This window comes from Heterocephalus glaber, unplaced genomic scaffold (genome assembly GCF_053883595.1).
Source record: "Heterocephalus glaber isolate CG9 unplaced genomic scaffold, H.glaber_assembly_v1.0 deba00001556, whole genome shotgun sequence".
Lineage (NCBI taxonomy): Eukaryota > Metazoa > Chordata > Mammalia > Rodentia > Bathyergidae > Heterocephalus > Heterocephalus glaber.
The window spans coordinates 59,293-1,192,503 of record NW_028258347.1 but is presented as its reverse complement, the minus strand read 5'-3'; the positions used below and the strand labels follow the sequence as shown (position 1 = coordinate 1,192,503).

Sequence of the window (1,133,211 nt, the reverse complement as noted above, 5' to 3'; positions counted from 1 at the left end):
ATGCAGGGTGGCAGGCACAGGGAGCACAAAACCCAGGCCAGCGCCCTCATGCTCATCCAGAGCCCTCTGGGGCACCAGGCCAGGCTGGCTTCCCGGCCCCAGGCCTCTGCAGCCTGGCTCAGCCTGAGGGGTGAGGGGCCTCGGTTCCCTCCGCTATTCAGTTATCCTCACATGGAAAGCACAGTATCCGCAGAGGTTGCAGGCAGCCACTGGGGGCCCTGCAATGTATCCCCTGTGGATAAAAGGGGACCCCCGCACTATTTTGGTTGGATCTGGGGTGCCTTGCGAGACTCTTGTCAACTAATAACCAGCTGAACTGCGGGCCTAATAAGAGCCGCATTACAAATGCTTTCACTGTCACATGGCTACGAGTTTGAAACTCCAGAGAGAGGTTTCACTAGAAAAACAAACTGAGGAGGCACCGTCGTATAAAAGATGGATGAAAATATCTCTCTGTCCCCATCAGTCCCACCTGCAATGCTTCCCTCAGAGCTCCAGGTCCTAGTTCCCTCCGCCACCTCCAGCTTGCTCCTGTCCTGGGAAGCGCGGGGCCTCTGTCCCAAGTTTTACATCCCGGCCCTGCTTAGCAGTCTTCAGCTGTGTCCAAGCCTCAAAGGACAGAGATACCGTCCACATTTGGCACCAAAGGGCGCTGCTATCAGCGAGTGGGGAGGAGTAAACAACCATCATTTCTCCTCATCACGTTTGAATTCAAAACAAGGGATTTATAGGTACCAGTTGAGAATGGGCCCATCTGACATTTGCCAGTCAGAGAGAGGGGGAAGCCCGGTAGACTAGGGGTGCCTCAGTGCCCCTGGGTTGGGACCCTCAGAGCCAGGCTTCAGCGCAAGCCTCCTAAGGTCCTGGGAAGAGGAGGGTGGAGATTGGGCTGAAATAAAGTGGGAACGAGGAGCTCAGAGACACCAGGGTCCCACAGCCAGGCAGGGGGAGGGGCAGTGGAAACGTGGTTATGTGGCCTGGAGCAGCCTGGGGCACCTGCGGAGGGAGAGGTCAAGCAGGCAGCAGACGTCAGGCTGGGGTGCCACAGAGCCCCTGGCTGGGCAGCAGATGTGAGGACCTGCACATCTCCAAAAGCCAGCCAAGGACAGCGAGGCACACCATGAGCAGAAAACCAGGAGAGTGGCAGGAAAGTGAGAGGGAGAAGGCTCAGCTGCACCTGCTCAGTTCAGCTGTGTGGCACAAATGACATTAGGGAGGTCAAGCGATAGTGGACTGGTGGGACTGAAGCCTGCATCAGCTTTCCACTACAGTGACTAAAGGCCTGAAAAAGCACCTTGTGGGTGGAAGAGTTCTCTCGGCTCATGGGTTCAGCAGTTTCACTCAGACATCACCTGGCTTCATTGCTCCTGGGCCTAGCATGAAGCCAGGTCGTGGTGGACAGGAAGCAGAGTGCGCAGGGAACAGGTAGGGTCAGGTTGGAAGAGGCTGGTCTTCAGGGTGTGACCTGGAAGGGCGTTCTCCCTTGACTCTCTGCCTTCTCTCGTGACTCGCTGCTTCCTGTCTGCCCTGCCATGGACTGTTTCGCCTCTCCCATTCCACTCTGCCTTGGAGCCAGCCAACTATGGACTGAAACCTCTGCAAACTGTGAGCTAAAATAAACCTCTCCTCCTTTAACTTTGGGTGTTGAGTATTGGGTCTCAGTGACAAGAAAGTGACTAATACATCACTGTTATTCCAGAGCCTGGAAGACAGAGCTGCCAGATGCATGTTCCAGTGAGGCAGATGCATGAGGTTCGGCCAGCACCAGGAGGAGGTGACAGAGGGCAAGAAGGTGACTGAAATGGGCCCCACGGAGGCAGGCTGGGTGCAGGGCTTGGAGGAATGGGAAGGGTGTTGTGAGACCCAGAATCCTGTGGCCCCATGAGGGACCAAGTTAGCAGGCTAGAGGGAGTCTTGTTCTACCTGCTTACCTCAGTTATCTGTAGAGTGCCCTGAAAGGCCAGGTTCTGCAGAGAAGTCTGAGTTTCTACAGAGTTCTGTGCTGAACATGACCCAGCTCACCACCCAGTCCTCTTTCTACCCCAGTTCTGTTCTGCTTTCTGGGGTCCTCATGGGCCCACAGTAGCTGCCCTCAACCACCCTGCTGTCCTAGGGTGATGTGTTCCATGCCCATGGAGCTCACTTCCACTGCAGGCTCCAGAAGTAGCTCAGAGCCTTGGGGGAAGAGGTGCAAGTGTCTAGGTGCCCAGCAGAGAGGTTAGGAGTTAGGATGGGAGCCCCAGATGGCTGTGTCTGTGGCCCTGAATTCCTCAGGCACAGGGAGGACCAGGGCTGGGGAGCAGAGTCAGGGCCCCTCTGCCAGGCACTGTATTGCTCTGAGCGGAACTGTGAGCATTTCCTGACACAGAAGATGGCTGCTGGACCCCTCAGAGTCAGTGTGGTCCCCAGGGTATGCATTTGCACAGCTGCCATGTGTGTGCTAAGCTTCTCCAGGACAAGACCAAGGTCTCAGGGGTCTTTGAACGTCTTCGTCAGGGCTCAGCTCAGTGCCTACCGTCGGCACTCATCGGTCTTTCTTCACGCGTGGATGACGGGAATACAGGACGTGGGTGAGGACATTCATTTCAAAGCTCCACTCTGGATTTGATGCTTGAGCCTGCCCCTTCCCAGCTGGATGGCCCTGTACAGATTGCTGAGCTACTCTGTGCCTCAGTTTCCTAGCTGTGTGTGGGGCTAACTGTGCAAGTGCAAAGGACTTAGAGAAGTGCCTGGCACATGGAGGCCACTCAGTGCTGTCACCATGCTTCTGGGGTAAGGGACAGCAATGCCATCTTTCTCCCTGAAGGAAGATGTCTCTGAAACTTTGACATGTTTCCACACAAGACAGTGTTGGTGCATCTCCTTGGCACACTGCTAAAGACTGAGAAAAAGAGACCTTTCTTTTCCTTCCTTTCTTCTTTCCTTCTGATGTTACTACTGACACTCTTTCTGCAAAGGGAATTCCCTACCCCCACTCCTACGTCATCCGATGCGCAGTACAACATCCTGGGTTCCTTTCCATGGAATCCCTCCCTGGCTGTACCTCACTCCATAGACTGCCAGAAGTTTTGAGCCCTGGTCAGCTGTTGGTGTTTACCAACCAGGAAATGGTAACAGAAAGTGGAGCATCCCAGAGTCAGAGTCCAGTTATCTCCACGGGGCCGAAGTCTTTGTCTGTCAAGCACTGAACTCTGGTTACTGGCACTCTGCTTCTACCAGTTCTCTACTTGGATTGAATTTTCTTCCAAGCCTTGAGGAATAAATGGGATACATTTTAATAAATTAAATGTAAATGTGTGTCTTAGTCACTTGACACCCACAGCTTAAAAGCAGGAGAGGTTTATTTTGGCTCCTGGTTAACTAGCTCCAAGGCAAGGTGGCAGGGCAGAGGGGCGTGGTGGAGGGCTGCTGCTCAAGGCATGGCCGACAGGAAGCAGAGAGAAGGGAGGAGGGAGATGAACCCTCCAGGTCGCGCCCCCAGGCCCCACCTCCGAGCAGCAGTCAGCTGTAGCCCGGTGATGCAGTCTCCTGCCACATACCCAGGCTTTGGAGGGATGCCCCAGACCTCAACCCTGACAATGCGTAACACTGTACTAGATGTGAGGAGTTATCAAATCTGTTCAGAATGTTTACTTTGACTGCATGAATTGGTCACCCTTTTCCATCAAGCTTGGAAGCAACAACAACAGACTCCTTAAGGAGCAGAGGGTTGCAGCAGATATTGGAAAGCTGAGCCCAAAGTCTCCAGAGTGACAAAGTAAGTTACGCCTGAGAAACACACCTATGTGATGGGTCCTCAGGAGATGGTGCCTACGGCTTCAAGGCCCCGATGCTGGGTACCACTGTGGCCTGTTCCTATGGAACTGGAATGAGGCCAGGAGGGCTCTGAGCCACATGCCAGGGTCTTTCTGTGGCCTGGCACCCAGGGCTCTTCCCTGTACTAGGAGAAGAAAGGGGACCTTTTATGGACGGCTGGCAAGAACCCGAGCTCCTGTGTGAGCAGCCTCCTGGAAAGGGGTGCAGAGAGCTGTGCTGCCTCACACATGGCTGTTACCCAAGTCAAAAAGTGGCCCAAATGGGGCTCAGCCGCAGGCACAGCGCTGGACAGCAGTGCAGATCCTCCTGAAGTGCAGCCCAGCTCATACTGCGCAGCTCTCCGCATTCAGGGAGCATCCAGACCCCGAGGCCCGGCCTGCAGAGGACACCAGGGGCTCCCACAGAGCACCCCTGAGCACCCCAACCTGGCTGCCTGAGGAGGCCCGAGGTAGTACCCCATAGCACTCAGGAGGCTGAGGCAGGAGGATCACCATGAGTTTGAGGACAGCCTCGGCTACATAGTGAGACCCTGCCTCAAAAAAACCAAATAAGTAAACAAATAAGTAAAGAATAGCTGCATCGCCCAGGAAATGAATTACACACATAGATTCGCCAAATGTCAGAACAAACAGAGTGGAAATAAGAAAAGGAAATAAAAACAGTAAAATGGGGAGAAGACAAGAGATTTTATTTGGTTTAAGAGCTTAGAAAAGGTGAGAGGAAGGCATGCAGAAAAGTGGAAGGAAAGAACAGAAAGAAATTGATGTTACTGTGGATCACTACACAGGAAACGAAATTCCAGTGTGGACCTAAATCCTGTCCAGCTAATTCCCCTGCCCTGGGAGATCTCTCAGCCGAGCTGTTCCCATGAGAAGCGCGGCCAGCTCCGAGGCCGATGCCGGACAGACTTCACAAGTGCTTCAGGACCTGGAAGCTCTGCCCGCGGCACTTGATCAGACCCGGGTCAGGTCGGGGCTTGGCAGGATGGCGCCGCTGTGTGCCTCGTTTCTCTCTGCTGCCTTTCGGGCAGCACCAGCTCACCGACCGACGTGGGTGAGACCCAGCACGATTGGACACGAAGACAAGGGCCGATCGAGGCACAAGCACAGAGCCACGCTCCTGCAGGAAACTCCTCCGCGGACTCCGGAAACCCAGGAAGGACGTGGTGGACCTCACGGGCCTCACAGCCCTCACCCCCTCGGCGTCACCTGTGTCCCCTGACACTGCCCTGGGTGAGCTCCCAGCACGGAGCAGAGGAACCTCACGTCATTTGTGAAAGGTCACTGTAAAGGCCAGGCAGAGAAGGACTAGAGCTCTGATACCGTGGTCCATAAACGTGGGCTCTTGCTTCTTTTTGTTTGTTTCATTTGTTTTTGAGACAGTGTTCCGCTGTGTGATCCTCCTGCCTCAGCCTCCTGAGTGCTGGGATGACAGGTGCGCACCCCCACACCTGGACTACTTCTCTTTAAGCAAAAGGAAGAGCAGATAGCAACGTCTCCTTGGGCCTGGGGAAGAAGCGTCTCTGATTTCTGACACTACCTTCACCTGTAACCTGTGGCGATTCTGACAGCGTGTCTCTGTCCGTGCCTGCTGTGGTTACGACGCGCTTTAGGTCATTTACTAACAGCCCCACCTGGATGCAGGGATCATTAACTCAGGGGCCAGGGATTTCTGCAGCTCTGAAGGTGGGAAGTCCGGGACCCAGGTGCCGGGGGTCAGTCGGGTAAGGCTGCCTTCCGGCTCCAGGACGGGGCCTTCCTCTCGTGGTGGGAGGTGTGGGAGGGACAGCCAGCTTTCCTCTTCTTTCTTTTTCCTCTTCTTCCTTCCTCCCCCTTTCCTTCCCCTCTTTTTCTTTTTTTAGTGCCAGGGATTAACCCCAGGCCTTCACACTGAGCTATATCCCCAGCTCTTTTATTTTTTATTTTGAGACAGGGTCTTGCTGAATTACCCAGGCTGGACTCGCTTCTTCTATCTCTTTAGGAGGGCTCTAGTTGTCTTCATTAGATTGGACGGAATCCCTCCTGACTTATGCCTTTCCCCAAAGGCTTCCTTCTCAGTACCGTCCCACGGGGGACCAAGCTCCCCCATGGGACAGTGGGGACAGACCCCGAGGCCCCAGCAGAACAGGAATCGGAGCACGGGAATCTGGATTAGTGTGAGAGCCAGCTGTGCTGGGAGAGTGGCCTGGAAAGAGGAGGGGACACAATGTATGTGGCTGGCGCCCTTGGCAGGACACGGCTGCCGCACGGTGCCAGCGGAGAACTGGGATCTTTCTCCAAATGCCAAGCAGGCAGCTCTTTGGGGACACCGGGCAGCTGCTTTCCCCAGCATCAGCCAGGCCGGGGTGCAGGTGGCCGTCTCATGCACATCCCCGGGGGACAGAAAGGGCCGTACCACTCACCCTCCCGCCGCTGCATGTCGTCACCGTGACAGATGCTGGGGCGGGGAAGACACAGTGGGGAGACCGAGGGCGCCAGGAGCCAGCTCCTCTCCTCTCCTCTCCGCCGGGCCTCGCACACCAGCGAGGCTCAGTTTGCTCTTTGCTGCTTTTCAGTCACCAGAGAGGCACCTGCCTGATCCCAGGTGAACGCTGTGCCTGCCTAACGTGAGCAGGGCCTGGGGAAGGGGCCGGCAGATGCCAGGGCTCCCGCCCCAAACGCCAGACAGCCGAGCTCCGGCGACCTGACTCCACCTGACTCAGGATGATCAGCTCAAGGGTGAGGATGGGCTTTTCTGCATTGCGTTCCCCCTCACACAAAGCCCATAGCTGATGGTGCTCAGCCTTGCGTGTCCCAGGCCCCAGGTGACAGCACTCCCACATGGATTACCTCACCCTCTCTCGGCAGTGCCAGCAAGTGGGCACTGTCACCAGCCAGCGTGGGTCCTTGCCTTAGCGCCGATGGGAATCAAAGCACAAATATGCAGGAAGGTGGGTTCCCAGAAAGTAGAGGAAATGAAGGGGCACAGGTGGGACAAAGAGCAAGCGGGCCCCTCACAGGGAGTGAGAGCAGCGGGGAAGGGCTCAGGCGGGCACAGGTGGGTGCAGTGTGGTGTGCGGGTCCATCGGGGCCCCGCAAAGGCAGGAGCTGGCTTTTCAGGGTTGGCCGAGGCAGGACGGGCTGGTGCGTCCTCATCTCAGCCCTGGTGTCCGCTCCGGAGGAGTCCTTGTGGCGGGTGGGGTGACTCTGACCCCCTCCCAGGAAGTGGCTGCTTCTGCCAGGTCCTCCCGGCCCAGGGATCCCAGAGGGGACAGCACCGGAGGCGCTAAGTGATGCTGTGAGAGGGGCTGGTCCACTGTCCCTGAGACTCCCGACAACCAGTTACTCCTGGCCTGGTGTCCTGTCTTGAAGGCTGGGTGGATTTAGGGGCCACAGACTTTTCAGCCACTTTTAGCCAGACTCTCCCTCAACAACTGACGTGCCTCTGCGTGGAGCTGAGAATTCGACGCACCATTTGGAAAACGAAGGTCAGGCTTCGTTCTAATTTCAGTTACCTGTTATCTGTATCTGTAGGCCTGAGCAGGTCATGAGTTTTAGCAAAAACTGCTTTTAAGTCCCTGAGTGCCTCAGAAGAAAACAAAAATTGTGCCCTTAATGAACTACAGCCTGAGAGCCTGGGAGTGAGTTTGTCCTCCGCCCCTGTGCAGGTCTCTGGCTGCGTCATGACTACGTCTGTACTAAGAAGAGCCCCTTTCCATAAGGAGAGCCTTGAGTCTCGGGGGTTACGGACTCATCTGACACAGCCCTGAGCACAAGCGCCAGCGGCTGAACCAGGTCTGCGGGACACCAGAGCACATTTCTGGTGGGGCCCAGTCCCTAGCTGGTCTCCCGGGCTGCTGCCTGCATGGGAAAGGGGTTGTGTGTCGCAGTCGAGGACCCCTCGAGGACAAGCCCCCTGGGGAGTCCTGGTGAACCCTCTGTGAGTCATGCAAGGAAAACAGGTTCCTTCTGAGGACCTTGGGAGGAGCCCCAAGCAGGGTCTGCACTGTGAGGAGCCCTACTCGGAACAGAAAACAGAAGAGCCACTGGGCAGATGGTGAGCAATGCTCTCCGCAATTCAGAACCCGCTCCTCAACAGCCACGTGGCCAATCCAGGCCCACACCATGAACACAAGAATGGTAATTTGAATTTTTCCCATTATCTATGTTGTGTGAGGTACTATCCTGGCAGCACTGGGAAGAAATGAGAGAGTACAAATTGTGTGTGGGCTGCACGGATGTCTGAATGATCTGCAGTGTTGATTCTCCCTCCTGACAGATTATTTTCTAAGGTTGAATTAAAGGATGTGCATTTTAAACTCTCAGCTACCATCAAGAAACTCACTTCATGAATTTCGAAGAACGGCTGCTGTCACGAAGGGCAGAGGGCAGAGCATTCCACCCTTATCAAAGCATCTCAAATAAGAACAGAACTTTAGGGCCGGGGATTTAGCTCAGTGGTTCTGGCACCTGCCTTGCAAGCACAAGGTCCTGAGTTCGATCCCTGGTACCAAAAAAAAAAGAATAGAACTTTAGAGAATTAAAGAAAGAGAGGGAAAGACAGACAGACAGAGAGAGAGAGAGAGAGAGAAAGGAAGCAAGCAGGTGAGCACCTGACTAAGCTCTGTGGCAGCAGGCTCTGCACCTTCCCCTGGCAGATGTTCCAGGTGAGGAGGTGAATTAAAGGTGAGGAGGTGAATTAAAGCTAAATTGTTCAAATGCAGGCAACTACACCTGCACAAAGGCCAGGTAGGCTCTGTCGCAGGAGGGACCGAGAAGCCCTGAAGCAAGATTTTAGGAAAGAAGCTTGCTTACTGCCTTAGCCACTCTCCTGGTCGCTGAGATCCGACACCCACAACTTAAGGAAGCAGAGGTTTACTTTGGCTCAGGTCTCAGCCCACAGTCAGCCAGCTCCAAGGCAGGACGGCAGGGCAGAGAGCCTGGCGAAGGAGGGCTGGACAGAAAGCAGCGAGAGAAGGGAGGAGCCCGAGAAAGATGCCTTCTAGGCCCTGCCCCAGGCCCCGCCTCTTCCAACCAGACCCCGCCTCCCACCAGCCAGTCGGCTGTGAGCCCCCAGAACCCAGTCCCCTTCCTGAGGTCCTCCCTGTTGATTCAGGATATGATGCGTGAAAATATTGTATCTCCCAGCCTGTCAGATGTCCGATACTCTGAGCTCATGTTCTCTAGAAGCCGAAGAATGAATTCTAGGAACAACGGAGGTGAAGAGTGGGAAGATATTTACTGAGAGGAAAGCTCCTGAGAGGCAGGAGGTACCCCAGTGGGTAGCTGGGGACCCCACTCCACAGGGGAGTTTTATAGAGCAAAACCCACGTGGGTACAGCATGGGCCTCAGCCATGAGCACCCAATAAGGTAACAGGTACAGTAATCGGGAAACAAGTCACGTGACAAGTGTGGATGGAGAGAACAAAGATTCTCCTAGGAAGTGGTGGGTCACCCGCTGGGGTGGCCGATGTCTATCTAGACTTCATGAGGCCCGGGGTTTGTCCTCTGAGGGAGTATGCAGGTCTGGACATCTCATCTTCATCTTGAGGCCTGGTCCCCAGCAGATGTGTCTCCGGCCTCAGGTGTGATGTGTTTCACCTTTGCCAACTCTCTCGAGGACTAGCCCTGTCCGACTGCCTGTAAGAGTTCTGTCCAACTCAGTGGTCTGTAATGCTGTGAGCACGGGAGACTTTGCACAAGGCAAGGCCCTGCTGTCACAAGACGAGACTTCTCAGGCAGCCTGGTGCTGGTTACTCAAGGCCCCTGCCCTCCTGTGCAGTCTCTGGACTCCTCGCCTGAGCCCCAGTCCCATAAAGCACCGGAAGTTAGGAAGTCACTGCACACAAAGCTGGGGGGCGAAGTCACAGGCGTCCCTCCTGCAGCGCTCTTCTAGTGGGGCCAAAGCTGTTTGGGAAGGGAAGAGACACTCTCTTGCCCCTCCTGGGCCCGACAGGAAATCCACTGTGCCTGGTGCAGACCACAGTAATGGTTTGAATTAAGAAGAAGGAAAACTAGTTCTCAGAACAAAGAGTAATGTGGCTTTTACCACTTCCTCGAAGAACTGACTTCCCAAAGCCAAGAGAAAAGCAGGGAGAGGAGTTGGACCCTTGGTCACAGCCCAGGCAGGAGGCAAGAGAGGTTTATTCGCAAAGGAAGTGGCAGTGAAGACAGAAAAAACAGGTGTGCTTGGGACTCATCATACAGGTCAGGAAGGCTTGTGCTGGTGGACTCGATGCACACACCTGTGATCCCAGCTCTCAGGAGGCTGAGGCAGGAAGACTGCGAGTTTGAGATGAGGCTGACCTCCATGGTAAGACCCTATGCCAAACAAACAAACAGAAAGATCTGCTGGTATCTGGGGTATCTGAGTTAAGAAAGAGGGAGAAAACAAGAATGACTTTCTGATTTCCACTCGCCTGTCTGGATGGCTGAGGAGTAAATTTAGAGGGACGGAATGAGGGTTCTGCTGTGGGCACTTTGGGAAACACACAGCAGCTGGGTAGAGAAACGGGGATCGGGGTCGGGGCCGGGGCCGTGGTGCAGCAGCACACACCCGCCATCCCACCACTTGGGAGGCTGAGGTAGGAGGGTCATGAGTTTGAGGCCAGCCTGGGCCACACAGACTGACTCTGTCTCAAAATAAAGAATGTCCTGCATGGAGGCCCTGAGGGAGATACTCTGCAAACTGCAGGCAGAGGCAAAGGAACCTGGAAACAAAGCTGTGGTGTCCCAGAAGCCACTGGGACAGCACCTACCAGGCAGGGGTGTGTGCCAGCATGCCCAGTGTGCCCCGGGGCTGCGGAGTGGCCATGAGGTTGGGGAGAGGACCGGACAGCCACAGGGCTGTTTGTTTTTGGAGTCAGGATCTTGCCCTACAGTGCAGGCTGGTCTCCAACTCATAGTGATCCTCCTGCCTCAGCCTCCTGAGTGCTGAGACTACAGGCATGCACTGCCACACCTGGCTAGCCCCAGAATTGTGAAAGCTGATTAAGTTTTAACTGGTTTAGCAAACTGAAATAAATGCAGCCTAAATCAGTAGTGAGGAAACTTCAAACCAGCACAATTTACACCTCAAAATCCTGCAAACTCTCAGGACTGGGAGGGCCCAAAGACAATGAATGTGGAGGTCACACAGGGCCCTGGGAACTGGCATTAAAGTGAAGAGAATGTGTGGAAGAACTCAGAAAGCCACGACACCTGAGAAGCCATGTCCTGCCCTGAAACTTCTCGCTGCCATCCTTGTCGAGTGGAAGACTGGATTTGTTCTCTAGAAAGGGCCCTGGTTCTTTCACTGGGGTGTGCGTCCCCCGTGCTGGGAGCGATCCTCGGCCAGCTCTTTGTCTCCACCGCCGAGCGCAAGCACACAGCCGTGCCAGAGGCGCCTGGAGAGAGCCTTTCATAGGAAAGAGCTGCGTGGAGGAGAGGCTGGCAGGAGGAAGAGGATTTCCCAAAAGCTACATTCAATGTCCTCAAAGAGATGAGAGGTGATATTTCAACTACAAAAGAAGAACAGAATGAAAGTCAAATAGGACCTGCAGAGGCCTTCATACCTCAGGGCAGAAATGAAAACCTCAGTAGGAGGGCTGGAAAAATCAAGCTGAGACAAAGAACAGAAAGGCCTACAGAGATGGAATATAGGAAAGAAAATATAAGCAGGTGAGAGGGTCAGGAAGCCCAACACCAAATAACAAGTCTGAGAAAGAGGTAAGGGAACACAGCAGGAGGAAATCATCAATGCAATAATTCAAGAAAACTTTATAGAGCTAAAGCACCAACATGCATGAAGGTAAAACTCCCTCCAAAGTTTTTCATAACATTTCAGAACACCAGGAACCAAGGGCAGATTGTGCGGAAGTTACGTAGGAGCGTTCACAATCAGAATGTCTGAGGACTTCTCAAGCATGGCCCTGGGGACTACATCACAGCAGGACATGGTCTTCAAGTTTCTAGATTTTTCAAAAATCTCCAGCCCAACCATCAATTAAGTGAAAAGCAAAATAAAGGCAATTTCCTTTGCCGGGTCTCAAACTTTTACCTCACCTGCACATGGCAGGAAATAACTGGAAGATGTTTCCACCAAAACAGGAGAGAAGAGGAAAAGATGAGAGAGCCCCGAAGATGTGTGGAGACACCTCTTAAGAAACGGTGGCAGCCACTCTTGGAGGGCACGCTGGTCCAGGGGAGGAGGCCAGAAGGCGGTGGACATCCCCGAGGGCGAGAGGACAGCGCACGGGTAAATGAGGATGGTTTGGGGTTGAACCGGTGATAAAAGTAGAAAACTGAGCGAATGAGAAAGCTACACCCAAGAAAAATGAAAAGTTGTGCAGGCAGGAGAAAGTAGGCCAGCCTGACTAAGCGACCCGCTGTCTCGGGCCACCGTGGTGCTGGGGTGAAGCCCTGGCCACGTTTCCAGGCCTGTGACACCCAAGACACTGCACCCGAACACGGTGGGAGGGGATCTGTGGCAACAGCCGAAGCCATAAGGCTGCAAGGGAACCTGCTCGCCAGGGGTTCAGGGGCTCCGAGGGGTGGGTGGCTGGGGAGAAAGAGAGGTGGAGAAAGAACTCGCTTAAAGGACAGGAAAGTCCAGCCCAGGCTGGGCCCAGAACAACAGCCCAGTTCAGAGGGAGGAGCCACGTCTGCGGGTAGCAGAGGCTGAGTCTAGTTCACCCAGCCAAGCCCTGAAATAATCACAGAAGTGCCGTACGCGAAGCGTGAACACACTGGCACATTTGCCTTGTTCTCATGAGAAAGCCTCCCTTACCGTGAGTCCCATGCAGCGGGCTTGCTCACACAGCGTCACCACACACAGCACACACACACACACACACACACACACACACACCCCATGTGGGCCACTGTCCACGCAGACCGCCCTTGACTGGCCATCACCTCGGCATGAGACTGCGTCCTGTGTCCCGGGGGCAGTGTGTCTTTTCTCTGAACCCGCTCAGCACCCTACCTGGCCTACTGTATTCTGAACAAATGATAAACGGGGGAGATGTCTAGAGCTAGACTCCTACATTGAAAGAGTTTGTGATCTAATCCAAGAGTTAGTAAACGCAATAAAATCCAACCGCACTGAGAGGATAGAACAAAATAAAGATAGGTAGAAATGAGACCAGGGCAATCATCGTTTTAAAATTGAGCTTTCTGCAGTGAGCCTCAGGGCACAAAGTAACCCAAGGTCACCCTGCCTTTTTCCTTCCTAGAAAAGTCTCCGGAAATCTTCCGAAGGGTCTCAAAGACAGGGTCGGCCAGCGCTTCTGACCTGTAACTCCCCGCCTTCAGGGCTGGCGCTATGCTGGGGAACACACCTGCACCCTAAGGCAGGCGCACGCCAGGCGCCTGGGGAATGCCTGCCTGGGAGTAACGCGCTGCCCTCCTCTCCGGCTGCTTTTCTACCTGACAACCCTCTGGGCCCCTCACTCACATGCTCTGTCCTCCTTCCTGTGAGCCAGCCGCCTACCGCCTACCCCAGGACCGCTCTCTCTGGGGACCTGCCCGGTGCCGAACGAGGGGGACCTCCCAGCAGCCTCCGCTGCAGGGCGGCGTCCAAACTGCACAGCCCTGGGCCAGGGCCTCTCTGCTCCTGTGCCGCCCTCGGACGCCGGGCTCCGCCGTCCCCGCTGGCTGGTGGCAGTGGCCCTTTCACCCTCTGGGCTGGGCCTCCTCCAAGCCGCTGGTCTCTGCCTGAGGAGGAGGAAAGATGCCCACCAGGCAGCGTCTGCCCGGCACCGAGTGGGCCTGGCGTGCTGTGGACCCAGCACAATCATCGCACGGTCGAAAGTGAGCGTTTGCCGCTGGGTGGAGACTTCTCTGAGCCCCTTCCTCCTGGGCCCCGCCTGCTCCCCACAGTTGCTTCTTTCTCTCTCCCTCCTTTCTTTCTCTTCCTCCTCCCTCCAGCTGCCCCTGACAGCTCCATCAGGACAGCGCCCATAGTCATCTGGCCGAGAAGTGACACGAGAGCCATCTTGCTCCCACCGCCAGGGACTCAGCAACGCACAGCCTTAAGCTGCAGGGATGAAACCACACTGACTCCTGGGGCTCGGGCCCTGCTGGCCGCCCCCTGCGAAGACAGGGCATGACGGTGTGTCGAGGGCGCTGTCCCAGGGAAGCAGGGCAGCTGCATGGGTGTCTGCGGGACGTGGCTCCGGCTGAGCTGGGCTCTACAGTCAGATTCACTGGGTGTGACCTGGCGCCAGCTAAAATCAATTACTATTCCTAACTCCCGGCCTGAGGCTGGCAGCCACCTCTGCCACACGCACCACGCTGTGTTAAAAAGCATCGCGTGGTTCGCCTCTTTCTCGTGAACCAGAGGAAGCGGACAAGCACACAGCTGTGCGTCCACACTGGCCGGGAGCGGCCGGGTCTCTGTGTGTGGGAGCCAGCAGTTGGCCCTCACTCCTGAAAGGCCTTCCTGGGAGGCGGCTGCCAGCGCCAGGAGGGCCGGCTATGAGGGAAGCACTGAAACCAGTGAGCATCTCCCCAAATCTGTGACCACCCACCGCTCCCGAGAGAAGGCATCCCAGCGTGTGGGTGATTGGATGAAGGGATCCAGGGCTGCTGTGGGGAAGCAGGACTCGGTGGGATGTGTCTGGGAGTTGAGCCATGGAGGGAGGAATCCCGATCTCAGATCTCAGAACAGACTTCGTCCTTCTCGAAATCCCCTTTCTGTCCTTCTGCCTTCCAGCCTCTCCCTACTGCCCTGGTGGCCAAACCTAAAAAGGAACCAGCTGGCAAAAATGAAATGCAGTCTGATGAATACCCATCCCAAGCGGGGCGTGGTGGCCACTCCTGTAATCCAGCACTAGGGAGGCTGAGGCAGGAGGATCACTGAGTTGAGGCCAGACTGGGGAAAGAAGGAAGGAAGGGAAAGGAATGCTTATCCCAGCATCAGAGACCACAGGACACTGGAGTTGAGGGACAACGGATTTGTAACTGACACAAAGTGTCTTTCAGGATGCGCAGGAGTTGGCTGTTAGGCCTCTTTCAGGATCATGTGACAGCTCTTCAGAGAGCAAATCAGGTAACAGCCAATCTGATTACCCCTGGGGGTTTGTGACCATAACTGAGGCCTCGCATTTGCAAAGTGGAAGTGGCCATTGCAGAGGGTTGGTTGCTTCTTGACTCTTCAAATGGTCTTGTTCCTCCTTCATCTTCATTTTGGTGTTGAACCCATCAATGACTTTATGTATTTCAGATATTGTATTTTTCCTCCTGCATGGTTTTTATTTGGTTCTTTTTTTTTTCGGCACCAGGGATCGAACTCAGGTCCTTGTGCTTGCGGGTCAGGTGGTGGAACCAGGAACCACTGAGCTAAATCTCCAGCCCTGTTTGGTTCTTTTCGTTGTTTGTTTATCTGCTGAAAGTCCCTATCTTTCAGTCCTCACAAGCGTATTTTCCTTTCTGTCTCTAGCACTGTTGTGGCAACTGCTTTAAAGCCCCTCTGCTCCCTCCGATGCCGCAGCACCTCTGGGGCAGCTGCCCTGAGGCCTCTGGAGACGGGCTGCCTCCCAGTGGACAGAGGACTTGGGAAGGCACCCTGGGCCTTGTGAGTGCTGTTCTGTGGAGACTGGATTCTGATGCATTCCTGCAACGAGGGTCGATTTACTCTAACACAAAATTAACTGACTGGATTCTAACTGGCCAGTGCTCTTGGGCTGCAGCTCAAATCGCAGCTCCTTTCTCTCAGCTTCACTGGAAATCTACCTGCACACGCATGATCAAAATGTGCGGCTCTGCTCTGTCCTTCCTCGACTCCCTTCCTCCCCTTCCCGGAAGCATGGCAGCCTTGAATGTCACCTGGCTGTCCAGGCCAGGACTGCAGGGTCTCTGTTGGCATTTTCAGACCCTTGCATGGGACAGGGTGACAACTGACCTTTCCAGAAGCCATTCCCCGGTCCGAGGATGGGTAGTCCAGATGTGCTGGGCGGAGTCCTGTCCAGACTCCCCAGGTCCTAAACAGAACTGAAAGGACATCCAGGAGCAGCAGCAGATCATCATTGTTTTGAAAGAGAAAAGACAAGATCCCCCCAGAGTGGAGAAGAGCTCAGGCCCAGGCCTTGGTGCTGAGGGTTTTCAGCCTTCAGCTTGGGGCGGAACTGAGGGTTCTGTCCAAGGTGTGACTCCTGCCAAAGAGCTGCTTGACTCCGCCCCTCCATTGGGCAGTGGGGATGGAGGCCACCCTGAGCGAGATGCAAACTCCTAAACTGGCTTTTCATATTAAAAGTCCGCGTCCTCCTGTTAGCCCACATGGCTGCCTGAAGACCAGCAGTCAGTGTGGGAAAGGAACTCCCCACACCACTGGTCCCAGCAGAGGCCTCAGGGATCCCTGACGCTGTGAGGCCTGGATGGCAGGACAGTAATGAGGCTGAGGGCAGCACGACTCGTACAGAAAACCTCTATAGAGGCAGAAATTAATCTATGGGAAAACAGATTTGCCATTAATCAGCGATCTGCTCCTGCTAGGACGTCTCGTTCCCTGGTGGCTGGGACCCTGCCCGCGTCAGTGCTGTCCTCGCCACTGCTCCCTGCACCGCCCCTTACTCCTTTAAGAAGCTGTGTGCTCAATAAACAGTGTCGAGCTCCAGGAGACAGTGTCTTAGCCCGGAAAGAGCTCTGACCATCCTGGGCTCCCTCATGCGATAAAGATCTCGCCTTGTCTTCTGTTATCCCGCCATGGCGTCCGGGGAGGGATCTGCAGTCAGTGACAGGGCTGGCCAGGGGTGGGGCCGCATGCTGTGGACTTGCTGTGCAGCAGCAGAGTTCCGGGCTAGCTCTTCCACTGTGTTAGACCTGGGAGTCCTGGTCCTGGGGTGACTCGGGAGGTGGCGCCAAGGCGACCCTCCCTTCCTTCCCAGCCTGTTCCTCAGCCACCTCCCATCTCAGAGAGGTCACTCTGTGGGAGGGTTGGTCCCAGACGAGTTCATTTAGCCATTAACAGAAGCAGGACTGCAAGCAGCCACCTGGCCTCGCTCCCTTCTGGACAGAGATCACCTGAATCCCTCTCACTCAGTATTTGCGGGGCTTTGCCCTTTATTCCCTATTTGTGCTTTAATTCCTCTCCAGATCAAAATCATGGATAAGGAATTTATAAATGTATAAATATAATAGATAAGTAATTTTAAAATAAGTGGATAGGTGGGTGAAAACTCTGCCTCAGGGAGCAAACTACATGTGCTCAGAATGCCTCTCTCCAGGCCAGCAGTTCTATGACTTGGACTCAGACCTGCAGGCGGCTCTGAGTGGAGGGGAAGAGGACATTTCACTTCCAGGTTACAAAGCAGCAACTTCATGGATACAGACAGTGGAGCTGCGCTGAGGTAGGGGCTTCGCGGCCATTCTATGAGGTGCCCGTGGGACTGGCAGCCATTGTGCAGCCACCTCTCACCTCAGAGAGGCCACGTGATGCCCACGGGGCACACCCAGCTTCCCATATCTGGGCCGGAATCAGTAGTTCTGGAGGAAGGGGACCTGAGCTGGCTCTGGGGTGCATGGCTATGTGACAAGACTTCTGTTCAGGGGCTTCTGGAGGATGGTGGGAGGATGAGGGTGCAAAGCCCATCAAATGGATAATTCACCAACGAGTTCACAGCTGAGTGGGATGTTAGGAGGTAGGACCTGTTTGAAGGGAGTAGATCATGGGACTTGTGACCTTGGGGACTAACCTGCTCCCTGCCCCTTCCTCTCTGGCTCTCTCTGCTTCCTGGCCACCATGAGGTGACCAGCTGTCCTCTGCCATGCCCTTCCATCATAATGTTTCTGCCTCTCCACAGACTTAAAAACATGGAGCCGGCAGACCATGGACTGAACCTCTGAAACCATGAGGCAAAACAATCCTTTCCTCTTTAAGCTGATTTTTCTCAGGTATTTCGTCCAGCAACACAAAGCAAACACTCAAACCCACTTTCTCCTGTGTTTGCTGAGCCAGGGAGAAGGGAGCATGGAAGACAGAGAAGGCCAGGAGCTCACTTGCCCTTCCAGTGAGGAATGCTTGCGAACGGGGTGAAGCAGAACTGGCAGAGCTGGGTTGTGAGAGGGAAACAGCCCTCCAACAAGCCATACCTAACACCAAATGCACCCCAAGTTCCCAGTTCCAGCAACCAATGCACTCTCCAGCAGCCCAAGCTGCTTTGAGCTGGGTTCCTACTACTCTTCACCAAGGAAGTCCTGACTAGTGCTGAGTAATATCCAGTCATGCCCAGCACCCTTGGGTGTTGGTTCCAGGAACCACTGTGGACACTAAGCCCTTGCACACGCAAATCCCTGGTGTGCAGTGGCACCCTCCCACATAGTCCACATCTTCTCTAGGTTACTTACAATACTTATGACAAGTCAGGTACGGTGATCCACACCTGTCATCCCAGCACTAGGGAGGCTGAGGCAGGAGGGTTGCTGTGAGTTCAAGTCCAGCTTGGGCTACATAGTGAGTTCAAGGCCAGCCTGGACTACCTAGGGAGACCTCATCAAAAACATAAACAAACAAACAAGTACTTAATACAATGTAAGTTCCATAAAAGTGGCTGCCTTCATGTACTGTTTAGGGAATGGTGACACGAAGAAAAAAGCCTGTCCATGTTCAGAGCTGATGTAATTTTTCCCCAAATGTTTTCAATTTGAGATTGGCAGACTGTGTAGGAGGTGAGGGGCTGGCTGCCTGAGTCAAGCCCTCCCTCAAGTTGGCGGGCGCAGGCTCTCTGCAGTTCTTCCTCAGCCTGCAGCTGTTCGGCTGCTCCTCCGAGGACTGAATGTCTCCCACCCATTTCCCAGTCCCTACAATCTGAACATCCCGGTGTCTTAACCGCCACTTCTTCCAATCACCTCAATCCAGAAACACCTCACAGAGCAGGCTTTCAGGCACAGACTCGTTTCCTTTTTGTGGAGACAGACACCATCCTGAAGTGGAGACCTGCTTTTTTACTGCCAAATCAGAATGCAATTGGAAGAAAGAGCACAATGACTTCTCACCCCTAGCTCTGTTTAATTCGAGCCCTGGGGTGGCTACTGAGGAGGCCGACATCATCTCACTGTAACTGCGGCCCTAACAGAAGGGTCTGCCCTGCCTCTGAAGCAATGCACCAGCTGTTTCTGCCAGGGCCTGACTGAGAAGGCCCCTGGCTCCCATCACTGTGTAGAAGGAAAGCCTCACACTGGGTTCAAGCTCAGCCTGAGTCAGGCTCAGAAGCACAACTCAGGACGGGGATGGCGGACTGTCCCACTGCCCTGGCCCCTCAGGCCCCCACCCAGCCCCTGAGCCCCGGAGCAGCAGAGGCGGGGTGGAGGAAGGCCCAGCGTGGTGGTCGGTGCCCCGGGGTGACGAGCCAAGCCTGGATGTGTCCTCTCCTGCCCGAGCTCCGGGCCCTCACATCGTCCCATCGTCCCCACCAGGCTCCCCCCAGCTGTCCCCCGGCCCCCTGACCACCATTCAGGGGAGAGCCCTTGCAGGTCGACTTGCTCAGTAGTCTGCTGCGGGGTCCACATCCCGCAGCGTGGGCAGTCCTGTCCCGAGTCCGGGGGTGTCACCGCAGCTCCGCCACCATGCCCACTCCAGGCAGGCCCAGGTGTGGGTCCCTGGGCTCCTCCAACGTGGGGTGGGGGGTGGACCTGCCGAGCACCCTGTGGGTGCTTTGGATAGGGTGGGAATGGGACAGGGAAGGGGCCCCAGGAGACCGCGTCCATCCGTCCTCAGCCCTCTCCCGGCCTCCTCCCGCCTGTCCCCTGCTACTGTGATGCGGCCTCCAGCTGAGGCTTCCAGAGTACGTGGCTGCTTCCTGTCCCTCTGCTGCAGCGTGGGACCACAGGATGGGTGCCGGTGCGCCCAGCACCCCACCCGGGACCTGCAGGGAGCTGTTTCCTGAGGGGTGACAGCCAGGGACGCTCACCACTGCCCGGCTGCGCGTCCCCAGGGGCAGCAGGGACTCAAGTCGCCAGCCAGGGGCAGACAGGAGCGGCAGAGTGGCTCTTCTGACCCCGGCCACGCCCCTTCGCGGCACCTGTCCAGCGAGGCCTGCGAGGGTGGTGCCCCGGGGACAAGCAGCAGCAGGGCAGTCAGGAGCGGGGCTCGGTTCCTAATGCCGGGGGTCTGGTCTCGTCCCCAACGCTCCGCTCTGTGCCCCTCTGCTCTCCCTCGGAGGGTGCAGTCGCGGGAAGCACAGGGCTCAGACCCCCTGCTTGGGGGCACAGTCTTGCGCCCACGCTGACGCCCGCATGGCTCCTGCGTGTTCCCACGGCCCCACCCTCTGCACCCTCGGAACGCCCAACCCCACCCCAAAGACCAAGCCCAGGAGGCCGCACTCGGATCCCCAGAAAGAAGCCGGACGTGCCGCGCGTTGGTGGGAGAGCCCCCTCCGGTGGGGACGCCTGACCCCAGGGACCTGGGCACCTCCCGTGCTGGCTCCTGGCTCCCTCTTTCAGTGTGAGCTGATGCCACCTCCCTTGCCAAGAGGGAAGGCGATGGACGCTGTGTGTGTGGAAACCTAACCTGAGCCTGGCATGGCTATGCACGCCTGTGATCCCAGCACGCGGGAGGCCGAGGCAGGAGGGTTGCCGTGAGTTCAACAGCCTGGCTACATAGAGAGTTCAAGGCCAGCCTGAACTACACAGCAAGACCCTGCCTCCAAAAACCAAACAAAAAATAAAATAAAGTAATTAAATTACAACTAAAAACACCGAATTACAACTCAGGGTGCTGTTCCCAGCCTGACCTTGGGTTGGGGGCAGAGGGCCACACTGCTGCCCGGGGAGGGTGGTGAGCTGCGGACCGACTGTGTTGGGGCCCCTGCCCCTGCCCCTGCCCCTGGCCCTGGCCCTGGGTGACAGGGACTCGCTATGCCCAGCCAGCCATGACCGCCTCTGCTTGTGCCTCTGGGAGCCTGGCCGGGGCTGGGCCTGAGGAGCGGAAGCTGCAGAGGGCACTCAGCCCCCGCCTGAGCATGCAAACGACAGCTTTTACATTTCAAACTGTGTGTAAGAAGAACGCGTTCCTCCTTTGTGTGTGCTACTTTAAGTTTTCTTTTCATTTGTGCAGGCTGGAAGGCCAGGGAGCAGGCGCGGGGTGTGACCTGTCGCCATGGTTCTTGTCCCGTGCTGGGTCACACGCCGGACACGGGAGCTGCGGGCGGGGAGCAGCCACCCAGGCCCGGGCAGTGCCGCCAGGAGGGGCTTCAGGCGCACAGGTCAGGAGGCCGGGTGCGTGAGGGGAACAGACCCGGGCACCCTCCCCCCACTGGGCCGAGGGGACGCAAGCGTGTCCGAGCCTCCCCAGAGCCCGGCCATGCCGACGTCCAGCTGCAGGCCTGGACCTGAAACCTGCGGTGTCAGTGAAGCCTCGGGTCTAGAGGTTTGAGCGAAGCAGCCCAAACGGACTAAGACACACTTCCGGCTACAGCCAGCTCCCAGCGAGCCGCGCTCTGCTGCTGATGCCCATAGTGGTCACCCATTCACTGCTGGTGGCGAGTCTGGCCTCATGAATAAAACTGCTCCATGTTCCTGTACAAGTCTTCCTGTGGACCCACGTGTTTCCCTGCGCACACCCAGGACCGGAGCAAGCTGCACTTTTAAGGACAAGCCCTGCTGCAGAGCACGACCGGGAACCAGGAGGAGGCGGGAGCGCCGCCGGGGTGGAAGGGAAAGCAGCTGTCTGAGGTGGGGGAGAGGCTCCCGAGGCGCCAGGCCTGGCTCAGGGACCACGTGCTGGGGCAGGAATAGAGGGCAGTGCTGTTCTCCCGCAATGCGAGCTGGGACAAGGCCCTTCCTTCCAGAGCCACCAGAGTGAACCAGCGATGTGGGACCCTCACTCTCGGGCAGTGTCCTTGAAGAGACCTTACAGTGCAGTCAGATCAAATGGGGCCGAGCAGGGCAAAGCCTGCTGGGGAAATGAGCGGGACCTGTCGCTCACAAGGTCCCAGGGCAAGGAGAGGAGCTGACCACAGGGCTTCCTCGAGGCTGAGGGGCCAGCATGGGAAGCGTGAGTCTGCACAGTAGCCCCAGATGCAGCGTTTCTCAGGCATGGTATGTGCTTTTATTTTTGCTTTTCCCTCTTTTCCTTTCCTCAGCCCAAGTCTGCTCTGCAGAGCTGGTTTTTCCCACACCCATTTACCTTGCACTTTTCAAATAAATGTTTGACACCATTTTGGGCTTGGTTTGCTGGATTCTTTGTTCAAGACAAGAACCTGGACTACTTTTGATTGGTGAGCCATTTCTAAAGAAACCACCCTGCAACAAAGGCGACACTTGTCCTCTCTCAGTGAGGGGCGGGTGTGAGGTGCCAGGCATAGGGCAGACACATGGTGGGACTGCTGGGGACCCACACACCCACAGCTCGGCCAAGCTGGGCGTGTGGGGAGGCCCCCTGTCACCCCGCCACTCCAGGGCTGGGGCAGGAGTTCAAACTTAGCCTGTGTAATTCAGTGAGACCCTGACTCAAACAAAATAAATGAACAGGGCTAGGGATGCCACTCAGTGCAAAGGATCTGGGTTCCACCTGCAGTGCCACAAAACAACAAAAAGAACTCCTCAGCTAGGCCTGGTGGTGCACTCCTGTCATCCCAGCACTCGGGAGGCTGAGGCAGGAGGACTGCCGAGAGTTCGAGGCCAGCCTGGGCTACATAGTGAGTTTAAGGCCAGCCAGAATTACAGAGCAAGACCCTGTCTCAAAAAACAAAAAATCTTTCGGAAGCCAGAGGCAATAGAGAAAGAGGCGCGTTTCAGCACTGAGTAAGCACAGCCCCGCTGCAGAGTGCATCCGGGAATCGGCTGAGGCGTCACAGGGACGGGCCGGCACACGTCTTATGTCATCAAGCAGGTTCCGCTGTCCTTGATGCCTCCAAGATGGGCAGTGACAGGAGGACTGGACAGCCCGCTTCACTGTCGCCACGAGGAGTGGTGATTCGGAGCCCCACGTGGAGGCCTTGCCCTCCCCAGCCTGGGCCAGGGCGCTGTCCCCTGAATGTTTGTTGTTTGGCAGAGACGCTGGCTCCCTGGGCTGCCAGGGGGCACAGCCACGTCCCCAGTCTTCCAGAGGAGTTACTCGTTTCAGACAGAAACTGCCACTTCCAGCGCTCCAAAGTAAACAAATGCTCAAAGGAAAAAGACAGGAAAGGGATGTCTTATTTTCAACAGGAAGAATAAGCCTCATCCAAATTCCTGTTACAGTCCACACCAATTTTTACTTTCACCACGCAGGGGATAGAACCCCGGGCCTCAGGGCAGCAAGCACATGCCCTTCACTGGCCAGACCTGAGTCACACCAACTGCAGAGCACTGTGCCACCTTGGGCCCCAGCCCAGCCCTCAATGTGGAGCCTCAGGCTTGGTCCTTTGTTTTGCTTTGTTGAGACAGGATCTTGCCAAGAAGCCCAGCCTGGCCTTGAACTCACAGCTACCCTGGCTCGGCCTCCCAAGTGCTGCGACCTCACATGTGCACCACGCCCAGCTGTCTGGCGTTCCTTCGCTGGCTCATCCTCTCTCTGGGACTCAGTTTCAGGGGGAGGCAGCTGCTCTTCCCTGCTTCCTCCCAGCCACCCCCAGGGCTCTGGTTTCTGTCGGGGTCACCTCCATGCTTCAGAAGGCCCAGCAACATCCAGGACCAACCCACTGAGGGCAGGCAGGACGCAAGGCTGCCACCATGTGCCACACTGAGCTGTCAGAAAGCGGCCACCTGAGAGGGGCCCATGCAATTCCGCAGCTGCTTCCTCTCCCGATTTCCGAGTTTTCAGCGGCTGTGGCAGCCTCCGGCCTAGCTAACCAAAGTGGCCTCTTTCGGATTGGATCGGTGGCCCTAATTAGGCCCCACTGAGCTCCCAGAGGGCTGCACAGAGCTGGGGAGTGTAAGGTGACCTCTCCCTGCCATCCTTGGTCATCTGGCTTGGTGCAGAGGGACAGGACGTGGCCAGTGGCTGCAGCTCGGTTGGCTCAAGTGTCAGCTCCCTTCCCGTCACCCGATGGGAGCAGGTGAGTCCGAGCCGGGCCATGTGGTGCTGGCAGAGAGGGAGGAGGGAGACAGTGACCCTGCCATCACTGGAGACAGGGCTGAGTCACGGGCTGAGTCTGGGGAGGTCCCTGCTGGGGACCCTGCTCCATCCCAAACACCCAAGCGTGGCTGACCCTGCACGTTCCTCATGACCTGGTCAGCCCGAGGGAGTCCATGAGCAACCCACCTCCTCTGCAAGGGGACACAGGCTCTCAGAGGCGGGGACTTAGCCCAGCGAGGAGCTGGCAGGCTGGCATCCTGCCTCTGGGCCGGACCCCAGTCCACAGCAGTGGGCAGGACGAGCTCCCAAAACACAGACCTCGCTCTCGGCACTGTCCCCACCGGGGGCGAAGCCCCTCGCCTGAGATGACCCTGCCACCCCACATTCAATGACAGGATTCAGAAGCACCCTGACACTCCCTTCTGCCCTCTTCCATCAGATCAGGAGCAATGCTCTTTCCTTGCCCCTCAGGACCCGAAGCAAGAGCCCCTGCAAAGGCCAGCTGGCTCCTCAACACCAGCTATGGCTCGGAGGAAGTGATTTCCCAAAAGGTGGGCAGTAGGGGCCCAGGGTCCCGAGAAGCCCTGTAGAACAGAGCGGCGGCTGCTGCTGCCTCTGGCTTTGGGGTGTCACTGTCACCAGGTTAGCACTTGAAGCGGGTGTGGCTCATGCCTGCAGTCCAAGCACGCAGAAGGCTGAGGCAGGAGCATCACCTGGGCTGCACAGTGAGTTCAAGGCCAGGCTGAATTACATTACAAGACCCCGTCTCACAAAATTAAAAAAAAAGTTATGTCCAATGCTTTCAAATCTACAATGAAACACTTGCTCTGCATTCCTTCTGTGGATGACTGGAGCCCCCTACTGTCAGGGAAGCCCCAACTACAGCGAGTCGCTGACTTAGGAACATTGGAGTTGCGAACTTTCAGGTGCAAGTGGACCTCACGTTATGAACCCAACAGGGTGTCCAGCTAAACGGTGAAACCTACGGAACACTGGCGCGGTGCAGGGCTCCGTTTCTTTTCTGGTTTCATCTCTGCGTACGTCCAAGAGCAGACAAGAATGAGGGTAGGAGACAAGAGGGGAGAGAAAGGGCAGCACACGGTGACATTCTGAAGAGAGAGTCCTGACAAATGTCACTGTGCCCAACTCTGCGCGGGAGGAGGAGGGTCCGGGGCGGCCAGGACGGCGGCTGGTGGTGGGGTGGCGGGCCGGGGTTCGGCTGCAGGGCGCTGCACAGGGCAGGCTGCCTGCAGGAACCTGGACAGCTGGGACCGTGGAAAACGTCGCCTCCCACCCGAGGCACCTGATCTCACAGGCCTGGCTCGAGGCCCCACGCCTCTCCAGCTCCGTGTCCCTAGGCCTCTTCAATGTGGCTGTTCCCAGGAGAAACTCGAGGCAGCCAGCATGGCCCAGGCGACACCTCAGGTGGCTACGGAGGCAGAGCAAGGGTGGCAGCTCCGCTCCCTCAGGAGCCGTCACCTGGCTGGGCAGCTGGAAGCAGACAGACCTCCCAGAGGACAGCGACACAGACAGGCTGAGAAAGCACAGCCCTGCAGGGACGTGCTGCCTGTTACCACAGGACCTTGGGACTCAAGAAGGCCAGAGCAAGCCAGGAATGTGTCAAACACCATCTAAAACACCAGGCCATTTTCTCCACAGGAGACAGTAAGGCAGAGCAGCTGCAAAAGAACTGAGTAATAAAGTTCATAAATGACTGAATTCAGCCTGGCTCCATGGGCTTTTTGTTGTTTTGGGGGGTTTTTTTTTTGGTATTCTGAGTCAGGGTCTCACTACATAGCCCAGGCTGGCCTTGAGTGTGTGGTGATCCTCCTGCCTCAGCCTCCCAAGTGCTGGGATGACAGGACTGTGCCCCATGCCTGGTTTCACAGCCACTGTAGGAAGCATTAGTACATTTGCAGAACCCTCTACAGGACAGAGAAGGTGCCCTTGTGCAGCGCCTGTGAGGCCCTGGCACAGCACAACAGCCTGACGCATTCCCCAGCTCTGCCGCTGCCTGTTGCCCACCTCTCGGAGCCAGTCCCCACTCGGGCCCTGCAGCTGGCGTCATGAGTGCCCGCTAGCCTTGCTGCAGCTGTTCCTGCTCACCATGCCTAGCTCTTAGTGGGTGCAGGGCCTCGGCATGGCCGGGGTCTCCAACCTCCCTCAGAGTCCAGATGCCAAAGGCGTCATCCTGGCCTGTGGTGCTCCCAGCGGGGAACTATAGGGCGAGACCTGGTGGGAAGGTCAATGGCCGGGCCCAGGCCCTCCCCTCACTCTCTGCCCCCCACCTCCCTCCATGACAGCTGCTTCAACACTGGCCCCAAATCAACAAACCCAAGTAAGGACTGAACCCTCTGAAACCGTGAGCAAAACAAACCTCTCCTCCCTGTTACCCGATCCTCTCGGTGTTGTATCAGTGACGGAGCTAACAGAAAACCGGGACCACAAGAGGGGACACTGTGACCTGCCTGAGGTGCAGTTCAGAGGAACTGGCTCATGGGAGGGGGTGGGCAGAGAAGCTCAGAAGCTGTCCACGTGGCTGGGCAGCTCCAGGAGGGGCTGAAGGACAGGAGGCCCAGGCACCCAGGAAAGGTTGTGTGCGTGCCCGTCCCGCTCTGGTGAGGACATGTCCAAGTCTTGTCCTTCCCCCAGATGCTGTAGGAGGCCGAGTTTAGGGAACACAGCCTGGGTTATCCGGCAGAGAAAGTCCAGGGCAGTGTGGCATTCGGACCACGGCACAGTGCTGCTGGCTGCTTTCAGCCAGATGTGAGAATCCAGAGCACAACAGTGAACAGAGGGAGCTGAATAGCACATCGTTCGGCCAGAACAGGCGTGTGGTTAAAGGTGCAGCCAGGAGAACGCGGTGACCAAGGCTGACCGGCGCTGAAGGGAAGCCATGGCCGGCCAGGGACAGCGAGCCTCGGGCACCTCAGGGTCACCCTCCCGCCACAGGATGGGGGTGGGAAACTCTGGGCTCCCTCAAAGCCTCAGCCCGAGCAACCTGAGGGGCTCCCTGCTGCACCAGGGGGCACAGGGCTCCCCAACTGCCCCTCCAGGCTTCAGTGCAGACACGGGGTCTCCATTCTGTGGTTACACGCCCGGGAGTGGAACGGCTCGTCATGGGATTCGAGCAGCTTTTTCCCAGAGAATCTGCCTTCTACACATGGGCAGGGTTTTTTTGGTACCGGGGATCGACCTTGGGGTCTTGTGCTTGTGAGGCTGCCGGAACCACTCAGCTAAATCCCCGGCTAGGAGAGCTAATTTCGAGTCACCAAGACAAGGAGGCAGGAATAAAAAAACAACCTAGTATTAAAAAGGGTGAGCCCCGCAACAAAGAAAGCTAACGTGCGGAGCCCCCTCGTCAGGCCCCCAGTGTGCCAGTGTGACTCCCAGCCCAGGGTTCCACGGGGCGGGGCAAGAGTCCCCGCCAGTCTCTCGGGGAGCGAGGGCAGGGCTGGGAGTGACCAGTGGGGTGCCCAGCACACAGGAGGGTGGCACTGCCCATCAGACACCGCGGGGCCTCCCCGGCACTGAGGCACAATGAGGGCCTCGCCTGCCCTGGCTCCACACGCGTGGGCAGCCACCTGGCAGTGAGCGGAAGCCACGCTGGCTCCGGCAGAGGTCGCCATGGGCACGCAGGGCGATGGCTCGCTGCCCAGGGCCCACTGGCCGAACCCGCCGGTGCGCAGGCGGCACCCCAGCCACACGGACCCATTCACACAAAGACATGAAACTCCACCTGTAATCCCAGCACTCAGGAGGCTGAGGCAGGAGAGCCTGTCTCAAACCACAGAGAAAAACAAAGGTTTAAAATTCTGTCCCTAGACCACACCAGCCACGGTCCAGTCTTCACTAAGACTGGATGAGGTCACAAAGTGAAGTCACCTAGCGCTTTCTGAGCACTTTATTCACATGTGTTTGCAGCAACACCGTGCAAACCAGAACTCCAGCAGGGGCGCTCCTCTGCGCTGACCCTGCCCTGCATTTCAGACCAATCCACCGCTTTCCTGTGGTGCCACGGCGCCCCCTTGTGGAAAGACGTGGGACTGTGCAGCCACAGGTCTCAGACCGCTTGGAGCGACGCCTAAACCCGCTGCGGCGGACACCTAAACACACACACACGCACGCACGCACGCACTCTCACTCCAACCACGGCAGCCTGTGCTGAGAGTGGCACTATCCGTCACAGGCCTGTCCCGCGAGTCAGGACGCGGCAGTCTCCAGCTGAGAGCTGCTGCGGGGACTGGGTTCTGCGCGCCCTGCCGGCCCTCTGGTCACACAAGCACCGCGCTCCCAGGTCTGAGGCCACGCCGCCGTGCTGTCCTCCTCCGGCTCCCCCGTCCCTGCTCCTAGGCTTCCTCCTACACAGCGCTCTGCGAAGGTCGTGGTGTGGCTGCTGGCTCACACTCAGGCAGGGACACTTCGCAGCGAGCGGCTGCCCATTAGGAGAGGACCCTGACACCTGGCTGGGAGCGGGCACCTGCACTGGGCGGCCTCTGCTTCCGGGTCAAGCCGCCACCAACCCGAGAGAGAATCGCATCAGAACAGCCCGGAAGACACTTCCAGCAGAGGCGGCTCTGCGGCTAGGCCAGGCCTTGGGCAGCCCCTCGCTTCTCCGGGGTCTGCCGGTCATCAGCACTACGCGCGCGGCCCTGCAGGGTGGGAGCAAGGGCGCATTTCTATTAAATCCCCAAGGAGACCGTGGACACGACAGAGTTCAGCACTGAGCCCCGCCAGGCCCACTCGGTCGGCTGCCTGCTTCTGCTCGGCCGCGGCCTCTTCTTGCGTGGTCCTGGCCATTCCTGCTTATCCTCTCCCACTGTATCCTCTGCGGCGCTCACAACCCTGGGAGGCCACTTAATGCGATGATGCCGTGGTTTGACTTTGACCCTTTCCCTTCCAGAAGTCCTGGGCTTCAGATCAAGAAATATTCAGAAGATTGAGCCACTGCAGGACAAAACGGCTCCCCGCTTAAAAAGGTAGGTGACATGCAGACATCAACTGAATCATCTAACGCTCTCTGCCAGGAAAATAAAGGCCTCAAAAGTTTGCATGATTGGAATAGGCGAACTCAATTTAGAGACAAGTACTCAATTAGTGAAGCTCTCCCTGCTTTCTCTAGAACAGACGACAGATGTGAGACCTACAACCGGCCTTCAGGACATTACCCGAGGTGACAGTGGTTTCCCTGAGGCAGACGAGTGTCCACGGGAAGCTTTCTCTAATGCTTGCACACCTGGCTTTTAACCTACTGCACGTTCCGATTGCTTAAAATGAAAAGGCAGCCAAGAAAGGAGGAGAAACCCTCCTGTCTCGCTGGGTTTCATACACTTTATTTCCTGAGGCCAGGACGAGATCCCTGGACTTCGAGGAGAAAGTCCAAGGCCAGGCAGGTATGTGCAGGGCTGCAGTAAGGGTGGCCGCTCTGCTACACGGCAGCTGTGACAGAGCCATCACCAGGCCACTAGGGTCTGCTGCAACCCCTGGACATGGCCTCGCCCGTCATGGAGGACTGTGCTGGGTCCCGATAATATGCCCTACAGCCTCACTGTCCTCCTCCGCCCTGGATGAAGGTCAAGGGTCACATCTGGCTCCCACAGCACCTGACAGACCTCGGGTGGGGAACAGGAAGACCCACATGGTCAGGATTTAGGTTCCGATTCCGACTCTGACTCAGTCTGTGGCTTTTTACAAAGAAATCACTTAGCTTCTTGACCCTGACACACACCAAATGGGGACAACTGGTCCCCTCCCGTCCAGGATGCCCTGGGGAGGCTGAGGCAGCAGATGGAAGTGGTCGCTGAAAATTTAGGACCTTAAATTACTGGAGTTCTGTCCTAGGAGAACCAGGGAGCTCTTGGAAAGGCAAGTGAGCGGGACACTGCTATCCAGGGACATTGGCCCCCATGAACTATAAAAACCATCCCACGTGGACAGAACCCCGGGCACATCTGGATGGCTCCAGTCACAGCGTCCACCACTTGCCTACCCATACCATTTTTTCTGACCTGCAGCCCCACACCAGCGTGGACCTGCAGCTCCCAGTGGAAAAGACCTCACGCGCCTGTCGGTCCACAGGTCAGCCCGACACCAGGTGCCACACCACATGCACCCTCCCTGTCCCACAAAGGCAGGCCGAGGACACAGACTTCACACCATGCTGGGACTGCAGAGCCTGCCAGCCAGGTCCAGCCCGTCCATGGCTGCAGACAGCACCTGGAAACCATCCCTGCCTGCTCTCGCAAGGAGGATGCTAGGCTCTGGCAATGACCTTACACGGCCCCCCTCCATGCAGGCCCACCAGTCGCTAACCTCAAGCACAGCCCAGGACAGAGATGGCCCCATCTCACAGATGTGAAGACTCAAACACCAACTGCAGAGGACCGCAAAGCCGAACCTCTTCAGCCTCCTCGTCCCCAGGAAATGGAGAACAAGCCCACATTCCAACGTGTCTAGGATTTAGGATTCTGGCAGCAGCCTCCAGGGGCAGACCCTACTGTCCCTACAAACTCCGCGTGCATGATCTCATGGAACAGAACACGGGAGGCTGTGGACTGAGGCAGGCCTGTGCCTGGCTGGGTAAACCCCGGGCACACAAGAGACCACCATTAGGCGGGGGGCAGAGGAGGAGGATGTAGCCACATGGGCGCACAGTTACTCTGTGCAAAACAGTGCAGAGGGGTGGGCGGGCAGTGTGTGGCCCGAGCCTGTTTCCAGAGAAAGCAGGCTGGGTGTGAGACACTACAGAGCCATGGAAGAGGGCCGGGAGAACAATGCTCCCCAGAGGAACCGGGGCGGTGGTGCAGCCAGTGTTCTGCTTTGTAGACCTGTGTCTGTTTGACAACCACTTATGAACAACAGCAAATTCCAAACTAAAAAGGATTTGGAGACTGATTTTCTGAAAGGAAGGGAAGAGTTCAGAGACACCTGGAGAGGAAGTGTCAACCCCTCTTTCTGCTTGGCCAGTGTGCACACTGAGGGATGCCCTGCTGCAGAGCGTGCTCTGCACACCGTGACTGTGACACACAACCGAGCTGCTCCCTCAGAGCCTTCAGAGGCCACGGCCAGGCAATGGCTCTGTTCCCAGACCACGTCACAATGACAGAGATGCCGAAATGAAGGCTTTTGTAATTACAGTTCTTCAGCAGCACATGCATAAAATAGAAACTTGGACAAAACACATGACTAAGCTGTGTGGTTGTGCTGTACTTTATTCAAAGTGGGCCCTCAGGCCTCATCCCTGGAGAGAACCAAAGCCTGGCGTCCAAATATGAACACCCGTCAGTACTGAAAAATAATCTTCCACTCTGTGCTCCGACCCGAATTTGGCACAAATACATCACACGCAAGTCAGATGCGGACAGCCGGGCGGGGGTGATGGAATCCAGAGGCAGCGCGAACGCTGGCTGTGACGCGTTCCTTCTGCTGCCCGCGGGCTGTCACCTCTGAGTCACACACACAGCACAGCTATACACAGCTAGTTTATTCTCTCCTGCGGGTGCGGACAGTGCTCAGACCGCATGAAGCAGCATTCAGAAGCACAGCCGGAAGAGCGGCACATCTCTACATCACAGGTCAGGAACTACTGAGCTACGACCACGCGTACAGTGAGCGGATGGTGTGAACCTGTGTCGCCCGTCCGCAGGGCTGAGCGCCACAATGACAGTGTAGCGAGTGCAGACCACAGGACCAAGGGACAAGAGCTGCTCTCCAAATAAACTACTCTGTTCATAAATAAACTCTGATTTTTTTTTAGTTCACATTTACAGACCTGATCGATAAAAAGAAACAATATATATATTCCCTTAAAAAGAAAATGAAGAGACATGGAGCACAGTGCAGAACTCACCCAGGGAGCGGGGGTGCAAGCAAAGGAGAGTTAAAGTACACCGTATACAGCACAGCACACACTGACACACAACAGAACGGTCCAGGAGCAGCGTGCTCTACTTGAACTCCAGCAGGTTGCAGTCGATCTTGTAGTACACGTAGGGGTAGTATTCCTGCTGGCTCAGGTTGAGACCGGGAATGTCCATCGGAGCCTGCAAGCATAAGCACAGGGATGTGCCATGGAACTGGGGAGAGCGCTGCCCTTGTCTTCTCTGGGAATCCGCCAGGGCAGACACTCGGGCCCTGCTGCTGAGGTGGGCACCAGGCCCTCCCTCCTGCAAGGAGGAAAAGACTGCCTTTCCTGGGCACAGAGCACCAGAGCCTCTCTCGAGCTGCGTCCAAAGCCTGTGTCCACGTGACCAGGCCCCACTGTCCCTGGATGCAGACTACAAAACCTTCCTTTCTAAATCTCAGGCTTACAGTGCAGTGGACCCCTGACTTACAAACTCAATCTGTTCCCAAGGGCCGGTTATAACTCAAGTTGGTCAGTGAAGGCACAGGCTCCTACATAGCCTTCAAAGTCTCTCTCCTGTACAAAGGCAGACCTGGGTCCTTAGAAACTGGCCCAGGATTTCTCAGTTAGGCCCACACAAGAAAGGATGTTGGAATGTTCCAGAACTCTTTATGGGTTAGATCTGTATCTGACACCATCTGGGAGCACAAGTGGCTGGCACTTAGATGGTAACTCAAGACTTTGGTAGTAAGTTAAAACTAAAGTGCCAGTCATAACCCAAGTTGTTCGTACGTCAGGCCAGTTGTAATTTGAGAGTCCACTGTTTTGGGCTTATACAAGGCTTACCAAACATACAAAAATAAGCCAGTACATTTTTTTTTAAAGATAGCTCTTATATACACATGTTGTCATAATCCACATGTATCAAACAGCTAGACTCATTTTATCTGCATTTCCTTCAGTTTCTTCTATCAAGAAAAAACAATTTTTTACAATTCTAATTAATGCACATGTGAGATTCTAGTGTCAGAAAGGAAAAAAATCAGCAAGAGGTGGAAATATGAAAAAAGCCCATTTTAGAAAAATGACTGTTCCTTTTAAAATGTGGCGTCTGACTGCTGCTTCTCCTGAACAAAGCAGCTGCTCAGTCCCCTCTGCCGCTTCCAGGTTCCGCAGCACTGCCTGGTGTCTCCGCCACTGCGGCTGCGGCTGCGCTCGCGGTGGACAGCGGGCAGGGCTCGAGACTCCAGGAAGCTGGCCGCCACGGGAAGCGCCCGCTGTGGAGGGCTCCAGCGCGGAGAAGGGGCCGGGGCTGCACGCGTGTCCGCCTTGTGCCCACCTCCCAGCCTCCCGCCACTTCCTCATCCGGCCCCACCTCCACGCGCCTGCGCACTCACATCGATGATGGCGGCCGCGCTGCTGTCCAGGTGCTTGTACAGCTCATGCAGCACCTCCCGCAGCTTCTTCATGGTTTTCTTGTTGGGCTGCAGCAGCATTGCCTGGAAGTTCACGGGAAGGCCGTACCTGTGCAGCGGACAGACAACGCGATGTCAGCGCGGGCGCAGGGACAACGGTGCAGAGGCGACTCACCGGCATGACCAAGCCCACAGCCGTCCACCAGGAACCTCTCTATAAAATAACTTGTCCCCACCCAGCGTATAAGGTACTGAGCACGCTCCGGAAGTAAGGACGCGTGTAAGGCCAGTGGATTCTTTTGTAATAAACCACTTGAGGCTACATCTACTTTGAAAAATTTAAGAAATGTCAGTCAACATTTCTTAACAGATCAGTCACTTCTTAGAACTATTTTCTAACAGGACAAAGGGACAGAGGCTGCAAGGTGAGACCTTCAGCATCTCAGGATACTACAGTATCTCCACTGAGTGCCAGAGATGTCAGTCAGTGCCAACTACACGCCAGACATCGATGGCCCTTCCTTCCTACCAAACTCGAACCACTTGAGCTCAAGGCTGGGCTGTGCCATTTCTGCTTGGTGACGGTGCACACCCAACTCTGACTCCCTGGAGATCTTCACAGGACAGAGGAGCTCCTGGCACCCAGGGAGGCCACAGCGATGTGCTCCCCATGCAGTGTGGTGACACTGGGCGCACAGACCACTGTGCTGCCAGCCACACGTGCAGTGAACACCGTGACTGTCCCGGGCTTGGTATTCACTACCTCGTCCATTACTACTCTAGAGCAGACGCCTTCTAATTTCAGCTTTCAACAAAGTCCCTGTAACAGCCCACACGTGACACAGGCGGCTGCCACATGCAGCTCATGTTTCCTCCGAGTCTCTAGACAGAGTCCTATGCACCAGCCAGGTGCCGAGGGCATGGCCCCAAATCTCCAACTCCCTAAATTAACCTTGCTCAAAGCCATCCAGGACAGCAGCACCAATTTCTGCCCCCAATGCAGAGAATGGGGCAAAGGCACCCTGAGCAGCTGTGATGCCGTGGCCTCTACCTCCTGCAGCCCTCTGCTTCCTCCACACCAGCCCCTCCTGCAGGAGTCTGCCACAGGACAGAGGCCCAGGGAGCACTTCAGCATCAGCAGACACTTCTCGCCTCACCTGAGAACAGACTCCACAAAAACTCTTAACGCTTTCACGTGAATCCACGCAATAAATGCTTCACTGAAATTCACTTTCAGCCACCGCACAAGTGGTCCCTTTAAAAAGGAAAAAAAAGGATTACCATGAATCTGGTCTTGGAAGTGGCAAAAAGGTCAAATCTTTTCAGAGCAACTAGCTATGGTGACCTATGGGAGAATTAATGCACGAAAGTCCCTTTTTGAACTTTCACGTATTGTTAGCATTACATTGGATGTCAGATTATCTTATCGCAGGGCCTTAGATGAGATGAACGGTTACCGACCATTCAGCAAGCCTGTGACACTAGAGTGAATTAAACCAACTCACTAACAGAGAAAAAGATACATTTTTACAAAAGTAATTTAAACTGGTGCAAGTGGTTTAAGCAGGTGTCCTGGTTTGAAAACCAAAATATAAAAATCTGAATGTACTATAAAATAAAGCATTTACTATGCGAATATGAAAATAACTTCTCAGAAACAAAGATAAACAGCTGTGAAAGTAAATTGTTCTTGAAGGGCGCACAGGGAATGGGGAAAAAATAAGAACCAAGATACATCAGGTTCAGGTACAAGCACCCAATGATAAACGTAAACGTATTGTATACCTAAAAGGTACCAGTAAATATATATTAAAAACAAAAAGAAAGTAAGTCGTTCAACATCCTTAGTCTTAGTTCTCTCGTCTGCAAGACTGGGAGATGGGGATCTCTGAAACCTCTTCATGGCCTACACCTGCAGCAATTCTGTTATGTATTCTGGCTGGCTGGCTATCGGCAGTACTGGAGACTGAACCCAGGGCCTCCACAGTGAGCATCTCGATATCCCCAGCTTTTTCCATTTCTTATTTTGAGACAGGGCCTAAGTTGCCAAGTTGCCCAGGCTGGGCTCCAACTTCTGACCCTCCTGCCTCAGCCTCCCAGAGTGTGCCACCACACCTGCTTTAGAATATTTAGTATGATTAAATACTTTTAAAAAAAAAGACTTTAAATAATCTCTCCTCTCACACTTCAAAGAAATGTACTGTCAACCTGGCTAACATTTGGAGAACACTATGAGGCTCACGGTGATGTACCAACTAATTAATTTAAACAAAAAGGATAATACAACAAAGGGAAAATATTTGGTCAAAATATCTCTTCTTTGAACAGGTTCTGTATCCTCCCTAGTAAGGTGGTTACAGCCCTGGTTAGGGACATTCTTCCCCTGGAGACATGGACACGGTCTGGGAAATACCTGGGTAGTCTCATCGGAGCTGCCTGTTCCACTCCTCTAAGTTCCCGTCACACAGCGCCATCTCCTCGGCACCCTCACTGGAGGAGGCAGGCACCCCATCCCCCATCCCTGCAGGGCCTCCACTCTGCACCAAGGTAAAAGTGAATCACTTTGCTGAAAGCCTGAGGCAGGAGGAGCTGGCCTCGAGAAAGGAGCGCCCTCGAGAAAGGAGCGTTCTTACTGCGAGGAGAACCTCTCACCCGCAGATAGCCTTCACAGCAACACTGAGCAGACACCTGCATTCCAACTCTACTCAGCAGATGCCTGCATTCCAACTTGGCAGAGCACTTCCCCTGGGGGCTAGGTAACTACTCAGAGAGCTAAGCCTGTCTAGAGGAAACGCACTCGGGCTGCGCGACACAAAAGTAACACCGGACAACTTCTGTGTCTGTCAGGGGAAGCAGTGTCCCCATCTGGGCTCAGCGCAGCAGCAGCAGGACCGGGACACGTACGAACTGCTTCTTCTTGTCGGTAGAGAGCCGATTCATTTCCTCCTTGTCCGCCTTCATCTCCTCCTCGTTATACTGAAAGTCTCGAACGATGAATCTGAATTGGGGGGAGAAAACAGATCGATCCACACCACCGACACCTCTCCAACACAATGAAGAGAGCAGCAGCAAAAGGAACTCACTTGTTCTCCCTGGCATTGTGTCGGAAGTCATCAACCGCCTTCCTGAACAGGGTGACATTGCAGAGGTAGCTGTCTTGGTCCTCTGAGAGAACGCTAGGGCACAAAGAATCTCATTTCAACCGCTCTGCCCTCAGCGCCGTCTTCCTACCAAGGTGGGATTTGGGAGGGAGGAACCGCAGGGCACCACAGGCCTTCCCAAGCCACCAACGCCTCTGCTCCAACAGAGGCGCCTCAGGGTTACGTCCGGGGAGGCTTTGGTGCCCATGCCTCCGCTCCCTGCATCGCCCCACTCCTTATGAGCCAACACAGTCGGCCACCAACCGGGACTGAGCACCCTCAGACGCACGCAGACTTCTTGGGCACCAGGCTGCACCCACTTTCCTGGGTCGTCCATACCCTCTCCTGCCCGTCGACCAACCTCGCAGCCCACCCCGGGCCAGGTGACTGCTGCTCATGCCCAGGCTCCCTCCTGACCCAGGACACGTCGGAGCGGCCACTCTGTGACTTCCCCAGGAAGCCCCTCCCAGACACAGGGACGTCAGAACGCAACCAGACTGGGCTGTGGCAGCGTGGGGAAGCCACTCCTTGGAAGGACAAGCTGCAGGGCTCCTCAAATAGGGACTCTGCTGCTTCCCAGAGACCCACCGGGCGGCTCCTTGGGGACAGCACCCTGGCAGGGACCATGCAGCCGCCTGGCAGCAGGGACCCAGGGCCCTTTTCTTTTCCGCCTTCCGCATTCTGAGGGTTTCTAAGGTTTGTGGCTTTTTAGCAAACCCCTTTACCGAGGTATAATCATCAGACAAAACCACACGGGCTGGGTGGACACAGCAAAGTCTGAAGTCGAAACCAGCGCCATCATGTCCTACACCTGCAGCTCCAGGTACCCCTGGCTCCCTGTGATTTTGTTAACTTTTAGTTCTCATTTACAATGAGGCACTCCCGATAAAGTAAGTTTCCTAAAACTGAAGGAATGCCTATGGGCTTTAAAGATACTTCAGGGGTTTTTTGGGGGGTGGGGGGGTGGGACAGGGTCTCACATGTAGCCCAGGCTGGCTTCAGACTCATGGCAATTCTCCTGCCTCTGTCTCCCGAGTGCTGGGAGGACAGGCGCATGCAACCACACCAGATCTTTGTTAAACTTTATTTTTTAAAAAGCAATTCGCTGGGTGTGCTAGCACCTGCCTGTCATCCCAGCACTTAGGAGGCTGAGGCAGGAGGATTGCTCTGAGTTTGAGGCCAGCCTGGGCTACACAGTGAGTTAAAGGCCAGTCTGAACTGCACAGTGAGAACACCTCAAAAAAAAAAAAATAATAATTAAAAAAACAATAAATAAATAAATAATTAAAAAATAAAAAACGTCTCACCTTTCTCGGCAGCCTAAGAACTGTCAGTGAGCCAAATGCACCTGGAGACAGCATGGCCCTGACAGGAATGGCTGTCCAAAGTGGCCCCGCAGCGCCCGGCCCCGTGAAGTGCCCATCGCGGTGACACTGAGGCCAAAACCTCCGTTATGCCTTGCCAGGCTGCTGCCCACAGTTCTTGATCCTTGTACACAAAGCCCGAGGAAAGAAAGCTGGCTGACCCTCTGGTCACCAAGAGGGCCTCCGAGACACGCGAGCTTCACAGCCAGGGCCCTGTGTGGCCGCAGTCCCCTCAAACTGACACGTCGCCTGCTACTCTGAAGCCGTTTCAAAGCACTTGATGCTTAGTGTGGCCAGCAAAGTCATACAGTGAGCTCAAAAGCCTGATGGCCAAAGAAGCCAAGTGAGCCAGGCATGGTGGCGCACACCTGCGATCCCAGTACTGGGTAGGCTGAAGCAGGAGAGGGGGACCGCAAGTTTGAGGCCAGCGTGGCAATTTAGTGAGATCCTATCTCAAAGATGAAAAAGGAGGCCTAGAGGTAGAGCCCAGGGCCATCATGGGTGAGGCCCTGGGTTCGATCCCTAGCACTCCCCCAAAAGCCAAGACAAAATGCAAATCTTCTTTTATGATTAGATCCTGCTAGTCACCTTATCAAAAGTAAATAAGCCGGGTGTGGGACACACACCTGTGATCTCAGACTCGGAGGGTGAAGCAGGAGGCTTGCCATGAGTTCAAGGCCAGCCTCTAACTAAACAGGCAGACCCTGTCTCAAAAACAGCAAAGAGCAAGTCCATGAAGGGCACCTGGCTTGCCTTCTCTGTCCCCAGAGAAAGTACTGCAGAGCTCAGGATTATAGCCACGCCCAGCAACCGCAGCCCGGGAGCCACTTGGCGCGCACCGAGCTGCAGCCACGAGACACCACCCCTGCCCATCGGAACGGATCCACACGGGGCCTGTACTCGCTGCCAGCACTCCGAATGAGAGGTGTGTGAGGCCCGCCCGGTGTGTGCTGGGGGGGGGGGGACACTCCTGGAGGAACAGGTGTGTGGGGCAGATAGGCAGCCAGCAGGGCAGTGCAGAGGAGAGGAAATCCAGGCCAGTGCAGAGATGACAAGGTCAAAAGCAGTTCTGTGAGAGTGCAGATGGCGGCAGGGAAGGCCTGGGAGAGACAAGGGACAGGTGTGGTGGCCTAAGGTCCAGCCCTCAGGAGGCAGAGGCAGGAGGTGAGACCGGTCCAGGCGACAAGGGACACAATGTCAGAAAACAAACAAAGAACCCAAACCAGGGGGCTCAGAGGTTCAGACTCCAGGAGTAAGTCCTTCAGAGAGGCCGAGAGTGTGGAAGAGAGCAGCCTGCAGACACCAGCAAAGGTGCCGACCTCAAGATCCGCAGGAAGGTAAGGATTTCAATCCCAGGCACAGCCAGCAGTGACGGAAGTGACATAGGCAGCCGGAAGCTCCGCCTCTCCCGGAGGAAAGGGGCACCAGGCTCCTCCCAGACAGACCCATGCCAGCAGGAAGTGGGCACCCAGCTGCCTCTTGGTCTCTGAGGGGTCCCCCACTCCACCCCATCCCAGCCTAGCCACCTGCCCTGCCCTGAGACTCCGAGATTCGGAGGAGCCTGCACACTTCCGTGCCTCAGGCTCCTGAGCAAGGCGAGCTGCTACTTCCCACCACGAGGACCCACCCCACGCCAAGAAGATGCTCCACGCCGGCCGGTCCCCAGCCCACAGCCAGGCTTTCTTCTACTTTAAAAAAAAAAAAAAAAAAAATTATATGTTTGAGAACTAATCAGACTTTGTAAAAGCCAATGTAGGAAAGAGGAAAGTGGTAATTCTGCAGGTATGATGGAGGTGCCTCTCTCGGAACAGCATCCCTAAGCAGCTGCCATCTCTGCCTCAGGCTGCAGCCGGACGTGTGGGTATGCACAGCCCTGGCCCTCACCACAGGCGGGCACCAGGGCCTATCTTTTAGGACTAATAGAGAACAACGGCCTGCAAATATCTAGACTCTGTGCATTCTAAAAATGAAATTATCAGCCGGGAGTGGTGGTGCATGCCTGTGACTCTAGCACTCTGGGAGGCTGAGGCAAGAGGACAGTGAGTTCAAGCCCAGCCTGGGCCGCTCAGCAATTCAGCAAGACCCCATCTCAAAATAAAAAGTAAAAATGGCTGGTGATGCAGTTTGGTTCAAAGACCCAGATTCAATTCCTAGTACTAGGAAAAAAGAAAAGAAAAGAAATGTATTTCTTTTAGACTCGAGGATAGTATTTTTCAACCTGTTTTTCTACCTCCAAATTCCAATTCTTGTGTGGGCTGATCCCAGGCCTCACTGTGCACAGCACGCGGAGAGGATCAAGTGAAGTGTCGCCGTCTAGAATTCATCAACCTGGCTGGCATGAAGCGCTCCAACATCAGGCACACAGCACATCCGCGAAGACCTTAGTTAATAGTTACTATGCTGACCCAAACACTTCCATAGCCAGCTGCTGATCGGAGGAAATCAGGCCAAGCCCAGCCCACCTTCCTGTGCTCCTGGGGCAGCAGGCAGAATAGCCATCTGCTTGGAGGAGCAGGCCCAGGACTGCAGGAGAGGAGCGTGCCCTGCCAGGTCACTGGGCGACAAGCATTTGTGATGACTCTTCGCACCAGGTATTTCCCCCTTCACACTGCTGAGTGACCTGCACAGGGCCCAAACCCCCGGAGTAACGCACTTACAGCCCTCCTTCCTTACGGAGCAAGTAGGGGCTGCCCTGACCAGCCCAAGGCCTATATCTGTGTGCCCACCCGGAAGGTCGCGGTGCCTGCGTCCTCACCCTTCCTCCTCTGCCTCCTGCATGTAAAGTCAACCCCACAGCCCTTGTCCCCCGGTGAGAGTGCAGGGCGCCCCTCCATCAGGACCTCATGAGGAGCACAGGTCTGTGGTTCCGTTCTCTAAAGAGCAGCACCCACAACACGACACCGTTACATTCCTTGGACTATCAAGCCTGCAACCTGCCAGCCTCGGAACACAGCCAAGGGAACGGCCTTGCTCATTTTACAGAGGAAGGAAATGAGGCCAGCGGAGAGGCTGACCCCAGGACACACAGCAAGGTCCCATTACACACTGAGCCACTGGCCCGTGACACCATGACATGAGGAGAGCAAGTGCACCACGCGCCCGACCTTACTAACACTGCCACTCCTCCACCTGTCTTTCACGATGTTGTCTCCTTGGGAACTGTGGGTGCAGATACACAGTATCCAGGACTTTCTCCAAGCACAGCTAGTGTGGTGGTGGCGGAGGGCAGGGGAACTGTCCCGGAGCAGAGGTAAGAGCGTGTGGGACAGGGAGTTCCGGTCCTCGAATGCTGTGGACACCACATAAGCTCTGCCTTCCCCATCTGAGAGACAGCGACTTCCCAAACTGCTTCACAGGCAGTTGTACCTATTAAACTCCACACTGTACGAAGCCTGGAAATCCGTAAAAAGGGTTCTTAAGGAATGGCTTGACCTGGCAATATCAGTGGAGGTCAAGGCAGTGCTCACATTAGTGGCCACCTGGGACACTTCTTCATAAGGTAAACTGAGGAATCAGGCATGTGGTGGGCAGCCTAGGGCACAGAAGGTCCCACCCCGGAGATGAGGGTTCCAGTCCTGGCCCTGCCAAAAGCAGCGCATGAGACGCTGGCCTTGGCTTCCCGTCTGCAAACTTAGTGGGTCACACAGTCTGAGCCAAGTCCCTTCCAGGTCCAAAATCGTGATTCCTCACGTTAGCAGAGCTCACTGCTCAGGTCAAAACGATGCTTCTGGAATTATAAATTACCACAAAGTAGAGACAACCCCCAGACTGCTAAGAGGGATCTAGGAAGCAGACGGTTCCGCAAAGACCACCACTTACTTGCTCGACCTGGGCACCACCATCTCGGCCAGTGTCTCATACTGCTTGATCCAGTCGTTGTGGTTCAACCTGTAGGAAAGGTAGGGTGAGCACCAAGCAGAAGGCCGGGCCCGCTTCCTGCCAAACCCAGGAAGAGAAAAACCAGGGGCAAACAGGAAGTGTGCCTCAGCTAACCAAACATTCAGGCTTCCCACTGAGAACTTTCCAATACTCTGTGGCAGCCCAGCCAGCCCCCAGTCCAGGGGCTGCCCAAGAGGCACTGTCAAGTAGTGCCTGGAGAGGAAGCAGAGCCAGGGGCCACTCCCCGAGGTTTCCCAGCTCGCTGACGCCTCATGTGAATTTAAAAAATAGCCCATAGCAAAATCACTGTCATTTCTGACTGTGGCCAGTATGAAGGGCTGAGTAAAACTATTTACAGAAAGCACAGAGGGGCCTGGGGATTCAGCTCAGGGGCACTGCGCCTGCCTTGCAAGGACAAGGTCCTGAGTTCGATCCCCGATACTGGAAAAAAAAAAAAGCAAGCACAGAGGACAGGAAGCAGGGGTCACTGTGTCCCCAGAGGCCCTTGTGCAACAGCCCTCTCTGGAGGCCCCTGCCCCAGATGTGGGGAGAGGCAGCTGTGTGTGAGATGCAAAATAAAGAACACAGAATTGGCAGGCCAGCATGGAGTAACGTAGTGCGTCCAGCCCATAGTGCGTCCAGCCCCGTGTTTCAGCTACAAAGTACGGAAAACTATGAGAGGTCCTGGTTTTAAACATCAATTTTATTTTATTTTATTTTTTATTTTTTTGGTACCGGGGATCGAATTTGGGTCCTTGCGCTTGCGCAGCAGGTGGCGAAACCACTGAGCCAAATCCCGGGCCTAAACATCAATTTTAAATCATGTCTGAATGAGACAAAAAGAGGCAAAGGTGATTTTCCTACATAGTTTAAGAGCACAGATACATAGAGCATTATAAAGTATTCCAAAACAGCAGAAAAATTATGTGACTACAACACAAAACCCTTAGTTTACACCCTTCTACATGTCCAAAGAAAAATCTAAAAGCTTACATAATATTGTAGCACTGGGCCGGGGATTTAGCTCAGTGGTTCTGCCGCCTGCCTCGCAAGTGCAAGGTCCCGAGTTTGATCCCCAGTACAAAAAAAATATTGTAGCACTGTGAACCCCACAGAGGTGCTTTCCCTCTCTTTGTTTCTAGTACTCAGGCCCCTAAGCAGATCAAAATGCGAAACTTCGAAGTAAAAGAGGCTTCATGCAATCAAGCTCTGAAGACACCCTAAGTCTCCCCACACAGCCCAACAGCCAGACTTCAGTGTAAGATGTGGCCTGAGCTCTGATCTACCCGAGTGCTCAAAAGCTTCGTTTTACCAAAACTGACCAGATACTAACAGAGAAGGCCTGAGCAGAAGACCTCAGGGGTCTGCAGCCCAAGGGCAGCGCACCACACCCAAAGCAGCAGCCTACGTGTGGGAAATGACGTTCTTCTGGAACCCAGCTCCACCCACTCATCTCCATACTGTCTGTGGCTGCTGTGGCTCCAGCCGCAAAGCGGACACTCAACGCAGCAGTGGCAGAGATCACGCAGCCAGCAAAGCCAAAAATACCTCCATGTCCAGTGCACAGATGCGTATTATCGGGCCCTTCACAGAAAATAATTTGCTCACCCTAATCTAATCCATTCTGTGCTTCTATGGGGCTTTAATTCAGCCCAACTAGTCATAAAGATTTTTCAGAAAAACAAATCAAAAGGTTTTCTTCTTAGTTTGAAAAATCTAAAATCTAATTTTTAAAAATCCCACTAATCTAGCACTTTTTGTTAAGGAGTCAATTCTATCAACCTGAAGTTATAACTGTGTCTCCATCAGCGGCTCAAGAACTAAATTCTACTGCTGTACGTGCCGCAGGAGGAAGTGCTTGGTGGCAAGTCGTGTTCCTTTTACGTATTTTTTCCTGAAAACTCCAAACCACAGTACCAGATACTAACAAGGCGACACATACTTGGGAACGACCACCAGCAAGGTGACAAGATACTCCGAGTCAAGAACGAAGTCCTCCTTCTTCACGATTTCTGCCAGACTTCGAGTTAGCAAACTTCCTCTGCGGAGTAAGGAAAAAGGCCGTGAGAATGACGGGGTGAGTCACACGGCGGCGCAGGCGGGCTGGCGGGCGCCCTCACGGGCACTACGAACACATCTCGAGGGGTCCGAGCTGCTTAACATTTCTGCTGTGCAAGAAGCCAACAGTTAGCACCCGTGCTCCCTCTGACTGAGGAAGCGTTCTCCTCCGCCTGCTGCAATCATCCAGCTCGGCTCTGCTTTCCCCGACACCCGTGACTGAGAAGGGCCACTCGTAGACACAACCGTCGGCTGCCATAATCACGACGTTACGTCATCTAAGCATAACCTTCGCTTCTTCCACGTCTCCCTGGCACTGGCTGACACCAGCAATTGTGGTCCTTTCACCCACTCATCAACTCTTCCCCCAGTCTTTGGCCTCCAGGAATGAGGTTCCCAGGATGGACGCGTCCTGACCTGCTCTGGCACTGACAGCCCCACGCAACCCTTGATCTGGGCCACGGTCGGACCTCAAGGGTCACGAGCCAGGGGCCAGGCATGTGCCACACGACGAGGGCCAGCACAGCAGCGACGCCTGCGTGACCAACACCTAACCTCCCTTCCGGAACAGGTTCTGAGCGCCAGGGGACTGCTCTGCAGTGGCACTAGGACTTGGCCTAAAACAACCTCAGGGCCAGAGCGCGGTTAGTGAAATTTCAAGTGGATAAAGGGGTAAACCATGGCTAGGTTCACAAGTATTATTTAGGAAATAGTAAGTCAGCCTTGCCTGTTTCTGTCTGAATTCTAGGAACTTGTATTAATGAACTTCCTCCAGCAAATTAAAAACAGTTCCAGTTACTACAGACGGGCAAGGCTGGGAGCGTGAAGCCCATGGCACTCACTCAGAGCAAGCTCCCCGCTCCCCGCTCCCCGCTGAGCATCCCGGTCACTCCTCTGCTTACGCGTTCTTCCGCTCCAGGTTCTGAAGATTCCCCTTCAGGTTGTTGTATGCGGATGCACGGGATTTCAGGTCATTATCGATCTGTGTTACTCCCTTCAAAACAGAAAACAGTTAAAAACAGGCCAGATTTTCCAAAGCTGGCCCCCACTAAAATAAAGTAGCTGAACTTTAACATCTACAAAAAATACCACTAGTTCCTGATGTAAGAATATCCTATTGTCCAAAAGTACATTAAAGGGTCATTTTAAAAATAACCACCCTTGGGCCGAGGATTTAGCTCAGTGGTTCCACCACCTGCCTTGCAAGCGCAAGGTCCCCAGTTCAATCCCCGGTACCAAAAAAAATAAATAAATAACCACCTTCTTTTTTTTATTTTGCGGCACCAAGGATAGAACTCAGGTCCTTGTGCTTTCGAGGCAGGCTCAGCACCACTGAGCTAAATCCCCGGCCCTACCACCTTCATTTTTAATAGGATAATTTCCATATGAATATTTTCTACTAATATTTTACTCTACATGCATTAAAACTGTTATTACTAAATTATAGTATTTGGGGGGTGGCTATAGGGAACAGGGCCTCAACTATGTAATCCAGGTCAGCTTTGAACTTGCGATCCTCCTGTCTCAGCCTCTCCAGTGCTGGCATTACAAGCCTGCCATATTATTGCTATTTTACTTTAAAATTCACATAAACGGGTTGTAGGCCACTGGGTTTGAAGATGCTTAATTAAAAGGCTTCAATTCACAAAAGTAGAAGTTTAATTTCCAAAAAGAACTAAATTATAGAGTTTTCACTGTCATAAATTCCACTATTATACATAACATTTTCTCAAAGAAATTAAAATTGTAAATGAATGTATAAGTGTTACAAAGAGAACTAAAACTATTAACTGCTTAGGGAGAAAAGCACAGGGTTGGTTTAATTAATGTCCTAAGACCTGGCTTGGACTCTGCTCTCCCCTCACCCGGGGTAAGGGGCCAATCACTCACCTGAGCCTGTCTGCTCACCCACAACTCTACCAGGGTGCAGAGAACTGGATCCTTGTCAGGGACCCAAAGAAAACAAGTTCGGCTGCAGAAAGAGCACTTTACAGTGTCCAGCTACTCAGTCTTTAAATTACATGATGAAGGTAGGTGTGGTGGTGCACACTTTTAATCCTAGCTCTCAGGAGACTGAGGCAGGAGGATCCCTGCCTGGGCTATATAGTGAGACCCTATCTCAAAAAAAGAAGAAGAAAACATTCTACAATGACTTCAGTTAAAATCTTTAATAGTCTACACATTTCCATTTAACTAAAGTCATAGAACCACGGACGTCTGTCCAACAACTTAAACCACCCTCCCTCGGCCAGGCCAGCAGACATCCTGACATACAGGAAGTCCCTGTCTGTCTCATTACAATTTCTGTTAAGACTTTTCCACTTTCTCTCAAGTTTGAAGACTTTTCGTTCTTGTGGTATGGGGACTGAACCCCTTCCCACTGAGCTACACCCCCAGACCCTATGCCTTTCCTATTTTGAGGCAGGGTGTTTTTAAGCCGTTAAATTGTCCAGGCTAGGCCTGCAGCAGGATCGCAAGGTCTCTACCATCTGAACACCTTGCAACATCTAAAGGCGGGGTAGGGAGGGCACCTCCTGCATTTCACAGCCGGGTCATGAAACCAAAAGGGCCACTATAGATCAGCAGGTCCCACCTGTCCCGATGCTTCTCTTACTTTGGCAATTATTTCGGAAATGTTCTTCAGAGACTGCTTGATGGGGTACTTGGCCATGTCCCACTGGAACCTCGTTATGTAAGTGACCAAATCGACTGCAAAAGGGAACAAATTCAGCACGAAGGAGAAGCAGCAGGGTTTTACATCTTTTTTGCACAGCAATACTTTTTAATGCCAAAATCGACATCAGGAAAGACGCCACTTCTCAAGGGTCCTGACTAGGTAACATGGGGTAGTAAGAGCCCTCAGTGCACTCTCTAGCTGCTCTGGTACATAACGATGCCCCTTCTAATATGATACGCGGGTGCACGGAATATGTATACATTCACCACACGCTTCTATGGAAGAGAAAAGACAAGACTACTTCTAAGTCTCTGTAATAAACTTAATTTGATATTAAATTTACTTTTTTTCTTCAATAATGTCCCCAAACAAAGTAAAAAGGAACTTGTCTATTAACACCCAGTAGCAACTGTTTCTATACTTTAGCAATCTTCAAATGTGGACCCTTTCTTCTGGCGCCTGCCTTGCAGGTGGAAGGTCCCAAGTTCCATCCCCAGCACCAAAAAACAAAACAAAACAATGCGGACCCTTTCACTTTCAAATGGAGAAGGGAAAAAAATGTAAAGCCGAAGGGACACTGGAGTGTGAAGTCCCCGGAAGCTTAATAATCAAAGCAACTTGACCCCTCAAGCCCAACAGGACCAAGGCCAGAAACCCAAATGTCAAGTGCACCAAAGCTAAACAATGGAGTACTTCGTATCCAAGTACCTTTCTTTCAGTTTCTCCTTACAAAATACCAAGGAGTCAATGGCACAGATACTTCCACAAGCAACTTTAGACACACTGCCCCTCCACATTATCACCTCCATTTCATCAACTGGAGTTGATAAAATACCTACATCAGTAAAGGTGACATAAATTAGCATGTCGACCTTCTACTCTGTCCTAAAACACAAAGTAACAGAAACAGTAAGCAATTAGATCAGGATCACTACTATAACAAAAAGCAAGAATAAATTACTATATTTTTAACCAATTAAATATTTATTGAACATCTGTTCAAGGAGAAGAAATGAGATTAGAAGGGCACCAGATTTTAATAAACGGATCTTACCATTGCAGGCAATACTATATAGAATGAATGAAAAGGGTTACTTTCTATTTTAATGACATATCACTTAAGAGGGATCTAACTTAAAATGAAGCAAACTCATTAAAAAACAGGTCAAAGTAAAAATGACAACCCTGAGGTCAAAGTTACCTTTAGGAAGCCATTACCACAGAGCAAACTGTAAATATCAGCCTCTAGGTAGAGATGTCAGTCAACTATTTTATGGGGACAAGAAAAGCAATACTCAGATTTGAGGGGAAAAGGCATTACTCTGGAATAAAATTAATGATTGCAATTCTAGGGCTTCAGCAGTTGCATGCCATAAATGCAAAATGCTAAAGAAGACAGCAGCTACCAACCAAAATGATGCTGATATTCATAATGGAGAAAGTGACTTGTAAATATGAGATTTCAGAGTGAGCTAACACAAAGCTGTGAGACATATCATCAGCTATAGTATTTAAGAGTATCTTTCATGAGACTGTTGCTAGAGATAGGGTGTAACTGGCAATGTCACCAAATTCAGTAATAACAACTGTATTTTTTTTTTCTGGTACCAGGGATCGAACTCGGGGCCTTGCACTTACAAGGCAGGTGCCAGAAACACTGAGCTAAATCCCCAGCCCTAACAACTGTATTTTAATGGCTTTCTGCTGTACTTAACACCCTCATCTGGGCCAGGGATTTAGCTCAGTGGTTCCACCGCCTGCCTTGCAAGCGCAAGGACCCAAGTTCGATCCCCTATACCTAAAAAAACAAAAAAACCACCTTCATCCACAGATTTACAGTGGACCCTCGAGTTATGACTGGCCTGACATACAAACAACTTGGGTTACGACTAGAATTTTAGTTTTAACTTATGATAAAAGTCTTGAGTTACAACCCAAATGCCAGCTGTTTGTGCTTCCAGATGGTCTCAGATACAGACTTAACCCTCAAAGAGTTCTGGAAGGAACATGACAGCATCCTTCCCCATGTCAGGTTAACTGAGAAATCCTGGGCCATTGTCTCTCTAAGGACACTGAGATCTGCCTGACACAGGAGAGAGACTTTGAGGGCTGTGTGGAGGAGCCCGAGCCTTCGCTGACCAACCTGAGTTACACCCAGCCCTCAAGAGCGAACTGAGTTCCTAAGTCAAGGTCACAATTCCTAGCTAGGTCACTCGCTCCCTATGTGTTCACAGTGGTCAGTCAGGAGCCCCGGGCTTACCTCCATTGGCCAGCAGATTCTCCTGCACTTTATCTCTACTGTCCTCCAAAACGTCAGCCATGTACTGGGCCACCTTCTTAACCACCCTGTGGGGTGAGAAACAAAGCCAGCATCACCATTTCCAGGAAAAAGGACTTGCATTCCAGGCTCTCCAGCAGACACAGCATACAAAGACAGGAACTCCACTCCACACTCCAATTACACGCATCTAGGAGAAACAGCACTCACCTTCTGCCTAACACTGCAAGGATAACTGGAGGCTTAATGCGAATACAATCAACCTCTGTTAGCCACAGCAAAAACATGGGAGCAGCGAGGGAGACCTCGTGAACAGCTAGTGTGGCACATGGGAAGCCCGAGGGCCGAGGAGGGCTCTGCCAATGACTGCAAGCCAGACCCGCCCGCCCGCCCGTCACTCAGGCCGGAAGGGCGGGCCAGCAAGTGTCTCATGCACTCTGTGGGACTTCAGGGGCCACTGCTGTTCACAGAAGACACCAGTGACAAACTGCACAGACTCTTGGATCAGACCTTTCATTCTCTGCCTTCAGTGAGACACTGAGGTGCGAGCAAAGGAGGTAATGGGCCAAAGCCACAGGACCAGCTGAGGTGGGGCCTTGGCTCCGGAGTCCACTCCTTCTCCACCCAACTCCGCCTCTCCTCCGGGTTCCACTCAGAATCATACCCCACAAAATCACCGCCTTCACTCTGCTTGCAATCTAACTGAGGAAAGGGGAAGACACCCAAGGGCACTCGCCTAGCCGGCTGAGGAAAGAGCCACAGAGGCTACAAACAGCAGCATGAAGGGAAGGGGATTCCAGACGTTCAGGTCCAGATGAGGGACAGGACACGGGACAGGACACACACACTGAGGGCTGTGTGCTCAGGGCAGGAGGGGCAACAGAAGACTTGGAAGTGTAAACATCAACCGGTAAGGGCCAGAAAAGATGACCAAGGGCCGGAATGACAATCTTACACGGGCTGACCTCAAACCTGGAAAAGCAGAGCCATTTTAGAAACAACGATGCAAGCACTAGGTCTTCACCATGCTTAATCAGGGGTCTGGACACTTGGGGCACCTCCATGATATCTCCCTGTGTGCCTCTCAGAATAGCTAGGTCAGGCGTGGTGGCATACAGCTGTAATCCCAGCACTCAGGAGGCTGAGGCAGGAGGATCATGAGTTCCTGGCCAGCACAGGCTACATAGTGAGTCACAAAAAATTAAAAAAAACAAAAACAAAACAAAGATTATCCAGACCAATGACCAATGTACACAGTTATCTCAAAATAATCCATTCTAATGATCAGACTTTTGAGAAAGTATAAACTATGACTCCATACACCATCATGTTCAGGGTTGAACAGCTGGAACAGCTAAGTCAGGACACTATCATGTGTCCTTCCACCAAGGCCAAACCCTACAGACTATTAAGCTTCCAGATCCTTAGGGTTGACTGCGGAAGATGGGCTCGGGCCACAACCGCACAGGGGCCCAAGCGCACCAACACTGTCTGAAGACTTCCAGGCTCCTGGTCTACAGATGCATACTCTCAGCCATGCTGGGACAGCCAACAGACGGCCAGGGCCTGCACCAAGGCCCTCGGGGAGAGGAGCAAAGGCCCACGCATCATACCAGCCACCGCATCCTCAGGGGCCTTCTCCTCGGTGTCTCAGGGAGTCAGGACCCGAAGCTGTAAGGACTGAGCAGAGGGACCCAAGGAAGACGGCCCTCTTGGGTAGGAGACATAGGTCTCCTCAGCATGCTTCTTAAAACACTTGCAGGCCCAGCATGCACACGGTCTGGGCTCAACCCCCAGCACCAAAAACAAGAAGGGAAAGGAAAACAAACCCTACAGTCAAGAAACCAAAACACTACCCTATCAGCTCAACCTTTGAGTATATCCATCAGTAATTACTCACAATTATTTGCTCTATGTGAATACATGAATTATAACCCTAAACATAACTTTTTCTTTCGTCTTTTCCATTCTAACGGCAAAGTGCCTGGCCTCATGTGAAGCATTTACTCTTGACTAATCTCTGGTAAAACTGTCTCCTACAGGGCCTCTTGCCGCCAGTATTAGAGACCATCACCACAACACTAGGTCTGTTTACTTCCTTGCTACGCATAGTTATGTTTAAAAATGTCTCGAGCTGAGTGTGGTGGTGTGTGCCTATAATCCCAGCACCCTGGGAGGCTGAGGCAGGAGGAGTGCAAGTTTGGACATAGCCTGGGCAACTTGGTAAGACCTTATCTCAAAAAATTAAAAGAAAAAAAGCAGCAGCTGGGCATGGTGGCTCATGTCTGTAACTCCAGCACTTGGAAGGCTGAGGCAGGAGGATTGTCACAAGTCCGAGGCCAGTACAGGCTACATAGTGAGTTCAAGGCCAGCCTAAACTACATAGTAGGACCCTGTCTCAAAAAACCAAAAAAAAAAAGGAAAAATAAGACAGGTGATGTAACTCAGTGCAAAGGCTCTGAATTCAATCTCAGTACAGAAAAAAAAAAAATCATTTCTCTTTGCAACCCTCAGCCTCTATGGAATATAAAAACACATATCAATGAACAACTCAGAGTACAGAAAGCTGTGCTTTATAGAACATGACAGAAGCAACTGCCAGGCATGGTGGCACACACCTCAAGAGGCTGAGGCAGGAGGATCACTGTGAGTTCAAGGCCAACCTGGGCTACACAGCAAATTCAAGACCAGCTTCAACTACATGGAGAGACCCTGTCTCAAACAAACAAAAAAGTGATGACTCCACAGAATTCAAGAAAACTTCTGCAAGTCAAAGCTGTTAAGGGACTGATAATTAGAATATGTAGAGAATGCTTACAACCCAATAATGAAAGACAAACAAACCAATTAAACTGGGCAACGGATCCAGAGACATTTCCCCACGGAAGAATGCACACACCTGTGGCCGTATGAAAAACAACTGTACACTTTAAACACATGAGCTGCACAGCGCGTAAATCCTATCTCAGTAAAGGTATTAAAAAGAGTATTTTTCACACTTCAAATGTGCATTTTATTGTGTGTAAATTGTACCTTCATAAAATAGATTTACAAAGGGCTGGGGATTTAGCTCAGTGGTTTCACCGCCTGCTGCACAAGCGCAAGGACCCGAGTTCGATCCCCAGAATCAAAAAAAAAACAACAAAAAAACAAAAAATAGATTTACAAAGAAAAAAGCCACTATCTCCTAAAGCACTCCATCGGCAGAGGGTCCATGGTGCTGGCCTGCACCTCAGGCAGCCCGGGCACAGGTAAGCACCTTACCCTTCCACAAACGCGTCCAGCTTAGCCAGCTCATCCGACAAGCCAACCAACACGTCCAGCGTGCCAACCTGTAAGAGAAAGGCGCCCGCGTCACTCGTGCTCATCCCTCATTCACGGCAGTACGATCTGACCGAAGGGCCCACTCTTAAACCCTCCACGCTTTATTCCGCCATGCGCCAGTGCAGTCGAAGCTGTTTACCAGACACTGCAAACCCTATTCTGCATGCACGCTAACCCTCTAACTCACAGATATGGGCGCCACACAGCACGCAAGGACTTGTTGCGGCAGGCCTGGGCTTGGGTCAGCCCAGCGCGCACTTAGAACATGGGCTGGAGCAGGGTCCACAGGTGGGCACCAGAAGTCTGCAGCTGAATGTGTACAGAATGCGTGCGACACTGTGCAAAAACAGCTGTATACTGAAGGAAACACCCTGTCCACAGGAGTCCTAACTCCAAATCATACTGATGACTTTTAGTGTTTCTTTAGTGAGTGCCATAGCTGGCTGGCAAAATACAAACATCACTGACTTCCACTAATGACAGAGTTCGGCCAGTGTATCACTGGTGGCCTGCCTCCCGGTGAGGCTGCCTGATTACGGGTCTTCCTCGCATATTTAGCAGAGGAACTGGACTAAATAACCGGGTCAGATCTGGTAAGCATGGCTGGTGGGTGCTGTGGTTAACACTGACAGTGTCGGCAGAACATGAACAACAGAAAAACAAACTCACTGATATTTTAAAAACTGCATTCTTAACATTTTTCCTTTATGAAAGCTGTATTCTGTAGATATGTATTTTCATAGGATTTCTCACTGCAATTTCAGGAACTGAAGTCCCAAAAGAAAGGATGCTATTCTGCTGGGTAGTTTACCCAGAACATCTCTGAGACAGGGCACAGTTTAAATCCTGCCGAGGTCAGAAGGGAGGGCACTTCTGAGGGAAGCACGACGTCACGCTTCTACCAAGAGGGTCCCTGGCCCTCTGCAGTGAACCCCATGCTTCTGCAGGTGCAGCTCACCTTTAAGTCAGGGATGTTGAACTTGGACGTGGCAGCAAGGTTGTTGTTCTTGGTGGTGGCAGTGTGCAGCTTCTCCCATGTCTGTTGACAGGTCTTCTCCCCGGGAGCCGAGATGAGCCAGAACTCAGTCATGCTCGTCACCGAGTGCTGCTGCTTCGGAAATCAGGACAGGAGCTGTGAGACAGGATGCTTACTGTCACTTGTTTAAAAACTGCTCCAGTGCTAGGGTGAGGGACCAGTGTCCAGCCTTGCTATGACCTGGACCTCAACTGTCCCCCAAAGGGCCTTGCATCAGGGCTCTGGTCCCTTCTATAGCATCCCTGGGAGACAGAGGGCCTAGATGGAGGAAGTGAGGCCACTGCGGGCATCCAGGCAGAGGACAGCAGGAGTCTGGACACTTCCCTCGCCCCTTGTTCCTTTTCTGAGCTTCAGTCTTACTGCGCTGCCTAGGCTGGCCTCAAACTCCTGGGTTCCAGTGCTCCTTCCACCGCAGCCTGCCCACCCATGTGAACAGGAAGAGGTCAGATTTGTGACACTACAAAGAGGAGCTAGTGAAAAATGATCTAATTTCTTTTAACTATAAAGTATCCTGATTAGGAACTACTCAGTAAGCGTGACTACCCCAACTTCTGGCGCCATGGTCTGTATTCGGGTGTCTCCCCAAAAACCTGTGCTCAGAGTGGGGGCTCACAGCTGACTCTCTCCGATGAGGAGGCGGGGCCTGGTAGAAAGAGGTGTGGCATGGATGGGCAGGGCCTGGGCGCATCTCCCTCCCCAGCTCCTCCCTTTGTTCATGCTCCCAACTGCCAGGATGTGAACAGCTGTCTTCCAGCAGACCCTTCCACCATAGCGGCCTGCCTTGGAGCCAGTGGGCTACAGAGGAATGGTCTCAGACACCTGAGGCAAAATACCCCTCTTCTCCTTTGTACCGTGGGCTTAGGTATTTTGTCCCACCAAAGAGAAAGTCACTAAGACAACCAGCCACCAACAGTTCCCTTCAACCAAATGAGTCACAAATTTACAGGTTCACCTTAATACGTACAACCAAAATGGGGAAATTTTAAAGTGCGTAACTTTCCCATGTGAAAAGTTAAATCAATGCATTTGAACAGCAGTCACCAAGTCCACTGGCCGCAGTGCCCTAGCAAGTTCCCCTGGGAGTCACACTGCCGGCTCATTCCAGTCCGCACTCAGCCCAGGGCCACCGCCTCAAGTTCCTAAATACTCTCGGCTGGCTGGTGTGGAACATTTACAATTTGGCAGGAGACTGTGCTTAACAAAAGCGACGGGGTCGGGGGGGCCAAGGCCCTGCCCGCCACTCAGGCTCACACGCTGACCAGTCTTCTGCCGCTGGTTTTCTTCATTCAACTTCTTTTTACAATTATTCGTTTTCACTACTGTATGGAATTCCATATATAAATAAACCAAATTTAATACACATTTGCTTTCGGGGAGCACTGTGAAAACTGCTTGCTTCTTTGCTGCTCCCCGGCCACACCCAGCCTTCCTCCCAGCTCCATGCGCTTCAGCAGCCAGGCAGGAGCAGCAGCCTCTGAAGGACAGGCCTCCAGGGGAGGGGCTCGAGCCGCTCGGGCAGACGGGGGAGGGCGGACCCACACGGTGACTGCACGCCTGGCACCAACAGGCACAGCTGGCACCAGCACGACACCGCCCGGGCCTTGGAGGCGCAGTTTCTGCTTCGTGCTGCTGCTCCCCAAGTGCTGGTAAGGAGCTCAGCCCGGCCTCCCGGAAGGGAGAGGCCGCGGCTGAGGACGGACACCAGCTCTACCTGTGACGCTGAGAGCCACCGGGAGCCAGCAGAGGCCCGCCTGGCCACGCACGGAGGGGCGAGGAGAGAAGCTGCTCCTGAGTGGAGTTCCCACGCCACGCGGCACCGCCACAGTCACCGCCAGTGCCTGGGCTCGGCATCCTCGGCAGGACGCGGAGCCCCGGAGCAGGGCCCGCACCCACTTCCACGGCCGAGCATGCCTGGCGGGGTGTGCTGCATGCAGCCATGCACTGGGAGAAGACCGAGCAGGCAGCACCACATGCCTTGCTGTGCACTTATTTGTTATTTTTTGTTTCAGTCCTCAGTGTTTGTTGTAGGGGGTGAACCCAGGGCCTTACACACGCTAGGCAAATGCACTGGCACTGACCTGCAGCCCTAGAGTATTTCTGTAAGAAAAGCATCCAGGGGCCAGTAATTTAGCTCAGTGGTTCTGGCGCCTGCCTCGAAAGCACAAGGACCCGAGTTCAATCCCCAGTACAAAAAAAAAAGAAACGCATCCAGGGCAGACATGGCAAAACATAAATACTACCTGTTAATTCCGAGTAGTGCTGTGTGGATGTCTGCTAAGCTATGGTATTGGAATTTTTTTGCTTATCTGAAACATTTCAAAATTAAGTATTTCTAAAACTTACAAGAGTATACTTAATTTATGAGTTCAAATATAATACTGGTTAGTAAATTAAGAAAAAAAGGAAACTTTCAGCCAGTACAGTTAGAGCACAGAATAATCTAACTAACCCTCCCCATGGGCCAACATCGCCAGTACTTCTAGTTGGACAAAGCTGCATGGGCAGGTGCCGGGACTGCACCTGCCCACAGCCAGACCCTACCCTGGGACGCTGCCTCCTGTGGAAAGGGCTGGAGGAAGCCTGGGCCCAGCACCTGCTTCCCGCCCTTGCGCTCGCCCCACACACCTGAGCTGCGCAACAGGTGCCACTGCAGGGCTTTCCGGCTGCTCTGCCCTTGGCTGTGCCCAAGCTAACATCCTGCACTCCTGCGCTTCCTGAACCCAGCTATCTTAGCCCAAGTGCCCATCCCAGGTGACCCTGACCTTTGAAACCCCCGGTTCTGCGTCTTGAACTCTATGTGATAATCCTCATCCTCTACGGGAGCAGTGTGGAGGAAACTGAGGTTCTGCTGTACGATTTCACTCAGGGGTTCTGTAAGTCACCTGCACTGGCACGTTTGCACCCCCTCTCCCCTGAATGGCGGGCCGTGTGCCCCCTTGCTGCACTCCTTCCTGACAACAGTCCTCCTCTGTCTGCGCTGCAGCCCCTCCACAGACTGAGCTGGGACAGCAGATGTCACTGTCCCACCATCAGAGTTCTGGCTTCCAAAAGATTTCCAGAACCGGGAGGAGGACCCACTTCCCATCAACGAACAGCATCTGCCCCGTGGGCTCCAATGCGCCTCTCTCACATCCCAGGAAACGACGTCTGCTAAGTTCTGAACTAAGCACGAGTACCGTGTGCCTAGGAATCACAGCGTTTCCGTACTCCAGCCTTTAACTAGAGCATTCTCTTGCTGGGAGATGGGGGGGAAGGAAACGCTGCCTTTATGTTTCACAGACAACGTCACAATTCTCGCAATGACCCCGGGACACTCCAGCATCAGTCACCTACCAAAGGCCACACAGCTGGCACGCGGGATTTGACTCCACTGTGCCACACTAGGAGAGAAGGCTCTGGCCACACTGGCTGAAGCTCTGCAGAGAGATCCACATATTACCTTGAGCCAGGCATGGTGATTCACACCTGTGATCCCAGCACTCAGGAGGAGAGGCTGAGGCAGGAGAGATGCCATGAGTCCAAGGCCAGTCTGGGCTACATAGCAAGACTTTGTCTCAAAAATCCCCAAAACAAAACACACAAACCACATATGTGCGACTCCCAAGGATACCCTAGAGGTCTCATGAATTCTACTAATGAAAAGGAAGGCATCAGACTCTTTGATCTTCCTTTTTTTTGGTTTTTTGAAACAGGGTCCTGCTATTTAGCTCAGGCTGGCCTAGAACTCATGGCAATCTTCCTGCCTCAGCCTCCTGAGTGCTGGAATTACAGGCGTACACCACCACACCTGGCTTCTTTCCCTTTCCTCCCAGGATCATCATGGCAGCCAAGTGCTCTACCACTGAGCTATACTGCCAGCTTTCATTTTGTTTCGTTTTTAAGCTATGTCCACGAAGAACCTCTCACACGAGTAACTTAAAAATCATTTTTCTCAGCCGAGGATTTATCTCAGTGGTTCCACCGCCTGCCTCGCAAGCACAAGGACCCGAGTTCAATCCCTGGTACCAAAAAAAAATTATTTTTCTCTCTGCAATTTAAGAATTTAAGCCTAGTTCCAAACAAAATCTACCTCTGCAGATGACTCTCAGAAAATGAATTCACGTTGCTGAACACATCTCCTTTTCTCTGACTGCAAGGAAACAAAGAATCCAAACTGTGGCCATCGTTACCAGCTCACAGACCGCCATGGCCCACTCTTCCCTCACTCAGTTTACTCCGAGGTCTCATCGGGCACAAGTCCAGGCTGACCTGCACTAACCTGGAGATGATCCCAGGGAAACACGACTGAGCTGCCCCCTTCCCACCTGTGTGTTCAAGGGAGGGAGAGGTTCTCTCCCCTGATGGCTCTCCCGCCCTCGAAGCCACTGCTGGCTAGATGCTGGACACTCTCCCAGTCCAGGCTCTCCAAATCCCAGCTAACGGTACCTCTGTCCCACCCACAGCCGAAAGTGCATTCATTCCCTCCCCAAAGTTCTCAACAGTCCCAGCACTTTTCAGAAGTCCAAGTCAAGCTCCATCTGAGACTCAAGGTAATTCTTAGCTGTGAAGCTCTGTAAAAATAAAAAACAAGTTCTCAGGCCAGGGATTTAGCTCCGCAGTACCGCACCTGCCTCAAAAGTGCAAGGTCCTGAGTTCAATCCCCAGGACAAAAAAAAAGCTCTCATGGTCCCAAGGTACAATAGCACAGAGACAGAAAAACATTTCCACCCCAAAAGCACAGGGACAGAAAAGGATTGGATGGAAGCAAGGCTGAAATCCAGCAGGGTAAACAGTCCTGCAGCCCACGTCCAGTGTGCAGCACCCAGCGTGGTGGTGAGGTATGAGCTCCTCGGGCGTGGGTGGCTCCGCTGGTCACAGCCCTGTCCCCTCTCTGGGCTGGGCTGCTCACAGCCTGCAGCTCTCCTCAGTGGCCTTCTACACCCTGGCATCGCAGTCATCCTGGGGCCTGCACTGCACTGCTCCAGCCTACACTGCCCTCTCTGGGGCTTGCCTGGCCTCCCAGACCTTCCTCCCCCTCACCCCACCACTCATATTCTGCGTGCCAGTGAAACCAGCACCAGCCTCGCCTGTGGTTCCAATTTTCAGTATTAGCAACCACATTCCTGGAACCAACTACTTGACACCCACAATTTAAAGATGAAAATGGTTTATGTGGCTCTTGGATTCACAGAGTTCAGCCCATGGTCAGACAGCTCCAAGGCAGAAACTCTGTCAGAGAAGGACGTGGTAAAGCAAAGCTGCTGACTTCATGACAGCCAGGAAGCAGAGCACGGAGCAATGTCCACTGTGCCAGGTCACACCCGGAAGCTTCACTGGTCCCTAGGTGTCCTTACTCCGGTCAAGCTGACACACCATGATTAACGGTCACACTGTGCCCACTCACAGGACTGCGAAATGTCCAGATCGAGCCAGCACTAGCTGGACACTTCCTATGGATGAACTCATTAAGCAGCTAGCAATTACGAAGAAACCAAAGCACACACGTATAGTGTCCCACATCAGATAAAAGCCTGTTTTCTGCTGAGGAGAACAGTACACACTCTCACAGCACACTCCTCCCAGTCTTCCCTATGGGACATGTTTTCCTAACGTCTACCTTCCAAACCTGGGAGGTGTGGGAACCATGATAGTGTCTGCTCACCACTGCATCCTCTCAGTACCCAGCATGGCAGAATCTCAAAAACGATTTACTGAATATTTTTGAGTGAATAAACAGTTGTGACGATTAAAGGAGATGACCCAGTAAAAGTACTTGGCTTATACTGTGAGTAGTTGACTCCCCTCACTTTCCAATTTTAATCAACTTTATTAAAACATAATCTCTGTGCTAAAATATGCACATAGAATCTGAGTGAGTTTCTGGCACATGCCCACGTGCACCGAGACTAGGGCATTTCCATCGTCACAAACCCTCCTGTCGTGTCCAGTCCCACCAGTCCCTGCCCCACCGCTGGCCCAGTGCTCACCCACTGTCACCACAGGTTAGTTTCGCCTGACCTAGAACTTCACACACCGCATACTTTCTTTTGTTCATCGAGTCCCTGACATGTGTCCACGTCGTATGTATCAGTTCATTCTGTTCCACTGCTTGGTGTGCCATGCATGAATATACCACAGTTTACCTCTTCACCTATGGATGGACATTTAGATTATTACTGCTTTGGGGCCATTAGTAACAAAAGTATTATGAACGTTCTTCTACAAAGCCTTTTGTGACGATGTACTTTCACTTCTCTTGGATAAGCATCAATGTTGTCATCAGGGATTTGGGAAGGGAATACGTTTAATACAGAACACATAATTTTTTTAAAAAAATTTTTTTAATTAAAAAATTTAAAAAAGAGAACATATAATTTATAGGATTATTTTATGATATTTACCCAAAAGGTCAAATATGGAGGAGTGTAAGAGATGAGCCACACACTAGAGGCCTAAAGAATCCAGCCAAAAGCCTAGGTCCCACAGCAAGGTCCTGCACAAGTCCAGCTGAAGGCCTAGAGCCCAAGGCAACGTCCTCCACGAGTCCAGCCAGGGTCCTGGAGCCCACGGCAACGTCCGTATTGAGGATCTGCACTCGGAAAACCCAAAGGCCAGAGGTGGAAGCCAGAAAACCTGTGCCAGTGGGGCAAAGGATCTGTACCACCGGGTTAAGGGATCTACATTGGAACCAGGAAGTGATGCCCTCAGTGAAAGATCAGAGCTCCCCTGATGAAAACAGCAGCCATTCCCAGTGACAGCGAGGCCCCAAGCCCCTCCTCGACAAGAAAAGCCATCCGCAGCAAGCTTCTCCTAGAAAATCATCAGGCCAAGATCTTCCCATCCAGTTCTCCTTTTATGGCCACTGGTAACAATCCTCAGGTGGATCCTCCACGCCCAAAACACACTGACTCAGTTCAGCTGGGTGTTCCGAGTTGACCACCAGTCAATCCACCACAATCAAGAAGCAGAATTTCTAAGCAGAGTGATTAGAATGTATTTAAGTTGGTAAGAAGCTGCCAAACTGTTTTCCAGAGTAAATGTAACACTTTCCACCTCCATTAGCACAGGATGCAGGCTCCAGCTGCTCCACAGGCTCTGACCAACACTCAGTGCTCCCCGTCTCTTTAGCCATTCCAATGGGTGCCAGGGTATCAACACTTCCCAAAGGCTTTCCCCGTGACTAATGAGTCCAAGACCTTTTCATATGATCAGCCATTTCTGTATCCTTTTCCCTCCTTTGGTGCAGTTTTTCTTCAGATCTTCTGCCCAATTCTTAAAAAACTGAGCTGTCCTATTACCGAATTGTACAATTTTTTGGTCTATTGATAAGATCTGTGATATACACACAGACCATGTTAGCTCTGTACCACTATAACAAAGACCCAAGACCACCAATTTATAAAGAGAAAAGTTTTATTTTCACTCACAGTCTTGGGGGTTCCAGTCTGTGGCACATGCCCATGTGGCCTGTGAGGGCCTCACATCACAGTGGAAGCATGTAGCGGGACAAAATCCACTCACCTCCTGGCCAGGAAGCCCAAGAGAAAGCGACTGGAGCCCCCTTCTCTCCCAGGACACAGCCAGTGACCTGGGGCACTCCCACTAGGCCACAGCCCTAGGGTCCACCACACTGGGGACTGCGCCATCTCCTGTGAACCCCCAGAGGACACGGAAGATGCAGACACCAGTGGACCACGTACACATGCTCCTCGTGTTTCCTCACTGTGGCTTGCCTTCTCTTCTTGTTTTTTAAGCAGTGGCAAAGTTTATTTTAAAAAGTAAAAGTGAAGAGGGAGGGAGAAGCTGGCTCTGCAGAGCAAGCTTGGGCCAAGGAAAATCTAGATGAAAGCACATGCTGGAGGCCATGAGGAAAGCCTGACAGCTTGCCTTTTCTTAACGGCTCTTTGAAATAGAGATTTTTGATTCTATTCATGTCGATTTATCAATCTTTTCAAAGTAACAGATGCTTTCTGTAGCAATGTAAACTCTGCCTAGGTCAAGGTCACAAGTATTTACCCTGACTTAGAATCTGCCGAACTTCTTGGGTTTAGTTCTCATCAAACTTGGAAAAAATTGTTCAGCCACTATGTTCTTAAGAGTATTTTTTTCCATTCCCCCTCTCCCTTGAAACAAAAATTGATTCTTGCTAAAGCAGTAGGCACTGTGCCCAAGGGCACCTACCTTCCATTCGTTGTTTTTTGTGTTTTGTTTTCCCCCTGTGCACTCACCTGGAGAGCCTCTTGCTCTGGCTTTTATTTTGCCGACCTTTCTTCCGGGTATCAAACCTGCCAGTTGCCTCTTCTAATGAATACTCAGGTGTACTTTTCTGCCTTATAAATTCTATTTTTTAAAACCTTCCATTTCCTCCTCATTCTATTCACATTAAATCACTGAGCATATAATTTACAATGCCACACTGTCGATCACTGGATTTTGTCGCATTCCTTTAAGACTGTACTTCAGGCAGGCAGCTGAGTTACCTGAGGATGAGCTTGATCCACTCAGGGCTTGTTTTTAAACTCAGAATGGGTCCCAAGGCTTTACTTTACGAACTTAGCTTTATTACTAAGCTCTGAACTGTGGGGGAGTCTATTGGCTGTCCCAGCTCCAGTTTAACATGGTCATGACAGGCCCATAATTTATACAGAATGTAGTTCTCTACTAACTTGCTCTTGCTGGCCCCAGGGCTTTGTAGAGAGCCCTAGACAGCATTCTGGTGCTGATGTGTCTATCAGCCTTGATCCCTCTCCACCAATCCTTCCCACAAATCCCCTCCAGTCCACAGGATCAACCCTCCCTCGCTTCCCCTTCCCAAGCGGTGGTGCTGGTGTCTACAAGGAGAAAGCGGGGAAATCCTAGAGCTCATTCGCATGTTTCCTTTCTTTCTGTTCCTGTCCCGCCTGCCGGCCTCTGTCTGGAAGCAGTTTCTCCACATGGCTGCCCAGGCCTGTGGCTGTCAGTGGTGGGAAACTAGTCTGGTAAGTCACCCCACTGCAGCCAGAAACCAAAGCTCAGCTAGCTTTGCCATACATATTTATTCATGAGTTGTGGATTTTGCTATCTAATCACTGTTTATTTCTGTGCAGGGATTTGGCCACAAGCGCCCAGCCTTTTGGTCCTGTGTTTTACCAGGTAACAGAAAACAATTAATGACAATGAACACCAAAAATCTAGCAAGTCTAGGCTGGAAGACTGAAGTATACTGTTTGGTGAAAACAGCAAAGCCATGAACATGTATTCCTTTGGTAATAAGGTGATAAATGTTCTACTCATTATTATTATTTTTTTTTTTTTTTGGTACCAGGGGACAAACTCAGGACCTTGTGCTTGCGAGACAGGCAGCAGAACCACTGAGCTAAATCCCCGGCCTTCTGCTCATTTTTTTAAAAACATAGAAACAGATGCAGCCTGAATAAACGTCTCCCACATTCGTGTATGTGCCATTAACTTGCAAGCATATGGCAAGGTATGTTGACTGGTAAGATACAAATTTAATTAAAAGCATTGATGAAGCTATCACAACTTGCTGTCATTAGTAACTAAAATACAGTTTTAAATATACTATGTCATCACTAGGTAAAATAACTATATATATGAAAACCCAAGAAAATTCTGTGGATTATAAAAAAAGATGGATGATTTCTAAAGGACAATTTGGCAATATCACATATAGCAAAAGCCATAAAAATGTGCATATCCTTTGATCTAGCTGTACCAACTTTAAGAAAGGAAATAAGGATACAAGTATAAACATTAATAAAAAAGTTATGAGAATAACCTCTTGGAAATGGATTATGATCACTTTCATTCTTTGTATTCTTGTGTCCTAATTTTTTTTTTTTTTTTTTTTTTTGGTACCGGGGATCGAACTCGGATCCTTCCGCTTGCAAGGCAGGCGGCAGAACCACGGAGCTAAATCCCCAGCCCTCTTGTGTCCTAATTTTTAAATAGTGAAGTACTACATGTAAATACTAAAAAGCTGCACCCTTATTACCAGTCTCCTCATACTGGAAAACACTGAAAAGTTTAACTTTCCGTCAGTGTGGTAACAAGGAACACCAGAGATGATACAGAAGAGGGGCAGAGCTGGTCAACAGCAGCTGCACCCAAAGCTCAAGACCAAGGTGGGGCCCCAGTCTTTCCACCTCACCGAGAACTGGAGAAAACCCGACGCCAACTCGGGAAGCAGGCGGACCAGCCAGAGTGCCACCTGTGACAGGAGACTTGAACTGTATCTCCAGTCCCTCACATCATCTGCGGAAGTTTCTTCATCTGTAGAATAAGGCGCTTAGATTGCACTATGCACCCACGTGCCCTGAATATAGATGGTGTGAGTCCCAGACTTTCTTTTCTCCATTTTCTCATAAAGTCCTTCAGGGGAATCAGATGCTTTGGCCAGGTTTCAGAAGCTCTAAACACAGGCATCTCCGTGATTAAGCAGTGAGGTCAGTGGTACAGGAAAGGGAATACTCTCTAATAAACGAGGGCTGAACACTGCATCATCACCGAGAACCACACAGTACTTGGGAGTTCTGGAATACATGATTTCTGAGACTTCCGGGAAGATAGCAGAGTGGTGAGCAGCAGAGAAAGAGCCTCTCTGAGAGTCGGTGTTCTGACACGGGAATATAGCAGCTCGAAGAGAAGGGGGAAGTGGGTCCCCGGGACCCAGGAAGGATCTGAAGTGAGAACTGAAGTCCACGGGGAGAGTGAAGAGAGAGACCTCACCGAAGAGGAGGGAGGTAGCAAGCAGTGCTCTCTCCCAGAGCCCGGTCTCATGGCGAGGGAATGGCGGCTCCAACCTGCAGACGCAGTGACGACTGGCGACCCCAGAGGCCTCCACGGAGAGAGGCACCAGTGGAATGGAGCGGTGGATGCAGCGGACTGCAGCGGCTGGGGCAAGAGAGGGTGACTGGCTGGTAACCATCTTGGAGAGAGGCCAACTGAGCTCAGAACTCAGAGCAGCTACGGGCAACTCCATCCAGTGGCTCCCAGTGTCTCGGTGCGGGTGCCGAGTTCAAGTCAGCAGGAGGTTAGGGAGCAGAGTTCAAGTCACCTGGGAGCCAAGTTCAAGCCAGCAGGAGCCACATGAACTACTGCAAGCTCACAACACCTGGTCCCAGCCTCATGGCCAGAAACCAGCCTGAAGTTCAGTGGAACTAAAGCTGCAGGCCAGCTGGGATTATCCACTCCCTGCCACAGAGCTACAGCTGGGTTGCTGGGTTACCGCAGTCAGCTCAGGACTCTGTCTACCCACCATGTCTACCAGTGACAGCAGAGACAAGCCTTGAATTGGGCTTGTTTTTCCTTTCTCTTTTCTGGTTCTTGTTCTTCCTTTGTTTTGTTTTTTCTTGACTGTTTGAACAGTTTCTATTTTTATTGATGTTGTTCTGTTCTGTTCTTGTTTTTTGTTTCTTCCTTTCTCTTTCCTGCCTGTCTTCTTCACCAGTTTCCCAAAGTTTGTATCATCTTCCTTGGTCCCCCAGCCTTGCTTCTAATCTCTTCCTCTTCTTGCATCTCTCTAGCTTTCCCCCAAACCCTTCTTAAACCTTCTCCCTTAAGGGTAAATTTGCCATATTAAGGGCTTATATATTGCATTCAACTTTCTGGTTCATTTTAGATTTTGTATTATAGCCACAAATTCAGTTCAAACAGTTAAAGGTGGCAAATTAATAGTTGGCACATGGGCCAGGGATTTAGCTCAGTGGTTCCAGCACTTGCCTCACAAGCACAAGGTCCCGAGTTCAATCCTCAGCACCAAAAAAAAAATAGTTAACAGTTTGTCATTTTTTAGGCTGTATTTGATGCTATTGTTATTGCTGACTGTACTATACTTTAGCCAAGGTGACATAATTGTACTAATCAGTTGTTCTTCCTGGTAGGCCAAGACTGAGTGTGCCTAAGGGTCTTTAAAAAAGCAAAAAAACTACAGGCCAGTGCCAAAGAACTGGTGGCTCAGCCAAGTAGGCAGAAACTTCTCATCCCCAATAAACTGAAGAGGCAGGATCTTGAAACAGACTGAAAACTCAAAAGCCAGCTACACCTGGAAGACACCTCTGAGAAGTAGTCATTTCCTAAAGGTTTAGAACACTGGCATTAAAGCTACTGGCCATGAGCAATTTACAAGCATCAACCCAGGAATTAAACTTAAAAAAAATAGAAAAATGAGAAGACACCTAAACAAGATGCAATGACCCAGACTTCCAGCTCACCAAAGGCAAACTCAGGGGGCAATGAGGTGGAACAATCTAAAAACCACCCACCTGGACTCTCTGAAGTGGTAACAGCAGAAGTAACAAAGCAAATGAATGAGGCTCTAGAAAAAAAAAAATCAAAGCAGAAATAATTTCTCAGATAACTACAGAGATGGTGACCAGAATAAAAGACATGGTTAGTGACTCTGGAGAAGATAGATTAAAAAAAAAAAGTAGACCTCAGGAAAATGATGGAAACCATGAATGCCCAGCATAGGAAAGAAATAGAAACCATGAAACAGATTCAGATATGTAAGAGATTAAAAACTCCACTGAGGGCCGGAGATTTGGCTCAGTGGTGCCGCCACCTACCTCACAAGTGCAAAGTCCAGAGCTCAATCCCCAGTATCAAAACAAAAAACAACCAACTCCACTGAAAGTATACAGCAGCCGGGGATTAGCTCAGTGGTGTCACCACCCGCCTCAAAAGCACAAGGTCCCGAGTTCAATCCAGAAGACAGAAATGTGGTTAGCAATCATGAAAAGAAAGATTCCTTAAAAACAGCAAAGGACCACGAGAAATCAATCCAGCAGCTGGTAGATGATGCGAAGAAGAATAACAAAAGATTGATCCAAGTCAATGAAAAAGCAGAAGATAGTGCAAATGACATTAAAAAAAAACCTGTTCACAGAAATAATGGCATAAAATTTCACAAAAAAGAGAAAAAGAATTTGACATAGAGATAAGTGAGGCATATAGAACTCAATTTAGCCATGATCAAAAAATAATCCTCCCCTGGGCCGGGGATTTAGCTCAGTGGTTTCACCGCCTGCTGCGCAAGCGCAAGGAGCCGAGTTCGATCCCCGGTACCAAAAAATAATAATAATAATAATAATCCTCCCTAAAGTACATGACTTCTGCTCCACAGAATCTGAAAGCCATACACACAAACACACACACATACACACACACCCCTACATTTTACATGCTTTAATGGCAACTAAATTTTTTTTTAAAAGTTGGTACCAATACATGCAATCAACTACAGAGCCTAAAGAACTGTGGGTGAACTCTTGCTTTGTTCAAGAACCTATTTATGAAAGACTCAAAATGCCCCAAGTGCCAGCACCAGGTGGCTCTGTGACCAGCGTTTCCTCTCTCATGATGGCTGAGTAACACAAAAATCAAGGCCCTAGGCCAGCTTCTTTCTTGGAAATAAAACCCAAACCCGCCAGTCCAGCTGTCAACGCTTCAGGTCCCTGCTGGGGCGTGGTCTGCCTCCCCTGTTGCCCTTCCAAGCTCCCCACACCCACCTTGCCTGCAGGCCTGCCCTTCGTGTTTTCCCACTCTGCCCCTCCCAGGTCATTTCCACAGAGCAACTGCCCTGCCTGTTTCAACAACACAAGCTTCCCTTAACAAAACCATTTTCCCAGCATCTATCCACTCACACACCAGAGCCATTACCATGTGCCTGGCCTTCCTCTCAGCCGGGTTAAACTAAACCCATGCTAACTGCACGGAGGCAGCAGTCTACCCCGCCTGACTGCTTTTGGTGTAGGGCCGGACCCCTCATCTCACAAGATGTTCTGGTCGCTCGAACTCCAGGGCTGTGGGAGGTTCTGAGAAGCAGGACAGAGCAGCTCTGGGAGCTCTTGTGCCTGGGATGACAATGGTGGGGTGGCAGATCTGTACAGGCCACATCCCTGGCCTGGGGCTGCAAGGGTCCTGCGTATCCAGAAATGCACCTCACGAGGGCCTGAACCCTTAATGTTATTGTGTGATTTTTAGCAGCATTTTTCATGATTCTTTTGTCCAGTACTCAACGGAAGTCCCCAGGACTGCGCTGCGTACAAGAGAACATGCAGGGAGTGCACAGTGGAGCGCCATTCCACCTCCTGCGCCAGCCACACAGTCACACAGCCAGTACAATCCAACCCAAACCCCGCACAGACGCTGCCTGCGCTTGTGCGGCCTGGCAGGTGGACAGCAGCAATGACCACTAACAGTATCCCAAGCTCCCCACCGGTGCGCCTGCGGAGACAGGTGTTCATGTTACTAAGCACATGCCTAGATTCTCTTACTTCCTAAACTTGGGCTTCTGTCATTTTGTAAAATAATTTAGTAAGTTAAAGTCATTTTTTAGCAGCTGTGTTACAGGAGAAACAAAACATACCTAGGTTTTCTGCCTGCTTTTCACTCTGTGCCGCCAGGCAGGCCAATAGGCAGGCACCCCCAGTGTGTGGGTAAGGGGCTCACAGATGCCAAAGTAGAGAGGAGCCTCAGCAGAATGGAGCGGGCCTCAGGGAAACAGTCTCAGGTTCAAATGCTGCTGCTTTCTTGTCTGACTATAGTAAGCATGCTGTCAGATTTCTTTTTTAAGTAGTAACTATTCTTTTTTCAAAATGGAAGAAGAAAAGTGGCAAGAAAGGAGAAAAGATAGATAAACCTGGGTCCAAAGCCCAGGACTATGGACTGTATCTCTCACTTCTGGGAATCTGAAGGCTGTGAACCATATAGGAACAATAACGCAGCAATCTAAAGGAGGGGTGGTGCTGCCCATGGACAGGGGACCCACTAGCTTTGCTCCCGAGGGTAGTGTCCTGACCCTGACCGCACAGGCGGCCACAGACAAGGACAGCGCCCCGCTCCAACACCTGGCTCCTTTAAATGCCTTCAAGAAACCAATACTGTTTCTGACACAGTCAGCCTTCATGGTACATTAAACTCCACACTACCATCAGCATAGATGGTGAGATCCATGCAGAACAACTTCCATCTTGGTCCCTGGGCCTCAAAGCCACAGGTTCCGCCTGAGGGTTCAAGCAACCACACCCTGAATATTCGTATCTGGGGGAAAGCTGCTAACTAACTAACCCTAGGCAGCCCAGGGAGGCAATGGGCACCCAACTCTGGAACCTCAGGCAGCAGGAAGAGGCCCTGGAACCAAGCCCTTCAGACACCACGTCTCCTGAGCCCGCTTATCTCAACACGCATGAAGAACAGGCGTAGCTCAGGTAGCACTTTTTTTTTAAGCGAAACATTTATTGGTACATTTTAGATATACATAATAACAACACTCGTCATAGGGAATGTGTGCCAGTGCATGATATAGCTTGCTGCTGCTTTTTCCCCCAATGAGATACCACATGGCCTTCCAAATATTAACTTCAACTTTCAGCAGAATTTATATCAGAACATTTACCACAAACCATTCATTTTAAAATTTCCCACATCCTACCCTAAAAATCATTAATACTATACAGATAACTTTCCTTTTCCAATGTACAGTTTATCCTTCAAAATGGCAGCATCTTCATGAGACTGTGGGAGGGGCTTGCTCACAGGGACTGTTTTACATATTTCCAGTCGCTAACAGGGGGACTGTACCTTTCAAGAAGTATTTCCATGATTCATACAGAAGTAAAGTTTAAAACTGTCAGGACATATATCTTCATTAAATAAATCTTAAAGTCTGCATGTTTTGTTTGCAACTGAAATTACTATTTTCAAATGTTCTGTATCCCACTAAGACTATCTGAATTTCATGCTGTAAGTATACTTATATATAAAAGAAAATCTCATCTCTAACAGATGAATCTTATAAACTACCACCTTTTCATTCCGTGGCTGACAAGAGAACGCTGTGAGGGGAAAGCCTTACTTCCACACAGATGCCCATCACAGGGCCTAGAAACGTGGGGGCGGAGGAGGAGGAGGCGGTGCACAAGCACCGGGCTGGAGTTTCTGGGCATTTCCAGCAAGGCTGGAGGATCCGGCAGACGCCCAATGGGGGCGCTGTAGGCCATGACCGGAAGTCATCATCGGAGACTTCTCTGCACCCAGACTCCGCAGTGCCCCAGAGAGCAAATCACTCCTCCCGTGCCTGCGTGGGAATCCCCTGAATGACACTCATGGCTCTTGAAACATTACTTCCCTTGTCTTTCGGATTAGTCATTTAGAATATGACTGATCTGATACCTCATTCCACTGAAGAGGGGGAACCTCTGCTACAATGTGTTCTAGCCTGAACTCATCACATCAGAGACTTTAACTCACTTCCCCAGTTCCGTAAGCCTGAGACTGAAGGGCAAGTGACTGCTGAACCTGTGCTACGTGCGGTGTGCAGTGACAGGCACTCCAGTGAATGAATGCATTATGAAGGACAGCTAAGGAAATGGCCCACTGAAGGCTCACAGCTCAGGCCTACATTTTATTAGAATGAAAGGGAACCTGTTTGAGCTATTCATGCAGTTTCTGCTACAGAGAAGTTCCACAAACATTATAGTTTCTGTAATTTTGTACTGAAAGAGGTGCAACAAAACATCAAATACTCAATCCGTTAAAATATTACTCTTAACCTCTGTAGCAACATTCAATCTCTTTCCAAAAAAACCCAAAAAAGATGGCACCGCCTGCATGTTTTTGCAACCAAATTGTAGCCCTCTTCCCCAGGAGAACTTGGAAATAGAAGGGAGGCTCTAGAGTCAGCAAGGTGGGCAGAGGACAAACACAGAGCATCCTGTCCAAAATGCCACCACCACCCAGGCAGAAACACGCAACTATACGCTGGTCCACGAAGAAAACCTTTCATGGTAAAGTTAATGCACCTGCTAGTCTAATTTACAAATAACTTCCTACTCATTGACAGTCTGCTTAAAATACCCAAGAAAAGGTTATCTCCATCTCTTTCTATAAAACATCACTTCTGCATTCACATGGCATTTTATTGTCAAACACACACACACACACACACACACACACACACAAACACACCGCTGTTTCAGATACATAGCCAATCCTCCATGTTTTATTCCCAGCTGCAACAAGAGCACTTCCCCTCCAATACCCACCTGACTCATTCTGTATAACGCATCTGCACAATGGCGTAATGTTAGAAGTAGACTCCCCACTGGAAAAGAATGTTGCTCATTATCAAAAATATAGTTCGAAATTTCTAGTTCCAGGGATCATTTGTGTCAACAAAAAACTTTAGATTATCCTGGTTCAGTGCCTGAGCTCTTTCCAAGGACACCATGCTAACAGTTTCTATGTCTTTTTTGATTTGTTTGGTTGGTTTTGGTTTTTAAATTTTAGACAGGGTCTCACTACGTAGTCTAGGCTGGCCTTGAACTCAATGCGTAGCCCAGGCTGGCCTCGAACTCACTGCGTAGCCCAGGCTGGCCTCAAACTTGCAGTGATCCTCCTGCCTCAGCCTCCCTAGTGCTGGGATTAGAGGTGTGTGCCACCACTACACCTGGCTCTACATCTTAAAAACACTGTGAAATAGAAGTACAACATGAATTAGTTTATGACCAAAATGACATATAATTTCACATCCAAAAGGTGAAAACGATGCATCCTGCAGACAGATCAGAATGTGTGTAAGAACAAAACTCTAACCAGGAGTACTCAGTCAAAACCCTTGTTACTCCTAAACAAAGTCAAGCTCCAAAGGAAGCCTGTCTGCTTTGGACTGCTGGCCTGCAAGGAGACCCCTCCTGCAAACCGGTATCCTGGCATCTGAAAATCAAAGCTTTTCTCTTTGGCCAATGGAATTGTCGTAAGTTGAAATAATCACAGAATCAGAGTTCTGAGGCCCAGAAGATTCTTTTTGGGTTTAAAAACTAATATAAATAAGGCTCCTAAGATTTATACATCAAAAAATTTAAAAGTCAGTATTTCCCACTCAGTTTTAAAAGCAGAATTGCACTAATCCCCTCGCTCTCTGCGTTTAGTTAGTGCCCCATTACTGTTTCTTCTGTCCAGCCTCTGAAGGCCCAACAGGAGAAAGACCCCACAGTCTCACACAATCCTGGGCTCAGTCTTCAGCACAATTCTCGACTCACGGACAGCCAGAGAACTGTGACAACACCGTGAGTGCTGTCAGCTACCCTGTCGCTCGTACTGTCCCCAGCTAGACCTAAGTGGAGGTGTTTTACCCAAGCTCACAGAAAAGTGGTTTCTAAAGTGCAGGCCACTATCATCAAACTCCCTGAAGCTATCCTACTACTAGACAAACTCACCAAAAGTGCCAAGTCAAAGAAAAACACTTCCTTCTCTCCAGTTGTGACTGTGGTAGAAGATGGTGGAAATACTGCCAGAATCAGGCAAACCACTCTGCCCGGCTTCCCGCTCCAAGAGTCTTGATAGGTTCCTATCTATACTCACACGAGCATTTTCAACTACCCTCAGAAACCTGTGAGCATGAAATAAACATGAAAGGTAACTGAGTCCTCCCTGGGACTGGCTACATGTCAATAAAAGCTATTCTGAAATAGATGGTAGTAAAAGGCATCTGTGAAAGGCCAAAACAGCTTTGCAAAGAATCTCCTACCAAGTCCAAAATGCGCCCAGCTGCTCTATGTATGTACTTCAGGACTGCTTAGGAAGGAGCTGTAACTAAGCTCAGGGAGGCAGCAAATAACACCTCATCATTCTCTCCCTTCCCCAACTCCTTAACCCCTCTCAAAGTGAGTACAGTTAAACATTCTCCTTAAGTCCTTGGTGGAGTGAGAAGGATGCCTTCGAATCCTTCAGTGGATTATAACAATGGCCCCAAGTTCACTTCTGCCACCTCCATATTCCCCACAAAACCATCTTCTCAGGGCCACAGTGTGATTCACTCCACTGCCTATAATCTTCACAAGCTTCTCTCTGCCTTTAGAATAAAGGCCAGCTCTCCCCACGCGCCTTTCGAATCGCTGCTCCACACATCCTCTTTCCAGCCACCCCAGCCCTTGCCTAACTTTCAAGTTTTATACCTCCCCATACCCCAGGCCCTTGACACACACTGCTTCCTCAGCCTGGAGTGTTATTTTGCCTCCTACCTTCACATTCCCTCATTATATCTTCAGCAACACCTTCGAATCTTCCTTAAAACTCATATTCCTGGTAAACTCTCACACCACTCTGTTATTACTTCAAAGCACATTTCTTTTTTTTTTTGGACCAGGGATGGAACTCGGGACCTTGCGCTTTCAAGGAAAGCACTGGAACCACTGAGCTAAATCCCTGGCCCAAAAGCACATTTCACATCTGCATGATTATTAAAATCTATCTCCTCCATCTGACTCTCAGCTCTCTGACAACAGAGATCCTAGCTTTTCCACAGGAAATAAGTAAATGAATATCATTCAAAAGTTCCCATTACTTGATGCCAACTTTATTTCCTATTTTTCCCCAATGCCACCCACCACAAACCTGCCCTTGTTTTCCTTCAGAAACACTTTCCCCTCATCTTCAGGCCTTCAAATCCTGTGGTACTTCCTGCCTACAAAATCCTCCTTTCTCTCAACAGCTTCAAATACCACGATGCCAAGACAAGTTGTCTTTCCTCCAGGGTATTCTCCCACAGCGCCAGTTCAAGTCTCTACTCCACAGTTTTACAGCATTTTGCGTTCTTTCTGATAATTATATACAGCCTGGCGGTACTTTATCGCGTACCATTGTGCTTTTTCTTCCCAGCATCAGTGTGAACTCCCCAGGCTGGACTACTTACAGCCACCCACCCCCGGACAGTGCTAAGTACTGAGCGCTCACTGAGACACTGGATTTTCCCCTAACACACCAGATTTTTCCTCTGCAAAGTGTACTAGCTTCCCTGTTGCTCCTCTGACTCTCAGGTAATTTAACTGGCCTTAAGAGGAAGTTCCCTTTCGGGAGCTATGGCCCGCCCTCCCCCATTCTAATAAACCCAACTGCGTTCCCTGGATCCCTCTTCTTCCCTACCTGGAAGGACCTGATGTCCTGTGGAGCCCCCGCCCGCAGCGAGGGGCTCGCAGCCCTTTAAACCGCCGTCTCCGCTTACACCAAGCTCATCCCAGGGAAGGGTCCTGCGCTGGCTGGGACCTCACACAGCCGACCCGGTCCTCGGCTGGGCCGCTGTCACCTCCCACCCCTCCATCAGGCGGCGCGCGTTCACTGCGGCCCCCACCCACGAAGGAGGCCGGGGCCGCTGCGCTGCTCCTTCCTGCCTCGGCCACCAGCCAGCAGTAGGGACCTTCTGTCCTTTGTCCTGGAGATGGCCCGGCCCAAGGTCGCGGTGCAGCGGCCCAGAGCAGACAGCGCACCCGCAGCCCAGCGCCGGGCCCGGCCCGCGCCCGCCAGTCCTCCCGCGACTCCCAGCGCACGCCCGCCTCCCGCCACGGCCACCGCTCACGGACCCAGCAGGCGCCAGACAAGGAACACAGACGGCCTGACAGACGTTAACGGCTCAGCGCTCCATCGCTCCCGGCCAGGCTCCTGCCTCACGGATACCTGGACCCCGGGGCCCACGGAGGGAGTCACGTGTCGGCCGGAGCAGTCAGCTGACCGCGGCGCCACTGCGCAGGCGCAACGCCGCCGGGTCTCCAAGGGGTGGGGCGGGGCGGTAGAGGAGCCGGGCGGGGGGGGCGGGGAGATGGGCGGGGAGAGAACGGCCGAGGCGGGGGGGGGTCCTAGTGGGCGGGGCGGGAGAGTGGGGCGGGCCGGGGGCGTTTCCGGGGTGGGCGGGGCCTGGGCAGGCCGAGGCCGGCGCTTCCGGTGGCGTGGCTTGCATCTTCGCCTAGGTCTCTGGCGGCTTCTGCTTCCGTCGTAGACTTTATCAGGTTTCGGGTTCCTCCAGATTGGGGTTTATTTGCAACCCCTGCACGGGCTTGACCGCTCTGGTTTCCCTTGATGTCCTTAATTCCTCGCAGGCCAGCTCCACGTAGCCCCATGATTGCCCAAGGATACCGCCTGCGCACCTGGCGCTCGGTGCTCGGGTTTTAGCTCAAGGCGAGGTCTGCGCTGGCCCAGAGTGCGGGGCGTGGCACCCTCGGTGTGCGCACCAGGAAACCTGGGAACTGGCTGGCAGGCTGCCTTGGGGCCGTGCATATTTCCATATTTCGTTAGATTGGGAAGGTGGGTGGTATCGCTCTAACCGAGAGCACAGATTCAGAATCAGTGGTGGAGTTGAGATTTCTTAACTGAATACTCGGAGGTCTACAGCGGAGCACGGTGCCGAACAGAAGGCACGAAGACCCGGACACCCTGGGGCTCCAGCTTTCCGGGTGTGCGCAGTACAGGTGGATTAGTTTCCTCGCCTGCGGGATGGGGCTGTGGTACACCTGACACAGGCATCCCGCGCGTCGATGAAGCGTGCGAGGGCACAGGGCCGACACACAGAACACACCCAGGAAATGGTCGGTGCCGCTGGACCCAGGCTTTCTGAGCCATTCCCCGCTGCAGCAACAATGTACCCGGAATTCCATAGAGCCTCGGTACTACGTTGTACAGAGAGTACAAACCAACCAAGCTACCCATTTGGGATAAATTCCAGATAATTCCCATAACCAGTTCTATAACACAGCTCTGGACACGTGTCAGAAATTCCAGAGACTTTATCTGGCTTCTCAAAATGAGCCTGAAGGCATTTTTTGTAAATTGTATGTTGCAAAGAAAGCTTTCTGTGCGGAAGGAAATGTTAACTATGTCCCTGTGCCGCCCATATGGTATCCACTAATGAGCGCTTCAAATATGTCTCGTGTGACTTGGGAACTGAATTTTAAACTATTTCATTTTAATTAAAATTTAACCCCTGTAATCCCAGCTGTCAGGAGGCTGAGGAAGGAGGATCACCATGAGTTTGAAGCAACCTAGTGAGTTCAAGGCTAGCCTGGAATACATAGCAAGACTCTGTCAATAAATAAATAGACAAATTATTTTCTTAAAGAGACTTACCCACCTGGTGGGGTCTGGTGGGTCATCCAAAGTATCTTGTCACAGAATTGATGAAATTGGCTTCTGCTTTGGAAGAAAAAATGACTTTTTCTACTCTTGATTACATGTTTGCTTTGTCTTCTGCAGAACTAGGTCCTTTTTTTTTCTTTTTTTTTTTTGGTACCGGGAATTGAACTCGGGTCCTTGCGCTTGTGGGGCAGGCGGTGAAACCACTGAGCTAAATCCCTGGCCCCTGAACTAGGTCCTTTTGATGTTTAGTAATTTTTTACTGTTTTGAAGGATCTTGATCTTGTGATCTTGGTGTTGCTAGTATTGAGTGATTTCTGTTCTGGATTGATTCTGTGCATTGCTGGCTGGAGTATCTTTCTATCTCGTGGATGTCTTCACCAGAAATTTTCTTCAGTTTCCTCCTCAGCAAAATCATCATCTTTTTCTTCATCATCTTCATCTGTGGCAAAGTTTACTTTTCTATTGAAAATGCTACCATTTCCAAGGACAGATCGATTCCCAAATATGCTCGAGTTTCCCATCCTCCTCTTTGTCTTCTGACGCTGTTTCTACCTGAAAAACTGAGTGTAGTGCACTCGCATGCATGGACCCTCAGCGGCCATGCAGAAGGCCAAGCCAGGAATGCTACAGAACATTTCACAGTGCACAAGACAGTCCCTAAATAGATTTATCGAAAGTGGCAGTAGTCCTGAGACCGAGGACTCTGGTACGAGACCCATGAGAGTCTCAGATTCCTGTATTCTTTCTGTGTGATACTGGGCATGGAACCCAGGGGCACTCTATCCCTGAGCTGTATCTCTGTCCCTTTGTTTATATTGAGACAGGGTCTCACCAAATTGCCCAGGTTGGTCTTGAATTTGCAACCCCCCTGCCTCAGCCCTCCGAACAGTTGGAATTACAGACATGCGCCATCATGGCCAGCTAGATTCCCCAGTTTTTTATCACCAAAATAGTATATAATACCCTCAGGTTTTTAATCTGTAAAATTGAGACAATAATATCTTTGTCTATTGTTATGAGAATACAGTAGTTTCCAGGATGGAAAGAATTAAGTTTGTGAACCACGGTACCGCTGTAAAATGGAGTCATGTAAGAGGTGACAGTTGCTTGGCCACTTTGGAATGTCACCAGGCTCGTTCACAAGCTAAGGGACTGACCCCTGTACGCCAGCCTGATAGTGAATTCCTGGCTTGTCACAATCACAACTTTCTATGTATTGTGGCCCATCCTGGAGAAGAATGCAAACAAATGTTTTAATCAGTATATGTAAATTACTTAAAGAAAAATACTTTTTATTAACAAGTACTAACTGTACATACTAATATGGTTCAGTATGTCACACCCTGATTTTAGAGATGAAAAGAAAAAAAAGCACCAAGGCTGAGGGAGTTTGAGTAACTTTCCAAAGGTGAAGCTGTGGTAACCACATAAAGGTGGAAAGAAATCTGGAAATGTGTAAACTAATTTACTTAGGTTAAACTATTCCTATACAATAAAGGGACATTATGATATGAGTTACAAATATTTTGAATTTGAGAATTGAATTTTTTAAGCTGAAACTTTAGGGGAAATGGCCACCTTATAGAATAACAGCTTTTTAGTGTGTGTGTGTGTGTGTGTGTGTGTGTGTGTGTGTGTGTGTGTCTGAGATAGGGTCACACTATGTGGTCCAGGCTGCCCTGGAACTCTGTGAGTCTCCTACCTCAGGTTCCTGCGTGCTGGGCATGCGCCACCATGCTGAGCTCAGAATGACGGCTTTGTAAAACATGTGTTTCACTTATTCCTGTTACTACAGCCAATATTTATTAATTGTCCAATAATCGGAAAGTACAGACAAACCAAGAGAAAATAAGCTCTGCCCTCATTCCCCACCCAGGCAGAACCCCCTGGGTGTGTCCTCAGGAGCCTCTGTCCTCAAACACCCTGTGCACCTGCGTTGGGCTTGTGCAGTTAGGAGAGGCAGGGTTGCAGCCACCGAACCCCTGTGCTGGGGCCAGAGCCCAGGCCTCTCAGGGCAGCTGGGCCTGAGCTCTGCAACAGCCACACCCTGGCCCCAGGTGAGAACTGGAACCCCGCTGCCTGGCTACAGGTCCACGCGCTTTTCTCTTCCACATGCTCCTTTTACACTCTGGATTCTCCTATCTCTTCCAGCCCACACAGCACCTTTCTCTTGTGGCTCTTTTCCCTGCCTTACAGAGTACCATGGTTCAGGGCGAGTATTCAGCAGGTAGTAACTGCGTGGATTCCACAACCACGAGAAAGGCTGAGTTTCAGCCGCTTCACAAGAGAGTGGGAGGAGAGGAGGCAGCCGCCCAGCCGTGCCTCTCTCCTGTCCCTTGTATTCTTGGCCCATGAACTGTAGGAATGGTCATCTTTGTTCTTATCTCCACAGAAATGTTGTGAAATCATCTTAGCACCAGCAAATGTTCATAGAAATAGGAAAATGACTTTCTTTAGAAGCAGTTCTGTTACCAGGGTTCTGGGATGCTGTGGGCTCTTCCTAGAGATTCTTTTCAGGCTCCTGTTGTCCTGAAGAAAGAATTGCTCGAGAGAAGCACAAAAAAGTTAGTGAGCTTTTACATTTATTAAAGGTAGGAAAGAAACATGCTCTGCAGAGTGGTGTGAGCCAGTTTAAAGTAGGAAAAGAAGTGCACTCTTCGAGGTGAGAGCGACCACTGTGAAAGAGAGGGCACAGTGCAGAGAGCCCAGTGGGGGGCATCTTTTGGGTCCCCCACCCCTCAGCCTGAGGTCAGATCTAAGCTGACCTATCAGAAACCTGCTTGACCTTGTGCCAGAAGAATTGAACATAGCACTCTGATTAGTCCTGGGGCAGGGCTGGGGAACTCTTTCTGCCTGTGTACTGGATCTCTGTGATTGACAGGCTCTGCCCCTGTGCCCAAAAGCCTAATCACCTGCCTCAGTGCTGCCCTTCTACCTTCATTTCAGGGTTTACATCCTTTAATATTGTTTCCTTATTTGCTCAATCCAGCTTTAAATGACACAGCAGATGGTGAACAATGAGTGTTCTATTCTAAGAAATGGTTGCCTATGGACTACTAGATCTACTCAATTTTCTTCTCACACTAATAGTGTAAAAGTAATAGTACAGGAAGTTAGTATTCAGTAGTTAATCAATTTAGAAAACAATGATGTATTTACTAATTAGAAACAACATTTCTTAGTCCCTACTTGTTGTTTGTTTGTTTCTTGAGACAGGGTCTCACCATGTGTCCCAGGCTGGCCTCAAACTTGCAGGATCCTCCTGCCTCAGCCACCCCAGTGCTGGGATTACAGGTGCGTGCCACCATGCCTGGTGGACACACTGTTTAATTGCTAAGATAATTCACCTCCATCCTCCTCAGGCCCAGCAGGGAAAAGTCACACAACCATATGTGGATATGGTTCTTTGGTAAGAACTATGAAACAGTCCCTGGCAGACCCCAGCCACCCTGTTCCAGAGTCAGAAGGGAAACCGCTGTTCTTTCCTGCGCTGATGCCGCTTGGGGCCTGTCCTGCATGGTCTCAGCACCATTCATTGCCTTCATGACGGTGTGGAGAGGTGGTGGCTGGGTCTCCAGTAGGCCTGGAGACAAACTCCTCAACCGTGTACACTCCTTTGTCCTTCTCACCCACTCAACTCCTAGAGTCCCTTCCTCCAGCTGTGGGCTGGACTGGGCTCTTCGCAGCCCTCCCACCTCCGTCTACTGACAGCCTGCTTTCCAAGCCCCAAGTCAAAGCCTGAAGTCTTCCTCTCACCACTTCGGGAAGCTGTTGATGGAAGCCACAATGACTGGAAATAACAGCCGCCCAGTCAGGTCCTTCCCAGGAAATGTGGAGGGCAAGGCCTACCCATCAGTGACTGTACCGCCAATGAGCAGTGGGCGTCCAGGGCCGCGCGTGTGGAAAATGCCCAACGCAAACCGGCAAGGCAGTCATGTTGAACATCACACTGAAGTTTTGCTAGCAGTCAAAGTACGTGTCCTGACCACCAGGAGAATGAGCTCAAGGCGGTGATTTGGAAAGCCACAGAGCCACCCAGTCTGCCCAGTGCCCCAGCGTGACTTCCTGAGCCTTGGAAAATGAAAATGTCTCCTTTCCAATCCCCCGCTGTCTGGCAATTGCTTGTCCTTTCCACTTCCCTCCACTTCTCTTTTGGGTTCTGGGGTAGCAGGAGGACTCGGACAGCACTAAGAGAAAGAGCCTCTCTCCACATTGGACCCAAGAGAAAGCCCTTTCCTGGTGGGCGTGGCTTTACACCAATCCTCGTTTCCTATAAACCATGAAGCAAGTTTCCCCCATGAAGCAAGTTTCCCCCGCCGGCTTTGTTCCTGGCGTCCCCACCTGATCAGATACATTGGAGGAGAGGGTTATTACACAGGAATGTCGGCCATGTGGCTTTCTGCTAAATCGGCCTCACATTCCAGTGCTGGGAAATTTACAATTTAAATCTCTCTTTGAACTACCTTGGATCTATTCCTCACATTTTCTTAAAAAGAAAAAAAAGCCTGCATTGGATCCACCGCAGTTGGAATGTGTGACGTGCGTGGTAAGTGTAGTTAAAAGGCCCTCTCGCTTCATCAGTGCTGACAGGGACTGGAGTTGGAACTCAGACTGGCTTGAGTCATTAGGTTCCTGCAGGCCAAGGAGCCCCAACCCCGGGGCTCTGAAAACCCAGGCACTGTGCACACAGGAAGAGGAATTAAAATGGGGGGGGGGGGGGCTGCGTTGTAACCAGCAAGGGTTGCAGTAGTCATGGGAACTCAGGACAAGTCTGCCTGTCGGGAGAGCCCAGTCGCTCTCTGGAACACTACAGTGTTTTCTCCAAGTGAGTGCTTATTAAAAATACAGATTCCAGGGGCCAAGGATTTAGCTCAGTGGTTCCGCCGCCTACTGCGCAAGCACAAGGACCCAAGTTTGATCCCCGGTACCAAAAAAAAAAAAAATACAGATTCCATGGGCAAGGTGTCCCATGCCTGCAGTCTGAACTCCCAGGAGGCTGAGGTGGGAGGATCGCTTCGAGTTGCAGGCCAGCCTGGCTACACAGTTGTTGGGGACGAGGCTGGGAACTCTGATCTCACAGTCTCCAGGTCGATGCTGTCCTGCCTTGGGAACAGAACTATGTGGAAGGCCCCATGCCCCCGGGCTGTGGGCGGAAGGCCAATACTGGCACTCCTGAGGCAAGACAGCATCTGTTGCCTGGCATGGTGTGGCATGCCTGTAATCCCAGCACTCGGGAGGCTGAGGCAGGAGGATTGCCATGAGTTCGAGTCCGGCCTAGGCTACATAGTGAGTTCAGAGCCAGCCTGAACTACAAAGTGAGACCCTGTCTCAAAAAGAAGAAAGAAAAAGCATCTGCTGAGGACAGTTGTCAATACACAGGCATTTGGGTGTAGAGAAAATCTGGCTCCTCATTTATCTAATCCTTAGCCACCGTTCTCCATAGTTGCTGTCCGTGCTACCCCTCACCCTGGGCTTCTCACTGGCTAATAAAAGTGAGCCAACCGTGGAGTTTTTCCAGTCTGTCGGCTAGAGGCAGGTCTCCTCCTGGTCCCCCCTTTATATCTTGAAAATTGTCTCCCCTCTCTTTCTTTTTATTCCTCATTGTTTCCCCAGCAAAGTAGCTGATGGTCTGTCAGCCCTTGGAACACAGTGAGATGCTGTCTCAAAAGACCGGAAAAAAAAAAATCCCACAAAAAACACAACGCAGGCTCACACACTCCACCCAGGACTGGGAAATCTCCACCCTGCTTACTTGTGTGAAGAAGAGGTGCTTTGCTGGGTAGGTGGTTGTGGTTTGGTGGCAGGTGCACACCAGGAGTAGCCCCCATGCCCTGAGGGCTCGGTGAGGGCTTGGGCTGGGCTTGGTGGCCTTCCTGGGACAGATGGCCCAGGACACATCCTTGGTGTCTATCGGGGTGTCTGTTAGCAGCCCTGTTGGAAGGCAAAGCTTTGGCGCGTTTTTGAAGTTTAGAGATCTGGCTCCCCTGAACATTGTTGTTGCTTGGGGGAGAAGTCTGGAATTTGTGAATCTACGGTGTTGGAGGAAAGGCTTAATTTATAGGAAATAGGTCCAATTGACAGGCTTATTGCATCTTTAAGACTCTTACAAACTTTTTGAGTGAGGTTTCTGGAAGGGAAAAAAGAGCCATTGTCATCTTTGGTAACTGACACTCTCCCAAAGCTGCAGTTTTCTTAAAAGCACAATTTTAAAGTTGCGATTTTCCTTATCTTCTTCCTACCTTAAAATTATTTTTTTTTTTGAGATAGTGTCTCACTATGTAGTTCAGGCTGGCCTTGAACTCACTTTGCAGCCCTGGCTGGCTTAGAACGCTCACGGCTCCTCCTGCCTCAGCCTCCTGAGTGCTGGGATGACAGCATTTGTCATCACCGCAGCTCTTCCTTTGGCGCCTGTGCTGTGTCCCCATCCAGGCCTTCCTCCTGCAGGCTGTCCCACCCCGCCTTCCCCTATTCTGCAGTCACCTGCTGTGCCCAGGATGGCAGGCAGCCCAGGCTCCAGGCTCTGCCTGGCCACCCCTCTACCTTGGTTTGTCCTCCTCAGAAAGCTCTGAGTGCTCGCCTGGCCTGGGCCCACAGGATGGGTGCAGAGAAACCCCTTTCCTCCTGCCCAGGCTCAGCACTGCTTGCAGATCCTCTCTGTCACCCTTCACCCGGCCAGGGTCAGGATGGACCTGGTGACTCACTCAGCTGTGGCCTCGCTGTGCATGGCCCGCCCTTCTCTAGCTGAGCTGAGCCCGGGGCCACAGGGCCCTGGAGACCCCGCCTCCTGTCCCGAGGGAAAGACAATTCCCGCAGCGTACACAGGGCTCAGAGTGTCTCCGAGGGCCAGCAGCGCCTGGGAGTCACTTGGGGACGGAGTGAGGCAGGGCAGAAGGAGGCCAGGGAGACGCAGGGCTGAGCAGGGGCAGATTGGGGCTGGTTCCTGGCGGAGGGGGAGGGGAGCCCTGCGCCCCGCACAGGTCAGCAGGTTCGGTGGCTCCAGGGGAGGACGCCCAGCTGGGGTGCGAAGCACACAGCACCTGCACAAAGCACCTTCGGGACCACGACCTGGGAGGCACTGGGACCCCAGCAAGGCTGCGACTGCTCACCACCTTCTGCTCAGTGTGGAGAGAGCAGGGGGACGACCGAGCACTGCCCAGAAGCAGCAGCGGGACCTGGAGGGGTCCTGGGGGCCTGGGCGTCCCCTCGAGCCCTGCGGAGCCTAAGCATCGCAGTGCACAGCACATGGCCGGCCCCCTCCTGTCATGCTGGCACCGGGCTCAGCTGCTGGCAACCTCCAGCCCTGCCCGCTGGCCCTCCCTAGCAGGGGAGCTTCTTGTGTCTGTTTTTCCTTTCCTTCACTTGTTTGGTTGGTTGATGGGCTTCCTGAGACAGGATCTTGCTATGTAGCCCAGGTACCCTGGAGCTGGCAGAGACCCTCCTGCTTCAGCCTCCTCAGAGCTGGTGTGACAGGCATGCAACACCATGCCTGACTCTGTTTCCCTTTTTCAGGGTTTGCTTTTGTCCATGTGACTCAGCTCCTCAGAGGAACCCATGACAGTCACGGCCGACGGTGTAACCATGCGCGCGTTAGTAATGGGCACATGGATGATGCTGTGTTTCTGACGAGGCTGGAAAGAAACCATTCAAGGTCTTCAAGGTGCTCTAAGGCAGGGGAGAGAGGACGGTGCTTTGTGAGGGCTCCCTTCCTGCTACTGGAGAGACTGACCTCCTGCCTGCCCCACCCAGGGTGCCTTGGGTCCAGCCTCTGGCTTTGAGCATCCTGTGAATGCTGTCAATTTTGTCAGCTCGTGTGCGAGGGGTGGGACCTGAGGAAGGTGGCCCTGAGGGGAGGACACAGGTGTAACCCGAGGGTCCGGGGAGTGCCATGCCGCCTGTCAGCAGACAGCTTCGGGGCGGCTCCTCATGGCCACCCTGGGGCAGGGGCGACAAAGGCCCAGTGTTCCTGGCCTGGAGGACGCAGCCCCTCCTGGCTCCTGCCATGCCTGGGCTGGGTCTCGCTCACCTCAGGGCAGTCTGGCTCCTGGCCCCGTGTGCGTCTCTAAGGAAACCCCTAGCGCCAAGCACAAGAGACTCTAACCCACAGCTGGCGGGGCTGTCTGCGGCGGCAAAGCAGTGAGGCCGGGGGTCACCCAGCACCGGGCTGCCCATGAGGACCCCACCACAGGGGCAGGGTGAGTCCAGCACCATCACACAGGTGACCACTTGGTGATTAACCCTCTCCCGGGTGACCTGGGCACATGGGCCCCGGGCAGCAGACGGGCTGGCAGGTGCACTGAGACTTGTTTGGGTTTGGTTTTTGAAGACAGGGTCTCACTGTGTAGCCCAGCTGGCCTCGACCTCACAGCGATCCTCCTGCCTCAGCCTCCCAAGGGCTGGGACTACAGCTGTGCACCATGCCTGGGGAGACTTTGAGGCATCCCCAGTGCTCAGTGCCTTTGAAGCTCCCCAGGAAGAGAGGAGCAACTGAGGTGAGCACAGCCGGGAAACCCCGTGGACACAAAGCCCTCCCGGCCCTGCAATGGAGCAGAGAAGCTTTAGGACTGAAAGTCCGAGGGGCCGAACTTCAAACAGAGGCTAAGGTCAGGGCCCCGGTCAGACAGTCTTGATGCCTCGCCACTGGGAGGGGACATCCCCAAGATGTCCCCAGGGTCCTGAAGCTGTCCACCGTTGACCTGGCCCAGGCTCCGGGCACATGGGAGGAGCAACTCTGGCGACAGACGGGCCACACAGTCTTCCAACAGCACGTGAAGGCGTGGCAGAGCGGGAGGGGATGTGACAGCACCCAGCGTCGTCGCCAGGCCCGGGCTTCTTAGCCTGAGCCAGTGGTATCCTGAGGCTGAGATCGGCTGGACCCCTGCAGACTGCCAGGCTTCCCTGGACAGAAGCCTTACCAGTGCCTTTATCTTATCTGTCGTCTTGTGGGCTCCTCCTTCCTGTCTGTCTTCCATCTGTCTATCTCTTTGTCTGTCTGTCTGTCTGTCTGTCTGTCTCTCCAGCTTTGTGGTGCCAGGGATCCGATCCAGGGCTCACACACGATGTGTGCTGAGCTACAGCCCCGGTCACCACTGGCTCTAATGGCGACTGGCCCTCCCTCTGCCAGAAAGCACAAGTAGCCCCCTCAGGAGGCAGTGGGAGGACCTGTGCCTTTCACGCTAGACCCTCCTGTTCCCCTGTCCCTGTGGCCTCTAATGTGACTCAGTATTGCCAGGCCTCCATACATTAGACCAAACATATTTCCACCACACACAGAAAGAGATGTTTTCTATGACCAATGACTGCTGATCAGATTTTCCGTGATCTAGAACCAGAAATTTGTTCCTTCTGAAAATAAACCACAAAGCATATCCGTATTGGAGGGACCAGAGCAAGCACTCAGCACACCCGCTGCAGTGAAGCTTCCTTCAGGTCCTTGACTCTTGGGTCCTCTTGGCTCAGAACTGTACACGGGTTGGGGACCTCAAGATTAAGTTGACTGTTGCAGGGGGGTCTCCCCCAGAAGCGGGTGGCAGCAGGAATCAAAAGCTGCCCGTGCCCACTACCGAGCAGCTCTTCCTTTTCTCTTCCATTTCCTGCTCTTCCTTTCCTATCTGCGCTTGGGGCGATAATCCCACAGTTCGAATATCACGGTCAGTAGCTTCTGCAGGACACCAAGCTAGAGTCTGGGCTTTGCACACTCAGCCCAAAGCCTTGCATGACTTTCACGACCTTCTCCTCCAGCTTGTGACAGAGTTCAGCAGAACCCACAATGCAGCCATCTGTGAAGTTGTTACAGAGCTAGGCCTCTACCCCCATTTAGGCTTTGTTTTTCTTTTTGGTGGTACTGGGGATTGAACCCAGGTCCTCGTCTATGCTAAGCAAGTGCTCTACCATTGAGCTACATCCCTGGCCCCAGACACATTTATTCTTAATAATTGTTTAAACCTAATCCAACCATAGAATGGCATGCCCAGGTCTGCTGACTACACATATTGCAAGGAGGTTATTGACCAACAGAATTTAAGTAGAGCTACTTGCAGGAATGCCAAACTATTTTGTACTTTAGCAACCTCTTAATGTGTAATAACTCAGCATCAGTCTCTTGGTTAGAAACCACCAATGCTTCTATTCTGACTAATCACCCTATAAATGGGGTACCCAAGACAGAGCCTTCTGTGTACACCCAAGATATATCTGGAAAGATGTGGAGGATTTAACTCAGCCAGATGTTTGGGCCATTCCATTCTTTGATGGATGGAAATGAAAGGCCCATGGGGACTAGGATTTGTTTTTGTTGGTATTGCTGTGGTTTTTTGTTTTGTTTGGGTTTTGATTTGTTTTGGTTTTTGTTTGTTTTGTTTTGTTTTGTTTGAGACAGGATTTTGCTACGTAGCCCAGGCTGGCCTTGAGTTCACGGTGACCCTCCTGCCTCAGCCTCCCAAGTGCTGGGATTACAGGCATGCACCACCCTGCCTGGCAGTGACTAGGGGTTTTCATGGTTCCATTTTCACTTCATAACCAACCAGAAGCTAAACACTGGTTCATCCCTCTAAAGCTTCATCACAGTGAAAATGAAAACAGCAGATAGCAACTTGGCTGGGTTGGCACCATTTGTTGCATTCCTTTTCCTGGGATTTGGGGAGAATACAAATAAACAATGATCAGAAATTTGTCTTTGATATTAGCTAATGTAGCAAGTTCCACAGCTCAAGCTACAGACACTCAACACAAACCTCTGAACTCTCTTATTTGATCAAGTAGTCTTAGGTGACAGTACCGCACTGGACTACCGATGAGCCAGCTGTGGAGAAGTCTGTGCTGTCACTAATACCTCCTGTTGCACCTTGAGAAACACCTCTGGGATTCTAGGACTCAGTTATAAGAGGTTAACAAACAGGTCAGCTGGGGAAAACAGGCCGACCCCTCTCTGGCTCATTTGATCTGGGTGATTTTACCTGGTTTGGCTCACGAGAGCTTTGGTGCACTCTGTCCTCTTGGTATTGCCGTCCTTGCGTTCTCGTCATCATTATCACTGTGGTACTTTGTGTTCTCCGGAGTCTTAACTGCAGCCATCAGTGGTACACCACATGGTCTCACTGTGGTGAGAACGACAGAAAGGGGATGACCAGCAAAAGGACTTGCTCTTCAATAAGCCCATGACTTCGCCATCAGCGAGAGGCTGACCAAAGAGGGGACTCCTTTAAAGCACATCCTAACAGGGAGGTCACTGGGCTGAAACATCACCTGTATTTTATGTTTCCTTAGCGACAGACCGGAGCCCAGTATAAACAGCAAGACAAAACCAGAGATTTAACTATCAGAAACTATCAACCATCTCTGGCTACATTCTTTACATTCAAAGTCAACTGAGTGCATTTTCTTTGTCTTTCCTCTCCCTTCCTGACTCTCTCCATCCTGAGTGCTACACGATTCGATTGTTCTTTGCTCAACATAAGCTATTAAATCTATTTCAGCTAAAGTTTCTCTTCCGAGCAACAGTACTTTAAACATCAGAGAAGGGAAGCTGGCTCACCCAGAAGAGCTAGGACCGGGCTGAGCGAGGGTTGCGTAGCTTCTGATGCAGAGCTGCTGCCCCATCTATGCCTAGGAAAATTGCTCTCCTGAGTCTGGATCAGTCGTCAATGTTTTACCCTTTGTGCTGTCAATGACTTGAGAAATCTGTGAGTTGGTTCACTGTGAAGCGTCCACCAGGCCCCTCCGAGGGATACCCTACTTCTGGCCACATCCTGCCTCGCTCGTGACCCTGCTCTGGCTGCTCCTCTAAGATCCTTAAAATGGCACCACGTCCACATTCCCACAGTTGTAACTCGTTTGATTTGAAATTCACTTCCTGGATTATCACTTTTTGGATTGTTTACCTGGCTTTCAGCTTTGCTGACCAGTTCTCTGTGTCCTCCTTCCCGTAAAGGGCCAGTGGCTTCATTCAGAGGACATCAGATGACACAGCCACATGTGTTGCGGTCTGTGTGTGGACTGAACAGATCACGTGACCACCGGGGTTTGAAAGGGGTGATGTGATTGGTTCCTGACGATGGTGTGCATTCGTTATTTATGTAGTGACTTTTGGACCAAAGAGCTATCATCAGGGTTTTTACTTTATTCATTTGCACATAAGTAATATCTCTGTTGTGGCTGAAGCTGGAACCACACTGTTTGGGACTTGGTGTAACTTAACTAAATCATGGTGGCTGAAATCCACATGTATTGGAACCACACAAGATGGGGACTAACTGTACTTCCAACACGTCCTAGGCCTGGACTAGCTGGTGCCCTGTCGTGTATACAACATGTCTGCAATAGAAATCAATGCCGAGCCCCTTCTGTGACACCAGGCCAAGGTGAGATCCCTGGACAGGGGATTGAAGTCAGCTGCTTGGGCCCTTTCCATCCCAGAAGGAGCAGTGGTTTCACACCACAGGGGCAGATTCTGGATATGAGTTTTCCATTCCTACCTGGAGAGCCTCAGCTGACATGTTAGTAGCACTTACAACGGAGGGTGCAGCCCACCTGCGTGAGACCCTCCACCACATTACGTCAAACGAGGGACCCGCTAGACGTGAAGGGAGGTGCCGCTTTGGGCTGTGACTAGGGCATCTGCTGGTCACCTCACCTGCTGCCCTGCTCAGGAGTGGCTGGCCAGAAGGTGTTGGAGCAGCCTGCTGCAGTGTCAGCTCAGACACAACCTGCAGTGAGGACGCATCCACCCGGCTGCAGCATGTGGATTTGACCCCAAAGCCCATGAAGTGGCCCCGGTCTCCCAGCAGGCAGAATAGTTACATCCAGAAACCACGGAGCAGAAAGAAGAGTGCCCCAGGAAGCATCACACTCACGGACCCACCTTGCAGCACCTTGTGTTCTCTGTCCCCACTTCCCTGGTCTGTGCTTCGTTAGAGTCCTAGACCCCAAAGAGCCTCACTTTGCCAGGGACCCAGCAGGAGTCTGTGCTACTGAAAATGATCGTGGCTTCCTAGGCACCTGTGTGTCCTTGTGGCAATTGACCCACGGGAAGCCAAGGTTATTTTTACATGGCATGGGCAGGGAGGAGCCTGTGGAACCCTGGTGACCCACATGGGCACGTCTTGGTGTTTTCTTGACCAAATATGACCACAAATGGGTAGATGCAGGACCCTGACCTGAGGAGCACAGTGACTGTGTCTCAGGCCCTGCAGTGGCGAGACTTTAGGTCAAGTCACCAGGTGGGACTCCTGGGTGAGAAGGTGTAGCCAAGTGCAGGAGAATCTAGACTAGACAGAGAAGAAGGGAAATGATGGGGGTCAAGACTGCTATAGAGCTGGGGTGTCCCTCCAAAAGTGTATCTGTAAGAAGAGAGCCCCCAAAGAATCCTGGAGAAGCTGCTTTTTAAGTGCTGTTGGAGAATGGAGGTAACAGCCAAGGGGTAGACTGTGGTAGATGTGGAGAAACAGTGCCCAAGGCCTCCTTCTGGGGGCAGATGGATACGGTGCCCAGCTGCAGGGAAAGGGCCAGCAGGCAGCCTCCAGCTGTCGTCCTCAGGGCTGCTGCAGCTGCAGGAATCCACGTCACCTGAGGGCACACCTTTGCTCAGGGTCCTAGCAGCAAAGGGAATAAAAACCCAGACCCTTTCAACTCAATCAGGGCATGGACAGGTGACACTGGGGTGAAGGCTGGGGTAAAGGTTTTGTGGGCACTTATACCACAGTCAGCTTCTGGCCTACTCTGCTTTCCCCATCCTCTTATAGATGTTGATCCCTAATAATATCTTACACTCCAAATTCCACCCCAGTGACTGCATCTTGAGACCCTGTTGGGTAAGATGATGTGTCATGTCATCCTCATATTTCAATTTGTTATCTATCTATCTATCTATCTATCTTCCTATCTATCTTTCTATTTATTTGAGACAGGGTCTTGCTATGTAGTCCAGGCTGGCCTTGAACTCAAGGCAATCCTCCTGCCTCAGCCTCCTGAGTGCTGAGACCGCAGGACTGCACCACCAAGCCTAGCAATTACTATTACTTTTTACCCTCCTCCTAACCACAGATGTCCCTCTTTTCTTACAGGTTGAAATCATCCCAGAGAATGAGCCCTTCCTTCCAGTATGTTTGCAGCTCAAAATGAAGGGAGAAGGAAATATGATGTCAAAATATTTTACATATTGAATTTCAAGAAGTGATTGTCTCAGATGTCTGAGACACTAATGTATTCCTTGCCCTGAGTTCAACTGAAGGGCTCCCAGGAAGCCGAGGAGACTGTTCCGTTACTGACAGTAAAGGTCGGCCCTATTCACAAATCTGGGCTACTTTGAGGATTAGGACAGGGCTGGCAAAGCACCTGGCAGTGCGCCTGCTGCTTGGAGCAGTGCTGAGACCCGGCGGTTGTGTTTTATGGCCACTGTGTCAGCCTTGGGTGCACCTAGGAGGACTTCTGTCCTAAAACCCAGGTGCATGTGGGAATAAATTGCCTTGGTTAAGTTGTAGATTCTGACTCATGAGTCTTGGCTGAGGCCTCACCGTGATGTTTTGGGGCTTGGGGGGTTGCTGGGAATCAACCCGGGCCTTGGACACACAAAGCAGGCATTCTACCACAGAGCTTCATTCCAGCCTTGAGCCTGTTCTCCTGATTGCCCAGCTTCCATACTGCTAGAGACCTAACTACTACTAATGGGCTCGGAAACCCTGCAACTGAGTCCGAGTCCTCTCCCCAGGGCTGGTAAGAGGCCGGTTATTTACAGTGAGAAAACCCTAATCACACCTAGCCACCGAGAGGGTTCTAAAAACTCCCGTGACGGTTGTGGGCCAGTTTCGCGACATGGCCTCGCTCTTGTTTGAGTCGGTCCCCAGAGAGGTGTCCTCTCCTTCCCACTCGAGCCATCCTTATTCTTCACCATGTTTAACTCTTGGAGAATCTTTTGTGCGTGTGTGTGTGTGTGTGTGTGTCTTGTGTTGCTGGGGATTGAACCCAGAGATGTTGCACTAGGTCCTACACTCTTTATTTTATATATATATAATTTTTTTCTTTTTTTTTTGGTACCAGAGATCGAACTCGGGACCTTGCACTTGCAAGGCAGGCGGCGGAACCACTGAGCTAAATCCCCAGCCCATCCACATATATATATTTTTTTATTTCAAGACAGATTCTCGCTAAATTGCATGGTTGCCCCCAGGCTGGGTTTGAACCTGTGATCCTCCTGCCTCAGCCTCCCAGAGTGCTGGGATATCTGGTTTGTCCCACCATGCCCCGCTAAAGGATGCTTGTTCTCTGGAGACATTGTGTGGGCAGTGACTAGTGACAGCAGCCGTGGGAAGCAGGTGCAGTGCCCAGGGGTCCGAGCCTGAGAGCAGACAGAGCACTGACTAACGAGCTTCCCTGGGACTCGCCTGGCCCGTGTTTGTGCTCAGTGGCTCGGTGTCAGTCGGATCACCAACTGGGAGGACATGGATGAGTTCCGTGCCGTGTATCTCAGAGAGCGCTGTGAGACGCCAGGCATTACTTGGGTTAGGACAAGTGCAAAGTAGACCTGTGTGGAGTTTTTGCGCCTTAGTCTTTCAGATATTTAAATCCAAACAGAGCATGGTGGGGCTCACCTGTAATCCCAGCACTCAGGAGGCTGAGACAGGAGGATCACCACAAGTTCAAGGGCAGCTTGGGCTACATAGTGAGATTCTGTCTCAAAAAACCAAGAGGAGGAGGAGGGGGAGGAAAGAAAGAAAGAAAGAAAGAAAGAGAGAAAGAGAGAGAGAGAGACGACAGAGACCCAAAGGACACCGCATGAATGAGCCGATGAAGAATGACATGAACTGGCTACATGGCTGTGTAGATAAATGCAGTCGGGATTTCTGTGGTTTTAGGCTGTAAGTCCTCCCACCACCATTTAACACACAAATACATAAGCAATCACTGTAGATCTGTCTAACAAGTGCCTCGTGTCTGAAGGTGTAACATAAGCCAGCCGGGCTCTATAGAGCCCGAGTCTTTGCACGCTGTTTCAGCTGAGTGGTATGAGTCGAATCGTGATCTCCAGGGTAACCACTAAGGACAGAACTGACAAAGTACAGAAAAGGAAATGAGGAGAGAATCCAAACAGCACGCTGTAAACTTCCGCACAGAAGGAGGCAGGCTTGAGGTGTGAGGAGTGCCTACCTCCTTCCTGGATACATACACACATCAGGCTGGCCTTGAACACATGACCCTCCTGCCTCAGCCTTCTGATCAGCTGGGGTTACAGGCATGTGCTACTTACGGGATGCCCACTGTTTGAAAGATTTGTGAGTGGCCTTTTTCTATTATTTTTGACAATGTGCAAAAGGCTCCAGATGCCAGTAGACTCCCAGAGAATGGAAGCTGGCCCTGCCCAGTCATACCAGGACAGGACGTGTTAACATTAGTTTTCATGTCCTTTCGGATAACACTGGGTGTTCTGGGTGTAGTCACGCACACCTGTGGTCCCAGCAACTGGGCTGAGTCAGGATGCTCACTTGGTACAGGAGTTTGGGGCCAGCTGGGCAACATAGCAGGACATCATCTTTTAAGGAAAATCAGGTGTTATTAAGCAAAGTGTGCAGAGTACATGCCTAGTGGGCGTGCAGCCTTGGGCTGAGTCACTACCACTACGAAGGAAAAAGAAAATCGGAAAAGTGAGGCTGCTTCTGCCCATGACAGACCCCACCCCACGGGAAGCCATGGCCTGGAGAAGCCCAGGCTTCGGCCTCCCCTCTGGCCAGGGTTCAGGTTGTCACCAGCCCTCAGGAGCTCCTTTCCAGGAAGATGTGCCCCATGGTGCTGACACTGCAGGGCTCCCCGCTTCCCATCATCCTGGGTCGGAATCGTCCCAAGGGAGGAGAAGTCCTGGGATCCACTGTGGTGGGTCCAGCGAGGATCCAGGTGCGACAAGGAGCTGGTGTCAGAGTCGCCACAGCAGAGATCTGGCCCCCACAGAGGGGCAGGGTTGCCTCACCCAGGACGCCCACAGCAGGACCACTGTGCCCACACAGCTGACACCACGGCTCTGTGTGGAAGGCAGTGCCAGAATGGTGTCGAGGGCTGCCACAGTGGGCAGCCAGCTGAGACAGGAAGTGGTTAAGCCAGCTCCTGAGCAGCTTCCGGGCTGCTGACCACTGGTCCCACAGCCCGCCCTCCTCTCGGGCTGCTGGAGAGGAGGCCCCGTGCAGCCCCCAAGAGGTCACGAGTGGGCCGGCGACGCACTTCAGTGTCTGCAGCCCAGCCTCTGAGTGCCAGCAGCTCTGAGTGTAGCCACCCTCCTGCCACTTGGCATCCACAGCCAGCCTCGGGGTCCCTGTCTGTCACCAGAGACGGTGGCTCCCTCGCGGCTCCTTCACTCTCCAGCAACCTGGGGCTGCGCCACCTGCATTGTCACCAGCTCCGGCTGCTGGCTGCTTTCGCCTCCATGGCCCACGGCTCCCTGGCAGCTCTCAGGCACCAGCTCCACGTGCTGCCCTCCAGATGGCAAGCACAGCAGGCGACAACCAGAGGCTCTGCTGGGACCCTGCTGCAGCACAAGGAGGAGGAGCCCCTCCACGCTGGGCCTGCTGGTGTGGGGAGGTCATGCACAGGAAGAGGTGGATGCACATGGCTCACCTCAGTCTTCCTGTCTGGTCACAAGGAGGGGGCTGCAGGGGGCAGAGCCATCAGAGGGCTGCAGAGAAGAATTGCCTGTGAGAGACCCTGGACTAGTGCCTGCTGTGGCCAGCGAAGGTCCCCCGGCCTGGCCTGGGGTGCAGGGTGGAGCTCAGCCAGTTCCCAGAGTGTGGGAACCAGCTGACCATGGACTGAACCCTCTGAAATTGTGAGGCAAAAGAAACCTTTCCTTCTTCGTGTTGATTTAGGAGAGGGAGGGATTACCCGGGAATGCAACTCAGAGCCTCAGGCTTGCGAGGCAGATGTGGAGCCACTGAGCTACATCCCGGGCTTTCATGTTGATTTTATTAGGCATTTAGTCCAGGCACAGCTGACTGATGGTCTCATTGAGAAGGCTTTCTGGGGTTCAGTTCAACCCCTTCTTTCTGTGGTCCACTACACATGGCTGCCTCTCTCTGGGACTTGTGCCTGCTATGGTTTTCAATCTCATTTGTGGGAAATTCAAAACCTCCCTGGCCAGGCATGGTGCCACACCCCTGTAAATCCCAGCACTTGGGAGGCTGAGGCCAGAGGATCACCATGAGTTGGAGGCCAGCCTCAGTAACATAGTGAGTTCAAGGCCAGCTTGAACTACATAGCAGGACTTTGTCTCAAAAAAAAAAAATTTATATATATATATATATATATATAAATAAAAGTTTTTTTTTTAAATCTCCCTCGTTTGTACAAAGTTCATTCTCAAAATTCAGCAGCCTTTTTGTCAACACTGCCTAGTCGTGAGCATTGGTTATAGTGAGAGTCCACAGGATGCTACAAGTTAAGACATTTCTTCTGCATCAATATGTGCTTTCCACAGTCTGAGTTGAAACGAGATGCCCTTCGTCCCCTTGGCTGGAACCCATGTGAACAGTGGTGAGTACACAGGAGTTTCATAGTCACACACCCTGCAGGAACTGGAGACTTGTGGCTGAGAACAGTTCTGGGTACTTCAAGTAACTAGAAGAGTGTCCTCCATTGCTCAGAAGTCCCTAGTCTCTCTGGTGCTTCCTGTTTGGTGCCATTTGTGGTTTCCCCTGAGGCTAGCATCCCTCTTGAGCCTGCCCAGCCCTCACCTGTACGCTCTCCCAGAGCTGCTAGCTGAGGTCAGGGATACTTTGCTTAGCTCACCGGCCCGGGCAGGTAAGCAGAAGGTAAAGACAACTCAGGTGAGCTCCGCTGAGACTCATGGCTCCTCCTATCCATGCCCCCCTCTTTGACTTGCTCAACCAGAAAGACTACGGGAGCCCTGGCTTTTGACCATTGTCCATGGGGCTTCCTTTTTCTTTCTTTCTTTCTTTCGTACTGGAGATTAAATCTAGAGCCTTCACACTAAGCTATATCACCTCCCCCCCTTTTAGTAATTTTTATTTTGAGACAGGATCTCACTAAGTTGCCCCAGCTGGGTTTAAACTTGCAGAGGAGGAAGTTAACTGTTTTGAGGTCTCAAAAAGGCACAAATAAATAATAATATTTTAAAATATCATGCTGGGGAATGCAAATCAAAACTATGGGGTTGGGCTGGGGACTTAGCTCAGTGGTTCCACTGTGTGCCTAGAAAGCGCAAGGTCCTGAGTTCGATCCCCGGTACTAAAAACAAAACAAAACAAAAAAATTATGGGGTTGACCTGGAAGGGTTTATCTCCCTTCTTGGCTTCTCCCTCTTCCTCTGCTTCCTGTCGACAACTATGGACTAAAACAGGAGCCCAGATAAACCTCTCCTCCATTAAGGTGTGGCTGTCAGATACTGCATCCCAGCAATGAGAAAAATGAGTATGACACTAACTATTCAGCCCGAAAAAGGATAAAATATCCCTATCTGTGTCAACACGGACAGAACTGGGGACCATTACATTAAACGAAATCAACCAGGCCTGAGACAAGTACAGCACAATCTCACTCATGCATGGAATCTAAAACCCTTCATCTCCTGGAAGTTGAGTAGGAAGGTGCTTACTGGGGCCTGGTGAGACTGGAGGGGAGCTGGGTGGGGAAGGCCGATCAGGGGAGCTGAGATGCAGTCAGACGGGAGCGAGTTCTCCCATGTGCCACTGTACAGCCTGTTGACTATAATGGCGGTCTACTGTCTAGTTCAAAAATATATGAATGAAGTAAGAAGAGAGGATTCTGAATGTTTCCACCAAAAGAAGAACCCACTATTTACAGGCTAACTTGGCGGCGCGGATGACCCTACAGGTCAATGTGGCTTGCGATCTTTGCTGTGGCATTCATGGGGCTGATAGGGCAGTCACTTCCGGCGTGGAGCAAGTGCTTCCGGGGCAGGAGACGTCTGCGTGCAAAGCACCGCTGGGAGGCGACTGTTTGTGTAGAGAAGCTGATTCCTTCCCCGTCCCCCTGCGAGAGTCTAGGAGACTCACAGAATAGCGTCAGTGTTCGGGACAAGAAGGGGCCTTCCAGGAGTGTGCATTTCACACCCTGCCCTCCAGGAGGGTGCAAAGAGCCTGATGTGTCTCATTGGCCAGTTCACTGAGTGAACATCGCTACTGCGACCCGATTCAGCTTTGAGGTGGTTCGCCAAGGACTTGGGGCTGGCTGTGCGTTGACAGCCAAGGGACCCGGGGAAGGAGCAGCACCCGAGGCATGCAGGGGAGGTCTGGGGATCACTGGCCCTTGTCCCGCCCACTGGGAGACCTGGAAGCCGAAGCTCACCGGTGGCTGGCAGAAGCGTGCTGCAAGGAAGAGATCATCAAAGAAAAATCTGGAAAACATTCAGGAACAATTTGCAAAAGGCACGGAATATGCGGTCCCTTTGGGGCACACGGAGCCCCTGTTGTGTATCCCACTTCTAATTCCTTAACTTGCACCTTCAGAAAAATGACAAAAGGAAGTGATCAGAACGAACTTTAAAACTCTGCTACATAGGAACTTGGAGTGGCCTGCGGAGCCTGTTCAGGCCTCGGTGGGTGTGTGCATCTTAGCACTCAGGGCACTAGGGAGCCCCGGCCACCACCTCAGGGAGCCCCTCTGCTCCTGCTCCCATCTCACTACGGATCCTAGCGCCTCCTCCTGAGGGCCACCCTGCCCCACTGAGGGCGGATCTGTCCCTGCTTGATGATGTCGGGCTGCATGGTGCTCACGCCGGTCCCCAGGGTTGCTCCCTGCCCAGGCCTGTCACCGCAGTGCGAGCGCTCCACGGAGGGCAGCGTTGCCTCAGATGTCCCGCGTCTGCTTCTCTAAGTGATACTCCGGCCACGTGGCGGCGGCCCTGGCTGCTCTGAAGGCGGTGGTCACTAACCTCAGACCTTGGGATAGTGCCTGGCGTCCCTGCTGACTTTAGGGGAAAAGCCCACCCCGTGGAGGCGCAGTTGGTCAGGACCTCGGACAGGGACCCTGGCTCCAAATCGTTATCCGCGCCTTCTCTGGTTTTTCCCTGCTTTCCTTTCCCTCTCTTCCGGGCCAGCCTTGAGCACGAAGCCTGGGAGGCGTCGCCTGGCACCTTTCACTGTTTCAGCACCCGCAGGCAGGGCCCGAGGTGGAGGCGGGGATCTGAGTCTGGCCTCACTCCGCCTAAGCTCTAGCTGTCCCTGGGGTCTCCTGCCAGACCACAACGTGGGGGCCGAGCTTGTGGGCCCCAGCTGGCCCCTCCTGAACATGCGGCTAAGCTCAGCATGGTGACACTCCTATAACCCAGCAGCACTCGGGAGCCAGAGGCTGGAGGGTTGCTAGTTTGAAGCCAGCCTGGGGAATATTGCGAGCCCCTGGCTCAAAACAAAACTAAACTAAACTAACACTGTGACTGCCTCTCTGTCGGTCCTTCTGTGCATCTGGAAGCAAGGGTGGCTGGACCACACTCTGGGATCGAGACTGATGAGCAACTCTATGCGCTAGACACGGGACATTGTCAGCGTCCTGTGCTTCAGCCCCAGCTGCCACTAGCTCTGTGCCACCAAAGGTCCAGCAACAAGATCCAGGGCTTGGAGGGCAACATCATCATCCCAGGTAAGCTGAAGTGAGGAGTTACCGGGATGGGCAGCAAGAATGAGCCCCCTGGGCTGGGGATGTAACTCAGTGGTGCCGCCTGCTGCCTCAACTCCAAGGACCCGAGTTCCATCCCCAGTACTAAAAAAAAAAAAAAAAAAAAAAAAAAAAAAGAGCCCCTGGCTGTACCCTCTTTCCTGGCCTGTTTGCTGGTGCATCAGGGCCCCCTCGTCTGAGTGTGATAAGGGGTCGCAGGCACCACCAGAAATTGATGGCAGAGCTCTAGACATTAAAAAACCTGGCTTTTACCTGGCCCAGTGGCAGGGACCTGTAATCCCAGTACACTGGGAGGCTGAGGCAGGAGGGTCACAAGCTCAAATCAGGCCTGGCCAGCATAGCAAGACTTGTCTCAAAATAAAAAATAAATAAACAAAATAAAGCTCAGAATGTAGATCAGTGTGAAGGCCCTGGGTTCAATCCTTAGTACTGCAAACAATGAAACTAAACCTGGGTTTCCAAAAGAAAAACCAGTGGGGCTGGAGGTGCTGCTCAGTGGTGAGCACAGCATGTAGGAGGCGTGGGCTCCGTCCTCAGCACCGCACACACAGGCCTGAGTCCTGTGGTCAGACCTGCCCATAGGTGACCTTTGTAAGACTGCCACATTTAGAAAAAAATGCAAGCAGGATATGCCTTTAAATGAGAATGCCGGACAAATGATAACTTTTAGAAGTATGTCCCATGCAATTTTTATAATAACACATTATTTGTTATTCATCAAATTTGATTCCGTGTCTTGACTGTGGGCAAGCTCCTGGGCCTTCCTGGGCCCGCACTTCTGTATGTGGGCCATGTCGGGCCCTGCCCGCTGGGCCCTCTTAGTCAGTGTTGAGAGGCTGTTGGTACCATCTGGCGGCACGTGTGCCTTGGCAGTCAGCACAGGTCAGGTTCGATCCCGTCCCCTGTCCCTAATTGTGCTGTAACTGCAGGAAAGTTATTTCACTTTTCTCTGTGCCTCAGTATTATCAGCTACAGAAGGAGATAATGATGGTTCTTACAAAGCCGTGGGACCAATAAATAAGGCGATCCATGGAAATTGCTCAGCTTGATGCCTGGCTGGTAACAACAAGTAGTATCCTATGCCATTAATACTCATAAGGCCCTCCTCCCTCCCCCCATGAGCCATGTATCAGTCACTGTGTCATTGCTGGGACCAAATACCCAACACCCACAGCTTAGAGCAGGAGAGGTTTACTTTGGCTCATGTTACCATCTGTGGTCGGCTGGCTCCAAGGCAGCAAGTCATGGTGGAAGGGCCTGGCAGAGGAGCTGCTCAGGGCATGGAGGACAGGAAGCAGGGAAAGAAGGGAGGAGCCAGGAGGAAGACAAACTCTCCCGAGGTCACCACCCCTGTGACCCCCCCCTCCCAGTAACATTTGGCTATGGATTCTTCAGTGGATTAATCCACTTATGAGTACAGCACTGCCACAATCCAAAACCTCTACCGCTGAGCACATGAGGCTTTGGGGCCGTCTAGATCTAAAGTGTCACAAGCCTTCTCTGTCATGAAGCTTCTCCAGCCCATCCCATAGGCACTGATCCCCTCCCTCTGAATCTCTGCCATCCTTGCTGATTTCCCCAGAAGCTGAGCCACTGGTTATTTTTTCCCCTCGGTGTTGTTTGCCAACTGCCCCATTTCTGGACGTCTTGTCCCTCGGGTCAAACTCAACACCTCAGGCTTCTCCTCCAGCCTCTCTCTTAGGTGTTGGAAACCCTTTCAGGAGCTCTCTGTTGACTAACTTTTACATTCCATTTGTTATTCCACTTTCTGTAGCTGTGACAAAATACCTGAAGAAATCAACCTCAAAGGAAAAAGGTTTTTCTTGGCTCACAGCTTCAGAGTTTCCACCCGTGATAGCTTGGTGCTGTGACCTGTGGGCCTGTGGTGAAGAAGAAGAACATGGCGGGGAATGCAGAGCAACAGAAGTTTCTTATCTCGTGGCAAAGGGGACAAGAGCATGAGGGATAGTGGGACACAGAGTAGACAGGAGAGAGAGAGAGAGAGAGAGAGAGAGAGAGAGGAGCAGTGTCTCCCAAGGCCACATGCTCCCAATGCCCTAACTTCCTGTCACCAGGCCCCACCTCCTACAGTTTCCACCGCCTCCACACAGGTCACAGGCCCAAGACCAAGCCCTAATACATGCCCCTGGGGACATTTGCTGTCCAAGCCCTAACAGCCATTCTGCCCTTGAGGGCCAGGAGGGTCAACCCTGTGTAGCCAAGGAGCACATTCCTCAGATCCATCTTCCTGTGCATGTGGCACCTGGAGGGCCTGTCACCGCCCTGAGCTTGTGCTTAGGTTCTGTGTGGTCTCCTTCTCCCAGGAATCCTTTTCTAGACTCCTGCTGAGGAGACGGGGACTCCGACATTATGGAGTTGTTCAACACAGGGCCGTGGGATCAATCGACAGAAATGCATCGGAAGTGTTCCCTGACTCAACTGTGTGCCTCGATGTGTCCCAGACAGGATCAGAGCAGTGAAATACACCAGGGAGTCTCAAAATTGCCAGACTGTTAGCATTTAAAACAAGAAATACCACGATGGTTGGCCTGGAGACGTAGCTCAGTTGTAGGGCACTCGTCTGCCGACCCAGATGAGGCCATGGGTTCAATGTCTAGTGTGGCAAGAGAAGAAAGAAGGAAGGAAGAGAAAAAGCAACAAAGAGGGAGAGGGAAGGAGGAAGATTTATGCAAAGTACAGAGTAGTTTAAAACTGCCTCCAGGTTGAGGCGTAAATACCATTTTAATATTCTTCTGCTTCTGGACAGTAAACAAAAGCACTCTGCAATGACTTGATGTTCTTCCAGGTGGCTGCGTAAGTGGCTATCGCTGAGCAAACTTGTCAGAGGGCGTTCCTAACAGCACGGTGCCATGTCCTGACAAGGCAGTGGATGGGGAGCTGATTTCCCAGCTCAGTGGTAGTGTGGGAACGGATTCCCAAACTCACCTGGCTGCTAGAGAAGGAAAAGTAGAAATCACAAAACCTGGCATGTTGGGGCCAGAGGGAAGCGGAGAGCCAGGCCAGCTTAGGAGCTCATTATGGGAAGGGCCTTGGTGTTCCAGAGGGCTGGCCGGGGCCGCTGTGCTGAACAGCAAGGCCTCAGAAAATATCTGATTACTGGGATGTTTCTTAAAAAAAATTATTTTTGAAAATAGTGTCCTGCTATGTAGCCCTGGCTGGCCTCAAACTCATGGTGATCCTCCTGCCTCAGCCTCTGGAGTGCTGGGATCACAGGCCACCGCCACCACACCCAACAGAAAAAGCCACATTTGGAAACCAGCACACAGGCACTGAGAGTTGAGACACCCCTCTTTCTCAACTCCACAGAGACAGGAAACGGCTGCATGGTCACCTGGGGCTAGAAGGCAGCTGCTTACTGACACAGGGTTTCATTTTGGATGAGGACAGGGCTCTGAAATCACCCATAAGGATGAGCAACTGCGTGAATGTACCCGGTGCCACCACTGTCCACTCCACATGGTTGACACGTGTGGGGTGCAGATTCCATCTTTTCCTGCCCCAGGGATGGACTAGGGCCACCACCAGCTGCAGCCAGCCCGAGTTATGGCTTAAGGAACACCTGCATTGACGGGTCTTCCACTGCCTTTGAAGCTGTCAGCAGAGTTTCAGTCTCTGTCAGCTTATTTGACCAGGCGTTGAGCTCTCGACGATCTTCCCGCCAGCCTCGGAGGGCTGAGACCTCAGCTGTGCGCCACGTTTGACTTGGCACTGGCTCCTTTTAAGGAGGACTGTCCTCCTCCCAAAATTGGGGATACACTGAGCTAATTTCCTTGAAGTGGCTTTTCACCTTCAGGAAAAGGAAATAGGAAGTGAAACCTTTTTCCATAGAGCCCGTTAATACCATTTTAATGTATTTAAATTTCATGCATACTTATATTTCAAAAGATTAAACAGATCTCAATAATAAATAGATTTAGAGTGATTAATGCTCAGCAGTCTATAGGTATTTCGAGACAAAAGTCTTTCAGAGGACAGAGTATTTCTGATTCACCAAACTTTTTTTTTGGTTCTTGGTTTTTGAAACAAGGTCTCGCTATGTCGTTCGGGCCGGCCTTCAACTCACAGCTATCCTCCTGCTTCAGCCTCCTGAGTGCTGAGATCATAGGCGTGTACCACTACACCCCGCTAATCCATCAAGTTTACCAGTGAGATAGGGCTGGGGATTTAGCTCAGTGGTTCTGCTGTCTGCCTTGAAAGCTCAAGGTCCCAAGTTCAATCCCCGGTACCAAAAAAAAAACAAAACGGCAAACAAACAGTGAGATAGGAGCTGTGAAATGACCTATCCTTGGTCCTCTTCGGAGTGAAGGGAGCAGAAGTTAGGGAGATCCGACGGGTCTCCCTTTTCAGTTATACTGGAAAGGGGCTGCAAATGCCCCAGGCCGGCTGGCTTGTCTATTCTGGAAGAAAACACAGCACAGCCGGGCAGGCGCCAGCTGCTCCCGCTGGAAGCCACACACAGCCGGCCCTGACCAGCAGCCCCAGGCCCTGCGCAGCTCCTCAGAAACTCCAGGGGAGGCCGGGAGAGGACAGGGCTGCTGTGGCCCTGGGGCCAGAGCCTCGCTCACCAGAGCAGACACAAAAGTGCTGAGCGCTGGGGAGACCCAGGGACTCTGTCCTGGAGCGAGCCACATTTGTCCCGTGGCATCTTTTACCCTCTGGCTAAGAAAAAGTAAAAGACTGGCAGGAAGGAACGGGCTAGGATAGAAGTTGGTTCTGAAAGTGCAGTCCATGGGTCGGCAGCCATGGCACTGCCCTGAAACTTATTGAAAATGCAGAATCTATGCAGTTGTGGTGGCCCATGCACCTGTAATCCCAGCTCGGTTGGGAGGCTGAGGCAGGAGGATCGCAAACTCAAATTTGAGCCCCAGCCTGGGCGATTTAGTGACTCAGAAAGACTCTGTCTCAAAATAATAAAAATACGGTGGCACATACCTGTGATTCCAGCAGTCTGGCAGCTGAGGCAGGCGGATTACCGTGAGTTTGAGGCCAGCCTGGGCTACATAATGAGTTCAAAGCCAGCCTGAACTACATAGCAAGACCCTGTCTCAAAACTAAACAAATAAATTAAATAATAATAATAATAATAAATGAAAAAGGGCTGAGGGTGTAGCTCAGTGCACAGGGCTGGGATCCATCCCCAGTACCCCCCTCCCAGAAAGAAGCAGAGTTGCAGGCCCACCCAGCTCTACTCACCTCTGCGTTTCCACAGGGCCCAGGGTGACCACAGCGCCTGAAACCTGGAGCAGAGGCAGTGGGGGTGGGCACTGCTAAGTTGGCTCAAGCTGAGCGCTTGGTGCGCTTTAAAAAGCCCCAGAGTTCCGGCGGATCAGAGCGGAGTGCCGTGGTGTTTCCCAAAGCTCCCAGTGACGCCCAGTGACTCCAGCATGCCCCCAGGTCTGAAGCCAGGGCTCTGGGCCCGGCACCAGCAGAATGGAGCCCAGTGTTCCTGTACCAGGCAAGGACTCAGCGCCAGGCTCTGCACTGAGCTCACGCCAGCCCAAGCAGTTTGTTTGATTTTGTCTTTTGAGACAGGGTCTCGCTGTGTAGTCCAGGCTGGCCTCGAACTTGTGGTAAGCCTCCTGCCTCCGCCTCCTGGCGTGCAGGCCCTGGGGTGAGGGGGCCAGAAGGTGGGGGCAGGGAAGGGTTGCCGTGGTCTTCGGTGGTCACATTCGGACCACATCTTCACAGGGCCGCGGCAAAGGGGAGACACGAGGACGCTGCAGTGAGGGGCGATGCTGGGAGTGCAGGTGGCAGGTGCTCTGCACCCTCCCAGCTCTGCCTAGGAGGAGGAAACAGCCGCCAGCTGTGCAGACAGAACCGCAGTGGAGACTTCCCGCTTCTGTGTAAAATGTGCCGGGGGTAAAACCGCAGTCCTCCCTGCTGCACCGACCAGCTGCTGCAGACGGGAGGGAGCTTCTCTTCGGGAAGGCCTCCTGTTCCTTTGGAGGGGTGCTCTTCCCCTCCTGCCTTGGCCACAGAAAGCCCCTTCCGCACAGGAAAGCATTTTCTCCACAACGACAAATCACCTCTGCATTTGGGTAAAATATCTAAGAACTAGGCTCATTCCCTCTCCTAAAGATTGTAGGTTGCCAGCTGCTGTTTGCCTACCTTTAAGAAAATCAGGCTGGGCATGGTGGTGCACACCTGTAAACCCAGCCCTGGGGAGGCTGAGGCAGAAGGATCCCTTCGGGTTCAAGGCCAGCATGGACTACATGGTGAATTCAAAGCCAGCCTGGACTATATAGCAAGACCTTGTCTCGAAAAATACACAAACCACATCTAGCCAAGTGTGGTGGCATACCCTGTCATCCCAGCTCTCGGGAGGCTGAGGCAGGAGGATTGCCATGAGTTTGAGGCCAGCCTGGGCTACATAGTGAGTTCAAAGCCAGCCTGAACTAATAGCGAGACCTTGTCTCATAAAAAACAAAAAAAGGAAATCAGATCTGTGATCACGCCTGAGTTTTTCCTTTGTCTCAGGGTCCTATCCCTCAGGCCAGGCCAAGGTTCTGGTTGTTAGAGGGTTGTCTCTGGCTTCATGAGATCCCGTGCGTGAGGGCCCAGATGAAGGGCAGTTGTCTCCTGCTACCACAGCCAGGTGCCGGGAGGCGGAATCAGTCACTCAGAGGTGCAGCTGTGGAGGGAGGGGTGTCACCCACTGGGGCAGCCACGGGCTGTGGGGCTTCCACATGGGGAAGAGGAGCACAGGCCGGGAGCCCACAGCTTCGATCAGCCAGACCGTGGCTAGCCGGCGTCTGTCCTGCTGCTGGGCTCACGCCCTGTCCCCAGCACTGATTCTTCACCCCTTCCCTTGACTCTGGGCAAATCACCACCCTTCCAGAATATTCCAGAGTCTGCTCCTGCCATGGGCTCTGGGACAGGCACCCCCATGTGTCCTCCAAGCCTGGAGCACGGGACTCACCCCCTCGCTCACCAAGGGGGCTGTAGACAGCCTGACAGCACCTGGGCCTCACAGAGCCCATGGCCCGGGGTCCAGCCTCATCATGGGAACAGTGGAATCTCAGACACTGGGCACCAGGCAGCCAGAGCCCCAGCTTCCTCATCCCGTTGCCAGGCAACACAGGATGCTCAGTTAACTTTGCATTTTAGACAAACAAAGAAAACGATGTATGTGTGTTGCAAGTACTGTATGGGACGTGCATCATGGTTATATCTAGATGTCCCCAAAGGCTCTGTGCTCAGGGACGGGGCTCCTGGCTGACTTGCTGTTGAGAGGCGGGGCCTGGGAGGGTTTCTCTTCCTTCCCAGCCCCTCCCCTCTCTTTCTGCTTCCTGTCTGCCATGCTGTGAGCAGCTCTCCTCTGTCAGCCCCCTGACTTGGAGCCATTGGACAATGAACTAAAAACATGAGCCAAAATAAACCTATCTTTTAATTTGTTGCTGTTGAGGATTGAGTCCCAGTGACAAGAAATATGACTGAGACAACACATTTGTGTCCAAAAAGTATTCATTGTTGCTAGGTGTGGTAGAGCACACCTGTTAATCCTGACACTCTGGGAGGCTGAGGCAGGAGGATCACCTTGAGTTTGAGGCCAGGCTGGGCTACACAGAGAGACTCTGTCTCAACAAACAAGTAAAAAGGGTTGGAGTTGCAGCTCAACTCAAAAGATCCTGGGTTCAGTTTCCAGTACTGCAAAAACAAAACAAAACATTATTCATTGTTTTTCTGAAATTCAAATCAAACTGAATATCCTATATATAGCAGCACTAAACTCCCGGCAACTAGCCAGGGACTAAACTCCCTGTGCGACTGGGCTCCCACAGGGGTGGCTGACGGCCGGACTGAGCCCACACCTGCCCTCACCTCTGCACCCGTCTCCGAGACGGTGCCCGCTGCAAGCCCGTCTCCACCTCAGCTGCTTCCTGTGCAGCCCACCGAGGCCCACTCTCTGCCTCATGCAAACGCTGCCTGCGTCCCGAGATGAGCGGGGGCCTCACTGCCACCAGGCACCCTGAGAGGTGAAGCGCTCAGTAGCCTGGGTGGCCAGAAAGTGCCTCTGCTTCTGTCCTCCGAGGTGCCGGGGGCTGCATAAAAATTATATGTAATCTTTGTCCCTGGCCCCTGAAACCCCAGTGGAGAGCCAGTTGGTCACAAGAATGGGCGGCCCAGAGCCTCCGCTGCTGTCTAAAGTGGAGTGATTTTTTTTTTCTTTTGTGGTACTGGGGATTGAACCCAGGGGCTCTCTACCACTAAGCTACACCTCAGCCTTTTCATTTTTTATTTTGAGTCAGGATCTTATTAAGTTGACCATCAGGGACTTGAACTTGCAGTCCTCCTGCCTCAGCCTCCCTCAGTGCAGGCATTATGGGTGTGTGCTACCGTGTGGGGCAATCTCGTAGGACTAAGCCCTTTAACCTAATGCTAGGTAGGTAGTGATGACGGGATGGGATGGGATGGGACAGGACGGGCTGAGATAGGACACCCGGTGGAGACTGCGGAGATTTGGAGAACCCCGCACATTTGGCATTACCAGTGTTACATGCATCGGGCAAAGCTTCCCTTGGTGCCTGATGCACATTGCTAGCTGGCCAGTGTGTGGCCTGGGCCTTGCCTTGTCATCTCTACCCAGTCCCCCTCTGCCCTGCTGGGACAGTCCCTGACCTGCACTTCAGCTCCCTCCTCAAGGGCCTGACCTCTCACAGGAGCTCAGATCCCATCAGCGACAGCCCTGCAGCTGTGACTTCCTGAGCCCTGGACATGCAGGGGTGGGGCTTTCCCTGTCTTCGCCGCAGGACTGACTTATCTGTCCCCACCCTGTGACACCCTGCCATAACACCTGAGGGTCGTGATCAGCTCAGGTGTTCCCTGGCATCTCTCTCCTTCCAGAGCTGACTCCTGCAGTTCTCTGTGTTTCTGAGGCCATCTCCTTGATGCTCTGATTGGGTGAAAAACTGGAGACTTAGGTTGCTTCCAGTCACATGGCTCAGCCACTTCCCATCTCCCACCTGCTGCTTGAGGAGACCCACCAGTCATTTGTAGGATCTGCGGACTCCAGCTGGGTGCAGATGCTTTGCAAACAGGGGAAGGAAGCTGAGTATCCACAGTGAAAGCTCAGGCCTAGTGGTGGGTGTCAGCAATAAGCCCGTTCTCCTTGCTTCTGGGGATCTCAACCCTGTTTCTGGTGCCTCTGCCCTGGCTCCCGTGCGTTGCCAGATGACTGACTCTCTGGGGTTCTGGGCAGCTGAAGGGAGGGAGAAGCTCTCACCCCAGGGCCCTTGCCCTGCCTGGTGCCTGGTGAATGCCAGGTGCAGGGACACAAACCTGCAGATCCTTTGCCCCGAGTTCGAGTTCGGGGAACCCAGAGGCTGAACCTGCCCTGCAGGCCTTCCCTGTGGTGCTGACCTGCAAGCCCCCTTGTGCTTCTCAGCACTCCTCGCCTCAGGATGGACTCCTCTGCCACCCTCCTTTCCGCCAGCACCCTCTGTGCTTTAGTGCTGGCTCCTAAACCTGCGTCCTCACCGCCCTGCCCTCCTCTACCCAAGGCTGGCCCAGACCTGTGCCCGCGCTGGGCCATGGCCATAGCAGCCAGGTCCAGAGGGCACCAGAAACCCTGTCTCCAGGAGCCTCTGGGGAAGAGCACTTCATGGAGGCCCCCTGCAGAGCTGGCTGCTGAGGATCAGGCCCAGGGGTGTGGCCGTGCAGGGCCCTGGGGATACCACCTGGGCCACTTCCTCCACTTCTGCTAACCTGTCTTGCTGGGGTTTGCACTGGGAAATGATCTCCAGAGACAGCTTTTCTCCCAGTCAAGAAGAGCCAGTGGCCACGAGCAAGTGCCTGGTGTGCTCAGCAGGCTCTTCACCGAAGCATCCTGCATGCATCTTATCACCGGGCAAGGAAAATTGAAGAGAACTATGCTCAGGGTTTCTTTGGTTCTTTTGAGACAGGGTCTTGCTACGTAGCCCAGGCTGGCCTCAAGCTCCTGGGATGACAGGCATGTGCCACTGTTTCATATCTGTCAGTTGGTTCCTATAAAAGCTGACGTTAATAGCATCTCCCATTTATATAGCACATCACAATCTACAAACTGTCTGATTGTTTCTTTTTAATTTTCACAAGAAATCAAGGTTACAATGCTGAGGACCTGCATTACAGATGAAGAAACCAAGGCGCAGAGAGGTGAGGCGACTGTCAGTGCCCAACAGGAAGTAGCAGGGCCAGGACTAACCCTCAGGAGCCACCACAGCTAAATCCAAACCTCTGAAAGTAGCAGCTGCTTTCCAGAGCTCCGCTCTTCTAAAACCTGAGAAAATTCTAGTGCTTGACCTCCCGGACTTAGGATGACCTTTTTGGCTATAGTTTGTGTCCTACCCAAAGCCAGCCTTATTCCGGGAGCAGAGATTACAGGGGGTGCTCCCAGGCCCCACCCAAACCAGGAAGAGCTCCCTCCCAGGCTGATGGATAACCCAGTTCCACAGGGAAGACAGCTCCAGGGAAACCAGCACAGCGGACTGGGCCTGAGCATCTCAGTCCACGTGTGAGCAGGCAGGGCGTTCCATAAGGAAGGAGGAGGAAGACAGGTGGGGATAGAAACAGAGGATGCCGGGAAAAAGAGCTAGGAACCTGGAAAGAACGATAGTCAGGATGGAACCATGAGCAAGAGGGGAAAAGAAGTAGAATGTGGTACATGAGAAAGGCCCAAGAGGTTAAAAATAAATAAGCATTTAGTGATGCAGAAGGAAGGATAAAGAAATGTGAGGTTGTGGATGACTAATGTGTATCACACCCCAAGACCAGGCCAACAATGAGCCTGGAACCAGCTGGTGCCCCGGGTCCCAACCATCTAATCCTCTCTCATGTGCTCCATGCTCTCAGCATTTCACACATCGGACAGAGGAGGAGCTGATCCAGGGCCATGGAATTGTCCCTGGGGCCACTCAGCTGGTGACGATGTCCTTCAGCCCCGTACTCTCTCTGTCACTCGGTAGAGGGTATCTGGCCTCGACACCCAGTGTTCGTCGCCCAGCGTTCGCAACGCTGCTGTCGAGTGAGGTTCACAACCAGTGAGAGTGATCCTCACATGCGTGTGCGTGGGATCTCTGGACAGGAAGTGGCAGAAATACAACTTAAACCAACTAAAGCCACAAGGAGATTCCAGGCAGTGGGCTGAGGGCACCCAGGTCGAAGGGTCAGCGTGGCAGCGGAGCCCGGGGTCAGGTCCAGGAAGCCTGTGTGCCTTGAGGCTGCCCCGCTCCTCACAGTGATACCTTCTTGAAATTCCTGGAGCAGCCTAATACCCTCCCACACTCCCGCCTCCTTTTGCAGGGTGGTCAAACAGGACCCCACAGCTCACCCAGACTGGAGACCCCAGAAACTCGGCCCTGTGAGTAGACACCGGTGCAGGATGACAACTTTGAGCCACGAGTGAGGACGAGGTGACTCCACCAATCCATCCATTCATGCAGCAAATACTCACTGAGCACCTGCTATGTGCCAAGCACTGCTCAGGCAGCTGGCAGCATCAGTGACCAAGACAAACCAGGTCCACTTCTCATGAAACTCCCATTGTGTTAAACAAGAAATAAAGAAGAAAAGATGAAACGTCATGGCCACTAGGTGCTCTGCAGAGGGTTAGACGGTGGAGTTTGGTAGGGGGCTACTGTGGGTCGTGAATCAGCCAAGGGTTCCCCGAAGAAGGTGCCAGTTACATCGAGTAAATATGAAGCAGGTCCTGAGGTCATGGCGCGAGCACCGCAAGGTACAGGGAGCAGCCAGGGCCGACGTCCTATGCTGGGGACCAGCTGGCATCTATGCAAGGGACGGCCCTGTCCCCAGAGCCGGTGCAGGGCAGGGAGATTCTGCCGATGCTGATGGGCAGGAGCGACGTGCCCAGGGGATTGTGCTGGAGACCAGGGCAGGCTTCACGTGACAGAATTGGGGGCTGCTTTCAAAAACATCACTCGGGCTGCTAGGAGTGTGTGATAGAGGACAGAGCAGTCCATGAGGGGACAGTGGGGACATCCAGGCTGTTTGCCCCAGAGCTCCTGCGGGCCTGCAGCAGGGTGATCCTCCTCAAATGTCAGCAGGCACCAGAGTCCCAGGCCCCATCCCCAAGTCCCTGAGCCTGAAGGGAGTGCCAGGAGTTGGCACTGCTGATAGCCCCTCACCCCGCTGTGAGTGCATTTGGCCCAACTCAATGCAGGAAGCAGACTGGTTCCAGCTGCTTTTAAAGACAGAGTCGAGGACTTCCTGACAGATGGCACTTGCAGGACAAGGGGCTCAGAAACACCTGGCGGATTAGCTGTGCAGCAGCGCAGTCCACATGTGTGGGTGACCGACACGCAGCCCCAGCTTCTGTGGCACTCGGCAGTAGGCTTACAGCCTGGATGGAACAAGAAAGGGAAAGGAAAGCTGGCACATTTGTCCTCCTGTGAGGCGCATCTTTTGCTGCCATCGCCCTGGGACATCAGGCTCCAGTTTTTTGAGCCTCCCACCCAGACCCCCAGACCTGCACTGGGGACCCACGGGGATGTCCAGGCCTTGGATCTTGGCTGCATCCTTCACCCTCTTGTTCTTTGGCTTCTCGAGCTGAGTGGCTACTCAGGCCCTGCAGCGGGAAGACACCACTATGGCTCTCCTACCTGTGTAACAAACCCCTTGCACAACTGTACACTTACTTCCTGTCCATTCTGTTCCTCCAGGAACCCTGACCAACATGGCAATGTGGCCGGAAGTGAGGGGCAGCTGGGGGGGGGAGCAGAGGAGGGGCCCCCGCAGGGAAAGCGGGTGTCAGGGTGACAGGAGCTCCCCAGGCTCCATCCCCACTGGGGCTCTTCCCCAGCTGTGCCGAGAGGTCCATGAGCAGCAGGAGCTTGGTGCTTTCTCTCAGGACTGCAGCAGTGACAAGTGGGGCCCTCAGATCCTGCTGCCTCCAGGCCTGAGGTGGTAGCAGCATTCGAGAGGACTCTGAGGAGGGAAAAACCTCTCGCCATAAGGATGAGCCCCCGCCCAGTTAAATAAGTCCCCAGGTCAGCGAGCCCTTGAGGCTGGACCCACTGCCAGTTTGCAGGATTAACCCACTCCAGCCACACAATAAACAAGGTCTGCTGTCGGTGCCTACTCGGGTGCATCCTCCTGCCTCACAGCTGTGCTCTGAGGAATCATGTGGGCTGTGCCCCTGCATCCCTGGATGTGGTGCCCACTTCTGGTGTCCTGCCCTTCCTTCCTGGCCAGGCCGGATCTCCCCACCCGAACCCTCCCGCAGGGCTCAGCACCAGCCCCCTGCTACTCCTGCTCCTGTCCCCACCCCGCACTCCAGTGCTTTGGGCATCTGCTGCTCTGTGTGAGGTCCACGTCTCCCCTGGCAGATGAAGGTCCTTGGGGGAGCAGCTGTCTCTGACATCTCGGGCAGCCGCTGGTCCAAAGCAGGGCTCAGTGGACGCAGGGTGAAAACCACGTGACTCCAGTGTGCTTTCAGCTTTCAGAGAGCCCCTGGGTTCTAAAGGGGGAGCAGGCTAGGACCTTCCTGTGCTGCAGGATGTCCCTGCGGGGCTTCTGGGCTAGTTGTTGAGATTCCTGGTGGATGATTTCAAGCCCCTTGCATTGTTACGCACACTCTGAGGAAGGAGCTCTGGGCGGCTCTGCTCAGGCCAACAGCGAGCAGGCCCTCATGAATGTCAGGAAACACAGCTCCAACTGCCACCAGCGGCAGCCTGCACACAGCCTGTCATGGCATTGGCATCTCCTGCCCGAGACAAACAATTCCCTCACCGCTGTGGCATTCGGCACCGCTCAGAGCCATGCCAGGCCCGCTCACCAGCACGAGCACCTTCAGACAGCCTCGGCCTGGGGCCTGCAAGAGGTTTGGAGATTTGCTCTCCCAGGGCTGAAAGGAGGGAGCAGGGGACCCACAGGGGCACTAAGAAGCTGCCAGATTTCGGGGGTGTCTTACCACGCCAACCTAGAACAGAGCATCTAGGGACAATGAAATGAAATTTACCTCTTGATGAAAATTAACAAATTGTGACAAACCCAAGGTATTTAATGGATCCAGATTTTAGATGTTCTCCTACTTCCTGTGGCCTCTGAAATGTTGTCCTAGGGGAAGCTAAGTTATTCCCGGGTCCTCCACTACAAGCTGGCAGCAGAGAAAATCATTGAACTGATGCAGCATCATACACTGAGCACCATGAAGTGTTAGGCATTCAGTAATTCACCAAAAAAAGAGAGACTAAAGCTTGATGTGTTTTATTTTTCGCAGTACCAGGGACTGAACCGGCGTCTGGACACCACCGCCTTCCCCATGGGTGACCCCTGGGTGCCACGCTGCCGCCTTGCGGCCCTGGCCCCAGTGGACGGTTGCAGGTGTTAGCTCACCTGTCCGCCTCCAAGGAGCAGCCTCTGGTCCTTACCGCCCGCCTTGATGGCTCTCCACCCTGACCCCTGGTGCCCTTGTCCCCCACTCCCGCACGCCACTCCAGCCAGCAACCGTCCCCTCCTCTGGAATGTGAGCCCTGTTAGGCCCCAGGCTCCCACCAGACTGAAAACCCTGCACTCGAGATGTCCCCTGCGCACAGTGAGGTCCAGAGGAGGCACCACGCCCTTGTCCTGCGCTCACGTTGCCTGCCCGCCCACAGTCCTCTGCCATCCTTCCCTGCCTTGCTCTGCGGCTGTGCCCCTGCTGAACCCCTCGGAAGGTCCCCAGCCGTCTGTACCCAGCATGCCCTTTCCTGCCCCTCCTCCTGCCCAGCCGCCCCAGCACCTTGAGACGGCCTCCCTTGGCGTTATTTCTGCCCTTTGCTTTCTTCTCTGAACCCAGGGCCCCAAGCACAGGAGGCAAGCGCTCCTCCCCCAGCCACATCCCCAGCCTGATCTGCATGTTTCTGTCGGGCTTCAGCCTCTGGCCATCTTCATGTCTCCAGTGCTCAGCAACCTGGGTAAGGAGGACGGACCAGCCTCCCCGGACAGTCGCTCAGGCACCCTGGGGCAGGGCCTCTGTCCAGAAGTCTGTGGACTTGGCAGTCCCTGTCTAAATCACGATGCCATTTAAACACGGTTGGCGCTGTCCCTGACTAAATGCTGATCGCAGCATACTCTTAGCTGGCCAAGTCCTCAGCTCACCCCCTTCCCTTTGTTTTAAAGCCCGAGTACTTGGAGGAGCTGCAGCTGAATCCCGAGGAGCACAGAGGGTCTCCTCACGGTGCGGCGCCCGGGAGTCCGGCCTGCCGCTCTGCTCAGCCGCACAGCTCAGGGACACTGCCCCGGGCGGGAGCCAGGGCAGCCCGGGGTCCACATGGCCAGTCGCCCCGGGGAGACTCCAAGGATCCGAGAAACCGCAGTTCAGTGCCAGCCCAGAGCGCCAGCCAGGGCTGGGCAGGGGGCACCTCAAAGAGTAGTGTCTGAATGGGAATGGCTCGAAAACCACAGAAACACTAAAGCCCTCACATTTTTGCTTGACTTTTTATAAAGAATTGTAATAACACGTACATAGCAAAATTTATCAATTTAACCTCTTTTTTTTTTTTGAGACAGAATCTTGCTATGTAGCCCAGGCCGGCCTTGAATTTGTGGTGATCCTCCTGCCTCAGCCTCCTGAGTTCTGGGTTTACAGGCGTGCGCCACCACGCCTATTTGAGAAGCAGCCAAACTGTTTTCCACAGTAGCTGCATCAATTTCCATTCCCACGGGCAATGTGCGAAGTTTCATCTCTCCACATCTTGGCCGCTTGTTTTCCATTTTTCGGTAGCAACCATCCTACCGGGTTTCACGGTTTGAATTCCATTTCCCTAATGGCTAAGGACGGTGAACATCTCTCATGAGCTTTTTGCCGTCTGTACATCTTCTGTGGAGAACTGACTATTCCAAACTTTTACCCATTTTTCCCCCTCTGGGTTGCTTATTTGTTTTGTTGTTGTTGACCTCTGCTTCCTTGTAGATTCTGGGTATTAATTCTCTTGGATATATGATCTGCAAATCTTTAGGTTATTTTTTGAGACAATGATCATTTTCTCTTTTTAAATTTTTATGTCTATTAGTGCATCGTGCATACACAGCGATCACGTGACATTCCTCGTGGGGAGTTAGTTGGTGCTTGTACACACACAACTTCATGCACCTTCATCCTTTCCGTGTCTTCCCCCTGGTCCCTGCCTGCAAAAGCTCCATCTCCCTGTTTCCCACCAACTACTCGACCTTCTAAACTTCCAGGAAAAAGCTGTGATGTTCTAATGGCAGCCTTCACGCCCACCTTCGGAGCTATGCTCTGTCCTGCCGGCCCCGCGGAGTGGGTAGCCCACCAACAGTGACACTGGCTGGAGTGAGGGCCACAAGGCCCAGTGCAGAAGGGCAAGGATGTGGAGCTGAGTCTTCGGCCTCGCTATTTGAAGAGAATTAAAGCACTAGTACATGTGTGGGTCTTAGAACAATTCTCTTTGGGGTTCTTTGGGGGCAGGGGGGACAGGGTCTCGCTGTGCAGTTCAGGCTGGCCTTGAACTCACTATGTAGCCCAGGTTGGACGCAAACTCGAAGCGATCCTCCTGCCTCAGCCTCTCAAGTGCTGGGACTCTTGAGAGTTAGAACAATTCTCGCCTAACTCTCTTAAAACTGTATGTCAGAGCTGGGCAAGAATCACAGATGTGACGGGCCAGTGGTGCACACCACAAAACAACAAAATGAAACAAAATGTGTAATGTTCCACCACTGGGCACCCAGCCATGGAGGAGCAAGGTGACTATCGGGGAGAGACAGATGGACAGCGTGACCCCAAATCTGCCGCACACAGCCGCTGTGCGGTGAGGCAGGGATAGCCAGCCGCGGCCCCGGGGACGGAAGGCGTACGGTGCTATCTATCCTGCGGCCAGGCCACCGAGGCCAGCCCAGAGGGACGGGAAGCTGAGGTCCACGAGATAAGGGCGGCCAGGGACTGGCTTGGCATCGCCTCACACCTGTCCTCACACCTCCGCCCCTTCTCAGGTTTCAGGCGCCTTTCGGCTCCTTCCTGCCTCCCTGCACTTCCTGGCACCCACTCCTGTCACACTCATGGGCTCCACACAGCTGCACGGCCTGAGGGTTAAAAGTGCAGGCCGAGGCTCACTCCAGAGTTAAGGGCTTTCAGCCCTGACTGGCCAAGCTTGGTGCGTTCCTGCAGAGGACCGTAACACTGACCATGCCCACGGCGGGCTGTGGCGAGTCAGCCCCACAGTGGCCGGTTTACAGAAGCGAGGCTGGCCGAAGCCCATGTGCAGAGGTCAGAGTAACTCACACCCAGATTCTGTTCCCACGACTAAAACCTTCTGACTTCTGATTACAGCCCTATATTTTGTCTACTCTGTTCCTAATTTGAGGATGCTTTGTCTTGTCCTTTACGAGCCTTGTTTACATTAATTTCCATAGAAACTGCACGTAGCTCGGCTTTACCCCAACTGATTGCCGATAAAAGTCAGAGCCTGGGACTGGCCAGGGCCTTTGTCGGTTGCATCGGCGTTGGTCGTCCTGGCCCCTGCCCTCTCTCCTGGTTCTGTCTCTTAGTGTATTTGTTTCTCAGGCCTGCGTCGCATACTGGGCAGGACACTGGAACCTGACTGCAGGGGTCTCTGGTACATCCCCGCCTCCCTCAGAGCCTGGCTGCCCGGTCATCACCCGGGGATGCCCTGCCCATTCCTGGCGCCAGGCCAGGCTCTCGGGCAGGCGGCAGAGCAGTTTGGCCGGGCCCTGGCGGAGCGGGCCAGCTGGGAGTGAGCTATTCTTAGCTGCAGACCGGGTCTGGGCCCCACAGCTGCTGTCCGCATTCCCACCCGATCCTCCTCCAGGCGCCAGTTTTGGGAGCAGGGCAATTACTAACGCACTGAAATCCGGGTGGGGCACAGGTACACTTAAAGTTACAAACCATGCTAACACAGTGTTCTGCTGTGCAGACTGGAAGGCAGCGTGTGCCAGGGCGACCGACAACTGCAGTTTCCTGAGGTTGCCGGGACTGGGGCGGCAGTGGGAGGTTCGGGGAGGGCGCACCTAGGCAGGAGCAGAGGCTGGCGCTGGCCTGGGGAAGAAGCCTCAGGGCTGGAGTGAGGAAGGGGCAGCCCGCTGTCTCCTCCCTGCATCTGAGTGAGTGAGGCCTGGAGACCGAGCCACACGTGTGCGGGAGGTGCTGGGACTTGGTTCTGGCACCTGGAAAGCCAGCCTGTAAGCTGAGCCCTACACTGCCCTTGCAAAGCAAAACCAACCAGCAAAAGTGCCTGGCAGTGCTGCGCTGTACCGGGCAGATCACAGGGATAGTTCCTACAGCGAGAGCGGCATCCCATGACCTTTTCTGGGGCTGGAATGGGGGCCACTGGATTCCAGCGGAAACTAAACGAAGATCTTCAGGCCTGTGGCTCAGAGGAGAAGCCCTTGTCTCAGGTCTGGGCCTCACTCTTGTCCAGCTGCATGAAATCAAGTGAAGGCCACACGGGGTCACTGGCCCACGCTTATCTGCTAGCCCGTGCCGCTGGCTTGACTGAAGGTGAATGCCAAGCCCCAGCCGCTCCGCACCAGGTCCAGGGTTTCTGCCTGAGATCCCTGCAGCAGGTGGTCAGAAACCTGAGTCCTTTCCCTGGGAAGCACCAAGTTCCAGCCTCCTGGCCCTATGGAAGCTCGTGCAGTGTGGCTGAACTGTGTTGCACTGCCTGAAATACAACATTGGAGAAAACTGGAAAACTAAGAAAAACCAGAGTTGTGTGTGTACCCGTGTGCACGGGGTTGAACTCAGGCTCTTGCACGTGGGAAGCACACACAGTGCCACTGAGTCACATCCTTGTCTCCCAGTGGTATTTCTGAGCGGGGCTGGAATCCCTCGCACACACATGTCGATTATCTGCCTTGAAAACTCCGGAGCTCCTCCATCCAACTCAGCCTCCTAGGGAGTCTCCAGATGAGTCTCTGGTGCTGGTCTTCCTGTCTTTCCTCTTGCGTCTCCTTGGAGATGCAACTCCAAACCTGCTAGGTTTCCGAAACACAAGTTTGTGTTCTCTAAGATCGAAGAATGAACTCTAGGAACAACAGGTTAAGAGTAGGAAAAGTTTATTGAGAGAAGGAAAGCTTCTAAGGGAGACAGAAGGAGGACCAGAAAGTGGGTTGCCTGCTGATCCTGCTTCTCAAAGGTGTTTTACGGGACAAAGCCACGAGGTGAGGCAGGTTCAAGGTGGGACAAAACTACAGTCAACCAATAAGATTACAAGTACAGTCGCTTAGGTAACACTGATCCAATGAGAAATCACAAGGTGGGCAAAACTATGATCAACCAATAAGATTATGACAAGTATAGTCCCTTAGGTAATATTGATTAGATGGGGATCCAGTGGGGAAACAAGTCACATAGCAAACATACCAGGAATGAGCAAGGGTTTTCCATGGTAAGGGGTAGGTCGGGGATCTTTCCCAGAAAATCTTGGTCCTCACCCAGGTGATTGATACCTATTTAGAACATCAATCACTGCTGTTCATTCTACATGGGTGTGGCAGTTTCTCTCCTTTTACAGTGCTGGGCTTCAGTGAATGGGTCTTCACTCTCCTCCGTGTTGGCTTCTCCAGGGCCGGGCCTGTTTAACCACCCACAAGATATCTCATTAACTTACCTATTCTACGATGCCCTCATCTTTCCTTCTGCCTGTGCGGACATTTCTGGGGAAAGTAAAGGTTCGCACAGCAGCTGCTGAGCTGGAGGAAGAGTTGAGAGGGCTTGCATCAAACTGGGCCTCGGCTTCCCCTGGATCTGTGAGCGTCCTCCCCGAGGGCCATCCCAGGAGAGCTGTTGTGACCTCAGGAGGCTTCTGGAGCCCCCAGCTGGGGACCCTTAGTCCTCGAGTCTGCAGCCCCGCACCGAGCCCAAGGGGAAGCAGGGCACAGCTGCCAGCCCTCTGCCATCTCTGGAGCCCTGGGGCAACAGCTCTGTTCCTGCTCAGTGGTCCTGGGATGCCGACGTCAAAGACTGGAGTGACTGAAGCAGTGTGGGTAAGCACAGGAGATGAGGCCACCGGCCAACAGCTCCCAGGGACCACGCAACCCACTTCTGATCAAAGAGGACTCCACGAGGTGGAGACCGCCCTCACGGCCTGCTGATCTGCAAGCCTTCCTGGGGCCCTGCGGGAGGGGAGGCTGTAGTGGAAAGAACCCGGGGGCTCCTGTCCCCCAGTCCCAGCTTTGGAATTGGAGCGCTGGGACAGAAGAGGAAACCACACACACACACACATACACACACACACACACACATCTAACTAGGCTCCCCCAAGAAAGCAAAATCTCTTCCTTACACATGGGAGTCTGGACAGCGAAACGGTTTGGGTTCTTTTTTGTTCTGTTTTTCTGTGTGCTTGGGAACCATACAGACAGACAGAGCCAGGCCCATGTTTTTGCCACAGAGATGTTTACAGTACAATTAAACGAGGCCCAGAGGGACTTGGCTAAACTTTTTGCTCCAAAGAACAAATCTGAACTTCAATTCTGGAAGGGTTTTGGGATACCGTGGAGGGGAGCAAAGAACCCCACTAATACCCTTCTCTCTTTTTTTTTTTTGGTACCAGGGATCGAACTTGGGTCCTTCCGCTTGCGAGGCAGGCAGTGGAACCACTGAGCTCAATCCCCGGCCCATTACCCTTCTCTCTTGTGCTCTCCTCTGAGGGTTTTTTACCTTCCCTGCCTCACCTCTCAGGCCAAACAGACTGCGAGTCCTGACCCACAGGAAGCCCAGCGTCTTTTGAGTTTCAGTTGCAGAACTGTCCCGAGGCAGGGGCGGAGCAGGGCCCAGAGGCCGACCCTGGTTAGCACAGACACCGTGCCTATGACACAGCGGGTTGTCCTTCTGTGTGGTCATCCTGCAGCCATGGGACAGTAGGCCAAGGAGGCTCCTCCAATCCCCACGGTCCAGGGCCACAGCCTGCTCTGACCCTGCTGCACCCACCAGACCCAGGGCAAACTCCCAACTGTCCTGTGCCTCAGTTTCCCTCTCTGTAAACTGGAGGTAACAGTGGTCCCCAGAGCTTCTATGAAGGTGGAAATGGGGACACATTGCTCAGGACTGTGCCAGGCATGCTGTGAAGTTTGATTTATTATCGTGACGTCACCACCCAGCAGGGAGGTCACGGAGGCAGGAATAGGCCCTCAGGGTGGCCATGGGGTCCCCTTCCTGCCATGTACATAGCAGTGGGCTGGGGACCACAGACAGACACCACAGCCTGCACGTCCCAGCTGTCCCTAAGCGGCCTTGTGTGAAGCATGGCTGGCTCTGAGAAGCGCCCAGGGAGACCTCATGTGGCTCCAGGGCCCGGTCAGGCCCTGTGCTCGATGCCGCCTCCTCCTGCAGCCTGGCCCAGGCCCTGTCCTCTCCGGAGAAGTCAATGAGCTCTTTCTTCAGCAATGTGACACTGGCCGGGCCCCGTCTCCACTCAGGGGCACTCGGACTCCAGGCACCACCCCGGGCTACTCCAGGCCTGGCTTGTCCCTCACCCTGGCAACCCTTGAGGGAGTGCTGGGGCCATTGCTAAGGTAACCACCCCAGCCCGCCGGGCCGCGCCTCCGGGGCTGGGCACAGTGGGCCCAGGATTGATGCGTCTCTTCTCGGCTGGCTGGAGCCCCTCTGGGACTGCTGTCCTCCAGCTGGTTGTGTGCAGCCTGAACCTGTGGCCTGGGTTATCAGGACACACAGTCTACACCCGGGGTCCAGGGACAGGTGTGAACAGGGCTCCTTTCATTCTGAAAAGTGTCTTTGTGTGGGTGACAGATGATATGGTTGGTTCTTGTTAAAATGCACATTGTGGCCAGGCATGGTGGCACACGACTGTCATCCTAGTACTTGGGAGGCTGAGGCAGGAGGATTGCTGTGAGTTCAAGGCCAGCCTGAGCTACATATCAACAAAAAAAGAGGTCACCATTAAAATAGAGTTTGCCTAAATCACGTGTATATAATTTACAATTCATGTTTAATGACATTTCTTTCCTTCTAAGACATTTAGAAATTAAAGCCATACTTACGGGTGAAAGATTTTGGAGTTGAGAGGGTCTTGGCACTCCTGACCGAACATTCCAAGTTCCCAATTGTGCGGAAAGCACCGACACCAAGTGGGAAACTCAGTTTTGGGGGGGTACCGGGGATGGAACTCTGGACCTTGTGCTTTCAAGCAGGCAGCAGAACCACTGAGCTAAATCCCTGGCCTGGGAAACTCAGTTTTAATAATTTATAACCACCTTTTTTTGTATATGTTTGAACCCAACACCCTGCACATAAAAGACAAGTACTCTACCACCCAGCCATCTCCACCTCTTTTTTGAATCTTTATTTTAAGACAGGGTTTCACTAGGTAGCTCAGGCTAGCCTCGAACTGGTGGGGGTCCTCCTGCCTCAGCCTCCTGAGTGCTGGGATTATAGCTAGTGCCACCACATCCGGCCCAACTTTTATGTAATAGAAGGTCAAGCAGAATTTAAAGAAAAAGATAAATCCAGGAAATGTATGCACAGCCGGTACATTTCACGTACAAAAGCAAATGAGAAGAAGCGTAACCAAGAGACATTAATAAACAAGCATACAAGAATGCTAAGAAGAGGCATCAGGAAGTTACTGGTTTTGATTTTAGCTTCTTCCCTGGGACTGCACATCAAATCACCCAGAGCCTTTAAAGTTCCCAGAGTATGAGACTGAGCTGAGAGGAAGACTGAGGGTTTCATCCTTACTGATGAACCTGCTCAGAAATTTTTTTTTTTTTTTTTTTGGTACCAGGGATTGAACTCAGCACCTTGTAGTTGTGAGGCAGGTGGTGGAACCACTGAGCTGAATCCCTGGCATCTGCTCAGAATTTCCAAAGCATTGCTTCCAGGTGGTGATCAACAGAGACGAATTTCTTCTGAGGAGAGATTTTTTGGATTTGTGTGGTTCTCTGGTGTCTCATTGTGTCATCTGAAACATCAGGGAACTCAGAAAGAACCAGCCAATTGTGTTTGACTTCATGTCATGCCAAGTGGGAAGACTTCTAAAAGATTCAAATTTGTTCTTGACTTAGACTCCTCATGTTTTAAAAAACCTCAGCCAGGCATAGTGGTGCACGCCTGTGATCCCAGCACTCTGGGAAGCTGAGGCAGGAAGACTGCAAGTTTGAGCCCAGCTTGGGCAACTCAGCAAGACCCTGTCCCAAAATTTTAAAATGTAAAAGGGCTAGGGATATAGCTCAGTGCAAAGGCCTTGCATTCAATTCTCGTATCACAAATTAAATTAATTTTTAAAAATAAATTAAATTAAATTTTAAAAACAAATAAACTTTGTAAAACGTTAGGGATGTAGCTCAGTGTGAAGACCCTGGGTTCAATTCCCCAGTCCTGGAGGGGCAGGGTGGGGGGGTCCTCTCTTTCACACACAGCGGTGCCTGATGTGTCCAAGAAAGATGTGGAATCTAAATCTGCCAGTTTTCAGAGAAAACCTAACTTTAAAAGTTGAATTGGGGCCAGGGATTTAGCTCAGTGACATCATGCCTGCCTCACAAGCTCAAGGTCCTGAGTTCAATCCCCAGTACCAGAAAAAAAAGTTGAATTGCATTGGCCAACTATGTGGCGATCTGTTTGATAATGGCTGCACATAAATGAAAGCTTGAGTTCGAGGTGCTGCTAATGCTTTCTGGCCCGAGGGAGGGCTTCTTGTATAAAAGTTCATGTTAAGTGAGGCCGAGATTATATCAGGGGCTCCTCCTTGTGCGGACCGTGTGCCTGGCACCTGGCACTGCCTCAGACACGTGGGTACTGTTTATCGGATGGATGAATCTAAACCCAGAAAGCAGGAGAACCCTGCCCCAGGTCAGCACCAGGGAGAGGCTAGGCCAGATTGCAGCTCATCTCCAAAAGAGTCTGCACCTCTTCTTCCACATCCCCTGAGGCTTACTTAGCGCCCAGTACTTAGTAGGTGCACAATACATGCTTCCTCAGCAGGGCACAGTGACCCACACCTGTCAGCCCAGCACTCTGGAGGCTGAGGCAGGAGGATTGCCTCAAGTTCAAGGCCAGCCTGGGCTACACAGCAAGACCCTCTCTCAAAAACAAATGAATGCTTCCTGGAGGAGTGACTGGCTGAAGGACAGACACCCTGGGGCGTGGGAAGGGTACGGACCACTATTGCCTGAGACTCACTGAGCACTTTGTCCCGCTTTGTGTGCATTATCTCACATACGTGATGTAGCCGTACAGACTTTGGTGTTACTGACACCCTTGCATTCCACTTCACGGGAGTGGTAGATGCTGGCATCGCAGCACCCTGGTTACTCTCTGGCCCCTGGCGAGCTGTGCTTGACAGGAAGCAGGTGGGGTTCTGTGGCTCTGGCTGAATTGAAAAAGAATTGAGAAAGAAGTCACGTGACGGGGCAGCGCTGGAGGAAGGTCATCCCCAGGTCCCTGTGGCTGCAGCTCACGGGCTAACTGGGGGAGCAGCAGCACTGTCCCCAGGGAGAAGTGAGATCTGGAACATGAGCCTTGGAATAAAACTTCCCAGATGATCCTGGAATTTTTCACGAAGCCCAGAACTATTATGTGCAGACTTAGAGCTCTTTATGGAGACCTCGGGTCTCCAGCCTTGGGTCCTAACCCATTGCTGAACACAGAGGAGGAAGTCACTGCTGCCTTCGGTAACCAGAAGTCTTTCACCATGTTTTCCGGAAAGGGATCTTAGGTTTATCCAGTTATCTGTGTATCCACTCTGCAAGTATTTTCATTCTTCCTTACCATTGCCATTGCTATTCTGCCAGGTAAACTGGTGGCTGTGAGTAGACAGAAGCCTGGAGTCTGAGTTCCATTCTCACCAGTACTCAAAGGCGAAGTCCCTTTGCTTGATCAAATGTGGAAGAAAATTCTTAGCCTCTCTTCTTAGAACTTTTCAAAAATCCACACAAGGCCAGGTGTGGTGGCGCAGGAGGATCAACACAAGTTTGAGGCCAGCCTGGGCTACGTAGCGAGCTCAAAGCCAGCCTGAACTACAGAGTGAGACTCTGTCTCAAAAAATCAAATGAAAGAAAGGAGGAAAGGATGGAAGGACAGAAGGAAGGAAGGAAGAGAAAGAAGAAAAAGAAAGAAGGAAGGAAGGAAGGAAAGAAGGAAGGAAGGAAGGAAGAGAGGCAAGGAGCAGAGGGAGGCGGCCCAGCATGGCTCCCAGCATCTTCCATGGCTCCATCCTTCCTGGGGGAGGGAGACCAGGCTTCAGCCTCCTGGGGGGGGTCTGCACACTGGGTCACCTTTGGGGCTGGGGGACGCTTGGAGGAGGTGCTTATCTCTAAGAGGAAGAACCCTAACTTCCAGGTTCCGAGTGGTGCACTCCCACCGGTTCCACTGCACTGTCAAGTTTGGGACAGAGGAGCAGGCCTCCAGGTCCGACCTGGGCAGGGTGCGGGAAGACCCAGTGGACTGGAGGTTAGAAGGCTGCTTCCGGTGGGGCTGGGGCTGGGGCCTTGTCAGGCCTGATGTGTTAGAGACAGAGGCTCACTGTGGTCCTAACCATTGGGCGGGTGGATGAAAACATCCTTGGGGAACATCAGCATGAGAAATGGGAACAGGGGCAGGAAAAATGGGACCAGATTTTGCAGCTATCCAGATAAATGGTGCAGGTTTGGATGAGGAAGAAGAAGAAAAGGAGGATTTCAAAATAAAAGTAAATAGCTGGGCACAGCAATGCATGCTTGCAATGTCAGCTGCTTGGGAGGCTGAGGCAGGAGGATCACAAGTTGGAGCCCAGCCTGGGCAATTTAGCAAGACCCTGTCTCAAAAGCAAACACAGAAAGGTCTTGGTAGCTCAGTGGTAGCCCTGGGTTCGATACCCAGTACCACAAAAACAGACAGAACTTGCTTCATACATGGGAGGGGAAGAGAGAGTTTGAAAATTTCAAAGCTGTGATCCTGGTTGACTGGAGAATTCTATCAAGAACACAGGCAGAGACCCTGAAAGAAGAGGGTCCTCTGGGGGAAGAGAGGATGATTTCGAGGTCAGTTTGGGCTTCGAGCCACTGTACCCTCACAGCCACATGAGGCTTTGGCCCTGGCCGTGCGGAACAATGATCCTGTCTCATAGATGAAGCAATCGTGAGTTTGGGTGGCAGAGGGCGTCATATGGAGGAGTCAGAGAGGCCGCTGGGCTGCGCGCCACTACACTTTCTGTTTTTCCCATTAAGTTTATTGGCACCTTTCAGGTATACAGTACGGTTACGTTTATCACTGGGTGCCTGTACCTGTACATGATGCATCTTGGTTCTTATTTTTCCCCATTCCCTGCCCTCCCTTCACCCCCTCCACCCTTCCCTATTTACAAAGACTTTGTTTCCATCTTTTTTCTTTTCTCATCATTTTTCCTTTCCCTTCTTTCCTTTCCCCTGCCCCTCCCACTTCCCCTACCCCTTTGGAACTTTTCTTCCTATTTCAAATTATCAATTATTCATTTTAATCATTTTAATCATTTTAGTCCTTATTTACACTTTCAGTTTCTCACACTAGACAAACTATTCGGTATTTACACATGTGTGCCCTGTTAATTTCACTTCAGAGTATGGCCTCACTGTGCATCCATTTAGCTATAAATGTCTCTAGTTTGTGGGCTTTAAGGACAGAACACAGGGCATAGCTGGGCGAGCGGCATGCACTGATGAGGGAGGCTGAGGCAGGCTGGCCAAGAGTCTGAGCCAAGCTTGGAATACACAGTGAGACCCTGTCCCAAACAGACAGGGCAAAATGAGTGCTATCAATTTTGGAGCCACAGCACCGTCTGGCCCGATGATGCTCCTAAGAACGGGAGAATTCCCTGAGAGAGCAGGGGAAAAGACCACGGACTTGGAGACGGAGACGGAGACATAGACGGCAGGCAGAGTGTGCAGGAGAGGCAGCAGGACTGACTGGCTGCGTGAACCTGACCTTGGCCTTCTCCGGGCTGCAGGAGTGCGGGGATCTGTGTCCTCACTTAGTCCCCAGCTGGATCCCTGGGGCACTCACGACACAGCCCACCCGGTCTTTTCATACCCTCTCTGGCAGCAGGCAACAGCCACTGCCTCGTCCAGATACTACTCACAGAAATAAGCCAGCAAATCCAGCCCACACTCGGGGAAGGCACTGCAGCAGGGAGTGTGCACCCAGGGGCAGGACACTGGGGCCACTGTTGCCCCATCGACAGCATCTTCTTAACCACCCACCTCTCCATGCATTCACAAGCTCACCAGCACTGGCACTGCAGTACCCCTGAATCCCTGAACTACACAAGGAGGGCAGAAGATAATTTTACCCACAGGGAAATCCACAGAAATTTCCAGCGGACAGCCCAAATGCTGATCAACTGACAAACGGATAAAGATGTTGTGGCTTTTTTATACAATGGAGTACTGCTCTGCCATAAAGAAGGATAAGCTTGAGACATTTCTAGCTAAATGGATGGACCTTGAGACCATACTCCTAAGCAAGATAAATAGGACACACATGTAAATATCGCATTGTTTCTCCGCTGTGAGAAACTGAAAGTGGAAATAAGGACCTAGATGTCTAATAGATATTGTGAAATAGGAAGAAAATGTTCAAATGGGAAGGGAAACTAGGGAAGGGGGAAAGGAAGGAAGGGAAAAAGAAAAATGAGAATAGAAGGAAAAAATGGAAACAAAGCTTTTGTAAATAAGGAGGGGAAGAGGGATCGAAGGGAGGGGAGAGGAATGGAAAAAAAGAAGCAAGACATATCCTGTACAGGTACAAATTCCCTATAATGAATGTGATCATTCGGTATATCTAAAATGTACCAATAAAGGTTTTGCTTCAAAAAATTTTTTTCCAGAGGAAAGTTGTGTGTGTTCTGATTCTTAAAGACAAAATGGGAAAGTTTAAAGTTTATCCAATGACTATACTTCAGATGGTGGAGTTCTTCAGTACTGATGAGACTTCAAGCTGAGTGGAAATATGGCAGGCCTGAAAACATTTTCAGAATTTGTAAAACTTCCAATCTAATTAAAATGTGAAATTTTGGCCAGGGATTTAGCTCAGTGGTTCCTGCTGCCTGCTGCTGAAGCGCGAGGGCCTGAGTTTGATACCCGGTACCAAAAAAATGTGAAATTTTGAGGAACTCATAGGATTTCACCACTTAATTTCAAATATATCTTTAGAAACCCTAATGGTTGAACTTAGCCTAATAGATCTTGACAGCCACTTTAGTAAATAAGCACTCCTAAATTTCATGCTTTCTGAAAATATTACACTGAGCCAGGCATGGTGGTGCACACCTGTAATCCGAGCACCTGCGAGGCTGAGACAGGATGACTTCTGCAAGTTGGAGGCCAGACTGGACTACAGAGAGAGACCCTGCCTCAAAAAAAAGTTTTATATTGAACACATTGTTCAGTTAAAAATTCATGAAATAGTCCAGCAATTACTTTACAAGTACAGCTCAGAATGCACTTGAAAGAAGCATTCTCCTCTACTCAAGGCTACTACAATAAGGTTGCAATTCGAGCTTTTAGTGGATTTTCCCAAGCCTGGGCCCTTGGGCCCCGACCTAGTTCCTTCCTGCCACTTGGTGTTCTGGGTGCTTAGGGTTAAGGGTACGGAGCAAGTTCAATCAGCAGCCCGTGCTGCTCAGCGGGCCTCCCCTGCGGCTGTCGGATCTCCATACTGCGCCGGACTCTGTGGGAGCCCACGGCCCACGCAACAGAGAGAAGCAGGGCACAGCCCGGTCGCCGCAGGGGAAGGGGCTGATCCTGCCTCTGCCTGCCTCCCCAATACGCAGGTTTCAGCCTGTGCCCTCACTGCTGCCAGCAGCCCCGCCGACCGGACACGGGCAGCCCCGGGAGGCCACAGAGAGCCAGCCCCGAGCCCGAAAGCACCTCCCACTCCTGGTGGCTGCTGGCGGCTGGAGATTCATTCAGTTGAGGAACCAAGATACTGTGAAACCCCATTGTTTCTGTGTACAAAGAACAACGACGGAGCTTTCTCCATGTGAACTATTACAGTGTTCCTTGTTTCCTATCCACTCACTTTCTCGGAAGGGCAAACTCTCTTCCGAGTAATTAGGAGCAAAAATACACATGAAGTACCCTGGTCTTCTGTTTCCTCAGCTCTACTACCCAGCAACACCCCAGCCACAAAGCACCCGACTTTCAGTTTGACAGTTCTTTCCCACTTTCACAACTAAAATCTAAAATTTATAAAAAATAATACAATTCTTTCCTCTAAAATCAGACCCAGGCTTTTTTCTTTTTTCTACAATAAACTGTTGATTTCCCTGGGGAGGAAGAAGACTCAGTAAAGTGGCCAAAGAGCAGAAACATCTTAATTTTAGCATAGATCAGCAAAGAGTTATAAATACAACTTCTTTTTTTTTTAATTAAATTATTTTATTGGTACATTTTAGGTACACAACACAATTACATTTCTCACTGGGAATTGTACCTTTACATAATGCATCTTGGTTCTTATTTTTAACACAACTTCTTTATATGTTAATAGCAATCATCCTATTTAAAGTTAAAATAGTGGACGGGGTGGTGCACACCTGTGATCCCAGTACTCAGAAGGCTGAGGCAGGAGGATCCCTGAGAGAGTTCAAGGCCAGCCTGGGACAATTCGAGACCTCGTCGCAAAAAACCAAAGAAAAAAAAGGTGGGGGGCGGGGAGGTAATGCCAAATTCTTTTTAAAGCGTATAATACCGTATATAAGGAGTAGCAATGAATATGGTTCAGATCTCCCTCAGGGCTAAGGAAGAAGGGCGCCCTGTGGCCAAGCTGCCCCCAGCCGCCGAGGAAACCCCGATTTGACCTCTGACTGACACCTGTTTCTGTCCTGGACCCCTCAGCCTGACACCTCTTGTTGGGGGCAGTTATCCAAGGAGGCAGCAGGGCCGAGGCACTGGAAGGCAGGAACGAGAGGGGCCCAGAGCTGCAGGCCCCTGGTGCTATGGCCTCAGACACAGGGCCACCGAGGCCAGTGCCACACCCTGACTCCCACAAGTCCTGCACTGTCTCCAAGCTTTGAAACTCTCTCTGGGGTTGGTTATGTTGCTCTTTCATCAGAGCTGCGTTTATCCCCGAGCACAAGTGTTCAAGGACAAAAGTTCATTCCCGGCCACCCCAAGCAGCTGCAGCATTTCTACCCCTGCAGGGCCCACGGGTGTCACCCAGACAGGCAGGCGTGTGCTGGCATCCTTGCTGGGTGGCCTGCGCAGGCCCGGCCCTCGAGGTGGAGGCGGCCTCTCTGTGACTGCAGGGCCACCCTCCCGTTCCCACCGCAGCCTCGGGAGCACCAGCATGGAGGGCGCAGCTTGGCTGGGAGCTCCCGGGCTCCTTCTCTCTGCGGCCTGAAGATGCAGCGCTGTCCCTCCCTGCGACACCCCTGATGCCCCACAGCTGGCCTCGGGGCCCAGCCTGTTCATCCACTCTCCATCATCCACTCTCAGCCTCAGGTTTGGGCCACTGATGTCCACTTGGGTGTCCACAGCGGCAAAGGCCCCCTTCACCCCACAAGCACAGCCATGAGCTGCGGATCACCGGGAGGGGCGGGCGGCAAGGTCCTGTCATGCCCCCTTGCCCTTGCTGTCCCCAGGCCCTGAGGAAACCCAGTAGGATGGCTTCCCAGACAGGCCAGGCAGCCGCACAGATCCTGCTGGTGACCAAACAAATGTCAGCCACGACTGAGTCGCCTTGGCCATGAGAGCGCCAGGTCCTGTGGCCGAGGAAGCCAGGGTAAGTAAATGGTGGCCCTCAGCAGAACCCAGGAACCAGCCTGGAGAAGTTCTCCCAAAGGAGTAGGGAATATGTTTTCCAGTTTCTTTCAGGAATTCTTTAAAAAAAAAAAAAAAAAAAAAAAGTGGTGTCAAATGCCTGTAATCCCAGCACTCTGGAGGCTGAGGCAGAAGGATTAGTTTGAGCCCAGCCCAAACAATTTAGAGATTTGGCACATCATGATCTCTAAATAGTAAAGGGCTGTGGATGTAGCTCTAGTGCAAAGGCCCTGAGTTCAATCCCCAGTACGGCAAAGAAAAGGACCCCTGAAAGAAACAGGTATTGTACTTCAGGGTTAGGACACCGAGCCACGTAGATAGAACTAGGACTTTTTCTTTCCTCAGTGCTGATGTTGGGTCAAACCCAGAGCCTTGCGCCTGCTAGACAAGGATCTTACCACGGAGCCACACCCTCTGCTCTAACTAAGGGCCTTTACCCTGATAGTGGAAGTGGTTGGATCTTTTTGACTCAGATACAGAAAGGCTATTTTTGTGAAAAACAAGTCATTTATGCTTCTTCTCCCTACACTGATAAAAAATTAGTATTTTATAGTTTTTATTGGATGAATTTTTCTTTGTTACAATTACATAAAGCAAATTTAGATTGAGATAAATGTTTCAATGAGAACTTGCAAAACTTCAGATTAAAAGACAAATTTTAAAAGTCTCAGCCAGGGGTGGCATTGCAAGCCTGTAATCCCAGAATTTGGGAAACTGAGGCAGGAGTTTGGGCCAGCCTGGGCTACAAAGTGAGCTCAAGGCCAGCCTGAACTACACAGTGAGATCCTGTCTCAAAAAAAAAAAGTCTCGGGCCAGGGATTTAGCTCAGTGGTTCTGCTGCCTGTCTCGAAACCGCAAGGTCCCGAGTTCGATCCCCTGTACCAAAAAAAAAAAAGTCTCATGAAATAAAATGTAGCTTCTAATTACCATTATGAACAATCATTTCAGAAGCAGAATTAGCTCCTGTGACAGCACCCAGGCTAGATTATTTATTAAAGAATATCAAGCAAGCCAATAATCAAACTAGACAAGATTAGGCTTTAGAGCTCTGGTTTTCTAAAGCTTTAACCAAAGACTAGGTTCTCTGCCAGGCAGCTGTTTTGAGATAGATAAATACAAACCTATCTTGCCATTTATTGTACTACTCAACAAACAATATACTTGTTATCAGCCAGTGCCTGGTGGCAAAGTGAAAATGAAATGAATTTCGGAGGATCCCTAACATCCAAGGAATACAGGAGCACAGAGGAGAGCAGAGCCATGGGTCCCCTCCATCTGCCATCCCCATCCAGTCAGGCAGGGCGTGTGTGTTCTGCAAAACCGGATTCCCGCTCTGGCCTTGCAGCTGGTTTCTGAATCAGTGCCCTCAAATTAGCAGTGAGCAATTTCTCCTGCAACGTAATGAAAGACGTCACTGGACGCTCACAACTCTTATCACACTGTCATCCCAGGGCCTGAGCAGAGCCAAAGCGCTGACCCATTTCTGATGACAGGCAGCCGCTGGGATGGAAAGGGGACAGCTCGTTTCTCCTCCCCCTGCACACCGGGCTCTGATGGCCCACAGACACCACTCCGAGTTAGGTTACCCTGCGAACAGACAGCCGGGGGCTACACTCTGCGAAACAATCAAACTTGACAACACAATTAAATCAGGATTTCTTAGCTGGGGTTGAAACCAACCCAGGAATTACAAACTAAAGGATTTTTACAACAGATACTCCATAAATAAACAGTATCTGTTGTGCTCCTTACAGCTGTTCAGTTCAGAGAGAACAGTACATAATCTGAACTTTGTACCTGGCACAATAAATTGGAAACATTTTATCCACTTTTACTAGTCCATAAATATTACAGCAACAGATTTGTTTTTTCAGTACTAGAGGTTAAACCCAAGGCCTTCCCACTGACCTATACCCCCAGTTCGTTCTTTCTTTCTTGACTTTTTTTTTTTTTTTTTTGGTACCGGGGATCAAACTCGGGTCCTTGCGCTTGTGCAGCAGGCAGCAAAACCACTGAGCTAAATCCCCGGCCCCTTTTCTTTCTTTCTTCAAGACACACATACCACCCCTTTCTGTGGTCCAGGTTGGCCTCCAATTTGGGGTGATCTTCCTGCCTCAGCCTCCTGCATGCTGGGATTGCAGGTGTGCTCCACCATGACTGGGTTTTTTTTTTAATCTCTTCTGAGACAGCATCTTGCTAAGTCTAGGTTGCCCAGGCTGGGCTTGACCTTTTGATCCTCCTGCCTGTCTCCTAGAACTCTGGGATGACAGGAGTGTGCCAAAGACTGGCTAAGAGCATCAGATCCTTGCTAAGTGAGCCAGCTTTTTAGAAAGTTACCAGGGCACACAAAGATGTGAGATATCCGCATGTTTTGTTTTTCCTTGTTTTTGGTGGTGCTGAGAATCGAACCCAGAACCTTGCATATACTACGCAAGAACTATACCCCACCACTGAGCTACATCCTCAGCCCTCACGGTTTTCAAGTTGTGAATGTTTTAAGTATTGAAACCTATATATTCTGGTCTTCTGCATAATGAGCACTTTGAGAATTTACCTTAGCACTACAAATTCTTCAGCCCTTCACTATTCCCCTGTGCTAGTCTGTTCTAGTTCATGCCGTAGCTCAGCACCACAGATGGGGCCCACAGTGAGCAGGAAGGTGCTGGCCCAGGCTCTGGGGGTGGGGTTCCGAGGACAATCTTGCTGTGTCAGCCCCGGGCAGAAGGGCAAAGACACTGCAGAAAGAGGACGAGCAGGAGCCAGGGAGAGAATCGGGGGGGCAGTCCCCTCAGCATCCCTAAGGCACCCGGCCTCCCCGGCCTCTGCCTGACCATCTCTCCTGGGGCTTCGCCTCCTAACACCGAGGCACTGGGGTTCCAGTTCCCAACACACGTTTTGGGGATCCATTCACAGCGTGGTGCCCGTTAGACTGGGATTTTTACTTCACCGACCACTGGGCTCTTCTCCTTTGCCACACTCGTGTAGATGACTGCGCCTCTGTCAGAGGCTGGCAGCTTTAGCTGCACCTATCACTTGTGAGCTGCTCACCCTTATCAGTCATTTAATTAACTCAGTCTTTTATATTTATTTATTTATTGGCCCAAATGAGGCTTGAATCCATGCACCCGGGTGATCTAAGGCTGAGTGCTATTGTATTATTTTATCTCAGGGCTATTTAATGTTTTCATTGGCGATATCTGGGCATGAGTAACTGACTTGGAAAAACAACCCAAACCCCAAGCCCCAAGCATAATTAAGTATGCTGTTCTCATCAGGTTATCATTCTGGTGGACCTACCCAGGATGCCATCCGTTCCAGTGCAGAACAGTCTTCATGGTTCTAGTGCCCTTGTTAAAAGCTAGTGTTGTTCTTTAAATGTGAATATACACACACCCAGTCAGGGGGCGCATGTTTTTAATAATAAAGTTGCTGACTGGGAGTTGCTTCCCAGTGTGGACGATGTTGGATTAGGCCTTGGGCCAGCACCCTTGCTTGATCAGAGGTCCATTCCCAGCCTCGGCTGCTCCTCTCTGGAACCTCTAACGTCCCCTGCTCCTCCTACTCCACTGAACTGGAGGGAAAGATCACAAATAACTGCTTCTCAGGCCCTTATCATTCTCCACAAATGACTCTAGCTGCTTCTCAAATGTTCTCCCTGCCAAAACTTCAAGTCTTTTCTCTTCCCACCTCCGGATTCTTTTTCCAAAATTACAAGTCACTCATGTGATCGCTACCTCTCCCAATGCCTGTAGGATAAAAACCTCAGCTTCTGTGAGGCTGCAGTTTACCAGCTCGCCCAGGTCAGAGCCCCTGTCCGTCCTGTGTGAGGTGTGACCACCTCTCAGGCCCAGCCATCCAATGGTGGCACACTGCACCACTATGCTTCCTTCTGCTGTTCTGGCTGCTTCCCTTGGTCTCCTCTGCCTTGTCCACCTGCCGTTTCTCTAGGTCCTGTGCTTCCATTCCTTTTTCTGTTCACCTCAGCAATTTCTTCATTGTCATGTCTAGAGAAAGGCTCCCAAACTCACCCCCAAAGAGCTCCTGATTGCCCCATTTCAGGGGACTTCACTGCATTTCATCAACAGCTCAAACTCCTTACGTTCAAAGGAGCCTCATTTTATCCCTGCCTCCGTCCAGTCTGAGTTCTTCTTGTTAAGTGTTGCATCCTCCAATCACCTGACACCTTCTAATTTCCCTTAAGATCTTCCCATGCCTTTTCCTTACCATCCATTCTGAAACCGTGATTTTTTTTTTTTTTTTTTTTTTTTTTTGGTACCAGGGATCAAACTCAGGACCTTGTGCTTTCAAGGCAGGTGCTGGAACCACTGAACTAAATCCCTGGCCCCCTGAGTGATTTTTTAAACTGCTGCTGAGCCTGCTCTTGTCTGCCAAATTTCTTTTCAATCCCACCCACTGATGTCGAAATAATCTTTTAAAAATATATCTTTGTGTTTATCGTGTACCTGCTCAAATGGTTCCAGGATCAAGTCTGGGGTACAGTCTTTGTTTGGTCTCAGTTTTTTGAGGCACAACGCAGTCTATGTGCACAATACAGTCTATGTACACAATGCAGGCTGGCTTCAAACTGGTGATCTCCCTGCCTTAGCTTCCCCAGTGCTGGGATCCCAAGTGTGCGCTACCAGGCTATGTATGTTCCAATCACATCTTGATCTCACCCTAATCTACCTTTTCCTCTCCTTTGCCCCTATGATGAAGCCAGAAAACGCGCTCGGAGCTTCCTTACCCCCCTCGCTTCACTGCCTTCTCACTTGTTTGCCCTGCTGGAACACCTGCCCTCAAACCCACTTGTTTCCCTTTCCTGGAACGTGAGCACTCAATATCACTCCGACCCTCTTCCCAGCAGCCTTCCTCTTACTTAGCTGCCATTAAGTCCTCCTCCTAGTCGGCTCCTTGCAACATTTCATCTGTTCAGCTGTCAATAACTGGGTTGTTAGGCGTGGCTGCATTATTTCCTCTGCTAGATGGTGAGCAACACGCCAAGTGCTGTGCTCCTCTCTGGCTGGTCTTCCTCCGCCAAGGGGTCTAGTGAAGTTGCTGTGCTCTGACTCAGACAGAGCTTTTTAAAAATGAAGAGAAAGGGGCTGGGGATTTAGCGCAATGGTTCCGCCGCTTGCTGTGCAAGCGCGAGGACCCGAGTTCGATCCCCGGTACCAAAAAAAAAAAAAGAAGAAAAAGCCAAGCTATATTAGAGCAAACTACGGAAAACAAGCCAGGACTAGAGCTCGCAGCTCCTGCTTTCTAATACTCTGTTGAAACATACCCTTTCCATTCCCTAAGGTCTCTCTTCTCTCCTTTTTGGATGATGAATCAGTCGCAGCGCCGCTCACGAGGTAAAGAGAGGGTGGGGAAGAATAAAGAGGGAAGAAGGCAGGATCTTAACTCAAGACCTTGGAGGGGTGTGTCACTACGTATTCATCTGTGCTCTTGAGAGAGGGCTGCAAAGCGTCAGCGCGGGAGGAGAGTCTAGGCACTAGTGCTGAGATTTTTTTTTAAAAGATGAGGATAAATGAAAAGCTCGGTGGATCATCTTACATCCACCTGTAAAAAAATGTGTACTGCATACGAAAATCAAAATGACCGCGAACGCGAGGTGTGCGGGATTCCGCTCTGCGCGCCGGCGATCCTGGCTCCAGCACTGGTCCTGCACGGGCGAGGGCGGGTCTCCGCGCCAAACCTGATCAAAATAGACCTGAAAGCCACGTCCTCCAGCAGGAACGTTCCCGAGCCGGGCCGCCGGGCGGAGGGGACCACAGGGGGAGCCCCCGCAGCGCCTCAGGGCCGGGCTGGCCCCCCCACCCCCCCGAGAGCGCGGGAAGCGACGGCGCGGGAGGCAGTGGCTCGAGCGGCAGCACCTGCGCCGGGGTCGCCCCGCCCTCTCGCTCTCCGCACCCGCCTCCTTCCTCTTCCGCCCCGTCTCCCAGGCGACGCCGACCCCGCCCCTTCCCGCCCCGCGCGGAGGCGCTGTGACGTCGCCGGGCCCCGCCCCTTGCCATAAAGACTGGCGTCTCGGCGCCGCCTTCCCACACTGGCTCGTCTGTCGGCCGCCTTCTATTCTTTCTTTCTCTGTCGCCACCGTTCTGCCTCTTCTCCCTCCTCGCGCTGCTGCTCTGCGGTGTGACAAGGCCGAGTCCTCTCCCGCCCGCCCGCGCTCCTCTCCCTCCTGCCTGCGCCACCCCATTTCTCTCCGGCCGCCGCCGCCACTGCCGCTCAGCTGGTGTCGGTGCCCGCTCTCTCACGCCGTCCCCGCAGCCTATGGCCCAGGCCGCCTTGGGTATTTCTGCTCAAGGTAACCACATCCCTCTTTAAAAATTCCGCCGAAAAAGAGAAGACGCTTTACCCGACTCTTTGGGCCGTTATCTCACGTGAGTACCGGGCCGGGGGGCGCGGGCGGCGGGCCCCCGAATATGGCGGACGCGGCGCGGGGGTCGGCGGGCGGCGCGGGTGGGGGCCGGGGGCTCCGGCGGCCCGCAGCCCCCCCCCGCCCCTCCCGTGGTGCACTGCTGCTTCCGGGAGGGGCTTGGGTCCGGCCGGCTCGCGCGGCGCCGCCCCGAGGGTTCCGGAGCCCGGCTATGAATGGAGCGGGGCGGGCGCTCCGACCGCGGCTGACAGCGGCGCGGCGCGGCCCCGCTAGCGAGGGAGCCGGTGTCCAGCGGCGGGCGGGGAGGCCTGCGGGCCCTTCTGGAAGCCTCGGGCCGCCGCCCCGCCCCGCGGCGCTCCGGATTGGGCCGGGTCGCCTTCGCTCACCCGGTCACCTCCGGGCCCGAGGTTACCGCAGCTGCGTGTTCTGTCTGCGGCGGGCCCGGGCCGCGGGAGAAGGGGCGGCCGAAGGGCTGATCGGGCGCCAGCTGGCTGCCGACAGCCCACAGTCAGTCCTCAGCGGGAGCGCTGCCTGGGAGGCCTGCGGGGTAGTGGACCCCGGGCACGGCCCCACGATGTCCCCGCAGGTCGCGCTGCGCTTTGTGATGGCATCTTGGCTGCGTGCGTTAAGTTGCTGTGTCCCGTTGTTTCCGCCATTGAATCCTCACCTCAGGCGAGACGGAGAGACCTTAACCGAGCTCTCCCTTCCTGCGTGCCAGGACCAGCCTGACAGAACATGGCTGGTGGCTGCCTGCCGAAGCCCTAATGATCCCGCAGTTTCTTAGCCGTCTGACAACTTGCAGATAGATACTGGTCCTGAAGACCAGTAAGCCCTGAGGATTTTACTCTGATCGGTGACAGGACGCTTGTGAAGGAGTCAAGTAGTCAGTGTCTTTCTGGGTCTTATCGAATAATATTACAAACAGAAAGCTGAAAGAAAGACTGATGCTTCCACTCACAGTTAACCTATTGCTATATTTGCCGCGTCGTATATCCATCTTAATGTTCCATGTGTTTTACAGTAAGTTGGATACCCCAGAACGCCTCGCTCTTCCAGCTTTAGGGTGCACATATTAAATATGACCTTGTACTGTTCGCAGTGTTGTAATTTTCAGGGAATAAAATTCCAATAAAAATAAAATCCACAATGGTGAGTCGTGCGTGACAAAAGCACAGCTGTAAGCCCAAATTTCCATCACCCTAGAACGTTGCTGTTGCCCCAGAAAGATCTGTTGCCCTTTCAGACTCTTAGTTTCCACCGAGGCAAATATGATTTATGATTTTTTTTCAACCAAAGATTAGTTGTTTCCATTCTATAATTTTCATATAAATGGAATCAATCAGTGTGCATTCTTCTGTGTAAAAAGCTTTTTAGCTTGGCGTGTTTTTGATACTCATATCGCCTTTATCAGCGAATTGTTCCTTCCTTTTTATTGCTAAGTAGTAGTTCATTGTGCGAATACTTTGCCTGGTTTTTTGAAAATAAATTTTATTTTAGAATATTTTGGTTTTTCAGAAAAGTTACAAAGACGTAATAGTTCCCACGTGGGAAATCATCCAGTCCCCCTTACTAACACTTAAGGGTACATTTGTCAAAAGTAAGAAATTGACTTTGGTATTACTAACCTCTAGGTTTTCTTTGATGGTCTCCAATTTCTCTTTGTTGTCCTTTCTTGTACCCAGAATCCAGTCCAAGGTATTACATTGTGTTAGTTGTCTCAGCTTTCAGTTTTCTGCTCTCTGACTGTTTTCCAGCCTTCTCTTGCTTTTTCTGACCTTCACAGCCCAGAGAAGTATTGGCCCCAGGTATTTGGTGGAGTAACCTTTCCAGGCATTGAACTCAGGACCTTGTGCTTGCAAGGCAGGCGTGGTGCCATTGAGCTAAATCCCCGGCCCTAGAGTAACCTTTCAATTTGGGTTTGCCTGATGTTTTATGGCATTATCAGACTGAGGTTTTGGATTTTTAGAAAGAACAACAGTGGTGTTAGAAATAGGTAACGAACAGTGTATGCTCGAAGAAAAAAATGATAATTTTGAGACGCTAAATTTCAAGTATCAAAGTGGTGGGAAGTTTTTGTGCCTGACCAGTAGTCAGCCAGCTCCTAGGATCTCAGTGATTTTTAAGGAACTTGGTTGCAGTGTTGTGTTAGACCCAGCCGATTTACATAAAAAGCCTATCCTATATGAGAATAAATATCTTTTTCCATTCTGCCTTTTATCTGCACTATCACCCCTTGGTTTGATTTTTGAGTCAGAGTCTATGTAGTTCAGGCTGGCCTTGAACTCATTGTTTCTGTAGCTCTGACTGGCTTCCAGGGGATCCTTCTGCCTCAGCCTCTTGAGCATTGGGATTACAGGCATGTACCACCACACCTGGCTGCTTTTGCATTTTTATCTTCCTTCATATTAACTGTACCTGGGATTGAACCCAGGACCTTTGCACTGAGCTACATCTACATCCCCAGCCTTCTTCATGCTTTCTCTTCTCTTAATAAACATTCCATCTGCCTTCATGCAAATAGTCATCTTAGCTATGTTCTCTTTTTTAACATCTATTCAAATACAACTTTCAAATTTTGGGGCCTTTGTTCCCTACTTTTTGTTAAATGAAAATATGTTTCATGTTGCTGTTCTTGGGTTCCCTAAGCAACAAAATAGATAATATAGTAGGGAGAGGCAAAAAATGCTTCACCCAGGATAATTATCCTGTTCCTTAGGGTAACTGAGAATGAACTGTCTCTAGCACAAGTAGGCTTTTTGTTTACTTAAAAAATTAAGTGTGGGAAGAATTGGAATGTTTATGGAATAGTAATAATTTGTAGTCTAGTTACAGTTGTAATCATGATTCCAAATTGGTGTGGGGTCTTTCCTCAACAACTGTGTGTCCCCTGCTGGGTGTGTGGGACATTTTACCTCCTTACCTGTCTCTTGAGGCAACATCAGTTTTAGATGCGCCTGTAATGCTTCTGACCCGTCAAGCTCCTGGCCTTTTGTTTCTAGTTTCATATTTTTGGCTTCCTTCTCAGGATCCCTTTTGGAGCAGATAGAGGTCAGGTGTGTAACCAATATAAACATAGGTGTAGTAGTTTAGCCAAGAGGTGATGAACCCATCCAGCCAGATCAGTGGTGGTGACCAATGAGCGCTGGCAGATTCTAAAACTAGTTAGCATTTGTGTAGTGTGCCAAGCACTTACACATTCACTTGCTTCTAGTGGTGACAGAATGAAGTACATGTAGATGGGCTAAGGACGAGGAGATAAACCAGAAAAGGTTACTTGCCTAATGTTATTTTTCAGTAGTTATTTCACATACATAATGTATGAGATCTTAAAACTTTCTAGTACTGTAGTAGGAATTTACACTTTAAGCAAAGTAGGATTTGAAAGGATGAAAGGATGCTTTGGGTAGTTCCAGATGATAAGATTGTCAACAACATTGTGTATTTGAAGTCTTGCGGATATACTAGGGTTATGGAGGTTGGTTGGGTACCTGGAAATTTTTTAATTTTAGGCTACATACAAATTTGGATTTTAGGAGACAAAGGCAAAAATTAGATAAAGGCCAGAAACTCTTGAGTAGGTAGATGAAACAACACAGTATGATGACCATGTGTCAGGTTCTGAGAACTGTGTAGTACAGTAGCCTAGAAAGGCTGACTAGATTTAAAAAAGTGTTTGGTACTATGTTAAATGCTTTGAAAACATTTTGTCTAATCGTGACTTTAATGGCGCACACTATTAAAACTAAAATATTCCATAGTTTACTTTTTAAGTCAACCTGCTTGAAGCATAAACTAACTGAATTTTTTTCTAACATAGAATTATCCGCTACTTCTATTTCCTTGTTTAGGGCGAACTTTCTGACCAAGTGTACAACTACCCAGAAGGCTTAGGAGAAGTGCTGTATAGGGAGCAGTTCGACTTCAACGCCGAGCCCCCTTGGGAGCCCAGCTGATGATAGGGGGTTCCATCTCCTAACTTGTCCATGTGAGTATTTATTTCTGCGTCTGCAAGGTCTTCAGGAAACAACGCTGAGGTCAGTGAGAGTGCTAGGGTGCTTAGTGCTTTTCAAAACTCAAAAAATTACATTTCCCCTTTTAAGTGCTGTGACCTTGAAGTCTTAAAGTTCTGTCAGATCAGGTTATGGCCACAGCTGAATTAGTTGAATGCATTTTTTACCAATCACTGGATTGCTTACAATTTATCTCAGATACTATTACTATACTTAGTATATTTTGCAGGAGAAGTTTTAGGAAGTAGTACTAGTTCAGGTTTGCTTTTGGGTTTTAGTTTTTTGAGACAAGATCTCCCTGTTAGCTCAGGCTGGCCAAGAACTCACTGTGTAGTCCAGGCTGGCCTAGATGTTGTGGTGATCCCCCTACCTCAGCCTCCCTAGTGCTGGGTCACAGGCATTCGCCAGGACGCCCGGCACTAGTTCAGGTGTTTATGGGTTCTTTTGGTGGTGGGGGGGTGGTACCAGGGATGGAACTTGGGACCTTGCGCCTGCAAGGCAGATGGCAGAACCACTGAGCTACATCCCCAGCCCTAGTTGAGGTTTTAATGTAAGTTGGAGAGTAGTTTTGGAAGATACAGTCTATCACATCGTTCTGCCATTTGGTTTAGTGGGTGCAAATATTTGAACTGAATTGGAAAAGTCATTCTTCCCTTTGGTGTTGGAGGTGGAAGCCAGGGCGTGCACGAGCCAGACACATGGTCCTGTGAGCTGCGCCCTGTGGTGCTGACTGTACCTGTGCTGCCCCTGTCCTGGGAGCTCGGCTGCTTGGTGCTTTGTGTGCGGATGGACTTCAGAACAAGGCCCTGTGTGGAATGAAATTCCCCAATAAGCATTTGTTTAAATGTGAACTACTGGACTGTGTGGTTGTATAGTGTGTATAGACCTTTTGCTTCCTTGACGTGATCTGTACTAGTCTGGGAGAAAAACCTGACCTGAATTAGTGCTGACTGAAACTTTTTACCTGGTCGCATTTCATGTTAGTATCTCCAGACTTGACTTTAGGAATGCTGTGATTACAGGGCGCTGACCTGTTTTCTTGGAGAGTGTTACATAACGTATACGTCTGCACACATGCCACACTACAGCCCTGCAACCTGACAAATCATGAACTCTGCAGAAAACCTTTGTCTCACAGGTTTCCCTAGAATTAACAAAAATGTAAGAGAAAACCCCACCCTTTAGAAATGCAGTGTCTGTGCATGGCAGCTTGCACCAGTGTACGCTGAGATTTTCTGAGGAGGCCCGGCAGTAGCGGGGACCCTTGAAGATCTAAAACAGTGCCCCCTCTGAGGTGACCCTCACAGCCCTGCTGTGCCTGTGAGCTCTGTGGAACTAGTGCGCCCATACCCAGGTAGACCTCCTTCCTGTGTGGCCGGCTGAGCCCCACAAGCGGCCTCAGGGAAGCCCTCAGTCAGACAGCCATCTGAATTGTGAGAGAGTCCATCTGCTTTGCTGATGCTGAGCGCTGGAAGTTGCTTAAATTTTTTTTTTTTAAGCTTTAAAAATGTGTCTGATACAATATGGGAGCATTGTGAAAATACTTTTTTTCTGGGCTCTGAACATGGCCTCAGCATATGCTGTCTGAAACACACCCCCAACTCCTACCAGTGAAGGTATCTTGACAGATACTGCAGCAGCAGTATCTCAGATGAATGCACTGGGCCCCTTATTGTGGGAATGGTTTTGAGGGCCTTTTCAAAAGTTTCCTAGGACTTTATGCTGGAGTAAGGTTTTTCCAGTGGGCCAATTTCATATTTTAGCTATGATGCTAATTTTAATTAATATGTTAACCTAATTGAACATATTTAAAACCTTTCAATTCATACTTTTACTAGTAGATCTGCTATTGCCTTTACGAGTGGATCTCGTTAGGAATTCATTAGATTGTAACCCTTGATTTGAGTCCGCATTCTGAGTGGAGAGGATGGAAAGGTCCTAGAACAGTGATGGTGAGCCTTTTAGAGACAAGTGCCCAATGGCAACCCAAAACCCACTTAGGATTGATCGCAGTGTCAGCACTGCAGTTAAACCTGAGTACTAGCTAGGTGTGGTGGCACATGCCTGTAGGGAACAGGGGAAGGGGACGTTACCAGAACCTCTGCAGTTAGTCCTGGTCTCCTGCGAGCCACGGCAGCACACAGCGAATTACAGGAAAGGTAGAAAAATGAGACTGAGAAGAAGCTGAGCTTTGGGTCTGATCAGTGCTGCTCTGGGCAGCAAAGACAAAAGCCCCCAGCTTACCACACCTTTTATTCAGTACCTCCTAACAAATGACTTGCAGAGAGTTCAATAGTTCACATTGGGATAAACAAGGTGTAACAAAAGGCTTGCAGAGAGTTCAGTACATCTCGGGTAAACAAGATGTTAACAGTCCAAGAACAACTAGGAACTGAGCAGATGTTTGTTCTCCCAGGATGTTTCTTGTCCTGGAGAATCACAGCATCACTGGATCACTGAAGTCTCAGTTGTGACCGGAGGCCAAACTGGAGTTATTATAGGCAAGAGAACTAGGCTAACCAAATGATTTTTCCCTAGAATTATGTAGCATTGCTCCCAACACGTGCCTGTAATCCCAGCACTTGGGGAGGCTGAGGCAGGAGGATCACTGAGTTTGAGGCCAGCCTGGACTACATAGGAAGATGGCTGTCTCAAAAAACCCAGAATATTGGTGTTTTAGCCTAGAAAAAACAGTTCATTAATGTCTTTTGTCTTGAAAGAAAAACAAAGAACCTGTGTGCTATAGGTTTGCCACCACTGACCTAGAGAGTCTCTGCTGAATTAAAAATTGAGGTGGTTGAATTGGCAGGTCTGCTATTGGGTATAAGTGGTTTGCCTAAAACACACTGTCTGAGACTCATCCTTCATGTTGTCACCAGTTAACTTTTAATACCTTTTAAAATCTTCTAGCAAAACTTTATTCCCAGTGCTTTCAAGCAAAAATGTCAACATCAACCTTCCTTTTGGTAACTGTCAAACTGTAGGGTATTTTTGCTAACATTAAGAGAATTGCAAGCAAAGATTCCTGGAGTCTGTAGGCTGCCTGTTAGACATTCTGCGAGATGGAGTAGAGTATTAGAGGTGGAAGACTCTCCAGGCCGGCCCAGCCTTACCCACTCAGCCTTCTCAGTGTTGAAAGTATCGGGCTTCTGGCTGCCGTCTCCTCTGAGCATGTCAGCTCGGTGCCTTAGAAACCCTGTGTCCTGAAGATACTTGGGTTTCACAGATTCTTTCACAGAGTTTATTTCTTATGGGACTAACTTTTAGCTTTTCATAGTAGCTGACGGTGGAGCTTTGCATTTACACAGGGATCACTTGTATATCAAAGTTGTGGGCTCCTTTAAGGATGAAGCATGGGGCCCAGGGATTTAGCTCTGGTTTCACCGCCTGCTGTGCAAGTGCAAGGACCAGAGTTCAATCCCTGGTACCAAAAAAAAAAAAGAAAAAAATGAAGCATGGGGCCAGGGATTTAGCTCAGTGGTTCCAGTGCCTACCTCGAAAGCGCAAGGTGTCCTGAGTATGATCCCCGGTACAGGAAAAAAAAAGCATGAAGCATGAACCCTCCTTTCTAGCACACAAGATTTCGTGGTCAGCTCCTCTGAGGGTTAAGATGGCCAGGATCTGGCTGGGGCTAGTGCCCCGTGGTGGAGTGCATGAGCCTGCACAAGACCCTGGCATATCTCCAGTGTTAGAGTGGGGAGCCCTTGTCCACTGATGGGACTCTCCAAGAGGAAGGCAGACCCCATCAGATCACTGCTTTACTAATACTGGCGCTTTTTGTTTTTTTGAGACTGTGTCATTCAGGGTGTTCTTGAGCTCACTGTGTAGCCCAGGTTGTCCTTGAACTTCTACCTCAGCCTCCTGAATACTGGGATTACAGGTCTACACCACCACACCCAGCTAATACTGGCTTTAGTCAAGTGTTCTCAGTGTAATTAAGGAAATGAGATAGCATTACACATATTACTTCTGTTTCAGTGGTTTCAGATGTGTCTTCATTCTGTCAGGGACAGCCAATGTAGCAAATAGGTTTATTTCATTTTTCCAACAGTCCTTGTCAGTCAGCCGGGCCTCGGTTTACAAGACTGCGTTTACTTCTGAAGAGACAGTTGATTTTCAGAGAAGCTACTCACAGACATAGCTTCCTTCAGAGCCAGGGCATGCTTTCCAGGGATTGAACTCAGGACCTTGTGCTTGCACGGCAGGCGCTGGAACCACTGAGCTAAACCCCTGGCCATGTCACATTATTGCATGTAGTCTATCAAGAAGAATACAGAAACTGAAATTTTTCAAATCTTACCTGAGAATCAGATTAACATTTCCAGAGGAGGTTAGATATGGTGGCACAGGACTATAATCCCAGCACTCCGGAAACCTGAGACAGGAAGATCACAAGGCTGAGCCCAACTGACACAGCTTCCTGCGACCCTGTCTAAAAATGAAAAGGGCTGGGGATGCACCTCAGGGCGAAGGCCCTGGATTCAGGCCCAGTGCTAGTCCCACCCCACCCCCAACCCCCAGTCTCAGAAAGAATAGCAAGACTAAAGTATTGAAGATAGGGGCTGTGGGGATTTAGCTCAGTGGTTCTGCTGCCTGCCTTTCGAGCTCAAGGACCCAAGTTCGAGCCCTGGCACACAAAAAAAAAATTGAAAATAAAGAGTCGTGAGTCCAGAGGTGTCCCCAGCACCACAGAAAGGAGAAAGAAAGTAGAGTCATATGAAGAAAGGTGAAAAGGTAGAGGCTGTGAAGTAAGCACCACAGAATGTTTGTTGTTTGTTTTGGGTACCAGCGATTGAACTCGGGACCTCACGCTTTCGAGGCAGGTGACGGAACCACTGAGCTAAATCCCTGGCCCATCAGAATGTTTTTGTAACTGTAGGGGATAAACTTGAGTTTATCAACAGTCATGGGAGTTCATGTCTGAAAATGGTTCGTTCATTCCAATGTTGAATTTCCAAGCCAGGAATTCTGAGATAATGGGGAAGCCAGTTTTGTATTTTATTTCATGGTCTGACCATCAACATGCAGTTTGAACATACTGGGAAAAGCACTTCTGTGATCATACTGCTGTGGAAAAGCCCGAAGAGTGTAAAGGGGCGGGCATGTGGGGACCCTGAGTGCAGAGATCCTGATGTTCAGGGAAATCGTCCTCCCTGAGCTGAAGGGAACCAAGGTTGGCTTAGCTTGTCCTGCCTTGAACACTGGACTCGTACATGGCTGTAGTTGCCTGTGGTGGCCCATAACAACCACCAAGTAGAACATTTGGAAAACGCATTATTGGGTACATTGGTTTTTGTATTTCTTTTGCGGAGCATACCAGGGATCACTCTCGGGACCTTGCGCTTGCCAGTCAGGCGCCAGAACCACTCAGCTAAATCCCCGTCTGTTTTGGTATTTCTAAGTAGATTTTATTTAGGCTAAAGATACTGATTAAATTTTTTTTCCCTTCCAGTGAGTGGAATAAAAAAGCTGGCTGTTTAAACTTAATAGGAATTGTGTTTATTTACCATGGAATTTATCTTTTTGTATGAGTGGCTTTTTTTTCTAGTCTTCTAGTGCCCAGGTGATACATTATCCCCCTAAAGTTGATATTCTAGCTGGAGTTACATTGCTTAAAATAATTATGTACTCTTAGTCTAAAATGTCTGCTTTCTGGACACAAATTTACATCAGTCCTGGTATAACATCCTTTAGATTATGTCTAGGCTGTGATTTGACTGACTGCTTAAGTATAAGGTCTCATGCAGATAAACCAAAATTAACTTCTTCGGTAAAGTAAAAATAACCTCAACTTTATTTAGTTTCCACCATAGAATGACAGAAATTTGATGGATTGAACCGAATGTAGTTAGCTCCTTGGAAATAAAGCTGTTAGTATTTTTTAAATTAACTGTTTGGGGCCAGGGATTTAGCTCAGTGGTTCTGGTGCCTGCCTTCCAAGTCCAAGGTCCCGAGTTCGATCCCAAGTACCAAAAAAAAAATGGTGGACTAAAATTAACTGTTTGGGGGCCAGGGATTTAGTTCAGTGTTTCTGCCGCCTGCCTTGCAAGAACAAGAACGCGAGTTCAATCCCTGGTACCTGCCCCCCCGACCCAGTTAACTGTTTGGAAGTCCAAAAGTTGCAATTTGGTTTGGGGGACCCTTGAAACTGAATGTGCCACCCAGGAGGGCCATCATCGGGATCACACTCCAGCAGGGAGGTGGGGGCCCACAGGAGAATCCAGGACTTGGGAAGGAAGCCATGCAGCTTTCAGAGGTCGGCGGGCAGTGCTCTGTGCTAACGTGCAGCCAGAACTAGTGTCCTGTCTGGAGGGTTGTTGCATCTTGTTTACATTAGAGAAATCATCTAGGTAGGGCCAGGAAAAGTGCCAAGACAAGCTGTTATGTCAGGGTGGGGTCCCGGAGAATGGGTAACCTGGGGGGCAGAAGGATATGGGATGGATGGATGGATTGAGGAGAAGGAGGCTTTAGCCTGAAGTGGTCTGCTTTGGAGTGTACAGCTTATTTCTACTTTCTAGTTATGGAATTTTCTTGTACTTTTGACAGTTGGCAACTTAATTTTGGCTGTTTTAAGCCAACATTTATTTAAAAGGTGTTTTTGCAGAAACATTTTGAGGAAGTAATTACGCTTATTAAGAGATTTAGAAGTGAATGGAAGATTTGTACACAGAACCCCATGTTTAGACTCTGTGTCAGTGATTTCACCAAACAAGTCACCTGACAGACCTACATTGGCTCTGTTGATAAAGCAAGCGTCATTTTAACTTGAAGTCTCCCAGCTACAGATTGTCCATCCCACTCACTTGTCTTCTGCTTTCACCTACTTGAGAATCGTGTTTACAAGACTGGGTCTGCAGTTCCCTGGCGCTGCTGTGTCGCATGGCACTTGTGGGTTGCCTCTTCAGTCAGTTACGCTGAGCGGATTTTACAGTGGGTAACAAAGATTCTTGGTACTGATGTAATGTTTCTAAGTGTTAAGTGATAGCAAATTCCTGATGAAGCACAATTTCAGGGACAGCTCCAGCACGCTTCACCGTTGAATGATGCAGATTGTGATGTACTTCTGTCTTGGCAGTTTGTTGCATATTCTAAGGACCCAGACGTAGGCTTGGTGGCCCATCGCTTGTTTTTCCTGGTTTATGACTTTCGGCTTTGTGGAATACGGCTGAGATGAAAGGATTCATTGACGATGCAAACTACTCGGTTGGCCTGTTGGATGAAGGAACAAACCTTGGAAATGTTATTGATAACTATGTTAATGAACATACCCTGGTAAGTGTCCTCTTCCCATTGCTAAGGAAGATCAACACTTTGTTGATTTCTAAGATGTTCATCTGATAGAACTGCTTGGTTTCGTTGTTGACTTTTCCAGGCCGATTGAACATGACACTGACTCCCTACCCCATTCCCTTTGAACAGTGTACGGTTTATTTTTAGCCCATGGTTTGCTTTGCTTTGTTTTGTTTTTTGAGATAGGGTCTTGCTATGTAGTTCAGGCTGGCCTTGAACTCACTTTGTAGCCCAGGCTGGCCTCGAGCTCACAGTGATCCTCCTGCCTCAGCCTCCCAAGTGCAGGGATTATAGGTATGTGGCATCACACCTGGCCTTGCCCACATTATAAAAGAATGCTTTATAAAAATCACCATTTCTCATTCATGCCTCTTCGACCTGGCCCTTCCACACACTCTTGCTTGTGTTTGTAGACAAAATGTAAGGCACATGCTGGTGCTCAGACACTGCTGACCGAAGTCACCTTGTACAGTCTTACTGCCACTTGAGGTCACTGCATTTTAGATAATAGAATTATTTTCATTTACTGATACTTACTGGTAGAATTTGTTTCTTTTTCTTTTTCTTTTCTTTTTGTTAGTACCAAGGATCAAACTCGGGTCCTTGTGCTTGCGGGGCAGGTGGTGGAACCACTGAGCTAAATCCCTGGCTCTAGAATTTGTTTTTTTATGGGAGCTAATTTTCTTTATTCCCCAAATTTGTTGAAGAATTATCCTCATGTAACTTTAGCGCTCAGTAAAATAGCATACTCAAAAGAAGTGTGCTCTCTCCTCATGAGTCCACAGAAGCGCTCATCTCCCCGCACCCCAGCAGGCCCCTTCCCTCTCTCATCCTCTACCAGCAGACTTCTTACACAGTGGTGAGAAGGGTGCCTTGAGGGGTTCTCTCAGATGGTGGGGAGAGAGCTCTGGTCACATTGTGGTGGCCTTTCTCAAAGCCGCTGAACTGTACCTCTGACTTCTGTAGGTCGCTCTTCCTGGACAAACTCCCCCTGCTCTCGCCCCTCATCTTAAATCACCTGTGCTTCGTGATGCTGAGGGTGGGTTGGTCTCGTCTGATTGGCTGCAGGGGTGGTGGGGCAGTGCCGCATCAGGCTCCTGCAGTCTGCCCTCCCTCTCAGATGCCTTCCTGTTCTTCCCACCCTCGTTCCCATTCTCCGCCTTTACATGCATGGTAGTGGTGGCTCCTCACCATCTGCCTTTTCCATTTTCTGCTTCCTTCTAGGACTGCTTTATTTTGTTGCATATTCATTAAATCAAAGCTTTCCATTAGTCAAATTTCTTAGTTTTCCATTGCTTGCTAAGGTTTTTCCAGATTCACATTTTGCCTGAAGGTGGGAGTGGTGATGCTAGCCTATAATCTCAGAACTCTAGGAGACTGAGGCAGGAGGGGACTTCAAGTTTAAGCTCAGGGGCTGGGGATTTAGCTCAGTGGTTTCACCGCCTGCTGCACAAGCACAAGGACCCGAGTTCGATCCCCGATACCAAAAACAAAAAAACAAAACAAGTTTAAGCTCAGCCTGGGCAACTTAGTGACTTAGTTGAGATCCTGTCTCAATATGAAAAGAATTAGAAAAACAACCTTTTTTTGTTTTTGTTTTTTTCTTTTTTGCTACCAAGCATCAAACTTGGGACCATGTGCTTGCAAGGTAGGTGGTGAAACCACTGAGCTAAATCCCTGGCCCATAAAAAGAATTAGAAAAGGGCTGGAGATGTAGCTCAGTGCAAAAGCTCCAGGTTCAGTTGTTAGGGATTTTTGGGTTGTTTTTTGGGGTTTCTTTTTTGTTTTGGTTTGTTTTTTGGAGCAAGATCATGCTCTGTAGTCCAGGCCATCCTTGAACTCATGATTCCCCCTTGCCTCAGTTTCCCAAGTGCTGAAGATTACAGGTTTGTGCCACCATGTCCAGTTTAAAAATCAGTTCTATTGTCTTGGAGGGAAAAGTGTCCTTTATGGAGCGTTGGGCTTTCATTTTTGAGATAGGATCTCACTGCATCACCCAGGCTGAGCGCAAGTGATCCCCCTGCCTCATCCTCCCAAGTGTCTGGGACTACAGCCATGCTCTTAAGTATTTTTAAAAATCTGTGGGCTGGAGGTTTAGCTCTGGTTCCGCCACCTGCCTCGCAAGCGCAGGGTTCCTGAGTTCAATCCCCAATACTGAAGAAAAGAAAAAGAAAAAAAGCCTCAGAATATCTTATATGGCAGTATAGCACAGTAGAATAAGAGATTTGTAAAGAAAGAGGAGAGCCTGGAGGGCTGCTTTAATGTTTACTTGGGTGTGACATAGTAACTGTAGCTTTTCAACCCCTCTTGTGTGGAGGGCTCTTCCCTTGGAGTACTTGCGCTCATCCTCCCTCTCCTCCTCTCATGCCAATACAGACAGGGGGGAGCGCGTTCTTTGTGGGCGACCTGGGGAAGATCGTGAAGAAGCACAGCCAGTGGCAGAGCGAGGCCGCTCAGATCCGGCCATTCTACGTGGTGAGGTGCAACCCCTCGCCGGCCGTGCTGGAGACCCTCGCGGCTCTGGGGACGGGGTTTGCTTGCTCTAGCAAGGTGAGTGCTCTGTGCTCACACTTTCGCCCCACTTGCGGGTGGGAGCACCAGTGGGACAGGGCACGGAAGTGGGCTAGATGGAGGTTTTGCACAGTGGTATGAATCCAGCCCACAATGGTCACTTAACTGCTTTTCAGAGATACTAGTGCAGGGGAGTTTGAGTGTGATGACCCTCTTTATTAGTCAAAAGCAGATTTGTTCTTCACTTTTAGACTAGACTTAGTTCTACTTCTGACCATAGCATATGTTTAAACAGTAGTGTAGGGAAGCATAATGAACCATGAACTGATACTGTGTGATACAATCTTAGTCCAAGCAGAAAAGGACTTAAGAGACTTAAGGAGTGCGTAGGCCATGGTAGAGCACCTGTAGAACGCAGAAGGCCTTGGCCTCAATCCCCAGTGCTGCAAAAAGAAAGTGTACACATGAGAGTGTGTGTGTGTGTGTGTGTGTGTGTGGTCAACTGAAAAGCAGTTGAAAGTTTTGCCAGTTAAGTAATGATGTTCAAACAAATGTCTTTTCCTAGAATGAAATGGCTTTAGTGCAAGAATTGGGTGTATCTCCAGAAAATATTATTTACATAAGTCCTTGCAAGCAAGTTTCGCAGATAAAGTATGCAGCAAAAACTGGAGTGAATATCATGACATGTGATAATGAAATTGAATTGAAGAAAATTGCTCGTAATCACTCGAATGCCAAGTAAGTATAAAATTTAAGCAGTTGAACATTATCTTACAACTGAGGGGAAGTGGTTTGTCTTTATCCTGGGAAGAAGGGCTTTTTATAGGAAAGCAGCTTTGTATCATAATTATAACTTGTCTTGTTGAGAGTTTCTGTATTGAGAATGCTAATGGCATGTTACTGACGGCCTGCTTCTGCTCCCCTCCATGTGATCTGGGAAAGGATCTTAACAATCTTTAGCTTGGGGAAGAATATGTGGTGTGATAATCAGGTTAGTGTCATAGCTGTCTTATGAGTTAGGGTCCCAAAAATGTTTAGGCTGAGCGAAAGTAATCCTCCTGCCTCATCCTCCCGAGTAGCTGGGACTACAGCCATGTCCCTAAGTATTTTTAAAAATCTAAATGTTTCTGAGCTTTCCGAATTGTATTAATAAAGTATACCCTGAACTGCCAAAAAGCCAAAAAACTGCTTGTACGTCTGTAAGTTGTTGACTAATGTTAATGTTATCATGACAGCATTAATTACCCTGAAAAATGTTGAGTAAAAGGGGAAATTTTAGGGAGTAACTCTTTAAAAAAGAATTGGGCCTGCTTAACAACATTCAGGAAGCGAGCTCTGCTGTGAGGCATGGGAGTTTCCTGGTGAGGTTGTGAGCTGATTGGTGCCTTCTCCGGAGAGCCCTTCCACCCTGAGGTTCCTTCTGCCTGCTTCTTGGCCTTGCCTCTGGGTGCTAGGCCCTCACAGGACTCTTCAGGAAACACTTGAGAAGCATTAGTGAGGGTTTTGTAGATCAGCCTTGATCACTCTGCCTCAGTTGTCCTGCTTTGGAGGCAATAACAAGATTTGAGACACATACAATAACCAAAGCATCTCAGTTTTTTCCAGTTAGAAACCTCCTAGGATATAGATTAATAGAAGTTCCCAGTGTGTGATGAAGGGTTAGCTAGCTACTTTTAAGATATTTACAGCCCTCATGTTTTTACTGAAAGACGTTGATGACATTGCTATTGAATTTAGTCTTTCTAGGTGGATTTATGGACCAATGGACTTCATTTGAAAGTAATGTCGTCTTTCATTACAGAGCCCAACTTACTTTTGGTGCTACAGCAATCTTAATTTGCTGCATTTTCCAAAATCCTGTCCTTGTGAGCTTCATTCCTTAGGCCCTAATTGCTAGTTTTTTCTCTATACAGGATTGTTTTTCGTTAGGTTCACTTGACTCATCCATCGCTGGATTTGGGAGCACTGGCAACATAGTCAACATACTTCCTACAGCTTCAGGCTTCACATGTGCTGATGATGATGTAAACCAACTCTGCCCCAATCATCTTCCCCCTCTCTTAGGGTCTTACTACATCTTGCAACAGAAGATGGTAGTGGAGGTGAGGGCAGCATGAAGCTGGGCTCCACACTGAAGAACTGTAGGCATCTCTTGGAATGTGCTAAGGAGCTTGATGTCCAAATCATCGGGGTGAAGTGAGTATTCTTTTCCACCTCTTTCTATGCTGATAAGCTTTCTGGTTGTTGATTTAATAAAGACGTCGTTCGCTTGAAATCTGAGATTGAATGTCTTTCAGTAATTATGTATAGGTTTTCCTAGTTTAGAAAAAAGAAATACACTTTTCCCTTCATGCTGCTCCCCATAAAGAGCAGTTTGAATCAGACCTCAGCACCACCAGGGTCTCTGATGCACGGCTGTGAACATGCTAGAATTCAAATGAATTAATACAATGGCATTCAGCCTCTAGGTTCTTCATATTTTGTTTCTCATCTGATTTTTCCTCTAAATCACTCATGGACACTTCAATTAATCACTTTTGTTTTCCCTTGGTATTTTTTATGTGAGACCCAGAGAGGTTTAATCCGCCCCCACCAGCTTGAACCACTGATGTGGTACATACATGACTGTCCTGTCGGCGGTTTGTACAGCTGGTGGTACAAACAGATCTAATCACTGTCATTGGTCTTTTTACTAATAAAATGACTCAAATTTATAAATGGACCAAATCTAGTTCTTACTGAAATTTGAGTAATTACTGCCCAAATATAAATATTAATACTCATACCAATTAAAATTATTACAATAATCAATATACCTATTTCATTAACTTAAAGAAATTTATATTCACAAATAATTTATCAGTAATTGTTTGAATACCGTTTTCATGGTTTCCTTAAGGAACTGTAATAAGACGCTGTCTGGTCTGCTAAACCCCGCCTTTCTTTGCGTCACGGTGAGCAAAGACCCCTGAGAAGCGGTACCAGCCGCCTGGTGGGACGGTCGTGTGTGCCACAGCCGGCTCAGACTGGCAGGAGCGAGTGCGTTCAGTTCAGAGCTGCGCTGCAGCCAGGCATGAATTACGGCCCCATTGTGATTGTGTCAGTGATTTGGTCACAGTCTCAGAACAAACAGCCAGTAACACTGAGCCTCCGGTTTTTTCACAGATGCCTAATTTATTGTGTATCTTTCAGTACCTCTTTGTACACATAGGAGGTAGTCTTCTAAGTGAAAATTTGAGTCTTGCTGTGTTCTGCACAGTAGATAGCATTGCTGGGATGCGTACATTTCTATGAATCTTGACATCTCTGCAACCACTACCAAATCGGGTACAACAGAACTGTATTTCAGTTAAACTTAAATATTCTACTCTGAAGCTTTTAGTATCACTAAGAAGTAGTAAGTATGGCTTAGCTGACTCAGTGTTTTATACTTGTTTCACAAGAGACACCCTTTGATACTTGCTAGAGGACCCTGAGTGTTGGAATGGAAGGTGCCGTGACCCCGTCAGTCAGTGCCTGCTCTGCACGATACATATGTGTGGATCTGTACCTGCAAACACGCCCTGTCCTGACCTGCAGCAGGACTGGTGCCTGATTCGGTGCAGGGTTGGTTTATGGCATTACACTATTCGAAGGTTGCTGTTTCTAAAAAGCTGGCGTTGTAACTTGAGTAACTGGAAGCTGCTCTACTCACACACATTTGGTGAAGTTACCATAATACTTGACATGTCAGTATAGTGAGTACTCATCCAAAGGAGTTACAGGAAGTGCCTGGAAATGTCACTATTGCTTTAAATTTATTTACTCTACTTCTTTCAGATTCCATGTTTCAAGTGCTTGCAAAGAATCTCAAGTATATGTGCATGCTCTCTCTGATGCTCGGTGTGTGTTCGACATGGCTGTAAGTTCCTTAAGTTGTTTTGATATTCTAAGTCAGGATGTGTTTGAGACTATTTATTCCTGTCTGTGTGAATTAACTGTCATTACACCTGAGGACATGTCCTTTGCTTTTAATAATATGGATTCAGAGGCCCATAGAGTCATGATTTTTAAGTAGGTAAGGGAATGAAATAACAGTTTATTCACTACACAAGTACAGACAAGATTGAGAGGGCATTGAATTCATGGATTTCTGTTACATTTTGGAAAAGCATTTAAAATCTTTTCATTTCTAGGGAGAATTTGGCTTTACAATGAGCATGTTAGACATTGGCGGAGGCTTCACAGGAACTGCATTTCAGCTGGAGGAAGTAAGTTTTTTTCGAGGATGGATATATCCCAACACTCTTTCTTCTTTGTTGTTTTCCCCCTGGTAGAGATGATTGAACCTGGGCCTTCATGGTGAGCTTCATCCCCGCCCAGCCCATTTGTGATGTTTCTGTGATGGTCTCACTGAGCAGTGAGTCGACCAAGCTAACCCTGGAAAGTTGAAAATGCCTTCACCCCTGTGACATTAGCACAGATTTTTTTCTTCCATCCTCCCACCCCCTGCCCATCCTGTTCCTCATTCTGTAATAGAAACTGCTTGAAGCTTGGTGTTTTGGTGCTGACAACCAAGTACACTGTGAGCGTTCTACTTTTCTTTTAAGTAAATGCCATGCTGATAGTTATAAAATAAACTTAAAGGGCCAGGGATTCGGCTCAGTGGCACCACGCCTGTCTTGCAACCACAAGGTCCCAAGTTCAATCCCTGATACCAAAAAAACAAAAAAGAAGGTAGAGTAAGCTTAAAGGTCGGCCTCATTATTTGAGGATCACCTGCTAAATAGCTAAGCTTTGTTGTCTGTAACTGGAACTGCCAAATTTCCATAGGAAACATAGTAGCTGTCAGTCACCCTCTTCAGTGCTGTGAATTCTGAAGCTTAGTATTGAAGCCATAACCTGCAATTTAAACTCCACAGGTCAATCATGTTATCGGCCCTCTGTTGGATGTCTACTTTCCTGAAGGCTCTGGGATAAAGATCATTTCAGAACCTGGAAGCTACTATGTGTCTTCTGCATTTACACTTGCGGTTAATATCATTGCAAAGAAAGTTGTTAAAAATGAGAAATTCCCCTCTGGAGGTAAGTTGCAAAGTTTATAGTTTGATTTTATTTGCAGATGATTCCAATTAGTCTGGAGATGAATAGGTGGCCATAGGGTTACAGGTGACTTTCCCAGCCTCCCACAGCTGGGAACTGCTCAGAAAGCCACCTCAGCTCCTGTTCCATAGGCCGCACAAGTCCAGACATTCCTTGGCCCTGGTGTCCAGGTGTGGTTTAGACACAGCAGGGACCCGTTCTCGTCCCCTGTTAAAGCTGTTGTTCCATTCCTCTTGCCTCAGGTGGGACACAGGGAGCGCCGGCACGGTGCTCTTAACGTAAGGGCCACCAGGCAACCCCTCAGTCCACCCTCAAGTCAGGCTGCAAAAGCGGCACAAGATGTCCAGTGCCACTGTCAGGATTCTCCACAAGTGCGACTCATTTCACATGGACGGGTCCCTGCTGATCCCTGGTCCTCACTAGAATGTAGTCTAGGCCCACGTGCTGCAGTTGCTGTTTCTCCTTTGTATTTCTCTCCTCTGACGTTTCTGAAGGGGCGCTTGTCTAAGTGTCCTCAGTGTGAGTTTGGAGAAGTCCACCAAGATGGTAGGACTAGGAGCACAGGACATTGGCCTGGTGTCACGTTGATGGGCCTGAGGTTTTGTTGTGACCGCTTGGTGAAGGTAGTATCAGGTCTGCATTGTGAAGTGGCAGGGGAATTTGAGATTATGTCAAGTAATGGCACTCATCAGCCTTTGACCCATTGGTTTTAGCATTTATTTAGGAATTTCTAGCTGCATTACTCAGACTGTATTAGTTGGCCTTTATTTATGTATTTATTTTTAAGTTGGCCTTTATTTAAATAACTTTTCCTTTGCTCATACATGTTTATTTATGTATACATTACTTATTTGGATTAGCTAAGACCTGTCAATATTTTTTTTTTTTTTTGGTACCGGGGATCAAACTCATCCGTCAGTATTCTTCAGCAGGTTATATCAGTAATGAATAGGGTGCCGCGGCTCATGAACTTAATTCTTTCCACAATTCTGGTCACAATGGAATCACAAGCATAGTAACCAGAAATGCGGAAAGAATGAAGTTTGTGAACCAGGGTATCTACTACCGAATTTGTTGTGCTGTCTCAGCCTTGGTGCTTCCGACATGCCCACTGCAGTATTCTCTGGGTACATCTGTAGTTTCTGGTGCAGCTAGATGCTTCAGGACTGCTTTCTCCTGCCCCTGCCTCTGTCCTCAGTGAGCTGTTTCTGTTTACTGGCTGGCTCACGGTGCACTACACTTCTCACGTGCTTACCAGGTGTCTTGTGTGGAGAGTATGTGTTCAGTTTTTTAGGCCCAAGTTTTATTTTAAGGTATGTTGGTGCATAGCAGTTCTTTTAAAGTTAATTTAAAGAGGGCCGGGGATTTAACTCAGTGGTTTCGCCGCCTTCTGTGCAAGTGCAAGGACCCGAGTTTGATCCCCGGTTCCAAAAAATAAATAAATAAATAAAGTTAATTTAAAGGTTTTGAGAAAGAACATTACATTAGTTTTATAGATAATGGCTCTGTTTGATAATGTCACTTATATATTATATATACAATATATTAGGTATTTTACAATAAATTCACTTTCCTCTTTCCTGTCTTATTTCAGTAGAAAAAACCAGGAGCGATGAACCAGCCTTTGTGTATTATATGAATGATGGTGTGTATGGTTCTTTTGCAAGTAAACTGTCTGAGGACTTGAATACCATTCCAGAGGTTCACAAGGCAAGTTTTATTACAAATAATAGCAGAGCTTATTTTGTTGGTTAAGAAACCTAGCTGTGGGGTAGGGATACATGTAGCTTATATAGCTCAGAGTAGAATCCATTTGTAAGGCATCCCCCTCCAAAAATGGCGGGGGGACATAGCTATTATTTTTCCACCTTGGAGTGCTAGACATTGAACCCAGGGCATTCATACTGAGCCACCACTCTTCGCCCCCATTTTATTTCATTTTATTTTTTTGTAACAAGGTCTCACTAAATTGCCCACGGTGGCATTGAACTTATGATCCTCCTGTATCAGCCTTCCAGACTGGATTACAGGCATCCTTCACCATGCCCAGCCCTTGGCTGTTATTTAACTTGGTTTTTTTGGTACCGGTGATCAAGCTCGGGACCTTGCTCTTGGGCAGGCGGCGGAACCACTGAGCTAAAGCCTCGGCCCCTTGGGTATTATTTTAAAGAAGCACTCTACATTTTGAGAAATACTCTAGGGTGGATACAGTGCCCTGTTCTGAGGAGTCCCATCTGATGCTGAGCACCCTCAGTGTGTTGCCGTGGTTATGGAGTTACTGGTGCCTGGGGGCTGAGGCTGTGCTTCCTCCCACAGGCTCGGGACTCGGTGAGAATGCTGCTTAGGCTCCTGCAGGCAGACTCCATGCCTGTGTGAGTTGGAGTAAAGGGTTAATTTTTTTAAAACCCTTTCGCAGAAATATAAGGAAGATGAGCCTCTGTTTGCAAGCAGCCTTTGGGGTCCATCCTGTGATGAGCTGGATCGGGTTGTGGAGAGTTGCCTGCTGCCCGAGCTGCATGTGGGCGACTGGCTGATCTTTGCCAACATGGGCGCAGCCTCACTGCAGGAAGCGTCTGCATTCAAGGATGCTCCAAGGCCAGCTGTGTATTACATGATGTCATTCAGTGACTGGTAAGGTGGCAGGCTCCCAGCGTGGATGGGAAGCTTTTTAGATGGGCTGATGCCACCCGCGACACACGCATTTGCCCAGCTGTGTGCGGTCACTGCGTGGTTCTGCCCGCTTGCGTTTGTGACGCTGCTGCTTCTCCCTGCAGGTATGAGATGCAGGATGCTGGTGTCACCTCGGACACCATGATGAAGAACTTCTTCTTTGTGCCTTCGTGCCTTCAGCTGAGCCAGGACGACGGCTTTCCCACGGAGGCTTGAGCAGGCCCCCGCGCCCCTTTAGATCTGAGCTTTCAGGCTGCACTGGTCTGGTCTACATTCCAGGGTGGAAACAATCCAAACAATCTCACTCTGTCCATTCTCTCAGAAACAAAAGTCAATAGCTATGGGACCAGACAAAATCAGCTTTCATCTAGAATTCACTGGGGGTGACGGGAAATTTAGATAATGTGTCCAGATTAAACCTAACAGTTTGTCCTACCCTTTAAGCTTTGAATATAAAATATGCAACAAAATGGATGACTTAGTGGAGATGGAAGCCCATGACCTGGGTTCCCCTCAACCGTTTACATACAAGTACACAGTTTTTATACTGAGGCTTCATGTCCAAAAGTCTTGTAAAGTTAGCACCTTCCACCCAGATACGGCAGATGTAAGTGGAAGACTAGCGTGGCTTCCTTAGATACGTTTAGTGTATTCCAAGTGTGTAAATTTGTGCTTTGAACTGTAGTTTAATGTAAAATTGCATCATAGTATTTGTTGTACTTGACCTAATGTAACCCTTGTATGATTGCAATAAAATTTTGTGTAGATTTTACTGTTTTTTCAGGCTAAAACTTGGGGAAAGGGGCTAGCTAGCAAAGGTAGTTTTGAAATAGAGGTGTATATGATGTTTTGAGGGGGTTTTTATATTTAAATTTAGTTTGGCTCAGTACGTTTTTCAGTTATTTAATTAGTAATTTAAAGTGTGTGGTAAATCATTGTGAAGATCAGATTCATTATGGAGAGTCGCTGTGCAGTAAGCATGATGTTTAACAATTTTAACACCAAAAAATGTTATTCCTACATAAACCAATTGTAATAATTACTAGGTGTTTCTGTATAGGTAGAATGCATAGAGTACCTTAGTAAATCTTTGAATCACAAATCTTTTGGCTGCCATGGAAGATTTCTATTGACTACTTTGAATACACTTGGTGGGGAGGGAAATAAAATTGCAGAGAACTGCAGAGCACTAAAACTTTCAGAAGGGCTACATCTGTATCCAGAAGTCTGGTTTCTTTTTCTTTTTTCATGGAACGTTTAAATTAGGAGTGTGGAGGGGAGGTGGGGACAAAGTACACATCTCTAGTTTCTTTGGTACCAGGGATCGAACTCGGGACCTTGTGCCTGCGAGACAGGCAGCAGAACCACTGAGCTAAATCCCTGGCCCATCTCTCATTTCTTAATTGCAATGATTTCAGATTGAGGGGTTTTAAAAAACTTTTTTTGGTACCGGGGATCAAACTCTGGACCTTGTGCTTGCAAGGCAGGTGGCAGAACCACTGAGCTACATCCCCGGCCCTAGGATTTTTTAAAATTGCTGTTGATTGGAACTATTCCTTAAGTTTCTTGCTATTTCCTGTTTGTTCAGCTGGATGATTTTCTTTTCATACTAAAATTTTCTGGTGGTTGGGAAGGAGGTTAATGTCACCCAACACTTGTCACCAGGAATTTGTGTTATAATCCCCGGTCTCAATCCTAATCAGAATAAACACCAGGGGTCACTTTTTTCCCCCAACTTCCTCTATGTTCAGATGTGGAATTTCTGTCTCCAAGAGGAAATGTGACTTCACTTTGGTGCCAATGGACAGAACATTCTACCTGCGTTACATAGGGGAAGTTTGGAATGCACTTACACAGCTGGTTTTATACCTTGACTTCAACGTGGAAGGAAACTGATCATGAATCTGATTTCAATCTCAAACCAGTAGGTGCTTAATATTTTATTTGATGAATGGCCATTTGAATTGCATGGGTTCTATTAAGGGTGTTTAGGGCCCGATCCATTGTCATCTCGTTGCCCTTGGGACTCTGAGTGTACTATAGAGTTTTATGCAGAATTCTAACCAACCATGCAACTTTTTTAAAAACGGTAACGAGGAGTCGCTCTTCCTACTTCACATGTTGTGGTCCAGAAATGCCAAACCCTGTCCAAGACGGCACCCCTTTGAGTCAGGTTCACCCAGGCAGGGTTGACTCCTGATTCTGCTCTGTCCAGGGAGAGCCCGCTCAGGATGCAGAAGCCTTGTGAGGAATAAGGTGACTTAAGAAATGTGCATTGTATTGGAAGACTGTTTGCCATAAAGCTGAAGTTTCGACCTTATGTGCTCCAATTTGGTATGCTAACAAAGTAATGTAAAACCTTTTTTATATAATTGTAATCAGTTCAAAATTTAACTGAAAATATAAAACTCAAATGGCTTCTGTATAGTAAGTTGAACTGTAAAGGTAATTTGTGTGATTCTGAATACACAGATAAAATGTTTTTTATCGCTCATGTTTTACTTTAATGGCTTCTATCATGAAATAAGAGTTGAGATTTTATGGCTTCAGCTAAGCTTTCCTTCAGAATTGTGTTTCTTTTTCTTTTTTTTTTTTTTTTTTTGTTTGGTTGAAAGAACTTGTTGTTTTTCTTTTTTTTTGGTACCAGGGATCGAACTCGGGACCTTGCGCTTACAAGGCAGGCGCCAGAACCACTGAGCTAAATCCCCGGCCCGGAATTGTTTCTTTACAGAGTACAGTGGAAGGAAAAATGGTCCTGGGCTACACAGGGAGCCAGGAAGCTTGACAATGTCCTGTGTGCTGCTCCAGACACTGGTTCACCAGCCTAATCGTCAACCTGGGCTCGGTGAAATGGCTTTGTATAGGTTGTGCCGGGCGCTGAGCACTGATAATCATGCAGTGCAAATTTGGGGTAGAAGGGCCAGGATGCTAACATGTCTTGGCTTTCAGATGTCTCTGGTCCAGGCCTGGTGGCACACTCCTCTAATCAGTTCTCTGGGAGGCTGAGGCAGGAGAATCACAAGTTTTAAGCCCAGTACGGGCAACTTAGTAACTCGAGACCCTGTCTCAAAATTTGAAAAACAAAGGGCTGGGGCTATACTGCTGTGAAAGCCTTGAACTTGTGGGAATGAAAATTAACATCTCTCTTTTAACTGGGTAACTTGTAAGATTTATTTTTCTAGATGTTAACGTTAAAGGTTTATTACTGAGGTGGTAGTCGTATAGGTTGGACGTTTAAAGATGGAGTTTCTGACTGGCCTCCCAGGTTCAGGTCCTGCCTGTGTCCCTACTATGCATCGTCACCCAGCTCTTGAGTGCTCTAAATGGTGGTGACAGTGAATCAGTTGCTCCTGAGGTGGGAGGACAGCAGCTGGAGGGCAGGGGCCGAGTCTGTTCCCAACCGGTGGCTCAGCCTCTGGTGTCCTTGTCTGTAGGACAGAGACCTTGTGGCCTCACCCTAACCCGAGGAGGTTCCTAGCAAATGGCCTGGGCTGCGTGCCTGGTCCTCAGGTGACTCCCTGTATGGGCTGGGCCTTGTAGCTGAGACTTCGAATGAAGGAGTGAGTCAGGCAATGTGTTGCTACCTGTTTCCATGAGTTGGCTCACTGTTGGCTTGCTGCGGTGTCCTCTGAAGCCACAGCCCTCCAGTACCTGAACTGCCTGTCGGGAGCTCAAGTTTCAGGAAAGCCTCCCAGCCATCTGGAAGGCAGAGTGGGTGCCTGGGTGTTAGCAGATGCAGGGAGGGTCCTGCCCTGCTGGCATTTGCTCAGGGCCCGTGCCTTTGAGGGTGGCCGGGCTTCGTTTTTCCCTCCAACTGGACTCATTTCCTTGGAGAAATCACTGAGAACACACACACACCTCGGAAAGCAAAGCCAAAGCCAGCTTGCTGTGTGTCAGGCACCAAAGCGGGCCCTGGGGAAGAATCCCGAGGCAGGGGACTGCATGCCCAGTGTCCTCTTCGAAGTAACTCAAGCCATTGTGCTCCACCCTCCCTGGCCTCCCGAGGGGAGGGGTTGTATTTTTTGACGACTATGGGACAGTCTGATCTCGAGCTTTTTTCTTTTGTTGGGACTGGAATCAAATTTGGATCCGATTGATTTTTTTTTTTCATTTTTGGTTTTTTGAGGCAGGGTCTCGCTATGTCTTTCAGGCCAGCCTTACTGTGTAGCCCAGGCTGGCCTCACTCGCAGTGAACCTCCAGCCTCAGCCTCCTGGGGTGTGCCACTCTGCCTGGCTGGATCAGATTGTTTGGTTTGGATTTCTTTTCCTAACCCATGTGTTGTGAAGTTTAAACAGAAGTTTGAAATTCAAAGAAACTCTGGTAATGTGCAATCTTTCGGGTTAAGTGAAAGCTAATCCTAAACTTGCCAGTCTCAGTTCTGCTCTTGATGCGCCCTGCGGGCTTGACCCACGGTGGTTTGGAGCGGCCGGCAGTGAGACATGAATTACAGCTCCACCGTGCCCGTGCGTGGGTTGCCTTCACACACGGCGTGAGCTACGTGAGTGAGGAATCAGTGCACGCTCTCACCCCGGAAAGACTATGGGTGTGAACACAGATTTGTCCTGTCTCGGAAAGGGGCTGGTTGGGCTAATGTTTTCTTTACCTGTGCTTGCGGGCTGAGCCAGCCCTGGGGGTGGGGCCTTGCTGAGTTGCCCAGGCTGGGCTCAAAGGTGTCATGCTCCTGCCTCAGCCTCCCAAGTGGCAGTGAGTACAGGTGTGCACGATCGCTCCTGGCTTGACCTAAGTTTTCATTTGCTTTAGATGGCAAGCAGTAGAAGCCTGAATAGAACAGGAAGGAAGAAAAGCAGTTACATTGCTAAATGACCTTCCAAGCCCTGATCTTCGGCTGGCCCGGCCCTTGGCAGTCAATGTGTTTGCCGATGAACTGGGGGCCAAGCCCATCTGGAACAGGTGCTGAGGCCATGTGCGTGAGCGCAGACCCGTCAAGCTTGGTACTGGTCATGCTCAGGAATTTTCCTTACCTGGATTTCATAGATTTTTCTTTCATCTGTTTTCTATTCTCTCCTTTTCAAGTTGGGTTTCTGGGAGGTTTTCTCCGCCTCGGTGACTGTCTCTCCCTCCAGTCCGGCCTACCTTGGGGTGTCGTGCATTCGGAGGGGAGACAGGTGTCTGCTCAGCCTAGGGGCGGCTGGGGACGAAGAGTCAAATGGGCCGGTTGGTCGGGGAGCTCGGGTCCTCGTTCAGAGGCCATGGCAGTTTCGGGGTGCTCGATGGGAAGGGAGCCCGCGGGGACAGAGGGCCAGGCTCCCCCACCGTCCCGGAGGCCGACCCCAGAGAACCGCCCGCCGCACGCCCGGGAGGTTCCCGAGTCCTCGACCGGTCCCGGCGCCGGCGCCGTGGCGAGAGCGGGCTGCGGGAAACCAAGGTTGGCCGCAGTGGCGGCCGCTGCCACCAGGTGGCGCCTGCGGACCGCCTGTGTGCTCTGCGCCCGGCGCGGGGACTTGAAGCCCTGGTCCCCACCTCCCCCACCGCCTTTCCTTTCTCTATCACTGCAAAGCGCGGAGACGGGGAGGCCATCGCGTCCAGCTGACATTGGCTTCTCCGGAGGGCAGTGACCTTCGAGGGACGTCCACAACTGCACAGAGCCACTGGGGGAGGTGGTGAGGGCCCTGGGGCTGAGGCCGGGGTGCAGCAGGGGCCCCTACCACTATGCCCAGCTGGCCTCAAACTCGCTATGACCCTCCTGAGGGCCGGGATGCCAGGCTTGAGCCACCACCCAGCTGCCCTGGCTGTTGCTAGGCGCAGCAGGCAGCGGGTTCCCCAGAGGCCACGCCTCCGCTGTGTGCGGCCCGGTCCACAGCAGGTCTGGACGCGCCTGCTGTTTCTGGAGAGCTGCCAGAGGTGCATCTCAGACCCAGGTCACCGAGGCGTCCTCTGCCTCCAGTGCCCGGCTCCTTGGGGACCCCTGTCGGCCCTCTGTTTGCAGGTGCCGTTCTCAGCAGCTGTCACCCGTAGCTCAGTCACCTTCTTTTGGTGGTGGCTGGTTTCTGATTTTGAGACCAGGTCTCTCTCTGGCCCAGGCTGGTCTGCAACTCCTGGGTTCACAGATTCTCCTGTTTCATCCTCCCAGGTTGTTGGAACTCCAGGTGGGCTTTTGTCAGTGTTTCTGTTCCTGGGGAGCAGAGGGCGGCCCCGGGGCCTTGTACACCCAGCCGTCTGGTCCCGCTGTGGGAAGCTGGGTCAGGTGGCACCTCCTTTTCTGCCCCTAAACTTAAGAGTTGTTCTTTTCTGTGCTGGGGAGTGGAACCCAGGGCGTCACACAGTCTGGGCAAGCACTGTGCACCGAGCTGCAACGCAGCCCTTTTTGAAATGTACTTTTGAGTCAGGGGTGTGCTAAACTGCCCAGGGTGGCTTCCAATCTGCCATCTTCTTGCCTCAGCCTCCAGAATAGCTGGGATGCCAGGCGTGTGCCCTGACATCTGGATATTCCCTGAGCTTTGACGTTAGAATCTTCCACGTTTTGGCTTCAGTTTACTACGATTCACGCCCACCACACTCCTGTCCACACGGCGCCTCACCTGCTCCCTGGCCCATCACCCCACCCTGAGGCCGGCCGGCCCCGCTGCCCCGACCGGTGCCCCTTCCCTGGCTTTGCCCTAAGCTCCCTGCTGCGTGGACCGCTCCACAAGGTCTCTGGTCTCATCCCCACGTTAGCCGAGTCCCTCGGCTCCCTCCCGCCTGGCGCCCCACGGTCGAGCCTCCTGCTCCTTCGGACAGCTCTGAGCTGGGGCTGCGGGGCCACACACGGCGGAGGGAGGGCAGGCCCCTTGGGGCAGGGCCGGCCTGGGCACCCGGGTGGGCGGGAGGAGGCGGGCACAGGCCGCCCCGGAAGGCGTGGCGTCGCGGCAAGGCGGGGGGGGGGGGGTGCACCGCCCTGGTCAGGGGAGCTGAGCCCGGAGTGGCCGCAGGCTCTGGCGAGGGCCGGGAGCGTGAAAAGGGCCCGTGCAGCCCGACGCAGAGCGGTCGCGGGCGATGCCACCGCGCCCAGCTTGTGCTTCTTACTGTGCAAAGGATGCGGTCAGCACGGCTTGGCGAGACCCTGTCTCCAAACGCAGCGGCGGTGCCCGGTCCTCCGGGTAAGGGCGCTGCGGCCCGGTTGGCGACTCCGCCCCCCGCTCGGGCCTGCGGTGCTCGGCCTCCCTCCTAAGCACCCCCCCCTCCGCCCCCTCCCTGCCCGCGCGGACTTTGGAGCCGGCGAAGAACACGTGGCCGCTGGTCCCCACCCTCGCCGGCACTCCCCTTCCCTCGTCCCGGACGAACACGCGCACGGGGACCTCCCGGGCCAGGCCGACCGAGGGTCCCCCAAATGTGCAAGTCCCCCGGGTCTGGGGGGGGGGTCTCGTCCTCATTTCCCACGCGAGACGAGACGACGAGACCCCAGGTGCCCGGCCTGCCACCCGCCCCCCGGCCAGCTGCGCCCCGCGTCCGGTCACCAGCGGGGAGTCAGCAGCCTGGTGCCCCCTCCTGGTGGCCTCGGCCTGGGCCCCTGGGGGGCGCCCGGGCCTCCGTGGGGACCCCAGTCCCGGGCGCCTCCTTCTGGGGCCATGCGGGCCTCTGCTTGCCCAGCGGAGGGGTCACCACAGCCTCTGTCCCCACAGCACCCCGAAAGGAGGCCGGGTCCGGACCCCGCCCCATCGGCCTCCTAGCGAGGGCTCCGGGTCCTAGACGCTGGGGCTCCGCTCTCGCCTAGGTGCGGCGGCGCGGGAGCCTCTTCTTCTTCGGGTCCGACCCTCGCCCCGCGCGCGGCCAGAGGCCCCGTGATCCGTCTCCACGCGTGTCCTCGGTGCCGCGGCCTCCCCGGGGATCAGGGCCCGCCCCGAGACACCCTCCTGCACCTGGGGGCCGGTGTTCGTGTCGCGGTAGGGTGGAGGCAGGGCCTACCCCGAAGTCACTGGGCTCTGGAAACCGCACCCACGAGCCTCCCAAGGTCGGGAGGACGAGGCTGGGCTGGGGACCTGGCGCCTGCGGAGGCTGAGCCCTGCCCCGGGGATGCAAGGAAACGCCGCGCCTCCCACCCTGCCCTGCTGCGAGGAGGGGACCCGCCCGGTTCACTGGGGTTCCGTCAATGGGCGGCGGCCTCTCGGGCTGTGGCCTTGGAGAATCGTGGGGAGGCTCGTTAGCCCACGCCTGTCATCCAGCACCCGGAGGCCGAGGCAGCAGGATCGCCCCAGTTGGAGGCCAGCCTGGGCTACATAGTGAGCTCAAGGCCAGCCCGGACTACACAGCGAGACCCTGTCTCAAAAAATAACAACAGAAGAGACGGCGAGGAGGATGGGAGGGACCTTCTGGCCTGGGAAAGCTGGAGCAGGGCCTGTCCCTGGGCCCAAGCGGCAGAGCTGGGAAAGGGGAGGAGAAAAAGAAAACAAGCGGATTCCGGCTGGAGCCGCCGGGTGTGAGCTGAGCAGCCTGGCTGGGCAGGCGCTGCGGTGGGGCGCCCCACCCCCCCACCCCCCCACCCCCCACCCCCCCCACCCCCGTCTGGGAGGCCCCACGGCCGATGCCGCCCAGGCTGTGACGGAAACCGGAGGGCGTTCCCGTCCCCACCCGGCCCTCCAGTGACCCTCGGTGGCCCCGGCCGGCCTCTTTCCGGGACTTGGTTTGCTGTTCTTTCCAAGCCGCAGCCGGGGCGGGGCGGTGTCGGTCTCCCCACAGCTGGGCTCCGGCTGCCCAGGGTGGGTGGCCTGTCCTGGGAAGCCAGCCGTTTGGGTGAAGCCAGGGACCCGCGGAGAGGCAGAGTGGAGGGGCCTTCTCCACCCAGGGACCCTCCCGGGGCGGGAACTTGACCTTGTCTTTGACTTTTGTCTGTCCTGACTACGACTAGACTAGTTCGCAGTGCGTAATGATCCCACGCCTCGGAGCCCGCCGCGCGCTACACTGCGCTACACGCTACACTGCTTCGGCCTCCCTGCCCCTCCCTGCGCTCTCCGCGACTCCCCCGCCGCACCAGCTCGAGCCCCTGATCTGTCTTCCATTTGCTCTTGGGTGTACATGCTTGGGTTTCTCACAAGAGGATTCTGGCTCGCCCTGGCCCGAAGGACCGGGAAGCGGTGGCCTGGGCCCCGCTTGTCTGGCCTCGCCTCCCGCGTGACCCGGCTTCCGACCGCGTGGCCGCCCGCGACCTCTGCGTTTGGGCCCTGTCTGCTCCCCCAGCCTGCGCATACTGATCTCCTGAGGTCCTGCAGTTAAGCCGGCAGGGCGGGGCCAAGGGAATCTAAATGGTGCCCAGCTGGGGGACCCCGCTGACCTGTGAGCCGCACCTCCCTGGCCAACGCTTACGGGCGAGTCTCCCCTCGCAGAAACAAAACGGCTGCCAGGAGGTCGCACAGCGGATTCCCGGGCTGGGTGCAGCTCCATGGTAAAGCAGGTGCTGCACGGGTGTTGAGCCCCAGGCTCCATCCTCATGACCACATGAAAAAAAGAATAAGCCGGGCTTGGTGGCCAAGGTCTGTGACCCCAGCACTCGGGAGGCTGAGGCAGGAGGCTCACTGCAACTTTGAGGACAGCCTGTGCTGTGTAGTGAGTTTAGGGCCAGCCTGACTCAAAAAACCAAAGAATAAAGTTCACTAAGATCCCCCCTGTGCATTTAAAGGGCTCCTTTCTTTTCACTTTTGGGGAGTAGCAGTGTTGAAAAAGAGACTCAAGGCCAGGAGATGAGTTAGCAGGGACTATGAAGAAGCCTCGGGAGTTTTCAGGGTAGGACAGCAGTGTGCCGATGCCTGGCAGGTGGAGGTGGAACCGCGCCTTGAGGGACACTGCCAGGTCTGACTCCCTGAACATCGGGCCACCCTCCTGAACAGTGATCACCGGGAGCTGCCCTCCCTCCGTGGCCTACGAGGTCCTCGTCCTGGCCAGGCACAGAGCAGGGCACCAGGAAGACAGCTTGGGCAGCTGCCTGGGTGAGGTGTGAAGTGACACCTTCACCTGCCCTCTGCTCCTCGGCAAGATGGGACCCTGCCATGCCCAACCTGGGACGGGTTCCCCAGCAACCAGCCTGGCAACACGGAGAGCCCTGCAGTTTACTTGGAGTTCTGTCCCAAGGGCTGAGGCTTCTGGAGACAGGGTCTCTTTATGTAGCCCAGGTTGGCCTTGAACTCACGGTGATCCTCCTGCCTCAGCCTCCCAAGTGTTGGGATGACAGGTGTGCACCACCATGCCCGGCTCAGGAACCTCTGATTACCAACTTGAGTTAAGGTGTCCATGCCCCACTGCTGGGGCCCAGCCACTTGGGGAGCAGCCCACAGCTCACAGGAAGGTCCTTCCTTGAAGACAATGGTTTATTGTCAAGGAAATGACAATTACCAAGGACAGCCAGAGAGGAGCAAGCCCAGAGCGGGAAGGGGTGTGGGTCACCCTGGTGCCGCCCCACATCTCTGGACCCATGGCTGAGGTTTCCATGGAGCTTCATCCCAGACCGGGCATCCACAACACTCATCATCCTCCCCAGCCGTGTCCCCTCCCGATGTCCCCTGGCGCCCGCCAGCCCATCAGGAGCAGCCAGGGCTGTGCTGAGAGCCAGGACATCCCGGGATTAGGGGCGCCGAGGGGATCTGGGGTCAGAGACCAAGAGGAACAGCCAGAGAGATGTGGGCACCACGCTGGCCCCATGCACTGCAGGGTGGCCCGAGCCTGGAAGCAGAGCACAGGCCAAATCTCCGTTTCTTTAACTGACTGTGTAACCCACGCTGGCCTTAAGCTTGCAGTGATCCTCCTGCCTCAGCCTCCTGAGGACTGGGATCACAGCTGATCGCCCCCACTGCGGGACAAATCTGTTTCTTACTGGCTGTCTCACAAGCTCACAGCGCCTCATAGGGCTCCAGTGAGGACCAGAGGACTTGAGCTCCTGGTGGACGCTGAGTAAAGAACCCTTAAGAGGTGTCAGGCATCAGCCTCCCAAAGCTCATTGCTCTGTGGGTCCTTGAGGTCCAGTTCCGTCCAGGGTCAGGAACCCAGCGAGAGCCAAAGACTCCAGGGAGCGCTGAGCTACATGTTGGCCCTTTTTATTTTTATCTTGAGACAACAAAGCCTCACTATGTTGCCCAAGCTGGGCTCAAACTGAAGATCTTCCTGCCTCAGCCTCCAGAGCAGCCAGGATTACACCATTCCTGGCTAAAGACTAGTATTTTAGGAGAAGTAAGAAATTTCACACCAGCACAGCAAGCCGGGGGCTCAGAACCCGAGAGCTGGAGGCCTCCGGATGACAGAGACCCCTGCTGACACTGTCTGAGGCCAGCCTGCCACACACCCCAGGGAGCTCCCCTCGTGCTCAGCAGCACCCCAGAGCCCCAAGGGGAGGTGCAGGGCAGAGAGGGAGCAGGGCCTGTGCCCTTGGATCTCCGGCAGGTCGGCAGCATTCCTCAGCTTCCGGGCGAATCTTCACTCTCTTCCCGTGGCTTCTCCCACTTGTCTTTCTTGTGTCCCGGTTTCCCTTTTACAAGGACGTGGCTGCAGGATCGAGGTCCACCTAGTGACCTAATCTGTGTGTCTGTGTGTGTGTGTGTGTGTGTGTGTGTGTGCACGCGTGCACGTGCACTCGTGTGTGTTTTAAGACAAGGTCTCACTATGTGCCTTAAACTCACTGCTGCCCTCAAACTCATGGTGATCCTCCTGCCTCAGCCTCACGAGTGCTGGGATCACAGGTGTGCGCCACCATGCCCAGCTCATGGCCCTATTTTAACCTGTTTCCCGAAAGCACTGCCAGGGTTCAGGTTGGGGGTCCACGTCTCTCCCTGGGGGACGCAGCTCAGCCCTCGGCCCCTGGCACAGCACACGAGTGTGACAGACAGTGACTGCCTGAATCTCCCCAAGCACCCACCTCCAGCTGCAAGGGAGGCTGGGGTTTGAGCTTCTGACCACCTCGAGCCCTGGGCAGGTCATGTGGGGTCCCACAGATGTGGCAGAGCGGCCACAGCATCTGTAGGTGCGGTCACCGGGCGCCATGGAGACCGACTCCCAGCACTTTCTGGTGTCCTCGCAGGGACCTGGAGTGGGGGGGGCGGGGAACCCCGCTTCACCTGCCCCCCTCCAGTGCCCAGGCCCGCGTGCTTCCCGGCGGCCCAGGATGCTGGCAGGTCTGGCCGGGTGCTGGCCGGGCTATTGGCCGTGCTTTCCCAAGCTCCCATCTCTGGAGTGCTGTCCTTCCAGGGTCCCCACGCTGGCACACCTGCACCCCAGTGCTGTGGGAGACCACAGGGGAGCTGGGGCAGCCGAACAGCAGTGGGGCCCTGGCTCAAGTGCAAGCCAAAGGTAGAAGGCCGAGTTCCTCACACTCTGATAAGCAGGTAGCAGTGGCTTCGTCCTTGCCCAAGCACACGTGGGCCACAAAAGAAAAGCAAGCGAAGAACCAGTGACCCCTGGGGCTGAAGTACGAAGCTGAGTAAACCTCAGGTAAAGAAACATGGGCCGCAATAAGCCGAGCTCCAGTCTTACAACCGAGTTCCTTCTGTAGCAAAACGGAAACCGTTGGTGGGGCCTCATTTCCCGGGCGGCCCTCGGCACAGTGGCGGGACTGGGGTTGCCTGGGAGCTGCTGCTGGGCTCTCCGTGGGCGGCCGGTCCTTCGTGAGGACGCGGGGTCTCAGGCAGCGTGGTCCTGACTCTGGCCGCTGTCTCCCTCGAGGGAACCTGCTGCCTTGCGTGTGTTATTTGCCCAACCCTGCGCCCGAGGGGCAGAGGCGGGCTGTGGGGACTGCAGTGGGCCCCTGGGTTGGCTCCCGACCCGGCCCGGCCCAGCCATAGGCGGCCTCTTTGCTGGCCTCAGCGTCCACTGCAGGAAGCAGGCGTGGCTGGCAGCCAGGGAGCCAGGGCAGGAGGCCAGGCTGGGAAGCGGTGGGGACGTCACCTGCCCGAACGCCCAGCACCCAGCACAGGCCCGCCAGGCCGCGGTGCCCGGGTTCAGCTGGGGCCAGGCTGCTGGGAGGAGCCCTGGGGCGTCGTGTTGGCTCAGCAGACACCTGTGGGGCCTGCTGTGCCCCCCCGCCCCGCCTCCCCCTCCCCCCATGACGGGCTCAAAGAGGAAGCCGCTTCATCCGCTGGGCTCCAGCCTCCCCACCTCTGGTTTGGCCTGGGCGGCGGCCCTCATGGTGCCCTAGTCCTGCAAGGGTACGTGGCAGGCACTGGCTCTGCCCTCAAGGCTCCAGTCTCTCTTGGCAGGGCCCAGCCTCCCTCTGATGCCCACCACCTGCCCCCCTATGGGGTGGAGCTTCTGGTCTGGGTGGAGGGGGAGCCAGAGGGAGGAGCTGGGACTCCTGTCCCACGGGAGGGGCCAGCGCAGTCTTCCGGCTCACTCCCTGGCTGGCTTGCTAGGGGTGTGTGCAACAGTACAGTCCAGATTCAGCTCAGTGGCACTGTGCCTGCCTGGCAAGCACAAGGTCCTGAGTTCGATTCCCAGGTCTGCAAAAAAAAAAAAGTAGAGTCCAGTGGCCAGAGGCATTCAAAAGGAACCTCAAAGCCGGCGCTCTGGGAGGCTGAGGCAGGAAGCCCACAAGTTTGAATCCAGCCTGGGCAGCTTAGTGACATAGCCAGTCAGCTATGGCCCGGGCTGGTGTTTTCTAAGGTTCCCTGGGACTCCCGCAGCTTGGGGACTGTCACAGGGCGGGGTCATCTCTGCGGAGAGGCTGTCCTCTTGGGGCACAGCTGGGGAGAACGGCTCAGGGAGGATGAGAGGGGAGACAGAATGGCTGGTGTCACAGAGTGTGGGCAGTGGGCGTCTCTCAAGGGCCCGTCCTAGGAGTTCACATCCAGCAGGCTTCGTGGACACCAGGCTGTCCCTGTGAAGAACCCTGGAACTCCAACCCCCAGCCCCCATCTGCTGGGAGTGCTGCCTGCCTCTGCCCACAGCTGTGCCTTGGCACAGTGGTCCCCAGCTGCAGGATTTGGGGCAGTACCACGATGCCGTCCTAGACACATCTGTCTGCTTCTCCGGCTTCTCAGACAACACAGGCGTGCAGGAGGCCCAGGTACAAGACAGACATTCAGGACACCCGGGGCTGTCTGCCACTGTGCACGAGTCGAGGTTCCCTTCCCCTTGTCCACTGCCCTGACCCTGGAGCTCCCCACTTGTGCCAGGGTCCAGGCCTCCATTTACTCACTCCTCATCCATCGGGTCTGTGTTCGAAACTGGTAAAAGCCAGGCGTGATGGCACACGCCTGTAATCCTAGCACTCAGGACGCAGAAGCAGGTGGATCCCCATGAGTGTGAGGCCAGTCCGGGCTTCATAGTGAGACCCTGTATCCAAAAAAGAGAAAAGCATCCAAAAAAACAAACCAAAACAAAAACAAAATTGTGGTAAAATACACATGACATAAAAGTCATCATTTAACCATTTTAATATGTGCACTCCAGTGGATTTAGTACATTCAGAGTCACGTGCCCGTCACCACCATCTAGGCCAGAGTCTTATCATCGCCTCCTGTCCCTGGAGTCAGTCCCCAGTCCCCGCTCCGACCGGCAGCTGCTCCCGTGTCTGCTGCAAAGGCGTCTGCTCGCAGGACGATTTATCCGCGTGGACTCAGCGTGGCCTTTGGAGCCTGGCTGAGCTCACTAGCGTCCCCCGGTGGCCGGGCGCGTCGGTGCTGAGGCTGTTTCAGAGCCGGCTGCAGGGAGCCGCCTCCGCGGGGTTGCCTCCCTGATGCCAACTCGGGCCTTCTGGGCCAGCTGGGCCTGACCCTCGGTCCAATGTGGCCGGTGAGTGCCCTCTGCCCGCCCCGCCCGCGCCCTCCTCTCGGGGTGCGAAGTGGTGACACGTGGTCCTCCCCAGCTGGCCGCGATTCTGCCCTTTCCGTCCGTGGGGTGCTGGCTCAGAGTGGCAGGCTGTCAGAGCATGGAGCGTGCACACGAGCAGTGCGTGTGCGCGGCGTGCATGTGTGAGTGTGGGAGCTGACGTGTGCACGTGAACATGCGTGCACGCGCGTCTGCTCCTCGGCACCCACGTCTCCCTGCCCAGGGCCAGGCGGCCGGGCCTGCCCAGCCCAGCTCCCCTGAGCGGGCACAGATGTTGCGGAGGCCGGACTGGCGGGCGGGTGGGTGCCTGGCAGTGCCTGCGCTTCCGGGTGAGCTCCGAGGGACTCGCCAGGAGGTGCCACTGCGGGATTCTGTCCGAGAGCGGGAGTGGGCCAAGGCCTGCGCAGGCGCGCTGACAGGCGGCGCTGACCCCCGTGTGCTGGCCTCCGGTCTCCTGAGTCCTCGTCCTGGTGAGACCAGCCGTTCTCTGGCTGAGGCCCCGGGTGAAAAACCCACAGGCTGCAGTGACCCCTCCCAGGTTCTCCGGGGTCCGCACTCGGCCCAGCTCCTGCCCCGCGCCCTCTGGGGCTCTCGGCCCCAGGCTGCGCTGCAGCAGGAGCGGTTGGGCGTTGAAGCAGAGCGGAAACCCAGGCCCAGCGCCCCGGAGGCAGCAGGACGGGCTCCCACCTCCCACCGGGAGCAATGAGGAGCGCCAGCGGGTTCCTGTGCACGTGTCCCTGCCTGGGGGGCCTCTGCCTGGACGCTCTGAGCAAATGCTCTGAGTTAAGAACCGCAGTCACAGGAAGCCCAGCTGCCCCGGTGTGCAGCAGTCTTACACTGTGATAGAGCCCCAGGCCAGCAGAGGCCGGGCGCCAGCAGCATGAGCTAGAGTTTCTGCCCCTCCCTCCCCCGTGCTTCCTGGGCCCGCGTGCTGCGGGTGCATTTCCCGCAATCTTTACAACCCCAAGAGATGGAACCCTCGAAACTCTTTGCCAGGGAAGCGATAGCACCGTTTTACAGACAGAGAGCCTGGATCTGAGAGAGGCACAGGGTGGAATGCTGACATGTGGCATTAAGTGTGGCCAGGATCACGAGGTGATTCGGTGGAGGAGATAGGATTTGAACCCAGGGAGATGTGGGTCTGTCCCCAGACAAGGACTGGCTCCGGAGGACCCCAGCTACCTTTGTCCATACTGGCAATCATCCTGCCTCAGCCTCCCAGGGTTTGGGGATGACAGGTGTGCGCCCCCCACCCCCGGCTGGGCAGTGTATTGCTGAGTTTCAATCTTTGCTTGTTAAACCATGTGACTTTGGCAGGTTTCTTAGCAACTTTGTAAGGTGGGGAGAGAAGCCCTAATTCCCTCCTCCCAGGCTGTGTGTGTGGTGCTGGAGTCGAACCCGGCCGCCTGCAACGTGCCAGGTGAGCACACAGCACTGAGCAGCACCCATACCCGAGAGAGCTGGGAAGAACCAGGCTGAGTTGCAGTGAGCCGGGCTGAGGGGATGGATGGAGAGCGAACTCGTCCAACATGACTGATGACCACCGGGGGTCTCCCGTGGCTCCGCCTGGAGAAGCCTGATCAAGTCCAGACTTTCCCACTGCCTCTGGGTTAAAACAGCCCTGAGCCCCTGTGTGTCCTGGAACAGGAAGTGACCGAGCAGTTCGAGCGTGCTGGGGACGGTGGGGTCAGCCTGCTCCTTCCTGGGCATTGGGCAGCAGCGTGTGGCTGGCCAGCTCTGTCCCCTGGGAGCCCCAGGGAGGCTGGCTTGGGGTCAGGCGGAGAGGCCAGCCTCAGGAGGGCTGTCCCTGTCCGTCTGTGACCCCACTGTTCACCCGGTCCCTTGGCATCTGCAGTCTCTGTGCCCAGCCTCTGAGTGAGGGGACACTCGGCCACTGGGGAGGGACACAGGGACTCTGGTGCCACGGGACCTGCTGGGGGCTCCCCTGTGCACATCCGGGGCGCCCGGCACACGAGGTGTGGTGGCCTCATCTCTCTCTTTGTGCCTCTCGCCTCCGGGGCCTGGAGAGCTCTCCCGGGCTGGGTCAGAGCTGGAGTGGCAGCCCCAGGAGAAGGGCATGGCTCTGCTATCAGGAGCAGGATGGGGTTACAGAGGGGCTACAGGCAGCGGAGCAGGGTCACCCAGGGCCAGCAGGGTGGGCAGGCCCTGCGAGCCCAGGGCTGGCCTGGCACTCCTGGAACTTCCCAGGGGCCTGGGGGGCAGGGCAGTGACCTCGGGCACCTGGACCAAGGGCTCAGCCGCTTCCCATCCTGCTGGTGAGGCTGCTCTGCTCCGGATGCAGGCCGGGGCAGGGCTGGGGGTTTGCTTCAAGGTCCCCCCAACTTAGCTCTTGACTATGTGGGCAGCCTTCTCTGTTTCTCAGGGGGGTGGGATGCATGAAGACTACCTCTCTGGCCCACAGGCGCCTTCTGCCCTCTGTCCTCGGTCCAGCCATGCACTCGCTCCCTCTGCTGCTGTCTGCACCCGCCGAGACTTCAGGGCAGAGCTTCGCCGCCTAAGAGCCTTGTGCTTGGCTCGGCTCTCGGAGCGCCCGCAGCTGGACCTGTGAGCAGGGGACAGCTGGACCTGTGAGCAGGGGACTGCTGGAAAGGCTTCTTGCGTGCGCTCACCTCCAGGCCCCACTCCAAGCTAGGAAGGGACCTGCTGGCGTTTTCCGGCTGGTGGTACTTGCTTTTTCTTTAATGGATACAATTAATACTTTATTGTCATTTGTAATCAGCAGTTGGATATACAGTTTCCATGTTTCATACTTTTCATTTACAAAAATGACAAGTTTTAAGCAGCTGCTGGCTGGGTATGTTTGGAAAGCACAATTAGACCAATTCATTAATGGCAACCTCAAGATTTTCCTTATTAGCGCCAGAAAATTCACCCCTCTTTTGCCCTTTATACAAAACCCAGAGGTTGGCATGCACTTAACGTCCCATCGACAGCCACTCCCGGCTGTCCCTGCGTCTTATCCAAGAACAGTGGTGACACAGGGCCAAGCTGGACAGGGTAGGGGCGGCAAGGATGGCCACATCGCCCGAACCCAGGGGTGCAGGGAAGTGGGGAGCTGGGACCCGGGCCGCCCATGAACCCCAGGCCGCATCGGGACTGGGAGGAGACAGAGGGCAGGCTGCTCTGTCTTCGTAGTCAGTCGCCGAGCCTGCGGCTCAAGGCCAGCTGCACCACAGGGGCTGTGCTATGAAAGCCCCCAGGTCCACCAGCCCTGGGTGTGGCTGGGTAGCTCTGTAAGAAGCATATGCTCCGAGTCTGAAGCTGCAGGACAAGCACACAGTGGTAGATGTGAAAGGTACGGAGGAAGTCCTTGGCCCCACCTGGCCCTGGCCCTGCAGGCACCCTGGTCCTGGGTTCTCTTCTTGCTCTTTGCAAGGGAACTCGGGCTCCACCACCCAGTGGCCCAGGAGGGTTAGGAGGCCGGACTGGATGCAGGCCCTGCCTGAGGCACTGCAGCGAGAGGGACCATGGGACGTGATGCGTGTCCAGCTCCACGGCATGAAGGCCACAGAAGGTCACCCCAGGCTGCATGGGCTCCCAAGCAGGTCCACCCCATTCCCTCTGCCCAGCGCTTGGCTGGAGGTGGTCATGAGCATCCCTGGGCCTCGGCTTCCCCCTGTAGATGATGGGATTGGCCTCCATCAGCTTGAGGTCATTCACTCTGCCTGGGGAAGATGGGCTGGGTGTGGGTCCTCACAGACTGGGCCTCCAGGGAGGAGAACTGAGTCAGAAGCCAGGCTATTCACCTGCTCCCTCCCCTGCTTCCCAGCACCCTTTCCTCTCTGCTCATGGTGGCTGCAGGGCAGGACTTCACAGCCCAGTGGGTGTGGGGACAGTTCCAGAGCTAAGGCACCCCTGGGTTCTGGAGAAGGTTGAATCAGGAGGGTGTGGCTCAGTCTGGCTCAGGGGGTCCTGGGGATCCCTGGCCATGTCAAGAGAGGCAAGGCTGGGATGGCCCCAGTGGCATGGGGGGCCCTGAGCCCAGGGCAGAGCCTGGGTGTCACCCAATGCCCCTGCCATCCCCTGCCACCCCCTCGAGCTCCAGCACACACACCGCTGTCCTGCACCCTGTTCTGGGCACTTCTGCAGGTCGCTTTCCTCTGGGTGCACTCCGCCCTGCTGCAGCCAAAGCCGCCCATGTCACCGGGCCGAGTCTGTAGGCCAAAACTGGCTTAAAAGTGCAGCTGACGTTCTGTGGCCCAGCGGGCTCCTGCCCGCTCCTCGCCCTGCCAACCGGCTCCTGTCCACAGTTTGTCCTGCAAACACCACGGACTCGGCTTCCACCTGTGGCTCAGGCACCAGCTCATTGCTCAAACTCCGGAAGTTACTTGACCTCGCCAGGCACAGGGCACACACCTGTCATCCCAGCACTCCCGAGGCTGAGGCAGGAAAATTGCTATGAGTTCAAGGAGAGGCCTGGGATGTAGCTCAGTGGTTCCACTGCCTGCCTCGAAAGCACAAGGACCCGAGTTTGATCCCCGGTACCATTAAAAAAAAAAAAGAAAAGGATTTAGATTCAAGGTACAAGATCCCAATGATGAGTGAAACTGTATTTTATACCTAAAATGTACCAATAAACTTAATGGAAAAAAAATAAGTTCGACGAGAGAGAGAGACAGAGAGAGAAACTTGACCTCTTTGAGGTTTCTTCTTAGGGAAATGGAGATAAAATATATATGATTTTAGTGACTGAAAAGATTGGCATTTGAAGCCCAATAAGAAAAATGGACCGTTTGCTGCATGATATTAGGACATTTGAATAAATAAACACATCTCTGCCTCACTCTAAGCATGGAATAAATTGCAGATAGATCAAAGCTCAAATGAGAAAGATTAGGCTGAGTGTGGTGATGCATACCGGTAATTCCAGCACTCGGGAGGCTGAGCCAGGAGGATCACCGTGGAGACCAGCCTGGACTACACAAGTGAGTTCAAGGCCAGCCCAAACTGCACAGCAAGACCCTGTCTAAAAAAAAAAAAAGTGAAACTTTAAAGCGTTAGAAGAGATTGGGAGAGATTGTCTTGAGATTGGGAGAGCCTTTCCAAGCATGAGATCACTCAGAGCCAAGCTCTTATACAGGAATTGATCGACAAATGTGATTATGTGAAAGTTAAAACTTCTAACGAATGAGGAAAGGAGAGTGGAAGACACACAAGCTGATGTGTGTGTGAGAGACAGAGAGAAAGCAGGCCCGGAGGATGTGAGCAGCATCCAGGCCGGGCCAGGTGCACTTCCGGAATAGGTGCGGAGCTCTGACCACTCCACAGGGAAAAGACTCGCAAAAGGGGCGCATGCGCACTGACCACACTCTTGCGGGGCAGTGCAGGTGTGCAGGGGACTATCGTAGGTCACGCCTGCCTCCCCAGGCAGGGCCAGAGGCTGCAACTCCAACCCGCACGCCTCCCCACCCCTGCAGCCAGCTCCCCCGAGCGCACAGCGGCCCTGGCTTCTCCTCTCTGCACCCCACGGGGCGTGAGGCCCCGCGGCCCCGCCGCTTCCTGCTGTCTGTCTGGCTCTTCTGACTCCTGGAGGACACGACCGACCGAGCAGTAGCAGGGCCGGGCTGGGACCCCGGGACCGCCCCCCACCTCGGGTCTCCAGGCAGGTGTCTCCTGAGGCCAGGCCCAGAGAGACACTGGGGGCAGAAGAGCGGTTCCCAGCAGGGGGCGGGGGGGGGGCCTTCCAGGCAGATGACCTAATCGCGGCCTGGCCCCAGCCTGGGGCGCTGGCCACGCCCGTGAGCCGTCCGGCCTGATTCACCAGCGCTGCTGAGTCACGCGGAGTGTGGAGCTGGCCGTGCTGCTCGCGTGCAGGACTGCGGCTGCGCTGCCTGGCCCAAATGTGCCTGGGTCTGGGGTCGCTCAGGCTCCCCGGGACGATCCCTCAGCCCCGCGTGGCCACTTCCGGCCTCTTGGCCGTGCTCTCTGCTGCTGCAGGGGCCGGTGCCGAGAGCTCTCCTCCTTTATGCTCCCCGAACACTGGTGCCCAGCGCCCTGCAGGTGGCGGTCCCTCGGCCCAGTTGCCCCCTGTGCTTTGCAGCTGAGCCCTCGAGGCCCATGGAGCTGCCTGCCGTGTCCACCTTGTCACAGGGGGCCACCAGGCTGCCTGAGGGGAGTCCTGTGAGGAAGCTGGCCCTGCCGCAGCTGTGGTGCCAGCGCTCCCAGCAGCTCAGCCAGTCCGAGGGGAGCCTGGGCCGAGAGTGCCGAGGGCGGAGGAAACAGCTGGCCGCGTCCTTGGGACTGTGCAGCTCCGCTGTGGCTGCAGCTTCTTCCGGTGGCTTCTCCCGGTGTGCAGGCTGCTGGGGACCTGTTGCCCCTGGTTGAGGACTCGGTCACATGGGTCCCACCCGAGGCCTCTTTGTACTCGGCTGTCTGCAATGACTCCGTTTTCTAACGAAGTCCGGGTCACAGGCGCTGAGGGGTCACAAGTCCTGAAGGTCACAGGCACTGGGAGTCATAAATCCTGTGGTCACAGGTCCTGGGGTCAGGATCTCACAAGGTCTTGGTGGGCACCATCAAGCTGTCCCACATGTGCCATCTTTTTTTTTTCGAGACAGGGTCTCCTATGTAGGCCAGGCTGGCCTTGAACTCACTGCAGTCCTCCTGCCTCAGCCTCCTGAGTGCTGGGATTACAGGCGTGTGCCACCTCATCCAACCCCTCTTGTCCTGTTGCTGCAGTCCCCAAACCCCAGCCAGGTGACCTATGCCGGCCCTAGCCCCAGGCTTGTCTGTTTCCTCCTGATTCCTTTCTTCCTTCCTCCCCAGGCTGAGCACTGAACTCAACCCGCAGGACACTCCACGCCAGCGATACCTCCTCCCAGCGCTGCTGGCCACAAACTCCTGGTCACCTGCTTCAGGGGCCTCTGGGAGTTTGCTGCGGTCTGCCTGGCCGGGTGCATGTATAACGTTCACTTACGAGGTGGCAGCCAGCACTTACTGAGCGCCTCTGCACTTCCGGCGTCCTGCTGGCCCTTGACAAACAGCCGTGGGTGGCTCCCGCCAGCTGCTGGGAGTCCTTTCTTCGCTGGTAGCAGCACCACTGTGCAGCCCTGGTGCTGGCTAAGCCTGCCCCACACCTTGTCCTTAACCGGGGTATGGACATCAGCACCCCACAGCCGATGGAGCAACCAGGAGCATCGGCTGGGAGCCCCTTGACGGGAGCTGGGCGCACAGTGGGGCCTGGCAGATTCCGGTCAGGGGGCACCCCATCCTGAAGGCGGGTCCTAGGGTGGTCAGGCTGGGGCAGCACCCAGGCCAGCACAAGCAAGGTGCCGGGCGTTCGAGGACTCAGGACAGGTGGGGAGGCCTGGTCTCCGCTGCAGGCCAAGGCTGCTCCCCGCCCCTCCCAGCGAGCCCGAGGTGCCCTGCTCATCCTGGGCTGGGAACAGTGAGCCAGCAAAATTCCCGACAAGCCTGGGCTGGAGAGAACTGGCGAGGCCTCTGCTGAGTCTCAGTCGGTCGGGCCCGAAGCCTGCGGCAGAAAACGAGCCAGGTGTCGCCTGCGTTGTCAGCTTCACCTGCATGGGGACATCCCTGGTCAGCTCTCCCTGTGGTCTGCAGGATCCAGGCAGCTATGAAAGGGCCGGAAGCAGTGTGAGCCCAGCCGTGCCCAGGGCCCCTCTGCTGGCTTCAAACTCTGCCCCTCCCTGGCTGGGCCGGCTGTGAGCCAGAATGGAGCTCCTGGTTCCCCAGCTCACCCCCCTCCTCCAGGACAGGTGAGTCAGACTTCCGGGACCACAGGGGCCGTGTCCTGCCCAGCACGAGTCAAGAGGCCTCGCCCAGAGCCCCGCTGGTTCCCAGCCGCACCCACTGGCAGGACTGGACTCGCAACTCCAACTCCACGCAGGCTTCGGGCCAAGCCGGGTCAGGGCGAGGTGCTGCCCAGATGGCCAGGTCCTGGCTCAGCCAGGTGCCCTGCCCGTGGCTGCTGGCATCTGAGTGGCAGGGCTGCTCCAAAACAGAGACAGACAGCCTCCAAATCCTCCTGACCTCAAACCGGGTTCTTTCCCCACCGAGGCCCAACGTGCCGATGACGTACGCCTTGCACAACAGCAGGGACACACTTTGCACATCCTGAGGCCAATCGTGATGAGCAGCGTGGCCTGCTGGTCCCCAAACCGGGCCCCGGTTACTGGTCCAGGGGTGGCGAGGAGAAAGCACAGGCTGTGAGGACAACGAGGAGTCCGGGTTGGGTCCCTGGGCAGAGCTGCAGCTTCCCAGGCTGGCGACCAAGTGCAGAGGGACCGCAGACCTGGGGGCTTTCCCTGTGGCGTCCCCAGCTGTAACCCTGAAACAGGGACGGGGCCTCCAAAGCCAGGGGTCGCCATCGGAGCCACCTCCAAGGGCAACACTGGTTTTCTAGTTGGATCCGAGGCCCCTTGCTTTGTCCCCTGGGGGCACAAGGACTCCAACCCCAGGAGCCACTGCCGGCCGGGCAGGTGTCCCCCCCTGAGGGCAGGGCCCAGGCCAGGCGGGCACAGTTGCTCACAGGCAGCTGGAGGGGGCACCAGGGCCGAAGCTGGGCTGGGTGCCCTCCTCCCTCTGCTGCCCAGGTCAGCACTGCCTTCTCTCCTCCTTGCCCACCTGGAAATAGACAGGAACAGCCTTCCCACCTGGCCCATCCTCTCCTTCCAGGCGTGTCCATTGTGTTGGCCGTCAGGGCCAGGTGGCTCAGTGGTGAGTGCTGCCCAGCTGCGGGGACCCCGGCCTTGCCGGCCCCAGCTTCTGCAGCCCTGGCTCTCAGGGACCCCAGTGCAGGCCACCAACAGCCCGGTGGAAGCTGGGCTGAGCCCACTTCCAAGGCCCCTCCCTCGCTCTGCTCACACTGAAGTCACTGTTTCATTTTCTCTTTTCTTTTGCGCCTTAATTTATTTATATCTGGGAATCAGACTTTGCGGAAATGGGAAGGGTGGAGGGGTGTGGAGGGGGGTGGAGGGGGGTGGAGGGGAGTGGGGAAAACAGGATCAAGATTCTGCAGAACACTCCCCATTCTATGCTCTTGTTAAATTCGAGGGCTCTGAATACAGACCCCCATCCTGGGAGGTGATGCCGGACATCATCGTCGGGCGGCTCTGCCAGCAGTCACAGGAAGTGGCCTCTGTCCCACTGACGTCACCCAGCGGGCCCCATGGCCCATGCAAGGCAGGTCCCAGAGCATGCAGGGCCAGTGCAGCTCCTTGCGACACGGGTGTGGCCCCTGGTCTGGGAGGGTCCAGTCCCAGTCCCCCGTGCCACTCGGAGCCCAGGACAGGACCAGGCCACACAGGCTTCTTGTCGAGATGGTGCTGGCATGGTGGCTCCCCAGCCTGTGTCCCGCTCCTCTTTGGTGTCCCGGCTGGGGCACAGCTGGGTGGCCTGCTGCCCCTGTCCTTCCCTCTGTCCGTGTCTCTGCCACACCAGGTTCACAGTCAGCTCCGTGGGCTTCAGGTCCCAGCCGTCGGGGGGGTGGGGGTGGCAGGGCAGGACAGCCGCCAGGACGGTCATCGGGACACAGGCGCCTGCCCGGCAAGCACAGGACACAGGGAGCCCATGCTGGGGGAGGACAGGGGGACAGGGCCGACTCCCCACTGGGTGCAGTGGTGCATGTCAGTAATCCCAGTTATGGTGGGAGGCTGAGGCAGGAGGATCTCAAGTTTGAGGCCAGTCAGGGCAACTTAGTGAAACCCTGTCTCAAAAAAGAAAAAGAGAAAAGGGGGAAAGGAGGGAAGAAAGAAATCACTGATGTTTTCTTCCCGTGTTTAGTTTCTAACATTATTTATTGCGGGTACTGTGAAATGTTGTTTATGTTCACCATTTCTTTACCGTGGGGTAATTATCAAGTCCATTGCTAGGTTGTTCTCTGGTACATTAGTAAGCAGGGACATATGTCTATTCTCAGATCATAATCTAATATTTTGCTGTTCTGAGAGCGATGCTTTCCTCTGTAAACTGACTCTTCCCCATGAACCGCAGGCCTGTATTCCAGGAGTGCCCCCGGGGCCATACCCTGAGTCGAGCGCTGCTCCCCCAGCACATTTCCGGGGGACAAACCCTTCCCACATCCGTCACTGGTCACCCACTGCCGGGACTGCTTCTGCTGCGGTCGTCCTGGCAACATCAGGCTCCAAGGGCTCTGGTCACGGAGAGGAGGGGTTAGGGTTAGGGTTAGGGTTAGGGAGGGGTCGGGGCCACCTCCCAGTGATCAGTCGGCCTCTGCCAGGGGCTGGGGCCCAGCGTCCGCTCTCCTTCCTGCTTGCCTTGTTGTCGCCCGGCCCCAGCACTCCCGGGAGGGAAGGTCAGCTCAGTTACTTCCTGCCAGCCCCACTTCGGAGGACGGGACTGTGGGGACAGCCAGGCCCAGGGCTGTAGCACCGCCCTCCCACCCGCCATGGCGTCTCCTCTCAGCTGCTGAGAAACAGAGGCCCTGCCCCCTCAGGCGTCCAAGGTGCCCACCTGGCCTCTTTGCCTGGCTCCCCTGGGCCACCTGCCAGCCTGTCTGTCCTCCAGCTCCTGCCTGGGGACTTCCTATGCAGCCCAGGCAGGCCTCAAACTCATGACCCTCCTGCCTCAACGTCCTGAGTGCTGGGATCACAGGTGTGCCCCACCTGGTCCTGCCTGGGCCCCTCTTCTGAACCCCCAGCCCCTGCATCCATCAACACCACGATGGACATTTGGCCCATGGGTGGCCCCACTTCTCCCTGTCGCCTCCCCAGCCAGCCAGGTGCTTCAGGGCCTTCCAATGAGGCTTCCTCTGCCTGAGGCCCAAGGCCCTGCCTGGCCACATGGTTCCTCCTCTGCACCAACTTCCGGCCACAGCCCTTGTTTTCCTGGGCTGGCTCCCCGAGGCCTCCCCTCCCCAGAGTCCTAATTTATTCTCCCGTGTCGGCCCAGCTCCCAGCCCCAGCTCCCTCACCACCACTCACAGCCTGTCACCAGCTGCTCCCCCAGCCACAGGGTGAGCTTTTTCTAAATCGAGGCTGGGGTGTGACAGTGCGGTGGCAGATCCCCCCCCCCCCGCTGTCTCCTCTCCCATCCCCCTGACAACCTGACAACCTGCCCAGAGCCCGCCTCCCGCAGCTGCCAAGGAAGACACCAGGGTGGGGCTCAGCATGAAAGCAGCAGCGCTCCGGGCTGTGGGCACCAAGGGCCACCGGCCCCACCTTCCGGAGCCCCCACTGCCTGTGTGAGCCAGGCGACTGCCGTGGGCATCCACAGTGGCTGTCTGGGGACAAACAGAGCAAAGGGAGACAGGAAACGACCGGATCCTTGCACTCCACAGTGCCCTGTGACCCCACGCTGGCTCACAGAGGGGACCCCACCGCCGTGAGAGAGGGTGGCTGGGAAATGTCAGAGCCGCGCCGATGGAGCCTGCGCAGTGGCGAAGGTCACGCAGCTGCTGGGTGGAGAGGCCACTGCTGTGGACACCCCGGGACGGGAGCCTGGGTTTGGCGACAGGCCTTTCAGGGGGGACTGCAGGCCTGGGGGGTGCCCACAAGGGGTGTCAGCCACTGGGGAGCCAACCCCCAAAGTACTGTTTAAAACATGAATATCTTTTGGTAAGGTATGGCGGTCAGGAGAACTGACACAAGAACTGGCAATTCTGGCATCTCTGAGGGCTGCTGTCCCTGCAGCTCCACACAGCGAGCTGTCCCCCAGCAAGTGTGTCCTCCGTGGCCCTTCCTTCCTGCCATCTGTCGGGCCTGGGCTCTGACTCCAACTGCAGAGCAGAAGTTCTCAGTGCTTGGAAGGTCACAAGCGGAATCTAAGGGGCTGAGCCCTTGGGCAGGTCAACCTCAAGACTCTGTCCAGGTTCCACCAAAACCGAGCGACTATTCCTTGGGGGCCGGGCAGGAGCCACAGCTGCAGCTGTGCATATGGGGCCCGTGACTTTGTCACCAGAGGAAACTGCAGACCTTTCCCTGTTATACCAGAGGTTTTAGAACATTCCCGCTTGTCGCCCCAGGAAGCCTCCGGCCCTGCTGGGACTGGCTCTTTGGTACACTGATAGAAGCCCGACCCCAGGCTTCCTGTAGATGCCTGCAGCTTTCGGTTCAGTTGTTTACGATGGAGCTGGTTCCCTGCCGCAGGGGCTTCTGGACTCTTCCACAGAAGCAGACAGGAGCAGCCCCCTTCCCTGGTGACTTCCGGCCCATGTGTCCCTGCAGTCCCAGCAGCCCCGTGGGAGCTGGAGGAGGAAGCCGCCCCCTCTCCCTGCCTGGGTGTCTGGTGCTGAGTCACCAGGCCCTGCCCAGCTGCAGCGCCCACGCGCCCTCTGTGTTTCCTCCCAGCTTTTCCCAGGCGCCTGCAAACCCAAGAGCCCCGTGTCCTGGCTGACACCCACCCCACACAGCCACCCCTGCATTCCCTGCCAAGCAGGAAGTGCGTGGTCTCCGGGCTTCCTCCAGACTCCCGGGAAGCCTGCTCCTATCCCCTCCTCCTCCTGAGGTGCCCTGCTGCAGGGACACCTGGCCTTCCCCAGAGACAGGTGGCCCGGGGGGGGGGTCCCCACTCCCTTCTGCCCTCCTCCCCCACGCTCTTCCTCTGTGGGTGCTGACACCCGTGTCCTCCCTGGTGACCCCTTCTGCCAGCTTCCTCTGGCCCCTGGGGTCTTGACCTCCCCCATGCAGCCTCTCCAGCCCCCAGCCCCCTCCAACCTGGGATCCCTGCCTTGCCCTGCCCTACACTGTGCCCCAAAACACCAGGTCTATGGCCGCAAGGGGTCCAAGGCCCTGACCACGGCCCAAGGGAAGTCTGGGGAGACTGAGGGGCCACCGAGGGGCAGCTGGGAGGGAGGGTCTGCAGACCCCACTCTGGCCTCGCCTGTGCCTGCAGCAGGTGTGTTATCAAGCAGGTGGCCCCCTGCCAGACCCTGCCTGGCACCACAAACACTTACGGAGAAACCAACCGGCCCACATGCAGGAAGTTCAGTTTGAGCCGCAGCATGAATCAGATGATAATTCAGGAGCTGGCGTGGTGGCGCACACCTGTCATCTCAGTACTCTGGAGGCTGAGGTGGGAGGATCATAAGTCCCAGCCCAGCCTAGACAACTTAGCAATGTATCGAGACCTGTCTCAAAATAAAAAATCAAAAGGGCTGGGGATGTAGCTCAGTGCAAAGGCCCTGGGGTCAACCCAGTATAGAAAAAAACATGTTGCCTAAGCCACTGCATTTGTGGTGATGTTAGGGCAGCAACAAGCATCTGACTCAGTGGGAAAATAAAGAGCTCAGGTGAGACATTGGTGCTTGGCACCTGAAGAGAGCTCCGCAGCACACATGTGCACGTGCATGTGTCTGAGTGTGCTGTGTGTATTGTGTCCAGTGCGTGGTGGGAGCCATGAGGCTGGGCCCCAATCGTGGGGCATCACTTTATTCTCCTCTTCTTTTCCTCAGGAACCCTGCAAGCCTCGGTGGGTGACATGATGCGGAGGGCGTCATAGGGGTGGCCTCAGCAGGCGCCCACCCCCCGCGGGGGCCCTGTGACCCGGGAGGCCCTGCGGGCTGGAGCCAGGCTGGCATCTGAGGCAGCGGTGCAGTCTCTGCCTCGGCCCGGCTGGACGCTAAGACCCACTGCTCCTTTTTCGGGTCAGGAACTGCGGGCTGGAGGGGCCTTGGGGTGCAGCTGTGTGGCCCGCCCGGTCCCTCCCGTGGTTCCCGGCCGCTGGTGGCAGGGCGGGAGTCAGGCTGCTCCGTGCCGGCCCTGCCTGCGGGGCACCGGGACACCTGCGCCCCAACCCTGAGCCCATGGCTCTCGGGCTCCGTGTCCCGGGCACCTGCCAGGCTCTCACCGAGGTGACCCAGGACTCCTGCGAGTCGCCGGTTCTGAGCCTAGCGGCTCGGTTCGTGATGGCCCGGGCCCCGCCCAGGCCGCGTGCCCGGCCCCGCCCCTCTCCGCACCGACTGCGCCTGCGCACCCCCACGACCCTCCCCCACCGGGGCGTGGACCTGTGAGTCTGGGTCTTGCGCGGCCTTGCCCCACGATCCCCCGACAAGGGCGTCACTTCCCCGCTAAAGAATCCCACGCTCTGTCCCCGTCCCCGCTGCTGCCTGTCTGCCCCGTGTCACGCTGTCCCCTCCGTGGGGCACCTCGCAGGGACTCCTGGGAAGACCGAAGCATGTGCAGCCCTCTCTTCTGGGGACCCCCAGTGACCTGAGGTGGAGCCTTCAGTACGGCCGCACACACGCACACGCACACACACGCACACACGAGCCCCGGCACCCAGATGCGGCTCTTCCGCCTGCCTGAGGCATCCGGTGCCCACCGCCCTGCAGTCGCCCCTGGTCACCGCGCGTCCCCACGCGAGCCTACCTGGGCCCCGGCTGCTCCCCTACGCTAGCATGTTTATGAGGGACGTACCCCGAGCTCCGGCACCTGGAGATTTTCATTTTCTTTTTTATACTCTGCTGCCATCTTTTCCAAAATTAAGAAAAAAACTGAGCACTTAGTAAAAAAGCTTTCAGTTGTGGTAGGCGTTGTTGTTAGAACACAGAATTAGCAACACAAGCGGTGGCGTGGAGAGGAGAAGGCGTACCGTCGGCGTGTGCGGGGTGGAGAGGAAAACTAGCGAGAGAAGCGAGGCTGTAACTGATGGCTCTGAGCAGATCCACCTGCACTAGCCAAGAACTACCTGAAAGCCAGAGGAGCGAAATCCCTGCAGGGCCTGCAACACACAGGTCCCTCGGACTACACAGGGCCTTCGGGATGCTAAGTAGATCCGTCACCTATTAAACACACACGCAGCCCGGCAGTGTTCGGGGCGTAGTTGGTTGGCTACAATACACAATACACTTTTTGTTTGTTTGTTTTGAGTCAGGTCTCACTATGTAGTCCAGGCTGGCCTCGAACTTGCAGCGATCCTCCTGCCTCAGCCTCCTGGGTGGTGGGACAGTGGGCTTTTGTTACTGCACCCGGCTTAACTGATGGTAGCTTTTCTGCTTCAGAGGTGGCGCAGTGCTTGGTCTGATGTCTTGCTTTGCTCCAAGCGAGCAGAGATGCCCCGTGTCCCAGGGCTGAGGGGGTGAGGAGAGTCACCTAGGTGGCTGGTTACTGGGACAATGGTGCTGTTTCCTGGACCAAAAGCCGCCCTGAGTCCCCGGCGGGGCTGGCCCGGGGTCCTCTCCTCCCACCGTGACTGGTGGGAAGTTGCAGACTGGGGCCAGTCGGTGTCACAGGGTCCCCAAGGCCCCCTCCACAGGCTTGGCTCTTTTCACACAGGACAGGCCCAGGAGACAGGAGGGAAACCGAGGCATGGGAGCGCATCCTGTCGTGTCTGCAGTGCTGGAGAGGACGTCACTGTGAGCAGCTCCAAGCGCCAGAGCCTCCGAGGCTCCGGCAGAGCCAGGTCAGCGCACGTCGTGGTCATGTGACCAGTTGGCCAGTGAGTAGGCCCACTTCACAGACGAAAGCAGAAGCTCAGGGAGCATAAGAATTTACCCAGTGCCCAGTGCGGTACGCACGCCTGTAATATCAGCTCTCAGGAGGCTGAGGCAGGAGGATCACCATGAGTTCAAAGCCAGCCTGGGCTACGTAGCAAGGGAGGTCCTATCTCAAAACACAAAACAGAAAGAGTTGACCGCATGTGTTTCTTGGCCAGGCTGGTGGTGAGGGCTACAGACCGCCGGCCCAGACTTCAGGAACACACCATCCCTCTGGGCTGAGACTGCAGGTCTGTGATCCGGGCATTCGCAGAGACTGAGAGCAGCGTCCCCACTCTGTCCTGGCCATCAGCAGCATCTCAGCCTTCATGTGTACGGTGTCCCCAGAGTCTGCAGAGACGTCCCTGTGTATCCGGACACTGGGCATCAGTCCACATAACCCAGGCCAGCCTCGATCTCCCCGGGATCTTCCTGCCTCAGCCTCCCGAGTGCTACAATCACAGGCACCACTACGCTGGGCTCCTTTTTCACTGGCTTATTTTATATTAAGAAGGACTGTGAGAATCTCTCTAGGCGGATAGTTTCAGTTCTTCTACAGGAGATGCAGGTGACCCCTGACCTGCAGAGCACCCCCGGGGCCAGGCCATCAGGGGGACTCCAGAGGGGCCCAAGGCCGCCGCTGACCAGGGCAGACCCAAGTGGGCGTGGTGAAGTCAGCAGTGTGGATGCTGCCTGGGCTCTGTGTCCCCAGAGGCGCTGAGGGAGCCCTGCAGCCCAGCTCCATGCCAGCTGGACCCTGGGGCTCCACTGGGCCGGATGCCACCTGGGCTGGTGGCCCACTGGCCACCTTCCTGAGCCGGGTGCCTCCCCAGCAGCAGAGCTGCCAGCTGGCTCTCTTCGTTCCTCCCCAGGTGAGCTGCTGGAGCAGCCTGTGAGGCCCCTCGCTGAGGCTGTGCACACTGAGACCAGGTCAGCCTGAAGGTTTTACTGATTTTATTTTTTATTCTGATATTTTTGCAGTGCTGGGGATTGAACCCAGGCCCTCTGGCCTGCCCTGCATCCCCAGCCCTTTCTTTTAAAACAGGGTGCTGCTCAGGCTGGCCTCGAACTTTCAGTCCTCCTGCCTCAGCCTCCCAAGTAGCTGGGATCACAGGTGTGGCCCCCCCGCCCCATCTCCCCCCCGGACATTTTCGGGGGTCACTGGGCTGCTGTGGGAGGCAAGGCTGACTGAGGGCTGAGGGGACCCACCCGGGATCCCCCAGGGAAGCAGCCTGCGGTGCTGGGTGCCACTCGTGGTGGTGCAGCCCCAGGCGTCTGGGGCAGGACTCAACTCCACACCCAGGGGTCTCTGCTCTGGCTCTCACCGAGGTGCCTGCCCCAGGGCATCGTGGGAGGGATGGGGTTAAGCAGGGCACACGCCGTGGCCACAGCTGAGCTGGGGAGGGCAGAGGGGTGGGGGCAGGGCTCGCACAGCTGGGCGCCCGCCTGTGGGGGACCCCAAAGCCCAGGCAGCTGGCCAGGGGGGATCCCAGATTCCCAGGAGATGAGGTCACCCGGCCTCCACCAATCAGGCCTCCCAGCACCAAGAAAGGGTTTTTCCCGGCCAGGAATGCAGAGGTTTCCATGGCCAAGGAGGGAGGAGCCCTGGGCCCCGCCAGAGACCGGCAGCCCAGCCTGGCTGGAGAGACGGATGCTGGGCAGCCAGGAGGGGGAGGCGGGGTGGGGACAGACACGTCCGCATTGTCTGGTGGCCAGGACACCGGACCGGGGAGGCCAGCGGCTCTGCCACCCCAGGCCTGGCCACGTGGGCTTTTCTTTTCTTAGGAAAGGTAAAAAGCAGGCTCTGCTTAAATTCTTTCAACCCCAGATGGACGATTTTCCCAATAAACTAGGACGTGGCAGCCAATAATCGCTGCACTTGGGAGGCTGAGGCGGGAGGATCGCTGTGAGTTTGTGAATATCCTGGGCTACATAGCAAGATTTTGTCTCAAAAAAATAAAATAAAATGAAGAAAAACAAGAACCTAGCTTTTCCTTGGGCTCCCATGGGCCCCAGCTCTGTGGTCCGAGTCCCACCCAGGGGGACAGGGTCCTGCGAGCCCCACCCCCCGGGGCGCCCACAGCAGACACCAAGTCCCGCGCTGCCCAGTGCCTGCCCGGAGGGGAGGCCCTCACTGTGCCACCCTCAGCCCAGGAAGGAAAGGCACGGCTGCCCGCCTTCTCACACCCTGCACTCACTCTTCCTCCCCAACAGGCCCCCACTCTGACAGCCCCTGAGTCCTCTCTCTTTCTTTCTTTTGTTTTGAGACAGAGTCTCAGTATGGAGTCCAGGCTGGCCTTGAGCTCACAGAGATCCTCCTGCTTCAGCCTCCCCAGTGCTAGGATGAAAGGTGTGAGCCACCCTGACTGTCAGCTCTGTCTCTGAGCAGTCTGCACAGAACAGGCCCTTGGACCAATGAGTCGCTGAATCGACCAGATTCAGGGGTCCCCAGCCCGGGCTTCCCTTGAAGGTCCCTGGTACCGGGTGCACTCTCTCCCCACTCTTGGCCAGGGACCCTGCTACTCAGCTCTGGCGCTGATGCCAGGGGCAAGGGGGGCTTGCAGATGCCACCCAGACCTGCAGGGCCAGTGCCGTGGCCCACAGCACCCGCAGACCCATGACTGAGCACTTGATTGAAACTTTTTACTTATTTATCTACTAATGGTGCTGCGATGGAGCCCAGGGCCTTTACACTGAGCTAGGTTCCCAGCCCTTTGTATTTTTTATTTTGAGACAGGGTCTCTTTCACTAAATTTCCCAGCCTGGGGTCCAATTTGGGATCCTCCTGCCTCAGCCTCCCAGAGTGTGGGGATCACAGCTGTGCACCACCACACCTGGCTATGTGAAGGCATTTCTGGCCTGTACTACACGAGGAGGGGCTGTTCTTGTCATTGCTCCCTCCCAGCAGAGCAGAAGTGTTTATCCAGCCCTACTCCAGGAGAGGCCGAGATGGCGTGACACACATGGAGGGTGCATGTAGGTTGCAGGCCAGTGCAATGCCACTGCATGTGAGGGACGCAGATGTCGGTGTCGGAGATGCCCGGGGATGGATTTCCCTCAGAGGCTGAGAAACAGCCAGGTGCAGCACTGGGGAGGCTGAGGCAGGAGGCTTGCTGTGAGTTTGAGGGGTCCATAGTGAGACCCTGGCTCGAAAACAAACAAAAACTATGGAGAAGGAGCCGTCTCCCAGACTCAGCTGCCTCTCTCAGCTCCTCGGACACTGACGGATCACAGGACCCGGAAGTCCTGCAGGGAGGAGCCTACTGCCTCTCGATGATCCCGTGTTTCGAGCTGCCCTCACCTGGGCCCCTCTTCTCACAGAGAGCGCTGGGAGCCCCACTCAGGTCCCGCCACCCCGTCCTGCCCTGTCGTGCCCGATGCTGGTGAACCTGGCTCGGAGTCCCATCGTGGCTGTGCCCTGCCCCTTCCCTGGAGGACACCCTGGACCCTGCAGGCCTTGGACCCTGACGTCACCCTGGGGTCCCCTGGCTGTGCTGATCCCACGGGAAAGCCACCCGGAGCTCCTGCCTAGAGACAGTGCCCCCAGAGGCAGCAGGACCTCAGGAAGCCAGTGTCCCCTCTGCCTGGTGCCCACTCACTCGGGCCCCCATTCCGGGCTCCTGCAGCCTCCTGAGATCATCACGGGGAGCAGGCTGGGGACGAGGGGCTCACGGCCTGCTGTGCCGCCCGCACCCCGGAGACCCTGGGCCCTGGGCCTCCACTGCTCGGCTTGCAGACACGTCTCTGCTCCTCCTCCCAGCACCGGACCAGCCTGGCAAGTCTTGGCCTCCATCCCTGCCCTGAGCCTCCCCGGCCCTGACCTGTGCTTGGTGCCAGACTCCCACTTGCAGGAGAAAATCAGGCCAGGAGGCTCATGATGTCCACAGGCCTTGCTCCCTGCCCATTCTGTGACCGCCACCCCTGCTGCTTTGCTATTAATTTTAGAAGCCAAAATCGAGGGCACATCTGCAGCCCATGCAGCAGGCTGCTGGGTTCAAAACCTGTCTCTGTCACTGACTAGCTGCATGACCTCGGGCAGATTTCTTGATCTCTCAGAGCCTGGGTTTCCTCACCAGTGAGGCAGGATGATAGATGTCACGTGACAGTGCCCCAGCCAACAGAGGCCATGTGACGACCTCGCTAGTGTGGTCACTTCCTGCTTTGGCTGGGGTGGCTTCATGCCTCCCATCACTTCCCCTTCTGCTTGCCCACCTTCCTTCTCACCCCCTGCCCGCCCCAGGAGCTCCATGGGACTCTGCCTGTCTCCAGCTCCCAGGCCTGCCATGCCCTTTGCCCCTCCAGTGTCCTCAGTAGCTCTCACGTGGCTACTTCCGCTTGAGGATGGACCCCTATTGAGGACCAGATTGGGGTCCTCCAATTTATGTGTGGATCCCCTGACCCCCAGTACCACTGAGGAGGCAATCAAGGCCAGCAGAGGTTTCAGGATGGAGCCATCGTGTCAGAAGGCCGAAGTTCTCACGAGAAGAGGAAGGGACACAGAACCCGTCCCTGGGTACAGAGAAAGGGCTGTGGGGGACACAGCCAGAGCCAGCATCTGCAAGCCAGGGAGAAAGCCTCTCGGGAAACCAGCCCTCTGGGCATCTGGATCCCGGACTTCTAGGTTCCAGGACTTCGATAATATAAATCACTATTGTCAAAGCCACCCAGTGTGTGGTCTTCTGTAACAGCAGCCTGCACCTCCTACTAGCATCCCTGAGCGAGTCGGCCTCTGCCGTGTAACAAGCATCCCCAAATGTAGTGTGAGAGTAGAAGCCACGCATGTAGCCACATGTTTCCATGTGCAGCTCAGCCAGGAGAGCTGGTCAGGTGCAAGGTGTGAACCCCAATGCCCGAGACGCCCCTCCCTCCAGTGGGCAGTGGGCTCGCTGTCCTTCGGGAGCCAGTGGAGGGAGGCTGGGAAGGAGAGGCCTCCAGGGGAGGCTGAGCCAGGCCTTCTGGCCTCTGCTCTTGGGGGGTGGCTCTGGCACTGGGACACCTTGGGCCAGGGCTAGGATGCCCACTGCTAAGTGAGCAAGGAGTGCACCGTGTGGGACAGTCTTCCCCTCGGCGTCTCTTCAACTGGCTGCCGAGGGTGGGAGAGTCCCCGAGCCTCTGTCCTCCCCTGCCCTGGGCGGAGCATCCCAACCCTCCAGGCACCAGGTCGCTCCCCTGCGAAGCCAGGGGTGGCCGTGGCTCCTTCCTGTGGCTGTTTGAGAGTTGTGGGCCACGCAGAAGCATCTGGCCCGTGCAGGCCCGGGCAGAACTGCTGATGCCTTAGTGTCCTTCATCCCACCTGGCAGCCGCACTTCTGTCTCCACTGACAGGAGCCTGAGGGCTCCATAACAAGGTGTGCTGGGCTCCACTGCTCCACAGGAGGCTGGGCACAGCTCAGGGCCCTGTCATGGCTGTCTGCATCTGCTGGGTCCCCCAGGCTGTGGCAGGGAGAGTGTGGCTGAGCCGGCAGAGCCCTCGATGCACGCAGCTGTGGAGTAGTGGAGACTTCTGCCAGCAGGGACTGCAGCCCAGGGTGGACACCCCACACAGGTGGGGTCACCCCGCAGGCAGAGGCCCAGGCCATGGGGCCCAGACATGGCAGGAGGTGCTGTGGTGCCAGAGGGCCAGGGCTCCAGTGAGGACGGACGGAGGAAGAGGACCCGGAAGGCCGCAACAAGGGCAGCGGAGAAGGAAGGACGGCTTGGGGTGAGGTGACCCCACATCCAGCTCGCTGGGGAGTTGAGGTTGGTGACAGTGGCCTGGGTGATTATTGAGTTTCCCCTCTCTCCTTAAACAGTGATCCAGTTTGGATGATAAATTACGTATTTACCCCACTTAAGGGTCAAGGAGGAGGAAACAGAGCCAAGAACGGGCAAGACTAGTCAGAACGGAGAATGGGCCTTGGAGCAGGACTGGGCCAAGGGCAGCTAGGAGCCCAGGAGGGAGCGGAAGCCAGCACGGCCTCCTGGGCCCCGGGCCACAGCACGTAGGGGAGCTGCCAGGCACGGTGGGAGGGAGGGATTGCGAAGTCCCAGATTTAAGAGCTGAGGGGAGCTGTCCCCAGGAGATGGGTTTCTGGCCGTGGGTCTGGGGAGACTGTGCCCTGGGACTGTGACTGTTCTCTCCTGGGCCACACCTCACTCCGAAGCTCGCACACCTGTGACGGCCATGTGTCCCTGGCGCCCGCACAGGGCCTGGCCCGGCTCCTCACCCCAAATCCATCCTCTCCAGAGCCTCTGTGGCTCCGTGACCTCCCACAGCTGTGGCTGTGACCTTCCCCTTCCCTGGCAAAGGTTTCACAGTGTGCCACCACCTCTGAGCTGCAAGTCAACCCAGTCAGCTGCTTCCGGAAAGCCCAGGAGGGCTCCCAATCCTGCCAGGCAGGCGTCTGCCGGCTCCTGGGTGCACCCCCTTGGGGTTTCCGGACACTCACAGGCTCTGGCCTGGCCAGATGGGGACCTCCTTCCAGGGCATCCCGGTGGGGCCGAGCTGTGCTGCAGGACGTGTTTCAGGAAGCTCCCCTCCCAGGAAGAGATCATTCTTTTCATTTCCCACTCTGTTGAGTAATGCGAAGTCACAGGAGAACAGGCCTTCATCCATTTACCGAACCCATGTTCCCAAGCGCCTCGAGTTCCGGGCTGGGAGGAGCCCAGGGGCTGAGGGGACCCAATCCAGTCTCCACCTGGGTCCTCCCAGCCGGTGACCTCAGTTAGAAGAACAAACCTCCACCGAGCTCCGGCTGCAGAAGACAAAAGCCACGGCTTCCCTTCCACGGCGTGGAGGCCTGGTGGGGAGCAGCCTGGGGTCCTCGGACCTCCACCTCCCGCCCTGGAAGGTGACGAGCCCAGGAGTTGGGCATCGCAGCGACACCCCGGGATGAAGGGGAGCTGGGGGAGGTGGCAGAGATGGGGCTGACGTCCCGCACCGCCAGGACCCCGAGGGCTTTGGCCCTGGGCCCCAGAGTCACCACTGCCACCCACCACCCCATGTCTCTCGGGCCTCGGAGTCGCCATCGACACTTCCTCTTCCTGGGACGCGCGCCCCAGCCAGCGGGGCGACCTCAGGAGCCACTTATCCCCAAATCTCTTTCCAGACCTGGTCCTGGGTCAGCATGGCCGTGGACACGGCCCTTCTCCCCGCACCCAAGTGTCCGGCGACCCTGGCCGCCCGCTCCAGGCCCCTCCCCGCCCTCCCCCTGGTGCCTGTGTTTCCACCTAGAAGGCCAGTGGGGCTGCAGGGAGTCGCGGTGCAAATCTCACCGGGGCCCAGGCAGGACCAGCAGGGACACGGGAGCCAGATGGGAGGCAGAGGGCAGCAGTGCCGAGTTGGGGCGCTGTCCTCCAATGCCAGCAGGTCAAACCAGAACGTGGAGCCCCAGACACTTCTGAAAAGGCCCTATCACCCGGAAATATTTTAAGATTTGTCTAACACGACTTGATGAGCCAGGAGGATTGTAAGTTCTAGCCCAGCCTGGGCAACTTAGAGAGACCCTGTGCCAAAATTAGGACTATGTCTGTCTAAAAAGGGCCGAGATGTTCCCTGGTGCATCCCCACAGCTCCTCGGCCAGCTGAGTTGAAGGGAAATACAGCCCGACTGCAACAGTCTCAGGCCCCGAAGCATCGAAATGAGCACATCAAGCCCCGTCCACTTCTCCTTGCTGCGGTTGACAGGGCCCTTCCTGCCCCTGCTGCCGCCCGTCTCCCTGTCCCACCCTGGGCCTGCACCCTCTCCCCCTGCCCCTCTGCCGGGGGCGGCCCCTCCATCCTGCACACCTGCTCTGTGTGCCGCCTCCCCGAGCCCAGCCTTCCATTCCCGCCCAGGACACCCCACAGCGCCGTCCCCTGGAAGGGTGACAGGGACGCCTGCGCACCAAGGCCTCAGCTGTGTCCCCTGGGCCAGCAAGCCCAGCCCGACTGTCACCGGCACCCACCTCCCTCGGCCTCTGCCTGCTCCCCTCCTGGCCGCCGGGGACATTTGGGGCCACTTTTCCATGGGTCGTTAACAGTGCTGGTGAAACAAAGGGCCCAACGGGGAACTCTGCTAAGACCCCTCCCGGGACAGCGTGAGAGGGGTCTCCTCTCCTCTCCGGCCCCCGTCCACTGGTTCCCGGAACGTGTCCTGAACCTGAGAGCAGTCCCTGGGATGTGAATGGGGTGTGTGTGTGTGTGTGTGCGTGCACGCGCACGCACATGCGTGTATGTGTTTTGTTTTGAACAGCTTATTAAAACTCTGAATTTGGCTGGGTGTGGTGGTGCGCACCTGTGATCCCAGCACTCTGGGAGGCTGAGACAGGAAGACTGCAAGTTGGAGCCCAGCCTGGGCAACCTGGTGACTTAGCAAGACCCGGTCTCAGAGTTAAAACAGAGCTGGATGTACCTCAGCGCAAAGGCCCTGGGTCTAGATCCCAGTGCTACTAATTCTCCAGACATCCCACCCACGGAGGATCCCCACCTAGAGTCAGCAGTGTGGAGAAAGCTCACCTGTCCCCAGGGGAGACCCCAGGGTGGAGAGCTCCCGAGCTCCCGCGGCCTTGGTCACCCTGGGGCTCTGCCCCACCACGCGGCTTGCTCAGGCCCTGCCCTGTCTGCAGGCCTTGGCCCTGGGCTCCTCCTGCTGCCTCCATCTGCCCAGCCTCCTCCAGGGCCCGAAAGTCTCCAAGGCTGTCAGCTCGGGGCCTCCCCTCCCTGGGGTCTCTGAGTCTCCGGCTGGGCTGGGCTCCGTGCCCAAGGCTCCCGCCAGATGATGACCAGCAGCTGGCAGCAGGCTTCAGGGAGCAGAGCCAGGAGGAACCTTCTGGAAAAGGTACCCGGCCATGTCCCAGAGCTAGTGGCCACACAGCCTGGGCTGAGCCAGGCTCCAGCAGTCCGGAGAGAGGCCAGAGGTGGACTCAGCCCCGGGCGACTCCAGGACAGGAGGGCAGGAAGCGCTGGTCTTTCTCTCTCACCTGCTCTCGTTCTTCTTTTCCTTCTCCCTCCCTCCCTCCCTCCCCCCTTCCTTCCCTTCTTTCCTTCTCTGCCCTGGGCTTGAACTCAGGACCTCACACATGCTAGGCACTTGCTGTACCACAGAGCTCCATCCCCAGCCCTTTCATCTTAAATTTTGAGACAGGGAAGGAATAAAGATAGGAGAGGAAGAAGTTAAACTGTCATTATTTGCTGATGATATGATACTCTACATAGAAGACCCACAAAACTCCACCAGAAGTCTTCTAGACTTAATTGACAGATTCAGTAGAGTACCTGGGTACAAGGTCAACACTCAAAAACCAGTAGCCTTCTTATACAAAAATAGCAGACTCACTGAGAGAGAAATTCCTTTTACAATAGCATTAAAAAAATGAAATATCTAGGAATCAACCTAACAAAAGAAGCAAAAGACCTCTACACTGAAAACTACAGCACTCTAAAAAAGGAGATCAAGGAGGATATAAGAAAATGGAAAGACATCCCTTGTTCCTGGGTAGGAAAAACCAATATAGTGAAAATGGCCATACTTCCAAAACTACTATATAGATTTAATGCAATGCCGATTGAAATTCTAACAATTCTTTTTTTTTTTTTTTTTTTTTTGGTACTGGGGATCAATCTCCAGACCTTGGGCTTGCAAGGCAGGTGGCAGAACCACTGAGATAAATCCCAGCCCTAAATTCCAACAGTATACTTCACAGAACTAGAGAAAAGAATCCAAAAATTCATTTGGAACCAGAAGAGACCTAGAATAGCAAAAGAAATTCCAGGCAACAGAGACAAGGCTGGGGGGGTATCACAGTCCCCAACTTGAAACTATACTACAGAGCTACAGTGATAAAAACAGCATGGTACTGGCAAAGAAACAGACCTGAGGATCAGTCGAATAAACTAGAAGATGCAGAAACAACTTCAGACATACTCAGCCACCTCATCTTTGACAAAGGAGCCAACCATCCTCATTGGAGGAAAGATAGCCTATTTAATAAATGGTGTTGGAAAAACTGGACTTCAACCTGCTAAAGATTAAAACTAGACCCATACCTATCACCATGCACTAAACTAAGATCAAAATGGATTAAAGATCTAAATATCAAGACAGAAACACTAAACTTGCTGGAAGATAAGTTAGGTAGAAGTCTTGAAGACATTGGCATAGGAAAAGACTTTATGAACATAACCTCAGTAGCATGGGAACTAGCATAAAGAATCAACAACTGGGATCTCATCTTATTAAAAAGCTTCTGCACTGCAAGAGAAACCACCAACGGTGCTAAGAGACAACCTTCAATGTGGAAAAAAATTTTTAGCAGCTGTCCTTCAGACAAAGGTCTACTGTCTAGAATACATAGAATTGAAAAAAATCAGACCCCCAAATTCAAAGACCCAATTCAAAAATGGGCATCTGAAATGAACAGACATTTCTCAGACAAAAAAGTAAAAGCAGCAAATAAACATATGAAAGAACGTTCAACATCACTGGTCATTCAAGAGATGCAGATGAAAACAACACTGAGATTCCACCTCACCCTACAAAGAATGGCTGCTATCAAGAAATCATCCAATAACAAATGCTGGTGGGGTGTGGGGAGAAAGGAACCCTTCTCCACTGCTGGTGGGAGTGCAGACTGGTGCAACCACTGTGGAAATCAGTATGGTGATGCCTCAAAGAACTAGGGCTAGAGGTCCCATTTGACCCAGCTATTCCCCTGCTGGGGATCTTCCCAAAAGAATTAAAAGAATTATACCACAGCGATATATGTGTACCCATGTTCATAGCAGCACAGTTTGTAATAGCTAAAGCTTGGAAGCAGCCCAAGTGCCCATCAACTGGAAGCTGGATAAAGATGTGGTTTTTTAAGAAAATGGAGTACTACTCAGCCATAAAGAATGAGAAACTACAGACATTTATAGCTAAATGGATGCACATTGAGGCCATCCTCTTAAGTGAAATAAATAGGACACACGCGTGTAAATACCGAATAGTTTCTCTAGTGTGAGAAACTGAAAGTGTAAATAAGGGTTAAAATGAATAATTGATAATTTGAAATAGGAAAAGGTCCAAAGGTATAGGGTGGTGGGAGGGGAAGAGAAAAGGAAAGAAGGGAAAGGAAAAATTACGAGAAAAGAAAAAAATGCAAACAAAGTCTATGTAAATAGGGAAGGGTGGAGGGGGTGAAGGGTGCACAGGGAATGGGGAAAAAATAAGAACCAAGATGTATCATGTACAGGTACAGGTACCCAATGATAAATGTAAACATATTGTATACCTAAAAGGTACCAATAAAAGAATTAAAAAAAATTTTTTTTGAGACAGGGTCTCCCTGGTTGTTCAGGCTGCCCTTGATCTTCGTCCTGCCTCAGCCTCCTGGGTAGCTGGTATTACAGGTGTGCACTACTGCACTGCTGCATCGCAGATTTTTATGAAACACAGTTGGCTGAGCTCTGCTCAAAACACTAGGACCAGTGAGGCGGGCCGTCAGGGAAGGCCTCAAGGACCTGCGTGTGTGCGTGGCCCACACAGCACCCCGTGGCAGTACTAAGCCTCAGTACCCTGTAGAGTAGCCCTGGACAGGAAGTCCCACCGGCCCTGACCCTTGTTGGCACCTCCTGGGCAGGACTCTGGGATCTGTGGGGCAGCCTGGCTGAGGGACAGGCTCCAGCCCTCCGCCCCAGATGCCAGCCCAGGCACAGGCTGGGGCGCAGGGCACCGGCCGGACAGCTCCTTACCGGGCACTCGAGGTGGTCAGTCCTTCCCTCCCCTCCCAAGCAGGAGCCCAGTGAGTGCTCAGGCTTGGATGGGGCGGGCGGGGGTGCAGAGAGGCCAAGACAAGAGGCCACCCGTGCCTCAGACATGCTCCGTGCAGCCCAGCCCGGTGCCTACAAATGCTGCCACCTGGCTCCTTTCAGCCCTGGGGATGGAGGGAGGAAGAGTTATTTTCTCTTCTACCTCTGGATTCTTTATTTCAGAAAAGAATAGTGGAGGTCGGATGCAGCTCAGGAGTGGGGCCCTTGCCCAACGTACGCAGGCCCCTGGGTTCCTTCACTGGCACCAAAAACACAATTAGCCCAGGTGCGGTGGCACATACCTGTGACCCCAGCACTCGGGAGGCTGAGGCAGGAGGATCGCTGTGAGTTCAACAACAGCCTGAGAGTCATTTATTTTGCACATATACAAATAGGTCATTGTGCACTGCAGTTAGGGCTCTGCTCATACTTTTCAAGGTTCAGCTGAACCCAGGGCAGATCAGAAGTCTAACGTGGTGGCGACTGTTTTGGAAATGGGCACATTCTCATTCCCCGGGATTGCGCCTGGAACCGACATTTGTCCTTGGACAAGAGTGGTCACCAAATTTTGAAATTTGTGATTTGCCTGTTACCATAGTGAAAGTATTTGGTAAGAAGGAGCAAAGTGAGACTGACACATGCGTCCTGCAGGGTATTGGTTACCTGCAGCCTGGCCGGGACGGAAGCAAGCCCGGCCGGTGCTTTGGGCCTCCCAGAGGTCTGCTCCGCTTGGGTTGCAATGAAACGTCTCCAACTCCAAGCATCATTTTGAAATGCATCCAGTCCTTTATCCAAAGTAATCAGATGATGCAGGTGAGGCAGGGCCCGGAGAGTGAGGAGGCAGAAGCGTGAAACCCGCAGGGCCGAATGTGGGGGGTCCAGAGCTGCTGACTGAGGGACAAGTGGTCACTCGCACCCTGGAGCAGGTGCTGGGCATGATCGGCCGAGGCGGCACTGCTGCCTGTGGCACACGCTTCTCCTTGGACGCCGGGCAGGTGGCACGGCCTGTGGTCCCGGCCTGCAGTGTGCAGTGTGACCGGGTCCGCATCAAAGCCCAGTCCCAGAGGGGCCGAGGGCACCCTGTGGAGACCCTGTGCCCTGGATCGTCCTCGCCTGCATGGGCGCAAAGAACGGAGGAAAGAGCAGAGCTCCTGAAGCACAGGAGGCTCCTCTCTCTAGGTTTGGTCTCTCGCAGCACGACGAAGCAGGGGTGAAGAACTCTGCACCCTTGGGGTTTGGCAGGTGTGTCTGCGTCCACAGACGGGTCCCCGGGAGCACGTTAGGGCAGGGCAGGAGTGAGTGTCATTTGACAGCGCGTGCTAAATTACCCTCTTTTATTCTTTCCAAGTAGAATTTTGTTTGTGTGTTTGTCTGCTTTTTGAGACAGGGTCTCACTGTGTAGTTCAGGTTGGCCTTGAGCTCACTATGTACCCCAGACAGGCCTCAAACTTGCAGCGATTTTCCTGCCTCAGCCTCCCAAGTGCTAGGATGACAGGCAGGTGCTATCAAGCCTGGCTTCCAAGTAGAAATTGTTAAAAATATAGAAACTACAATTTTCCAACAAATTCACTAAAAATCTCTCGATTTCCAGTTGTGCCTTTTAAAATATTATCAGATATATTATTTCCTTTTCTTGTTTTCCATTAATTTTTTCTTTTCCTGGTGGTACTGAGGCTTGAACCCTCAGCCTTGCAGGTGCCAGGCAAGGGCTGTACCACTGAGCCACACTCCTGGCTCATTTTCCTTTAATCCTTTTAATTTTTAAAGTCCAACAAACTTTTTTTTTACCGTAAGTTTTAACTTCCTTCTTTATGGTAAGTGATACTGACATTCCGCTAATGAACCAGGACAAACTTCCACATAAATACATTTTCACATTAAAAGGTGGAATAACTAAGAGAAAAAGCACGTGACTAATAATCCAGGTGTTGGGGTCACAGCAAGGAGGCCGGAACTGCACAGCTGCCCCGCAGCAAGAGTGGCTGCGGGGATGTGGATGTTTTTGTGCAGAACTGAGAACCCCAGCACCTTGAGCTCTGGGTGCAGTGAGCCAGCCCCGAAACATGTGCCTTGGTCCCTCTTGATGTCCTCGGCCACCGCCTACTCCCATCCGTGGAAATACAGCAGATAATATCATTACTATTTGCCCAGCAGAGTCCCCTAGGGTGTTACAGTGCGTCGGTGAGGAGAACGCAAAAGGCCTCTGTGACAAGAGCAGGGGACACTTCTTGTCAAATGACTTTTTTTTTTTTGCAGTACTAGGAATCGAACTCAGGACCTTGGACTTTCAAGGGGGGCACAGTGCCACTGAGCTAAATACCCGGCCCTCAAATGACTTTCTTCCTCTCTTTTTTCTTTTTTTTTAGTTGTTGTGAGGGTTTGTTGTTTTGTTTTGTTTTTTTGGTGTTTTTAGTTGTTGTAACTCAGGGAACACTGAATTGCATCCACAGTCCTTTTAATTTTATTTAATTTTTATTTTGAGACAGATCTTGCTAAGTTGCTTAGGTAGGCCTTGAACTTGTGATTCTCCTGCTTCAGCCTCCCAAGTAACTGGCAGGCAGGTCAGGCTACGTAGCTTCACCACTACTGCCCTTCCTGGCTGGAACCAAGCACAGCAGATGATGACCCAAGTGCCTGTCTCAGGCCAGCCTTCGACCACACCAGCCTCAGAGAAGCATAATTAAGCAAGCGACACAGCTCGAATCAGAAAATCTGACTCTCTCCTTTTACGCTGCTCCAACGAAACCCCCTAACTGGGTGGGCGGCGAGTCACAGACCCGTGTTCCTCACAGCTGCGGAGCCTGGAAGTACAGGACAGACTGACCTGCTGCCTGGGGAGCAGGGCTCCAGGGTAGGTTTGGACTCAGCATTTGGCCCAGGGGCAGCAGGGCGTCTCCATCTGAAAACAGGGCTGGCAAGAAATCTCCAGTGATGGGGACATGGGGCCCAGCAAGGGGGACCTGGAACGCACTTCGCCAGAGCTCCATGGCTGAGCGCGGCAGGGTCCACGGCCCATGGGCTGGACACGGAAACCTGAGCACGGGACTCTCTGGCGGATGCTCTCCAGGAGGAGGGAGGGAAGAAGAAAAAGGGAGGTTTCCTAACAGCACCGACTGACCTGGAGAGAGAGAGAGAGAGAGAGAGAGTGTGTGCTAAAACAGAGATGAGCCAGGGACAAGCCCGCTAGACCCCAAAGGCCCTGGATACCATCCCTAATACTGAGAGATGGAGCACGCCCAGCACTGCCTATGAAAAGTTTTGCAGAAGTAAATAACTGAGCCAGATTCCACTCAATTCTCTTGCTGTTTGTGGGAAATAGGGTGTGCAGAGTATGCGAAATGACACCAGGAAGGTGCAGTTGGCCACATCCAGAGTGAGCAGTGCTTGGGAGGGTGAATGACTCAATTTCCCTAAAAACACACCACATGAGGGCGACGGGTGGCAAGGGAAATCATTAAGAAACTCAATGGAGGGCTGGGGATTTAGCTCAGTGGTTTCGCCACCTGCTGTGCAAGTGCAAGGACCCGAGTTTGATCTCCACTACCAAAAAAAAGAAAAACTCGATGGAGGGGCTGGGCATTTAGCTCAGCGGTTCCGGCACCTGCCTTGCAAGTGCAGGGTCCTGAGTTTGATCCCCAGTAGCAAGAAAGAAAGAAAAAGAAAGAAAGAAAGAAAGAAAGAAAGAAAGAAAGAAAGAAAGAAAGAAAGAAAGAAAGAAAGAAAAGAAAGAAAGAAAGAAAGAAAGAAAAAGAAAGAGAGAAAGAAAGAAACTCAATGGGAATTTCAGAAGTGCAACATGCAAAGCTGGCTGGGTTCTGGTCAAAGCACCTGGCCCTCGAGACAAACCAGAAGAGCAAATGCAGGCCGGTGAGCAGGAGGTGCTGAGGAGTTCATGTGAGGGCAGGCGTGATAAGTGTTGTGTTCCTAGGGAAGTACGTGTTGGGCAGAGGTCAGTCCTGACATGTGGGGGCAGGGTGACCAGGAGGAAGTCACTCCAAGCTCTGCAGGACAGGGATGGGGGCTGAATGAAGTAAGGAGAAGGCAAATTGTCAGTGGCAGAGCTGGGGTGAGGACGGGGGTCTCGCTTCCCTTCCCTCTGCAGCTGAGTGTGCTTGGATGGTTTTTGCTGGGTGCAGTGGTGCACACCTGTAATCCCAGCTAGTGGGTAAGCTGGGCCAGGCTTACAAGTTCCAGGCCAGCCTGGGTGACTTAAGGAGACTATCTCAAAAAAGTGGGGTACTGCTAGGGGTGTAGCTCAGTGGTAGAGGCCAACCCCCAGCACCCCCAAAACAAAACAAAACAAGATGAGAAATCCAGAAGTGTTGCACAAACACAATTAATTTAAAAAATCATGGCCAGGGATTTAGCTCAATGGTTTCACTGCCTGCTGCGCAAGCACAAGGACCTGCGTTTGGTCCCTGGTACCAAAAAAAAAAACCCATAAAATTTTAAAAAATTAAAAGAAATTTAAAAATCTCGCTGGGCATGGTATTGTACACCTGTCATCCCAGCACTCAGGAGGCTGAGGCAGGAGGATCACTGAGAGTTCGAGGCCAGACCCAGCCAAATCATGAGTGCAAGGCCAGTCTGGACTACAGAGTGAGACCTTGTCCTGAAAAAAACAAACAAACGAAAACTCTTGAAGTTTGAACTGAAGTGTTTTTTGAGTTCAAATCCAATGGAGAAGATACCTGGTGAGAGTGGGAGAGGGTTTTCTGAGGCACCAGGGGGAGGGAGCCCCAGCCTCCCCCAGCTGCTCCTGCAGTCTGCTACCCGCACGCCCGGATGGCGCCCATGGACTGCGGATGGTGAGGCTGTGGGGCAGACACCTCAGGGTCTGCAGCTTGGTCACTGGTGTGCACAGAGCTGCTCTCCCTCTCCCTCCCAGGCACAGCCAGCCCTGCGGAGTTAGCTGCTCCAAATGAGGTAGTGCCATGACAGAGAATCCCGGGGTGCACCCAGCCCTGGTGGAAGCTGAGTGTTTGGTGGCAGTGTAAGCAGCTGGGGCAGGCAGGCCTGCAAGATGGAGACAGGGCTGAGTGCTCTAATGAGCCTGTCCACATGGTCCAGAAACACTGGGCTCTGTGGCTTGGACACTGTGCTCCCAAACTTCGCAGCCAGCATCGGGTGAGGCAGGGAAACGGTGCTGGTGTCCAGCAGGGCCCAAGTCAAACCCCAGGTCTGCAGTAAGGTGGACGCCAGAGCTGCCCCACCTCCTCCTCTGCACAAAGTGGCTGCCAGGACTCCTTTCCAGCCTTCACAACCAAGCACAGCAGGGCACACCTATTATGCCAGCTACTCTAGAGGCTGAGACAAGAGGATGGAAAGTTCAAGCCCAGCCTGGGAAGCTTAGTGAGACCCTAACTCAAAATAAAATCTGAAAAGTGCTGGGGCTGCAGATCAGCACAGTCCCTGAGCTCCACGCCCTGTGCCGGCAGCATCTGGCCGGCCATGCTCGCCCTCCTCTCTCCTGCCACGTGGGGACCCAGGGAGGACAGCACCACGGGACGCGGCCTGGGGCCCCCTGACCTCAGCCTTCCTAGCCCAGTGGGAAGCCGCTTCCTGGGGTGGGTGAACGAGGTCCAGCCCTTTCCTACACAGTGAGGGCAGAGGAGGGCGGCTCTGTGGTCTCCACCCCGAGGCACCACTGCTGGGTCACTGCTGAGGGTCTCTCCAGGGGCACAGAGGATCCCAGGGGCCCTGGGCATGGATGCTCATGCCCCATCCCTCCTGCCCTGCTCACAGGAGCTGGGGGAGTGGCTGGGCCCAGGATCTCTTCGGCTCCCAGAGGTCTGGGGAGAAGACAGGTGCCTACAAGCTCCCAGCCCCAGCCCAGCATCCCTGGTGCCAGCCCTGGTAGCCAGCCGGTCCTCCCCCGAGGCCGGGCCTCCGCCTGCCATACTAAGCCTCGGGCCTGTGTCTTCGGGGAAGCTCGGAGGTCCCCAGACGCTGTCCCCGCCCTCCTGAGTCCCCAGGCTTAGCATCCAAGGTGACCACAGGCCCTGGGCTGCACTGGGTTCCAGACTCCCACTCCCCAGGACCCATCCGAACACCAGGAGCTTTGGCCACCGTAAATTATGGAAATGAAAACCCACAGGGACAGTGGGTCTGCAGTTGCTACTCGGTGACTCAGACCTACGGGCAGGTGGCTCATCCATGCTACCTGGGCCGTTACAGCCAACACCACAAAGACAGTTAAAAACCTGTTTTCCCTGAAAAAAAAACCCACTTTACAAAACACAGCTGTAATGTAGAGGCCAGAAGAATGCCAGAGCCTTGCTATCTGACTGTCGCCGCGCACCCACCCTGCCCGTGACGTGGCTGCCGGCAGCATGTTTGGCCTCCACACACCGGACAGCTTTGCAGGGCTCGGTCATGCAGCTCGGTGGTGAGGGCGGGTGAGGCCTGTGGCCAGGAAAACGGCAGGAAAGACAGCCCAGTGACAGGCACGATGGACAGGCCTCGGGACTTTGCCCCTCTGTCTGGATTCCCTACGGAGCAGCTCCCACGGCGCCTTCAGATCCCAGAGAGTAAAGGTTTAGACCACATCTTCAGGCACTGCCTCGCCCATGACAGTGTGTCATCTTGGGTGGCACTTAAATTCCTGAACTAGAGTTATTAAAACTCTAAACTGACTCGCTTTATTTTCAGTTTTTAAAAATTGTGATTTAAGCTGGTCATTCACCGGCACTCTGGGAGGCAGAGGCAGGAAGATTGCAAGTTCCAGTCCAGCCTGGGGAACTTCGCTACTTAGCCAGACCCTGTGTCAGAACTGTAAGGGCAAGAGTGGGCTGAGGGTGCAGCTCAGTGCCAAGGCCGAGCTCCATCCCTGTTACCACACACACACACGTGAAGCTTTCTCCTCTGGGTTTCTGAGGCCAGTTTTGAAATCCACTTCCCCAGGGGGCTTTCGGGGCCTCACTCAGCCCAACTCCCTCTTCTGACCGTGGCCCTAGGCACGAGGCCCCACCCCTTCCAGCAGCGGAGGACACCAAGCCCTGAGGGATGGGGCGCTCCCTGCCCTCCAACCCAAAGTCTCCAAATGCCACCAGCAGCTGGAGTTTCTCCTTTGTTTCTTTTCCTTTTTGCCTAAGTGGTGCTGATGGATTTTTACTTCCTGAGACCCAACAAACCTCACCGCCCAGCGATTGCGCCTCAGACCTCTGCTGTTCTCTGAGTATGGGCTCTGCTGGGACCAGGCCTTCCCGCCCAGGCCCTCCTCTGACCCAACTTCCCTGCCCGGGTGGCCTCTCTTCCAGGGCTGGCCTTGGGGTGTTTCCAGCTCCAGCCCTGGACAGCTGGTGTCCCTGCACTGCTCCCTAGCCAGGCCCTGCCCAGGTCGGGCGTCTCCACTGCTTCCCCAGTCCCCAGCCCAGCTGAGCGGGGTCGAGGGTCTGCAGCTCCACATGTGCAGCTCGGTGAGTCTCTGACCCCTGTGCTCCCCGATGCCGAAGGCCGAGCTGGGCTCACTGGGCAGGGTGGCTGGCTGAAGGGCTCCTGAGTCAGTGGCCACCAGGACGGACCTGGGCTCTGAGGGACACAGCCCCCAAGGGCCCTGGTGTCCTGGGAGCCTGGAGCAGGCAGTGCCAAGGATGAGACCTGGCCAGTGCTCTAGCTCTGACCCGTACCCCAGCCCTGGACCTGATGCCATCCAAGTCACATGCGTTACAAAGCTTGCCAGTTTCATCTGGGGGCACGCCTGTCATCCCAGCACCTGGGAGACTGAGGCAGGAGGATCGCCACCAGTTGAAGGCCAGCCTGGGCTATGTAGCAAGACCCCATCTCAAAAGGTGGTTCCTGCCCACCATTTCCTTTTCTGGGTTCCTGGCTTTACCTGCATTTAGGCCAGCGGGGCAGTCCTTTATTCTCCTGCCCTGCCAGCGGGCCCAATGCGCATCTACCGTGGAGGTGGGTCCAGCCCGCCCCTCTCCCTAGGCCGAACGTGGAGGGCCACGAAATCCTTTGAGTGGAAGATGCACACAGCACGGCCCTCTGGTTTGTTTTTTAAAAGCTGACTCTGCGTCCTGTGGAGTTGGCTGACGGGCCAGGGGCTGGGGGAGAAGGGGCGTGTGCCCGAGAGGCTGGCTCAGCAGCCAGCAGTCAGCAGGCCTCCCCGTGTGAGGCGCAGGCCAGGCCTCCCCACGCCAGGCGGGGCACTGTCCCCAGTCACACCTGACCCCCAGTGGTGTCTCAGTCTTCCTACTTTATAAAGGAGGACATTCAGGCTCAAGGCTTGGGGTGATTCCTTCAAATGCCACTGAAATCGGAGCTAGCTTTAAATCCAGGTTTTCCAGCCTGGAACTCATTGTCTACTCTCTGGTGAGAACTGGCAACTTCCGACTGAAGTGTGGAGGGGACCGAGACACTGCGATGGGTAAAGTCGGGGTCACGCAGGCTGCACGGGGAGCCAGGGCATGCTGCGGTCAGGTCTCCCACTGTCGGTCTTCACGAGAGCCCAGAGCTGAGTGTTTCGGCCTCTGCCCACGAAGCGTGGCCAAAGTATGGTGAGTGCTGACGCTGAAAAGAAGCTCTCATGGAGGAGACCCGGTGCCATGCAGCCCTCAGAGCCCCTTGCTCCAAACACACTTTCCCATTGTCCTTGCCCCTTGCTTGCTTGCTTGCTTTTTTATCTTGAGACAGGGTCTCACCACTTAGCCCAGGCTGGCCTGAAACTTGAGGCAATCTTCCTGTCTCAGCCTCCCGAGTGGTGGGATTCCAGGTGTGCCCTGCCTCACCAGCCCTTGCCGCTTTCTGAAGCAGGTCTGGAGTTCTCTTTCCTGAGTGTCTTTTTCAGGCGTGATAGAAAATACAGTGAATGCTCCCGCCAAGGCCGCTCATAAACACACGATGCTGCTCGTCCACCTTATTCATGGGATCTGGCACTGCGAAACTCCTGGCGCTTCCCAAAGTCAAGATGGCCACGGCAGGAAATGACTCAGGGCTTCAAGGCAGCTGCGACAGCACAAGGAAAGACACTCGGGAGAGAGGATCCCAGAACCTCTGCAGAAAGTGCCCAGAGCGACGGGATGAGGGGGCTCGGGGGTGGTGCTTCGTGGGGACGAACAGAATCCATGTTTTTTGTTTTTGGGTTTTTTTGGTACTGGGGATCGAACTCGGGACCTTGCGCTTGCAAGGCAGGCGCCGGAACCACTGAGCTACATCCCCGGCCCCAGGATCCATGTTTTCTTTCATGGCTCCCTACACCAGAAAACCCCTCCAGGGAGGGAGATCACGGCGGGGGTAGGGCAGGGCTGCCGACTGCTTGCTCACATCACCTGGACTCTGCTGTCATGGCCAGGCCCACAGCAAGCCACCCGCAGCCTCTCTCCCTTGCTTCCTTTAATTCCAGAAATCCTGCGTTTCAACTGGGTTAGGAGCCCTTGTGAAAATATGGCCATGTGGGCTGGGGATTTAGCTCAGTGGTTTTGCCACCTGCTGCACAAGCGCAAGGACTAGAGTTCAATCCCTGGTACCAAAAAAAGAAAAATATGGCCATGTACTAGGGTCTAGGTAGCAGAATGGGAACAAAAAGGTCTGGGCAATTTCTAGCAGTGCCTTAAATGGAACAGATAAAAACTTCCTTGACTTTTTCCTTTTCTGGATCACTGGGATGCAGACATGATGGTAGGAGCTGCAGCAGCCAGCTTAAACCCAGAGACAGAAACAATACATTGAAGCTGGGAGTGCTGCCCTACAACTCTGGGCAGCCCATTGCTGGGCCTTACCTGAGAGAAAAATGAACTCCTATCTACTTAAACCACTGCACTCGCAGGTCCCTTTTAAACAAAGTTTCTACTGTACTCTAGACACACTTATGAGTAGCTTTTCTGACAAAAAAAAATTAATTTATTTGAAAAAACACAGGACCAGAGAACATCGCCTACAGCTGTATGATGTTTGAGAGCACTCGTGGATTGGTAGAGAATGTTTAATACTTTGGCAGCACTGACTTGACACCACTGTAGGGGCTCCAGGACGCAGACCTGGAGGGATGTGCATAACCGCCAAGCTGCAGTGAGTCCACCCCACGCTGCAAGGGTCCCGCCACCTTTCGTGACGTGAGCCCCGAGGAAGCCCGCGCTGGGGCCTGAATTCCTCTCCCTGGACCCGGGTGCAGCTGGAGGCGCATGCTCTGGCCCACGAGGTCCCCGGAGCCGTGGCTGTGTCCTGGGACGGCACTGCATCTCGGGGGACACCGCTGTGTCCTAGAGGCACCACCGTGTCTCAGAAGGCACGTGGCAGGCTGCCAGAGCCAGAGAGCTCCCTCGAGGGCCCAGCCCTGTCTGACTGCCTATAATAGTCTACCTAACTTAGCTATCTATAATACTTGAAGGCTGAGGGAGGAGGGTCTCGAGTTCAAGGCCAGCCTGGGCAACTCAGTGAGACTCTCGAAATACAAGGGCTGGGGGTGTAGCTCAGGGCTCAAGCACCCCTGGGTTCAATCCCCAGTACCCCAAACAAAACAGAACAGAATCAGCACGGTGGAGCAAGACAGATTCCAGCGCCTGGCGGTCACCTCCCCGCCAGGTGGCGATGAACACACCCCCGCCTGGCACAAAGCACCTCCAGCGGCTGCCCCAGTGCGGGTGGTGTTCTCCATACCCCAGAAGGCCGGCAGTCTAGCCAGGGCGAAGACAGGAACACAGGACCCCACCCCTCATTGTTCTCACCCCAGGCAGGAAAGGGCGGCTTCCTACATGCTGGGCGAAAAGCGGGAGAATCCCCGTCTTTCCCTATAGGTTTCCCGGTGGCACTTTGGGTCTTGATGAAACTACAGCGCAGGCACACGAGGGCCTCAGAGCCTCCAGGGTGAGCAGCAGTACAGGTACCTAAGGTCGCCCTGTACTGTTGGGCAGGTTGGGGCCTGAACAACCTGCTTGCCCTAGAGGGAAAACCAGGAAAAGGAGCCAGTGACTCTCACTAGTCCTGTTGGGGCACTTGGTTCCCCTCAGAGAATCTGGGGAGTCGCGTTTCCAGAGAGGCTCCTCTGGCTCCGCCTGGGCTCCATGGGGAACAGAGGCTCCAGCGGAACCGTCCTCGTGAGCAGGTGGGACCTGAGAGGGGACGCAAAGCTGGAACGCTGGGGCTGGTGGGGCGCGGGTCTGATGGGGGGCTTTGGGGCTCAGGGGAATTCAGGGCTCTCTTTCCCCTTTCCTTTCCTTTTTTAAAATCTCAGTGAAGCCGGGGATTTAGCTCAGTGGTTCCAGCTCCTGCCTTGCAAGCACAAGGTCCCAAGTTCAATCCCTGGTACCAAAAAGAAAAAAAAAATTAAAATCTCAGTGAAGAAATGTAGGCTAAAAACTTTAGTTTTTAACCATTTCATCACCAATTCATGCAAAGTTCTTCTCTGATCTTACTTTTCGTTTTCTCTCCTACCTCCAAGCCCTAATTATATTTTTGTGCTCAGCACGCCCACTGTAACATACTTAATATATCTGTAGATATTTATACGTGTCTTCCTGCCAAAGGTGTCTCCTGCGCATTCTTTCTTCCAGAAAATGGTAATGTGCCATGCATCCTACTCCACTTCCTGCAGCTTCCCCTTAACACTGGGTGTTTAGTCCATCGAGGTTGACATGACTTTTGTCTGTCTGGTCCTGGGGATGGAATCCAGGGCCGTCACCCTGAGCTCCATCCCCAGCTCTTTTATTTTGAGACAGGGTCTTGCTAAGTTACTAACTTGCCCAGGCTGGGCTCACATTTTTGATCCTCCTGCTTCAGCCTCCCAGAGTGCTGGGATGACAGGCGTGTGCCGTTGTCATGGTTGCTCCTTCTTTCTACTTATATTCTATCGTGCTCATCTGCCTTATTTGATGAATCCCTTTTTCCAGTGAGGAAAACCAACAGCTCCCTGAGCAACCTCACAGTGAATGTGCTTCTGGACTTGTAGCTCCTTTAGATATATGACGTTTGAAATAGGTGAATGTTTACGTTTTTAAAACTGCAGTAAAAGGGCCAGGGATTTAGCTCAGTGGTGCCACGCCCACCTCACAAGTGAAAAGTCCTGAGTTCCATCCCCGGTACTGGAAAAAAAATTGCAGTAAAAGACACATTGCCACGAATCCCCTGAAAGCCCTGTCACCTCACACACTCACCCCATGCTTCCCACCACTTCCTGCAGCAGCTCTGGGGCCCCCATTCCTGAGGGTCTTTACTTGCACTGCCCTGGGTGCCTCGATGTCCTGCACTGATTCAAATCATGTACCTGTCCTGGTCATCCTGACTTTAGGAAGATCCAGAAGTCTCACAGTGTCAGAGCGGGTGACAAGGAGGATGCGGACGTAGTCTCGTGTTTTTACAAGCCGCCTCTCCGCTGGATGGCGCTCAGTGGCAGCAGTTACGTTTTTTAATCACATCTCATAAAGACTCACGAAAGAAGACTGCAGAGACACTGCAGAAAATGTAAGCACAAAGGGAGGAGTGTGTTTGGACGGAGGGAGCGGATTTGGAGAGGGCTCAGGGCAACGCGTCCTTCAGTATGCCTGGACAGTGTTCACAGGCCACAGGCCAGGGCCTTGCACATTCCTGCTCTCGAAAGCGGCAGTCGCTGGGCTGGGTGGTCACTCACCCATGGACTGCACGCTGAGCATTCCTGAGGCCCTGGTGTCATCAGCTTTCCCGGTGCTGGTACAAAATACCCGACACCCAGTACCTGAAAGAGAACCGGCTTCCTTGCTCACCACCCTGCCAGTGTCAAGGGCTAAACTGCTATCACTAACAGACATACATTGGCCCGGAACCACAAAGGCACAGACTGGAAGGTGGAGGAATGTTCCAGAACCTGAAATCATCCTTCTAAAGTTTAGCAGAGCTTACGAATTCCTCAGAATAATGTTTTTAAGTTCATAAAATGAAATTTGTGGCCAGTTATGGTGGCACATGCCTGTAATCTCAGTACTCCGGGAGGCTGAGGCAGGAGATTCACCAGGTTTGAGTGCAGCCTAGGGCATTTAGCAACTTAGCAAGCCCCCATCTCAAAATAAAGAATAAAAAAAGGGCTGGGGATACAGCTCCGGGTTCAATCCCCAGCACCGCCAAAGAAGAGAGGGCATGAGCGCACCAAAGGGCTTCCGGAGGAGATGCCGTGTGTTGGCACCAGCTTGCGGGGAGCGGGGGTGGAGGAGCCCCAGGAGCCTTCTTCTCAGCCTTGGGGTCTCCATCAGGAAGGGCCAGGCTGGCCGAGGGCCATCAAGCTGGGCTTCCATCTGCCCACCCTGACAGCTTTAGTCACTGCTGATCACAGCCACACCCCCCTGCACCAGGCACGCTTGCCAGGACCCTGAAGTCCGAACAGTAACTCAAATTACTTAGCGCTCGAGCACAGTGCTGGCGACGGAACCCAGTTTTCTTTTGGTTTTTCGTACCGGGGCTAGAACCCCAGACCCTGTGCTTATGAGACAGGCGTGGTGCCACTGAGCTCAATCCCCAGCCCAGTCCCTTTTATTTTTTGAGGCAGGATCTTGATAAATTGTTCAGGCTGGGCTCCAACTTGTGACCCTCCTGCTTCAGCCTCCCAGAGATCTGGGATTGCACACATGCACCACCACGCCTGGCTGGAATCTCATACTCCTAACCAGGCTGTAAGAAAGAGCTCTACCTTTGTAATTACTGACATGCAGGGACATGTTCGAGTTTTTTGTGGGTTTTGTTTTTTTTTTAAAGTAGATTGGGCTGGAGGTGTTGCTCAGTGGCAGAGCACTTGTCTGGCTTGCTCAAAGTCCGGGGTTAAGTACCCAGCACCACCAAAAAAAGAGAATTCTATAAAATATCAATTTCTCGGTGGTGCAAAATTTTATAGCGTAAAGAGGGATGTGAGAAGGCAAGGTAGAGTCTGAAAACACATACATAAGAACATTAGTTAAGCCAGGTGTATAATCCCAGTACTTGGGAGGCGGAGCCAGGAGGATTGCCATGAGTTCAAGGCCAGCCTGGGCTACATAGTGGGACCCTATCTCCAAAACCCCCAAATAATATTTTAACAAACAAGGCAATACAGCTGTTTTCATTTTGTAAAAATGACCCATCTTGTTCACTGCCTTTGGCCAGTGCTGGAACACACGAGCGATGCTGGTGGAGTATTTATGGAGTGGATCCATGGACAAAGGCCTGGCCGGCAGCGCGGTGGTAACATGAGACAAGTGCTGGACAACAGAGGTGCCCGACCCGGCCAAGCAAGGGAAGGGCCGGGCTGGAGACAGGATGCGAGCGTGGGGAGAACACTGGGGACTGTCAGCTCACAATTGGGCCAAGACTGTTTTTTGTGGGGGTGGTTGGTAACGGGGATCGCACTGGGGTCCTTCCGCTTGGGAGGCAGGCTGTGGAACCACTGAGCTAAATCCCTGGCCCCACCAATGTTTTTTGTTGAGACAGGATCTGGCTTTCGTGGCCCAGACTGGCCCTGAGCCCTTCATCCTACGGCCTCAGCCTCCAGAGAGCTGGGACTGCAGGTGTGTCAAGATTACCCTGGGGTGGGAGTGTCAGCACGGGACCCCGCTTTAAGAGAGCCCCTGTAGCCTCCCGAGAGCTGGGGGAGCGTTGGGAGGCGTCGCCCGGTGCCTGAGCAGGACTGCGGTGATTGCAGCCTTCGGTGACAGCAGCCGGGGACAGCGATCTGGAGGCAGGCCGCGGGGACTGGACCCCGCCAGGGCCTCGGGGAGGAGGCCTGGGCGCAGCTCCTCGGCCCGTGCCTCCCTCCCATTCCGTCCGGTCTGAGCCACTCCCACGGCAGCGCCTCTTCCCGGCGTGGGCGCCGGGCCAGCGGGCGGCGCGGGGGGCGGGGCGCTTCCTGGACACCCGGTGCCGCGCCAGCTGCTGCAGCCGGGGATCAACAGGATGGCAGCCGGGCGGAGGAAGGAAGGGAGGAAGGAGGCCGGGACTGCAGACGGCGCGGGGCGCGAGGGGCCGAGGGCCGGGCTACCCAACCCCACCCCGCCCACAGCCGTGACCACCGGGGCCAGCTTGGGCCTCGGTGGACGCGCAGTCTGTGTTTTTTAAAACGCCAACTCCTGCCCGCGTCTGCCCTGCGGTCACAGGAGGCGACTCGGCGTTCAGTGCTGCAGCTGGGGCGCGTAGGGGGGAGCGTCCAAGTCGGCCGGCAGGCGGAGTAGGGGTTGCACCGCCGGCCCCCGCCCCTGGCCAGGGTCCCCGACGGCCTCGGGAGTGCTCTGCAATCTAACGCGGCCAAGCGGGCTCCTCTGGGCGGGGACTCGGAGCTCGGCCTCTGTCGCCGGGGTCCCGGAGGGGATAGCGGGGGGGGGGGGGGTTGTCCCTGAGCCTCCAGCCCCGCCTCCCGCCGCGCCCTGCCCTCGGCCCCCACCCGCGGCACCGCCCCCAGCCGGACGGGAGGGCGGGGCGGGGGCGTTCCCAGCCAGGTGGCCGCGGGAGTCCCCGGCCGGCGCTGCACACGCTCCGCTGACAGCGCTTCACGCCGCCGGCAGCCGCTGATCACGCGCGGCGCCGCGCGCCCATTGGCCGGCGCCTCACACACCTTTGCTGCGGATTGGGTGGCCGCAGGCCCCGCCCCCGCCCCCGCCCGTGGCGCGGGGCCGCCAGGGCTACCTGAATGGGGCGGGGGCAGAAGGCGGGCAGCGCGGCGGGAGCGGAGGGCGTCGAGGCTCTGGCTCGCGCGTCTGGTGACGGCCATGCTCAGCTTGGGTGCCGCGCTCCAGCGGGCCGCGGTGAGTGCGGGGCCGGTATGCAGATGGGCGGCCCCGCGGGGCCCCGGCAGCTTGGGGAGGACGTCCCGCCGCCGGCCCCGGAGGTCCCCGCTTGGACCCCGGAGCGCGCCCCGGCTGGGCGGAGGCGCAGGGTGTCTCCGGGGCGTGGGGTCCCTGAGAAGTGGAGAGGGCGCCCCGCCGCGGGCCCTGGGGAGCTCCGGGGAGGCGCGGAGGCCGGAGAAGGGTGCCGGACGGGGTCCCGGGGGCGCGTCCCGCAGCCCTGGGGGACGAGGAGTCTCGGGGAGGGCGCGGGCAGCTGGCCCGGGAGATCCCCGCGTGGACCGCGCGCGCCTGTCGGGGAGGGGGGCAGACGGGGCCGAGGCCGGGAGGGGCACGGCGGCGGGGGCCCGGGAGATGCCCGCGTGGGCTCGGAATGAGTCCGACGACCCTGGAGGGCGGGGATGCCGGACGGACCCGGGGAGATGCCCGCGCGGGCGGGGTGGGCGGGTGGCCTGCGAGGCGGCAGCCGGGGACCCCACGCGGGTGGCAGGTGGCCGGCGAGGGAGCGAGACCCGGTGCGAGACGCGGGGGCGGGCGGGGCCTCGTCTGGTCCCGGCGGGGCGGCGGGGCTTCCGCGGCCCGCCTCCTCCGCGTGGCGCGGCCCCGGGAGCGCCTCGTCCCCGGGTGACCCGGCGGGGCCCGCCAGGGTGAGGCGAGCGGGGCCGCGGTCGGTTCCTAAGGGAACGGGGGCGGGGCAGGAGTGCCGGGCGGCTCCGCCCTCCGCCCCTGCCCCGCCTCCCGGGCGCGGGGGCGGGGGCCCAGGAAGTAGGGGAAAGGTGAAGGCGCGGCGATCCCAGTTCACGTTTCCTGCGCAGCCCGGCCGCCGCGGATCACGCTTTGTTCACATGCCTCGCCCCCGCCCCGCCCCGCCCCGCCCCCCGGCCAATCCGCGTGCGGGCTGCCGGCCGGGTGGCCAATGGCGGGCCGGGGGCGCGCGGACTCGCGCGCGGGGAGTGCTGGCGGTGAGTCACCGCCGCGGGAGGACCCCGCCCCCGGCCGTCTGCCGCCCGCCGTCTGCCTCACTCCGCGCCGGCGGCTCCCGCCCTGCGTGCTGCCCGGGCGGCTTACGTAAAGCTCTGGGTTATGCAATTGCATTGTTGGTGATTGTTCCGGGAGCCAGGCCCTCCAGTCGCAGGGGACGTGCATTTTTAAAACAAGCGTTGAGAATACCTTGGTTTGTAATGTTTCTTGATATTTTTCCACAGTCTCTGCTTTGACCAAGAAAATCTAGGTTTTTTTTTTTTTTTTTAAGTGCACTTCAAAGAATTAAATGCAGAGGAGGATCGGTTATTTTTGCCATCAAGCAGTACTTGAAACAGGTCCTGTTTTGTCGACCACAGATTCTGTCCAGTGCAGGTTTTTCCAAATTCTAAGTCAAATATATTTTGATTATCTGCTTTTTATTGTTGCATTTGCTGATCATGCTTAGTATAGCACACCCTTGTGTTTAGTATAACCAGGGTTAGTGAGGTAGTTCACAGACTTGGAGAGGTTGAAGCATGGCTGAAAGACAGCGTTGGCGTTTTCCCCGCACATTTCACTGGATCTCTCTTTACCGTAGATCGTTGAGTGCTCAGAAACTAACTTCAAGCAGTCTAACTTCGCTTTAAAGAGACCCTGAGGATCCCTGATGACCCACTGGCGTTCATCCCACAGGGGTGACCAGAGGTCGGAACCTGTCAGGGTCCAGATCTCGTCCCCTACACTTATAAGAAAGCCTGGACTCCCCACTCCTTTCTGTTAGGAAATCAGACCTCACGCCGCTCCACTTACATAGCAGTGAGGAAAAGCTTTTTTTTTTTTCTTTGCAGTACTGGGAATTGAACCCAGGGCCTCATGAGTGCTAGCAAGTGCTCTGTTGCTCCAGCCCTGCTTCAGGTTATGTTATGACAGAACCCAGCTAAGTTGTCTAGGCTGGGGCCCAAACCTGTGATCCTCCTGCTTCAGCCTCCTGAGTGTCTGGGGTTGTAAGTGTGTACCATCACACCCAAGAAGAAAGAACTTTTTGGAAACCCTCTTTTTTTTTTTTTTGGTGGTACGGGGGATTGAACTCAGGACCTTGCACTTGCCAGGCAGGCATGGTGACACTGAGCTACATCCCAGCCCAAGCCCTCCTCTCCTGTGCTGGCTATTGGCCACTGTGGGAAGACTCCCCAGGGGCTTCTCATCTCTGCAGCCCAGGGCTTGGACTCCTCAGTGGAAGTGAGGTCTTCTCCACCTTGCAGGGGCTCCAGCACTGCACATACTAAGCGTGAAAGGAAGAAGGAGGAAGAGTTTACTGCTGTCGCCATGAAGTCTGGGTCTCCCCAAGAGTGAAGCTGAACTTTCTAGGTTTCTAGCTTTGGATGATAAGTATGACAAGAAATATTCTAAGCTTCAATCTTTTGTCTTTACAGGAGGAAAGAATGGAAATGATTTCCGAAAAGTCCAAAGAGAGCATGTATTTCTGGAACAAAACCACAGAGAAAAGTGACTATGAGGCTGTGGAAGCACTCATGACCATGAGCTGCAGTTGGAAGTCTGATTTTAAGAAATATCTAGAAAACAGACCTGTCACACCAGCATCGGACACTTCAGAGGAGGAGGGCCTGCTGCCTGGAACGCCCGATTTCCACGCCATCCCCACGTTTGTGAGTACTGTTGTTTCTAAGCTAGCTGTGGACTATGGAATCGCTCATGCTTTGCACCGTGAGCTCCGAGTTTCTCATGCTGTTGCCTGTGTGTCTTTTCTGTCTAGTGTCTGACGCCACCCTACAGCCCCTCTGAATTTGAGCCCCCTCATGTGTCATCTCTGATGGCACCCGAGCCACCTGCTGAACATTTCCGGTCACTGTCAGACACTGCCAAGCCCCACCTCGCTGCACCTTTCAAAGAGGAGGAAAACAGCCGGCCGCCTGCCCCCAGACTCCTCAGGGCCCAGGCAACAAGTGTGATCCGGCACACGGCTGATGCCCAGCCCTGCAGCCACCGTGCCTGCCCTGTGCAGGCTGCCGGCGCCCTCAGCTTCCAGGATGAGGCTTTGCAGAGAAGGCCCCACCTGAGTATCGAGGGCACAAGGAAGAGTGTGCCCTGTGCAGCCGTGTTGCCAAGCAGAGCCAAGCGCGAGTGGAATATGCTGGCAGATGCCAGCGACCAGACAGGCTCCACCGTGCCTGGCTCCACTGTGCCCTCCTCAGATGCAGTGCTCTCCAGGCCCCGGCCCCGCCCTGTATCCCCACAGCACCCGGTGGCGGCCTCTCTGCCCGAGTCTTCCGCAGGGGGTGCGCCGCCGCTGCCTGTCATCTGCCAGATGGTCCCCCTCCCTGCACACAGCCCCGTGGTGACAACCGTTGTCCCTGGTCCCCCGCCCAGCCAGCCACCCACCGTCTGCCCACCCGTGCTGCTCATGGGCACCCAGGTGCCCAAGGGCGCCGTCATGTTTGTGGTGCCTCAGCCCGTGGTGCCGAGCCCAAAGCCGGCGCTGAGCCCACACGGCACCAGACTGTCCCCCATCGCTCCAGCGCCCGGCCTCACACCCTCTGCGGCCAAGGCCACACCGCAGGTGGACTCCTCCAGGGTCCGGAGCCACATCTGCAGCCACCCAGGCTGTGGCAAGACCTACTTTAAAAGCTCCCATCTGAAGGCCCACATGAGAACGCATACAGGTATTGGCCGTTTGCTCTGCATGTGAAGGTAAACATGTAGGCACAGGGTGTGGTTACCAAACAGGGAGGCGCAGGCCGGTTGTCCCAGCCCCTGGGAGGCTGATGCAGGAGGATCACAAGTTCAAGCCCGGCCTGGGCAGCTTTGTGACTTAGCCAGACCAAATTTTAAAAAAGTATAGCTGGGGTCAGAGCTCAGTGTGAAGGCCCTGGGAAGGGCATTGGGTGTGGTCACGTGCATGAAGCAGATGCCTTAGGAAGAGGCGGTTTTGGCTACCAACAGGGCCTGAGACTGACCGGTGCATGTAGGCGCCACGAAGGGTTTCGGTCAGGACTGCTAGCTGAGGTGGGTGGCAGAACACTTCTGGGGTTGGGCTCTGGGCGGGGGTTGGTGGGCACTGCAGCGTGAAAGCTCGCGGAGAACAGGACACGCCTGGGCCCTTGTGCCCCTTGGGTGTAGCCGCGGTGATGTGCAGGGCTGTCTGGCACCCAGTGACAGCCTCACCTCTCTTGCAGGAGAGAAGCCGTTCAGCTGCAGCTGGAAGGGCTGTGAGCGCAGGTTCGCCCGCTCCGACGAGCTGTCCCGTCACCGGCGCACACACACGGGCGAGAAGAAGTTCGCCTGCCCCATGTGCGACCGGCGCTTTATGCGCAGTGACCACCTGACCAAGCACGCCCGGCGCCACCTGTCCGCCAAGAAGCTCCCGAACTGGCAGATGGAGGTGGGCAAGCTGGGCGACGTGGCCCTGCCTCCCGCGCCTACGCCTGCGCAGTGACGCTCGGGACGTGAGGCCAGGACTCACGTTCACGGCTGGTACCGCCGGGCAGCCATGCTCCAGGAGCCAGGACCCGGCCTGGGGTGGTGACAGAAAGGGCTGTGGCCACCTGCAGGTCCAGCGCCGTGTCACTGCTGTCACAGGAGAGGCCGAAGGCTCCGGCTGAGGAATCGGGAATGCGATGTCGCTTCACCGTGTGTCTGCACTGGACACGGGTTCAACCGAGACCCTTGGGTGCTGGGCCCGGAGCAGAGGCTGAGCTGACCCTGCGGTGCAGAGAGGAGCTGGGGTGGAGGGCGTCCTGACTCGGACACCACCTGGCCTTCGCTGTTGTCTCCGTGGTTTCTGGCGTCAGACCCACACAGGATGCCGTTCCCACTGTCGCTGACACCGGGGTGGAAAAGCTACACGGCTGAAGAGCCCAGGGCGGGGATCCCTCACTCATTAATTTAATTGCTTTGAGGTGGAGCTACAGTTCTGCATTATTGTTTTGAAAGTTTAACAGGTGACTGTACTTAGGCATTTTATTATGCTTTCCACTTTAGTTTGCCTGCCGTTTCTTGTGTAGATTTGAACATTGTATCCCTATGTGTTTTCTGTGGACTCACCGAAACATTGATTGCACTTTGTTTAGAAAAAAAAATCTGAAGATAAATATATTTCATGAAGAAGGGACATCAAGAATTCCAGGTGACTCCTTGAAAATGATGGCTTTTGTTATGAGCAGACTGTGTTAGGAGGGTGTGTGTGTTTCCTTAAATTAGAAACTTAGCACTATTCCTAGGCAGACAAAGGGTCTGCTAATTCATAGGCGTTCTCAGAGATGGGGAAGGAAGGGTAGAACATTCTTAGGACATTCGATTTTGTTAGTATTTGTTATGTTTTGTTGTGCAGTGGGTGATATACACAGTGGAGAAAAATTGTTTGAAATACACAGTGAAAAAGTCACTATATCTGCACATGTAAAATTTTGTCTATTTTGGGTGTAGATTTCTGACATCAAAACTTAGACCCTTGGGAGAATTTTCTGTTAATTAAAAAAAATCCATGTGACAATTTGCACAATATTTTGTTGTACTTCTTGTTTACAATAAAGAATTTCCTTTGCTCTAGGTAATGGGCTTGTTGGATTTGTTGTCTTTTTTGTTTTGTTTTGGTTTTGGTTTTTTGTGACAGGGTCTCACTATGTAGATGTAGCCCAGGCTGGCCTCAAATTCCTTCGATCCTCCTGCCTCAGACTCCTGCCTCAGCACCATCAGGGCTGGTGCAAAAGCAGCACATGTTAATGTTTAGTTCTTGTGTACATTGTGATGACTCGAGGTTGAAATAGAGTTCTGGCTCTCGGCAAAGCCTTGTTCAAGGGCATGAGGGTAAGGAGGTGCCACAGCAACTAACAGGGAAGGCAGGGCTGCTCCCAGGAGCGAGCCACTCATGCTACAAGCTGAACCAGCTCGGAAATATCACGCCCGTTATCCCTGTCCCCCGGAGGCTGAGACAGGAGGATTGCCATGAGTTCAAGGGCAGCCTAAACTACATAGCAAGATCCAGTCTTCGAAAATCAAACAAAAATAAATGAGTGAAATCCCCTTATGGTTGTGAGAACATGGGTATGACGCCAGCCCTAACCACTGCTCTGGAGTCCGGCACACAGCGACACCAGGGTCAGCAGACAGGTCCCCAGATGCCCCCAGATGCGTCTGCACACCCGGTGCTGCTGGTCCTGGTGACTGAAACCCTCCCTGTGTGACAGCTGTTGGGAGCCCAGCCTTCCTGACACCCTATCCCCGGGTGGGGGTGGAAGCTGCAAGCGCCTCCTGCTGTGCGTGGCAGGGCCTTCGTGGCAGGGCCTGTGTGGCAGGGGCAGCGGAAGATGCCGCTCTGCTGTGTTCGTCAAGGCCCTGTCGGTGTCACCTGTGCCAGTTGGGTCAGCGGAGGCACCAGGCTCCCCAAGTCCATCTGCGGCACCTGAGGACGGGCCCCTTGGCACAGCACCTTTGACTGTTTCCTGGCTGATGTAAGATGCAGTTGTGGGTATTCAGCTGCCAGTTGGATTTTGAGATAATTGAGACTTAGAGAAAGTTGCAAAAATAAGAGTTCCTACGTGTCTATCCTTCGTTCAGCTTTTCTTTCTTTTTCAGCGTTTTTTGAGACACAGTCTCAGGGTCTCAGGGTCTCAGCCATCCTACTGCCTCGGCCTCCTGCGTTGCTGGGATGACAGGTGTGGGCTGCCACGCCCAGCCATTCAGCTGTTACATTAACAATTTGCACAGCCTTGGACCCCACACGACCAAGAAATGAGCCGCGACTCAACACATCAACTGGAGCAGAGCCCTGAGTGTCACCAGGTCCCTGTTAATGCTGACTGTGCATGGGTTCCGAGTGCTGCATCGTCTTGGGGACAGAGCTTCCTGTCCACTCGGAAGACCCCCGGGTGGGCCTGCCCAGAGTCCCCAGAGACCATCCGGGGCTGTCAGGATCCCTGGTGCCAACCTGTGCCCTGTGAAGCCACCTGCCTCGCTTGCCCGGGGACGCTGCTGGGATTGTCCACTGTGCACTGACTGTTTCTTTGTGAATCTCAGCTATTCGGAGGGAGAGGCTGCGGCTACGCAAACAGCCTGTTTATGCTCAAGACCTCCCTTCTGTGGGTCTGCCTGTGGCAGTTATTTCTGGGACTTGCTAACTCCTTCATTATTCATTCATTGGAATGCTCTAGGAGAGTGTTGCTGCTTCTCCATTTACTTTCATTGTTTTGAGACAAGGTCTCAAGGTCTCAGACTGGCCTTGAACTCACTCTGTAGCCCAGGCTGGCCTCGAACTTGCTGTGAGCCTCCTGCCTCAGCCTCCTGAGTGCTAGGGTTACATGCCAGCGCCACCACACCTGGCTTCCATTTACTTATTACTAAGTTACTTACATTGCTAGGGACTCAGATGTGTATGTCATTCCTTGAGTTATAATGAACACTTGTTTTGGGGACTCAGTTATCCCACTTTGGCCCTTGTTAGCTCAGTTTTCACCATTTCTGATTGACAAAGATGAGAATTGCGTACGGCTCAGCCTTCGCTCTCTCACTGAGCTGAGAGCTATTTGGTATTAGTGACTCCACTGTTTAAAAGCTTTCTGTCCCTGTGCTGCCTGCACCAGTCTAATCTACCCAGCCCCTGTCCCCTAACCTGATGCTGCTGTCCTTCCAGGGCTCCTGGCTGTGGGCTCCAGGCCCCCTGCAGTCTTTTTTATTTTATTTTTTTGGTACTAGGGATCCAACTCAGGGCCTTCCGCTTTCAAGGCAGGTGGTGAAACCACTAAGTGAAATCCCTGGGCCCCCTGCAGTCTTTTGAAGATGAAAACCTGTCATCTTCGCAGTCAGGAGGCTGAGGCAGTAGGATCGCTGCGAGTTCGAGGCCAGCCCGGGCTGCACAGTGAGGTCGAGGGCAGACTGAGACCGTGAGACCTCGTCTCCAAAGAGAAGGCCTGTGTTGCTGACCGGGACTCGGCTGGGAGCAGCCATGTTTCCAGGCCCGGTGGCCAAGGCGGCGGATGGCTGCTGGAAGCACCGCGAGGTCGGTCTCGGAGGCCCCGCCCAGTCCCTGGCTGCCCCTCGGCCCGGTGTGCGAGCCGGGAGCCCTCGGGGGCGCTGACTCGTGCACCGAGAACGCGTCCCTGCCGGCTCACTCCGACCGCCCCGTATGACATCACCACCCTGCTCTGCGCCGACTCTCCTGGGCCGAGCTCCCCTCGCTCACCGCAGCATCTCCCAGATCTCCTGCAGGCGGCGCCCAATACGTAGCCGGGCGTCACTTCTGCCGCACCGAGGCTCTGCAGGGAGCTGTTCCCTGGCACACGGAGACAGAGGCCAGGAGATGCTCACGGGGGCTTTCTTCTTTCCCCATAGTTACCCACGCGTGTAGAAGTACCACTGACACCACCTTCCAACCTTTTTTTTTCCCGTATGGGGGACCGAACCTGAGACCTTCACGTTTAGCTATGTCCCCAGCCATTTTTACTTGGAGACAGGATCTCACCAAGTTGCCCAGGCTGGGCTCAAACTTGCAATCTTCCTGCTTCAGCCTCCTGAGTGCCGGGATTGCAGGTGTGCACCACCATGGTCAGCTTCCACCTTCCAGACTCTGAGACGTGGCTGTGGGGCGGGACTCAGGAGTCGAGTGCCTGTCTGGCCTCTCGGGACCCAGGGGTGTGTCCTCTGGAGGTGTCTTCTGGCGCAGACTCACTGGACTGCATCTCTAGCGAGGCTGGGAGGAAACTAGACGGGGTGGGCATGCATGAGGCTCCCGCTGGCCGTGGGTCTGACTCGGAGCCTGGATGGTGAGAAGTGTGGCCTCAGCATCTGCCCACCTCTCTCTGGAGGATGCTCAGCATCGGGGATTTCCATCGAGGGTCCAGGCAGCCTTGGAGCCGAGCAGAATCTTTGAGGAGATGACCTCGGGTCTCCCTCGGGGAGCCTTTCTCCGGGAGCTGACCCCTCATGGCATTCTATGCCTTTCCTATGTCCAGGCAGTTTGAGGAATGACCACAGTGCTGTGAATAGCACTGCCTCCAACTGCACGGTGGTGTGATGAAGCACAGGGTTGTGCACAGAGTGACCCAAAGACAGTGTGGGCCTCGGGGTTCCCCAGGAAAAGAACCAGTAACCCAAGCAGAACATCTCTGCACATCAGAACACAGCCACATATGTGGCAAGGGACTGAGTCTAAGGCACCAGGATTTAGGGCCTGGCAAGTCCTCAGTAGCAAGCAGAAGCCCATGGTGTATTTCCTGTGCAAACACAGCAGGCCTGAGGCCTAGCCCAAAGCATCAAAGTTTCCATCCCAGTCCAAAGGCAGGGGAGAATGGTGTCCCAGCAGCAGGGTTTCCTGACCCAGGTTCTTCCATGCCAGCCTTTGCTGATGGGCTGTAGAAAACTCGCATTTAGGAAGGCTCTATCTCTGCTCAGTCTAGTGCTGGTATGCTGTGTTATGGTTGAGCTCTAGCATGGCCCCCAAAGCCTCATGTGTCCAGAAGTGGGGTTTTTAGAAGGTGATTGGGTTCTGGGGGCACTGTACTCATCCGTGGGCCAAACCACTGATAAGCACCCAGCTAGATGTGTTGTTAGGAGGTGGGGCCTGGTTAGAGGAGGTGGGGCCTGGTTAGAGGAGGTGGTCCTGGGGGTGTGGCCTGGAAAGTGTGTCTCCCTCCCTGGCTCTTCGCTTCCCTTTCTGCTTCCTCGCTGCCACCATGTGAACAGCTTTCCTCTGCCAGGCCCTTCCACCACGGCTTGGAGCCAGCTAACCATGGACTGAATCCCCCTGAACTGTGAGCCCAATAAAACTTTTCCTCCTTTAAATTGTAGGTGTTGGGCAAGCTGACTAATACACACCGTGAACCAGTTTATTGCTTGGGAAAGATGCATTATTATCCTAAGTCTCAGTGTCCACCATTGAAAATGGCACTAAACACAACACACCTATCAGCTCACAGAGCACCTGGCAGGTTCTAGTAAGGTTATTCACAAAGAGCCTTGGAAAGCACAACACAGTCTGTGAGTGCTGGCACTGTCCCAGCACTGCGTGCAGAACCTGTGGGTGGCAGCGAATCCATCTGAATGCCCACTCAGGTGGCCACCTACTCTGGGAAAGGGAAGCCACCTGGCACTGGATGGTTAGAGAATTTGGATAGCCAGGGCTTCTGTGCTTGTAATTATTGGTGACCCAATGAAGGTAGATTCCACGGCAATGAGGCCAGTGAGTGGAAAGGAAAGCACAGACCGTCCATCGAACTGTGGTGAGCTTGTCACTCACCTGCCTCCAAGGCAGAAGGCCGGCAGTCACCCCGAAGCAGCCGACAACTGCACTGAGTTTGTCAGTCCTCCAAGTCCCCTTCGTGCCCCTCTGAGCACCGGGAGTGGATTCTCAAGTGCAAGCTCAGCCAATCCCTGATAAACCCCCATCTTGGCTAAAAATGGTGAGAAGTTAGCCCAGAGCTTCAAGAATCAAACCCCGGGGACGAGGGTCAGTATCTACACCAAAGCCTCTTCCCCCAAGAAGATGGCCGGGCCACGCCGCATGGGGTCCACCCCAGAATGTGGGTCCACGTGGGCACACACTGCACTCAAAGACATGCAGCATGCTCATCTGTGGCCTGTTCAGCAGAAAGAGTCAAGAGCAGCCACTTTCCCTGCCGGCGGGCACCCTGATCTCCACAGAGCTCCGGGCTGTGCTGTCGCTGAGGGCAGGGCAGGAATCCTTCGAGCCCTGGAGGGACAGCCTGGCCACAGGATGCCGAAACACTCCCAACTGTGAAAAGGAGGCGCCAACACAAAAAAGAAAGATAAAAAATAAAATAAAAAGGAGATGCCCCTACTGTTCTTATTTTCTTGGAAGAATTTAATTTTTAACTCTAAGCTCAGCCACTGGTCAGGGGAAGCAAAGCTTGGCTTTGGAAGGATCACTGTGGACTTCTTTGAAGAAAATGAAAAGTCAAGAAATATCATGAAGTTAACAAGAGACGACCAGGTAGGCTTCTGCAAAATGAGTTTCCTGTTTCTCTGATGACTGGGGCCTGAATATCGACCTCAAAAAGGCACCCTTTAGCTTGCCCGGCCCCCAGGAAAGAGGGAAGCGGGCACTGAGCACTGAGCACTGAGCACTGGGGACAGAGGGAGACAGCACCTCCGGAAAGGGACCTCCCTGGGCCACGGCCCCGTGCTGGCGTCGGCTCCATGCTGAATGTGAGCGATTCAGCTGTGTTGTGGCCCTGTGCACTGTCTGTAAAATAGGGCTTAGAATGCTCATTCCAGGACAGGCTCAGGCTCGGAAACTTAGGGGAAGACGAGGACCTTAAAGAGGATGCAGTCACAGCTCAGATCAGCAATGCAAATGGAAACCAGCCCTGGAGCCAGAGCCAGCAATCCAGTGCCACACCTGGCATAGTGGCCCATGCCTGTCTTCCTCCACTCAGAAGGCTGAAGCAGGAGGATCACCTCGAGTTTGAGACTAGCCTGGGCTACATAGTGAGTTCAAGGCCAGCCTGGACTACATAGCAAGACCTTGCCTCAAAAAAAGAAAAAAAAGAAAGAAAAGAAAGAAAAATGCTCACGATATTGAGATTCCAAGGTGGCAGGGAGTTTTGCTCCCTGGCCCTCATGTCCTTGGCAAGTCCCCTCCTACGCTGACCTGGCTGCATGGCAAGACCAACAGGCAGTTGCAGAGACAGAGCTGGATAATTTCCAGAACTCCTGAAGAACTTCCTCTCAGATCACGTGCTCTGGGGACACTACCTCCGTACTGTGAAGACACTCAGGCTGGCCGTGGGGTGCACGGTGAGGGGCTGCACCCTTTGCCAAGTGCCCCACTGTCCCCAGCATGTGTGAGAGCCTTTTGGAAGCAGACCCAGCCTTGCTCAAGATTTAGGTGACTGCAGCCATGGCTGACATTTGTTTTACACCACTGAGAAGTGAACCCGAGCTTCATGCCTGGGAGACAAGCGAATTGGCACTGAGCTACTTTTTATTGGTGCTGAGCCCTTTTTATTTTAGAGATAGGGTCTTGCCAAACTGCCCAGGCTGGCCTTGAACTTCCGATCCTCCTGCCTCAGCCTCCTAAGTAGCTGGGATTATAGGCATGCTCCACCCACCTCCTAGTTGACACACTGGAGAAAGACGAGAAACACCTCTTTTCTCCGGTGCTGCCAGAGAGGGGTGTGGCTGCCAGGCCGCTGTCGCGCCCATCCACTGGCTTCCCCTCTGTCCTGAGAGGGGCTGGGACTCCTCGACCCAGGGTCCTCCCTTCAGATTACTTCACACCACTCTCCAGGCCGCTCGGACAGTAGGTGGAGCCAGCTTCCTCCCCAGCTCCCTGCAGAAGGCAGGGAGACCGCCCCTAAGGGCAGAGATCAGATCCGGTCTGGACCCATCGCCCTCCTGAAGATGCCCAGATTTTCTTAGAGATGACAGCTGTCAGCCAAGCCGCTGCCACCTCCACTCGGGAGGCTCCACCTGACTCAGTGGCCTTGAATTTCAACCAAGCAGTAGAATTGACTTTGGACCAATCAGTAAACTCGGGTCAGAAGATTTGAGGGTTGACTAATTTGGACCAATCAGCAGGCTCAAATTTGGACTAATCAGTAGGCTTGAAAGTAGGCCAATCAGAGGCCTGAATCAGGACACTCAGCAAGACCAATTTGGACCAATAACAAGCTTCCAGATGCTATATAATCAGCACTCCCCTTGTTTTCCAATGTGCTTGTGTTGTGACGCAGCTGGCATTCATGTAAAGCTTGGCGCCCGTGGTCCTCTAAGTCTCTCGTGATTTATTTCCTGGATAGTGTGGGCTCCAGAGGTCTTGTAAATCTACTTGGGATTCTTATCCTCAGTGTTGCGGGCAGAGAGCTGGCTTTAAAAGAGCCATGAGCGCTGGGGCTGCTAGCGCTGAGCAGCCCCAAGATGGGCCGCTGGTACGGACCAGCGGCTGGCGGAGCGCACCGAAGGCGTCCAGGGATCGCAGCAGAGACCAGCAACTAGCAGTGGCCACGAGTGTGACTGACAGCCTCGGGCTCAAGCGGAGACCCAGGGCCAAGGGCTGCTGTGGGCAAAGCCCAGAGCCCGGGCCGAGCCGCGCTTTGCGGATTTCCTGATTTCCGTCTGAAGCGAGCAAAAGAATCCACCCCTGATCCGAAGCCTCCAGGGCCTGAGCCAAACGCGGCTGGCGAAGCTGCCCCGAAGCCTCCACTGTGGAACGGAGATGCTGGCGGAGGTGATCGTGTGGGGTCACTGTGCAGAGGGGACGACTGTCGCTGACACAGGCAGCCCAGGCTCCCCAAGGAGCAGCCCGTGAGGACCGGGTCTGCCGGGGCAGAGGCGCTCGGGTCCCAGGTTTTGTTGTTAAAGCGGAAGGGGGTCCAGGTGCCGGTTTCAAAAACCATAACCAACACCCGGACAAGGCGGCCACACCCACACCCGTATTCTATCTTCCCCGGCAGAAGGCCGAGACCCAGGTGCAGGCCTGTGGGTCCCCCTCGCAGACCTCGGCCTTCTCGCTGGCTTTGCCTGGTCTCGCCTGCGTCCGCGTCATGTTGGGCCAGGGCTTTCCCAGTGGCCTCGTCCGTCCTCCTCCGTAAAGACCCTGTCTCCACAATCGTCACCTTGGGGGGGGGGGGCAGCGGAATCGTCACGGTGGCCTCTTGTTAGCCATGAGCAGACTTACGCATTTTACTCCCAGACTTAAATTTAGTTCAGCAGAGAACGGGTAAAGCTGTAGTCGCCAGCTGCTCACGGTGCCTTCGGACACAGTTCGCCCATCCGTTCTGTTCTTTCTCAGTGACGCTCTAGGAACAATAAACAGTGATCCTCCTGCCGGAGCCCCCCAGTGCTGGCTTCCAGGGGTGGCCCCCGGAGAAGTCTAAAGGTTGAGTTCAACACTTCGGATGGACAGCTGGTGAAAATTTTTTCCCCACATTGCGGGTTGTCTTTTCACTCTGTTCGTGGTTTCTCTTGCTATGCGGAAGCTTTTTAATAAGAAGAGATCCCACTTGTTGATTGTTTGTGCTAGTTCACAGGCACCTGAGGCTTTCTTCATGAAATCCTTTCCTACACCAATGTCTTCAAGAGTTCTACCTAACCTGTGTTCCAGCAGGTTCGGTGTTTGTCTTAATATTTAAATCTTTGACCCATTTCGGCTTTAGTTCACTGCACGGTGAGAGAGAGAGGTCTAGTTTTAATCTTTGGCAAGCTGACCAGTTTTCCTGCACCCTTTATTAAAGAGGCTCTTTACTCCAGTGAGGCTGTTTGGCTGGGCTTTCCCTTCTCTCGGTACACTGTGGCGTGTGCTCCCCCTGGTGGCCGGGAGGGGTCCTGCCTTCGGGTCTGGCCGAGCCTGGCTTCTCGGAGGCCGCCCAGCTGTTCCTCTGCAGCGGAGGCATTGGTGGAGAATGATACTGGGGTCGGAAGACATTGCGACCCAAGAGGCCATCTGTTACTGCCGCAGAACCTGGACTTACACGACGGATCCTGAAAGATACCTTTGTTTACATTTTCCATTACTGGGGATCGAACCCAGGGCTTTTGCACTGAGCTGCATCCTTGGCCCTTTCTTAAAATGTTTTGTCTTGAAACAGGGTCTCACTAAGTCGCGGAATTGCCCAGGCAGGGCTCATACTTGAGATCCTCCTGCCTCAGCCTCCCAGAGCACTGGGATCGCAGGTGTGTGCACAACTGGAGGACAAACCCTCTGGCCTTGCTGAAGGAAGCAGAGCAAAGCAGGCAGGGAGCCTGGAAGTTTGTATTTAGCCACACTAAGGAGTAGGAAAGAAAGTGCTGGGCCAGTGGTTGCGGCCTCCTGCCTGGTTCGGTAGTGAGGCCGCCGCCGCAGAGGCTGCCGGGAAAAGTGCTGCTCTCGCCCCCAGGAGTGTGTGGAAAGCAGTGTAGGGAGGAGGTTAAAAGCACAAGCTTCAGCCAGGTGTGGTGGCACCTGCCTGTGATCTCAGCAGGCAGTAGGCTGAGGCAGGAGGATCACTGCAAGCTGGAGGCCAGCCTGGACCACATAGCAGAACCTTGTCTCAAAACCAAACCAAAACAGAAGGATGGCTGTGTGGGCCAAAAGGGTCCGGTACTTTACAGAGCGGAGTTTCAGTCCAGGCAGCCGCCCTAGGGAACCCATTTTAACTGCTCCCTAAAGGTGGGCGTGGCTTCCACCGAGACCCAGGACTCTGGCTTCCCTGTGGCTGCCAGCATCACCTGAGGGCCCAAGAAGCTACAGGCCAAGCCCAAGGTGGCAGCCAGTGTCTCCTTGAGGCTGGAGTCTGTCCTGGGCCCGGCGGCGTGAGCAGTCCTTGGTGCTCCTCAGCACCTGGCTCCTCTTCTGCTCGTTTCTGTTCTTTTTGTGAAACAGAGTTTCACTACATAGCCCAGGCTGGCCTTGAACTCAGAGTGATCCTCCTGCTTCAGCCTCCTGAGTGCTGGGATGTCAGGCGTGCACCCCCAACCCTGGCTGCTGTAGATTTGTGGCTGGAACGTTGCTTGTTCCCCAGCGCCTTGTGGGCCGAAGCATGGGGCCAGGGTGGTGCTGCCAGGCGGCCTCAACAGACGACTGACATGGGCCCTTCCTTCCTTCCTCTTTGCCCCCTGCAGGCTGGTGTCCAACCTGGAGCTCCTGGAAGGACAGCTGTAGGCCCAAGGAACATGTCCACAGTCCCAGGCTCCATCCCCAGCACCAGGAAAATTAAAATAAAATAGAAGAGCAGGTGCACCTATAAGCCCAGCACTCGGGAGGCTGAGGCACGAGGATCATCATGAGTTCCCGAGGCCAGCCTGTGCTGCATAACAAGACTGTCTCCGAGATACAAATAAAAATAAAAAATAAAATAATCATTACTATTGGTCCTGCCACGCAGTCCTATTAATACCTTGCTATCAGTAATTCCTTCATTTTGTTTAATTTTTTATTTTTTTGAGGCAGGGGTCTCGCTGTGTAGTTCGGGCTGGCCTGGAACTCCCGAGGCAGAGCCTTTTCCCCCTGTCTTTTCCCGCTGGGCTCTTCATGTGAGGCGTGGGGCTCCGGGAGCTCAGGGACAGGCTGCGCCCTCCTGCTCGGGAGGGTGTTCTGCTGGCAAGCTCTGCACCATGTGTTTATTTTGGTGTTGGTGCCGGGGGTTGAACCCAGGGCCCTGGCACTGAGCTCCATCCCCGGCCCTTTTTGTTTTTCATTGGGAGACAAGGTTTTGTGAAGTTGCTGCGCTGTCCTGGCTGGACTTGGACTTGCAGTCTTCCTGCTTCAGCCTCCCAGAGTGCTGGAATCCCAGGCATGTGTCCCCAGACCCAGTTGAATTTTGTGAACTTCAGCAAAGCTCTGGCCCTGGGGTGTGAGCACGTGTCGAGCAGCACGAGGCCTGGATTCGGTGCCCAGCATGGATATTAATAAGTACCCTCTGGCCACCAGAGAGGCTGGCTGGGTGCTTTGCAGGAGGACTTTGATCAGTTCAGCAAGGGCGTCTGGCTGGGCCTGGAGGTAACTCATGCTCCACGTCACCCTGTCCTGTTGCCTGGCCTGGGATTCTTCCAGTGCCGGAAGCTTAGGACCCAGGCAGGCTGTGGAAAGCCTCCTGGGCCAGGAGCATAGGCTCAGACTTGGCAATCCTCCTGCCTCAGCCTCCTGAGTGCTGGGATGGTAGAAGTGCAGCACCACACCCAGCCCAACCTTATTGGAAAGGAATGTGTAGGGGCGGAGCTAACACGCCTTTGAGACTCTGATCTAGACCCCTACCGCCCAGCCAGGAGGAGGGGCAGAGCCCGGGAGAGGGGCTCAGCCTGGGCCCCGACACTGGGGATGGGAGGGTCACCTCGTGGGGTCTGTGAGTCCCTCCACATAAGATCTTGCGTGTGCACACGTGTGTGCACGTGCACTGTGTTGGGCTGGGAGGGGTGCAGAGGACAAGGCACAGTCGGGGCCCTGACCAGGTTGACCGGGACCCCAAGAAAGCGCTGAGACCCAGTCTCGCTGGCTTCGCGGATGCTGCCGAGGCCCAGGGAGTGAGTGGCTCCACAGCCTGGGCGTGGAGACCTCTGCGTTGTGGGGGGAATGTGTGCAATTCGTGAGCGGGCAAAGTGTGGCTGGATTTCGGGAAGAGGCAGGGAGACCACGCCGGGACAGCCGGGGCCTCCGGACAGAGCCGATGCAGCCCTGTACGGGCATCGGCCCAGGGCGCTCCGTCTCCCTCCTCACCAGCCCAGTGAGTAATGGGTTGGGGTCTTTGAGGGTCGTGGGGCGGTGGCCTGGGAGAAAAGACAGACTTAAGTGGCCGGTTTAGGAGGGTTTGTGGGAGGAGCCGGGACTCTGAGCCACACCCAGAAGTGTGCTGAGAAGCACTGTCCTGTCTCCTCCACCTGCCCCTGCTCCTGTCCGCCACTGCCTGAGTTCCAGGCGCAGAGCCCAGCAGGAGCTGGTGTGGTGCTGCACACCTGGAATCCTAGCTACTGGAGGCGGAGGCAGGAGGATCGAAAGTTCAAGTCCCACCTGGGGAACTTCGTGAGACCGTCTCAAACTAAAAATAAAAAAGGGCTGAAGAAGTAGCTCGGGGCAAAGGCCCCAGCACCACACGGACAAACAAAACTTTGCCCTCACCCAGATTCCAGCAGGATGGAGACGCCAGGGCTGGGAGGTCGGCGACACCGGCTTAGGGTTCCGGTGAGGACGCAGCTGTTGTTCCCCCTTCAGCCACCTGAGGTAAGACAGCCCCTCCAGGTCCCGCCTCCCCCTGGGTGTGCGGACCGTTGGTGCTGTTCTTTGTGTTGCGGGGCTGATGAGTCGCACCCTCGCTGGGCCAGGGGACCCTCAGGGTGACGGGAAAGGCTTGTGAGAAGCCAGAAGTGGTGGTGCACACCTGTGATCAATCCCAGCACTCGGGAGGCTGAGGCAGGAGGATCACCATGAGTTGGAGGCCAGCCTGGGCTACACAGGGAGTTCAAAGCCAGCCTGGACTACATAGTGAGACCTTGTCTCAAAAAACCAATAATAATAATAATAAATAAAATAATCTAAGCAGCATATATGTATGTTCTGTTTGCTTTTTTAGTTTTTTGTGGTACTGGGATTGAATCCAGGGCCTGCCCACTGAGTCATCCCCAGGCTTATTTATTTATTTATTTATATATGTTTTTTCTTTTTCTTTTTTTTCCCCCATGCTTATTTATTTCAAGACAAGTTCTCTCTAAATTGCCCAGGTGGGACTTGAATTTGCAATCCTCCTGCCTCTGCCTCCGACAGTGCTGGGGTTAAAGGTGTGCAGCACCGTGCCTGGCTCCTGTTTGCTTCATTTGTATTTGAACTTACTGTGCTTTATGAGTGGTGTTCATTGTACGTATTAACAGGGTCCCTCTGATATTCCAGCCCACATGCACAGCAGGCTCCATCCAGCTTCCCTTACCCACCCTCGCCCCTCTTTGCTTAATTTGTAACAGTAATTTTTTGTTTTGTTATTTCTGTTTCTGTTTTTGCTGTTTGTTTTGTTTGTTTTGTTTGAGACAGGGTCTCACTACATAGCCCAGGCTGGCCTCGAACTCATGGTGATCCTCCTGCCTCAGCTTCTCGAGTGCTAGGATGACAGGTGTGTACCCCACGCCAGGCTCACAGGTATTTCCTCTGGGCGTGGTGGCACACATGGTGAGTTCAGGGCCAGCCTGGACTACAAAGCAAGACCTTGTCTCAAGAACAAACACCTGCAGGGCCGGGGATTTAGCTCAGTGGTTCAACCACCTGCCCAGCAAGCAGAAGGACCTGAGTTCAATCCCTGGTACCACAAACAAACAACAAACACCTGTGGCATCTTCTCCAGCGCAGGAAGCACCTGCTCATGGTGCTGAGCTCTGGCTCAGATCTCAGCCTGAGCAGACGCTGGTCTGGGTCAGGGTCAGGGCCTGGGCCAGCTCTGGGGCTCTGGTGGGCAGCTGCTCCTTGATGGGGCAGAGGGGACCCAGGAGCCACCCCTAGGTGCCCTCTGCCGTCCCCCCCAGCGTGGGCCCGAAGGCTCAGAGCAGTGTTCAAGGCTGTTGGGCTCAGGGTGGGTCAGAGCAGCGTGTGTCTCTGTGCCTCGGTTTCCCCAGTGCAGGGCGGCCCCTCACCTGGCCTGGGCGTCCGTGCTGGCTGTGAGCTGTGCCTCGCTGTCTGCTTGCTTTTTCTTCCCTTCTCCTTCTCTCCCGACTTCCTGTCCTCTCTGCCCTGTGATGACATTTTACACAGATGCTCTGAGGCCCTGGTGCTCTCCCTACAAAACAACAAACTCCGGAGAACACGATGCTTGCAGCCGGGATGGCCTCGAACACATTCTGCTTGCCGGGCGCAGTGGTGCACACCTGCCATCCTTGCACTCAAGAGGCTGAAACAGGAGGGTCCAAGGCTCCCAACCTGGGCAACTTAGTAACTTAGGGAGACCCTGTCTCAAAATAAAATTAAAAAGCTGGGTGTGGTGGCACACTCCTGTAACCCCTGAAAGTCAGGAGGCTGAGGCAGGAGGCTCACCACAAGTTCAGGGCCAGCCCAGGCTACATAGTAAGATCAAGGGCAGCCTGGACTGCATAGCGAGACTCTCTCAAAAAAAAATAGAGGGGCCGGGGATGTAGCTCGGTGGTGCCGCTGCCTGCCTTGCAAACGCAAAGTCCCGAGTTCAATCCTCGATACCAATATAAATAAATTAATTAATTAATTAATTAATTAATTAATAATAGAAAAGGGCTGAGGCTTTAGCTCAGTTCAAAGCCCTAGAGTCAATCTCCAGGCCTGAAGAGAAGGGAAGGAAGGGGCGTGGCCTCAGGGCGCTGGGCAGTGGCTGGGCCTGGGTCTGCGGTGCCTCGGGTTCCGCCCCGGGCCGGTCCCTCGGGTCCCCTCCCCGGGAAGGCGGTGTCAGGGCTGCGCGTGGGGACACAGTGTGCCGGGGCCCGTGCCGTGTGGGACCCCAGGCCGCACAGGTCAGGAGGCGCAGAGGCCTCTGGCGGCCGGGACAGGGCCGGGTGCTGGGCTGCCGACAGCAAAGCGGTAAACTGAGGCTGCCCGCCAGGAGGCTCCGAGTTTGCAAAGTGTTCTGGGGTCCCAGTGCGGGAGGGCCGGCCTGGGGGGCCGGGGGACCCTGGGGCTCGGGCACAGGAGCCGGGGCTGGGCGGGGCCTGCCATGGGGAGGCGCAGGGAGGGGACGGGTGGGGGCGGGGCCGAGGACCCAGAGGGAACTGGCCCAGGCCGAAGAGGGCGCGCAGACCCCTCTCTGTGGCCAGCCCCCGGCCTGCTGCCCCCCCGGGGTGGCACAGGAGCGGGCTCACCCGGCAGAAGCTCCGCCTGCCGCCTGCCCTCCTGCCCTGCCGGCCGCAGGTGGTATGGACTTGGGGAGCCTTCTGCAGCACGCCCAGATTTGTGGTTTCTTTGTTTTGTTTGCTGAGACAGGGTCTGCTATGTAGTCCAGGCTGGCCTTGAACTCACTAAGTAGCCCAGGCTGGCCTGGGACTCCTGGCGATCCTCCTGCCTCAGCCTCCTGTGCTCTGGGATTACAGGGTGCACCACCACACCTGTCTTCAACCACTGCTCTCTGTTCCTATGACCACCTTCCTATTTCCCAGTGGCCGGGAGACAGGGCTGCTTTCCCTGAGCCCGTACCTGCCACCAACCAGGCCTGCCACCTACCGGGCGACCCGGCCTTCCCCACGGGTGGGCTGATGTGGGCAGCTCCTGCATGGACACAGGCCTGTGGCAGCCTTTCTCCTGACAAGATGGAGAGAACCAGCTGGGCGCTGTGGGACACACCTGTGAGCCCAGCACTCAGGAGGCTGAGGCAGGAGGGTCACTGCAAGTTTGAGGCCAGCCTGGGCGACTCAGCAAGACCCTGTCTCAAAAAAAAATTGGAGAGGGCCTGGGATTTAGCTCAGTGGTTCTGCTGCCTGCCTTGCAAGCGCAAGCACCTGAGTTTGATCCCCGGTACTAAAAAAAAAGAAAAAAAATTGGAGAGAACTAGCAGCAAATGTCACAGGCCAGACAGACAGACAGACAGACAGACGGCCTGCTGGGCCCCGTCCTGCTTGGGGAGGGAGAGCCAGGCACAGTCAGGGGGAGCCACTGTGCTGCCGGGGCAGGTGTCCAGAGAGCCCTTCCGGGAGTGCCCCTCCACTCCCCAGGGTCCTCTTCCTCTCCTGCAGCCCACGCCAAGCGGGAATGTGGGTTTTTACAACCTCTGGCCTGGTCCAGACAGAACAGATTCAGACGCAAGCTTGCCTGGAAGAACGCTTAAGCCGAGCACGGTGGCACACACCTGTGAGCCCCAAACCGTGGGAGGCTGAGGCAGGAGGACCCAAAGTTTGAGCCCAGCCTGGGCAGTTTGGCAGTTTAGTGAGACCTTGTCTCAAAATTAAAAATTAAAAGGGCTGGGGACGCAGCGCAGTGCAAAGGCTCCGGGTTCCATCCACAGTGGTATCGAAAGACAGGGTTGAGTCCCACAGGGACAGAGGAGGAAATAGCAGACGGAGGAGGCAGAGGGTAAGCACATTTATTTAAAGGGTGTAAAGGTAAGGAAACAGTGCTCGCTCTCCAGGAAGGGTCCTCCAGGTTCCCAGGGCTCTGACCAAGGGCTCTAGGGGTGAAGAAGGGATCTCTACCCAGGGGCCGCTCGCATTCGGGGCCCTCTGTGTGGTGTCCCTGCCACGTCCCTGCCTGGCCGGACTCTGGGGACTCGGGGCAGATGTTCGTGTAGGATCCATTCTGGGTGCCGTCCTTACTGCCTAGTAGAATCCAGCTCCTGTCTCACCAGTGCCACCAGAAAAGAGAAAAATAACAGGAATGGTTCCAGCCAGGGCCTGGGAAGGAGCAGGGGAGGCTGGCTGGGCCCAGGCCAGCTCAGTCCAGTCCTCAGTCCTCACCGGGCCCATGTGACCCGTCCTGGCCCAGCCATCCCTCGAGGTCAGGTCAGGGATGCCAAGGAAGCCCCTCCTGGCTCACACAATGTCCCAGTGTCGCTGGTCCTGATGGGCAGGCGGCAGCCTCGGGGGACAGAGGCCCTCTTCCGGCCACAGGGCATTCTGCCAGGGCTGGGCCGGCTCTGCTGCGTGGAAGCCCTGACGCGGCACATGTGGAGGACAGGGGCATCGGGGAAACTGAGTCAGAGCTGGGGCAGGCCCGTGAGCACACTTATGGCTGTGTGTGTGGACCATTCGCTCCGGCCTCTGAACCTCATGCTGAGTGTGGAAGGCCAAGACAGGAGCATCGACACAACACGGCCAGCCTGGGCTGCATAGGGAGACCCTGTCTCAAAAAACCACCAAAAGTGAACCTCCATTCCCGTGTTTGAAGAGCTAGAGTACCCACGGCTCAGTCGGCAGCTGTAAGGATGCAGTGCCATTCACCCAGCAAGCACCTAGCTCAGCACCGTTCTTCTCTATGATGGAAATCCTGAGAAATGCTGCTACCAGTATAAGACCCAGCCAGAAAACAGTCAGCCTTGAAAATGAGAGATTGAAAATGCCAGCCACAATCAGTGTGTCTTTGTCAGCCCCACAAGGAGCAAAGATTTCTCTTCTTCTCTTGGAGCAGAGACGGCCTTCCTGAGCATGAACCAAAGTCCAGAAACCAAGACACAAAAGAGAAGTCAATCCACCATTCAAAGATAAGAATATTTGCATGGGCGTTGGTGTGTGGCACATACCTGCAGTCCCAGCACTCTGGGAGGCTGAGGCAGGAGGATGTCAAGCTTAAAGCCCTGTCTGGGTAACTTTGTGACTCGGTGAGACCCTGCCTCAAAATAAAAAATTGAAAATGGGCCAGGGATGTAGCTCAGGGCAGAGGCCCTGGATTCCATCCCCAGTGCCACAAAACCACCCCTCAGACTAGCGAGAGCCGGCATCGTGGCGGGTGATGGGGCAGCCTGGGTTCCTCAGTGCCCATCGGGTCCCTGGAGTCCTCCACACGCAGGGGGCACCAGGTGACAGCTCTGCCCATGGGCCAGGAGCAGAAGCAGTGGGCAGCCAGGCGGGGTGGGCGTTGTCCTCTTCTCAGGGCTTGGCTGGGAAGTGCAGGATGGAGCGCCTCAGCCAGCCTGACACCCACCGTGGGCTCCTACATGAGCAGGACATGACGGCCATTTGTTAAAGTCACTGGGAATTTAGGGTTTGATTGGTTTTATTGTTGTTTTGCATTGTGTTTTGAGACAGGGTCTCGCTGTGTAGTTCAGGCTGGTCTTGAACTCAGTGTAGCCCAGGCTGGCCTCCAACTCCTAGCAATCCTCCTACCTTAGCTTCCCAAGTGCTGGGATTACAGGCATATGCTACCATGCCAGCCTGGTTTTTTTGTTGTTTTTTAAGACAGACATACTCTTGCTATGTAGTTCAGGTTGGCCTCTAACTCATATATATATATATAATTTTTTTTTTGGTAGCAGGGATCGAACTCAGGACCTCTCCCCTGCCAGGCAGGTGATGTGGTGGTGAGCTAAATCCCAGGCCCAGTGCTAATACCGTGATTCTTTTTGTATTGTATTTTTGATAAATGCAGTTCATTCCACATAGAGTACGTTTCTGTGCAATCACAAGGCTTTTCATCTCGAGGTCACCAGTTACAGCCAAGTTCGACAGCTCAGCAGTTCAGCCAAGTGTTGCGGCTCCCTGAAGGTACCTCCGGAGGTGACCAGGCCAAGAGCGCCACGAGGAGACACAGAGGGAAGCTTTATTACACTGGCGGGCTCAGAGGAGTTCGCACTGCCAAGTCTGAGCCCCGAACAGCCTTACATGGAAATCTCGGGGTGGGGGCAGGCCCGCACACTGGGCAAGCATGCTCACAGGGCAGGGGCGGAGTTAACAATGTTCCGGGAGTGTGGGCCCCGCCATCCCGGGAAGGCCTGCTCCAGGGCCTTTGTGCTGTGGCCAGCCGTGGGCCAGCCTGCTGACCTGCGTGTGACCAGTGCCTGTCACACAGGGCACGGTGTGGCCCAGGGAGGAGGACTCAGATCTGTCACGCTGTGTACCTTCCTCAGGATCCAGCTGCCTAGGGAATGGATGCATTCCTAGGGTTTTGGGTTTTGTCTTTGGGGACAGGAACTATTTACTTACTGGACAGAAGTGCTTCTAGGTTAGCATCCAATGCAGCCACTGCTTCCAGTTCACTTCCTGTTGCAATCGTGAATCATGTGAGCCTGTGGGCCTTCCTGAAAACTGTGCTCTGACCAAAGCCCTCCAAACTCCCCAGTTTTGTGGAGTCCACACTCCATCCAAAGCCGTCCCATCTCCTGGCTTCAGGATGGAACCCACTGTAACTTTGGGCATAAGGTCCTGAGCCACAGGGCTATGTCAGAGGGGCAGACTTTTGCAGGTGACATGCACGTGTGGGAGAGCAGACAGAGGCAGAGAGATACAGGAAAGGGAATTTCAGAGCAGGGAAAGTAAGTTTGTTTTGATTCTGTTTGGGGGGATGCGTTTCCAGGAATTGAACCCAGGGCCTCCCCAGTGCTGAGCCATCCCTGTACTTGACCACTGAGCTGCACCCCTGGCACCCCTGGAAGTTCACCTGTTGTTGTTTTGGTTGGGTTTTGTTCTGTTTTGTTTTAGTTCAGACAGGGTCTGGGTACGTAGTCCAGGCTGGTCTTGGACTCACAGCGATCCTCCTGCCTCAGCCTCCATGGTGTGTGCCACCATGCCTGGCTGTTTTGAGATAATTGAAAAACTTTTACTTAGTCTCCCACTAGTTCTGGGTGCTGACCACTAGGCTACCTAACTCAGATCTCTCAGTCTCCAGGTCGGTGTTACCTTGCCTCGGGAACAGGGAAATGGTGGAAGGCTGCTTGCCCTGGCGGGATTGCTGTGGGCAGAAGGCCTCCCACACTCCTGAGGAGCAGGGCATTGCTGAGGACAGGCATTTGGGTCTAGAGAAGGTCTGCTTCCTCATTAACCTAATCCTTATCCTGCCATTTTCTATAGTTGCTCTTCCATGAACCGTGAGCGAGCCCTCGCCCTGCGCTTCTCACTGCCTAATAAAAGTGGACCAACCTCGGATTTTATTCTGGTCTGTTCACTACAGCCAGGTCTCCTCCCAGTCCCCCCATATCTTGAAAAATTGTCTCTGTCTCTTTCTTTTTTTGTTTGTTTTTGTTTTTTTGTTTTTTTAGTACTGGGGATCAAACTCGGTCTTTCTTTTTATTCCTTGCTGTTTCCCCCAAAGGGTAGCTGAGGGTCTGGTCAGCCCTGGGGATCTGGGGACTCTTACGAAGACTGCAGAAGAGTTGAGGATGGGTGCGACCATTTTGTAAAATAATTCCAACGTGAGTTTTGAAAGAAATGAAGTAAGTGGCAGCCGCTGGGGAAGCCGTCCTCTCCACCCCATACCGGAGCAACTTTATTCAAGATTCACTTACGCAGTTCTCCCTCTGGGACTCGCTCGGTGGACACTGCCTCCAGCCTCAGCCCTGCACATTTCCAGAGTGAAGTGAGCATCATCCTGCATCCCTGGCCACAGCCAGGGGAGCCTCTGCCCTCCAGGCCCCACCCAGCCACTTCCTGCCTCACCCACTGCGCTTGCTGGACTGGTGGTTGCTGGATCCTCCGCCCTGGGACTGCACTCAAGGCCCTGGGAGGCATCCATGCCCAGGGCTCCATCCCGTCCGACCCATGGAGGACGCAGCAGTTGCCTCTTCCCTGGCCATACCCGCCCTGTGCTCACCTCACAGCCCTGCTAGCGACTCAGCCAAGCCTCAGACCAGGCCCAGCCACACCAGCTCTAGCTGGCCCCATGCTGCCTCTGGTGCCGCAGGGCATGCAACAGGTGTACCAGCCGCCCTAGGACGCACGCCTGTCATCCAGCACTCTGGGAGGCTGAGGCAGGAAGATCTTAAGTTTGAGCCCAGCCTGGGCAGCTTAGCAACTTAGCGAGACCCTGACTCAATATTAAACAATTTAAAAAGGGCTGAGGATGTAGCTCAGTGCAAGGGCCTTGGATTCAACCCCCAGTACCACCAAAAATAAAATAAAATAAAAAAGGGCTGGAGATCCTCAGTGGTGCTGCGCCTGCCTTGCAAGCACAAGGTCCTGAGTTTGAGCCCTGGTTCTGAAAAAAATAGAGAAGAGGTTGGGAGAGCTTGAAGACCCCCAGCCCCTTGTCCTGAGCCTGGGCTGCCACCGCCTGGGGGAGGTTCTGAGAACCCTCACGCCTGGGCCGCCCCTCAAGTCTTGGACATTCCAATCTCTGCTGATGGACCCAGGCATTGGTAATTTTTTTCTTTAAAATACTTTTTTTAGCCAGGTGGGGTGGCCCATGCCTGTAATCCCAGGACTCCGGAGGCTGAGGCAGGAGGATTGCTGTGAGTTTGAGGCCAGCCTGGGCTTCATAGTGAGACTCTGTCTCAAAAAAAACCAAACAGGTTTTCACCCGAATCCTAGACAAGTCTCCCCACACCCAGCACCTGTATTTCCACAGCTCACCGGGAGAGTTCCACACACAGCCAAAGCTGACACCACTGCCCTAACCCCGAGGCTGAGATGCCAGGAAGAGGACCCTGGGGGGACTGGGGGCTCCCGGCCCCGAGCGGCCCTGCCCTCCTCTCTGCTGCCCAGCGCTCAGGGTGGCCCTGGAGATCCGTCCCACGGACCTCGAAGATTCGTGGGAAAAGCGGGCTTTTCCCCTTCCCACTCCCAAACTCTGGATTCCACATCGATGCCAAAAGCGGCGTCAGCTGCAGGCCACCGTGGACCAGAGCCGCCAGTCCCGCGTGCCAGGCCTGTCAGGGCCCGGCGGGCAGTGCAGACGCCTGGCCGTGGGTCAGTGTGTGTGCCTCACCCTACTCTCAACTCTTCTTCTGCTTTGTTTTCTTTTGGTTTTTTGAAACAGAGCCTCGCTATGTAGTTCAGGCTGGCTTGAACTCACAGCAACCCTCCTGCCTCAACCTCCTGAGTGCTGGGACAACAGGTGTGTTACCACCCCAGGCCATCTTTGGAACTCAGACCATTGCCCCAGTAAAATCCCAGCCCCACGGCAATAAGGAGGACCAGCCCGTCCAAAGCACTCTGACCCTGCTGGGGGGTCCCCGCCCTTTGGAGTGACAGACTCTGGTGGCCTTCTGGGCCTGGAGGACTCTGGGAAGAGCAGGATGGGTGGAGGTTGGCACACCTCTCCCACCCAGCCCTCATCCCCTCGCTGAGCCCGAGGGTGGTAAGTGAAGGACAGGCCAACACAGGTTGCAAGCGTGTATTCACTGTCCTACTGTCTTGCTGTCCTACTGTCCTACTGTCCTATGTGCCTGGGCCGCACCATGGGAGAGGCTGCTGCCTGCGAAGTGCTGCTAGAATCCGGGTCTACAGGATCATCTTCCTACAGGAGAAGCGGCTGCCGCAGGGGTCACATGGGCTGCAGGGGCCACAGGGGCCGCAGGGCGATGTGCAGGGGACGCAGGGGGACTCGATCTTGACACAGCTGCCCAGCCCGTAGGAACAGGTGACGTCCTTCTCGTCCACGCAGGGCGGCAGGCTGAACTCCTTGCAGATGTTCATGTAGCTGTACTTCTTGGAGCCCAGGCAGTCGTACCTGTTCTCCCGCTCAGCGGACACGCACACCTTGCCGTCCTTCACGCGCACCTTCACCTGGTCGGGCTCGAAGCCGCACACGTTCACAGAGCCCAGGATGTTGCTGCTGCAGCACGAGGAGGCCAGGAGTCTGTTGGTCGTTCTGCGGAGTCTGGGAGGGAAAGCGGGACAGGGCTCAGAGCCAGGTGCAGACACAGCCGGGAGAGTGGAGTGTTTTTCTTTTTGACCCAGGGTCTCGCTGTGTACTGTGGGCTGGCCTCTAGCTCCCTATGTAGCCCAGGCTGGCCTAAAACTCCCAGTGATTTTCCTGCCTCAGCCTCCGAGTGCTGGGACGACTGGTGTGTGCCACCATGCCTGGCTTTAATTTCTCTCTCTCTTTTTTTGTTAAATAGAAAAGTGAACACTACTCATGGTGGTAAACTGAATGTGATAGAATCGTGTAACGGAAGTCGGTGTGGTGGTGCACACCTATCAAGCCACCACTCGGGAGGCTGAGGCAGGAGGATCACTGCGAGTTGGAGGCCAGCCTGGACTACATAGTGAGTTCAAGGCCAGCCTCAACTGCACAGTGAGACTTTGTCTCAAAAAAAGAAAAGAATCATGTGATGGAAGAGGGAGTGTCCTCCCAGGAGTCATTTTGCTGACAGGTCAACTTCTGCTGACAACAGAGGGCTGATCCGATCTAGGTGTGGAGGCACAGGTTCGAACCCAGCTGGGGCAACTGAGACCTCATCTCAAACTAACATACAAAGGGCTAGAGCTGGGGCTCAGCACTCCCTGGGTTGAGTGTCCAGCACAACAATAAATGAATAAATGAAAAAGGGTTTTAAAACGCTGGGTGTGGTGGTGTACACCTATAATCCCAGGAAGCTGAGGCAGGAGGATTGCTGCAAATTCAAGGCCAGTCTGGGCTATGTGGTGACTGTCTCAAACAAAAGGTCTGAACTGGATTGCGGTAGAAACGTGGACACTCCAGTATGCAGGAAATGCTGCAAGGGGGCGCTGCTCAGCACCCTTGAGGAGCAGGAGGAGGAAGATGAAAAACAGCGGCTTGAAGTGCTCCATGCAGAGGCCGCCAGCAGGGAGCCGGAGCCTGCAGTGATGTCCTGGCTCTGCCACTCTGCTTCTCCGTGCCTTGGTTTCCCCCCTGTGAGCCAGGACAGTTAGCTGCTGACCTCCTGGCTACTTTGGGGCTCGGCCCAGGGAATGTGGGGGAAGCGTCAGGCCTGGCTCAGCGCACAGCACAGACATTGGAGTTTTGTCTGTGGGTTTCACTCCGGCCCAGCACCGTGGTCAGTGTGGGGCTCGAATGGCCTGGGACCATGGCCACAGCGCTGTCCTGTATGTTTCTTGCCTGTTGTTACTTAGGCCACACAAGGTCATCTCAGAGAAGCCAGGGGATCCAGGAGATTGGAAAGATGAAGTGGTTCAGCTGCCTGTGCTCCAGGCAGGGGGTCCAGCTGGTGGGAAAACACTGCCTGGTGCCAGTACCGCACATGAAAGAATGAGTCACTCAGTCAGTCGATGATCACGTCCCACCCCACGCTCAACTCCGCAGGGAGAGACTGCGTTTCTGTGTGCAAACAGAAACAGCTTCGTGTATGTTCCTACGAAATTAGTTTTGATTTGTTTTGGTTTGGTTTTTTGAGGCAGAGTCCTGCTATGTAGCCCAGGCTGGCCCTGAACTAGCAGTGATCCTCCCGCCTCAGCCTCCTGAGTGCTGGGATGACAGGCGAGTGCCACCACGCCAGCTGAGTCTGTGTATCTTGTCGCCAGGTTTTCCCCTTTCCCTCTTCCCACCAGGACAGCTCCTTGGCAGGCGGCAGTCACTCGGGGTCCCCTACCCAAGGTCCCCAGGACTCTGGTCCCTCCCTCGGGTGGGTGGTGGTCAGCAGCGTGGGCGTGGCTGTAGGGGACCTGCATCCTGTCCTGCCTGGGGAGGCGCCTGTCACCCTGAGGGTGTCGGCCACAGCTTCTGGGGGTCGGCTCCTGTGGATGGAGGCAGAGCCTCAGCGGCTATGAACCTGGGACTGGCCCTTCCTTCCTGCAGACGCCTGGGCCCTGGGCTCTGCACCATGGGCTCCTGGCCCTGCTGCCTCCCCAGCTGCTGGGCTGGGCTCCTACCGCTGTCCGGTTCGGTCCCCAGCGCTTGGCGTGGCCCCTGTGCAGGGACCCACGGCAACGAAGGCCCGGTGGCCGGATCCTCTCCCCACCCTCCCTTCTCCCCTCTCCAGCTTTCCCTTCTGGATGGACACAGAACAAAGGTGCTTGCTGGGCAGGGAGGGTGCAGGGCACAGGTTCCTGACACCCCCTCCCCACAGGGCCTGTGACAGTGCAGGTGTCCCCAACCCATTGTCGAGTTCCAGGTCTGGGCCGACGCTGAGGCCGAGCTCCTAACATGTCGTGAAGGGCCGACAGCGGGTTCTCTTCATCAATCCACTGAGCCTCTGGCCTAACCTGCCCAACATCGAGGTTCCAAGTGACCAGGGTCCGAGGCCTGGAGCGGTAAGCTAAGGTCTGCTGGCAGGCTGCACTCGAGAGGCTGAGGCAGGAGGATCACAAGTTCAAAGGCAGCCTGGCAATTTAGTGACTAGTGATTGTTTACCCAAAGTAAAGAGTAAAAAAGGGCTGGGATGTGGCTCAGTGTGGAGACCCTGGGCTCAATCCCCAGCACCCAAAAAAGGAAGGAGGGCCGGGGATTTAGCTCAGTGGTTCCAGTGCCTGCTTTGCAAGTGCAAGTTCCCGAGTTTGATCCCTAGTACCAAGAAAAAAAAAAAAGGAAGGAAACTGATGGTGGGAACTGACAACTCTGGCTCAAGCTCCTCCCCGTTCTCTGAGGCCCCGGATAGGAGACAGCAGACTGACCCCCAACAAGGATTCCAGTTGTTCCAGGACAACTCCAGACCAGGGACGGAGGCCTGGGTGACAGCACAGCCTGCCCCCTGGTGGGTCACCGGGCCGAGGAGTTCTCGCCCCAGAAGCCTCTGTTTTCACACAGACTGTGAAAGAGCCGGGCGGGGTGGTGCACACCTATAGTCCCCAGCACTCAGGAGGCTGAGGCAGGAGGATTGTGGTGAGTTCCAGGCCAGCCTGGGCTACACAGTGAGACCCTGTCTCAACAAAACAAACAGACTGTGACAGGCAACAGCAGGACAGAGTGCTGGGTGCTGGTGGGCAGCAGCTTGGAGATGCGGAAGAGGCGCCTCACAGGGAGAAGGCGCAGGAAGAATGGAAGCCCTGTGGGGCTGGGGCCGGTGACGATCTGCCCCATCCAGGAAGATGGAAAGCCGGGGGCCGAGGCACCTCCAAATGCGGGTCCCGTCAGAGACCGAGGATTTAGCATCAGGACATCTCACGCCGCTGTCAGGAGAGACAGAGCGGTGGCCGGGGACAGAGGCGGACGAGCAAGCAGCCAGAGTGGTGCAGCAGGCTAGGGGGGCAGAGGGGCCCAGGTCCACACTGCCTGCACAGGACCACCCCCGACGGGCCAGCACAAACCCCACTTCAGAGAGCGCGTCTGGATCTACAGGCGACTGCTCTGTCCCACGCGAGGAGGGTCCATTCCCCATCTTCGGTGGCTCATGACCTCGGCGACAGTGTTCCAGGGCCCCTTCCAGTGGAGCTCCCTGCCATGCTGTCAAGGGGCTCTGTCCACCATCCATCCCCCACCCATTCATTCATCTACCCACTCACCATCCACCCATCCATTCACCCACCCACCCATCCATCCAACATCATCCATTGTTCCATGCATCTCATCTGGGCCCATCTTTTAAACAATAGTACCACCAGATGTGCAGTTTTTCTGTGCCTGGCTTTTTTTCACGTAAAACATCGATCCCCAGTACAAAAAAAAAAATCAATACCTAAAATGCCTCATCAAAGCTTTTCACACCTATATATTATTCTAATGCATGGATGTACCGCAATTTGTCTAGAAAGGGCACAGTGCTTTCCACTATCTTTTTCATCAAAAGTAATAGGCTAAATGGCCTATGTAGAAAATTAGGAGAGGACAGCTTTTCCTAGAAAAAAGAAAACATCATCAAGACCAAAATTTTAGTCAGGTGTGGTGGTGCATGCCAGTAATCCCAGCTCTCAGGAGGCTGAGGCAGGAGGGTCATGAGTTCAAGGATAGCCTGAGCTGCAGAGTAAGACACTATGTCAGAAAAACAAACAAAAACACAAAAATGTTGATCGTCCAATTCAATGGAGAGCCTTTTAGTTTGTCTGCACAACCTCTCTGGAGTTGGTCCTCTCGGGCTGGGGTGGAAATCCTGCACTACTGTTCATCCTGCAGCCCACCCGGACGCCCAGCCAACGGTGCTGAGGGCACCTCCTGCAGATGCCTCTGGGAATCCAGATCCACTCAGCTCTCTCCCCATAACCAGGAGACACGGAGTTTGCCACTGCCAAACACTTCTTAATGATGCCATTTCTTTCTTTTTTAGTTTTGATTTTTGAGGTTTTGTTTGTTTGTTTGTCTTGTCTTGTTTTGTTTCTCTGAGACAGGGTCTCACTGTGTAGCCCAGGCTGGCCTCGAACTCACAGCGATCCTCCTGCCTCAGCCTCCCAGGTGCTGGGATGACAGGTGTGCTACCAGGCCCAGCTCTTTCCATCTCCCGAAGACTTCCTCTCTCCCCCTCCCTCTCCCGCACCCACTCTGGACAGTGCACCAGCCCCTACCTGGCGATCTCTTTCTTCTCGTCCTCGGTGGCCCGGATGGCCTTGTGCTCCAGGCTGCTTAGGGACGGGCGCAGGCGGTAGAGCTTGTAGTCACACAGGCAGCAGGCGCAGAGGTCGCACAGGCCACAGGCGCGCCTGCGCTTGGAGTAGCACAGGCAGTAGGGGTAGGGGTGCAGGTCGCAGCAGCAGTACGGGTGGACGTACAGGTCGCAGAGGCAGCGTGTGCTGAACTCATCGATGCAGCGCAGCTGCCGCAGCTCCCGGTCCACCTTCTTGATGTCTCTCCTCACGCTGTCCAGGAGACAACTCAGTGCAGCCATGACAGTCGCACCTCGTCGCTGGGTGAGTACCTCGGATAGGGCACCCAGGGGGAAAAATTGCTCTAAGCTCCTCGCAGAGGCTGCTCTTACAGTCCGGCGCGGCCCGCATGGATGGCTGCCTTGAAGGCCATCCCTCTGTGACCTCACGCCCCGTGCTGTCACAGTCTCCCGTTGCCGTGAGAGCTGCCCAGCCTCCCCGGGTCACAAAGTGGCTGTCAGAGCTGGCCCAGGCTGCGAGGCCCCTGATGCCCATGGTCCTGAGCGGCCAGGGCTCCCCAAGTTCCCGGGCTGTGGGTGCTCGGGGACAGTGTGGTGGCAGCAGTGGCAGCAGCAGCTTGGCCCCTTCTCTTCACCCTGTCAGCTCGGGCCTGATCTGTGACAAAGCTGGGCTTCCTCCCTCGAGTGTTTGCCTGGCTCCAGAAGCTTCCTCTGGCCCTCTTTCTCCTTCGCCCTTGACCTCTTTTACGTGTTTTTGGTTTTTTGAGACAGGGTCTCTCTATGCAGTTCAGGCTGGCCTTGAACTCCTGGCAACCCTCCTGCCTCAGCCTCCCAAGTACTGGGATGACAGGCGTGTGGCACTGTGCCCTCAGTGCCCCCGTCATGAAGAACTGGGAGGGAAGTGAGGCCACGTCTGCAGGACGTGTAGGGCAGATGGAGTCTGAGCCCCATTTTTAACCCATGGAAGGTCACTGTTTCTTTTGTCCTGGTGGAAGCTGGAGGGTGACTGACAGCCCCAGCCGGGCGAGGGGAGGCAGTGGGGCTGTGCTGCGGGAGTGGACAGCTCTCTGTGGCTGCAGGGGCAGAGCAGTGGCCCTCGGGATCATCCTCCCCTACCTGCCGCCCTCTGAGGCACTATCCTCCTCACAGTGGGTTCTGTGAATAAATCTGTGTCCCTCAGCATTGACACCCACCTCTCACCTTAAAAGTCCTCTCTGTTCTCTTAAAGAGACCCAAATCTGGGCATGGTGGGGCCCTGTGATCTCAGCACTTGGGAGGCTGAGGCAGGAGGATCTCTGCCAGTTTAAGGCCAGCCTGCACCACAGAACGAGACCCTGTCTCAAAAAACAAAACAAGGGGGCTGGGGATTTAGCTCAGTGGTTCCAGCGCCTGCCTCACAAGCGCAAGGATCTGAGTTCCATCTCTGGTACCAAAAAAACCAAACAAACCAAAAAACTCCCACAAAAAACAAAGACTGGGAGGCTGGCCTTTGGGTCCCCTGGCATGAATCAAACAGCAAAGCCAAACAATGCTCTTCCATGCACATGGCTGTCACCCTCCATGAGCGATTCTGCCCCTCCCAGGGGACTCTGTTTATGAGGACACTGCCACTCCTCCTGGCACCTAGGGATGACTTCCTACTCTTCCATCCCCTTAGGTTCCCCCCTTAGCAAATGTCAGCGAGGCTGAAGCAGGCTGCTCTCCACCTAAGTGCCCTGTCCCGGATCCAAAGCCCATATCTGAGTTACAGCCGCTGCATTATCACAGCAGTGATTACCTGACCGGGGCTCCTTGCTCCCCTCCCCCGTTCTCTAGGGCCACACCCTTCGCAGTGACCATGTTGGTACTGAGACAGAAACTCCGTCTCCGAATCTAGCGCGACACTGAGATCCCACGGCTCCTGGTCAACACACACACTTCCTGGGGCTCTGCTGCACAGGCAGGACCCATGACCCAGGGCTGCAGCTGCACAGCTGCCACCTGTTCCCCTGCTGTGTCTGACAGACCCTGGGATGGAGCCCAGGCCTTGGCTGTATCCTCAGTGGGTGCCTCTTGCGTGGTCCCAAGGGTGGTAGAACTCTGGGCCTGGAAGGGTCCCTCTGGCTTCTCCCACAGGGCACAGCCTCGGGCCACGTCCAGGCAGGAGGCCAGGGTTATGAAGGCACTACTTGCCCTCTGGGAGGCTGAGGCAGGAGGATCGCCATGAGTTCGAGCCCAGCCTGGGAGACTTAGTGATGGTGAGGCCCTGTCTCAAAGCAGAAAATAAAGTAAAAAGGGCCGGGGATGGGACTCAGAGGGAAGGCCTCGGGCTCAGCCCCTAATACTGCAAGACAGAAAAGAGCGATTGGTGGCCAGAAGACGCAACTCCCAGGCCATCTCATGGCTATAACAAGACCTGTGCCGCTGGGGAGACTGGATGGGGTCGGGGGAAGAGCAAGGTGGGGCCTTAGGTCTCAGGGGGGCACCGGAGCGTGTCTGCGTGTCTGTGGGAGTGCGCATGAGTGTCGGCTCTGGTCTCTCTGCCTCTGCTTACAACCACCAGGATTCCATCCGGGGCTCCAGCCTTCCCGGGGGGGGGGGGCACTGCCAACTGCAGCAGACCGGCTGCCACCCTTTTCTTTTATTGTTAACTCTGTGGTACTGCGGATGGAACCCAGGGCCTTCACACTGAGCTACATCCCAGCCCTTTTACTTTTTTTTTTTAATATTTGAGACTGGGTCTTGCTAAGTCTCCAAGTCGCCCAGGCTGGGCTCAAAGTTAAGCTGCTCCTGCCCCAGCCTCTCAGAGTGTGAGATTAGAGGAGTGCACAACGGCCGCCAGGTTAAGGATTCTTGAGAGCACACTGCAGGGCGGGACCCTGCTTGTTTGTAAAAATAAAAGTCTTTTCCCAGCTCACACGCACACTCTTGAAAATACAGCGCTGTGGGGCACACAGGATCCGGCTTCCGGTCCAGAGCCACAGCTTTCCCTAGCGGCCGCCAGGGAGGGGTCCGTGGAGGTTCGGAAGCCGGATGCGCAGGCCCGGCGCCGTCCCCCTGCCCGACCCCTGCCGTGAGCTGCGGCTCCGAGGAACGCGGGCCTCCTGCAGGCCGAGCCCGGGTTCCAGAGCCCCGTCCACCGCGGGGAAGGACGAGGAGCCCATAGCGGGAGCCCAGGGCTGGGTGACTCCGTGACACTGGCTTTATAAACAGCTGGCTCTCAAGGACACCCTTCAGACAGGCTCACTGTCCCTGCAGGCGAGTGACAGCAAGTAACAACCAGGAACAAAAGCAAGTAAGAGCTGGGGTCCTGAGTTCGGCCCCCTGTACCAAAACAAAGCAGAAGTAAATAGGAGCTGGGCTTGGCGGCACCCGCCTGTCGCCTGCACCTCTAGGAGGCCAGAGCCAGGAGATGGTGAGTTCAAGCCCAGTCTGGAAAACTTAGCAAGACTCTGACTCAAACCTCAAAAAGCAATTTTTAAGAGCTGGGAATATGGCTCAATGTGCAGTCCTGGGTTCAATCCAAGCATGCAGGAAAAGAATCAGACTAAATACCCAGAATAAAAGACTGTCGCCCTTTGGGGTGTGTCCTCTAGCACTTTCTCTGTTAAGGGCCAGGTAGGAGAAGGTCCCAGCTGTGTAGGCCAAGAGGTAGAGCAGAGATGATGTGGGCACCTGTGCAACAGCAAGCACACGCTTCCACCAAATTCACACACATGCCAGCTCACAGTTAATCAAACTGCAGAGCAGACACCCCTTCATCCCACGGTCTACCGAGGGGAAGAGTTCTTTCTTCAGAGAGGCAACATTTTGTTTAATGGGTATGGTGGCTGTCCTCCTAGCACTCAGGAGGCTGAAGCAGGAGGATTGCCCTGAGTTCAAGGCCAGCCTGGGCTAATGCAGTGAGTTCCTATCTCAAAAAAGCAAAACAGAACAAAAATATCTATGGCAAATGGTCATCTGCATTGACATTTTATGCTCTCCTTCTTGTGAAATGTCCCTTCAGGCTGACAGGACAGCGCTCATCCTGAGGGCATGAGGCAGGACACACACACACACACGCACACGCACACATGCATGCACACGCACAGGTTCAGCCAGTGCAGGATCAGAGATACCTGAGGGCTGGGGAAGTGGCCAGATCAGGAACCAGAGCCCGGCAAGGCAGGGCTCTGGGGTCGATGTCAGCACTGTGAAGGAAGTTCTTTAATTCTTTCGGAAACCAAATGTGTCCACACCCAACATTCATAGGCTTTTTCTCATCCTTATATTTGGTTGTCGTCTACAGCTGATTTAAAGGAGGGCTGTGTAGGTCACATACAAATACTACACTTTTTTTTTGGTACTGGGGATTGAACTTGGGACCCTTGCACTTGCGAGGCAGATGCCAGAACCACTGAGCTAAATCCCCGGCCCTACAAATACTACACTTTTTTTGTCCCCCATCTCCTCCTGCTCCCTGTAGCTGTAACTCCTTGTTCTGGTACAGATAAAATAGACAACTATGTCCTGTAAACAAGGTTTATGATGCTCTGTTCCCATGTGACTCATAAGACGCTGTCTTCTTGCAAGGCAAAATTACAAACTGTCTGCCCTTGTCCCGTTCCAGTAAAGTCACCTGCTATGTCACTAGAAAGACCACCCCCCAACCAAATGTAGAAAGCTGAGACTTCCCTTTGTTCATCACTCTTCCTTTGGACAGGTAACCAAATGTAGAAAGCTGAGACTTCCCTTTGTTCATCACTCTTCCTTTGGACAGGTGTCCGTTGAGCCAGTGTTCACCTAAAATAAAGTCCTCCTGACGCCCATTCTGTCTTTTGGAATTCTACAATAGCAGTACCTAGGCCTGAACTCCAGGGCTTCATACTGAGCTACATCCCAAGCCCTTTATATTTAAAAAATAAATTTTCTTTTTTGGTACCAGGGATTGAACTCTGGACCTTGCGCTTGAGAGGCAGGTGCCAGAACCACTAAGCTAAAGCCCTGGCCCCTTTTTTGGTTTTTTGAGACAAGCTCTCACTAGGTAGCTCAGGTTGGCCTCGAACTCACAGCCATCACGAGCGCTGTGCCATTGTAATCAAGTGTATCCATCGTTGGATGGCTCTTGTAGGTTCCACCCTGGCTGCTCTCCGTCCTTTGTAATAAACTGGTAACCTGGGTGAGTAGAGTTCCTTTACATCTCTGAGGCACTGTCAGGACTCAGCTAACCGAGGAGGCCTGGAACGGGTCCAGACCCTGCAGAACACAAGCCCAGGGCGGGGGCGGAGCAGGGCAGGGCCTGTGGGACGAACTGAATGTAAAATACAACAACCCTCAGGGGCCCGGGTGTAGACCAAGTAGGCAGAGCACGGAGGGAAGCGTGGAAAGGAAGCGAAGAAAGAAAGCTAGGCAGCAGGAGGGAGGAGGGCGGAAACTGAGCTGGAAAGACCCGGCAGTTATTGTGAAGTGAAGTCACGTTGAAAAACCAAATGGCCCCAAGCTTGTGTTTCTATATTGTATTCATATTTACATCATATTCCACAAATTGATTTTATTTTTAAAAATCTGCTTTACCAAGCTGGGCATAGTGGTGTCCGCCTGTAATGCCAGCACTCTGGGAGGCTGGGGCAGGGGGATCACAAGTTTGACCCCAGCCTGGGCACTTTAGTCACTCAGGCTAGGGGACCGCCCGCCTTGCCGTTTCGTCTACACCGAGGCTCCAAGCTCACTGCCCCGCCACCTCGGCTCTTCGGTTCTCGACCCCCGCAGCTCCGCGCCCCACAGCTCCCGCGCGGCTGGGAGAGCGCCGGGCTGCTCCCGGGCGGGGTCTGGCGGTGGGCGGGGCCCTCGCAGGCTGGCCCCTCCACTCTGGCGCAAGCTCCTGGGCCCCAGTGCTCTGCAAGGCGAGACCCCTGAGCATCCGGCGGACCTGCGGTCATCCCGCCACCGCTGGAGAGAGGACGAGGGCGCCCGCTGGCCCAGCGCGTGTGCCGCAGCAAGTTCCCGAGCGCTCCAGTCTCACTGCACATGGGCTGCGTACCCCGTGCCTCGGTTTCCCCCTCTGCAAAATGGGGACGGCACTGACGGCGACTAGCCCTGGAAAGAACCAAGTCTAGGAGAGTCGGGCTTCTCAGCTCAGGCCTGCTGGGCACAGTAAGCACCGTGACAAGCTAAGCACTCCCCACAGATGGGAGCCTCCCCGAATGTTGGGGTGCAGCCCTGGCCAGGCCGGGGTTTGGTTTTCTCTTCCCACCGAGCTACACCCCCAGCACCTCCACTGCTTTTAATTTTGAAGCAGAGGGCCAGGGATTCAGCTCCCAGTGGTTCTGTTCCCTGCCTTGCAAGCACAAGCTCCCATGTTCAATCCCCGGTCCCCCCCCCCCCCAAAAGACTTTGAAGTATGTTGTGGTGAGGTACTTGGAGACCATGTATCCTGTTCCTAATTTTGAAGCAGATTTTCAATGAGTCACTAAGTAGCCCAGGCTGGGCTCCACCTTGAGATCCCTCTGCCTCAGCCTCCCAGAGTGCTGGCATTACAGGCACGCACCACCATGCCAGGCTGTTTCTGAGCCACCGTGTGGTCCAGGCTGGACCTCTGCCTCAGGCTTGAGTGCAGTCCCGAGCAGCACAACCCGGGTCCTCTGCAGATGGCATGACCCTTTGCTGATGTGCACAGGTATTTGCAGTGCTGGGGTGGGAGCCGGCCTGGCTCAGGCAGAGCCCACACTCCAGGTCTGAGCGACACCCCCGGCTCCGCAGCTCTTGTTTTCTGAGAGAAGCTTCGTGGAGTGAGACTTGAGGGTCTGAGAGCCCGGTCCTTTGTGCCCTGTGGGTTGACAGAATCCCTGACCCGGGCTTGAGAAATGTCATCTGGGGCGACACCTTGATCAGCCTTGCTCTGCATGTTGGAAAGAAACTGGAGGATCTCAAGCCCAGGGCTCCACCCCTTGGGGAAAATTCCCCTGCAGTCTCCGCCGGCCCCAGCTGCTCTTTAGCTGAAGGCTCGGTTCCGCTCCCCAGCGCTCCAGGCCTCGCTGCCCCGGCGTCTGTGGGATGCTGCTCAGCAGGCGGTGAAGCGAGCCTGTTTCCCGCCTCTGCTGGACACGCAGCCCCATCCTAATTTTCTTGTTTTGACTCCTGACCCTTTCTTCCCCGGGGCTCCCTAGCTCCATGCGGAACAAGTGGGAGTTGGTTCTTTGCAGGAAAACAGATCTGCAAGTCTGTCTGTCCTCCTGGGCGTTTTCTGTCCGTGAAGTGGGGACTGGGGCGTTTGCCCTCGTTTCCCTGAATGCTGTGGAGGGCAACCAGGCCTTGGTGGTTTACAGCAACTCCGGCTTGCTCTCTCCTCCTTGCAGGGCCAAAAGTGCAGAACCGCGGTGTCCGCAAGGCTGCTCCCCACAGGCTCTGGAAGAGAAGCTGCCCAGCTGTTAGTCGGAGGAGCCCGGAGTTTGTGTTAACCTCCCTCATAGGCCCTGTGCATGGTCCAAGTGGAGTTAGGCTGGTGTTCTGCATAAATGGAACACATTGTTGTTCCGGTCTTCAAAAAATCAAGCCTTAGAGCTGGGCATGGTGGTGCATGCATTCAGGAGGCTGAGGCAGGAGGATTGCTGTGAGTTCAAGGCCAGCCTGGGCTATACAGTGAGACCCTGTCACAAAAAAAAAAAAACAAGGAAAAAAAAAATCAAGGATTAGAGAAATTACAGCCAGATTTCCCAAACAAGCCAGCTGTGGCTGTGGTTGTGGTACCCCAGCCCAGACTGATTCAATTAGAATAATAACTTCCTTCATTTTTTTCAATTCCAGATCAAAAATAAAGTCAAGAAAGAGCTTAAATTGAGCCGGGGACAATGGCATGCACTTGTAGTCCTCTCACTCTAGAGGGTGAAGCAGGAGGATTGATGGAGGCCAGGAGGTTGAGGCCAGCCTGGGCAACACAGCAAGATCCAATATCAAAAGCAAAAACTGTTGGGAGCAATGCTACATAATTCTAGGGAAAAATCATTTGAGTAGGCCCAGTTCTCTTGCCTACAGCCCAGCTACAGAATAACTCCAGTTTGGCCTCTGATCACAACTGAGACTTCAGTGATCCAGTGATGCTGTGATTCTCCAGGACAAGAAACATCCTGGGAGAACAAACATCTGCTCAGTTCCTCGTTGTTCTTGGACTGTTAACATCTTGTTTACCCGAGAGGTACTGAACTCTCTGCAAGCCTTTTGTTACACTTTGTTTATCCCAATGTGAACTACTGAACTCTCTGCAAGTCATTTGTTAACATTTGTTTCTCCCGATGTACTGAATTCTCTGCAAGTCATTTGTTAGGAGGTACTGAATAAAAGGTGTGGTAAGCTGGGGGCTTTTGTCTTTGCCGCCCAGAGCAGCACTGATCAGACCCAAAGCTCAGCTTCTTCTCAGTGTCATTTTTCTACCTTTCCTGTAATTCACCGTGTGCTGCCGTGGCTCGCAGGAGACCAGGACTCACTGCAGAGGTTCTGGTAACATCCCCTTCCCCTGATCCCTACAAAAAACAAAGCAACAACAAAACTCACTCTACATTGTTGTAATTTTATTATTATTTTTTTGGGGGGGTACTGGGGATTGAACTTGGGTCCTTGCGCTTGCACAGCCGGCGATGAAACCACTGAGCTAAATCCCCAGCCCATAACATTGTTGTAATTCTGAGCAGTGTGGTGGCACACGTCTGTGATCACAGCACTTGGGAGGCTGAGGCAAGAGGATTGGTAAATTCAAGGCTACATTGTGAGGTTTGGTCTTGAAAAACAATAGTTTGTGAACTGTTGTAATTTTGTTCTCTAACCCAGCTCTGGCATCCTTGGCCTGGGCAACATAGCTCCCCTCTTCTGCCTGTGTCCTCATGGGGCTGTCTCCTTGTTCTCTTATAAGGTCACCCTTCACCAGATTTAGGGCCTGGTCCAAACCAGGGTGATCGAACCCCAGATCCACCACCCTTCATTACATCCTTCATTATACCTGTGGAGACCCTCTGCCAAATAAGGTTGCAGCCACAGGTACTATCCCTAAATAAACCCTGTCACCTGAGCTCCTGGCCTCACTAAGTCGAAGGGTGAAGTCATGGACAAAAAGGATTTAGGAGTTTTTATTGGAAGTTAGAAAAAGAAAAGTAGCTCTGGGTGGGTATCCAGGAGGGTTCCCATAAAGTGGGGTCCAGAAACTCTTACGAAGCTGGGCACGGGAACTGATCCGTTACCTCGTGGCCGCAGACCATGGGTGGTGCTGTGGGTTTGAAATGACCAGTTGGAACTCAGGCTCTCTAACCCAGGTACTCCGCATACAGAGTGTAAAGGAAACAGATTTTAAAGAAAAACCAGTTCCTTTGCATTTTTAAGTTCCTGAAAACTCAGGAACATAGCAGGGAAGGGATGGATTCCTTCTATGTTGCCTACAGATGTCCGTTCCTGGTCAGAGTCGAGCCCACTGCCTGTTCTTTTAGTTCCCGTCAATGTGGCTGATCACCCAGCGCTATCTCAGGTGCTGTCAGGGTTCTCTAGAGGGACAGATTTAATGTAAGATAGGATATCTAAGGACAATGGCCACCTGCAGAGTCAGGGGTGGAGGAGTGCAAAGGGCCATCTGTGCGCTGGAGATCCACGGGGTTCACTCCGAGGCCTGGAGCTCACTGTGGAGTTCTGTGCTGCACTGGAAGCCTGGAAAGCAACGGCTAAAGGTGATGGCAAAGACTGGAGCTGGTGCGAAGAAACAGAAGTGAGCATCCTCCTTTCCCTTTTATTCCACCAGGCTCCAACCTATCGGTTGGTGTCACCGCATCAGGGGCCGGGCTTCCTCTTCCCGAGTCCCTCACCAGACACAGCCAGAGCAGCGCTAAGTCTGTCAGAGGGGAATTTCCTCACTGGCCCTTTCCCTGGCGAGCTGCATGCCTGACCCAGTCAGCACACTGCCTGTTACACCTGGCCGACCGCTGAGATGCAGCCGTCGGGGAACAAGTTTTCAGAGACATCAGTAAAGGCACAAAGGGTTTATTAGGCAGAAACTTCGAAAGTTTGGATCCAAAGAAACCGTGCAGGCCCTAGAGAGGCGCTGGGCCCCAGGGCTGGGTGACTGTGGGGCCCAGGTGTCCCAGCTGTCCACAGGTCACCCTCTGGCTGGCAGGTAGGACACAGACGGTGCCTGTCTGAGGCACTGCTGCTTCTGGGGGCAGAGCCCGTGGTGAAGTCATTTACTGGGCCCATTCTCCGGGCCTCTAGGACTCTTAGGCAGTTCTTTGAGTAGTATTTCCTGGAAAGGAAGAAGCCTCAAGTAACTTTTGTCTTGAAGCTGCAGCTTTTCCTAAAGGTACAATTTGTTTGTTTTCAATTTGTTTTCTGAGACAGGATCTATGTAGTTCCAGTGGCCTTGCACTCACTAAGTAGCCCAGGCTGGCCTCGAACTTGCAGCAATCCTCCTGCCTCAGCCTCCTGAGTACTGGGATTATAGGCATGCACTGCCATGCCCTGCAAAAGTACAATTTTAAAATTCCGATTTTCCTCATCTCTTTTCTACCTGGCTTTCTTTTTTGTTTTTGGTACCGGGGATCGAACTTGGTACCTTGTGCTTGCAAGGCAGGCGGCAGAACCACTGACCTAAATCCCCAGCTCTACCTGGCTTTATTTCTGACACCCAGCCTCAGACACTGTTAGACCCCTGCAGCCTGTCCACTGCGTTTGGTAGCTATGAGAATCACAACAGACATGATGGGAAAAGCATTCAGATGCAGTAAGTACATGGACCAACTCCACATGGCAAATGTATTCATTATGGGTCGCAAACATGTACTAGTGAAAATAAAACTTTTTTTAAAATTTAAAATACAACTGACAAGCCAGGTGTGGTGGCACATGCCTATAATCCCCGCACACAGGAGGCTGAGCCAGGAGGATCACAGCAGGTTCGTTGTCAGCCCAGGGTACCTAGTGGGTTCAAGGCCAGCCTGAGCATAGCTAGACCGAGCCTCAAAAACCAAAACCAAAAAACCCAGGTATTTGCTGACCATTAACACCAAAAGATTACTTAGGATCTAGTTCTAGAAAATTCTCACAAGTCAAAATATTTTGGAGTCACAAGTCCCTGATAAAAGGGCCTGGATTTCCTGTCCCTTGCTAACCTGGTCAGGGCAGCACCGGGTGGGATTTGGGGTGGGGGCGGCAGCAGGTGGCTGGTCCAGTTTCTGCGCAGTACACCCACTCCAAGCTGCTGTTTTTAAACAGTCGCTGCTTGTTTTCACAGGGTCACTGCCAAGGTCACCCAGGAGGACTCTGACAGCGCCAGCCCACACATGGCCACAGCCTCTTGGTGGCGCTCCCTGTCACCTGCAGCACTCTTGTGTCTTCGGGGGCCCCGAATCCAAGGGTAGAGCGTTGTCCCCATGCTCTGGGCTCCACCAGCCTCTGGGCTCCTCCAGCCGGGCTGCTCCGGCCCTGCTCAAATCCTCAGCCCTCACCGCCTCGGCGCAAGTGCCCCGGCCCCCAAGGGCCTTCTCGGTGAGACCCTGTCTCAAACACACGCTAAGAGATAAAATGTGACTTCTAATCCTAGGACTCTGAGGTTGGGTCAAGTTTTTTTGAAGGAAACAAAAAGCACTAATCTTCTTTGGGGAAGAGATAGTAGGACACTTGTAAAATACAATTGTTGGATGAAATAGAAATTAATTCAGCCACTTTGGAAATCAGTAGTGTTTAGTGAAGTTGAATATGTTCACATCCTGTATTCCAGCTGTTTTACTTCTGGATACTGTACACAGCCATATAAATGTGAATATAGGTCCAGCAGACACTTGTCCAGAAATGTTCCTAACAGGTTTAATTACAGTCAAAACCAGGAAGCAAGCTGAATGTCCATCAACCACAATAGATTAATAAATTCGGAATATGCATATCGTGGACTAGTATACAGCGAGGAAGACGAAGACGCTACTGGTACGTGCAACATGGTGACTTTCCAAGCATAGCTGTGAGCAGAACCCAGACAAGCTTAGGATGTAGCCCAGTGGCAGAGCACTTCCCTCACACGTACAAGGCCCTGGGGTCAATCCTCAGCACCACACACACACACACACACACACAGTAAAAACATGCCAGACACACATGAATACACTGCATGAGTCCATATAAAGTTCAAAACTGGCTGGGCACGGTGGCGCCTGGGAGGCCGAAGTAGGAGGATCACAAGTTCAAGCCCAGCCTGGGCCACTCAGTGAGACCCTGTCTCCAGTGAAAAATTCTGGGGTGTAACTCAGGGTACAATGCACCTGCAGAAGGACAGTGCCAAGCCAGTGTCCCCGTGGGGGACAGAGCTTCCCGTCCAGGCCACCCAGCCACCTGTGGCTCCTGACCCAGGCTCAGAGTAAGGTGGCTCTCACACCAAACTGTTAAACATCTGTCATCTCAGTGCTCGGGAAGCTGATGCAGGAGGGTTTCTGTGCATTTGGAGTCAGCCTGGGCTCCCTAGTGAGACCCCGGGGACAACTTGGACTACTTAGGGAGTCTCAAAACAGACACGCAAACAAAAAGGAGAAACATCGCAGAGTGCCCGCGGGGGACCTGCCCCGGTTCTTCCCAGAGGCTGGGTCTGGAAGGAAGTCCGAGGACGGAGGACGTGGCGCGAAGGAGGAGCCACTGCCTGGCATGAGGTACTCAGACGGCCCCGGAAGGGCTGAAAGGAGTCTTCAGGGAGACCGCTGGTTTGGGAAAGTCTGTCTTGAAGAGCCGGGCTGGGTGCGAACGGTGGGGCGGGGAGAGGCTGAGCGTCCGACACGATGTCACAGCGCATGCGCCGCCCTCCCGCCATCTTCAGCTCCCGGCGGAGCAGCGTAAAGGGTTTTTGCTTTGTATGGGTCAGTTTCATTTTTGATCATTTTTGTTTTGAGACAGGGTCTCACTGTGTAGTCCAGGCTGGTCTCAAACTCACTATGAAGCCCAGGCTGGTCTCGAACTTGCGAGATGTTCCTGCCTCGGCCTCGGGAGTGGTTTGGTGGTTGGTTTTTTTTTTTTTTGGTACCAGGGATCGAATCCGGGTCCTTGGGCTTGCCAGACAGGTGGCGGAACCACTGAGCTCAATCCCCGCCCTGGTTTGGTCTTTTGAGACAGGGTCTTGTTACATTCCCCAGGCTGGCCTCGAACTTACTTCCTCAGCCTCCCAAATGCTGGGATTACAGGCATGCACCACCACCCCGGCCTTCATTTTTTTTTTTTAAAAGACAGGGTTTCGCTATGTAGCCCAGGCTGGCCTCGAACTCATGGGAATCCTCCTGCCTCAGCCTCCTGAGTGCTGGGACTACAGGTGTGCACCTTCACTCCCGGCTTCATATTTTAATATAAAAAGAATCTCTTACAAATTAGTAGGAAACTCAACCCAACTGAAAACCTGAATAAGCAATTTGCAGAAAAAGAAACACAAACGGCTTTCAAAAATGAAAAATGATTAAACTAGGCAACTGTGAAGGTGGAAAAACAAGCTGTATAGAAAATGCAACGTGAGACCCAACCCGGGTCAGCAACACACGATATTTATGTAATAGTGAACCCCAAATACCTCTGCTTCCCGAGCTACCCAGACCACGAACTGAGGATGTTCTACCACTTGATCTGGGGCTCCCCTGTGTGCAGCACTGGGATGGAACCCAGGGCCTTCACAATAAGCTTTGTCCCCAGGCTTTTTATCTTCTTTGAGGGAGGGTCTAAGTCCCCAGGCTGCTCAGGCCGGGTTCCAAATTGGGACTCTTCTGCCTCAGCCTCCCAGAGTACTGGGATCACAGGCTTGGGTCAGGGTCACTCTGCCTGGCAGGTGGGGACTGCTGGCAGCTGTCTCCTCCAGATGCAGTCGGACCGTGGAGAGCCAGGCCCCAGGTACCCCATCCTGGATGCTCCGGTGGCTCTGTGTTTCCAGCTGTGCGTCCTCCCGAACTCCAGGAACACCTGCCCCTCTCTGCGGAGCTGCTTTTCTTTGTTTCTTTGAGACAGGGTCTCACTGTGTCTAGACTAGCCTCAAACTCACAGTGATCCTCCTGCCTTAGCCTCCTGTGTTGGGATCACAGAGGTGCGCCACCAGGCCCAGCTGAAGAGTCTCTTCAGTACCCCCGGCTGGGCCTAAATGGGGACAAATCCCCCCAGTCTAGCACTGAGACGCCCAGCACGGTGACCCTTTTCAGCCTGACCCCCAGCTCCGTCCCCTGCAGCTCCCGGGAATTCCTGGGCCTCTGTGTTCCAGACCAGTGGAGGCAGAGGCAGGAAGAACGGCTTTGCAGGGGCGTCCCATCTGCAGCCCTGCCTGGTGTCTGCAATCTCTGGAGAGCACGGGGGCCCTCTGCACTCATTGTTCCCCGCAGTCTTCCGTGGGTCCCAACCCCTGTGCTACCTGGGAACCTGTTACACCTCTTATGAAAGGAGATGGTTACACAATCACACCCCGATGTTGTCAGGCGGGGGTGCAGGGGTGCCTGTGATACCCTCATGCATCGTGAAGGGGAGGCTGAAGGGAGCTCACAGCTGATAAATCAAGAAGGAGCAGCTGGGCGTGGTATCATCCCAGCACTCAGGAGGCTGAGGCAGGAGGATCACTGTGAGTTTGAGGCCACCCTGGGCTATACAGCGAGATCCTGTCTCAAAAAACCAAAACAGATGGAGTCTGAAGCCTGAGAAACCTGTATGTTAACAGTAACTAGAATTTTTCATCTCAACAAATACCGAAATTAGTACCAAAAGTGCTGTTTAAAAAAAAGAATCATGCCAGGTGTGGTGGCACATACGTGTAACCCCAGTACTTAGAGCCTGAGGCAGAACTGCTGTGAGTTCAAGGCCAAGCCTGGGCTACATATTGAGACCCTGTCTTAAAAAAACCCTAAGTAAATAAAGAACAAAACACTAAAAGCTGTGTCGTTCAGAATTGGTCAGCAGGAAGCAGATGTGGGAAGATATAGGGCTGGCAGCCCTGTAATATGGTGACAACAGTTGTCACCTGTGTGTTCTGAATTTGTGGTTCTGCAGAAGAAACTAGAAAACAGTGCAGGAGCCTGGGCATGGGGCTGAGAGAGGTTCAGAGACTCAGGGCTGCCCAGAGGGGGAAAATCCAACTTTTGTTAGATTCTGCTCTGGAAAATAGGAAAATGAGCAAGGTTTTGGGCAACAAATCCCCAGGGAGAGAGCCAGGAGTGGTAGCACATGCCTCTAATCCCAGCACTAAGGAGACTGAGGCAGGAGGATTGCTGTGAGTTCAAGGCCAGCCTGGGCTACACAGTGAGTTCAAGGCCAACTAGAACAAATAGCAAGATCCTGTCTCAAAAAAACAAAAAACAAAACAAAACAAAAAGATATGCTGCGCATATACCAACTCCCCACATAGGAAGAGATGGAGGGGGAGAAGAGAGGGAAGAAAAAGGACTTCAGATGTATTACGTGCGTGGACCAACTCCCCATGAGGAATGCAATCATGTACTGCAGACATGGACTCATAAAATATAAACAGTGAAGCCAGGCGTGGTGGTCATTCCAGCACTCAGGAGGCTGAGGCAGGAGGATTGCTGTGAATTTGAGGCTTTGAATTTTTAATGACTACTTCATTAGACAAAAATATACAATTTTACAGATCACTATGAGGTCATTCACTGCAAGCAGCTCCTGGAGAAAAGTGCACCATGTTACAGCTAGTGTTTATTGCCAATCCTGACAAGCAGTGGCGATGCTGTTTCCTCTTTGTGTCGGGTCGCACCTCACAGCCATGCTGAAGGGACCAGGAGACCCAGGAAGGAGGACAGCACGTCTTCACACAGAGAAAGCTGAGAACACCGATGGGGAGGTCACAGGAGATGCAATCAAGAAACTAGGAAAGAAGAGTAAAACAAGGTTTTTCAGGGGCAGGGGAAAATGCCTTTGACATTCTCAGTAGCAACTCAGGAAATAGTTTTCTAGGTTGTAGATGCAGCCTACTCAAAAGTGAGCTCCAAAGAAGTCTGCAGACTTCTAAAAAGTACCACTTATACCAGCTAAGGTCATGAGTTTGCCATGTGCCAGATTCTCCAATCTCCAATGGCCTCTGCGTCTCTCTGAGAAAAATGTATGCACTCTCTTTCCTAGCTCACCTGGAGTGGAGCATTAGTGTGGAGATTTTTGGCAGAGGAAAGACTGCATTTTGACTGTATGTGTTAAACTGGAGTTTGAGGCCAGCCTGGGCTATGTACTGAGATCCTGTTTCAGCTCCCCCATCCCGAAAGAGAAAGAAAAAAGAAATCAAAAGATGAACTAATGGACTAACTACAATTCACCGAAGTCGGGCTGGCGCTGCATAGCTGTCATCCCAGTGCTCTGGGAGACTGACGCAGGGGGATCGCAAGCTCAAGCCAGCGTGGGCAATGTAGTAAGACTTTGTAGCAAAATAAACAAAATTTTCTTAAAGGCCAGGGGTGGAGCTCAGTGTGAAGGCCCTGAGTTCAGTCCCCAGCACCACTAAGATGAGACTTATCAGAACTAAAGGCCCAGAAAGAGCTCTGCTTTATAAATCAAGCAAATAACTAAAAAATGTTAATTCTCTGACTGCATTGTATTTTGGAAGGTTATCGAAGTTGCTGATTAAGGATAAAGAAACAATTTGAATTTCAGAGCCCTTTCCTGATGTTACATCATCTGAAGTGGGATGGGGTGAGGTGATCATTTTGCACTGATAGAAAACAGGGTCAGGAAAATCTAGGAAGAAAATTTAGAATCAATGCAAATCAATTGACTTTATAATTCATGAGTTAATTATTGTTAAAGGTAGAAATATCTGCTATGCAACCCTGGCATCTAGATGGAAAGGAACATGACGCCAAGTAGGGAGGGTTGATTTTTGACAATTTATAAGCACTTAAATCAGAATCTTTTGCTGTAAGTATACAGTTTTTGAGGAATTATTTTAGCCAATATCCCACGACAGGAAATGCAGATTAGACTGGCATTGAAGAGAAACGCCCCTCGGAACTGAAAGTGTAAATAAGGATTAAAATGAATAATTGATAGCGTGAAATAGGAAGAAAAGGTCCAAAGGGGCAGGGGAGGGGGAGGGGTAGGAGAAAGGAAAGAAGGGAAAGGAAAAAATGGAAACAGTCTTTGTAAATAGGGAGGGGTGGCGAGGTGAAGGGAGGGCAGGGGAAGGGGGAAAAATAAGAACTAAGAGAGATTACCTAAAGGTGCAGGATCCCAATGAGGGATGTAACTGTATTTATACCTAAAACGTACCAATAAAAGAATTTAAGAGGGAAAAAAAAAAGCGCCCTGCACCCAGAGTAAGGGAGGCGCCGGCCTAGGCACAGAAACCAACCGGAAGCAGGCAGGCGGGGTCAGAGGGAGCGGAAATTCCAGCGCGCAGCTGTTGGGATTTGGGGACGCGGGTGGAGGCGCTTTTCAAACACTTTATGAATACTGGGATTTTGTTACACTTTTATTAGTACGTATTTGCAGTACATAATGATTACATTCATCACTGTCCCTCTATTAGTGCATGTTGCAGTACAGGTCCCTAACATCTTCATGCTTATTTTGGTACTGGGGATTGAACTCCGGACCTCGCGCTTGCATGGCAGGCGCAGTTCCACCGAGCTAAATCCGGGCCGTCTTCATTCTTTTCCCATCACCTTCCTCACTCTCCTTCCCTCTCCACCTCTTGGTTCCTTTCCCATCTGCAAAACCTAACTCCCTATTTCCTATTATCTTTTATTTTGTTCATGTTTGGGGTTTCTCATGCAAGAGAGCCATGTGATAATAAAGCTCATGTGCCTGAGTTATTTCACTTAACATTATGGTCTCGAGGTGCATTCATTTTCCCACAGATGACTTCCTTATGGCACAGTAGTACTCCACTGTGTGTAAATACGTTTTCTTTATCCATTCATCTGTCAGTGGACACATGGGCTGCTTCCAAGACTGTGATTCTTTTAATCCAGCAAACAATTCACTATGAAGTGCCAGGTAATCTATGTAAAATCACTGTTACACCTCAGGAACTCAGTGAAGTAGGCACAACCATCTTTGTGTATTGACGAGGAAATGGAGGTTTATAGAGGTTAGGAGGCTGTTGAAGGTCACTTCCTTAAGTAGCAAAATATCTCATAAAAAATAAACAAGCCAAGTGATAAACAGGCCACAATGACCTAGCAAGCTATTGTTTAATTATAGCTGTGTGAATAAGGTCATGTTTTCTTTTCTTTTTTTTGAGTCTGGGTCTCTCTTTGTAGTTCTGGCTGTCCTTGAACTCACTACATAGCCCAGGCTGGCCTCAAACTCTCAGTGATCCTCCTGTCTCAGCCTCTGGAGTGCTGGGATTACAGGTGTGTGTCGCCAGGCCCATCTCCTTTTTCAGGTTCGTTTTAACCATACTGTCTCCCCACCCAGAACCCCGTACCAGGGCTCAAACTCAGGACCTTACGCTTGCCAGGCAGGTGCAGTGCCACTAAGCTACCTCCCCAGCCTGAGGTTCATTTTATATCATATTTTTTTTGGGGGGGGTACTGGGAATCAAACCAGGACCTTGTGCTGGCAAGGTGGGTGGTGGAACCACTGAGGTAAATCCCTGGCCCCCGAGGTTCATTTTAAATAAAATACATTTTTTAAAACTCTACAGTAATTGCTTCTACTGAGGCTGTGTTTCATCCTCATTTTCTCTTGATTGCGTTCTGCAGTGGGCACAGATCCCAGGGCCTCACACATGCTAAGCATGTTCTGCCACGTACTCTCTCCAGGCCCAGCCCACGGCTTAGATTCACAGGAGTTGAGGACACAGCCTCTTACAAGTTTTTTTTTTTTTTTTTTTTTTTTGAGACAGGGTCTCGATATAGCCCAGGCTGGGCTCAAACCCACGGTGACCCTTCTGCCTCAGCCTCCCGAGTGCTGGATCACAGGGGTGCCCACCACAGCGGGCTGCACTTACTTGCTTACCTTCCCTCCTTGTGTACCAGAGGAGAATAAAGAGGAGGAAAGGAAGGGAAGATAAGCGTGCGGGCTTTTCCTCTTCTCCCTGACATCGCTTCCCCACACTGTGGACAGCGGACGGGAGGACTCGCATCCTTCGAGGTTGCTTCCGTCGCCCCATGTCTGAAGGCGACACTCCTCACAATGCCTGGTGTCCCTGCTTGGGAGTCACAGCCGTGCTGGGCCAAGGTCCCTGTCACACTGGTACGCTGCAGTTTCTTTTCCAGTCCATGGCTACAGCCCCAACGGTGGCACCTGTGACACCGCCGGTCTATCCTGTGCCCTGTCATTGCCTTTCTGTGAAACCTGCTGCCCATTTCTGGTCACAGGGCGGCAGGTTGGTCCACTGTCACTGCTGTTTCTGAGCTCACTGCAGCAGCATGAGCAGGTGCTGGTAACAAGGCATGGTACCGCCCACAGGACAGACGGAGGAGGCGCTCAAGAACCTCGGCCAACAGATAACACACGGTCTGGAGGGTTCCATTCACACCAGTCAACAGTCACTAAATAAATACCTGAGCCGCTGCAGTGGTGCATGCCTGAGCTCCCAGCAATCAGGAGGCTGAGGCAGCAGGATCTCTAAGTTCAAGGGAGTCCTAAACTACACAGCAAGACCCTGCCTCAAAAAAAAACCAAACAAATCAGGAGGATGAGGAGCAGCAGCAGCAATAGCAGCAGCTGAGAGGAACCAGGGGTCAGGTCGCTCACTGCAGACCTGAAACTAGATCCTTGGGGTGCTTCACCACAGCCTTCCTAACTTTACACAGGGAACAGGTGCCTGGAGGAGGCACCTTTGGGGCAGTCTATGGGAGTGTTTCATTTTCTTTACTACTTAATTTTTATTGCATGCTTGTGGTCCCAGCACCCAGGTGGCTGAGGTGGGAGGGTCGCTGCAAGTTTGAGGCCCGTGTAGACTTCACAGGGAGATCCTATTTCAAAAGACAAAAAAACCAAAACTCAGTGGAACCAAGTTGTGGACTTTCAGAGAACAGGGCCAGTGTGGCCTGGCAACCAGGGCAGCCCCGGCGGGCTCGTCCTGCCTGTACCTGGGCCCTTCCTGTGCCTCCAAGTGGAGGTGTTGCTCCAACAAACCCACCCTCTGCTTCACTCTGTGTCCCTTCAGAGCCACCTTCCGAAGGATGGGGAGGGACGCAGGCTCTGTCTAGCTGACTTCCACCTCAGCGTCACATAGGATTGCTGTTTCCGTAGCAGGGTCAAATACTATTCTGTGGGGTTCAACTTCCTCCTTCTCCCCGCCTCCTTTTTTGAGTCAGGGTCTCAATACTTAGTCCAGTTTGGCCTTGAACTCACTATGTAGGCTGGGCTGGCCTAGAACTCACAGCAACCCCTCTGCCTCAGCCTCCCTAGTGCTGGGATTACAGGTGTATGCCACCATACACTGGCGTGGCCTCAGAATTTTATTTTTGCCTCAATATTTTTATGAGATTGACTTAATTTTATTTGCTGTATTGGGGACTGAACCCAGGGCCTTTGCACTGAGCTATATCTGTACTTTTGTTTCTCTTGAGACACAGTTTCACTGAGTTGCCCAGCCTGGGCTTGAACTGGTGATTCTCCTGTGTCAGCCTCCCAGTGCTGGGATTTCAGGTGTCGCTCACCATGACCGGACTATTTTTTCTTGAATGTGGAATGAACAGTTCTTACCAGGCTACGACTGAGCATCTGCAAGTCACCAAGACCACTCGTTTCCCCATCTTCTTCCAGGGCCACGCACTCATTCTTCCTGACATTTGGCTGGCCTCACCCCTTTCCCCCCTTTCCTTCCTGAGGGGGCTATGCTTCCCACCCATCTCCTAAGCCAGGTGCCCGAAGCAAGGGCCTGCTCATTCAAGTACAAAATTCGGACCAGAGAGATCACCCGGCTTTTGCTGTGTGTTTTGGACACCTAGCTTTTGTTTTGTTTGTGTTGTCCAGGCTGGCCTTGAACTCATAGTGATCTTTCTTGCCTCAGCCTCTCAAGTACTGGGATTACACTTGCACACCCCATGCCTGGATCATTTTTTCTTTTTTTCGGTACCAGGGATTGAACTTGGGACCTTGGGCTTTCGAGGCAGGCGGCAGAACCACTGAGCTACATCCCCGCCCCCCCCCCTTTTTTCTGTTTAAAAATGTCCTAATTTTACTTTTATTCTTGAAACCCTTTTGCTTTCATTGTTGTTCAGATGTACAAAATCTAGTTGTATGTGTCATCTTGAAACTCTTGGGCACCAGGTGTGGTGGCGCATGCCTGTCAATCCCAGCACTCAGGAGGCTGAGGCAAGAGCATCTCTGTGAGTTCAAGGCTAGCCTGGGCTACAAAGCAAGACCCTGCCTTAAAAAAAAAAAAAAGGACCAGGGATTTAGCTCAGTGGTTTCGCCGACTGCTGCACAAGTGCAAGGACCCGAGTTCGATCCCCAGCAACCCCCCCCCCAAAGATCAGTGGAAAAAAAAAAGAAACTCTTGGGGCTCCTCTTTGGCTGTGGGAGTATGATCCACCCCCAAGAGGGGAAGTATGAAGCGTGGAGGGCTTAACACCCAGGGGGACCCCTACTCCTGCAAGGCGAGGCGCAGCAGGAATAAACACCCAGCTCGAGGGCCTCAGCTGGCTGATTGTGGAGCACATCCCACATGGGCTCCGGAGGGCTGGGGGCCAAGTTCCTGGGGCCGAGATGACAGAACACTCACCAGACATCTGCTCTTGGGTTTTCTCCATTCCCTGTATTTCTTTCTTAACTTCCATGTGGTGCTTCCTGCTATCTTCATCTCTCTCTCTCTTCTTTCTGTTGTTTTGAGTCAGGGTCTCACTCTGTAGTCCAGGCTGGCCTTGAATTCACTGTGATCCTCCTGCATCGGCCTCTGGTGATGGGATGACAGGTGTGCACCACCACGCCCAGCTCCCTGCATCGTTTTCTAGACAGACTATTCACAGCCAGAGGCTAGTCTCCAGGTCCGCTTTTGGGAAAAGTAGGCTATGTTTAAGGGGTGGCTGCTTCAGGGATATAGCCCTTCAGGGCTCTACACAAAAGAGGGGTTCACTGGGGCTCCTCGCTGCACTGAGGAGTCTTGGACATTGATTTTTTTTTCTCTTAGCTCTGAGGCTGTGAGAGGAACTGCTCAACCTTGGGCGTCTCAGAGTATCTTTGTGCCCGGTGCCCAGCCCTGGGGACAAAGGGTCTGTCGCACAACACAGGACTTTGCTCCCCAGCTCAGCAGGTCTGTGGGCTCCAGCGGGGACGGCGGCAACATTTCCTTCACTCTCTTGGGACTTTGAGCAAATGCAGAAATGCTTTGTCCAACCTTTCTAGTTATCCTCAAAGGGAGAATTCATCCAAATTACAAAGTCCCCCAGCTTTGTTTTTAACCATATATACTGTGTGTGTACAGTTAAGGCTTCTCCACTGAGCTATATCCCCACCCCTTTTGTTTCAAGAGAAGTTCTTGCTACCACGATTCACCAAGTTACCAAGGCGGGGGTTAAACTTGCAATCATGCCTCAATTTCCTAGAGTGCTGGGCACACAGGTGCGTGCCACCAAGTCTGGCTTATATATGTATTTATGGATATGTACTTAATATAGATACATATACAGAAATTTAAATTTTTTCCTACTGCTGAGGTTCAAATCCAAGGCCTAGGGCATGCTATGCAAGTGCTCTACCACTGAGCTAACACCTTGTATATCTTTTATTTTATTAGGAGACTGGTTCTTGCTGTGTACTCCAGGCTGGTCCTAAACACTTTGGGGTCAAAGTGAGGATGGCAGCAGTGGCCTCTTGCCAAGTGATCCTCCTGCCTCAGCCTCTCAAGTAGCTGGGACTACAGAGGTGTGCCTTTCCCAGGGAAGCACCAACCTGACTTTTCCAGGAATGTCTGCCTGAACCCTGGTTATTTCCATCCATGGCTCTACTTCCCTAAGGGCAGGGCGTGGTCTGCTCAGGAAATCTACAAGGAAACCTTCAGGTACTCTGCTTGCTGAGAATCATGGTGAAAGCTCAGCCTGAGGAACCTCTCACAATCTATTGGTTGGGTTCCCTCCTCCTTTGGCTTGGTAGCACTCCTTGCATTTATCACATTTTTACTACAGTAGCTGGGCTACTCAGGAAAGAATCCGGCAGTGTGTCAGGTGACCTGCGTTTTAGTCTCAGCTGCAGCACCTACCTAAGTAAGCCAGAGAGTCTGCATCTGCACAATGGGAATAACTACTTATCCCATAGTGTGATCTGAGCATTATTATTTTGGGGCTTTTTGGAGACAGAGTCTTGCTACGTAGCCCAGGCTTGTCTCGAACTCACTGTGACCCTCCTGCTTCAGCTTCAGTGTACTCCCACGTCTGGCCTGAGTACTATGACACAGGCGTCAAAGCAGAAGACAGTCAACACTTGACGTTTGAAACTTCCCATTTGCCAAGCTTCCGAGTATATAAACTGCTCTAAATGCTTGGCCTCCGTTATCTTGTTGCTTTATTTTACTTGACATACCGTACTTTAGACCCCACGAAGACCTTGTGCGGATCCATTACTATGCAATATTTAATTAAAAAAATTTTTTTTTGGTACCGGGGATTGAACTCGGGATCTTGCGCTTGTGAGGCAGGCGGCGGAACCACTGAGCTAAATCCCCGGCCCAACTATAGAACATTTAGCAAACAAACAAAAAAGATGTAGCGACCACAAATATTAGGATCACTGACTCTAGCACAAAACACGGTAGCCCTGCAGTCACTTTTTAGTCTGAACGAATCCGGGGCGATGCTGGAGCGCGCGCGGCACGACCTTTTACTAGTGTTCCCTTAGCTGTCTCGTGCGGAACTCGATCTGTCCTGCGTTACCAGTAATTTTTCACGCGCTTTGCGCATAAGAACTTGCTAAGCAGAAATGTGTGGCATCAGCAGAGGAAAGCACTTTTCCTCGTTTAAGAACCTTCAGCCCAGCCCGATTTAAGGACCACCTACCGGGACTGGTGAGAAGCTCAAGTTTACAGTCCTGGCTTTGAAGAGGACTTGGTTTCTGAAGGGGGCATAAAGACCTCTAAGAAGGAATCTATGCACTGGTTCCTCAGCAGATATTAGGCCGGTGACTCCATTTAAGTGATCCTACTCACTGATCAACTCAAGCAGCTCTGCAGAGCAGGAAAACAGCTTTTCGTTTAGCAACCACAAAAACGACACGAGCCGCTCCACTGAGGAAATTAGTGGAAATTTCCGCACTTCGTCCTCGACAGGTCTGTGGCGGGACGCGGGGGGGGGTGGGGGCTGGGGGACCCGGCGATCACAGAAGTCGCCGCGGTCGCTTCAGGTCCCGGTCTCGCCCGCGGGGAGGCCCTTACGTAACGCCCGGGCCTTTCCCGTTCTTCAGCTGAACAGGCTTCGCTCGAAAGGCAGCCGCGGGGAAGGCCGGGAGCACGGAGAGCCCTGCGGGTCCGCCGCGCGACAGGGCAGCCCGGGGACATCCGGGGGCACCCGGAGTGGCCCCACCTCACGCCAGCCAGCGAGGCGACCCCGCGCCTCCCGCCGGCGGGCTGCCTCGCCCCGCCTGCGCGAACACGTGCTCTCCGGAACTCTCGCGCACCGCGCACCGCCCACTGCGGGGCGGACCTCGGGCCCGGAAGCACCAATCGGTGCGCGCCTTACAGCGCCGTGGCGCGCCGGCGTCGGGCCGTCCAATCGCGGGCGCCGCACCGCCCGTTCCTCGGAGCCCCGCCTCCAACCGCGCCCCCGCCCGCCGGGCTCGCCGCCCCTCCCCCGCTCCGGCGCCGCCCGCGAGGCGGAGAAACTGGGGCAGAAGTGAAGATGGCGGCGGCGGCCTCTCGCCCGTGACGCGCGGCCCGCGCCCGCCCCGCCCGCCGCCCGCCCGGACCCGCGCCGGCGCCTGCTCGGCCCGGCGGCCCGGCGCCATGACGTCCATCCACTTTGTCGTGCACCCGCTGCCGGGCACCGAGGACCAGCTCAATGACAGGTAGGCAGCCGCGGTGGGGCCGGGCCGCGGTGGGGCCGGGCCGTGGCGGCGAGGACGAGGCCCGCGGCGGCGAGGCCGGCCAGGCCCGGAGTCTACGTTCGTCAAAGTTGGATCGAGGCGGACAATGCGACGCGGAGGAGGGGCGGAGCGTTCCTCACCGCCGGCCGCGGGTCGGGGGGCGGCCGCGGTGGGCCTCATCCGGGCCTGTGGGGACCCCGCTGCCGGCCGGGCCGGACCCGGGGCGCAGGTCGGGCCCCCACCCCTTCGGCCCGGCGCGGCGCGGCCTTTTTGTTTCCCCATCCTAACGCTCGGTTTCCGAGTTGAGATCTGACAGCTGGGCGCCGCGGCGCGTGGGGCGGGGGCGCAACTCGCGGGGCCCGGGTGCTCGGCGCGCCGTGCGGCCGGGCTGGGCTTGCCGGGACGGAGGAGGAACTGGGTGTTTAATTTTGAGTGTGTGTGTAATTTTTTTTTTGTCTCCCATAAAGCTGTGTTGCTTTGGTTTCCTCCCCTTCCTCTGCCACCCTCCTCTCCTGCTAGGTTAGGAGATTGGATTGCAGGGCCGCGTGCTCCCGGGGCACGGAGATAACGCAGGAAAAGTTCATTCACTCTTGTGAAACAGACGGGGAGCGGGCAAGCGAGGCTTGCGAGGAAGCGGGTCGGAATCCAGGACTCGACCTCCCGAGGGGCCGAGTGTTTCCAGGGCGGAAAGCAGGCGTCCTAAGCCACCCTTGCCCGGTTTCCCCCAGGTCCATTTCCTCTGAGGTGCAAGGGAGTCTGGCCCCAAGTTTAGAAGCGAGGCATAATTTTCGCTAAGTGCCCCGGTGACTTCAGTTGCATGATGCCCTGTTTGCCACGCGCTTCGCGGGGAGAGGTAGAGGCCTGGGTGGTTGGGAGACGGATGTTTCCGTGTGGGAACAGCTTTTAAATCCAGAGCTGGCCGTGTGGTTGCTGGCTCTGGGCTCAGATTTGTGTGATTCTGCTTTAACCACATTGTTAGATACATGTTTACGAAACTTTAGAAAACCTTTTTGAGACTGTTAACCATTTGGATTGTCTCTTAGCACCTTTAAATGATGAAAGTAACATTTAAGTTACTTAGCATTTTGTTTGCGGTCCATAGAGGTCGTTTTAACACTCGAACCTAAGTTTTTGTAAGTTTTAGAGCCAGGCTAGCAGTGAGGAGGACGGTGCTGCTGTCATTCACGGAAGCATGCCTGTAGTGCTTGTCGCATAACTCAGAACTTAGTAGTAGAAATAGAGCGTGTTTTCTATATTAGTCCCCACTTTATGAACCAAGAGCCCTGGCTGGCCCCTAAGTTATGCATGCCAAACCTGGTTTGCAGTCAATTCAGTTTTTAATATTCCTTTTGCTTCAACTGTTTGAGAAATTTAAAAGTAGCTTTTAAAAAATTTTTGTTTTATTTTTATTTTTTGGTGCTGGTAATTGAACTCAGGGACCTTGAACTGAGTTACATCCTCAGGCCTTTTTGAGACTTGAGACTCCCTGACTAGTCAGATCTCCCTGACTTGCTCAGCTTTCAGAGTGCTGTGATTACAGGCAAGCTCCACCACCCCTGGCTACAAGTAGTACGTCTTTAAAAGCCTTTTCCATTCCTAATATTCTTCTAGTGCCAATATACACTATTAGGAATGTTTAGATTCTTCAAGTGTCAGTATACAATATTAACGTTTAGATCACTGTGAATTCTTTTATGAAATAAGGAAAAAGACAAGTAGATTTGAGTTATAATGTGTTGCATTAAGGTGGCAGATAGATGAGAAAAGAGAAATGCTGTAGGTAGAATTTTAGGTGTCTGGTTGTGTCTGGTAACTGGTGTGTTGTGAAGAAGGTGGATTTGAGACAATCAGGGCCCTTTAAATCTTGATGTTGATTTGTGACAGAAGCTGTTGTGTGTTCTATCTTTCAAAAAGAAATGATCCTTTTTACATACCTATTTGTAAAGTACTTGGGCCAAGCTTCTCCTTTCTTTCTTTTCTTTTAGTGGTATTGGAGATTGAACACGGCCTTCTCATTGAACTACATCCCCACTCCATTTTACTTATTTAATTTTTTTTTTTTTTTTTTTTTGCTACTGAGGATCGAACTTGGGACCTTGCACTTGCGAGGCAGGCGCCAGAACCATTGAGCTAAATCCCCAGCCCTAATTTTGAGACAGGGTCTTGCTAAGTTATAGCTTGAGGAAGTTCTGTTTCTAAAAGAGATTGGTTTTAATTAAGTAGAACAAAGGTTCCAGAGTTTTCTTATCTTCAGATAAAAATTTTACCAAATTTTAGTAAGTTTTGGAATTAGAAAAGTGTGCTCTCATCACTTCATTTTAATATGAGAAATGTGACGATGAGAGTCACATGAGTAATAAGTGATTATTTTGGAGGAAAAAGTGTATAAATCAGTAAACTTTGTTCTTTACACTAAAAGCAGTAGGATTAGATAAGCTGCATAGTACTGCACATAGATTGTCCAGTGAAAACTTCAGGAGCTGGGTGCGGTGGCGGACAGCTGTGAGCTCAGCACTCTGGGAGGCTGATGCTGGAGGATTGTAAGATCTAGCTCATCCTGGGCAATTTAGCAACCTAGGGAGACCCAGTCTTGAAAAAAATTTTAAAAGATGGGGAATGCAGCTTAACTTAGAAAAAGGCCCTGGGTTCAGTGCCTGGTACCGAAAAACAAATAAAAAACTTCCGTGTTTGCGTAGCATGTGTGAGAACTTGGGGTTGTGTTAACATTGAAAAAAACCCAAAAAGATGAAGGAAAACAAACCTTTTGGGCCTGAAAGTAATCAATATTTTCTTTTCCAAATAGGTTTTCTTTTGTGCTATTTTGACTTTGTTTCCAGGGACTTTCTTGAGTTAGTGCCAAGTTACTGCTTGTTACTGTCTCAGAAGCAGCAGGAGATCCCGGGACTCAGGTCTGTGTGGAGCTGGACCTGCCACCTGGTGGGTGTGGAGGGCTGGGAGCTCCTCTCTGAAGCTGGTACCTGGAGCCTGTCCATGGTGCCCAGCAAGTTACTGAAGCTCTGCATCAGGCGGTGGTGACCAAGTCCGGGTCCTTTCTGCTTTCCCTGTGACCTGTATTCCAGAATATTCCTGGGGTCTCAGGAATCCCAGCCTTAGAGCAGCCAGCTGCCTTAAGGCTTTTGATTCCTTCACAACTCCTCCAGGGCTCCAGATTTGACTTTTCCATTACTGGTGCTGAGACTGGAACCCAGGGCCTCATGTGTGCTAAGCAAGCATCTGGTGGTGAGGTGCATCCCCAGGCTTTTTGTATTTTATTTTGAGACAGAGGGTGGGCCTTGGACTTGGGATCCTCTTTCATCAGCTTCCTGGGTAGCTGGGATGATAGGTGTATACCATCACACCAGGGCAGACTGGCTCCTTATCAGGAGCCCCTTCTTCAGGTGATATGGGTACAGCTGGCCCCCAGATTAATCCTCAGGATGTAGGTTCTTTGCAGTACAAACCAGTTCTCATTGTTATTCTACTTACTTACTGAGTTTTTTTTTTTTTTTGTACGGGAATCGAACTTGGGTCCTTTCGCTTGCTCAGCAGGCAGCGAAACCACTGAGCTAAATCCTTGGCCCACTTACTGGATTTTTTTGACATGGGTTCACTGTGTAGTTCAGACTGGACTTGAACTTACTATGTAGCCCAGGGTGGCAGTCCTCTTGCCTCAGCCTCCCTGTTCTGGGAGCCATGCTACATCGCCCAGCTCCATTATTTGTTTCAACATGGAAAGTTCCTGTAAGCTTTGCCTTTTGACAGCACAGTGTGATGTGCAATGATAAACCAGCTTGGTTAAGATTATCCTATCTAAGACTTGAAACTTTGTATCTGCAGGTGAGTTCCTCCCCTTAGGCCCCCTACTCAGGTATAGCACCAGTTTAGGGGCAGGAGGAACCTAGTGGTTCCTTTAAGCTGCTTCTTGTGCTGGAAGATTCTTAGCCTCCAGTGATGTCTCCAGGCTGCCCTAAATTTGTCATTCCTAGTGAAGGCAGCTCTGCCCTCTAGGGCCTCTTTAGCAGTATCTGGAGACTTTTGCTTTTGTTTTTTGTTTTTCCTTGCTGAGCTTGACCGCAGGGCTGCCTAGCCTGATGTGTCACCGAGTAGCCTGGGCCCAAGTGATTGGTCAGGCCTGGCCATTGCTGGGTGTGGCCCCTAATGTAGCCTGCTCGAGCCCAGAAGGTGCCAGCTTGCCGAGCCCGAGGAGCTGCAGTGCGAGTCCAAGTCGATGGAAAAGTAAGTGCAAGCGACCACTGGGAGGGACAGTTCAAGAAAAGACTTCTCGGAGGAACAGTTCAAGCAGTGTCAGTCGGTCCATCCATCCATTTGTCCATCAGGCAATCATCTATCTATCTTTTTGTGCTACTGCACAACTTAGCCACTTAGGGACCCTGTCTCAAAAACAAAACAAGTCTGGGGGTGTAGCTCAGGGGACAGGCCCCGGGTTCAACCCTCTGTACTGCAAAAATAAAAAAATAATAAAACAACTCTAGTGGGGTATTTTATATTATTTTCTTGATATTATTAGTGTAGCAGTGGTAAACTGCTTCAAATGAGACATATGGTAGATCTTTAGATAACTATGCATTGTAACATTCCTATTTTTTCAGGATAGAAAATGAAGTATTAACTTCTAATGTGGTTTTTTTTTCTTTTGGTACCAGGGATCGAACTCAGGAACTTGCGCCTGTGAGGCAGGCACAGTGCCACTGAGCTAAATCCTCGGCCCACATTTAATGTATTTCTAAAAAAATTTGTCCACGTTTGTAGTACACAATGATTGCATTCCTTATGGGCAGTTGGTCCATCCATATAACACATCTCAATTCTTTATTCATCCCTTCCTGCTTCCCTCCCTCCATCTCTTAATGTTACCTAACTTGTAAACACACAGTTTATCTTAGTTACATAGCGAAAGTGTGGTATTTGGTTTCTGATGGTATCATTTACCTTTTTTATTTATTTTTTTTGGTAACAGGGATCGAACTTGGGTCTTTGCGCTTGTGAGGCAGGTGGCGGAACCACTGAGCTAAATCCCTGGCCCATTTACCTTTTTAAAAATTTTTGTTATTACTAGTACATGTTTGCAGTACATAAAACATTTTCAGTTGCACGTGGTTGTGCACACCTGTGATCCCAGCACTCTAGGAGGCTGAGGCAGGAGGATCTCAGAGTGACTTTGTGAGACCCTGTCTTGAAATTAAAAAGGCAGAGGATATAGCTAAATGCTAAGGCCCTGGGTTCAATCCCCAGTATTGAAAAGAAAAAATTTTTTCCATTTACTTTTATTTTTCTCCTTATTGAATTACATTTGACAGTACAGTTCACTCACTTTTTGTGTGTAGTTGTTTGTTTGTTTGTTTTTGGTACCAGGGATCGAACTCACTTAAGAGTATGGTCTCAAGGTCCATCTATTTGGCTATAAATGGCTGAAGCTATTCATCTTTATGGCAGAATAGTACTCCATTGTAAAAAAAAAACACCACATCTTTATCCGCTCTTTACTTTAACTTGTTACAATACTTTTTTCTTTTTTTTTTTTTTTTTTTGGTACTGGGGATTGAACTTGGGTCCTTGTGCTTGCTAGGCAGGCGGTGGAACCACTGAGCTAAATCCCTGGCTACAATACTTTTCATAGGGACAAAACCATTTATAATAAAATACTACATTTTTATTGTTGGTAAATTTTCATGCTCATTAAAAATTGTATATGCCTAGAATTCCAGCATTTGGGAGGCTGAGGCAGGAGAATCCCTGGGAGTTCGATTGGCTGGGTTACATAGCAAGATCCTGTCTCAAAAAACAAAAATTGTGTATGTAAAGAGGTTATATTTTAGGATTCCATTATATGTAGTGCTTGTATTCTCCACTGCTAGTTATAAAAATAATAGTGTCCTGTCTGCTAAGCACTGTGATGAATAAATGAATGAATGAATGGCTTTTAATTTTCTGTCCTTTAGTTAAGAGCCCATTTTTGTGGTACAGGAAAAAAGGGGGTGAGGAGACCCACCTTTTCAAGAACTGGCTCTCTTCTGGCCTGAGCCTGTGGTTTCAGAATTCAGGTAACAAGTGTGGTGCAAGCCTGTAATCCCCGAACTCAGGAGGCTGAGATAGGAGGATCGGAGGATCACTGTGAGTTTGAGGCCAGCCTGGAAAACACAGCGAGATCCTGTCTCAAAAAATCAAAACAAAACAAACAATTCAGGTGATAATCATTCCAGGTGGTCAGCTGCACCCAGACACAGGTCTCCCTCACTGGCAGGCTGAGCTTGCCTGGCACTGTGCCACCCCATGTGCGGGTTCTGTGGGAGCCATTGGCTTCAGAGTGGGAAGGGGATGTCCGCAGGTTCTGTAGCCCTCAAGAAAAAGCTGGATTTGAGGTCCTGGCAGCCACCCCTCAGAGGACAGCACAGGTAGAAGGGGTTCTCTCTTCCTGAGGCTGAGAGGTGATCAAGTTCTGGGGAGGGTGCGTGTGTTTTGCTTCTCATTGCTGTCTGGGTGCTGGGGAGGGAGCCCAGGCCTTGCTGGAGCCCAGCCATGTCCCCGGCCCCTCATAGTGTTTTTCTTTTTCTTTTTTTCTGGTACCCGGGCTCAGACTCAGGACCTTGTACTTTCAAGGCAGGTGCGGTGTTACTGAGCTAAATCCCCAGCCCCTTCCTCATAGTATTTTTGAAATGGAAAGTTTTTCTGGCAAGAATATACACATATCTATATTTATTTTTGTTTTTGAGAGAGGGTGTTGCTATGTAGCCAGGCTGGCCTTGAATTTGAAGCAGTCTCTCTGCCTCTGCCTCCAGAGTGCTGGGATCCACAGGCCTGCACCATACTGCCTGGCTCTGGCAAGAGTATTTTAGGAGAGTAGCACATGACCTAACCAAGTTGGAGTAAAATCGCATCCTGCGGTCGTGTTTTCCAGTGAGAGTCTCTTGGTAGAAGGCAGGGCTCCTGCTGGCCCTGAGCCAAGGTTGTCAGGCACAGCGAGAGCCTGTGGTGGTGGGAGCCTCTCCCTAGGGTGGGGTGGGAGCCTCTCCTTAGGGTCAGGTAGGCATTCTCTCTCACACTCTCTCTTTTTCCCTCTCTCTGTCTCTCTCCATCTCTCCCTCTCTCTGTCTCTGTCTCTCTCTCTCTCTCTGTCTCTCTGTATCTCCCTCTCTCTCTCTGTCTCTTACTTGGTCTGCTGGCAGTTCCCCTGCTTCCTGCTTCCCTTTCCCCCAGCACCGCAGGTCCTTAGCCGACTTGTTTTCCTGCCCTGTGTGTGTGTGTGCATGTATGGGAGAAAAACGGAGTTCAAGGAAGTCATTTGCTATAGACTGTGTTTGTTTACTTGTTTTTACTGTGAAGTGGGAAAAGTTCAGGCTAAGTTACACAGATGCCAGCCCCTCTGCTGTGTCCAAGGAGAGCTTTGCAAGATGAGCAGCTCAGTGCTGTGGTCCAGTGGGGGAGGAAGTGCCGCAGACAGGTGCTCGAGTCACCCGTGCCACTCTCTGGGGCACTGGTGCTTTCGCAGCTCATGTGTGGTGCTTCTGAGTGCCACCAGCCCAGCTGCCTGGACCTCAGGGTAACAGTGCTTGCCGCTTCCTCTGGCTCATGGCCACGGTGGGGGCAGAGGGGGAAGGTTATGGGCTCCTGGGGGGGCGGCTGCAGGTGGCTGGGCCTTGCACCTCGCATTGCTTCCCTAATTGTAGTTTGAAACAATTAGAAAATTGCAGAATAGTACAGAAAAGTCCCCTGTGACCATCACCCAGCTTCCCCAGTGACAGCATCTTGATTGTGCCAGCTGCTCTTTGGCATCTGTCAGAGTCCTACAGATTGAAAGGAACATTTCTCATGTGCATTTTTGAGAATTACTTCTCCTGAGGTAACATAGATTAGAGGAAATTTAAGGAAAATGTGGTCTTATTAGAGAGGGCAGTTTAAAATTGGTAACGTGTGCCCTGTCCAGTGATTGTGTAACCAGGCTGGTTTTGATAGGATGGAGAGACTACGAATTGGGGTAAGAAAGCTTGGGAATTTGTTCTGTGTCCAGTACTAACTGGCCACACAACTACATGACTTTGAAATGACCATGTGGCCTTGGATAAATGATAAAATGCATTTGTAAAGAGGATTTGGTTAGATGATTCAGGTTGGTTGGTTTTCTTCCTGGGATTGTGGTAGGAAATTTTTTTTTTTAAGATGAGCTCAGAGGGAGAAAGAACTGTAAATCTTTGGTTATACATGATTTCTCTTACGTTGATCAATGAAGAAAATGAACAGGAGAAGTGGGAAAAGAAATTTTGCTTACTCAGTTCAATAATTATTTTGCCACCTAAACTGTAGACAGTGGCAGAGAGAGTTCACGGGGAGACAGCCGCACGTGGGCTGGCTGACTGGTTGGAGGCACTGCAGGTGGCAGGTGGCGAGCTCTGCGGGGCTCTGAAGACAGCTGCAGGGGTGGGCCGCCGCCCTGTTCTCAGCTCTTGGGAGCCCAGTGAATTTGGTTCTGAGACCTGGGAGGTGCTGTCATTCCGGGTGCCTGTGTGCTGGGGAGAATCTGAGTTAGTGAGAGTGTGGAGCGCTTGCAGATAACAACGTATGTGGACAGTGGGTTTTCACTGTCTGCAGTTCCTGCTGTCCAGGGTGAGAAAGCTGGGGCCACAGGGTGTGGACCCTTGATGCGTGCTGGGAAAGCGGGCGCTGGGCGAAGCAGGATGGGGCAGGGGAGGAGGGCAGTTCGCCTTCCCAAGTGGGCTGGGAGAGGAGTGACATGCACAGACACTGAAATGCAACCACCTGATTGTGCTGTTATCTTAAAATTTAAAGTATCTCGGGCCCGGGATTTAGCTCAGTGGTTCTACCACCTGCCTTGCAAGCACAAGGTCCTGAGTTCAATCCCTGGTACCTCCCCGCCAAAAAACATTTAAAGTACTTAAGTTTGTCTAATGTGCTACAAGTAATGTTTGTTTTTTGGTGTTTGAGAGGAGGTCTCACTGTGTAGCCTAGCTGGCCCCGAACCCTCCCGCCAGATCCTCCTGCCCCAGCCTCCTGAGTGCTGGGGTCATCGGCAGGCGCCACCACACCCAGCCTTTTTTCATTATAATTGATAGTTATATGTATTAATGGATATAGAATTTCGTACCACACTTAGTGTCTCCCAAGACTCTGAGGTGAAATAATAAGAAATACACTTCTGAATTTAGATGTACCTGTTTAATCCTTTAAGTTTGGTAATAAATGTTTCTCTCTCTTAGAAAGATTTAAAAAAAAATATTGACATTCTTTATCAAGTTTTACAATTCTTACAGAGTAGAGTAGTATGGATGTGGAAGATACCGTGTGTCTGGCCAGCCAGGCTCAGAGCAGAGGCCCAGGGTCTGGGTGACCCCTTCTCGAAGGCCCAGTGCCTCCAGTGTAAGGTGGGGTTTGCTGGCTTTGCGGTGCTGCTGCTGTAGGCCTGCTCATGTGTAATGTTGTGAGTCCTACCTGGTAGATGGTGACAGGCTCTTCTTTATTTTTTTCTGTGTTGCGGGGGCACTCGGAACCTTCACACTGAAGTGAGCCACCTGCCCTTTTCACAGCTTGAGACACCTTGTTAAGTTGCTGAGTCACCTTCCAGACAGGGCTGGGCCGACCCATCTGCCTTGGCCTCCCAGAGTGCTGGCCCCACAGGTATGCGCCACCCCTGCAGCCTCAAGGCCTGGGCATTATTTTGTGCTTTTATTTTGAACTACTTGGCTGATGCATTTAGCTTCACATGAGTATATTTAGTTGAATTTTCTTTTAATTGTGCTCTCCATGTGGGTTGGGTGGGGAAGTAGCAGAAACTTACTTGAAGCAGCATGCATTGAAGCAGGGGCACACTGGCAATGCAGTGCAGGTCTCAGGGGAGTGTTTGCCCCGTCCATTTCCTGTGGGGTGAAAAGGCTCTGATCTGCGGGAAGGCTATGTGGGAGCCTCTAATATTGCCAAGCAAGAACTCAGTGAGAAATTTTAACCTCTAGTTTCCAGCATATTTGGTACCATTCTGTGATTTGTTTTATGTAATTCAGGTTGGTCTTGAACTCAGCATGTAGCCCAGGCTGGCCTTGAACTTATGGCGATCCTCCTGTCTCAGCCTCCCAAGAGCTGAGATGACAGGTGCGTGCCACTACACCTGGCCGAACTCTATTTTAATAGAAAAAGAATAAATTCCTAGGAAAGAATTTTTGTTTAGTTAGCAATCCACCAAAAATAAGAATGTGAAAAACATTGAATCCAGAATAGTCATCTGTTTCTCTCCCTATCTCCCACTCTTGTGTCTCTGTCTCTCTCTGTCTCCCCTTGCTTTCGGCGGGCGACAAAGCTCAGTGGTGATTGCTTCCATACATGCATGTGGCCCTGGGTTCCATACCCAGTTCCAGAAAAAGAAGACTAGATATTTTTCTTCTTACAGGAAGTGTAATTCTTTATAGAAGATAAATTGATGGATGATGGCTCTGTGGATTTTTCTTTTTTCTTTTTGGTACTGGGGATCAAATTCAGGACCTTGTGCTTGCAAGGCAGGCGCTGGAACCACTGAGCTAAATCCCCAGCCCAGATTTATTATTTCTAAAAGTTGAACTTGAGTTTTTAACAAATCCCTGTAGGCTCAGGTGCACAGGTGTTATTTCAGACTTGAATTTAGAGAATGTCTGTACCCATCCTTGCTCCACAGGAGTGGTGAATAAGGGAGGCCTTTTGGGTTTTGGTCAAGCATTTATTTCCATTTTACATTTAGAACTCACTCATGGAGAAGGCAGCTTGTTATAAACATTGTGCTAACTTTAAGTACCTTTTTTTGAATGAATTGACCAGAATTTTCATTATAATTTAAATACAAATGAAGACTCCAGAAAGCTTTTTTTTTTTTTGCATGGAGGATAGAAGCCAGGGCTACACACATGCTAGGCAAGTGCTCTACCTTTGAGCTACATCACCAGCCCTCTTTTACTTTATACTGAGGTAGGGTCTTGCTAAATTGCCCAGGCTGGCCTTGAACATGAGATCTTCCTACCTCAGCCTCCCAACTTTGGATTTAAGGTGTGCGCCCCACATCCTGCTCTTAAAACATTTTTAAAAATTGACCTTTTTCTTTTTTGGTACCGGGGATCGAACTCGGGTCCTTGCGCTTGCACAGCAGGCGGCAGAACTACTGAGCTACATCCCTGGCCCCCGTGATGAGCTTTTTGTTCAAAACACTTTGGTTAAAATATGTGGTGTTTGGGCTGGGATTTGGCTCAGTGGTGCTACCGCCTGCCTCTCAAAAGCAAGGTCCTGAGTTGGATCCCCGGTACCCTCCCCCCAAAAAAGTGGTGTTTAATTTTAAAAAATGCATTGGAATGTATTTTTTCCCTTTTTTTTGCAGAACTGGGGATTGGGCCCAGAGCATTCACATTGGGCTACTTCCATGGGCATTTAAAATTTTTTTTACTTTTTTTGTGTTTATTAGTACTTCTTTTCAGTGTGAAGTTGGTGGGTGGATAGAAGGAATCTTAACTCCCTTTTTTAGGCGGGTGGTTTTGAGACAGTCTCACTATGCAGTTCAGGCTGGCCTTGCACTTGTGGTGATCCTCCAGCTTCAGCCTCCTGAGTGCTGGGACTACAGCCACCATGCCTGGCTATTTTAACTCTTTTTACTTCCTTTTCTCCTCCCTTCCCCCTCTCTGCCCTCACTGTATCTCTAGATCTCCTCATTTGCAAAGGATATATCTCCTTATTTTGTATTATCTTTTACTTTGCTCTTTAAATTACTTCTGTTTTGGAATTTTTATAGTCTAATTTTTTAAATTTTGAGACAGGATCTCACTAAGTCACTAAATTGCTCATGCTGGGGAAAACTTGTGATTCTCCTGCCTCAGCCTCCCAGAGTTCTAGGATTATAGGTATGTGGCATTCAGCCCAGCTAATCACCAACATCTTGACTTGAAAGGATGTGGAAGTCAGTTGTGGTATTGCATGCCTGTAATCCCAGGACTCAGGCACTTGGGAGGCTGATTTCAGTGAGTTCTAGGCCAGCCTGGAATAGTGAGACCCAGTCTCAAAAAAGAAAGAAGATGTGGAGGCAAGTGGCCAGGTGGTAACCCTGGTAAACTTGCCGGGATGTTTGGAGATCACTTTCCAGGGAGATGACGAATTCTTGGTGGTGTTTCCTTCTGTGTCCCCTGACCAGGCTGGATGAGGAAGCCAGAGAGGAGTGCTCTCAGTCTGGCTCCCAGTGTGACTGGCGAGCTCTCCTGTCAGGGCCGTGTTGTTACTTGCATACACAGGAGCTGGGCTTTCTTCTCGTTCTCAGTGTTGTGTAGGGATTGGCCTGTGTTTGAATGGAGTAAAGATGCATTGTTCACGTGAGTTTCTGGGTGATAAGATTTATAGATAAGATTTCTGAAACCCTATGGAGGATGCTCCTTACACAGACAGGCCCCCCTCGGCAGCAGAGAGGAAGCGGTTTCAGAGATTCAGCATGACCGGCCTTATTCACAGGACCAGAGGAGCAGACGCCAGAGCCTTTAATCTTCCTCATGGTTACTGCTGGACAGTGACCCACTGCAAGCCTGGTGGGTCAGGCGACAGTCGTCACTGCACTGGGCTCTGCAGTTTACAGTGCTCAGCGGGCGATGCCTGCTCTGCCAGGCTAGGCAGGTGTGGTTGGCTGGTGGCTGCAGTAGCCAGAAGCTCTCTCTGGAGCCTGGACAGCTGGGGTCTCGGGACGGAGGGAGGGAGGGAGGCTTCGCTCCCAGGCCCTGGAGGAGAGCCAGGCCTGGTCCTCAAAGCTGCTCAGACCCAGGGGACAGTAACTAGATCCCGCTTTTAATGGAAGGGGTGGTAAAGAATTTACACTTTTGGGCCGGGGATGTAGCTCAGTGGTTCTGCCGCCTGCCTCACAAGCACAAGGTCCTGAGTTCCATCCCTGGTACCAAAAAAAAAAAGTATTTATACTTTAAAAAAAACTACCATTAAGAAAGGTGTTAAACTAATGGTAGCAAAGTGTCCTGAGGAAGAGGTTGGGGCTCCATGAAGAGATTGTTGCCATGTACCTGAAGTGGAAGCCAGGAAGGCTGGCATTCTGTGGGAGGACAGGTGCTGCTGACACCGTGTCCAAACCAGGTACTGAACTGGACAGGTCCGAATCCCAAGGAAAGTGGTGTGGCCAGGCTCCTCTGCTATGCCAGTGGGTTGTGGCTGGCGCCAGGTGTGTCAGCTAGGAAGCGTAGATGGGGCGCTGGGTCCCAGGATGCAGGCTGGCGCGTGGAGAGCAGCGCATTCGGTTCTGGGAGACTATGTGGCTTTGCAGCCATTTGTCAGCCTTAGGACTGTTTTCTGTTTTCTGTTTTCTGAAATATGTCTGCCTTGGAACAGTCAGTTTTCCTGCTACTGCATGTAGTTACTTAACCACTTGCATGCCTGTTGTGTGTGTATTAGTCTGCTGTGACAAAATATCTGACAGAACAGCTTAAGAGGAGAGGTTTATCTTGGCTCACAGGTTCTGAAACTTCGGTCCCCAGTTTTCCGCCTGTGTATCGGCGCGAGCATCATGGGGCAGGGCCTGGTGGAGGACAGCTGGTCACCTCCTGGCAGAGAGCAGGAGGCCAGGCCCGATGACTGACCAACAGCCCTGGGCTCCGCTCCTAGCAGCTCATCTGCTGTGGACACAAGAATGGGCTTGTCCATCGGCAAGGTCAGCGTGCTTGTGGGCCAGGCCTCTCCCCAGGCCTCACCCCAGAATATTGCTCCTGGGGACCAAGCCCTCAGCGCTCTGCAGGAGTCTGGGGTTACCTGTTGTGGAAACATGGTGGCTGTGACCTTCACACTATCCAGGAGAGCTCCAGAACATTTGGGGTACAGGTGCTATTGTTGCATGTAGTGTGCCGTGCGACTGCTGTGAAGGAGGCATCTGTTAGCGTGTAGAGTGGAGCATTGATAGGGCTGGGGATGGCTCTGCGGGAGAGCAGTGCACTGGAATGTGTGAGGGCCTGGGTTTGGTCCCAGCATCGCACACAGAAAAAGTTTATTAGGAAGGGGCCTTATTCTTCCATAACTTTGTCTAAGGGATACTTATGTAAAAGAGACATTAGACATATGTGCAGTTTTTCCTGGTGTTTTGCAGGGGGTTTTTTGGGTTTTTTTCCGGAGACAAGATTGTAGCCCAGGCTGGCCTCAAATTCACAGAGTTCTTCCTGCCTCAGCCTCTGGGATTCTAGGCGTGCACCACCATTCCTGACTTGCACTTTTCTCTCTCTCTTCACTTCTTTATTTAATGAAATAGTGATGGAACTGCAGGAGCTTCTGCATGAATGTGAAGAGACAGTGTATTTGTTTTGCATACACAGTGCCAGTTAGCCTGATCTCAAAGCTTTCCTGTTGCTATGGGAAGCTGAAGATGCAGCTCTGGGTGGTTTCCAGGGCCCACCTAGGGCTGCCATTCACCGGAGAGGGAGCCACAGAAGTTGTGGGTGGGGATGGTGTTAGAAAGTGTCCGGGAAGCACTAATAGCAGTAGAATCAGTTTTTAGAGTTTCCAAGAAGTCAGGATTAACAGTGGGAAAGTTACTGCACTTATTATGTTGTGTCACAGATACTTTTTCTTAATCATGGTCTGAGATACATTTTTAGGTGATCTTTTTTACATTAGAGACACTGAAGACACCGAAGTGGACTTGGGTGTGATGGCGCACACCTGATCCCAGCCGTTTGAGAGGCTGAGGCAAGAGGCAAGAGGCAAGAGGCAAGAGGCAAGAGGCACAAGGCACAGAAGTTGGAGGTCAGCTTGAGCAACTTAATGAGATCTTGTCTCGGAGTAAAACAGTTAGAAGCCTGGGCTGTAGCTCAGTGGTCAGGAGCTTGCCTAGCAGGTGGGAGCCCCTCGGCTCAGTTCAGAAACACAAAACAAAACCAGAGACAGAAAAGCCAGTGGCCAGTGACTTGCTATGGATCCAGGAGGCTTCTCCGTGTGACCGATTGGTCACTGGTAGGAACTGCAGTTGTTCAAAGCCCGCTCCTGGGACTGTGTGCTATGTGGCCGCCGGCTGGGAGGCCAGGGCTGCTGTCTCCAGAGCAGCCTTGACAGGAAGCACCGAGCGTCCCAGGAGTGCCGCACCCGACTCCTGTCAGTCTCTCCGTCCCTCCTGTGTCGCCAAGGTTTGAGGGAGGAGAGGGCCGTGTGCTGAGGTGCAGTGTGTCCTGGACCTCCATTGGGATGTGCTGACTGTGGGCGTGGTAGGGCCCTATGCCCGTGACAGCAGGCTGCTGCCCCCTCCGTGTACTGAGTTCAGTCCCAGGTCTGGTCCCTGCAGAGCAGAGCATGCTGTGCGCTTGAGAAAACAAAATAGAAGTGCATGAGAGACACCAGTTCAGTGCAATAAACCTGTCATTGCCTGTTTGGATGGAATTGGTGGGAAGTTTGGGGGACTCACAAGGGAAATACGGCCTGTAGGTACTTGCCAGGTACCTGCAGCAGGGGCAGTGATGGTGCCTGGCATGCAGTTTGGTGGGTCTAGCGTTCCATGCTGTTTTTGTGTAATTGTCAACTGAGTTAATTCAGTTTACCTGTGAACCTTAGTGCTGTCTGCCTTTGTTGTGTGTTAGTTAGGAGATGTGTTTCCAGTGCATACTGGTGCCTATTTTTTAACGGTGTGTAGGGTGGCAACTTGGAGGCTCACTTGGCCCTCGCCAGCCAGAGCGGGCCTGCCAGTAAACAGCAGCTTTCTGAGTCTCCAAATTTGTTTTCTTTAAAACCACCTCCCACCCCCACCCCTTTGAGCTTGGCTGCAGTCCTCTTGCCTCAGCCTCCTCCTCCCACCTCAGCTTCCAGAGTCCTGGCATTACAGGTGTGCGCCACCACACCTGGCAGTGCAGAGGTCAGGCTTTTAAATTCTGCTTGCTGTGGTTAAAGAGTTTTTCTGGCTTGGCTACTTTATAGACTCCAGCCAAGCCAATAACTTGAGAAACAAGCGTGTTTAGAGAAGGTCGAGGCCCTTGAAGTTGTTGGTTTCAAGTAGAACTTGCAAGGAAGTTCCCTTGTGCAGGCTCATCAGGGTCTCCCACACACTGGGGAGTGGACCCAAGGGTGCTCTGCCACTGAGCTAAGCCTCAGCCCTTCTTATTCTGTCACTGTTTTGAGACGAGTCTTGATGAGTTGCCGTGGTGGGACTTAAACCTGAGATTCTCCTGCCTCAGCTTCCCTCTGTGCTGGGGTTGTAAGCCTGTGCCATTACGCTCACCTTTTTAGGGTTTTTTTGTTTGTTTGATTGATTTTTAGTACATGAGCAGCTGGAGTGAGCACTAATTGTTTCTTGAGACAGAACCTTACTATGTAGTTTAAGGGACCTTGAACTCTATATAGCCTGGGCAATCCTCTTGCCTCAGCCTCTTGAATGCTGGAATGACAGCCGTGTACCACTGTGCCTGTCCATTTAGGACTTTTGGAGAGACTCTTGTCTCTGAGTGTGAGTCGGTTATTGTTCCTTGCCCGTCTCCCTCACCGTGAGCCGTGTCTTCTCTTGCTCTGTTGTGTTCGCCGTGCCTTCCTGTGTCCTTGCACATTGTCTGTGCTGCATTCAGTGCTTCCTGTCTTCTGGGTGCTCTGCATTCTGTCAGGGCATCAGGGTTCCCGTGGCATCATGGGCCCTAAGAACCCTGTATTGTCCATTTCTGTTCATTCATCTATATGGTTCAGGTTTAGGGCCGTCCTCTGAAGACTCCTGTCCATGGAAGTAACCTGGAAAATGTTTAAAGGTGCATGGCTGTTAACAGCTGAGTGGACCAAAATTAGCCAGGTTCTTGTGTACGACCAGGAAGGACTTGCTAAGCGTACACCTTGCAGCGGGCATTGAGCAGCTACGTCACTGAAGGTCGAGGGATGGTAGCAGGAACAGGGAGAAGGGCGAAGGGGAAGAGGAACTCAGTCACCACAGGCTTCCTGTGTTTGACATCACTGTTCTTGGGGCCTCCCACTGTCTCACTCTCTGATGCCAGCAGATTGTGCCACCTCCCAAGCGCAGGCCCCATGGTCATTAGGGTGGTGCTGGCTCGAGGTTACAGGGAGAAGGGAAGTGGCTCACACAGCTTCCCTGTCTTAGGGTTCTGGAAGCGCGGAGACCATTAGGCTGGTGTGGCGTTTACAGGTGACTCACTCCGCTGCTTTGTTTCTAACTGGACTGCAGCCACATTTTATTTTTATTTTTGTCAGTAGAGTACTGGGGATTGACCCTGGGCCTTCCCACCGACCTGCATCCCCAAACTTTTTCATTTTTAATTTTGAGACTGGGTCTCGCTAAGTTATTTATTATTTTTTGCTGTACCAGGGATCAAACTCAGGACCTTGGGCCTGCAAGGCAGGCGCAGTGCCACTGAGCTAAATCGCCAGCCCTTGGGTCTCACTAAGTTGCCCAGGCTGGACTTAACCTGGCCCCTCTCCTGCTTAAGCCTGTCACTGTGCTGCCACGCACTCTCATGTAGGTGTCTGTGGTATCTTTTTCTCTTGCTTTCCTAGATGGGACCAGAATGACTGCTGAGAAGTTGGTTGGACCAAGTGAGTCTGCACTTTCTCTGAAACTCAGGAGTGCTGATGCTGGGTTTTTTGGTTTGTTTTCCTTTAACTTAGTTGTTTTGGGGACATTTGAAGGACTCTTGGATCTAGTCTTGGTAGTTCAGACAGTTTCGTTCCATTTTGTTTTCTTTTTTTTTGGTACCGGGGATTCAACTCGGGACCTTGTACTTGCAGGGCAAGTGCTGGAACCACTGAGCTAAATCCCCGGCCCTCCATTTTGTTTTCTTTTGGTGCTCAGCCTCAATGAGCCCAGACCTCGTGTAGGAAGTGCACAGGCTGCCACCGAGCTGCGCCCACTCCCCAGCGAGCTTTCTGTCATTCTGTTTCTAGAGCTTATCCCTACACTGGACTTAGTATGCACTTTGTTGGTTGATTTAGATAAGAGGAATTAATTTTTCGGTGGTACAGTATTGTTGTCTAGGTAGTCTAGTTTAGTTGGAAATGTTTTCTCCTCAGAACTTTGAAGACCTTGTAGCACTGTCTCATCCACTGCTTGACGCCCACCTGGCCCCGTGCCCTGGTGCTTGTGGGTCTGCCTTTGACTGTGGTGCTAAGAAACTTCGTAAAAATGCCCGAATGCAGGGTCTTTTTCACTTACTGTCTGTGGGTCCCTTTTTCATAACTGGAAGCTCATGTCATTCACCTCTAGGAAATCTTTTCTCTTTTTCCTTATGGTACTGGGATTGAACCCAGGCTCTTCTCACTGAGCTACATCCCAGCCCTTTTAAAACTTTTTATATAGAGGCAGGATCCTGCCAAATTGCCCAGGCTGAGCTTCCATTCATGATCTTCCTTCCTGAGCTGCCTCTAGTGCTGGGCTCCAGGTAGGTGCTGCAGTGCACAGCCCTAGGACATTTTTCTCAGATACTTCAGTTTTCTTTTTTTGAGGAACTTCTGGTTGTTGGATGTTTGATAGCTCCCTTCTCACTTGGACTTTCTTCCCTGTTTTCCATTACTGACCTTCTGTTTTCTGTCCTGGTTAGCCCAGAGAACGTGGGAATGTGGCTGGTGAGCTCCTGGGGTCAGCAGGCAGCCTTTGGTCTCTCTGCTGTCTCCTCTGGCACCTGCCACCTGCTGTCCCCTTCCCCGGCGCAGGTGCCAGGCTCGTGCCCGCTGACCCTGGCTTCCACTGTGGCCAGAGGATGTGGCCCCTCTTGCAGGTCTCACCCTCTCCTGCTGGGCTCTGGGTCAGCCGTGGCTCCGCACTGCTTTGCGCTGTTCCTGGCTGCTGAAGGCTCAGCTGCGTGTCTGTCCAGCTTCCAGGGTTTCCTTGGCCTCGCTCACTTGACTGTTCCGCCTACTTTCTTCTTCTTTGTCCCTAAAACTTTAACATTAACTTGTGTTTTAGGGTCTGTCTGTGGTGATCGTGCGTGCAGGAGGTGGTGGAGGGAAGGATGCGGTTAACTGCAGATTATGAAAACTTCAAGTATTTTCTCCAGGTACCCAGCCTCCATCCCAGGGTCCAGGCTTCTAATAGGATTTGCGCTGTAGCTGGCGCACTGGCCTTGTTGCTCGCTTGTCTCGGCCTGCTCCGTGTCTGTGTGACTGTTGGGCACGACTGTGTGCTCTCCTAATGCCTGGAAGCCTGCACCGGACTTCCTGGGAACCTGTTTTCCTCTGGGAATGACCACCCGGGGTGTGCACGTCTGAGGACTTTGCACAGGATTTAATTTTGGGAGGCCTGTGTTGGCCTTTAGTCTTAAAAGATTCTTCAAGACTCATTACAGTCAAGGCTTGTGCTGTTGTTGTTATGACCTGTTTTGCAGTGCTTCCCTCACTCCTTTTTTTTTTTGAGACAGGATCTTGTTATGTAGCCCAGGCTGGCCTCGAACTCATGGTGATCCTTCTGCCTCAGCCTCCTGAGTGCTGGTATCACGGCGTGCGCCATCACACTGGGCTTGTTTTTATTCTTTGAAAACAATAATTTATTGCTTTTCCTTCCAGTGTTGTGAATTTACAAAAAAGAGCAAAGTTTGCAGACAGCTTAGTTCGTACTAAGAATGCAAGAGATGAGGACCTGCCCTGTGTGGCCACTGGCTGTGCACTGATGTTTAATAGCAGCTCCCCAGACTTGCATTACTGCCTTTGGGGCGCTCTCCTTGCACTGTTTCTTGACTACTCAGGACATCGGTCAAGTCACTGGAATGGTAGAGGTTTTTTGGTTTTGGGGGGCTCCTTTTTGGCCTTCCTGCTATAAAAATGAAATTTTCAGTTCATTTCTGAAAAATAAATTGGTCAATAAATTCATTTTGTTCTGCTTCTGCTTTACACAAAGCTTCCTATTCAACTTGATGCCTTTCTAGCTGCATTTTTTATTCTGCTATTAGTGCTTGAAGTTGCTGTTGTTGGACTTCTCTCTGCTTTGCTATAGACTTGAGCAAGTTTGAGCACCAGTGGTCTTTATCTTCTCCTTTTCTGCTTCTTTTGCAAGTTGGTCAGCAAGCTCAGTTAGACCACCGACTGTTTACTGACACTGGCCCATTTTGTCCACACAGCCCTGGCGCTCTTCCTTGAGCTCTGTGGTCTGCTGGGTCCAACACCCGCAGCTTCACCCAGGATGTCTTTGGCCTGTAAAGGCAGCGTGCTTCAGCCCAGGCCGCTCCTGCAGACAGCCCCTCTCCCCGGTACGCTGCAGTCAGAAAGAGTCTGCCCGCCTCAGCCGCTGCCACAGCTACCTTGTTATTTATTCTTGCAGTCACACTGTGACCAGTAGGCTGTGGCAGCACAGTCCACTGAGATGATCTTAGAGTGCTCCTCATGGTGTCCTCAGGTGTTGTGGAGAACTTTAACACTTTTGGTTGAAAGCCAATCATTTGGGCTGGGCGTGGTGGCACAGGCCTGTAATCCTGGGTCAACCTGCTGTGTCTGGTTCCGTGGCTCATGACTAGAGGTGATGATTCTGTTTCCGTTCCTTCTGATCCCACTGGACTGTCAGGTGTGTGACTGCTCTGGTCCCTCACCCTGGCCCTGTGCACCGGGAATTCAGGTGCTGCTTGCTGGACTCTGACAGGGACAGAGACACTTCTGTCTCGAGTTCTCCCTCCCCCTTAATTGAGTTTTCCAGGTAACTCCTTTAACTCAGTGGCCTTCTGTGTTCTCAGCTGGAAAACAAACAGACTGTTACCTGAAGAAATCAAAGTTAAACTTAAAAGTTCATATGTGCACTTTCCTGAGATCAAAAAGTGTTAAGATATAATTTTCTGCTGGTATCGTTTCTAGGAATGTTTTCACAGTCCACCATTATTGGGAAATATCTTTAATTTTAAATTATGACCTTTCCTACTCTTCTGACTTAAACATCTTTCTTTTTATAAAGTATTAATAGTAGTAATTGGTTACTTTTTCTAAGTGTTACTTGGCACCGTAAAAAGTTGGTAGAGTGCTGTTGTCTTTACAAATTGAATGTAGTTATACTTGTCTGTTAAGTACTGAGGTCAGGTCTGTGCTTTTAAAAATGTCTTTGACTTTGCAGTTTGGGGATAGTTTCTTTATCTGTAAGCTTAAGCTTGTTGAGTTCCTTTTCAGTTTCCAGCCATACCAGTATTTTGCTTGCCCTGCCAGGCTCTGGTAGAGGAGGCTGAGCTGCTCACTGGAGTTGCCCTTCTCCAGTGGCCAGTTCCTCCTTGGGACGCCTTTGAGGCGTTTGTGTGAGGGTCATTGGCATTCAGATTCAAGGACGCTGGGTGTGTGTGGTGGATTGGATTGTTGCTTTTGTTATCATATAGTGTGTGTTTATCCCCAATGATGCTTTTTTTCTATTCTCCTCATCTTTGACTTTGAAGCAAATCCATTTGAATAAGTATACGTTCTGCTGTCTCATCCCTTTTCTTTGCTCTGTTAGACTTCTGGTTTCCTGTACTCCCTTCCCTCTCCCCTCTTCCCTTTGCCTTTTTTCTAATATTTTGGTTCTCAGGCAGAAGCTGGCCCCTGCTAGCTGGCGAGTGCCCCAGTGCTGAGCTGAGCCCCAGCTCTAGCTCCCATTTGCCCTGGGAGTCCACGTCACGTGAGCCCTGATGTGTAGGGAGCTGCATCCTCACCAATAAAACTGGGCCTAGGGTTGGCACCTGGTCCCCCGCCCTGTGTCCCTGCCGTGGTGGTGCTTGTCTCGTGTGTCCTGTGGCTTTGTCTTGTGGTTTCATTGCTGTCAGCGTGGCCTTTTGAGGCCACACCTGCGTGGTGGAGTCCCTGCATCCTCTGGTCCAGCCGCCCTGCCACCTCCCTGGTTTGCGTAGCTTCCTGAACCACAGGAGGTACTTGTTAACTCAGAACATTTGACACGCTCTTTCCCTTGCCTGTCCCTTGGTGTGGGTTGTGTTCGCTTAACTCTTGGGGACAGCCATGGAACGGCTCTGTTGGCTTAGGGAACGTGGCTGGCGTGGAGAGTGGAGTCCAGTCCGAAGACGAAAGGTTCCAGCGAGCCCCGGCGATGTCTGTCAGCCGCCGAACGGCAGGCATGGTGCGTCCCTGTGTGGTAGCCGGGATGGTGGTGCCTGAGTCACCAGTTCTGTTTCTCCTAACCCAATGATGCCATCCGGGCCAGGCTGAGCTGGTGGCGATCCAGAGCCCTGAGTTGGGGTCAGGTTAGCGTTGCGTACACCCTGGTTACCACCCCACTGTCTCCCCCTTTCCAAAGTCCAGTGAGCCATGAAGAGGAAGTGGCCAGGTGCACCCCAACTGTGCTGGAGGATGGAGAACATGCACATGCCCATTTCTGGCAGGAAGTGATATACAGGAGTTCAAATCACGTGAAAAGCAGCAATTTTCAGGGAGAGATGTCCCTCCCACGCTTTCCCGACCTGAGCTCCCCATCATACCCAGACTATTTAAGGGCACTGAGGTTTCTTTCCTTCTTTTCTTAAGTGTCTTGGAGACAGTGACAGAGGGGATATCAGAAACATCACTGAATTGGGACTGCCTGTTGAGTAGTTATTGTGTGGTGAAGAAGCGGCAGCCTTTGTTGGAGGATCATGGAAGCCTAGCACAGACGCACCTGGGCTGCAGCCTTCGCTGCAGGAGCTGTGTTACCCCTCCCTAGAGTGGCAGGGCCCTTGATTCCTGCTCTTTGGCCCCGGACACTTGCCCATCCCTCGTGGTTTCCCTGCCTAACTCTAAAAGGAGGAGCTCAGTGCACTTTTCAGAGATCGACTTGACTCACCTTTCGCACCTGTCCTGAGGCGAGGATGTCCTTCCTGGCTCTGGTCAGAGGTGGGCTGTTGGGTGGTTTGAGGGTTTGGCTCCTCTGATTGGTCTGGCTTAATGGGGCTGAGGTGTCCAGCCAGGTCTGCTTCTACTGGGGAGGGGAAGTCATCCTGAAATTCACTGTTTCTCCTTAAGTCTCCTCTCTCTTCCCACTTACAGGAGTAAAATGCAGTTGCTGTATTGTTTAGGTTTAAAAAATAATCTGCTGTAGCTGTTAGTATTTTTTAACAATATAACTTTAGGCAGAGTGAGATTGCTTATGCTGTTTACCTTTTTAATCTATTCAGTTGATTAAACAATAAAAACACTGCATAATTATTTTTGTTTAGAGAGGAAAGACAAGAAAGGCAGATTGTCGCGGTCGAACTCTCCCTTCTAAAAGGAGGGGCTTTCCGTTCTCTGGTACTGACTGTATTCTCCAGGTTCTGGGTAGAGAGAATTCTATTTTGGGGAGCTTAGGTCTCAAGCCAGGGGACTGTGGTTCCACAGGCCTTTACTAGAAAGCACTCTGTGTTTGGTTTCAGCTTGGGAGACACAAGATTCAGCAGAGTTAAAGAGTTTCTTTAGGCCTGGGCTGACCAGAGGCTTTTAAGGAGGCTAGTGGGCTGTGCATCTGAGGGGTGTCCTGAGGGACAGTCCTAGCTGGAGGTGGTGTCACCTAATCGGACCGCTGACCTTATGGCTGTTTTGGGTCATCCCTGTGTGTGTTCTGGTGTTGCAGTGTAGGGAGTTCTGAACTTGCAGATCATTGGGATCACTTTGGATGCTTAGAGAAACGTTTTAGGAGTTTGCACTGGTGCTGTGTTGATGTGGTCTAAAGTTCAGGGTCATTGTGCAGGGCAGTCTCCCTGCCTGCTCTCTCCTGGGCTTCTGCTTCCCTTCCTCACAGGTACGGAGCTTATTCCTTCCAGAGGGCTTTCACTCCTGTACCAGAATGTATTTAGCTGGAGCACAGATTATGGGGACCCCCTCTTTGTTTTGGATTTCCAATTTAGTAAGTTTGTGTAGGGCCTGAGAATGCATCTTTTTAAATGTTCCCAGGAATTTTTGATGACTAGCCAGATTTAGGCGCTGTTGCTAAGGTTACAGGGGGCAGACCTGGGGCCCAAACCCTGTGGCTTCTCTTGTGTATCAGTAGGACTGGTCCAGCACTAATTTTTCCTTTCCATGAGAGTTGTGATGCTGATGATTGGCCAAGCCAAGCCAACAGAATTTAACATGTGTATTATTGTCTTAATTACTCTCATTTTGGTTCGGCATCAGATACTAGGATATTACTGTATTTGCCAACAGAAGGCGTCCCATGACCAGACCTGGTGCAGGCTGTGCGCTTAGGTGCGTCCAGCTCTTGAGACTTGAGGCACTGAGGGGAGTGGCTGCACTTGCAGGCTGCCCGCCCCTTCCTGCTGCCCTCCCTTGCTCCCGGCTCCCTTTGGTCCCTCACAGCAGCCCAGATGAAACCACAGAGCAGAAAGAGGCTGGAGAGCCTCCCAGGACTGTGAAGTGCATGCCGAGTGGTTTTCCTGTCTGTCTGGGCTGATGATCAGAGCTGACAGGATTCCTCTTACTGTTGCAGTTCTGCTGGAATTGGTGGGGAGGTGGGGGGTAAAGGGGGGTTATTTTGCAAAATAACATTCCTTTGGTGTGATTTTATATCTTTATTTTTATATTTTTTGTGTGTGTTTTTGAGACCGGGTCTCACTTTACAGTGGAGGCTGGCCTTAAACTCACAGTGATCCTCCTGCCTCAGCCTGCCAGCCATTGGGATGACTGGCATGCACCACCATGCCTGGCTTCAAATGTGAGACTTTATTCCCTCTAAAAGGAGTTTCAGTTGAAACTTGAAGGATTTCTGTTAATCTACAGGAGAAAATTCAGGTTAGAGAGAAACATTCTGCAAACCATGATAGAGAAAAATTGCATTATACCTACAAGTAATCGTTCCCTAACCTGGGCTGCATTATGGTTAGAAGCTCCTGTATAGATAGATATTCCTCACTTAACAACCTACCTGTTCAACAACTGTTTGGAGTTATGACCCCTCTTTTTTTTGTATATCTCTGTACATCTTATTAATAGAGCCTCAGTGTCTTTTTGTTAAGAACATCTTGTTTATGCAGCACTGTAATTTTTGCTGATGGTACTGTACCACAGCACTGTATTTTATGTTGTTATACATCACAGTCCTGTATGGAAGAGTTGTGGAGATAAAGGCAAAGTTATCAGGTCTGCGATTCCCTTGACCATTTCTTTGCTCTGAATGTTGCGATGTGCATATCAGATACCATGCCTCATTTAGCGACTACTTCACCTAACGATGGAGTCGCAGGACCAGAACTGGGTTGTTAAAGGAGGAACGCTTGTACAGGTGTCACAAATAACATTTTTCATAATAAAGTGAAAAGGGGATTAAAATCCAAACCACTGTGCCATTCGGAAGTTAAATACGTCTGAAATCAAATGCTGAACACACACACGCCATTTTCCTTTAAAGTAAAATAGACACAAGAAATTTAGTAGCAAAAGTCAGGCTGGGCATGGGGGTGCACACCTGTAACCCTAACATTCTGGAAGGCTGAGGCGGGACAGTGGCAGGTTCAAGCCCAGCCTGGGATCGGAGCACCTTGGTGAGAACTTTTCTCAAAATAAAAACCAGGGCTCCGGCAAAGGCCTTGCTTCATTCCACACTGCGGGGCGGGGTGGGGGCTGGGGCAAGGGAGGACACAAGACACAGGGCCTTTCTGCATTAATCTTTCTTAATCACCTCCCTTCTGTTTCACCTGATTTCTTTTTTTTAATGCAAAACTATACATAAATATAAGAATGTAACTGGGCTAACAGGCAGGAGGAAAAGACTACTTTAGAGTTCCTAGCCAAAAAAGTAGCACCCAGGCAAACTTTGAAGACTGAGCACTTGGTTGTCTTCCCCCAAGGCCATGTCCGCATCCTGAGAAGTGAACCTTCTTGCTTCACAGTAGCTGCCACGTGCAGCTGGTGCATTCGGATTGTTACAAACCTGGGATGGAAGCAAAACTCCTGTCAGGAGGATGGAAGTCAGCCAGGAGGTCACACAGTGGCCTGGGTGGCTTCCTGTAAATGTCTGAGGTAGAACACCAGCCTGCCAGGGAAGGGCTCAGTTTTCCATCTGAGCTGCCACACCAGACCCTGGAACCACACCTGGGCTGTAGTGCCACCTGCCACCTGGCTCTGGGGCTTCAGATGTGCCAAGCGCTCGCAGGTCTGGTAGTGTTGGCTCATACAGGGCCTGGAGACAGCTCTGTGAGATGCCGTAGAAAGAGCCGGCCCCTGTGGTGGGACTGAGCTCTGTCCAGCCTCGGTGGCTCGCTACCTGCAGCCTCACGTCCACCAGGTTCTGGCTTGGACCGCCTGCCAAGTGAAACAGGGCCCATCTGAATCCCCACTTCTGGCAGAAATCTGAGGACCCAGGGAATGACAGCTAAGCCTGGGAATTCTTAGACATGCAAGTCTGCGAATGTCTTGTGAACTCTTTCTTTTTTTCCTTTCCTTACTAACTTTATTTTATTGTTTTACTGGTACATTTTTTTTGTTTTCTTTTGGTACCAGGGATCAAACTTGGGTCCTTGCGCTTGCGCAGCAGGTGGCGAAACCGCTGAGCTAAATCCCTGGTCCTACTGGTACATTTTAGATAAACATGATCACATTCATCATAGGGAATTTGTACTTGCACATGATATATTTTGCTTCTTTTCCATTCCCCTCTTTCTTTCCCTAACAACCCTTTCTCCCCTTATTTACAAAAGCTTTGTTTCCATTTTTTCTTTTTTCTCTTGTCCCTTCCTTCCTTCCCCTTCCCCCCTCCCTTGTTCCCCTTCTCATTGGGGGATCCATGCTGTTAGCCTCTACTTGAAAATGTGCGGCACCATTTTAGTAACCGACACTAAATTAATGCTGGGGGAAAGAAGTATTCAGCATCCCTACTAAGAGAGCCACACAGTGACCAAAGAAACCTGCTGGTCCTGTACTTCTAAAATGATTGTCACATTATAGGTCTACCAAAACGTGCCAAGTGTGGCTTCTTAGCAGGGCCTGCTGCCGTGGGGCCGAACACTGAGATCCGTGGGTCCCGTCTAGACTCTGAGCGTGCTGAATATTTTCTTCCCATTTCCCAGTAACTCTGTGTTTCTGCGCATGGATTTTTATCTCAGAAAGAGTTTTATACTGAGAGATTTCTTCTCCGTGTCCCTCCTATCTCTAGTCACATCTACCCTCGGCAAGCAGCCCAGATGCCTGCATCCCTCCCTGTCTTGTCCGTTCCTGCACCATTACAGCTTGTGCACAAACTGCCTGTAAATGCATCCATTCCCTGAGCCCGCAGCACAACTGTGCGCCACTCTTCCTGCCTGGCCGGCTTTGAGGAGACGTTCACTCACCCTAACTTCAGGCTGAACCAGGTGTTTCCCGAATCCCTCAGTACCTGGTGCCCGTGCCCACCACGAATTTCTTATACTGTCAGTGTTTGTCTGATGAAGTGTGACTCCTTCACTGCCCAGCAAACTCGATGAAGGCAGGAACCATGTTTTATTGCTTTCTAAACTCCCAGCACCCGACACCCAGGAAATGCCCACTAACTACACCCCCAGGGGATGACGACTGGACAGCAATATGCCTTAGTTCTAGGCCTGTCTTGCCTCAAAATGGTGGAGATGCAGCTTTCTTCTTCCCTTTTGGTAGTCATTTTTCAAAAAATATTTACATGTTCTGCTACGTAACCAGTATTATGAGACTAGGTTTTTAAAATCTCACCAAGCACGGTGTGGTGATGAACGCCTGTGATCCCAGCACTTAGGAGGCTGAGGCAGGAGGATTGCCGAGAGTTTGAGGCTAGCCTGGTGAGTTGATGACCAGCCCTAGCTATAGTAAGGCCCTGTCTCAAAAACAAACAAACAAATAAACAACCCCCTCAACCTCAGTATGTTGAAGTTCTCCTGTGAGTAGTGACACAGGAGGCTGCCAATGGCCTTTCCCTCCATGAAGGCAGGCGCTGTGTGACTCAGGTTAGATGTCTGCTGTCTCTGGTTAGACCATAAGTGAGGAAAGTTAGACAGCTGGTTTAGATGTTGTCAGGCCACGTCTGAAGAAGGAATGAGACGTGGCTGGGCAGTGACTGCATTCACCTGGTGTGTGGAGGCCAAGCATGCACATCGAGGCCGGAATCAAGGTGGGACCGCCCTCCCAAACTAGCTCTGTCCTGATCAGAGGCAGCAAGGGCTGAGAGCACAAACTTCCTTGCTGGATCTCAGTGTTCAAGAGGAGCTAGGAATGGGAGATTCTTGGGGAAATCTTCTGATTTTATTTTATTTTTTGGTACTGTGGATTGAACTTGGGACCTTGCTCTTTCGAGGCAGGCAGCAGAACCACCGAGCTAAATCCCCGGCGAAATCTTCTGATTTTAAATGTTGGCCAGGAGTCTTAAAAACCCTTGAAATATTTTTGAGCCAGGGTCTTCTCATTAAGTCTGTGAGTTGCCTGGGCCGGGCTTGAACTTAACATCCTCCTTCCTCAGCCTCTCTGAGTGCTGGGATTGCTCCGTTTTTGACATTCCCGCTTGGTCCAGAAGCAGTGGTGGATAAAATGCTGGCTTTTTAGGAATGAAAGCAGCGGCAGCAGCCGCAGTGGGGATGATATGGTCTCACTCTTGCCTGAGCTCCACTGAAGGTGTCTCTGGTGACCAGTGAGAAAGAAGAACCTTCTTACATCTTCCTCCGTGCTCGCTGATCCTTTGGCGTCCTCACACTCCAGGGACGAGGATGGCACTCGCTGTCTGAGGGAAAAGCACGCTGGCAACAGCCGTGGTTGCAGGAGCTGCTTTCCTTTCAGGAACCGTTTGGCTTAGCAAGGTGACTGGTACTGTGGATGTCCACACCTGGGGGTGTGACCGGCTTTTTGTTTAATTGTTTAGTAGTACACGTTTGCAATACACGCACTTAGAGTCCTCTCGGGGAGCAGCACCTGTATAATGTAGCTGCTGCTTTTTCTAACCCCCTCCCTCCTCTTGCCCCCTCCTCTAGCTCCCTTCCCTTTTCGCTCTTGTTGATGTTGTTTATCGTAGCTCATGTTTGTGGCGTGTAGTGTCCTTGGTTATTAAGGTTATTAGGCCCACGTACCTGGCGCCTAGTCCCCTACCTGTTTCCCTCCCCCGTTGCATGTGGTTTCCTAGGTGAAGTGTGACCTCTATTCTGAAAGCCACTGAAGGCATTTCTTGCTAGTGATGTGTTTGCTCTTTCAAGCAAAATTTGAGTTTTCTTGGGAAGTTTGAGACATGTGCTGATGACAGAGTCAGACGCTGCAGGCCAGAATTCCTTTAGCAAATGGGGCCTGAAACCCGGAGTCTCTGCCACGTCTCTGCTGACTTGGGTGCCGTCCAGGCTCAGTGATGGCTGCGGGTTTCAGGTCCCTGCTGACCTTGAGAAACTGTGCTTCATAATGATGAAGGTAGAGTCAGAGAAGAAAGCCCCCAGTTATCTGGGAAGGGTCTTAACGTTATTCCTTCCAGCCAGGCATGGTGGTGCATGCCCGTAATCCCAGCTACAGGGGAAGCTGAGGCAGGAGAGGCTCCTGAGTTTAGGATTTTGAGGCCTTTCTGAACATAGTGTGAGGCCTTCTCTCAAAAAATAAAATAAAACTCTCCTTCCCTTTCCAGCACCTTGTCTGTGTGGGGCCAGCTCTTTGGGTACGTTCACATCGTCGTTTTGGTATGGGGAGGGTCCGAGCCGCCTTCTAGCCAGGTTCATGCGCGGACAGAGCAACCTATGTGTTGCTTCAGTGCAAAGCAGAGCTGGTAGCAGAGGGGTCTGGAGAAGTCCCTCTGTCGTATGTTTTGGGAAAATATTTTTCATAGTATAATTTAGGCTAGTGTGTAACAAGCTTATTTTTATATTATTAAAGAATTTCTTTGGAATTTAACTTTAGTGCTAGATAGATGTGACTCACATAAATAAGCTTTTTGGAAGCCCCGAGATTGTGAAGTCCGAAGTGGTTCTGGGGGAGGAAGTTGGCGTGAGCAGCACCCGTCCTGAGAAGGGGGAGTGGAGCTGGTGAGGCAGCCCGGAGCGGAGGCTCAGCCTTGAGGTGGGTGCTTCCGGCCGCCCAGTCTCAGCCTCGATTTCTGCCTGCTCTTGGCTGGCTGGTGTGGTCGTCTTCAAGTTGCACTTGGGCTCCTTAATGTGAAACGTGGACATTTCCTGTGCTTCACTGGGACGGAAAACCAAGGAAAGTGGAATTTCCAGTTGACTTGATGTTCTGATTTTTCCTCATTGTTTTCTAAAATTCTTAGCTTACTAGAATCCTGAAATAGTTTTAAAAGATCAGGCAGTCGTTTGGGTGTCATAATAGAAGAAATTTTTTTGTTGTTTGTTTTGTTTTTTTTGGTACCAGGGATGAACTCAGGACCTTGCGCTTGCGAGTGGAACCACTGAGCTAAATCTTCAGCCCTCCTTTGTTTTTTTGAAACAAGGTCCCACTGTGCAGTTCAGGCTGGCCTTGAACTTGCAGGATCCTCCTGCCTCAGGCTCTCGAGTGCTGGGATTACAGGGTTGTGGTCTTACACCCAGACATAATAGAAGAATTGAACTCTGAAGTCTCTACTTCTGATGCATCTTCCATTGTAAATTGCTTCCTGAGGTTGACAGTGTCTGGTTTGATTTTTTTTTTTCTATTACCTGGGATCGAACTCAGGACCTTGTGCTTTCCAGGCAGGCGCAGCATCACTGAGCTCCGTCCCTGGCTGTCTGGTTTGATTTTGCTGAGTGCTCAAACGCTTCACATTGATTCAAGACTGTTTCCTGGGGGGAGACGCAGAACTGGAGTAGGCAGTGCAGGTTCTCTCTCCGTCCTACAGCCCCAGATAGTTTTCTAGTTGTGGGCAAGACGTTTTTTAGAAATGGGGCAGGCTCATATTTTTCTTGCTTTATAGATAAGGATGTTGAGGTTCTTGTTTGTGCAGGTTCATGTCCTGAGTTCCTTCAAGAAATGCAGTCTATGCCTTTAGTCAGTGAGGCTTTGAGTTTTTTATACCCTTCATTTTAAATTCTTTTTAACAGATCTGTGCTTCCCAAAGTCTGTCTGTCCATCTGTCCGCCCCCTCTCCTCCTTCTTTCTCTCTGACAGGATCCTGTCATGTAGTCCAGGCTGGCTTCGAACTCATAATCCTCTTGCCTCAGCCTCCCGGGTGCTGGGATAAGAGGCATGCGCACCCAGCCAGGGTTCTGCAGGATTCAGTTTCACGATATCCCATGTGTACTGAAGTATGTCTTGGCCTGGGCAGCAGTTTTTAAAAATGAGTTTTCCATCGGGCATTTGGGCGAATACCAGCTTTCCTGCCAGCTTGTGTTAGAGAAAGGTTAGAAGCCCCAGTTTGCTTGTCTGTAAACGGGGTCACTGTGGTTGGGGTCATTGTCACTGATGGGGTAGAGAGGGACGCAGTTGTGGAGCATGCCTGTGACCTTCGGGAACAGAAGTGAAGAATACACAAAACATTCTCACCTTCACAGTTGCTGAGTACCACTGTTGGAAATCACCCGAATAATGGTACCAAGTATCTTGTCAGGAGGATTTTATTTACAAAGGAATTTCTTCATATAGTTTATTAGTTTGTTTGTTTGTTTTTTAAGGTTACGAGAAGTTTCAGAGAAACTGAACAAATATAATTTAAACAGGTAAGAATTTTAAGATATTTTAAATTTAGACATTTTCCTTTTCTTTTGTGGTGCTGGGCCTCATACATGCTATGCCACTGAGGTACATCCTCAGCCCAAGATATTTTATCTTCTTCAAGGAGGGATTTTTCTTTATTAGGAAAAGGAACTCATGTTTAGGTGGTAGCTTAGTGTCATTAAGATTAACATGATGTGATTAGATGAAGAGCACCTTAAGCCATCAGCTCTATCAGTTGGGTTCATTTGAATTATATTTTATGTCTGTGCTGATTTTAAACAGTCTGGCATACCCAGGACCTGTAGTGAGTGTGGATAACGTATTTATTATCTTTCTAGTGCTTTTGAGAGTGAGTCTCAGTGTGGAGCCCAGGCTGGCCTTTTAGCAGTTTTCCTGCCTCAGCCTCTTACGTGCAGGGATTACAGGAGTGGGCCACTGCACCCAGCTACATACTCAGTTTTTAAGAATAGGCTTTCCCTGTTATTTTTTCTTTTGTTAATGGGATCTTTAAAAAACTCTAAAATATATTTACTATCTGAAAAATAATTTTACTTACATACTTTTTTCTTTTTGTTCCCAGTCACCCCCCTTTGAGTGTATTGGAGCAGGCCACTATTAAACAGTGTGTGGTGGGACCAAATCACGCCGCCTTTCTTCTTGAGGTAATGAACTTCCTCTGAGGTGTGCAGTGTAGCTGCGTACCCCAGGAATGCAGCAGCTCCACGGAGTTGCTTGGAAGCCCACTCACTCATTCCCCTTCTCATGTCGCCCTCTGGCCCCGAGAAGGCTGTAGAGGGAGCCTCCCGGCGCCAGGGCTTCCACTCTGGCCGTTGCCCCATGGAGACAGGCAAGGGACTCTCTTTCCGCTGCTCCCTGCCACAGTGTGTGGCAGATGTCCACTTGGGCGCTGTCACCGGTGGGAGGGAGTAAGGTCATTCAGAGTCCTCTTCAGCACTCACATGGAGATTGCAGGGAGTCTGCTTGTCAAGTAGATGCACATTTTAATGCATGGTTTCACTTTGAGAATTTCTTTGCTTTATAGGACGGTAGAGTTTGCAGGATTGGTTTTTCAGTACAGCCAGACAGATTGGAATTGGGTAAACCTGATAATAACGACGGGTAAGGAAGGCATCATGGTGTGTGTGTGTGTGTGTGTGTGTGTGTGTGTGTGTGTGTGTGTGTGTGTGTGTGTGTGTGTGTGTGTGTGTGTGTGTGTGTGTGTGTGTGTGTGAGTGAGTGAGGAGTGAGTGCCTGTTTGCAGTGGGAGGAGTGAGTGAGGAGTGAGTGCCTGTGCCTCCGCCTTGGAGCCGCACCCAGCCTGCTGTTTGTATTGAATACAGGATGCACCAAGCTTTGAGAAGCGGTTGTATTAAACACCCTTTGACACTGATAATCCTCAAATTAAAAAAAAAAAAACATAGCAGGAAATCAGATTCTTAAAACGCAGTGAAACGGTTAGTTTGCAGTTGGGTTTTAATTTTTAAACAAGCAGTGGTTTACAGCTAACACACTAACATTAAAAGTAGCAGAGGAGTTAGTTCTCACTTAACAGAAATAGGTTTCCAGGAGAATATTACATTATTTTGTAGGTCCCAAGTCAGATCTGCTCTTCAACTGAAATGATTTTTATTTTTTATTTTTTGGTCTTTTGTGTGTATGTGTGTGTGTGTGTGCTGTTTTTTTTTGATACTGGGAATCAAACTTGGGACCTTGTGCTTGCGAGGTAGGCATTGGAACCACTGAGCTAAATCCCCAGCCCTATTTTTTAGTTTTTTGAGACAGGGACTCATTATGTAGTTCAGGCTGGCCTTAAACTTGAAATGATCCTCCTGCCTCAGCCTCCTGTGTGCTGGGATTATAGGTGTGTGCTACCATGTCTGGGTTTGATTTTATATATAATTATTTTCTTTTAAATTTCAAGTCAGCTAATTCGATTTGAAAGCAAAATGGGTCTTTAACATTTTGTTCTTTCAGACATATAAAGAATTCTAGATAAGTATGCAGAGAAAACCATATAAGAAATCTATAAACAGTATGCAACTTAGCATTCAGTTACAGTCAAAATGTGCTGGGCACATTGGTGGCACACTGGGGAGCCTGAGGCTGGAGGATCGCTGCAACTTCAAGGCCAACCTGAACTATATATATAGCAAGACACTGTCTCAAAAAAACAGGAAAGTTAGGAAAGAATGGTAGGCTGTTACAAGTTGTTAAGTTTGCATTTCCCTTCTTTTCCCAGGTATAGGGATGGAACCCGGGGCCTGCTCACTGAGCAGCATCCCTAGCCCTTCTCACTTTTTGAGGTAGGGCCTCATGGAGTCTCTGAATTGTCAAGGCTGGACTCAAGTTGTAGTCCTCCTGTCTCAGCTCACAGAGTAGCTCGCTGGGCCGCCATGCCCAGCTGTTAGGCTTGCACTTGGGTGTGAAGCACACATCTAAGAAGTGCCTTCACCTGCAGTCTCTAGGTCTTCAGAGAGACTCTAGTTAGCCTGGTGCTTTTATCACCAGGCCGAGAGGCCTGGATTCCAGCTGTGTTCTTAGGTGGGGACCCTCAGTGATTCTCCTGTCTCTTGTTTTTTCCAAGGTCAAAGTTGAACAGCAACTCCGGGGCGGGGAGGACCTCGAGGCCTGGCAGGACAAGTGACTCCCCGTGGTTTCTCTCAGGGTCTGAGACTCTGGGCCGGCTGGCAGGCAATACCCTGGGGTAAGTTGTGGGGGCTGGGCTTGTCCATTGTGACTGTCACCTCTGGGAGGCTCAGCTTGCTCACAGGGGCAGGGTAAAAAAATCACACACACTGGCCATTCTCCACCCACCTAGGCTCCAGACCCCTAAATAGCTTACTGTGTTTACCGCGTCTCTTGTCCCAGGTGGGTCATTTACAGTTTTAAATGATTCCATCTTTGGACATCTCTTGCATCTTATTCTTGTCTTTAAAAAAAAAAAACAACTTAAGATTTATTTCTTTTCTAGTATCCAAATCTGGTAGTTGTTTCTAGTTTTAAAGTAGACACTCAACTCTTGGACAGTTTTATCTAGAGTTTATATACTGTCAAACTAAAGACACTGCATACAGGGCTGGGGATTTAGCTCAGTGGTTCTGCCGCCTGCCCCGCAAGCCCAAGGTCCTGAGTTAGATCCCCAGTACCGAAAAAAAAAAAAGAAACTGCATACAGATTCCAGGCCAGTGCTTACCCTCATGTGGTACCTGGATTCTTTTTGTACTTTTATTTTCCTCGGTACTGGGGATTGAACTCAGGACCTTCCTTTGTTTTCTGGACTTAAATCCTCTTCTCAGTGAACAAAGTTTGGGTTATTGTGAGTGGTTATGATAGAAGGTGTGACACGATAACTGAAGTAGACCAGTGGCAGTTAGGACTTTTAGTGAAGTACGCGTACAGCAGACACAGTGATGTAGGAGGACTCGAGCTCGGACTGGTGCAGTGTTGGGGCTGATGTGCAGGGAGAGTCAGGAGCGTTCTGAGCCCCTGCCCCAGCCCACTCGTACGCTTCCTCCCGGCTCCCATCATGGCCGTGCATGCTCATTACCTCGGGCCGTGCTGCCTGCTCACTTTTGTTTGGGTTTGCAGCCATCTGTCAAGTGTAAGTACAACTTGTGATTGTTGGTGGTGAAACTGTGATTGGGTCATTTGTAAATAAAGAAATTATATACTTAAACATATCTTGGGTCTTAATATAGTTTTCTTTTTCCTCGATTTGTACAGGTTTTTTTTCCCCCCTTATTTTTGTATTGATTGCAATAAACTTGAAGGAAGTCTGCAGTTTATAACATGGGTTAGAGAACCTGGGAGGTGCTGAGTCCAGTCCCTGCTCCACAGGTGTGCCACTTAGGCTCCTGTCGTAGAGGCTGTCCCTGGCCTCTGTCCCACCTGGCCTGCCGAGCTCTGGCTTTTGGTCTCCAATCGAGAGCTGCTCTGAAGCTCTCAGCACAGTGGTGCCATTTTTATTCCCAGCAGCATGGCTTCCTGAGAGGTGATCATTGATTCTGACTGATCACTTTTAGGAATGTATAGCCATTCTTTCAATGTTTTTTCTTTTGGTGTTTTTGCTAATTGGCAGGTTGTGTGCTACAGGTTTTCTTTTTAAACGTTTCCTTCATATTTTTTAGTTGAAATTAAAACTTACTCATTTTTTTTTTTTGGTGTCAGGGATCGAACTCAGGACCTTGTGCTTTCGAGGCAGGCACACTGCCACTGAGCTAAATCCCCGGCCCTTAAAATGAAAACTTACGTAGCTCGCTTTATTATATTATAAAGAAGAGCTATGTGCTAGTCCTGTCGTTTGTGGTCTCCACTAACCCTGTCGCACTGTTGTTCGCTTGGTCTGACGTCCTGATGTGTAGCTCGTGGGCCAGCAATAGAGAAGGTGTAGGAGCAAGTGCCAGGTGGAGATTGGGGTCCAGTTTGGTTCTGACGGAGACACTGAGTGCAGGGAACCTGCTGTGCTGTGCTGAGCAAACTAGAGATTCGAGGTGACGCTTCTTCCGTCCGAGGCACCCTCAGTCCCTTGTGAGTGCTGCAGAGACGCCACGGTCGCAGCCGGGGTGGCCTCATGGATTCAGAGCAGCAGAGTCCTCGAGCCGGGCTGCGCCTCCAGGGCCTTCCGTGTGTGGTATGTGGTGTGTGTATGGTCTCCCAGCAGCAGAGGTCGACTTGGGCTATGTACTGCATCTGACCAGGTTTCTAGCATTGTTTGCTTGGGGGGACATGGTGTGCATTACTTGGTGGAAGTGACACATCACTGCTTTGTCTCCACTGGCCGTGTCCTTTGTGATCCAGACTGGGGCAGCTGTAAGTAGGAACAGTCAAGAGGCTTGGACACTGTCCAAGCACACTAGGACACAGGGTCACCCTCATCACATCTTGCTAGGGTCTTTGTGGTTCCCCTCTTTTCAGGTTGAAATAATAGATGTAGCTTTTAGGGCTGGGGATTTAGCTCAGTGGCCCCGCGGCTGCCTCATAAGTACAAGGTCCTGAGTTTGATCCTGGTACCACAAAAAACCCCACCAAAAAACAAAAAAAAAAAGACATAGCTTTTGAATGTGTAGTAATTCCAAAAGAGTGGTTCTACTGGACTTAGCTTTTGTAACTTATAGGAAACTGTGATGTACAGATTCTGACATAATGGTGGATTTGAATATGTTTATTGATCCTTAGCAATTTCTGTTGCTTAGTCAGAGTTAAAATTTTATTTAAATTGTGGTTGAAAAGCATAAATAAGATTCACTTGCCTATCCATTTATACAGTTTAGTTATGTCAAGTATATTGATATTGTTGTGAAACGGGCTTTTCTATCTTTTTCATCTTGCAGATGTGAAACTTGTTAAACAGCTCCGCTCTCCCCTCCCCAGTCTTGAGGCAGCCTCCGTTCTTTTCTGTGACTTTTGTGACTGTCTTATAAGTATCTCTTGTCACTTATTTCAGTTAGCATAATGTCCTGACTTCCCCATGCTGTAGCAAGTGGAAGGGTTTCCTTTTTGTTTTGAGGGCTGACTAGTATTCCCTTGTACACTCACAGTGCGACCCTTTCTCTCTCCTCTGGGCCTCAGGGTGCTTCACCACTTGGTCGCTGTGAGTGGTACTGCTCTGGACATGGCTGTGCAGATCCTACTTTGACACTGCTTTCCATTTGTGGTACTGGGCTTGGATCCAGGGCCTATGTGTGCTAGAGAAGTGCTCCAGCCCTGCGCTACTCCCCAGCCTGGAAGTGTGATTGCAGGATCTTGTAGTAGTTCTATTTTTATTTATTTGCTTACTTTTGGCTGTAGAGGGGACTGAATCCAGGGGCTTCGCACTGAGCTACATCCTAACCCCTTTTTATTTTTAATTTTGAGACAGGGTCTTGTTGAGTACCCCACGCTGTGTTTGAACTTGTGGTCTTTCTGCCTCAGCCTTCAAGAGTGCTGGGATTATTAGCATGTACTATTGTGCCTGGTGGAGTTGAAGTTCCTCATATATTCTGGATATTACCCTTTACTAAGTATATGATTTACAAATACTTTTCCCCATTCTCTCAGTTGCTTTTTGCTTGGTTGATTGTGTCCTTTCCTGGAGAAGCATTTTGAAGGTTTGTTAGTCCTGTTGGTCTACGTCTGTTCTTGTGACTGTGCTTTGAAGGTGTTGCGTCCTAGAAGTCACTGCCCAGTTTAGCGTCGTGAAGCTGTCCCCATGTCCCTTCTAGGAGTTTTAGAGTTGTAGGTGTTGTGTTGGAGTCTTTGATTGATTTTGAGTTCTGTATTTCTTATCTATTTTGGAGAGCTGGGGATCGACCCCAGGGCCCTGTGTGTGCAGGAAAGTGTTCTGCCCCTGAGCTGCAGTCCCTTGGAGCGTGTTTTTCCCTGGGTGTGAGGCAGGGATCTGGCTTCAGTCTTTCACATGTGTCTATCCAGAGCTCCCAGCACCCTTGTTGGAAGCCCCATCTTTCCCCATGGTGTGGTCTCTGTACCTTGTCACCGCTTACCTGCTCGAGACTGCTTTGGTCCCTTGTTCTACAGGTCTGTCTGTCATTACGCTGAACCATGCTGCTTTGATTATGGTGGCCTTGGTACATGCTTTGAAATCAAAGGGCAAATCCTCCATTTTGGTTCCTTTTTCAGACTAGTTTAGGCTTTTTTGGGGTCCCCTGAGATTCCATGTGAATTTTGGGGTGAGTTTTTCTATTTTTAAAAAATAGTGCTGTTCAAATTTTGATAGGGATTACATTGACTGTGTACATTGCTTTGGGTAGTACAGACTTCTTAATTAACGGTGTCCCATCTTCCCATCCATGAACTTGTAGGGGATCTTTTCCATCTCCTTAATCTCTTGAATTGGTGCTTCGTACTTTATGGTGTGTGAGTCTTGATTTGGTTAGGTTTAGTCCTAAGTATTGTATTCTTTTCGATACTACTGTAAAGGAAATCACGGTATTAATTTTGTTTCTTAAATGTAAGGTACTTTTAATGAAGCCCCTTTGGCTTTCTTCTGGCCTAACAGTGGTTATTAAATAACATTTCTGAAAATCTGCTGCTTAGCTGAAACAAATACTTTCATGCTGCAGCCCTGAAGACTCACAGTTTTCTCCAAAATAGGGCAGTTTGGGGCTGTAGCTGCAGGTACTTTGCGATCAAGAGCTGATGATGCTGGTTTTGCTGGGGGGCTCTTTCGCCTTCCACTAATGAAACTGTTTGGAAAGGTTTCTGTTTGTTTAGGCAGTTACCAGTTAAGTGAAGAGAAACCATAGAGTTTGATGTATACTGATTGGAGAATCATTGTTTAATATATTCTGAGTTTTTTTTTTTTTTTTGCTTAAATTCTTTTATTGGTACATTTTAGGTATACAATACATTTACATTTATCACTGGGTGCTTGTACCTGTACGTGATGTATCTTGGTTCTTATTTTTTCCCCATTTCCTGTGCTGCCTTCACCCCTTCCATCCTTCTCTATTTACAAAGACTTTGTTTCTATGTTTTCTATTCTGAGCTTTCTAAGGGGGGAATGCTGGGAAAGTTCCATTAAAACTCAGTCTGTTGGGGGGCTGTGGAGGGGAAGCTGTGGGTGGGGCTGTGGGCCTGGGGCATGAGGTCCTCAGCCAGGGCCTGGCTCCTCTTCCGGACATCGGGATCTGGTGTGGTTATCCAGGTGACGTGCTGGGAAGCATCATCCTCATCTGGGGCAATACATGAGGCTGGCTGTTTCTTTTTTTTTTTTTTTTTTTTTTGGTACCGGGGATTGAAGTCAGGACCTTGTGCTTGCAAGGCAGGCACCGGAACCACTGAGCTAAATCCCCAGACCCCTCTGGCTGTGTTTCTTAGGCCCCTTTTAAGTTGTTTTCCCTATACTTCAAAAAAATGAATGAGCATATTTAAATAGTAGGTTCCCCTTGGTCACGGCAGTCAGTAACGTGAACAGTAGCAAAACACGGACCCTCACGCTGTGTTCCATTTCATATGGACTACCTGGAGCCCTAAAGTGAGTTTTACCCCCGTTCCGTGTAACAGGGTACTTGCTCAAAGTTTAGTCTGTGGGATTTTTTCATGCAAAGACGAGATGTGTTCAAATTTAAGGTTGTGGAAACAAATAAGTATTTGTATCTTTAAAAAATCATTTTAAAAGGGGCCGGGGATTTAGCTCAGTGGTTCCAGCGCCTGCCTCACAAGCGCAAGGTCCCAAGTTTGATCCCTGGTACCAAAAAAAAAAAAATCATTTAAAAAGATGTTTGATACTATCTTTTTAAAAAGTGAATTTAGGGCCGGGGATTCAGCTCAGTGGTTTTGCTGCCTGCTGCGCAAGCACAAGGACCCAAGTTCAATCCTCAGTACCAAAAAAAAAGTGCATTTATACTTAAGCATTAAAAAATTGGGACTGCTTTTTTCGTTTTGTTTTTGTTTGTTTGATACCGGGGATGGAACTCAGGACCTTGCACTTTCAAGGCAGGCGGTGGAACCTCTGAGCTAAATCTCTGGCCCTTGGACTGCTTTTTTGTTTGTTTGTTTGGTTTTAGTTTTTTGAGACAGGATCTCACTATGTAGCCCAGGCTGGCCTTGATTCCTGGTGATTCTCCTGCCTCAGCCTCCTGAGTGCTGGGATTACAGTCCCACACCCAGCTGGGAACTTATTTTAAAGCTCAGTTCTATTACCTTTTTCTTTTGTCAAAACATTACTATAAAATAATGCCAAGTAACACTAAATTTATCTTAAAAGAATAAAAATGAGACCCAGAGTAACCTTTTGAGAATGATGTTGAAATGCTGATTGTCTAAACTCTCGGATCACCAGAAGCCGCTGGAGTTCCGGAGTGGGTGGAAGTGGAGGAGGGTCCTCTGGCAGGTCGTCAGCTGGCGCCCGGGACTCAAGACGACAGACTCGCGTCATCCGGACAGGACGTGACCGGGGCTCAGGGCTTCTGGGCAGCCAGCCGCAGCCGGTCATCCCGGCCTCCGTCATTCCGGAGGAGCTGATCTCACAGGTAAGGCTCCGGGGCTGTTTCCGGTGAGGCAGGGCCGAGCTGAGCCTTTGGGCACCAGTGGCTCAGTGTGAATTGCAACATAGGTTTTTTTGTCCTGATTCTACAAAGCTGATTTTTTTCCTGCCCTCCCTCTTTTTCTTCTAGTCCTGGGGATTGAACCCAGGGAATGCTGAGCTATATCCCCACCCCTTTTTAAAATTATAATTGGAAAGAAAAATTTTTTTAAATTGGAGACAGGATCTTGCTAAGTTGGACCTGCAGCCCTCAAAGTTGAGATACTCTTGCCTCAGCTTCCTGTGTAACTGGTTTTACAAATGTGCACTGCTGCACTTGACTAGAAAGCTGTATTTGATAATTTTGTCGAAAGTAGCATAACGCTCATTTATTTATTCATTTATTTATTTGTATTTTAGGCCCAGGTTGTTCTACAAGGCAAATCTAGAAGTGTCATTATTCGAGAGCTTCAGCGAACAAATCTTGACGTAAACCTTGCTGTAAATAATTTACTTAGCCGGGATGACGAAGATGGAGACGACGGGGATGACACAGCCAGCGAGTCATATTTGCCTGGAGGTTAGTGGGTCACTGCGGTTGTTTTCTCCTCTCTGCTTTGCTGATTCGACTGAGGAATAGAATTGTAAACTCCGGCTGTTCCTGTGACTTTTGAAAGGCGGTAGCTATTTCTAACAGTAGAGCTGTTGACTTGATTGTAAAGTACCTTTGAGTGGCAACGGGAAGGGTTTTTGGCTCGGAGGTTTACACTGGTTCTGGGGGCACAGACAGCTGTGTGTGCACAGTTTTATTCTTGACTGACAGGTGACAGTGGAGTTTATTTTTTGAAATATATAACTAAACTGTATTTAATTTTTTTGGGGGGGGGCTACTGGGGATCGAACTCTGGGCCTTGCACTTGCGAGGCAGGCGGTGGCACCACTGAGCTAAATCCCTGGCCCTGTATTTAAATTTTGACTGTTAACTCTGATGTCTTCTATCTTAAGAGTGATCTTTTTTCTTAGAATAATTTAGTAAGAACATACACAATTATTTATCATGTCCCTTCAGATCTATGTTAATAACATTAATTTTATTTCCTAGAGAGTAGTTGCTTTTTACCCTCATGTCACTGTGTTACTGAGTCCCTGAGTTAAATGTAATTTAATTTTTAGAGTTCTTTTAGGGGTCTATGGGTGCCCTCTCTGTAGCTGCTCCATTTGTATTTGTCTGTCTGTGTTTGTAGAGGATCTCATGTCCCTTCTTGATGCTGACATTCATTCTGCCCACCCAAGTGTCATTATTGATGCGGATGCCATGTTCTCTGAGGACATCAGCTATTTTGGTTATCCTTCTTTTCGTCGTTCATCACTTTCCAGGCTAGGCTCTTCTCGAGGTAATTTTGCATTTATTTCTTTTTGATCAGGGGTTGGTTGTATGAAAAGATAGTGGTAGATTCACTGGATTTGAACTTGTAAAATCACAGTAGATGAAATCATTACCTATTAGTCTTTTTGTGTAGCTTGGCCATCGAAACCAGTATTTTTTATGTTGAAGAGCCATAGTGGTATTTCAGAGATGCTCTTGTTGATATACTGTATAACACATATCATGAGTTATGACTGACTAGGTGTATTTTTAACTAGGAATATGGATTCTGAACTAAAAGCAGAATTCTACTTTATAGTGACATGCAGCATTCAGAAAACAAGACCAAAGTTTATTTGATTAAAATAACATAATTATTTTGTTTCTTTTAAATCTTAGTTAGAAGGAAGAGTGAAATATGAGAAACTTATTGCTTAGGATGGAATTGGCCAATATTAAGTATATAGAAATGATTACCTTAAAATGCTTTTAAAAGTTTGAAATCCTTAAAAAATATAGTACATTAGTAGAATATAAAAAAAAAGATTTTGAAAACATTAAACTAGCTTCTCTGTATATGTTTGAATAAACTTTAGGTAGCATTATAATTTAGTATTTTTACTTTCTAGAATTTAAAAACACTTGATTGAAACAATACACAAAACTAAACTGTATTTAGTGATCATTAATAAACTGGAAAAGATGCTATGTTATATTAAGATGTTGCTACAAACATCAGATACTTTAAAACAGACTTTAAAAAGTAACAAATCTATGGATGATCTTTTAATACACTAACATACTATGTAGTAGCTTCAGAATTGTTTAAGTAAATGCATACTTTATTTTCTTAGATGTATCAAGTATTGCATTTTCAAATATTCAGTATCTAACACAAGTAACTCCTTTCTTCTTTTCCTAAGTTTATTATATATATGTCTGACTTTTAGTTTGAACCATCTGAAATAACTGTTACTTGACCACTTTTCACCTACATATATGGCAGTTTTGTATGGTTCAACTATAATGTTGTCTCTAATCCTTTTTGTCCAAATCTTGGAAAGTTTATTTTGATTACCCATAAAAACATAGCCTATGAAGTTACTTTAAACAAGGGCTTGGATTATTAAAACCTTTATAATTAGTTTATGCTAATGAATTTGTAGTTTAATTATGTAATTTTCCCCCTGTCTGGATTAAAAAAAAAACCTGGAGACTTTGTAACAAATACTTTTTTGGTTTGCTTACATGTATCTAAGAACATGTCAAAATCCTAATTATGCACATTTTCTAATTTATAAATGAAAAAGCTTATAGTGAGCATTTCTAGTGAAATAATTTTAAAACTCCATTAAAAATCAAATTCAAATAAAGCAAATCTGCTCTTAAAAATATGTAGTTGAAATAATGGAAAAGTTTGCCTTGCATAGTTTTTAAAAAAATACTAGTGTATAATTTGTATCCATTCACTTGAAAAGGATTAATATTTTGAATGTTGCACATCAGCTCAATTAGATACACATTGACTAAGCTTTTGTGAGTAGATGAACTGCTGTTAGTTGCATCCTGAAGGGTCTTTACTAGAGAGTGGCTTACTTTTATCCCACTGGTGTGACCCAATTGCATACCAGTTCTCCTTCTTCCCTTAGAGAGAGACTCTGAGCTGTTGCGTGAACGTGAGTCCGTTTTACGTTTACGTGAGAGAAGGTGGCTTGATGGAGCCTCGTTTGATAATGAAAGGGGCTCTACCAGCAAAGAAGGAGAGCCCAGCTTGGACAAGAAGAACACACCCGTCCAAAGCCCAGTGTCGCTAGGTGAAGATCTGCAGTGGTGGCCTGATAAGGTATTTGGAAAAAATCTCACACCCTTCCCATTTAAGTGGATTTCTGTCAAGTTTCTTTCCCCCCCCCCGGAAGGTTTTGTTTAATTTATTCAGATTTTTGTACTGCTGCTCAAAAAAGCACAAACAAAATGATATTTCTGTCTCATTTTACAATATAATAAGTAGACTTTCTTCATTTGACATTGTGTGAGTCATGTCGGTAAGCTGTGTCCCGTGTGCCATGCTTCCTCCCACGTGGGAAAGCAGAAGAGAAACAGAATGGGGTTGCCCACAACACTCTTGGTGTTCAGCCCTGGGGGCTTTTCTGTGAGTCATTACTCCCCTTGCTGGGGTAGAGGTGGGCGTGACGAAGTTTGCAGTGTCAGGGACCAAGTTCCTGCAGGGCAAGTTTGTGGCAGCTCAGGGTGCTGAGATCAGTTAGCCATCCCAGAGTGACAAATGACCTCTGGCAGACCCTTTGCCGATACTGCCGAGGGAGACAATGCGGTGGTCAGGTTGGGCTGCCGGCTCTGCCTGAGTCCTAAGGACTGGTACGGCTAGGGCCACCGCTCCAGAGAGTATGTGGAGCTGCTGGGTTGAGTCTGTCTTTACCATTCCCTTGCTGCACGGTGGCATGGAGTTGCTCGCTGCCTATCATGGGTTAAGTAGTTGCTGATTCTAAGGCTTCTGTAGGAAGTGTGCTTTTCCTGATTTTGTTTTGTTTTGTTTTTCACTGTGCTCCTTTTTCTTTCCAGCTAGTTGGGTAGAAAATTTTCTTAAGCAGAAATAGCCCAGAAGATGGGACTCAAGGGTTAATCACCAGCAGATAAGGAGAGTCTGGCATGGACTTCTTTTCTCTCTCAAAATTTGAACTTGAGTTTAGGAAAGTATTATTGAACTTTCCGAATTTCTGTTTCCATAGTTATTGCAAGACTTAGTGCAGTGGATTTATTTTCCTCTGCATTCAGGTCATGTGGAAAACTTGAATGCAAGAGAGAACATGAATTTTAATCAGTCTCTTTGGAAGCAAAAGGTTCTTCTGGTTCCTTTGGCAGCTGCCAAACTTTCCCCAAACTGCATTCTCTTACTTATTTCTATAAAACTGGAAATATCCCAAGTTCTGCTTATGCTTTTACTTCATGTGATGGGGGTGATTGTGTGGGGGTGTGTGTGTGTGTGTGCGCGTGCACGCACGCACACAGTCTCCTCTTTTCCTTGCTGGATCGTGTTGGAACTGTGTCTGTCTCACGTTGGCAGGGTGTAACAGCGGACCCGTGAATCCCTTACTAGTGCCGACTCTTGTTACTAGGTTAGGCTTTTTCTTTTATCGTGTATTAGTTTTGTTAATGACAGTATTTTTGTGTTGTGGGTTTTATGTGTGCTAGGGATTGAATTCAAGTCCTTGAGCGTGCTAGGCAGGTGTTCTGCCATTGTGCCACAATCCCCAGCCCAGTGAAAGTATTTCTGAACAGAACACGTGTAGCAGGCTCTCCCCCAGCCGTGTGCCTTCTGTCATGTTTTAACCACCCATTGTTGGCCTCACCTATGTGTCCAGGTCCAGCTTGTTAGCAGAGACAGCTTCTGTTGCTTTATGAAGTCTCAGCCTAGGATAGAATTGAGTGTTTAGATACTGAATGAATGGAAGACAGGCAGTATGTGAATTAATTGTCTTCTCTTTGCCCATTTATCTGTGAAATGTATAATTTAAAATAACATTGGGGGGAATAAAATACTTATATATTAGCTCAAAATTGCAATCTTGCTGGGCATGGTGGCACACGCCTATAATCCCAGCACTTGGGAGGCTGAGCCAGGAGGATCACTGAGAGTTCAAGGCCAGCCTACGCTACATACAGTATAGAGACTCTGTCTCTCAAAAATGAAAAAAAATTGTGATCTAGACACCATAAATTTCCAGTCTGGGGAAGCAAATTGCTTCGGCTTAATGAAACTATTAAGCACCCTCACAGTCCCCCACACACCCTCTATGTACTGGCCTGTAGATGCTAGTGCACAGTGCTTGACGCTGCAGCCTCAGAATGAGGGTGGGAAGATCTGTGCAGGGAGGAGGCCTGGCCTGCCTTTGGGCAGCTTTAGGTCAGCAGGAAAACTGCTAAGCAGGCCCCGAGAGGGAACACCAAGACCCTGGCAACATGTGGGACCGTCTTGGTTCCTTGCCATCAGCCAGGTGGTGACCACTATAGGGTGCAACTTTGGGGTAAGGGAGGCTGACAGGTAGGAGCAGGGGTGAGGGCCAGGAAACAGGGCACCAGGATGCGGTTGGCACCTCCTGGTGTGACACCACCACGGCCACGTCTGCAGGAGTGCTTGAGGGTCACGATTCCCGGGCAGGATGGGATGAGTGCCCGGGGCCTTGGTTGTTGTTGTGTTGTTTTGAGATAGGGTCTCACTGTGTAGCTCAGGCCGGCCTTGAACTTGTGGGCGATCCTCCTGAGGGCTGGGATGGGCATGTACCACCACAGCCAGCCGAGTTCCATGTTTAAGGTAACACTTGGAAAGCAGAGCCGAGGAAGAGCACTCAGGAATTGTTTTCTGTCCTCCGTGCTGCTCCTGGGGCCTGGATCCTGGATAGGTTAGTTGGCCACCAAAGCAGCCTTGGTGATGACTTCCATATTTCCCCTCGGAGACCTGGAGGCTGGAGCAGGAGACAAATGACACGTGACTGACTTGAATGACCCATCAGTACTTATTCTTAAAATGTGGTTCTCTGTAATCTTGGTTGGGCTCTTAAAACAATCTTGGTACCTTTTGCACTATTTTCATAAAACAGTATAATTCTCCCCCTCAGCATATCAGGTTACTGAAAGATAGTCTTCATTTTGCACGAAGTTGCACAGTGGCAAAGGTCTGGCAGCTTTTCTCTGAGCCTTCGTTCTGGTGGATGGAGAACCTCGGTGTCCTTGTCTGCATGGACATGGCTCCTCAAGGCTGGATTCAGCAGTAGAGCCAGGAGACTGCATTAGTGCATGTTTTCCTGCTGTACCCGGTCTCCTCCTAAATAAGAGGAAGGAGAATCACTTTTGGGGTCAAAATATGCACCCCAGCTTAATTTTAGAAATGGCTTAATGCAACATTTTGAAATGTTAAGTGAGGTTAGTAGCTACACTATCCTTCATTTCAGTAGGGTGTGTGTTAGTTACTTTTTCTCTTGTTGCTGAGACAAAATACCTGACACCCAAAGGCAAAGGAGGGAAGGTTATTTAGCTCACAGTATGCAGAGGTTTCAGTCTATAATCAGCTGGCTCCAAGGCAGGGTGACACATGGCAGAGGGGCAACAGTGCATGGTGGCCGACAGGAGATAACAACACAACAAGGGGAAGACAAGTCTCTTTCGTCCCTTGTATTGTATCCAGGCTATGGGGATTAGGGCGGGGCCAAGCCAAGCAGTGAACTGATCTACTTACTGATCACCAGCCATGAATCCCAGCATCACACACTCCAGATCCAGCCACCTCTGACAGAGCCCCACCTCTGACCACATGAGGCTTTGAGGGGACACTTAGACCCAAACTATAACAGGGTTCAGGGAACATTCTATTTTTAAATTAATTGGCTTAATAATGCTTTCCCAACATCCACTTAGAAGAACAGCTAGTACTTTCACATTGTACTATTTTGTAGGCCAGTTAAATTTCTTTAATGATGGGAATATTCTTTTGTTTAAACCTTTACAGTTTTATCTTTTGAAGAAAATAATTTGAGGTATCCATAAAGGTGGGATCCAAAGTATGATGAATATTTAAATTTTAAAAATATGATTATAGTAAAAGAAATGTTACACATTATTACCTCTCAAAATATTCCCCCTCACTTCAAACACATTTATCCCATTGTTTGTACCACTTTCTTTTTTTTTTTTTGGTACCAGGGTTCGAACTCGGGTCCTTGTGCTTGTGCAGCAGGTGGCAAAATCACTGAGCTAAATCCCTGGCCCTGTGTCACTTTCTGAAGCAGTTCTGGAGTCCTCTTTTGTGAGTGTCTCTAGTTGCACTATTATGGTTGCCTCAGTCCCCTGAGTCAATTTAAAATGTTTACCTTTTGTGGCCATTTTGATTTTGGGGAGAAGCCAGAAGTGGCATGGTGCCAGATATGTTGAATAAGGTGGATGAGGACACAGCGTCATGCTTTTCCAAACCTTCTTTTCTTTTGAATGGTACTTGGCAGTGGCATTACTGGGTTTTTGATCACACTTAGGAAAGAGGATTTATAGAACTGCTTCAGAAAGTGGCAAGAACAATAGGATATGTTCAACATGAAGGTATTTTGAGGGGACAGTGTGTCTTTTGCTACAGTAACTTTAAAAAATTCATGCATTTACTGTATATTTTGATCACCCCTCCTAAAGTTATTCTTTGTGTTAAATTTTATAAAGGCTTCATTGGAAATAATTGTAGGGATACTAAAATTTTTTGAAGACAGAGGCAAAGATCAGTCAGTACTAATTTAGTAGACTTGATTAAATATGTACTTCGAGGGCTAGGTCTTCTGCTAGGTGTTAGGTCAGTGTTTGCAGGAAGAAGAACATGTGTCCCTGTGAAGGCACGGTGATGGGTCGGGCCAGAGGCCCTGGGCGGCAGGGGAGGCTGGCAGAGGGACCAGACTAGCGAGAACTTGGGAGCCAGCAGCCCTGGAATTTCACAGCCCAGCTCTGCCGCTCGCTGTGTGACCCTGGCCAAGTGCTTCATGACAGAAAGCAGAGGGAGGCCCAGGTCTGTGTTCCAGGCCTGGGTGGCCTTGCGCTTGCTGGGCTCTGAGGAATGATGCCTGAAAACATCCGCTTTCTTACTATGCAGCTCCTCCAGCATCCATCCTTCATCTTTCTTCCCCTGGCCTCCTTCTTGTTCTGCCTCTCTTCTCTGTCCCTGTTTCCCCTCCCTTCATCCAGCCATCTAAAGTTGAACTTTTTCTGGCTTATGTAACTGCTCTTTCCACTTTGTAGTCCTGGAAAAAGCTTTGACAATTCCGTTATTTGATGAGGAGAGGCAGTCTTGCAATTAGGTGGCTATCTAACATGACTCCATTCTTACTGTAGTCACATTTGCAGTTTGCCTTAGGTTAGAGATTGTATTCTGTATTGCTGAATATTTTACATGTGAATTGTAACTGTGTGTTTATATCAACCTCTTCCAACAAGAATCTAGACCAAACCATCGTCATTCAAGCATCATCTTGATACCTAAGCCCAACAGACTGGTCAGTATCTGTGATGAGCTTTGATGCAGAAAGTTTCAGTAAAATAGCAACACATGGAAAAGAGTGGGTCAGGCGTGACCCTGGCATGCATGGGCCGTTCCCGTGTGCAAGTCAGTCAGCATGATGCATCATGGGACAGAATGAAAGACAATAGCCATGTGATCCTCACTGCTCGGAGACGAAGGGTTTGACAAAGATCAGCTTGTTTTGCTTGATAAACACTCTTCTGAAGTTTAGATGTCCATCAGCTTAAAGGAGCATTTATGAAAAACCCATAGGGACATCATAATCCACAAGGGACAACCAGAAGCTTTTCCACTAAGATCTGGGGCTCACTTTGGCCACTTGTGCAACAGTAGTACTAGAAGCACTAGCAAGATTGTATAGAGAAAAAGAAGAAATCAAAAGAAGAAGAAAACAAGCTATCTTCCTCTTTTGTAATCCAAAAGGAGAAAGTAAAATTATCTGTATTTGCAGATGACATGATATGGTATGTAGAAAATCTGAAAGAGTCCACAAAAACTTGTTAGAACTAATAATTTAATAAACTTACAGGATACAGAATCATTATATAAAAATGGTAGCATTTATTTATACATGTAATACCCTAGCAGAGCTTGATGATTGTCGTAATAAAGAAACCAGAGTGATCAGCAAGTTGCTGCTGTGAATTAGCAGATCTGCATCTCTCTAGTGTACAGCCATTTAGGGAAGGGTTGCTGTATTCCCATGCATTCCTGAGCGGAATCAGGCCCCTGGCTCTGGCTCCACCTTGAAGCCTGTGGAGCAGCATTGAGCTGGAAGGAGCAGCGCCTTTGTTGGTTGTGCTGCTGCGCCTGGCTTGTGGTCCTGCTCTCTGCCCTCCTGGGTCTCTGGTTGCCTTGCTGGCCCCACGTGTGCAGGAATACCTTGCCTGTAGGTGCATGGGAAGCTGTGGCAAGCTGTTCCTGTCACTCTGGGCCAAGCTGGTGCTTCCTTGGGCCTTGCCCTCCCTGCGAGGCACTGGCGGTCAGCTGGGGAGGGGCCGTGCCCTGCTCCTGCCCTGGAGCTGAGATCCAGCTGTTTGCTGGGGGTTGCGTAGTGCACTTCTGTTTTCTCGCAGAGTGCCGATGGGACTCCTTGGGGAGCGCAGCATTCGCCGGAGGCAGTGTGTCCCTGAGTCACCAGTGCTAAGCTGAAGTTTTGTCTAGCATCGTGTAAAGGTCACGGTGGGAAAGACCAATCGATCCCACCTGGCAGAGTTGGCAGAGGCTTCATAGCGAGCCCCCTGGACTCCATGGAGGTGACCATACAGCAGAGGCATGGAGGGGCTAGAGTCAGGGTGTGTCAGGAGAATGAATGTGCTGAGTCGCCTTGCGTGGCGAGGAGCACAGAGGACAGTGGAGCCAGATGGAGAGGGGCCCTAGACAGCTCACCAAAGGGTCCGGCTTTGCTCCGAAGTAAGGAGAAGGCAACAGAGTCCCTGGAGAAGCGACGTGCAGAGCTTAGTTCGGTTTTGCTCTGTTTGGTCTGTTTCTAAGGAAGTGAACCCTGTTAGCATCGTGGAAGAAAGACTGGTATCGGGAAACTTTGAGTAGCTGGGAGTGTGGCAGGGCTGTTGGAGAAGGGAATTGTGTGGATCTCAGCCGGGCAAGGGCAGTGGCGATAGGAAGGGAAGCATCGGAAGGGAGACCTAGCTAGTGGGTGGGTGAGAGGGAAGGAGGGGTTGGGCGCTCCCTGTCACAGGGTGGGTGGTGGTGTCATGGGTGGAGTTGGCGACTGAAGAAGGTACAGCGCAGCTTGTGGGAGGCGGTGAGTTTGCTTTAGAGAGGGTGCGGTGCTTTCTGAGGCTCTGGCAGCTCCGTGGGAGACAGGAGATTGGCACACTTAACAGCATGGTGCTGTAGAGGACTCAGTCTCCGAGGTTGAGGGCAGAGCAGGATTTGAATAAAGGACCTGAATCTGCAGTAGGGAGGTTGGGTGTTGGGAGGGAGATGGAGAAAATGATCATGAAGAAAGGAGGAAGACAGGGAGAGTGGTGATCGTGACCAGGTCGGGTGGGCGAAGATGGGTTGTGAAGCACCAGAAGTGTGGCTCGCTGGCAGGAAGGGCTGCCATGGGGGATGTCTCCCAGGTACCCGAGGAAGCTGCAGCTTGGATGCCCCAGTGTGTGGGGGCTGGCTTCAAATAAGGGAGGAGGCACTGCTTTCCGAGGTGGGCGGGCAAGGAGCAAGGGAGCGGTGCTGCCCTGGAGTTGGCCTAGGGCGGGGACCATGTTTGAGAGCTGCAGGATATTAAAAGTCTGCCGTGGTTGACCGAGGCTTGCTTGGCACTGGACTTTGTGCTGTGCACTTTTTATATATCAGTTACCTTCTCTTGTGTGTGTTATGCTTCCGCTCCCAGACTGGACCACTGGGTGCAGAGGAATTATGTAACTCACTGAACTTACCCATACGTGTGGCACCCAGGGTTTGGACTCAATTTGGTCTGATCCATTGTCTTTAATTTGAACCAAGGGACTGAGAAGAGAGAGTGAAGTAGAAAGGGTGAGATTTGATGCGACACCCCTCTCCCCCTGCCCAGTGACGTGAAAACAAGGCTGAATAGTATTGGTTAAATGAGCATTAAAATGAGTATTCTGGACAGGTCTGAGGCATAGCCTGTTGTTATTGTATTACAGATCTTGGTAGGCTTTGCAAAGACTTTAGCTGAACACTGTAATCTATCTGACCAAATAAAATTGGTGGAATTGCACGGAAGAGCAGAAAAACACCATTATTTTAGCATACAGCATTCCAAAGGGGAGAGAAACAGTGCACAGAACAAAGGAAAATATACAACCTCAAATCTGTTACTGGCAAGTTTTGCTGTGAGATCTTTAAGGCACTTCATGGCTCTGATCATTGGGCTTAGATTTTAAAATATTATCATTTGTAATAAATACTTTTATTTGGTACTAGGGATAGAACTCAGGACCTTGCTCTTTTGATGCAGGTGTGGTGCTGCTGAGCTAAATCCCCGGCCCAGATACTTACATTTCTTGCCCAAGATTTTATGATTGTATTGTATCCTAACTATCGTATGTATTTTACTATAAAAGTTAGTGAACTTTTACCCTAAGATGTGGACATCTGTTTCAGCAGCTTGGAAGTAAATATAATGTGGGGAAGGAGTCTTCCCTCCTGACTGTGGCTTCCCTGCCTCAACTCCTAGTCTTTCCACCCCTCACCTGTCCGGCACACATGTTGAGCACCCTCCTGGTGAGCCGAGGGAGCTGTTGTGATGGAGATGGTGTCTGTGTGCACATGTGAGAAAGGAGTAGATGCACTACCTTGTGAAGTGCTGGGATCTGCAGGCCAGTGGGGGCAGGCTGGACTGCAAGGGGTGCTTTTGTAGATAGACAGGGTGGAGGGACGGTCCCTTTTGCACAGACTCCTTGGGGGAGGGAATTGGTGAGCTGAGGAAAAGTCACACACGCAGTTAGCCCCACAAGGACAGTGCCATAGGGCGAGGTCCATGGAGGGAGAAGGCCAGTGAGAGCCCCTGGGGAGATACCTTGGGGACGGAGCCTGCGGGGCCTGTGGCTGATGTATCCACAGTTACACTAGCTTCGATGCAGCCATCAGATGGCGGTGTCCAAACTCGTGGTCTGCGTAAGCTCTGTGTTTCTAGCATTGTGTTATTTTTACTTCCAGGACGGAACAAAATTCATCTGCATTGGGGCCCTGTATTCTGAGCTGCTGGCTGTGAGCAGCAAAGGGGAGCTTTACCAGTGGAAGTGGAGTGAATCGGAGCCCTACAGAAACGCCCAGGTATTGTAGTGTATGGAGCTTTGCATTGAACAGCGCTACATATCGCATACAAATAGTAATCATTTTTCTTATGCTTTCAAAGAATCCTTCATTACATCATCCAAGAGCAACATTTTTGGGGTTAACCAATGAAAAGATAGTCCTCCTGTCTGCAAATAGCATAAGAGCAACTGTAGCTACAGAAAATAACAAGGTAGGAATCACTTTGCATTGTAAACATTTCATGCTTAAATTCTTGGTTTTCTTTCTCTTCCTGCCCCTTTTCATCTTTTCATTTCCTATCCTTCTAATTAGGTCCATAAATGCGGTGTCTCCAGCCTTAGAATAATCCAACGTCTCATTTTTATGTTGGCTAGTTTATCACTATACTAATAATCTAGCTTTAAAAGTAGAGTTCTACTGTAAGGGAAAAGGAAAATATTCACAGAATTGAAAGGGGAAAGGAGGAGATAGTAAGAAAAGATAGATTGCAACAGTATGGATGCTATACCTCAAGTGGTCAGTTTGGGTTTAAAGTCCCTAAATTCTGTTGAACATTTTGGAACAAATGTTTAAGATCAGTGCCTTAAAGGTGGCCTTAGACACTGATTTCAATAGCTGCTATGTTGATTAACATGCAAAGAAAGTTTTAATCTTACTCAGAATCTTTTCTGAAATACTTATTTTATAGCATTTAGCTGAAGACATTTTAGAATTCCAGTATGCAACTTAGCCTAGGTTTTATTGTTTGCTTTTGTTTTGAGTACTGGGGATTGAACCCAGGGCAGATCTCCATTGAGCTCTATTCCCAGCCCTCTTGATTGGAAACAGGGTATCACTGCGTTACCCTGCATGGCCTTGAACGTGTGATCTTCGTGCCATAGCCTCCCAAGTAGTTGAAGTTACAGGTGTGTCCCACCAGGCCTGACCCTGGCCCTAATTTGGACTGCAGACCTTTTGGAAAAACTGCTTGTTTTTGTTTAAACCACTAATATTTTATTCTTTAGGTTGCTACGTGGGTGGATGAAACTTTAAGTTCTGTGGCTTCTAAATTAGAGCACACTGCACAGACTTACTCTGAACTCCAAGGAGAGCGAATAATTTCTTTGCATTGCTGCGCCCTTTATACCTGTGCCCAGCTGGAGAACAGTTTGTACTGGTGGTGAGTCTGCAGCAGGAGGGAGGCAAAGGGCAGTGGGGTAATGCTGTGTGTGTGTGTGGGGGGGTTACCTCAGAGCCAGGCCATGCTTACCCAAAACACTTAAAAAGTAAATTTATAAAAGTAATTTTAATACTGAATTTTATGAAAGTATGAAATCACCTGCAACCCAAAGATAGCTACTGCTAACATTTGGAGGTAATTGTAGTCTTTTTTTTTTTTTTTTCTCCCTTACCGGGTATCGAACTCCGGTCCTTGGGCTTGTGCATCAGGTGGCAAAACCACTGAGCTAAATCCCCGGCCCAATTGTTGTCTTTTTTACCTCCCTATAAACAAATAAATATGTATCTTGCTTTACATAATTAGAAATGATAGTATAGCATCGAGGGTGTCTTTTCAAGGGGCAGGGGCAGTATTGGGACTTGAACACAGGGCCTCACATATGCTAGGCAAGTGCTCTTCCATTGAGCTAACGTTTCTAGCCTCTATGGTGCTTTTTTGGGTTTTTATTTAATTGTACAAGCATTTTCTTTCTTATTTAATTACAGCTTTAGTGAAGGTGTCTCAGTTTATTTTTTGTGGTATTTTAAGGAAAATGCAGTAAATTTATATTGGAAAAAATACATAGAGAGGAGTACCCAATGATATGTAATTATCTGGAAGAATAGTATCAATGATACAATTTCTACAAAACCTAATCCTAAAGGTTTAATAAAACCAGATCTAGTTATTTATTAAATGTATAAACAAATTGCAATTAAGAGGTTTTGGACATGTTAATAGTATTCTGAGCAAAAGTATCAGAGAAGGACTACATCAGATGCTTAACTTACAGTATGTATAATTTCAAATTTATTTAATGGTGTTTTTCTTTCTTAATTGGCCAATTTATGGTTTTCTTTTTCAGGGGTGTAGTCCCTTTTAGTCAAAGAAAAAAAATGTTAGAGAAAGCTAGAGCAAAGAATAAAAAGCCCAAATCCAGTGCTGGTATTTCCTCCATGCCGAACATCACCGTTGGTACCCAGGTGAGTGGTAGAGTTACACTGTCCTAGGGCCTTGGTTTCTTTCAGAGCCCCTCCCTCCCTGCAAGAGGCTCCTATTGGCTGCTTCTTGGGTGTGTGACACCTGAGGGCCAGGTCTCAGCACCCTGTGCTTGAGTGTCACATCGCTCCTGATGCTCTCAGTGATGTTTGTACACTGTGTTTCAGTGTTCATAGAGTGCCCTGTAGGCGGCTTCCAGTATTTACCTGATTTTAAAACTCACTTGGTACTTGTAAACCATAAAGCGTGGAGCAACCCCTACTGAAAATGGTTCAGTTCATCCTAGCGGTGGGGCCAGCGTTACTGAGCCAGACAGCCGGCTGTGCAACTGTCGTGCCCCTCCGTGGGGACACTGTCCATGGGTGGAGGAGACTTCCTCACACAGTTTCGTTTCCATACGTGTGGCCTGGAAGGTGATTTTCTCATCCTGGGGGTTCTCAAAAAGTGGCTCCGTCCCCTGCTGTGTCCCTGCCTCTCAGGGAAAGCACGGAGCTGGTCATCTGGTCTGCTAGACTCATGCCGAGTAACTGGCACAGCAGGTGGGTGGACACAGACAGGAAAACCAGAAATTGGCTGGTTTAAATCTGATATCAGGAGATTTACACAAATGGAAATAATGCCACTTTTCTACCTAATATTTTTCAAAATGTAGCTATTTTTCATTAAAATTATTTATGTTACTATGGGGTTTCATTACTGTTGATATTTTTTAAAGTCTCAATTTTAATTACTGGTACATTTAATTTACTGATTACTTAAACTAGACATTTTTCACATAAAAAATTTTGTAAAACTCACTAATATTTAATAGTGAAAAAGGTCCTGAGAGCAGAAGAATTTGAGAACTTAATTTTAATTTTTATAGTCTGATGAAGGTTTATCTTCAGAATAAAAACCTAACATTTACATTCATTATAGAAAGTACTGTAATGAATGTTTAGGAACTTTTATAATCCTTAAAACTCAGACAAGTGGTGGTTTTTTTTTTAAACCACCAAAAGATAATAGTCTCTGTACTCCTTGTGTCTTAAAAAGCGCATAGTTTTAGCAGGGCATGGTGGTGAACCCCTGTAATCCCAGCACTTGGGAGGCTGAGGCAGGGGATTGCCATGAGTTTGAGGCCAGGGTGGGCTACATAGGAAGTTCAAAGCCAGCCTGAACTACACTGAGATGCTGTCTCCAAAAAAACAAACCCAGAAGAGGCTGGGGATGTAGCTCAATGTGAAGGCCCTGAGTTCATTCCTTAGCACACAATCAACCAGTCAGTCAGTATCCATAAATACATCTGTTATAACATGCCAAGGGTCAAAGGGAGGGGAGGGGAATAGGAGAAAAAGAAGCAAGATATATCATGTACAGGTATAAATTCCCTATGATGAATATTATTATGTATATCTAAAATGTGCCAATAAAATAAAAAAAATACAAAGTATAACATGTCAAGTTTCTTTTTTAATAAAATCTTTCTTACTGAGCCTCTTTTAGTCTTTAACCCTTCACCAGTCTGATCTTACACTTTGTGAGTAAAATTTCCTTCTGAGTCATAGCTGAGCAGGACATGCCTTCCCCACAAAGCTAGGAACCGTTTGTTCATTCCACAGCATTTCAGTGGAACACAGCTGTTCTTTGGTAGGACCTCCCCTCAGCCAGTTGTTCCACAATCTTCTAATTAGAGCCACCGAAAACAATTGTCTTCATATATGTCACTGGTCACGTAGAGCATGGGATTAGTTAATGGGCGACTGAACAGCATGTCGTTAAAACCGGGCCATGGTAGACATCCTAAGAGATCTGCAGAGACGCCGCCCATGTCGCAGATGGAGCTGTTGGTGGTATATTTTATGGCCATTGGCTTTCAGAGTGTAACCTGCGGTTAGTCCCTGAGAGGAAGAATTATATAGGTTATTGACTCCTGACACTAATGTCTGCCTAATATTTTTAAATTTAAAAGAAAAATTGTAGTATCCACTGAAACTTCTGGCTATTAGAAAACATCAGTCTTCTAGGCCAAACAAACACCCATAGAGATGAAGTTACAAAGCCTTTGTAACATCATGAATGAAGGAAGAAAGTAATTTCACATTAAAGGAAACAGACAAAAAAGTTTAATCCCCCCACACACATTTTGCTTTTTTAACAAAACCTTTTTAGTTTGTTTTCTGCTATTTCCATTTAGTCTTTTTGGCAGGATAGTTAGTTTCTGCGTGAAGTTTAAAAATCAATGCTAAATACTTAGCAAACATACTGAAATTACTCTCTAGTTGAATTTGCACTTGAGTTTTAGGAACATTTTCTTGATGGAGACCTTTAAGTTGATACATTGCCAGTGTTATTGATTGTGTAAGCTTCTATTAGCAAACCTCATACCTTTAAAATAATTGTTCTACTTTGTTTTCAGATTAGACATCTTGATGGTGATTTCTTTTGTTTGCTAGGTATGCTTAAGAAATAACCCTCTTTATCATGCTGGTGCAGTGGCATTTTCGATCAGTGCTGGCATCCCAAAAGTGGGTGTCTTAATGGAGTCAGTGTGGAATATGAATGACAGCTGTCGATTCCAACTCAGGTCTCCTGAGAGCCTGAAAAGCATGGAAAAGCCTGGGAAAGCTGCTGAAGCCAAGTGAGTGCTGCCCTGTGCTCACTGTGTGTGTGGGGCCAGCACACATGGATACATACAAAGTGGGTGACATGGGTACCTGCAAAAACAGAAAGCAAGAAGTGCTGTGCCTTGCTCTTTATGGCTTGGTTAATATTTGCAGAGTTTAGGGTGGTGGCTGTACTTGTGGTTTTTGTTTTTTGTTTTTTTGTTTTGGTTGTACTGGGTGTTGAACCCAGGACCTTGTACATGCTAGGCAAGTGCTCTACCACTGAGCTATACTACCAGTCCCCATTCCTTTTTCTTTTTCTTTTACTCTTTTTTAAATTTTTCTTTTGACACAAGGTCTCATCTGAGTTGCCCAGGGTGGCCTTGAATTTGAGATCCTCCTGCCTTCTCCCAAGCACCTGGCTTGACAGTGTGTGTCACCACACCAGGCAGCATGTGTTTGCTCATGATGGTGGCCAGGATGGCATTGTAGCGTTCTCATTTCCAGTGTTCTTTTTTTTGGTCATTGTATTATGTTCTTTGCATGTGTGGACTGCAGTATTAATGTGTCCAGCCCTAGTGTCACCCTGACATTATCCTCCTCTCTCCTTTTTAAAAAATTTTTATTTTTGGTACCGGGGATGGAACTCAGGACCTTGCACTTGTGAGGCAGGTGGCGGAACCACTGAGCTGAATCCCCAGCCCCCTCCTCTCTCCTTTTATAACATAATTTCTATCAAACGTGTTGCTGACATCTTTTTTTTTTTGGTACCGGGGGTTGAACTCAGATCCTTGTGTTTGTGTCCGAACCACTGATCTAAATCCCTGGCCCCCTGACATCTTGATCATAGGAAAGGTCTAACAGGTTCATGTGTTGGAAAAAAAAGTTTTAAAATTAATTAATTAATTTTTGTGATACTGGCGATTGAACTTAGGTCCCTGACACTGAGCTACATCCCCAGCCTTCCCCAGCCCCCTTTTCTGTTTTAATTTTAAAATTAAACTATGTTTAATTTTGTTGCATATGTTGCCTAGTCTGGGCTCAAACTTGTGATCTTCCACTCTCAGCCTCACAGAGTGCTGGGATTACAGACAGGCATGGTTTATCATGTAGAGAGAGAGTCTACAGTGGCTTTGTAAACTTTTCGGGGGTTGGAGAGGGATGTGAACAGAAACACCACTAAATTTGATATTGTTCCACACTCTGAGCCTGGTCTATTGTTTGGAGGTACATATGAAGATCTTTTTTTTTTTTTGGTACCAGGGATCAAACTCAGGACCTAGCCCTTTTTATTTTATTTTCTAACATTGTCTGTCAGAATTTCCGAGCCCAGTGTCGACTTTGGAGTTTGCAATTTACCTGCTTCTGTAGTCTCTGGAATTTCAAGTGTGTGACATCACACCTGGCTATTTGAAATGTTTTTGATGTGTGCAAATATAATAAACAAAATAGGCTGGGGATTTAGCTCAGTTCCACCGCCTGCCAAGGTCCCGAGTTCAATCCCCAGTACGCCCCCCAAATAATAATAAACATAATTATAAACAAAATGATTAGCATATGCTATTTAAACCCTATAACCAAACTTTCACAATCTCTTTTGAATTTAGCCTGTTCTACTAGTATACATGTACAGAAGTTAAATGAAATGAAATATTAAATGCATTTTTATGCCAGTTCTTAAAAGGCCTGCCTTTGAGATGCTAGAGATCAGTTGTGGTGGGGTCTCCCATTGTTGCAGGGTTTGTGGAGCAGCCGGCAGCGCCCACCAGGTGCTGTGCAGAGCATTTTCACTGTACTGCTGTGAGAATGAGCCTGGCCTGCTCTTTGGGGAAATTCTGGTGAGGGTGTTAGGCAGGAGAGTTAAGAGGATCACCCAATGTCTACCCAGAGTTGTGAATAGCAAGTAACTTGTGATTAAAAAGTGGTTCCTGCCTTTTAATAATAAGCACTGAAGTTTTAATCTGTAGAATGGTGTATTGCTGCTGAAGCTACGTCAAGCATTAATGAGCTAGTGCATTGAAGAGGAATAACTCATTAACACTCACCAGATGGCTTAAGAATGGATTTTTGCAAACTACCCAGAGTAGAGGTTCTCCTTCAAACTTAGAGGTTCATGATGGAGTGGGCATTTTACTTATTGGCCCTTACCATTTTCAGTTGAATGGCTAATTGTTTCTGTCAGTGTTTAGCAGTGGCATGGCATGGAACCCGCTTGCTTGAGAGGCTCGGGCTGAAGCAGTGTTGATGAATTAAATGCAGCTGTTCGTTTTGGATCGACTATGTTGAGTCATTGTCCCCAGTTGCTCCCCTCTGCATAGGAGTTTTCCTGTCCTCCCTAAGGTGTTGGTTGGAAGTCCACACTATGGGGCCAAAGGCCCTGGGTTCAGTCCTAGGCCCCGTGGAGAAAGTGTCCAGTGTGTGTCTTTTCACTCTGTTCAGCCTTCAGATCATGGTGTTTCATGAAAGTTACTAGTATTTGGTTCCTTTTAAGAATGAATATATTACTTTAAAAGTTTCTGAAAAAAAAAGTTTCTGTTATTTTCCCAGTTATGAGGAGAATCTTAATTCTTACCTTAGGCCTGAGAGCAAACAGGAGCCTGTGAAGACAGAGATGGGCCCCCCTCCGTCACCGGCGTCCACCTGCAGCGACGCATCCTCCATCGCTAGCAGTGCATCTGTGCCATACAGTGAGTTTTGGTGGGGCTTGTGTTTGGGGCCGAGGAGATAACTGTGTTGGGTTTGCTTCTGCCCCGAGTCAGCTCCTACCATTGTTTAAACATATTTTTTCATATAAATTGTGTTTTCACTAGCTTGAAAATTTTATTTTATTTTTTAAATTAATTAATTAATTAATTTATTTATTTATATTGGTACCTGGGATTGAACTCAGGTCCTTCTGCTTGTGAGGCAGGTGGTGGAACCACTGAGCTAAATCCCCAGCCCGAAAATTTTATTTTTATTTTTGAACATCTTCAAATGGAAAGGTAGTGTTGACCATTTGAATTACAGTTTTCAAAGATCTGTAAAATTCACTGCAGTACTAGAAAGAAATGGCTGCCACTAGCTGAAATATATGCTCTCCTCTGTTGAGATGCGTATTATTTTGTAAATTTGTTATGGCGTGGTCACAACATTTTTCTAGGATTTATAAAATTTATACATATTGACTTAATACTGCACCATAGATTTAAATAATTTTTAAGAGCTTCTTAAATGTTAGATCATTAAATGTTATGTGATGGCTTTAAAAATAGCCCAGTGGGCCTTCCTTTTTTTTTTTTTGTACCAGGGATCGAACTCAGGATCTTGGGTCTGAGAGACAGGCGGCTGAACCCCTGAGCTGAATCCCTGGTCTTTAGGCCTTCCTTTTAAAATGTTGATAAGGGAACCCTAATTTTGAAGGTCCAAAATGTACTTTTTGGGCTCTTCACACTTGTTTGTAGTAGTGCCAGTGTAGTTTGGCATTATATTTATAGAACTATTTATAGTTCTTTACTGTGAATTTATTTTGAAGTACAAGTTGGTCATAAAGCCTCTGCTCAAAAAGGAATAACCCTTGAAGCTTTCCTTTAGAGACTTCAACTATGTATCCCTTTAGAAATGATCATTTTTCATGTATTTAGATGCAATCTATAAAGTCTCTTTTACATTTTCTTTTTGATACTTACCATTTTGTTCTTGTCTAAGAACGACGTCGGTCAACCCCTGCCCCGAAGGAAGAGGAAAAGGTGAATGAAGAGCAGTGGTCTCTTCGGGAAGTGGTGTTTGTAGAAGACGTTAAGAATGTTCCCGTCGGCAAGGTTTGTTGGCTGCCTGGGGAGCAGTTCCTGAGGGAGCTGGTGTGCCTGGGTTCCCCCAGGAGCTTCAGTGTGGCCAGTGTCTGGGAGCCCTTCTGGCAGCTCTCTCCTCCTGAGGAGATGTTGCAAGCACTCAGGTGATGGGCTGCTTTTCCCTTTAAGTAATTTTTGGAGTGATTTTAGATTTACAGAAAAGGTGCACAGATACATTTCTTTTTGATGCAGTTCATTCTTTGGAGCTACTAGATAGTGAGAATGGAAATGATTGGTGACATTAAACATTCTTCCTTACAACTGGAAAATCTTCCTGTTCTCCCTGAGTTGCCTTCCACTTCCTCTTATCCTACTGAGAGGGTTTCCTTTTGAAGAAGTCAGGTAAACAAAGGCCACATCTGGAGTTTCACCCCTCTCCTGACACTGGCCGCTGTAGAGTGAGTGTCCTGACTGTTCTCTAGTTGCCCAGAGAGCCTGCCCTTTTGTGAGCCTTCCTAAAGAACCAGACCTGTGCCCTGCCGTTTCCTGTGAGGGTCTTTGTCACTGTAGTTTATAAGCAGTGGTTTCTTTGGAGGCGTTCACTCTGGTTGACAGTACAGGTTTGACTGGCAGGTTTAAGTCCTGTGCCTGTCTTTCCCCATTGCCTCTCCTGTCCCTGGGCTGATCACCAGGTTACCTGCGCATTGTGGTGTCTGTTTACATTTAAACTAAATAACACTGGGCCGGGGATTTAACTCAGTGGTTTCGCCTTGTGCTGCGCAAGCGTAAAGACCTGAGTTCAATCCCTGGTACCAAAAAAAAAAAAAATTAAAAATAAATAAATAAACTAAATAACATTGAAAAGCTCATTAACTCCACCTCAAGTGCTCAGTAGCTGCACAGGACTGCTGGACAGTGCTGAGGGAGAGCATTAACATCTTTAAGAAAGTTCTGTCAGGTAGTGCTGCTTTAAACAGAGAGTCGATGGCGTGGTGGTGCACACCTGTCATCCCAGCACTCGGGTGGCTGAGGCAGGAGGATCACCTCGAGTTTGAGGCCACCCTGGACTGCATAGTGAGACCTGGTCTCAAAAAAACCAAAAAATAAAAAATAAACTAACAGAGAGGAAAGATGAGGTGATTTCATGGATTATGCTTCCTTTTCCTCAGTTAATTGTCAGACATTCACAGGCTGTCATCACTCTCTGTACGGGTCAGTTTTTTGAGCCTTGGGTATAGACATCACCAGCAAAGCTTTATGCGTCTGTTTAAGTTAGTTTTTTTTTGTGGTACCAGAGATCAAACTCAGGACCCTGTGCCTGCCAAGCAGGCATGGCACCACTGAGCTACATCCCCAGTCCTTAAGTTAGTTTTATCAGTTGATGATCATCGAAGAAATATATCCAGAGGAATGCAGTACCTTTCGTACTGAATTAGCTTGGTGAGTATAGGCTGTGAATGAATCTCTGTGACTGTGTTGACACTCAGCATTCCTGCCTGTGCTCCAGGTGCTAAAAGTGGATGGGGCCTATGTCGCGGTTAAGTTCCCAGGAACGTCCAGCTGTCAGAGCAGCTCTGGCCCTGACGCGGACCCGTCTTCGCTCCTGCAGGACTGCAGGCTGTTGAGAATCGACGAGCTGCAGGTAAGCGGACAGGATCAGCCGCAGGTAATGCTGGGCAACTCCGTGGGTGTTTGCAGGGTTTGAGCACAAAATTCTCTTTGTGTTGTACAGGTTGTCAAAACTGGTGGAACCCCGAAAGTTCCAGACTGTTTTCAGAGGACACCTAAAAAGCTTTGTATCCCCGAAAAAACAGAAATATTAGCAGTAAATGTAGATTCTAAAGGTAAAGATTTTCTGAGTCTTTGAGTCAGCACCCTGGTGTCATGTGCTTTGGGATGTAGGAGTGCTGTCAGCTGCCTGTGGCATGTTGGGAGGAGGTGTGTCCACGTTGATTCTCCAGTATGGCCCTGAACGTGTGTAACAGTTTCTCTTTTCATTTGCCTGCTCTGAAAGGTGTACATGCTGTTTTGAAGACTGGAAACTGGGTGCGCTACTGTATCTTTGATCTTGCGACAGGAAAAGCTGAACAGGAAAATAATTTTCCTACCAGCAGCATTGCTTTCCTTGGTCAGGATGAGAGGAACGTGGCCATTTTCACTGCTGGGCAGGTAAGAGGCCCAGTCTCAATTTCAAACGTGGTCCGGGAGTACTGGCAGTTTGCAAAGCTTGGGGCTTTTGTCTGGTTTCCTTGAACTAGTAAAATATTGAAGAATTTAGAGCATTCAGCACATTCCACTGTGGGTTTTTTTTTTTTGGTACCAGGAATTGAACTTGGTACCTCGAGCTTGTGAGGCAGGTGGCGGAACCACTGAGCTAAATGCCTGGCCCCACTGTGGGGTTTTTTTAATTTGACTGTTATCAGTAACATCTAGTTAGAAAATAAATATACCTATTTGTGATTGGGAGCCAAAGTTTCTTCCCTGTCTTCCAGGAATCCCCTATCATTCTCCGAGATGGAAATGGTACCATCTACCCAATGGCCAAGGACTGCATGGGAGGAATAAGGGATCCTGACTGGCTAGATCTCCCACCCATTAGCAGTCTTGGGATGGGTGTGCATTCTTTAGTAAACCTTCCTGCTAATTCAACAATCAAAAAGAAAGCTGCTATTATCATCATGGCTGTAGAGGTAATTTATCTTGGAAATGCCTGGGTGTTTTGATTCAGAAGGCCCTGCTAGAGTCTAGGGAATAACCTTGAGAAGCTCGCCTTCCCACCATGGCCTAGTCTTCAAGCACAACAGAGATGCGGGAGTGGGTGATTGCAGGGTGACTGATCTGAGAGAGGCACAGCCTTGGGGAAACAAAGCAGAGGGTGTAACTCAGGCGGGACTTTCTGGAAGGCTTCTTTGAGGCACACTGCCTGGGTGGGCCTTGGGATGCTTAGGTAAGGCTGCAGGCAGGACGTGTCCCAAGGCTTCAGCTGCAGCCCCTGGGACCCTCCCTGAGATGTTGGCATCGAGTGGCCAGAGGGTGGGGATCACAGTGTCAGACAGTGGCAGCTGAGAAGGCTGGAGAGAAGCACTAGAGGGGTTCTTGTGCTCAACTAAGGGGCCCACAGCTTTCCCTGACTGCTAGGAGGAGAAGGATTTTAAGCTGGTAAGTGATAGATCAAGTTTTTAAGAAAGATTAGTAGTGGAGGGTGGACCTTAAGGGAGGAGTTGGTGGAGAACGGAAGTTTAGAGATCACATAAAAGGCTAATTACAGTAATCCAGGTTAGAAACTAAGTGAACTTGAACTCTTGGAAATGAGGAAGGGCAGATAGTTTGAGACCCTAAGGAAGTGGGAATATAAAGCTTTGTAAATGGAGATCAGTATAAGTGAAGACGGCATTGTGCAGCCTCTGATCTGGGCGTGGTGAGATAGAAATACATGAGGTAAGTGATGTGGATGTGGCAGCAACATCACTAGAAGCTGTTGGTGCTGTTGCCGCTGAGATTGACTTAGAACAGTGGTGGTGAACCTGTGGTATGAGTGCCACAGCCAGCTATTTGTTAGCATTGAAAGTTCTGAAAGGTTCGCCATCACTGACTTAGACTTTGAAAGGACCATTGTGTGTGCCGAGACTACTGCTGGACAGAGTCAGATGAGGGAGATGGGTTCGGAGGCCACCAAAACAGTCCCCGTGCCTCAGCTTAGGCCCAGCGCATGAGTGAAAAGTCACTCGACTCCAGGTGTACTAGATAGATTTATAAGTAAAATTGGGGAAATTTGCTGCTTGCCACATGTAGGGTCACAGCAGGGGGTGGGGAGGTTTTGGAAGAATGAGGCTGCCGTTGACCAAGATGGAGCCTGTAGAGGCGCAGAGAGTTCTGGAGCTGGAGGGTGGCGGAGGTGTTTGGTTTTAGACTTTTGAAACTGAGGACAGCCAATAGCCAGGAAGAGCTATCAAGCAGAAGGATGTGTGAAAGGGGAGACAGAGACAGAGGACCATACTGGAGACACCCAAGCATGGAACTATTATTCAGAGGGACTGTGCTGAGTGAGACCGCTAGGGTCATGGAGAAGAGAAAGGGTCCCAGGACGGGGCCATGAGATTAATCCCAGCATTTAAACACCAGGGTGGTGAAGGGCAGCCAGCATAAGACAGGGACCAGAAGGGAGCAGCCGTGAGGACAGCAGGCACCACCAGGGTGTGGCGGGCACTGCCAGGTACAGGTGCAAGTGAGAGGGGAGCGCTGAGCACCCTACTACCTACTAGGCTGGGGCCCGCCTGGTCAGCATGCAGTGGGGATGAAACAGGAGAAGCGGGAGGCGAGGAGCAGGACTCCATTCCTCTCCAAGCCTGGGTATACCTCAAGCCTTTGTCGTTGCCCTCCTGTGGTTTCTCCTCTCTACACGGCCCTTCACTTAGTCATTTGCTTCTGCAAGCCCTGAGCCGTGTCCCGTTCACTGAAGTTTCCCCCAATTTGTCCGAGCACAGAAACAAACCCTGATGCAGCACATCCTGCGCTGTGACTACGAGGCCTGTCGCCAGTACCTCATGAATCTTGAGCAGGCGGTGGTTTTAGACCAGAACCTGCAGGTGCTGCAGACATTCATCAGCCACCGCTGCGACGGGAACCGGAATATTTTGCATGCTTGCGTGTCCGTTTGCTTTCCAACCAGCAATAAGGAAACTAAAGAAGAAGAGGGTAAGATCAAGAGCTAGAACAACAGGATTAGAGAGGCTCAGGCAATTTAAAAAATATAATGACTGTTAAAGTAAATCACTGTAAAGAATTGTGTGTGTGTGTCTTTACTTTTGTTTTGTAAGATTTTGGAAGTTTTGACTTTTCTGAAGCAAAAGTGCCTGTTCTCTTGTTCAGATGGGTGTGCGTAATGTGAGTCCATAAATGTTCATCAGTATGTTTTTACTGCATTTAATTCTTTCTCTGTGATAATAATATAAGCTGGCAATGCAGTACTCAACAAACTGGACTGATTTTACAGTGACCTATATATATTACCATGGGAATTATTTTATACATTAAGGCAAATTATACTGAGGCAAATTACATTCCAGATTAACTTAGTGAATTGTTAGATGTTTTTGGAAAGATTTTTTTTGCCATGAAGTTTTTAGGTGGCAAGATAAAGAAACTGGAAACCTAAAGTGTAACTGTGAAACCACCATGTTTTTCTCTATTTTGAATTCCGCTGATTATATTATGATAGCTACATTGTAGAATAATTGTTTGCAAGTTTCTGATCTTTATGTCAGTGTCTTGGATTACACTAAAGAACTGTGTAGAAGCAGTGCGTAAGTACGACGGAGGCGCCTCTTTTTCCTTGGTTGTGAAAGCCGGCTTCGGTCTGTTAATGAGCTTGTTTTCTACCTGAGCGGTGGAGAAGGCGAGAGGAAGTAGTAAGTCGTGTGTTACAGGTCATCGTCCAATCTGTGATGTGCTGTTTGTGCTAAAGAAGAAAAAAACTAAGCCATTGGTTATCTGATACGTAGATTAGCACTAATATGTGCATAGCAATTTGTGGTTCATGACCTGTGTGTACTTAATATTAGTGACTTTTAAAGTTTAAATTAATCTCGTTTTTCCTTCATGTTTCAGAAGCAGAACGCTCTGAAAGAAATACATTTGCAGAAAGGCTTTCTGCTGTTGAGGCCATTGCAAATGCAATATCAGTTGTCTCAAGCAATGGCCCAGGTAATCGGGCTGGATCATCAAGTAGTCGAAGGTAATGTGATTTTTACAAGGAAAGTTTAATTGGATGAACAAAAATCCAAGTACAGAAGGCAGTGTATCTCTTTCCTATCTATGCAAGAATCGGTGGGCTTTTCTTTGTTTTGGTTTTGATTCCTCCCAGTAACACCCTGGGAAAAATACTTGATAACTAATTAGATTTTAAGGGTAGAACAGTAGAATCTCTGACAGTATTTGAGATGATTTAAACAAATAGTTTACACTTGATTCTTTGTTTTCTGAAGTTGTCATTGTTACTCCCTATAAGTTATTTTCTTTAGGTGGAGAACAAGTAATACAATGCAGAAATTGAAAGAACCTCAATCTTTAATTTTCAGATTGCCTGTTTAGGTCAGTTTTTCAGATATCTTATCATCTGGGAAGAAATGAAAGGCTGACGTGTATTATGAATGATCTGTGTTTAAGTTTTCAGGTTTTCTGAGTTGTGGGATGGACAAGTCTTTTAACATGTTAAAATTTGCTAGATGTTTGACTAGGTGATGCATATAAAGAATTCAGAATGTAGTTTTCTTTTGTAGGAAAAAACACATTTACTCTAGATAGAGCCAAAATTCTTGGTTACTTACAAGACGTTAATGGAAGCACTGCTCAACATGTGACAACGTTGATAGGTTATAAAGTCTACTTCAAACTGCCTATTTGCTGTTTCATGCTCATTTTTCCCTGGGAAAAAAAATGGTTATTAAATTGGCACCAGCAAGGCTACCAAGTTGATAGCTTCCCAGTTCAAAAACACCTGGAAGTGAAATTTATCAAAAACTATTTGTGAGTGATCAAATTATAATTTGAATCAGTAGAAAGACGTGGTATAGACTACACAAAGTGGAAATTATCACCAGTTTATTTACCTAGGACTACTCTAGACAGACAAAGTGCTTGGTCTAAAATGGAAAGCAACTTAAATTCTTCATGAAGAAATTAGTGTCTGAATTATTTAAGGTATTTCGTTTCCTCAGGGAAATTACAGGTGCAAATCCAGTTGGACTCTGATATGCTTGGTCCAATGCCATTGCTGCCAGCTTTTTTTCATGTAAGGATTATTTTGAAGGCAAAGACTAAAAGGAGCTTCAAGAGTGGGCGATGGGTTGCTCACAGAAATAATTTGCAGAGTAAGCTCCTTTGAGGCATTTGCCGAAGATTTCACTGCAGTGCTCTTAACAGTTCAAGCTCAGGGCTGCCGCTGAGCAGCTGGAAGCGCAGGAAGCTTATGTCCACGCCGGGCAGTAGGAAGTCCACAGACTGCTTCACTGGAGCGAGCCCTCCTCCAGCCTGCCATGGATCGCTAGCGATGCCCTGATGAGTGCAGGCTGGGACCCGGTGTCGCTATTGAATGGAGTACTGTTAAATGCCCGCACACGATGATTTGACTCACGTTGTTATGTGACTCAATAGCTCCTGAGTCCAGGGCAGATTTAGTGCAAGCGTGGTTGGTGCATCTGATTGCAGGTGTTTGTGCTCTAGAGATTGTTAATCTGGAAGACACATGACCTTCGCTTTTTTGTCACAGTGTTATGTTTGAACATGACTGGATTCTAAGGCTTCTGTAGCATGGATATAACGTGCTTACAAAGAGGAAATTACATCATCCTTGACTTCTTCCATATTGTCAGCAAACATGATGACTCCAGGCAAGCCAATACGAAGAAAGTCAAAACTCTGAATCTTAGCAGCCAAGGTGGTATCTTCTCAGTATTGCCCTCAGCCATTGGGGATCCAGGTGAATCTTCATGAATTGTGTACAACATCTTGAAGAATAATTTTCTTTTTTTGTTTTTTGTTTTTTATTTTTTAAGAATATATGAGGAATGGGCATTGTACTTTAAAATGTTCCCAAGACCTAATGAAGAAAAAGAGGTTAAGGACAATTTTTAAAATGACAAGGAATGACCCCCTCATTTAATATTGAATTGACTACATGACAACAACAGAGTTGGGAGTTTGCGAGTTCAAGATGAGACTGTGATCTCAGTTATCTGCTTGTATCTTAAGTTAGAGGCTAGAGACTAGCCCTCCTGTTTTGCTTGGCTTGTGCCGTGTTGCCTTCTTTCCTCTAATTCAAATACCTTTAGATGAGCGTTGAACGGAGAAGTGGGTGCCTCTAGTTGGGCCCTCCTCCCTGCTTCTTAGTTCCAACCGCCCTTGTCTGTTTTACCGCTCTGACCCCAGGGGCATTCTGGCTGTGACCCTGGGGTAGCACTCTTAGTACGCCCAAGACGTGTGTTTATTTTCAGGTCACTGGCAGTGCCTCCCAAGGTCTGCTGATTTTTTTCCCTCTGTGCTCTGAGTGCAACATGCTAGGGTCCCACATGTCTGTGTTGAGCGGCACAGTGCAGACACTCAGTTGGTGTGTGCTGTCGGGGAAGGGGCCTGCCTTTCCCTCTGGGTGACAGCTCTGGTCAGGGAAGTGATCCTGACCGAATCAATCGCTGGATCCTGCTCCCTCCTGTATTAGAAAAAGCTCTTACACTCAAATTTCTAAATTGGGAAAAGGATAACCTTGATACAATAAAAGAATGTACTATATGGATTTTAGTAGTGAATTTATAATAGCTAATATATTGAGACATTAAAATTTATTTTGCAGGATCTTCCAAAAAGTGCTTCTATTCCAAAAAGTACATCATAAATAAGACTTACAAAGTAGATGCATTAGCAAAAAAAAAATCTTTCAAAATACTTACTTTAGGAGTATTATGCTTACATAGTGAGATGCTAAGTCTTTGATACCAAAAACGCCATGTGTTTGGGATTAAGTCTGCATGGAGAATAAGGGCCCTTATGTGTTGTCTTGCCCTTCAAGTTGAGATTTTGACTCTTATCTATTTAGAATAAAATTGTCGCCAAGTGAAGGCATCTGTGCTCTTTCTTAATTGCTGTTAGTCCTACATACGTTACTTTTGTAGCCTTTGTAAGCTTTTATCCAGAGGTAATTACAGCCTTTTTGTATGGATAGTCACCAGTTCCCTAATAAGGTCTGTGTGTGATTATTTCCTTTTCTTTTTAGTGATATGCATACTTGTACAGGATTTTTTTATAGCAGGAGAAAAAAAAAATCCAGCCCATACATTAATCTAACTACATATTTTACAGGCTCTAATTTCATTCCATTAATTTCTTTTGGATGCAAGTTGTACTGTTAAAATTTTTTTGTATTAAAAAATCTAAATTGATCTTTGTTTAAAAAATACTCATTGTGCGGATATTAGTTTAACTGCTCTTGAGATCACAGAAAAGGGATTTAGTAGGCTAACAGTGTTGGTTTTGTGCTAATCAGTAGTTTGCTGATGTCTCTTATTAAACTTAGTTCTTACTGATCATAAACAGGGCACAGAAAAGCTTTGTTTTAATGTTTAGCTGTTCATTTATCTAACTGTTGGGAAAGATTATTCCAGTCTTCTTTCAGTGTATCTTTGGTTCCCTGTGCTTAAGTTTGTCTGGGAGCTGAATGAAGGTTTGGGGTTGGCCTGGGGAGCAGGGCCCCTAGTTTCACTCTGTCCCTCACCGCCTGCTCTGTGGTTTCCAGACCTGGCATTTGTACTGGCTTCCCTGCCGGCGTGCTGCCTGTAGAGCGTACTTAGATCTTCTCAGAGGAGGAGGTCTGTGCACCTTTTTGTTGTGTGTCGACACGAAGTGAGTGCTGATCCTGTCCTTGTTCTTCAGCTTGAGGTTGCGGGAGATGATGAGGCGCTCCTTGAGGGCCGCCGGCTTGGGGAGACACGAGGCTGGCGCTTCGTCCAGTGACCACCAGGACCCAGTCTCACCCCCAATCGCACCCCCTAGCTGGGTTCCTGACCCCCCTGCAATGGATCCTGGTAAGATCTCAGATTCTGTTTTGTACTTAACAAAAAAGCAAGCCTGAGAGAAAAGGAAGTGAATATTTTAGTGGGATATTTAGAAACTGGAAATATTTGAAAGCAGCATGATGAATATTATCTTGGTTATTAAAAACTTGATTTAGGAGGTTTGTATTTTAAAAATTGGAACTGTAAGAACTCTTGTCAGGTGCCACTCTAATAGAAAGTATTTTTTTCTATACTAGTAAGAAGCTAGATAGTCCTCGTTGGTAGTATCAAGGCAAATGCGTAATTTGCCTAGTGGATTCCTTCTCTTACAATTGGGAAAGCGAGTTTCCACTTAAACCTCTGTCCCTATTGAGCTGTGGCTTGCAGAGAAAGCCTTAAGGCCTGTTAGGAGAGCACAGCAGGGACGCATTGCCTATAATGATGTGCATCCTGCTGTTCTGTTTGCTGAAAGATGGTGACATTGATTTTATCCTGGCCCCCGCTGTGGGATCTCTTACCACAGCAGCGACTGGCAGCGGCCAAGGACCGAGCACCTCCACCATTCCAGGTAAGAGTCTGCTCTCTTCTCCTGGGTCGGTGGGAAGAAAAAGGACAGACTTGAGGTGCAGGTTTCCACACATTCACACTTTTATCTCAAGGAAGCTTTTCTTTGCTTGTAAAGCATCTAATTCTCTGTCTTCTGTATATCATGTGTGTCAGTGAAAATATATGGTGCATTAAGAAAGCAATTGAGATTTGTTAAGTATGTAATATGTTAATGGAGTCAGTTTATTTCTAATACTAGAATATGGTTCTACTGGTTTATTTAATGTTATGTTCTATTATGTTGGGACATACTTTCACTCTAGCTTGTTTAGGTATCAAATGAATCTATTTAATTACAGGTCCTTCCACAGAGCCTTCGGTAGTAGAATCCAAGGATCGAAAGGCGAATGCCCATTTTATATTAAAATTGTTATGTGACAGTGTGGTTCTGCAACCCTATCTACGAGAACTCCTTTCTGCAAAGTAAGATTTAATAAACTTTTCATATGAAGCTTAGCTTAGCAGCCCTGTTTAAGTGGATCTTCTTACAAAATATGGATGATTACCTTATGTAAAGACAAAGTATTTTATCACAACCAGCATTGCATTCCCTCTGCTACTAAGCTGTCCTCCTCTCTCAGACATATAGCATTCCCTAAAGGAATACAAACCCACATCTTTTTTGTTTTGAGATGCTGGGTATTGAATAAGACCATTCACACTGAGCTCTGTCCCCAGTCCCCAGGGCTCCCTCTCCCCCATTTGCTTGCTTGTTTGATTGTTTGTTTTGAGACAAGGTCTCACTAAGTTGCCCAGGCCAGCCTTGAACTTGCAATCCTGTCTCAGCCTCCCAGAGTGCAGGGATTACAGGTGTGCGCCACCACAGGAGGTTTAGAAGCTGACCTTTAATGTTAGCTTGGTCAGAGTATATATTCCTGTATCAAAAAGATCACAGAGGGGCCTGGAATTTAGCTCAGTGGTTCTGCTGCCTGCCTTACAAGCGCAAGGACCCGAGTTCAATCCCTGGTACCAAAAAAAAGATCACAGAATAGTCTTTCTGGTACCAAAACACAGCATTGTTTTTATCAAGAACACTAATTTCACAGTCAAAAAGGAAAATGATATTTTTCTCATTTTAGGGATGCTAGAGGGATGACCCCATTTATGTCAGCGGTAAGTGGACGAGCTTATCCTGCTGCAATTACCATCCTGGAGACAGCCCAGAAAATCGCTAAAGGTAATTAATGCATCTCAGGTCCTAGGTGAGGTGGTTATTTTTCAATTTGAATAGAATTATCTTCTATATATTTATAATTATTCTGTATACTTATAATTGTTATAATACTTATATTTATACATGATACAATTGATTGGAAATCATCAAGAAAATTCTTATGTATGTTAAAAATTTGTGTCTGTGCTTTTCTACAGTATGTTATTTTCCATCTTTCCATTAGAAAGCAGCTGGTATGAAGTTCTTGACATTGAAAAAGATACCCCATCGTGCAAATATAAAATCTTTGGATGGGGCCGGGGATTTAGCTCAGTGGTTTTGCTGCCTGCTGCGCAAGCGCAAGGACCCGAGTTCGATCTCCGGTACCAAAAAAAAAAAATCTTTGGAAAAATAAAGATGGATTCCTGATAGAACCTGCCATACATAGTGGATGATTGCAATGAAGATTATAGAAGTAGGGCCAGGGATTTAGCTCAGTGGTTCTGCCACCTCCCTCGAAAGTACAAGGACCCGAGTTCGATCCCTGGTACCAAAAAAAAAAAAAAAAGATTACAGAAGTAACAGGCAAATGAATGTCTTATTGTGGTTACTTCTGATTTGGATTTTTTTTTTTTTTTTCTTAATCCCTAGCATGGAATTCTTGCTTAATAGAAAGCATTCCTGCCAGGTGTGGTGGCCCACGCCTATAATCCCAGCACTCAGGCTGAGGCAGGAGGAGTTCCAGGCCTGCCTGGGCTACATAGAAGTATTCCTGCCATAAAATACTTCAGAAGGATTAGTTATCATTTTTTTGGATTTTTGAGACAGGGTCTCACTATGTAGTCCAGGCTGGCCTCCAACTTGCAGTGATCCTCCTGCCTCAGCCTCCCAAATGCTGGGATCACACGTGTGCACCACCACAACCAGTCCTTGGATTATCTTCTTAAAAGATCACTGATGTGTAATTTGTGAGATGACCTCTAGTTGCTAACTAGAGCTGAGACTTGAGTCTTTACTGTCCACAGTACTAAGGATTCAGACGGCTAAGCTCCTGTCCTGTCATCATAGGTACTTGTAATTAGCTGGGTTTCCTTGCGTGTTGACTGTGTATATGCATTTTCGTATTACTGTACAGTAGTTTCTCATTTATACTGTATATGTTAGGGCTTTTTCATTTGAAGAAATAGTTGATGGCTGTGACTAACTCCTTTCCTGCTAAAAGAACTCCTGTGTTCTTAATCTTTGTAGCTGAAGTGTCCTCGAGTGAAAAAGAGGAAGATGTGTTCATGGGCATGGTTTGCCCGTCAGGTACCAACCCCGACGACTCTCCCCTGTACGTCCTGTGCTGTAATGACACCTGCAGCTTCACCTGGACTGGAGCAGAGCACATTAACCAGGTTAGTGCTTGTCTGGCTCCCTCTGTTGGACCATCATTAGAGTTACAGGTTTTAGGTTTTACATGTTAAGTCTGATAGTTGCTTTTACTATGAGTTATAAAACTCTCCAAAGAATATTAATTTTGATTTAATTCCTAAATAAATGAGTCAAAAGTTGATTACTAAATAAAATATGGCGCATTATGAGAAATGGAAGTCTTCACCAAGTTGTACAATCTGATCTAGAGCTTTTGGTACATATTTTTATAATTATGCCTTTTTGGGGATGATAACATTTTTTTTGTCCTACAGGTAATATTTTAGTTTCACCTATATAGTACTGCAGATTGTATATTCACTGAATCCTTTTATAACTCCTTATTTTCCAGAGTGCATTAGTTTTACTCTGCTGTTGTTGTGATAGAACTATGATAGGAAATACCACAAGTAATTAGTAAGATTAGATATGCACACAACCATTCTTTTAAAAGCACACTCCTGGCAGTTTCAGTGAGAAGGCAGCCGAGGTGGCTGTCTCAGTTAAGATGAAGCTTCTGCTGCTGCTTCTGGTGGCGGTGGTGGCGGCAGTGGTCCGAAGCGAGGCCTTGGCCTGTCTGGGCCGCGTGCCCAGCAAGAGATTGAAGATGCAGTGCCCCATGGGGCCTCTGCTCAAGTTCCAGATTTGTGTTTCCTGAGGTATAGGCGGGTGTTTGAGCAATTAGCTGGTGATACGCAGACATCCAAATTGAAGGAGAGAATTACCTCCTACGACCAATTTATAGACACATCTTTCCTGTCAGTCTTCAGACTAGTGTTAATAGGCGTCGTACTTGTTGTCAAGGGTCCTTTTGCTTTCTTTGGCATGCAAGATCCAAGCATCTGGCAGTGAGGCCAAGAAAATAAGGTCTATGCATGTATGATGGTTTTCTTCTTGAGCAGCGTGATTGAGAACCAGTGTATGTCAGCAGATCCATTTGAGATAACTTTCAGTGATGTACCTGTGTGGTCTAAGCTGGGATCTGGTCATCTTCCATCCAAGCAAAAACTACCAGACAGTGAAATGAAGCATATGGATTCAATCCCACATCATCGATCATAGTCCCGCCTGTCAGCACTGAAAACTTACGTTAAGGAATTTTTGCAAGAGCAGCGTGGCTGATACTATGAAGGCCTGTGCTGAAGACAGCAAGCTGTTAGTGCAGGCCAGATGCTTTTTGGCAGGCTTGTTGTACCTCTTGGAAAACCTCAGCCCAAGAGAGTTTTTCAGTGCTGGCACATGTTGGAATTCTGCACATTTGTGGGGTGCAATAATACTGGATACTCCCCTACCCCCATTCACCTAGTTAATTTTTTAATGTCAGCATTATTACTACTTACAACTTTTTCTCAGTCATATTTGAAAAAGTAGAAATTGAGCTACAGTTCGATTGGCTTTTTTTTTTTCCTCAAGATGTCTGTTAAGTCTGTCGTGGTTTTTAAAATTAAGTTTTGATTTTTTATAGTTTAAAGTTAATCTTTTGGAGAATGCAACTGATGTTCCCAAATACTTTATAAGTTTATCAGACATCTCTAATTTGGCCATGTTCAATTATAGTTTTCAAAATATTGCTGGTTATGAACAATGAATGCATTATGTCAGAGGGTCCAGTATCCAGAGTACTCTACCACTTTGGTATATGTGTGTGATATGAGATAACTACTACAAAACCAGCTGCTTTTTAAATTCTATTGTGTAGTGAAGTGTCTTGCCTTCACCAAACTAGTGAGTTGAATTAACTGGGCCTTTATACTTAACTAAATAAAAAACTAAGCAGATGTAAAAAAAAATAATAAAAGAACACTCCTTTCATTTTAGGATATTTTTGAGTGTCGAACTTGCGGTTTGCTGGAATCACTGTGTTGTTGTACGGAATGTGCAAGGGTTTGTCATAAAGGTCATGATTGCAAGTAAGTGTAGTTCTGATTTTCTTTAATCTTATAAACTGTAGACTTACTGCTGTATAAAATATAACCCATATTGTCATGTCTTAATTGTTGCATAAATCAGAAAGTATGGCTCTTGTTTAAAGTGCATGTGCAATGCTTGTTCTTTGCTAGTTGTAACATAGCCTACCTTAATAAAAGTGGATAATGTGTGGATTATATACAGTGAGTCAGATCTGGTCCATCTTGTGAGAAATGTACCAGCAGACTGTTCTTGTCTGTGTTCTGCAGCCCAAGTCTCAGGCACCCCGGCTCTAGGGTATAACAGAGACAAACTGCTGTAGGAGTTAAGGCTTGGAGAATGTTTGAGCTGTGCTGTACTTACTTTTTAAACTAAACGCAGTAGTCTTCTGTTGTAGCAGTAGAATTACCCCCAGCTAGTTGGGTTAGTTTTCAGAGACCAAAGCCTTAGTACTAACATCTGCAGCATCTCAGTATTATCACCAAGAGCACCAGCTGTACAGATCTGTGGGTGGATGTCACAGGCCATAGCGACCATCTATTGGGCCTTAATATAAGTAACTTTTTATACTTATGTTGATGCTTCACTATAATTTTTGTCAAAATATAGACATACACACACCCTTAGTGGGAATTAAACCAGTGGAGCTGGAACTACATCCCTAGCCCTTTCAATTTTTTTTTTTTTTTTCAAATTTTTGAGACAGTGTCTTGTCAAATTGCCCAGGATGGTCTCAGACTTGGAGATCTGTTGCCACAGCTTCCCAGGTACCTGGGATTACAGGAATGTGATACTGCACCCAACTGCTAAATGAATTTTTCTCATAATTTTGTCTTAGTGAGAGGGTGACAGTGTGCTTATTACTGCTCCTTAAGGGCATTCACGGACTGGGTGCTAGGTGGGCTGCCCTAGATGGCCCTGTGTGCCAGCCTTTGGCGTCCTCGGTAGAGGACACGGAGAGCCTCATCTCAGAGCGGGCAGGCTGGGGCTTCAGGGTGAGTGGGAGTGCCTGCCTGCCCCACTCCCCGATACATCTTCCCAGGGTGCCACCCTCTTGTTAGGTAAACTCAGCATTTGCCTTTGCATTTAAAAGTTCACCAGGGCTCCATATGGTTTCCGTGAATTTTGCCTCCATACTGTCAGTATAGATCCTTATGTATTTAAACAGTTTCTGTAATTGTACTTTTGTGTGAATTTTTTCTAGACTCAAACGGACCTCACCAACAGCCTATTGTGATTGTTGGGAGAAATGCAAATGTAAAACTCTAATTGCGGGACAGAAATCTGCTCGTCTTGATTTACTCTATCGCCTGCTCACTGCTACTAATCTGGTCACTCTTCCAAACAGCAGGCAAGTGGGGGTTTTAGGTGCAGATAAGTAGGGTTGAAAACTGGTGGCACGTGCAGTGGCTCCCCTAACCCTACAGCCCACGCTGTTTTTTAGGGGCGAACACCTGCTGCTGTTTCTAGTGCAGACCGTGGCGCGGCAGACCGTGGAGCACTGCCAGTACCGCCCGCCGCGCATCAGGGAGGACAGAAACCGCAAGACAGCCAGTCCCGAAGGTGAGCAGGGTGACTCCCGCACTTCAGTACAGCGTGTTTCGCTTCGGTCTCACCTCCTTACCTTTCCTCCTCTTCTCCTTCCTGAAGATTCAGACATGCCCGATCATGATTTAGAGCCTCCAAGGTTTGCCCAGCTTGCGCTCGAGCGCGTTCTACAGGACTGGAATGCCTTGAAATCTATGATTATGTTTGGGTCACAGGAGAATAAGGATCCGTATGTATCCTCTGAAACATTTTTAGATTTCTGCATTTCCCACATGGGTGTGGCTTTTCACAGTGCATCCTGTCTGTCTGTTCGTCTGTCTGTGTGTCCGTCTGTCCATCCATCCTTCCCCCTTGCAGCCTAAGCGCCAGTAGCAGGATAGGCCATCTCTTGCCAGAAGAACAGGTGTACCTCAACCAGCAAAGTGGCACGATCCGGCTGGACTGCTTCACCCACTGCCTTATCGTCAAGTGCACAGCGGATATTTTGGTAAGGGCTTTGAATCTGCATTGTGCTTCTTTTTAGCGTCCTGTAGTTTTTTTGTTTGTTTGGCTTTGGTACCAGGGATCGAACTCGGGTCCTTCTGCTTGTGAGGCAGGTGGCGGAACCACTGAGCTAAATCCCTGGCCCAGCGTCTTGTGGTTTTTAAAAGTCAGTCTCAGTAGGATGAGCTGTGCCTGAATAGTACATAAAAGGGAATGAAACTTGGGGTGACTTAAATGCTTCAGTTAACAGCTAAAGCTCCTTTCATTCTTAAAAAAAAAAATCCTAAAATCTGTTAAAATCCAACTATATAAAATGTATGAAATAGTTCAAAATTATGAATAACTTGGTGCAAGCTATTTTTTCTTTAAAGGTATCTCTTTTTCCTTAAATTTGAAGCATAAGACCCATGCTGGTGAGATTGTGGTAAAATGAGTGTTTCCCAGCTGGGGTGGCCCTCGAAGTCCTCCCTCTTGGAAAAGGGCCTGTCTGTGTGGAATCCCATAGAGACAGCATTGGCTTCAGAGCCTGTTAGAAATATTTTACAGTATGAAAAAGATAAAGCCATGTCTCAGGGTGATGTGAAATACTTTATGAATTAGTCATAGTGGACTATTAAATCAAATTGTAGCCCAACCATTTACTGAATGGAGGATAGCAATTTTAAAATGAAGGTTATTGTAAGCAACACTGTAAAGTCAGATTTTCTCTGTCATTAATACCTATGTGTTAAACCTTGGATGGGAAAGAAACCAGAAAGTAATTGTTCATTGAAGAAGATGGGAGTATGAATTTATTAATACAAATATTTGAATCTACTTTTTGTTTTGGGGAATATCCCATAGTGATGGCATACACGCTTCTGATTTGATATATTTGGTGCTGCTTTTCTAAATGTTCACTGATATAAATAGGACTGTGGGACAGAAATAAGAAACCATGCATTTGGGGCCCACTATATGCTAAGCACACTGGTAGGTGTGTTGCATAAATTAGTCATTGTCCTTAAGTTTGTTTTGAGATTTTGTCATGTTAATCCTGGAAACCTGTGAGAGCTTTTTACTTCAAGAGTGTCTAAACATCTTAGGAAGTATCTTAACATTAATAGAATGATTACAATCTTTTAAAGCTTTTAGATACTCTGCTAGGTACCTTAGTGAAAGAACTCCAAAACAAATACACACCTGGACGTCGAGAAGAAGCCATTGCTGTGACCATGAGGTTTCTACGCTCAGTGGCAAGAGTTTTTGTGATTCTTAGTGTGGAAATGGCTTCATCCAAAAAGAAAAAGTAAGGCGTCCTTTTTTATTTTGGCTTTTGTATCATTTCGCACACATTTTTATGATAGCGAACACATTACATCTGTGCAAAGATTCATGAAAGATTCCCATCTTTCCGTTTTTGCCCTAGCAACTTTATTCCACAGCCAATTGGAAAATGCAAGCGTGTGTTCCAAGCGCTGCTGCCTTATGCCGTAGAGGAGTTGTGCAATGTAGCAGAGTCTCTCATCGTTCCGGTCAGAATGGGGATCGCCCGGCCCACGGCACCCTTCACCCTGGCCAGCACCAGCATAGACGCCATGCAGGGGAGCGAAGAGCTGTTCTCAGTGGAGCCACTGCCACCACGCCCGTCACCTGACCAGTCCAGCAGGTAACTCCCTGCCTGGACAGAGGCTGGCTCACTCTTTCTCTGGGAGGAGCACAGTGCTTGGCTCACCAGCCCTTTGCATGAGCACATGGGGAGTGTGCCTCATTGTTTGTGTAACACGTGAGAGAGAATAATTTAAAAGGTGTGAAGACACTTTTAAAATGTTTACATATGTGTATACATCTAAGTTAATAGATGAGTTGCTGTGCTTTGTGTTGGAAAGCCAGTTTTTATTATGTTGATGAAGCAGTTTGGTAAGAAAATTTACTTTAGACTTTTTTCTTCTTTAATTTTTTATTTTTTGTGAGCCAGAGTCTCACTATGTAATCCAGGCTGGCCTTGAACTCACTATATAGCCCAGGCTGGCCTGGAACTTGCAGTGACCCTCCTGCCTCAGGCTCCCAAGTCCGGAATGCCACCACACCCAGCTTTTCCGTCCTTTTAGATACAGTCTGCTAGAAGACCAAATTGAGAAGTCCTGTAACTTTCTCTGTGTTCTAGGTTTGGGCTAGGGGGCTACTTGTTACACAATATAAATAATGATCAGAATGCTGCTTTTTTGTTTATTTTGTGTTGTTTTGGTTATGGTGCTTGTGGGATTTGAGTATGAGGCCTCATGCTCTGTCACTGAGTTATATCCCTAGTGCTTGGGCAAACCTCTTAAATCATCCCAGAATCACTCCTGCTCATCCACATAGTACCAGCACTTTCTACAGCTTTTGCTGGAACACAGAAGTCCTTTTATGTTGAAGCCCTTTTAGCTGAAGAATGTATAGGTGCCCTTGGGCTAAGTGCTGGCACTCTGGGAGGCTGAGACATGCAGATTATGAGTTCAAGCCCACCCAGGACAACTTAGCAAGACTTCTAGAAACAAAAAAAATTTTTTTAAAGGTCTGGGGATGTAGTTCAGTATGAAGGCCCCCGGATCAATCCCCAGCACTTCCGAGGAAAAAAAGAAGAAAGAGAATAGTGTTATCTAGTACTTGGAAATGTCCCTTCCTCCTCTAGGGTTTCTCTTAGCCTCTCCCATCAGTTACAGTACTTACAGTTCCAGTGCTGAACACCGTGTGGAGACCTCTTGTCGCTTTATTTGAGTGGCTCCCTCATGTAACTGCTTTGATCCTCAGAAAACCGAGGTCAGGAGCCGAGGACCCTAATAGTGCGACCTCTTACAGTCTTGTAACTTGAACCTTGTAGCCCTTTTCTTAATTTCTAAATAAAGGTTGGTCCCGGGGCTACTGAGCAGCATTCTTCAGATCTCTGGCCTGCATTTAAAGAGTGTTCTCTTGTTCTCCCCTTCTTTTATGAGGGAGGCATCTGTCTTCTGACTATTTCCAAATCAGGTTTTGAGGGAAGTGAAACCTCTGTGGTCCCCCCTAACCTTGGTTTGGTTATTTTCCTGTTTTAAAATCATACTTTGAACTGATATTTTTTCCCACACACATCAGCAAGTGATTGGTTGCTAAGTTGATGCAAAGTAGAAACGGTGTCTGTTGGGTTTCTTAAAGAAATAGACCCAACGTGTAAAACACACATCTGTTCCTGGATGCATGTTGCCATCAAAGCCTTGAGAAGCTGAGGGTTTCTGATAGAGAAGGAAGTATCTCCCCATAGAATTTTCCAATGGGAGTTTTATTCAAATGTCTGTCAACACAGGTTTGGAATGACTTTCTGAAAGTAATGCGATTTGTAACTTAAGTCTCTGTGATAAAATAATTTCTCTTGAGTTTATATTTTCTGATGGACTGTAGATTAATGTTGGTTTCCAAGAAGTCTCAGGTGGCACCCCAGCCTGTGTCTTGTGTGTAAAAAATGAGCTGGACGCTTCCCTGGCAGTGCACAAGTGTGTGCCTGCCATGGGCAGGCGTGGCAGCCGTGTGCTCAGAGCCCTGCTTCCTTGCAGCTCCAACCAGTCCCAGTCGTCCTACATCATCCGGAATCCACAGCAGCGGCGCATCAGCCAGTCGCAGCCCGTCAGGGGCAGGGACGAAGAGCAGGATGATATCGTTTCTGCGGATGTGGAAGAGGTGGTTTTAATGGCTTTAATTGTGGTAGATGAAAAGGCTTTATTTCGTGCGAAGGGGAGAGTAGTTCCTGGGCTACTATGTGCATTTGCACCCAGCTTCTTTTGTCTCAGTTGTAGTCATATATTAAAAGGATTTTAATAATCCTTGATTAGCTGGATATTAGAAAATTGGACTTGCTTACTTATAAGGGTTATGAGTAAAGCTATTCTCAATGTTGAAAAAAATGGAGTAGTTTCATGCAGCGAATTCATAATGTTGACGTATAGTATATAAAAACAATCCTCTCTCCACTCCCCAGACCAATTTCTTTGTTTTGTTTTGTTTTGTTTTTTGGTACCGGGGATCGAACTCGGGTTCTTCCGCTTACGAGGCAGGCGGTGGAACCACTGAGCTAAATCCCCGACCCCCCAATTTTTATACTACTTTTTTTTTTTTTTGGTACCAAGGATCAAACTCGGGTCCTTGCACTTGCGCAGCAGGTGGTGAAACAACTGAGCTAAATCCCCGGCCCTTATACTGTACTTCTAATTTTAGGATTCTTTATGTGGATAATAATCAGGAACTTTGAGATGTGTTGACAGTTTTGATTTTTGAACTTCCTGCTGTGTGATTTACAGTTCCCTCTGGTTAGGGTCTTTTGTGTTGCAGTTTACCCGTTGTGGAAAGACACTGGTAGAGACGTGGGTTTATTGTGTACTCTGCCTGTCTACAAGTAAGATTCTGGATTCAGGTTGAAGTGGTGGAGGGCGTGGCTGGAGAAGAGGATCATCATGAGGAGCAGGAGGAGCACGGGGAAGAAAATGCCGAGGCAGAGGGACAGCACGACGAGCACGACGAGGACGGTATGCAGGCAGTGCAGTGTGGGAAGAGCAGAGCAGAGCCTCTGGCGCCCAGCTCGCCAGGGTCCCGAATTGTAGGCGTCGCTCAGTCCACGTAGAAAATAGCCTCAAGGGCCGGGGATTTAGCTCAGTGGTTTTGCGACGACTCGAGTTCAATCCCCGGTACCAAAAAAAAGAAAATAGCCTCTTTCCCCTTTCCCTTGGGTTTGAGGAAACTAAAATAATCATAATAATATCATGAAGCATTTGGAAATTAGAGAAGAGGGAAACTAAATCACCCATAATCCCACCCAGATGCTGACAATTTGTATTTTTACTTTCAGTCCTCCCCTGCACATTTTCAAAGATGTAAACGGTATATAAAAATACGTAATTTATAAGTATATATTTTGACACATACTACTATGAAATACAAAGGATGAGCATTTTTAACTTCTCTTTGGAAGCCTCATGAACCAGATGGAGCTGAAGCAGGTAGACCCAGTCCTGGCTTCTCCCGCTGGCCTGAGTGCCCAGACAAGGCTCTGGAGGGGAGCTGGGGGTCACTGACCACTGAGGCTCACTGCGCATGCCCAGTGCAGTCGGCCCCCCTGGCTTAGCAGACCCTGACTCATGCCGAGTGAGTTGGCACTTTATCCTCACGGTTTGAATCTGTTTTCCAGGCAGTGACATGGAGCTTGATTTGTTAGCAGCGGCAGAAACGGAGAGTGACAGTGAAAGCAACCACAGCAACCAAGACAATGCGAGTGGGCGCAGAAGCGTGGTCACGGCGGCCACTGCAGGCTCGGAGGCAGGTGTGTCGCTTCACTGGGCCCCTGTCTGGGTTCAGCACGAATCCACCTGACACTTCGTGGGATGTGCTCGAGGGGGTCAGAGCCTGTGATACCATCTGCTCTTAGGAGCTTGCTCCCAGCTTTTCTGTATACAAAAACAAATTACTTTTAAAGTTCATTTTAGAGTTCTTTTCTAATTATTTTATTGGTAGTTTCCTGGGCTATTACGTACAACTTAGCATTGTGTTTAATATGTTTTCCTGAACAAAGGGGTGCATTGTAATTTCAGTTGTCAGTAGACTCACTGTGTTTTTGGCTTTAAAAATTAAAAATTTTAGGAGCGAGCAGTGTTCCTGCCTTTTTTTCCGAAGATGACTCTCAATCAAATGACTCGAGTGATTCGGACAGCAGCAGCAGCCAGAGTGACGACATAGAGCAGGAGACCTTCATGCTGGACGAGCCGCTGGAAAGGACCACAAGCAGCTCCCACGCCAATGGGGCCGCGCAGGCCCCCCGCTCCATGCAATGGGCTGTGCGCAACACGCAGCACCAGCGTGCAGCCAGCGCGGCTCCATCCAGCACCTCCACACCCGCAGGCAGGTGTCAGCTCACTCCTGGGAGCTCAGACTGCTCATGTGCCTGGAAAACAGTGCTTTCGCAGCAGTTGTTTATTGTTAGGTTCAAGGAAGAAGCGATGTGCGTGTGACCGCAGCAGGCTCTCTGACTGGGTCACCCTTCACTGCCGGGCCATGGTGCACATGGCAGGGTGCTGAGCAGCATTCCCAGCCAGTCCTTGTGTCCCACCCCCCACCAAAAGCATAACCAAAAGCAGCTCACATTTTACTGTCCGACCGGCCCCCTTTTGCCAGCTGGTGGGAGGTGCAAATGCACCCCCACTGAGAACACTTCATTTTCACCTTCCCCAATGCTCCCTTTTGCAAATTAGCATAGTTTAAGGAATCAGAAACTGACAACTTAGATTTCTGTAAGTTATCTATAGTTGCCACAGCAACACGAGTAGCGACTCATGTTAGCTCACTGTGGTTGTCCTTCTCCTTACAGCGAGTTCAGCAGGGTTGATCTATATTGACCCCTCTAACTTGCGCCGCAGCGGGACTATCAGCACAAGTGCTGCTGCAGCGGCAGCTGCTTTGGAAGCCAGCAATGCCAGCAGCTACCTGACATCCGCGAGCAGCTTAGCCAGGGCCTACAGCATTGTCATCCGACAGATCTCAGACCTCATGGGCCTTATCCCCAAGTACAACCATCTGGTGTACTCTCAGATTCCAGCCGCTGTGAAGCTGACCTACCAGGATGCAGTGAACCTGCAGGTATGGAGCCATGGAAAAGTTACACGTTCACTCTGGGTTTGCAATGAATGTGACAATATCAATGTAATGGGACTTGAGTATCGCAAATGTTTAAATGTTGACATGCTACTACTATCTCAACTCTAGCTCTACCTGGATAGTCTTTAACTATTTTAGTTTGGTCTTCATAGAACTATGTAGAAGAAAAGCTTATTCCCACTTGGAACTGGATGGTCAGTATTATGGATTCTACTGAAGCTCAATTACGTTATGGTTCTGCATTAGCATCTGCTGGTGATCCAGGACATCCAAATCACCCTCTTCACGCTTCTCAGAACTCAGCGCGAAGAGAGAGGATGACTGCACGGGAGGAAGCTAGTTTGCGAACCCTTGAAGGCAGACGGTACGAAAGTCTTCCTTGTACTTCCGTGTAGAAACAGAGTCTTTCTGTCTGAAAAAGCCAGAGCTTTTTGATTTTTGTTAGGTTCAACCTCAGCCTGTTGAGGTCGGAAGAAATAAAGGCAGTAAATGCCCTGCATTTCTTTTTAAAAAACAGTTACTCAGCTGAAGCAAAATAAGTTACAGTTATACCTTGGTACTCAGCGGATTGGAAACACTGAGCTACATCTCCAGCCCTTTTTTAAAAATTTGATACAGGGTCTCCTAAGTTGTCCAGGTTGGGCTTGAACTTGCAGTTGTCCTGTCTCAGCCTCCCAGAGTGCTGGGATTACAGGTGTGCATCACCATTCCTAGCTGCATGATGATTTTATGGTTCATCCCTGTTTCTCATGAAGCACTAATTTCATTCTTTTTTATTTCTTAATGTCTCCTGAGTGTACCGCATTTTGTGTATCCGCTCATCCTCTGGACATCCAGGTTGTGTTCGCCATCCTGCTGCTGGGCATGATGTGTGCTGCACATTGGTGTATCACCTTCGGTCTGGACCTGTGGTTTCAGTTCTTTGGGGTGGATTACCTTGTCGTAGAGCTGTGGTGGCACTGGTCTAAGTTTAATATTTTGAGAAGTGCCAGGCTTTTCCCAGATTCAGAACAGTGCTATTGGAGAGCTTCAGTCTCTGCATCTTTGCCAGCACATGTTGCTTGCCTTTGGGGTGTAGCCGTCTACTGTGTGACTCAGTTTCTCCTCGCCGCTTAATTTGCATTTTTTTTTTTTTTCGGTACCTGGGATCGGACTCTGGTCCTTGATGCATGTGAGGCAGGCAGCAGACCCACTGAGCTAAATCCCTGGCCCTAATTTGCATTTCTTTAGTGGCTAATGATATTGGTCATCTTCCGTGCAAATTGGCCATTTGGAGAGATGCCTGTTTAGAGTTTTTCCTGGTTTTTTGTCTGTTTGGTTTGAGACAGGGTCTCCCCATACAGTTCAGGCTGGCCTTGAACTCACTGTGTAGCCCAGGTTGGCCTCGAACTCAGATTCTCCCACCTTAACCTCCCAAGTGCTGGGATTACAGGCATGTGCCATCATGCCTGGCTTTTTTTGATATTATGAATTTTTTAATATTCTGAATGCAAGTCTCTTATAAAATGTATGATTTGCAGAAGTTTTGTCCAAGTCATCTTTCACTTTCTTGATGGTGTCTCTGAAGTACTGTAGTTAATTTGGATAAAGTTGAATTTATTTGTGTTTTTGTTTGTTTGTGCTTTTGGTTCATTTTTAGGGAGTCCTTCTCAAAGTTTGATCCCTAGAATAGCAATATCAACCTTCCCTAGGAGTTTGTTAGAAATTTAAGTTCTAGCCAGGCATGCTGGTACACACTTGTGATCCCAGTGGTCTCAGGACTGAGGCAGAGGGAAATCACTAATTTGAGGCCAGTCTGGGTGATTTAGCAAGATCTGTCTCAAAATAAAATGGGCTTGGGGTGTAGCTCAGTAGTAGAATGTGTGTCTAGCATCGCCAAGGCCATGGGTTCAGTCCCCAAGTATTGTGAGACAGAAAAGAAGGAAGAAAGGGAGAGAGGGAAGAAGGAAGTAAAAAAATGGGGCTAGGGCCAGCTATCTGTTTTAAGCCCTCCAGGTGGGTGATTTTGATGGATCCTGGTTTGAGAATCATTGTCTTAGGGAAAGGGTTCCTTCTGCCATTCCAAAGCTTGCTAGAATTCCTTTCTTGTACAACAGTATAGGACTGTAAATCTTACACAGTGGTTCTATATCTAAAGCAGAGCCATAAGCTTGGTAAGTATTTGTTAGTATTCTCAGCTCATTTTGCCTATTTATGCTAGAGGTAATTTCACATTTGTGCTTTTTTGTAAACTTTTTTCCATTTCTTTTTGCTCCTGTAGACGTGCCACATTGCTAAGTGCCCGGCAGGGAATGATGTCTGCTCGGGGAGATTTCCTAAATTATGCTCTTTCTTTAATGCGGTCTCATAATGATGAGCATTCTGACGTCCTTCCAGTTCTGGATGTCTGCTCACTGAAGCATGTGGCCTATGTTTTCCAAGCCCTTATATACTGGATTAAAGCAATGAACCAGCAGACAACTCTGGACACTCCTCAGCTGGAACGTAAGAGGTACCCACACTTGCCCTGAGTTCGCTTTGAGTAGGATGCGCTTAGTGCGGGCTCTGTTAGGAAACTGTCAGATTGCAGCGGAGGAGCAGTTCAGGGACATCCAGTCAGGCGGTCTGGGTCTGCCTGGCCTTTCTCTGTCGTGACTTCTCCTCCCTTCGTGTGGGAAGCCCAGGAATTCAGTTATGGCTCAGACTTGGCATAGCTCAGCCTAAGCACTTATCTTTCTGTGAGAGTTTAGACGGCCCCGCTGCTTCCAAGATTTTTTTGCTTCTGTTCAGCCCAGTCTGCTATTGTAGTGCATGAGGCTGATCAGTCCACCATTTCCCAGAGACCGAAACCGCACGGAGTGTAAGGAATGGGTTGGCTCCTAAGTGCCCTTCACAGTGTATTTGCTTTAGGTGCCTCACCCTGCCTCTGTCCCCCCTATACATCTGTTTCATTAAAATGACTCCCTTGTCTTTTTAAAGGACTCGAGAACTTTTGGAACTGGGTATTGATAATGAAGATTCAGAACACGAAAATGATGATGACACCAATCAAAGTTAGTGCCCAGAAAATCTGCTAATCTAGCTCAAGAAAAGGCCACCTCAGTAGTTCCCCTTCATGGGTTTTAGTTTCATTATTTTCTGTCTGGATGGGAATTTCTCTTTTCTTCTCTCTGTCCCATTTCTTTCCTTTTTTGTCCATTTCTCTTTGCACATCCTTATGTTGTATGTTTCATAATTAAGGGTGAATTAGAGATGCATGCATACTTTTCAGTCAATATTTCTTTCCTGTTTTATCTTCCTGCTATATCCCTTTTTTGTATTTCTTAATTTTAAATTTACCTTTCCTCTTAACTGAAGTATGTAGGTACTAAATTTAAACAAAGTCTTAGGAAAGCCTTTGTTAATATTGATGCAAAACAGATTTTGTCAAGAAAATGTAAATAACTCCTGAAGGCCGGACGTGGTGGTACAGGCCTGTGATCCCAGCACTTGGGAAGCTGAGGGAGGAGGATCGTAGCAATTTCAGGGCCAGCCAGGGCTACATAGTGAGACTCTGTCTCAAAAATTTTAAAAACGAAACAAACAAAAAACCCGAGAGTAACTCCCAAATATCAAAACTTTTAACAGTTAATGCAAACTAAAGAATTTTTGTGGGGTTAAGGATGTAGCTCAGTGGTAAAACGCTTGTCTAGTGTCTAGCTCAGGGACTTGTTCAGTTCCTAATAATGCAATATAAAAATAAAATTTGTAGGCCGGGGATTTAGCTTAGTGGCTCCACCGCCTGCCTCACAAGCACAAGGACCCGAGTTCAATCCCTGGTACCAATAAATAGATAGATAAGATAGATACATAGATACATACATACGTACATACATAATAAAATAAAATAAAATTTGTTTTTCTCCAAAAGTTTTAGTGCCACAAAATGTGGGTTGAGAAAAAAAAAAATTGGGTTGAGAGAATCTTTTTCTGTTATTTCAGTGGGGAGTTAAAGACTTAAAATGTGTCGAAAGAGTCTATTCTCTTGCTTCTTATTCTCAACTAGTACTTTATTTAGCCTCAAGAGTGGGTCAGGATGGTGCCATGCCTGTACTCCCCATACTCAGGAGGCTGAGGCAGGAGGATAACTGAGTTCTAGGCCAGCCTGGGCTACATAGTGAGGACCTTGCTCCCCAAAATAATAATAATTCACCTAGGAAAAGGCAGCTGACCTGAGTTTTGAGAACTCAGCCCTAGCTCAATGCCATGCTCACAGCACACTGGGTACCAGTGAGGCCTGGCGGTGCTTGGTCCTGCCTCAACGTGGGAACACACGAAGTGCCAGCATCTTGTCTCCCTTGCCACAATAAGTGCCCGTTTCCAAGACTGGGTGTTTCCTCTTGGAGTCAGTAGTGAGTTGGGCCTTACCTTGATTAGGAAACCACTATATTCAGGCTTGAGTCTCTCGATCAGTGGTGGCAAACCTATGGTACGCGGGCTGCAGCTGGCTGTTTGTATCATTGAAAGCTCCAAAAGGTTTGCCATCATTGCTCTAGATAGATAAAGATAGGAGGTATTGTCCAGTGCAGAATGGAACAGTATTAGTTACTGGTAATTTTTTTTTTTTTTTTTTTTTTTTTTTAGTACTGGGGATTGAACTCGGGTCCTTGTACTTGTGCAGCAGGCGACGAAACCACTGAGCTAAATCAGTTTTTGATTGTTGTAAGAGACATAAAATTTACCATTGTGACCATATTAGATTGCTATCTTGATACTCTTTTACCCCTCCCTAATAATTATTAAACAAAATACTTGATCTTTTTGTGTTTAGGTGCTGCTTTGAATGATAAGGACGATGACTCTCTTCCCGCAGAAACTGGACAAAACCACCCATTTTTCCGACGTTCGGACTCCATGACGTTTCTGGGGTGCATCCCCCCAAACCCCTTCGAAGTGCCTCTGGCCGAAGCCATCCCCTTGGCTGATCAGCCCCATCTGTTGCAGGTAAATTAGCCTCGTCCCGAGTGCAGGTTTCCTTCTGACCTCCTCTGCAGTGTTTGGCATAACTAGAGTATGTCTGTTCCAATTCCAGCCAAACGCTCGAAAGGAGGATCTCTTTGGGCGCCCAAGTCAGGGTCTTTATTCCTCATCTGCCAGTACCGGGAAGTGCTTGATGGAGGTCACAATGGACAGAAACTGCCTCGAGGTAAATTCTGCGATATAACACTTGTTAACGAGAGCTTATGCCAGCACCTAGATTTTTAGAAACCCATTAATTCATAGTATTTTATTTCCTCAAATAATAGAAGTGTCAGAAATTCCTGCTTTATGATGGGATGAGTTATACCACTTGTCCAACTTCCTGTCAGATCACTTCATCCATAAAATAGCTTCAGCATATGCTTGGTCCATTTCAGGGTTGATTGTTATACACTATTGAAATTTAAAATTTTTATATATAGATACTTGTTTTATAGATATGAGCATATTTAATTTCAGCTTAAAAGTTTCCTTGACTTGCTGAATTAATGTGTATCAAAAATGTAGTTAATATGCCATTACAAATCTTATTCTGTACTACTAATATGCACCAATTTAAAAAAGTGTAGATCAGTGAGGTACTATAAATAGTGATACTTAACATTTATTAATTCCGTATCCTGGGCACTCACAGTCTCAGTCTTCACAACCATGTTGGGTAGAGAGCGTTATCTTGATTCTGTGGTAAGAAATTGAGATTATAGGGCTGGTGATTTAGCTCATGGTGTCACTGCCTGCCTCAAAAGCTCAAGGTCCTGAGTTTGATACCCGGTACCAAAAAAAAAGAAATTGAGATTATAAATAGCTGGTACTTAGGAATGTCTGTTGGCACACCACTGGTTCAGTGGCGAGAAGATAATAGTTTTCACATGTGGGTCTGATGTGTGGCTAAGTTGCACCCCGTTTCTCCTGAAAGGGAGTACCATGTTAAAAGAAAGCAGGTATAGAAGAGATGTAGCTGAATAAAATGTTTAAATTACCTGAGTGATAAAGGAGAATGCAATACCAGAAGTACTGGAAATGTGTGAAAGTCTTAGGCACACAGGTATTGCAGAGATTCACTTAGCAGTCCTGTGGTTACTGTGGAAATATGCTGGGCTTAGTGGCCAGTCAGAGGGGTCAGATGGACAAGAACAGACGGCGTCTTCACGGGGGAAGCTCCTGAAACGACGACATTATTAACTTCTGTGTGATTTTAGTGATTACTAAACCAACCACAAATTTAACCAATTTTTTTCTTAATGTATAACTTTTAAATATAAAAAAATTCATAGGTTCTTCCAACTAAAATGTCTTATGCTGCCAATCTGAAAAATGTAATGAACATGCAAAATCGGCAAAAAAAAGAAGGAGAAGAACAGCATGTGCTGGCAGAAGCAGCTGAGAGCTCCAAACCAGGGCCTTCTGCTCGTGACCTTGCTGCTCAGCTGAAGAGCAGTTTGCTGGCAGAGATAGGCCTCACCGAAAGCGAGGGGCCCCCGCTCACATCCTTCAGGTACCTGGCGAGGGGCAGGAGTTTCCTGTGCTTGCATGGCTTTATAGTCATTTCAATTCTTGAAAGAATTTTATTTAGAAGTTTTATATTTTGTAAATTTATTTGTATACAAATAATTAAATGTATATAAATTACTTCTATTATTTCCTAGTTAGATACCAAAAATTGAGTATTCCGGATTGGGACATTTGTGACCGTTTTTGTCATTGCTCAGTGTTTTTTCACTTTATTGAAGAAGCTCTAAGACTTTATGTTTTTAGGTTTGATACTGAGTCAAAATACATATACATGTCAACTTGCCAATTATAGACTTGTTACCAGCAGCTCAACAAAGGGGACAGATGTGAATAGAAAGAGTAGAATTTCCAGATTTGTGACTCATACTTACTTGGGCTCCTTTGCCTGGTTCAGAAAAATGCAAGATGGAGGCTTTTGTTTACTTTACACATATTCCTGGTATGTACCCTGCTTGGTTTGGGTAATCATCACAAGATCTGTTGACTGCTTTCTGCAGCTTCCTAACTGTGACCTAGACGCTGGTTACCTGGTATTGCAGGAGTTAGTGAGATAGGTAATGGTGGTTCAGTCTTCCCAGAGGAGTGTGGCTTGAGCCAAGATGGTTGGAATGCACAGAAACAGACTGGAGAAAAGAGTTAGAAAGCAACTGTTAGCTCTAGCTAGCCAATGAGGAAAAGAGGCTCAGGTGGAGTATTGGCTTCCAGGATGGAAAGGAAATCATGTAAAGAAGAGAAACTCAGAATGGGCTTTGTCATTCTGGAGGAACCAGAAAGGAAAATGTGCTTCAGGTCTGAGCAATAGGGAAATAAATGGTACTAATGTAAAGGAAAAAAAATCTTGGCCATGTCTTCTCTCTGTGTTGAGTTTGAGTCAAGCATCACTGATCATGATATATTTAACAAATGGATTCTGATTCATTGTGGAAATTTGTTTCTTTTTGGTACCAGGGATTGAACTCGGGTCCTTGCTCTTACAAGGCAGGTGGCGGAACCACTGAGCTAAGTCTCCGGCCCCTGTTGTGGAAATTTGTACTAGAGGGGGATCTGTCCTCTTAAGTGCAGGTTGACTAAAGACTTTAAGGAGAAGAAGTAAAATGATAAGTTGAAGACAGGAGGCATTTGGGGGATGAAGTATTCATATGTAGAGAACATAAGGACAAAGTAGCTATGGAAATCCTCTCTTATTAGAGAGAGTGTGGTTTGAAATACTTAGGTGTCAGAAGAGTAAAAGAACAACCAAAGTGCTGTCGTTGACCAAAACCAGTGAATTTGGGGAACTGGCTAAATTCTTCCCCCCTTAAATGTCTTCCAGGCCACAGTGTAGCTTCATGGGCATGGTCATCTCCCATGACATGCTGCTGGGACGCTGGCGCCTGTCTTTAGAACTGTTTGGCAGAGTGTTCATGGAAGATGTTGGAGCAGAACCTGGATCAGTATGTATTTTGTGTACTTTGAATTCTATTTTGCCTGATAAGAACATATTTCACAGAATAATTCTGTCATGCATTTTTTTAAAGATCCTAACCGAATTGGGTGGTTTTGAGGTAAAAGAATCAAAATTCCGTAGAGAAATGGAAAAACTGAGAAACCAGCAGTCAAGAGATTTATCACTAGAGGTAAAGGTATTTAGATTTTCTTATATTATACCTATAATATACGATTTATGTAAACTTAAAAACTTGCAGGAATAGGTGCTTAAAATTAAAATTTTCAGGAAGTGATAATCACCAAAATTTAGAATAATAATTTTCTCTGACAGCTCCCTGTTATCCTCTAAAGATGACCAAAGAATTTCAAGTTTTAGGTTTTTTTTTTTTTTTTTGGTACCGGGGATTGAACTTGGGTCCTTGCATTTGCGCAGCAGGCAGCAAAACCACTGAGCTAAATCCCGGCCCAAGTTTTAGGTTTTTTAAACAGCTTGATTATTCTCACATGGATTTAACCAGTTTTGATGTGGAGGTTGTTCTTGGAGATTCTTCTTATCGATCCTCAGAAGGGCCCGGCTTTGGCCTTTTGAGTCCTCTGTAACCGTGTCCCAGTAGTCTTCGTCCTTATTATTCCTTCTGTTCCATGTGCGTTTCCTGTCACAGACCTTTAACCAGCCATTTCCTGAAAAAGCCCCGAGTGCTTTTTGTAGGAAATTAGATTTTTGAGGTTGTGACATAGGTTCTAGGGTTACACATTGCTGCTGGGCAATTACTGTTTCCAGGTCTTTTTAGTGGATAGTCAGGAAGTGTGCCCACCTTAACCTGTCCCCCTCCATTAAAAAAAGGAAAAAAACAATCCCGATTCAGTAGGCCACAAGGTTGTTTTGTTATTTTTCACCTTTTAGATCTTAAATCTATATATAGATTTATATGTAGATCCAAATTGAATATCCAACTTCTCAACAACATTGATAAAATTATTCACTTGCTTTTTATCCCACAGCGTGTACACGGCAGTCTTAAAATTACAGCGTCAACATTGGCACCAACAAGTGGTTATTAAAAGTAGATTAATTTACATTTTTGCTCTTCAGTTAGAGATATTAGCAAATTGGTTTTAGAGTCATTTGAATAATTTCACCTGTGTTTGCCCCCGAACCCGGAATGGAATCCAGCCTTCACGCTCAGCTGCATCCCCAGCCCTTTTTATTTCTTCAGAGAGGGTGTCATTAAGTTCCCTGCTTGGGACATGAGCTTGCTTCCTGCTGCCTCAGGCCCCTAGAGTGCCAGGGTTACAAGTGTGACCACCATTCCTGGCTCGTAGCTTTCTCTCTAGAGATATTCCATCTTTTATAGCTGCTTAGTGTACTGTATTTTATGGTTGTTATCAGTTGTTTTTTGTTCTTTAAAAATTTTTTTTAGCAAATCCCTTATTAGCTAGACATATGGGTTTGTTTCTATTCTTTTGGTATTAGTAGTGTGATAAATAGCCCTGTGTTTCTCTTTTTGCTAATGTGACTTCAAGATAGAGTCATAGACATGAAATTGCATATGTAATTTCCCCAGATCCTGCCAAATACTTCTACATGTGGTTGTATATTTGTGCATTTTCACCATCAGTAGGAGAATGTCTGATCACCATAGCCTGACTAGCAGTTTGTTGTCAAGTTTTTAGATTTTGGCTAGTCTGATGGGTAAAACAGGACACCTTAGTATAGTTTTTATTTACATTCTTGTACTTGAGAAAAGTTAAAGTTTCATATACTTAGGATCAGTTATATAAATATATATATTTGAATATATATGAATTCTTGGTATATTTTAAATTTGATATACTTACTAGTTTTTTCCCTAAGATTTTAGTTATGTGTCTTTAGGTGGTACACACTTATTCATGAATATATGCATCATTGGGATAGAAGGTGCAGATATTTTTCCCAGTTTGTCACATTTTTTTCCCATCCCCTGTTTGTGTTTTCTGCCATTAGGGAATTCATCCATGTTATATAAAAAAGTTTATCTCTGGTCCATTTGGAATTTATTCTGGTATATCCCAGAATAGAATGGTTATTATTTTCCAATAGATCTTTGAGAGAAAATGTTAAAATTGAATTATATTCCCTTGTCCTGATTTAATGCAGGCATTCTTACTTGTTTTAGAATGTTGTGAATTTAGGATGTCTTCATATCTAAGAACCCAAATTTCTACGTAGTTTTTAAAACTACTAAGGAAAAGGTAAAATTCAGTTTTCAGACTTTATTTGCAAAAAATGGTTTCCATCATTGAATTTACTGCTTTCTGGCATGTTTTCATAGGTTGACCGGGACCGAGACCTGCTCATTCAGCAGACCATGAGGCAGCTTAACAACCATTTCGGCAGGAGATGCGCGACAACGCCAATGGCTGTGCACAGAGTGAAAGTCACGTTTAAGGACGAGCCAGGAGAGGGCAGTGGTGTAGCGCGAAGTTTTTATACAGCCATTGCACAAGCATTTTTGTCAAACGAAAAATTGCCAAATCTAGATTGTATCCAAAATGCCAACAAAGGCACCCACACGAGTAAGTACCTCACTGATAACAAGCATCGTTGGAATTATTTTTTTGTTCATCAGGACACAAATCATAGTCATTATGTATCTTTATAGTGGAATAATTTTACTCTATATTTGTATTTTCATATAACTTTGTTCTAGATTAATGACAATCTTGATTAAACTAGTTGACAGGTTTGTTTATTTATTTATTTATTTTTGGTACCAGAGATTGAACTCGGGTCCTTGCACTTGCGCATCAGGTGGCGAAACCACTGAGTTAAATCCCCGGCCCTAGTTGGCAGTTCTAAGAGTTTGCTCTTCTACTGCCACAGTTATTTTGATGGGTGTTGGTGATTGTCCTGGTTTCCCCTTGTGGTGGTCACTTGATCAGGTGACTGTGAGATAGTGATGATATAAAAGTCAGTGAGCAAACTGCAGTCTTTCCTCCACCCCTGTATTAACATGAGATTTGAGTAGAAAATGCCTTTCTCTACATAGGCTATTCAAAGTGTGGTTCACAGGCTGGGTGCTGGTCTCCATTACAATTTGGAGATTGAAACCAGATGTAAACCGAACTGCATCAATAAGCTCACTATAAAAAAAGTAAGCTCACTATGTTAACTTAACAAGATTGTTTTTTAAGCAAAACTTTGTGTATCAGTGTCCTGGAGAGTATAAGCTTATCATCTTGTTGAGAGTCAGCACTTTGTGATTAGGGATCTTAGCTAATTTTCAAGATTACAATCAGCAAAATTTAAAATTGTGAAAATTACCAAACCCTTAGGAGATGGGAACTGCTGAGTTACATCAAGTAGGGACAGAATACTGATTGTTGTGTGTCGTAAGTGGATGGTTATAGATATGGAGGAAGAGAATGTTTTTAGACATTACTAAGAAAATCCTCGGTTTACCTAGGCCACCTCTGTCTCATCTGGATTGTAGCAGCCACCCTGTGGGGACTGCATGAGCTGCAAGAGAGGAGAGGGTGTAAAAGACGGGGGCCGTTGGCTGGCCTTTCATCGGCACTTTTCCCTGTGACTCCCTGTGAATTTGAAATAAAGGGTTCAGCAGATTTTAGGTTTTCCTAGGCACTCATAACATTTCAGAGGTATCTTTTTTGCCCAGTTTGGGTCGGTATTTAAAAATGAAACTGCTACTGTTCTGTTGGCCTGTGTTGCTTAATGCCCAAAACCCAGAAGAGAGACCACAGGTGAGTGATTATAATCATAGAGGAACCTGCAGCATTATTTACGATGAGATTAACATACCCCATTGCTACGTACACAGAGTGATCCAAAAACATGGTAATGTTTAAATACAATTTATTACAATATTACAGTAAAAAATATGTTGCCACTAATCTCCCTCACAATACTCCCCCTGGATGTGAACATGCCTGTGCCATCATTCTTGCCAATGTGCTTACTGTAGTAAGTTTTTTAATTTAAACATTCACTGTACTTTGAGATCACCATCTATATTTCACAGCTTTGATATGTCAAGGGGAAAATGCATGCTGCAAATCCTGAAGTCTGCAGTGAGTTTGTGGGTGTTCTGCACAGCCTGGTGCACAGCTCTCAGCGCAGGGAGGGGCAGCACTAGCGACAGACAGCAAGGAAGAGGCCCTGCCCCCCTGTCCCCCGGCTCCACTCAGGTCTTCGCACTGAGATGTAAGGTAGTTGTGTTTGTATTTATCTAAATAAACTATGTTTCATCTTTTCTTCTAGGTTTAATGCAGAGATTAAGGAACAGAGGAGAGCGAGATCGGGAAAGGGAGAGAGAAAGGGAGATGAGAAGGAGCAGTGGCTTGCGAACAGGTTCTCGGAGAGACCGAGATAGGTATATGATAATTCTCTTACTGAGTACCACTCTTCTGGACAGATTGGACATAGGTTGTAAATGAATGAAAGAATCTTAATTACAGACTGTGTTTTAGAAAATGGAAGTTTTAGCCCAGTATCACAGTGATGCAGGTCTGTGACCCCAGCACTCAGGAGGCTGAGGCGGGAGGATTGTGCAGGTTTGAGGCCAGCCTAAGATACATAGTGAGACCTTGTCTAAAAAAAAGGAAAGAAAATGAAAGTTTTAAGGTTTGGACATTACTAAAAAAAAGTTCTTTTCTAAAAACCGAAAGGCAGTTGAAATTATATTGCCTTTTTATTTATCCACTGAAATTCCTAATTGTTTGACATTTTTATTACATTTATATCATTCTTCCCTTAGTTTATCTTCAAATCTAATTTTTGGCAAACTGTGATATTGAAATCTTTTGATTTTTTTCTCTTTTTGGAATGGGTTGCATTTTACTTTTAATTAAAATTTCCAGGAATTGATTTCTGATACCTTAATGTCCTGTTCCCTCAGAATCAAATTATACTTATAAATGTATAGTTATCCAAGTGACAAATCTGGCAAGTCATTACATACTTCCCAGGCATCATCTGTGTAGGGACCCTGCCACCCTGATCGTTACTGGGGTGACGATGTTTGTTTTACTTTACATTGTTTTGCTGATCTATCTGCCTTGCAGTTGAAGGGGATGAAGTCATAAGAGCTCCTGCTTGCTCCCTCTTCTCCCTCTTGCAGAGACTTTAGAAGGCAGCTTTCCATCGACACCAGACCCTTCAGACCTGCCTCCGAGGGGAACCCTAGTGACGACCCCGACCCTCTGCCAGCACATCGGCAGGCACTTGGAGAGAGGCTGTATCCCCGCGTGCAAGCCATGCAGCCAGTACGTGCAGTGCACTTAGCGACTTCTCAGCTAGCTCTGGCTTTTTTCCCCACTTTTGAATGAAAGTAGCTGTTTAAAAATTTGTCAGCTACTGACCAGCCACATGATTGAGGTCTGTTTTTAACTGTGTAGTAAGCAGCATAGGAAAGAGTGAGTATTGCTAGGTTGGAACACTGTCTTCATTCTGCATAGCACATTCCTTGTATGCAAAGAATCAGTTATGTATGGTATTTATTTTTATCACTATTTGCACAAATTATTGTTACTTTCTGAAGCAGGCGCTGTCTTTAGCAAGCCTTAGGTGGAACACGCTGCCAGAGTTTACTGCTGCTGAGTATTCCAGGAAGGTTTTTATTTTGAATCTTCTGTTCCGTTTCTTTTATATAGTGGAAGACCTATAAACTAGTTGAGTTTTTTCCTTATGCATAATTGTATGTACATATTTTGTAACAAAAAGAATAAAACAGAGAAAGCCAACTGTATTTCTTTCAGTAAATCCTTAGCCTTATAAAAGCATCTTTCTGGGCCAGGGGTGTAGCTCAGCGGCACAGCACCTGCCTGCCAAGCACAAGGCCCCGAGTTCTATTCCCAGTACAACAACAAAAAAAAAAATCTTTCTCTCCTTTTCTTCTACACTAAACAAAAGAGACATTTGTGGTTCTCCCATGAAGGAAAAGAGAATGAGAGTATATGTGTTTACTTGTGGAACTCAGAAACATTGAAAAGACTTGTGTGGCTGTGACAGCCATGCGAGCTGTGTGTGCGTGGACTGCTCATTGCTCATCAGGTCTCGAGAAGCTTCCAGTTCACACAAGACCTTACCAGTTCAGAAGGTTGTGTTTCTCCTGCTCTGGCTTCTCTTTCTCTCTCTACTTCTTTTTTTTGGTACTGGGTATCAAACTCGGGACCTTCCACTTGCGAGGCAGGTGGCAGAACCACTGAGCTAAATCCCCGGCCCTCTACTTCTTGATTGTAGATTTTGACAGTCATTTTCATAGAGAGGGCAGGTAACATCTACTCATCATTTTTAGGCATTTGCAAGTAAAATCACTGGCATGCTGTTGGAATTGTCTCCCGCTCAGCTGCTGCTTCTGCTCGCAAGTGAAGATTCTCTGAGAGCAAGAGTGGACGAGGCCATGGAGCTCATCATTGCACACGGACGGTAACGTGGACACTCAAGAGGCATCTCAGTAGTGTCTACCAGAGTATAGTACTTCAGATGCTTTTAAAGTGGTGCCTTACAGTCCATGAGCGAGACAGCTGAATCTCTTACGTTCCAGGATGGTAGAGTTTTACCAGTCACTTAGGTTGTAAAAGATCTTCTATGTACGTACTAGATATTTAAAAATGGCTTAAAAGGCCCATGTGTGGTGCCGCACAACTGTGATCCCAACATCCTGGAAGGCTGAGGCAAGAGGGTCACAGGTTCAAACCTAGCCTGGGTAACTTAGACCCTGTCTCAAAATAAAAAGCAACTCAACTTGAAGGCCTTGGGTTCAGCCCCAAGTGCAGGGTGCTGTCGGATGATACTTCAACTAAGGGCACATCAGACTCTTCTAGAATTCCCCTAGTGGCGAGAGACCACATTATACTCAAAAAAACCTTAGGATATAGCCCCTAACTTCTTGCGATAAGTGTGCAATTTCTTTTAGGCCTCTAGATTTACCTTAAAAATGTATGCAAGTTTTTGTTTTCTATTCTGTAATATATTTGTTGAATATAGATTTAAATGTATCTTAACAGTTAGATTACTTATCCCTCTTTTCCCAAGGTGACAAGTAAAAGTGACATTCAGAAGCAAGGCCATCCTCACTCTGTGGCTTTATCCTAGTTTTGAAGCTGTGAGGTGTCAGTGATTATAGATAACTTCCGCAGTGGTGGAGGATGAACCCAGGGATTCGCCCAAGCTTTAGCTCTGCCGCTGAGCTACGCCCCCAGCCCTTAGATAAAAATGTCTGTTCTTTCTTTCTAATCGTGATGTTTGATTGAGGAAGTAGCTTGGATACAGTCCGAAAGGGTTGGATAAGCCGGCAGGCTGAGGCCTGGCACTAAACAGCACTTCCAGAGCATTTGAACAGGTCAAGTCAGAGACGCTCAGGAGCAGTTTGTTTTCTGTTACTGCTGCTTTCCTTCCCTGGACTTGTATGAATTGTTTCTCTGTTCATCTGCCTTGTGGCCGGAGCTGTCTGATGTAGCTCACTGATGTAGCTTAACCTATTACAGAAAGTTATACGTGTGCATTTTTAAGATTTTGTAAATATGTGGAGTGATTAAAATATATGGTGATTGTTAAAATTTAAAAAAAATTATTACAGAAAAAGACACATTGACACATCCCTCTCCAAATGCGCCTTACACGTTGAACTGCTTATCCTGTTGTTCTTGCTACTTTCTGAAGCAGTTCTGGAGTCCTCTTTCCTGAGTGTCTTTAGTTGTGCTCCTGTGACTGCCTCAGTATCCTGAAACCACTCAAACTGCTTGCTTTTCGTGGTCATTTTGACTTTGGGTAAGAGCCAGGAGTTGCATGGTGCCAGATGTGGTAGATGAGGACTCACTGTGATATTTTTATGAGCCTGTACTTGGCAGCAGCATTCACCGTATTTTTTTCATGAAACCTCCTAAAGACATAAAGAGGACTTCCAGAACTGCTTCAGAAAGTGGCAGCAGAGATGGGATAAGTGTGTTTGTTTGAAGAGGGGTCAAGGGGATTTTGAAGGGGTTTAAATGCAAGGTGTCTTTTACTGTAACTTTTTAAATTTAGAAATTCACCATATATTTTGATTATACCACCTTCAGTGTTGCAATGTAGTAGTATTTTCAGTTGAATGCAGCTAACATACAAAATTGACTATTCACTTGGCTTTGCATGAACAATGAACTTAGTATTCTAGAATTAGTAAATATGCTACAGAATTTGATTCCTCTTTAAGATTGCTTCCTGAGCATTTTTATGCTCTTGTACAGTACCTGCTCTGAGCCTAATTTCCAGGACCCTGGTGAAGGCTCCATTTATTTTGTCTTAAATCAATAGCTTTTTGCCCATGATCTAGAATCATATATGCAGCATCTAGTGGGTTTTTAGAGTGTGTTATTGACTCCCCTGCTCCTTAGAACTCCACTAAGACTAATTAAGTGCCCTGGATATTTGTTGACCTCAAAATGTTCATGCATTTATAAATTTTTATAAATGTCAGCTAATACATATTCTGATAATAAATTCTAAACATTGCAATTATCAATGTAAATGCCTTTTCATTTATTTTTAGGGAAAATGGAGCAGATAGTATCTTGGATCTTGGATTATTAGACTCCTCAGAAAAGGTACAGGTAAGGAATATTTTGTTCATGTGCTAATAAGTACTTAGATTTTAATTATAAGGAAGTTCAATGAAGGGGGAAGAAAATAGGACTTAGGGAGGAACTGATTTTACAAGTAAAATGGATAATTGCAGTAGAGTGAGAGAAGCAAAGGTAAGATAGGTGGCTGTCAGATACAGAATCAGGTAATAAGATTGGTGTAGTTAGGGCTGCATGTGACCCTGCTCACTGTTCCTGCTTTTTGAGCACACAGTTAAGCTGTAGTTAACTAAACTGGAGATATCATGAACTGAACAGCTGGAGAGAGGTGGTGTAGAACTCTTAAGGACTTTTTCCTCGAGGAAGCAGTTGATGGTAGCAGTACTCCAAACCAAACTGAACTGAACCGAAAAAAGCACCATAGTCTAGCAGTAAAAGAAGCCTTAGGACATCCCGTATTACTTCGTGAAGCGCATCTTATGCTTACTAGGCTATTGGAGAACTTCCAGTGCCCTCCATGGGGGGCAAACCCACTCTCATCTCAGCTGGCTTTTTGGGGGGGGGGGTGCTAGGGATTGAACCCAGAGCCTTGTGCATGCTAGGCAAGTGCTCTGCCACTCAGCTACATCCCTACCTACCCCCAAATCTTACTTCTTTAACTGACTACAACTAAAAGCTCTAGATAAAATATATTTATATATTTATTTGTTTATTTAATTTTTTGGTACTGGGGATCAAACTCAGGATATCTCACTGGCCAGGCAGGTGCTATGCTGCTGAGCTACATCCCCGGCCCAGCTCTAGATAAAATATAAAAAGGGAAGTACTTGAAATTTTTGAAAAGTAAGCAATCGCACACAGATTGGAGAGGGAAGTCAGAACTTGAGAAATGCCTGATGTTGTGCCTTTTCAGGCAGGCAGGTAAAGTGGATCCTTGTTACTCCATCTTACCTGAAGACGGTTAAGGCTTTGGAAATTAAACTGCAGTATAAACATCTTCCCAAGTGGTGCATACCCAGGGTTCACCCAAACAGAGCAGCAAAGACTGTGCACACTCAATTAGCAATGCAAGTCCTGCGCTACTAAGATCTCCCCAGCCCCAGCGAAACAGAAGTTTCCACATCATTTGAATACAAGCCACCTTCACAATTTGATACTTAAATGTCCGAGATGCAACTGTTCAAAGGCCCTAAAATTACTCAGCAGACAAAGAACCAGGAGAGACTGGCCAGTTTTAGGAAAGGGACCAAAAGGTGGTGACAGTGATATGATCCAGTCTCATGCTATATGAGAGAGTAAATTGAAGGACAAAGGTTCTCAGCAGAGAAATAGAAAGTTAAAAAGACAGAACCAAACTGGAATTTTAGAATTGAAAATGCAGCATATGTAAGAAAGTTCACTGGATAGGTCCAAGAGCAGAATAAAGGTGTCAGGAAAGTGTCAGCTTATGGGTAGGTAGAAATTATCTCTTTGGAAGAACAGATAGAAAAGATTTTTTAAAACAAAACAAACAATTTTAGGACTTGTTTCAACACAATATAGAAAACTAATTCATGTCTTTGGAGCACTCAGAGAAAAAGAAAGCAGTTCCTTATAGGAAAAATATTTCAAGAAATAATAGCTGAAAAATAAACTTGATGAAAGGCATAGATTTACATATTCAAGGTCAGTGAGCTCCATGTAAGATAAACTAAAAGAAAATTATGTTCAGATACATTAGATTGGTTCTACCACATTTTTTAAAGCAGCCAAAGAACATTGTCTTACATATAGGAGATAGTATTTTTTAAATTAAAAATAATTTTTATTAGCACACGTTTGCAGTACATGATGGCTACATGGAAATAGTATTTTGAAAGCCAGCAAATTTCTTATCAAGAACTGTGGAGGGGGCCGGGGATTTAGCTCAGTGGTTTCGCCGCCTGCTGCGCAAGTGCAAGGACCTGAGTTCAATCCCCAGTACCAAAAAAAAGAACTGTGGAAGCTAGAAGACTGTGGAACCTCATCAGAATGCTGAAAGAATTGTCAGTCTTGCGTTTTATATCCAGTGAAAATGTTTTTCAGGCATTAAGGTGAAAGAAGCTGACTTGAATTTCATTTAGTGAATGTATTTAACAGATGTTTGTGCACAAGGTTTATGTATCACAATTCTAAAAAGGTGAATTAATTATCCTTAGGCAAGGTGCGGGGGTACACCTGTAATCTCAGCACTTAGGAGGCTGAGCCAGGGAGAGTCACTGCCATGAGTTTTAGGCCAGCCTGTGTTCTACCTCATGAGCTCAGGGCCAGTCTAGACTACTTAACAAAGACCCTGCCTCAAAAGATATGTGTGATGTTGTCCGTGTAAATAGGGATGTTGCTCTGCGTCCCCACTTGGCTCTGAATGATTTCACAGAGAACGTTCATACATTTCATTTCTTTGCCTAAGTAATTGTGGGGCTTCCTCTCTGCTACTCTCTTATTAGGAGAACCGAAAGCGTCACGGCTCTAGTCGAAGCGTAGTAGATATGGACTTAGATGACACAGATGATGGTGATGATAATGCCCCTTTATTTTACCAACCTGGAAAAAGAGGATTTTATACTCCAAGACCTGGAAAAAACACAGAAGCAAGGTTGAATTGTTTCAGAAACATTGGCAGGTAATAACCGTCACCTTAACATGTGGGGTTTGGGAAGGAGGGTGCTAGGGTTGGATCTGGGGCCTTACCATGCAAGGCATGCACTGTACCGCCGAGAGTCACTTACAGCTCCTAGGTTTTGTTTTTCTTTTAATCATTTTAATGAGAAATTTTTTAAAAATATTTGTTTTTAAATGGGGTGTATATTCTGTTTCACACTGGATAGAAATAAGGCTGTAGAGAATTCTCAATATTATATGTATATTTATATATGTGTAGGGTTTATGTATCTACAGTTGTTTTCTAATGTAAATCTTATTTGTTTGTTTTTATGTTTAGGATTCTTGGACTGTGTCTGTTGCAGAATGAACTGTGTCCTATCACATTGAATAGACATGTCATTAAAGTGTTGCTTGGTAGAAAAGTAAGTATTTTTGATGAACCGGACAGATTTTACAGTTTATGTCAGTGCTAGCACACTGTTTATAGTGTTCATTGCAATTAAATTCTGAAGTATCACAGTCATTATAATTTTTAGACACTTAACAGCATAGGTCAGTTCTTCATCTGCAGGGAGGTGCCCTGTGGGATGGGCACCCTGGGCAGGCTGGTCCCAGCAGCCTGGATCCTCTCGCACACCAGCTTTCCCAGCCACTTGGGGCTTGTGTGTTTATAAATGGTAAAGAAACAGTGTTATGCCTGGCAAATCATAGCACTCAATAAACTTTATCCATTATAATTAGTTGCCCCAGGTGGCAGTGGAGAATACAAGTAGTATTGGAAAGAGCATTCCAGCTTCAAAATATAAGTTAAGATTCACGTGGGTGGCACATAAAAGAATGTGCAAAACGTAGCACAGCATGCTTGTTATTTTTCCCTTGGTGGTGGAATTAGCTTAATTTTATTGTTTTGGTAGTCTGACGGGTTGGACATTTCTTTATCATGGGAAAAGGGAGAAAAACCTTTAAAATTAATATATAATGCTAATTATGAAGCTCTTGATTTTAAAAACTTTCTTAAAGAAGTTACTTGATACAAACAGTGAAATATTAGTCTTTTAAGACTGCATATCACACAGCTGATATAAATTGGCACCATTAACCCACCTCACCTTATGGCTGTGTCCCATAAAAGCACCTGTGAGAAGTTGGGTGAGCGGGCAGCTCATTTCCAGGTCCCCTTTCTGTCTCTGTCAGACACAAGCTATGTTTCTCTCAATAAATTTTTCCTACTCTTAAAAATAAATAAATTAGCACTGTTAAAACCATCGTCTGCTAATAATTATCTTTAATCAAACCTGCTGATATGTATGTGACATCTATATCCATCCATCCGTTTTTAAACTCTGGCCCTATTGAATTCTTAGTATTCCAGTTAAAATATTCTTGTGTAAAGAATTAGACTTGGAGCTGTTAACATATTGAGTCTTTTTTAAATTTTCTTTTGGTACCGGGGATCCAACTCAGGTCCTTGCACTTGCGAGGCAGGCGGCGGAACCAATGAGCTGAATCCTTGGCCCTCGGGTCTTTTTTTTTTTAAAGTAGTGCTAGGGATTGAACCCAGGACCTTCACACTGAGCTGTATCCCCAGCCCTTTTTGTATTTTTTATTTTGAGACAAGGTCTTGCTGAGTTGCTAAATTGCCCTGGGTGGACTTTTAACTTGCAGTCTTTCTGGCTCAGCCTCCGAGTGCTAGGATTACAGGCGTGCCACCATGTGAAGCTGATTCTGAGTCTTTTACAGGGTTTAGTGGTGTCACTTTGGTCCGAGTTTAGTTCAGTGATGTGACGTGTGCACGTTAGTGACTTTGTTTCAGTGCCATATTTACCATCTGGATTTAATCTGCATCTTGTGATTATCGTCGGGAGCAGACAGGTTGTGCGTCTGTTTTTGAGCCGGCTGCTGCACAGAAGTGAGCTCAGTGGACAGACGGTGCTGGCTTTTCAAATACATTGTTTTGGGAACTTGAAACACTTACATTGGCTTTACATTTTTTTTCAGGAAATAACTGTCTTTTTTGTTTTGTTTTGTTTTTGTTTTTTTGGTACGGAGGATCGAACTCAGATCCTTGCGCTTGCGCAGCCGGCGGTGAAACCACTGAGCTAAATCCCCGGCTCAGGAAATAACTTTCTATACTTTGAAAATTAAAGGAATTGTCCAAGCCAAAGATTTATTAAACTTTACCAATTTAAAACAGCACATACCTAGTGGGAAATTTTCTATGAATGTACCTCCAAATTAGATAAAATATCACAGATTTTAATTTATTAATGGATTGTGTGAAGTTTTTCGTAATCAAGTCTCACGGCTGTTTTCTCTTCTTAGGTCAATTGGCATGATTTTGCTTTTTTCGACCCTGTAATGTATGAGAGCTTGCGGCAGCTCATCCTTGCTTCCCAGAGTTCAGATGCGGATGCTGTTTTTGCGGCGATGGATCTGGCATTTGCAATTGACCTGTGCAAAGAAGAGGGAGGAGGACAGGTGGGGCAAATGCACAGTCTCTGGATTCTGCAGGAGAAGTGGGTCCCTCTGTTGTGCTTGCTTGTGTAGAAGCAGGACAGAGAGGTGGATGTGCATGCACTCAGAAAGAAGAATGAGCCTTCGAGACGGAGAGGAGGGATTTCTGTACTTAGGCCTAAAATGTTTGTAACTCTTAAGATATTTATCAGATAGAAACATCTTTAGATTTTAAAATTCTGGGAAACAGCTTTGTGTACTGTTAACTTATCATTGCTTTTACAAAATCACCTTTAAATATCACTGCCAACTTTTTCACAGGTTGAGCTCATTCCTAATGGTGTTAATATCCCGGTCACACCCCAGAATGTGTATGAATACGTGCGGAAATATGCAGAGCACAGAATGCTGGTGGTTGCGGAACAGCCGTTGCATGTGAGTGCTTTCTAGAAAGTGGTGTCGTGTGGTAAACTAGCTCACTTATATCCATCTCATCTGCAAAAACCCAGATTTTCAGACCAAAATAAATTATGAACCAGGTAAATTAAACCTTAATTTGAGAGTGTAGACCAAGTACTCGTTTTCTGTTGGTTAGAACTACTTGGAAAAACTATGTAATCATTGGAAAGTGGCTTTGGTGAACAGGTTTGCAAAGGATGCCTGTAGGCTACTGTGGAGGGCCCAGCACCACCACACCACGGTGACCTGCTAGATGCTAAGTATTTCTGCTCCCTGTGTGGGACAGATATGCAGGTCTGGAGTCATACATTCGGAGTTCAGGCCCATGGCCTGCTGCCCTCTAGCTAGCTGTGTGACATCTGCAGACTGTGAAGAGTAAATGATTGCTGCATGTAAGGTACTGTCTGTCACTGGTGGGCTGGGTCACAGGCCTGGATCTGGGCCCCAGCTCTCTGCCCACCCCCAACCAAGAGCATGACAAAACCCCCTAAAAGTGGGAAAATGAATTTACTCACAATTTAGCCAGATTGGGAGGGCAACTAGCTTACTGCCCTTCTGGCACGCAGAAGCACTCCAGTTCATAGCCAAGAAATGGCCGTGTGTAGATAATAAGCTTTGGCCTAGAGGGGTTGGAAGTGTCTGTCCTCCTAGGCGGCAGGACGGGGAGTGTGCTTTACACTCACTTGAGAAAGCTAGAGAACCAGAATATAACCCCCCCCCCACCCAGGAATTGAATGCAGGGCCTCACGCTTGCCAGATAGGCGCTGCACCACTGAGCTGCATCCCCAGCCCCAAAATCCTAGTTTTAAAAAACCCATTTTTACTTCTCCATTGTAGCACTTGAAACAGTTCTTTGCACATGGCAACTTTTCAGTAAGCTTCTAGATTTTGATTCAAGTCTGGGAGGTTCGTTGGTGGTAGACATCCATTTCCTAGGTGGTAGACAGGATAACACTAGGACAGACTGCAGTTCCTCTCAGTGAGCACAGCTGTTTCAGTTTCCTGGCACATAAAGCACTGTGTCCCTTTGAACTGTCGTGTATACCCCATGCCTTTCCACTTTCTGCCATTCTCTTCTGAATCTATTAAGAAATTCAAAAACACAGAACTTAATATTTTTCTCTCTGGTTTAAAGTGGGAATTAACATTCTTAGAGACGCCTGTCAAAATTAGATGTTGAGCTTTAACAATATAAATAAATACTACATAGAAAGTAAAGTACTGGATTGTAATATAAAATAAATTTTTGAAATTCTCTAGGCAATGAGGAAAGGTCTACTAGATGTACTTCCAAAAAATTCATTAGAAGATTTAACAGCAGAAGATTTTAGGCTTTTGGTAAATGGTTGTGGTGAAGTTAACGTGCAAATGCTGATCAGCTTCACATCTTTCAATGATGAATCAGGTAGGAAATTTGTTTACATGTTTAAGGAATAAACTGTACAATTTGGTCAGCATTTTCTGAGTTTCTAGTTCTTAGATCTGCTTCAGGACCTGGAAAGTACAGTGTTACTTGGGCATTTAAAATTTTTTATATTATTTTTAAAGGTATGGTTGAACAAAATATTTTGAAGGCTTAGCATTAGCTGAATTTTTGTAGATTTTAAAGAATGTATGGTTTAGGGCTGGGGATTTAGCTCAGTGGTGCCACACCTGCCTTGCAAATGCAAGGTCCTGAGTTCGATCCCCGGTACCAAAAAAAAAAAAAGATTATATGGTTTAGAAAAATACAAAAGAAAATCATTAGTGAAGAGCCAGGCTTGGTGGTACACACCTGTATCCTAGCACTCAGGAGGCTGAGGCAGGAGGATCACTGCAAGTTCAAGGCCATTCTGGGCTACATAGCAAGACCCCATCTCAGAAGAACAAACAAAAAAAATACTGAGTAAGAAAAAATAATCCATGTGATAATGGTACCAGTTCTCCCTGATTGATGTCCCTTAAACAATAAAGAATTTGTTTGCATGCTGTTTGTTTTGTAGAGGCGCACCAGCATCACTTTAAAAGACAGCAGCACCCAAGTATATGTAGAATCAGGAGAAGTCGGGATAATTCTCCCAGAGCAAGCTTTATCTCCAGTGTTTGATTTGCTCTGCAATTCTTCTTTTAAAGTCCCTGAAAGTAGAAATGGATTTTAGCTGTATCTATGCTGTAAAACATTGGAAGCTCACAAAGTTCTCCATGAAAGGGTTACATTTATAATCCAAAATTATTGTGTACATAAAGATGTCAATATTTTACTTTTGTATTTTGTTTTAAATACAGCCAGAAAATTTAATATGGGTAAATTTTCTTTTTCTCTCTTTGTGCTTGGGGGTAAATACGTAGGTTATTCTATAATAGTTTTGACTAATGTGTAGGTTTCTAATTTTTCTATATTTTGAGACAGGGTCTTGCTGTGTAGTTCAGGCTGGTATTGAACTCACAGCAATCCTCCTGCCTCAGCCTCCCCAGTGCTGGGATTACAGGTGTGGGCCATCATGGGCAAGTTTTCAATATTTAAAGAATTTGTCGGGCCAGGGATTTAGCTCAGTTGTTTCGCTGACTGCTGTGCAAGAGCAAGGACCCGAGTTCGATCCCCGGTACCAAAAAATAAAAAATAAAATAAGAATTTGTCTCATTTTTAAATCAGAAATCTAGGAGGGGAAAGCAAGCCATCTAAAGAAATTGCCTAAGGCTTAATGAGCAGCGCAGGCATCATTGGGAAGGTTTCTAGAAACAGAATCTCTGGTGTCCCCTCCTTACCCTCACATTCAGTGAATGAATGAGATTCTGCATTTTTAAGGATCCCATGTGATTTATAAACTCACAGAGAAGCACTGGTGAAGGCCTGAGAAGAATCTTGTTTTCCAGCTGTGCCTGCTCTAAAGTCCTGTGACTGCCAGCTGTGAGGCCGCTGTTCCTTTAGCAGAGGTCATCTTTAGTCAGGACTGGCCAGTCAGCTGCAGAGGTTTTGCATTATGCAAATGTTCCTAATTTCCTTTATTAGGAATTAGACACCCCTCAAATCTTAAGTAACAGCTTCATTTTGCATAAGACATTCAGCAGTATTCTGAAAACTCAGTACACTTTCTGTTTTTTATTTTTAGGAGAAAATGCAGAAAAGCTCTTGCAGTTCAAGCGCTGGTTTTGGTCAATTGTAGAGAAGATGAGCATGACAGAACGACAAGATCTGGTGAGTTTACGGCTTTGCCAAGTTCGTAAAAGGAAATATAGGGTTTTTTATTGCTAGGAATTGAACCAAAAGTGTTACGCACATCTACTGCTGAACTTTCCTCCCAGTCCTCAATTTTAAACTCCTGCAGGTGATAGCCTAAGACTAGATTTAAGTTTGTGATAGTCACTTTAATTAGGATAGGGAAATTGCAAAAGGTCAGAAATGAAAGACATTTCCTTTACTCTGTAACAGAATCCCTGAAGTACTATTAAACTTTGAAATCTGTATTAGCTGTTAATGCGCTGTCGTTAGCCCTAAAGGATACCAGCTTATGTTAGATATTTTCCCCCAAACCTTGAGGGATGCACTACAAGATCCCCAGTAGGTGCCTGAAACCAGCGATCATGTCCAACCCTGTAACTAATGAATTGTGTCTGCAACTTGTACTGCTTGGAGTCCAGTAACAAAACTAGCATCTGGGGGCCGGGGATTTAGCTAAGTGGTTCCACCCTCTGCCTCGAAAGCGCAAGGACCCGAGTTCAAGCCCTGGTACCAAAAAAAAAAAAGAAATGATCATAGCTCTTTCTTGCTTCACAGTTTCTGGATAGAACTGATCTTACTGAAGATCTTAGCCACCTTAGCATACAGTTTTCTAATTAAGTCAAGAGCTTTTCTGTTTTTGCTTGACACTTTGTGCCAGCTTGAACCACTGGTGGTACATGCGTGACTGTCGCGTCAGGTGGCTTGAACCACTGGTGGTACAAATGGATCTAAGCACTTTCATTGGTCTTTTTAATAATAAAATTAATAAAAAGTATAAATGGACCGAATCTAGTTGCTTGAATTTGAATAATTACTGCCCAAATAGAAATGTTAATACTATTTATACCAATTAGAAATTATTACAATTGATAAATGTATTAATTTCATTAAATTAAAAGAAATTTATATTTGTGAAGTTTATCAGTACTTAACATGTTCATGATGAGGCTGTAATTCTTTTGTCTCACTGCTGGGTGGCTCTGATTTGGATTCCATTGTCTGATGGGAAAGAGCTAACCACCAAGGAGCCCCAGGGGATGGTCTTACATGTATTGCCAGTGGTTTGAGGCCGTGGGACCATGTTAATTCTCTCAGTTTTAATATGGAAATCTCACAAGTACCCGATTGCAGGTGTATAATACGCATTTCTAACTCCTGTACCACAAATTAGCTGTAGTATAGTTTTTTATACCTTTTTCATGATTTCCTTCAGGAACTGTAATAAGACGCCGTCTGGTTTGCTAAACCCCACCTTTTTTTGCGTCACGGTGAGCAAAGACCCCTGAGAAGCGGTACCAGCCGCCTGGTGGGACGGTCGTGTGTGCCACAGCTGGCTCAGGCTGGTGGGAGCGAGTGCGTTCAGTTCAGTTCAGAGCTGCGCTGCAGCCAGGCGTGAATTACGGCCCCGTCAGGAACGTGTAAAAGGAAGCATTTTATGGCTTCTGTTTGGCATGTCTGAATTTCAGGAATTACTGTTCTTAGGCTTTGGGGCCATTACATGAAATAAAGTTACTTAACACAAGCAGTCAGTGGGATGCCCCAGGTGCCTGCGAGGTGACTGGCCAGTGAGCTGTGAGTCGTGTGAGTCTGTTAGACAGAGGGATGGCCCTGGAGAATGGCACCCAGTTGCCGTGTATTAGTTGTTTGTTCCTGGGATTTTCCATCTAACATGTTCGGGCCATGGCTGACCATGGATAGCTACAACGCAGAAAAGGGAGCCCCAGATGGGGAGGTGGCTGGTGTCTAGCACGTAGACTGAGGTGTGGAATAGCTTACGTGCCGTCCTCAGAGATGCACACCCTCCATCTTTGCAACAAGTGGCAAATCCCTGCAAAATTTTGAATACCATCTTGATACCTGCATATTAAGAGATACTAAATCTGTTATTTCAGTCCTACTTGTTACTAGCACAGAGCCCCGGGAACTCAGAGTTAGTGAGACAATGTGAACTTTGACCTCAGCAAGAACGAGTCTGAGCCGTGGAGCCCGTGTCCGCCATGGGTGGGCCCATGACCGACCAGATGAGTGTACTCATTCATCTCCGGGGAGCTTGCCTTGGGCTGGCGTGAGAAACGTGCAGGGCGTTCCGTCCCTGACTCAGTACGGCAGGAGCCTTTCTACTCAACATTCCTCAGGGTCCCTGCAGTGTTCCCCAGACTAACTGGCCTAAGTTCTTAGTACACTAAACCAGAGTGTTGATGAAATGTTTTAAATGATCCAGTTTCTGGTATTCCTTCTGTTATTTAGGAGGGGAATGGTTAACTTGTGCAGGAAAGCCACGTTTACAGATTCCCATTTACCCTAGGGTTTGGAGGCGCTCTTTAGGAGGGCAGGATCCTTGGTTTCAGCATTCCTGAGTCTTCCGGACTCCAGGGGCCTGCCGGGATTTCTCCACGATGGGGGACACGTTGCTCTTTGGTCCTAGCTGCTGCCTGGGTCAGTCAGTCATCCTAGTAACAGGAGTTAGGTTGTCCCTCAGATAGGTTTGATGTAGAAATCGGTCGGCATTTAACTTCCCTGGTTGTATGGCCCACAAGTGCCCACGAGTGTGTACATCCTATCTGTCCCTATTGCCTTCAGGGTGCCCTGAATGGTTTATTTGGATTCTCTCACCTGTCAATCTTTGAATTCAGGGCACCTTTGTTAGAGAAACCCAAATCAGTTTTGTACAGCCTATCATGGCTATTCTGTCTTGTCTATTTTTATCTATTCTCTAGTTTTTGTTTTTGTTTTTGGTACCGGGGATTGAACTCAGGTCCTTGCGCTTGCATAGCAGGTGACAAAACCACTGAGCTAAACCCTCAGCCCAAACAATTCTCTGGGAGAGACATTGCTCTGGAGTCTTTTTTTTTTTTTTGGTACGGGGATCTAACTCGGGTCCTTGCACTTGCAGGGCAGGCGGCGGAACCACTGAGCTAAATCCATGGGCCTAGTTTTTTTTTTTTGTTTTTTTTTTTTCAGTACTGGGGATCGAACTCGGGTCCTTGTGCTTGCAAGGCAGGCGGTTAAACCACTGAGCTAAATCCCCGGCTCCAGTTTTAATTTTTTTAAATTTGTGTACATCCTCAGTTCAGTCACTTAAGTTAAATCTTACTCTAGTTTCTGCCTTATACTGGAAGAAAAAATTGCTGTTCACTGATAGAAAACAAAAAAGAAAATTTTCTTAAATAACAGCCTCAGAATTTCCTATCACCAGCTTTAATTTGTGAGCATCACTCTTTCAATGTCTGATGAGAATTTACTTTTAGGGTTTAAGCAACACCCTTCTACCCTTCTTACCTGTTTTGGTTTCCTTTGTTTTTAGAGACAGGGTCTGTCTCACTGTAGTTCAGGCTGGCCTTGAAGAACTCACTGTGTAACCCAGGCTGGCCTTGAACGCACAGCGATCCTCCTGCCTCAGCCTCCTGAATTCTGGGATCACAGGCGTGCACTACCACACCTGGTGCTCTTTCTGTTTTGGGAGACCATCTTCCCCTGATATGCTGAAGGCGAAGAGCTTAAAGCACACAAGAGCATACATAATAGGGCTTTCCCAAACAGTTCTCCTGAGAATTATTACCGCTGCAAAATTATAGGGTTTCCGGGGTTAGTGGGTCAGAACTACATAGTGTGTGTCCCTCTTGAAGAGCACAGCTCACTAGTAAAGTCTCCCCAGCTTCTTGAAGGCTCAGTCATGCAGTCCTGTACCCCTGCCACACTCATTCTTAGAGCTTCCTTTCACCTGGAAAATAAGTGGCTGGACCAGCTGTTTTCCAGCTCCTCTGTAGCTCTTTGAAGTCTTTGTTGTTTGTTTGTGTTTTGAGACGGGGTCTTGCTTTGTAGCTCAGGCCAGCCTTGAATTCACTGTGCAGCCAGACTGGCCTGGAACTCGAGATGATCCTCCTGCCTCAGCCTCCGGAGTGCTGGGATTATAGGTGTGCACCACTACCCCAGGCTTCTTTGAAGATTTTGTAAGCCTTAATACTTAGAACAGTTTCCCCTCCTCTTCCCTGTTCCCTTCTGAAAAATTGTAGATGAGGTTTCTCATACAAGTGTTTCAGGAAATATTCAAGGAAGGTTTATCTTTGGTTTTTGTATGTAAATGGTTCTAAAAAGTAGGATTTAACATCTATTGAACATTGGGCCCAGCATTTAGCTCAGTGGTTTCACCACCTGCTGCTCAAGTGCAAGGGACCCGAGTTTGATCCCTGGTACCAAAAAAAAAAAAAAAAAAAGTCAAGCCAACATCTATTGAACATCATTTACTCAGTATTGCACAGAGTAGCCCTATAAAAAAATATATTAACATGGTTTATTTTATGAATTTTGACGTGCAGTCGATATTCCCCAAAACTTTAATTTATGAAATTATTTTGTATCAGAATGTAGCATTGATAATACAGTATTCCCCCCAATAGATAAAGGGCACAATAACTGTTTTAGATGACCTGTGTGTGTGCCAAGCCTAGGACTGTCATTTTTTGTTTTAAAAGTGTTTGGCATTTTCCACTGATAGATTCTCTATGGAATTTAGCCACAGAAAAGGACTTAGAAGCCAGCCATCCTGGTGCATGCTTGTAATCCCAGCTATTTAGGAGGCTGAGGTAGGAGGACTGCAATTTCGAGGTCAGCCTGGGCAACTTAGTATATGACCTGTCCTCAAAAAAACCAAAAGGGGGCTGGGAATGTAGCTCAGTGGTAGGGTGCTTTCCCTTAGAGAACATCTGGGTAAGTAGTTTCATGTTAAGAGGAGAAAACCAAGCTCCCAAGACAGTTTTTCACTTACTGTGACACTTGTTAAGCCTGCATACCCCCGCCCCTCAGTCACTTTAAGGTCTGGCTCCTCGTTAGTACAAGAAAATACATTTAAAACCCAGTTCAAAATAATGTGTCTTTGGTTTTCTGATGTAAGAATAGAGCTCTGTATATGTGTTGACTGAATTAACCCATGAAGGCCAAACTTGTAATTCTTATATTCCTGTTTAGGTTTACTTTTGGACATCAAGCCCGTCATTGCCGGCAAGTGAAGAAGGCTTCCAGCCCATGCCATCAATCACAATAAGACCTCCAGATGACCAACATCTTCCTACTGCAAACACTTGCATTTCTCGACTTTACGTCCCACTCTATTCCTCTAAACAGATTCTCAAACAGAAATTGCTACTTGCCATTAAGACCAAGAATTTTGGTTTTGTGTAGAGTATAAAGTGTGTAATGCTGTGTAATATTACTAGCTAATTTTGTAGATTTTTTTCCCATTTGTCTATAAAAATTTACAGAAGTTAAATGCTGTCATACCCCCTGGTGATACCTTAAAGAGATTAAATGCAAACATTCCTTGCTGAGTTCATAGCTTACAGGCCTGAGGAGCACTAGCAACATTTGGTTAAAACTGTTTGCTAGGCACCAACTTCTGGGTCTAACCCCAGCCAAAGAGGACAGCAGAACAACATGATTTACACTGTGATTTATCTTTTTGCTGAGGGGAAAAAATGTAAAATGTTCTGAAAATTCACTGCTGCCTTTGTGGAAAGTGTTTCAGCAGAGGTTCTTGTATAGAGGGTTAGGGAATTTCAAAATAAAAAATTACGTATGTTCTGTGTTTTCATTTTAACTTCTTTATGTGTTTAATTTGTGGTTGGCTGCAGTTGTATATCATGTATATGGGACTTGTCAAAAGTTCTTGGCACTCAGATCTCAGAGCTGAGGTCACTTTTACCTACACAGACCACTTCTGTTGCGTTTATTTCAGCTGCATCGAGCTCTAGGATACTAAGTGATGTCACCCGTGTTCTGCGTGTAACGTGTTCACTTGGGCGAGGGTGCTCCTTTGTGCATACGACGGGGCCGGTACAGTGCTTTCCCCACCTCCTCCTCGCTGTGTCCCTGGGTCAGTGCAGTCAGCAGGTGGCTGCCGTTCTCAGCCCCAACAGACATTTGTACCGAGGGAGCCTTCAGTTATGTAAACAGCCTGGGCACTTTCTGATAACTGTAAAATGTTTTATAAGATCATAATTATTGAAAATACATTTTGGAAAAATTTAAATGTTCATGAGCAGCTTAACTACTTTTGTATCTAACCTTTTTTAAGTATCTTGTTACATTTACTTTTTTAAATAAATTACAGAAGAAATGTCAAGTAACATTGAAGAAACAATAGTTTTTATTTATATAGTACATTTTTAAACTAAGGGCAATACACCGACATGTTACGTGGATAAAAATTTTGACGTAAAGAACTGAAAGTTTACATGCACCTGGACTGTAAGAAACAGAAGAAACTCAGCCCACATTTTACAGTTAGCAGAGAACCCTAAATGGCACCTGGCCAGGCCACCTTTTCTTTTAAAAATGGGGGAAGTGAAGCATGACCATTACTTGGCGTGGAAAGTCCAACTTGTAACTAAACTACCATTACATAGCCTGCACCCAATATCCCTGAACTCTTACGGCTTTCGTAGCTTTGCTCAGTGGCGTAATAAGGAACACTTTTCTTCACTGAGACTTAAACTAGTCACTTTACATGTTAAAAACGAAGAGAAAGATTCTCTAGACTCTCTTGCTTTTTCAGTCCCTATGTAGGACTTCTGGCCTCGGAATTGTTCCCATGTTCAAGGGCACTATGCTTTTATTACATAACTTCCTTTAGGAGACCGAGACCAATCCACATGACATTCTCCGCCCTGTTGACACTAAACATACTTAAAACAGAATGATAGCAGTAAAACTCATTGTATTACTTAAAACTTATACAACAACATGCTGTATTAGATATGTGTAAATTAGTCAAAGTGAGACATTGGTTTTTATGTCTAAATGCTATTTCTGAATAAATGAAATAGTAATTAGATTAAGAGCTGATTAACATCCATGTGTTTGAAAGACAAAATTTATATCACCTTAACCTCTGTATGCACATGATGGGATTGATAAGTATTACACGAGAAACAACTGTTTAGGACATTTGAAACCCTAATTGTGAATTTATTTTTAATAGTTATTGAAAGAATGAAATATTTAATGCAAATGTCTTAAGTCTTCCTAAATCAAGATTTGGGTTAAAATGCTTTTAGTAATATTAAAAGCAGAGTTTTTTTTAAAAGTAAAGCATAAAACGGTTCTAAATGTAAAATAAAGTCATGTAAAATAAAGTTCTCTTTTGGTCTTGTTCAGTGACTAATTATAATAGATTTGGAAAAATTTAGGAAGAGAAGACCAAGAATGAACTTTACTACAATAGGAGTTTTCGAAGTTTGCTGCTTCTACTCTCTCCTCTTTTTTAATCTGCATACTAAGACTACCCAGTATAGGGACCTACTGGGCAGACTTGAGAGTGTTTTTCATAAGATTGATTTCACTTATTAGGACTTCCTTCCAAACAACATTACTCTCATTAAAGATGTGATTATTTTTATGCATTTAAAAATACAAAGCTGAAGCAGGAGGATTGCAAGTTCCAGGCCAGCATGGACAACTTAGTGAGACTATTAAAAAAAAAAAAAAAAAGGTTTAGGGATATTGGTCAACTCAAAGGCCCTGGGTTAGGTCCTCAACAGCACAAAATAAAGGTGATTTCTCCAGCACTGAGGCAGTGTTCTCGTGCTTTGTGGCCTAGCGTGGGGGTCAGTGGCAGAGCATCTGCCTGGCAGGCACAGGTCCTAGTCGGATCCCCAGCGCTTCGGGAAGTGGTGAGATCCATTTGCAAGTTCGTACTGTGGATTCTTAAGCATCACTCTTCTCACTCCCTTTTGGGATTCAGTAAGTTTTGGTGGAAGCCAGAAGTCTCCATTCTCGACAAAACCCCCCTCCCCCGGTGATGCCGAAGCTTGCCCCAGGAAACATCCTTGATGGAAACAGAAACCTGCCCCTGGGAAAGTTCCTTCACCAGACTCAGGGAAAAGCCTCCTGCCCATCACCTGCTGCGGCATTGGGGTCTTCCTCATAGGCTGGTTGAAGTACCTTTAATAGACTGCCTGGGTAGTGACCAGAAATGTCAATATTTACATCAACCTAAGTAGACATGAACGTAGAGATTAATTCTTCACACACCAATTAATGTAGACATTATTTAAAATGGGACTTGTTCGGCAGGTGTGGTGGTGCACACCTGTAATCCTAGAAGGCTGATGCAGAAGGATCACAATTTCGAGGCCAGCCTGGGCTACACAGTTACCCTGGCTCAAGGAGAAAATAAAGTGACTCACAAGGATACGTTGGCAGGGTATGGTGGCCCATACTTGGAAGGCTGAGGCAGGAGTATCACAAGTTCAAAGCCAGCTGGGCAATTTAGCAAGACCCTGTCTCAAAAAGGACTAGGATGCAAAAAAAAAAAAAAAGGACTAGGATGCAGCTTGGTGGTAGAGTGCTTGCTTAGCATGTACAAAGCCCTGGGTTCAGTCCCCAGTAAAACACACGCGCGCACACACACACACACACACACACACACACACACATACGTACCCTGGATTAAATACCTAAGCAAACTATTTTGTTACTGTGCTTACAACTCCAAAAGACTGTTGACTGCAATATGAAGTTTCTCTCTTCACCCAAGGCATTCTGCAGCGTGTGATTCCAAAACACTGGGCTGTGCAGTATTATTTTTTTCATTTTTCTGGTACCAGGGATCAAACTCAGGTCCTTCCACTTCCGAGGCAGGTGGCAGAACCACTGAGCTAAATCCCTGGCCCTCTGGCCTCTTTTATTAATTTTGTTTTGTTTTTTGTTTGTGGTACCAGGGATGGAACTCGGGTCCTTGCACTTGTGAGGCAGGCGTTGGAACCACTGAGCTACATCCCCGGTCCTGTGCAGTATTACTTTGCAGAAGGTTTGGTGATTATCCATAAGTGAGTTCATCACAGAATAGTGAAATATTCTTGTAACAGTCTTGTTGCATTACTCTGAAAAGGCAGCGATTCATATATTGTTGCTAATGATTTCTAAAAAAAATTATTTTGGGGGGCTGGGAATTAAGCTCAGTGGTTCCGCCGCCTGCCTCGCAAGCGCAAGGACCCAAGTTCCATCCCCAGTACCAAAAAACAATTATTTTTGTCCTTCAGTAACATTTCCTAAGGATAATAATTAGAACTGAAGATCCGGGAATTTTCTAAAGCCAACCATGGTACTTACCTTTAAGTCCAAATGTCTTAAAATGAGAAGCACACATAACAGAAGGGGGCAGGGCAGTGGGGATGGAACCCAAGGTCCTCACAATGAGCTACATCCCCAAACATTTTTTTTTTTGAGACAATTTAGGGCCTCCCTAAGTTGCTAGAGGAGTTGCTAAATTGCCCAGGTTGGGCTCAAACTTGAGATTCTCATGTCTCAGCCTCCAAAGTGCTGGGATTCCAGATGTGAGCCACCACCTTCTGCTAAAGATGTAAATAGCTTCATACTCTAAAAGGAGTAACCGTCTTTCATGGATCAAAGAACTCAACTTCCTAAATCTTTTGAAGAATGTGTCTGATTGCTTCTAACTGGGAAACTTTAACCACTTTTACAGTTCACCCTAGCATCACTCAGTTTGAGTACTATTTCAAGTGTTGCTCAGGCATGTGTTATTTCAACCAGTCAACTCATGTTTTCTTGTTTTGTAGCTTTTTTTGGCTTAAATTCTTTTATTGGTACCTTTCAGGTATACAGTACGGTTACATTTATCACTGGGTGCTTGTACCTGTACATGATGCATCTTGGTTCTTATTTTTTCCCCATTCCCTGTGCGCCCTTCACCCCCTCCACCCTTCCCTCTTTACATAGACTTTGTTTCCATTTTTTTTCTTTTCTCATAATTTTTCCTTTCCCTTCTTTCCTTTCCCCTTCCCCTCCCACTTCTCCTACCCCTTTGGACTTTTTCTTCCTATTTCAAATTATCAATTATTCATTTTAATCATTTTAACCCTTATTTACACTTCCATTTTCTCACACTAGAGAAACTATTCTGTATTTACACGTGTGTCCTATTTACTCAATATGCATCCATTTAGCTATAAATGTCTCTAGGTTCTCGTTCTTTATGGCTGAGTAGTACTCCATTTTATAAAAAAATCACATCTTCTTTATCCAGTCTCCAGTTGATGGGCGCTTGAGCTACTTCCAAGCTTTAGCTATTAGGAACTGTGCCACTATCAACTCATGTATTGAATAAATTTGATAAAATTGTTTTTATATTTCCTGTTACCTTATAAAAATTAATGAAAAAATGCAATTTTTGGTCATCCTGTATTTAAATAATTGGACTAGTAAGTGGTTAAATCAATAGTTTACATTGTTGGGCAAGGGATTTAGCTCCGTGATTCCGCCACCTGGCTCATACGCACAAGGTCCCAAGTTCGATCCCTGATACCAAAAAAAAGAGTTTACATTTTTTCTTTGATGGGAGAAGGATCTCTTAAGGAAAAATATCAGGCCAAAGTATTTGTAGTTGAAATACATTGGGATTGGGGGTACTGGGGAATCAAACCCAGGGTGGATGCTCTTACCATTGAGCTATATCCCCAGCCCTTTTTATTTTTTATTTTGAGATAAGGAACTGCTAAATTGCCCAGGTTGGGCTCAAACTTGAGATCCTTGTGCTTCAGCCTCCCAAGTGCTAGGATTACCGACATGTACCACTGTGCCTGGCCAAAATGCTTTTTTGTGGGGAAGATGACTTTTAAATATTTATTAAATTTGAAGACACTGTCACTGGCAAGCTTATGGCATGGGTGTGGTTGAGGTGTTTTGAGTATTACAGATTAGCCTTTGGTATCTTTATAAAATGCTTCGTGCTTCTAGGTAGCCAACAACAATCAAGATTTTTCAGTTGTCTAATGGAATCATGGGTCCTGTGAATCACAGGTCTAATGAATCACAGGTTCACAGCCTATGAAAATGGAGGGCTTATGTAATGATCACCTTTACTTTTCCATTTAGTATCATTAAGGAAGAAATTGAAGCTAGATTTATGTCATGTTTCCTTGCTTAAAAATTCTACCCACAGCCGGGGATTTAGCTCAGTGGTTTTACCACCTGCTGCACAAGTGCAAGGACCTGAGTTCGATCCCTGGTACCAAAAAAAAAAAAAAAAAATTCTACCCACAGAAATGAGATCATAGTCTCCTCTCAACTACCATGGATTGGGCTGGGAGAGGAGGGAGTGGAAATAAAGCACTCATAATAGTTATTTCACAACACAGGCACAAATGTTCTATATAATAATGAAGGGAGCCAGGCATGGTGGCATATGCCTGTTATCTCAGCACTCGAATGGCTGAGGCAGGAGGATCTCCACGAGTTTGAAGCCATCCTGCACTCAAGACTAAACTACATCCTGAGACTCTGTCGGTAAAGAAATACAGAGGAGAGGCTTTGATTCCTAAAGTGTTCAATCATCAGATCCATGCTTCACAACAGACTAGAGGTAGCAAAATCTGGGTTAATGGAGCTAGCAAACATTCAAAAAGAGTGCCTGTAATCCCAGGACTCAGGAGGCTGAAGCAGGAGGATATGCACGAGTTCAAAACAAACCTGGGCTACATAGCAAGACCCTGTCTCAGAAAGGACTGGGGGGAGTGGGTCAGAGAAGGGACGGGAGAGAAGGAAAGGGAGGGAACAGGAGAGGAGAGGAGAGAAGAAAGATGCAAAATACATTCTCATTGTAACATAAAACTTTCGCAGAACTATCTTGAAATACTTAACAAGGGAGACAAAAACTCGCCAACATTATCTTGAGGGACAGCAGTTTAAAGTTCAAGTGATTTGAGGATGTAAAAGAGAAGAACCAGGGTTTAAGGTTTAAACCATTTAAGGGTTTCTGATCAGTCTATTTTGCACTTCTCTTCTGCTCTCTACTGCTGGAAAGTGATGAGAGTGGCTATGGCTACCCTAAAGGCTTTGGAGGCACAGCCTCAGTTCCTGCCACACCTGCTCCCACAGGAAGAGAGGGTCTGTAGCCAGGGAAAGAATAGAACAAGAGGGCCGCGTTAGCTCTCTGGCAAATCCTGACTTGAAGGGGTTAAAACTCTGCTGGAGGGAGCAATTAAAACAGAGCTGATGAGCAGAGCGTGAGGAAGCCAGGTGTCCTAACCAAGTTAGCTGCCCTCCTTCCTCCAGTAAAATTCAAAGGACAGGAAGGGAGAAGGGGCTGTATAACCTGGAAGAAAACTCTTATTTAATGCTTAAAATATATTCAGTATTCAGACCTACACACATCTCATTCTAGAGTCACTATTACTGCACTAGGTACACACACATCTCCTCACTTCATCACTAACTGGACCTTGTATGTTAAACCCCCTCCTAAGCAACCTATAAATCCGAGATAAGTCCCAAAGATCAGAGGTTGGGTGAGAGAAAACCAAACAAAGGCCACAAAAGAATGTGCACATAGGCAGTGGCACCCAGGTTAGGGCCCTGAGGCCTGGAGTCCATGTGTGGCAGCCCAGAGAGCTAGGTACCTGGGAGGGAAGGGTCCCTCAAAACTAATAAAAGAGGGCCGGGGATGTAGCTCAGTGGTTCCAACGCCTGCCTCACAAGTGCAAGGACCCGAGTTCCATCCCCGGTACCAAAAACAAAAAACAAAACAAAATTAATAAAAGAGGCCAGAGGGCCAGGGATTTAGCTCAGTGGTTCTGCCACCTGCCTCGCAAGTGGAAGGACCTGAGTTTGATCCCTGGTACCAAAAAATAAAATATAAAAATAAAAAAGTAAAAGAGGCCAGAGACAAAGGAGCCATGTGAATGCATCTTTCTGGAACCCCTGAGCCTGCTTCAGGGCAAATTTCTGTCTTCTGCTTTTTCCTCCTTACAAATAAAGTGGCCCCCTCCTTTTAAAAATTCTTCATCCCTTTAATTTGTTGCTGTTGCTGAGTTTATGATCATGGTTTGCTGCTCATCCCAGCACAGCACAGTGCACACCCCAGATAAGACAGTAGTCCATATCCTAAATTTCACTCCTGGCTCCAAAGATGTACATCATCTCACAATGAGAAGTGCACTTAGCCCCTCTCCAAGTCTCTAAAGTCTTAACAGTTCCAGCACAGCAAAGTCCAGGTCTACAGTCTCCTCTGAGACTCAAGGCAAACTCAGCCCTGAGCCTCTGTAAAAACAAACAAGCCAGGTGTGGTGGCACACACCCAGCACTTGCGAGGCTGAGACAGGAGGATCACTGCGAATTCAAGGCCAGCCTGAATTACATAGTGTGAGAGTATGCTCACTTGCCTAAACCCAAGGAATGGACTTGGAGGCACAAAGCACAGTGAGTGCTAGGCTCTAATGTTGGTCTTTCGAGATTGGGTGTCTGGTAGACAGGCATACCCAGGCCAGTTACACCAAACATTTTACTCTCTGGTGTGCAGACCTACCCCTGCCACAGAGTATACAATCTTTCTGGACATCACTGAGGTTTTATTATTTCTTTTCTCTCCCTTCTGTACTCATGTCTACACTTTTCAACAAAGACGTTCATAATAGTCTATTTCTCCCCCAGTATCCTGTTTGCTTAGGCATCTTCCAGATGTCTGAGCTTTTTCATGTTGGCAAGCTGTTAGGCAAGTTTAATTGCTGCTAATTTTCTACTCAGCTGCTCTCTTAAAAATGGGCCACTTTAGGTTTCTATTTCTTACCATTGCAGAATTTTAAGAGACTGGAGAGACTAACAGGTAAAATGGGAGGACTTATTTTTAGGTGTGTACCAGCTCAGCAGACTCCTATCCAAAGGCCGAGCCCAGACCAAAGGAAAAGCTCCAGTTTTTCTACGTTTAGTTGGAGAGGGTTGGTGTGAAACTGGAAAGGGGGCAAGCAAAGTTACAGAGGAGAGACAAAGGCAGTTATTCACTCAGTGACAGCTTAGCCTTGAAGGAAAACAGAATCTTGTGAGAGGAGGATGCCGTAGGACTGTGTTTATGGGAATACAGTTGTTAATCTTATTTGTAACAGAGTAGGAGTCAGCAGTTAAGCAGGAGGAGAATGAGGGGGGGTTGCTCAAGGGTAGGAGGGGAAAAAAAGGGTTTTCCTCTAAATTCTGCTTTATTGTAACAGCAAGACTGTCTCCAAAAACCAAAGCCAAAACAAACAAACAAACAAAGAAGGTGTACATATATAACATGAAATGGTGGAACAATTACCATTCCAAAATGGAGAAACAGAAAAATAGCAAAGAGGAACCAGATCAAAACAAGACCAAAACCCAGAAGGACAATCATTAAATCCTACAGGCCCATGTGTGGCATCGGGATTTGGGCATGGGTGGGACATGGGCTCCTCATGGCTTAGGACTCACAGTCTGGCTCCACAGGCCTCTCTTTCATCAAGTGCTCCATGCTCCTCACGCACCAACCTCCTGGGGTCTCCACTGCACCTCCCACCTCACTCTCAAAGCTTCGCGCACCACCCGCTCAAGGGCAGTGACTCTGACACTGCCACACACTGCCTGACCTCTCGTGCCTTCCTTGGAAATCTAACATTCTGCTTGTCTGCAAAACCACAGGGACAAAAGCAAGGGAGGCAACTTGCTCAAACAATAGCAGGTCAGCTTGGAAACAGAGGCAGCAGCCTCTGAGGGCTTGGATGCTTGAACACAGAAAAGGAATCCCGGAGAAACAGTTCCTAGATGGTCCTGTGTGAGCCTGTCCCCCGGGGCATGAATTTACATTTCTAAATCTTTGATGAGTCCTCAATGGGTGGAGTCTTCCCATTTCTTAGATTCCCTAAGGGAATCTCTTCTTCTGTCCCAGTGCAAAGCACTTCTTGATTGGGGCGGGGGGTGTTGGGGTTTGAGACAGGGTCTCGTTATATAGTCCAGGCTGGCCTCAAACTCACAATCCTCCTGCCTGGCTTGGTCCAGTCTCCCAAAGGTCTCAGGGCATGGACAGAATGCACTCAGTTGTTTACTGTGGTGTAAAGAGAATGGCCTCTAGTCCAATTCCTGACACTCATCACCTCATCTGAAACCTCTGAGTGCCACCTTTACTGCCTTCGTTTCCATAGCATCCTGGAGTTCTGAGCAAACTGGATCTGCCCATCAAGCTCTTCCTGCAGCATTCTAAACTTTGTTTACCCTGCTTCTGCAAACTTCTCCAAATTCCTGGAAACCAGGAATCACTGGGTACAGACACAAGAATGACCCTATTTCTTGGGTCAGCTTTCTTCGTTGGCTTTCCACCACACAAAAGCTGCTCATATCATGGCAGTGAGGAGCAGAGAAAGGGGGAGGAGCTTGGGGGGATAAATCCTTCCAGACCCGCCCCCAGGGAGCCTCCTCCTAATAGTAATATGTATTCTCATACCTTCCCAAATCCCTGCCTATGAGTGCGTGAGGCCTTTGGGGACATTCTTGATTTAAACCATAAACCAAAATAAGTCACCACTATCTTAACTAGATTACTCTAACCACTTACTAACTAGTTTCTCTGTTGTTTTGCTCCCTTCAACACATAGAAGTAAAGCACTCCTTCTAAAATGCATCATTAATCGTGACGCTCATCTATTTACAATACGCTAACTTCCCACAGACATGTGAGATGAAGGCTGTCTCTGAAACACAACAGTGAGTGTTTCATGACTGGATTCCTGCTTTACAGCCTTGTCTCTCCTTGCTCTCTCGTCTACTGAAAGAACTGCCATCCTCTGGTAAGTTATACCTGTCACCTTGGCCTTCTGCACATAGGTAGTCTTCCCTCACCTGCCCCCGGTGGCCCCCTTAACTTGGAATAGTTGTCATATTCATACTGCAGAATCCAGCTGAGGCATCTCCCCAAGAAGCTATTCCTACCCTGGGCACTGCAGCACATATCTGGAATCTCAGCATGCCCCAGCTGGGAGGATCAGGAATCTGAGGCTAGCATGGGCTACATGGTGAGACCTCGTCATGGCCACATGGACACACACACACACACACACACACACACACACACACACAGACTCACACACACACACATATACAGTCTTCCTGCCCTGGTGTCAAGCTTCCACCTTGGCAAAATTGGTTTGGATACTGCCCCTTTGAAAATGTCCCCAAAGGAGTGTATTTGCTTGACTTCCCCTCCTAGTCTATAAATTCATGAGAACTTGTCTTACTTAACTTTCTCTCTCCAGTACCCACTATAATGTTAACATTTTTTGAATGAATTCTAGTGACTAACTTCAATTTAGTCTTAACTTTGTCACCTGGAGCTATACACCTCTGAGATGCTGTTTTACCATTGAAAGAAAATGAGCCGGAACAGGAGGACCCGAAGCAGGGCTTTATTGGGGAAGGAGCCGCCAGGCTGCCTCGAACAATGGCGAGAGAGAGAGAGACTAGCGGGTGTGAGGTTTATACAGGGCGATGCTGTGGGGAGAGTATCGTGAGAGTTGAGAATTGGTCTCCTGTGGGGCTAGGACGAGGAGCCAGGTGATCGGAAGGGGAGGATCATGCGGGTAGCAGGGTGGAGCAACAAGCTGGCTTTGGCTTCTCCAGAGGGGGTAGGTTTCACTTTTCCGAAGTGGCTCATTTCCGTAAGCGGGAACCATTTTAGGAACGGGAGCCATTTTAGAATGTAGGAATGTTGGGCCCATTTTGTCTGGTAGAGGACTCTATTAACTATCTCATTCTCTGATCAAAAAACTATCTTTCCAGATCTATCAGAATTAATATAATCATAAGAGAAAGTGTCCTCCTTCCTTTCTTCTGTATTTAACCTAAATGCAACAGCAACTTACTCTAAAATAGTGAAGGGAGAGTGACATTCTTTGTATTGTACGTGAAACTTACAAAAAAGAAAGCTTTCATAGATTGCTGATTCTTCTTCTAGGCCAGCCTGCCAATTTAGTGAGACTGTGTCTCGAAAATAAAAAGGGCTGGGAGTGTGGTAGAGTGCTCCTGAGTTTGATCTCTAGTGACACACACACACACACACACACAAATTATATATTTTTCTGTACCATAGTGTAGACTGTCTTCTTGAGTTGTTAGCATACAAATGTCTAAGAATGGAGGCTGGTCTGGTTACTATGGCTCCATAACAAATTGTCCCATCACTTGGTGGCTTAACACAACCGTTTAGTATGCTTGTGAATTCTGTGGACTAGGAATTTGGAAAGAATGCAGTTAGGATGGACATTTTCCACCCCACGATGTCTGGGGTTTCAACTGGAAGATGCAATGGCTAGGAGTTGGAATCCTCTGATGGCTTGCTCATCCACACACCTGGAGGTTGATACTCCATGTGGGCAGGCTGTATGGGGAAGACGTTGGCTTCCTCAGAGAGAGAGAGAGAGAGAGAGAGAGAGAGAGAGAGAGAGAGAGAGAGAGAGAGAGAGAGAATACCATCCTGTCTGTGGTGGTGCACACCTGTATTCCAGCTCTGGCAGGCTGAGCCAGGAGGATGGCAAGTTTGAAACAGTGAGATCTGTCTAAAAAGGGCTGAGGATGTAGCCGAGTTGTCTGGGTTCAATCCTCACTTCTGAAGAAACTGTATTAAAATGGAACAGATAGATACAAGCCATTCTTCTTGCCTTTCTGTGTCTGACCTAACATCTCATGGCTATTAGGTAAACTTGAGGATGGAAGTTTGAGCCATTAACTGTCTGCAGCTTGACAAATCCTATTTCCCTCACTTGGCCAGTCTCTAAGATACCATCTCAGTCTGATGGTCAGATTTTCCTCACTCTGCCTTAACCTACCTTTATAATGTTCCCACCAATGTTTTCATTAAGTGGATTAACATGATTAACTTTGTTCTTTGTATATAAAAGTTGCTACAATGTCTTTATCTTTGGAACACTTAGGGCAGCTGGAATCTGTGCTATTGGGCTTAGGTCACTCGTATTTGGGTCAAAATAAACTACTTTCTTATTTTTCTTTAAAGCAGTAATTATTTTGTGTCAACATCTTTGTGAACTGGACTTGGAAGCCATGCATTCCGTTCAGTAAAGTAAGTCACTAATGATAGTCTATATTCAAAGGGAGATATATTAGACTCCACCTGTGTGTGTATGTGTGTGTGATGCTGGGAATGGAATCCATGACCTTCAACATGCAAGTGCTCTACCACTGAGCTATATATATCCCCTGCCTTCCTTCTCTCTCTCTCTTCTTCTCTCCCTACATCCTCTCCACCCCCTGAACTATGTTATTGTGAAACATGGTCTCACTGAATTGCCCCGGTGGCTTTAAACTGCCAATCCTTCTGCCTCAGCCACCCTGCAGTTGGTATTAAAAGCACATGTCACTGCATCTAGGTTAAACTCCACCTTTTTTTTTTTGGTACCAGGGATCGAACTCAGGTCCTTGTGCTTGTGCAGCAGGTGGCGAAACCACTGAGCTAAATCCCGGGCCCACCTTTTGATGGGAAGTGTATCAAAGTTCTAGAACATTATATGAGTTTGGAAATGGGCTGTGGCCATTTGTGGAAAATACAGTATGCATAAAGACTATATAAAGGTACAGGATTGTCTTACTCCTAGAGATCTTTCAACTGTGCATTTAATATTTTATATTTGCTTTCCCTATCACTTTAAACATCTTAGGGGAAAGGTATACTGTGGACACTAAAAAGCATTGTAATGTGCTTTGTTTTTTTCTAAAGAATATTCAGGTCTGGGGCCGGGGATTTAGCTCAGTGGTTCCACCGCCTGCTGCGCAAGCGCAAGAACCCGAGTTCGATCCCCGGTACCAAAAAAAAAAAAAAAATTCAGTTCTGTTAAAAAGTGACAGAAACTAAGAGTTATGGTTTGGGTCTTAAATGTCCCGCAAAGGCTCATGTGCTTGGTTGGCGGCTGTGGTACTTTTGGGAGATGCTGGGAACTTCTGGGGGAAGGGTCTGGTGGAAGTTGGGTCACTGAGAGGATGCCCGTGAGGAAGACAAGGAGACCTGGCTCCTTCCTCTCTCTCCACTTCCTGGCCACCATGAGGTGAGAAGCTTTGCCCAGCTACATATTCTCCACTATGATATTCTCCCTCACCACTGGCTCAAAAATAATGGAGCCAATCCCCCACAGACTCAAATCTCTGAAACCCTGAGCCAAAATAAATCTCCCCTCTTTTAAGTTGTTTAATCTTAGGTATTTTGTCACAGCAACAAAAAGCTAACAATAAAGTATGGGAGCAAATAGCATGTGAGACATGAGATTCATAAATGTGTTAAATATAAATAGTAAATGAGGTATTCATTTGTGAGGTATGTTAAAGATAGAATAAATGGAGCATATCTGGGTTGAACAGAGATAATAATGGGCCACATAAGAGTGCCATTTACCCTGGCGTGGTGGCACATGGCTGTAATCCCAGGAAGCAGGAGGCTGAGGCAGGAGAATCACTGCAAGTTCGGGGCCAGTCTGGGGTACATTGTGAGTTCAAGGCCTGTCTGCATTACATGGCGAGACCCTATCTCAATGGAAAAAAAATGTGCCATTTAAAGATAGAAAGGGAGGCTACAGTGGCTTTCCTTTTCTTTTTTTAATTTTTCCTCTCCTTTGGCCCAAGTTCACTCTGAAAAGCCAGTTTCTCCCTTACCCTTCACCCACTGTTTTAAAAAATGTACTTTAATATATATTATTTAATATATTATATATAAATATATTAATATATGTATGGATAGAAGGACCAAGTAAATCTTAAGTATTCATAAGGTAGAAATCATGTCACCTTCAGATTGCCAATTATCCTTAATCAAACGTGCAATTGTGGGATCTATCTGCTCTCCTGTGAGTTGCCCAAGAAACATAGATAAAACCCAGGCTAATGTATGGCTCAGCAGATGCTCAGCAGGCTAATTTATGACAAGCTACAGCTGTAGGCAGGCATACTGCTCCTCTAAAAGAGCAAATATGTGTGGGCAAAATCTCTGGTCTGCTCACACTCAACTCTGGTGTTAGGGCTTGTATCTAGATGTCCTCCCCAAAGCTTTTTGCACTCATGGGTGGGGCTCTTAGGAGGCGGTTGGCTCATGGGTGTGTGACACTGGGATTAAGGGTATGTGGCACTGGCTTAGTCCACTAATTAGTTTAGCATAGTTTCGGGTGTGGCTGAATCAAATTACTGAAGACAGAAGCCCCATCCTGGGTGTGGGTGGCAGCAACCAATAGGCTTGTAGCCTGGATGGAATATAAAGGGAAGGGAATGCTTGTTGATGCTGCTTTCTGTCTTGTACATTATGGGCTGTTTTTCCTCTGCCAGGCTGCACTGCTTTGGAACCAGCTGACTCTGGACTGAAACCTCTATATACTGAGTCAAAAGAAACCTTTCCCCCTTTAACTTGTGGGTGTCAAGTATTTTGTCCCAGCAATGAGAAAAGTAACTAAGACATCTGGTCTCCATATAATACCAGTGATAAATTCTGATTTAGCAAGGACAGGACATCAATAGTAGCATTAAGATTCATACATTTTGATCCCTCTGTTCTATGCTCACACCCTATTGTAAATAGCTTACCCCATCTCTTTCCCTTTGCAATGTTTTCAATTTATTTCAATAGGTTGCTGCTTGTGTGCTCATTCACTGTAGACCTGGTACTTTTGAGAAGTAGCAGCTAGATTCTGGTACTGGCCATGGCAGATGAAAATCCCAAGGAAGGATCACTGAGAACACGGTGATACTAATTTGAAGGTGGCAGGGCAGGATGATTCTGTGGTGCAGTTTAAGAGGCACACACAACTTGGTAGAGTAAGTTTAATTGTGAATGACAGGGTTTGTTAATGAGGCAGATCAGACTGTTGGGCAGTGGATCGGTGAAGTACACATACCTGCACAATTGGCTATAGAGACCGAAAGTACAATTGATGTGGTCCAACAGCAGACATGCAGTATTTACTAAAACCTGTATTCCTACAGACCAAGGAGACATTGCCAATTAGAAAACTGCAATTTGGCTCCCTTACTTCCTGATTACTATGAGTTCTTCATTTTGTCCCTCTCCAATCTTTATCGTAGATAAGGTGACTGGTGTATGTACACAGCATATTACCTTTTTGTTTTCTAACTAAATGAATAGGATGGGGGGAAATATTGGTTCTGTGAAAATATACCTTCCTTCTCAATTATAATACTCATTCAGCTGTTATCTTTATATTCTACTTTGCTGTTTTCACAAAAAGCCATAAAATCCCTGAATACTTTGATAATAGGATTTTTGTTTTTTATCATATTAAAACCAAGAACAATTTTATTTATTTATTTATTTTTTGTATTAAATTCTTTTGTTGGTACATTGTAGGTATACAACACAATTACATTTCTCATTGGAATTGTACCTTTACATAATGCATCTTGGTTCTTATTTTTTCCCCATTCCTAGCCCTCCCTTCACACCCTCCACCCTTCCCTATTTACAAAGACTTTATTTCCATTTTTTCCATTTCTCATCATTTTTCCTTTCCCTTCTTTCCTTTCCCCTGCCCCTCCCACTACCCCTACCCCTTTGGATCTTTTCTTCCTATTTTGCATTATCATTGTAATCAATGGTACATTTTAGGTGTACAGTATGACATTCATCATTGGAAATTTGCACCTTTACATAGTTTCTCTTGGTTCTTATTTTTCACCCTTGCCCAGCCCTCTCTTCAACCCCTCCATTCCTCCCTATTTACAAAGATTTTGTTCCTATTTTTCCATTTTCTCATAATCCCATTCCCCTCTATCCTTTCCCCTAGCCCTCCCACTTCGTTTCCCTTTGCCCCTTTTCTTCCTATTTCACATTACCTATTATACATTTAGTCCTTATTTACATTTTCAGTTTCTCACACCAGAGAAACTATTCGGTATTTACACATGTGTGTCCTATTTATTTCACTTAGGAGTATTGCCTCAATGTGCATCCACTTAGCTATAAATGTCTCTAATTTCTCATTTTTTATGGCTGAGTAGTACTCCATTTTATAAAAAAACCACATTTTCTTTATCCAGTCTCCAGTTGATGGGCATTTGGGCTGTTTCCGAGTTTTAGTATTACAAACTGCGCCTGCTATGAACATGGGTGCACATATACCACTGTGGTATGATTCTTTTAATTCTTTGGGGAAGATCCCCAGCAGTGGAATAGTGGGGTCAAATGGGACTTCCAGTCCTAGTTCTCTGAGGTATCTCCATACTGATTTCCACAGTGCTTGCACCAGTCTACACTCCCACCAGCAGTGGAGCAGGGTTCCTCTTTCCCCACAGCCCCGCCAGCATTGGTTATTGGTTGATTTCATGATAGCAGCCATTCTTTCTGGAGTGAAGTGGAATCTCAGCATTGTTTTCATTTGCATCTCTCAAATGACCAGTGATGTTGAACATTTTTTCATGTATTTATTTGCTATTTCTACTTCTTTGTCTGAGAAATGTCTGTTCATTTCAGATGCCCATTTTTGGATTGGGTCTTTAAATTTGGGAGGTCTGATCTTTTTAAGTTCTTTATAGATTTGAGATAGTAGACCTTTGTCTGAGGAAGAGCAGGTGAAGATTTTTTCCCACATTGTGGGTTGTCTCTTCCCACTGCTGGTGGTTTCTCTTGCTGTGCAGAAGCCTTTTAATAAGAAGAGATCCCATTTGTTGATTGCTTGTGCTAGTTCACGGGCAACTGAGGTTTTGTTCATAAAATCTTTTCCTACACCGATGTCTTCAAGGGTTCTACCTAACCTCTGTTCCAAGTGGTTCAGAGTTTCTATTTTAATATTTAGATCTTTAATCCATTTTGATTTTAGTTTAGTGCATGGTGAGAGATATAGGTCTAGTTTTAATCTTTGGCAAGTTGAAGCCCAGTTTTTCCAGCACCATTTATTAAAGAGGCTATCTTTCCTCCAGTGAGGGTGTTTGGCTCCTTTATGAAAGATGAGATGGCTGAGTGTGTCTGGCGTTGTTTCTGCATCTTCTAATCTGTTCCACTGGTCCTCAGGTCTGTTTCTTTGCCAGTACCATGCTGTTTTAATCACAGTAGCTTTGTAGTATAGTTGCAGGTTGGGGCTTGTGATACCCCCTGCCATGTCTCTGTAACCTAGAATTGCTTTTGCTATTCTGGGTCTCTTCTTGTTCCAAATGAATTTTTGGATTGTTTTCTCGAGGTCTATGAAGTGTGCTGCTGGGATCTCAATTGGAATTGCATTAAATCTATATAGCAGTTCTGGAAATATGGCCATTTTCACTATATTAATCCTTCCTACCCAGGAGCAGGGGATGTCTGTCCATTTTCTGATATCATCTTCAATCTCTCTTTTCAGAGTGCCATAGTTTTCAGAGAAGAGGTCTTTGATTTCTTTCGTTAGGATGATTCCTAGGTATTTCAGTTTTTTGGATGCCGTTGTGAAAGGAATTATTTGCCCTATTTGTCTCTCAGTGAGTCAGTCATTGGTGTAGAGGAAAGCTATTGATTTTTGTGTGTTGACCTTGTAACCAGCTACTTGACTGAATTTGGTTATTAAGTCTAGAAGGCTTTTGGTGGAGTTCTTGGGGTCTTCTCTATAGAGAATCATGTCATCTGCAAATAATGACAATTTGACTTCTTCATTACCTATCTTTATTCCTTTTATTTCTTTCTCTTGTCTAATTGCCATGACTAATGTTTCCAGAACTATATTGAACAAGAGTAGTGATAGTGGACATCCTTGTCTTGTTCCTGATTTTAGTGTGAAGGATTTCAGTTTTTGACCATTTAATATGATATTGGCTGTTGGATTTTCATAGATGGCTTCTATCAGTTTGAGGTAGAGACCATCTGTTCCAATTTTTTGTAGGGTTTTTATCATAAATGCATGTTGGATTTTGTCAAATGCTTTTTCTGCGTCTATGGAGATAATCATATGGTTTTTGTCCTTGGCTCTATTGATATAGTGTATTACATTGATTGATTTTTGTATATTGAACCATCCCTGCATCCCTGGGATGACTCCCACTTGATCAGGGTGTATGATCTTCTTGATGATCTTCTGCATTCTGTTTGCCAGTATCTTATTAAGGATTTTTGCATCTATGTTCATTAGTGAGATTGGCCTATAGTTCTCTTTTTCAGTTGGGTCTTTCTCTGCTTTGGGGATCAAGGTGATACTTGCTTCCAGGAATGAATTTGGGAGTATTGCTTCCCTTTCAATTTCACTGAAGAGCTTAAACAGTGGTGGCAGCAGTTCCTCTCTAAAGGTCTTGTAGAATTCAGCAGTGAAGCCATCAGGGCCCGGGCTTTTCTTACTTGATATGTTTTTAATTACATTTTCAATTTCATTGGTTGATATTGAGTTGTTCAGAGTTTTTAGGTCTTCTTCGTTCAACTTTGGTAATTCATATGTATCTAGGAATCTGTCCATTTCTTCTGTGTTGTCCATCTTATTGGCGTATAGGTTCTGGAAGTAGGTATTGATTGGAAGTAGGTATTGATTTCTGTATTTCTGCTGGGTCTGTTGTAATTTCACCCTTTTCATTCCTAATTGCATGGATTTGGGCCTTTTCTTTCCTTTTTCTGACAAGGTTGGCTAAGGGTTTGTCAATTTTGTTGATTCTTTTGAAGGACCAACTCTTGGCTTCATTGATTTTTTGTATCATTCTCTTAGTCTCCATTGCATTGATTTCTCCTCTGACCTTTATAATTTCCAACCTTGTATGAGCTTTGGGGTTGTCCTGCTCTTCTTTTTCTAGAAGCTTGAGGATCAGCACCAGGTTGTTTAATTGGGCTCGTTCTGTTTTCCTAATATGCTTATTCACTGCTATGAATTTCCCTCATAAGACTGCTTTCATTGTGTCCCATAGATTCCAATATGTTGTATTGTCATTGTCATTTAATTGAAGGAACTGTCTGATTTCTTCTGTAATTTCCTCTGTGATCCATTGGTTATTCAGAAGTGTGTTGTTCAATTTCCACGTGTTTATGAAATTTTTTGAGTTTCTTTTGCTATGGATCTCCAATTTCATCGCACTATGGTCTGATAATATACAGGGGATAACTTCAATTCCTTTCCACTTACTTAAACATGTTCTATGTGTGAGTATGTGGTCTATTTTTGAGAATGACCCATGTGCAGCTGAGAAGAATGTGTATTCTGATTTTGTGGGGTGGAACACTCTGTAAACATCTGTTAAGTTCATTTGTTCAAGAGTTTGATTGAGTTCTGGTATTTCATTACTTATTTTTAGTCTAGTTGATCTATCTATTTGTGACAGTGGGGTGTTGAGGTCCCCCACTACAATTGTATTAGTGCATATATGACTTTTCATGTCTGTTAGTATTTGTTTTATATAGTTGGGTGCACTAGTGTTTGGTGCATAGATATTTATGATTGTCATCTCTTCCTCATGGATTGTTCCCTTTACAAGGATGTAGTGTCCTTCTTCATCTCTCTTAATCAGTGTTGGTTTGAAATCTACTTGATCTGCAAAGAGGATAGCTACTCCTGCTTTTTTTTGGGTTCCTGTTGCATGGAGTATTGTTTTCCACCCTTTAACTTTCAGTCTATGAGTTTCCTTTTGAATGAAGTGTGTTTCTTGTATGCAGCATATTTTTGGATTTTGCTTCTTGACCCATTCTGCCAGTCTATTTCTTTTGATTGGTGAATTGAGACCAGTAACGTTGATGGTTATAACTGAAACATATTGACTTGTCATTGCCATGACTTTTTCTTTTTGTTGGGTTCTCCCCCTTTACATTTAATTTCTTGTCATGCCAGATGGGTTCATTCTGCTTTGCTTCCTGAAGTTGTGATCCTCAATGTCTGTTCCTAGGATATTGTGTAAAATTCTTTGGAGTGCTGGTTTGGTATTCATGAAGTTCCTCAGGTGCTCTTTGTCATGAAAGTATCTTCTTTCTCCATCCATTTTGAAAGATAGTTTTGCAGGGTACATCAATCTGGGTTGGAGGCTGTTTTCTTTTAGGGCTTGGAATATGTCACTACAAGCTCTTGCTGCCTTGATGGTTTGTGTTGAGAGGTCTGCTGTGATTCTGATGGGCTTTCCTTTGTATGTGATTTGTTGCTTTTCTCTGACTGCTTGGAGAACTTTGTTCTTCTATTGTGTTTCTGGAATCTTAACAATTATATGCCTATGTGTAGATTTTTTTTGATCAAGGCTATTTGGAGTCCTATATGCCTCACTTATCTGTATGTCAAGCTCTTTTCCCCCTGCTTGGGAAGTTTTCTGCCATTATTTCTGTGAAGAGATTTTTTATGTCATCTGTACTCTCTCCTGTTTCTTCATTGAGCCCAATCAGTCTTATGTTATTCTTCTTTGCATCATCTAGCAGCTGCTGGATTGATTTCTCATGTTGCCTGATAATTTTGAAGCTTTTTCTTTTTCTGGTCACTAATTGCAATCTTATCTTCTATATCTGAAATTCTGTCCTCACATTGGCTCATTCTGTTGTGTAGACTTTCAATGGAGTTTTTCATGTCCTGGAAATCTATTTGCATCTGTTTTATGGATTCCATTTGTTTCCTATGTTGGGATTTCATCATGTTCCTCAGCTCCTCTCTAGATTTATTAATCATGTCTTGCACTAGGGGCACAATTTCTCCTGTTATCTGAGAGATTATTTCTGATTTCATTTTTTCCAGATCCCCTTTTGTTGCCAATTCAGTGGGTCCAGGTGGTTGAGTATCAGAGTGTTACATCTCATTTCCCTTTGAGGTTGCTGTAGGTGATCTGGAAGTCTGGTTTTGAGACTTCTTTACGTGTTTTCTCATTTCGACTGGGGTGAGGGGGCTGTTAGCGCCTGCATGGATTACCTCCTCTGAGCTGGGTGAGGTATGACAGGGCCCGGGAGCAGCGGTAGGGATGGTGACCCAAAAGCCCTTTCCTATGGGCTGGGAGCAGCGGGAGGGATGGTGGCCAGGAAGCCCCTTCCTCTGGACCAGGAGCAGTGGGATGGCGGCTCAGAAGCCTCTCCCTCTGGGCCGGGAGCGGTGGGAGGGATGGTGGCCTGGAAGCCCCTTCCTCTGGGCCAGGAGCAGCGGGACAGAAGGTGGCCCCAAAGCCCTTTCCTCTGGGCTGGGAGCAGCGGGAGGGATGATGACCAGGAAGCCCCTTCCTCTGGACCAGGAGCAGTGGGACGACGGCTCAGAAGCCCCTACCTCTGGGCTGGGAACAGCGGGACTCAGTACCTTGGTCTGGTGGTCTAGTGACCTCTGCATCTTTGTAGTGTGGAACCAGGTGGCTGCCTGTGTGCAGCGGGGTGATTCGGTGTCTTCGCGTGACTCAGGACCTCGGTAGGGCGTGCACAGACCTTCCTGTGTGCAGCGGGCTGAATCGGCATATTCCGTGTGACTGGGGACCTCAGTAGGGCGTGGGCAGACATGCCTGTCTGCAGCGGGCTGATTCAGCGTGTTCTGTGCAACTCAGGACCTCGGTAGTGCGTGCACAGACCTGCCTGTCTGCAGTGGGCTCCAAGAACAATTTTAGAATTGTTCTGTATGTCGCTGTTGGGTATACGGCAATCTGTCTTTTAGTAAGGATAGATTACTCAAAGTCCTAGGTTTGTTTTTTTTTTTTTTTGTACCGGGGATCGAACTCGGGTCCTTGTGCTTGCAGGGCAGGCGACGGAACCACTGGGCTAAATCCCTGACTCTCAAAGTCCTAGTTTTTAGGGCCGGGGATTTAGCTCAGTGAGGGCGGGGGATTTAGCTCGGTGGTTTTGCCGCCTGCTGCCCAAGCGCAAGGATCTGAGTTCAATCCCTAGTACCAAAAAAACCCAAAAAACAAAAACAACAACAACAAAAATTTCAAAGTCCTAGTTTTTCCTTCAAGTTTTGTTTAAACTTCATGTTTACAATGAAAAAATTACTATTAAACGGTGAGATTTAACATCTCAATTTAATCTGAGACTTTGCTTTATGACTCTGGGATGGCTGACCAGTAGGGAACTTGGAAGCTACCATACATCCATCAAGGTAATTTCCCACCCCAATGAGTGTTTTACAATGCAATATTAAACCACACAACAACCTTATGAGGAAGAAATGATTATTCTTTTTTTTTTTTTGGTACCGGGCATCGAACTTCGGTCCTTGTGCTTGCGCAGCAGGCAGCGCAACCACTGAGCTAAATCCCCGGCCCAGAAATGATTATTCTTATTCTGTAGATGAGTAAACTGAATCCCAGAGACTAACTTGCCCAAGGTAATAACAGCTAATGAGGGAACTAGAATGCATGCCCATGATGATATAGTTTCAAGATCCGTTCTTTTCATAGGTTCATTTTTATATATATGCCTGACACACAATAGACACACTGATTACTTCAAATAAGTGAATTCTTGCTCTTATATGCCATGTCGCTTATGGTAAATTATCTAACTTCTTTGAAACTGTGTCCTCAGAATTTATGTGACTATTATTTAATGTTAACATATGTAAAAGACTTCACTCAGTATTTGGTCCCTCACAGTTGCTTTAAGGGCAACTCTCTTGTTCTGATCTAGGGTAGGTTTGAGGAAGTAACATCTCTGAAGTCGGTTTGAGGAAGTAAAGACTCCTACTTTAGCATATTCCAGCTAGCTCTGCCCAAACAGCTGCGATGTTGTTTGAGTCAGGCAAGGTTCCTGCCACACTTGAGCTTTAGTGCATTTAATCTCTTTCACCCTGTTTTTGGGGGACTGTCATTTTTCCTTGTTGCAGCTGTCTTTAGGCAGTTCCCCGCGTGCACAGTATTAGTAGTTCAGGCCGGCCACTGTCACCGTCAGGGGCCACTGTGTGTCGCCACTCTGCCTCTGCCGCCACTCCCCTTCTGGTCTGGAGAAGCGGGGGGGGGGGGGGGGGTGAGTGCCGGGGATTTGAAAAACGATGGAAGAGTGGGAACAAAGACACTCTGGAGTCTGCTACTTTTTTCGGTCTTTTTGTTTGTTGTTTTTTGTTGTTGTTTTTTTTGTTTAGTACCGGGGATCAAACTCGGGTCCTTGAGCTTTCGAGGAGGGCGCCGGAACCACTGAGCTAAATCCCCGGCCCTCGGTCTCTTTTGTTTTATTTTTAAATTTTGCAGTCTACAGCTTTTTGTCTTCTTCGTGTGTTTTCCTTTATGTTGTTCTCACGGTGAGTTCAGGATCCGCTGCTTTTCAGGCGGGTGACCTCGGTTACTGACCTCGGGCTCCGCTCTTCCTATCCCAGAGGCGTCGCGAAGACCAGGAGGCTGCTGACGGGAGCGTGGGACAGCGCCTCCCGCGAAAAGTCGGCATGTGACGGCCCCGGACCCACGAGTCACGCGTGGGGGGCGCGCCCTCCACACAGCGCGCCGCGGCTTCGCGACCCCCAGTCTCCCGCGAGAGAGCGCGCGGGATCCTCAGGCGGCGCGGCCCAGGGCGAGCGTGGGGGCGTGGCCCCAGCGGGATGGGCGTGGCCCCAAGGCTACCTACCGCCCCTCGGGGGCGGGTGGCAGGCGGGGCCGGCGCGGAGAGGTGGGGCCGGCGCGAGTGGGCGGGGCCCAAAGATGGAGTTGGGCGGGGCCGTCCTTGGGCGGTCCTCCGTGGGCCGGCAGAGGCGGGACCTGCCACGGACCTGTGCCCAGGAGAATCCCTCCGGCCGGCCACGGGGGGGCGGGCCGACTCCAGGAGCGGGCGGGGCAGGCAGGGGTGGGCGGGGTCTGAGGCGGGTCGCGCGGCGGGCGGGTCCGCCGCGAGAGGCGGGGCCTGGCGGGCCGGAGCGTCCCTGCGAGCGGCGTCGCGGAGGCTCGTGGGGCGCGCGGCGTCCGGGCCGGCGGATCTTGGGCTCTCGGCTTCCGTCCTGACCGGGCGGGGCCCGCGGCGCTCGTCTCCCGGCTCCTCGCGCGGCGCGAGTCTGCGAGATGGGCGACCCGGCGCGGCCGGAAGCGGGCCGGCCCGGGCAGGGCGAGGTGAGCGCCGCCTCGCGCGTCCTTCGCCCCCGGGCGCGCCGGCCTCGGTTCACGGTGCGTGGGGACCGCACCTCAGGCCAGCGGGGTCCTCCCGGGGCCCTCGTCGGTGCTCTCCTGCTCCTCACTCGCCTCCTTGCTCCCCAACCCCGGCCCCGAGGCTGAGGCCCGAGACCCTGTCTGGCAGAGAATCTGTGGGCCAGGACGGGTTGAGATGCCCGTGGGATTTGATGTGTTACTTGTTAAGCTCCTCCAGTCATTCATAAGTGTTCCACCAGTGGAAGTTCCTGTAGGTGGTTAGAGAAGGTGTTGATTGAATAATTGCTATAATACTTTGGGTATAGGAACAGCCTTTAAGAGGTTAACCAAAAACATCTCGGGAGTCAATAACATCATTCTTTTAAAAATGTACAGTACTAGGGGGGGGTCATGGTGGTGCACGCCTTGGGAGGCTGAGGCAGGAGGATCACTGAGAGTTCAAGGCCAGCCTGAAGTACATTTTTTGAGACCTTGTCTCAACAAAACAAAACACAGCATTTGAGAATGTGCAAAATGCTTTTATTTGTATTAGCTCCTCTAATCTTTTACCAGCTCTTTGAAATAAGTATGGCAAGTGTTATCTTTCCTTTACAGAATCAAGATTCAGAGTAAAAGATGTGACTGAGACCACAAATACTAGTGTGGTCTTGTAAGTGAAAACAATTTTGTATTATGCAGAACAATCTGAAAATGTACATAGGAAGAACAGATTGGTATATGTGAAGGTAAGGAACTGTCAGTTTAGTCTTAACTGAAAGTTTAGAATAAAAACAGTTGATGCCAGTAATCTGTTCCTGCCAGCATTCTGTATCAGAGTGGTACGGAAGGGACATTTTGTCCACAGACTTAGAGATGTGCACACATGGTATTTAGGGGTTTATTACTTGTCCCCCGAGTAGCAGAAACTGATAAGTTTTGAGTGTTTTCCATGCATCAGACTCTGTTTAAAACACTTAAAAGCTGGTAGGTGCATATTCTTTTTTTTTTTCTTCAGTTTTTTAAGACAGTCTCACTGTTAGTCCAGACTGGCCTTGAACTCACTATGTGGCCTAGGCTGACCTTGAACTCTAAGGGATCCTCCTGCCTCAGCCTCCTGACTGTAGACAGGTATTATTTTATAGCTGCAAGAACTGCAGCCCAGAGAAGTTAAGCAATTTCCTGCAGTCATGGGATGAGCCAAATACCACTGGCTGGCGAGAACTTGGCTCCAAGGCAGGGCCCCTGCCATCCAGACCAGTGGAGGCTCCGACATCCCCTGCTGGAGGGATCAGGAAAAGAGGAACAAAGGAAGAGGAGATGGCCTCATAATGACACTGTCTGCTTTGCTTTTCAGAGATTATCTCCAAATACCACCGAAAATGCAGTGAATTCTAATGAAGAGCCGCTTCTCAGAAAGAGCTCCCGCCGCTTCGTCATCTTCCCTATCCAGTACCCTGATATCTGGAAGATGTACAAGCAGGCACAGGCGTCCTTTTGGACGGCAGAGGAGGTAGGTGACACTTCCTACAGGACAGTGCTCACTTCCTGGATCCACTGAGTGAGGTCGGTTAGAACATAAGGTTTGGAGCCACTGAGACTAAACACAGCCTTCTTCACTCTTGCAGGTTAGACTGCTGTCTAGAGACACGTTTCCTGCTGCAAAGAGGCATCTAATTCTTCCCAGTTTTTACTTTTTATTTTTTCTCTTAAGTACTAGAGATTGAACCTAGCGCATACACCCTGAGGTGCATCCTTGACCTTTTAAAACATTTTTAAAATTTTGTTTTGGTACTTAGGCTGAGGCAGGAGGATTGCTGTGAGTTCGAGGCCAGCCTGGGCTACACATCAAGACCCTGTCTCAGAAAAATTTTGGGTTTTTGTTTTTTTGATAGGGTGTCACTAAATCAGTAAATTGCCCAGAGTGGGCTTGGAACTTGCAGTTCTCCTGCCTCAGCCTCTCAGAAGGCTGAGCTTAGAGGTGTGTGCCACTGTACCTAGCTCTGATTCAGATTTTTCAGATTTAGGGGGGATTGAACCCAGGGCCTTCATGCAGAGCTACAGCCTTAGCTCTTTTTATATATTATTTTGAGACAGTCTAGCGAAGTCACTAAATTTCCCAGGCCAGGCTTGAACTTGCAGTCCTCTGCCTCAGCCTCCCATCTCTCCTGGGATGAGAGGTGTGGGCCACCACAGCTGACTCAAGTTTTCTATTTTTAAGCAGACTTTTGGTTGCTATGGCAGGCTGTTTACTTAAGGTTGGCAGAGTGGACAAAGTTGAGGTTATGTATTGCTGAACAGTGAAAGCAAAGGCTGTGGGGGATCCTCCCTCCTGTCCCTGAAGTGGGTCTAGTCAGTTACTGTCTGATGGAGTGAAAGGGGAATCACACATAGAGGTTGACCCTGGGGGTGTGTGTGGGTGTAGGGCGGAGTTCACAGGGCTCTCATGGTTTGACTGGCAGATTCAGGACTGGCAGATTCAGGGCAGGGACGCAGCTTTGAGGCAGGGCGTCTGCCAAGGTCCACACAGGGGCCAGGCTTGGCCTGGAACCCAGAACCAAACCCAATGTAGCAATGGCAAACCTTTCAGTGATACAGACAGCCTGCTGTGGTCCGCATGCCATGGGTTCGCCACCACTGGCTTAAGGGACAGCAGTGGAACCCTTTCTGTTAGGGTGACATTTCCCTCTTAGGAAATGAGTCGATCAGCAATTTCTGCTACGTGCCCTGTGAGTAGGGACTGCGGGTCGTGCTGCACTCACCCTGGGGTGTCACAGGGCACAGGGATGGTTCCGCTCTGCTTGCTGAGCAGCGTTCAGGATGTGTGCCCACCCTGTTTCGTGTGCGCGTGTGCAGAGACGGATTCTGTGTGAGAACGCCCGTGGGGAACACAGGCTCTCGTCAGGCTGCCTGCACGCAGGTCCTGCTGTGCTGCTCATCACCAGGGGTGAGGTCATGGCCTTGACCTCTCTGTGTCTTCCTTGGTCGGTCAGGCTGAGTACTAGACCTACTGGGTCATTAAGATTATTGGGATTTTTTTGTTTCCTTGTTTTGTTTTTTGTTTTTTGAGTGAAAGTCTTGCTTTGTAGTGCAGACTGGCCTTGAATTCAGAACCCAAGTGATCCTCCTGCCTCAGCCTGGGGAGTGTGGGGATTACAGCCCTGCGTGTCCATACTGGGCTCTGTTGAGATGTTTGGAATGGTAATTGGCACTCAGTAAGCATTAAATAATTGTAAACTGCTGCATTATTTACACAAAGAATGGGGCAGATTTAACCTAGAAACCACATAAGCACCGATCTTACCGATCTTACTGTTGTAGTCTCCTTTGTTGCACTGACATCTTTGCTATGTGGTGGTTGACACAGAATTAAAAATAGCAAACCAGAGTAAACACACCCGCGCTGCCACACCTGAGGTCCCTAACTGTCTGTGGTTTTCAGTGTTGTGTAAGACATGGTTCAGGGACCAGGGCCACACAGGTGGCTGTTTACTGTCGTACTGAAAGGTCCATAGGATACTTGGGTTTCTTGAGACTCATTTGGAAACTCCATTTATTTTTCGCAGTTGTAATAAATGTCCTCTTACCACTAAGAAACACTAATTTTTACGAACTAAAATGTACAGATTGACACATTTTGTAGGAAGATTCAAATATGTATTTTAAAGGGGAATCAAACACTTTTTAGTTTACTTGCTTTTCATTTAGACAAATTATATAAATTACCATTTCATCAACTTTAGTCCTTGTTTTATTTTTTTGTTTTGTGGTGCTGGGCATTGAACCTAAATCCCCAGCCCTTTCTTTATTTTTTTATTTTTTAAAAATTAATTTTAGGGCTGGGGATTTAGCTCAGTGGTTTCGCCACCTGCTGTGCAAGCACAAGGACCTGAGTTCGATCCCCAGTACCAAAAAAAAAAAAATTAATTTTATTGGTACATTTTAGGTATACAATATAATGACATTCATCATTGGAGATTTGTACCTTTACATAATCCATCTTGATTCTTATTTTTCCCCATTCCCCTGCCCTCTCTTCAATCCCTCCATCCCTCCCTATTTACAAAAACTTTTGTTTCCATTTTTTCTTTTTCTCATATTAATTCCATTCCCTTCTTTCCTTTCCCCTACCCCTCCCACCTCCCCTTCCCCTTTGCCCCTTTTCTTCCTATTTCACATTATCTGTTATACCTTTTAGTCCTTATTGACACTTCCAGTTTCTCACACCAGAGAAACTATTTGTTATTTACACATGTGTGTCCTATTTATTTTACTTAATAGTATGGCCTCAATGTGCATCCATTTAACTATAAAGGTCTCTAACACCCTTTCTTTATTTTGAAACAAGGTCTTGCTAAGTTGCCCAGGCTGTCCTCTAGCTTGCTATCCTTCTGCCTCAGCCTCACAAGTAGCCAGGACTCCCTTGTTTAATCAGTGGTTGAACTTAATTTCCAAATAGTAAACCTTTATTCAAAAGACAAAGGCCTGGGGTTTGGGAATTCTTTTTTTAAAGCTACCTGGGCAATTTTGATGATCAGCTAATATGTTAGATTTCCAGTGCTGTGACAGAGTTGAGAATCAGAGAAAATCAACTCAGAGAAGAGGGAGGGGCAGGGTCTCCAAGCCCTCAAGGGGTCAGCTCTAGGCCCCTTGCTTCCTCCGGCCTCCCCTCCTGGATGCTTCACCACCTCTGCATAGGCCTCTTGGGTCTCCAGGGGACATCTGAGATCCAAGCAAATAAGGTAGGTACAGTATCGCCAGCGCTTGGGAGGCAGAGGCAGGAGGATCGCCTCAAGTTCAAGGCCAGCCTGGAATACACAGCAAGATCCTGTCTCAAAAAAAAACAAAAACAAAAAATAATTTTAAAAAAAGATCCTATCGATGGCAGTTGGTTTGGAGTCAATATTTAGACGGCAGAATTGAGCATTTGCTCAAATGAGGTAAAGCTAGGGAGGAAGATTTATGTTTCTGGAGGGGAATATGATAAACGCATAAATAAGATTTATGAGATATTTTGAAGCTGAGTGTTTAAAGAGAGACGTTTACATCTTAAGAACAAGCACTTTAACATTAAAATTTGCTATCAGGAGTGTGATACAGAAGATACCCTCCCAGTAAACGTGAGCTGAGCTCCTGCTGCATTTTAGCCGAGGGATGTTTTGAGATGGAGACAGATGTTCCCTCACTCCTCCGCCCGGCCCCGAGTTCAGCGTCTGGCCTGTGTGAACTGCTCAGCAAACACTCAGATGATCCTGGGCAGAAGAGTTGTGGAGAACGCAGTGGCGAAAAGGGCGGAGCCCCAATCTTCCGGGTGTTAGGTGGAAACCCCGGAGACTTCAGGACGACAGGGCCCAGCCAGAGCCCCAGCCTCGTGCCGAGCTCAGCCCCGCGCCATGGGATCTGGTGGGGCCGGGAGGTCCTGAGGCAGGGACCTTGGAGAAGAGAAGATCCACCTGCTCGTGGGGCGTGGCGAGAAAGCACAGGAAGCAGTGGCCTGCCGGCTGTCCCGGCTCCTGGCTCAAAGCCCTGGATGCCGAGAGCCATGAGGGTACGGTAGTTTGGTACAGCAGCCAGGGCCGACCGCGAGACAGCAAGGTCATCTGACAACACGTTTAAAATTGTAGATTTTGCGACGATGGCGGCGTAGCTACGCTGCATACGAAGCGCAATGATGGTCTCCTCTCTCGGGCCGACCGACCGGGGCTGGGGAGCCTGCTGGGGAGCGAAGCAGAGCCCTGGTAGCTGCCGCCGCCTTCTCTGCAGCGCGAGCCGCTGTACAACTGGCAGGCGACCAAGGACCAAGGCGTCGCTGAAGGAGCGCTTCGCCTTCCTCTTCAACTCGGGCTGCTGAGCGACGTGGGCTTCGTGCTGGGCAAGGGCGGCGGGGCTGTCTTCCACGCCGTGTTTAACGGCGGCAGGGCCACCACGTCGGCCGAGATCGAGCTGCCGGATGTGGAGCTCGCCGCCCTCCTGGCGCTGCTCAGATTTCTGTATTCAGATGAAGTTCAGATTGGCCCAGAAATAGTCATGACCCCTCTGTATACTGCTAAGAAATACACTGCCCCAGCCTTGGAAGCACCTTGTGTGGAATTTCTCACCAAATATCTCAGAGCAGATAATGCCTTTATGTTCCTTACTCAGGCGCGATTATTTGATGAACCTCAGCTTGCGAGTCTCTGTCTAGACACAATTGACAAGAGCGCTGTGGATGCAATCAGCGCAGAAGTACTGACATTGATATGGACACACTGTGCAGTTCTAGAAAGAGGCACACTAAGCATTCGAGAAAGTCGACTTTTTGGAGCTGTTGTATGCTGGGCAGAAGCAGAATGTCAGAGACAACAACTGCCAGTGACTTTTGGAAATAAAGTTTTCGGAAAAGCACTTTTGGTAATCCGCTTCCCACTGATGACAATTGAAGAGTTTGGAGCAGGTCCTGCTCAGTCTGGCATCTTGTCAGACCATGAAATGGTGAAGCTCTTTCTTCGCTTCACTGTCAACCCCAAGCCCCGAGTGGAGCACATTGACCGTCCACGGTGCTGCCTGCTAGGCAAGGAGTGCTGCATCAACAGGTTCCAGCAGGTGGAGAGCCGCTGGGGCTACAGTGGGACCAGCGACCGGATCAGGTTCACAGTTAAGAATCTCCATAGTTGGGTTTGGCTTATATGGATCTATCCATGGTCTCACGGATTATCAAGTGAATATACAGATCATTGAATATGAAAAAACCAAAATGATACCGGGTTTAGTTGTGATGGGACTTCTAACACATTCAGAGTCATGTTTAAGGAGCCTATAGAGATCCTGCCCAACATGTGCTGCACAGTGTGTGCAACCCTCAAAGGTCCAGATTCCCACTGTGGCACAAGAGGGCTGAAGAAAGTTGTGCATGAGACACCTGCTGCCAGCAAGACCGTTTTCTTCTTTAGTTCCCCTGGCAACAATAATGGCACTTCAATAGAAGATGGACAAATCCCAGAAATAATATTTTATACACAATTAGCATTATAATACATCTTGGCTAAATAGTACCTTCCACACAGTCTAGACTCAGACATATAAATAACTGGCCACAGAAAAAAGTTTTTGAGTATCAAGAATATTTATGATTGTAAGATAAGAAACATTTTAGTTTCTTAGAAGAAATAGAAAAATGTTTATTTAAATCTCTGCATGATTTAAAGGCAGGTTTTCCCCTTTTTGTCACCTTAGGGGACTAGAGCTAGGTTTAATTGTGTAAAATAATGCAGCTGTTTCAGCTGCTTCCTGTATCATTTCGTTGTCAGCTAACACATGGTCTTTCAGTAGTTTTGGAATTGAAAGATTCTTCTTACACATAGGCAGTCTGTTTTCTTTATTTTTAACTTTTGAAAGATGAGGTGGGTCAGTATTCTTGCAGAATTGCTATTAAGTCAAATAACTAATTTCAGAAAATTAGGAAAACTGGCTTTATAGTTGAGATTTATTTTTTTATTTTTAAAAAAATTTTTGGTATTGGGGATCGAACTCAGGTCCTTGCGCTTGCACAGCAGGCAGTGAAACCACTGAGCTAAATCCCCGACCCTATATTTGAGATTTAAAAATATCTGCTAGCTAACATTTGGAATAATGCTAAAAATAGGCCTAATAATGCCCAAGAAAATTTTCAATGTATTTACAGAAAAGGATATTTTGTAATAGTATAGTAATGCGTTACATAGTATAGTGTTCAAACTAAATGGATTTTGTATACATTCACAATAATGTGGTATATACAAAGTCTCTAAAGGTTGACATAAGCCTGGATCTTTATCATTCAGCTGTATCACTATACCTGCCTATCTGTATGGGGTGCTGCTGATGAGTCCCAAGACTGAGCTGATGGTGGTGACTGATGATTGTTTAAAGATACTGCTTCAACTTTGTGATCATCCCACACGGCAAGAAATGGAACACGGTTACTAACATTTCTAACAGCTTCTTTGAAATTAATTATAAAGCTATTCAACAGAGTCACTCCTGCCAGAAAGTATGCTTTCTATCACGTAGTTCTATTCAAGAAGTAAAATATTTTTAATATTTGTGACCTCATGAATGTGACCAGCATATCTATGTTAGGAGGAAGTAGGAAATATATACGGTAGAGTGACATTTATACTTTTATAAACAGCAGATTTTTAAAATATAAATAACTTTTCCCTTGAAAGTGACTATCCTAAAAAAACGTGTAATTTAAGCTTAAAGTATATCAGATATTTGTGGAAGATGACAAAAAGATTCAGTATCAAGAGAATTTTTCTAAATAGGAAGTAAAAATTTTTCATCAAAAGTACTATTTCATTATACATTTTTAACAAGGTAGTGAGATGTGTTGATGGCCAAGGTCTCTTGAAATTGAAGAAAAGGGAAAATTTTCTGTCTCGTGTATCATGTCCTTATGGATATAACTCTCATTTTACGGGAATACCTATGGAATGTGTGGTTCTGGTTAACTAAAGATTAACTGGCAAACATTCAGTAGTAACCATTACCAAAATACTTCCACCTTTTAAAATATGGTATGCCAGAGATAAGTTAGAGGGAGATTTTGGCGTTTGAGGCATTTCACATGCCTTCTGTGTTATACTGAACACTTGTAACTGAAAGTAGCCATAGAAGGTACATACAAGAAACAGAACTCTATTGATACCGGGAAATCACCTGGAACTTTTCAGAAATAAATGTATATTATCCTTTAAAAAAAATTGTAGATTTTGCCAAATTCTAGAGCGCGTCTCTGTTAATTCCAAGGATAGTTCTAATGGGAGTAGAAATACTCCTGTCCCCTGGGGAAGTCCTACCTGTAAACTGTGAAACCGATGGCTGCCGCCTGCTATCGCTTCTGAGTAAAGCAAATCAGTAGCGTAGCAGCTGCGGTCAGTTAGCAGGCACTTCATTGTCTAACTCCATAGTGAATACAGTGCCACATAAAGTGCTGCAGTAGCCGGGATGTAGTTCAGTGGCGTCGTGGGTGCGTGCCTGCCTGACAAGTGCAAGGTCCTAAGTTCAATTCCCGGTACTGAAAAAAAAAAATTGCTACAGCAGCAGCTGCTAAAACACAGTGCGTGGTTTACTTACCTTTCTTTGTCTGGACTAGTTTGTGTTCCCTTCCCACTCAGTCCTTTCCTCTGCTCCAGGGGCAGTGGATAACTCAATTATAATATGTGTAAAGTGTGTGCCGGCCAGCTTCTCCATTAGCCAGAAAGTTGGATTCCTTCGTAATGTGTCCTTTTCTTGGAAGTAAATGTTATTGGGTATATTTAAGGTATACAACATGATGTTAATATTCATAAGTAGGCATGGTGGCACATGCCTATAATCCCAGCTACCTGGGAGGCTGAGGCAGGAAGATCACAAGTTCAAGGCCAGCTTGGGCAACTTAGGGATATATCCCGTCTCAAAATACAGAAAAAAATAGATCTGGGGTTGTAGCTCAGTGGTGTAGTGCTTGCCTAGTGTTTCGGCTTGTATCGAGATGCCCCCAAAGCCTCATGCAGTCACAGCTGGGGCTCTTTGGAGGTGGCTGGATCTAGGGTGTGAGATGCTGGGATCAGTGATGCGATGCTGGGATTGATTCACAGTGTGGTGCTAGGATTGCGGCTGGCCCACCCTGGGTGTGAGTGCTACTCGTCCTAAGCTTGGATAAAATATAAAGGAAAGAGAGTCACTGCTTGTCTCTTGTCACCTGCTGCCTTCTGCCTGCCCTGCTACAAACTGTTTCTCCTCTGTGATGCCCCTCAGCCATGCCCCCCTGCCTTGGAGCCAGCTGCTTAAGGACTGAAACCTCTATAAACTGTGAGCTAAATAATCCTTTCCTCCTTTAACTTTGGTTGTTGGGTATTTTGTCTCAGCAACGAAAGAGTAACTAAGACACCTAGCATTTGTTGAGGCCTTGGGTTCAATCCCCAGGATGACAAAAACAAACGAACCTGTGCACACACAGCCATATACCTAGTGGCTGTGTGTTTATATGTGTATAAAATGCGAGTGTGCGCATTATATATGGTGTGGTCATCACTGTAGCATAGACGAATGAGTGCACTTGCCATCTCACGTAGTAACCCACTTCTCTCCTCTGCTTGGAGTACCTGTAATCTTGTTTAGCAAATGCCCCAAATATAATGCACCAATTTTAACATAATTCTTTTGTTTGGCTTTGTCTTTTTTTGCATGTGAGGTTTTGGGTTAGGTTGTTTGTTTTGAGACAGATTCTCACTGTGTAGCTCAGGGTGGCTCCAACTTATGTGTTGTCCAGGCTCGCCTCGAACTCCTGATCCACCTGCCTTGGCCTCAGAGTGTTGAGTGCTGGGATTGCAGGCATGCCTGTGCCACTAGCTGGCTAGTTTGTCTTTTTGTGATGTGAATATTTTTTGTTTTTCACAGTTTACTGCTAATGGGATATTGCTCCTTAACTTTGGGGTATAAGGTAGCTTCCAAACTCCCACTCCCAGTTAACACTTTTGAAAATCTTTTTATTCCAGGTTGACCTATCAAAGGATCTGCCTCACTGGAACAAGCTCAAACCCGATGAGAAGTATTTTATCTCTCACATCTTAGCCTTTTTTGCAGCCAGTGATGGAATTGTAAATGAAAATTTGGTAAGACTTTTGTTATGTTGTACTGGTGTTCCATTCAGCATTTAAATTATGATAATGTCAGTAAGATCATTTGATTGAGCCTGAGAAAAGATGCCTAAATAATAGACTAGGTGAAGCTTTTACTTCTGGAAAATGTTTTTCTGATGAAGCATCAGAAGAAAAGATAGATTTTTGCCATTTGACCAGCAACATATTATAAAATCAACTGTGAGTTGTATCAATTAAACCTACGTGCAGTCCATAGACTTATTTTTTTTGGTACCGGGGATCAAACTCAGGACCTTGTGCTTGGAAGGCAGGTGGCAGCACCACTGAGCTAAATCCCTTGCAGTCCATACACTTGACTTTGTATGTGTGTTTTGAGATAGGGTCTTGCTGTGTAGTCCAGCTGGCTTTGAACTCACTATGTAGCCCAGACTGGCCTTGAACTTGTGGCAATCCTCCTGCCTCAGCTACCTTCCTGAGTGTGGGGATTATAGGTGTGCACCACCATGCCCAGTTTTGAAATTTTTATCCTTAGACAGTAACCCTAATAGAGAATGTGCCCCTTCATAACCATCCTGAGCTCTGAGGAGAACACGGGGTTCTGGCTTCCAATGTAAGACCCTGTATTGAGCTGGGGCGTAGCTCAGTGCAGTGTGCTTGAGGCCCTGGGTTTGGTCTCCAGTGCTGGAAATAGTGGCCAGTCCCTATAATCCAAGCACTGTGGGAAGCCGAGATAGGAGGACCTCAAGTTAGAGCCTAGCCTGGGCAACTTAGGGCTTAGTGAGTTCTGTCACAAAATTAAAAAAATTTTCAGAAGGGCTGGGGATGTAGCTCAGTATGAAAGCCCCGAGTTCATTCCCTGGTACCACTCAGTAAATAAGTGCAGATGTGTTATGGTTGATCAGGAAGCATAGTTTCTGATTAGAATAGAGATGTGAATGTCCATCATGGACTAGAAGAGTCTTTAACAGATCTGCCTACTGTCAGAAAAAGAATTCTGCACAGAAAAACCATTGTTTTTTGGTACCGGGGATCCAACTTGGGACCTTGTGCTTGCGAGACAGGCGGCGGCACTGCAGCTAAATCCCTGGCCTACCAAAACCATTTTTGGCGGATGTCTGAATGTGTTTGGCGCTGTGGGCAGTCTCTGCATTGACAGATAACTCATGTGGGAATGTGCTTCTCAGCTACTGTACTGGGGGGCTGGGTGGAGGAGCAGTGCTGCATGAGAGCCTGCACGGTGGGCCACGAGGTCTGCCTGGCCCGGTTGCCGTGTGACTGGCGATTGGAAGTGCCAGTTCTGATGTGAGATTTGCGGCGCTGAGCCTGGGGACCTGGGAGAGCCCACCCCTTGGAGCTGTTTCCTGTGTTTCCTCAGGTGGAGCGGTTCAGCCAGGAGGTGCAGGTCCCCGAGGCTCGCTGCTTCTACGGCTTCCAGATCCTCATTGAGAATGTTCACTCCGAGATGTACAGCTTGCTCATAGACACTTACATCAGGGACCCTGAGAAGAGGTATTGCGCCAGGATTTCGTCGACAAAACCTTCCCCCATTACTTATGTTACAGGCAGGGTTGATCCCAGAACTAAATGTTAAGGAAAGACAGGGAAGTTTGAGTATAATGTTTCATGGTGCTCTTTAATGTGGGGTAGCCGGGCATGGTGGTCCACACCTCTAATCCCTGCAGCTCAGAAGGCTGAGGGAGGAGGATTGCACACCTGGTGCAATTACTGTCTTTGATTAAGCTATTAAAATTTTGTCCATTTAGAAAAGCAAATGTGCTGGGCATAATGGTGCACACCTGTAATCCCAGCACTTGGGAGGCTGAGGCAGGAGGATCAAAGCAAGTTCGAGGCTGTCCTGGGCTACATAGTGAATTCAGGACAGGCTGAACTGCATAGCGAGACCCTGTCTCAAAAAAAAAAACTAAAAAAAAAAAAAAAAAAAAAAAGCTAATGAATGACTTGTTCATGAATTCTTTTGTTTTTACAGGGAATTTTTATTTAATGCAATTGAAACAATGCCATATGTTAAGAAAAAAGCAGACTGGGCCCTGCGGTGGATAGCAGACAGAAAGTCTACTTTCGGTTTGTAGCTCTAATAAATTCCTCATCAAACTTGCCCCAGGGGACCCGAAACTATTTTCTGTGATATCACTGTTTGGAAAAGGATGCATAGGCCTCTACTTGGTCCTTTAGTAGAATCACTACTTTTGATGATTAATTAGAAACCACTGGTAAAAAAGCTGTTATTTATTCTATTTTTTTTCAAGTGAATGTTTTATTAAATGCAGACTAATATTTTGTATAGTATGTGAGTGTACATAATAAATTACAATGTATATATTTATTAAATATAGGTAGATATAATAACCAGAACATGGTTATTTCAGATGAGAAATCAAACCCATTTTAATGTATCTTTTGGTCACTCCAAATTGATACTGCTTATAAAAAATACATCAGTTTTCCCTGGGGAAAAAAATTAATTCCATAGCAGTGTAGTTAAGGGACATGTTTTTATTTCATAGCTTTATGCAAGCAAAAATTGCTTTGTTACGAAATGAGTTCAATGATACAGGTGCTGCTGTCCACTCAGGCGAAAGAAAACCTCATATTTATACGACTGCACTTTATGATTATATTCTTGCAGTGTAATGGGCTTGGTATCCAGGATGCCTCTGGCTGGCTGCTTTTAAAGCCGTGGCACAGAAAAGCTGCCCCGTACTTGAGCATCGTGGTACTGGCAAGTGCTTAAGTAACTCTGCCCAGCTGTATTTATTCTATTTAGAATTTGAAAAGTTAAGGTGTTGGTGCACAGTGTAACAGAGAAATTAACATCCATCACATAGGCACTGATAAGAGTACTATAACAGTCTGCAGTTTGTACTCGCTTTTAAGAATGTTTATTTTATTTTATTTAATTTTTAAATTTTATTTTATTATTTTTGGTACCAGGGATCGAACTTGGGTCCTTGCACTTGTGCAGCAGGGGGCGAAACCACTGAGCTAAATCCCAGGCCCAAGAATGTTTATTTTAGAATAGCTGGACGCAGTGGCACACACCGGTCATCCCAGCACTTGGGAGGCTGAGGCAAGAGGATTGCTGTGAGTTCATGGCCAGCCTGCACTACTACATAGCAAGACTTTGTCTGAAAAAAAATCAAACAAACAAACAAGAATGTTTATTTTTAGATTGAAAGCCAGTCAGATCTCAACGCTGAGTGTGGAAGGCCGTCTGTCTGAGGTCGGATCTGGAGCAGACAGACCTTTCTGTTCTGCCAGTAGAGGTGGAAAATTCCCTCTCGGAGGGCCCTTGGCCATGATGTCAGCTTGTTTATTTCTTGGTGAGATTAGCTGTTCAGAAGGTGACACCTCTTGTTTTGCAGGGGAGAGGGTGGTGGCCTTCGCGGCCGTGGAAGGAGTGTTCTTCTCGGGGTCCTTTGCGGCCATCTTCTGGCTGAAGAAGAGAGGCCTCATGCCGGGCCTCACCTTCTCCAACGAGCTCATCAGCAGAGACGAGGTAAGGTGTGGGGCTCTCCTGTCGTGTGTGGCTTTGATTTGGGCTCATGTGTGTGTGTGTGTTCGTCATTCTCCTTCCCTGAGAGCGCTTGTGATGACGAAGGTGCCCTTGGTAACTAATGCAGAGGAGCTGCCAATCCCTTCGTCCGTCACTCTGGTCACTGCGCGACACGGTGCAGCTGCCGTCTGAGTGCTCGCCTGTTAGGTGTTTCTTCCCGAAGACTGCTGGTGTCTCCAGCCTGCGTTTCAGAAGCCAGACTCAGCATCTTTCTCCAGTGCTTTCTCCTCCCGTTTTTGTTGTCACAGTGAGGGTTGCTGCTGTCTCTTCAGTCTGCGCTTGGAAGTCTGGGATGCTTTAAGTCGCCTCTGCTCGAGGTGCCCAGTCATCCCCGGGTCTTGCCCCTCAGCCTACAGGGCCCTTTCCACTTTTCCCACCTGTTGGTCACCTCCTCTCAGGAGGCATTTCAGGTGAGGTGAAAGGGCCACTGGTTCTCAGGAGGTGCCCTATGGGGTCCGAGCCTGCCGCCGTCCTGGTCCGTGACATGCGCCCTCCTCCCTGCTAGGCTCTGGCTCCGGCTCCCAAGTGGTGACCTGGTCTTGCTTGTCCTTCTCTCAGTGCGGTGGACTCGCTGATCTCGGCTCCTTCACTTATTTCTCATGGCCTTGTTGAGTTAATCTCACGTCTGTGAGCCTCAGTTTCCTCAGCTCTGAACCCTAACAGGACTTTGTTAGAACGCAGGAAAGTAGGATACATGTATTAAAATGTTAAGTGCCATAAAGGCTAGAAATAATTACCCTTTGCTGTTTGATGTCTTTACATTTTTAATAACTTACTATAAATGTCATGTAGGATTACATAAAATTTAGAGAATAAAAATGCATCTCAACACAGAGATAATCATGTTTACAATTTTATTGTATTTCTAGACATTTTTCTACATTTGAATTCATGTATATATAGTACATGAACATTATATTTTCCCAATTCATAGTTTTGTGAATTTTATGTTCTTCCACTTGACAAAACATTGTGAGCATTTTTCTATGATAGTAAACATTTTTTGAAACAGTTTTATTAGGTAATATTCTAATGAATGAGTGTATCTTTACTGTAATTAGAAATTTGTTATTGACATTTTCATTTGTCTATGTTGTTACAGTAAAATGAATACTTTGTATATAAGCTTTGTCCCAACTTCATATTTTTAAAAAACTCATTCACAAAAAGTAGAATTAGCAGGTTATAAGACCATTCATACTTATTTGTAAACTTTTTAATACAAATTTTATAGGAATTTTCAACCTCACTTAGTGTATGAACTTTTTCTTACTATATGCTCACCAGAATTTGCATTATTTTGCTAGACACTTGACAAATTTGATTGGCATAATTAGCGTCTCATTTGTTTTTATTTGCATTTCTTAGGTTGAACTTTTTTCATAATGAGGTTGGTCATCTGTATTTTTTCTGTAGTTACCTATTCTTGTCTTTTGCCTTTCTTTCTAATGTGATATTAATACTTTCTTTATGTAACTATGAATGTTCTTTCTTTTTTTTTGGTACCGAGGATCAAACTTGGGTCCTTGTGCTTACGCAGCAGGCAGCAAAACCACCGAGCTAAATCCCCGGCCCCTGTTCTTAATATTTTAAAGTAGTCTGTAATCCTTATAGGAAGTCTCTATGGTAGTCTATAATTTACAGGAAGTCTCTATCTTAGCCTATAACTCTTAGGAAGGATTCATGCTTGCCTTGCTTATTGGTATATTCCTGAAGTATAGGGACTAATTAGACTCTTTCAATGAGTATTTATTTCCTGAATTTGTTATGCTTATTTGCTACATTTGTTGCATGAATATAACATAAAATATGAATTTTGTTAGTTATTTTAAATGTTTTCCCAGTTTGTCCTTTGCTTTTTAGTTTTTTTTTTTTTTTTTTTTTCTTTTTTTGGTGTCAGGGATCGAACTTGGGTCATTGCGCTTGTGAAGCAGGTGCCGGAACCAATGAGCTAAATCCCTGGCCCTGCTTTTTGGTTTTGTTAACATATAACATCTTATATTGTATGTAATCTACTTCTGTAGATAAATGATCACACACATTTTCATCTTAGCTTTTTAACATTTAACTCCCTAGTGCAATTGGAAATTGTTTAGGTTAAGTATAGAATGTAATAGATGGTATAAAGTTAGAATTTAACTTGATTTCATTTATTTATTTATTTTGGTTGTTTGAAGACAAGGTCTTGCTATGTAGTTCAGACTGGCCTTGAACTTACTTGAACTCAAGACAGTCCTACCTCAGCCTCCTAAATGCTGGGATTGTACACTTGGCTTTAACTTAATTTTAATTTAAACATTCTTGGAAAGATTTTCCAGTTTTCATTATTAAGTAATCCATTCTTTCTCCACCGACTTGGCTGTCTTCTTTATTATACATTAAGATTTTACTATACTAAAATCCATTTCCTGGTTATTTTTCTTGCCTCACTGATTACCTCTTAGATTTCATGTCATAACAAACTTTTTTGAGGGGGGGGAACTGGGGATTGAACTCAGGACCTTGTGCTTTCGAGGCAGGCAGCAGAACCACTGAGCTAAATCTCCGGCCCCAAACTTTTAATTATTGTAGTTGTATATATTTTGTCATGGGGAACAAACTCAGGATAGTGCAACTGAGCTAAATCCCTGGCCCCAGTTGTATATATTTTAATAATTGGTAGAATAAATCTCAAAACATTCCTTTTTAAAGCATTCTTGTAAGGTCCTGCCCATTTGTTCTTCCAGATTAGTTTTAAAATTAAATACAGTTCTGTGGGGATTTTGGTTGGTGTTGCTTTGAACCTCAATGAATTTCGTTCATTCATGATCCGACAGTCTCTGATGGGTGGCTGCTGTTGGGTAACCTGTGCAGGCTTCCAGAGCTGCCTTGACTCTTGCCTGTGGTCATTTGAAGTGTGCATTCCCCATGAGTCACACTTGCAGAAAAAATATGTACTAGTAAATTTCCTCACAGTACTTGTGTTCGGGGAGGTAGGTTTTTAAATATCATTTCTCCTGGGAATGACAATTTAAGTAGGTGAATGATCCTTAGATGCAACCCTTGATACGTGCATGGGTCTTTGAATTCTTGGGCTTTCTGTTGAGTGAGTTACGGAACGCTAAGCAGCTCCGACCTGTAACCCTGTAGGGTTCCCTTGCTTGGTGCTCTGGCTTGTTTCCTTTGCTGTTTGGAAATGCTGCCTGGCTTCCCTTGGCGTCGGTTTCTAGACGGTAACTTTGTTGGGAGTTCCGTCATCTTCCTCTCTGTGGCCTCTTTTTCTGTTGTTTTGAATTTGTGAAAATGGCCTCATGTTGTTCTTTGATGCCCAGCTTTGCACCCTCTGTTCTGTGTGTTGGAATCCCGGCTCAGTTGACTCTCCTTGGTCTGTTGTCTGGTCACTTAAGATTTTATAATATTTCTGTGTTTACATGATCGTCTTATTAAAGGGGTGTTTCGTATGTTTGCTTTCTTGTCTGGTTGAGTTATATGCAGTGCCATCTCTGTGTTTACCACTTCGGATGGTATTCACCATACTGCATGTGCCATTTTCATTGCACTGAGTTTATTTTTATTTTGATGTGTGTGTGTGTGTGTGTGTGTGTGTGCGCGCGCATGTGCATACATGCCAGTGTGATGCTAGGGGTTGAACCCAAAGCCTGACACATGCTAGGTGAGCATTCAACCCCTGGGCTACATCCCTAGCCCTTTTTTCAAATTTATTTTGAGCCAAGCGTGGTGGCGAATGCCTGTAATTCCAGCACTTTGGTGGCTGAGGCAGAAAGATCACCAGTTTGAGGTCAGCCTGGACTGCATAGTGAGTTCAGAGCCAATCTAGTCTACCTACACGGTGAGACCTTGCTTAAAAATAAAAAGATTTATTTTCAGAAAGGGTCTTACTTTGTTGCCCAGACTGGCCTCGAAATTGCAAGCGCCCTGCCTCAGGCTCCCAAGTAGTTGGGGTTCCACGTACCCCCATGCCTGTCTCGAGCTGTTCTTATTTAATATAAATGTTCTTTTTAAAACCTCTGATTGATCTGTTCTTTAAATACTTACTATTTTTGAATCATTCCTTAATTTTTTTTGACACCTAAAAGTTGATGAAGTTCAATTTGGCTATTATAGTTTGTTTTCCTTCCTAAAATGCTTTTGGTTACAGGTTTTTGTTTGTAAACCAATTATTTTTTATGTTTATTTATTTATTTTTAGCTTAAGTATTATAGTTTTTAAATTAAGCTTATTGGTACATTTTAGGTATATAATCCGATGACATTAATCATTGGAAATTTGTACCTTACATGATATATCTTGGTTCTTATTAAAAGCAATTGCTACAGTTTAGATCTTTTTTTTCTCTTGGTACCAGAAATCGAACTCAGGTTCTTGTGCTTTCAGGGCAGGCGTGGTGCCGCTGAGCTAAATCCCCAACCTTATCACATTTAAAAAAATTTTTAAAATGTTTTTGATACCTGGGATCGAACTCAGGACCTTGCACTTGTGAGGCAGGTGCAGCACCACTGAGCTAAATGCCCTGCCCTCGTTCTTTTTTATTGTTGGTGAGCTATGATTTGCTGGCATTGACCGTTGGTTTTTTTTTTTTGGTACCAGGGGTTGAACTCGGGACCCTGCGCTTTCGAGGCAGGCGTCGGAACCACTGAGCTAAATCCCCAGCCCTGGCATTGACAGTTTTAATTATACGTTGCTGGGCTGGCATTTAATAAGCTTTGAAGGAGAGCCGTCCCTGGCCTTGCGTGCATGTGTCCCTGGCCTCAGCGTCTTTAGAGCTCGGTCTCCCTGCGTGCAGACATTGATGGGGTGCTCCTAACGACGCCTCTGTCCCCTGTGTAGGGACTTCACTGTGATTTTGCCTGCCTGATGTTCCAGTACTTAGTGAACAAGCCTGCAGAGGACCGGGTCCAGGAGATCATCGTGGATGCTGTTAGAATTGAGCAGGTGAGGGGTTGTGTACTTGACACATCTTTCTCTCTCTGATGTCTGTACCATTATTAGGTTACTATGTTTGAGTTTTTATTCAGCTTTTAGTTTTTTAAATTTTGAGGTGAGGGTTCACTGTATTGCCCAGGCTGCCCTCAGACAGGCTCCAGTGACCCACCCACCTCTGCCTTCTAGTCCCTCGGATGCTGCACCTGGCTGTAGCATTTATTTTTATTTTTATATTTTTATTTTTTGGTGTTTTTGGGACAGGATCTCACTGTGTAGTCCAGGCTGGCCTTGAATTCACTACTTACCCTAGTCTGGCCTCGAACTCAAAGTGATCCTCCTGCCTCACCCTCCTGAGAGCTAGGATTACAGACGAGTGTCATCACGTCTGGCTGTGTAGTAGTATTCTATTTGACTTGTGAAATTGTCATTTTGCTAGTCAAAACAAGTATCAGCACATTTGTGTAGTCAGTTTGACAATACTGATACTTGATGTATTGCAATTTTTATATCAGTTCGTAATTTGGCTTATAAGTCAGTCTTTGTTATATATTAAAATTTTCTATGTAAGTAAAATCTGTTTCAGTGTGGTTTTTCTGTCTCTTTTGATTTTTTCTGTCAGATTACGGTAGCTTCTTATCTCCAGATTATTAATGATGTTTCTTGCTCTGTATTCTCTGTATCTGGCAGGCCCTGGGGTGGACCCGGGTGCCGAATGTCTATAGAATGAATGTGGAAATGAGTCAGGGAGGAGTCACTTAATTCAGGGCATGGAAAGAGTTCTCTGATTGGGAAAACCAGATGCTTCATTTAGGGATTTGCTGTTATTCTGAAGAACTTCAAATCTGCTTCACCTTCTAACACTGCATGGTTTGCAGGCATGATTTTCATGTTGGGAGGGGAGGCCATGCATTTTGGTTCCTTTCACCATTTTGAGAACTCAATGCCAAGTGGTTAGTGTGTTGTGTTCTTCTCTGTCACCACGGTCTTTCAGCATAGTTGGAGTTCGGCTTCATCCCGAGCCCTAACCTGTCTCTGTTTTTTGTCACAGTCTTTGTTTATCGAGTCCCTCCCTTCCACAGTCCTGCCACCCATGACCGTTACCTTTAGTGAATCTTTTCTAGGTATCTCAGAGTGGAGCCTGTCCTTTTTTCTACTGAGGAAACATGAATGCATGCCCTCCATGCACTGCCCCCGGAGCTTCAGCAGTTTGGGGCTTGTGTGTACTTTTGCTCGTGGAGAGGGGAGAGGCGCAGGATGTTCCGGCACTGCCAACAGTGGCCTGGCGGAGTCTGCCCCGCACTTGCCTGGGCCAAAGGGTGTTCCTAAACCCAAGCCACTCCCTCCCTGGAGACGTCCATCATTTGCTGTCCCTTACTTCATTCTGTTTCTGTTTGCCCCAGGAGTTTTTGACGGAAGCCCTGCCAGTCGGTCTGATCGGGATGAACTGTGTTTTGATGAAGCAGTATATTGAGTTTGTGGCAGACAGATTGCTGGTGGAACTGGGATTCTCAAAGGTAGGGGGTCTTACATGGGTTGCTGCCAGTTAAAATGGTATAGTTAAAAAAGGTCCCTGAAATAGACTTTACTGAACTCATTTGTAATCTGTGATTCTACTTTTAACATGTCCACGACAGAGACTTGTTTTGTATGAAAAAATTGTTTTTGTAAAATCCTTTGAAACTTAAAACTCATAACAGAAGTAGCAGGCTGGTAAATGTTAGAACTAATAAGCTCAATAAATTAATAATAATTACAGGTATATATTTAATAGGATTTATTTATTTTCAAATCATTGGAGTTCCTATACACATATATCTGCCTTCATTATAAATTCCCTTGTGCTTAATATGTAATTTGGGGGTGAACACTTTTAAACAGGGGTGGTTATTAGAAAGACATTAACTTCTGGGTGTGACGGTGGCCGCCTGTAATCGTAGCACTCAGGAGGCTGAGGCAGGAAGATCACTTCAAGTTCAGTCCAGCCTGGGCTACATATACATAGTGAGACCCTGTTTCAGAAAACAAATAAAAACAAACCAAACAAAATTAAAGGAAGACATTAACTAGGGTTTGACTCTTTCTTTCCTTCCCCTTGCAGGGCTGGCCGTCAGTGCAGGGCCTCAGGCCTCCTCCGCTAGGCTTGTCCCTGAGCTGCATCCCAGCCCTCATTCAGCTCTTTGCACTCATTGTGTTTACTTCTGCTACTTTGTGGGTCAGGCTGCTGTGCCTCAGTTTCCTAAGGAGCTCAAGTGCCCCCAGGACACAGGGCCTGGAGCCGCAGCCGGATGCCTGGGTCCATCGCATGCCACTATTTCTGACTGTTACACTGGGCAGGGGCTCACCTCTGCCTAGTGAGTGGAGATAAAACGATTCTGCAGTGGGGCCCGGGGCTCTGCACACCCGGGTCCCCAGTCATATTGGGGACAAGCAGAAGCCCCCTGAACGGTCCCTGTGGGCTCGGAGCTGCAGTGGTCGCCCCATCGTGGAGTTGGAAATGTAGGAGTTGATCTCGTAGCTTGGAAGCTAAGTGCACGTTGTATTCAGTGAGACCAGTGAACCCCGGACCTGGTGCTGGGGCGCCCTGGCTCTTCCTGGTATGACTGTGGGGAAGAGCGGGGGTGGAGGATTCTGTCACATACACCATATACATTGTTTTAGTTGCAAGATCCTGTTTATTGAAATTAGAGAAATCAGGATTATAATTGTAGTAGTAAAATCTCTGAAGTTTATAAACTATATGTATTAAAAGAATTGTATTTGTTCATAACTTTTACCAGCGTTTCTACAGGAAGATTAACTTGCCTGCTTGAGCCTTAAAGCGAGTTGCTTTTCTGCAGCCTCGCACCCCGCACGCCCGCCTGCTCTTGCTTATAGGGGAGAAACCCCGTAGGTGAATCGGACATGTGTAAAACATGCCTCCTCTCGCAGAAAAAGCTAAATGTGACGTAAACTTCATCTTCCCCAGCTCTTCAGAGTATCTGAATAAGCTTCCCAAAGCAGACATTATGCCAGCCTCAGAGTTTAATGCAGTAAAGTCAGAAATTAAAACAAAAAATTACCAGAGAGCTCCATCTCCTCAGAAAGAGAAAAGTCTTCCAAGATACGATCAGAGGGGCCGAGGTAGAGTGCCATGCTTAGCGCGAGCAAGGTTCTGGGTTCAGCCTCCCCCAAACCAGGAAAGGCGAAGGGTCAGCAGTGAAGCCATCACTTGTCAGGACCTCAGGGCTGCCAGAGGGCTGGAGGAGGGCCTGCAGCTTGGGGCAGGCGCTGTCGTCTGTCTCGTCTTTGTAAGAGTCTTTTTTGGTCTGTGCCTTGTACTCTGAGTAATGTTTTGGCCATTCTTCTAAGATTATGATACACAGTGTATTAGCTTCTGTTTTTCTCTAATTATTTTGTTATGAAACTTTGTTTTTTATAGAAGAGTGCTTTTTAATATTTTCTATATTAACTCTACTTTTACTACATTAAAATAAAAAAGATTAAAAAACTTAAAAAATGTTTCTAAGTAAAAAAAAGCAAGACAAAGAATTCATGAACTGACCTTTGAACCTATGGAGATAGAAAAGGTCTTATTCCTGTGATAGTTTTGGTAAAGAGATTATTTAAATTACAAATGATTATCATTCAGCAGATTCCTAAATAGAAGCCACATCACTCATGACCTTCTCTTTCGTCTAAGATTACGGGATAAGTATTGGAGTACTTCTGTGTGTCAGAAGCAAGCCGTTTAGTTAGTGTGGCCTTGGTGACATTGTCCACATCATAAATGTCACAGACGCAGTCTTTTGAAAAGGTCCCCGCTGTAGAATGAATCCGTTGGTCAGGACTCTTGCTGTGTCTGCAGTGTGTGAGAGCTCGGATCTTCACCCTGAGCCCAGCCTCACTCAGCACTATGGGTGTCATTCAGACAGCATCGTATAGATGCGTTTCGGTAAGATATGAACTGCGTAGCATTTGCCCAGTTCAGATGTACAGTTCAGTGCTTTCCGTGTGCGTAGAATCGTGCGGCCTGTACAGCAGTCTATTTTGCAACATTTTTATCACCCAAAAGAAATCCTGTCCCGAGCAGCTACCAACCACTTCCCTTTCTCCCCTCGCCCTTCCCACCCCTGATTCAGGCAGTCTTTAATTTCTGTCTCTCTAGATTGGCCTATTCTGGGTATTCTAGGTTTTGGTTTTTTGGGTTTTTGAAATAAAGTCTTGCTCTGAAGCCCAGGCTGGCCTTGAACTCTCTCTCGATCATCCTGCCTCAGCTTCCTGAGTAATAGGATCACGGGCATGTGCCACCACACCTGGCTTAAGTGGCATTGTGTAGTACAAGGCTTTTTGTGCCTCTGTTCTTTCCTTATTCTCAGGTTTTCTTGGGTCACTCACCATATAGCATGCATATACTTCCTCCACCCCGCCCCGCCTTTTTTTTTTGTTGGTACCGGGGATCAAACTCAGGACCTTGCGCTTGCGAGGCAGACACAGTGCTACTGAGCTAAATCCCTGGCTCCACCTCTTTCCTTTTAATGGCCAAATAGTGTCCATCGTATGGGTGGACCAAATTTTATTTGCTCGTTCCCCAGTTTATAGACAGTTGGATTTAGGGCCGTGATGAATAATGCTGCTGCACACATTCGTGTACAAGTTTTGTGTGATGTGTTTTCATTTTGCTGGAGTGCATGCTCAGTGTAGGGGTGAACTGGCTGGATTTGACGGTGGCTCCGTGCCTAGTCACCAGACTCCAGGCCGTGGAGTGTGCGGTCCTGTAGTTGGTGGGGTTCCGGTGTTTGCATGCTCTCCCCGACCGACCGACCGTGTGCCTGCTCTGTAGTGCAGCCATGTGCGTGGGAAGTAGTGGTCCCTGCCAGAGGGTGACGATGAGCTTCCCACGTGCTCATTGGCCTCTGTGTCTGCCCCGAAGAAATGTCGCGTCTGTTCAGCTCCTCTGCCCGCCTGCCCGTGTGACACGTTGGGTTGTAGAATACTCTGAGCATTGTGCAGAGCGCTCCCTCGAAGGGCTGGGCCACACCCAGCGCGCCCCTTTCCCAGCTCCGCTGTGCCTGAGTTCCCCAGGTCTCCCTCAAGCCTTCCCAGCTCTGCTGCTTGGGGTGGGTCCCTCTACCTATTGGCCGAGGTGGAGTACTGGCTTGGTATTTGTTCCTCTTCCTGAGTGTAGTGTCCCGCTGTCAAGTCACTGATTTTTCTCTTGTAGACTGAGACACCCACTTAGGGCCTTGGGTGGTGTCGCAGTTTGTCACATACTGATGACACCGGGTAGTAGAGCAGAACCGTGTGTCACGCCCGCAGCCCTTACAGGCACTGCAGCCATGGGCTGTGCGGTTGCTTTCTTGGGCACTGCAGACTCCGTTTCCTGCAGTAATATTTCCGCAGTGTTGAAAGAGAGCAGAGCTGGTGTTGCAGTTTCTGGAGCAGGTTGGTGGCCGACCTCAGCCGCCTGTGTCGGTGTAAGAGCTGCTGGGGTCACCTCAGGTGCCTCCAGGCGACTGCGTGTGACGGGGCAGGCGCTGGGAGACCTGGGCGTGGGCGTGTGCGTGCCGGTGTGTGCGCGTGTGCGCATGTGTGTTTCTTTTTGTCATTTTTGCCCTTCTTAGGAGATATAATTTGACCTCTTCAGAATGTCTTATAACATTTCTTTTCTTTTTCAGGTTTTTCAGGCAGAAAATCCCTTCGATTTCATGGAAAACATTTCTTTAGAAGGGAAAACAAATTTCTTTGAGAAACGAGTATCAGAGTATCAGCGTTTCGCAGTTATGGCAGAAACCACAGATAATGTCTTCACTTTGGATGCAGATTTTTAAACTTTTGCCTTTTGACGACCCTATAAACCTGTCCTTGAGAAACAAGTCTGTTTTTCTCACTTTAAAAAATACTTGAAATGTTTCCTTCAAGGGAATGGAAGTTTGATCAAGAGGAAATCTCTGACCAAATTCTAATCACGACGGATTCACACACATACACTCTAGTTTTCCTATACGAGAGTGTGACCTAAATGCTTTTGTCTTTTTCTTGGCCCTGGAATGTAAGACGGTGGTAATTAAGAGGATGGGGTGAAGGGTCCGAGAGGAGTTTGGGGTTCTGGCCTTTCTCCTTTGTGTGACTCTTGGCAAGTCAGTTAATCTCTGTAAACCACACTGTACTGACCTTTGAGATGAGTTTCACGCTGAGTCCTGAGCTCGTGGAGGGATGTGGGATTTAGATGCAAAAATAAGTGCCCTGTCCATTCCTCCGCCTCTGCTCCTCCTCCTCATTGTTACTGATGGACAGAAAGACCTCCTCTCCTCAAAGTCACTGTGCTTCTGAAGGTTCTAGACCTAGAGTTAATGAGATGGCTTAGTATTTGGGGGAAGAACACAAGGATTTCCTTGGAAAGATCATAATTCTCATCAGTGTGAGAGTAACATCTTGGAATTCTCGGTATGTCATGAAGGAAATTTAGCTCTTGTTGCTTTGGGAAGGATATTTAAGGAGTGGAATCCAAGTGGTTTTCATGGTAGTTAACTAAGCAGCGTGATTCTTCTCCTTCCCAGATTAAATGGTAACTGTTGTCAGATTTAGCCCTGGAACGTTTAGAGCCAGGATGGACTGGCTACCTTAGCACTTCCCAGAGATGGCCTCAGAGCTGTTAGTCCCTCCAGAGGCTTTGTGGGAGAAAAGGGACTTGGCGGCCCAGTGAGTTGGAGCACCCTGCATGGCCTGCCCTCTGGAGGACACAGTCGGTGCCTCGGAGCCGAAACTGCAGGGCGGGAGCTCCTCTCACTGGCACCTTCCATGCATGCCCGACAGACCTTCACAGCATGGACTGGAAAAAGCCGGCCTGGCGCTGTTCACCCGGATAGGAACTGGACTAAGAATAGGAAAGCACGGTGAGATTATGGAGGCTTTTCATGTTTGCGCTGAGCTGAGTAGCTACCTGAGACCGACTCCAGCTGTGTTTGCCTTTTTGCTGTCCCGAGAAAGCATCCTTCAATGGCGCCCTGCACGCAGTGTGGTCAGATGTCTCATCTCCCCTGGCAGACAGAGCTAAGGCTGGGCAGGTGTCGCGGTCGCCCGCCCCGCTTCCCCTCAGGGAGCCCCCTCAGTCAGGGGTTCCTGACTGCGGCAGGCTGTACTTTATACACCTCGGAGACTAAAGTCTAGAGGCTCTCTCTGTATAAGTTTGCCGCCTCTGCAGCTACCTAGTTTACAGAGTGAAGTTCTCAGATGCAAAAGGAGCAGCTCACCTGTGTGCTGTTAGAGAGGACCGGGAACCTGGATATCTTGGCTTGTGGTAGTTCATTGGTTCTGGGCTTCAGGGTTTTCCAGGTGTTGTTTTCATCGACACACAAAGCCTTCTGAGCTCAGCAGAGCAGCTGTGGTTGAAACATCGCAGGTGCAAGGAGTGAGGCTCACAAAAATTAAATGACTTGGCCAAGACCTCAGGTACCATCCCCATGGTCTAAATTTTTTTTTAGTTTGTCACATCTCTTAAATTTAGTTTTTGCCATCCATCTAGATTTGGTTTTGCTTATTTCCTTTGTTAATCCAAGTTATCACAGAATTAATGTATGTGATACTTTCGAGACTCAGAATGGCCTAGGGAAACATTTGAATCATAGTCGGGAAGTATCTTAAAGGTTTTTACCTATCGTCATACAAAAACAGTGCTTTGGGCTGGGGATTTAGCTCAGTGGTTCTGCTGCCTGCCTTGCAAGCACAAGGACCTGAGTTCGATCCCTGGTACCAAACAACAAACAAACAAAAACGTGTTTTAAAACTAATCTGTGATGATAGCAGAGTTAAAGAACGGAAGGTGTGCAGTGGTAATGACAGATGCCTTAAAGCTTATTTATAGTAGCAATAAACAGAACTATTGGAGGAAGAAGTCTTAATACTGAAATACTGGATTTTTAACACACTGGTTTATTTTATTCAGTATTCTGTGCCTCCAGGCTGCACTTTTATTTATTATGTTTGGTACTTTGAGTTTCAGATCTTAAAGAATCAAGAGTTATGAAGTCTCTTTTTAATATATCTTATAGGTAAAGAAAATAATTAAGAGTATGTTTACAGCTTTTCCTCTTTATACCACATGTATGTTTAAGTCATTGCTGTGGTAGTTGAGAATGTAAAGCCTCATAGTTCTATGATAGACAGCATGAAGAACCAGGGCCTGGAAGGGGTTGGGAAGACCGGGTGGACGACCTGGTGTTTGCGGTCCAGTACACACAACAGCTAGCAGTCCTCACTATGGAAGCGGACCCGGCCATGTCTTGCTGTGTGAAAGTTTCCAGTTGTCTCATATTGGAATATCCAGGTTATTCTGTTTCTTTGATTACTTTTTCATTTGTGTATGGAAAAAGTGATCACTAAAAATGTAGCAGTTTGCGTATTTTAAAAATTAACTTTGAGGGCTGGGGATTTAGCTCAGTGGTTTCGCCGCCTGCTGTGCAAGTACAAGGACCCAAGTTCGATCCCCGGTACCAAAAAAAAGAACTTTGAGAATTTTTCCTTTTATGTTCAAGTCTGTTAACGTCACTCTCGTAGAATTGCCACATTTCTCTGAGTGGTTCAAGGGCTAAATGTCATGGGAGGGCTTTCAGTGGTAGAGAAGGCTGTGGACGGCCGCCTGGAGTCGGTCCTGAGGGTGTGAGCAGAGCCCAGGCCTGGCGCCTGACTCTGGGTGAGCTCTCTCACGCGCCTTGTAACTGCTCTGCTGCTTCGTGAGGGAGATCAGTGTCCTGAGGACTCAGAGGAAGGATTTAGTCCTTCAGATCTGGAGCTTACTTCTCCTCGAGTGTATGACAGGGTGGGGGAGCACTTGCCTGTAATCCCAGCTACTCTGAAGGCCGGGGCAGGGGGTTGCCAGTTTGGGGTAAGCCTGGGTGACTCAGAGACTCTGCCTCAAAAAGTGAAAAGGGCTGGAGAAGGAGCTCAGTAGTGAGTGCCCACCTGGCGTGCACAAGGCCCTGGGTTTGATCCCCAGTACAGGGAAAAACAAAACAAATAAAAATGAAAGACTACTGTAGTTCTTTTGTGCAGTTAAATAAAGTCACAATATTCTTAACTTATGTGTTTAATTCTGTTTTATGGAATTATGTTTTGAGTTTTGCAAATGTCTGGTCATTAAGCAAGATTATCTGTCTATTGTGTACATAGAAAGCTTTATTAGATGCGGTATACCTAAATTATTTTTTATTTTGCTGAAATATGTAAGCCAATTCTGCATATACCCAATCCATGTTTTTCCGGGGAAAGTTGTTTTCAGTTGTTACGTGTTGGTTTAGTGTGTTGAAATAAACTGCATCATAGTCACATCACTGTGTGTATTTTGTTTTCAAGTGAGAATCCGTTGTTCTCTCCCTGTCCTCCTCTGCTTCCCTCTCTCCCCCCCTCTCTCTCTCCCCCTCTCCCTCCCTCCCTCCCTCTCTCTCTGCTTCTTGCCCTGTTGTCCAGTCTGCTCTTGACCTTGTGACCTCAGGCATTGTGCCTGCTCAGCTCCCGGTGTCCTGGTCGAGGTGCGTGTCCCCTGTGTGTAGATGGGTACAGGACTCTGCATGCCGTATCCCGCGAGCTGTCCGGACCCAGGCCCTCGCTGGCCTGCGAGGGTGCTCGCGTCTGTCCCACTCCTGTGCCTTTCGCTGTGCATGGAGACCCTGCCAGCCTGCAACCTGTTCCCATGGGAGCCGCCTTAGTGCTGCTGAGGAACTGAGCAGGGCAGACGGGGCTACCGGAGCTCCGTGGTGCGATCTGCAGCCTCCATGGTTGCGTTTGCGAGCCTTCTCCCCTCTGTACCCACTCTGAACACGGAGATCTCCCCGTCTGTGAACTTGGCTCACACAGATGCTTGGAAGACTCAGCAGAGAGCAGGAACACCAGACCCCGGAGAAGCCCAACTCAGGCCCGTGAGAAGTTGGCGGCAGTTTTGGGGTGGTCGCTGCTCTGTGGAGCCGCTGTCACCTGGGACGCAGCAGGTGAGGGGTGATGGGCTGTCGGGCTGGGTCAGGTGGGGCTGAGTACCAGGCGTCAGGTCTTCGGTTGTTAGGAAGAGCGGGGTGTGCGTGGTCTGGAGGTGAGGGTGCGGGTCAGAGGCAGCCCCGGCCCCATTCCCCAGTGGCCTTGGGCGGCCCTGGGGTACGGAAGCAGAAGCCTGTGTGGGAGAGGGTCCCCCAGCAACATCCCGTCTCATCGAGGCAGGAGGATGCAGAGGTCCCCAAGGCTCGGTGTGGAGGCTGAGTGGGGTGTTGGCAAGGTGGTGAGGAGGGGCTGGCACAGATGGCTGACGGGGATGAGGTGCAGGGGCTTAGGAGAGCCACCATCCTGCCCTGGTGCCCCAGAGCCAGCAGACTTGTTCATGGCAGTTCAGCACTCAGTGCCTTGGGTGACCTGCACCAGCTTGCATGCCGAATCTGTGCTCCAGGTCGGTGCCTTTGTTTACCTGGCGGAGAGCAAGGGGCAGGGAGCCCTTCAGCGGTGCACTCAGTTCTCTGAGGCAGAGTCAAGGCGCTGGCTGCATTCCCCACCTTCCCTCACCACCAGCAGTGATGTTCAAGCTCTGTACCTTGAGAGTTTAATTCTCAGGGAAGGAATCCGTATTTGTGTAAACTGTAGAGGTGGCAGGGTGTCTCTGCCACCAGGCCACTGCACCCACTTCATTGCCCACTGCCTTGAGGAGGAACCGTCATGATATTACTGGGTCTGGAAGCAAAGTCCCTGCCCTGGGCCACTCAGCTAGCAGATGTGAGTGGCAGGAACCCAGTTGAGATGCCCTGGTTCTAAATCCCGTCTTTCCATCCCTCTTCTTGCTGATGGTGGGCCTCAGGATTTTGGGGGCCTCTGATCCCCTTTGATGCACACATCCTCTGGGATGTTGCAGCCGTGGGAGCTCCACTGGTCTCCGAGTCCTGCCCCCCAGCATGCTGGGAATGGCCTGAGCATCACTTCCGGGGCGTGGGGAGGGGTGACCTGCAGGGGCCAGGCTGCAAAACAGTGGGTACCAGTACCATTTTCCTGATCACATTGGGGAGCTACATCTTTGAGATTTCTTAAAACAAATTCAACGTCAAGGTGTTCAGTTTGGTGCACACAGAGGAGGCTCAGAATGGCGCACTCTGCTAGTGGCGCCTGCTGGCAGGTTTGGAAAGCTCCAGCAGAGTTAAGGCCTCCAGTCTCCTGTTAGAGAAGGGTGACCGGGAATCAGGCTGATAATGTAGTGGCCACACAGGTGCTGTCCGTGATTTGTGCAAATTCCAGGCTGCAGGGCCACTCCTGCTCCACTCCTGCTCCGCAGGTCTCCATGTGTAGCCAAAGACATCTGGGGACTCCCACTGCCCTCCTGCCCTAGGGGAGACTGGCCAACTGCAGGTGACATCCAGGGACATCAGCCTTTGTGTCTCTGAATGAACAGACTGGGAAAAATCAATCGAAACATTTCCTGTTCATGAGAAATTCACCAGCTGCTCATCTCCAGGAACACAGTATTGTCTCTGCCACAAGGCTGACAGGACCTGTTCCCTTTCTAGATCTCCCTGCCCTGGCCACCGAGTTCCTGTGTACTCCCCCGCCCCACCCTGACCTTATGACCGCCTTGGCACGTGGTGCCTGAAGTTGTGACTGAGCCCCTCTGCGGGCAGGGACTGTGCCCTTCATATTTGAGTAGCGGGTGCTCAGCGTTTACCTGCTGAAGGAGTGGTGACAGTCATGGCCATGATGCTGCTGTCATGCAGAATGAGCATGTGTGACCCACAGGAATCTCCCTGCAGGAGGGTGTTGGTTTTCTTCCTTCCCTCCACAAATACTTATCGAGCATCTCCTAAGTGTAAGGCACTGTGCCATGCTGAAGAAAAAACCATGGGCTTCACATCTGTCCTTGTGGACGGGTGGACGCAAAGTAGACAAAGTCCTTCGAGTTTGCCATGTTTCCAGGCTGCGTTTCAGTCTGGTGGAGTCAGATTTCTGCACCAGCTCTGATGGTTCCAAGCCTCACACTTGTCCCAGGTCCCCTGCCAGATGCTGGCACCTTGCATGGAGCCCAGAAAGAGCCAGCCAGGGAGCTGTGTGGCCCCCTGCCATCCCTGTGCTGGGGAAGCAGAGAGGTGGGAGAGGGACGCACTGTGCACGTCCCCTCCTGCCCTGACAGGCCTGGCCCTGGCCCTGGTCCTTGTCCTGCGGTGTCCTCCTGTGGTCACCTGCTGAAGACAGTGGCCAATCTGGACCGAGGTCTCCTTCCCTGATGTCCTCATGGTGGCGCCCTCGAGTCACTGGTTTCTCAGTTTAGAACCAGCTCTTTTCTTGCAGGAAGAGAGAGGCTTTGAAGGAAGATCCTGCTCCCAGCTGACACAGGAGACTTGCTTGGCCCGGGCCCTCAGGATGGCAAACTGCAGCAGGAGCATCAGGGATTGGTGACAGGGTCGCAGGGAGACCTGCATCTCTGCAAACAGCTCACAGCAGACTTGAGCACTTGACAGAGGCCAGGACTAGTGGCAGGGTCGAGGTGACTTTGGTATTGCTTGTCTGGCAGCTGAGTGGAGAGGGGAGGTGGGAGAGGCACAAAGGCAGTGTCTGGCCACTGACACCTCTGGGCCTTGTCTGTTGTACCAGACAGGTGTGGTGAGGTCTTCGGCCCCAGACACCCAAAGGTCACCACTGCAGACTGAGGCCAGACTGGAGCGGACACTTCCCCCATTCAGGCCCGGGGGGGCACTGCCTCGGAGCCGGGTCACCCACCTGTACCCAGCCAGCTGTGACACACTGTGCCCGGATGTGGTGACTCAGACCTCAGAGCCCAGCCGGGCTCTGCCGCTGCTGGCTGGGACTTTGGCTGGGACCTGCCTTCTTCATGCCTGGAGTTCGCTGTTGGAGCCTGGGTTCAGCCCAGGATCTGTGCGGTTTGGCAGAGGTGACAAGGTGGCCTCATCCAAGGGGTCATAGGGTTGGAGAAGCTTCCCCAGCACTTGGGGCCCCGGCATCGATGTCCTCCTTGCTGTCCTTTCAGAACACACCAGGGCCTTGCTTGCAGGAGGGTCAGGAATGCTGATGTGAGCCAGGACCTTTGTGTGGAAGCACCACGCCAGGCTCCAGCCATCTCCAGGTTGGAGAGCAGAACTGCTTCGCTTCCAGAGGGTCGGTGTGGGCCAAGCCAGGTGCAACTGAGCCCCCTGGGGGCTGCTGTCCTGCTGTGACACAGCTGATGTCCACGTTTCCTATGACCGGAACCAAGCACAGCGCTTCCCTGTCCTGTGGAACAAGCTCAGTGCGCAGCCTGGGGGTTAAGGAGCGCCCGCCCTGCAGAGGGCGGAAGGGACAGCAGAAGCGCCACCTGCCCTCAGCTCAGTTTCCTGTCTGTACGGAGGGCTCGTGCTGACCCCAGATTTAAAGGCGCTGCAGGAGGGCTCGAGTGGCTCCCTGAGGACGATGGGGGCCTGGATTGGGCTGCGTGGACGGGCATGGGCTGCACTGGGTGTGGTTCAATGCAGCTGGTTCTCCTGAGGGTAAACTGAGTCATCTGCAGGAGACCATGGTGTTAAGTGCGATAATTCAGAATCGCACGCTTAAATGTCACATGCTTTCTCTTACACGAGAAACCCAAAGTGTAACTAAATTAAAGAGAGAAGTAGAAGGTAGATAATCAGGGAGAGGAGGGATGGGGACGTAAAGAGCATGAAGATGTGTGGGTGCGTGCACCGCCTCCCCACCCAGAGTGCGTTGTCCACTGTGTGCTGCAAACCTGTGTTCATAAAAGTTCAAATTTAAAAGAAGGGAAAAAGTTGAGGCAGGTCACTTTCTCTAATGCCATTTGATGTTTTGCTGGAAATTCTAGCCAGGGCAATTCAGCAGGAAAAAGAACTGCCAGGAGCCCAGGTTGGAAAGAAAGAGTAAAACCATCCGCGCTCACTGGTGACGTCTTACATCTGGATATGGATTCGCAGCTTGTCCAGAGCCAGGTGAACTCCACTGCTAATCCATCCGAGTGTTTCTTTTTTTCTCCAGGTGTATTTGCTTTCAAATCAGTACAGTGAATTCTGCAAGTGAAATTTATCCATCATTTGGCTGATACAAACCTTTCTCTAAGTTGACTTTCCCATGGCCCTGAATGGCGTAGAACCTGTGCCTTATTCCTGCTGAGGACACTGGAATATTGGCTGAGTACAGCGGGGACCAGGCAGCAGCAACCACCCAACACTGCTCAGAGCTCAGCCTGCCTTGCACCCGGCTTCTGGCCTTTGCCAGGCGGAGATGGGAGCACTGGGGTCCACATGGCCTTGCTGCCCATCACCCCCAAAACACCCTTGGGCTCGGGGCTGCTCTGTGGCCTGTTGAGAGGGTGTGGGAGCGGTGTGCGGAAGTCCCCTTCACGGGGAGGCTTCCTGTATCTGCACCGCCCGGTCAGGCCAAGGAAGTCGAGAGGAATCTGAGTGGATCACGGGGAGCGAGGCACCAGCCCGCTGGGAGCCCCACTCCCCTGGGGAAACTGAGGTGCCCTCATCCAGCCTGAGCTCCCTGCAGTTAGAAGCTCTGGCACCCAAGTCCCCACCTGAGCCAGTGAGAGTGCTGGGCACAGGCGGAGCTCTGCTGGATGTGCCAGGCCTTGGGCCAGCAAGGAAGCCAGCTGCTACCCAAGAGGGTGGGCATCTGGCAGTGTGTTCCAGGGACCCCGCAGGGCATGGCAGTCTTCGGATTGCAGGCTGGCAGTGGGCATGGCTGGCCTGCAGGGAATGCTCCTCAGTCTTCAGGGAACCCCACAAAAGAAAGAGGCAGCTTTGAACATCTGCCTGACCAGAGTGCACATCTAGCTGAGGAGGAGACGGGTTTGGGAGGCCGTTTCCTGCCTCTTCCCAGGTTTCCTTCCCTGTTCTGACCCAGGCAGCTGGGGCAGGTGGAGAACTAGAGAGGACACCAAGTCCTGCTGTGGCAAACAGCCTCCTTGTGAAAATCAGGAATATTGACTGTGAGGTTGCCCAGTGCCCAACTTGCACAACTGTACAGGATGGTCCAAGTCAAAGTCAACTGCGTCACTTTTTGCCATTATAAGAAAATAGATTTGCACTGGAAATGGGGTGGTGTGATTTGGTTAATTGAGTGCTAAATCAAGTTTGAAATTTTGGTTAAATCTTGGGTTGAGTGCTGATATTACTCTGTAATTGATCTGTATTGCAATTCATGGGCCTGCAGAGTATCTATAACCCGAGAAGGAATGGAGCGGGCCATGGTGCTGTACCACCAAGCCTCACCCTGGGCGAGGCCTCATGCTCAAAGGCCAGCAGTGGCAAAACAAAGCTGCACATGGTTACAACTCAGTTTGCGCCAGCTGCACACAGACAGGAGGAGAAAGTGTCCAGTGGGCTGGCTGCATGGACGCCCAGGGCTGAACAACTGTCTGGGTTGTAAGAAAGTGTGGACAGGGTTCCTGTGTGTCCTGTCCCAGACCCCTGAAGTTGAAGAGTTTGGGATTGAGGAGGATTCCAGAGCGGGGAGGAGGGAAAGTCTGTTCGCACCCTGGAAAGAGCCGTGGTCCTCTGGGGGACAGAAGACACAGCTGAGCGGGCACTGGGGCGACTCTGTCACCCCCAAGGCCACCATCTTCAGCATGCGACCTGGTGGTCCTATTGGGGCAGACTTCGGGGAACACCCAGAAGGAGTTTTGTTTTTTTGAGGCAGAGTCTTGCTGTGTGGCCCAGGCTGGCCTCGAACACACCATGAGCCTCCTGCCTCAGCCTCCCGAGTGCTGGGATTACCCAAAAGGAGCTCTTCACTGCATGGTTCCTTTGCTGCAGGCAAGCAACACTGAGAGCCAAGAAAGTGGGGGGCTTGGTTAGGGGACGCCCTCCTGGGGGCGGACGACAAGGTGACGCCAGCGCCCGCAGGGCCTGTCCAGGGCCGATGCTAGGGATCCGAAGACAGACTCTCAGTGGCCCGGTCTTCAGAGACAAGGGAAAGAAACACCCAAGAACCAAACTGTGCATCAGGGCTATGCAATCCGCTTGCAAACAAAGCACCGGCAGACAGCACACATCCCAGTGTGTCCCTGTTGGATCCCAGCCCCTTCCCTCGTTCCTGCAGACCCTTTCAGCCACAAGTGGCTGCTCTCGCTCATCTGCAGACCGCTTTTCCAAGTCCTGTGCCCTGGCGCGGGCCGTGCCCACTGGAGCTGCACATCCATCTGCACCTCAGTGACCGGAGATGGAACCTCCCGGTGACCGTCTGGCCTGCCTGACCTGGGCTCGCCTTTGGCCACATTGGTGTGGATGCCTTGCCCTTGCGTGGCCTCCAAAGTCTGCCCGTGAATGTCGGCTCTTCTGCCTCAGCCTCCGGAGCAGGGCTTGCCACTTTCTGCCCATTAAGGGATGCGGAGAAAATATTTCTGTTCCCCACTTTGACAACGGCATGATTTGCGGCCCAGGGGGAGGCTGCAGTGTCTTGGGGTTCCCTGGCAGGGGTGCGTTGCTTCTCTGAGCCTAAGCATCTCCAGGAGCTGGGTGGAGACGCAGAACCTCAGGCCCCACACCCACTGTCACGCCAACTGGGTCATGGCTGCCGTGCAGTCGCTGGCCTGGCTCCGTCCTGCGCTGGCTCGATGCTCCTTTTCGGGAAACAGCGATACAGGTGCCTCTTTCAGAAGAAACCAGGAGCCAGAATAGGTGTTTCCCTTTAGGAAGGAAATCAGTTTTTATGAGGAAGGAGACCTCAAGCCTCTTATTCCAGTTGTCTTTGTAAATTGCTTTCTTTTCCATTTGCTGCTAAGAAAAGCAAAAGGCCTCCTGTGTGTTCTGGCACTGACAAGCTAATGTTCGCTAATGCATTAGGCGGAAGGGGTCTCCTATCAAAGGCTCTCATGGGGCAAAGTGCTAGCCCTTCGGTGTGAAGTTGCCGGTGAGAACTGCGGTATTTTATTACAAGAGCCTGTTACAACCTCTGCAATCACCGTGCCTGCTCCTCTCAAGAACCAGGAAATGTGCTTCTGATAATTTTAAGCCAGAGAACATGGCTGTGTGGTGCTAATGGTGTTCATAAACTGCATTTGTCAATCAGTCCAGACAAAACTGACCTTCAAGTAAATCTCAGAGGGAGTTTTAAATTCTATTACTGCCAAAACTAAGTTTCTTGCTCTAATACTTTAAAAACAACATTTTGTTTTCTGGGATGTGAAACACTAATTCCCTGTTTCCCTTTGTATTGTGGTTAAAATAAAACCAAAATAGCAGACAGAGCTGTTTATTCTTTAGTTCTACACTCTCAGTACACTGATTCTATCATCATCGGCAGGAAAAGACTTCTTTGAGATGCAGCACTGTTAGGAAGACTGTCCCTTCTGCCACCAGCAGACCCTTTATTTATTATAAATTGCTGCTTCCTTTTATAAACTCTCTCTCCTGGTGGCTCAGAACCAGCATGTGGAGCCAGATTCTGTTCCCTATGGCCAATAGAAGTTACGTTACTACCTCACAGTATTAAAAACAGTTCTGTGGCTAATGCCGTCCTCGAAGGTGGACCTGTGTGGTCCGGCAGGGACTTCCTGGGGAGAGGCAGCAGGACAGGGGAGTGGGCGCTGGGCCAGCGGCGAGGTGCCTGTGTCTTCTGGGAAGCGGCCCCTCTCTCAGTGTCCCCCTGTTTCAGACGTCCATCGTGATTGAGGTGGAATGTTGTTTCTTTCCCATCTTCTTTGGAGATTTACAGAGTAGCAGGAAGCCCAAGGCATTTGGGTCAAATGCTGGCTCGGGACCCCAGCTCTGTCACTTACTATGTGCCTCACAGTTGTTTAGCCTCTGTGCCTCAGTTTCTTCAGTTGTTCAACAGGATCAGGCCCCCGGCCCCCAGGGGTGCTGTGAGGCTGAAGAGAGGATGATGGTAAGCACAGGAGTGTGCAGTGTGGACAGCAGCGCCGTCGTTTCCAGAGGCAGAGCCGCCCCCAGCTGTCCCCCTGCACCTGCGCCTCCCCTTGCTTCTTGGCTCGTGGGTGGTTTAGCAGGTGCAGATGGAGGCCTCTTGTACTTTCTCGCCTTCATGTGCTCCAGCTCCGTCTTTGGAGGGTCTCTGGTGTCAGCCCACACTCCAGGGTGATTTCCGTGTGCCAGGCTGTTCTGCTAACGCAGTGTCAGGACTCCCAGGTCCCTTCCTCGCTCCCGAACTGCAGCCCACATTCCTGTCTCCTCACGGACATCATTCACACCAAACTCCTCATCTTTCCTTTCACTTGTAGTGCCAAGAGCATGTCTTCCTGATTGAGCTCTGTAATCATTTTGGAGGGCAAATGTCGTTTCTTATTTATTTATCAACTCAGTGTGTAGAACAAATTTTATCTGAAGAAGTCTTTATTTCACTCCCGTTCTGAATGATACTTTTTTTTTTTGGTACCGGGGATTGAACTCAGGTCCTTGCGCTTGCGCAGCAGGGGGCAAAACCACTGAGCTAAATCCCCGGCCCTCTGAATGATACTTTTGCTGGGTAGAGGCATCCTGCCGGCCTCTCACCAGCGCCTTGTTCTCGGGGTTCTCCCGTGCTGTAGCGTAAGTCAGAACTTCCTTCCCTTCGGGAACAGGTGTACTCCACTGCGCGGCCCTATTATGTTCTGTCTTCCCAGTCATCGTTGAACACCGGGTCTTTGCGCTTCCCGGCTACTCTGCGCCGTGCTGCTGTGAACGCTCCTGTGTGGGCTCGCGTGTCCGCGTCCATTTCCACCCAGGAGGAGGGACGCTGCCGGGCCACGTGTGACTCCACGCCGAGGGAGCCTGCTGAGGACCTGCCACGCCATCCTCCGCAGGAGCTGCCGCTGCACGACTTTCTTCACCTCTCCACCCACACTTGCTGTTTGTCTTCATTTTGAAACTGTACCCAGAGATGGTTTATATTGGTTTACAGTTTTACTCACAGTTTTAGGGAAATCTGTTTCTCAGCATTCTTGCCAATGTTGGTAATTTGTTTTAAAAATGATAAATTCACAAGTAAGCAAAAGAATAATTTCTAAAATTTGCTTTTCTTTGGACACAGCCTCAGATTTTTGTTTCCTTGCTGTAGTTTGTCTCTCTGAGTGGTGCACTCAGGCGGGTCCTCCTGAGGGTGATGGTAAGAGAGGCTACTGGGTAGTTCCATCAGACTGCTGATGGAGAGAGGCGGGTGATGCCGGGGTCCCCGGGGTGCTGCGTTCCTCAGTGGATTGATCCAGTGATGTTTGTGGCTGAGTGTGCTTTTAGGGAGTGGGGCCCAGCTGGAGGTGGGTCACTGAGGTGAGCCGTCGGTGGATGCATCTCTCACTGATGCTTTTCCCCTGTGTTCTGTTCCTGCCTGCCATGAAGCAAGTGGCTGTGGTGCCCCACGCCTCCCACCGTGTTGTTTCTGCCTTGGAGCCTGCTGACCATGGATGGAATCCTCTGAAACATGAACCAAATTAATTATCTCCTCCTTTAAGTTGCAGGAGTCAGGTATTCTTGTCCCAGCAATGGGAAAGCTGGCCAATGCAGGGAAATACTCTCCTGGGGGTATTAAGGTAAGGGGAACTAATGAAGGAAAAATCTCCAATGTTCTCCTTTTCAAGCAAGAAAATTAATTTTTATTAAATCCAACTCTAAGTGAAATGGCCGTGCAGAGAACCGACCCAGGCTGGCATTTTGATGCCATCACTCAAAGGGCTTAAAGTGCTTTCCATTTATGGAACACATGCCTGTCCCACAGCCCATGCCTGTCAAGAGCCCGAGAAAAACTTGCCCCGTCCCAGGAAGGGACGTCTTCATAGTTTTACGAGTGAATGTTATCCACATGAAGCTGCTTACTTAATGAATATTTTCTATGCTGTTGGATAAATAAACTCTACAGTTAATTTCCTTCCCTACCATGCTTTTCTGAGAAACACCACACCACAGATTTTGCTCCACCACATATGAGCCTGGATATGCAAAGAAAAATAATTTGGTAGCAATTAAGTTCGGAGGGCAGCATTTTTTAATGGATTAAAATTTGTCTTTTCCCTTGAGGGAAACCTACAAAGTAACAAAGTTTTACAAATTTACCCACGGAAGAAATACAAAATGATTTACATGGTAATTTCCCCATGGCATTGTGATTAGGGAGCAGATGCTTTCTCTTTCTGAACGAGGATGAAGAATCGCCTCAGTTCATAAAATCACAAATTTCAGACCCTGCTCAAGGAGAACAGAAATACTTTGATTATGAAGACACTTGTTTTTTGTGGTTGCTGTGGTTGCTACTGAATTTAATGGGAAAAACAATGAGGATTGTAATACCCAGGGTCTCCTCAACTCTTAAATAAAGCATCACATCCCTGTTTGTTAATTAATGGGCTTGATCTCAATGTTTTGAACCCAGAACTCTAGGACACGCAATTACTATGGATGTATTCATGAAGACAGACACTATCTCTCCCAGCCTGTGGAATGTTTCACGACCAAGGTACCTTTGTCCACCTCAGACCCTTACACACACTGACCTGTTAAGATGATAACGAAAGCCAGGCATGATGGCACATGCCTATAATTCAGCACTAGGGAGGCTGAGGCAGGAGGATCACTGTGAGCACAAGGGGCAGCCTGGGATGCATAGTGAAACCCTGTTTGAAAAAAAAAAGATGATGATGAAGATGAAGGAGAAGATTATGCTGTGGCTGAAGAAGACTGAGGACAAATATACTCTATTAAGGACTTACCAAGTGCCAGGAATATTACTTCCTTTAACCTTCATCCCAACCAAGTGAATGAGGGTCTTGTGACCCCATTTCACAGGCAGGAACGTCAAGGCTCTGGAGGGTAGGCTGTTCAAAATCACACGGTGGGCTGGTGAGGGCAGCCTCAGGTGCGCTCAACTCCGTGACTACTGTCTTTGTGAGACTACTTCATGCCGATTCCACAACTGTGGTGTGGGTTTCGCTCTCCTCACAGGTCTGAATCTCACATCTTGATTCTGGCAGTCTCAGACAAGCGCCTCCTATGACAGGATCATCTTTCCAAAAATTCCCCGCCACCCAGACATGTGGGCTGCTGCAGCTGTGGAGTTCCAGCTCTCGAAGAGGAGACCACGTTTCTCCCGGTGTCTTTGTATTATGTGATGCTCCAGGTGGCTTTCTGAGACTCACGTGTTCCTTCACTGGGAAAGATGATGAGCAGCGCGGTTTCACCAGAACTCCACACCCCTGGACGGTGAGAAGCCTGGCCACTTGCGAGTGGTGGCCGCGGTGGTGCAGGGGAACTTGCCGCGCAGGCGTGGGAACTGTTCGTGGTGATTCCCACGGGACACAGGTCTCCGGGGGACCTTCCGGGCTCCACCTGGTCTGAGCTCCTAGGTCTCTTCTCTCTGCCGCCATCTCCATGTCTGTCTCTGTCTCTCTGTCTGTCTCCGTGTCTCCCTCTGTCTCCCTGTGTCTCTGTCTCTCTCTCCCCTTCATGTGAATTACAGAGATAGATGGAAACATGGCTATTTATCTCATGTCCTCCCTTATGTTTCAGATTCTGACATTCTGATTTTCTGATGACTGCACATAGTTACATGTGTATCAAGGGTGTCCACCAGCCCTTCACGCCCGTTTCTCTGCTGCCTGGAACACACTTGGGGTGTCTGACATGGCAAGGAGGAGCTGGAAGAGCAGGTGTGAGACTCCAGTCATTATGAACAGTGTTTCCTTTAAAAAACAAAACAACAAATTTGCGTAAAATAAAAATGAGTCTAATTGCACTCAGTACCACTGAAATTAATTTCTCGTCTTCTTTTTCACTGTGTTCGCTTGTTAGGATGGGTGGAATCTTTAGATTTTAGAGTGGGAGCCCTGGAAACATTCTGAAGCAGTGAGTTGTGTGCAGGAGAATGATTTGGGGGGTGGTGATGCTCTTGGGGTACCTGGGCCCTGGAAGAGCCCGGGAAAGCAGGTTTGTGAGAGAGAAGTTGACGGGCTTTGCTTCACCCTGAACGGAGCCTCCTGCATGGTCCCAGTCCGTCTTCCCGAGCCTGACCGGCCAGCGCTGGCTGAGGGCCCCCTGGGGACGTGCACACTAGAGCAGGGTGCAGCACGGTGGCGGAGGACGTTGTTGCTGAGGTGTCCCTGTGAGTGTTACAGGCCGCTGTGCTCAGCAGTGGGGAACGTGCACATTGGCCCTGAAGAGATTGGGTGGAGTTCCATAGAATCCTTTCCTGCATATCCTGTACACCATTTGAATTGGCTGGATTGTTTTGTTTTTTGAGACAGGGTCTTGCTATGTAACCCAGGCTGGCCTTGAACGTGAGATCTTCCTACCTCACACCCCGGTGTGCTGGGACTGCAGGCTTTGTGCTGCCATTCCTGGCATAGATTGGCTTAAGTGTTATAGTCTGTTTCCTCCCTAGGAACAGGTCTCAGAGGATTCTGGGTCATGAGTAGGTCTAAGTGGGGCCACTCCTACTTCCTTCTGGTCTCCTGACCCGGTGCCCCTCACCATCGAGGACATAGCTAGCATAGTGGTACCTGGTTTAGGATGCACCTGAACCTTTCAGTTTCTCTCTCTAACTTGGCACTTCGTCCCTGTCTTTCAGGGGTCATTCTGCTGCTATCAGGTCATGGCTCTGGAGGAGACAATGTGGCAGGAGTGCTGGATGCCACGGCCATGTTTCTGTGGCTCCCCTTCTTTCTGGGACAGGGGGTCCTGTGTTCTGAGCAGCATCTGGTGTGGGAGGTGGTCTTGGAGCAGCCAGGAGGGTGAGTGTCATTGCAATCAGAGATGGAGCTGATGTCTCCAGGTGGGGTGCACGGCCCCGTGCCCTTGACTCTATCCTGCCAGAGGTGAGTGTTAGCACGGCCTCAGTACAAGCCTGTCACTGTGGAGGCCTCTCCCAGTTGTATGACTGTGAGCTGCTTCTCATCCCCCTTCCGGGAGAATGAACAAGAGTGAGACGCTCGCTGACATGCAGGGGCCACGCCAAGCTGCTCAGGTGGAGATGCCAGGACTGTCGCAGCCGCTGGGATCTGGAGACTGTTTTGTGGCCTTGGCAGCAGTGTATTGTCGTCCTCCCCTTCTGTCTGGAGGAGGCTGTGACAGTGGCCACTCCCCCTCCATTCCTTGGAAGCCTTTCTGGTGGACTCTCATCAGTGGCATTTCCTCAGGAAGCAGGCCCAGTTTTTGGTTAGGGGTTTAAGAAGTTTTAGAGATGTCTCCTTGGCTCTTTCGGCTCCAATAACCTAGCCAGAGGTCCAGAAATCAGTGGCAGCTTTCTGCTCTACCCTTCTCCAAGTATGTCCCGTCCAGTTCTGCACCCGAGGGCCAGGTCCCCGGAGCTCTCTGAACCTGCGGGCCTGTGAGCTGGACCTGGGCCCGGACTGCTTTGTCGCCTGCTCGCCGTGTCCCCTCCCCACTCCTGCAGGGAGGTGTGGGGGCCCTTCGGCTTCCCGAGGACTGACTTTGGCAGGGAAATCCTTGAAAGGCCCGGGCAGTCTCCTTTCTCTGGTGCACAGTGATCCAAGTACATAGAAGAGGTCCTCTGGGAAGAGCCGGACAGTATTCCAGTGCACACCTGTCGCCGCGCTGCTGGGTCACATTCTCTTGGAGCAGTCACCAGTTCAGGAAGGAGCCAGGGACACACAATGAGCTGGTCACCGGGGCTCCCGGGAAAGACACGGTCACTCCCTTCTTGCTGGACACAAAGGAGAGAGGATGCAGCTGCATAGATCGCCGCGGCCAACCATGACCCGGAGGCTGGAGCCAACACCGAGGGTGTGAGGGCAGAGAAACAGAAGCATGTGGAGGAGTCTGAGCCTGGAGACAGCACTGCAGTCCTCCATCCAGTTGCACCTGGAGTCACACTGAACTGAGCCGCTAAGGTCTTAAGCTGTTTGCATGATGCTTCCGGTCCTGACTCAGCTGTGGAGGGAAGCAGCGCTGCTGGTGAGGAGGAGTCCCGGGGCTGTTTCACGTCAGCCCAGGGCAGTGCCTGGGTCACAGGGAGCTTTTCAAACCACTCTTGCCCTTGCTCTCCGAGGACCGCCCCAGAGCCTCTTGGTGGGGGTGTGTGCATAGAGCGCGTGTGGACACAGGTGAGTGGAAAAGGTATTGACCCTCGGATTCAGAAGCAACCCGCCTCAACCCTTGAACTAAGAGTAGAACGGATTTTATCATCCACTGCCCTGCCCCAGGCACAGGCCTCCGTGGATCCTCGGGACCAGCGGGTGCCTGGGGCCCAGCGAAGGACCGCACTGCTGCTTTCAGCTTCCCGTCCCTGGAGGGAGCTGTCTTGTTCTCTCTCCTCCCTTTGCCCCATCCGTCCTCTTGGGACTCTGTTCAGGTTGACCTTTTAGGGCCTGTGAACTCAGTCATAGAATTAAGGAATTCGAGGCATAAATTCACCGTATGGTTCCCTCTGATAAGACCTGAAGACTAGGCTGCAGAAACATGAGTGAAACGCACCGTGACGAGTGGGGGTGACCGGCAGCTCGGTCCGTTCCTGCCCCCTCCCACATGGCCTCTCTCCTTTTCTTTCTCTTCTAAACGAGGCTGTCAAGGCCAATACCCGAGACACTTTCATGACCTACTGCGACAACTCCGTTTGCCGCCCATCGTGGGAGGCCGGCTCGAGCTGAGGGCCCTGTCGCACGTCCTGCAGACCCCCATCGAAGTGATCCAGGCCAATTCACCCGCCTTCGTCAACGGCGAGGAGAAGCACAAGAAGCCGCTCACCCTCGTCTACCCGCACCCTGCCTGCCGCCTCGGGGAGCGCTACAATTCCGTGAAGCCGCCTGAGGCCGACGCAGTGGGCGGAGCAGCACCACGCCTCTTCTAGGCCTTCCCGTGGGCCTCACGGTAGTCATGGCGGCCGCTCCGCCTCCGTCTCCGCATCTCCTCAGTAAGCTCCATTTTCTTCTCCTTTGGTTTTCTGGTTTTCTTTGTTTTTTGCTTTACTTAAAATTTACCCTCCACTGCAGCGTTCCTACCATAACTTCTTTCTTTCCCTCTCCTTCTTCAGGAGCTTCTTTGAAATAACAGGGGACAGGAAACTACAATGGGGGAAATACCTGCTTTTACTGCCCGAGGGACGTCCCTCAGGTGTACAGTCTAACCTCTTCTTGTCTCTATGAGCCTTTGCCTCTATCCCTGATTCAGAATTGGTAACATTTCAAATAACTTTGGGCTACAAATGGAAACGTTTGTTTTAACCCCTTAACTTGAGATAAATACTTGGCGTCTTCAGATTTTCCCATGAATCTATTGGATTACTTAGATGAAAATGGAGTTTATGTGATTGACATGCTTTGTGAATGCCTTTTGTTAGTTTTTGAAAAAAAATGTTATAGACTGTTCTTGGGTTTGCTTTTTGTTTATGAACAAGAGTTCTGTTAGTAATTTGGCTTTGTTTTCTTCATTCAAACTTGTGTGATTGCAAATTAATTTGCACAGGTGTTTGCTAAGCTCAAAATAGCATTTGGTATACTTAAAAGGTAAATGTAAGTGTTAAATATAAAAAGCAAATTTAGATAAACTGAAAAGCTAGATAAAGTTTACTGTAAGATGTCAAAGATCTGAAATTTATTAAAGGTATAGGGTATATGACTTCATTTAGGTAGTTGTTCCATTTCATTGTCTCTACAGCTGATGTGAAGCAAAAGAGACAAACTGATAGATAATTTAACTTACTGAAAGGGGTAAAATTCTGGATCTAGTACATTTTCTATATTCTTAGAGATATTAAATGCTATGACCTTATTTCAAGTTGATCTACCTTGTTATGTCAAATAGTATGAAATCTGAGTGATCTGAACTTAGTGACTTTCTTTAATTACTAGAAAAAATGTTAAGATAATTTTAAGAAATATTAAAGTAGTTGATCTATTTGGCTATATCAACAACTTCTGGGAGGCAAAAATGTGAACAGCCGGGCATGGTGGCACACGCCTGTAATCCCAGCACTTGGGAGACTGAGGTGGAAGGGTTGCCATGAGTTTGAGGTCAGCTTGGACTATAGTGAGTTCAAGGCCAGTCTGAACTGCGTAATGAGACCCTGTCTCAAAAAACCAACCAACCAACCAAACACTAAAACTGTGTGAGCCACAAATTTAGCTGGGCATGGTGGCACATGCCTATAATCACAGCCCTCGGGAGGCTGAGGCAGGAGAATCGCCACAAGTTCATGGCCAGCCTGAACTACATAGAAAGCCCCCCCCCAAATGTGAACAATATAGTTTTGCTGATGTTTGAGATCTGTCAGTATATTAAATAACTCCAAAGAATATTAAAAGTGAAATGATTTGCAGTAATTTTTTCATCTTTAGATCCTGTATTTTGGTGAGGTTAAATTCATTAAAAATTATTTGTATATTCCAAATGTTAAAATATAAAATATATCAGTTAGACGTGGCCGTGGCAAAGCCGCTTCATTCTCCCTGCACAGGGCTGGTCCAGTTTAAGGACGGAGAGAGGCGAGCTCTCGGGTCACGTCCTGTGTCTCAGAAGTGAATGGTACCAGACAGCAAAATTACGTGTGGAGCGTGGTTAGTGGGAATGTGTGGCGAAGCCAGGAGGCCGGCTCTTGAGAAAGGGCTTCCTGCTGCGGCCTGGAAATGCCCGCTGGCTGGAGGCGTGCAGGGACTAGGGCGCTGGGGAAGGAGAAAGGCGATCATTCTCTGGGTTCTGGGAGAGACTTGTGCGCAGGACCAGGCTCTGGGACCCTGGACGCGGCCGTCCCTGAGAGACGCCCCTGGCTTCCTCAGAGAATCACCGCCCGGCGCGGCTTTCCCAGGCTCCTCCAGCTGCCGGAGCTGCTGTGGGCTGTGGTGGGCCGTGGGTGCTGAGCGGGGGGGGGGAAGGGCTCAACAAACAGAGTGGAGACTGCTGAGCACCTAGGAGGGTAAGAAATTCACAGGAGGAGGAAGTTCGTAGCAAGTCGGCTGACTGAGTTAGACTCGGTGATGCTCCGGGCCCAGCCTTGCCTGCCGGGTCTCCTACTGAGCACACATCCTTGCTGGCGGTGCAGGAAGTGCACATTTAATGCAACGCCTATGCCGTCTTACACCTTATGAACTAGCAAAGTAAACAATAATTAAAACCCCGATGTGAATGTGGCTTCAGGAGATAGACTGCCGGTGGTACTGTAAATTGTGTCAGTCTTTCTAGAAAGCAATCTGACAATGGATAACAAGCTCTTTTCCAAACAATTCTTCTTTAGGGATGCTGACCTTAAGAACGACCCCACCCAAAGAGAAGAATTTTGGAAGTCATTGGTCTAAATAGGCCTTCACAGTCACATTACTCATAAGAGAAAGAACCTGGAAATGGCCCAAATGTCCAAAAATAGAGCATGGACGAGCAAATCACATTTCTGTGGTAGACCGTGCCATCATTAAAAAGATAAGAAAAGGGGCTGGGGATTTAGCTCAGCGGTTCCACCGCCTGCCTTGAAGGCTCAAGGACCTGAGTTCGATCCCCAGTACCAAAAAAAAAGAAAAAAAGATGAGATAATTAAGATGTGTTATGTACACATACCAGCTGCACACAAGGAATGTGACCACTGTGTACTGCATGCATGTGCTTATGCTCTTGGTCATGGTGCACCTGGAATGGACATTTGTAATATTTTCTGAAGTCAAGCTTTCATTTCTGTTGCAACACCAAATTATCTTGGTGTTTTTGTGGTGGTAAAATACATATAGCATAAAGATTGTCATTTTAACCAGTTTTAAATGGACTGTTCAGTGGCATGAATGCATTCTCATGGTGTTCATGTATTTTGTTCAGTTTTTAAAAGTCAGCTCTTAAGGCCAGGTGTGGTGACACATGACTGTAATCCCAGCTACTCAGGAGGCTGAGGCAGGAGGATCAGTATGAGTTTGAGGCCAGCTTGGTCTGGACAGTGAGTTCAAGGCCAGCCTGGACTACATAGCAAGATGCTGTCTCAAAACACCAAAAATCAATCAGTCCATCAGTCAATCAGCTCTTATTTCTTTCTTTCTTTTCTGTTCTTCTCTTATTTCTTCTTCATGATTGGAAGCAGAAGGTTTTGGCTTTGCTTTTTTTTTTTTCAGTACCGGGGATCCAACTCGGGTCCTTGTGCTTGCGAAGCAGGCGGCGAAACCACTGAGCTAAATCCCAGCCCTTGGCTTTGCTTTTTAACTATAGCTCCTTTTATTTATTTTTTATTAGTTGCTCTAAAATTACAATATCCATCTTTAATTTATCACAATCTGAGACTTTATAAATTGCCTCACTTTGGGAGAAATGTAGCAAACTTGCAGTGGTATAGTTGCACTTACCTCCTTTTTTTTTTTTTTTTTGCTGTTTTTATCATGTTTGCATTTCTGAGATAAAATTCACCCCTTTCCAGTAGCCAGTGCGGGGCGATCATTACGTTACCAAGGCTGTGCAATGGAAGCCTCTCACCCGGGACCTTTCATCATCCATCCCGCACTCTCTGTCCAGTAACCCATATTCTGTCCCTGTGTTTGCCTGTTGAGAATGCTTCACACTCATGGGGTCACATAATGGCTAGATAAAATGTAAGTCTGACAGTATTGTGTAATAGTTTTTGCTTTAAGTAGTCAAATGTCTCTTGCATGTATTGAGAAGGAAAATGTGTAGTCTTTACGTTCATCTGTTCATCTGTAAGCTAGCATTTCTGGTCCTCCTTGTTCCCTCTGGCAGACGTGAGTTTCCATATGGTAGCATTTCTCTTTATTCTGAGGCACTTCCTTTAAACTCTCTTGTAGTTTTCCTTTCCGTATTTCATATCTGGTGCCGAACAGTGACTAGAGGAGCTTCCCTCATGGACTGATTCTTGTATGCAATGAGTTGAGTCTTTCAGGAAACTTGTCCACTTTATGCATTGTCAAATTTATTGGCATAGAGTTGTTTCTGTCATTCTCTTACACTTTTAATGTCATGGTTTCTGTAGCGATGTGCCCTGTCATCTCTCTCTTATGTTTATGTTTCTAGTTATTTTAGGCTAAATTTGCTTACCTTTTGGTAGCCTATTGAGGGGTTAAGTAGTGTCACTGATTTTAAACCATTCTTAACCAACAGAACACAGTGAAGGCTGCCTCTCTGTGCAGACAACTTCCATTTACTTGCTGACCTAGGGCTTGGATGGGGTCAATAATGAGCCTGTCCCTCCAGTGCCTAGTCGTAGAGATCAGAGTTCTGGCTGTGGAAGCCACTGGAACTGCCTGAGTAGGAGACTGTAAGAAGGGGCTCCACACTCAAGGGTCCCCAAAGGATGAAGAGGGTTCACGGCGCCTCCACAGGCATCTGGTGCTGCCGGGCACACAGAGCCCTCCCTGACCCGGAACTCCTCCTGGGTGTGCCGGTCGTGTCTGTTAGTCAGCATGTTTCCCACGGGAGCTCTGGATGCAGCTGTGATGAGGGACAGGCCAGCTCAGGGAGGGGAGAGCCTTGCACCCCACGCTGGAGCCCAGGCCTTCGTGGGTCCCAGCCTCTGGGCTGCAGTTGCTCTTCTCAGCCCTTCCATAAGAGTCACAGGCCCTAGAAAGTGAACTCGCTCAGTGATCCGACTCAGTAAAAGACCTGGCTCAGCAGGAGTCGTATTTCTTGCCTTCTGTCTTTCTTCATCTCGCTTCCATTCTCTTCACCCTCAACTCCTGGGCTCGCACCTCTGTGAGAAGAAAATCTACCCTTGTATCAGGCTTAACTTTCGAGAGAACCTGGGACAGAGGTGATGCTCGGAGCTCTCTTTCTTTCAGTGCCCATTTCAACGAGCGAGCGACTGCTCTTAGCAGAACAAACAGAAGGGCCGCCCGCCTCCGGTCGTCCACAGTTCCCCATGCTGCGCGTCACACTTGCTCCGGTCCCATGTCCTTCCCCAGCTCCCTAAATCTGCGCGAATGGCAGTTAAAACTGAAAATTCACCGAGGTAGGAAGGAACCAATTCGAAGGAAATTCGATGGAAGATGGCATTTATAGTTTGGTCTAAGATGTCACAGTGACCAGACAGGGGGAGCCTAAATACTTTTTGGGAAATGGTCAGTTTTCCCATTTGCCATGGGACATTCTGTTGTGTTGGAGGGAAAGCTGTCGCCTGCATCCCTGTCGCTTTCCTACCCAGCTTCCTGTTGCTCTCCGGTGCAGCGGATGTTGTAGGGGATTGGTGAAAGGGACAGAGAGCCGCCCACCTTTTCCTCCTTTGATCAGTTCTGACTTTCAGCGGCACACTGCGTGGAAGTTAAAACTTTGCAGAAATGTTGTAAGGCTTTTTCCTCTCTTAAATAACAGGAGCCACGAGTACAATAATTGAAGTACGTGCCTGCTCTGGCCAGTGGAGGACCACCTTTCCTCCTGGTTACCTGCATGTAAGTGGGGCGCAGTTTATTTCATTATTCAGGGGAGTGTTGTTTCAGTAGCGTACGGAGGGTTTCAGAGCAGGGGTCGGGAGGGCAGTGATAGCCCTCATTTCCTCGCCCTTCCTGGCTCCAGTGCAGCTCAGTGCAGCTCACTGTAGTCTCACTGTGGCCGCCTACGGTCCCTGCAGAGCTGCACGTGTGGTCTGGGGACCTAATGACTCCGAGGTGTCACTCTGATTACCCCCCACGGGATGTTAGGGAATACCCAGGAGTGGCTGCCAAGTCAGCTCGAGCAGGAGAGTTGAGGGATTTCCGCCTGTAGTGAGCACCGTGGTAATCACTCTTTGGAGTCTGAGCCCTTATTTTTCTGCAGAGATAATTTTGCCGGATGCAAGGAGGGAGGGACGTGTAACAGGAATAATGTGCGAGATGAGCTGCGTGACCCCCAAGCTAAGTAACATAGACAGGTGAAGCACGGCTTTTCTTAGGCTGCCAAGTAATTTCCTACTCAGGACCCTCTCACCGCCTACAGATATGTGTAAGCCCCCCGTCCGGACAGAGAAACCCACCAGAAGCACAGCTCTGAATGCAGTGACTGAGAAGGGAATTTATGGATCTGCTGAAAATCTAGAGTCACTCTGGCCGCAGGGACACTGGTGATGTCCCAGGATGTCGCTGTGCTGACTTCTGCTTTGCCGATTCATTCTCTCACAGGCTTTCTTCTTGTGAGGTGAGGCAACTGCAAACTCAGAGCTGCTTCCAAGGGCAAATGCCCCTCCCTGGAAAGAAAAAAAGTTCTTATTCTCCTGCTCCAGTAGTTCAAGTGAAAATCCTGGAACTGAATCCAATGGCTAAGATCTCCAAGGGTTACGCTCACCTCTTCAGCGGTGCCACATCTTGGGTTATTTACCCAAAAACTATGGCGAGGAAGGCGCTGGTGGTCCCTGAGAGGCTGACCTACCAAGCAGGTGCTTCAGCCCACAGCAGTCCTTCCAGAAGCGTTCCGGGAGAAGGCGGGGCCGAGAGTGCCTAAGAGAAGCTGGGCCTTCTGCCGCATCATCTGTGTTGCTTTCTCATCAAGCCAGTGGCTGTTTGTCTTAGTAGTTATGTGACTCAGCTAGTTTCTTGGTCTTGCCAAGCCTCAGTTTCTACATCCATGAAATGGGTTCAGCAGTACCTGGCAGGGCTGGGCCCCTCCAATGGAGATGTTAAGAGGGCAGGGACATAGCAGGCAGTCCCGTTGGGCATAGGAGATGTCACCCTCAGAAAGGATTAAGGTTCCTCTCAGGGATCCTGAGTTGGTTCTCATCTCACTCCTGTTGTAGGGTCTTATCCATCACCAGTCCTTGCCAGAGCCACACATGCAAAAGCTGCAAGCTAAATGAACAAACCTCTTTTCTTTATAAAGTACTCAGCCTCCAGTATTGCGTTACAGCAACAGAGAAGGACGAATATGCTCTGCTTTCAACCTCTTTATCCTCTTTGCTATACTGTTAATGATTGGTCTATGTCCACTCTGTAAATTTCTTGTCTGTCATTTAATTTTTTTTTTTTTTGAGACAGAGTCTTGCTATGTAGCCCAGGCTGGCCTTGAACTTATGGTGATCCTCCTGTTTCTGCCTCCGGAGTGCTGGGATCACAGGTGTGCACCCCCATGCCTGGCTTAATTCCTTTTTCTTTTTTCAGTACAGGGCAGCTGGGCTTGAACCCAAGGCCCTGCTCTTGCTAGGCAAGCACTCTGTACGAGCTACACCCCCGCCTCATTAACTCACAACCCAGCATAAGCCAGTTCTGGCCCTCACCATCCAGGAGGCCCTGGGCTGCTGAGCTCCCCTCAGGCCTCATCTCTTCAGTCTCTTGGTGGCATTGGAGGCTCCTGACCACTTCCTCCTTCCTGAACCTCTCTCCTCTCTTTGCATCTGTTGTTCTGTTCTCTCTGAGTCTCAGCTTTGTCTGCAGTGGGGCTGTCTCAGGCCCTTTGGCTTCTTTTCTTTTGGTGAGTGTGTTCCCCAGGTTCTAGCCTGGATTTGCCCATTTGCACTGGATGTGTTTCCATTGGGGTCTCTCCTCCATGAGGAATCCACTGTTAACCTTCTGCCCTCTGCAGAACCTGAAACTCCACCTCATGCTCCTTCTCTAGTGCTCCTGACAGACATGTTTGGTGACTCGAGTGCTCACCATCTGCCAGCTGCTGTGCTAGGCTCCCAGGGTGCACTTCATCAAAGTAAACTTGGCCTCTGTGGTACCTTCCCACAATGCACTGGGGTGGGTCTGGAATCAACAGAAGTGAAAGTGTGTCATGTGGAGGGCGGGTTGTGGGAGACTGTGGCTGCCATCTCTGTCACCTGGTCTCTCAGATCACTCACCCTTGGGAAAGGCGTGTTATGAGCAGCCCGGTGGAGAGTTCATGGGGTCAGAACTGCAGCTTCCAGCCACAGACTCGAAGGCCCTTGCCATGGTTCTCCTCATAGGAGACCCAAAGTCAGAACAGCCACATAAACCACGTTTAGATTACTGGCCCTCAGGAACTGTGTGAGAATCCAATGTTTGGGGTTCATTTGTCATGCAACAAAGGCCAGCTAATGCAGACCTCAAGGGATTTCCAGGCCAGTGAGGAACACAGGTAATTAAACGAGCAATAGAGTCAGGGCTCAGGGAGAGGGCAGAGACCTGGGACAGGGCAGGGCAAGGAAGGTGGGAGGACCATGAAGAGGATGACTTGAGGGATGAATGGCGGGAATTCACGATGTGCCACCACACCTGGCCAATTCAGCTTTTATAAACTTGGGAGTGTAGTGACTTGGGAAGACACAGAGAAGATGGCCATCTGTAGGCCCAGAAGAGGGGTTATGGAAGAAGTCAACCCTGCTGACACCGAACCAAGTCTTGTCCTGATATTTGCTTTGACTGTATCTTTCCTTCCATTTAGCAGGCCTCACAGCTTTTTTTTTTTTGGTACTGGGGATTGAACTCTGGTCCTTGCGCTTTCAAAGCAGGCACTTCAAAGCAGGCACCGGAACCACTGAGCTAAATCCCCAGCCCCAGGCCTCATAGCTTTTTGATATGATTATCGTGTCATAGGATCTAGGAGAGCAAGTTTTTGTTTGTTTTTTGAGACAGGGTCTCTTCATGTAGACTAGGCTGGCCTTGAATTTACAGTGATCCTCCTGCCTCAGGCCCCTGATTGCTGGGATTTCAGGTGTGTGCCACCACACCCAGCTACAGAGAAATGAGTTTTAATGTAAAGTTTCATGTAAGTGTTCACTAAATGTGTAGTTTCCAGTGTACTTGCTTTTGTCTGGCTTATTGTCTTTGGATACAGCAAGAACTCCTAAACAGAGTGTGCCAGAAGCTCCTCCGGCTGTAACCCACTCTTGTTTTATTGGAACCCTGTTGACAAGGTGGTAAGGTGTATAAACCTCAGATGAAACCTATGTCTGGTGGGCCTGTGTCCTGGAGTGGTGGCCCTCAAAAGTGTTTCTTGGTTTTCTACATTTCCTTGGGTGAGAGCAGGCTCAGGGTGGAGCAGAGCATCTCTCCTGAGTCAGAGAAGCCTGGCAGCTCAGGGTAATGCTTTGCCCTGCAGAATTGGATCTCCAGTGGGTCCAAAAAGTGTCATTGATTTTATTTGGTCCAGGTTTTTCTTGTTGCAGAGGTAGAGCTAAAACTGTCCCTCCCTTTACTTGGAACGTTTCTGTGTAATTATAGGTACAGTGAGTTTTCATAGGGAGCAATGGTGAGTGACTGGCGGCATGAAGGGAGAAAAGATTACCCGGAGATGAGACTTAGTTCAGTCACTGAGAGCACCCAGCCAGCAGGGAGACTCTGGGAGAAGAAAGAGCCACTATGCTGAGAGCACTCTGGCTTTTATTCAGAATCTCAGTGTACAAGCTAAAAGCAGGAGAAGAGCTGTTTGGGCCAGGAGCTCTCTCAAGGCTGGCAGTTTTTCTTGAGGAAAGGGGAAGGATATGGCCAAACACAACATGCTTCACTAATCTAAACTTCATGTTGTTTAACCATTCAATTCTCACACAGCCTGTGTGCTTTTGCCCTGTAGTTTAGCCATTCACTCCTCATGGAGGCTGTGTGTTTTTGTCCTGCAGTTTAATCATTCACACCTGGCCAGATTCCCCACATCTCCCCCTTTTTTGTTTTATAAAATCAGGGATGGGGAAAAAGAGAGGTATATAGTGTCAGTGGGGATTGATGCAGGAAGGTCATCGAGGCCTCAGCATGGAGCATCCATTGGAACAGGATTGTAAGAAAAAACAACAAAAAGATAATTCCAATAGTAATAAGAATCCAATGTGAAGGTTGAGGCCAGAAAACCAATTTTTGGGGTTCAGCCAGTAGGCACTATCATTAAGGTAATTTAAGGTGATATTATGAGCTTCTATTTGTAATTTATGAAGTTTTGCTTAAAGTTGGCCCTGGAGATTAGTAGTATCTCTGCCTAGATTTGTAGGAAAGGCACTGCAAAGAAGGTGTTGGACTTTCTCTTAGGACTCTGAATGGTTAAATGGATAGATGTGATGCACATAGAATGGTAATTGGCATCACAACTAAATTGACTGTATGTCTAAAGAGCTTATTGATGCTGTTGAGCCAGCCAACTGTTGTTTTAAGGGCATCAAGTTACTGTAAGATTTTTTAAAATCAATGAATAGGGCTGGGGGTTTAGCTCAGTGGCACAGCACCTGCCTTGTAAGTACAAGGTCCTGAGTTCGATCCCGGTACTGTAAAATCAATGACTGATATTTAGCTGGGGATTTAGCTCAGTGGTTCTGCCCCCTGCCTCACAAGTGCAAGGTCCTGAGTTCAATCCCCAGTACTCCCCCAAAAAATATTTAATTGAGAGATACTAAAAATTATGTATATAGCATTGGGGGTGGGAAGAAATACAATAACTACTATCAGTGGTATTGGGATTATATATAATGGTCAGGAAAAACCATTTGTGGAGTAACACATGCCAACCATTGGAATGGCCAGAGTGGCTCCAGTCCCTCCCACAGTGCCTTAAGGGGCTGGGAGGTGGCAGTTAAGTTTTGTCTGTACATGAGGTGTCATTGGAGGAAAGAGATGATTTTGGATCTCCCATGTAACTGTATTTAAGACAGGAGAGTTTAAGAACATGAGCCCAATAAACCATGTCACTTACTTGAGGTATATATGTCAGCAAACTCAGAAAGATAAAGGGCCTTTTTACCTTTGTAATTTTGGAGTTGCAAATGACTAATGCATCTTTGTAAGAAATAGGTTTTCAGAAGTGGAGGGCATTCTTGTGCTTTGCAGTGTCTGCTCAGCTTGAGTGGTAAGTTGTTTTGTTGTACTGCTGTGAAACTTTCTGAATCACAAATTAGAAAAATTTAAATCTTATTAAATTAGATTATAGTCTTGGTTCATATATAGGTCCATATTCCCCTTTTTCGTTTTACAAATTGGGTTTTGAGGAGCTTATTGGCTTGTTTTATAGGCTTGTCTTGTAGGGTTGTGAGGGGTATTGGTGACATGTTTCACATGTCAGAGTTGGGGGAAAATTTGTAAGGAAATTGGCATTGTCCTCCATTAGAGGGCTAGAGAACACAAAGAAGAGCATTGTATCATTTTTATTATGAAGAAGAGTAGCTTTAATCACTTGTAGAGTCTCCACAACATAGGTCAAATCAGTGACAATATTGAGAGGTTGAATCAGAGAACTGTTTTTTTTTATGAATTATGGTTGTCTTAGAAGTTGAACTCTTGGGGCCTGGGATTTAGCTCAGTGGTGCCGCCACCTGCCTCGCAAGCTCAAGCTCCCGAGTTCAATCCCCGATACCAAAAAAAAAAAAAAAAAAAAAAAGTCAGACGTTGAACTCCTGTAGAATATTAACAGAGAGCAGTTATAAAGTTTTATAGAGAAAACTTGAGATCAAGGACAACATAACACATTATCGTAACAGTCATGATGACATCATTACACTAAATGATATGAAGAAACTTTTACCTAAATTTTAAATCTTCAATAAAGTGTCACCTAAGAAGAGTGCATCTGTCCATAGATGTACTTTATGTGATATTGTTTGGACCATACAGTGTTTGAGCATTTTAAGTATTGTAACATAAATAAATAACACACACGTAAAAATTATTTAAGCATAAACCTTGAAAAAGTATTTGTATTTCTGAAGACCTATACATTTGGGAAACAATATTTAATCTATTTAATACATCATGAAGCCAGCAGTAATGAGTGTCACAAATTGGGTTGGAACTGCCCCAGAGGCAGCTTTGTCTTCTTTTTTGTCATTGATCAGTCTAGGTGTCTCTACTAGTCATGCAGGAAAACCCACGCTTAGTATTAATTTCAGAAATGAGAGTTGTAGCCTATGTCAGTTGGAGAGGAGCACTGAGACCTGGGAAGGAGTGGCTGATGAGAGTTGGGGTCACAGCCCCCTAATCTTTTTTGAGCAACAAGGAGCTTTTAGCAGAAATAATCTGGGCTCCATCAGACCAACAAGCAGACATTCATATTTCTACAAATTGCATCTTCTACAAACTTTTTTTTGACATACTGTACTTTCTGGTTTTGCCATTATCTCCCTATTTATTTATTTATTTATTTATTTATTTGAGACAGGCTCTCACTATGTAGTTCAGGCTGGCCTTGAACTCACTATGTATTCCATGCTGGACTCAAACTCATGGCAATCCTCCTGCCTCAGCCTCTGAGTGCTGGGATTACAGATGTATACCACCATGCCTGGCTCTCTCTTTATCATTTTTAGCAGGGCAAAACTTTTATCATACAAAATCTTCTCATATCAAAAGTATATCTCTTAAAAAAAAGTATATCTCTTAGGGCCAGGGATGTAGCTCAGTGGTGTAGCTCCTGCCTGGCAATCGAGAGCCCTCAGTTCAATTCCTGGTACCAAAAAAAAAAAAAAGTATATCTCTTATACTTATAGACTTCTTTATATATATATATATTTCCTGTCCTACTTCCTATAAACTTTTCATGAGAAACTTGGCTGTGACCACTTAGATTTTAAAGTGTCCTTCTCTGTGTTTTTTTCCTTTGGTTTCAGATTGTTACATTTAAAAATTTGACTGGATGCCAACAGATTTCCAAGTAACCTTGAATCAGTATTCTTATCACCAGAGAAAGCAGAGAGGAGCAAGCTAACCCTATAATTGTAATTTAGGAATTTATAATGCATAAGAAATGTTTTAAGCATATTAATAAACAAAAATATCAACTTAAATTACAAGCCAAAAGTAAATTTACCAATTAGCTAAGATTTGTAACAATGAGCTCTTCTTAGGACTCTGGGTTGGGTCTCACACCAGAGCCTGAACGTTTTATGATTGACTCCCTGTTTTTATTGGGGTGTGGGGAGTTGTGCTTTTCTTTCCACTTTTGCACTTGATCTTAGTCAAAAGGCCAAGAACCGATTCTTTCCACTTTTTGAAATAGGATTCTCCTCTCTGTTAAATTTGGAGCAGCGTAGACTGGCCCAATGATATCTTTTTTTTACATTTAGGACACTTTTGTTTTGGTTTGGTTGATTTATTCTGCTTATTGTCTTTACAGACTTTTGAAGACGTCTGTCCTTGCCACAATTATAACATTATTGAGGCTTTAAAGCAGCAACAAGCACTGTGCCTTATAAATCTCAGTTCCCACATTTTGATAAGCCTTAATTATTTTAGCAATATTTAAATTTTTAAAAGAGGTGTTAGGACTCTGACAATCAGCACTGACATTTTTTTTTTTTTTGGTACCGGGGATAGAGCTCGGGTCCTTGCACTTGCGCAGCAGGCAGTGAAACCACTGAGCTAAATCCCTGGCCCAGCACTGGTGTTTTTATATGCTAGTTGAAGGATGGCTTCTCCAGCAAGAGGCAGTATCTATAGATTAATTTTTTTAAAATTTTGACTTGTGCATGAAGTTATTTGATCACTATAAATGTCTGTTTTATTTATTTATTTTTTGTGAAACAACAGTCTCAGTTATTCTATAGCTTCTGTACAGACGGAGTATCTAGGCAGGGCTGGCCACTTGGAACACGGGATGGGATGAGTTTCCTTCTCTCCTAGGACCCATTACATGCAGGCATAGAATTTCCTTGGTGAGGCCAGACTGTAAAAGAAACGAATTTGTTTGTTTAGACTCAAATTGGACTCAAGAAACAATGACAGTAAGGCCTTGATTTATATTTTTATAAGAGCAGCTCTGATAGGCATGGCAGAATTGAGAAGCCGTGAGTTTTTGTTTTCAATTTATAAAAGTTTGTCCCTGCATTATAGGATTTTTAGTCTCATTTTTCTGTTTCTCTCTTGAATAACAGTGAAAAAACTTTTAGGGGCTGGGGATTTAGCTCAGTGGTTCTGGCGCCTACCTCACAAGCGCAAGGTCCCGAGTTTGATCCCTGGTACAAAAAAATACAAAAAAAAAAACCTTTTAAATTATTCCATATAGACAACAATAGGCTCTGTATTTATAAAACCAAATTTGATATCATTTTGATTATCTGACCATGTGAAAGGAAGCATGTCACTAACTTTTACTGATTTAAACTAGCTCACTGTTGAGCTATATGTAAACCAGAAGGCATTTGGGTTAATATGAGTGTCTGTTTGTCTATAAATCAATTTAACTAGGACTTTTTGGATGATGATATAGATCTAAAAGTTAACACACACACAGAAATGTATATATTAGCCTAAAATCATATTTAATCTTTATATTACCAAACTTTAAATCTTTTGTTTGTAAGTGTCCTTTAAATCTATTAGTTTTTGTTCTGTAATGAGTGTCTTTTTGGCTCATTCTCTTAAGAGCCAGACGTTTACAAGGGTAAAAATAAAAGGAAAAATAAAATTGATATGAGCTCAAAAATCTCTAATGAAGCAGCTGCAGGTACCTTATTAGTTAAAATAGATCAGATTAACCGGCAGATGAACAGACAAGATAACAAACAGAACATGTAAAACAGTTCTATTTAATCAGAGTGCACTCTCAGATGTTTATGCCATGGTTTGGAGCCTTTGTAACAATATTGACAGGAGTTTCTTCTTTTAATCTTTTCCGGTACTGGGGCTCAAACTCAGGACCTTGTGCTTGTGAGGCAGGCATAGTGCCACTGAGCTAAATCCATACCCCAAGTTTCTAATTCTTTGTAGATTTGTCCCAGGTTAGCATATTTTACTGGCTTGACTTCTGTTGCCTTTAGCATTTTTTTCTTGTTTTTCTTTTTTAAAAAACATTTTCACTTTATTTTATTCTATTTATTTTTGTAGTCAGAGTTTTTTTTTTTTTTGGTACTGGGGATCGAACTCGAATCCTTAAACTTGCTCAGCTGGCGGTGAAACCACTGAGCTAAATCCCCGGCCCCTGTGTAGTCAGATGTTTTTAAGAGACATTGTATATGTTGGTTAAATTGTTTCTCTTTTTTAGATAAAATTCTACCAATATTGTAGGCAAAGCAAAAGAAATGGAAGTAAAAGAGCAAAAAAATCAAACAAACTGCCCCTGCTCACTTAGCAATTGAACAGCTGATAACCCTAACCTTTGACCTAGCCATAGGCTTCCCATGGTTTCCCATGGCTGCCCATATTCCCCCAGCAGGATGAGAAGTCGGATGTCCTTGTTCCTTTTCCAGGCGTGGGAAACCCGTCGTCTACGCTGATCTGCAGCAGCATGTTTTCCTCACATGGGGTGGCACTTGTCACAGTGAGCGACTGTGGGTGGTGTGGAGGATGAAAAGATTACTCGGACATAGTTCAGTCACGAGAGGCCTAGCTGGGCTGTTTCTCCACCAAGAGTGCCCAGCCAGCAGGGAGACTCTGGGAGAAGAAAGAGCCACCATGCTGAGAACAATCTGGCTTTTATTCAGAATCTCAGTGTATGAGAAAAAAGCAGAAGAAAAGCAGTTTGGGCCAGGAGCTGTCTCAAGGCTGGCAGTTTTTCTTTTTCTTTTTTTGTATATCCTTTTATTAGTACATTTTAGGTGTACAATATAATGACATTCATGATTAGAGATTTGCACCTTTACATACTCTCTTGGTTCTTATTTTTCCCCCTTCCCCTGCCCTCCCTTCAACCCCTCCATCCTGCCCTATTTACAAAGACTTTGTTTCCATTTTTTCATTTTCTCATATTACTTCCATTCCCTTCTTTCCTTTCCCCTACCCCTCCCACTTCCCCTTCCCTTTTACCCCTTTTCTTCCTATTTCACATTATCTATTATACCTTTTAGTCCTTATTTACACTTTCAGTTTCTCACACCAGAGAAACTATTCGGTATTTATACATGTGTGTCCTATTTATTTCACTTAAAAATATTGCCTCAATGTGCATCCATTTAGCAATAAATGTCTCTAATTTCTCATTTTTTATGGCTGAGTAGTACTCCATTTTATAAAAAAACCACATTTTCTTTATCCAGTCTCCAGTTGATGGGGATTTGGGCTGTTTCTAAGTTTAAGCTATCACAAACAGTGCTGCTACGAACATGGGTGCACGTATACCACTGTGGTATGATTCTTTTAATTCTTTGGGGAAGATCCCTAGCAGTGGAAAAGTGGGGTCAAATGGGACTTCCAGTCCTAGTTCTTTGAGGTATCTCCATACTGATTTCCACAGTGGTTGCACCGGTCTACACTCCCACCAGCAGTGGAGCAGGGTTCCTCTTTCCCCACAGCCCCGCCAGCAATTGTTGTTGGTTGATTTCATGATAGCAGCCATTCTTTCTGGAGTGAGGTGGAATCTCAGCATTGTTTTCATTTGCATCTCTCGAATGACCAGTGATGTTGAACATTTTTTCATATGTTTATTTGTCATTTCTACTTCTTTGTGTGAGAAATGTTTGTTCATTTCAGATGCCCATTTTTGGATTGGGTCTTTAAATTTGGGAGGTCTGATTTTTTTAAGCTCTTTATACATTCTAGATAGTAGACCTTTGTCTAAGAGACAGCTGGTGAAAATTTTTTCCCACATTGTGAGTTGTCTCTTCACACTGCTGGTGGTTTCTCTTGCTGTGCAGGAGCTTTTTAATAAGAAGAGATCCCACTTGTTGATTGTTTGTGCTAGTTCACAGGCAACTGAGGTTTTGTTCATAAAGTCTTTTCCTACCCCACTGTCATCAAGAGTTCGACCTAACCTCTGTTCCAGCCAGTTCAGGGTTTCTGTTTTTATATTTAGATCTTTAATCCATTTCAATTTTAGTTTAGTGCATGGTGAGAGATATAGGTCTAGTTTTAGTCTTTGGCAAGTTGAAACCCAATTTCTCCAGCACCATTTGTTAAAGAGGCTATCTTTCCTCCAGCAAGGGTGTTTGACTCCTTTGTCAAAGATGAGGTGGCTGAGTGTATCTGGAGTTGTTTCTGCATCTTCTAATGTGTTCCACTGGTCCTCAGGTCTGTTTCTTTGCCAGTACCATGCTGTTTTTATCACAGTAGCTTTGTAGTATAGTTTCAAGTTGGAGGTTGCAATATCCCCTGCCATACCTCTGTTACCTAGAATTGGTTTTGCTATTCTGGGTCTCTTCTTGTTCCAAATGAATTTTTGGATTGTTTTCTCAAGGTCCATGAAGTATGCTGCTGGGATTTCAACTGGGATTGCATTGAATCTATGTAGCAATTTTGGAAGTATGGATATTTTCACTATGTTGATCCTTCCTACCCAGGAACAAGGGATGTCTTTCCATTTTCTGATATCCCCTTCAATCTCTTTTTTTCAAAGTGCTATCGTTTTCAGAGAAGAGGTCTTTGATTTCTTTTGTTAGGTTGATTCCTAGGTATTTCAGTTTTTTGGATGCTATTGTGAAAGGAATTGTTTGCCCTATTTCTCGCTCAGTGAGTCTGTTCTTGGTGTAGAGGAAAGCTATTGATTTTTGTGTGTTGACTTTGTATCCAGCTACTTTACTGAATTTGGTTATTAAGTCTAGAAGACTTTTGGTGGAGTTCTTGGGGTCTTTGATATAGAGGATCATGTCATCTGCAAATAATGACAATTTGACTTCTTCATTTCCTATCTTTATTCCTTTTATTTCTTTCCCTTGTCTAATTGCTGTGGCTAATGTTTCCAAAACTATATTGAACAGGCGTGTTGATAGTGGACATCCTTGTCTTGTTCCTGGTATTTTTTTTGGTATCGTTGATCGAACTCGGGTCCTTGTGCTTGCGCAGCAGGTGGCGAAACCACTGAGCTAAATCCCCAGCCCTAAAATTTACATAATTAACTATGTCTCTTGTTATCTATACTGTTTTTTTTTTGGTATCAGGGATCGAACTCGGGACCTTGTGCTTATGAGGCAGGCACTGGAACCACTGAGCTAAATCCGTAGCCCTGTTCCTGATTGTAGAGTGAAGGATTTTGGTTTTTGACCATTTAGTATGATATTGGCTGTTGGTTTTTCATATATGGCTTTTACCAGTTTGAAGTAGAGACCGTCTATTCGAATTTTTTGTAAGGCTTTTGTCATAAATGCATGTTGGATTTTGTCAATTGCTTTTTCTGCGTCTATTGAGATGATCATGTGGTTTTTGTCCTTGGCTCTATTGATATAGTGTATTGCATTGATTGATTTGCATATGTTGAACCATCCCTGCATCCCTGGGATGAATCCCACTTGGTCAGCATGTATGATCTTCTTGATGATCTTCTTCATTCTATTTGCCAGTATCTTAGGAAGGATTTTTGCATCTATGTTCATTAGTGAGATTAGCCTATAGTTCTCTTTTTTGGTTGGGTCTTTCTCTGGTTTGGGGATCAAGGTGATGCTTGCTTCCAGGAATGAATTTGGGAGTATTGCTTCCCTTTCAATTTCATTGAAGAGTTTAAACAGTAGTGGCAGTAGTTCCTCTCTACATGTCTTATAGAATTCAGCAGTGAAGCCATCAGGACCTGGGCTTTTCTTGGTTGGTAAGTTTTTAATTACGTTTTCAATTTCATTGCTTGATATTGGGTTGCTTAGAATTTTTAGGTCTTCTTTGTTCAACTTTGATAATGCATACGTAACTAGGAATCTGTCCATTTCTTCTGTGTTTTCTATCTTATTGGCATGTAGGTTCTCGAAGTAGGTATTGATGATCCTCTGGATTTTTGCTGGGTCTGTTGTCATTTCACCCTTTTCATTCCTAATTGCATGGATTTGGGCCTTTTCTTTCCTTTTTCTGATAAGGTTGGCTAAGGGTTTGTCAATTTTGTTTATTCTTTCAAGAACCAACTCTTGGCTTCATTGATTTTTTGTATTATTTTCTTGGTCTTCATTGGATTGATTTCTGCTCTGATCTCTACGGTTTCCTCCCTTGTATGAGCTTTTGGTTTGTCCTGCTCTTCTCTTTCTAGAAGCTTGAGAGTCCCATAGATTCTGATATGTTGTATTTTCATTGTCATTTATTTGAAGGAACTGTCCGATTTCTTCTTTAATTTCCTCTGTGACCCATTGGTTATTCAGAAGTGTGTTGTTCAATTTCCATGTGTTTATGAAGCTTTTCCACTTTCTTTCGCTATTGATCTCCAATTTCATTGCACTATGGTCTGATAATATGCAGGAGATAACTTCAGTTCCTTTGCACTTACATAAATATGTTCTATGAGCAAGTATGTGGTCCATTTTGGAGAACGACCTGTGTGCAGCTGAAAAGAATGTGTACTCTGATTTTGTGGGGTGAAACACTCTGTAAACATCTGTTAAGTTCATATGTTCAAGAGTTTGATTGAGTTCTAGTATTTTGTTGCTTGTTTTTTGTCTAGTTGATCTATCTATTTGTGACAGTGGGGTGTTGAGGTCCCCCACTACTATTGTATTAGTGCTTATATGTTTTTCATGTCTGTTAGTTTTGTTTTATATAGTTGGGTGCACTAGTGTTTGGTGCATAGATATTTATGATTGTCATCTCTTCCTCTTGGATTGTTCCCTTTACAAGGATATAGTGTCCTTCTTTGTCTCTCTTAATCAGTGTGGGTTTGAAATCCACTTGGTCTGCAAAGAGGATAGCTACTCCTGCTTTTTTTCGGGTTCCCGTCGCATGGAGTATGGCAGTTTTTCTTGAGGAAAGGGGAAGGATATGGCCAGACACAACATGCTGGACTAATCTAAACTTCGTGTTGTTTAGCCATTCGATTCTCACACAGCCTGTGTGCTTTTGCCCTGTAGTTTAGCCATTCACTCCTCACAGAGCCTGTGTGTTTTTGTCCTGCGGTTTAATCGTTCATGCCTGTCCAAGTCCCCCACAGTGAGTTTCTTGTAAAAAGAAGGTAGTGGGTCTTGTTTTTATCCGATCAGGCAATCTGTTTTTTAACTGCATGTGTAACCCACCTGCATTTAATGTAATTATTGACACGATTGGTTTAGTTCTGCCATTCTATCACTTGCTGTTTATTTCTCCATGCTTTCTTTCTAGTTTTCTTTTGGAGATTTTGAAATGTTTTAGTATTCCATTTAAATTTATCTATTGGGTTTTTGACTAAACCTTTAAAAAAACCTATTCTAGGAATTACAATTTTGTAGTCTTCTGTGGTCTAATAAAAACTAATATTTTAACACCTCAAGTAGCTATAGGGACCTTTGTGACTATAGATCCCTGTTCTTCACCCTTTATAGTATCATTTTATGTGTTTTAATCTATGTACACTAAAACCTCTCTCCACACTATGTCATAAGCTTTGCTTTCAACAGTCATGCACATTTTAAAAACTTAGAAGAAAAACTGTCTAGTATTATACGTGTAATCTGATATAGATCAGAAGATCTGAAGTTGAATATTTCCTTCCATTTTTGTCCCCTTCCTACTTGTTAAGCTCTGCGGAAACAGTTCATCCTGTCGTTTTGCAGACCTCTGCTATTTCTGCTTCCTGCTCCCTTTAACATCTAACTGTTACGTCCTCTCTTACAACACAGATGATAGGAGTGTGGGTAGGTATAGCTCTTTTGATGGTGATTTGACCATAGCTATGTCATATAAATGCACACAATCCTCTTGGTCCAGGACTGCTCTGAATTTATTCTGCAGGGAGGTTACGGGCCAGATGCTCAGTCCTCAGGGCATTCGTGTGTTACCATCATAATCCCTCAAGGGATGGTTTCAGGAGGGGAGGCCTTTGGAACTTGACTGGGTCTTGAGCATGGAGGCCTCATGTGTGGGATTAGGCTCTGTGGCTCCAGGAAGACCTCTGACTCTTCTCCGTGTGAACACACAGTGGAAGGAGCTGTCTACAAATCAGGAAACGCACCCTCACTGGACACTGAATCTGCTGGTGCTTTAATCCCAGACTTCCCAGTGTCCATGGGCACAAGAAATGCATTTCTGTCATTCATGAACTAGACTTAGGGTGTTTTGTGATAGCTGCCTGAACAGACTAAGTACATATTGTCATAAATGTGCCCAAAGATGGGTGTACAAAAGTGTCCTGTAGCAGCAGGAGGCTGAAAACTTAAACACCTGCTCATCTGGACTGCTTACATAAATCGTATTCCAATCATGTAATGAAGGCTCCACGGTCATAAAAATGGAAGAATTATAACTCTCTGTTCATGGCGCCATCTCTAGACATACTGTTCAGCATAACAAAGTTGGACTACGGAATGTGCATACAGAGCTCTTTCATCTCTGTGTTAATAGACACGGTGAGTATTTCTGACCTTTGATAAGAAGCTGGTGTCTCTGCATTTGGAAGGGGGCTGCAGAACTGGGAGCACAGTCTAAGGTCTAAGGAAGACTTGCTTTTCAACATATTCCCTGAAATTCTGAAATTTTTTCACCATAAGAAGTATTTTTCACTTTAAAATAATAAACAAGACCCCCTCTGCTGGCCATGGTCAGGTAACAGGTTGGAGTTATCCTCTTGGCTTAGTCAGCTAAGCAACAAGTAAAATGATACAGAACCACAGTTTTTCAGATAGGGGACCACAGGAGTCCCCCCGAGAGGGATCCGAGAGAAGGGTACAAACAAGATCAGCTCCTGGGGCCTGCTTGCCTGCTTAAGTTTCCAGACCAAAGTTCAAGGATGAGGAACTTAAAGAACTTAATGGTTTCTCTGAGTTGAGAATTTAGGGGTGGTGGGTAAAGCTGGCAACAATTGTATTTCTTTTTACTTATGTATCTACTTTGATTCTTTGAGACAGAGTCTCACTATGTAGTTCAGTTTGGCCTTGAATTCACTATGTAGGCCAAGCTGGCCTTAAACGCACAGGGATCCTCCTGCCTCAGCTTCTTGAGTGCTGGGATTACAGGTGTGCACCACCACACCTGCTAAAGGTGATTAGAATTTTCAAGGCAGTACACCCGAGAGGAAAGAGCTCCGTAGAGGGACTGCTGGAGAGACTTGCAGAGTTCCTCCTGAGAATTCAGTTGAGTTTTGCCTAAAGCATTCATGTGAGAAAAATGGGAAAGAACCAGCAGGACAGATAGAGCACCCCAGAACTCAGCAGAGGTCCCACAGACCAGGGAGGGACCCCGCCCCCCATGCAATCCACAGGCCTGGGCCAGAATAGTGGAAGGTGTTAGCTTTTGTAGTGGAAAGAAATTAGGCCTGGAACAAAGGCTGCTCTTGACCTGCCAAACAAAGGTAAAAGGACCAAACTGTCTTCAGGTTATTTACTGCATCCCCAAATAAATCTCTAGACTATTAAGAAATACAAAGATATCTAGTCCCCAAAACAGTAAAATTCACAATGTCTAGCATCCAAGAAAAAGGTTCAGGCACATGCAGAAGCAGGAAATAGAACTCATAATGAGAAGAGAAATTAATGTACATTACTAGACCAGGACACATTGTAGATGTTAGAATTAGTAGACAAGATATGGAGATAATCCTTACAAATACATTCCAGTATGTTCCAGAATGTAGTAGGAAGAATATTCACGCCACAGAGAGACAGGAATAACATAAAGAGACCCAAAATGAAATTTTTAGGGATGAAAACTATACTGGGTTGGATTAGTGATAAACTAGGCACAAAAGAGCAAGATACTGAACTTGAAGGCAGAGCAATAGAAAATATCCAGGCTAAAACAGAAAAATGTGAAAAAGGTGAACAGAACACCACTGAACTTTGGGGAAATTTTAAATAAGTTAATATTTGTGTCTTTTGTGTATGGGAAGAATATTTAAAGAAATAATGGGCAAACTTTTCTATATTTGATGAGTCCCTCAAACTTACAGATCAAAAAAATCAAAGAGCAGCTGGGGATTTAGCTCAGTGGTTCTGCCGCCTGTCTCACAAGCCCAGGGTCCTGAATTCGATTCCTGGTATCCCCCCCCACACACAAAAAAATCAAAGAAACTTCAAGCATGAGAAACATGAAGAAAAATACACGATGGTTTATCTTAAATTGTTCAAAACCAGTGATAAAGAGAAATACTTTAAAATGAGCTGGAGAAATAAAAGGCGAATGGATAGAGGAATGAGATGAGAATGAGAGGACTTTTCACCAGAAATAGCAGAAGCCAGAAGACAGCAGGCCTCTTCAAAGTAGGAAGAGAAAAACTGTCAGCCTAGAACTCACACACAGACACAGATACACACACACACACACACGCATGCATATGTGTGCCCCCCCATAATGTCAGAATAAAGGTGAAAGAAAGATCTTTTCAAATGTAAGAACGGAGCTGACAAATAATAAACAATAGCCAAATGGCAGCTTTAAACCCATGCACAGCTGGAAACACATTAAATGTAAATGATCTTAACATTTAATCAAAAGGTAGAGACTATAAGAAACCAATTTTAAACATGAAGATACAAATATGTTAAAAAACAAAACAAAACAGGGCTGGGGATTTAGCTCAGTGGTTTCGCCGCCTGCTGCACAAGTGCAAGGACCTGAGTTCGATCCCCGGTACCAAAAACAAAACAAAACAAAACAAAACAAAATGAAACAAAGCACATTATGCTAATACAAATCAAAGAAAGCTGGACTGACTACATTAATATCAGACAAAGACTATTACCAAAGATAATGAGGATCATTTCATCATGATAAACTGGTTAATTAGAGGATGTAAATACCTTAAATGCTTATGCACCTAATAACAGAGCTTCAGAATACATATAACAAAAAATGGATAGAATTCTAAGAAAAATCCACAATTATTTCCAACTTTCCTTGAAACCTTCTGCTCTTGATTCCTAGTTCAATTCTGTTGTGCTCAGAAAGCATGCTTTGTATGATTTCAGGTCCTTTAAGGACTTACTGGAGTTTGTTTCATGACCAAGAACACAGCTAGTGTAGTGTGGCAGATACGGCATGTGCCCGACAGGTGTTTGCCTGTAACGTCAGCAAGTCATCAGTGTCATCGCTGGGGGCCACCACATGCTGGAATGATTTCTATCCACTTGCTCATTCTGTTACTGATGGAGATCTATTGAAGTCTCTGGCACTAGAGTCGAGTTAGTGGGTTGAGACTGAGAGACAGTAGTTTAATAAATGACACAGTTCATCCCCCGGGCGCCCAGCATCTAAATCTACACTTCCACACATGTGCAAACTCACACACAACAACACAAATGTCTTCACACTTCCACTTAACAAACAGCGACTAATTTTTATATGACCAGAAAGATTCCTTTCTCCCTCCCTGAAATGAAGACACAATCCGGATATTGTGGCACATGTCTGTAATCACAGCACGCAGGAGGCTGAGGCAGGAGGATTTCCCAGAATGGCCAGATAGCAGCCTCTCAGCTTCCTGTTCAGTGGGCTTCTGTTGTGTTTCCAGGTGAGAGCACTTCTCTCGGTACCCAGTCTCTGAACTCACAGAGCTCAGTGCTGCAGGGATGGGTGGGACCGATCCCTCAGTGGGTTCTTGGAAACACTGTGAGAGTTGGTCCTCCTGTTTCTACCGCTGGACTCCTGGAGCTGTGTGTTCTGCTCACGTAGCTTTGTCCAGCTTGTGAAGGCAAAGCCGACTTCCACCCGCCCTGTCTGCCAGTGTCCCGCGGCATGGCTAGAGTCTGTGCCACTCACGCTGGTTCTGGAATTTGCCACCCTCCAACACATCTGAAAACGTTAACCTATTTAAACAGGAAATTAAAATGACATATAAAGAAAATTAGATAATTTTTGCATAGATTTATCCATTGTGTTAAATATGTAGTTTAATGTAATTACTCTGTGAAATGTCCATGACATCTTACAGCTAGAAGAGTGTATTTATGGGAGCCAGAACCAGGTCAAGTTCTGTCTCTGCCCCCGGCCGGCTCATCAGTCAGCGCAGCGGTTGAACGCAGCAGTGTCTGTACTGCGTGACTGCTTACACTCGAGGCTTACACAAGGATTGTACTGAGCGGCTGCAGTCGTGGAGACGCATGTGGAAACCACCCAGTACAATCTGTGTGCAGGCAGTCATGCGGCTGGAGACGCTGCTGTGTTCAGACGCACATATAAGAAACCTTAGAACTGGAAATGAAGGTGTTCTGGAGGGAAGGCAGCTCCCACAGTAGCAGCGGGGCATGATGAGGGAAGAAAACCCCGAAAATACCATGATCTTGAACCATGAAGTTTGCATCTGTATAAGTATGTTGCACCCTGAGCTTGATTCTGTGCTCTTTGCCAAGAAAGAAAAAATGTTGACCAAATTCTACTATAACTGAACTCCAAATTATTCAGTTTAAATAAGCTCCTAGATGAATGAAATTCATCACTTTACAACTTTATTACCTTGGACTTTGGTAGAGCAGGAATTCAACCTCTAATGTCACATAAGGATTATTCAGGGGCCAAGTTTCTGAGTCTTTGTGGATCTAAAGTTTTGAGGCCCAGTAAAGATGAAATGGATGTTCTTTGATCAGGACATGACAGACAAGGAATTGTGCAGGGTGTCTTTTAAATGGAAATAAAAGTGAGGATCTGTGAAGAAATTCATATTTAAATCACAGGATGAGAAAGACGGTAGCGATTCTCCTTTTGATTTGAAAGAAATTACTAGCAAGATAAAACCTGTCAGAGATAGAATGCAACATAAAAATGTCAGGTCAGGTAAGGATGCTTTGAATTTTAGTAATTACCTTTCTGAATTCAGTTCAGAATATTTTTTAATTACTTCATTTATTTTGATTAATTCTTAAAATGTAGCATGCTGTTCCAGAATCCACATGGCCACTTTCCCACTTATATTTAAATATATTTTCTCTGTTTCCATTTCATTAAACAGGACCATAAAATAGTCTTATCTTTTAACATAATCATCAACATACTGTGCAAATCCCTTTTGTGTGGCTCATGGGGTTTGTAAGGAAGAAAAAGGAAAAATCTAGATTTCAAAGGTATTCTTAAAGAAAACAAATATTTGCTCTGAAAAAATATATATGGTATAGGTGTGAAAATCTTGAGGTACAGGGGGCGGGGAGAAAAGCTTATTTAAAATAAAGGGAAAATAAAGAAATGTCTACTTTTTCATGAAGGTTGAAAACGAAAATCAAAGGAACAAAGACAGCGGTCGTCACGGGGAGAGGGCAGCAGGACGGCGGCCGCATCTTGCGAGCACAGGTGTAAAAGGGGAGGCTCGCTGCCGGATGGGGGCTGGTGTGGGTGTGGGAGGGGAGTCCACGCCACCGCCTCCGGAAGACTCCCTGCAGCTCCACTCTGACACCACCGCCTTAAGAGAGAATCGGTGAAGATGCTGCTGTTCCCAAAGCCGTAGGTGCCGAGTGCACAGCTGAAGCGACGGGCGACAGCTCCGTGTGCACTTTTCTGCTCTCGGCCTCTTGGTCCTTATTGTGCATTTCCTGGGATTCAGAGCGATGGCTGGTGACAGGGTGGGCGGGGAGTGGTATGGGTAAGCGCCTGCGCTTTGGAGACTGTCTAGTGGCAGGCGGCAGCAGCAAGACATGATAAAAAGTGCAGATAACCTGAGTACAGATGGTAGCTTACTGCCTCCAAGGACCAAGCCGGGAGGTGACAGAGTGCCTGGGCCTCGGCGAGTGTGACCAGAAGGGCAGGTGAGGGCTGGCGCGTGGCTGAGGGCTGCGGGGAAGAGGAAAGCACAGCGGACCTGTGATGTGAGCCCCCAAATCGGAGGAGCACACAGAGAGCCCAGGGAGCAGAGAAATCGGCGCTGACGCTGAGATACAGACGCAGGCAGCAGTGGGGGTCACGGGCCTGGGCAGAGGAGTCCCCCATGTCCCAAGCGCTCTGGGAGAGGATCCTCTCCTGGTTCCGTCTTCGTGTCCCCCACAGTAGCAGCACAGGGTTTCGCACAGAGGAGAGATTAAGGAGTCACTGTAAGACGGAACACCTAATCTGCAACCGAACACCTCCCCTTCCTCTGACCGGAGGGCACCCGTCTGCTCTGTAGCTCGGCCTTAGACTGGAAATAGGAGGCGCTCACCCTTGCCCTCTCCCGGGACCGAAGCAACTGTCGAAGGGCCAGCGCTTGGGCCTGGAAGCCACTCTTTCCTTGGGGCTGGCCAGCCTCTCTTTAGGTCCTGGTGGCTTGGATGCTGAATGACAGTCTCAGCCGTGGTGCTAGCTTCCCAAAGGCAGCGTGGAAGCACAGTGGTCAAAACACACAGAGCCAGTGCCCGCAGAGGTGTCTGAAGAGCTGGCTGTAGGGATGGGACAGGGAGGGAGAGAGCCTCATGGTAGCGTTTGTCTATTTCCGTTGTGAGCACCCTCAGCACCTGCAGAATTCCTATTGTGAAATCTGCTCTTGCTACTCCAGCATACACCACGGCCGAGTTTGGTGCCTGGCCCCTCGGCTAGCTGTAGTCAGAGGCTGTGCTGAGGCTAGGTGACCAGAGACTGGCAGCAGGGCTTGCAGCTGGAGGTGACTGCGGAGATGTGGAGTCTCAGTAGGTGGTGCCGTGTCAGTGGCGAGTGGGGGTCTCTCTCTTCCCCGGCTCTGCAGCCAGCAGCGGGCGTGGCCTCCCTCAGCTCCGAAGGCTTCTCCCTTCCCCGTCTTGGGGCCTTGTGAGCCAGGCTGTGGCGGGGCACTACGGGAAGGGCCTACCTTCTTCCAGTGCCTTGCCTTGACCAGACCAGCGTGCCTGTCAGGGACACTTGGGACTCGGGCTCCCTCCCTGTGTTCGTCAACTTCCCTTCGCTGTAACAAAACGCCTGACAAAATCAGCTGAACGGAGGAAATCCTTATAGCCACTCAGGGTCTCAGTTCCTGGACATCACGGCGGAAGTGCAAGGGTGTGGCGGAGAAGGCTGCTCACCTGATGGCACCCAGGAAGCGGAAAGAGCCAGGAAAAGCCGAGACAGATTCACCCTCCACGCGCACGCCCCAGGGACCCGCTTCCCCCACGCAGGTCCATTTCCCTGACCATAGTGTCACAGTGCCGCCATCTGTTCCCGTGTCTTCCCTCCTTGAAACAGCGTCCCCTGAGGGGGGACATCCTTGTCACACTGCGGAAGAGGCTCCCAAGCAATGCCGGACGGAAGCGAGTCACCACCCGTATTGGGAAGCCCGCCTTTCCCTAACCACAGGATGGTGACAGTTAACGAATAAAGTTTTCTCAGTTGCATGATGTTTCCTGTAACATTTTCTTCAAACTTTTGGGACCCTTGCCAGCTTCTTCTGTGAGAGCCTTTCAGGCGAAGCAAGATTATTATCCCTAAATGAATTGTTATAAAAAGTATCTAGTAGATGAACATTATTCTTGGAAATCATTGTTAATGAGAAAATTGAGACCATAACGGAGCAGTCATCGCTGTCGACAGCGAGGGGGCTGTGTTTTTGCGTGCACACTGCGGAGACAGGAGTGGCCGAGGGGCAGGCAGGGTGGCGCGGGTTAGCGAGGACCCTCCCACTCCCGCCCCCTCGGGACTTGGCCCTGGCGCTCTGTCAGCGGGTCCTCGGGGGTGGGCATGGGCACTCATCAAAGGAGGGCGTGTTATTAAACACACGCGCAGGAGGCGAAAAACATGAGAGGTAGGGGTGCAGATGTGAGCACCTCTGGCCCCGATGCAGGGAGAGCCGTTGGGAGGAACTGGACCCCTTCGTAGAGCCTGTCAGTTCCAGGGGTTGACGAGACCTGAGGGGCAAGTTACACAGCCCTGACTGAGACGAGGGAGGTAGATCTGGAGGCTCCTAACCGAGAGGAAGACTTTCTGGGGTGAGCCCAGAAATGGCGGGGGCACAGTGGAGAGGAACGGGGAGCAGGCATGAGCAGTGGGGCTCGGCCCTCAGGACGGCCTTTTGCTGCGGGTGGCGCGGGGTTCTCCGTGAGCCTCCCCTGTGGACTGGTGGTTGGTCAGGGCGTGTGCTCAACTTTTATTTCCGTCTGTTGAGGCCCTAATCTGCACTGGGAAGATTGATTTACTTAGCTGCATGGCATCCATAAGTTATAACATCACCTTGTGCCTCAGAAATGTGTGCAGTCACACATTGTCAACTTATAATAAAGATGAACGAGAAAAGAATCTCTAAGGAACTCCAGGGCAGTTCTTTAGATGGTCTTCCATCAGCAGATACCCCCAGAGCCTCTTGTCTCTCAAGTGGATCGATTATAAGGGGTAAAGACACGAAAATGCGCCCAGTTTTCTACCAGCATGGTTGTGATGCCATCCCTGGGAGAAACTGCTACCAGGAGCAGTCATCCTCTACTTCCTCTGAACCCCAACCTGAGGAAACAACTGATTTACTTTCTGTCTCTAAGAATTTGCCTATTCTGGACATTTCATGTAAATAGAATCATACGTAGCATACACTGGGACGTTTTCTTGCTGTGGTCAAATCGTATTCCATTGTATGGATACTCCAGGTTTTATTTGTCTATTCGTTAGTTGCTGGATATATCAGTTGTTTTCACTTTTTGGCTTTTATGAGCAATGTTGCTGTATTTGTCTTTAAGTTTTTGGTAGATATAGGTCTTCATTTCTCTTTCATATTTCTCTAGGAGTGGAGTATTGGGTCTTAGTGTCACTCTACATTTACACTTTGAAGAACTGCCAAATGGTTTTCCCAAGCAGCTAGCTACACCTTTACAGTCTCACTAGCAGCGTACCAGGGCTCCAAATTCTTTAGGCTGAAGGTTAATCATATCAGAAGGACTCTTGGGTCTCTTGGATTTAAGAATGAGCAACAAAGTGGTACATAAAATTCATATGGAGCCACAAAACCTTCTGAGTAGCCAAGGAAATCATGAGCAGACATAAGAAGCCGGAGATACCGCGCTGCCTAATTTTAAGCCTGCCATAATTAAAAGAGGGTGCTGCTGACATAAAAATAGATTCATCAACCAATGGGCCAGAGTAGAGTGCCCAGGAATGAACCTGTGCATGGAAAGTCCATTGGTTCTCAACAGGAATGCCACAAGAAAAGGGCAGTGTCTTCCATAACTGGTGCTGGGAAACTGGGTATCTATACACACAAGAGTGAAAGTGGACCATTTCCACCCCATATTAAAAGAAATCAATTAAAAGTGGATTAAAGACTCACATGTAAGACATGAAACTTTAAAACTACTAGAGGAACACAGAGGGGGAAAACCACACACCATTGGTCTGGTCAATTATTTTTTTTGGATTTGACTCAAAAAGTGCAAGAAACAAAAGCAAAAGCAGCCAAATGGGATCGCATCAAACTAAAAGGTCTGTGAAAAAAGGAAGCAATTAACAGTGTAAGAGACAAGTTCTAGAATGGGAGGAAATATTTGCAATCGCTATGTCTGATTAGGGGTTAATACCCCAAATATATAAGATACTCAAACTACTCAACAGCAAGAAAATGAAAGCCCTAATTAAAAGTGGAAAAGGAAACTTAATAGAAGACATACAAATGGACAATGGGTATGTGAAGAAATGCTGGACACCACTAATCATTAGGGAAGTGGGAATTAAAACCATCACGGGCGATTACCTCCTGCTTGTCAGAATGGCTGTGATCAAAGGGTGTGGAAACAGAGCTTTTGCTAATGGGGGGGGGCAGGAGGGAGGGAGCAGGGAGGGATGGGAGGGGAAAGGGACCAAAAAGAGAATGAAGATGTGTTCTGTCCATGTTCCAGCTCCTCACGATAGATATAATCATCATGCACTGCAAACATGGGCTAGTAACAGCAGAAAGATGCAGGATAAGAACTGTTGGTGAGGGAGTGGAGAAAAGGGGCCCCTTACCCTGTTGGCAGGGATGTAAATTAGCACAGCTCCTATGGAAACCAGTATGGAGGGGCCTCAAAAACTAAAACTGGAATGGCACAGGAGCCGGCCACATCACCGCCGGGCGCCCACACACAGGGAGTGAAGTCTGTCTGCCGTCCTGTTCTCAAGAGGACGATGAATGGACATGAAGTGCAGTTCGTGAGTACACAGTGGGACGCCAGGCAGCCTTCAGAGGAATGCGATCCTGCACTGGCGGTGGAGTTGGAGAACGTGGCCAGGTGAAGTGAGGCCTGCACAGGAAGACACCGGCACCGCCCAGAGCCATGGAACCCGAGATAGTCAGCCTCGGGGCAGAGAGCGGCACGGGTAAAGGGCTGAGGAGGGCCTTGGGAGATGAAGACGGCCAAGGGCCACAAAGCCTCCTCCATGAGACAGGAGGGATTTCTTTTTCTCCATGCCCTGCCGTGTGCCGCGGTGGACACACTAAGTAATATACTGTGCGTTGAAGAGTTCCTGAGAGAAAACTTCATGTTTGCATCACAAGAATAAGCATGTGAGGCGATGGATGTGCTAATTAGCTATGTTTAATGATTCCACGTTGTCTTCATAAATCAAAATATCTCTTTGTACTTCACCAGTATATACAATTATAATTATCAATTCACAATAAAATTTCAAAAATAAGCAAGACTCATATATGTTGCTACTGAGAATACTGTAATTTTAAAAACAACTGAGGGCTGGGGATTTAGCTCAGTGTTTGTGGCGCCTGCCTCACAAGTGCAAAGTCCCGAGTTCAATCCCCAGTACCAAAAAAATAAAAATAAAAATAAAAACTGAGAAGTTTCATACATATGGTTAGATATACACTTACCATGGGAGAGGCCCATGTTTTTGACCAAGTGAAATGATAACTTCAATTCACCAGAAAGACTGTAGGCAGATGTCTGCAGTAGCATTGTTAGTAATTGTCCCTAGCTGGAATTAACCTGTTTCCTTCTGCTGGTGAGTGGACAAACAAGCCGTGGGACACCCGTGGGATGAATAGGATGCACCATCGACGCATCCATGACAGAAATGCCAGTCGCGCCATAGTGCTGTGAGGGAAGTCGGGGAGGAAGGTGATATTGTGTGGCTCTAGGGCTGTCATTTTGATCTATTGTTGATTTCAGTGCTCATCTGATCACTCTCTCTGCTTCGCCTGTTTATTTTCTCTTATTAAACTCTGAGCCTGGCAGAGCAGGAGCCCAGTGGGCATGTCAGAGCCAGGAGCAGCAGCAGCCAGAGGCGGCCCCTCGGAAATGCTTTGCAGCCAGTGAAGAAACCCTTCCTGTGCTGTCTCCTGGTCCGCTGTCTGTACGTACCCTCAGTGACTTCTTGGATAAGAACTTGCCATTCAGCATCAAAATCCACCAGCAGGGTGTGGGGGAGCTATCGCAGCAAGGGGGACCTGGGAGGCTCTGAGTGTGGCATAAGGCCAGTTGTCTCCATGTGGCCAGCTTCAAAGACCAAGCTGTTCAAGAGCACTAAAGAAGGGAGGGCCCAGCAGGCAGCACAATATTCATGCCCTTCACAGGAGGCCAAGGTTTTTATTATGATACCCCATGTACCAGTAACAAACGGAAATACAGATAAAGTATCCTTCCACACAGTTAAGAACTTCTGTGCTTCAAAAGAAAATGAAGTCAATCCACAGGAAGGGAGGGGGCACTGATAAATCATGCATGTGGTAAGGGAATCATGTGTGAAATAGATAAAGAATGCCTACTCGCGGATAACAAAGAAACAAAACCCCAGCTAATAATGGTTGAAGGACCTGAATAGGCATTTCTCCAAGAAGATGCAGAAGTGGCCAAGCCCACGAAAAGATGATCAGCATCATTAGTCATTAGGAAAATGCTAATCAAATGCTCAGTAACATAAACTGCACACCCTAGAATAGTATGATTTTATTTTATTTCATTTTCTGCAACATTGCTTGGCTTCTATCCCTGGTACAAAAATAAATTGCTTGGCTTCAGTATGTTCTTTTTTTAATTTTAGTTTTTATTAGCCCGTGCTTGCTGTACATAATGGTTCTATTCATCGCGGGGAGTTGGTGCATCGACATCGCACGTCTTCATTCCTGTTACATTCATTCCCCTCCCCTCTCTCTCTCTGGGGTACAGTTTCAAAATGAAGACAAACAGCAAGTGTTGGTGGAGAGGTGAAGAAAGTCGTGCAGCGGCAGCTCCTGCGGAGGACGGCGTGGCAGGTCCTCAGCAGGCTCCCTCGGCGTGGAGTCACACGTGGCCCGGCAGCGTCCCTCCTCCTGGGTGGAAATGGACGCGGACACGGGAGCCCACACAGGAGCGTTCACAGCAGCACGCCGCAGAGTAGCCGGGAAGCGCAAAGACCCGGTGTTCAACGATGACTGGGAAGACAGAACATAATAGGGCCGCGCAGTGGAGTACACCTGTTCCCGAAGGGAAGGAAGTTCTGACTTACGCTACAGCACGGGAGAACCCCGAGAACAAGGCGCTGGTGAGAGGCCAGTCACAAAAGGCCCTGAATCACATGACCTCATTTATATGAAAGGTCCAGAACAGGCATCTGTGCATGTACAGAAAATAGATCTGTGGCTCATAGGGGCCAGGGGTTAGGGGCTAAAAATGAGAGTGATGCAGGGAGGAGATTTCTTTCCAGGGCAATGAAATTCCCTCGGAGCTGGCTTCACAACCGAAATGCACGGTTTAGATGACAGAGGGGAGTCCCCCTTTTCCTAGGGACTCTATCTAGAGACCCCCACAGAGACCTGGACCCTCGGCTGACACTGAGCCCGCCTGTACTATGTTTCCTTCTGTACGCTCTGCCACGTTGCCATGGCACAGAGCCGCCTGCCCCTCCACATTTTCTGCCTAGGTGTCTCCTTTTCTTCACTACTCTTATTCTTTGGGGACTATTATGCAAGATAACTGTACCTGGGACACAAGTACTGTGACACCAGCACAGTTGCCCTGGTAACTGAGAAAGCTAGCAGGTGGCCAACAGGTGGGTAGTGCATACCATGTGGATACACAGGACCAGAGGACCACTGTGGCCCGGACAAGACACAGCAGGAAGGCATGGAATTTTGTCATATGACTCAGAAGGTTTAAAACTTAGGAATCGTTTATTTCTAGAACTTTCTATTGAGTGTTTTCTGACTTTGAGTAAATGACAGTGCAGAAAACAAAACCTCAGCTAAGAGGTTTCTCAGTAAAGCCATTCATTCTTTTAAAGCAAGAACCATTAAGGCAAAATTACAGAGAAGATAAAGTGAGTGGATTTTAAATCAGCTCTCTCCGAGGAATCCTTAACCCAAGCATGGTCACCTTCCTGCTACCCTGACCCCCTCCCCAGACTTTTCATACTACAGATGAGCAAATAACGGCCAGGGGACACTGTGTAACCTACAAACCCTCTTCTCAGCTTAGAGAGCATATGAAATATTTAAAAAAATAGTGACTATTTAAAAATTAGAAGAGTTCACATTAAATGTGGGTTTCTGGCTTCTCTAGAAGAAAGAAAACAAAATCAAAATAGAATTTAAAAACCCAAATTTGATGGTTACAGCAGACCTTCATTTTCCACATGGAAAAATGAGGCTGCTCTCTTTAGGGCCACAGGGCCTGTCTCAGTTTGTTTTCTGGTGCTACAATAGCATACCTGAGACTGAGTCATTTCTAAAGAAAAGGGATTTATCTTGGCTCTCAGCTCCGGAGGCTGGAAATGCTGGGACCTGGCAGCTGCGCTTGGCAAGGGCCGCATGCTGATTCAACTCGTGGCGGGAGAAACAGGCCTGGTGGTGCCCGGGGAAGGGACCCAGGAGGATATGCCTGCTTTGTATCCTGAGCGCTGGGGTCACAGATGTGTGCTACCATCCCCAAAGACACTTGAGCTTGCAGTGTCTGCTTGGACTTTTCCCTGTTCTCAAAGGCCCTGGATCTGGGTTCCGTGCCTCAGGCTCCGGTTGAAGATCAGCTAATCCCATGGTCCGTGGGGGCTCCAATCCCACCGCCCTCCAGGACCTCCTGAGGCCCAGGTAATAATAACCAAGGAAAGCTGTGTGGCCAGCACAATCGACAAGCGAAGCGTGGCTCCCCTGGCCAGTCCCCTGCGTGCCTGCGGCCAGCCCTGGACTAAGAAACTGCTGCTCCAATTCAAGCAGGGCTTCTAGGGTCTGGTCATGGCTTAGCGGCCTGTTAGAAAATTGGTTTTTCAGTCACAGGCAATCAGCAGAATGAGGGAAGGATGATTTGGGTTGGAAGAAACTTTCATTTGATGTTCAAATTATCACGGATGCCTGTGTGGCTGGGTGTAATTGTCATTTGTGCCACCAATCATATCTGGTCACAATCACTCTAATGTGTGGCCAGGTCACGGTGCCACGCAGCGTTTATTTTTAACCAGGAGGTTTTTAACTGGGGAGAGGGGGTGCTCTAGACTTCCCTGGGCTGAAGCATGGCAGGGGCTGAGGAGGAGAAGTGAGAGGTACCTTGCCAGAGGTCAGGGACACGAGACGCGGCCAGCAGGCCTGGGAAGGAGGGACGAGACATCTGCTTCTCCTCGTCTTCGGCTGTATGGACAGTTAGCAGCACTGCGGTGGACAGAGGGGGTACAGGGCCCCCAGTGTCACCCTACACGATTTATAAAGCCACCCCTTGAGGGTTCTCAGAGGCTCTGGGCAGAGCAGCCACAGCGAGACAGAAGTCCCCGCTCTGAGCTCCACTGCGAGGGCAGCGACCTTGGGGACCACCTGGCAGAGCCTGGAAGACATTCCAGGGTGACAGAGGTCACCCCACCAGGGGACTGACAGAGAGGGACGCCTTGGAACACGCCCCTGTGGCCTGGCTGGAAGCCCCGGGATGAGTGAGGTGGACAACGACCTAAAGGGGTGCGCAGTTGGGAGTCAGGGAGTGGGGGGAGGGCAGGCAGGGATGCAGAGATGATGGGGGCAAACCAGGAGGGGCACAGGGGGCCGGGCGGGGCAGATGGGGTGTGGGTGGGCTCGGCGAGGACGGGACAGCTGGGGGCAGGACGGGAGGGGCGTGGCGGGCTGCACCAGGCGCCGGACCTGGGCCGACAGGGGCGCGTTCCGAGGCGTCCCCCACCCTGACCTGGCGCCGCGCCCGCGCCCGCAGCGCATCCTCGCGTCCTGTCCTCGCCCCGGCCCGCGCGTGGTCCCCCGGAAACGGCGGGAGGCCGGGCGGGCGGAGGACGGCGACTCGGACTCGGGAGAGCTCGCGGTGAGTCCGGCGGCGGCCGCGCTGGGGGCGCGGGGCGGGGAGCGTCCTTGGCCTCCGCAGCCCCTAGGGGTGCGGGCCCGCCCGCTGCTTCCCTAGCGGCGCCCGCGAGTCGGGAGCCCGGACGCCGAAGACCTGGACGGGAGCCGCAGAGGGGGCGCGGCGCTGCGGGAGGCCCGGGAGGGGGCGAGCAGGGCCCGGGGCGGGGCGGGGCAGTGGGCGCCCTGGGCCAGGGGTCGGACCGGGCGTTCCCGGGGCACAGGCGCGAGTGTTTCGGGTGCGCGCCGCGCGTCTTCGGCTCGGGCTGCGTGGCCCGGGCGGGAGGCGCAGGACGCGAGCGAGGCTGCAGCCGGGGCTGCGGGCCCGCGGCAACTTCGTGCGCCGGAAGAGGGCGCTGTCCCTGCGCCGCCGATCTGGGTAGAGGCGTGGGACGGGGCAGCCCCGCTCCACGCTGGCCCAGCTCTACCCAGAGGTGGAAGGAGCAGAGGTCCGGGCTGTCCCCGAGCGCCCGTGGGGCGATGCCGGGCGACAGGGCGGGAGCCATGCACAGACCTGGGGGAGCCTCAGAACAAGGCAGGAGAAGCTGGGGTCCAGTGTCCGGGCACCACCGGACCCAGGAAGTGTCCGCGGAGCCGCCGGTCTCACTGTTAGTGCCGAGGACCCTGTCAACACCCGCGGTGGGAGCTCTTGTTTGTGTCAGTGATTGTTGGTTCACGGCCCGGCGCTTCTTCCTGTGCTGTCGCCGGCCTTCGAGCTGGGCTCCTGGCTCCCAGGCCCGGCCTTAGAGTCCCAGTCCGTTATCTACACGGTGGGTGGTGACACCGAGCCAGCTGGAGCTCTGGTCACGGCCCTGCACAGGTCCCCTGTGGACTTCAGGGTGGGTTCCAGACGCCAGGACTCCCCGCCTCAGCCTCCTGGCCAGCTCCCCAGGCTCAGCCTCTGATAGGGCCTGCGTCTCAGCACCCAGAGACCAGTAGAGAACAAACAGCCCTCACATCTAATTCTCTAGATAGGAGCTTGGGCAAGCACTCAGGAGCCAGTCAAGGAGCAAGAAATGTGGCGTTCAAAGCTGGGACTGTCTCAGAGGCTTCTTTTAATTGCCAAGGGCAGGGTAACAGTGGAAAAATGGAGTGGTCTGAACCTTCTGTTTCCCTGCTTCTCGCAGAACCTGGCGGTGGGGTGAAGGGAGGGTGCAGGGAGGCTGGCTCTGCAGGCAGAGGGAGGAAGGCTCGGTACAGTTCCTCTGGGAGGGTGGGTGCCAGCTGCCTGGGACTGGCCTGATGAGATCAGGAACCAAGGCTTCTGCTTGCTTCCTTGGCAATTCAGTGCTCCCTGCTGGGCCCCAGGCCCTGTGTAGGATGATATGGAGGGGCCTGGTTCCCCAAGGCAGCTCCAGAGTCTGTTCTCAAGACTTGAGAGCATGGGCTTTTATAAAGCTCAGAGAGCAGAGAATGCTTTGCACATTTTTAAAGGGTTGCAAACAAAACAAAGAAGAATGTAATAGAGACCGTGTCTGAAACTCTACCTAGTTCTTTATGGAAGAACCTTGCCAGCTGCTAGACTGAAAGCAGACAGATAGATTCATTGCTGATTGATTGCCAGTGGCTGCCTGACAGTGGGCAATCCAGGCTGAATGGGAGGCAGTGCCTTGGTCCATTGGTGATGTCTGGCAGGGTAAGGGATTAGGAGCAGGTGGTATTGATTTTGCAATCACTTTTACAGGAGATGCTTATTTTTATTAGGATTTGTGTCGGTCACCTTTTGTTGCTGTGATCAAATATTTGAGAAAAACAACTTCAAGGAGGGAGGGTCTATTTTGGCTCCTGGTTTCAAAGGTTTAGTCCATCGCATTGGGCACCGTGGTGGGGCAGAAACATCATGGCGGAAGACTGAGGTGGAGCGCAGCCACTCACCTCATGCAGCCGGAAGCAGAGAGGGGTGGACTCAATTCTGTTGTGGCAGGCACTCCCAAACAGAGACTGTTTTATGAAAAAGAGAATGCTATTTTTGTTCTGATAACTTTTCAGTCCACAGGAAGACACTTTCAGGTGTGGCTTGATCCAGGGCTCAAGCATTGTTGGTAGGACGTGATTTTTCCCTCTGCCTTTCTTGATTTGCTCCCCTGGAACTGGCCCTTCTCATTGATGGCTGGGAGAGCTCCAGACCTTACACAGTGTGGACTTTACATCCTTCCAGAAAGAGGGAGCCTCAGCTCCAGCCTTGCTTCGAAGGACTGCTCCGAGTCATCAGCACTGCTCTCGTCCGTGTGTCTTCTCCCGAGCTGCATCTTACTGGCTTGGGCATGGTCGCGTGTCCCACCACCGAGCCGCAGGCTGGAGGCAGGAGCCGGGGGCTTCTCTGGCAGGGAATCGTGACACTGTCACCAAGAGGTGGCCCCCAGCTGCTGGACTGCAAAACACCAGGCGTCCTCTGTGGCCGTGAGCGTCCCCTTCCCAGATGCGTGGGACAGTGGGGGCAGCTTAGCCGCGCTCAGTCACCTGCCCCAGTGCTCCGGCTGGGACAGGAGGCGCGTTCCGAGCGGAGACCCACAGCTTGTGCACTTAGGGGAATTACCTGTGATGATGGGTATCTTTAGTCTCTACTCCTGGAAACAGCCAAGTAGCCCGGAGAACCCTAAATGACTTCCTGGCTAGAGGACTGAGAGAGAAAGGCCCTACCTCCCCCAGCAGGGCTTGTGCTCAGCTCTCCAGGGGTTTTGAGCAGTGTCCACACCCTCAGCCTTGTGTTAGGTTCTCGGGCTGTGGGCTGAAAGGACAGAGGACGAGGTGCAGAGTGAGCAGGAGCCCTCTTCGTGGGCACAGTGTCCTTCCGTGTTGCTCATTGCCCTCTCCCTCAGGCGAGGAATGCATATTTCGTGAATGCATTTAAAGCTGTGGTTAAAGATGCAAAGCATTTACCATTTGAGCCATTTCACGAGTAGAGTTGTGCAGCGCTAAGTGCACCACATTTGTGTGTAGCCATCTTCAGAACTTCTTCCTCTTCACTGCTGGAACCCACACCCATTAACCAACAGTGCCCCGGCCCTGGCCCCAGCCGCTGATGACCATCATTCTGCCCTGTCTCTGCATCCACCTACTCCCTGCACCTCAGAGCAGTGCAGTCTTGTAGGCTTTCTCTTTTTTTGTGACTGGCTTATTTCCCTTAACACAGTGTCCTTAAGGTCCATCCATATTGTAGCATATATCACAATTTCCTTCTTTTTCAAAGCCTAGTAATATTCCATAGTGGGTGGCTGCCACAGTTTGTCTTGTCATTGGTCAGTGGACACTGGGTTGCTTCTGTCTTTTGGCTATTGTGAACAGTTCTACTGGGAACGTGGGTGTACGGGTATGTGCTGATGTCTGTTTGGGCTTTTGGTTCTTTTGGGTTTGTACTCCGAAGTGGAGTTGCTTGTTGCTTGATGCTCTGTTTCACTTTTTGGGCAGTTGCCACGCTGATTTCCACGGCAGCATTTTACACAGCGACCTGCAAGGATTCCAGCCTCTCCACATCCCAGTCAACATTTGTTACGAAGGTGGTTGGATGCAAATTGCGGGGGGCAGTGGTAGGGTGTGAGCTCCATCTGGGCTGCCGGAGCCGCTGTGTGTGGGGCAGGTGGTGGTCATGTGATCCAAGGCGCCCAGAGGTCAGAGAGGGTGAGGACAGGAGGATGAGGTGCAGGGTTAGGGAGTTATTTTCAGTTTTAGAGCGAGAGCCCGGTGGCCCTCACCACATCTGTGCAGCAGACGTGTTATGCTGCTCCCCTCGCGGCGTGTCGCTAGGCTTGGCCGGGACAGTGAGTGTGACAGTGAGGGTCACGCGGGCTTCCTCAGACACAGTCGCTGATGTTGCCAGCGGTGCCCGCAGGGTTCTGGGCCCTGACACCACCAGTTCTGGCAAAGCCCGAGAAGGAGTTGTCTCCAGGGTCTCGGAAGAGGCCAGGAAGAGGGTAGCTGGGGAAGGTAGGATGGGATGAGATTTAGGGGACCCTGATGGGACAGAGTCTGCTCCTCCCAGCAGCATCCCCAAGCTGGCAGGAGTATAGCTACTTGGAGTGAGGCTGAGGATGTTGGAGTCTTCTGGAAAGGAAGCAGAAGCAGTAGGCCCAAGTTTCTGGGCTTTTAGGTTGAGAGACCTCCTGAAGGTCAGAAGCTGATAGGGAGCTGCGAGAGGAGGCGCAAATACCCGGAAGTAGGGTGTTTCCTTCGTGTGTCTGGCTGGATCCAGATGATAGCCCCCCCACCCCGTGTATTTTGATATTTCAGGAGGAGTCCAGTGTGTCAGGCAGGGCTTGGGAATTCTGTTTGCAGATGCTGCTGGCCACTGGTGAGACTTCCCGTGTGTTTGCAGTGTGAGTCCAAGCTGGGGCCTGTGGGTGTGGGGAACACAGGCGAGGGAAAGGGTGGCTCTGTGGGTTCCCTGCTGCGCCGCTGAAGGCGGGTAGCAGGAGAGTCTGATCCAGGGTGTGTGTTACTGCCGGTGGTCACATTGACCACATTCCTCTCAGTGGAAAAGCTGTTCTCATTAAGATCTGTTTCTCTTTAGCGGGTGGCTAAGAGGGTAGAAAGCCGCTGTTTTTATGGCCTTGCAGAGTCTGCTGATCTTTGTCCCTCAGGTCCATCCCAACTCCGGGTCCCTTAGCCTTGTACCTGCTTTGCGGTTTTCCAGCTGCAGGAAATGGTTCTCCTAGCGGACCAGCAGTGTCATCTGAGGGCCTCAGACAGGGAGAGCTCGAGTGCTCTGGGAAGGCCAGAGCATTTCAGGTCGGGCCGGGCCGGGCCGGGCCGGTGCAGTAATCAGGTGTGTGACAGCTTCGTGCCCAGGGTGCTGCCTTCTTTGGCTCCTTCTCACTCCCCAAAGAGCCACCGGGCTGACTTTGCCGCCGGCCGGAGGGGAGGACAGCTGTGAGCCCTGTCCCCCGAGGCCGCCACCCTTCCCACCAGGCTGTGCACCTCGAGGGGCGCCCCTGCCGTGTCCAACACCGGAGCAGTGGCCGCTTCTGTCTTCTGATTCCAGCAGGAGACAGAGGTGGAGGAGCGGCGGGAGCAGAGCCGGGAGGGAGGTGTCTGTCTGTCTGTCTTCCCCCTGCTGGCTGTGTGCTGTGGGCCTCTGCGACTGCTGCCCAGGGCCACAGCTCCTGCCCATTCTGTGTCCCCGTGGCCGAATCCTGTGCCACCTCTGCTGCCTTCCAGCCCTTTGGTCTGAGCTGCTTCTTCACTGGAGCAGCCACCTCCGAGTGTCCCCTGTGGGCTCCCAGTGGCCCAGCAAGTCCAGGCCAGGGTGTGACCACACGGCAGGGCACAAGGGGAAGCCATGGCTGTGACAGGTGGCCCTGCCCCAGCAGCTTCTGAGGGAGGGCAGTCAGGATGTGTCAGTCAGCTGTGCAAGAAGACTGTGTCAGAGCATCCAAGATCACAGTCAGCGTACGAGAGGAAAGGTTTGCCTGGCTCACAGTTGGAGGCCTCAGGCTGTCAGCTGGCTGTGAGGCTTTGGGGCCCACTGAGGCAGGCACCATGCTGGGCGTGGGGGGAGCTGCTTCCCTAGGGTGGGGGAGCAAAGACCGAGATGGGTGAGGACCTCAGGTCTCCTCCAGAGGCACCCCAGAGCATGCTGCAGGTTGGCACCAAGCCCTTCACCCCAGCCCCAAGCAGTGGCACGGGTTCTCCACAGCCGCAGTGCCCGGGCAGGAGCTCCAGGGTCAGACTCTGGGGTTCTGTGAGCCGGGAGCGGGCACAGTTCTGTTTGGCGACCTTCATCGTCAGTGCCTGGGAGTGAAGTGAGTGACTAGTACTCTCTGTCTGCGGTCTGTGCGAGGCCTCTGTCGCCTGGTACTTCTGCCCAGTCCTCGCAGCAGCACTGCTGTGGGATTGCCCCCATCACCCACACACCGTAAGCGTAAATGACCAGCAGGACACCTTGCAGAGCGAGAGGGCTGTACATCCTGATGCTCACACCCAAGCAGGCATGACAGGGCTGTCCCAGGCAGTCCAGGTGAATGGACACAATCCCCTCTGTCAGTGGTACTTAAGGTAACTTTCCAAGGCTTTTTTTTTGGGTACCGGGAATTGAACTCAGGACCTTGTGCTTTTGAGGCAGGCAGCGGCACCACTGAGCTAAATCCCTGGCCCTCCAAGGCTTTTATCTTGAGACAGGATCTTGCTATGCAGTGCAGGCTGGCCTTGAACTCCCTGTGTAGCCCAGGCTGGGCTCCAACTTACTTCAATCCTCTTGCCTCAGCTTCCCGAGTGCTGGGATTACAGGTGTGCACCACCACGTTGGGCCCAAATATGTTTTTAAAACTTGCCATTCTACCATTTTTTGCTGTATTAACTGCCTTTGGCTTATGACACAGAAACACGAGATTTGAAAAATGTAGAAAAAGTATGCATTTGACACTCCTGCTTGGTTGTGGGCCTGAGTTTGATTTGAGGCAATGGGCCTGGCCTCTTATACAGATGGCTGGCTTTGTACCACTTAGGGCCTACTGAAGTGCATTCGGTGTCTGCTGACTGTTAGGAAAAGGGAGAACAGGAAACAGGTCTGAGCTCCACAGGGGAGGTTTTTACAGAACAAACCTGAGAGGGCTGCTCTGGCACCAGAGCCCAGACCAGCTGCTTGGCGCAGGTTGTGCAGTCTTCCGTGGGGTCGCGGGGTGGGAGGAGTTCAGGGAGGGCCTGTGGCTCCCTGCCAGGGCCGAGGCCCGTGGCTTGTGGTCCCCCACCGGGCTGTGTGGGAGGGCAGTGCAGAGGGGCTCCGATCAGGAAGGCAGCGGCCAGATTCCTTCACTAACAAAAGTTTCTTCTGTACCCACCTGTTTTTCCTAATATAGCCTCCTCATGAATGTTTTTCTTTTAGTACTGATCATGGCAAAAATAGATTTATATACCTACATTTCTCCAAATATCTTTGTAGTCTGGTTGCCTGAGTAACATTTCCAAGAGAATTCGTGCTAATCTGCTATTAAAGCAGAGATAAGCTGGGAACTATTTTTAGGCCCTCTGTACCTTTTTCTTCCCTACCAGACTATTTAATTGGCTTATTGTTTTCTGTTTCCATTATCTGAAGGCTATGTATAGTGTCCTTCCTGTACTTCTAGTTTGGGGTCCGGTTAGCTGTTTGAAAATCGAGAGTCACTCCACACCTCCCTCATTCAGAACCCGAATTGTGCACGGGTGGTCTTTTCCTTTGCCAGGTGGGTGACAGTTGTTTTTCTCACAGGTTGTCCAGCCTGAGCTGAGGCAAGGGATGTTTTTGTTATGCGAAGGAAGGAATGTGCAGGCAGTCTGCAGTTCTGCCGTGGAGAGAGCAGGTTCCCTCCGGGGCCAGGTTAGCCTGGTTTCTCCCTGGAGCTTCGGTCTGCAGCGACAAGCATGTCACAGGCTCTTCCAGACGAGAGGCAGGAGCACCCCACCTTTCAGGAGAATTTATATGCGGTATTGCAAACACTTAGCTTTACTAAAGAGATAAATTAGAGGGATGCTGTTCCTTTGCTAAAACACCCCTGCTGTTAGAAACACTGCAGAGAATTCTTTTCAATGGTGAATACCCTTGGATGTATTTTAGCAGTAGACATTAAAATCTCTGGTTTACCCCAGAGATTTTAGAAACGTGATTGTATGGCTATTGTGAATAATTCAAAGTTCAAAGGCAGCCAGAATTAATATTTGGGACTTCCATTATTTTTACATAAAGATTTTTGTAAAATTTATGTGTTTACATGATACATACAGGTCTGCAGGGTTGCATGAAAGATTTGGAATGCTCATCTGGACATTGTGTGCGCTTGGAAGAGCCAGTTCCGTATGGGGGACAGGGCAGGAAAGGCTGCAGGGAGGGGTCTGAGACAGTGAATCAGTTACACGGCAGGTTTGGGAGGAGAGATGGTTGTCAATGGGTACTATTTGCAATTTTTGGTATTAGAGTGCTGTCTTGGCTGGGTCCCTGTGGGTACTGAGCTTTTGGGCTGTTATTCTGGTTTTTAGCGACAGATTGCTAGATCACTGCCTTTGAGTTTGCCTTGCTGTCCTGGAGGAAGGAAGCAACACACACGCCTGTGCACACACGCACATCCCAGTGTCTCTCTAGACACGTGGCCTACATGTTCTCAAGTGTGAACAGCGGATGCTCTCTTGTTGGGAGTGGTGGCTGGGGATGGGAAGCCTTCGATGCTGAGTCCCCACTGCCCCACCCCGTGGATTTTCGACCTGCCGTGCCGTCCCAGAGGACCATCAGGGAGAGCCTGGAGTCTGTCTTGGCCTCTGAACTTGCTTGGGAAGCAACAGGAAGACATTGAGGCATATTCTGGGCACCCTTTCCTCTGTCCTGTTGCCCCCACAGCTAGAACTGTTACCATAAGATAAATCAGCACTGTATAGAAAATTAGAAAGAAGGGAGAAAATCACCCATAATCCAAATATTCAAAGGCAACCAGGAATACTTCATTTTTTATAGTTATGTATTTTAAAATTATTTTCCATGTAATGTGTGCCACAAGCACTTGTCATTTTATTTTATAACCTTTATTGGATAGATAGCATTCCCTTGAATGGATATACTTTGGTTTACTACTCTTTCCATTTTAGATCATTTGGTCAAAATTAAAAAAAAATTTGCATTGTCATATTTTTAAAAGAACGTTTTCTTCTCTTGAGGATATATTTCCTATGGATTATATAGGTTGAAAGTTTGAACATTAAAAATAAATCCTAACACATTTTGCTAATTTGCTTTCCAAGTGGGTTAGAACAATTCATGTTGTATTGATCTCATTTTCTTTTCTCTTGCCTTGACTATCATCACTTTGAAATATTTTTACTAGTTTGGTAACCAAAAATAGTTTCTTTTCATTTGTGTTTCTTTGACTGCTAATGAGGCTGGACATTTCTTTTTTATACTGTTACACTATGACATAGTTGCATTATTTCTTTTCCTAATTTTCAGTTACATGTTCTTTTTCTTTGGTACCGGATATCGAACTCAGGACCTTGCGTGTCTGAGGCAGGCAGCAGAACCACTGAGCTAAATCCCTGGCCGGAGTTACATGTTCATTTTGTGTAGATGTCTTTCACACCACTTAAAATTAAATTACAAAAGTACTGTATGCTTGTGATACCAAGAGGAACAATTCAGGATACAGGTACACAGAGGACAAGCTCTTCTCCCAGAGAGGCAACAGTAGAGACTTGATGTGTTCTCTTTTTCACTGTATTTGTTCATAGAACACGGTTGGCTTTCTGTATCCATGGGTTAGTGTCCATGGACTCAACAAAACTTGGGCCAAAAATCGTCAAAAAATGAAATTGCATTGGTACTGGACATGCACATTTTTCTTGTCGTTCTCTAAATAATGCACCAAAACAATCTACATAGCATGTGCTTTCATTGGATTATGTATTATAAATAATCTAGAGGTGATTTAGAGTATATTGGAGGGTGTGTGTGTGTGCCAATACTACACCATTTTTTACAGGGCATGTGGGTATCTGGATCTGGGAGCTCATAGGGTTCCGGAACCCATGTCTTGTGCATTCTGAGGATGACTATGGTTTTAAAAGATACAAAGGGTTTTATTATTTAATTAATTAATTAATTAATTAAATTCTTTTATTGGTACATTTTAGGTACACAACACAATTACATTTCTCATTGGGAATTGTACCTTTACATAATGCATCTTGGTTTTTATTTTTTCCCCATTCATAGCCCTCCCTTCACCCCCTCCATTCTTCCCTATTTACAAAGACTTTATTTCCATTTTTTCCATTTCTCATCATTTTTCCTTTCCCTTCTTTCCTTTCCCCTGCCCCTCCCACTACCCCTACCCCTTTGGACCTTTTCTTCCTATTTTGCATTATCTATTATTCATTCTAATCATTGGTACATTTTAGGTGTACAATATAATGACATTCATCATTGGAAATTTGCACCTTTACATAGTCTCTCTTGGTTCTTATTTTTCACCCTTGCCCAGCCCTCCCTTCAACCCCTCCATTCCTCCCTATTTACAAAGATTTACAAAGGGTTTTATTACCAAACAGAGCCATATTATTCTGTAGCTTGCTTTGTTTTTTGCCTGAAATATATGTCATGGGCATAAGACCTTGTCTCAGTTACTTCGTCTTGTTGTTAAGGCAAAATATCCAACACCCAAAGTTAGCAGGGAAAAAGTTTGTTTAGCTCACAGTTTGCAGAGGTTTTAGCCTATAATCAGCTGGCTCCACGGCAGGGTGGCACAGCAGACAGGCCTTGAAGAGGAGAAACAGTTTATGGTGAGCAGAAGGTAGCAAAGCAAACAAGGGGCTTTAGGTACTTCTTTCTGCCCCTTTTATACATATCTAGGTTACTTGGTTTAGGGCGGGTGCCAAACCAATCGGTGGACTGGTTTAGTAATCACACACCCTTAATCCCAGCGTCACATACTCTAGATCCAGCCACCTCTGGAAGAGCCCCACCTTTGACTGCACCAAGCTTTGGGGGGGATGTATAGACACAAACCATAACAATCTTTAATAACATACAATAAAATATATATATATATATATATTTTTGGTACCAGGGATTGAACTCGGGACCATGTGCTTACGAGGCAGACAGCAGAACTACTGAGCTAAATCCCCAGCCCTACAATAAAATATTTTTGACAGCTATGCTGCAAATGTTTCCCCAGTGAACATCCTGGTCATGTGACACAGTCTCGCCCCCGTTGAGTGGACAGATGTTTCTTACCCTGAAAGGTCAGCCCATTGGCCCTCCACAGCTGATAAATTCTCAGCTCTGTTGTCTGCTTGTTTTTTTTTAAAAAGTCTTAATTTAAAATACTATTTCATACAACTGTAATTTATTTTGGTGTAGAGTGAGGAAGAAATGAGAATCCAAACTGATTATTTTTCTTCTTTGGCTAATTGTCCCATCAGTTTTTATTGAATGGTGCTTGAAAACCTTTCCATTTCTATAAAGCCAGTGGCATCTTTTCCCTCTGCATGTTTTTTTTTTTTTTGTGCCAGGGATTGAACTCAGGTCCTTGCGCTTGAGCAACAGGTGGCAAAACCACTAAGCTAAATCCTTGGCCCTCCCTGTGCATGCTTATTTCCAGCTATAAACGCGGAGTTCTCTGACAGGAGGGGCTTTTCCTAAGGGAAGGAAGACTGGGTGGTTGCTCGGAATTAGGTGGTTATGCTGAGCATAACCCGGTCTCCTCCTCGGGCCTGGGGTCTTCACCTGTCCTCTGACCCATGGTGCCGTGGACCCAGAGCACAGGGCTCCTTGGCCATGTCCCCTTCGTCTTCAGAGACCGTGGATATCATCTTTCTACAGCAGAGAAAATCTCAGTGACCACTCAGGGTCATCCCTGCTTTCTAAGCTCATGACTATTATTTATATTCTATTCATAATAGCATAATATATTATTTGTGGTATTTTATCTTGTTCTGGTCCTCTAATTTCCTTAGTTAGTAATAAATTCAGTAGAAACTTCAGTCGTGGTTGGCTGCTGTGGTCACCATGTGGAGAATCTTAGGAACTGTACTTAGAAATGAAGGTTTTTCCTCATCATTATTGTTTGCTTGCTTTTTTTTTTGGTACCGGGGATTGAATTTGGGACCTTGTGCTTATGAGGCAGGCGACGGCACCACTGAGCTAAATCCCTGGCCCCCATTATTGTTAATATTATTAAACAACATCTGTAGTATATCTGCTTGGTGCAGGGCACTGTGCTGGGAATTGTGGGAAATACACGGTGAATACAGCACGTTCCTTTCCTCAAAGGTCTGGACCCCTAACTTTTCCTGACTTCAGGCCTTCACTGAGGATGTCTCGCTCCCCTCCACCCCAACAACAGAGCGCTGTTTCCCTGTGAGTGCACTGAATGCTTTCTCCAGCTTCAGGAGCTGCTCCAGGTATCGAGACACCGAGGACTGGCTGCTGCATACTTTATGAGTTAGATGGGGTTGGGGATCTTGGGTGTCCCTGTCTTTTGTTGCTAACTGCACTTCTCAGCCCCGCCTCTCTTCCTTTGGACATTTAGGTTTCTTATTTGGGCAACCAGAATCTAAAATGAAACCTAGAGACTTTGAGAGTCTTTCCCCCCTTGGCTGATGGACGTGTGTTTCTCTGTATCCTAAACGGCACTGGGTAACTGTTTACTTTTGCATTATGTATAGCACTTAGCAACCGCGGTGGAAATGAAAGCTAAGAGCACAGGCCGTCTCAGCCTCCCCCACCCTGTGCTCCGGGCCCTGGGGACCAGCCTGCTGGCCTCCAGTTCCTGCAGGCTGCCTTCTCCTCCAGTCGCCATGCAGGGACGGACTCTTTCTGTGCCTACCCTTGCCATTCAGGATTCCCGATTGCAGGTCAGTGTGAGTGGGTGAGGATGGAGGGCCGGCCTGGACCACCAGTGGCATCTTGGGACTGGTGACAGCCCTGTTGAGTGAGAGGCTCTGAGATGCTCTGTCTTATTTGGAATTGTAACTACATTTCCATAAAGATAGGTAGCCAGCCTCGGCCAGCCTGTCCAGGGTCCTCGGGACAGAGCTAAGTGACCCTCAGGCTCGCTGGGTTAGAACAACACCCCGACCCCGGGTCGGTGTGCACATCCGTGAGGGAGAGTGGATTCCGAATTCTCAGCCTCCAGGCTGGGGAGATGTGTAGAACTTGCTGGGCTTGAGAATCAGGTGTCTGGCCCTGAGGTCGGAACTGGGCTTCCTCCTTCCTGCGAGCACCCTGCCCTGCGCTGCCCAGGGCTGCACCCGATGTGCCCTACCCTTCTGGCTCCAGCCCCCTCTGCAGCTGGAAGAATACTTGAATTCTCTGATTTTAAAAGTAATTATCATACTACAAGATTCACATCCTGCGTTTACCAGAGCAAGAGAGTATGGATTTAATTCCTTGATGGTTATCTTTCAGCATAGAATGTGGAATCACCTAGATCACCCCCCTGTGGAGCCCCTTATTGTTTTTCTTTAAAAAAACTAAACTTCTGCTCTTTTCTGAGGACCACCATATACCTTTCTTTTTTGCAGTGCTGGGATGGAAGCCAGGCCTTGTGCAGGTGAGGTAAATGCTTGACCCTATACCCAGCTTTGCCCCTTAATCTTAACGCATGTTGGGTGACAGATTTGGATAATATTTCTGTGATTTTTTTCTTTACTTTTTTCTTCCTATAGAAATAGAAAAAAAATTTTTTTTTAAAAGGAGGAAAGGTTTATTTGGCTCACAGGTTCATAGAGGTTTCAGCCCATAATTGGCTGGTTCCAAGGCAGCGTGGCACGTGGCAGAGGGGCAGCAGTTCATGGTGGCAGAAGACAGCAAAAGTAACAAGAGCAGAAATAGAAAACTTTTAAATTAGAAGGTTGATTTGCATCATCTTTCTTTAGTAAAATATTAATTATTTTAAAGGCATAGCTCAGCAGTTCAGAACGATTAAATTGTGCTTGCTTGGAAAGGGATGAAATCTGTACATTTGCTTGTGTGGTTTTCACAGAAGGGGACAAAACAGTGACAGAGAAGCCCCCAGCCTCTAGGTGAACTTTTCCAGCCTGGGAAGGGGTGGGGCCCCTAAAACAGGAAGGCACCCTAACACACGGTTGGAGAAACGAGGGACAAGGTCCTGGGTTTGCCTGCCCTGTTGCTTTGTCCCGGAAGACTAGGAGGGCTACGGAAACCGCCAATTCTAGGGCATCTGCATCTTGTGTAGCGTGTCTGTGTGGCACACGGGGCACCTCCTGCCAAGAGCAGTGCTGGGTGCCACCAGTGTGGAAGCTAGGCCTGGAGCAGCTGCCTGGGTGCTGTGTTTGCCCGGACATGGAGTCACGGTCCTGAGGGGTTGTGTGGGACACGAGAGCATCAGGATGCAGAGGGGGGTGATACTGTCCCCTGTGAACACACTGGGACACTTCGCGAGCCACCCACAGCTGAGGTTTCTCTTGCTAAGAGGATTTCTCATGGTAGCTCTACCCCCTGTGTGAAGCGTTTTAGAGTGTCGGGTGAAGTACATTGATAGTTACCTGTTTTGTAAATTGCTGCTGTAGCTCAGGCCCTCTCAGAGGTCAAATGAGTTGAAGTAAAAGGGGTGCATTGCAACCATGACTGCTGTGATCATCGGTTCCTTCATCACTGTGTGCCAGGCACTGCTTGGGGTGTCTGTGCTCAGGAAATATCCTTGCCCCGCATTATGTTATCATCCTCATTTTTAGAAAATGCTCCTCAGGTACATGAGTTTAATTGGAGTCAGGACTCACAGCTGTCCCTGGGGGGCTGTGGTCTCTAACCACTGTTTCACTCTGCTCCAGAAGGGCTCCATGACCTGAGTCAAAATGCAGCTAGGACTAGAAAATTGAGAATGGAGTCAGTTTCTTTCTCCAGGTCACATGGTCTCTGGTCCATTTGCAGCTCTCTTCTTCTCCTATCTTCTTTTCTTCGTCTTACATTTGGGCCTTGGATGGTCAACCAGACGCATTAGGCTGTAGCATGAGACTCCAGTCTCACACAGTGGCTGGCTGGAGCCCAGAGGCAAATGGGTCCCATTGGTCCCTCTCAGGCCACATGCACTGCTGGAGCCTGGCCAGCAAAGTAATTACCTGTCTTTGAGTGGCTGTTCATTCTAGGCCCATTGGATGGCTGTTCATTCTAGGCCATTGGGTGGCCATCCATGCTAGGTCCATTGGGTGACCATTCATGCTAGGTCCATTGGATGGCTGTTCATTCTAGGCCATTGGGTGACTGTTCTAAGTCTGCAGATGCCCCAGCACCGGCAGGGGTTAGTAGATAAGGCAGTTCACATTGGTATGGGAAATGGCTCATGGCAGAAAGTTAACATCTAGGGGCTTCTATCATTTACAACCTCAAGAGAAAAAGGTTATACAGAGTATAGATATAGACTCTTTTGAGATAAAGAAAATAAGAATGTTTATCAAAATATAAAATGAGTTTGTTCCAGAGATGTTAACTTTCTGCCATGAGCCATTTCCCATACCAATGTGAACTGCCTTATCTACTAACCCCTGCTGGTGCTGGGGCATCTGCAGACCTAGAACAGTCACCCAATGGCCTAGAATGAACAGCCATCCAATGGACCTAGCATGAATGGTCACCCAATGAACCTAGCGTGGATGGCCACCCAATGGCTTGGAAAAAAAGTCACCCTGGTCCATATAATTGTGAAGGAAAAGGTGTGGCTGGGTACCCAGCCAGGACTCAAACACCATCAGAAATCCACCTCTCACCATCGCTCCGCTCTGAGTTCCTCTGGATTTGCTTCACCACCAGGCAGGTCCAAACTTCTTGATATCAAGATGCCACTATAAGATCCAGACTTCTCTGTTGGCTGAGCCTCCCCAACAGAGAGCTTTTCTTTCCCCATAGTTCCGGCAAAATCCCAGGCTTATTCTCATTGCCCTGAATTGGTTAAATGCCTCTCTCTCCACCAAACGTGGCAGCCAAGCTAAATGGCAGGCCTGGGTCATTGCCACCTTGGGAGAGGGCCTTCCCCTTACCACGCATGGACTGGGAGTGGGGACATGTAGTTTCCAGTGACAGTTGAGATGTTAATACCAGAAGTAACAGAAACGGATGCTGCCCGGGCAAAAACATTCATGTCACCACTCAACACTTTCAGGTTTATTTCAAGTAACTGGACATTCATCATCAAGATTTTGGGGCTCAGGGAAAGCAGAGTGGGCCATAGTCATTTTATTTGTATGCAACAAATCTAATGACGTGGGAAATCCAAATGCTGAGAAAGACCCAGATGCTCTGTGTTAATTTTCAGTCATAACCCTAACAATGATGCTAGTATGTAAAATGAAATTGTTAGTAAGATTTGCATTGCTTTGAGAAAGCCAGCACAGGGTGGCTTTATCCACAATTTCGATCAAGTAGGAGGATAAGACTTGAAGGGCTCCTGCTGGATGCCCTCCATGTCCGTGAAGTCTAATTGTCCTGGCATTGGAATGACTTTGGGGACTTATACACAGGCTGTGTGCAAAGCCTTAGCAGTGACTGGGATCGAAGTTTAGCAGTGCCCAGTTTGTCCAGGCAATGATTAAAATGCCTGTTCATATATAATGATCTTAATAATGATTTAATACATACTGGGGAATAGTTGATTTTTTTCTCCCTGTGGGGATGGAGCCAGGAAGTACTAAGCTACATTCCCAGTGCTTTTTATTTATTTATTTTTGAGACAAGGTCTTGCTGAGTTGCCCAGGCTGAGCCAGAATTTGTGATCTTCCTGCCTCAGCCTCCCAGAGTGCTGGGATTGTGTGTGGCCACCATGCCCTGTGCATGACTTTGAACCATATCACAAATCTGGAGCTTTAAGTCCTGTGGAGGTAAAACCAACCAGTCTTGCAGATATAGGTTGATGCCCTGCAACCCCAGTATGGAGTAGCGGTCTGTATGTGTGCGTGTGCGTGTGTGTGTGCATGTGCACGTGCAGGTATGCTTTGTGCTAATGGAATCGCTGTATCCCATTGCTTACTCTGCCTGCTGCAGTGATCTCAGATGTCCTTTGGGATAAATTATCAGCTTATAGTGCTGTCAAAGCTCTGTAGATGGTTGCCTTAATTTCTTTCACTTATTTAAACTTTTGGATTTATGGGATTAAGAAAAATCCTCTCAGAGGCCAAAATGTATTTCTCTTGTCTTGGCTTTCCTGATGCCCCTCTTGGTTATGTGCTATTTTGAGGCTGTCGGTAGGCAACACCAGGGTTCACTCTCACGGGTGTAAGCAGAAAGAGCTTTGAAGAACATTGAGAAGCTGTCTTAGTCACTTTCCTCACTGAGGGACACAACACCAGCACATGTAACTTAGAGGAGGAGATATTTATTTTGGCTCACATTTGTAATCCATAATCGGCCAGCTCAAGGAGGGAGGCATTGTGGGAGGGCCTGGGCAGAGAAGAGCTGCTTCGAGCATGGTGGACAGGAAGCAGTGAGAAAAAGGAGGAGCAGGGGATAAGCCCTTCCAGGCTACGTCCCCAGGCCCCACCTCTTCTGACCAGACCCCACCTCCTAACAGCCAATCTGCTGTGAGCCCCCATGATCCAATCACCCTCCATACACATGAGGCTTTGGGGTCATTTTAGATCTAAACCATAGCAAGAGCTCACAGAACTTCCTGGTGCAGCAGAGTCAGGCTGGGAGGCCATGGAGACACAAGCACTCCACACCCGTGCCACTGGTGGCCCCATGGAGACCCAAGGTGGCCCCCACTTACCACAGGCCCTGTGTCAAATCACCAGGTGTTTTCCTCCCAGGGCACCTGATGCTGTCGCCTCTGAAAGCCAGGCATCTCCACCTGTTCCCCCAGTGCTGGCCACAGTGAGCTCCACACATCTCCCCCTCCGCTCTCTCTTTTGAAGAACATTCCTGCGTGGCTGGTCCTGAGGTGTGAGGGAGACAGACTCCTGACCTCCCTTTTGGGGAGGTGTGGGCTCATAAGGTAGGAGATGTCTCACACATGGGGGAGACATTTAAAAAAATGCCGGATCTCTACACATACCCAAGAAAGGGTCCTTGGATTTCCTCTGGATAATCTGTTGTTCTAAATGTTCTAAAATCTGTTAGACTACCATTGTCTGTGTGTTTTGTGTCTCTATAACAGAATACTGGATGCTGGGTACATTATAAAGAGAAGAGATGTATTTAGCTCACAATTTGGAAGGCTGGAAGTCCAAGAACAGGTGGTCCCATGTGTTTGGCTTCTGGTGACAGTGCCTGTGGGTGTATCACAGTGTGGTAGAGAGGCAGAAAGAAAAATGAACTACTTCATTGCTGGCCTTGGTTGCCTCATCAGTATCAGTAAAATCAGTCCCCTCTTCTCTACATGAAGGCCAAGGGCAGGTCTAACAAGCAAAGATCACATATACATGCTCAGAGAGACTGAGCAACCTTCCCAGATCACACAGCCTGGAATGATTATAACCCAAGCCTGTCTCCAAAGCCCTTCCCAACTGCAACACTGCCTTGGGAGCCAGGCATGCACTCTGGTTTCAGGGCTTTCCTCATCAGTAGTGTATGGCACAGGGCTACCTGGGTGTCTATGGGCCCCTAACACTGTCTCCCTGTCCTCTTCAAGGATGAATTGGGTGGCACAGGTTGGCAAGGGGGTGGTATTTATCTTGTGCCCCTCCCATGGCCAAGCCTTTGGCTTTTTCCCAGAGGTGACAGTTTATATGACCAGGGTATGAACGTTGCTAGTTTCAGATGGCAGCTGTAAAGGTATGAACTGGACTCTTACAGTGACACGGTTTGCTCTGTAGTAGAGTTTGTTATTAGATGGCTTCACCTTACAGCCTGAGTGGGAGGACAGCCGAAGCTGGCAGACAGTGAGGGCTGGTTGAGAAGCTGAGGACACCTCCAGCCAGGGGGCCACTGAAGGCATCCCCAGGGGAGGAGCATGTGGAGGGCAGGGAGGGAGCCTGAGTGCTGGGGTGGAGTTGGTTAATGGTTAAAGGTGTGGGTTCTGCAGTCTGCCTGCCTGGGTGTGAGGCCTGGTGGTGGCTTTCGATCTGTGTGATGGTGGGCAAGTTACCTGACCCTTCTGAGCCTTCATATTTTAAAAGGGAGAATAGTGCCAATAATGGTCTCGTGTGTTAGAGGGAAGAAACAAGACCATGCATGTGGAGCTGTAAGTGCACAGTAAGCTCTCTCTGGGCATCAGCAGAGAATGGGGTCAGGGAGGTGCAAGGTGACAATCATGGGCTGAGCATGAGTGGACCAAAGTGGGGAGGCAGGGACAGAACAGCTGTGTTGACAGCTGATGGTTCCAGCACTTCAGAGAAGTCCAAGTCTAAAGTCTCCGCTGAGACTAAAGGCAAACTCTTCGCTGTGAGCTCCTGTAAAAATCAAAAAGAAAGTTAAATACTCTGGTCACCAAGGCTACCGTCCTCTGAGTCTTCATTTTCTAGGATGTCTTCCCTTATTGATTTGGCTTTGCAAAGGGGCTTCAAGCTGCCCAGAAGCCCCTCCAGCTCTGCCTGACTCTTTCTCACTGCACACGAGTAATCTGGCCTTCTGCTTTAGCTATTAGAGTCTTGAGTGTTTGGTTGTCATGAGTTAGATTCCCAGAGCCTCATCACCCGTGGGCGAGCTGATAAAATCAAGTTCCTGAAGATATAGACCTGGGGACCATGCTGTGGACCCATGGTGTCCCTGCTGAGGTATGGACACTGTGAGGCCCAGCCTGAAACAGAAAGCTCATCTGCTTCTCTTTTCCCTGTTGGCCTTGTCTTTAAACTTTCATAAATGCAGCATTTATGCAGATATTCTTTCCTGCATGCTTCAATCCCAAGAGCCTGGTGGGACTGGGCTAGCCTGGCATGTTCAAGATAGTGCTCAAGAGGTGCTCTTGGATGAGTGGGTGACTCTTTGCTGCTGCTGGGGCAGTGGCAAGGTCTGGGACAGGAGGGCTTATGTCTTGGAAATGGCGTCTAGTTCTGAATGCTTCTTTCACTTATGATGTACCTTTGGACAACATTCTGAACTAAGTCCCAGATGCCTCTCTGGGTCACCACTGCTCTGGCACGACAGGGGTTCAGGGTGTCATGGCACAAAAAGTTCCCTCCACATAGAGCTCAGGGGGAGCTCCAGGGTAGGCTCTGCTTTCTGCTAGGCTTTGGCTGGCCATGCTTGCTTTCCTTGTTGTCCCATGTGAAACTTAGTTTGGTGAACAATCTGTTTTATGGAACAAAATGTTGCCCACTCTAGAATTGAAAATAAAGCCAGTTAAGATGTTTTAGAAAAAAAAAAATCAATACAAGTTGGGTTGTTTGAATGGAGTGTTAGTTGTGGGAAAGCGTATGGACAAACATAATATTATCTGTTATGTCTTCACAATACTGAGCATTTAAATGGAATTGATAGTAATTAGTTCAAATCATATTCCTATTCTAAGGTAATTATTTGCTTCATCTACACAGTGTAGAAACAATACAATAAACATAAATACAAATACCATTGGTGTATCTATCATTTTCCCATCAATGGGACAAAATACCTGGTACCTGCAGCTTAAACGAGGAAAGGTTTATTTTGACTCATTTTCAGAAGATTCAGTCCATGGTTGGTTGATCGGAAGGCAGAAGTAACATGGCAGAGGGACATGGCAGAGGAAAGGTGCTGGACCAGAGAGACAAGGAGGGGCCAGGGACTAGAACACACTCCTCCAGGCCATGTCCCAGTGACCTGTCTCTAACCAGTGCCTTCTAACAGCAAGGTAGCTCTGAACTCATCAGTGGACAAATCCATGGATGATATAGCATAGCTATCATCCAGGCACCTTCCTTCCAAATACCTGAGGCTTTTGGGGAGGCATTTTCCATCTAAACCGTAACAACTGGATATTTTGAAGAACAAATATTATATTTTAAGAGCGAATAGTTCTTTCAGAGTTCTATTTAGTTAGTAATGACTCAAGTTAGTTTATTCTAATTATTCTTTAGGAATTATCATTCCCTTACCTCCAACTTTAACTTCAAGAGAGAGGAAAATGAAAAGACTGACTTTGTTTTAAGACTCAGTCTCCCCCAGGAGGGGTGTTGCTACTGCTCTGTGGCCCTCTTTGTAAGTAGATAAAAAGATAAACACTGCTCATGTCTTCATTGCTTTACCTCCTCAAAGGGCCATTCATTTCTTGCCTGAGATTAATGTGGGAATCTGTTACCCTGGCCAGTGAACGAATAGTATCTTCTTATACTCTTGTACCTGGAGTTCTAAGGCTCTCATTTTAAATGAGCAACAGCAAAACAAAACACACACATCAGCAGCCCTTTCCACCGGAAGAGGGTTATGGTCACACTCTCTCCCTTTGCCTTTTTTGTGAGTGCACATGAGGGAACGCAGCCCGGAAGTCATTCCCAGCCCAGGCCTTGGCTGTCACTTCTAACTCAAGTGCTGCTGACCATGGCCTAAGCCAGAAGGTGTCAGCTAGAGGCCCTCAGACATGCTTTGATTGACCTACAGTGGTTTACAAACTTTCAAAATTTGTTGCCAGCTGTAAAAAACAGGATTATCCTTTAAAAATGTGGATCTCAGGGTTCTCTTGAAAAACCACATGCATATAATATGGACCTTCTCTCTCCTCTTCCTCCCCCTCCTGTTCTTAGTCCTCCTCCTTCTGGTAGTAAAATGTACATAACATAAAATTTACCATTTTTAGTCTACATTTTTGTGTCATTAAGTACATTCACATTACTGTGCAACCCTCACCTTCACCCGTCCCATCTTGCCAAATAGAAATGCTGTATCCATGGCACAACAGCTCCTCTTTCCTGTTCCTCCCCATGGACCTTGGTAACCTCCTCCACCTCTGCCTCTATGAATCTACCTGTTGGAGACCTTGCAGAAGTGAGATTGTGTAGAATTTGCCCTGCTGTGGTTGGCTTGTTTCACTTAGCATCCTTTCTGGAGGGTTTATCCATGCTGTAGCACATGTTGGAGTCTCCTTCCTTTTTAAGGCTGAATAATCGTCCTTTGTATGTATATTCCACACTTTGCTTATCCATTCACCTGCTGATGGACACTTGAGCTGCTTCCTCCTTCTGGTTCTTGGGAATACTGTCCCTCTGAAGATCTGAAGACTCAGGTATTGGAATCCCTTGAGGATTTTCATTTTTTGACATTTTTCTCAACAGTTCCCAGCCATGGTTCCCCAAAAGCTGCCTACTCTGTGATGGGATTCTGCTGTGGGTTCACTTTGTAGGAAGCACTGAAAAACATTCTCCAAAGCATCACGTGAAGACTTAGAGTCTTTTCAATGGCAAAACCCAGTTCCTGTCAGGACTCCATGATTTAGTGTCACATTAACAAAACTATCTGGAAATAACATTTTGTGATCCATTCAGTCTTGAAATTAGTCATGAAAAGCTCCTGTTTGAGAAATTTACCATGCGTTTGTTTGTTGATCTGAACGCAGCCTGTGCTGTATGCGTACATCAGCGAGAACTATTTGTTGTTGTGGTAGCAAGTGTTAGTAAGTGGGAATTATGAAAACAATTTAGATTTCATTTCTGAATTTTCAGGATGCATTAAGCTGAAGAGTGTGATTATTTTTTATCACTGAATGTTAAATGGAAAATCTAGCCAAAGTTTTTGCTCTTTGAAGAGAGAGAGAGAAAAAAAAGCACCAGCCTGAATGTCATTATCTGACAGGGGCATATAGCAATTCAGTTTTTGTATAATATGAACAACATCTTGAACTCACCTTGGACTTTCGGCTGCTTAGGTTGGTATGACGCCAGAGGCTGCCCTGCTGACCTAGTGTACCTAGCACTTTGGGTCCGTGCACTTGTGAGTGTAGCTTTTTAAAATTAAGGGCACAACTAACATTGGACAGAGACTATTTAAACTTCTTAAGGAAACAGATTGTCTTGCAGCGGTCAGAGCCATGGGGGGTGCGGATTCACAAACATCCGTGCACTCTCGAATCCTGTTACTCTCCATCAAGGCTGGGGCTCTCCTATCTACTCTTCCCCTGCACGAGATTGTTTAAGAGCTTAGTTCCAGTTTTAGTGTTTCCTTAGAAGCCTGTGATGACATTTCTTAAAAGCATTTTATAACCTAGACTTTTAAAAGTAATGCAGCAAGTAATTCAACCAAGTTACTGAATTTCCGCTGTAATCATTTTTTATTATTTTCAAGATGATTGCAGTTTGGAGAAAACAGCCCAGTCTTAATGTGTGGGGGAAACTTGTTTATTTCAAATTGTTTACCCATTGAGTTGCATTTCAAGGATCCAGCCATATCTTGCTTTGGACATACAGACAAGGCCTTGAGTTTTCCTATTTACTTATTTTAAAACTAACACATTTGAATTATAAGACATGCAGGGGAAATCGCTTATGTAAACAAATAATATTCTTGCCTTATCTAAGTGTGTAGTTTAGAACGTTCTGTTCTGCCTGCCCCATCCCTATTGCCTTATTGTTTATGACCGTGTGTAGGAATCCTCTTTTCTCTGGCAGGTTTGGGGCTCCTCAGATTGTTATTACAGCATGGATTGGCCAAGGAGACCATTTTCACTATTCAGGACTGTTTTGTTTATGAGTGACTGATACCCAACTCAAATTGTTTAACCAAAGTAACATAAATAATTGGAAATTCCAGGAGTGAAATTCCAATTGATTGGGATCAAGGTGTTCAGAGAACATTAGGAATTTGTCTTACACTTCCTGTGTCTCTTCTGTGTTTTCAACTGACCTAATTCTCAGCCTGTTCTCTCCACACAGAGGCTGACAGGGCTACCAGCAGCCCCAAACATCGACCTTGCAGTTAGCAATATTGGAACAAAGAATAACTTCTTCCATGGTAGCTCTGACAAAATGGCAAGAAAAGTCAGAGTCTGGTCATATGATCACCCATGAGCCAATCACTGAAGTAGGATTGGGTCACATGGCCACCATTGGGAAAGGCTGGGGCCAGGTTGGTAAATCAGTGCGTGGGAGGGTTCCTCATGGGAAGGGCTGAGCCCAAGTCAGAACAAGGAAAAATATGCACAGGATACCACTCCTGAGGGGAGGGACCCATGCTATTGGTCTTTGTTTCCTTTACAGTGGGCAACACCCACCTTAGGGAAGCTGCTCAGTTACTGATGCTGAGGAAGTGGATATAGAGGGGGTGAATGAAGAAGGTTAAGGAGTCATTTTTCCAGGTTCAGCAAGGTTGAGGGAAACCAAGGACGGTGGCAAGGCACTTCCAGGCCAGCAGCTGTGGAAGCTGCTGGAGTCCCGGGCCTGAGGGCGGTAGAGAAGGATGTTCTGGAACCGGAAGGAGCCATGGCTATAGGCGAGGGAGTCCTGGCAGGGCACCCCGTCGTCCTGGGGCAAGGGGGAGGCACTGGGGCAGGGCAGTGGCCTTGGCTCTCTCATCCCCCCTCCCATCCCCCCTCCCCCGGTTATGTAGCAGGCGACTTTTGTACCCGGGGCCCTGGGCGGACACACGGAGGTCAGCCTGGCCCCTTCAGCACTCCTGATCTTCTGAGGTGCGGCCCGGTGCGGCCCGGTGCGGCTCTGGATGGGACTGGGCTCCCTGGCTCCCAGCGTGGTGTGCAATGGCGTGAACCGGGGGAAAGAGCTCTCAGACTGCTGTGTGCAGCGTGGGTTCTGGCCGCCATGAACACACTCGTTTTTGCCTTTTCCCTTTTGTCTCTTCTAAGTGTGCCCTATTTCAGTCTCAACTGTTAGTCCTACCTGTTTTTAAATGTGCACAACAGAGCTGGGGTGGTGGCACACTCCTGCAGTGTCAGCACTCAGGAGGACGAGAGGGGGAGCGCTGTGAGTTTGAGGCCAGCCTGGGCTACGTAGTGAGAGCCTGTCTCAAAACATCAAACCCCCTCCATCCCCCCCAAATCCATGGCAGTGGCACTTAAGCGATTGAAGACTAGGACATATGGGTAAGGTATCTGGGGCTTGCCAGTCCTCTCCGATCTCCACACAGATGACTGGCCATGTGCATACATTTAGGGCTGTGACTGCTTCTCAGAAGTCACCAGAGAATGGAGAACTAATCCTCGGCGTTAGTGCATCCTCCCCAGACCTCCCTGGGGAAAGGTGATTAATTTGCTTCAATAGAAATAGCAAATGTTTAGCAAGCACCTACTAAGTGCCACCCAGTCCTCTAGCACAGAAGTGCAAAAGACAGTGTGTAGATGGAATAAGAGTACAAGTAAAGAAAATTAAGAGTAGGATTCTAGTTAAAGTAGAAGGAAAGCAATACTATGCCTACTTATGTAAGGGAGTAGGATGTTGTGGGACCACGTTTGCCAATTGTCAGGGGACATCTCTTTGGGGAAATGGGATTTAAGCCCAAATTCAGCTACCAATAGGGAACAAGTCCTGGGAACAGCAAGGGAAAGAGTATTCCAGGCAGAAGAACAGCCCGTGTTGAAGCCCAGAGGTGGGAATGAACTTGATGTGGAGGAAGAAAAGGCCAGTCTGTGCATTCTGGAGGGAAAAAGGAAATTTTTTTTTCCTTTGGAACTGGGGATCGAACCCAGGGCCTTCACAATGAGCTATATCCCTGGCCTTTTTATTTTTCATTTTGAGACAAGGTCTTGCTAAGTTACCCAGGCCCAGCTTCAACTTGGCCTCCTGCCTCAGCCTCCCAGGGTGCTAAAATTATAGGTGTGTGCCACCATGCCCAGCAAAGGGGAAATACTAAGATGTGGTTACCCATGCACACTGGGGCTTGGGACAGGACAATGGGCTTGGTGTTTTCCTTGGGTTAATAGGGAACTGTTGAAGGGAAATGACATGTTCTTTTCTTTTTCGTTTAGAAATGGCTGCCTTTGATAAGATGGAGTGGAAGCAGGGACTCATTAGGTTTTCTTGTGACTCAGGGTATGATGGCAGCTTGGATAAGGTGTTAGTAATTGTATTAGTCAGCTTTTTGTCCATGTGAAACAAAATACCCAAGAAAAGTAATTTAAAAGAGGGAAGGTTTATTTTGGTTCATGTTTCAGGGGTTCAGTCCATGGTTGGCTGCCCCCATGGCTTTTAGCCTGAGGTGAGGAAGGAACATCATAGCAGAAGGGTGTGGCAGAGGATAGCTACACAGCTCAGGGCAGCCAGGAAAATGGGAGATCCAGAGAGGGGAGGGGCCAGGACAAGATGTGCCCTTCAAAGGCACAACTTGGTGACCTGTGTCCTCTAGTGAGACCCTGCCCCTGAACGGCCCATCCAGCCTCGAGCCCTTTCGGACTCTCCCAGGTCAGCACCCTCACGATCCTGTCTCCTTTGTAGGCCCCACCTCAACATGGCTGCCTTGGGGATCCAGCCCTCCATTCAGGAGACTTTGGAGGACACGGGATATTTAGGCTGTAACGGAGTAATGGAGGCATAAAAGTCCAGAGATTGAGGAAATATTTTAAAGGCAGAGCCTGTGTAATGGGTTAAAATAAATGGATATGTCGGGGAGGACGGGGACCCAGGAATCATTCCTGGTTTTATGCCTTGCACTTTGGTGAGTGGTGATGTCTTTTGCTGTGAGCCTGGGTGTATCTGGAGGTGAGCTTGGTGGATCAAAGCTCTGTGTTATGGGCTGAATTATTACCCCCACCCCTGCTAATGTGCTGAAGTCCTAATCCCCAGCACCTCAGAACATGGCTTAGTTGGAGCCAGTCTTTAAGAGGTAATTAGGTAGAAGGAGGTCATCTGGGTGGGCTGTAATTCAACAGTGGTATCCTTCTTGGACAAGGAGACTGGGACACAAAGACGCACACAGAAAGGAGATGATCTCAAGCAGCGACAGGAAGTCAAGAAGAGGGAACTTGGGAGAAACCATCCATGTGGACAACTTGATCTTGAACTTCTAGCCTCCAAACTGGAGAGAAAATAAATCTGTGGATATGGTCACTTGTCGTCTGTGTTATGCAGCCAAAGTAAACACATACGTGCTAAGTCACAATGCCAGTTAGACCAAAGTGGAAGTGTGAAGTCACCAGTTGGATATATGGACCTAGGGAAGCATGGAAGACAGATATTTACGGAGAGAGGAGAGAGAGCTAGATGGTCATGGACACAGAAGTGACACTCTGCGCCGTGGACTGGATGCGAGGCCTGAGCGTGTGCATGTGGGAAGGAGAAGAGGGGCCAGTGCTGAGCCCGGGAGCCTTGCTTAGCCTCAGCCCTTGAACCAGTGTCTGCCCATCAGATTCCTCCGAATCCCTGTTTGATCTTCGGGTCAGCTTCCTGCCCCTCCCTCATGGTGCAGGTGAGACCTCCTGATGCCGTGGAGGCCGAGTGTTGGATATGCAGTCTGCTCACGGCTGGGCAGGGCCTACTGTGCTAACCCACTGATGTTCCTGAGCAGCCTGGGAGGCGCTGCTCATCCCAATGAGAAGGAAGCTCCCACAGGGTTTACCCACTGCAGCCTCTTGTCTTCACTGACACGTGATGGTCTGAGGAAATGCCACAAGTGTTACATTATTTTCTTTGCAATGTTTAGGTGTATATTATAGGGCCGGGGATGTAGCTCAGTGGTTCTGCTGCCTGCCTTGCAAGCGCAAGGACCCGAGTTTGATCTCTGGTACAAAAAAAAAAAAATTTAGGTGTATATTTTCTTACAACTACCTGGAAATGGGTGTTTCTACTGTGAGATAAGCTGAATGATGGAAAAGCAAGTAGAAGTTACCTTCAGTTCCACTATCCCCTGCTTAGCTCCAGTTTAGCTGGAGTATTTTCTTGGCTGCTGTTTGTATTAATTGTGATTTCATATATTTCAGTGTGTCCATTCTGTGTAATTATCTCCCCAGTGGGTCTAAGCATTGGCTGCAGTTAATTGAACCTTTTAGTGAACCTACTGACAATACCTTTGGCACTGTATCAATTCCAAACTTGCAGTCATTTCTTATCCAGGGGATTTTAGCCAGTCCAAACCCAACAGAGGCTCAAAATCCAGACGCAGGACTGAGTTGATTTACCTTTACCTTTCATGGCCCTTTCTGGGCGAGTGGAGAAAAGAAGGCCCTTCTGTCCTTCTCATCTAGTACTGCGGCGCCAGCACCTCCGGCCAGCTCGCCTGGCATCTGCTCATCTCTCCCGGTCCGGCTCCGCTCTTCAGCCCAGGCCGCCACCACAGCGGTTCTCGCTCCCTCGCTCCGTCTGTGTTCCTCTCCCTCATCCTCCCCAGTGCTTTCCGGGCCTGGCAGGAGGGTGCATCCCATGCCCTCCCAGCTCAGCTGACTGGCACTGCCCCTGTATCACGTGACATGGGCTTAGCTTTGCACTCAACAAACATTTGTTACTGCCAGGCCGGACCAGCTCGAAGTCCAGACTGACGCCGTGTTGCTTCCCAAATGACCCAAGAGGGAGAGAAAACACAGCAGAGCCGTATTCATCACCTATGTAGAGGCTAGAAGTCTAGAATCGGAGGGTCGGCAGGGCCTTGCTCCCTCCGAAGGTTGCCGGGGTCCTTCCTTGTTTCTTGACAGCGTTTGATTGTCAAGAAGCTGGTGCCTTCCTCAGCTGTGGACCCACCACCCCATCTCTGTCTCCATCTTTAGAGGACGCTGTCCTCTCCTTGTCGCATCTCTGGGTCCAGATTTTCCTGTTACAAGAACACTAGTCCTTGAATTAGTGGCCTCCCTAATCTACTGTGACCTAATCTAAAGTGATTCAATATGCAAGACTCTGTTTCCAAACATTCTCAGTACTGTGTTAGGACTTCAACTTAGCATTTTAGGGGGTAAAATTCAACCCACAGGACCTTCACAGGGATGAACCCCATGGAGAAGAACATTACTTCTTAATAGGACTCGAGAGGTCCCAGCCAGACCCACAGGCACGGCGCTCACTGTGGGCTCTGAGGCGGGAGGCGGTCATAGGCATGGCGTAGGGTGTGGGGCAGATGCGCCTACACCGTGACCCTGTTGCTTGCTCGAGAGAGGCCCCGAGCAAGCCACTCACCAGTTCTGACCCCAGGTTCCTTGAGTAAATAAGCCTAGTACCTGCCTCACAGGGTCCCTGGGAGGCTCACCTAAAGTGATCTCTATAACGCGGCTGCCACAGTGCCTGGCCCAGATGAAGTGTTCTGTTCCTGTCATTTCCCACTTCCTTTTTAAACTGAGCTGAGGTCACGTATATGAAGTTGCAGATTTGCTTGTGTTCTTCTTAGAACCGGAAAGTGAAGATGATCTGGCTGATGTTAGAGTCACCAGACCACCCGTGCATCTGTATCTGAAGAGGGACAGTTTTGGGGCCTGATGGATAATGCAGGAGAAAATGCCCTCATCAGCACCCTGGTTCGTTTAGGGGCGGCTGCGTGAGGGCTGCGACTTGTCGCTGTGACCCCTGATAACCTCTTGCTCACCTGGGGCCATCCGCTTTGTCCTCAGGAATTGTAAGGCCCACGAGGAGGGTTTGCTTCTTTTCAGATCAGTTATAAACTGTGTTTGGTTGGTGGAGAGAGGTTGATGTCAGCGACTCAAGAGTATAAGGATTCACTTTTTTTTTCTTACTGAGGGATCTGGAGGCAGTCAGATCTGGGAGGTTCGGCCGTGTTATTCACCAGGTGCCCTCTTCTGCTTTTTCGTTCCATCATTACACATTTCTGTTTGGTTTTTTTTTTTGGCACTGGGGATCAAACTTGGGTCCTTGTGCTTGCGAGGCAGGCAGTGTACACATTTCTGCTTTTAAGGTAGCTTTATAGTCTAGTGTGGCTGCTGGAGCTCACACGATCACACCCACGCTCCAGGTAGAAGATGGAGGAAAGAAGGGGCAAAAGGCACGTGTCCCTCTTTTCTATTTTGTTTTATTTCTTGTCTGTTTTTTAATTGTACTAAACACACTTGTCCGGAAGGGAGACTGAGGAAATAAAAGCATTTTCAGGTGGGCACTTTGCCACCCAGTGATGTGTGTAGGAGAAAATGAAAGTGTTGGCAGCTAGAAATCTCTGACTCAGCTCCTTCTCCTCACTGGAGAGCCCTTTTCCTGATGGAAAGTATTTTCTCAGGGCAACCCAAATGATCATCCCACCCGGAAAGAGTCACTTGAGGAATGAAAAGAGTGGTTCTTTCAGAGCACCTGGGATGAGTTCCTCACCTCCCTGCCTCACGGGAAGATGGTGCTTGTTCATTTGTGCAACCGCAGTGGCTTCTTGTTTATCTGTGGAAACTGGCAGTGTGCACATCTCTGAGCAGAGCCCGTGGCCAGTGGAGGGAAGGGGACAAAGAATTGGACATTAGGGGCTGGGGATGTAGCTCAGTGGTTCTGCCACCTGCCTCGCAAGCACAAGGACCTGAGTTTGATCCCCGGTGCCAATAAAAAAAAAAATAAAAGAATTGGATATTGCACACAACGGTAAGGAAAAAGCATCTAGGTTCAGGGAAGTTTAAGGGGAGAAGGTTTGCTCAGAGCGAGCCGGCTTGTGCCAGCAGAAAGGAGAATGGCATTAGCACGGACCACGTCTGGCTCAAGGGTTTGAAATGTGTGCCAGACTTAGGACACCTCCCACGGGTCTCTCAGAGCCTGATTGACAGCATGCGTGGCAGGTGCTGAGGCAGGCCAGTTGTAGCCACTGTGCTGGTCCTTTCCCATCATCCTCTCTGTTATAATTGCTTGTGTGAGGCGCGGTCCCTGTGCATGAAACTTTATGAGTTCCAAGTGAGGAAAGGTCACTGCAGGTCTTGCCAGCAAGTCTGGCAGACAAGCGTCCTGGTTTGGAATTTCAGGAATGTCCAAGAGTCTTTGTAGTTTTTATCTCTACATCTAGGTAGTGGGGCTGAGGACAAAGGCGGGTAGGGGTGACCAGGTTCTGAAGAATGGAGGGGAGGGTCCCATGGCCCCTGGTTGTGCCATCTGTATCAGAGGGACCTGAATCCGGGAAGCCCTTCAGAACACCAAGTATTGGGGTGTGGTAACAAGAACGATAGGAACCAGACAATAAAAGGAATTCTCTTGGTCCTGGAGTTAGGGGAGTCAGCTGACTCCATGGATAAGCTGAGTCTGATAGGAAATAACTAGTTGAAGGGACCTCTGGGTAAAGAGCTTTCCAGTAATTCCCGGCATTCCAGGAAGGAGGAGTCCTGCAGAGGGGGGCTGTGGGAGGAGCATGGAGAAGGAAGCACCCGAAGCTCGGTGTGAAGCAACCCACGGTGGCCCTGTGGAGATGTGTTAGGCTTAGTAAGGCTTCTGTCTCCCTCCAAGGCCAGTGGGAGCCACTGAGTTTAAGTGAGGGTGAGGTCTGGCGCCATGGGGAATGACCATATTTTCTCTTTAAAAAGAAAATTCCCCGACAGAGAATGGACTAGAGGCAACTAAATACCAGAGTGGCAGACGGGCCAGACAGGAGTCCAGGCAAGGGATAATGGTGACTCGGTCCAGGATGGCACGCATCGTGGCAGAGAAGGGGCAGAGTTGGGCAGACAGGTCCTTGGGGCCCCTTGATTTTGGGGGGCTGATGTGTTCTTTTAGGATAAAGAGTTTTATCTTTAATGAGGAAGAGAAAGTGGTTACATTCAATTTATTGCTAGTAACAGGGTTTTGTTCAAAATAATCGAGCCTTCTCCCGTCCTGGGTTGGGTTGGGGTTTGGTCCTGGCCTGGTCTTAGTGTAGTACTTGAAACTTCATGTATTTTTCTAGTCCTAAACTCTGGGGTTTTGATAAAAGAGCTGCACACTCTTGTTCCTTCAGGTAAGAGAAGCTTAGGCGGTGTTTTCTTTGTCTCTGTAAGAACTGTTAGCTTTCTTTACATATCAGAATTCAAGAATTAAGGTACTGAGTGTTATCAGGTTAAGTACGGTGCCCAAATGTAATGCTTCTTGTTGATTCCCACACAAGATGCCACAGAAAAATGTCAGAAAAAGATTAAGCAGCGGAAGCCCATGAGGATGAATAAAATAGAGAATGAGATTATTATGGGGAAAATAGCTTCCCACCTGTAGGTGTCAGAGGTGCCGAGTTTGTGATCCCACAGTGTTGAGGAATGAAATTGCAAACCTAAGGAGAAGGAGAGGAGAGTTTTAGTGGGAACAGGAAGAAGAAGAGCTCCTAGATTTGCAGGAGGAGTCCCCAGGGAGCGGCCACTGACTCTCTTTGTCAAGGGTAATTTATGTAGCAAAGTCACAGCCTGGCTACAACGTGGGTCAAATTGATGCAGGGGAGATAATACCACTCCCAACCTGCTCAGTGAGTTTGTGTTCCCCCACATGGAAGAGTGAATTCTCAGGAGCAGTGGAGGTTAAGAGGGAATGTTTGGTGGGAGAGCTAGCTTCTGAGAGACAGGAGGGAACTGAAAGTGGGTTGCCAATGAGCCCACTTCTCAAAGGAAGTTAGTTTTGCAGAGCAAAATCACCAGGTGGTTACAACATGGGTCAAAACCATGACCAACCAATAAGATTACAAGGATAGCCCCTTATTAATATTGATCCAGTGGGGAAGCAGGTCACATAGCAAGTGTACATGGAAAGAACAGGGATGGTTTTAGGAAGGGATGGGTGACTGATATCTATCTAGAGTTTAGTAGACCAGGTGATACCACTTATCCCCTGGGAGGCATGTAGGCCTGGTCATTTCATCTTTATCTTGAGGCCTGGCCCTTGACAGACATGCCTCTAGCCACAGTTGTGATGTGTTCTCATCCTCTGCACTGACTCCCTCGAGGGCCCAGCCCTGTCTGACTGTCTATAATATTTCTACATAACTTCTCTGCCTATAATAAAACTACAATCAACCTATAGGATTACAGGTGTAGTCGCTTAGCTAACATTGATGCAACAGGGAAGTAAGGCACATAGCAAGGGTACATGGCCAGCATCGCTCATCACTAACTTTAGCTTGTGTACAATTCTAACCATAGAAACAACAGAGGCGTTCCTGGGAAGGGAAGGGAGCGTGGGTCCAGGTGTCCTGGTCCCCCACCTGTGTGTGGATGCCTGTCTCTGCTCACTGGACCAGGTGGTGCTGATCACAGTGTACTCTCAAGCTGCTGTTCATCTCTAGGGAGGCTGCGGGCCTGGCTGTTGCATCTCACCTCTCAGCCTGGCTCTCTTTGGGTTTATCTCCAGCTGCATTCTTGGTGGGTCTCATCTTCTGCGTTGACTCCCTCAAGAGCCCAATGCCTATCTGGCTGCCTATTAATGTCTATCTAATTTAGCTGTCTATAATAAGATGACTGCTTAGAAGAGATAGTAAATGCAATCTTGAGATATGGAATGCAGACAGCTGAGAGTAACTGACTTGAGTTTTAGTTTTTTCTGCTTAAAGTCTACAGCCAACAATGAGCAAGCTGATTGCACTACACAAGTACACACAGCCTCAGATACAGGTGGCACTGGGTACTTCTGGCTGGCTCTAGGAAGATCAGTTTAAAAGGGGTCCCCTCATCTCGCCTCCTTTCACAATGCTGTGTGAACTGGGAGCTCACAGAGTGCAAAAAAATCAAACAGACATTTCACAATGCCTGGACACATTTTTATTTTGTATCACGATTGACCAAGAATTGGCTACTGACATCCAGTGGGTAGATACTGGAGTTTTTGCTAAGTGTTCTCTAATGCTCAGAGTAGCCTCACACAAAAAAACTGCCTGACACAAAATATTAGTAATTCTGAGGTTGAAAAACCTTTGGTTACGTGAGGATCTAGAGTGAGACCCCCTGCTTTCCCACCCAACATAGATGTGTGCATGTGCAAACGCTGCAGGGATGGGAGGTTATCTCTACTGGGAAATTAACTGGGAAAGCAGAGGATATGACATCTTCAGGTCCCCAACAACACGATAAGTCCCTGCCATTCACCTACACTTTCAGAACTTTGGTTCATTTTCGTATGGCTCTCTCTTAAATGTGAACAGCCAGGCAAATATCACCAAATGGTTCAGGAGAGCCTTTTGCATGAAGAAAGAATGGAGGGAAAAATGAAGGGAAAAAGCAGCAATTTAGAAGAAAAACAATACAAAGTACAGAAGACAATGTTAAGAATAACTTGAGTATAGTGTTCTAGAGAGATAAGAGATACTGTTGTGTTCCATTAGCTATTAATAACTATTAACTAGTAATTAACTATTAACTATTATTATTAACTATTAATAAGAAAGAAATATTGAGAAATCAGAAAAAAGTTAATGGAAATTAAAACTGTGAGAGCAGAATAAAAATGAAAGGTTGGGAAGTTGAAAAATTCTCAGGAAGTAGAACAGAAAGACCAAGAGACAGGGACATAGGACAGGAAAGATAGCAATGGAGGGAAAATCTAAGAGGCAGACCTCCAATCATAGAGATGCTGAAAGGAATATGAAGAGAACACAATCAGAAGAGAAGTAAAGAAAATTTCCCCCACAAGTATGAGTTTCCAGGTTGAAAGAGTCCAGTGGGTGTCCAGTTTAAGAATCGCATATCCTGAAAGTTTACACCAGGAATGAATTAAAATCTTATGAACTACCAGAGAGAAAAAGAAGTCCGTTATCAGGGCAGCACCAGACTATTCAAGAGAAACACTGGAAGCTGGAGGATGATGGAGGAGCCTTCAACATTTTGAGGGGAAATTATTTCTCCTTAAAATTCTGTGTTCTGCTGAAGTTCAGACAAATGCTAAGGTGGAATGAGGACATTTTCAGAGATGCCCAGGTGAAGGAATTTGCCTCCCAGGTTCCTTGTCTTAGGAATATGCTGAGAAATGTGCTTTGTTGCCAGAGAGTACAGATCAAGAGGGAAGGAGGTCAGGGGGAGGAGAAGGGAATGCACTGTCTGAAGTGTGCACTGGACCCTTGGGTGTGGAAGCAACACTCCTGGGAAGATGTCTGTAAGGAAACAAAACTATGCAAAATACTATGTGCAGTGAGAAGAATTTGAGTCTTATGGGAGCTTCCAGGATACATGAAGGAAGTTATGTTGCAAATTAAGTAAGTGAAAAAAATTAAGTAAGGCAGAGGCAGAGGAAAAAGAATGAACAAGAAATCTCTTCCAGCGGTGTGTTTAGAGTTTTCTCTGTGTTCCTATTAAATCTCAGCATACAGGTACACATTTATCCCTCACCGCAGCCCTGTGAAATGGATGTGAAGAGGGTTTTTATTTTACAGATACTGAAAATGATGTGCAAATTCACATAGCTGGTGCCTGTTGAGAGGCAGAATTTGAACCAATGCTGTCTGGGTGAATCGTCATAACAATGTAAATACGATATTGCTTTAATCAAAATAGCACTATTACTATAAATAGGTGGGATAGGAAATGGCAGAAAGCAGTGCAACATCTCAGTAATACCCCCTGAAGGTAGAAATAGTAGATAATGTTCAAGTAGAAAAAAGGGAACAAGAAATAACAATGATTTCATATAAAGGAACCAGACCTGGTGGCATATACCTGAAGTGCCAGTAGTCTCGGAGGCTGAGGCAGGAGGATTACATGTTTGAGCCCAGCCTGGGCAAATTAGTGAGCGTCCATCTCTAAAAAAAGCAGGGCTGGGAATGTAACTCAATGTGAAGGTCCTGGGTTCCATCTCCAGTAACACACGCACACACACACACACACACACACACACACACACACACACACACGGAGGATATGATCACAGGAAACAGCGCCAAATCAATGAGAGCGATTATGTGTAGGGAACGAGCCTGGGAGAGTAAAGGGTTAGAACGTGGGCTTCTGTATTTCTTGTCAGCTTTCTGGTGCTGTGTGACTTTTCAAAACAACACACATGTACGTAAATATCAGTTAGCTTTTTAAAAAATAGTCAAATAGAGGTGAAAACAATAGAGGCACCGTAGGCTTCTACACATGAAGGAGCCTTTGTCCTCATCCACCCAGGCATTTCCGCTCATCTTTGGCCCCTGGCTTTGGCTGGCTATGAGAAGGTGGTTTATTTTTTGCCAAAGATCAGCCCAATCCCACTGAGCTGGTTTGCATTACTGTTCTGCTATTTATGGATTATTTCAGTCGAAGCAGAATCTCTTCTTGGCTTGGTTTGATCAGAGAATCTCAGAGTCCGAGTTGGGCCAGTTGCTGTTTGCAGGCTGTGTCTGGCCATGAGCTCAGGAGTGGAGAATGACGCTGGGCTTCTGCTTCTCTTAGGAGTCTGGCCTCGTGCAGTTTTTTTTCCGTTTGTTTGTTCTTTATCCACTGAAAGAAAAATCAGCATTAATCAGTACAAGGAACAAAACACATTGACTTTTCCTTTTGCCCTTTTGGAAGCTGGGAGAGGAGATGTCACATCGGAGGAAGATGGATTTCAAGCCTTAGACTACACACTGGACCAACAACTGTGCTTCGCGGAGCTGAGTATTTGCCCATTGGCAGGAGCACTGGGTCAGGCGGCGGGTGTGCTGCCTCACGTGTTTTGGTTATCGGGGCACCCTGGGAGAGACCCCAATTTTGAGAGGCTGTTTTAAAAGTGTTATCACCTTCTGGCAGGGGCAGCGAGCTCCTGTGTTAATCATACCTCAAAAGAGAGCTTTGCTTCTCGAACAAATATCTGCCCATAAGAAGGACTATTATTTGAAAATATCAAGCCCCCAGGAAATATACACTCTCACAGTCTTTCTGTTCCCCTCTGCACTCCTAGAAGTAGAGCCTGTGCCCCAGACTGGCTGTGGGAGTGTCGGCGGGGTCTGTGGAGGTGGAGAGGTGGCCTTGGCCTGTGAAGTTAGAGGCAGGGGCAGCTGCAGTACAGCACTCTGCTCTCCTCCTCCTGCCCTGGCACGTGCACAGAAAGGCCAGGGTCACAGGACTAGGCCACCTCCTGTCACCCGCTGGCTGCGGCCCTGGCTGCCCCAGTGTCAGGCTGATGGCCTGACCAGTCACTGGGGGATGCCCAGTTGCCTGATGAGGGCACAGCAGGGGATGACAGAATAATATACAAAGAACAAGGAATAAAGATTAACAAACGATAGTTTATTACTTCAGGGTCGGGAGTTGATCTTAGTTCTCTCCTGGCTAAAGACCACCTGATCTTAGCTCTGTCCTGGCTAAGACCATGAGCTCTGCATTTGTCAGGATTTATGATTATACAGGGTAGCAAGGGGCTGTGAAGGCAGATGTTGGGAACAGCAGAACTGATGCACTAAAGAGCCAGGCTTGGAAAAAGGGAGTGACTGTGTGTACTTGTGTTAACCAGCCACCTGTGCTATCTGCAGGTTGTAGGTAATGAGCCACCTGCATTATCTAGCTAACATTTGATCTTAGAGAATGGCTAATTCCTCAGCTGCAGTGTTTCCTTACTATAGAGACGTCACAGACTCAATTGTGGCATGGGGAAGTCTGTCTCCAAACAGCAGCCCAAAGGTCAATTAGCAAGGCACACTTAGGCCCTAGAGCGCCGAATAATCTTACTAGCTGAATTCATAAGCCAATCAGTAGCATCGAAAGCCTGCTCAGAGTGGTTTCAAGCTGGTCTCCTACACCAGAGCCTGGAGGGGTCACATGGCAGGCAGTGCCGGAAGTGCCAGCTGGGCCCAGCTGGGCCCTTTCATCCTCCTCCAGTCTCCCAGCTGGGCTCTTTAATGATGTGTAGCACATGGTACCCCATCTTTTTTACTTCTTATGATGAAAAGGATTGTCTTTAAACACCAGCCTAATGCCTGCCCGAAGGGACGAAGGGCACATTTCCGCGCACAGGAGAGCGGGCTCTGAGCAGTGCCCCCAGCCAGGGAATCTGTGACTGGTGCAGCTCTGAAATCTGAGGGCCTGTTTCTGCCAGTGTGACAGCAATGATATTAAGGAGCAATCTTTTGTATGAAAAGGCCTTTGTTGAGACAGAGAAAACCAAATGACTCATTAAAGAGCTCTAACCTCAAAAATAATGCGCTAATGCGTTTGAATCCTAAGCAGACCCATTGTGGGCTAGTTAGTTGTGTTCCTGTGATTTATTGACGCTGTGGTCAACAGTGCATTTTTTAGTGTTATTAAAAGCATGAATATTTTGTTCAGTTTTCTTCTTGATCTCCTCCTCCCTCTCACCCCCCACCCCCAGTCTGAAAATCAGGAGAGCCACCAAGAGAAGTTGCCCCAAAGGGCAAGTTATCGCTTGTGTTCTCGAGGGAGTGCTTCTCCACCTCGGGGAGCTTACGTCAGATAGCAGGGTCCCTCCCAGAGATTCACATTTGGGACAAAGAGAGGGGCTGAAAATCTGCAACTTCAGCACCACATTTTAGGGGAAACAGACAAGTGAACGATTTCCTCCATACCTTTCCTAGCATCAAAACTTGTGCCCTGTCTCAAACCTCCAGGCCCTTGGTTGCTCTTAGAAGCTTTGCCTTCAGGCTCAAAGAGCAAAATTACAAGCATGCCTATAATCTCAGCTCCCTAGGAGGCTGAGGCAGGAGGATTATGTGTTTGAGGCCAGCCTGGGCAATTTAGTGAGACTCTCTCAAAATGAAAAAATAAAGCTGGTAGACTCCCCTGGGTTTGATCCTCAGAACTGTCCCAAACAACAACAACAAAAATAGACTGAGCTGGTTAGTGTGCCCAGAGCCTGGACTTGTGGCTGAGGTGCCTTTCTGGGTGGCAGCAAGCCCTGCAGCGCCCCTGGACGAGTGGAGCCTCCTGCTTTACTCCCTCCCCTCCCCATCTTTGAACGCAGTCAGTTCAGGTCCCCTGAAGTTCACGACCACCGACCCAAGCAAAGCTTGGTGCTGGCAGCCAGCTCTGAGGTCCCCTGCTCCCTGCAAGGAGGTTTGGCGGGGGGGTGGGCATTGCTTCTGGCTGATTCTCAGGCAGGAGCTGGAACGAATGCTTCTAGAGAGCTGTGGAGATGAACCTGCTCTTAGGCCGAAGAGGCCGACGGTGGCGTTTGCTTGGGGTTATACAGACGAGCGGGTTCTCATGTGAGAAGTCGAGCAGCCCTCGGCTGGCTGCCCGCAGCACACTGTGCCATTAACCTTTCAGGAAATCACTGGGAGAGAGACGAATTATGTCACCTGGGCGGACTCTTTTCCAGAGAAGGTGGGTGGTAGCGGGATCTATTTTTATTAACAAGGCTTGAGGAGTTTGGTGAAGTGGCTATGTGTTTGCAATCAGGTCTTTCTTATTATTTGACAGGGTATGAATAATCCTTCACTGCTGTGGCACTTTGCTGGGTGTGCTTTGTGATACTCGGGCAAGCTTGCCATTATCTTGGTGTCTGAACCTCTCATGTCCTTAAATGTGACTTAATGCCTCCTAGCCCGATAGGATTTCCTTAAATGTTGGCAGATTGCTTTATATGTTCAGCTGTGCAGAGGGAGAGCAATCCAATTTATTAATTAGGCACTGCTGTTAGTATTCATCGGATGCTGTCGAGTGACCGGCTGGGCAGAGCACAAGGCCAGGGCTGTGGACAGCAGCAGCGTTGCTCCGGATGAGCTCATTGTTGCTGCGCCTGTGGTTTTTAGCAAAATGTGTATTTAGTGACAAGAGGGGTTTGGGTGGCCGAGTGTTTCTCTTTCTCCTTTTCCCGAGAGCAAGGGCTGTGTGACTGGGTTAACTTCCAGAGGGTTCTGTGTGCAAGGCAGAGAGGAGGGGACCGCAGATCTGCCCCATTTTCTGATTCTGACTCCGCTGGGGACCAGAGAAGCGTCCAAGAGAAGACAGGCACTGCCAGTCTCGATGTTTCTCCCTATAGCACCGGGGAGGCATGGTGGCTCTGCGGAGTCCTCTCCTGCCTGGCTCCCTTCTCTAGGAAGCTATTTTGAGTTAAAAAGGGGCAAACAGCAGGGTGGCCATGGCTTTGCAGTCTGAGCTAAGCTGCTACTCGGTGTTATTGGCCACCCTCCTTGCTGCAGCTGACTCAGGTAGAGGGAGGAGGGTTCATGAAAAACACCCAACAGAAAAACTCCCAAACACAGGGACAGGAAGGCCGCCGGGCTTCGTGAGGATGCTGGCAGGAAGTGGCTGGAAATGAAGCCGTGGTTCCCATCTGCAGGGCGCACCTGGCTCCTTTCGCCTTTGATTCCCTCTGTCATCTCTTTGCAGCTCGCTCCTTCCTTCAGGTTCAAGCCCAGGACCCACTGGGTCTGAACTCACGGTCTGCAGACGCCTTCCTCCGCCCGCTCTTCTCAAGCTCGGTTGCAGCACTGGCCCTGTGATGGGCGGCCTCGCCCGTCATCAGACAGTGGGCAAGCCGATCAAGGGACACTGCACTGGTGGACACGGACGAGTGAAGAAAGGTGGCAGACATGGGGACACTGTGGTCAGAGGAGATGTGCGTAGACCTGAGTGTGGGGCGAACTCAAGGGAACCGGGGGTGTGGCAGGAGTCGGGGCTTTTTGTTGTAGGTGCAGTGGAGAGCCGACGATTAGAAGGGTCTTAGGTCGGGGGGATTCTAGGACATGATCTATGGTTTTGAAAGCTCATCTGGTGGCTGTGTGAAAACGAGAGAGTAGAAGGCAGGAGTGGAAGTACGGAGGAGGTTGGGAATCGTCCCCGTGAGAGGCGACTCGTCAGGCTGGGAGCAGTGGAGCTGGTGGGAAATGGCCACGCGGGGACATGGCCGGGCCTGGGCGTGGGGTGCTGAAGAGGAAAATCGAGGTGGGCGGCATTTTCCGAAGGAATTGGTTTCGCGGAGTTTTCATTTGCTGACATGGGGGGGGAGCCTGGGCAAGAGAAAGGATGGGGAGAGGAATTACGTTTGTGTCTTGGCTATGGTAAGCTTTGAGCTGCCCACCAGACAGCAGCGGGGACGTCAAGCCTGCGTATATGAATGGGAGCAGGGGAGGGGAGAAGACTGGACACGAGCTAGTTCCAGCTGGGGTCTAGCTGGATACGAGAGAGAGAGTGTTCCTGGGGCAGAGGGGAGGCCTGGGTCTCTCCCTTGATCTCCTCCAGCCTCTAGAGGTGGGGAAGAGAGAGCACCCTCCCCCCGCAGAGAAGGCTGAGGAGGGGCAGCCTTTGAAGGAGGAGGCCAGACCCCAGAGGCAAATTCAGGGGCTCGTTCAGCTCTCAAGGCCCCTTCATGCCCCTTCTGTCCCTGTGGCCCCGTCAGTGGTGGCTGAGGGAACGGGGGCTTGAGGCTGCTCTCCTCCGGGTCTTCTGGGAAGAGACAGGACAGGCCTTCTGAAACCTGACTGAAGAGGAGCTGAAATTCTGCTGACAAACTCTTAGGGACATTGCTCCCATACCTTCTTTTAATTTATCTCATTTTTACAGAATTTATATGAATTCCTTTTTACTTTTCCTTCTCAAAGGAGCTTGAAGGCCGTTGGTATCACCAGAATCAGTGTTTCTTCCATTTTTCTGTCTTTTTCCATCCTTGGCCCAGCCTTACAACCACTGCTTCCCATGTCTGTGCCCCCAGTCCAGTCTCTGGACCTCATGGGTTTTATGTCCCATGTGGGCAGAGCCGTAGGACAGGGGACCGTCCAGTTCAGGCCTCCTCCAGGTAGTGGGGAGAGCATCTCTCCACTTTATCCCAGCTCTGTTAGAATGAACCTTTCACCCCAACAGCACTAAGGCATCCCAAGGGTCCAGGTGCCCAGTTCCTCCCAAAGGAGTGACAGGGAAAGAGCAGGGCATTGACTTAGTGATGACACAGTTTCAGGGTGGCTGTCACGAAGCGGGAACCTTTGGGGAAGCTGATCCAGCATTGCTTCCCACTGGGGATGCGCTGGCCTCAGGTGGAATTCTGAATCCTGGCTAGCAGGACGCTGTGCAGACATGAGTAGTGGGTGGGCTGCAGGGACAGCAAGGCGACCCGTGCAGGTGACTGTGTAGGTCCTGTGGCAATTAGAAAAACAACGAAAAGTGTGCAGGCTTTGGCACGGGATGCATGCTCTTTGCTGTGTGCGGGGCTGGCCCCTTCGCCATGTTTGAGGTGCTCACTCGAGTCCCCGTCGGAGGATGTCTGCAGTCCTGAAGGCTGTCAGAAGACTCGGGCTTCCTGGTGTTAGTTTGCCGGATTCTCCTGGCTGAGAGGGCGTTTCCCCCTGCAGAGTCATCCTGAGCTTCTATTTCTCATACAGAGACTGTGGGCGGTAGAGTTGCCTTCTTCACTCTGACAACTGTGCTTTATGTCTTTGAAATGGCAGAAGCTCCACGGGTACAAAATCTTACCCTGTGTCTGTTCTCATCATTTCGGTTTCACCATCAGGGAGGACTGCTGTACCCAGGGAGGGCAGTGGCCAACGCCTTCCTGGGGAGAAAGTTCCCTCGGCAGAGCAGCTTATGGAAATGTTAAAGCCATTTCAAAAACTGAGAAAGAGGAAGAGGCAAAATATTTCCTAATAAACACAACTTTTTCTCTTTCCTTATTCTTTTTTGGTTCTTAAACTACTTATATACAGTGGACCCTTGATTTATGAACTTGGTTGGTTCCTGAAGGCTGGTTGAAACTCAAGTTGGTTGTAAGTCAGTACAGCTGAGATCTGGATGTTTACCTGGGTACACTAAAGTTAACAAGAGGCAGGTGAATCTTCATTAACCTAATTAACCCAAGTTGTTCGTATGTCAGGCCAGTTGTAACTTGAGGGTCCACTGAATATTCTTAGAATTTTAATTATAATCCTTGGAAAGGAAGTGTTTATTTTGGCTCGTGGTTTTAGAGCATCCAGTCCATGCTCTGTGGTTCCATTGCTTTTAGGCTGTAGAGAGGTGGGAACGTTATGGCAAAAGGGCATGGCATAGGGCACTGGCTCACTTCATGGTGGCCAGAAAGCAGAGAGAGAAACAGCCAGAGAGAAAGGGGCTGGAACTAGTAGTCCCCAAGGTCACCCCCATGATTCATTCCTTTCAAGTAGGTCTCTCCTCCGGTTCCCATCACTTTCCAGTAATGCTGTCACAGTATGAGCTCATCAGTGGATTAATCCACTTGGTGAATTTAGAGCCCTGATGATCCACTCACTCCCCAAAAGCCCATCCCCTGGCAACCAAGCCGTTAGCTCCTGAGTTTTGAAGGGCATTTGAAACCTAAATGATAACATGAGGCAACAAAGAAAATTTGTTACTCTAGTCCTATCACTTGGCGTAATTTCTTTTAAATAATCTGTAGCTATAGATATATTTCTTTTTCCTCATCAACTAAAAAGGGACAACTTTATTTTAAAGATTAGGTTTATACTGAGCTTTCTCATGTATCAGAACCCAGTTTACAAAAGGGTGATTTTAAAAATAAGTATATAATATTTTGAAATGCTCTATTAATAGGTGTTGGGGTTATCTTAATGTCTTTGTATTATAAAGAAGGTTATGGTAAACATCTTTTGTATATATCTTTGTACATTTTCCGTTATGCACATAGTAAGTGCCTAGGATAAATTCCTAGAAGCTTCGAGTCCCAAGATATAAAAGAGGTGAAAAATTTTATACATGTAGATAAGTCGCTCTCCAGAAACTCTGTATGAATTTACACTTCTGAAAGAAATGTGTGAGAATGTTTTCCTAAATCCTTGCCAGAAACATGTACCATCATTTCAAAGAATCTGTGGCCTGGCATCCTGTGGTTTTCACGCTCATTTCTTGGATAGTTTTAATGCTGAACCTTCCTCTTGTGTGCATTTTGGCTGTGTATACTTCTGTAAATTGTCTGTTCAAGGTCAAGAGTTTTTAATTAGATAGTTTTTTTTTTTTTGGTACTGGGGATCGAACTTGGGACCTTGTGCTTGCTAATCCCTGGCCCCTAATTAGATAGTTTTTAATGAAGGCACCGAACATTTCCCTAAATACATTGAGCCTATTAAAGTATTGCAGTACTATGATTATTTTACTCACTTTTCCTTGTTGCTTTTGTTCTGGCTTTTCCTTTTCTTCTCTCCAAATAGAGGAGTGTCCCAGAAAGCTTCCCTTGGCCTCTATTTTTCTTTATCCATAAGGCTGAGTCATATGAAACTGTCATTTTTAGAAGGTTGAAAAATTGTTGACTGTCAGAAGTTTCATATGGTTAGACCTAATCTCTTCCTGTTGGGAGTCTGATTTAATTTCCTTCTCTGCCTAGATCCAAATCTTTTCCCTCTTCCAAGGGTCATTTTAAATGCAGTACTTTTCCTGAGTTCTGCCCTCTTCAAATCCTTCATGGCCACTCTAGAAATGTCACTGTTTCAGGAGCCCTTTGTGTACACATCTTTCCTGTTGCTTTTCCTAACATCTTGTCCTTTTTTGTCATTGTATTTTTTATATTGAGAAATATAGTACTATGCAAAACTCAGTTGTACAACCGGATGGATATATATATATATATATATATATTCCCCTGCGACAGCCGCTCAGATCAAGATGCAGGACATTCCCAGCACCTCCAAATTCCCTCGTGCTCCTCGCCAGTTAACAACCGCTGTCAGTGACCAGAAGGAATAGCTGTTCTCATCTCTGTCGCCACAGACCTTCTTCACAGCCTGGGACTTCACATGCGGTGTCCTCCAGTGTGTTCTGCCCTGTGTCAGGCTGTTTTTCTCAGCGTCATGCTTTTGAGCATCCTCTGTGCTATTATATCTGTCAGCAGGGTGTCCTTTTTGGTAGCTGTGTGAATATCTGACAAGGTTTATATTTTCTGTGGATGGGTATGTGGGTTGGTTATAAAGATTTGATGAACATTCTTTTTTGTTTTTTGTACCAGGGATCGAACTCGGGTCCTTGTGCTTGCGGGGCAGGCCGCGGCACCACGGAGCTATACCCCTGGGCCCTTGATAAACATTCTTGAACCAATCCGTTCTTCTCTTGGACAGATACCTAGAAATGGGTTGCTGGCTCACAGGGCAGGCATATGCTTAATGTTAAAAGAAACCACCATATGGTTTTCTAAAGGTGTTATTCCATCCTACACTGTCATCAGAAATATATGAGAGTTGATCTACATCCTCACTATTATTTAATAGTATATACATCTTTTTCATTGTTATGTAAGTAATGGTATCTCTTGATTTTGAAGAGATATATTGCTGTAAGCCCACACTTATTGTCTATTTAGCTATCTTATAAAGTGCCTATTCAAGTATTTTTTAAATGTGTGTTGTCTTGTTTACCATAGCTTTATAGGAAGTCTGGAAGTCTGAATTCTCTGTTTTTCTTTTTCAAAATTGTCTTGGCAATTTTAGATCCTTTGAATTTCCATATAAATTTTAGAAGAAACTTGTCAATTTCTACAAAAACTAAATCAACCTGACTGAGCTTGCTGGGATTTTGAGTGTGACTTTGTTTAATGTGTGGGTCAAGATGGGAAATTGCTATCTTCATAACTTCTCATGTACATGGCATATTTATTTTTTCAATGTAGAAGTCTCACACATTTTTATTAAATACATCCTACACATTTGATTTTTATGCCATTGTAAATTGTACTACTGCTTTTAAATTCCAGTTTTTATTGGTGATTGCTAGAATATAGATATACAACCTATTTTGGCATTCTAACTCTGTATCTTGTTTCCTTCCTTAATTCACATGGTAGCTTTTGTAGTTGTTTATAGATCCCTTTGGGTTTGCTAGATATACAGTGTCACCTGTGAGTAAGGAATTTTTATTTCTCCCTTCCCAATATTTATGGGTTTTATCTTTTTTCACCATATTTCAGAATTTCTGTACATCTCTTTCCTCCCCTTCAGACTGAAGGAAAATCTTTTTTTGGCACCAGGGACTGAACTCAGGCAGGTGCTGTGGCTCTGAGCTAAATCCCCGGCCTTGAGAGAAAATCTTTTAGGCAAAGCCCTAGCACAGTGCTTTAAACATAAAAAGTATAGGGGAATTTTGATTGACTATGCAAGTGATGACAGGGAAAATAATGAACTTACATTGTAATGTACTGTTCCGTATGACTGTGAACTACAGTGAAGAAAAGGACACTGGTGAAAATCCTGACTGTGTGTGTTGGTGCATCTTGCAAAGGTTGTGACAGGTGTGTTGAGGTCTCTCCCACCTCATTCTGCCTGGCTCGTGGTTTGTTCTCAGCTCCTGGATCGCATATGAATATTTGTGAGTGTTCTATGTGTTCATCCTTAGGACTCTTGCAAGGCATTTTGAGACTTCCAAAATAGCATTTGCCCAGGACAGCGCGGAGCAGACGGAGGCTGGACCTCATTGCCTTTGGTCCCAGTTCCTCAAGCTTCTGTTAGTGTAGGAAAAAAATCTGCATTTTCAATATTGCTGGAGTGAAGCCTGGGAAATTTTCAGCGTTCAGCCTTTCAGTTCTAACAAGCAGTGGTATGTTTAGCCTTCTGTTATGCACTTGGACTCTGAGTGAAATTGTACGAAGGAGTGGAAGGGCTTCAGAGGGCAGGTGGTGGTCTTCTCCGGGAGGCAGATGCCCTCCGTCCTGAGGGACTGTGGGGCTCAAGTGGCAGCCCGGGAGCTGCAGATGACAAAGGGAAGAGGTTCATTGGATTCTGATACCCGCTTTTACCTCTGGTTGCAGGCGTAATTCTTCTTCTACAGGTCCATTGTTCCCTGGCTGGGATGTACACAGTGGCGTTGTTTCTAAAGAAGTCATTCCGATGTTTCTTTGCAAGCTTGAACAGTAGGTTGGGAAAGTATTTCAGGCAGTTTGACTCCTAGGCCACAGGGACTGTTCTCTGGTTTTTCTTCCTGCTTGTTGACATTTTTCTATATAATTAGGAGCAGACATCGATAAAGTGCTATCATAGGAACGATTATGTTTTTACTGTTGAATGAGTATGGATCATGAAAAAATGAAAGTGGTGAGGAAACAATGGAAAAGATGAAAGAATGAAAATCTTTGTAAATTTGGATTCAATAATATAAATGCAGATTATTACCTTTACTTTTGAACTTTTCAAATATATATATATTAAACACACACACATTTGTACATTAAAACAGTATTCTGTTTTTTGTGGATTTTTATGACTATTACTAATGGATAGCTTCTGTTTGCCCCAGCCATCTGAATTCCTATGACCCAGAAATAATTATTGTTGGTAATCATTTGTTATGAAATAATAAGAATTATTTTCCAGACTTTAAAAAAGACATTATATATGCTTTTTGAAAACCTGCTTTGTCACATAAGACTTTATGAGATGGCTCTGTTTCCATGTCAAGAATTGTAGAGCTACATTATTAAAAGAGCTGCTTAGGGTGTGTCTGTGTATGAAATGATTTAATCAGTTCTTCGTTGATGGATTTTTTGGTATGGTTTTGTTTTGATTTTTAATATTATAAACAACATCATCATGGATATCTTTGAACATAGGTCTCGAACATTAATTACCTTTGAGGATAATTCCTAGGAGTGGATTTCTGGGACTCAAATTATATCTCTTATTTTTTGATTCACACTGCCAAACTTTCCTGCAGAAAATCTGAATTAGTTTATAGCCTCATCAACATCAAATTGAGAGTATTTATTTACTTGTACCATTCAGGTTTAAAAAATATATTTTTACTTGACAAATAACAATTTTGTATATTTAGGGGGGTAGTATGTGATTTTTTTTTTTTTGGTACTGGGGATTGAACTTGGGTCCTTGCGCTTGCGCAGCAGGTAGCGAAACCACTGAGCTAAATCCCCGGCCTGTGATGTTTTGATATATATTTACATTGTGAAATGATTAAATCAAGTTAATTAACATGTGTTGTCTCATATACATGTTATCCTTTTTTGTGGTGAGAACACTTAAAAATCTCTGTTGGTAATCTTGAAATATACATTAACTGTAGTCCCTACGATGTGTGATAGATGTCTAAACCTTCTCCTCTCTAGCTGAAACTCTGGACCCTTTGACCAACATGTCTTCATTGTCCTCCCCAGCCTTTTTGACCACCACTGTACTCTGGACTTCTCCGGGTTGGACTCTTAGATTCTACATGTAAGTGAGATCATTCAGTATTTGTCTGTGTGTTCCTAGCTTAGGATAAGGTCCACCAGGTTCATCTGTGTTGTCACAAACAACAAAATCTTTCCTCTTTTAAGGCTCTGTGGTTTTCCCTTGTGCATTTGCACTGTGTTCCTTTCTGGGTTCATCTGGTGATAGAACACTTCCGTGGATTCCCCGAATTTGGGCTATTGTGGACTTTGGTACAGTGGCCATGGGAGGGCAGATGTCTCTCCACCATGCCGATTTCAGTTCCTTTGGATGTGCACCCAGGAGTGGGATTTGTTGGAACAGATGATAATTCTATTTTTTAATTTTTTGAGGCATTTCTGTTTTGTTTTCCATGATGGCTGTATTAAATCCCATCAACAGGGTACAAGGGCTCCCTGTTCTCCACATCCTCACCAATACTTTTTATCTTTCATCTTTTTGGTGGTTGCCCTTCTAACAAGTGTGGAGCGACATGTCACTGTGTATTTAAATTGCATTTCCCTGATGAGCAAGATTGAACACTTTTGCCTATACCTATTGTCCATTTGTATGTCTTCTTTTGAGAAATGTCTGTTCAGGTTCTTTGCCCAGTTTTTAATTGGTTCAATTATTTTCTTGCTACTGATTTGAGTTCCTTCTATATTCTGACTGTAGCCCCTTATCAGATGTATCGTTGGAAAGTATTTTCTCCCAGTCTGTGGGCTGTCTCCTCACTGTTATTGTTTCCTTTGCTGCACAGAAGCTTTTTAGTTTGATGCAATCCCATCTGTCTATTTTTGCTTTTGTTGCCTGTGCTTTTGGTGTCATATCCAAGAAATCACTACCCGGATCATGTCGTGTGTGGTTTATTGAGGATCTTGACTGACTACGTTTTAGAATTTTTGTACATTCATATCTTCAGAAAAATTATAAGCTAAATTAGTCAGGATTCAGTCAGGAAACCTAAAACCACATGTCTCTAATAGCCGAGATTTCATAAAGGGGGTTGGTTCCATCGATGGTGGAAATCTGAAAGAGCAAAAGAGAAATGCTGACATTCCTTGGAGGCAAGGCAGGGGAAGCAACATCTTCCCTGGATGGGGCGGGCAGAGTTGTGGCACAGGACACTGGAGGAGGGGGATGAGGATGCAATTCAACCGCTAACCCAGCCACAAACTTCTTTAAAACAGGATCTTTTCATCCCAGTAATATTTTACTAATTTTTACATTCCTCCAGTGCTGAGTTCAAAGACTACTTAATAATTGTTAAATAAATGCTATATTAAATGATGCATAGTCACATTTACACTGGTATTTTTAATGTCAGGTGCTCTTAAACTTTGCCAACAGCTAAATACCAAAAACATGTTAACAAAAACTTATCCTTAAATTTAATACAAAAATGCAAGCCCAAGTTATTTCCTCTTTGTGATATTTCATTCTAAACTTTTCTATGGTTGGAAAATCACTTATCCAATAAAAATGAGACTTTCTAACTCAGGTGAACTGAGGCTATTCCCTCAAGTGGGCGGAGGCGACTTGGTCAACCATTAAAGACCATAATGCAGTTATTACTTAGGACTTGAGTCTTGGACACAGCATCTTTCTTTAGGGCTCCTTCTGGGGACCCTGGGAAATGCAGTGTGCATGCTCTGATCATTTGCTGGCTTTCATATCATTCAGAGGCTTCCCAGGGAAACCACAGAAGGAAGGATATGGTAGATGAGTTGTTCAGAGATTTTCCCTAGCATCTAAGATCTTGAACAAGCTGCTTCACCACTTTGCTAAGTGTGCTCTATAGATAATAAGCTAAGTGATGTGGGAAATATATGAAAATTATAGAGAACCAGATGGTTATCAGACATTGTTAGTAGCTGGGGGCTCTTGTACCCTGGCACTAATTCATGTGCATGGGTTACATGCATAAAGTACCTTTCAGGTGAGGGGACAAGCGCATGACCCAGGATGGTGTGGGTGGTGAGGATTATGGGTTGATGTGGTAAAGATTCAGGAAGAGTCAAAGTTGGTTGCTAATGGAGTGCCAAGGGTGGCCTGCTGACATCATAGGGGTCAGGCTGAGCTGAGATGGAGGGTAAGAGAGGAGAGGATGCTACAGAGTATGGGTAAGAAAGAGGCTTTTTAGAGTGAGTCCTTTTATTCTACAGTTAGTATCTTTCAAGGTCCTTGGATGTGTCAAACAGGGATCACAACAGATATAGCCTCTGCCTTTTTGAAAACTCTTATCTAGTAGAGAAAACAGATAGTAAATAATTACACAATAAACTAATTATAGTTATATGAGGGGTGATAGAAACACCTGAATGTTTAAATTAAAAAATTACTGCAGTAAAAGACACATTGTCATGAATCCTCCTCAAAATCCTCCCCTTGCTTCCAATACATTGATCCCATCACTCTTGCCACTTTCTGAAGCAGCTCTGAAGTCTTCTTTCATGAGTGTCTTTAGTTGCGCTGTTGTGGCTGTTTTGATATCCTGAATCGATTCAAGATGTTTACTGTTTGATTTGGGGGAAGAGCCAGAAGTCACATGGTGCCTGATCTGGTGAATAAGGTGGGCAACACACACCACACTGTTTTTTTTTTTTTGGTATCAATTTGTCAGTTTTATTGCTTTTGTGGTTTAAGCTCAGCACAGCAAGTATTGACTTCTTTTAATATTAAAGCTCAGCACATTTGATAGTAAATGAAATCTCTTATGCCAGTTCTAAACCTTAAAAAGCAATGTGTCCTAGAAAACAAGTCAGAGAGCTCAGAGGAAGGGGCTTCCTGGCCACCGTCTGTCCTACCGTACCTGGCCCAGAGGAAGGGGCTTCTGAGCCTGTATCCCACCACTCCCAGCTCAGAGGAAGGGGCTTTTGGGCCGCTGTCTGTCCCACTGCTCCCCACCCAGAGGAAGGGGCTTACGGGCCAGCGTCTATCCTGCCGCTCCTGGCCCAGAGGAAGGGTCTTCTGAGCCTCTGTCCCACTGCTCCCAGCTCAGAGGAGGTGAGCCATGTGGGCACCAACAGCACCCTCCCCACCCTGGGTTGAAATGAGAAGACACATAAACAAGTCTCAGAACCAGACTTCCAGATCACCTACAGCAACCCCAAAGGGAAAGGAGATGGAACAATCTGATACTCAACCACTTGGACTCCCTGAACTGGCAACAAAAGAGGATCTGGAAAAAATGAAATCATAAATAATTTCTCACATAACAGCAGAGATTGTGCTCATAGTGCAAGACATGATTAATAAATCTAGAGAGGAGCTGAGGAACATGATGGAATCCCAACATAGGAAACAAATGGAATCCATAAAACAGATGCAAATAGATTTCCAGGAGATCAAAAACTCCATTGAAAGTTTACACAGGAGAATGAGCCAATGTGAGGACAGAATTTCAGATATAGAAGATAAGATTGCAATTAGTGACCAGGAAAAGAAAAATTGCTTCAAAATTGTAAGGGACCATGAGAAATCAATCCAGAAGCTGATAGACAATGCAAAGAAGAATAATATAAGACTGATTGGAGTCAAAGAAGAAACAGGAGAGAGTGCAGATGACATAAAAAAACTGTTCACAGAAGAGATGGCAGAAAACTTAGCAAGCAGGGGAAAAGAACTTGACATACAGATAAGTAAGGCATATAGGACTCCAAATAGCCTTGACCAAAAAAAAAATCTACACATAGGCATATAATTGTTAAGATTCCAGAAACTCAACAGAAGAACAAAGTTCTACAAGCAGTTAGAGAAAAGAAACAAATCACATACAAAGGAAAGCCCATCAGAATCACGGTAGACTTCTCAACACAAACCATCAAGGCAAGAAGAGCTTGGAATGATGTATTCCAAGACCAAAAGGAAAACAGCCTCCAACCCAGATTGATGTACCCTGCAAAACTATCTTGCAAAATTGATGGAGAAATAAGATACTTTCATGACAAAGAGCACCTGAGGAACTTCATGAATACCAAACCAGCACTCCAAAAAATTTTAGACAATATCCTAGGAACAGACAATGAGGATCCCAACCCCAGGAAGCACAGCAGAATGAACCCATTGGGCGCAACAAGAAATTAAATATAAAGTTGGAGAATCCAACAAAAAGAAAAAGTCATGACAATGACAAGTCAATATGTATCAGTTATAACCATCAATGTTAATGGTCTCAATTCACCAAAGAATGGGTCAAGAAGCAAAATCCAACAATATGGTGCATAGAAGAAACACACTTAATTCAAAATGAAACTCACAGACTGAAAGTTAAACGGTGGAAAACAATACTCCATGCAACAGGAACCCCCCAAAAAGCAGGAGTAGCTATCCTCTTTGAAGATCAAGTAGATTTTAAACCAACACTGATTAAGAGAGACAAAGAAGGACCCTACCTCCTTGTAAATGGAACAATCCAACAGGAAGAGATGACAATCATAAATATCTATGCACCAAACACTAGTGTGCCCAACTATGTAAAAAAAATACTAACAGACATGAAAAGTCATATATGCCCTAATACAGTTGTAGTGGGGGACCTCAATACCCCACTGTCACAAATAGATCAACTAGACAAAAAATAAGTAATCAAATACTAGAACTCAATTGAACTCTTGAACAAATGAACTTAACAGATGTTTACGAGTGTTCCACCCCACAAAATCAGAATACACATTCTTTTCAGCTGCACATGGGTCATTCTCCAAAATAGACCACATACTCGCTCATAGAACATATTTAGTAAGTGCAAAGGAATTGAAGTTATCCCCTGTATATTATCAGACCATAGTGGGATGAAATTGGAGATCCATAGCAAAAGAAACTGGAAAAACTTCATAAACACATGGAAATTGAACAACACACTTCTGAATAACCAATGGGTCTCAGAGGAAATTAAAAAAGAAATCAGACAGTTCCTTCAATTGAATGACAATGACAATACAACGTATCGGAATCTATGGGACACAATGAAAGCAGTCTTTTGAAGGAAATTCATTGCAGTGAATACACATATTAGGAAAACAGAATGAGCCCAATTAAACAACCTGATGCTGAACCTCAAGCTTCTAGAAAAAGAAGAGCAGGACAAACCCAAAGCTCATACAAGGGAGGAAATTACAAAGGTCAGAGGAGAGGGCTGGGGATTTAGCTCAGTGGTTCTGCCGCCTGCTGCACAAGTGCAAGGACCTGAGTTCAATCTCTGGTACCAAAACCAAACCAAAACAAAACAAAGATCAGAGGAGAAATCAATGCAATGGAGACTAAGAGAACAATACAATCAATGAAGCAAGAGTTGGTTCTTTGAAAGAATAAACAAAATTGACAAACCTTAGCCAATCTTATCAGAAAAAGGAACGAAAAGGCCCAAATCCATGCAATTAGGAATGAACAGGGTAAAATTACAACAGACCCAGTAGAAATCCAGAGGATCATCAATACCTACTTTGAGAACCTATACACCAATAAGATGGAAAACACAGAAGAAATGGACAGATTCCTAGACACATATGAATTGCCAAAGTTGAATGAAGAAGACGTAAAAATTCTAAACAACCCAATATCAACCAATGAAATTGAAAATGTAATTAAAAACTTACCAAACAAGAAAAGCCTGGGTCCTGATGGCTTCACTGATGAATTCTACAAGACATTTAGAGAGGAACTACTGCCACTATTGTTTAAACTCTTCAATGAAATTGAAAGGGAAGCAACACACCCAAATTCATTCCTGGAAGCAAGCATCACCTTGATCCCCAAAGCAGAGAAAGACCCAACCGAAAAAGAGAACTATAGGCTAATCTCACTAATGAACATAGATGCAAAAATCCTTACTAAGATACTGGCAAATAGAATGCAGAAGATCATCAAGAAGACCATATGTCCTGATCAAGTGGGATTCATCCCAGGGATGCAGGGATGGTTCAACATACACAAATCAACCAGTGTAATACATTATATCAATAGAGCCAAGGACAAAAACCATATGATTATCTTTATAGATGCAGAAAAAGCATTTGAGAAAATCCAACATGAATTTATGATTATTACAAAAAATTGGAATAGATGGTCTCTACTTCAAACTGATAAAAGCCATCTATGAAAAACCAACAGCCACCATCATACTAAATGGTCAAAAACTGAAATCCTTCACACTAAAATCAGGAACAAGACAGGGATGTCCACTATCACCACTCTTGTTCAATATAGTTTTGGAAACATTAGCCACAGCAGTTAGACAAGAGAAAGAAGTAAAAAGAATAAAGATAGGAAATGAAGAAGTCAAATTGTCATTATTTGCAGATGACATGATACTCTATATAGAAGACCCCCAAGAACTCCACCAAAAGTCTTCTAGACTTAATAACCAAATTCAGTAAAGCAGCTGGATACAAGGTCAGCACACAAAAATCAATAGCTTTCCTCTACACCAATGACAGACTCACTGAGAGAGAAACAGAGCAAATAATTCCTTTCACAATAGCATCCAAAAAACTGAAATACCTGGGAATAAGCCTAATGAAAGAAATCAAAGACCTCTTCTCTGAAAACTATAGCACTCTGAAAAGAGAGATTGAAGATGATATCAGAAAATGGACAGACATCCCCTGCTCCTGGGTAGGAAGGATTAATATAGTGAAAATGGCCATACTTCCAAAACTGCTATATAGGTTCAATGCAATTCCAATTGAGATACCAGCAGCATACTTCACAGACCTTGAGAAAACAAAAATTCATTTGGAACAAGAAGAGACCCAGAATATCAAAAGCAATTCTAGGTAACAGAGACATGGCAGGGGGTATCACAATCCCCAACCTGCAACCGTACTACAAAGCTACTGTGATAAAAACAGCATGGTACTGGCAAAGAAACAGACCTGAGGACCAGTGGAACAGATTAGAAGATGCAGAAACAACTCCAGACACACTCAGCCATCTCATCTTCAATAAAGGAGCCAAACACCCTCACGGGAGGAAAGATAGCCTCTTTAATAAAGGGTGCTGGAGAAATTGGGTTTCAACTTGCCAAAGATTAAAACTAGACCTGTATCTCTCACCAGCACTAAACTAAAATTGAAATGGATTAAAGATCTAAATATTAAAATAGAAACGCTGAACCAGCTGGAAGTGAGTTTAGGAAGAACTCTTGAAGACATTGGTGGTAGGAAAAGATTTTATGAACAAAACCTCAGTTGCCAGTGAAATAGCACAAGGAATCAACAAGTGGGATTTCTTCTTATTAAAAAGTTTCTGCGCTGCAAGGGAAACCACCAGCAGTGTGAAGAGACAACCCACAAAGTGGGAAAAAATCTTCACCTGCTCTTCCTCAGACAAAGGTCTACTATCTCGAATCTATAAGAACTTAAAAAGATCAGACCTCCCAAATTTAAAGACTGAATCCAAAAATGGGCATCTGAAATGAATAGACATTTCTCAGACAAAGAAGGAGAAATAGCAAATAAATACATGAAAAAATGTTCAACATCACTAGTCATTCGAGAGATTCAAATGAATACAATGCTGAGATTACACCTCACCCCAGAAAGAATGGCTGCTATCATGAGATCAACCAATAACAAGTGCTGGCAGGGCTATGGGGAAAGAGGAACCCTGCTCCACTGCTGGTGGGAGTGCAGACTGGTGCAACTATTGTAGAAATCAGTATGGAGACACCTCAAAGAACTAGGACTGGAAGCCCCATTTGACCCAACTATTCCCCTGCTGGGTATCTTCCCCAAAGAATTAAAAGAATCATACCACAGTGATATATGTGCACCCATGTTCATAGTGGCAAAATTTGTAGTAGCTAAAACTTGGAAGCAGCTCAAATGCTCTTCAACTGGAGACTGGATCCAGAAAATGTGGTTTTTAAAATAAAATGGAGTACTACTCAGCCATAAAAAATAAGAAATTAGAGACATTTATAGCTAAGTGGATGCACATTGAGGTGATACTCTTAAGTGAAATAAATAGTACACATGTGTATAAATATCAAATAGTTTCTCTGGTGTGAGAAACTGAAAGTGTAAATAAGGACTAAAATGTATAATAGGTAATGTGAAATAGGAAGAAAAGGGGCAAAGGGGAAGGAGGTGGGAGGGCTAGGGGAAAGGATAGAAGGGAATGGGATTAATATGAGAAAATGGAAAAATAGGAACAAAATCTTTGTAAATAGGGAGGACTGGAGGGGTTGAAGGGAGGGCTGGGCAAGGGTGAAAAATAAGAACCAAGAGAGACTATGTAAAGGTGCAAATTTCCAATGATGAATGTCCTTATATTGTATACCTAAAATGTACCTATGATTAGAATGAATAATCGATAATGCAAAATAGGAAGAAAAGGTCCAAAGGGTTAGGGGAAGTGGGAGGGTCAGGGGAAAGGAAAGAAGGGAAAAGAAAAAATATGAGAAATGGAAAAAGTGGAACCAAAGTCTTTGTAAATAGGGATGAGTGGAGGGATTGAAGGAAGGGCTTGGAATGGTGAAAAAATAAGAACCAAGATGCATCATGTAAAGGTACAAGATCCCAATGAGAAATGTAAATGTGTTGTATACCTTAAATGTACCAATAAAAGAATTAAAAAAAAAAGAAAACAAGTCAGAAATAAATGCTCCCTCGTAAGTTGAACATTTCTTTCATTTTCCCATATATATTTATTTATACCAAATGGTTAGTTTTTACTGTTTTCATGAAGTTAATGACCCAGTTATTGAAAGGGTAACATCTTTCTAAAAATCTCTTCACAATCCATATGAAGCCCTGATTAGGACTCTACACAGGTTGGGCAACTGGCCGATCTATTCAGAAAAGACAACAGGAAAAAAACTGTTTAGAAAAGAACAATTTTATTTTTTTCAAGTTTATAAGATAGTTCCCATTACATATAACATTACGGTCCAGGATTCTATAGCCACGAATGCCTGCAGTCACATAAATATATCCAACCCAATCAATGCCCTGTCCTGCCAACAGAGGCCTCTGAAGTCCAGAGGGAGTCATGTGTGGGGAAGTTGTCCTTCCCAGGATGACTCTGTCAGTGCATTGGGAACTTGCTGAGGAACTCAGCTTGCTAGAGGTGGTGCAGTGCAGAGGATGGGACGGATGGCCCACTGGTGGGACTGGGACGCCAGCCGGTCTTCCCTCTTGTGGTTGAGGTGTTTTAGGGTGCTCAAGAGTGGGCTGGACGGTGCCCCCTTGGGGGAATGGAGAGCAGGAGGAAGCCCAGCTCCCATTCCCTCATCTAGACTGTGGCTCTCCCACAGAGGAAGCCACTGTGCTCTGCTTGCTCAGTTCAGTGGCACTGACACCCGCCCAGCCCGTAGTGTGTCCCAGCACCATGCACTGCAGCTGGAGTTTGCCAAGGAGATTCTACCTGGGTACTGTGAAGCTGAGTTTGTGTAAACTGCGAACACGCTACAGCAAGTCTCTTGGGACACTAGTTTTGCCTTCCAATTTGCAGAGCAGAAGACAGCCCCCCCCTCATCGAAAGCCTAAACCGGCATCTAAGCATGGAGGAGCCCATTCTCCTGGTCACCACCAGCTGCCCCAGGGTACAGAACAGGGTGATGCTAAGGCACAAACTTACATTTGAAAGTCAAGCCAGCTCTTATCCTAGGACATGATACATCCAGAGCCACCATAGACAGCCCTCGCCAAGAGATGTCCAGGCCACCCCTGGGAGCCACAGTGCAGGGCTGAGGAAGGACTCATTGGGCCAATTTCACAGGCACTCGTTCCAGTAAAAGGGAGCCTCCCCTTGCTGAAAAGACCCACAGTACCGTTGGCTTCATCTCCCTTCCAGGTGTCTGCACCAGGGGAGCAGGTGGGGTGAAGGGCAGTGTTCCCTGATGGAGCCCTCCGATGAGCCAGGAAGCCCCGCTCTGTCTGCCCTCTGACTAGGGGTGGCAGCTGCCGGAATAGTGCACAGGCTGCTCCGCTTAGAGCCACCTCACCTCTCCTAGCCAAAGTTCAAGTCCTTTGGAAAAGAGCTAAGCTGAGAAGTCAGGACTGAAGGACAAAGGCCACTGAACAGGAGTCCAAGTCACATTCTAATGAGCCTGGCGTGTGTGGGAAAAGTGTGTGCGATGTGCATGTGTGCAGGGTAACACCCTGCAGCCACGCAAGCCCAGAGCCCAGCACCAACAGGTGGAATTGTCCAGGGCAAGAAATAGTGAAATTGGCAATGGAGGTGGGTCTGCAGCGTGGAAGTAAAATCCATCCAGAGCTAAGATGGACCCTTGGGCAAGGCAGGGCAGCACTAGGGCAGCTGTGCTGTGGTCCAGGAGGTTCTGCCTCAGACCCCTCCTTCCCTCACCTCACTTGGAAACGCAGCTGAAGAGGTGACCCAGTGCTGCAGTGCCAACTTCAGCTCCTCTCCCAAAACTTCCCTCGGTGCCAGCCTGTCGCTGTCTGGGTGTCCTGGCTTGCCTGGTGCAGCCGCTTCTCTGGGGGTAAGCAGTTAGGGCTGGGGTTGGTCTAGGAGCTCATCCTCACCAAGGACCAAGGCTGCGTCTCTGAGGTGCATACACAGCAGCCTGTCTGCAGCGGAGAGAGCTGCAGCTCCTCAGCTCTGGGAGCTTTATCCTACCCGAGCAGGTGCCCAGGGTGGTCCTGGAGGAGGCAACCAGCACACAGGGCTGGGCTAGAAGGCCAGGACTAGGGCCCAGGCCTCTGCCTACTTCCCAGGGGGCATAAAGGAAGGGAGCCAGCACCCTCATTTAAATCAGGAACATTCTTTCTGACCTTCTGATTTCCCATTTCAGAATGGGACTGGAGGAGTGAGGTGTTCCATGGGAAACTGGGTTTTGATTAGAGCAATCTGCACTCTTTCAGGCAGAGATCTGGGTAAACAGATGCCTGGGATACCCTGCATTGTGGCTGAAGGGCTTCCTAAAAGGAAGTAGTGAGAAGCCTGATTTTAGACTTTATTTGACTCCTTGAGTTCATGGGGCAGGGAGTGGTCAGAGCTCATGGAAGGAGATGTGAGGTCAGAGGGCAGCATCTGCTAGGACAGATGAGGCTGCAGGGTGAGCTTCTGGTGGGGAAGGGTGCTTCTCTGCAGGAGGAAGAGGGAATCTTCTTGACTCAGGAGCCAAAGACCCTGAAATTCCTAAGAAGCCTAAGTCCCTCTTGTCCAGTTTGGAGGTGAGGCCTCCTGGCACGTAGTCTCTGAATGAAGAGCCTCACTGAAGGCTTAGAATTGAAAGGAAGGAGATTCCAGGGGTGTACTGTCCGGTTAAAGGGGAAGACGGGCTGGCAAGGGGACTAAGGCTTCTAGGATGGGAACTGCCAAAGTCGGAAGTTCATCAGTGTCCAGTGCCCCACAGGCAGAAAGGAACATTTGAGAGTAGACCACTGGAGCAGCTAAGGAGCTGCTGCAGCCACAAAGAGGTATTTCCAATATGTCATTTACTATTTCCACAGACACTTCCTATGCCCTTTTCTTGCTAGAAAAAGAAACGGGGGAAAACTTGGAGACCAGACCCTTACCTATAAAAATAACACACATTCCTTGGAAAGAAGTGCTACAGCTAAGGAGCTCTTAGAGACTTCAGGAAATAGGAGGTGTTCTTATAAAGCTCGGCTGCATTTCTCCTATCACCATGGGTTAAGAGGCTGGCCATTGACTAAGAGTCCAACTCTGCCCCAAGAATTTCCTTTTCATTTTCTTCATGTTTTGGAAACAAAGCACAGAAGAATTAAAAGCACTGCAGTTGCATTAAGTCTACTGTTGTCTCTATCCAAATGTTTCCCACATCTGTACATGGATGAACACCAAGCTGGGGTTCACTCTTAGCAAGAATTGTAGCTGTTGGTTCTGATTGTGTTCTCGCCAGCATTCCATGGAGAGACAGAAGAGGGGGAAGGGGTGGGTGAGAGAAAGAGAGGAGGAGGGAGAAAGGCAAGGCAAGGCAGAGTGTTCCACGTTCCCAGTTGGTTTTGGCCTCTGGCTCCCTTCAGGAGCAGAACGGAGCTCATGAGGAAGGCTCTTCATTCCAGTTCTTAAGGAAAATCAAGCTCCAAAGCCTGGTGAAGGGACACTAGGTCTCCGTGGCTTGTGATCCTCCAGAAAGGCATGTTGTGCTGTTTGGCTGCAATTTCTTCATCTTGTCTGTCTCCAATCACTACATATGTGACTTTCTTTCCAAACCTCGACACAATTCTCTCAAAGCAGTTCTCTTTACCAATTTTGGTAGCACTATAGATGTTTTCAATAGGAAATATTTCTCCTAGTCCATGTAGGAGAACCTTGGCCAGGGCTGGAACCAGTTGGGTGGTAGTGATCAGAACATTCACACAATTCTTTCTGGATTGGATCAGAAGTAAGGATTTTAATGCAGTTCCTAACCAGGAATCTGTTAAAACTTCAATTTCTGCTCTTAATCTCTGCAGTGCTTCTTTTCTCTGGGGACTGAGGGGCCACCCACATTGCTCTTATCCTTATCATAGATCTCTCTCACTTTCTGGTAACGGAAAGGCAGTTTCCTCATCCAGTCCACACCGCCCTGGACACCCACAGAGGAGCCATGGCTACTGCTGCCGCCAGAACCACTGAAACCATCTGCTGAGAAACTGTAGTTGCTCAAGTCCTGGCCATTGTCATCTGAAGCCACATCTTCCACATGTACCTGGTCACATTCCTCTAAGTTGTTGAAAAATAGATGTGTATCAGTCACTTCAAAAATCATTTCTTCCGTTGATAAACCTGAGCCAATCACTTCTGTCGGGTCCTTTTTGTACTTCTGGGCATAGGAACCAGTAAGAAGGGAATGGAAGATGATGATGGTTTCATCCAAGTCCCACAGAAATACCCATTCCAGTTCACTGTCCTGGGAAGAACTGGCATCAGCTTTCCTCTTGCCCCAGTTCTTGCCAGTCATGTTTTTCCTGGACTGATCATCGGCATCCTTACTTGGTATAGTCTGGGACAAGGATGGGCTTGTAGAAGAGTCTCCAGAAAGTCTCTGTGCTGCTGGTGTAGATACCATGACACTAGGCTTCTCTGTCTGGTAGGTGGTAGCTGCTAGTGTGGAATTGTGAGCATCACTATTAGCCTAGTCGGTGACTCCAAAGCTGAAGCTGGGGTAGCAGGCCTGGTATTGATTCTGACCAAGAATAGTATAGGTGGGATAGTCCTGGTTTGAGATGCTGGCGACTGCTGCTGCTGGAATATTGGCAATTGTGGAGGAAGTGGAGATCAGGCTGGCTTTTGTGCTTGAAGCTTGAATGGGCTAAGACTAATGTGCTGGGCTGGGGTGACTTGTGGTTAACCCTGTAGTGCAGGTAAGAACACTGTGTTGACTTGGAGATGAAGTCTGAATGAAACCACTTTTGGGTTTCATACCTGGCCACAATGCACCAAAAGGAGGTAGTCCATATGTTTGTGTTGCCTGAGGGTAGACAGCATAGGGTTGAGGCTGCTGTAGTGTCTGGTATTGAGTCTGCCCAGGGTAAGCAGTTTCCGAAACAGGAACTGAGAGGATATGTGCATAAGGTTTTGCAGAATACATTTGTGAGGTATAATCATTGGATGAGCGAGGGATGTAATCGGTGCATGTCATAATTTCCTCTGACATGGTAAGGTTTGAAGCAAGGCTTGATGTTTCAGGTTTCTGATCACTGACATCCAGGCTGCTTACTTGACTTAAAGTTTGTTCTCCCGGTTCCTGCGTCTTGGCTTTTTTCGCCTGTGACTGGCCTTGTTCCAGGACAAAGACCAGCTACTTTGTTCTCCCTGACGCAGGGGCAAACAAGGAGGAAGAATGACAGAATCAGTTTAACATGACGGCAGCCAGGGGACTTACTTCTTAGTAGGCAGAGGAGCCCCACAGTGTGTTTTTACAAGTCTACCTTTCCACTGGATGATGTTCAGTAGCAGCATTCACCAGATCACACCTCATAAAGATGCAGGAAAGAGGACTTCCAGAGCTACTTCAGAAAGTGGCAAGAGTGATGGGATAACTGTTCAAAATGAGGGGGAGTGTTTCAGGGGATTAATGACAGTGTGTCTTTTACTATAACAAATTTTAAAAATTTAAACATTTACCATTGTCTTAGTTACTTTCTTGTTGCTGAGACACAATACCTGACACCCACAATTTAAAGGAGAGGTTTATTTTAGCTCATAGTTTGTAGAAGTTTCAGTCCCTAGTCATCTGGCTCCAAGGCAGGGCAGCATGGCGGTGTCATGGCAGAGGAGAAACAGTCCATGGCAGGGTAGTCAGGAAGCAGGGCTGAGATCAAGGGAGGAGGAGGGATGTACACCATTTCAGTTCACCCCCACAGTGACCTGCCTCTTCCTGCCAGGTTTCACCTCCCAACATCACACCCAGCTACAAAACCATCAGTGGACTAATGCATTATCACACATCCATGATTCAGTCACCTCCCCAAAACCCTACCTATGAGCACATGAGGCTTTGGGGGGCCATCTAGATATAAGCCATAACAACCATGTGTTTTAATCACACCTTAATAAGTGATAGGAAGTAGATGTGCAGTGTGCGATGGAGATACAGTGCAGAGACCTCGTTGGGTGTCAGTTGGGAGGACAGGGGGACAAGGACCTGAAAAATGAGGAGGAGAACTGGTGAGCATGATGAAGCTAGGGGAGGGCAGGGCAGTGGTGGCTTGGGTAAATGATTTTGGACTTTGTCTTTGGCGCACTGAGAGCCTGAGGTACTCTTCAACAGTTGGTTTGGGACAGTTTTGGCTTCTCTAAGACAGAGGTTGGTCATGGAGCTGAAGAGAAGTGCACTGATGTTAAAGGTGTTAAAGAGGAAGAGTTGTTTGTATGAGGATTGAGTGTATGCAACGAGGGAAAGAATGGACACAGCGCCGAGGCTGACTCCAGGTTCTTGGTGTGCAGTGGAACCTTTAACAAGACCAGAAGCACTGAGGAACACATGGGCTTGGTAGGAGGGGGTGCTGTCCTTGGTCTGGGACATGGTGTGTGTTCCTGTGGGGCATTCAAGTGTGTACACATCTGGATATGTAGGTCTGGGGCTCAGAATTGGGGTCTGGCAGGATTGAGGAGTTGGGATGCTATGGTTTAAATGTGTTCCCTAAAAGTTCATGTGTTAGAAACTTAATCTCCAAATTCATATGTGAATGGCATTTGAAGGTGGGGCCTTTGGGGGGCATCAAAATTAGATGGGGTCATGCTGGTGCCCCACATGATGGCATTGGTGGCTTTAGAAGAAGACAAAAGGAGACCCGAGCTTGCATGCTGCTGCTGTGCTGTGATGTGGTGAGATGGCCATCACCGGAAGCTTGTGCACACCCTCAGCACCCCAGCCTCTAGAGCAGGGTACTGCAGTGAACTTCCGTTCTTTATGAATGACATGGCCTCAGGTATTTTGTCATAGCCTATGACATGAGGTCTTCAATGTAGGATCGATTTTATTTTTAACCCCCTGAGTGCAGGAGATAACCTGGGAAGGAAACACAGATGGTAGAGGAAGGGCTTGTCTGATAGGAATAGGAGAAAAGGACAAAAAAAGTTGTTCATTTCATACCTGAGCCCTGGAGGAAACCAGTCTTGTCCTTAGAGAGATGCAGCTTAATCTTGGGCTCGTCTGAGACCTCAGCATTCCTTCTCCCTTTGGAGTGGCCGCCCACGGAAGCGCGGGGTCTTGGGCTCCTTGAGAGATCGCTGTAGTTTCCAGTGTACTTTCTGAGCCACTGCAGAGTCTGGGCCTTGAGCCTTCTTAGCCTCCCAGGCTCCTGACTTTTTTTTTTTTTTTTTGGTACCAGGGATCAAACTCAGGTCCTTGTGCTTGCACAGCAGGAGGCAAAACCACTGAGCTAAATCCCTGGCTCTCTTCTCTGTCTTTTTATGATAAACATTTTATAGTTAGTTACTTTTTCTCAAAAAAGTTTTCCTTTATGTGGCCCTTTTATACATTTCATGTCTATTCCTATCTAACAATGGGAGCCATTCATATTCTCTATGTCAGGTTTAATTTTTGCTTCTTCTAAGTGTCCTGTTTGACTTTTGTTTGTACATTTCATAAAAATAGAACATTTAACGTGGCAATTAGAGCATTTAATGAGCAGTTAGAGGCTGGTATGGGTTATTTTCATATATTAGAGTTATTACTTATTTACCCAAGTCTTTCTATCTTATCGATTCTGCATTTCAAGAAATGCAACTCAGCATATTCTGAAAACAATATAACTATTATATTTACTTCATATATATTATAAATATAAAATAAAAATATATAGAACTGTTGAATAAGCATAAGCTCCACGAAAGGATGTATTTTTGTCAACTTAACACACAGTGTATAATAAACATGCAGACAAGCACCTGGTATGTAGTAGGTGCTTAATAAATATTTGTTAAAAATTGAATACAGGAATACAGATGTTTAAAAGATACCAACTGGGCTGAGGATTTAGCTTAGTGGTTTCATCGCCTGCTGTGCAAGCGCAAGGACCCGAGTTCAATCCCCAGTACCAAAAAAAAAAAAAAAAAAAAGATACCAACATACTTAACTCCAATCAGCAAATTCTCCCTACTGTGGCATTGGGTAGCTGGTGGTTAACGAAATTTCATTCATCTTATATGGTTTGTTTGTTTGCTTGCCATGAGTGTTTTGTTTCTGCTTTTAGGTCTTTAGGACTGTAGCTTTCTTAATATCTATTCAATTAATGTAAAAATTCAGATGTGCAAGCAACATCACATATTATTTAATTAGTTTAAATTTGACATAGAGACACATCTCTCAGCATGCTAAAAATGGAATTTCAGCTGAGGTCTCTTTCCTTACCAGAATCGAGGTAGTTGGAACACAAGTGAATGGAGGGCTGTGGACCTGGGCCAGGGCCCAGACTTCCAGCTATTCCATACACATACTTTACCATGTTCTCAGGACATTGTCACCTAGCAGCGGTCAGATTCTCCCCTTCCCATCACGTGTCCCAGTCCCACCTGGCAATGGCGCAACTGCTGAGACAACTCACAGCCTCAGAGTAACGCAGCATCCATGCTTAGCACAATGCCCGTTTATTTTCCCTTCATACAGCATTTAAGGTAGATATTCTGGGTGGACAGTGCCCCTCCAGGCAGTGACTCAGAGTCAGGGTGTTCCTGTCTCCTAAATCCACCATCTCCCAGGGCCGTGGGATCCTTTGTTCCCTCCATATGGAAAGAGAGAAAAAAAATATGGAGGATGAAGCCTTTGGCCAGGCTGCAGAAAACGTCACTTCCTCTCACTTTCCATTGGTGAGAACTGGTCATGTGGGCTGTACTAGGTGCAAAGGAGGCTGGTAAATACAGTACTTATCTGAGGAGCCACTTCCTGACAACAGGGACTATGACTCTTTGGTGACTGATTAGCCTTGCCACAGTTTTTTATCGTTGACATCAGTTCATTCTTGACCATAGGACCCTTGGTTGTCTTTAAGGACACTTATCTGATATCCTCGATGAACTCAGGCTTTAGGAAAAAAGATTATGAAGGAAAGCATCTCACTAGCAACATCATATTGAACCATGAAAAACAAGATTTTCTGAGATCATTTGTCTTGTTTACTTTCATGCCACAAGGGAGAGAGACGCACAAAGAGAAAAACACACGTTAATGTTTAAATTAGTTTTCCTGCCATGTAAATGTATTTCACGTAGCTCCTATGGGCCAGACACTGAAATACAACAGGGCCCCAAGCCCCAGGAAGGAGAGGGCTTCCGTTAGCACATTGAGCGGCAGTGCAGGGCTCAGAAAGTGTGAGGGCTCCCTGGTCGCTCTGGTCCAGCCTCCTGGTTCTTGAGTACAGAGTGAAGACTCATCCTGCTCTCCCTGCTCCTCTTTGAGCCTCAGATCTTGGTAGGACCCCATGCGTCTGTGGGCAAAGCAGTGGGAGGTGAAGCCAGTGGTGTAGACCAAGCCATGTGGCACTGCAGGCCTGGACACGCAAGTCCATCCAGATGTGGACAGGTGACGAGAGGGGCCTGGCATTGTGAAGCCAGGTGGAAAATGACATCATCAGGTAGGAAAGCGTGCAGCGCAGGAAGAATGTGAAAGGGGAAATTTGTGCTAGATGGGGTTAGTTTGATTCTTTATTCTCTTGCCTGTGCTCTGCTACATTGCTCTGATCCTCGGAGTAGGGAATAATGATCTACTCGGGCTGCCTGGAAAGGGTGTGTTTCCCATTCTGACTCCTTCGAACTCTCTTTCACAATTCAAAAGCCATCAGGGTGCTATGGTAGCAGGAGGCAGCGGGATTCAGAACAATTGGGCCTTTCCGGGAGGCTCTTCCTGGAAAGTGCTCGCAGCAAAGAAATTGTGTCAGGGTCATACAAGGGCAGCTGGGGTGTGTGTGTGTGTGTGTGTGTGTTTGTGTGTGGGACAAGTCTGTGTCACTTTAAAAGTATACAGTGGGAGGAAAGCCACGTCTGAGCTCTGTGGTTGAGTAATGTTTTCCCATAATAATGTATCTGACTCTGAAATCTTGATCGGAGCTGCAGATACAGAATCAAGCACAAATTGGAATTAGGCAAAAATCCAGGGTTTGCACACTGGGTGGGGGCCTTTCTCTCCATAGGCAAGAATTGGTCCATGTGCTCCCTGGACAGGGCAAACAGGTAACAATGTTACCATTTGAGTCTTTAGAGTTGAAAGGTTTCCTTCTGCAACCTGAGACTCCCAGCTTTAGGAATCCCCTCTAAACTGCCAATCATTCTCATTCAGCCAGTTTTGGGCAACACCTTGACTGCATCCCTGGAAATGAGCTTGGGGCTAGGGGTCAGGTGTCTACTGCAGAGGGTGGAGCTTTGAGCAGGTCCCTGGAGACAAGACCCGTGGCAGGAAGCCATCCACGACCAATAGGAGGCCAACCAGCTTCACCCCAGGAGTTGGGCTGCACACAGGAAGCTGCTCCTTCTGCAGTGTGCTTTGAAGACTTCCCCCCATATTTTAATTTTTTTTTTTAAAGACAGGGTCTCAAAGAGCTGGGGATTTAGCTCAGTGGTTCCACTGCATGCCTTGCAAGTGCAAAGACCTGAGGAGTTCCATCCCTGGCACCAAAAAAAAAAAAAAAAAGACAGGGTCTCGTTATATAGTTCAGGCTGGCCTTGAACTCACTATGTAGTCCAGGCTGGACTCGAATTTTTGGTGATTCTCCTGCCTCAGCCTCCCCAATGCTGGGATTACAGGTGTGCACCACCACATCCAGCTCCGTATTTTGATTTAACATAAATTCACGCATTGCACAGGATTTCCCCTCCTAATTGAGAGCCTTGTGAAGAAATGGTTTTCACAGGTGCATTCTTTGAGAAAATGCATCGCAGTGACAATCAGACAGCTGTCGGTGTAGTAATTGGCTGTCCCCATGCTGTGTCTGAGTCCCACATGGGCAGGGCTCCCCCAGTGTGACAGCACTGTGACAGCAGAGACCAGAGAGCGGTGCAGGTTCCGAGAGGAGGAATGGACAGCAGGGCGGGGTTGGTGAACTTTCTGTCACCTGTGTGGAAAGCGTCACCTGTTCCTCACAGCAGACAAACCAAGTCCTAGGGATCAGGATCCAGACAGAGACCACACCTGGGAGGGGAAGAGGGGACCAACCTCGGTCGAAGATGATTTCAGGTGTAGCATCACTGCCGACAGAGCACAGGGCTGGTGGCCTCACTTCTGGTCATTGCAGTGTTTACGGGCCTCAGGGGAGAGGGAGGTGAATCTGAGCACGGTGGGCCAGGTTGGCCAGGGTGCAAGAATCCTGGGGATTTCCTCTGTGCTTACCGAGAGTCACGTATAATGGTGATGTTATATATGGTCGTAAAATATTCAAAATGGCCAGGACCCCTCCCCTCTCTGCTTGGAAATGTGGTGATGTACATGTGCTGGGTTTTGTTTCCTTTGAAGGAGGGCAGTGAGATATTTTCAATACTCGGCCTTCGGGAGGTGACTCTTGTGGCTCCAGAGAATTTGAAGCTGAAGTTGCGGTTGGAAGAGCGGATGCCGTGGTGAAGGGAAAGGCTGGTTCCAGAGGGCCCTCTCCGGAGGCTGGGGTCCCACTCAGATGGTGGGCAGGGGCTGTTTTATCTGGAAACATTTGAAAATGGAAGGGGACCTCGCGGGGGTGTGAAGCAGCACTGCTGGGGAGGAGTCTGGGGCTGGGAAGCTGCAGGTGGCCTTCCTGGGAGTGTGTGTGTGTGTGCGCGCGTGTGCATGCGTGCACGTGAGGGGCAGTGGAAATACACTGGCGGGTGGGAGAAGACAGCCTTGCTGATCCGAATCAGGGCAGGAACGTGACTTTCAGATTAGCAGATTGAGATCTGTTGCCGGTGCTCATCAGTTCTATTTTGAGCCGGTGGAGAACACTCCCCCAACTCTTTCTTTTCTCCACGCCCCTCGGGCCTCGAAGCCCCTCTGCTTTGCAGCGCTCCGGCTCTGCCCGCGTGGGGAGTCCAGGGCCAGGGTTTGTGCACAGGTGAGAAGAGTTGCCAGCCGATCCTTGATCCCAGCTGACTCTGGGGAGGCAGCCACAGGAAGGAGCGAGGTGCAAGCAGAGGCCCCGACACACCCAGAAGAGCAGAGCCCCAAGCAGAAGGCCTGGGATTGCAGGAGGGAGCTGCTCTGTGCTGGGCGCGGCTCAGAGGCGCTTCCCACTAACTTGCAAGCTGGCCCAGCCATTGTGTTATGTGAGGACAGTTTGCATTGCTGGGTGGTATGTCATTTTTGTCCATTTTGAACACTAGAAATTCAGTTCAGTTGCTATGGACAACCAAACTACACGCTCATCTGACACAGGCGTGAATGTGTGTGTGTGTGTGTGTGTGTGTGTATGTGTGTATTTTCCCTCTCTTCCTCCCTCCCTCCCTCTCTGCCCTTCCCTTTCCTTCCCCAATTTGCTGGCTTGAACAGCTATGCAGGTGTTTCTGGCTGTTTCCTGGGATGGAATAATGGAGAGAGAAAATGTGAAAGTTGAGTTGCAGTTCATGAACAACAAAGGAGTAAAGAAATGATATTTAGAACTGGTTTTATTTTGCTTATTTCAGAAGAACACTAAAATTTTAGAAAGCTTCTTCATCTTTTCTTTTTCTTTTATTTTACACATATGGGCCACCTTCACCAAGTTTGCTAAGTCTAAACACGCTAGGCTGTACCGTGAAATGCATCTGTATTGATTAGTATTAATTAATGTATTGATTAATGTATTGATTAGAGCTGGTGCCTTCGCTAGGCTCTTCCTTTCTTGGTCAGTTCCAGAGTTGAGGACAGTGAGCCACCTTGAAGTTTCAGTTCCCTTCTCAGCCACAGTTTATACAAGCTTTTCTTCTTCAAAATCCCCATTGTGCCCATTCCAGAGTAGTTAGTGCCGTGCCAGTGGCTGCCACTATTTTTATTAGTAGTAGTAAGTGCCCGCGGGTGCCCGGGAGTGAACACAGTGGGCAGGCTCAGAGGGCCGTCCACACATGGGCACCCCACTCGGCCCTGAGGCTTTGGACATGAGTAAGCGTCAGTCTGTCCCAGGGGCTCTGTCTGGGGAACGGTGTTTGCTGTTGACTGCATCCATGAGAGAAATCTCAGGAAGGGAGGGAACGACGTTCGCATAAAGCACTAGCCGGTACAAGGTGATTCAGCTGGTTTTGTTAGGATGGGGACCTCCCGAGCTGTAGAGGTGTGGGTGCCCCACACTGGTCTCCCTCAGCCACTTGTCCAAGGGCACAGGCGTGCAGGGAGCGACCCTTCTGAGCCCGCTCCTTGGCCAGGTGGTTCCGGGCTCTGGGCCGCTGGGTGGAGGAGGAAGGGTTAACTCTGGGCCGTGGCAGCTGCACAGACAGTGAAGAAAACAGCTCTTGGGGATGAGATCACTTCTGTTTCAGGAACCTAAAGGCAAACACAGTTGCATTTGTTCATGTAATCATTGCCTTGTTTGAGATTGTTTATGTTTAGAAGGTCACGTTGGAATATTTATCAGTTGGAGTACAGAGACCAGCTCCAGCTACTTTTGCCCAAAAGGAATCTGCCGGGAGGCCATGGGCAGTTCCTGGAATCAGAGGAAAAGTGGGGATCGAACCCAGATCTGGCCTGGGCAGAGGTTGGGTGGTTCTGGAGTTCTGAGCCCTGGGGGAGGCAGGAGGGACTCAGGACTCACCTGGGAGACTCTGTCCTCCTTCCCTGGGGGCTGGGGTTCCAGGAAGGGGACTGGGGTGTCCTCAGGGGCAGCGTGCCTGCCCAGCGTGTGCAAGGGCAGGGTTCAGTCCCTAGCACTGCAAAAAACTGGACACACATGCACACACCCCAAGACAAATCAAATTGCTGGAAGAGTGGGTCGGCTGGGTTGATCTGTTCCCTCTTATCAGAAGGCCCACTGTGACCACGGCAGACGAGGTCGTCCCCAAGGGCGGGGAAGCCGGGGAGGCACAGGGCAGATGGGGCCCCTGCCTGCGACTGTCCGTCTTATTCCCAGGCCTCCTGCTTCCTAGTCTTCCAGGCCATTTGCTTCAGAAGGGTCTCGAGGCTGCTCTGGGGCTGACACGGCTGGGCGCGTGAGGCACCTTGGGGCCCGGCACACGGGGGCGCTCAGTGCCCACACTGAGGTAGGAAGCCAGGCGGGGGACAGTGACTGGCTGTCCTGGTCCGGAAGAACGAACAGACGCCTCCTTCCCCCAGTCCTGCGGGCCCAGAGGCCGGATCCAGGCGCCTGCAGCTCTGGTTCTGGTGAGCTTTGCTCTTGGCTCCACGGAGCCTGCAGGGCTGCCTCCTCCAGAGGGGATGCTATGTGCTCAGCTGGTGGGAGGCAGTGTGTGCACTGGTGAGCTGCAGGCAGGCTTAATCCCACTTGGGATGGAGAGGCTGAATCCCCTTTTTCTTTCTTAGTGGTGCTGGATCCAGCCCAGGGCCCTGCACACGCTAGGGAAGGGCCCTACCTCTAAGCTGTGTCCTCCGACCTTCATAAAATTTTATTTTATTTTTGGTACCAGGAATTGAACTCAGGACCTTGCACTTGCCCAGCAGGCACGGCTCCACTGAGTTAAATCCCCAGCCCTATAAAATTGTATTTTGACGAGAGTGCCTCACTAATTTGCCGAGGCTGGTGTGGAACTTGCCTCAGCCTCCTGGAGAGTTAGGGCTACAGGTGTGTGCCAGGCCACCTACTCACCTTTTAAAGTCTCTGTCTCTTACTACTAAGCCATTGCTCACCATGTTTCAATGCCTGACTTTTGAGGGGACACATCCAGACCCCAGCAGTGATCTCTGTATTTCTCAAACCATTTTGGTTTCTCTGGGAGATTTTCAGAGAGAACTTTCATTTCAGCAAAAACAGCATCATCCTTTACATGGCGCTGATGCTACTTTTTTATTGATTTTATTGGTTTATTGGCTTTGTGGTTTTGTTTTGAGTTTATACATTTGTTTTTATAGGTGTGAGACTTCAAGCACAAGACATACAAAGGCTGATCAAAAAATGTGTGTGTTTAAGTTTAAAAAATGTATGACAGTAAAAGACACATTGCTACGAATCCCCCTCAAAACCCTCCCCTCACTTCAAGCACACCTGTCCCATTGTTCTGGCCACTCTCTGAAGCAGTTCTGGAGTCCTCTTTCCTGAGTGTCTTTACAAAGTGAGATCAGAAATATGGTGAGCGTCATTCAGCGGAAAGGTGGGCTGGTAAAAAGTCCATACTGTGTCCTCATCCACCCTAGTCACCGGATCTGGCACCATGGGACTTCTGGGACTCCCCAAAGTCAAAATGACCATGAAAGGGAAACTTTTTGAACTGATTTAGAATATCTCAGTAGCTGCAACAGCACAACAAAAGACACTCAGGAAAGAGGACTTCCAGTACTGCTTCAGAGAGTGGCCAGAACAATAGGGTAAGTGTGTTCCAAGTGAGGTGGAGTATTTTGTATTATAATACAGAGGTACCTCGGTTCACGAACTTAATTCTTGCCATTATTCTGGTCGAAGAATTTGTTCCACAATTCTGGTTGCTACTGAAGTGCAAGCATATATTACTATTTTAAACATTCACTGTCTTTTTTGATCAGACCTCATGTATGTCATTTGTATCTCTTTATATATTTAAGCAAATTATAATAAAAATAGCTTTGGCCAACTCTGGAGGTCCTTGAAGTTTTCTCCCTTTAAGTGGAAAGCAGCTTAATCTGAGTTTTGGAAATGCCAGCTCCCCGCCACCCAGGGGTGGGGCGGGCTGGAGCCGAGCTTGGCAAGCAGAGGCTGCAGAGGTGCTGTGGTTTGGCTTGGCCCGTCCTCCCCCTTTGCCCTTGGAGGCCATTGTGCCTCAGATGCTGTCGCCAGACGTGGAGACCTGACCTGAGTCTGGCTGAGCAGCTCAGATTGGCCACTCTCCAGACGGCCCACAGCTGTGTGAGCTATGGTGGGACAGCGTTTCGGCAAGAGCCGCCTGAGATGGTCTAGCACACTGAGGAGCTGGTTGCACGCTGGGGCAGGAAACGGGGGTTTTATTGAGCGCTTACGGTGTGCCAGTCATTGTCATGGGTGCTGGAGCCATCACCATGGACGAGACTGACCCAGCCCCTGCCCTTCAGGAATATGTATTCTAATGGGTGTTCAGTTTGCTTAACTATGTATCCTGTGTGTGTGTGTGTGTGTGTGTGTGTGTGTGTGTGTGTGTGTGTCTGAGAGAGAGAGAGAGAGAGAGAGAGAGAGAGAGAGAGAGAAAGAGAGAGAGAGAGAGATTGGGGATTGAGCCCAGGACTTTCACATTGAACATCTCCAGCCTTTTAAAAATGTTTAATTTTGAGACAGAGCCTGGCTAAATCACTGAGTTGCCCAGGCTGAGCTTGAACTTGCAAGCTTCCTGCCTCAGCCTCCCAGAGGGGTTAGGTTTTAGACATATGTGATCATGCCCAGCTTTGTATCTTTTATTTTTAAAAAATTTATTTCTACTCCTTTTCAAAAAAGACCTGACATTTTTGGAAAGTGACAGGTGTCTTGATAGATGTCATCTTGTGCACACATGGCTTTCCTGTTACTCAGAAAGACCAGGGAGTAGCTTGGTCACTGATGTTGTCACCATCATAATCCAAGCTGCCGTCATTACGGCGCTTTCTTCTCTTGACTCATGTCTAGAAATGTCTAGAAAGAATATAAAAATAGATGAAAAAAGAAGAACATCATCACTTTGTCTACCAATTCCAGTCTTGTTGATTTTGCTGTACACAAAGTTTTGACTGGGTTCCACGGCTAAAAATACTCTCTCCCCCGGCAAGTCGCACTGAGAGGCAGCTGCACCCGCCAATACCAAGCCCATCTGAAGATTCTGCCGACTCGAGCTCCGGAATGAAAACATAGTCCCGGGAGGGGGATTGGGATGTGAAGTTGAATACATTTAAAAGTATTATTCAAATGACTGCAAAAGTTTGGTTTTATGAAATTAGAGCTACTGGGAATCAGCAGCGAAAATTCACATTTCTGATTTTGTGATGAGCCGGACACACCCAGCGCCGAGGCCTGCGAGCTTCGAGCCGGGTCCAGCTTGGGCTGAAGGGAGAGCGGACGGTGCTGGGCCGTGCTGTGTGCAGTGACCTAGCTGGCGATTTGGGATCAGCGCCCACACGCTGGCCTGGCCTGTGGGACTGCTGAGGACACAGGCCTGTGACAGACATGTGGGCATCAACGTTTCTCAGCCCCTGGTTCTGTAGGCACTGGGGGCCTGCAGTCCCCCAGCAAATCTGTGGCTCCTCTGTCTGGCCCTCCTGCAGATGTGGCCCCCCAGATCCTTCAGATGACGTGCTTTCTTGGAGTCTCTGCTTCATCTGACCGAGTTTTCCCTTTGGGGACCAAAGGAAGGAACGGTGTGTGTGTGTGTGTGTGTGTGTGTGTGTGTGTGTGTGTGTGTGTGTGTATCTTGGAAGGAGCTGGGCCACTTCAGTCTCAGTGGTGGAGAATGAGGAGAGTGATGTCCTCACTGGGTTTCAGATGTAACTAATGCTGGCCGGCTGTGAGGAGTTGAAAGGCAGCCTCTAGGTACACAGGGGATGATTCTCTCGGCTGGAACAATGCTTCATTCCTGGCAAAGGGTGGATGGGCTTCAGATTGGATTAAGCCTGGTGCTCAGGATGCAGACAGCGCTTGTAATGTGATCTCCTGGGCTGGGAGTTTCCCTCCCTGCCTGGCCACAGCTGCGGAGGGCACTGGGGGACCCTGGGCCTGGGCTTAGGTCAGGGTCAAGAAGCGCTGAACTCATGCGTGGGTCAGGAGCAAGTGCCAGGGCAGCTGAGTGGAACTGAGGGTCTGGCTCCACCTCGGAGCCTCCATGAGCTTGGGGAAGGGAGGCAGGAAGTCATCATCGGCCTGCTCTTCGACCCCTCGGACTTGGACGTGGGTCTCCTGGGACTGGGTATCTGGAGAGGTCACGTGGCCAGGACCTGGCCGGGTCAGCCACAGCCCAGGGACGGCGGTGGCTCTGAGTGTGTTTGCTGACCAGCATCTCTGCCGGTGGACGCTGTTGGAAACAGACTTCTGCACCCCTCCCAGACCTGCCGGCCAGGTGCCCAGGGCTGGCCTTGTACTCATGTCTTACCAAGCCCGCTGGTGGGACTGAACGCACAAGAAATTGGGAGAGACACAGCCCTAAAAATAGCTGATGGGAGGGCCGGGGATTTAGGTCAGTGGTGCCACCCACCTGCCTTGAAAGGGCAAGGTCCCGAGGTTGATCCCTGATACAAAAAAACCCCAAACAATAGCCTTTTTATATACAAATAACAGACTCACTGACAGAGAAATTACGGAAACAATTCCTTTTACAATAGCATCCCCCCAAAAAAGAAATATCTAGGAGTCAGTCTAACAAAGGTAGCAAAAGACCTCTACACTGAAAACTATAGCACTCTGAAAAGGGAGATTGAGCAGGATATAAGAAAATGGAAAGACATCCCTTGTTCCTGGATAGGAAGAACCAATATAGTGAAAATGGCCATACTTTCAAAACTATTATATAGGTTTAATGCAATGCCGATTGAAATTCCAATAATATATTTCACAGAACTAGAGAAAACAATCCAAAAATTCATTTGGAACCAGAAGAGACCTAGAATAGCAAAAGAAACTTTAGGCAACAGAGATATGGCTGGGGGTATTACAGTCCCCAACTTGAAACTATACTACAAAGCTACTGTGATAAAAACAGCATGGTACTGGCAAAGAAACAGACCCGAGGACCAGTGGAGTAGATTAGAAGATGCAGAAACAACTCCAGACATGCTCAGCCACCCCATCTTTGACAAAGAAGCCAAACACCCTCACTGGAGGAAAGATAGCCTATTTAGTAAATGGTGTTGGAAAAACTGGATTTCAAACTGCCAGAAATTAAAACTAGACCCATACCTATCACCATGCACTAAATTAAGATCAAAGTGGATTAAAGATTTAAATATTAAGACAGAAACACTAAACTTGCTGGAAGATAAGTTAGGTAGAACTCTTGATAACATTGGCATAGGAAAAGACTTTATGAACAAAACCTCAGTAGCACAGGAACTAGCACAAGGAATCAACAACTGGGATCTCATTTTATTAAAAAGCTTTTGCATTGCAAGAGAAACCATCAACAGAGCTAAGAGACAACCTACAATGTGGAAAAAAATTTTCAGCAACTGTACCTTAGACAAAGGTCTACTATCTAGAATATAAAAAGAACTGAAAAACATCAGACCCCCCCAAATTCAAAGACCCAATTCAAAAATGGGCATCTGAAATGAACAGACATTTCTCAGACAAAGAAGTAAAAGCAGCAAATAAATATATGTAAAAATGTTCAACATCACTGGTCATTAGAGAGATGCAGATGAAAACAACATTGATTCCACGTCACCCCAGAAAGAATGGCTGCTATTAAGAAATCACCCAATAACAAATGCTGGCAGGATTGTGGGGAGAAAGGAACCCTTCTCCATTGTTGGTGGGAGTGCAGACTGGTGCAACCACTGTGGAAATCAGTACAGAGATACCTCAAAGAACTAGGTCTAGAGGTCCCATTTGACCCAGCCATCCCTCTGCTGGGTATCTTCCCAAAAGAATTAAAAGAATCATACCACAGCGATATACGTGCACCCATGTTTATAGCGGCACAGTTTGTAATAGCTAAAGCTTGGAAACAGCCCAAGTGCCCATCACCTGGAAACTGGATAAAGAAGATGTGGTTTTTTAATAAAATGGAGTACTACTCAGCCATAAAGAATGAGAAACTAGAGTCATTTATAGCTAAATGGATGCATATTGAGGCCATCCTGTTAAGTGAAATAAATAGGACACACGTGTAAATACTGAATAGTTTCTCTAGTGTGAGAAACTGAAAGTGTAAATAAGGACATATACGGATGAAATGGCCTAATAACATATTTCTCGGATTGTGTTTCCATCGTGTGTCATACGACTGTATCGAAATTTAAAGTAAGGAGAAGCTTGGCTTATGTGGAGTCTGCTAGCTAACTGGAGTTTTTTCCAGATCATTATTTGTTCAATGTTTGGTTTTGGGGAGCTTTCTGAAACAAATCACATCCTCTGGTGTCTTGTTGGTGCTTGAGATGCTTTTTAAAGTTATATGGAAAAATGTTTAAGTGCTTTTCAGTTTTGTTTTGGTTGAGTTCTACTGTATTTGAGTATTATTATAGTTTTTCCCCCTTGCATTGTTCTTTGAATGGTTTTAATTTTTATATGTGTGTGTTTGATAATAAAGTTATTAAAAAAAAAAAAGCTGACGAGCACCCAGGATCCCAAATGTGTCACCCAGGACCTGGTGTGTGTGTGGGTGGGGTGTCCAGAGCTGCCCATGGAAAAGAGGATTCTTCTCCTGCCAAGTGGTTAACAAACAGGTGCTTTGTTATTTTTAAAAAACCTTCTGGTGTTTTTAAAGCATTCATTCATTCATTCGTTATTCACTCATCAGATGTCATGGAGGGTCAGCTGTGTGCTAAACCATGAATTTACATAGACATGGACTCCAGTGCATCCATCTTCCTGCAGATGACTGAGTTCACCCTTCTTCACGGCAGGGTGGTACTCTACTGTGTATAAAAACCACATTTCTCTATCCAGTCATCTGTTGATGGACACATAGGCCACTTCCAAGATTGAGCTGCTAGGAATGTGCTGCTGTGAACACGGTGTGCATGGATCACTGTAATATGATGACTTTAACTCTTTTGGGAAGATAACTATGGTAGAAGGGGAATAGCTGGGTCAAATGGAATTTCTAGTTTTCATTTTTTGAGGGATCTCCCTGCTGATTTCCTTAGTGGTTATATCAGCTCCACACAGTGAATATAATCTTTATGTAAGGCAAACATGTGCTAATAAAGATAAATATTTTTAAAAAAGTAAGACACAGTCTTGGCCTTTGAGGTAGGTGTGTGTGGAAATGACAGCTCTGTTCATAGCAGTAAGCACACTGTGTCCACTAGAGGGGAAGACAGAGATCCAGGATCAGGGAGGACAGAGAGACCCTCAGAACCCAGAGGGAGGGTGGCCCCAGGGAAGTGTTCATGGGGGAAGGTGACGGGGGAGGGAAGGGAATGAAGCACTTACAGGAGTCAGGATAGAGGACTGTTTGTGTGGAGGGGATGGGTATGGGACTGAGTTTGCTTGACAAGCGAGCACAAACTTGGTGACTCACCACTACAATGCTCTGCTCTTCTGTAGGTCAGAGGTCTGCTGTGGGACTCACTGGCTGACCTCACGGTGCTGGTGCTGGCAGAATGCGGTCTTTCTGGAGGCTCAGGGAACAATCTGTGTTTGTCCTTTTCCCAGCTAAGAGGTGGCCTATATTCCTTGGCTTGGGGCCCCTTCCTTGTCTTCAGAGCCAGCAATGGAGATGGAGTCTTTCCCATGTGGTCATCAGACTGGCTTTCTGGACTCATGTAATTAGATTTTCTCCACGCAAAATCTCAGATACTTAGCCCATCTCACTGTTGTTAACCTTGACCCCGCCCACAGGTCTCTTTTGCCATTTGAGGCTCTGGGGGCAGGGTGTGGCATCTTTGGGGCCATTGTTCTGCAGACCTCGACAGACAGCACGCGTGCCTGAGTCGGGAGATTGTTTCGGGAAGGGTTAGGAAGCCTCGGTTAGCAGTGCCATAGCCAGGAGTAGGGGAGAGCTGCTCTCAGCAGAGGCCCAGGTGTTAAACATAGAAGTGGTTGAGTTTATTCAGTTGACAGTTTTAGAAAAGAAGTTTCTTTCTTTGTAGGGGGATAAGGTTGGCAGTGAACGGGACAGGTGTAGTTAGGCAGAGAAGATCCGTTTCTTCTTTCGCTAGTTTTCCTTTATTGATGTGCCTCCCTCAGTGATCCGGAAATGCCCTGGGTTAGTCGGTGTGGCTCACAGGTGTTTTGGTGCAATAGACTTGACCTTAACCTTCAGCCTTTGATTGCTGTGGCCAAAGAGCTGGATATTCACAGTACCCGGATGGAGGCACAGCGTCCCTGGGCAGTAAAGTAAGAGTGAGCCTTGCTCCCTTTCTTTCGTGACCACACCCTTTGACCTGCATCCTCATCTCTGTCTGCTTTCTCAGTTGAAGGTGATGTCTCATAAAAGCAGGCCTTGCTGGCTGTTCCAAAGCTGCTGGGAAATTGCCCTCCTCGGTGGTCACCGGGCGGCGTTGACTGCGCGCTCGGTCATGCGCAGTAGACGGTTTTCACTCAGCCATAGCCACCCGCCCTCTCCTCGTCCCGTCTCCACGTGGTCCATTGGATCGAAAGCGCAGATTTTAAGAGCTTGGTATTCAAGTGCCTCATGCTGCAAAACTACTCAGAGTGGAAGTGGGTTATTTAAAATTTTTTCCCATCATACTTCCCACTGAGAAGGGACAGAGGGAAGGAAAGTCAGTGAATGTTAGATGAGCCTTAGAGATAAATGGAAAGGGTGTGGAACTGTGAGAAGCGAGTTTAACCAAAACAAGGAAGACTAGTAAGCCCGGGTAATGGGACATTTATGGTGACTTAAGAAGGAACATGGGCTTCAGAAGCATGCTCACTTGAATTTAAGTCCTACTTTGTCAAGGAAGGTGGAAATGCAGAGTAAGACTTTTTTTAAAAGTAGAGGCTGGAGTTTGAACATGTTAGCAATATTTGTGTACTTCAGGAAAACTGTAGCATACAGTCAGACTTACCCAGAGACACTGTCTATGAAATACCTGCTACGTGGTCTTGCAAACCTGTGCACAGATGTGGAGGAGAGAAGTTGAAGGAGTCTATAAATAACTCTCCCTTCCTGCTTGAGTTTGGAACTAAGTAAGACAGAGACGCAGGAGCCAGGCCGATGAGAGGAAAAGCATGTGTGTGTATATATGTTGCTGATAAGTGCCAGCTCGGAGGATGTGGCTTTAGCTGTGGGGCTGGCTGGGGTTGCCACTTGCGTCCTCGGGTCGGAGGCAGCAGGGCTGGAGCAGCACTGTGCCCACCTCAGGTCGAGCGGAGGGTCTAGGGACTCAGCTGGTGCAGGCAGATCTGCAGAGAGAGGGGCACGGAGAGCCCAGGCCCCGCTCCCCTCTCCCCACGGGATAATCCCCTCTTCCTTTCGGCAGAGAAGAACCTGTATTTCTGTAGCCCAGGCCAACCCTGTCTTGCCTCGTACGAAGCCGGAAGCCAGACTTAGACTTTCTGTGCCTTCTCTCTGCAGCAGACTTGACTTAGATTTGAGAGAAGATTTCACGATGGAGTGGGGCGGGGCGGGCAGTTACATCACAAATCTGACAGGTTTTTTTGTTTTCCACTCAAAAATATCCTCTTCAGACATTTCACTGAAAGCTCTGATTGCAGCTTGTCAGAGCTTGGACAAGCTTGGATTGTAGCTTGGATTGCTTCTTCCTCCCTCCATCCTCCTGGCCCCTTCCATGTCTTTCTGCCTCTCAGAAAGACTATTTGAATCTTTGTGTTCAAGTCTTGGTTTTACTCCTTCTTACTGCAGTATGCCTTAGGAAAGCCACTTAACCTCTTTATACCTCAGTTTGGTATTTTGTGAACAGTGAGTCCAACCATGAGGCATTCTGAAGCCTGGGGCCTTGCCATGGTGTATCAGACACATTGCTGTGTAACAAATTACCCCCAAAGGTCCATGCTTCCTTCACAAAGCAAACGTCTGTTGTCCCACATCATTCCTGAAGCTTGGGAATCAGGAGCAGCGTAACTGGGTGGTTTCTCACAAGGAAGCTGTTGGCTGGGGCTACGGTCCCAGAAAGCCTGAGTGCGGGTGGAGGATCCACTGCTGAGTTCACTTACACACTCTTGACAGGAGGCCTCACTCTGTCTCCGACCCACTGGGCTCCCTATGTGGCTGCTCATGGTCCAGCGCCCACTAGAGCGAGGGAGCTGAGAGGCCTCCAGGACTTCACCTCGGAAGGGGCCTGCTGTCACTCTGGGGTCACAGAGACAAACGGCGACCCACCCTGGCATGGTGGGGAGACTTACCCGAGGGTGTGGCTCCTAGGAGGCGAGGACTGCTGTTGGGTGCCATCTTGGAGCTGGTTGCCAGGACGGCCAGATCTCAAGAGCACCGGGCTTGATCTTCACTCCAGGCTGCAGGAGCTGCTGGGAAATGGGAGGATCAGGCTCACACCCATGGGTCAATATTTTCAGTACAAAGTGAACTTACACTCTCGTATTGCTGGTGTAGGGTTTGTATCTGGCCGTACCAGGTCCTCAGGGAGCAGTGAGAATGGTCACACTGGATAAAGACCTCTTTTTAAAATTTAATTTTATTTCTTTTTTAATGTAATTGAATTTTGCTATTTATTTTAACTGATGAATAATAATGTTATGTATTTATGGGGCACAATGCGATTTTTGGTATCTGTATCCATTGTGGACCCGTTAACTCAGACTAATTAGCTTGGCCATTACCTCAAATATTTATCATTTCTTTGCAGTGAGAATATTCACCCCCCACCCCCAAAGCTATCTTGAAATACATAATACGTCATTGCCGTCATCCTCTTACGGGCCCAGGAGGGGAAATCAGAGGAACCAGGCGGTCCTCAGCCTGCCCTGTGGGATCCAGCCCAATGGCGGCTCCGTGGGTCTGCATAGCTGCAGCCCTGCAAGCCATCACGGTGTCCCTTCCGTCCCTGGAGATGACTCTTCTGTGTCTTCTTCCTATGATCGTTTTCCTGTGTCGGCCATGACAGAAGCCTGCTCATGAGTCCTTGAGGGCCCACCCAAGGGTGCCTGGGAAGTACTTGGCCCACCCAGCACAGGGCACCCCCAGCACCTTCAGTCCCTGCACTGGAGTGAGAAATGCAACCCGTTCTGGGGCCTGCAGGGGGAAGCATCCAGGCGGGGGAGGTGACTCAGGGAGAAGGCAAAGTAGTGACAGGGCCGGAATCAGGGGCCGAGCACTGAGGGCCTCCCAGGTCACTTGGGGAGTTTCCCTTCTCCGGGGGTTGCAGTCTTGGGCCCACAGCTGTCAGTCAGCATCCTGGTGAAACTTCGGAAGTGGCTCCTTTCATGTTCTGTTTTCTTAATAAATTCAGCTTCTGTCTCTCAAAAAGGAAACAAGCACTTGAAACGATGGCTTGCTCTCTCGCGGCCTTATTCACGAGCTCGCGGGTCAGCCCCGCAAACCCCGTCTGTGCTCATCGCCTAAGTCAGCCGTGGCGAACCTATGGCACGTGTGCCACAGCGGGCACGCGGAGCCCTCTCGATCGGCATGCAAGCCAAGTCACCCAAGCAGCTGAGCTCATCAGATCACAGTTGGTTTCAATAAACTAAAAGCTGTGTTCGGGTTTAATGGCAGTGTGGGCCCTGGGCGATCAATCAGTGGGTTTGGGGTTGCAGTTTGACCACTCGGTCTCTTAAGAGGCCAGGTGAGGTATTTTCCAGGGGAAACACACTGATCTCAAGCTCGAGGCGGCTGCCCCAGGCCACAGCCACGCATGGTAAGTGGCTGGGATGTCAGGCCCCTCGGTCTAGCGTCTGGTACACTCATCGGGGGTGGAATGCGGTGGCAGAACCTCTACTGAACACCGGAAGTGGGCACCGTCCCTGTGCTGCAGTCTTGAACCTGGCACTCAGAGACGCCGGGGACCTCCCAGACTGACTCAGCATCGCTTTCCTTGAGGCTCCAGTGCTTCCAGCAAGCAAGCAAGCAAGCAAAATCAATGCAGTTCCTATTGTTACTGCCACAAAAGTGACACAGATTCTTTTTTTTTTTTTTTAACTGAACTTTGATGTTCACTTCCTGTTTTTTCATCTTTTGTTTACTTGATTTTTACAGTGAAATATTTTAAACCCCTTTCACATTTCCTTTTTTTGTATATATTTACCTATTTTCTTTATGTATGGAGACATTTAAGATCCTAAAGTTATAACATTCTAACTTGAATTTACACTGGATTAACTTCAGTAATATACAAAAACATTGTCCCCTTAACATTTCCATCCTCACCCCTTTCAGTTGATATCACAAAATTATCTTAATACATTGTGTCCAAAAACATAAATTATAATTTGAATGCATCAGTCTCTTAAATTAGGTAGAAAACAAAATGTAGAGTTACAGATCAAAGTACAATACTATTACCTTTTAGGGTAGTCATTTTTCATGTATTATTCTCTTTTTTTTTTCTTTAAATTCTTTTATTGGTACATTGTAGGTATACAACACAATTACATTTCTCATTGGGAATTGTACCTTTACATAATGCATCTTGGTTCTTATTTTTTCCCCATTCCTAGCCTTCCCTTCACGCCCTCCACCCTTCCCTATTTACAAAGCCTTTATTTCCATTTTTTCCATTTCTCATCATTTTTCCTTTCCCTTCTTTCCTTTCCCCTGCCCCTCCCACTACCCCTACCCCTTTGGACCTTTTCTTCCTATTTTGCATTATCATTCTAATCAATGGTACATTTTAGGTGTACAATATAATGACATTCATCATTGGAAATTTGCACCTTTACATAGTCTCTCTTGGTTCTTATTTTTCACCTTTGCCCAGCCCTCCCTTCAACCCCTCCAGTCCTCCCTATTTACAAAGATTTTGTTCCTATTTTTCCATTTTTTCATATTAATCCCATTTCCTTCTATCCTTTCCCCTAGCCCTCCCACTTCCTTCCCCTTTGCCCCTTTTCTTCCTATTTCACATTACCTATTATACATTTAGTCCTTATTTACATTTTCAGTTTCTCACACCAGAGAAACTATTCGGTATTTACACATATGTGTCCTATTTATTTCACTTAGGAGTATTGCCTCAATGTGCATCCACTTAGCTATAAATGTCTCTAATTTCTCATTTTTTATGGCTGAGTAGTACTCCATTTTATAAAAAAACCACATTTTCTTTATCCAGTCTCCAGTTGATGGGCATTTGGGCTGTTTTCAAGTTTTAGCTATCAGAAACAGTGCTGCTATGAACATGGGTGCACATATATCACTGTGGTATGATTCTTTTAATTCTTTGGGGAAGATCCCCAGCAATGGAATAGTGGGGTCAAGTGGGACTTCCAGTCCTAGTTCTCTGAGGTATCTCCATACTGATTTCCAAAGTGCTTGGACCAGTCTACACTCCCACAAGCAGTGAAGCAGGGTTCCTCTTTCCCCACAACCCCGCCAGCATTTGATATTGGTTGATTTCATGATAGCAGCCATTCTTTCTGGAGTGAAGTGGAATCTCAGCGTTGTTTTCATTTGCATCTCTAGAATGACCAGTGATGTTGAACATTTTTTCATGTATTTATTTGCTATTTCTACTTCTTTGTCTGAGAAATGTCTGTTCATTTCAGATGCTCATTTTTGGATTGGGTCTTTAAATTTGGGAGGTCTGATCTTTTTAAGTTCTTTATAGATTCGAGATAGTAGACCTTTGTCTGAGGAAGAGCAGGTGAAGATTTTTTCCCACATTGTGGGTTGTCTCTTCACATTGCTGGTGGTTTCTCTTGCTGTGCAGAAGCCTTTTAATAAGAAGAGATCCCATTTGTTGATTGTTTGTGCTAGTTCACAGGCAACTGAGGTTTTGTTCATAAAATCTTTTCCTACACCAGTGTCTTCAAGAGCTCTACCTACCCTCTGTTCCAAGTGGTTCAGAGTTTCTATTTCAATATTTAGATCTTTAATCCATTTTGATTTTAGTTTAGTGCATGGTGAGAGATATAGGTCTAGTTTTAATCTTTGGCAAGTTGAAGCCCAATTTTTCCAGCACCATTTATTAAAGAGGCTATCTTTCCTCCAGTGAGGGCATTTGGCTCCTTTGTCGAAGATGAGATGGCTGAGTGTGTCTGGAGTTGTTTCTGCATCTTCTAATCTGTTCCACTGGTCCTCAAGTCTGTTTCTTTGCCAGTACCATGCTGTTTTTATCACAGTATCTTTGTAGTAGAGTTGCAGGTTGGGGATTGTGATACCCCCAGCCATGTCTCTGTTACCTAGAGTTGCTTTGCTATTCTGGGTCTCTTCTTGTTCCAAATGAATTTTTGGATTGTTTTCTCAAGGTCCATGAAGTATGCTGCTGGGATCTCAATTGGAATTGCATTGAATCTATATAGCAGTTCTGGAAGTATGGCCATTTTCACTATATTAATCCTTCCTACCCAGGAGCAGGGGATGTCTGTCCATTTTCTGATATCATCTTCAATCTCTCTTTTCAGAGTGCCATAGTTTTCAGAGAAGAGGTCTTTGATTTCTTTTGTTAGGATGATTCCTAGGTATTTCAGTTTTTTGGATGCTATTGTGAAAGGAATTATTTGCCCTATTTCCCTCTCAGTGAGTCTGTCATTGGTGTAGGGGAAAGCTATTGATTTTTGTGTGTTAACCTTGTAACCAGCTACTTTACTGAATTTGGTTATTAAGTCTAGAAGACTTTTGGTGGAGTTCTTGGGGGTCTTCTATATAGAGTATCATGTCATCTGCAAATAATGACAATTTGACTTCTTCATTTCCTATCTTTATTCCTTTTATTTCTTTCTCTTGTCTAATTGCCGTGGCTAATGTTTCCAGAACTATATTGAACAAGAGTAGTGATAGTGGACATCCTTGTCTTGTCCCTGATTTTAGTGTGAAGGATTTCAGTTTTTGACCATTTAGTATGATGGTGGCTGTTGGTTTTTCATAGATGGCTTCTATCAGTTTGAGGTAGAGACCATCTATTCCAATTTTTTGTATGGTTTTTTATCATAAATTCATGTTGGATTTTCTCAAATGCTTTTTCTGTGTCTATGGAGATAATCATATGGTTTTTGTCCTTGGCTCTATTGATATACTGTATTACATTGATTGATTTGTGTATATTGAACCATCCCTGCATCCCTGGGATGACTCCCACTTGATCAGGGTGTATGATCTTCTTGATGATCTTCTGCATTCTGTTTGCCATTATCTTATTAAGGATTTTTGCATCTATGTTCATTAGTGAGATTGGCCTATAGTTCTCTTTTTCGGTTGGGTCTTTCTCTGCTTTGGGGATCAAGGTGATGCTTGCTTCCAGGAATGAATTTGGGAGTATTGGTTCCCTTTCAGTTTCTTTGAAGAGTTTAAACAGTAGTGGCAGTAGTTCCTCTCTAAATGTCTTGTAGAATTCATCAGTGAAGCCATCAGGGCCCGGGCTTTTCTTAGTTGATAAATTTTTAATTACATTTTCAATTTCATTGGTTGATATTGGGTCGTTCAGAATTTTTAGGTCTTCTTCGTTCAACTTTGGTAATTCATATGTATCTAGGAATCTGTCCATTTCTTCTGTGTTGTCCATCTTATTGGCGTATAGGTTCTGGAAGTAGGTATTGATGATCCTCTGGATTTCTGCTGGGTCTGTTGTCATTTCACCCTTTTCATTCCTAATTGCATGGATTTGGGCCTTTTCCTTCCTTTTTCTGACAAGGTTTTCTAAAGGTTTGTCAATTTTGTTGATTCTTTCGAAGAACCAGCTCTTGGCTTCATTGATTTTTTGTATCATTCTCTTAGTCTCCATTGCATTGATTTCTCCTCTGATCTTTATAATTTCCTCCCTTGTATGAGCTTTGGGGTTGTCCTGCTCTTCTTTTTCTAGAAGCTTGAGGTTCAGCATCAGGTTGTTTAATTGGGCTCGTTCTGTTTTCCTAATATGTGTATTTACTGCTATGAATTTCCCTTGTAAGACTGCTTTCATTGTATCCCATAGATTCTGATATGTTGTATTGTCATTGTCATTTAATTGAAGGAACTGTCTGATTTCTTCTTTCATTTCCTCTGAGACCCATTGGTTATTCAGAAGTGTGTTGTTCAATTTCCATGTGTTTATGAAGTTTTTCCAGTTTCTTTTGCTATGGATCTCCAATTTCATCGCACTATGGTCTGATAATATACAGGGGATAACTTCACTTCCTTTGCACTTACTTAAACATGTTCTATGTGTGAGTATGTGGTCTGTTTTTGAGAATGACCCATGTGCAGCTGAGACGAATGTGTATTCTGATTTTGTGGGGTAGAAGACTCTGTAAACATCTGTTAAGTTCATTTGTTCAAGAGTTTGATTGAGTTCTAGTATTTCATTACTTATTTTTAGTCTAGTTGATCTATCTATTTGTGACAGTGGGGTGTTGAGGTCCCCTACTACAATTGTATTAGTTCATATATGACTTTTCATGTCTGTTAGTATTTGTTTTATATAGTTGGGTGCACTAGTGTTTGGTGCATAGATATTTATGATTGTCATCTCTTCCTCTTGGATTGTTCCCTTTACAAGGATGTAGTGTCCTTCTTCGTCTCTCTTAATCAGTGTTGGTTTGAGATCTACTTGATCTGCAAAGAGGCTAGCTACTCCTGCTTTTTTTCGGGTTCTTGTCACGTGGAGTATTGTTTTCTATCCTTTAACTTTCAGTCTGTGAGTTTCCTTTTGAATGAAGTGTGTTTCTTGTATGCAGCATATTGTTGAATTTTGCTTCTTGACCCATTCTGCCAGTCTATTTCTTTTGATTGGTGAATTGAGACCATTAACATTGATGGTTATAACTGAAACGTATTGACTTGTCATTGCCATGACTTTTTCTTTTTGTTGGGTTCTCCCCCTTTACATTTAATTTCTTGTCATGCCAGATGGGTTCATTCTGCTTTGCTTCCTGAAGTTGTGATCCTCAATGTCTGTTCCTAGGATATTGTGTAAAATTCTTTGGAGTGCTGGTTTGGTATTCACGAAGTTCCTCAGGTGCTCTTTGTCATGAAAGTATCTTCTTTCTCCATCCATTTTGAAAGATAGTTTTGCAGGGTACATCAATCTGGGTTGGAGGCTGTTTTCTTTTAGGGCTTGGAATATGTCACTCCAAGCTCTTGTTGCCTTGATGGTTTGTGTTGAGAAGTCTGCTGTGGTTCTGATGGGCTTTCCTTTGTATGTGATTTGTTGCTTTTCTCTGACTTCTTGTAGAACTTTATTCTTCTGTTGTGTTTCTGGAATCTTAACAATTATATGCCTATGTGTAGATTTTTTTTGATCAAGGCTATTTGGAGTCCTATATGCCTCACTTATCTGTATGTCAAGCTCTTTTCTCCTGCTTGGGAAGTTTTCTGCCATTATTTCTGTGAAGAGATTTTTTATGTCATCTGCACTCTCTCTTGTTTCTTCATTGAGCCCAATCAGTCTTATGTTATTCTTCTTTGCATCATCTAGCAGCTGCTGGATTGATTTCTCATGTTCCCTTACAATTTTGAAGCAATTTTTCTTTTCCTGGTCACTAATTGCAATCTTATCTTCTATATCTGAAATTCTGTCCTCACATTGGCTCATTCTGCTGTGTAGACTTTCAATGGAGTTTTTCATGTCTTGGAAATCTATTTGCATCTGTTTTATGGATTCCATTTGTTTCTTATGTTGGGATTCCATCATGTTCCTGAGCTCCTCTCTAGATTTATTAATCATGTCTTGCACTAGGGGCACAATTTCTCCTGTTATCTGAGAAATTATTTCTCATTTCATTTTTTTCCAGATCCCCTTTTGTTGCCAGTTCAGTGGGTCCAGGTGGTTGAGTATCAGAGTGTTCCATCTCATTTCCCTTTGGGGTTCCTGTAGGTGATCTGGAAGTCTGGTTTTGAGACTTCTTTACGTGTTTTCTCATTTCGACTAGGGCGGGGGGCTGTTAGCACCTGCACAGATTACCTCCTCTGAGCTGGGAAAGGTGGGACAGGGACCCAGAGCAGCGGTAGGGATGGTGACCCAAAAGCCCTTTCCTGTGGGCTGGGAGCAGCGGGAGGGATGGTGGCCGGGAAGCCCCTTCCTCTGGACCAGGAGCAGTGGGATGGTGGCTCAGAAGCTCCTACCTCTGGGCGGGGAGCGGTGGGAGGGATGGTGGCCCGGAAGCCCCTTCTTCTGGGCCAGGAGCAGCAGGACAGAAGGTGGCCCCAAAGCCCTTTCCTCTGGGCTGGAAGCAGCCGGAGGGATCGTGACCGGGAAGCCCCTTCCTCTGGACCAGGAGCAGTGGGACAATGGCTCAGAAGCCCCTACCTCTGGGCTGGGAGCAGCAGGACTCAGTACCTTGGTCTGGTGGTCTGGTGTCCTCTGCATCTTTGTAGTGTGGAACCAGGTGGTTGCCTGTCTGCAGCGGGGTGATTCGGTGTCTTCCGCGTGACTTGGGACCTTGGTAGGGCGTGCACAGACCTGCCTGTCTCATGTATTATTCTCTTAATTCATATAGAAAACAAAAATTGAAGTCATACATCCATGTTAAAAAGTCTAGTTTTATATTGTCCATGAACTTACCTTAACTGAAAAAAAACCTTTGTTGTACTGGAGATGGAACCCAGGTCCTTCACACTGAGCTACATTGCCAGCTCATTTTTCACTTTTTATTTTGAGACATAGTCTCACTAAATTGCTCAGGCTGGGCTTGAACTTGTGATCCTCCCAGAGTGCTGGGATAACGGGCATGGGTCATCATGCCCAGCTTAAAATCTTTGTTTCTTCAGTTTACTGTCTAGTATCCTCTGCTTTCAAACTACAGGATTCATCTTAGTATTTCTTGCAGGGCATGTCTACTGATAACAAGCCTTTCTTTATTTGAGAATGTCTTAATATATCCCACCTTTTTGAAGGACATATATAGAATTGCCACATATAGAATTATTAATACTTTATTTCTTTAGCACTTTAATTATATCAGCCTACTCTCTTCTAGCCTCAGGTTTTTAATGAGAATTCTGATTATAACCTTACTGAGAATTCCTTGTATGTGATGAGCGCCTTCTCCTGCTTTCAAAATTTTCTGTCTTTAGACAGTTTGATTATATTGTCTTAATGTCTCTTTGAGTTCATCCTACATGGAGTTCATTAAGTTTGTTAAATGCTAATGATAATGTTTTTCATCCAATTTAGGCAATTTTCAGCCATTATTTCTTCAAATATTCTCTAGGACCCCAGCAATATATATGTTGGTCCATTTGATAGTATTCCACAGGTCCATTAGGCTCTGTTCACTTTTCTTTGATCTTTATTTCTTTCTGTTCCTCAGACTCATTGATTTTCATTGTCCTTTCTTCAGATTCACTGATTCTCTCTTCTGAATTCTCAAATCTGACTTTAATCCTTCTAGTGAATTTTTTATTTCAGTTACTGTACTTTTCAGCTAGAGATATTTTTTGTTTTTTGCTTTTTAGTAGTAGGGATTAAACCCAGGGCCTTCACAGATACATCCCCAGCCCTTTTCACATTTTGAGGCAGGTCCTCATTAGGTCTCTAAATTGCACAGGATAGGCTCAAATTTGTGATTCTCCTGCCTCAGCCTTCCAGGGTGCTAGGATTATAGATGTTGTATCACCACACCCACTTTTTTTTTTTCTATCTTTAATGTTACCGTTTTGTTTATACTTTTACTGACTTGGTCCAGTCTTCCCTTAGTTCTTTGGCTTGTTTTTTTGGTACCAGAGATCGAACTCAGGTCCTTGTGCTTGCGCAGCAGGCGACGAAACCACTGAGCCAAATCCCCGGCCCTTTCCCTTAGTTCTTTGACCATGTTTAAGATAGTTGTTTAAGGGCTGGGGATTTAGCTCAGTGGCTCTGCCGCCTACCTCACAAGCGCAAGGTCTGGAGTTTGATCCCCGGTACCCCCCCAAAAAATAGTTGTTTAAAGTTTCTATCTTAAGCCAGGCACAACAGTATATACCTCTAAGTTCCAGATACTTCAGAGCCTGAGGCAGGACATCACTTGAGTACAGTTTGAGGCCAGCCTGGGAAATATACACTGTTTTTATTTTTTGTTGTCATTTCCTTTAAATGGGCCATATTTTCCTGTGTGAAGAAAAGTGACACAAATTCTTTGTTGCAATTTGAGAATAATGAAGAGGCAGCTAGAGCCTTCCCTATATCACACGTTGTTATGTTTCCTTTGGGATAATTAAAAGATTTGTATTAGTCCGAGTTTCCACTGCATAATGACTACATTTCCCATGAGGAGTTGGCACAGGTATGTGACACATCTTAATTCTTTTCACCCCCTTCCCTCCCCTCCGCGCCCCCTCTTGGTCTCCTTCCCATTTGCAAACCTAGTATTATTTTTTCTTTCAATTTTTATTTTTTTATTAGCACATCCTTGTAGTACATATGAACAAATTCCTTGTGGGGAATTGGTGCATGTGCATAGCTTTTTTTAATTCTTTGCTTTTACTCCTTCGTGTCCCCTCCCACCATCTCTTGCTAAAGATCTCTCTCCCCATTTTCTGCTCCTCAATCCTTTATTTACATTTTGGGTTTTTCATATAAGAGAAATAATGTGATATTTAAACTCGGTCTGATGTATTTCTCTTAACATTATAGTCTCAAGGTGCATCTATTTTCCTACCAATGACTAAGTTTGTTTTTCTTTATGGCAGAGCTATATCTATATATCTATATATCTATATATACATATATATGTCACATTTTCTTTGCCCATTCGTCTGTTGGTGGACACACATGGGCTGCTCCAATGATTTAGCTATTATGAATTGTAATGCTATAAACATGGGTATGCAAGGGTCACTGTAATATGATGATCCTCTGGGAAGATACCTAAAAGGAGAACAGCTAGGTTGAATGGAAGTTTGAGGATTCTCCACACTGATTTCCATAGTGGTTGTATTAGCTGACACTCCCACCAGCATTGTAGAAGGGGTTCTCTCCCTCTGTAGCCTCGCCAGCATTTGTTATTATCAGATTTCTTGATGACGGCCATTCTTTCTGGGCTAAGATGGAATCTCAGTTTTGTTTTAATTTGCATTTCTCTAGTGACCAGTGATGTTGAACATTTTTTTCATGGAAAAGTAAGTTCCTAACTTGATGAATATTCAAGTTGTGGACTTCTACTGGTATTCTGTATAAGACTTGCTTTCTCAGCTTATAAGCAATTCTCCTGGTATGGAACTTGTTCGTAAGTTGGGGACTTGCTGTTATTTATTGGCCATTTGAATTTTTTCTTCTGAGAGGCGTTGACTCATTTCAGTTACCCATTCTTTGATTGGGTTTTTTATTTTGGATAGGCCTAATTTTTGAATTCTTTATGTATTCTAGATATTAGTCCAGTGTCTGAGGAATAGCTGGCAAATGTTTTTTTTCCTGTTCTATAGGTTATCTCTTCACTTTGTTAATTGTTTCCTTTACTTTGGGATAATTTTTGAGGAGTGGAATTGTTTTGTTTAAAAACAAAATGTTAAGGCTTTAAAAATGTGTTTGGCAGACTGCTGTCTCAGAGATGGACCAAGTTACCTTCTAAAAATGTTCCTCATTGTAGGAATCTGTCTCCAAAAGATGACTAAAGATGTCATGAAATTACCCACAAGTGTTCGTTCGTTTTGTGTCTACCATGTGCTGTGCAGAATTCAAAGGGCCCTATTTTGATTTGCAACAACAGGATAGGAAAAGTGAGGCTCTATCATAGTTTGGCTCACAGGAAATTTTTAAGAAAGCAACAAGAAAGATGCAAGAGAAATTAGATTTTATTTACTTTTGCTCTATTGACTGTTCCTCGTGAAATTCCACGCGATGATGTGTTGTGTGTTGAAGTAGTCTACGGGCTGACTGGCTGCCGCCATTGATTAATTTGGGCTCTCTCTCCTGGAGGACTTGAGATGGGTTTGAACCCATCTAATGCTTTCGTTCCTTGGCTGTCATGTTTGCCAGCTCTGCCAGGCGTGTCTGCCTCTGTGGCCCTACCTGGTCATTCTCCCAGGCTGGGACTCAGGTGAATGCGTCTACCCTCCTCAGTAGTGACAGGATGTTGTTTCCACTGCGGCCGCAGGCTCTCCTCCTACCAGCAGCACAGAGAGCCCTCTCTGCCCACATCTCAGCGACACTGGATGAATTGTTCACTTTCTCTCATCCTACAGAGCTGCAAGGCTGGGGGTTTTTCAGGGTTCTTTATAGAAATAAAATCAGCAGTGTGTGTGTGTGTGTGTGTGTGTGTGTGTGTGTGTGTGACATATATTTGTCCTTGGTGTCCCTGGTGTGTGGGGATTGATTTGAGGACCCCTGCAGATGCAGACTAATGATGCTCGAGTCTGTCACAGAAAACAGTGTAGAATTTGGGTATGATCTATGCAATCTTCCTTACTGCCAGTAGTCTGTAGATTATAATAAATGCTATGTGGATAGTTGCTAGGCTATATTGTTTAAGGAGTAAAGACATAAAAAGTCTATACATGTTGCACACAGATGCAGGAATTTTGTTGGGGTTGGTTAAATTCAAGGGTGCAGAAACATGGATACAGCATGCAGGCTGTGTGTCTATGAATACATACATGACTATATATATTTGTACTTAGAGATTTTGTTTATAATATTTTATATGTGCTTATATATTTTTAAATGGTTAGAAAAAAATCTAAAGAAGAGTAATAGTTCATGACACATAGGAACAATGTGAAATTCAAGTTTCCATGTCCGTATTTTATAGGAATGTGGCACCCATTCTCCCTTATGCCTGTGCTGTTGTTGCTCTAGTGCTATGGCTGCAGAGCTGGAGTTTCGGCAGAGCCTGTGTGGACTCCAAGGCCAGAAATAATTACTTATTATTTGGTCTTTGCAGGAGAAGTTTGCCAGAGCCTGTCCATTTCCCAGTGTATGAAAACACGTTAGCAGTGAGATTTGGCTTAGTCCATTTGGGAAGTTGGTAGCAGGAGAGGGAGGTCAAGTTCCTGGACTGAATGTGGATCTAGCCACTCCCAGTGCCTTTGTCCTCCAAGGTAATGTCAGTGAGGATGCGGAGGACGCACACAGTGGCTGTCACTGCTGTCAGGGCCAGACAGAGCCTGTGGATCTAAGGCAGAAATTCCTAATTCTCTTTGGACCTAAATGCATTAGATAGAACTTGCATGTGTGTGTGGGAGGTTTTGCCTTTTCTTTTCCTTTTTCTGATGTTCGTAAGTAGTGATCTTCCCAGCTGTGTCATTAGGGTCCATCTGCAGTAATTACTGAGGTCAAGGTTCTCCACATGTCAGAAGAACTTCATTATTTCCTTCAGAAAATTATCTTAGGCTGCCATCCATGAAACACTTTTAAAAAACCAGTCCTGTGGATACCTTTATGAGGTGCTTCTGGGAGATTCTTTCTGTTTGCCGTGCTGAAGATAAAAATCCGAAGGGCATGTCAGTTTTTTGTGAGTAGACAATTCTGGAGGATATAGTTCCTTGAGGAAAATTGTGGTTTAGACATTTTCCTACTTTATTTCAATCTTATGGGAAAATGGTCTTCGACGTTCTTCTCATTACCACCTAGAGTGCATACCTTACAGCGATGATAGCTTCCAGAAGTCAGGTGTTGAAAAACCTAGAACCATGGGAACACTGTGGTTGCCTGATGCACTGCAGTCTGGATTCCCTGTGGCACACTGTCACGTTGCCTTTGAGAGCTTGGTCCTGGGCTGAGGCTGTTCAAGGCTTCATGGAGAGGTGCCCGTTATTCCTCCTGGCCCTTCCTCCCTGTTGCCCTTTGGGCTCAAGCGCTGTGGAACGAGGGTATTAGGTCAGATGCCCAGAAGGCCAGCAGCCCGGGGAAGCAGCAGTGGCTGAGGTGCAGTAAGGAAGAGGTGAGCTTGAGCAGCTGGTGTTACATTCCGTGACAGTGAAAGCACCAGCATAAACTCATAGGCATGGTTGAGGCCGGTTAGCTGAAGTGACAGGATCAGATGCTTGGACTTTCTTTGGGACACTGGCCATTTTGGGGCTCTTGTTGACACCTTTGGTCCCCGCCCCCCGTCTTTGTTTGCGTCCTCTCTCCCTCCTCAGCACCACGCTCGGGGGAGGAGTCTCACCTGCTGCCCTTCAAGGGGGGAACGTCAGGCACTGACAGCTCATCTGAGGTCACACAACTCCCGGGGTGGGGTATCCCAGCCTGGCCTCTGGCTCCACAAAGTCGGAGACCACACCAGACTTTACGGAGGCTCAAATCAAGATCAGGGAGAAAGGGTGGTGGTGAAGGTCAGCGTGAGCCCCACGGTCAGGCTCTTCTTGACTTCTGAATGAGGCTGTGGAAACATAATGTGGTTCCTTTTTGTGATTTTATACCAAAATTACTTTTGTAAATATGTTTAGTATATGAAGTTCAGTACATACAATATGAGAGTAAATAATACAGTGGTACCTTGGTTCACAAACACTTTTGTTTGCAAACAATTTGGTTTGCAAACAGAAGTATTTGGCAAACTTTTGTTTTTGTTTGCAAACTCTGCATTGGGTAACAAATGCAACTATAGCCATCTTCCCCACAAAATGCAAACATGGCCATCTTTTCCAAAATTGTAGAACAAAGTTCGTGGACTGAGGTATCACTGATATGCTATATAGACAGAATGCACTATATAAAAACATGTAAATATATTTACACTTGTCTTTTTTTTTCTTTTTTGGTACCGGGGATCGAACTCGGGTCCTTGCGCCTGTGCAGCAGGCAGCGAAACCACTGAGCTAAATCCCCAGCCCTACACTTGTCTTATTTTTAATAAGATGAGAGCCTAAAAATGGAAGTCTTCAATTTTTCATCCCCAGAGATGTCCTATAGCATATTAGAGGTAATAATATTAATATGTTGAATAGATAAAATTCTTGAGCATAGGTAATTATTTCAGTGTTCAGCATCTCACCTTGAGGTTTCTGTTATATAACATTAGCCCTGTTCATATAAACATTCCAAAATAGGTACACGGCTAAGTATGGACTGATAGCTTTAGTCAAAACAGAGGATTGTTAAGAGCATGAAAAGACTCGGACTTGGAGAAATCTTTGAGAAATCCATGTCTGATAAAGAATCCTATCCAAAATCTACAAAGAACTCATAGAACTCGACAATAAGACAACAGCCCAATTTGAGAAAAAATGGGCAAAAGGTCTGAATAGATAACACACTGTCTTAGTCACTTTCTTGTCGCTGGGATGCAATACCCGACACCAACGACTTAAAGGAGAGAAGCTTTACTTTGGCTCCCAGTTTGCGGACGTTTCAGTCCATAGGCTTTGAGGCAGGACAGCAGGGCAGCAGGGCGGAGGGCCTGGCGGAGGAAAAGCTGCTCATGGCCTGGTGCACAGGAGGCAGTGAGAGGAGGGAGGAGCTCGGGAGGGAGATACAGCTTTCCAGGCCACGCCCACAGCGACCGCCTTTTACAACCCGGCCCCGCCTCCTGCCAGCCGGTCCTGTGAACCCCCCCATCACCGTTCCAAAGCTCTGTGCATCGTGGGGTGAGGCTTTTGGGGGCCTCTAGGTGTAAGCCCTCACTCCCACCACAGAAAAGATGTAGCTGGCAAATGAGCGTATGGTAAGATGCTTACACACACTTTCCTTAGGGATTGTAAATAAAACGGGGGATTTTCTACTGCACACCCAAATCCAGCACCTTGATACCCGCCCCCCCCCCCGTGCTGGAGAGGGCGTGGAGCAAGAGGGGCTGCGAAATGGTAGCGTCCCTTTGGCAGGCAGGTGGGAGCATCTCACCCACATTCCTAGGTATTTACCCAAAGGAACTGAAAACTTACGTACACCAAAAACCTGAACACGAATTTTTTTTTTTTTGGTTTTTGATACAGGGTCTCATTGTGTAGTTCAGGCTGGCCTTGAACACATGGTGATCCTCCTGCCTCAGCCTCCTGAGTGCTGGGGTTGTAGGTGTGTGCCACTATGCCCGGCAGCATGTGAATGTTTACAGCAGCTTTATTTACAATTGCTAAAACTTGGAAGCAGCCAACATGTCCTTCAAGAAGTGAATGGATAAACTCTGGCACCCTTGTATAATGCAACATTACTTAGTGCTAAAAAGAAGCAAGCTATCGTGCCGTGGAAAAGACACGGAGGAAACCTCAGTGCTGATCACTAAGTGAAGAGGCAATCTGCAGAGGCGACAGAGTGTATGATTCCAAGTGTCAGATGTGCTAGGGAAGGCTGAGCTGTAGAGCGAGTAAGAGGACAAGTGGTCAGGCAGCAGGAGAAACGAGTCAGAGGGCTTTGGAAGGGAATGAATTCTGTGTGACACTGTAACGGCGGACACAGTCATGACACTTTTGCCAGCACCACAGGCTGTGTCACCAGCAGCACACGCTCCGTGAACTCTGGACTCCAGGTAAAAGTGACTTCGCTGTATTGGCTCATCCACATGCCACACTAAGGCAGGATGCAGGCGGCAGAGGAAGCCGTGCATGGAGTTCTACCCCACTGTCTGGTAAACTGAAAACTGCTCTACAGTAAAGCAAACAAGTGGGGCCACTGATCTCCATCTGTTGGCTTCTTGCTGGCGATCCTGCAGTTTGAAACAGCCCCGTTTCCAAAGGGCAAGGCCCCACCTTCCATACCTGGAGGCGCAGTGGACCAGCTGGGCACACTGCCCTCAAGTCTCGCTGGGCAGCTTTTGGGAGCCGTATGGGAAGGGTGAGGTGAAGCAGGGTGGAGGGGCCACATTGAGGACACCGGGCTCTGGGAGTTCCGGGGTGTGACGCCTGACAGTGCACTCTTGAGAGACTTTCAGGGTTTCTGTCCTTTCAGGGTTTTGATGTGGAGTGTGGTTGTGTTGTGACCAGGAAGGGGGAGGTGGTCTGTGGTGTAATGGGTAGCGCACTGGACTTCTTGTGATGGAAGAGCGATTCAAAGGTTGTGGGTTCAAATGCCACCAGAGTTGATTTTATTTCAATAATTTTGCTGGGCATGGTGGTGCACACCTGTAATGTCAGCATTTGGAAGGCTGAGGCAGGAGGGATACTGTCAGTTTGAGGACAGCCTGGGGTACATAGTTCAAGACCAGCCTGAACTACACAGTGAGACCCTGTCTCAAAAAAGCACAAGAAAAAGAAGAAAGGAAGTGAGGGTGGCAAGTCTACCGGGCTTTGCTGAACGCCATGCCGTGCCAGGGCCAAGGATACAGGTGCCAGGCAGCCACGGTCCTGCCTGCCGAGGACTGATGGCCCCAGTGACTTTGAGTGTGAGATCGGCAGGCATGCTTGGGTTTGACTCTAGCTTGGGTGCCTGCTGGCTGAGTACCTCAGGTGGTTTTCTTCTGTGATTTCCACCTCAGAATGGGGATGGAGGTCATATGCACCCTGGACAGGTTGGTGGGGACCGAACTGAGTCCAAAGCACTCACGTGTGAGAAGCAGGCGGTCGAGGCCAACGTCCTGTCTTGTCCCGTGGAACTGGAGGGGCGCCAGGCTGTGAGGGGACTTGTTGCCATGATCCTCACTGGACCAGTGCAGGGTGCAGAGTAAGGAAAGGTCGGGGTCCAGGCAGCTGTGCCCAGAACGGTGAAGGAGCTCAGAGCTCCTTGGCTGACCTGGGGAAGACAAAGCACCCGACCTTGGGAGTCCCCGAGAAGTTATTGCTGTGAAGTAGAAAACATGTGTGTGAATTTTCTTCTATAGCGACAAAGGAAAGAGGCGAATAGGGAAACAAAACCTGCAAATAAGTTCACAACACTCACTGTGACTTCTGACACCCATGCATGCACGCGTGCACACCCACGCGCACACACAGATTCAGCTCAACTGCCAGTAGGCGACAACACAGTTCTCTTTGTCCGAAGCTCTCAGAGGCCAAGAGGCCACTTCTCCTGCCTCCTCCCGTGCCCAAGTCCCGGGGTGGTCCGCAGCGCGGGGGACACAGACAGAGGCCACCGGGACCAGGCAGGGAAGCCACTCTGAGTTCCTGCTGGCTGCACGGAGGCGCACTTGTGTGCTGGAGGAGGTGAGTGCGAGGCCACCTGCTCTCTCCTCAGAGCCTCTCTCTCCCCAGTCAGATTTTCTCAGTGTTGTCTGTGTGTATGGAAGAAGAAACCGACAGAACTGCTTGAGCTTTCTGTGTCTTTTGTGAAACCCGAACTCTATTTGATTTTTTTTTTGATCAAGAAATAAACAGATTCTGTGTGTAACCAAAACCTTTGGCCTGGTTGTTGATGATTATTTTTTGCCTTAGCTGGGAAGCTTTAGTCAGGTCCTCTGTCTCAGAACTGGGTGCCTAAAAATATTCTGTGAATTTTTTCTTGAGTGGTCTTTGTTCTTGCTGATTCTTAGATATCGTCTGCAGTCGAATCTGTGAGCCACTCACATCTTCTCGGGAGTGGACAAATAAATCTTAAGTCCATGTAAAAATAGTATCCTGCCCTCAAGTGCAGAGAGGCTCCAAGCCATAAATATAATTGAATTCTTGTTCACCTCTTGATCCCAAACCTTTTATTTAAATTGCAGAGACATTTGTTTTTAGAGCTGGACGGATCCTCTGTTGTAGATTTTCCTTTCTTCCAAGGCCAACCCTGGGCAGTGGAGGAGAGTTTAAAACGATGGGGAAAAGCTGACTTGTTCTCCGGGCCATGGTGTAGCTCTTTCTCCTCTCTGATGAGATGAGAAGCAGACCCATGCACGGCCAGGCTGCTGCTGTGGGAGAGGACGAAGCTCTGGGTTGTTCTCCGGGGAGAACCTGGCTTGAACCTGAGCAGCTGTTGACCTCACATCCTTCAACTGAAAGATGGAAGGCGTAACAGCACCAGCCGGGGGCTGCTGAGAGAGCAAATCACACAGAGTGTGTGGAAGGCCGGCGCCCCTGAAATGCCCACTAAACACCATCCTGTGTTATAATTTTCTTTTCCATCAGGATCATGACCATGTCCCACCATAAGTGTTCCTGACCTGCACTGATACGGCAGCGACATGTCACATGTGACTATGCGAATAATTTAAGTTCATTAGGAGAAAACAAAAGCAAGAGTTCATCTCTCACTTGCATCAGCTGCCTTTCCGGGGCTCAGCCCCTCACGTGGCTGCGTGGCTGCCGTGAGGACCCGTGGCCAGAGCCTCTCTGTCTCCTGAAAGCTGATGTCGCCCTGGTGTTTCACCAGCGGCTCTGTACACGCGCACACTGAGCTGTCTTTCAAATAGCAACTGTTTGATGAACTAACTGGGTCAGGCGTGACCTCCATAACTACACTGTGACATGAATGAAGATAGATCGGTGATCTAAAAATGTGGCTGGCAGATTAGATGCTTATTGGCCTGGCAAAACCAACTGAACCGTACTCCATTGTGTGTGGATGCCACATTTTCTTGATCATTCGTCTGTTGATGGACATATAGGCTGCTTCCAAGATTTAGGCTGTTTATTATGAGTTGTGCTGCTGTGAACAGGGTGTGCGTGGATCGCCACAAGATGATGGCTGTAGCTCTTTTGGGATGATGCCTGGAAGGGGAGTAGCTGGGTCGAGGTCTCGTCTAGCGGGACATTGCCCAGGGGTGCGGAGCTGCCCTCAGCCCAGAGCTGTGCTCTCAGCCCTGACTCTGCTGAGCCTCCCTGTGTGTTAGCAGAGCTCTTCGCGACTGTGCTGGGTCCAGGCTCTGGACGCCCTGAGTCCCCTCTGTGCCCAGTGGTGGAAAGGCCCACTCCACACTGCTGCTCTGCCCACTTCCTGCCCAACTCCCTACTTGTGTTTTTCTCAGTCCAGAGGAGAATTTCCCAAACGTTTCTCTTTCTGAACCCACTTCTCTGCTTCTTCAGGTTCCCTACCGAGGATTGATGATTGTTATTTGTTCAATCATAAATAATAATTTTATTGCATCTCTAATTATCTTTCCACATCTGTATCTTCCACTTTTTTGGTCACACTTAATTTATTTTTCTTAGGTTCTTAAAATAGAATTATTTAAAAATAATCTACTTAGTAATTTTCCATGTGTTGTTTAACAAGTTCTGCTTGAAACAAAAGCTCTAAATCTCTCTAAGTAAGTGAAAATATGGTGAAATTCCAAGGACAGGTGCTCAGAGATTTGGAACATTGTAATTCCAGGCATTGGAGGCAAACAAGAGTCTGAACAAATGGTCAGGTTATGTTCTTGCCAGGAGAACTGTACCCACAGCGCCAGAATTCGGGAGAAGCCACCAGATGTCTTCCTTCTGGCTTGGCCTTCACTTCAGGTAGGGACAGGGAAGGGAAGAAAAGGAGCAGTTATGTAATTGTCTGTTTATAGCTCTGGCCTGGTTGATACAGCAGCTGTCGCTGTGAACATGTCGGTCTGTTTAGAGATGGCTCGCAGCTGTAGGCTACCTCTGCACTGGCGGGTCACACCTTAACAGCTTTGAGTCCTTTGACTTTTCCAAGCCCCTGATCCACAGCCTTTATTATTCTTGTGTGTGTGTGTGTTTGTGTGTGTGTATTATTATTATTATTTTTGGTACTGGGGATTGAACTCGGGACCTTGCGCTTGCAAGGCAGGTGTGGTGCCACTGAGCTAAATTCTGGCCCTTATTATTCTTGTTTTTAAAGCATTTCACTCACACAGGACTTCCAACTTGTGACAGTGATGTTTATCAGGAATACAGATCCTTGTTGGCCACTTAAGGGCAAGATGATTGTCAACCCCACGGGCGCAATTATAGGAAGCTGCAGAAAGAACCCCGCAAACCCCAACACCAAACAAAACCCCCAAACTTCAAGCCCTTTTGCCTGAAAGAACTTCCAAAGCTTAAAGTTTAGTTTAAAATGGAGATGGGTAAAGAACACACCATAGCCGTATGCTAACTGAGGAATACATCTCAGTGCCCTGGCTTTTTTGCTTTTCGAGACAGGGCCTCACTGTAGTTCACTATGCACTCACTGTGCAGCCCAGGCTGGCCTCGAATTTGCGGTGACCCTCCTGCCGGGCGAGCACCACCATGCCAGGCTTGCCCTGAATCTTGTAAAGACAACATAAAAATTGGCTGGTGTGGCCAGTGTGACTTCCTGTGTGAGAGGTGGGCTTGTATCTTTCTCTTAATGCATGGGCCGGGAGAAATGTTGAAGATGAAGTTGGGAGATGCCGTGCAGGGGCCGCTTTCCTTGTTTCATCTGTAGTCAGTGCGTTGCTGGATCGACCCGTTCACCTCTTCCAGGGACCATGTCTGGGTCCTCCGTGTTGGGTTTGCACTTCATGTCGCTGCCGTGAGACGCTGCACTCTCCTGGCGTGGCAGGGTTCAAGGCTGTTTGTCTCCTGGATGTTGTTGTGGATTCTTTTAGGCCCTGCTCATCCCATTCACCTCCACCTACTTCCTGCCCCTGCCCCTGCCCGCCTGACTGGGGGATCCTTCCTTGGTGTCTCCTGAGCACCTCTGGCTCTGCAGTGACTCTGTCTCCTCCCAGGGAGCTGATGCTGCCTCCAGCTGTCCCAGACAAGGGCCCGGCATGTAGGAGATGGTGCTCTCCTGTGCTGCCCCTCACCTTGTCCCTGGGCGGTGTCCTGATTGTAGAGCGGCTGGCTCAGGCAGGGCTCCAGCTCGGCTGCCTCCCCTCAGCTCACCTTCAGTCCCGCCTCTCCCATCTGCAGGCTCATGCTGAGCTCTGAGTGGTCCCAGGCCTAGGTCCAAGGTTTGCAAAGGGAATGGATGTTCCTCCCTTCTCCCAGGGGGGCAAGTGCAGCCCCTCCCCGTGACTGTCCTCTCCTCTCCGACTTTTGGGGTCAGAGTGCTCTAACTGGTTCATGGACATTACCTTTGCCATTCTGCCTTGGCATCGATGATTTCTAACCTGAGGTAGAAAAATCCCCCAATTTATATCCCGATGCATAGGTACCGAGGAAAATACACCTGCAGTGGGTGGCATGCCTGTCTGGCCAACACCAAGCTTTGCCGGGGTAGAATTTGCTCTCAAGGGCTTTGGCGGGAAATTTCTCCCGAGAGAGCTGCCTGACAGTCCTCGAACTCCGTGAGTAAACCCCTGGGCGGGGCGGCTGGCTGCTAATAAGCTTGGAGCACGCGACACCAGAAGGCGATCTCGCCTGTTTGACTAGAGCAAGGGAATGGTTCTTCGGTCACAACACGGAGGGGGAATAACTGGGCCAGCACCGAGCCCCTCCTGCTCTCAGCCTTCTGAGCTTAGATGGCTGTGCTGTCCCCACTGTCCTCTGGATTTCCGGGACTTGCCACGGGGAGCTTTCTGGGCTCATGGAGCTAGGGGGCAGCAGTCTTCAGGAGCAGTCCTTGTTCTGATTCGCTCTCGGCCCCTCGGCCCCGCGCGCATTCCCTGTAGCAAATGGGCTTTTGAGAGGACCCCCTACTCTCTTGGGTCATCTCAAGCCCGTGGCCCAGGCCACATCCAGCCCTGGGGCTCGCACAGAACCCCAAGAGTGCTGACAGCGTGATCCACAGGCGTGAGGGAGGGCTGAGCCTCCTTACGAGGACGCCTCTCGGGTCTGCTAGGGCATCTTCCGAGTGAATTAAGGTCCACTCTGACACAAACCAGTGTGCTGTCGTGTGCGTGGGTGAAGTGCCTGTAACTGTGCTTTTCCATCTCTCTATAGCCAGGATTTGTTTTGGGGGAGGCATGGCTTTTGGAAATAGGGAAAAGAGAGAAAGGAGACAGTTGGCATGTTCTCTACGTGGCCTGAAAACTATAAAGGTGAGGAGTGGAGACAAAGGAAGAGATAAATGCATAAATCAACAAAGGAGATAATTAGAGAATCATTCAGATCCTCATTTCTTCACTCAGCAACAAAAGCTGTCTCTAAAACTTGAACTGAGAAATGGGGAGGCCACATGAGGAGGATTAGAAAGGCCTTTGGCCAGTAGCACTTCAGCAGGACAAATAAGCATCCTGTAAAAATACACCTGTGACCACCCCGCAACAGCTGCCTCGGAGCCTGGGGACCGGCCGCATGGAGGATCGGGCCTGAGTCTGTCCTGGTGTTATGAGGCACAGCAGGCAGCCCTCCTGTGAGTAGTGCCAGTGACAGCCCGTTCCCATCCTGTCACACATGGCCCTGGGAGCCCTCAGGAGGCCTTGCCAACGCTCCTGTCCCTGGCCTGCCTGCACACAGGGCTTCGGGACAGTTGTTTGCAGCGACAAGTTCGCTCTTGCAGCTGGTCAGCTGCTGTGAAGCCAGTGCCGGGTAACAGTGATAGTGGCGGGAGGACCCATGTGCGTCTGTGTCCTCATCTTAGACCAGAAACTTGCTGAAACTGGGGTTCTCCTTCAGGGGGACAGAGGCAGCCGTCAGGCTCCTGCAGCCCTGGAGCCTTCCTGGACGTGCCGCGAGCTCGTCCCTTCCTGCCTGGCTTCCGTCCACGCTTCCCAGGACAGGGGCTGGAGGTGGGCCCATGCTTCCAGCTGCAGGTCTCCCCTCTGCAGGACAAGGCAGAGCTTCCTGTGGAGCAGCCAAGGAAACCTGAGGCTCTCCAGGCTGCAGCACATTACCCTTTCTCGTGGGGAGAGAACAAAGCTAACGCGGCTTTCCTCATCTGCTTAGATAATGCCATTGGTGCGCACAACAGTAAACACTTATGCAGGGCTTACCATGTGCTAGACCTTGTGGAAACTCATTCAATTATCACAGAGCCCTAGGAAGTAGGTGTTATCGCCCCCCTGCTTTATAGGAGAAGATCGGGGCACAGAGAGCTCGGTGTCCAACCTCGGGGAAGCGGATAGTGTCTGGGTAGTCGGGTTCCAGAACCTCTGCTCCTAATCGTCCCCTAATAATCAGTCATATTCATGAAGTAAAATTCAAATGAGGCTGTGTGTAAAAGTTAGCCTCTGAGCCATGAACAGTTACCAGTTATTACTCTCCTTTGGGTTTCTTTTGGGTGAATGTGATGGGCACAGTCCCTTGCCTTCTCCCTTGAGTAAGAAGGACCATAAGCCATGTGTCCTGACGTGGTGACACGGTAATTTTCCACTTCTGTGCAATACAATGCCATAACATATAGCTTGGATGTAGCCCCCCAAGTCTGTGCCCTCCCAGCGCCCAGTGCAGGTCAGATCCTCCCCAGGTCTCCCCAGGCTGCCATCAAGGGGCGGCAGGGCTGCAGCTCCCAGTGTCCTGCTGGCTGTGGCTGGGTCCTCTCTTGTCACCTGAGGTTGCCTGCACTTCCCAGTCCGCAGTTGAGAGGGAGACGTTTGCTTCCTTCTAGGCCAGCCCGGAGTGTCTCTCTGACTTATGACCCCTCTCTGCTCAACTGGGAAGGAGTGTGATCCCATTGGCTTTGCCGAAGGATGTAACCTAATGGAGGAAGTGACCATCCTGTTATTCCCATAGGCTCCACCCACACTGCAGGGCCCCATCACACTGAGTGTATGCCGGGGCCATCTTGGAATTCCACCCAGGGCAGTGGTGTGGTTTTGAAACTCATGGGGTCTCTACAACATGGCTGGGTAGGTCTTAGGTGGAATTGTGGAACAGATTACTAATTAATATGAACACACAGCCTACATGTATGTATTCATGTGCTATTCCACTAATGCTGCAGGACCTGGAGCTTTTCTGCTAGGGCTTTGCTGCCATGGGAATAATCAAGGCCACCAAATGCCCTGCAGAGACGATCCTGAGGCAGCTCCGGGACCTGATGCAGCATCCTCTGAGGCACATGGGTTCACCCCATTTCTTAGAAGCCCCCATCAAGGGCCTAGGTGGTGGGACATTTCTCATCCCGAGCAGCATTGTCCTTTGAGAAAATGTATCATGTCTCGTTGCCAGCCAGTTGGCAGTTGTTCTCTTTCTGTGTGGTGTGGGGAGGGTCTGTATGGGAAGGTGCTGGTTTAATTCCTGTTACATCTCGCTTGTGCTTTTCTGGGAGAATTTAAATCTCTGTTACTCCTGAGTGACCATCGAGGGGCCAAGGTCAGTTTGGAGCAGTGGGCAGAGGCCGTGCAGGACCCGAGTCACAGGGCCCGGGTCCCCACCCTGGGCAGCACCGTCCTTGCCAGCCAGGAGTTCAGTTTGTGAAGTTGAAAGATCTGCAGACCGACCAACTCGGATGACAAGCTGGGGGAAGCAAGGACACCGGAACTGCCCGCATGTTGGGCGCTTGAAACCTTAGGTACAAAACAATAAACATCTCTTACTGACAGGAGACGTTTTATTTATAAAGTGCTATCAGTTCAGGCCAAGATGATGTATATATACTCTTGTTTTAAGACTCAGAAAACGGGAAATCCCTATATCCTAGGTAAGAAAGGTGATAAATTGATAGGAAGAACTTTGGTTTGTCCCCAAATGGTCCTGCTAAGAATCGTGCCCTCCGTGTTCTAGGCTGTGGGCAGAGGCCCCTCAGGAACCCCTAACTGACAACCATGGGAACATGCTTGTGTTTATTATGAAAAATGTGCTAATTGTAAAAAATAAAGTGGGAAAAATAAAAGACAGTAAAAAGCACCCTTAAATCCCCACACCTAGAAATAAGTTAATATTTTGACATGTAAGTGGATCATATACATTATATCTATATTGCTTAGTTACTTACACAGTTCTGGTTGTAAACTGAATTGGGCAAGAACCAAATCGAATCAGTGATTAAGTTCAATGTTGACTTTAGAGAAGGGAAGAAGGGTTGAAGGGAGGGAGGGGAATGGGAAAAAAGAGGAAGACTCAAGATATATTATGTGCAGATACAAATTCCTGTGATGAATGTGATCATTATGTATATCAAAAGAGTGCCGATAAAATTAATTTTAAAAAATGTTGACCTTATGGGGAAATTTGATTTGGTTCTCATCCAATTCAGTTTGTGACCAGAATCATGGAAAGAATAAAGTTTGTGAACCAAGGTGTATATATATATATATATATATATATATATATGTGTGTGTGTGTGTGTGTGTGTGTGTGTGTGTATACACACATATATATATATGTATGTATGTATATATTCACACTAAATACATACAACACCATAATTTGGTCTCCTCATTTTAAAACATTTTATAGATGTGTGGTTTTTTTTTTTTTTTTTTTTTTTGGTACCAGGGATCGAACTTGGGTCCTTGCACTTGCAAAGAAGGCGGCATAGATGTGTGGTTTTTGACATGTTATAAATCCCCCCTTCCAAAGTTTAACACAAGCATGGACTCTTGAGCCTGAGTGTGAAGGAATACTGGCCGAGCACTGTTTAATTTCTTTGCCTTGGGTCACTTGTTTAATTTCCTTTTTTCTCTGTTAAATAAGGACAGTACTAATAACTCACAGGATCATAGTAAACATTGTTTTAATGTATTTGTAAGTTGCTTAGAATACAGCTTGCCACACAGTCATTGCTGAATAGCATTTTGCCTTTGTTAATGGTTTCATATAATTCTGTTTTCTGAGTGAACCATAGTGTAAGTTATCATGGATTGCTTGATGTTTGGGTATTCTCAATTTTTATTCTTGTGAAACTCTTGTATGTACAGTTTTGTGTGCCCATTTGAAAACATTTCTGTAGGCTATGTTCTAGGAAGCAGTTTCTGAACCAGAATATATGAATCCTTTTAAAGTTGCTGTTTGTTTTTGGCAAATTCACCTTCCGAGAGGTTACACTTCCGTCTGGTACTGTTTCCGCCTGGGTACTGTTTCCCCCTGGGTGCTGTTTCCGCCTGTGTACTGGTTGTCTGTTCCTTTTTCTCCTTGGATGTTGAGATAAAGGGAAGCATCTTCTGTTGTTTTGATTGGCACTTCTTGGATTACAGGTAAGGCAGCTATTTTTCTGTATGTTTATTTGCAATTTATGCTTATTTTTTATAAATGATCACAATTGCTTCCCGGTCTTCACTTATTTTTAGATTTTCTTTCAAAGTGACATTAAATATTTTTTTCTCCGTTAAAGACATATTGAGTAGAGTACATTTAATAACCGAGATGGTGCAGCTCCCCAAGGGGTGTGTCACACCCCGCAGAATTAGTTCGTCCCTGTGGCTGCTCCAGCCTCTCATCTTGTCAGAGGGGTTTTGTTATAGTTCATTTTCTTCGAATTCTTATTTTTTGGTTGTGTTTCTATGCTGCAGTATACATTTTCGATATGAATAGCATGTGCAGTTCGTCAGGGAAGGGATTGACGTGCATGCTGTAGGAAGGCTGTGAGCAGAGGCCGTGCCCTGCCTCTGTGTCCTGGAAATCCTTCTGGATCTGTAGGCTTTTGTGAAAGAAATTTCATTAGCGACAATTTTCATCTCTGTAACTGTGGCAAATATTGTGACTACCTGGGAGAAAATCTTTTGATTTATTAAAGAGATAAGCAGCTACCTAATGAGAAACTGTCAGTAATCTCCTGAATGTGTGGAGGAATATTTAGTTTTAAAAGCCCAAACAAGCTCAGGAACACACCGCACACACACTCACTGTGTAATGAATTTCTGAATTCTGTGGAGCAGGATATCTCTGGCCCCATCATACGCTCTGCTGAGTGTTCAATACCAACAGAAGCTGATGTTCTTTATTCATGTTCCTGATTTTCTCCACAGGACTCTTGCTGTCTCACAGCAGGCCGAAGCACGTGATGAAAACATGTTTGTAAAGTACCGTGACATGTAAACAGGGAAGACGAGGAACATGTTCCGTTCTACAAGACAGACCAGTGGGAGCAGTTTAGTTCAGCGTAAGGAAGAACTTTGTTGCTACAGGAAGGAGCCACCCATAATATGGCTCCCATTTTTGAAATAGTCACTGAGATCCACAGTAGAGGCTAAGTCATCAAAAAGTAAAACTAGTTAATTAGAGACGAATCCCAGATTTCTTTAAACTATGATAGTCTACTTTTTTTTGATATCAGGGATTGAACTCAGGACCTTGCACTCGCATTGCAGGCGCAGTGCCACTGAGCTAAATTCCTGACCCAACTGTATACATTTTTAAAGAAAAAAAAGAACCCAAACCATGTGCCTACTTCTCTGACATAGCTGAATTCATGAAAATGGAAAGTAGAATGGTGGTTACTGGGGACAGAGGAGAAGGGGGAAGGAGAAATTGGCTAATGATATAGGCCAGTGATGGCGAGCCTTTCAGAGACGAGAGCCCAAACTGCAGCCCAAAGCCCACTTACTTATCACAAAGTGCCAACCCTGCAATTAAACCTGAATACTGAGGTTTTAGTTTTAAAAAAAACAACTCATACATTAACATCATTTGTTTTAAAAGAAAAACAACACGCGTGCCGTAGGTTGGCCACCATTGGTATAGACTTTTATATTTGTACTATGAAAAGGTTCTAGAGATTCATTCTAAAATGATGTGGATATACAGAACACTACTGAACTAAATTTGCTACAGGTATTGCCAAAGTGGCCATGCTACTGAACTATATTCTTAAAATGGTTAAGTTAGTAAATTTTATGTTACGTGGTTGATAGAAACACAGTAAAAATACCCCACATGTCTGCCGTGAATAGATCCCTAGTATAAGACAGTTCCTGCTTCCTGTTGGCCCACGGTCCACTTCTCCCATTAGAACCCGGGGCCTGGAGCCCGAGCCAACACTAGTCAGCTGTGGTGGCCAGGAAAGGTACTGCCAGAGACCCAGTGAAGCAAAGCCCTTCTCCCTTCTGCCTGTCTTGCAGCCTCCTGCAGGCGCCAGCAAATAGGGACTTGAGATGAGATGCTGTTCACATAGCTCCACCCCTTTGACTCTTCTGCATGCATATGGAAACTCAATAAACAGCAGCGCCATGACTGTGCCTCTGCCAGGGCCACAGATCAGCAGAGCCCTTGCCCTTTTCCCGAGAAGGGAGGTTACAAAGTGACATCAGGCTGTGTGTCCATTTTCTTTTGAGATGTGAATTCCTCTTAGAGGTTAGCAAATCCCATTTATTTTGCAATCCAGAAGGCTAACTTGTAAAGGTAACTACTGGCCAACACTCCTTATATGACATGCTGTGTTAAAGGAAAAAAGAAAAAAAATGATTTCTATGTAAAAATACATCCATGGCGAGTAAGGAAGGAAATCCATATAGCTGGGCTAGTCCTTACTTTGGTAACTGATCCTGAAGCCATGATAGATGTATGTAGGGTATAAATATGAGTAGATGATGTATGAACACCCGTCTCTATGGATAGATCCACATCCATACCTACATCTAATCTATCTCTCTGTCTCTCTTCTTTACTCATTCCTATGTTTCTGTTCCCTTCAACGAGTCTCTTGTTCTGGTGGGTTGCCACCAATCTTCATCCCTGAAGTGTTGGTCACCTGCTTTTTATTGGTCTGGTAAAAGATTCTATGAACTTCACTATTGGAATGGAAGGCAGAACAGCACCCTGGGGAGTGCTGGACTAAAGACATCTTTCCTCATGCTGCCACTGTGCAGCAGTAACCCTATTTCACCTTAATAATTGTGACCAATCTCACTACAATAAAGCCTTTCTTTGTCACTTGGCTCAGTGGCGCAAGAAACTAAAATCACCAGGTGGCGGTCTCAAATTTGAGTTTGATGGAACTATTCTTGTGCCTTTGGTAGAAATATCTTTCCTCAGGAGCTGATAATTCTGACTGGAAAATCTCAAGCATTGGAAGCAAACTTTCTGCCATCAGGTTATTAGGTGCCATAATTCAAACGGAGCCTCCAACTTTAGCCCTTAGTTCTGTATGAGTTGCTGATTCAGAGCGTGTGCCGTATAGATGGTACCATTGTTGCAGAATTCCAAGAGACAGGAGAGACCAATGGGCATCAGGAGGACTTTATTTTAGGTGAACACCAGCTCAGCAGACTCCTGTCCAAAGGAAGAGCAATGAACAAAAGAGAAGCTCTAGTTTTATACATTTGGTTGAAGAGGGGTCATCTTTTTAGTGATGTAGCAAGAGAATTTACCTGACATAGAACAAGGGGAGACAGTTTTGTAATTTAGCCTTGAAAGAAGACAGAGCCTTGCGAACCTTGTAAGAACAAGATGACATAAACTTTATTCACAAGACACAGTTGCCAATTTTATCTGTACCAGAACAAGGAGTTATAGCGACAGAGGAGAAGGGGTGGGGTGATCCAAGGAAAGGTAAACTGCCCAAGGCTGGGAAGGGAAGAACATGTTTTTCTTTAAGTTCTGCTTCACCATGACCTTTCCATGTGCTGTCTCTCACTTTGTGACATAAAGGAGCTTTTACTAGGTGCTGCTCTCATCTGTCAGCTTCTGATGGTGACACCTGTAGCCAGACCAGAGAATTCCATGGCCACAAGCCAGCTGTTACACTTCTGTTGTTGTGTGGTTAGTGCTTTGGCTGTGCCATGTTGTGAGGGTACCACATATTCTCTAAGTATGTGAGTGAATGGTCCTTGCAAAAGGCAAATCCATATCCACAATAAGCATTTATTCCAGTGGGAACAAATCTTTGCCCACTCCGTGGAGAAGATCCAGGATAATCAACCCTCTGTCAGGTGGCAGCTGGTCCGCGTGGGCTAGGGCAGGCTGAGCACTCACTGGGGATGGTGGTTGGATTCCCTTGGTGAGACTATGCGTAGGCTCCTTGATTGTTGTCACAGTCACCCTGAGGAAGTCCTTGGGGAGGACAGTTGGGTGGCTGTGGAAAAAGAAGGCAAGCCAGCACCCTCAGAATGTGTTGTGTTGTCCACCTGATTACTGAGAACCTCTTCTTATGTGAATAAGCAAACCAAGTACCAGGTACAAATATTTCATAATCTTTGCCCCTTCCAAAAGGTCATCCATATACCATTCCCCAATGCTCTCTTTTACCGATTTTTAAATTCTGTTCTTTCCAAATCTCTGTCTAGCCAAAGCATTTACCATTATGTATGAATGAGCACAGAATTACATTTCTGGCCATCTTTCAGTCTAACGTGGGTATCTAGATGTATTGTGAAGTTCTACCACATGGGAGGATTTTCTTTCTCCATTGCTTTTCAAGGCCTCCCCTGAGTAGATACACAATAACCTACTTCCTGCTGGTGCTAATATATAATGGAGAATCATCTGTAAAACATATCGGAGTCTTTTTTCTGCACCATCGTCTGGTTATAGGGAACCCCTCATAAGGTCAGAGGTACAGGCTGAGAGAGAGAAAACAGAGTAGAAGGAGTAGGTGGCCATGGGATTGGAATCATCTGATGTACAACATATTTGTGTCTTCAGGGCCTGCTACAGGCCCATCTTCTGTATCACTTCCACTTGGTGACATATCCTGACAGCGCTTAGCTGATCTTATGACCTGGTGGACCAAGTGATGACCAGTTAGTTTATGGTGGGGGGTTCAGGTTGTGAGGTTACCAGGTGTCCAAAGCCCACAGCTCTGCCCTCCCAGGGGCACTGGTACAGGGTGATGGTGGGGATCAGCAGCTATATTTCAGATGGACACAATTAGCAGAAGAGGTTGGTTTTACTTCACGATTATAGTATTCTGAGCTCTGAATCTTAAACAGGGGTTGCCCCTGGCTGGTGACACCGTCTGCTTTTGTACATGTGAGGCGGCTGCCATGTTCTCATCCACCACAAACAAGGCTGTAGAATTCTGCATAGCTATGGACACCTTTTCTTTTCAGTCAAGTATGTTTGTTCCTGGCTAACTTGTTTTCTAGTACTGATCACAAAATTTTGAGTATGCATATTTAAACTCATCTTTCCTTAATAAGAATCATTTTTGCCTTCTTTACCTATCATAACTTGAAAAATTTAGAAAATCCCAGTTTTTAATACGTGGATTCACAACTGCTTCTGTTTGTGAACAATTCAGTTCGAGAATAGAAGTGTTCAGTGAAATTTTGCTTCCATTCGCGAACTCCGCATCGGGTGATGAACACGACTGTGGCTGTCTTCCCCAGAATGGTGGAACAGAGCTGCCATCGTACTTCTAAGAAACCTGGAAGAGTCATCATCACCTTCTTCTTCATCATCGTCATCATCATCTTCGTCTTCTTCGTCTTCTCCCTCTCCCTCTTCCTCTCCTCCTCCTCCTTCTGTATAATAAAACTACATTATTGTAAAATAAAATGCAGATACAACTCCCACTCCAAATCAAATATATATCTTCATGAATTACTGCAAGGCAAATCTATTTGTTGCCAACATTCAGGTCAGGAAATAGGACTTTGCCACTCCCTCTAGAAGTCCCTTTCACGTGTCCCATCTTGGTCACCGCCTCCTCCTTCCCTTCATAGGTAAACATCGCCTAGATGTTACAGTATTCACTCAGATGTCATCATTTTGTTTTGCTTATTTCTAGAACAATGATACCCCTTTCTTTTAATCTATAGATTCCCTTGTTCTATATCTTCCCATGTACAGTACCTCCACATCTTGGAAAAGCCCAGGCTTCTGCTCTGTGGAGTTTCTCAAGGTCTGGAGTTTGCTGATTGCACTCTTGTGGTTCTTAGAAGTAACCCGCTTAGCCCTCTGTATTTTCTGCAGTGGTATAGGACTTCAAGGTTTGAGCAGATTCCAGTACAATTCCTTTGGCAAGATTAGAGGAGTGTTTTTCCTTAAGAAGCACATAACATTTGTGCTGTCCATCTTTTTGTAATGTCAACAATCATTAATATTCAAGCCTTAGATCATTTATTTCTTAGGGCTTAAAAGATGGTGATATACTAATTTTGACACTTTTTCATTTTTTAGTCATAGTACTTGTGCAAAGAATTGCTTCTGTTTATCTACTTTTTGGTTACCCACTGGCATGCCATATAGAAAGGTCAAGATAAATGTTTGATTCTTTATTTCCCGGTTTCAAAATAATGAATCAGTTCTCTTTCCTCCTCCTAAGGCGCAGATGCCTGCATGAACTTGTGGATTTAAGGATACTTGATGGGTTTTATCTAATTCTAGCCACCTCTTTGAAAGCTGAAATGAAGGTGTAGCTGACCATTGGGAGCCTCTTAAAGCTGACTTCTGTTTATTTTTCCTGGATATTATTCCTTGATGTCTTTTATGAATATAAAACTCCATGAACTGAAAAGTCAAGAAGTACCCATTGACGTCAGGCCTTTCTCCAGTTCTTTGTGCCCTTACTGACCGGGAATCTGTCCTGAGGATTGGAGCAGACCCTCTGCCAACAGGGCAGGTGCGGCTTCTGTGTATGCGTGCTCTTGGCTTTGTCTGAAGAGACTGGAGTGCCAGCTTCCTGTTGGGCTCTGCACCAGCCTTGTTCACCTCTTCCGGGAAGCTCTGATATCAATCGCTTTCTCTAGAATGACTTGTTCTTCTCTGAGGCATGAGAACTTGTCTTGTCAAATATTGAGGGGAAAACTGAAAATGGTCGAAGCACTTCCTTTTAATCCCCCTCCGAAATTCTCAGTGTAACCCTATATGTGTCTATACATTAACCTTTAGGGACGAGAGAGTTAATCTTATTAAGTGTGTGATTGCTTCAGGTTCCTTTCTGTGCAGCAGAAGGACCTTCCTGAAAATGAGCCGTGCTTTCGAAATGTAGCTTCCCATCCTTGGAAAACTCACCACACCTCTCTCCTCTTGGGAACCTGCTTTTTCCTTTAGCTCATACGCTGTTTGCCATTTTTTATTTTCTAGCTTGGACAGTTCTGAAATTCTTAACTCTCACTTTTGCTTCTGTGACAGTGACTTTGTGGCAGTGGGGCTAGGAAAATATTTATGATGAAAATTGGGCGGAAGAAGTGGTCCTTCATCCAGTGCGTGAAGCAGAGGATAAGGTGGTTTTGAAGCGTGTGGTGTCGCCCCTGTGGCAGTCACCTTCTGGTTTCTGTTCCTCACGTTTGCAGGCTGGGCAATGTGGGCTTGCACGATGGGCGTTCTTGTGTAGACCCTTCTGTAAAGCAGTCTGCAACCTGAGCGTCAAGGCCCTCCACGGTCTGATCACCATCCTGTCAGAGCTTTCAGTGACTCCCTGTTGCCTGGTGGATGAAGTATGAACTTCTCGCCGTGGTTCCACTTCAGTCTCCAGACCCAGTCTCTGTCTTTCCTTGGGGCCCCTCTTCAGAGAACCTGTACAGGTTGCCTCCCTACATGTCTGCTCCATGCAGAGTGACTTTCCTTTCATCTGTACCTGCAGAAATGTTCTCCCCTCCTTCAGGACCGCCTCCCTGATTGCCTCAGAGGAACTACTTCCTTACTCTTTTGAACTCCAAGAGTGTATTCATGACTTTTGTATTGTGTTATTTTATTATATGTCTAACAGTTGCTTTCATTTATGTGTTTGTCACCCACTGATGGGGCAGATTTTCCTGGACAGTCCCCGATGACCCTGTCCCTCCAGCATCCTGACTGGTTAATGCTCCTTTCACACTCGAAAGTGTGGACTGTGCGTTTACAGCAGCCACCTTCGGAATAGGCCTCGGAGAACCGGGCCCTCATACCCCTGCCGGAGTCTCTGGTGATTTGGCACTGGAAGTCACACCTCCCATGGTGGTGGGTAACGGAATCTGCAGAGCTAAGGCCACCTCGCTGGGGCCACTTTGTCCCCATCTTCAGGAAATGCTATTTTCCCATCAGAAAGTGGGGTCCCCTTTAGATTTGATAAACAGCTCCTCCCCTCAGGGGGCTCTGGGAATTGTTTCTCCATCCCTGCTTAGGGGATGCTTCAGAGGACAGCACGAAGTGCTGTGCAGAATGCTTAGCACACACATGTGAAAGGACTTTATTTATTTACTCTTCAGTTATTTTAAATTCCTTTTTATTTAAAAATCCCCTACAGTGGCATCGACAGGAGTGCCGCATCTCTGACCCTTCAGTCCTGTGCTCACTTTCTGTCATGCTTCTGCCATGCATGGCCGAGCGTGTGCTGAGGGAGGATTCACGTCGATGTTCACACTTGTTCCTGTGAGCTCTTGGACTTCACCCCTCAGTATTTCTGCACAATTCTCCTGAGAGGAGGAATGTCCTACACATCCTCATCTCATGAGCACTCCCACAACACCAATGATCTCACAAAACCATCTGAAATGCAGCCACATTCAAATTCCTCAGACCTTTTTGTTTTATTCCATCATGTCTCCTTCATCTTGTCTGTTAATTCAGCTGACTCCCTTTGCTGGGTTTGTCGTCAATGTCATCCTGTGCTGGGGGTGATGACAGTGACGCGTTACCCATCTGTAAGGTTCCACACTTCCCCCACTCCTGCAGGGAGGGTTTTGTCTTTACCAACTCAACTTCTTCCTCCTCCCCCACCCTCTAAAGGGAATGGACCTTTGCCCGATTCACCACTCAGCGATGCAGCCCTGGGAGTTGGGCTACAAGGCTGGCAGGGTGGGCGTCCTGTCCTGGCAGGAGCCAGCTGCTAGTCTGATCAGGTACACACCTTTCTCCCCAGAGGAGAAAGATTAATATCCACAGGGAGAGAACACTTTCTTGGGACTCTGCTCTGAAGTCTTAGGCTGCCTTAAGGGGATTTTAGCAGATTACAGAGGTTTATCATCCCAGTCGGAACACTTTTGGTGGTGACGTAGTTATAGAGGATATGAATACAGTGAAATACAGGCAGTAATTCCAGGGTTATACTGCTTATACTGAACAGTGTCAGGAGAACCAAGACAAATGGTCACCTTGGTTATGTCCCTGCTTTGTAGTGATGTGTGGGTGAAAGTCAGGATGAACATCAGGGAAACTGGGTGTAGCCTGCTGCACATCTGGTCCAGATGCAGCTGCCCTGCAAGAGCTGCAATTTCTTGTGGTTAAGCCTATGTAAGAAGATGTCCATAATGGTTTCAAAATTTTGATCTTTCTGATATTTACCTGTTCAAGTGATAAATCCCTCAAGGATAGGACACAGTCAGCTTTCATCTTGTTATTGACTTTTTGTTAGTCCTCTCTTCACTCTGTCATCAAGCTTATACTGAACGCCCACCATGTGTGGGTGCAGTGCTTGCTCTGAGCAGACCAGAGGCACCCAAGGGAGCAGGGCACACTCGAGCCCTTTGCCCTTATTCTGGCTGGGCTTTGCCCACATGTCAATGAGCATGGCAGCTTCATGACTGTTATTTCATGTTGGAAAAACTCTAAAATGCAAAGGAAAGCACAAAAATATCTTGTTGCTATTTTTGAGGCACCTGAGGACATACAGCCCACCCTGCCTGCCTGTCCTTCATGGGTGCTCATAGTCTGGGAGAACAGTGGTGTGGAAGTGCATTAGATATCAGCGGTGCTCCGGGCTTCACTCTCCAGAGCACCGCTGAGCTCGCAAGGGAGGCAGTAAGCAGAAAATTGTTATTATAGCAGCAGGAAGGTTGGAGCTACCATACATTGATTTGAAAACTTATAATAAGTGCTAGGCACTATGTTAATCTCTGGGATAAACGTGGACTGGAACCATCTCTGCAGGGGGTGACAAGCTCTGAAATAATAACCAGTCATCAATATATAGCCATCGGTTGTGCCAAATGAATGTAGCAGCAGGACCAGATTTCTTTTGGGGAAAGAAGACCTCAGGGAAACTTTCTATGGGGAGTCACCTTGAACTTAGGTAATGAACCTGAAGAATGAGTTTAAGTCAGGCAAGGGAAAGGTAGTTGGGAAGGGGTCTCCCCCATGCAGCAGTGACTTTGCTGAGGAGGGAAGAGAGCCCATCAAGGGCTGGACCTGAGACACAGGTGAGAGGAGTTTTTATTTTGAAAGAGGCAAAATTATCAAGTGGACCTTTTGCAGGTGGGATGGGGGAGTTGGTTGAAAACTAAGCAGTTTCATAAGACTGGAGCACAGGGTGTGAGGGGGGACCCTGCACTGAGGTTTGAGTTCTTCCTCCAGCAGGAGGGAGTTATGAAGGGTGGGTATCAGCACGGGTGACATCAAATGTGGACTGGAGAAAGGTGTGTCTCAGGGATGGATGAGTGGATGGAGGACATCGAAGGCTGAGGTCTTAGAGTTTCCGCAGAAGCATGAGGGAGGTTGGACCTGTGGCTGTGGTACCAGGGACAGAGAGGAGGCAACAGGGACACTGGGCAGTTCCGACTGCAGGGCTGGCTGCTGATGAGCAGGCTGCTCAGCATTCTGCCTGTGCGATTTGGGGAGAGGGAGGAGTGCGGTGGGGGTTCTTTGAGCAGGCAGATGAGCTGGATTTGCCCCTGCTGAGTGCTCAGCGCTGCGGCAGAGCCCACTGAGGTGCGGAGCGACTGCTTCATTAATGTGTTCAGAGGCTGATGAAGTTCTCGCCGAATAGTCGTGATAAGCTAACATGGTATTTATTGAAAGAATTGGAAGCGGGCAAACGCTTTATGAAGGAGCGCTAGCATTTTACAACTGACAGATTGCTTTATTTGGAGTAGCTCAGGACAGACTTATTTTTTGTGTGTGTTTGTGAGATGTTCAACTTTGTCAGTTTTGAAAATATGCTATATTTGGTATGTTTCGATAGTGAGTTTTCAAAAACAGTTAAATATTACAATCCGGCGCACTGCGTTGTTTTCTTCCCAGCCAGTTCCCGGAGAAATAACAAGTCCAACATCTGGTGTTCTTCTCTTTAAGGACTCTGGCAGGAGAACAGCAGGATTAGGCTTAGCACTTGACGGATCTCCAGACGTAAGAGTTTCTCCTAAACTTGAGTCTGAAGCCAGGGAAATGGCCTGGGCTGCCCTGCGGAATGTCCCGGAGGAGCCACTAGGACAGTTGTCGTATGGCTGAGCATTCCTGGGCTGCACAGGAGAGCTGGCCACTGCGGTGTCATCTGCGATGGGAACACAGCGAGGCCCTGTCAAGGCACCAGCAGGACAGGGTCTTCCCGGTGCTCGGCTTCTGTTCTTTGTCAGCCCAAGCTTTGCTGGCTGGTAACGGTAGTTCTTCCTTCTCACTTCATTTTTCAGTGTCAAATCCTTGGACTCTGAACTTGAAACCCGTTTCCAGCTCCAAAGTCAGATATTCTTCAAGCTGGGAGGGCTCTTGATAGTGATCTTAGCCCACAGCCCCTGGATTTGTCAGGAGGAGAGGTGGACGGTGCGCCCGGTCACGCAGTGCGGTGGTCACGGAGCTCTGGCTGCTCTGGGCTCCTCCGCGGAAGGCACAAGGTGGCCTGCCTGTGCCTGGGGCCCTGCGAGTGGCCCGAAGTCAGTCTCCTTCACTTGGGAAAGCATCTTGGAAATGCTCTGGCTCAGTTAAAAGAAGAAAACACGTGTTTTTCTCTGGAAACTTATTTTTGTTTCTTCCCAATGGGTGTTCGTTTGAGCCCAGTGTGGTCTGTTCTGAGTTGTCCCCAGCCCAGCCTGACACTAGTGGCCTTGCTGCCTTGGTGGACATCAGTGCCACAGTTGCAGCAAAACTCCGTGTGCTCTGAAGGAGGGCATCATTCTATACTCAGGGAAGAACACATGAGGGGCTGTGGCCGCTGCAGGGCCTGGGGCCTGGGGCACATGCACCTGGGAACTTCCTCGAAGCAGCCAAGTCTCCCAGGGAAATGTCCGAAAGGCCCCTTGAGTCTTCCCGCTGAGACTCTTGTACCTTGGACCCAGGACTGAGTGTCCTGGCCCTCGGGTGCCTGTGGGACCCAGCTGTGGCTGGAGGGTGGTGTGTGGTGGGCGGATGGCAGTTGAAGCAGTGGCCCAGCCCAGGGAGCGAGGGGAGGTTCCGAAAGGAGCTCTGAGTGGGAAGGGGAAGAGCCCGCTGGCCTCACCGTTTCCCGGCCCGGAGCAGTGAGCAAGGGCTGGGGAGGCTTTCCTGAGGGGCCACCTCGGTTGTACATCCTGGCTTTCTCTGTTCTCCCTCCACACGGAACCCGAAGGCTGGCCTGGTGCGGGGCAGGGTGGGCGTGGAGGGGGAGTGTGGCCCAGCGCTTCCTGTCGTCTGGGCCCAGAGAGGACAAAGTCAGGAGCTTTTTCCTTGTCTCTGCTGGAGACTGTCTTCTGAGGTAGGCGATGCTGAGATCCTGCTTCTGGAAATGGGAGGATCTTGGGGTACCACGGGGGCACCAGCTGCTAGCTCACAACTGAACTCACTCCGTCTGTAAGGGCTCAGCCCTGGGCAGCAGACCTGCCTGGTGCTGTGCCCGCCCTGGGGGCTGTCTCCTTCCTGGAGCAGCGAGAGGGAACTGTGTCTGCCCAGGCCTCACTTGCTGAACGCTGCCGTGTCCTGGTGGGTTTTCCTCAGTGCTCTGGGACAGATGCTCAGATGTTCCTTCTCTCGGTAGCAGAACTGAATTCTGTACCAGAGAAGACCTAGGCTGAGAGCCTCTGTTCTCCTCCTGCCTCACAGTTCTGCATCCCGGCAGGCTGGTTGCCATGGGCCGCACTAGTGAGCTTCCTGGTCCCCGGCTTCTGTCTGGATCCAGGAGGCAGGAGGTGGTGTCCCTAATCCATCCACATTCCGTACTTGGCCCCCTTGTCAAAGCTCCCACTTCATTGTGCCGTCTTGTGTCTGCTGGGACCCTGAGCTAACACATCACCTAGTCCTGAGGTGAGGAAACTGAGTCACAGAGAGGCCTACTGGCTTTTCCTGGGCATCTTTTCCTTCCTCATTTTCACAGCCATGGCTGAGAATCCAGACTGTCTCAGAGGGCAGGAAGCCTCTTGCACTACAGTCTTTTCTGTGTGGCGCATTCTGGGACACTTCCATGTGTCACGAAAGTGTCACCAGGCACCTTTCAGTAATGAAACACTACTTAGAGAGAAGGGAGTCCTCTGGGAGGAGACCGTCCTCCACTGGGCAGTGGGCAGCCGGAAGTGCCTCCTTCCTTCGGGGAGGGAGCCCTAGTGCCAGGGTGTGGCTGGAGGAGGCGGGCTCATTTGCCCCTGCCTTTCCACCCCATGTGTGAGCAGTAAGAGTTTGCAGTCCCAGGCCTGACCACATGTGAGTAAGTGTGTGTTTGTGTGTGTGTGTGTGAGAGAGAGAGAATTTCATTCTTTTCTTCAATTTCCAAAGTTCTCTGCAGAGTCCCTTGAAACCTTCATATTTTAAATTTATTTCTCCACACTGTGATACCCTGGATTATATGGATGTGTCATACAACTGAAAGCATCTTTTGTTGTGATTAATGAGGGGAGTTGTGGTACATTCCCAGTGCCTCTGAGTGTATGTATGTGTGTGTAGCTGATGGTTCTACGTGCACGACTGTACCCTTATTTTTTAGTCAGTTCAATTCAATAGCTACCTGAGGAAAAAAATGTGACTCTTGGGTGTTGACTGAAATCTTCTGGTGATATCTGTTACTAAGATTTTCTTGCCAGCATCAACACTTGTGGGAAGATGTCATCATTTTGGGAGAAGGCCCCAAAGATGACTGGCTGCTCTTCAGAGTTGTCACATCACGAATGCTCTTGATGGCCAGAGGACAATACTGTGTGTGTGGTGATTTAAGTTGGAATTCCCAACTGTCTTAGTCACTTTGTCATCACTGAGACATGCTTCCCAATACCTATAACTTAAAGGAGGAGAGGTTTATTTGGGCTCACAGTTTGTAGAGGTTTCAGCCCATAGTCAGCTGGCTCCCAGGCAGGGCGGCCTGGCAGAGGGGCCTGGCAGAGGAGAGGAGCTGACACCATGGTGCACAGGAAGCAGGGAGGGAAGGGAGGAGCCAGGAGGGAGATGTACCCTTCTAGGCCCCGTCCCAGGCCCCGCCTCCTCCTACCAGGCCCCGCCTCCTCCTACCAGGCCCTGCCTCCTATCGGCCAGTCAGCTATAAGGCCCCATGATCTGGTCAGATTTAAAACACATGAGGTGGGGCCTGGGATTTAGCTCAGTAGTTCTGGTGCCTGCCTCGCAAGCACAAGGTCCTGAGTTCGATCCCCAGTACCAAAAAAAAGACACCCCCCCCCCCCCGCCAAAAAAACCCACATGAGGCTTTAGGGACCATTTTAGATCTAAACCATAACACCAATGAATTTATTTCACTTATATTTTCATATTTTCCTTTTTATGTCCACAGTATAAATCCATGTCTAAAAGAAGTAGAGTTCTTTTAAATAAGTATAACATAAAAATTGTATCACACTTGTGCTGTCATTTCCTTTCATATTCATATAGAAAATAGCATGATTCTATAATCAGTGAATCTTGACCATCAGTGCAATATGATGTTGAAGTGGAAACCTTACTGAACCATCAGTATGAATCCACAGATGGCTTGGGAAGCTAAGGGGTGAGGAATGGGCTTACTCATTTTGACACAAGGGTCTGTTAAGTGCGTTCCCTGGGTCTAGAGCCAGGCTAGGCATTGAGGATGCAGCTGTCCGGGGCAGACAGAGGGGACCCTTGTCACGGGGAGGCCAGAATGTGTTGAGTAACTAGATGCTTGTGATGTCACAAAGGGAAAAGGCAGGCTTTGGGGGAAGTGCACAGGGGAGCCCAGTGACACTGAGTGGAGAACAGAAGGGTGAGTAGGAGTCTGTCGGGTGGATGAGACTGGGAGGGGAGGTCGTCCAGGCCGCTGGGCGGAGCCGGTGGAGCTGGGAGGCAGCAGAACAGGACCCGAAGGATGATGGAGCAGAGCGGCTGGCACAGAGAGGGGCTGAGGGTTGGAGGAGGAGGGGCCGCTGGCTCCCAAGGGCCTCCTAAATTGTGTGCGAGGTGTGGCCTGCTTCCGGCGATCAAGAGGAAGTTGTGGAAGAGATTTCAGGAGAAGAAAGTCATGCTCAAATTTTAGAGTTATCTCTCAGGTGGCTGGGCAAAAATAAAGTGCTGTGGGTGACAGGCAGATGGAGGGGACCCAGGAAGGGTTACACTCGGCTGATTAGAGAGGGAGCAGCCGGGATGGTAGAGACACCAGAGGATGCTCAGGAAACCCAGGGCAGGCGACAGGCCCGCTGAGATTGTGGTCTTCAGACCCCTGACGGTTAAGTCATCCTTTCTTTGTTTTTACAGTGACTTCTGAATCGCGCCTGCTGCTTGCTGGGAAACGAGGTCCTCCACCAGGTAAATGCAGGACACTTTTCTCCACAGTCTCGCTAATTCCCGACCCCAACATTTTATTTAAGCCTCACCTAGCCCAGTTGAGTGGGGCGCTGTGTTATTATCCTGTCTTACACGGAGGAGTTCAAGGTGTCAGAAAGTTAGGCCACTGGATCAACATGCACAAAGGTGTGCATCTCAGCCTAAATTATAATAAAAAATAAAACCAGCGGAAAGGAGGGGATCTGAGTATCTAACAGCAGGCAAATCGTATGTATTTAATTATGGTATTTCATTTGGTGGAGGCATGTGAGGTATTTCACTCTATACCAGATTAATAAGCTTCTTGTCCATTTCTAGTTTGCTAAAAGTTCTTACGAATGGATGTTGAACTCTGTTGAATGCTTTTTAATATCTACTGAGATGATCAAATGAACTTTAAAAAATCTTTTAATTTTTTGTGTTCTTTTACATTTATTGATTTTTTTAATGTTAAGCAACCTTGCATTACTGAGATAAAACCAACTTGGTCAGGGTACATTATAGTTTCTTTCTTCCTTTTTTTTTTTGGTGAGAGTAGGAAGAATTTATTGAAAGATAACTTCTGTCCAAGAGAGACAGAAGGGGAGCCCAGAAAGTGGGTAGCTGCCATTATATTTTCTACACTTGCTATATATATATAATATGCCAAGTTCTAGACATAAACAAGATTGGACAAAACATTTTTTTTCTGGTATTTTCCTTGTCAGGAGTGGTTTTTTAAAACATGAGAATTACTTGGTACTTGAATGTGTGGTGGAACTTGACAATAGAACTCTTTGAGCCTGATGTCTGCTTTGCGGGAAGTATTTTCACCTGCTGATTTAGTCTCTGATTTATTTAGATTTTCTATCTCTTCTTGAGTCATTTTTGTTAAATTATGCTTTTGATTTTATTGCATGTACACATTTCTGTTGCATCTGTGTGTGAAAAAGGGGAATTTCTGGGTCTTCTGGCATATGTTCAGCTACAGAAGATACTATCAATTGGTTTTCCAAAGTGGTTGTATTGATTAAAAAATTTACAGCCCAACTGGGAGTGTATGAAGTTTCTGACTTTTCCATATCCTCTCCAATATAAAAAATATATTTTTTAATTTCATGGAAGCTCTTCTTGTAGGTATGCAGTGGATAATATTATAGTTTTGATTTGCACTTTTCTGTAGACTGTTTTCATATGTTAATGACCATTTGGATTTCTTATTTTGTGCAAAGCCCTTTCAGGTGTTTTAAAAAGTTGGATTATCTTCTCAAATTATCTTTCTTATTTAATTGAAGACATCTTAAAAGGAATGTATTCTAGCTGGGGATTTAGCTCAGTGGTTCTGCTGCCTGCCTTGCAAATGCAAGGTCCTGAGTTCGATCCCTGGTACCAAAAAAAAAAAAAGAAATGTATTCTGCATTTAAGGCCATGGTAGGATGTATGTATTACAAATATCTCATCTTTCCTTTGATTTGCCTTTTTACTGTCAAGGGACTCAAATTCCTTTAACATAGTGTGAATTATTAGTTTTTCCACTTTGTAGTCAGCACCATTGTGTCCTATTTCAAGAAATCTTGGCCTTATCTGGAGATTACGAAGATGTGTTCTGTTCTGAAAGCTACATTATTTACCTTCACATTTTGCTGTGAATCATCTGGAAACATCTTAATTAGACACGATGTGACATAATTGGGATTCATTTTGTTTCCACATGAATATCCACACCCCCTTGTTTGTCAGAGCATTATGTGTGTATTCATTTATTTTGGTTGGGTTACTGAGATATAAGTAACAGTAAAATTCACTCTCATAAAATACCTGGTTTGGAAAGTTTTGACAAAGATATATAATGGTGTAAACCAGGCCGTGAGCACAGTGTAGAACATCTACAGCCCTGGACGGGTGTTCTACCTCCAGCCTTTGAGCACCAGGAGTGGATTTCTGTCTCTGTGTTTTTACCTTTTTCTAGGATATATAAATGGAATCATAGAGGATGTAGCCTTTTGTTTCACATTCTTCCACTTGGCATAATTTTCATTCATTTTTGTGAATGCCAGTAGTCTGTCCCTTTTCATTGTTGAGTGGAATTCCATGGGATCATGACTGCAGATTATCTCTTCACCCACTGGCGGACATCTGGGTTATTTATAGGATTTGACTACTGTGAATAAAGCTGTTATAAACACTCGTGAACAGCCTTTGTGTGGACACGTTTTCATTTCTCTTGAACATACTTCTTTTTCTGATAGGTCTGAGTCACTAGGAGGGGAGTTATTGCATCATGTTGGAACTGAAACAAGTACAAGGTTAGAATTAGAAACAAAGTCTCCAAGTTGTTTCCCTAGTGATTGTGCCATTTCACATTCCAGTCAGCAGTAAATGAAAGTTTATTTTTCCCCTTCAGCCTCTCCAGCACTTGGTATTATTTGTCTTTGTCATTTTAGCTATTAGAATTGGCATTAGTGTTATCTCATTGTAGTCTTAGTTTTCACTTCTCTCATGTTGAGCATCTTTTCATATGTTTCTTTGCCATCTGGACATCTTTTTGGTGAAGTGTCTGTTCAAACCATTCACCAGTGCTTTTTTATTTTTTTGGTACTGGGAATCAAACTTGGGACCTTGCGCTTGCGAGTCAGGTGCAGTACCACTGAGCTAAATCTGCGGCCCTCATTCACCAGTTTTTAATATTAAATTATTTGTCTTCATCTTATGGTGTTATAGGACATATGGTGTATTCAAACCCTCTATCAAATATGTGTTTTGCAAATACTTTTTCTTAGCTTCTACCTTGTTTTCTCATATTGTAACAAGTGTCGTTAGTTATATGATTTGTTTTAAGGTTAATTTTGTGTGAAGAAATGGTCTAAGTTCGCTTTTAGATGGATGTGTAGATTTTCTGGCATGACACTGTGAAAAGCTGTTTTCCTCCCTTTACTTTGTACCTCTCTCTCTCTCTCTCTCTCTCTCTCTCTCTCTGCAGTCTTAGACCACCTGCTGTTGCCCTTCAGTTCTTCGGTTCCTTTTTTTTTTAAAAAAGTTTTTCTTTCCCTTTGGTTTTTGTTTGTACATTTCTGTTGACTTTTTTTTTCTTTTTCAATACTAGGGATTGACCCAGAGCTTTCACACTGAGCTGTACCACCAGCCCTCTCTTTATTTTTTGTTTTGAGACAAGGTCTTGCTAAATCACTAAATTGCCTGGGCTGAGCTCAACCTTGTGATCCTCCTATCTCAGCCTCCCAAGAGTGCTGGGATGACAGACAGACACCACCATGTCCATCTCTATTGATTATCTTTAAATTTACTGATTCCTTTCTTACCTACCTCCTGATCAGCCTATCAAAGAAATTCTTCCCTTCTGACATTGCATTTTTATTTCTAGATTCTCTGTTTGATTCTTTCCTATAGTTTCCTTCTCTCTACTGAGCCCATCTTTTCTAGCATTGCTGGCTGCTCTTTCTATGACAGCCTTTAACATATTGATAGTTATTTTAAAGTTTCTTGATTGTTCCAAGGTCTAAACCATCTCTGTCTGGTTCTGTTGATCACTTTGTCTTGAAAATGAATTTTTTTCTTGCTCTTTTGAGTACCTCGTAATTTTGATTGAGTGTGGACAGTGCTTGTGGAAGAGCAGGAGGTAACTAAGGAAACCACAGCCATGCCTCTTCTGTAGGCTGCTGATGTGAGGGACAGGGTCAGTCTTGGCAGTAGTTAGCAACATCTGTAGTTGGTGTGAATTTGGGTGGGGTTGGCTCATGATGTCTGGGTCCTGGGTGGTCCAGATGCTACAGTTTCAGGTGTGGCCTGGAGTTGCCCAATGCCTGTCTCCCTGCCCCAGCACACTGGTTGGTATGAAGCTGTGGTGGTGCTGAGTTCTCAGTTCTCCTGGCCCAGCCTCACTGTTGGGTGGCCTTGGGATGGGGCTCTGGGAGGGTTCCTGTCCTTTGAAGAGCCAGTCTCTCTGCCTTGCATCTGTGGAGTGCTCACATGGGAGAGTTTCCTGCCTCTGCATCAGTGGTAGTATCTGTGCAGGATCCTGGACCTGAGGGTTTCTTGTTCTGCCCACAGGCAAATGGCAGGTATTTGCTTTTGTCCCTTCCCAGGAACAAGAGAGCCTTTGCTTGGACCTGGGAGCTGGGGAGGTTTGTAGGATGAAAGCTATGGTTTAGTAAGAAATAAAGTTCTGGAAGTGGCTGGAATCTCTTGCCTGTGTCCTACCACCGGGAGCATCTCTAGCCTCGGACTCTGCCCTCAAATTTCTCATGAGTTCCCACTCAGACCCATGGGAAAGCTTGGGAGACAGCTTGGGCTCCTCTTGGTCCAGAGGCTTGGAGAGTTGTCTGCTGTATTGCTAGCCCACACTTTCCCTGTAAAAACTCATTTGAATCTTACTTGCTTTCTTATTCCTGCTCTCATGATGGCCGCCTGTTGTGGTTTACATCCAGAATGGCCTCAAGAGCCTCCATACTCAGAGGCAGGGCTGCTGGATTGTGATTGGATCATGGGGCTCATAGCTGATTGACTGTTAGGAGGCGGGGCCTGGTGGGAAGAGGTGGTCACTGGGGGCGTGGCTGGAAGGGTCCATCTCCCTCCCTGGCTCCTCCTTTTTCTCCCTGCTTTCTGGCCGCCATGATGTGAGCACCTCTCTTCTACCACGCCCCTCTGCTGTTTCTGTCTTGGAGCCATCTGACCATGGATTGAAACCTCTAAAAACTGAGCCAAAATAAACCTCTCCCCTTTTAAGTTGTGGGTGTTGGGTATTGTGTCTCAATGACGAGAAAGTGAGTAAGACACTGCTTCCTTGTATTATTCTCTGCCAAGCGTGACATTTCTCATGTTCTCTTTCTCCTTGGAGAGCCATGTCACTTGTGAATTAGCTCACCGTGTTGCCTTGTGACCCCAGCTCTCTGATGTGCTCAGTACACCTCAGGATTTGGCTGGTTTAGCAGATTTAGCAGCTTTTTCTTGTTATTTTCTGTGGGTTTCTGTATCTTAAGTGGATGTGGCACTGTGTGCAACATTTTAGGAGTTACTGGTATTAAAGGAGAAATTTGATTGCAAGTAAAAATGCCAGTGAGAAATGAAAGAAAACTGAATCAAAAGAAAGCAATAGAACAACAATAAAAAACATAATAGGAACCTAGGAAGATTTAAATATTCTTTTCTTGGTTAGGGTGCATTTGACAACCTTTTTTCTTCTGAGGAAATCCATGCCTACAAGGGTAGCAACAGCACACTGGCTTATTCTGAGGGCCGTGGAAAGGGACAAAGGCTTGCCTCTTCCTGCCAGAATTGCCTTTGTGAGCGGGAGATGGGAAGAGACATGGAAAGGATACGAATGAGACTAGAGAACAGGTGCTGTAGAGAAGCCAGCTCCTCAGAAGACGGGTGTAAGATTGAGGGTCCTAGAGCAGGACAGCCGATGTCCGGGCTCCGGAGTGCAGCCTGCTGATTCCACACAGATCTCAGAGCTGCCCTCACCGTTCTGGGAGTGGGCTCCTCAACTTCAGCTGGGATCTATTCACCTTCCGCGGCACGGTTACCCCATCCATGGTGTTGGGACAGCAGCATCTCCATCCCTGTCGGGTGTGGAAAGTGCCAGGCCCATCTCAGCTCCGACGAAGCAGAATCGCGTTTTAACAAGATGAGGAAGAGTACTTCTTGTGCAGTTGAGTGTTTGAGAAGCAGGGTTTCACACAGTCATTGTTTCTATTTTTCCAGAGTTGACAGTACTTTTAATAATGACATTAAAAGCCTTCATATCAAAATATTGTGAAGGTTATTCTAAGGACACCCCGGGGAATAAGGCATAAAATTAAGGCATTTAAATGCATTTTACAGTCAAATTATTCAACTTAATTGAACAATTATCACTGATATGTATATTTAAAGCATCTTATTTTTCAATTTCCTCTTTGAGCTTTGTGTTCATGGAACTAAAAAATGCAACTCTTTGTTGTAAGCAGTGATTTTTGTGTTGTTTCCTCTTATAAAGGGATTTCTTGTACCACTTGTTATAGCCTGAGTGGCTGTGTGCCCCCAAATTCGTATGTGGAAAGTCAGCCAGAAAGTGGCTGTGTTAAGAGACGAGGGTCTTTGGAGGGTGATTGGATCATGGGGCAAGAGCCCTCATGACTGTGATTAATGCCTGTGTAAGAGAAGCCTGCGGGAACACATTTGCTTCTTCCGGTGAGATGCAGGAAGGACTGTTCAGGAAGCAGGCTCTCTCTCCCCAGACGCGGGGTGTGAATGCTTACTGTCTAGGAGCCACTGTCTGTGCTGTTCTGTTAGAGCAGCCCAAATCCACTAAGACGCCCTGAAGCCTTCTCCTAGGAGCAGCCTGCCTTTCTCTCCGTTGTGGCATCTGCCCCAAGATACAGGTCCCCGAGTGACGTCTCTGTGGGTGTTCAGAACCTGGCCCATGGGTTCTGGAAGTGAAGGAGTCATTCCTCTCTTGAGTTCTTGCCAAGAGCCCCCAGCTCTGCAACTTCCTGACGCTGAGCGTCTTGTGAGGCAATATTTGGAGTATGCTGCTGAAATCACTGTTTCCACAATTCAGTAAAGACTAATTTTACACTTATCCCGATTTCCTATTTTCCAAGCTTTTCTTTTTCCCTTTGATATCATAAAAAAAATGCTAGCCACAAAGGCTGGGTTATGTAGCATTTGCTTTCATTCTGTCTTTCTGTATGCATTTGGACTCAGATATTATTTAAACAATTTTATTAAAATTTTGTATGAGTACATGCTTGTGGTACATGGTGATTACATTCATTATGGAGGTAGGGACATGTGCATAGCTCATCTTTTTTCCCTTTTATTTTATGAAAAAAAAACCCCAAATTTTCATAACCAGGTAATGAATGAATAATGATGTAACACTGTGTATCATTATCTTCGAAGTTACTAAGTACAAGACGTAAACCAAAAAGATTCTTACAAAGAAGCAATATGATAATAACATAAAACTTGCTTTTCAATGAACTAGGATAAACTACTAGCATAAATGAAATGAATTAGATATATACTGAATTATTTTTAAAACAACAAAATAAAGAATTTGGAGAAGTATTTGAACTCCCTACTTCCTGTTTATCTGTCTTTTATTTTACTCTTTATTTCTTTGTTTCTCATAAAAGAGAAACCATGTGATATTCAAGCTTGTGTGTCTGACTTTCACTTAACATTATGTTCTCAAGTTGCATCTGTTTACTTATGAATGTCTCAAGTTTATCTTTCTTCGTGGCAAAGTAGTACTCCATAAATACATTTTCCTTATCTATTCACCTGTTGATGGACGTATATGCTGCTCTCAAGATTTAGCTATTATAAATTGTGCTCATATAAACATGGGTATGTACGTATCCTTGTAATATGGTGATTTTTAACTTTTGGGAAGATACTTAGGAGGGGGGCAGATGGGTCAAGTGGAATTTCTACTTTTAGCTTTTTTAGGAATCTTCACAGAGATTTCCATAGTGGTTGTACAAGTTTACCTTCCCACCAACAATGTAGTAGAGTTCCTTTTTCTCCATATCCTTGGCAGCATTTGTTATTAGTAGATTTCTTGATGATAGCCATTCCTTCTGGGATAAGATGGTATCTCAGTGTAGTTTTAATTTACATTTCTCTAACTGCTAGCAGTGATGAAAAATACATTTTTAATGTATTTATTGGCCATTTGTACCTCTTCTGAGAAGAGTCTATTCATTTCAGTTGCCTGTGTTTTTATTGGGTCTTTTACTTTAGGGTATCTAATATTTTTGAGTTCTTTATATAGTCTTAATGTTAGTCTTCTGTCCATGGAGTAGCTGGCATATTTTTTCCCTTTCTGTAGATTATCTCTTCACTCTGTTGATTGTTTCCTTTGCTGTGCAGAAGCTTTAAAATTTGATAAGATCCTATTTGATTTTTGGTATTATTTCTTGTGCCATTGGGGTTCTGTTCAGAAAGTCCTTGCCTATGCTTATGTCTTCAAGAGTTGTGCCTATTTCATCTTCCAGAAGATTTAGTATTTCTGTTTTAGCATTTAGATCTTTGATCCATTTTGGATTTAGTTTAGCACATGGTGAGATGTGGGTCTAGACTCACCCTTCTGCATGTGGAGATCCGATTTTCCCAGCACTGTCTATTAAAGAGGTTGTCTTTCCTCCAGTGTATGTTTCTGGCTCCTTTAATAAAGGTCAAATAGCTGTCTGTGCCTGAGGTCATTCCTGCTTCTTTTATTCTGTTCCATTGATCCACGTGCCTGTTTTTCTGCCAGTACCATGTATCAGCACCTGTTCTGTTTGAATCACTGTAGCTTTATAGTATAACTTCAAGTCCGAGGTGCATAACACATCTTAATACTTTTTATTCTCTTTCTTTCATTCTCTTCCTCCCTCTCACCTCCTTCTGTCTCAGGATCCCCTTCCCATTTACCAAAGATCTACCTTCCTATTTTCCGTTGTCTACCTCTGACTTCTTGGCACAAGACACAAAGTCAAAGCGTTGTGGCAATATCATTAAATCATTTTAACATATCTTTAATTTGAGACCATCACATATGTGTTCCAAGCAAGTAACCAGAAAAGGGCACTATGTCATGCTTCCCAGCTGAGTTGATCCAGGTAATGCCTTATCCTGGTCGACCTGGTCAATGAACGCCACTTTAATCTCAATGTTTACTCTTAGCTGCAAGGGAGGCTGGTAACTGTGTCTTTAAGTTGAGCAAAATCTGCTGCAAAAACAATCTGGCCTGAATTTGCCACCTCTAGACAACTAGATGTAGATGTCAGATTAACAAGGAGTCAAGTATTAGCTTTTGGAACATGCATGCTGCACTGGACCGTGAGCTTCAGTTATGAAGAGGTTTGGCTTTAATCAAGCCTCTTACTTTTATTGCTGAAATCTCCTTTTACAGAAAGGACCAGTGCATGTTACTGAGAAAAGAAATCGAGAGAAGGGAGGATTCCCAGACCTTTGTGTACTTCTCATACCCAATGTCAACAGTGCAAGAAATCACTCCCTCAAGGTATGAAGGGGAGAAATCACCTTCCAACTGCAAATCACCTTGCAACAAAATGCAAGAGGACAAGCATTTTTGTATTATGTGCCTAGGCAGGAATGTTGAGAAGGAGAGAATGATACTCCTTCTAATATTTGTTAATGTGTATGTCTGTCAACCATCTCTGTCTATCATCCACCCACCCATCCATCCATCCACCCATCCATCTAAATTTGATTGTTATGCATTATTACCAATGGTGATAATTGTGTTATATTCTTTGCTCCACCCATTTTCTTGCCTCTGTTATTAATGACCTTGCTGTACCGATGGGAATCTGTTATGGGAGCTGAGGAAGGGAGGATTCATGTGTGATGACATTGTGATACTCACATCACCGAGATGGGCAGCAGCTGCTGACAGATGGTAAAGAATGGGTAGACACACCTTGGAAAGGAGAGGCGGATTCCGGAGGCCCACCCAGCCCACTCTGTAGCCAGGAGACTGGCTAGGCTGCTCGGGAAGCTCAGGGCAAGATGCTTCATTCCTGTGCAGTGCTTCAAGAGAAACAAACAAGCAGTCAAGCACAGCAGAAGCCAACAGGTGCCCTTCCATGAGGACAGGTAGGGGCAACTGCCACCCCACCCTGCTGCCCCTCGGCAGCAGCGCACTGGATGCAGGTGCGTCACTGTGCACGGCAGGCCCTGGCCCCCATGCATCCTTGTCGCCCTTGCTGCCTGCTCTCATGCTGATCGGGAAAATGCACAGCGCAGACTCAGCCCAGGAGCTGGAGCTGATAGCTAATTGTCACTGCTGATTGCTTTGCTGACAGTGCTCTGTGGCTATTTCGGTTTTTCTTGAGAGTCCCTTAATTAGAGGAAATGACATCGCATGCTGTCCAATCAGCCTCTTGTCAGATATTATTACACATGTAGGAGAATCAGGCGACGTTGCCAGTTGTTTCTGCCAAGCTGGTATGAGGTTCGCAGCCGTGGCACAATCTGCCTGGGGCTGTTCCAAGGAGCTTTGTCCCTGGCTTGAGGCATGAGTGAGCCACTGTCCCACGTGGGCCCACTGAACCCGAGACTCCCGCAGGGGCTCCTGGTCAGGCTGCAGTGTCCCACAGAAAAGTCCCACCTCACCATGGCCATTGTCTAGATAGAACGGTAGCTTTGTGAAATGAGATATTGGAGGATCCTTTGATGTTGCTTTTGTGGCAAAATCAGAGATTCTTTCCGTTTTCCACGGGAGAAATACAGATGCAACACAATGATGGCATACGTGTGTTGCTGCGTTAGAAGTGCGTTCCTGTGCAGCACAGTGAGAGCTCACACTGCCGTGGCCCACAGGACCAAGGGGCTTGGATCACTTGGCACTGTAAGCTTGAAGAGTTGTATAGCTCTGAAGTCCAGAGCGTTTCCCGGCTCTCAGCACTCCTGAGGCTGCTCCTTGGAAGGCTGTATTTGGGAGCAGCATGTACACGCTTCATGTGTTTATCCACACAGAGACCAGGTATGGAAGATTTAAAAATCAGATTGCTTGTCAATAAGCACCGGTCCTCCTGATTCCTCATTCCTGGCATGGATTCATGTCATCAAAGATTCAGTGAGCTTGCTGGGTTCCTCAGGTTAACGAGGCAGTGGGAGACGGGATTTACACTGTAATCCAGCTGTTAACGTTCCCCGAGGTGCCACCTGGCTTTTTTTCTGGAGTTCCCAGCATTGGAGTAGAAAATAAAGAGAGCAGAAAAGTAAGAGGACAAGAATAGTGAGGATTCCATGGTGAGTCTGTGCACAGGGGAAGAGCAAGATGTGTGTGCATGTGTGTGCATGTGTTTGTGTGCGTGTGTGTGTGTGTGTGTAAGGGAGGAAGGGAGGGTTGGTTACAAAGATGGAGAAAGTGGTGAGCAGACATGGTGGGTGGGTGGAAGCCAATGAAGTCCGCACCTGGAGGACAGGGAAGGGGCAGGAGAGACAGGAAGTGACTATTACGTTTCCCGTGGGTCTGTCTTTGCTGCCCCAACTAAAGGGTAAAGAGGGCCAGGTGTGATACTTCTCCTCTACATCCTTCCAGTCCTGGGTGAGTGTGATAGTCCAGATGTGTGCTTCTACTTATCTCCTGAGGAAATTCAGCTTATTTATGGGGTTTGCAGAGGTCATTTGGTTTTGCTGATAAATGTCTTCCACATGTGAGGAAAGGTTTGAGGCGCCGGTTGGTTTGCACACACGGTGCCCTCTGAGGGGTTCCTGAGAGAGTCTCATGGTGGTACACGTACCCGATACACACCCTGCCTGAGGATAACTTTACTCAGTACGCTCAAGAGACAGGAATTACTGTCCCTAGGGAGAGCCCGGGGACTCTGGAAAGCCCCACGTGCCGGCTGTGTGCCTTGGGAGTAAAGCCCGAGGCCTGGCCTGCCCCAGACGCTCAGGGGCGATGCCCTCCAGAGCCTGGCCATTTCCCATGTTTGTATTTAACCGGCATGGCCCTCACAAAGGACTCCCACTGTGGAAATCACAGGGAATACAGAATAAAACCCCAACTAAAAATTGAACAAGAAGGTTCAGGCACGCTGGTGTCCCAATCCCTGTGTATTCCCGCGTCTCTTCCTTAGCCCGCTGGCCCTAGGGCAGCACGCTGCTGGAAGTCCTCTGAGAGAGCGCTTTCCATCCATCCCCGCCCCTGCTGGGACTGCGGGCCCCTGGCCCCTGCCTGTCCCTTGACGTGAGCGAGTGGCCTGTCCCACTTGTGGCCGCCCCTGGCATCTGCTCTCTGTGGATTTGCTCAGGCAGCATTTTAAGATTCCCTAACCTGCACCTCAGATGCCCAGACCTGGCTGGAATCCCGCGGTTACCATGGCATCCAGAGACAGGCTGTGGCCTCTCCAGGCAGGAGGACGGTGACCCACTGGGCAGAGCATTTCCTACCTTCTCTTCAGGGGACAAAAACGGCATTTATCTGAAGGAGGAAATCTGATTTCAGAACTTCACTCAACAGTTTATGTACTTTCCTTTCATCCCTGATAGGGAGGCTTCTTTCTGGATAAAACAGAAATTCGAACGACCCCAGCTAGAAAGTCCCTCTCAGCGTCAGGGAGGAGCCGAGGCCCTTGAGCCTCTCCATTGACCCGGGGCAGCAGAGGAGGAAAACGACAGCTGATTTCTCCCCTCCCAGAACAGTTCTGTGTTTCTTTCTTCAGGATAAATTCTACTGTGTGTACCTAAGGTTACAGTGTGATATTATGGGATATACACAGATAGGAAAATGGTTGCTATAGTGAAGCAGGTTAATAAATTGATCATCTCATATGGTTACATTTTTTTGACGAGCACCGGAAATCACCTTATTTAGCAAAACTTCCTGGTACAGTGCAGTTTTATTAAGTTCAATGCTGATTTTGGGCATCAGATCTCCAAACAGGTCTGTGCACCCTCCCGGCTGCCCTCCCTGGGTGTGCGCCCCACAGTCTGGCTTCACCCGCCCGGGCGTCTCAGCATCCGTATGTGCATCTTCTCCGGTATCAGCGAGACAGCGAGTGCTTTCCTCTCTGGTGGTGTAGTTCTTTGATGTCAATCTAATTCTCGTTAATTGCTAATCCCAAGCAGCAGAGCTTAGATCATGGGAAGGATTGCTTTTTATAAAGTCTTATTATCTGACATTTCTGCTTCACAGAAAGGGGCCCCCAGCTTTTTGTCTTAGAGTTGGAACACGAGTCATTCACTTCAGTTGCTTGACATTTTGTGCGACACTCAGCGATGTTGAAGCACTTTGAAATTATTTGATTCATGTGTGTTTGCAGTACGTGATGACCGGATCCATTGTGAGGAACTGGCACATGTACAGAGCACATCCTTTCTTTTTCCTTCCCCTCCCTCCTGTCTTCCTCTGTCTCATGGTTATTTGAGCTACAAACAGTAATAAACCCCCTGGAGGCAGAGACATAGTTTTAAAAAATTCCTGTCTTTTTTTTTTTTGAATGAGGGAATTGAAGGTGTATAGGAAAGGCATAAGTTTACCTGTGTCTTAGAGAGATTTTCCTTTTCTTTTTTTCTGGCTGGCCCTGAGAATTAAATTGACATAAAACATATGAACAGGAGAAAGGCATAGATTTATATAATGCAGGTTCACGTGACGCAGGTGCCTTCCCAGGGAGATGAAGACTGGAAGGAGCACTAGGTCACCCACTCAAGCAGGACTTGGGCAGAGACGAGGTGCCATGGACGGGGCTGGGCCAGGTGGATGCCTGGGTTTCTCCGTGACAGGAATAGGCCGGTGCCTAGGGTGGGTTTGTGCAGGATTCCCTCGGGTGGCTTCTCACCGGGTGCAGAGAATGCCACTCCCTTCTGGTCCAGGGAGGGCGCCTTTCCCAGGGGAATTTCATCTCCTGCTTCCAAGGAACAGAGTGTGGGTCAGGGTGAGCTTGAAACTGTTGGTTTTCTTTTGCTGTTTGTTTTAAAGTGATTCTAATTCAAAAGAGCTCATATGCCAGAGCAACATGTTTCGGTATGGCACATTTAAACTTCAAGGATCGGAAGTGCCTCTTTTAACCTCTGTACCCTGATTCAGGGTGGAGGTCTTGTCCTGCTGTGCAGGGAGAGCCCATCGCTCCTTTGGTGTTGTCTGCCTACTTGGTCTGCCTCTCAAATTTACTCTGTGCTCCTTGAAAGCTGAGGTTATCTCACTGTCAGATCCTCGGGGCCTAGAATAGTGCCTGGCACATAGCAGGTGCTCAGTGAACAGCTTTGTTAAGAAATGAGTAGAATGCCAACACTTTTGTGTCTCCCCGCTCGCTCCCCTCTTCCGCATGCCAGTGGCATCGAAGATGTTGACTATAAGAATCATATCTACAACAAACAGGCAAAAGTATGGGCAGAGAGGGGTTGTCAGTCTGTGAAGATAACTGAGTGTAGTGCCTGTCCTCAGAGGCTCAGTGTCTGTTTGGAGAAGCAGTCACTCCTGGGGCAGGGCAAGGAAAATCACCAGCAGACCGTCCTCCTGGGGACTCTGAGTTGTGTGTGGGAGACTGGAAGGACTCACTGACCACACTGTTGATCTAAGGAGAGAGGAACAGCGCTGCTGTCATTCCTCTTTGGTTCCCTCATTTCCTGTACTTTTTCAGGTGTATTTTTGATGTAAGACTCTAAATCCAGGGACTGGTGGAGGGGTGAATCATTCTCATTAACTGGAATAGAACTTGAACTTGGACAACGCTCTTTCTTGCCATCGGCTGTTTTCTTTGAGCAGTCCAGTCATTGTGAGTGCGTCAGTACACAACCACTTCCGCCATCTCCACCCGGCTAAGCGCTCCCAGGTTCCTCGAGCTCAGCCCTCAGACCTGCTGCACTTTCAGCTGCTCACATCCTGACAGAACCAGGGTCTGGGAAACAGCTCGTTTTCCTTAACAAAGATTTTATTTTGGAATCATTTTCTATTTATAGAAAAGTTGCAAAGATGGTATGGAGAGTTCCTGTATTTCCTTCATCTAGCTTCCTCTAGTATGAACTTTTTTTCTTTCTTTCTTTCTTTTCTTTTTTTGTATTAAATTCTTTTATTGGTACATTGTAGGTATACAACACAATTACATTTCTCATTGGGAATTGTACCTTTACATGATGCATCTTGGTTCTTATTTTTTCCCCATTCCTAGCCCTCCCTTCACCCCCTCCACCCTTCCCTATTTACAAAGACTTTATTTCCATTTTTTCCATTTCTCATCATTTTTCCTTTCCCTTCTTTCCTTTTCCCTGCCCCTCCCACTACCCCTACCCCTTTGGACCTTTTCTTCCTATTTTGCATTATCGATTATTTATTCTAATCATTGGTACATTTTAGGTATACAATATAATGACATTCATCATTGGAGATTTGCACCTTTACATAGTCTCTCTTGGTTCTTATTTTTCACCCTTGCCCAGCCCTCCCTTCAACCCCTCCGTGCCTCCCTATTTAGAAAGATTTTATTCCTATTTTTCCATTTTCTCATATTAATCCCATTCCCTTCTTTCCTTTCCCCAACCCCTCCCACCTCCTTCCCCTTTGCCCCTTTTCTTCCTATTTCACATTATCTGTTATACCTTTTAGTCCTTATTTACACTTTCAGTTTCTCACACCTATCTTTCTTTTTTCTGAGACAGGGTCTTGTTATGTAGTTCAGACTGGACTTGAACTCACTATGTACCCTTGACTGGCCTCAAACTTGGTGATCCTCCTGCCTCAGTCTCCCGAGTACTGGGATTATGGACATACGCCACTATGCCTGGCTCTGAACTTATTTGTCAAAATTAGTCAGCAAAGGTGCAGTCATCATAACTAAGCAACAGACTGTTCAGATTTCTCCAGTTTCCTCCAGTGCCCCTTTTTCTGTTCAAAGCAGGATGTCGTTTTCTCTAGTGGCCATATTTCCTCAGTCTCCTTGGGCCATGGTGGTTTCCCGGGCTGTCCTGGGCTCTCCTTCCTATCCTGAGTGGCCCCAAACCCAGCTTCCTTGGTCACAGGCCCAGCAGAACCCAGAAGGTCCACCCTGGAGGACCCTGGAGAGGTTTAACAAATTTAACCAAGCCCTGTTTACAGACTCGCAGTCAGGGCTGAGGGAACAGCGAAGGGTGTACGGAGCAGTCTGCAGTGACGGCGACTCGGTCTGGGAGGGGTAAGAGGGCAGTGGGACCACCGGGCCGGGAAGCCGTGGAGGGGCCCTTGGAGAACCAGGAGGAAGACAGACTCTGGACTTGAGCTCCTCTCCCTGGGCCTCCCGAACTCAACACGAGGCAACAAGCCAGAGGGTAGGACAGGGACGGCCCATTGCTGGCCACAGACAGGCAGCGGGTGGTGAATGGATCTGCGTGAGTTGGATAAAACAGCGCCTTTTATTTTCCTGTTCTGTTACTTGGCTCCGCGTAGTTTTTGAAAGGAGTGACAGTTACCTGTTCTGCAACATAGCAAATTAAACTCTGGGCACTAAAGGAAAAGATTTGGAAACTGTTCTTCATCTTTCTTTTGTATTTGCAAAAGGCTGCAAACACAAGTGGAAAAGAGGGACTATTGGTCAGGCAGCCCCAGGACCACAATCTTCAGAAGTGCAGTCTCCTGGGGTTTGCTCAGCGGGGGTGTTTTGTTCTGTTTTATGTTGGGGTGTGTGGGTGAGATTTCTTTTCCCCATATCAGGTGAAGAGTAGATGTAATGAAGGAGGAATATCAGCTCTGATTTCCATTCTTTGACATTAAGTTTGCCATTCTGTACGGGAGGCTTGGAGAAGCAGAAGGCTGGGTGGGGTTGGCCTCGCTGCACACATTTTTCGTGGACAAGGGTATTGTGTCACCTCCTGGAGGGGAGGGGTGCGTCTTGGATTGTTTTGTGAAGGGGGTGCCCTGCCGCTTGGCAGGGAACAGAATTTACCTCCAGGGTGCAGTGCGGAGTTCAGTGAAGGGCAGCAGTGGGGTGGGGGCCTCTAGGAGGGGCAGGGAGTCTGGCAAAATGCCCCTTGTGTCAGAAGCTCCTGAGTTATTGCCTGTAACATTGGCTTTGGAGGAAGTACAAAGTAGATGCATTAAAGCAGTGAGCAAATCTATTTTTTTAAAGAGCCAGTGTTATTGTTTAAAAATGACTGCTACTTACTTAGCCTGTCTCTAAATTTTGGTGCAGAAAGTCTGTTTCCCTGAGGGGGTCTCAGCCCCATGGTGTGGCCAGAAAGGTGTGGATCTAATACCTTGGACGCCGCGTCTGCCCTCCCCAGGCTGGAAGGAGGATGCAGCAGAGCTGTCGCCCCGCTTGGCCTTTTCAGAGTTAAAAGAGCTATCACAGCCTGTGTGTGCTTCTCGTCCTAATGGGCTGTCTCTGTTGGAGCTAAATGTAATTACTAAATAATCCTTTCCAGTTGTGCATTGAATATTTGTGCATGAATTATTTAATGAAAAGAGACCCAAATGGCAAGTCGTGGGAAGGCTCATTTCTGGGAAAAACATTCGCTCTAACCCACCCCAGGTTGCTGGTTATTGGAGAACAAAAGCAAAGCAGCAAAACGATGCTCAGTGATGTTCACCAGACCTGACCCCGGGATCATCGAGGCCCTTGGGCTGTGAGGCTCTAAGGAGAGAGCTGGAAGCCACGGGTGGCAGCAGGTTCCGAGAGGTTTCTGTGGCCCAGGTTTTCAGGGGGTAATAAATAGCAGTGCCTGGTGGGGCTATCCTCACGCCTGACGCAGGCCTCGCTCACCAGCCTACTCTGCCTTTGTTCTAAGTAACCTGCCATTTTCTTCCTGTATTTGTGATGGATTCTTGGGCAAATTTGTCTTCATCTAAAAGTTTCTTGGAAAAAATAAAGTCATGCTCTTTAAAAATACTGCTGTTTGTGTGCTGATGTTGCTGATTAGTTTCGACTGTCTCCGCTGTCCATTCGCCTGTGACAGTGTGTGGCCTGGCTTTGTCTGCAGGTGTATTGGGTACATGAAAGTGTTGGGTGAAAAGATCCAAACATGTCATAAGCTCTTCGCTCTAATGGCCCATTGGCTCAAAGTTCGTGGGTTTTGACTCAGAGCTAAAATAAGTGTAACTGAAATTTTGGGCCAAGCCAACCAAAGCCCGTGCATCGCGTCTTCTCGTAGGACCGCCGTGGCTCTGAGTGGCTCCGAACCACTCAGTGTACACACTGAGACCTTTCTGACTCGGTGGATCTGACCCCACGAGGGGCCAGGGCAGCCCGGTGGTGGCCAACGCTGATGCGTCTGCAACTGTCACCTTCCACATTTCCTCAAGGTCAGGTAATGGCTGTGGTGGCCCCTGTAGTTCTCCAGGGTGGTGGTTTCCTTCCCGCGGATGTCGTCTGCCCGCCCGGCCTGCTGTGTGCAGATCCCCTCTGCAAGCCTGCTTGTCGCAGTGCTCCTTGCCCTTGTCACACAGGCCTTCCCCGATTTGGTTGGGCCTCAATCGGGCCCTGTCTCTCCTTCAGCTCTCTGGCCAGGCATTGCCCGCAGAGGGAAATCCCTGTTGGTGTCGGTGGGCACACTCCCGTGGGCACACACTGGGTGCCACGGGAGCGGTGCTGCAGGTGCTCCTCCAGGCCCTCGGGCGGGAGCGCCTCTGTGCTCAGTTAGCTTCCAGTTTTGTGTGGGGCAGGCAGCACATTGTGTGTGGCGGACAGTGACAGAGCTGGCCTCCAGTCAGCATTCCTGATGGCAAGTTTTCCTTTGAGGATAACTCTTCAGCTTCCAGCTGGAAAATTATACACACAGTCCCCTCAAGGCTGCTAATGTGGCGTCTATTCTAAACACTCTCTTTGCAGAAGTCTCTGTAGAATTCATAAGTTTTAAAGAGAAAAGCATCTCATTACTGCATTCCTCTGGTTAAGACACAATTCACCGAATGCCCATTGAGTAGCAGAGCTCTGGCAAACACTTGGCGAACCAGGATGTGTGAAATCGCACTGAGCAGAGTACTTGGAACACAGCTGTCAGACAACTTAGGTTATTAACTTCAGGCCCAAGGAAGACTGGATTCCTGGAGAGCTGCAGTGGAAGCTGAGGAAGAGCATCTGTAGTCTGGGGACTGGAGTCGGTCGTAGGGTGCTCTTGGCAGAGACTGGGCAGAATTTGTGAATAGGAAGTTGCTGGAACAGTCAGTGGGCTTGAGGACACATGGTGTTGTCAGGCTTTGTGTGGGTTGTCACGAGAGTAGGTTGTGTTTTTATTTAGAACATATTGGTCTTGAAGAGCTGGTGCTGAGTCTTTGCCTTGCACATCATGGTTTGTGACAGTTTTTCCCTGTTGTGAATTATAGTGCAGTTTTGCAAGTTGAGGTTTCTGTTTTAATTTTCAGCTCCATCACATCATAGCTGTGAGCTGGACTGATTTTCCTGCTACCAGAAGAATAGTGACACAGAGCCTGACCCCCAGGAGCTCCCAGTCTAGTCACAATCTACTTTGATGTGTCCCATAAGAGAGACAGATAAGGCGATGAGTTTAGAGGAGGCAACTAACTTCTTAAAGAATTATCATTTTGTTGAAATCCTACCATACGAGGGCTCTGCATTTATTTGCTAGGCAAGTTGCATACATTATTTTGTTTAATCCCCAACAATCTTATGAATCAGTTGCTGTTTTTTCATCCTCATTTTAAAGTAAAGAAACTGAGCTGCAAAAAAGTTAAAAGCTGGATCACCCAGATAAGAGATATTAAGGTCAAAGGCAGCGGTGGCGAAACTTTTAGAGCTTTCAATGATAATGAATAGCCTGCTGTGGCACGTGTGCCATAGGTTTGCCATCCCTGGTCTAAGGCTATGTCTAAGACATTGCTGGATACAATGCCTGTGCTTTCTGTTATCTCTAAAGTAGACCCTTGAAGTAGCTAGCACTCTCGATCCTGTTGCATTGTTGAGGAAACTGAGGCGTGGGGATGTGGATTGATGGTCTGGGACCCCATAGCAGAGGCAGGACTTGGACCCAGACATGGGCAGTGTGCGTGCCTGGGCCCCACACGTAACCACTCACTCTGTGGCTCCTCTTTAGCCCTCGTCATTGTTGTTGGACTCTCACACCTGTATCCTTTTTAGTTTTTCAGTTTCTTTTTTTATACTACATTTTTCAATGCATAACATTTACACTCATCTTGGGGAACCATCAGAAGAGTCTTCAGTCCCCATGGCCACCCCGTGTCACTCCTGCCTGAGGCCAGACACAGATGTCTGCGCCCATGCTCGAGTGCGGCTCCAGGTGAGCGGCCGCAGCCTGGGCGTGGGCTGCCTGGTCACTGGTATGGACCAGCTCCGGAGGTCCCTTCCCGCTGTGGGAGCAAGGGCCTGGTCCCTAGGGGTGGGTTTCCTTGTTAACTCACAATGCACTGGTTATCCTGTCAATTAATATTTCTGAGAAATTTATGTTTTGAGCTTTTATAAATAACATGCATAATTTTGGTTTCTTAAATAATCATTTTAATAATAGAATTTCAGAAATTCTCTTGGCCTTAGGAGAGGATCCTGTCCCTTTGCTGATCCCCATCTGGGTAGCATGAAGACGCGGGCATGAGAACAGGGCCATTGGGCTTTTGGAGACTCTGGCCATTCTGTCTGCTGTGGCCTGGCTCCAGGGGGAAAGGTCCCCGCAGTGTGCTTGCTCAGGTGGCTTCAGCTCTGGTACCTTTCATGCTGGAAGCATCTTGCTGCATAGTGCTGTAGAAATGTCCTTTCCATGCAACATGGCCTGCACAGGACCCCGGAGACTTCAGCTGTGCTCAAGCTAAGAAACAAGGCCTCACCCAGTTCTGGAGAAGAAGACTGGGCTGGCGTTGCTGACAGCTGGTGTGGCTTCCAGGCATCCTGCATAAAGCCCGCTTCTGCCCCAGCTGGTGGTCTGTAACCTTCTGAAGTGTCTGGACCTCCGGGCCCCACCTTGCTCACGGACACCTTATAAAACCCGTGTGGATGCTCCTGCCTCCTACCTCTCTGACTCCCTGTGCATCTCTTGACCCAGCCAACCCTGCCCTCTGCAGGGGGCTGACCTTGTGTGCTGTCCCTGGAGGTCCCTGTCTTGCCTCTCTGCTGGCACCAGAAGCCCGTGTCGCCCTTGGCCCTCTCTGGACTCTCTTGGCCCCTCTTCTTGCCTGGAAGGACTTAGGCACAGAAGTCGGAGAACCTTTCTGTAAGCTTCTGCAAGTTTCTGGATTAGTTCTTTTCCTCCTGAATTCTCGTCTAGGAGGTCAAAGAGATTTCAAGGCGAAAGTTTTTGTATTTGTGGGGTTGGTGAAGGCTGACTCCCCCTCTTCTCCGACTCCCACCCTGGGGAAGCTGTGAAGCTCTGAGGACAGTGGCCTCATGGGCACAAAGACCACTGGTGGCATTTCCTTGCTGGACAAGGAGCACCTGATGACGCAAGTGGCCGTGGCAAGGCTGTGTCACCATGTGGTCTCTCTTGGTGAGGCAGGTACCGTCAGACGTGGGAGAGATGGATCTTTTCTATAAAAATAGGAAGCTGTCCATTTCCTGCAAGCTGGAAGATGATTCATCATGCCCTTTACCACACTCAAGAAATAATGAAGTACACCTTCCCTTCCGCCTGAAGCGCAAACCATAGAAAAGCTATTTTCTACCACTGTCATTTATGGAACGAAATTAAAACCAAGCCAAGATGGAGAGAGCGTATTTTTGCCTAGAGAAAATCAAAATGACAGGATTAGTGGTCAGTTGAGGGCCTGACCCACATGGGCACGAGGGTGTTTGTTCCCAGATGTTTGCTGAAGGGAGCTGGTTCTGGGAGTTACCCATGTGGTGTTGGTTACCGAGTCTGAGGCAGGAGGCTGTGCTGAGGAGAATGCTGCGCGCCCTCATGCTCGGACATCTGAGACACTGGCTTAGAATCAGAATGCTGCACCTGGATTGGGCCTGGCTCTTCATTTCTTCCCTCTGATTACTTTGAATTCCTCAGGGCTGAATTTGAAGCGGAAGCCCATCTCCTCCCTGGCTTTGTCACAGCTGGGTTTGTCATGCCTTCTGAGCCTGCCCATACTGTCTCGAGGGGCTGTGTTTGGTGTGATGCCCCCTTCTGTGCACTTCCTGCAAGTCGGGACTGTGACCTCAGTACCCGAGGTAGAGTCTGACATGAGTACTGCTCCCTTTGGAATGACTGAGTGATCGAACGAGTGGTGCTCAGATGCTGTGTTTTTCTCCTTTTGTGCACAATCCTGAAATAAAAGAGCCGGATGAATTCTGCAGGGATATGGCAGGGATCATGCAGGCTCTGGACAAAAGCATTGTTCCTGGTACTGTGCTTACCGTTCAGGCCTGCTGGGACTGTTATTTAAGGAAACATCTGGTGAAAGGCTCTGTTAACCCTCTGAGTGAAATTACCAGGGAACGTGAAGTTTTAGAAAGCATCAAAGCCAGAAGAATGAGTGTAAATGCTTCTTCTTGCTACTCCTGTATTGGAACTGAGGAGAAGAGGGCCCAGGGCCACGCCTCTGTAGACCAGGGTGGACGTCGAGCAGCAGTAGGTCCAGTCCGAGGAGGGTTAGTTGAGTGAGGTCATTAGTCCTGGGAAGATGAAGGATTCTGGGGAGCCAGGAGAAGAACGTGGGCTTCCCGGAAGAGCATCCAGGGCAATGACATTTCCTGTGTCCTTGGAACTGGATGGGGACAGTTCCCAGAACCAACATCTGTATTTTGAGGTTATATAATTGAAGAATACATTACTGCAACTCGAAATATTACCCTGTCACACAAAATTTTATGGTTCTATTAAATCAACATGCTCTAGTGGGATGGGTTGGTGGGTTGTTGCCATCTTTTAAAAAAAATGTTGGTAGGAGCATCTTTATGTGTGCAAAGTCTCTTGTTTTCCTGCAGGATGGATTAGCCTTGTGAGAAGTGGGAGAAACAGTTTTATGGTTCTGGACGCCCATGGCCAGAATCTGCTTCAGACGCCACAGCGAATACATCAGGGGAAGCCACAGCTCCTCGTGAAAGCGCAGAGCCATGTGCTATGCTCAGCGACATCTGCCGCTTTGCGATCTGTTCTTGCTGTAAACCTGAAACCATGTTCTCCAAGTTGCTCCCTCTCTGTTACCTGCCATGCAGCCCACGTAAAAGCTAGTTTCCTCTGAGGGTTGCAGTCAGCATCCCAGTCAAGGAGACACCTGACAGTCAAAATCAGCTAGCTGGGCTCAGCGGCACACACCTGTAATCCCAGCACTCGGGAGACTGAGGCAGGAGGATCACCGGGAGTTGGAGGTCAGCCAGGGCTACACAGTGAATTCAAAGCCAGCCTGAATTACACAGCAAGACCCTGTCTCAAAAAAACAAAATCAGCTAGAAAAATCAGTTCCAATATTTGCTGTATCTCTTAAGAACATGAAATGGAAATTCTTTAAATGGGAAAGTGGCATGTCTGTCCTCCACAGCCCGTCACAGGCTGCAGTCCCTGCTGCTGCTCCTCTCTCCCCGCCCTCCCTCTCCCAGCAGGCTTTGCTGTTTCTTTTTGCAGACACAGACACATCCTACCAGTTCCACATCCAGCCATCTTCCCGAAAGCCACCATGCCTGCACATGCCTGCCTCAGAACCTCTCCTGGGGACAACCTCGACATCTTCTGGGGTTGTCCCACACCAACCCACACTTCACCCCAGGAGGGCAAACCCCAACACTGCCCTGACACACCAAGGTCCCTGCCCTCGAAGCAGAGGGACTGAGGAAGGCCACACAGCCGGGTGTTAATCACGCTGTCCTGGTCACAGGCAGTGGTTGCAGTAGCAGTAAGAGCTGTGCTCAGTGGGTTTTCAATACAACCCAGACACGGCTCTAAGCGGCATGGTCACGGAGCCCTCATAACGACCCTATGAATTCACCAGCGTTACCGAATTCACGCTTCTGGTGAAGAAACGGAAGGAGAACTGTTTTAAGTGGTCTTCTCAGTGCCACACCGTACGTGACAGAGCTGGGATTTGAATTAGAATCTGGCTTTTAACTACTGTAATACGCTGCTTCCGTTTGTCTGCACACTGCTCCCTCTGCGTGCTCGGGCAATTATTCCAGGTCTCCTTGGAAATCAGTCCTCGCACACTTGAGCCCCTGATCTGAAATGGGGTAGCATTGGCATGGAGTCTGCACACATCCTCCTGTATAATTTAAATAATTGTGAGATTACTTGTAACGCCTAACACAATGCAAACAGTTGTTATAGGGTATTGTTTAAGGAATAATGACGGGAAAAAGTCTGTACAGGCTGAGTATAGATGCAACTTCTTTTCAGAGTATTTTCAGTCTGTGTTTGCTTGAATCTATGGGTTTGGTGCCTGGACAGACACAGGGGCAGCAGTATGCACCCATAAATACATATACATGTGTTGATGTTATGTATCACACAGATAGCTTTTCACATTTCTCTTATTTTGCCAAAGCATACAGCAAGAACTTGAAAACAGCGTGGAGTGCCTGTTTCTTATGAGTGGCTTCTTTTCATTAAGAGCCATGTTTTAGGGAACTGTGTGCTACTGTCTATGCCCATCCAGCAGTGAGATCTTACTGACTCAGGGCTGGGACTTGCTCTCGTCGCTTCCTGTGAGGAGAAAGCCTGCTGAGGAGAAGGCAGAGATGTAACCACCTTGGAATCCGGAGTTCAGATCCAGTAGGACAGGATGCTGCCAGGGAGCCGCCAGGACTCTTCAAGAAGAGGATTGGTAATTTCAGTCCCTCTACCCACTTCTCAAGTCCTGCACTCAAGTCCTGTGCCCCTCTTTTGTTTTTGATACGTCAGCTGTCATGTTGTATGTGGCCCATTCTGTGGCCTGCTTCGTGCTTTCTGCCCGAGACAGCGTGTGACACAGCTCAGAGGCCCCTTGCCTTGGGAAAACTTGCTTGCAAGTTGGATACATGAGCGCAGCTTTCTCAGTTGGAGAAGAATGTGGACTTCTGTTTGTCTTGCTCGAGAAGGGAATGTCTAGCAATTGTGGTCACTCGTCGCAGTCCAGCTGCCAGGACAAATATCATTTGGAAGTGGGCTTTGACACTCTGCCCGTAACCCGCCCTGCCCAGAGGGGCGGGGCCTGGGAGAGGAAGCGGGAGGGGTCGGGATGGCTGGGCCAAGGCCACTTCTGCTGCTGACCAGCGGCTGGGGTCACTGCTTCCCCTCTCTGAGGTGCCTGCCTTCATCTCTGCAGACGCTCTTGCTAAGCACTTCCTGTGGTCTTCACCACACACAGCCGACGCGAGATGAGCCTCTGGAGCCTGGAAGGGCTGCCCCCGTGATGGTTTGACGGAGGGGTCCCAGGCGAAGGGAGCAGGGCACTGCAGCCACCTCTGCGCCTGGCTCAGGCTCCAGGTTGCCCCGTGGAGATAATTTCCTTAAGACTGGGAACTTGTGAAATGAAAAATATTTTTGGAAGGATCTTTTCAGCTGTTTGATGTAATTATTTACTTCATTTAACCCAACAGCAGTGACTTAGCATAGAAGATACTCAGACCCCCGAGCTGGGCTATAGGTGCTCTTGGAGCAGCAGGAGGGATGTAAAGGTGACCAAGATGTGGCTCTGCCCTGGAAGGACCGTGACAGTGGGCAGGGGATGGGTGAATCTGCATAAATAGCACGAGCGATGTGGGTTTAGCGTTTAAGTGGAGAGCGAGGCTGCTGCATTGCTGCAGTCAGGGTTTTTTTTTAAATTGAGATCAAGCTTGAACACGAATTTGCAAGATGTTTGACTGCAAAAAAGACATAGGGAAGGCTCTGTGGTTTGGCAGAGAGCAAAGTTTTAGAGTCGGCAATAACCAGGGCAGGCTGGTGGGGATCACAGCTCACAACCAGGTGAAACCACGCTACTCCAGGTGCGACAAAGAAGAAAATCAGTGCCCTGCAGCTAATCAAAGGGAAGCGGAGGGTTCTGTTAGATGGGAGACTTTGGGGACTTCAGGTTGTGGGCATTTGCAGGGTTGTTCGGAGGGGAAAAAACCCAAGGGCTTCGCTTCTCAACCCTTGCCCCTGGAGTGCTACTGAGCCGGTGTTTTTAGAATTTGATCTGATGGTCTTTCTAGGAATAAGTGTTGAGTACAAATAATCTTGCCAGCAAAGACAAGCAGTGTGGGAAGCCAGAGGACATGCGTGAGGGACCCTAAAGAGAAATGCAGGGCTGGGAATGTTCATGCATGTCTGGTTCCGTGGCCCCAGTGACATTAATCTCCATCCTCTTTCCTTTTCTGGTTTTCATAGCTTTCGGAATTGAGCAAAATGTCAGAGAGTAAGAGGTCACAGGGGATTTTCTTTGTTATATTTAGTTTCTCGCTGTTTTTTAAAATGTGAAATATAGAATCTGCCTCACATTTCTCTGTCCCGTAGTAGATAAGGACATAGTTCACAAATACGGCATTGGGATTACCAGTAAAAGTTCTGGCCACTCATCACCGCATAACAAATTACTTCCAAACCCTAGGGGCTTCATTTCTGTGCCTCAGGGGCTGTAATCCCAGCTGGTCCAGGTGGGAAGCCTCGTCTTTGCTCCACATGGGTTCAGCTGGAGCAACTTGACTGGATGCTGGAGGACCCAGTTTCAAGATGGCGCACTCACATGGTGGCAGGTCAACTAGGAGCTTGGGAGCAAGGGTAGGGGTCATCAGGAGGCTTGGGCATTGGGGAGGGGGAGCCCTGTTTCCTCCCTACATGGATCTGTACACAGCTTCTTTGTTCCATGCACCGTGGCTGTTCCGAAAGGAGAGGGAGAGAGAGAGAGAGAGAGAGAGAGAGAGAGAGAGAGAGAGATTCAGACCCAAGAGCTATATTGGCATTTTGACTTAAATTGTTAAGTTACCAGCAAAGTTTTCACCATATTTTGTTAGATATAACTCGCTAAAGCCATCCAGATGCAAAAGAAGGGGAATTCAGCTTCACTTCTAGATGGGAGAAATGACGCAGGACTGCCAACATCTTCTAAATCCACACAGCATCCGTGGGACCCCTTGTGTCTCCCTTGTTAACTGCTCTTTCCGGTATTCTGGGGCCCACCCCCAGGGACAGGTCCGGCCTGGTCATGGGGTTGGGTGAGGCAGAGTGTGAGGGCCAAGGAGGAAGGGGCAGCCCTTGCTCACCTAGAGCAGATGGACCTCGCCTCCCTGGAAACCAGCCCAGGATTCCGGCAGGTGGGCAGGCAGAGGCGACCGATGTGTCAGCCCTCCTGCCTGGGTTGTTACAGTGGATCTGTCTCCTTAGTGAGTTTGCAGGGCTGTGTCGCTGTTGATAGAACCCGTGGTGGGTCAGAAGTGGGAACTTGCTTCGGAGGGTGTCCTTCCTCCCTGAGGCTGATGTCAAAGGACATGTGTAGCCAAGGACAGAAGGCTGGACTCAGGAGCGCTGCTCGGGCCCTGCCTACAGAGGGCTCTTCTGCATACTCTGGGTAAGGGCACCCTGCTGGTGTCTGCTGGCCCCTGTCACACAGGAGGCCAGGGTCTTGGAGAGGCCCTTCAGCCCCAAGTGCTGTCAGCAGAGAGGGGAAACTGAGTCACAAGAATGGGATCTGGGATGATGACAGGAATTAGCCTCCTGGGCAGAGTGGCCTCAGGGACATAGTTGGTCACAAAGTGACCAATGTACTTTAGTCTCTGGGATTTGAAGCCAAGTGCTTGCTCAGAAGGAAACTCCATCCGGGAAGTCTGGTTTCCTTCCTGTGTGCTGCAGTTACACTGTGTGGCTCCTGGCTTGTCTTTCATTTCAAATATAGGGGAGCGAGGATGCTGCTGGAGTCTGTGAAGCCCTTTCCACAGTTGGACAGAGCATGCTTCAGTGCTTGTTGGTCTCCCAGGTTTCTGAGCATTGTTTTTGAGTCATTTAGAAAAATCTGAACATTTTCTGGCTAAAATTCCAAAATCCTCTCACTTGAGTGTTCATGTCTATTTGTTGGCTCTTCTACAGGGCAGGTCTTGCTCGATCCTAGAGGCTTACATCATCTCCTCTCTAAATAATGCCATCTGATGGCATGATGACAAACACTGCCGTGCTGATGCTTGCCAAAACTGTCATTCAGCCATGGCCCGGAAGAGGCCAGCGTCTGCACCGCCTCTCCTAAGCAGAAGCTGCTCCTCCCGAACGCGGTGCTGGGTTGTGGAGAATGATGTTTTAATGAAGTCATTAACATCTTGGAAAGGTTGGAGAATTAGAGATGGAGAACTGTCTAAGGAGGAAAGAGTGAGCCAGTTTTATGCATAATACATAAGCAGTTGCTTTCCTCCCTCTCAGCCTGTTCCCTTGGTGCTCACGGGCCGTAGAAATGTCAGGGAGGTGTTTTGGAAGAATGTCAGACTGAAAATCATGTCCAGCCTCCCGGCAGGAAAGGGCACCGGAAGCAGGACACTCAGGAAGATTAGGGACAGGCCATTCACAGAGGTGCTGGTGTGGCCGAGGGAACCCAGGAAGGACCAGGTGCTCTGGGGTCACCACCACCCCTGGGCCCGGACGGAGCCCAGCTGGGAGGCTGAGGGACACCGGGCCAGGGCTGTGTCCCGAGCAGAGGGGCACACGGGCCCTAGGAAGAACGGACCCTCCAGCATCTCCCTCCCGATGGCTGCGGAGGCCTCATGGGGAGACGCCGGGCAAGACCTAGCCAGGACAAAGAAGCAGCTGCTGCCATAGCTGCCACGTCAGTCCCAGGAGCCCGGCCTCTTGGGTGAGGAGCCTGATGGGGAAGGGCAGGGTGCAGACCGCAGTGGCCGGGGGAAGCGAGCGTCCCTCAGGTCCTTCACACACAGACAGCAGTCAGGCCTCCTCAGGTGGTGAGTTTGACACAGGTCTCCCTCCAGCAGGGGAAGGGTGAAGTCAGGGTGAATACAACTCCCCAGTCCCGCTCAGCTCTGGGACAGGAGACCTGAGTACTGTGGTTCTGGGGAGGTCAGCCAGGCCAGGCCTTGGCGCAGGGGTGGAGTCCTGGTGGGGAGCGGAGGAGGGTGAGGCGCCTGGGAGCAAAGGAGCCCCTGGATCTGGAGCAGGGAGTGAGCCTGGTGGAGCCTCTGCTGGGCCGGGAGAGGGAGGAGAGAAATCGGGCAGTTACTCTGCAGGGCCCCTCGCTCCAAGGAGGCCAGGGCGGTACCTGAGGCAGGGAGAGAACCGGGGGAGAAGGTTCAGCCTGTTTCTCGGAAGCCCATTTATCTGTAAAATATGGCAGCCACTCTGTTTATCCGTTTGCTCAAATAGGCAGCTCCCTCCCTCCCTCCTCTCTCCTTCCCTTCCCTTCCTTTCTCTCCCCTCCCGTACCCTCCCTTGCCTCTCCTCCCTTTCCTCTCAGTGGAGATTGAATCCCGCGTCTTCACACTGAGCAACACCCCCAGCTTTTTTAAAAAAGTTCTTATTTTGAGACAGGGGCTCCCTAAGTCCCTCCTGCCTCAGCCTTCTGTGGGGCTGGGATGGCAGGTGTGGGGCCCACATCTGGTACCCTGGCAGCCTTTGAGGGTTGGAGCAGCCCGAGGTGAGAGGCAGAGCATGTGTCTGTTGGGCCTTTCGTAGTTGCCACTGTGAGCTGACGAGGGAGGTTGTAGAACACACGTGCAAATGGTATGTGGAATTTTTATGTGAAGAAATCACAGGAATCATCAGGAGCTTGAAGAACAAGAAACGCTGGAGAGGCTGTGGAGAAAAAGGAACCTTCTGCAGTGTTGGTGGGAGTGTAAACTAGTCGAACCTCTAGGGAAATCAGTATGGAGACTCCTCAAAAAACTAAAACTAGGAAGTCTATTTGACCCAGCTTCCCCTTCTAGGTGCCTTCCTGAAAGGGTTAGAGTCATCATATCACAGTGATCCACGCACACCCATGTTCATAGCAGCACAACTCAGAATAGCTCAGTCTTGGAAGCAGCCTCCATGTCCATCAGTGGATGAATGGGTTAAGAAAGTGTGGCATTTGCACCCAGTGGAGCACTACTCTACCACAAAGAAGGGTACACTTGAGTCCTCTTGGGAAATGGATGCACCCTGAGAACACGATGTTAAGCAAAATAAATCAGACATAGAAGGTTAAATATCATAGGTTAAATACCAAACTATAAATAAATTAAAGAGCAAAATAAAAGACAGTTGATAGGAAATGGGAAGGTGGACCTTTGGCAGGTGGCGAGTGGACCTAGGGGAGAGACAGAGTAGGGAGAGGGGGCAAATAAAAAGGACTAACGTGGTATGTGCGTGTCCTGGCTCTCCACCACGAATGTGCTCATGACGTGCTGCAGACGTGTGCCAGTGGAGAAGCACGGCAGGCATGTTTGAGGCTGTGACCTCAGACGATAGCTGCCTGCCTGTCTGTACAGTGGCTTCCAGCCTGCAGAGCGGGCCGTGGTGTTCGCATCCGACCTGCCCAACCCTGAAGGACTGGAAGGACTTGGTGTCAGGCAGGTTCATGGTGCCTATTCCCAAGCAACGTCTTAATGAAGCTGCAGATTTCTTGGCTTTGGGATGCAGCTGACTCCTTAATAAAAATGGAACCTCCCTCTGATACGGGGAGTTTGCTTGTGTACATGCAGGGCTGTGTTTAGAAAAAGGGGTGTTTACACATGCAGGTTAGGGTCCTTAATAAAGACCTGCAGGGCTGCAAATTTCCTTATGGTCACTTGATTTGAAAGTCACTTTAATTTACCATGGGCCTGGAATTCAAATATTTGCCTCTGGGTGAAGGAATAAATCAGTGCTGTTATTGAGTTTGTTTAATTCAACCGTAAGAAAAATTAATCCTTTCCTAAGCGGCTGGCTGCCCGATGACATTCCTTTTATTTCGTGATGGAAAGAAAGGTTCTAAAATATTTTTAATTAAAAGTTTTAATCTTTTTTCCCCTTCTCTAAAAATATGCTGTGAAAGAATACTCTTTTAACTGGAAAAAACATTTAGCTCCATAAAACTAGAATATAACTGAGTATAATCAGGAAATGCAATAAGTAGAATCAGACACCAGAAAGGGTCCCCAAGGTTTCTCGTGTGTGTGTGTACAAGAAATTCCTCCTGAGAGCTGCAGGTTTGCAGAGCAGACCCTGAGGAATGCTGGCAGTAAACTAACAGGCTGGATTTGCTCCATGGAATGCTGGTCTGAGAAATACCAGGTGAAGCTATTATCTTGAAGGAGCTACTCTGAGTGCCGAGCATGAGAAGGACTGATCTGTGAGAATAAACACCTGTTCCAAGGAGTCAGGCTGCAGAGCTGTACACGTGCATCTTCCACATAAGCGATACGGATAATAGATGCGTCTTTCCGGAAGACAGATGGTTGTGGAAAGGCCGGCAGTGACTCGGAAATGGCTCTTGATTTAGTTTTTTAAGCACAAGTAGGGCCTTGGGAACTGCAGTGGGAAAGCATGAGATAGTGGGGTTAGAATGGCCGGGACCTTCAGAACCACTTCGCTGGACCCAGCTGAGCGCCGGCCAGAGCCTCCCCGCCCTCCGGAGGTACCAGATCTATTTCTGTACAGCGTCGGGCACCTGAAAGTTCGTCTGTTTAGTCTCCAGGTGAAATCCCCCCCACCCCTTCACCATCCATTTCAGCTTCTTCCTTGCAGAGAAAGTTGATCTCTTCCACGTGTGAGCCCTTGAAGTATTTGGCGAGGCTGAGTTCATGTCCTTTTGTTCCTCAGTCTTCTCATTTTCCTGACCTCCTGACGCCCTGGCATCTTGGTCCCCTTGCTCTGGGCGTCCTGAGATTCCTGCTGGACTGCTGCACATTTCTGCCGATCGCCAGGGTCTGAGGACTCCCTGTTAAGAGCTCTCAGCATCCCTCCAGTGCCCACAGGACAGCCGAAGGGACCTGAAAGTCGAAGTTTACCTTGAAGCGGTGCCCTAGCTCCCCAACGGGAATGTCTGCTCCGTGCACACCGTCACTCTGGCCACACGTCACTTGTACAGAAGCCACAGCTCACCACGACACAGCATCTAATGTGCCGCCACCTCCACGTGCCCAGGAGTGGGTCCGGCTGTCTGGCCCAGGCTCTTGGGGAGCCTGGGGGAGGAGGAGAGGAGTGGGTTTGTGGTTGCCGGCCTTGCCCCGCCTTTCCTGCTCTGGAAGCTGGCAAAGCCATGCTGGGTGCTGAAGGCTCCGTACTTCCGCCCTCCGAGGATGCAGGGCCACCCCGGCCTCCTCCTCGCCCGGTCTCAGCCCAGCTCTGTGTCCTGCTCCTCCCAGCTGCCAACCTTTTGACCAGAGCGGTGGCCCACTGCCTCTGCCCCAAGTGTGGCACTGAGAGGGGCTCCTACTGTGCTGTTGTCACACGGAAGCTCTGCCCCGAGCTTCCAACTCCAGCACCCTCGGAGCTCAGAGCGTCTCCCGCAGTGTAGACTGGCGGGAAGATGGATCAGCGGCCAGCAAAGTGGGTGACGGGCCCTTCGGAGTCCATTCTTGATATTAAATGGATTGAGTTTCTTTCACTTCTGTTTGCCAGTTTAACTCCGTTTTTTAGTATTTGAGCGGTGACAGTCTAACTCAGCCATGCGTCTCTCAGTATTTGGCAAAACCCCAAAGCTGCCTGCCATTCCATGAAGAAGAAATCGGGCCCTGGGCTGTACTGGGCAGACCCACAGCGCCTCCGTCTGTCCTATGCTGGGTCCTAATGGTGGTCACAGTCGGTCACCGATGCCTCAGGCTCCGTGGGAGCCACAGTGCTGGTCTTGATTCCCTGCGTGGCGTTTGCCATCAGTGACATTTCTCGAACTGTTTGCTGTTGGTCTGTGCGGAGATGTCACCTTTGCTCCTCACTCTGACCGCAGTTGGGGACATGGTGGCCGAGTGAGGCCTGGGCGCAACTCGTTCTTGGTGGGAGATGTGTTCTCCTCCAACGCTGGAGTCCAGGCGGCCATGCGACCCGTGTCAGGCATTAGCAGAAGTGCAATTTTCCCACACTGAGTGCTGCCGAAGACGCCCCTGGCTTGCGGCTGTCCCTGTGGCTGGCGCAGTGTCCCTGCATCGTGGCCATCGGGCCAGCTCATGCCGGGGCCTTCTGGAAGGGACGGATTGGGGCTTTGGTCTGCGAGCATTGGTGCCCTGGTTCAGCCTGAGCTGAGTCCCCTCCTGGACAGGGTCTTGCTCCCTGTGCTGTGCGTGAGCCCTCAGTCCCCGAGCACCTGGGTGTGCTTCCTCAGGGTGGTGGTTTCCTTGTGTGTGGACCCATCCCCCAGTGGGGGAGCCACCGCAGCGCATGGAGGGGAGTAGACCCACGCTGCTGGCTCCCTCGCTGCCTGCTCTGTCTACATGGTCTCCATTATGTGATTTCTAACCTCACCATCAACTCCTTGGTGACCTTCGTGAATCCCATCACGAATGTGAGCGCCATGCCCAGTCACCCTGTGCCAGCTGGGGTGAGAGCCCTCTGTGCAGCAGAGCAGGAGCTCAGCACCGTGGTGGGCAGCGGTCCCCGTCGGGTGGTGACCAGTGTGCTGTGGGCTGGGTGCACACTGGAGCTCACACCCACACCCCTCAGGGGAGCTGCTAGCAGCCAGGCCTCCCTCCACACAGCCGGGCGCAGCCTTTGGAAACTCAGCTAATTTGGCCTTGAGTCCCTTTGTGAAGGTCTTCTTAGCAACGTTTGTATTTAGAATGATTCTTTGGGAAACTTAACAAAAATGTCCTGAAAGACCGGAAATTGCCTCTTAATTGTCTTTGAACCCTTTTGACTTTTCAACAGAGAGATCCAAACATGCTCCAGTGTGAACATTGTATAAAAACAGGACCGAAATAGAAAATACCAACTTGTTCTGCCATGTGAAACGCGTGAAATAACAATAGTTTTCTATTTTCACTGCAGCCATTTCTGGGTAATACTTCATGCTGGGCCTTTCTACCATACAGTTTCCCTCTCAGTTTTTCAAATGGTGGATACAGGGCAGGCGGGCCTGTGGCTCAGGGGTAGAACGGTGGCCTGGCACACGCAAGGCCCTGGGCTCAACCCCGGCCCTGGGCTCAACCCCGGCTCTGGCAAAGAGATTTTTACTTATTATGTTTCTTTGTTTCTTCTAAAGTTACATTTCCAGTAGAAGTGATTCAGGGAAAGAAGGTCCTAGGGAGATGATGTTCGGATTGTATACTTGGGGTTCGTTGGGCATGGGCAGGGCTCCTTTCTGCTTCCAGTGTGGACCCCACCAGCCACCTCCCCTTCGCCCACCTGTCCTTTGTCTTGTGTCTGCCTATAGTGTCAGTGTTTCTACCACAAAGCACTTGTCACCCTGCATTCGTCACAGTGAATTCTGCAGTTCGTTTTGACACACTTTCCTCCTTCACCACACTGTGTCTTCATGTGGGCAGGAAAGTGGCCCGTCGTGTTCACGTCGGCACACAGTGTTGGTGCACAGCAGGGGCTCAGTTTATAGCATCCACTGGTAGCTAACATTTACTGAATGACAGGCATCCTGCTAATGAAAGACAGTCTTCAAGATGCTTGCAAACGATCAAACAAATAAACTGCAGTGAAAGGTTTTAAAAACCCACATTTATTTTGTCTATAGTTTTGAATTTTGGGGGCTGGGGATGTAGCTCAGTGGTTCTGCAGCCTGCCTTGCAAGCGCAAGGTCCCGAGTTCGATCCCTGGTACCAAAAAAAAAGAACTATAGTTTTAAGTTTTTAAGCCATTGTCTACATCAAATGCTACAACCAACTTGGATATGAACATTTGAGCCTCCAAAAACAGGAGTTGATTCCAGATAAACGACCTCGATCCCACAGAAGATAGAGAAGGGCAGGGTGGGTTCACTAAGGGAAATCGCACAGGAGAGGAGACTGTTGGTCAGGGAAGGCCCCAGACAGGCCTCGGACAGCAGTCAGAGGGACACTCAGGTCCTGGCAGGAGGTGCTGGGTCCTCCCAAGCTGGTGATGTGAGGAGAATTTAGTAGGGAGATGGCTTAGGAAGCCGAGGGCAGGCTTGTGGCAGTTGTGAAGGGACAGTGTGGCAGGCCAGGGCAAGCTACAGCTGGGAGCCTTGGCGTGCTCTGGTCCTGGAGGGCGGGGACCCACGGGGAGGGCGCCAGGCACGAGGTGGGCTTCACCGGGGCCGGTGGTGGTGGCAGTGTGGCTGGCACGCAGCATCACGCGGAGTGGGACGCACTCCCGCCTCCCTCTCTGCCTCCTCCTCTCAGGCACCCTGGGGCGTCTTTTGTTCTGCAGCCCAGCCAGAAGCCAAGGTGCCAGGGAAGCCAGTTTGATCTCCACAGGCCAGAGCAGGCGGGAGTGAGTCTGAGGTGAGAAGCAGAGACGCAGGCATAAAACAAAGGTAGAAGCTGTGGCTTGACAGGGGAAAGCTGCTCACCGCATGGCAGCCAGAAAGCAGAGAGGGGTAAAGCCTGAGGAGAAAGGATCAGCCAGATACACGTCCCGAGGTCAGGCCCCGTGACCCACTCCCTTTAAGCTAGGCTGCATCCCCTAAGTCTCTGGAAAGCTGTGCAATTATGATTGTGTCACCAGATGGCTCCACGAATGCAGGCAGAGTCCTCGCGATCCAGTCGTCTCTGGAGACACCCAAAGACCTGCCCAGAAGTGTGCGTTACCAGTTTCCTAGCCATTTCTCATCAAATGTTTCATTTATCGTCACGTCTTTCCTTAGCTCCTGTGCATCTGGTACAGTTCTTGCCTTAGGTTAGCTGTTAGACAAATAGTTTAAATGTGGATAAATGTGTGCCTTGGATGCTGGCTGGCCTCACCCGGTTCTCTGGAATGTCAGTAAAGAGGCTGTGACCTCTGTCCCAGGTGCCCACAATCCTGGGAGTTTATGGTCTTGTAGTCTCTTGCTCCGATGTCCGGTCACACTCCCGAGTTACACATGGCTCTCTCACTTCCCCATGTGGACCCACACCAGCCCCTGCTCTTTGGCTTCCCAGACACTGCATCTGAGTGCAGTCGATGCTCAGGGTGGCAATTGGGCCATGCAAGTCGGGGACAGCAGCCAATCATTCATCATTTAGGGTTGAATATTAGGTTTGTTCTTAGCTGTTCTCCTGGGGAGCGTGACTCTACCTCTCAGGTGGGAGCAGTGTGAGAGGCTTCCTTCCAGAGAGCCCTGCAGGGAAAAGACAGGGTGGGGTAGGGCGGAGCAGCTGCAGAGAAGCGTCCAACGTCAGCAGCGATGAGTCGGGCTCCGAGCATGGGACAGGACGGAATGTCATTGCAGCTCTGTTCCACTTCTCCCAAACCACCAACCCCAGCCTCATTGTAGGAAAACATGGGACGGATTGCAGGGGCAGCCGCCGCTCGCAGGCCTGCCGGACTCTTCAGACCCCCACAGTCATCAGTGAGCTGAGGAGCTGTCACTGCCAGGAGGAGCCCAAGGAGCCGTGACAAAATGCGGTGTGGGGACTGGGACCCGGGACGCAGCGGGCCTGAAGTAGGAGTGAGGGGAACCTGGCTGCACTGTGGTCCTCAGCCTCACTCTTGGAACGGAAGCTCCTGCCACCTCCCTCCCTCCAGGGTCCTGGCCCCCCTTTCCTCTCCTGCTCCGCGGCACCTGGCAGCGCCCCATCTCCAGTCAGCTCCCCCGTGGGTGCTTTAGGGTCTCCTGGTCCCCCCTCAGGCACTGTGCTTGTCCCTGTCCACCACGAGCGAACAGTAAGTTAAGAGCTGACATCGAGTGCAGCTCCAGCTCCCCCTCTGCAGTTCTTGGCGATGGGACCCTGGTCACTTCAGGGTGGCCTCACTGAGGGCATCTCAGTGACACCCAGGGGAGCATTGTTCATTGCAGAGAGAAGAGTTTGCCCATTTATCAAGTCTTTGTCTCAGCATTAATGATGTGTTCCTCCCGTAACTAACATTGAAATATTTCTAAACTGTGTGCTCACGTTGGGAGAAAGTAGCTTCCAATAGAGAGCCAGTCATAGGGAACACTTAAAAACGCCCTAGTGATGGCTGGGCAGGGTAGTGCACACCTAGCACTCGAGAGGCTGAGGCAGGAGGATACTTTCCTTCCTGCAGAAACTCTCTTCAGGCAGCAGAGAGCACAGGTTTGACCTCCGTTCTTCTCTCCGAGGCCATCCTAAGGGATGCAGGAGGAAAAGAGGAGAGATAGGTAGCCATGCTTTGCTGGGGAAGCACATGGGCTGTCTCATTGTGTCCCCACAAGGGCCCGTGGATACAGGCCCACCCTGACCCCAGCCTCCTCTCTGCGTGGCCCTGGCCCCAGCCCCCAGCCCATGCACCCAGGGTCCTTGGTGGCTCTTGACTTCCCAAATTCCTCAACTTGAGTTTTCATCTGTGCCGATGCATTCAAGAAGGGAGAAATTCACTTTTTTCTTTAATGTCCAAACATTGAAGTTTAATGACCCTGGGTTCATGTTGAATTAGGATTAAACTTCTATTAAAAGCCTTGCCACATTCTTTACATTTGTAGGTTTCAATTAGTAAGGATTTCAAGAAATTCTTTACAATTGTAGGGCTTTTATCCAGTATAATTTCTCTAATGTAGAGTAAGTGTTCTTTCCAATGGTAAGTGTCCTCTCCATCGGTATGACTTCTCTGTTGTTAAGTTGAGCCACGTGAAATGCTGCCACATTCTTTACATTTGTATGGCTTCTCTCCATTAGGAATTTTCTGGTATTTACTAAGGATAGGAAGAAAGTTAAAGTTTATGCCACATTGCTTGCATTTGAAAACATTCTGTCATGTATGAATTGTCTTGTGTTGAGTGAGATGAGAGCAGCGAATAAAGGCTTTACCACATTCCTTGCGTTTGTAGGGCGTCTCTCCACTATGAATTCTATGATGTTGAGTAAGACTTATATCATGTCTGAAGTCTTTGCTACATTCCTTGCATTTGTAGGGTTTCTCTCCAGTATGAATTCTCTGATGTCGACTAAGGACTGAAGAATAGCTAAAGGCTTTCCCACATTCTTTGCATTTGTAAAGTTTCACTCCATTATGAATTCTCTGATGTATAGAAAGGGTAGACCAAGTACCAAAGGTTCTACCACATTCTTCGCATTTGTATGTGTTCTCTCTCAGGAGAAATTCACTTTGCATGTTGACTCCTCCCCACCCTCCCCCTGCCCCTCTGGTGAATCTATGCATTCCTGCCGGGGCTCCAGGAGGATCTGTGGAGAGGCTCTGACAGGTCCAAGTCCTCTCTGCCCCGAAACGAGTCTCCGAGTCACCTTCCCGGGGCAGAAGAGGCATGGTGTGAAGTGAAACCGAGCAGATGCACAGCTCCAAGTGTGTGGCTTCTCTTCCGTGAGAAACCTGGGTAGAAATCAATTAAACAGCAAAGTAAAAGAGATGACAGGAAACAGGGAGATAGAGCTTTTGTACACAGGAAGGGGACTGACGGAGGAAGGGGAAAGAAAGAGGATGAAGAAAGAATGGAGATGTCGTATGTCCAAGCACCAGCTCCCCGCAAGGATGGGGTCCTCCTGGACTACAAATGTGGGCTCATGAAGAAAGAAGACAGCATGGCTTCCTGTGACCATCGCCTGTCATCTCTGGTGTGTCCCAGTGTCCTTACACAAGGAAAGTACATGATGAAGGGAAAGGGAGACATAACTAGGGTCGGGGAGGCTGCCAGGTCAAGAGACCAGGTTGGGCCTCTTGGGATGTCTGGGTCTTTATGACATCATCTCAGGGCAGGCGGGGGTGAGCTGGGAGTGGAGGCCCCAGGGCGCCCAGGGCACCTGGCCGCCATCTTTGACCCTGGGGGTGTGGTGTTCCCCAGAGACAGCGAAGCCAAGCTGGAGGCCACGGTGGACACAGAGGCCTCCTGCTCTTGGCAATGGGGACGGGTGGCAGGGTTTTGTTTGTTTTATTTTTATTTATTTTTATTTCCTATGGTCCTGGGGATTGAGCCTACCTTTCCCACTGAGCGACATCCCCAGCCTGTTTTCCTTTTTAATTTTGAGACAGACTCTCTCTCAACTAAGTGGCTAAAGGGTCAGGGGCTTGAAACAACACTGTAACGAGCACAACTGATTCAACCCAGTGGCTTATGGGTTTCTTCTCCTGTTTTTTTAAACAATCAATCACTGAACCCACTGGTAGAAGACAAATTCTGTTTAGGGCTTCTAGAGTGGCCCGGTTTCTGTTAAGCTGCTTGTGGGTTTTGAGGCCTCAATACTCAGAGACTCCGTGGAGTAATGCGGTGTGAGAACGTGGTTATCATTCACAGCTGTGAAACTGCACATAGAGCTTTTCTGGTTGGGGCTACAAAAGTTCTGCAAAATGCTCAAACTCTTTGAGTGGTAGAAATCTGCCCTCCTGGAGTGGGTAGCACTAGCAGAGGTGGGAGATTAGCACAAAAGATTGTGCTATTAAAACATCACCGTGCAGTGATATTGCAATAAAAGGTGAATGTTTAAATTAAAAATTGTATTATAGTAAAAGACACATTGCCATGAATCCCCCTCGAAATACTCTGCCTCACTTCAAGCACAGTCTGCCCATTGTTCGTGCCACTTTCTGAAGCAGTTCTGAGCATCCTCTTTCCTGAGTGTCTTTACAAGTTGTGCTAAAAAATACAGTGAACGGCACTGCCGAGTGCCGTCTAATGGGAAGGCAGGCTCATAAAACATTGTGGTGCGTCCTCATCCACCTTACCACCAGGTCTGGCTGTGCCTAAAGTCAAAATGACCAGGAAAGGTAAATATTTTGAATCAATTCAATTCAGGACAGTGAGGCAGCCACAACACTCAGGAAAGAGGACTCCAGAGCGGCTTCTGAAGGCAGCAAGACTGATGGGATGAGTGTGTTCCAAGCAAGGAGAAGCGTTTTCAGGGGGAATGGCAATGTGTCTTTCACTGTGATATTTTTAAAAAATATATAAGCATGCACCATATTTTGATTAAACCACGTGTGCAATGCAGTGAAAGGGTCAGTGTGGCCAGAGAAGTTTGGAAGGAAAAGTGGGAATCAACAGAAGCACTTCAAGTGGATAAATAAACTTCCATAGTTTCCTTGCTAAGAATAAGAAGTGAAAGGCGTCAGAGAGCTGTGACCTGCATTCTAAGGCAGCTGCAGCGTGGCAGCTGCAGCGTGGCAGCTGCAGGAAGGAGGGACCTGGGTTTGGAGATGGCTGTGGTAGCGGAGTTACCATGGAGATAAATGAGCGCTGGAAAAATAAAGCTCATGAGAGACAGTGTTGCCAGGACTGCTTCTCCTCCTCCCTTCCCCTTCCTCTTCCTCTTCCTCCTCTCTTTCTTTTCATCCTTGTTCTCTTTTATTGTATTTTCTGGTACCATGGTATTATTGGAGTGGACTTTGGAGATTGTACCTAAGTGACTGAGCCAAGTGACTCATTGTTATCTACACACACACACACACACACACACACACACACACACACACAGATTTAGTCCCTCTTTGTAAGTTTCCTAGACCTGAAATAAACCAGAGCTTGGACTTACGTGTTTTATAGAGGGTTGAAAGTTGTAAAATATTAGGTGAAATCATACAAGAATTATTGTTTCTGTAAGACAAAAGCACCAAAAAGTAATTTCACATGATCCAATCTGCGAAAGGGTTTGGTGAATTCTAGGTGACACGAAGCTCAGTGAAAACCGCCCCAGCCTGGTGGTGGTGGTCAGGACGGTGCTTCTAGTTGAAATGCAGCGAGGCATCCTTCTGAGGCCGACCTGCGCTCTCCTGCCAGTGTCAGCCGTCCTGGGCTTTGTCTTCATGGGGAGAGGGTGGCCAGGCTGAGGACGTGAGCCTGCGGTCCCAGCACTTGGGAGTGTCCTTTGAGTTCAGAAGTTTGAGATCTTGTCTCAAAAACAAAAACAGAGGAGGTAATATAATCAATAGCTTCCTCCAGCCCTTTGCTGATTTAGAATTTGTTTTGGTCAAACGAAATAAGTGCTGCAGAGCTTTGGAAAGTAATGCAGTGTCCCATCGGGTCACAACTGTCGTGGTCACTAAGCATGCTGAGCCCGAGCAGAGGAGCAGGTGGTCCTGCCCTCTGAGCGTTGACCGCGGCCGAGGCTGGCTGGATTCCTCCCCACGCAGTGTGCATGGCCTGCAGAGCCTGGCTTGCAGAAAAATGGAGACACCATTTGGATGGCACTGTATTATTTCTTTTAATTAAAACATCTTTAGCATTGTGCTGAGAATGGCGAGGAGCGAATGGCCCTGTGTCACCAGAGGTAGTGGAGACAGGTGCTGAGCTCAGTTTTCCCCGGGGACTTTTCTCAAGCAGAGTACACCCGTGTCAGACTCTGAGGTGTTTTAACATCTGAGCCTCGAGAGCTGCAGCCGCTTCTGCTATGGACACCACAGCGTGCATCGAGGTCACCCCAACTGGTCCGTGAGCAATCCCCCTGCAGAGCCCTTGCAATGCGTGTGACTAATGGTGCTTACACCAGGTGGGGTGCCAGGCAGTGGCTTCAGGAGCACATTCATTGGCTTGCTTGGTTTACTTTTGGGGTTTTGCTGAGATTTTATTGGAGGGAAAAAAATTCAAGGATAGGGTTTCAGAATCTCAATGTGGAGAAAGCACACAGCATGGGGACCTGCTTTTGTTCTTGTTCTTTTGGATGAAAGAGGTGTAGAGTGGGGTGAGCAGCCAGCACGGAGAGTCAGAAGGAAGCCTTCACCCTCTCCTAGTGGCGGGCAAGGCCACAACAGTGCCCACATTGTATTCTGCCTTCTTCTGCCTTCTTCACAGCGCCCTGCGAGCGGGCTGGTCTGATCCATTTCCTGCCTACAAAGACCTAAATGCCTCAGCAGAGCCTCGGTCTCTGTACTCGCCTGGAAGAGACCTTTGCGCACCAAGACGTGGTCCCGGGTGGTGAAAGTTCTGGCATAGAAGGATCTATTTGTCATAATAATTTTATACTGATTTTATTTGACCCAGAAAAGTTGCTCTAAGGTACAAGGGGCTGGCAAAGTAGAACTGAGGGCTGTTTTCTTCTTCTTGTAGGACAATCTGTCTTTATAGTTGCTGCCATTTGTTTTCCAGGAAGAAAACTTCCTTATTCAGGGAAGACCCTTGGATTATGAAGTGCAAAGCCAGCAGCATCTGGGGCCCAGCGGGGTGGCCATTGTGCCCTGAATTTATTGCTCTGCAGGCTGAGCTCATGGGTGGCGTGCAGCCTCTCGTTTCCCCCGAGGTCCCACCCGTGCTCCTGGCTGTGGTGTGGACTCCACACTGTGCAGAGCTCTCAGAAGGGAGATGCAGGTGCCGCTGCTCTTCTGCAAGCCCATGTGCATGTGTGTGTGCGTGCGCGTGTGTGCATGTGCGTGTGTGTGTGTGAAATCCACAGGCATCTCTAATGCTGGAAGGACAGGCTCGCTTTAGTGTGGAGAGCAAGAGAACGAGGTGCCAGGTGGCTTCCTGCTGACTGGGCTCCAGTTTCCCTAGCTGTCACTGTCGCTGTCACAGTGAGCCCTGAGGCCTACAGGCTCTGGGCCACCTGCTAGTTGGTGCACGCTGGCACCCAGGTTCTGTGAGCTGCTGCTCACACATGGGGTGTCCTCTGGGCAGAGGCTAGGGCGCTTCCCCCAGGTGGTCCAACTCTCTACTCCTCCTCTGCAGGGGTCGTGACCACATCAGCCCCCTTCGCTTGGTCCTCGGGGCCCTCGGATTCTTGTCCCACCCAGACAAGAAGGACAGACACCCTCAGCAGGAGAGGAAGCTGTCCTGGGCTCACACTGTAACCCCCATGTGGTTGTGGGCTTCTTTAGTGCTCCATAGTAAAGTCTTTGCATTGTGAAAATTCCTTTGACTTCCTACACTTGCGGTCCACTTCCTTGGTGCTGCTGTTGGGGTTTCATCACCCGTCACAGACCAATCGACGTCCTCCCAGGTTGCAGCCTAGCCAGCAGTCAGGTGGGCCTCAGAATCAACCAGGACTTAGAGTGCTCTGGAAGTGACCAGAGGCTGTTTTGAGAAGTAGTCATTGCTTTTCACCAAGCAGTCCCTTCTTGTTGTTATAGAAGAGTTATCATATACACGCTGTAACAGTACGCATCTCCGATGTGGAAACACAGGCCTGCTTTGGTGTGTGTACTCCTGAACAAATACACACATTCTGTAAAATCAGGATCATGCAATATAGGTAACTTTACACCCTGATTTCTTTCTCCTCATAACATTATTCATATTATTACACAGTTTTAAAAAGTGTGTTGCATTCCCTCATACAAATGCACTATTATTTATCAGAGCGATTTTTAGATACATTCTCTCTCTCTGTCTCTCTCTCTCTGTTCTTTGACTGCTATTGAGTCAAACTATTTTATTATATCCATACTCTGTATGTTGCGAATTTCCTAATAATCTTCATTTTTTTTCCACAGGAGTACTTACTTTTCATCATTTCATTATTTGCAAGTGTCTTTGTATTTCAGGGAATTACCTTATTGTCATAATCATTTTGAGTTTTCCATTATTTATAACATATGACAACTTTTATTTTTACACAGTCAAATCTATCAATTTACCCTTTAATATATTTCATTTTAATAAATAATGAATAAATATGAATTGTGTTTTGTGAATAAAGTAGAACAGCAGCGTGGTATTTATAAATAATTCAGACCACAGAAAATCTTTTCTAAAAATAAGTGTTTTTACCGCTCTCCTGTTATGCTGGAGGAAGGAGGGTTCCTGATGCCCTCCTCAGGAAGGCCCTCTGAAGCGCTCTTTTTTGGGTGTCTCCCATTCTGTGCCAATTTATTCTTCATTTTCATGGAGTATAACGAATGTGTCATCATACCTGTTTCCTAGGCACACCAGTCTTCTCCTCTCAAAGCCAGGCACATCCTTGCCTATCCTTATGGATGCCTGGGATTTCTGTGGTGATCAGACATTTGGACAGATGCTTAGAGGTCTTCGTGTGCTATTTGTGGTGGATATTGGCTGGCTGTTCACCACCCTTCTTCCCCCGGCTCCTGGTCACACAGCTAACTGTGTTCCTCAGTGCACTGCGTGGTTCATTCTGCTGTGCTGGGTTAGGCCCCTCCAGACCCAACCCTTTATGGGATCCTGGACTCTTTCTGTTGCCATGGTGGCCTTGGAAGGATCCTGAGACCCTGAATCAGCTCCAGCCAGAACTGTGCTTTGAATCTTTGTGAAGGAGAAAGAAACTTCTATTGGGTTAAGACAATGAAACGTGGAGGGTTACTGGTTCCAGAATCTGGTGTTAGCCTTAACTGATACTGTATACTTAAGGTCAGATTAGAGCAGATTTAGACTGGCAACTGTTGTAGCGTTGTACACAAGGATGTGGGTGATGTTGGCTGATGCCAAGGCGGTAGTCTGTCTAGAGGTACGTGCCCTGGGTCTGTCCTTCTGTCCATTCACGGAGGGCAAGAGTCCCAGAAATGCATCAGTTAGATGGTTAGAAGACATGATCAGTATCTTTCTGTATTCAAGAATTATGATTAGTAATTAGAAATTACAGGAAAGCAAGCTTTAGCTCATCACAAAGAATTTAAAATATGGAATGTGCTGTCTTGGGAGGACATGAAGTCCCGTTTACTGTAGGAGGCCGTGTCTCCCTGTCACGGAGGCTTTTGGTGGAAGTAGAATTATAAGGCTGTTGGGATCCTGCCCACATCAGAGAGGCAGTGAAACTGAGCCCCCACGTCACGCAGTTGTCATGATGGGCTGTGTGGTGTTACCTTCCTGGGTAGTTTCTGTCCTCCCGGGACTGCAGGCCTGACAGCCTGTCCCCGGTGACCTCGTTTGCATTCACAGTGCTGTTGCTTCTTGTTCCACAAGGGACTTTCCTTCCCAAGCCACTGCTGCAGGTGAAACTTGAATCTTTATTGGCTCATGGAATGGAAAGTTCTTAAGATGAAAAAGCCTCAAGGAAGACTCAAAGGTATCAACAGTCAGATTCTTTCCACTCTGCACCTGCTGTACACTGGACCGTCCTGTCCTGTGGCCATTCTGTCCTGCCTTGTTGGAAGCGATGCCAGAAACATCTGGGGTAGCGTGGCTCCTCAATCATGACCTCAGGAACCCACCAGACCCAGGAAAGAGTTGGGAAATCTAGTGCATGTTAAAGAGCTCTAGAAAGTTGCACAAGAGGAGTGGGGTGTGATGAGAGCATCTTTTTTTTTTTTTGGTACTGGGAATCGAACTTGGGTCCTTATGCTTGCAAGGCAGGTGGTGGAACCACTGAGCTAAATCCCCGGCCCGATGACAGCATCTTGAAAGACAGGAAAGAGTGATTAAAATGAGTGCTTAGGGATTACCGGGAAGCCCCTTAGTTCTGCAGGGTGAGTCTGACAGGATGGCAGGTGGTTCGGGGTCTTAGCCTGAGGTCATCGAGTTACACGTGACTTCCAGTGAGGATGGCCAGAACTTAGAAAAGGCTTCCTTTTTGAAGTCCTCCGTGGTGAGTGAGAATAATTCACAGCAATTTCCAAGAGCCAATTGGTAAATGGTGAGGAATATTGCATGCTATTTGTTGGTAGCCTGAATTGGTTGTAGAGAAGTATTTACACCACGGGAATTGGCAAATAATACAAGTTGGGGGTTTTCCCTTCCATGAAGCCAATTTACTAACACACCACTAGTCTTGCTCAATGCATCTATGTTTCTTTACCTGCTCTATGACTGTAAGAAATCCTGTTCAATAAAAGGGAAAAATAAATCCAAAGGCCAAAGTAAGCGCAAAGAAGCCTCATGGTGTCAGTGGCCAGTTACTGCTCTATGACAAGCAAGCCTGATTGTTGATTCCCCTTTTCTACATGAATAGGAAAGCATTTATTTCATTTGAGGTCCTCAAGACATTCACCCAACAGCACTTCTCACTTGTGGCATGCGTGTCCGTCCTGTAGGTGCAGGTTCTGACTGCATATCTGGAGAGGTGTCTGAGATCTCTCATCTGCAGAAAGCTCGCAGATGATTTCGGTGCCTCAGGACTGGGAACATCAAGGAACCCTTTTCAGCCCTAACTTTTGGAACTTGTAGGAGAAAAGGGTGAGGGAAGCCTGCTGTTGGAAGCTCTTGGAGGGATTTCACCAAAGCCAGTTCCTGAACAGACCAGCAGCCAGAGTAGCTTGCTTGGTTTAAGCAAACCAAGAAACGAGTGCAAGCTGAGTGGAAGAGATGTTGATGCATTTTCTTTTGTGTTTGCTTCGGTTGTGGGTAGACCCTCAAGGTAAGAGGACAAGTACAGGCCACAATCCAGCCTTGTCTGCCAGACACAGTGTGTTGTTCTTAACCTTGTTGTCCATGAACCATTTTTCAAGGGTAAATGATTGCTAAGTCACCGAGTTCTGTGTCACCGAGAGATTGAGAGATCACCGTGGGGTTTTGGTGCCAAAGTGCAAGCTTCTGCATTTCTCTGGGAAATAATAAAATGAATGAGGCACAGTTTGGTCTTCTGCTTTTATCATGTTTTTAGGAACTCTGTCTCAGGAGATAAACCCGCATCTCTGTGGTTGAGGTCTCCATCAAGGCGTGAGAAGTTTCACAAAGCAGATCTGAATGAAATCCCCGTTTTTACTGTTCTTTCTGAAATTTACCTAAATTTTATTTCAATGAATTTTTCATTATGGCCCAAGCCAAGTGACTATTAAGCTAAAGCCAGCCTCTGTTTCATTTCTGGAATTAGTACATGGGAGTTGGTAGAAGATGCAGGGCTCTGCAGGGAAACCTCTTTGTAAACTTGAGCTAACGTACAGGTAGGTGCCCGAGAGTATCACAGTCAGCCTTCTGAGGTGCGGCCATGCCTCATAGTTCAGATTTTACCCACAAGAAATTAACTTTCACTGGACAGGGCTGACTATGAGCTTGGCAAAGCCCCTGAACTTTCATCCTGGAAGAGCCCTGAGAAATGCACTAATCTACCTTGCAGGGTTTGTAGATGAGAAACCTGAGGAGCAGAGATGCACAGAGTTCACCCAGCGTTGCCCTGCTGGCTGAGACAGAGCCCAGGAAGGGCTCAGGCTCCCTGGTCCTTTCTATTACACCACAAGTTGTTAACTTATTGTGTGCCAGGTTCAGTGCTGAATATGTCACTTGTACTGTCTCATTTAATCCTCACAAAGCCATACAGAGCAGCCAGCGTCCACTCATCCCTTTACACCTTCCGTGTTGATTTCACACCTGCCTTGCAGTGGCCACTGCCCAAGGCACTGGGAGACCAGCAAGGTCCTGTGTTCCTGTCCTTTCCATGGAAGCAGAAAACAGTGACCCATACACTGGCAGATGCGATCGCGTGGGTGGTGGGAGTGGTGCAGCGAAGGGGTGGATGAGGACAGAGGCTGGTGTGGACGAGATGGCTTTCAACTGAGCAGGCGACATCTGGGCTGAGACCCGCGTGACAAGGAAGAGGCACAGCAAAGGCAAAGGCCCAGGAAGGAAGGAGGTCAGGATGATGGAAGAATGAGAGCAAACGAGAGCAAAGGTGGACGATCAGACTCTGCCAGGACGGGAAGGGAGGCCGAGATAAGAAGCCGGAGGACCCTGGAGGCCAGGTGAAGGTGGGGAAGGGGAAAGAAAGCCTGTGAGGGCGGAGGCCGGAAAGCCATGCGACCGTGGGGCAGCTGTTGCTATGGGGCCCTTTCCCATCGCCCGTGCTTTACAGATGGGGCCTGGCACGCGGCCATTGGTCACGCAGGTCACTTGGCCTCGAGGTGGTCAAGATGGCTGCCGCTGTGGTTGGAGCAGCTCTGCCTCCCACGCTGCTGCGTTGACACGAGCTTCCCCTCTCTGCCCACCCTCCTCCTTTGAGGGAAACAGTTGGCCTAGCACGGTAAGTACATTGCTCTTCCATTTTTCTAAGCGTGTGAAGTCCGAGCTTATTGTTTTCTGGAAAAGTAGCTCAAGGGCAGCGTGCCTTGCTCTTCTTGTTCTGCAAACGCTGAAGGGGCTGGTTTCTTCTCTGGGAATCTGAGATGGGCTCGCTATGGACTCGCACTCACTGTGTAGCCATCCTGGCCTCAGACTAGTGGCAATCCTCCTGCCTCCGCCTCCTGAGTGCTGGGATGACAGGCGTGCACCACCACATTCAGGAAGTGTTGACTTTCAAATGGCTCAGATATACGTGCACTGTTTCTACAGCTTTTCTGTTTGTAATAATTTCCAAATAAAATGTTTTAAAATTAAATCAAAGTAGGACAGAAGGTTGAGGAATCAGTGTCCCTTGAGGCTGTACAGTTGTATGACAATGAAACCTCATCGTAAAGCGTGCTGTCTTCAAAACCAGGCTGCCAGGCTTTGAATCCTGGTTCGTTGTCCTCTTGGGGCCTCAGTTTCTTCTTCTGTCAGAGTGTCGGGGGATCCTAACCCATTTTACAGGGTGGAGGGGGAATATAGTGAGGAGGCCACGCATCACCTAGGGGAGGCCCTGGCACACAGCAGCAGTCCTCACAGCTGTCGTTCTTGTGCTGTCCGCAGGTGAACAACCGTGCCCTGGAGCCTCCTCAGTCCTCTGGCAGCACAGTGCCGGGGGGTCTCCAGGAGCACTGTCCTGGGGCTCTTCCCTGAGCGCCACTTATATGACCACGTTGCTGTTACCACACAGCCCTCGGGAACAGATGCCTGGACGACCCTCAAAGCCACCGGGAGCCTGTTGGCCCACCTTGGCCGGCTGGATGTCCTGGTGAAGCTTGGCCAGACAAAAACACACTGCCCACGGCCCCACAGCTGAGTCCATAGAAGGTCAACAGCTGATTTCTCTCTGGAATCCAGAACTGCCCATTGTAATCCCATTTATAGAGCTCACATGGACCTCAGAGATCTTGGGTCCAACTCTCTGGTGCTGTCAGCGAGGGACTGAGGCCCAGGGTGGTGACCTGGCCAGGTGAGACCGTCCACAGGGGCTCCAGCCCCGATGTATCCTGAGCCCGGAGTACAACCATTCAGGCAATGCTAAAGTTCCAGGAGTGAAGGAGGAGAGTGGCCCGGAGGAGATGTGCAGAAGCAGGAGGGATTTCCCAGCTTCCAAGAGGAGACTCAGCCATGGATCCCCTTCACCTGTGACCTCCGACAGGACTCGGACCCAGGACCATGTGGCGCCGGTTTCTGTGCATCTCGCCCCCTGCGCTGTAGACAAAGAAAGCCCTGTGTGTGTCGGCCTCACTGCTGTGCTCCGCTTTACATCCGGGGACTCAGCGGTTGAGCCAGATTCCTCAAGTGCTCTGGTCACTTGGCGTCCGCTCCTCAGTTTAGGAGACTCTAACTATTTTTGGTAACAAAACAAATATCTTCCAGGCTGCCGGTGAGTTCGCCAAGATACATCCTGATTCATTACACAACCACTGAGATACAAAGCCCTAAAAATAGCGGACTGGCTTTAATGTTTCATTTGGCATCAGGATGCTAGGTTCATGTTAGCTGCAGCCAGTATTTTAGACTGATTTCATTTAATTTCCTGGGTATGATGCTCTTTGGCCCTGGAGGGCAACTTCTTGTTTATCTTTATCTCTGCTTGGCTTCAGATTAAGGCTTTGTGCTTAAAGAAGAGAAAAACCTCAACTTTTCTTTTCGGCACCCATCTGTTTAATAATTATTTTCCCTTTTCTTTTTATAACTCACTTGTTATGCTAACCTCGCTATGTCTAAATAGAGCATCTATATTTGATTGCATTGTTCCTCTTAAAAATTTTTCCCCTTGTTTGTTTAATTAGAACTTGTACTGGGAATGAGGCACAAATCACAGTGACTTTCCTAATCCCAATGGGCTGAACAGAGTCTGTATTTGTCTCTGAGATCCACAAAGGAAGAAACTTCCTATTTTCATTTAAGTCTTTGAAGGGAGGCATTCCATTTTTATTTTTATTAATTTTACCTTTTCCCCAAATGGCACCTCTGCATATTATTACGTTGCAAAATGAACTTTGGGTAAAATGTGCTTTGAGAGTGAAAATAGAGTGTATTTGTTGCCACACGAATATTATATCTTCTCGCTGGGCAGAACAGTGGGGCAGAGAAAGGGCGTTGGCCTGGTAACGCGAGGCTGTCCTCTACCCTCTGTCCGGCTCCGTCCTGTGGGCCCCACTTTAATGGGATCTGCAGGTTTCACCAGCTGTGCTGCTTCTCCATTGCCACCAAGTGAGCCTCCCCGTACCATGGCTCATAGGTGGTCCCTCCTCCCCTCCTCATGGCACACAGGTCCACACATGCCTGTGTTGCTGGGCTGTGCAGAGAAATTGCCCTTGGTGTGTGTGCAGCTGTGTCTTCGGCTTGGGCGATTAGAGGCCAGGGGTTACTGTGGCCTGGATGCCTCGCTTGGAGTAGGGGCCTCTGCCCTCAGTGTTCCGATTCTGCTTCATGTTGGTTCATTTAAACATCGTCCTTGGACTCCGTCTGAAACCGTTACCTTTCCACACCTGGCATCCAACCAGCCTGACGTTTTCCTGTGTTTGAGCTGCAGAATGTAGGAAAATCATGATTCAGGTGCGCGTGCAGGGGTGGCCACTGTTCCTTTCACCTCTGTGATTTATTCACTGTATCAGCTGTGGGGGGTTGGGGAGACTTTGAAATTTTAATATGATTTCACACCTAGAAAACTTTCAAGGAGACTGTCTTGGTTACTTTTGTTGCTGAGACAAAATAACTGACACCCAAAGTTAGAGGGGAGAGATTTATTTGGCTTACAGTTCACAGAGGTCCCAGTCTATAATCTGCTGGCTCCAAGGCAGGGTGGCAAGTCAGAGGAGCAACGGTTCATGGCAGTGGAAGAAAGCAAGTAACAAGAGACCTTGACAGCATCTCCGGGCCTTTTTATCTTACCTAGACCACTTAGGGCGGCAGCACTCATGCCCTTAATCCTAGTGCCCTGGAGCCTAGCAGTGCACCGAGAATCAATCTCACACCCTAGACCCCACTGCCTCCCAAATAGCATGAGGCTTTGGGGAGACATTAACACAGGCCATAACCAACAGCAGAAGTAATTATTTTAATTATCTTACCTAGACTTTCTGTAGGTTCACCTTTTGGCATACTGGCTTTATCATTCCCTCTGTATTTCTTTCTAAACTACTCAAGGGAAAGTTTAGAGGCATCATACCGCTGACTCTTACATACTTGAGTGTGCCCTTTCTAAGATCCAACACACTTTCTTCCATAACCACACACAGAGGCAAAAGCAGGAAACTTGACAGTAACATGATACCATTATCTAATCCACTCTAGATGTAAATTTTGTCAGTTATCTCAGTATCATCTACAATGACTTTTTACAGAAATTATGTTTGAAAACACCGAGTTTTATGCTCCTACCTCTCTGGCTGTTTCTCCCTTCATAAATGTATTTAATTGAACTGAAGATTTATCAAGAATTATTGGTTTCTAGGGGGCTGGGGATTTAGCTCAGTGGTTTCGCCGCCTGCTGCGCAAGTGCAAGGACCCGAGTTCGATCCCTGGTACCAAAAAAAAAAGAATTATTGGTTTCTGAAGTGCAGGTTTGTTTTACTGGGAGTCTTTCTAAGTGTGTGCACCCAAGCGACTTTAGGGCAGAAGTGTGTGCTGGTCAATTTCATGGCTCTTAGAATTCCCACTCACTGCTGGATTTGCTAAATGGACAAATGGGAAAAGCCCAGCTCAAGGCCCCGATGCCGCAGCCTTCTAATTATTAATGACTTCCACTTTTCACAGGGTCACCTCCTTGTGCTTCTTTGTTCCCCTTGTTCTGTGGCCTGGGACACAGCCCAGGAAGGTCTGAGCCTGGCCAGCGGCGCGGGGCTACCCACATCTGTGCTCCATGGCGGGCATCCGGGCATCTCCCTTCCGCTTCCCTGGGACCCGCATCCTCTTCCTCTGAGAAACATAGTCAGGCAGGGTAGGGACTTCACTGTCCATCTCTACCTTCTCATTTAATTGGACCAGGAGGTATTTCAGGAGTTCTTTTCATTTTGTTCTTCCTCCTCTCCGGCGTTCACCGCTCTGCTGCCTATTTACTTGGCAGAAGACAGGGGTGACTTGAAGGACAGGAGCCGGAGCTGTGGCTGGATGGAAATCCTTGGGTGCCGAGCCCCGTCCTGGCTGCCTCTGTGACCCTGAGCACGCAGCCTGGCTGCACTTTGCAGAGAGGGAGACTGAGAGAGGCTCGAGGACTGAGGCGACGCCATGGGTAACCGTGGTGGAGAGAGACAGGCCTCGGGCCCCAGCCCTGCCACTTGCAAGAGCAAGGCTGACCAGCTCGGAATGGCCCTAATGGAAGGGTTAGTCATTTCTCTAGGGCCGTGCCCGGCCTGCAGGGCACTCAGTGTTTGGACAGACGGACGGTGGTGATGTTTCTGCTTTGGTGTTCTGTTGGCACAAGTCTTGTTCTGCCGCCCGAGTGGCAGGCAGGTCTGTCTGAGGGCTGTGGGCTGCTGTGCACCCCGTGGGGAGGGGCTTCTGACCCGGCTCCCTCTGAGTGCAAGTTGCCCTCAATCCTTAGTGTGGAAGGAGACAGCTGTGCTTCTGATGGAGGTGCAGAGGCTGGCTCCTGGCCCACGGGGTGCTGCACTGGAGATGCCTCTCTGGCGAGGGCTGCTGGGCATCATGGTGGCACTGGCCACGTGGCCTTGCCTGGTGCCTGTGGCCAGGGGAACCTCGCCTGGTAAGGAAGGGTGGTTCACTGGCCTGGGGACGATGGACGACCAGCACGGGAGAGGCGATGCCAGCATCGGAGGGAGGCGGGTGCGGGGCTTTGGTGGGCCTGGTGGGCTGCAGTCACTCCCGGCTGCCTGCTTTGAGTGGCCACGTGGAGGTGCTGTCAGGGCTCCCCATCACGCAGGACTCCGCCCCTGTGTGCCCCCGCCTGGCACCTGGCAGGGCACACGTGGACCCAGCACTGCCCACTCAACAAGCTGCTCTTTGAGCTGTGGTGGTGAAAGGAAGCCTTAGGGATGGAGTGGAAATATGCGCCCGACACACCAGGGCCCTCTCTGCCTGCCGGGTCAGGCTTGTCAGTGGCACCTGAGCCCCAACTTCGGGCCTTGCACTGGGGAGCGAGGGCTGAGGGCCACGAGTTCCCAGGCCCTGGATGGCCTGAGGGTGGGGACTGACTCCAGCCTGGAGGCAACACTGATGGGGACCTCAGAAACCCGAGTCAGTGGAATGAAGTGACTTGTTTCGGATCGTTTATTTGTTCAAGAAGCAGCTGCTGGGTCCCAACACCAAGGGGAATGCAGAGCTAGGACATGAGGTCCAGGGGCCCCAGTTGTGGCCAGCGGCAGCCAAAGCAGCCTCTTCAAACCCAGATGCCTCTGGCCCTGGCTGGGCTCCCGTCCCAGGCCAAGCTGAGGGAGGTGAGTTGGGCTCAGTCTCGGGCCAAGATTAGGTTCTGGGGTGCTGCCTCCCACACACCCGTGGGCTGTGGCTGCTCTCTAAGTTCTTCCATGTTTGTCAACTCCTTAATGGCTTGTTTTTCTTGAGCCAGGGTCTCGCTGGGTAGCCCAGGCTGGCCTTGAACTCATGGTAATTTTCCTGCCTCAGCCTCCTGAGAGCTGGGATTACAGACTTGCACTGCAATGCCCAACCCTTACTGGCTTTTTGGTGAGACTGAGGTGCACACTCCCGAGCCCTCTGTCAGCACTTGGCCCAGGGCCTCCTTGCTCCAACCTTGGATTCACTGGGTGTCTTTTCCATCTTCTGTGCTACTCAAGCAAGCACAAGTCAAGTATTTTGCTGTTACGACACAGGGGCACCATTCTAGCCTCCTGTGGTATTTTCCTCATCACTGTCAAATCTTTGAATAGATTCCAACATACTGACTTGATGGCGCATCACACCTGCGACGCTTTCCCGGGCCAATAGCGCACACTCGTTTGTTCTCACGACAGCTGGGCTCTGGTTCTGGGTCCCGATCTCAAGGCTAATTTGAGGGTCTGCAGCTCAACTGCGCTTCGACTAGGGCCGGGAGCTTGGAGCAGCTGTTCTGCATGGTCCTCATCCTTCTTGGACCAGTGGCTGCAGGGCTAGAACTCTGGCAGGGATTCGTGGAAGCTCAGTGCCTGTGACGGCCTTGGCCTGGGACCTGGGCACTGTGACTTCTGTCTGTGTCCATCGGCCAGGGCACAGCCTCAGTGTGGTCTCTGAGCACAGCCTCAGTGTGACTGAGAGGCGTATTCTGCTTCGGGTGGGAGCAGGCGCAGAATCACAGCAAAGGGAGGGGTGGGTTGGGGATTCACAGCCTAGCTCTGTGCAGGACAGGTTCTGGAAGGGGACAATCTCCTAAGAGGACCCATTAGTCCTTTTGCATGGAGCCGGCATCAGCCCATGGTTCCCGAGATGCCTGGTCCTGTGGGGTTTGCAGCAGGAATCAGGGTTGCTTCCTGGCTTCTCCACCAGCCAAGGATTCGAGTCAGTCACCCCTTGCACATCTGCTTTCCAACTTCCTCAACTGCATCACTGTTGTTTCCTTTCATGTTTCTCTGTCCTTGCGGGTTTGTGCCTGTCACAAAATCCTTTCCCTGTCATTCCCCAAGGGTTTCAGGAGCTAGTGGGACTGAACGCTTTCTGTCCACCACATCCCCACCGGCTCCTTCCTGACCCCTACAGATCAGCCGCCCCTCGCCAGCCACTGTGGCTCCAGTCACTGCAGCCCCAGCCCTTCGCTGCTTCCACTGCCAGGGCACTGAGAGGGGCAGTGAGGGAGCAGCTGGCTGGTGTGGGGACTTGCCCTGGTCTGGAGTCGGTGGGAGCCAGTGTCAGTGGAAAGATCCCTTCTGCTGGATGCTGGTTCCGAAAACACAAATAACTTAAGAAACCAGCAATCTTGCCGGAGTCCCAGTGTCACATCCCCAGCTGTGACCTGAGGTGTAAGGATCATTTAGATGATCTCCTCCTCCTCCTCCTCCTCCTCCTTGTTCTTCCTCTCTCACTCCAGCTCTCACAGAGTAGTCAACTAGATTTTCTTTTGCTGAGTTGAAATGCAAAAGATTCTGCCCAGGGGAGGAAGACCAAGAGATGACGGGGAGGGGAGGGAGGGGTGAGGAAAGGGGTGAAAAAGAACGAAGATGTGTGAAGTCCGGCACCAGCCCCCCAAGGACTGTGGTCCCTGCGTACTGCAGACGTGGACTCACAGAGACATTTAAAAAAACAAGTGCGAAGGAACACACAATGTGTGTGCATTGGGTCTGTTTTGACTGTCTTCGTTCTTTTTCCATTATGTCGTTGGAAGTAATGGGGTAGAAAGGAGACATTGTGAGTCATCGTTCGGCCAGTGACTTAGTGTTTTCAGGTGTGACTGCCCACAGGCGCTGGCCTTGGGGAGATGGGACAGAAGTGCGGGCATAGCTGCGACATTTCCGCCCTGTGGTTGTCGGGGCCCATGGCCTCGGCCTTGCAGCCGCAGTGGGGTGGCAGAAGTCCCCGCAGTGGAAGCCGCCTCAGAACGGAAGGCTCTGGGGATGGGGCCTCGTATCTGTAGACAGGAGCGGGGGAGGCCGACCTGAAAGGGTTCCGTTCTGCTCCTTCCATTCTGTGTGACCTCGGGTGGTTTTCTCGGCTGAGAAGACAGGTCCCTTCCTCATGAGTGACTGGGAACATGAAGGGGAGCAAGGGCAGTGGCTGCTGACTGAACGCTCTATTCCAGTACAGGTCTCGTTTGGAGGTGCTCATGACGCTGAGCAGTGAGTGTGGGAGGCTGGTGGTGAAGCCACGTGTGTGTCCTTCAGTGCGTGGCGCCTGCCCGCCCGGATGGACTCGGGCTCGCCCTGTGAGGTGCACTTGAGAATGACCCCATGGGGTGCTTGGTACCTGCCAGGCTCAGTTCTAAGTGATGTGTGTACCCTAAGCCATGGAGTCCTCAGAACGGCTGGCTATGACGCGTGCTCCATGGCTGCTATCGCTGTCATTTAAAGTGAGGGAAACTGAGGACACAACTTGGTAGAGCTCATCCTACTGATCAACGGTGGCAGGACTGAGCACGGCGCTGCCTTGAGGTCTGCCGGTGCCTGCTGCCTCACACTCGGAGTGGGCCGACCCCCGTGGGCCCCACTGTCATCTTCCTCCAGAGCTGCCACATTCCAGGGCTCTCCCTCTGCCCGGCTCCCTCGCTCTCGGCAGATGCCCCAAGCCAGCACCTCCAGTGGGCTCCAGTAACCACCTGTACGCTCACGAATCTGGGCCCGTATCCGGCCACGTCTCTCTCGGCTTCCAGTCCTGCAGTCTTCAGCCCCGAGCGTGCACTGCAGCTGGCACGACCTTGCCAGGACACACAAGGAGTCATGCACCTTCCTGCTTAGCACTTGTCAAAGACTCCTGGTGACTGTAAGACAAAGGCCACCCTTCCCACTTGTGCTTCCAGGGCCGGCAGGACCTGCTTCATCCCACTGCTTCAGCCTCAGCGCCCCAGCTGCTTTTTCTTACATCTCTTTCTGCATCCCCCTCGCACCCCTTCTCACATGATGCTGGTATTTGCCTTGAAAATTCCCAGTCCTTCAACCCACTTTCAGCTTTTAGCCATTCTTTAGATACTAATTTAGAGGGAAAACTTTTCCTGAAAGCCTTTCTTGACTTCCCTAGCCGTTGTTAAGCGCTTCTTATTGCCCCATGTAACCCTTGCTACAATTTACTGCAATTGCTTATTTAATTGTCTCTCTGGCTGCACTGAAAATCCCCGAGGCCAGGCTCCGTGTGGGTCTAGCTCATTACTGCATCCTTTGAAACGAGCTCAATGTCTGGCCCCTACTGGAAGCTCAGTAATTATTCACTGGATATTAAATGAACGCTCTATAAAACATGAAAGGCTATGAATTCCTGAAACAGGACCCCCCAAAATTCAATGCTCCTTTGTCTCTCATGGAGCACGGGGAAGAAGGCAAAGCTGAAGGCAAATCTTTGGTTTACTGAGGTCGTTGAGGGAATAAGAAGGTGAAAGGCAGACTTTCCTCCTCTTCTTGTTCCTAAATTCTGCTGCCCCGTGAGCTTTGACCCTTCCTGCCTGGCCCAGCAGCAGGGAGCTGGGCGGTCTCTAAGCGCACATGATGGGGAGCAGAGGGGCTCTGATTCCCACTGAGGGAGGTGGTGACTGGTGCCCCACCCAGCCTCGGCCCCCCCACCTCTTCCAACATGAAGATCTTGGGCGGGCAGGAGGTGGGGTCTCAGAGCCAGGAAGCTGAGGAAGCAGGACCTGGCTGAGCGTGGCTGTTGGAGAGCTTGTCTGCTGCACATCAGCCTGGACTGAGAGAAAGGCCCCACGCTTAGGAACTGGAAGAAGAGGAGGGAAGGGCTTACGTGGAGAGGTGGGAGTCGGAGCAGAGGGCCAGGGTGGGAGGCGTCATTCGTCCAGGGGCTGAAGTGAGAGCCGCAGCCCGGGCAGCTGGCTGGGTGGAAGGGGCCTCGGTAGGAGCCACTTTTTCTTTTTTATCAGCCGGCGTTTGCAGTCCATAATGCTCACACTCACTGTGGGGAGTTGGTGTGCGTACGTCACACGGTAACACATCGTCATCTCCCCCATCTCTTATTCCTCTTCCCATTTGCAAAAGATCTCGCTCCCTGTTTTCTATTATCCACCTTTTATTTTACTCTTTAATTTGTTTATGCTTTGGTTTTCTCATATAAGAGAAGCCATGTGATATTTAACCTGTTTTGTCTGATTTATTTCCCGTTATGGTCTCAAGGTGCCTCCATTTTCCTACAGATGACTCAAATTTATCCTTCTTTATGGCAGAGTAGTACTCCACAATATAAATACCAATTTTCTTCCTTAAATATGGGCCGATACAGCCACCCTCAGAAGGCTGGGGCAAGGGGGGATGAAATAAGGAAGAAGCACCTCAGATTCTCTCTGCCCATCCTTTGATGGCACTGCCCCATGGGAGCAGGGTCAGCCTCTGGGCACAGAGGGCAGGGGCTGTGCCTGAGGGGCAGTAGAAAAGCCAGTGCGTGCCACTACTGCTGGTGTCCCCTCCGTGAACAGCTGGTGTGGCTGCTCCTTGGCAGTACTGCATCCACCCTCCTGCTGCTCTTCCGCTCTGTTCGCCACTGTCCTCTTGTGCCTTGCTTTAACCTGGGAGGTCGGAGGGCATCATTTGCGACATGGGTCAGCCCGTGACTCCTGGCTTTGGGCACACGTGTGGCCACTGGTGTGTGCCAGGTGCAGCATGTGGGCCGGCATGAGCCAGGGCCCTGCTTCCCCTCTCTGGCTGTCGGAGCTTGGGAAATTGAACGCACCTCCCAGTGCCTCAGTTTCTCTGTTGTAAGGCTGAGCAGCTAAAATGTAGGGAGATATGTTGTAGGGATCACGTGAGTCAGAGCAGGGCCCTTAGGGTGATGGCCCCACACTCGAGCCTTCAGCAGATGTTCTGCTCTGTCTCGCTGAGTCGGAAGCACTGTTGGACGGAGCACCCAGTGCGTTTAGAATCTTCCCTGCCCACAGGTCTGCTGTCAGGAAATGTGGAAGTTGCCGTGCTACGTTGCATTTTGTGTTATTCTCCATTATCTAAGGGGGTACCCGCTGTGTTCCCAGTGCACGATGTACTCTCCCTGCATCTCTCTCCTGTAGGGTCAGTCAGTCTTCGGATTCTGTCTTCTGTCCTGGTCTGGGAGCTCTGTGCAGATAAGAACTGGAAATGAATTGTTTGAGATTTGTCATGATGAAAAATTTCCATAGCACAGCACGGGGCTTGGGCTCCAGACAGCGCCTGACTTGTGCGGCAGACGGGGCCGGCCCGGTGTAGGGGCCATCATCTGTCTGTCCTCCGTGGCTCACATGGTTACCAGGTGCCGAGCCAGGTCGTGAATCCTCTTGGGCAGCTCCTCGCAGTGTTAGAGGTGAGCGCGGTTGGATGAGACTCGGTCTTCTTCCTTTTGCCCTGGATTCGGTACGTAAGGTATTTGCCTGGTTTCAAATGTCGGCTACACAGCCTGGAGTCCAAATGAAATCCTACCCCCGAGAGGCCCTGTTTGCTGTGAAAGATGACTCGCTCAGGTGGAGGCACGTCCCTCACCCAGCTCACAACTTCCCGTGTTTGGGGGAAGAAAAGTAAAAGGAAATGAGATCAACTCACCCTTTATGGTTTGCGGTGACTGATTTCAGAAATCGCCGTGGTCAGGGCTGGGAGGGGCTTTCAGTCACCGTCAGCCCCGTCCCCCGTGGGCATCTTTGGGGTTCTCACACATGACAGGCGCCCACCGGATGCCCATGGCGGGACTTGGTTTGTCTTGTTGGTTGGAGGGGGCACAGATGTTATTTTGGAATCCTGCTCACGCATCAGTTTGTGTTCTGCATCACAGCACCCCAAGCACTAGTTTCTGCGGGGGTGAAGAGATGAGTGGACGGCCCACTGGATTCCTGAGGAAAGGGAAGAATGGACAGATTTTGAAACTTCAGGAGTAGCTCACTGCCTCTTTCAGGGAAACATAGTGTGTGGAACTTCTCCACAACTTTTATTGTTATTTTATGTTCAATTAGGATCCTAAATGTATCGGTCTTGCTTCTTGACAGAAAGTTAGTGTTTCTCCTCTTCCCCTGAATTATTTTCTTTATGAGTACATCTGTGCAGTGCATCCTGTGTGGAGCTGTCACTGTGCACAACACACCCCACTCCCTTCATCCCCACTGCCTTCATCTCCTGGCCCCCTTGCCATTTGAGAAGGATCTCTCTCCCTACTTCCTATTATCTGTCTTTTATTTGGCTCTTTATGTATACTTTGGGTTTCTCATACAAGAGAAACCGTGTGATGTTTAAGTGTGTGCGTCTGATTTATTTCACTTAACATCATGGTCTCAAGATGCATCCATTTTCCTACAAATGCCTTAAACCTTCTTCATTTCACTTAGAATATTTTTCCGGCTTTGGTGGTGGGTTCTGTCCACTCGAGGACTTTGGGCCTCTGGCCCCACCCACATATGTCCTTGTCCGCAGCCGTGGCAGGCCAGGCTGTCCTGCCTGCTGCGCCTCTCTGGCCCCATCCATCCAGCTGTGTTCTGCGTTCACGGCCATCCCTGGGCAGCGGGGTGCTGGGCCACTTGTGCAGTGTTGTGATGCTCTACGAGTCTTTTGTCCAAGCCCGGCACCCGTCTCGTCCTGGGTTAGACTCTTAGCAGCTGTGCCCACTGGGCCGTGTGTGCCCAGGCTTCAGCCTGCCGCTGTGTGCAGGGCTCGGGGGAGAAGGCTGGGCTCTGGGGTTAGACAGCTGTGGAGGCTGCGTCCGGATCCCAGTGCCCCTGCCTCACAGGGATCTGCCTTTGAACTGCTAGGTCGTCCTTCCGTGGGGGCATGTCAAGGTTGTCTGCATGGACCACCCCGTGCTTCTGTACACAAGTCCTCCGAGGACGACAACACTGTGGATGGTGTGTCCCTGCATGTGGAGCCCCTGTCTTTCCTTGGTCCATCCCAGTTCTTGCCTTGTCTTACTGTCAAGAGGGAGCCTCAGTATCTAAGCCACACCCTTCCTTTGGCTCCAAAGGCGGCCGGTGTTCCTTAGTAACCAATCCTCGGAGAGCATTTGAGATTCACTTCAAATGGCACACTCAGAACGTTCTAGGTGCTTCTGCTCTCAAGATTGCAAATGGAGAAAACTCTGCTGTGCTCAAAATATGGATGTGTGATCAAAGAAGCTCAACTTCAACCTTGAAAAGAGCAGCAAGTGTTAAAAAAAAATAGTAGTAAATGCCCAATAACACCATTCATGTAAAAGCTCCCGAAGTACCCCAGTGGACTGTTGGAGAATCTGGTCTTTACGGTGTAACAGACAGCCGTGATAGGTTTGTTACGGTGCAATGAACAGTGTTCGCAGCTTTAAAGTAAAACTGGCTTGAGCTCACACTCCTCCTTACGGCTGTTCCATCTTTTTTATATCAGATAACTTTATTCTTCCACTTTTTTATTAGTTCGCGTTTGCGGCACACAGTGTTTCCAGGCCTTGTGTGAAGTTGGTGCATGGGCAGAACTCATCTTAATGGTTTTCATGCCCTTCCCTCTCCTTCCTCCCTTCCCTTCCACCTCCTGTTTCCTTTCTTTTTTGAGAAAGATCTACCTCCCTCCTTCCTATGATCTGTCTTTTATTTGGCTCTGTATTTATACTTTGGATCTCTCATATATGAGAAATCATGCAATATCTAAGCCTGTGTGTGTGATTTGACATTATGGGATCAAAGGCATCTATTTTCCTACAGATGACTTCAGTTAATCCTTCTTTATGGCAGAGTAGTACTCCACTGTGTGTAAATACCACATTCTCTTTATCTGTTCATCTTAATGGACACATAGGCCACTTCCGAACTTAGCTATTATAAATTGTGCTGTTATAAACATGGGTGTGCATGGATCACTGTAACAGAGTCTTTAACTCTTTGGGGAAGATGCCGAGAAGGGCAATAACTGGGTCAGATGGAATTTCTAGTTTCAGTTTTTTGAGAAATCTCCATGCTAATTTCCATAGTGGTTGTACTAGCCTACTTTCCCACCAACAATGTAGAAGGGTTCCTTTTACCTCACACCCTTATTATCTAATTTCTTGATGATAGCCACTCTTTCTGGAGTAAGAGGGAATCTCAGTGTTGTTTGAATTTGTGTTTCTCTAATGGCCAGAGAAGTTGAACACTTCTTCATGTATTTATTGGCCATTTGTACTTCTTCTTCTCCGAAGTATTGATTCATTTTGCTTGCCTATTTTTTAATTGGGTCTTTTATTTTGGTGGGGGTCTGATTTTTGAGTTCTTTATATTATCTAGATATGAGTCGTCTGTGGAGGAGTAGTTGGCAACATTTCTCTCCTTCTGTAGCTTGTCCTGGTCTTGAGGCTGTTGTTTAACTCCTCTGAGTCTCCACTTCAGCAGGAGTATAGGAACATTTGGAATTTCCCCTGGAGCTTCCAGGATTGTCAGTGCAACAAGACTGCTGTGTTGTGTGTTGATAAATACCATAAATTTAATTACTGCAAAACCTCATTCAGTCAAGACTTATAGCTAGGATTGAGCAGAAATTCATGTATTTTTTTTGCCGAGAAGAAAGGATTAGCTGAGCAATTCTTCTGTCAACCAGAATGGAGATAAGAAGAAAAGTTGAGCTACTTAAAGCTTTTAGAAACTCTGATTTACAAATAAAGAGAAAGCTCTCATTGAAGATCATGCTCTGAGGCACTGAAAGGGCTGGGGAGGCAACCAGATAAGGCGTCCTTAAAACTGGTCTGTAACCCAGACTTCGTCAGTTAGGGTGTGCTTTCCTGCTGTGACCCGAATCCCCAGCTTCTCCAGTCCTGGTGACGAGGAGCAACTGGTGTTAGGCAAGTGCCGCCTACCTATCCCGATCCCAGGAGCCGGGCTCAGCCCTCGGGCTCAGACTGCAGACCCCCAGTCACTATCATTATTCACCCATTTCCAGGGTTGCAATTACCCATTGCATGTTTGTGCAGTATCTGGCACATTTTGACCATTAGTTCTTTGTTTGTTCAGAGTTAGTGCAAAGTAATCAGAAAGGGCAAGTCTGGATTGGACCATGTGGGTGTGGGTGCCTACCCTCTCGCTAGTCTGGACCTTTTGTGCATGCTGTGATGGAAACATGTATGACCTGGAAGCTACAGCTGGCTCTTTTGGAGATCAGGACTGTTCCGGAGCTCTGAAGAATGTAACTGCTGGGAGCTCTGGCTCTAAGTCACATGGTCTGGATTCAAATCTCTGGGACTTCACCAAAACACTGCATCACCTCGGAGGAGTGTAACCCCTTGGGACTATAGTTCTGCATCCTGTGGGAAGGAGTGGGTACGTGTGCCTTAGAGGAGATCATGAAAGGTAAATGCAACAGTGTGCACAACATATTTAAGCGAATCTTCAAATATACACATGTATGTTCACACCTATAAAATATAAATGAGCAGCAGTTGTTTCCCATGACTTGTCACAGTCTAGTGACTCAAATGTTCTGATGCTCAAATGAGAGACGATGGTGTCTTGAGACAATTACCGTTGAGTTCAGTCTGCCTCGGGAGGATTATTAAGCAGATGGCTTACAGGCACTTTTGGAGAGAGCCAGAGAGAAGCAAGGGTCCATAAAGGAAGAGCCATGCCAAAGCCGGATCAGTGTGAGAGGATGCCTTACACTCAGGACTGTGTCCCAAACTTCTCGAAGCCTTTCATAGCATCCCTCTGGACAGCTGAGACTTGGGCCTAATACATGGTTTGGGGAAACATTTCTTCTAGTTGTTGTTCCCCACACTTCTCACAAATCTAATCATTTTGCTGATTTTCTGTTCTCCTCACAGGAATATAAGCTTCGGGAGGGCAGGAGCCACGCCTAGCTTGGAAACATTTTCATCCGTGTGCTAACACAAGACCTAGCCCAGGGCGGACCATCATTAGCTATGGAAATGGGGGGGTCTGAAAGGAGATAGCTCTGGATGGTTCTACAGGTGCGGGATGGTCAGAAAGAAGTGTCTGTGAGAATGAGACTCTCCCTTTAGGGCGTCTCTGGTTAGGTTCACTGAACAGTTTGGTCATTGACAGAAAGTCAGAGAGGATCGGCTAACCAAATTACAGATGTATCCAGTGTCATGGAACAGAATTTTAAAATGATCTCAGTAAACTAAATTCCAAGTCAGTAAGATTGAACAAAGGAAGAGGGAAAATGGAAATGTCTACATTTAGATTTGAAGCTCAGTGGCCCAGGTGGGAAGCGAGGACCAGCTGGACAGAGACCAGGGTGAGCCGCAGGTCATGTGGAAGGGACTTGGGTCTCATGAACTGGAAGCCCCCTAACCCTGTTGTGTTCCCCCACGGCCACGCAGTAACTGCTCCGGGCTCCTGCAAGGGAAACCAGGAGTAGAGACGCCCAGGCCTCTCCGTTGGACATTTGGATTCATTTTGCTTTGGAAAGGATCTGTTATTACTTTGTTTCATTTTGCTCTTTCTACTTCAGGCCCAAAGTCATTCTCATTGGTACAGAAAGTGACACCAGAGATGAAATTTGAAATATTGTATCTCCCAAGCTGTTAGATGTCTGATGTGCCGAACTCACGTTCTCTAAAAAATCAAAGAATGAATTCTAGGAACAATGGAGGTTCCGAGTGGGAAGGCAGGGGCTGGGGATTTAGCTCAGTGGTTCTGCTGCCTGCCTTGCAAGCTCAAGGACCTGAGCTCGATCCCCGGTACAAAAAAAAAAAAGTTGGAAGATATTTATTGAGAGGAAGGTTCCTGAGGGGCAGGAGGGGTCCCGAGTGGGTATCTGGGGACCCCACTCCACAGGGGAGTTTTCTTCTGATTTTTTTTTTGCGGGGGTACAGGGGATCGAACTCGGGTCCTTGCACTTGTGCGGCAGGCGGCGAAACCACTGAGCTAAATCCCCGGCTCCACAGGGCAGTTTTATAGCGCAAAACCCACGTAGGAACAGCGTGGGCCTCAGCCATGAGCACCCAATAAGGTAACAGGTACAGTAATCGGGAAACAAGTCACGTGACAAGTGTGGATTCTCCTAGGAAGTGGTGGGTCACCCGCTGGGGTGGCCGATGTCTATCTAGACTTCATGAGGCCCGGGGTTTGTCCTCTGAGGGAGTATGCAGGTCTGGACATCTCATCTTCATCTTGAGGCCTGGTCCCCAGCAGATGTGTCTCCGGCCTCAGGTGTGATGTGTTTCACCTTTGCTGACTCTCTCGAGGACTAGCCCTGTCCGACGCTGATATTCCTACCTAGCTTTGAGGTCTATAATATCATGAGCAGGGAGGCCAAGCACCTCTCCCCCAGCCTGTGTTCTGTATCCCACGCACTCTCGTGCCTAGGACTCGGGCCCGGCTTGGCGTCCTCACCTGGAGAGGTCGGTGTTGCGCCTCCCTGGCTGCTTCTCACTGTCTTATCCACACGGTGGGTGACGTCTAGCTCTGAGAAGTCTCCTGGTTCTACTACCACAGCCCCGTTCCCCACTCCCCTTTATGGAGCTCGCTGTTTCTGCTTCCTCTCCGGATTGCACTCCGCTGAGGGTTTCATCCCCACTGCTCCGCCAAGGGCCCCTGTTGCTAAAATGAGAGGAAGTGAGCATCCTGATCAAGACCAAGTGTCAGAGTCAGACAGGTCTGGCCGTGAATCCTCAGTTCCTCTGTTCAGCTGTGGGGTCCCCAGACTCGGTCTCCCCATCTGCACAGTGACGGCGGGACTGCCGACTCTCGGGTCGTGAGGAGTTGTCCATTATCATTTCTGTCACTTCCCGGCAGCTCTCGGCTGGCCGTGCCCCTGCGTCCCACAGAGGTTTCCATCGTGGGAGAGTCGGGTGCTCGAGCGGCCTGCAGGGAGGCAGCTGACACAGAGCACTTGTGAAGACACCGTTTTCTCCTGTTGCTTTGAGGCTCGCTTTCTCTAAAACGTTCTCCCCCGGGAGTCAGAGCAGAGCACAATGCCAGCTCCACAGGCCTCTGCCCGTCCAGGTGGTGCAAGTCTCACCAGTGTCCCCTGTGCTCACACTCAGACCTCGGGGCACACCAGACCCTTTGGTGTCCCTGGGCCTTTGCACAGCTCAGCTCTTCCCTCAGGCTCTGCGGGGCTGGGTCCTCCCCCTCTTCAGGAACCAGGTCCTCAGAGTCCTCCGGCCATGTGGACCCTCCCGGGTGACACTCTGTCTGACTCCGGTTTCCCTCTCGTTCCATTTACAACACGGTCCCCGTGTTTTGTGTGGGCCGGGACTGAGCCTGGGGCTCGACCATGTGCCTCAACCACACAGGGCTTGTGTGCTGGGTCCCTGAGGAGCAGACTTCCCTTGTCCTCCTGGCTGTGCACGCCCAGTGCCTGGCACTTTCGGGTCCTCAAATGTTTTCTAAGTGATCGATAACCAATAAATGGATAAACAGATGAACAGGCCAAGGAGGAGGGGAAGACGCAGGCGCAGGGTGGGTGAGGGGCGGTGGAGCTGGGAGCACCTGGGGTGGGCCCGATGTGCCGGGGTGGCGCTTGGTGACGGGGAAGCAGCTGAGGTCGGAGCGGGGGAGCAGGGCCCGCGACTGCCAGGCAGAGGGGCTCCAGGACGGCCTGCTGCTCGGCACCCCTTCCCACGCACTGCTTGGCTGTTCTCCGCGAGGCGGTCCTAGTTTTCTTGCATGGCATCAGAAAAGGATGCTAATCCGCGACAGTTCGGGAAGCGGGAGAGCATCCCCGGAAAGCAGCTACGGCACCCACCGCTGCTCCGTGAGCCCGCTGCTCCCAGGGAGACCCCAGCCTGCCCTGGCCTGGCCTGACAGCACCGTCTCCCCGGAGCTGTCAGCAAACGGAGCGGAAGGGCCTGGGGGTCACTCACATGGGTCCTGGAGTCAAGCGCGGGCTTATTTGACTTCTAAAGCTTGGTGTCCCTCATTTTAAAAACAGGAATTGTCACCGCTAGAGACAGTTCTGAAGATTAAACGGGACGACTCATAGAAAGAGTTCCGCTCTGAACTTGCATGGTAGCATTCAGTTAAGATTTATTACTATGCCTCCTTCCAAACCATATTTCTCATTTAATCGGCACCTGGGGGTCGCAGAAGAAAACGTAGATGACTGGAGCCAGGAAAGGTTCCTTGGAAAGATGGTAACAGCCTGAGGAACAGAAGGCAGAGCTGGACCAACAGGCTTTGGGGGAGACTAGCACCTGGCCGGGGGACCCAGGAGCACGAGTCCAGGGGCGTCTCCTTTCACTGCAGCCTGCCGGAGCCTCGGGGCCAGCTCTCCTGTTCCTGTGATTGGGTTTAATGCCCAGGAGCGGGGATCGATGGCCCCTCAGTCCAGAAGAGCAGAAGTCTGAGCCACCTGGAGCTGCGGGGACAGCACGCTGCACACAGAAGCCAGACACGCTGCCACCGGGCGCGCTGAGAACCTGCTTTGCAGGTTGCGTTTGCCTGATTTTTCAGCTTCTTCCATGCCAAAACGTGGTTGTCTTCTATCATAACCCTGCAGCATGCCGCCTGTCTTTGGAGGTAATCCTTCCTTCTTTTGAGTGGCTCCTATGGTGTGGATCTGCCATTCATTTAGTCAGCACATACTTACTAAGCACTGCTAGGCATCTAGCTCAGTTCTGCGCTGTGTTGCCTCAGGGAGCCACAGACTTCCATGCCCTGGAGGACTCACTTCCTAGGGAGGGGATAGGCAGCCCAAGCCATGGAACCTCAAGGGATGGTGGTGCTAATCATCTGGTGCTAAGGAATGAACCAGGAGATAGGAAGCCTGTGGCCAGGTTGCTTGTTCATGTCTGTATCAGCCTGTTGTTCAGTGGATCCTGTCTTGATGTCCTTGTTTACTTGTTCACCATAAACAACCATGCGGTCTCCCTCCAGTAGGAGTGGGCACCTCAAGTGTCCTAGCCCCTGCCTTGTGGCCCATGCAGTTTGTTGAGTAAACACTTCTGTCATACGGCTCTTGGGTGACGCCTTCCCTGCAGGTGAGGCAGCCAGTCACTCTCCCAAGGGCACAGCTGGTGGCCTGGACAGCAAGGAGAGTCGTGGATTCTCTGCCAGTCTTAACTGACTGGTTGGCCAAAGAAGAGATTTATTTAATCCCCATGAAGCCACCTTCTCTTGGCTGGAATCAGGTTGGTTTCTATTTCTTCTCCTCCCTCCTCCCTCCTTCTTCTCCTTCCCCTTTTTTCTTTTCTTTTCTTTTTTTGTCAAACAGTATATTCATTATTGATAGTGAGTAAAATTGTCAGTATTCATGTCAGTGGTTGCATAAACCAAAGTTACTTTTGTATTTATAAAAATGCCTAATTTCATTTATAATCATAAGCATCATTTCATTAAAAGAGGAACATTTTCTCTCCTTTTTCTCTTACATGCATGACCACTATAATAAGTTAAAATGAAATAGCTCTTAGTCAAAGAAAAGGAAAAAAGAGGACCCGAGCAAGCACACAGCCCCTTTCCGGGAGCTCTGTCCTTCTGCTCCCCCCTCTGCCCGCTCCAGTTAGCCCAGCCTCCCCACCTGCTCCCAGCTCCGGTAGAGGTGAGGTCATGGACAGGTGGAGCCTGGCGCCAGAGACATGTCTTATGGTCTGTGGAAGTTGACTGGAAAGTACATAAGGTGGACACGCTGCCCTTCTCTTATTTTTTGGTAAACTGGGATGACTGGTGTGGAACGGCGCCCTTTGAGGAGTCATTCCTGGGTTAGACCCTGGCTTCTCAGACTGTGGATGGAAACAGGATATGGCTCTGTTGGGTTCATCTCCCTGTGCTTCTCTGCAGCGGCCTTCTCTTTAAGTGCATTATTTTCTTACTTGGAAAGAAAGTGTTCCACTTCTGGAATCCAAGGTGAAGGGCCTTTGCATGTCTGGGAATTGACTTTATCCTCCCTTCTCCAGTGTGCTCTGTGTGGCAGAGGAGGGTATAGCGGGGCAGCTGGGGTCTGGTGGTGGCCTCACCGTGACACTGCGGGATTTGGGCCTGCAGGTCAGCACTGACCGGATGACACTCGTACTGCTTGAACTCTGCTTCTACTTCCTCAGCAGCTTCTGGATGCTCTCAGGGGTGACTCAGTAGAGCTCTGAGCTCCTCTCCTCCAGTCTGGCAGCTGCTTTTTTTTTTTTTTTGGTACCAGGGATCGAACTCAGATCCTTCCGCTTGCAAGGCAGGCGGCAGAACCACTGAGCTAAATCCCCAGCCCCTGGCAGCTGCTCTTTGTAGAACACTTCCCGCTTCTTTATCACTCTGTCTTTCTCTTGCAGCTGCTTAGCCTGCTGCTTTGCCTTCGCGTGCTCCTCCTTACTTGACGCCCTCTCTGGACGGATGGCTCTGGTTAGCTGCCCACTGGCTGCAGCCCTCTCTCGGTCCAGGCCCTTGCTCTGCTTTAGTTGTTTCTGATTCTCAGATTCCTTCTTGGCTTGCTCCAAAGCCAGTTCTTCAGCCGCTCTTCTTTTCAATTCTTCATCAGAAACTGAGGCACCATAAATACCAGAATACCGCTGAGATGAGACTGTGAACTGGATGGTGAGGATTCCTTCATTCCATCAGTTACATTTTCTATTTTTTTTTTTTTTTTTTTGGTACCAGGGATTGAACTTAGGACCTTGCGCTTAGGAGGCGGGCGGCGAAACCACTGAGCTAAATCCCCAGCCCCATCAATTACATTTTCTGAAAGCTAGATGCCTTTCACCATGGTGATGTTCTCATTCTTGCCTGCCTCGAAGGTGACCTGGCAGGTCCTGTCTGTGGGTCCTGCCTCTGTCCCTGCAGAGTCCTATCGTGGACCCATGAGCATTTTAGGGCCCCATGTACGCATGCGCGTGGAGGACAGGACACTTCCTTTGCCCAGCAGGAGCAAGGCCACGACCCCAAGATGAAGCTGCGGCCTCCTCCTCCTCCTTCTTCCTTTTCCCCTTCCCCCTCCCCCTCTCCTTCTTCTCCTCCGTCTCCTTCTTTTTCTTCTTGTCAGATGTGCTTTCTGAATTTAAGACTGACTCAGATTTAAATAAGAAGCCGATCTGCCCTTCCGACTGAAGAGCCAGCACGGTGGTGTGAGGATGACTCAGCGTCTGGAAGAGCATGGAGAGGACCGGCCCCAGGGAGGCTGCACCATGAGTAGTGGCGGCCGTAGCAATGCTTTGCTTCGATTCGCTTTGCCTTGGTGCTGGGATTGAAGCCAAGCCCTTGTGCAGGCTAAGCAGTGCCCAGCCCCAGTAACGGGGTGCAAGGGAAGCTAGAATCCCAATGCATCGGCTTCCTCCATGTTTTATGTCCATGTTTACTAACGTGCATAGATGAGACTAATGTTCTTTAAAAGACTCAGTCCAAAAGCAGACAACAAGACAGTGCAAACTTTGGAACATTTTTCGCAGACACGTGTGGCCGGAGCAGTGCCGATTGCCTGGTGTTCAGACTAGGCCTCTGCTGTGGTGGGTGTGTGGCCTTCCATGGCTGACTGGGAAGGGGCTGCTCTTGATGCAGCCCATCCATCTTCTGGTGGAGACGGTGGCTGTGTTTGTAGTGGTCAGCTGTGTTGTGAGTATATTTAGCTTATGCTGAATGCCACTGAGAGGACCAATGTCATCTGTTTCCAGTTTAATTGTGTTTTGGAGCATGGTGCATTTTTTTTCCAGATGAATAAATATTAAGCTTTTTCCACTTCCTAAAGAAAGTTAAGATTGGATTCTGAAGTACAAATTTCCAACTTTATTAGATCAAGTTAAAACTAAATGTAAAGAGGTATTGACCCTATTTACAAGTGCTTGTTAAAATACGCTGCTCAATAAAAATGCCATATTTGGGGTGGGAAATTGGATAGAATAAAGTTTCATATCTTCAAGACTGCATCGACTTTGAAATCTGTACATGGAAACCGACATATGGAAAGCATTTTTAGCATTAGCACTATTACAAAGGGATTCACTGCGGCCTACGTGAAAGAGTAACCCAGCCAGCTGAATCTCCCTGTTTGTTCCCAGAATTCCTGGTTTGTGAAGGGCAAGTGAAGGCCAGCTGGGGGAGCTGCCCAGCTGGCTGGGAGGGTTTGGAAGTGCGTGCACGTCCCTGACGTGGCCGCGTGCAGTGGTGCCAAGCTCGTCCCTCTGCTGGTGAGTGTTGGGGTGGGGTCGGACCCCAGCTCCTCGACCTTCACCCCGTGCTCCTTCTACCTCGCCCCCTTGCTGCCCTCAAGTCATAATTTAAATTAGAAGATGAAATTGTTTCCACCCACACATGCTGCTGTGACAGAATACCCCAAGCTGGGTCATTGAAATGGAACAGAAATTTAGTTTTCACAGTTCAGAGGTGTCCAAGCCGCAGGTGGAGGTGCTGGCAATTCTGGTATCTGACAAGGATGGCTCTTGGCCTGCAGCACTGCGGCCTCACTGGAGGAAGGGCCAGAGCGAGAGAGGACTGGACGCTGCATGGAACCTTTTACAACAGGGCCTCAGGACCTTGTACCTCTTAGTATGATTGCATGGGAGGGCCAATTTCAGCATGAATTTTGGAGGGAAAAATACACCATAATCCACCCCACTTCTGTCATTTTCTCATCAGTCTTGGAGAGAAACAGTCGGCAAATGGGGTGTTCAGTGCCTGCCGTGCGTGCTCCGAGGACAGTGGTCCTGCGACTTGCATTCTCCTGCTGTCAGATGCTGGCAGGAGCCACCCCGACTGCCCCACGTCTTAGCAACGCACAGGTCGTAGTGGCATTTTCAAGTTGTTTTGTTTGGATGTCAACAAAGTAAGTTTGAGGTGGAAGAAGAAAATATAAAAACCTCACAGTTCTTTTTTTCTTCGCTTGAAAATTGTGCTTGGGAAGATTAACTTTTATTAAGCCAACTGTCTTCGGCTATATCTAGTAAGCGTTCAGGTGATGCTGCGTAAGGAGAACATTCAGAATCCATATTCAATCAGAATTCTTAGATCGCTGGAACTAAAAATAAAATCTTAGGTAGCATCCCTAACACTCAGAGGTTCGGAACTCACCAGCATCCTTACCATGGGAACACATCCCCGCCCTTCGGTGCTCATATTTACTGTCTGCTAACGCTCTTGTTTCTGTTTCAAATTTATCTAGTTCTCTGCTAACTGCTCAGAAGAACATCAGGCTCTGGCATCCTGACCGAGGTACATTTTGTCATGATTGACATATCATGCAGTGCACAGAAATCAGTCCTTTCCCCCCTGATATGTCAGTTTGAGCTACATTTTCTTGTTGAATTATTGCAATTGATTGAATGAAAAAGGGAGGAGATGTAGAAATCCCAGCAATTGCACAGTTCTTGGGTTTTATTTCTAATAAAAGTGGCACTGGTATTTAATAATTCATTTGTATGCTCTGGGACTTTGTTTTAAACAGATCTCAGAGGGCTTTGGATCCCCTGATAGTTTTGAGACTGACTAGAGAGACCAATTAGCTGTCTAGACTGGTGGTCCTGGGGTGCTAACGTGGGCTTCTTTCCCAAGAGAGGTTTTAGATGTCAGACTCAAGATGGGGCCCAGGAGACCATGCCTTCTCCCTGCTCAATCAGACTTCTAAAGGAGGCTTCCCACAGCGGAACACTCAGTCATCTCGCTCCTGACACCTCCGGCCCCGTGACTCCATCTGGGGTACTATTATTCCCACTCACTCACGATTTCATTGTGGCTTCTCACCACTGCCCCGCAGGGACTACGTCTGTTCCTCCCTTTTTGCACATCTGGAAGCAGCTGGTTTGGTGCCTGCTTGGAACTTGCTCCTGGGGTCCTTCATCCTTCATGTGCATCTCCTGCCCTCTTCCAAGGAGTTTCTAAACATTAACAAGAAGTCAGTTCCAGACTCTGTGCCATACCAGCCTCTGCCTTTGGTTCTAGGGGAGGCTATTTTGTGGAGTCCCGCCCCTGTCCTAACCTGCACTCCCTGTTCCAAAAAGCATTATTGACAAGCAGAGCCACGTCCTGGGAAGGCTCATGGGCCAGGCCACTGGACTAGGTGGTGACAGACGACCCGAGGGGAGGAATCCTGGAGCAGAGCTGCAGTCAGCTTTTCCATGTTTCCTGACAAATCATCTCACTTGGGTGTCTTGGGTCCATCTGCTAGTGAGAGTCATAGTGTAATGACACCCTTAACATTTTCTTCTTACCTATAAATGGAAAGCTTAGTTTTGTCCGGTGGTTTTCATAAGACAGCTTTCTTCAAATATTTATCAGTGGAGCGTAGTGTAATGAAATGAATTTTCACGTATAGAAGAGATATGAACCCCCTTTAAAAATGCATGGAAATAATAAATGGATAGAAATGAAACACAGTACTTCCTATCACCCTTGAATGCGACTGTGGCACGGTGAGGTCCATTTGCAGCCACCAGTGGACTGCTTTCTCTGAGACCTCTCCATCCCTGGGGCACATGTCGGCAGGCAGCTCCTTTCAGGTCACCCTGGGCCGGAGTCTGGCAGGAGCTTGCGCGGCCGGCCGGAAGCAGCAGGTAACCTGCTCAGTCAGACACTTCCTCGTTCATCGGTGTCGGCGCAGCTCTGCGAGGCGTCGGGCAGCCTTGGTGACTGCTCCAACTCAGGGTCCAGATGCCTGGGTCGGGTCGTGGCTCTGCCACTTGGGGCACCTCCAAATCTCTCTGTGCCTTGGTTTTTCCATCCATAAAACAGAGCTAATGAGTGGCAGTCCGCCTATCTTGCTGATCTATGAGATTGTTATGAGGACTAAAGGAGTTCATATTTGCAGAGTACTTAAAAAAAGGCTGGGTACACACTAATATTTGTTGACTAAATTAAATTAAGACTGTAGAGAAGTTCCAAGGCCCCATAGGCAGAGATCGAAACAGTGGCTTGGACCAGAAGCAGTGACGCTGAGTGTTAGAAGAGTCACTGCTGCCCAGGTCATGTTGCTAATGTTCTTCAGTAAATGGAAGCAGCACTCCTTGGAGCAGTGGGCTGATCTAGCTCTGAGGATGGAAATGTGTGAGACAAGCCTGGAGTATCTCACATGCCAGAGAGTGAAGAAAAATCCACAAGGACAGGCGCATGCCAAGGGAATACGGGGCCCAGTGTGGGGAGCCCCCAGAGCCGGGCCACTGCGAGCACCAGGACAAATAAAATGGTGTTGAGATATAACTGAAACTATACAACGAAGACTCTGCTTGTATGATTAATAAATGAGGAAAGTGGACAGATCTCCCACGCGGAAGAACTCCGATTAAGGATGTACTCTGCTCTCAGGAGGTGGAGCTGACTCCCAGCGAGGCTACTCACGGTGAATTTCTTCCCAAGGGATCAGAAGAGACCGGGAGAAGAAGCCACAGAGAAACGTGATCCGCGCTGCCTCAAGCCAGGGCTGGAAGGTTAGCGTCGACAGTTTGAGTCATATTGATAGTGGGTACATTGCATTGGCGAGGAGGGACGCTTCACATATGTGTCGTACCAAACAGTATCTGGCCAGCACTCTTTAAAACTGCCAAGGTCATTAAAAACAAGCCAAGTCTGAGAAACTGTCCCAACCGGGGTCACATAGGCAGATGTGGTGACTGAATGTCATGTGGTGTCCTGTGTGGCTCCTGAGATGGACACTGGACATGACATAAAACTAGAGAGCTCTGAGTGAAATGTAGGGGCTCCTTAATACTGGTGTATCGAAGTTGGTTCATTAATTGGGGCGAAGGTGCCATCCTAATGTAAGATGTTAATAGTCAAGAAACTGGGCATGGGGTACACCAGAGCTTACTGTCGTCACAAGAATTCCATAACTCTGCAAATGTTTGAAAATAAAACATATTTTTAAAAATGAAGTACAGGGCCGGGGATTTAGCTCAGTGGTTTTGCTGCCTGCTGTGCAAGCACAAAGACCGGTGTTGGATCCCCGGTACCCCCCAAAAAGAAGTATACCTCTTCCCCCAAACTAAAAACAACAACAATAATTAAAAACAACAAAACAAGCTTGGAGGTACAATTTTTAATTTTTAAGTGCCCAAGACAAAGTGTTTTAATATTTTGAAAAATGTTGAATCCACTTTGTTTGTTATGAGACTAACACATGGAGAATTATATTCTGCATTGAAAATTTGAATTGTGCAACCGTATACACACTCATAAAGCTTTCTGCTATATTTCTGCAATCCTCAGAAAGTGGAACAAAACCATTGGTGAAGGAAAACAGTTTTGCAGGGATAATTGTTACTAGGGTACAGGAGGATTATCGGGTGCTTTTGCTGTCTCTTGCTGCAGAACAGGGGATCAGAAATACAGTGACCTAGCCTCTCCTTGTTACCCTGCAGTGTCCTGGATCAGGAATCTAGTGCAGCTTGGTTGGTTGCATCCCTTCCCAAGCCTGAGGCTTTTCTTCTAGCTCAGCGATGGTGAACCTTTTAGATACTGAGTGCCCAAACTGCAACCCCAAGCCCACTGTTTATCACAAAGTACCCGTACCGCAATTAGACCTGCATATTTGATGTTCAACTGCTGAGGCGATGCTGGGCCACCCAGCTTGCGTGGTGACAGATAGGTTCGCCATCGCTGTTCTAGCTCATGAGGATGTTGGAGTGGTCTCCCTGAGCTAGGGGACTGAGTTCCCCATTTTTCTCTGTCTCTACTTTGCAGCCTCTCTGTTCTCCTTGTTACCAGCCGCTGCTCTCTGCTGGGTGGTGTGTCTCATGGCTCTGTCACAGCATGTTAGCTTCTTTTTTTTTTTGGTACCGGGGATCAAACTCAGGACCTTGCACTTACAAGGCAGGCGCAGTGCCACTGAGCTAAATCCCCAGCCCAAGGAAACAGAATCAGTATCTTTTTTTTTGGTACTGGGGATCGAACTCAGGTCCTTGTGCTTTCAAGGCAGGCAGTGGAACCACTGAGCTAAATCCCCGGCTGTTGGCTTATTTCTTTGAAGCCAGCAGGAGAAACTCCCTCCCCGCTGCTCGGATGAGTCTTACAGAGCAAGTGACCTAATCAAGGCAGTGTCTGGTCACTGGCATCGCCACTTTGCCAGCTGAGTGTGTGCCAGGCTGTGGCTCCAGGGCACAGGAGACGGTTACACGGGGCATGAGCTGGTGGGGTCACCCCAGGACATGCACACTGTAGCGTGAGAGTCATGGGACAGACAGGTAGCGGGACATCTGTCTCTGCTGCACAGGAGAAACCAGAGCAGGGCCAGCAGATGGAAAGAGCTCACTTCCTGCATTCAAGCAGACTGCATGCAGCAAGCAGGAGATGAATAAATGGGTTTCATCCCCCCCGCCCCTGCCACAAAGTCGGTCAACAATACTCCTCCAAGCCACCCAGCGAGAGCTGGGCTTAGGAGAAGGCGAAGGAGCTAGAGGCACAGATTTGGAGCTAGCTCATGAACACATCATCATTTCCCCAACCAGTACATTTTTGTAGCAGTGAAACAATCTGCACCTCCCTACGCTCCTGACTCCATGGCAACAGTGTTTATGCACTGTAAGAACTCACTTTACAGAGGTACAAGTACCATAATCTCGTTTCCAACTCTTCGTGACTAGTAATCCTTAAAGATGCTTTTGCTTTTTAATTCTGTTTTTAAATTCTGCTTGCTAATTTTTTTTACATTTTACATAATACTTATTATATATCTGTATACTCTGAATGTATAAATGTTCGTTTCACCAGTTTGTTTGCGTGAGTTCTGAGTCCTTTTCTGGTGAAGCATTAATTACAGGAATATGAGTATTGCCATTTTGTGCCGGTACGGTGAGCATCACCCAGATTTTTTTAGGACCTTTATTTTTGTTTTTGTCTGATGGCTCCTTATAACACCAAGCTGTCTGAGAAACCCTAATGCACATTTAGGCCTCAGAGCCATGCCTTCCCCTTGGAAACAAAGCCCAGGTGCTCCTGTTAGCTCCTGTGCCGCCCAGGTAGGGGTGCGGGTGTGTATGGGCCTGGGCCACTCGAAGCCACAGAGCTCACTCCACACCTGTTGGGGACTGAACCGGACCCTCTGCTTCTCACGCCTCTTCTGCTCCTCGAAGGAAGCAGTTAACTAGTGGAACTGCCGCTCCATAGCAGCCAGGTCGAAATGTAGAGGAAACAAATGTATTGCAGGGATTCAACCCAGAAACTTGTAGGAGGAAGGATTTCTTGCAATGTCTCCTCTCTCCCTGCTTTCTTTTTCAAGCCTCTTCCTGTTTTTTTCTTTTTCTACTCACTCACAATAAGCCTTAGGGTGGATATTGGTTCCTCTTATGCCAGCGGGTATAGAGGATGCTATTCAGGATGGTGAGAACATAATCACTCGTAGCTATTGGTAAAATAACTCATTTAGCCCAGAAAGGTCAAAGCTTCCTTCCTTCCCACCCCTGCCTCCTTAAGGTTGTTAGGAATTGAACAAAGATGTCTTTTTAAAACTACAGAATTGGTGAAGGTAAATAGAACTAACCTTTCCTGCTTGAGAAGGAAGCATAAGTGAAAGCTGAAGAGGATTTATGTTTGGATGGAAGGTCATAGACTAAAGTGATTGTCACAGCTAGGGCAGCCATGGAAGGTCTTGGGATTTCTCAGAAAGTCTCCTGTGACGTTGGAGCTCTGTTCCGTGGTTTTTATCACTTTTCTGCAGAATTTAGGCTTGATCAAGAGTTTCTTCCAAATTATTTGCCATGTATCTGAATATATAAGTCTGGTACATTCACCTATTACTAAAAATTTGATTTTATTTATCTTATGATTGAAACAACTGTTAAATCTCTTTATCCAAGAGCTGAGATTATTTGTGAAGTAACGCACTTTATGGGTAGTATCTGTGTACATGACATGTGTGTTAGATCTGAAATGTCCTCCCAAATCTCATGTGTATGGGCAGTGATTGGATTATGGGGCACTGTACTCGTTAGTGGATGTATCCACTGATGAGTCCATGGCTGAATACACTGTTGGCAGGTGGGGTCTGTTTGTAGGCGGTCACTGGGGTTGTGACCTAGAAAAGTGTGCTCTTGTCCCTGCTTCCTGGCTGCCATGGAGGTGCAGCTGCCTCGTCCATACCCTCCCACCATGCATTTCTGCCTCGGAGCCAGCTGGCCTTGGACTGAACCCACTGGAACTGTGAGCCTGAGAAACCTGTACTCCTTTGGGTTGTGGGTCTTGGGTACCGTGTCTCAGTGATGGGAAGTGACTAAGACAGTGTGTCATTAGAGTTTCTTTCTAGATTGTGCTAACATCATTTTTCATCATGGTGATTAAGTACAAGTTGAACTTCCTTGTTTGGGAATGTCATAGTAGCAATCGGCTGTCCGTCTGGGCATACATTTTGGCACCAGACGTGTGTTTGCCAGCTCATTCCTTTTTCTTCATTTGGGGGGGGTCTTGTGTCCCTAGGGAGCTGAGTCCTTCCTTGTCTTATTTGCCATTGTTTGCTATCGGCCCTTTTTCTCTCCAGAGAGTGTTCTCCTGCCACAGTACCGGCCACCTCCTCCTCTTCACCGGATCAAAGCAGTACTTCCTCAGACTGAGCGCAGTGATCCTTTGCCTGAACTCAGGGCCACAAAAATGGGGTCAAAACACAAAGCAGCCACAGCTGTCCTTGGGACCTCCCCATTCCCTGCTCAGGACCCCCATGCCTATCCCAGAGCTCCCCAGCCTCCCTCCGGGCATCTCTCCTGGACCTCAATCTCTGGATTCCCTTTCCTAGGCCAGTCGTACTCCAAGAGGGATAAATCCTGAAGAATCAAGGGCCAAAGTAATGACCTCCACTGGGGAGATCCCAGCCTCTGTGAATGAGGGAGACATTTCTAACCCATTTGACTTTAATCACATCACATAGGTAGACACCTCAGTGCTTGCTTACAGGTTTGCCTTGCCTGGTGGGCTTTAAAAAATGAAAATGTTGATCTTTCTCTTTATGCAGCAAATAACTCAGCATGAGAGTTAGACTACGTAGGGAACTAATGTATTTTTATACTAGTAGTCTATACTTGTGACACGTAATTGCATTCATCTTGGGGAATTGGTACACACACATATTACATCTTGGTCATTTTTACTCTTTCCTCCGAATATTCCTCTCCCCTCCTTCTTCAGGTCCTCTTGCCCTATCCACAAAGTCTACTTTCCTGTTTCTTATCATCTCTCCTTTATTTTGCTTTTCAGATTATTTACATTTTGAGTTTCTCATGTAAGAAAAACCATACAATATTTAACATTCTTTATCTGATTTATTTCACCTTGCATTATGGCCTCAAGATCCAACCATTTTCTTACAGATAACTTAAAATTACCTTTCTTTATGGGGGAGTAGCATTTCATTATGTATATATGCCATGTTTTCTTTATCTATTCATCTGTTGATGATCATATAGGCAGCTTCCATAATTTAGCTATTGTAAATTGTGCTGCTATAAATGTAGGTATTGCATACATCACTGTGATATGATGTCTTTAACTCTTTCAAGAAGATACACAGATGTATAGCTCAGTCAAAATCTTTTTCTTTTAGCTTTTTGAGGAACCTCCATACTGAGTCCCATAGTGGTTGTACTAGTTCACTCTCCCACCAACAAAGTAGGAGTGTTCCTTTTCCCCACAACCTTGCCAGCATTTGTTGTTTTTTGAGTCCTTGAAGACAGCTATTCTTCCTGGAGTAAGGTGGAATCTCAGTGTTATTTTGATTTGCATTTCCCTAATGGCCAAAGGTGCTGAACATTTGTGTGTGTGTGTGCGCGTGGGTGTATTTATCAGCCATTTGGAGATTTTTTTCTGAGAAGTATCTTCATTTCAGTTGCCCAGTTTTGACTGGTTCATTTATTTTGGGGGGTCCAATTTTTTTTAGTCCTTTATGTAGTCTAGATATGAGTCCTCTGTCCAAGGTGCAGCTAGCAAAATTTGTTTCCCATTCTGTAGGTTGTCTTTTCACCCTGTCGGTTGTTTCCTTCACTGTGCAGAAGCTTTTCAATTTGATATAAACTTATTGATTCCTGATATTGTTTTGTGCAATTGAGGTTCTGTTGAAAGTCCTTGCCTAAGCCTATGTCTTCAAGAGTTTTACTAATTTTTTTTTCTAGCAGATTCAGTGTTCCTGTTTTTACATCTTGGTTTTGGATCCACTTTGATTTGATTTTAGTATGGGATGGGAGATGTGGGTCCAGATTCGTTCTTCTACACATGGATAGCCAGTTTTCCCAGCACCATTTGCTATAGACTGTCTTTTCTTCTGCATATATTTTTGACCCCTTTGTCAAAAATCAAATGGCTGGAAGTGCATGGGAGTGTTTCTTTTCTCTTCTACTGGTCTTCATGCCTGTTTTTATGCCAGCACCATGCTGTTTGTATTACTGTAGCTTTGTAGCATAATATTGTAAGGAAAGATGACTAATGTATCTTGAAGAGCCTTTCTCATGAGAAGATCCTAGGTTCTAATCTCAGTTTTTAAACTTATCAATTGTAGGTCCTTGGGAAAGTTTCTGAAAATTTTGGGGGCTTATTTTCTTCCTCTATCACAGTAGGATAACAGATCCTATCTTGAGGATGTTGTGAAAAATTCAGAGAGCTAATCATGATTTGCAGGTCTCAGTACAGGTGAACATGCAGGGCCCGGGAGCTGTAAGGAGCCAGTCCAGCAGGGCAGTGGGGAGACTGAGGCTGAGAGCAGGCAGGGGTGGAGTAGGCTGGAGGAGGACTTCGTGGAGGAGCATTCCCTGGCCTTGTGGGGCCACAGAGAGCTGGGCCCATCTGCGGGCTTGGCCCGGGCCTCTCTCATCCCCGGCCACTTCCAGGAAGCAGCCTCGGGTGGAGAGTGAGACTGATACATGGCGCCGAGGCAGGAAGCCAACGGAAGCGAAGCAGATCAGGCCACTCGCTCAGGGCCGGCTGCTCTCTCTGTGGGGCAGCCTGGTCCTTAGTCAGGTCTCTGTCTGCCGGGTCACCAGCTTTGCCACCCTCTCTGGGGCTGCTGTGTGTGGAGCAGCCTTGTTCCTCCATACAGTGGCCTTCTACTTTAACCCCGGAGTTGGCCCACGTGTGAACTCCATTTTATATGTAGCTAAAACTCACATTAGCAAGTGGCATGACCGGCCAAAGACCAAATGACAACAAAGTCTACGTGGCTTTATTCCTAAATCAGATAACATCTTGTTCTATCAAATAGAATAGGTTTCCAGGGGGCTGAGCAGAGGGGTTGACTTATAGGCACAAGAAGAGAAAAAAGACCAAAGAAAATAGAAACAGGGAACAAAACCTTGGTCATTTTAAAGTTACTGTTCTTATAGGGTGACACCAAAGAGAATGTCCTTATCATACTGCTCAGGGAAACCGGGCCCCTTCATATTGGCTCTCTCTCTCTCTCTCTCTCTCTCTCTCTCTCTCTCTCTCTCTGTCTCTCAGGGGCCCATTTCAAAACTTGGTCTGATTACATGGCCCTTGGCATGAGTGACTCCATTTCAGTCTGCTCAGGACTTAACTATTGGTCAAATGATTGATTGAAAAGATGGGAGAAGAAGCGTATAAGCCTCGAGGAAGAGGCCCTGCTGATTTCTGTGCGGCTGAGTCGAGATGGTGAAGCTGTTCATTGGAAACCTGCCCCAGGAGGCCACAGAGCAAGAGATCCGCTCACGCTCTGAGCAGTGTGGGCAGGTGCGGGAATGTGACATCATTAAGAACTACGCCTTTTTGCACGCAGAAGACGAAACTGCAGCTGAGGATGCCAAGCATAATCTACATCACTATAAGCTTCATGGAGTGAACATCAACGTGGAAGCAAGCAAGAATAAGGGCAAAGCTTCAACAAAGTTGCACGTGGGCAACATCAGTCCCACGTGCACCAACAAAGAGCTTCGGGCCAAGCGTGAGGAATATGGTCCAGTCATCGAATGTGACATTGTGAAAGACTATGCCTTTGTACACATGGAGCCGGCAGAAGATGCAGTGGAGGCCATCAGGGGCCTTGATAACACTGAGTTTCAAGGCAAAAGAATGCACGTGCAGTTGTCCACCAGCTGGCTTGGGTGCCTGGGATGGCAGACCAGAGCAGCTGCTATCGGTGCGGGAAAGAGGGGCACTGGTCCAAAGAGTGTCCGGTAGATCGATCGGGCCACGTGGCAGACTTGACTGAGCAATATAATGAGCAGTATGGAGCAGTGCATACACCTTATGCCATGAGTCATGGGGATTCTGTATTACAACAATGCGTACGGAGTGCTCGATGCCTACTCCAAGCGCGGCCATGCTGCCCAGTCCTATGAGTCAGTGGCAGCTGCAGCTGCGTCTGTGTATAATTATGCAGAGCAGACCCTGTCCCAGCTGCCACAAGTCCAGAACACAGCCTTGGCCAGTCACCTCACCTCCATCTCTCTCGATCCCCGCGATAGACACCTGTTGCCGACCTCAGGAGCTGCTGCTGCCGCCGTTACCGAAGCTTCCATTTCATATTATGGGCGGATCGAAGCCCCCTGCATCATGCTACAGGCCCAGTCACTACTGTTGGAGAGGGCTATGGTTACAGGCATGAGAGTGGGTTGTCCCAAGCTTCTGCAGCTGCGCGGAATTCCCTGTACGACATGGCTCCGTATGAGCGGGAGCAGTATGCGGATCGGGCGCAGTACTCAGCCTTTTAAAGCTTGAGGTGGGATGTGTGTGGGCTGAAATTCCGAGCAGCAATTGTGCATGAGAATACACCCTTCATTGGTACCCTGTCTCCGGGAAGTTTTCGGCTCTGTGCATTCAGTCCCTCAGGAACCGTGGACCTTAATTCACCTTGCTAGGTTCAGATCTCTCCTCACCTCTCCTCTCCTGCCATTGTCCCCTTGTTGCTGTAGTTCAACACTTCTGTAGCTTCCCCTTCACATTCTGTTTTCCCAGCAGGCCTCACTGTGTGCAGAAGCTGTGGTGGGGCCATGCTGTCTCCTCCCTGCCTCCTGCCTCCCTCTGGTGGGTGTTGGATTTGGGAATGACCTCGGTGAGAGTCACTGCTCTTGGGTTTCTTTTGGCCCAAAGGCTAGACCTAGAGTTGGATCACTTTTTTCTTTCCAGGGAAATAATTGGTTTTTCAACTTAAAAAAAAAAAAAGATGGGAGATTCACTGCACTAAATTTCTCTCCCAACACAAGTGATCATATGAAGTATTGCGTGGGGCTCAGCACACGTGTGTGAGCATTGATTGACTGCACACAGGATCTGATTCAGTCAAAGGGAAGGTGGAGATGTGGTTTATGGTTCTCCAAAACTGCAGTGACATTAACTCCCGGACTTCCTTCTCCAAAGCAGAGATGGGCGTTGCTAATGCCTTGAGTGTCACAGGGCTGGAACTAGGGATGTGACAGAGGTGGGTAGTGTTTTGGTGTAAAATCAGAGGGTGCTCAAAAGTCTGTAATAAAGAGAAGTGACATTAGTGTGCTATTTTTAAAAAATAAATCCAAAACAAAACATCAACATTTTAAGTAAAAATGGGGTTCGAAACAATGCTATGGAGATCCAAGTTGGAGTCTACAGCAAACAAAAAACTCAGCAATTGTGAGTTTTGCTTGATGCTTTGTTCATTATGGATTTTTTCATCATTATGATTTTCCATAATATTTGTTTGAAAAGATGACTTAATTGCTGGGGTGTTTTTGGAGCCCTGTAAACTCTGTGGTTGTGGGCACTTACCTGCCCGGCCCCCCTGCCCCTGCCCCGGCCTGGCCCGGCCAGGCCTAAGTGGAGTGTCAGAGAGCTGGCAGGTCCCCAAGGGCCCGAGGCCACTCTGACCCACTCAGGGGTCCTGCATCTGGCTCAGGTATGATCTTGGGAAAACAAAGAACCATGCCAGTGGAAACTTCCATGTTCTTGCCAATTAAGTGACTGCCATGAAGGATGTCCCATGGAAAAGAACCATGAACCCTTCACCAGAGGCCTGATGTAAGGGTGGGGGCAGCATAGCCAGTGTCCTGGTGCCTGTTGCAGGCCAGGTTTCCTGGCACACCAGCCACTCCCTTCTTTTCGTGTCATCTGTGGTTCTTTTTTGTGCCAAAATGGTGGAGTTGCATCACCACAGTAAGTATAGTGTGGTCTGCGAAGCTGAAAAGATGTACTGCCTGGCCAGTTCTGATAAAATACCATGGGCCTCTAACCGAGGGTACCAAAGCTGTCAGTGTTCTTGGGTCAGAAGTGGGTCTGGCAGCAGTTTAGAGCTCCAGTTGTTCAGAGGTTCACGTAACAGGGATCGCAAGGACTTTTACAGAGACTTCTCATTTTCTACCTGTGAGAAACGGGGAAGGGACCAAGTTCAAAAGTCAGCAGGGGTGGCTGCGGCCCGGTGGGAGGTCCATGTGGCCTAGGGGTGGCCCTGTCTTGACATCACAGAGACCGGAGACACTGTGGACCTGATACCACCATGACCCGGGAGTCAGTGAACCATGGGTTTGTGAGAAAGTGTGTTCATCTGTATCTTCCATAAATGATTCACGAGTCACATGACTTCATCCTGTCAATTTCTGTCAGGGTGACGTCACTCACTTAGCAGGCAGGGAGTGACGTCTGTTTGTGCGGGAGCAGGACGTGAGGCCTGCTCGGTGGTCTCCGTCCGGCTCTGGTGTGAGCCACGGACAGGACGGTGGGGTCCGACTCTGGTCCTCCTGGGGGCTTGGCTGTGAACTGGGTGATTGCCCTTGTTTACGGGGCGGTCAGAGCAGGCTGCAGGAGGAAGAGACGGGAGGGCAGCAGGGAAAGGACAGAGCGGTCAGGAAAGCCACGGATGAAGGGCACGAGGGCTTCTGCAGAGGTGAGTAGGAAAACCACGGCCACTGCACTGGCAATTTGGGAGTCAGGAGGCACCTTGCAAAAAGCAGATGGAGGAGCAGGCGTGGGGGCACACACCTGTATCCTAGCACTGTGGGAGGCTGAGGCAGGAGGATCGAAAGTTGGAGAGCCCAGCCTGGGCAACTTAGTGACTTAATGAGACCCTGTCTCTAGATAAAACATAAAAAAGGCTGGGGATGCTGCTCCGTGAGAGGGCCCTGAGTACAATCCCTAGTACCACACACACACACACGCACACCCAGTTGCAGTGTGGCCCCATGGAAGACAGAGAGGGCAGGAGTGATGAAGGGCACTGAGCCAGGAAGCAGAGGAGCAGTTAGTGCAGGGAGCTGTTTCCCAGCTTGGGGAAGAGCCCAAGAGGCAGTGTCTGCCGTGAGCGGTGGTGGAGGTGCGGGGACAGGCGATGACACGGGACAGGTGACAGCTGCACCCCTGCAGGAGAGAGGCTTCTGCCTGGGAGCCCTGAGGGCAGCAGGACACAGCTGTGGGATGTGGGGAGCAGCAAGGGGAGGAGGCTGCCATTGTGACGCAGCGGGCCCAGGCTCAGACACCCCGGTGCTGACACTGCTGCTGCTGTGCAGGGTGGGTGTGAGAGCTCCAAGTCATCGGAGGGGACCCGTTCATTTCTCTCGCTGGTGTCTTCTTTCATGGAGCCGCTCCCAGCAGAAGGGACAGAGCTGGAGCAGACTGGGACAGAACTGTGTCTCTGTTTGTTCCATGGGTGACTCTGGCTGTAAAAGGGTCTCCACAAACCAGCCCCAAAAAGGGCAGCAGGGGAGGCGGCAGCAGCCACCTGGGGGGACAGTGGAACCCTAGTCTGGAGATGTGTGGGGTGCATGGCTTCCGCATGTCACCGTCAACACACCAGGACCCACAGGCGTGCAGGTGACATGCACGAGTCCCAGTGCCCTCCTGCTGGCTGGAAGGGGAAGACAGGGATGGCCAGGCCAATCTGCAACCGGCTAGAAGCTCGGGCTGCAGCCACCCTGCCGCTTTCCCTGACTCTAGCAGAGCAGGGTCCCTCGCAGCAGGGCAGGGAGCTTGGCAGCGCAGTGGACGCTTGGAGCTGAGGCGGGCGGAGTTATTTCGGGAGGGGTGGGGTAGTGCTGTCTGAGGGAGCTCTGGTGCCAGTGCGGCCACCCCCGGAGAACACTGACATTTCCAGCCCCTCTCTGCAGCACAAAGGAACAAATGAAATTCCTAAAAGTAGACTCTGCTGTCCAGTTATTTTTAGTATTTGCTGTTAGTATTTATCAAGCTTTGCAGAGCCAATTTGTCCTCCCACCCATTTCTCTTCCCACCTCCCTGGGCCGGGGTTGGGATGAAAGGGGCACATGGAGGAAACAGCTGGTGTGACCTCAGAAATGCCCCAGAGAGGTGAGGCTGTCCATCTTGAAAATCAGTGTCCCGACCCCTGCTGCAAAGGGAAGAAAGTGTGCTGTCCATTTGGCTGGAGGCGACCGGGTGGGTGACCGTGAGCGCACTGGGGTGTTGGGGAGATGTCACCCGGGTTGAGGACCCCGGTCTGGGAGTTGGGTCAGGGAGTGCACATAGGCACAGGTTGTCATCATGCAGGCAGAAATGGGTCAAGGGCCAGGAAAACAAGCAGAATGCAGGGGGACTCAAATGCCAGAGGAGAGAAAAGTACAGGAATCCATGCAAAGAGCCAGGGATTTGAGAGGGCTGCAGGGCTGGGTGTTGAAAAGGGCCATGGAGGAAGCTTCTCCTGTGACTCAGAGCGTGCACCCTGCAGGTCCCTTCCTCGGCTTCCTGTCCTGTCCCCAAACCCAATACCGAGAGCAGCTACAGCGCTCTGCCCAGCACCTCCCAGATGCGTGGCATGGGGTGTGCACAGATGCAGGACTTCAGAGACTCGGGTTGCGACCCTGTGCTCCCCACCAAGGCACTCAGATTTTGGGGAGCAGAAAGGACTTGTTTCCCTTTGCACCTTTGAAAAAACTGTGTCAGCATGATTTTATATGTTTCTTGTCATTTTTAGTTTTTAGGAAAATATAATAAGTGAAATAAAAGGAAAAGAGCATAATCGAAGGAACAGAGGAAAGCATCGGTATATTTGTAAAAAGAATAATAGGAATGATCCAATCTGATCCAACAACAGAAAAATAGGCTGGCAATGAAAAGATACAGGGCCTCAGGGACCTATAGGAGCATAAACCTTGTCTAAGTTGAGTATCATCAGGAGAGGAGAAAGGGAACAAAGTCAAAAAGGTATTCAAAGAATGATGGCTGGGAAATTCCCAAATTTGGCAAAAGACATTGACCTGAAGAGTCAAGAAGTTGTTTGAAATTTCAAAAAGAACCCAGGGAAATCTGCCCTATCACAGTGAATCTCCTAAAAAAGGAAGTGGAAGATGAGTTCTTGGAAGCAGCAAGACAGAAATGACACCTAATCCTCACCTGGAGCAGCGAGGTGGACAGTGGCTTCTTCAGCAGACAGCAGCAGGGAGAAGGACTGGCCACGCGGATGTCCACACTGGGAGATGTCCTGCAGGCACAGGAGGGGAGCTGGGCCCCCTCAGGTGGGAAAAGACTTGGATTTGTCACCAGCAAACTTACCCTGAAGAACTAGTTAAAGGAAGTTCTTTAAACTAAAAGGAAAGGATAAAGGAATCTTGAAATATTAAGAAGAAGAAATAATACCGAGAGTAAAATTAAGAGAAATCCAATAAACTTTCCTTCACCTCCTAAGTTTTCTAAATTGTGTTTTGTGGTCAAAGCAAAAAATGATCATGCTGCCTGGGATGGCTCTCAGTATATGTAGGAGAAATGGTTGAAATCTATCACTCCTCATTTAGCAACTCGTTCATTTAATGACATAGTTACAGGAATGGAGCTCCATTGCTAAATGAGAAATGTCTGTAATCAAGTTTAAATTCCATAACAGAGAAATGATAAGTAAATCTCCAAAAGTTGGAATTTACAAATAATCTGTGTGTCAAAGAGGAAGTCTCATGGAAAAATTATATTGAAGTGGATGGAATTGAAAATACTGCATATCAGAATTGGTGAGATTTGGCTAAAGCAGTTCTGAGAGGAAAATGTACAGCACTAATGGAATAGTTACATTAGAAAGAAGAAAAGTCTCAAATCAGTAAGCTAAGCTCTCATCTCAAAGCACCAGTTTTTCAAGAAACCAGGAAAAAATACAAAATAAGCCCAAAGCAAACATAAGGAAGGACGTAGTAAAGATTAGAGCAGACATCGATAAAATTGAAAAGAGAAAAAAATAAATAGAACAAAAAATTGGCTCTTTGAGGTCAATGAAATTAACAAACCTTTACCTGAACTGAAAAAGTATAGACACAAATTACCAATATCGACAATAAAAAGAGGGTATTAATGCAGTCCTGTTGACTTCCATATGGCCAGGGAATACTACAAACAACTCTGTGCATATAAATGGGAAACTTTTATGACAGGGACTAATTTCCCAAAAAGCACAGACTGTAACTCACACAATATAAAGTAGATAATATTAATAGGTAAGTCTTATAACTGAGGAAATTGAATTAATGATAGAAAATTAATCACAGAAAATTCCAGGCCTAGAGAGTTTCACTGGCAAATTCTACCAAACATTTAAAAACTAATAGGAACTTTTTACAACCTCTCCCAGAAATAGAAGGTGAAGAAACATTTTCCCAATTTATTTTATAAAGCTGTGATGTCAAAACTGGAAAAAAAAAAACTATAGCAGAAGAAAAGCAAACAGACTTTCATGAAGATATGTGACAAAAATCCCTGACAAAGTATTGACAAATAGCATTCAACAATTATATTTAGTAACATTGCACAGGGGTAATATTAAATGATCTCCAGTAATCCTTTGAGCTCTTGGATTTATTTTCTTATTTACTGTAGGAGGATTAACAGGAATTGTCCTAGCTAATTCTTCGTTAGATGTTCTTCATGACACATATTATGTTGTTGCACATTTCCATTATGTATTATCTATAAGAGCTGTATTTGCTGTTATAGGTGGATTTGCCAATTGATTTCCTTTATTCTCAGGTTATACTCTTAATCCTACATGAGCAAAAATTCACTTTTCTGTAATATTTGTTGGAGTAAACTTAATCTTTTTTCCCACAACACTTCCTAGGTTTGTCTGGAATACCATAACAATATTCTGACTACCCAGACACATATACAATATGAAATACAGTATCATGCATGGGATCTTTCATTTCCTTAATAGCTATAATACTTATAATTTTTATAATGTAAGAAGCATTTGCCTCAAAATGAGAAGTATCAAATGTTGAATTAACTCTATCGATCATAACCAAGTGATGTTTGTTTCAGGGATAGAAAACTTGTTCAATATTTGAAAAAATCAATCAATATCACCTATTTTATTCATCTAAAGAAAAATATCACAGTCATACCAAGTGATGCACTAAAAAAATCATTTGACAAAATTCAACAGTTATGGGCTGGGGATTTAGCTCAGTGGTTTCACTGCCTGCTGTGCAAGCACAAGGACCTGAGTTCAATTCCTGGTACCAAAAAAAAAAATTCAACAGCCATGATAAAAACTCTCAGAAAAATAAGAATAGGTGGAAACCTTCTCAAATTGATAAAAAAAAAAAAAAATCTGCAGCCAGCATTGTATTAACTAGTAAAAGGCTGAATTCTTTCTCCACAAGGTTTGAAACAAGGCAAAAGTGTCCTTTCTCACCACTCCCATTCAACACATTACTGGAAGATTTTCACAGTGTGAAAGAAAATCATGCAAAAATCATGCAGGTCAGAAAAGAAGAAACAAAACTCTTCCTGTTTGCAGATAACACGAGTGTCTGAAATGGAATCTACAAAAACAAAAAGCATCTAGAGCTGTTCAGTTAGGTTGCAGAATGTAAGATAAACATACAAAAATTAACTATATTTCCATATACTAGTAATGTACACAGGAATACTGAAATTAAATATACAATATAATTTATAATCACTCAAACATATGAAATATGTATGTAGCTCACAAAACGTTTATAGGATTTGTATGCTGAAAACTATAAAATGTCAATAAAAGGGACCAAAGAATATTTAAATAAACAGAAACATACCATGTTCATGGATTCAAAGACTCAACGTGGAATAGATGTCAACTCTTTCCCAATTGATATTCAAGTTCAAGTTAATGCAATTCTTATTTTTAAAAATCTTGGCAAGATTTTTGGAGATATAGGAAAGATCATTTTAATATTTATATGAAAAAGAAAAAAAGAATTTTATAATAATTTTGAAAAGGAATCACTGACCCTGATTTCAAGATTTATATAGCTGCAGTAATCAAGACTGTTATGGAGTTTGTAGAGGAAGAGACACATTGATCAACGAAGCAAGAGAGGATGTGGAAATAGTAACATATACTTGCTATAGTCTAATTGTGTTTTGACAGTGAAGTAAAAGCAATTCAGCAGAAGAAAGACGGTCTTTTAAACAAATGGTGCTGGAGCAATTGGATATCCATAGGCAAAAATAAAAGCAAAAACAGTAAGGAAAGCAAAAACTAAAAAAACCCACACCTTATGCAAATGGACCATGGATTTAAATATAAAACATACAATTATAGAACTTCCAGAAGAAAACATAGCAGAATCTTAATGACCCATGGGTTACTGAAGATTCTAAAATATGATAGAAGAAAAAGAAAAAGAAAAAAAGAAAATGAAAAGAAAAAATAAATTGTACTTCATTCAAATTTAGAATTTCTAAATTTCTTCATTTTATGAAGAACTCTGTGAAGAGGATGAACAGTCAAGCTATGGACTGAGAGAAAGTATTTGCAAAACACATACCTGACCAATGACTCAACTATATGGTGAACTCAAAACCTGAAAATTCAAGAGTTTTTTTAAACCAAACAATCCAACTAGAGACCATTCAATAGATGCAGACATTTTATATTTTATTTTTTCCTGAAGCTGCAGTTTTTACTTTTAAATATTATGACTTTCCTTGTCTCCTTTTACTCATAATTATTTTTTCTATCCTAATTCATTTCTCCACCCTGAGACTTTGATTGCTTATTCTTAAGGGGTACAGAAGGTCCAGAGGTCTGCCTTCTTACCCCTGTTTCAGTCTGAGGCAGGCCCCTATCCAACCCGGGATCCAAAGTCTCACTTGGATGATTTAAAGCAGAAGGAAGACAGGCTCTGCTGTTTGATGAACCATCCTCTTCTGATAGCCTGGAAAAGAGGACAAGATCATTAGCAAGTCCTGGATGCCTAGCTCTAGTTTATAACCATGTTAAATAGGGGCTAAAAATTAAAAGTAGAGTCTTGGTGAATAGTGGCTCTAAAAAGTTGTAGAAGACAAAATTAGCATAAGCCTTTTATCTTTGGTGAGAACCTCTATTGTTTTGAGGTGTTTACCCAAATGCAATTGGTGAAGTTTAACAGCGTACAGACTTTTTAATTTTGTTAGGAAAAAATCTAATTTTATTATTTTTAAAGTTTAATTATAATAATGGCCAGTGAATAAACTAGGCAAAGATAATCTATGTTGTTAGTAAGCATGTGGCCATTAAAACTCCTGCAGGGGTGGTGGGGATTTAGCTCAGTGGTGCTGCCACCTGCCCCGCAAGCGCAAGGTCCCGAGTCTGATCCCGGTACCAAAAAAACAAAGAAAAGCTCCTGCAGGGTTTAGAACCTGGGATTTGGCCTGCAATGACCTTTGGAGCCACTAGGCAGTGCCGTGTTTTATTGTAAAGGACGTTTGGAGGGCAAGCAAGCACATGGAAAGGCTCAGTCTCAGTAGCCATTAGGGAAACAAGAAGGAGACCATGATGGGATAGCACTACACTCCTGTCAGAACAGCTGAAATACAAACTAATGGTACTGCCGATGCTGACAAGATGTGGTCCAACATCACCTATTTCGGAGAAAAATTCAATTGTTTCTTAAAAACTAAGTGTGCACCTACCTTATGACTCAGTAGTCACTTTCTCCAGCATTTTTCTAGAGAAACTAAAGCTTACATCCAGCCCCGAAGATGTGACTCAGGGACACTTGCCTAGCATGTGTGTGTCTCTTGGATTAATCCCCAGACTTCAAACAAACAAGGAAATAATTATATCCATACAAAATCCTGTACATAATTGTTCCTAGCTGTTTTATTTGTAATATCCCTAAACTTGAAACAAACCAAATGTCCTACAGTAGATGAGTGGTTAAACAAACTGTAGTACTTTAATTCAATGGAATACTACTCAGCAATGAAAAGGACCAAAGCATTGATACATACAACAACTTGAATGGATTTAAAGGACATTATGCCGAGTGAAAAAATAAACACTATCAAAAGATACTGCGTGATTCCATTTATTAACATTCTAGAAATGTCAAACTTATAAAGATGGAGAAGGTATTCATTGTTGTCAAGATGAGAAAGGGCACCCAAGGGCTGGATATGACTGTAAAATGGTAGGGGAGGGGCTCTGTGTGTGATGGAACACTCTGTGTCTTGATTGTGGTAGTGGTTGTAGGAATCCACACATGTGGTGGAGTAGTATAGAACTATAAAAATGTATTACAAAAGTGCCTAAAATATATGGTCGGTGCTTGAATAAAAAATTATTACAGTAAAAGACACATTGTCATGAATCCCCCTTGAAATGCCTCCTCTCACTTTGAATATACCACACACTTGCTGTTTCTGAAACATTCTGAAGTATTCTTTCCTGAGTGTCTTTCCAAGACGTGACCAGAAATATGGAGAATGCTGCTGCTGAGCGCCATCCAACAGAAAGGCAGCTCATAAAAACATGACACTGTATCCTCATCCACCACACAACTTCTGGCCCTTCCCCAAAGTCAAGATGACCGTGAAAGGTAAACGATTTGATTCAGTGCAGGACATCGAGGCAGCTAGGACAGTACAACTAAAGACATTCACGAAAGAGGACTCCAGAGCTGCTTCAGAAAGTGGCAGGAACAGTGGGATAAGTACGCTTGAAGTGAGGAGTGTTTTGAGGGGGATTCACGGCAGTGTGTCTTTTACTGTAATAAATTTCTTTTCAACATGTTAAATATAGACCATATTTTTATCACATCTAGTACATAGGGGGTTGCCTAAACAAAAATGTTGTTTGGTCTTGCTACTTAGGTTTTACTTATTAACAAGTTACCATTTGTATGTAGCTGGCTGATTTTTCTTTCATTTCTAAGTTTCATCCAAGCTTCTGCATGCAGCTGCAATTTGATTTTTCTGTTGTTTGATATTCCGTAGGAAGAATATGACTGGATTTCTTTCCGTGTTCTCTTGTGGATGGACCTTTTAGTGTACTCTAGCTTTTTGCTATTTAAACAAAGCAGTTTTAAACACTTTGTGCATATCTCTCAGTGGAAATACACAAAGGTTTTCTGAATGCCTGTTTGTGTTGCTATAAGAAAATACCTGTGACTGAACTATTTATACAATACAGAAGTTCATTCTTTCCAGTGGGAAGTGCAGCCGAGATGTAGCAGGGTCAGTGTCTGGTGGGGGCTGGTCTCTGCTTCCAGGATGGAGACCATTGCTGTGTTCTCAGGAGGACAAATGCCACGTGCTCACGTGGGAGAAGGACAGATGATCCCTGCACACCCATATTTGTAGCAGCACAATTCATAATAGCTAATCTTGGAAGCGGCCTGTATGTCCATCTACAGATGAATGGATGAAGAACATGTGCCATTTATACATGACAAAGTACTACTGTGCCATAAAGAAGGATAAACTTGAGTCATTTTTAGGAAAATGGATGCACCTTAAGACCATGGTCTTATGTGAAATAAATCAGGCACACAAACATTAGTACCACATAAAACCAAAATGTAAATAACAAAATAAAAGATAGATAGTAGGAAACAGGCAGATAGATCTTTCTCAAATGGGAAGGCAGTCAAGAGATGGAGGGAGGGGGAGGGAGAGGAGGAAGGGGATAAAAAAAGGAATGAAGATGTGTTATGTTCACGGACCACTGCCCACAAGGAATGCAATCACTGTGGGCTAATGAAAATAAATTTGAACAAGAAGAAGGGAAGAGAGTGCGCTCTTCCTCCTGGAGTGCCTTTGTAAGGATGTGGCTCCCACTTATGATTTAATCACCCAGTGGCCACACCCTTAATACCGAGTTGCAGTCGGGCTGAGTTTCAGTAGGCTCTGGCGGTGGCACTGCCTTTCCCACGCCAGCCCTGGAGGATGTGGGTGGCTGGGCTTGTGGGAGAGGGCTGCCTGTCTTCCTCTTCGTGAGGTAAGGTTGCTATCCTGGGTGTGTTGGTTTATACCCCATGCTGAGTTTAATTTGCATTTTCCAGGTTAACATGAGGTGGCTCCTCTTCACATGTCCATCCACGCTTCACACTTTTCTCCTGTGGAATATGTGTGTCAGATCTCTTGCTCATTTTTCTACTGTGCTGTCTTTTAGGAACCAATTTGCAACATTTCTTGATGGAATTTGAATACTGGTCTTTGGCTCACTTATGTATTGCAAGGCATTGGCTTCTTTTTCCTTGTTTTATTGGACTGTTTGAGGGATGGGAGCTCTTGATACTACGGGTGCGGATTTACCAAGCTGCTATGGTTAATATGTCTGCCTCTTTAGAAACCCTCCCATCCTGAGGTCAGAAAGATGTTCTGTTGTACCTTCCCCCACAAGTCCAAGCCTTTTGCTTTTCACAGTGAAGGCCTTGCTCCGCTGGACTTGATCTTGGGTGTGGTTCCCTCGGCTTGGTCAGTGTTCCAACCTTCATGAGAGCTCTGCTATCTTTCAGTAGCTGAGCAGATGAGAAAATCAGAAAAAGACTCATCTGTAGCAGGACTTGGGGTACAGCAGCCTCAAAGATGTTTTGTGAACAGACAGAGGGTCTCTTCGCTCTGGCCAAGGCATCTTTGCTTTAGCAGTTTTTCAAGTTCTAGAGTCCCGTATTAAAAAAATGAGAAAGGCAGTGAATCCCATCTCACCATTTGAATTCTGAGCATTTAAAGAGAATTGGTTTGGTCTGTGGTTGGGAAGAAAACATACATTAAAATGCATATTTCTGTAGTATTCTGAGCATGGGCACTCCTTTGGCAAGGCAGTGCTGTTTATTGGAAATATCACTGGACAGGGAGTTCAAGGGCCAGCTTTACGCCTTGATCTATCATTACCTGGGAATGAAGCCCTTTTTTGAGGCAAGGTCCTACTACGTAGTCAGGCTGGCCTTCAGTGTGTGGTGATCCTCCTGCTTCAGCCTCCAGAGTACTGGATTACAGTCATGTGGGACCATGCCTGGCGTTGAGGATTATGTTCAGTGGCCTGTGATAAAAATCAAATGGAGGTAGCACCACTCCCAGTGCAGAGAACGTGAGCCTCATGGGCACCAGCAGCACCCAACCCCCCAACCCCCACCCCTGTCGAAATGAGAAGACACATAAACAAGCCTCAAAACCACACTTCCAGATCACCTACAGCAACCCCGAAGGGAAATGAGAAAGAACACTCTGATACTCAACCACCTGGACTCCTTGAACTGGCAACAAAAGAGGATCTGGAAAAAATGAAATCAGAAATAATTTTTCAGGTAACAGCAGAGATTGTGCCCATAGTGCAAGACATGATTAATAAATATAGAGAGGAGCTGAGGAACATGATGGGATCCCAACATAGGAAACAAATGGAATCCATAAAACAGATGCAAACAGATTTCCAGGAGATTAAAATCTCCGCTGAAAGTTTACACAGCAGAATGAGCCAGTGTGAGGACAGAATTTCAGGTATAGAAGATAAGATTGCAATTAGTGACCAGGAAAAGAAGAATTGCTTTAAAATTGTAAGGGACCATGAGAAATCAATCCAGCAGCTGTTACATGATGCAAAAAAGAATAACATAAGACTGATTGGAGTCAATGAAGGAAGAGGAGAGAGTGCAGATGACATAAAAAAGCTGTTCACAGACGTGAAGGCAGAAAACTTCCCAAGCAGGGGAAAAGAACTTGATATACAGATAAGGGAGGCATATAGGACTCCAACTAGCCTTGATTAAAAAAAAAACAACCTACACATAGGCATATAATTGTTAAGATTCCTGAAATTCAACAGAAGAACAAAGTTCTACAAGCAGTTAGAGTAAAGAAACAAGTCACATACAAAGGAAAGCCCATCAGAATCACAGCAGACTTCTCAACACAAACCATCAAGGCAAGAAGAGCTTGGAGTGATGTGTTTCAAGCCCTAAAGGAAAACCGTCTCCAACCCAGATTGATGTACCCTGCAAAACTATCTTGCAAAATTGATGGAGAAATAAGATTCTTTCATGACAGAGAGCACCTGCGGAGCTTCATGAATACCAAACCAACACTCCAAAAAATTTTAGACAATATCCTAGGAACAGACAATGAGGATCCCAACCCCAGGAAGCACAGCAGAATGAACCCATTGGGCGCAACAAGAAATTAAATGTAAAGTGGGAGAATCCAACAAAAAGAAAAAGTCATGACAATGATAAGTCAATACATATCAGTTATAACCATCAATGTTAATGGTCTCAATTCACCAAAGAATGGGTCAAGAAGCAAAATCCAACAATATGGTGCATAGAAGAAACACACTTAATTCAAAATGAAACTCACAGACTGAAAGTTAAAGGGTGGAAAACAATGCTCCACATGACAAGAACCCGAAAAAAAGCAGGAGTAGCTATCCTCTTTGCAGATCAAGTAGATTTTGAACCAACACTGATTAAGAGAGACAAAGAAGGACACTACATCCTTGTAAATGGAACAATCCAACAGGAAGAGATGACAATCATAAATATCTATGCACCAAACACCAGTGCGCCCAACTATATCAAACAAATACTAACAGACATGAAAAGTCATATATGCACTAATACAATTGTAGTGGGGGACCTCAATACCCCACTGTCACAAATAGATAGATCAACTAGACAAAAAATAAGTAATGAAATACTAGAACTGAATCGAACTCTTGAACAAATGAACTTAACAGATGTTTACGAGTGTTCCACCCCACAAAATCAGAATACACATTCTTCTCAGCTGCACATGGGTCATTCTCTAAAATAGACCACATACTCGCTCACAGAACATATTTAGTAAGTGCAAAGGAATTGAAGTTATCCCCTGTATATTATCAGACCACAGTGCTATGAAATTGGAGATCCATAGCAAAAGAAACTGGAAAAACTTCATAAACACATGGAAATTGAACAACACACTTCTGAATAACCAATGGGTCACAGAGAAAATTAAAGAAGAAATCAGACAGTTCCTTCAATTGAATGACAATGACAATACAACATATCGGAATCTATGGGACACAATGAAAGCAGTCTTATGAAGGTAATTCATAGCAGTGAATACACATATTAGGAAAACAGAGCGAGCCCAATTAAACAAGCCGATGATGAACCTCAAGCTTCTAGAAAAAGAAGAGCAGAACAAACCCAAAGCTCATGCAAGGAAGGAAATGATAAAGATCAGAGCAGAAATCAATGCAATGGAGACTAAGAGAACAATACAAACAATCAATGAAGCTAAAGTTGGTTCTTCGAAAGAATAAACAAAACTGATAAACCCTTAGTCAACCTTATCAGAAAAAGGAAAGAAAAGGCCCAAATCCATGCAATTAGGAATGAAAAATTACCACAGACCCAGCAGAAATCCAGAGGATCATCAGTACCTACTTCCAGAACCTATACGCCAATAAGATGGAAAACACAGAAGCAATGGACTGATTCCTAGATATATATGAATTACTAAAGTTGAAAGAAGAAGACCTAAAAATTCTAAGCAATCCAATATTAATCAATGAAATTGAAAACATAATTAAACACTTATCAATTAAAAAAAGCCCAGGTCCTGATGGCTTCACCACTGAATTCTACAAGACATTTAGAGAGGAACTACTGCCACTACTGTTTAAACTCTTCAGTGAAATAGAAAGGGAAGCAATACTCTCAAATTCATTCCTGGAAGCAAGCATCACCTTGATCCCCAAAGCAGAGAAAGACCCAACCAAAGAAGAGAACTATAGGCCAATCTCACTAATGAACATAGATGCAAAAATCCTTACTAAGATACTGGCAAATAGAATGCAGAAGATAATCAAGAAGATCATACACCCTGACCAAGTGGGATTCATCCCAGGGATGCAGGCATGGTTCAACATACAGAAATCAATAAGTGTCATAGAGCCAAGGAAAAAAACCATATGATCATCTCAATGGATGCAGAAAAAGCATTTGACAAAATCCAACCTGGATTTATGATAAAAACCGTACAAAAAATTGGAATAGACAGTCTCTACCTCAATCCGATAAAAGCCATCTACAGAAAACCAATAGCCAATATAATACTGAATGGTCAAAAACTGAAATCCTTCACACTAAAATCAGGAACAAGACAGGGATGTCCACTATCACCACTCCTGTTCAATATAGTTTCTCAAACATTAGCCATGGCAATTAGACAAGAGAAAGAAATAAAAGTAATAAAGATAGGAAATGAAGAAGTCATACTGTCATTATTTGCAGATGACATGATACTCTATATAGAAGACCCCAAGCATGCCACCAAAAGTCTTCTAGACTTAATAACCAAATTCAGTAAAGTAGCTGGATACAAGGTCAACACACAAAAATCAATAGCTTTCCTCTACACCAACAACAGACTCACTGAGAGAGAAATAGGACAAACAGTTCCTTTCACAATAGCATTCAAAAACCTGAAATACCTAGGAATCAACCTAACAAAAGAAATCAAAGACCTCTTTTCTGAAAACTATAGCACTCTGAAAAGAGAGATTGAAGATGATATCAGAAAATGGACAGACATCCCCTGCTCCTGGGTAGGAAGGATTAATATAGTGAAAATGGCCATACTTCCAAACCTGCTCTAAAGATTCAATGCAATCCCAATTGAAATCCCAGCAGCATACTTCATGGACTTTGAGAAAACAATTCAAAAATTCATTTGGAATAAGACGAGACCCAGAATAGCAAAAGCAAATTCTGGGTAACAGAGCCATGGCAGGGGTATCACAACCCCCAACTTGAAACTATACTACAAACCTACTGTGATAAAAATAGCATGGTACTGGCAAAGAACCAGACCTGAGGACCAGTGGAACAGATTAGAAGATGCAGAAACAACTCCAGACACACTCAGCCACTTCATCTTTGACAAAGGAGCCAAACACCCTCACGGGAGGAAAGATAGCCTTTTTATTAATAAATGGTGCTGGAAAAATTGGGTTTCAACTTGCCAAAGATTAAAACTAGACCTGTATCTCTCACCATGCACTAAACTAAAATCGAAATGTATTAAAGATCTAAATATTAAAACAGAAACACTAAACTGGCTGGAAGAGAGGTTAGGTAGAACTCTTGAAGACTTTGGTGTAGGAAAATATTTTATGAACAAAACCTCAGTTGCCAGTGAACTAGTACAAACAATCAACAAGTGGAATTTGTTCTTATTAAAAAGCGTCTGGACTGCAAGAGAAACCACCAGCAGTGTGAAGAGGCAACCCACAATGTGGGAAAAAATCTTCACCTGCTTTTCCTCAGACAAAGGTCTACTATCTCGAATCTATAAAGAACTTAAAAACATCAGACCTCCCAAATTTAAAGACCCAATCAGAAAATGGGCATCTGAAATGAACAGACATTTCTCACACAAAGAATTAGAAATAGCAAATAAATGCATGAAAAAATGTTCAACATCACTGGTCATTCAAGAGATGCCAATGAAAACAATGCTGAGATTCCACTTCACTCGAGAAAGAATGGCTGCTATCATGAAATCAACCAATAACAAATGCTGGTGGGGCTGTGGGGAAAGAGGAACCCTGCTCCACTGCTGGTGGGAGTATAGACTGGTGCAAGCACTGTGGAAATCAGTATGGAGATACCTCAAAGAACTAGGGCTGGAAGTCCCATTTGACCCAACTATCCCCCTGCTGGATATGTTCCCCAAAGAATTAAAAGAATCATACCACAGTGATGTACGTGCACCCATGTTCATAGCAGCACAATTTGTAATAGCTAATACTTGAAAACAGCCCAAATGCCCATTAACTGGAGACTGGGTAAAGAAAATGTGTTTTTTTTGTTTTTTTTTAATAAAATGGAGTACTACTCAGCCATAAAATGAGAAATTAGAGACATTTATAGCTAAATGGATGCACATTGAGGCCATACTCTTAAGTGAAATAAACAGGATGCACATGTGTAAATACTGAATAGTTTCTCTAGTGTGAGAAACTGAAAGTGTAAATAAGGACTAAAAGGTATAATAGATAATGTGAAATAGGAAGAAAAGGGGTAAAGGGGAAGGGGAAGTGGGAGGGGTAGGGGAAAGGAAAGAAGGGAATGGAAGTAATATAAGAAAATGAAAAAATGGAAACAAAGTCTTTGTAAATAGAGAGGGATGGAGGGGTTGATGGGAGGGCAGGGGAAGGAGGAAAATAAGAACCAAGAGAGATTATGTAAAAGTGCAAACTTCTAATGATGAATGTCATTACATTGTATACCTAAAGTGTACCAATAAAATAAAATTAGAAAAAAAAAAGAACCGAGTGGAACTGACTTTCTCCCAAGACAGCTCGGCACAGGGCTCTTTTCAGCTTAGGCTTTGTCTTCATGGTTGTTACATCACAGTTGCAGGATACAGCTCTTCCTCTAGCAGCACCGAGTCTGTTCCAGGCACAGAGGAGAGGCGGGTGAAGGACAGAAGCCAGACTCTTCCGAGGAGGTTCCCCACGAGCCCTGCGCAGGGACTTGTTTGCGTCTCCAGGCCCGAGGCTCTTTCCCCTGCTTGCCATCCTCAGTTGTAGTTGTAGCATGGAAACTGCCCTTCCAGGGAAGGTTCTGGAAGGGGAACAGGTTGGCTGGGCCTGGACGATGTCTGTCCACTGCCTGGCTTCCCTCAGGGTCCCTGAGCAACCTGGCAGGATGCTCTGGTGGCAGAATGGAAGATCAAACTCGAGTGTTTCAAATGCTCTACTGTGCATCCCGTAAACAAGTGGGGATTCTGAGCATTGGTCTCAGACAGCAAATCCAGTGGTAACAGACGCTTCACTCAGCATGACGCCCTGGGTGACCGTCGTCCGAGGAGCCTTGGCTCAGCTTCTCAGACGCTTCCAATTACCCCGGTACCTGTGCTTTTATGGCTACCCTTTCTCAAACGTAAATCTTTGGGTTATTATCAAGCACAGTTTTGGACATTTGCTGAATCACGTTCATAATGTCCCTTTCCCCCTTTCCCTTCTTCAAAGATTCTAGATGTTTCTCCGTGTGTCTTACTTAGGCTGTGCCTGCCTTTGCTTCCAGGGATAGCCCTGAATTAGTGTAGGGCACCTGGCGTAGTAACCCCCAAAGAACAGCACTTGATGAAGTGAGGCTCCCTTGAGTGACCTCATCACTTTTTGTGGGACTGCTATGAGGCTGACATCCTCCTAGATGGGGGACACGTGATCTCCAACGGCTGCAGCCACCTCCTTTTGGTACCAAGAGGGGAGCAACCTGTGATGACTCAGGCCTAGCAAGTTTCCTGAAAGGCTCGAGTGTTCAGAGCTTGGCCTCGTGGAGGCAGTTGGATCATGGGTGCTGTCCCCTTGTCCTACTGATGAATCCAAGCCGATGTGCTGGTAGGAGGAGCAGCTGGTGCGGTGTGACCTGGACGGTGAATCTCTCTTCTCGGCGGCTCCCTTCTCTCCTTCCTGGCCGCCATGGTGTGAGCACTCCTCTGCCCTGCATTCTGCCCTGGAGCCTGCCGGTCATGCCTGGACTGAGCCCCCTGAAACTATGAGCCACACCAAACCTCTCTCCTTTAAATTCTGGGTATCAGGTCTTGTGTCCTGGTGATGTGAAAGTGACTAAGACACAGCTAATGGTGAATTCAATCCACAGGGAATGCCTGCCAACCGAACTGCAGGGAATCAAATGATACAGCAAACTTCTGGCTTCCCAAAGCCAACTATACTTTTGTTTTATTTTTTCCCAGCTCAATGGACCATGTTTTGTTATTTGTGAGTGTTTGGATTGTTTTTCTTTACTTGTATCCAAAAGATTCCTAAATGATGATTTCTATATCCATCCCAGAAAAAATTAAATTATTATATAATTTATTTAGGTAACTTCAGTATTTTAGATAATATATATATATATGTATTATGCATATATTTGTATATAAAAAAGTTTGTTCTGCAGCTTATAGTTTTTCCAGAGTTAAAACTGCAGCCCTGCGTGTAAGAAGGCCCATTTCTCCAGCAGTAACAGGTCTGCAGAGCATCTGCTCAAAGCCCTTCAGGCTGGGAAGTGCTGGGCCCGGGTCCTGCTCTGAAGGGGACCATGCCTGTCACCCCATGGTCCCAGACTCACCCTGAATACTTTGAGCCAAACACCATTAGGCTAAGATTTACCCGTGTTCTTGTAGGTGTGTTTCCTGTTTCCTGTTTGCGAAGGCAGCTACAGAAGAAATAAAAGTAACAGCCTTAGCTCACCTTTTTCCTGTGGTGTGAAATGTTGTAGCAGCGCACTCACTATGACTGATCTCCGTTGCAGGGCTGTTGTCTTGCTGCTGACGAAAGCTGTCGTGACACAGAGCAAGGCTTGGAGATCCGAGGTGCTCCGTGGCTGCACACTGTGAGTTTTAAATTTTTAACCTCTTGAAATGTGTGGGTGCTCGATGGTGTAAATTATGAGTCAGAAGGCGAAGGTGCATCCTGGTTAGGTTGTTGTGTGATTGGTTTTGTATTTGACGAAGAGAAAATAGTAGCTTATCTCTGTCATGCCATGGGGTATTATCCATATGCGTTTTTAATTCTTGATGGATTTGTATGTTACAAAAGGAAGCTTTACACTCTTCTAAGTTTTAGAAAAATCCCTGTTCTCTTCTGTGGTGACTAATTAAATGCAAACCTCATGTAAGTATTAGGGAGATTTACTAGAACAAAACAAAAGAGGAGATATGATAATGAAGTTAAAATCTGGCTTGTTGCTTCCTGGAAACAAAGGAAGTCTGTGCTTCTTACTTTCCAAAGCTGCTCATCTGGTGTGGAAAATTGGAGAGGACGTTGTGCTGCAAGTGGATGGCATGCTTTCTAATTCAGTAAAGCTTTTGAAATCTGTGGTAGCACCATTAGGGCAGCAGCATCAGCAGCACTGAATTTCCTGTTAAGATGGGAGTGTTGCCACCTTCCTAATTTGTTGGTATGAGTCTCAGAAGCCATCTCATTGAATATTTAGGAAATTGGCTTTTCAGGAAGGAAAATCTACTGCTATATGAGTTTCTTGGAAATTTTTCAAAATAAGCTAATGGCCCCAGATGCAAGCCAGCGATTTATAGATGAGGTGGTAGGGCTTGGGCTCCAGTAATGCTTTTCGTGCCTGTTGGGAACACAGTGTGACTGTTAATCGAATATCTTCTTGGCCAAATAGTTTTATATGAGGAACAAATGGCAAGAATAAAATAAATAGGGACAAGAAGAAAACTTTTTTTAAAATTTTGCTGATATTACAGGGAAGGGAGCTAGGTTGATGCAAAATGAAACTTAAATGTATTGAGATTCTTTTCACTCCACCCCCCCCCCCATTAACTCTCTATGGCTTGATTATTACACGTGCAGTGTGGCTTATCTGATTGTAACAAGAAAGTAAAAGTGAAGGTATTTATTCCAAATTTAATAGGCCTGGAATTGCATTTTTCTGCAGTTTTCACAACCTGTTTCCTCCTTCTCCTCTTAAAAGTAATGGCCGATGTTTTAATCTTCTTCAGCTGAGGGCTCACTACTTTATTTTCAATGCCCCATTATCACAAAACACCCATTTCTCTGACTGGACACCTTCGCTTGGAGGAATGGTGGACCGAGTTTCTCACAGGCCGAGAGCCCGAGAGGGCAGGCATCTGGCCTCAGGGCGGCTCACGGCTGCTTCCCCAGGTTTCAGATGCAGGCACCGAGGCGAGCACCAATCATCCAAGTAATCGATTCCTTGTCAACTGCTTTCCACTCAGTCATGCGCTTAATACAGAACAGCTAATAAATTCAGTGAAAAACAAGGCTGACTGCCTTTCTGTTATTATACAGAAAAAGAATAGAAAGAGAGCAGTTGGTTTCCCAGCAATTTTATGACAAGTCTTCTTAGTGTCGTGGAGATGAATAGTGGGTACCTTTCAGTAGATCAGTGATGGTTCAGTGAACTGGAAGGTTTTGCTTGAGACCTGGGGAAGACTTACAGGGTTGACATGTGCTCGTGCATCTGGTAACGGGTCATACTCCTTGAAATACAATTCATTTATTCACTATCGACTGACTGAGCACTGGCTATGTGACAGGCACATGCTAGGTGACAGGGTATTCATGGGGAAAAGGGAGGCACGATTTGTGCCCACTCTAAGTAGAGTGGTGGATCTGGAATGTCCCCTGAGGGCCATGTGTGGAAGGCTTGGTCCTCGGCCCATAGAGATATGGGATAGTGGGACTTTAATGGGTGGTGCCTATTGAGGAAGTTGGGTCATTGAATGTGTGCCCTTGAAGGAAATATTGGTGCCTCATCCCCTTCCTTTGTTTCTGTCTTTGCCTCCTGGCTTCTGTGAGGTGAATGGCTTCTTCCACTACATTCTGCCATATCTGCTGCCTAGCGGAGGCCCAAAGGCAGGGGGCCCAACCGACCATGGACTGGCACCTCTGAAGCTGTGAGCCCAATCAACTTTTTCTCTTCATAAGTTGATTTATCACAGGTGTTTGTTCCAGCAACGGAGAGTTGGCTAACACAGCAGGGCTAGGGTAGGAGATGATAATCAGTCACTCAAAGATACTTAACAGATGTGATGGATGAAGACTCAGATGGCAAAAAGAAAAGAAAAATGTGACAGGGAGCCATGAAAGTATGAAATACAGCCCTCCCACCTTGTCCCACTGTGGGTCAGGGCAGGTGGCCCTTGAGGGTTCTGCAAGTGCTAGAAATGGGCAGAAAGGTTTTCTGCACCAGAGCCCTGGGGTAGGTGTGGTGGGTGTGGAGCTCCCTGGGAGTGGAATCCAGGGCAGCATCGCTGGAAAGCAAGAAGCTACAGGGCAGGAGACAGCCAGCAAGGTGGCAGGGACCAGTAGAGGGTAAATGAAGTGATTTGTAACACTCAGGAATGAGTCTTGTTGTCTCCTGTCATTTGTGTAAAAATAAAGGGAGTTTGCAGTTCTATAGTGGCTCTGCTGTTTGAGAGAAAGTATTCATTCATTCATTCATTCATCATTCACTCACCCAATCAGCCAATAAACAGGAAGCAAAACATCCCTGTTCACATGGATCTTAAATTCTATTGGAGCAGGCAGATGACATGCCAGTAAGCAGAAATGGAGGGTTTATAGTAAGTTTTCATTTATAAATAAGTGGTGTGAGTGGTCTTCAGATGGAGCGTAAATATCTACTGTACTGCAACCCAGGGCAGTTATTCTTTTGTTGAATGAAATGATATTTTCTGCTCTAGCAGCCTGAGATGAGGCTGAGGACAGGCCCTCGTCACAGCACTCAATTCACAGCCAAAGACTGGTGAAATCCAAGAGGAAAACAGCAGAAGGAGGGAGCTGTGGGGTCTGTACTAGTTGATCTTGTTTCTGAGGAGCTAGTGGTACCTGTGTCCTCCTTCTAGCTCCCCATCTTGCTCTGCAGCAGTGGGAAAGCCACGCAGGTCCCTGTGTGGAAATAACCGAGCTAGTGCTAACTGAGAAGGATCGGAGACAGAACAATTTAATCTTTCTTATCACAAGAAGAGCATGGTACACCTGAGCAGACACTCCATGTGGCTCACAGATTTGGCACGTTCACCGTCCCCGAGAATGGGTCACACCTTACAGTCCATGTGCACATTTAAGTAGTATTTCTTTCCCGAATTCCCATCCTAAGGCCATCCTGACTTAGCACTCAGAAAATACCACATCCCTGGAACCTTATTTTGGGTTTCAGTCGGACCTGAAATTCTGCTTGATGAATTCCTCATGGTGAAGCCAGCGTATCTGCACAGAAAGTATTACTGTTATTGAACCGGAGCGACCGTGAAGTGGCCTTCAGGTCTCGGTTGCGAAGGTCAGAGGATTTGGTGTAAGGCGTTTATTGTATCAATGGGAGCTGTAATGACTGCCTATTTTAATCTTCAAGAACTTCTTTCTCACATGAGAAAGAGCACATAAGTCAGCGATGATTTCTGTCTGTGCTGTCATAGTCTGTTTGGGCTGCTACAACAAAGTATCCCACATGGAGTGGCTTGTAAAGAGCAGGAGTGGCTTCTTCCGGGGACGATGTCTAGAGGCTTTCACAATGGTCCAGCGCTTGACCTACTGCCGTAGGCTTTCCTACAACATGGCTTCTAACAAAACCAGGGTGTCCCGAACCCCAGGGAACAGAATTGTTTACCTCTACACCAAGAAGGTTGGGAAGGCCCCCAAATCTGCATGTGGCGTGTGCCCGGGCAGGCTTCGAGGGATTCGTGCTGTGCGGCCCAAAGTTCTCATGAGATTGTCTAAAACAAAGAAGCACGTCAGCAGGGCCTACGGTGGCTCCCTGTGCGCCAGGTGTGTCCGGGACAGGATCAAGTGCGCTTTCCTTATCGAACAGCAGAAAATCGTGGTGTAAGTGCTGAAGGCACAAGCACAGAGTCAGAAGGCCAAATAAACGAAGCTCTCTGCGTAATAAAAGATGGGCGGGCTTGTTCCGTAAAAAAAAAAAAAATAGCAGAAGTGGATTTCTTCCAGTGGCAGGGGCTGGGAAGCCTCAGCTCAAGGTGCCAGTGGCTGCAGCCTCTCTGAGGACCTGTCTCCTGGCAGGTGGACGGTGCTGTGCCCTCCCATGCTGGAGGGGTGGGTGGCTCTGGAAGGCACCACAGCTCTCGTAGCTCTCTGCCCTCGGGACGCAATCACAATCATGTGCTCTGCTCTCTGATCCTGTCACGTGGGGTTAGGGTTTCCACGTATGAATTTGAGGGGAACAAACATTCAGATCACAGCATAGGCCAGGATCCTCTGGAAGGAGGACCCTTGGGGGTGTTCATGTCTCCCTACAGCACGCTTCTGCAGTGGACACCGAGGGCATGTGGAGGGGACACTTCTGCTGCAAGGGCTGTCCTGGGCATGGTCAGATGTTGGCAGCATCCTGGTGCCCATAGTCTGTGACTGCGGTCATGACCTCTGACTGTAGACATTACCAAGTGTCTCCTGGGAGGGACAAAATCACCCTCCGTCACTACCTGAGTATAGGCAAAAGGACGTCAATTCAGTCAGCTGCAAGAATTAGTAGCCTTTCAGTGACACACAGAAATGTAAATGGGGTGTATCAGTTGAGGTCAATTCTAGTTTTGTAGGAATCTGGGGACAGTAGAGAGAAAAAAGTGATGCTCTTGCATCTTTGGATGACAATTCTTGAGTAAGTTATTATCATAGTATATTGGTGTAATGTTCCCACAATATCTGTGGTTTAATCAGAAGTTCCTGCAAATGGAAAGAATGTGCTCTGTCCCTGTAAAGCTAAGGAATGGCATTCCAGAACCACTTAATTATCCATGATTAGATTGTCTGCCGTGGTATTTACGACAATGTGTTTCAGCGCCCAGGAAGACATAAGAGTGCGCATGTTTGCCAGGCAGATGTGACACCGATAAGGAAATTGTTTTTAATGTTCTTACTGCTATGATTTACTTCATGGAAAGGCCTCCTGCCTCAGTGTTACGTGCAGTTCAAAGGAAGCCAGTGTTATTTGTGAAGTAGAGTTTCTGTGGGTTGCCATCACCGTCAGGGATATTTAGGAGTCTCATTCTCTTTCCTATAGTGCTTTGAAAGCACTCAACTAGGGCTTCTCAAACTCTGTAAGGAGGGTGGGCTTATTTTAAAATTTCCAGTGTGTCACAGGGCAGTGTGGGTGTTCTTGTCAGGGACTGGTGCTTAGATCCTGCTCAGATCTCAACACACAGCTCCACAGTACCCAAAGCACCCTGCCCTGGCCAAGCCCAAGCACCTGGACTGCACCTCTGGAGCTGCTGTGACGTCACCTGCAGTCAGTGTCTAAAGCAGGACTTGCGATGACTACTTTCGTTGCTGAGCCTGGTCCAGTCTGGTCTAGGGATGACGTAGGGGAAAGAGATCTAGCTCCCAACCTGTTAGAGGTCATGTTCTCTAAAACCAAAGAATGAATCCTGAGAACAACGGAGGTTAAGAGTAGGAAATATTTATTGAGGGATAGACAGTTCCTGTTTGAGAGGGACAGGAAGGGACCCGGAAAGTGGGCTGCCCATGAGCCCACTTCTCAAAGAAGTTCTATAGAGTAAAATCACGAAGTGGGTACAAGGGGGGATAAAACTATAATCAACCAATAAGATTACAAGTACAGTCACTTAGGTAACACTGATCCAGTGGGGAGCAGGCCACACAGCTTGTGTGCATGGAAAGAACAGGTCCAGAGGTCTTGGTCCCCCGCCCAAGGTGACTGATGCTTCTTTAGAGTATCAGCCAGTATTATTCACCCCTTGGGGAAGCAGGTAGGTGTGGTCCTTCCATCATCATCTTGAGGCCTGGCCTTCATTCATTGGCTTCCAGCCACAGTTGTAATGTGTTCTCATCTTCTGCACTGACTTCTCTGAGGACCTAGCCTGTCTGACTCCCTATAATATTCCTACCTAACCTCGCTGTTGATAGTAAGTCCAGTGCTCTGGAAAATGAGCTCCTTGAGGATAGGGCCCAGGTCTGCTTCTTTTCATAGCTGCAACCCAGCATCTGGCTTGCCTGTCACACAGCAAGCACGTTTACTACACACAGGGTGACCATGCTACAGGTGATGGCACCTGGCTCTGGGTAACCTGGGTCACAGCGTGATCACATTTTAGCACCAACAGGATTCCCATGCCTTGACTATAACAGAAATTAGGAGTGTGTGACACTTTCAGACTTATTTTATTTTTAAACTTTCTTTCTTTCTTCCTTTTTTTTGTACTGGGAATCGAACTCAGGACTTTGTGCTTACGAGGTAGGTGTGGTGCCACTGAGCTAAATCCCCGGCCCTCTTTCCTCCCTTTTTTTCCCCATTAAGTTTATTGGTACATTTTAGGTATAAAATACAGTTACATTCATCATTGGGATCTTTTACCATTACATGAGTATCTTGGTTTTCTTTTATTCCCCCTTCCCCTGCCCTCCCTTCATCCCCTCCACCCTTCCCTATTTGCAAAGATTTTGTTTCCATCTTTTTCCTTTTCTCATATTTTTTCTTTTCCCTTCTTTCCTTTCCCCTACCCCTCCCACTTCCCCTGATCCTTTATACCTTTACTTCCTATTACACAATATCAATTATATATTTTTAAATTTAAAATATCAAGACCTAGGAGACATTACCACAGATTTTACAGAATATAAAAGGATATAGAAAGCATATTTCAAAAATCTGTTTTGAAATAAATTTGGCAACTTCTAAGAAGTATCTTGGAAGACAAATTAATGGAACTAACTCTGGAGGAAATATAAAATTTGAATAGCACCTATTAAAGAAAGTATATTCCTAGCTTGAAAACCTACCTATATGACAACAGCAGGCTCATATACATTTTAACTGATAAATTATATCAAACAATTAAAGCAGAAAAAAGAAGGAACACTTCTCCCTTCATTTTAGGAAATCAGCATTGTGCTAGTCCTAAAACTGGATAAAGATAATAGAAGAAAAAAGTATGAACATAGCTAGAAATTTGTTTAACAACACAAACTATTAGAAGTCAGATCTGGCAGGATGTAGAAAGTGGTTTTGTTATAGGGATGGCAGTGTTAGTTCAGCATTGGAAGATCCATGCCCAAAAGTCATCATTTTAACAGAGGAAAGGAAAAAGCCATAGGATCCTGTCACTAGTTGGAGAAAAAGTATTGGACTAAATTCTACAGCTGTTCATGGTAAAAGCTATCAGGAGACTAGAAGTAGAACAGAACCTTCTCAACAGATTAAAGACATGTACTCTATACTTCCAGTGAAAACGCCTTATATGAATGGAGAAGATACAATGCTTTCTCCTTAAGGTGGGGAACAAGAGCAGATATGCTTACTCTTTATCTGTCCATTAAACTTTGAAACCTAGGCCCAAACCAAAATAGTCTGGCAATAAAATGACACAATTATGATAGGATTGGCAAGGTAGAAGCAAAATCTTTATATGGAGATGAAATGATCATCTACAGAGAAAATACTAAGAAATCTCTAGGCGCTCCTAGAACTTGTATTTGAATTTAGCAGGATTAGAAAACACAAGGTATATATAAAAATTCAGGTCTGTGTATACTTGCTATAAATGAAGAATTGGATATTGAAATTTAAAAGTTATGTAGGAGTACAAAGAACCTAGAAAAGTTAAAACAAAAACAAAAACAAAAACAGTGTTGGAAGACATTTAGTACCTAATTTTAAGACTTCTTCTAAAGCTACAGAAATCAAGGCAGCGTTGGTGTAAGGAAAGACATATAGATCATTTGAATAAAACAGACTGTAGAAATAGAACCACACATATATGGTCCACTGAGTTTTGAAAGGTTATTTAACATTAGCATTTTATAGACTATAAACTCATTTCAAGAGCAGAGGAAAAGATAGTGTTTTCAGCAAATGGCACTAGAACACCTGGTATCCATATGTAAAAAATTAACCTCAACCCTTTATTTCCATACATAAAAATAACTTGAAGGGATCTATGAACCTAAATATGAAAGCCTAAAAGTATAAAACTTTAAGAAGAAATTATAAGGGAAAATGTTTATGAATTTAGGGTAGGCAAGAACTACCTAGGATACAAAAAACATGATGTATAAAAAGAAAAAAATTGATAAATGAGATTCCATCAAAATTTAGAACTTTAAATGACATCATTAAAATGAAAAGAGGTCCTTAAACAGACCATATTTACAATGCATATAACCTATGACCAGAATATATAAAGAACTCTTAGAGCTCATTAATAGACAACCCAATTAAAAAGTAGACATAAGAAAATGATAAATAGCCAGCACAAGGAAAGGTGTGCGACTCTAGAATCAGAAAAATACTAATCAGTACAATAACAAGATTGAATTATACACTCATTAGGGAGATGAAGTTAAAGGTTTTAAAAGCCTTGTCATGACTTTTTCTTTTTGTTGGATTCTCCCCCTTTGCGTTTAATTTGTCACGCCCAATGGATTCATTCTGCTGGGTTTCCTGGGGTTGTGATCCTCATTGTCTTTTCCTAGGATATTGTCTAAAATTGTTTGGAGTGCTGGTTTGGTATTCATGAAGTTCCTGAGGTGGTCTTTATCATGAAAGTATCTTATTTCTCCATCAATTTTTGAAAGATAGTTTTGCAGGGCACATCAATCTGGGTTGGAAGCTGTTTTCCTTTAGGGCTTGAAATACATCACTCCAAGCTCTTCTTGCCTTGAGGGTTTGCACTGAGAAGTCTGCTGTGATTCTGATGGGCTTTCCTTTGTGATTTGTTTCTTTTCTCTCACTGCTTGTAGAATTTTGTTGGATTTCTGGAATCCTAACTATTATATGCCTATGAATAGATTTTTTTTTGATCAAGGCTAGCTGGAGTCCTATGTGCCTTACCTATCTGTATGTCAAGTTCTTTTCCCCTCCTTGGGAAGTTTTCTGCCATCACTTCTGTGAACAATTTTTTTATGTCACCTGCACTCTCTCCTCTTTCTTCATTGACTCCATCATCTAGCAGCTGCTGGATTGATTTCTCGTGTTCCCTTACAATTTTAAAGCAGTTTTTCTTTTCCTGGTCACTAATTGCAATCTTATCTTCTATATCTGAAATTCTATCCTCACATTGGTTCATTCTGCTGTGCAGACTTTCAATGGAGTTTTTAATCTCCTGGAAATCTGTTTGCATCATCTTTATGGATTCCATTTGTTTCCTAGGTTGGGATTCCATCATGTTCCTCAGATCCTCTATTTTTTTGTCTGTGTCCTCTCTAGATTTATTAATCATGTCTTGCACTATGAGCACAATCTTTGCTGTTATCTGAGTAATTATTTCTGATTTCATTTTTCCCAGATCCTCTTTTGTTGCCAGTTCAGAGAGTCCAGGTGGTTGAGTATCAGATTGTTCCATCTTGTTTCCCTTTGGGGTTGCTGTAGGTGATCCGGAAGTCTGTTTCTGGGGCTTGTTTATGTGTCTTTTCATTTCCACGGGGGGTGGTGGGGAGTGCTTCTGGCACCCACGTGGCTCACCTCCTCTGCCCTAGGAGCATGGAATGGCAGCCTCTTTCTTCCTTTTTTTGAGACAGGGTCTTACTACATAGTTCAAACTGGACTTGAACTCACTATTAGCCCAGGCTGGCCCTGAACGTGTGGGGATCCTCCTGCCTCAGCATTCCAAGTGCTGGGAATATAGGCCACCACATCCAACAGGCTGATTTATTGTAAAAATATATACTGTTTAGTATAAAACCTACCAACATAAAACATTGCCCTCACCTCTACTGGTTGCTGGACTTTTACAACAAGAAGATTGCTTGATCAATAATTTAATTCTATTTTACTAGATAGTTGCAAAAGTTTGCTTGATTCAAGTTCATATACATAAAATAGGAGGAGCTTAAAAGAAACCTAAAAACAATTATCCTGTTAAATGGCAATATTGTCTGAGAGGAATATATTTCTAGTGCAAGAAATCCCCCTCCAAAAACACACACAAAAAACTATATTTAAAACTTTAACTAGGTTCATTTTATGCCACCCAAAGGGATACATTGAAACTTTGAACAACCTGAAGGAGCATTTCTAAAATCAGTCATGTGGAGTTGGTCTAGCATCTACCACTGTTACTTCTACTGGGAAAAACACCTGAGGCATGAATAACATTTTTCAAAATTTAGAATGTTTAAGCTGGGGCACAGTAGTTTATGCCTGTAATCCTCGTACTCTGTAGACTGAGGCAGGAGGACCACTGTGAGTTTGAAGCCAGGCAGAACTACATCGTGAGACCCTGTATCAGAAAACAAAAACCAAAACAAAACACAAGGTAAAGAAAAGAAAACATAAGATATTCATAATAAATTACTGAAAGTGTTATTTCAACCCGCATTTCCGACTTTCAGTAGTTCCAGAGTGTCTCTCTGAAGTTGTCAGAGAATTTGCAGTTGAATGCTCATATTTTTAATTGAATATTTCATTATATTAAAGTCAACAGCCAGAAAAACAAAGCCATTTACTATATCTTTTTCCCACCCTTTTTAGCCACTTACTTTTCCATGGAACACCTGTGTATTTCTGGGAAATGTATGGCACATGACCAGAACCATAATTAGTAACAGTTTGGTGTTATAGGAATTCAAAATTGAGCATTTTCTTGCTTTATTAGATCAGCAGCTTTCTCTCAAATGTAAAAGTAGCAAACAAATCCCAACTGCTCATTCTGGGATCAGCTTCTTTTTGTTCTCTACTCCAGCAGCCTTTGCCTGTCTTGATGGGAAGTGTTTGAAGACTTGAAGGTGTTGTTAGAGAACTGCAGACTTCACCACAGGAGACTCACTGCTGAGTTCTCCTACACATCCCTGCCAGGGGACACAGGACCGCTTCTGCTTGGTGTTGAAAGCCATTGGTTGCTGTGGAGGCAGTTTATTCAAAGAATGTAGTTTGACCCATCTTGTGCTACTAATGCAATCTTAGAGGACAGAAATGCAAGCTTTCTTAGCAACATGCAAAATTGTATTTATGCTTCTGAGCAGGAACAGCTGCAGCATCAATGCACAGCATGTCTTATTGTAATGTCCAGGTGTGTAGCGCAAACCACTGCTTTGCTGGAAGAAGCAGGCCCTGAGATTCCTAAACTTGGTGTCAGTAAGGAATTGAGGAGGCCACATTTAAAGTAAAAGAAGACAATTTATTTGAAGACAAGAAAGGAGGAAGGGAGAGATGACAGGCAGCTACTGGGAAAGAGTGGGGAGAATTCGAAAGTGGATTGCTGTGGGCTCTGGCCACCAGCTCTTCTTATAAGGTTTCTTCTTCCTGTGTAGGCTCCTGGCATCGGATTGGCTCCCAGGCCTGTCTTGCATTTTAACTGAGGATTTCTTCTGGCCATGTGACCTTTCCCTGTCCTTTGGTGGAGGGTTAAGATTATGAGTGGGGCCCTTAAGGACAGGTTACTTAGGTTTAAGGATTAAGGGAGAGTTTGTGATTCTCATGTTAATCATATTACTGGGACCTTCCCAGAGCTAGTTTCTCTGCCTTTGTCTTCCTAATTACCGGAGTCTTGCTGCCTTTGTGTTTCCAGTTGCTGGAGTTTAGCTGCCTTTTCCTTTTGAGTCTGGCTACAGAGGTCGAAGTTGTCTATTAATTTTTTTGGGGGGGGGGGTACCGGGGATCAAACTCGGGTCCTTGTGCTTGCGCAGCAGGTGGTGAAACCACTGAGCTAAATCCCCGGCCCTGTTAATTTTTAATAAAGCTCTCTGAGGCCTTTGCCCTTCCCTACATTAAGAAGTCCTGGTTTGGGCTGGGGATTTAGCTCAGTGGTTCTGCCTCCTGCCCTGCAAAGGCAAGGACCCGAGTTTGATCCCTGGTACCAAAAAAAAAAAAGTCCTGGCGGATATTTTCCTTTTCCTTTTCAGTACTGCTTGTGTCCACTCCCATGGGTCCAGCAAAGTGCCCAGTCTGTGGCTAGGTGCGGTGGGTTTAGGGTTCCCCTGAAGGCTCAGCCTAGAACCAAGAGGAAAATTAGGGTACAGAGAAGAAAAGTAGTAAAGAGTTTCTGCAGCTCGTAGGTCCTGTATAATGTTGCTGTTTTCACTACTGGGGAGTATGACTGTAGCCATATCACCCCTGCAACATGTGGGAATGTGCGGTCATAGTTTGCAGGCTGCTCTAGTCTTTTAGGCAGTAACTAGAGTCCCTGATAACCAGAAGTGGGCATAATCCTCATTTCCTCCCACAAAAGGCAACACTTTCACTAATAGCAGAGCTAGCACTGCCCCATCCTTTGCACTTCACCTTGTGTGCTGGAGAACAAGTTGGTATCTGGGAGAATTTGATCTGGATTGACTTCCAAGCAGCCCTCTTTCTTCTCCAAATTAGGATCGCAAGTGCGTGCCTGAGAATCCTGGCATCCCTCTCCTATTTTCCCATTCTTTGCTTCCAAAGTCATCCTAGTGAAATAGGGTGTATGGTATATGGACCTCCAAATAATGTAAGGGAAATACCTTATAATCTGCTAGATGTCTGACATGTCGAGTTCATGTTCTCTAAAATTGAAGAATGAATTATAGGAACAACAGAGGTTAAGAGTAGAAAGAACTTATTGAGAGAAAGATAGCTTCTGTCTAAGAAGAAAAAAGTGGGAAAGTGGGTTGCCCGGGGATCTGGCTTCTCAAGGGAGTTTCATAGAGCAAACTCACAAGGTGAGCTGGGTGTAAGGTTGGACAAAACTATAGCTAACTAATAAGATTACACACTATACAGTCGCTTCAGTAATATTGGTCCAACAGAAAATCACAAGGTGAGTATGAGGTGGGACAAAACTATGGTCAGCCAATAAGATTACAAGTATAGTCATTTAGGTAATATTGATTAAATGGGGATCAAATAGGGAAGCAAGTCATGTAGCAAGCATGCATGGAATGAACAAGGACTTTCCAGGAAGGAATGGGCTAGGGAGATTTCGATCCCCCACTCTAGGTGATTGATGCCTATTGAGAATATCAGTCACTGCTGTTCATCCCTAGAGGAAGCATGTGGGTGTAGTCAATTTTCTTTGTCGTGAAGCCTGGGCTTCAGTGAATGTACCTCCAGCCACAATTGTCTTCTGGACTGACTTCCTTGAGGGCCCAGCCCTGTATCACTGCCTATGATATTTTTAACTAACTTAGCTGTCTATAATACTTAGCTTGATCTTGTAAATCCTAGTCAGCACTAAGAAGAGCAAGAAATCCCAGGGGCCAGGACCATCTTGCAAAAACAACTGTCTCTGAAGAAACCTGGACAATTTTGGGAGGAAAGAGGGACCAAGCTCCATTGTCAAAGCGACTGGGAAAAATCATCCACCACTGGAATCAAGGCAGCCATTTGTACTGAAGGGGAGAGATGTCCGACTGAGGCTGGGACCCTGTGATTGACGTCTGTTCAATCCTAAAACATGCAGGTGTGAGGGGATGGATTAATTCTTTGCCCTTCCAGGGAAGGCTCCTGAATGTGTGTGCATGTTCCTCAGTTACAGTTTTCAGTGCTTTCCCCTCCCTTGGCTTTGTTTTTGTCACAAATGGTGCACAAGAGACTGCCTGACACATGCTTTGTGTGAGAAAAAGGCTGGATTTATTTCTGTCTGGGTGCAGACACGGCTGAGATTCTGAATGATTTCAGTAGCTGGCTGGGAGAGACGCTAAATTTTTGTATGATTTGGGAAGGGTGCTATAATCCTAAGGAATCTGCAGCGGAATGTTTGTGACTGAGGGTCCAAGGATGGTCAGAGCAGGTGTGCATACAATACTGGACTCCTCAGCCCCAGGAAGATTGTATATTCTGTCTTAAATTTTCTTTATGGCCATCTGTTCTGTTTACTGAGGGCAGTATGGCCCTGTTTAGTGACTTCCTGTTGTTTGCTGTGGGCTGCGTGTTTGCCAAGAGGGTCTCATTCAGGTTGGGCATGGCAGTTTTTGCTTTGTTATGTCCTAGACTCACTAGTTAATGATGGAACCAGTTCCCTCTGTGTGCTTGCTAACTGGATGTTTTGAAAAATTGTTCTGTGCAGGCTTAAATAATGAATAGAAAATTAAAAGGCTGAGTGGTGCTGGGGAAGATAGAGAGACCACAGTAGTGATGGAAACCAGGCAAAAATCACCCAAGAGAGCTGTGATCCTGGTGACCAGGGGAGACAGCATGCCAGGGCAGAGAGGTTGGAAAACCATATTTACAAGGAAAGGATGTGAGGGCCCATCCCGAGATGATCATTTGCAAGGAGGGAATCCTGTTTGAGTGGTGCATGGCTGGACAGCTCTCAATAGCTGCTACCCCTGTCTGGAAAAGGGTCCCAAACACAGAGCGAAGAGCCTGAACTTCAGAGTCCAAGTGACATGTGTGTCTTGACTCTGTGGGACTTGAAACAAATGACCTAACCTCTCTGAACACACAGTTCTTCATTTCTACAATGAAAGATAACAGTACTTGTGCCATACGGTTGTGGTAAAGAATGAGTGAAATCAAGCTGGTTAGTGTCTAGACCACTTCCTGGCACCTAGCAAATGCTCGGGACTGGTTAGCCATTTTTATTATGCAGTTATGGGGTCCATTTCATGATGCAGTAATAGTAAAAGATCAGTGTGCACAATGCACTCAGCCTGGCACAGCTCAAGATTTAAGATACCTTGTAGGAGAGTCATTGCTCCCATTCCTTCCTCTTCCCTCTCCTGGACAGTTTGCTTTCTCCTCTTTCTGCCTTCTCTCCCTCCTTCACTAAGGAGAGGAATTTAACAACTGAGTAAGAAAAATGCAGCTGCTCTGCTGGGGCCTTTGGTGACTGGGCCAGAGCAGGTGGTGGGAAGTGCTGCTGGAAGGGCCACCAGACCACAGGGCCAGATGACCCAGTGTGCAGCCCATCACGCTGGCCACTACTTGACAGTTAGACATAAGTGGTTTGCAATTTCAGAGTCTAGATTTTCTCCCCTGTTACAATGTAGACCTGCATTTTGATGATGGCCTAGACTTTTCTTTTGCTCACTGCAAATTCCCTAGTGTCTAATACAGCTATCAACTCTGCCTTCTCCCGGGACTTCTCCCAGAAGTCCTGACTCAGTCTCCCCTGCCCTGCCATCTCTCTGACTTCATCTAGTGCCATCCACATTAAATCTGGCCACACAGTCAGGAAGAAGGTAAGGCTTGTGCATCAGAAAGACCATCATCTAGCAGCAATGAGCCAGTAGGAAGAGTTAGAATGAGTGAAAGTTGGGGCACACATTCCAGTTCTGCAGCTGTTCTCTTTGGTGACTCTGGGCCAGACATGTGGTCTTTCTAGACTTTGGCCTCCAGATGGAAAAGGTTGGACCAGAGTGCTTCTAGGTGCAGATTTAATGGCAGTGCTGTCCTTGGTCACTGGAGTTCTCCATCCAGAGTGACATGGCTACAGATTTCTGTTCCCTGGTGTGAAATTGTGCATCCTGTCCTGCTGAATCACAGGGTAACAGCTGCTTCCCACCCTCCACCTGGACTGAGCTCGAAACTTTGCAGAGGAGACGGAAGGAGAGCCAGGAGATGACTTCATGTCTGTCCTTCCCAGTACCAAATCATTCCACTCCACTGTGCCTTCTTGACTTTCATTGGTTCTATCTGTGTCACTTTTTGCATAATGTCTTTTAGGAAGCGATCCCTGCATCATAGTTTACCCCGAAGTGCCCTGAGCAGTAAGAGCTGTGGACTTGTAGGCTGGACGTGCATCTGAGAGTCAGTGCACAGCCTTCCCCACTGGGGGAGGAGAGAAAAGCTGTTCTCAGTGACAGTCCTGGCTTCCCACGAGGGTGTGGGCTTCCCAGTGGAGTGGACTGGGGGGCATAGTGACTGAGCCTTCTTTTTGAGGGAGGGGAAAAAGAGCCCTGGAAAGAGAAATATTTTCTTGGCTTAATAAACACAAGGAAGAGCTGGAGAGCAAACAATGAACTGAGTGAGATAAAGTAGCCGCAGAAAAAGAGGGGTGGTGGGGGAAATGCCGGCAGAAATGCATTTGCTCAGGGAAACAGAGGATTAAATAAATGGTAAGAGACTTCCGGAAGTCCTTGCTTCTGCCTTCATTTGGACTTTGCACTCTGGACTCTGCAAGTTCCCCTAAGCATCACCTATAATTGGGGAGGACTGATTGGATCTCCCCAGTGCTTGGTTTGAGGGTCCAAGGGCATCGCATCCTTCAGTGAACTTCGCTCCTGGCTCATCTCTGAGCAGGTCAGACCCTGCCTGGGCATGAAGGAGGAATTTAGCACACTAGACAGACAGGATTAGAAACCATTTAGATTTTCCCTCGAATCCTCTCATGCTCCATGAAGACAGGGAAAGTTCTTAGCCTTTTTCAAAATGCAGGCCTGATTGCTTCAGCCCCACACATTCTTACAGGTCTGGGAGGTTTAGAGAATAAATACGTTTTGGATAATGTGATTCCAGAGGAAGAAAATATCTGTGTTTAGGAACATCTCCCCTGGCACACAGCGGAGGTAACGGCCTGCAGATGGCCGCAGCCCGTTGCAGGGACCGCGCTGGCCTGACCTGCAGTGGACGCGGCCCCTGTAGAAGCTGATGGCCTGGGACAACACAGCATTTTGATGAAGGGAACAGGAGCCAAGTCAGATGCACAGGGGCCAAACAGGGGAAGCTTCTGCATTGTGTTGGATTTTTCCAGATTTTTCTGTTTAAAAATAGTGCCACCAGGAGGGATTGCTGATGCGGTTTCCATCCTTTTCAAGAGAGGACAGGAACTGGGAGGCTCCCTCTGAGGGGATGGAGCACCGTCCACATAGCAGAGAGCATGGATTGGGCCCGAAAACACAGCCCTTGGCCCGGCAGGCCTGCCAAAGACGCTGTTGAAAACCCGAGGGAAACCGAAGAATTGAACTGCACTTAAAGCACACAGCAGGCACTCCCATGGCTGCTCTTCCAAAAGCTCAACCGGGATATTTATAAGTCTTGGTCTCTCTCCAGACTCGAGAGAACACTCATCTGAAATTACATTTCCAGGTCCATCTCTGCCAAATGTTCTTTAGATAAATGAGGAACACTTTTACCTTTCCCTTTTCTTCTTTTGGTTAACACATTGTCCTCTGCAGGGCCCTTCTCCTTCTTCCCTGTTTATTTTCTCATCTCTGTTTTGTTCTTGGATCCATTAGCAGCAGACTCATGGCCCAAATCTCATTTCTCCAGACATGTCTCTCCTGCCTCCCCTCAGAACAGACTTCCTTCAGACTTTTCAGAATTTGCAGACCATGGCAAGGCTTTGCCCAAGGCTGGAGTAGAGCCCGCGAATCTCAGGAGCAGCACTTCGGGCTGGCTGCTTCCAGAAGAGTGCTCCCCTGAGGGAACGGTGACCTGGCGCCCCTCACTAGCCCGAACCATTCCTGGGATATCGAACAAATAACAGCGTAAACCATCTGGCCGAAAAGAACCAGATGCGAATGTACACTTTTTATATGATTTTATTATCGGTCGTTTATTTCCTATGAGCTTTATGTGAACGAAGTGACTGTTGTGGGTAAATGCATAACCAAACCAAAGTTCAACAGAATCCCCTCAGATAAAGCAGAGACCAGATGAGAAACATTTTCTTATTAGCATTTGTTTGGTCCATCCTGTGATACCCTTATTTCTAGCGTTGGTCTTTAGTTGGAAAAGTCACTTTTCTGTAGATCAAAACTACCCCAGCATCACATTTCTGATGTAGGGAAAAGTGTTAAGTTTATGAAAGAGGTGGGGTGTGTGTGGGGGTGTGTGTGTGGTGTCTGAGTTGCAAGGACCACAGCATTGGATTCGGTCCTCTCTTCTTCTGGGGAATTACCATTTTGCCCATGCTGAGGGCCTGATGTGTTTTCTGTTTTTAATTTCCTCAATTTTCAAACTGTAGAATAACATATTATAGTGTCTGCTTCCTGGAAACAGAGAACACAAGTAAATATTTGAGAAATTTGATACAGAGAAATTTGGTTTGAAGCTTGTCAAGAAGATGCATGAAATCAAGCCCCAATAAAATATTATACTTCCTCGCATCTGGTTTATCATGATTTGAGGGAATTATTCTTTGTAGCCCACTCCTGAGTAATTTCATAACCGATGCATACGTGGAGCGATGACTTGAATATCATTGCAGGAACAGTGCCCAGAGCTGGGGCCTGCACAGATGTGACCCTAAACCTTGGAAGACCCGTGTAGATGTTGGGTTAGGGTCTCATCAGCATAGCATCTTCTGAGCCCTCGTTGCATAGTCAGTGATCTTTGAGCTGGCTGTGGTGAGAGCCTAGAGGAAGCCTTACCTCTACCCTCCCCTCTTCCCTTTGCGTCCCTGGCTCCCACGATGAGGTGCCCGGGCAGTGTCCCACGGCCTCTGTGACAAGCTCGCTGTGGACCCAGTGGCCGACCACAGCCCCGGCTGATTCACCTACAGTCCTGAAAGTCCCACTCTGAGCCGAGGTCTCCCCAGGGCTGTGCTACTTCCGGAGGCCCAGCTTTCCAGCCTCTGGAGGTCCCCAGCGTCCCTTAGCTCTCGGACCCTTCGCCCATTACTCAAACCTCTGCTTCCATTACCACCTCTCCCGCCCTTCACCCTGAGCTTCTGCTTCTCTCTGGAAGAACTCTTGTAATTGCAGGGACCCACGCTGGCCTCCCAGGATAACCTTCCCATCCTAAAAGCCTTCACTTACCCCGTCTGTGCCGTCTCCCTACCACGGCAGGTAACAGGGACTGGGGCGGGGACATCCTCGGAGCCGTCAACATGTGTGGACTCTGCAGCTTCCTATTTTTACACTCCATCTTCCACCCACACATACACCACACATGCACGCACTACACATACACATGGGAAGACTTACCCAGGCAAGGGCTCACATAGGTCCTTGAGGCCAACCAACCGGACAGGGAGTCCTGGGCTGCCTGGGTTGTCAGGTTTGGGAGGCCAGTGCCAGGTCCCTGTGGGCACATGCCCTTGCCTCTGGAACTCCTTGACCTCAGAGGGGCAGAGCAGCCGCACAACACTAGAGTGGAGCCCACTGACCCTAGGGCCCAGTGCAGAGGCGGGTACCAGAGGGAATACAGTACTGATTCGCACACAGGCGACATGAGCAGATGCCTAGAGATGGGCTTTGGTCAAAGGGAGGGGAGCCCGTCGGCCCCTTTTAAAGGATGAGGAGGAAGTGTAAGGCCTAAGGAAGGGTTCCCACAATGCTGTTTTGGGGTGTTTTGAACAGAACTAGAAATCTGCTACGGTTGAATCTAAAATGTGCCCCTGAGTCTCGTGTGTGGGAGGCGTGGTCCCAGTCTAGCAGTGTTAAAGGTGGGCCTTTCGGAAGTGCCTGGACCTTGAGGTCCTGGCTTCATCAATGGGCTGACCCAATGATGGGCTTATAATCTGATGGCATTATGGCAGGTCACAGACACTTAGGAGATGGGGCCTAGTGGACGGGCGTGGGCCGTGTCCCTGCCCCTTTTTCTCTGGCTCTCTCTCTTTCTCTCTGCTTCCTGACCACCATGAGGTGAGCCACGTTCCTCCACCACACCTTTCCTCCATGATGTTTCTGCATCCCTTCAGACCCACAGCAGTGGAGCCAGCTGACCATGGACTGAAACCTCTGAAAACGTGAGCCAGAAGAAACCTTTTGTCCTTTACATTGTTATTGTGAGGGATTTTGCCATAGATGGAAAGCTGCCTAAAACAAGATCTACTTTTGTTTTAAAAACTGTGCAAGCTGAAGTAGCAGTAACAACAAAAATGAGCATGAGGGTGAGATGTAGCTTCCCATTTGTGACTGACTCAGTTTAAATAAATGAGGACAGGATCCCGAGGCATAGACAGTGTGTTCTTGGATGCATGAACTGTGGAGGGCTGCATCCAGGTATCCACAGATGAACAGGTTATCCCTGCAGCTCTTCAGATAACATTAACTAATATTAAGTATTAATAAAATGCCAACAGCATGGCAGTGATGCCTTCATTTAGGCACAAACCCTTTTCCAGGATGAATGTCACCCAAACAAAATAGTCTAAAATTAAATTATTCTGCCAGTAAAATTACTCCACAGAAACACAAAAGTTAAAAATCCAAAAGGAATTAGAGTTCAAAATCAAAATCTACTATCCTTATGAAGTAAAAATCTAAAGGAATCAAAGTTCCACTCATTAAGGTAAAATCCAAAAGCCCTTTAGAGATTTCTCAGAAGTCACTTCACAGTCATTTTGTCATTCAGCAAGTATTTCTTGAGCTTCTGCCTGGTGCCAGGCACTTGGGGTATGGGAGGAAAGAAGACACACCAGAAAGTCATGCCCTTATGAATTTGATACTTAAAGAACAATATAAATAAATAAAATACATAGTATCTTAAATAGTGCTTGTTGCTAAGGAGGGAGAAGTAGGGACACAAGTGTCAGGGGCAGCATGGGATTTTAGACAGAGAGCAGGGCCACTTCCATCCAGAAGGGGACCCTGGATGAGGGGGCCAGGCTGAGACCCAAGACAGAGGACCTGAGTGGTGGGGGCAGAGAGTGGGTGGAGGGATGGACGGGTCAGGGAGGAAAGGGGCCAGGTTGTGTAGGGCTCTTTGTGTTCGTCCTGTTTTGTGTGGGGATTGAACCCAGGGCCTCCTGGGTGCTACTGCTGCTGGGATGCACCTGTGGCCAGTAAAGACTTTGGCTTTCATTCCACTACGATAGGAGCTATTGAGAGGTATTAAGCAGAGGAGTGCACTGCTGTACTACTATGAGAGAGAGAGGGAGAGAGAGAGAGAGGGAGAGAGCACCTGGAGGCCTCACCCGCAGTATACACTGCTCCCTAAACACGGGCAGAGCCCACACAAACATTCATGCTTCCTGAAGTCAGACCCGAAAGACAAAAGTGAGGAGGGGCTGGAGCTGCACCTGTAGTCCCTGTCCCCAAAGCCCTGACTGGAGTAAACACGGCTTCTGCCCAGGACAGTGGCCCAGTGGGGAGGCAGGATAAGGGTCTCTATTATAGTTTATATCTAGGTGTCCCCCTAAAGCCTTGTACGATCATAGGCAGAACCTTTGGAAGGTGATTGGATGATGAGGCGCATAGCTCGCAGCGTTAGGAGGTGGGGTCTGGTTGGAAGAGGTGGGTCAATGTGGGTGTGACCCGGAAGGGTTTACCTCCTTCCTGGCTCCTCCTTTGATCTCTCCACTTCCTGCCCACCATGGCATGAGCAGCTCTCCTCCACCAGGCCCCTCTGCCATGTGGTCCTGCCTCAGAGCCAGCCGACCATGCAAGGACTGAAACTTTTACAAACTGTGAGCCAAAATAAACTTGTCTTCCTTTAAGTTATGAGTGTTGGCTTTTTGTCACAACGACAGGAAAGGTGACTAAGACTGTCTCCCCCCTCAGCTCTTTAACACAAAGTCAGAAGACAAGAGATGGGATTTCCACACTCCAAACCCCAATAAACAAAATAGGAAAGGGACCCCACACTATCTTATTTGCTTGAATCTTTGGTATAAGTTTGGCTACAATGATAAAATTTCATTGATTAAAGTGGTATTAAGAACAAGTGAGTTTTCATTATGCAAAATCTCCTTTAATTTTACTTTTATTAGTTCATGTTTGCAGTACATGGCGGGTACGTTCATGTAGGGAATTGCTACATGTACATAACACATTTCAATTAGTTTTTTCTATTTCCCTCCACCCTCTTTTGTTTTGCCAGCATCTGATTCATTTATTTATCTTATAAGACCTTATGAAGTTAATCATCACATATGCAGATTAAAAACAGATTAAACAGATTAAAAATGCATAAAGACACATTGTAATGCTTTTATTTGACAGAATTGCTATAAATCATTGATTAGTAAAGTATGATCAAAATATAGTAAATATTTAAATTTTTAAAAATGTATTACAGTAGAAGACACATTGCCATGAACTCTCCTTAAAATGCTCAAAATAGGGCCAGGGATTTAGCTCAGGGGTTTCGCCACCTGCTGCACAAGCTGAAGGACCAAAATTCGATCCCCAGTACCAAAAAAAAAAAATATATATATATATATATGTATATATCACAGTAATAAAAAGCATATTTCCAAAAACAGTGGGGTAGGTGTGTTTGCAGTGAAGAATATTTTGAGCATTTTTTTTTTTTTTGGTACCGGGGATCGAACTCCCGTCCTTGCCCTTGTGCAGCAGGTGGCGAAACCACTGAGCTAAATCCCCGGCCCTATTTTTTTATTCTGAACATTCACTGTATTTTGCGATCACCCCTTGGAAAGTGAAGAGCACTTGTCCCGGCTGCCCCAGGGCTGCGCGCAGGCTGTCTGGTGTGTCTGAGGTTGATGGGTGAGCAGCGCACCGTGTGCCCAACTGGAAGAGGGTGTGCTTGGGCCACTGGGAGCTTCTAGAACCTAAAGGCCCAGACCTGGACCCCTCTGCTGTGATTCTGACTCCACGCTGGGCTTTGGAGCCTGACAGCAGTACTTCTGGAAGGTCGCTCTCTGGGCCTCTAAACACCTGGTGTTCTCTCTCTCTCTCTCTCTCTCTGGCAAGGCACACTTCCCAGGGATGCTCTGCATTTCCCGGGGGGTCTTTGACTGTCCTGGCCCCAGGGGTTCTTTCTCCTTCTCCGTCTAAATACGTCCCAGCCAGGCGTGCTTTGTCTTCTCAGAGTGTGTATGTGTCCTTCAGGGATGGAATGCTTACCCAATGTGATGTTTATATAAGTGGACAGATGAGGAATCGTCTCCACTCTGGAAGAACTGAGCCCTCCCGAAGGTCTGATCCCTGTTATTTTGAGTACCTGTCACAGCGCGGAGCACAGGCCTCAGCCCTTCTGGCTGGGGAAAATCAGGGCAGAGTGGAGGAAGCCTGGGTTCGTTCGTTCCTTCCTCCCTCCCTTCTCCTCGTTCTCCTCCTCCTTTCTCTCCCTCTCTCTCCCTCTGAGAAACATAGTTCTAAGATGTGCCAAAAGAAAGGGGAGGGGAATCCAACCCAATCTTTCCAAAAATTGAAAGCCAGCCTTTGGCAGAGGCCAGGCTGACGCCTCGGTAGAAACCTCCCCTGCACTGCAGGACTGGTGTCCCGATGGAGTGCGTAGGCCCAGTGGCCACAGAGGAGCCTCGAGGTCGGTGACAGACATCGTCACAAGTGACAGGGACACCCCGATCTGCCTCAGTCCCACGTGTCCCACCAGACAGGTGAAGGGAGAAGAGGCAGCTGAGTGTGGGAATGGGGAGCCCGCGCAGGAGAGGGAAGGATGCTCGAGGGCCAGGTGAGAAAGCAGCCAGGCGCCTCCTGCTGGATCCGAAGCCAGAGCCTCACGTGCGGCACGGTGGGCTCCCACACCCGCCCTGGCGCCACAGCTCCACACCCTCCTCCACCAGGGCGATGACTGGACACCAGCTCCTGCCTCGTTTCCACATAATCTGTAGAAGGAGCAGCAGAGGGTGTATGCAGGAAAGAGCGAGTGTTTAGCAGATCGATCACTGTCAGCACTTTTCTACAAAGTCAGACTGCCAGAAAGAGCTGGGAAGTCAGGGGCAGTGACCTCAGGGAGCCAGGAGAGGGCCATGAGCTGCCCCTGCGCTACCCCAGGTGGGGCCTTCGTCTCTTGCCCCTCTTGGGAAACTCCCGCTGGACAATAGCCAATGTTGCGAGCAATGTTCACAGCTCCAGTGTTTGTCTTTTTAAAAATTTTTAAGCAAAATCCTGTTCTTTATTTATTATGCTAATAGAAGCCAAGCACTCCTTAATACTTGCTTTTCATTTGAATCCCTTACTTCTAGACAAAGCATGGTAAAGGGAAGCATATGCTAAATATTTTCAAACTCTTGTCCAGACTTGGAAAGGTCGAGCCGAAGAGAGGCCTGGCAGATCAGAATGAAGCAAATTTGGTTCATGTGAATCCAGCCTCCAAGTTACAGGCCTTGTTCCTGCAGTCCCCAAGGTCTAACTTGCTTAGGGAAAATCCACTGGACCCCGAAAATATCACCATTGCTCACGTAGCTCACTGTCTGTGGATATACTTTAATTTTTACAAGAACTGCGTTCCTGAGAAGCTCTGTCTAATCAAATTTTTATTATTTGGCTTAGTTCCCTGTGAATTTATATTGTAGTCATGTCTGTGAAACATTGTTTCTTGATGGTTTTAATTCATGGTACCATCTAGTTTTTTGGCCAGATGTCACCATGAAGATGTGCAGAAACAGTGTATCAGAGAATGGGACGGTCGTGTTTATGCTTAAGGACATCTGGAATTGGGTCTTTTTGCGAAGTTAAGGAATTATTTTTTGTAATGACAGTTATATAACGATAAGGTCCTAACTGGTTAGAAACCTCTGAATGTGAGAACTGTATCGTCTGTCTACACGGCACTGTCCGGGGAAACAAACCCTAAAACAGTGGACAGAACCTTGGTGCTGCGAATGCTCACAGTGGCGGTGTGGCTGGCGAGCACTGGTGTCCCCGTGTGCCCACCCAGCTTAGGAGTCTGAGAGCCGCACGTGGGTCCTGCATGCCTGAAGTGCGGCCAATGGAGGGAGAACACTGCAGAAATCAGAGGTGCGAATTTACACTGGGGCTCAGCACTGCCCCATCTCATGACTCACTGCCATGGAAGCTGTTTATTCTTTTAGACTAAAATCTTCATATCCTTATTTGTTGTGAGGCAGAGCACTTGTATCCTTGCTTGAGCTGTGTCATCTTGGGTTTCTAAGAGTCTTTGGTTCCCTCCGCTCCCAAATCCCTGTGTGCAGCGCTGCTTTAGCATTTCTGCATATACTGTGCGCCGATGGATAGAGGGAACCTGGGCCCAACCAGTGGGAGCTGGGTACCCGATGGCCCGAGCTTGGCAGGAATTTAATGAGCCTCACAGGGAGCGGTCCCTGGGGCCAGGAGATGGCATCTGCCTTGCCTCGTCATCGTACCAAGATTCAAGTCCAGAGGATCAGAGTCCCCTGTAGGAGCTTCCTCTTGTGCTACAGCACGAGAGATGCCCTAGCGCAGCACCAGTTACCACCTTCCGGTGCGGGAAGCCAAAAGTCCAAAGCCAGCCCGGCTGGGCTGAAATCTGTGGATGGCAGGGCTGGCTCCCAGGGGCAAATCTGTTCCTTGCTTTTCCACTTCAAGAGGAGTGGTGAGTTTTGAGATTTGTTAACTTTGACTTTAATGTAATTTATTTAACTTTAAGTTAAATAATTTAATTTAATTTTTAATAATGGCTGTGTTGAACAAGCCACTCACAACGTTCCTGAAAATTTAACAGCTTTTAGGAGTTGGTACAAATCAGTCATAGCCTACCACTGCCTTTGTATTTCCAAACAATATGCTGTTTACACTGCTGTTGCCTGACTTGGGGATTACCTTCTTATAAGGGAAGGTGAAGATAACTCCTCGGGACCATACTCCACTACAGTCCCTTAATTCCTGTCTTAGTCACATTATCATCACTGAACTACATAGGGAAATCCTGTCTCAAAAAAAAAATAATGATAAAGCAGCTTAACATAGAGATACTAGTTAGTAAAGGGCTGTATGTACAAGCTCACTGCAAGAATGGTTTACCAGCGGGGGGGGGGGGGGGCGTAGTTTACCGTGTCTCCAGGCTTTGAAGGCAGACATCGGAACTGGCTGTGGAAGATGGGGTGGTCAGGACATCTGGTGAAGAGTCTGTGAGGGTCGTGGCAGGGCACCGCGAATGGCCTTGGGGAGTCTGGGACCGAACCTGGCCGGATTGCAAGGCTGTGTAACTCGAATGACCTCAGCTGCCTTGGCGAAGAGCAGGGCTTTGGATCGAAGGGGACAGCATGTGTGGCTCACTGTGCAGCAAGCTTCCGTATTGACGTAAATTGTCATATTTCACTTTGCCTAGAACAGTGCTATCACATCAGCAACAAAATGCTCCACCCCAAGTGACACAGATGGCTTCTACTCCCATCCAGGGATGAGCCCACTGCGTGTTCCCGCCCAGCGGCGAGAGGGGAGAGGTTGCTCTCCTGTGCTTAGGAGAGAGGAGACTCCCACGTGGGCGGTGGCGTGCCTGCCGTGCCATGCAGATGACTCAGACCGTGCTGCCTCCTCCCCTCCCTGGTTTCAGGTGACCAGCCTCACAGCCGGGCGCCCTCCCACCCCTCTACTCAATGCTCCCCTATTCCACCCCCAGAACAACTGCCTTCATTTTTGTCCTTGTATTTTTTCACGTACATCGCAGCAATGATTTCCTAACAGGTCTTCTTGCCTCTTGCCCGCCCTGCACCTGCCTCCTACCAAAACTAGAGCACCCGAGAGCCTCGCAGTCAACTCTACTACCAACTCAACTCCCCGGATGGACGTCTGGGACCTGCCTGGCTTCCTGCTCAGTCTCTTCCCCACCATTTCCTCACGACTGGAAGCTCTTGGAACAAACCGCTGCCATCCCCTGGCCTCCCCTTTGCAGCCGTTCTTCTCTCTGCCGGGAAGCCAGTTCCCTCTGCAGGCCCCAGGGTTGTGGCATTCTCTACTTGAGTTGCCTCCAGGTGTCTGTCTCCTCCCAGAAACCTTGTCGGGAGGCTCTGACCCGTGTGGCCAAGGTCTTGACAAGCTCACTTCAAACCCAGTGCTGCTTCACTGTGGTCCGGGTATGGGACACCTGTCTTTCCTGCCGCACCAGCACAGTGGCTGCCAACTGACCTCCATTCTCTCGTGCCTAGCAGTGCTCATTCCTTGTCAGTTCTCATTAGGGTTTATTGTCTGAGATGAATGAATGCTGCAGATTCCTAGATGTTCAATCTTAGCAGCTAGATGTTCAATCTTAATCCGCCACCTCGTATCAGCCTTTTTGCTGTTGCTGGGACAAAATACATGAGGCTGTGTGATAAAGTTTACTTACTGCACGGTTTAAAGGCTGAACGTCCAAGATCGGGTGGCTGCTCTAGTGATGGCAGATGACAGCCCAGTGGGAGGAGCACATCTGGGAGCGATGGCCCAGTGAGATGGGGCAGCCTGAGGATCCAGGGCCAGGGCTGCTCTTCCTGTACAATCCAGCCTTGAAGGAAGTCACCTGTAAGAACTACATCCGTCCCTCCTGGCACAGGGCCGCAATGCCCTGCTTATCTTCCGAAGGTCCCCTTTTACGTCTTCCACCACACTGCAGATCAGGCTGCCAGCACAGGAACCTTTGGGGGACTCACTCAAACCTTACCCAAACCGTAGCTACTGTATGATTTTTTTAAAAACCCGTTCCATCAAAACTTGTTAACTCCAAGATAATTGCGCCATGCCTGCATTTGGAGATAAGGCCCTTGTATGCATGTATTTTCATAGAGTCTGGAAAAACTATATGTTTATTCAGCAGAAAAATACAGCTTTGAATTTAAGAAAACTACTCAAAGATTGTTGGTCTCATACCAGAAGCGTTGAAACATCAAGAAAAAGAAAGTGAGGCCAGAGACATTAGAAAAGGGGGGGCGGGTAAAATCCAGGAAAAGTATGGGCAGTGAGAAGGGAGAGAAGGCTAGAAGGCTCCTGTCTGTGCACTTGGGATTGCAGGTGACCACACATGCTGTTTGCTGTCTTAGGCTGCAAGGTCCTGAGTCTTTTGAGACTGGACTGGAAGCAGTGAGATGGGCATCACTGAGAGAACCACGCACTCAGGACAGTCGCCTCTCTGGTCTCAGCTGCTATGCGTTTCCCATCCAGGCCCTCAGAGTGGCCCCGGCCAGCGCCTGCTGCTAGCAGACTACAAGAACTCGAGAGACCTCTCTGGTGCCAGGAAGGTGTTCCGTGCTCTGGGTAAACACTGAGCAGAATAACAGCGCTCATTTCCTTAATATACTGTCCATCCTTGTTTTATGGGGCTCAAGCTGGTGGTTGGGCCAGAGCAGATGTTAAGTCTCTGATTTATTGTTGTTGTTCCTAAACGTCCCGTTTTCGTCCTGTGTCTCCTGTAGGTCAGACAGCCCTGCCCCGTGGCTGTGATGTGTAAGGGCCGGTTTCAGATGAGCTTCTTTTCCTCCACTTCACAGTGTGTGTGGGAGGGAGGCCAAGGGGACAGGCGATGCAGAGTTTCTTGGGGGCTACACGGATGGCTGCCGATGGTTCAGACCAGAGAGGAAGCTGGGAGTCAGCTGCTCTTCTTCTACCCATGCCTTACCGTGGCCCTTAACTTCCCAGTGGGTCCCCACTGAACACCTATGTCAGCTCAGTTCACAAGACGAGAACTTCAAACCGTTCCTTGTTTCTTCTTGAGTCTGCCAGGAAGCCTTTGGTTGCTGCCTTTCAGAATGGCCCTTGCCTCGTGGAGGGTTATTAACACCAGCAAGAAATACATGCTAATCTACCCAAATCTCATTTCCACATAAACCTGTCAGGTTTTAGTGCTGGGATGTTTTGATCTGTGTTTTAGACTCTGCCACCATAAATGTCATAGTGATGGTTTCTCATTTCTCCCCGTTTACTCTTGCATATTTCATTACCAAATGTCTTTCCATCCCAGTAAACTTAAGCCCAAGTGAGAAATGTTAGTATATCTGCCACCCAGGCCCACGGAAGTTTTACTGGGGATATGGTTTTAGAACTTTTATTTTAAACACCTGTTCAGCATGTGACTAAATGCCTGGTACTACTGAAAGCACATTACAGATGCTAATTTATTTGATGCTCATAAACCCTGTTGAGGCAGATACTATTATCTTCATTTTGCATAGAAGGAAACTGAGGCAGAGAGCAGTGAAGTGATAGCAAGTGATGCAGTCAGGGTTGGGCATGGGCATTTGAGAGTGATGTTTGTAGCTACTATATTGTATTCTCAAGCAACTTATTTGGTATTCAAAAATGTATGTAGAAATCTGAATTTTCTTACTTCCTTAGAAAATGCAAGTTCCAAGTATCATCAGGCTTACATTTCAAACACAGCAGCAATCAGCTGTCTGGATGAGGAACCCACATTCCAGTTGGCTCAGGCCCAACCCCTGCACACTACGGGCCAGCTAAGTGTCTCTGTTCTTGGTGTTGTGTATCAATACTGCTCCAGGACAACAAGGACTGTCTCCAAAATGTGTTCTGTGGCCTTCTAGACACCAAATCCACTCGCATCTCTCTGTAACTGGATTTCTGCTGCGTTCTATCTAGTGGTTAATTTGTCTCAAAGATAAAAACCAAATGGAAGTGAGTTGGTTGCTCTGGCCTGGAACCTCAAACCCTTCTTGCTCTGGCAGATTTCTAGCCCAGTGGCTGAAATTGTGGAACCAGAACCAGAGTATAGGATGAGCCAGACTTTCCCTCAGGTGTGAAAGGCAAGATTCAAAAGCCAATACCAGCCCTGGACAGGAGACCCAGGGCATTGCAGAGGCCAGAAATTCAGGGCTGGGGGTGCAGAGGATGTGGAGAGGAAGGAGGTAAAAGGTGCCCACAGGATACAGCGTGTCAGAGGAGGGGCTGCAGTCAGATAGATACTGCTCCTCTGAGATCACTGATAGCATCTCCCAAGGCCACACTTCCCGATCTGTATGTTTGGGTCCTAAGTGTCACCCGGAGCCCCATATGCTGAAGTCATGCTCAACAGTCTGTGGTGCTATTGGGAGGGGCGGCTTGGTGAGGGGAAGTTTGATCATTGTGGGGGTGGTGGTGGTGGGGTTGGGGTCCTGCCCCCTTCCTATCTCCACTTTGGCTTCCTGGCTGCCACGGGATGAACAGCTTTGCTCCTCTACACTTTCCCCAGGATGATGTTCCTCCCCACAGGCCCCAAACCACTGCAACCACGAACCATGAAACCTCTGCAACTATGGATGAGGACGAATCCTTCCTCCTTTATGTTGATTTTGTCACAGTGCAGAGAGCTGATCAACACATTCTCTACATGTCTTAGTCCGCTCAGGCTGCTAGAACAAAATACCTTAGACTGGGAAACTCATGAATGATAGAAGCGTGTTGTCCATATGGTTCTGGAGGTCAGGAAGTTCAGGATCAAGGTGCTGATCAATTTGGTACCAGTTGAGGGCCTGTTCCTCCATAGATGGTGAGTTCTTGCTCAGCGTCACGGACAGCCCTCTTGTAGAAGGGTCCAGGGCAGTCTCTTTGACCTCTGTGTCAGGGTACTAATCCTATTTAGGAGGTTAGAGCCCTTATAACAGCCATTTTCCAAAAGTCCCCACTTTTTGATACCCTCAGAATAGGGATTAGGTTTGACATGAATTTTGGAGGGACGCATTCGGACAATAGCACCATATAGTGAAATCAAGGCCCAGCTTCTGGGAGTCATTGCAGGGGTGAAATGAGACAGTGCATTCTACGTGCTGAGCACAGTGTCTGGTGTGATCAGTGGAAACCCCAGCACCTGGGAGGCCCGAGTGCCCCCCCCCCCCCCGAGAGTACTAACAGGTGTTTGCAATTCATCTACATGCAGAGGGGGACACCAGGTGTGGTGGCTTCATTTGGTCCTCAGGGACAACTTCAGTACAGAGTATGGTTATTCATAACCTTAACATCGTTTGGCCATCATTTGTTTTTACTTTTAATAGATTTATTTTTAAAAGTAAATGTGACAAATGAGAAAGGTAGGGTAGACTGTGGGTACTAGTGCTCAAGATTTTTATAGCACCATGTTTTTTGCAATTTAGTTGGAAATATATAACTGGTTTCATAAGATTCATGCAACTTTGAATGATCTCAGATTTTGGACTTGGTTATTTCTTTCCTTCCTCTCTCCTCTCCCTTCCTTTGTCACAGCAGTTTACGGGTTTGTCTTATCATCTAGTTCAGCATTTCCTAAAATGTAAGCCAAGGAATATTAATCTCACAAGATGCAGCATAAATAAAAGGCTTTGGTGGCCAAATAAATTTGGGAAATGCTTCCTATTTTCGCTCCGATTTTGAGATTTGCCATGCATATTACAACAGATGCAAGGCTTTGAATTGCCTTGAAGTAAAAAATGAAGGACAAGAAGTTTTAATCCAGTGTTTTCAAATGTGCTTTGCCGTGTGTGAGCCACTTCCTGTCTCTGGTAAGCCCTGTTACCGTGCTGCTGGGTCCTGTCAGAGAAGTGTTGCTCTAGGCCTGCTCTTTAAACTTGCCAGCCTTGGACCTGGGCTGATTATGTTGCTGCTGCTTTTCATTAAAGGTGTCATATTTTACATTTGTAATTTATCTAACTCCCAGAGACATAACTTCACACAGAAAACCAGAAGAGCATGTTTTCTGCCCTCTGTTTCACATGTTTGAAGGTGCAAAGGAGTGGCACGAGGCCGCTCATGTAACAACACGCATGTGACGTTCCAAGTCTTTCAAAATTTTATCATCCATTTTATAATGGCTCAAGACAGTTAGTTTGTTTTATTTTTTGTTTGTTTTGTTCTGTTAAGACATCTAAGAGCTCTCCATTAACCCAGAGGTTTGCATCTTCCTCTCCCCTAAATGGCCTTGAGTTCAGGGAAAACAACCTAATACAAGTTCTTGCGAATAAGTACGTACCTTTTTTTTTTTTTCTCACGGGTGCTGTCTCTTCTCTTTTTCTGTTTTCAGCAAATAAAATCCGTTAGGGAGCTGTGTGTTCTGGTAGGTTGTTGGCATGGCCAGTCAGCTGGCTTTCCAGCTCTATGTGTGAGCAGCCATGTCCTGGAAGTGCCTTCCCTCAGGGTGCACCTGGGTCTATGCCGCCCGAAAAGTGCTCCCGGGGTCAGAGGTCTGGAGAGACAGGATTCCGGATACAGTGCAGGCTAGGGGCCTCCCCAGTGCTGTGACATGCCTTTGGCACTTTGGAAGCCCAGGACTTGTACGGAGCAGCGTGAGTCTTTCTGGATAACGCCCAGCTTAAATAGACGGAGGCACATGCCGAGTGCGGGGTCCTCTTAGAGGTGACAAGGGAATGGCGAGTCAGGTGTGGAAAGGACTTTCTATCAATAGTCTCTGGTCGCTTTATTGAATGTGGAAGAACTTCCTGAATGACACAATCGCTCGAGGAGTGTGACAAAAGACCTCTGTCTTCAGCAAGAACGCTCTGTCCCCCGCTCAGAGCCTGGCCTCTCACGCAGATTTTACTTACAAGTTCAGTGACGGTCGTGGCAGCAGAGACAGACATCGACACTGATTGTCTCTGCTCATTTATAATTCTATTCCAGCGAGGCAGGTTTATGACGAGAATGATCCTTTCCATCACAGTGGGCTAATTTTAGAAAGATCAGCACACAGGAGCCTTCCGTTCCTGCGTTAATGCTGCCAGGCAAATTACTACCATCACTGGGTTGTAATAATTGAATTTCACTTTTGTGTTTCTCCCTTCTACAAATGTGCAGAGAAATGAAGTCCTTTTACAGAATGACATAATGAGTAATCAACCAAAAAGTTATTATCGGGAACTTTGTAAACTAGGAGCTCCATGTTTATGCTAAGTATCCACATATAATTTTTACTTTATAAAACATGAAGTGTCGCAAGTTCTCAGCTCTCCTTGAATTAGATTCTCAATTCTACTCATTTGCTGTACAATTAAAAAAAGCAACATTATAGGAAAACATTTTTCCAGGCTGGCTTTTACCTTTCTCTTTTCTTTGTTACTATGAGATGTATGTAAAAATTGAAAGTGAGGGCCAGGGATTTACCTCAGTGGTTTCGCTGCGTGCTGCGCAAGCGCAAGGACCCAAGTTCGATCCCCGTTACCAAAGCAAAAAAAAAAATTCAAAGTGAGTATCACAGATTTTATTCTTTCAAACAGGAAGTGGGAAACAGATTGAGTTAGAGAAACTGTAACTTTCAAGAGCAAAAAGCAGTTAAATATTAAAAATCTTAGTTGGTTTCAATATGACTCTTTCCCTTCTAGGTGTCTTCCCAAAAGAGTTAAAGACACCATATTGCAGCGATCCATGCGCACTCATGTTATAGCAGCACAGCTCATACTAACTGAATCTTGGAAGCAGCCAGTATGTCCATCGACAGATGAATGATAAAGAAAAGGTGGTATTTACATGTAATGGCATACTGCTCTGCCATAAAGAGGGATAAATGAGTCATTTGTAGGAAAAAGGATGCACATTGAAACCATAATGTTAAGTGAACTAAATTGGACACACAAGCTTAAATATTGCCTAACTTCTCTCATAGGATACCCACAGTAGGAATAATTTTAAAAAAACCCAAAATAAAAGCAGAACAACAGGAAACAGGGAGATAGAACTTTTGCAAATGGCAAGAGGACACAGAGACTGGGGATTCGGGGGAGAAGACAGGAAAAGGACAAAGATGCGTTAAATGCGCGTACTATTCCCTATGATGAACGTCAACGTTATACTAATAAAGAAAACCCCCACAGATCATCGGGAAAACATCCTGAATATGTAGCTGTCACAATGAGAGTTAATGGTTCAACACATGTAGAATTCAGATCTCCTAAATGTCCAAATGATTGCTTTTCTCAAGTTTCTGTTGCTCCTTTGTGGCTGGATTTTTCCATGGCATCTAAGCCACTTCATCATCCCCTTCACTTCTTCATTGGTCCCTGGGCTCCTTGGTGCTCTGCAGAGACCCTTGGGGGCCTGGCTTCCTACCACACCTGGAACCAGACAGCTCCACTGTTAGCTGCTCTGCCCATGATGCTTTCTTAAAATAAGGGCTCAAATGACAGCTCTCCCGTAAGAGCCGCGTGCTTGTCTTCTTTGACACCACTCACCCGACTTTCTAAGCCTCTTTGCCTTGACTTTGGAATGTTCCTCTCTTCCTGAGGACATCACCCTTCCTAGACTTTAGCCATATTTCTTTTCCATTTCCCATTTGCACCTCAATAACTCAGCACCATTTCCCTTCCTACTACAGATCTAGACATTTCCCAGCATCCTCTGTTCTGTAGGACCCTGTTTCTCACAGGGAACATTATGGGCCTATGGGCTGAGACACGCAGGGTCAAACTGTTTCACCTTGAGATTCCTGAACACAGCCTCATACTCCCTGACACGACTCTTTCCTAAACAGTGGCCCAGAGTGCTGCAGACTTGCTCTAGCTGCTGTTAGTCCCCAGGCCCTGTGGGTTCCACGTTGACCGGGAGCGGTGTCTGTTCCTGTCCTCAACGCTATGCCACTGCTCCTTGAAGGTAGGAAACACACCAGCCAGTTCCCACCTTTACACCTAGCACTGGTCTTTACCGTGGGAGGTATTGGTGAAGAATTTCATTGGCTAAAACCAACATAGACTTCCAAACAATGGCTTAAGTCAGTGAATTAGCAGTTTTCCCTTTCTTGGGGAGTCTGAGGCAAAGCAGCAATCCATCCACAGCTCATGGGCGACGCGTGGTGCCCTCAGGGAGGGCATCTCCAGCAGCCTTAGCATCTGCTCGCCTAAACCCATTCCCGCATTATGCCTTCCTTTGTTCCACTAACGGACATGGAGCAGGGAAAAGGGCAAATTGTGAGATTGGTTTGTTGGTGGAAGTACCCATAAAGCGACAGTCACGCAGATCTCCTTACAGGGCTCTAGAAGTCCTTCCCAGCGACTTCTGCTTGGGTTTTGTTAGTGAAAACTGCATCATGTGGACATTGCGGGCAGAAAGGAATCTAGACAATGCCGTGTTTTGAAGCTGGGCATGGCATTCGTTGCTCTTCATAAAATTAGGGCTGTGTTGACAGTAAGGAAGAGCGATAATGGTATTTGGTGAGTAACCTGCAGCCTGGAAAAAAGAATGAAAAAACACTGCTTATGGGTAAGAATGGGAGGTGCTCGCCATCTGGAGCGCCTAGAAGAGGGGTCCCACATGGCAGCCCCCAGACCAGCAGCATCCCCAGAGCACTGGGCTGAGACACAGATTCTTGGGCCTCACCCTGGAGCTCCTGAGTCCGGAGTAGATGGGCAGTTATCTGCTTTTCACACCCTGAAGGGGGCTCTGATGTGCCCTAGTGGGGGACACTGTCCTGAAAGGACCACGCGTGGAGCCACCGCAGGCCCCAGCCCGATGTCACTGCTGTAGCTGGGTGGCCCGTGCCAGGCAGCAGGCACAGCAGAGTTTATCAGACAGCCCCGCAGCAGCCCAGGGCCATGACGTTGCTGGGTACAAAACGAAAGGAAAACTGTCATGAGAGTAGAACCCGGCCAGCCCACTGTAGTGTGCTAACAAATGCCAGAGGCCGCCTCCCTTTAAACGCCACTTCCATCCTGTTGAGTGGAAGGGGTTCTGTCCTGTATAGTAACAAATAGAAAGTATGTCTCTCTGGGACTTTCTAACTAAAGATTATTTGAAATGCACAATTCTTAAACTTTAGCATCAGGATGGCTTTTGTGGAGGAGACTTGTCACCCCAAAATAGCCACCCACACCTCCCCCAGGTAACTCCAGATTCACTACTACCCTGAAGCAAAAGGGGCTCATAGAGCACACGGAGCCTCGGGTTACAGCCTCTTTCCCTGGGCTCTTTGGGGGCACGGTCCACAGGCAGATTCAAGCCCAGAAGTCTTCACCACTGTCCCGTGGCGGCTTAAAGAACTTGCATCCCAATGTAGGCCAAGTCACTACTGAGCTCACGCTTTAGTCCAGGTGACATTTGTTTTTCATACAAAGATTTTCTCAAAGAAGAACTTGGTGCAATACAGAGACCAAGTACAGCCGGCTGCTTCAAGCAGCTTCCTTCCACCCCTGCATGGGGACCCGGGCTCTGCCACTGACAGCATCCCGCCGGCCTTGTTTCTTTAGCTTCTGGCCAGGCCTACAGCACACTACAGACTGTGCTGGCCGCCGGGAAAGTGGCAGGCGACCAGACAGTCTGCGGATACCAGGTCCCATCGAATGGAATAGGTGTGGAAGGACTTTGCACTCTGAATTACATTTAAGAATCATTTAGGATTATCTTGCCTCCTACAGATGGAATAAAAGTTACCAAGAGAAAAAGCACCCCCCACGGTGCCAGAGGAAGAACTCAGCTCTCTCCACATGCTTCCCTTTAGCTGGATCCGCTCCATTCTCCTCCCCCTCACGGTGGGTGTTCTTAGCTCAAGGATGCAGAGCTGCATTTCAGGTGAGCTCACAGTGCTGTTCTCTCCCAGCATCCCCACTGGGGTCCAGAGGGAAGCCATGGGGCGGCTGTCAGGACAGCCTGAGGCAAGGCTAGTGAGACTTCAGGTAATGAAACTGCCAACCACCCAGCCTCGAGGACAACAGTGGGAATCTGTACCTCCACAGTGTGCTTGCATTGTGTTGGCAGAGGGATTTAGGCAGCCGCAGGAAAAATCAGGATGCTGAGGAACTGAGGGGGGTGGAAGGATGGACCAGAACAGTGCCCGGCCTCGCTTCCCACTTTACGGAGAGTCCCAAGCCACTACGGCAAATGCTAGCATGTGTGAAATCTGAGGAGCATATGCACGGAGTTTTATTTTTCTCTTTCTACTTTTCAACATGTTTTAATATTTCATAACTTAACAGTTTAAATTTTATAAAGAACCTTGGAACACAGTATTGTCTTCAGGTGATTGCTGTAGCCCAGAAGAAAAATTGTGATAAATATTCATGCACCTGAAATTACGGAGGACAGAGAGAGCTGAGTTGTTAGTGGGTATATGGATGTGCATGTTCGTAAGCTTCAGCTGCAGCACAGTCCCCTGCATGGTGTTCCGATGTAGATTTCTGACTCTACCAATTTCTGACTCAGCAGATCTGTGAGGCTGAATGCAGAGTTTGCATTTCCAACAAGTTCCCGCAATGAACAAGTCCTAACGATTTCTTGTCCCTTTTCCCATGACTGTCTGGATTGGTTTTACTCATCTATTCAACAGGTCTTCAGTAATGACCTACTGTGTGCCAAATGCTGTGTGACAAGTCCAGGTCATACTGTGCCTCATACACACACAACCCCTTATCTCGGAGCAGTATTATGTTTATGCCCAAAGATGAGAAATCATCTAGACGCTGAAGCAAGCTGTTGGATATGAAAGTAGTTAATCAGCAGGACAGGCAGGGGACACGCCGGGGAGGGCTGTGTATGAAAACTTTGCTCTTTTATTATATACAGTGTTTAGTTATGAATGCAGATAATTTCTGTTCTCCCTTCTCCCTGCCTCATTTTATTCTCCTCCTCCTCTCCCTTGCCTAGGGGTAGAGGTGGCTAGTTTACCAATCAACAGCTCTCAGCCCCCTTTCTGCTTGCTGTGAGTGCCAGGGGTTCTAGAAAGTCGGACACTTGCTCTGCCAGCCTCCCTGGCAGCCAGTGCTGAGGACATGTCCTGGTTAAGGCCAATGTGAAGGAAGGAGAACTATGCTGGGGCCTGGGGAGAGATTTGCTTCTATATAAAAAGGGGAGGAGTAAGGGCAAGACCGTTAGTACAGCCTTGTCCTCCTGTCTTGCGGCCAAGGGCGATGGACCTCGTGACCAGGAGGCCACCGGCATGAGGATGCAAGCCCCAAAGGTGACAGCACAAGTGGTGACAGAGCCTGGGCTTCAGGGACCGTTTTGGATCCACTTAACCCAAGTTAGCAAACCACGCAGACTCAGACTTCCTGTGAATGACAAAGGCCGCACTCTATTTTAGTTCACCATTAATTTCTGTCACTTACAGAAGAAATCATCAACATACACATCCTATTCTCCCTTTCTTCCTCTTTTCCTCTCTTTTTCTTCTTTCTTTTCTCTGTTAACACTGCACTGTGTCTCCCCCAAAGTTCATGTGTTGTTTATTGATAGCCAGTACTTCAGAATGCAGCTGTATTTGGAGAAAGGCCTTTAAAGAAGTTGCTAAATTCAAATGCGGTCATTAGGGTGGGCTTTCGCCGATATGACTGGAGGACATTTGGCACAGATACACCCAGAGGGAAGGAAGACCATGGGCTAATGTTTAGATCCAAAGGAGCCCCCAAACCGCAGGTGCTTGGAAGGGGATTGGATCTTGGGGGCCTGCAGCTGACTTGCTGTTGAGAGGCTGGGTGGTCTGGTTAGAGGTGGGTGACAGGCAGCGTGTCCTGGGCGGTGCGTCTGCCTCCCCGGGTCCTCCTCCTCTCGCTGCTTCCTGGCCGCTGTGCCATGACAGCTTTTACTCTGCCCATACTCTTCCATTTCTGCCTGGAAGCCATCAGACCACGGGCTGCAACCATGAGCCACAGGAGACCTGTTCTCCTTCAAGCTGTAGCGTTGGGTATTGTATCTTAGTGATGAGGAGAGGTGACAAGACACCACGAGAAGACACAGGGAGAAGAGAGCCATCCACTGCCAGGGAGAAAGGGCCCTGCGAAACCAGGCCACAGACACCCTGCACTTCTACTTCTAGCTTTCAGAATTGTAAGAAAATGAATTTCTGCTTCTTAAGCAACTCAATTTGTGGTATTTTATTAAGGTAGCCCCAGCAAACTGATATACTCACGACTCCTTTTCTGCATCATGTTCATTTTCCCTTCTACTTTCTTAACGAGTGGCATTCTATGCACCAACGCACACCCTGCCCTGGGCCTGCTCCAGTTTGGATGTCCAGTGTTCTCTGAAGGCCCTGTGTTAAACAGGCTGGTGCAATTGGACATGGGGCACCTCGGGGGCGGGGCCTCATGGGAGGTCCGTCCATCTCTGGGGTGTGCCCTGAAGACCACTGTGGGACTCTGGCAGCTTCCTGTTTCTCTCCTGCTTCCTGGCTGGTGAGGAGGGCACTTTTGCTGCACCCTGTGCTCCCACACCCAGCATGCCCACCGGAGCCCCAAAGCCAGGGCTCTGCCTGACCATGGGCTGGAAACTCCAGAGCTGGGAGCCAAAAGAAACTTCCTCTTTATAAGCTCCTCACGTCAGGTATTTCATTACAGTGATGGAAAGCTAATACAGCAGACTTGCCTTGGCCAGGATTGTGTCGGACGCTCGTAGGTAAACCAGCATCCGGGAGAGGGGACGGGACCCCAGTCATAATTGCCACCAGTCTGCATTCGCTGTCTTCGGCTGGAATGGAAGCCGCCTTTCTTACAGCTCACAGCAGTCCCCAACTCAGGGGTATTTGGGATGTTTGGAGACATCCTTGGTTATCACAACCTGGAGGAGGGAGGCGATGCCAGTGGCATCTATGGGAAGAGGCCAGGAATTGCTGCCAAACAGGAGAGACCCCAGCAGAGGGGCATCGGCCTGATTAATGGTACAGCTGAGGTGGATGGACAGTAGATTGACAGTGGAGCCTCATGGAGGAAGGAGGCCCTGGCAGGGGTACAGCCTCCCTGTAAGTCCAGCCCGCTGCAGCCACAGCTCCCTGAGGGTCAGAGGCTGGCTGATGCCATGGCCAGTGGGCCTCAGTCTGTCAGAGACCTAAGTGCATCAGAAAGAGTTACTTAGACAAAAATTGGAAAGGAGGCGAGAAATGATCCCTTGGAAATAAGATGGAATGTGTGCATTCTGGCCCTCTGGGACAGCCACACGCCCAGGACTGGACTCGGGAAATAACGGGGTCCTCTCCCTCGAGGTCACAAGCTCTGTGTGTAATAACCCTTAGCCGCTGGGCTGAAGTAACGTCTTGTAATACTTAAGAGATATTAACACCTGTGTTTTGTTGTATCCTTGGTATGTATTTAAATTACTTTCATAATTTCTAAAAGTAATTCCTTAAGCATAATAATCAGTAATTAGGTTTGTTTTTTTAAATTTGCCCTTCTTGGCATTTAGCTCTATGTAATAAATGATGTAATAAAACAGATTTTAAAACTTCAGCAGCTTTAAGACTTCTTACACGTTATTTAAATATAGTTTTCATTTGTGAATGGTAGACACACGTTTCCACAAAGGTAGCTACATTTTAAAGAAAACAGCGCTGTGGCCTGGCATTTCCTCTGCTAATATAGAATTTGTCCTGTTTGTATTGTGATTGCTGCTCGCAACATCACATTTTCCCCTCAAATAAAAACAAAAGAAGTGACACAGAAAACTTTGGCCAAATTGGCTGACAGCTTTATGGGTTTGGTTTTGTTCAAGGTGATATTTCGAGGCCCCGTCTCTCTGTGTTCATCTGCAGATCCAACCAAGCACGGACTGAAAATATTTGGGGAAAAAATGCATTGGCACTGAAAATGCAAACTTTTCTCCTTGCCATGACTCCCTTTAAAAGGCAGTGCTGGGCTGTTTATATCATCTGCATCGTAGTGGGTACTGGGAGCTGGAGATGGGGTAGAGGGTGTGCACCTGAGCTGTCTGCACCTGCTTCGGGGTTTCATGTGAGGGGCCTGAGGTCCATGTGTGTGAAAAGGAGTCCACGCAAGGCCCATGCTTAGTGTAAGCTGCGAGGCCCCTCTGTTTCCCAGGCATCCACTGCAAGCCCACGGAGCAGCACGGCTGCTTAAACGGTCCCTGACCAGTTTATAACACTTTGCACTGGACTGCGTTTCCTAAAGAGTCACTGCAACTGTCTTCACCTCCAGGTGCCCCAGGTACATGCAGGAGCTTCTCACACTCACTCTGGTAACCAGCCGGCCTTAGATGGAAGCATCATCTTCTTGGATTCATCTCCAGCTCAGTTCAGACGCAGGGGCTTTGTGGGAACCTTCGTTCCCTTTGAAAGAACTCTTCACCGCGTTTTTCCCTTTGGTTCCCTGTGGATGACAGATGGCGATGCTCCACGGCTGAGCAGAGCTTCGCCTCCTTATTACACGACATATCTCTAGTTGGCTCCGGGCTCCTCGCTATAAATAGCTGTTGAAGATGCACTGTATGCCTAATTTAGCGCCGCCTGCAGTGACACAACTGGTTCTCAGTTACATTACTGTCACTGTGTGCAGCTTAAGCCACGGGGAGCCCCCAGATAATTGGTGCGATCCCTGCCCTCCAAGATGAATCCAGGATGTGCTCCCCTGCCCCAGCTCTCCTCTCTGTGGCTTCAGTGTCCAGTTCCCCAGCTTTCTTTGATTTGGTGGCATGGCCTAAGTCAGGAGGCGGGGCCACTTCGTAGGTCTGACTTTATCTGCACCCGTCGTATGGGATAAGGGAGCCCACAGAGGCCCCAGAGTTTCCATGTGAAGCATAGGAGAGGCAGTGTGGAAGAAGCCAGGCAGCTTGTCCTGAATGTATGTTTGCAAGGCTGAGGTTTTTGTGTTATTTGTAATTGTTTCAGGTAGCTGTGATGGGTATGTGGCTGAAGAGGGGGACAGAAGGCTCCGTGTGTCATTTGATGGCAGAATCACGGCCCTTCTTCTCAAGGAAACACCCTTGGGCGCCACCACTGAAGGGCACATCTCCCAGTGTGGCTCTTCAGAGGACAACACCAACCTGTCCCTTGGCTCTGACATTCTCCTGTTCCTGCCCATCCCAACCCCCACTCGGTGAGCTGTGGCCATGCCATGAACCGGATTCATGGCTTTTGCTTTACTTCTCTTCCTTCAGTTTTGGCATTGCCAACTCTACATTCACTTCTCTCTCCTGTGTGCCAACAGCACTTCTTCCAAACAACTAGTCACCAAGGTCAGGTGCAGAATTCCAGTTGTCCACTCCAAATTTCCTCAGCGCTGGATTGTGAGCTCTTTGAAAGTAGACAGCACATCTTACCCACCTGACATCACGAGGGCCCAGGTGGTTTCTGATATGTGACTAACACTTGATACAAGTGTATTGTATCACACTATGATTGTTAACATGGCAACCCAACCTGTTAGCATGGCGCTCCATCCTGTGTTAGCATGGCGGTCCACCCTGCTATTAGCATGGTGCTCCATCCTGTGTTACCATGGCGCCCCATCCTGTGTTAGCATGGGCCTCCATCCTTGTTAACATGGTGCTCCATCCTGTGTTAGCATGGTGCTCCATCCTGCTGTTAGCATGGCGCTGTATCCTGTGTTAGCATGGCGCTCCATCCTGTGTTAGCATGGTGCTCCATCCTGTGTTAGCATGGCGCTCCATCCTTGTTAGCATGGTGCTCCATCCTATGTTAGCATGGTGCTCAATCCTGCTGTTAACATGGCTCTCCATCCTGTATTGGCATGGTGCTCCACCCTGCTATTAGCATGGTACTCCATCCTGTGTTAGCATGGCGCTCCATGCTGCTGTTAACATGGTGCTCCATCCTTGTTAGCATGGTGCTCCATCCTGTGTTAGCATGATGCTCTGTCTTGCTTTTACCTGCATTGGTGTTTAGGGAAGGCTTTCCCTGCAAATCTGTGGTAAACAGTAGCCAAAATATAACTCTATAAATACAGAACTACTTTCTTAGTGAAAAAATCTGAAGTATGTCCTTTCTTTAGTAAGAAGTCTTAATGCAGTACACTGCAGACCTTAATTCAAAACTCAACAAGAAGGAAATGAACAAAACTTCAGGAAACTTTTGACCAGCTCAGCCTCTCCTTTTGCAGATAAGGACCAGGTACAAAGAACCAGAGTGGGTTGTCCAAAGCCACACGGGTAGTGAGATGCAGAGGTGGGCCCAGAGCTCTGCCACCATGCTTCCCCCAGTGCCTCAGCCCCAAGTTGCCACTTGTGCCCTCCACCCAGCAATGGAGGCAAAAGTCAAAACTGACCACTGGGAAAAGCAGCACTGTCTCAAAAACCTTGGTGTTGTTCAACTCGGCCAGATCTGCAGGCTGATCTCAGTGAAGTCTGAGGTTAGGATGGGTGCAAAGAGTGACATAGGTCCCGCTCCCTCCAGTTTCTGTGTCATTGGAGTCCCTAATGGAGGTCAGCTAATTAAAGGCCTTATTAAAACGCAGGCTATCCCTGGGGGTAACAGTGTTACATACTTCTGTGAGTCCTAGCTCTAAGTATAGGTCCCTGTCTTAGACGAGTCAGCTACCCCAGAACAGAAGGCCTTGAAATGGGGTCTTAAACAGGGTGGCATGAACTCCAAAGTGGGGTGAGACCAAGCCCCCAGGAATTCAGAGGAACCGAAGGCCATCGGGTGGCCTGGTACCTTTGGGAGGGCACTGTGTGGGCAATGGTGCTTCCAGCTGAGCTTGAAGCCTGGCTCTTGTCGCCTTGGTGTCCCTGGTGAGGCCTTGAGGTGGCCTGGCACCTCGTCACATGCTAGAGAGGAGTCCTTTGGAGAAGCCATGAAGTAAGATCGTGCGCCCATTCTGATGCCCTCCTTCCTGTATTTCATGCTTACTCTTCCCTCAGCCACCTCTGCCTGGGGGGCCCTGGTTCCATGCCAGGACTTATGCTTCCCCTGAAGACACACACAATCTAGTCTCTCTCTTGCCTTTCCTACCAGTTATGAAGAGGAGAGTGGATTTGCCCTCTCTGGGGGCTCCTGGGACACAGCGATGACCGGCACACGTCAGGGGCTGCATTTCTACGAATTCTCACGGCAGAGAAGCCAGGCTTCCTGTCACCTACAGGAAGGCTGAGTCTGCACCTGGCACTGCCGAGTGCATGTGAAGCCACTGTCTTCTCTGCTCAATATTCCTTCCAGACAAAACTGCAGTGGAGAGAAAGAGAACAATTATTCTCTTCTTTGAAAATGACAGATTTTGTTTTAAGCTGGGATTCACCAGTTTTAAACACTTCTTTCTCTCTCTTTCAGTTTGAATAATAGGTTTTGGAATTAAGCCTTGGCTTTGGGATGTCTGATCTGGGATTAATTGTTGAATTGTTCTGAACAAACAGAATTGTAAAAAATAATAATAATAATAATAATTTCATCTTAATTGCTCCTGGGAAAAAGAATAAAGGAATGTGTAGACACTTGGGGTCCTCTGTGGTTTGTTAAAGCATGAGCAGCACTGGCCAGGGCAGTTTGGACTGCAGATTTCAGATATTTAGGTTTTTTGGTATAATTTTGTGATGTTTGTTATTTAAACTTTATGCATCATTTTGAATTTTAAAAAAGCTTCAGCATTGACTCTTTCTTTCTTTCTTTCTTTCTTTCTTTCTTTCTTTCTTTCTTTCTTTCTTTTTTCTTTCTTTCTTCCTTTATGCAGTATCGGGGATCAAACTCAGGAACTTGTGCTTGCTAGGCAGGCACAGCACTGCTGAGCTACGTCCCCCGCCCTTACTAAGAGTGTCTTTAGGAGTCTTCTCCTAGCAACCCAGAGTGTGTTCCTGAGCCAGTGCCGTGGGGTCCCTGAGACCTGCTGGCCATGCAGACTCCCATCTCCACCAGTTGAATAAGAACCTGCAGCTTAATAAGACCCCTGTAACTTTCACCCCCTGTTAAAGTCTGAGAGGCAGTGGTTCAGTCTGAGTGCTTCACCTGTCCTCCGAGGAAACTGGGTCCCAAGCTGGTTCTCAGAACACATGGGGAAGCAATGGCTCAGGAGGAAGGCCTGCCCCTCGAGTGGAAAATAAGCCACTGAGTTCCGCAGCCTCTCCAGATCCATGCTCGTGGTGTGGCTCAGTGCTGTGATATCTGCTTTCCACCGTACTGAACATGGTCACCACGAGAGGGAATGTTCTACGACTGCTTCCATGGGCAGCACTCATCTAAAAATCACAGGGAAAGACTCAACCAAGGGATGGCTGGAGGCTGACGTGGTCACTCAGCTATAGCAGGTGAGAAGTGACTCACTGTTGGGACGACTGACTGTGAATGGCTTCTCAAGGTGGCCTGGTCACCGGAAGCAGGAGGTCAGAATGCACAATATTTACACTGGACTTTCCACTGTGTGTATAAGGAAATATTCTCATTAATCCAAAACATGTCTGTTATCCGTGAAATCAGGTGTTTGCTTAAAACAATAAACATAACCTATTTCTTCCAGTTCAGGTTTGATGATGCAGTTACCACCCGAGGCAGCACAGCTCTCTGGGGCTTTGTTAGATTTCATTGTCACTGCAAATACGACTGTCCGTTTACCGGATGGATCGCCCATGGACAGATTCTATCCTTTGGCTGTCATTATAAAAATAAATCATTTTCAATTATCAAACTTTGCTTATTTTAGAAGCCAAGATGAAGGGAATAAAGTGCCCTGTATTTCTGATAGGAGTGGGGAAGTTTAAATTGCCATGATGTGGAGAGAGCTAAATTCTCCTCCTCAGGCAGAATGGCCAGGCTCTTAGCCTGAGTTAGGGCTCCCAGGTTTATGGGCTTGGGGAGAGGAAGACAAGGGAACAGCTGTTCCTCTCCCAGGAGGAGGCAGGGAGGGGAGGATTTGCATTCCCCTGTGGCTGAGGATCCGGATGTATGTAAATGAGACACAGTGGTCCCGCTGGGCAGATAGGAGCCATCAATGGGCACCTGTTCCTACTCCCTTCTCTTCCCTTCAAAGAGAGGCCAGTGGCACAGTCCAGGCAAAATCCAGCGGCAGACTTGGCTCGCTAAAGAGCCCTCTCTCTGTGCTGGCAAACATAAAGGAGAATGCACCCTTTGTTTCTAATAAAAGAGCCACTCTGTGAATCATGGCTGCTCCAGAGTACAGTCACAGAGGACCTGTCTCCTTGCTCTGGGGTCACGGGAAATTTGGGGTTCCCACTAAGACTGGAGTTCCAGTGACTTCAGCCTGAGTTGATAGGAGAGGACGCCTGCCCCATGGGTTGGCCATGGGGATCTGGAATATTCCAGATGAGGCCAGCAGGAGTGCAGTGCAGGTTTAGGTTGCTGCACTAGAATCGTGGGACAGAGGAGAAGATGCTGTGTGACCCCAGCAGGTGACTTTCAAGGACCTAAAGCAACTTTGGGTTCATGGGAAAGGCCATGAGGTGCCCACAAAACAAACAGCCTTTTAGGGGAAACCAGCCTGTCCAGTGGTCCTGGGTCTCCTGCAAAGAATGTATATAGATCTAGAAATGGGGAGGACAAAAGAACAAAGACCTACAATACTGAGCATTTAAAATACCCTGTGATAAGTTCACCCTTCGGACACTCACAGTTCTGACTCACCAGGGAAGTGGAGTTGGATTTGAGTAGGCTCATGAGAGGTAACGGATTTGAGATAACCCAGGGGCAGTGGCAGTCACGTCATGCTGGCATGGCTCTTTGTAGTGTGCAGACCATCCTCCCTGGGTCTTCTTAGGAATTTCCTACTAGTTGCCTGACATAGCCTGGAACCTGAAGGCTGGTGCTCCTCCTGTGACACCAGTGGCCTCTAAATGTGGGGTGTACATGATTTTTATTATTAGATTATTTTTCTATAGATGAGAAAGAAATTAAGCTTCATCAATATTGAAAATACAGAGTGAATCCGGCATATTACATCTCCTCTTTGTCAGAAGCCCTGCATTGCCTATGTCAAGTGAGGTCTCCACAGAATGGAGAGACTTTCGGTATTTCAGAGGGTCGGAGTGGCCTCCTGGCTTCCATCTTCCTGGTCAACGTGCTATTTCATGTAGTTCCTTTGTATACAGCTCTAGAAAAGTTGATTTATGGATTTCATTAGCTTCCTTACTGTAACAGAATGGACAAGCAACTTAAACTGATTCTGAGAGAGAGAGAGAGAGAGAGAGAGAGAATGAATGAGGACAATACTAACAATGTAGGGATGCACCAAGCCTAGAAAACAGCAGTGCAGACACTTCTGCAACTCCTGGGTCCTCTTTCCCACTTACTTTCCCACAGTGCAGACAGAAACAATGAGATCTAGCCAGTCTAACCAGCTACTGGAACATCTTCAAAAAGGTGAATTATCTTCCCTATCGTTGAGGCTGATGTCACCCAGCAGCCAGTGCCTGCAATGACAGCTCAAGAGCATTGGGCAGTCCTCCGGATTAGCAGTTTATTTACCCCCAAACACGGCAACTCTGATTACCCCACCTCCACCACGAGAGGTGATGGTAGTCACAGGATGCTCAAGAGTATTCTGAAAAGCTGCCAAATTTACTGATAAATATTTAGAAATAGCTTTTGAGATTTCTTACTTATACACAAAAGGGCCCCATGTGACTGGGTAAATGCTGTCCTTCCAGGTGCTGTTAAAACTGGTTGAAATAATGCCTAAAACTATGCAGTGATAAATTAAATGCCAAATGCCTTTCCTCGTGAGCTAATGAGGTTGGAATAGGCAGAGGGGATGTCGCTGAGTGTCTGAAGGATCGGGGATTGGGACAGATGATGGAGTGTGGGATGTTTGGTATTCTGTTGTTTGGAAGCATGCATGTCGGCAATATGTTTCCATCTAGGTTGTTTGCTAGGTTCTGTTTTAGCTATACAGAACATAAAGAATACTCTAAAAGTGTGTGTGTGCGCGCGCGTGCGCATGCATGCATGCTCATGCTGCATATGGAAAGATGTACTGGAAAAGATGGGTCCTCGACACATGAATTATTTCTTTAATTAAAGAATGTTTTATGAGAAACCTTGGTAAATGTACCTGCCGAGACAGAGATTGGCCCAGATGGAAGCATGCCCTGAATCGTTCCCAGGAGAGCCTGTATAACACAGCAGTTAATGGCAGAAGGGCTCAAAATGTTTCAGGATGCCATCCATAGGGGTTAACTTTATAAGCAAAAGACCTCTGAAATACAGTGGCATTTCTGTCATACTGCATGAAGAGATGGGTGGTAACCAGGAGAAGGCTTGTGTAATACACAGACTAGGGTCCTTCAAGTCACTGAGTCAAAATAGTGAAGCAGTTAAGATGAGTTATGCATTTTTCTTTTAGAAAATAAGACTCAAATTTGCTAGCCTTTTCTGTGGTAATTTTTTTATCTATCTAGAAAATAGTTTTGTGTTCTTTTTTTTTTTTTGGTACCGGGGATTGAACTCAGGACCTTGCGCTTTTGAGGCAGGCACTGGAACCACTGAGCTAAATCCCAGGGCCTAGAAAATAGTTTTTAAAAAAATAAAAATTAGCACTGTAGAGCTCTCAGTGAAGAATGGAAGTTTTTCATTGTTTAGTTTGCACAGGAAGGGTGTGATCGAGGTGAACTAAATGGTTTGTCGCCCCAAAACCCATCACCTCAGGCTAGGCTAAGTGCCCTCTGCCTCTCTGCATTTCTGTAATGTTCTGTGTACACCTCCATTTATCACTCCTCCCTCTATCTTGTCACTTATCCACCTATTCATCATCCATCCATCCATCCATATATCCATCCATCCTCCCATCCTCCCATCCATCCATCAGCAAATATGCATTGATCTCATATCAGGCATCAGTGTTCTAGGTAGTGAGTACGCAAAATAGACAGTGAATAAAATCATCAAGAGTCCCAATTGTCATGGAACTTAATACTAACTGGGAGAAACAGATGATTTAAAAAATAAATAAGATGTATGTTAGATGGTGATAGATGTTATGAAGAAAGAATAAATTAGCGGATGCCAGGGAGTACATTGCAATTTTAACTTTAATAAGCATCACTAAGAATACAGTGTCAAAGGCCCAAAGGGAGCGAGTGGTGAGACATGCAGATGTCTGGGGTGAAGGTTTCTTGGGCAGCGGGAGGGGTAGACACAAAAGCCCTAAGAGAGGGCTGTGCTTTGGGTTTTACTTGGACCGGAATGAGTGAGGAGCCAGGGAGCACTGAGGTCCAGGGTAGGGACAGCAGTTGGCAGAGGCTTCGGGGACATGCAGGATGTGGGCTTTTATTCTGAGTGAGATAAGGCCCCACACTGCTCCGAGCAGAGGACCTGGGCTGCCCTGCCTCGTGTTCTAGCAGGATGGCGTGGGCTTTGTGATAGAGAAGAGATGGAGGGGGAACACGGAGAGAGCTGTGGGCAGACATCACTGTAATCAAGGTGAGAAATGATTGGACGTGGCTTGTGCCAGAATGGAGAAGATGGGAGGTGTCTGGACGTCAGTCATGTGGAGTTGAAGTTATCTGCTGACTCTTCACAGTAGGGCACATGCCCAGTGCCTACCACAGTACTTTGCCCAGAAAGATCACAAACCTCTCCTTCTTGGAAATGAGCTACGCCCACTGTGAGGATCATATGGAGCACACTGGGTCAAGGTGTGGCCAACTGAGGTCGAAGAAGAATTTCTTTAAGGATTAAAGGAAGAATTAGGGGTCGATAGTGTGCTATGAGAAGATGGATGGTGGGGAAGTACGTTCTTGACCACAGAGGCTGATTTTAAGGAAACTTCCTTTCCGAACGGAGCTCTGGGTGTTTGGGTCTGAGACCCAGAGCCGCTCAGTCTGATGCTCTCGTGGGAAGCGTTGCATTGCACAGTCCGAGGACGTGCCTTTCCTGCAGCATGCAGTGTGGGTCCCAGGCTGTGCAATGCAGCGGTGATTAATGGACAGTAGCTGTCTATGCCTTTGGGACGTCTCCAGCTGGGGGGAAAGGACACAAATTCACATTGTCGCAGAAACAAGCAAAAGCAATGACTTTAGATACTATTTGTTCAAGGACCGATTGGTTTGAATAGTTATGTTAGATTGAATAACGGTCCTCACTGAAGTCAGGTCCTCTCTGTGGGACCTGTAAATATGGCTGTGTATGAAAAAAGGTCTTTGCAGATGATTAAGTGAAGAATCTAGAGATGGGGAGATCACAAGGTTCCTTATAAAAAGAAAAGGCGAGGGAGATTGGGGGTAAAAGAGAAGGTGGTGTGGCACTGAGGCCGACTACAGTGACTCGGCCAGCAGCTGAGGGACGCTGACATCCAGGAGGCCTGGCAGAGGTCAGGAATGGGTTGTCCATGCGAGCTTTTGGAGTGAGCTTGGCCTGCTGAGACCTTGCCGTTGGCCCTGCAAGACTGATTTTTGGTCTTCTGCCTCCAGCACCATGAAGGGATACATTTCCGTTGTCTGAAGCCCCAAGCGTGTGGTAATGTTGTTACAGCAGGCACGGGAGACTCAGACACTCACACATCAGTGAAAGAGCTTCACTCCATTTCTTGGGGGGTCACTAGCCCTGCAGGACAGCAACTTGGTGTCTGTCTTTCCATCCCTCCGTGGCTGCTTCAGCAAGGACTCTGTGCATGAGTGATTTCAAAGCAAAAGCAAGGTGATTAAACACCTGTGTATGCAGCATCCTGGCACCTGCTCAACTGTCAAATCAGGACCCTTAACTTAGAGGGTGAGTTAAATGCCAATTAGCATCTTTTCTAAGTGGCAGTTGGAAGGAAATTACACTATTGAGCCACGCTGCTTTATGATTTTAGCCACTTTATGGTTACAGTTCAATCGGTTCAAAGATTTGAAAGCAGCTGCACACAAACCCCTCCTCTAGTTTTTCCTAAAAGAATTAAGAGTAAGCTTTTATCTGGAGTAATTTATGGTACTAGGTGTGCAGCAGATGCTGTTGCACTATTTTTGGTGAAACAAACTAATTAAAGAGGACTTCAGTCCTAGTTATACCCGAGCTTTCTTCCTCCTGACTCCGTGCAACACTCCGACCCCAGAATCCTGGGAAGATTCTGGGCGTGAACACTGGAGAACAGTGGAACGATCTTGGCCGAAGCGCTCAGTGCCTAGCTTTGTACAGCCTCCCAGGGTCGCTCTTGCTAACATACGGCGCGTAGACGTGGAACTTGTTGCCAAGATAGAGGCCCTGCTGCCCACAGTTAGGCGCTCTCAGGGGGACCATGAAGTTGCTCCTCTATGAAATCCCTATCTTTTCCATTATCTTGCGTGCTGGGGGCTGGTCCCAGCTACTTATGGAAGCCCATGGATGTGGGAAGTACTGGATTACTGCAGTTCAGTGCTTCTGTCCACCTTCCCAAGGCCGTCAGCTCGCTCCTGTCCTCTTAGCATCACCAATGAGTTTTGATCTACTATGTGAAAGCCATAAGGAAGAGTCTTCAGGTTAATATTTTTTTGACCTTGCCATTAAAATCCTTTAAGGCAGGAGTCAGAAAACTGGTGTGGGGACAATTCCACCCTGACTCCAGTTTATTTTTTCAAAAAAGTTTTCTTGGAATGCAGCCACACCCATTCATGATTGTACTAGGTATGGCTCCTTTTGTGCTACCATGGCCGTGCTGAATACTTGTGGCCAAGATGCTGTGAGCTGTAACCCTAAAATAGGACAGGCTGGCCCTTATAGAAAAAAGGTAAGCAGATCCCTGCTCCAGGTGCAGGGAGCTTTGAGTCCGGCTACTGTTTGTCAAACTGGTGGGAGGGCAGAGAGGACAGGATGCATGGCAGGGACTGTCACAGGCTCTCCTGTCGGAAGTCTGAATCACTTGGAGGCCCCACGTGGCTTTGTTGTTGTTTTTGGATTTTGGTGTGTATGCTTTAGATTTTTTACAGCACTGGGGATTGAACCCAGTGCCTTTGGACTGAGTAATGTTCTTGGCCCTTTCTCAATTTTTTTTTCTTATCTTGAAATAAAGTCTTGCTGAGTCACTCAGGCTAGGCTTGAACTTGCAGTCCTCCTGTCTCAGCCTCCTGGAGTGCTGGGATTGTGGATACGCACCACGGCACCTGGCCCAAGCACGGTTTTTTTCCTGTTTGCTTCTTGGCTCTTGAGCTACTGCCACAGTGGCAGCAGCATGCACACTGAAGACTCTTACTCTCCACTTACCCACATTATAAGGAAGCCCGAGTCTACAGGATCCCTCAGGACCTTTCAGCCGGGCCAGCACCTCTCTGTCCTGGTCGGCTTTCTCATCCTGCCAGAAATCCTCAAGCTGCTCCGTGTGTGTGTGTGTGTGTGTGTGTGTGTGTGTGTGTGTGTGTGTATGTGTGCGTGCGAGACTGGAAGAGGCCCAAGCTCAGCCTTCTAGGCCATGGTTTGTCAAGATCCTCAGGCATGCCGTGCACACAGGGTATGCAGAGACTCCTACACGGGCCGAGTTACACGTGAGGCCCAGCCTTCTGCTCAGATGGTACGTGGCATGCCACTGGGAAGTGCTTTTTTAAAAACATTTTAATTTGTTTAGTTCATGTTTGCAGCACATGATTATATTCATCGTGGGGAGTTGGTCTGTGTACCTAACACATCTTCATTCTTTTGTTCCCTTCTTCTCCATTCCTGCCCCTCCCCTCCATGTCTTCATCCCCTTCCCGTTTGTAAAAGATCTATCTCCCTGTTTCCTGTTGACCTCTGGATCTGGAGGAACCACTGCAGGGCAGGATATATCTATCAAATTCTGCAAGCTGGGTCAGTTTGGGGGTACCCACACTTGGACACCTCACAAAGAGAAGAGAGGAAGTAGAATAATGCCTGTGTAACTGCTTCATAGAAAAGATTCCTATTATATGCAGCAACACAGCCCTCTATATGATGAACTGGTCAGTGATAACATCCAGATCTTCAGTAACAATTTCTTGTTAGTTCGCACAGGATGAATGATGTCACCTGTCCAGTCTGTCATAACATGTGACCTTCAATAGAACATAGATTTTTGGTTCAAGCAGATCTGGGTTCACTGCTACTCTCATCTCATTCTACCTTTGTTGGTTTGTTCAGTTTGGTTACCTTCAGTTTTATCACCTGTAAGATGAGAATTCTACTTCTTGACCCATCGCGTTCTTGTCATGTGTAAGTAAGAAAAGTTAACAGAATAAACTTCTGCGCTGCTGGGCAAAGAGTAATTATTCAATTCTTTATCCTTTCCAGCTTTTCTTATTGTTGAACTAAACAAAATTCACAAGAACAGTAAATTTACGGGACTCATTGTCTAAAGAGGTGGTAGGAGCAGTGTTTCTGCCAAAAAAATTTTTTTTAGGGTTTTTATAAAGTAGTGAGGATAGATTTATCCTGTGTTATCAAGAGAAGGGAGGATCTGTGTGCCTTTGTTTCCCAGCATGGTGGTTTTATTTTTAATTCTGGAAGCTGTTGCTAGCTGGTGAGAATAACAATAATAATGGCTCTTTCATGGGAACAGCTTTGGGCCCCATCAGGACCATGGTACAAAAGGCCAGTAGAAACTGAGAGGGCTCAGTAGATAGAAGGTTGGCACTGATCGGTAACAAATACTGCCAGTAATAATAACAGGCCAGCTTCTATATAAAGGTTGGACATGGGCCAGGGAGTCAGGGAGAATAGAGCATAGGTCCTGTTCTCTCCTCACAGAAGGTATTTTTTCCTTCCTTATTATTTGAGATCAGAACAAAGAAACAATTGACTGGATATAGAAGTTTCATGACAAGTAAATGACATTTTGTTCAGGATAATTGTAGGGTTTTCATGGTTTCCTTTTGTGAGTTGATCAAAGAGGAAATTAAAATTTGCCAGGAAAACTGCCCCCATGTAGACCAATAAATAAGCTTCTTCATTCAGTTTTCTTCCCAGGATTTTGGAAGGCAAATGGAGGGGTCTTTCCAGTATGTTCCTCCCTGGTTGACTAAGCCAGTGGTCTCCTGTGTAATTGTTCCTCTGGCACTGCTGCTGGCTGGCTGTCATCCTGTACAGAGAACTTTATGGCTGCCTTCTAGGGCTTTACTGCATTCTGATTTTAAGCCTCCCTTGAAAAATAGCACATTCTGAGTATGATCTTGGATTTTCTAGTATCTTAAGAATGTATCAGGCCTATAAATGTCCACTGGCCCCTTCCCTCTTTCTGGAGATGACTTTTACATACCCCTGACACTGAGAACCAACAACATTTTTTTAAAAAGTATTACTTAAAAAAGAAAAAGATTCACTTTGGGCCGGGGATTTAGCTCAGTGGTTCCACTGCCTGCCTCACAAGTGCAGAGTCCTAAGTTCGATCCCCGGTACCAAAAAAAAAAAAAAAAAAAAGATTCATGTATTTTCATGAGCATTTTCATTTGCTCAAAGTCTCCAAAGGATAATACAGAAAATTTGTTTTAAAACCATTGCCTTGGAAATTAAAGACTACCAAACTCAAGGTGTTGGTTGGAATGATGTCCACCAATGGGAAGGCCTGATACGTAGAAACTTGGACTTGAAGGAAGGACATTCTTGTCTTCCCTTTAGGTGTTCCTTTGAATTACAGCTTGGTAAACAGGTTCCAAGACCTGGTGTTTTAGCCACTTCTCAGAATTTTTTCTTCTTTTTTGATTAAGTAGAAAATGCCATGGCCTTGCTAACAGCAGGAGGAAAAAAAAAGAATAATTTTACTTTATACATGTTCAGTATATTTTTATTTTCCTAAAACCATGACTACTTGCCAAAATTACTCTGGCATTCTACGAGGAGATGCCATTTGTCATCAGAAAACTTTTGAACTCCACATAAATGCAAAATATCAGAGGACACTTTTATATCCTAACAAGTCTTGTAAAAACAATTAGACTGCATTTTATGGGCTTTGTTTGAATTGAATATGATTCTGGTTATAAGAAAGGGATTTCTCTTTTTTGATTAATGTCAGTAAAATTCTAATCAGGAAACACAAACCATGTTCGGTATGTCTAACAAAGGAAGCTTCACAGCGGGGACCGATGTAAAAGTAGGAGCTGAGAGAGAGAAAAGGGGAGAGTAGAGAAGAAAGAGTGGGAAGAGCTAGCGATGGGATTGCAAGATGGCAGAGGGCGCCCAGTGCGCAGGCGTGCCCTCCCTGTCCTGGGGGCTCTGGCTCTGACTTTGAACCTTTGAATTCTTCTGCTGGAAGTGGGGAGACTGCAGCCCCCACAGCTGCTCAAGGCCGTGACCGACACTGCAGAGACACAGCTGCAGCAGAGAGAACAATGGCTTCTCCTCTCCTCCCGTGCAAACCCTGGCCCGTTCCCACTTTGGGGGTCCAGCTGGGAGTTGGCAAGGTTCCTGGGACTGCAGCATGCGGGCCCAGGTCCTTGCAGAGAGGGAGCCTGGCACAGAAGGGCAGGAATGGAATTGAGAGCAGCAGGCAAGGAAACCAGCTCAGGTCTCCAGCACTGTGGCCACACATCCTCACCGGCCTGAAATGGTGACTGTTCTCTTGGCTTGCTTCGTTTTTTGTTTTTGGATTTCCCAAAATATTTTAAATTTTGAGTAGCACCTATTTATTGAATATTAAGGATACTCTAGGATTTAAAACAATCAAGCAGTACTTTCTGTAATCTCGAATAATTTGCTTATTTAGAAAGCTTTGGAGGGAAGACAGGCGACATGGACGGATGCTTTTGGAAAGGTGCTGGCTGATGGCCAGGCATTTCTCCCCAGTACTTCCGGCACCCTTATGAGGGAGGAATTTTCACTTTCATGCCCTCAAGAACTTGTCTCAGAGGTGGCTTCATGGCTCTTCGTTCTTGAAGCTGGGACAAGAGCTTACCCGAACACCTTCCAGCCAACCCAAGGTGGAAGGCCTTGTGTCCAGGGAAAAAAAATTATAATTTTTTACTTTCAACCCAGAGGTGATTGGGGATAGAAAGGAGGGGACTTTGTAACGCTAATGTGCCCCCAAGAATGGGGAGAGGGCCCACCTGAGCTTGCTGGCACGGCTCCATGGCAAGCTCATTTACTTCCCTGTCGTTTCCTGAGAGATAGGAAGCCCCTGAAGGACTAGGGTGGCGTCCTGTCCATCTCAGGATGTCACACCAGGCTGGGTGGAGGCCTGGCACTTAGAGGTCCAGACGACTGTGTGGCCATTCAACTGTGGGCATCGGGAGACTGTCACAGTCACGGGCCCACAGGGCCAGGACTCTGTTCAAATCTGGTGCCCCTGTTTACTGGCTGTGTGAGTCCAGGAATGTTACTAATGTTTCTGCAGTTCTTTCTAGAAAGTGGAGAGAGAGCCAGGGATTTAGCTCAGAGGTTCCAGCGCCTGCCTCGAAAGCACAAGGTCCCGAGTTCGATCCCCGGTACCAAAAAAAAAAAAAAATAAAGTGGAGATAACCCCTGTTCCTTAAAGGTCACAGGAAGATGTTGGAGTAAAAATGATCAAGATGCTGGGGATTTAGCTCAGTGGTTGGTTCCACTACCTGCTCTGCAAGCACAAGAACCCGAGTTCAATCCCTGGTACCAAAAAAAAAAAAAAAAGATCAAGATGCAATATGCATATGTACCAGTTCCTCAAATAAATGTAATCATTATGTATTACAAACTATACTAGTAAAGAATATGTTGGGCTATATCTCTAGATATCTATATTTGTATATTTATATTTCTTGGCATTATGGCTAGCAGATGCAGAGTATTTAATAAATACTAGTTTACCATCATACCATTTCTCATTGAAGTGAACATACAGGAAAAGTGATTTATTAGTACTCCAGAGATGACGTATGAAGTGGTTTAGAAAGAGCTCTAAGTCGGACATCCTCTGTAATAAACAAGCTTTGGCTCATTCCTATGCTGAACACCAGGGGGCTTTCTGGGGGATGAAGCAGCTGGCTGGACTGCAAATGGGCTGAGTCTTCCAGTGCGAGTGTGAGCAAATCAACTACGGCGTGTGTTTGCACATGTGCGCACACTTGTGCACGTGATGTCTTTATGCCGTTGTTCTCTTCCAAAAACTGTTGCTTGGAACTTTGTGTTCCGGGGAACTCACCATGTGTCTTCTGTGTACCTGGGGAGTCTCGCCGCCTTGGTCTTGCTCATGGTTACTGCCCTGTGCAGGCAGTTTTGCCATTTCCTGCTGTGACAGCACTGGAAGGTTGGTGCCACTGCAGAGAACAGAAATACTGTACTGGCTGTGCATTTGTAAATGTACTGTGTTGGAGAAGTTGAGATTCAAAGATCGGCCTATCCAGAGGTTCATGGATTGGGTCTAACCTGGAAAAACATATGAAATTAGCCAGAGAGCCTTTGTAACCCCTCCCATCCTGCAGCAAAGACTTTTTTGGGCACATTTTACTTGGACAAAAACTGTAGAGGCTGGGTAGCAATGTTCAGAAAATTTTAAACTGATACTAACTTGCTTTCCTTAGGTTTTCAGTCCAAAGCTCTCATCTAAGTTTCAGGAACTGCATTTGAGGCGATTTTCTAAATTCAGTTGTGTGCCTGTCCTGTATGGAAGTCGTCCTCCCACATGAATGTCTATCCATCCATCCATCCATTTGGTAAAGATATTTGGATCACCTCCTCTGTGCCAGGTATAATTCAATGCTGTGAATACAGAATGAACGAAATAGGCAAAGTCTCTGGTTTTAAAATGTTGAGGATAAGTAACCCCTAGCTTCTGAATACTTTGAAACACTTTAAAATTTGATGCTATATTTTTTAAATTTTATTTTATTGGTACGTTTTAGGTATACAATATAATGACATTCATCATTGAAAATTTGCACCTTTACATAATCTCTCTTGGTTCTTATTTTTCCCACTTCCCCTGCCCTCCCTTCAACCCCTCCATCCCTGCCTATTTACAAAGACTTTGTTTCCATTTTTTCATATTAATTCCTTTCCCTTCTTTCCTTTCCACTAACCCCTCCCACTTCCCCTTCCCCTTTACCCCTTTTCTTCCTATTTCACATTATCTATTATACCTTTTAGTCCTTATTTACACTTTCAGTTTCTCACACCAGAGAAACTATTTGGTATTTACACATGTGTGTCCTATTTATTGAGTATTGCCTCAATGTGGATCCATTTAGCTATAAATGTCTCTAATTTCTCGTTTTTTATAGCTGAGTAGTACTCCATTTTATTAAATAAAACAACATTTTCTTTATCCAGTCTCCAGTTGATGGGCATTTGGGCTGTTTCCAAGTTTTAGCTATGACAAACTGTGCTGCTATGAACATGGGTGCACATATATCACTGTGGTATGATTCTTTTAATTCTTTGGGGAAGATACCCAGCAGGGGAATAGTTGGGTCAAATGGGACTTCCAGTCCTAGTTCTTTGAGGTATCTCCATACTGATTTCCACAGTGGTGGCACCAGTCTACACTCCTACCAGCAGTGGAGCAGGGTTCTTCTTTCCCCACAGCCCTGCCAGCATTTGTTATTGGTTGATTTCATGATAGCAGCCATTCTTTCTGGGGTGAGGTGGAATCTCCACATTGTTTTTATTTGCATCTCTCAAATGACCAGTGATGTTGAACATTTTTTCATATGTTTATTTGCTATTTCTCCTTCTTTGTCTGAGAAATGTCTGTTCATTTCAGATGCCCATTTTTGGATTGGGTTTTTAAATTTGGGAGGTCTGATTTTTTTAAAGTCTTTATATATTCTAGACAGTAGACCTTTGTCTGAGCAACAGCTGGTGAAAATTTTTTCTCACGCTGTGGGTTGTCTCTTCACACTGTTGGTGGTTTCTCTTGCTGTGCAGAAGCTTTTTAATAAGATGAGATCCCACTTGTTGATTGTTTGTACTAGTTCATGGACAACTGAGGTTTTGTTCATAAAATATTTTCCTACACCAATGACTTCAAGAGTTCTTCCTAAACTCTCTTCCAGCTGGTTTAGTGTTTCTCTTTTAATATAGATCATTAGTCCATTAAGATTTTAGTTTAGTGCATGGTGAGAGATATAGGTCTAGTTTTAGCCTTTGGCAAGTTAAAGCCCAATTTTTCCAACACTGTTGATTAAAGAGGATATCTTTCCTCCAGTGAGGGTGTTTGGCTCCTTTGTCAAAGATGAGATGGCTGAGTGTGTCTGGAGTTGTTTCTGCATCTTCTAATCTGTTCCACTGGTCCTCGGGTCTGTTCCTTTGCCAATACCATGCTGTTTTTATCACTGTAGCTTTGTAGTATAGTTTCAAGTTGGAGGTAGTGATACCCCTGCCATATCTCTGTTACCTAGAATTTCTTTTGCTATTCTGGGTCTCTTCTTGTTCCAAATGAATTTTTGGATTGTTTTCTCAAGGTCTGTGAAGTATGCTGGTAGAATTTCCATTGGGATTGCACTGAATCTATGTAGCAGTTTTGGAAGTATGACCATTTTTACTATATTAATCCTTCCTACCCAGGAGCAAGGGATATCTTTCCATTTTCTGATATCATCTTTAATCTCTCTTTTCAGAGTGCTATAGTTTTCAGAGAAGAGGTCTTTGATTTCTTTTGTTAGGTTGATTCCCAGGTATTTCAGTTTTTTGGATGCTATTGTGAAAGGAATTGTTTGCCCTCTTTCTCTCTCAGTGAGTCTGTTGTTGGTGTAGAGGAAAGCTATTGATTTTTGTGTGTTGACCTTGTATCCAGCTACTTTACTGAATTTGGTTATTAAGTCTAGAAGACTTTTGGTGGTGTTCTTGGGGTCTTCTATATAGAGTATCATGTCATCTGCAAATAATGAAAATGTGAATTCTTCATTTCCAATCTTTATTCTTTTCTTTCTCTTGTCTAATTGCTGTGGCTAATGTTTCCAAAACTATATTGAACAGCAGTGATAATAGTGGACATCCTTGTCTTGTTCCTGATTTTAGTGTGAAGGATTTCAGTTTTTGACCATTTAGTATGATATTGGCTGTTGGTTTTTTGTAGATGGCTTTTATCAGATTGAGGTAGAGACCGTCTATTCCAATTTTTTTGCAGGGTTTTTTTAATCATAAATGCAGGTTGGATTTTGTCAAATGCTTTTTCTGCATCCATTGGGATGATCATATGGTTTTTGTCCTCGGGTCTGTTACACTTACTGATTTCTGTATGTTGAACCCTGCCTGTATCCCTGGGATAAATTCCACTTGGTCAGGGTGTATGATCTTCTTGATGATCTTCTGCATTCTATTTGCCAGTATCTTATTTTTTTTCCCATTAAGTTTATTGGTACATTTTAGGTATAAAATACAGTTATGTTCATAATTGGGATCTTGTACCTTTACATGAGTATCTTGGTTCTTAATTTTCCCTTCCCCTGCCCTCCCTTCACCCCCTCCACCCTTCCTTTTTGCAAAGACCTTGTTTCCATTCTTTTCCTTTTCTCATATTCTTTCTTTTCCTTTCTTTCCTTTCCCCTACCCCTCACACTTCCCCTGCTCCTTTAGACCTTTACTTCGTATTACACAATATCGATTATACATTTTAAAAATTACAATATCAAGATCTAGGAGACATTACCACAGATTTTACAGAATTTGAAAGGATACAGAAAGCATATTACAAAAATCTTTTTTGAAATAAATTTGACAACTTCTAAGAAGTACCTAGGAAGACAGATTAATGAAACTAACTCTGGAGGAAATATAAAATTTGAATAGCACCTATTAAAGAAAGTATATTCCTAGCTTGAAAACCTACCTATATGACAACAGGCTTGTATAGATTTTAACTGATAAATTATATCAAACAATTAAAGCAGAAAAAAGAAGGAACACTTCTCCCCTCATTTTAGGAAATCAACATTGTGCTAATCCTAAAACTGGATAAAGACAATAAAAGAAAAAAGTATGAACATAGCTAGAAATTTGTTTAACAAAACAAACTATTAGAAGTCAGATCTGGCAGTATGTAGAAAGTAGTTTTATTATAGGGATGGCAATGTTGGTTCAGGATTTGAAGATCCACCCCCAAAAGTCATCATTTTAACAGAGGAAAGGAAAAAGCCATATGATCCTGTCACTAGTTGGAGAAAAAGTATTGGACTAAATTCTACAGCTGTTCATGGTAAAAGCTATCAGGAGACTAGAAGTAGAACAGAACCATCTCAACAGATTAAAGACATGTACTCCATACCTCCAGCAAAAATGCCTTATATGAATGGAGAAGATGCAATGCTTTCTCCCTAAGGTGGGGAACAAGGGCAGATATGCATACTTTTCATCTGTCCATTAAACTTTGAAACATAGGCCTAAATCAAAATAGTCTGGCAATAAAATGACACAATTAGGATAGAATTGCCAGTATCTTATTAATGATTTTTTGCATCTATGTTCATTAGTGAGATTGGCCTATAGTTCTCTTTTTTGGTTGGGTCTTTCTCTGCTTTGGGGATCAAGGTGATGCTTGCTTCCAGGAATGAATTCGAGAGTATTGCTTCCCTTTCTATTTCACTGAAGAGTTTAAACAGTAGTGGCAGTAGTTCCTCTCTAAATGTCTTGTAGAATTCAGCAGTGAAGCCATCAGGACCCAGGCTTTTCTTAGTTGGTAAGTTTTTAATTACGTTTTCAATTTTATTGGTTGATATTGGGTTGTTTAGAATTTTTAGGTCTTCTTCGTTCAACTTTGGTAATTCATATGTGTCTAGGAATCTGTCCATGTCTTCTGTGTTTTCCATCTTATTGGAGTATAGGTTTTCAAAGTAGGTATTGATAACCCTCTGGATTTCTGCTGGGTCTGTGGTAATTTCACCCTTTTCATTTCTAATAGCATGGGTTTGGACCTTTTCTTTCCTTTTTCTGATAAGGTTGGCTAAGGGTTTGTCAATTTTGTTTATTCTTTCGAAGAACCAACTCTTGGCTTTATTGATTTTTTTTGTATCCTTCTCTTAGTGTCCATTGCATTGATTTCTGCTCTGATCTTTGTAATTTCCTGCCTTGTATGAGCTCTGGGGTTGTCCTGTTCTTCTTTTGCTAGAAGCTTGAGGTTCAGCATCAGGTTGTTTAATTGAGCTCCTTCTGTTTTCCTAATAGTGTTCACTGCTATGAATTTCCCTCATAAGACTGCTTTCATTGTGTCCCATAGAGTCTGATATGTTGTCTTGTCATTGTCATTTAATTGAAGGAACTGTCTGATTTCTTCTTTCATTTCCTCTGTGACCCATTGGTTATTCAGAAGTGTGTTATTCAATTTCAATGTGTTTATGAAATTTTTGCGGTTTCTTTTGCTATGGATCTTCAATTTCATTGCACTATGGTCTGATAATATACAGGGGATAACTTCAATTCCTTTCCACTTACTTAAACATGTTCTATGAGTGAGTTTGTGGTCTATTTTGGAGAATGACCCACGTGCAGCTGAAAAAAATGTGTATTCTGATTTTGTGGGGTGGAACACTCTGTAAACATCTATTCAGTTCTTTTGTTCAAGAGTTTGATTGAATCCTCATATTTCATTCTTTATTTTTTGTCTGGTTGATCTACCTATTTGTGACAGTGGGGTATGAGGTCCCCCACTAGTTTTGTATTCATGCATATATGATTTTTCATGTGCATTAGTATTTGTTTTATATAGTTGGGCGCACTAGTGTTTGGTGCATAGATATTTATGATTGTCATCTCTTCCTGTTGGATTGTTCCCTTTACAAGGATATAGTGTCGTTCTTTGTCTCTCTTCATCAGTGTTGGTTTGAAATCCACTTGATCTGCAAAGAGGATAGCTACTCCTGCTTTTTTTCGGGTTCCTGTTGCATGGAGTATTGTTTTCCACCCTTTAACTTTCAGTCTATGAGTTTCTTTTTGAATTAAGTGTGTTTCTTGCAGCATATTGTTGGATCTTGTTTCTTGACCCATTCTGCCAGTCTGTTTCTTTTCACTGGTGAATTGAGACCATTAACATTGATGGTTATAACTGATACGTATTGACTTATCATCATCATGACTTTTTCTTTTTGTTTGATTTAATTATACATATATACCTTTGCCTTTAATTTCTTGTTGTGCTCCATGGATTTATTCTGCTGGGCTTCCTGGGGTTGTGATCCTCATTGTCTTTTCCTAGGATATTGTCTAAAATTTTTTGGAGCCCTGGTTTGGTATTCATGAAGTTCCTAAGGTGCTCTTTGTCATGAAAGTATCTTATTTCACCATCAGTTTTGAAAGATAGTTTTGCAGGGTACATCAATCTGGGTTGGAGGCTGTTTTCCTTTAGGGCTTGAAATACATCCCTCCAAGCTCTTCTTGCCTTGAGGGTTTGCATTGAGAAGTCTGCTGTGATTCTGATGGGCTTTCCTTTGTATGTGATTTGTTTCTTTTCTCTCACTTCTTGCAGAACTTTGTTCTTCTGTTGAATTTCTGGACTCTTAATAATTGTATATGCCTATGTGTAGATATTTTTTGATCAAGGCTAGTTGGAGTCCTATATGCCTCACTTATCTGTATGTGAAGTTCTTTACCCCTGTTTGGGAAGTTTTCTGCCTTCACTTCTGTGAACAGTTTTTTTATGTTATCTGCACTCTCTCCTCTTTCTTCATTGACTCCAATCAGTCTTATGTTTTTTTGGTTTTTTTTCAATCAGTCTTATGTTATTCTTCTTTGCATTGTCTAACAGCTGCTGGATTGATTTCTCATGGTCCCTTACAATTTTAAAGCAATTTTTATTTTCTTGGTCACTAATTTCAGTCTTATCTTCTATACCTCAAATTCTGTCCTTACATTGGCTCATTCTGTTGTGTAGACTTTCAATGGAGTTTGTTTTTTCTTTTTTCTTTTGGTACCAGGGATTGAACTTGGGACCTTGCACTTGTGAGGCAGGCAGCAGAACCACTGAGCTAAACCCCTGGCCCTTCAATGGAGTTTTTAATCTGGAAATCTGTTTGTATCTGTCTTATGGATTCCATTTGTTTCCCACGTTGGGATTCCATTTTGTTCCTCAGCTCCTCTCTAGGTTTATTAATCATGTCTTACACTATGGGCACAATCTCTGTTGTTATCTGAGAAATTATTTCTGATTTCATTTTTCCAGATCCTCTTTTATTGCCAGTTCAGGGAGTCCAGGTGGTTGAGTATCAGAGTGTTCCATCTCATTTCCCTTTGGGTTTGCTGTAGGTGATCTGGAAGTCTTGTTCTGAGGCTTGTTTACATGTCTTCTCATTTTGACAGGGATGGGGCGGGGTGGGGGGGGCGGTTGGGTGCTGCTGGTGCCCATGCAGCTCATCTCCTCTGTGCTGGGAGCGGTGGTAGGTTGGCCCAGAAGCCTCCTACTCTGCACTGGGAGCTGTGGCACATTGACCCTAAATTTTGATGGTATATTTTTATTAATGCAGGAGTATAATTACATGCATAAAAAATTACTGGAGGTCAGTTAATAGAAGTCTCTTTTAATAATAAAAATAAAATATTTACCCTCATGAAGGGGGAGCAAAGGTTAAATTCCTGCCTTCTAGTAACAGACAGCCCCATTCAGACTCACCTGGGCACTGAAAGGAGTAGAAGGCTGGCTCTGGGCTCTGTTGCCCAAGTGGAGTGAGGACAGAGCTCGGCTGATTTCTCTCGAGTTCTCATGAGTCAGCTAGGACCTGTGGTCCTGCCCCTGCGGGGGATTCCCGTGTTTCCTCCTAACAAGGGCAGGTGTTCTTCCTCTCTCCAGGTGAGATTTAGTAGCAGCACTGCAATCGTGCGTTCCTTCTCACTCCCCAGTCCTCCACAGAACACATTCAGATGCGCATAGTGACGAGTGTTGGAAGTGTCCTGACCGGATGCTGTTGTCACCCAGGCTGGCCAAAGCCACGGTGGGGGTGGGGACCAGGCTGGAGGCCTGCACAGAGCTGGTGCAATTGTCACTATCGTCACTGTCATCGTCACCCCACTGGACGAGTGAGGAACTGGGGAGAGAACGGTACTAGTTTTGGAGCTGTGCAAAGCTGCACTTGATGAAGTATCAAGATCTACATCTCAATAAATAAAGGAGAAGCCATCATAAGTACAGTTTTCAGGTATGGAAATACAAATAGCAAAGAAATATATAAAAAGATTAAAAGTTCAACCTCTCCAAAAATCCAAATGATAAGTTATTTGGCTCTTAAATTAAGCATTACAAATAAGCACAATAATATATATATATATATATTATATGTAATATATGTATGGGTATAGGCATATAAATGTATAATATGTAATAATATGTATAAGCCAATGGAGAAATGGTATTAATTCTTATTATTGGTAATGAATTGATTACAATTTGTTTGAAAATCTGAAGAGAAATTCTACCAACGAGTATCACAATTTCCATACCTATAATTGAGTAATCACTTTTAAGGATGATTCCCAAGGAACTGAGTTGGGGATGTGAAAGTAATACAGGAAGATTCTTACACGTTGCTGAGAAGAGGGAAACTAGAAGCCACCGATCAGAAAATGCTTTAACCACACCACGGCACACCCAGACTCTGGCATGTGAAGAGCACCTAGAAAGGAGATGAGGAGGAGAAACGTGGAGGCTCTCGAGCCTGGCAAAGGTATTCCTTGGCCTATGTTGGATGAAAAGAGAAGGAAAACCTTTGGATCTGTGTGCCAACTCTTGCAAGAGCTATTTAGCTTTGCCTTTGAGTCAGGCATCTCAGGAGTGGGAGCTGTCCTGAGACTCAGTTTGCATGCGTCTGGAATAATGCTCCTTGCTCTTGGTCATTGTGAAGACAGAATGAGACAATGATGCACACAACACAGTGCCATATGCAGACCAGCTAAGGGAATGAAGACTCAAAGAAGTGACCAAACTTACATGTTTTATATTAGACCTATCAAAGAAGGCAACTGTGGGAAAGTCAATTATGTGGGAAGGCTAAAAGGAAGATAGGAATTATTTTAACATGGTCTGGTCTTACAGAATTTGCTCTAATTTTACTAGATATTGCTGATTGAAAATGATATTTTGCAGCTTTTCTTTTGTATAGGAAATGTTATGGTTTAGATCTAAAATGTCCCCCAAAAGTCATAAGCTTGGAAGGTGATTGGATCACTGGGGTGATATACTCATCACTGGATTAGTCCACTGATGAGTTCATAGTTGACTATGCTATTCAGAGGTGGGGATTGATTGGAAGAAGTGGATCCCTGGAGGTGTGCATTCTTGTCCTGGGCTTCTCTCCTCTCTTTGTCCCCTCGCTGCTGTGACATGTAAAGCTTTTTTCTGCCAAGCACTTCTCCCCTGCATTTCTGCCTTGGAAACAGCCAACTATGGACTGAATCCACTATATCTGTGAGCCCAAATAAACCTCTCCTCCTTTAAGTGTTGGGTGTTGGATATTTTGTCCCAGTAACAGAAAAGCAGTACTGGGAGTGACTGCATCTGACAGTGTAGTTTAGACATCTTTAGAAGTGGTTTGTGGGATGAGTTTGGAAAGGTTTGGAGATGCTCCCTACAGAAGCTCTAAAATGCTGGAAACCAAGCTTGATGGGTGATTCTTGTTGGTGCCCAGAAGACCAGAATTTTGATACGAATATGGACAGTAAAGCCTAGGCTCATTAGATTTCATATGGGAATGAGAAGTGTATATTGGATACCTGAAAAGAGGCCACACATGTTTCATTCTGGCAAAAATGTTGCCTACATTTTGCCATGTCCTGAGACTTTGCAGAAGACTGAGATTAAAGGTAGCAGACTAATTAATATGGCAGAAGAAATCTCAAAGCAGTCCACTGTCCAGGCTGTGATATGGGTGCTTCTGGCTGCTTATACCCAAATTTACAGTGAGAATCAGGAGCAAAAATCGGGGATGAATGATGTGAATCTTGGCCAGAAAGAAGGTGCCTATAAAATTAGGCCAAAGGAGAGCATCATTGCTGAAAAGATTCACATTAAAAAGAAGTTAAGTACTTTGCTTCAGGTCAGTAGTAAAGATGGCTTATTGGCACCTGAAAAATTATCCAGACCTTGTCCTTCACAGGCTCATGAGAGCAAAGCTGTAAGTTTTTCATTTGAATGAAATGAAGAAGGGCCTCCTAGGAAACTGGTTCTCTAAGATTCATTTCACTTTGTTCAGCCATCCTGGTACTTGGAGACCACTGCAGCCATAGTCCAAAGGGGCCCAGCTACTGCTCAAGCTTGGCGGCAGACCTTGGCATCATCCAAATAGTGCTAGTTTTTCAGGCATGCAGAATGCAAGAGTAGTAGGGTCACAGAGGCTGCTTCCACCCAGATTTCAGGAGAGGGCCTGGGAGGCCAGGCATTGTGGCTCTTGGAGGAACGTGTGTGAAGCTGTGAGACTCAAGTCAATAGTGCAGTGGAGACTCTGGAAATTTTGGATGCTAGGAACAGGGAATGAATGTCAATAAAAGCTGCAGGCAGTAAATAGTGTCAGCCCAAGAGAGAAGCATGTGGGCTGAAACTGACAAGGCCATATGGGAAGGACTACCCAATGGAGTTCACATTTCACCACAATCTGCTCTGAGTGTTGGGCATGGAACAATAAGATTTAATATTTGTCTTGGAAGGCTTCAGTCCTGCTTTGCTTCCATTCCTTTCTATACTCCTATTCCACCATTTTGGACTGGGAATGTTTACCCTATGCCACCGTGGGATGGAAGTGTGTCCTACAAGGACTCATAGCTAAGAGTTTGCCTGGAGACTCAGAGGAGACTTTGAACTTGGACTTTTCAGCATGTTAAACTGTTAAAACTTTGGCTAGTCTTAGAGATGAACTGAAAGCATTTTGTATAATAAGATGCTCATGAGCCTTTTGGGGACCAGAGCCAGAATATTATGGTTTAGATCTAAAAGTTCCTGGGAAATCTCATGTATGTGGAGGTTGATTGGATCATGCAGACACTGTTCTCATCAGTAGGTCAATCCATTGATGTGCTTAGAGGTGTCTGTGCTGTTAGGATATGGGGCCTGGTCAGAAAAAGTGGGAGGTGACATACTGGGAGGTGTGACCTCAAAGTGTGTGTTCTTGTTCCAGGCTCCTGTCTGCCTCCTAGCCACCATGACACGAGCAGCGCTTTTTTTTGGCTAGGCCCCTGTATTAAACCATTTCTGCCTTTGCCTGGGGACTGAAACTATTGAAACCGTGATCCAAAAATAAACTCCTCCTCCAAGTTGTGGATGTTAGGGTATTTTATCACAGCAATAGGAAAGCTGACTAATACAGAAAATTAAATACAAGCAGGTAATTTATGGGCCATTTTCCTACCAAAGAAAACTCTTAGTTTTGGAGATATTTGGGTCATCTGAAGAATTCTGTTTCTCTAAGAGAAGAATTTATTCTTGTCATTCAGTCTATGAAAAGTCAGGCAGAGTGAGAAACCATTTTTATTCCTTTCAAAACGTTGACACCTGTTTTGTTTCCTTGTCATCAGCTTGCATGACTCTCTGGTGTCCAGGAAGACTTTAAGCAAATATTATTTAAAGATTTCTAATTTAATTACTTGGAGAAATAAAAGCTGTTTTTCTGTATTTCTTCTGCAGTGCTTTTTGAGTACACTGAATCCTATTTTCTTCTTTAAATATTTCTGGAAATCTCATAATATTCCAGAGCGTATTTAACATGTGGCACTTCACCTGCACAAAGTGCCAAGTACCTGTGGTGGTGGTCACTCTAATAGCTGAGAATAAGTTTGACATATAATGATTGTGCCTTAAATAAGGCAGGTCGCTTGCCTTCCCTCCCCACCTCTCATATGAAAGTCCAGAGAGAAGCAACATAGCCACAGGCAGCAGTTTTCCCCGTGAAGTCTTCAGCAACCCAGGCTTCTGCCACTCACAGCTCCACGGTCCATCTCTAGGGTATAAGCCACTGCTTCATGTCCACAGGGATGGCTGTCACTTCTGGGCTTCTAGACAATAGGAGGGGCAAGCAAATGAAGAAGAAAAGAGGCAAAGGGGTGGAACAGGTTTGTCTGTTCACTTGTTTTGAAGGAGGTTTATGGAAGCACCACATGGCCTGGCTATTTACATCCCCAGCACCATCCTTAATCACAGGACCACAGAGCAGCAAGACAAGAGGGAAAATATCTTTATTCTGGGCCGCTATGTCCAAGCTACAGATCCTACTGCTGTGGACGGCAAGGAAATGGGTGTTTTTTTTTTCTTTTAAAAAAAAACCCTTTATTATCAAACACACACATACAAAAAATTTAAACATTCAAAGAAGAACAATGCAAGGGGGAAAAACCAGAATAATATTCAAATACAGTAGAACTCAACCAAAACAAAACTGAAAAGCACTTAAACATTTTTCCATATAACTTTAAAAAGCATCTCAAGCACCAACAAGACACCAGAGGATGTGATTTGTTTCAGAAAGGTCCCCCAAACCAAACATTGAACAAATAATGATCTGGAAAAAACTCCAGTTAGCTAGCAGACTCCACATAAGCCAAGCTTCTCCCTACTTTAAATTTCGATAGTCGTATGACACACGATGGAAACACAATCCGAGATATATGTTATTAGGCCATTTCATCCGTATGTGTCCTTGTTTACACTTTCAATTTCTCACACTAGAGAAACTATTTGGTATTTACACATGTGTGACCTATTTATTTCACTTAAGAGGATGGCCTCAATATGCATCCATTTAGCTATAAATGTCTCTAGTTTCTCATTCTTTATGGCTGAGTAGTACTCCATTTTATTAAAAAATCACATCTTCTTTATCCAGTTTCCAGGTGATGGGCACTTGGGCTGTTTCCAAGCTTTAGCTATTACAAACTGTGCTGCTATAAACATGGGTGCACATATATCGCTGTGGTATGATTCTTTTAATTCTTTTGGGAAGATACCCAGCAGGGGGGTAGCTGGGTCAAATGAGACCTCTAAGCCTAGTTCTTTTTGGTATCTCCGTACTGATCTCCACAATGGTTGCAACAGTCTACCCTCCCACCAACAATGGAGAAGGGTTCCTTTCTCCCCGCAGCCCCGCCAGCATTTGATATTGATTGATTTCTTGATAGCAGCCATTCTTACTGGGGTGAGGTGAAATCTCAGTGTTGTTTTCATCTGCATCTCTCGAATAACCAGTGATGGTGAACATTTTTTCATATATTTATTTGCTGCTTTTACTTCTTTGTCTGAGAAATGTCTGTTCATTTCAGATGCCCATTTTTAAATGGGGTCTTTGAATTTGGGGGGTCTGATTTTTTTCAGTTCTTTACATATTCTAAATAGTAGACCTTTGTCTGAGGTACAGTTGCTGAAAAATTTTTCCCACATTGTAGGTTGTCTCTTAGCTCTGTTGGTGGTTTCTCTTGCAGTGCAGAAGCTTTTTAATAAGATAAGATCCCAGTTGTTGATTCTTTGTGCAAGTTCCCGTGCCACTGAGGTTTTGTTTATAAAATCTTTTCCTATACCAATGTCTTCAAGAGTTCTACCTAACATATCTTCCAGCAAATTTAGTGTTTCTGTCCTAATATTTAAATCTTTAATCCACTTCAATCTTAGTTTAATGCATGGTGATAGGCATGGGTCTAGTTTTAATCTTTGGCAGGTTGAAATCCAGTTTTTCCAACACCATTTATTAAAGAGGCTATCTTTCCTCCAGTGAGGGTGTTTGGCTCCTTTGTCAAAGATGAAGTGGCTGAGTGTGTCTGGAGTTGTTTCTGCAACTTCTAATCAGTTCCACTGGTCCTTGGGTCTGGTTCTTTGCCAGTACCATGCTGTTTTTATCACAGTAGCTTTGTAGTATAGTTTCAAGTTGGAGTTTGTAATATCCACAGCCATATCTCTGTTGCCTAAAATTTCTTTTGCTATTCTAGGTCTCTTCTTGTTCCAAATGAATTTTTGGATTGTTTTCTCTAGTTCTGTGAAATATATTTTTGGAATTTCAATTGACATTGCCTTAAACCTATATAATAGTTTTGGAAGTATGTCCATTTTCACTATATTGGTTCTTCCTACCCAGGAACAAGAGATGTCTTTCCATTTTCTTATATCCTCCTCAATCTCCTTTTTCAAAGTGCTATAGTTTTTAGTGTAGAGGTCTTTTGCTACCTTTGTTAGATTGACTCCTAGATATTTCATTTTTTTGGATGGTATTGTAAAAGAAATTGTTTCCCCAATTTCTCTCTCAGTGAGTCTATTATTTGTATGTAAAAAGGCTGTTGTTTTTTGAGTGTTGACCTTATATCCAGCTACTCTACTGAATCTGTCAATTAAGTCTAGAAGTCTTTTGGTAGAGTATTTTGGGTCTTCTATGTAAACTATCATATCATCAGTGAAAAATGACAGTTTAACTTCTTCCTTTCCTATTTTTATTCCTTTTATTTCTTTCTCCTTTCTAACTGCTGTGGCTAATGTTTCGAGAACAATATTAAACAGGAGTGGTGATTGTGGGCATCCTTGTCTTGTTCCTGATTTTAACATGAAAGTTTTGAGTTTTTGACCATTTAGTATGATGTTGGCTGTTGGATTTTCATAGATAGCCATAATCAAGTTGGGATAAAGACCTTCCATTCCAATTTTCTGTAGGGTTTTTATCATGAATGGGTGTTGGATTTTGTCAAATGCCTTTTCTGCATCTATTGAAATGATCATATGCTTTTTGTCCTTGACTCTGTTAATATAGTGTATTATGTTTATTGATTTACAAATGTTGAACCATCCTTGCATCCCTGGGACAAATCTGACTTGGTCAGGGTGTATGATCTTCTTAATGACCCTTTGTATTTTGTTTGCCAGTATCTTGTTGAGGATTTTTGCATCAATATTCATTAGGGAGATTGGCCTGTAGTTCTCTTTTTGGGTTGTGTCTTTCCCTGGTTTTGGAATCAAAGTAATACTTGCTTCCAGGAATGAATTTGGAAGCTTTGCTTCCCTTTCAATTTCCTTGACGAGTTTAAAGAGTAATGGCGATAGTTCTTCTTTAAATGTCTTATAGAATTCAGCAGTGAAGCCATCAGGACCTGGGCTTTTCTTTGTTGGTAAATTTTTAATTACATTTTCAATTTCACTCATTGTAATTGAGGTGTTTAGAATTTCTATATCTTCTTCATTTAACTTTGGTAATTCATATGTATCTAGGAATCTGTCCATTTCTTCTGTGTTTTCCATTTTATTAGAGTACAGGTTGACAAAGTAGGTATTGATGATGCTTTGGATTTCTCCTGGATCTGTTGTGACTTCACCTTTTTCATTCTTGATTACATGGATTTGAGCCTTTTCTTTCCTTTTTTTGATAAGGTTGGCTAAGGGTTTATTGATTTTATTTATTCTTTCAAAAAACCAACTCTTTGATTCATTATTTTTTTGTATCTTTCTCTTAGTCTCCATTGCATTGATTTCTGCTCTGATCTTTATAATTTCCTCTCTTATACGAGCTTTGGGTTTGTTATGCTCTTCTTTTTCTAGGAGCATGAGGTTCTGCATCAGGTTATTTATTTGAGTTCTCTCTGTTTTCCTAATATGAGCATTGAGTGCTATGAATTTCCTGCATAGAACTGCTTTCATTGTGTCCCATAGATTCTTTTATGTTGTACTGGCATTGTCATTTACTTGTAAAAGCTGTCTAATTTCTTCCTTAATTTCCTTTGTGACCTATTGGTTGTTTAGGAGGGTGTTATTTAATTTCCATGTGTTTGTGGGAGTTTTGCAGTTTCTTATGTCATTGATCTCCAATTTTATTGCACTATGGTCTGATAATATAAAGGGGATAACTTCAATTCTTTTACATTTACTTAGACATGTCCTGTGAGCTAGCATGTGGTCCATTTTAGAGAATGATCCATGTGCGGCTGAAAAGAATGTGTATTCTGATTTTGTGGGGTAGAACACTCTGTAAACATCTATTAAGTCCATTTGTTCAATAGCTTGGTTCAATTCTAGAATTTCATTGTTAATTTTTTGTCTAGATGATCTGTCTAATTGAGATAAGGGGTATTGAGATCCCCCACTACAATTGCATTAAAGTTTATTTGGTTTTTCATGTCCATTAATATTTATTTTGTATAGTTGGGGGCATTCATATTTGGTGCATATATATTTATGATTGTCATCTTTTCCTCTTGGATTGTTCTCTTCACAAGGATGTAGTGACCATCTTTGTCTCTCTTAATTAATTTTGGTTTGAAATCTAGTTTGCAAATAGAATTGCTACCCCTGCTTTTTTCTGGGTTCCTGTGGTGTGGAGAACTGTTTTCCATCCTTTTACTTTCAGTCTGTGTATTTCTTTTTGAGTTAGCTGTGTTTCTTGTATGCAGCATATTGTTGGACTTTGCTTCTTAATCCATTCTGCCAGTCTATTTCTTTTGATTGGTGAATTGAGACCATTAACATTGATAGTTATAATTGATAGATATTGACTCATGCTTGTCATGATGTTTTACTGTTGGTGGTTCTTTTATTTCTTGTTTTGTTTTTTTTTCCCTTTCTCTTTAGTTTCTTACCTTGCCTGTTGTCTTCCCTCTGTAGGGACTCATGGAGTTGTGATCTTCCTTGTCTTTTTCTAGGATATTGCTTAGGATTGTTTGGAGTGCTGGTTTGGTATTCATGAAATTTCTCAGGTGTTCTTTATCATGAAAGTATTTCCCCATCGATTTTGAAAGATAATTTTGCAGGATACAGCAGTCTAGGTTGGAAGTCTTTTTCTTTTAGGGCTTGAAATACTTGACTCCAGGCTCTCCTTGACTTGAGGGTTTGTGTTGAAAAATCTGCCGTGATTCTGATAGGCTTTTCTTTATAAGTGACTTGTTTCTTTTCTCTAACTGCCTGTAGGATTTTGTTCTTCTGTTGGGTTTCTGGGATCTTGATTATTATGTGTCTAGGTGTAGATTTTTTTTGATCGTGACTAATTGGAGTTCTATATGCCTCACTTGTCTGTATGTCCAATTCTCCACCTCTGTTTGGTAAGTTTTCTACTATTACTTCTGTGACCAGTTTTTTAATGTCAATTGTATTTTCTCCTGTTTTTTTGTGGACTCCTATCAGCCTTATATTATTCTTCCTTGCATCATCTAGCAGCTGCTGGATTGATTTCTCGTGGTCCCTTGCTATTTTTAAGAAATCTCTGTTTTCATGGTCCTTAACCACAATCCTGTCTTCTGTATCTGATAGTCTATCTTCAGATTTCCTCAATCTACTATCAATGCTTTCAATGGAGTTTTTAATCTCCTGAATATCTGTTTGAATCTATTTCATGGATTCCATTTCTTTCTTGTGTTGGGAGACCATGGTTTCTATTTCTTTCTTATGCTGGGCATTCATGGCTTCCAGCATATTTCTGAGATCATCTATTTTTTTTAATCTGTTTCTGTTCTAGAGCCTCTAATTATGTCTTTCACTCTGCTCACCATCTCTGTAGTTATCTGGGAGATTATTTCTGCTTTGAATTTTTCTAGAGCCTCATTCATCTGTTTTGTTACTTCCTGTGCTATCAGGCCAGGGCATCCAGGTGGTTGATTATCAGACTTTTCCACCTTGTTTTCCCCAGAAATTGCCTTTTGTGGGGTGGAAACCTGAGTTTGTGACTTGCTTAAACGTCTTCTAATTTTTGTTTTTGGTAGTCAGTTGTAAGTCAATGAGTCCCAGTAAGACAGTCACAGACCCATGAGAATCAGACAGACTTCTGGCTGCAAGTCCCAAGTTGAGCTCCCGCCCACCTGCAGGGCCAAACTCTGCAAGGCTCTACTACAGGTTCCAGCTGTCTTTCTCCTGAAAATAGTCCAGAATCAAATGGGAGGTGATGATCCCTCCAACTTACCAAGTATGGTGGTCTGGTGTGCCTATATTGTAGAGATTATCTTTGCTTTTCCAGTGGGCTTCAGTTTTCATCAGGGAGCCTAAGAGAGGCCCTCTCTTTGTTGTTCACCTCTGCAACTCAGGACAATGGCCTTTATATCCCCCTGTGCCTCTGTAGTGTGGAACCAGGTAGCTGCACAGCCAAGAGGCCAGAGGTGGGGGGGGCTGTTGTTACAGGCGCCTGTGTGGCCCCCTCACTGGTCTCCTGGATGCCAGTGGGCGGGGCAAGCTAGACGGAGCAGGGTGCAGCTACCTGCATCTGACCACAAGGCCAAACTGGCAGCTGGTGTGTCTGAGGAAATGAGTTTTGAGTGACAAGTAACAACCAGTGTCCCAGACATAATAGCTGCTTCTTTAGCTCTCTGTTCATGTGGACAGAAGGATTCAGTTAACAATTTGTAGCATTAAAGAGAAAAATATAAATCTGGTATAAAGTTTTAGGGAGGAGATATCTGGGTCATCATAAAGAAGGACTTTCTAGCAAATATTCCCATGTTTGAATGACTTGACATTTTGTAGTAGAGAGATCACCATTTCTGCAGGTATTTAAGCAGCAGGTGCTACTTCCTCACAGGGATAGTGTTTGGTGCTTCCTCCATTGGAAGGGAAATAGGGCAGGGTGGCCACTATGGTATCTTCTACTCTGAGAGCCTGTGAAATCTGTTATTTCTTCACATCTGTAGCATCTGTAATGATGTGCTTTTTGAAAATTATAGATATTGGTAATTTAAGACTTCTTTCTTTTTTCTTTGTCACTCATCTAAGGACCTATTAATTCTATTAATTTGTTCAAAAAACCAACTTCTAGGTTTCTTATTTTCCCTATTACACATTGTTTTCCATGTAATTAGTTTCTTCTTCCTTTATTATTTCCTTCTTTTTACTCTATTAGTTTTACAATGCTCTTCTTCTTTTCCTAACTACCTGGAGTAGGAACTTAAGTCATGGATTATCGGCCCTTTTAGAAATTAAATATTTTTATTAATGCAGGCAAATTGAACAGTAATGAAAATGCTATGTAAACCACAGGGGACAGAAAGGGTGCTGTTCTTTGTTTTTACCACCGTTTCGACCACTGTGTCCTCTTGCTTTATGATCCCAGGTGATGATGGTCCGGGAGGTTTTGTGTTTGCTTTATGTAGTTTGTAGAAGTCATTCAGTTGTTTTTCTTTCATGAGCACCTTGGCCTTATTTTACTTTGCTATTTCTGCTGGCTTGTGAAATGAGACAATCAAACCTGTTAACAGGTCAAAAATCTTTGGACAAATGACTTAATCTCTCTGTGTCTCAATTTCGACACCATTTCTAGTTCTCTTTGTTGGTCTTTGTGGATTCAAGGAAGTATTTCCTTCTTTCCCTTCCTCATTGGTACCACACCCAGGTGTTAGGCTGTATTAATTTTTACCTGATTGCTGTGTATTTCTTTGGGACATAAATCACTCCACAATTTGATCCAATTAAATTTATTAAGTGCAGATTTGGAAGCCAGTATCTGAAGTTTGTTCTCGTCCTAGGGAGGCTCTTTGAGTGTCTTGTACCCAGGTTCTCTCTGATGATCCAGCTGGTCTCCAGCTTAGTCTCTAATACAGTTTCCAGCCTCCTCTTCTCAGTTGTTTACTGCCAATATCTCCATTGTTTCCAAGAGCACCCTTAGACTTGAACTTTCCCATACTTTGTTTCAAAGAGTCATCTCCTTTAGGGAGATCTTTAGATTTCTGTTCTTGTGGACTGGCTCTCCCCGTGGGACACATGTCTAAGTGGGAGCTGGGGACCTGGTAGTGGTGATAGCTTCTGACCTTCTCAGATGACCTTGCCTGGAATAGCAAACTATGAGGATACGGAGGGTCCTATATTTTTTACCTATGATACCTGAACAGAGCTTCTGCCTCATAGATGGGGAAAAATGGAAGAAGGGAGCCCTCAACATCTCGGCTACATTCACCAGGGACATCACCTCAGAGTTGAGGAAATGCTGGCGGCTTTCAGCACGGCTAGTGAGCCACCATATCCTTTGAGAGTTGGGGAGGAAAGGAGTCCAAACATACTGGCCACAGAGTTTCAGAGAGCAATTTCCATCTTGCTGAGCTCCAGATGCTGAAAGGAGCCAGTCATGACTCAAGGGCTACAGAGTCTTAGTGTTCTTCCAGGGTTTTATAGATTTTCTGATAATGTTTCAGACAAGGAAGAGATGTTTCTTCATAATCTGTCTACCCTTAGGAGGATTTTCAAGGACTTTATATGATTTTTAAAAATAGTTTTTACCAGTTATACTTGTTTCACTGGAAAATGAGACTATGGGGATCCTCAGTGTGCCCTTCCAAAGGTAGAAAGAACTTCAAAACAACACATCCATCTTCATTAAATAGGGCTTTAGCTGCCTAAAAGTTTGGTATCTTTTTGTTGTTCTGTTCAAAATATTTCTGAACTGTGATGTAAGTCTTCCTAAAGTAAGGATTACTGAGAAATGCCTTGCTTAGTTTCCACTGGGGAATTTTCTCTTTGTTTTCATATTAATTCCTAGTTTTGTTTCTCTGTTTTAAAAGAGTATACTGATATTTGAAAAATTGTACATTTTGCACTTGTTTAGCTCATTTTTCTTCATATGTTAATTAGGTAATTTTGCCATTAAAATCTGTATCACTATATTTTTTTCTGCTTGGCTTATAAGATAATGAGAAAGATATATTAAATCAATAATATAATTTAAAAATTTTTATTAAGTCCATGCATATTCGGAAAAGAGAATTAAGAAGTATTGCTTATGTCTCTTGTAGTCTTTTTTGCTTATATTACTATCAAGTGCTATTTTTTCATGATAATACTGCAATACTAGCTTTTGCTTGGTAAAGTTTGTGTGATATATACTTTTCCATCTTTTTAATTTTAGTTTTTCTGTGCTCTTATTTTCAAAGTATATCTCTTATGTGAAGGAAAGAGAATATGCTTATTAATATAGTCTGATATTTGTTATCTTTTAACTGGAACATTTGCTCAGTTTATATATTATAGTAGTTGTTAATAAGTTTGACTAAATCTTTAATATTAGTATTCTTTTCTATTTATGCTATGATTTATTTTTCTTTTTCTTCCTTTCTTACTTCTTTTGGAAATCAAGTGATTTTCACAATTATTTTCCTGCTCTGTTAGGTTATTAATTATAAGTCCTTTTGTTATTTTTACTGCAAGGATCACATTATGCCATCTTACCTTATTAGAAACAATAATAGTACTTCAATAAGAATTTTAGAACGCCTTATTCCTATCAATCCTCTCTTACGTTTGGCTAATGTTGTGCTACATTTTAAGTCTGTGTTTACATTATACCCCGTAAGACACTCTCATTTTATGTAACTGGTAGATGTATCTATGTATTATCCTTTCTATATCTGTGTTTCTCTCTTGGATCATTTTTCTCCCACCCAAATAACTCATTAGAAATTTAGTATAATTTCACTGGGACTAATTTTCAGTTTTTGACAGAAAATGTCTTATATTACCTTCATTTAAAAATTCTAATTAAATTTTTGTCTTGAAGTAAGTGTGGATTCACATGCAGTTGTAAGAAATAATGGGGAACTCATTTACTCTTTACCTACTTTCCCCAGTATTGCAGCTGGGATGCTGAAGTTGCTAGAGCCAAGATACCGAACATCTTCACACTGTGACACTTTCCTCCCTTTCCTACCCCCTCCTTAACTCTTGGTGAAGAGAAATCTTTTTTGTTAGTTCTATCATCTTGTCATTTTAAGAACGTTACATTTATATGTGGTTCATGGTGGTGAGAATGCGTGAGAGTGAGATCAGGTGAGACAGGGAGCAGAGGGGCTGAGGGGGACTGGTTTGCTTTTTTGTGACCACCATCTCATGAGAAGTAGCAACGGTTCCATGGGAACCACATCAGTTCCTTCTGAGGTCAGCACCCTCAGTGACCTAGTTACATCACACTGGACCACATTGCATAAAGGCTCCACCCACCTCCCAACCCTGCCATACCAGGGACCAAACCCCCCAAGGCCAAGCCCTTGGGGATGCACAAGAACCACATCCAACACACAGCACTGTATAAGCGGAGTCCTAGTGTATGCCACCATTTGAGATTGGTTTCTCCATTCCATAAAATTCTCTAGGTAGTCCTGCAAATATGTGTGTGCAACAGTGGCTCATCCCATTTTAGTGCAGAGTACTCAGTCTGTCAAGGCTAGATTTATGACTCCGGCCATGGTCTCTTTGGTCTGTGTTTCATTGATGCTTGAAAAGAATGTGTATTCTCTTGTTAGATGGAGTGTATAAATATCAGTGCTAGTTGATGGTGCTGTTCTTTTGTATGCTTGCTGATTTTCGACCAAGCCTTTCTGCCAATTATTGAGACGTGTGAAGTCTCCAAGTGTAATTGTGGATTTATTTATTTCTCCTTTCAGTTCTATCAGTTTTTGTTCAGTTATTTTGCAGTGCTATTATTTCATACATGCACATTTAGAATTGTTGTCTCCTCGGTATATTGATACTTTTATCATTATGTCATGTCCCTCTCTGTCTCTGATAATTCAAATTAGATATAAATGTGCACTTTATTGACATTTATATAGCAATCCTACTTAGTACTTACATGAAATACCTTTTGCCATTCTTTGAAAATAACTTTCAACCTGCCTCAACAGTTGGATGGTATCTGAAGTGAGTTTGTATAGACAGTGTGTTTCTGGGTCATTTTTTAAATGTCATCTGCCAATCTCTGTCTTTAGGTGATATATTCAAATCCTTTATCTTTAGTGTGTTTACTGATGTGATAGGGATTAAATTTACTGTTTACTGTTGCTTGTTAGTTTCTGTTTATTCTTGTTTTTCTATTCTCCATTTTGTTTTCTGGGCTTTCTGAGGATTATTGAGCTTTTTAACAGAATTAATCTTGATTCAGCTACAGTGTTTTGGGGTATATCTCTAACACAGCCTTGTCATTGATTGTTCTGGGTATTACATTATGCATATATAACTTATCACAGTCTCCTGGTGTCATCTTTTTACCAGATTGAGTGAAATACAAAAACTTTACCTCTCTTTCATTTCCTTCATGATACCCCTCTTTATAACATAATTGTCTTGGGTATTCCCTCTACATGTATTTATAATTACATCAGATAGTATTATAATTGTTGATTCAAATATCAAGTGTAATTTACAAAATTTAAGAGGACAAATCTGTTTTATTTACTTATATTTTCTTTACCATGTTTGCTCTTCCTCAATTATGTCCCAAGATTCCATTTTATGATGTTTTTTTCTACTTAGAGAGCCTTCTTTGGCCATTCTTCTGTGGCAGGTTAGTTGATGACAAATGCTTTTGGTTTTCATTCATTTGAGAATATCTTGATTTCACCTTCATTCCTGAAAAATGTTTTTCCTGATCCTAGGATTCTGGATTGAGTTATTTTCATTCAGCAGTTGAAATACGTGCCACTTCTTCATGGCCTCCTTAGCTTTTGATGAGAAATCTCCTTTTATTGTTTATGTCATTTCTCTCTAGCTGCTTTCAAGACTTTTTCTTTGGCTGTGGTTTTCAGAAGCTTAATTATGATAGGTCTGGGAACGTATTTCTTGGGGTTGATCCTGCTTGGAGTGTTCTTCTTCTTCTTCTTCTTCTTTTTTTTTTTGGTACCAGAGATTGAACTCAGGACCTTGCACTTATGAGGCAGGCAGTGGAACCACTGAGCTTAATCCCTGACCCCATGTTCTCTTCTTGAATTGCAGGTTTTTGATTCTTGCAAAATCTGGGGACATTTCAGTCATTATTTCTTCTATCAGCCGTACTCTTTATCCCCTCTCCTTTTAGGAGTCCAGAGACATTAATTCTAGATCTTTCTGTGTAGTCTTACAGGTTTCTAGAACTATGTCCATGTTTTCTGCAGTCTGCTTTCTTCACTGAAACAAAAGCTCCTCCATGTTCATTCTCAAAAGACATTTCCTTATAAATAAGGAATTCAAAATTGGCACATATTTTCCTTCATAACTTCAAAGTTTATTTTTCCACTGTCTCTGAGATTTAATAAATTTTGTTGAAAAGTCTTTTGTTTCCCCTTTAAAATGAATGTGATGTTTTTGTCTTGCTGTTTTCTTGATTTTATCTTTAGTTTTGAGCCTGGTGGTCATGGAGTGTCCATGTGTGGATTTTCTTCAGAATTTCCTGTTTGAGGTCTATAAGGCTTCTTCTTAAATCTGTTGCTTTGTTTGGCTTGTAAGTTTTGGAAATTTCTCAGCCAATCTCCTTCAAATATTTCCTTTGCCCTGTTCTCTCCTCTCTTCTTCCAAATACATATTTGCCCTTTGATCATGCCTCAAATGCCCCATGTCCTTTTCTGTATTTTCCACTCTGTATTTCTTACTGTGATTCAGTCTAGATATTGTCTACTGCTCTACCTTTCATTTCACCAAGTTTCTCTTTTGATGTATTTTCTCTGTTCTCAAGACTATCTATGTGTTCCTTCTTTCAGTTGTATGTTTAAATTATTTAATTTTAATATGCCCATTTTTATACATTTCACATCTTGTATGTAGACCGCTCCTTCTGGCTGTTTCCTTTATGACTGCGGTAGTGTCTTTATCAAAGAGGTCCTAAGGTGCTGCCCTGTCCTTTCCACCATGTGGGGACTCAGCTAGAGGCGCCCTCTGTGCCCTCTGTAAACCAGGACACAGATCCTCACAGCACCACATCTGCTGAAGCCTTGGTCTCGGTCTTCCTGGCCTCCAGAACTGTGAGAAATAAGACACTGTGGAGTATCAGTCACCCAGTTAATGGCATTTTGTTATAGCAACTCAAACAGACTAAGACGTAATATATTTTCCTTTTATCTGAAATCCTGGTGGTTAGAATTATTGCTGCCTTTGCAACTCTTTGAGGCCATTTAACCACTTTTTAAAAAAATGAATCTAGGGGCCAAGGATTTAGCTCAGTTCACCATGCCTGCCTCACAAGTGCAAGGTCCTGAGTTCAATCCCTGGTACCAAAAAATAAAAATAAAAAAGAATCTAGCTAGTGTTATCATATCAGTAAGAATATTGGTTTGAAAATAGCCTAGAATATCACAATGAGAAATAAAAGTCACCCACACCTGTGCAATCTAAATATTCACTTCCATTAGGACTACAGTTGTTATAGTTTGGTTCTGGATGTCCCCCCAAAGCCTCATTCAGGCAGAGGTAGTTAATCTGGAATAGTGATGCTGGGGTTACGGGCGTGTGATTACTGAACCACTACACATGAGTGATGGGTTTGGCACTGCCCTGATCCCGGTGGTCTGGATGGGATAAAAGTGGCAGAAAGATGCAGTGGAGGTCCCTTGTTTCTCTGCTACTGTGTGTGCACCATGCTGTTTCTCCTCTTCAAGGCCTGTCTGCCATCCAACCTGCTTTGGAGCCAGCCAGTTATGAACTGATACCTCTATGAACTGTAAGCCAAATAAACCCCTTCCCCCTCTAACTTAGGGTGTCAGGTATTTTGTCCCAGCAATGAGAGAATAACTTGGGTATAGTTTTATTTAGGACATTTTCACCTTTTTTACTTTGCCCACTTTTCTTAGTTTAAATCTTCCAGGTTTGATTTTTTTCTTGCTATGTTATTCCTTAGGCTGAAGCTAGACTAAGAGTTTTAGGGTTCCCAAATGCAGAAAAAGATAAGTTAGCCTTCTGTCCCCCATAAGAAATTAAAAATAAAACAACTCTAATGAGTAAAAATAAACATAAGAAATAATTCAGTTCTTTCTTAAAATATATTAAGTGTAAATTATGTTCAAAAATTTATGGAGCTAGGCTTCTTGGATGTAAATCCTAGCCTGCCACATACTAGGTAAGCAAGTTACTTTATGCTTCAGTTTCTTCATGAAACATGGAAAAGAACAGTAATTGCCTCACAGGGTTATTACAGTAAGTGATTTAAATATGTGTGGCACTTAGAACAATGTTCCATGTATAGTAAGTACTCAGTGTCAGTTAATGAAAATGATTATTCAAGATAAACAGCTATAGTCATGAAATGCATCAGCATAAAATTTACTCATCATGGATATTTATGACTTAGGAAGGAGAAGTTTGATTTCCTTGAGAAATTTTCTTGGATCTATCTATTGCTAGATAATTTTGTAATAACTCAACGTGTTTTATTTTGTTTTGTTTTTCTTTGCCTTTTTTGGGCTTGGAGGAACAGTGAGGAGAACCTCTCTTTTTTTTTTCTGTTAATAGAAACAAAGAGGAATCATTTCTCTCTGTTGTTCAGAATTTATTTCCCAACGGTTGACTCATTCACCACTGATTGTGCATGCCCATCTGGGGTCTGTTCTCACTGCAGGCTGTGAGGGTGAGTTATACTCCACCCTTCCCCTGCATACCTGTTGGGATCAGGTAGATAAACAAGAAATGACACACACACTGAGCTACGTATCCTGTGGCAGAGACTCAGAATTTCATAATACATTAACTTTATAATCCTCACAACAACCTGGCAGCTCAGAGCACTTAAATAATTTGCCCAGGGTCCCACCGCAGAGATGGATTTTTAAACATGTAACCCCAAATGACAAGTCCATGATCTCCCCCTTATCGTTAAAGCAGAGGAGACAGCAGCATCTCGAGTTAGAAACACCCAAGAAAGGCTGATTAGAGTTATCTACCCGAGGCCCAAACCACCTGTAAATTCAGGTGTGAGAACCTGGATCAGGCTGCTTATTCACCACTTATTTCTGGCAAAGTGGTCAGACTAATAATAGCCAGCCCTGACATTCTTACAGCAAGTGACAAACATGGTGGGGAACTATTTTTGAATGGATATTTTTGAATTTGGTGAATCATTTTCACCTTAAAAATATGACCCGGCATTTAGAAAATGAAATGACACATGGTCTCTTCTATGTGGTGGACTGTGATGGAGGACCACACATATGGACATCCTACGATACTTTCAACTACATTTGGATTAATTACCCAAATCAGTAGAAAACCGAGCTCCAAAGAGATATGCATCATGGATTTAACTCTTCAGAAGACTGGTAGCTTTCCTTACTGTATGAGAAATTGCTAAACCTAGGTAGTTTTGAAGGGAAATTAGTGATGGCAGGTGGGAAAAGGGGTTACATGCTCCCATTTATCACTTGGAAGTCCATGCATTGATTAGTTTAATGTATAATAAAGTCCACGTAGTCAAAACGAGAGCAAGTTCAAAGAAAAATGTGTTTGTTTTTGTTGGTCTTCAAATCAGTCAGTTTGAAGTCTTGAATTTTAGGTATTTTTAGACCTGAGGACATCACCTGTTGGCAGGACGCGGCACTGCAATTTTAGTCTCCTCTGCTAAACCTGCGTGAAGAGGACTGGTCAGGCAGAGGGAGAGAGATGATAAATCACGAGGTCGGAGAAGCTCCGGCCCTGGAAGTCTGGGCTTCTCTCCCCATGTTACCAGGACGCGAGCTTTTGAGCAGAAACCCAGAACTAGAAATGGAACGGCCTGTAAATTTGTGAATTGTGGCTGCTGCTGAAATCTGCACCTTCTAGGCCTCCTGACAGTTTGGATAGACATTCTATTCAGTTGTCCTCTCCAAGCAAGCAAACTCCCCCATTGTCGTTAATCTGAAAGTAGAGGGGAGAAGTCCTTAGGGTTTAGTTTTGCTTTCACAACGCTATAGCTAATAGCATCAGGAAATAAATTTTCAAATAAAAATCTGTCTTTCAGTTGGGACTCAGATAGATGTGAAGGAGGATGAGGAGGAAAACAGAATAGGAAAATTCTATGGCTAAGCAGTTTGGTAATTAGTCTTCTCATTAAAGAAGCAACGTCTGACTCAAATGAAGAAATTTCATTCTTTCACGGTGGCACAAATGTCACCTACCCAGCTGGCTTAGGTTGCATTTGTATTTTGTAGCATGCCAGCACTCCTCTTTAAAGAAATACATGTATAAGAAACTAGGCTAGAATTCCTGATAACCCTAGCACTTAGGGGTCCACAGGGCTTAGGGGAATCTCTTCTCCTTTGCCTTTTGTCTCTATCGTCTTTTGAGTTGGTATATATTTTCTAAATGTCAGTTTTCAGAGCACCTTCCTGTGGGGTTCATTTAATTTTGTTTAATTGGCTGTCCGTTAATGAAGAAGGAGAACTAACTAGGTCATAAACATGTGTGCAGAGTTAGAAGTAAGCTGCAGTGGTCTCGAAGGAAGGAAATGAGAATACAGTTAGAAACCTGGTGGAACTTCCTTGTATTCTGCTGCTCCGGGCTTTCGTGGAACCTGGCATTTGTGGGACATGAACCCCAGCAAGGGCTGGAGCTGCACATCAGAGAGGGAAGTCCTCAGTGCCTGTGTGGTGGCCCCAAAGCAGGCTTTTGGTTTAATCCCAAGGTTTTGGTCATTACTTTTGCATAGACATCTTACAACACAAGCTCTAAACTCATCTCACCTGCCTCTACCACCTACTTGGTATCAGGGTCATTTGACTGTTTTCTTCCATCTCTTGCATGGTCTCAGCACATTGCTGTGGATTCTCACATAGTTTTTAAAGTATGCTTTCTTTCAACTTCCCTTGCTATTTTTCTGTATTTGCTCCAAAATAAATTTAATTTCCTAAGATAACTACCTGGAGAATTTTTTCTTTTTCTTTCTTTTGGTGCTGGGTTGAGGGGGTCAGGAGAGAGAGGGAGAGAGAGAAAGAAGGAGAAGGAGAAGGAGGAAGAAGAAGAGGAGGAAGAGGAGAAGGAGAGAGGGGGAGAAGGAGGAAGAGGAGGAAGAGGAGGAGGACAAGGAGGAGAGGAGAGAGGAGAGAGGCTTCCTGTTGGTGCTTTTGAGACCAGTGGGACCTTCAGAGTAGCAATTATTTTTCTCCAATTAACTGCAGAGAAAGACAAGGCAACCTTAAAGAGGAAAGTTGGAGGCATATCTGACTCACAGCTTTGGGGGCTGCAGTTGTCAGGGGCTGTCCGTGATGGTTGTATACTGTGTACACACACACACACACACACACACACACACACACACACACTCACCACAGTGACAGATGACCTATTGAAATAATTTCAGAGCCGGCCTTCGGTTGCTACGGCAACCAATGCTCTCTTGGCTTTCATCTGGCCATGTGACAGGGACTTTGACGTCAGTTAGAGGCAGAGTCTGTGGCTGAGCCGCAGTCAAAGGGTGTGAGAACCGTGGATGCTGCAGCAGCGGCCGTTGCTTCCCAGGGTCTGCAGAGCATGGGCTGCTGAATCCTGCGCTTCTTCCGCCTGAGGTAATTCGGGTGCTTTGTCTGCAGGTGTTAGATATGCTTAGATCTCGCTGCTGCACTTTGTCCCTCTCTCATCTCCTCCAACTTTGTCTTCACCAGCAATTACTGTTTTACCCTGCGAGGAATGCCAGGCGGAGTCCAGGCGTGAAGTGCATGCCTTCTCTGGAATTTGGTTCAGTTTGGCTCTGTGTTCTGAGAAGTAGGTTAAAATCGAATCGCCTTTCGCGCTCAGCACTTGCTGGCATTATCTAGAGACACAGACTGTGTGGCTCGCGCTAAGTACGTTCCTGCGAATTCCAGGAATCCTCTTTTGCTTTCGGTACCCTGTGGGTTTCAAACTCCAGCCCTGCCGGCAGTGGGTCGCTAACTTTCCCTTGTGGAAATCGCTGCTGGACTGCGCATCAGCCCCCGCGGGTCTGGATCTGGTTTCTGTCTCGTTTGGAACATTCACGTTAGCAGAGATGGGGCAGCGAGAAAGAACGTTACCCTCGGAAAGTTGGGGTTTTTCCTGGCCTTTGGTGTTCTGAGAACACCGGGAAAACTGTCAATTGCTTCCTGTTTAGAGAAAAAGAATCCGGTCTGAGCCAAGGCAGCGGGACCTGTGTGTGTGTGTGTGTGTGTGCGCACATGCACGCGTGTGTGCAGTTGCTTTGTGGCTCTTGGAGAAAAGTGCAAATTTTAGTGTCCTCAGAAAATCAAGCTGAGAAAACAGTGGCATCGGATGGTCTTTTACCAAGCAGTCATGTAAGCTGTTTTTTAAAAATAGAATTAGAAAAGAAAATAATAGCCCTACAGCTAAATGTACCATTGATACAATGTCTGCTTTAACTTAAACACAGATGTGGCCACTAAACATTGGCTTTAGATCTTGAATGAATATTTTGATAACTGTGACTAATAAAGATCTTTACCTCTTTCTCCCTAAAACACAATATGCTACAAATTGTTTTATTTGCATTGTTGTAGTTCATTTCCTTCCCAAGTGTAGTAATTTGGGGTTTTCTTTCATTGGGAACAAACTGGATTGTTTTGTGGCTTATAATTTGAAGAATTCTGGTGCTAAAGTGAATGGAAGCCTCGATTTATAATCTTGTTTTTGAATCTTACAGATTTCACAGGGGAAAAACAAGGGCACATTTTAGAGTAGCACATGTAACATAGCTAGTATGTTAAGGAGTGGGAAATAACCCAATTTAACACTCTATACCCTAAATGGGTGGCATGCAAATTATGTCTAAGAGTATGTTGTCTTTGATATTTTATGTTCCTTTTTAGCTCTAGGATCCTGGCACTTATCATTTATTTTTGCTCTTGTCAGAGGGAATTTCAAATAGTACTTAGCTGCAGTGATAATGAATAACTGTGGTTCTGTCAGTAATTTCTCAGTAGCTTTCAGTGAGTGGATATTCATTTTAGTTGCTGGCACTTGATAGATCTATTTTTAATAAGAGCCTCCACGGAGGATTTTCCAAAAGTCTACTGTGCTTATATTCAAGACACATCTCCTGAAATATCATCTCCTCATTTAATTGATCTCATAATTATAATAACACAGAGGCCATGTTCCTGCCTCCCTGAGAAGCATGTTAACTGATCTGTACATTTCAGCTGCGCAAGGACAGACCGGTCAGCACTGCCATTTAGAAGCGTTGTGCCTGAGGGGTCTACTTGGGTGATGGTTCTTCTACATAAACTCTGGTGTTACTGTGACAGCTTTTCTTGGTGCTGTTTCTATGTTTTAAGGTCACGAGGTGATTGTATTCAGTGCCCTTGTGAGAATGGACTGGATTTCAGAACTGTAAAATAGAAGTGATCGAGTCCATGTTATGGCAAAATGCCAGTGGTGAAGTTTAAGGCAAACAACTTATGCTATGAAAGCAGAGATGCTCAAAAACCTACAGGTCTTCTAGCAAAAGGAGCACAAATGATGCTTGTCAGGATGGTCTACAGCAACAAGACTGTTGACTTCAAGGTCAAGTCTGTTTCAACGTCCAGAGAGACTGGCAAGGAGTGATTTACCCCAGGAACCTGGCTCTTGCATTATTAAATGCTTTGTGTATCGTTTCAGGGATTCTTAACCTTTTCAGTGCCATGTATGTGTTTGGCAGCCTGGTGAAGCATGTAGACTAGTTTTCTATAGATAAATGATATTTTCAAATGCATAAAATAAACCATGCAGGATTACAGGGAAAACCACTTTTGTTAAAATACATTAACTAAATTTTTTAAAGCTGTGGTATGTCCTTTATTGACAAAACACATTAAATTAAGTGTACCAACACACAGCAGATATGATAACTACCACAATTTTGAAGTAGCAGTGAGTATGAGTGATATTTCAAGCCTGAGCCGGTATACCTACAAGTATAACGTGATGCAGAAATACCTGTCATTTGTCTTGGCAGCGGTGTTGCAGGTACTGTGGTTTATGGCCTACAGGTGAAGTGAAGGAAATACTAAATTTCAATTTGAGGTTGTGAAAACCAAGACGTGATTTTTTTCCCACCCAAGTTCCCTGGGCCCCCTCGAATTCTGCACACCCTGAATTAAATGATGTGTGTTAGTGACGCCAAAGGTCACAGAGCCACTTAGGACAAAATCCATAACCTCATTCCCACATCCAATTCTACCACATCTGATTTTATTTTCCAGATGTGTGAATTTCACAGTATTCTCTAAATTCTGTGTGAAAGGGATGACATGTTTCCACAGCTGCTGTGACTTGTATTTTTCTCTTGAAAAAAACCCTCTGACTTTTCCTTATTTTCATCTTGAAATCCAGAAGTAGTCTTAGGTTCCTTGCACCTCAGGAGGTGGGCTAAAGAGGAAACTCGCGGTATTAATGTGGGCCAAGACGACAGCTATTCACAAAGAGGCCTTCATCCACCCAGAGCAGATAAACAAGGAGGGTTTGGATGAAGAATGTTGGATGTTACATGAGATCATAGCTGGAAGAAGATTCTAGAAGGTGCTTGTGTACCGTGACATTTAAAGTGAGTATTAAAGGCTTTTGTGACTTTGCAGCTTTGGAAAGCACGTGTGTGTGTGAGTTGACAAATTATCATGTCCAGTTACTTAAAATTTATCTGCCAGAGGTTTCCAGGATGGAAATGAACTAGGAAATGGAGCCATTGCCCAAGAAGTTTGAACACAGGACTTTATTGGACCTTGGGGCCTTCAAGGTCAATATAGGAAGCATTAATATTATTCCTCAGTGTGGCTTACGTGAGTGATGCTGTCAATGCCCACGTCTCTGAGCGTGCAGAAGGTGCTGCCTGTTTTTCTCTCCACTCAACTGGGTAACTCTGCAGACAAGTGGCTGCCATCATAGCCCTGGCTTTCACGTGTCCCAAGCCACCTCTTCTGTGACGTCAGCACCTGCCATCTCTGAGTAAGAGAATGGAGCTATGACATTTTGCACAAGCTGTTATTTAAACTCAATCCAAATCCCTCACATTTGAAATGGAAGCTTAGCAGTTTTTCTTTGTTCCCAGAGGAGCTGCAAGAGAAGATTTTCTCAAACATTTCCTGTTCTTTGGATTAGGGGAAGAAAAAAAACCAAACTACCTGCTTTGGAGGCTATGAGTCTCTGTGCCTCCTAAGAGAGAAACTTGGAAAATGCCCAAGACTCTGAGTTCTGACTCTAGGCTACACCTTGCTTCTTGATGGTAGGTATTTAAAATTTTAAGCTCAGAAAGAAAGGAAGGTGCCATTATTTTTTATAAAATCAACTTTTATTTATATGGTGCCTCGTGATGGAAATTCAACTAGAAATAGCAAGCCAAGAGGTAACATTTCTTACTGTTTCCGGAAGGCATGTCACAAGTTAATGGTCATTAAAACTTTGATATAAAATTATATGATAAATATTGAAATTTACTGGAGCCACAATCTCCAAACTAAAAAACAGTCTGTTTAATTTCTGTGGTTAAAATTAGGCTTTTTAAGAATATTTATCTATAAACGTCCCTAACTGAAGACACAGCATCCCTTTACATGTAGTTTATATTAATGTAAAACAAATATACTCAGTTGTGGTGCAGTTCTGTATTTGATGGTGGAAAAGCTGTCTCCAGTCTGAAAGACATTCCAGCTGTCGCCTCTCTTAACAGGAGGCCTGTCCATAGCTTCTCAGTTGTGTCCCAGTGACTGTAGGAAAACCGAACTGCCTTTGTAGGATGAATTTTAAAAATGGTAATTCTAGGCATTCTTTACTTTCATGGATTTAGCCCCATTTATTAAAGGTTCATGTCAAAGAGTGCCGTATTCTTTGAGAATCTGCTCAGCAGACTCTTATATGATTCATACAATGAAGACCACGATCGATTTTGGGATGACCATATTTACAACACCCTTAGAGATAAAATAAAAAAGAGCAGCCCATGGAAGCCACCCCATCCTGGGCCTTCCTACAGCCACCCCGGGGCAGGTATGGCTGGTGCCCATCAGCATGCAGGCACCAACAGTTCTGCCTGCACAGGCTGTTAGGCATTTGGAGCCCTTTCTTCCCTAATGTGGCTCTTGAGTGATATCTGTCAAGGTTTAGAGAACCCTAAGACTTTGTAGACCCTGGCTTTTGTTTTGCTGAGCTTTTGCTCAAGTAGTCAGTCTTTGTTTTGTTCAATGTAAGCACCTGTTACATGCTGGGCACTGGACTAGGGGTGCTGGGGGAGCCTGTTTAGAAGGTCCATGAGACTGGCAGGGACTGACCTAGAGAATCACTTTAGTTTATGCCAATACTCTCTTTTATGAAAATAATGGGAACCACCTTACTTTCTGTGGGGAATTCTTAAAATGGTACAGAAGTAGATCTCTCCCATCTTTCCTAAATTAACCCAGTTAGGATCAGGCCAGCCCTGTAATAAGTAGCCCTCAACCCCAGTGGCATAATACAACACTGTTCAGTTGTCACTCACTCACAGGTTGGGTTGGGGAGAAGAACTCCGTCTTCACTGTCATTCTGGGGCTCAGGCCCTCCTGTCAATGGGTGTGAGTGCAAATCCTAACTCTACCACTTACTAGTGATACTTAGGGCAAGTTACTAAGTCATAGTCTCTTACCTGGTAGTGTGAGTTCCACATCATGGATTTTTGAGCCAATTCACTTGGCATAGCCATTAAGTCCCTATCAGGAGTGGTTTCTACCTCTGGTCCAGCTGCCACCACCAGCATCCCAGTGGCTGGGGAGGATCACTGGCAGCATCAAAGGAGATGTGTCCCTGGTGTTAGGGTAATGGCCAGCTGCTAATAGGAAGCTGCATGCTCTTCTAAGCTTTTTTTCAGAATAACTACTTTTCCTCCCACAACATCCCAGCTTTAAAAACTAGGAAGCAGAGATGTGGACCTGAAGCTGATGGCTCAGTGTTGGTCACACTGTGTATAATGGATCTGTAGATGTTTGGCCCCTGTGGCTCTCTGCTTGCTGTGCTGTACCCTTTCAAGCTGGAATAGACTGCATTTTTTCTAGAAGCAGTGTGATAGGGTGTGGCAGATCACACCATCCAGAAATGGGCATGTGATCATACCCAGTTCCGTCCGTGTGCTCCTGCCTGCCTCCATCAAGGGGTGGTGTGTACTGCCCACTCTTGGAACACACATGGGCTTCTCATCGGAACAACTGACAGAGTGCTGTGAAGATGACTGAGTGATGCTCACAGCTGGGTCACACAGAGATACCACTCATTCTTGACCTCATCTATGGCCTTGGCCCTGGGCACACGGCCTCCACATGGAGAGGTCACATTCGATATTTCAGCCCCTGCTCTGGTCTTGGCCAACACCCAGTGCCAGTGCAGGCATCTGAGCGAGCTTTCAGACGATCCTGAGCCAGCCGTAGGGTCTCCCTCACCCCTTCTGGTACCCAGTGGACCAGGATGAGCTGGTCCCAGTGGTCCTGCCCTGAGGTGCAGATTCATAAACAACAGAAAAGGTTTTGTTTTTATTTCTTTTGGTTCTGGGGATGGAACTCAGGGCCTTGCACATGCCAGGCAAGTGCTGTACTTCAGAGGCACACTCCCAGGCCCCTTTCCATTCAGACCCTTAAGTCATGGGGCAGTCTCTTTGGCAGTCAGAGGAGCCGGAATGCAGAAGTGAAAAACCTGTCTGGAGGGCTCTGCTTCCGCCACAGAGACTAAATAGGCTTCCGGGCTTTGAGCTAAGTGTCTCACCTAACTTCAAACAGTCTTTGAAGAAAAATGTGCTCCAGTTACCAGCCAAATTATGAATGAGCTTTAGGGACATGCCCTGCTTACACATGCGAAACGGCACTCTACCTCTGAGGGCTGTTACTGCTCCTAAGAGCTTTAGGTTTTGCTGATGCTCAGTGAACTCACCCTCCAGCCTCCTGCTGGCTGGGTTCTGTCAGTGGAGGGTCCCTTGCAGGTGGCAGTTCTTGGGCCCTTGACCCCATCACTGCTCTCTTGTCGCTGTTGTCTTGCCTGTCCACCTTTGTATTCCTCTGTCACACCTGCTCTGTCTAACCTGCTGCCGAGGTTCTATTGTTAGACCTGCTGTCTTCTTGATGCTTGCCCTTGGCCCATCTCCAGAGCGTCTGGGCATTTTCTGCTCTAACGGCTTACAGTGGCGCTGGGGATTCCCTCTGGGTAGGTGAGAGTTAGGGCACTCAGCACAGCCTTTGTCCTTGCCACGGAGCTGCCAAGATGGCAGCCGTCCCACTGACGTCTGGCTCCGGCTGTTGGTCAAACCTAGCATTCAGAATCCTCAGAAATGTGCTCGTCCTTACACAGAGAGGCCTCTCTCTCCCTCTTCCACTGCAGAGTAATCAGTACCCGACTCTTCTGGCTTGCTTGAACTTCACCTTCCCACCTGCCCACGAGAGGACACTGACTCACTTACTCATTCAGCACTTGCTAGCTGCGTACAGGGCCCTGCTCCTGGGCACCTGTGAAATTCTCCTCCTCCACTGGCCCCTCATTTGCTTACCACAGACTGGGCAGCGTGGTCCAATCACTCAGGCCTTTCAGTAATCAGAACATTGCCTCATCCAAGATGGCCCCACTCAGTGAGTGTGGTAAAGGTAACGTAGGACCAGATGCCTTTGAGAAGCTTCCCGGCCAGTGAGGAAGGCTTGGAAGCAGGTGCAGCAGAGGGTCAGAGCTTCGTCTTCCGTCCTGGTTGGAACCTGCCTGTGCCTGCAGTTCCGCTGGGCACTCAGTAGCAACTCATCAGATCTCTATCTGACCAGCGTTAGCTCAGCTGCGGGGGTGTGTGGTGTTGAGGTGGCTTGGAGAAGAAATGAGATTCGGGCCTTAGAGGATGGAGAATGTCTGGCCTGACCAACAGAAATGAAAGGATGGCTCTTGAGTAACATCATGAGAAAATCCCAGAACAGAAACAGGATCCCCATGCATCTGGAAGCAAGAAGATGGTTAGGAAAAGAAAAAAAATGTGTGAAATGTATAGAACAGGTCCATGGAGGATCTCAGATTTACTGACCTAAGCTGGATTTGATGTGACCGACAGCAGGAAGCTAGTGGAATGTCAGAGGCAAATAAGCCAGGTGTGTATTGAGCAGTGTGAGAGGATTCTAACAGCCAGTCTCCTTTGCTTTCAGACAGTTTATGTTAAAAGACTGCATATGTGTTAAGTGTTTCATTTATCTCCATTTTGCTCATAGAAAAGTTCCAACTATTTATATTTTTTAATTGTGAATTTTCTTTTGCCCTCAATATTGTGAGCGGCCTTTTGAACTTTAGCTGGGTGATATTTGTGGGCAGAGCTGTGTACTGTCATAGTATTAGATATAGTCTATTACTTAGATACTCACAATTACTTGATACTCACAATGAAATGCCTGGATATCGCACTATTACCCTGAAAAATCTTTGAATGAAACAAATCAAAGACTACATTCTGCTCAGTGAAGCTTTGGTTCTAATTCTTTATATCACTTCATTCTATCTGGAAGCTTTGAAGACTGGGCCTCAACATATGTGTTTGGCACCATCAGAATGGAACCTGCCATTCTTGGGACAAATGCTGCAGATCATACATGCAGAAAGTATGATAGAACAAATTCCTGTGTAGCTAGCAAAAGCATTTATTAATCACTGAGGCAAAGTGCAAGGTCAAACACTGTTGCTACGTAGTGTGCAGATGAGTCCTGTTCCTGTGGTCATATCTGCCTGGAGGGCAGTCAGTATATTGTAAAACTCTCCAGTTACCTACATGTTTTGAAAGCATTGAGGACAGAGTCGGTTACCTCAGCACTGCCAGTGAAGAGAAGAAGCCTGCCTTCCTTCCACTTTGAGGGCATTGCTGGCCGGTGCTGCTGTGTGTTGGCGACAGAAGGGATTTCTGTGGCTGAGCCACGGCCCACATGCTGCTGTTCCCTCCTGGCTGTTCTGGAGTGGGTGGGCAGGATGCCCCGTGGAGCCCTGAGTTCTCTTGGGGCCCACCTTTGGGATGTCAGCACAGACCTTTTGCTGTCTCAGAGGTGGTTTTTCCAAAGAACCTCAACAAAAATTTAAGGGGAAGTTGCAGTTTTCAAGAAATTATTTTTCTGCTACATTCAGAGGACATTTTCATGGAATTGAAGCCATTTAAGAGACAAAACGTCTGGTCCAAATTCTACTTTATAAAGACACTCATGAACATCTGCCACGCTCCTCTCCGAAAAGAGTGGTCAACTTCCTGCTTTGAGAGTCCAGCATTAAGAACAAGGGGTGACTGAAAATACAGTGAATATTGAAATGAAGAAGAAATTTATTGTACTAACAGACACATTTCCATTAACCCCTGTCAAAATGCCCCCTCTCGCTTTGAACACACTTGTCCCGTCATCCTTGTCACTTTCTGCAGCAGCCCTGGAGTGAGTGTCTTTGGTGAGTGTCTTTAGTTGTGCTGTCCTGGCTGCCTAGATGTCCTGACTTGATTCAAAACACTTACCTTCCATGGTCATCTTGACTTTGGGGAAAAGCCAGAAGTCACACGGTGCCAGATTCGGTGAATTAGGTGGACGAGGACGAAGCGTCATGTTTTTACAAGCTGCCTTCCTGTTGGATGGCGCTCAGCTGAAGAATTTGCTGTATTTTTCATTACACCTCATAAAGACACTCACAAAAGAGGACTCCAGAGCTGCTTAAGAAAGTGGCAAGAACAATGGAATATGTGTTTTGAGCAAGGGAGAGTATTTTGAAGAGAATTAATGGCAACGTGTCTTTTACTGTGATAATTTTTTTGTAGAAATTAAATACCCACCATACATTGTGTTTGCCCTGTGCATGTTCATGCTGAGACTTAGTTCATTTTCCCACACTCAAGCTCCACATTAAAGTAGCTCGCCTTTCTCCCCTCCCCACCAGTCTGGGGCAATGACCATTTTACAGGTTTGAAGCAAGAATATTTAGAAATAAACCTACCTTTACTCCTTTTTTGGTGTAAGGTCTTTAGCTAATAAGATCCCTGTGAGAGGTCCTGAAATAATTGGGTGTGTCTTAGGGTCACACAAACCAGCAATATGTACACAGGGCTCCCTAACTTAGAGATTTCAGACATGCACCAGTGGCTGTGTGTTCTCGGTGGTGAAGAGGCAGTGGACCCAAAGCTGGGCTCGCCGTCACCTGCTTCACCCAGGGGCAGGACAGTTTTCATGTGATCACTGGCCTTGCCATCGTGCTTGTCAAAATAAAGCCAGTGAGAGCTGGCGGGGGGGGGGGGGGGTGGCGCACACCTGTGATCCCAGCACTTGGGAGGCCGAGGCAGGAGGATCACTGTGAGTTCAAGGCCAGCCCAGGAAACAGTGAAACCCTGACTCAAAAATACGTACATACATAGATGCATGCCTACATACATACATACATCAAGCGGGCAAGCCCGAGAGCCTGGGAGATTTTCTGGTCGTAGTGGTATACAGAAACAGTCTTACATTGGTCTTCAGTTAATATTCACTTTAAATGATACAAGGACAGAATCAAAGTATGTTTATGGCAGAACATTTGGAAAATACTGAAGAACAGAGAGAAGAAAAGAACTCACTGTTGTTCTACATCCTAAAGATAACCACTACTACTTTAACATGGAAAAGCATTATATTTAATTTTACTTCAACAGAAGAAAAAGAACTCTGAAATAAAACTGAGCAGGAATATCCTAAAGCAGGAATTACTGGTTTCTAACTAAACCAAATGTCTAATTAAAATTTGAAGCCAATAAACATTAAGAGATTGGGGATTAACTTTTTGAGAAAACTAATTCTGAACATAGGCTTATGTTTTCCGCTACCAAGGCTTAGTTAACTCTTACATGAAGATCAGAGAGAACACCATGGGTAATCAAACAAAAATATCCTTGAGTGGGGGAAACAAAATGTTTGTAAACAGAGTTCAGAGCATAATCCCACTTTCAGAATTGTTCTCCAGGATAAAGTTAGATAAAGAGGGTCATCTGTGAGGAACACCCCCTTCAGGGCACCAGGCGGGCACTTCGGAAGGGTCAGCCGCACACAGTAGGGAAGCGGTCCTAGCTCAGCTCCCTGTGCACAGGGACCCTCTTCCCTTGCTGTCGGCTTCAGACACCAGGCTTTAGGTATTCCATGCATTGCTTAAGAACCTGCTATATTTTAGTTTGCTTCCTATTGAGACCATGATTATCCTTCAGGTATTTTTATTTTTTCTAGGATTTCTAACAATCTTTCTCTTTTCTGATTAACATGAGAAACTTGAGTGTACACTATATTTGTGCCTCGTGGCAGTTTACTTTTTGATATTCAGTTATTCAGTTTGGTTATGATAAATTGGCCATGTTTAAGGTCCGTTTAAGAAACAGGTATAGGATCAACATATCTTTATGGTGGGACATTTGGAAAGTACAGAATGTAAAGAGAAGAAATATCACTATTAGCTTTCTACTGCCTGAAGACAGCTACTGCTAATAGTTTAAACAGTATTGTATTTAATTTTCTTTAGTAGAAGAAAACACAACTCCAAAATGAAACTGAGGATGTGAAATTCTTACTCAAGTCTTATTTCTTGTTAGGATGTTCTTCACCAAGCCCTCTGACTCTTCTCATTTAGACTGAATACAAGCTGCTTCCCTAGGGGTTCTTCCCGTCTCACCTGGATTTCCATTGTCTCCAGGTCTCTCCCTTGCTTAGATTCATTTTCAATTTTGCTGGAGTGTATTTGTCATTTTTTTCAAAATGGTAAAAGTGGTATATTTTTGTAGATTTTCAATTTGCCCTCATAATTTAAAAATAGATTCAAAGTAACTTTTCATCACAATTTTAAAGACTGTGTTTACTTAAAAAGCAAATGCTGCCATTTTGATAGGTAGATTTTCCCTTCCTTTGTGAGCCTTCAGGGTCTTCTCATTGTGCTGGGAGGTCATAGATTTCTCCAGGAAGCATCCAGATACCTTTTGTTGGATTATTCCCCTTCCAGCTTCTTAAATCCAGTCTCGAGGTTCATTCAGCTCATGAAAACATTCTTTGTTACTTCAGTGAAGTGTCTGTCTTCTTGTCTTCTTCATTTTCTCTACTCCCAATGGAAAGGAATTTAGGTCTCTTAGCTCTAGGACATGTTCCATCCTTTGGATCTCTCCCCTATGTCACTGGCTTTTTTCTCATGTTTTCTCTCCTCCCTTTTATGTACATTCAGAAGATTTCTCAACTTGTCTTCTGGATCTCAAATTTATTTTTGTGACCTTTCACTTCAAATATTCAGCCTTACTACCTGACATCTCTTACAAGTCATTCTTTTTTTTATGGGTGCAACATTCGGATTTTTCTGAAAATGGTACTTTTTAGGAGTGTTCTTCTTTATCCTGCTTTAAGTTTATTTCCTTTAGCATCAATTCTTCGTGTTCTCTTGGTTTTCCCTCAGTGACTGGTGATGGTTAGGGTGCAGTCATATTTGTAAATGAAGGGCTAGGGTGGCTGGTCAAAGGGACCGGTGGGGTTTCCTTGGCAGTGATGTAGGAATACTTTTCTACTACGCTTCTTCTTATAAAAGGCGAGGCTGGTAGTTAGGCTCACGGGAGACGCAAGCGTGAAAATTAGGCGTGCTTGGGACCACCCAAACTATGAACAGCTGGAAGGCCTTGTTTTAGGGGCGAACTGTGATATGCTGCCTTCTGTGCAGACCTCGGAGTGGGAGAGAAAGACTGAAAGCAGCGTTCTGCAGAACCCTTTAGGAATCACCTTGTCTGCTCCTTCTCCCTGTGACCTGAGGCCTCAATCCCTCTGGGTTCTGTTGTGAAGAACGCGTTTTCCCTGGTTGTTAGTTCTCTCTGAAGTCTATTTTGTGTCGTGGTTTTCATTGGCTCAACTCAGCCACGTCTGTTTGCTGTTTTCCAGAAATCCCTTACCATTTTCACCTGCTGGTGTAGTCTCTCCTGCCTTCCGCCCTTGTTGTAGATTTATTCTCTGCCATACGTGTGGTAAGCACTCGAGCTTGGTCCGCCAGCTGGAAGGAAGAGCTGCGGACCTCTGAGACGGCTGCATGGCCGTCATGCGGCTGTGTGCCTTCCCTATCTCCAGGAATCGCTTTCTCTCTCTTTCATGACTGAGGACAGCACTCCCGAGCCCGGCTGCTCCCCTGTCAACCCAGATCATTTGTACAGAGAGAGCAGAGTGGAGGAGCTCGGGTCACTGGGCAGTCCCATGGTCAGAGCCACAGCTTCTGGCTGGACAGCCCTGCCTCACCCTCTGGGACTCCCTCAGGCCCCATCCCCAGCCTCCTGGGTCTTGCATGATACAGCACAGTACAAACCTGCTTCCAATGCTGACCACCGTTCTACAGCTCCCCATCCATCTCCCCCATTAAATTCTGAGCTCCCTGCAGGTGGACATGACGCCTTGTTTCATGTTTGCGTCCTCACCGCACCCCATGGGGCTGGCGTCAAGGGTTCAATGAGCACCAAATAGCCAAAGGAGTGAACAGAGATGAACAACCTTGCTGATGACCTTGGAAAGAGGTGCTGGCTTTCTTTACTGAACCCACAGCCACCAGCTTCCTTTAGGAGAAGCAGCTCTGAGGAGGCTGCTTCATGCAGGAGCTGGGTAGTGTGAGGGCTCAAAGGCAAACTGCAGCCAGTTTTGGGGTGCACTGTTGAATGTTGTTCCTAGTGCACCCCCCAAAATCCCCAATCTGCGTTCTGTCCTGGTGTGCTGAGAGGCAGTCTGGCAGCAGGGGTCTCTGCCTAGTGCCGATTCCATGAGTGCAGGGCTTAAGACAGCAGTTCTATTTTGGCAGAAATGCGGGTGCCACGAATCTGTGGGTGTCTGTGAAGTCTCCTTTGTGGTTCTGTATAATTTGATTTAAAACTCATTCCAGTCTTCTATGCACATTTATGGGAAAGATCTGCTGTCGTTTGTATGAAGCAGCATCCGTTGCATGCGTGTCCTCTGCGAAGCACTGCAGAGCCACGGCGGCAGCGTGCCTTCAATGTGGGACATTGTGCAGCAGACTGTTCCTGCATGTGGGACCCAGGTGTGGCCTGGCAAGCTCAGTGAGGCTCGGGGCGCTCCTAACAGGAAGATGACGTCTGGGGATGCTGCATCGTCACTGGTGCTGAGGCACACATGGGACCCACCACAGAGGGAGAGCATCACTGCTTCATGGTGACACGGGCAGAGAAGCTAAGGCCTTTGCATGGTTCAGGGTCCCAGCGGGTCAGAGCTGCTGGGTGGGGAGGAGCACCAGCCGAGTCCGTCCCCTGGGAGGGGACTTAGAGGAGAGGCTGCCGATCCCATCACAGGCCCTTCTGGCTGCTGGAGTCAGGATCCCAGAGGCGTGGCGGAAAGCTGGACACTCCAGAGGCTAAATTTAGAATCAGATCCTCCTCGGGACAGGGTGCAGGATCTCCTCCTGTAGAAGACGTCCTCGGTGTTCCTAATTCACACCAACTGAGCCTGACAGCCACCTCCATCTCTGTCTGCGAAGGATGCAGGGACCTCTCACCGTGGGGCGATTACCCAGCTCCAGGATGGCAGCTAACACGAGGTCCTGAAGCTACACGAGGAGGTGAGTTCTGCGCCCTCGAGTCCCACGGCAGTGGTAGGATGTCAGCGCCTAGGCCTTGAAGGCAAGCGTCACCCTGGGGGATAGTGCGAAGGGTGTCACAGTCCCTCCCCAAGCCTCGTGTGGCAGGCAGCTCAGGCAGATAGGCAGGGAGCCAGGGCTGCACCTTCCTACTCAGGTGAGGCTGAGCTAGGAGGAGGCCATCTGGGGCTCAGGAGGGCGAGCCCAGCCAGCAGGGGCACGGACAGAGGCCTCTGTCCCGACTCACTGCCAGGCCCACTGTCACTGACAGGTGGTGGGGCTGGCAGTGGCTGAAAGTTGTATCCTGTGTATGACACCTCCCTTCACTGCTCTTCCTAGCTTTATGGGAATAAACCAGCTATCGGGTAACCCATGAGTTACTGTAAGAGTTTCCAGAACTCAACCACACTTCCCCTCTAGTTATCCTCATCATTTCAGAGCTCCGTCTTTATTTTGGATTAATTTTTTTCTCCGTGGAGGTAATAAGTTAAGGAACTGTGAACAAAGGAAGCTCCTGTTTCAGGAAGCCTTTGTAAAGTGGAAGCATTCTCTGCCAGCCATTTCTTTCATGGGAGTCCTCCGTTTCTCTAAGTTGGGGTACTCCTGTTTCCAGGAAACAGTCAGTCAGTGGGATGGCCCTGCTTTGTGACAGCATGATGAAGAAACCAAGATACTGTCTGCTTCTCCTTTGGTCTCTGTTTCCACGTTGCTACCCGGAGGGAGGAGCACCAGCCCCCGATAGAGGATTAGAGTCCTGGCCATATTTAAGAGGCGAATGACTCAAATCCCTTTACTTGTCATAGCGGCATTTTAACTTTGCCTAAGCAGCACCCTGTGACCACCAGAATTAGTCATTTCCACTACCCACCTTCGAGGTACGTTAGTGTAGATCCCTCACTACTGGGTGAGGAAACCAAATCCTGAGGGAGTGGATTTCCACCCTCGAGCATGTAGTAGTCAGAGTCAGACCCACGATCCCGCCAACTCACCTCCCTCTCCTCTGAGTAAGAGCGAGCCCGTCTGCCAGTTTGCATCAGCCTCGCTGGGCAGACGCAGACCAAAGCGTGGACTATGCCTTCTGTGGCCACGACTGGTCCTGTGCTTGGGAAAGGAAAGTTCAACTGTAGACTCACATCCGTCACCTGGAGAGCATATAGAAGATGCCTCACTGCCAGAGATTCAGATTCGTTTGGTCTAGGGTGAGGCCGGGGCATGGATCTCTTGCATTATAAAGGAAAGAGAAAGGCCCTGGGATTTAGCTCAGTGGTTCTGCCACCTGGCTTGCAAGCGCAAGGTCCCAAGTTCGATCACTGGTACCAAAAACAAAAAAAGGAAAGAGAAAACAAGAAAAAAGGAGAAGAGGGGAGAGAGGGGAGAGGTCCCAGGGATGCTCCTCTGCAGAGAGGGCTGAGAAGTGACAGCAGGAGGGGCTCAGGGTGCGCTGACCCCAGGTTCTGACCTGCAGTCTCCCCCATGGGTCTCCCCGGCCTGCAGTCACAGCCTCCTGAAGACAGGTGTGTGTGTTCAGCCTGGATCAGGGAGGGTGCCCACAGGAGTGGCAGACAGGCTCAGTTCTAGGGGACACAGATGGCTCTGAGAGAGGACTCTGTCCACACCCCCTTTCTCGGCTTTGAGGCCAGGGACAGGGGTTGGAGGTGCAGAAGGCCGGCTCTGGGGATGCTCTGCTGTGGACACATTTGCGGGGTGAGTGAAATCTAGTGTGTTTCATCAGCTGGAGACTTTTCAGTGCCTTTAATTTGTTGCAAATATTTGAGGACATGGTAAAACGTGTTCTCTGGATTTGACCGTGGAATCCTTTCTTCCTGGAATCAGAACCTTCATTCCCTATGGGTCTTTTCCCATCTCAGCCCGGGGGTTTCTGCCTTCAACCACTCTCGAAGCCCAGGGTATGCAGGGCCCTCAGTGGGGTGAGGCCACCTTCTCAGGTCCCTGTGCTCAGGGGAAGCACGATGTGCAGAGAGGAGGGAGGGCGGAAAAGCTCGGCCTGCCGTGACCATGTTCTCCTGGCACGTGGTTGACAACCAGTGGTGCCTGTTGGGAAGGCCACTGGATGAATGGCATGACCCAGTCCCTGCCACTGCCATCGTCTGGGTTGAGTCCCCAACCGGCCCACATTTGCTGGGGATGGAGTGTTTTCTGAGGCCATTTTGCATGGACCTAAGGGGCAGGAGTTGTGAGTCATCCTAACTCCATGCCTTTCTTTTCTCATCTCTCCGAGGGACCTCTAACAACCCTGCCCATCTGACTGCAGAGCAGTCATGGAAATAGTTTGCCAAAAGTAATCTGCCCATTAGTATAAAGTGTAATTCTAATGATTCCTTTAGCAATCAGACCCATCTATTGATGTCCTGCCAGGCCCTTTTGTACCCAGTGTGAACCTGTGAAATCCAGGCACACGGCAAGAACAGCTACCCCAACATAAGTTTTGTAATGATCAGCTTTGCAAGGTTAAATGATGAAGAGGGGTGGCACAGGAATGTGCTATTTTCTTTGGTGATATTATAGTGAGAAGTGTTTATTTTAAGCAAGTTCCCTATAAGTAAAGCTTTTCTTCTCTGCTTCCTGCCGTGCATCCTAGGGAGGATCATTACAGTGGGGATTCTTGCCCACCCACCTCCCTTGAGAGTCTGCTGATCTGGTGGTGCCGTGGTGCTGGGGTCTCTGGTCCCAGCGGACGTGGCGGTGAATGTGCACTCTCGAGTGTGGGCCGGGCCTACCTTGGTTATTCTGTCCGCACCTGCCGGACCGTACCACAGCTGCTCACCTTTGCTTTTATTTTGGGGTGAGATGTGGGCCGGAAGAGAAGCAAGCCACTTCCACAAGGAGGAATTGGGACTGGTAGTGGAGCCACAGATGTGATGATGAGAAAGGGAGTAGATTTGTGCAAATTGTGCACTGCGAGTTGTGTTTCATTTGGGGAGTTAAATTTAAACGCTATCCTCACACGTGGCAATGTCTAAAAATACACTGACCATATTTTCTTAAACCTGAATCAAGATGCAGTCTACAGATTTTATCTAATTTTTAAATTTTATTTTTTAAAGTCTCAATCAGCATGAAGATTAATCCACATCTAGTTTTAGATGAAGAAAAACTTAGTATTGAAAAGAAAATTATTTGAAATCATGATTTGTGGGAGGCCTGGGTCGTGGCTCTCTCTGCTCTGTGCCTGGAGGGAAAATGAGCCTTGGAAGTTGATGCTGTTTGCCAAGTGTGTCAAGAGTCTTGGTCGCCCTGTGACAGCTGGCACCCTCAGACAAGCCACTCGCTCTGAATTTATTTTTTCCTGGTAAAGAAATAGCAACTACTTGCCAGCCTACTTCTTTGCAGGAAGCCAACGAAGAGTTTGCATAATGCATCTGTCATTTCTAATCGTTTATTCAGTGTAAATTGTTACCACCCAAGAGTAAGAAAGAGCCTGCTTACAAGGAGGCTTCCGATAATGGAAGTCTAGGAAAAAATTATATTTACACTCATTTTGGCTAATGATTATAATGCCAACTTCTAGATGAGATTTCCTTAAGGGAGTGAGTCCTACGTGCTGGGGATATTCAGCTGTTCAGAGCAGGATAAAAATCATTCCTGAAGAGTAATCAGCCAATGTGCCCTTGGCCATTCCAGAGAAGTCTGGTGGCTGCATGAAGACACTGATTATTTAGGTGTCCAGGAAGAAAGCACAGGAACACTCATCAAGTTTTCTGAAATTCAAGGCTGTTTTCCTGAATTACATGGCCATAATGTTTGCATTTCTGGGATCTGATGTTTCCTGGCTTATTCAAATACTCTTCAGGCTCCAGGGCTCCTCTGCTCCACCAGCTCAGTGCCCAGAGCAGAGGCCTCGTCAGTCTGTCAGTGACCTTTGCTCCTGTCTGAATTCTCCTGCGGGGTGACGGTCACGTGTTCATGCCTGTCTGCAACATCCGGAGTCCTGTGAATGAGAGAGGCCCTGCCTCCATGAATTAGGTTATCTCGTTCCATTCCACCCATCTACAAGGCTAATTTTGTTTGATATCTCACAGTGCTTCTAAATTTGTAGATGTAAACAAACAGGGAGACACTTTTCTTCAAGCCATTTATGAGAATCAAAATTGGGAGGAGTTTTTTAATCTTCACACAGTTGAGCCGATGGAAGACACTTTTGTAGCTGTGTGCTACCACTGTCCATAACAATCTCAGAAAAAAAGGCAGAAAGGTGGGGGAATCTGCACTGACATCTAATCATGTCGGCCTGCTACATGCTGGTAAAGCTTTGGGCCAGAACAGAGGCCCACTGATTGAAGAACAGCGTGCTGAGGTTACTTTCCAGGGGAAGGAATATGGCTTTCTCCTATGAAGTTAGGAAAGTACCAAGAGTGTGTTCACTGGAGAGCTCGTAGGTCGTAGATGATCATTATTTTCATGAAGCGGGAGCACCCAGTCAGGACAATGACGAATGGGCTGTGTGAGATATCGCGGAGCATTGATCGTAGGGATTTAAATAAATCAGGCACAGAACTTTAAGTTTAAGGCTAGATGCCATTGTTGTACACGGCCATTGAGATACACACACAGTATTAGTTTCTTATTGCCTCTGTAACAAATTTTAGGCCACAAATTTAGCAGTCTGAAAACAACAAACTGGTTATTTTACAGTTCTGGAGTTTAGAACCCTAAAATTGGTCAGCCCAGCTGTCTTTCCTTCTGGAGGCGCTGGGGAAACTGTTTCCTGGTCTTTCCCAGCTTCCAGAGATGACCCACACCCTCTGACCTCTACTTCCGCCACCCCTTGCCTTCCCTGACTCCAGTCTGTCTCTGTCTTCTAGACTCCCGTGGGAACCCTGGGCAGGCCTGGGTAATCAGACTGCCCTTCCTGCCTCCACAGGCTGTACTTGATCACTCCGGCCAACTTCTCCTTGCCAGGTGATTCAACAAGCCCACAGGTTTCAGGGATTTGGGTGTGGGAGGTTTGGGGACCCTGATTCTGCCCACCACGGACATCATAGGTACTTTAACTTACCCTTTCCGGTCAGTTTCTTCATTGGCCTTCTTCCAGATCCAAGGTAGTTAATGAGACCTATACCCCGAAGGAAGTGACTGTGACACTGAACGTGCTACCTGGCAGCAAGACCTCAGTGACAATAATACCTGGTGGCACAGTGGCATCTGCTCTGGCCCTGAGAAACTTCCAGAGCACACTGACTTTCCACCAAAGTCTCCTGAGTGTCCCACGTAGCTCACTAGTACCAACTGTGGGGTAATTGATGAGTGAAAGCTCTAGAAGGAAGTGGTTCGAATGCTGAACCTGCCCCTTCCTGAAATTACTTCATGTTGCCTAAGTTTCTGTCTTCATTATGTCTCAATTCTGTATCTGAAGAACCAGAATTGCTGTGCAATTAGGGAAATGAAATATGCACCGTGCTGGGGGAATCGCTCAGTGACACAGTGCCAGCCTGGTATGCGTGAGGCCTTGGGTTTCATCCTCAACACTTGAACATATATACATGCAAAATGCCGGGCCCAGGCCTGGTGTGCAGTTCTTACCCAGTTAGTGCTTGTTGTAGGGAGGGCTTACCATGGGCCTGCCCATGTTCTGAATACCAGAACTGAAGACTAGCACCAGGCGGGGCAGAGAAAGCTGCAGGTGAGACCAAGGAGCAAAGGCATCTCTGCTAAGTGAGGCTGGCCCCCAGCACCGTCCACAGAAAGGGAAGTTCTTCACTCACACTGGACTTTCAGCCTTTGCAGACCAGAAATCTGAGAACACAGTAATCAGATTCAGTAGTGGGCTGGCAGTGGTGTGGACCACAGCCTTCTGAACATCGTAAAGAAGAGGGTTGGGATCCGGAGGAGGACCCATAGGCAGCTCCCTCAGCCATGAGAGCTATGCCTGGCTCCTCCTCCATTGTAGTGGATACAGCTGCAAAGTAATAGCTTACCTCACCCCTAAGTAATGGGCAATACTTAGTCATGGATAATGCTCCTTAATCACTTACTCCTGATAGGTAATGCCTTACTCTAGGGTGACTTCAGCTTTATTCTCAATGAGCTACTTGATTGTCATTATAAGTCCTGATTTTAGAATCTCCTGGTGTCATTTTATATGTATATGCACATATATATGGATTTAATTTATCAAAAATCCCAGTGCTTATTGAAAATTTATTGTATGCCTGTCATCATAAGCACTAACTGCCTAAAAGATATTTTTGATTCCTTTCAGTAATTATATAACAATTCTAATAATTTGGCTATTATTTTGACTTTATAGATGACAAGACCGAGACCATTAAAGTCTGAGTAACTGGCCAGGATACTGAGTGTTCACATGATAAAGCCAGGTGCCAAGCAGGTTTGCGTGTTTCTAAGCTAGAGATTCTGATAGTTGATGGGAGAAAGACCAGTGAGAAATAATATTAGGAACAAAACAATGATTACTAAAAGGGAAAGATGTCCATAAGTGCCAAAAACTGTTACAGAGCTACATAGTTTCTGATGAGATTTTTTTGCAAGTTGAATGGGAATATTGTATGTGTCTGAGTGTTTCAAAACTTCTTTGGAAATTAAGAAAAGTTTTGGTCTTCTTTTTTCTTAAATATGTGTATGTACATGCACACAAAATTTCACATACAATTTAAAAGTTCAGATTAGGGATCTCTGACACACACAGAGTGTCACATGTAAGAAAAATCTAGAAAGAAATGCACAAAGTTTTTAATCTTGCTCTTTAAGGGATAGGATTTGTGTTAGCTTTCCATCACTGTGACAAAATACCCGAGCAAATCAACTTAAAAAGAGGAGAGGTTTGTGTTGGCGCATGGTTTGAGCCCCTGGGCTTTCACCCCGTGGGCACAGCACTCACAGCAGGAGTTGTGCGGAGGAGGCCTGCTCGCCTAATGGCAGCCAGGAAGCAAGGAGCAAATGGAGGAGGAAGGGACCAGTGTCCCATTGGAGTGCACCAGTGACCCGGCTCCTCTCTCTAGCCCTGCCTCCTCCTTCCAGCCCTGCCTCCTAGAGGGCTCCCTCTCCCCATAGGGCCAAGGCTGCCAACAAAGCCTTCCACACACGGGCTTTGGGGAGACATTTGAAATCCAAACTGCAGCAGCAGAATCCCATTTTTCATGTTCTCCTGTGTGCTTTTCCAAATGGCTAAATCCATTTTCAATGAACATGTGTTATTTCTATAATGAAAAAAATGTTAATGGAAGGCCCTCTGTCTCCAATCTGAAATGGAATTTACTACTGCTTTTTCTCCTGATGGATAGATTCGTACTGCTTTCTTGTGTCGTAAGCCAAAGATACTTAACACCACTCTGAAAAACAGCCTAAATCACACCTCTGTGAATGCACTGTATTCTGCCCCAAAGAAAAGTTTCCTAAAAGTTAAGGAAAACTAGGAATAAAGAGGCGTTGGTGGGACGGGAGACCTGGAAGAGCATTTCTGACATTTCCCAGGCAGTGTGGGTGAGGTCTGGGGCAGGGTGGAGGCAGGTGCTCCCCAGGATGCCCAGAAGTGGGGTTGGCACTGGACTGCAGAAGAACCGCAGGACTGTAGCCGCGGGCTGGGTGCTAAGCAAATTGCCCTTGGGCGCTGTGTGAAATGACCTCTAAATCTGCATCTCGGCCAGGCCTGGCGCTCCTTGGAGTGGCTGCATCCAGGGCACCCGGTGTTTCACAGAGGGAGCTTTTCTGCATGCTTGAGCGACTCCTGCTCCAGCACCTGCAGAGCGAGGAGCGAGGATCTCGCGGCACAGAGCAGTGTTGGCTTCCAAAGACCTCCCTGGCCTTGTGCTTGCTTCACCCTCCCACACACACCTCACCTCGCCTCTGTGCAGAGAGCTCCTACAGCTCTGATTATACAGCCTGATGCAGCCCAAGCCAGGAGCCAGAAGCCAGGAGCACCTGTCTCCTTGCCAGAGAAGTGTGGAATCTGCAATCTGCAGCCTGGCTGGTGCCTGGTGCCATCTGGACTTACGCACATGTTGGGTTTGAGGGCAGCTGGAGACCCTACTCGTTCTCAGTGCCAGGGACACTGGCTCATCCGTGCTGTGGCCCCCACCTTTGAAGCATGCCCTCCTCAATTTAATGCAGTAGCTGCAGGAGCAGCTGATACTTGTGCTGCTCCTTGGCTCCACACCAGTGTGGCAGGTCAGAGAAGACAGATCTCTTTCCTGCCCTGAGCAATCTGAAGCTAGAACTGGCAGCTCCTCTTTGTTCTCCATGTGTGTGACGTACGTCCATGTGCGTGGAGGGCGGTGTGTAGAAGTCCAGGTCAGGAAATTGTACTTTACGTCTTGCTCCGTAGAGTTGAGACCAGAGAAAGAAACGGATCTCTTCGCATACCTCTTGTATAACAGAGAGGTTCCTGTATGCCATCCTCATGGTTTCCATTTGCCCGGCATCTTCACAGGCCTGCTGTCCCTGCAGAAGGTGACCTCTGTTATGAACAGTCCCTGTGTTCAAGCCAGAACGACCTGGGTTTAGATTATAATGCAGCCACTCTCTGGCTGTGGTTTTGTAAAATTCCTCACTTTCTCTTAACAGCTGTTTCCTGGCATAGTGGTATTAATATCTCCATTGCGAAACCGTTAGGAGGATTAAATTGGGTGTCACACGGGGAGCACCTGCCGCACTATGAAGTGCCCAGAAGCGGGAGCTAATGATACCATTAACGTGCCATCAGCGCTCCCACTTACGGCCAAGCCCAAGCCCTCCTCTGCCCTCCCGTCGCTGGCTGCCAATGGCTTCGGTTCCCCTGCAACCCACTTGTGCAGACTTCTTCCGGGGAGCGCACAAGCCCCGCCCCTGCCCCTCAGGGTGCCCTCACCCCTCCCACTTCTCCCTGCCCCTGCTCTGATGGAGGTTGGCAGTGGTCGCCCCATTGCTTGATGCTGTGGCAGATCCGCTGGAAGCGCTCAGGCCTTCCTCCTCCTCCCCGTCTGTGTCTTCCCTCGGCTTCAGGATGCAGCGTGTCCTTGTCTCCTCCCGTCTCTGTGGCTGCTTCCTCTTGGCCTCTGTCACTGGAGTGCTTGATCTTCAGGTGCTGTGGACCCTGGCCTCATGTTTCCTCTTCTCTATCAGCCTTGCTCCCCACTGAGCCACCTGCTCTCGTGGCTGTGCCAGTGATTCCCAAACATACGTGAGCAGCCGTCAGCCCAGTTTTGAAGTCCAGACTCTTGTGATACCACAAGCCCCTGCTGGAGTATCTAATAGGGATCTCAGCTTGAGCGCTCATGTTTCAGTTCGAGTATGCAAGAAAGAAAAAAGCTGACGTCCCAGGTTGAAGGCAGTCAGGCAGGAGGAATTCTTTCGTGCTTGGGGGTGGGTCAGATTTTTGTTCTATTCAAGCCCTCAACTGATTGAGCAAGGCCCACCCATGTTCGGAAGGGTAACGGCTTTACTCAGCCTACTCATTCAAATGTCGGTCTCATTCCAAAACAACCTCACAAAAGCACGTAGAATATAATAATGTTTGGCCAAATATCTAGCATCCTGTGCCCAGGCAAGTTGACACATAAAATTAACCATCACGCACAGCAAGTCCAAAACTTGGACAAAAGTTAGTCCATCTATGCTTTCCCTGTCATTGGTTGGCAACTGTACCCCTTCAGTTTGGGCTCAAGCCGAAACTTGGGAGTTATCCTTGACTGCTTTCTTCTTCTAGCATCTCATTATATGACCGTCAGAAGATCCTGTTGCCCTTCAGACTCTTCCCAGACTTCACCCAGAAATTGCTTCTCCCCTTGCCACTTCCTTAGCGTGAACTGCAGCTGTTGCTTCAGGAGCCCTGTTGGGAACCCATATTCAAAACCGCTGCCACCAGTCTCCCTGCTGTCCTTCCCCCCAACTTTATCTATAGCCCTTATCACCTTTCCATATATACCATATAGTGTGCTCACTCCGACTGTCATTTTTCTGCCTGCCTCGGTAGGACGCCCTGCCTAGTATGTAGAAAACGTGTGATGAATATGTGTTGGATGAATGGCGTCCTGCAGATAAGGAAAGTGAGACTCAAAGAATTAGGGCACTGGACAAGGCCACCCTCAAGAGTAAAGCTCCTCTCCACCAGTCCTTAGCAGTGTCTTAGGAAAGAAGTGCCGATGTTCAGAAAGTTTCCACTATACTATTACTGGGCATCGATTTTCCATTTTAATTAAAAGTAGACCTTGTCTAGAGAGTAGCTGTCTATGGATCAGTGCTAATTTACACAATTATGCTTGACCATAGGCTAAGATTATTCTCTTATTTTTATTTCTATGCCTTCTGTCATCTGATAAAATCCCCTGGTCTTGAACTATTTTCACCTTTCAAATGCTAATAGAGGAATGCTATTTCCCTGCCTTTTCTTTAAGCTCTTAAGAAGCCCAGTCCGACATCACTTTGGGGTGTCCTTATATGTTAGTCCTTTCATCTTCCTAGAACACTTAGAGTGCTGTCCGCAGAGCACACTGGAATTGTTATTGTCTTGTGTGATGATCCATGAGGTGCACACTTACTCCGTGGGGACCCCATGATGGGCCTGGAGAATAACGAGGCATCCAGCAGTGCCTGGTCTATTTAGGGAAATTGTGTACTTTAGTGAGGATGTGATTCTGTTGCTTTCACAGAGACTAAGCAGACAAATAGGAGGATTCTTTCTCTCCTGTCCTGGCTGGTACACAATTAAAGGAGAGGAATTTGTGCCCCCAGGATCATCTGGGGCTCCACCCCTTCCACATTTTGGCCCTCACCTCCATGACAGCACTGTTCTCCCCAGAGAGTAGAATTTGGCTCCTCCAGCCACAAACAAAATCTAAGCTCAGGATGAGGGAAGAGGAGGAGGATCAGGTGGCTTCCTGTTACAGACTCTGCTGGGTTCTGCATCTGTCCTCTACTCAGACCCCAGTGGCCGGGACCTGGTCACGTTGCCATGCTTAAGCCAAGCCAGGACCATCTGCCAGGGCCATGAGCCAGCTGGGATTCCACTTCTGAAAGGAAGAAGGGGAACTGGTGCCTGGGGACAAGTGAGTCCCTGCATGGCCGTATCTGTGAATGTCTCTGTCAGCTCCAGCTACACAATAAGGTCTTCAAGAGCAGAGCCACATTTTGTACCCACCACACCTACAGTGTTTGACGTTTTCAACAAATATTTGTTGACTGGGTGATTCGGTTAACGCGCTTTCATCCAAGCGATCTTGTGGAGAGGTTTTATTCTAATGCCCCAAACAAACATGGTTCAATCCCAGGCAAATACTGCAGGAACATCCGTGTCTCGGGGCCACGGGCCACCGCACATCCCCCCCAGTCTGGGCTGGACAGGCCGCCATACTCGGGCTCATGCAGAAAGCAGACTGACCAGGACTCCTGCCCCAGCCCATCTGCTGCCCCCTTCCCGAGCCTGATTTGCAGATTTGCTGACCTAATTTTGGAACGCAGAGGCAGCGCTAAGTGTGGGCTCGAGGCTTTCCACATTCCTCTCCCAATTCCTCCTGCGTTGTGGGAACCCGGGTCTCAGACTTCCCCTCCCCCAGGTGGCAGTGAAGCTGGTAGAATTGTTCCCTCTCGTCCATAAGGAAATGAAACCGGATCTGCTGGAGGAAGTAAATAGAGCAGCAGTAAAGCATGCCTCTCCCCTCATCTGAACATCTGTTTGGAGTTCTCACAGCTCCCAGGAGGAAGGGGACAGAACACCAGGCTTCCAGCTATAAAGGGAAAGCTCGCTTGAGATTTGTGATGCTCGCCCTGCCCTTCCCTGGCCTGGCCTTATCTCCATAATGCCTTTGAAGAAAGGCCAGGCTGGGAAACACACAGGACCAGAAGAGCCTAGCAGACAATGTTTGTCATATTCATGCGAGCAAACCTTTGCAGGACGGAACTTCACAAACTGTTTGAGTCTGAACAAGGACTGCAGATGCCAAAGGAGAGGCAGCTTCAAGGACAGAGGGAGGAGCTGCACCTGGGTTTGAGAACGGGTAGAGCAGGAAGCCAGCTGCTCTGGGACTTGAAGGAGCTGCTCTGTGGTTCTGGAATTCACGTAGCACACTGGCCTTTCTGCACTGATCTGAGTGCGAGGAGTCTGTTGCCTCTGGTTAAGACAGTCAGGCGCCCCCCACGCCAGCGGCAGCCCCCATGTCGGTTGGTAGTGGCTCGGATGCGTGGAGGCCCCTTCCCCCTCGTGCTGTCATCTGTCCTTCCCAGAATAGTTAGCAGCATGGACTTCGGCCAAGCTTTCCCTCCTTCCCAGTGTGGAGGCTTGGAGCCGCCCTGCCCAGCCAGGCTCCCAGCTGGCTCTTGTTCCAGCTGCCTCGCAGCCCACTGGCCAGGAGGCGAAACCGCAGGGTGATAAACCTTGTGAAAATAAAGCCCGTTGCTAGCCAGGGCACCAGGCAGCGTGGGAGGAGCGGGAGACGCAGTGGTGTGCTCTTGGCGGGACAGACTGTCAGTGTCAGAGGGGTTCTGCTCGGACAGAGGGGATGCGATGTTCTCCGGCCAGGCCTGACCTGTGTCTCCTCAGTCAGCAGCGCCTGGAGAAGCCCCTCAGGTCCCAGTCTGGGGGACTGGAGCCTGGGCCCCGGTGACTCCCACACAGGTCGCCATCTTGCCGTGGGCGGCCCCTGGATTGTCAGATGTACTACTCAAGTCAGGCTCTGAGGACAGCGTACGTTCCGGTGTGTCCCCGCAGAGGGAATGACTATAGCTCCTGGAAATTCAGTTTGGCCACTTGAAACTTTGATACTCATTTCCGGTGTTCTTTGGGGATAGATACCAGTTTTAAGGCTTCTGCTCCTGGTCCTTCAGGATGCTTTGGTCCAATGGCTGAACTGGAGTGGGAGCAAGAAGCAAAGCATTGCTGTCCCTCCAGGTAGAAGCTAGTCGAGGAGTGCTCTAGAGACCAGGCGAGCACTCCTTCCAGAAAATAGTGCACTGTTCTATGTATCAGATCAAAGGCAAATACTTGTCTGTCTTCCTCCCCTTTTCCCTTTTCACGTGCCTTCTTCACTCTCTTCCTTTCCCACCTTCTTCTCCTCAGTTTCTCTTGGTTTCTTTGTCTTTGGAGCATTAACAACTGTTCTGGCTTGTTGCCTAGGCTTAGAAGAGAGAATCTTTGTACAGATTTCTTCTTGCTATTGGCATGGAAGCACTGTATAAATCAGCAAGACACTTTGTCGTAAAACTTTCTCATTATCAACATTCACTACTGTTTCATTTTATAAATGTTTCTTTGTCTTCCAAAAAGCATTTCAGATTAAACAGTGCTGTTATTGAAAATGTGGGAAGTTTCTGCTTGTATTAGCTGATTGAATTGCAGATGGTGGCTGGGTTCCTAGGAGTTAAAAATATTAATTTGTAAAGTACTTTGGGGATAGAAGTGAAGAATTAGTTTCCTTATTCACCAACAGAGCCATTGGATTTCTACTTTCCAGTCAAAGAGCTCTGAGATCAACATGTGACCCAATTCTCCAATTAAAATCTGGATCTAGTCTTTTCATATTGGATCTCCTGGATGCTTGATTCAAATTGAATTACAAAAAAATTCCTTTTGCACTATATGGGGCACTAGCAGTGCACAGATGTGTAAAACCACCCCTGCTGTTGAGGTGTTTGCAGTCCAGTGAAGGAGCTTGCACCCCTGGTGGCAGCTCAGTTGCAATGTGGTGAGCACTCGGGGACAGGTCCGAGACACCTGGGGTGGGGAGGGGCCCAGGTCAAGGTGGGCAGGGCACCTGGTCCTTGATACCAGACGTATGGGGCTGAACCCAGGGTCTGCTCATTAACGGGGTGAACATTACTGAATGAACAGAGCCTGTCATTGTTTTGGGGGCTCAAAGGATCCCAGGTCAGGCAGCTCGCTCGGGATAGGGTTTTGCCCCTAGAATGTGCTCAGTCCATGAACCATGGCCACAGCCGGGCAAGTGTTGTGTCCAGCTTTACTGGGTGGGAGCCGGCCTGGCTGAGGAGGGACGACAGTGTGACAGGACACTGCTGTGGAGCAGCACTTGGCCGACCTGCCCGCAGGAGTACGGGAGAGAGGGTCAAGTGCTTTAGGAAGGAAGCTTGGGGCCGACTGTGGAGCCATGGGTGAGGTTGGCCCGAGGGGTTAGCCTGACCCTGACAGCCTGGGGGGTGCTCTCGGCAGGAGAAGCTGGGGATGCGGGTTTGGGGGATGCAGCTGCTCTCAGATCTGAGGGAGACGAGTCAGGAAGTGAGGGTCCTGTGCACCTCCCTTGCCCCAGGAGCACAGACGCTCCAGTGACTGTCGGGGGAAAGAGAGATGCTGCCATGACTGTTTCCTGACATGAGGTTCACTCTCTAAAAACGGGGCCTCCAGAAGTGGGGTGATGGGGCAGACAGTGAACAGTGACTGTGGGAAAATGTCATCCCTTGGAACACAGGGACGGGAAGCCCTTCAGTGGCGGAGAGAGGAGAGGAGAGGAGAGGAGAGAGGCAGGTGCTGCCCTGGCCCTTGGCCTCGTTCTTGAGAACCAGACTCAGGCTCGTGCTGGCTGGGGCTCCAAAGCTCTCGGGAAACTCACACCCTGCACTCACCCAGAGAGGTCGGGCGAGGTGAGCCACCTCGGAAAAGTGGCCTCAGTCACTGTTCCAGTGTCCTGCTGTGGCACCTCGAATGCACCACTAATTTTTTTTAAGCGAGACTAGCACTAGACTTGAGAAGTTGTTTCCTGTCGCAGTGGGAACAAACGTATGGGTAGCAGAAGCTCTGGGGTCATGTGTGAGGTTGGGGACAGGCGCTGAGGGCCACAGCAGGTGAAGGGCAGGAGGAAGGGATGAGTGTAAATATTGACGGGGAGCAGGAGGAAATGAGGGAGGAAAAAGAGCCTCAGCATGAAAAGGATTTTGCTTCCTGGAAAGATGCTGCTCATGCTAAGAGAAGACAGAGCCACGGGGGCTGGGATGAGTCACTCTGGGCTTGACGGTGTTAATCTTTCCAGCTGAAGACGGCTGTGGGACTGGCATTGTTCACTGCCAGGAGTGGATGGGCCTTGTGTGTGGCAGAGCAGGGAGCCTCAGGATAAACCCAGTAATCAGGGGACACCACACACCATGTCTGCAGAGCCAAGTCAGACTCAGAGACTCTCATCCGGCCAGAGTCTCCACAGCCTCTTCCAGGGACTCATGGCAGCCCCAGGGGTGCTGAGCCAGGGACTCAAGGACCAGCCACCCCGTGGGACCCATTCTCCCAAGATCCTTCACTCGAACAGTGGCCCAACTTTTCTGTGAAGCCCTTATGAAGGATCGTGAGACATTTCTTTCTGTCCCTAGATGGCAGAGCCATAGCTCTCCACGGACACTCACGGACGAGGCCACTTCTCAGTTTCCTGCCACTGGTCTTAATAAAGAAGAGGAGGGCTTGCTTTCTGGGTGCCCCGCTGGTTTAGGGATTGTGTGGTTTCCTGTTCTCCCCACATCGGCTGTGCTTCTACAGCCCAGTTCCAGTTCAAGCTGAGCTCACAACGGCATAACCCTTGGGGACTCCCTTGTCACCCCTGGACATTGCCACTGGTAAAGGGTACACTGGCTCACCTGGTGTCCCTGCATTCCAGGTACAAGCAAATTCACACACGCTAGAGAGGCCAAACATGAATGGTTACCCGTGAAAGTTTGCTTTTCCCTCTTCTGCTGTTTATAAAAGAGTACAGATTTTTTAGTTGAAATGGATTTTAGCCAAGAATGGTAACTAGACAGTAGGAGTGATGTTACAATGTAGCATTTTCCAAAGTGTTTCAGTGTAACATCTTTTTTCAGTGCCTTTTACTGCACCCGGTTTATCCAGGCGGTGACCCCTCTTTATCCAAAGACAGCTGTGCTGGGCGTGGTTAACAGCACAGCTGAGGCAGGCAAACTGAGCTCCTCCACACGGAAGGTAACTAACTTCCTGTCCGAATGCAGGCACTTTGGAGAGCCACAAGGAGCCTTGCTGAGGATACAGCCAGGGCCTTGGTGTACACCAGGAGGGGCTGTTGGGCCGAACCAGGAGGGAGAAACATCTGTCAATAAAGTTAACTTCTTTAAAAATTGAGCCTTTACGTATGTCACATTGTGATTGCAGTGAGAGCTGCAGAAAGAAAAAGGAAAAGAAAAAAAACAACCAAAGCCACCTTCAAGGAACTGAGATCTGCCAGCAGAGGGAAGCAGCTACGGTGTGTCTAACAAGGGCCAGAGAAACTGCAGACACAGCACATAGAGCCTAGGGCGCTGGCCTGGAGGTCAGTCCGCAGCTGGGCGGCCGGGTGCAAGGTCCACAGTGTATGAGCAGCCATTTGTTTTGGTTGGTTTGTTGATTATCTCGTGCATTTGGTAAATGTGAGGACTTGCTGTGTGCCGTGCCTGACAGTGGCTAAGGGCAGGATCTCTCAGGGAGACGCACCTGCTTCCAGTGGCCGCTCTGCTGGACCTCTGAGACCCGTTTACCCACTCTGACCTCCAGTGTCCTCATAGTAGCATCTGCTATGGTCTGAGTGTTACGTTCCCCCAGTTCACAGTTTGAAAGCCAACCCCCCAAGGTGGTGGCATTAGGCATTAGGGGGATCAGGTTGTGAGAGCGGCGTCCTCATGCACGGGCTGCAGATCCAGAGACACCTTGCCCTTCCTCCTCCTGAGAACACTGGGGAGGGGCCATGGTGAGGCAGCAGGCAGCCCCTCAACCAGAGGCAGCACAGACTCTGCCAGCACCTTAGCATGGACTTCCTGTCCTCCAGAACCGAGAGAGAGAATTTCTGTCTGTTTGTGGTGTGGTGTCATAGCTGCACAAATGGAAGATAGTGCTTGACTGATACAGCTGTTGTACACTGTTGTAACTGAGGAAATAGCATGAGGGTTAGTGTACAAAATATCCGGCAGTTTCTAACATGTAAAAAATGCTCAAGAAGTGATAGGTTTGGTTGTTATTACACGTCCTGAGCAGGTTGTTGGAAATGCAGGAGGGCTGGGGAGAGGGACATGCTGGGAGGTGAAAAGGGACATCTTTGGGCTTTTAGAGAATCCAGGGAGGACACGAGGTGAGAGGGCCTCACACACTACAGCCCAAAGGAAAGAGCTCATGCTGATTGCCAGAGCTGGGGCCTTGTCTCCATTTGTCCTTCTTCCTATCTACTCAGGTACTCTTGGCACCAAGGAAGAGAAAACTCATCCCCAATTGTAAATAATGCATGTATTCATTACCTCACCTCCTAGAAAGTCCAGAGGTGAGCTCCATTATTCTGGGGTTCCATGGTGTTGTCAGGAGTCCACAGTTCCACTCTGCCATTCCCAGATGTGGACTGACTTGCCTTGGGGTGGCACAAGGGCTGCAGCAGTTCCAGGTTTTGCATCTACACCAGGCACTAGAGGCCAAAACAGATGGTCTCTTCCTTGTGTCCAGGAAGCCCTTCTCAGAGCTCTGCCCTGCACTTACAGACTGATGTGTAAGTCTTGTTGGCCAAGCTGGATCCCAAGTCCCTTCCCACGCCCACCAGTGGTAAGGTAAAGCTACTGAGTTTGTCTTACGAAGATCAACCTCTACCTTGGTGGGGCAGGGGTCCTTTCATCTTCCCGACAGCCATGACGTAGCAGACGGTGAGGGGCACTTTTAACGAGGCCGGGAAGAGACTCAGTTGCTGGGTGACGACCACAGGGCTCAGACTTAGCTCTCCGCTCTCCTGGCTCCACCTCATCTTAGTTTCTCCTCAGCCCCGGCCTTGGCCCAGGATCCCACGTGTCCTGCCTTGACTTGGCTCTTCCTGTCCCTGTGCCCTCCCATGGTCTTCCCATTGGCCACCACTTAGCTTTCCATAGAGTGCAAGTCTGACTGTTGCATTTCCCAACTTCAGAACTCTCAAGTCAGACCCAGGCACCCTTCTGAAGATGTTCCAGGTGTTTTGCATACAGGGGTCCCTTCCACACTCATCTGCATTTTCACTTTCCTTGTTTGGAATTACCTGAGATCCACCGTGGCTGAAAAACATTAAATGGGAAATTCCAGAAACAAACAGTTCATAAGGTTAAAGGGCCCACTCTGGTAGAATGACATGCTGCCCGCCTGCCCCTGCTGGCCCACACGCCATCATCTGCCTGGGTGCCCGCACTGCAACACCCCCTGCCCGTGAGTGGCCATCGTGGATGCATACACTGATGCAGGGCTCGGTGCTGCCTGCAGCTTCTGGTGTCCCGGGGCTCCAGCGAGGAGCGACCCCCAGGTGTCTCTCTCCTCGTCCCAGGGAGGGACAGTCACCCATTCGAGTTGTTTCGTATTTTCCATGTGTCCTACCATCTTCTCCACCCAGCAGCTCCGGATGGCTTCCGAGCTTCTGAGCGGCCAGCCCAAACTGGGCTGTGTTCTGAAACATGCTTCATACTGCAGATATTTAGGAATTCCAAACAGGATTATTCATGAATATTTGTGAAGTATTCCATTCATGATTTTCAAAATTCTGACATTGTTGAAGTAATGATGTTTGGGGTACATTCTTAGGTTAAATATAGTACATTATTAAAATCGATTGCAGCTATTTCTTTTTTATTTTTAACACGGTGACCGGAGTATTTCGAAGGACATGCAGAGTGGGTGTTTGCACTGTCTTTGTCCCTGCTGGTCGCAGGGCCCCTTTCCCCCACCTCGGGCACACCAGGGTTTAGAACCCGGGTGAGGCACTCTCCTTGGTAAAAATACCGTGTGAGAAAATCAGATTTGGACATGAAAGAACACGGGACAGTTTTGTGTTATTTGACTACAACTTACAGATTTCTAATGCATGAGCTAACTCTACTGTTTTCTAACTCATCCAAAGCTTCTTTACAAAACTGTTCTGTTGTGTGTACCGCAGGGTACCAAGTTGATATGAATTAATCAGAATTTTTAAAAGATAGACCCTAGGGTTTAAAGACTTTTCATGAGGGTTGCTTATCTTTGTTAGTTCTCATTCTGTCTGCTCATACATTCCTCAGAAAATTCTGTTTTACATGGTGTCTCCATGACTACAGCTTCCAGAACATTTTAGTTATTTTTACAGTCATTATTAGGAATGAAGAAACAGATGTAAATTTTGCTCTTCTATTCAATTCCACTGAATTACAACTGACAGTTGCAGTTTTATGGATGAAGAATTATGTACACATATATATTTTATTATTTATTATATTCTTAGCAGGGACTATTTAGAAGACCAAGAAATGATATATTCTAGAAAATATTTAAGAGAAAAATCTATTTACAATGGCACAGTGAAATCAGAAACTTAAAAAAATATATTTAATGACAGACACAGGGAATTCAATACAGCAGCCAAAATAAAAGCTATTTGGGTGGGGTTCTCTTTTTCCAGAAATGTCTGGTGAGTTTGTACTTCCACTTCAGAAGTAAGCAATATTCACAGCCCTAACCTGTACCCTGAACGCACACCAGATTACTTGCGCTCGCTCCTGGCAGTCGTGAGCACAGGGTCTGTCTGCTACTCTCTGAGGCGCTGCCCCTGAGTCACGGAACCGGCAAGGGGCCGGGTCCGCTGTGGGCACCTCGGACTTTAAGAAGTGCCCTGGCCGGCCATGTGTGGGCATTGCTTCCTAGGAGCCACTCAGACAAGCTCTGCCCCAGTGAGGTGGGCTCCGGGAGCAGGGATAGAGCTCGGGCTTCAGCCCTAAGGCCCCGGAGAGCTGGTGACCCCCCCGCCCCCGCTCCTCCCTCCTCCACCCTTCCTCTCTCTCCCTTCTCCCTCCCTCCCTTCCTTTGCTTCCTCCCGCTTTCTGTTAAAATGTACATAATACAAAATGCAGCACTCTTAGGTTGGACCATGGCATTCGGTGCACTCACAGTGCTGTGTCACTGTCTCCATTATCAGCCCCAGAGCGTTTTCTGCACCCCCGACAGAGCTCCCGTTCCTCCCTTCCCCCAGCTCTAAGTGTCTGGCGTTCGTGCATCCTGGGCATCTGCCTGGCTTCTTCCGTGTAGCTGAACACTTGTGACTCCCTGCTGAAGGAGCCACCACGTGGGACTTTCTGGTCAGTTCCTGGCTCGGAAGGCAGCCCTGCCTGTCTCGCCTGTACCTCGGCGGGGGATGAGATGTGAGTTCAGGCATTGGCTGATCACAGCCCTGTTTGCCATCGCCCTCCTTGACCATGCTGTGCAGGACAGGCAGCTGAGCCTGGGGGGCGTCACTAACGGAGCAGGCCGGGCCGGACTCTCCCAGCGGCCCCCACCGTGGACTGACTCCCAGGATGCCACCTGACAGCCCCATGCCATGCTGGGCAGGGATGCACAGGGGATCTGTGACAGTTCCGGGATGGCTCTGGTTCTCCCCGGAAGTCCCCTGGCCTGGGGACCACCCCCTGTGCTTCAGTCTCTTCATCTGTAAATCGAGGACAATGGGAGGATCAATGTCGGGCCAGTTGTGGGACTAAAGGAGTTAGTGTGCCGAGCACTATGGGAGCATGGTCACAGCTCACCAGGGCCCACTGCGGTCAGGAGGGAAGGCAGAAAGGGGAAGTGCTTGGCATTCATACCCTGAGCCTCGTGTACCCAGAGAAGCGCGAATGCAGGCTTGGCACACCAACTCAGAGTTACACGGACCACGCTGAAGGATGGTGCGTCCATCTCCCCACTTACACAGCAGGGTCCTCGAGCACACAACGGTGAACATTTTCTCTGCATTCTCTGGTGCGCTTGTGACTGTGGTAACTACAGTGCATTCCAGGGAGCCTGTAGGTGCTTCAGCTCGAGTCTCAGACTCTAGCCTTTGCTGGCCACAAGAACTTACTGTCTCAGCCTCCCTGGAAGTCAGGAGGAACGGCCTGGTTGGCGGCTCAGGAACATCATCAACGATTTCTCAGCTTACTTTCTCATGTATTCGGTGTCACTCCATCCCAAGACTTTGTGGTCACAGCCTAACATGGTGGCACATGCCTGTAATCTCAGGACTCAGGAAGCTGAGGCAGGGAGATCACCATGAGTTCAAGGCCAGCCTGGGCTCCATGGTGAGGCTCTGTCTCCCAACAAAAGAGACTGTGCTCACAGTTCCAGTTGTCAGCTGCAGAGAAGTGGCTGCTTCTCTTCCTGTGTCCCATTTTATCAGCAAGGAAAACTTCCTGGAGGCCTCGAGCTGACCCCTTGGTAAGAATTGGGACTCTTATCTTCCCCACCCCAGTTCCTGGCATGGGAGTGCACCCACCATCACTGGATTCACCTGAGCCCTGGAGGGAGGAGAAGATGCCAGATCGGTGTTAGGGCCCTGCTTGTGGGGTAGGAGGAGAGAGAAGTGCTGGGCATGCTGCCAGCATGTGGTGCTGGGAGTTGGGAAGCAAAGGTGTCTAGACTGGATTTCCGGTGGGAGCCGCTGTAACTGGATATTTCAGAGTTGGATATTCTGAGTGTCATGTTAGTGTTAATCTCATCGAGACCGGGCCACATCTGTTCCTCAGCACAGATCGTTGTCTCTGATTCTCTCCTTCCCCTAATGCCGAGGGAATAAGGGACCGTTGGAGACCAGCTGGAATCCCATCACGCCGCATCGCTGTGATGCATTGTCAGATTTCCCATGGAATTTTATAAAGGATCAAGTAAGAAATGAGTGCTTAGCCAAGTATAAGGCCACACTTTTCAGAGATTAATCTAATGAAAAGCATATTGAACACATCGATGCAATACCATGTAAAAATTATGTGGAAGTCTGCGTGGTGATGGCTGCTTTGGTGTCGGCTTGATGGGTGGAGAAGGGAGGGCAGACCCCTGTGTTCAAATCTCATCACAAGTCTGAATGGACACGGCTGTTAGGAATGTCTGTCTTGAGCCTGTTCCTGAGTTTGTATCCTGCAGAGAAATGGACATAAATAATAACCCTAAATAAAACAGAGAGAGTAACACCAACGTGCGTATCACAGCTGTTACTGCTATTGTTTATACCTAACACTCCCATACCCCGCTGGAGGCACACTTGGTGAGGCATTGTCACACCTAACTTACACTCGTGTGACGGTGCTCATCTTCCTTCTCAGCTCTCTATGTGACACGGTGTCCATAATGATCTAAGAGAGACTTGGATTCACATCCCGCCAGTCTTAGAGAATGATTTCCTCTCCCTCAGCCTCAGTGTTGTCATCCGTGAAGTGGGGTGAGCTGACCTCCCCTCCCAGGGTCGTTACGGGAAGATAGTGTGCAGATGTTCAGCGCACGGCTAGGTGTTGAACTGGCAGTGATCAGCAGGCCTGGGGTACCGAGAGGCCTGGGATGAGCGAGAGAATTGTCCTATAGCTGGCAACCGTGACAGTAACATAGCAAGGGAAAAGCAGGTGTGTGGGGATCTGCACTGAGACACTGCCTTGTGATTAAGTATCCCCCAAACAGCTGTAGCTGAGTCATGGCTCTGCAAGCTGTGTGAGCCCTGGCCATGCCTCGGAGCTTGGAAACCCCTTTCCACAGTGTTCCTCGTCTTTGATTGTGTGTGTTCCCAGAGTGCCAGGCTCAGGTTGGATGAGGCTGTGTGATGGACAGAAAATGTCTGTTGGCTGATTTTCTTCACCTAAATCCCCGTCGCTGGTTTCAAAGCCCACTTCCACACCGCTGACACTGCTGCTTGCCCCAAGTGCGGGCTCCTGTGCATTTTGCACCATGAGAGGTGATGGCTGATGGGGGTGGATCTGCTGTCCCAGGACAGCAGGGGAGTGAGTGGTCGTAAATCTGTGCAGGATGCACCACAGATCGGCTGGCTCTCTCCTGTCCGCAGTCGCTAGTTCTCACATTGGCGATGGAGTCAGGACATGGTGGCCAGGCCCTGGGGAGGCTGGTGTGGCTCCCTGGCTTCCTGGACCCTTGACCCCTCATCCCCACCCCAGGGTGCTGCAGGAATAGCGCCTTCTCTCTGTGTGCTGCAGGTAGAATGGCTGAGGCACACTGTTGTGACTGCCTGGCCAGCATGACTGCCCCCGCCACCACCTTGGCCCCATGGTCTGTGGAGATTCTCCCAGCTCCCTTCCTGAAGCTCAGCCTTGACGATGAAGATGTATGGTAGAGAAAGCAATAGGAGACAGGGTCTCTGCCCCAACCGAAAGCCAGGTGCTAGGATTCTGTGAGCCTTGGCAGAGAGAAAGTGTGAGCCAAAAATGAGGGCTGCGTGTGGACTCCAGGGCCAGGGTGTGTGCGGAGCCATACTTGTGTGCAAGGCCCTGAGGACCCTTCCCGGCCCCAAGCCAAACACAGCAAACACAACTGCAAGCCATGGAGGGCCGGCCGGCAGTCTCGCTGGTTTGGATGGAGACTTGTCCGTGACTGGGGGCTGTTTCTCTGAGTCTGAAAACTGCTCCATGAATTATGCAGATGTAAAGCCTTGGCTCTCTGGAGATGGAGCTGCCTCTGAGGCTCTGGTGAAGCCGACACTGTTCTGCTCTGGAAGGGGTGGAGAGGGCTGTTCTGGCGGAAAGGCAGAGCCGGGTTCTCCGTCCTGGCCGCTCTTTCTCCCTACACTGCACGGCTGGGTGGGGGCCCGGGAGGATGGGGAGGACGCCGAATGCCAGGGATGACGGCAGCCGGGACAAGGAAAAAGGGGGGACAAGGAAAAAGGGGCGCCCGGGCCTGAGCCGCGCTCTCCTAATTCCCACCACTAAGCTGTGTTCCACCGCTAAGCTCCTCGAGCTGTGTTCTCCGTGGAGGTCACATGGACGAGTCATCCAGGTCAAAGCCCTTGCTGTTCTCATCCTGTTGTTTCCGGGTTCACTCGTGCAACACGAGGGTGTGCTGGACGCCAGCTAGGCTGTCCTTGGCCTGGAGAACCCTTTCCACCCTTCCGTCCTCATCTCTGCCTTAAGGGGGCCCTTGTCCCCATTTGCGGTCCCAGGAGTAAGGCCGACAGCCCCAGCTGGGGCCTCACTCGTGGTGTCCCCCAGGGCATTTCTGCAGTTCAGCTCTGACCTCATCTGTCCTCAGGACCCCACGAGGAGATCAGGGTCTGGGCATCCTGTTTCTCCTGGCAGCTGTGACTGATGGAAACAGCTCAGAGTCTGTGTGCTGCTCAGGAGCGAGGGACAGGAAGATCAGGAGGCAAGCATCACTTCTCCTGCACTCACCAGTCACATACCTGCAAACAGTGTCCCGTCCCCCGTGACCATGAGCCACCTCCACATTTCTGAATAGAGGCAAAATCCAGCCATTCTGACTGCTCTACACACCAACCAAGCGTGAGGTGAATGGCCCCCCTCACCATGATTGTAGTGTTTCTCATTTCTTGTGGTATCACCTTGACCAGAGCATACTTTTGCTTATAAGAGGCCATGGCTTTGCGGTAAGCAGTGGGCCATCTGGTCTACCAGCTGAGCGAGTCTGGCCATCCAGCCTATGACCTAAGATGTAATTTCCACTGAACTATCTTGGTACATTGGGAGCTTTCAGGAAGGCCTTATGAAAGAACTCACAGGGCAGTGGGACTTCTGAGTAGACATCATTTCAAGCTTTCCTCCTGTGCCATAGAATGTGGCTCACAGTTTTATTCTAGGAATAATGTTTATTCAAATCTTTATTGACCAATTATTTGACCAATTAGGGATAAATTTAGTCACTTTAAAATACATCATTTAATACATACTAAAAATCTTTATAATCTAATAAAAAATTGGAGGCTCTGTTTATTAATCCATATATATAGCACTTTTTTATGTTTGTTTGTTTGAGTTTTTTTGGTACAGGGGATCAAACTCAGGACCTTGCACTTGCGAGGCAGGCGACAGCACCGCTGAGCTAAATTCCCGGCCCATACAACACTTTTAAAACACAAGTTTTTGAGACTTTAATAAATGGCCAAGGGCCAGGGATTTAGCTCAGTGGTTTTGTTGCCTGCTGTGCAAGCGCAAGAACCCGAGTTTGATCCCCAGTACCAAAAAAAAATATATATATATATATATGGCCAGGTGCGGTGGCACATCCTTGTAATCCCAGCATTTGGGACGCTCAGACAGGAGGATTGCTGCACGTTCCAGGCCAGCCTGAGCTACATAATGAGACCCTATCTCAGAAAACCAAAATAAAACAAACAAACAAAGAAGGAAAACAGACCAAACTCCGTTTCGATCAATGTCGTGTTAATTCTAGAATTTTATTGTACTTTCTTCTTTCATTATCACTTGCTCTGCAAATGCAATCAAGTTCTATTTTTGCATAATTTTGTTATAACAGAAAGTGCTGCTCTTAAAGAAATGAGCAATTGACTCAGAGGACTGAAATAATCTCTATCATTTATCTGTTGTGGACATCATAACTCACTGACGGAGGGCATGCGGGTCCTGGCAAATTCGGCTTCACTGTCATGCGAACAGGAACAGTTACGTACAATACAACATCCTGCCTTATTGTTTCCCCTTCAGTGAAACTGTTTCAGTGAATTCAGGTTTCCTTTTGGTTTTATTACGCCATAATCACGTTGCTCCAGTCTTACCCACAAAGTCTGAATTGGACTCTAGGAGTAATCAGATTTGAGATTTATCTTTAGATTTATCACCACTAAGGAAGACTTATGTTGCCATTTCTAGACCCTGCATCGCAGGTGTATTTGTGTTTCTGACTGTACGCTGCCTGCTCATCAGTGTAAGGTGTTTACATGACGGAGGCATGACCCCACTGTCCTCTCTCCTTGGCTGGTCCCTGCAGCTCCACACTGTGGCGACCTTTGCTGGCACCACATCTGCTAAGCTACGTGTACTAATAAACCTTTCCATGCAGCAAGGTTAGTCAAAAAGGCCGGAAGTCACATTACTCAGGGTAAGGGAGAATGTAATTTCTTTTACACTTTCTTCTAAGAAAGTACATTTTGAGGTTCAGCAGAGTGCTATCTGTGAGTGGGACACAGGAGGCAGGACGCCACCACCTGTCCTGGCCACGTAAGCAGAGGGCAGGGTCCACCTGCTAGGGCTGCGCTGGCCATGGCCCAGGTAGACACACCGGCGAACGACAGCCGTGTTCGAGTCGTGTTGGGATGTGCGAGAACACTTTCTTTCCAGACTCATTCTACAGGGTCCCTGTCCATCGTCGTCTACTGTGCTCCGGGTGAGGGAGGACAGAGGTAGTTCCACAGACCTGGCCCACCCTGGCAGCATTTGGAAGAAGCAGAACGAACTGCAGTGCTCTCAGCGGGAAGGGACCGGGTGTGGACGATGCAGGAGCAAAGCCGCCCAGGCGCACGCTGCAGCCTAAAAGTCAGGTCGCTCAGCCCCATTGCGCTCCCTGACTCAGAGGCGCCCAGAGCCTGGGAAGTGTGTTTTTGTCACTTTGTGGATATGGGTTCGCCTTTCTTCTCTTCAGGGTAAGCTTCCATTTCCCTTTTCTCTTAAAAAGAAATGAAAATGGTGTGTGGAGAGCAAGGCCGCACAGGGAGGCAGGTCCTTGCTCCTGCAAAGGTGAGCACCGCAAGCAAGCACCGCAGGGCTGTCCTCCCAGGAGCTGCCTGAGCCCCGCGCTGCCTGGAAGGAGGCAGACTCCAAAGCTTGGCTTTCAGCCCCTTTCAGCCCTGGGCAAACCCTCAGGCTCCATCCTCCTTTTCTTCTTCAAGGATCTGCTGAAATGGAATCTGCAAAGGCCCTGTACCTTTGTGCAAGAAAGGTCTGAGCTTCCTTTCAGTGTGTAGCACTGCGGAGCTGGAAGAGTGCTCTCCCCGAGCTCTGAGTCCATAGGTATTAGTGGGAAGAGTGAGGAGATCGCGATCAGCTGTGTTTGATGACAAAAGTAGTGACCTTGGTTGTGTCTAAAACTTTTACATGCTGCATGATTAGAAGCAAAGGGAAGATTGGTCAAATGGGAATTGTGAGTTTCAGTAACGGGTTCAGTCCACCCACAGATTTTTGTTGAGCAGCCATTACGTGAGGAGCCTTGTTCTAGCCACAGGGGTGATAGCAATGGACAGAATAAACACAAGCCTCAGGGACCTCCCAACGCCTCCACTGCAGCCAGGGAAGACGGGTAATAAACAATATTGGAGGTTGTAAGCCTTACTGCAGCCGGCAAAGCAGAGGGGGAGACTCCTGTCGGGGAGGTGGGCGGCACTGAGAGGGCTGTGGGGTCACCGGGAGGGAGGCAGGGCTGGGTCACGAGAACACGCGTGTGGGGGGGGGGCGTGGGCAGGGCGGGCAGCCCACGGGGGCGGGCCTGGCGCTGGAGGCAGAGAGGGTGGGAGCTCGGGAGGCTGGGGGCTTGGAGAGAGGGCTGCGGGGCAGGGGAGGTGTGGCCGGGAGACTGCGAAGAGCTTGTTCTCCGGACTCTGTTTCCTGTCTCACCTGCTCTCGCGACACCCGGCTGTGTAGCTGAGGGGCTGCTGCGGGGAGCCTTACGCCCAAGGGGTGCCCCCCGCCCAAGTCAGCCAGGATGCGAACCCGGGGCCTCTGCTCCTAGCACCCATAGCCTTCGCCTCTCCCGGGCACGTGTGCTGCCCTCGTGGCGCCTGTGTTCCGAGGGCTTTTCCTTGTCCTCTGCCAGCTGTGGTGGCCATCCTACAAAAAAGGTGTCGATACTACACTGTATTTCCTGAGAAGGAAAAGCAGAACAGGAGGCGGACGCCTGCCTGAGCACCAGTGAGTGAACTGTGGCCCCGACAAAGAAGGCGTCAGCCGCGCTGGTCTTCCTGGCGGGGGGAGACTCGTGGGGAGTCGCGGAGCCACGGTCTTCACTTCTCAGGTCCCAGCAGTATCTGCCGGCTGCCGGCTGCTCACCCAGCTTCACGCCGCTGTCTGGAATTCGGCGGAGCGGGGCGCAGTGTGGTGCCCTGATGAGCAGGAAAGCGGCTCAGCAGAGCAGAGCTGGGATTTCCACAGCCACAGGCTCCCAGGGCTGGGGGAGAAGTGCCAGCCACACTCAGCTTCCGGCCCGGCTCGGTCCTGCTGGCTGGAATCAGGAGCGGGCGTCAGTCCCACCCAGCGGCGCTCCGGGAGTGACTCCCAGAAGGGAGGTCCCGGGCTTACAGCCCACCCAGAGGAGCGCTCCCGTGTATGAAGAACGCGTCGCTTCTCCTCTCCCTGGGCTGAAGTCGGGTGACTGCAGCCCGGAGTGAGGACGTGGGGATGCCGATCAGGTTGAGCGTGACCTTGAGAGGCTTGGAGGCCTCAGAGGAGAAGCAGAAAAGGGTTTCGAGAAACAGCCTAACAGGACCTGGGAGGGAGCCTGAAACAACGGAATGTGAAGGTTTCTGACCAGACTGGGAGGCAGGGGAGGCCGGGTAAGAAGTGGTAAGCAACCACAGGAGGTGTCGCTGAGGGACCAGGAGCCCCGGGCTGGTGTTTTCCCAGCCACACCGAGGAGGTTCGGCTTCTAAAGTTCACTCTTCTCCCTCACCTCTCCAATATTCTTTTGAAAAGCTGGCCTTAAAAATAAAAAAGCAATAAAACATGGGGGAATCATTTCTTCCCCTAGGAAAACCTAGGAAACCCCTGGGAAAGACTTCCCGATCAGCTGACTCCGTGTTTGTTACTCAGTGGCATCGTCCCGTGTGCTGTGACCCCAGGAGAGGTTCAAGGCCTCCTCCAGCGCTCCGGGCTTCCCCGGGTTGCCCCTGGGTGGCACAGATTCTATTCTGCACTCGTGGGCCGTGACTGCACCCCTGTGGTGAGGTGCACACGCTGCCGAGCCGATGGCGTCCCTGCTGCCACTCAGCCTGCTCTTGGAAGGGGCACCGGGGAGACGGCAGAGGGCTGTGGTCAGAGCCAGAGCTGTCCCTGCACTCTGATGACTTCTGAGACTGTGACGTGAGGCCACGCTGAGCCGAGGACATCCCCAGGGGGAGCCAGAGCCAGGACGTCTGTGAGTGGCACAGAATGAGCCCCGCTTCGTGGTTCAGAGGAACTGGGTTCCGATCCATGCCTCCCAGAGCCTCGGGTTTCTTCTATCTGCTATAAATGGGAGTTATAAATAAGAGTTCTACGTCAAGCTTTTGTGAGGAGAGCTTGAAAATATATTATGTATGTATTCTCGGGTTGTACCTATTTATATGCACATATATGTGTTATGTGCATATATGTAAGTGCATGTACATATGTATTTCTATATATAGTACATGCGCATGTATTTCTGAGGCTATGTTCTGAGAAACGAGTCATTATCCATGTTGTCATGCTGTCAACATCACGGGGTGGGCTTATGCAGACCGATGGCCATGGCATCACTCGAAGAACTCACGGGCCACCCTTTCACATGAGGACCCCGTGGGCCAAGCCATCTCCACGGAGGGTCTGACTCTCTCCCAGCGCGTGACTGGCCTGTGTTCGGAGCACAGATAGGAATTCCTTTTCTTTCTTGTTCCTGCAGTTTGGTGGCTGAGCTCTGAGTGAATTAGGGAAGAAAATGGAGAGATGATGTGAGCACCCTTAAAAACCGGATGTTACCATCCAGAATTGTGTTCAGACTTGAAGGCTGTTGGTGGAGGCCACACCAGTGTATGGAAAGAGTTCTCACTTAATGTAGCTCCTGGGAGGGCAGGGCAGGCCTCCCGAGCTTGACGGAGAATGACCTGAGAGAGAAAGGGGAGGAACCGCGGGAGGTCTTGGTGGTGGTGAGCAGGCACTGTCCTCAGCGAGCCCACGCAGGGCCACAGGGGAGAGGGGGTGCAAGCTGCCAGTCGCCAGACACCAAAACTCTGACCAGACTGTTACAGAGGCGTGGAACCGAGCAGCCTCTGCTGGAAACGAGAGTCCCAGTGAGGTGGACGGAGGGAGAAGGTGGCTCCCTCCTAACCCGACGGACACTGCCTCGGGGCGGTGGTGGAGACACTAGAACCCCGACGTAGCGGAGTCCACGGGCTGTCAGGCATCCACGAACCAGGGTGTCAGAAGGAGGGGAGGACACCATGAATTCTGTGGATTGCTACAGTCAGCAAATGAAAATACGCATGCTCGGTTCAGTTTGCATTTCAAATAACACATAACTTATTGTAAGTTTGTAAAAAAGTTGCTGGCTGCTTATCTGGAATTCAGACTTAGCTGGCGTCCTGTATTTTTGTCAGTTGATCAGTTTGTTTCTATTGATGCATACAGCTTTACGTATCTGAGGGGTACAGTATAATTCAATACGTGTGTCAGTGTGTGGTGATCCAGTGGTGGTAACTGGCACTTCTGTCTCTCCAAACAAATCGTCGTTTCTATGTGCTGAGAACTTTTGAACTCTTCCAGTTATTTTGAATATATGATAAATTATGAGAGACTATAGTTACCCTATTGTACTATAAGACACTAAAATAATTCCTCCTAATTCAATGCCGTTATCTAACCTCTCTCTATCTCCTCTGCTCTGCTCTTTCCTAACTTCTAGTAGCCATTATTCTGCTCTAGTTCTTTTTTGAGACAGGGTCTTACCATGTAGTTTAGGCTGGCCTTGAACTCATGGCAATCGTTCTGCCTCAGCCTCCTGAGTGCTAGGATTACAGGTGGCCAGCACCACAACCAGCTCCACTCTATTATTGGGTCTGCTTTTTAGCTTCCACACAGTCATGAGAACGTGTGGGATTTATCTTTTTGTTCCCGGCTGGCTTCACTTAACATGACGTCCTGCAGTTCTAGCCATGCTGCTGCAAATGACAGGAATTCATTGTTACAGGTAACTAATATTTCACAGGTGCATTAACTGAATTCTCTTCCTCCATTCACCTGCCAATGGTTGATTGGCATTGGTTGATCCTACATTTTGGCTATTGTGAACAATACTACAATGAACATGTGAGTGCAGGCATATCTTTGAAGACTGATTTCATTTTTTTTTTTTTGGATGGGTACCCAGTAGTGGGATTGCTGGATCACCTGGTAGTGCTATTTTTAGTATTTTGAGGAACCACCAGATGTTTTCCAATGTGGCTGCACTAATTTACATCCCTACCTGGCTGTGTATCCATGTATGAAGGCTCCCTTTCTCCACACCCTGGCCAGCCTTTGCTACTTTTTGTCTTTTACATAACAGCCACCCTAACGGGAGTAAATGACATCCCATTGTGGTCTTGATTTGCATCTCCCTGATGACAGTGTTGTTGAGTATTTGCCATCGTTTGTTACTTGTTCGTATGTTTTCTTCTGAGAAGTCCCTGCTCGGTCATCTGGACCCCTGTATTTTATCTGGCAGCTCCAGCAGGTATCTGGGAACCCTCCAGACTGGGGAGAGAGCTCTGGGGAAAGAAGACAATCGTAAGACGTTTACTTCAGGTGGCATCAAGCACCTGCCTGCCGACCTGCAGAGGCCCTCCTGTCCTAGCTTTCTCCCGAGATGCTTCATTTACACCCCTGCCAGCAGTGTCCCCTGCCCCACATCTGTGCCGGGGAGACTTCACCCTTGGTACCAGTGGCCTGGGTGACAGGAGGTGCTCAAAGCCACCTGAAGTGTCGCCTTCCATATGGGACTTGGTAAAGCAGTAGGAGCAAAGCTTTCTTTAATAAATGCTCTCATTTAGTAGTTGAGAAGCTTAAGCAGAGGGTGAGCCGCCATAAACTTCCCGTTCTTGTGTCTGTCTTCCCAGACTACTGGGTGGCTGCTGGGGTTGGCACAGCAGACATGACTAGCTGGTTCCGGCCACTGCTGGCGTTGTATTTTCTTTACTACTTGTTACTTGCTAAGCTTCCTTAAATCTATCATGTCATTCTTATCTCCACCCTAACAAGTATCTTCCTTCCCTCCCTCCCTTTCTTTCTTTCTTCCTTCATCTTTCTCTTCTTCTCCTCCCTTAACAAATTTTGGGCACTTCCCTCTAATTTGGGACTGGCCATTGTTTCAGCTTCTCTTTTATCTGAGCTTAGTATTATTCTAGAAGCTTTGGGGCCATATGGTGCAAACTCAATACAAATCATCTTATCAGTAAGATTTTTCTTAGGAAACACCATGGTAAGGACACAGGTTTCTATATTGAGGTTCAGAATGATCTTAGAAAACACTTTTTTGGCCTGGTAGTAGCTGAAATGTGGCGTGGTCGTGTCTGGAAAGTATCCGTTCCTGCTGCAGAATTCCTTGAGTGCGTGGTCTGGTCTCCAGGGAACATGGCCCTGGAGGCAGAGCTGTGTCCAGCAAAGGAGAGCTGTGTGCTGCGATCCAGGACAGCAGAGCCCAACCCTGGGGTGGAAGAAAATTCTTGTCAATGACAACAGATGCTTCTTGAGCACACAGTATTTTCAAGAGTGGTGCTAGGTGCCAGAGATAGAGTATGAAGCAAGACAGACGCTTCCTCATCATTGAACTCAGCATCAGACAGGAGACGCTAGTCTCATCAGGTTGTGCCTGCCCATTGCCTACACAGTGACTGTCTCACATGACGCCCGTCCCGTGCTCAGGGGCACCTTGAGCACACGGCATCAGGCACCTCTGCTTCCTGGTCCAGGAGAGCGTGAGGGCGGAGAGCCATGAGCTGGGCTTGAGGCTGCAGGAAAAGGCGATGCCTTGAAAAGCCAGGAGTTGAGGCTGAAGCAACAGAAGATTTCGGAGCTGCTGAAGTAACACATCTCTTCAGGCTGCAGTGGGAGGTGTGTCCTCCTAGGCACCGAAGAATGAATGCCAATTCAGTCACATATGTGTCCCTGAAACTTAGGAAGACAGGAAGGGGACAGAATTCCAGTTTCAGCTCCAATTCTGTCACTGTGAGGATACAAAGTCTCCAGAGGAAAATGGCTTATTGGGGAGCTTGTAAGGAAGTTTCTAAAGATCACTATAACTGAAACTGATGTCAGGAAGATCTTTGCAATAAATTCTGCTTAAGGAACCATGGCTAAGATAAATGCCAAGGAAATAAGAGAAAAATAGAATCAACCTAAATGTCTATAAAGGGAAATCAGTTAAATATATTCTACATAATAAAATACCAAAGAACTATATGCCTCACATTGTTCGCCACTGGATCTGTTACTTAATTCAATGCTCAGCAGAAGTAGTGCTTGCAATTGTTCAATCAATCAATAAATGAAATTCAGCCATTTAAAAAGACAAGATCCTCCCAGAGGTATTACATGGAGGAGTGTTCATAATGCCCTTCTAAGTATGCGATGTGGTCCCATTAATGGTGAGAATGTATAGAATTTACAACACGCATGTAAGTGTCTAGGATGATCCAGGGCATGTAAATTAAACAGGTGGGACTGGCTATTTTCTGTAGGGTGCCACTGGATCACAAGGGTGTTCACGTTCTCATTTTTACACCCCTTTCTACTTGGATTTCTTACCATCCCCCTTGACTGTGGCTTCACTTTCTGCAGTTCAGTTACCATGATTAACTATGTCCGAATAGGTCACGTGGAAAATTCCAGAAGCAAATACTTTATAAGTTTTAAATAACTTTTATTATAGTGTATTGTTATGATTGCTCTATTTTATCATAGTTTACTGTTGCTAATGTCTCACTCTGCCCAATTTGTAAGTTAAACTGATCACAGGTATGTGTGCAAAGGGAAAGGCACAAGTCTCTGGGGTCTGGTAGGATCTGGGTGTCCTGGACTGAATTCCCTGTGGAAAACGGAGGCCACTATAATGATGTTTACTTTTGTTAATCAGCCAAACAAAGATGGCATTTCCGTATTTGGGGAGGGGTGAGACAGTCGTTGTTAGATAATGTTCAGATTCTTATCAGAAATACATATTTTATGGGGAGTAATGTGGGCATTGAAACTTGGGAAAGCTGAAGACCAGGCCCTCTCTGCGGAGCCACCTCAGAGCCCTGGCGGAAGCTGTAACCCTGCTTCCTCTGAGGGGACCACGTGACTTCCTGGGCTGCTTCTCACTCCACTGGAGGCAAAGGAAGAACCACATGTGTCTACTAAGTCTCCTGCTGGGTAGATCTTTGGTACCAGTTCGGGCCTTATCCCAAAGGCAGTCGCCCTCTGCAGGGAAGCAAGTGCAGGGGTGCAGTCCCCGAGGGACCCGAGAGCCCTTCCTGGGGGAAGTGTTTCCCACAGCCACAGGGCCGCTCTGTGACCCGCGTGGGTGTGGGTCTGTTCCCTCACCTCGGCCCATCTCGCCGCACAGGGGAAGAGGATAGATGTTGAGTAGTACAGACAACCCTCTTCGGTTTTCCCCTTCACGGGCCACTGGGTTTTGTGTCCTGATTTGTGTCGTGTGTAAATATGTTGGTTTGTGTGTGGTCTCCTTTCAGATCCCTCTGGTTCTGTTAAAGGGGAGTTCTGGAACAGTGAGCTGGTCAGGGTTTATTTAGTCATATTCTTTTTCCCCCAGTGACAAAGACAACTGACCTAGAAATGAAGTTGTGGATTTTAGCCACCAGTACCATGTGGGTGGCTGAAATGCCCAGTGTCTAAGTCATGGTAAATGAAGGCATATTTCCCTTCATCTGTGGCTTTCACGATTTCCTTCCTACATTTTAGGGGCCTTTATCCAGTTACGTTTAATAAATTAGATATTCCGTGTGTTGCCGATTCTCAGCCGCTCTGAGTGGACAAGTGAGGGGAGGGTTTTAATTAACCTTGTCCTTTCCATGCACCTCGCTGCAGCCCTGCTTGGCTTAGCTTAGCACCTTGTGAATTCCACTTTAGGAGACCTCACTTTGTGACTTTTCCTCCGCAGTTGGCCAGGCTGTCCAGGGTGAGCTGTGAGCTTTTCCCTGGAAAATCTGATTCAGGTCTCTGAGGAATTAAATCACAGCATCCTCAGAAGTTCATGAGGAACGATAGAAATGCTACGAAACAGACCTTTCGCTGCACAGATTCAACAGAGTCCAAGACTGTCCAGCTGCCATTTCCTTTCATGCTGACATCCTTTTCAGTTGCTACTCCTTTATTTTTCTTTTTAAATGGAAAGTTGACCTTGTATTTTGGATTCCTGCCCCTCTGTTGGTGATTTGGTGTCTTCTCTCGTCATATGCTTTTCCTCTTTCATTGGTTGTATTAACCCCGGATTTATTCTTTGAGCCCTGGGAGACATGCAGGACTGACACAAAGGCCATGCCAGGGAAGGGAGGGATATCTGGGAGGCCGGGGCACTGGAACAGAGACAGAGAGGTTCGGAGAGAGAAACAGAGGTGGCCTGGGCCCCCACACAGCCTGGTGGCCATGGAGGGACTCGGACTATGTCCCAGGAGTGTTGGGAACCTGTGTAGAACTTTATGCAGAGCTGTGACCCTGTCTGGCTTGTTTCTAGACCGTCGCCCTGGGAGGCTGAGTGAGATTAGACTAGGACAGGAGTATACCGTGAGAGTCCAGTGAAGAGAGCACGGGAGGGGACCAGGAAGGAGATGGTGCCACTGGGACTGGTGTGATGGCAAAGCAGATGTGACCATGACTGGATTGGGAGAAATTTGGGGCCCAGAATCAACAGCACACAGTGATGGGACCACAGGGAAGAGAACCACAGAGATGAGCAGCTGGGTGGGGGATGGTTTCCTTCACTGAGGCAGGCAGGTTGGGGTCGGTGAGAGATCACAGGATTCACACAAGAAACCAAGAGCTCCAAGTCTGATTTGTTTTGTGGCACTGAGCACTTTCAGTTGAGTATAAAAAGCACACATTGAGGACAATGCAGGCTCTGCCTCTATATTTTCTCACCGTCTGGCCAGCCGCCCCCTCTCCTCCTCTACTGGTTCCATCCCATCTCCCTGTCTCCATGTCAGAGTGACCAAAGGCTCAGTCCTCAGTCAGGTTGGCTCTGGCCATAAACCCATGAATCTGCTCATGACTGCTGAGTGCACCTTGCCTCTGTATCAGTCAGCCTTCCCATTGCTGCACAAAATCCCTGACACACACAACTTCAGAGAGGAGAGAAGCTCACGGTTTGAGAAGCTTCAGTCCATGTCAGCTGGCTCCAAGGAAGAGATGTCATGGCAGAGGGGCCTGGCAGAGCAAAGCCACATAGTTCATGGCGGCCAGGAAGCAGAGAATGGGAAGAGATACACCTCTGAAAGGCAGGACCCCAGGGACCCGCCTCCTCTAGCCATGAACGTCAGAGGGTGAACCCACTACTGAGTGTGCCCCCAGGATCAGTCACCTCTCCAGGAGTCTCCTCATCCAGCCAAGTTTCCACTTATGAGGAAGTTGAGATTAACCAGCACAGGTCCTCTAACTTGAGACTTATGTGTCCACCTGGCTGCCTGCCGTCTCCACCTGGATGTGTAACCAGCCTTTCAGTATTAAGACTGCACAGCTAAGTACTGATGTCCCTGTCCCTTGACTCACCCCAAAGCCTTGCCTCTCTGCCATTTTCCCCATTCTGTCAATGTCAGTGTCATCCTCAGACTTACTGTAGTTGCTCAGGGCATGCTATGATTTGTGTCCAGATGTCCCCCCAAAGCCTCATGTGGTCAGAGGTGGGGCTCTGTCAGAGGTGGCTGGATCTGGAGTGTGTGATGCTGGGATTCATGGCTGGTGATCAGTAAGTAGATCAGTTCACTGCTTGGCTTGGCCCCGCCCTAATCCCCACAGCCTGGATACAATACAAGGGACGAAAGAGACTTGTCTTCCCCTTGTTGTGTTGTTATCTCCTGTCGGCCACCATGCACTGTTGCCCCTCTGCCATGTGTCACCCTGCCTTGGAGCCAGCCGATTATAGACTGAAACCTCTGCATACTGTGAGCTAAATAACCTTCCCTCCTTTGCCTTTGGGTGTCAGGTATTTTGTCTCCACAGTGGGAGAAAAGTAGCCAACACAGGCCAAAACCTTAGGGTTGCAGTCCCCTGCTGTTCTTTGTTCCCTTCCTACACTGAACCCTCAGCCAGTCCTTCAGGCTTCGTCTTCGGCTGTGCCCACAGCCTGTGCATCCTCCCCGGTTCCAGCCGCCTCGCCCTGCCATGTGGCTGTGGGCCTTTCTGCTGGTCTCTTCTACCCCTTCCTCCTCAGCCTGCCCTTGCCTCTGTGGCACAGCGACCTGGCAGCATGTAAGCCACCGCATCCCCCTCTCCGCTCAAAGCGCACAGTAACAGCCCAAGTCTTTCTGGTCTCCTCTGTGAGCCTCGTCGTCTGGCCCCAGTTCCTCTCCCGCCCAGCCTGCTCCGGCTGCGCACGGCCTCAGTTCTGACCTCAGCACCCACTGCTGTCTCTGCCGGACCAGCCTCTGCTGGGCTCTCCCAACTCTGCCTCACTCGCTCAGGGCTTTTCGAGGTCACTTTCTTAGCAAGGCCTCCCGGGCTTGTGATTTAGAATTCTGACACCTGTCCCTCACCCCGCTGCCCACCTTCTCCTCTTCTCTACTTTTCTCCTTGGTGCGTGACTAGTGGATGTCTCACTTACTTTTCTTACTTGCAGCATCGCTTTCCCTAGACGGTGAGCTCTCTGGGAGGGAGGATTTTGCCCTTTGCTCCCTGTGCCTCACACACCCTCCTGTGGGCACTGGGCACCTGTTCATGGAGAGTATGATTACAGTAAGGTGTGTGCTCCCTCCTTTCTGCTTCCTCCTGAATGATTACCAAACTGTTATAATTTCTGCCTGTGCTTCGTGCCTAGTAGGGCATAGGGCAGGGTGGAAAAACCAGTGGGCTACCAGACAGCAACCTAAGCTGTGTGGCCTGGGACCACTCACTTAGCCTCTCTGAGGATTCATTGTTTTGCTTTGAAAGTGGAAAAGGCTGCCCTGCCCATCACACAGAGCTGCCGTGAAGGTTCCGTAGAATAACTATGAAAAGGCCACTGTCTTGGTCTGTTTGGTGTTACTGTAACAAAGTAAGGGAGACTGAGAACCTTAACGCAGAAAAGAGTATTTGGTATAGTTTGGAAGGCTGAAAGGCCAACACCGGGCAGCCCCACCTGTGGGCTCTGGTGAGGGGCTTGTGGCTGTATCATAAGCTGGCAGGTGGCCCACAGGACAGAGAGAGAGAGGTGACAGGCAAGACAGAATCAAGAGGCTGGAAAGCCACGCTGGCTCCTCTGTACCCATCCACTGGCCTGGGGAGTGAGCTACCCAGGAGCCCTGACCCATTCCCGACCCACGGATGAGCACTGCACCCCATAACCTCATACTATCACGCTGGGGACTGCTGCCAGAACACTGATCTTTGGGGGCAAACCAGAGCAGAACCATAGCAACCATCAAGGACAAGATGTTACTTTCATTCACCAGAGTTTGTCCCTACCAAACAAACATGGGGTTTCTCAGCTAGGACTATCGCGCGCAGTTTTGGACGGCTGAATTCATGTTACGGATGAGAAATCCGAGGTGCACCATTAAGCTAAATGGCTTACCCAGTAACTAGTCAACAGCGGGCCAGGCTTTGAAGCCAAGTGTAGTTTACTCTGTATCTTGAGCTTTTCCCAACTGTGTTCTGACACCAGCTCAGTCCTGGAATGACTGCATGGGGCAATGAAGAGCATTTGCCCTGAGATGCAACTTTAGTTAGTCATAGGTGCAACTTTAGCAGTCATAGGCTGCTAACTGGTGTCATTCTCTGGCCCCGTCCTTAGTCCTTCAACGGGAGTTTCAGACAGAGATTCTTGTCTTCCACAAGGTATTGTCAAGCATTCCTGTCTCTTCCTCCTGCTCCTCCAAGCAGTGAGACTGTCCCAGCCACCTCAGATTTGTCACACTGTCTAACTGCATCCAGATGGTTTCCTTAAGTTTAGTCATCCCACTCAGGAAAGTGTTGCAGTTATCTACTGAAACAAATTCTGGACTAAATTGCAAACGCCCGCTTCTCAAATAACTTATTTTGTGCTCCTCTGCCTTGTTTGTGTTATGGCCTTTCAGTGCTAATGATTTTGTAAATGTGGTGTAATTACTGTTTACAGAAAAATAGCTGCTCCCAGATCAGCCTCAGTAGGAGGCGAAGCCAAATGTTGAGGCAATTTGTTTTTAGTGAAAAACAGCTAATAAATGAGAGCACTTCTTAAGTATTGGGAAAAGAACTTAAGTTCGTTTTGAAGAAACAGTGCTTTGTATATGCAAGGAAACAAATCATTCTTCAAAGGATTAGGTTTAAATATGAAAATGGCAATCTTCCCCCAAGGCCAGGCCCAGTTGATTTGCAAATAACAAAACTGTAATAATAGTGATTTGATTGAGCACCACATTCTAAAGATTGCCCCAAAAGGAAAACTTGAAATTACTTGTAAATTCCATTAAATGTTTTGGAGCTCTGTAAACCCATGTATTATGTATTACCTCATGTTTCTGAGTTCTGGCCTCAGGCAAATTGCCAGCTTAGCAACCAAATGACAGTTTTAAAATTCTAATACAAACCAGCCTCTCTATTTTTTCTTAATCTTCATGGAAAAAAAAAATCACGAGAGGGAAGAGAAAGTTACTGGAACGCTCAATTTATAAATTCTATTTGTGCTCTATTTAGAGTTGTAGTTTAATTTAGCTCTTGTAGAAAGTGGGGTTTGCTTGATTCAGCACACCGAGGAGCCTCCAAACTCAACCCCATCCCACAGCTATGGATCATGCTAATGGGAAAAGAGGTTGTCCGTTCTCTCAGCAAAGAGCAAAGCCAGAGCCAGGTTCAGCCTCCAACGCAGAATCAGAAAACAAATCAACTTATGTTTCACCTCGCTTGAAAATATTTGAGCAACAAAATATGCTATCTTCTGTCTTGGTCTCTCGCTTCCTCTTCCTCTTCCTCTCCTTTACTTCTGCTATTACTTGGATTCCGTAGTAGAACCCCAGCCTTCTTAGAGCGCTTCTGCAACTTGGGGGAGCCAGTGTTACCGGACTAGAGCAGCGTTGGCTTGCTTGTTTGCTTGCCTTTTTTTTCTCCTGAGGCATAATCACAGGTGATCAGATGGAAGAGCAGCTCTGCACATGACACGTGTTTTCTTTCCTCTCTGCAGCTGAGTTCTCGTCGCCAGGATGGGGAAACAGAACAGCAAGCTGCGGCCCGAGGTCATGCAGGACTTGCTGGAAAGCACAGACTTCACAGAGCACGAGATCCAGGAGTGGTACAAAGGCTTCCTGAGAGACTGCCCCAGCGGACATTTGTCTATGGAGGAGTTTAAGAAAATATACGGGAACTTTTTCCCTTACGGGGATGCTTCCAAATTTGCAGAGCACGTCTTCCGCACCTTTGACGCTAATGGCGATGGGACAATAGACTTTAGAGAATTCATCATCGCCCTCAGCGTGACATCGAGGGGGAAGCTGGAGCAGAAGCTGAAGTGGGCTTTCAGCATGTACGACCTGGATGGGAACGGCTACATCAGCAAGGCGGAGATGCTGGAGATTGTGCAGGTACGGGGGCCCTCAAAGGGAGCGGAGCGCCGTGTCACCAGCGAGAATTGGAGTTGCAAGCTGGTGGGCACGGGGCATGGTACTGGCCCAGCCAGTGCTTCTGAAAGGTTTGGACCCGCGTTACAGTACAGGGGGATTGCACATAAAATCCACGCTGGCTGGCATCTCGGAAAACTCATCACTTTGGTGATGCTGGGCCCACATTATTGTCTGCTGTAAGTCACATGGTGCTTTGGGGTGACCCACATGATGCAGATGACATGTGCTCGTCAGTGGGTGCGACAGTTTAGATCTAAAATGTCCCCCAAAAGCCTTATGAGTTCCAAGATGGAGCTTTTTGGGGGTGACTGGATCTTAGGGGCTCACACTCATCCACTGAGGAGTTCCTAGCTGAATGTGCTGTTAGGAGGTCGGTGACTAGAGATGTGATCGGAAAGGGTGCACTCTTGTCCCTGGCTCCTTCCTTCTCTCTCTCTCTCTCTCTCTCTTCTGACTGCCATGGGTTGAACAGCTTTGCTCTGCCAGACCCTTCCACCGTGCCATTTCTGCCTGGAAGCCTGCCAGTCATGGACTGAACCCTCTGAAACTGTGAGCCAAATAACCCTTTAAGTTGCAGGTGTCAGGTGATGGCAATGTGACTAATACAGTTGGCCATGCTTATCATGGCCCTACCACTCACCCTTGCAGTGCCCTGCCCAGGCCTGGGCCTGTGGTTTGGAGTCCATACCCCTGGAGTAGTGTTAATGAGCAAGTTCTGACCTGGTTCCAAATCCTCCATCTTTCTGTGTGCGATTCTGACCATGTTAGTTCCCATAGCAGTGTCATCTGTAAACAGAACGGTTGGCCATACCCACCCATGCCATGAGGTGACTCTCCCGGGTGAAATGGCTCTCACAGTGCCAGCCATGGCTGCCTGCTCCTCGTGGGACCCCAGTGAACTTTGAGGAAGTGGGGGAGCAGGTCAAGAGTGTGGCCTCGGCAGCTTGCTCAGCTACGGGTGAAACCCTGAGACAAACCTAGAGATGGACCTAGGCCTTGGGAGAAAGCAGGGCTGCTGCAGAGAGGAAGGAGGACTCGGTGGGTGGTAGAGGCAGCAGGGCTGGCAGTCACTCACTCACAGTCTTGGCGCTTGAGTGGGGTGCAGGAGGGAAGCATCCGGCAGCCCCAAAATGGGGCTTTGGCTTCCTGCAGGGCTCAGCTCTGAGGCCGCCTCACCCCGGAACAGACCAGCAGAAGTGGGGAGGTGCGGCTGCAGCCCCAGGGGAAGGGTGGGGTGAGACAGGCAGGGAGCGTGGCAGGAGCGCCTGGGGACCTGGTCGTGGAAGTGGGGGTGGAGCCCCCACACTGCGACCTGACCCGTGACTGATCACCGAAGCCGAGCAGGGCTACCCTCTGCTCCTGGGCCAGCGAGAAGGGACAGCTGCTGTTGCTGGGGGGCGAATGGCAGGGACCCTCCATGCTTGGCCACCCTGGCTCTGCTGGCTGGGCCGCAGTGTTCTTCCTGCACCCCGAGCAGGAACTTAGGAGCAGCTCTGTGCAAGGATCCCCAGACACGTGGGCCTAAACAAGGCTCTCCCTTCACCTCGGGATAAACACACAAAAAAATATGTCTACTGTCAAAATCCGGGCAGAAGAGAAAAACAGGAAAGAGAAGGAGGAGACTTATCTGTGACCCAGCCTGCCCACAAAAAGAATCACTACTGTTGATTTTTAGATCTATCTTTCCTGGTCCTATTTCCACACATTTGAAAATATCCAATTGATTTCATCATGTGTATACTTTTCTTTAACACAGTAATACAAGTGTTTCTCATGTTATAAAATCATCTGTATGGTCCGACAAGAGGTTGCAATAGTCCTCTGATAGATCAGAACTTACTTAATCTTGTTGGATACCTAGGTTATTTTCAGTTTTCATTATTAGATATAATCTTATAACTTAGAAAAATAAAGTAGTAAATCAATAGTCCTTCTGCCTAAAGCTTTTTTCTGTTTTTAGGATTATTTCAGAACAGATTCCCAGAAGGACAATTAGTGGATCAAAGGGCACAAGCATTTCTAAGGCTCTTGATACACACTGCAAACTGTTTTCCCAGTGTACCCCCAGTGTGTGATGGGTATTCCTACATAATTCTACTTTCCTGATTTTTCTCATTGCTAAGTGAACAAAAATTAAATTGTCAAAGGTGACCCATTGTATCAGTCAGCTTTCTGCTACTATAACAAATACCCTAGATAATCAGCATCTCAAGAGGAAAGGTCTGTTGTGGCTCATGGTTTTGGAGCTTTCCTGTCATGATCGGGTGGCCTCATTGCTTCTGGAGGGAATGTGCGATCCAGTGAGAGATTGGAGCCCCACAGTCTCCACTGGAGGGCACCCCAAAGTCCTGAAGACCCCCCGCTCAGCCCCAGCCCTTAGCATCTCACCCCTTCCTCACAGTGCCACAGGCGTCAGGCCACACTTTCCACATGGGGACCACTCGAGATCCAAACTACTGCATCCCCTCGAGTTAGCCTTCACCTGTGTCCCTTTTTCATCTTGGGGCTCTTGTCTCTGCCTTTCTGTATTGAAAAAAGGCAGGAATATTCTCCTGTTGGAGAGAGTTTTTTCTTGGCTGGGGTATGAGAAATTCCCACCAGTCACGGTGTTGTCTCCTACTTAACAGCCCCTAGCTCAGCTGTTCTGGCTCATTTCACAGCCACATCAGTCAGGACGTAGACAGGGATGCAGGGCGGAACCTACAGACCACATGGGCTTATGCAAATCAAGAATCATGTCTTCATTTTGTACCAAGCATTCAGCACCTGTGAAGTACCTGGCGAGGTACTGTCCCTTTGCTGTGGATTCCAGACACAACGGGAAAAGGGCAGAAGATCCTAGAAGACACTGCCCAGTCCCTGGGAATGCAGTCCACATTGAGTACAGAGCGTAAAAAGTGGTCACACAAATGGAGACTGCTCTCCGAGACAGAGACAGAGGCGAGGCATGCTCCTTTCCAGGCCGGGCTATGAAGACACAGCATTCCTCAGGACTGATGCTTCTGCAGCGTCCTTATGGAGCCTGCAGGGGAAGGCCCACCTTTGCTGAACTCTTTCCCACAGTGCCCACCCCAAGATTAATATTCATGGCTGCAGGAAAATCTGCAACACCCTGGAGGACTTCCAAATCATCAAAGGGATTAAATCAGACCGTTTCACATTGAGGCTCTGTAAACTGAAAATGCACCCATTCTTATGCTAATCGCCCTGATTTCAATTAGCCCGGGTGAAGGGGACTTCCTGGAGAATCTTACTGAGCAGCCCATTTTTCTCTTTTCTTTTTTAGTCTTTTTCCCTTCCTTTCTCAAAGCCCACAGTCTCGGGGCCTTTATCACGGTCACAGGCGGCTTTGTACCTGGCAGGGGTCTTTGTCCTGGCCAGTCTGCACTCTTCGGAGAACACATTTGCTTTAAAGAAATTGTGCCTGGGAAAACATCTGCTGGAAGGCAGAGTGTGGCTAAGGGAACCACAAGCAAATGAAGGGTCTACCTGAGAACACAGGTCTTGCGCTTGGTAACGAGTGTCGATTCATAAATTCTTGCCTAAGCTCATCCCTCCAAGCCTCAAAAATTCAAGCAATTTAATGAAAATGTTTGTTGTTCACGGTCGTTTGCATTCTTTGCTATTTCTCAATTTTGGTAGAAAAGACTCTAAAACGTAGGAACTCCTGTGGATTCTGTGCAGTACGGAAGTCGACTGCAGTGCTGAAATCCAGCTGGTATCATAAAGTGCCACAAAGCCAGTGGCTTTCAGCAGCCTGCATTTATTATCCTACGGTTCTGAAAGTCACGAGTCTGCAGTCCCTGGGCTGATGGGAAGGTGTGTTCAGGGTTGTGTTGCTTCCAGATGCCTTTAGGGGAGATCCTTTCCCTTGCCGTCCCTACCTCCCTGTGAACATGGCTGAGTCGGGTCAGGTGGGGCCCCTGCTGTGCTCCAGCATCTCACTGTCTTCCCTCTGTTGTAAGGGCTCCTGGTCACACACCTTGTGGGTAAGGCGGCACAGCCCTCCCATCTCAAGGCTTTATCACGCCTGCAAACCGTCTCTTCCTGTGGAAGGTAGCAGGGCCAGAGGCTCCGGGGATCCCGACGTGGACAGGACTCTTAAAATGTGTGGGTCACTGTGAGTTCTGTGGAGGGCCGAACTGCATGTGCAGGGGACATTCCTTAGTCTACCGTCTGTGCCACAGTGCAGTGTGTCCTTTTTAAAGAGAATTTCTGGGCTATATCACCATCTGGGTGAAGAAAAAACCATATACAAGTTTATTTTTAGAGGCTTAAATGAACTTTTTCACATTTGTGTGTGTGCGTGTGTTATAAAGTGTCAGATTTAGGAGCATATTTTAGGCTTGATATTTTATTGCATTGAAATCATCTCTCAGGAATTTTTTTTCTTTTTTAGACAGGCTCTTGCTATGTAGTTCAGGCTGGCCTCGAACTTGTGGCCGTTCTCCTGCCTCAGCCTCCGAGTGCTGGAAGTACAGGCATGTGAGTCTCAAGCCAGACAACAACCTCCACCTTTCTCATCCTGAGCATTCTCTCCTCTTTCCGGGTGCCACCAGCCCCTCACTGCAAGCAGAAGGAGGCTCCTTCCTGGCCCGCCCTGGTCCCTGGGTCTCTGCCCACCGGGCAGGCCTGCACACTATACCATCGCAGCATGGCTGGGGCTGAGGAAGGGGCCCAGGTGGCCGGACCAATTCCATCATGGATGCTGGGAGCAGGGCCGTGCCCAGGTTGAGGATGGAAATTCGGACTCTGCTCTGTCCTGTTCTCAGACTGCAGCTAATGGAGCCCTCAAGAGGTCAAACTCCAGGACTGTCAGGGAGCAGATGTGCAGAAACTGCGCTGCATGAGCCCTGTGATGGAATGAAGATTACAGATTGAGACCAAAGCTGACCGACTGCCCAAACCAAAGATGGAGAGAGAGCCAACGAAGAGGAGTCATGTGACAAGAGGAGTTCGGGCTGACATCCCTCGCCTTGCAGACACATGTGTGTCATGGACATTCCCGAGCTTGCCCTTCCTCCTTCCCCTCATCCTGTGTCATATTCCCTATTCCAGGTCCCTGAGCTCGGGGTCCTGTTTTATGGAGGCTGTGTGGCATTCCGTGGTCAGGTCCGTTACCATGAGTGCAGCGCCACTCAGCACCTGTCCCAGGCAGTCCCTGCCAGTCTGGACCCCAGCTGTCACCCACAGTTTCCAGAGCTGGGCAGGATGCCCCCTGCCACACAGAGCAAAGTCACGTCCCGTTTGGGGGCCAGAGCTCTCTGGTGGGTAGAGTTACTTGTATTGGCCTTGGCGTGACATGTATAGGCACCAGGAAACGCGCGGTTCCCCAGCTAAATCTACCCCCGGAAAACCACAGCAGAGACGTCCCCCTGAGGACTCGGCCGTCTCTCCCTGGTGCCGTTTGGTTTCCCACCTGGGAATAAACTAAACCCTTGGGCATATGCTGTGGTGCTCACAGGACTCAGACAAGGAAAGATCACTCTTCCGGAGACGCATAGTTGGCACCAGGAATTCCCATGCCTCGGGCATGCCTGGGAATGTTGGGGAAAGCTAGCTCATGGTGGCCCAGTGCAGGGGAAACCCTTCCCCGGCTGACGGCTGACGTGGATTACTCACCACAGTCCTCTGGAGCTCACTTAAGACCAGCTTAGGCTAATTTGTAATTAGATTCTCACTCACGGGATGCTAATGATTGCTTTGAAAATACTTGGCATTTGGCTGCCTGTTTTTCAGAATTGAGACTTTCTCCCTCCCACTAGTGACAAGGTTAACTGGCACTTCTGTGGGCTGCAGGGTGAACCTCAGTACACGGCCTGTCTACATTTTCACACCTTTTGAATCAGTGAAACCCAAGAAAAGAGGTCAGGACTATGCTGGCAGCATGACACAGAAAACTTTGCTTTTGTTTCTTGTAGCAGTGTGGGAAAAACATATTTTTTTCTGATTTCCCCTTGTGCTGAAGAAAGTGTGCATATCGGCACTGAGGCAGGATGGGGAAGGGAGGGGTCCTGGGACCGGCATCAAACAGATGAGGAGCCCACCTGGTGTCCGGAGAGCCAGCTCTTACCAAGCCCGACCGCCACCAGGCCAGTGCTTGTGCCCCAGAGGATCCGAATGAGGACCAGAGAGGCTTCTGTGTGGTCATTTTAGAACCCTGTCCCACGTAGCATTTGCATTTTCCCCCCACACACCTGTCTACTCGGTGTCATAGACACCATGCCACTTAAAAGATGTTCCTTGGAGCCCTGAAACACTGCTTTTCTGATTCTAGTGGGGAGGAGAAGAACTTCTAGTCCATCTTGTGTGGCTCCTGGGGGTTTAGCTCCAAACCCTTGCTTAATTCTCTTTTCTGAGTGTGGGCCACCAATGTCACTCTAGAGTGGAACTTTGATTTCTTTCCCGGAGAAAGCTCCAGGCCTAGGCTTGTGACTTCTCTGAGGACTGACCTTAGCTTGCTTATCTGCTGTGTTGGGTTGGCCCCTTTCTCCCAGAGTGATTCTTCTTACGATTGCAAGCCACACTGTGGTTTAAGAGTTCAAGTTCACCCTCAGCACCAAGCTGACTGGGCTAAGAAGGGTGTGTGCGCGCTACCAGAAGCCTGCTCTCCCTGGATGCTCCCTCCTGATCTCCTCTGTGGATTCCTTTTCCTTCTTCTGCAACCTAAACTTAGGGAATCCCAGGCAGGTTCCAGCACAGTCCTGCCCCCTTGGGCAGTCTCATCTTTTTGGTGTTGGTATAGACAAGGCTGCAAGGTTAGGGATTTCTGTGCTTTTAGGTTTGTAGGGCTGCTGTAACACGTTACCCTCAACAGGTGGCCCAAGACAGCAGAAATCTTTTCCACCACAGTTCTGGAGGCCAGAGTTCAGAATGAAAGCATCAGCAGTCAGTTCCTTGTTCCGTGCCTCTCACCCAGCTTCTCTCACTTGTTTGGTCTTTGTGGGCTCCTTGGCCTGACCCAGCATCTCCCCAACCTGTGTTTCCGGTGCTGCATACAGTAGTCCCTGTGTGTCCGTGCCTACATTTCCCTCTTCCTGCAAGGACAGCAGGCATGGGGTTGGGACCCCTCAGGCCCGCTGTGATCTCAGTTTGACTGACTACATTTGTAAAGACCCTGTTCTCCAATGAGATCACACTCACAGCTCCCGGCGGGACTGACTTTTGGCAGGACTCTATTCGGTTCAGAATGCAAGCTTTGCTGTGCTCAGCAGGCACAGCATTCTCAGCTCATTGGAGGGATGGAGAGACAGGCCCAGCTGCTCATCTCTACTGCACCCACCTGCGAATGCGCATTGTCACTCAGATGTCACACTGCCACCTTGACGTCCGCATCCTAAACACATCCTTGCCCACCCCCAAAACACATTTGTTCGTAAGTGGCCTTACCACTCATCTGTCTCCCTGTCAAAGTCAACTTTGGCGCCCTCCCACCACCTAACTCCACATCTGATCATCACCGTAACTATCACACTGACCCCCTTAATGTTCTTAAACCCGGTCATCCCCATCCACCCTTCCTGACTGTCCCGCTTCAAGTTGTGCTGATCTCTCCCGCCCTGTGCTTTGCAGTGGTTGGTCTTTTTCCATGGCAACTGTCATGGGAAGGAAGAGACCAGGCAGGGCCGAAGCTCCTTTTATGACCTAACTTTGATGATACATAACATCCTTCCACCACCCAGCCTAATCCAGGTGGTCACAAAGGTCTCTACCCTTCACAAAGGGAAGGGAAACCCGGAGTCTACCTCCTGATGGGACGGTGGTGTGATTCCAGAAGCCCATGCTGGACTAGCAGAACTGTCCTGGCCATTGTGGGAAGATGCAGCGTTCCACCCTCATTCCCAACAGGCCTTCCCATCCACTCCGGTCCTACCCCAGTAGTTTCCCCCATTGACACCAAGTGAGCATTCTGTGCTGCAGATACAATCGTGTTTCTCTCCTGCTTAAAATCTTTTGGTACCTGCTGTCACGTAGGCATTAGGCATCCCCAGTGTTCTGTGTGTTGAAGTCTTGGTACCCAGGGTGGCCCCATTAGAAGGGATGGGGCTTTTTACAAGGCAGGGCCTTGTGAGAGTCCTAAGGTCACTGGGGTATGACTTTGAAGGGGTTGGGGACCCCCGTCTCCTCTCCCTTTCTCTTTTGGTTCCTGTCACGAGGCAAGCAGTTCTGTCCTGCCACATAACCCCGCCTTGATGTGCTGTCTTGCTGCAGGCCCAAAGTAGCATGGCCAACTCTCCATGGGCCTAAAACTTCAAAACTGTGAGCCAAAATACCTTTGCTCTTTATAAAATGATTATTTCCTATATTTCATTATAGCAACCGAAAGCTGGCTAACACAGTACCACCTTGCTTGCTTCAGATAAAGTCTAAATTCCTTAAGGAAGCCTTTGTGGATCAAGCCCTTCAAAATTCATCTTATGCTGTAGTCTTTGAATGGTCCTCACCTCAGATAAAGGTCAAGCAGAAGACTCTAGAAGGCCTTATGGTCTCTTACAACCTACAGCCTTTCCTCATGAGATGGCATAGCATGGCCTCTTAATATCTTTCTTTCTCACTTCCCAGAAGTCTCCTCCTCTGCCTCCCACCCAACCAGACCACGCCCATTTGCCTCTAGCCGTGGTGGCAAACCTGTGGCACACAGATGCCTCCCTATTGGCACGTGAGCCAAGTCTCCCCACCAGCTGAGCCTTGGATCTTCAGGTATAATTGCAATGTTGGCACCTTGTGGTAAATAAGTTGGATTGGGGTTGCAGTTTGGGCACTTGGTCTCTAAAAGGCTCGCCATCACTGTCTGATAGTGTCCTATACCATCTCCCTCATAGTGTGCTCTAGTTTTCTGTTAATTTCAGATAGACTGCTCCTTTTAAGTCTTGAACAACTCCACAAAAAGATATGATTGGTTTATGATCTTAACAGGTTTTTTAAAAAGCTTTACAGGTGATGTATATTTAAAGTTTAGAACTTGGTAAGATTTTTTCTTGTTCTTTTTTCTTTTTAAAATTTTTTTTCAGTACTGGGGACTGAACTCAGGGCCTTGACCCTGAGCTACGTCCCCAGTCCTTTTTAATTTTTTAATAGCAAAGCATTTATTGGTACATTTTATACTTACATAATGGTAACTCTCATCATAGGGAATTTGCACCTGTACATGATACCTCCCACCAACAAGTGCATATATCACAGTCAAGATATTTGTTTCATTCATATGGCTATTTCAGTTGTTTCCAGTTTTTAGTTGTTACAAAAAAAATCTGCTATAGACATTTGTGTACAGGATTTTGTATGGACATAGGCTTTTATTTCTTTTGAGTAAATAACTAGGAATGGAATGGTTGGATCATATGGTAGGTTTGTGTTTAACACTCCTCCTGGCGGTGCGTGTGAGTTCTAATTCAGCCACATCTGGACAACATTAGGTGTGTGATCGGCGTTATCATTTCAGCCATTCTTAGGGGAAGGTGGCCCCTGTGCCATTGTGCTTTTATCTGCATTTCCCTAATGACAGTCTGTTGGGCCCCTTCAGTGTGCTTGTCATTCTTACATCTTCTTTGTTGAAATAGCTCTTTAAATCTTTTGTTCATTTCTAAAATTGCATTGTTTTCCTTCATTTGAGAGGTTTTTTTATGTGTTCACCATACACGTTATTTGTCACATGCATGCTTTGACTATGTTTTCTCCTAGTCTTTGGTTTGTCCTTTAATTTTCTTAGTATTTCTAAGAGTGGAACATTTTAAATTTGATATTTAACCTATTGATTTGTACTTTTACTGTTGATTCTTTTGATACTTTGTCTTAGAAATCTTTCCTTCACTCAGAATCTCAAAGGTTTCTATGGTTTCTTCTGTAAGCCTTGGGTTTACATTTAGTCTATGATGCATTTTGAGTTAATTTTTTAATAGATATGTTGTGAAGTATCTGTTGAAGCTCACTTTTTTGTGTATGAATATCCAGTTGTTTTAGCATCATTTGTTGAAGAGTATCCTTTTCCCTCTGAATTGCCTTCACACCTTGTTGAAAGTCAGCTGCCCATGTAGCTGTGGATCTGTTTCTGGATATTATTCCATTGTGTCTAGGGACCAACACCGCTGATCCACTGGGTCACGCAGCTCACAGAGTCATTAACTCAGTACCAGTGACAAATTAAAGATACAGAGTTTAAGGGAGGGAAGGCACTTTGGAAAAGAGTGAAAAGGAAAGGCTAGCTAGCTACCTGGATAAGGGCCTGAGTAGGGAGCAGTGGACGAGTGGATCCCCAGGGGCCTTTCTCCCTGGCTTCCCTTACGGGGGGTTGGAGATGCTTCCCCTACCCAGAATTTGCTGTGACTCAATTGGCTTCTGGGCACCCTGTCCAAGCCACTTCTTCTGGCGCTGTATGTGTAACTTCTTTCCATCCGCTTGTTCATTCTTGACAGCATCTATCCCTGGGTGGGCACATGGTTGGCAAGGGGATGCCTTATTCATGGTTAGCTTAAAGTTAGTGAGGGGGCGTGTGGGGATCTACTGTAGGAATATGGTAACCGTAGAGCATGTCTGTGTCTGTGTGTGTGTGTGTGCTGGTGCACAGGTGTGAGTGTGTATTGTATAAGAGCTTTCCCCAAAGCCAACCCCTCCCCACTCTACTTTGCCTACTGTTAGAGGTGGGCACAGTGGCTTAGCTTGGCTCTGTGTGCTTGGCTTCCCCCGCAGTCTGCCTGTCAGTTTTCTCCCTTGGGTAGGTTCCAGTGCCACCCATGCTATCTTGGTGTTTTTTTCATATCCGTTTTTTTCTCTCTCTACCCTTGTCCCAGGGGAAATTCTCTTGTAAAGTTTTAACTCCTGCTAGTCAGGATTAGCCAGAAGACCTAATGAGGCCCTCACCCGATTCTCACCCTGCCGACAGACCCCTCCCCTACACTTCTATTGATTTAATTTTCTTTTATGTTGGCAGTACTGCACTGTCTTGATTACTGCAGCTTTGAAATGAAAGGGAGAGGAATGGGAGAAATATGAATCAAGATGTGTCACGTACAGGTACAAATTCCATATAATGAATGTGATCATCGTGTATAATCTAAATTATACCAGTAAACTTAATTCATGATAAAAAAGAAAGTTGAAGATGATACATTTCACTTTTTGAAGAATAAAAAGTTTCTGACTTCTAGAGATAAAAATAATAAGTCTTCAAATCAGATAGTGTTTGTCCTCTAATTTGTTACCCTTTCAATATTGTTTTGGCTATTTTATGTAATTTTTCTTTTCGCATATACTTTAGAATCAGCTTACCAGTTTTTGCAAAAAAAGAAAAAGTCTACTGGGATTTTGATTGGATTTGCAACAAATCCATGGATTAATTTGAGAAGAACTAACGTTTTAACAGTATTGGCTTTGCCGACCCAAGGACCTGGTTAGTCTCTCCACTTAGCTGTTTTTACCTATATTACCGACAATTTGTGCTTCAGGCTTCCATACCCTTTATCTGAACCACTTAGTATATTTTATAGTATTTTAAATTATATTGTGAATCTATTCTCTTTCTTTTTGCGGTGCTGGGGATTGAACCCTGGAGCCTCATGTGTTCTACACAAGCCCTCTACCACTGGGCTACATCCCCAGCCCTTTAAAACAATTTTTTTTTTGAGACTGGTTCTCAACAAGCTGCCCAGGCTGGCTCTAAACTCGCACTCATTCTGCCTCAGCCTTTCTTTATTTCGCTTCAGTATATAGAAATAAAATGAGTCTTTGCACATTGACCACATACCCTGCAAGCTCACTAAATTCGTTTATTTCTTCCAATGGAGTGCTTTGTTTTTGTAGATTCCATCAGATTTTTTGTATGGACAATTATATTGTCTGTCAATAAAGGGCATTTAATTCTTTTTCTTCCAGTTTGAGTGCTTTCATTTTATTTAGTAAAAATTTGTTTAGCATTTCTGCATTTCTGTTTATAGAGATGTTGGTCTGCAGTTTTCTTGGTGTCTTTGGCAATGCTGGCTTGTAGAGTGAATGGTAACATCTTATGTGGGTAAAAGGTGGTGCTGGTTTTATAAAATGAGCTGAAGACTACCCCTCCTTCTCAATTTTCTGGCAGTACTTCTTTAAATTGGTATTATTTCTTCCTTAAATATTTAATAGAATACCCTAGGGAAGCCACCTGAGCCTTTCTTATTGGAAAGATTTTTGACTACAAGTTTCATTGAAGTGTAAGTTTTATGGAAGAATATACATGTTTTCTGTGTTTTCTTCAGTGGGCTTGGTAGGTTGTAATTTGCTTGGTAGGTTTTTGTCTATCAGTTTCTTGGATCTGAGGGTTTGGGTTTTCATGAAATTTGGAATGTTTTTACTAATTATACTTTCCAAGATCTTTCAGTACTCACTCTGTCTCCTTCAGGGTCTTTCATTACATATATACTAGGCATTTTGAAGTTATCACACATTCACTGATGTTCTGTTATAAATTTCTTATTCTCTGTTTCATGTTTTGGGTAATTTTTCTTTGTAAGTCTTCTGAGTCACTCACCTTTTTCCTGTAAGGTCTTAATTTGCCATTAATCTCATGATGTATACTTTTGCCTCAGACATTGTAGGTTTTATTGCTAGAAGTTTGATTTAGGTCTTTTTCATGTCATCCATGTCTACTTTTTGCACATACGGAGCACAGTTTTTCTGTCTCTTGAAATGTCTGTCTACTGATCCTAACAGATGTCAGTTCTGGGCCACTTTGATTGATGGATTGATTTTATTTTCCAAGTTGTGTTTTCCTGCTTCTTTTTGTGCCTGGTGATTTTAGGTTGGATGCTAGACAGTGTGAATGTTACCATGTTGCCTGTTAGATGTTTTTGTAGTCTGATAAATATCCTTAAGCTTTGCTCTGAGTTACTTGGAAACAGCTGGCACTTTCTAGGTCCAGCTCTTAAGATTCCTTATGTGATACCAAGTAGTGCTCACCATGTACTAATTATTCCCTGCCCCTGAGGTCAGAGTTTTCTGAGGAGACAGCACCCCACGAACATCCCCTAGTGTGAGGGCCAGGCACTCTCCCCGGTAGTCTCCTCACACCCACCGGACTCCCCTGAACACAGGTGAGTTCTCTGTCTCCTTTGCTCTGTGCTCTGAACACTGCCCACTTGATCTCTCCAGACTCTCAGCTCTGCCCCCCAAGTCAGTGAGTCCCCCAAGGACCCCGTGGGCTCCCCTGCTGGTCCTGCAGGTAGAAATTCTTTCAAGGTGTAAGCTGGGTTACCACGCTGCTTGCCTGCCTTGTTTCCAACTCCTCAAGTATCACTGACCTTTGCTGCTTGATGTGCAAATGTCTTGAAAACTGTTGTTTTACATAGATTGTGTTTTGGACTCTGTTGTTGCTTCTGGTGGAAAGGTCGATTCAGCCCTACTCCTTCACCTCTGCTCTGTTTTAGTGTAGTCATCCAGTTGCCTGTCCCTCTGCCACCTGGACTGTGAGCTCCCTAAAGATGAGACTGTGCTGTCCTTCGCTGATCCTGAAGGATGCAGTGTTGCCCCTCATGCTTACCATAAAGCCAGCAAGGATTCATTGATGGAAGCAAATATGAGACTCCAAAGCATAAGACACCAGTGCATAAGACTCTCCTGTCTTGAGGAAACTCTGACACTATTAGGAAAACAGATGTCCTATAGAGACAGCATGGGTTATCTGATTTGTACAAGGGAGGACAGAGAACAGAGCCAGGGGAAGAGAGAACCCAGTAAGACCATCCCAGCTCAAAGGCCCTTTGCGGGGTATGAGTTTCATCAAGTGCTTCTTAGGTGTATTGCAACAAAAGGATCAAACCCTTTGGGAAGCCCTGGGTTACAGAGGCATCCAGTGGTGTCTTGGGCAGAATTCCCGCCTTTAATATGCCCTGAGCATTGTATTGCTTAAAGAGGGCAAAGCACCTCAGCGGTTTTCATGATGGGCTCTCTCTGGTACCCCAGCATCTTGGAAGACTGATTTCTTGGAAAGAGCTGTGGGGGAAACTTCTCCAACAGCATCCTCAGCAGGGTTGTCGCCATTGCTCTGTATCTTTATTTCCACAGACTTCCTTCCTTGGAGCAGCAGGTCGGGACTCTGCCACGAGATCCCTCTGGCAGAAGAAAGCTCTTCCCACTCTGAGGCCTTCCTGGACTTCTGTGCCTCTTCAATGTCAGAAGGGCACCATGGGTTCTTTTAAACAATAAGCTATTGCATGGGAGGATGAGTCAGCATACAAATCCTTGAATCATTACCTCCAAGGATTGTAGCATTACAAAGGGAAGAAAACACGAAGTGGTTCTGTGGATCCAAACCCTAATTTTAGCAGCAAAAAGCAGGGTTGTTTTTTCCTAGTAAAGCCTTATATGAAACTTACTATGAGAATGTGACTTTTTTGATTGAAAAGGAAAAGGGGTGGGAACTGCATGATGACTTTTAAAGCACCTCAGTAGAACACTGTGAAATTATAAAAATTACCAATTTCATTTAACCTCCTGGCTCTGAATGAGAAAGTATTCATGCCATTCCAGATACACGGATGATGACCGTGTTGTAAAAGTTGTCCCAAAAAGGATTTTCATGGCATTTTCCCCTCTTTTTTTCTGGTATATAAATTCTCCTAAGCAGGGTGCTGTTTTTTATCTTTATAATCTAAAAACAGCTCAGTGCTGCTCCGCTGCTTTTGTTCTTAGTCTGCCGTCAGCCTAGAAGGTCTGGTTCCCCTCTGGAAGACCCTAAATTTTCTGGTGAGAAGAGTCGATCTGGTTTCTGTCAGAGGAAATGTGTACCATTAACTTCTGGACTTGGGGCTGGCCTCGGTGACTCCCATGGCCTTTGTCAGCTCCAGTGTGGGTCCTTCCTTTTCCAGGTTTCTAGGCTGCTCCCTCGGGGATAAAAGAAAGCCATGTACTACAAGGGAGGTGGCAGGGGCCCTGCCCGTTGGGAGCTGTCCCCAGCCTGCTGGGCTCCTGGGTGTCCCAATCCTGTGTTTACCCAGAGACAAGAATAGGATGCTTCATGTTTAATTAAAAACAGGATGTCCCTGCTGGTCCTCTCCCTGACATTGCTAAAAATAAAGCCCGGAAGTAGCCTGGCCTCTTCGTGGTTTAATCCCATTAAATTTTGGGTGAAAAACTGGAGCTAATAAAATACACGACTGGCTTCAGATCGCTGCCTGGGTGGTGTCTCTCTGCTCTGTGTCATGGAGCCCCAGATCTTGAACTTGTGTGGCTGTCAGCGCCCATCGTAGGGCTGCCCCAGTGCGGTCCTGGGAGGCCACTGGCCACTCGCCCACCCGGGACACCACGGGGCCGAAGTGCGCTGCGCCTTGCTCTGTGTGCTGCTCGGGAGCTTAGCTTCCCAGCACGCGGCTCCCCTACGCAGCCCTGAGTGGCAGGATGACGCCTTCAGGCCGGCCGCTTTGGCAGCTGAATCCCCCCTCGGGATGAGAGCTGCAAAGCGGGCCCAGCCCAGCGGGTCCTGCTCCCACGGGAGTGCCCGAGGTGCCAGCCACCGCCCATGACAGTCAGGAAGCCGTTCCTGGAGTGACTCCCCCACCTAAGCAGGGCCTGCTGAGAAACAAGCGCTCTGGGTCTGCAGTCTGGGGCGGCTGGGTCCTTTTCTAAAGGGTGTGGGAGACAGAAAAGAAGTGAGAGCTCATCTGCCCATAGACTGCTGTGTCCCCGCCTCTGCCCCAGAGTGGACAGGAAGCAATTGTGGAATAAATTAGGAATGACTGTTGTCTAATTCTCTGAACACTTCTGCCTGAAAGAAAGGAGCAGAGGTAGATTTGGTGCGGGGCCACCAACCCGAAAGTCAGACGAATACCATTTCCATCCTCGGGCTGCTTATGGGAGAGACAGGCGCCTCCCCTGGGTGTCCCGGTCCCTGCCCTGGCCCGTCTCCTTGGTGCACCCTGCAGAGATCTTGCACTCACTCCTGCTGATTGTGGCCACGCCTGTCACCAGCGCCCGGAAAGCCTGGCCTGCAGCAGCAGCAGCTCAGTACACGCTGACAGATGGGCGAACGGCAAAAGGAAGTGAAGGGCCAACTAAGAACGAGGGCTTTCCAACCTGGGGCCCGCGGGTGAGCCCCTGAAATCGCCTGCACGGCTGAGGGTGCACGGAGGGAGCATTTGGGGTGAGGACGCAACTTCTGATGGATCAAGAATCTTTAGGGGCTTCATGTGACTATGGTTACTTACACGTATTGAGAGAAAAGGAGGAAAAGTAAAAAGAATGGAAACAAAATAAATACAGGAGATAAAGGGGGAACTCTTTTGTCTTGTGTTTTTGAGACAGTCTTACTATGTAGTCCAACCTGGACTTAAACTCACTAAGTAGCCCGGGCTGGCCTGGAACTCACACAACCCTCCTGCCTCAGCCTCCCAGGTGCTGGGATGACAGGTGTGCACCACAACACCCAGTTTAAAGGGGGAACTTTGTAGAACAGAAGAAAGGTGAGAGAAGAAGAAGACCACGGGGAAAGGCGACTGGGGTGGGAGACGGATATTGCTGCCCACTGTGAGAGGATGGAAGAGCACAGCAGGCTTCCTGGAGGAGGCCGACCTCTCACCTGCCCTAACATTCGGGTAGGAGCTGACGGAGGGGAGGGAAGGACTCAGGTGGAGCACTTGGGTAGAGAAGAGTGTGAACAGAGCTGCCGGTCCAGGAAAACAAGGTGTGTGTCAGGGAGATCGGGGCCTTGGCGACCAGTCTTTGTGAGCAGCTGGCCTGGGGAAGCCCCCATGGGGCAGGCATGGGCACAGCAGGTCCCTGGAGCAGCCGGTGATAGGGTTTCCACAGGCTGGACCGCGCAGGGGAAGGAGCCACCAGGCCCAGAGAAGGCCGAGGACAGGTGGTGCTGCATGGAGTCCTCGAGACTTCCAGCAGAGCAAGCCCAGCGCCAGGCCACAGCTGTGCCGTCCAAGGCTGCGCTCTGCCGCCTGGCCCGTGTGGTGTCTGAGGTCCCGAGACCCCTGGGCTCGGAACTCACCACACACAGATGCTGTCTGAAGGGTGTGTGGTGCCCCGGATTCCGGTTTGCCTGGGCCAGGGGTTACTGCTAAGCCCCTCGCTTAGCAAAGAAACCCCAGGCGAGGGTGCTAGACTTCAAGGCGTTAGCTGGGCCTCTCTGACCCACCTCAGCTCTCTGTGCGGCCCCGGCTCCTCTGAGCACTGAGGTGTCCCCTCATGGCCCATGGCACTGCGGCCCTGGCACCGACGATGGCTCAGACTGGACCGGAGGGCTGGGGAGCAGCACAGATGTGCCTCCCAGGGACACGGCTGCGCCTGCATTTCTCCATGAGGCCATCGCCCATGCAGGGCCGTGCCCTGAGGCCTGACCTTCCTGCTGGGTCCTTCACAGGGAGGCTCTTGTGCCATTCACGGGGCCTGGGTTCGCCTAAGACAGACTCAGGGGCTGGTCTGAAGGGTCTCCAAGGCTGAGTGAGCCCGGGGTCAGCACACTGGCTGACTCTCACTTTCATTCCTGTCTTCTTGGCTGAGACTGGATTATTCCCTGTCCAGGACACTGCAGAGACTTCCGGCAGGGTGAAGGTTTTAACTGCCAGAGTCCCTGTGGCCTCCCTCCATCTCTCCCATGTGCAGGCTGCCTCCTTCCGCCACCTTCCTCCTCCAAGCTCTCCATGGCCTTGCTGGACTCAGAACTCTACAAGGTTCTGGAACTTTCTCCCCACTTCCTGGCAAAATATACTTTTTCTGAAGCTTTTCCCCAGGACTAAGGTGCCCAAAGCCAATGTGATTAGCAAAGTCATGATCTGGGGTTACACACAGTGACAACATTACTCTTCCCAAACACCAACTTCCTTCTGAGATTTTTATTTTCGTCAGTCTGGGTTTGTAGGACGTAATGATTCCATTCGTTGTGGTGTTGGCCCAGGGACAAAACACATCTTTACCCTTTCTACTTCCCCTTCCCTCCTCTTCCTTTCTCTTCCCTGCCTCTTGGTCCCTCCCATTTGGGAAAGACCCATCTCCCCGGCCTCTGAGGTCTCCCTGGGCCCCGGAGGCCGCAGGTGGCAGCCAGTTTTGGCGCTGTTCACAGAACCGCTTCAGAGCGGCCTCTCTCGCTCACGGAATTCCACAGATGTGAACAGCCTCGTTTGGGCTGAGATTGTGAAATCATCTTAATCCCAAACTCCCAGGGCGGATCCTCTCCCCCTTGGGGTATCTGGGAGCTTGCAGGGAAGGACTGGGACCCACAGCCTCGGTGTTGGGGACAGCATGGGGATGCACCAGCCATCCACCTGGGGCCTGTCAGGTGCCTGTGCTCCTCTGAGGCCGTATGGACACCACTGCAGGCCCCGAGGTCTCTGGGGCCAATGGGTGACCTCTACATCCTGGCTCTGGTGGCAGCAGCATCATGCAGGAGCTGTCCCCTCCCTGCTCTGGGACCCTGTGTCTCAGCAGTGTCCACAGACACAGCAGATGTGGCTCTTCCTGCCAGCTGTCACTGCACTGAATCACAGGGACGCGTCCAGCCCCCTGCGGCTGGGTGTACTTGGAGGCTGACGGCAGGGCTGTATGTGCCACCTGCATGTCCATCTTATGGCCCTGTCCCTCTGTCCCCAGGCCATCTACAAGATGGTTTCCTCCGTAATGAAAATGCCTGAGGACGAGTCCACCCCGGAGAAGAGGACGGAAAAGATCTTCCGCCAGATGGACACCAACAGAGACGGTAGGAGTGGGGCTGCTGGTGGGGTCCCGCTGGGGCTCGCTCCTCAAAGACAAAATCAGGGTGTCCCCTACGGGCCCCAAGACAATGACACAAGAGGGTTCTCTCAGGCACCGGGGATGGGGTGGTGGGTTGGGAGGGCAGCAGGTCTCCACCCACAGCTGAGACCCACACACAGGCCAGTGAGGGAAGGGCTGGATTCCAACTCGAGGGCAAACGATACGGAGGCCCCAGTAATCGAGGGTGGCTAACGGTGACAGTTTTATTGTGAGTAGGCCCCGCAGTGACATCTGGGACACACTCGCACCAAGGAATTGAGTGCCGGTTGTCTGACACTCAGGGCTAACTAGGCACCCTGACTTCATCAGCCGAATGTGGCAGTGCTGTTTAAATCCAATGCCTGATTTTAACGCAGAAGCTCCGGCCGGTGGTCCTGGAGCCCTGCAGCTCTTGCTGTTATTACCGGCCTCGCATCTCTGCTGTCTGCAGCTGAGCCGGCCTCTGTCTGTGCCTCCCCTGGCTCCAGCTGCTGGAATCCAGGTTCGCATCCATCTGTCTGCTCCATGGGGTGCAGGCCTCCTCTTACCTCCTCTTTCCCTCATGTGCCTGGATTCACAGCACACAGTTCAATCGTTTTGCAAAGATTAAACAAACACAGGAGGTTCCATCAGCTACCGGACTTGTGGTGTAAGCTGCAGTGTGGCTGGGGTGCAGGGAGCACAGCGGCACGGTGCCTGGCTCCCGGCACAGATGGGCGGGACAGTGCCCCCCTCCGCGGGCACTGGCAGTGCCAGGCCTTCCTGTTGGGGTCGGCATCCCAGGAAGGGAGCTCGCTGCCTGCGTCCTGAGCTTCCCCAGGAGAGACTGGTGTTTAAACAAAGAAACAAAGACGGCAGCGGAACAGAGGAGGGGGAAAGGCTGGAAGTGTGGGGCGGTCAGGGGAAGCGCAGCCAGCGCACCAGGAAGCTCGGTGAGTCCTTTAGCTTGGTGCTCGGTCTCCCGACCCCATGGCGGAGGGAGAGCAGGGCTGAGGCACTGGACGCTGCCTGCATCTCACCCATGGCCTCTGACTTGAAAAGTCTGGGCCTACAGGGAGTCAGCCGGGAGCCGGCCCTGAGCCAAGTCCACAGCTGGGTGTCCAGTGGAACAGCGTCCCTGGCTCCCATGGTCCCCAGGCCTGCCTGAGTGCAAGTGACCGCTGCTGTTTCCTGTCTCGCCTCACGAGTCACCAGCATTTAAAGGACAGCTCTGGCAGGGGCACAGCTACCAACAAATGGCCCCGTAGATCTCCCCTGTAGCCGGTCACCTGGGCTCTACAGAGGCGGCAGGCAGCGGAGCAGCTGAGGCCACCAACAGGAAGTGGGAGGGCAGCTGCAGCCACCTGCGCTCACTGTCCTGTGCTCTTCCTCCTAGGAAAACTCTCCCTGGAGGAGTTCATCCGCGGGGCCAAAAGCGACCCGTCCATCGTGCGCCTGCTGCAGTGTGACCCCAGCAGCGCTGGCCAGTTCTGAGCTTGCACCCCACGAGTCCCGAGCTGCTTGTGTCCTTTTCCACTCTTCTGTGTAATGAGTTGTTTTTTTGCCAAACAATATTGATGGTGGCGCTGTCCCCTGTGCAGTTGGATGCACCTTCTCCCGTGATGCCCTCGCCTTCAGCTTCGTCGTGGTGGTGGACGCTTCATGGGAACACAGAGCCCCGTGTGCTTGTGGAGAGCATGAACAGATGTCCTAGTGTCATTGTTTCGTGACTTTCTAGCTATGATTATTATTTGTTCTTTGGATCCTAATGTCTCTGTTCTAAAACCTAAGACTTGGAGGGCAGGGGAGGGGATCCCATCCAGCCCGGTGATTCTACTGCAAGCTTTGGGGGCTTTGTTCAAAAGCCCAAACCCAGCTGGGTTTGCTGTCGCACTCACCCTGGGGACCACAGATGGAGCCAGAGGCTGGATTCCCTGAGGACAGGTCACCCTTTGGGCCGGGGCTATTCCAGGGCACTAGGGCATCCCCGTGAACCGCACTTCACGGCCCCAGTAGGCTGTAGTTTCTAAGCTGTGAACATTTCAAGGTCAACTAGAGGAGGGGTGGACTAAGAGGGCTCAGCTGTTCTTTTTCACACGTTTACACTCCTTGAGTAATATGACTTTCTTCAGAAATCAAACACAAAGGGTAACATATTCCAAACCCAGACCCATCTTGTTGCCTATTGTGATTTTTTAAAAAAGAAAGAAAAAGAAAGACTGCTGTATATAAAATCCTGGGTATTACAGACCAAACTGAGTGTTGTAAATGCCTTGTAATGCCTTGTACATGCATGTTTAGCAAGCACGAATACAATCTAATTACAGAAGATGGTTTTTAGTAGCTTATTGTGAAGTAAGCCAGCCACAGTGAATGTCTATGTCTTGTTTTAAACTCATATCTGTCTTTGCACAGCGTACCAATCAGCAAGTATATTTTATATATTCCATAAAAGTTCCCAGTGGCCGTGACAAGGGCCCAGCTTTGATTCCGTGTGGTTTTCCAGAGTCACAGTGGCTGGGGAACAGAAGCGGGACAGGTTAAGGAGTCGGGTCAGCTGCAGCATCCGGAGGGTGACATTTACGAGGCAGCTGAGGCTGTGATTCTGGTTCACTGGTGGCGAGAGTGGAGGGAGGTGAGGCGCATTTCTGACCAGATGGGCACTGGCAGACTTGAAAGAAACAGCCTAGTTCTGGGGACTGCCCTACAGTCCCAGCACATTTCTGGTCCCCGGCGGCCTTCACAGGGCCTGAGGTGGGGCAGTCATTGAATTCACTGTGAGAAGGCGGCACAAGTGTGTCTGGTGCCTGCAGTGCGCTGTGGGGAACCCAGCGGTATCTCCGTCGCCGGGTTCTCTGATGCAGATTTCCGTTTCCAGCAGTGACAGGGCAAGTATGACTTGCTGTTCGGGCTAGTCACCTCATGCACACTACAAACTCCTGGTCCCAGCCAGGACATAGTCTCACAGGCCACTGGCCCAGGGAGGTTTGACACCCAAGGTGAGGACCTGCCTTGCAGAAGGCTGGAGGTCTCCAGGGGCCCCGTCTGCTGCCGAACCACTTCCTGTAGGATGGGAGCTACAGAGAGAGGCGTATAACACGAGGAAAGCAATACTGTGCCCATCCCAGCCGCCTGTTTCCGGGTGTGGCTTGAGTCCCTTCTAGCTGTGGTCAGAAACCCAAATGTGTATGGTGGGCCAAAGTGGGCCAGCTGGGTTGTGTGAGTGTCTGAGGCCTGGACTCAGTCGTCCTGATGTTCCTCTGAGTGTTAGCTCCTTGTGTTGCACGCCAGGACTTGCCGACTCCTCCACGGAGCGAGCAGTGAGGTCTGTTTTGGAGAAGTGGGGTACTGACCAGACCAGAGTGGGGAGGGCCTGGCATGCTGTCAGTAGTGCCTGGGGGTTGTGTTTCACTTTTGCCTGCTCTGGGTCGAGTGTGTCCGAGCTCTTTCTGGCTTCCTGTGATGAGTGGAGTCAGTGCTGGGGACGCTCGCCGGGGCCTGCCCTTGGTCCTGGCACCTTGTTGAGCAGCAGACAGGGTCCCCAGCAGCAAGGTCTCTAGCGGGAATGAGGCCGCCGCTCCCAGAAGGCACGGAGCTTGTACAGAGCCGGGGAGCCCACACCCAGCTGTGTTTCCTCCAGGCCTGTTTTCCTCCTCCCCAGGAGGCCTTGGCACATCTGACCCAATGCATTCGAGTTTGGACCTGGAACTGGCCAGCTGGCAGAGGCCCGGATGGCTGCAGGTCCCTGTCACTCTGTGGGGCAGGCCTCGTCTCTGCTGTGTCCAGTGACCTCTGGAAGCGGAGTCTCTCCTGTCCCCCGTGAAGCCCACTTGTGTGTCCAGGGGACTGGAAGTGGCTCATGAGCTGGGCGACGCTGCAGGATGCTCGACTGCTCACCCTGCTGGGCCCGAGAGGGTGCTGCCCATCCTGGCGACTCAGCCTGGGCACGAGTGTGTCCTATGGTGATCTGAGCATATCTATGAATCCTGTCTCATCGAGTGGCCCTGTATCAGCTGACTTTGTGTAGCTCTTGCCTGGCATTAAAGCATGCGGACTGTTTACTGTGTGTGTCTGGAATGTGAGTTTTCCTGACCACGCTGCTGCCCCAGCTGGGCTGTGCTGGAGGGGGTTCTGGGTTTGGGTTCCTGCCCCGCCTGGGGACCCCAGAAACTGGGGTTGTGACTGGGGCTCTGGGGGAGGGTGCTGAGCTCGGAGCCCTGTCCCCAAAGTGTGCTTGGTGTGCGCATGGCTTCCCCTTTCTTCCCACTCCTTTCCTTGCCCAAACTGGGGTGCAAGAGCAGCACAACAGGAGGTGGCTCTGAGGCACCCTCCCTCGGTGCCCCCTATGCCCAAGCACCAGCAAAGCTCAGTCCACTGCAGAGACCACGCCCGGACCATTCAGATCAAACTGCTCCGCCACTGTCGCTGGCCCTTTCTCCACCCCGGAGGCCAGTGCTGTGGGAGCAGGGGCCACTGAGATGCTCACTTAGGGTGCACTAGAGCGAGGCCAGTGGGGCCCAGGAGGGCGCTGAGTCTTCCTACTGCACAGCTGTCCTGATGGACCTGGTGCCCACAAGTTCTGTGCATGCTGGTGCTGGCGGGAAGGCGGCTGGGAGCTCCAGCCTGGAGCAGGGCCTGCACACCTAGGACTGCCAGATTGCTGGCACATTTCCAAATCCAGGGCTCCTGTTTACCAGGCACTGAGCCAACGTCGTGGGCCAGCTAAGTCCCTCCCTGCCCAGGTGACCTGCAGTGGAGGAGCCTGGTTCTCTTGACCAAGGCAGCAAGGAGAGCAGGGCACTGCCCTTGGAGGAAGTGCTCCACTCCCCGGTCTCTCTTGCCTGTTAAGGTGTGCTTGGAATTTTCCCGGAATTTTCTGGTTCTTGAGGTGGTTGCAGAAGTGAGAGAAAAAACTCACTGAGTCCCATGTTTTCCAAGTCTGTGGACTCCGTCCAACGCAGCTGGAATAGAAAGATGGCTGCCCAGGGGAGCTGACCCGGCCAAGGGCTCGCCAGTGACTGACTGCTCGGGTGGGCTTCTCACCTTGGAAAGCGGACCGCGTGCCCAGGCACAGCATGGCCTGGGAGGCTGCTCATTGGGTGCTGGGCCCAGTGCACGGGCCGGGGCACGCATTAGGACAATCCTTGCACACAACAACACTGAGCTAGGCTGGGACAGCTGGGCGTGGCCCGGGGGCACAGGGAGGCGTCCTTTGTGGCGTCTTCTCCCAGCTCAGGTCCAGGAAATGGTGACGAACAGGAGAAACGCTGGGGCCACACACTCATCCCAGCCACCCACACCATCCTCATGTGCGGCTGGCCAGGCGATGGCTCTGGAAGTCGTGGAGTCACTGCGCTGCGCTGGTGCGGGGTGCCGGCAGCCACCCTGGTGATAGTTTTGGAGCTGTGAGCAGCTGGGCGGAGGGAGGAGTTAGTCGCAAGCTTGGCCTGGGGGCAGCGCGTGCCTCAGCTCAACAAGACGTTCTGTCCGGGCCTGAAAATCACTACAAAGCAGCTCTGCCACCACAGAGCAGAAAGCTAGGTCCTCCCGCGGCGGGGCATGGGGCACACACGGCCCAGGGAAGCCCCCGGATGTCCGTGGTGGGTGCCCTCCCACTTCGGGTGCTTTGGCTGTCAGAGTCCCCCCTTCCCTCCCATTCCCGCCCGAGTCTCCGTATGAACTCAGGCACCTCATGTAGAGGCACCGAAACTGGGGCTGAAGGAGCTCTGAGGACAAAGCAGCAAGGTGACCGGTCAGGAAACCCGCGAATGTCCCTCTCCGGGGAGCTGGCGGTGGGCAGCACACGGGGTGAGCATAGTTCACCTGACAGAAGGACTGTGGTTGTCACAGGCTGAGGGACAGATGGAGGCCACCACCGAGGAGAGATGACCTCACAGCAGCGGCAGAGAAGAGCTGCTCCCAAGGCAGGGACGCAGCTCCCGACAGAGCCTGGTGGCCCATCCCTGCTCCCTGGCCTCTCCGGGCCTCCACAGCACCCTCTTCCCTGGTCCTGGTTCCGAAGAGGGGAGTTAAGACGCCGCTGGCCAGCGGTCAGGCAAATCCTGGAGGCCAATTTCGGCCAAGATTTGAAAGCTGTGGTCGTGGACAGAAAGAAGGGGAGTTGCTACCTGCCTGGGGGGACACAATGGTCACCAAGGAAACCGAAGACAGACAGGGATGGTGCTCTGGGTGTCATGGTGCAATTCAAGTCGGGTCGCTTGGTTTTCACCCCTAGACAGAGGGACAGCCAGCCTGGATGAGAGGCCGGGAGAGGTGGGGTCAGCCCCTGCCCCACAGCCTGCAGGGCCGCACTGGCGCCTGGCAGTGTCGTCCACCCGCCCCTCATTTAGCTCTGGGGAGGGGAGGCGGCTCAGTGTGGCCAGGGCAGGAAGGTGCCCAGATGGCCCAGTGCCCCCAGGTGGCCAGAGACGCCCCCTGCAGGCAGAGCCCCAACACCCGGGTCGGAAGCACCAGACACTGCCGTTTGAGTCTTATGAATATTTATTTTCTTTTTAAAAATGTACAAAAAATAAAATAACTGTATTTATAGTTTATAGATTTCCCCTCTCCCATTTACAAAACTATCAAGTTACATTTGCTTTTTTTTTTTTTAATGTGAGAGCGAACTGTACGTACATCAGTCTCTCATGCTTGTCTTTAAGAAAGGACCATTCTGAGAATTTGGCACAAACCCTCTATGTCTGTTGCTTTTTCATAATTTTAAATAAGGAGGAAAATAAACGGTTGACTCATCTGACACTTCCCGAGTTTCTGCCCTGGGATGTGCCTTAGTCTTTCAGGAACCAATTCCAAGATGATGCCTGACTGCCTTTCTTGTTGGTTCCAATTTCCAAACACCAGTAAAGCCTACACGATTTCAGGATGTAGAAGAAAAACGCTTGCGTCATGTTTCCCCCACCTTTTATGGATTGCCCAAAAAAAGCTTATTTATTTATTTGGGAGTGATTAAAGGGCAAAACCAGGAGGAGGTAAGCTTTCCTCTTTCTGGAGTGTTTCTCTTGGGAGTTTTGATCACAGCTCTGCTAACTTACACAGGAAAGGAGTCACCAAAGCTAACTGCGGGCACTCCGGGCACGCGGAGCGGGCGGACAGGAGGGGCGACACTCTCCACCCCCTCGGGTGCCACCGGCCTCATCACCTCCGTTCTGGCAGTGGTCCCCACAGTGACGGCTTAGAGACTCGGGACAAAGGCGGAAGCGCCTCCCATTCGTCTTTTGCCTCAGACGGGGCCAGCGTAGTTTTCCAAAGGGACCGGGTCTTTCCAGGTCTGTGGCTTATGTCCAGCTGCCACAAATGTGGTCCTTTCCCTACTCCGGAGCCCCCAGCTCCAGGGGAGGGGCCTGCCGATCGCGTCCAGACTGATTCCTAACCCTGGGGCATTGAGTGCATGCGCTCATTTCCGTCCACCGCTGGATGTGTCCATCTTACGCCTGAGCCCCGTTAGGCCCCAGCTGCCCGTCCAGGTGTGGTTGCCGGAGTGGGGAGGAGGGGACGGGCGGGGGCACCGCTGAGTCCAGGGCGCAGACCTGTGGCACCACGGGGAGGGTGACAGGTCCAGAGGACACGGTGGAGGTGCTCCTCAGCCCGCTCAGGCTCAAGCGGCGCCTGCTCTCCATCCCACTCAGCTCCTTCCCAGCCTCGAGGCTGGCGGGGGGCTGCCTCAGGCTCCGGGCCTGGGCATGCGGTGGGGAGGGAAGAGTCTGGGCAGTGGGGCTTCCAGGAGAACAAAGTGCTCTGCCCACGGCTCAGGACCGCTCCGCTGGGCCTGTCCTCAGTCGGCCTGCAGGGGACGACGTAGATCCAGTGCGTTGGGTCACAGGGTGCACAGGAACCACTACACAGCTGACAGCTTTAGGGTTCTTCCCTCTCTCAGGCAGTCTGCCGCCCAGCCCTCCAGCACCCGCCCAGGCAGCTGCCCTTCTCGGTCCCTGGCACAGAAGGAAGCCAGGCTTGGTGCAAGGCTCCACCTGGGGCTGGGCTTTCAAGAGGCCTCCAGGGATGGAGGGTGCACTGCAAATTGCCAGGCGTGACAGTGTCCACGGTGCCCAGGACAGCACAGTGTCCCAGACCGAAGCTGGGGAGGAGCTGGGATTCGAGAGCCCAAGGCAGGCAGCAGAGCCGCCCAGATGCCCCTGAGGCAGAGTCCGTCTGGGCTCCATCACAGCTGGGCCCAGTGTGAGTTCTGAGCAGGTGTGGGCGGAGCCCCGAGTGCCCAGGGACGTGCCCGCCAGGCAGTGACAGTGGGCGCAGCCGGCACAGGTGGAATATATTCCGGTGACACTATACACACTATGTACATGACATCAGCCACGCCTCGAGCTCCTCCCCACCTCCCGGGAGCAGCATCTCCCTGGACAAGGCCTCGAAGCTTTGGAAGGGGGTGTCCATGTGACCCTCTGGGACCCTGCCCAAAGCACAGCCACTCTGTCAGGAGCAGGGAACCGCGCAGAGGCGAGAAAGGGGGTGAGGCTCTGGGCTCTGGGGGGCGCGGCCGGCTGTCTCCCTCCGAGGGGCTCTGGGCCATCTCCTTGGAGCTAGCGGTGCCCTGCAGGGTCCCGGTGGGGCTGGACCAAGCTCTGGAGAAGGCGGCAATAAATAAGGAGCCAAGGCCCCAGTGGGCGGGTGGGTCCTGGCTGCGCCCTGCATCCCCCAGAGGCGGGCGTGTAACAGCAGTCGTGAGATGATGGGTGGACCGGGCTCCGGCTCCAGCTCCGGTTCCGCTTCTGTGCCCATCTCCTCCAGGAGGAGCACAGGGGGCTCCTTCTCCGGGGCTGAGCCCAGGCCTCAGATCTCCATGAGCGTGACCTTGAAGCCTTCCACCATGCTCTCCATGTTGAGGATGAAGGTGTCCTCGTTGGAGTAGTGCTCGATGATGTTGTCATCCATGTTCACCAGGATGCTGCCAGGGGAACAAAGATGCGCTGAGCACAGGGGCAGGCCCCAGGCCGGAGGCTGAGGCGGGAGGAGGCCAGGGGAGGAAAGCAAAGCCTCCCTCATCACTTCCAGGATCACTCAACCCAACCCTCTTGCTTTGCAGATTGGTAAACTGAGGCTCAGCACAGTTAGTGGAGACTGACATCACAGCCTACACAGTTAGCACCCCTAAGCATTTTCGTTAGGCTACGAGGCCACTGACCTTAACGGGGAGAGGGACATACACGAGGATTCTGTCACCTCAGGCTGAATGCACACTGAATGTGGGCTCGGACACCTTGCAGGGGACCCAGCAACCTCCAGGGGTTCATCACTACCACTATGCACATGAGACAGCTCAGCTTGGGGAGGCTCAACCAGCTAGCACAGGTTTGGAACTAGCTACTTCCCCACACCGGACCTGTTCCTTGGCCAACTACCCCGAGGGATTTAGTTTTAAGAAAACCAACAATTTCCAGAGTTTGTCCATATTTAGAAGTCCTTGGGTTGATCCCATTCTTGGAAGTTGGACAGATCTTAGTTTGAGAATGAATCACTGATTCTATCCAGTTATTTTGCTTTTTAGAGCCTCAGTTTATTCTTTGGCCAACATTGGGACAGTGCAGCTTCTGGGGCTGTTGCTGGGTTAGAAGCACCAGGCATGGGGCTGACACGGCTCCTGACAGCACTGTGTCATCATCAGCAGCAAGCACATCTGCATCGGAGGAGCGCTAGGCAGGGGACTCTGGGTCGGCCTGGGGAAGAACTGCAACTCACACTAAGCTCTCCTATTTGCTCAGAAAGCCCGAGAATCCCAGATCATCAAAGTCCTTTAGGAAGGAGAAACAGAAGAGTTTAGAGACCCCGTCCTCTGCCTCATAGGAAAGCAGCTCCAGGAGCTGAGGCCCTGGAGATATTCTTGAGGGCTGAACCTGTGGCCAGGCCAGGATGCTCAGACAGTGGCACACAGAAGCCAAGTTTTGAGCTCTGAGGCCACAGCCCAAGACCCCAGTCTGTGTCCCGTGAACTGAATGTGTGTCCAGATGCTTAAGCAGCTCTGGCTTGGCTTCTTCATCAGAAAGAAGAGGTAGTAATAGACACTGCCTTGTAGAACAGCGAGGAGGAAGTGAGGAACATGTGTAAAACACTTAGAGGGGACGCAGAGCCTACTGAGTCCCAGTGGGGAAGAGCTGCTGTTCTTCACAAATGATTAACTTGGACAAATCCTGAAGGCCTCGGCCACGCCTGTCCCCATGATGTTACCCTGCAACCAATCCCAAGGGCCACAAACGCCACTCTTAGCAGAGGGGGCTCTGCCTTCTCCCCACTGTGTTCAGCTCACTCCAGACCCCTCTGGGCCACTGCAAATCTTGTCATTGGAGCAGGGATCTCAGCTTGCATGAGGACAACATGCTCTGGTCCTCCCTTGTGAAAGACTCTTGAGCACCGTGCACAAGCTGCCCTGCAGTCCTCCAGAAGGGCCACATGCTTGTTATGAGAGAGCGACAGAAGTGGCACAAGATGGGCACTATTTAAGAAAAAGCACCGAGAAGGCGTGTCTGATTTGGAAGTGAGTTGAAGTTCAATTTCTTTCTTACCCCTTTTTGCTTTTCTTGTAAAGCTTTGTGATCTTCTCCACCGGCAGCCCGTACTTCTCAGATATCTGCAACCGCAAGTACAGAGGGCCATGAGCACACGGTGGGGCAGCGGGAAAATCCCCGCCCCCACTCTGCCAAGTTCCCACACACTTCGATCTTTCCGCAGGACTCCCCCCGAACCGGTGTGTGATTCCCTGGACAGACCTCAGATCATTCCACAACACTCAGCCCCCTGGGGATGAGACCTATGGTGAAAACGGGATTTCACATTGTCCAGAAAGAGATGAACTCGAATCGCGATGCTGCGTTAAACAGGTAGCCATACAGAAAAAACTTTAACGAGCTAATATAGACTTCTCCTCCACTCCTCACATCAAAGTAAATTTCAAGTAGATCAAAGATTTATATGTGAAGACAAAACCATAAAAGTACAAGAAGAAACCATAAGTCTTTGCATTGCTGTCATCTTAAAGTAAGGAAGATCTTTCTAAGCAAGACATAAAACCTGGGGCAAAAGGTTAATCAAACAACATAGAATTAAAAATACCAGTGCAGCCAAGACCACCATAAAAAGCTGAAAACAAATAACACACTGGGAAATGTTTTTACAGCACAAATGCCAGATATAAAACTAACTTCCTTAAGTTAGAAAGAACTTCAGCACATCAAGAAAAAAATCTAACAACTCAATGGGAAAAAGAAGAAAACGAAAAAAGGCAATTCACAGAAGAAAAAAATCTAGTCAGACAATAAGCATAAGATGCAACACATCATTTGTAATTGAAGATTTTCAAATTAAAGCAACAATAGGATACTATTTTTAATTTTATCAGATTAAGAGAAATAAAAAATTAAAACCCCCATCCCCAGCCTTGGAGCAAGGAGTGGAGCCATGCAACCGCCCCCCCCCCCCACCTCTGGCCTCCTGGCTGCGCAGGTACCTGGATCCACACCACAGAGGCACAGGGGAGCATAAAGGCCATTGTCCTGAGCTCCAGAAGACAGAGAAGTGAACAACACATAGAGGGCCTCTCTCAGGGTCCTTGATGAAAACTGAAGCCCACTGGAAAAGCAAAGAGAATCTCTGCAATAAAGGCACACCAGACCACCCTGCTTGGTAAGTTGGAGGGATCACCACCTCCCATTGGAACCTGCACTATCTTCAGGGGAAGGGCAGCTGGAACCTGCAGTAGAACCTTTCAGAGTTCAACCCCGCAGGAGGTCAGGGAGCTCAACTTGGGACTTGCAGCCAGAAATCTGCCTGAATCTCACAGGTCTGCAACTGGCTTGCTGAGTTTCACTGACTTATAACTGTACACTGCTGCCCACGTTGTCTACTGTGACAGCAGAGACATACCCTGAAGGAGGCCCTTCATTTTCATTTTTATTTTCAAAATTATTTTTTTCTTTTATTTTTAATTTTTTCATTTTTTCCCACTCTTTTCAAATTTTTTTCTTTCTTCTTCTTTTCCTTTTTTTTTGGTACCAGGGATCGAACTCTGGACCTTGTGCTTGCGAGGCAGGTGCTGGAACCACTGAGCTAAATCCCTGGCCCTCCCCCCCACACACATTGTTCTTCATCTCCCTTTGTGTTTCTGTTCCTGCCCTAATTCGGATTTCTTCTTTCTTTTTCTTTTCTTCTCTTTTTCCTTCTCTTGAGTGTCATTAGTTTCAAAGGTAAGTGAATACAGTTTCTAGTTTCCCTACTGCTGTTAGGTTGTTCTGTTCTTGTCTTTGTTCTTTCATTCTATCTTTTCTTCTTCTTGTCAACAGTTTCCTAGAGTTTGTGTGATCTTCCTCTGTCCTCTAGCCTCACAGCTAACCTTTCCCTATCCTTCTACCTATCCATCCCTCCCTCCCCAACTGCTTCTAACTCCCCATCCTGAAGGGTAAAGTTGCTATATTGAAGAGTTTATTCACTATAAACATGTTTTCGGCTGGTCCTTGATTTTGATTTAATTCACACTCTTAAAGGTGATGGATTAAAAACTACCACAAATTGTCATTTTCTAAGCTGCGCTTGATGCTATTGTTGTTACTGATTGTATCACTTGGGCTAAGGTGTTGTGATTGATCTAATCAGTTGTCCTTCCTGGTATAATGAAAACGATATTGCCTCAGAGTCATTAGAGACTCAAAACCTAAAGATCAGCTATATCTGGAGACACCTCTGAGAAGCAACCATTCCAGAAGGGTTCTAAACACAAGCAACGAAGATACTTACAATATGCAATATTGAAGTATCAACCCAGGAATTAAACCAAAGAGAGAACCAACAAAAATAGAAATGAGAAGACATTTAAGCAAGGCACAAACCCAGACTTCCAGCTCACCAAAGACAAATTCTGGGGGAAATGAGGTGGAAAAGTCTGATAATCAACCACCTGGACACCCAGAACTGATAGTACAGGAAGTAACAAAACAGATGAATGAGGCTCTAGAAAAATTCAAAATAGAAATAATTTCCTAGATAACTACAGAGATGGTGAGTAGAATGAAAGACATGTTTAGAGACTCTAGAACAGAAACAGTTTAAAAAAACAGATGAGCTCAGGAACATGATGGAGGCCATGAATGCCCAACATAGGAAAGAAATGGAATCCATGAAACAGATTCAAACAGATATCCAGGGCATTAAAAACTCTATTGAAAGTATACACAGCAGACTGAGCCAATACGAAGACAGAATATCAGATATAGAAGACAGGATGGTGATCAGTGACCATGAAAAGAGAGATCTCTTAAAACTAGTAAGGGACTATGAGAAATCAAGCCAATAGCTCCTAGATGACGCAAAGAAGAATAATATAAGACTGATAGGAGTCCACGAGAAATGAAAAATTAATAATACAGTGTCAGCCAGAGTAAGAGAAATGGAAACTCATATTCTGTAGCCAAGAGAGTAACAAGCTCTACCTTTTTGGAAAAGAATTTGGAAGAAGCTATCCAAATACAAAATGCATATATCCTTTGACCTATACATTCCATATCTAGTAATCTGGTTTTGCAAAGATTTTCAAAACATCACTGTTCATAATGCACAGACCATTGGTTAAACACATTTTGATATTTCACAGTTGAAAACCATGTAGTCATGAAAAAGATGGGAAGTCTACATGAATTCTCATTTTTAAAAAATATCCTTAACATACTAGAGGGAAAGAAGACAAGTTTCAAAACAGTGTGTGTGTGTGTATATATATATATAGTGTATATATATACATTATATATATATAGTGTGTATATATATACATTATATATATATAGTGTGTATATATATACATTATATATACATGCAATCCCATATGTATATATAATTTGTGTATGTATGTATATAAAAAGCATGGTTGAAATACATAAGAAATATAAAAATAAATATTTTACATTTTTTATTACAATAAAAGATACATTGTCATTAACCCCCTTCAAATTCTCCCCCTCACTTTGAACACACTTATCCCAGCTTTTTGCCACTTTCTGTTAGTCCTCCTTGAGTGTTTTTACAAGGTGTGATAAAAAAATATGGCAAGTGCTGCTGCTGAGCACCATCCAACAGAAAGGCTGCTCACAAAAACATCACGCTGCGTCCTCATCTGCCTTATTCACTGGATCTGGCACCATATGTCTTTTGGCTCTTCCCTAAAGTCAAAATGACCTTGAAAGGTCAACATTTTGAATTAAGCCAGGATATCGAGGCAGCCACAACAGCGCAACTAAAGACACTCAAGACAGAGAATTTTCCAGAACTGCTTCAGAAGGTAGCCAGTATGATGGTATGAGTGTGTCTGCAGTGAGGGAAGTATTTTGAGGAGGATTAATGGCAATGTGTCTTTTACTGTAATAAGTGTTTTCATTTAAACACTCACTATATATAGTACATACAACATATTTACAGGACCCATTGATCTAGTAAAAGAGTGGACTGTACAATTCTGCAGTTTATTCTGGTTTTACAATGTCCATGTCCTTTTATAAATATAAAGTAGTAATTGCTGAGAAACAGACTCTGAAAAGGCCTGCTCCAGATGTCTGCCACGCCTCTGTTCCTCTGGGGGCTGGTGGGACCCACAGGCAGCTGAGGCAGGAGAGGTTCGGGATTGAGTTACTGAAAGTCTGGCAGAGGCCAGGCAGAGAGGCTGAAGAGTTCTAGAACAAAGCTGGAACCACTTTGGATCCTGGGAGGCTCTAATTCTACCGAGAATCACAGATTCCTGTCCCCCAGGAAGAACTTCCACCTTTCGATAAACCAAAAGGAGGCGGGCTGAGGACAGGGAGCTTGAGGAGCCTGCATGAGCAGCCAGAGAGCCAGCTCCACGCCACGAAGCTGGCAGGATCAGTCCTCGCGGCCACCACAGAGCCCAAAGCCGCCCAGTGTAAGGGGGGCTGCTCTAGGCAGCAAAGAAAATGGGCAAAGGCACCCATTCCAATACAGCATGAGAAGCACTTCATACAAAAAGCACTCTTACAAAGAACACTCATGAAGCACACATGCGCAAAATTCTGGTTTAAAACTATGACTACTGAACTAAAGGCATTTTAAAGTTCAGCAGAGGAATTAAAGGATTGATGCCAACTTAGCAAACCAAAGAGTCAGGAAGAATCCAGTCAAAAGATTTTAAAGTGCAAAGCAAAAATACACAAAAACCATGAAGGGAAGAAGAGACCTGCAGAATAGAGGAGGGTTACACGGGATGCAAAAACCATCCCAGCCAGAAAAGGAGCAGATGAAGAAGACGAAATGATCTAACAAATAACTGAAGAAAGACCCGTGTTTCTGGGCAGGGCCGGGCATTCTGAATCCCAGGAGATGCAATACGAAAAGGCGCAGACATCAGGTGGTCCAAAACCTCCCAATGCTGGAGCCTCCTGGACAGAAAGCACAAATTGCTGAGGGGGAAAGGGATAAACCTGGCTTCAGCCTTCTTGTGGGCACCTAGAGAAAAGGACTTCAGCCCATGAGTCCCCCCACAGCAGCTGCTCCTCCCTTCTCACGATGGAGGAGCGGCCTCTGGAGATGGGGGTCAGACGGCATCCAGGCATGCGGCCCACTAGAGGAAGAGACTCACCAAAGGGCCCCATCTGAACACAGACGCATCATGAGACAGAACGAGGCAAAAGGGCGGGAGACAAGAACCAGGGGAGCAACATAGGCCTTGGTATGCAAGTCCTTACCTGGTCTGGGAGCATGAAAAACCAGTGCTCAACAGGATTCCTGCAGCAGAAGGACGTAATGCAAAGAAGAATCTCATTGTTTCCCAGAAAAAAAGATTAAACTATTTTAGTGAAGTCTAGAGGTCGGGAGGTCATGGGAATGGAGTAGGTGTTTTCTTGGGCTCATCCTAGTAAGAAAAAGGTCTTTCTTTTTCGTTCGTTCGTTGGTTCCTTCCTTCCTTCCTTCCTTTCTTCCTTCCCTCCTTCCTTCCGGTACCAGGGATTGAACTCAGGACCTTGTGCTTGCCAAGCAGGCAGAGTGCCACTGAGCTACATCCCTGGCCCTCTAGTAAGGAAAGGGACAGATGTCTCACTTTACAGGGGGGCCAGGGAGCTGGAGGCTGCATGGAGAAAATAGCTGGAATTTTATTTTCAAATAAAAGAGGAAGGGACAACTTTAAAAGGGTAACTTTTAAATTAAAAAGGATGAAAACAAGCAATTTAATCTGACTGCAAAACTAGAAAGTAAAAGGAAATCACAGAGTAAAACTGTAAAGGAAGGGAAGAGATAAAAGTGGAGCACATCAGTCATTGCTCCAGGACAAACCAGAGTGTGCCGTGGGTGAAAAAGAAAAACTGTAAATAAATGAGAAGGAAAGAAAGAAAGAGAACTGCGTTTAAAGAAAACCACTTAACGCAGTGAGATGAAAGAGGCATCGATGCCTGACAAACGACCAAACCAGCAAGTGTGAGCAGAAAGAATGCAGGTGTGAAGGGACTGCTAGACGGGGTGTGCTGCGAGGTTGGTGGGATCAGAGTGGGCATGGTGTTAACCGAGAGCACAACAGGGGAAGGAAGAGCAAGACTGAAACTGCGTCGAGACAGCACCAAGGCAAAGTGCACTGCCCACGAAAGGAAACCTTGAAAAAGTCACTCGTGGAGGAAGACTTCAGTATACTTCTTTTAGGGCTGGGCAAATCTAGTAGACAAGTAAGTGAGAACAGCTGACTAATCTACTCTGTTTTATGTAGAGCAATAAACACACACACGTACACAGACATTACATCTCCTGCAGAAACTCTCATGTCCTTAAACCAACTCAATGAGAAATCCAGTTTCAAGTTATCCAAAATGTCTAACCTCTTGGAAGTACCACTCAGTGACCCTGGAGGGAGAGCACCAAACCATTTCGCTTAGAAATTTACATTCCTACAGCAAGTGACCGGGAAGACAAGTTACATCTGTCAGAATAGATGAACGCTACCAAGTTTCCTTGAATATCTTCTTGTTCTCTCCACATCCGTAGGGTCGACATTGCTTTAGTGCCCCTTGAGCCCCGCCAAGTTCCCTTTGGAAGAATTTCTACTCCCTTCTCTTTCCTCCCATGCCGGTGCACACAATCACTGGGACCCACACTTGCACCCTCAGATCGAAAACAACCCACTGAGGTGAGCCGATTCTGCACCCAGAGGGCTCTGAGAAGAGTCTCGCTGAGGGGATGAAGAAAGGAGGAGCCAGGTGGAGCCAATGCTCGGGAGGGAATCACTGCCTCCTCTATTTCCGGGGGTTCTACAATCAGTGAGGGGCAGAGCAGGTGCATGAGGAGGAATCGGCTCCGCAGTATTTCTGGAGCTACTTCCTCTCTATGGTTGGTGTGAGCCATGGCTTCTTAGCCCAGGGTCTGCAGATGCCCAAGGAACTTGGGTGGAAAAACACATACCCTTATTCTCGCTAAGCTCAAGTGGCATTTTGCATTTCCTTCTGTTGTTAACACACAGCGATTCTGTGTCTTTGTTAACAATGGAAATCACGGATATTTTCACATCACAGAATTCTGCAAATATTTCAAAATACTGATTACACTCATCCATCATATTTTGAAATGTACTAGTTACTGGCCCGCCCAGAGCTCATGACATGTAACGCATGACAGGGAGCACACTTCCTGCTGTACCACAAGCGTGCTCTTGATTATCTTGATGACTACATAAAATGACCCAGAAGGAGGAGACTGTGCAGCTGTCATGTGGAGGGAGCTGCCGCCTCTCAGGGGCTTGCAGAGCTTCCTCTGCCAGGGCTGGGTGAGCTCACTCACATGGCCTTGTCTGCTAAGTGGAATGGTGGTGCCTGGAGTTTTTTCCTGTAATTTCTGAGTTGTTCGAATGGAGCATACACTTACATAATGTTTACATCACTGATATCTGTAAAGACCCCAGGCTTCCTTGATACCCAGGAGGGTCTTGGACACATCTTGTTGTGGGGAGACTGGTTTCCGAGGTCTGAGACCGAGACTTCTCTGAACAGACCTCGTGGGCAGGAACTTCAGATGTGCGACGGCAGGAGGTGGAGGTCCCAGGGGTTGTGCAGGTGTCGGTGCAGCCTGCCCACTGTGGGGTCCAGCAGAGCCTGGCACAGCCCTAAGGTCCACAACAAGAAAGCCAGGGGCTCTCGCTTGCAGAACTCCCTGGGTGGCCACGTGCGACTTGTCACCATGCACGACTCTCTCCCCATGTGGGGTGGTGAGCCTCACCGGGAGCTCTAACTCCTTCCCACTCCTTTGGACGAGGAATCTCAATCTGCCTCCCACCTCAGAGCACTCCCGGCCACACCCCCACGCACATGTGCACACGTTTAGAGTATTCCTAGGTGCTGTTCTCAGTACCATGTCACTAACTCACGCAACGCTCACACCACGCCTGTATTTCACTTTTATCTTCACAGTATTATTCCTTACTCCTATTCTTCTTTCCGAAATGATGACCCTGTGCACAGGCACACCGAGGAACATGCTCCAGGGTGTTGCACTCCTACAGGCAGAACTAGCGTTGGAGCTCGTTTGTCGGACATGTGTCCGGTCACCGACCACTTCCTGCCTGAGTGCTTCCTGCCGCCTAATCTTCTCTCCATGGTCACACGTGTGTGACAGGAGGGCTTCATCTCCTTAGTGCACTTTCAGACACAGGGGCTCCCTCACTGGACTGCAGTTGCTCAAGTGCTTAGGTTGGCTCCACTACCTTGTTGGGAGCCCTCCCTCTGTCTTGGCCTCAGTTTCCCCATCTGATGATGAGGTTTACCTGCCATGCTCCCTTACATACTGTAAGGGTTACACAAAGCAGTGCATGTGACAGTCACGTCACCCACAGCGCTCAGCCTGGGGCACACATCCATCCAGGACATGCTGGATTCAGTCAGTGAATATTTGTGCTCAAGGCTCTGGAGATGCCCAGCCGACAAGAGACAAAACCCCTGACCCTAGGAGCTTTACAATCTAGTGGGGAAGAGAAAACCAGTGACCATCTAACAATGTCAGGCTGAAGGAAAATGAGGTAGGGGCAGAGTGATGGAGACGCCATTTGCCTAGGGATGAGAGGGGCCACCAAGGAAGCCACACTTGAGCGAGGAGTCCCGAGGCATTGGGCCTGGAGGAAGAGCACACCTGGGTGGGGGGGTCACCCAGACGTGAAGGCCCTGGGGTGTGAGTGGCTTTGCTGGGCTCCAGGGCTTGCAAGGAAGTGCAGTTCAGGGTTGAGAGTGTGCAAGATCACTGGTCAAGTCCCTCAACAATGGGCCTCACAGGGCACCAAATCCTCTGCCTTTAATTAAGCTTGCAACTTGGAACAATTGAGAAGCCCTTGTGACTTATGGGTGTTAACGTGATGCCAAACATGCAGACTCAAAGAAAAACAGTCAATCTTCTTCAGAGTTCTATCTTCCTCGTGTGGCTAAGCCCCCACTTCCGCAGAGCCTGTGGCCCTCCGAGACACCCCAAGCTGCAGGCCACCGTGGGTCCCTATGCTGCTCACCCCAACCCATATCTCCTGAGGGTGCCAAAGAGCTCACTGTCCAGGGCTCAGGAAGTGAGGGGACAGCTGGTGTTCGGTGTTAGTGAAACCTTTTCTTTCCACACCGGAACAGGAGAGGAAGTCAGAACCCGACTCTGGCAGAGTTCACAGGTCCAAAAGATGCCATGCACTGCCCTCCTGGGTCCCTGCTGCTTGGGAGTGGAGGTGGAGGTGGCCTGGGTGCCGCCTGGAGAGACTGCAGGGGACATTTAGTCTTGGCATACAGTGAGATCGCATCCTCAGGAAAGCTGTGAAACCATCTAGATGTTAAGGAATGAGAGGGAAAAGCGCCCAGCATGGAGGCAGGGTCACAGCCTAACAAAGCCAGGCGGCTGGGACCAGTGGCTCTGTACCTTGCCCATCACAGAAGGCCCCGGGGAGCCTGTGAGGAGTGGATCAGCTCTGGAGACAGCTGAGTCAGTCCGGTCCAGCAACGTGGTACTGAAAGCGAGGGAGCTCAGAAGATTTTATGGGGTTTTTGAACTATTTAGTCTATTTTCTGGGAATTTTAGCATCATTTAAAGAAATCTTGGTTCATGTGAAGAGGTATAGATCACATTTTTTGTCACATTCATTTTCAATTTTGTATTTCACGTATGTGGGGCCGATTCAGCAACAACAGACTCGGCTACAATGAGAAGCGTGGAGAACCAAGACCTCCCTGGTGTTTTGGGGAGAGCCATCCGTCTGTCCGTCTGCCCTGCTCAGAGGGCTGGCGACTTGCTAACAACGCTGGCACAGAGGCGGCGTGGGATGCACACTGGAAATGGACTTCTACCTTATTTTCAAAAATTCTAACCACAGACATGAATATATATATATATATATATATATATATTACAGTTCATCATTGTGACCACTTTCAAGTGTGTGATCCAGTGCATCTGGTACATCCACATATTCTCTGACCATTATCTCTAATTCCGAAACGCACTCATCGCTCCCGAAGGAAGCCCGCTTAGCAGTCCCTCCGCCCCCTGCTCCCAGCCCCTGGTGGGCCCCGCTGCTCCCAGGTCAGTGAATGTGCTGTTCTGGACACTGCTTAGAAACGGAATCGTGCAGTATTTGGCTTTTTGTGTGTGGCTCAGCAGTTCTACTCAGGACATACCACTAAGAACTGGGAACACACCAGGTGTGGTGGGGCAGGCCTGTAATACCAGCACTCTGGGAGGCTGAGGCAGAGGGTGGCAAGTTCAAGCCCAACCTGGGCAAATTAATAACTTAGTGAGACCTTGTCTCGAAAATTTAAAAAAATATATTTTGAAAGTATTGGTGATATAGCTTAACGTGAAGGCCCTGGGGTTAATCTCCTATTTTTCTCCATGAAAAAAAATTTTTTTTTAAAATTGGAAACAGGTGTTTATGTAGAATTTAGCCATGACTGCCCAACACAGCAGCATTATTCAGAACAGCCAAAAAGTGGAGAAAAATCCAATATCCATCAACGGATGAAGTGAAAAACAAAAGAATAAAGTTCTGGTTTATACTGCGACATAGATAAAGGTAAACAACAAAAGTATGCTAAAGAAATCAGCCACAGAAGACGGCACTGCAGGATTCCACTTAGGGTGCATCCTGGGGCATGAAACGTGTGGCCCCGAAACCCGGAGTCCCGCTCGCTCGGTGTCACAGTTTTCCCTGCCGCCCTGGGGCCTCACAGCTCTGAAAATCGGGGGCCGGGAGAGGCGGGACAGAACTCCGGCTCCAGGCAGAGTTGCGTTCGTGTGGGTAACCCGTGCATAACACATATGAAGTAACTCCCGAGCCCACGCTGGGTGAAACCAGCCGAGACCTGGGCTGGGAGGAGGGCACTCAGCAGGTGAGTCCACAGACCCCGGGCTCATTTGGCTGTCCCGAAGGGAGGAGGGGAGAGGCCGTGCTCACCGCGTCCATGAGGCCCTTCACCGTGGGCGACTTCAGCATCAACGCATCGAACACGTCGTCAGTCTCCTTCCTCACGTACAGCAGCACTGGAAGACAGGGGCGAGGCCCGGGACATCGGCGCTTGCGGTGACACGCAGCCGTGGCCGGGGCCTGCGGGGGTGGGGGGCAGCGCACGGCCCTTGCCCGGCTGCTTCTTCGCTCTCCGCCACCGAACAGCCCGGCCCCAGGCGAGTCGTGTCCGGCCGCTCAGCCCAGCCGCTGGGCCGAGGGGCACTGACGCCAGCCGGGGAGGAGCGAGGAGAGGAGAGGCGAGCCCGGCATGGGAGGGAGCGAGGGGGGACGGAGGACACTGAAGGCTTGCACACTTGTTTTCTCTTTATCAGATACAAAACTGTCTGTTAAATAAACAATGAGCATGTCTCCAGCGATTTCCAAATTTAGTCCTCTGGGATGAACATTTTCTAACCTCTATTTCAGCTAGATGATCTAGTGATCTAATGGTTATTGTAAGAGAGCTCGATGTTAGCAGAACGCGGGAAAATAAGTAGAACACAGATCCTCAGTTACATCCAGAGGGGAAGACAGGTCCATTTCAGATGAAAGTCCTGGAGCTTTTCCCCAGAGCGCTCACGTCCAGCAGGCCAGCCCCGGGAGACCCCATGCTCTGCTCTATGACACCTGCCTGCCGCTCCCCTCACAAGCCAGTGTCTCGGACAGTGACGCCGCCCCTTGCTTCCCGAGTGGCTGGAAAGTGCTGGGGTGATGCGGAAGGGGAGGGATGGCCCCCAGGAGGGACAGTGCTGGTGCTCTCCCACAGGCTGGTGACGCCTCACTCAGCTGGGTGTTTCCAGGCTTTCATTAGCTCTGCACTGGCAGCATGACCGGCACCCCTGACACCTGTCACAAGGCCAGAGATGGCCCTGGTGTCTCTAGCTGGGACACCTGACTGACAAGTGGCAACAAAGGCAAATCAATGCACAGCGCCCGCTTTGGTGACCAGTGTGAACATCATCTCTCTTGGGGAACTTCCAGCCAACAAAGAGGAAGGGCGGCCGCCGCGCCCGACTGAGTCTGCCCAGTGCCTTCATGGAGTGGGCGCTCCAAACTAGGACTCGGGGCTCCTGTCCTCTCCAGAGGTCAGTTCCCTCACTGCTGGCAGGTCGCAGTGCCCTCATGTGTCACTGTGATTCAGAGCGAGCAGGGCCATGGACTTATTTAAATTACAACCCAATATAATTTCTAGGGGCGATTTTTTTGTGCTGGGCTCCCAATCTCCAAAAGAATCTTTGGCCAAATCACTGGGCTCTGATTGTGTGCAGCCAGATTTCCACACAATTCTGCCCTAACTGAAGTGCAGGGCAGAAAAGGCTGAGACGGAGTTGGGATGTTCGACAGTGTGAGGTCAGAAAACCTTTCCAAGGTTTGAGGGATGCCGGCCTAACACTGATGCGTTGATGCTCTTCCATTCTGGAACCCCCAGTGCACACCTGAGTCCGATGCGACTCAGCCAGGTACAGGTCTAGAGAACAGCGGGTCGTGAACAGGAAACTTGGGGTGCTTACTGTGTGCTAGGTCTCCCTGTACGGGCTCCTTGGGCCTCACAACAGCGCTCTGAGCCAGGTCCCCTTGTCACCCCACTTTACAGAAGAGGACTCCAGGGGCTGAGGCAGGCTATGAGTGGTGACCTTGACCAGGAGGCAAATTCCATTACAACAAATAGGAAAAATAAAGCTTCTCAAAAGGACACCTAAAGTCGGTGCCCATGTCTAAGCAGGTGAGCCAGGTCACCAGGGATAGCACAGGATAAGCCGAGTCTCCCAAAGCCCTGCAAGTTGGCCACTAAGGACAAGCGCGCCAGTACAGGGGCTGGGCGGGGCACAGACAGCCTCGGGCTTTGTTTCTGATCCTCAGGATGGCAGAATAAGACAGAGGCCAAGGAGGAAGCAGAGGGTTGCCTGCTCTGCAGATCGTCACTAGTTTTAGTGGCACATGCTCCCTGCCCGGCCCTGCAGGCTGTCACTGTCACCAACACAGCAGGAGTTTCTCAGCACACACCGGGAATCCTCCAGGGCAGAGGACGAGCCCGTGCCCAAAAGGAACCTCACTTGGGGTGCTGAAAAGGACAGGTCCAGGCTGGAGAGGACAATGAACCTCCTGTGTAATAACTGTGTGGGCGAGGGCTCCCCAGAGCCCTTCCTGACGAACTGCCCCCCGCCCTGAACACCATGCTGGGGTACATCCCAACCCAGGAGGTACCTCGCTTTACGCCTTCTTCTTTCATCTGCTTAGCAGGTGCAGAGCCAAACTCCTCTTCCATGGGCCTGAACATCCGCTTCACGAGGACACTGCTGCTGGAAGACAGCAGAGGCTTTTAAGCAAAGCAGACAAGGTCCAAACCCAAGGTCATGCATGTGTTGGTCCTTGTCTTTTTCCCAAACTGGCCCCACTTGCCACTTCGTTCTTCCCCTTGCAGGTCCCGGGGCACCCCTGTCGGAGGCAGAACACACACTCTGCCTTGGGGTGCTGACCCCAGATCTACTCTGCATGAGGGGAGGTGGTTGCGCTTTAGCCCCTGCAGCCTGCACCTGTCCCTCTCTTCTGCTCAGATCCGGGCTGGGGGCAGCAGGAGTGAGCCCTGGGGTTTTGCAGCTCTTGCATGAAGCTGAGGCCTGGCTGTCCAGCTCCTCAGGCACAGCAGGAACACAAGCCACCTCCTTGGGACTTGTCCCGACTTCCTGCTGCTCTCCTTCTCTGGCTGGAGCAGATGAGACTGCAGTCCTGGGAATTCCTCGGGGACCCCGGAATTTCCCCTCTGACACCCATCTGCTGAGGCCAGACAGGACCTCAACCACCCGTTCGGATGGTTCTGCATTTCTTCCTGGAGTTCTGGTCGACCCCAGGCACTCTAATGGAGAAGACAGAGGACAGAAGACACCATGCTCCTACATGGACTCTTACTATTCTGGAAATTCGGCAGAACCACGAAGGCAGGAACTATGGGACCACACTGCCTTGGTTCAAATCCCTGCTTTACAATTCACTGCTGTGGGAACTTGGACAAGTTTCTCAACTTCCCTGGGCCTCAAACTCCTCCCGCTTAAAAAGTCTGTTAACATAAAAACATTTGAGGACATGGAAATGCTAGTTACCCTGGTTTGATAATGCCATATTATATACATATATATACGTATCAAGCTATCATAATGTACTCTAGAAGTAAATGCAAGTATTACATGTCATATCAAAAGCAAAATTTAAAAACAATTTAATGAAATCAAATTGGAAAGGAGGCTCTCCTGAGCACTGAGGGACACATTTAGGCTCGGCACTCGAAGACTCTCTGGTACTCTGTCAGCACCCTCAGGTGCTGGATGAAGACAGAGATGGTGAGAAGAAGGTGGAGAGATTTGAGGATGAGCCGTTTGAGAAGACTGGATAGGCAACAGCTTGAAACAGGCCAGAGTCCTCTCTCCATCAATCACAGAGCACACAGCCCCAGCTCCCACTCTGGTCATCTGAGGACTTACACTGGTAAAGTCCCTGCATGGATGGGCGACACTGGATCAGTCCAGAGCTGCTCGACAATGTGAACCCTGCATCTCCCTGTCGGCATTGCTGTCACTCAGAAGTTATCGCTTCTTCAGCCAAGCGAATGGCAGGGTCAGGGGAAGAAAGCACGTGGTATACAACTGAGGGGAGGCCAAACATATTCCCATCCACTCTAGTGGTTTGAATTATTAGACCAATGGTGCTCTCATTTATCTTCTCATATTCTAGCTCATCCAAAAGGTGGCCCAACCAACAAAACTCCTTAGTGAGCCCTCAGATTCTACAAAGCACATTTCATCTCGTCACTTAAGTGTCGCAGACCCCGTGAGCCAGCCAGGCAGGTACCTGACTTTATCCCACTTCAGCGAGGACCCATGGCTCAACGTACTGAGGGTCTTGTGCAGGGCAAAGCAGCTAAGAAGAAAAACAGGTTTGCAGAAGGCTCATCTTTGAGAGGAGCCCTGGGTAAGTTACTCAGTAAATCCTACAGGAAGATGAGTAAGGGTATGAGGAATCATATGAAGAGTCAGCACTCTCTTATTTTCTTCCCTAGGATGTCACTGAAAGCAGCTGGAAGAACAGTCTAACACTCAGTCCCAGCCGCGGGTGGCAGTGAGTTCGAGGGCCTCACTCCCCCTCCTCCCCCCTCACTCCACTGTGACAACAGCAGGTCCTGTCACTCTGTCACGTCCTGGAAGTGCAGTGACCTTGATCTCTGGACTACAAGATTAGAAAATCCATTCACAGAGCAATCAGTGGCCATGAGGTTAATGACGGGTAAATAGCCTGAAATGTCACCAGACACTCTCATGCTGTGAGCTTTCCTACACTAGTGATTTTCTTTCTTCACTAAGCAAGATTTATTTATATTTCTCCAGGCCTGTTGACTTTTGATAGCACCCTGTTCTGAGCCATAGTAGACCTTGCCATTAAAATAACATCTTGGATAAACCACACTGCTCATGGGAATTCAGATATGCTTTTCCATGCTTTCAAATCTATAAACCCAGTAGGAGTCAATATGTTTGATGTGTTCTGGATTCAATGGTTTCATTTATTTTCAATGCGAGGCCAGAAGGGAAAAGCTGATAGGATGAGTCCATTTGCAAGATGAAAGGTCTGACAGCTTAGGCTTCCTGGTGTCTGAGCAAATTAAGTTTCATTACAGCACAAGAGGACTGGAGAACCAGGAAAAGCTGCTTGCTCTGGCATCAGACTCCCTCCTGCTGGCACTGGGAGGGGATCAATGTGCAGAATGACCCCAGAGCAGCACGTTCAGCCACTGGCTATGGGTCAGTTTCAGGGAAAGCGAGTCCCTGAGGCATGAACAAAGAAGTGCTAAGTTTCGTCACAAAAATACTGTGAAAGTGGCAGAAAAATACTGCAAAGCATGGGTCTCTGGCCACACCAGGTGAGCTGCTGGAGGCACTGGGTGCCTAGGGAGGAGAAGCCCCCCCAAAATTCCGGGAGGGGTTGCAGGCTCCCTGGAGACAGAGCTCGTTTTTCTCACCACTGTGCTTTTTCACACCTGTGAAAATGAATCACCATGAGAGCCCGCATCAGCAGAGGCCCCAGCCCTGTGTAGGAGCAGAGCAGAGAGGCTCATCCAACAGTTAAGGCCTCACAAAGTCTTTCATACCTTGGAGCAGAATCTCGACTAATTTACCTTCAACAGATTCCTCTTTGGGAAAATCAGCCCAGAATGACTTTAATCAATGCTAGCTTGGGGTGTTTAAGAAGTCACTGGACAAACCAGTGAAAGGAAGGAAAGAAGGAAGGAAAGGAAGAATAAATTTATTAACTCTTATTGTAGTTGTGAGCTCAGAATTCAAGTAATAAATGCTTGGGTCAGTAGGCCCAGAAGGATCATGTTTAAAGGTAGTTCAGATATTTCTGCTTCTGACTAAAATGCTATAGCCTGTGACAGCAACGTTCTAACCAAGAACAACTTGAAGATCCATCTAAAATATCTGGAAGATCTTCCTGAAGGTAGTGGAGAGCCAGAGCCTGCAGGGCCAAGCATTCAGTGATGTGAGCCAGGGGGCACGGGGACACTTTCTCCTCCAGTCACCTGCCGGCTCCACTGGGCAAAGAGGACGATAGGATCCCAGCGAAGGTAGATGCTGAGGGGCAAAGCAGTGTGCCTGGTGTGCGAGCTCACCGTGGCAGAGATAAAAGTTGGGACTTAAGGTGGCAGTGTTACCCAGGGCTTCTGCTCAACCCTGTAGAGCACGGAGGCGCAGAGAATATTCCCACTGGGGCTTGCACGGGACAGCATTGGAAGAAGCCACGCAGAAAGCCCTGGGCCAGCGCGGCGGGGTGAAGGACCGGCTTGCACAGGTCTCGGGAAGGCTGTGTGGTGCCCGTGAAGACGGCCCCTCAGCAGGGCTGCGTGAATGCACATGGCGACCTCGGGTCCACCAGGCACACGCTTCTGGGCTTGTCCAGCGATGAGGCAACACTGTGCCTCCAGCAAGGCCGAGAGCTCTCCTGACGAGGACCTGTCTCTTGCTGCCTCCGTCACAGCCACAGATCAAGAATTATGAGGACCGGGCTGGCGCACGGGGCAAGGGCTCAAAGCAGGTCCTGTGAAGGGTGGCTCGGGGTGGTCCAGTCCCTGCCTCTCTCACTTGCCAGCTGTGCAACTCTGAACAAGTTTCCCACTTGGCTTACTCACTATCGGAGACATTGAGACATTTGAGAGAATACAGTAAGAGAATCATCGAAGTCCTGGGCGAGCACCTCGTGAGTCTCCAGTGAGTGTTCACAGTGACATGTACAGGAAACAATGACCGAGCGGCTCTCGTGGATTAGTGCGGAGCTTCCGATGCTGCCCACTGCTCAGTCACACACTAACCAGAAGATGTGCCGGAGTACGAGACTCGGCCCTCGGGCCTCAGGACTGCGTGATGACACAAGGAGATTCTCCCAGGGAAACAGCCCATGGGTCAGAAGCAGGCCAGGAGCTGTCTACAAGGCTGGAGTGCGAAGAGGGACAGTTTGGGATGAGGATGGTTCACAGTGGGGTCTGCACATCAAGCTCAGGCACTTCCTCTCCTGATACTGAGTTTACCATGAGTTTTTCTCACTCATTCTACTAAACAGAACATCAACGCTAGGTGGAATTTTGAGAGATGGTCTCAAGCAAAGGCCTCAGTGGAAAATTAAGGAGGCCAAAGCCCTGAGATCAAGATGCTGACCCAAGACGTCACAGTGGTAAACGGCAACCGAGAGTAGAACCTGGTCAGAGTAACATTCCTCCCACGACACCATGCCGCCCTGCTAAGTGCATGAATAACAGATTAGAACTGATAGTGCTCATCACTCCTGTGCACCCCAGCCACTCTAAATACGTTATTTATGTGCCAACAGAAAGAACAATCTATTGGGTATTTAAAAGTCTGCAGTTTGAGGCTGAGTCCCAGACAAGGTTCTGCCCCTGCCAAACAGGCTGGGAAATCTTGGGACCCATTGGAGCCTCCCTTACTCTGGAACTGAAAGTTGCCAACTGTTTCTAAACAGCCTGTGTTAACTACTCAGCTCTGCTGGAACAGCACCAAAGCAATCACAGACAATGCGTGGAGGAATTAACATGGCTGTGTTCCAGCCAAACTTTATGGATGCTTGGATTTCATAAAATTTTCACATGCCATGCAATAGTATTCTTCTGAATTTTTTCAACTGTTGAAAAGTATGAAAACCATTCTTAGTTGCAGACTATTCCAAGGCAGATGGGAGCCTGACGTGGTCCTCATGCTGTCCTTCGCATTGGCTCTAGCATTGGCTTCACCTGGCTCTAGCATTAACTCTGCAAGGTCTGCCCCATGCACTTCACCAAGTGTGAAATGTCTCACAGGTAAATACATCAGTTACATAGGAACAGGGAAGCCCAGGTTTGACTGTCGTTGGGGGAAATGACCTACAGATTTCAGTTCCCACATCAAATGCAAACAAAGACTATAAAATAAATATTAAAAGTGAATATTGAACGAGGAGAAAAATAAGCACCCAAGTCATAAGAGAAAATTACCCCAATATAACCTGCAACTCCTATGGTTCAGACGCATGAATTTTAAGGAGAAAGCCAATTGTAAGGAGACTACTAACAAACTTAGTGGCATCCCGTGGGGAAAGCAAAGATGTTGAGAGGTAAAACTATATTTTAACAGCTGCAGGGGGAAAGGGATGCTGATCCAGAGAGCAGGTGAGGGAGTTCAGGAGCAGGTAGATGTCGGCTGCACGGACCACATCGCTTTCCAGGAGCTGGACTCATCCGGAGTGCACTGAACGCACCATCATCGGCAATGCCCAAGCACACGCTGGCGGACCCCTCCTGAGGACGCGGCCCAGATGTTACCGTCACCCGGAAGGGGAGGTCAGTTCAGTGAGCCTGGAGGCTCCTTTGGGGCTCTAAACTGGTAAGCTTTTATATGAGTTTAGGACAGAAAGCACTCGGGATGTGGCGGCCCCTAAAAACCTGAGGACCAGTCAGGTGTCCCGTGCGGAGATGGGAACGTTTCCGTCACTGCTGGGGTCGTGCTGTGGGGGCCTGCGAGGACAGCCTCCTAGCTAAAGTCCTGGGGGAGCACGAGCAGCCTCTCAGCCTTCCCAGTCCCACCCAGCCAGCCCAGCGCGAGGGCATGAGACAGACTGGCGAGTCCTGGGCAGCACGGGAGGCGGGGCGAGCTGTCTCCTTTGGCTTTTGCCTCAAGTTCAACTGTATCTTGTGTTGGGGCCAAACAATGGGAGCGAGGGCTAGCACCACAATTCCAGTAATAGACTGTTGGTGGAAAGGTGGAATGGAAGAAACGGGTCACTTAAAAAATAAGCACTTCCTCAGAGGCGCAGCATAGGAAGGAGAAAGGTGCTGCCCGGCCTCCCCCAGAGAGACCACTCTCCATGGGGACTGAGCTGAGGGGGGCTTCCGGAGCCACACACTTCCAGCCCGGCCCTGCCGTGACTGACTGGGTGTTCTGGTGACAACTGAGTGCCTTACCCTTCTCGTTCATCATCCGTGTTGTAGTACACCTGTGGGAGAAAACAAGAGGCTCACTGTAGGTCAGACACAGGAAACGGAAATGACGACATGACGCACTTTCCTGAGGCAGAAACTGTCTTCAAAAGACAAAGTTGTTTGATGATGGCTGTGTGTGTGTGTGTGTGTGTGTGTGTGTGCCTGTGTTTCTAAAGAAATACAAATTTTAACCTCTTTACATCCTCCCTGGGGTTAATCCTTAGATTTTAATGAAATAAAATTGGAAGTCTGCTTATATCTAGGTAAAGTCAGTCTGATTGGATTACTACAGCCCTACACCAATTCTTGCTTTTGACATTAAGAAAGGAAGTTGTTGGCCAGATTTGCATTCGTGATTTAGAAAGGCTCTAGAACCATGGGAAGCCAGAGAGGTGCCTCCTCTTGCCCCAATTATTTCTAAAAGCTGTGGGTCTCTTGTGGGCTTTGTGTGCTCAGGGTCACTCGTGTCTAAACATTCACATATTCCCTTTAAAAGCAGCCTCCCATCCTGACCCCTGGGTCTCTCCCTGGCCTTTTGGACCTGACCGCACCCTCCCTATGGATGTTCCTGAAGGCTCTCGACAGCTGCTGGGATGCCACCAAGCCCAGCCCTGCTGCTCACTGGTCCTGGCTACCTGGAACTCTGTGATGCGTCACTCTAGTTACAGCCAGATTTCTCTAGGAACTTTTCCCTTCCGTCTTCCTTAAGGACCATTGTGGTGCTGTATGCTTTGCTTCTTCTTAGACAGAAAACAATGGAGTTTTGTTTTTCCACCCCTAGGCTGTACTAGAAATGGGGCTGTCCTCTTAGAAGCACACGGAGTGGCCCTCAGGAATATGGGGCTGGGCTGCACCGCTGGCCAAACATTGGACTGTTTCACCAAAGTCTCTGCTGGGCTTGTTTCGTGGCCCCTTTAAATGCAGCGTCACACTTCCACCCTGGCTGACGCCCTGCCCAGGTGATCCCAACATGCAAGCGGCTTCTCGTGTTTCCCTGCCCTCCCAACGGGCTGACCCCGATGTCCCGGCCACTGCATAGGCATTTCTTCTCCTCTCCCATAATGGCCTGCTGCTTCTCCCCTGCCTGTCTTAGACTGCCTAAAATTACCTAGAAACCTACAAATGCAGATTCCTGGAAACACTTCAGAGTGTCTACTGTGCAAGTCCAAATCCTTCCAAGAACACCCGGGAGCTGGGGCTATGGACAAAGCTCTGTTTGAGGGGCCCTTCCTGAGGTGAGGGGAGAGGATCCCCAGGTCCAGGAGGCTGCAAAGTACATTCCTGAGGCACAGACACCCAGATACAAGCTGCCGACAGCGACTAAAGGGCCCCACAGTGCCTGCACAGTGGATTCACTCCACCTATGAGTCCTCAACAATCGCCTGTCCACATGTGGATTGGGGGGGGGGTCCCTCGGTGTGGCTTGGGGGGCTCCTGGCTGGGAGAGTGCTAGGGCCACCGGTCCCACAGCTGGGCAGAGCAGGACTCACAGCCACCCGGCTACTGAGGGCCTTGTCCCCCTTCAGACAAGCCAGTCCATCTCGGGGCCCACTGTGTTGGCCACTGTGAGCTCTTATCTTGCACGCAAAGCCAGCAATCCCTGTCCTGAGCTCAGCTCTGGCTATGATTCTGCCTCCTGCCTTGGGCCATCTCCCTGGTGGCTGCTTCCCAGGAAAGGCAGCCTTTAACACCTGGCCTTCAGCTTGGTGAGCCAGACAGCTTCGGGAGTCACAGAGAGCTCTTGGCACAGCTGCTTGGTCCTCAGCTGCCAGGAGTGCAGGGCAGTGCTGGCTCCTCAACTCCCCTCCCGCAGCAGGACTCCACCATCCCAGTGGCCAGGGGGACAGTGACCAAGCTGCTTCGAAACTATGCAGCCACAGAAAGGTGAAGATTGTGAGCTCCAGAGTTGGCCAGCGCCAGGAGCCCAGCGCATGATACCGACAGGCAAGTCTCCTTCCAAAGATTCATTTCCAGCTTTGTACTTTCATAATTAAAACTTTAGGTGCTACCAGATATTCTAATAACCTGAGCTACCATAGTGGGCTAGTTACTGGAGTTTGTTAGTTTAATATTAGCTTTTTCATTTCACATGTAGATACACCTAGAAGACAGGAGTTGCTTGTTTTGTTTTCTAAAGGGAGAAACTGTCTACAACCTCATTTGTCTTTAGATAAGAAATGATTTAACCATTCATTGGAAACTTGTAATTTTCTAAGGGGAAAACTGCTGGTGGGATCTGAATAAAGACTTCTTCCCCTACTGCAACTCTGTGAAGCCACAAGTGGAGCTGTATTTCCCACCGTTAGGTGGCGTGCTTGTGCACCCAGTGCATCTGGAAGAACATGGCCAAGGAACCCTGACGCTTACAGAAAATCGACCCTGATTTCCTCTTCTTTCATTGACACTGTCCTCTCCTGAGACATCCCTTCCTCTAGTGAAGGGACAGTGGGTTTTACTGTCTCCAGGCTCTGCCCCCAGGAGCCCAGTGGGGGAGTCTCGGGGAGGCTGTACCTGTCCGGTCCTCTGCAGGTTTGCAAAGTGGACGTCGGGTATGAAGAGCACGGGTTGAGAGTGCAGGTCGGGCATGGTCTTGAAGTAGGTGATGTCACTCTTCTTCTGTAAAGGCATGGCGGCCAACTTCCCGTCAGAGGCTGGACGCGACCACAAAACCCATAAACGACAGGGTTACGCATGACTGAGAACTCACACCTGTCAGCCTGTCTCAGAGAACACGCGGGACTCTCCTACAAAGCCCCCAAATACCACAGCCACGAGTGCACTTTAGAATCCCCCGGCCCTCAGGGAACAGGGAGCCTGGGCCTGCTCCACGGGCTGCTCACACCTGGCATAGCCGTGTGTCCTTGCTCCTGGTCTGTCCCAGGAGGACTCTGGTCTCCATACTGCAAAAATCCCACCTACCCGCCCTCGCCAAGCTTGTGTGATTCTTTGCTCTCACAGGGACTGTCACCCCGTCACCCTGGCCTGTGTGCTTGTGTCCCCCCCATGCTTTCCACCTGCCCCAGGCACCGGCCCCCCCAGGGCTCCCCATTAGCAGTCAGCCTCGGGCAAACTCACAGTTGTTACTTGGGGTCTGAGGGGCCTGGCCCTTCCCTTTCTTCCTGTTCTGCTTCCTCTCTTCATCTCGGATTTTCCTTTCCGCGCCCTGTCGGGGAAAACAAACACAGACCATGCTGGCCAGGTTATGGGAGCATGGAGGAGTCCTGCCACACACGAATCTCGGGGTCAGAAGCCCCGCTGGTGCTCAGCCTTCGGTTCTGAAAGCTGAGGGCACTGGGTGAGCCCTTCTGACCTGGGAGCGAGTTGAGTCCATGGTGTCCGAATTTCTTCCTTTTTTGCTCTCTTGCCTACTTAGAGAACTTTAGTTTTGAAGCCATACAGAAAGCCCGGGCCCCGATCTCTAACCTGCTGAGACCCTTAGGAAACTTTAGTGATCATCATAAAATGGCCCAGGATGAAGCACTGGCCCTCAGTTCACTCGCTGGCAGGGAGAGGGCTTCACAGCCGCATGTGCCTCCCTGTAACATTTTCCCTTGCTTGTACGAACGTGAAAGAATAATCAAAGTGGGCGAGATACGGAGGGCGCCCACCCCTCCACCCCTCCCTTGGCCAGCGATCCCACGGACAGATGGGCCGCTCTGCACATGCACGTGCCTTGGGCGTCTGCATCGGTGGTATTTTCAGGCGTTCTCTGGGATGGGGCTTGGTGGATCAGACAGGAAAAGGCATCGTCTGTTCACTTCTTTCTTGTGCCTCTCTCCTTGGTGATCTGACTTTCCATGATCTCTTCTGGCCACATGGCCAAGTACTCCTGCTCACCTAACTGTCACCTTACAGCTGTTTCCTTCATGGCCCACGCCAAGGCCCTGGTCAGCTTTCTTTTTAGTCAATTGCCAACTCACTTTCCTTTTTCACACCCAGAAACACGGCTCCAACGCAGTGCTCTGGGTTCTCTCTCCATGCCTGCTGCAGGGACTCATGCAGCCCTGGGCAGGTGACAGCTGCTCCTTCCCTAAGCTCAGCTTGTTCCTAGCTTGCCCTGAGTAGCAGATTTAAGGGGCAGGGAAGCCTGGGTGGCCGGCACCCCCCATGCCTTCGGAAACTGCCCCCCAAACATCACCTACAGAAGGGAGATCTGCCAATGTAAAAAGTTAACCTTATGCATGCAAAAGAACAGAACAAAACAACAACAACCCAAACTAAAGTGCAAAAGGGATTGGAGAAAATACTTGCAATAAAGTAACATATGAAGTGTCAAATTCTAACTGTATAATGATTCGAATTTAAGAACTAACATACTAATGGTAAAGGGGCAAGGGCCAGGAGGCAGGTGGTACACAGAAAACACACACTGGTGGTCTGAATTAGAGTGAGGCGTACTTTTGGGTGATCACATTGGCTCCTTTAAAAAGGCAGATTCCCAGCTTTAGCCAGATGGGGCACGACACAGTGGGGTTTGAGACAGCAGAGCCATGGTCAAGGACATGCCTTTGGAGCTAATTCTCAGAGAATTTATGATACAGTGGACCCTTGTCTTATGAACTCAATTTGTTCCTGAGGGCTGGTTGTAACTCAAGCTGGTCAGTGAAGGCTCAGGCTCCTCTACACAGTCTTCAAAGTCTCTGTCCTGTACACAGGAAGATCTCAGTTTCCTTAGAGAGACACTGGCCCAGGATCTCTCAGTTAACCCCACTCAGGAGAGGATGTTGTCATGTTCCTCTCAGAACTCTGTAAGGGTTAAATCTGTATCTGAGACTGTCTGGAAGAACAAGCGGCCAGTATTTGGGTCATAACTCAAGACTTTGGTTGGAAGTTAAAACTAAAATTCTGTTTGTAACCCAAGTTGTTGGTATGTCAGCCCAGTTGTAACTCGAGGGTCCACTGTAACAGCTAATGCTTACCTTGCTTACCTGGCACTTATTCTGTGCCAGGTATTTTCTAGTGGGTAAGATAGGCTAGACAGATAACTTAAATATGTTTTATTTTTGTTTTCGTTTTTGCAGTACAGGGGCTGGAACCCAGGGCTGTCACACTAAGCTACAACCTCGGCCCTTTTAATTTTTATTTTGAGACACTATCTTGGTAAACTGCTGAGTTGTTCGGCTTGGGCTCAAACTTGCAATGTTCCTGTCTCAGCCTCCCAGAGTGCTGTAATTACAGGGCATGTGACACCAGGCCCAGCAAACATGCATTTTTATATCCAAAAACTACCAAAGGAAGTAACTGTTTTACTTACTGCCAAAGGAAGTAATTAATTTACAGTGCTTCACTTAAAGTTTTAAGTTATTGATACAGATCACGGAAATTCATGGCAAGATGGAGATAAAATACAGAAATACCTGCTTGGGAAGCCTCTTTCAGGTGTAATTGTGTAGTGTCTGCATTTGGATGACACTGAAGGGGAGCTAACATTCGTGTGAGGGGGGCTTGAGTTCATACGGATCCGTTGGGAGCTCCGCACACTTCAGCAATTACTACAAGTAGCAGTCTGGGTCTTTATTTTCTATTTAGGCAGATACTTCAAGGTTGGTCAAGCAACTGTACTATTTCTGTGAGGAATTCATAAGGAGTTAATCTACTGCAAGATTTATGTATGTTCCAGGCAGATTTTTAGGAAATAAAGCCACTTGCTTATTATTTTTCAGGCAGTAATGTAAAACCCAGAGCAGGTCTCCGCTGGGCGCAGCCTGGTGCCACTTCTGTGTGAGGAATTTGCTGTCTAGAAAGCCCAGATATCAGTGAAACAATTCAGATAGTATCTGCATTTGGGAGAAACGCAGGTCTAAAGGAGGTTCTAAAATAAAGCTTTCGACTTCACAGCGACTCAGGGACGCCTTAGTACATTCTGCTAAGATGGAGAAATCTCCCTCAATCAAGACCTCCCAAGAATTCCTTTCCTTCTTAGGGTTACTTGTGACCTAAAGCTTCTAAACAATATTACTCGTACTCTTATGAAAAAAAAAAGTTCCAGAAGATCTAGTTTGCTATAAAGACCAAAGTTATCACTGGACAATAATCTCCCTTGTCCCAATTTTCATTCACTATGGAGTACTAAATCTGAAAAATATACCTCAAGTTCCTGCTACAGGTGGGGAGGATGTGGTGCACCCCTGTAATCCCAGCACTTGGGAGGCCAAGGCAGGAGGCTTGCCATGAGTTCAAGGTCAGCTTGGGCTACACAGTGAGTTCAAGGTCAGCCTGAGCTACATAGCAAGACCCTGTCTCAGAAGGAGTTCCTGCTATATACTGTGATCACTTTTGCCAACACGAGGGGTGGTAGCAATCTTTGCCTTTTATCTAACATTTAAATTTTTATTTTACGAATTCTAATTTTATTTAAAGTTCTATGCAAGCTATAGTTACTGTTCGCAGACATACAAAATTCTTATTTTTCATGGAAGACCATGGAAGCAATCAAATATAGAGATCAAGATATTACACACAGGTATTTATCTACATGGTTAAATAGATCCTGGGTTTTTGTTTGTTTGTTTGTTTTTTAGTACTGGGGATCAAACTTGGATCCTTGTGCTCCTGCAGCAGGCTGCGAAACCACTGAGCTAAATCCCCGGCCTGATCCTGGGTTTTTTAAATGCATAAGCATAGGCATTTCAAAGCAGCCTCAGAATATCAAAAAAGTTAGAGAACGCCTGTATTTTCACCTGCAGGTTCACAGGTATATACACCAGGAATCAGACTGGAGAACCCAAAATACTGCAGAATTCCATCTGTTTAGGACACTAGCCTGCAACTGGGAAACTTACAATTTTAAAATGGAATATCTCTACTCTTTGTTCAACAAGCATTTACATTTATACATTATTGTAAAACTGCAAAAATAAAACTTGTATTTGGGTTTTTAATCCCCTGCAAGTGAATTTTGCCCGAACTTGCAAATTAGAGCTGCAAATGACAAATTATAGCAAAAGACTGTATCTACTTTATTAGAGAGAGAGCGATTCAGTTCATCCACATACACAGTCCACAAGATTTCCTCCCATGCGAGTTTCCTGCCCCCATCTACTCCTTAACATTAGGGTTTGTAGGTACCCACTATGTACTTGAAATAAATGCCAATCATTTGCCCAGTGGTCTCCAACCATTTTCTCCTACTTAGTGGTGATATTTAATAGACTGACATTTACAATAGGAACTATTAGAAATGTTACCTATTTTCTGACTGGCAAAGAATATGTTAATGGCTCTTCCTGGGTTTTATTCATATTTACAAACATGCCCACATAAGTAGGTGGTTCCCCAACTACTGTAGATCACCCTCTTAGCATGACTTCAGGAAGCAATGCTCTGGGGAAACCCACAAAATCCTTTCTCATTCTCTCTCTTTTAGAGGTGTTATGGCTGTGTCTAGATGTCCCCCCGAAAGCTTCATGTGTCATAGGTGGGGCTTGTTCCAGAGGTGGCTGGATCTAGAGTGTGTGACTGATTCATCCTGCCATGCTAGTACTAAGGGTGCTAGGATGAAGAGTGGGTGATTCCTAAATCAGTTCACTGATTGGTGTGGCACCACACTAACCCCCATAGCCTGGATACACTATAAGGGACAGAAAGAGGCTTGTCTTGTCCCTTGCTTGTTTTGCTGCCTTCTGCCTGCCATGAGCTGTTTCTCCTCTGCGATGCTTGTCTGTCATGCGCCAGGCCTGGGAGCCAGCCAATTATGGACTGAAACCTCTACAAACTGTGAGCTAAATAAACCTTTCCTCCTTTAACTTTGGGTGTTGGATATTTTGCCTCAGCAACAAGAAAATTAACTAAGACAAGAGGTAAAAAGAACTATGAAAGAACATTCATAGAAAGAATTGGCAGAGCACTGGGGGGGTGGCTTGGTTAGAATGCTTGGCAACTTCTATGAGGTTCAGTCCCCAGCACCACAAAGCAAAAGCAAAAATGTCTTCAAACAAAAGGTGCACTCATCATTTTATTTATACATTTAGCTTCTTACAATCCCCATTATCCTAGGGCATAGGGTAACAGCAATGTACCACGACTCTCCATTCATTCTGCTAGTTTGGGGCTGTCTTATTTTCTTTGGTGCACCAATACTATAGAGTAAGAGAGTTATATGAGCATCCTTGAAGCCTTCTCTTTCCCCTTTCAATTCCAACTGCCAACATAACGGGGTTTCTAATCCCTCTCTGCCAACCTTCCTTCTCGTTTTCCTTACCCCTAACTTTACTCATGGAGTAAATCCCTGGGAGTTGAATTCTACCATCTTCCTTGGAATATCTGGACCAAAGAGAATTCAAATCACTCACACGCTCTCCCATCTGTACACCTGACAATTTTATGTTGTACATGATTTCAAGATGTTTCCTTTCTTTTCCTTTTCTTGTTCTGTTTTGCTTTGTTTGATTTTGAGATGGGGTCTTGCTATGTTGCCCAGGCTGGGCTCAAACTCGGGACCCTTCAGCCACAACTTCCCTGGTGGCTGGGATTACAGACGTTCACCACTGGGAGGGGATTCAAACTGTTTTCTTAATGTTTCATGTGCTAAAATAAAGACACAAATTGATTGTTTTCTTTTTAAGGGCTACTTGACTTCTCATTGAGGCTTCGAAGCATCTGTTACCATTCTGATATTCTGTACGTCAAGTTGTCCATTGGTACACAGAGTATGCGTTCGGAACCAGCCTGCGTTTGCGTCCAGCTCCGCTGCTTCCTACTGTGTGGCTCTGCCTTGCAGTGCGTGTGACCACGGAGTACACTGGCGTGTCCTGCTCCGTGCCCACGAGCCAGACCCACTGTCCCTCAGACTTCAGTGCTGCTCTGAGGACCGGGTGACCCACAGCAGCTGGAGGTGTCACGGCCTGAAGGCTGTCGTGACTTAGGGGTGGTGGCTGCCAGGCCATGTGCAGTGTTGCTGTCCTCTCATTGCTGCTCCTGCTTCCAGCTGTCATCCTTCTCTCTGTGCATGCCCACTGGTCCCAGGGCTGTCCCTGCGGCATGCCAACGTGGACGCATCCTGGTGGCCCTGCTGACTGTCTCCTCCTCTTCTTCCTCCCTGGCACAGACTCGTGCCAATGCCCACAGGCAGTGGGCCAGCTCTCTGGAGCCCCCCAATCCCCCAGCTTTAAACAGCCGTGCTGCCTTCACCGTGAGAACACGCTTCTCCCTGTCATTCAGAGTTAGATTCGGGGTGAATATGTGGGCTCTCCCCTGGACTGTGTCAGGGATTCACAGCCAGTGTCTAAAGTTTATTCTCTTCTGCGTTCTCAAGAGGGAATACTGGCTGGATTCTTTAGGGGTTTTGTTGTTGTTTGTTTAAAAGAAATCACTTTCAAATAATGTACAACATAGAATTAACAGGCATACAAAGGGGACAGCTCATAAGCAATTTGAATTCTCTTACTTTATTCCAGATATTCTAATTGGGTTGAATACAAAATATTCTTTATTCTTGGATATAAAATCCGTGGTTACATTGCTTTACTTGATTCAATATCATTGTCTTCTGACAAAGTGTTCTCGCTGAAAAGTCTGATGATAAATGTTTCCTTGTTATTAATTATTTTATTTAGATGCCCAAAGAAGATTTTCCTGCCTTTAAAATACCTGATAAATTAACTACTTGGTAAGGGTTCCTGAGTAAACCCCCACAGGTATGTGACACACCAACTGAAACAGGTACACTTTCTATTTCAAGATTTCCTAATTTATGATTTTTAGCACTTGCTTTATTGCACTGTCTTGGTCTTTTGCTCAGAGAGTTCCATCACGTGTGATTGGCTTTTCTTTACCTCTCTTCTATATGTATTATGTTCTCTCTCAGCTCTTTCTTCATCTTTCCTGATTTTTAAAATTATTCGATTTCCAACCTGTATTTCCTCAAGACTTCGTCGTATTTGTTCCCTTAGTGCTATATCTAGTGTAGTCTTCTGAAATATTTTAATCTTTTATTTCTAAATCCTGAGCTCTAACGTCTCTCTTTTTAAATCATTTTATTCTCCAAGCACTTCACATGTGAGTTTTTCAAGTTGTGGTTTATGCTGGGCTTCACGATTGGTCATCTTCTCTCTTCCACGTGTTCCGCTGTGAAGCACGGGGCCTGTTTTCCTTGCTCTGGGCCCCGTCTTTGCGGCATGCACTCACTCGCCATTGGGAAGTTGGGCTGACCTTGATCTCCTTTTTCTGAGGCATTTTGGAGGATCCAACTATTTGCTTGGGGTTTGGTCCTAACGTTTTAGTGAGCTGAGTGGGCGGGAACAGTCCCTCCAGCTGCTCTCCTGCTCCCTCTGGTGGTCGGTTCACAAAGTGCCACAACAGCCCTGTATTTTCTAAGATCTTCCTACTGCGTGTCTCTTTCCATCCTCATTCTTACTCTGAATTTCTCTTTCCTTTTCCACTTTTTTTTTTCCTCAACTCAATTCTATGCTCAAACGTTTTTCTCAGAGTTAGGTTTTGCACTTCAAAGCAGATCTTCAGTTTCTAACTTTTCACAGAGAACAAAATCCATCGCAGTGTCCCCACTCGGGTGCTCCAGGCTGCCCTCAGAAGGCCGCTTCTCTCCCTCCCGCGGCTCCCTGGGAGATTCTGCATCTCCGCCCGCCCGTGCCTAACTGTCCCTCACAGAGGTGGACACCACTCAGGCTGTGTAGCCAGTGCTGCCTGGCCCTGTTTGTACCTGGATCTGTGAGGCACTCCTGTTCCCTGTGCATGGGTTTGGTGCCGGGACTCGGGGAGAGTGGAAGCACATGCCCCATGTGTGCAGGTGTACTGATGAGCCCACAGGGGCAACCCCATCCCCAGAAATTCCAGACGAGGCCTCCTTCAACCCACACAATAATAAAAGGTACACGGCTATGTTCTGGGATAGCATCAACGTCCAATAAAAACTGTTATAAAGGGGCCGGGGATTTAGCTCAGTGGTTCCGGCGCCTGCCTTGCAAGCACAAGGTCCTGAGTTCGATCCCTGGTACCAAAAAAATAAAAATAAATAAATAAATAAAATGCACACAAAATGCAAGAAAGGTTTTAAAAAAAAAAACTGTTATAAAGTCTGTTATTTCAGTTATCCACTGAATCAGACTACAGCACAGTTATGGACTAATGTTCCTGTCCTTGCTCAAAATTCCTACACTGAAGCTCCAACCCCCAGGGGGATGACATTTGGAGGCAGGACCTGGAGTCTAGGTGAGGTCATGTGGGAAGGGCCCTGAGGGTGTGATCAGTGCCCTTATGAGAGAGACACTCCATCACCGGAGGGCACCATAAGAAGAGGGCATGGGGAAGCCAGGGAGAAGACCCTCCCCTGGAACCGAACTTGTCAGCACCTGACCTGGGACTTCCCAGCCTCCCAAAGTGTGAGGGATAAATTTCTGTTGTTTCTGCCATCCAGTCTGTGATGTTCTGCTACAGTAGTCTGAGCTGACCAGGACACAGGGCAATGCAGATCAGCCACTGTCTGAATGGTAAGAAGGGTTAACTAAAAAAGGAGGGAGGGAGGGAGGAGAGGGAAGTCGGAAGGAAGGAAAGAAGGAAGCTGGGAAGGAAGTTAGTTGACTGATGATTCCCTCGATATCTCATAGGAATTGAGATCAAAAGATTCCCACCGTGATTAATGAGATGATTATGCTGACACCACAGGACAAGAGACGGGGCGGGGGGCGGTCATTAAAAGCAGTATCTAATAGCAAAGACATTTTTATGACAAGCTGTCGTTGTTACTTACCTTATCACAGAAGACCTTGATCTGGCAATACGCCCTATGAATAGGTTTATTGCTACGGTTATTGTAACTGTAGGTATCAATCTGAATCATCAGTGGAAGTCCTTTCACCCCTTTTTGGGAGGAGAAGTCTGTGCTCAGACAGTTCACGGTGATGAAAATCTGACGGAGGCAGAAACAGAAAGTTCCTAAGTCACAATACAGAGGGTCTCCAAAGCAGGCCCAAGCAACAGACTGATGTAAAAATACCCAAAAGACCTACAAGGACAACTGGAGAATATGTCGATTCTCTCGTAGCCAATCTGTTGAATGCATAGTACATCATATATACCATGTAATTTGTAACTACAACCAACTGTGCTTCCATACTCCATCGTGAAATAGGCCATCTACTTCCATACATCAACAAAGTCTGACCTATCTTCTTAGACAAGTGTCACTGGGTCAGGTGAGTCATTGTTCTTTCAACACATTGAAGTTAAAATAGAGAAATCAGTTTCACTAAGCTCTGAGCTGTGGGATATAAGATAAATAAATTTAGACAACACCTTTCTTCACACACTACTGCACTGAGACCTAGTATCTGTTCCCATATCTGTCATGACTGTGAAGCATCAGCTGAAAAATCATGAATTTTTTTCTTGGATTCCTGGTGCCTACACAGTGGTAGCAGGGAAGGGGCTCAGTATTAACCAATGAAGAGAACTTTCAATTTTTCCCTTGAAACCATCTTTAAGATCTTCAGGACAGAATGTAAATACCAACATACTTCCAGGGAAGTACGTTTTTAGGGAAAAGCTGTCAAAGGTAAGACTGGAAACAGGAGGGAGGAGGTACAGGGATAGCTTCAATATCTACATCCTCCAACCCGGAGCATCAGGAAATGACGTGAATCCCAAGGAGAAGAAACAAGTACATTATCAAAGATTTCAGCATCGACTATCAAAAGAACGAAGAATAGTTTATCATAAAACACTGGTAGGGTGAGGGGTGTGCATAGGCTGAATTTCTCCTCCTTCTATATACTGAATGGCAATCGACAGACGCCATTGAACCACAGAGCCCCCAGACCACAGTGGGGTGGCCTGGTAATTGAGAGGTGGTCTCTGGGGACAGCCAGGTACGCTACCTGTCACATTTGGCTCTGCTTTCATACCATACCCCATGTATTATTTTTTAAACAACATTTTCAGTCACTTGTTGCTTTAAATCATATACTTATGTATTCTATAAACCGTACTGTCAGATGTTGTTATCTAACCTTTGTCGCATTTGGCCCCAGAGCTTTGGACTTTCCTTCAGACCCTGAGCCTGAACCCCTCTGTGTTGCAGTGACACCACCAGGGGCCACCTTGGGGAAGTGGCAGTCCCAGCGTCAAGCCTTTTGGATTTTTTTATTTCACTACCAAGCTGGCTCTAATTCGCTTCAAGCCCTGTGGGCTTTGGGGTGATTCATCAACCAGGCACCATTTAGTGCTACCTGCCTGCAAACATCATTTTCCTCAGGCTTTATTTTTTATTCATACGTGTTTATAGGGCATAAGGATCACATTCCGCGTGTGGAGTAGGAACACACACAATGCTTCTCAGCTCTTTCCGTGCCTTCCTGCCTCACCTCCCTGTGCCCTGCACCCCTGGGTCCCCTCCCATGTGCAACACACGTGCCCCTACCTCCTGTTGCCTCTGCACTCCCCACTGGGCAAGGAGAGATGTGTCAGTGAGGTAGACAGGCCGCCTGGCAGGGCTGCTGACATGGGAATCGCAACACCCCGGGGGACCACGCCACCCTGGGCCTGGGGCAGGACCTCTCTGATCTGGGGAGCAGCCAAGGGAAGACGCAGCTGCCTGGTGACAGTGACGGGAGGAACTAACTCAGTCACATGGGCCTCTAACGAAGAACACGCCGCACTCTACCAAGCGCCCAGGGTGAAAGCATTTTATCCTCGAGGGTCCCACAGACAGAAAGTGCTTCTGGAGGTGCTAGAGAGCCCCCGGTGGCTGAGTTCGTTTAACACCTGTTCCTGGGCTCCGTATTTCCTCTTCGTGCACGCTGGCTGGCAGATCCGTGCGCACAGAGGACACATTCTGACTGTTCTCGGAAGTATCTGAAATGCCTTCTACCGTCCTGCGACCGTGCTGGCCCCAATGCCCAGTAATGGTTCCCAGAGCTGGCAGGGAGGACACGACTGCTCTAACTGTCCTGACGGCGCCACTGAGCGCTCAGCTCCAGGTCCTCTCCTAGGAACACCCTTCGTCACCACTGCCGTCATTACTGACCGGGATGCTGCAGCTTGGCAATGTGGCGGGACAAGGAGACTCCTGGAGAGGCGCCTGGCTCAGGGGGGCGCTGTGGCCACCGGGTGCAAACCCGAAGATGTCTGCACTGCAGGTGCTGTCGGGAGCCGGGCGCAGGCGGAGGGTCCCAGGGCAGCCTTTGGAGCGTGCATCTCCTGCCCCGCTCTGCTTCCCAGATGCCCGACACCCAGCAGCTTCGCCATGGGGTCTGCCTTGGAGCCGGCAACCACAGACCGGCAACTCCTGAGCCAAAAGCCCTCTCTCTCCTTTAAGCTGCAGGTATCCGGCGATGGGGATGCTGCCTACCACACTGCACGGGCGTCCTGGCCAGGGCTCACAGCCAGTTCACGTCAGCGAGTCAAGCATGCCCTCTGCTGAGCCAGCCATGGCTGTGCCCGTGTCTTCACACAGGGACCTTCCCGGGCGGCTGTGAGCCAAAGGGCCCTCAACCCTGCCTGGTTTTGTCTGCTCCTTCACACAGCTACCTAGGACTCCAGAGGCAGACGAGCAGGTGTTCCAGCGAGGATTTCCCAAGCTGTCCAGGTTCCCGGCCAGCCCTGACTCAGCCCCCTGTCACCCCTGGTGGACATGTCCTCTGTCGGGCAGAGCTGCTGAAATAATAGATGTTCACTGGCACCACGGCACGATAAACACACGGACCCTCCTGGGAGGACCGTCTCCAACCAGCCTCCCTGGAGGCGGCCTTTAGAGGTCCATGCACCAGGCTCTGCTGGAGACCTTAGGGCCCTTCGTGGGGAGAGTCCCCGGTGTACTGGCCGCTGCCCATGTCAACCTAAGGGCAGGGTCTCACCACTGTGCTGGCCCGCTTTCCTCCCGCCCGGGGGAAGAAGGCACAGCGGCGGAGCCTGACGGCGTCCATCCAACCGTCTCAGTGTGCTGCCTCCAAAGCTGATCGGTTGAACTGAAGGTGGGGGTGGCACAGGGAGGCACGGGAGACGGAGCCCAAATCCTTGGCCTGGGCACGGATAAGCAGGAAGCTGCCCATGTGCAAACCTACCGTGCCCAGCGCCATGCGCAGCTGGCAAGCGGGAGGGCGAATTTCCTGGAAGTTCATGTCCAAAGCGCATGTGAGGCAATGTGCATCAGGGCCTCGAGAAAGGGGACGATCCCACCTGCAGAAAGGCCACGCCAGCCTCAGGTACAGGCAGCGCTGAGCTCCAACAGCAGCCCCGCCGGTGCAAATGCAGGTGAATGCTGTGAACGACTGATCTGTCTACGAGGTATAAACACTACACACATGCACGTGATATTTTCAAACCTCAGTTACCTGGTTTCTAATGACACGTTTTTATTGTTTTAGAAAAACGAATTAAACCAAGTGTATTCAGACATAGACACCACTGTCACGGGCTGACTCAGCAGATGATTTCTAAATCTGCCAAGACCTTTCCCAGAAGTAGCAGCAGTCTTGTGATACTTCACATTTTTAAATAAAATCATTTGTTACACATGAATGGCAATTCTCGCTTTGTAGTTCCTACACAGAAAAGCAATTTTACTGGGTTTGGAATACCTCGCAGTCATGCACTATTTGTGTAGAAGAATTTATTAAAATAAATACAAATCAATGAGCTTAGAATCGATGCATTAACTTAATTTTTTTGGTAATTTGGGGGGGAAGACAGTGCTGGGGATGGAATGCAGCGCCCACACATGCCGGGCAAGTGCTCTGTCACTGAGCTCCATCCACAACACATTTCCTTGACTGTTAACTCCCAAGATTCTTCTGAGGATTTCCATGAAAAGAAATGCACCTACCTTTGATGGACTTAGTAATTTGGGATTTGAAAATCATAACCATAATTTGATGTAATGCATTTATTTGCCTTTTTAAACAATTGCATTTTGCACTTTTAAGATCATTCTAGGGCCGGGGATTTAGCTCAGTGGTTCCACCGCCTGCCTCGCAAGCACAAGGACCTGAGTTCAATCCCTGGTACCAAAAAAAAAAGATCATTCTGATGAGGAACTAAAAAGTCTGTGTATTTCTTAATGAGTGGGACTGAAGAGTAAATGTCACACATGAGCCTCCAAAGTATAGGCACAAGGCACACGTCAAGAAATAACAACTTCAACCCAACAGGTAAGGACACCCTTCCCTTACATATGAATACACAAGTGTGCTATTGCAATTCCTCTGCTCTGCTCCTGGCTCTCGGGTTTATTAAGTACCTGCAGGTAGTTTCTTACATTTCATTATTGTTCTTCCCTTTGGCAAGAATGCATTTGCCTGCAGATAGGATGGGGAAGTGAGACAGGAGACCGACTAAGTCAGGTGACCAGGATGGAAGCGCGGCCCCCGCACCCACTCATCTGTCCCGTGTCCAATTCACTTTGTTCACCGAGCAGATTCGGGGTCTTCGCTCAGTGCCCGGCCAGGAAAGGGACGCAGGTGACAAGACAGGCTGACTACCTACTGGTCTGTTGAGGGTGTAAGATTAGACTTCCAGAAACTTCCAGTTACACAGACAGCACTTTTAGGAAATTAGTGTGTGTGTTTTCATCTTTATTCTGATAAGATACTCCGTATTTCCCCGCCCAGCCCCATGGGACGTTCGGACGCATAGATGCGCCTCTGCCGGACTCCTGCTCTTCAAGCTCCCTGTCTGCTCCGCCCCCAGAACACGACGCATGTGTCCTGTATCGGCCTCTACTCTCGGCCCGGGCTCTGCTCACTGTGCTGCCTCTGCACGTCCTCGTGATCCAGGTCCTTCCCTCAGACCCCGGCCCTGCGTGGGCTCTCAGGTGTCCCTGCCACGCCCACCACGAACCTTGGCCTTCTCCGCCCTGCCCCAGGTCATGATCAGCGACACCCTCCACCTGATCTCTCTCCTCACAGCAGTGACACTGGTGGAGTCTGTCATCTTTCTGTCCTGTTTTGTGATCTCTGCTCCATGAGGCTGAAAAGTCTGCCTCATGTTCACTCTATCGTACAAGGCTGTGGTGGATGCACAACAAATATTTATTCAGTGAGTTAAGAGAACATAAATTAGTTTTCTAAATATGAATTTCTCTCTTTATCCATGTTCTTGCTTTCAGAAGTCTTAATTCTTAAGAGCTAAGACTGACATCTAATACAGTGCTATGTTAGGAGCTCTGATCAGATTTATCCTCTGGAGATGTTTCCTATCCATCTCTCCATCTACCTATCTACCTGCTACATAAATTGAACACTGACTACATATTCAGCAAGATTATCTATCTAACTGCCCATCCATCCATCCACCCGTCCATCAATATGTCTATCCTTCCACCTGTCCATCCATCCACCCACCCATCCATCCATCCATCCTTCCATCCTATGAAAGATTTTATATATATAGGCACTATAGGAAATGCAGAAGTCTACCTCTGGCAGTGTCCTTACCTCAAGCAAAAGGGTTCTTTTCTATTTATTCATAAATATTCTATTTATTCTATTATTCTTCTGCTCTTATGTTCACTATCGTAGAATACAGTGGTGAGATATAAAGTTGAATGATCCATACTATACTTACTGTAAGACCTTGAAGAAAAGGGGAGAGTCCAACAAAGCAGCCAGGGAAGCTGGCTCCTGTCAGGCCTCCTGTCAGAGTATTGTGATGGGATAGAGATGGGAGAAGAAAGTGTATGCTGGCTCTGGACACGGCAAAGGGCCCAGCTTACTGGGACAGCATGGTGTCTACTGAGGAGGGTTATGGATCTGGAGTGTCCCCCAAAGATTCGCTCTTTCCCTCCTTCCTGCCCACCATGAGGTGAGCTGCTCTGATCTGCCACATCTTCCTCCATGATGTTTCTGCCTCACCTCAGGCCCAAAGCAAGGGAGGGATCTGACCATGAACTGAGACCTCTGAAATCACGGGCCCAAATAAACCTTTCTCCTTTAAGTTTTATTCTCCAGTATTTTGGCATAGCAACAGGAAGCTGAGTAACACAGGATGAGAACGAGGCTAAAAGGGGATGTGAGGCCACTGAAGGAGCGGGCAAAGCAAGAGGCTGTGCCCCTGGGGCCAAGCGTGAAGGGTGGATCAGACTGCAGCCACCACACCAGACATCCAAGCAGCAGCAAGGCCTGAGAGGCCGCCGGGGAAAGGTCAGAGGCTTGGGGGTGGAGAGGGTGAGAGGGTGTGCCCTTCTGAGGCCTGGGTCCAATGGCACTGAAAGGAGAGCAGGTTTTAAACTGCAAAGTGCCACGTGGGCACATGTAAGGGATCTCACTGTCGCCATACTGCTACCGACCTGGCAGCTCTGCTGACCCCGCCTCCTCCTGGGCCAGGGAGGCCACCCTATGTCACCCCTCTAATGGCTGCTGCCTCCTCCCCATCACTAAAGCCCCAGCTGGGACTCTCCCACAGGAACCCCACCCTCTCTGGGGCCCTGCAGGGCTATCTCAGGTGGCTCCAGGGCAGATTAGCTATGACTCATAGTGGCACAGATATGTAATCAAGGTGAACTGACTCCAGAGCAGCTGGCCCAGGCAGGGTGGGAGGGCCCTCCTGGCAGGAACCTCCACTGACTGCAGTGGGTCCACATCAGGGCCTTTGACAGCACAGAACGAGGGACCAAGCTGCTGCATGCAGTGAGGGGCTCCCGCCTCAGAAGAAGGGCTCAAGCACAGACTGGAAGTCACTTGCTGGATGTTCTGATCGCCTGAAACCTTTTCAGTTCATAATACCTGAACATGATGCAAGACACAAAGGCATGAAAGGGTAAACTGAAAATTTTTCTTCCTCTTCTGTTCCCCAGCCAACAAATAGCTTCTGGAGTATCCTTCTAGAAATATGCTACACAAATATGTGCCACGTTCCATTCTACACAAATGGCAGCAAAAAGTACACACAGCCCTGAATCTTGCTATTATGGCTTGTATCTAGGTGTCCCCCCAAACCCTCATGTGGTCATAGGAGGGGGGTTCAGAGGTGGCTGGAGCTACAGTGTGTGATGCTGGGATCAGGGGTGTGTGATTACTAAGTTAGTCCACTGAGTGGTTTGGCATAGTTCTGGGAGTGGATAATGGGAAGGCCCTCCCTGAGTGTGAGTGCTACCTGCCCTCGAGGTGTGTAGCCTGGACAGAAGAACATAAGGGACAGAAAGAGGGCTGCTGTGTTCACTTGCTGCTTGCTGCTTTTGCTGTCTTCTACCTGCCATGAACTATTTCTCCTCTGCATTGCCCCTCTGCTGTGCCACCTTGCCTTGGAGCAAGCCAAGTATGAACTGAAACCTCTACAAAATGTGAGCTGAGATAAACCTTTTCTCCTTTAACTTTGGGCGTCAGATATTTTGTCTCAGCAATGAGAAAAAAGTAAGATGCTTGATTTTTTTTCCACACCCAATAAAATCTGAAGCTAGTGTGTGCTATCTTTCTCTCCCTCTCCTCATTTCTTTAAAAACGCTTGAAATGGGCTAGGAGTGGTGGTGCACACCTGTTATCTGGGAGGCTGAGGCAGGTGGATGTCAAGTTCCAGCCCAGCCAGGGTAATTTAGTAACTAAGAGCCTATCTCAAAATAAAAAATTAGAAGAAGGACCAAGGAGGGATGTAGCTCAATGCAAAGACTCTGGGCTCAACCTAGCCCCACCAAAACAAAAAAGCAAACAAATTTGTGAAATATGAAATGACAATTTCTTCAACTTTAGGCTATTTCTAGCCTTTCCATCTTAAAAACAACACTGTAATCAATGTGTTTCTGCGTGGTTTTGTACACTACCGAAACTGCTCTCTTCCTACAAAGGCTGGCCTTCTCGGCAGCATCTTCAGAGGCAGAGGCTCTCAAAGCATCGTGCACCTCAGCGGCCAGGAGTCCTTGGCAAACCTTGGATCACAGGCTCTGCCAGTTTCCAGTCGGGCGGGCCCAGGGGAAGGGGGGGGTTCCCGTTCCTGGGGTGACGCTGCCGCTGCCCACTGCTGACCACACAGTGACGACCGCAGCGCACGGCACCCGCTGGCCTTGGCCTCTCTCCCTGCCGCCCCTCTGCTCCAGCCCTCTGTGCTCCCATCCTGTCCTCCTCCACCTCCTCCGCGGGACAGATTCACAGTCCTGCCAGTCACCCGCTTCCCGCCTGCAGCTCTCCCCAGCCTTTCTTGTTCTCGAGACTTCCGTCCCCCATCCTTTCAGTGCCTCTTGAAGCCTTCCCTCCTGAGTGGCACAAGCCCTGCCTCCGCTGGGAGGCCCCAGCCTCTCCCTGCTGCTCCTCTCCTCTCCCCGTGTCCCTGAGCTCAAGCCACAGGTCGCCTCAGTCCTCCCTGGTCCCACAGACTGAGAGGACATAAAGCAAATCTGGAGAAACATTAACAGTTAGTGGATCCAGAGGAAGGGCACAGTGTGAATTGCGCTATTCTTTCAGTTGGTCACTTAAAGCTTTAAAATAAAAAGTTGAAAAATGGAGCGGCTTCTCTAGGATGGTCCTCGCAGTCTACCTCCATTACAGTCACGGTCGCTCTCTCCCTCTGCCTACATCCGCAACATTGTCTGAGGACAGGGCCTCTGCCCGGCCTGCCTGGCCATGAATCACCCCTCATCCTCCTGGCTACCTCCATGTGCGGGGCACATGCTGCTTCCAAGGAACGACTGTCCCTTGTTAGAGATAAGGGAGGAGATATTATTGCCAGATCTGCCCAACAGAAAAGGCATCACGGCCAGGCATAGTGGTGCACACACCTATAATCCCTTGGGAGGCTGAGGCAGGAGGGTGGCAGGAAGTTCAGCGTTAGCCTGGGCTACACAGTGAGCTCAAAGCCACCCTGGACTACATAGAGAGATCCTGTCTCAAACAACAACAACAAAACCAAACCAAATGGCACTTCAGAAACAGGGTTCCCACGTAGGAATGCCAGCTCTCCTACGCGTTAGCTGTGTAACTTCAGGTAAACTATTCAACCTGCCTGGACTTCAAATTCCTATTAGAAATATGAGCGTTGCATAAGGGATAGAAAGCGCCTGGCGGAGCGCCTGGTGGAGAGTAATCGGTGAACAAATATTAGTCTCTGTGCACACAGCACACAGCGCCATCCTGTGAAACCCAAGGCCATAATCAAATGCTCTGCACAGTGCAACAGCGCAGACGTGTTTGCTGTAGAGCCCGAGCAGAAGTGGGGCTGGGAACTTTGGAAACTCCTCCTTCTGCCAAAGATGGGGCCACTGATATCTTCAGCGTGATCCCTTCTGAAGATCATTCCTTCTATGTATGAATTAGCTCCAGCTTTATAGGTGTTCCTGCCGTTCATTACCTCGTAAACTGAACAAAGGCCTGGCTTTGTTTAAGCTCAGCACCAAAGACTCCAGCAAATGTTTACCTTTCCCTGTTAAAGCTTCCTTCACCCACGCCACGCCCCAGCAAACACATAAAAATGCCATTTGCCCTGCTTCCCACTCGGGAGCTCAGACTTCCAGGACCCTCCTGGGAGGCTCCCCAACCTGCCTTTACCTTGGGGACCGTGGGATGGGGCCTCTTTCATGCTCCAACCCTCTGCAAGGTGGGATTTTAGAGCAGGGGCCAACTCGGGCAGAACATCGAGGCATAGCCTCTTCTCAATTGCAGTCCCTACCAACCCCGAGTCATCTTACATGACAACAGAGAGAGCGGCCTCGACATGAGCGCCAGCCTCAGGAGCTTGGGGACAGCAAGGTCATCAGGAGGACGGTCTCCTGGGCAGCCCGTGGGTTTCCTCCTTGCATCTTGGAAACCAATATTTACACATCTTCCCTCCTCCACTGGTGTCCGGCAGTGGAGTTCCACAGAAAGAGAACATTGTGCATTTAGGGAAAGCCCCTTGGAGGGCATGATTCATCAAGACTACTAGAAATTTAATTTTTAAAAGCCCTATGCTTGGCACAGGGTGGAGCCCAATGAAAACTGATTAAACAATAATAAATAGATAAACCGGGGGCTAGATCTTCGGTAAGTGGGAAGGGGACCAAGATTGAGGCGGGCAGAGGGGAAGGGGCAGGGGTGTAACAAGAACTAGACATGTCTTGTTCACGCAACTCCCCACAATGTCATCGTGCTGCATCACAGACATGTGCTAAGGAAAACACTGACCAAACATTTTAGACCGAAAAGAAATGTTTGAAAACAGTTGAGCAGACAGAAAGAGAAAAGGAGGGAGGGAAAGAAATAGCAAATTTGGGACAACACAATGGAATCAGCATGATTTGGTACTGAATTTCAAGCCAGCCTTTTACTTAGCATAATCTAATTTTTCACCCAAAGAGACTGAACAATTGGCAGTCTATAAAAAGGTTAGAAGACCTATGTTTTCTCCCCACGGCTGCCTCTTCATAGGCCGTGGCCACCGCTCTGCTGCTCCTACAGCCCTTAAGCGAGGAAAGTGGCGGCAGTGAGGACAGAGAGGCCACTTGCTGTCCACTAGCAGCTCCCGGAGCAAGAAGGAGGCCGGGCCCGGGGGCACCAGCTGCACCCCGAGAAGGCCGCACAGGGAGGGAGGAAGCAGGGAGCTCAGCTGCCCTGCAGGCCGGCTCTGTGCGTATCTCACAGTAAGCAGCAAGTCTACCCCTGCCCCCAAGCAGCCACCAGGACTCGGAGCCCGTCAAGGGAGTCCTGGAGGGTGGTGCGGGCCGAAAGTCGCCCTCACAGCCCTTGGCGAGACAGAGCCACAGGTGTGGAGCGGAGCCCTCCAGTCCCGGCCTCACTCATGTCTTCCTCCCGGCCAGCAGCTCCCCTGAGGGTCCTCGTTTCCATTGCCCACCACACCGTCTCTGCTCGCGGCAGCTTTTGGTACTGAACAAAACCAGATATCAGGCAGTAATTAAGGGAAAACCAGTAGGGAACAGTCCGGAAAGGTCCATTTGGCTTCCACCCCGCCCCTGCCTGGCCTATGGCTTCAAAATTTATGTGTCAATTTCTTTTGTGAACCCAATTCATTTAAAGCATCCAAAAGGACCCAAATTGAAGAATCTACCTACAAAATGAGTGTCAGCCTGTGCGAAAGGATGCACTTTTGACTGACTAGATGGGCCAGGGAGGGTGTTCTCTAGCTTTCTTCAGTCACAGGCCACCTCCCCCAAGCTTCTCCTTCTCTGATCCTAATCTTTGCGCCTGCTTCAGGTCGTTTCTAGTGCTGTGCTTCTTGCGTGATTTTGCAAAAAACAAAAACTAACCTCCATTACTCCTATCAGAAAGATGTATAAAAGAACCGTGTAAGGAAATAATGGGAAAAAGAGTGAAAATGAAATTTGGGACATCGGGGAAAGGAGCTAGAAAGATGGCTGACGGAGGATAAACACGTAAAAAAGAATCTCGGCTGTGATGTAAGAGAGCCTTACTGGTCTGTAATTAACACGGCTGAGGTAAGGATTGTGCAAAGGAGCCCAGTGGCAGGCTGAACACACCTCCCCACATGCGCACACACACGCACACACACACACACACATACGCACACACGGGCTCACACTCTGCTGAAGACAGTGAGCCTCTCAGCCCACTATGGCCAATGACATGTAGAGTGTGAATGGGCCTCAGACCAGGACCCGAAGAGCCGGGACCCGGACGGTCTGGGTGCAGGAAGGGTGGAAACGCACTGGCCTCTGCTCGGGCTGGGACAGCTGCGTGAGGATGGGGCGGGTGGTAGACGCAGGGCGACCTGACTGCGCTGCTGTGCTCCTGAAAATGAGGCCAACCATTTCCACTTTATTTGCATTTTCCTATTGTGACATGTGACCACTTTCTTTTCTTTATCCTGGACCCAAATAAAGTGTGCCCTATGAACTTTTGGGAAAAAGAAAATTATGGCCTGCTTTGAGTGTTTTTAAAAATTGGGCTAACAGCATGCACACCAGAGGGCTCTGGGTGCGAAATCCACTTTACATTTGTCTAATCTTTCAGCCCCTAGCATGTGGAAAGGACGTGCACACTGGCTTAGAGCCTGGGATGCTCAGGGACATTGGATGTGACATCTCCTAACTAGGTCTCAGTCTGCCCACCCACGATCACACCACACAAATTTGTTAACCAGAGACAAAAACAGAAAACTTATTTGTGTTCTTGGCCCTCTCTAAAATGATAACTTCCTGTCTGAAAGGTTCATGCACGATCTAACAAAGCAGAGGTGGGAGAGCCACCCAAGTCCTCTGCTCCTGGAGAGAAACTCCCTCGTCCTGGGAGTTTGTGAGCCATGGGAAGGAAGCACAGAAACGGAACTGTATGGTGTCCAGTGAAAAGACAGGAAAGGAAGCGGGAAGTAGCACCTTCATGCTCTGCCATCCTCCTCTGGGTAACATGGGAGAGGTTTGTAGCTCCCAGAGTTTGGGAGAACCTTGAAATTAGTGTAACAGAGAAAACACCACTGGATGAAAGCCTGGGGCCCATCTGTAGACTCACAAGAGGGATGCCCATGATTAGGGTCACCCCCTCCTGCCTGGGGCAATGTCACGTGGGGAAGGCACCTCTGAGCTCCTGGCCTTTGGTGGCTCTGCAGGGTTTTGCATGGGAGTTCTTAACCGTGGGGCTACTGACCCACAAATCTACTTCTTAGGTACTAGTATCTGGCTAAGGGAAGGCAGCAAAATGGGAGTGACATGAGAACAAGCCTCAGAGGGGGTCATGGGGGTGGGAGCTCAGTTGTCTCCGAGCCTCCTCCTCTATTCCCCCATTTTGTAGCTGAGCAAGGGAAGCTCAGAGAGGGCTGGTGGACTCCGGTGACACAGGTTCCAGGAGTAGAATCAGGGGTCAGGGGCCCAGTTCAGGCCAATTCCTGGCTCTATCTGTGGCACTTCTTGGGCTCAGCCCCCACTGGTGTCCAGGCTGTGACTATGGACACTCAGCCAGTGACCGGCCACCGTAGACTGCCCGGCCTGGCAGCTCCTGGGGAAAGCAGTGTCTGCCAAGGATTTGGGCTGCTTTGTCACAGTGCCCAAAGAGCTGTGGCCCAACCCCAACCTGCAAAACCGGTTCCTCCCTGAAGACCTTTGCGACCATTCTGCCGGAATCAGGCTCCCTGGGAGTCTGGGAGTGAGCCCCAAACCTTGCTGTAACTAAAAGGTTTAACGTCTTCCCAGGCCAGGTGTTCCCATAATCCAACCCAGCTAAGTGAGTGGAGGTTTGCATCCTCCCCTTCCTTCCGTTTTCACAAGAAGAGAGAAATAACATGCAAGTCAGCCGCCAAAGACAGAGGCCCAGTGTGCTCTGGAAAAGCCTATAATCCTTATCAGTAGGTCTTGATTACACATGTGTAGCAAGACTACTGAGTACTGGACTAGCGCACGCGTGTGTGTGTGTGTGTGTGTGTGTGTGTGTGTGCGCGCGCGCACGCAAACTTGAATATCCAAACAAAAGCTACCCTTTAACAAAGCCAACCTGGTAACACATAGGTTTCTCAAATGATGGTACCGGGCTCCACATTTGTGCACGTCTGTGGTCACTTCCTATTTCAAAGTTGGTTAACAAAATTTTGTGTAGAAAAGACAAATCTCATTTTTACCCTTCAAATGACATTCTCCAACTGGTCACCATGTACTCACATTTGGATCCCAGTGACTTCCGGGGTTTTAAAAACACCTGCAGAGATGGAGCCTGAATTCTTTTGTGGGCGATTCCAAAGGAGGCTGCAGTCGCCTTCACAGTGGGACACGGCCCACGCTGTGGCACTCTGAGGACCAGCTACGGAACCAGGCCTGGCTGCGGTGCTCACAGTGCCATGGCCTCCCTGACACGGAGAGCCCGGGAGAATCTCACCGGAGTGAGAAGCGTGGGCATCAGAACCCCCAGGGCCACGCAGGGAAAGCTCCCGAATCAAGAAGTCTAGGGAGCAAGAACGAAAGCGGCCAGGACCACCAGAGTCTCCTGCAGTGCCCACACCAGGCCCAACATAATCCTGAGAGGTGGGTTCGAGAACATAATCACCGATCCTTAAATGTGGGCAAATCATTAAAATCTGAACTGTAAGTACAAAGGCGAAGGGTCTCAAGTCTGTGTCCTGTGGCCACACAACCCAAAATATCATGTGATGCGGAGGGGACCCCAACCCTGAAGCTGACAGAACACACTGTGTGCCAGGAGGAACCTGGAAACAACCGTGACGGTTCCTGCAACTACACACGGCTCACAGTGGTAGGGACACCTTCTACTTCTTGCTTTGCTGAAAATTCTCTTTTCAGCCCCTATGCCATTTGGGTTTTTGCAGTCTGCTTATTATAAAGTCAATACTGTTTTAAAGAAACGCCTTAGGATCTGCAGATTTTAAAAAATCCAATCAGCCTCCCTAATGAAGTAGATTTAATTTTTAGGGTTTGTCTTTAAAAGCCCTTCAGAAATTTGGAGAAAATTATTTGGAGCTATTTTTTATTACTTATTGATTCACCCAGACCTCATACAATTGCAACAACCAAGTAATAGTCACTAAAAATATATACCAAATAAATAAAACCAGTTTTCTGCGAGTGTCATAGATGCCCTCCAGGCCGAGTGTCAAGGCGCGTGTGAGCCTAAAGCTGTCTGCCCGGAACAACACTCGGCAGCCGTGTGCACACACACCCCAGCCAGGAGGTGAGCTCCCACCTGCGGCGAGCAAGGGGCCTTTCCTGCAGAGGTGAGCACAGCACGGGGCATACCCGCCCACCCGCTCACCACCGCAGGCGGTATGGTGGCGAACGCCACGGGCCTGACGTCACTCGCTCGCTCTAGCGCCACCAGACGCTGAAGTGACAGGGTCCCTTCTCCTCCTCCGAGGTGCCACCGCCCGTCCCTGGCCACAGTGACATGCAGCTGTTGGTGCCCTCGCCTCCCTCCCCGGGGCACGGGACCATCCTGCATCGTCCCCTGCGATGCTTGGTGTGGCAGTGACACTTGCAAGAGTCCGTCCGTCAGTCTGTCAGTCTGTCTGTCTGGACCTCCGCGCTGGCCCAGAGAAGACTCCTACCAGCCCGGCTGGGCGGTCACACACGCTGTCTCTCAGTCGTCAGCCCACGACCTCCCCACAGAGCCGGGGACGGTGGACGGAAAGGTGAGCCCTGACCCCCGAGAGCACGGGGACCTCAGAGACAAACTGTCCTGCGGCTCTGCGTGGGACCGGGCCTCACAGGCGTGGCAGGGCCATCCTTGAGCCCCTGGGACCCGCTCAGGCCGCACCGCACTCTGTGCCGGGTGAACACTGGGTCACCTCTCTTGGGCCTAAAGCCAACTGCATCTGCACCGTGTCATGCGAGTGAAAGGAGCCCCTGGGCGATTCGTCGCTCCTGGAGGTGGAGCTGCACGGGCGGAGCCGCCCCCCCCCCCCCGCCCCCGGGCTTCCTCTCCAGCCAGCCTGCCGGGGCCGACAAGGAGGCCTCCACCGGGTAGCTTTACGTGGACCTTCTGGGGTGTGAAGACAGGGCCGCCCAGCACCTCCAGGTGGCGCACAACTGAAGCAGAACACGGCTTCCCTCCAGAGCCCGACAGGGAGGGGAAATGGGCTGTGGAACACGGAAAGGAGGCCGGGCAGAGCTTCCGTATAATCAGAGCTTGGGGCTGCTTTCTTGTCCAAGCCGGTGGGGTGGCCCCTGTTCCCGGGGCGCCCCACAGAAGCTGCCCCTGCCCTAAAGCAACCGGTACCTGGAGGAACAGAGGAGGTTACGCAGACAACAGGAGCGGCAGCTGACGGCCCTGGACTGGCCGCTCCTCATCAGGAAACCCAGAGGCCTGCTCCCTGCGCCCTTCCTGCCAGCCCAGGCCTGGGGCGGTGGGGCTCTCATCCCTGAAGAGGCCGGCACTGAAGAGGATGCATGGAGACGCCCGAGAGGGTGCCCGGGGGCGCTGCAGAGCAGGGGCAGGCGGGCTGCTGACCCGGGTTCCAAAGCTCCAGGTCTAAGCTGCAGCTGCTCCTGAGTGCATGGGTTCGCACCCCTTTCTCCCTACTCCCTCACTCCCAAAGGCAACTGAGACTGCACAAGGGATGTGCAGGGCTGCCAGGAAAACAAGCGGTCCACTTGCTTTTCTCTGGCCCAAGTTTCGGGACGCTGCCTCCAGCGGGCCCGGGCAGAGCTTGTTCTGCAGGGAACGGGCGCTGTGCTACAGTGCGAACATGATCGAGGCGACGTTCTCACTCACCTTGGCCTCTTCGTTCACGTCCCAGGTGAAGGAAACAGCATTGTACGCAATCTCCTCGATGTTTCCGATCGTGTTGAAGCTCTCCTTGTAATCGGCTGCAAGGTTCGGAAAGGAGAAGGAGTTGAAGGAGGGAGAGGTACTTTGTGGCATGTATTTTCCACCGGGCAAATGTAAACTTTGCCTGGTTTTCTACCTGTCCTGATGGCAGCACTCAAGCACCAGTGCTTACTGGTGCTCTTCTGTCGCTACTCACTCCCTGAGAACAGAAGCACATTCCCTCTAAAGCAGGAGGGCGAAGCGAAACTGTGCTCTCTTGATTTATTAGTTGTTTCTCACCAGATTTACAAAATTATTAATTAGCCCTTCTGAGTCCTGCCCACTCTTCTTCCTGGCCACTTTCCTGCCTCTTAATTTGCTAGTGCCAGAGTACTTGGTGGGATTCCCCCCTCTCTCCCTCCTTCCCTGTCTCTCTCCCTCTGTCTCTCTGTCTCTGTCTCCCTCTGTCCCCCCCCCCCCATGCCAGGGAGTATCACCAGGACTTCAGTAAAGAAATTCCAGGAGACTACAAGATGAAATGTATTTTGTATGATGCTCGGGATACAGCCCAGGGCCTCACACATGCTCAGCCCTGCCTCTACCCCTGAGCTACACTCCCAGCCCAAGGGAAAACACTGAAGTTTTCTTTTTGGATCCAAGTACACAGAGCCGAGTCACTCATTCTTGATTCACTGTTGACGCCTGACTTCTCGCTGACTCTCACAGCCTCTTGCCGAGCGTCTTTCTTAACGTGTGCCTGTCCTTGGCCCCTTCGGACTCCCACCAACAAGGCAGCCAGCAGTGCGCTCTGTGTATGTCCTGGGCTGATTTGCCTGTCTACGCTGCTGTTTATAAATTGTGTGGTGCTATGGCTGAGGTCGTTGGAGTCAGCAAATATTTGAGTTATATACTTATCCTAAAAACAAAACCTTTGGGTGTCTATCAAAACTCAAGTTTAACTGGACACTGTGCATTTTACCTGGCAGCCCTCATGCACACCCTTCAGATCTGACCGGGCAGCTGGCTAACAGCCCATTTCAGTCACTGGATGGAAGGGTACAGTGACCGCCACCACCACAAATATTTCCTTTTTCTCCTCAGAGCTGGACCCTGCAGTGGTCTCTGCAGACTGGCACAGAATCCTTACTCCTGAGAGCTGATCGGATAGCTGATCTCGGAAAAACGAGCCACCTGTGCCCTCTGAGCCCAAGTGGGTGCCAGCCCAGCCGCCGCCTCATGGCTCTACCTTCCCCCGCCCCAGCTCCATCCTTGAGCCAGCCTGGGGGACGCACGGTGGTCCCCCGCATTACCTCTGCAGCTCTTCCTCAGTGGACAGTTAGTCTCCTCATGCCCGCTCCTGTCCTTGTCCCTGTGCCTCTCCTAGGGAGACCCTAAAGCTCAACTGTGTATCCTCACACTTGAGACACAGAGCTCACGCCTTCATACGGGAGCATGTGTGCTCCCCATGGGAAAGCCTGAGGCCAGCGACGAATAGAAACATGAAAGCAGCCACAATCCGGCCTGCACAAAGGATCACCCTGCACATACCTGTGTGTACTTCACTTTTCCTATCTTTCTCTGTCTGCCTCTCTCCAAAAGATCTGAATGCTCTTACGCTACACTGAAACTATTACTTTTTAGTTTGCTTTTTGCTGTTGCTGTTAGGTAGCGCACCATCAACATCTTCCCATTCCAAGAAGCCTAAACTACTATCGGGGTCCAGTACAATTGTCAGGTATAGTTAGATTACAAGTCACAGCTTTATTTTGTTCTTGTCGGTCATTTAGATAATGTTCAATACTTTGCTATCTCAAATACCATTTCATTTCATTATCTTTACAGTTAAAATGTTACACATACTTAATTTTATTGCATTCAGATATTCTCAGGGGTTGGGGTGTGTTGGATGTGGCTCTGAGGTAGAGCCAGGGTTAGGCCCTGGGTTCAAAGCCAAGCACAAGAAAAGAAAAGAATAGAAAAGCAAAGGATTTATTCTCAGAAGTGACAACAGTAAGTCAAAGGGAAATAGATATTTAAGGCTAACTGCTTTTGTCAAATTGCTTATGAAAAGGTTGGAACAATGTCCTTTTTCTTCAAACTGTGTGTTTTCAAGCCTGCATGCAAAGCCTGGCGACTTACTGTTTTAATTCACAATTCCCTGACTGCTAGAGAACTTGAGCAGGCTTTCATTTGGCTTCTGGCTGCAGGTATTTCTTGGTTTTCAAATATCCTCATTTATGGGCCAGGGATTTAGCTCAGTGGTTTCGGCTGCCTGCTGTGCAAGTGCAAGGACCCAAGTTCGATCCTCAGTACCAAAAAAATTAATTAATTAATTAATTAAATATGCTCATTTATTAGTACAGTTTCTAGTTCTATCCTTTCCCCATTTTTCTCTTGGACTATTTAATGTTTATTTTGTTTTACTACTTGATAGTTTATTTTTAAATAACCATTTAAATTGCTTAGTAGTAGGAAAAATAAAAGAAAAATATCAAACAAACTACTCTCTCCTCCAAAAAACCTTAGTTTCAAAATGTTTTCAAAAGCATAAGATTTTCAAGCTCTTACTTGGGTTTCACTGTGTTCTATTTCAGTTACTTAAAACTGAACGAAGCAGCATAATCTGTACCTGCTCTCACTGCCTTCTCTCCCCTCTTGGGCTGTCTTATGCTATAGTAGAACCCAATACCCAGTGCGTTGCTTCTATTCAAATTTTCTTACTGATTTTAAAATAAATACTTAAAGATAGAAGAGGAAAAAAAGAATTGTACATCCTACAAATTTAGAGTAAGGTGTTATGATTATACTTGGGATAATTTTAAATGTACATCTGTGCTTTCAGCCACCCAAGGTTTTACAACTTTGAGGAGAGAAACAAAGCACTGAATTTAAAGAAACTAAATTCCGGGCCAGGGATTTAGCTCAGTGGTTCTGCTGCCTGCCTCGCAAGCACAAGGACCCAAGTTTGATCCCCGGTACCAAAAAAAACCCCCCAAAACTAAATTCCTTGACTCTTCACCACTGTTTTAAAAGATAACCTTACAATTTTAAGTTTTAAAACACCAATTACTTACTATAAATGAGAGAGCAAATGTTGTATCTAGAATTTAAAGTAAACCAAGGTCGATGGGTCACACACCTACCCTAGATCTTATGAGTTACTTTGCCCTGAGGTTTCATTGCTTCTCTATCTAAAAAATTTGTCCCCTAAACCAGGCATGGTGGTGCACACCTATAATCCCAGCAATTGAGAAGCTGAGGCAGGTGGATCATGGCAAGTTGGAGGCCAGCCTGTGCTATATCATGAGTTCAAGGTCAGTCTGGACTACATAGTGAGACCCCGTCTCCAAAAAAAAAAGTATGTACTGCAAACATGTATTAATAAAAATATTTTTTAATTAAAAAAATTTCTCCCCTGCAGGGGACCACAATATTGATTATGCCCAAAGCAGGCTGTAAGCAGCACAGGCTGTGAAGAGTCAATCCCACAATCGGCTTGTTTCTAGAAATGAGTCTGGCAGAAGCCTACGTACGGAGGTCAGAGTAATTTGCACCCAAATTCCATTCTCACATTTAAAACTTTCTTAACTAGAACAACAGTGTTCTCATTACAACCATATATTTTGTCTATTCTGTTCCTAATTTGAGAATGCTTTGTCTTTTCCTTTTACAAGCCTTGCCTCCATTAGTTTCCACAGAAACTGCACAATTGCACACCCTTGCACATAGTTTGCTTTTACCCCAATTAGTGACCAATAAAAGTCAGTGGCTTGCACAGACCAGCACCTTTTGCTAAAGCAGCATTGGCCATCCTGGCTCCCCACTTTGTCTCTCTTAGTTGTCTTTTAGTTTTTTTCCCTCAGGCTTGCATTGTACACTGAGCAGGAGACTGAAACCTACTGCAGAGGTTTCCAATAAAGTTTCAGGGTTAATAGTACTTCCCTAAAAATCTTGTCAGGTGAGTAAAAGGAAAAGATTACTGCAAAACCAATTTCAACATAAACACAAATAAAACACTCTCTGAGGGCTGGGAACGTAGCTCAGTGGTAGAGCACTTGCCAGCACAGCGAGGCCGTCGGTTCAATCCTCAGCACTGCAGGAGGGAAAACTTCCTGGGGCCCCCAATCTCACATTGGTTCCCCTTTCTTACTAACCAGCAAATGTCATAGACAAACACTTTCTGTGTGCCCACTGTACAAGGCGCAAATGAGAAACAGCAGAGACCAAGATGAGGTCCCTCATCTTTTGGCTCTTTCAGTGCAGAAGGAGATAGGAGATAAATAAAGAAAGGAGCAAGACAATTATCCTTAATCTGCTGATTTTTAGTGCCCAGAACAAAAGGACCAATGATACTATTTTCATTGGTTTTATTTAGAGCATTTATTTCCTCTATAACATGCAAAGTATTTTATTTATTTGTTTAGTATTTTTCACCAGCATTTCTCATTAGCTATCTACAAGGCAAGGAGCTGATCTTAAAAACAGCAGCTTTCTCAAACTTAACATCATACATGTAAGATGTGTCCCATTAACTAGTGGAATGATGAATGAATGACGAGTGAATGTATCCACAGGCTATAACTAAGAGACTAATGTCATGCCCTCCTCTGGAGCCGTACACAACACAGGAAACGTCCCCTCTCCCCTTTCTCTTCAGTCTCCACAGATGCAGGATAGCTCCACTCTACTGTCTGATGTTGCTTCATCCACATGTATTATTTGTCCAACTAATAAAATGCTAATAGCTGCATCTCCTGCTCTCTGTGCTCAAGGGTTTATGACTCGTGGGTAGGAAGAGAAACTCAGCAACCTGGTGCCCACGCTTCCTTAATGTATTTTCTCAAGAAAGTTTCTCCAGCCTACATTTTGAAAATACTGAAAGTGGTAGCCAATACAAGGAATTGCTACTGTATTCATTTCCTAGGCCTACTGTGTGGCTTAGAAAAACAGAAATGTATTCTATCAGAGCAGTAGAGCCCGGAAGTCTGAGATGAAGGAGTTAGCAGTACTGGCTCCTTCCACAAGCAGCGGGGATGAGGTTCCAGCCTTTTCCCCCATTTCTGGTGGCTGCCAGCAATCCTCAACACTGCCTTAATGCATCCTGATGCTTCCCAACATGCATCCAGGGAACTCAGCCTCTGCCCATCTTAACAAGGCCTTCTCCACACAGCTGCGTGATTCCCCTTCTCTTCTGAGGACCAATCACTGAGTTTGGGATACTCTCTTCATAAGATCCTTCCCTAAAGTTCCTCTGCAAAACCTTTTCCCAAAATAAGGTCATACGTACAAGTGCTGGGAAAGAGAGCCGTGGATATATCATTTTGGGGGGGGGTCACCATTCAATGTCCTGCATTTGTGAGAATGAAAACCATGCGACTGGAGTGAATAGCTTGTTCTTGCAAGACAGCTGCCACAAGTGGAAAAGAATCATCCCACTTGAAGAGAGTTATAACGCATGTAACCATAAACACATTCATGTTAACAGAATTTTGGCTTTCAAATTAATCAACACAGAAGGAGGCAACATTAAAAACTACGTGTTTTATACCCTGGTTTGTAAACATAATATCAACATCTACTTGGTGAAGATGACAGTATAAGTAGGAAAAATGGTTTAGATATCTCCAGAACAAGCATGAGGGAACAAAATTAGTAGTGCTTACAAGTTGCTGTTTGTCTTTTTAAAAAAATTATGTCAGCTGACCTGAGTTAAGGACATTCTTACGATTGGTAGAAGGAAGTGCACACCAGCTGGCCAGCCAGGTCCCAGGTCGACCCCAGCTGTGAACGGGGACAGAATTCACAGTCACTGAGCCCCCACTAAAGGTTGGACTGCTCTCTGGTTCACAGAACCCTTCCTCTTTCACAGTACTTACTTTCATCTGTCCTGTGCAGAAAAACACACATTCATAAGCAATGTGACGATGAAGATGACAGAGGATGGCTGGAAGCAGGTGAAAATCTGCACCTGCCTTGTCTATGCAGCTCTGTCATCACTTTAGTCTCTACAGTAGTAGGTGCACTCAGGAGGCTGAGCCAGGAGGATTGTCATGAGTTCGAGGCCAGCCTGGGCAACAGTGAGTGCAAGGACAGTATGAATTACAGAGTGAGACCCTGTCTCAAAAAACATAGTGATAGTCTAAGTACTATTTTCTGTGTGGACACGGAAGCATATGAAAAAGATGAGCTTCGAGAGACTTTATATAAGGCCAAATGTGGTGCACTCTGGGAGCCTGAGGTAGGACGATCACAAATTCAAGTCCAGCCTGGGAACTAAGCAAGTTAGTGAGACCCTGTCTCAAAATAAAAAACAAAAGGTGGGGATGAAGCTTTGTGCAAAGGCCCTGGATTCAAATTCCAATACCCCCCAAAAGAAAAAAAGACACTTTGTATATAATTTCCATGGTCCGATACAAGGACTTATGACATTGCTATTGCCATACCCAAAATGAGTTCTGCACTTTTTTCTCTAATACTTCTTGCCCATTCAAAAAAAGAGTAAGAAGAAAAAACAAGATGACATTAACAGTTCCTATTAAACTTGGTAATTTACACACACACAAAAATCCTAAAAAGCACAACTAGCTTAGGTTTCAAACAGAACAAAACTCGGGGAGAAGACACGAGTGAGTCTTCTCGTCTAATGAACAAGCATAGCGGTGACCTTGCTGTCGCCCCAAGGGCCACACTGAGGCTGTGTCCCGACACGACAGAGCAGAGGGTACAGAAGTCAGGGCCAGCGTGTCCTCTGGGCAGGTTAGGATGACCCCAAAGAAAGGGTGTTTCTGCACCGCCAGACCTTACAGGTCATCGTAACAAGTGTTCAGCTGCGGAGCTTCTTGGATGTTGGGTTTGGGAGAATCACCGGGAGGGCTTTAGTGAAATGCAGGTGTCTGGGCCACTCTGGAGCCTTTGTCAGGAGCCTGCCTGTCACCAAGAACATGCATTTCTAACCAACTCCTGGACGCCGTGCCGAGGTCTGGGACCACACCGCAGTAACACCGGTTATACACTGGGGGCTCTGAAACGACTGGGCTATGTCTGTCCTGAGGTCCCATGCCGATGAGCAGTGAAGTTCATGTGACAGATGGTCCTCGGAGCAGACTCTCCCTCTCCATGGACCCAAACACTGTACGTGGGAAATTCGGGTGTTAGCTGCTTCCAGACACCTGCTTGTTGTCATGACTGGAATCCACCCTGAAATACTCATTCCTCCAGATAAAAGCACTGCTGTCCCTGGCATTAAAACGGAAATGCCCTGGGGGTGGTAAGAACTGCCGCCACGGAGACACACATGCTGTGCGGAGCCTCGGCCGGCACAGGGTCTTTGCCCCACCTAGTCCTTGCAACCAAACCGTGAGGTCACAATCGGCATCCGCCGAGACAGGAGTGGAGCCACTGAGGGAGGGAGGACTCGCAACGGTGACAGGCCAGCCTGCAGTTGGAATCTGGGCTTGTTTCATGCCAAAGGCCACGCTTTAACCACTGTCTATATTTATCTTGCAAATTAGACAATAAATCATCACCAGACACTGGGGTCACAGCACCGGCTTCAGTGGCAACTAGCTTTTGCAGAAGCATTGAGGAGCTGACGTTCAGTGGGGCAGGGAGGCTGTGTATTTTAGACTAGTGCAAACTCCTTGACCAAGAAGGGCAGGTCAGGTGCCTCAGCGGAGGAGGCAAAAAGGAAAACATCTCCATAACCCTAAGCACCACGGAGATGAGGAGGACAGCTGAAAAGTCAGCCCTTCTCAGAAAGCACAGCTGCCGGTGTCGGCGGCAGAGGAGGAGAAACTCCAGTGTTTCCTCAGAGGGCTGCTGAGTGAGCTGGTATGAGCAGCCCTCCCTTCCCATGAGCTGCTGGTGGGCCCCGTTCTGCACGGAAATCAGGAGGTTTGATTCTACCTTCACTGCCATGAGAGGGCTGAGGGTGAATCTTTCCGTTAGCACTTTTCACCTTTTGCATGCACTCAGTCAGTGGTCTGTTAACAGGTTTTCAAACTCACTCTTCTGAAGATAGTTTTCTTCAAACTGATCATGTGTATAAGTGGGATGCTGGAACGCTGACGAAGGAAATGCTAATTCCTTCACTTTAATTAGGCTTCGTGTGCTCGAGAAGTTATAACTACTCCTTTTAATTATTTTTGTATATATTGCTGGAGATTAAAAGCAGTGGTGTAATTAATATGAAAACTGCCTCTCCTGAGAGGTGTGGGTCCTGTCTGAACTGGTGAAAGGAGGCTGGGATGCTCGGGCGGCTGTGGGCACTGCTGTCAGCTCAGTGTGCCCAGCGAGGCGCCTTTCCCAGGCCGGGCGAGCTCTCATCGGGGTCGCGACACTGCAAGTCCATCTGCAGGGTGGCACAGGGGGAAGGGGCCCGGGCACTGCAAACACAGGCTGAATGTAGCTTTCTTTCCTCTTCTCCACAAGCCCAGTGACTGTCAATGAATCCCTTAACTGAGCTCTCTAGATGGACTTGCATTTCTTCATCCAGGAGAGAGATGGAGTCTAAGGCAAGAGAGCGCTGTGTCTGTAGTTGGTGATGGGACCCCCCCGGCCCCCGGACACTTACCTCCCCAGTCTGCAAAGGATCAGGCGAAGTGTAGGGGCTGGCAGAGGTCACACTGGGCCAGTCACTTAGCTTGAAACAGGGAACAAATAAACCTTTGTCTAAGTGAGTTGTAAGTTTATTCCTTTCTGTTTTTCAAAATCGAAGAAGCAACTTTTAAAAACCTGGCTAACTCCTAAGAACTCATTAATGAGTTCCTTGCTTTCCTTATAGTGCTTTTCCCAAGTCTGAGGTCACCCTTGGTGTACCTAAGCGGGCTGACACTTGAGCACGTTTGGAGAGGCCTTCCGTGCATTTCTACCGTTTGTTCCCAGCCCACAAATAATAACAGTCACTCATTTCTGGGAGTCAAGTGTGTACGAGGCCCTGCGTTAAACACTCTTCACCAACACTGCCGAAGCCAACTCCACTCCTGGGCAGGAAACAGGAAAGGAGTCCTGGGCCTCCGTCCGTGACAGCCACTTGGAGCCTCTGTTTCTGTTTCTATCACTGAATTCCACACCAGGTAAGTCACAAAGAACAGAAGATCGTTCCACCCGTGGTCCTGGAGACTTGGAGGTCTAGGGGCACAGCGCTGGCCCCCAGCGGGGCCCTTCTTGCGGCGTTGGCGGTGGAGGGGTCGCCCGTCAGGACAGAGCCAGAGGCCAGCCCGGACAGCGCATTTCTCTTCTTACGGTCACAGGTGCCATCATTGGCATCCCAGCCCCACAACCCCACCCAGCCCTAACTACCTCCCAAAGGCCCCTCCTAGTACTGTTAGCATACAAATTTGGGGATTCAGTCTCCAACATGTGAGCTTTTGAGGGACACACTCAAACCAGCAGCAGGTAAGGGGCCACGCTGGAATGGGAACCTACAATTTCTGTCTCCATGCAAAGCCAGAGCCCTTTGACTTCTGTGACACACAGTCTCTCAGATGAGCACCTTTTCATACATAATCCAGAACAATGATGCTGAACTTGTGCAACATGATATGCGGCCATCACAGAGTGGCTCTTCACTATATTTAAATCTGTGCTAACTGACAGTTATTTGCACTCCATGGCTTAGTACAATCCCTCTCATAGACATCATTTAAGACGGTAACTCTCTCGGGGCTTTCTCTTTAGGCTGACCTAATATTTCATGTTGGCTTTACATTCTTGTTTCCAGAGAGGGAATTACATAGGTCAATGTTGCAGAACGTAAATTTTAAGGACCATACATGTACAGTAAGAAAAATATTTTACACTGTAGCCCACTACATTCCATATGTGCTGGTATTTTAAGGACAGCATTTGATCTCCTCTTTTAAAGAATGCTGTCCTAAACCACAAACTTAATTCCGAGCTGGCAACAGGCTACACCCTGTGTGCAGACACAACTGTGCGTGCGTGTGGGCCATGCACATACCATGTCTTAAACCCAGTCAGCTTGGACGGGCTTAGGACTAAACTCTTTCTGTCAGTCACGGTGGGTGAGGGAGGTTAAGTGTTCTGTCTCTGGTCCTCAAAGTTAATTTGTGAATTAACAAAAGTATCTGGCATTTTCTAAGGGTTTCCTGAATGAATGAAGACACGGACAGTGCTTTGGTAATAACTTACACTTTCGCTGCCCAGGAACCACTCACAGAATTCTGCATTTCCATTCTTCATCTTGATGCTTGGTACACTAACACCCTAGGGCAGTGGTGGGAACCTAAACCAAGAGGCTGTTTGTATCACTGAAAGCTCTGAAAGGTTCAAGGTGAGGACAGAAGTTACAGGCATGCAGCACTGACAGCTGCGACCTCAAACAGTCCAGTTAGCGATGTCCCAGCCCCCAAATGGCTCCTTCTAGCCCAGAACCCCCTAACCTTCTCCCAGCAACATTATCACTTGGTTAAACCAATGGTAACTTACTAAGAAAAATGGATGCCATTTCCTCAAATGATAGTACTTCATATGATTAGTAAGAACCCCCAAAATTACTGCTCTACAAGAGTTTCATGATCTCTGTCACATAGTCAGCTATACAACAACCTTCACTGCCAGAAATAATTCTCAAACACATATAGCTGCATGATAGTTGCAGACTGAATAGATTCAAACAACAGAAGTGACTTCTTGGTTACCGATGGTGCTACACGCACACGCATGAAAAGGACTGTCCACCTTCCCGTGGATTACCTTCCACTAAATGTGACCGCAGGCCAGTTCCTTCAGGGGCTCAGGCACGTCAGGGTTGATCTCCATTTGCACCTCCCTAGTTGCCCCAGTTGCCTGATCACATGTGCCAGACCAGTTAGCAGCCATGGGAAGATAAATCTACTCCATGTGGCAGGGGAGGACCGGGGACCCAAATGACCATTCTAATTGTTTATGTGAATGATTTTTGCATTAACTGCTACGTAAGTGACACAGGTTGCCATTGCTATTTGCTTGTACTCATTTTCTAAAATTTCTAACACTACTAAAGGATTTCTGAAGTTCTATTATTTTCAATATATATCCTTGAGAAGATGAACTTGTCCTTCTGGGGAGGGAAGCTGCTGCTGCTGTCCAGGTTACCTTTGTAGTGCTGACCATGGCACCTGGGGACAGGTGTGTAAGTCATCTGACCCAGCAGCCATGGCGGAAAAGCTGCAAAGTGCCTCTGAGCTGCCTCCCCCGCTCTAAAGACAGCGCTGCCATGGATCTACCTCACAGGGTGCTGAACACAGGGAGACTCGCTTCTTAAGCCCTCCATTATTTCAACCATCAACTTTTCAAAGGCAGAAACACTACTGGTGGCCCCACATTCCTGGAGTGGGTTCAAAGAGTTTTCCTCAGATTAACTTTACCTTATTTAGGCTTCTACAACCTCAAAGAAGTCAATTTATCTTTGGGAAAACTTTGTCTTGGGAAGGCCTAGGTTTTGTAAACAAAGACAAGAAACCTTAAGTTTGCTTCATGTTGTACTTGGGAGTCGTGCAAAGACAGAAATTCGTTTCTATTGCAAGATACAGACGGAGAAGTCTCTGAATGGCAGGAGGAAGGCTAGCTCTGCTTTTGTGAAGGAAATCCATGAGTCTCAGGAAACGACTCCATCTCCAGGTATTTTTTTTGGTCATTACTAAACCAATGGAATAGTTTAGATGTTGGAAACTATCAGTGTACTTACGGTTTTACAAAATGCCTCTCTGCAGGAAGAAAAATAATTAGATCTCAAGCAAAAATATGAAATCAAATAGCAATATAAATTCCATGATGAAAGCCTGGTGTTATACCTGCAGATACAGAAAAGTTCCCTATCAGTTAGGGGGACAAAAACTCAGTGTCCCGTAAATATTAAAAAAAAATTACAGAAGACAGGAAATATGGCATTTTAAAGCAATAAAATGATGGGTCTCTGAGGTGGTTTTAGCCATCTGAGTACGCGTGTTTAACTTTAAATCTCCCCGTCTAAACCAGAATCGCTTTATGGGGAAGCTCTATGTTCTCATTAAGAACATCTCAAAGGGGTGGTCAGGCATCCACTCCAGGGTTCAGTCTTCTCTGGAACACTCCTTCTCGCCAACACTCCGGGCTAAAATCACCAAGAGGAGAGAAAGAGAGAAACTCTACCAGAAAAGGCTGATAACAATAAATGTCCGTGAACCAAATACACAAGACTTCCTAGGACCAGTGAAGAAAAATGATGAAGGTTTACATTAATTGTAAGTTTTAATTTTCAAATGTAGCTGTGTTTTTTTTAAAGTTTGCTTTTCAGTAATTTTCCATTTGTTTGCTTCAGGCAAACATTAATAATTTCTAGTTAAGTTTGAAAAGAGAAACTTCCCCTGGTTTATGAGTATACGTATTATGTTTCTATGCTAGCAATCAGATCTCAGAGTTGCCTCTTTTATCAAAAGCTCCATTGTGTGATAAAGCAATATTGAAGCATGAGAAATTAAAGTACCAAAAGCACATTTATCCCCAAGCATCCAGGGAAATACTACCAAACATGAGTCTCTCCACATAAAGGAGACAGTCCGAGCCCCGGCTGGTGTCCCAGGGACAGACACAGACCTGCGCACCCTACCTGTCATCTACTCACAGACCTGCCCAAGGTGGCTGCCCACCAACTGCCCACACTGCATCAGACTCGCTACCAGGCGCTGAGTATACAAAGATTACAAAGAAATTCTCCATCCATTCCCAAAAGCCCAGCATCCGGTGGAAGCAGAGGAGGACACTGATGAACACTGAACAAGGTCACGTGCTACTGACCCGCTATAAACCCAAGCCCTAGAGAAGCAGCTGGCTCTACCCAGGGAGAGGGGACAGAGCAGCAAGGTCTCAGGAGTGAGATGTCTTCCGGGGGAAGGGGAAGTGGGGAGAGGACCACCCTGGACCAGGAGAGATCAAAGGCGAGGTCAGGAGCAGCCGGGCAAAGCAGGGAAGGGTAAAACAACCCTACAGATGCGGCACTGAGACATTTAACACAGGCTCGGTGCACAGGACGAGTCGTGAGCGATAGTTCAGGACGGGGCAGCAGTGCAGGAAAGAGACAGACCCAGCAGGGCGTGAGAAGAGACTGCAGGGATCCAGGCCCGCAGCTGGGGAGGCTCCAGGCCGCAGGAGGTTGGCAAACACTGGCCCTGACCTTGGCCCTTCCCTGGAGGAAAGTAGGGCAGCTAGGCCCTCCTAGTGACTCCCAAGGCGGGAGAGCAGTCTCCCCACGACAGTATGCATTTCTGGGATTTGCACCAAGACGGATGCAATAAACAACCCACAGTGGCGCAATTATTGAAAATTTATTTTCTGCCTGAGCAAGTATTAAACTTAAAAGAGCACTTGATTTGACAATGTTTTAAAACACTGAACTCGCATATCCTACCACACTTTCACCACATAAATGTTTCCTAACCAAAGTTGAAGATGCAAAGGGATTTTCAGTGTCTCCACAGACAGACAGCATCTTACACTGCATGCGACTGTGAGCACAGGCAGAGCAGCAGCAGGGCACCCGGGGCCGGCACACCCAGCCCTGTGGGGCAGGGGCACAGCTCCCTGGATGGGCTCCGACCCCAGGCCTGCTCTCACCAGCTCTCGGGTTTATTGTGAAAGGTCAGGGTTCACAAGAGGTTTCATTTGGTGTTGTTTTGATCAGAGGTGCTTTTCCTGTCTCTTTAGAAATGAGGAAACAGCCTCGTTGCATTAACTGGAGTTGTTCCTAAAGCTATTTTCCAGAGAGACAGCAAGCTATGGAACTCTGGGGCTGGGATGGCACCTGCAGAGCTAAGCTAAATAGGGAGGAAGGGACGGCAAAGAGGATGTTGGTCACTGGGTGCTCGTGATACCTGCCTAGGCCTGTGTGGATTCGAACTCTTGACCCTCCAGCTACCCAACCTCTGAAATGGTGGAGCTGTCTCTTCCTTACAGCTTGTCCACTCTTTGCTCCCGGCTCCCACCTTGCTCAGGGGCAGAGTAGCCCAGGACTGGCTACCAAAAGTGCAAGAAGGCCCCTTCCTAAGGCCAACCTGTCCAGGACACGGAGAGAAGGTGTCGCTGAACTGAGTCACATTCCTCACTGCAAGTGGAGCAGGACTGCAGACCGGAAGGACCTCCCACAGCCAAGTGGCATCGGTCACAGAGGCCCGCTGAGCTCTACGTTTGAGTCCTTCAGAAGGCTTCCTTCGGCCTTCAAAGAGAACCTGGAGAATTAAACCTGCAGAAATGTTTTGATGTTGCTGGAATTTATGTTTTCATGGGAAGCACTGCCTTAATACAAAACTATTATTGACCGAGCACGAATTGAAAATGATTCTTAAGAAATTAAACTTGTATTAGGGCGCAGACACAACCCTATAATGAATGACACGCTAATAACGGAAAATGCAGCATAATTATCAGCTAAGTACCACAGAAAATTATAGGATTAATATTAACAATATAACTAATATATCCTGTTACAGAAAAGATTACTGTGAGCCAAATTAAAGCCAGAGATTGAACAAAGGGCCTACGGTTGGTTTCACAATTACCTACCAAATTTTATCAGTGATGGCTACTTCGGCTCTGACTGTAGAGTGTGGGGCTTGTGTGACAGGCCGAGCAATCCGTTCCATTCCATCCCAACCCATACGGCCTGTACCGAAAAGGCCCAACTGTGACTCACATTACCCTGGAACGTCTGCTCCATAAAGTAGGGAGGAAAACCCTAACTGTGTCCAGAGAGAGAAGTCCGTACGTATAAAGGTATGCCAAGCCGACTGTGGCCGTTTCCAGCTTTCACCCTAGGAAGTTCACATTAGCTGTGGAGTCGCTCCTAACTTGGCTTCCCTGTTGGAAAGGCAGCAAACAGCCAGGTGTGCCTTCCCTCGAGAAGGTGCTGGAACTGTTCGCTGTTTGAAGAGATCTGACACGTAGTCAAGTTCACTGTGTGGCCTATGACTCATTCGAAGTATTTTCACCTGCTTACTCTCTGCACAGAGCTGGATGCTGGGGAAGTGCCCCCTGCTCTGCGTGTGGTCAGTGCCCTAAACCAACGTGTGCCAGCCGAGCCCAGTGCCTGGCCCAGCTCCACACCCTGAGCCCTGGCTGCCCTGCTCCTCCTGCCCCTCCTACCCAGCTAGCAAAGCCACACTTCCCTCTCGGGGCCGTCTTCTCCCTACCCCCACACCTGGTCACTGGCGTGGTTTGTGTTTCCCTTGCAGTCCATGTCTCTTCACCCGGCAGTCACTGGTGTCCCCACTGCCGGTCCAGCCCTCCTCCACCTGGCCCAGAATTCCCTCTCTACAGACAGCTCTCAGCCCATCACAGGTCCGCAGAGTTCACCCACAGCCTATGAAATCAAGGCCTGCAACTCATTAAAGAGAACTCTCGCTTCACCACTGCATCCACTTGCCTATGACTGCTCACCTTCTCCACCATCTGTCCTCACAGAGTGCCAGGAGCACTGGTGTGCCGATGTCACCCGGCCACCAGGACAAGCGGCATTTGACTAGTTTTCTTTATGGGTCCCTGAACCTCTAAAATCCACTGCGCTCAGTGGATTGGCTGAAAGCAAAGCACACATGTTGAACGTCAGCAAGAAGGCACAGACATGCACACACGTCCTGGATGATCTCCCTGGCAAACCCCCAAACAAGACACGGTGGAGCCAAGACAGCGTCAGAGCGGCAGACAGTCCCAGACGCTGAGCTCAGGGACCTCATGGTGATGTCCTTCAAAAAAGTGTGGTGGTGGCTGTCTGCAGAGGGACAGCTCTGAGGTTTGTCACCAGGACTCACCTGGCAAGAGTCCACAGGCCTCTAGCACCAGGGCCTACAGGTGTGAGGGCCACTGACTGCTTGCCGGGCCCAGCCAGCCTCCAGGGACCTGAGGGCTTCAGGCTGTGCTGCACAGAGACAGATACAGGGTTTCTTCCGGTCCGGGCTTCACAGCCCTGCACTCAGAGCCCCAAGATCCTGTGTAAGAAGCGAGGCTGTCCAGTCTCTCCTGGGGGACTTCCTTCCCTCCCTCTACTCTGCCTGTGCACCCGCAGGCAGAGGTCGCACCCTTCCACCTTCACTAATGGTTTTATTAGGCTTCGTGAAGTAGTTTTCCAACCTCATTTTGGTTTTCTTGGTCTTGATCGCTTTGCTGAGCATGTGCAATTCCTCAGCTTATATACCCTCTCCACCTTTCTGTGCCCTTGGTATCCTCCCAGAAATAGCTTCTCTGGGAAGTGCTCCTGTACTGCTGCCTGTTGCCTGACAGTCACTGTCCGCCTTCCCACCTCCAGACTCCAGCCCTGCCTTGGCCCATTTTAATCACCAGTGCTGAACAACAGGTCTGGCACACAGAAGGTGCTCGATAAATGTTTGCAGAATGAATTGTGCACTTCTTCAAACTGGCATTAACAAATACGGGATCACTGCTAACTCCGTGTCTCAATACAATGGGGCTTTTACGCTCAGAGACCATCAAATTACAAATATAACTGAAGTGGCTTTTCCACACAGGGGGCGTAACTGACTCAGGAATGCTCCTTGGGCTGGAGAACGTGAACTTATTTATGACCTTGAGTAACTGCGATGATTCAAGGAGCTTACAAGAAATAACTTGGTGAGACTCGGAGAACTTTGCTCCTATGTTTTGAAAAGCAGCAGAATCCTTCTGGGCCTGGCTTTGTTTTGCTTATAGCAAGGCAGAGCTAATTGCTAAGGTTTCCTTCCATAGCCCAAGTACTTGATGACCTAATGCCCAAGAGCCACGCATCCGAACTGACTTTTGAAACTTCCGCCCACTCCCAGTCCACCACCCAGACTGCCAGACAGCGAGGACGCAAGGACGTCCCTGCAGGTCAGCTGCCGAATGTCCACAGCCCTGGGGGTCACTAGGGCCTGGTTGTATCCAGAGATGGCTGGGGCTGAGACACAAAGGTGACACCCGGAAGAGAGGGGAGCAGACTCTGGAATTCGTGGGTTTGTGTCCCCCCTACACCACCTAGTGAGTGTGGGACCCTGGGGAGAATTCCCACCCACACCACATCAGCTTTTAAACACCACAGCGGACATGGTGAGGATGGCGGAGGCCACCAGTGTGTGAGGCACGCAGCAGCCGGAACACGAGGCCGGCACCGCCCAGAAGCTCGATGAAGAAACACTTTCCTCAGGACCACCTCTGCCAGCACAGGGAGCTTCGGGCGCAGGGAAGGTCTCTTGTGGGGACAGTGTCCTAGGCAGAGGCAGCCTCCTGGGCCACTGCCCGGGCCCACAGCCTCGCTCTCCCCCAGGGAGCTGCAGCCGGGGCCCAGCAGCCAGCCCCTGGCCAGCACGCGGGGGTGAGGACAGCTGAGCGCCCGGCCCACAGGAGGTGCTTCTGGGTAAGGAGAGACAGGAGTCCACACTCACAAAACTGGGTCATGCCATGATCTCAGGACAGAAGTAAATGGCCCCGCTTCCCATGAAGCTGCTGATGCTTGAAGTCACAGATCTCAAAAGCAAGGCATGCGGGTGTCCACACGTGAGCGTGTGTGTGCATTGCACAAGGGAGAAAAGTCCCAAGGCAGACAGGAGGTGAGAAAGAAGAGAAGTAAATCCAAAGGGCTACAGAGCTGAGAAGCGATCCTGGTCCCAGAGAACTAAAGCCTGTAACAATATCAAAGCTGAATCAACAAGTATGCCATTAAAATGCTTTTATTATTTGCCTTATTTGAACCTCAGCCACATTTCTATTTAATCGCTCTTCTCATTTTCTTGGGCAATAATTATAAGGGTAACTTTTCAAATAAAATAAAATTGTTCCTCTGCTCGGTGCAGACTGGCTACAGGGCAGGTGGAGGCACGACCCCCAAGGCCCTGGTCGCAGTCTGGGTTGGGAAGATGGCTCCTGTCCTAGGGCTTGGACTCATGACTGAGGGCAAGACACTTGAGACGGTGGGTCACTGAGCCTCCCTCGGCCTCACCTCCCTTGTTTTGAGATTAATATGTTCGACTAGTTAATAGGTGTCTGTGTGTGTATCCTTGCGTGTGTGTGATGAGGGCTGCGAGTGAGTAAACCATGTTGTAAGACAGACCAATGACTAGTTTCAGCAGGCTCCACGGTGAGTCCCTAACCTTCACCTGGTCACTAACCAATCTCTACCACGGGTTCAGGGGTCCTAGCAAGGGTGAGGCAGAAGGTCTGGAAGGTCCCTCATTGCATTATGTAAGAAGTAAAAGCAAGCATCCCTTTCAGGGCTCAGTAACACCCAGCACCCAACATGCCGGAAACCTTCCTCTGCCTGCACTCCCTAGGCTGCCTGCACAGTCTCTTGGTCTGGAAAATGGGATAATAAAAACTGTAAATATGAGAAGAGACTTCTCATGCAAGCAGTATGTAGCTGAAGTGTTAAAGATTACTTAAAGCCACATGCATTACTATTTGTGTTTTAAAGTACTGTTGGGAAACTTTGAGATCCATTTTCTGACTTCCTCTACTTCACTCTGTCTCAGGAGACTCACCAATTGCATTTTCCCAAAGCCATGTGCCCTCTGGCTTCAGGTTAAATTTGGGAGCACTGGCAGGGGGCATTTCTCTTCCTCGGCACTGAGAGTGCGTCTGGCAGCCATGCTACTGTGGTCCCGCCTCCTGATGGGAAACTGTCCCTCTGTGGTCCCAGCTCCTGCTGGGCGGCTTCCTGACACCCACGGCTCCTGCCTTTCCTTCTCAGCCCTACAGGTAATAGCGGCATCGCCTCACTGTGCCTCCAGCCTTTCCAACCTGGGCTGTGGACCACTTGGCATAGCTCTGCCTTCCTGTCTGGACCCTGAGCAAGGGCACTGTCCAAGGGCTGCGGGCTCCCAAGAGCAGACATTGTGTGGGAGGGCACAGGCTCCTTTACTCATTCTCCTCTGCTGCCCGGGAAGGGCTCTTGGATGGCCATCTGCTTGACCGTCTAGTTCTGCTTACACTAGGTGTGTGTGGGAGTGGAAGGACCACTGGATGGGGAGAACTAGAGACTCGATCTCCCTGGTAGTAATGTGACCTTTGCCAAGCACCTGGAGCCACATGGGCTTGAGTTGTTTGTGTCAAGGGGGCCAAGAGTGCACCTGACCTGCTGACTACTTACCTGGCTCCAATGGGGAAGGCGTGGACCCCAGCACTGTGGCACACCTGATGTGCCACTGCTACCATGAGACACAGTCAATGTGATGGAGGGGAAGATGCTTTGTTCTCAGCTTAGCCCTGCTTTGATGTCTCAGGCTGATCTGTGATAAACGTACTGACATCCAAAATGTGCATAACTCAGTCTACGCTGTGGATCCTCATTGTGCCCATGGTGTGGGGCTCCCCTTGGCATCACAACATTTCGGGGTACCAGAGCCCTCAAGTGGGAGGGCCCCATTGTGACTGTGATGGATGTGCTCCACTGTCAACCGGACTGGTGTGGGAGCTGCCAAAGCACACTTCTAAAGTACACTTCTGGATGTGCCTGGGTGGGTCCCAGGACCGTGACCTTGGGTCCACATCTGGTCCTGGCCCCTTCCTCTCTGGAAATGTTTCCCTCTCTGCTTCCCAGGCAACATGAATTGAGTATCTTTATTCCTCCATACCCTTCAGCCATGATGTTCCTTCCTTGGACCCTGAGTCTCCTGAACCATAAGCCAAATTAAACTTCTACTCTTTTAAATTGTAGGTGTTGGGTATTTTGTCCAGCAATGGGAAAGCCAATACAACGATAAACTCACCAATGTCAAGGACCCTCTGCTTGGCTGTATGCTGCCGGGAGTGCCAGTACTTCCAGTATTTCAGCTGCTCGTCTCGGTTTTTGTCCTCACTGAAGACCACCATCACCACGCTCTGCAGAGGGGAGAACAGGGATGTTTATTCTCTGCCAAGAGCTTCTGTGGTCAGATGGTTCTGGAAGTTCTTCTGCAGCCAAATTCTCTAATGTGGCTTTTCTCGCTTAAAGAAAGCCCAGATGAGCTCAGCTATATGGCTGTCTTTGTTTTAAAGTGTGGGGATACTATTGAGAATGGAGTGGAGATAATTCGGAAATGAAAACAGCACAGAGAAAAAAAATCCTGTATCAGTTTTACGAGGAGATAAACACTCAGATGAACCAGTTGCCCCAAATTAACTGTTTTGTAAAGTTAACCAAAACATCAAAAAAAAATCCTTTTCATGTTGAAAATAACATGTTTTTGAAATTTTATGTCCTTAAACAAAGAATTTAGCACCATTTGTAAAAAAGCAAACATCTGCTCTGGGCCTAATGAAGAGCCTGGGGCTAGAATAGGGGTAATGAGAGGAATGCTAAGGAAATGAGGGAAATGGTAAAAGATGAATTCAGATTGATGAACAAAGATTTAAACTACAGATATTTCACATACCAAAAAAGTACGAGGGCAACTACGTTATCTATTTAAATATAATGTGGATATAAAAATGAACTTGAAAAACTAATTGTTTTGGAAAATAAGAATCCACAACCTCTTTGATTCTAAATTGCCAACAGCTTCATTAAACTAAATACACGTAAATTCAGTGTCATTTAAGAAAGGGAGGCAGTGTCAAAAGGAAGCAAAGAAGTTGGTAGTGACAGCACCAGGAATACGGCTCCTCGAATTCCAACACTTTCTGACCATCCCGCAAGAAGACCTCATCCACTGTCATTCCTGAAGACTTCTCCCGCTATAGCAATTTCACACATGTAGTCATTTACTTATTTAGCTCCACAGCCAGTGGCAACGTCTTCCCATTGATTCTGAGCTCAACAAGGGACAAGGTCCCCTGTTCAGCAGAGTGGGCCCGGAGTATAAGGAATAATAGCAACTTCATGCTGGTGGCTGGCTGTCGATTCAAAACCTGGCTCCTTCCTAATTGACATGTGTACACTTTTTATACAAGATAACAGATGGTAGTTAGAAAAGTGACTGTAGCAAAGTGTGTCCATGTTACTGGAATGCAGAGGCAGCAGGTCTCCAAAGACATGGGTTAGTGGCAAAGAAGGGAGCCAGCTTCTGCTGCTGGGGCTTCCAGCTCAGCCACTCTTCCCTCTTCTCTTCTCTCACCCACTGTCTCAAACCTTCCACTCGTATGTAAACATATGCCAAGTGGCTTGTGTTTATTTCTACCCTAAATAAAAATAACACCTTTTTTTAATTTAAGAGAGTTGGGTTCAGGAGTCTGATGGGCTGGAACACATCCCAGGTTCCTATAAGGTTGACCACTTGCTAGCTTCTGAAAACCCAAGTTTCCTTATCAGTAACATCATAATAACGCAGTGCCTTTTACATGGGGCTGTTGCTCGCTGCAGTTAACTGAGCTAGGCAGAGTCTGACACAGTGCCTGGCACACTGCAGGACTCGCTAAGCATGGGTTGTTATGCTGTAAACCCTCACAGTGTCACAGTATACCCTCTGCTGCGGGTTCCACCATGGGCTTGGAACTAATTCTGAGTCACAGCCAACCAGCCCCTCCCAAGCCACAGCGGCTCAGGCTCCAGCAGGACCTTGGCCCCCTGTGGTGTAAGCTGGGGCTGTGCTGCGCTCCAACTCGCCACAGTGCCCCACACCACACGTTCCACAGGGCTCGGAGGGAAGCAGCCAGGGAGAAGTAAGGCAGGCTGGGTGCCATGGCTATGGCAGCAGGAAGCATTTTATAACGGGCCAGGAAGGGCCTCTACAATGGACCGGGAAAATCCTTCAAACTCTTCTCAGAGCTGGGCTAGGATTTTCCTTCTCAGCAGAGGGATCACGAATGCCCGCCCTCCTCGGCAGCAGCGAGCAGGTCAGAAACTGGCAGGCTTCCAGACCGTGAGCTCAGCTCCAGTTCCATTTCCCACCAACAGGAATGATGCCTGCAAGTGACTCCCAGTGGGGACCACACCTCATCCCGAGCCCCGAGTATGGCCTGGGCTACAGAAAACTAAACGAAGCTGCAAAAGGACAGGCTCAGAACAGGTGGCTTTCTCCTTTACACAGAGCAAGGGCTCCCTCTCACCCACAACATGGCCCGATGTCCAGCTGTTTGTGGGAAAAATTAAGATCAGTTGAAATCAACAACTGTGCAGCAGGGAGGTGGTGAATGGAGCCAGGAAAATTCCTTGGGCCCAGTCAGAAGGCACGCTCAACCACGCTGCTGCCCTGGGGTTTATTGGTTACCGATTAATGTGATAAACTACAAGCCAGTACTTCGTCTTGTTCCAAACTCTCGGACATTTGTTCTGGAGTTATTTATTTTGGAATTTTCTCCCATGCCATTCCACAAGGCTGTGAGGTAGCAATTCCATGCATCCGATCCTGGGCTACTTTATCCTTCGAATGCAGCCGTACCCTGACTTTGCTGATGGGATGTCGGAAGCACTTATTGTCCCCGGTCTCGCTGAGTGTGATGGCATAGAACTGTCCTTTGTTGAGGTAGGTCATGGGGCCCTCCCCCTGCTTCTGGCGGAGGGATTTGGTGGCTTCCAGGGTGTACTGAAATGTGCCACTGTGAACAGAAAACAAACAGTGGTCAGAGTCACGTGCGTGGACATCTCTGCCTTCCTGACCTGTCACATCAATAGCATTTTGTATGAATATTAACCAATGTTTACTATATTTTAGAGACACAACACAGCATATGGCAAAAGAGATGAGGCCAGACCAAAGGTCATCGCTACTACAATGCATACAACATTTCTAATAGTGGCCCATAAACCAGATGGTTCAGAAGGGGAGAAAGTCCACGATGCGTGTGGCCGTGTGTGGTTTGAGCAGAGCACACTGGCAGGTCTCAGCGGTACTCGAGTGCAGCCTGAAGCTTACAAACTGATAACCTCTGCCAGATGTGAGTGCTTCTGTCCAGCCTGGGACACCTAACTTTCTTTTCTTCTTCTTCAATTTTTATTCATGATAGCTAACTACCTTTTTATCAAGATGTTGCAGATACCCATATCTCAATTAAAAATATTTCAGAATGTGAAAAACCAAAACTACATTCACTACCGAGAATCTAGTTCCCTAACGGGAGAGCTGTTTTTGTTTGTCCACTTGGTTTTGTCTTTTGTGTCTGGTTTTTATGCCTGCAGAAGAACTCAAGACACATCTGCTGTAAATCAAGGGGGTTGCAAATGATGGTTAGGGATTCAAAGCCAGCTCACTGGCTGTTTTTGTAAATAAAGTTTTATTGGCACAAAGCTTCAGTCCTTTGTGTATGTACTGGATGTGACTGCTTCTGTGCTATAACAGCAGGGTTTGGTGGTTGTCATAGAGACTACAGGCTGCTAAATCTAAAATGCTCACTGTAGCTCATTACAGGACAAGTTTATAGTCTTGCTCAAAATAGTTTCCCTAGCATTTAAAAAATATGACATGATTCACGAAACAGAAACACTGAATATTCCCAACCTTGAATATTAACTGTTTAAAATGAACACAATAGGCATGAGCCACAGTCTTGTTTTGCTTAATACATCTGTTCAAAAAAAACTTATTTCTATGGATATGGTCAAAACACATTATGCACATTGAAGCCAAAAAAGAAAAAGAAAATGTGCAGATGGGGGAGGGCAGGCCAAGGGGATGAAGAGGGATGCGGAGGATCCAAGTATGTTATGTGAACCCACAAATCTTCCAAAGTGAAACCCATTAGTCTGTAAAACCAACATGCACTTCTGAAATATGTTAAAGAACAAAAATCTTATTCTGACACAGTGCAGGCTGGCCGTGGGAGACCCCATAAGGAGCACTGTACTTTCTGACCCGTCAGACCCCCACCTTTCAGCTCTTCAGTCTGTCACCCTCAGAAGGCTAGGAGCAAAGACTGCTCAATGCTTTGTCTCTTAAAACAGCCTATTTATGGGATGAGGGGCTCCACTTTCCCCATCAGGCCTTCTGTAAGGTTTTATAATAAGAAATCATTCTGAGGGACAAACTATTTCTCATGCATGATAAAAATCTGAGGTGTAAGCTGGTAAACTAAGCAAATTCCACAAACAGCGTCTTAGAAGAAGATGGGAAATGATTCACAACTGGACAAATTCTGGTGTCATTTTGCCAAAAAAAAAAAAAAAAAAAAAAAAAAAAAGCAATTGTGTTGTGTAGTCCTGCTGAATGATGAAATTTTACATCAGGGCAGGATATTAAGAGTCACCTAGAGGGCCGGGGATTTAGCTCAGTGGTTCTGCCGCCTGCCTTGCAAGCACAAGGACCCGAGTTCGATCTCCGGTACCAAAAAAAAAAGAATCACCTAGACCAGTAGCTTGCACTTCATCTACACCAAGGCCAAAATGTGAAGGAAGCTGGGAACACTTTTCTCAGGAATGGGCACACAAGATGCTTCTGTTTGTGGGACTGCCACGTCCCCTAAGCCTGCACAGCCTGGCCTGAGAGGCCAGGGGTCTCCCCGCCTGCCCGCCCTCGTGTAGCCTCAGGACGTGTGAGAGCTCTGCTCATCCTCAGTGCATGGGCAGGGAGAAGCTGAGAAGCTGCCTGTGATGGGTGGGGCCCGCTGCTCCCGACCACCCACAGTGGGTCACGTTATGCCCTGGAACTGTGACACGGAGCATTCTCACATTTTATTTCATCTTATTTTTGTAGTAGAAACTTCTTTTTTTCATGTTTTAAATTTATTCACCCATGTTTGCCGTCATAACTTTTACATTCCTTGTGTGGAGTTGGCATCTGCACATAATGCATCTCAATTCCTTTTGCATCCCCTCCCTTCCCCTCTGTGGTCCCTCCCTCCCCCTCTGTGGTCCCTCCCTCCATCTCTTGAACCTCTGCCATTTGAGAAAGATCTCTCTTCCTACTTCCTATTATCTATATTTTATTTTGCTCTTTATTTATACCTTGGGTTTCTCATGTAAGAGAAACCATGTAATACCCAAGCTTGTGTGTCTGATTTATTTTATTTAACATTATGGCCTCAAGGTGCATCCATTTTCCTACAAATGACTCAAGTGTGCCCTTCTTTATAGCAGAGTAGTGCTCCACTGTGTGTAAATACCACATATTCTAGGGCTAGAGATTTAGCTCAGTGGTTTCACCACCTGCTGCGCAAGCGCAAGGACCTGAGTTCAATCCCCGGTACCAAAAATAAAAAAAATAATAATCACATACTCTTTTATTCCCACATTTTAGAAGGCGTAGAAGTTCATTTGCACAGAGAAAAGAATTGAAGGCAAAGGAAATCGGATTTTCCTAATGAAAGTCCACAAAGAGAAAAGGAAATTTAAAAAGTTTAAAAGTCTAACTTGAGGGCACAAGGATAGAGTTCTCAGTGAAAATGAACCTTGGAACCCACCTTGAGGTCTGCTCGTACATGTACTCCTCAGCCCCAACTGAAGCACTCCGAAATTTCTGCAAGATTCAAGTCATCAAATTAAAACAAATAGGTGGGTCATTATCCCCCCCATAAATATCTTGCTTCGCCCTCTCCTTAATAAGGGAAATTGTGTCTTTTTGGCATTATGTTTTCAACTAATGAAACTCATGCATCACAGAACTCACACATCTGCTCCACCTGAGAACCACACTCAACAAAAGCACCTCCGGGCTTTGTGTGTTATTCACACACCTGCAAGAGTTACCCAAGTCTGGAGGTGCTAGATAGTGATTCTTCAGACATATGAACATCTCTCTATTTTCTGTCATCTCCAACATTTACTTCAAATGTAACAAATTCTGCAACAATTAAAGAGGCCACATGGCACAGCAGAAGCAAGACAGAAGAGTGGGAGAAGCACAGTACATAATGCAAGACTACCAAGAGCAGTGGTGGCAAACCTATTGCATGCGTGCCTCAGCAGACTACTTGCCATCATTAAAAGCTCTACAAGGTTCGCCATCACTGGTTAGGGTCCAGTGCCAGGTCTTCTCCCTGACAGCTATGTGAAATAAAGCAAATGTGAGGTCTTCTCCGTCTGCCACATAGCTACTTACAGTGATTAGAAGGAGTACACAGGTCAACAAAGTACTAGAGAACAGTGACTGATACACATGAACACAATGTATGTTTATTAAATACTAATAGATAGAAGTAACTGAGCATGTTGTAATATTTTAAGAGTAGGTCTTTGGAGGAAAGTCCAAGCTTAGTATCACACAGGAAGTACTTGAGTCCAGAGCCCTTCAGTTGCATATAAAGTACAAACAGGACATACTGCCCTACATCTCAGAACATTTTCAAAAGGAGATGCCCCCAGCCCTCACTCACTCTTGACCCTAAGTGAACAGAGTAGAACACTTGGCTGGACACACACAGAGCTCCTTCCCTTATATCTCTTTCTAAGAAACCACCTTCCTGCCTCTCACAACAGAATATTAACTTCCATTCCTTGTCCAGAATTCCGAGGGCTTATCATGGATTCTATGCACACATTTATGATTCTGCTTATCCACTCTTATTCTTAGGAATCGAGATCTTCCTTCGAAGTTTACCAAGTAAATCCTATGACACAAATCCCTCTGCACAAATATTTCTTCACTGAGTGAATAATCATGATAGAGAATTGCAATTTTTATTTCTTTTACAATCAGTCAATTAGCAGAGCCTCAGTGGACATTTTCTGGGGCTTTACCATCGGCTTTGTACCAGAAGAAATACAGAAATTATAGAAATGGCTCTAGCCTCAGAGAGATAAAAATTGGTGGAGGGACAGAGTAAATTCATATGAAAAGTAACAACAAAATAAACTAAAATATAGCAAAGAACTGTGTGTGAAAGTCTATGTTGAATCATTCACTTATTCATCCATTAATTCATGTGTCCTTATAAGAAAAGCATAGAATATGCAATTCTAGGAAAGGAAGGTAAGCACAATTATAGGGATATTTCATAGTCTCAGAGCTTCTTTCTGACTCCAAAGGAGAACATGTGTTGACTGACAGGACTGAGAGGAAGTACTTTGATGGGAAAAGCCAAGGCAAAGCGGTGGGTATAAAGGTGGTAGGGTCCATGGGGCCAAGGACACAGCCTGGCCTAAGTCTAGGTCTCAGCTGCTCAATGTAGTAGCCACTAATCTTATGCGCTATTTAAGCTTATTCTGATTAGAACCGAATAGTTAAATATTGAATTCCTCAGCCAACTAGCCACATCTCAATACTAAATTGCCATGTGTGGCCAATGGATACCATATGGGATGGCACAAAATTTCCACTGTTGCAAAAAGTTCTATTCAACAGAGATGAGTTATAGTTAGAAACTAGGAACTGTGGAGTAGGAGGCTAGCACAATTTAAACAAAACCATTTAAGAAAATGACTGAGTCTAAAAGGCTTCATCTCCGAGTTCTGAGTTTGAAGGGATGAGCAGTAACCCATTCCCACTATGGTGAATCCACATTGGTAGCCGTGGCCTGAATGAATCGATTGCCCAGGCCATGGAGCTCTGCAGTCTGAGGGAAGGGTGGCCTGCTATACAAGCTGGGCTGTAAACTCTATGGTTCTAATCCCCCAGGAGATGTAAGAAGGCCTGATATCATGAGTGCTCAAACTCATAAAAACTGTCAACTCTACACTGACTACAATACAGAATTCTACAAACAGCTAGTAAATCACAGCCACAAATATTTATTTTTTTCAAGCTAAAACTTTTTCTTTGAGTCTATTACATTATTATATTTTTTGGGTTTGTTTTCTTTTTTTGGTACCGGGGATTGAACTTGGGTCCTTGTGCTTGCAGGGAAGGCAGCGGAACCACTGAGCTAAACCCTTGGCCGGGGGTTTAGCTCAGTGGTTTCGCTGCCTGCTGCATAAGTGCAAGGACCAGAGTTCAATGCCCGGTACCAAAAAAAATCAAAACATAAACCCCGGCCCTAAGTTTGTATTTTTTAAAAAATTAAGTAGATAGTCCACCCAGAAAATCTCACAATCAGTTTGATAAGACCTGGTCACTTGATGGGTTATAGGGAGCTAAAGAATTCAGTATTAAGAAATTAGTGTCAAATTCCTTGGGTTCTTTTGGCTAGAGTCACAAAGTTTCCATGACTCCTTGGAAACCTTGCAATATTACTTATAGGATGATGAAAGGCATTTAGACAGCAGCACTACTGTACCGTACTGGGATCTGGTGTAATACACCTGTAAGTTCCCTACTCATGTGGACTCAGAAATTGATAGAGTAGCCTTAAAAGACCTGAGACAACAGGTAATAGTAAGCATATTTAAATCTTGGGTGTCAGAATTCTAGCTTTGCTGGAGGTGGGAGAAGAAAACATCTGCTAAAAATACAGCACAAAAAGACGATAGTTATTTACCTGTGGGAAAATCAGATACAGCTGAACAATTCCATGCCTTTCGTGAGCCACCATTTTTTAGGACCAATCACTCATGCATTCACTCTTTCAATAAACAAATACTGAATATCTGCTGTATACCAGCCACTCTGCTAGGTGTGACAGGTACTGTGGAACAGAAAGAGAAGAGGTCCCTGCGTTCAGGAATCCTTTGGTCTAGTGGAGAAAAGCATTAATCAAGCAATCCTTCACTTAAAAAATTTACAAACTGAGCACTTCAAAGAAGACAGAGCTCAGGGCGACCAACACCACCGGGGGAGGGCAAGACTCCCAGTGGCACACGGACAAGGCCACAGGAGATAAGCAGTGATCCAGCAGAACCCAGAGGACAGCAACACAGCATGAGAGTGGGCAGCATCCCTCCTCGCCCCTGCAAAAGCATCCTCATCCCAACTTCTGAACATGATTACTGAGATACCCACTTTGGACGGGGAATACTGCAGCTTGAACCCAGGGCCTCTGCGTGGAGCTCCACACCCAGGCCAGTTTCTGAGCGCCTCTGCACCTTGACAGGGTCCAGCCCAAACTGTCTTCTCCCTTCCTACCACTTCATAAATGCTACAGAGAATAGGCTGCAAATGGAGAATGAAATCTGCTAACGCAACAAGGCTTCCAGACATTGTCACACTTTGCCTAAAAGAAGCACTAGACTTCAGACAAATTTCCCTGAGGAAATTTCCTTGGGCCAAGGACTTCAAACCCCTTTATAAGACCAACTGGCAACAAAATGTCTAAAGATCATTATAGCTCATTCAATTTAATTTCCATCAGTCTAAAATAAAATCTGCAAAGTAAATAATGATTTCCAAGATTCAAAGAACAGCTCAACCGAAATTGGTGAGGAGCCCCTTGACACTTACTTTCTGGTAATTTTGTTTCTCACGGATGCCAAAGTAAAGCCCTCAATACAACAGCTTCCTTTCACAAGCTTCTTTACCTACAACACCCATGTAACTGATAACATGCCCTCCAAGCAGAATGGCGGTTCCATTGACGTTGGACCTTTCTGTGATTCACCAACTAACTCTACAAAGTGTGAGAAAACACATCAACAACGAGTCTTTGGCGAAAAAGCATTTTGCTCATGGAATTACCTGCTTTTTCCTACAGAAGCATCCCTCACCACTTGGGGGAAAATCAAATATTCAACAATATCAAAAGCTCTACAAGATCCCTTACCTTTGTTTAAAAAGTTTCTTAATTATTTTAAGCAATACAACAGAGGTAACTAATTATAAGGCTTTTTATCTTTTTAGTATGAGGACATTACAAGTTCAGTTGTCAAGCCACCAAACCCTAAGAAGTATGATAGCCTCCTAGGGGCCGGAAACTTCTCTTGTCTACCTCAGGTCGGTCCCCAAAGTCAGAGCACATACCGGTGTTGTGGTGGCAGGGCTGCTACAGCCCCAGGGAGATACCAGCTCCCACCAGTGCTGCCTAGAGCTAGCAGGGCTATTGCCAACCTGTTGTACCTCTTCTCTCAGCTGAAAGAAGTCTCTATTGAGACAGGTAAAGGACACTCAGATTTTAAATAAACACTCAAGTGAGTCACTGTCACAAGCGATGGAATTAGAAAGTCGTGCGGTCTGCTGTGAGTGTAGAGGTGAAGGTTATGGATCTGGGTGCTGGAGCAGACAGCATGGGTCAACTTCCCTCACTCCCTCTTGCTGATGAATGACTGTATCGTATGTTCTCTGCCAGTTTCCTTATTAAGAAAGCAGGGGTGACGAGAACAGCACTGACTGCACAGGGTTCTTGGTATACAGGACGTAGATCCATGCTGCTGTGGCCTGCACATGCTGTCCAATGTTCCTGTGTTGGAAACAACCCTTAGTGCCACAGCTTGGACAGGTGGGACATCTGAGAGGGGAATAGGCCATGAGAGCCGCCCTCGTGGGTGGACTGACATCTTCGTAAGTTGTGGGTTCTTACTGAGGGAGTGGGTTCTCTATTGCAAGAGAGAGTTCGCTAGAAAAACAAACAGCACTCTGTCGCATGTGTGTACCATTTGCCCTACCATCTTCCCTCCTTGGACCCTGCCACAAGAGGGCCTCAGCAGATGTGGCTCCCTGATCCTGAGCTTCTGGGCCCCAACAGTGAGTCGAATACACTTCTGTTCAGTAGAAACGACCCAGTCTCAGCTATTCTGTTACTGTGGCACAAATGGACTAAGATAGATGCCTAACACATAGCAAGTACTCATTGAATGTGGATTATTTTTTAGTGTTACTGTTCAGGAATGGAATCTCAACCTCACATAGCTGTATTTTGTCCCGTGGCAACTCAACAGGAAGTTGGCTGAAGGTATCTGGCATGCTGCCGTCACACTTACTCCTCTGCCATTGCCTTTTATTGGTCCATGTCGGCCAAAAATTTGAAAGCCAGTGACTGAAATAGAGTAGAGGCACTGCTCTTTAACAGTGAGGAAGGTGAATTGAACTGATAAAAGCATTCATTACATATTCTAGGTAAAAAATTAGAGAGGTTTACAAACATTCTTTTTTTTCCCAGTACTGGGAATCGAACTGAGGACCTTGCACTTGCCAGGCAGGTGTGGTGCCACTGAGCTAAATCCCCAAAGTTGACCCACAATTACAGTATCGGTGGTTGTTCTAAGAACATCCCAAAACAATTAAATGGGTCCAAGATCATCTTTTCACCTAATGGTGGTGAGCAACTGGATGTCACTGTGAGGAAAAAGGGACCTCAATCCCTACTTCATCCTGTATATAAAAATGTCTCAAAATGAATCAGAACCAATATGTAAGAGGTAAAAATATTTGGAGCCTAAAAATAAAAAACAAATAGGAAAGAAAATCTTTGTAGTCCTGGATTAGGGAAAAACTTAATTCTTTTTTTTTTTTTTTTTAATACTGGGAATCAAACTCAGGACCTTGAGCTTGAGAGGCAGGTGTGGTGCCACTGAACTAAATCTCTGGCCCCAAGATTTCTTAAATAATATCCAAAAGCATAAACTATTAAAGACAAAATTGATTAAGTTGTTCTTTGAAATACAATTAAGAAAACAGGAATGGTGCACACCTGTAATTCCAACACTCTGGAAAGCTGTGGCAGGAGGATACCAAGTTCTAGTTCAGCCTAGGCAACTCAGAGATAATGTCTCAAATTTTAAAATTTTTAAAAAGGGCTAGGGAAATAGCTCAGTGGGAATGAGACAGGAAGGTAGGGCATGGCTACAACTGGCTGGGAAGGGAGGCAGGACAAGATCCCAACACATGTGCAGCACAGTTCTTAAAGCCTTGCACATCAATTTGTTGCAAGAACTCGAGGAGGTTTTCAATAGGATGGCTTAAACCTGATGTCAGCTTGAGGAGTGGATGACACAAAAAGGACAGACCACATTTGAGTTTTTGCTAGTACATTCTCTCTTGAACGGTGGCCTGCCTTCATGCTGAACAGTGTACTTCTTTTCTTACTTTTACTTGGTCCAAACTCTGCGTAGCCTGTTTCTTTTCCTATCTCCAGAAAAACTTTGCTACCGTTTGTGCTTCTCTTGACCAATTTTTGGCTGAGGACGGAAAGAGCCTAGAAATCACCTCTAAGCAGAAACACCAGCATCCCAGAACCCAGTAACAGGAAGGCCCTTGGTTCAATCTCCAGTACACAATACATAAATAACAAGAAATCAAAAAGGCTACAAGATGCAAAACATATAAGTGATACAAGGCATATATTTGTATCACTTAAAGAGCACTTAGGATTTAATAAAAGAAACGTAAATAACCCAATTTAAAGACTGGGCCAAAGGTTTGAACAAACACTTTGTAAAAGAAGTGATAGGAAGGGCACATGGGTGTATCAATTTTCCTCAATATTAGCAGACATCAGAGAAATGCAAATTCAGACTGACAATATTCAATCCAACAAGGTTTTACAGAGCTATACTGTTTATCAAAGAACGGACAGACAGTATCTTGAGCTACCTACAATTTGGAAGGTTGCAAGCTAGCAGGCACGAAAATCTTACAGAGCGAGAAGTTTCCACATCAACATTTCTTCATTCCTTGCACATATTTAAGGCTAAAACTAAAACAAATGAAGCTATCAGCCAAGAATTCAAAGAAAGAAAAGAGAAAAAAGAGAGAAAGGGGTGGGGGGAGGGGTGAGAAAGAAAAGAGAAAAAAGGAAAAAAGAGAAAAGGAAAGGAAATAAAAATAAGATAGAGGAAAGGAGAAAAGGAAGAAGAGGGAAGGAGAGAAACAGACCAGGCATATTCTTCCACACACATCGCCGCACTTGGAACACCAGACCAAAGCAGCTTCATTCATTCAGTCCACCGAGCGGAAACAGGAAACGGCCCGGTCGGGTGTCGGGAACTCGAATCCGGCCGGAAGCGGGCGCCCTGGCCCGCGGTTCCGCTCGCTCACCTCGGCGGAGCCGTCCTTGAAGCCCTCGCTATAGGTGCTGTCGGGCGTGCTGCGCTGGTCGTCCTTGAGGTAGACGCCGTGCGCGGCCAGGGCGGGCAGGTCGTATTGCGCCTGCTCGAAGATGACCACGCGCTGCTCGTCGCCGTCCCCGCGCGGGTAGTGGCCCGGCGGCGCCATGAAGACGGGCGTGAAGTCCTCAGCCTTGACCACGGCGATGCCGGACACGGGGATGACGGCGGTGCCCTCGGCCGCGAAGGGCTCGCGCTTGTTGTCGGCGGGCTCCTGGCTGAGGCTCAGGTTCACGGGCACCGTCTTCAGCACCTGCACGCGGCTCTCCACGCCCGCGCCGCCCGCGGGCTCCCCGGCGCCCACGCAGCCCCTGCGGGAGACACGTTAGGGACACGGTGGCCGTCGTGCAGGCCCGCGCCGCAGAGCCCCGCGTGCAGAGGGAGCGCGTGGCCTCCTGTCAGGAGCCCAAAGGGTAAGAAAATAAAGGACCAGAGGAAACGCAGGTAGGTCTTGTGCAAAACGGAGGGCGACCAGGACATGGGGCGGGGGGAGGGGGATGTGTCGTGTGCATGCGCCAAAAAAGGTAGAAATTAAAGAGAGCCAATGCAGCCGTCATCCGGGTCCCAAGGCCGTAGGAGAAGGAGTGACTGCACGGAGCGCAGTGGGTATCTTTGCATCACTGGAAGGAGGGCAACCGGCCCCTGGAGCAGACTGTGAAGGGCTCTGCCTGGCTGTGAGGCATTAACAAAACAAAAACAGACAAAAGGCAACAGCGTTGACCTTCATCGTGCCTTTAATGCCTTTAGATCGACCTTTCAACTCAGATCTAGGAGCTGGAGAGTGCCAACCGTCAAGAGCAAGCTGGAAAACCAGAATGCAGCACACCTTGCCTGCATCTCTCAAGTCTAAGGACACAGAAGAAGGAGAAAGAATGGGAGGACTCTTAGAGATTAATGGGAATTTAAAATCTTAACTATCAGATATGATGAGCACATCTGTTTGGATCTGGATTTGAACAAACTGAGAAGAGTGTATGAAGTAACAGATTTTTGAGGTAATTAGATAGGGACTGGGAATCAGTGATACAAAGAAGGTATGGTTAATTGAGCTGTGTGTAATGATGATCTTGAGCTTATGTAACAAAATATGCTTATTTTTTAGACACATGAGAAGATTTTAGAAGTAAAATGATACAATGTCAGGATTTTAAAAAGGAAGGAATGAGGAAAATGGTGGCTATCAGGGAAGTGTGACAAAAGTTTCTCATTGAACTAAAGGAGGAGGTGTTTAGGGTGTTCAGTATACTACACTGTGTGCTTCTATACATGGTTAAAACCTTGCAAAAGCAAGTTTTAAAATACAAGGAAGAAGGGCCGGGGATTTAGCTCAGTGGTTTCGCCACCTGCTGCGCAAGCACAAGGACCCGACTTCAATCCCCAGTACCAAAAAAAACCCCCAAAAAACAAAATACAAAGAAGAGGCATGAGGTAAATGTGATTTGAAGAGGTGGTTAGGAAGGATTATTTTTTATCATTCTGTGGGCTAAGCTCCTTAAAGGCAAAAATAAAAGAATTTATCATAAAAAAATACCTTCACCAAATTGAGATATATCATGAGCTCACAGATTTCCTTAGCGCTGAATTACTTCTGGGGCTTAAGGAAGTAGTGTAACTGGGCTTATGTATAATAAGATCCCCGACCTGGTCACTGGTACAGAAAGAAAGGAGAAGGCTTAGACAGTTACTTCTAGGCAGACTAGAATGCTTTCATCAATACTAAAGAATTCTGGGCCAGAGATTTAGCTCAGTGGTTTCTACGCCTGCTGTGCGCAAGCGCAAGGACCTGAGTTCGATCCCCGGTACCAAAAAAACAAAACCTAAAGAATTCTGGGAAAAAACAGAAGCAGAGAGAAACAGGTTAGTGGGAGGTTACTGTTGATAGAAAAATGATTTTACTAGCAAAGTTCCTCTGGTCATTAAAGGGAGGAGACCTCTCATTTATTAATGGATTATTCTGAGTAATATGGAGAGAAAGTACATGTATTTCATGGATCTTTGTCTCAGATATCTGAAATTTTGTTTTTGTTCTTTTTTTTAATCTAGCGTGTACTGGTACCTCGGTAGACCAGTTTAGTTCTTTCCGTGATTCTGGTTGCAAACTGAATTGGATGATAATGGAATCAAACTTAATCACTAGGTTCAATATTGACCTTATGGAGAAATTTGATTCTGTTCTCGTCCAATTTAGTTTGCAAGCAGAATTGTGGAAAGAATTAAGTTCATGAACTGAGGTACCACTGTACTTTGTGAAACCAATTGAGAGAAATACTTGAATAAGTCTGGGTCTTCCAAGAATTGGGCTTTCCTGGCACCTCTCTTACCTGTCTATCAAGACTTTGTTTTTGTTTTGTTTTGTTTTAGCTTTGATTTTTCCAGATGAAATTTCAGAGCAAAGAATGGCTCTACATGAACAGAAAAATATCTAAATGCCTTTGAGTCTGTCATAGATCTACAGAGATAATTTTAGAAAATTTTCTAAGGTGTAAAATCACAAGTCTACAAACATTTTGGGTTTAAGCAACAACCTGTTTTCATGGTAAAATCAATAAAGCGAATCATATAGAAAACACAGTAGAGACTTAGGAAATTGTGTTTAATCTGAATCAAGTTAGCTGGATGATGCCAAAGCCCAGGCCACCCATTTCCATCAGCATTTCTTAAACCCCATTGTTTAGAACATTGCATGGAATGTTAATAGATGTTCCTTTAAAAAAGAATTCCGTGATAAAATCAGCGTTAAAAGAGAAACAAAAAATATATTTATTGCCACAACAAGACCACCCTGGGTGGCCCCTAGGCATTTCTTCACCTATTTAATTTGTAACCTAGAATTTCCCTCATTTCACTCTTTTGTGGAGGAAAAAAATTCCTAGGATGTATGGATGGTGTCCTGCAGGTGAGGTGCTGATGGTTCATCTGCACTGACTACCAGAGCTGTTGCAAACTTTCTGCTTGCATTTTGCCCAGGCACAGTGGTACTGGCTTTGCCAAAACATTCAAACTTCTTCATAGTCTATTTCAAGCCAAATTTCTTAATTCTTTAATTCATGGAAAACATATGAATTTTAAACAAAGAACAAAAGTCAAAATATCTTTTGATGTTCTTATTAACAAATAAATACACACACTGTACAGTTGTATAAATCCAGTCAAATCATGATTACCAACCATATCACCAGGACATAATAGATTCAGGCACCACAGTATAATATGTAACTGTGCCTGTGTAATCGTATTAGCTTTAGAAGCTGATGCCAGAAAATTTCAGAAAGACATCCAAAAAATGAGTAACTAGAACAAAGTAAGAGTTATTGGGAGGTACTGATTTACCTGCAATAGAACTTAAAATTGAGCCAAATATTATAAGGAGAAATGCCACAGCAAGAATGGTGCACTAAATACACATTTTAAAAACTTGGATCGTGTCTTTGAGAGCCTGTTATTTTTCCAAGTAGCAACTTCTGTATACGAACAGTTACAGTGATGTTGCATTAGCACACAGCACCTTAATTCATGAATGCAATGTGGATCAAAATGACATCCTTCCAAGTTACATTCAGGGAGAAGTCTGCTAAGTCGTAATTAGTCTATACAAGGTGGTTTACTCTATACCTCATTGCCAGTTTTTTAAAATGTGCTCCCTGGAAATCACAGAAGTAACCATTAAAATACAACAAGCAGCTGTTGCTCTGTAATGTTATTCTAAATGATGCATTAACAACAAGGAAGGCTTCTCTTGGCTGTGAGACAGACAGCATGCACAGCTCAGATTCGTTTTGTCCTGACTCCACTTGGATTAGCAGCCTCACAAGCCATTAGTTCACCGCAGCTGGCGGCATGAAAGAAAAGTCAGGAGTCCTGAAGAGTTCCAACCCCAAGTTTCCACTCTTGCCAGTGAGGTCCCAATACCCCAGACAGCATAGAGCTTCAGAAAATCCCTAGCACAGCTCTAATTTTCTGTTGGGACTCTGCCTACCAAGGGCTGCACTGCATAGGGCTGGGGAAGGAAGTGTCCCCGCTGCACAGGAGATCAAAACGTCTAAACAGTTGCTGTCAAGGCCAGGAAGAGTCTAACCTGTGTGCTAGCAGGGGATTTTATTTCTCCTGGCCTCATATTTGCATGTGAAAGACTACAACAGAAAACCCCTGTGGTTTCTCTCACCTCACCACAAGGAAAGAGATTTATTGCAGGGGTCACCTTGGAGCAAGAAGCTGAGCAGAGTGATCAGCCCTTTCTAGTCTTGTTTGGATCATGCTGGCCCAAGAGAAGGATCCTCCAGTCACCCCCCGCTATGCCACTGTGCCCAGGACTCCTGCCCGGGTCTGGATGGGTTACCTAAGTCAGGGTCCAAGGATTACCAGCTGCCAATTCCAGCTAACTTTCTGCACTTGGCTTCATCTAAAATAAAGCTCTTTTTTCCTTTTTTATTTGAGTTTATCTGTGTCTTACCATCTACGAGGTTCTTAATTCAGCAGAGCAGGAAAAGGGGGTGGCACGTAATGATCTCTGAGCATCTTCACTGTCCCTGCTTTTGGCCCTCCTGGCTGCCTCCCTCCTCTGAGAAATAGCCCCTCCTGTCCTCTTCCTTCAGCAAGAGCCATCCTTTCCCTCTTTCATCAAGAGTTATCCTTCTGCTGTCTGACTCTTCCAGGGCCTGATTGCAGTGACAGAGCCATGGGATTGATGAGAAAAATTAATCCCAGCACTGGGCCCCCTGCCAGGCCATTGCCTACAATTCCTGGGACTTTAAGACTCCATGGCTGAGCATCATCTGAGGAGACTGCCCATGACCCTTGCTGCACAACCAAAAAATACAACTTACCATCATTGGTGAGACTCTCAGGACAGAAGAAGCAAAGCTCTGTGACCTCATCTCCTCCCAAGAACAAAACTTAAGAGTTTCATACTGCTGTTCTCACAAACCATCCAAAGGGAGGTATCCTCGAAGCCTGGCCTATTCCTCTCTGGGCAGCTTACCTCTTATCCTGGTCTTCTGGGCTCTCACTTGCTTTGCTTACAGACAGCAGCCTCTTGTCTCGAGGAACCTGGAAACATTACCAGTCATCAGTGGGATGCAGACACAGGCAACAGCAAGCACACGATGAGCTAGATGCCTGCATAAGCAAGGAAATGAAAATGGAAGGATCTCCAGGAAGAGGGGCGAGTTTGTGGTTGTCGGGAGATGGTGAAAATTGAGTACCCTGAGTGAGGATGACATTGCAGCCAGAGACTAAGGCTGGCGACAAACGTACAAGAGGTCACAAAGAAGCACAACCGAGCTGCTGAAGCCACAATGCTGTATGTCCTCACCTTGGGAGCAGATGGAGAAGGAGGAACAGTGCACATGGGGTGGACCTGAACGTGGGTGCCTTTGAGCAGACAGCATCACGGAGTGACAGTGAGTGTCCTTTAAAGGAAGAGGGGCAGATCCTCCTCTCCGATGACTCCAGGTGCGACAGGGGCAGGAAACTGGGCAGGGAGCAGCACTGCCAGCAGCAGGGAAACAAACAGCCAGCAGACCCGCACCACCCTTCAACCCTTGCCTCACAGCTCGTGGGCTTGGCAGCTCATGTTTTCCTGAGGCACTTTCACCGCCGTCTTAACCATCATGCTTCATCATACCTGAGCCCTTGCTGAGAGCTGCTGCCTGAGACAGGGACCTACAGGGGGGCTTCTGACCCCATCCAGTGACCCAGCTGCATCGTGGGTCCTTACTGGGCAGAGTTCCCAGATACACCAGTAGGCGGGTGTGGATTGGTTGGTTTGGTTGGATTTTTTACTTTGTTTTTAATTGTTTGCTAAAGCTTTGGATCTTCCTTTTGAGATGAAAACACACTTATGAGAAGATCCCTCTACAGGACTCTTGGCGCAGTTCCTCTGGCTTCCACTTACCTGAATGCAGATGCAAACAGAGGCTGCTGGACAGGAGGGTGACAGAGAAGGTAGCCAAGAGCCAAGGCCTGGCCCTGACTGCCTGGGTTCGACTTTAGCACTGCACTAACTCACTCCCTCACACTTTCCTCCTCTGTAACCCAGGCTTAGTGATAGCCCAGAGTTGAATTTTAAAGCACTTGGAATATCTAGCTCTTTATGAGTTGAAAAATAAATCAATTGTAAGGTTTTTGTTCATATGTCAATTTTGAGAGTCTGCAGTGTACCAGGCATTGCTAAGTACCAGGTAGAAATGAGGTGAATAAAACACCATCCCTGTTGTGTATTGAAGATGACAGTTAATATAAAGTTTCAATATCCAGTACATCAGTGTTCATTACAGCCTTATTCACAGTAGCCCAAAGGAGGGAATAACCCAGGTGTCCACCAACCAATGAATGGATAAGTGACATGTTGTTTATCCACCCAAGGAAACATTATTTAGTCTTAAAAAGGAATGAAATGCTGACATATGCCTTACTATGGATAAACCTCGAAGACAAAAACATAGATTAAAATAAGCCAGATACAAAAGGATAAGTATATACCCAGAATGTCAGAGAGCACCAGAAGGTAGAACAGAGACGGGAAATTAGTGCCGGATGGGTGCAGAGTCTCAGTTTGGGAGGATGAGAGAGTCCTGGAGGTGGTTGGTAGTGCTGTTTGCGCAGCAGGGTGAGTGAATGTGCACTTAGTGCCACTGAACTGTGCACTTAGAAGTGGCTGAACTGTGCACTTAGAAGTGGCTGAACAGAGGGCCAGGAACGTAGCTCAGTGGTTCCAACGCCTGCCTCATAAGCACAAGATCCCAAGTTCGATCCTCAATACCAAAAAAAAGTGGCTGAAGTGATACATTTGTGTTATGTGCATTTTAAAAGCGATGAGGAGAAAGTAGTGTTTACACACAAGCCTCCATTCCCAGCTCTGCCCCTCTGCGCCCTGCAGTTTACCAGGCAGCCTGCTCAGCCAGCCTGGACCACCCTGGAACCAGCCTTGCTGCTAGCTTACTCCTAAATCAGTTACTCCTAATAGTGTCACAGAAACTCGATCCTCAGTGATGGGAGGTCAGGCTGAGGTAGGATGCCCAGGCTCTGGGGACCCTAAAGGATGGCGCTTCAGAGGAGCTGAGCCGGGGGCAGGAGTTTGTCAGCTGGATGAGGAAGGCTTTATAACCAGAGGGACTGCTTATTTTAAAAATGAGGGCATGACAGAATAGGGAAGTCATTGCTGGGGGAGTGAGATTTGGCCTCAGGGACAGTATTGCGCCTCTCTGTTCCCTTCTGTGCCCCGCTGATGGCACAGCTGCTTTCTCCTTCACTGTCAAGCATCTCTCCCCTTGCAACCAGGGGACCAGCCAGGTCCCCTGGGTCTCCAGGCTCAGCCTCCAGAGGCTCTTGCTGCTGTGAGTCACCTGAGTTGTTGCCCGCATCCTTCCTTCAGTCCACGCCAATCCATTTTTGGATGCCTGAGTGGTCTTGAAATGCACCTCCTCCCATGGACCCAGAAGCCACACGTCCTGTAACCAAGCATTGCTCCTTTTAACAGAGGATCCGCCCTCAACACCCTCTCTGTCTGGGCTTCAAGCCTGCCTCCTGTGCCTTTTCGGTGCTTGCCAGGACCATCTCAAGGCCCATTTAAATTCCTGGATGTACCATGTACAGGAGCAAATTCCCTATGCTGAGTGTTATCATTATGTATGCCGAAAATGTACCAATAAATGTTTTGCTATTAAAAAAATAATAAATTTCTGTGTCCATGAAAAACCTGCAATCTCCATGTGTGTTGACCCTGTGCACGGTTAGATCCCCAGTACCCAGAATGTACTATGCCCTCACTAAATATGGAAAGAATGAACCCATCCATCAAAATGGCCTACAAAGAGCAGAACTAAAGTAGAAGAAACGCATTCTAAACACTAGAACATGTTGGTAATTCCCAAAGATCCATGGAAGTGAAAGTTATTGCTGCCTAGTCACTGATGTGAAGTCACAGTGCTGTAAAACAGTTCCTAACCTTTGGGCTTGCTTCAACCAGGCCTCTCTGAACCAGGTTTACCACTGGCTTTACAAACTGTTCAGAGAAATGGAGACTTTTGAACTCAGTACCCTCTCTTAAGCGCTAGACCCACATCACTGTCTGTCAGGACCCTCTACCTGGATGCCCTACAGCACATCAGACTCAACACAGCAGTATCTCTCTCCCCCAAAGTCTTTCTTCTCTTATCCCTATCTGGATCGGCTGAGAAGCAGCCAGCTGAGACACCTTGCTTTTAGTTATGGGCTCCCACCACCAATACACACATGCACAAACACACAACCAGTTCTCATTCGAACAAATACTCATTTCTCAAGCATATTTCTTTGTCTATGTGGTGCCTCTTTTGGTGGCTGATTTAGGGAGAAGCTTCATGAATGCTGGCCCGGGAACCTGTTCTCCCACCTTTCCTTCGGGTCTTCATATTTCACCTGGACTGTTGGAATGGCCTGCTCTCTAACTAGACACTTGGCCCCCAGCCTAACTCTCTGCTACTGCTGCTGTACTCTGTATGGATAATTTCCCTCATCTAGAAGGCCTAAGACCCAAATAAATCCCTCAGGAGAGGAACTTCTGGAAAAAGTGGTGGATTGCAAACACTCCCTTTTCTTCTTTCCTGCATTTTCTGTAGTGGATTTGTACAAACTTAAGATGAAAACCTGGTACATCAAAACATCAATTTGCATTCTTTAACACATACAATTTCTATTGGTCAATGAGGCTGAAAAAAGAAAAACAGAAAAGCTCGTTTTAAGAATATTTTTTCAAAGCTTATAGATATTTATCAGATCACTTATTCATTCATTTATTCATTCATTCATTTATCTGTCTTGCAAAAAGTTCACCAGACCATTCACTCTGCTCTGGGAGATAGAGTCCAGTCTCCAGCCTGCCTGGCAAGATTCCAAGACAGAGCTACTTTCTGACCAATTTCAACCCCCTCACTTGCCAGCCCTGGTTCAGCAGTCCTGATCACTTGGTCTCACTGAGTGCAGTCCAAGGTTTTATACCCTATGTGCTCTCCTCTCCATCTCCTTTTACTTGACATGTTCTCTGCTCCCCTGTCCACCAGACAGACTCTCCCCTGCTCCTGGTAGAGAAGGCATTCCTTGCTCTAGAAACCTTGTGGAGTCTCCAGAAGTTGCCAGTCAATGTACTGCTCCTGGAACACACCCTTTTACACACTTACCTCCAGGTCTTGTGTTTACAGGTTTATTGGACCTGTTTGTCCTGGACTATGACTCTCTGACTTTGCTGAGGTTTTGCAATCTGCCTTTGGGTATTCAGTCCATCCCATAATGGCCATCACCATTGCTGGGAAATTATAGCTAACTACTGAATATTTGTTGAATGGTTGAATGGATGGATGGATAGATAACCCAAAAACTGCTTTCCAACAATAGCAGGTCAAGAGAAGGGATAGGAGCCAACCACCAAGAGAAACACAGTTTCATTAGGGCTGGAACCAGATGATTACAAACCACAAACTCTCTCAAGGGAAAAAAAAATCAAGTGAGATTAAATGAGATGCTGTGGTTTTAATGTGTCACCCAGAAGTTCACATGTTGGAAACTTACTCTTCAAATTCATGTTCGTGGTGTTTGGAGGTAGAATCCTTGGGAAGTAGTCAAGATTAGATTACTACATGAAGATGGGCCCCAGTGGCAACATTAATGACTTTACAAGAGGAAGAGAGGCCCAACGTGGAACACTTGCTGTGTGATGTCCTTTACCACGTCATGATGAAGTCAGAAGGAGGCCTTCACTGACGAGGTACGGTGGTACCTCGGTTCAGAAACTTAATTCATTCCACGATTCTAGGGAGAGGGACACATTTGTGTCACCCGATGCGAAGTTGACAATTGGAAGCAAAATTCTGCCGATCACTTCTGTTTGCAAAACAAACTGTTCCTGAACAGAAGCATTTGTGAACTGAGGTACCACTGTACAGTACCATCCTATTAGACCTTTCAGCCTGCAGAATCATGAGCTAAACAAATCTCTATTCATTATAAATTCCCACACTGTGGCATCCAGTCACAGTGACAGAAACAGACTAAGACATAAGTCAAACCACTTTTTAAATAATATAACAAATTAAACATGGCGTGCTTTTCTATCATGAGCAGAATTCATGGGAAGGTCACACTTTGGAATTGCCATTGGTAAGTAACCTCAACTAGATAGAGAACTGTGATCGAATTTTGATCCCTCAGATTATGAGAGAATCTATAAATGTGTCTTTTAAAATAAATATCATTTAATTAGCAAACAACATACTTCACCTGCATATTTTGAAAACCAAAACCTTTTCCAAATGGGCTCAAAGAAGACATTTTTTTAAGAATAGTAGATACTGTAATGAAAGGGGTATTAGGAAACAGGTTTGTCCCACAAAATCCCATTTGGTTTTCTGAACTGTAAAATCTAAAGCATAATGAGTTCCCTGATCTTGTGGTGACAGTTAACAATGCAGGTGAAAAGACTTCAGAGTTGATGAAGAACTGTATAAAGATGTGCCTTTGTCAGTTTGTAAGGACAGGGGCCACCATTCCTTGTGGCACAGACTCCTCTCTGTGACACAGCACACTAAGGTCCCTTCGGGGTTGATGAACACCAACCGCAGAATTGAGGAAAGATGGCATTGTGTCAAAAAGGATCAATTCCCACTTCCAAAGAGGTATGACAGCTCTGTAAAATTTAAATTACAGTATGACAGCCATTGTTACAATAACTTCCCAAAGTTTATACTCAAAAAAGAAAAATCACTTTTTCATTAACATATCACCTTGTTTCAGAAAAAACATCTACACAAGGCATTTAGCATCATTGCAACTCTCACCCCAGCATATATAACCTGTGAATGTCCAGAGAACTGCAAAGGCCTCAGACTAATCATTTGATCATTGTCCTTTTGGAAATGACCAATTTTTCACATAGGCCCTAAAGTGTTTCAAACAAAAAGATAGCAATTCTTTTGTGAAACAGGAGCCATTTAACTCTACTGGTCTTGGAATTAACAACACAGACTTGTACACTAGGCTACAATTCAGGTTTTATGTAAAGTTCCTACATTGCATCTCAAAATATTTACAGAATGTAATATTTCAACTTTCCTTGAAATGGTAGCAAATGTGCAAGAGGGGAAGTAATCTAGGTACTGTATCTCAGTACTTTATTATCCTATTTACTAATACAAATCGTCTGAACCTACAGGAGATAAATACATGGCTTTTGTACATACTAATTTTGTTTCAGAGTGGTTTTTTTACTAATCAGAAAATGCCATCAAATACAGATATCAGAAAGTATGTTCATTTTGCAATAGAATAACATCTATTTTTAAAGATTAGATCAATATATTTCTTCTAAAGATATCAATATATTTCTTTAAAGCCAAATTAAAACCATTAATTGACATGTTAATTTAACATAAAAGGAAAAGAAATTGTGATCAATAAATCAGGGTCACTTTATAATACGGTAATAGATTTTTTAAATTAATTATTTTTCTCTCATCAAGGAAACTGACTTTCCAATTTCTTTCTAAAGATAAGACCAAAAACAGCTGAGCCTTTTTTTGACCCCAGGCAATCCAATCTGACAAATTCTGTTCTGTGCCATCCTTAGTAATTTTGAATACGTTCACCCCAAAGCATTTAGGATTTATCCTGTGGCTTTCAAATGCGATCCTCAGTCAGAAAGGATTTACAATATAAAGCAACCATCAACAGGAAAGAAGAAAGAGCCTACTACCACCACGAAACTCTTAGTTTTCTGGCTTATTTTTTTCAGGTGTAAGCCACTCCTTCACCAGTGAGACGTCATTTCGGCCCTCAAGCACCCTTTCATTTGGACTCTTCACTCCCCAAAGTGAAAGTCCCTTCTTGCTGCGTCAAGAGTCACATTGGAAGTTTTATATCTTCATCAAAGGGCTGTTGACCTTTGCCAAATCTGGCTCTCTGGATAAGGCAGGAAAGTCAGCCCAGCCCAGCAAAGGTCCCCCCATTTGGAGGTTCGCCAGCACTTCCTAACAAGAAGTGATGTGTTTATTTGAGTCCATAACATTCTCACTTAAAATACCCCGGCTGGGCCTACCTGTTATCCCTCACACCTGTCAATCACACCTTGCCCCTCATCTTAGATAAGACAATAGGAAGCAAAAGCCACATTCATTAAAAGGGAAATTGTTTTGTCTTGGGCTTTTGCCCAATGCTGAGTTTTCCATGCTGGAAGGAGAAGGGAAAATGAGATTCATTTCTTACTGATACCGAAGTAAGGGTTCCTGGGCCTCGCCTGGCAACATGGGCATCTCGCCCTCAGGCCAAGTCCTAGCACACGTCAAAAGTATTCACAACCAGCGCAAGTCTTCATCTCCTCATTCCATAAATACATATTGAGTTTTCACACTTCAGCAGTTCGAAGGGGAGGCCACACCAAGCGTGGGCCTTTATCCTTGAGCCAGACTGTTGTTTCTTGCTTGATTTCCTGCAGTACTCTCTTTTCAAGTACTGTATGGCAGGTGTTTTTCTTTCTAATGTTACATTCAATTTACTTCAGGGCTTTTCAAAATAAAAATTTAGTGCCCCTTGAAACAAATGGAGACTGCAGGTAGAAACTGCTGCAAGTCTTCCACTAAAGTGTTCATGGAACAGTCTCTATAAAATGGAGAACTCTAGAGTACCTAAATGCTTCTTATAAAATTGAAAAGTTTAGAGGCAACCTAAATACCCAGCAAGTAAGCAATAGCTGAAGTATGGTACACCCACACCCAAAATCATAGCCATAAAGTAGAGGTGACATCAAGGAAGCATTGGTATTAGGGCGTTAAGTAAGGTTCATATGTAAATAATGTTTTTGCATGGAAATAAAGGACACAGAAAATAACCATCCCAAACCAAAACTTCCTTTCAGAGAGTGAAGTTGGGCTTCAAGGACAGAGAGGCAGGGAGCAGGCAGACGGCCGGCCGGCAGTACCCACCTTGTAGTAGTCATAGAGCAGGCCAAGGGCAGCAGCACTGTCCTCGTCACCATTGATGCTCATCATGGCCTTGGTGGCTGCTGTCAGAGGGTTCTCCAGGTACGACTTCCAGGCTTCATCCTCGCTGGTGTAAGCCCTTCGGGTGTTGAACGGAGGGTCACTGGGCATTGGCACTAAGGCCACGAGTCTTTTATTACTGTGAAAGTGAAAGAAATGCAAGGTTTATTACCAGGGGATTTTCCTTTGTCCCACAAATAATGCACACTTTACGAAGCTGGGAGTGGTGGCACATCTGTCATGCCAGCACTCAGGAGGCTGAGGCAGGAAGATAGGCATGAGTTGGAGCTCAGCCTTGAGTGCATAGTAGGTTCAAGGCCAGCCTGAACTACACAGCAAGATCCTGTCTCAAAACGAACAAAAAATCCACTTTACCTGATTCCTAGCATCGATTTGTAGTTCCCAGAATGGAGGAGAAGGAAGAGGAAATTAAAACTAAAGTGACTGTCACATTGCACTTAGAAAACCACTGATTTATTTTTTCACCATCTAAGAAATTAATAGTAGTATTTTAAAAGTAGTATAAGTAGCATACATTGGTCCCCTTCAAACTTGGTTTTCTATAGCAAACCATTCCAAGTAATTTTATTTCATTCTTCTTCACTGATGAGTACTAGAACACAACCTGAGGTTTCATTCAGCTGAGTTCTAATTATAAGTGCACAACATTGAATGTAATCAATATGTTAATAGTTATTAAAATTGTATTTAGCTTCTGCTTGGAAGCACTAGCAAATCTGAGTCTCTTAACTTCAAAAGGCAATATAAGCTACTTGGCAAACACGATGTCTCCCATCAGATAATGCTGCATTACAAGGCTGTGGAGCAAGAGTGATGAGGTGGACGCTGACTCCTCTCGGTACGAACAGGGTTTGGCCTCTGTCTAGACCCCCAAGAAGCTCTAGGCAATAAAGCCTGTATGGAAAAAGAGGCACACATCTGGAGAATGTGCGGGAGGGACAGAACGGGCTGTGGTAAGCAGCACAGGCCGAGGAAGGCCGTGTTGTCACGTGGGCATGATAGTGACCTAAGGACCCAGGGACCATGACAGTCCTTGGCTGAGAACCAAGAGGTCGAGGAAAAGAGCCTCGAGAAGCTTTTCCTGACCCTTTTGCGTGTTCGTTGAAACGGAACCAAAATGGAACAATGAGACGTAGTGTGTGAGGAACACCTGGGCTGGCACACGGAAGCCCAACATGGACAAGTGACAGGATCGTGACCACAACACCAGCAGTGGGCCAAGGGAGCATGGCACCAAGCCCCTCTGACGCTCTTTTGGGAGCTTCCAGTGTAGCTGCGAACCAGCAGGGACCCTCAGCGAAGAGTGTGGGGAAGGCCCTGTGTGTGGTGGGTGGGGCCAGCAGGCTGTCAGTGCAGAGAATCACACCGGTGTCGTTAAGAGATTTGCCGTGGGAAATGTATATTTAGCAGAACAGAATTCTAGGCTAGATGGTCTTTAGGCCTCTGGCTTGAGCTCTTTGTGCCAGTGGTTTGGTGGAACTGATTAGGAGGAAAGAGAGAAGATTGACCCAATTGCAAATGAATTGGATTAAAAGTACAATCAGGTTTCTCGGAGTAAATGAGAAAAGCCCCGATCAAAGGGCTCACTAACCACTGACAGTGTGGTGCCACAGAGTGGCACAGGCCTTGCAAGTGAATCCCTGCTCTGTCTCCTACAGTGGAGGAAGCTGCTTCAGTTTTGCCTGCCTTAGGTGGGGATAACAATGCCCAGTGCACTTTCCTCCCATGTGTTTGTGAGATCAAATAAGACAGTGGATAAAAAAAGGGCCCCAGAAGCTGCACAGTGCTATGCAAGTAACAGGCATGCCTACCACCGCACAGTTCTGTGTTCCTGCAAAGTTTGTGTGCACATCAACTTTTAGCAAAATTGGCTCTCATTTAAAAGTGCTAAAGATAATCATTAACTAAAGGGAACCAGAGTTGTTCATTTAGCGGTGATCCATAAATGTTTACTGAGAGCCCAACAGGTGGCAGACGGTGAATGTGGGGAGTTGAAGGAGACAGACACTGTCCCTGACCCCACATCGCCAGAGACAGAGCCACCCCTCCCAGACAGGGCTGGCCGGTAACCTGCACACTGAGGCCTTCTGCATGCATCTGCAGGGGAAGGCATGCCGGTCAGTGCTGAGATGGGGGGATGTGGGACTGCTGAAGGGAAGAGTGTATGTGGTAGTACAGAATAACAAAGATTTCTTACAAAGGAGCACATTTTTATTCATTTTGGAGAGACTGCTGGAAAGATTTACACATTTTAATCTGAAGGTGAAACAGCATCTCCATGTTGCACACAATTGCAAATCACATAGGATAGGAGTGGATGTGCGAAGAGGAAAATGGTGGGCTCCTAAGAATCTCTAGGCAGAAGAAATGAGGCCTCTGGGGAGAGGCAAGGAGGGGCGGGAGTCCCAGATTAAAGGTCCTACCGTCCCCTCTCCAGAGTCATTTAGTTGGGGTCACCTTGGTACTGGTCTACACCCTTCATTTAGAGAGTGGAATGGGCTTCTGGACCCCACTGGCTGCCCACAAGGCCCAGGTCATCATGCATACTTCCTCAAACACCCAGTTCTACAGAGGATCCAGGTTTTATGAAAAGACCCAGATTCAAACTCCAAAGCATGGCTTCCACCAAGTGTGCATTGCTTTTGCATCATCATAAAGACAAAAGATCATACATCAAACCTCCTGTAACTTGAGAACCTGAAAGAGATGAGGATTTTGCTTTTTTCCATGTCTGAGAAGTACTTCGGGGAGAAAGGAGCTATTAATTACACACTGGCAAGTTCCCAGGAGTTAGCAGGAAGCCCAGGCTGAGGGATCACAGCCAAGTCTTGATTTCCACTGAGTGGTGTCCTGATTCACTGGAGAGATTGTTCCTGAGTCTTCCTCAGAATCTCGACTCCCTCTTGCTGTGTCTCCCAGATTGCTGGCTCCGTCTGTTCCGGGTACAGATGTTCATCCATGCATCTAGGAGAGTTCATCAGCCTTTCCCCGAAGATGCACCCTGGATGAACCTTCACATAATACACAGAAAGAAAGGTTCTGGGAAATCATAATTTTACTGGCCATTTCTTTTCACACTTATGGTGGCCCCATAGGGCTTTTTATGCCTTTCCCTTTAATGATGTAATGGTTTTGGATATTTTCTTCCATTGTAATCTCTCTGGTACAGAGCACTGTTGAATGAAGTTTGGTTTAATAAAAACAAAATAATCTCTGTTGTACTCTGAGCAAAAATGTAGACCTGAAAAGAAAGAATAGCTTCACAGAGCAGCTTTTGCTCTTTCTCAAGCTAAGTTTTATCATCCCTGGTCGGGAACAACAGTTCTACTTCTGCTTTGTCTCTTAGCTTCAGGTGTGCTACATTCTGTGTAGCCCTGAACACAGAACTGTGAACAACTGGAAACTTGATCCCTGGGTCCTTCTTTGGAGAAATATATAGATGAGTGCTACAGAAGTCACAGCAAGGCTAAGGCTTTGTTAGATCACACACACACACACACACACACACACACACACACACATCTCTATTTTCTTAAAATCATTTGTTTTCCTTGACCCACAACTTCATTCTGTGGGTGTGGGGTGCAAGGCTGGGAGATGAGTCACAAGCTAAAATAGTGGAGACGGAGCAGCCACAGGACTAAGATGCCAACCAGCCAGTCAACAGAGGCACCGATCCCCCTGCCAGGGACAGTCCACCTCTACCTCTTCTGCTCCAAGCATTCACAAGTCTCATGCTTGGAATGCTTAGCCAGGAAGAAGCATAGGAAACTTGCCATGTAGGGTCTTCACCTCCAAACATACCTGTCCCTTGTGTGAAATCAATCACCCTGTCTGTTGCACTCTAGTCTTGGCTCTTCATCCTCTAACTAGTCTCTGCCCTTCAACTTTCCCCTTTAATCCATATGGAAATCCCGTGGAATACTCTTTGAGGATGTGCTTTCCTAAACTGTATTATGATCCCAAACTACCTATAAGTCCAAAATCCTCCATCTGACATGCAAGGTCCTCCCTCTGTTATCTGCCTCCAATTTACTTCTCAAAAATTTCCCTGTAATTGCTAATGTAAGAATTGAGTTGTTTTCTCTGTAGTTTCCTGAAGATTCCTGTTCCTACCTCCCTGAAATTGCTGACTGCTCCCCTCCCTGAAATCTCCTTGCTTCTTTCTAATACCACTCTTATCTAAGTCCAGCTGCAACACTCTGTCCTCTAGAAAATGGTCTTGGATTTTCCCTACTTTCAAAACTTCCATTTGCCAAGAACTACTACAGCATGTGGATCATTTATTGCATCATCTACCATTCAATTTTTACCATGCAAAGGCTGCTGACTGCACAAAAGACTCACTCGGCTGCTGGACCCACTCAGGACACCAAAGTTGTCATTCCATTAAATCCAACACTAGCCACTCCAATGCAGTTGACAGCCTTTGCCCTGCCTTTGATTTCCAATGTGCCTGGTTTCACTAAGATCTCAAACTCCTCTTCCCAAGCTTTGCCTTTGGCATCCTTCCAGAAATACCCATTTCTACCACATTCCCAAGTGCAGTCACACACACACACACACACACACACACACACACACCTCCCAGAGCAGCTGTTTTAAGAACATCTAACATAGACCCTTACAAAGGTACCAGATTGTCTGTTTACAGAAAATGACCCACAGGGCATGGTCCAAGATTCCAGTCCTAACCTAGATGCTTACTAGTCCTATTTATTACCTGTGTGGACCTCAGCTTCCTCATCTGTGGACAGATGATTGCGTGGGTTAATTAGAAATGTATATGATGTTACTAGCACAGAGCTAGGCACAGAGCACGGCCCTCTACCTGGGCTATAAGGAAGAGAAGAGCAAGATAACACAGGAAGCCGAACACCTTCTATTCAGCCAACCCAGTGCCCAAGCCACTTCAGATCCAGGCAACTCTCTGTCCTTCCAGTCTCTGTTGATACTAACTCCATTCTCTCAGCAGCATCTGGACTCACCCTCGATTCTTTGTGTTCTTACACTTCATTAGAAAATTCCACTAGTTCTGCCTTCAAAATGGCTCGAGAATCTGACCGCGTCTCACATCTCAACTGCTAGCACCTGGCCCAGGCCCCTCCATCTTGTTCTTGGAATATTGCTTCATCTCCATGGCAGCCAGCATCCCCTGTGGCCTCCTGCACCAGAATTGATCCATGATCAGCGGCACGTGACAAAAGCGGATGTATCTCACTTCTAGAGGAACTGAAGCCTTGACCAACACCAGTGAGAAACCAAGGGCAGCCAATACCTACATAAACTTCATAGGAGCTCTGGCCAGAGACGAGGCCAATCAGCCAAGGTCTGATGCTAAGGATTGCTTACTTGCACCTTTGTTCATCATTTCCAGCACCATCCTGAATTGGCAAAAAACATTTCTACCCAGGACAAAAGTAGTGAAGCTTTTACATAATTCTCAGGATTTCCTGCCATCCTCTGCGCCTAGATCTTTCCACCCCACGCCACACATGGCCTTTATCTCGGCATCATATGTCTTCTGTTCTCCAAATAAATTGTATTCTGCGTCTTCAGCCCATAAGAGTTGGTCTCCATCTACTTCAGTTTTTTGCAGCAGATCACTGACATATAACCACTTCAACTTAGCCAAAACCTGGCCATAGTCAGACCCCAAACTAAGTAGCAAAATCACAAGAAGGGACATTTATTTTTTCTTTTGGAATCTTGGCATTTTTTCCATTAACAGAATAAGACTTTCGAATGGAAACTGAAGAGCCAATTATCCCAGCTAGGGTTTGTGTCCCAATTTAAATGCAAAAGATGCTAGTGTTTCATGTCTGGCTACTCTGACTAATACCCTCCCTCGGGGACTTGCTAGAGGGAATCACAGGAGAGGGGAGATATGTTCCACATTAGAACAAGGGCTGTAATTCATGGGGCAGTTTCTATCCTCACTGGCTCTAACTTTTTGCCTTTGACCTGTGTAAGAGTCAGGGAAATGAAATGAATCCAGTAGCCTGTGTGATTGATAATCTTCATGTTGACAATGGCTGAATTAGAGGAGAGGAGGGATTCAATTAATTCAAAGGAACTATTATGATGCCCTGCACTCTCTCTCTCTCTCTCTCTCTCTCTCTCTCTCTCTCTCTCCAGCTTTGCTAATGCTCTCAGCTTGCACTTCCTAAGTACTCCAAAACACAAAGGGTTAAGAATAAGACTAAGGTGGGCTGGGGATTTAGCTCAGTGGTTCCGGCGCCTGCCTTGCAAGCTCAAGGATCCAAGTTCGATCCCTGGTACCAAAAAAAAAAAAAAAAAAGAATAAGACTAAGGAGCTGCATAAAAGGTACATCAAGCACTAGAAATAAATCATAAAGAGAAAAATATCGCAATGGAAATGGAAGAAAAATTAAGAGAAAAGAACTTTTAAATGAAAAGAATTGGTAAAGAGGATAACCTATGAAATTACTAAAATTGGTTAATGTGTGTTTGGGTAAATGGAAATCCAAATACGAATGGTGATCCTAGGTGGATTTTTATGTGCTTTTTCTCCAGTCCACTTTTGAAACCTTGAGTAATGCCATACTACCCCGGAATGCCCATCACATGGTAGACAGCATTCTAAGCTCCTTAATAGACTAAATCACATATTCCTTCAAATCACCGCCCCACATCAGTGTGGTTTTTCACACCTTTCTACAGGTGAGGAAACCACTCTGTATCTTCCCCAGAGGTGTGTAGCAGTCAGTGATGGCCCAAGCTGTACCCCAGACCATGGGCTTGTAAGCATCCTCTCTTGCCTATTCTTGACTATATTTTTATAATTAGGAAGAAAATGTTACTTTAAAAGAAGGCCCTAAAAAATAAATTGGATACAACAGACTAGTATAACAGGGTGCTGTTACATAAAAACAATCAAGATGGTGTCCAAATTCAGAGTAATAAAGAAATTGTGGAAAGAAGCAAAATCTGTAACCTCCCTGGAGAAAGAGATAATGTGTTTAAATTATTTGTAGAATTCCAAGGTCCTGGAACATTCTAGAAGAAACATGTCAGAGAGGCAGCACACATTAACTGAACAGATTATGTGAGGTGATGTGTACAGACTCATTATTCATCTTTAGTTTAACATAACTAGGGGCCACTTGTTTTTAAATGTTGTTTGGAAAAATGTTAACAAGTAATTCATGTAATAGAAATGTAAGTTAAGGAATGTAAGCCAGGCATGGTAGCATACATTTGGAATCTCAGAACTCAGGGAGGCTGAGGCAGGAGGATCAAAGGTTCAAGCCCAGGCTGGGCAACTTGGCAACTTAGTGAGACCCTAACTCAAAATAAAAAATAAACTAAAATGGGCTAGAGCCGTAATTCAATGTGAAGTCCTAGGTTGAATCTCCAGTAAACACACACACATACACACACAAAGTGGTAAGAAACAAGAGCAATACTATATTTAAAGAGTAACCAGAAATATTATTTTTAAAGAGAAAAATTATTTTATAACCAAATTAGCTTTCAAATTTATAAAGTGAATCATTTTCTCTGAGGAACTTACATTGCTTAAATCTCAAGCAGCAGCAAGAAAGCGTAAAGGTGGTTTCCAAGCCTGCAGAATAGATTCCACTCCAAGACCCTTTCTTGTGTTTACCACTAATGTTTATAGCCAACAGGGAAAAGAGAAATTTTAGAGCAGTTCTAGAAGATAAAAAACAAAGAGATTGGCATAAAGAAGAAGTTCAAATTGTGAAGTCTGCACCCAGCTCTGGTCCAGGAAAGTTTAATGCATAATTGGGGACTTTCTTCCCTTTGAGCTCAAAAACTCTACCCCAGGGTCTCAGGGTCTGTGGCCAGGCCAGCCCCTGTACAGCGCACTCCAGGAAGTCGATAAGGATCACTTCTTAGATGTGGAGGAGTCTGCCTGTGAGGGGTCCTGGGGCCAGAAAGAGACATAACTTGGTAAAACGCCTCATGTAGCTTCAAGCTACCACAATGAGAAAAGAAAACACTTCCATCTAAAACAGAAGCCACCCATGGTGGTGCACGGCCACAATGCCAGCCCCGAGGAGGACTGCCACACATTTGAAGCCAGCCTGGGCTGCATAGTAAGACCTTGTCTCAAAAACAAAAGCAAAACAGTTTTTTAAAAGATAAAACAATAGAAAATTCATCCACTCTTTCCAGTCCCCAACCTGTCCCCTTGGGTCTGTCTTGGGTACACACAGAGGAGACCTCCAGGTCCTGGTGAGGCCTCCGTGTGTCCTGGGAGGAGCGGGTGCCATCGGCTAAAATCCCTGCCCACAGTGGTCGGCGGCCCTTCTCACTCTGCATCTTAAAGATGAGAAGTAAGACCCACTAGAGACTTAGGAAACCTAACAGGAAGGTGACAGAAGCCCAAGATGAACAAAATGGCTTATTTATAAGTAAAATAACTAACATTAGATATAGAAAATGTGTCTTAAAAATACGTAGAGCATCTCTACAAGGCAAGCTCAGGCTAAAAAATGATAATCACAAAAAATAATCACAAGATGCATAATTTTTAAAAATAAAATTTTGCATGAGGACCGAATAGGAAGGTCACCGTGTGCTGAAGAAGCACTCTACCGCTGGGCCACACCCCCAGCCTCTGTCCCATCTTTGTTTGTTTTAGTTTGTTTTGCAGTACTAAGGATTAAATCGAAGGCCTCCGCACTGAACTACATACATCTTCAGCACTTTTTAAAAATAATGAAACGGGCTCTCGCTGAGTCACCAGGTTTCCCAGGCCAGGCTCAAGTTTGTGACCCTCCTGCATCAGCCTCCCAGAGCTGGGATTCCAGCTGTGTGCCCCCATACCTGGCTCTATTTTTGTTTTTTGGTGGTATTGGATATTGAACTCAAGGCCTTGACGTATTCTAGGCAAGTGTTATCATTGGGCTATACCCCAACTGCTTTTTACATTTTATTTTGAGACGGGGTCTCACTGAGTTACCCAGGTTAGCCTTGAACTTGAGAGATTCCTGACTCAGCCTCCCTAGTAGCTGGGATTATGGGTGTATGCCACTGAGCCCAGCTTCCACTCCAGGTTTTAAACAAATAAACAAGAAACAAATCATGAGATAAAGTTAAAAAGCATACAGAATGATCCAAGAGTATCGTATTCTACTAACAAGAGTCACACAAGAAAGCAGTGAAGGGCCGGGGATTTAGCTCAGTGGTTTCATCGCCTGCTGCACAAGCACAAGGACCCGAGTTCGATCCCCAGTACCAAAAAAAAGAAAGCAATGAAGAAAATGGAAGGAGATAAATAATCAAAGAAATAATTGAAAAAAATATCGTCCAGCTTTAGAAAAACTTGGGTCTTGAGAAACAAGACCTCTAAATTGCTGAAACTAGTAATGAAAAGAAACACATCAAGGGGCCCGGCATGTGGCTCAGTGGCACCGAACCTGCCTGGCAAGTGCAAGGTCCTGAGTTCGATCTCCGGTACCAAAAAAGGAAAAAAACACATTTACCCATGTCCTGGTGAAATCTCTGTTAAAATTTAAATACAAAATGCTACACCTACTTGAAAGAAACATAACTTTCAACAGAAGAAGAAATAGTAAACCAGTAAATTTTTTATTTGTATCTCTAAATGCTGCAAGACAAGAGCAAAGGGATTGGAACATGGAATTTTAGATATAGCAAAAGACCAATTAAGTGTGATAGGAAAAAAGACATCCTTGGTCATGAAAGGATTTAAAAGTTACTCTAGCCGTCTGTCCCTTCAGGAAGAAGTATTCCTTGATTCAAAGCCAAAACATGCATGATAGAAAAGAAAATCAATAGAGCTACCAGAAACTGAAACAAACCAGCAAATCTTAAATTAACTGTAACTAACTTCAGGTCATGGACATAAAATTTATGCCAAAAAGAGAGAGTTCTTAAACATAATGACAAACACAAATGAAATCTATAAGAAGTATTGGGAGTGTAATCATTGTGAAACTATGGTGAAGATTTTGCTTTGTTTGAAAAAGGAGTAATACATAATGACTAATGCCCAATGTTGACAGGAAATATAAGTTAAAATATGCTGATTAAAATTCAATAGCAATAGTTGCTGGAATAAAGACAGGAAATAGAGCAGTAGCTCCCATAGAACATCTGCAGGCCCCCATAGAGGGCCCTTAGAAATCTTCAGGGATCTGCGAGGAAGAAACTTCACAGGAATCCTGGGCCATGGTTGCTTTGTTCATTGCACTGACATTTGCAGTGATGGTATGTTGCTGCTGCGGTAGATATTCCGGTCCCCTGCAATGGCAGCAGACTGTGACACATTAGGGTTTTCTTGCCGTACATGCAACATTAAAACAAACAACTGCTAGTTCACGTGAGAATGTCCAGGATGAAGCAGCACAAGATACTAGCTTTGGTAATCTCTCACTTGGGGCCACCCTTCTCGGTGCTGTGTGTGCCAGGGAAGCCCCTGCACTTGGGCTCTGTGGTTGTTTGGGTTGAAGCTGAAGGCTGTGTTTTTTTCAGGGAATTCCACTTTTATATGACAGAACAACACCCTGACAACCTACATGCTCAGACTTGAACACTTGGCTGACATTTTCTCAAAAATAAACCAAGTGTAAGTCGATCGCTTCAGGAAAAGCAACTGTCAGCCTTTGTTGCCAGTGATAAAATTTGAACTTTCAAGCAAAATTTAGGATATTTGAAAACTTTCATCTACCTCTGTTGACAACTTTCTAATATTTAAAAAATGTTCTGATGAGGTTGACAGAGACATTAATGGAAGTGAGTTTTTATTAATGTATCAGGAAGAATGTTAACAATGGGGAGATCTGGCTAAATGAGTCCACCAGTATTTCCCAAGCCAATGCCTGATATTATGAAATCACACATAGGTAACAAACAAAAGACCCATTCAGAGTACAAGACAGGTCTCAGAATCTTACTGTGACAGAGCATGGAAATCATTGTATGATTTTGGTTTCCACATTGCAATTAACCATTAAGAAACCACCTCTTGTTGAATTTGGGTGCAATATCAAAGAATATCTACAATTATCTGAAAAGGCTATGAAAATACATTTTCTTTTTCCACTACAAGTGTGAAGTAGATTCTCTAAACAAACGACATTTTGCAATAGATTGTATGAGGAAGCAGATATGAGAATCCAGCAGTAATCTGGTAAGCCAGGCACTAGAATTGCAGAAATGTAAACATAAAATAATGCCATTCTCCTCACTGAATTTTTTGTTTTGGAAATCTATTCTGTTTTTCATTTTAACCTGGAAAGAATTTATAATTTTTATTTAATTGAATCAGAAATAAACAATTTTTAAATTTCTCTGGAACTTCTAATACGGTATTTGTTGATATAACCCACATAAAACACAAACTCAGACACAGCTCTCTTCAATAATTTGAGTGTTAAAAGGTTTCTAAGAACAGTAAGTTTGAGAACCACTGCTCTACAAAAGCACTAGAGAAAAGTAATGGAAAAAGAAATTCTGACTAGTGAAATAAAAATAGAAATAATGATACTATAAGAAAAATGAATTTTACATATCTGCAATTTGCAGTAAATGAAAATGATTTAACTCCACCTTTACAAGATACTTTCAAACTGAATTTTAAAAAATAAACCATATTCTTTTATAAGCATCCACGATACATAAGAAAATACCACTGATCAGGCCAGATGCAGGAGAATAACTTCTCCACAGAGCTCAACATGCAGATGAAATACTCTGACCACTACTTCAATGCTAAGTCAACACCAAAATGATTAAATTTAAATACTATATTTTGAAAATTATTGGGCCGGGGATTTAGCTCAGTGGTTCTGGTGCCTGCCTTGCAAGCGCAAGGTCCGGAGTTCGATCCCTGGTACCAAAAAAAAAAAAAAAAAGAAAATTATGACACACTCTTCTAAGTATTTACAAGTGAAAGACTCTTAAAGGAAACTTTTTGAAAATAGAACTCAGTGATAAGATATGTAGCACACGTGGGGGTACAGATACATAGGAACTTAGAGGTCATTTCATAGCCTTAACTGCTTATATTGGAAACAAAAAGATGCCAAAATATAGCATGCAGTATGTTCAGAAAAATAATAGAATTAACCCAAAGAAAGTGGAAACAAAGATATAAGGATAAAAATAGAAATCAATCAAGTAAAGACACGCAGGAAAGAATAATTTAAGATGAAAATTGTATCTTTGAAATTGCAAAGAAAACTAACAGGTTGACAAAAATAAATAGCAGAAAAAATAAAAAATTTTTTAAAAAATAAAAAAAAATAGAAAAAGTGAAAAAGGAAACAATTTTGAAATGAGAGCATTATGAATCTTTTTAATAAATTTGAAAATAGACAAATGAAAATGTTTCTAGAAATATAATTAATCAAAATTAATTCAATTATTTGAAAAGAAAAAAACCAGTGACTCTCAGTGGAGAAGCCAAGCAGCTGCTTCCTTAGCCAAATGGGAAGGTGCAGCCTGGAGGAGGAGACAGAGCTGGCAAAGCCACGGGAGGGACAGGCGGCCTCACAGTGATGACCACGGTATTAGCCCTGTGAGAGCAGCCAAAGACTAGTGCGTGTGTGAAAAAACCAACCACCGACCCGACGGAGACAAAAATAAGAAGAACCAGCTTTCAGCCCTGCCCACTGTGTACCTTTCCTCTGTCACCTGGAGGCAGAGTCCTTGGGTTCCCGTACCTCTCACCCGCCCTGGGTACTGAGGATTAAAGCCAGGGCTTCCACGCTGAGCTACATCCCCAGCCCTTTTTAAAAAACCAAGTCATTGATTAAGATATTTATTTACAAAACTGGGGCCTGAACCCAGGGCCTTTTCACTGAGCTACACCCCCATTTAGGTATTTATTTATTTTTACATAGACTTTACCTTTTAGAGTAAGTTTAGCTTTAGCACTTTTTAATTTTTTATTTTGAAACACCCAGTCCCTAAAGCCTCAGCCTCCCAGAATGCTGGGATTACAGGCGTGTACCGTCACACCCAGTGCCTCTGAATTCCCTTTAGGAACAGATTTCTAACCAAGTGGCTGTGAAGGGAATGAGGTGCTGTGTGCATGGACCGACTCCCCGCGAGGGATGTAATCACTGTGCGCAGATAGCATGTACCAATAAAAACAAAATAAGAAATTTTTAAAAGAATAGATTTCTACTCTATGGACCCAAGCAGTCTGTAACCACGGAGTCGTTAGAAGAAAATGAAAGTCAAAAACTCAAGCCATTTTGTGCAACTTCAATTCCGAGCCCGGCGCCCTTGGCGCCCTCGGCGCTGGCGATGCCCACGGGCACGTGCGGCTGGTCGGTGTCCACGGGAGGACGGACATCCGCGTGGCGCCGACTCAGACCTCTTCAGGTACCACGGGGAAACAGGCCCGAAGTCTCTCCCGTCACGTGTCAACCCTGGAGGGATCGGCTGCTGGGCCAGCAGCCGGAGGGAGGCCGCACGCCGCACACCGCCCTGGGGAGGAGGCGACGGCGGGGCGCGTCCTCACTCCTGCCCGAACTCGCCCAGACCCACGGCGCCTCCCAGCTGTGCTAACCCAGAAGTCGATGGCCCAGCCTGGCGCCCCAAGTTCCTCCCGTGGGAAGGGTGTCGCTCACTCACTCACCCATGTGACATCCATGTGGTCATCACCAGAGTGCGCGCTGAAGCTAACAGCTGCATCCCACGGCTCACGTTGCGAGGTCTTTCCCACAGTAGGCGCCACCCAGTATACACTGCATCATGAAAGCTTTGTTTCTTTTTTCGTTTGGTATACTGGAGCGCCGCTGTTTAACCTCGAAGACTGAGATGAGATTCGCTCAGCACCCACTAAGGGCTCGGACTGCGCTGAGTACTCCAGGCCAGGACCCAGACGGCAAAGCCAGAGCCCGCCCGGCCCTGAGGAACAGGCGCGGGGCGAGGAGGGAACATGGGGACCGTAGGGGGCGCAGCTCTTCCCAGCCTCAGGGCGACGAGCACAGCGGCCCCAGCTGCCGCCCGGCTCTGAGCCCACTCCACGGACAGCACGGCCGGGACACTCCGCGCCGCCGCCCAGGGCTCGCTGAGCCCGCCCCAGACTCCTCTTCCGCCCGGGCTCAGACGGGCGGGCTCAGACGGGCCGGCTCCGGCAGCGCTGTCTCCTGGGTCAGCTCCCCGCTGGTTCCCCTAGAAAACTCCTGCGTCGCCTCCCAGGGTGTGAGCTCCATCCAAGAGCCCAGAGGGACGCAGGATCTAATCCAGATCAGAGGGGCTCTGTAGGACTGAGCCAGGACACACACGGGAAGAAAGAAGAATTAATCTGACGGGAGGAAAAGAAAGGGGGCGAAAGAGAGCACCCCAGGAGCAGCACCTGCAAGGCCCTGTGGCAGGCTGCATCTTCACCAGTGCAGGGACTAAATGGAGAACAATGTGGCTGAGCAATGTCACCCCAGCACCCAGGAGGGAGGCTGAGACAGGAGGGTCACCATAAGGTCAAGGCCAGCTTGAACTATATAACGAGATCCTGTCTCAGACAGCGAGCTGTGCCTGGTGAAATTTAAAACACAGGCAGAGAGCAGATCATGCAAAGGTTTTTAGTTAATTTTTAGGACTTTAAATTGGACTCTGAGTGCATGGGGTAGGTGTGCAGGGTATTTAGCAAAGAAACCTGATCAAATGTCTCGTGAAAAGATCATGGTGCCCACAGTGAACAGATTGAAAAGGAAAGAGGTTGCAAGAAACCAACAAGTAGGGCCGGGGATTTAGCTCAGTGGTGCTGCCGCCTCCCTCCTAAGGACAAGGTCCCGAGTTCGATCCCTGATACCGAAAAACAAAACACCAACAAGGAGGCTACTGAACAGGGCCAGGAGAGAGAAACTGAGGGTTGTTTCCTACATCATAAACAAATTTGCTTTCATGGGTTTTCCTTGATATTTCAGACTGCTTTTCCTTCCCTGAAGGCATTCAGTATGACGTTTTATTCTTCAGTCATTATGCCTTCACTTTCACCGTTGTCGTGTGCAAGTGAGTGCTATCTTTTGCTCAGTTTGTAACCTCACGGAGCTGTGAATTCGTTGATAGTCTTCAAAACAAACAATGCCATTCAACAGTGCAAACGTTAGTTCCGCCTCTACCTTTACTACACCGGGAACTGGACCGATTAAAGCTGTACACAAAACACATCTGCCCCATGGCTGTCCCTTCTAGGGACAGTAGGAAAGGGGGCAAATAAATCCGTTTCATTAGATAATAAATTGGATTGGGAGCTCTGGGGTAAAATGCTTGCCTCACATGTGTGGGGCTCCGGGTTCCGTCTCCAGCTCCACAAACACACATATGCACACACATTCATGGACACACACATGTGTACACACACATCCACATCCACACATACATACATCCACGGACACACATGTATGCACACATATATATATTTGATCTAAAACAAAATGCTGAGAATAATAAAAGTGAGTCAAATTTTCATTTGCCTGATTAAAATTTAAACGGGCTTCTGAGGGACCTATCAGAAAAAGTGAAAAATAACCATGTTTTTCTCATGGGGAGAACAGTTAGAAGTATTCAGAATCTGCTGGTTCTGGATCTGTATTTGTACTTCAAAAGTTCTAATTTAAAAAAAGTTTCTCAACAGTGAATAGAAGAAAAAAACCCTTTTATTGCATAGTATGCATATTTTGTGTATGCATGTGTTTTGATGTGTGTGTGTGTGTGTGTGTGTAACAAACCTGGGGCAGTGAGGGGTGTGGTGGGAACCGACAGGACTAGTATGGGAGGGACACTGAGGCCAGCGATGGGGCATAGATGCCACACTGTGCTGGTGACCACAGTTGAGGACTGGGACCAACAGCCACTGAGACCTGGGAGCCTGCAGCGTGGCTGTGTCCTGTAGTAACTGTGACAGGAAGCTTGACACTGTCACCCACAAGGATGGCAGAATGTGGCAGGGGTCTGGCAAGAGAGAAGGCTTTGTGTGGGTGTCACATCTGGGGGCTCTGGGAGGGAGCCGCTTCCTCATACAGATGGTTGCATAAAGCTGGGCAGGGTGGGGGCACATGCTTGTCATCCCAACAGTCGGGAGGCTGAGACAGGAGGATCACCATAAGTTTGAGGCCATGTGGGGTACACAGTGAGTTCAAGGCCAGCCTGGTCTACATAGCAAGACACTGTCTTAAAAATCCAGCAAAAAGAAGGGAAAGAGAGGCTGAGAAGGAAAGGGAGAGGGGCAGGGAGAGAGAGAGAGAGACAGAGACAGAGACAGAGAGAGAGAGAAAGATCAGTTAACAGGTAAATGTGTTGGGAGGCTGAAGCAAGAGGCTCAAGATGAGTTTAAGTTTAAGGGCAGCACGGGTTACATAACAAGTCCCTGTCTCAAAAATGGTAACAAAAACTCCTTAAATTTAATTTTAAAAATAAAATAAGCCACATGAAGTGGCACAGGCCTGTAATCCCAGCACTCAGAAGGCCGAGACGGGAGAATTGCTGCAAGTTTGAGTTCAGCTTGGACTATGTAGTGAATTCAAGGCCAACCTGGACCACATAGCAAAACCCTATCTCGAAAAACATCAAAATAAATACATGGACTCCTGAGAGTTTAAAAGTAACAAGAATTAACGCCCTCCCCCATGAAGCCTGGAGTGGCGACAAAGGCTTGCAGTCCCAGCACTTGGGAGACCAAGGCAGAGGATCCTGAGTTCAAGGCCAGGCTGAGCTACCGGGTAAGTTCAAGGCAGGCATGGGCTGGACATAGGAAGCAAGAGCCAGTCTCAAAACAATAACAATAAGAACTTCAATTCAATAAAAAAATGTTAAAAGGCCTACTCAGAGTTTAGAAATTTATCCACCACCCCAAAAATTAATGAAGAAAGACAGGTGTGGTGACACAGGCTTGTAACTCAGCACTCAGGAGGCGGAGGCAGAAGGATCCTGAATTCAAGACCAACCTGGACTATGTAACAAGACCCTGTCTTTAAAAAACAAACCAATAGGGCTGGGGATTTAGCTCAGTGGTTTCACTGCCTGCTGCACAAGTGCAAGGACCCAAGCTCAATCCCCCCATACCCAAAAAACCAACAAAACAAATCAAACAAAAAAAAATGGATGAACTGAATTTATTATTAAAAATAACAATATGACCCAAAGGTTATCCCAGGGATAGAAGTCACCTCAAAATCAAAAAATTAAAAAAAAGAATTTAGCTGAGCATGGTGGCACATGCTTGTAGTCCCCACACTCAGGAGGCTGAGGCAGGAGGATCATTATGAGTTCAAGGCTGGCCTGGACTACAAAGTGAGTTCAAGGCCAACCAGAACTACATAGTGAGACCCTGTTTCAAAAAACAAGCAAGCAAAAATAATAATTTATGTATGATTATCCCTATATTGAAAATATCAAAGAAAAAGCTCAATATGAAAAACCATCAGTCATAGCTGCTCTGAACTGATGTGTTTCCCAAATGCCTATGTTGAAATCTGATCCCCAGTGTGATGGTCGCCAGAGGTGGGGCCTTTGGAGGTGACACGGTCTCTGCGTGTGGTAGGGGGACCCCAGTGACCTGGCTTCCTTAGGAGAGGGGCGGGAAACCAGCCAGTCAGGAGCCCCTTGCCATGGCCGGACCTGTGGGCACCTGGCCCAAGTCGCCGCCTCCAGAGTCTGGGAATGGTTTTCCTGTGCTCACAGGCCCTGCCCTGGGTTCTTTCTTACAGCGGCCAGAAGGGGCGCAGATGGCAGCTAGGAACCCAGAGCGCCACCACGCCTACCACTGAGACACAGAGGCAGCCCTCCCCAGAAACCTCCTCCGTGTCCTACTCTCCAACATTGAACTTGGCATCCTGACTACTGAGATAGGAGAGAAAGAATCAAGAAATGTAAACATTAAGCCAGCCATGGCGGTGATGACCATCCCGACACTAGGAGGCTGAGGCGGGAGGACTGGAAGTTCCCACTCAGCCTGAGCAACTTGGAGACCAAGCAAGACCCTCTCTCAGAATTTAAAAAATGCCTGGGGATGTAGCTCAGTGTGGAGTTCTGGGCTCAGTCCTGACTACTACAGAAAAAGAAAACAAAAACCAAAAACAAGAGCTTCTCAAAGCCCAGATTATACTTAAGGCCGAAACCCTGAGGACATCATACAACTGTGCACTTTCAATCCTATTAGTGTGCGGCATTAACACTGCTCTGTAATGATAGGTTCATAGAATTAGAAATGAGAATAAAAATAAAAATTTAAAAATAAACATCATTTGCAAATGATACATTGTGTCTAGAATAACCTCCAAAGAATCAACTGTTACAAATAAAGCAATATGGTAAAGTGGTTAGATACAAAATAACATTTAAAACTTAAAACAGTTAATAAACTTGATAAAAATGCAAGATCTCTATGAAGCGATATTTTAATGATGCTGAGGAGTGTCAAAGATTTAAATAAATGGAGGGCCGGGGATTTAGCTCAGTGTGCATCTGCTTGCCCCCCAAATGCAAGGACCCGAGTTTGATCCCCTGTACCAAAAAAAAAAAAAATTATAAAAACAAAAAAACCAAAGATTTAAATAAATGGAGCAAAACATTCTTTATTCTCATAGGAATAAACAGTGTTAATAAGATGACAATTCTATACTACCATTATCCAGAAAATGTACTGTAGTCTCTTTTCTTCCTCTACCCCCAAAAGATTATTTTTTGAGAATAGAAGTTGATTTCATAGTTTGTATGAAAAAGGATGCAAAAATATGCAGGAAGATTTTAAAAAGAGCAGTGAGATAGCATTTTCGGACATCTAAACATTTTACAAAGTTAAATTTACAGTAAATAGATCAATGGAACAGAATTGGGATTGAGAAATGGTTCCGAATTCATGGAAGAACTTAATATATGGGAAGGGCTGGATTTCAGACACCTGGGGGAACACGTACTGGTTGACACATGATATTAGCACGGTCGGGTGGCCACCCAGAAAAACAATGAAGAAATCTGCCTAATTCTTCCTTCTCGGGTAAATGCCAGACAGACCCAAGCTCTCAGTGAGACAGGACAGGATAAAAGCGGTTGGGTGACGGGATGAACTGCGGCCGGGGTAGAGCTCAGGGCAGAGCTCGCCTCGCACACCCAAGGGCCTGGGTTCAGTCTTCAGCCGTTCCAAACAATTTCCGAGGAGTTTGTGTGAGAGAAGGTGTTCTCTACAGTTTTAGAGCTCAAAAAGGCTTCCTCCATAAGGCAGAAAATTAGAAGCCATTAATAAAACAGAACGAGACTAATGAATTTGGCTACCTAGAAATCAAAAACAGCTGCAGAGCGAAACTACAGCCCGGAACTACAGCACCGCTAAGCGACACACTGTGGTCAGCTATGGGCTCGCCTCTTAATACAGAGATGGTTGCTAAAGTCCGGCAAGAAAAGGGCAACGGTAAAAGGCAAAATAGGCAGAGAACATTAAGAGACACTTCACAAGACCAGAAATGCAGGTGGCTTTTAAATATATGAAAAGAACTAAAGAAATGGAAGTTAAAACAGCAGCCAAGACATAATTTCTCAAGTTGGCAAAAATTATAAAGACTGATTGCTCCATTGGTGTGAATGCTGTCTGCAGCAGCAGGCATTTTCAAATGTGATTGATTGGAGTATAAATTGAAGCATCATTTTGGAGAACAATCTGTCAAAAGTTACAATGTGCATCGCCTTTGCTTCAGAATTCCACTTCTACAAATTTATCCCTTGGCAACTCCTCTGCCCCTGGTATGGAACACCATGGAACCATGAAAAAGGTGATTCTGTATTATTGCCATGGAACAACTGAATTCTTAGACAGTATTTATAAAAGAGCAAGGTAAGACTGTATTTATAATAGAGCAAGGTAAGACAGTATTTATAATAGAGCAACGTAAAAATTTAAAAATTTTTCAAATACACAGACATTGATATGTGGCAGAATGCCTAGAAAAGCATGGGAGTATATTCAATGAACCATTAAAATTCAGTCAAAAGCTACAGGAGAGAATTATAAGGGATAGATATCTTTTATCTCCTTAAAATTCAGTTACTGTGTAATGAAACATATATTTTTTTAATATTTGTAAAAACCCAGTAAATTCCAGTAATAATAGTTATTCTAGAAAGTATTAAAAAAATCTTGATTTTCATGCCTATGAATTTTGGTAAAGGTGTGATTTTATAATAGTAAAAACTACAGTAACAACCTCTATGTAACTAAATGTAACTCAGTGATAGAGAATCTTTAACATATTTAAAGAAAAAATTCATAAAACCCTGGACAAATACAGAGTTAGTTTACAGAAATATGCACTGTGAACAATTACTCCAAGACTGCCCTTTATTTACACAGGATTTCATAGGCTTCATGGCGGGAGGTCATTAGTCGCACATTGCAAATGATGGACTTCTAATCATGCAATCTTCAAATTTCGAACTCAAGAACATTTGAAAAGTAGGAGAAAGTGTAGCATGAAATCCTAGACAATCTAAGAATGTGTTTAAAATAATGAGTTCAACTAAAAGTTTTTCTCTTTCATTGGTAGCTAAACTAATTAAGCTGAAATTTCCATTTCATACCTTTCTTCTGGAGCAATAAAGGGGAGTGATACAAAACATTAACCTTAGCAGGGAGACTGAAGAAAAAATGCCTAATAATTCACCAAATAGATTTCTGATTACTGCTGTTGGCTCCAGTGACAAATCCCTCACGGTCCTGGACCAGTGGTGGCAAACATGCAGCTCGAGTGCTGCAGCAGGCAGGCAGAGCCCGCTCTTCGATGACGTCACGGGTTGTATGAGTTGTTTTTTCCTAAACTAAAACCTCAGTATTCAGGTTTAATTGCAGTGCTGGCACTTCCTGAGAAGTAAGTGGGTTTAGGGTTGCAGTTTGGGCACTCGGTCTCTACAAGGTTCACTCACCATCCTGTCCTTGACACTTCAATGTTGCACCTCTGTTCAGAACAGCACATTGCTTCCAAAAGCTGCAACATGCCTCAGATGTTACCTTTACCTCCACAGGCAACATGCAGGTGGTAGAGAACAGACATGTTTTGACCTATGATTCTAAAACAGTTTTTAAGATATGAAGTCTAATTACAGGGCCCCGGAGATTTATCTTTGGAAAGTGAGTTCATTTTAAATAATCCCACTGTTTAGATAAACAACTAACACATTTCTTAACCACTAATAATAGGCATAAAAGACAATACATAAATAATAAGTAAATGTCAATGGATGCAAGCCTGACCAAAACCTGAGAAATGAGAAGCAATGTTTTCAAATCAAAATAAAGCAGCAATTTTGAAGAATTGCTGTCTGGCCTTGTTCTGCACCTGTCTCCTGTTCCCACAGTAATTACACTTCAGAGGAAGGTGCGTGTGCAATTGCAGTTTCCTCTGGGTTAGGTTTTCCCTAATTGCATCCTTAAGCCTTAAACTAGTAGCCTCCTTCCCAGGTGAAGTGCCAGCGCCTCACAGGTGCCGGGCTCGGGCTGCCTGCTGCTGTTTGCAGGACATGGGGTACTAGGGGAGTAGGCGTTGATGGCTCAGTGATGTGTGAGCCCCGAGCACACTCACAGTTGGCCTGTTTGGAGGTGTGGGTCCTCATCCCTTGACCAAGTTCCTGAAACTTCAAGTCTTTGACTGGGGACCCTGTGCTCAGTGACAAAAGATGCAGGCTGAGAATCAGGGTTGTTCAGCTGGACACCATTAACAGACTCTTTTTATAGACTGCAAACCCCCCATGGCTTAACGCTACCAAACCCAAGGGCTTTTAAGATCCCAAAAGACAGCCAAGTGAGGTTGTACTGTAATGCCAGCACTTGGGAGGCTGAGGCAGGAGGGTTGGAGCAAGTTCAAGCCCAGCCTGGGCTCCTTAATGAGTTTAAGATCAGCCTGAACTACATAGCAAGACTGTCTCAAAAAAATGCACGAAGCTTGACTAACATTGAAAATACAATTTGAGGAGGGGATCAGTGAGAGGCACTGTTTAGCATGGTCAAAGTCATGGGTGGGACCCCTACCTTCAAACAAACGAAGATAGAAGGAAGAATGGAGGGAGGGATGGAGGGAGGGAGGAAAATACATCTTGGATGCATGGAAAAAAGAACTGCATTTCAAAACAGGTTGCCACTTTTAACCAATCGAATTGGCAAGGATGGGAAAGAGGATGAACCGGTGCGGGGCGGGCGGGGGGAGTATGGACTCCACCTTGTTAAGCAGTGTCATCAGGAGAGTCACTTAGGTGAGGACATCTGAGTGGCACTTTGGAAAAGCAAACCAAATGTCTCCAAAAAGTGCATGTTTTTTGGTCAGGAACATAGTTCCGAAGTGCATAAAGATTTAGTTATGCGTGTAACTTCTTAAATATTGACTTCAGTAAAAAACGAAATCTAAATGCACAACAGAGAAATGATTAAATAAATTTAAAAGGCCTATTAAAAATATGTCAGAATGGAAAACAATCTATAGTAAATACCAGTTCAAAAACTCAGTTACGGGCTGGGGATTTAGCTCAGTAGTTCCGCCGCCTGCCTCACAAGCAGAAGGCCCCGAGTTCAATCCCCGGTACCAAAAAACAAAAACAAAAACAAAAACAAAAAACAAAAACTCAGTTACTACTCAGTATATAAATCACCATCCCATTTCTTCGCCAGTGTATTTGCAGGTACAAGTGTAGAAAAAGGAGTGAAAATACAGATTTCAAAATGTGACAAGGTTAATATCTCTGAGTGGTAGAAGACAGCTATTTCTAGATTAAGTACGAACTAACTTCCTCTTACAAGGCCTTCTAAATCACCCAAAAGAAAGACTAAAAGAAAGGAAAAGTTTTAATGAGTTATGTCTATGGGGTATCCAAACTTTCAGTATTTGAAAGGAACAAAAGGACTCACACAGAGAAAAACAATAGCGTTGACGTACAACACGAACCCGTGAACGTCTTTTGAGTCATGAACTCAACTTGGAGGAAGTGATAGCCAGAAATTCAGCCAAAAGTCGATAGTTTTAGGTGTACAAGGTCTCACAAGTCAAGGGCACAAGTGTGAACACCCTGGCTGCTTTCAGTGAGTGATGAGAACAAGCCACGGCCAACACGGGGGGCAGCTGCACAGATGCCGGAGGCACTCTGGGTGGATGCCCTCAGGAGGCACAGTCCTCAGCCTTGTGGGACCAGGACCAGAGCCACACCTTCCCTGAAGTCAGACCTCCTGGTGCACACCTGTCATCCCCGCACTCTGGGAGGCTGAGGCAGGAGGATCGCAAACTGAAGTCCAGCCTGGGTGACTTAGAGACCTAGTGAGACCCTTTCTCAAATAGAAAATAATAAAGGTTGGGGATGTACCTTGGTGCAAAGGGCCTAGGTTCAATCCCCGGTACAGCCAAAAGAAATAAATAAAAATCTTTATTCAAAAGAAAACACAAGCCAGGTATGGTGGCACAGGCTTGTAATCTGAGCACTCCAGTGGTTGAGGCAGGAGCACTGCTGGGAGTTCAAGGTCAGCTTGGACTACATAGTGAGAGGCCCTGTCTCAAAAAACAAATAACACAAAAACATAAAAGGAAACATAAATCACTGCAAATCTGGGAAAATGTTTAACTTCATCAATTATTAAACTACAAATTAAAATAAAATTGCATTATTTTTTGCTGTTCAAATAGATGAAAAAAAAGTAATTCTCATTCACTGGCGAGGCTGTATAAGAAAGACACCCTCAGGCACTGTTGGGAGAACATAAACAATTACATCTTTCTAGAGGTCCTTTTCAATTGTGTATCAAGGACTTAAAAATGTTCCTGTCTTTCATTCTCATACTCCCAGAAATCTATTCTAATGAGTAATAGACTGATACAAAGACTTATGAATAAAGCTGACTTATTATATGAAAGCTGAAAACAATCTAAATGTTAAAAACAGGTGACGGTAGACTTCATCTTTATGGGCTATAATGAGGAGTACTTCAGACTGGTAAAATGCCAGTAAACGGAGCTTTGAGTGGAAAATGCACACTGGTGTAAACAAGGTCAGCCTTGATTTGCTTAGTCTTTTATAACCACATTCAGAGACTGTATCACGTTTCACATACAGAAACTGTAAGAAAACACACAAAGCATTCACAGGGTGCCAGAATTATGACTGATTTTTCTTCCCTGTACTTTTCTCTGGTCTCCATTTTTCCTCATGAGCACTTATATTTTCACAACTAGAAAAAAGGCTCCCCGAGAAATGCTTCTTAAAAAGCAAAACAGATGCAAATACAAAGCTGTACCCCAAAACAGCTGCATTGAAGGCAGCCAGGACGATCCCATCAGGTCACTTGGAGGGGACCCAAAATGGCAGGCTGGGGACCGAGGAGGGAGAGGAGTGGAAGAGATGAAGAAAGAATGAGGGTGCTTGTGGACGAGCTCCCGGCAAGGGATGGACCATCATGCCGAAAACACAGACTAATACAAAACCAGCAATTTGCTAAATTACCCGTCCAGCACACGATGCGATGCCAAGCCCAGAATCACAAGAGCACTTCCAGCTTCTTCCATATGCAGGGACAGCGGGTACAGGGCCACCACACCCACCCCGGCCAGAAAAAGTCGTGGCGCATCCACGGGAGCCAGATGCATCCTGGGGCCCGAGCGCCTGGCTGCATCACTGTTCAGGCAGGAGGCAAGGACGGGGAAGCAAAGGGTGACACTGTCATCTCACCCTTGGGATGCTGGCAGTGGTATAGGAATTGTGTCCCCAGGTGGTTGGGCAAGCTTGTGTTTATTTATATTTATTTATGGTACCAGGGATTGAACTCAGGACCTTGTGCTTTCGAGGCAGGCGGCGGAACCACTGAGCTAAATCCCCAGCCCAAGCTTGTGTCTTTGTGTGGCTGAAGACACCACAGCCCACCATCTCACAGGTCTACTAAAAGCTAAGCAAAAGAGTAGGAATAAGACGAAGACTGCTGAAGAACGTACGCCTTTATTCAGACTCTCAGCCTGCACGGAACATAACCAGTTCTCAAAAATACAAGTACAGCGTCTGAGACGGCATAAACTTCTGGATGGAGGATCCTAGAGAAAGGTAGGAATGGGAAAGATGGGGCGATTGCAAACCTCACTTTTGAACACGCAACTATAGAGCATAACTACGAGTTTTTATTCTGCAGATTCTGCTGATTCCTACAGCCAGAGACTGCTTTAGTTGGGTTCTCATCTTATAGAAGTTTACTTCCTGTTTTTTGCAGTAATAGGGATTGAAAACAGCCTAGGCAAGAGCTCTACTACCACTGAGCAGCGTCTCCAGCCCTTTTTACTTTGGGACAACATCTTGCTAAATTGCTCATGAACCAGTGATGCTCCTGCCTCAGCCTCCTACTAGCTGGGACTCTAAGTGTGCACCACCACGCACGCCCCGCCTCTTCCACTTGAGTTACGCCTGGGTAATTCCGAAGGGCCAGTTTCTTCAATGCGTTCGCATGGTGTACTTTGTGTTCCCTGCGGTGGGGGCCCTGGACAGGCTGATACGCAAGCCTTGGTGCGACAGAGCTTCCTGATGCTGCCCACAGCGACAGACCAGGCTGCACACCAGCTTGCTGAGGTGGATGAGTCACAGGCTCAGCCCCTGGGCAGAACGAGTCTGTCATGGAAACATTAGTTGGTAAGAACGTCAAAAAAACTCAAGACTTGTCTACGCCGCTTTCCACTTGGAAAGGAAGTCAGAGCCCGGCTTCCCATGCCGCAAAAGGACTGAGAGCGGCTGAAGCCGAGCCCCGGGGTCCCGAGGACGTCAGGGTGGAGTCAGGGCGTCACGCAGCACCCGAGGGTCGGAAGGGGAGAGGAGAGGCTCTGTGTGCGTCCCTGCATGTTACTCAGGGTGCGCGTGTGCTGCTTTTCAGCATCTCCATGGCACAGTGGCTGTTTTTACAAACGAGCTCTAACCTCCTCCTTAATGGCGAGGGCACTGCGGACTCACTGCAGCGAACAGGACAACGCCGACAGGCACAGGGAAGGCCCAGAAGTGTCTACGCCTCGCGCAATCGCGTGCTCCCCCACCGCACAGAAGCCTGCTGCAGAGCTCTGAGGCTTTCTCCCAGCACAAATGCCTTTTCCCTAATGTGACTTAGATGCTGCTTCGGGCCCCTCCGCTCCCTGAGCTGTGATTTCCTGCACAGACCCTCTGTGCCCAGGCATTGAGGGTTTTCTGATTTTGCACTTTCTAAGCTAATGCTATCCTTACTTCCTTCAGGTAAATCCCTGAAGTTGGAATCCGGGTGCTCAGGAATAGACCCACTCCAGTCAGCCCCAGTTCCCTTCCAGAAAGTTTGAAGTCGTTTATAAACTTTCACTGTGGGTGTTTTCCCCAAACCCAGTTCAGTCAATGTGGGCCACCTTCGCAGGGGAATCTGGAGGCTCCTATATGTAACCTGTGTTCCTTGGATTATTACAAGGCTAAGTGTGATTGCAAATGCTTGTTAGCCCCTTGTAGCACATGTCTGAATTGCCCTCCCCTCTCTGCGACCACATTGCAACTGTGGCATTTGTCTTTTATCAAAATATGGAAGATATACATATTTTTTTAAAGTATACACAAAGACTCCAAAACATCTAAAAGATTAATTGAAAGCCTGGCATGCAAGCAGTACATAAAATTTGACTTAATCAAAATTCTTTCAACACCAGAACCTTCCCAGGCTACCGAGCAGAGAAAACCAACTTCTCCAACTTCAGCTCTTCATTCGGATAGGGTAGCAGGGGAGGAGATTTTATTCCTGACCTAAATGAATGACAGTTTGTGTCACAAAATGGAATAATGTGTCAGCTTGTGCTTGAGCCGAAGCCCTGGTGGGTGTCCTTACCTTCACATCATTCCATACCTCTTCTGGGGGCTCCGCAGACTAAGGGTGGGCCAATGCTTTCTGACAGTGAAGGCTCTGGAATTACGCTTTACCAACAGGAAGAGTAGTGAAAGGGAGGAGCAGGTGGATAAGGGGGCAAAGGGGGGGGGAGGAGGAGGAGCAGGAGGAGAAGGGAGGAGCAGGAGGAGCAGGAGGAGGAGGAGGAGGAGGAGGAGAAGGAGAAGGCCACAGAGGAGCCACCCCAAGCTTCCCAGCCCCAGTCCCACCACTGTCCCCTCCGCGGTCCGCAGGCCCTCCCAGCCTGTCCCCGCCAGGCTTTGTGTCCGTCCAGTCACTACCTGGGCCGGTGGGAAGGGGAGGGGCTCGTGGACAGGACACTCCTCGGGCCTGTCACCGTCCCTCCTGCAGCTCGGCCGGAGGAGACAGCACCTGGGGAGGCGATTCTCCTCAGAGATCGCCTTCTTCGGCTCCATTTTCCAGATGAAAAACCCCGAGAAAGGAGCGGCGTCTGGGCTCAGCTTTGCTGCCTCATGGGCAACACAGAAGGAGCCACAGCTACTTTGTCGCTGGCTTCTTTGAGAAGTTAGATCCCCTAGGTGCAGGGGCGGGGCTGACGGATGTCGCAGAAGCGCAGTGCGGTCCTTCTGCGGCGAGGGCTGAACTGAGACCCAGAACAATGAGGTGGGAGGAAGGTCCATTTCGCCTCGGCCTGCAGCCACCGCGCCAGGCCGTTCACAGACCCGCCCTGCTCGGCAGGTAAACAGCGCTCCCCCGCCCCGCGCCTACGGAGAGAAAGCCAGTTTGCTTCTCCAGGCTGCCCGGGTCCAAATCGAGCCGCACAGGAAGACCCGGGAAAGACGTTTTCCTTTTGAAACTTTCAGCTCCAAATCCTAAACTTGGTGCCAGCGTGGCTGCCGTGATCCTCAAGGTTTGTCCGGGCTGGAGCATTCCAGGCTTCGAGTTAAAATCAAAGCCAGCTCCCCGGGAAGCGAGCCAGTCACCCCAGCCGGACCCGGCTGTGCGGCCGGAGGCTCCACGGAAGTTCCTCCGGCCTCTCCTCTGCTCCCCACTTCACCTCCACCTGGCGCCCTCTTGGAAAGGCCTGGGGCGGGGCTGGGAGTGTATGGAGCTCGGTGCTACAGTGCTTGCATGCACAGCACAAAAGCAAACAAAAACCCAAAGACCGCATTCCAGTCCACGGTTGTTTAAAAACGCACAGCCTGTGGCCCTCGGAGTTAGCTGTATTGGGCTTCGGAGGAGATGCAAGTGTATCTACCAGAATCCAGGCAGCCAGGCTCGCTTTCCCTTTCTGCCGGGAGGCGGCTGCATTCGCACTTGTAAAGGAAGCGTTTCCCTGGGAGGGAGTGAAATCAGATCACTTAACCGTGCACCCCACAAAGCTCTGGCCAGGTCATTACAAAGTAAAACAGGGCCCTTCGCAGCGGCAGTTGCTGTCCCTGGATCCCCATTCAAATGCACCAGCGAGCTCCACAGCCCAGACTTCTAGGACGAGGTGAAAGCCCCTGAAATGTACCAGCGTTTCTGGAATTTTCCATGATAGGCCCAGAGTGCGTGTGCAGCTGGTATTGGATGAGGCAACTCAGATCCACCGTGTGTACAATGTTACTACTGCTCAGCACTTCCAGATTTCTTCCCCACACCCTGGGGCGCTGGGGTTGGGGTTAAAAACCCCCGAGGAAGAGGAAGGCTTCCTTACTTAGCTTATCCCGTGACGGCCCAGTCCTGCTTACCATTTACTATGAAGCAGCTCAAGCAGGGCTGGGGGGTTAGTGTTTGCCTAGCGTGCTCGAGGCCCTAGGTTGACACTCAGCACCACAAAAAGGAGCAACGTGCAGCAGGAAAGGTGCCTCGCGGCTGGGAAGGTAGTGTGTGGTCTAGCACCACAAGTGCAAGGCCCTGGATGTCCCCAGTACACAAAATAAAGCAAAACGAAACATGTACAACATGTACTAAGGGGAAAATAAAAAGGATCGACCGAGGAGCCGGGGCGTCTCTAATTAAGGAACCCGCAGGCCGGGGGCCGCAGAGTCAGTGGGCTCTGGGAAGCCGGAACGTGAAGGCCCTGAAGCCGGGACTCTCCCCCGTAGGCGCCGTCACTAAGCAACGCACCAGTCCCGGGGCAGAGCAGATTCCGCCGCAGCCTGTCGCTGCTCGCTGGGGAATTTTTCCAGCACTGCTGTGCCAAGCCGGCCACTCCCTGGATTCAGCGGAGGCCGGTGTGTGCCGAGTCCCCGGACACCGACCAGGGCCCTCCTTACTCTAAAAGCCCTGGCATTCATTCCTCGGGGGAGTCAGACGGGGTGAGGTCACCCTCGGCCACCAGCTGACCTGCAGGCCGGAGGCGGCGCGGAATCCTGGGGCTGCGCACGGAGGGAAGGAGTGTGCCCCCCCCCCCGCCCCTGAGAGCTCTCTGTGGGTCTCCACGCCCACTCGTGATAGGGCAGGAAAAGCGCCGGCAAGGGACAGGCAGGGAAAGGGGAAAGCAGCGGGGAGGGAGGCCCTGCTGGTTCAGCACCGAGGAGGAGGGGGGGGGGGAAGGGAAGTAGCGCTACTGAACCCCCAAGCGTTCAGTTTCTAACCTGGAATTCATACCTAGTTAGACCAAAGCCGTGAAGAACCGAAGCAGTTGCCTCAATTACCCAAGAATTTTTAAAAAATAAATCGGACAATTTAACGTACAATAATTCTTAATCAATTATACTTTGTTGGGTTGTTTTTGTAGTGCTGCAGATGGTGCTGAGCAAGTGCTCTACCACTGGGCTTCATCCCAGTCCTTTTTTTCCTTTAGAGACAGAGTCTTGCTAGGTTGCCCGGGTTGGCTTAGAACTTGTGATCGTCCAGCCTGAGAATCTCAAGCAGCTGGGATTACGGGTGTGGACCACTGCACTCAACTATAGATTCCTACATTTCCTTTTTTATTTTGCAGAGTCTAATAGATGGTCATCCTATCCCATCGTGTCACCAAGGGCCAATACCGCATTGGAGCTCTTCACCTGTGACGAGATGCGGCAAATAGAATCTGAACTCAGTGGCATGACTGTCCTCAGAAGAATGAACGCTACTTTTTAGGTTCCAGTGTGTAATCTGAGGGGCCAAGCTGGCTTCTAACTGCACCCAGCTGCCAGGTGAGCAGGGTCTGGCCAGAAACACAAGCTTGGGTACCACCACGTTAAATCAGGTCTTTAGCAGCTCTGGGCACACAACAGGTCAGAGGAGCCCTTCCCGAAGGGGCTGCTCCACAAAACATGACAGCATGGTGAGGACGAAGATAGTCAAATTAGTTATCTCAGGAGGTGCTCACCTAGAGGTAGCATAAGATAAAGAAAGGCCACAGGTTTCATTTCATTTATACACTGGCTGTGTGCAGAAAATGGCGCAGAAATTGTCTTCATCATGTAAAGTACTGTGGAGTACTTCTGTAGCTGACCCAATCTTTAGGCATAGCTGGGATGAACCTTAAGTGCAGATTCCCTGAGCTCTGTCCTAGAGAATCTGATGCATCCCCTCTGTGATGGGGCTGAGATGTCTTCTCTGTAGATTATCAGTTGCTTCAGGTAATATTTTTAGAATCAGGCAAGTTTGGGGCCAGGGATTTAGCTCAGTGTTTCCGCCGCCTGTCTCGCAAGCGCAAGGACCTGAGTTTGATCCCTGATACCAAAAAAAAAAAAAAAAGAATCAGGCAACTTTGAAAAGCAATTATTGAAGGGCTTCCTTAATGAGTCCTAGTATTGAGCACACATGTAATTATCTTCACTTGTCTTTATTAGTCAGATTTTCATGTTGTTTGGCCTTTTCTTATTTCTAGGTGGGTTGCCTCTCTCTACCAGTTCCCTTCATGATGAGAAACTAAGCCACACATGCCCTGTCCTGTCTCCCAGACACACTGATGAGTCCATGTTGCCTGATGGACAAAGCTTCAGAAGCTGGACAAGAGCAACAGAAAGCAAGAGGCGTGAGCTTCATTCTGCACATAGTACAGTCCTGGGGCGGCTGCTAAAGGGGGTTGGGGAAGCGGGGTAACAAGCACACCCTTGTAGTTTGTCCATCTTCTCCACCCTAACTCCTTGGGCTCTTCCAACATGTGTGCATCTAGCCACCTTTGAAACAGGAAGCAGGCAAGATCTCATCCATTGTAGGCAACACAACACCAGGCCCAAAGGAGTATTAAATGAGTGGTACTGGGGTAGGACACAGGAAGTATTGCTGGTTCTTTATTTCCTCATTGAGTACAATATTATCACCTTGTGGCTGCTAAGCATTCATAAGCATAATTTTTCTGTTTTTGAGTGCTCTGATGAATAAATAAATACATAATAAAGAACTGATTGCAGTGATTTACTTGATGGCACTATCATCATCTGCCTCTGATCCACCTCCACTGGGCATCTTCCCAGGCCTAGAATGTAGGAAGCATGCTCACCTCAGGCCCTTTGCACTGCTCTTTCAGCTTCATAGAACACTCCCTGGGTGTCTTCAGGGCTCCCTGTCTCTCTTCTTTCAGGTCCACAGTCACAGTCATCTCATAAGAGGCTGTCCTGGCTCCCCATTAACGCTCAGTCCTGCAGGATTCACTAGGTATTTACTCTCTGGTGGATTTGCTGGCTGCTTCCCCCTTATGCACCGGAATGTGAGTGCCCTGAGGGCACTGCCCACATCCTATTCCCAGAAACTCTCAACACCAGCAGTGGTGCCCAGGGGACAGTGGCATCTGACACGTTTGCGGGCAGCAAGAGTGGCAGTGTGAGTGGCCAGGGAGAGATGATGACCGCCGATGCCTGTGGTCTTGGATATTCTGAACAGCACCACGGAAGTGACACGCACTCAACAGGAAGTGCAGAAAGTTTACTTAGGTGGACGCCCTGCACCCGGCTGCCGGAACAGTTAGAGCTTGAAACTTTCTGAGTAACAGCAGAGCTCCTTCAGCTAAAGCACACAAAATAACCAAAAGTAACTGTCCTTGGCAAAAAAGGGGGTGGACAGGGAGAAGTGGACATTTTTCACGATCTGTCTTGTAGTTTTACAAACTTTTCGCAACTATTGTGGGGTTTTTGTAATGCTAGACATTATCGTGTTGTCTTAAATTGTCTGCTTCTGGCTCACCTTCTGCTACAGCGCAAGCCCCATGAGGATCCAGACCACCTCAGATATACTATTTTCTCCTATAATGCCTATCTGAGCGTGTTGTAAATAGCAGGGAATCAAAACCTATATTTACCTGCTGAAATCAAATGTTATCAAATGTTACACACTCGAGCTTCCTTGCATATATTTTACACATTTTGGCAGCAAGAGTTTCTCATGTATTGCTTGCCTATACACATGCTTGTTGACAGATCACAAATCTTCATAAAAATTTAAGGCGGAAGAGTAGAGCATTTTAAAATATGTACAAAGACAGAATGTCCTAAACACTTTGCTTTAATGAGCGATAGCATCAGCGGGGTGGAACATAAAAAGCAGAACGTTTCCATCTGAAAAGTCCACACCAATAAAAAGATGGTATTCGTCAGTGCACACTGGCTGGCCGGAAACACCTTCTGAGGCTCAGACTCCCTCCCTCGATCTTACTGAGGCTGTGGGACGCTGCGGTTGCCTTTCCAATTCTGTGCACTACGCACACGAGGCCTGCAGGGAGGACTGACCAGGAAGCTGCGGCCTCCGCTCAGCCTTTTTCCGGAGCGTCCGCCCTTCGACCTGCTTCGCAATTGGCGCTGGCCGACATCCACTCCTCTAAGGCTCTGCATCTAACCCGGAGCCCTTCCGCAGCGACCTCGGACCTCTGCGCCCGTCCCCATCCCTGCCAGGCCTTCATTTAAGAAAACTAAACTAGAACTCGCAAAAGTGTTCAAGAAGTCATGCAGTGCTTGTGACAGGCAGAGGCAGAAGTCCGACCGTGGGTCTCCCTATTACTTTGCCCGGGATACAAAACAGTCCTGGAAAGCAGGAGCAGGTGACAGGCTCTCAGGAACTGCGAGGCCATTACCGAAACGGCGAGGCGGTGCGGCATGGCGAAGCCAGCTTGTTTGTCCTTATCGGAGCTAGGTACGACTCGGTTAAATAAAAACCGATCCACTCATAAGGAATTCGAGTCGTGGTGTAGCACAAACCGAAGCAAACTAAATGTCCATTGAGTGATTAATTAAGGTAGATCTGCAGCCACTTTGGACACGAAGACCAAACCGAAACAAACCAAAACAAAACCCAGAAGCTTTGGCCTTGGCCAGCTCAGTTGAATGCAGCCAGGCCTTGGCCCCTGTGCCGCCTGAAGCCCTCTGGGCGTGGAACACCCCTTGCTCCCGCGGGCCTGGACAGGCAGCCGGGTCCCCTTCCATCGGGGCACCGGCGAGCCCGGGCTGTGACAGCCGTGCTCTCGGGGTCGCTGGGCGACACGCGGGCCTCCCTCCCGTGCCCCCGGGCCTCGTGGAGCCCAGCCGGCCTGGCCCGGGCGCCAGGCGGAGGCGCCCTCGGAAGGAGCCCGGTGGGCGCCGGAGGGCTCCAGGGCGCAGAGGCGGCCCCCGCGCTCCCCGCGTTCCTACCCAGCGGCAGGCCGGAGCAGGCGGGGAGTCCCGGGTTGGACCCGAAGGGCCGAGCCGCCCTCGCCCCACCTCCCGGCCTCACAAAGCAGCCTGAGGCGAGGCCACCAGGCCCGGGGGGCGGGGGTGGGGGTGCCCGAGGGTTCCGCGCGGTTCCGGCCGCCGTGCGCCCCGGTGCGGGCCTCGAGGCGGGCGGCCCGGTCCGGCCCTGTCCCGGCCTCCACCTGCACCGCCACCTTAAAAACGATAGCACTTGTTCATTTAAATCTCTGGCGGTGGGCGCGGGGCGCGGGGCGCGGGGAACATGGCGCGGCCGCCCCGAGGAGAGCTCTTTGTTGCGCGGGACAAAAGCGGCCGCGACGCGCTCCTGGGGCAGGCCGTGAGGGCGGGCGGGCGGAGGGAACCGGCCGGACTCCCGAGGCCGGGGCGGCCGGGGCGGGGGCATTCACATCTGCAAGGGGCTCGGCCCCTAATCACAATCCAGGAAAGTCTGGATGCACCAAAAAGAAAAAAAAAATCAACAATAGCAACTTTAAAAAAAAGAGCAAAACCCAAAACAGAACAAACCAGTTGCCATCAGCCCACAGTGGTAGCAGCAGCCGCTGGCGCGTGCGATCCACTTACTTGTCCGACTCTTGTGACATGTTTGATCCAATGAACTTGCTCCCCTTTTCCTGGGGCCTCAGCCTCTGGAGAAACTGGACTTTCAGGTCTGTGCAGGTGAAGGTGTGTGAGCGCCGAGATGGCAGAACAAGAGCTACAGGTAATTCTGCTTTTGCGTCCCCCCGCAGCGCGCTCCTCGCCCGCGCGCGCCCTCGCAGAGCCGGACAGGCGGGATGGGCCTCGTACGGGCCGCGCTTTGGACGGTCGGCAGCCGGGGCCTCCGGGCCGGGCGGTGGGCAGGCTCCGAGCGGAAGGCGACGGACCCGGGCGGCCACAGGTAACTTGCTCGCAGGGAGCTGAATTCTTTCACTAAAGGGTACCAGCCCGAGGGACGAGCTGCGCGGTGATTGGCTGCGGGGCGCGCGCAGGTGCGCTGCCATTGGCAGAGGCGCGCTCAGGTAAGGCCCTGCTCCAAGCGCTGCTAACTCGCTGCGAAGTTTACCTGCGTGGAGCCTTGGGGAGCCAGGGCCAGGGCTCGGGGCAGTGCTTCCCTCCTTCCCCGAGGCTGTGGGGGAAGGGGAGGGCGACAGGGGCAGAGAAGAAACGGGGTGCTGGGGCGCAGCACCTGCAAACACTAGGGGTTGTGGGTCAAACGGAGGACGGGAGAGAGCCGCGCTCGCTCGAAACCCCGAGCCACCCGGAATCGGACGCGCAGCTCGGCGCCAGGCATCGAATGCCGCTGGAGGACGACTGCTGACAGCGGCCAGCCGGAGACGGAAGGGACAAAGTTACCGCGTGCCCGGGTGGGGGCGGGCTGGGGGCGGGACAGACCGCGGGTCTGTTGCATAATTGCATTTTTAACATTCTTATGCGCAACGAACACATCTAGTGTCCTGATGTGTAACAGATACCGGGGAGTTTGCCGATTTCCAAAGAGGTGAGTATCCTTTCCGGAGCTGGGCCCGGAGTGGAGAGGTCCGGTGGAGAACGAGGCTCTGGAGTGCAGACGCTTCAGATGGCCCAGGTGCGTCTCAACTTGGGGTTCCAGAGCTGCAAACAACACCCCAGTCTGCTCCCCAAACTGTTGCCACTCGATGTTTCCAGGGCGACCATCAACATTTACATTGTAATTCAATAGAAGCAGCTATGACAAAGGTGCTCTATCCTTGCACTTAAATATGATTGTAGGGGGACAATGCAGGATGAAAAGGACTCGTTCAGGCTGTTTCTCTGGGGTGGGCAGGAGAGAAATTGGCCCAGGTGGAATTTGTAACTACTACTACCAAAGAGTGCCGAACTGGGGGGATCCAACAGAGACCTGGCCCGAATGTGTGGATCATGGAAATAAAGGAGGACGTCTAAAGTTTGCCACGTTTTATTAAGTTCATCCTAAAACTACCAGACTGGATGCAACTTCTTCCAAGGCGTTATATGGATCACACATTTCCTGAAAAGTTACATGAGACAAGGTTTGGTTGTTCCATCTTTTCTTTCTCAACAAATGAATTTCATGGTTTTATTCCTTTTTAAACCAGGCACCTGGACAGTTACTTTTTAAAAGACAACATAATATTTTATCGTGCTATGGTACCCACCTCTCCCTTACCTTGTCTATCTTCTTTCTAGAGGCAGCCACGTCTGACTTTCAGCTGTCTTCTGTCATTTACCTCCCTGTTTCTAGATACTTTATCCTGCCGTCTCTGGATTTGTCAATAGAGGTGTACTTTGACCAACTTTGATTTAGTCCTTTCCCTAAATCAGAAGTAGTTTGCTCCTTTCCATGCCTTCTTCTGAAACAGCTGTTTCACAGTTAAGGGGCTCAGTTGTGAACAGCTCTGCAAATTCTGGAGACAAGCTAACCAGCTAGTGCACTAATATTGTTTTCTTTCTTATAGGAACTTTTCAGCTGTTTACTGAATTTATTATGCACCTATCCTGGGATCTTTCTATCACTGATCTCTCAGATGACTATCAGATTTCTTTTCCAAATGACAGGTTCACCCCGGGAACATCCCGTACCACCCCCATCCCATTCCAGTGAAGACAGGCTCACCCTCCCACAGATGGCTGCCCAGCCGTTGTCCCGACCTGCTCCTTAATTTGTCCCAGGAGAAGCCCCTTTCCTTGACCCCTGCCTTCTTGCTTGGTTTCTGCTTCACTTTCGGTGGTGCATATCACAGTGCAGCCCAAGGAGGGGGGGAGGCACAATTTAGTCCTTCCCCCTTGAAGGGTCTTCATCCACTTTACATTGTTTTCCAGCAATGCACCTGGGACCCAGACCTTCATTCATGCTAGGCGGCCTCTCTGCCACTCAGCCACTCCCCCAGCCCTACCGACTTTTACTTTTGGAGGAGAGTTTGGCCAAGGATAGAATTCGACATTGATATTTTTCATCCATAATCGCGTACCTAATACTTTTTGTCTTCTAGCTTCCAGTGTTCCCGCTAAGAATCCCCATGTCATTGGGATTCTCCTTCCTTCCGGAATTTGTCTCCCTGGAAACTTGTGGAAGGGTCTCTTTCTCTAGTATCTGGAAACGTCAGATGCCCTAGTGGACAAAGATGCTCTTGTCCTCATCATGCTGGCACTCCGTGGACACTTCCGGTCTGGCTGCTGACTCCTGTTCCGGAAATGCTCCTGAAAGTGCCTGCCGGTTTCCTCCCTGCTGTCCTAGCAGAGCCATGGAGGACCTGCATGCGCAGTCTCCTCAGTTCAGATCCTGGCTCTGCTCTCTGACTGTGGCTTGGGCAAGTCATTTAAGGTTTCTGTGCTTCAGTTCCTTCATCTATAAGATGGGACTCATAATAGTTATTACTTCATCAAAATATCTAAGCTACTTAGAACACTGCTGGACAAATAGTAAATCCTGCATTATTGTTTATGCTTATTACTTTCTGAAACACGTCTTATTTGGCCATTGGATCTTCTGGTTCTCTTAGAATATTCTCATCTTTTCTTTCCTGTTGGACATCACTTCATCATTAATTTTTTGTGGTGCTGGGTATTGAACCTAGGACTCAGACATGCTTAGCAAGTGCTCTGTCACTGAGTTGCATCCCCGGCCCATGTCATGTGTGTGTGTGTGTGTGTGTGTGTGTGTGTGTGTGTGTGTGTGTAGAGAGAGAGAGAGGGGCAGAGAGAGACTCGATGTGGTTCAGACAGGCTGGCTTGCAGTGATCCTCCTGCCTCAGCCTCCTTCTGAGTGCTGGAATTACAGGCTTGCCCACCACGCCTGGCATTTATCTTTTGTTCTGTCTTGGAGAATATTTCTGTATTTGCTACTCAAGTTATCTCACTTATTTTAAGGCCTCTTTTCATGTTTTCTGTTCTATTTGAAGTACAATCCTGGGATTATGTAACAGTCGCAATGCTTTCTGCAGTCCTCTGATGCTCTTACTTTCCTAAGCGGTCATCCTGTCCCCTGCTCTGTCCTGGCTCCCTCTGTCTCCCTTTCCCCCCGGTGTTCATTTCAGTGCCATCATGTTGGAGCTGTCGTCAGCCATCTGCCAACCTCTCACCTCCCATTCAGAAGTCAGGAGTGGGCCGGAGATTTAGCTCAGTGGTTCCTTTGCCTGCCTCGCAAGCGCAAGGTCCCCAGTTCGATCCCTAGTACCAAAAAAACAAACAAAACAGAAGTCAGGAGGCGCTCACAGGAGCTCTTGGGAAACCAGGCTGGGTGAGCGGGTGGCTCATGGCAACCCCCAAGTGTCAGGAAGCAGCTGTCTTGTCTTGGGCTCTTGAGTTTCTCAGAGGATCACCACACAGCCAGCCCCTGGTGGGCCACCGCCCTGGCCTTCTGCCTCCTGTGGGCAGAGAGGGAAGGAGGGCAGATGGCCCTACTGCAACGCCAGTGGACTCATCTCCTTCCACTGCTGTGATGACCCAGCCCCATCCCATAGCCCTCACCTGTCCCTTACCCTTCCTGGATCCTGGGCCCCTCATGGGCATCCCTCGTGCTAATCTCCAGCTTCTCCAAGGCACTGATCACTCTGGATTCTGGACGGTCGCTCATCTTTTCCCTCACTGACCTCTGGCAGAGGCAGAGGGCAGCTTCAGCTGTTGTTTTAAACCAATGTCCTCATCACTGTCCACCTTGCCCAGCCTGTGATGAACGAGGTCTGGTGCTGGTGTCTTCTTTCCTCCTCTGTCCATGGGTTTCCCCTTTATATTCCTTCCTTCAGAGCCCTTTTTGGTGGAAAAATGAAGATAAGCACTCTTTAATCAAAAGTCTATTTCCAATATTATCCAAAAGCATTTACCAGACTGTCCCAAACTGGTTTGTGCAAACATCAGTGTGTATGGCCACACTGGTCCTTTGCTGGCTCATAACGGTCACCACCTCCTTCTTCCTCTCAACATCTAATGACTCAGCTTGGCTGTGATGCTGAGTGTCCCCGGACTGCCTCCCCATGGTGTATGGATTGCTCAGATCAGTGATGGAGAAAGTCCCATGGGCCATTTTAGATTGTCAGTCCTGAAATTACCTCTTACCCAGTTGTTTGGGTTCCTTTGGTGATGAGTTGTGAATAAACACGAAAGTTTCTGCCACACAGAGCACGATTTATTCATGGTTGACCACTGCCCCTAATTGGAGTACGTGATGCCTCCAGAGTGGGCCTGCAGCCTCTCACACTGTCTCTCCTGGTCTGAGGAGTTTCTGAATGCGGTACCATGTTAGCAGGCAGCAACAAAACATGTTCATAGAAAAGCCAGTCCCAAGATTGTATTGTTTGTAGACTAAATTATTTTATGAGATTAAAGTTTTACTTCAATTCCTAAGGAGGACAAATAGTGTTGTTAATTTCAGGATCACTTAAGTAATGGTCTTTAACATCCATCAAGGTGGCTAATCTCGCTGTTGCGAGGTAGAAAGGTTGGTCTTTGATGCCAAGCTCTCGCTGTGTCATGGTGGATCCTTCAGAGTGAGAGGCGGTGAGGATGCCATTCTGGGGCATCTGGGCCGAAGAATTGGGTTTTCAAGGGCTGCAGAAGTAATTGAACATGTCCACCTGTGGCTTGCTGTCCTGGTACCCTCTACCTGGTGCCAGTACTCAGTATAGAGGGCCCTGCTGCAGGCACAGTGTGGAATCCACTGGACTACTGTCTCCTCGCTGTTCTGCACCATAAAAACATTAACTTATTGGGTCAGCTATGATCCTTAAGAAGGAAACTTGGGGGGGCTGGGGATTTAGCTCAGTGGTTCCGGCGCCTGCCTCGAAAGCGAAAGGTCCCGAGTTCGATCCCCGGTACCAAAAAGCAAAACAAAACAAAACAAAACAAAAAGAAGGAAACTTGGGAAGAAGAAAATGAATCTGAATTTGAAATTAATATCAGGATTCACAGCTTAACCAGCTGAGCATTAAATGGCTGTTCCCTTGCAGTCTGGGGGTGCTTATTCAGCCAGCTGCTGCTAAAGATTGCATATTTCTTTCAGAGTGGTGACTGTTTTGTGCTGCGGAGCTGCCAAATGCATCATCCTGAGCTGGAGTGTGGCTCAGAGGCAGAGTGCGTGCCTAACATCCACAAGGCCCTGGCTTCAAGCCCCCGTGCTGAAAGTAACCACTACTAGTAATGATAGCAACAGTAATAATTTTACAATGCCAGGAAATGCATGTCTTTTCCTCTGCTCCTTCCTGAATCCTCACTGATAGAGGAGTAAGAGGAGATGAGAGGATTAAAGATGACAATATTTGGAGATTAGAAAGTGACTGTGGCTGGTACCCTGCTGATTGGTTCAAGAGCTTGGTTCAAAGCTGCTCCTTAGGCTGAGGCAGAGCACATGCTTAGTGCGCATGAGGTCCCAGCTTTAATCCCCAGCACCAAAAATCAAAACAGCATGAAAGCTATTAAGTTCTAGGTGAAGTGGCACACACCTGTCATCCCAGCTACTCTGGAAGCTGAGGCAGTAGGGTCACAGGTTTGAGCCCAGCCTGGGCAGCTTAGTGAGACCCTGACTCAAACTAAAATTTTAAAAAAGGGCTGAAGATGTAGCTCAGCAGTTCCTGGACCTCAAAAAATAATAAATAAATAAAACACAAAAAGTGATTGGCCCCAGGGTCCCAGCTCCATCTGGCAGGGTTGAGCTCCCTTCTGCTGACCTCTCTCTGGGGCTGCCATAGCAGACGGCCACCAATCGCGTGCTTGGAATAGCAGAGAGGAATCTTCTCTCAGTCTGGGTGAGAGAAGTCAAGAACCAAGGTGCCAGCAAGGTCGGGTTCTTCGTGGCCTCTCCTTGACTGCTGGGTGAGCATTTTCCTGCGTCTTCCCGGGGCCTTCCCACTGGTCTCCTAAGCACACCAGGCCTGGGGGCCGTCTGATGACCTCCGTTTACCTCAGTTGCATCTTTCAGGGCTCTGTCTCCATAAATAGCCCAGGGCAGTGATGGCGAAATGGCGAACCTCTCAGAGCTTTCAGTGATAGAAACAGCCCGCTACGGCACTCGTGCTGTAGGTTCTCCAAGGTGCCAGGGGATACAGTTCAGCCCCAAAGGCTTCCCTCCTCCACACTGGCAGCAGACAGGCGTGTACTCTAGTCGAGGCAAAGCAGAAGAGCCCGGGTTTGGGCACACTGAGGGGCTTCAGGTCTGGGTGGTGGCCTGTGTGGACAGCACAAGGGAAAGGTCAAATGCTCTCCCCAAGATACCATCACCACTTCCTCCACCCAGTTCCCAGCCAGGAGCCAAGCTGTACACCACTTTCCATGCCTCTCCCCCAGGCAAGAGATCAGAGGCTCTTTCTTGGAATGGATTGAAGGTCCTGGAGAGGAGATCTGCAGAGATGGTTGTGTGGGCGTTCCCCAGTCAGAGAGAGGGGGTGAAAGAGGAAGGGAGAAAGCCTCATTCCACCACATGCCTTTCCACAAAGCCATCGTCCCATCACAGAGCGTCCTTGATAAGCGTTTTATCCCACATTCTGAAAGATAAACATGAGGTCAGAGAACACTGATATTTGAAAAAAGCCTCTAAAATGACCAAGACTAGAACCAGAGTCCAATAAAAAAATGATAACTAAAAACACAGATAGTCCAGAGAGATGGGGTAGAGATTAGATAATTAATATATTAGAAGATACCGCATCCGCAAAACAAGAATAATATGGTCTCTGCAAGCAATAAAACAAATTTCAGACAATGAGAAAGAGTTTATGAACAAGAAAAATATAAAAGTTTAAACAGAGTCCTTCACGGAACATTTTTTAAAGATTGAATCTAGGACATCTAGAAAGTAGAACAAAAAGACAAGAAAATGGACAATAAAAAAGACATTTAAAATTGTAGCATCAAAAGCTGGGCGTGGTAGCGCATACCTGTAGTCCCAGCACTCCAAGTTCAAGCCCAGCCCAGGCCATTTAGTGATTTAGCAAGATCTTGTCTCAAAATTTAAAAATGAAAAAGGGCTGGAGATATAGCTCAGTGTAAAGGCCCTGGGTTCCATCCCCAGCAACACACACACACATGTGTGCGCATGTGCGCCCACACACACACACACCCCCCCCCACTGGGGGAAATTATTAGAAAAAGATAAAATATGATAGTAACTAATTATGAGACTTCTGATTGATAGGACCTACCTAATTCTTAACGTAGTGAATTCTAAAAGTCACAAAGTGATGTCATCATCATTACATTTCTGGACTGGCCTTTCCAAAGAGTAAAATGAAAAAGGAAAGAAAACTGCTCACTCAGGAAGGAAGCGTCAAACATCAGAGTGCCTGGGGGGCTGCTCAGTGTGAGTGCTGGCCGACTCTGCCCGAGCCCCGAGCCCCGGGTCCCCTCCCAGCACCAGAGAAAAAATCCAGCAACACAAATGTGTTAGCAATGCTTTGGGCTGCAGGTAACAGACTGACTGGGCTTGTAGACCCAGCATGCAGAAAGCTGGGGCAGGAGGATCTCAAGTTCAAGGCTAGCCTGGGCTACATAGCAAGATCCTATCTCAAAAAAGAAAAAAAAAGGCTAGGGATGTGTTTCAGCGGGACAGCCTTTGCCTGGCATGCATGAAGCCTTGGGTTTGATCCTCAGTACTACAAAAGAGAAAAAGTAGGACAGAATGAGCCATGGGTTGGTACACACACTTCAATATTAGTCAATATTGTTTTCACTACCTTTATTCAGTGTGATTATTCAACTCAGACTACTTTTATATACATACATAGTATATACCAGTGATGGCAACCTTTTGGAGCTTTCAGTGATAAACAGCCCACTGTGGCACTCGTGCTGTGGTCTGCTGCCACTGGTCTATACACACATAGATGCACAGTTTTGATGAAAATGTCAGTAAGAAATTAAAATCAGATTGCAGACATCTCACCTTCTCTCTCACCCAGGGACTTTGCCCTTCCGGAGTCTTCCCAAGCCTCCCGCTCTCTCTGCTCCCACCTGCATGGCTCTCAGCCCCTCTTAGCTCAGTCTCGTTGTCTGTCCCTCGCCTCATCTCCCTGCTCCCTCCAGGCAGGGCTTGGCTGCATTAGCTCCACCGGAAAGCACCTGTCCAAGTGTGGTCTTTGATCCTTGACCACCTCTCACCCTAGCCCTGACTCACTCATTCTGCACCAGCCCACGGGTGGGAATAGGGTGCAGAGAGACATCCAGAGAAGCTGAGCCAGAAGTGAACGCCAGAAGTGTGCATGGACCAGCTGGCCGCCCAGAAGTGTCAGCAGCTCTGCGTGGGATGGGTGGTTACAACAGCCAAGGATGCTCCAGGCAGCCAAGGCTGCTTAGCTTCCCTCAAAGAACAAGAAGAAGTCTCGAGGCTGGGGCTGAGGGAGGTGGCTGTGGCCTTAGATCAGCGAGTCCATGGTAACTCAGAGCTGAGTGCCCTGCCTTGTCCACCCCCAGGGGTAAAGTCTCCTGTCCTTACATAACCACTTTAAAGTGATAATCCGTCCCGGAAGGCACTGTCGGACCTCTTCTTGTATCTCCTGGGCTGGAATGGGTCACAGAGCCGCACTGACCAGGGCCTGGACCATGTTCTGTGGGACCACAGGTCACGGGCTCCAGAGCTGAACAAAGCTGACTATCTTAGCAAGAAGTGGAGGCGGGCGTTTGGTTGTAAAGACCAGCAGAGGTCCCACAGTGTGAGTAGATTCGTGATGCCAGTGATGAAGCTGACCTTCATTTTGGATGACGTAAGCAGTCAAGCTACAACTCACACCTAGACCTGCCTTTTTCCAAAGCCTGTCCCTTGCCACCTCCTAGCCTTCAGTATCAAGTTCTTCCTATATTAGCACGTGGGAAATTTATTCAGGAAAGGCCTCATAGAAGAAAAAATAGTGCAGGCAAGATTTTGAAGAAATGACGGAAGTCCAGGCGAGTGAGTTGAGAGCAGCAGTTGGTGCTGGGTCTCCACACATCCTCTGCATTCTCACTCTTGCATGGAAACATTTTGCACGTAGCCTTGGTCACCACAGCTTCTCTGCTGTTTGGAGGATTACTGCCATTGCTTTGATGGTCTAAGGAGCTATAAGTACACTGAGAAAAGACGACATTTACCTGCAGAAATGCCAAAATGAGAACCCGGAGACCACGGCTGGGACTGCCTGGGACAGAACGTTCCTGCTGAGATGTTTAATGAGCCATGCCGACGGCCGGCCGACATCTGAACATCTTCAAGACATCCCGACCTGGAAAAATATTCAAATAACCTTGAGTTAGGAGACAGCCCGCTCCGTATCGGAAAACCTTCAGCAATTCCGCAGGACATGGAAGGCAACCTAACCCATCAGGTGAGACCTCTCCGGTCCAATGCAGTCGCGTCCCTGATGCCGTCCGTGTAGGAGCCCGTGGGGCACAGCCCAGATGGCCTTTGTCTGACACTACAGAGGAAGAGCAGTTCTGCCCTCCGAGGCCTGGGGCCACTGAGTTGAGAGTATGAGCAAAAGCCATGAAGCACAAATGAAAACTGGGAGGGGGTCAGAAATGCCAACAAGGTTTTGGAAGGACCTAAAAGCTTCATCAGGCCAACAGGAGATGTGGAAAGGGAACCTTAGAGCCCGGATCTCGAGCCAAGACCTGTAGCTGCGTGGGAGCCAGACAAGCAGAGAGAATGGACTGGAGCCCGGCCACACCTGCGGCTTCCACCAGTGGAGTGGGCAGCTTCTTCCACTCCCCTGCCATGGGCGTGGCGCTTCCCGGGCATCCCAGAAGGAAGGCTGGGCCTTTCCCCCTTCCCGGTGCCCTGCAGGTCCTGCTGGTCTGCACCCTCCTCAGTCTTCCAGGGCCAGAGATGGCAGAGCAGGGACAGCGGTGGCCAAGCCCAGGTGTTCCCGCCAGGCAGGATGGGCCGGTCTTGGGCTCAGGTAGGACCCACCGGAAGAAGGTCTCTAAGGCCATGAACGGCCCCATGGCACAGCTTCCAGGTCATGGGGAGGGTGCCAGCAAGAGCACTCCATCGTGTTGCCTAATTCAGGTGTCTTCTTGATTCTCTTCTCTTTTCCTTTCTGTACTGGGATTGAACTCAGGGCCTTTGCACTGAGCTGTATCCCCAGCTCCCCCCACCCTAAAATTGTTTCTTTTGTACTGGACCTCTCAAGTTACTAAGTTGCCCAGGCTGAGCTGGCACTTGTAATCCTTCGTGCCTCAGCCTCCCAGAGATTATCGGTACACTGCACCACACCCGGCCCTTGATTCTTAGGGTCAGTTAGCACAAGTCATCAAGTCATGGGGGGTATCTCAAAAATGTCTTGAGGCTCTGCTGGAATGTCAGAAGTCAGTGAGATGGTCTCAGCTTTTACTACTTAAGATTAGCCACAGGCCTTGGCTATTGGAAAAACCAACTGAAAACACAAGATGAAAAGGCACAAGATGAAAGGGAGCTACCCCAGACGGGCGGGATCTTGGGTAGTTTTTAGACTTTAATGCAAGCCAGGTGTGGCGGCACACACCTGTCATCTCAGTGCTCCAGAGGCTGAGGCAGGAGGATCACCCTGAGTTCGAGGCCCGCTTGGGCTATATAATGAGTTCAAGGCCAGTCTGAAATGGACAATGAGACCCTGTTTTAAAACTAAATAAACATAAAACAAACAAATTTGTCTGTAGCACAACTTAGTAAAACAAGAGGTTGTAGAAATGAAATGTGGGAGGGAGCAGTCCTAACACACAGCTGAAAGTACCCTATATGTTTCTGATAAAAAGCGGTTTTTCTTTTAGATTCTCTACTACTCCTATTTCTTCCCTAATGAATTCAATCCTTTTCTGCTTTTCCTGGCTACCACACTTTACCCTCACGCTTTGCCATTCTGGTTTCATTACCTGTCTTTTCATTGCAGCCCTCTTGCCCAGGGTTCGAGGGAGCTCTGGCCTAGCTCCAGAGAGGCCCTGGGTTCCAGCCCCAGCGCAGCAAAGTAAACACAATAGAATCGGTGGGAAAGGGCTGCTTAGGAAGGAAGGAAGGAAAGAAAGTCTCAGAGGAATTTGCTGGCTGGGAATCTGGGAGAAAGGGCTGGTGAGTCACAGCTGCCTGGGGCGCTGGGTGAAATGCAAAACGATCTCGAGCTGTCCCCGCCCCCACAGGCCCGGCCCTGACAGGGAGGCAGCTGTCCCGGGTCCCGGTCCCCCAAGGGGCCTCAGCTCCCTGCCGCCACCACGACTTCGTGGTGCAGGGTCCCCTCTGCCAGACCACCCGCCACCCACTGCTGTCCCTGATCACAGGCGCACTGGCAGCCCTCGTGGGCCCGGGAGATGGAGAGTTCTGTCCCCAAGAGTGTATTCGGTCACTAGGCTTGAGTTTCTTTTAAAAATTAAAGCAGTGTTTTTAAAGGAAATTTTCATGGAAAAACTTGAATTCATCTTCTTTATTAAAAAGTTAAAAGGTCTCTCAGCCCTGGACCCTCAGGGTGACCAACAAGGTAGAGTCTCTGAGGGGCTGGGTCCCCCATCATCCCGCTGGGAGCCGCCACCAAGGGTGACCACGCCTCTGCTGCTTTTCCCTTGTGTTTTTTCTGCGCCTAGGTCTTTATCATTAACAGGAGGAAAGTAGGGTCCCAAGAATCGCAAGAGATCCTCTTGCTCCATGGAGAGGAAGACTGTTGTTCTGTGTTCTGTAGAGAGAGGCAGCGTCTGAAGAGCACTAATTAGTTAACTGTCACTGGAAGTCAAGTCAAGAACGAGGATAAATGGAGTGACACAGGATGAAAACCTTACCACACTGGAAAACGAGGACAGACAAGAGTTTGCTTTTATGTGGGAACCAAGTAAAGTTGCTGCAAACCCGCAGTGCTGAGCAGGGCGTGGTGGTGCACACCCAAAAAACCCACGCTCCGGACGCTGAGGCAGGAGGATCAAGCCCCGCTGGGGCAACTCAGTGAGACCTGTCTCCAAATACAAAATGAGAAAAGGGTGGGGTGTAGCTCAGCGTGAAGGCCCTGGGTTCAACCCCCGGTGAGACAAGGACAATGGGTCACATACAACATGGTTATAAATTTGATGCCAGGGCAATGAAACCTTTCCCAGAGGGCGGGGGTGAATGCAGCCAAGGACACTTCCCCTCACAGCACGGTGCGGGGCACAGGGACCCCACAATCAGAGCAGTTTCTTGGGGTGGCCCCAGGGAAGACCCTGAGAAGCCCCACTGTGGTCCAAGCCAGCTCCTAAACGAGGTGAGAAAGAGGCGGTCAGGGTGTCACCTCCCCGGGGGCGGGGAGGGGTGGAGGGGCAGGGGTCACTGTGACGTGGTGTGCGGACCCCACTGGGCCTGGGACGGCCGCAGAGTGCAGTCCCCCAGGCCTGGGCCACAGAGAGACCTCCAGAAGACAGCTCTGCAGGCAGATTCTGTTCAAGAGATCGAAGGAAAATAGGAAGCCTGAACAAGCACATCTGGGTTATCGCTCCAAATTTTCAAATCAGGTGAGGCACTCAAAAACCGCCAGTGACATGGTGGTGCCACAGGAGCCTGAGGCAGGAGGATGACCATGAGTCTGAGGCCAGCCTGGGCTACAGAGTGAGGCCCTGTCTCAGAAAACCACTAAAAACAAACACAAAAAGCCAGTGTGCTGTGTGCTGTTGTGTGGGGCAGGCGAGCTCCGTCCATGGCTGGTTTCATGAGAATTTCTGGGGATCCAGGAGCTCCCAGCACTGTGACCCCCCCCCCCGGGGAAGGGCGTGGTCTTGGGTGCTGTGCCTTGCGCCTCCCTGGCCCTGCAGGGTCCCCAGAAGGGCGTGCAGGTCCGGGTCTGGTGGCCAGGTGTCCCGGGTTCAGGGACCTGCAAGCCAAAGCTCCCTTGCGTGGGACTCGAGGCCACCAAGAGGCACCACCAGCTGGGTGACAAACACCCCGAGTGTCTCAGGGTGCCCACCTGCGACACAAGCAGAACCCGCCTCGCCTCCAGGGGGACTCGGTGCCAAAGCGGGAGCCAGGGCCGGCAGACAGCACCTGCTGTGGACTAAAGGCGAGGGACACCGGGTTCTAGGGACAGCAGAGAGCAACGTCCATCTGTGCCGGGCCTCACTCGCAGAGGGTCGGACAAACTCCACGCCAGCAGGGCCTGGGCCACAGACAGAGCCGCAGGGGAGCTGCAGAAATCCGAGGAGCGGGCAGGTGACTCCGTGTGCAGACAGGCAAGCAACACAGGGCCGCTGTGCCCACAACACTTGCCTTGCCCTGATGGTGGCCTTTTCCTTCCTGCTGGGCAGCAGCCTGCTCTGCACTGTCGGAGGGAGTGGGGGAGAGGGGAGGGGAGATGGCCTCTCTCTCTCCCTCTGTCTCTCTGTCTCTCTCTCGTCTCTCTCCCTGTCTCTGTCTCTCTGTCTCTGTCTCTCTCTGTCCCTCTGTCTCTCCCTCCCTCTGTCTCTCTCCCTCCCCTCCCCGGCCACTCCTCCAGCGTGAAAGCCTGGGTGCCCGGGTTAGACGGGCTCACCCTGTGGGCCTCTGTGGCCTCGGGTCGTGGGTTGAGGGCTGGGGCTGGGGTCAGGGTCGGCGGAAGCTTGGGGTGGCTGCGCCTGCAGAGGACGCTGACGGCAAGGCCCGCGCCCCTGGTAGAGCGGGCGTGCGCTCCAACAGCGTGGCGAGTCGGCAGGATTTTTCCCCAGGCTGCACGCTCTCACACTCGCGCTCACGCAGTGCACTGGCCCTCCCGGTTTCTCATCAGCTCGTGGCCGGATGTGGAGAGGGAATCCGGGGTCAGACTGCGCACGCTCGTGAGTGAGTCGCCTGCGGACGAGACAGCGCTGTGCCCCCGCGACGTGCACGTGCGAGTCCACGCACACCCGCGTGCTGACGGGTTGCTGTGAGCCGCGTCCTTTGGGATTTTTCAGCTACAAATGGGAGAAATTAGCTCTGGCTACTTTTAACTAGAAACAGGTTTTTTTCAGCACTGGGGGATTGAACCCAGGTCCCCCCCGCTGAGCTACAGCCTCCTGATTTTTTATCTTGAGACAGAGTCTCACTAAGTTGCTGTTTCTCAGGTCGGGCACAAACTTGCGATCCTCCTGCCTCAGCCTCCCAGAGTGCTTGGGTTTCAGGCGTGCGCCACCATGCCCGGGGAAACAGACTTCAGTGGAAGGGAAACTGAGCATCCGGCCGGGGGTGGGGGGGGCTGCTCCCCCACTCTGGGGAGCAGCGTCAGCTGATGGCCAGATCCGGGCGGGCTCACACACTTTGCTGTCCCTTCGCTCAAGAGTCTGAGCCCAGAGAGGGTGTCTGGGAGTTGAGCTGTGGCCCCATGGCCCCTCGTGCCCCACTAGAGGCTGCTGGCCTGGGACAGCAAGGCAGAGCCAGACATCTGGGGGCACAGGATGCTTTAATTTTGAACTCTTGCTTCGGCTGGATGTGGTGCCACATCCCTGTAATCCCAGCACTGGGGAGGCTGAGGCAGGAGGATCATTGTGTGTTGGAGGCCAGCCTTGGCTACATAGCAAGTTCAAGGCCAGCCTGGACCACAAAGCCAGGCCGTCTCCTAAGAAAAAATAAGTCTTGCCTCGAGGAGTCCTTCTTAAGCACCCACTTGGTCGCACAGACACAGCAGTTCCGTCCTCACACTGGTGCAGGCTTGGCTCACATGGTACCCAGTGAGTCGCAGGGCAGGACAGATTTGGTGACAGACATGGCCAGGCCTAGCCACGCCGGTGAGTGGGGGTGGGGGTGCTATGGTTCCCGAAGCTTCTGTGGGCTGACAGTGCTGTTTATAACCAAAGAAAAATGAAAGTTTTGAAATCCTTATTTGTATGTTACCCATCCAGCGGTTCAAACATATTCTCGATGTTTGTTAGGGAGGTGCCAAAGACAAGTTTCAAGGATTCTGTATTGCTGGATTTGCCCTGCATTAAAAGAAACTAGACATCAACGGAACTTGGGGCGATCCTTAATCGCTATAAAATCCCACGCTCGGTGTGGTGACGAATGTCTATACACTTGGGAGGCTGAGGCAGGAGGATCACAGGTTCAAGGTCAGCCTGGGCAACTTAGAGGCTTAGCAAAGCCCTGCCTCAAAATTTAAAAAAATTACAAAGGACTTGGGGATGTAGCTCAGGGTGACGGCTTTGGTTTCAGCCTTCAGAATCAACTAATCCATCAATCAAAACCCCCTTCAAGGGGGCCAATCAAGACTGGGTGTTTCAAGGTTCCCTTATGGAGTTTCATGGCCTCTTATCTCCTAATTTTTTTTTTTACTAGAAAATCATAGAATTCATTTCAATAATCACTGCTGAACGAAAGAACCCAATAACTGCTTATAATCTAGCCACCGACTGCTGACATTTCTGCACATTATTTTCTGTCCATTTTAGCCTCAGAACCACATTTGGAGGAGGCCAGGAGATGCTGTTGTCTCCCTGGTGGTGCGAGCAGACAGCTCTGCCTCAGGGTCGTCCGCCTCCTGACCACTGGCTGTGTCCAGCAAGGGACACCTGTGTCCCGAGGACCCTCCTCATGTTCCCACAGACGAGGCCCCTCAGGGCCCAGCCTGCTCTATGAGGATCGCTAAGGTCACCTAGGTAGTGGGCTTTAGTTCTTGCTTTTTATGCGTCTGTATTTTTTGTGGGAAAGGTGGCTTGAGACAGGGTCTCCCTATGTAGTCCAGGCTGGCCTTGAACTCACTATGTAGTGCAGGCTGCCTTGGAATTTATGGCAGTCCTCCTGCCTCAGCCTCCCGAGTGCTGGGATTACAAGCATGCACCACCACATCTGGCTTCCATGGGAATTTTTAAGGTCTCTAATATTTGTTTCTTTTCATCATTTCTTCAGAAATTTTATACTCACTGTTTTCATTTCCCATGTAAGAATGTGGTGTGCCTGTGGGAAATACTGACTGCCATTAGAGACCCTACTTTCAATGACCTGAATACCAGCATAGCTAAAATTTAACATGAATTTCAAAATTGTTTACCTTTCTGTGGAAATGCAAAGCGATTAAGAATAAGCCCAGTGTTTCTCCTTCTCATTTCTTTCCCACCTCAGGGGTTTTTGCCTTGCTTTGCTGCTCTGCTCGCACTGTCTGGAACTCCTGGCGTTACCCGGGATCGTGGTTTTCTCGTGGGGTTGCTCTCAGGCTCTGCTCTGTTGGGCTCAGGAGAAACCAGTGAGTGGAATCCAAATAGAGCAGTGTTTACTTTTTCCACACTTCAAGACCCAGAGTAAATTCAGTCCCAACCCTAGGGGGAGGAAAAGGAGAAGGGCTTTGCTTTGTGCACAAATGAAATTAGCGAAGAAGGCTTTGTGTACAGGGCCCTTGCCCTTCTCGTTAAAGGCCAGTGGAAGGCGCCCATCTCCCTGAGAAGCGCTGGGGCCCTGGGGTGGATTCTCCAGCTGCCCGGGTTGGTGGAAGGAGCTACATTTGGGCAGGGCCCACTGCTCCGGGCCCGCTGGACAGTGCTTCTCCACTTGCTCAAGGGCTCTCTGCAGAGCCGGGGTGGTGGCCTAAGCACTTGGGAGGCTGAGGCAGGAGGATCACTGAGCGTTCTCGGCCAGCCTGGGCTACATAGTGAGACCCTGTCTCAAACAGACAAACAAACATAACAGATAAGGAGATACACAGACCCTGCAGCCCAGACCCGAGGACACTGGGTCCCTCCTGTGAGGTGACAGGGCTTCAGCTCGGACCTTCCGCCTCTTCTTGCCACTCCCACTGCCTCTAGACAGCGAGCAGCCCCTTCTGAGCCATGAACTCTGGGGACACAGCTGCTCCCCTGGTCCTGTGGGGTCAGCACAGGGAGAAGTCTGCACATTCGGGAAAGAAGCGGCTCCAGAAGTGTCCCTCTGTGGCCCCGAGGCTGGGTCCCGCTCCACCTGCAGCCTCCTCCCAGCTGCTCCCTGCCTGCTGGCTCGGGGGCGGGACACTGAGGCCTGCCCTGCTTTCCTGCTGCTGGGGTCCGCCAGGCTGCTGAGACGCCTTGCCTACGAATCCCCGGATGACATCCCTTCCTAGGAAGTTATGGAAAAAAGGGCCAACTGTGGGTGCGCGTGTGTGTGCATGCACATGTGTGTGTGCGTGTGTGTTGGTTCTGGCTTTTTTGAGACAGGGTCTCACTTTGCTGTGTAGTGCAGGCTGGCCTTAAACTCATGACCACCCTCCTGGCTCAGCCTCTTGAGTGCTAGGTTATAGACATGGGCCACCTCACCGGCCTTCTGGCAGATTATTGCTACTTTAAGTCAAAGCACGCCTTCTCCCCACCATACATGCAATTGTTATTTAACCTTTTTTTAAAAAACAGTGATAAAAATTGTGGTAAAAATATTACAGGATGTGTCATCTTAATTACTTAATTACAGATACAGTCCTATTGTGTGAGTCTCTGCCTCCCTTGGCTCTTTGTAGTCTTTCCCAACTGCAAAGTCCGTTATTCACTGACACTGTTTCTCCCTCCCAACCCTTGGCAACCACTCTGCTTTGTCTTCATGATTTTACCTACCCTGCTGAGTCTGTCTGCTCAGGACAGGCTCATTTCGATGGGAATAGTGTCTTCACAGCTCATCCTTGTGGTAGCCTATGTTGGAATTCCCTTTTTAGGGCTGCATACTATTCCACCGACCATACAGATCATATTTTCCTCCTCCTTTTGGCTCTGGATGGACACTAGAATGGCTTCTACATGTCCCACATGTCTCACATGTCCACCGTTGTGAATGATTCTATGAACCTCAATGTATAGATGTAGATTTAAACTCTGCCTGCAATTCTTATGGATATACATTCAGAGGCGGATCTGCTGCATCAAATGGTAATTGTGTTTTTGATTTTTTGAGGGCATACTGTTTCCCACAGCAACAGGACTATTCTACATTCCTACCGATAGTGCACCATGGTTCCAACACAGCCAAGCCCAATCGGCACTTGATGAGATGCTTTCTGTTGTTCTATTTATTTATTTATTCATTTATTTATTTATGTGCAGGGGATTGAACCCAGGGCCTTCACACTGAGCTACTTTCCTACCCGTTTTTATTTTGAGACAGGGTCTTGCTAAATTGCTAAGTTTTCTTTCCTTGCAGGGGCCAAGATGTCTCTGCCACACCCAGTGTTGTGAAGGTCTGCCCTGTATTTTTTTCAAAGAGTTTCTTGGCCTTAGATCTAACATTCAGTTTATTTTTTGCACCTAGGGCAAGGAGGTTGGGGCCCAGCTTCATCCTTGTGCATGGGAACATTCACATCCCAGCAGCATCTGTGAAGGAAGCAACCTCTGCCGCTCTCCGAACCCTTGGCGAGACCACTGCCCGGTGAGCGGTTGCTTCCGCCTGTCCTTGCTCCCCGGCTCTGCACTGTCTTCAGCTCAGACCACGTCCTTCCCACGACTCTAACTTGGAGCATGTTTTGAAGTCAGGACTGTGACTCCGCCACGCCTTTGCCTGCTGTGGAGGTCGTCCTGGCTCTGTGGGGTCCCTGAGATTCCAGATGAATTCAGGAAGGGCTGCCATGGCCAAGTGCTGACTTCCCGGGCTCAGGGCTGAGGCTGCTGGAGGGGTCGCTGGGGCCGTGGCCTATCAGGCTGCTCCCTCCTTGATGCTGTTTCCTGTCCTCCACGAGGTGAGCAGCTCTCTCTGCCACACTCCTCCACCATGCCAGCCAGTACGGATTGAAACGTGGGCCAGAATACCCCGTCCTCCTTTTAGTGGTGGGTGTTGGCTATTTCATCCCAGTAATGAGAACAATGACCAGACAAGGGTTTATTTCTTCTTTTTCCTGTTTTTTTTGAGACAGTCTCACTATGTAGTTCAGCCTGGCCTTGAACTTGTAGCAATCCTCTTGCCTTAGCCTCCTAAGTGGGATTACACTTACTGAGGCTGGGATTACAAGTGTGTGCCACCACGCCTAGCTTGGGTTTAAACTTTATGTGATTCAACTTAGCACTGAAGTCTGTGGTGCAGCCGGGGGTGAAGCAGGCCCGAAGAAGTGAGGCCTGGCATCCCCTGAAGATGCGGGGTGTGTGGGCACTGTGAGCCCTTCAGCCCTGACCTGTCGGCCCTGGAGTGCAGGACCAAGCCAGCATGGGTGGGAGCCACGCCGAAACACGAATGGAGCAGGCGCCGAGACACGAGCCCCTTCTGTGGGAAACAGGCGAAACACGCAGGCGGAAGGGCAGGCCTGTGGTGCACGGGGAAAACTGAGGCTCAGAATGACATGGAAGATGAACATCTGCGCCCCACCTCGTCCACAGCCGCCTGCTCCACTCAGTTGCTTCCTGGGTGAGTCTCAGAGCAGCAGCCACCCCAGGCCTGGACCTCAGCTTGTGTCCCCTAAGCTGCTCCTCAGTCCCCCAGAGCCCCACTGCTGGGCGGCAGGCTGCTGTTATGTCACAAAGCCGACGGCAGCACACTCAGCCTGGCTCTCTCGTTCCGGGGCCTGTGACCCAGGGCAGCACGGAGCCAGCGGATCATCAGGAAGGACCCAAGCCGGGTGTGGTGGTGGACACCTGTGATCCAGCACTCAGGAGGCTGAGGCAGGAGGATCCCTAGAGTTCTAGGCCAGCCTAGGCTGCACAGCAAGACCCTGTCTCAAAAACCAAATTAAAAGAAAAAAAGAAGAAGGAGCCTGAGCCAAGCTGGGGGAGAAGGCCACGCTGAGGATCAAGAGAGGTCAGCAGGCTGCAGTAGTCAGGAGGCTCCCTAAGCAGTCGCTGAGGCCTGGGGTGGGGCTGGTCTCTGGGGCAGCACCCTGTCCCCGGAATGAGGGGGACACCGTCAGGGTACGGCTGCCCCTCAGGACCGGGACAGAGCGGAGGAGGCTTCGTGCCCGTCTCTGGTGTGCTGTGTGACCTCCCAGGTCCCCTCCCCTCTCTGGGCCCCAGGTCCTGGGCTGTGCACGAAGCACGGGTCAGGAGTGGGTTGGGAGTGCGGGGATCTGAGGCCTCTCGTGCCAGGGCTCCTCCTTGGAACTGGAGGGAGCAGCACCGCTGCCTGACGCACACGCACACGAGGGCTGCTTCTCCCGGAAACTCCCGGGTCAGGGAAACCGGCTCCTCACCCGCTTCCTCCAGGAGGCCCCGGAGGCTGAGTCTGCCCTGCGGCCCAGCCTGCACCCCTGAGTTCAGGGCTGCAGGGCTTGGGGGGACCTGCCTCCCTCCGGCGCCCCCTGTGTCCCAGCTAAGGTCGGAAGGGGGAGGGGTGCTGCTGAGAAGTGTGCAGGAGAGGGCGAGGGAGGGCCGGTCCGCGGAACTGTAGGTGTCAGAACCGGCCCTGGCCCCGGCATGTGGCCCTGTTCTGCAGACGCCCTCTCAGAGGTGGCCCGGCTTAGAACATGCCTTGTTGTTGATTTCTTTATTGGTTTTGTTAGATAGGGTCTTGCAGTGTAGCGCAGGTTGGCCTTGAACTGGTGGGGATCTGCCTGCCTCAGCCTCCCAAGTACTGGGATGACAGGTGCGTGCCAGGACACCGGCCTGTTTTTACTTCCAAGTGTGAGAAACGTCTGTTATTTTTTCCCTTGGAATTGTCTTGTTTGGGTCGGGTGCTGAGATCGAAGTCCTGCTCCTCAGAGGCCTCATTAACCCTCGAGACGGGCCAGAGGCCCTATGCTTCCCACTTCCCCTCCCAGGCCCCCTGCGCTCCCCACTTTCCTTCAGCTCTGTCTGACACCAAAGCTCTTTTTGTTGTTTTTGATTCACTCGTTCACATGGACTCATTCAAACGCTCAAGTGCACCGTGCGCTGCTCAGCCTATAGTGCCCAGTTTTGTCCTGAGAATGGAAAAGAAGCCAGGTGATTGCCGTGTGGCTGGCTTGTGCAGCACATGAGGTGCTGGGGACGCTGGGAGGTGGCCTAGGGATGCTGGGAGGTGGCCTTCGGTCCCTCTGCTCTGATCCTTGGGTGCTGCCTGAGCTTCCGGCCTTGTGCTAAGCAGCTGCAGTTCTAACTTGGGGACCACATGGCTCTGTGTCCTTAAATCAGCGTCCGCTCTGGGAAACAAAGCACTGGCCTGTCCATGCAGCGGCAGCGAGGGAAACACTGCCCCAGCCAATGGTCTCCAACTTCCCCTCCATTTGGGAGGGGAGTCTCTCAGGCTATGCCCATCTGATTCAGTAGTCCCAGTCGTGTGTGTGTGTGTGTGTGTGTGTGTGTGCGCGCGCGTGTGTGCTGTCGTGCTGAGGATTGAACCCAGGGCCTTTACATTCCGCTACATCCTCCACCACTTTCTTATGTTTTATTTTGGAGACAAGGTCTCGTTGAGGCACTAAATTGCCCCAGCAGGACTCGAACTCGTGAATCTGTTTTCTCGGCCTCCCAGAGTGCTGGGGTTACAGGTGTGCACCGTTACGCCCAGTCCCTAAAAGTTTCTGAAAAGCTCTTCAAGGTGATTCTAAAGCCAGGCAGAGTTCAGCGTTCTTGGGCTGGGCTCTCCCGTTTACAGAAAGACCCAAAATGTTTGAGAAGGAGCCAGAGATCAGCTCGTTGTTTGGTGGCTGCTCACCCTGGCGCTGGATCCATTTGACCTTTACCTTGCGTCAATAATCCTCCTGTCCTTAACAACCTTCGCGCCTGACACCGCGGTCCCAGTCTGTGACACTGGCAGAGTCAATAAGATTCCCAAGCCCCTCCCCATTCTGACTCCCCATCTCCGGTGCTTCCCAGTTCCTTCACACAGAAATCCCCGCAGATGACTGCGGCCGCTGTGGAAGGAAGCAGAGCGGGAAAGAAAGCAGTCCTTGGGAGGCGAGACCCTGACCCCGGCTTCTCCTAAGGCAGAATTAAAGGAGCTCAGTAAATCGCTACAAATCCAGGCAGATTATTTAGCTTCTGTCTCTGTTTCCCCACTTTTAATCTGGAGTTGGCAGGTGCACGCTCACCGAGTGTCTGAGAAGACCACGATCACCCAAGTGAGATGTGTCACTGCCACCCGGCTGCTTTCTGACCACATTCAGAGGAACACAACTAAAAATGCCAACTGCCTTCCAGCTGTGCTCTCCCAATGCTGAACAAAATACACAGCAAGGAACCAGCACGGTGGGTGAGGCAGGAGGATCTGGGTCCTACACCATCCACCGGCAGCTTAGCAAGCTGGGCTCCGTCCCTTGTACTGTGTTTAAAAGAAAAAATCAAGGACAGCCAGTGCTACTGGAGTTAGAGACATCTGTCCCCGGAAACAGGGAGGAAATAACCATGCAGAGAGGAGGGGATGAGTGAGGACCTCGCTGCCTGCTGGGGAGCTGCTTCTCCACACATGCGGGCCGGGCCTGGCTCCTCACGACCCGCTCTCTCGCATCGAGGGTCCTTCTCGGCACCTCAGTGGCAGCCTTGTGTTGTTCCAGGGCCAGCGGGGAAAACCAGTGGAAGCTTGGAGGACAATGCCTGTTCCACTGGCCTGGCAGCTGGACGCTGAGCTCTGAGACAGGCGCAATGGGCAGAAACTACCTGAGGCATTCAGGGATTTACCATCCCACTGCATGCTAAGTTCTCTTCCACCATTACCTGTCCAGGTTCAATGTAGGAGGAGGAGATGCAAAGCATTTGCTTTGCAGGTCAAAGCCCAGGTGAGGGCCAGGATGCTTGGTATGCAATTTTTTGTTGTTTGTTTGGTTGGTTTTTTGGAGACAAGGTATCGCTATGTAGCCCAGGCTGGCCTTGATCTACAGTGATCCTCCTGCCTCAGCCTCCCTAGTGCTGGGGTTAAAGTGCCTGCCCTCATGCCCAGCTGCCCTCTCCTCCTCTCCCCTGTGTCTGGTGTTGGAGAAGGAGCCCAGGGTCTCCCTCATGCTGGGCCAGGCTGTAGCACTGGGCTCTGCAGGACGAACTCTAAGACCCGGTGGTACCGGGTACCAGATTGTACCTCTGACAGCTCTGCTTGCCCCTCGGTGAGAACCAGGCAGCAGACACTCTGGCTTCTTCTGGGGTGGGGTCTGGGTGCTTAGATCACTTCCGCTGGGCCCCACCCACCTGCACCCCAGTAACGCCTGGCTCTGCCTGCCCAGAGCGCGAGGCCTCGGGGCCCTCAACCTCGCCTGGCCACAAGTCAGGCCGCCCCGAGTCCCTGTCCCAAGCCCAGCAGCCCCACTTCCTGTGTGTTGGGAGACCAGCACGGGAGCCTGGTGGGCGGGCGGAAGGGGAAGGTCTGCTGGGCCCCCCAGGCCTCCTGGTGCCTTGGTCCCCGGCCTCTTCTGTCCCGACAGCCCGGTGGGGGACGGGCCCCCCCGTCAGGGTCTGGGGCCTCAGGTCCTCAGCTGCGAAGGGGCTGATGTGTTAGTCTCGGATGTCGAGGCTCTTTTGTGGAGGCCAAAAGAATCAGCTTCGCATCAACATTGCTCCCTTTTTTTTTCTTTTTTTTGGAACCGGGGATCGAACTCAGAGGCGCCAAGCTGCTGTACAGAGGAGGGTCACAGGAGAAGCTGATCCGTCTGCGCTGGGGAGAGCTCGCCCAGAACCCTGCTGCCCGTGTGCGACGTCCCAGGGCGCGTGGGCCATGGGTGTGAGCCAGGCCTTCCCCGTGTGACTCTCCACCCCATCTGTCTGCTTCTTGCTCCTGCAAGTGTTCATTTTATTTCATATCGCTTAGTCTTGAACTCACTATGTAACCCAGACTGTCTTTGGGCTCAGGGTGATCTTCCCGCCTCAGCCTCCTGAGTGCTGGTTGGCAGAGGTGCACCCCTGCTGGCCTCCGAGTCCTTTGTCCTTCTCCACTCCGAGGCCCCCACGGGACCAAGGCCTCTCGAGGTCTGGGCTGGGTGTGGTGCTGCGTGGCGCAGGTGCTGCAGGGATGCGTGAGCGAGTGAGGGGCAAAGAAGGTGGGCGCCGACGCCCTCCCACCTGTCCCACCTCCCGGGCCTCCCTCCGAGTTGGCGGATGCCCACAGCTGGCACAGGAGCGAGGTGGGCCCTGCTCCCGCCCCGGCTTGAGGCCTGCACTGCGTCCCAGGTGGTGGCCTTTGGGGTCTGCTCTGCCCTGGCTTTTGCACCCAGGGCCTCTCCGCTGAGCTACTTCACCAGCCCTTCTTATTTTTAATTATTTTGAGGCATGATCTCAGTAAGTCACTCATTTGCCCAGGCCGGGCTGAGTCTGCAACCCTCCTGCCTCAGCTTCCCATGCTGGAATGACAGGTACGCACCACCACACCACGCCCCTCCCATGGCTTGGAAATCATCTCTACCTGTGATTCTCCGTGTGGGCGTCGGGCTGCTGTGCCCCAAGGAGGGGCAGGCCCAGGCCTCCGAAGCGGAGAGACATCTGCTGAGCGCTCCCCAGGTCTGCACATCCAGGAGCCTGGTCCCCAGGTCTCTGGCTGTGGCGTCACAGTGGGGTGCAGGGCACTTCGGCTCCTCTCCCATCACCGCCCCAGCCCCAGGAGCTGCCTGGCCCAGGTCTTGTCTCCGGAAAGCCCTGGGGTTGCTGCAGCTCCTGGGCCGATCACTGCACACCGTGCCAGAGGCTGCCGTAGACTGCCCGTGCAGCTGCTTAAAATAACAGCCTTCGCTTTGCTCATGAATCTGTAGTCTGTTTTTGTTTGTTTGTTTGTTTGAGACAGGGTCTCGCTATGTAGCTCACTACGTAGTCCGGGCTGGCCTCGAACTCATGGGGATCCTCCTGCCTCTGCCTCCCAGAGTTGTGGGATGATAGGTGCCTGTGAAGGAACTAAAAGCACCTGCTCTCCACCCTCGCCTCGGGCTGCAGCCCCCAAAGTCCCTGGCCGGGACAAGACGCCCTCCTGCCCCACAATCTGCCTCGCTGCTGCATCTCAGCGGTGGCCACCTCTGAGGGCCAACCCTGCCTCCTCCCGGTCCCAGCCCCGGTCTCCTCTGTCCCTCTCCACCCCGCAGTCCTGTCTGTCCCCAGCCCGGGTCTCTGCGCCCCTCGGCTCCTGCCACCCACTCTGCCTGTCCCCAGGATGAGCTTTTGAGTCCCGAGCGCGAGGGCTTCATCCCGACCCCCCACTCGACCCCTGGTGACCAGGCCTGGCCTCCTTGGGTCCCTGGTCCTCACCCGCTCCTCCCTTCCCCTGCCCCAGTGCTCACGCTTCAGATTCGGTTTCAATTTGAATTCCTCCAGCAAGCTGCCCCTCCCACCCCAGGACTTGTCACCCCTTGTGGGAGTCATGTGTGTGACCAACTTCTGCTGGTGCAGTGATCATACCACCTCACTTGCCAGTGTAGCCGAAGGACTTAGTCCAGAGCAGGGAGCAAAGTGAACACTCAGACTGTCATGGGCGATAGGTCAGGTTGTGCACTGATCAACTGTAGAGGTCTTCACTGCACAGACTGCCCTAGAATTACGCAGTGCCCACCCTGAACACACAAAGCAGCCCAGCAAATAGTTTCGGTGTACGGCTAAGTAAGTAAAGTGAATTTTGCGATCTTTGTCACTCTTTGTTAATAATGAAATTAATGTTTGGCAAAAGGAAAAAAAAAAACCGCCTGATTTCAGTGATCTCTTTTCAAAGGCAAAGAATGCAGCCAGGCAAAAAATGCTTAGCGCTGTGGTCCTGAATTCTCAGTGTGCATCGGACTCACCTGGGCGGCTCTGAAAGCCCACGGTGGCTTCAGCAGAGGCTCCAGGCAGGGAGTATTTTTAAATCTCTCCCAGACGTCTTTAGTGCGCTGCCCAGGTGGGGACCCTGTGGCCCAGAGAGTGCCTGGCGCGTCCAAAGCGCTCGAGCAACCACTGGGCAATCATTAACCTGCTCAGACACTGGGTTGGCCGCGGGGCTGTGCCTGGGACCTGGCCCTCCCAGGCCGCTGGCTCCTTCCTGCGTTCATACCTCTGTGCAGGGCCTGAGTGAGGCTGCATCAGGACACAGCACTCGACAGGACATCGCAGCTCCACCTCGGGTTTATGCATTTGTCCTCTTTCCTCCCCGTTCCTCCTCCACAGGCAGCCCGTCTGATGTGTTTGATGTAGATGCAGTGTGCAAAGCATCATCACAACGTACGGCGAATGCTTACATCTAAAACGTTATTTCAGTGAAAGACACATTTCTACGAATCTGCCTCAAATGCGCTCTCCCTTTAGACCTCACGTATCCCATCATTCCTGCCGCTTTCTGAAGCGGTTCTGGAGTCCTCTTTCCTGAGTGTCCTCACAAAGCGTGATCACTGCAGTAAAGGCTTGACGCTGCGTCCTCACTGACCGTTCTCACCGGATCTGTACTGTGTGACTACACTTCTGGCTCTTCCCCAAAGTCAAAATGACCATGAAAAGGAAATGTTTTGGATCAGTTCTGGACTTTGAGGCAGACACTTATGAAAGAGCACTCCCAGAACTGCCTCAGAAAGTGGCAAGAAGCGCAAGGTCCTGAGTTTGATCCCTGGTACCAAAAAAAAAAAAAAAAAACCCAGAAAGTGGCAAGAAAGATGAGCCTAGTGTGTTCTCAGCAAAGGGGAGATTCTGAGGGAGGTGAATGACAGTGTGTCTTTTACTGTAACAAATTTTTAAAATGTAAACACTACCATGTATTGTGGTTGCACAGTGTATTTATATGTGTTCTTATAAAGATGCATTTTGCTGCTTTTTATGGCTGCAATTCACTTCATTCAACGTGGCGTGTTCAGACTGACTCTGACTATTAATAGTCCACTCCATCCTGCTGCTGGGCTGTCACTCCTCAGGGCTGCCCTACTTCAGCCCACTTCCACTTCATTTTCCCATCCATAGTCCTCTGATATTCACCACATGCAGCAACCATCTGTTCTTACGTCACATGCCAGTCAGCTTTCCAGCCAGTGGTGGATGCAATACTCGACATCCACGAGGTAAAGGAGGAGAAGTTACATTTGGCTCGTGGTTTCAGAGGACTCAGTCCATGGTTGGCTGGTTCTGGGGCAAAACCATCATGTCGGGAGGGCGTGGGGGAGCAAAGTGCTTAGTCTGCCTGTCCTGGAAGCAGAGCAGGGAAACACACTGGAGAGGGAGGGGTTTGGGACCTGTCAGAGACCCCAAGGCCACACCTCTGTGACCACCCAGACCCACTCAGAAGTGAGCTGGGCTAGTCCCCTTGCCAGGTCTCACATCTGATCAAGTTGACATCCACCCTGACGGCCACGGTCTCCTTGTGGACCTCTCTGAGAATGGCCTGGATTAAATGCCCTCTTTATGGTGTTTTTGGTCCTATTACTTACATACATTTGCATAATTGATATTTTTACACCAATATGTGCAAATAAAATCCAAGTGCTTTGTGTACTGTATTGACAATAATGTGTATGTGTGGCTGTAAGAAAACAACCCAACACATCCCTAACGCCACAGAAGGGGCTGAGAATCAGGGGTCTCAGACTTATTTGGCCGGATCTCCTCTCAGACTGGATTTTACCAGAAGGGTCAGTGCCCAGCAGACACCCCTGGCTCTCAGGTGAAATCCAGCTATTTCTTGAGACTCCGGTAGATCATGGCTGGGCCTTGTTACAGGCTAGGCAGAGCCAAAGGCAAAATCTGGTTTGAGAAATCAGTAGTAGGCATCAAGCCTGACTTCTACTGACAAAACCAGGCAGAACCAGACATTCCAATTAGGAAAGAATGAACCTCTGGCGAAGGGTGTTCATTAAGATCGTGGGCTAAGCCACATGGCACTGATGCTGAGAAGACGCCCGCCTTTAACTGGCGGATCGCCTGAATGTGGTGGTTCACTGAGAACTGCTGTGTGCTGTGTTATGTAACGCACGCATACCGATGCCCTTTCCAAACCAGTGTCTGTATTTTAAAGCTGTCCTTACTTGAGCGGAAATATTTAGGTTAATGTGGAGTCTTGGAGTCTTCTTTTCTTTGGACTGGAAGCCTGCCTAGCTGTTGAGCTCTGGCTAATCAGGTGTAGTGGTTACAACTGCAGGATGCTTACTAGTTCTGTCACCTAGGACAAAAGGGTTGTCTTCTCTGCCTTGGGCGGTGGTGGAGGATTTAAATGATTTGGCACTTAGCACATAGTAAGTAATAAACAGAGTGTAACCGACTCTGGAGACCTCAGCAATCATTCTGTGAGGATTTGTTCACTTGTGGCATTCTGGTCAGAATGTTAGGGACAGTTCAGCTCCAAGTAAGGTCTCAAGATTCACTTCTGCTGTGACCCTTCTCCGATGGGCCTGACCGCTCATGAGCTGTGTCTCCCGCCTCTCCCTTCCTGGCCGTGGGTTTGGGCTGTCCTCACTTTCCAGACTGGCATCGGGGAGGCTCTGTGCCCTGCATTTCCCGCTCTCTGAGAGAGCCCCTAGGCAGGTTCACGGGCACACAGGGCACGGGCAGAAAGTCCCTTCTTGGACTAAGCTAAAGTCTCTTGAAATTCTGCTTAAGATTGTATTTTCTTAATGTTTCCTGTCTATATGTTCATGAAAGTGAACAGTGTAGCTTCTCATTCTCTGTTTAAATGAAGTGGAGCTGCTGCTTTTTCTCCAGCCAGTTTTAACCAGCTTCACTCCATGTTTTGTTTGTTTCCTTCTCCCCAGAGCTCCACAGCAGTGGGCAGACAGTGTTGATTTGCTCAGGACTCAGAGCCCGGGTCCTACTCCTTTACACCCCCAACCCTCTGTTTCCACGGCGGAATTTCCTGTCAGGTGATTAAGCGGCAAGCTCAGGTGTGCGTGTACACTCACACTCTCGCAGTCAGTGTGTGTGCATCTGTGGTTTTTATAAAAAGCCGCTTTTCACCCTGACTTTCAGCCTACCGTGCTCGAAGGCCATTGAAGGTTATTTATTATTAGACCTTGTGAAGCATTATTAGCTTTTGCAGATAGGAGGCTGGATGCATTTCAATTGCTTCTCTTAGCCACGAATTGATTCACGCTGTCTTCTGATATTCAAGTTCAGACGCCTGGCCTCCAGGGAAGGAGCAGGGCTTTCCCCCTGGGGGGGGGGGTGGCCTCTGTGTGTGGGGGGGGGGCCTGGGGTCAAACTGGGGCCGTGAGCTCAGGTTCAAGTCCCAGCTGGCCCTCGGCCATCCCTGCTCTCTGCTGACCTGGGGTGTCAGTTCTGTTTCGGTAGACCAGGGATGGCGAGCCTTCCAGAGCGTTAGTGACCCAAACAGCCTGCTGCGGCTGGTGCCCTAGGTCTGCCACCCCTGCCTAGATGTTCAAGGGACTTTCCTGAAGCCCATCATCACCATGGCCTCCCTTTTTAACTTCAGTGTGAGTTTTGTTTTTTTCATTTTCTTTCCTCCCTTTTTTCAGCAAGGACTTGCAGTGCCTCATTTAAGGAAACATCCCTGTCACCTCAGGCGGCCTTGAGGAAGCTTCCTGTCTCATCCTCAGGGCTCGAGGCCCAGCTTGCTTTCTGCAGAATCTGAGCACGCCTGGCAAGGGAGAGGAGCAGGCAGGATGGGGAGGAGCGAGCTCACCAGCCAGACCAGCCCCCGGGTGGAGTCAGAGTCACTGCTGCCCATGCTTCTGTCTGACCCAGCCCTGGGCAGCTGTGTAGACGCTGCTCTCCCGGTGGCCTCCTGTCCTCTGAGGCTCCAACATGGACATTTCATCCTAAGGCCCCTGGGAAGCCCCGTGCGAAGCTTGGGAAGCCTTTGCCTTGCACGGTCCCTCGTCCTGTCCACGCTGGCTCCAACACACCCAATGGGAGCCCTCTGCGGGGTAGACAGCCATTCCCAGGCTCAGGGCTCTGAGAGCCCAGGAAGTCTGGGGTCCCTGGGGTGTCAGCCTCCTTGCTCTCCCAAAGCAGGGCCTAGGGTTGGTCAACGCCTCTTGGTCTATGGGGGTTTCTGGTGGTGATGTAAGAATTTAATGCCATGATGTGCAGGGTAAGCCTAGAATGTACTAAGCCCAGAGCAGGGTGTGGTGGCACATGCCCATGATCTCAGCACTCAGGAGGCTGAGGCAGGAAGATTCCCCAGGAGTTTGAGGCCAGCCGAGGCTACATGGTGAGTTCAAGGCCAGTCCGGGCTATGAAGTGAGACCCTGTCTCAAAAAACAAAACAAAACAGAAACCCCATACTCAGCAAGTGCCCTTATGACGGGATTCTAGCAAATGACACCAAGGCTACCCCCTGGTTTTCTGCATTTGGAAGGCGGCCCCTTCAAACTCCCCCTCTCCTAAAACTGTCTGGAACAGTCCCCTTCCCTGGGACAGGGACCCACCCTGAGACAGTGGACTCAGAGTGGGCTCTGCCCCTGGACTGGCCAGGTGACCTTGGGCAAGTCATTCTGGGTCTCTGAGCCTCAGTTTCTTCCTGTTTGTGGGCGTGGTTACATTTTGCTCTGAGACAATCATACAGAGTAAATGAGGAAGCTGTGTTTTCTCACATGTGCCTGTAGGGAGTGGGGAAGGGGGAGGTACCAGGACCTCTGCCGTGGGGCCTGGCCTCATGTGAGCCACCACAACACAGGGTGAACTCAAGAACAGACAGAAAAGAGATTAGAGTGGAGAAGCTGGGTCTTAGGTCCTGGTCAGTGCTGCTGATGGCAGCAAAGACAGAGGCCCCCGAGAGCATCCAGTGTTTACTGACTACCATCATGAGAAGGAATAAGGAGCAGGGGAGCTTTGAAAGCATCCAGTGAGACACTGCCGAACACCTGGCACAATGGCACTGGGCAGGGCTATCTTGAAGGATAGAAGAAACCTGCACTGGGACCAGGTGCAATTCGCAAGTGACCCACAAGCTCAGTGAGAAGCCGTAGTTCAGGGGAGAGGATTTTAAGTAGGGTCACGCTGACCTCAGCTGCATGTAATTCAGCAGGGCCCTGCCACATCACTCCCAGGACTTAGGCCTCAGTGACAGCCATTAGCAAAGGAGCAATCCTAGCCCAACTCTGCTAGCTGACACGCCAGTTTGAGTCACGCAGGCCTTCGGTCTGACTCCTGATGTAAAACGGTACTGCTGAATTATGGAAGGCAAGATGCATGTGCCACTCATAGGCCACTAGTACTGGGCAGGGACGTCTCCTACATCTCCTCCTTTCTTCTTTGGAAAAAGCAGCAGTTGTAGCAGGTAGCTTTAGGCAACAGCAGAGTGGGCCTGGTGAGTTCTGCGTGTCTGAGTTTGTCCTCTGTTGGAACACAAGCATACTCTGGCCCCTATGTTATTAATTGTATTGAACCATTTTATCTTTTAGTCAGGACATCCTTTGACAACATTTGTGTCTAGGACATGTCTGTAGATTTATCTTAATATCAGTGGAGTTTGTTTGTTTGTTTTTGTACTGGGGATTGAACTCGGGACCTTGCACTTGTGAGGCAGGTGGTAGAACCACTGAGCTAAATCCCTGGCCCTCAGTGGAGTTTTTGATGGAGGATATTTACTCTCCGTAGGCAGATTTAAAAAAAAAATTTTTTTTTAATTAAGGCAACAAGAGAAGGTGACAGAATCTATAATTGAGCTTGTAGAGATAGCTGCACTCCCCCTTTCTACTTTATGTAAGTGTGTTTTTAGGGAAAAGTGAGTACACCCAACAATGGCTTTTCTCTATGGGTTATAAGGGCCTGTCATGTGCTTAACTGGCCTAGTGGTCTGTAATAAGGGCTTTTTGAGAAGGCTCCCCAACTGCGCTTAGGGGAGAAGGGGCGCATGTGTCATCTGAATGCTTCAAGCTGAAAAGGGTTGATGTAGGGAAGACCACAGTCAGGGCCCCTTCTAGGGAGCTAGTTTAACAGGCCTTAAATGAAAATCATGTGGCATCTAGTAATTATAAACTCTCTTCACAGGGTTAATCTGGTGGATATCAGTAAAAAAAAATGTCTGGCACATTTGTTGTTGATATTATCTGTATGATCACTTTGAGTTAGGCGGCCTATAGGCAAGAATAAACAAGATTTTTATTTTGTTTTTTTGGTACTGGAGATCAAACTCGGGTCCTTGCACTTGCGCAGCGGGTGGTGAAACCACTGAGCTAAATCCCCGGCCCTAGATTTTTAGGGAAATTAGAGCATGTATAGTCAAAGTATAAGCCCTAAAATAAAAGGGTGGTTTTGGGAGAGCTATGTTTAGAAACTGTTTTTAAGAGACTAAACTAGTAGATATAACTTGTGGACCTGTAGATCCTCCACTCATGGAGATTATCTATAAGTCTGATATTTTATTATGATTTCTTTTAGTTGTAGCTGTGAAAAGACTAAAAATTTAATAATTCAAAAAAAATTAGAGTCAAAAAATTTTAAAAACTCTTGCTGAGTTTGTATAAATTTTACCATGGTTTTATCTAATGACCCCTAACAGTGGTCAGCTACCAGTGTCTGGAAACTGTCGGAAGAGCTCAGCAATTGGAGCCTCATTTTAAGTCCAGCTATATTACTGTTATTGATTTTGCATATCTTTTAGTTGTTCTTTTCTTCTGGGTGTTTAAGACCAAGTTTCACTGAGACCTATATGAAATAAAATTAGCCTCTTGCCTCTATCAAGGTCAATGAGGTGGGTGACCTTGGGTGAGTCATTCTGGGTCTCTAAGCCTCAGTTTCGGCCCCTGTTTGTGGGCGTGGTCACATTTTGGTCTGGGACAGTCATACAGAGTAAACGAGAAAGCCGTGTTTTCTCCCACGTACCCACAGTGGCACGCCACGGGGACTGGGGTGGACGCCGGCCCCGCCAGCCTGAGGGCCAGATTCCGTGGAGTGTAGACATTCCTGCAGAAAGCAGTGTCTACACTGCAGGCGGGGAGGTGAGAGAGAGACTCCCAAGCAGCGGGAACGCTGGAGCGGAGATGGGTTGGAAACCGGATGAGGCTGGACCCAGCCACTTCAGGAGACCACCAAGGCCAAGCAATCCTTACAGGACTCCAGGCTGCTGTGTTAATCCACAGGCAAAACCTTGGTGCTCTAAGTGCAGGGAGGGAGCGGGTTAGTGGTGGGATTTGTGGTTCCCTGGGCACAGCACCTTCAGTCACGGACTCAACAAACTCTCTGTGGACTCTGCCGTGAGGAAGGATAAACTCGAGTCATCTGCAGGAAAATGGTGCACCTTGGGGCTGTAACGCCAAGCGAGACAAATCAGACACGGGGATTCTCTTACATGAGCCCAAAGTAGGAATAAAATGAAGAACTGAATAAAAGATGAAAGGACCCGGGGAGGCAGACGTTTTGCAGAAGGAAAGGGCACGTGGGGATGGGGGGGACAGGACGAGATGCGCTTGCGCAGGTATGGACCTCCTGAGGTGAGTGTGTAGATGCGGCCGATCATGCAGAGCCTCAGCTGATTACGAGAACTGCCCACCCTTGAGGGTTTGGGAGTTGATCCCCAGTCAGCGGACCCCAGCCCTTGGGTGCTGCTCCTCCTCCTCGGAAAGCCAGCTCTGTGCTCACCGCAATGGTGAAGGGAAGGTGGGCCTGGCACAGGTATTACAGATAGGTAAATTAATTAGATATCTTGTTGGCAGGTAGACTGGGCCTCCCTTAAGGCACCAGCCCTCCAGGAGCCAACACAGCAAGGAACCAACCTGGAGAACAATTGAGGCACATTCACTGGTTAGCATTATAAAAAGGAAAAGAAGTACTACTTCCCCTAGAGATAGAGAGCAGTGATTGATATTCTAAATGGGAAATTCCTTGTATGTGATTTGTCTTCCCATTGGATCCCCATTTAACCAATATTACCTGGGTGACTGCACTTGTAATCTTATTGGTTGGTCATGGTTTTGTCCCGCCTCATGCCCACCTTGTAAATTTCCATTGGGTCTTACAGTTTTGTCCCACTTTGTACCCGCCTCACTACCTGGCTTTGCTGTAGAAAACATCTTTGAAAAGTGGAGTGGGCAGGCAGCCGACTTTCGGGTCCCCCTTCTGTCTCTCTTAGGCAGAAGCTTTCTTTCTCCCAATAAATTTTTCCTACTCTTAACCTCTGCTGTCCTAGAATTCATTCTTCCATTTTAGAGAACACAAACTTGTGTTTCAGATGTCTAGTAGGTTTGAGAGTTGCGTCTCTTCGCCCTACATCACAGGTGCTGCTAGGCAGGAAGTGGCTTACTCAACCCAGCCAGTGCAGAGAGGCCGAGGTAGGAGAGACCCCAGTGTTCCTTAAAGAGCCTTCTCTAATCATACCCCGCATCCTGCTTAATGCCCCTGACCCTCGCCAGCAACGGTAAGGATGGGGAGGGACATCCGGGAGCTTCAGGGGGCAGGGCCGGGCTACGGCTGGTGGAGTCCAGCCTCCCTCTCCAGCTCTGGGCCACAGGTTAGGGGCTGGGGCTCCGCTAACCTTCTGTGCGATTGTCAGGCGCATCCTATGGATGCTGGACCGTGAAGGCCTCTAGTTTGATGTTTTATATCAAGTTTATAAGTTTTATATCAACAACACCAAATATATTGACACTATCTTTCTTTTGTACTTAGGACTGGACCCAGGGTTTTGCACTGAGCTACATCCCCAGTCCTTTGAAATTTATTTTCCATTTAGTCTATTGGTACATTTTAGGTGTACAATACCGTGACATTCATCATCAGGACCTTGTACCTTTACGTGATGCATCTTGGTTCTTATATTTTCCCCCTTCCCCTGCCCTCCCTTCACCGCCTCCACCCTTCAGTCCTTTTCAGTTTTTACGTTGAGACAGTCTTCCTACGTCCAGGCTGTTCTCCACCTAGCAATCCTCCCTCCTCAGCCTCCTAGAACACCGGGATTACAAGTGTGCACTGCCACGCCTGTCTGTTAAATGTTTACCGTGTACATGGCACCTAACTATCTGTATTCCTCACGGTGATGCCAGCAGGTAAGAAGGACAACTGTTAGAATTCGGGTACTGGAGCTTTCTCTGTGCTCTGTGTTGCTGGTGTTGTTATTTTAGATTCATGGCCCTGGGGTCAGTGCTTTATGTCTACCTGTGAGCTGCATTCCCAGCCCTTCTCCTTTTCATTTGGAGACAGTGTCTTGCTAAGTTGCCCAGGCTGGCCTCCAATCTGAGATCTTCCTGCCTCAGCCTCCTGAGTGCTGGGGTGACAGGTGCACACCACCACACTTGGCTTGAAGTTTGTGTCAAAGCAGACACATTGCAGTCTGTGCAGTCCTGGAGGTCTTCCTGGGAAGGCAGGGCCCGTTTGCCCAGCAGGCTTCGGGCTTGACGGCCTCTGTAGGAATCATGGTGCTCACAGGGTCGTGGGTCCTGTGGTTTCCGGCTGGGACACCTTGCATGTCTGCTGTCCCCTGGGCCCAGAGGTGGGAGCCGGAGAAAGAAGCCTGCTCGAAGCCTGCAGTCTCTGCAGTTCTCCTAGGAGCAGAGGCTGGTTTGGTTCTGGGAACAAGTCTGAGCAGGGACAGAGCATGAAGCTCCAGCTCTGGCTGCACCGCCTGGCCCTGGGCTCCTGGAGGATCAGTAGGTCCCTTAGGGCAGACCCCAGCCTGGCCTGCCAGCACCTTGAGGTCTGGGTGCCCAGCGGCTTCGTTTCTGAAATCCCCTGAGCAGCTGTCACTGAGCTTTGTCCCTCCCAGCTCCCCGTACCCACAGCCCGAGGACTGAGGACTTAGGGCAGCTCAGCCCTTCTCTGGGCCCAGCACCGTCCAAGGCTGTAGAATGAGGAGCCCTGGATGCCGGGATTCCATTGTGTGAATTCATTATGTGCAGAACAGAAACGAGACTCAGTGCCACCAAAACTCTCAGAAAGAAGCACCTCTGCCATCTGGAAAAGAATGAACTCAGAGCTGAAATGCCCCAAAGGAGCCCAGCCCAGCACCCAAACAGACCCTTCCTGGCCCCCGGGGACAGGCACCCCTGTGACAGGATGGCCCCACTCTGGATGGCACCAAGGAGAGAAAAACAGAGGAGCTGGGGGCAAAACAAAAACAAAAACAACAACCACACAAAGCACTAAACTGGGGCTGGGAGGGGCTGCTGCTTTCCAAGGGAGGGAAATGGAGGCCGGGAGCATCCTGTTGACCCGGCCAGGGCCTTCCCCAGGTGGCCACAGTCCTGGCTGCCAGCCTGATGCCCGGAGGAGACTGTCCTGAGTCCCCACACGCCCGGGTGGACAGCTCGGGCCTCGGGTGCCTGGGTGTCATTTCCTGAGGCCGTTCTACCCCATGGTACCTCCTCATCTCTTGAACTACCCCAGGTGCTGGCCCGGAACCTGGAAAAGCATGAGTCCAGGGCAGGGAGGGAGGTGAGGCTGTCAGCAGGTAAAGTCATCCTCTGGCTTGGCGAGGGAGCCAGGAAGGATGGACAGGTCAGAGGTGTGCGGGGTTAGGGATTCGTGGGAACCTGGTGTGTTGGGCCGGCCCCAGTGCCCGGCGGACCTGTTTGACAGGTAACAATTAGAGAGCAAGAGTTGGCGGCGCTGGAATGCACTGCGAGCCCGCGGATCTGGTTTACCTGCTGGGCAGGTGGGGCCACTGGGGCAGGCGTCTGCACGCTCCGCATTCCTGAGCATCGGCTTTCTCTCTGCCCGGACAGACGACTGGGGCACAAAAGGTTGGGCTGAGCCCTGGCTGCGAGCCGTTAGCTGTTTGCAAGGTAAAGAAGCAACATAAATAGCTCCCCGAAGATGGCTCGAGGTTCTATGTCCAAAACAAATGTGTGCTTTTTGTCTCGAGACCGGAGAAACCCTAGACTGGAAGAAAATGCCAAAGGGAGCAGAGAGGAGGAGGCATCCCCTCCTCGGAGGGCTCTTTTCTGCTCCTTTTTAATACTGTCCAGAGCTCCCGTGCGCTACCTGAAGGACGCTGTCGTGGTCTCGCCTCACACGGTGGAGAAATGTTGGCTGCTACCCAAGCTGCCCCCAAAAGCAGAGTGCTGTTTTCCCTCAATAAATGCTAGCTGATGTGTGCATTTTCATTAAGAAGTGTCATTTTGGGGCACGAGGCTCTGGCTTCTACTCCTAGAACTGCAAAAACAAAACCAAAGCAGAGGTGCTTTTGTACAGAATACTGAAGGAGGGCAGTTGCAAACAAGCGGTTTCTTTCTGAGGGGCTTCATCAGAGAGTGGGAAGATACCCACAGGGGCACAGCATGGTTCGTGCACAGTGTAGAACCCACAGCAGGCAGACCACGAGTGCAACGCCACATCCTTGTGAATGTCAGGGGATTTTGGCAGCGCCTGCCCAACTTCCGTGTGTCGTGGGGACTCGTGGCTGAGTCAAACCCAGGGAGGCTGGGACTTGAAATCATGATGCAATAGAGCTCGTGAGTGAAACAAACCCAGGATTCTGAAAAAGCCCCAGTCATCGATCTTTATTTTGTTAAATGTACTTCAGTTCCCTGAAAAAAATTTCCCCTCTCCATCCACATTGTCTTTGCTGGGGGGCACTGGGCAGCAGCCACTTCCCGTTCTCCGGCCGGGTGGGAGGCAGCAGAGGTGGTGGGAAGGGTTGGAGGTGCCTCCTGCCACTTCAGAGAGTTCATTAGTGCCGAGCAGAGGGTCTTAAAATTCAATTGTCAGAAAACAAAACAGGCAAACACAAACTTAACGTCTCCTTGTTGACTATAGCTGGCAGTAAAGCAGCTGCTAATGCGGCAGCTTAACTCTATTTGGACAGGGAAGGTTGTTTTTCACAGACCGTTTAGGAGGAGCCATCAGAAGTCAGAAATGAGAATGACAACAGCGCAGTAACTGAGCTCCTCCCTAGCGCTCTCCCAAACTGCTGGCAGCGTCTCCCTCCATCCCCACCCCAGTCTTCAGGCACAGATCGCCTCGATCCCCACTTCACAGGCAGGGACAGCGGGGCACCGGGAGCTCATCTCAAACCTGCCACTGGTGAATGGCAGAGCCGGGATCTGAACGCATGCGAATGGCACGTTCCCTCATTCACGGTCCTGAGCTGGGCCGGGCCGGGCCCACCTGGGGTTTTCAATATGAGGGTGAGCAACAGGGCAGACCCGACTTCCTAGAGTCTGACAGTTTCTCTGACTCCAAATCCTGTCCCGTAACGCTCCCCTGGGTGGCCTCTTAGTGCACACTATAAATTCCCCCTCTCTCTACCCCTCTCTGTTTTTCCCATGTTAGGGTTGAAAACAGGGCCTTCACACTGAGCTCTACCTCTAGTCCTTCTTAATGTTTTCTTTCGAGACAGAATCTCACTAAGATGTGAAATTGCCCAGGCTGAGCTAGAACTAGCAATCCTCCTGCCTCAGCCTTCCAGAGCTGAGGACCACAGCTGCGTGCCACCACACCCAGCTGCAAAGTATCTGATCCATAACAAGTATTTGCATGTGGGTTCTCACCCTTGATAGGTAGAACTGGATGTTCATGGATTCTGACACCACACCTGCTTCCCTTGAGTGCATTTTCCCCCTGCGCGCAGGAAGCACCTTGCTAGAGAGCTGGCCTTTCTCCTGTAATCCTGCCTTTGCCTCCTGACGGCTCCTGTTCCCTTCTGAAAGCCCCTAGAGAGACTGGTGGAGGCACTGTCCCGCGTAACAGCCACAGAGACCAGAAATACACACCGCACTTGCTGGTGCCGAGCAAGGAACCAGCGAGGTTGAGTAGCTGGCCTGCGGCCACACAGCTAAGCCAGGGTGGGGCTAAGATGCAGAGTCAGACCCCCAGCCAAGACAGCCTGCATCAGGCAGGAAGTGGAAACCAGAGAACCACTGTCTTCAAGGTTTTGTGGTTCCGAGATGTTCTGCTCCATTCTGCTTGGCACAAAGCCTATCAAAATTGTTATATTCGGTTGCTCTTAAAGCAGCTTCTCACTTTAAGAAGAAAAAGAAATAATACGAAGCCTTTTGTTTGTCTGTTTCAGTACTGGGAATTAAACCCAGGCAGTGCTGAGCTACCTCCTCAGCCCTTTCCAAACCCTTTTTGAGATGGAGTCTTGCTATCTTGCCCCTGCTGGCCTTGCACTTTAGGTCCTCTTGCCTCAGCCTCCTACATAGCTGGAGTGACAGGTGTGCATCCCCATCCCTGGCTTTGAAGCTGGCTTTGAAGAGCGCACCCTAAAGGTTCCTGTGGAGAGCCTGCAGGAGTTGGCATGTGACCCAGGCTGGCCCAGCCCGGGCTGGTTGAGCTGAGGGTGCAAACGTGGCAGGGGCTGGTTTCCTCCAAGGAGCGCCCTGACCCCAGCCACAGGCGCCTATCCCTGGGGCTCAGAGCTTCCCCTAGCGGAAGCTGTGCACTGCTCAGGAAACGACCACCGCCATGGCTGCAGGGAGCTGTGTCCCAGGCTGCAGATGCTGAGAAGGGGCCCTAGCCATCCTGCCCTTGGGGTGGCCACCGACGTCCACAGGCCAGGGTCCGGCAAGGCTGCCTTTCTCAAAGGTCATCGGAGCAGCAATTCTCAGCCCGTCCCGTCTTGGGGATATTGGAAGGCGCATGTGCGTGTGCACGGAGCTCTGGAAGATGAACAGCAGGCTCAGGCAGGGCAGCGCCCAGGCAGCTCTGGGCTGAGCCACTCCTTCTACGCTGCCAGCTGGTCTTGGTCACTTCCTTGTTACAGTATCAGGCACAAAAAATTAAAGCAGGAGAGGTTTGGGCTCACGTTTCAGCCCATGGTGGGCCGTCTCCAAGGCAGAACAGGGAGACACAGGGGCCTGGTGGAGGAGAGCTGCTCACAGCAGGCACAGGAGGCGGAGCAGGGACGAGCCGGGAGGGAGTCGGACACAGTGTCGCCTCTTCTGACCAGGCCCCCTACGCAAGTCAGCCGTGAGTGCCCACGGCCCAGTCTCCTTCCCACAGCCCCGCTGACGCATGCTTGAGACTCTTGGGAGACAGCTCGATAGGACCGCAACACGGTTTTCCCCTTGACATCGCAGTAGCTCTCTCTGTGCCGCCTCCTTCACCCTCTTCCTTCCCCGCTCCATATGTCTGGTTATTTATCTACACGTGGCCATTCAGGGGCCACATACCCACCACCTCCCAGGCCAGTGCCAGAGCGCCTTCTACCAGGCGTCGTGGCTGAATCCCTGACGGAAGCATGTGCCTGGCCAGCATGGGGCTGGACCATGTCACAGGCTAGGGCTCCACCGAGGGGCTGTCCCTGAGACCCTGTCCTCACCAGGTGTGAGCGGCAGAGCCTGGGGAGGCAGGTTCACCTGGTCTGTTCCTACTTAGCCAAAGCCACGACCTGGTCAAGAACCAGTAGAGCTCTCTCTTAAGAGTCTTCTTACATCTTAACGATGACACCAACATAGAGGGCACATTCTTAGATGCTATGCATTTCCTTGGAGGTCTACTTCCTCACTATTTTCTTCTAGTTTTTATTTATTTGTTTGTTTGTTTATTTATTTATTTATTTATTTTTGGTACTGGGGATCAAACTCGGGTCCTTGCGCTTGCGCAGCAGGCAGTGAAACCACTGAGCTAAATCCCCGGCCCTTTCTTCTAGGCTTTAAAGAGAATCTCCAAGGTTAGAGCTCCTACTCCAATTCCTTAGGAAGCGGTGGCCCTTGAAGATCTCCTGAGAACCTGGAAATTCTTTTCTGAGATGGAAACAGAACAGCGGGATAGGAGCAGAGACTACGGACGAGCCAGCTAGGAGCAGAGATCAGACGCAATCTGCTGCGTCTACACTAGCAGCCAGAATCTGTCGTGTGAACCCAGAGAAGTGTGTGGAGACTGAGGGGAATGAGGCGGGCCAGGCGGCCGAGGGACCTCAGCAATTCCGGTGAGCGCCAGCTGCCCGGTACCCGAGCAGAAGATGTCCAGGCGAGGAGCTCTTTCCCCGTGTGCAGCCTGGACCCTGGCAATTCTTGGGTTCTGTCGTCACACGGCCTCTGACCAAAGGGGCTCCAGGAGGTGAGGAGGAGGATGTTGCACGCACGCCACATTGGATGGGAGGGAGGGCAGACTCTCTGAGAGGTGCACCAGGCGTACGTGCCCCGGGAGGGTTGGAAGCCAACCCCGGGGTCACCCCTAGTCTGTGTAGCCCTGCGAGGCACTCTCAGGGCTGAGATGAGTCCCAGGGCTGAACGCGCATTTGTTTCGGAGCACGGAGCACCTCTGTGGTGGAGTCACAGCCCGGCCGGCCGGAGAAAGCCTTTCTCACAGTCTCGGCAGCAGGGGGCACAGACTGGATGACCGTGGGCCTCTGGGCCCGGCCGGCCGGGGACTCCAGGCCCAGGTTGGGGCCCTGCCCGCTCCCACCTGAGGGTGGAGGCTCACTCCCTTCCCCTTCCCGAGGGGCTGAGCCTCTGCTAGGTGGTTACAGTGTTCCAGACACAAATCTGTGAGTTGGGCGCCTTGGTAACCAACAAAAAGAACCGCAGGAAAACTCTGTGGAAAACTTACCTTAGTCAGCACGCAGCCTCATGCATTTGAGGCCTTCCAGAGGCATTCTGACCAAAGGAATGACTGAAAGGCCGAGGGTGTCTCGGCCCAGCTTAAACTGGCAACCAGAAACCTACGGTGCACTTGCAGGATGTTATTCACCCTACGAAGACAGGATGTGTGCTCACAGTCAGTGTGTCGAGACAGCAGCTGTGCAGAACAGCGGCGGCTGGTCGCTGCCCAGTCTGCCATGTGCAGATAAAAGCCCCGACCTGATAAGCGACAGGTCACCATGGGAACATGCCCACCTGCCATCTGGCCCAGCTCTGCTTCAGCGCCAAACTCGGGAGCCTGTCCATTAGGTATCAAGACGACTTCTGGGCTCGTGACGCCTTGCTGTGTTCAGCCAAAGGGGAAAGAAAGCACACTTGGTGGCAGGCCTAAGCCGTGGCAGGGGGTAGCCCCGGAGCATACGGGTTCTACCCCTGTCTGATTTTCAACACATACAGATGTATTTGGGTTTTTTTGAAACAGGATCTCACTATGTAGTTTGGGTGGACCTTGAACTTACTACGTAGCCTAGCTGGTCTCAAACTCAGGGCAATCTCCCTGCCTCAGCCTCCTGTGTGCTGGCATTATAGGCATGCGACACCACACCTGGCTTTTGATTGATTTTAAGTCAATTCCCTTTTTTTTTAAACTATGTAGAATATTTTTAAATAAAATTATTAGTTTGTTCCAAATCAATTTTATCTGTGAATTCATAACTTTGATGGGTTGTTTTTTTCTTAAATTAATTGAAATAAATCCATAATTTAAAAAATAATACTGGTTTTTTAGAATATATAGCTAAAAGCCAGGTGTGGTACCACAGACCTATAAACACGGCACTCGGGAGAGAGGCTGAGCCAGGAAGAGCACCACAAGTTCAAGGCTAGCCTGGGCCACATAATGAATGCAAGGTTACCCTGAACCACACGGAGAGATCCTGTCTCAGAAAAAAAAAGACAGCTGAAGATACCTTGTGGCATGCAGACCACGTGTGGGAAAGCTCTGCGTGCCCGGGAGGTGCTGGTGGAGGGACAGCGAGGTCTGCCCAGTTTGTCTGTGGCCCCGTGGGCTCCGAGTCTCTCGGTCACTGCCTGGCTGGTCCCATCTCTGTGGCTCACGTCCTACGATGCCATTTCCTTGTCTGAGAAGTGGGACTGAGCCTACTCTTGAGTTTCTATTTGTGATTTTCCTGCACCCTGGCAGGCAGTGACGTCCAGATCGTTGTGGCCCTGAGGACAAGGCCGGCCCTGTCCCAGGTCTCAGTCTTCCTGCGAACAGCACAAGCCTGGCCCGGCCCCTCGAGCGACAGCGAGGCATTCTCCTTTCGGAGACCCCTCCTCTGGGGTGGATGAATGGAGGGGGAAATGGTAAATGAGGAAAAGGAACTTGGCAGGTGGCTTTGAAGGAGCTCCGATGAACTGCTCCTGTCCCGTGGGACCCACATGCCTAGTGTCCCAACTGCTTGGAATGGTCTTGTGCAAAAGGAAAGCCTACTCTGATTACTGCACATCTAAGACTCAGCAATGATGAGCTAGTGAGAACACGAGCGCTAATTAAGAATGTGTTACCCATCTCATAAATGGAGAGTTAGCTAATCTCACTGTGCCTTCAGCTCCTTATTTATAAAAGAATAAATTGGAATCAGTTGATTTGTGAAACTTCTGCTGGCTCTGAAGTTCTCTGACTGTATGATTTCAACTTCTGTTTCTTTAAATAAGCTTCTAGATTTTCAGTTTGATAGAATCCTTTCTAATCTGTCTGCATTAGAAGACAAGAATAATGTTAACTTTTAGGATACTGATCCATTAATCATTTACATATGTAATTTTTTGCTGAGCATGGAGATACACACCTACAATCCCAGCATGATGGGAGGCTGAGGCAAGCAGATCACAGGTTTGAGTCCAGCCCAGGCAACTTGGGGACTGGGGTAGAGCGTGTCTCAGAAGATAAGGCAAGAGCTGGATGTAGCTCAGTGCAAAGGGCCTGGACTCAATCTCCAGGACAAACACACACACACACACACACACACACACACACACACACACACACACACACAAACCAAAACCAAAACCAAAAAACCCTCCACAAAAACATAGTTTTTTACATTTCAGAAGTATGATTTGTCTGCAGCACAACTGAACCAAACCTTATATGGCCATGCAGCTCCTTACTTCATCATTTACCTTGTGATTCTCCCTGCACATGCACCCTGCACCCCGAAATGTACTTGACAGTGAGGCACCATGGTGTGGACTTTATCGTTGGAAGCAGGAGCTCGGGCTCAGACTCCATTTGCACTGCACGTCACCTCTGCAGCCCTGGACGGACGGTAGCATCCTCAGGCCTTTCTCCCTGAGAGCCAAACATAGGGTGGTACTGATCCCACTCACAAGACTATTGATGACCCAGCAGGTGGAGCACTCGGTGAGCAGTCTGTTTCCCTCTGCTGTCACCATGGTGGTGGAGGAACTGTGCCTGCTCTCACACCCCAGGTCCTGCCTGGGAGGCCTCAATCCCATACCTCAGAGCAGGGCTGTGTGTGGAAATTCAGAGATAGTGTCTTGAAGAGGTGATTAAGATACGGCGAGGTCCTGCGGGTGGTCCTGACTCCGGACGTCTGTGCCCTTGTGAATGAGGTCAGGACCCAGACATGCAGAGAAGGAAGGCCACGGGGGTAGACGTGACACACGGCTGTCTACAAACCAAGAGGAAACGAAGAAGGCTGCAGAATGAACTCAGGCGTGCTGAAAGTGCCATGTTGGACTTCCAGCCTCCAGAACTGTAAGGAAATAAATTTCTGTTGGTGATGGCAGCTGCCTGTGGTGTTTGTCCTGGCAGCCCTAGCCCACTGTATGGTTTGGGTCTAGATGTCCCTCCAGAACCTCACGAGGTGGCTGAATCCAGAGTGGGGGATGCTGGGATTAAGGGCTTGTGATTACTAAACCAGTACACAGATTTGCTTGGCCCCACCATAACCCTGGTGTCTGGATAAAAGGGGCAGTAGAACACTGTTAAGGTCTCTGTAGCTTGGCTATTGTCTGTCCGCCATGCACTGGTGGAGCTAGCCGATTATGGACTGAAATCTCTACAAACTGTGAGCCCAATAAACTTTTCCCCCTTTAACTTTGGGTGTTGGGTACTTTGTCTTAGCAACAAGAGAAAAGTAACTAACACATCCACTAAGACATCAGGGTCACCACCATCCTGATGGGCTGGGATTCCAGGTGGTTAGAACCCTAACTTACAATAAAGAATGATAGGCACAGTGGCAGGAAGGTACATCCAGAAGAGGGGACACTTTACAATCTGGGGGTGGGGGTACTGAACCCCAAGCTAAGGAGGAAAAGCCGAGAGGTTGAGGGTGCTAGGCCTGAAAAGGCCAAGGAAAGTCACCTCATAGAGAAGGTAGGACAGGGTACTTTAGGTAAGGGATCACACGTTCATGAATATTTTCTTTAATAGGACATTCCTCAGGAATAATTTAGGGTTAGTAACACGGGACCTCAGCTGTTTAGGATGGAGAAAAGGTAAATCCTAACCAAAGCCTGGTGAAATGCTATTAGTTGGCTGGATACCCTGTGGCCTGAACATTTATTTATTCCACTGCCCAGATCACTCAGGGAGCACGCAGAGAGAGGAATCCCTGTAAATACATGGGACGCTCAACACCCAAAAATGTGATGATACTAGTTTCACCTAAAGTCCTCATCACAGACTACACTCCCGGCCCCTGGACTTTGGATTTCAAATATGTATTTTGCCTTAGTTTTTTTGATTTTCCTTAACATATTATGCAATTTGTTTACAGTGCTACACAGTCTTCATAAGAATTTTAAAATACTATGCTGAAATACAATTTAGATATCATAAACCTGTCCATTTTAATATACACTTCAATGGTTTTTAATAAATTTGTAATTATGCCACCAGGACTAAAATCCCATTTTAGACACTCTGTCACCCCCAACAGTTGCTTTGTCGCCTCGTGATGGTCCTGAGTCACGGAATTGCTCCAGAGGAGGTCTGACCTGCTCCCCGCCTCATAGGTTTGTGTTTCCCAGCAATTTTATGGGAATCAACGTCTGGCTTATTTCACTGAGCAAAATCTTTGTGTGTCCCACCACGTCACGGTGCGCAGCTCTACTCCTCGCCTGTGTGTCGCTGCCCTCTTCCCTTGTGCGGTGACCAGGGACACTCCATGGCTTCTGAACTCTGGCTGCCGTGAATACCGTTGCTGGGAACATCTGTCTCCGTGGCGTTTGCTTTCATTTCTCCTGGCCACAGAACAAGGGTGGAAATGCCGAGCAGCACAATAAGTCTGGTTTAACTTTTAAAGAAATGATCACACCCTTTTCCAGGGTGGCCGGACTGATTCATATTCCCACATAAGCACGGAGTTCCGCTTGCTCCACATGGTCACTAACGCCTGTAATTACTGTCTATGTCTTTCATTGATGGCTTTATAATGAGTAGAAAGTGGTGTCCCATGTGCCTTCAATTTGTGTTTCCCTAATGACTAATGATGTTGAGCATCTCTCTGTATGCCTGTTGGTTTTTCAGATATCTTCTTTGGTGAAATGTCTCTTCACTTTAAAAAATTTTTTAAAATTAGGTTGTGTTCTTGTTATTGAGTTATATGATATATGGATACATCTTACACATATAGACCAAGTCCTTTATCAGATATGTGATTTGTAAATATTCTCTAATAGTCTGTGACTCTCTCCCTCTCTCCCTTTCCTCTTTCCCGGTGCTGGAATCAAACCGAGGGTGTTGTACCTGCTAGGCAAGTGGGCTACCACTGCGCTGCGGCCCCAGCTGTACTTTTTTTTTTGGTACCGGGGATTGAACTTGGGTCCTTGTGCTCGTGCAGCAGGCGGCGAAACCACTGAGCTAAATCCCCAGCCCCAGCTGTACTTTTTGAAGAAGAAAAGTTTTCTTTTTTCTTTTTTTTCTAGTACCGAGGATTGAACCCGGGGCCTTAGCACTAAGCTATATCCCAGCCCTTTTTAAACTTTTGAGACAGGGTCTTGCCAAGTTGCTTACAAATCGCCTTGCTTCCCAGGCAAGACTTGAGCTTTTGAGCCTCCTGCCTCGGCCTCCCAATGAGCTGGGATTACAGGCCTGCACCACCACACTCCACTGGAAACTCAGTTTTGAGTAAGTCCAATTTATTTATTTTCTTTTACGGATTGTACTTTTGGTGACATATGTAAGGAATCTGCCTGACCCCAGGCTTCTGTGTCCTCCAGTTTTATACCTCAGTTCTTAGGGCCTGGGACCGACCTCAAGTTCATGCTGAGGCTGCTGTGGTGTGAGATCGAGTCTGGCTGTCTCACCAGCGGTTGTTGAAGGGATTGTCCTTTTCCCGTTGAATCACTTGGTGCTTTGTCAAGAACCAACTGGCCATAAGTGTGAAGACGCATTTCTGGACCACCTGTTTTAACTCTCCGATCTCTGTGCCTATCATCGTGTTAACATACTCTGTGGTCTTACTTGCTTACCCTCCTAGTAAATCTAGAAATTATGTTATATAAATCTTTCAACTTTGTTCTTTTTCAAAATGTCGCTCTTCTTCCTAGCAATTTTCAGTGCTAAAAGAGCCCATAAAATGAAAGTTTCCTAACACATGTACTTTATATTTAATTTTTCAGTCTTTCTTTTCTATTTTTATTAGTCTTGCAAAGAACAACCTCATGCCTGTGTCTTGTTTCCTCCTGGTGTAACTAGAGAGGGACTCGCATGTGTGGGGGCTGGATCACAGCAGTGATGTCACCTGTCTTGGGGAGGGACACGGCAGGGATTGTCCGTGGTGGGTTTCACACGGAGGGCGACACTTTCCCACCGAGTGCGTCACATCTGCTATTTCATGGAGCCTTCATTAGGATGTTTAGGGTAAATGCGGCCACGTCTGGTGAGGAGGAGGCTGAGGGGAGCCACCTGCCTCAGTTTGACCAGGGTTGCACCCCAGGTCTCCTTGACGAGCTGCTGAGGCACCAGTTGGGGACGGAGGAGTTCGTGTCTGTCCCTGGCCTTCTCCTGATGTGGCCATCCCCTTTAAGCATTGTATCAGTGCTCTCAGCTTATTTCACTGGAGCTGCGTGGAGGCAACCCATTTTACAGGCAGAAAAAACCTGTCTGGAGCTTAGTAGAACGGCCCTGAAATTAAGGATCAGCCTCTGCAGGCGGCCACGGCCGGCAAGGGGCTGTCCTCTGTAATGGGCGTCTCCTGGCCGAGTTCAGCCTTCTTGGTGGCCAGGGAGTGGGAGGAAAGAGTGGTCTTTGGGTCTGAGTTTGAATGCTGAAGACAAGCCTCCCTTGCAGGCTCTGGGCGCGTTCAGGGCTGGCTCTGCCTCCCAGGCCCACCCTTCCTGCTCAGGCCTCCTGCCCAACAGCACCCAGGCCTTTCAAGTGGAGGCTCCCTGGGCCTGGCCGTGGGGACCCAGAGGAGCTCGAGGCAGGTGACAGGGTGCACAGCAGGGTGGACCTCGGCCAGGAGGAGGCCAGCGTCCTGGGGACTCCCCTCGGGTCGTGGAGACAGAGTTTCTGAGCTCTGCAGAGTGCCCCCACCCCCTGCAGGTGGCCTGGGCAGGGACAGTTTGAGCAGCCGCTTTGTGCAGAAGGGAATCTGGGCTTCCTGGCTCAGGGCTCGGCCTGCTCTCAGTCAAACGCTGGCACTGATGAGGAGGCGGGTCCAGTTTCCCCCTGCAGCTGGGCTCTTCCTTCCCAGGGAGAGGCTGCTGGTGCTTGGACCACAGCCTCTGCTCTCTCCTGGGCCTGCAGTCAGCTCGAGCCCACACCTGGCCGTCCCCATGTCCTCTGTCTGGGTGGCTTTGCCGCCCCCGGTCTGCCGGCCCCAGGACAGCACAAGGCTGCTCTCTGCTGCTGCCTGGCTCCCCGGGTCCCTCCTGCGTGGGTCTCACCTTCTCTGGTGCTGTCCTTGTGTTTTCTTTGCTCCTTCTTTGGTGCTGGAGCTGAGCCCTGGGCCCAGCCCCTGAGCTGTCCCATCCCCGTCCCTGTCCCACCCCTGTCCTGTGTTTGCACGCCTGGGCCATCACCCTCCACGCTCTGGAGTCTCCTCTCTGGCCCTGCTCCGGCCCAGTGGGCTAAGGCAGATCTCCTGGCTCTTACGGAACCAGAACCACAGGTTGAGTTCCCTGTGGCCAGGGCTCCTGGGCACTGCTGTCACGGCACCCACCCTGGAGGCCTGTCCTGGATTCTCCTGGCACCCTGGACTCTCTGTTCAGTGCTGACTGTGTTACTGGAGGAGCCCGCTGCCTGGAGCCCGGCCCTCCCTGAGGGTGAAGCTGGTTCCAGCGGAAGTGCTGGTGAAGTTTGGGTGTGGCATGCGGGGAGCAGGTCTGCCAGGCCCCCTGGAAAATACTTCCTTCCGGGGCTGCTGAGCCCGAGGAGCAGCGCTCAGCTTCAGTCCTAGAGGCTGCCGAGGGGCGGGTGGGCCTCTCCACTTCATGCCTTTGACACTGGTGACTGTTCTCATCCTCTGAAGTCCCCTTCTTGCCTCCTGAGCCTTTGGTCTCCTTGGCTGCTTCCTCTTTTCCCGGAGGTGTAGCCCAGGCTGGCCTCAAACTCATGGAGATCCTCCTGCCTCTGCTTCCTGAGTGCTGGGATCTCAGTCTGTCTGGAAGTAGACAGATTACCTCCTTCCAGTCTCCTACCCACCTTCATTGTTGTGTGACCTACATGGTTGGTAAGGACTTGTCCATCTAGCTCCCACCCTCCTGGAGCTCGTGACCTCGGCGGCATCTGCTGCCTTCTGCCCCTCTGTCCCTTTCTCCTGGGAAAACACACCATCGAATAGACTTATTCTCGTTTGTTAGAGGCAACTGTGGAGATGAGGACATGATGACTGTTGTCTCGCCCACCTCCTCCCTCTGGGTGCTGGGTGAGGGATGAGCACCAGGAACCAGGAGCAGGAAGATGAGTCAGACAACACAGTGCCCACTGCCAAGGGCCCGGACCTGAGACAGCTCCAGAGATGGCTCACGAGGCGAGGTGTCAGAAGCACAGGCCCCTGGCCAGGGAACGACCAGCTGCCTGGGGAGACCTTCCCAGACTCGGGCCAGATGGACCCCGGGTCTCTGGACGGCTACCTGGGTGGGCACTCAGCATGGACACAGAGGAGCTCAGCAAAGAGCTGGCACCCGCAGGGAGGGAGCCAAAGACCAGGATCAGGGAGACAGCGGCAGCCGGGCCCGGCTCCTGGGATGAGGTGGAGTCCTGCTCCAGCCTTCACAGCTCTGCGAAGCTCTCCACTGAGCCTCCTGCCACCCCTGCTGACGTGGAGTGACCTTGGCAGTCGGCTTGTCCTCTGCAGCAGCAGAGCGCTGCGTTTGGCACCAGCTGCTAGGAAACCTGGGGCCCCGGTCCAGCCTCCTAGCTGTGGCTGCCCGGAACTGGTCAGCAAATCCCAAAGGCTCAGGAGTGCAGGCTGCAGACGGTAGAGCCTGGAGGACCCCAGAGGGTCCCCGGCCACCCAGCTCTGCAGTGCTAAGGCCACGGCAGTTATCGTCTATTAGGTCCCCTTTGCCCCTGAGGTGGGGAGACCCAAAGGGACCAAGCAGAAGTGCTCAAGGGTGGGGAGAAAGGAGGGGTCAGAAAGAGGAGGTAAGAGTGTCCACCGGCAGGCCAGGGCTCCTCATCAACCAGCAACACTGTTTGTCCAGTGTCCCTGGAGGATGCGCAGAAATCTCGCTCCCCAAGATGGGCTGCCATCCTGCCGCGGTAATCAGTCAGTCAGTCAGTCAGTCAAGAATCATCAGCCAGTCTGTGGTTTCGGAGGATCCTGTGTGTGCTCTGCACGGCGTGAAATGTGGCGCAGATCCAGGAAGGACTGAGTGCGGCTTTGCCCAGCCCTCAGTATTCCCTTAATACTCCACCCCGCACCTTTCCCGAGAAGTGGACGCCTTGCAGTCCTGAGTATTCTGCCCGCCCTGCTCTGGGGGCCCAGCTGAGTGGAGCCCAGGTGTCCACTTGGTCCATACCGACCTGGGAGTGTCCAGCATCGGGACTTCGAGAGAGAGGCTCCCCCAGGGGACCCCTCCCGCTCGTCCTGGCTCCCGACCCACATCGCAGCCAGCCCACATCGGAAGCAGCCTGGTGCACTGTCCCTCCTGAAGGCTTTGCACCCTGCTTCGCCATTGCCTCCTAGGTCCTCCAGCCACTCTTTCTCCTCCCCTAGGCGATGAGAGCACATCAGACTTTTCTGAAGGTTTTGGGGGAGGATTAGGGTGTGGTGAGGCCTCGTACTGGCAACAACTGGTAGCCTCGAATTTCGGAGCAGGGTCCCAGGCCTCCGCCCTTGCCCCAGCCTCTGCACTGTCCCGGCTGGCGTCTCCCTGGGGCCTATCAGGACCCACACTCTCCCTGCCAGCCGCAGTCCCCGTCTGCCGGAGTCTTGGTCACCACCTCCTCCCTGACCAAGACCTGGCCTACCTTTGCAGCTGCTCTCAGGGCGGGTGGCAAAGCGCCTCCGAGGCCTGGCACCGTTTGGCAGCGCACACCACAGTGGGTCTGAAGCCAGTTGCCCACCCTGTCCCTGGAAGGAAGAAGCCCCAGGGAGCCCCAGGTGTGAGGGCTTTGGGGTGCTTGTTGGGCTTCTTGCTTATTTCTTCCAGATTTGTCAACACAACTTTCTGACTGGCTAGAGCTCTGGGGACAGAGATTGACTTATCTCTCCTTGGATGAAGCACCCAGCAAATGTTTTCTGAATGAATTGAAGAGTTCCTGCAAGGGAGTGGCTTAGCCGAATAAATATGAAGCATGCAGGAGGTGCCTGTGGAAGGAGAGAATGAATCCAGGAGCACATGAAGGCCCCTACACTGCCGGGCCTTCCCTCCACCTTGCTGTCAGCAGACCCAGACCTTTCTGCTTCAGGTTGACCCCATTTCAGCTACCTGTGATGCTTAGCTGGGTTCGGCCTTGCAGTTCAGTGGTTAAGGACCAGAACTCTGCAATCGGATCTATGAAGCTTCAAATGTCTGTCACTTGGGACTTAGATCTGAGTTCCCAATATTAGCAGCTGGAGTAACAGCAGCACTGACCCCAAGGCAGAGCCGGCTCACAATAAATGGTAAATAGAGGACCGGTGCTGTTTTACCAGCACTGTCTGCTCACTGTTGCTCTGCCTTTATTATTTCAAGGTTTAGCCTGTCTGTAGTGGTTCAGTTTATTCCCCCGTCTATTTTTTTTTTGGCAGTACTGAGGATAGAACCCAGGGCCTCTCACGAGGTAAGCAAGCACTCTACCACTGAACTAACTGCACCCCTTTCATTTTTTAAAACAAGATTTCACTAAGTTGCCCTGCCTGGGCTTGAACTTGCAATCCTCCTGCTTCATCCTCCCAAGTAGTTGGGATTACTGGTGTGCACCATTGTGGTCTGCTGATTTACTCCTTTTACAAAGTACAGCTGCACAAGATAGAAATGTTCGCGTGTGCAGGGCTCGGTCACACTGCTCGTGGGGGAGTGGCCCAGGTGCACAACGCATCTTCACTGCTTTCCCATGCCCTTCTCTCCCCTTTTCTCCTCCTCTGTCCTCTCTTGGTTCCCCCCCCCCCCCCGCCTTTGGGAAAGATCTCTCTGCCTTTTTCCTATTACCTATCTTTTTATTTTGCCCTTTGTACTTTGGGTTTCTCATACAAGAGAAACCATGCAAAAAGAGAAATATTCTGATTGCTGCAAGAGGGTGGTCTTCACTCCTGGGGTGGGAAGTGGCTTTTAACAGCGCTTCCAGCCCAAGAACAAGCCCTGAGTCGGAAGTGGAGCTGGCCGCCCCCTGCAGTCCTCACTCCCACCGATGGCGCCTGTGGCTCCTCCCACGTGACGACGACGCCTCAACTTCCGGGTCAGTGGCACGCATGTGACACGGCTGTCACGTGAACTAACAAGAGGGACAGGCAGCACCCAGGGGACACTCGGCAGTTCACAGCCACTGCGTGCGACTGTGGTGCGGGGCAGTGTGCGCCAGCCCCTGCCAGGTATTCCTGCCCACACTCTACAGTACAGCTCCAGCCCCTGGGGGCCACGCGGTTCTGATCCGACTTCTGCCTGGACAGGTGCCACCGCGCCCGCCTGGGAGCATTCCATAGGGCCTCTGCCTGGCCTGGCCACGGAGCCTGCTGCTGCCCCTGCCACCAGCAGGTTCACTCTGAGAGGAGCCAGTCTGGGGAAGTCGGAGCAGCTGGCTTAGGCCAGGGTAAACTCGAAACCTTTTCAAAGTCATGATCATGTGAGTCAATTTGAATTAAACCAAAATGCTCTGATCTAACATATATTGTGATTTCTGCAAATGTGCAACTTGTTTTCTTGATGCTATGGATGGATGCAGGGCCTCGTACATGCTGAGCACCTGTACAGCTGAGCTACACCCCCAGTCCCCCCAAAAGTGCAAGTTTGAAAGACATGTTCCTTCTGGGTTATATGAAAAACACAGGCGATGAGTACGTCTCTCTAAAGCCAAAAGGAAGTAGATCATAGGTGAAATATTCTGCAAATCAAGACATAACATATGAAGACCACTCCGGAATTTTCTCGAAGAAAGGAGATGATTTTTTTATATCGAGAGAAGTAAACTTAAGCAGTATTTCCTAGATTTTCTGTCTAAATAATCCAAACAATAAGACACAGCTTTAATCAGCACCAGGAATCCTTGATTGGCTAAAATTTCTTCCGCAGTAGCAAGCTTTGGTTAATTGGATTTTGTCTGCCTTGTAAGAGATTTTCCTAGAAATAGTTTTCTGTTCTTTTTCTTGCCCTTTTCCTTACTATTTTCTCGCCTTCTTAAAAACTGAGGACAAGAGATACCATTTAGTATTTCATCTCCTCTGGAAAATCATTCTGAACACTAAACTGCGCAGTTCAGACCTGGGATATGGAAACCAGGTGAATCGATTCTTTGGATGGCTGAACGGTGAATGTTTCTGCTGTCATCGAAGAACCTCCAGTCATTTACGAAGGAAGAGCCCACATTTGTTTTCTTTGAAGCACTCAGCGCCACCAGAAAACCAACACCTGCTTTATTTCTGTTGCGTCTTTTGTCTGCCCCTCAGGTCAGGCTCTCTCCAGCGCCTCGGGGCTCGGCACGGGATGGCCACGTCACCAATGCCTGTTGGAAAGTGGGCACCTTGGTTTCTTTTTCTTCACTTGCCACCAAAAAGCGGAATACAAACCCCTCTCCTTGGTTCCGCTTTAACGATGCCTCTACAAAAGAAGTCCCTGCTTCTTACTACATGGTGTTTCCGAAAAGGCATTCTGAAGTGTTTCACAACTCGGCAACTAGTGTTTTCTCAGGAGAGCCAGCTGCTTCTCAGGAAAGATATTTAATTACAGAACATGTTAAAAGAACCCACATATGTGTCCGAAATGATAGCCACAGGGAAAGACAGCCTCCAGCCCTCACGTGCAGTCGAGGATGAGCAGTAGCTTCCATTGCTGGTCTTGGAATTGTGCTCCGGAGACGTCTTCGGGTCTGGCCCAGGTGTGTTGAGGGCTTCCTCAGGGCAGGGAGGCAATGGATGGACCTCCAGACCCCCACGGTTCCCGCTTCTCCAACACTTTTGTTTCACTGGATTTCTGGATCTCTGTCACCACATTGTACCTCCTGGGTTCATGGCCCTGCAGGTAAAGCAGTGAACCAAGCAGACAAAGCCTCTGGCTTTATGAAGCTTGTGTTCCACTGCGGAGCCCACCAAAGGCAAACCAACACTTGCATATGGTGGACAGTGGTCAATGACGAGGAGGAGGACCCGCGGTTGGGGTTGGCTGGGTGGGGGATGCGGGGGGCCCCACTCCAGAGGCAGTGCTGGAGCAGAGGTGCTGCAGGGAGTGGAGGGGAGCCAGGCACATTGGTGGGGGAAGATTGTTTTACACTGAGGGAGGAGCAAGGCTGAAGGATCGGGCGCAGGCCTGTGCTCGGCACCATTAAGAAACAGCCAAAAGGCCAGTAAGGCCGTGAGTATAGGACGTAAGGCACCACGGCTGGGTCAGGTCGCTGGGTCGGGCTGGTGGCACTTCAGCTTTGACTGAGATTGGAGGGGACTGGAGCAAGGGAGCGCCATCGTCTGGCTCAGGGCTAGCAAGATCCCTCAGGCAGCTGCGTCCAGAAGAGGTTGTCAAAAAGCAAGTATGGAAGCCAGGAGACCAGACTTCTGGAAAAATCCAAGTGAGAGATGATGGCAGTTTGGAGGCCACAGCAGTGGTCACTCTGTGGGAAGAGGCGGTCTGGCTCGGGATGTGCTTTGGACTAGAACAACATGATTGGCTGATGGTCTGAGAGTAGATGTGGGAGGAGGACAGGGGTCCAGGATGACCTCAGAGTTGCTCTTGAGCAACTGCAAGGATGGAGCCGCCATGTTATGAGACAGAGGCTGAAGGTGGGAGGGCTGCAGGCGTTGGGTGGGAGAGGGAAGGCCTGGGATGGAGAGCCCCATGGGAGGGACATAGGAGAGTGGAGCTTCCGGGAGACGTACAGATGGAGATGTGACTGGTGTCAGTACAAAGGTGATTTTCAAAGCTTTAAGACCAGATGAGATCACCAGGAAGCGGGTGTCAAGGAGGATGGGGCCACTCCGTGTCTCCACCCAGTGGACGAGAGCCGGCCCCCAAGGAGACTTCCGGTCACAGGCTGGAACACGCAGTCTCAGCTTTTAGTTTGCACGTTTCGGTCTCCTACTACTGGAGTGTTGGTGCCAATCTCAGAGCGAGGGTAGACACCTTCAGTAAATGTTTACAGGAAAGGCGGAGGAAGCGAGGGAGCGAAGCTGCTTCTAGGGTGTGTTGTGAAGCCAGGCTACTAAAGCTGGACAGGAAAGGCTGTTGGAACCGAGGGTGTCAAGAGGCAGAATGGTGACTTGAACCCAGGACCTAAGCAGTGGCTACTTTCCACTTACCACGTTGGTATGGCCTAGATCTAAAAGGTTGTGTGCTCAGAGCTGGGCTTGGCTGGAAGAGGCGAGGCACCAGCGGGTGACCTGGGCGTGGTTCTTGTCCCTGGCTCCTCCCTTCCCTCTCTGCTTCCTGGCTACAATGGGTTGAGCCGCTGTGCTCTGCCAGGCCCCTCTGCCATGCTGTCTCTGCCTTGGAGTCAGCCAACCGTGGACTGAATCTTGAATCAGGAGCCAAAGTAACCTCTCCTCCTTTACACTGGGTGTCGGCATTTTCCCCCTGACAGGAAAGGGACTAACACACGTATTCGGGGATGTGGAGGGAGCATGGAGTGCATGTGTGTCATGAGATACGACGGGGTTCTGGAGAATTTGCTGAATGCTCTCAAAGTCCAGGCCCTCCCGAGCCCTGCTGCAGACCCTCTTCTAAGCGCCCAAACACCCCACTGTCTTCACTACAAATGTCCCCTTCCTGCTAACTTTAGCTCTAAGGAGATGTGACTTTGCAAATGGTCTTACGAACCACAAGGCCCAGCACCTGGTGGATGTGCAGGGAACCCAAGCTCAGGGCCTGGAAGACGCCAGGTGCCAGCCTGCTGCAGCACACCCAGCCACCTCCTGGCGGGCCCAGGCCTGTGCCCAGGGCCGTGCCACAGGTCTTGGACAGAGGCATCTTTTGAAATGCTACTCACCAGGGAAAAGACTGGGTGCTAAAAACGTAAGCGCTAAGGACCAAGTGAGGGAAGCAGGATCTGTTTCTCCAATGAACAGTATCTCGGCATTCAAAACAGTTTTGATGAAGGCCCGGAGTTGAACACACACCCTGAATTAACACCCATTGTGATTTGATGCTCATTATGAGCCATTGTAAAAAGCCACACTGGGGAAAGGGATGGGGAAATGAGAGTAATTCTTCCTGACACCAGACCGGAGTCCTCTGTCTCACTGTCTTCAGGAGCCTGCTGTCCTCACAATTGCAGCAGGAAAGGCCACCGAGCATCAGGGCGGGGCTGGGGCCGGAGCTCAGTGGGGAGGCCTGAGGCCTGGGTTCCAGCCCTGCACCGCAAAACAAACAAAACTCAAACACCTGGGGCCACAGGAAGCCCCCAGAGGGAGAAGCTGCTGTGCAGTGGGTTCACTGCAGCACTCCTGCCATGGCGCAGTGTGAGGCGCCGGCCCAGGCCCGAGGGTCCCCCATGCCACCCTGCCTCTCCCGGGCCTCCTCCCGCTCTGCCTGGAGCAGCGACCCAGGGCTTCATCTTCACTGAGGCCTCCCAAATGACAGTGGTGAGGACTCCGCCCTGACACCCAGGGGCTGGCCTGGGGCGTCCTGGGCTCTTCCCACAGCAGATGCACAGGTCATGGTGCTCTGCAGAGGACCACAGCAGTGGGGAGGGAGGACCTGTCCCCAGCTCTGCTTCCCTCACCCCGGCTCCTCTGTGTCCTGGTGTCGAAGGCAGAGCCACCAGCCCCGAGCGGCCCTGCAGTTTAACCCTTCAGCCGGGTAAGGGCAGCCAGGCCATGACGCCCCTCGAGGGGGATGGGTTCCTCAGAGCCTCAAGAAGCAAAACATGAGTGGACTCTTGGCCTTGTGTTTGTTGGTGATTTGCCAAGGAAGTTGGGGGAGTAGGCAGTGAGCTCCCCTGGAGAGAGCAGCAGGGCCCACCGGCTCAGGACCGAGTCAGCTATCGGAGAGGGGAAGTGCATGCGTTGCTGCAGGATGGTACTGGTCAGGGAGAGGCGGCCCTGTGTGGCAGTGCTGGGCGGAAGCAGAGCCAGGTGGGTGGTGTCCAGGTGTTGGACACCACTGCCAGGGGCCAGGCGTGCTGGCCAGGCAGCTGACCCCTGAGGACAGTTCTGCAGGGGCCCAGCTGCCCCCCTGGGGTCAGGAGGCGGTGTTAGGTGGCCATCATTGCCCCTTCTCACCCTTTGGGGTTCAGCCACTTCAGCCATGGCCTTCAGGACTCACAGCCCCTGCATCACATCAGGGGCCTTCTGTGGACGTGGGGTAGGAAGCGACCCCCCCTTACATCCTGGTTGTGTCCTCAGCCTCGCCCTGGAAGACTTCCTACAAATACTGAGCGAGCCAAGACTGCCCACAGCGCTCCCCACATCATAAGGCCTGAAGCGCTTTGGTAATAACTCCCCGACCTTCTGCCTTGCCCAGCGCTCAATCCCAAGAGCACAGGGCCCTCCTTTTGCTGCTCCCCAGCTCAGCATTCCTGGCACCGTATGGCACCCAGCCTTGGTGGTGGGGTTAAATAAAGTGAATAATCGAGCAGAGTGAAGATCCAGAGACCGAGGTCTGGGCAGGGAGAGGAAGACGGCACCGAGGGCTGAGTCTGCCCAGGAGTAGGGCCGGGGGAGCAGGAAGCGGGCGCCCAGCAGTTCTGCCCCCGGGAGCCTCCTTTCCGGGTGCTGACCGGGTGGTGTAGGAACAGTGAGCAGCCCACCCCGGAGAGACGGTCACCTCGCTCAAGGCTTCTGAGCCGCCCATTGCCCGAGCTGCTGGGACCCTTCCCTCTCCTGGGATGAAGACACCCTCCTGCGAAGCCTGAACCCAGGGGAGGCTTTGGAGACCTCAGGATCAGGTTTCCACATGGAAGGGTGGGCCTGGCCTCCGGGGGTCCCTGAGCCACAGAAACCTCCGGGTGAGGGTGTCACCATCACAGGCGGAGACCGAAGCGTGCACTGGGGTTACTGCTGCCAGACCTCTGACCCTCCTCTTCCCAGGTGTGAGCCGAGGAAGGCTCCGGGAGGGGCCCGAAAGTGGGGGAGCCCGAAACCCACAGCAGGATGGAGTGCAGGCAGTTGGGACAGTGGTGCCCGTCTCTGCAGTGCCCCCCCCCAGTCTCCTGGAAGCACTTGCCAGAGCTGGGTGCTAAAGCAGGGGCTGTGAAGATTCAGGAAGCACCAAGCGAGGCCCAGATGCAAGTCCTGGGCTGCCTCTGGCCCCTTCCGCGACCTCCCAGCTCCCTAGACTGCTGGAATGGGCCGTTTCTGCTCCCTCCAGCTCCTTGGTTGCCAAAACCTAAGAGTGAGCGCTGGATTTTTAAAGCAGCTTTCCATTACCACACAGGCACATGCACACCTATGCACACAAGCGCCCGTGCTCCAAGATATTTCACCCATTTTTGCACACATGGCGATCTTTCTTATTGTCTGGTTAGCCCATTTGGATGGTAACTGATAGGTTTTAAAATACAGCCTCACAGATTAAGCCACCTGCACCAGGGCTGTCTAAAACTTTGCAAAAATAGTTTGTTGTGCTACTTACAAAAACCCAACAACACTGACATCTTGCAGGGCTCCTGGGAGGGTCATGGTGACTCAAACTGTGTACAACTCACCGAGAATGTTTTTCAGTTCATTTGTGCTAATTCTACCAGTCCTGAGAGGAGACGTCAACGTTTTTCCTTTGGTGTGTGGTTATTTCGTTGTTTGTTTTTAACTGACACTTAAGAGCTGCAGCATTTATGGGTAGAGCGTGATCATAGCCATCTCTAACTTCAGTCATTTGTTTGAGGTGAGAACAGAATCCTCTTTTCTAGTTATTTTGAAACACGTAACACAGCATTGCTAACTCCAGTCATCCCGCTGAACAGCAGAAGTTATTCCTCCTCCTCTCTGTAACTTTGTACTTCTTGACCACTCTCTCTTCCCTTCTTCTCCAGCATCTAGTAACCACTGTTCTTTCTTTTTCCGCAGATCAGTTCTTCTAGGGTCCACAAATGAGGAGGAACCCGGGGTATCTGTTCTTCGTGACTGGATTAACGCAGTGCCCTTCAGGATCACCCTTGTGACACAGAAGACGAACTTCATTCTTTTTTATGGCTGAATAGTATTCCATTGTGCGTTTACACCACATCTTCATCAATTAGCAGATACCTCGGTTGACTCCACATCTTCGCTGTTACCTCCGTTGACTCCACATCTTCACAGTGCTGCAGTGAACAGGAGAGTGCAGTCTCCTTTGAACTATTTCCTTTCTTTTGGCTATGTACACACCAGTGAGATTTCTGGATCTCGTGGCAGTTCTGTTTTTAGGTATTTTTTTTTTTTTAAATCCAGGGCTGAGTATTGACCCCAGGGTCTCCTGTGTGCTAGGCAAGTATTCTACCACTGAGATACATCACCAGTCCCCTTTCTTTGGACTTTCATTTGTGTGTGTGTGTGTGTGTGTGTGTTTTGGTACCAGGATCGAACTCGGGACCTTGTGCTTGCAAGGCAGGTGGTGGCACCACTGAGCTACATCCCCGGCCCTTGACTTTTATTTTGAGAGAAGGTGTTGCTAAGTTGTCCAGGCTGCCCTCAAACTTGCAGTCCTCCTGCCTCAGCCTCTGGAGTAGCTGGGATTACTGACAAGTTTTCAATTTTTAAGGAATCTTCATACTGATTTCCATAATAGCTCTGCTAAGTTACACACCCACCAGCAGTACATAAGTACTTCTATTTCTCCACATCCTTGTTATTTTTGCTTTGTCCTTGATAATAGTCATTCTAATTGAGTTAAAGTGTTATCTCATTGTGGTTTAGGTTTGCACATCTCTGGCACCTGGTGATGTGGAATTTTTTTCCCATGCCTGCTGGGCAATCGTATATCTTCCTTTGAGAAACGTCTTTGAGAAATGTTCAGGTCTTTTGCCTACGTTTAAATTGGATTATTATTGTTGAGATCATTATTATTTTGCTCTTGAGTTGAGCTCCTTATTCTGGAGAGCAGCCTCTTGTCAGATGCATAGTTTACACTTTCTGTCATGCCCTATACAGTGCTTTTCATTGTTTCCTATATTGTGCAGAAGATTTTAGTTTGATGTGATCCCACTTGCCAATTTCGCTGTTGTTGCCTGCATTTTTGGGTTCTTATCCAAAAAAAATTCTTGCCCATTTTCTTTTAGTGAGTTGTGTAGTTTTGGATCTTGTATGTAAGTGTTGAATCCATTTTGAGTTGATTTTCACGTCCAATGGTAGGGAGGGGTCTAGTTTCACTATTCTGCCTGTGGCTGCCCCAACACCATGGACTGAAGAGATTGTCCTTGTTCTTGGCTTTCCTGTCCAAGTGATTAATATTTTAGTCCAATTCATTCAAGAAAATTTTCAAGATAAATTTACTTACTTTTATTTATTAGTTTGAATATTCCACAGATGTTACGCCTCTGCAAAACTGCATTGAGTTGATTTTTTTTTTTTTTTTGGTACTGGGGATCGAACTTGGGACCTTGTGCTTGCAAGGCAGGTGGTGGAACCACTGAGCTACATCCCCGGCCCTGCATTGAGTTGATTTAAGCTGTTGTCTAATTGGTCTCAGTCATAACAAGAAAGCATACACAGCAACAAAAATGTAATGTTTTATGGAAGTGAGCATTTATATGTTCACCCAAAGTGCTGGTGGTCATATTTTCACTTAAACACAGAGTTACAAAGTACTCCTTCCAGGCAGGAGTAGAGTCACTTTCCAACCTGTACCTGAGCAAGCTCATTCTTCCTATCAGGAGCCGGTTTCACAGGGAGTGAGGCCATTGTCACATGTACGTCCCACACGCAGTTCCCGCCAGCCTGTCGGCGGTGTGCTCACCTGCCCTTCACCTGCTGGGCGCAAGGTCCTTCTGTGACACACGGGGTGACCACACCTGCCAGCTTCTAAGGCTCCTCTGCTTCCGGCCTGCCATGAAACTGGGTAAGGAGAGAATTTCAGTGCTCGAATCCAGTCCCAAATCCATCCCGCTGGCTGATTGTGTAACCTACAAGCTAGGGATTGCTTTGGCACTGTTAAATAATTGGCCAAAAGTAGCATTTCAGGAAAGGAGAAAATGACATGAATTTAACTTTCAGTGTCCACAAATACAAGTGTGCTGGGACTCGGGTGGACTCTGTGCATTACCACGGCTGACTTTATTTACAGGTTGCAATCCTGTGGCCTAAGGACTTAGTACATGAGCTGCCTCCTTACTGTTACGTCCAACTGCCAGACAGGGGAGGAATTTAAACTTAGAGAGAAAACTAAGTTGGCCAAGCTGCTGGTTTGTAAAATCAAAGCATCATTACAGGAACAGAGATACAAATGACCATTGGTCCCAGGGGCAAAAGGAATGAATAAACAAAGATTAAGGATGGACAAGTCATTTCTTCCTCAAATGCCAAAGGATGACGATCAACCGTGTATTCTAGAAAAGGTGAGGATGAAGGAATCAGGAAACCTCAGAGCAGCCTACGTTCGTGTGTATGGAAGAACTGATATTTTCTTAACCCTGTTACAGTGGAGGCATGAGGAGGATTCGGGAAGGAGGCGGGTGACATCAGAAATGGCTTGAGATTCTTCCTACTGACAGGACTGCAGGAAACACGCCTACATTTACAGGGGGAAACACTTTAATGGCTCTTCAGAAGGGCAGGGCTTGTGGGAGGGAGGCGGTGCTGAGCGAGGTGATGGGAAGCCCACAAGGGATTAGAGCTTTCAGGCCAGTGAGGGTTTGATGACAGAGGCCCCACTCACAGCAGCCAGCTCTGTGCCCAAAGCCTGGCCCTGGCGGGATGTTAGGAGGAAAAGGGCAGACCGAAAACATACTGGGGTTGGAAAGGTCCAGGCAAGGCTGTGTTGCGGGGAGAAGACCTTGCATCCCTTAGTTTACACAGGGGCATCGCCTTTGCTTGGGAAAGACTGGCGGTGCTCAGTAATACTCACACCAGGCCTAGGAGGGGGCTCAGACTGCTCTGTCCGAAAGGTCAGGGATCCACGGGGGCCAGATCCACTCCTGCAGGAGGGCCTGCCGCAGTTAAGATACACAGCTAACTTGCGGATGGACAGGATGGACCCAGAAACCCAGATTCTAGCTTTAACTCAGGGGAAGAGTGAAGCTTGCCCCAGGCTGCATCTGAGATCGGCCACTTGGGTTCCCGTGGAACGTGGGAGAAGTTGGGGGACCTCTGAGTCTCCCAGCCTCCCTCTGTGATGATGATGACAATCAGAACTGTGCTGTCTCCGCGAGATCGGAGGTGAGCCTGGGAACTGCTGGGCACGAGTCAGTGCCCACTCAGGCTCCTCTGCCCCTGTCAGCTGCGCATTACCTGAGAGCATGGATCTGGGCGGAGGAATCCCAGCCTCATCCGCGAGTCTCCCTGTCACCGTGACTAAGTGGCTTTTGCTCTGCGGGCGTCAGGGTCCCTACTGTAAACCAGTGATGAAAGCAGCGGTCCCCCCGAGGGCTCTTGTGAGGATAAGAGTGGACGCAGCTCAGGACAGAGGTCCTGAGTCCAATCCCGGTAATACTTCTGACACGTGGCAGCGTCCAGCACTTTGCTGTCGGCCTCAGCATCACGAACATCGCCATCCAGGTCCCTAAAGCCCAGCGACGACACCCGAGGATGCCCGGAAGCCAGGAAGCTGCAGGAGAGGGACCCCTGATGCACAGGGCAGGGGGAGGCTCCTCGCACACGACGCAGTCCAGTGCAGTAGGTCAGAAGGTGAGGTGCACATCCGGGGGTCACTGGGAGGGGAAGAGCCAGGAGGTGCCCGCAGTCAGCCCAGCAGCAGCATGTGGGCCGCCACCCGGACCCCTGCGCAGCATCGGGGTCTCCTGTTTGTCTTCTTGCTTTTTCTCTGCTAAATTCTGAGTCTTGTTTCCCGTCAGGCTGCCCAACATTTGGAACATGAAGCTACTGTGCAGCCTCGAGCTCCAGGTGCAGTGCAGACACTGGTCTCATCCCCTTGGTGAGCAGTCAGGGAGGAGCCATGGCCACGGAGGGAGCGAGGGGCCTAAGCTCTGCCCCATCTTTCTCCTCAGCATGTGGAGCTGACTCTGCTCCCACCCGTGAACATGCGGTTGCTTACCTGGTATTCCCCAGACCACCACACACGGTGGGTGTCTTAATTCTTTTCCTCCTTGCTGGAACACAACACCTGACACCCATACCCTAAAAGAGGAGAAGTTTATTTGGGCTCACAGTTCCGGTCCAGGTCGGCTGGCTCCAAGGCAGGACGGCTTGGCAGAGGGGCCTGGTGGAGGAGAGCAGCTCACGGCATGGCGGGCAGGAAGCAGAGTCGGGAGGAGCCGGGAGGGAGATGAGCCCTTCAGGTCAGGGTCACGACCCCGTGACCCACCTCTTCAGACCAGGCTCTGGCTCCTCACAGCAAGTCAGCTGTCACACCCACCCCACGATCAGTCACCTTCATGGAATGCTGCCGGACAGTGCCTGAGGTTTGGGGCACATCCATACCTGAACTGACTCCCGGCTTCCACAGTGACAGGGCTGCACAACCTGCTGCCCCTCACACGCTCACCACCCTTATGCCAGGGCCGCCAGCTGCTTCACACAGGAGCCAGTGTGCTGAGGTCAGGAGCTGCACCACCAGTGCTGCAGACGTCAGTGGTGTCTTGGTGCAGACTGTGGCGATCCAAGTGCTGCTTCCAATAGACACCTTAGGGCCGAAAGTCTCTTTCCCAAATCAGCCATACGGGTAGGAACAAAAGGATGAAGGATGAAGGGGACCCCAGGACCCATATATGTCATTTCATGCCTGTATGCGACACATCACCTTTCAGGAAGGAAATCCGGAGGACGGTGACAGAGCCAGGCCTCACAGCTGGACATCAGATGGGTGGTGTGCTTCCCGCGACTGTCATGAAACGCTGGGGGCAGGCTGGCTTATGAAGAGGGTCACCTAGCTCAGAGTTCTGGGGATTCTGGCAGGGCACTGGCACAGCTCAGCTCTGGGGAGGACTTCATGGTGGGTATCAGGAATGCACGTGAGGGGATGAGACTCTGTCATGTTCACTGTCAAACAGGAAGCCAAGAGGAATTCGAGGTTCAGACTCCCTCTCAGAACAGCGTGTTCTTGGCTGAGTATCCTGGCACCTGCCTGTAATCCCACATCTTTACAAGCTTTGATAAAAAAATATGCTAAATACTGCTGCTGAGTGCCATCCAATAGCAAAGCAGGCTCATAAGAGCATGACACTTTGGGCCGGGGATTTAGCTCAGCGGTGCCACTGCCTGCCTCCTCGCAAGCGCAAGGTCCTGAGTTTGATTCCCGGTACAAAACATAAAAAATAAAAACATGACACTATGTCGTCATCCACCTTATTCACCAGGTCTGGCACCAGGTAACTTCTGACTCTTCCCCAAACTGAAAAGTGCCTGACTTTCTTATCCTTTCAGATGAATGTGTTCTTACAAAGCTCCGTAACCCTTTAATCAGAGTCCTCTTGTGAGTCCCTAAAACATTCAAATTCTGTAGTGATTATACCATAGACTCAAACAGGGTCTACTGTATTCTGGGCTGCTAAACAGAGCTTTGTGGATTGGTTGGTCAGTGTGGTGTGGGTGTGCGTGCGCGTGCGCGTGTGCGTGTGTGTGTGTGTGTGTATCTGTGTGTGTACCTTGCATCCCAGCCACCCTGTCCCATGCCACACCTCATCGGTCACTGACCCCAAGATCTTGTCTATCACTTCAGCTCTCTGCCTCCACTTTCTGATACTGGCACAGTCCTATGATCACTGATATTTCTATTTGACTTTTTCTTTCTCTCTTTCTCTCTTTCTGTCATCATTCTGTATTTCAAAGCTTCTTAGGACACCCCTAGGACCAGGGTTGTACTAAAGTATAAAGTTACAGATACTGGCACAGCAAAGTAAGATTTATAATACTTTGTAGGTGAGGTCCAAGTTCAGGAAGGAGGAAACTGAAGCGATCCATTGTTTATCCAGGGAGCAGTGTTAGAGAAGCTGCTGTTTGTAGACGTGGAAGAGTGCCACAGGAAAGTAATGGACACACTGGTTGAAATTTTTAGACTGACAAACGTACACACCAAAAATAGGCACAATTGTTACTGCAAACATTGTTGATTCTATCAGAGCTGCTGTTGCTCCTTACTGATCCCTGCCTTCCCTCTGGTTTTGGTAGGCTTTTACCTCTAATAGCTTGTAACTGTGGATTTTCCTTGGAATACGTCCCTTGTGGATCTAGAACACTTCCCTGGATGTGCGGAGCCCAGGTTTTATACCTCCCTGGGCCACCGGGTCCTCAGATCACCTGACCGGGAGAGTGGAAGCCCAGCTCCTTTGCCTTAGGTTGGTATGACTTTTAAAAACTTGTAGAGATTTATGGCATGTTGCTATTTGATGGGAACATTTGATATTGAAAATTGTTAATTCTCAAATAAATCCATATTTGATAAAATTCCCATCAGATTCTCAATGGGATTTTGGTGGAGAAATGTCATTAAGATTCTAAGATTCATGCTTAAGAACAAAGATAAATGAATAAAACAACAAAAAATTTCTGTGAAGAGGGAGGGAAAGAGAGAGAACACAAGAAGCCCTCTCTCACCTGATATTAAATGTATTATGAACTACAGCAATTGACTGGAACCAATAAATGACCTAGTGCTGGTGTAGAAATATTAAATGGATCACAAAGTCCAGAAAGATCCAAATGTTCACTTGATCACTTACAGTATGACAACAGTGATGGCTTATATCATCATGGAGATATTACTCAGTGAGTGATGCTGGGACTAAATGGATAACTCATGCCCAACTTGAATACATCCCAGGCAAATTTAAAGTTGAAATAAAGAACTTGGGTTTTCTTATAGTAGTAGATGAGCAGTTCTGATAAACACAATCAGAAAATCTGAGAAAAGATGTGAAGTCTGTCTGCTTGAAAACATCTGAGATCAGAGTGTCAGTGAAAAGTAGCAGGCTGGGGCTGGAGAGGTGGGAGCTCCCATGGTGAGGCCAGTGATGTGGCCAATTTCAGAGCCTGGGCTGGGGGCCTGGAGATGGAAGTGTTCTTGGAACCTGGAGTACAAGGTCATGGAAAAAGGAAACTTCTTCTTTTTTTTGGTACCGGGGATCACACTCGGGACCTTGTGCTTTCGTGGCAAGCACCAGAACCACTGAGCTAAATCCCCAGGCCTGGAAACTTCTGGCAAACTCCCAGGGCACTGATGTGGGATTCTGAAAGGGCCAGAGCTGAGTCATGAGTGTGGCCATAGATGAGCCTCACAATGAACACACCCTCCAATCATTTCAAGTCCTGGAACTGGATTAGAGTGAGCCTGAATTCCCAGCACTTGAGAAGCTGAGGCAGGAGAATCCCTGTGAGTTCGAGACCGATCCTCAGGCCAGAAAGAAGGAAGGAAGAAGGAAAGGAAAGAAGGAAAGGAAGGAAGGAAGGAAGGAAGGAAGGAAGGAAGGAAGGAGGGAGGGAGGGAGGGAAGGAAGGAAAAACGACAGTGAATGGGATCTTCTGAATGCTGGAGTAGAAGTGAGAGGTGTCTGTGACTTCAGACCAACACTAAAGTGACACAGGATGCTCTCCCCAGCGAAGAATCAGCGCCTCAAAAGCTTAAAGATACAGGAAAGAATAGCATAAAGGGCACAAAGGGTACATATGCAGCTAATTTAAATGACTGTGGATGGTACAAAACTGTAACAATGCCTTAGGGTGAAATACTGATAAAGAGCTAAACAAAACAATGACCCAGAACTCCAGGGGGTGAACGGGTGTTTACTTACTGTTACCTTGGAAGAGCAAACACAGAGATGCGGGAAGGCCACAGCAAGCGAAGGGTGTTTATTGTGATCACTGCCGCCAACGCTACATAAAACCCAAGTTATACAAAACAGGAGGCAGTGGAAAGAAAAAAGCAGTATTAAAAAATACCAAGCCCTAAAGTAGGCAAAGAAGGAGAACAGCGCTTAGACTAGGAAGGGAAAGGGAAAGCAAAGAGTAAAATGGCAGATTTGATCCTAACACATCAGTAATTACATTTACTACAAGTAAACTAAACACTCTAATTAAGCAACAAAGCCTGCCAGACAGGATTTTTATACATCCCTTTATGCTGCTTACAAAAGGCTCAGGTAAAGTAGAAAGATACAGATGGATGGAAAAAGAAGTCTAGCGCTGTTATATAGAAATACAGCAAAAGTAGACTTTTAAGGCAAAAGGTAATCCCAGAGATAAAGAAAGCTGATTCATAATGATAAAATCTTCAGTTCGCTGGGAAAATTTTGCAATTCTAAGATTCTATGCCTTGAAGAACATAGTTGAAAGGTATGAAGCAAACACTGATAGAATTACAAGATAAAATAGTGTTTTTCATGTAATCTGTGGCAAAGGAATATTTTAAAACTTTCTAATCTGTTGCAGATCAATTCTACCATAAAATGGATAATAAAAAGAAGAAAATACAAGTCCACTGGTCACATACATGGTTGTCACAGCAACGTCAAATTGCTAACAGACTCTGGGCATGATGGCACACACCTGGCATCCTCACACTCAGGAGGCTGAGGCAGGAGGGATTGCTGTGAGTTCAAGGCCAGCCTGGACTACATAGTGAGCCCCTGTCCCAGAAAATCCAAAAAGTAAAATAAAAGAAAAGAAAATTCCTAATAGAGTTGCTAAATGTTTATTTCAGTGTCAGACTTAACTGCTCTTGGACTGAACACAGTGGACCAAATCACTGGGCAGTGAGCCACACTGTGAACAGTACCAAACAGAAAATGGGACAGCCAAAATGGGCGATTTACACACTTCTCTACAGAGCCGACAGAAGAAATGGAAAAAAAATCCCTTGAGCAAGATGACTAATAATTTAATCTAAATGATGTATATAGAACATCACACCTACCAACCACAGATGGGTATTATTTTTAAGCACACATGGAACATAAACAAAAAGTCTCATATGCTATAAAAGTCATACCAAATGTGTTTCTTGGAGTAGAATTAGATTACGAGTCAGTTTTGTTTTGTTTTTTTTGGTACTGGGGATTGAACTCGGGTCCTTAGCTTGCGAGGCAGGCAGCGGAACCACTGAACTAAATCCCCGGCCCTAGTCAGTTTTTTAAAAAGCTTGACTAGAAACTCATATATTTGGAAATTTAAAACACATATCTAGGTAATCCATGGGTTAAAGAAGAAATCACATCTGTAATGTCAGCACTCTGGGAGGCTGAGGCAGGAGGATCGCCATGAATTTGAGGCCAGCCTGGGGTACGCAGTGAGTTCAAAACCAGCCTGAACTATGTAATGAGACTCTGTCTCAGAACAAACAAACAAACAAAAAACAACAACAAAAAGAAATTGAAAAAGTATAAAAACAGATAAAAAGTAGAAGGAAAGACATATTGAAGAGTAGTGGTAAAAAAGATTAATTGTAAAATAAAAAGTTAAGAGACCACAATAACACTGAAGGAAAATACAAACAAGTTTTTGTTTTTTTTTGGTACCAGGGATTGAACTCGAGTGCTCGCGCTTGTGAGGCAGGCACGGGAACCACTGAGCTAAATCCCCAGCCCAAATTCCTGTTTTGTTTTGGGTTTTTTTGGTACCAGAGATCAAACTGATGACCTTGAGCTCTCGGAGCAGGCAGCAGAACCACTGAGCTAAATCCCCGACCCACAAACAAGTATTTTTTAAGTAGTCGAGATACAAACAGCCTAAATTGGCATCTAAGGCAGAACTGTGAAGATAAAAGATAAATCAATCTATTTACTTTTAAAGAACTATCTATGTCAAAATCACTACAAACAGTAGCAAAGACAACTGATCACACAGGCAAAATATTTGCAAGTTATATGAGGAGTCTGTCATTCCTATGTAAAGAGCATTTGCAAATCAATACATGAAAGAAAACCTTTGTACTAGTGAAAACAGAAGTGGTGGCACTTGACAATAGAAGATACACACAAGGCTCATGAACCTGTTCTAAACCACTAACTCACTAATGATCCAAGACAAGAGAAATGTCCAATGTCACCAAGAAGAAGTCTGCCTATGTGCTATTGCTTGATCTGCCATACTGACAAAGACAGCAAATGCGATCATAATAATCAGGACCAATGAGCGTCTAAGAGCCAAGTGTCTAATAAAAGCAGGAGGACATCTTTCTGAAGGAAGATTCGACACTGTACGAAAGAATGAAGTGCCAAACACTCAGCTCAGGACATCTGTTTCTTGGAATTTGGTCTTGGGAAGTAATCACGGAGCTATGCAAGGATGTTTTTATAAATTTGTTTATTATAGCTGTGAATAGTAGTAAAAAAAATTGTGAACTATGAAAATATCCAAAGTTGGGGAACTGGTTGAGAATCTTGTGGGGGCTGGGAGTATATAGCTCAGTGGTAAAAGTAGAACCAAAACCACTTGGTTCTCAGGCCAAATGGAATAAACTAATACATTTAGCTGTTAAAAGTGGCACAGGGCCATAGCTCAGTGGTAGAGCATATGCTTAGCACGCACAAGGCCTTGGGTTCAATCCCCAGCACCAAACACTAAAAACGCTAACGGAGGAGAATATTACCAACGTGAAATGTGATCTGGGGTATACTGGTAAGAAAATAAAGCAAAGGGTCAGGGATTTAGCTCAGTGGTTCCACCACCTGCCTCCCAAGCACAAGGTCCTGAGTTAGATCCCTGGTACCAAAAAAAAAAAGGATTGTCACCCAGAAAATAAAGCAAAGCAAAGAAGTATAATCTTTCTTTTAATGTGTGTGTTTAGGCTAGACAACAATGTTTCATTGTTCTTAGAAGGATTTTCTATTTTAGTCACCTTTACTTACCATATTTTCTAAAATATCTCAAGCAAATGCACATTACTTTTCATCAGAAAAATGGTACTTTAAAATCTCTTTGGCTTTCAAGATTTCACCCTGGCTTTCCAATTTCAAATGAAAGGCATAATTATCAGCAGAGCTTATCTGTTGCCAACTCGGTCCTTGCTCTGTAGAGGTCATATGTTCAGATTGTGACCATGCTGTCATACTTGTATTTGACACAGGAACCAAAAGCGCGCCAAACCTGGGCTTGTTTTTTTTTTTTTCTTTTTGGTACCAGGGATCGAACTCGGGTCCTTGTGCTTGCAAGGCAAGTGACGGAACCACTGAGCTAAATCCCCAGCCCTAGTTTTTGTTTTTTGAGACACAGGGTTTGCTGTGCAGCTCACCCTGGCCTTGAACTCACTATGTAGCCCAGGCAGGATCTATGCAAGGATGTATTTATAAATTTGTTTATTATAGCTGTTAACAGTGGTAAAAAAAAAAATTCTGAACTATGAACATAGTTCACAGATCCTCTTGCCTCAGCCTCCTGAGTGCTGGGATTGCAGGTGTGTACTGTTGCTCCCAGGCTTAAACTTGTTTGTTTTTTTTGTACGGGGGATCGAACTCGGGTCCTTGCGCTTGTGAGGCAGGCGACAGAACCACTGAGCTACATCCCCAGCCTAAACTTGTTTTTAATCTCATGAGGAGCAGCAGCTTCTTTATTCTACTCTTTTCTTTTCCGCCTAGCACGGTATAAAGTTTCCTAGAGGACGTGGAATATCTTTTCGGAGGATGCGGAATATCTTTCAAAAGTACCCAATTCCTCCTAGAGGTGAGCCATCCGCCTGTGCGGTGAACATTCCCGAGCAAGTCGCGGAGCCGGTGCCATGTGTCGCGCAAGGCCCCACATCACTGCGAGCAGACGAGGCCCACACAGCAGCCAGCACAGAGGGAGCCCGGCCTCCGGCTCCCAGAGCTGTTCAGTGAACGCCAGTGCCGGACACACTCAGTACGAGCCGCAGTGTGCCCACCTCTCACACTGCAGATACAAGGACACTCTGTTCTCAAATTTTTTTCATCTGTTTTTGATCAGTCTGTGTTTGCAGGATGCCATGTGGAGGGCGCTCCTTGTGTGGAGTTGGCGCGTGGAATCACACATCCCAGTTCCCTTTCTCACCCCTCCCCTGTACATCTCTCGACCCCTTCCCATTTGAGAAAGATCTAACTCCCTGCTTCCTATTATCTGTTTTTCATTTTGCTCTTTATTTATAATTTATGTTTCTCATATAAGAGAAACCAAGTCATATGTAAGCTTGTGTGTCTGATTTATTTCACTTAACCTTACGTTCTTAAGGTGCATCCATTTTCCTACAAATGATTCAAGTTTAGCCTTTTGACAGCAAAGTAGTACTCCATTGTGTGTAAATACCACACTTTGTTTTCTTTATCCATTCATCTGCTAAAGGGACATGTAGGCCACTTCCAAGATTTAGCTATTACAAACTGCTCCTATGAACACGTCGGTGTGCATGTATTATGCATCCATGTGGTGATGTCTTTAACTCTTTTGGGAAGATAGCTGGGAGAAATAGCCAGGTCAAAGGAAATTTCCAAGTTTAGTTTTTGCGGAATCTCCTACTCATTTCCATAGTGGCTGAACTAGTTTACTTTCCCACTGACTGTGGAAGGGCTCCTCCCACCCCAGCCTCAACAGCACTGTTGTTTGCTTCTTGATGACGGCCCTTCTTTTTGGAGTGAGATGGGATCTCAGTGTTGTGTTAATCTGCATTTCTCTGCTGCCAGCGATGTCAGGGTCCAGCATTTCTTCACGTACGTATTGACCATTTGGACTTCCAGAAAGTGTCTCACTGTTTCAGTGGCCCATTTCTGGATTGGGTCTTTTATTTGGGGGCAGACTGTTGTGTTCTTTATATATTCTAGATATTAGTCTGTCTGAGGAATAGCTGGCAACATTTTTTTTAGACTAAATTTTTAATATTTAAGTCTTGTTTGAGAACAGGGAACCTTTTTAAAAATAAAAGAATGAATAAAGCTGCTGACAAGTCTTGCTGTACAGGAGGAAGAGGCAGGCAGGACACAAGGAAGAGCTGTGAGGCAGAGGTTGCTTGTGCAACAGCCAAGAGCTGTGCTCCCGGCCCACAGCGCCAGCAGGGCTCAGTTTCCCAGCACAGTGACTCAGCAGGCACAGGGACAGCCCCGTGCTCCGGGGATGGGAGGGTCGCTGGCTGGGCTTACTGGCAAGCCACAACACAGTGGAGAATGCTGAGCATGTGCAGTCAGCTTCCTGCTCAGAAGGCTCAAGCGCCAGGCTGTCCACAGCACATGCTGGGTGCCCCAGGGCAAGGGTGGAGGAGGACAGATGACCAGAGCCTGCCCTGGGACACAGGCGTGGGACAGAGGAGATGAACACTGTTCTGGTTATCTATCACCGAGGAACAAAACACCGCAAAACCCAGTGGTTTAAAGCCAATAAAATGCTCATGAAGTTCTCATGGGTCTGGGCGTTTGGGCACCTCGCTGCATCAGCTGGGAGTGGGTCTGGGACTGGTGGTCCAGGAGGGCACGTGGCCCTCAGGGTCTCTCTCTCCGTGTGGAGGCGCAGGGTCTGGGAGTCCAGGGCAGGTGGCTTTGCACCCGCTCCATGAGTGAGCATCCCAGTACTCCGTCCAAGGCAACTCCTCAGCCTGCCCCAGAGCGAAGCGGGAGCATCACACACAGTGATGCAGTGATGTTTAGTAGTTTAGTAGGGGCCCCCCAGCTAGTGTCTGTCACAGGAATCCCAGTGGGGCGCGGGTTTGAGAGAGAGACAGAGCAGGCGAATGTGGGAGGGCAGAGGCCAGGACAGGAATGTGGGCACCACCCAAGCGGGCGCCAACTGGAGTCAGGGGTGGGGTGAGGGTCACGCTCAGGAGAGGAACAAAGTGTGGTGGAGAGGCCAGAGAGCAGAAGAAAAATCAGACACCAGGTAGGTGGCAATCAGAGGAGCTCAGCAAAGATAGAGACATTGTGGATTTCTCCTAAAGACAAAAGTTGGGAAGAAAACACTTACAAATCCACGGGGCCATTATTATTTAAATTGGATTGCCATTCCCTCTTTCTTCTTTCAGAGAGATGAAGGGCTCCTGGCACCCTTCTCAGCTCCCTGTTCCCAGACATTTGCTCAGATGCTCGATTTGAAGATCTGCACCAAGTGCACCCACACCGATCCTGCCTTCCCACGTTGGATGTGTTGGATGTTGGTGCAGAGGTGCACACATAAGCAATGTGGCCGGAGGCTTAGGTAGCAAGGAGGACAAAAGTCTTACAAGGGTGACAAAGCCCCGCATGACTCCCTGAGCTCATCCCTGGCCCCTGCCCTGATTCCCCACCCCAGATGCTCTGGCTGTCCTGCCCCTGGCTCTGGACAGAAGCCCTGGGCCTGGAGCCTGGCCCTGCTGTCCACAGGGCTCCCTTGCTCCCCTGGTCTGCAGATTTGCATGATAAATGTCACTTCCGAGCATTCCCACCACCATTTTCCTGCTACTGTGTGAAACTGCTGCCCAGCCTCTCTCGGCCAGTGCTCTGCCTCTTCTGTGTGGGTTTCCAGAGCCCCTCACCAGGGGCAAGGCCTATGATTATGTTTTGTCCTTGCTGTTGCTCATGTGATGGCATTGCCCCCAGCCCCAGAGGGATGTTCCTTGTGTGATGGCATCGCTCCCACCTCGCGGAGGGAGGGGTGGGAGAGCCATCCCAGGCTGGATGAACTCTCCTTTACCACCTAAGGGAGAGATCATTTCAGGAAATTCCTCATTTCCTCATGGAAAAACTTTTGATTTGTACTAGAAATATGTCTAGGGTTCTTTCTTTGTTTTAAGGTTTCATGAGACAGGGTCTTGCTATGCATCTCAAGCTGGCTTTGAACTCACAGAGATCCTCCTGCCTCAGCCTCCTGAGTGCTGGGATTACAAGCAGGCACCACCATGCCCAGTTGTCTAGGATTTCTCAATGCTGCTTGCTATTTTATGTACTTCAGAACCTCTTCCCAGAGCACCTTATGTTATAGGGAATTCTCAGTAGAAACAACTTCTCTCAGCTGGGCACAGTGGCACATGCCTATAATTCAAGATCTCTGGTAAACTGAGACAGGAGAATAGCAAGTTCAAGGCCAAGATGAGCAATTTAATGACTCAGTGATACTCTTTCAAAAGGAAAAAAAAATTTAAAGGGATGTGATGTAGCTCAGTGCAGAGGTCCTGGGTTCAATCCCCAATACCACCTCCTACCAAAAGAAGAAGGGGAAGGAGGAGGAGGAGAAAAGTAAAGAAAAGCAATAATTTCTTTCTAGCTTACTTCTCCTGGAAAGATCTGATAACAATAAAAGGAAATCTATTTCTAAAAACAGTGTATTTCTTAGTCATTTAAAACATAAAAGAATTCCCAGGGGTCTAGAAGAGACCCAGACCTGAGAACCTGGCCTCCAAGTGGCTACTCCATTTGAGAAATCAGATTCATTGGCAAGCACCTGTGGCACAGCTGGGTGCTGCAGCTTGGGCATTGCTGGGACAGCATCAACTCAATGGCCACTGGCTGACATGGGCTCTGCACAGCCTGGCAGAGACAGCGAGACACAGGGGCAGAAGCTTGCTGGGTGGGGAGCTTGACACAGGCATCTGCGGGATGGTGAGGCCCCCTCCAGCATCTCCCTGGCCAGGGGCAGGAGTGGTTGGAGATGGAGGGTGGGAGGGAGTGAGGAGCCACTACTTAGTGTCTCCTAAGAAAGGTGAAGGCCTTCCTGGCAGCAGCAGAGAGGTCCTTTGTGATCCTGGCCTCTCCACATTCTTTCCTCAGACCAGTCACCCAGGGCCTGCTGCTGTGACTTACATGGAAACCTGAATGTGGTTCTTTCTGCAGTTGTAACTGCAGAAGAGGCATTTGCAGAGCACCTGCCAGACATCAGGAGACCCACTGGCAGGGCCACCACTGAAAAAGGGAAAAGAGACCAAAAGGTGGGCCTTTGTGAGGCTTTCAGCAAAGCAGGAAGAGGACACTGCATAGATAGCCCCCCAGCAGGCTGCAGAGAAGCGAAGGCTGGGATATTGGGCAGGTGGGTCCCCAGGATTTTTTTTTGAATTAGTATATTTAAGCACATTCTACATTAAGAAAATATTAGGGTGATTTTATCTGTACATTTGATGGCTCATCACATGGAGTCCAGCAGAGTTGGCATCAGTTTTGTTCATCAAAGCTGCTCGTAGAAAGTGGCAGAGTTTGAGTTGGGCTTCTAGGGTGAGCCAGCTGAAATTTGTTCCTCAAGGCCCAGGTCATTACAGGGGTAAGTCCAGTTCCTATTTCCATATTTTCTTTATTGATCAGAGGCATTCCCCCTGGGCTCCTCTCCACATCAACTTTCCTAAGAAGCTTTGGAAAATCTACCTGGCTTCTACCCCAGTATCTTAATTTAGATCAGGACATGGGGACCAGCGGAGAGGATGTCACGTGCAGGCAGGGACCTGCCGCTGGGTGAAGGGCTTTCTGGGAAAGCTGCGCAGCGTCCACCCCTCCAACCCTGGCATTGGCTTGTTTATCTGCCAGAATGAAACAGGAGCCTCCCAGGCTCTTCCTGCTCTGCCACCTCTGCCAGCGGCCCGTGGCCTGGGAGTGTGGCTCCCTGTCCTTGGTACCGAGGCATCAAGGGCTGTGATGCAGCGTGGGCTGTGCAGTGTGCTGAGACGGGGGTCCCAGGTGACACTGAGGACTTGGACCCCACTCAGCTGAGAGCCCCCAGCTGCCAGCTGGCTCTGGAGAGTCCTCTGTCTCCAGAACCCCAAGTCCTCGGAAACTACTGCACACCTTGACTTTCTCCTCTGCTCCCTCCTGCCTCCTCCGCCCTTCTGCAGATCCCAGTGCCCCTTTAAAGCATCCCAGTCTTCACCTTGCAACAGATAGACAGAACTGGAAGGAGGGTGGAAGACCGGGTTGGAGTCTGGTCTCTGCAAAACTTGGAGCTGGGCCTGGTGCCAGGGACATGAGGGCTCCTAGCCAGTGCTCAGGATTCAGGGAGTGAGTGGAACTTTTGCTGTTAAAATGCCTTAAAGAGCTACATCATTGTCAGGAATAATAATTACCTTGCTTTGGAAAAGGGGAGAAAAGGTCACTTCCATGAAAAAGTAAAAGATGGGATTAGGTTAAAAGATGGAGACCCTGGAGTGAAGGGAGCAGGGGAAAAGGGTGACACACTTGTCCACGGGGACATAATAAAGATGACAAAGGGACCAAGTACGTGGAACATGTGCACAGGGACAGAGAGACAGAAGGATGCGTGGCCATCACTAAGTGCAGACCTTCGCAAACATGTCTCGGCCTAAGCAACCATGAGAAGAGCTGCATTTGAGAGCAAAGCTGCACTCCTGGGGAAATGTTTCCTTGGTCCTCAGTGCCCCATCTGGAAAGGATGAAGCTCGAACTTACCCATCTCCTTTGCCATTGTAGTCCCCGTGCCGAACAAACTGCAGGCAGCCGCTGGGCACCTACAACTCTATCGCTGCTGAATAGTTGTTCGGTGATCTTGAGCACAGTGGGGCATTTATTGTCACAGATGAAAACAAAGATTGAAAGGTGTGTTGGAAAATTTGCACTCTGCCAACCACTGCTACACACACGAACACACCCTCCTAGCCCCACTTTCTCTGTCCTGGGTGCCGATACGAGCAAGCTGTTTCCTGGAATATTGGAGATTGTGTTTCCTGCACATCAGACTAAGAGGGAAAGTCCCAAGACCTTCCTGTACTTGTTTAAGTCTCCTGCACCTCTTTAAAGCATTGATAATTCTTTAAGGAGTATGGAAAAGAACCACTAAGAAGATGGCTTGCTTGCCTGTAGAACTGAGGATCACCTTGGCGTGCTCTTCCCCTGAGCTATATCCAGCCCTTTTTATTGTTTTATTTTCAGACAGGGTCTCAGTAAATTGCCCTGGTAGGACTCCAACTTTCAATCTTCCTGCCTCAGCCTCCTTCAGGGCTGGGATTATGGATGTGCACTACCCTTCCCAGTAGGCACATGCCTAAATTCCACCAGGATAAGGGTAAATTTGCATTATAAAATAAAGGTAAAAGATCTGAAGACACATTTGGAAGTGTGTACTCATGGGATATTGAAGGTGGCGTATTATTTCAAAATAAAAGTCCCCCTTTGAAGTGGGAATACTCAAAGCAAGCTGGGGTCCCCTGTAGGGATCCGGAGGTCTCGGCTAAGCAGGAGGCGTGACCCTACACGAGCACTTGGACAGGTGGGAATGCTGGTCTCCTCTTCGTTTTAACCCAGGGGTGCTGACGTTTGGCATTGCGGTGAGTGATGTAAAGGAGTGAAAGAGTCTGATCGTCAGCCTCTGTTTCCGTCATCTCTCCAGCGTTTTGCTGGACAGTGTTTGCCCTGGACGGGTGTGATGTTCGTCCACCATCCAAAGGCAGCAGCAATCCCGCTGGGAGACTGGTACCCTGCAGCCAAATCAGAACCACGCGGGAACGTTGCCATATACAGATTTCTATGGCCTGTGCCCGAGGAACCCAACCCATGTCCCAGACTGGAGATGGGGAAATCCTTTGGCTTCCCTTCCCTTTTTGTTTTTGTCTTTTTGCGGGGCTGGGATGGAAGCCAGGGCCTCACACGGGCGAGGTAAGCGCTTCTCATGGAGCTGCTCCCCAGCTGGGGAAATCTGTATTTAAAATCTGTCAGGGGTGGGGGTGTTGCTCAGTGGTTGAGCACACATTAGCTTGCACAAGGCCCCGGGCCTCATTCCTAGCATATGTGCGCGAATGCACACACCCACCCACCCACACACACACACACACACACACACTCTCTGGGACAGGCTTCTTTTTTCCATTTAAAATGCCCAGGACACCATTGAACCAGGACAAGAGCGTTTATGATGCTGCCCCTTCTCCCTGGCTGGTCGCCTGGAAAATGTGGGCAGGTTCATGGGGTTAGCTTTTGCTATTTGTGTTTCTTTTATTTGGGTTTCCTAGCCTTGTTTTCTGCATAGATGAGGCTGCCAGGGTCTTGTTCCTGGATAGCCAATGCTACCTAATGGTGCTTTCTCCAGGGGCTGTGACTGGTTTCGTAGACAGTCCTCAGGCTGGTCACTTCTGAAGAAGCCACGTTCCATACGCAGACTTGGTCACCACTGTTGCTAACTGCAGCCTCCACCCGACCTCTGTGAGCTACCCCAGTACGTTTCCTTAGATCTGTGCTAACTTAACCAGGCCCGGGGTCGGGGGTCCTGTGCGAGAGACTCTGAGCTCACTCAGGGGAGCAGAGTGCTTTTTCCTGTCCCCCCTGGGTCACCAAAACTATAGGGAGGTTTTACTTTTTTTTTTTTCCATGAGAGTTTCAGAATCCCAGTCAAAGCAACGCAATAGACAGGTAACAGGCAAAAAGAACACAGGAAATGCGTCACCTGTCCAGCTGAAGAGGAGTGGATTTTGTCATTGGAGCCTGGCAGTGGACAGTAGAGCAGCAGCTGCATTGGCGTGACATTCCCTGAGGTGGGCGTGTGGGCCTCAGGTCAGAGCTGTTGTGTGTAGTTCGGGGTTGGAGGAGGCATTTCAATATTTCTGCCGTGTTTCCTAAGCTTTGAGAGGAAGCGGCACACGCAATGCATCCACCTATTTCCCAGGGAGTTTTAATCCGAAATTCCATGTGGACAGTCAGGGTGTGACAGACCCCTGCGAAGGCTCCACACACCCTCATCGCTGGGCCCTGGATAGCACCCCCGGGTTACCCCCCAGCACAGACCTGGTGCAGCCTGAAATTCACTCCTGGATCCCACCAAAAATCTCACGCATAACTGTCAGCAGTTCCGTATCTAGGAGAGCTGAGATTCCTCTACCCTGTTTCACTCCTGCGCAGAAATGTGCTCCATGGAAATGCATGCATGTGCTGCCAAAGGGCAAATGCCAGCGTGTTCGTTGCACTTGTGTAATAGTCCCAAACCACGAACCACTCAAGTCACCCTCCACAGTCACATGGACGCGCGAACTGTGATGCGCTCACATGCAGGATGCTACACAGAGAAGAAATGGAATTATCTGTGTTCACATAGAGAATCAGATGAATTTTATAAACAAGAGCTTAAATGAAAGAAGCCACCCAGGTGTGGGGCATGCATCTGTGATCCCAGCACTCAGGAGGCCGAGACAGAAGGATCCTGAGTTCAAGGCCAGCCTGGGCCACATGGATGAGACCCTCTCTCAGGAAAATAAACAAAAGCCCCCCACACACACACCACACACACACAACAAACTAGATGCAAAAGAAACAACACCATATTTACACAAAGAACAAAAGTGGCAACACGGCTAAGTCAAAATTGAGGGTGGGATGGCAGCTTGGTGGGGAGGGGACCTGCAGGGGACTCTTTCGTGATCAGAGCAATGGATACACAAGCGTCTAGCTCAGAAACAATTAGGTGAGTTATGTCTGTGATATGTGCACTTGTGTGTGCAATTTATGCTTCCATTAAAAGTTGAAGTCAACCCCGAGAATGTATATCGAAAGCGTGGCTGCTGACCACGCCCTAAGACAGCTGACCCTGATTCACGGAAGGAGCCCGCACTGTGCAGCCCCTGAACAACCTCCTCCTGACTATTCTGTCCCCTCTGTCATCTTCGGGAAAGTTCCACAAAACACAACGGAAAAATGGTGTGTCCAATAGGTGTGTTCCACAGCAGCCTCAGGAGTGGATTCTGCAATTCAACTCTGCCTTCCAGAGCAGCTTGGTTTCCACTTTTTATTTTATTTTGAGACAGGGTCTTGCTATGTTGTTCAGGCTGTCCTCGAACTCCAGGCTCAGCCTCCCAAGCGCTGGGTTTGCGGGTGTGCACCACCACACCCGGCCTGCCTTTCACCTTCACTGTGCCCTGAACAGAGCTCAGGAAAAGGGACCACTTGTGTGTCGGATAGAGGCTGAGTGCCTGCTCAGACAGGTGAGCAGAACTGAGGAATGGTGCAGAGAGCATAGCAGTCTGTGTGTGTGTGTGTGTGTGTGTGTGTGTGTGGGCATATGCATGTGCATATGCATGTGTGTGTATGTGAGCACACGTGTGGACATTCCTTCTTAAAACAGCCTTCATCTGGGGGCTGGGTGGTAAAGCACTTCACTTCCCCTGCAAGGCCCTGGCTTTGATCTCCAGCACCACAACCACAATTAAAAACGCTTTATATTTTACGAAAATGATGCATGTTCATTTTTAAGCCAATCAGTTCAGGAAAATATGAAGCGGAAACCAACATAATAAATAAAGACCTCCCTTATAAGTATTATTGGAATTCAGTGAATACCATTCCAACAATGCTCTAGCCATAGACAGGACTTATTTTGTAAACTTGGGTGTAAGTGTAAACAAAAACAAACTTTAAAGGATAATCACCAGGAATCAAACAATCACCAACTGGGTGACCCCCATTCATCTCTCCCGGGTGAAGGAGACTGCCGAATAGCCTCTCCCTGGTCTCTGCTTTGATGAGGTAGGTGCTCTGATAAGGACATAGTTGGGATTCTAAGGCAAACAGAGCCTTTGGATGCAGCATGGCCCTCACTCTGGGTGGGAGGAAGGTGGAATGGAGCAGAAAGGCTGCAGTTTATTTGCCCCGGGAAATTTCTGTGAGAGGGATCAGCAGGTGCAGCATTACAGAGCCAAGGAGAGACCTGAGCAGAAGGACAAACTATCACCTGGAAGAGGAAGGGAACTGAGATAATGAAGACTGGAAAGAGCTGAAAAGTGATCTCACATTGGTCAGGGGAAGAGACAGAACAACACAGAGTGCTGCTGGTCTCACTGCTCTCTCTTTTCTCCCTCCCCCCTTCCTCCTCCCCCCCTTTCTCTCTCTCTCTCTCTCTCTCTCTCTCTCTCTCTCTCTCTCTCTCTCTCTCTCTCTCTCTCTCGCTCTCCAGGGATGGAACCCAGGGCCTTACACATGCTAGGCAGGTGCTCACCACTGAGATCCACCCTGACTCTTCTAACTATTCTTTTTTTTTTTGGTACCAGGAATTGAACTCAGGTCCTTGAGCTTGCACAGCAGGTGGCGAAACCACTGAGCTAAATCCCCAGTCCACTTCTAACTATTCTTAATTAAAATCATTCCATAGTTTCGTTGTAACTTTTAAGAGATGTCTTCATATCACAGATATTGTGTTAACCCTAAGATTCTACCAGTGTAAGCTGAGGTCAAATATGAAATTCTGATGCATCCTCTGTTGGCTTTCCCAAAACCTTCCCAGGATGAGGATTCATTTAACTCAGAGCAGGGGTGGCAGGAAGATGCAGATGCCAGGCTGAGACACTGCCCATCTCCCCTGGTGACTGAGTTTGTCACTGAACATACACAGTCAGGGTGCCCTGAGCAGACCTAGGAGAAAGGGCCTTCTACCACCTCAAAGCTTCTCAAGTGAGGGGGTTTAGACTACAGCCACCAAGAGGAGAGAAAGACTTTCAAGCTGGAGAAATGTCTCCTTGGAGACGCTGTCTTGTCCAAACCTCACGCTGATGCAGCTGGCTGTGCCCCTCGTACCCGGCTCACTGTGAGGCAGAAATCTAAGCCATTATCTTCTGCTGTTTTTGAACACATACGTGCCATGCCCTCTGTTATGGTCTACAAATGGATGTCCCCCCCAAAGCCTCTGGCACTCCTAGGCGATCTGATCGTGAGGGCTCCCCACAGACTGGCCCGTAGGGGCGGGGCCTGCCTGGAAGAGGTGGGGCCAGGAGCGAGGCCTAAAATGGTCGGTCTCCCTCCGGGCTCCTCCCTTCTCTCGATACTTCCTGTTCGCCATGCGGTGAGTGGTGCCTTTGCCAGGCCTCTCTCCCTGCCTTGAAGCCAGCTGACCTTGGACTGAAACCTGAGCCAAAATAAACCTCTCCTCCTCTCAGTTATGGGTGTTGGGTGTTGTGTCTCAGCAACAAGAAAGTGACCAAGACACCCCAGTCCCCTGGCTCCACATGTGTGTACCTGTTTAGAACTCAGCTCTACAAGGCGCACACCATCATCTAGCTTCATTTTTACAAGTGAGGAAATGGAGGCAAGGAAAAGCTCAGCTAGTGTGTGAGGCCCCACAGGGTGAGCTCCGAGCACCAGCCAGTGCCCAACCCCACCTCCAGAATGCCAGGGCGGTGAGACCATGCACAGAGCTCCCATCTCCCTGCCACCATCCAGTGCCCTGCTACAAGTTCTTCCGGCAGCTTTGGAAACCCACACAAACCCTCTGTACAGCACCAGTCCACTTATGTTGGGCACTGCCCTTCAGGCCTTGCGAGAATATGAGATGTGTTTGTGTGTACTAGAGGGAGTATTCGGTTGTGTACTCGTGTATGTGTGTGAACATGCATATGTGGAAGTGCGTGGGTATGTCAAAAGTACGTACGAGTGAGGGCGTGAGTATGCGTTTGTGTAAGTGGGAGGTTATGATGGTGCATTTGTAAGAAGTGATATATTGTGCTTGTGTGAGTTCCCGCGAGAGAAAATGCTAATGAGTTCAGGATGGATGGGTGTGGAGTGGACCTGTGTGAGTGTGCATGTTGCAGGTGTGTCTGTATATATGTGTCACGTGTGCATGTACAAGTGTCCAAGTGTATGTGTCCAAGTGTGTGAGTGTGTGTCTGAATGGATATGTGTGTATGCGTGTGCGTCTGTGTGACACAGGTGGGCGTGCTTCTGTGTGGATATCGTGTGTCCCTGAGCAACTGTGTGCGCACATGTGTGGCTGCCTGCTTCCTTGAGTGGCGCAGGGTCAGGTGACGAGGGTGCTCTGCCCCGGGAGAAGGAAGCTTGAGGAAGTTGGCGGAGAGCAGCTGTGGTCTCCGAGATGAGGTGTCAGTCTGTACTGTGGGAGCCGTCGCCAGGCGAACTCTGAGGCCCCAGCAACTGCCATGCCACTGCGGGCTCAGTGCCCTGGCCCTCTCCTGACAGCTGTCCCCTGCTGGGATCTGGGGGAGGAGGACGGTGGGTAGGGCCCCAGAGGGTTGAGGTGTGGCCAGGACCCAGGCTTTAGAGTCAAATTACAGGCCAAATTCCTGCTGGGCCTCCAGACACTAGGAGACGCGGGCCAGCCACCACCTTCCTGGTCCTCAGTTTCTCTGTCAGACAAGCTGGCACCAATACTCAGGAGGAAAGTTTAGGGTGATGATCCCAGGAGCCAGTGCATCTGAAACAAAGGACATCAGGCATGGTACTTTCCACAAAGCACTTGCTTAATAAATGTTATCGATCCCATGAATAATGAAAACATGTTCCTTTTCTACCTCTTTTTTCTAGGTTGCCACTTTGGGCCTAATCAACATGGGAGCCAGAAGTCACCCAAGGCCTGCACAAACTTGTGGCCCATCTTAAGGATCTCTTAGGGTACTCTGGAAGCAACTGACATACAAGGCACCAGGCTCAGAAACAGTTAACACACTAGAACAGTGACAACACTCAAGCCAGCCTGAGCTTTCGGAGAGAAGAGTGGAAAAGCCCCTGTTACGCAATAAACCCCATCTGACAGCTGAAAACACTGAGTGGTGAATTACGCCTCCTTAAAAATGAAACTTGACACCTGTAAGTGTGCGTTGATAGCCTGACTTTGCAAGGACCAGAAAATGAAATAAAGAAAGGAACTCTCAGCAGGGAGGCCAAGGTGTCACCCAGGGGAACCGAGTCAGAACAATGACTGAGTGGCTGCCAGGCCACCCACCCAGAGGCGGGCACTGAGTCAACAGAGGCCCTAAGCAAACAGCTGTGCATTGGAGTTCTGAATCAGTTTGTGCAGTGGGAAAAGCTGCAAGCTGAGAGTTGGGCAGCCTGCACGTGGCCTCTACTCAGTCCAAGCTGAACTTCCAGCACAGCTGTGTTTCCTCAGTGCCTCTCATCACAAAATGGCTGCTTCCTCAGCACCTCTGGCCTCAAAATGGCTGCTCCAGGAGGCCCAGGCCAAGGACAGCTTCCTGCCTGCAGGAGAAAAGTGTTGGCTGACTCTTCCTCACAGAGGGGCTCAGGGTCCTGATGTAACAGAAGCTGAGTGAAAAGAGCAAAGTGGGAGGGAAAACAGGCTCTGTCAGAGAAGGTCTTGGAAAGTAGCTCTGAAGCTTCATGTGCCAGAGGAGGAGGCTGATTGGAAGGCTGGGCCAGAGGTTCTGGTTACTCCAGCAAGCAGCGGTCAGCCCTCAGGCAGTGACAGCCTCCCCTTCCATTTTCGTACTTCAAAATGCCTCCATTTTAGTAGTGGAGTCCTTTAAAATCAGGGCGGATCTGAATGGAAATATTTTGGGACGGGTGTGTTGTCTTAAATGTGATGAATGACACCATATGTCAACAAAGAAGCCAAGTTTGTGACATTCACAAGAGGTAGTTTTGCCACTCTGAAAACCTAGAGAGCTAGACACAGTGGCTCACACCTATAATCCAAGCTACTTGGGAGGCTGACACAGGAGGGTCACTAGTTTGAGGCCAGCCTGGGCAATGTAGTGAGACTCTGTGTCAGAATTAAAAAATAAAAACAGCTGGGGATTTAGCTCAGCACTACAGCACTTGCCTAGCATGCTCAATGCCCTAGGTTGAATCCTCAGCAGTGGAAATAAAATAAAACAAAAGCTAGAATAATTTCCTGAGGCTGGAAACAAGGAAGACGATTCCCATAACAAACCTATATGCACACCATTTCATGTTTTGGAATCAGGAAGCGCTCAGAGGGGAGAGAGCAGGTGCCAAAAGGGCTGGGTTCTGTGTAGGCTCAAGGCACGATTTCCTCACAGTGGCCTCTTTCCCATGGTGCACTGCCTCCCACCCCTGCAATAGGAAGGGAGTTTTCTGGAGCCGAGACACAAATGGACCTGAGAAGTAACAACCTTATCCAGGCCCAGAAACCTCTACATTTTGTTTCAAAATTTCTCCTTTTCCTCTTCATCGCTGTCAATCCTCATTCCTTCAGTGTAATGATTCTTACCTGGAAAGGAGGGTGCCCTCAAGGGGAAGTCTGTCAATGTCTAGAGACACTTTTGGCAAGCGCAATTGAAGGCCAAGAGGCCAGAGCAGCTGCCAAGTGTCGCGTAGTGCCCAGATGGCTCCCCACATCAAAGAAATCTCCAGCCCAAGAGTCAACAGTGCTGGGCTCACAAACTCTGCTTCCGTGTTCTGATATCGCAGCTGTGTTATTGAAAGGCATCTGTTTGAACTAATTCACGATGGTGTTTGGATGGCTGAGAGTCCACCCATGAATCCTTCGGGGCCAGCTGGTTTTTGAAAGAGGGTCCCATTTGTTGGCAGGACTTTAATTCAAGCAAAAAAGGAGAAGAATTTCAGGCAGTTCATGGAAAAAGTATTTGTATGTCGAGGTGGCGCTCTGTGGTGTGCCTTGTCTCGGTATGCGACACTCCCCCAGCCCTGCCTGCTCATTCTGATGAGGACTCAGGTGTGCCATCTCCCCCTACCTGCAACTGGTGGGAAGCACAGCAGTGACCGCTAAACCCTCCTGGTCCAGGTCCCCATGTGATGGGAACCATTTCAAGTTCAAAGGTCACAGGGATAGAGCTGGGTCAAAAAAGCAAGCAGGCAGAGGCTGGCGTGAACACTGACACCCTGTCCCACACTGTCTCCACGCAGCTTCTGCAAGCTGTTTTCAGGAATAGGTGAAATGAATCTCTGGGTTGGGACACAGGAGCATTCCCTAAGAAGGCTGTACAAACTCTGATGTGCAGGTTACCTTTAAATGAGAACTTCTAGAGGTGAAACCCAGGCAGTAGTATTTTAAAGTTAATTTTTATTGAAGTATAACATGTGTCCTAAAAGTGCATATATAGGTAGCAATTCCAATTCTAGGGATGCACCCCCAAGAATTGAAAGTAGGACCGTGAAGCTATCTGTACACCTACATTCATAGCAGCATTACTCACAATGACCAACAGGCGGCACAATCAACAAATGTATGGACCAACACAATGTGCCGTGTACACTCAAGGAAGTATTATTTAGCTCTAAACAGGAAAGAAATGCTGACATACGCTACCACGAAACATAAGAAACATAAGAACATTATGTTAAGCGAAATAAGCCACTTGCAAAAAGGTACCACACGAGTCCTCTAATATAGATCCATAGATTAGTCAAATTCAAAGAGATAGAAAACAGGTTGGTGGGTCCCAGGGGCTGAGAGGGATGGCGATGGAGAGGTGTTGCTTGATGATATACACACAGTGGAGTCAAACCGATGGTGGGTGTGCACAGCAGGCTGTCTGTTATCACTGACAGCTCTAAAAGCTTTGCCGTTACTGGTAGAGAGTATCAGTTTTGCAAGAAGAAAATATTGGTATCACAGCAATGTGAATGTACTTAACACTATTGAACTGGACCCTTAAAATGGGTAAGATGGCAATTTTAAGTGGGTGTTAATTGTATTTTTTGAAAGTATACATGTCAGAAGTAGGGCTTCATGAATAGTGCCAAAGTGAACACGCACGTGTAGCCAGCACACAGATAAAACTGGATATTCCCAGCGCCCCATGGACCCCTCTCCTCCCTCCTACCCCAAGGCTCATGGTAGCCTGACTTCTGACACCATAGCATAAGTGTGATTTTCAATGGATCTGCATGTTTACCTAATAATTCCCCATGCTCCTACATGGAAGATGCTTTTTTAGTTGTTTTAAAAAATACATGCGATGCTTTAGGAATCCATCTTAGTACATCTCTCTGTTTTCTTAGATGAGGCTGATGCTTAGAGGTAGAATTTCTGAGTAAAGTGGTGTGCAAATTTAAACATTCTTGATTCCTAAAAGCATTAGTGTTTTTGGAGGTCTCCAAAGGGCTGCAATGTGCCGACACAGTGCACGATCACTGGGTGCCCGCAACTAATTCCTGGACCTCCACTTACAGTTGGACCTGACCCAGACTGAAACCTTCTAAAGACTAAAAGAAAGCAGATGAAGAACTTGGGATGTTTTTGGCTGCAAGGAACCAGTTAGGCTTCACTTTAACAAAATTTCTTCTTCTCTTCTAATAAGAAATCCCAGGTAGGCAGATAAACAAAGAGTTTCATGGGGATTTGTTGTTGTTGCTGTTTGCTTTTTTGGTACCACGGATTGAACTCAGGACCTTGCACTCACAAGGCAGGCGCGGAGCCACTGAGCCAAAGCCCCGGTGCAAGAGTTTGGTGTCAAGAAGAGAGGGAGGCAAACAATACACACAAATCCTCCCATTTGAAACCCTTTTTAGAACAACATGTGTGTGGCCAGGGAGAAGGAGTTTGGAGCGGGGCTCTCTAAATGACTAAATCAGAATGTCTTAAGTCAGATACTGGATGAAGTATTAAAGTTTACTATTTCATTTAACTTGGCCACAAAAAACATGGCGTAGGCATTTCTAGTTCTATTTCATGTGAGATCCCTGGTAGAGATTTGAATACCTTACCTAGGATCATCCAGTTAGCTCGCAAGGGTCAGGAAATACAGTGCCCACCCCTCACTCACTGGCGGTTCTCTTGTCCTCTGGGTGCCTGCCCTTCCCATTCTGGCCTTGAGGCATTCAGAGCAGATGATCCTGAGGGGTTGCTTCAGGTCTGTCTGCCTTTGTCGCTGTTAGTAAAGTAATCACCTATCAAAAGCAAGACACAACAGGCTTGAGTCCAGTGAAATTGGCTGCAGCTTCAGGAGCTATTCAGGAATTCAGGATAGTTTACCAATACGTTTGAGACCTAGCCCCTGAAAGAGACTGTGAGCTTTGGGGTCCAAAGCCCCTTTATTGGGTGGTTCTCCCTACTATTTCAAGAGTCCCTAGGACACTTTCTTCACAGTGTATACAGCTATATAAAATTCTGTTCTCATTAACTTAGGGCTTAGTCCATTTTGTGTTGCTATGACCAAACACTGGAAGCTAGACATTTTATAATGAAAAGAGGTTCTGAAGATCCAAGAGCACAGCACTGGCTTCTGCTCAGCCGTGGCAAGGGCCTTCTGGCTACATGACAGCAAGGCAGGTGGCATCATGAGAGGCACTGAGCAAGGGGAAGTGACTACAGGGCAAGACAGGAAGCAGGAGAGATGGGGAGGGACAACCTGCTTTCACCAGAACTAACCAGGTTCCCTCAAGAAGTGCACCAGTCCCTCCTGCAGGCACAGCCCCCATGACCACCTTGCCTTTCGCTAGGATCCAGCTCTGCAAGCTTCTGCCACCTCAGCACTGCCACCCTGGGGACCAGGACTCGAACCTTCTGGGTATTCAAACTGCAGCAGCTTCTTACGGGTGGAGCACAGATGGATGGAGACAGCCTGGAGCACTCAGGGCCTCTCCGAGAGCATTTCTCTCCAGTTGGCGCTTCCCAGCCATGGATTCCACCCGGCACGGTCACAAAGGGCTTTTTGTTCTTGTTCTACAGGACCAACAAAGTCTTCTCTGTGTCAAGCCAGCACACAGAGAAAGCTTGTGACTTAATTAAGATGGGTTCCTCCCCGTCACTCTGGGAGACTCCATGTTCTTTCTCATCCTCACCAACCCATGGGCTCGAGAGAGCACAAATCAACATGGGCCCGAGAACTTCAGAAGCTGCTGACATTTCAGAGCTGACGACATTTTCAGGCTCAATCTCTTGTTCAACAAGGCATTTCGCATTTAATAAGTCCTGGGATTAGGAGCCTTCTTCTCCAGAGGTGAATGTTAGCGGGAGTCTGTGAAGATAGCAGTTGTCTAAATGTTGACCGAACCTAAAACACCTCCTCAAACACTCAGCACACATTTAATCACCTGCTGTCGTGCCTCACACTTCCCCAGCTGCTGCCTGACTCTTCTCCACATAGGTTTACACAGAAATAAAAATGAGTCTCGAGACATTTCTGAAGTCAGTTTATATGACTTCTTAAAAGATCATAAGGTTTAGTATGACTAAAACTGATAAGGTCTGGGGATTTAGCTCAGTGGCACCACGCCTGCCTTGCAATTGCAAGGTCCTGAGTTCGATCCCTGGTACCAAAAACCAAAAAATTACAATAAAAAATAAAAAAACCTAGTATGTCCACAAATGTCTATTCTGAATGTAAAAAATGACAATTTAATGAGCCTAGGAACTGGATATTAGTCTTGCAGGAGAAAATGAAATTATTTCATTTCTTCTGAGACAAAAGTACTTAAAAGAACACATTTCTGGGTATTCCTTTGTCTTCATCTCCCTGCTAAGTGGATTCGATCCATCATACTCTCTGTTCAGTTTAGATAATGTTAGCTGAAGCGGGAGCAGCAGACTTAGACTTCGAAACAGCAGAGGTAACAACCACGAAGTATGTGCTGTCCAATACACATTAGTCCCAGATTTCCCCAACACATCTGTCTTCAGCCAGCACATCTTCCTTCCACCAGCTCATCACGGATGACAATGTTGTTGTTCAAAATGGTCCCCACACACACATCCTACTTGGATGTGTGAACATCTGCAGTATTCAGTGGGAAATGGCACACACACAATCACAGCAGGATAGAGACAGAGAAAAATGCTATGCAATCATTTTCTGCTATATAAATTCTGGTTAACATTTTCTTTTACTTTTTGCAAATGAAATTTTACCTAATTCCCTATATCTTCTTTGATGTTTCCACATACAAGGACCAGGAATGATCACATATCAATAGAAAGATCCTCAGGGACACATTTTGACTTTGGAATTCCCTCAGACATCTTTGCAGTACTTGTGAGAGCCCAGACCCCTTTCCCACCATAACCAGGTGGAAAATGGAAGAGATATTTGATAAGTCCAGTTCACCCTTAGCTTGCAAGGTCAGTGAGGTTTGAAATTTGTGTTTTCCAGAATAGTACCCACTGGCATGGTCCTTGTGTCGGATTTTTTCCTGCAGCATCAACAGGTGAATCCTGATCTTCCTAGGGCTTGCTGCTCCTCATCTCCCAGGGGCACTGGTCTCATTGTCAAGGATTCACCCAGTGGGGTGCTGGTAAATGTTTAATAATGGGCTCTCCCAAAAGAAGGGCTTTGTGCTCATTAGCTCCATGAGTGCAAATAAATCCCAGCAGGGCCAATTTCAGGCTATCAGCATGAAGTTACTCACCATGGAGTGGGAAGAGATGTGCAAATTGAATTCTAGCAAGCTGGCTCCAGTGGGACTGGAGAACTGGCTCCCTGGAGACTGTGGGCAAGTGCCACATCTTCTCTTCCTGTTAAAGGAAGGTGCATGGGCCAGGCTCACTTCTGACTTAGCCAAGCAGGAAAGCATTTGAGAGACATGAGAAATCTCATGGACTGCATTAGTCACTGTCCCGTCACTGGGACAAAATACTCAACACCTACAACTCAAACAAGGAGAGGTTTCTTTTGGCTCACAGTTTCAGAGAGGTCAGTCCATGGTAACCTGGCTCCAAGGCAGAAGTGGCATGGTGAAAGGCCATGGTAGACAAAGGCTGTGTGTGGCTTGGCAGGCACAGAAGGAAAGCCAGGAAGCAAGGAGAGAAGGGAGGAACTGGAGATGAGAATGCACCCTGCCAGGTCACACCCCAGTGACCTTCCCCTCCGACCAGGGCCACACTCCAAATGTGAGACTTTTGGGGGATGTTTTAGATCTAAGCCATAACATGGACTATGGTGTCTTCTTTTATTGCCTCAATGACTCTTTGTTCCACTCTTCCTCCCAGAGAAAATAGAAAACCAGCATCACGGAAAATGTAGCTCATGAGTGCCCTTAATTATGTCCACCATGTGACCATGCCAGAAGCCATTACGCAGAGCATGGCTTGAAGGCTAATTTAGTTTTCTTTTCTGTGACTTTAATCATTCTGGCTTAATTTAGATCAAAAGATGAATCAGTTCTCCTCATGTCTGAATTCTGAAAAATAAATCTAGAGTCTTACTCAGTGGTAAGCAGAGCAAAGGAAAAGGCAGTGATCAGTTAAAAGCAAAGAACATAATCTTCAACTTTATCTGAAGTCGACAGGCGGAGTACACTGTTGGCCAAGGACACCGTGTTCATCTGTATCCACCGCAGACATTATGGCCAAATAATAAGATACACTTTCATTATCAGTAAGAGATCATTTATGCTGTCGTGCACAGCGAGCTTTGCATAAATTGTTTGGAGGAACAAATCATGAAGTAAATCTTTATTATTCTTTTTCTGTGCTCTGAAACCAGTTCTGGACTTTTTTCCTTTCCTTTTCCCTTTTCATATAAAAAATATCATACCTTCAGAAGAGTATGAAACATGAGACCTGCTTAAGGAAAATAAAGTACACACCTGTTCATTTACTACTTGGGTTAAGAAGTAAAAACTTCCACCAGACTGGCTGCATGATTACAGGGCCTAATGAGAAATGAAAAGCGGGCTCCCTTGCTCAAAAAGCAGGAACAAAGGTGGTATTAAATGCACTAAACTAGAAAGCTTTTTCCTTTCTTCTGTGTTTCCCCTCTGATCCCATACATGGCCCACTTTCCCATCAATTTCACGTCCGAAACACAGGCGTAAGGGGCACATTGTCAAGAAATTCAGATCAGACAGCTGAGCACTGCCCCAAGCCTGGGGCCTGCTGAGCGAGGGCCACTATGAGGTCAGCCTCCACCTTGGAAGTCTTCGGTGTGATTTGCCCCAGTGTCTTCTCCAGCAAATACAACCATTGGGTGCACACTTGCTTCGAGTTGCATCTTACAAACTGCAGCCGTTATATGTAAAGGCTGTAACTGAGTAAGACAGGCAAGACATAAACCAAGAAATTGGATAGCCATGTAAGAAAAATCCCGGGACCTAGAATCATGTGTCAATACAGGTTTAGAAGGAAATTAAAAAATTGCCCTAAGCAGAGTGATCTTAAAAGTCTCTGCGACGGCTGTGTCTAGAGGCCTCCCAAAGCCTCATGTGGTCACAGGCTTTTTCAGAGGTGGCTGCTTCTAGAGTGTGTGACCTTGGAACTGATTCATGGTGCACTGCTAGGCTCAAGGCCAGGAGGAAGAAGGCTGTGAGCCCTGCCCGCCCTAAGTGGTCTGGAAAGATAAAAGGGGCAGAAAGACGCTGTTAAACTCCCTTGTTGCTTTTGCTGTCTTCTGAGTGCAGTGAACTGTTTCTCCTCTGTGATGCTTGTCTGCCACCCGGCCTGGGAGCCAGCCGATTATGGACTGAAACCTCTACAAACTGTGAGCTAAATAAACCTCTCCCCGCTTTAACTTTGGGTGTTGGGTATTTGTCTCAGCAATGAGAGAAAAGTAACTAACACAGTCGCAGAAACCATGTAGCACTGACAGAAGGGTCCAGGGTAGAACTGGAGAGGGGAGGAGCAAAGGCCTAAGGGAGACTCCATCACGGGCACAGGGAAGAGAGAGTTGGCTTGTCCTCCGTGGCCTGAGGACCATACCTATGAGATGACCTTGGCCCAGATCAAAGGCACCAGCAGAAGGAGTGCATGGCTGGGAAGGGGCACCTTCTGCATTACTGAGGTCAACCTGCAGGGATGAGGGTGAAGGGTTCAAGTACCAGATGGACAGTGAGGCTGGAGATGTCAAGGCCCTGCTAGCCCTAGGGCTCCTAATTAAAACTCAGATGAGGCAGGACGGAATGGTCATCCAGGGAGTCCTGGGTATTCACAGGAGGGGTCAGTGAGCCACACTGGTGCATTAAGCTCTAACACAGTGCTTTTCAAAGTACAGGGCCGCTAGGGATTTGAGCTTATGAAATCAGGTAGGTTAATTAGCAGTAAGAAACACAATGCGATAGAAACAGAATGTCTCACAAATAGGAAGGTGGTGTGTGTGTGTGTGTGTGTGTGTGTGTGTGCGCGTGTGTGTATTATTTACTGTGAATGCAAGTTAAGAAAATTGTTTTGAAAGCATAAAAGCTAGATAGGGCCTCCCAAATCCTCTTTCCTACAGCTGGCTGTGTCTGTGGCAAACTGGAAGGACCATTCACAAGGGGCATGGGTGAGGCCAGGCAGGTCAGAGCGGTATTAGGGATATAAAATGAGCAATGCTAAGCTCCGAGGCAGCATACACCAGCCAGGCGAAACGGGGGTGCAGACAAGAGAGTGGGTGACTCAGGAGACAAAATGGCAAGTGAACCCAGATTTGGAAGACAGGGGCTCAGGGCTGCTGACCCCCAAGGAGAGTCACCTGGAAACTGGGAATACGGGGAATGGGAAATCAGAAAAAGAGAAGCCAGAGCATGTGACAACCACTGTGCAACCCACACAAACATCATCAATAGAGGTTAGAGCCATTGCATGACATGCCGCTGGGGTAGGACACCAACAGTAACCTCCTCGATTATTCGTTAATTATTAAAGGAAAAGCCACCTTTACAATGAACAAATCCAGTAGCTACCATGGCAACCTAAGAGATAAATACAGCATCATCAATAAAGGGACAAATAGAATTTAGGGGACCCTGACTGGATGCAATGAGAGGAACATGCCACCTCCTAAGTCACATTCTTCAAAAACATTCAGCCCAAATCTAATCACGAGGAAATAATCAAACAAAGCATACTGAAAGACAAGGTGTAAGACTGGGGGTGGAACTCTTCGAAAAAGTCACAGAAGGGATAAAAGGTCATTATGGTCTCGGGTGGTGATATTTGTTAGTCAAGTATTAATGTGCCGCCAACAGGCCTGGTCCCATGGCTGCTCCAGAAGGGGTCACCAAGAACACGACCTGCGCCTTGTGAGGCTGTCGGTGTGGACAGGACGGTAGGAGAGAGGACACCAAGCCTGCAGCCTGGCACTTGATGTCACCCGTCTCTCGTGCCCCAGGGTCCCTGGGAAGAAGGTTTTCAGGTGCAGGAACTCAGTTGTGCCGTCTGCCCGAGGCAGACCTTACCACATCCAAAGGCAAACCTCTCTTTTTCTCTTCTTGCTTCTTTTTAAACCCACCCTTCTAAGTTATCAAACATTTCAAATTGAGAAAAATAGAGAAAATGATCCCACAGACACCCTGTCACTCGGACGTGAAAAACCCAAAGTATAAATAAAGAGCAAAATAAAAGATAGAGGATCAGAAACAGGGAGACAGGGCTGCAAAAGGGAAGAGGACCAAGCGATGGAGAAGAGGGAGGCAGGAGCGGGAGGGAGCACAGAAAGAGTTAGGAGGTGTTCTGTGCATGCACCAACTCGGCCATGAATGTAATCATTGTACACTGCAAACATGGACTAATAAAAATGAAAGCTGAAAAAACCAGAATATAGTTTTCAAACAAGCTCTTTACCTGAGCAGGGCAAAATTGGTGGATGTGCTTTTAAGATACCCAAATTGCGCTCTCACTTTAAAACCCTGATGTACTCTGAGTGCACAGGTGCTGCTGTCTCAGAGTAATTCAGTGACCACCTTGGATTTTAGTGTGCTTCTCCCTATCACATGATGTGGCAAAGCTAATATAGGCAGCACCAGGGGGCCCCAGGACTGCTCCCCCTCACTCGCCGGAACCAGGGCCACGCCGGGCCAAGCCCCTGACTTTGTCCTCAGGCCCACGCCAGGAGTAGAGATAAGGCGCATGCGTGCCGAACCCTGCCATGGACGCAGTAACCTTTCTTCACCTGGAGATCATTGAAGGATCATGCATATTGACTGCATCTCAGATGTCCAATTACAACAGAGTGAATTATGGGAAAGGACATGTGCAGCAGACCAGCTATCAATCACATTGTCAATCATGCTCTGAGAGACCCAATGGGAAGCCAAGCAGACCCTGGAGCAACATTTTAAATTCTTGTTTTGAGACAGGGTCTCACTTCATAGTTTAGGCTGGCCTTGAACTCATTATGTAGCCCAGGCTGCCCTCAGACTCATGGCAACCCTCCTTCCTCAGCCTCCGAGTGCTGGGATTACAGGTGTACACCACCATGCCCAGCCTTAAATTCTTAAACCCAACACCTTTGGTGCTGGGACCATTTTCCTTGGCACCAGTGTGAATGTACTGGTTAAAACCTGATTAAAACTTCATTGCTATTTCCTTACTGTTGCATCCCATGTCCAGTTCTCTGTTCCTCGAGCCCCTCTGCAAGGAAACCCTCTGTCCCTCCTGATACCCACGGAGTGGAAGGCCTTGTCTTGGACCGAATGGAGAACGAACTGCTAAACGCGTCCCCATCTTCCCAGCGAGGGTGGGCACCTTCTCTGGGCTTTCCCTCCATAGATGCCAATTTGGCATCAGGAAGTGGTCCAGGAACACCAAGAGGGGAACAAAGAGATTCTGGAATTTACAGATTTAGAGACTTTAGCCAAGAAAGTTAAGAGGTCAGTCCAGGAGTAGAAGAGTAGAAGAATTTTAGATGGGTGTGAGTCATGACTGGGTAACATTTTGTGGGCAAACACAGCATACTTTTAAAAACACAGTACTACCGGACTACCCTCAAGCTGCTCACCCATGATTAGGAAATGACCTGAAAAAAGAGATCCTAGTGAAAAAGACCGAAGGATAAAACAACTTAATAGCACATAACAGCAGGAGAGATGGCCCAAGCATGGTGTGATTCATCCCCAGGGGAAGCATTAGAAGCCAGAGCCGGAAACTGCCAGGCCTTGGGCACGGGCCCCAGAGCCAGGTCATCTTTTTGGTGGTCGCCCATTGTGGAAGTTTAGACTGAGAGCTGCTTTTCATGTCACCCTCAGACCAAGAGCACACTGGCCTCCTATCAAGACAGTTTGTTGATTGTACTTGTGTTTAGTTCCACAAACATTGATTGACTACTCATAACACGCCACGACCTGGCGTGGGTGCCAGGCACTCAAGGATAAATAAGATTTGGTTCCTATCCTTGGAGAGGTCTTGGTTACAATGTGGTATGGGAACAGAAAGGCCGCCCTAGTCATGGTGCACACACCCAGAGTGCAGCCTTATCCGTTGTCCCCTTTGACCCTGGAAACAACACTGAGATGAGTAAAGCAAACATCTCCAGTGTTATTAACGGCATGTAAACTGGGAGTGGTGGTGCACACCGCCATCCCAGCACCCCCGGCACTCTGGGAGGCTGAGGCAGAGGATTGCAAGTTTGAGCCCAGCCCAGAAAACTTAGCAACTTGGTGAGAGCCTGTGTCAAAATAAAAATATAAAAAAGGCTAATGATGTAGCTCGGGGCGAAGGTCCAGGCTTCTACTCCCACTACCACACACACACACACACACACAAAATAACTTGTGTGTCTTAGATAAAACATTCTTTCCTAATTTCCAAGGGCTTTCCCGTAATTGGCCTCAGTTCATTGCTTGTTATGGGTTTAATGAATGCAAGATTTCATGCTGGGATTGGGTGTGGAGAGAGGTATATGTTTGGATTCCAGAACCTCAAAGTGTACTTGGAAGATGGACTATTTGAATAAACATACACAAGGTACAAAAGACAAATAGGTTATCATTAATAACTAAAGTTGTATCACTGGAAATGGAAGAACAGCTCTCCTTCACCTTTAGCCATGCCATTTCTACCCTGGAGCCAGTTGACCACGGACTTACTCCACTGCAACTGTGAGCCAAAACAAACTTCTTCCCAAGTTGTGTGTGTTAGGTATTTTATCCCAGTGACAAGGAAGTGACTAATACAAGGAGCTACTCTTTTCAATCATGCATTTCTAGAGACTCCAATCGTCTGTGTACATTCCCCCCTGGCGCGCGCGCGCGCGCGCGCACACACACACACACACACACACTGAGTAAACAAAGTGAGGCAACCAGACCCTGTGCAGAACTGCTGGACGTGTTTAGCTTTTCAGCATGGCCTGGAAACAAAGCAAACATTCTCTGACTCAATTCCATGCCGTCTCACACCAGAGAAGGATAACATTAAAACCAGGAGTGAGACAGGGGCCCGCACTTTGTCACCTAACAGAGTTCTGGGTGCCCCATCCAATGCAGTTAGGGAAGGAAATGAGAAGTGTAAATATCAGAAAGAAGGCAACATTGTGAATTACTGATAATGTCATCATACATTTAGAAAGCTCAAAGTTTTGGGAACAAAGACAGAGTCCAAAGGTAATTTGTTAAATTAAAGCACACAATAATTTTAATATAATCAAAAAACCCCAGCTAGGAAACAACAAAAGAAATATCTCATTTACCATAGCAAGTAAAAGAAATTACAAAGAATTAAATAAGACAATATGGAAAATCTACATAGCAGAAATGTAAGTGATTAAGCAATATGAGATTTATCTTACTTTTAGAAAAGAAAATGATAAAACCAAATATGTCTAAGCAAGTGTTTTAGTCCATTTTGTGTTGCTATAAAGAACGCCAAAGGCGGGATTCTTTATAAAGAAAAGAGGTGTATGTGGCTCTTAGCTCTGGAAGTCCGAGAACACGATGTCAGGATCAGCTTCTGGTAAGGGTCTCATAGTGGTGGCCTCACATGGCGAGACAAGATGCAATACACTAAGCGAGAAAGCTGAATTCGCTTTATGATAACCCAGTCCAGAGGCAACGTCCAGAAAAATTAACTCAGTCTTCTATGACAAATGTGTACCCACTCTTGAGAGTAGGTCCTTCATGACACCAAATGTCTCTTGAAGGCCCCAGAACCCTCCAACCCTGTCACTGGAGACCAAGTCTCAGGAGGAGTTTTGGTGGGGGGCAAACCACAGTGATCGGTCCTTACATTTTATGTCACCTCAATAAATTAGTATTTTGGAATGCTAGAATTCAAAGGGATAAATGTAAGATAGTCCTGGTGGTTGAGAGAAAGAATACGTAGTAGGAGTGGCCCTAATCGATACCAAAGGCCATGAATACATAACGTCCCATTTCCCCTGGTGATTCAATGAAATGGAAAAGAGAATCCACAAAGAATGTCAAATACATAAGTTTACTTAGTGTCTTACAGAGGTAGCATTTCAAGCCAGTTGGACAAGTTAGATCAGTCAATAAATTGTGGGAAAACTGCCTGGCTGTACGGAAAAAAACATAAAGTATGATCCTTCCCCATTCCTTATAAATATAAAAATAAATCCCAAATGCAACAGAAATTTCGACATTGACTAAAAGACTATAGATGCACAAAACTAAAATGCAATTTCAGAGTGGTAGCATAGCAACACCCAAGGCTCAGAACCGTAAGGCAAACACCGATGAGATGGACAGCCAAGTGTCCCGAGTCCAGCACACAGACAGCGCTAAACGCTGGTGAGGATGTGGAGTATCAGGAACTCCCGTTCACTGCTGCTGGGAACACAACACGGTTCAGCCACTGGGGAATCCAGGCTGACAGCTTCTTACAAAACCAAACTTATGCTTCTTGTGCAATCTAGCAATTGCACTCCTAGGTATTTAGCCAAAGGAGTTAAAAACTTGTGTCCACATAAAAATGTGTGCATGAATATCTATTGCAGCTTTGTTCACAACTGATAAAACTTGTAATCAACCGACATATTGTGTAGTAGGGAAATGGATAAACTGTGGCAATACAGACAATGGACTATATGATATAAGATTTATCTTACTTTTAGAAAAGAAAATGATAAAACCAAATATGTCTTCTTCAAGCTTTGATGTGGTTAGTGTAGGCTAAAACATTCCCAGAGCTCATGCTGGTCCAAGGCATGTTCAAATTCCCACCAACAAGAGTGGACAGGTCTTGTTGAATACATGACCATTCGTTAGAGGGAGAAGAAGATGCATATTTTATACAAGGGGCTAGAATAGCTGCAAAGGCTGTTCTAAATGACTCCCAATGTGCTCATAAATAATAAAGAATTAAACAGACTTCCAAGTAACTGAGCTACCTGCTCTAACTCAGTGTAGCATTCTCTAAAGAAATATAGAAAATCTTTCCACATGACTCAAAATGTCCAACATCCAGTGAAAAATAGCAGACTTATGAAAAAGCAGAAAAATATGATCCAGAGCCAGGAGAAGAGTATTAAGTAGAAATAGATCCAGAAATGACAGAGAGGATGAATGTAGCAGATGGGGATATTAAAGTAGCCATTTGTATATGTTCCATAGGCTCAAGGATGCAAAGAGTAGCATAAGCGTACTGAGGAAAGCAATAGGAGATACTTATAAAATAAATGGAAATTTTAGAAATAAGAATGCAGTACCTAAAATAAAATTTTCATCAGATGGAGCTAATAGCAGAATAGACATTACAGAAAAGTTCCTGACCTTGAAGTCATAACAATGGAAATGCAAACACTGTTTCTATTCTCAGAGTAATCATGACAGAGAAAACACTGTGATCAAGTAAAGATGAAAACAAACTGGCATTTGCTGGTAGACACCAAGGAATTCTTGTTGATATTAAAATATTTCCACATGAAAGAATGCAATGCCCTGGATTTGCTACAAAACATTCTGTAGCTGTGGGAGTGGGGATAGGAGAGAGGGTGAGGAAACAGGCGAAGGGATGTATGAGAAAAGATTGGCCTAAAATAAAGCCAGACAATGAGCATAGGTAGCTGTTGAAATTTTCTACATTTTTTAAAAGACAGCAGAGGAGAGTGAAAAGGGTCATAAATAGCAGAAGGTACTTACAACAGAGTGTCCAGCATATGCAAAGAGTTCCTATGAATCAGTAAAAAACGTAAAGAAAGCTAGGTGAAAGGCATGAGCAGATACTCCACCGAAAAAGTGATATTCAAATGGTCAGTAAACCAATTCACTAGTAATAGACAGAAGACAAAGAAAGATTGTGGTGACATGTTTGTTGGAATCAATGAAGTTAAAAAGACTGACAATACCAGATGTCGATGATCAGGTGAACGAATAGTGATGCTCACACTCGGTCATGAGGGTGTATGCTGGTGGAACTACTCTGGACAATGGTTCAGCACTATCTGTTCAATTAGATATATGCATACCCTATGCCATGGCAAGTCTATTCTCATGAATATTCTAGAGGAAAATACATGTTCATGTGCACCAAAATCCATGGACAAGAATGTTCATAGGCAGAGTCACTGATAACAGCCCTAAACCAGAAAGAACCCAGGGTAAGGAGGTGATTGGATGAATGTAGTGTAACCATATAGTGAAATCCTACAGAGCAATTGAAATAACAAACTACGGCTAATATACCATGACATAATTGAGTCTCCCAAACATGATGTTAGGTAAGAGAAGCCAGACACAAAGAAATCCTACTGTATTATTCCACTTACACAGAGATTATTTAGGCAAAACAGAACTATGGTGATAAAAGTGAGGGAAGTGGTTCTTTTTGGAGAGGAGGGAAAAGGTAGTTACTGGGAGAGGGTTGGAGAGGGTATGGAGAACTGGTATTATTTCTTGACATGTGGTAGTTCAGTGTGTTCATTTTGTGAGAATTTGGTGGCTTTACTTACAATTTGTGTGCACTTCTGTACGTGTGTCTGCTTCCCATTGGGGAATTTAAATACAAAGAAGTAGGTCATTCACTTATTGATCTGTTTATTCATTGATTCATTCAGCAAATTTGTTGAGGGCTGGCTATGATGCGGTTGGAGTGCTTGCCTCTGAGTGCATGGCAGCCTGAGTTTCTCATGTAAGAAAAAATGTTCTTGTGCTCTGGACAAGATGAGGAAATGATGTTTGTCATCATGAGTTTCTAGGATTGCCTTAGTCTTTATTGTACCATGACTATCTACTCTAGTTTTAGTTGAGCCATTTCACCTCTCTGGACCTATGATGATTTCTTGAGTCGATGATTTTTCCTTTAACTCTAAAAATGCTAATTTATTAATACAGTCAACAGAAGTGAGCACGTATTCTCTGTGACATTTACCTTGCTGAGGATCAGAGCCACAAAACAAACAAACCAACACATCATCCCGCTCTCCAGGAGCTCCAGCCTTGTGGCGTCAGTGGACACCACTGTGACAGAGTGAAGGAAGTGCTGTGGTGGGATTTATGCCCATGAGAGATGAGTGTAGAAAAGTACACGATGAACCCACACTGGGATTCCTGAGTCTCCTGGCTGGGCGTCCGATGCTGGTATGCGGGATCAAGGGTCCTAGGCAGACCCAGCAAGAGGCCTGGGAGCAGGAGGAAACTTCTGTCAGACAGAAACACATGGGAAAGACGGTCTAGGACAAGGGCCCAAGCAAACTAGACAAAAAGGATTTTTATGCTCTTTTTTCAGCTTTTGGGAAATATGACTGTGTAGACAGATGGTAGTGGGCAGTGTACAGTAGACCGTGGGAGTCCTGAGGGTCGCAGGGTCGAGGCGGGTAGCATCTTGATGAATGGGCCTTGACTGCCACCATACAAACCCACAAATCAGTATTAACCCAGGAAGCAGTGAGGGTCCTCCACCTCAGTTACGACTTCCTGCTTCCGGGAGTCGCTTGCTGGAGAGCAAAGCCGGGTAAAGGTGGCCCCCTAGTGGCCAGTTTAGGAGCGCCTGGTTGCAAGTGATCTCATCATTCTGGTCCAAAGAGTGGAATATTTAAGGGGTTTTCAAAATCCTGAAGTATATAAACCTACTGAGGATGTGGGTGATCAGCGATGCAAATGTGAAGATACTTGTATATAGAGAAACCCAGTAAACAAAGCTAGGATCTACTACAAGTACTTGGGCTTTAGGGTTAGAGAACATCAGGCTGCCCACTCCTCTGGTGACCCCAGAGGCTACCGATTCTCTAAAAGACCTGACGGTGCTTTGCCTTTGCCTTTGGCCTCAGCAGTTGTACCCATTTACACGTGAGTAAACGTCCGCATATGCGGCACAACTAGCAGGTCCTCCGATTATGAATCCTAGAAGGTCACAGGCCAAAACTCATGTTGCCCATCAGTGTAACCCGCTAACAGTCATCAGGATTTACATCAGAGAACCAACATCTGCAGGTACTTTAAAGCTTCAGAATATTTTCAGCAATCTTTCAGAGAAGTCTGCACAAGTTCAGTGCTCCTTGGAGTGGTAAGAGGGACCTGCTGCTCTGGGACAGAGGCATCCTGGTCCCCTGTGGGGCCTTCCACCGGGCCTTTCAGAGGTGGCCCTGCTGTCCTAGGACGAGGGACGCCACTGGCTGGAGAGTGGGCAGGGCTGCAGGACCCTGCACTTTGGAGATAGTCCTGCTGGAGGACAAAGTCCGAGCTCCTGTGTGCGTGGGGATGTCCCACCGGCCTTTCATGCACACGGACAACCTGCTGGTAGACTTCCAGCCCAGAAATGTCCTCCGTTTTACATAGAACAACCCACTTTTCACATGACTTCATTAACACTGAATTTCTCAGCACACCAATACCACGCAGGTTGGGAGAGCCTGGAGCGAGCTTTATGCAGTCTCATCGGAAGTTCAGTCCGGTGTTGGAGGGTCACATTTACAGCTCTGGGCATCAGGCTGGGGACCAAGCACCTGATCTTCCCAGTCATCTTCTAGCAAAACCACCCCTGAGTGCCGCAGTCCACATCATTGTGCTCTAAGTTGCTACCTTTTTAATTTTTTCTCCATATTATAAGTTGTGGCACTGTGTTGGCTTTTTGAACTTAGGCACATAGCTAGATTATTACCCAGGACTCTTATTTCAGCCTTGTAAAGGGCGGCTGTACAAAGTATTCGTCTATGGAGGGGCTTTGGGCTTGACAGGGCGGAGACAGGAGGCGCTGCTGACCATGCGCCCTGAGCCCCGCCCCTCCCCTACAGAGGGGGTGTGTGGGGCCGGCGGCTGCCCACTGTGGGGCTGGCCATGTGGAGGTTGCGTCTCCCCAGAATCCGCCGCTGGACCCGACTCTGAGAGCAGGAAGAGGCGAGGCCTTGGGGAAGGGTCAAGCCCGAGGCCCATCCTCCTGGATGGGATTCGTGTGTCCAGGAAAGAGCAGGAGGAGCTCCGTGCCCTCCCGCCAGGACTCCTCAGGGCCGCCTGTGAGGCCTGACCCTGGATGGCTCTGCCTGCAGATCACACAGCCAGACTCCTTTACAGTCTCCGCTACTCCACGGAGCCAGTGCGATTGGCGAGGCCTCCTCCCGGGCCCCTCTGTGCAGCCTGGCCCAGTCCCTGTGCACCCTGACCTCGGCCTGCCCCACTTTGCTCTTGGGGACCCCCGCTGCTCCTGGCACCCACCCGGGTTTGTGTCCCGACTGCAGAGGCCTGGGTGAAATGCGGGCAGACACGGGGGTTCAGGGGTGAGCTGGAAAGGGGAGAGATACAAGATGCTGCCTTTATTAGGCACCCGCTGTGTGCACCCTTCCCCCTGGAATCCCTGAAACAGTGTGGGGAGCAGAGACGGCAGTGCTCAGGGGTGCTGAGGGGCCAGGCTGGGAAGGGGGTGTGTCTGGGGGACCTCCGACCCCGCTGGCTCCTCCCCCCCAGATAGTGACAATCCTGTACTGCGCCCAGTGCCCCCCGCCGCCCACTGCTCACTGCAGGCCTGGCCACCCGAGGCGCGGACAGGTCCAGCAGCTCCGCTCCCTCCGAGCCCTGGGGTGCGGGATGAAGGGGTCACCTGGCCAGGGCCCGGGGCTCAGAGGCCGGGGCAGGGACTGACCCCGTGCCCCAGACCTGTCAAGAAAGGGGAAACCCAGGTCCTGGGGATCCTGACGGTGGTGGAAGCTGTGGCCACAGAGGTGCACCTGGAACTTTAACAAAGGAGGCTTGCTGGCTGTGTGGTGGCACACAGGAGCCTGAGGCAGGAAGATCGCTGCAAGTTTGAGGGCAGCCTGGGCTACACAGTGAGATCAAGGCCAGCCTGGAATACATAGCAAGACCCCACCACAAAACAACTAAAAAATAAAATAAAAACTTTTTAAATGATGATGAACACATGCCAGGACTGGGCTATGTCATCTCTAGTAGTGCTCAGCAAAGCCTTTGAATCCCCATTTCGGGGAAGAGGAAGTGGAGGTTCGGGGAGCCCGAGTGCTCCTGAAGCATATCTCGGGGGTCTGGCCTGGGGCTGTCTGCAGAGGGAGCTGAGAACCCCATGCCCCCAGCCGCGCAGAGTTCATTCTGCGTCTCTGCGACTGCTCCCGGCATGAAGGCTTTCTCCTTCCCGTTTTGGTAGAAATGGCATCCTCTCGCATCCCACCTCTCCTTGGCTCCCAGGCCCGGCCGCAGGACCCTGACACACGCTGCATCCCGGCTTGGGCCTGCTCCACAACCGCCCTGGCTCTAGCACACCCCTGCGGCCACTGTCTATTTAGTCTTCAGGGTTCTTGGCCCTTTTCATTTTTCTGTTCCCAACCTTACAACTGACTCAAACTTGAGTCTACTTCCTCTAACAACTTCCCCCTCTTCCAAATGGCTTTTTATATCCGTTTTGTACCAGGAAACCACTAGATTAGCATTATGTGTGAAATAAGAGTAAATAGAGCCCTGATAAGGAGCTCAGTGGCTCCCTGACGGGTACGTTACCGAAGTTCACCTCTGGGTGTCAGCACCCCAGCCTTTGCCTTCTACCTTTCCGTGCGGACTTCACAGCTGAAACAATTGCACTGTGGCCTCCACAGGGGGACATCTGCTCTTCCAGGCATTGTCGTTTCACAGTGACTCCGACCCCTGCGACGGGAGCCTGTGTCAGAACCCACGACGTCCCTGTCAGAGGCCTGTGGCCTGGGTGCGGATTCCGGAGGGTCATCATTCTCCACAGGCCCTAGGGAGAGCAAGCTGACCTGTGGACATCACTTTAAGGACGCTTCCCAAAATATCTATGCCTCCTTGGTCATGAGAAGAAATGGAACCCAAAGGAATCAAATCTGAGCCCATTGTTGTTCTGAAATATAATAATTGCTATGGAAATAAAAATTTTATCATTCATCTCATTCCTGCAACACAATATTGCCACCTGCTGGCCAACACATCACAGGAGATTGTGCGCCCCAGTTTGTTCGGAATGGAATCAGCTGCCAATCTTCAAACTAGACCTGGGTTATAGCCACTTGTGTTCCGACCACGAGCTGCTGTGGCATTTCCAGAGTCCACACCCCTAGCACCAACTTCCACTCACATTGCTTTTCTGCCGAAATATGCTTTCAATTGAAAGTCAGAAATTACAAGTTTCAATCTTTTATTTTTAAATTATACTTTAGCTTTTATATTTAATAAATATGAATTATTTTAAAATGATAACAGATGCATCACTTGGAGATAGAGAGGAATTGTGTTGTGTGTAAGACCTAATTTTGCAACCCCCTCCCGTGCACTGGCTCTGGAGCCTGAGCCTCAGTTTCTTCATTTGCAGAATGGAAGTAAGAAGTCCTGTCACTGAATGCGGCCGTGCAAAGTAAAGAGCATGAGGCCCGGGGATTTAGCTCAGTGGCACCACACCTGCCTCGAAAGTGCAAGGTCCTGAGTTCGATCCCCAGTACCAGGAAAAAAAATGCCTAAGTCAAAACAGAGAGTGACTTTGCTGCTAAGAACATGCAGTTCAGTTTGTGTTGATTTAACTTCCTGTATTAAAGGAATAAATATTCTGTTAACTAAATAAACACACATCTATCATACTTCTTCCAGAGCTACGTAACAGAAACATGCTTTGAAAGCACAAAGCTCATACAAGATGGGAAAGGCAAAAGCAGCTTCAAATGGTAGAAGAGTTTGTTTTTTACCTTCCTGGTTGTCAAAGCTCCTGCGCTCAGAGGTGGGGGCTTCCGGGAGGTGGCGGACTCAAGGGCGCTGCGCTCACCAGAGGGTTGACCCAGTTCCCAGTTCTTGGCTGTGTGTGCTGTTAGGAGGCGGGGCTGGCCAGAGCGTCACCGGGCTGTGGCCTGGAAGGGTTTAGCTTCCGGGTCTCCCTTCTTTCCACACCAGGCCTTTCCCCCAAGCCATTTCTGCAGTTGAGCCAACCATGACCTGAAACTTCTGAAGCCATGAGCCAAAACAAACCTCTCTTCTTTTAAATTGTGAATTCAAGGTATTCCATCCCAGCCACAAGGAAGTGTCTAAGACAATGGTTCATGGCAAATAATTCTCACTGAATAGCTTCCCGAAGAAATAGAGTTTAGCACAGTAAAGTTAAACTCTACAAACATAGATTTTATTTTTAAAGTGCATGTAAAATTCTTCTCTGAGGAAGCAGCAGTGGCCTGAGTGACTGACCTTTAGGAACTTTCTAAGCAAGCCATCCTCCATGGGGACTCCTACGTAGGTCTGCGTTCAAGGTCAGAGGTCTGTTTCCCCAGCTGCCTCTGCTCATCTGATATTCTGACATAAAACACCTCCTTCTCAAAGCATCATACTTGCTTTATTTTAATTTAGCAGTGCACCATGAATAATTCCTATGGATAATGTCCTGGGTAAGAAGGCAGATGCAGGGCAGACTGATAGGCTCAATCCCAGCCTTGAACAAGCTGCCTGAGTCCCATACCCTTTGCCTGTATGGTAATTGCTAAGGTTAAGTGAAGTGTACGCTGGGCACAAAGCGAGTACTTACTATATTATTGCTGGATGGAATATATTTCAGAGCAGAAAAAAGTGCAAGTCATTTCTTAATGATAAAGGGATCAATTCAGCAGAACGACATAACAGCCCTTAATGTCTATGTATCTAACAACAGAGATTCGAAATACATGAAGGAAAAACTGATTGAACTGAAAGGTGTAATAAAAAAATTCCCAATTTCAAAACCTTTCACAATGATTGATACAACATGTAGAGAGAAAATCAGTCATGATATGTGAATTTTGAATAACATAATCAAGCAACTTTTCCTGCTTTTGATGAACACACTGGCCAACAGCAGAATGCATTTTCTTTTCAAGTGCACATAGAATACTTACTGGCATCACCTGTAACACAGGCCCCCAAATAAGTCTCAATATATTTAACATGGTTCAAATTACACAAGGACAATTTTCTGGCCATGACAAAATTAAACAGCCCTAAAGCACCAAGGATGTGGAAACACTCTAACTTGTGAGTGAAAGAAGAAATAAAAGGCAAAATAGAATGCATTTCAAACTTTATGAAAATGAAAACCAAAACAGTGAGAAATTCTGATAACACAGCACTTTGGAGGGACTTATGGCACCAAACCTTTATTTTAGTAATGAACCAAGCCCCATAATAGCAGAGAAAAATTAATGAAACCAAAATTAATATATCTCTAGCCAAATTGATCAGAAGGAAAAATGCCATAAATTACCAATATTAGGAAATGAGAGAGATGGCATTGCTACAGATTCCACAATACTAAAAAGATAGCAGTGAGGTATTATTAACAACATTATGTCAATTAATTTAACAATTTAAATGAAATGGACAAATTCCCTGAAAAGCACAAATTAATAAAACTCACTCCAGAAGAAATAAACTGAATGCCCCTATATCTACTAAAAATAATTGAATTGATAATTAAAACTCTTCCTACATATAAGTGTCCTAGAACAGATGACTTCACTGCTGAATTCTGTCAAACACTCAAGGAAGACAAATACTAAATCTACACTAAATCAAGAAATCAGATGCAGGAATACTTCCCAGTTCATGAAGCCAGCATTACCCTGATTCTAAAATCAGACAAAGAAATAAGAAAAGAAACTACAAACCTACAGCTAACATTATACTTATAATTTGAATAATTTTTCTTTCTTTTCATACTTTCAAAGATTGTAGACTTTCTCCCAAAAGGAAGGAAAGGACATCCTCTCTCATCACTTGCAATCACTGTTGTAGTAGGGTTCTAGCCAATGCAATACAACAAGAAAAGGAAATACAAGGAATCCAGATTGGAAAGGAAGAAACAAAATTATCCCTAGTCATAGATAATATGGACTATCTGTGTAGAATACCAAGGGAACCTAGACAATGTTGCTAAACAAATATATGTTTGACAACGTTGAAGGATACAAGATCTATATACAAAAATCAGTTACATTTTTATAATAGCAATGAATATCAGAAATCAAAATAAAAACACTATTCATAATGGGATCAAAAACGTGAAATATAGGGCCGGGGATCTAGCTCAGTGGTTCCACCGCCTACTGCGCAAGCGCAAGGACCCGAGTTCAATACCTGGTACCAAAAAAACCCCCCAAAAAGCCCCATGAAATATTTTAGGGTTAAAATAACAAAAACATGTGAAAGATCTGTCCAGCCACAGGTGAATGCATTAACAAATGTGGTATATCCATGAAAAGAAATGAACTGTTGATATTCAACACAGCATGGATCAATCTAAAAATAATTATGCTTAGCGAAACATGCCAAAGAAAAAGGAGTACATTGTGTATGCTTTCATTTATATGCAATTATAGACAACGGGAACTAATCCACAATGACAGAAAGCAGACCAGTAGTTGCAGGAGGCCAAGATAGGACTCAGGGTGGGGCAGGAGGGAGGGATTACAAAGGATCACAAAGAACCTTCGGAGGTTAACAGATATTTTTATTGTCTTGACTGGTTTCACGGGTGTGAATAGAGGAAGTAGAGATCCTAGTTACAGGATATAGTGCACTTTCTGTTCCTTCCCACCCTGTACGCATTCTGCTTGTAGAATGAAGCCCCTTTAGGGCACGGCTTCTCCCTGACTTTCAGTCCAAGTGACCCTGGTGAGTTTTGACCCATGCTTCCCATATGGAAGCCCACGATTCAGGTTTGGCCCATTGATGGTCCCTCATTCCAGTCATAGCCATGTGCTGAGAAATGGTTCAAGCCAGACCAGCCAGAGCCAATGAGACTCAATTCCAGGAATTTTGTTGACAATACTGGGAAAAAAAGCTTCTTTATTCTGGACTTGAGAAACGAGGCATGGAGCTTCGGGGCACCTTGTCTCCATGTAGGGATCATGTGTTTGTGCATAAAAGCGAAACAAAGAGAGCAGAGAACAGGTAGAGCTGGGTGTTGGCTACCTTGTGCGGGCACAGTGGTAAGCAGTCTTCAGTATGGCCCCAGTCCTTACCATCGGAAGCCTAGATCTTGAGTAGTTACCTCCTACACTGACCAACAGAATAACACAGAAGGGATGGTGTGCGACTTCCAAAGTTAAGCCACCAGCGACACATGTTGCTCCATCTGGAGGACACCCCAGGCCTCTGTGGGGGCCCATTTAGGCAGGGACTGCGGCTGCACACCAACAATTCACACGGACTCACCAGTGACCTAAGTGTGTCACCTTGGAACTAGGTCCCCAGCCCCCATTAAGCTCCAGATGACAACAGCCCTGGCCTCTATCGTGACCGTGACCTCCTGGGAAGACCTAAGCAAGACCTACCCAGCTAGGCTGCTCCTGAATTCCTCACCCACATTATCCATGAAAACAAGCCACTCAGGCTTGGGGCAACTTGCTGGGTAGCAATAGATAAGTAACACAAGTATCGCTGGCATTACACTGTGCTTGGAAAGTGCCAAGCCAAACCCTCGTGCAAGCAGAGTACAGATGACAGAAAATCACCAAAATCAGGGGCCTCTTTTCTCAAACTCACCAAACTTGTTTCTGCTGCAGATGTTTTCACTTGCTGTCCCCCTGCCTATTCCACCACTGCCCTACTTCTGTGCGCAGAATCGGTTACGTTATGGAATTATCGTGTTTCGACATTTGTTTGTTCTATGTCTTTGTCCAGCAGATCATACATTCTGCAACATTATCAGCAAGGTGTGAGTTCCCCGATACCTGGAGCATCCACAGCAGGTATTTCTGCCATTCGTGAAGATGGCTTCCACTCCTTGCTCATGTGTGACCTTGTCACACCATGACCTCTGGGGCCCAGGTGTGGAAGAGGGGAAATAGGTTCACGTATGTAAAATGACCTCTCACACTTCCCGGCACATGGGACACTTTCAAACCTTAGCCCGGGTTTCCTGGAAAGTGGTGAGGCTTAAGGTCCCTGCTTCCTTGGGAGAAGAACCCCAGGGCTGGGAAAATAAGGGAGAGGAAGGTAGGACAGAGGAGAATGAGGTGCCAATGAGGGCGATGTGCTGTGGAGTGGGGCATTGCTTCCCAGATACAGCAGTCATCTGGGCATGGGAGACAGCACCAAAGAGCCACAGAGAAACTCCTGACTTGGGGAGCCCACCCATGAGAGGCGTGAAGAGCTGCCTTGTTCCCCAAGCTGTGCCCCAGGAGGAGTTGGCCCTGCTCCGCTCCTGGTGGCATCACTGGCTCCCTCCGGTGATCTCTGAGGAAACCAGAGGCTGCCCGCCGTGGTGTGATAATTGCCCTGAGCCCCAAAGCGATTGATTGAGCCAGAGACTCTGGGTTCCAGGGCCCAGCACCTTGCAGATAGGCAAGGCCACTTGATTAGTTCTGGCCATGAAATGTTGGCAAAAATGGTGAGTGTTGTGTCCCTGAGCCCAAGTACAGATCTCCATGTACTTGTCACGTGTGGCTGCTGAGAAGCACATGGACCTGGGTAGTACGGCTGTAACACGATGACATGTCCATTAGCCTGAGCTCCCAAGGGATTACATGGAACAGAGCCCTCTAATGACCCTCACACTACACGAGCCAGAAATAAGTACTGTGGCAAAGCCACTGAGATGTGTGCAGTTGTTTGTCACTGCAGCATAGTGTAGCCTTGGGCCAGGGATTTAGCTCAGTGGTTTCGCTGTCTGCTGCGCAAGGGCAAGGACCTGAGTTTGATCCCCGGTGCCAGAAAAAAAAAGTAAAAAATAAAAGCATAGTGCAGCCTGTGCAGACTAATGCCAAGGAGGACACGGGGCGTGGAAAGACAGACAGCCTCGGGGCAAATGGGCAACAGGGGTGCCATGGAGAAACCAGCAGGGAAGGCTGAGGGCCACAGACCTCCAGGACAGTGCGTGCCTCCAAGACCAGGTGACAGCCAAGACTCAGACTAATACCATCCAATTGCTTTATAAATTGATTGCAGAAGTAGCAGGAGGGTTGAGATTCTTGAAAGAAGAGAAGAGAAACAGACAAAATTTGGTTCATTTTGTAAACAATTATTCCACTAGAATTTCATAAGGTAGAGATGTTATTCAAAATATTGAAATATTATTCAAAATATTTAACAACTTGGGTGGCATGAGCCCAGCTATGCAGAACGGATACCAAGCAAGTGAGCAAGGACACCAGCTAGTGCACCATGCAGGGATCTGTCAGCTGAAGACCCCTAGCATACTTCACACAATGCAAGCATTAAATACCATTTGAAAACAGAATAAATGAATGAGCAACCAGACTGACTGCAAGCTGAGCTCATGGCTTTCAGGTTTAAAATTTCTTAAAAAAAATCTAGAAGCTGGAGTCCAGATGGTTAAGTGGGTGCATTTCCTTACTGCTCCTTCTGCTCTGTCCTGGCAAGGAATTAAACAACTGCATCTAAGCATCTGTATCTGCTTATCTATTTCAAAGCCAAATCATTTCTTTTCTGTTAACATTTAATCTGCTCAAAATGGGACATTTATACATCAACACGCTTATGGATTTGTTTTAAAGTCTCAACTGTCCTCAAAGTCAAATTCCAGGAAGCTCAAATGACTGACATGTTCATTCCAGTATGGAAAATTAGCCTACTGATACCCCAAGTAACAAACTCAAGACTAAGAAGATTTTCTGATTCCTTAGAAGATTCAAGAATGCTTCCCATGGTTCTTGGGGTAAGTGCACTTTGCTGCATGCTTATTTGGATATTGGTCATCACTGATGCCATTTCAGTAACTTTCACTTAACCAAAAGAAACAGTGAGCAATCACTGCCATTAACAGAAATAAGAGCTTTCTGTAGTTTAAGCACTATAAGAAACCACAAGGGCTGAGAACGTAGCTCAGTGGTAGGATGCTTGCCTAGTACGTGTGAGACCCTTGGTTCAATCATGACAAAAAGAAAGAAAGAAAGAAAGGAAAGGAGGAAGGAAGGAAAGAGAGAAGAAAAAAGAAATAAAGAGAGAAAGAGAAAAAAGAAAGAAAGGAAAGGAAAGCGTGATTCTGTAAACGGCCCTGCACTCACTTTCTGGACGTAATATGCCTGATTGTGGTGTGGGTCTAGATGTTCCCTAAAGGCTCATGCAGTCAGAGGTGGCTGGATCTAGAGTGTGTGATGCTGGGATTAAGGGTGGGTGATTACTAAACCAGTCCACTGCTTGGCCTGGGACTGCCCTACTCCCCGTAGTCTGGATAAAAGGGACAGAAAGACGCTGTTAAGATTCCTTGTTGCTTTGCTACCAGGTGGGTGCCATGAACCGTTTCTCCTCTGTGCTGCCCCTCTGCCATGTGCCGCCCTGCCTTGGAGCCAGCTGATCATGGATTGAAACCTCTACAAACTGGGAGCTAAATAAATCCTTTCCCCTTTAACTGTGGGTGTCAGGTATTTTGTCTCAGCAATGAAAGAAAAGTAACTAAGACAGCATGCATATCCAGCTTCGTATGTTTTCCAAAAACATTTTAGGAGAAGAATGCTCCAAGTTGCAAAGACAAATCTTACAAAGAAAAGATTTGTCTGACCAATCCTAATGGGAAAAGAAGAACAGGAGACAGATTATTCTTTAAATCTCAAATAGCCTCGAATACTTAAAAGAAAAGCCAGACCACAGATCGTGGAGTTTTAATGCATTTAAGTGAAAATTAAAATGAAGGCTCAAAGGCAGCACTAAGTAGTCTTTCTGTGATTGAAGAGAGGGCTTTGCTTCCTGGGATTTCCAGGCAGTTGGGTGGGGGAGTAGCGAGAGAGGTCCTTCTCCACTAAGTCACTGAGCTCGGGGACCGTGTCCTACAGCAAGAGTAGCCGATTCTAACAGGGAAAAGTGGGGAGCTGGAGCAGGCAAGACCCCAGGGAAGGAGATTCTTTAACTTGGAAGAGAGACAGCTGCCTCCAGGATCCAACATCCTTGCATTCAGTTCAGAAGACACAAAGGAGTCTGCAGGAGCCAGACATATGAAAGCCCCGGCTGAGTCAGAGGACACAGGCACCAGCACTGTCACCAGCAGTTTGTTTTACAGGAAGGCTTTAAGTATTAGGAACAAACTTGTTTGTTTTTCTTTCTTATTTTTCAGCACAGAGAAGATTGAAGGGAGAGGATAGAGTTGGATTCTTTTGTAGCTCCTATTTCTCTATTTATTTAAAAGCCTGCAACGCATCTTCCCCAGACACCAGGCCTTGGTGGTTGGCTGGGTTGCACTGGACTTTGTATCAAACTCAGGCTGGGTCATTGACCAGTTTACCCATCAAGTTTGCCACGTGATTTTTCATAAGCACACACTTTAGGGTTGTGAAAGAAACTGGAATCGATGCCCGTGGAGCGCCCTGAAGGGCAAGACCAGGAGACTGAAGAGTGGGTCCCAGCGTGGCTGCAGGTTTCCTTCCACCCCACCCCGCCTCACTCCCCTTCCAGGCTGACACCAGCTGTCAGCCTCAGGTCCCCAGCAGGACTGAGAAGACTCCGTGTGAGGAACAGGAGCAGGGAGGCTGGGAAACTACGGCCCACGTCTTTCCTTCTGCTGTAGTGGCTGCCACAGTGTCCTGAATCGATCAAAAACATTTACCTTTCCTGGCCATTTGGACTTGGGGAGGAGCCAGAAGCCACATGGTGCCAGAGTTCATGAGGACACACAGCCGTGTTTTCCGTTTGCATGTCACAAGTGCTCCTTCTCCATTCCGAGGCCACCTCATACTGGGGGTGCTAGGCCACCCTACGGATAAGCTAAGAAGCAAAATGTGGCTTCAGTAACCAGCTGTTGAACTGTGGCAAACTGAATGCTGAACAGCGTGCAGTCAGTCGCTGGCTGTGGTGGGCTGCACCTCACACCTGCTCCTTCTCCATCCCCAAACACCTCTCTCATAGTGGTAGGCAATGTGTCGCTATGCAGAGAGAGAGGCTGAAAAGGAAAGTGTGAATGAAACAACAGTACCATTGACCTCTTGGCAAACTTACTTGCAGTGTACAGAGCCATTTCCCGAACTTAGACAGTGTGCATTTTACAAATTCACTTTACCAATTTCTAAGTGATTCTCTTAATCCTCAGCTAGATGAAGACCTTGAATGGAGACGAGGTTTCCCATGCTGAGACAGTGTGCATCTCACACATAGCTTTATCAATTTCTAAGCCATGGTTTTAATTGTCAGCCAATTACAGGACAAGGTATCAATAGCAGTGACACCTGGCAAGGTTAACCTCTTCCTGGCTGAGATGGTGCGCATTTCACAAACGCTCTCCAGCAATTTCCGAGTACTTCTCTTAGTTATCAGACAACGGGCTGCTATAAAGATCGGCTGAAAGGGAGAATAGGACATCACCAACCAAGCCACTGACCTACAGAAAATGTAGTGTGCTGAATGGAGCACACAGGCACATGTCCTACGCGGTGGCCATCTGTATCTCACAAATTCCACTCCCCACTCTGGAGACACTGCATGGGGTTGGCAGTAAATAGTCCATTATAAAGAGAGGCTGAAAAAGAGTGCGTGACTCTGGGATGAAAGGCCATGGTCGTCCAGCAAACTCAGCTCCTTGAGAGGAGTGTGAGGAGATATTTCCCATGCTGATCAAGAACGCATTTGACTAGAGCTGTTTCATGATGCCTAAGAAATTCTTCTATTCAGCCAACTGGCCAGGACAGTGAGCGGCTGAAAAGCAGGATGTGGCTCCGATCTGTCGAGTGGCGAGCTTACCAGCCTCACAGTGCTCTCTCCCCACCCTAGGAGGCCGCCTACACTGGCAGAGGACGGTCCATGATGCAGGAGGATGTGACCCTGTCCTCAAAGCCATGCCACCCATCAAGAAGACAGTCCACGTCCTCTTCGGGGACCTCCTCGGAACCGTTAAGTAGCAATCTGGCTGTGGACTGTTAAGTTTAATTTCCTGCTCTCACTATTATAAATCATACTTTGTTTATACTGTTACAATATTTTTTCTATTGCTCAGGATTATTTTTGATGCCAGTCCTGTTTGTTTTTTAAAAATCCCTATTTTATTCCTAGTGATTTTCTCTGCTCTTGTATTTGAATTTAAACAACTGACCTTCATTTTACCAAGTTTCGAGAAATCCAGCCCACATGTAACTTGTAATCCTTAATCCATGGCAATGAAATATAATCTAAAGTGAGGTTTACAGATTATCCTCAATTTTATTATTCTCTCTCATTTATCTTTAACACACACACTTGCGTGCACACACACGTAAGACTGACTATAAGTTTCTTTTCTTAATATGACTTAGCTGATTTTCATCTCATTCCACTGCCTCCATGGTAAGTAACCAAAAGGAATCTCCACAAATTCACTTCTTCCCAGGCTTAGAAAGATTCAAGTTGTTGCACCTGAAGCACCAAGCAAATGATGAATGACAACTGGGCTTATGGGAAAAATTTCAGCTGACTTCAGCAGAGCAGCCAGCTGAGGAGTTAGAAGACAGCCAAGAGCTCGTGCATAAGATCATTGCCTGTAGGAGCCCCCAGAAGCAGAGGTGTAGACACACACACACTCACTCACACACAGAGCCGCACACATCCGCAAGGCACAGAGGGCAAAACCATCCTCTGACAGTATCAATTCAAAAATCACTCACTGTCTTTTCTCTTCGTCCTTCACCCTGGTCCTCCGTTAAATGTCCAGGAATTGAGGCAGTGCATGGAGAGGAGGTGGAGGGGAGAGAGCAGCTGCATGCTGACCGCTGGCTTGGAGGAGGTCGATTCTCATCAGTCCCTGGGCTTATCTGTACTGCAATACTGCACTGCATTCAGAACCCGCAGTGACCTGGGGACATTCGAGGTGACTCACAGGTGTGGACTTCACCTTTCCCCCACTCTGGACTCAAGTATGGGGTCCTGACCTCTTTCTTCTCTGTTGACCTCCATGCGTGTACATCATGGATTAATGGGCAACACAGCCACAAGTACCAGGAAGCCCCAGGCAACCGGGGCCATCTAGACAACACGTAATCCAGTCTGGTTCCAGCAGGTGCTGATTATTTAATATAACCTGGAAGACTATAGACGCCAGTGCTTAGGGGAAGGGGGAGGATAATGCAAGATAAAGAGGCAGGGCCCGGAGGGAAATTGCAAAGTGCACATCATCCAACCAAGGAAGTGCCCTGCAGAGAATGCCACACAGAGGAGCTGTGCTCGGATGCTGCTCAGCGAAGAGGGAGGTAGAAACCATGAGACACGAAGTGCACAGAAAATGCCCTGGCAGCTAGACTGCTTAGGTGCTGGAGATTCAAAAAGATATATTATGACCTTTTCATTGACCTTGCTGGAGCTTACTGTTTGGTATTTCCCCACAGGCTGGAGTAAGCCCAGTGTGACTTTTTCAATAGTTGATGAATGACTCTAAATATTTATCCATGACCTTAATCATATTTCTTTTTATCACAGTATAAATATTAAGCACTCATTTTGTTGTTTGTCACTGTATTGTTCATTTTCTTAGTTTTCATAGCTCAAAGGACAAAAGAATATAGTTAAAGTGTCCTTAAAATTCTCAAGCTTGAAACAAAAGAAGCAAAAAAAGAAAAAATACAAGGCCAACCACGACATGGGAAAGAAGGGAGCATCATGCATGAAAAACTAAACCACAGGAATCCTAACGAAGCTTTCTTTACCAAGCTGCAGGTGGCAGACAGGGGGAGCTGGTGAGCTTCCCGCTCCGGCCCTGGGTTCTGAAATCCGTCCCTGCCTCCCAGGGGCTGAGTGGCCCGAGGCCGAGGGAAAGGGAAGAGGCCTTCCTAGAAGTCTGGCCCTTTGGGGTAGGCCTGCTTCTTGCTAGGTCCTCCCTCTGCTGTGCTGAAATTTCTCAGAACTCATTCATTATCATGGGATTGGCTCTAACCAAACCATGGGAGCAGTGTATGCCACCACTTCTGAATGTAGTCAAGACAGAGCTGGGATAAAGGGTGGCATGATGGTGTACCAGTTGCTCTGATCTGATCACTGCACGTGTAAACATGCATTGCAGTATCACACTGGACCCAGTAGATACGGACACTCATTAGATATCAATTAAAACTTTAAAAATTAAAAAAATATATTTTAATGTAGTGAAAAATAATTAACATATTTTTAAATGTTATGCTTAAGAAGGAATATATTCCATTATGGCAAAAATGTAAAAGTTTCCAGAGTGCACTTAACCAAAATATCTTCCCAGACCAAGAAATACAATCTTCACCATTTCAATTTTTATAGCTCATATTTGCAAATCAGAAGTCAGGAGCAATTTGTGAGTTAGGTAGAAATGCTCTTTGGTATTATCTACTTACCTCACTCATACCTCACCACAGCACCACCAGCCCCCAGCCCCTCTCTAGATCCCAGCTAAGACCAGCTTCCTCCTAAGCCTCGCCTAGCTGACCAGTAGCGTTCAGAGAGACTCAACAAACTTGTCCCTCTGTCAGTCTCTAGGTTTACAAAGGCTGACTCTCCTATTTTAGTCTTAAAGTGTTAAACGTGTACCTGTGGTCCACTGTTTCACAAGAAACTATTCCAGAGTCATTGGTTTAAAATAACAACTTATGCTATATCACAACTGTGTTTACTGACTGTGCATGGTCATGTAGGAGACTAGAGTGTCTTCTCCCCAGGGCAGTCCCAGGCCAACATTGCAAAAGGACAAAGGCAGAAGCTGCTAGGTCTCCTAAAACTAGGTTTGGAAACTAGCAAATGTCATTTCAACCACATCCTGATGGCAAAGTAAGTCACTAATGCTAGCCCAGGCCTGCAGGAGTGAAGTTACAGCTTTGTGTCTTAATGCAAAGAGCCAGAAGAGGCTGTGGTCATGTTTCAGTCTACCATACACCCACTGTCTTTGTAGCAGGGGGCAGCTGGTTTCTGACTTCGTCCACTTCAATTTCCTAGACATGAAACAGAACTCCATTTCCCAGTCTCCTTCTGCTTCATGGCACTTTCAGGTGTGCATTAAGCTCATCTGTCTTCCTTGTCCCCTGCTCAGCAACAGAGACTGCACAAGGTGTGGATGGCAGTGTCACAGGGCAGCAGTATTATAGACAGGCCAGTTACGCCAGAGATAGCAGGCAGCTAGGGAGAGGCTGGGCCAAGGTAGAGTCAGGATGACCAGGCCTTGGTCAGATGAGCAGGAATCTGAGGTCAAGCGTTAATAAGAACCAGATGGGCAACTAAGTCCAGGGCTGTAACAAGCCGGGTGATGATCACCACTATGACAACTTCTGCTCCTACTTATCTGGAAAATACTTTCTTCCTTCTCACTTCATTCTTTTAATGAACCCCTTGGATAGGAGAGAGGCCAAGAGGCTCCTGCAGACACACACTTGGTATGTGTCTCAACTCCTCATAAACCCTTTTCTAGTTTAAGTAAACATTTTAGTCCCATAGGTTGACCTTAGTTTGACTTGGAGTAATCTGAGCTCTTGTCATTTTTTGGTATAAAAACTCCTAAACAAAGAGTCCCTGTGACAACCCACTTTTGGGTTCCCTCCCAGACTTCTGGGAGCTATTTCTCTCTTCTCAAAAAGCATCCTCCTCTCGCAAGCACAAGGTCCCAAGTTCGATCCCCGGTACCAAAAAAAAAAAAAAAAGCATCCTCCTGTCTACCTCTTTTGTCTGGGACTTCATTTTTTGATTTCGTGAGACATGGACCCAGGTTACACCATTACAGAAAGAACATGGGTACCTGAGATTTTTAAAAAATAAAGCTATCTGATTTTTATTAGCCTTTGAGACAAAAGAGAAATAAGTTTGTATTGCATTAAGTCACTAAGACTCAAACACACAACCATCTAACACATCCTGACTCAACAGCCTTTGAGAACTCAAAGAATTAACATGGCAAAAGCTGCAGGTAGACATTGTTTTTGTTGTTTCTTTGGGGAGTTGCAGAGAAAAATTTCCTTATTTTTGTTTCTTTACCACATTATCAGTCTTCCTTCTACTTACTAACACATCTTCTCTGATGGTATCTATGAGTCTCTTAGCTGAGGCAGGAGGACCACAAGTTAGAGCCCAGCCTGCGTAACTCAGTGAGTTAGCCAGAGCCTGTCTCAAAATAAAAAATAAAGGGTTGGTGGTGCAGTCCAGTGCAAAGGCTCTGGGTTCAACCTGGGTGTTTAGAAGAGGGAGGGACTTCCTCCTGTGGCAGGGACTCACTTGCACAGTGGATAGATTTCCTATAAGTCAACGCGTGACTACTTCTCTTCACAGGGGAGAGACAGTGCTAGGAGAGTATGTGATCCTCGGGGGAGGTTAGCTCATGGCTGCCTTGTAAAGACTACATTTGATACTGGTGTCCAAAATCCATGTTCTTTCACTCTCACTTACCCCTTCTCTCTCACCTTGCCTTTGGTACACATGCTCCTTTATTGGCTCATTTATAGAATTTCAGCCTGGAAGGACCATGCTAGATTTTCCTTCGGTTCACAGCTGAGGCACCTGAGCCCATGAGAAAGGATGAATTGGGTCACTGGGAATTCTTATCCTCTTTCTGGAGTAAAGATGGAAACCTGTACCTTTTCATGTCTGGGAACAATGCTGCTGATGAGAAAAATCTTCCCAGACCAGGATGACCTATCCCAGATTTATTGATTTTTCCATAATTCCTCTGTTTCTGTGTTCTCAAGTGACTAATGAGGCCCATCTGGAGCTGGCAAATTTTGCCACAATTTTGACAGATGGTTTCAGTGCACGTGCGTAAAGAAAGTAATGTTGGAAATGTGAGAGGAGAAGAGGTTTCCTATCACTCTGAGTTTTCTAAGAGACCAGTGGTAAAATGACCAATGGGAACAGAGAGATTTCAACGTGACTAACCCATACGATGAGATCATCTTCCCTTAAAAGCCCGTGGAGTAATGCGGAGAATCGTCACAGCCACGTAAGGGTGGCGTCTTTGACCCAAACACTTGGCAAAGTCTGACCGCAAGCTCTGGTCACTGCTTCACAAAGCTGTATACACAGCGCTGAGGGAACCAGTGCGGATAGAAACAGGCCCTCACGGCAACGCTGTGCTCTTCCTAGCACTGGAGCAGAAACAAAATGTCCCTAGTCAATCTTAAACATGAACATAGCTGGCCATTTTCGGTGTTAGTTAACACATTTCTGAAATTTTTATTCTAAGCTATTTATCCAGGTATCGGTGAGGTCTCTCAGATAGAATCGCTTAACATCTCGGTATATTTTCAGTTTATCACATACAGAGTAACATAGTGAAACCGCATTCATTCATTCATTGTGTATTCTCAGTCAGTAGTCCCTGGCCATTTGTCAAAGATAAAGTAATTGTTGCTGTAAAATTCAAACAGTACACACACTGACCCTTTTGGTAAGAAATTCACAGATTTGACAGACATGTAAATAAATTGTGATATCATCTGATAAATGTAAGCCTTCTTAGAGAGTAAATATATTTCCTGTTGCTAATCATGGTGGTACTAACAAAAACAACAAGGAGAAGAATGAGGAAGAGGGAGGAAGAACCCAAGTACAGCGGCCTGTCCTAGGCACACTACCCAGAAGTGTGCTCACAAGAACCCGATGGAAATTTTCTGAACATTTCAACTGCTGCCATGGGGGTGAGCAGAGATGTGCATGGATCCCGGACATGGCTTGAGGGTTAGAATGTCCACTTGGGTTTCAAGTCCCTTTGATGCAGGACCGAAATAAGACTGGGAAGACAGGTGTCAAGCTGTGAGCCCTGGGTTGGCCTTCCGTGTTCCACCACAGGAAACTGAGGAGTTTCTGAATTCTCAAGCCCATCGTGGATATTCAGGCCATTATGCAGCTACGTGTGATAGTGAATTTTAGTTTGTCAGCTTAAAAGATTGCAGGGCAGTGAAGTAAACATCATTTCAGTGTCCTATGAAGATGTTTCCAGGAGAGATCAGGGTTCGGGTTAAAGAAAGAGGATCCACCCTTGCCTTGCTCAGATTCTCTGGAGGACCCAACTTCATGCATGCACTGTACGGGGTAGGAAGGTCAGTCACAGACTCACTGTTAAATGGCATGTGTCACCAAGATTCTACTTATATGAGCCCGATTTTACACACATACAGTACCATGTGTGTTTGTGAGCTTTTACAGGCCACAGTTGTGGTTTCTTTGGAAGCAATATTCCCTCAAAATACACTCCAGTTACCATATAAGTAACCATAGTCAAAGGTTTCTTTCCTACCCCTACATTTATCAATTTAATTATATCTTCTGAGAGGTAATTTGAACAATGAGCTTAAAAGGGAAGACTACATTGATAATTCAATCTTTGGCACTAGGTTCTCTTCCATTTTCAAACAGTAACATGTTTGAGAGGGAGCTGATAAAGGCTGAAGGCCATGCACTTATAAAACTTTTCTTATCAACATGAATTTTAATAACTAGCCTGACTTGAACTCTCTTGTAGGATCTTTGTAAATCCAGAAAAATGAGGCCAGTCCACTTCAACAATGTAACTTTCTCAACAAGTTTTATTTGACACAGACTTAGCATAGACTGTCTTCCAGTGTATTACAGGTGAGAGTTTTATCCAATATTTTACAAAAGCACAGCAGGTATCGCCAACTATGTTGCCTACAATGTGTGTGTGTCTGACCCCTTAGGGTCAAACACGAGGCCAATGGCGCACATTTTATTGTATCTCTTAGAACAGTGACCCAACTCTAAGGATCAAATCCTGTATTAATTGCAGAAAACAAACTTGGTTGCATTAGACCCAAAATACAATGGTTAAGCAAGACAAATTCATTTCATTGTTGCACAGAAGTCCAATGATCCAAGGGCAACTTCAGTGTTTTTAGTACGTTGTCAGTACAGACAGATATTTGCGAGTATTTGTCTCCATGGTGTTCGATCTGTGGATGCTGAGCTTGCAGGTACAGAGGGCAGACTGTGTGTACCATGCTAATGTCTCAGACACGGTGAATGTTTAGTAAATTTTATCTATGAATGTGTGTCTTGGTGCTCTTTCTTAATCCTACTAGATTCAGAATGGAAAAATATTTTTATTCATGGTAATATTCTTCACTGCCTCCACGACTGTGCCTGGAACCCAGCAGTCATTCATTGAGTGAATGAATGAGTGAAAACAGTCTGAGATCCATTAAAGCAGCCAACTTATACAGGTTTTCACTCAAGTCCCTTCATAGTTCTTAATTAATGGCTCAAAATGAAGACTTCCTTAGAAATGTAAGCTAAAGCACACAATTCTGTCTGAATGAAGGAAGCCAAAACCACTTATTAAAGTGAAGCCATAACATCCATCTGGCAAAGCCAAACACATAGCAGCGCAGATATTTCCTGAACACTTGAAACTCTCAACTTTCTTTAGGAAAATAGCGCCATCTAGAGGCCAAATCAATTTACTTTCAAACAAAACCTTTGAATTAGTCGTTATAGAGCAGGAAGCTTTTTGCTTAAATTTTCCATGACTCTTATTTTTATTTATTGTCGATCTTATTTTTCTTCCTCCAAATATATAGTCCTAGTTCTGAAGTATATCCTCAACAGGAAATGTTTTATCCTCTCCACCACCTACAGGTGCTGCTACCATTTCTTCCCTGAATGGAAGCAATAATCTAACTGCTCCCTTTAACCATTACAGTTCATGCTCAGGAAAGAGTCAGATAGTTTTTCAAATGTAAATCACTTAAATAGCTAGTCATTGAGTTAAAAATTTAACGAATGGCACACAGCTCCAAGTATTGGTGGTAAAGTCGTCATGAAGATTTTATGCCTGTACCGTATTTACTGAGAAAACAGAAGAGCTTAGGAAAAAACCACTATATCCGCTATTATAAAGGAAGAGCACAATGAATGATGAGGAATAATGTGCGGCCCCTCAAAATGAGGTAGCCTTGAAGCTGGAGAACAACTACCCTGGCTCCTTTCTGGTCAAATAAGAGCAAGAATGCCAGGAACAATGTAGTCATGCCACTCATCAAGAAATAGCTATCCACAAGACTCAGGATTAAGTTCTCACCTCCATGCTTCGCTTCACCTTACAACCATCCAAATGCAGACATTACCTCACTGTGCAGAGGGGGAAACTGAGTCTCACAGACGTTAGGTCGATTGCCTGAGGGTGCTGATCTACAGTGGACCTGACCAAATGCTGACCCCAGCCTGCTTGCTCGAGGCCTAGGCAGGGCGCTCTTTATGGAGGCAGAGACAAGAGCCCAGTGAGGAAGCCACAAGAGGACTCTCGGTAATCTGCTCTGCAAGACTCACAGGCCAGGCTCCGAGGGCTTTCAAGTGGCTGTGGTCAGTTAAGTGAGTCCCGCCCATGTCTCCCCAGCACAGGTTCCCGACACTGCGAGGGCACACCAGGGCGACAGAGGTGCCCGTGAGATGGTGAACCAGAGCGCCTACCACGGGCACACGAGCCCCACACGGGCAGGCCCTCTGCCCTCCCAGGGCACCACGCCTCACCCACAGGGGACGCCGGGTACAGTGGACAGGTGACCCGAGACACCGACTGCACGTTAACTCCCCGGGGAGACATGAAAGGTAAAAGCTGCCCCTGGAAGACAAGTTGTCACACGATGCAGAACAATTGCTTTTGTTTGTCAGGATTTGAGCTTTAAACGGGCAACTGAGCAAGGGTTTGGAATTGGCTAAATGAAGTTATAGCTGAGATATGACTTGGTCATTTTAAGTCTAATTTTATAACTGCATCTATTCAATTACAGTCAGTGGCATGTACAATAGAGTGGACCCTTGACTTAGGAACTCAGTTCCTTCCTGAGGGCTGGTCATAACTCCAGTTGGTCAGTGAAGGCCCAGGCTCCTCTACACAGCCTTTAAAGTCTCCCTCCTGTGTACAGCAGATCTCAGTGTCCTTAGAGAGATACTGCCCCAGGATCCCTCAGTTAATCCCACACAGGAGAGGATGCTGTCATGTTCCTCTCTGAACTCTGTAAGGGTTAAATCTGTATCTGAGACCATCTGGAAGAACAAGTGGCCGGTATTCGGGTCATAGCTCAAGACTTTGTTTGTAAATTAAAACTAAAATTCCAGTTGTAACCCAAGTTGTTTATATGTCAGGCTGGTTGTAACTTGAGTGTCCACTGTCTATATACGTATTAAAAGAAAAACAGAACACCTTTTCTCTTCACAAATTTAGCAGCACCTTGGAAAGGCCTCCAGAGCTGGGCATTGGCTGTAGTGCCCCAGCTGCTGAGTCACCTGGGGCCATGCACACAGCTGGCAGGCATTTGCCAGAGAAGTCACCAACACCATCACCTCCCCAGGACAGCCACAGGGGCTGGGTGAGCCAAGCGGACTCCAGCATCCCCTGTCCCACAGCTGTTTCAGCAGAAAACAAGTCAAGCTGTTTATTTCAAGGAGAAACTAGGTGTTAGCCTGTCCTCTTGAAGTTCAAAGTACAGATTTTACATAGTTAAAGCTATTTAAAAATTATTAACCACATGGCAAGTCCTGAGAGAGGTATTGGGACCAAAAGAACGAGGGCAGGGTAGAAGAACCATGTTGAAAGTGTCAGGGCATGTGGGGCATGGTGGAACACACCTGTAATACCAGCAGTCAGGAGGCTGAGGCAGGAGGATCACTGTGAGTTCAAGGCCAGCATGGTACCTGTGGGATTTGAAGATATCATCACAGGACAGGGACAAGAGAGCTACCAGATCAGAGAAGGAAGCAGGTAGCAAAAATAACATCATTTCCTCTTTGTGTCCAATTCAAACACCTACACATGGATGAAGAGGCTCCAATCCCAACATCTGGTGTCAACATCACACAAAGCACAGGTGCAGCTCTGTGGGGCTGTCAGGTGCCCCAGGGAGGAGCATTTCCCCAGCAGGGAAACTGAGTCAGGTGCCCTTAGGGACAGACCCCTCCTGCAGTCCTGATGCAGCCAGGTGGGGGAAGCAGTGTTTCCCCAGTGCAGAGGTTGCTGGAGAAAAAGAGGAGGATGGATGCTGTAGTCTCATTGTCAGTGCTGATCTCTGTTACCTTTTCATGAGTCTCCTTTGCAAACTTTTTCTGTAAGTACCAGGATTCATTCAGGGGACCAAGGAGCAGGACATCTGGAGGCAAAACGGAAATGGGGTGGGCGTTGGGCCAGCCAGGTTCTTCCGGAAACCTGTTCTACACTTCATGTCTCCCAGATTTAAAATGGCTAAAAAGCTTATGAAATTAAGCAAGAGGCAAATAGCCAGCCAACGCCCCCTCGAGTGATTGCCAAACAATCTCATACTCCATACTTTTGGGTTCCCACTTAAAAATCTTACAAGATTGATCTAATGCGGGGATGGGGGGAGTCAACGGCCACATGAATGGCCTCAACAACTTAATTAAGTACAGCGGACCCTTGACTTCTGAATTTGATCGGCTCCCGAGGGCTGGTTGTAACTAAGTCAACACTGCTGAGACCTGGATGTTTACCCGGGTACACGCTATAGGCAGGTGAATCTTCCATTAACCTAATTAACCCAAGTTATTCGTATTAAGCCGGTCATAACTTGAGGGTCCACTGTACTTTGTTTCCCTTGGAGGGATAAATATATGATCTACCTTATCATGCATTCATTGGATTTTAAAGATAAAACCAAGGTAAAAAAGTCACCTTACTTTGCAAAACAATGAAGATGCCTATCTCCTTGTGTAATACGCGGCCCAGGAAAAGGCATAAATAGAAGTGAAATAAAGAGAGATGGAAATGAAAAGCAAAAATCTCGATAAGAAGGCAGAAGCAGACACAAGTCCAAGCAAATTAAAAGCCAAACCCACAAAAACAGTGAGGACGCAGCCAGGGAGACAGGTACGGGTAATTGACTTCCATAGGATAGGGGCGCCATCTTGTGGACAGTACGGATATTGCAGCTTCTGGAGGGGCTTCTGGAGCCTTATTCCTTCGTTAGGGTAATTGCAAACAGAAACCTGACTTCCTCGGTCTTCTCCAATGAACCAAGTGAAATTAAGTACAGAGAAAGCACTAGCATTTGGACTGCAGGTTTCCCTACTCTTCTTAGGAGAAACAACGGCTTATAGAATGTCTCCCAAACATTACAAATATTCAGCATTAATGTTGAGCTGGGCAGGGGGCAGGGAAACCTTAGCTAACACTTGTTTGACCACATGAATTTATATGGAGATAATTTGAAAGTCTTAGTTTGACATTCTTATGGGATTTCCAGTAATAGCTAATATTTATTGTATGCCCTATATTAAATCCTCGTAATATGTCAAAAGTGATCATATTTTCATCTTAAAGATGAGAAAAATGGGAACAAAAGAAAGTAGGTGGCTTGCCTCGTGTTCACTCAGCCAGCTAAGCGTGACCAGAACCCAGATCCGGGCGGTCTGGCTGTGCAGTCTGGGCTCCTCGGGTATCACCAGCCCGCACCAAGCTGTGTGCGCAAGGCCCGTGTGTACGGGTGCACCCCACTCGGACTTCTCAGCACTTCCCACACCCCATCTTCCCGCAACCACTGGATTTAACCTCGCTGTGTTTCCAACTTGGCAGTTAGATCAAAACTGCACGCTACAGTGCCAAACAGGTCACCAGAGAGAGATTTCAAATCCCTGGGCTAGTCATTGCTGGAAAGGCACATAGCAGCCTCTAGAGCGGCGAGATCAGCTAGTCCGTGATAACCAGTCTTTTAAAAAAACAAAATAGAAGGCCGGGGATTTATCTCAGTGGTTCCTCCACCTGCTGCGCAAGCGCAAGGACCCAAGTTCGATCCCCGGTACCCCCCACTCCCCCAAAAGATAGAGAAAATGGAAACCACATTTGAGGACATAGTGAAGCCGGTATTTGTAAGCAAACCTTTCCTTCAGTTTATGTAAGTATTTGTGTCTGTTCTATGTCGTTATAAAAAATACATTTGTGATATGTTTCCTATGATGAGTCTCATTCCAGGTATCTGAAAGATACCACATAGGTGATAATCCTTGACCCCTACAAAAAAAAGGATACTTTTCCCAATTATGCCTTTTACTTTCCAACCAACTCTGTTAAAATCATATCTGCATCCACGTCTTAAAGAAAATGATGGGATGGAGTTTTCCTCTCTTGCTGTCAGGGATAGAGTAAGGCTTTACTTACCCGTTGTCAGTGGATCTGGAACAAAGCTAGATTTTCACTTTTTTCGTGATTATTATTCTCCCAAAACTTGTTAGATATTTTCTTTCTTTGAGAAAGCAAGCTATTTTAGCATCAAACACATTCCATCTCATTTTGCTAAGGATGAAATTTGGGTCAAAACATGGAAGAAAGACCCGATGCTGGACCTTCATGAGACAAACTAGGTTTCAGCCCCTTGGCAAGTTTATAGATTGTATGTTCAGCCCCCTTCAACCACTTTTCCGTTGAAAATGTCAGGCATTTATATGGCTTATTTGTAAAGTACTAACAATAATCGGAACATTACGGTCTGATTATTTTCTAACATAATTTATTTGAGCAATTCAAGTGGTTGGAATTTGAGGGTGCAAGAAGTGTCATGTGACGCCAAAAGTTATTACTGTTTTGCACTGACGTAATTTAGAAACTCCTACGCAAACTACGGAAACAGCTTCCTCTCTTATAACAGAAGTTTAACTCTAGCTCACATTTTAGGGATATTAAAAGGCAAAAACGCTTTGATAACTTTAGA

General features: G+C 48.5%; 8 protein-coding genes, 10 long non-coding RNA genes, 1 other non-coding gene and 5 pseudogenes across 46 annotated transcripts; 15 read left to right on the top strand and 9 right to left on the bottom strand.

Annotated features, from left to right (window-relative positions):
- Positions 1–30,963: 30,963 nt before the first annotated feature.
- Atp6v1c1 (ATPase H+ transporting V1 subunit C1) lies at positions 30,964–73,307 on the bottom strand. Of its 3 annotated transcripts, none has more exons than XM_004850242.4 (13): positions 73,215–73,307; positions 52,707–52,880; positions 51,689–51,756; positions 48,407–48,492; positions 46,084–46,178; positions 44,372–44,463; positions 43,354–43,452; positions 41,352–41,420; positions 36,112–36,204; positions 35,933–36,026; positions 34,186–34,283; positions 33,011–33,137; positions 30,964–31,812 (listed from the first exon to the last, which is right to left on the bottom strand). In XM_004850242.4, exons 2-13 carry the CDS (start codon positions 52,836–52,838, stop codon positions 31,717–31,719), a joined length of 1,149 nt encoding a protein of 382 aa, XP_004850299.1. In that variant the 5' UTR covers positions 52,839–52,880; positions 73,215–73,307; the 3' UTR covers positions 30,964–31,716. The 3 variants fall into 3 exon arrangements, with proteins under 3 accessions (XP_004850299.1, XP_004850298.1, XP_021118404.1); XM_004850241.3 differs by having other exon boundaries at positions 73,121–73,296; XM_021262745.2 differs by having other exon boundaries at positions 52,707–52,856; positions 73,121–73,265.
- Positions 73,308–93,916: 20,609 nt separating this feature from the next.
- On the top strand, positions 93,917–108,165 carry LOC110350310 (uncharacterized). Its single transcript, XR_002396781.2, has 3 exons — positions 93,917–96,254; positions 106,386–106,445; positions 107,592–108,165. It is a non-coding gene; the product is annotated as an uncharacterized LOC110350310 (long non-coding RNA).
- A 24,863-nt stretch (positions 108,166–133,028) lies between these two features.
- Azin1 (antizyme inhibitor 1) lies at positions 133,029–156,169 on the top strand. Of its 2 annotated transcripts, none has more exons than XM_087190751.1 (12): positions 133,029–133,378; positions 137,223–137,359; positions 144,460–144,656; positions 147,051–147,224; positions 147,751–147,923; positions 149,099–149,381; positions 151,005–151,086; positions 151,361–151,435; positions 152,087–152,249; positions 153,862–153,977; positions 154,684–154,898; positions 155,042–155,709. In XM_087190751.1, exons 6-12 carry the CDS (start codon positions 149,299–149,301, stop codon positions 155,151–155,153), a joined length of 846 nt encoding a protein of 281 aa, XP_087046877.1. In that variant the 5' UTR covers positions 133,029–133,378; positions 137,223–137,359; positions 144,460–144,656; positions 147,051–147,224; positions 147,751–147,923; positions 149,099–149,298; the 3' UTR covers positions 155,154–155,709.
- Positions 156,170–157,510: 1,341 nt separating this feature from the next.
- LOC147824034 (uncharacterized) lies at positions 157,511–163,387 on the bottom strand. Its single transcript, XR_015442958.1, has 2 exons — positions 159,921–163,387; positions 157,511–159,717 (listed from the first exon to the last, which is right to left on the bottom strand). It is a non-coding gene; the product is annotated as an uncharacterized LOC147824034 (long non-coding RNA).
- A 44,207-nt stretch (positions 163,388–207,594) lies between these two features.
- Positions 207,595–218,087, top strand: Klf10 (KLF transcription factor 10). Of its 3 annotated transcripts, XM_021262744.2 has the most exons (5): positions 207,595–207,884; positions 209,067–209,239; positions 214,950–215,183; positions 215,291–216,197; positions 216,711–218,087. In XM_021262744.2, the coding sequence occupies exons 3-5, from the start codon at positions 214,959–214,961 to the stop codon at positions 216,968–216,970; spliced, it is 1,392 nt and encodes a 463-aa protein (XP_021118403.1). In that variant the 5' UTR covers positions 207,595–207,884; positions 209,067–209,239; positions 214,950–214,958; the 3' UTR covers positions 216,971–218,087. The 3 variants fall into 3 exon arrangements, with proteins under 3 accessions (XP_021118403.1, XP_004850296.1, XP_087046885.1); XM_004850239.4 differs by lacking the exons at positions 207,595–207,884; positions 209,067–209,239 and adding an exon at positions 212,248–212,514; XM_087190759.1 differs by lacking the exons at positions 207,595–207,884; positions 209,067–209,239 and having other exon boundaries at positions 213,743–215,183.
- Positions 218,088–229,242: 11,155 nt separating this feature from the next.
- Positions 229,243–238,581, top strand: LOC147824033 (uncharacterized). The gene is made up of 3 exons (XR_015442957.1): positions 229,243–229,685; positions 230,082–230,179; positions 237,632–238,581. It is a non-coding gene; the product is annotated as an uncharacterized LOC147824033 (long non-coding RNA).
- A 1,054-nt stretch (positions 238,582–239,635) lies between these two features.
- On the bottom strand, positions 239,636–245,147 carry Odf1 (outer dense fiber of sperm tails 1). The gene is made up of 2 exons (XM_004850237.3): positions 244,672–245,147; positions 239,636–240,136 (listed from the first exon to the last, which is right to left on the bottom strand). The coding sequence occupies exons 1-2, from the start codon at positions 244,989–244,991 to the stop codon at positions 239,758–239,760; spliced, it is 699 nt and encodes a 232-aa protein (XP_004850294.1). The 5' UTR covers positions 244,992–245,147; the 3' UTR covers positions 239,636–239,757.
- A 15,071-nt stretch (positions 245,148–260,218) lies between these two features.
- Positions 260,219–269,163, bottom strand: LOC101720426 (uncharacterized). Its single transcript, XR_001183849.3, has 2 exons — positions 266,320–269,163; positions 260,219–260,514 (listed from the first exon to the last, which is right to left on the bottom strand). It is a non-coding gene; the product is annotated as an uncharacterized LOC101720426 (long non-coding RNA).
- Positions 269,164–269,410: 247 nt separating this feature from the next.
- Positions 269,411–384,843, top strand: Ubr5 (ubiquitin protein ligase E3 component n-recognin 5). Of its 8 annotated transcripts, none has more exons than XM_021262742.2 (59): positions 269,411–269,588; positions 300,998–301,042; positions 301,621–301,702; positions 302,083–302,159; positions 303,625–303,744; positions 309,820–310,009; positions 310,423–310,582; positions 311,247–311,396; positions 313,000–313,211; positions 322,080–322,196; positions 322,279–322,389; positions 323,183–323,337; positions 324,242–324,359; positions 326,811–326,995; positions 329,538–329,647; positions 330,648–330,760; positions 332,238–332,372; positions 332,463–332,574; positions 332,745–332,899; positions 333,223–333,420; positions 335,215–335,425; positions 336,338–336,464; positions 340,151–340,302; positions 340,745–340,840; positions 341,178–341,301; positions 341,958–342,055; positions 343,280–343,428; positions 345,263–345,354; positions 346,557–346,703; positions 346,797–346,915; positions 347,003–347,129; positions 347,258–347,387; positions 348,511–348,671; positions 348,792–349,031; positions 350,932–351,055; positions 351,786–351,897; positions 352,557–352,688; positions 353,006–353,263; positions 353,730–353,998; positions 354,169–354,380; positions 356,277–356,507; positions 356,975–357,048; positions 358,848–358,978; positions 359,067–359,180; positions 360,289–360,509; positions 361,839–361,959; positions 362,044–362,148; positions 364,270–364,513; positions 366,216–366,327; positions 367,075–367,219; positions 368,251–368,381; positions 370,486–370,546; positions 372,982–373,157; positions 373,476–373,560; positions 375,461–375,616; positions 375,914–376,027; positions 377,312–377,456; positions 379,141–379,226; positions 384,216–384,843. In XM_021262742.2, the coding sequence occupies exons 1-59, from the start codon at positions 269,527–269,529 to the stop codon at positions 384,426–384,428; spliced, it is 8,352 nt and encodes a 2,783-aa protein (XP_021118401.1). In that variant the 5' UTR covers positions 269,411–269,526; the 3' UTR covers positions 384,429–384,843. The 8 variants fall into 8 exon arrangements, with proteins under 8 accessions (XP_021118401.1, XP_012929580.1, XP_012929578.1 ...); XM_013074126.3 differs by having other exon boundaries at positions 269,412–269,588; positions 313,018–313,211; positions 358,806–358,978; positions 362,044–362,142; XM_013074124.3 differs by having other exon boundaries at positions 269,412–269,588; positions 313,018–313,211; positions 358,806–358,978.
- On the bottom strand, positions 327,186–327,257 carry Trnaa-agc (transfer RNA alanine (anticodon AGC)). The gene has a single exon. It is a non-coding gene; the product is annotated as a tRNA-Ala (tRNA).
- Positions 343,828–344,652, top strand: LOC101719026 (thioredoxin reductase-like selenoprotein T pseudogene; annotated as a pseudogene).
- A 23,923-nt stretch (positions 384,844–408,766) lies between the features above and the next one.
- Positions 408,767–437,371, top strand: Rrm2b (ribonucleotide reductase regulatory TP53 inducible subunit M2B). Of its 2 annotated transcripts, none has more exons than XM_021262741.2 (9): positions 408,767–409,010; positions 410,326–410,481; positions 419,468–419,584; positions 420,948–421,081; positions 421,560–421,654; positions 422,956–423,089; positions 427,974–428,078; positions 429,470–429,583; positions 433,724–437,371. In XM_021262741.2, the coding sequence occupies exons 1-9, from the start codon at positions 408,909–408,911 to the stop codon at positions 433,874–433,876; spliced, it is 1,110 nt and encodes a 369-aa protein (XP_021118400.1). In that variant the 5' UTR covers positions 408,767–408,908; the 3' UTR covers positions 433,877–437,371. The 2 variants fall into 2 exon arrangements, with proteins under 2 accessions (XP_021118400.1, XP_004850288.1); XM_004850231.4 differs by having other exon boundaries at positions 408,769–408,956.
- Positions 414,511–419,567, top strand: LOC106009843 (BTB/POZ domain-containing protein 1 pseudogene; annotated as a pseudogene).
- Positions 437,372–488,409: 51,038 nt separating the features above from the next.
- On the top strand, positions 488,410–872,349 carry Ncald (neurocalcin delta). Of its 4 annotated transcripts, none has more exons than XM_087190755.1 (6): positions 488,410–488,606; positions 609,498–609,548; positions 710,437–710,517; positions 849,177–849,573; positions 868,171–868,276; positions 869,687–872,349. In XM_087190755.1, the coding sequence occupies exons 4-6, from the start codon at positions 849,196–849,198 to the stop codon at positions 869,782–869,784; spliced, it is 582 nt and encodes a 193-aa protein (XP_087046881.1). In that variant the 5' UTR covers positions 488,410–488,606; positions 609,498–609,548; positions 710,437–710,517; positions 849,177–849,195; the 3' UTR covers positions 869,785–872,349. The 4 variants fall into 4 exon arrangements, with proteins under 4 accessions (XP_087046881.1, XP_004850286.1, XP_021118399.1 ...); XM_004850229.4 differs by lacking the exon at positions 488,410–488,606 and adding an exon at positions 500,798–500,950; XM_021262740.2 differs by lacking the exons at positions 488,410–488,606; positions 609,498–609,548; positions 710,437–710,517 and adding an exon at positions 795,376–795,528.
- LOC101722199 (protein phosphatase EYA3 pseudogene) lies at positions 547,719–549,409 on the bottom strand (annotated as a pseudogene). The gene is made up of 2 exons (XR_015442949.1): positions 549,090–549,409; positions 547,719–548,951 (listed from the first exon to the last, which is right to left on the bottom strand). The product of XR_015442949.1 is annotated as a protein phosphatase EYA3 pseudogene (transcript).
- On the top strand, positions 688,542–691,567 carry LOC101716962 (RNA-binding protein 4 pseudogene; annotated as a pseudogene).
- LOC101717305 (large ribosomal subunit protein eL34 pseudogene) lies at positions 714,137–714,616 on the top strand (annotated as a pseudogene).
- Positions 870,376–1,006,779, bottom strand: Grhl2 (grainyhead like transcription factor 2). 6 transcript variants are annotated; one of them, XM_004850226.3, is made up of 16 exons: positions 1,006,028–1,006,775; positions 971,975–972,170; positions 964,006–964,073; positions 958,960–959,338; positions 951,581–951,636; positions 948,628–948,784; positions 946,039–946,150; positions 926,297–926,391; positions 909,967–910,125; positions 901,338–901,425; positions 900,774–900,913; positions 898,245–898,276; positions 891,956–892,050; positions 889,700–889,785; positions 878,823–878,887; positions 870,376–877,210 (listed from the first exon to the last, which is right to left on the bottom strand). In XM_004850226.3, exons 1-16 carry the CDS (start codon positions 1,006,444–1,006,446, stop codon positions 877,096–877,098), a joined length of 2,262 nt encoding a protein of 753 aa, XP_004850283.3. In that variant the 5' UTR covers positions 1,006,447–1,006,775; the 3' UTR covers positions 870,376–877,095. The 6 variants fall into 6 exon arrangements, with proteins under 6 accessions (XP_004850283.3, XP_004850284.3, XP_021118398.1 ...); XM_004850227.3 differs by having other exon boundaries at positions 891,956–892,047; positions 1,006,028–1,006,773; XM_021262739.2 differs by having other exon boundaries at positions 1,005,971–1,006,068.
- LOC147824032 (uncharacterized) lies at positions 926,296–931,082 on the top strand. Its single transcript, XR_015442956.1, has 2 exons — positions 926,296–926,432; positions 927,434–931,082. It is a non-coding gene; the product is annotated as an uncharacterized LOC147824032 (long non-coding RNA).
- On the top strand, positions 959,337–966,724 carry LOC110350359 (uncharacterized). The gene is made up of 2 exons (XR_002396901.2): positions 959,337–959,471; positions 963,680–966,724. It is a non-coding gene; the product is annotated as an uncharacterized LOC110350359 (long non-coding RNA).
- On the top strand, positions 1,001,003–1,003,191 carry LOC110350357 (uncharacterized). Its single transcript, XR_002396896.2, has 3 exons — positions 1,001,003–1,001,170; positions 1,001,797–1,001,995; positions 1,002,676–1,003,191. It is a non-coding gene; the product is annotated as an uncharacterized LOC110350357 (long non-coding RNA).
- On the top strand, positions 1,006,217–1,032,698 carry LOC147824030 (uncharacterized). Of its 5 annotated transcripts, none has more exons than XR_015442953.1 (4): positions 1,006,217–1,006,343; positions 1,006,914–1,007,475; positions 1,024,533–1,026,005; positions 1,029,705–1,032,698. It is a non-coding gene; the product is annotated as an uncharacterized LOC147824030 (long non-coding RNA). The 5 variants fall into 5 exon arrangements; XR_015442952.1 differs by having other exon boundaries at positions 1,028,671–1,032,698; XR_015442951.1 differs by having other exon boundaries at positions 1,024,533–1,028,892.
- Positions 1,017,573–1,022,700, bottom strand: LOC147824031 (uncharacterized). Its single transcript, XR_015442955.1, has 3 exons — positions 1,022,323–1,022,700; positions 1,018,145–1,021,116; positions 1,017,573–1,018,041 (listed from the first exon to the last, which is right to left on the bottom strand). It is a non-coding gene; the product is annotated as an uncharacterized LOC147824031 (long non-coding RNA).
- Positions 1,032,699–1,061,598: 28,900 nt separating the features above from the next.
- Positions 1,061,599–1,121,874, bottom strand: LOC106009857 (uncharacterized). Of its 2 annotated transcripts, none has more exons than XR_001183840.3 (3): positions 1,121,206–1,121,874; positions 1,082,372–1,119,515; positions 1,061,599–1,070,123 (listed from the first exon to the last, which is right to left on the bottom strand). It is a non-coding gene; the product is annotated as an uncharacterized LOC106009857 (long non-coding RNA). The 2 variants fall into 2 exon arrangements; XR_015442948.1 differs by having other exon boundaries at positions 1,082,372–1,119,340.
- Between the last annotated feature and the right edge of the window lie 11,337 nt (positions 1,121,875–1,133,211).

Coding starts and splice junctions, on each gene's coding strand:
- Atp6v1c1 (XM_004850242.4), bottom strand. CDS start 52,838: ATGACTGAGTTCTGGCTCATCTCGGCTCCCGGGGAGAAGACCTGTCAA. Junction 36,205..41,351: donor GTGGTGCCCAGGTCGAGCAA/GTAAGTGGTGGT, acceptor TTTGTGCCCTAG/CGTTCTCTCAGAGGACCAAG. Junction 34,284..35,932: donor CCGACAAGAAGAAGCAGTTC/GTACGTGTCCCG, acceptor TCCTTTTTAAAG/GGACCACTTGTGCGGTGGCT.
- Azin1 (XM_087190751.1), top strand. CDS start 149,299: ATGAAGCTGGGCTCCACACTGAAGAACTGTAGGCATCTCTTGGAATGT. Junction 149,382..151,004: donor GTCCAAATCATCGGGGTGAA/GTGAGTATTCTT, acceptor TACTTCTTTCAG/ATTCCATGTTTCAAGTGCTT. Junction 152,250..153,861: donor TGAGAAATTCCCCTCTGGAG/GTAAGTTGCAAA, acceptor GTCTTATTTCAG/TAGAAAAAACCAGGAGCGAT.
- Klf10 (XM_087190759.1), top strand. CDS start 214,899: ATGATAAGTATGACAAGAAATATTCTAAGCTTCAATCTTTTGTCTTTA. Junction 215,184..215,290: donor TCCACGCCATCCCCACGTTT/GTGAGTACTGTT, acceptor TTTTCTGTCTAG/TGTCTGACGCCACCCTACAG. Junction 216,198..216,710: donor CCACATGAGAACGCATACAG/GTATTGGCCGTT, acceptor CCTCTCTTGCAG/GAGAGAAGCCGTTCAGCTGC.
- Odf1 (XM_004850237.3), bottom strand. CDS start 244,991: ATGGCTGCACTGAGTTGTCTCCTGGACAGCGTGAGGAGAGACATCAAG. Junction 240,137..244,671: donor GAGAAGAAAGAGATCGCCAG/GTAGGGGCTGGT, acceptor TTTCCCTCCCAG/ACTCCGCAGAACGACCAACA.
- Ubr5 (XM_004850235.4), top strand. CDS start 269,527: ATGACGTCCATCCACTTTGTCGTGCACCCGCTGCCGGGCACCGAGGAC. Junction 352,689..353,005: donor CACTGCAGGCTCGGAGGCAG/GTGTGTCGCTTC, acceptor TAAAAATTTTAG/GAGCGAGCAGTGTTCCTGCC. Junction 360,510..361,838: donor CCCCCGCTCACATCCTTCAG/GTACCTGGCGAG, acceptor AATGTCTTCCAG/GCCACAGTGTAGCTTCATGG.
- Rrm2b (XM_021262741.2), top strand. CDS start 408,909: ATGGGCGACCCGGCGCGGCCGGAAGCGGGCCGGCCCGGGCAGGGCGAG. Junction 421,655..422,955: donor AGACAGAAAGTCTACTTTCG/GTTTGTAGCTCT, acceptor CTTGTTTTGCAG/GGGAGAGGGTGGTGGCCTTC. Junction 428,079..429,469: donor ATGCTGTTAGAATTGAGCAG/GTGAGGGGTTGT, acceptor TGTTTGCCCCAG/GAGTTTTTGACGGAAGCCCT.
- Ncald (XM_087190755.1), top strand. CDS start 849,196: ATGGGGAAACAGAACAGCAAGCTGCGGCCCGAGGTCATGCAGGACTTG. Junction 849,574..868,170: donor AGATGCTGGAGATTGTGCAG/GTACGGGGGCCC, acceptor CTCTGTCCCCAG/GCCATCTACAAGATGGTTTC. Junction 868,277..869,686: donor GATGGACACCAACAGAGACG/GTAGGAGTGGGG, acceptor TCTTCCTCCTAG/GAAAACTCTCCCTGGAGGAG.
- Grhl2 (XM_004850226.3), bottom strand. CDS start 1,006,446: ATGGCAGCGCACCTGCGCGCGCCCCGCAGCCAATCACCGCGCAGCTCG. Junction 959,339..964,005: donor CCAGAAGACCAGGATAAGAG/GTAAGCTGCCCA, acceptor TGTCTCCCGCAG/GGGCTGCGTGGGCGCCGGGG. Junction 898,277..900,773: donor ACCTGCAGAGGACCGGACAG/GTACAGCCTCCC, acceptor TTTCTCCCACAG/GTGTACTACAACACGGATGA.